The sequence below is a fragment of the Bos indicus genome, chromosome X (assembly GCF_029378745.1).
Source record: "Bos indicus isolate NIAB-ARS_2022 breed Sahiwal x Tharparkar chromosome X, NIAB-ARS_B.indTharparkar_mat_pri_1.0, whole genome shotgun sequence".
In the NCBI taxonomy this organism is placed as follows: Eukaryota; Metazoa; Chordata; class Mammalia; order Artiodactyla; family Bovidae; genus Bos; species Bos indicus.
In genome coordinates this window covers 132,865,970-134,019,402 of record NC_091789.1, presented here as the reverse complement: position 1 = coordinate 134,019,402, position 1,153,433 = coordinate 132,865,970, and the positions used below count along the sequence as shown (strand labels likewise).

The following is a 1,153,433-nucleotide window of genomic DNA, read 5'->3' as shown; positions in this document are numbered from 1 at the left end:
CAGTTCGAAGGCATTAATTGTTTGGTGTTCCGATCTCACAACCATACATGATGACTGGGAAGACCATAGCCTTGACTATATGGACCTCTGTTGGCAGAGTAATCTCTCTGCTTTTCAACACACTGTCTAGGTTTGTCATTGCTTTCCTGCCAAGAAACAACTGTCTTCTGAGTTCATGGCTGCAGTCACTATCTGCAGTGATTTTGGAGCCCAAGAAGAGGAAATCTGTCACTGCTTCCACCTTTTCCCCCTCTATTGGCCATGCAGTAATTGTCTGGAAGGCATGACCTTAGTGTTTTGAATATTTAGTTTTAAGCCTGCTCTTTCACTCTCCTCCCTCACCCTCATCAAGAGGCTCTTTAGTTCCTCTTTGCTTTCTGCCATTAGAGTGGTATCATCTGCATATCTGAGGCTGTTGATGTTTCTCCTGCCTATCTTGATTCAGACTTGCAACTCATCCAGCGTGGCATTTCTCCTGATGTGCTCTGCATATAGGTTAGAAAAGTGACAGCAGACAGCCCTGTCATACTCCTTTCTCAATCTTAAACCAATCAGTTGTTCCATACAGGGTTTTAACTGTTGCTTCTTGACCTGCATACAGGTTTCTCAAGAGACAGGTAAGATGGTCTGGTATTCCCATCTCTCTAAGAGCTTTCCACAGTTTGTCATGATCTATACAGTCAAAGGCTTTCGTGTAGTCAATGAAACAGAGATAGCTGTTTTGCTGAAATTCCCTTGCATTCTCTATACTCCAGCAACTGTTGGCAATTTGATCTCTAGTTCCTCTTCTTTTTCTAAACCCAGCATGGACATCTGGAAGTTCTTGATTCACCTAATTCTGAAGCCTAGTATTTAACATTTTAAGCATGACCTTACTAGCATGGGAAATGAGTGCAATTGTCTGATGGTTAGAACATTCTTTAGTACCACCTTTCTTGGGAATTGGGGTGAGGATTGACCTTTTCCAGTCCTGTGGCCACTGCTGGGTCTTCCAGATTTGTTGACATAATGAATGCAACATTTTGATGGCATCCTCCTTTAGAGATTTGAATAGTTCTTTTGGAATTCCATCGCATCCACTAGCTTTATTAACAGCAGTGCTTCTTAAGGCCCACTTGGCTTAGCACTCCAGAATGTCTGGGTTTGGGTGACTAACCACACCATTGTACTGATCTGGTTCATTAAGATCTTTTTTATACAGTTCTTCCGTGTATTCTTTCCATCTCTTCTTGATCTCTTCAGCATCTACTCGGTCTGTACCATGTTTATCCTTTATTCTCTTCAGCATCTACTCGGTCTCTACCATGTTTATCCTTTATTGTGCCCATCTTTGGGTGGACTCCATGCTTGCAGACTCCTGAATCCAAGCTCTGGGGTTTGAAGAAAAAGGGAAAAGGCTATATAAAAAGTGGTGAGTTCTAAACTCGCAAGTGATAAAATTTAGATGATTCAATACTACTGACATATTTCTAACCCTGGTAGAATCCACCTTGTTCAGGAGGAGGGACACATGCATGCCCATACACACACACACATGCACACATACATACAAACAATCACACACAGATACACGTTTATTTGTATGCACATACACATACACACACACCAGCCCTTGGCCATTCACACCAGGGCAATTAGCAGACACTCGTATTCTGGGATCCTTCAGGCTCAGAGCCAAGTTAAAAGACAGACTAAGCGCATAATTGCTCTGAGCACCAATCTGTAAAGGTTATACTATTTCCAATGGAAATCAAAAATATGGTACTATTTAACTCAGATCTACACGTGTGACATTTCTGTAACCATCAACTTACAAATCAGTCCTACTTTAGCGAAGTAGACAGTAGAAATGACAAAAATCAACCTGGTGCCAGTTCTCCTCCCTCAGTAAGAAAAGGTTGCATTAATATTGGAAGAACAGCATCAGAAGCACATATCTAATTCTTAGTTTGCCTCAGCTGCAACATATCTTGGTCCAGACCTGTTTGTGCAATGGGTGTTCTACTCTATTTCTAGTGCCAAAGTACCAGAGGCTTGAGCACTGTGCCCAGTCTTGTATTCCAACAACATTGTCTTCTTCAGCTCTCATGTGTGGTCCAATGCATGCAGTCCAGTGCTTGTCTCTGCACTTGGACTTTCCTTCTGATCCAGTGTGGAATTTGTGGAACAGATCTTGATTGCTTCACTGGCCTTCAGGCCTCTCCCAAATTTGACTTTACGTATTAGATTTCCATTTGGGCTTGGGGTAAACTACTTTTCTCTTCTTGTTATTTGGCTATCAGACATGCTGCCAAATCTCTCTAGCCTTGGCCTGGTCTAGCCTAGCCTTTGTTTAGCTTTCCTGGGATCAGCAGCCTTCTCTGGCTTCCCAAGCATCCCAGGAATGCTTCCAGGATACCCGTGCTTGTTGAATGTTCAGGATCTGTCCTCTCCTCTGAATGTAAACTCTTTATTCAGCACTCTTTCTCTAGCACTTCACACGGGTCCCACCATGTTCGGTTCAGTACAGTAGCTCAATAAAGTCTGACTCTTTGTGACCCCATGCGCTGCAGCAGGCCAGGCCTCCCTGTCCATCACCAACTCCCAGAATTTACTCAAACTCCTGTCCATCGAGCCAGTGATGCAGTCCAACCATCTCATCCTCTGTTGCCCGCTTCTCCTCCCACCTTCAATCATTCCCAGCATCCGGGTCTTTTCCAATGAGTCAGTTCTTTGCATCAGGTGGCCAAAGTATTGGAGTTTCAGCTTCAGCATCAGTCCTTATTCAGGACTGCATATTCAGGACTGATTTCCTTTAGGATGAACTGGTTGGATCTCCTTGCAGTCCAAGGGACTCTTGAGAGTCCTCTCCAACACCACAGTTCAAAAGCATCAATTCTTCAGGGCTCAGCTTTCTTTACAGTCCAACTCTCACATCCATACTTGACTAGTGGAAAAACCGTAGCTTTGACTAGACGGACCTTTGTTGGGAAAGTAATGTCTCTGCTTTTTAATACGCTGTCTAGATTGGTCATAACTTTCTTCCAAGAATCAAGCATCTTTAATTTCATGGCTGCAGTCACCATCTGCAGTGATTTTGGAGGCCCCCCAAAAAAGAAGTCTGTCACTCTTTCCCCATCATTTGCCATGAAGTGATGTGATCAGCTGCCATGATCTTAGTTTTCTGAATGTTGAGTTTTCTGAATGTTGAGCACCTCACGTGGGGCCTGCCATGGAGAAGATGATAAATAAGTATTTGTCGAATAAATAAGCGAATGTATGTTTATTTACTTTGTTTGCAGGTACATGACACTTAGGATGTGCCTGGAAATATTGTTAGGATTTTATGCACATGAAACTCATTGAAATGTTTTTTAACATGCCATGTATCCCACTAGACTGTTTGTTCCTTGAGGACAGAATTTGTGCTGATGTCTAGTACAGTATCTGACAATATATTTTGATTACATGAAAACATCTATAGTTTTAATTGTTAAAATTACATTTCTGAATCTATGTCTTTCTGCTCTGAGCAACATGAAAACACACATCTCTTAACTTATAAATGCTCATGTTTAAATGGGGAAAAAAAAAACAAAAACAAATGGGCCATTTCATGGCTAAATTATCTTAATTTTATTTTCTTGCTTGACAATTTCTGTTGCTATATAGTTTCATATTCTGTTATTTTCCTTTGCTTAGCTATCTACTGCTGTATTACAAAATACCCCCAAATTCAGGGTAATTTTATATATACTAAAATTTAGCCTTGCTCACCACTATATGGGTCAGACATTCAGGGAAGTTTCAGCTGAGCAGTTCTCACTGGAGTCTCTCACACAGTTGCAGTCAAGTGTCTGCTGTGCCTACAGTCAGCAGAATCTCAGCTGCACTGGACATCCATGATGGCTTGTAAAAGCCTGGCAGCTGATCCCGGCTGTCAGGTAGGACTGCAGTTTGGGTTGTCCACCGGAGTACCTACACCTGTCCTCTGCATTTGTCCTGGGATTCTCAGAGCATGGTGGCTGGGTCCCAAGAGAGAGCTATCCATAGAGCAGGTATCCAGAGAGAACTAAGCAGAAGCTGCCAGGCCTTGGAAGTCACATAGCATCACTTCTCCTAAATTCTATTTCTTCCAAACAAGTCTAGCCCAGGTTCAAGGCAGAAGGGGGGAATTAGACCCTGCCGATTTATGGGAGGAGTGTCAGAGCATTTGTGGCCATCTTTTCAAACATCCACAACAAGGTTAGCCCTGAACTGATGAATGAAAAAGTAATGCCTATGTAAGCATATTTGGAAAACATGCTCTCCCAAATTCTGACTTCTGTAAAAACTTGGATGCTTCTTTGCTTTTTGTCTGCACTGTGTCACTTGTGGGATTTTAGTTCCCTGAGCAGGATCAAACACAGGACCCTTGGCAGTGAGAGCTTGGAGTTCTAACTACTGAACCGCCAGGGAACTCCCTGCATTTATTCTGAAGTGTTATTAGGTCCAAAATTAAGACATTGTTTTTATCACAAGAAAAGGTCTACTTACACAAACTTCTGGGCATAAGGTGAAAGGAAGGAAAAAAAAGAAATAGAATGAAAGTCAGAGCTGGCCTCTACTTACCTGGCAGGATCCACCACTCCAGATATTTCCTCCTTCATCTGTTTCCATACTTGAAATCCCTCCAGTGAAGGCTTCTACCAAATCTTTAGACAACACTCACTGTGATATAGATAACACTTAGAGAAGAATAGCATTTTAATCTTTTGAAACTATTACCCCTTGGGTGTTAAAAGTGTGAATGAAGAGGCCCTGTTGATGGAACATAGATTTGTTCTTATAGGCATGATCAAAATTCTGGGAAAATTTAAAATTTTGCAAGAAAAAATGAAAAAGAACTCAGTTATTGAAGTGGAACATCCTTGTATATGTCATACTACAAAAGTTATATTTATGAACTGAACTTCCTATTCCCTTTAGTGATTTGGTAAACCCCAAAGCAGTGTCAAGATAAACAATAAATTGCATCTCAGAAGCAATGAGTAAACCCTAAATGGGAATGGATCCGTTTATGTCATCATCTGATATATGGAGACAGCTACTCTACAGTATTTGTTCGTACTTATCTCTTGAGGTAACACCTTCAACTCAATAGTTCTTTTCTATTTTTAATGTCCTTCTGCCATAACCTGTTCTTACGTCCATTTTTCTTATTGAACATGGATTTGTGCAGAGGCTTGAGTGTTTTTCTAGGTTATTTTTTTTCCTCCATAGGAACAGATTGTATTTCATTTGAAGTGTGTTAAGTTGCATCCGGCTTTACAGATTGGCAGTGTACCTTCATTTTGGACACAAAGGAAGCCATCCTCATGTCTGCTGTGTGAAAACTGAAACTTGGGTCTTATGTATATTTAAAGTATTGTGGTAGAAAACACATAACATTCAGTCCACCATCTTAACTATTTTTAAATGTACAGCTTCAGTAGTGTTAAGCATGATCACATTACGATATAACCTTTCACATCCTTATGTACTTTTTTGTGTGTCTACATCTTGGTCAGAGAAGCAATTAGCCTCTCACCCTGTGTAGACAGGCTTGATCTGTTGTCTCAGGCCTCAGACATAGTTGAATGGGGAATTTAGAATTAGGTGTTGGACCTGTAAGAAACCAGGGAGGCATTAACTCCATTGGACCCACTGTGCATTAGAGGCAGACATGCCATTTTCTGGTTGTTATGAGGTTACAGGATGGGGTATCATCTTTACTATATCACTGCTTGAGTTTCAGGACACTCTGTGCAAGGGTCAAAATGGTCACTTGTGCCCCTAGTGTTACTCCTGTGAAACTCTCCATCACCTTGCACCCTTTTGCTTTTATCCATCAGTGGATTGGTAAGACTCATCTGCGGGTGACAAAGCCAGAATATACACATGTAATTTCCAAAGCTCAGACCCTTCAGCTAAACCACGTCTTACTACCACCTGTTCAAAAGGACCCAATAAATGTATTTTTAGGTGCTGATGTTCAGAAATCTGCATGTTAATAGGTTCTGAAGTTAAAGAGTGTTGGCTTGTGACTCCCCTGGAAAGTAATTTTCATTGTTAGAAACCTTACCAGCCAATGAAGTAAGAGTTGTTCCTATTTTTGACATGCCAGTGATGAAATGATAGATATGAAACTGTATGAATTTTAGATTGCAACTGGTGACCTCAATTTTGCAATATCAGTAAATGATTTCTTTGTTTTCTAGTGATATTTTATTAACTTTTTCTTTTGAAAAATTTTAAACCTAACAGAAATGTTGCTAGCGTAAGTACGATGAATTCCTGATGGCCGGTACCTAGATCCACCAGTTGTTAACATGTTGCTATGTTTGCTTTTGCTCTCATTTGACGTGTATTTTCTTTATTGAGGTGAAATGTACGTAATATAAAGTTAACCATTCTGAAGGGAACAATTCAGTAGCATTTGGTACATTCATAATATACTCATTTATATATAGGCCCAAAGCATTTTAATTACCTCAAAATAAAACCCATATCCAGTAAGCAGTTACTCCTCATTTGCCTTCTGCCCAGCCCCTGGCAACCATGAGTCTGCTTTCTGTCTCTATGGATTTGCCTGTTTTGGATATTTCATATAAATGGAATCATACAATATGTGACCTTTTTGTGTTTGGCTTCTCAGTGTAATATGCTCGGGCTTCATCCACAAAGTAGTGTGTATCACTAATTTTACCACAGACACTTTTCACTCACTTAACATCCTCCTGCTCCCACTTCACCCTACAAACAGACTGGATAGGAACTTGTGGTCTTGAAACTGAGCCAGACTCTGTGGGGCCTTCTTGGCAACATACCCTCCATGTCTCCTACCTCTTGTTTGTAAAAAGGATTTAGCCTCTTAGACCTTCCCCACGTTCCAAAGAGTATATTTAATCAGAGAAGTGGGAAAATGCGGAAACAACAACAATAGCCATCAAGCAAGACAAAATTACAGTAGTTTAACCATAAAATAAAATCAAAGACCTTTAGTTCCTCCTTAAGGGTTATAGATAATATCCTGAGCCATACCTTGAATTGTTTTTGAGGATACTAAAACCCTACCAAGTGTAAGAAAGTAACTGCATGCTGACCACAAGCATGTAGACCCCAGACTGGTAGGAACCAGAAGGTTGATGATGTTAACTTCCAATATACCACCCAGTGACCTCACCACAACCAATTCGAAGAATGTCCACGAGCTGAGCATGCACCCTACAACCTTCAAACCTAATAATGTTGCCTTTAAAAACCCTTCCCTGAAAGCCATCAGGGGGTTCAGGTCTTTTGAGCATGAGCTACCCATTCTCCTTGCTTGGCCCTGCAATAAACACTGTCCTTTCCTTCACCCAACCCCATGTCAGTAGATTGATTTTGCTGCAAGTCAGGCAAGCAAACCCAAGTGTGGCTCAGTAACCATCTCTTAAGTCCTGTCCCATAGTTTTGTTCTTTTTTTTTTTTTTAAATCAAGTGCTCTTTGGGGAAAGGGTGGCTGTTTATTCAAGTATATGTGTGTCATATCCCATAGACTTATTTAATAGTTTAAATGGACATAAAGAAGCAAATACCCAAAGATAATCACACTACATAGCTATATCACTCTGGATATGTCACTTAATCTCTCTTACACTTAGTTTCTCCACAACGAGACTAGATCCAAGCCCTAAGAGTCATTGTAATGAAAATTGTATGACTCTATTCCCCAGACATTCTGGCTTATTTGTTCCTTAATCTGTTATTCCAGGGAGCTACTTTTTCTCTGTGGTATATTAGAGTAAAACTGATATCGATGAACCACTGGGTGTGTGATCCTGGAGGTTAAAAACTATAGTTTGGACGAGTTTACAATTCAATTGGAGCTAAGAAATAGGTGAGCATGTGACAACAGGGATATTTATAACCAGAGGACAAATCTTGTTAAGAGGGATTAAAAATTCATTGTTGCACAACATACGTACCCTGTAGAGAAACTGGTAAAAGTGCCAACAAGAAATATCAGTCTGCCCTCATCTTCACGTGTCACTGCCCTCTTTGATTTGACCAGTCATCTGTGGGTCAAATGGCTACAGAATGCTTCTGGAAAGCAAGTGGCATTTTAAAATTAAAGCTTACCTAGCTGGTACACCAGACAGAACATTCTCTCTTAATTTTAGTGCTCAATTTGTTTTTATTTGTTCCAAACGTTTATTATAAAACTTTTCAAACACACAGCAAAATGGAAAGAATTTTACAGTAAACCTCTATATACCTACCTCCTAGGATCTACTGTCAACATTTTACTGTACTTGTTTTATTATGTATTTATCCATCCTTCTATCCATTCATTGATCCATCTTTTTTGGGGGAAGGATTTTGAAGTAAATTACAGATGTCCTTATGCATGTCATTAGAATTTTAGGCTTTGTTTATCAGTTTTTCTTTTGATGTAAAATATATATACAATGAAATATGTAAATCTTAAAGTATGCATTCATTGAGTTTTGACAGCTGCACACAACTAGTTAATCCAAAATCCTATCAAAGCAGATAATGTAGCATTTGTGTTTTTATTTAATTTTTATTATAAATATGTTGTTCTCAATAATGTGATAGCATGACTAATTAAATTGAGAGACTACAGTCACCTGCCCCTTCCTCTCAATCTCCTCTTTCTGCTTCTCAAAGGCAACTACTTTCAAATCTTTTACCTACTTCTGGGAATTCTTTCTATATCCCTGTATACAATGTTGTTACTTCTATTGTAATTGTAACTTTTCAATTTTAGAATTATCTCTTGGTTAGCTACTTTGGAAAAATAGGATTTAGCTACCTCAAATAATTCCTTAAACATATACTTTTTCTTCCCTCCACCCCCAATATATTTATAGCCTGTATTTGGTTAAATTAATATGCAGTGTTTATATTATTTCAACTATGTAAATATTGTTCATAGTAGACAGTAGATATGATCACGTTCTATATCGAAACTTTGTTTTTTTCCTAGTTACTAATCACCTGTTTTTTTGGTTGCTTTTAAAATATTGTTATTGTTGTTCCATCACTAAGTCATGTCTGACCCTTTGTAACCCCATGGACTGCAGCACTCCAGGCTTCCCCATCCTTCGTTATCTCCCAGAGTTTGTTCAATTCATGAACATTGAGTCGGTGATACCATCCAACCATCTTATCCTCTGTCGTCCCCTTCTCCTCTGTCTTTCAATCTTTCCCAGCAACAGGGTCTTTTTCAATGAGTTGGCTCTTTGCATGGAGTGGCCAAAGTATTGGAGCTTCAGTATCAGTCCTTCCAATGAATAGAGTTGATTTCCTTTAGGATTGACTGCTTTGATCTTGCAGTCCAGGGGACTCTCAAGAGTCTTTTCCAGCACCACAGTTCAAAATAATCAATTCTTCTGTGCTCAGCCCTCTTTATGGTTCAACTCTCACATCTGTACATGACTCCTGGAAAAACCATAGCTTTGACTGTATGGACCTTTGTTGGCAAAGTGATGCCTTTGCTTTTTAATACTGTCTGGGTGTCTAGGTTTGTCATAGCTTTCGTTCCAAGGGGCAAGCCTCTTTTAATTTCATGGCTGCGGTCACCATCCATAGTGCCTTTTTGGGAGCCCAAGGAAATAAAAAGTCTGTCACTGTTCCACTTTTCCTCCATTTATTTGCTGTGAAGTGATGGGACCAGATGCCATGATCTTTGTTTTTTTAAGGTTGAGTTTGAAGCCAACTTTTTCAGTCTCCTCTTTCACCCTCATCAAGAGGCTCTTTAGTTCCTCTTCACTTTCTGCCATTAGAGCAGTATTATCTCCATATCTGAGGTTGCTGATATTTCTCCTGGCAATCTTGAATCCAGCTTGTGATTCAACTAGCCTGGCATTTCGCATGATGTGTTCTGTGTCGAAGTTAAATAAGCAGGATGACAATGTACAGCCTTGTTGTACTCCTTTCCCAATTTTGAACCAGTCTGTTGTTCTATGTCCGGTTCTAACTATTGCTTCCTGGCCTGCATACCGGTTTCTCAGGAAGTGGGTAAGGTGGTCTGGTATTTCCATCTTTTGAAGAATTTTCCATAGTTTGTTGTGATCCACACAGTCAAAAGCTTTAGTGTTGTCAATGAAGCAGAAGTAGATGTTTCTCTGCAATTCCCTCGCTTTTTCTATTATGTTGGCAATGTGATCTCTGGTTCCTCTCTGCCTTTTCTAAATCCAGCTTGTACATCTGGAATGTGTCTCTCATCAGTTCATCTCTAAGCTCTCTAAGAAAACTTTCAAAATCTTTTCAATGTGTTTTAACACATTAAATAGCGCACCAGTTCCATTTTCACTCAGAGGCATCCTTCCAATCTTTACTATTTGTTCCCTGGGCCCTGAGGGCTGCCCTCAGGACCCTTCTTCAACTCCTCTGGCCTGTGTTGGATTTCTTATTTCTGAATCCTACATCTTCTTCATGGTTTCATCCCTCCTTTTGATGAAACACATCTTGCAATAGTTTCTTGAACAGGTAAACTCTGAAAGTCAAGTCTTTTTATAGCTCGCCTATCTAAAAGTGGGGTTTTTCTGCTAGCTCAGTTGGTAAAGAATCCGCCTGCAATGCTGGAGACCCCAGCTCAATTCCTGGGTCAGGAAGATCCCCTGCAGACAGGAAAGGCTACCCACTCCAGTATTCTGGCCTGGAGATTTCCATGGACTGTATAGTCCATGGGGTCACAAAAAGATGGACATGACTGAGCAACTTTCACTTTAACAGATCTAAAAGTATTTTTATTCTAGCATCATATTCAAGTGATCATTTGTCTATCAGTTCAGTTCAGTTCAGTAGCTCAGTCGTGTCCGATTCTTTGCGACCCCATAAATCACAGCACGCCAGGTCTCCCTGTCCATCACCAACTCCCGGAGTTCACAGAAACTCATGTCCATCGAGTTGGTGATGCCATCCAGCCATCTCATCCTCTGTCATCCCCTTCTCCTTTTGCCCCCAATCCCTCCCAGAATCAGGGTCTTTTCCAGTGAGTCAACTCTTCACATGAGGTGGCCAAAGTATTGGAGTTTCAGCTTTAGCATCAGTCCTTCCAAAGAACACCCAAGACTGATCTCCTTTAGGATGGACTGGTTGGACCTCCTTGCAGTCCAAGGGACTCTCAAGAGTCTTCTCCAACACCACAGTTCAAAAGCATCAATTCTCAGTGCTCGGCATTGTTTCTGGTCCAACTCTCACATCCATATATGACTACTGGAAAAACCATAGCTTTGACTAGATGGACCTTTGTTAGCAAAGTAATGTGTCTGCTTTTTAATATGGTTTCTAGATTGGTCATAGCTTTTCTTCCAAGGAGCGAATATTTTTAATCTCATGGCTACATCATCATCTACAGTGATTTTGGAGCCCAAGAAAATAATGTCTGTCACTATTTCCATTGTTTCCCCATCTATTTGCCATGAGGTGATGGGACCAGATGCCATGATCTTAGTTATTTGAATGTTGACTTTTAAGCCAGCTTTGTCACTCTCCTCTTTCACGTTCATCAAGAGGCTCTTTCATTCTTCTTCACTTTCTGCCATAAGGGTGGTGTCATCTGCATATCTGAGGTTATTGATATTTCTCCTGGCAGTCTTGATTCCAGCTTGTGCTTCATCCAGCCCGACATTTCACATCATGTGCACTGCATATAAGTTAAAGAAGCAGGGTGATGATAGACAGCCTTGATGTACTCCTTTCTCAATTTCGAACAAGTCTGTTGTTCCATGTCCAGTTCTAACTGTTGCTTTTTGACCAGCATACAGGTTTCTCAGGAGGCAGGTCAGGTAGTCTGGTATTCCCATCTCTTAAATTATCCACAGTTTGTTGTGATCCACATAGTCAAAGGCTTTGGCATAGTCAGTGAAGCAGAAGTAGATGTTTTTCTGGAATTCCCGTTGACTAGATGGTCCTTTTTGGCAAAGTAATGTCTCTGCTTTTTAATATGCTGTCTAAGTTGGTCATAACTTTTCTTCTAAGGAACAAGAATCTTTTAATTTCATGGCTGCAGTCACCATCTGCTGTGATTTTGGAGCCCCCCCAAAAAGTAAAGTCAGCCACTGTTTCCACTGTTTCCCCATCTGTTTGTCATGAAGTGATGGGACCGGATGCCATGATCTTGGTTTTCTGAATGTTGAGCTTTAAACCAACGTTTTCACTCTCCTCTTTCACTTTCATCAAGAGGCTCTTTTGTTCTTCTTCACTTTCTGCCATAAGGGTGCTGTCATCTGCATATCTGAGGTTATTGATATTTCTCCTGGCAATCTTGATTCCGGGTTATGCTTCATCCACCCCAGCGTTTCTCATGATGTACTCTGCATATAAGTTAAATAAGCAGGGTGAAAAGGATGTACTCCTTTTCCTATTTGGAAGCAGTCTGTTGTTCCATGCCGAGTTCTAACTGTTGCTTCCTGACCTGCATACGGGTGTCTCAAGAGACAGGTCAGGTGGTCTGGTATTCCCATCTCTTTCAGAATTTTCCACAGTTTATTCGGATCCACACAGTCAAAGGCTTTGGTATAGTCAATAAAGCCCAAATAGACGTTTTTCTGGAACTCTCTTGCTTTTTCTATGATCCCGTGGATGTTGGCAGTTTGATTTCTGGTTCCTCTCCCTTTTCTAAAGCCAGATTGAACATCTGGAAGTTCATGGTTCATGTATTCCTGAAGCCTGGCTTGGAGAATTTTGAGCATTACTTTACTAGCGTGTGAAATGACTGCAATTGTGTGGTAGGTTGAGCATTCTTTGGCATTGCCTTTCTTTGGGAATTGGAATGAAAACTAACCTTTTCCAGTCCTGGGACCACTGCTGAGTTTTCCACATTTGCTGGTATATTGAGTGCAGCCCTTTCACAGCATCATCTTTTAGAATTTGAAATAGCTCAACTGGAATTCCATCACCTCCACTAGCTTTGTTCGTAGCATTGCTTCCTAAGGCCCACTTGACTTCACAGTCCAGGATGTATGGCTCTAGGTGAGGGATCACACCATTGTGATTATCTGTGTCATGAAGATCTTTTTTGGACAGTTCTTCTGTGTATTCTCGCCACCTCTTCTTAATATCGTCTGCTTCTGTTAGGAAGCATTTCTGTCCTTTATTGAGCCCATGTTTACATGAAATGTTCCCTTGGTATCTCTCATTTTCTTGAAGAGATCTCTAGCCTTTCCCATTCTATTGTTTTCCTCTTTTTCTTTGCATTGATCACTGAGGAAAGCTTATCTTACCTCTCCTTGCTATTCTTTGGAACTCTGCATTCAAATGGGTAAATCTTTCCTTTTCTCCTTTGCTTTTCACTTCTCTTCTTTTCATAGCTATTTGTAAGGCCTCCTCAGACAGCCATTTTGCTTTTTTTGCATTTCTTTTTCTTGGGGATGGTCTTGATCCCTGTCTGCTATACAATGTCATTGATCATAATTCTAGTTAATGTATCCAAGTTTCTTTATTGCTTACATTGTAATCAGGTGCTTAGGCTTGTCTTTTTACATCTTTTGTCTTTTATAGACAGTTATTGTTTTATCTGATGCTTTTGCAAAGTGCTTCACCTTCAAGAAGATTCATAAGAAGGACCTTTTGATAGTGACAGGCCTCTGATAAATTTCAATTGTATTAATATTTCTAAACTGGCTAAGAACTTAATGAATCTTAATGGAAGACCTAATGGCTTCATAAAAAACTAACAAAAGGGTTGGTTACTGAGTGAACTGGTGAATATGGTTATAACTTTTACTAGTTTTGTCTAGAATATTGCTGGGTTTGATCTGTGTTTTTCAGATTAAGGAAGCCCTTCCCCTCAAGTTGATTTTGATTTATAGCACTTTGGTAAACTACACCTGTGGGTAGAATTGACGCTTTTTCTTTCTCTCTGCCTGGTCCCTCCAGATACTGGACACTCTTGGGTTCTGAGCAGCCTTAGCAGATGAATGGGAAAGACTGTCTCCTGTCATGTGCAAGAATTGTGATATTTTGGGGACTTCTAGAAGAGAGAAGTTCACTGAGGTGGAGCGTGAGAGCGGGTTTTGGCATGGCTTTCCTGGCTTTGAGAGGCTTTTGGGGAATTTGGTCTGAGACTTCTGAAGAGTTCCACCACAGCCACTTTGTGTCCTGTGTGCTTAGTCACTCAGTTGTGTCTGACTCTTTGTGACCCCATGACTGTGGCCCACCAGGCTCCTCTTTCCATTTATCTCCAGGCAAGAATACTGGAGTGAGTTGCCATTCCCTTTTCCAGGGAATCTTTCTGACCCAGGGAACTCCTGTGTTATGTGCAAATTCTTTACCATCTGAGCCATCAGGGAAGCCCCACCTAAAAGTAACATGGGAATTATGCAGGCCTAATACCTGTGTGTTAGTCACTTAGTCGTGTCTCTCTCTTTCTGACCCCATGGACTGTAGCCCACTAGGCTCCTCTGTCCATTTTGGAGGCGCATATATGGTCAGCTGACCAGACTTATTTTGCAAATTAGTCTTGATTTGGCTGTTTGGTGGAGATGAGGGTAATTTTAGAGCAATATTATATTTTGCTGCTGTTGCTGCTAAGTCGCTTCAGTCGTGTCCGACTCTGTGCGACCCCATAGACGGCAGCCCACCACGCTCTGCCGTCCCTGGGATTCTCCAGGCAAGACCGCTGGAGTGGGTTGCCATTTCCTTCTCCAATGCAGGAAAGTAAAAAATGAAAGTGAACTCATTCAGTCGTATCTGACACTTTGCAAGGCCATTGACTGCAGCCTATCAGGCTTCTCTGTCCATGGGATTTTCCAGGCAAGAGTCCTGGAGTGGGTTGCCATTGCCTTCTATGAATATTATATTTTAGTGGATGTTAAATTCTACTTCTGTTAATTGAGGTCTGTGTCTATGAAGGTTATTGTGTTAAGAATAATTTGGCCTGATGTTCTGGAAAGAAAATGGTCTAGTGAAATTGTCACAGAGTATGACTGCTCATGAAGTGCAACATTGCTTTAAGTCTTCTGCTAAAAGCACATGTACATGCTTGTGTGACAATTGGGTATAAGTGATAACATGTTGGCTCTCAATGATAAAGTATTTCCTCATCAACATACCTCTGAGCCTCCTCATGAGATCTGATTAATTTTCCTGCAACATGAATAACTAGTGAAATACAGAGGAGACCTCGCACTGAGGGACATAATCTGAACCTGGGGTAACCTGGGGTAGGAGCCAGCACCCCAGCATCAAGGGATGGGTATTTTGATCATCACTGCTTTCTGATTTGGAAGATGTGACATCAAAAGGGGAACTGATTGAAAAATCTGCACATGTTGCGGGGGGGGGGAGTCATTCTGGTTTACACATGATTTCACATAAATTTTACTGACCAGAGCAACTGTTCTGTCATCGTTCAGATATGCATTGTACATCTGCTTTGGCCATTGACGAAGGGAATCATTTTGAAAGTCAAAATGGAGTAGTTGTGGTTTATGCATCCAACGTAGAACTAGGTGACCACTGTATGTGTGATTTTAGACATGTTCTTCTATCATTGAACAGTTGAGTTTTCTGAACTGTATTCCAGATAAGGACAAAATTCACAGGCAGGTGTGGTTTATCTTAGAATGTGCTTACTGCTTGTATTTTGCTTTCTGGTCATCATCTCCCCTGTGTTGTGCCTGTTAGATGTCTTACATTTTCTCCCTTGTCTGAGGGAGGAAATCTGTTTGTAGATGGAGCAGCAACACTGGCCTTACTGTAAGATATGTCTGATTGTGGGTGAGCAATGAGATGCTGCTGTTGTCCTCCTCAGGACTTCCATGGAACATTGACGTGGCTGATGTGACAATGTAGGAACTACTGAAAGTGGAGGGGAGGGGGAGACTCACCGTTTTCTGGCTCCATGTGCCAATACATCAGAAGGACCCTGTAGGTAAATGTCACTGTACAGCTGACAGCCCATGAGCCCCCTGGGCTCTGTTGTGTGGAATGGAATAGGCTGGCTTCTGGACACACAGTTCCAACTAATGGGATTCAGTTCAGTTGCTCAGTCATGTCCGACTCTTTGCGACCCCATGGACTGCAGCACACCAGGCCTCCCTGTCCATCACCAACTCCCAGAGCCTACTCAAACTCATGTCCATTGAGTCAGTGATGCCATCCAACCATCTCATCCTCTGTCGTCCCCTTCTCCTCCTGCCTTCGATCTTTCCCAGCATCAGGGTGTTTTCCAATGAGTCAGTTTTTTGCATCAGGTGGCCAAAGCATTGGAGTTTCAGCTTCAGCATCAGTCCTTGCAATGAATATTCAGGACTGATTTCCTTTAGGATGGACTGGTTGGATCTCCTTGCTGTCCAAGGAACTCTCCAGAGTCTTCTGCAATACCACAGTTCAAAAAGCATCGATTCTTTGGCGCTCAGCTTTCTTTATAGTCCAACTCTCATATCCATACATGACTACTGGAAATAATGGGATTAACTGGTTTTTATTTTGAAAGACCTAATGGGTTCACCCCTAATGATACTGAGCATAACATGGGGGTGCAGACCTGTGCTATGACAGCTGAGACTAAGCCAGTGAAATGTTTCTCTTAGAGCCAGGGCCCTCTCCTCCCAGGGGGGTGACTCTGGGTTTGTGACCAGCAGGGGCAGCCTGTCTATATTGTATTTGTGGTATCTGGTGGACGTGTCCCCTCTACAAACCCGACCCCAGCAATATCACAGAAGAGGGGCTGGCCAAGATTGTCTGGGTCATGCGGGGTGTGTTGGAGAGGAGTGTACGGTCAGGCCCCTCTAGATCCCTGTGGTCCTGCTGTCTGTCCCTGCCCTGCCCTACCAGTGCCTGCTGCCCCTGCACCCTACTCACACGACTCACCTTCCTAGTACTTTCCCCAGATCCCAGCTGGTGATTATTCTTATCAAAAGGGTTATGAGGAGAGGCCTCCCCCTACTGGTTTCCCTGGTAACTAATGAGCCCACTTGATGTCAATTTTGGCTGTAACAGGCACCCTCCCCCTCCCCGGAGGAGTGAAGCCTGCCACCATGCCCTGCCTCCCATCACCCCACACGATGGGGTGTTCCCCCAGGACCTTGCTTCAAGCAGGTAGGCTCCCCCATCCATTAAACCATGATGTCTCCATCATGCACTCCGGGCTGTTTCTTTGGTCTTGAAGCTGGGTATATTTAGGGATTATAGGCCTGTGGGGTGCAGCCCAACACCACCGAAAAGCTCTTCCTTCCATCCCCACCTCTAACTTGTAAAACATCCTTTGGTTCATACTTCCGCTCTTTGTGAAATCAGTATGTTTAGGCGCTTCCTTTTTTTTCAGAAGAGCTGCAACAAGTCCCTGTGAGGGTTCAGAAGGCAGCTCCTCAGTAGCCACACCCCTTCGAACATGTACATTGTTCCATGTACAGTTCTCATTGTTGCTTCTTGACCTGGTTCCTCAGGAGACAGGTAAGGTGGTCTTGGTATTCCCATCTCTTCAAGAATTTTCCAGGTTCTTGTGATCCACACAGTTAAAGGCTTTAGCATAGTCAATGAAGCAGATGTTTTTCTAGAATTCCCTTGCTTTCTCTATGATCCAATGGATGTTGGCAATTTGATCTCTGGTTCCGCTACCTTTTCTGAATCCAGCTTGTACATCTGGAATTCTCAGTTCAAATACTGCTGAAGCCTAGCTTGAAGGATCTTGAGCATAACCTTACTAGCACGTGAAATAAGCAGAATTATGCAGGAGTTTGAACATTCTTTGGCATTGCCCTTCTTTGCAATTGGAATGAAAACTGACCTTTTCCAGTCCTGTGGCCACTGCTGAGCTTTCCAAATTTGCTGACATATGGAGTGTAGCACTTTAACAGCATCACCTTTTAGTATTTTCACTAGCTCAGCTGGAATTCCATCACCTCCACCAGCTTTATTCATAGGAATGCTTCCTAAGGCCTACGTGATTTCACACTCCAAGATATCTGGCTCTTAGGTGAGTGACCACACCATTGTGGTTATCTGGCCGGTTAAGACCCTTTTTGTACAATTCTTCTGTGTATTCTTGCCAGCTCTTGTTAATCTCTTCTGCTTCTGTTAGTTCCTTACCGTTTTTGTCTTTTATAGTGCCCATTCTTGCATGGAATGTTCCCTCCATATCTCCACTTTTCTTGAAGAAATGTCTAGTCTTTCCCATTCTCTTGTTTTCCTCTACTACTTTGCATTGTTCATCTAAGAAGGCCTTCTTATCTATTCTTGCTCTTCTCTGGAACTGTATCACCATGTGATTAAATTAAGCATGGTCTTTGACCCCTACATAGGCACAGGGCACCATGGGACCTCTAAGGATGAGTGTCCAGCTCAACCAGCAAGCATGGGCAGGGAAGGAGGAAGACTTTCTGAAAGAAGGGACGAGTCTCAGCTGTATCCTAAAGGGAGAGGAGGCCAAGAGGAGGAGGAATGGTATTCCAGGTCCAGGAATTAGGAGGAGCGAGGCTTGAAGGCTCCTGTATGCAAGAATTTAAGAAGCGCTGTATTTCAGTCAGAGCATCAACAGACATAGAGAAGGTTAGAGGAAAAGTTGGAGAAGGAAATGGCAACCCACTCCAGTGTTCTTGCCTACAGAATCCCATGGACAGAGGAGCCTGGTAGGCTGCTGTCCATAGGGTCGCACAGATTTGGACACGACTGAAGCGACTTAGCATGCATGCATGCATTGGAGAAGGACCTGGCAACCCATTCCAGTATTCTTGCCTGGAGAAACTGAGGGACAGAGGAGCCTGATGGGCTGCCGTCTATGGGGTCTCACAGAGTCGGACACGACTGAAGTGACTTAGCAGCAGCAGAGGAAACGTTTAAGACTCGGAGTCTGTGTCACCGAGGGTGTCATATGCTCTCTTCTCAAGCTTGGGCTTTATCCTTAAGGCAACTGGAAGCCATGGAAAGACTTTCAGACAATGTGACAGGAGCAGATATATCACATGGACCATCAGTTAATACAGAAGGGAGAGGTGGCTTTGCCAGTAGTCCAGGTAGAGGGGGTGGTGAGCTCCGGAAATGGGGGCCATTGGAGGACAGATAGAAATGGAGAAACAGTCATATGATAAAATCAACGGGACTCCAGGGCTAACTGGAGCGGGGTCTGAGAGATGGTGCTGTGGGGGCTGGTTCTCTAAGGGATTGTGTGCTTGGTGGCATCTCCATCTGGGACATGGGAGGATTTAAGTGGAGCCTGCCCCAAAGGGAAGGAGATGCACTCAGGCTGAGTCTTAGTAGTGAGAGGCTGGAGATGATGTCCCCCTTGATGAAATCATTTTCCATATTCTTTTAAAGAAAGCAGCCGGTGAAGATCACACTTCAGAATCATTTCTTTCTTTGTTTTTTAAGTAAAAGGGTTAAAATGAGAGAGATTTGGGCACCCAAAGGAACTAGCTCCAATTTTTTCAGAAATTATGGGATGTACGTTTCCTCATTGCCTAAGAAGTCAGGTTGAGGTATTGTTGTGCTGTAAATATGCCTGCACATGGAGTGAATTACATTAGATGGGCATTGTGTCCATCGATTGTTACTAAGACTCTTCGGTATTTTCTGAGTCTTTTATGCATCTGAATGTCTATAAAACTGTTTTGGAGACACTTTGGCCTTAGCTCAGCTTTTCAATGACGTGCTTGAGGGCAGAGGTGAATGCAGTCATCTTCTTAGAACACAAGTGGATTTCCTAGAAAAAGAGCAGCAGGGAACACCATGAACAGAATTGCCTCATGCTCTTGGGACAATCTATTCACCACCCAGGTCACTTGAGAAAAGAAACCCAAATCCACATCCAGAAAGTGAAGAGAGAGGGAATGCCAGAATTCTCAGAGCCTCTTACTGCTTTTGCTACTTGAGTCCACCTCAATCTTCACCACAAACCACTGGGTAATGAAAATGGAGTTACACACTTCTTTTCACAATATTCGGAGAAGGCAATGGCACCCCACTCCAGTACTTTTGCCTGGAAACTCCCATGGATGGAGGAACCTGGTAGGCTGCAGTCCATGGCGTCGTGAAGAGTCAGACACAACTGAGTGACTTCACTTTGAATTTTCATTTTCATGCATTGGAGAAGAAAATGGCAACCCACTCCAGTGTTCTTGCCTGGAGAATCCCAGGGACGGTGGAGCCTGGTGGGCTGCCGTCTCTGGGGTCACACAGAATCGGACACGACTGGAGCGACTTGGCAGTAGCATTCACAATGTTATGGGATGTAGAAAGTCTAAATGAAGTTGTTAGCATCCTTTTCGGTGGTTTTTTACATTTGGTGACCTTCAGTGAGGTGTTTGGAAAGTCTGTCAACCTCTTGGACATACTCCCAGCATGAACCCCCAAATCGCCCCAGCAGGACATGTACCACATGTGGAGAACATGCAGACTCCCTGCTTGTGGTTTTCTTTTGTTAGGTTACCTGAAGTGAAACTAGAATTCAAAGAGTAAGGTCCCGTGTAACTGTCACTGAGGTGTACTGAGGACTTACTAAGTGCTAGTCACTTTTGTAAGTCCTTTGCAAAGTCATTTACACTCCTGCACAATCCCATTTCACAGATGAGAGTGTGGCGGCATACAGAGGGTCAGTGAGTTGTCCAGAGCCACAGCCGAGAGGTGGAAGAACTGAGATTCAAACGCAGAGCTCTGGAGCCTGCATGTTTTTAAAAACTTTTTTTATATTTATTTATTTGGCTACACCAGGACTTAGTTTTGGCACTTGAAATCTTGGATCTTAGTTTTGTAGGTGCAAGGCTGTTGGTTTTCAAGGTTACCAAAGAACAGTGAAGAAGGGGATGGACAAGTTAAAATACCACAAAGCTTGCTGATCTTATGGAGATTGAGCCACTTTTCTTGAATAAACATTTTTCATGATTGTTCTAAAACTTTGGTTAACTTCCAGAGTTCAGAAAAACTTGACATTTTTTTGTTTTTTAGTCCTCCAGATGCTTTTTAGGCATTCACTTCACCCTTTCCGAAGTGCTTCCTTCTTATTCAGTTTTTTAGTTAATATTTTTTACAATTCTTTGCCTAAATTTCTTGTCTCATTCTTAAACTACATGAAAAGAGTAATCATAGTTATTTTAAGGCTTGTATCTTATAACTTTAGCTGTAGTGACTATGATCTGTTAATTACCGTTACCATTATTATACCATTACTAGATGCAGAAGTGAAGAATTTATTTATTTTTATAAAATATAGTGTTGTCAAAATGTTGAGTTGCATCATTCCTAGTAATCTGAATGGTGTACTAGAAAGTTCACCTCCTCAAATGTCTTTTCCTTGTGTGATGGATGACTGTTAAAGGTTAAATAATCTCCAGAATGATTACCTGAGTCAACGTCCTATTCTCTGCATCAGTTATGTTCAGTTGCTCAGTCATGTCTGACTTTGGGACCCCATGGACTGCAGCACACCAGGCCTCCTTGCCCATCAGCAACTCCCAGAGTTTACTCAAACTCATCCATCGAGTTGGTGATGCCATCCAACCATCTCATCCTCTGTTGTGCCCCTCTCCTCCCACCTTCAGTCTTTCCCAGCATCAGGGTCTTTTCCAATGAGTCGGTTCTTTGCATCAGGTGGCTAAAGTATTGGAGCTTCAGCATCAGTCCTTCCAATGAATATTCAGGACTGATTTCCTTTAGGATGGACTGGTTGGCTCTCCTTGCTGTCCAAGGGACTCTCACAGTCTTCTCCAACACCACAGTTCAAAAGCCTCAGTTCTTTGGCACTCAGCTATCTTTATAGTCCAACTCTCACATCCATACACGACTACTAGAAAAACCATAGTTTTGACTTGACAGACGTTTGTTGGCAAAGAAATGTCTCTGCTTTTTAATATGCTATCTAGTTTGGTCATAGCTTTTCTTCCAAGGAGTAAGCATTTTTTAATTTCATGGCTGCAGTCACCATCTGCAGTGATTTTGGAGCCCAGACGAATAAAATCTCTCAACTGTTTCCATTGTTTCCCCATCTATTTGCCATAAGTAATGCGACTGGATGTCATGATCTTAGTTTTCTGAATGTTGAGCTTTAAGCCAACATTTTCACTCTTGTCTTTCACTTTTATCAAGAGGCTTTTTAGTTCTTCTTCACTTTCTGCCATAAGGGTGGTGTCATCTGCACATCTGAGGTTAGTGATATTTCTCCCGGCAATCTTGATTCCAGCTTGCACTTCATCCAGCCCAGCATTTCGCATGATGTACTCTGCATAGAAGTTCAGTAAGCAGGGTGACAATATACAGCCTTGATGTACTCCTTTCACGATTTGGAATCAGTCTGTTTTTCCATGTCCAGTTCTAACTGTTGCTTCTTGACCTACATACAGATTTCTCAGGAGGCAGGTAAGGCAGTCTGGTATTCCCATCTCTTTAATAATTTCCCACAGTTTGTTGTGTTCCACACAGTCAAAAGCTTTAGTGTAGTCAATAAAGCATAAGTAGATGTTTTTCTGGAACTCTCTTGCTTTTTCTCTGATCCAACAGATGTTGGCAACTTGATCCCTGGTTTCTCTGCCTTTTCTAAATCCAGCTTGAACATCTGAAAGTTGTTGTACTCTGTATATCATATACTGTTGAAACCTGGCTTGGAGGATTTTGAGCATTACTTTGCTAGTGTGTGAGATGAATGCAATGGTGCAGTACTTTGAACATTCTTTGGCATTGCCTTTCTTTGGGATTGGAATGAAAACTGACTTTTTCCAGTCCTGTAGCCACTGCAGAGTTTTCCAAATTTGCTGACATATTGAGTGCAGCACTTTGACAGCATCATGTTTTAGGACTTAAAATAGCTATTGTCAATGAAAACAAGATGTACAACTTGAGAGTTGTGAGTTAAGTTTTATCTGGGGCAAACTGAGGACTGAAGCCCAGGAGGCAGCATCTCAGATAGCTCTCAGAGACTGCTCCAAAGGGGCAGTGGGGAAAAGTCAATATATAAGGTTTTGGTGAAAGGAGTTCTATGCCATGAAGCGCTCATTTTACAAAAGGTTTTTGTGAGTCATAAGGATCTGAGGTCACTATGAAGGGATTTAGTGCTTCTCTAGATATGAGGAGATGCAAGGATTGAGATCATAAAATCTGTTCCTAAAAACATCCAACTATCTGAAGACCTGTCTCACCAGATTCCCTGGAGCACAGAGTGCCTCACTCCACCCTGAACTCCCTCAGGGATTGTTGACGGTCAACAGGTATAGCAGCATGGGGTTCAGTCTCTGTAGATGCAGATGGCAAATGCCTTTGTTGTTCAGTCATTGGCAGTGCTCTTGGTAAGTGCCAATTTGTAGTTGACACAGCCCCCTTGTGGTCATAAATCCAACCATACTTTCGGGGGGCATTTCATGACCATTTTGTCCCATGTTACTGGAGAGGCTCATTCCCAGTTCTGAAGAAGGTTTTTGCTGATAAGACAATGTGCTACTACTGGACTAGGTCTTAATAGTCAAAGATCTCCAGACACCTGTCTTCTAGTTATGGTCCAGGATAGTATTCCCTCTCATTGCATCTTTTCATACTTAGAGTTACACTATTACAATCATTGATCATTTATCGAGCTACACATTTGATCAACTGCTTCAAGTCTAGTCATCATTTTCATTGGAGGCTCAGTCATACACTTGGTAATATAAGAAATAATAATCTTGTGAAGCAAGCAAAATACAAATGGTATAGTGAATAACATTAGTGGAATTAAAAGCAAATATTTTAGCCATGAGACTCCCACACCAAACCAATTTTTTTTTCTTTAAAAATCATCAAGACTAGGCAATGGGTCACTTAAAGCAGAAATATGTTTTTTCATGTGGCTTATGAAATGTGTTACATTAAAGTATTTATCAAGTATGAAAATATAGCATTCACTTTGAATTATAGCACAGGTATCTTCCCCAAGTGCTGTAAGGTGTCAAGGGCCTTGCAGTTGTGTAGCACTGCCTTTCTCATCATAGAGATCTCAGAATTCAATAGGCTCATAGCCAGGTTACTAGCATTTAAAGCTTATGAAAGTTGTTAAGCCTCGATATGGTCAATTACATCCTCCAACCCCATTGAAGGGGCACACACACAACACACAAGCTGCTAAATGGTCATGCCAGTAGAATACAGGTCTTTGACCCACTGGGATCATACCAATGGTAGATTGGTTGGGGTTACCTCTAATTTGTTAACATGTATGACCTTAAATTCATGGGAATCCCAGGCTACACCTTTGTTATCCATCCCTGTAGATGTCAGGCCATAAATTAGTGTCACAAATCCACTGAGTTCCATACCAATCACTCTCTCTAAGAGTAATAATAGGCATAGTTTATAAAGCACCCAGCCTTGTCTCATAATTACCAGGTTGATCATTTTTAGTGTCATTTAACCATTCCCGTTAACCATGTAGATCCACCCTATAATTGTGAGAGTTTTCCTTTTAGTAGATGAGAGGTTAATTTTTTCTATTGAGACTTAGCTTGTCACTCTGCTTGAGTTTGAATTACCCTAAGAGAAAACATAAATCTATGGACAGCATCAGAGCAGATATTATTAATTGGCCATGTGAGAGGATCTCATCTAGTAAAATAATGAATAGATAGAACAGGACTGAACACTCATCTAAAATAAATTTCCTAGGGGGTATCCAATCAGCCCTAGAGAACAGAAATCCACCAAGGTAACGCAGAAGTACTAGGCACAGGTATTTGGCCACAACCCAACAATTGGATTGAGTTTTAAACTGGCATAGAATCGTGTCCATGATAGAAAACATGTGATTGATAGTCTTAGGTCCAAGAAATCAAGAATACATGATAAATGATTGTAAAAGTCAGATCAGCATCTTGGGCAAGCAGTCTGCTTGTGATGTTGCCTTCTTCTCATCCTCATGTATTATAGTTTCCTCTGTTTGAGCTTTGTTTTAAGGAGCGTTTGAGGTCAGCAGGCCCCTCTGTAGACCAGTCCAGCTTAGGGGTCTTTGGAAGTGGGAGTTAACCCAAGAGTCAATTTCCCTTCAGTTTCACTGGGCATGAGCTAGTGAAGAGTACCTGATAGAAAGGTCCTTCCAGGTTGGAGACAGTTCCTTAAATTATGTCTTCTTTCAGTCTTGATTGCAGGTCACGTGTGAGGCATCTGATCTTCATCCAAAAGACAGATTACTGAGATAAGCTTCAGAAACAACTCTAGAGTGTCCTTTAATAATTCAATTAAATTTTACATTAATATACCCTAACAGCAAAGAAATACACAGGAAATGAGTCTTAGTAGATACAGACCTCCATTAACAAGCTGAAATTTAACATTCATTGAAACATCTTTTTCTCCCTAAAATCACTGTCATTTTTACCAAATATAACCAAACTAAGACTGGTTTGTAATATAGGTCTGGTCTCAATAAACTTGGCCTGCTGACTTATGTAACCAAAATTGATCATAGACGTTTTTGCTTTGCTGAGACTTTTTAGAGTCTCAGACTGAACTTTTATCTGATAAAGCTACTGGAAACTAAGAGCTCCCAATCTCTGGAGGGTTCAGATATAGAGAAAAGATAAAAGTTTCAATTTGTTTCTAAAATATAATTTTACCAAATTACTGTCATAATTAGTGTGAGAGGAAGGTTTTTTTTTTTTTTTTTTTTTCTTACACTTGGAAAACACAGATTCAAATCAGTAATTTTTCAGATAGAAACCATAAAAGTTATAATGATATTCACCAGTTCATTCAGTCTTTTGTTAACCTTTGTGAAGTCATGAGGTTTTCTATTAGAATCCTTACCCAGTTCAGAAACTGGTATTTATCCAAAAGTCCTTTTTATAAATCTTCTTGAAGAGGCGAAACTTGGTTAGTGCTATGACAATATTTTGAGATGGTAACTAGAATTATGACTGATAACATTTAACCCAAACATATCATAATTTTAAGAACTCCTTACAGTTTCTAGGATATCTATATTAATAACATTTATCATGACCAACCTAGACAGCATATTAAAAAGCCCAAAGAATGGATGCTTTTGAACTGTGGTATTGGAGAAGACTCTTGAGTGTCCCTTGGACAGCCAGGAGATCCAACCAGTCCATCCTAAGGAAATCAGTTCTGAATATTCATTGGAAGGACTGATGCTGAAAGTGAAGCTCCAATGCTTTGGCCACCTGATGCAAAGAACTGACTCATTGGAAAAGACCCTGATACTGGGAAAGACTGAAGGTGGGAGAAGGGGACAGCGGAGGATGAGATGGTTGGATGGCATCACCGACTCAATGGACATGAGTTTGAGTAAATTCTGGGAGTTGGTGATGGACAGAGAGGCCTGGCATGCTAAAGTCTATGGGGTCACAAAGAGTCGGACACGACTGAGTGACTGAACTGAACTGAACTGAACATTTACCATACAGTATAACCCGAGACTTATTACTCACTTGACAATACTTCCCATCTAATTCTGTATACAAAATGATCCTAATTAGTGTAATATCTCTCTTTGGGATGTTTCAGGGACCCTCTGAAGCATCCCAAAGTTAGCTAGAAATCTTCTTCATTAGAATGATGTAGGAAGTTTTGTCAATAAATATCAAAAAGGTTTAGAACACTCAATCAGATAGGCTTATAGGTCACTGTGAAACAATGGCTATTTACTTAGCCAAAGTACCAATAAAGGATTTCAGACCAGACCATTTAAGAGATAAAGAGACTTAAATCTATTATCAAAGGCAGTTCAGTATCTGAAGAAAAGGTGTCCTCTTAACAGAGACAGAAGCTAAATTCAAGATTTTCCACCAGCTTACTTTACTTAAAGAAGGAAATGGCAACCTACTCCAGTACTCTTGCCTGGAAAATCCCATGGACAGAGGAGCCTGGTAGGCTACAGTCCATGGCGTAGCAAAGAGTCGGACACGACTGAGCTACTTGACTTTATTTAGAAGGTAAACTTAATTAACTTTATTTTAAACTTAGTCCTAACCATATAGAGAACTCTTTCCTCATGGTTCACTTTCCACAAAGCTCATCACTTTCTCTACCCATTACCATGTTCTTCCATCCTAAAAAGCCACCTATAAGTCAGGCTTACTTCCTTTTCCCTTCACAAAATGCAATTCCATTCCTCATACCTTCTTTACCAAAAACACACTCCCAATCCCTTAAGCTACCAAGAACTGACTTTTATATTAGCATTTTATGGATTGGTGAGCATAAATACCAGTGATAATGTCTAAAACCTTTGTTTTCTTAGAACATTTTAGGATGGCACCAAACATCATTCATTTTTAATCCCAAATCTCTTTAGTTTCTCTGTAAGAGGAAATTAATGTTCAGTAGTAAATGTTTCAAAATCTTATGTTATTTGGAAAATGACTTAGCTATGTAATAGTCTTCCAACACTTAGTTTAGCACAAACAACCCTTAGAAGTTCAGGTTACACCAGTCTGGAGAGACTATTTTAGACAGACATTCCTAAAGCATCATTATTCTTAACAGAGTTTATCTAAAGGCTCATATCTCATTTATGTTTGTTTAGAAGTTTCTTCACTCGAGGTAATTTCCTTGCTGACACACTTGTAACAGATATAATATTAAACTTATATTAAAATTAAGTACAATGATCACAGAGGACGGTGACCTCAGCCATGAAATTAAAAGAGGCTTCCTTGCTACTTGGCAGAAAAGCTAGGACCAACCAAGACAGCACATTAAAAAGCAGAGATATTCCTTTGCCACCAAAGGTCCGTCCAGTCATAGCTATGGTTTTTCCAGTAGTCATGTATGGATGTGAGAATTGGATTATAAAGAAAGCTGAAGGCCGAAGCTTTGAAAAAAATCACAGTCGAAAGGCACAGGGTTTGGACTGTGGTCTTGGAGAAGACTCTTGAGAGTCCCTAGGATGGCAAAGGGATCCAACCAGTGCACCCTAAAGGAAATCAGTCGTGAACATCCATTGGAGGAAGTGATGCTGACACTGACACTCCAATTCTATGGCCAACTGATGCAAAGAATGGACTAACTGGAAAAGACCCTGATGCTGGGAAGGACTAAAGGTGGGAGGAGAAAGGAGATGACAGAAAATGATATGGTTAGATAGCACCATTGATTCAAAGGGCATGAGTATGATGAGTAAACTCTGAGAATGGATGATAGACGGGGAAACCTGAAGTGCTGCAGTCCACAGGGTTACAAAATAGTCAGACATAGCTGAAAGCGTCATCTGAGCAGAGGAAAACCTAACCGCGTGATCGGACACGGCTGAGAGTCACCTGAGCACACGAAAATCTAATCTTGTGATTTCAAACGATAAACACACAGAAAACTGCTAAGTATAGAAACTCCAGGATTAAACCCTGCCTCAGAACTTTAACTCGTCAAGGTCTGTTTCTGCATACAACAATGGTGGCCTTGTTTCTCTCACAAGACCTCCAAAAATTGGGGGTGTCAGCTTTGTGTAGGTCCACGGTGCCTGTGCATATATGGACAAGGGAATGCTCACTCCTACTACAGGGAGGGTGAGGCACGACAAGGGTAAGTCTGGGTCAAGTGTTTGCAGATCTTTTCACGAAAGTGGATGAAGGGTCTTTCTTTGAAATACTACGTTTAAAAGAAATTTACAATAAATTGAAATAGTAAATGGAAACTCTTGCGTGCAGTGCGTTCCGGTTATGCAAATGAACGCCGAGTCCCCGCCCCTGAGATTCACGCTTCTCCTTGCCCCAGTTCCCATGAAGCCAGCTTCCCGTCCTTTGTTCCCAGGCCCCTGACTCCATGTTTTCTCCTCCTCGACACTCTGGGTCTGATTTCTTTTGAATAAGGCTTTTCTTGACGGCTAAAGATAATGATATATGGGTGCTGCATTTCACACAGAGAAGGTTCACTCTACTGTCGAGTGAAATAGAGTCCCGAACCCACTCAGTCATGCTCAGAGTATTTGCAACCCCATGGACTGTAGCCCTCCAGGCACCTCTGTCTGTGGAATTCTCCAGGCAAGAATACTGCAGTGGGTAGCCATTCCCTTCTCCGGGAGATGCTTCCCCAGGAGTGAATCTGGCTGTCCCACTTTGTAAACGGACTCTATAGTGTCTAGGCCTTGCTGCTGCTGCTAAGTTGCTTCAGTTGTGTCCAACTCTGTGTGACCCCTGGGATTCTCCAGGCAAGAACACTGAAGCGAGTTGCCATTTCCTTCTCCAATACATGAAAGTGAAAAGTGAAAGTGAAGTTGCTCAGTTGTGTCCGACTCCCAGCGACCCCATGGACTGCAGCCCACCAGGCCCCTCCAACCATGGGATTTTCCAGGCAAGAGTACTGGAGTGGGGTTCCATCACCTTCTCCGATCTAGGCCTTGGCGGGGGGGGGGACTCTAAACCCTGTTTAAGGAAAAAAAAAAAAGCCAACAGGGATTTGCTGTATGGCTCAGGAAACTCAAACAGGGGCTCTGTATCAACCTAGAGGGGTGGGATGGGGAGGGAGATGGGAGGGAGGTTCAAAACGGAGGGGATATATGTATACCTATGGCTGATTCATGTTGAGGTTTGACAGAAAACAGCAAAATTTTGTAAAGCAATTATCTTTCAATAAAAAATAAAATTTTTTAAAAGTGGTAACACATGTATACCCGTGGCAGATTCATGTTGATGTGTGGCAAAACCAATACAATATTGTAAAGTAATTAGCCTCTGATTAAAATAAATTTAAATTAAAAAAAAAATAAAAGTGAGAAAAGATAGCATGTGGAAAATATTACTTAGCAGAATATTCAAGACACACTATCCAAAATGAATGTTTATTAAAAATTGGGATGAGGGAAGACTTTACAAGCTTAAAACAGTGAAAAACTCAAAGATATTTTTATAAGAAAAATGTTTCCTGGACTTAACTGTATAAAATGTAAATGGTTGAATAGCTAAATGCATCATAATCAGCTGAAAAGGTAAACAATGAAACAGGAACATGTTTTCAGAAATGAAACAGGTTAATAGTTTTAATACAGAGATCATATAAATCCCTGAGAAAAATATTAGTACAAAGATAGATAATTCAGAAGGAAGGAAACTGAATCAATCCAAATCAAAGAAAGAAGAAATGAAATAGCTGGCTTCTGTCACATTAACCATTAAAAAAAATCCCATGAAGGTCACTGGTGGAAATATAAATTGGTATCTTATTATCTGGACATTCTAGCACAAGCTCCCTGGAGATTTTAAAATGTTCATGCCTTTTGAAACAATAACTCCACTTCTGGGAATCAAGCCTGAAGACAGAATCAGAACTGCCAGGCCAAGATTTATGAAAGAAGTTATTCTGGAAATTATTTTTTATGATAAGAGTTTTGAGAGAGACAGAATGTTAAATGATAGTGGAAAAATTCTAGAAACATATGTTATATCCATAAGAAAACATTCTGACTCATTAAAATTGTATTTGAGAAGTTGTTATTGAAATAAAGAAATGATGTATGTTATGTTAACTTTTAAAAAAGAAGTATGCCATATTCCATAAACTGTATACTAAATTGCATACATGGTACCATCTCAACTAAGTCAATAATATTTGCCCTTGAGCAATGGGATTATAAGGTGTTTTTTTCCCCTTCTTCAGAATACTTTCTCAACTTTCCACATTGAACATAGGTTATGAGAAAAAAAAATCTGAGTAGTTCTTCAATAAATGTTGGGAAAACTAGACATTGACATGCCAAAGAATGAAACTGTACCCATATCTTATACCACTTACAAACATTAACTTGAAATGGATTAAAGACTTAAATATAAGGCTTGAAACTGTTTCAGAAACCAGTACTCGAGAAACCAAGCACCACGCTCGGAGAGTTGGAGAACTCAGGTTTGTTATGCCGGCGGGCCCAGAGGAGTTAACACCTGGAACAAAGGGATTACAGAGTTTTAAATAGACACACTGTAGTGGGCAACACTAGCTGTTAATAGGCTGGTTTAAACTGAGGGATTTCATTCTCAGGAACAGCAGTCAAGACGGGGAGGGGGATGTCTGGCCTGGAGAGGCATGATTAAGCAGGTTTGCAGGGGCTGAGTGATGGAAAGAGCAGGACAAGGGTGAGTAGGATAAACTCTAGTTCCTAGTATTTCAAGTCCCCACTTTCTGAGACTACGTGACCTACATGATCTAGACTTTGCAAGGGGCAAGCCAAGTTACAGAAGCAGGAGAAGGAGGTTATGTAAAAGTTTAACTTTCCGTCTTCAAAACCATAAAACCCCAAGAAGAAAACAGGGGAAAATCTCCTTGACATGTGTCTTGGTAATAACTTTTTGGATATAACACTAAAAGCATAAGCAACAAAAGCAAAAAGAAATATTGACTAAAAAATTTTTTTAAAGTACATCGAATACAAAGCTTCTCTACAGCAGAGGAAACAATCAACAAAAGGAAAAGTCAACCTATGGAATGGAGAGAACATTTGCAAATCATATATCTGATAAGGGGTTAATATCCAAAATATGTAAGGACCTCATACAATTCAATAGCATAAAACCAAAATAATCTAATATAAAAATGGGCCAAGGTCATGAATAGACATTTTTCCAAAGAGTATATACAAATGGCCTCTCAGGTACATGAAAAGTATGTACTAAACATCATGGAAATGCAAATCAAAACCACAGTCTGGTATCATCTCACACAGGATGGTTATTATCAAAAAGACATGAGAAAACAGTGTTGGGAAGGATGTAGAAAAAATGTAGCCAGGTCCTCAAAAAAATTAAAAATAGAACTACCCTATGAGATCAAACCAGTCAGTCCTAAAGGAAATCAGTCCTGAATATTCATTGGAAGGACTGATGCTGAAGCTGAAACCCCAATACTTTGGCCACCTGATGCAAAGAACTGACTCATGGGAAAACACCCTGATGCTGGGAAAGATCAAAGGCAGGAGGAGAAGGGGGAGACAGAGGATGAGATGGTTGGATGGCATCACTGACTCGATGGACATGAGCTTGAGTAAACTCCGGGAGTTGGTGATGGACAGGGAAGCCTGGCATGCTGCAGTCCATGGGGTCACAAAGAGTTGGATACAACTGAGTGACTAACCTGAATGATCCAGGAATCCCACTTCTGGATTTATACATACAAAGGAAATTATATCACTATCTTGAAGATACATGTTCACCCCCATGTTCACTGCAGCATTGTAATTCACAACAAATAGAGATGGAAATAACCTAAGTGTCCATCCACAGATAAGTGGAGACAGAAGATGTGGTATACACAATGCTGCTAAGTCACTTCAGTCGTATCTGACTCTGTGCGACCCCATAGACGGCAGCCCACCAGGCTCCCCCGTTCCTGGGATTCTCCAAGCAAGAATACTGGAGTGGGTTGCCATTTCCTTCTCCAATGCATGAAAGTGAAAGTGAAGTCGCTCGGTCGTGTCCGACTCTTAGCGACCCCATGGACTGCAGCCTACCAGGCTCCTCCATCCGTGGGATTTTCTAGGCAAGAGTACTGGAGTGGGGTGCCATTGCCTTCTCCAGGTATACACAATACTTAGCCATAAAAGAGTAGGAAATCCTGCCATTTGTGACAACCTTGACAGCACTACGCTAAGTGAAATAGGTCAGATAAAGACAAATACTGTGTCATCTTACATGTAGAATCTAACAAAAAATCTGACTGCAGAGAAACAGAGAGCAGAATGGTGGTTGCTAGGAGTTTTTAGGAGAGGGGTGGCAGGAGGAGAAATAGGGAGACGTACAGCATGCTGACTGTAGTTAACAATACTACATTATACACTAGAAAGTTGCTAGAAGAGTAAAGCTTAAATGTTTCTCACCACAAACAAACATACACACGCAAAAGTTAACTATGTGAGGTGATAGGTGTGTTAACTAACCTTACTGTGGTAATCATTTTACAATATCTACATGTACAAAATCACATTGTACACCTTAAACTGGGGTCCCCAATCTGCAGCATCTAATGCCTGAAGGTATGAGGTGGAACTGATGTAATAATAATAGAAATCAAGTACACAATAAATGTATGTGTTTGAATTATCCTGAAACCATCTCCCCACCCCCACTCTGGTCCATGGAAAATTTTTTTTCCATGAAACCAGTCCCTGGTGCCAAAAAGGTTGGGGACTGCTGCCCTAAACACATACAAGGCTACAGGTCAATTATAGCTCAATAAAACTGAGGTGTGCAGGAGAGAAAGATGCAAAAAGTGCAATAAAACAAGCTTTAGATTATTAAAGAGATTTTTCAGAAAAGCAAAGATTCTGAGTACAAACAAATCATTCTCATTCTGTGAAATCCTTTGTTCTAGCCCTGTTTTATTAATCAGGATTCTTGGCGCACAAACTGCCACTGGTAACCTGGAGCAAAAGTTAATTAGTTGCAAGTTTTTTTGAGACAAAAATGTTTGGAAAAGTCTGTTTAGCACCAGAGTGCTGTGATAAATGACCTTTCACTGGTCTTCATATTCTTATATCACTCAGGATTCAAACACTTAGGAGAGGGCGTCCCATGGTCTAGCCTATAAGTTATAGTAAAATATGCTAACACTACAACATTCCTTAAACTTTTAGCTTCTAACTATTCTTAATTACTCCTAAACCCTAAATTCAACAAACTTCTTTTCCCATAAATATTTCCCTCATATACAGGTCTCAGATAACAATCCTTCCCATGGCCTCAAGCTGCAGCCTATGTGCTCATCCTGGAACATTCTTTATAAAGATCTTTGAACAAATGTCAATGGTTATGTTATAAATTATTTTCTGGGCACAACTGCAGAAGGCTTTGTGCTTTCTCACGCTTCTCTCAAGAACAATAATCACCTTAACATTCTTTCCAGCCAACTCAACCGAAGAAAGGAAAGAACAAGTCGGAATCACAAGACCTAACTCCTTCATCCCGGGACCGTGCCTGCGGGATGAGGAGAGGGGGTTGGGGCCATTTTGTCAGTATTGCCTAATGCAGCTCCCGACAGTTACCCAAACAGGAATTGAACCAAAGCCTCCCTGCATTGGAAGGCAGAGTCTTAACCACTGGACCACCGGGTAAGTCCTGATAACTTTGCTTCTGAAGTATCTGCTCCATCATTCCTCTCTTATTCATTTATCTCCCTGAAATGAAGCCTCTCACCTTCCATTCCCATCTTTCTCACTCAAGTCACCAATGGAGCTAGCTATCAGAAACCCGTTCCCATGGATGTTTCCCAGGCCTTATCTTTCTAGATAATCTGAGTTCCCCTAAAAGTAGAACCTGAGGCAAGAATTCGAGTGTAAGTGGTTTGTTTGCAAGGAGATCCCAGGAAATACAGGTAAAGGACTGAAGAAGTGAGAAGGTAAGGGAAGAAAGTCAACACAGAGTGTGTTATTAAACAAGTCAGTGTGGTGTGCAACCAGAACTGAATCCTCTTCCAGGGAACTCTGGAAAGTGGTGTAGAATCTGAATCTCAGAGTTACATTGCTCAAGGGGCAAGGTAGCTGCAATAGTTGTACACCAGCTTCTGGCAACCACCAGCTGATGGCTATTTGAGGGGAAGTGGTATACCTTAATTCCCTGGCACTTCCAGCCCTCCATGTCGATGGACAGAGCAGGTTCTGGAAACCAGAGAAAGTCCAGAATCAAAGAGATGCAGGTTCTGGAAGTTGGAAATCTGTCTGCCTACACTGATAAGAGCTGAGGAAATGCAGGCTTGACACTGACAGCATTTATTAGAAATTTCTGTGTGTTGTTTCACATTGCTGATGACCCCTCTTGAAACTCCTCCTTCACTTGGATACTGGAATACACCACCCCACTCCTTTTCTGCCCTCTTCTCTTGCCACTTCCTCCCATTCTTCTTCATAGGTTACTTGGCCTTTTTTCCTATGCTTAGGTGCTGGTAACAAGCCAACTGTTGTCTTCTCATCCCACACAATTTCCTCATCAACCTCAATGTATCCTTGCTATGAAGCCCATCTGTAGACTGACTGGTCTAGATGAATATTTCTGGCCCTGCTCTCCTTTGTGGAGTCCACATCCTGGAGCTTAAAAATATATCCACTCAGATCTCCCATGAGCACCTTAACCCCAATAGGTCCAAAACTCACCTCTCCAAATCTGATCATCTCTCTAAATCTCTCTCTCCCCTTAGTGCCCTCGCTCAAAATAGCAGCACCATCTATCCAGTTCCCAACCCACAGACCTGGGACCATCTTTCCTTCACTCTTCCCTCTCCTCACCACTGATGCCTAACTGATCACAAAGTCTTAGCCATCCTAACTTCTAATATTCTCTTTTCTGTGCTCTCTACCTTTAAGCACCACAGTCTAGGTATAGAAGGACTTCAAGCTTTCTCCCCAACATTCTGTTGGCTCCATTTGGGCTCACTGCAGCCTCTGAGTCTTTGCTGACTTCATTCCTGCCTCTTTGGTTTGGAAAGACCTCAGCTTCCCAGGCTCACCTCAAAGTGTTTGTTGTAGCCTTTGAGTTGAACTTATCCTGAGGATCTTCCCACTCTTCGTAGGATTCTGAATTGGTTGGGATAAAGTTTGGTTTGGGTGGACTCCAGGTGTTGGTGATGGACAGGGAGGCCTGGTGCACTGTGGTTCATGGAGTCGCAAAGAGTCAGACACGACTGAGCGACTGATCTGAACTGAACTGAAGTTTGGTTGTAAGTTATCAAAATCCAGAATAACTTGTCCTTAAATAAGCTGGAAGTGTAGTCATTTCTCATATTTAAAAAAAAATTCTTCAAAGGAAATCAGTCCAGGGCTGGTGTGATTCCCACCCCTATTCCCCCAACAATAGTGTTTCTGCTTCTGAGGAAACCCAAATGAAAACAAAAGGATAAAAACTCACTTGGAGCATTTGATTGAGATATGCAGGTGACACCAACCTTATGGCAGAAAGCGAAGAAGAACTAAAGAGGCTCTTGATGAAAGTGAAAGAGGAGAGTGAAAAAGTTGGCTTAAAACTCAACACTCAGAAAACTAAGATGATGGCATCGAGTCCCATTACCTCATGGCAAATAGATGGGGAAACAATGGAAACTGTTGAGAGACTTTATTTTGGGGGGCTCCAAAATCACTGCAAATGGTGACTGCTGCCATGAAATTAAAAGATGCTTGCTCCTTGGAAGAAAAGCTATGACCAACCTACACAGCAACCTGAAAAGCAGAGACATTACTTTGCCAACAAATGTCTGTCTAGTCAAAGCTATGGTTTTTCCATTAGTCATGTATGGATGTGAGAATTGGACCATAAAAAAGCTGAGTGCCAAAGAATTGACACTTTTGAACTGTGGTGTTGGAGAAGACTTTTGAGAGTCCCTTGGACTGCAAGATCCAAGCAGTCCATCCTGAGGAAATCAGTCCTGAATATTCATTGGAAGGACTGATGCTGAAGCCGAAGCTCCAATAATTTGGCCACCTGATGCAAAGAACTGACTCATTGGAAAAGACCCTGATGCTGGGAAAGATTGATGGTAGGAGGAGAAGGGGACAACAGAGGGTGAGATGGTTGGGTAGCATCACCGACTCAATGGACATGAGTTCGAGTAAGCTCCAGGAATTGGTGATGGACAGGAAAGCCTGGCGTTCTTCAGTCCATGGGGTTACAGAGTTGGACATGACTGAGTGACTGAACTGAACTGAAGAATTCCCCTGAGCACAGTGCTTTAACGGCTTGGTAAAATTTCAGGTGTACATAAAACTGGGGGGTAGAAGACCTGGGAAGTTTCTTGGTGAGCTACTTCTCCATGTGGAACTATTACATGACACTGCTCTGAAGCAGCCTAGAAGGAGCTCTGTTCTGAGAAGAATCAGTATGTGACTTCTTCCTTCTGGGGTTCCCTGGGACACCCCTGCCCACAATTCTTCCCAATACCACCACCACCCAACTCTAACTTCTCAGCATCTTTCCTCCCCACTTCTCCTCAGGCCAACTTCATTCCGGAGCCCAGCTCACTGGTTTTTCCAGGGTCTTATCCCACCCAATCTTGGCCATAGTCCAAAACTCACCCATTATCCAGGGGAGGTGTCACTCAGCTGTCAGTATCAGGAGAGTTGATAGCTGAAGCACTTGAGGTGTTAAGAGTTGAGAATAGCTTGCTGAGTCAACTCCTCCCAAGGAATATTTACTTTTTAACAGGAACAGTCTTGAGTCAGTGTTTTTTCACCCCTTGGCTCAAAGACAGTGATTATCAGAACAGCAACCTAGGGTAGAAGGTTGAGGCTACTTATGGCCCCAGGCTACCAGGGCAGAAATTCTGACTGCTCCAAGAGCCCCACCCTCTGCCTTAGGTCCTATGACTGCTCCAAGGGCTGAGAGGGTCTCTATTTCAACTGCACCTGCAATCCACACCTGCACACTGGTAGAGATACCACTTTACAGTGGGGAAGGGATAACGCCAGCCTGTTGCCCAGGTGCGGGTGCCAAGGCAGGATTGAGAAACAGTGCCTAAAAATAGAAAATCGTGTTTTTTTCTTTTTGAACTCACTGCATGGCCTGTGGGATCTTAGTTTCGCAACCAATGATCAAACCTGAAACCTCTGCAAAAGAAGCGCAAAGTCTTAACCACTGGACTGCCAGGGAGGTTCCCAAAACGTGTTTTGTTGTTGGGAAAATTTCCAAATTACATAAAAGCAGAGACTACAAGTAACTACTCTGGACTTATCCAGATCCAACCACTGCCTTGCCATTCTTGTTTTATCAGGTACCCCCTACACTTCTTTTGAGGGGGTTCAAGTTTTCTGTAAAGCAAATCTGAGTTATTTTGTCCTTGTTACTTTAATATGCTTCTCAAAAGGAAGGACAGAAGGAAGGAAAGTGTTTTCCTCATATGACCACAGTGCTATTATTACAGTTGAGAAAATAATGAACAATTTATAAATACCATTTATCACTTAGTCCATGTTTACATTTTGAGACAATTTGGAAAACTGAGGAGTACTTTTTAAATAGTGGGACTTTTTTTTTTTTTTTTTACATCAGAGCTGACATAGTTACAGGAATAAATTAGGGGAGCAGAGATGGTACCCTCTTAGACCCTCTTCAAATATCCAGTTGATTCAAACTAAGGTGGTGGAATCTTGTTGAGCTGAAAAAGCAAAATTTCTACTCCTTCAGTCCAGTAAAAGTGCTCTTCCCAGTTCAGCCCTGTGCTCCTATTCACAAGATTTTGTAAGGCACTGGAAGGTTGCTTCTACCCACCTCCAAGGGCTCATATCAGTCTCCCTCTAAAACGTGGTGAATAAGAGACTCCATGTATATTCTAAGGGGGAACATTATGGTGTCCACTTGTTTATATCAAAGGTTGCGAGAAAAAATGATGAGGTTTTGTACATTTGTACATGAGCCATCAATTGTTCATTAACTTTCTAAATGACCAGTCACAATCTACTGAATTTGGAAGAACTGCCAAAGATGAAACAGCTTTTCCTGCTCAACTGGAACTAAGAGAAAGTAGTTTGGGATGCAGAGTGACAAGTCAGGGAAAGATAAAAATCACTGCAACTCTTAGCAGCTTGCCTAGAAAAGAGCTGGGTTTAATTTTATCTAGTAGAGCTTCTCCTTGCTCAAAATGAGTGTTTTCTCGTTAAAAGTAACATTTAACAATTTTTCCTAAGTTCCGGCTCTATTCTCAGGACTCACTATTTGAGCTCAAGTCACCCTCACAACCCTCTTAAGTTGATGTAATTATTCTTCTGACTTTTACTAATGAGGAAAGAAACAGAAGTGCAGGGAAGTTAAAAGGATACACTGCACAAGATTACACAGCCAGTTAGAATTGGAAGAGGTAGGGCTTGACCCCAGGGCCTCCATCTCCAGCCTGCAGTCATCACCGCTCTGTGATACATACCACCTCGGGATGAAATGCTATGTTCTGTAGTCCACATGGGCTCATCTGATATCATTCCTTCCATTGCTTAACTCTCCCATTTGGAGACGTCCAAAAACGTCTCCCATTGTCCTACTTACTCTCTGCTGACTCTCCTGTTTTTCCTAATAAAGTTGTGAGCTCCTTGAAACCAAGGGCTGCTATGTCCCCCAACAGTGCTCAGTAAATGGCAGGCATTCATTAAATGTATGTAACAGGACCGGGACTCAATCCCAGTGCAAAATTTAAGAGGCCAATACGATGAATGATGGTTTAATGAAATGTTTATTGAAAACTCAGGGACTCCCCTGGTGATCCAGTGGTTAGGACTCTACCCTTCCACTTCCAGGGGGCACAAGTTTGGCCCCTGGTCAGGGAACTAAGATCCCCTGAGCTGTGCACCACGGCAAAAAAAAAAAAAAAAAAAAAAAAAAAAACCGAAGGAAAGAAAAATAAAAATCCGGATAAGTTACAGTGCCATGCTAAACCACACCAGTCAGAGGCCAAAGGAAAAATCAGCAATGGTGACCCCATCTTTAAAATGCTGATATTTTGGTCATAACACATCTTTTGTCTTAACTTTGATTTCTTTAAAATACTGCATTGAAATATTACTTTTCTTGATTATTGAAGTTTTTTGGCAACCCCACCCAACCTGCCTCAAATTTTTCTCCCAAGGTGAGCAGTTCACTTACCTCATCCTAGTTTAGGTCCTGGGTATAACTGAATAAACGGTTGACTTCACACTCCAGTATCTACATTTGACAGTAGGGGAAACTGAAATCAAGGTGCAGAGAAGTAGAACACTTTATTCAAGGCCACACAACTAAGTGGTGTCAGATTTTGGAACTTCTGGTATCTCAAACTTAGTATCTTAAAAAAGGAATTTATGCTTTAGCTAAGAATGATGAATAACACAGATAAATTAAATTCACAGGTAGGACAAAAATGTGGGCCAATGGTTTTAGAGGTTGCACTAAACTATGCATGATCAGCTACTTACATATGATAATACTGAAAAAACATGCCTCTATTGCCATCATTTTAAAAGGTTTTATAATAATTAATTCAGCAAACATTTATTCAGTACTTACCATGGAGCTTTTCCTCTGTTATTTACTTAAATTTTATATTTAATTTTTTTGTTGAAGTGCAGTTGATTTACAATATTGTGCCAATCTCTGCTTTACAACAAAGTGACTCAGTTATATACATATAGACATTCTTTTCTATATTCTTTTCCATTATGGTTTAACACAGGGTAAATATTGAATATAGTTCCCTGTGCTATACAGTAGGACTTTGTTGTTTCCTTTTTATTTAATAGAACTCGAAGTAGGCCATAAGATGACCTCAAAACATAGGTAATCAATTAATTTGTTAGATTAGCCTCTGGATAAACTAGCATTAAATGAAATGAATATGCTTTCAAGGCAGAGTCTACTGTGTGGGCCATCAGGGAAGCCCATATATATACACATACATATATACATATATATATACACCTATATATGAACACATGTTCTTGAATCTTAACCACTGGACCACCAGGGAATTCTATAGTTGCTACTTTGTTTTTTTTTTTTTTTTAGTTCTATTTTTTCCACTTTTTTAAAATTACACTTTATTTTGTATTGGAGTATAGCTACTTAACAATGTTGTGATAGTTTCAGGTGGACAGCAAAGGGTAGATGCTATTTTCAATGAGTAATGGAAAAGACAAAAACAGGAACATATGTTAAAAGAAAAACGAGGCATTGCTTCTAGGAAATTCTTTGTGTTTGTGCGAGTCATCTAAGGTTGCTTATCTCAGTCATTTCAAGCAGGTTTTTAATGAGCTATTGACCAACACTCCTAAAAAGCTCCTCAAAAAGCATGTCATGCTATCAATGACTCATCATTAAACAAAAATTCACTGAGCACCTACCATGTACCAGGTTGTGTGTTAGATGCTGGGGATACAGAGATGTGGAGTCAATGCCTGCTTTGAAGCATGGTGTAAGTGGGAGAAGGTCAACAGGCAAGAGTTCCAAGGTCTGTCAAGAGGATTCTTGGAAGACCTCTCAGAAGGGCCAGGAGCATGCCAGTTTGCAGCTGGGGTGTTTGAAAGTACCCAATAGATAACTCTGGCCAACCTGAAATGGAATAACTTACAAAGATAAAACAAAGGAAGTTGGCAGGTAGAGAGAAAAATGTTAACTTCACCCTTGATAAAGCTGATACTGGAGAACATAGTGGCTGAATTGGTAAAGAATCTGCCTGCAATGCAGGAGACCTGGTTTGGATCCCTGGCTTGGGAAGATCCCTGGGAGAAAGAAATGGCAACCCACTCCAATACTCTTGCCTGGAGAATTTCATGGATAGACGAGGACAGGCTGCAGTCCATGGAATTGCAAAGAGTCGGGAGACAACTGTGCGACTTTCATTTTTTTCCCTTTCATATGCCAACAAGGGAGCTTCCCAATCAGAATTGGACTGATCCATCCACCCAGCATCCAGGGACAGAGCCTGCCCCTGGAGCACTGGAAGACAATGGTGGCTCACTGGGGCAGCTTGTACTCAGAAAGTTAGGGTTTAGACAATACATGCCCACATATTGTATGTATGGTGTAAACAGTGTGGTATAAATGTGTAAACATGTATGAATGAACTTTATCCTTAAAGCTCATCCTTAGATTAATTAATCCTTAGATTAATCCTTAGAGGTGGTTAGTTAGCATTTGAACCCACATTCCAGAGAAGTTGAAGCACTACAAATGTCATTATCTAAATCTATACCCAGAGGATGTTGATAAAGATGTTAGAGATAATTTTTCATTGCCAAAATGACTTGTATTTGATATGTGTGTGTGTATATATATATATATATATATATATATATATATATATATATATATAATGCTAGAAAGATTATACTGGCCTAACAGTCCTCACAGAAGTAAGGGAGCTCTCATGGGTCTCTTCTCTAAGAGACTCATTCATTAGGGTTTTACCCTAATGACCTAATCACCTCTCAAAGGTCCCACCTTCTACTACCATCACCTTTGGAGTTAGGTTTCAATACACAAATTTTGAGGGGACATAGTAGGGACAGAGGTTTATAGTGTCATCTCTAGTTTCAACAGGTGAGCACAATTCACAGAGAAGTATTCAGTCTATAAATATTTGTTGGGCCATTAATATATCAATAGCAAATATACAGTAGTAACCCTAGGTGGTAGATGGTATTTCCAAAGATAACCACCACAGTTTTCCAAGGGTAAAATTTTTTGCTGTATGCTATGTATATAGTGCCCAGAAACCAGGGGCCCCTTAAATATGTTTCTTATGTTCAGTAGATGATTAACCTCTACATACACATTGCATTTGAGAAGGGAATGGCAACCCACTCCAAGACTCTTGTCTGGAGAATCCCATAAACCCAATGCCTGGCATGTGGTAGTTTCTCAATAAATACCTACTGAATAAATAAAGGCATAAATCTAGAAGAAGCACAATACCCCTCTGTGTTAGCTATCCATTGCTGCATAGCAAATCACTCCAGACATCAGCATCTTAAAACAATGATCATTTATCTCACAGTTCCTGTGAGCGAAAACGTCAGGAAGCAGCGTGGCTGGGTGTTTCTGGCTCAAGGTCTCTCACAAGGTTGCAATCGAGGTGTCAGCTAGGACTACAGTCATTCAAAGCTTGATGAGGCAAGGAGACCGCCTTCCAAAAATACTCACGAGGTTGTTGGCCAGAGTTGCCAATTCTTTCTCATGTTGGCTTCCTCATAGGGCTGCTCACACAGGGCAGCTGGCCTGCTCTAGAGCAGATGATCATGATGATGCAAAAGAAAGGCCACATTGCCCTTTATGACCAAGTCTCCAGTCACCATCATTGGGCCTTATTCTATTCATTAGAACCAAGTCACTAAGTTCAGCCACCACTTCAGGGAAAAGCATTACAAAATATCAGAGGATCACTGGGGACCATCCTAGAGGGTTACCTACCACACCTTGGGAATTGTTAACTGACTGCAAATAGCAGCCTCCAAATGCTCAGACAAATGTGTTCTTTGCTGTGAAAGTGGTTATAAATTGTTTATCAACCTTTCGCTTGTAGTTTTGCGAACATGGTAACACTATTACCTCTTTGCTTTTCAAATGCAAAGGGCACTTCAGCAGGTAAATGGACAGTGATAACTACTTTTGCACTGCAAAGATTCCAGGTAGGTTCAGACGAATTGCTTTAAGCAAGTTTTGGTTCCCATCTTTTTTTAAATTAAAAAAAAATTTTTTTTGGCTGCACAGGATGCAGAACCTTAGTTCCCAGACCAAGGATTGAACCCACATCCCCTGTGCTGGAAGCACAGAGTCTTAACCACTGGACTGCCATGGAAGTCCATGGGTTCCTATCTTTGGAGCACAGGATTGTTCTTTGACTAGAATGCAAGTTCAGTTTGTATTTCTCAACCCCATCTTTACCAATTCAGCAAAGCTAGATAGACCAGTTTGAGCATTAAAAAGAAAAACTACTAATTCTGATAGCCCATTTTATTTAAACTCTTGGTCTAAGATGACCTGTAAAAACAAGCAAAGTATGAGGTTGCTGCAAATGTAATTGTGGTTTCAGACCACAAATTTTAAATCATTATAACTTGACTCAAACACATCTTTATGAATCAAAATAGAAACCATTACAATCAATGGATTTTTGCCAATGAGAAATAAGTTTGTTTGTTCCTGTAGCATAAAAATCTGTGCTTCACAAAAACAGAAATATGGACCAATGGAACAAGACAGGAGGTAAGAATATACAATGGGGCAAAGCCAACCTCTTCAGTAAGTGGTGATAGGAAAACTGGACAGCTACATGTAAAAGAATGAAATTAGAAAACTTCTTAACATCACACACAAAGAGAAACTCAAAATGTATTAAAGATCTGAATGTAAGACCAGGAACTATAAAACTCTTAGAGGAAAACACAGGCCGAACAGTTGATATCATAAATCAAAGCAAGATCCTCTATGACCCACCTCCTAGAGGAATGGAAATAAAAACAAATGTAAACAAGTGGGACCTGATTAAACTTAAAAGCTTTTGCACAGCAAATGAAACTATAAGAAAGGTGAAAAGACAACCCTCAGAACAGGAGAAAATAATAGCAAATAAAACAACTAACAAAGGATTAATTTCCAAAATATACAAGCAGCTCATACAACTCAATACCTGAAAAACAACCCAATTAAAAAGTGGGAAAAGGATCTAAACAGACATTTCTTCAAAGGAGACACACAGATGGCTAAGAAAGACATGAATAGATGCTCAATATTACTCATTATGAGAGAAATGCAAATCCAAACTACAATGAAGTATCACCTCACACCGGTCAGAATGGCCATCATCAAAATGTCTACACACAGGAGAGGGTGTGGATAAACACTTGCACTGTTGGTGGGAATGTAAGTTGATACAGTCATTATGGAAGCCAGTATGGAGATTCCTTAAAAAACTAGCAATAAAACCACCATATAACCCAATAATCGCACTGCTAGGTATATACCCTGAGGAAACCAAAATTGAAAAAGACACATGTACCTCAGCGTTCACTGCAGCACTATTTACAACAGCTAGGACATGGAAGCAACCTAGATGTCCATCGACAGATGAATGGATAAAGAAGTTGTGGTACATATACACAATGGAATATTACTCAGCCATAAAAAGGAACACATCTGAGTTAGTTCCAATGAGGTGGATGAACCTAGAGCCTATTATACAGAGTGAAGTCAGTCAGAAAGAGAAACATAAATACCATATATTAACGCATATATACGGAATCTAGAAAGATGGTACCACAGAATTTCTTTGCAGGGCAGCAATGGAGAAACAGACTCATGGACACGGGGAGAAGGCAGGAGATGGTGAGATATATGGTGAGAGTAACATGGAAACTTACATTACCATATGTAAAACAGATAGGCAAAGGGAGTTTGCTGTATATCTCAGGGATCTCAAACAGGGTCTCTGTACCAACCTAGAGGGGTGGGATTGGGAAGGAGATGAGAGGGAGGGTCAAGAGGGAGGGGACATATGTATACTTATGGCTGATTCATGTTGAGGTTTGAAAGAAAACAACAAATTCTGTAAAGCAATTATTCTTCAATTAAAAAAATAAATTTTAAAAATCAATGAATAATTTTTAAAAAATCTGTGCTTCAGGATTTGATTAAATTCTTGGAAAGCATTTTCTGCCTCCTGCTGGTTGTGGAAGCCCTTCCCCCACAAAACGTTGTCAAGATGCTTGATGAAGTGGTGGGCGGTTGCCAAGAAGTCAGGTGAATATGGCGGATGAGGCAAAACTTTTGCGCCAACCTAATATCACTATTATCAGGAATTTCTGATGGAAAGTGATTGGTGTTTGCCAAACAACAAAACATGTATTTGGTTCAGGGAAGGGTGGAAAAGTTTTTTTTTTTTCTCTTGGGTCCAAAACACACACACTTTCTGACACACACAAAAATCAAAGTAAAGAAAATTAAATGCTTTTTATTCATGAATTTGCCACACAGAGATATTGGGTGAGTTAGTCAGAGGCAAAAGTGGTCTCAGGTGAATTTTTTCTAGTGGGTAAACATACATAGCCATTTGGTGGGATGGAGATAGGGGCCTTCCGTCTATTTATAGCCCACAGTCTGCAGCCTCAGCCAGTGCCTGCACAAATGTGCTCAATGGAAAGTCTCTTTGTGCTGAATCCAAAGCTTCAAAAGAAGCAATTAAATGTTCATGAGAAGTAAACATGGAAAAGTGGAAAAAGCAATTTTCTCCTTACAGACCATTTGAATAAAACTCGGTATCAAAGATGAATGAAGAGAAACTTTCCTGATGACGCTGTGGGTGTGAACATTTTCATAGAGATTTTCCCTAAAAACAGTTTTGCACAATAGCTGCCAAACCTGTCCCAGATGTTCCACGTCAGTCTTCTGAGATGGTATCTTCACTGAGGTCAGCAGAAACTCTAGCTGAATTGCCTTAAATCCTGTACCTCCAAGACCAAATGCAACTTAGGCCTTAGGAATTTTGTACCACCTTGGCCAGTTCTGTGTGGCTGGTAATCTTAGCCACCAAAAAAAAAAAAAAAATGCTTTTAAATCATTTCTATGTAACAATTAGATTAAAATTTGTCCTTTGAAGTCTGCTTCCAGTTGGCATTTTGGATATCACTTAAATTGAATCTCTGCTTTTGTGCTCATATGTTGGGCCACGTGGCCTATTAAAGGTTTTTTTTTTTTTTTTTTAAACCAAATTTCATTTTAGTATTGTTAAAACAGTAACACTAAAAAATGAGACTATGAGTATGTAGTGCCAAGTCAATCCAAATAGCAATTCTGATTTAGAATTGATGAAGTGTAAGATCCTAACGGTAGCTAGCTATTATAAACATATGTTCTATGTCAAGACAAGCTCTCAGCTACAGAATTCTAAAAATCCTAAAACTCCATCTCCTAAGGTACCAGCAAAGAGGAAAGGGATTTTTAATCTGAGAGCAGAGTAGCAATGGAGTTGCTGGATACCAGGGGAGGAATCTGAGTCATCACAGCAGGAAAGTTAAAGGACAGTGCATTACACAGGGTTCTATGGCTTCAGAGAACACTAGTCTAAACTATATTTTTAAAACTTTCTTCCCCCAGTCCTAAAATTCATCCAGGAGAACGAGGCTGGTTTAACTGCAAAGCAGAGAAAATTGATCAGCCTGGAGGGCTGGTCCTATTCGGAGAGGTCGAATGGCATCTTGCTGATGACCTCCCCATTCTCATTGACTATGGTGTCATAGGCCCAGCGGCGGTTGCAGCGGCAAATGGGCCCGCACTTGGTGGACTTACACTTGGGGCACGGGTAGAAGCAACCCAGGCAGTCTTCATCAAGGCAGTCACACAGGTCAGCCTCATTGAAGGTGAGCCTGCCCTTTTTGTCATACTTGTTGCCTTCGCGTTTTACAGAAACAAACTCATTCTTCTTTGCCATTTGCCCTTTCTTTATCTGCTGCCTTATTTCAGGATTAAAGTTGGCTACCTGAGGCCCGGGATTTTGAAATGACAACCGTTTTAACTGCCGATCCAACCGTTTCTTTTGCTTCAGTTCCTTCTCACTTGGTTTCTCAGGAGAACTTTGACGTGCAGGTCTCTCTCGCACGGAACTGCTCTTTTCTGCTTGTTCACTCATTTCTGCTCACCTGGGGACACAAACAAAGTCAGCAACCAATTGTTGGAGCTCAGTCAACCATGAGGACGCTGGAGCTGGTAAAAGTCATTTCAGAATGGGCCTATTAAATTTTTACTTCAAACCTGGCTTAAGTGGATAGGAGCAAGTTTATCAACACCAACAAATCTTTGGACAAAAGTGCTTTTATCAGATAGTATTTCCTCCTTTATTTAACCATCTCTTTTGTCTATCAAATGTTTAAATAACCATGTTTGTCTAGACTAGTACTTCTCAAACATTAATGTGCATATGAATCGTTTCATGATTATGATTATGATTAACTAGATTATGATTCAGTTAGGACTGGGGTGGGGCCAGAGAGTCTACCTTTCTAATGTATGCCCAGATTGTACTGATATTGCTAATTCCAAACCTGCTTTGAGTCTCAAGGGCCTGGAGCTAAACCAATAGTGATTAGGGGCAAAAATTGCTTTGCTTGAATAGAAACCCAGTTATTCTTCTTAGGTGAGTGGCCCTAGGATAGAAAAACAACAGGTTTTTATGTAAAGAATCTCTTTCTCTCCACAGTCCCCCCCCCCCCACCGCCCCCACACAAGGCAAACTCTTGACTTTTCCTCCAGCTAAATTGGTTTGAACAAAGAAAATACTGTTTGAACCACTTCAGATCAATAAACGTAGTCCTTGTTTCTGAGTGTAGTAAGTCATGGAAATTGGATGGGCATTTTTAGCAATTGCCTTTTCTCTTTAAAACATCAGCACATTAGCTGTGGTTTATTTATTTCATTGGAAGTGACCTCCAGTTCTTCTCAGGCAACACTCTACAAGCTACTTTAAGATAATTCATCATATTGAATTCGTGATTGGTTTTCAAAAGGCTTTCTAAAGTCAGTACATTCTCAAGGACTTTCAGTGTCATTTCGTGTCTCTCCATGTCTCATTGTCTCCGTCTGTATGTCTCTTCCCTCACCACTGCCCCCATCCCTCTGTTTCTCTCCTAATTGGCCCATGTCCTACAGAGTCCACAAAGCTTCCCAAACTACTGATAATTGAAAGTAGAGAGGCAGAGGACGCCCATTTCTTTAAGGATGTTCTGCCTAGCTTCAAGAAGCAAACTGGCTGAAAGGAAGAGAGAGGATGGGGCATCAGCTGTGAGAGGATCACCATACTAGAGAAAAACTCCCTTTGCTTCTCACTGGAGAGTTTCAGGCAATTCCAGAGGACTGGCCACACTCTGTTTGATCCATACTTCTAATTTCACACAACAGGTTCCTTTTAGGTCTTCCTTTTCACTTGAACGATCTAGTGTCTACAGAGAGGGAAAAGCAAATGATTCCCCTGAATCTGTCTCTTGAATTGGATTTATTTGCCAGGATCTTGTTGAGTAAATACCCAGGACAGAAATAATACAGTTTAATAATTTCTAAGTTACTCCAATGTCTTGGCAGGTCTAGAACATTTAGTTGTTTTGTTACTCTTATTCTTTGAGTTGTAATTTCATAGTTGACTACCTTACTTTTTTGGGGGGAAAAAAAGGGTAGCAGCTACCTTTCTGATACATTACCCTAGGCAGAGGAGCCTCAGGCATCACACTGCCAGGGATCAGATACTAGCACTGTCTTCACCACTAACTATCTGACTTTAACTTAAAATGACTTCAGTTGCTTAACCTCAGTTTCCTCATCTGAAAATGGGGATACTAATAGTACCTTCTCTATGGGTATGTCCTAAATTAGGTGCAGTGAGAACTTCAAAGATGATATAAGACCAGGTTTCTGCCGGCAAAGGTTGTCAATTTCCACTGGAGAGATCAAGTGTCTGCAGCTCACTGCAAGGACAGGGAAAGGTGCTCCAGTTCAGATTCAGAGAACCCTATGGGGGATGGGGGTGGGGGTGGGGTTCGTAATAATCAAATATCATTAGAGGCATCCCTATTTAGAACTAAGGTTTTTATCTTTTTTCTGCACCCCTCCCCCCAGTTTAGTGAGGTGCTCAGTCAGTCAGTTGTGTCCGACTCTTTGCAAGCCCATGGACTATAGCCCTCCAGGCTCCTCGTTCCATTTTCCAGGAAAGAATATTGGAGTGGGTTGCCATTCCCTTCTCCAGAACTAAGCTTTACATCTTAAAGTATTCCAGTTCATCCCCATAATGGTAAAAAAAAAAAGAGTGTGTGTGTGTGTGTGTGTGTGCATGTGCAAATTTGCCACCATAATTCAGTCTAAAGCCACTATTTTTTTCCATTCATTCAACAAATATTGATCTGGAGTCTATCATATATGCTAGGAATTGTGCCCTATTTATTGCAGTCACAATTGCACACACAAGTCCAGAGTCCTTCAAGCAGTGGCCTTTACAAAAATGAATGCTACTGCTGCTAAGTCGCTTCAGTCGTGTCCGACTCTGTGCGACCCCATAGACGGCAGCCCACCAGGCTTTGCCATCCCCGGGATTCTCCAGGCTAAAACACTGGAGTGGATTGCCATTTCCTTCTCCAATGCATGCAAGTGAAAAGTGAAAGTGAAGTTGCTCAGTCGTGTCTGACCCTTCGTGACCCCATGGACTGCAGCCTACCAGGCTCCTCCGTCCCTGGGATTCTCCAGGCAAGAGTACTGGAGTGGGGTGCCATTGCCTTCTCTGTACATGATACTAACAGGATATAAATCAAGTACAGTCCAAAACCCAGTTACTGAAGGACACAAAAGAAAATGTGAAAAAACAAGGGAAAGAGCTTGATGGCCTGGTGAAAAGAACATTTTGTGATAATTTTAAGTACTTTACTCATTCATATCACATGACAAATTCCATCTTTATGTGTGTAATGATTTCTATTATTTAATTTTACCAAACGAAAGGATGATCTGAGACATTTTCTACAAAGATACTTGTATGATTCACCATCTATCCTGCTTTTTCATTCCTACGCCCCAAAATTATCCTCAGTATGAATACGTTGAAACCACTTATGCCTTTGGGCATACATACCTGGTCTTCTTACTAGGAATGGTCGCCCTGATTTTGATACGACTCTCTCTCATACTTCAATAAACCCTTTCCTTACATATTCTCTCATAACAAAGACCTGTTCTAAGTTGTTTACAATGTAACCACTGCCATCATTTACTTTACCTTTGCAATTATTTCTATCATCACGATATAATATGTGACAACGTGTTTGTGTATATGGAGGAAGCAAAGCTTCTATCAGATGTGCAACTAGAAATAAGTGACTTACAAATATCATGCATCTGAAATACAAAGAATAGAGGTGAACTTCATGTATTTGAGATCCTCCTTCAGAGGCCTATCTCTGCTTCCACTCAGTTAATCAAATGCAGATAACTTCATGGACCCAATGATACCCAGAGTGATACAGAGGTGCGGGTAAAGAAGTGAGGACATCAGAGCAGCTGAGAGTTTCTGGGAAGTCTTGAGTATGCAAATTCAGATTTCACCTTGGCCTGGAAATATGCCAAGCACATTAGTAGAAGTCTGAAGATGTGACATGCCTGAGGATTGTGGGGAGAGTTATGGTGTATATACTCATAATATCACACATGTCAGATACATTAAAAAATATAGAAACAAAAATGAATAAATTGGGGTAAAAATCTTTCACTCTTCAATTAAGCAAAATATCTGTGTAGGCCAATTTTAAGGCACAGTATTTGTTTTAGAAACAGGCATCAAGACTGGTGGCGAAACTCAAAGTTTAGTTATGAATAGCTGTGAACGAAACACAAAACTGATTCTCAATAAAAGAAAATAGAATCAGGTTACAATGAGACCTTTTACTGCAGGAGCACTGTAATAGCTCAATTTGCTGGATACTACAAGTAAAATCACCAGGCAGCTGAACAGATGTGTCTATTTTATGTTCAGCTATAGCACACTCAAGACTTCCCTGGTGGTTCAGACGGTAAAGCGTCTGCCTACAATGCGGGAGACCCGGGTTCAATCCCTGGGTCGGGAAGATCTCCTGGAGAAGGGAATGGCAACCCACTCCAGTATTCTTGCCTCCCCCACCCCCCACCCAAAAAAGGGGCTCAAAGAAATATTGCGCTTCCCTGGTGACTCAGAGGTTAAAGGGTCTGCCTGCAGTGCTGGAGATCCAGGTTTGGCCCCTGGGTCAGGAAGATCCCCTGGAGAAGGAAATGGCAACCCACTCCATTACTCCTGACTGGAGAATCCCATGGACGGAGGAGTCTGGTGGGCTTCAGTCCACAGGGTCGCAAAGAGGCGGACACTTTATTATATACTGGAGAAGAGATGATGTCATTTGGAGCAAATCATAAGAGACAGCGCCCATACATTAAAAAGTTGTTGAAAGGGTAAAGAGAAGGGGTTGAATTTAGACAAAGATCTGGTTATTTTGACAACTGGCATATAGTATAGTCTGTTTTTGCTGAATTTCACCAGCTCTTGCTTCTGTCTTTCTAAATAAAATTAGATGTGTTCTTGCAAGCAGAATTTAAGAAGGCTTCTGGTGAATTCTAGACTGTCTCTGAGAAATGTGTCCCTCATCACAAATACCTGGAGTGGGGGAGGATCCAGAAGGCTGCCACGCCCACAGAATTGCTTTTCTGTGCCTGCAAGGAATGCTGGAGCAGTTCTACAAAGGAGGCCAGACAAGTGCTTACAAATGAGGCACAAGGTAGAGTTCCTACGGGATCCAACTATTTATTTCTTCCCTCCTTACCCACCCTTCTTTTCTACTCTGTTGACGCTCTGCAGAAGGGAAGTGTGGAAGAATGTATTATTTGTTCATAATTTTTCCTTCTATTCTCTGTATTGTGCCATAGTTTCACTAGGTAGATTACACTTCTCCATCCCATTGTCCTTGAAATTCGCCATATGACTTGCTCGGGCTAAGGGAAAATAGGCACAAGTGATCATTAATGAGTTCTGCACTGAGATATTAAAGGGCATTGCAAATTTCTGCCAAGGTCTTCTTGTATTTCTGTCATCTGCCATGAGAAGTGCATACCCCAGGAAGCTGCTGACTGCAAAATGAGACACATATGAACAGACCTCAGTCTGATTCATAGCCTTAAGCAGAGCTGCCATAAGTGACCCACAGACACATGAGTAAGAACATCAGTGGTATCTTAGACAACCAGTAAGATTTAGGGGTGGGGTGTTTGCTATGCAGAAGCATCATAGCTTTAGAGGAATAACACATGAGGGTAACAGCCATTTACTTGAGACTCACTCTTTGCCAAGCACCGCTAACATTAGCTCCTTTAAATCTACAAAATTTCCTTCTGAGATCTGCTAATGCTTCCATCTTTCATGAAACATCTGCTCAGAGAAGGCAAGGACTCATAGCTAACAAGTGGCTGAGCCAGAAACTCAAATTCACATGTACCCATGTTCAAATATTGCATTGGCCAAAAAGTTCATTTGGGTTTCATTTTGGGTGACATTTCATGGAAAAACCAGAATGAACTTTTTGGCCGACCCAATACAATGATTGTTCCATGGCTTTTTCCTATTTTTCCTGCAGTTGAAACCACAGGTGATAGCAACACCACCACATAAAGCACAATTTCACTCTTTTATGAAGGGCACTTTCCCGGGTCTTTTTTCAATCCAATTCCTAATTGGGATACTTAAGTTCTGTTTAGCTCTGCTCTGGATTGAATCATAGCCCATGAGATTTGAAATGGTAAGTCTTCAGTTCGGAAAGTATTGTGCTTTAGAAACCACAGGAGGGCTTAAAATAGATTGGAATATTCTGAGGTTATAGGTAGGAGAGAAAATGTACCAGATAAAAACCAGTTGAGCCAGTGTTTTGAACTTTTCTTGACTAAACCAGACAGACTCCACAGAAACTACGCAGGATCCTCCCTGTGACCCCACTGCAAGAGACAACCATTCAGAAAGCACTGCCAGGATTGTTGCAGTGACACTGAGAAGGAAATATTTCCCGTCTCTGGCTGCCCATTAGAACCACTTGGAGACCTTGAGAAAGAAAAAAGTTCTGGGCCCTGCTGACAAACAAACATAATCAACATTTCTGGGTGAGAAGCTGAACATTTTTTTTTGGTGGGGGAAATGTGAATTTTTTAAAGTTCTCCAGGTAATTTTATTTTCTTTGACCACACTGAGTAGTGTGTGGGATACTAGTTCCCAGATCAGGGGACAAACACTGGTCACTCACCCACCCCCGTCTACAGTGGAAGCTTAGAGTCCCAACCATTGGACCACCAGGGAAGTCCCCCCAGGTGAGTCTAATAGGCAGCCAGAGTTGTGACCCACTAAGCTACACTGGTGGAGAAGGCAATGGCAACCCACTCCAGTACTCTTGCCCGGAAAATCCCATGGACAGAGGAGCCTGGTAGGCTGCAGTCCATGGGGGCTCGAAGGGTCAGACATGACTGAGCGACTTCACTTTCACTTTTCACTTTCATGCATTGGAGAAGGAAATGGCAACCCACTCCAGTGTTCTTGCCTGGAGAATCCCAGGGATGGTGGAGCCTGGTGGGCTGCTGTCTATGGGTTCTCACAGAGTTGGACATGACTGAAGTGACTTATCAGCAGCAAGCTACACTGGTGGCTCAGATGGTAAAGAATCTGCCTGTGATGCCAGAGAGACCTGGGTTCAATCCCTGGGCTGAGAAGATCCCCTGGAGGAGAGTGTGGCAACCCACCGCAGTATTCTTGCCTGGAGAATTCCATGGACAGAGGAGCATGGAGGGCTACAGTCCATGGGGTCGCAAAGAGCTGGACACAACTGAGCAGCTAAACACAGTGCAAGCTGTAATAGAAGATGGGCTTCCCTGGTGGCTCAGTGGTAAAGAATCCACCTGCTAATGCAGGAGATGTGGGTTCCATCCCTGGGTGGGGAAGATCCCCTGGAAGAGGGCATGGCAACCCACTCCAGTATTCTTGGCTGGAGAATCCCATGGACAGAGGAGCCTGGTGGGCTGCAGTCCACGGGGTTGCAAAGAGACACGACGGAGTGACTCAACAACAACAACAAAAGCTAGAAGATGGACACGGAAAACGTATTTGCTGATTTGCTGATATTTAACATTAAAAGCCAATTCCAGCCAATGACTCACTCATGGAGACTGGAGTGTCAGCTTTGCATGTCTTTGAACTTCCTACCTACTCTCCTATCATCATTCTTTACCATTTCTCTTTCCTCCGTGGAATATTTACTGAATGTATAGTTATTTAATGAAATCCACATCTATGTTAATTCCTAAAGTGGAGTTTTCCAAGGGCTAGACTGTAAAAGTTTATAGAGTTTGTAAAGAATTCACTAAAACTGTTATTTGCTAACTTAAAGAGGAGAGATGTCAGTGGCTTCATGGGCCAAATAAATAAAGCCCAGATTGTCATTTATAGTGATTGTATACATGGTTCCTACTCTCCTATGAATATTTTGGAGCACTGACATTCTAGTTTAATTTGCACCTACAAGTTCCCAAGGATTACCTGTGACTGGCATAGCCCGAGATGGAGACATGCATGCTATCTTGCTCCTGCATACAGAGACCCCTTGTGGCACTTATCTGACTGCCTCCCAGGATATGTGGGAAACTTTCTATTTCTTTTACAGTAAGATACGCAACTCTCTTACTGCACTGGTGGCAACTGATTTTTTTTTCGATGCATTTGAGTGAAAGTAATATCTAAGATTTATGGAGTATTGTCTATGTGCCAGCCACTATCCTTAGTGTTCTACATGCATTAACTCATTTAATCCTTAACTCTATGAGGTAGATGATCTAGTTATTGTCCTCATTTTACAGAAGAAAAAAACTGAGGCACAGAAAAATTAAGTAAGGTGTCTAAGGTCACACACCTATTAAAGGATGAAGCAGGAATTTGAACCCAGAAAGTCTAGTTCAAGAATCTGGATTTTGAGCCACTAGAAATACCATGGAGAAGGCAATGGCACCCCACTCCAGTATTCTTGCCTGGAAAATCCCATGGACGGACGAGCCTGGTAGGCTGCAGTCCATGGGGTTGCTAAGAGTAGGACACGACTGAGCGACTTTAGTTTCACTTTTCACTTTCATGCATTGGAGAAAGAAATGGCAACCCACTCCAGTGTTCTTGCCTGGAGAATCCCAGGGACGGGGGAGCCAAGTGAGCTTCCGTGTCTTGAAGCGACTTAGCAGCAGCAGCAGCAGCAGCAGCAGCAGCAGCAGCGATACCACATCCCTTAGTAGGTAGGGAAGTGATCTGAGTACATTTTAGGAGAGGCTGTAGAGCAACCAGTAGTCTCATCACTGCTAGTGGAAGTGCAAACTGGTACAACCACAAAGAAACTGTTTGCTAACAGTTGATACCTACTAAAGCTGAACACCTGCTTACCCTATGACCCAGTAATTCCTGGGTACATATCCCAAAGCAGTGCATACCTGTGTTGATAAAAGGACATGAATTTGGGTGTTTGTAACAGCACTGAACTGGAAACTACCCAAAGGTCCATCAACAGGAAAGCAGATAAACACATTCTAGTGTATTTATATTGCTGTGCAGCAATGAGAAGAAACAATGTATCACTACACAGAGTAATAAGGAAGGCTCTCACAAACAGAATGCAGACTCAGAGAAGTCAAGAAAAAAGAGAGCAGGCTATAAGTTTCTACTGTATAGAGTACAGAGGCAGGCAAAAGGAATCTCTGCTATTAGGGGTCAGGCTATTGGTTACCCCAAGGGGGAGAAGCTGTGTCTGGAATGAGTATTTGGGGGAGGGGGCTTCTGGGGTTGTGGGTAAAGATTTATTTACTTATTTGTGCTATGTGGCTTGTGGGATCTAGTTCCCAGACCAGGGATTGAAACCATGCCCCCTGCAGTAGAAACACAGAGTCCTAACCACTGGACTGCTAGGGAAATCCCAAGTCCTCTCTATTGATCTGGTTATTGGCCACAGCATGTTTCAAGTTCTGAAAGTTCAGTGAGCTTTACATTTAGGTTACATGCACTTTTCTGTATGTACACTATTTATCAATAAAAAATTTGCAAGGGTACTGAAAGTGAAAGTGAAAGTGAAGTCGCTCAGTTGTGCCCGACTCTTTGCGACCCCATGGATAGTAGCCTGCACCAAGCTCCTCAGTCCATGGGATTTTCCAGGCAAGAGTGCTGGAGTGGATTGCATTTCCTTCTCCAGGGGATCTTCCCAACCCAGGAATCGAACCCAGGTCCCGCATTGCAGGCAGACGCTTTACCTGTGATCAAATATTACCTAGGAGATTTCATTGAATATTTTCAAATAAACAATGCATATTTAAGGAAAGCAGTCATTCCAGGCAATCAAAGAGTAAGTGTCTACTGTCTCTAGTTCTTCCCCCACTTTCCTGCTTTTTATCACAAATGCCAACCTGATGATTTACTAACAATAAGAGGAAATGATCAACTGGGTCAGGTATCTGGAACGGGTTCAGTGTGCCTGCCTCCAGACAGGAGTTCAAAGGCAGGGTAACTAATGAGAGTTGTGTGAAGCTATGGTTGGTAGGAGGTATCAAAACAAAGGGTCCCTGGCTCACTCCGTTTGCATCTCCTGGAGCACTCACGAGGGTGTGGAAATAGCTTTCTTTTGTAGAAATCTTCAAGAATGAGGAATCTGAGGTCTCCGCTAAGAAGTGACTGACTCCACATGACACTCTGCCTAAGGGCAATCCCCTCTGAGGAGAGAGTCCTCACTGGAAGCAGGTGGACCAGCTCACAGTAGGAATTCTCACTACTCCTGCTCACCTGTGTAAGCAACTCATCAGCCCCCCCTTTATATTTGAGGGGTAGAGCCCAATCCACCATGGCCTGTTTATCCCACTTCTGCCTTGGAGAGAAAGATTTCATTAACTGTCACAAAGGCAATGCTTTACCAGTGAAAGCACTACTTTCTTTTTGCCTAAAAAGTATGCCTACAAAAACCTTTCATCACTATAGATTCTGTCAGCCAAGTTCTTTCTGGTAAGTTCTACAGGGAAGAACTATTGATTTCTAGCTCAAAAATTATAATCAAAACAGCCACAAAATTCACCTCTGTTATCAGGCAAGACTTGAACCTGGCCATCTTACCAGGTTTTCTTTTTCTTCCTCTGTGCACTGCACAGAATTATGGATAACTAAATATAAGATAACTTTGGCAAATACTTTTCTTAGAATTCTGCTGATTATTCTCAGGGGGAAAGTCGTATGCAAAGAAAGTAGGTTGACTTAGTTACTAAGTCTATTCATCAATCATTTAGTGACTTTGCTCCAGGTCTTATTTCCAGTTGCATTTTAAATTTCAATCTATTTTCAGGATCAGATTTATTCCCCCCTCCCTCTCATCACCTCTCTCACCACAGAAGCCATGCTGGATTTACCCTTAGTCCCACTAAGCCCTTGTGGGAAAGACAGACTTCTGGTGAGAAGTGATGAGGGAGGAAGGGAGGAGGAGAAGTGTCCGACTCTGAGACCCCATGGACTGTAGCCGGCCATGCTCCTCTGCCTATGGAATTTCCCAGGCAAGAATACTGGAGTGGGTTACCATTTCCTTCTCCAGGAGATCTTTCGAAGCCAGGGATTGAACCTGTGTCTCTCACATCTCCTGCATTGGCAGGCAGGTTCTTTACCACTGAGCCATAAGGGAAGCCTGTCCTGGCCTTACCCGAGTTGATTTAAGGTCCCTTTCATCTGAGAGGCAAAAGAGGAAAGATCTCTGGATAGAGGGGTGACGGAAGACAAATTCTTAACCTGGTGTCTGCCCTGTGCCTGATCTGATGAGAGTTCTGGGGCCCCCTAGAGGGAGGGGTCAGTGCCTAATGGCTGAAGGTGCTCTGTTCATCAGAGGTTCTGACATGTTGGTCCCAAGAAGGGGTTAGGTGTTTATTTTGCAGAGGAGATACAACATGAAAAGAAAATTTCTCAAGATAAAGTAAAAAAGGGCAAGAAGTGTTATGCTCCCCAGATCTACTCTTTCTGAGACCATAACATAGCACTGGGGCTATAGGACCTTAAAGTGAGTGCTGGAGAATGGCAAGTCATAGAAGAGAAAGAGAAATAGGTGCCTACCTTGCAACCACGAAGTACCAATAGGTACGTGAAAACAAACACAGCTCAGAAGAACATGGACAAGCGTTTTCCTAACTACCTGTAAGATACTTGCCCTGTGAAGTCCCAGGGGCATCGAGGAATTTCTAATGGAAGTTGGAAGAGCAAGCCACTCAAAATGGCTGTGTTCTTGCTCTCTGTCTCTCCCTGGTCTGACTAGTGCCTACTCCACCTACACCCTACTCACAGGACAAACCTTCCCACCTCCTTGCCCCACGGCCCAGCTACCTATAGCTTAGCATACGGCTGATGAGGAGTCGGCCCCTCAACTGCTTTCCGCGATCAGCCGTTGCCACGCAACGGTAGACTTGGGTGCCACGAGCATGGGTTCTTATGTGATGATGCGTGGGCGCTTGTGTGCGCATGTGTTGTGCGCATGCGTGCTTGCAAGGTCGTCCGCGAGCATGTGCGAGTGCCTGATCGCGTGCATGGGTGCGTGGGTACCTATGTGCTTGCGTGTGTGGGTGCATGGCTGCGTGCTTGGCCTCCTGCGTGCATAAGCGGGTGCCTGAGCGCATGCGTGCATGGGCGCCTGTGTGCGTGGGTGCCTGCGTTATTGCACGCGTGCATGTTCAGCCATGTCCCAGTCTTTGACTGTAGCCTGCTAGGCATTCTCCAGACGAGCGTAGCCATTTCCTTCTCCAGGGCATCTGCCTGGCAGGGATCACCTGAGGTCAATTCCCATACAATTGGTAATCCTGGTTTCCCCCAGCCACCAGCAGTGAAACCTGCCAACGTGTCCGTCCTGCCTGCTTGCTCCAGCGTTGCACACGATGGGATGTTGTTCCAGGACCTTGCTGGAGACAGGCAGGGTCCTCCATCAGGTAAACCATGATGTCTTCGTCTCTGTCACTGACTTAGGTCCCTTTCTTTGGTCGTGAAACTGGGCAAGTGAGGCCTTGCTGGCCTGTGGGATGCAGCAGAACAGTAGTTTGGGGCTAGGAATCCTTAATTAGGGCATAAATGTGTGCTTTGTAAATTTTATTTAGTTAATATTTTGTTGTGCTGGATTTTTGTTGCTGCTCAGGGGCTTTCTCTAGTTGGGGAGAACTGGGGCTTCTCATTGCAGTGGCTTCTCTTGCGGAGCACTGGTTCTAGGGCACTTGGGCTGAGTAGTTGTGGTTCACCGACTTAGTTGCTCCAGGGCATATGGACAGGGAGGGATTGAACCAGTGTACCTGCATTGGCAGATGGATTCTTTTCCACCACGTCACCCGGGAAGTCCAGTTTGGACATAAAAATGTGACATCATTCATACCCAAACTGCTAAGATCTGGGAATATTTTAATTATTGCACAGTAGGGTGTGTTGCCCACTGTCCTTGCAGAAGATTATACAGATGGTGTTTTGTCAAACTACTTCCATTATATTAAGGTGCTCTGTGGAAAGAATATTCACTAATGAAAACAGTTTGAGAATACTGGATTAAATAACATTAAGTAGATGTCTTTACTGAAAACCTCATGTCATTAATGTGCTAATGGGGCAGTGAATCCTTGTGTCAATCAGGATATGCTAGGTTATGCTGCAACAAAAATTGACTCTAAAATTTCAGTGGCGTATATCAACAAAGGTTTATTTCACTAGTCCTGCCACACATCATCTTCTCTTTGGGACCTAGGCTGAAGCAACAGACTATTTGTCGTTTGTTAGTATTCAAGAGAAATTTATCTTTATTTTTACACAGAATAAAGTGCACAGGTCTTATGATTTTCTTTGTAGAAGTGCAAGGAAGTTAATGTCGATGGGACAAACTCTGATCAGTGTAGAGACAGGAGACAGCAGAGAGTCAGCAGCTAAGTTCCCTATGCGTTCCCTCTCTGATGGGCTGTAATGGGGCACAGTTCTTTCTTTTCATCTTGGTACCAGGTGGAGACACCTGAGAGAATCAGCAGTTTCTCTCATAGTGTTTGATGGAAAGTTTGTTGGGAAGCAGTGACCAGTATCACAGGACATCATCTTATATTTGAATATTGATTCATTTATTTGGCTGCTCGGAATCTTCTTTGTGGCTCGTGGGATCTTTAGTTGTGGCGTGTGAACTCTTCTTTGCGGCATGCAGGATCTAGTTCCCAGACCAGGGGCTGAACCCAGGCCCCCTGCTTTGGGAGTGTGGAGTCTTAGCCACTGGACCACCAGGGAAGCCCCTCACCTTGTATTTGAATCTCCCTCTTTTCTCCTCACTTTAGCTGCCATGGATTATACCTCCCACGAAAGCTTTAGCATTTAAACCTTTCTTCAGGCTCTGTTTTCCAGGGAACCCAGGATAACACAGTGTGGGAAAATACCAGGGCTTTCTGGTCTCATAGACCAGTGGAATTGTGCTATGTTAGGCCTCCTTGGTATTTCTCCATCTCACAAAGTACACACTCAGCTTTGCACATGCTGTTTCTCTATATGGAACATTCTTCTTTCAGACATATGCATGGTTTATTTCCTCACCTCCTTCAGGTTGTTGCCCAAATATTGCCTACTTACTGAGACCATCCCTTCTCTCCTATTTAAATTTGCACACATATACTGCACTGTATTCCTTCACCCCTCATTTATTTTATTTATTGTTATTTCTAGAATAATAGCTCCATATTATATCTCATCATTCTTGGTAAGCTCCATGAGAGGAAAAGCATTCAGTAAGTATTTGTGGGGCAGCTGGGTAATGGATGAATGGATGGATAGAGTGATGGATGAATAGATGAACAGATGGAGCAGTCGGTGATAAGGAGCTGCTCTTTTTCATGGTTCAGGATCTCTGTAAACATGGTATAAATAAACTCCAGATGAACTTCAGTTTCAGGACTCATGGGCAGTTCAGAAAAGAACTGTTGAATCAAACTGTGCTGAATGTTTTCTTCAGTTACTCCCATCAATGGTAGAGCTAATCAATTTTGGAAGGCATCCTAGTATGCCTTCCAAACAGTCTCATTAGGCTCTTTGAAACTATTGATGTCAGAATATAGCACTCTTATCCCTTCCTTTTTCATCATTAATTAATGGGTTAAATGTCCACTATAGCAGTGTTATGGAGAAGGCAATGGCACCCCACTCCAGTACTCTTGCCTGGAAAATCCCATGGGCGGAGGAGCCTGCTGGGCTGCAATCCATGGCGTCGCTAAGAGTCGGACATGACTGAGCGAGTTCACTTTCATTTTTCACTTTCCTGCACTGGAGAAGGAAGTGGCAACCCACCCCAGTGTTCTTGCCTGGAGAATCCCAGGGACGGGGGAGCCTGGTGGGCTACTGTCTATGGGGTCGCACAGAGTCAGACACGACTGAAGTGACTTAGCAGCAGCAGCATAGAAGTGTTAAAATCTAGCCCAGGAAGAAGGTGGTCCTGGACTGTTGGCTAGCTGCATCTCATTGCATCTGATGCTGCTGAGGCCTGGCCATCAGTGTGCATTTGAGGGAGACAACAAAAACCCACCGATAAGATGGCTGGAGAGCTTGCTAAGTTTAAAGGCATCCGTTAATGGACTCTCGTTTTTAGCAAAATGGAAGTTTGTTCTTTAAAAATTTTGTTTTGAATTACTAATTTATGTAGAGATAAAAGAATGCTTAGATTTTTAAGACAGATCAGCTTGTGTTCACAAAATCATTCTACGTATATTAAGATGAGGAAAGGCCATCTGTTTGTCCAGAAGATAATTGACTAGTTTTAGAGAACATTGTAAAGTAGCAAGTGATGAACCATTTTAAGTGGGTTGCTTTAGTTATATCTACAGTTTGTTTAGTATTTTAACTATTTATAAGGCACGCTGTAATGTTGGGAAATGAGTATAAACCCTAGTTTGGGTGGTATCTAGATGTTTGTAGCCCTTGTTTAGTACCCACAATTCTAACCATAAGAGCTTCTACTTAGTGCTTATGATGATCCAGGAATCACATTCAATATTTTCAGTATGCTGTTTTTTCTTCACAACAATCTTAGGAGCAAAATATTATTATCCCCATTTTAAAGCTCAGGAAACTACCACTTAATGGGGTTGAGAACATGCCCGGGGTCTTACAGCCTTTAAGGATCACAGGCATGGCTTTACCATGTTTGTAGTTCAGTTGCCCAGTCATATCCCACTCTTTGTGACCCCATGGACTGCAGCACGCCAGGCCTCCCTGTGCCTCACCATCTTCCGGAGTTTGCCCAAGTTCATGTTCATTGCATCAGTGATGCCGTTCAGCCATCTCATCCTCTGACACCCTCTTCTCCTGCCCTCGATCTTTCCCAGCATCAGGGACTTTTCCAATGAGTTTTCTGTTTGCATCAGATGACCAAAATACTGGAGCTTCAGCTTCAGCATCAATCCTTCCAGTGAATATTCAGGCTTAATCTCCCTTAAGATTGACTGGTTAGGATATAGTATACCAACACATATATATGGAATTTAGAAAGATGGTAATGATAACCCTGTATGCAAGACAGCAAAAGAGACACAGATGTATAGAACAGTCTTTTGGACTCTGCGGGAGAGTGCGAGGGTGGGATGATTTGGGAGAATGGCATTGAAACATGTATAATATCATATGTGAAATGAATTGCCAGTCCAGGTTCAATGTGTGATACAGGATGCTTGGGGCTGGTGCACTGGGATGACCCAGAGGGATGGTATGGGGAGGGAGGTGGGAGGGGGTTCAGGATGGGAAACACGTGTACACCCGTGGCGGATTCATGTTGATGTATGGCAAAACCAATACAATATTGCAAAATAAAAAAAAAAAAATATTGACTGGTTCGACCCCTTGTGGTCCAAGGGACATTCAGGAGTCTTCTCCAGCACCACAGTTTGAAGGCATTAATTGTTTGGTGTTCCGATCTCACAACCATACATGATGACTGGGAAGACCATAGCCTTGACTATATGGACCACTGTTGGGAGAGTAATGTCTCTGCTTTTCAACACACTGTCTAGGTTTGTCATTGCTTTCCTGCCAAGAAGCAACTGTCTTCTGAATTCATGGCTGCAGTCACTATCTGTAGTGATTTTGGAGCCCAAGAAGAGGAAATCTGTCACTACTTCCACCTTTTCCCCCTCTATTGGCCATGCAGTAATCCTCTGGAAGGCATGACCTTAGTGTTTTGAATATTTAGTTTTAAGCCCGCTCTTTCACTATCCTCCCTCACCCTCATCAAGAGGCTCTTTAGTTCCTCTTTGCTTTCTGCCATTAGAGTGATATCATCTGCATATCTGAGGCTGTTGATGTTTCTCCTGCCTATCTTGATTCAGACTTGCAACTCATCCAGCCTGGCATTTCTCCTGATGTGCTGTGCATATAGGTTAGACAGAGTGACAGCAGACAGCCCTGTCATACTCCTTTCTCAATCTTAAACCAATCAGTTGTTCCATACAGGGTTTTAACTGTTGCTTCTTGACCTGCATACAGGTTTCTCAAGAGACAGGTAAGATGGTCTGGTATTCCCATCTCTCTAAGAGCTTTCCACAGTTTGTCATGATCTATACAGTCAAAGGCTTTCATGTAGTCGATGAAACAGAGATAGCTGTTTTCCTGAAATTCCCTTGCATTTTCTATACTCCAGCAACTGTTGGCAATTTGATCTCTAGTTCCTCTTCTTTTTCTAAACCCAGTGTGGACATCTGGAAGTTCTTGATTCACCGAATTCTGAAGCCTAGTATTTAACATTTTAAGCATGACCTTACTAGCATGGGAAATGAGTGCAATTGTCTGGTGGTTAGAACATTCTTTAGTACCACCTTTCTTGGGAATTGGGGTGAGGATTGACCTTTTCCAGTCCGGTGGCCACTGCTGGGTCTTCCAGATTTGTTGACATAATGAATGCAACATTTTGATGGCATCCTCCTTTAGAGATTTGAATAGTTCTTTTGGAATTCCATCGCATCCACTAGCTTTAACAGCAGTGCTTCTTAAGGCCCACTTGGCTTCACACTCCAGAATGTCTGGGTTTGGGTGACTAACCACACCATTGTAGTGATCCGGTTCATTAAGATCTTTTTTATACAGTTCTTCCGTGTATTCTTTCCATCTCTTCTTGATGTCTTCAGCATCTACTCGGTCTCTACCATGTTTATCCTTTATTGTGCCCATCTTTGGGTGGACTCCATGTTTGCAGACTCCTGAATCCAAGCTCTGGGGTTTGAAGAAAAAGGGAAAAGTCTATATAAAAAGTGGTGAGTTCTAAACTCGCAAGTGATAAAATTTAGATGATTCAATACTACTGACATATTTCTAACCCTGGTAGAATCCACCTTGTTCAGGAGGAGGGACACATGCATGCCCATACACACACACACATACATACAAACAATCACACACAGATACACTTTTATTTATATGCACATACACATACACACACACCAGCCCTTGGCCATTCACACCAGGGCAATTAGCAGACACTCGTATTCTGGGATCCTTCAGACTCAGAGCCAAGTTAAAAGACAGACTAAGTGCATAATTGCTCTGAGCACCAATCTGTAAAGGTTATACCATTTCCAATGGAAATCAGAAATATGGTACTATTTAACTCAGATCTACACATGTGACATTTCTGTAACCATCAACTTACAAATCAGTCCTACTTTAGCGAAGTAGACAGTAGAAATGACAAAAATCAACCTGGTGCCAGTTCTCCTCCCTCAGTAAGAAAAGGCTGCATTAATATTGGAAGGACAGCATCAGAAGCACATATCTAATTCTTAGTTTGCCTCAGCTGCAACATATCTTGGTCCAGACCTGTTTGTGCAATGGATGTTCTACTCTATTTCTAGTGCCAAAGTACCAGAGGCTTGAGCACTGCTCCCAGTCTTCTATTCCAACAACATTGTCTTCTTGAGCTCATGTGTGGTCCAATGCATGCAGTCCAGTGCTTGTCTCTGCACTTGGACTTTCCTTCTGATCCAGTGTGGAATTTGTGGAACAGATCTTGATTGCCTCACTGGCCTTCAGGCCTCTCCCAAATTTGACTTTACGTATTAGATTTCCATTTGGGTCTGGGGTAAACTACTTTTCTCTTCTTGTTATTTGGCTGTCAGACATGCTGCCAAATCTCTCTAGCCTTGGCCTGGTCTAGCTTAGCCTTTGTTTAGCTTTCCTGGGATCAGCAGCCTTCTCTGGCTTCCCAAGCATCCCAGGAATGCTTCCAGGAAACCCGTGCTTGTTGAATGTTCAGTATCTGTCCTCTCCTCTGAATGTAAACTCTTTATTCAGCACTCTTTCTCTAGCACTTCACACGGGTCCCACCATGTTCGGTTAAGTACAGTAGCTCAGTCAAGTTCGACTCTTTGTGACCCTATGCGCTGCAGCATGCCAGGCCTCCCTGTCCATCACCAACTCCCAGAATTTACTCAAACTCCTGTCCATCGAGCCAGTGATGCAGTCCAACCATCTCATCCTCTGTTGCCCGCTTCTCCTCCCACCTTCAATCATTCCCAGCATCAGGGTCTTTTCCAATGAGTCAGTTCTTTGCATCAGGTGGCCAAAGTATTGGAGTTTCAGCTTCAGCATCAGTCCTTATTCAGGACTGCATATTCAGGACTGATTTTCTTTAGGATGAACTGGTTGGATCTCCTTGCAGTCCAAGGGACTCTCAAGAGTCCTCTCCAACACCACAGTTCAAAAGCATCAATTCTTCGGGGCTCAGCTTTCTTTACAGTCCAACTCTCACATCCATACTTGACTAGTGGAAAAACCGTAGCTTTGACTAGACGGACCTTTGTTGGGAAAGTAATGTCTCTGCTTTTTAATACGCTGTCTAGATTGGTCATAACTTTCTTCCAAGAATCAAGCATCTTTAATTTCATGGCTGCAGTCACCATCTGCAGTGATTTTGGAGGCCCCCCAAAAAAGAAGTCTGTCACTCTTTCCCCATCCATTTTCCATGAAGTGATGTGATCAGCTGCCATGATCTTAGTTTTCTGAATGTTGAGTTTTCTGAATGTTGAGCACCTCACGTGGGGCCTGCCATGGAGAAGATGATAAATAAGTATTTGTTGAATAAATAAGCGAATGTATGTTTATTTACTTTGTTTGCAGGTACATGACACTTAGGATGTGCCTGGAAATATTGTTAGGATTTTATGCACATGAAACTCATTGAAATGTTTTTTAACATGCCATGTATCCCACTAGACTGTTTGTTCCTTGAGGACAGAATTTGTGCTGATGTCTAGTACAGTATCTGACAATATATTTTGATTACATGAAAACATCTATAGTTTTAATTGTTAAAATTACATTTCTGAATCTATGTCTTTCTGCTCTGAGCAACATGAAAACACACATCTCTTAACTTATAAATGCTCATGTTTAAATGGGAAAAAAAAAACAAAAACAAAAACAAATGGGCCATTTCATGGCTAAATTATCTTAATTTTATTTTCTTGCTTGACAATTTCTGTTGCTATATAGTTTCATATTCTGTTATTTTCCTTTGCTTAGCTATCTACTGCTGTATAACAAATTACCCCCAAATTCAGGGTAATTTTATATATACTAAAATTTAGCCTTGCTCACCACTATATGGGTCAGACATTCAGGGAAGTTGCAGCTGAGCAGTTCTCACTGGGGTATCTCACACAGTTGCAGTCAAGTGTCCGCTGTGCCTACAGTCATCAGAATCTCAGCTGCACTGGACATCCATGATGGCTTACACAAGCCTGGCAGCTGATCCTGGCTGTCAGGTAGGAATGCAGTTTGGGTTGTCCACCGGAGTACCTACACCTGTCCTCTGCATTTGTCCTGGGATTCTCAGAGCATGGTGGCTGGGTCCCAAGAGAGAGCTATCCAGAGAGCAGGTATTCAGAGAGAACTAAGCAGAAGCTGCCAGGCCTTGGAAGTCACATAGCATCACTTCTCCTAAATTCTATTTCTTCCAAATAAGGCTAGCCCAGGTTCAAGGCAGAAGGGGGGAATTAGACCCTGCCGATTTATGGGAGGAGTGTCAGAGCATTTGTGGCCATCTTTTCAAACATCCACAACAAGGTTAGCCCTGAACTGATGAATGAAAAAGTAATGCCTATGTAAGCATATTTGGAAAACATGCTCTCCCAAATTCTGACTTCTGTAAAAACTTGGATTCTTCTTTGCTTTTTGTCTGCACTGTGTCACTTGTGGGATTTTAGTTCCCTGAGCAGGATCAAACACAGGCCCTTGGCAGTGAGAGCTTGGAGTTCTAACTACTGAACCGCCAGGGAACTCCCTGCATTTATTCTGAAGTGTTATTAGGTCCAAAATTAAACATTGTTTTTATCACAAGAAAAGGTCTACTTATACAAACTTTTGGGCATAAGGTGAAACGAAGGAAAAAAGAGAAATAGAATGAAAGTCAGAGCTGGCCTCTACTTACCTGGCAGGATCCACCACTCCAGATATTTCCTCCTTCATCTGTTTCCATACTTGAAATCCCTCCAGTGAAGGCTTCTACCAAATCTTTAGACAACACTCACTGCGATATAGATAACACTTAGAGAAGAATAGCATTTTAGTCTTTTGAAACTATTACCCCTTGGGTGTTAAAAGTGTGAATGAAGAGGCCCTGTTGGTTGAACATAGATTTGTTTTTATAGGCATGATCAAAATTCTGGGAAAATTTAAAATTTTGCAAGAAACAATGGAAAAGAACTCAGTTATTGAAGTGGAACATCCTTGTATTTGTCATCCTACAAAGGTTATAGTTATGAACTGAACTCCCCATTCCATTTAGTGATTTGGTAAATCCCAAAGCAGTGTCAAGATAAAGAATAAATGGCATCTCAGAAGCAATGAGTAAACCCTAAATGGGAATGGATCTGTTTATGTCATCATCTGATATATGGAGACAGCTACTCTACAGTATTTATTGGTACTTATCTCTTGAGGTAACACCTTCAACTCAATAGTTCTTTTCTATTTTTAATGTCCTTCTGCCACAACCTGTTCTTACATCCATTTTTCTTACTGAACATAGATGTGTGCAGAGGCTTGAGTGTTTTTCTAGGTTATTTTTTTTTTCTTCCATAGGAACAGATTGTGTTTCATTTGAAGTGTGTTAAGTTGCATCAGGCTTTACAGATTGGCAGTGTACCTTCATTTTGGACACAAAGGAAGCCATTCTCATGTCTGCTGTGTGAAAACTGAAACTTGGGTCTTATATATATTTAAAGTATTGTGGTAGAAAACACATAACATTCAGTCCACCATCTTAACTATTTTTAAATGTACAGCTTCAGTAGTGTTAAGCATGATCACATTATGATATAACCTTTTGCATCCTTATATACTTTTTTGTGTGTCTACATCTTGGTCAGAGAAGCAAGTAGCCTCTCACCCTGTGTAGACAGGCTTGATCTGTTGTCTCAGGCCTCAGACATGGTTGAATGGGGAATTTAGAATTAGGTGTTGGACCTGTAAGAAACCAGGGAGGCATTAACTCCGTTGGACCCACTGTGCATTAGAGGCAGACATGCCATTTTCTGGTTGTTATGAGGTTACAGGATGGGGTATCATCTTTACTATATCACTGCTTGAGTTTCAGGACACTCTGTGCAAGGGTCAAAATGGTCACTTGTGCCCCTAGTGTTACTCCTGTGAAACTCTCCATCACCTTGCACCCTTTTGCTTTTATCCATCAGTGGATTGGTAAGACTCATCTGCGGGTGACAAAGCCAGAATATACACATGTAATTTCCAAAGCTCAGACCCTTCAGCTAAACTACATCTTACTACCACCTGTTCAAAAGGACCCAATGCATGTATTTTTAGGTGCTGATGTTCAGAAATCTGCATGTTAATAGGTTCTGAAGTTAAAGAGTGTTGGCTTGTGACTCCCCTGGAAAGTAATTTTCATTGTTAGAAACCTTACCAGCCAATGAAGTAAGAGTTGTTCCTATTTTTGACATGCCAGTGATCAAATGATAGATATGAAACTGTATGAATTTTAGATTGCAACTGGTGACCTCAATTTTGCAATATAAGTAAATGATTTCTTTGTTTTCTAGAGATATTTTATTAACTTTTTCTTTTGAAAAATTTTAAACCTAACAGAAATGTTGCTAGTGTAAGTACAATGAATTCCTGATGGCCGGTACCTAGATCCACCAGTTGTTAACATGTTGCTATGTTTGCTTTTGCTCTCATTCGACGTGTATTTTCCTTATTGAGGTGAAATGTACGTAATATAAAGTTAACCATTCTGAAGGGAACAATTCAGTAGCATTTGGTACATTCATAATATATTCATTTATATTTAGGTCCAAAGCATTTTATTTACCTCAAAATAAAACCCATATCCAGTAAGCAGTTACTCCTCATTTGCCTTCTGCCCAGCCCCTGGCAACCATGAGTCTGCTTTCTGTCTCTATGGATTTGCCTGTTTTGGATATTTCATATAAATGGAATCATACAATATGTGACCTTTTTGTGTTTGGCTTCTCAGTGTAATATGCTCGGGCTTCATCCACAAAGTAGTGTGTATCACTAATTTTACCACAGACACTTTTCACTCACTTAACATCCTCCTGCTCCCACTTCACCCTACAAACAGACTGGATAGGAACTTGTGGTCTTGAAACTGAGCCAGACTCTGTGGGGCCTTCTTGGCAACATACCCTCCATGTCTCCTACCTCTTGTTTGTAAAAAGGATTTAGCCTCTTAGACCTTCCCCACGTTCCAAAGAGTATATTTAATCAGAGAAGTGGGAAAATACGGAAACAACAGCAATAGCCATCAAGCAAGACAAAATTACAGTAGTTTAACCATAAAATAAAATCAAAGACCTTTAGTTCCTCCTTAAGGGTTATAGATAATATCCTGAGCCATACCTTGAATTGTTTTTGAGGATACTAAAACCCTACCAAGTGTAAGAAAGTAACTGCATGCTGATCACAAACATGTAGATCCCAGATTGGTAGGAACCAGAAGGTTGATGATGTTAACTTCCAATATACCACCCAGTGACCTCACCACAACCAATTCGAAGAATGTCCACAAGCTGATCATGCACCCTACAACCTTCAAACCTAATAATGTTGCCTTTAAAAACCCTTCCCTGAAAGCCATCACGGGGTTCAGGTCTTTTGAGCATGAGCTACCCATTCTCCTTGCTTGGCCCTGCAATAAACACTGTCCTTTCCTTCACCCAACCCCATGTCAGTAGATTGATTTTGCTGCAAGTCAGGCAAGCAAACCCAAGTTTGGCTCAGTAACCATCTCTTAAGTCCTGTCCCATAGTTTTGTTCTTTTTTTTTTTTTTTAAATCAAGTGCTCTTTGGGGAAAGGGTGGCTGTTTATTCAAGTATATGTGTGTCATATCCCATAGACTTATTTAATAGTTTAAATGGACATAAAGAAGCAAATACCCAAAGATAATCACACTAAATAGCTATATCACTCTGGATATGTCACTTAATCTCTCTTACACTTAGTTTCTCCACAACGAGACTAGATCCAAGCCCTAAGAGTCATTGTAATGAAAATTGTATGACTCTATTCCCCAGACATTCTGGCTTATTTGTTCCTTAATCTGTTATTCCAGGGAGCTACTTTTTCTCTGTGGTATATTAGAGTAAAACTGATATCGTTGAACCACTGGGTGTGTGATCCTGGAGGTTATAATCTATAGCTTGGACGAGTTTACAATTCAGTTGGAGCTAAGAAATAGGTGAGCATGTGACAACAGGGATATTTATAACCAGAGGACAAATCTTGTTAAGAGGGATTAAAAATTCATTGTTGCACAACATATGTACCCTGTAGAGAAACTGGTAAAAGTGCCAACAAGAAATATCAGTCTGCCCTCATCTTCACGTGTCACTGCCCTCTTTGATTTGACCAGTCATCTGTGGGTCAAATGGCTACAGAATGCTTCTGGAACGCAAGTGGCATTTTAAAATTAAAGCTTACCTAGCTGGTACACCAGACAGAACATTCTCTCTTAATTTTAGCGCTCAATTTGTTTTTATTTGTTCCAAACGTTTATTATAAAACTTTTCAAACACACAGCAAAATGGAAAGAATTTTACAGTAAACCTCTATATACCTACCTCCTAGGATCTACTGTCAACATTTTACTGTACTTGTTTTATTATGTATTTATCCATCCTTCTATCCATTCATTGATCCATCTTTTTTGGGGGAAGGATTTTGAAGTAAATTACAGATGTCCTTATGCATGTCATTAGAATTTTAGGCTTTGTTTATCAGTTTTTCTTTTGATGTAAAATATATATACAATGAAATATGTAAATCTTAAAGTATGCATTCATTGAGTTTTGACAGCTGCACACAACTAGTTAATCCAAAATCCTATCAAAGCAGATAATGTAGCATTTGTGTTTTTATTTAATTTTTATTATAAATATGTTGTTCTCAAAAATGTGATAGCATGACTAGTTAAATTGAGAGACTACAGTCACCTGCCCCTTCCTCTCAATCTCCTCTTTCTGCTTCTCAAAGGCAACTACTTTCAAATCTTTTACCTACTTCTGGGAATTCTTTCTATATCCCTGTATACAATGTTGTTACTTCTATTGTAATTGTAACTTTTCAATTTTAGAATTATCTCTTGGTTAGCTACTTTGGAAGAATAGGATTTAGCTACCTCAAACAATTCCTTAAACATAGTCCTTGGGGTCACAAAAAGACGGACATGACTGAGCAACTTTCACTTTAACAGATCTAAAAGTATTTTTATTCTAGCATCATATTCAAGTGATCATTTGTCTATCAGTTCAGTTCAGTTCAGTCGCTCAGTCGTGTCCGACTCTTTGCGACCCCATAAATCACAGCACGCCAGGTCTCCCTGTCCATCACCAACTCCCGGAGTTCCCAGAAACTCATGTCCATCGAGTTGGTGATGCCATCCAGCCATCTCATCCTCTGTCATCCCCTTCTCCTCTTGCCCCCAATCCCTCCCAGAATCAGGGTCTTTTCCAATGAGTCAACTCTTCACATGAGGTGGCCAAAGTATTGGAGTTTCAGCTTTAGCATCAGTCCTTCCAATGAACACCCAAGACTGATCTCCTTTAGGATGGACTGGTTGGACCTCCTTGCAGTCCAAGGGACTCTCAAGAGTCTTCTCCAACACCACAGTTCAAAAGCATCAATTCTCAGTACTCGGCTTTCTTTCTGGTCCAACTCTCACATCCATACATGACTACTGGAAAAACCATAGCTTTGACTAGATGGACCTTTGTTAGCAAAGTAATGTGTCTGCTTTTTAATATGGCTTCTAGATTGGTCATAGCTTTTCTTCCAAGGAGCGAATACCTTTAATCTCATGGCTACATCATCATCTACAGTGATTTTGGAGCCCAAGAAAATAATGTCTGTCACTATTTCCATTGTTTCCCTATCTATTTGCCATGAGGTGATGGGACCAGATGCCATGATCTTAGTTATTTGAATGTTGACTTTTAAGCCAGCTTTGTCACTCTCCTCTTTCACGTTCATCAAGAGGCTCTTTCATTCTTCTTCACTTTCTGCCATAAGGGTGGTGTCATCTGCATATCTGAGGTTATTGATATTTCTCCTGGCAGTCTTGATTCCAGCTTGTGCTTCATCCAGCCCGACATTTCACATCATGTGCACTGCATATAAGTTAAAGAAGCAGGGTGACGATAGACAGCCTTGATGTACTCCTTTCTCAATTTGGAACAAGTCTGTTGTTCCATGCCCAGTTCTAACTGTTGCTTTTTGACCAGCATACAGGTTTCACAGGAGGCAGGTCAGGTAGTCTGATATTCCCATCTCTTAAATTATCCACAGTTTGTTGTGATCCACATAGTCAAAGGCTTTGGCATAGTCAGTGAAGCAGAAGTAGATGTTTTTCTGGAATTCCCCTTGACTAGACGGCCCTTTTTGGCAAAGTAATGTCTCTGCTTTTTAATATGCTGTCTAAGTTGGTCATAACTTTTCTTCTAAGGAACAAGCATCTTTTAATTTCATGGCTGCAGTCACTGTCTGCTGTGATTTTGGAGCCCCCCAAAAGTAAAGTCAGCCACTGTTTCCACTGTTTCCCCATCTGTTTGTCATGAAGTGATGGGACCAGATGCCATGATCTTGGTTTTCTGAATGTTGAGCTTTAAGCCAACTTTTTCACTCTCCTCTTTCACTTTCATCAAGAGGCTCTTTTGTTCTTCTTCACTTTCTGCCATAAGGGTGCTGTCATCTGCATATCTGAGGTTATTGATATTTCTCCTGGCAATCTTGATTCCGGGTTATGCTTCATCCACCCCAGCATTTCTCATGATGTACTCTGCATATAAGTTAAATAAGCAGGGTGAAAATATACAGGGTGAAAATATACCTATAATGTTCTAATAGGGCATACTCCTTTTCCTATTTGGAAGCAGTCTGTTGTTCCATGCCCAGTTCTAACTGTTGCTTCCTGACCTGCATACGGGTTTCTCAAGAGGCAGGTCAGGTGGTCTGGTATTCCCATCTCTTTCAGAATTTTCCACAGTTTATTCGGATCCACACAGTCAAAGGCTTTGGTATAGTCAATAAAGCCCAAATAGATGTTTTTGTGGAACTCTCTTGCTTTTTCGATGATCCCGTGGATGTTGGCAGTTTGATTTCTGGTTCCTCTCCTTTTTCTAAAGCCAGATTGAACATCTGGAAGTTCATGGTTCATGTATTCCTGAAGCCTGGTTTGGAGAATTTTGAGCATTACTTTACTAGTGTGTGAGATGACTGCAATTGTGTGGTAGTTCGAGCATTCTTTGGCATTGCCTTTCTTTTGGAATTGGAATGAAAACTAACCTTTTCCAGTCCTGGGACCACTGCTGAGTTTTCCACATTTGCTGGTATATTGAGTGCAGCCCTTTCACAGCATCATCTTTTAGGATTTGAAATAGCTCAACTGGAATTCCATCACCTCCACTATCTTCATTTGTAGTGATGCTTCCTAAGGCCCACCTTGATTTTGCATTCCAGGGTGTCTGGCTGTAGGTGAGTGATCATACCATTGTGGTTGTCTGGGTCCTGAAGATCTTTTTTGTATAGTTTTTCTGTGTATTCTTGCCACCTCTTCTTAATATTGTCTGCTTCTGTTAGGAAGCATTTCTGTCCTTTATTGAGCCCATGTTTACATGAAATGTTCCCTTGGTATCTCTCATTTTCTTGAAGAGATCTCTAGCCTTTCCCATTCTATTGTTTTCCTCTTTTTCTTTGCATTGATCACAGAGGAAAGCTTATCTTACCTCTCCTTGCTATTCTTTGCAACTCTGCATTCAAATGGGTAAATCTTTCCTTTTCTCCTTTGCTTTTCACTTCTCTTCTTTTCATAGCTATTTGTAAAGCCTCCTCAGACAGCCATTTTGCTTTTTGTGCATTTCTTTTTCTTGGGGATGGTCTTGATCCCTGTCTCCTATACAATGTCATTGGTCATAATTCTAGTTATTGTATCCAAGTTTCTTTATTGCTTACACTGTAATCAGGTGCTTAGGCTTGTCTTTTTACATCTTTTGTCTTTTATAGACAGTTATTGTTTTATCTGATGCTTTTGCAAAGTGCTTCACCTTCAAGAAGATTCATAGGAAGGACCTTTTGATAGTGACAGGCCTCTGATAAATTTCAATTGTATTAATATTTCTAAACTGGCTAAGAACTTAAAGAATCTTAATGGAAGACCTGACGGCTTCATAAAAAATTGACAAAAGGGTTGGTTACTGAGTGAACTAGTGAATATGGTTATAACTTTTACTAGTTTTGTCTAGAATATTGCTGGTTTTGATCTGTGTTTTTCAGATTAAGGAAGCCCTTCCCCTCAAGTTGGTTTTGATTTATAGCACTTTGGTAAACTACACCTGTGGGTAGAATTGACGCTTTTTCTTTCTCTCTGCCTGGTCCCTCCAGATACTGGACACTCTTGGGTTCTGAGCAGCCTTAGCAGATGAATGGGAAAGACTGTCTCCTGTCATGTGCAAGAATTGTGATATTTTGGGGACCTCTAGAAGAGAGAAGTTCACTGAGGTGGAGTGTGAGAGCAGGTTTTGGCATGGCTTTCCTGGCTTTGAGAGGCTTTTGGGGAATTTGGTCTGAGACTTCTGAAGAGTTCCACCACAGCCACTTTGTGTCCTGTGTGCTTAGTCACTCAGTTGTGTCTGACTCTTTGTGACCCCATGACTGTGGCCCACCAGGCTCCTCTTTCCATTTAATTCCCCAGGCAAGAATACTGGAGTGAGTTGCCATTCCCTTTTCCAGGGAATCTTCCTGAGCAGAGATCTCCTGTGTTATGGGCAAATTCTTTACCATCTGAGCCACCAGAGAAGCCCTACCCAAAAGTAACATGGGAATTATGCAGGCCTAATGCCTGTGTGTTAGTTGCTTAGTCGTGTCTCTCTCTTTCTGACCCCATGGACTGTAGCCCACCAGGCTCCTCTGTCCATTTTGGAGGCGCATATATGGTCAGTTGACCATATTTTGCAAATTAGTCTTGATTCGGCTGTTTGGTGGAGATGAGGGTAATTTTAGAGCAATGTTATATTTTGCTGCTGCTGCTGCTAAGTCGCTTCAGTCGTGTCCAACTCTGTGCGACCCCATAGATGGCAGCCCACCAGGCTCTGCCATCCCTGGGATTCTCCAGGCGAGAACACTGGAGTGGGTTGCCATTTCCTTCTCCAATGCAGGAAAGTGAAAAGTGAAAGTGAACTTGCTCAGTTGTGTCCGGCTTTTTGCGACTCCATGGACTGCAGCCTACCAGGCTCCTCTGTCCATGGGATTTTCCAGGCAAGAATCCTGGAGTGGGTTGCCATTGCCATCTCCAAATATTGTATTTTAGTGGATGTTAAATTCTAGTTCTGTTAATTGAGGTCTGTGTTTTTGAAGGTTATTGTGTTAACCATACTTTTGCTCTGATGTTCTGGAAAGAAAATGATCTAGTGAAATTGTCACAGAGCGTAACTGCTCATGAAGTGCAACATTGCTTTAAGTCTTCTGCTAAAAGCACATGTACATGCTTCTGTGACAATTGAGTATAAGTGATAACATGTTGGCTCTCAGTGAGAAAAATAAAGTGTTTCCTCATCAACATACCTCTGAGCCTGTTCACGACATCTGATTAATTTTCCTGCAATATGAATAACTAGCAAAATACAGAGGAGACCTCGCACTGAGGGACATAATCTGAACCTGGGGTAACCTGGGGTAGGAGCCAGCACCCCAGCATCAAGGGATGGGTATTTTGATCATCACTGCTTTCTGATTTGGAAGATGTGACATCAAAAGGGGAACTGATCGAAAAATCTGCACATGTTGCGGGGGGGGGGGGGGGGAGTCATTCTGGTTTACACAGGGTTTCACGTAAATTTTACTGACCATTCTGTCATCGTTCAGATATGCATTGTACATCTGCTTTGGCCATTGAGGAAGGGAATCATTTTGAAAGTCAAAATGGAGTAGTTGTGGTTTATACATCCAAAGTAGAACTAGGTGACATTGTATATGTGATTTTAGACATGTTCTTGTATCCTTGAACCATTGAGTTTTCTGAACTGTATTGCAGATGAGGACAAAATTCACAGGCAGGTGTGGTTTATCTTAGAATGTGCTTACTGCTTGTATTATGCTTTCTGGTCATCATCTCCCCTGTGTTGTGCCTGTTAGATGTCTTACATTTTCTCCCTTGTCTCAGGGAGTAAATCTGTTCGTAGACGGAGCAGCAACACTGGCTTTACTGTGAGATATGTCTAATTGCTGGGTGTGCAGTGAGATGTTGCTGTTGTCCTCCTTGGGACTTCTGTGGAAAATTGAAGTGGCTGATATGATGATGTAGGGACTACTGAAAGTGGAGGGGAGGGGGAGACTCACCATTCCTGGTTCCATGTGCCAATACATCAGAAGGACCCCTGTAGGTAAATGTCACTGTACAGCTGACAGCCCATGAGCCCCCTGGGCTCTGTTATGTGGAATGGAATAGGCTGGCTTCTGGGTACACAGTTCCAACTAATGGGATTCAGTTCAGTTGCTCAGTCGTGTCCGACTCTTTGCGACCCCATGGACTGCAGCACACCAGGCCTCCCTGTCCATCACCAACTCCCGGAGCCTACTCAAACTCATGTCCATTGAGTTGGTGATGCCATCCAACCATCTCATCCTCTGTCATCCCCTTCTCCTGTCTTCGATATTTCCCAGCATCAGAGTCTTTTCCAATGAGTCAGTTTTTTGCATCAGGTGCCAAAGCATTGGAGTTTCAGCTTCAGCATCAGTCCTTCCAATGAATATTCAGGACTGATTTCCTTTAGGATGGACTGGTTGGATCTCCTTGCTGTCCAAGGCACTCTCCAGTTTCTTCTCCAATGCCACAGTTCAAAAGCAGCACTTTTTTGGCACTCAGCTTTCTTTATACTCCAACTCTTACATCTGTACATGACTACTGGAAATAATGGCATTAACTGGCTCATATTTGGAAGACCTAACGGGTTCACCTGTAATGGCACTCAGCATAACATGGGGGTGCAGACCTGTGCTATGACAGCTGAGACTAAGCCAGTGAAATGTTTCTCTTAGAGCCAGGGCCCACTCCTCCCAGGGGGGTGACTCTGGGTTTGTGACCAGCCGGGGTGGCCAGTCTGCATTGTATTTGTGGTATCTGGTGGAAGTGTCCCCTGTACAAACCTGACCCCAGCAATATGACAGAGGAGGGGCTGGCCAAGATTGTCTAGGTCATATGGGGTGTTTTGGAGAGGAAGGTATGTTTGGGCCCCCCAAGATGCCTGTGGTCCTAATGTCTATCCCTCCCCTGCCCGAGCAGTGCCTGCTGCACCTGCACCCTACTCACACGACTCACCTTCCTAGTACTTTCCCCAGACCCCAGCTGGTGATTATTCTTATCAAAAGGGTTATGAGGAGAGGACCCCCCTCCTGGTTTCCCTGGTAACTAATGAGCCCACCTGATGTCAATTTTGGCTTTAATGGGCACCCTCCCCCTCTCCTGAGGAGTGAAGCCTGCCACCATGACCTGCCTCCCATCACCGCACACGGTGGGGTGTTCCCCCAGGACCTTGCTTCAATTAGGTAGGCTCCCCCATCCATTAAACCATGATGTCTCCATCATGCACTCCGGGCTGTTTCTTTGGTCTTGAAGCTGGGTACATTTAGGGATTATAGGCCTGCGGGGTGCAGCCCAACACCACCCAAAAGCCCTCCCATTCCATCCCCACCCCTAGCTTGTAAAACATCTTTTGGTTCATACTTTCCCTCTTTGTGAAATCAGTATGTTTAGGCGCTTCCTTTTTTTTTGTTTGTTTTTGTTTTCAGAAGAGCTACAACAAGTACTTGTGAGGGTTCAGAAGGCAGCTCCTCAGCAGCCACAGCCCTTCAAACATGTACATTGTTCCATGTACAGTTCTCATTGTTGCTTCTTGACCTGGTTCCTCAGGAGACAGGTAAGGTGGTCTTGGTATTCCCATCTCTTCAAGAATTTTCCAGGTTCTTGTGATCCACACAGTTAAAGGCTTTAGCATAGTCAATGAGGTAGATGTTTTTCTAGAATTCCTTACTTTATGATCCAACGAATGTTGGTAATTTGATATCTGGTTTCTCTGCCTTTTCTGAATCCACCTTGCACATCTGGAATTCTCAGTTCAAATACTGATGAAGCCTAGCTTGAAGGATCTTGAGCATAACCTTACTAGCATGTGAAATAAGCCGAATTATACAGGAGTTTGAACATTCTTTGGCATTGCCCTTCTTTGCAATTGGAATGAAAACTGACCTTTTCCAGTCCTGTGGCCACTGCTGAGCTTTCCAAATTTGCTGACATATTGAGTGCAGCACTTTAACAGCACCACCTGTTAGGATTTTCACTAGCTCAGCTGGAATTCCATCACCTCCATTAGCTTTATTCATAGGAATGCTTCCTAAGGCCTATGTGATTTCACACTCCAAGATATCTGGCTCTTAGGTGAGGGACCACACCATTTTGGTTATCTGGATGGTTAAGACCCTTTTTGTACAATTCTTCTGTGTATTCTTGCCAGCTCTTGTTAATCTCTTCTGCTCCTGTTAGTTCTTTACCGTTTTTTTCCTTTTTAGTGCCCATTCTTGCCTGAAATATTCCCTTGATATCTCCAATTTTATTGAAGAGATGTCTAGTCTATCCCATTCTCTGGTTTTCCTCTACTACTTTGCACTGTCCATTTAAGAAGGCCTTCTAATCTATTCTTGCTATTCCCTGGAACTGTATCACCATGTGATTAAACTAAGCATGGTCTTTGACCTCTTCATAGGCACAGGGCACCATAGCACCTCTAAGGATGAGTGTCCAGCTCAACCAGCAAGCATGGGCAGGGAAGGAGGAAGACTTTCTGAAAGAAGGGACATGAGCCTCAGATGTATCCTAAAGGGAGAGGAGGCCAAGAGGAGGAGGAATGGTATTCCAGATCCAGGAAACAGGAGGAGCAAGGCCTGGAGGCTCCTGTATGGAAACATTTAAGTAGCGCTGTATTTCAGTCAGAGCATCAACAGACATAGAGAAGATTAGAGGAAAAGTTGGAGAAGGAAATGGCAACCCACTCCAGTATTCTTGCCTAGAGAATCCCACGGACAGAGGAGCCTAGTAGGCTGCTGTCCATAGGGTCGCACAGAGTTGGACACGACTAAAGTGACTTAGCATGCATCCATGCATTGGAGAAGGACCTGGCAACCCATTCCAGTATTCTTGCCTGGAGAATCCCAGGGACAGAGGAGCCTGGTGGGCTGCCGTCTATGGGGTCTCACAGAATTGGACACGACTGCAGTGACTTAGCAGCAGAAGCAGAGGAAACGTTTGAGACTCGGAGTCTGTGTCACCGAGGGAGTCATATGCTCTCTTCTCAAGCTTGGGCTTTATCCTTAAGGCAACTTTAAGCCATGGAAAGACTTTCAAACAATGTGACAGGAGCAGATATATCACATGGACCATCAGTTAATGCAGAAGGGAGAGGTGGCTTTGCTAGTAGTCCAGGTAGAGGGGATGGTGAGCTCCGGAAATGGGGGCCATTGGAGAACAGATAGAAATGGAGAAACAGTCACATGATAAAATCAACAGGACTCCAGGGCTAACTGGAGCGGGGTCTGAGAGATGGTGCTGTGGAGGCTGGATCTCTAAGGGATTGTGTACTTGGTGGCATCTCCATCTAGGACACAGGAGGATTTAAGTGGAGCCTGCCCCGAAGGGAAGGAGATGTGCTCAGGCTGAGTCTTAGTTGTTAGTGGCTGGAGATGATGTCCCCCTTGATGAAATAATTTTCCATATTCTTTTGAAACCAGCCAGTGTAGATCACACTTCAGAATCATTTCTTTCTTTGTTTTTTTTTTTTTTTTAAGTAAAAGGGTTAAAATGAAATATTTGGGCACCCAAAGGAACTAGCTCCAATTTTTCAGAAATTATGGGTTGTAAGTTTTCTCATTTCCTAAGTCAGGTGAGGTATTGTTGTGCTGTAAATATGCCTGCACATGGAGTGAATTACATTAGATGGGCAGCATGTCCATCGATTGTTTCTAAGACTCTTTGGTACTTTCTGAGTCTCTTATACATCTGAATCTCTATAAACTGTTTTGGAGAAGCTTTGGCCTTAGCTCAGCTTTTCAATGACTTGCTTGAGGGCAGAGGTGAATGCAGTCATCTTCTTAGAACACAAGTGGATTTCCTAGAAAAAGAGCAGCAGGGAACACCATGAACAGAAATGCCTCATATTCTTGGGACAATCTATTCACCACCCAGGTCACTTGAGAAAAGAAATCCAAATGCACTTCCAGAAAGTGAAGAGAGAGGGAATGTCAGAATTCTCAGAGCCTCTTAGTGCTTTTGCTACTTGAGTCCACTTCAATCTTCACCACAAACCACTGGGTAATGAAAATGGAATTTACACACTTCTTTTCACAATATTATGGGATGTAGAAAGTCTAAATGAAGTTGTTAGCATCCTTATCGGTGGTTTTTTACATTTGGTGACCTTCAGTGAGATGTTTGGAAAGTCTGTCAACCTCTTGGAGATACTCCCAGCATGAACCCCCAAATTGACCCAGCAGGACATGTACCACATGTGGAGCACATGCAGAGTCCCTCCTTGTGCTTGTCTTTTGTTAGGTTACCTGAAGTGAAACTAGAATTCAAAGAGTAAGGTCCTGTGTAACTGTCACTGAGGTGTACTGAGGACTTACTAAGTGCTAGTCACTTTTGTAAGTCCTTTGCAAACTCATTTACACTCCCGCACAATCCTATTTCACAGATGAGAGTGTGGCGGCATACAGAGGGTCAGTGAGTTGTCCAGAGCCACAGCCGAGAGGTGGAAGAACTGAGATTCAAACGCAGAGCTCTGGAGCCTGCATGTTTTTAAAAACTTTTTTTATATTTATTTATTTGGCTGCACCAGGACTTAGCTTTGGCACTTGAAATCTTGGATCTTAGTTTTGTAGGTGCAAGGCTGTTGGTTTTCAAGGTTACCAAAGAACAGTGAAGAAGGGGATGGACAAGTTAAAATACCACAAAGCTTGCTGATCTTATGGAGATTGAGCCACTTTTCTTGAATAAACATTTTTCATGATTGTTCTAAAACTTTGGTTAACCTCCAGAGTTCAGAAAAACTTGACATTTTTTTTTTTTTTTAGTCCTCCGGATGCTTTAGGCATTCACTTCACCCTTTCCGAAGTGCTTCCTTCTTATTCAGTTTTTTAGTTAATATTTTTTACAATTCTTTGCCTAAATTTCTTATCTCATTCTTAAACTACATGAAAAGAGTAATCATATTTTAAAGCTTGTGTCTTATAACTTTAGCTGTAGTGACTATGATCTGTTAATTACCGTTACCATTATTATACCATTACTAGATGCAGAAGTGAAGAATTTATTTATTTTTATTAAAATATAGTGTTGTCAAAATGTTGAGTTGCATCATTCCTAGTAATCTGAATGGTGTACTAGAAAGTTCACCTCCTCAAATGTCTTTTCCTTGTGTGATGGATGACTGTTAAAGGTTAAATAATCTCCAGAATGCTTACCTGAGTCAACATCCTATTCTCTGCATCAGTTATGTTCAGTTGCTCAGTCATGTCTGACTCTGCGACCCCATGGACTGCAGCACACTAGGCCTCCTTGCCCATCAGCAACTCCCAGAGTTTACTCAAACTCATCCATCGAGTTGGTGATGCCATCCAACCATCTCATCCTCTGTTGTCCCCTTCTCCTGCCTTCATTCTTTCCCAGCATCAGGGTCTTTTCCAGTGAGTCGGTTCTTTGCATCAGGTGGCCAAAATATTGGAGTTTCAGCTTCAGCATCAGTCCTTCCAATGAATATTCAGGACTGATTTCCTTTAGGATTGATTGGTTGGATCTCCTTGCTGTCCAAGGTACATTCCAGAGTCTTCTCCAACATCGAAGTTCAAAAGCATCAATTCTTCTGTGCTCATCTTTCTTTATAGTCCAACTGTCACATCCATACATGACCACTGGAAAAACCATATCTTTGACTAGACGGCCCTTGGTGGCAAAGTAATGTCTCTGCTTTTTAATATGCTGTGCAGGTTGGTCACAGCTTTTAAGTTTAATCGGGTCCCACTTGTTTACTTTCTTTTGCCCACTTTTGATTGATGTCTTCATTAACCCCTTTAATTTTAACCATGTGTTACTACATTTCAGGTTGTGTTTTATAAGCAGCACATAATCATATTTTGTTTTTAGCCTAGTCTGAGCAAGACTTTATTACGGAGTGTAAACCATTTACAATTAGCATAAGAATTGAATGCATTTCCTCCTATTTCTGGAATCTTTTTCATACTCTCTTTCTGGCTCATTTGCTATATTTTCTACATTTTCTTCTCACTTGCATTGTTTTCTTTGGTGATAATTTGAAAGGTGGTTCTTAATTCTAGTAGTGATTGCCTTTAAGTTCATTAGATGTAACCCTTAAACCATGCTTCTTTGGTTGTCAAAATGAAGAGCAAATGAGTAATTTTTTTTATATCACCTCTTTAAGAATTAATAGGCTTTATTTTTATTTGTTTTGTTTTGCTTTTACATCCACAAATTCTCATCTTTACTAATGTAATCTAGGGTCATAAAACTTCTGCATCCATGCGATTTTCCAGGCAAACATACTGGAGTGGGTTGCCATTTCCTTCTCCAGGGGATCATCCCAAACCAGGGATCAAACCCAGGTCTCCTTCATTGCAGCCAGACTCCTTACCCTCTAAGCCACAAGGGAAGTCAATTTATTATATAACTATTCTTTTTTAAGATTTGGCTTTGGATTTTGCATTCAATTTAGTAATCATATTTCCAACAATTATTTTATTTAAACTAAATATTTAATTGACTTTCTACTTTGCTGCAAACTTTTTATGGTGTGATAATCATGATGGTGTGATCACTGACCTAGAGCCAGACATCCTGGAATGTGAAGTCAAGTGGGCCTTAGAAAGCATCACGACGAACAAAGCTAGTGGAGGTGATAGTCCAGTTGAGCTATTTCAAATCCTAAAAGATGATGCTGTGAAAGTGCTGCACTCAATATGCCAGCAAATTTGGAAAACTCAGCAGTGGCCACAGGACTGGAAAAGGTCAGTTTTCATTCCAATCCCAAAGAAAGGCAATGTCAAACAATGCTCAAACTACTGCACAATTGCACTCATCTCACATGCTAGTAAAGTAATGCTCAAAATTCTCCAAGCCAGGCTTCAGCAATACGTGAACCGTGAAATTCCTGATGTTCAAGCTGGTTTTAGAAAAGGAAGAAGAACCAGAGATCAAATTGCCAACATCCGCTGGATCGTGGAAAAAGCAAGAGAGTTCCAGGAAAACATCTATTTCTGCTTTATTGACTATGCCAAAGCCTTTGACTATGTGGATCACAATAAACTCTGAAAAATTCTGAAAGAGATGGGAATACCAGACCACCTGAACTGCCTCTTGAGAAATCTGTATGCAGGTCAGGAAGCAACAGTTAGAACTGAACATGGAACAACAGACTGGTTCCAAATAGGAAAAGGAGTATGTCAAGGCTGTATATTGTCACCCTGCTTATTTAACTTATATGCAGAGTACATCATGAGAAACTCTGGACTGGAAGAAACACAAGCTGGAATCAAGATTGCTGGGAGAAATATCAATAAGCTCAGATATGCAGATGACACCACCCTTACGGCAGAAAGTGAAGAGGAACTAAAAAGCCTCTTGATGAAAGTGAAAGTGGAGAGTGAAAAAGTTGGCTTAAAGCTCAACATTCAGAAGACGAAGATCATGGCATCCGGTCCCATCACTTCGTGGGAAATAGATGGGGAAACAGTGGAAACAGTGTCAGACTTTATTTTGGGGGGCTCCAAAATCACTGCAGATGGTGACTGCAGCCATGAAATTAAAAGACGCTTACTCCTTGGAAGGAAAGTTATGACCAACCTAGATAGCATATTCAAAAGCAGAGACATTACTTTGCCAACAAAGGTCCATCTAGTCAAGACTATGGTTTTTCCTGTGGTCATGTACGGATGTGAAAGTTGGACTGTGAAGAAGGCTGAGCACTGAAGAATTGATGCTTTTGAACTGTTGTGTTGGAGAAGACTCTTGAGAGTCCCTTGGACTGCAAGGAGATCCAACCAGTCCATTCTGAAGGAGATCAGCCCTGGGATTTCTTTGGAAGGAATGATGCTACAGCTGAAACTCCAGTACTTTGGCCACCTCGTGCAAAGAGTTGACTCATTGGAAAAGACTCTGATGCTGGGAGGGATTGGGGGCAGGAGGAGAAGGGGACAACAGAGAATGAGATGGCTGGATGGCATCAGTGACTCGATGGACGTGAGTCTGGGTGAACTCCGGGTGTTGCTGATGGACAGGGAGGCCTGGTGTGCTACGATTCATGGGATCGCAAAGAGTCGGACACGACTGAGTGATGAACTGAACTGAACTGAACTGAACTGAACAATGTCTTAAACTATAGCTTGCAGATAAGAATTGCCTAGAGTTTTTTTTTTTTTTTTTTTATAAATTCACATTCCCTGACTCTACCTCCCATGTAGATATTCTAATTGTAAGCATCTAGCACAGGCTTTGCATGACCCTTCTCTGGCTTCAGCCTTACTGTACTCTGACAATTGTAGCCTGAATTGCTGTAGGGGAAGTTGTGGGAGAAAGGGTGGGGGAGGAGGGAAAGGGAGGACTTTAAGAAAGTGTTTCCTGGGAGGAGAAAGAATTCCTAGTTTTCCAATAAGTCCAGAAGATGCTGAAAGCTTCTCTTTACAGTCTCCCCATCACCTTTATCTCCAATCCCCAGTTAAGAACTGAAGATTGAGAAAAAGGTTTGAGAACTGATTTTGAAACTGGAGGGTAGGGGGCAGGGCACAATCTTTAAAAGAATGACAGAGCCTGAACATGAAACAAACTGATTAAAACCAACTAGGTTCAAGATGGTGGATAAGTTGACTTCCAGTCGACCTTGAGTCTCAGTATAAGCTTGTTGTAACACATCAGCATGGTCAATGACAAACCCACAGGCACCATGAGAGTTCCAAGGCCCAAAGAAAGACAAAAAGTGAGCAGTGGCCCAATTCCTAGAAATCCCCACCCTTCCCCAAAATAGCTGGAATATTCGTCCTACTCATTCAGTTCAGTTCAGTGACTCTTTGTGACCCCATGGACTGCAGCATGCCAGGCCTTCCTGTCCATCACTAATTACTGGAACTTACTCAAACTCATGTCCATCAGGTTGGTGATGCCATCCAACCATCTCATCCTCTGTTGTCCCCTTCTCCTCCCACCTTCAATCTTTCCCAGCATCTGGGTCTTTTCCAATGAGTCAGTTCTTTGCATCAGGTGGCCAAGGTATTGGAGTTTCAGCTTCAGCATCAGTCCTTCCAATGAATATTCAGGACTGATTTCCTATAGGATGGACTGGTTGGATCTCCTTGCAGTCCAAGGGACTCTCAAGAATCTTCTCCAACACCACAGTTCAAAAGCATCAATTCTTTCGCACTCAGCTTTCTTTATAGTCCAACTCTCACATCCATACATGACTACTAGACAAACCATAGATTTGACTAGATGGACCGTTGTTGGCAAAGTAATGTCTCTGCTTTTTAATATGCTATCTAGTTTGGTCATAGCTTTTCTTCCAAGGAGCAAGCATTTTTTAATTTCATGGCAGCAGTCACCAATAGAAATTTTGCAGCCCAGAAAAATAAAATCTCTCAACTGTTTCCATTGTTTCCTCATCTATTTGCCATGATGGGACTGGATGTCATGATCTTCGTTTTCTGAATGTTGAGCTTTAAGCCAACTTTTTCACTCTCCTCTTTCACTGTCATCAAGAGGCTCTTTAGTTCTTCTTCACTTTCTGCCATAAGGGTGGTGTCATCTGCATATCTGAGGTTATTGACGTTTCTCCTGGCAATCTTGATTCCAGCTTGCACTTCATCCAGCCCAGCATTTCGCATGATGTACTCTGCATAGAAGTTCAGTAAGCAGGGTGACAATATACAGCCTTGATGTACTTCTTTCCCAATTTGGAACCAGTCTGTTTTTCCATGTCCAGTTCTAACTGTTGCTTCTTAACCTACGTACAGATTTCTCACGAGGCAGGTCAGGTGGTCTGGTATTCCCATCTCTTTAATAATTTTCCACAGTTTGTTGTGATCCACACAGTCAAAAGCTTTGGTGTAGTCAATAAAGCATAAGTAAATGTTTTTCTGGAACTCTCTTGCTTTTTCTCTGATCCAACAGATGTTGGCAACTTGATCCCTGGTTCCTCTGCCTTTTCGAAATCCAGCTTGAACATCTGAAAGTTGTTGTACTCTGTACATCATATACTGTTGAAACCTGGCTTGGAGGATTTTGAGCCTTACTTTGCTAGCGTTTGAGATGAGTGCAACGGGCAGTAGTTTGAACATGCTTTGACATTGCCTTTCTTTGGGATTGGAATGAAAACTGACTTTTTCCAGTCCTGTGGCCACTGCAGAGTTTTCCAAATTTGCTGACATATTGAGTGCAGCACTTTGACAACATCATGTATTAGGACTTAAAATAGCTATTTTCAATGAAAAATAGATGTACAACTTGAGAGTTGTGAGTGAAATTTTATTTGGGGCAAAATGAGGACTGCAGCCCAGGAGGCAGCATCTCAGATAGCTCTCAGAGACTGCTCCAAAGGGGCAGTGGGGAAAAGTCAATATATAAGGTTTTGATGAAGGGAGTTCTATGCTATGAAGTGCTCATTTTACAAAAGATTTTTGTGAGTCATAAGGATCTGAGGTCACCATGAAGGGATTTAGTGCTTCTCTAGATATGAGGAGATGCAAGGATTGAGATCATAAAATCTGTTCCTAAAAACATCCAACTATCTGAAGACCTGTCTCACCAGATTCCCTGGAGCACAGAGTGCCTCACTCCACCCTGAACTCCCTCAGGGATTGTTGACGGTCAACAGGTATAGCAGCATGGGGTTCAGTCTCTGTAGATGCAGATGGCAAATGCCTTTGTTGTTCAGTCATTGGCAGTGCTCTTGGTAAGTGCCAATTTGTAGTTGACACAGCCCCCTTGTGGTCATAAATCCAACCATACTTTGCGGGGGCATTTCATGACCATTTTGTCCCATGTTGCTGGGAAGGCTCATTTCCAGTTCTAAAGGTTTTTGTTGATAAGACACTCAACTGAACTAGGTCTTAATAGTCAAAGATCTCTGGACACCTGTCTTCTAGTTATGGTCCAGGATAGTATTCCCTATCGTTGCATCTTTTCATACCTAGAGGTACACTATTACAATCATTGATCATTTATCGAGCTATACATTTGATCAACTGCTTCATGTCTAGTCATCATTTTCGTTGGAGGCTCAGTCATACACTTGGTAATATAAGAAATAATAATCTTGTGAAACAAGCAAAATGCAAATGGTATAGTGAATAACATTAGTGGAATTAAAAGTAAATATTTTAGCCATGAGCCTCCCACACCAAACCAGTTTTTTTTTTTTTCTTTAAAGAGCATCAAGACTAAGGAATGGGTCACTTAACGCAGAAATCTGATTTTTCATATGGTTCATCAAATGTGTTACATTAAAGTATTTATCAAGTATGAAAATATAGCATTCACTTTGAATTATACCACAGGTATCTTCCCCAAATTCTGTAAGGTGTCAAGGGCCTTGCAGTTGTGTAGCACCGCCTTTCTTATAGAGATCTCAGAATTCAATAGGCTAATAGCCCGGTTACTAACATTTAAAGCTTATGAAAGTTGTTAAGGCTTCGATATGGTCAATTACATCCTCCAACCCCATTGAAGGGGCACACACACAACACACAATGGTCATGCCAGTAGAATACAGGTCTTTGACCCACTGGGATCATACCAATGGTAGATTTGTTGGGGTTACCTCTAATTTGTTAACATGTATGACCTTAAATTCATGGGAATCCCAGGCTACACCTTTGTATCCATCCCTGTAGATGTCAGGCCATAAATTAGTGCCACAAATCCACTGAGTTCCACAACCAATCACTCTCTCTAAGAGTAATAATAGGCATAGTTCATAAAGCACCCAGCCTTGTCTCATAATTAACCAGGTTGGTCATTTTTAGTATGATTTAACCATTCCCAACCTAGAGGAGCCTTTAAACGTAAATGGCCGTAGCTTGGTGTTAACCACGTAGATCCACCCTATAATTGTGAGAGTTTTCCTTTTGATAGATGAGAGGTTAATTTTTTCTATTGAGACTTAGCTTGTCACTCTGCTTGAGTTTGAAAGACCCTAAGAGAAAACTTAAATCTATGGACAGCATCAGAGCAGGTATCATTAATTGGCCATGTGAGAAGATCTCATCCACTAATATCATGAATAGATAGAACAAGACTGAACACTCATCTAAAATAAATTTCCTAGGGGGTATCCAATCAGAGCCCTAGAGAACAGAAATCCACCAAGGTAACCCAGAAGTACTAGGCACAGGTATTTGGCCACAACCCAACAATTGGATTGAGTTTTAAACTGGCATAGAAGCGTGTCCATGATAGAAAACATGTGATTGATAGTCTTAGGTCCAAGGATCAAGAAAACATTATAAATGATTGTAAAAGTCAGATCAGCATCTTGGGCAAGCAGTCTACTTCTGATGTTGTCTTCTCCTCATCCTCATGTATTATAGTTTCCTCTGAGCTTTATTTTAAGGTGAGTTTGAGGTCAGCAGGCCCCTCTGTAGACCAGCCCACCTTAGGGACCTTTGGAAGTGGGAGTTAAACCAAAAGTCAATTTCCGGTTAGTTTCATTGGGCATGAGCTAGTGAAGAGTACCTGATAGAAAGGTCCTTCCAGGTTGGAGACAGTTCCTTAAATTATATCTTCTTCCAGTCTTGATTGCAGGTCATGTGTGAGGCATCTGATCTTCATCCAAAAGACAGATTACTGAGATAAGCTTCAGAAACAACCCTAGAGTGTCCTTTAATAATTCAACTAAATTTTACATTAATATACCCTAACATCAAAGAAATATACAGGAAATGAGTCTTAGTAGATACAGGCCTCCATTAACAAGCTGAAATTTAACATTCATTGAAACATCTTTTTCTCCCTAAAATCACTGTCATTTTTACCAAATATAACCAAACTAAGACTGGTTTGTAATATAGGTCTGGTCTCAATAAACTTGGCCTGATGACTTATGTAACCATAATTGATCATAGACTTTTTTGCTTTGCTGAGACTTTTATAGAGTCTCAGACTGAACTTTTATCTGATACAGTTACTGGAAACTAAGAGCTCCCAATCTCTGGAGGGTTCAGATAGAGAGAAAAGATAAAAGTTTCAATTTGTTTCTAAAATATATTTTTACCAAACTACTGTCCAAATTAGTGTGAGAGGAAGGTTGTTTTTTTTTTTTCCTTACACCTGGAAAACACAGATTCAAATCAGTAATTTTTCAGATAGAAACCATAAAAGTTATAAGCATATTCACCAGTTCATTCAGTCTTTTGTTAATCTTTGTGAAGTCATGAGGTTTTCTATTAGAATCCTTACCCAGTTCAGAAACTGGTATTTATCCAAAAGTCCTTTTTATAAATCTTCTTGAAGAGGTGAAACTTGGTTAGTGCTATGACAATATTTTGAGATAGTAACTAGAATTATGACTGATAACATTTAACCCAAACATAACAAAATTTTAAGAACTCCTTACAGTTTCTAGGATATGTATATTAATAACATTTATCATGACCAACCTAGACAGCATGTTAAAAAGCCCAAAGAATGGATGCTTTTGAACTGTGGTGTTGGAGAAGACTCTTGAGTGTCCCTTGGACAGCCAGGAGATCCAACCAGTCCGTCCTAAGGAAATCAGTTCTGAATATTCATTGGAAGGACTGATGCAGAAGCTGAAGCTCCAATACTTTGGCCACCTGATGCAAAAACTGACTCATTGGAAAAGACCCTGATACTGGGAAAGTTTGAAGGCGGGAGAAGGGGACGGCGGAGGATGAGATGGTTGGATGTCATCACCGACTCAATGGACATGAGTTTGAGTAAACTCTGGGAGTTGGTGATGGACAGGGAGGCCTGGCATGCTGCAGTCCATGGGGTCACAAAGAGTCGGACATGTCTGAGCGACTGAACTGAACTGAACATTTACCATACAATATAATCCGAGACTTTTTACTCACTTGACAATACTTCCCATCTAATTCTGTATACAAAATGAACCTAATTAGTGTAATGTCTCTCTTTGGGATGTTTCAGGAGCCCTGTGAAGCATCCCAAAGTTAGCTAGAAATCTTCTTCATTAGAATGATTTAGGAAGTTTTGTCAACAAATATCAAAAAGGTTTAGAACACTCAGTCAGATAGGCTTATAGGTCATTGTGAAACAATGGTATTTTCTTAGCCAAATTAACACTAAAAGATTTCAGACCTGACCATTTAAGAGACAAAGAGACTTAAATCTTTTATCAAAGGCAGTTCAGTATCTGAAGAAAAGGTGTCCCCTTAACAGAGAGAAAAGCTAAATTCAAGTTTTCGCACCAGCTTACTTTACTTAAAAGGTAAACTTAATTAACTTTATTTTAAACTTAGTCCTAACCATATACAAAACTCTTTGCTCATGGTTCCCTTTTCACAAACCTCATTGCTTTCTGTACCCATTACTGTGTTCTTCCATCCTAAAAATGCCACCTACAAGTCAGGCTTACTTCCTTTTCCCTTCACAAAATGCAATTCCGTTCCTCATACCTTCTTTACCGAAAACACACTCCCTACTTCCCTTGCTGCTGCTGCGGCTAAGTCGCTTCAGTCGTGTCCGACTCTGTTGGACACCATAGACGGCAGCCCACCAGGCTCCCCTATCCCTTGGATTCTCCAGGCAAGAACACTGGAGTGGGTTGCCATTTCCTTCTCCAATGCGTGAAAGTGAAAAGTGAAAGTAAAGTCGCTCAGTCATGTCTGACTCTTAGTGACCCCATGGACTGCAGCCTACCAGGTTCTTCCGTCCGTGGGATTTTCCAGGCAAGAATACTGGAGTGTGGTGCCATTCTACTTCCCTTAGCAACCAAAAACTGACTTTTCTATTAACATTTTATGGATTGGTGAGCATAAATACCAGTGATAATGTCTAAAACCTTTGTTTTCTTAGAACATTATAGGATGGCACCAAATATCATTCATTTTTAATCCCAAATCTCTTTAGTTTCTCTGTAGGAGGAAATTAGTGTTCAGTAGTGAATGTTTCAAAATCTAATGTTATTTGGAAAATGACTTAGCTATGTAATAGACTTCCAACACTTAGTTTAGCACAAACAACCCTTAGAAGTTCAGGTTACCCCAATCTGGAGAGACTATTTTAGACAAACATTCCTAAAGCATCATTATTCTTAGCAGAGTTTATCTAAAGGCTCATATGTCATTTATGTTTGTTTAGAAGTTTGTTCACTCGAGGTAATTTCCTTGCTGACACACTTGTAACAGATGTAATATTAAACTTATATTAAAACTAAGTACAGTGATCACAGAGGACGGTGACCTCAGCCATGAAATTAAAAGAGGCTTTCTACTTGGCAGAAAAGCTAGGACCAACTAAGACAGCACATTAAAAAGCAGAGATATTCCTTTGCCACCAAAGGTCCGTCCAGTCATAGCTATGGTTTTTCCAGTAGTCATGTACGGATGTGAGAGTTGGACTATAAAGAAAGCTGAAGGCCGAAGCATTGAAAAAATCACAGTCCAAAGTCACAGGGTTTGGACTGTGGTCCTGGAGAAGACTCTTGAGAGTCCCTTGGACGGCAAATGGATCCAACCAGTGCACCCTAAAGGAAATCAGTCGTGAATATTCATTGGAGGAAGTGATGCTGACATTGACACTCCAATACTTTGGCCACCTGGTGCAAAGAACAGACTAACTGGAAAAGACCCTGATGCTGGGAAGGACTAAAGGTGGGAGGAGGAAGGAGACGACAGAAAGTGAGAGAATTAGATAGCACCATTGATTTGAAGGGCATGAGGATGAGTAAGTTCTGAGAATGGATGATAGACGGGGAAACCTGAAGTGCCACAGTCCATGAGATTACAAAATAGTCAGACATAGCTGAGAGCGTCATCTGAGCAGGGAAAACCTAACCTCGCGATCCGGACACAGCTGTGAGAATCACCTGAGCAGACGAAAACCTAACCTCATGATTTCAAATGATAAACACAGAAAACCGCTAAGTATAGAAACCCCAGGAATAAACTCTGCCTCAGAACTTTCAGTTCTCAAGGTTTGTTTTTGTATACAACAATGTACGCCTTGTTTCTCTCACAAGACCTCCAAAAATCGGGAGTGTTGGCTTTGCGTATCTCCACGGTGCCTGTGCACATACGGATGAGGGAATGCTCACTCCTACTTCAGTGAGGGTGAGGCACGACAAGAGTAAGTCTGGGTCAAGTGTTTGCAGATCTTTTCACGAAAGTGGGTGAAAGGTCGTTCTTCAAAATACTACGTTTAAAAGAAATTTACAATAAATTGAAATAGTAAATGGAAACTCTTGCGTGCAGTGCGTTCTGGTTATGCAAATGAACACCGAGTCCCCGCCCCTGAGATTCACGCGGCTCCCTGCCCCAGTTCCCATGAAGCCAGCTTCCCGTCCCTTGTTCCCAGGCCCCTGACTCCATGTTTTCTCCTCCTTGACACTCTGGGTCTGATTTCTTTTGAATAAGGCTTTTCTTGACGGCTAAAGATAATGATATATGGGTGCTGCGTTTCACACAGAGAAGGTTCACTCTACTGTCGAGTGAAATAGAGTCCCGAACCCACTCAGTCGTGCTCAGAGTATTTGCGACCCCATGGACTGTAGCCCTCCAGGCACCTCTGTCTGTGGAATTCTCCAGGCAAGAATACTGCAGTGGGTAGCCATTCCCTTCTCTGGGAGATGCATCCCCAGGAGAGAATCTGGCTGTCTCACTTTGTAAACGGACTCTTTACTGTCTAGGCCTTGAGGGGTACTCTAATCCCTGTTTAAGAAAACAACAACAACAACAACAACAACAACAACAATGGGGATTTGCTGTATGGCTCAGGAAACTCAAACAGGGGCTCTGTATCAACCTAGAGGGTTGGGATGCAGAGAGAGATGGGAGGGAGGTTCAAAACGGAGGGGATATATGTATACCTATGGCTGATTCATGTTGAGGTTTGACAGAAAACAGCAAAATTCTGTAAAGCAGTTATCCTTCAATAAAAAATAAACTAATTTATTTTAAAGTGGGCAAAAGACAGCATGTGGGAAATATTACTTAACAGAAAATTCAAGACACACTTTCCGAAATGAATGTTTATTAAAAATTGGGATGAGGGAAGACTTTACAAGCTTAAAACAGTGAAAAACTCAAAGATATTTTCATAAGGAAAATGTTTCCTGGACTTAACTGTATAAAATGTAAATGGTTGAATGGCTAAAGTCATCATAATCAGCTGAAAAGGTAAACAATGAAACAGGAACATGTTTTCAGAAATGAAACAGGTTAATAGTTATAATAAAGAGTTCATATAAATCCTTGAGAAAAATATTAGCACAAAGATAGATAATTCAGAAGGAAGGAAACTGAATCAATCCAAATCAAAGGAAAAAGAAATGAAATAGCTGGCTTCTGTCACATTAACCATTAAAAAAAAATCCCATGAAGAGCACTGGGGGAAATATAAATTTGTACCTTATTTTCTGGACATGATTCTGGCACAAGCTCTCTGGAGCTTTTAAAATGTTCATTCCTTTTGAAACAATAACTCCACTTCTGGGAATCAAGCCTGAAGACAGAATCAGAACTGCCAGGCCAAGATTTATGAAAGAAGTTGCTCCCGAAATTATTTTTTATGATAACAGTTTTGAGAGAGAGATACAATGTTAAATGATGGTGGAAAAATTTTAGAAATGTATGTTATATCCATAAGACAACATTCTGACTCATTAAAATTGTATTTGAGAAGTTGTTATTGAAATAAAGAAATGATGTATGTTAACTTTTAAAAAAGAAATATGCCATATTCCATAAACTATATACTAAATTGCATACATGGTACCATCTCAACTAAATCAATAGTATTTGCCTTTGAGCAATGGGATTATAAGGTGTTTGTTCCCCTTCTTCAGAATACTTTCTCAACTTTCCAAATTAAACACGGGTTATGAGAAAAAAAAAATCTGAGTAGTTCTTCAATAAATGTGAAAACTGGACATTGACATGCCAAAAAATGAAACTGTACCCATATTTTATACCGCTTACAAAAATTAACTTAAAATGGATTAAAAACTTAAATATAAGACTTGAAAAAAAAAAAAAAGACTTGCAACTGTTGCAGAAACCAGTACTCGAGAAACCAAGCACCACACTCAGAGAGTTGGAGAACTCAGGTTTGTTATGCCGGCGGGCCCAGAGGAGTTAACACCCCGAACAAAGAGGTTACAGAGTTTTTATAGACAGACTGTAGTGGGCAACACTAGCTGTTAATAGGCTGGTTTGAACTAAGGGGTTTCACTCTCAGGAATAGCAGTCACGATGGGGAGGGGGATGCCTGGCCTGGACAGGCATGATTAAGCGGGTTTCCAGGGGCTGAGCAATTGCAAAAAGCAGGACAAGGGTGAGTAGGATAAACTCTAGTTCCTAGTATTTCAAGTCCCCACTTTCTGAGACTACGTGACCTACATGATCTAGACTTTGCAAGGGGTAAGCCAAGTTATAGAAGCAGAAGCAGAAGGAGGTTATGTAAAAGTTTAACTTTTCCTCTTCAAAACCATAAAACTCCTAGAAGAAAACAGGGGAAATCTCCTTGACATGTGTCTTGGTAATAACTTTTTGGATATAACACTAAAAGCATAAGCAACAAAAGCAAAAAGAAACATCAAATTAAAAAAAAAAAATACATCGAAGTACAAAGCTTCTCTATAGCAGAGGAAACAATCAACAAAAGGAAAAGGCAAACTGTGGGATGGAGAGAACATTTGCAAGCCATATATCTCATAAAAGGTTAATATCCAAAATATGTAAGGACCTCATACAATTCAATAGCATAAAACCAAAATAATCTAATTTTAAAATGGGCCAAGGTCCTGAATAGACTTTATTCCAAAGAGTATATACAAATGGCCTCTCAGGTACACGAAAAGTATGTACTAAACATCATGGAAATGCAAATCAAAACCACAATGTGGTATCATCTCACACAGGATTGTTATTATCAAAAAGACATGAGAAAACAGTGTTGGGAAGGATGTAGAGAGAACGTAACCTTTGTGCACTGTTGGTAGAGATATAAATTGGTTCAGTCACTATGGGAAACAATATGCAGGTTCCTCAAAAAAATTAAAAATAGAACTACCCTATGAGATCAAACCAGTCAATCCTAAAGGAAATCAGTCCTGAATATCATTGGAAGGACTGATGCTGAAGCTGAAACTCCAATACTTTGGCCACCTGATGCAAAGAACTAATTCATTGGAAAAGACCCTGATTCTGGGAAAGATCGAAGGCAGGAGGAGAAGGGGACGACAGAGGATGAGATGGTTGGATGGCATCACTGACTCGATGGACATGAGTTTGAGTAAACTCCGGGAGTTGGTGATGGACAGGGAAGCCTGGCATGCTGCAGTCCATGGGGTCACAAAGAGTTGGATACAACTGAGTGACTAACCTGAATGATCCAGCAATCCCACTTCTGGATTTATACATCCAAAGGAAATTAAATCACTCTCTTGAAGATATATGTTCACCCCCATGTTCACTGCAGCATTGTAATTCACAACAAACAGAGATGGAAATAACCTAAGTGTCCATCCACAGATAAGTGGAGACAGAAGATGTGGTATACACAATGCTGCTAAGTCACTTCAGTCGTGTCCAACTCTGTGTGACCCCGTAGATGGCAGCCCACTAGGCTCCTCTGTCCCTGGGATTCTCCAGGCAAGAACACTGGAGTGGGTTGCCATTTCCTTCTCCAATGCATGAAAGTGAAAAGTGAAAGTGAAGTCGCTTAGTCGTGTCCGACTCTTAGCGACCCCATGGACTGCAGCCCACTAGGCTCCTCCATCCATGGGATTTTCCAGGCAAGAGTACTGGAGTGGGTTGCCATTGCCGTCTCCAGGTATATGCAATACATAGCCATAAAAGAGTAGGAAATCCTGCCATTTGTGACAACCTTGACAGCACTACGCTAAGTGAAATAAGTCAGATAAAGACAAATACTGTGTCATCTTACATTAGAATCTAACAAAAAAGCTGACTGCAGAGAAACAGAGAGCAGAATGGTGGTTGCCAGGAGCTTTTAGGAGAGGGGTGGCAGGAGGAGAAATAGGGAGACATACAGCATGCTGACTGTAGTTAACAATACTATATTCTATACTAGAAAGTTGCTACAAGAGTAAAGCTTAAATGTTTCTCACCACAAACAAACATACGCACACAAAAGTTAACTATGTAAGGGGATAGGTGTGTTAACTAACCTTACTGTGGTAATCATTTTACAATATCTACATGTACAAAATCACATTGTACACCTTAATCCGGGGTCCCCAATCTGCAGCATCTAATGCCTGAAGGTATGAGGTGGAACTGATGTAATAATAATAGAAATAAAGTGCACAATAAATGTATGTATTTGAATCATCCTGAAACCATCCCCCCAGCCCCACTCTGGTCCATGGAAAATTTTTTTTCCATGGAACCAGTCCCTGGTGCCAAAAAGGTTGGGGACTGCTGCCCTAAACACATACAAGGTTACAGGTCAATTATAGCTCAATAAAACTGGGGTGGGGGAGGGAAAGATGCAAAAAGTGCAACAAAACAAGCTTTAGATTATTAAAGAGATTTTTCAGAAAAGCAAAGTTTCTGAGTAGAAACAAAGCACTCTCATTCTGTGAAATCCTTTGTTCTAGCCATTTTTTATTAATCAGGATTCTTGGCACAGAAACTGCCACTGGCAACCTGGAGCAAAGGTTAATTTGTTGCAAGGTTTTTTGAAACAAAAATGTTTGGAATATTCTGTTTAGCAGCAGAGTGCTGTGATAAATGACCTTTCACCAGTCTTCATATTCTTATATCACTCAGGATTCAAACACTTGGGAGAGGGCGTCCCATGGTCTAGCCTAGGTAACCTGCCCACATCAGGTGAGGGAGCAGACCCATTAACTTCCACCAGAGGCAATACCACATTTCTCCAAGACAGGGCATCGTGGGAGAGGAATTAAATCCTATTGACCCGAAATGTGAGGTCACCATTCTGTCTCCTCAGTTGGTAACTTGGCTTTTTTTTTTTAATTTTTGGCCACACTCTGCAGTATTTAGGACCTTAGTTACCCAGACAGGAATTGAACCAAAGCCTCCCTGCATTGGAAGGCAGAGTCTTAACCACTGGACCACCGGGTAAGTCCTGATAACTTTGCTTCTGAAGTATCTTCTCCATCATTCCTCTCTTACTCATTTATCTCCCTGAAATGAAGCCTCTCTCCTTCCATTCCCAACTTTCTCACTCAAGTCACCAACTGAGCTAGCTATCAGAAACCCATTCCCATGGATGTTTCCCAGGCCTTATCTTTCTAGATAATCTGAGTTCCCCTAAAAGTAGAACCTGAGGCAAGAATTCGAGTGCACGTGGTTTGTTTGCAAGGAGATCCCAGGAAATACTGGGAGTGAAGTAAAGGACTGAAGAAGTGAGAAGGCAAGGGAAGAAAGTCAACACAGAGTGTGTTATTAAACAAGTCAGTGTGGTGTGCAACCAGAACTGAATCCTGTTCCAGGGAACTCTGGGAAGTGGTGTAGAATCTGAATCTCAGAGTTACATTGCTCAAGGGGCAAGGTAGCTGAAATAGTTGTACACCAGCTTCCAGCAACCATCAGCTGATGGCTATTTGAGGGGAAGTGGTATGCCTTAATTCCCTGGTATTTCCAGCCCTCCATGTCGATGGACGGATCAGGTTCTGGAAACCAGAGGAAGTCCAGAATCAAAGAGATGCAGGTTCTGGCAGTTGGAAATCTGGCTGTATACACTGGTAAGAGCTGAGGAAATTCAGGCTCGGCACTGACAGCATTTATTAGACATTTCTCTCTGTTGTTTCACATTGCTGATGACCCCTCTTGAAACTCCTCCTTCACTTGGATACTGGAATACACCACCCCACTCCTTTTCTGCCCTCTTCTCTTGCCACTTCCTCTCATTCTTCTTCATAGGCTGCTTGGCCTTTTTTCCCTATGTTTAGATGCTGGTAAGAAGCCAACTGTTTCTTCTCATCCCACACCATTTCCTCATTGACCTCAACATATCCTTGACATGAAGCCCAACTGTAGACTGAGTGGTCCAGATGAATATTTCTAGCCCTGCTCTCCTTTGTAAAGTTGGATGTTGAGTCCACATCCAACAGCTTATAAATATCTCCACTTGGATTTCCCATGAGCACCTTAACCCCAATGGGTCCAAAACTCACCTCTCCAAATCTGATCGTCTTTCTAAATCTCTCTCTCCCCTGAGTGCCCTTGCTCAAAATGGCAGCACCATCTATCCAATTTCCCAACCCACAGACCTGGGACCATCTTTCCTTCACTCTTCCCTCTCCTTACCCCTGAGCCTAATTGATCACAAAGTCTTAGCCATCCTAACTTCTAATCTCTTTTCTGTGTTCTCTACGTTTAAGCACCACAGTCTAGGTATAAAAGGGACTTCTAGATTTCTCTCCTACATTCTGTTGGCTCCATTTGGGCTCATTGCAGGCCCTGAATCTTCGTTGACTTCATCCCTGCCTCTTTGGTTTGGAAAGACCTTAGCTTCCCAGGCTCACCTCTAAGTGTTTGCTGTAGCCATTGAGTTGAACTCATCCCCAGGATCTTGCCACTCTTGGTAGGATTCTGGATTGGTTGGGATTAAGTTTGGTTTGGGTGGACTCCGGGTGTTGGTGATGGACAGGGAGGCCTGGCGTGCTGTGGTTCATGGGGTCGCAAAGAGTTGGACACGACTGAGCGACTGAACTGAACTGAACTGAAGTTTGGTTTTGAGTTATCAAAATCCAGAATAACTGGGCCTTAAATAAGCTGGAAGTATAATCATTTCTCTTTTTTTTCTAATTTTATTTTATTTTTAAACTTTACATAATTGTATTAGTTTTGCCAAATATCAAAATGAATCCGCCACAGGTATACATGTGTTCCCCATCCCGAAAAATCTCCAAAGGAAATCAGTCCAGGGCTGGTGTGATTCCCACCCCTACTCCCCCAACAACAGTGTTTCAATTTCTGCTTCTGAGGGAACCCAAATGAAAACAAAAGTATAAAAACTCACTTGGAGCATTTGACTGAGATATGCACGTGACACCAACCTTACATCAGAAAGCAAAGAAGAACTGAAGAGCCTCTTGGTGAAAGTGAAAGAGGAGAGTGAAAAAGTTGGCTTAAAACTCAACATTCAGAAAACTAAGATGATGGCATCCAGTCCCATCACTTCATGGCAAATAGATGGGGGAAACAATGGAAACTGTTGAGAGACTTTATTTTGGGGGGCTCCAAATTCACTGCAGATGGTGACTGCCACCATGAAATTAAAAGATGCTTGCTCCTTGGAAGAAAAGCCTAGACCAAAAGCTGTCTAGGTGAGAGCAACCTAAAGAGCAGAGACATTACTTTGCCGACAAAGGTCTGTCTAGTCAAAGCTATGGTTTTACCAGTAGTCATGTTCTTTTCTCCACAAAGAAAGCTGAGTGCCAAAGAATGGATGCTTTTGAACTGTGGTGTTGGAGAAGACTCTTGAGAGTCCCTAAGACAGCGAGGAGTTCCAACCAGTCCATCCTAAGGAGATCAGTCCTGAATATTTATTGGAAGGACTGATGCTGAAGCTCCAAAACTTTGGCCATGTGATGCAATGAACTGACTCATTGGAAAAGCCCCTGATGCTGGGAAAGATTGAAGGTGGGAGGAGAAGGGGACAACAGAGGGTGAGATGGTTGGATGGCATCACCGACTCGATGGACATGAGTTTGAGTGAACTCCGGGAGTTGGTGATGGACACGGAGGCCTGGCGTGCTGTGATTCATGGCGTCGTAAAGAGTCGTACATGACTGAGCAACTGAACTGAACTGACTGATAGCCAGTTAACAATGTTGTGATAGTTTCAAGTGGACAGCAAAGGGTAGTTGCTATTTTCAATGAGTAATGGAAAAGACAAAAACAGGAGCATATGTTAAAAGAAAAAAGAGACATTGTTTCTAGGAAATTCTTTGTGTTTGCTCCAGTCATCTAAGGTTGCTTATCTCAGTCATTTCAAGCAGGTTTTTAATGAGCTATTGACCAACACTCCTAAAAAGCCCCTCAAAAAGCATGTCCTGCTATCAATGACTCATCATTAAACAAACATTCACTGAGCACCTACCGTGTACCAGGTTGTGTGTTAGATGCTGGGGATACAGAGATGTGGAGTCAAAGGCTGCTTTGAAGCATGGTGTAAGTGGGAGAAGGTCAACAGGCAAGAGTTCAAAGGTCTGTCAAGAGGATTCTTGGAAGACCTCTCAGAAGGGCCAGGAGCATGCCAGTTTGCAGCTGGGGTGTTTGAAAGTACCCAATAGATAACTCTGGCCAACCTGAAATGGAATAACTTACAAAGATAAAACAAAGGAAGTTGGCAGGTAGAGAGAAAAATGTTAACTTCACCCTTGATAGAGCTGATACTGGAGAACATAGTGGCTGAGTTGGTAAAGAATCTGCCTGCAATGCAGGAGACCTGGGTTGGATCCCCGGCTTGGGAAGATCCCTGGGAGAAACAAATGGCAACCCACTCCAATACTCTTGCCTGGAGAATTTCATGGATAGACGAGGACAGGCTGCAGTCCATGGAATTGCAAAGAGTCGGGACACAACTGTGTGACTTTCATTTTTTTTCAGTTTCATATGCCAACAAGGGAGCTTCCCAATCAGAATTGGACTGATCCACCCACCCAGCATCCAGGGACAGAGCCTGCCCCTGGAGCACTGGAAGACAAGGACTGGGGCAGCTTGTACTCAGAACGTTAGGGTTTAGACAATCCATGTCCACATATTGTCTGTAAGGTATAAACAGTGTGGTGTAAACGTGTAAACATGTATCAATGAACTTTACTCCTTAAAGCTAATCCTTAGATTAATTAATCCTTAGATTAATCCTTAGAGGTGGTTAGTTAGCATTTGAACCCACATTCCAGACAAGTTTAAGCACTACAAATGTCATTATCTAAATCTATAGCCAGAGGATGTTAATAAATATGTTAGAGATAACTTTTCATTGCTGAAATGAATGGCATTTGATATGTATACACATATATGGCATGCTAGAAAGATTATACTGGCCTAACGGTACTCACAGAAGTAAGGGGGCTCTCTTGGGTCTCTTCTATAAGAGACTCATTCCTTAGGGTTTTACCCTAATGACCTAATCACCTCCCAAAGGTCCCACCTCCTACTACCATCACCTTGGGAGTTAGATTTCAATATACAAATTTTCAGGGGACATAGTAGGGACAGAGGTTTGTAGTGTCATCTCTAGTTTCAACAGGTGAGCACAATTCACAGAGAAGTATTCAGTCTATAAATATTTGTTGGGCCATTAATATATAAATAGCAAATATACAGTAGTAACCCTAGATGGTAGATGGTATTTCCAAAGATAACCACCACAGTTTTCCAAGGGTAAAATTTTTTTCTGTATGCTATGTATATAGTGCCCAGAAACCAGGGGTCCCTTAAATATGTTTCTTATGTTCAGTAGATGATTAACCTCTGCATACACATTGCGTTTGTGAAGGGAATGGCAACCCGCTCCAAGACTCTTGTCTGGAGAATCCAATAAACACAATGCCTGGCATGTGGAAGTTTCTCAATAAATACCTGCTGAATAAATAAAGGCATAAATCTAGAAGAAGCATAAAACCCTTCTGTGCTAGCTAGCCATTGCTGCATAGCAAATTACCCCAGACGTTAGCATCTTAAAACAATGATCATTTCTTATCTCACAGTTTCTCTGAGGGAAAAGTCAGGAAGCAGCATGGCTGGGTGGTTCTGGCTCAAGGTCTCTCACAAGGTTGCAATCGAGGTGTCAGCTAGGACTACAGTCATTCAAAGCTTGATGAGGCAAGAAAACCCCCTTCCAAAAATACTCACGAGGTTGTTGGCCAGAGTTGCCAATTCTTTCTCATGTTGGCTTCCTCATAGGGCTGCTCACACAGGGCAGCCGGCCTGCTCTAGAACAGATGATCATGATGCAAAAGAAAGGCCACATTGCCCTTTATGACCAAGTCTCCAGTCACCATCACTTGGGCCTTATTCTGTTCATTAGAACCAAGTCACTAAATTCAGCCATCACTTCAGGGAAAAGGATTACAAAATATCAGAGGATCACTGGGGACCATCCTGGAGGGCTACGTACCACACCTTGGGAATTGTCAACTGGCTGCAAATAGCAGCCTCCAAATGCTCAGACAAATGTGTTCTTTGCTGTGAAACTGGTTATAAATTGTTTATCAACCTTTCTCTCGTAGTTTTGCGAACATGGTAACACTACTACCTCTTTGCTTTTCAAATGCAAAGGGCATTTCAGCAGGTAAATGGACAGTGATAACAACTACTTTTGCACTGCAAAGATTCCAGGTCGGTTCAGATAAATTGCTTTGAGCAAGTTTTGGTTACCATCCTTTTTTTAATTAAAAAAAAATTTTTTTTTTGGCTGCACAGCATGTGGAATTTTAGTTCCCCGACCAGGGATTGAACCCACATTCCCTGTGCTGGAAGCACAGAGTCTTAACCACTGGACTGCCAGGGAAGTTCCTGGGTTCCTATATTTGAAGTACAAGATTGTTCTTCTGACTAGAATGAAAGTTCAGTTTGTACTTCTCAAGCCCATCTTCACCAATTCAGCAAAGCTAGATACCAGTTTGAGCATTAAAAAGAAAAACTACTAATTCTGATAGCCCATTTTACTTAAACTCTTAGTCTAAGATGACCTGTAAAAGCAAGCAAAGTATTAGCTTGCTGCAAACGTAATTGTGGTTTCAGACCATAAATTTTAAATCATTATAGATTCAAGCATATCTTTATGACTCAAAACAGGAACTATTACAATCAAGAAATTTTTGCCAACAAAAAATGTTTGTTTATTCCTGTAGCATAAAAATCTGTGCTTCACAAAACCAGAAATATAGACCAATGGAACAAGACAGGAGGCAAGAATGTACAATGGGGCAAAGACAACCTCTTCAGTAAGCAGTGATGGAAAAACTGGACAGCTACATGTAAAAGAATGAAAGTAGAACACTTCTTAACATCATACACAAAGAGAAACTCAAAATGGAATAAAGATCTAAATGTAAGTCCAGGAACTATAAAACTCTTAGAGGAAATCATAGGCAGAACACTTGATATCATAAATCAAAGCAAGATCCTCTATGACCCACCTCCTAGAGTAATGGAAATACAAACAAATGTAAACAAGTGGGACCTGATTAAACTTAAAAGCTTTTGCACAGCAAAGGAAACTATAAGAAAGGTGAAAAGACAACCCTCAGAACAGGAGAAAATAATAGCAAATCAAACAACTGACAAAGGATTAGTTTCCAAAATATATAAGCAGCTCATTCATAGAACTCAATACCAGAAAAACCACCCAATTAAAAAATGGGGAAAAGATTTAAACAGACATTTCTCCAAATAAGACATACAGATGGCTAAGAAAGACATGAAAAGATGCTCAATATCACTCATTATTAGAGAAACACAAATCCAAACTACAATGAAGTATCACCTACACCGCTCAGAATGGCCCTCATCAAAAAGTGTACAAACAGGAGAGGGTGTGGATAAACACTTGCACTGTTGGTGGGAATGTAAATTGATACAGTCACTACGGAAGACACATGTACCCCAGTGTTCACTACAGCACTATTTACAATAGCTAGGACATGGAAGCAACCTAGATGTCCATCGACAGATGAATGGATAAAGAAGTTGTGGTACATATACACAATGGAATATTACTAAGCCATAAAAATGAACACATCTGAGTCAGTTCCAATGAGGTGGATGAACCTAGAGCCTATTATACAGAGTGAAGTCAGAAAGACAAAGATAAATATTGTATACTTATGCATGTATACAAAATCTAGAAAGATGGTACCAAAGAATTTATTTGCAGGGCAGCAATGGAGAAACAGAGAGAACAGACTCATGGACGTGGGGAGAAGGCACGAGAGAGCGGGCTGTATGGCAAGAGTAACATGATAACTTACATTGCTGCTGCCAAGTCACTTCAGTTGTGTCCGACTCTGTGCGACCCCAGAGACAGCAGCCCACCAGGCTTCCTCATCCCTGGGATTCTCCACGCAAGAACACTGGAGTGGGTTGCCATTTCCTTCTCCAATGCATGAAAGTGAAAAGTGAAAGTGAAGTCGTTCAGTCGTGTCCAACTCCTCTCGACCCCATGGACTGCAGCCTACCAGCCTCCTCCATCCATGGGATTTTCCAGGCAAGAGTACTGGAGTGGGGTGCCATTGCCTTCTCTGGATAACTTACATTACCATATGTAAAACAGACAGCCAAAGGGAATTTGCTGTATATCTCAGGGATCTCAAACAGCGTCTCTGTACCAACCTAGAGGGGTGGGATGGGGAAGGAGATGAGAGGGAGGTTCAAGAGGGAGGGGACATATGTATACTTATGGCTGATTCATGTTGAGGTTTGACAGAAAACAACAAATTCTGTAAAGCAATTATTCTTCAATTAAAAAATAAAATTTAAAAATAAATAATTAAAAAAAAAATCTGTGCTTCAGGATTTGATTAAATTCTTGGAAAGCATTTTCTGCCTCCTGCTGGTTGTGGAAGCCTTTCCCCCACAAAAAGTTGTCAGGATGCTTGAAGAAGTGGTGGGCAGTTGGAAAGAGGTCAGGTGAATATGGCGGATGAGGCAAAATTTTGTACCAACCTAATATCACTATTATCAGGAATTTCTGATGTAAAGTGATTGGTGTTTGTCAAAGAACAAAACATGGATTTGCTTCAGGGAAGCGGGGATAAGTTTCTTTTTGCTCTTGGGTCTAAAACACACACACTTTCTCACACACAAAAAAATCAAAGTAAGGAAAATTAATTTTTATTAATATCAATTATTAATGAATAATTAATAATTTTTATTAATGAATTTGCCACACAGAGATTTCGGGTGAGTTAGTCAGAGGCAAAAGTGGTCTCAGGTGAATATTTTCTAGTGGGTAAACATACATAGCCATTTGGTGGGATGGAGATAGGGGCCTTCGGTCTATTTTTAGCCCATTACGTCTGCAGCCTCAGCCAGTGCCTGCACAACTGTGTTCAGTGGAAAGTCTCTTTGTGCCCAATCCAAAGCTTCAGAAGAAGCAATTAAATGTTCATGAGAGGTAAACATGGAAAAGTGGAAAAAGCAATTTTCTCCTTACAGATCATTTGAATAAAACTCAGTATCAAAGATGACTGAAGAGAAACTTTCCCAATGACGCTATGGGTGTGAACATTTTCATAGAGATTTTCCCTAAAAACAGTTTTGCACAATAGCTGCCAAACCTGTCCCAGATGTTTCACAGCAGTCTTCTGAGATGGGATCTTCACTGAGGTCAGCAGAAACTCTAGCTGAATTTCCTTAAATCCTATACCTCCAAGACCAAATGCAACTTAGGCCTTAGGAATTTTGTACCACCTTGGCCAGTTCTGTGTGGCTGGTAACCTTAGCCACCAAAAAAATGCTTTTAAATCATTTTTATGTGAAAATTAGATTAAAATTTGTCCTTTGAAGTCTGCTTCCAGTTGGCATTTTGGATATCACTTAAATTGAATCTCTGCTTTTGTGCTCATATGTTGGGCCATGGGGCCATAGGGCCTATTAAAGGGTTTTTTTTTAATAAAAACAAATTTCATTTTAATATTGTTAAAACAGTAACACTAAAAAATGAGACTATGAGTATGCACTGCCAAGTCAATCCAAATAGCAATTCTGATTTAGAATTGATAAACTGTAAGATCCTAACGGTAACTAGCTATTATAAACATAAGTTCTATGTCAAGACAAGCTCTCAGCTACAGAATTCTAAAAATCCTAAAACTCCATCTCCTAAGGTACCAGCAAAGAGGAGATGGATTTTTAATCTGAGAGGAGAGTAGCAATGGAGTTGCTGGTTACCAGAGGAGGAATTCGAGTCATCACAGCAGGAAGAGTAGAGAAAGTGAAAGTGAAGTGGCTCAGTTGTGTCCGACTCTTTGCGACCCCATGGACTGTAGGCTATCAGGCTCCTCGGTCCATGGGACTTTCCAGGCAAGAGTGCTGGAGTGGATTGCCATTTCCTTCTCCAGGGGATCTTCCCAACCCAGGAATCGAATCCAGGTCTCCTGCATTACAGGCAGACACTTTACCGGCTTCAGAGAACACTAACTAAATTATATTTTTAAAACTTTTTTCCCCCAGTCCTAAAATTCACCCAGGAGAAAGAGGCTGGTTTAACTGCAAAGCAGAGAAAATTGATCAGCCTGGAGGGCTGCACCTAGTCTGAGAGGTCGAATGGCATCTTGCTGATGACCTCCCCATTCTCATCGACTATGGTGTCGTAGGCCCAGCGGCGGTTGCAGCGGCAAGTGGGCCCGCACTTGGTGGACTTACACTTGGGGCACGGGTAGAAGCAACCCAGGCAGCCTTCATCAAGGCAGTCACACAGGTCAGCCTTATTGAAGGTGAGCCTGCCCTTTTCGTCATACTTGTTGACTTCACGTTTTTCAGGAACAAGCTCATTCTTCTTTGCCATTTGCCCTTTCTTTATCTGCTGCCTTACTTCAGGATTAAAGTTGGCTACCTGAGGCCAAGGATTTTGAAATGACAACCGTTTTAACTGCGGATCCAACCATTTCATTTGCTTCAGTTCCTTCTCACTTGGTTTCTCAGGAGAACTTTGACGTGCAGGTCTCTCTCGCACGGAACTGCTCTTTTCTGCTTGTTCACTCATTTCTGCTCACCTGGGGACACAAACAAAGTCAGCAACCATTTGTGGGAGCTCAGTCAACCATGAGGACGCTGGAGCTGGTAAAAGTCATTTCAGAATGGGCCTATTAAGTTTTTACTTCAAACCTGGCTTAAGTGGATAGGAGCAAGTTTATCAACACCAACAAATCTTTGGACAAAAGTGCTTTTATCAGATAGTATTTCCTCCTTTATTTAACCATCTCTTTTGTCTATCAAATGTTTAAATAACCATTCATGTTTGTCTAGACTAGTACTTCTCAAACATTAATGTGCATATGAATCGTTTCATGATTATGATTATGATTAACTAGATTATGATTCAGTTAGGACTGGGGTGGGGCCAGAGAGTCTACCTTTCTAATGTATGCCCAGATTGTACTGATATTGCTAATTCCAAACCTGCTTTGAGTCTCAAGGGCCTAGAGCTAAACCAATAGTGATCAGGGGCAAAAATTGCTTTGCTTTAATAGAAACCCAGTTATTCTTCTTCGGTGAGTGGCCCTAGGATAGAAAAACAACAGGTTTTTATGTAAAGAATCTCTTTCTCTCCACAATGCCCTACCACCACCCCCACACAAGGCAAACTCTTGACTTTTCCTCCAGCTAAATAGGTTTGAACAAAGAAAATACTGTTTGAATCACTTCAGATCAATAAACATATTCCTTGTTTCTCATGTCTGTTGTAAGTCATGGAAATTGGATGGGCACTTTTAGCGATTGCCTTTTCTCTTTAAAACATCAACACATTAGCTGTGGTTTATTTATTTTGCTTGAAGTGACCTCCAATTCTCCTCAAGAAACACTCTACAAGCTACTTTAAGGTAATTCATCATATTGAATTAGTGATTGGTTTTTAGAAGGCTTTCTAAAGTCAGTACATTCTCAAGGACTTTCAGTGTCGTTTCACCTCTCTCCATGTCTCACTGTCTCCCTGTGTATGTCTCTTCCCTCACCACTCCCCCCATCCCTCTGTTGTTCTCCTAATTGGCCCATGTCCTGCAGACTCCACAAAGCTTCCCAAACTACTGATAATTTAAAGCAGAGAGGCAGAGGACACCCATTTCTTTAAGGATGTTGTGCCTAGCTTCAAGAAGCAAACTGGCCAGAAGGAAGAGAGACAGAGGATGGGGCATCAGCTATGAGAGGATCACCATACTAGAGAAAAATTCCCTTTGCTTCTCACTGGAGAGTTTCAGGCAATTCCAGAGGACTGGCCACACTCTGTTTGATCCATACTACTAATTTCACACAACAGGTTCCTTTTAGGTCTTCCTTGTCACTTGAACGATGTAGTGTCTACAGAGAGGGAAAAGCAACTGATTCCCCTGAATCTGTCTCTTGAATTGGATTTATTTGCCAGGATCTTGTTGAGTAAATACCCAGGACAGAAATAATATGGTTTCATAATTTCTATCTGCTGCTACTGCTAAGTTGCTTTAGTCGTGTCCGACTCTGTGCGACCCCATAGATGGCAGCCCACCAGGCTCCCTTGTCCCTGGGATTCTCCAGGCAAAAACACTGGAGTGGGTTGCCATTTCCTTCTCCAGTGCAAGAAAGTGAAAAGTGAAAGTGAAGTCGCTCAGTCGTGTCCAACCCTTCGAGACACCATGGACTGCAGCCTATCAGGCTCCTCCATCCATGGGATTTTCCAGGCAAGAGTAGTGGAGTCGGGTGCCATTGCCTTCTCCGAACATGATACTAACAGGATATAAATCAAGTACAGTGCAAAACCAAGTTACTGAAGGACATAAAAGAAAATGTGAAAAAACAATGGAAAGAGCTTGATGGCCTGGTGAAAAGAACATTTTGTGATTATTTTAAGCACTTTACTCATTCACATCACATGACAAATTCCATCTTTATGTGTGTAATGATTTTTATTTTTTAATTTTCCTAAACAAAAGGATGATCTGAGACATTTTCTACCAAGATACTTATATGATTCACCATCTGCCCTGCTTTTTCATTCCTACGCCCCAAAATTATCCTCAGTATGAATACGTTGAAACCACTTATGCCTTTGGGCATACATACCTGGTCTTCTTACATGGAATGGTCGCCCTGATTTCGATACGACTCTCTCTCATACTTCAATAAACCCTTTCCTTACATATGCTCTCATAACAAAGACCTGCTCTAACTAAGTTGTTTACAATGTAACCATGGCCATCATTTACTTTACCTTTGCAATTATTTCTATCATCATGATATAATATATGACAATGTGTTTGTGTATAGGGAGGAAGCAAAGCTTCTATCACATGTGCAACTAGAAATAGTGACTTACAAATATCATGCATCTGAAATACAAAGAATAGAGATGAACTTCATGTATTTGAGATCCTCCTTCAGAGGCCTATCTCCTCTTCTACTCAGTTAATCAAATGCAGATAACTTCATGGACCCAGATACCTAGAGCAATACAGAGGTGGGGGTAAAGAAGTGAGGACATCAGAGCAGCTGAGAGTTTCTGGGAAGTCTTGAGTATGCAAATTCAGATTTCACCTTGGCCTGGAAATATGCCAAGCACATTGGCAGAAGTCTGAAGATGTGATATGCCTGAGGATTGTGTGGAGAGATATGGTGTATATTCTCATAAGATCACACGTGTCAGATACATTAAAAAAATATAGAAACAAAAATGAATAAATTGGGGTAAAATTCTTTCACTCTTCAATTTAGCAAAATATCTGTGTAGGCCAATTTTAAGGCACAGTATTTGGTTTAGAAACAGGCATCAAGACTCTGGTGGAGAAACTCAAAGTTTAGTTATGAATAGCTGTGAACCAAACACAAAACTGATTCTCAATAAAAGAAAATAGAATCAGGTTACAATGAGACCTTTTACTGCAGGAGCACTATAATAGCTCAATTTGCTGGATACTGCAAGTAAAATCACCAGGCAGCTGAACAGATGTGGCCATTTTATGTTCAGCTATAGCACACTCAAGACTTCTCTGGTAACTCAGATGGTAAAGCGTCTGCCTACAATGCGGGAGACCCGGGTTCAATCCCTGGGTCAGGAAGATCTCCTGGAGAAGGGAATGGCAACCCACTCCAGTATTCTTGCCTTCCCCGCCCCGCACCCAAAAAAGGGGCTCAAAGAAATATTGGGCTTCCCTGGTGGCTCAGAGGTTAAAGCATCTGCCTGCAATGTGGGAGACCTGGGTTCGATCCCTGGGTCGGGAAGATCCCCTGGAGAAGGAAATGGCAACCCACTCCAGTATTCTTGCCTGGAGAGTCCCATGGACAGAGGAGCCTGGTGGGCTACAGTCCATGGGTTTGCAAAGAGTCAGATACAACTCAGCAACTTCACTTTGTATAGCACACTCAACCTTTGACATGAGATATGTTTGTCAACCAGAATTGTTAGCTTAAACCCCAGGGCCTCTTAAACCCTTGACCTCTCTCAAAAATGTTGGGAGGATATGTTGAGGCAAACAATTTAGGGAAATTCAAAATAGAAATAAATGCTCGGTGAATGCATTTGAACCTTTGACATTCCAATCCTGTTGGTCAGGAAAGATCTTGGTATTTTCACAGGGAAATATTTTTTCTTTTGAAATCACTTTGAAGGTAACATTATTTTCTTCTGGTCACTCAACTATTTATTTACTTGTCATAAAATAAAGTGAAAAAACTCTGAGCCCAACCACATAAAAGTCTTATCTTTCTTATCATAGTTCTGTTAGTCCTTAAATTTCATGGTGCTGAAAATATCCTTTTTGTGTTTCTTTTCTGGATTGTTCTCCCTCTGAGCAATGGTTACCAGAATCTTTTAGAATGACATGTATTTGCTAATTGAATTAAAGGTGAAATAATGGAAGACTTTTCTTTTCCCCAACTATCTGGGTGATATTCTTAATCTGGAAAACAGATGTTTCAACATCTTTTTACATCTTTGTGTTCATGATTACAGTAAGGTTTCAGAATATTCCAAATGATTCCAATTCACTTTCCACATAGTTGGAAGCAGGAATCCGTTAAGATGAACCCCTTTAAACTTACATGTAATAATAGGAGGTGAAAGAAGGTAGAAAAGGGAGGGAGGAGTCCACTAGACTTGTTCTTGGTTGATGTTTTTCATACTTCTCTCAGCTCTCAAAACTGTCTTTTTGTTTAATTCACTTATTGAAGCAGTAAATGCTTTTTATTATCCCACGCACACAGATTAAAAATATTAAAATATACTTACCAAGTGGAAGATGAAAGATAATCCTTATTTAGGTGGTTACACTACTTTCACCGAAGACAGTCCTTTTACCTAAAGCACCAGAAAAAGGCAGTTTATCATCTATTCATTAGGGGGAAAATGTGTTAAATGTAACACACGAATAAAATCTCCTGTCCTTCCCAATAATTGTATCTCTTAATTTGCATCTTTCATCTAAAAATGTTTATACAAATTTTTTAGGCCATTGGTATTTGAGAAAATGGGAGGAAAATGGTTATTACTGAAATAGTTTTAATGAAAAATAGTTTCAAATGTTCAGATTATGTTAAAAAAAAAAAAAAAAAAACGAAGGGGGCAAAAGAAATCTTATTACAGTAGTACCCTGGCTGAAAGTTTCAAAAATTTAGTCTTTTAAAAATCCTTCAGTAATAGTAATAATCAAAGAGATCCTTTTCGTTTAACAGTGAGAATGATTAATTTGGCATTAGAAAAATATCACATTTTCCATAACTGATACTGGGAATCAAAGATGTATGGGAACTCTGTCTATATTTGAGGTTATACAAAAGCCTTGGTGTATACAGAAGTGGAAATTCTTAGGTCCTGCACCCAGAAATTCCAATTCAATAAGTCTGGGGGGTTGCCTGTGACTCTGCCTTTTTAACAAACAGCCCTGTGATTCTGATGTTGGTGGTCCAGGGACCACACCCGGAGAAGGCTGGTTGTGTAACCCTTCTGAGATTGTAAAAGAGCCCAGCTCTGCCTGCCATCCTCTGATCGCACAGCTGTTGCTAAATATCCTTCAACAAAGATCTTTAGGGAGATGACTTTCATACAGTTTGATATCTTGAGATATATTCTGAGTGATCCTCAGTTATGACAGTTAAACACCTTTGATTAATTCACTACACTCCTCCTGAAATTAGTGAATATATGAGGGAGTATCTGGTAACTGTCTACAACCACGCTACGTATTTGGCCAGAACCCTCTGGTTAAATAGAGGTGGGGCTGCCTATTCACCTAGATTTGAAATACAAATGAAATATTAGAATTCAAATGAAGGACTCTTAGCCTACCACCATTATATACTGAGGTGTTCCCTGGTGGCTCAGAGGTTAAAGTGTCTGCCTGCAATGCGGGAGACTCAGGTTCGATCCCTGGGCCGGGAAGATCCCCTGGAGAAGGAAATCGAAACCCACTCCAGTACTCTTGCCTGGAGAATCCCGTGGACGGAGGAGCCTGGTAGGATACAGTTCACAGGGTCCAAAGAGTTGGACGCGACTGAGCCACTTCACTTTATTATATACTGGAGAAGAGATGTCATTTGGAGCAAATCATAAGAGACAGCGCCCATACATTAAAAAGTTGTGGAAAGGGTAAAGAGAAGGGGTTGAATTTAGACAAAGATCTGGTTATTTTGACACCTGGTATATAGTATAGTCTGTTTTGCTGAATTTCACCAGCTCTTGCTTCTGTTTGTCTTCCTAAATAAAATTAGATGTGTTCCTGCAAGCAGAATGTAAGAAGGCTTCTGGTGAATTCTAGACTGTCTCTGAGTAGTGTGTCCCTCATCACAAATACCTGGAGTGGGGGAGGATCCAGAAAGCTGCCACGCCCACAGAACTGCTTTTCTGTGCCTGCCAACGAGTGCTGGAGCAGTTCTACAAAGGAGGCCAGACAAGCGCTTACAAATGAGGCACAGGTAGAGTTCCTATGGGATCCAACTACTTATTTCTTCCCTCCTTACCCACCCTTCTTGTCTCCTCTGTTGACACTCTGCAGAAGGGAAGTGTGGAAGAATGTATTATCTCTTCATAATTTTTCCTTCTGTTTTCTGACACATATGAACAGACCTCAATCTGATTCATAGCCTTAAGCGGAGCTGCCATAAGTGACCCATAGACACATGAGTAAGAACATCAGTGGTATCTTAGTCAACCACTAAGATTTAGGGGTGGGGTGTTTGCTATGCAGAAGCATCATAGCCTTAGCCAAATAACACACGAGGGTAACTGCCATTTACTTGGGACTCACTGCTTGCCAAGCACCACTAACATTAGCTCCTTTACTCTACAAAATTTCCTTCTGAGATCTGCTATTGCTTCCATCTTTCATGAAACATCTGCTCAGAGAAGGCAAGGACTCATAGCTAACAAGTGGCTGACCCAGAAACTCAAATTCACATGTACCCACGTTCAAATATTGCATTGGCCAAAAAGTGCATTTGTGTTTCTTGTGACATTTCATGGAAAAACCAGAATGAACTTTTTGGCCGACCCAATACAATGATTGTTCCATGGCTTTTTCCTATTTTTCCTGCAGTTGAAACCACAGGTGATAGCAACACCACCACATAAAGCACATTTTCACTCTTTTATGAAGGGCACTTTCCCGGGTCTTTTTTCAATCCAATTACTAATTGGGATACTTAAGTTCTGTTTAGCTCTGCTCTGGATTGAATCATAGCCCATGAGATTTGAAATGGTTAAGTCTTCAGTTTGGAAAGTATTGTGCTTTAGAAACCACAGGAAGGCTTAAAATAGATTGGAATATTCTGAGGTTATAGGTAGGAGAGAAAATGTACCAGATAAAAACCCGTTGAGCCAGTGTTTTGAGCTTTTCTTGACTAAACCAGACAGACTCCACAGAAACTACTCAGGATCCTCCCTGTGACCCCACTGCAAGAGACAACCATTCAGAAAGCACCACCAGGATTGTTGCAGTGACACTGAGAAGGAAATATTTCCCATTTCTGGCTGCCCATTAGAATCACTTGGAGACCTTGAGAAAAAAAAAATTTGGGCCGTGATGACAAAGAAACTCAACTGACATTTCTGGGTGAGAAGCTGAGCATTTTCTTTTTTTTGGTGGGGGAAATGTGAAATTTTTAAAGTTCCCCAGGTAATTTTATTCTCTTTGACCACACTGAGTAGTGTGTGGGATACTAGTTCCCAGATCAGGGAACAAACACTGGTCACTCCCCCACACCTGTCTGCAGTGTGAAGCGTCGAGTCCCAACCACTGGACCACCAGGGAATTCCCCCCATGTGACTCTAATAGGCAACCAGAGTTGCCACCCGCCTAAGCTACACTGGTGGAGAAGGCAATGGCAACCTAGTCCAGTACTCTTGCCTGAAAAATCCCATGGACAGAGGAGCCTAGTAGGCTGCAGTCCATTGGGTCACGAAGGGTCGGACATGACTGAGCGACTTCACTTTCACTTTTCACTTTCATGCATTGGAGAAGGAAATGGCAAGCCACTCCAGTGTTCTTGCCTGGAGAATCCCAGGGATGGCAGAGCCTGGTGGGCTGCTGTCTATGGGGTCTCACAGCGTTGGACACAACTGAAGTGACTTAGCAGCAGCAGCAACAAGCTACACTGGTGGCTCAGATGGTAAAAATTCTGCCTGTGATGCCAGAGACCTGGGTTCAATCCCTAGGCTGAAAAGATCCCCTGGAGGAGAGTGTGGTAACCCACTCCAGTATTCTTGCCTGGAGAATTCCATGGACAGAGGAGCCTGGAGGGCTACAGTCCATGGGGTCGCAAAGAGCTGGACACAATTGACCAGCTAAACACAGTGCAAGCTGTAATAGAAGATGGGCTTCCCTGGTGGCTCAGTGGTAAAGAATCCACCTGCTAATGCAGGAGATGTGGGTTCCATCCCTGGGTGGGGAGGATCCCCTGGAGGAGGGCATGGCAACCCACTCTAGTACTCTTGCCTGGAGAATCCCATGGACAGAGGAGGCTGGGGTGGCAAAGAGACAAGACGGAGCGACTCAACAAGAACAACAAAAGCTAGAAGATGGACACAAAAAATGTATTTGCTGATATTTAGCATTAAAAGCCAATTCTAGCCAATGACTCACTCATGGAGACTGGAGTGTCAGCTTTGCATGTCTTTGAACTTCCTACCTACTCTCCCATGATCATGCTTTACCATTTCTCTTTCTTCCATAGAATATTTACTGAATCTATAGTTATTTACTGAAATCCACATCTATGTTAATTCCTAAAGTGGTGTTTGCCAAGGGCTAGACTGTAAAACTGCAGCCATGAAATTAAAAGACACTTACTCCTTGGAAGGAAAGTTATGACCAACCTAAATAGCATATTCAAAAGCAGAGACATTACTTTGCCAACAAAGGTTCATCTAGTCAAGGCTATGGTTTTTCCTATGGTCATGTATGGATGTGAGAGTTGGACTGTGAAGAAGGCTGAGCACCGAAGAATTGATGCTTTTGAACTGTGGTGTTGGAGAAGACCCTTGAGAGCCCCTTGGACTACAAGGAGATCCAACCAGTCCATTCTGAAGGAGATCAGCCCTGGGGTTTCTTTAGGAAGGAATGATGCTAAAGCTGAAACTCCAGTACTTTGGCCACCTCATGCGAAGAGTTGACTCATTGGAAAAGACTCTGATGCTGGGAGGGATTGGGGGCAGGAGGAGAAGGGGACGGCAGAGGATGAGATGGCTGGATGGCATCACTGACTCGATGGACATGAGTCTGAGTGAACTCTGGGAGTTGGTGATGGACAGGGAAGCCTGGCGTGCTGCGATTCATGGGGTCACAAAGAGTCGGACACCACTGAGCGACTGATCTGATCTGAGACTGTAAAAGTTTATAGAGTTTGTAAAGAATTGACTAAACTCTCATCTGCTAACTTAAAGAGGAGAGATGTCAGTGGCTTCATTGGCCAAATAAATAAAGCCCAGACTGCCATTTATACTGATTGTATACATGGTTCATACTCTCCTATGAATATTTTGGAGCACTGACATTCTAGTTTAATTTGCACATACAAGTTCCCAAGGATTAGCTGGGACTGGCATAGCCCGAGATTCAGACATGCATGCTATCTTGCTCCTGCATACAGAGACCCCTTGTGGCACTTATCTGACTGCCTCCCAGGATACGTGGGAAACTTTGTATTTCATTTACAGTAAGATACACAACTCTCTTATTGCACTGGTGCCAACTGATTTTTTTTATGCATTTGAATGAAAATAATATCTAAGATTTATGGAGTACTGTCTATATGCCAGGCACTAATCTTAGTGTTCTACATGCATTAACTCATTTAATCCTTAACTCTATGAGGTAGATGATCTAGTTATTGTCCTCATTTTACAAAAGAAAAAAACTGGGGCACAGAAAAATTAAGTAAGGTGTCTAAGGTCACACGCCTATTAAAGGATGAAGCAGGAATTTGAACCCAGAAAGTCTAGTTCCAGAATCTGGATTTTGAGCCACTAGAAATACCACATCCCTTAGTAGGTAGGGGACTGATCTGAGAACATTTTAGGAGAGGCTGTAGAGCAACCAGTAGTCTCGTCACTGCTAGTGGAAGTGCAAAGTGGTACAACCACAAAGAAACTGTTTGCTAACAGTTGATACCTACTAAAGCTGAACACCTGCTTAACCTATGACCCAGTGATTCCTGGGTACATATCCCAAAGCAGTGCATACGTGTGTTGATGAAAGGACATGAATTTGGGTGTTTGCAACAGCACTGAACTGGACACTACCCAAAGGTCCATCAACAGGAAAGCAGATAAACACATTCTAGTGTATTTATAGGGCTGTGCAGCAATGAGAAGAAACAATGTATCACTACACAGAGTAATAAGGAAGGCTCTCAAAAACAGAATGCTGACTGAGAGAAGTCAGGAAAAAAGAGCACAGGCTATATGTTTCTATTTATATAAAGTACAGAGGCAGGCAAAAGGAATCTCTACTATTAGGGGTCAGGCTATTGGTTATCCCAAGGGGGAGAAGCTGTGTCTGGAATGAGTATTTGGGGGAGGGGGCTTCTGGGGTTGTGGGTAAAGATTTATTTACTTATTTGTGCTATGTGGCTTGTGGGATCTAGTTCCCAGACCAGGAATTGAAACCAGGCCCCCTGCAGTAGAAACATGGAGTCCTAACCACTGGACTGCTAGGGAAATCCCAAGTCCTCTTTATTGATCTGGTTATTGGCCACAGCATGTTTAAAGTTCTGAAAGTTCAGTGAGCTTTATATTTAGGTTACATGCACTCTTCTGTATGTACACTATCTATCAATAAAAAATGTGCAAGGGTACTACCTGTGATCAAATATTACCTAGGAGATTTCATTAAATATTTTCAAATAAACAATGCATATTTAAGGAAAGCAGTCATTCCAGGCAAGCGAAGAGTAAGTTTCTGCTATCTCTAGTTCTTCCCCCACTTTGCTGCTTTTTATCACAAATGCCAACCTGATGATTTACTAATAATAAGAGGAAATGACCAACTGAGTCAGGTATCTGGAACGGGTTCAGTGTGCCTGCCTCCAGACAGGAGTTCAAAGGCAGGGTAACAAATGAGAGTTGTGTGAAGCTATGGTTGGTAAGGGGGGCTTCCCTGGTGGCTCAGATGGTAAAGCATCTGCCTGCAGTGCGGGAGATCTGGGTTTGATTCATGGGTCAGGAAGATCCCCTGGAGAAGGAAATGGCAATCCACTCCAGCACTCTTGCCTGGAAAATCCCATGGACGGAGGAGCCTGATAGGCTACAGTCCATGGGGTCGCAAAGAGTCGGACACGACTGAGTGACTTCAGTTGGTAGGAGGTATCAAACAAAGGGTCCCTGGCTCACTCCCTTTGTATCTCCTGGAGCACTCACGAGGGTGTGGAAATAGCTTTCTTTTGTAGAAATCTTCAAGAATGAGGAAACTGAGGTCTCTGCTAAGAAGTGACTGACTCCACATGACACTCTGCCTAAGGGCAATCCCCTCTGAGGAGAGAGTCCTCACTGGAAGCAGGTGGACCAGCTCACAGTAGGAATTCTCACTACTCCTGCTCACGTGTGTAAGCGACTCATCAGCCCCCCCTTTATATTTGAGGGGTAGAGCCCAATCCACCATGGCCTGTTTATCCCACTTCTGCCTTGGAGAGAAAGACTTCATTAACTGTCACAAAGGCAATGCTTTACCAGTGAAAGCACTACCTTCTGTTTGCCTAAAAAGTATGCCTACAAAAACCTTTTATCACTATAGATGCTGTCAGCCAAGTTCTTTCTGGTAAATTCTACAGCAAAGAACTTTTGATTCTAGCTCAAAAATTATAATTAAAACAGCCACAAAATTCACCTCTATTATCAGGCAAGACATGAACCTGGCCATCTTACCAGGTTTTTTCTTCCTCTGTGCACTGCACAGAATTACGGATAATTAAATATAAGATAACTTTGGCAAATACTTTTCTTAGAATTCTGCTGATTATTCTCAGGGGGAAAGTCGTATGTAAAGAAACTAGGTTGACTTAATTACTAAGTTTATTCATCAATCATTTAGTGAATTTGCTCCAGGTCTTATTTCCAGTTGCATTTTAAATTTCAATCTATTTTCAGAATCAGATTTATTCCCCCCTACCTCTCCTCATCACCTCTCCCACCACAGAAGCCATGCTGGGATTACCCTTAGTCCCACTAAGCCCTTGTGGGAAAGAAAGACTTCCGGTGAGAAGTGATAAGGGAGGGTGGGAGGGGGAGAGGTGTTGGACTCTTTGGGACCCCATGGACTGTAGCCGGCCAGGCTCCTCTGCCTATGGAATTTCCCAGGCAAGAATACTGGAGTGGGTTACCATTTCCTTCTCCAGGAGATCTTGCCAAGCCAGGGATCGAACCTGTGTCTCTTGCATCTCCTGCATTGGCAGGCAGATTCTTTACCACTGAGCCACAAGGGAAGCCCATCCTGGCCTTACCTGAGTTGATTTAAGGTCCCTTTCATCTGAGAGGCAAAAGAGGAAAGATCTCTGGATAGAGGGGTGACAGAAGACAAATTTTTAACCTGGTGTCAGCCCTGTGCCTCATCTGATGAGAGTTCTGGGGCCCCCTAGAGGGAGGGGTCAGTGCCTAATGGGTGAATGTGCTCTGTTCATCAGAGGTTCTGACATGTTGGGCCCAAGAAAGGGTTATGTGATTATTGTGCAGAGGAGATAAAATATGAAAAAAAAATTACTCAAGATAAAGTAAAAAAGGGCGAGAAGGGTTATGCTCCCCAGACCTACTCTTTCTGAGACCATCACATAACACTGGGGCTGCTGCTGCTGCTGCTAAGTCGCTTCAGTCTTGTCCGACTCTGTGCGGCCCCAGAGACGGCAGCCCACCAGGCACCCCGGTCCCTGGGATTCTCCAGGCAAGAACACTGGAGTGGGTTGCCATTTCCTTCTCCAATGCATGAAAGTGAAAAGTGAAAGAGAAGTTGCTCAGTCATGTCCGACTCTTAGCGACCCCTTGGAGTGCAGCCTACCAGGCTCCTCCTACTGGGGCTATAGGACCTTAAAGTGAGTGCTGGGAATGGCAAGTCATAGAATAGAAATAGGTGCCTACCTGGCAACCACGAAGTAGCAATAGATACGTGACAACAAACACAGCTCAGAAGAACATGCGCAAGCGTTTTCCTAACTACCTGTAAGATACTTGCCCTGTGAAGTCCTAGGAGCATCGAGGAATTTCTAGTTGCAGTTGGAAGATCGAGCCACTCAAAATGGCTGTGTTCTTGCTCTCTGTCTCTCCTCTGTCTGACTAGTGCCTACTTCACCTACACCCTACCAGCAGGACTAAGCTTCCCACCTCCTTGCCCCACGGCCCAGCTAACTATATCTTACCAAACGGCTGATGAGGAATCTGTGCCTCAACTGGTTTCCGCGATCAGCTGTTTCTCCGCAGCGGTAGACTTGGTGCCCACGAGTATGGGTTCTTATGTGCGCATGCGTGCGTGGTGAGTGCGCGCTTGTGTGCGTGTGTTGTGTGCGCATGCGTACTCTCGTGGACGTCCACGTGCATCTGTGGGTGCCCAAATGCGTGCATGGGTGCGTGTCTACGTATGTGCTTGCGTGCATGTGTGCATGCGTGTGTGTATGCGTGAGTTCGTGGCAGCGTGCATGTGTGCATGGCTGCGTGTTTGGCCTCCTGCGTGTGTAAGCGTGTGCCTGAGTGCTTGCATGCATGGGCGCCTGGGTTCGTGGGTGCCTGCGTGCTTGCACGCGTGCATGTTAAGCCATGTTCCAGTCTTTGACTGTAGCCTGCCAGGCATTCTCCAGACGAGCATAGCCGTTTCCTTCTCCAGGGCGTCTGCCTGGCAGGGATCACCTGAGGTCAATTCCCGTACAATTGGTAATCCTGGCTTCCCCCAGCCCCCAGCAGTGAAACCTGCCAACGTGTCTGTCCTGCCTGCTTGCTCCAGCGTTGCACACGATGGGATGTTGTTCCAGGACCTTGCTGGAGACAGGCAGCGTCCTCCATCAGGTAAACCATGATGTCTTCGTCTCTGTCGCTGACTTAGGGCCCTTTCTTTGGTCGGGAAACTGGGCAAGTGAGGCCTTGCTGGCCTGTGGGATGCAGCAGAACAGTAGTCTTGGGCTAGGAATCCTTAATTTGGGCATAAATGTGTGTGTTTTTTAAATTTTATTTAGATAATATTTGGTTGTGCTGGATTTTTGCTGCTCAGGGGCTTTCTCTAGTTGGGGAGATCCGGGGCTTCTCACTGCAGTGGCTTCTCTTCCAGAGCACTGGCTCTAGGGCACCTGGGCTGAGTAGTTGTGGTGCACCGGCTTAGTTGCTCCAGGGCATACGGACCGGGAGGGATTGAACCAGTGTACCTGCATTGGCAGATGGATTCTTTTCCACTAGGTCACGCGGGAAGTCCAGTTTGAGCATAAAAATGTGACATCATTCATACCCAAACTGCCAAGATCTGGGAATATTTTAATTATTGCACAGTAGGGTGTGTTGCCCAATCTCCTTGCAGAAGATTATACAGATGGTGTTTTGTCAAACTACTTCCATTATATTAAGGTGCTCTGTGGAAAGAATATTCACTAATCAAAACAGTTTGAGAATACTGGATTAAATAACATTAAATAGATGTCTTTACTGAAAACCTCATGTCATTAATGTACTAATGAGGCAGTGAATCCTTGTGTCAATCAGGATATGCTAGGTTATGCTGCAACAAAAATTGACTCTAAAATTTCAGTGGCGTATATCAACAAAGGTTTATTTCACTAGTCCTGCGATACATCATCTTCTCTTTGGGACCTAGGCTGAAGCAACAGACTATTTGTCGTTTGTTAGTATTCAAGAGAAATTTACCTTTAGTTTTACACAGAATAAAGTGCACAGGTCTTATGATTTTCTGTGTAGATGTGCAGGGAAGTTAATGCCCGTGGGACAAACTCTGATCAGTGTAGAGACAGGAGACAGCAGAGAGTCAGCAGCTAAGTTCCCTATGCGTTCCCTCTCTGATGGGCTGTAATGGGGCACAGTTCTTTCTTTTCATCTTGGTACCAGGTGGACACACCTGAGAGAATCAGCGGTTTCTGTCATAGTGTTTGATGGAAAGTTTGTTGGGAAGCAGTGACCAGTATCACAGGACATCATCTTACATTTGAATATTTATTTATTTATTTATTTATTTGGCTGCTCGGAATCTTCGTTGTGGCTCGTGGGATCTTTAGTTGTGGCGTGTGAACTCTTCTTTGCAGCATGTAGGATCTAGTTCCCAGACCAGGGACTGAACCCAGGCCCCCTGCTTTGGGAGTGTGGAGTCTTAGCCACTGGACCACCAGGGAAGTCCCTCACCTTGTATTTGAATCTCCCTCTTTTCTCCTCACTTTAGCTGCCATGGATTATATCTCCCATGAAAGCTTTAGCATTTAAACCTTTCTTCAGGCTCTGTTTTCCAGGGAACCCAGGATAACACAGTGTGGGAAAATACCAGGGCTTTCTGGTCTCATAGACCAGTGGAATTGTGCTATGTTAGGCCTCCTTGGTATTTCTCCATCTCACAAAGTACACACTCAGCTTTGCACATGCTGTTTCTCTATATGGAACATTCTTCTTTCAGACATATGCATGGTTTATTCCCTTACCTCCTTCAGGCGTTGCCCAAATATTGCCTACTTACTGAGACCATCCCTTCTCTCCTATTTAAATTTGCACACATGTACTGCACTGTATTCCTTCACCCCTCATTTATTTTATTTATTGTTATCTCTAGAATAATAGCACCATATTATATCACATCATTCTTGTTAAGCTCCATGAGAGGAAGAACTTTCAGTAAGTATTTGTGGGGCAGCTGGATGGATGGATCAGATATGGATGAATGGATGGATAGAGTGGTGAATGAATAGATGAACAGATTGAGCAGTTGGTGATAAGGAGCTGTTCTTTTCCATGGTTCAGGATCTCTGTAAACATGGTATAAAAAAACTCCAAATGAACTTCAGTTTCAGGATTCATGGGCAGTTCAGAAAAGAACTGTTGAAGCAAACTGCGCTGAATGTTTTCTTCAGTTACTCCCATCAATGGTTGAGCTCATCAACTTTGGAAGGCGTCCTAGTATGCCTTCCAAACAGTCTCATTAGGTTGTTTGAAACTATTAATGTCAGGATATAACACTCTTATCCCTCCTTTTTCATCGTTAGTTAATGGATTAAATGTCCACTATAGCAGGGTTAATATCTACCCCAGGAAGAAGGTGGTCCTGGACTGTTGGCTAGCTGCATCTCATTCCATCCGATGCTGCTGAGATCTGGCCATCAGTGTGCATTTGAGGGAGACAACAAAAACCCACCGATAAGACAGCTGGAGAGCTTGCTAAGTTTAGAGGCATCCATTAATGGACTGTCATTTTAGCAAAATGGCAGTTTGTTCTTTAAAATTTTTCTTTTGAGTTATTAATTTATGTAGAGCTAAAAGAATGCTTGGATTTTTAAGCCAGATCAGCTTGTGTTCACAAAAACATCCTACCTATATTAAGATGAGAAATGGCCATCTGTTTGTCTAGAAGAGAATTGCCTAGCTTTTGAGTACCTTCTAAAGTGGCAAATGATGAAGCATTTTAATTGGGTTGCTTTAGTTATGTCTACAGTTTGTTTAGTATTTTAACTATTTATAAGGCACACTGTAATGTTGGGAAATGAGTGTAAACCCTAGTTTGGGTGGTATCTGGATGTTTGTAGCCCTTGTTTAGTACCTACAATTCTAACCATAAGAGCATCTACTTAGTGCTTATGATGATCCAGGAATCACATTCAATGCTTTCAGTATGCTGTTTTTCCTTCACAACAATCTTAGGAGTGAAATATTATTATCCCCATTTTAAAGCGCAGGAAACTACCACTTAATGGGGTTGAGAACCTGCCCAGGGTCTTACAGCCATTAAGGATCACAGGCATGGCTTTACCATGTTTGTAGTTCAGTTGCCCAGTCATATCCCACTCTTTGTGACCCCATGGACTGCAGCATGCCAGGCCTCCCTGTCCCTCACCATCTTCCAGAGTTTGCCCGAGTTCATGTTCATTGCATCAGTGATGCCGTTCAGCCATCTCATCCTCTGACACCCTCTTCTCCTGCCCTCGATCTTTCCCAGCATCAGGGACTTTTCCAATGAGTTTTCTGTTTGCATCAGATGACCAAAATACTGGAGCTTCAGCTTCAGCATCAATCCTTCCAGTGAATATTCAGGCTTAATCTCCCTTAAGATTGACTGGATAGTATACAGTATACTAACACATATATATGGGATTTAGAAAGATGGTAATGATAACTCTGTATGTGAGACAGCAAAAGAGACACAGATGTATAGAACAGTCTTTTGGACTCTGCAGGAGAGTGCGAGGGTGGGATGATTGGGAGAATGGCATTGAAACATGTATAATATCATATGCGAAATGAATTGCAAGTCCAGGTTCGATGCATGATACAGGATGCTCGGGGCTGGTGCACAGGGATGACCCAGAGGGATGGTATGGGGATGGAGATGGGAGGGGATTCAGGATGGGAAACACGTGTACACCCGTGGCGGATTCATGTTGATGTATGGCAAAACCAATACAATAGTGTAAGGTTAAAAAAAGAAAAAAAGATTGACTGGTTTGACCCCCTTGTGGTCCAAGGGACATTCAGGAGTCTTCTCCAGCACCACAGTTCGAAGGCATTAATTCTTTGGCGTTCTGATCTCACAGCCATACATGATGACTGGGAAAACCATAGCCTTGACTATATGGACCTCTGTTGGCAGAGTAACGTCTCTGCTTTTCAACACACTGTCTAGGTTTGTCATTGCTTTCCTGCCAAGAAGCAATTGTCTTCTGAATTTATGGCTGCAGTTGCTATCTGCAGTGGTTTTGGAGCCCAAGAAGAGGAAATCTGTCACTACTTCCACCTTTTCCCCCTCTATTGGCCATGCAGTAATCGGGCTAGAAGGCCGATTAGTGTTTTGAATATTTAGTTTTAAGCCCGCTCTTTCACTATCCTCCCTCACCCTCATCAAGAGGCTCTTTAGTTCCTCTTTGCTTTCTGCCATTAGAGTGATATCATCTGCATATCTGAGGCTGTTGATGTTTCTCCTGCCTATCTTGATTCAGACTTGCAACTCATCCAGCCTGGCATTTCTCCTGATGTGCTGTGCATATAGGTTAGACAGAGTGACAGCAGACAGCCCTGTCATACTCTTTTCTCAATCTTAAACCAATCAGTTGTTCCATACAGGGTTTTAACTGTTGCTTCTTGACCTGCATACAGGTTTCTCAAGAGACAAGTAAGAGGGTCTGGTATTCCCATCTCTCTAAGAGCTTTCCACAGTTTGTCATGATCTATACAGTCAAAGGCTTTCATGTAGTCGATGAAACAGAGATAGCTGTTTTGCTGAAATTCCCTTGCATTTTCTATACTCCAGCAACTGTTGGCAATTTGATCTCTAGTTCCTCTTCTTTTTCTAAACCCAGCGTGGACGTCTGGAAGTTCTTGATTCATCTAATTCTGAAGCCTAGCATGCAAGATTTTAAGCATGACCTTACTAGCATGGGAAATGAGTGCAGTTGTCTGATGGTTAGAACATTCTTTGGTACCACCTTTCTTGGGAATTGGGTTGAGGACTTTTCCAGTCCTGTGCCCACTGCTGGGTTTTCCAGATTTGTTGACATAATGAATGCAACATTTTGATGGCATCCTCCTTTAGAGATTTGGATAGTTCTTTTGGAATTCCATCGCATCCACTAGCTTTATTAACAGCAGTGCTTCTTAAGGCCCACTTGGCTTCACACTCCAGAATGTCTGGGTTTGGGTGACTAACCACACCATTGTACTGATCTGGTTCATTAAGATCTTTTTTATACAGTTCTTCTGTGTATTCTTTCCATCTCTTCTTGATCTCTTCAGCATCTACTCGGTCTCTACCATGTTTATCCTTTATTGTGCCCATCTTTGGGTGGACTCCATGCTTGCAGACTCCTGAATCCAAGCTCTGGGGTTTGAATAAAAAAGAGAAAAGGCTATATAAAAAGTGTTGAGTTTTAAACTCGCAAGTGATAAAATTTAGATGATTCAATACTACTGACATATTTCTAACCCTGGTAGAATCCACCTTGTTCAGGAGGAGGGACACATGCATGCACATACACACACACATGCACACATACATACAAACAATCACACACAGATACACTTTTATTTGTATGCATATACACATACACACACACCAGCCCTTGGCCATTCACACCAGGGCAATTAGCAGACACTTGTATTCTGGGATCCTTCAGGCTCAGAGCCAAGGTAAAAGACAGACTAAGCGCATAATTCCTCTGAGCACCAATCTGTAAAGGTAATACCATTTCCAATGAAAATCAGAAATATGGTACCATTTAACTCAGATCTACATGTGTGACTACTTCTATAACCATCAACTTACAAATCAGTCCTACTTTAGCGAAGTAGACAGTAGAAATAACAAAAACCATCCTGATGCCAGTTCTCCTCCCTCAGTAAGAAAAGGCTGCATTAATATTGGAAGGACAGCATCAGAAGCACATATCTAATTCTTAGGTTGCCTCAGCTGCAACATATCTTGGTCCAGACCTGTTTGTGCAATGGGTGTTCTACTCTATTTCTAGTGCCAAAGTACCAGAGGCTTGAGCACTGTGCCCAGTCTTCTATTCCAACAACATTGTCTTCTTGAGCTCTCATGTGTGGTCCAATGCATGCAGTCCAGTGCTTGTCTCTGCACTTGGACTTTCCTTCTGATCCAGTGTGGAATTTGTGGAACAGATCTTGATTGCCTCACTGGCCTTCAGGCCTCTCCCAAATTTGACTTTACATATTAGATTTCCATTTGGGTCTGGGGTAAACTACTTTTCTCTTCTTGTTATTTGGCTGTCAGACATGCTGCTAAATCTCTCTAGCCTTGGCCTGGTCTAGCCTAGCCTTTGGCCTTCCTGGTATCAGCAGCCTTCTCTGACTTCCCAAGCATCCCAGGAATGCTTCCAGGATACCTGTGCTTGTTGAATGTTCAGTATCTGTCCTCTCCTCTGAATGTAAACTCTTTATTCAGCACTCTGTCTAGCACTTCACACGGGCCCCGACATGTTTGGTTCAGTTCAGTAGCTCAGTCAAGTCCAACTCTTTGTGACCCCATGCATTGCAGCATGCCAGGCCTCCCTGTCCATCACCAACTCCCAGAATTTACTCAAACTCCTGTCCGTCGAGCCAGTGATGCAATCCAACCATCTCATACTCTATTGTCCCTTTCTCCTCCCACCTTCAGTCTTTCCCAGCATCAGGGTCTTTTCCAGTGAGTCAGTTCTTTCCATCAGATGGCCAAGTATTGGCGTTTCAGCTTCAGCATCAGTCCTTATTCAGGACTGCATATTCAGGACTGATTTCCTTTAGGATGGACTGGTTGGATCTCCTTGCCGTTCAAGGGACTCTCAAGAGTATTCTCCAACACCACAGTTCAAAAGCACCAATTCTTCGGGGCTCACCTTTCTTTACAGTCCAATTCTCACATCCATACATGACTAGTGGAAAAACTGTAGCTTGACTAGACGGACCTTTGTTAGGAAAGTAATGTCTCTGCTTTTTAATACACTGTCTAGATTGGTCATAACTTTCTTCCAAGAATCAAGCATCTTTAATTTCATGGCTGCAGTCACCATCTGCAGTGATTTTGGAGGCCCCCCAAAAAAGAAGTCTGTCACTCTTTCCCCATCCATTTTCCATGAGGTGATGTGATCAGATGCCATTATCTTAGTTTTCTGAATGTTGAGTCTTCTGAATGTTGAGCACCTCACGTGGGGCCTGCCATGGAGAAGATGATAAGTAAGTATTTGTCAAATAAATAAGTGAATGTATATTTATTTACTTTGTTTGCAGGTACGTGACACTTAGGACGTGCCTGGAAATATTGTAAGGATTTTATGCACATGAAACTCATTGAAATTTTTTTTAACATGCCATTTATCCGACTAGACTATTTGTTCCTTGAGGACAGATTTTGTGCTGATCTCTATTACAGTGTCTGACAATATATTTTGATTACATGAAATATCTATAGTTTTAACTGTTAAAATTACATTTCTTAATCTATATCTTTCTACTCTGAGCAACATAAAAACACAGATCTCTGAACTTGTAAATGCTCATGTTTAAATGGGGAGAAAAAAAAAAAAAAAACAAATGGACCATTTTGTGGCCAAATCATCTTAATTTTATTTTTTTGCTTGAAAATTTCTGTTGCTATAAAGTTTCATATTCTGTTCTCTTTTGCTGAGCTACCTATTGCTATATAACAAATTACCCCCAAATTCAGGGTAATTTTATACATACTAAAATTTTACCTTGCTCACCACTATGTGGGTCAGACATTCAGGGAAGTTGCAGCTGAGCAGTTCTCACTGGGGTCTCTCACACAGTTGCAGTCACGTGTCCGCTGTGCCTACAGTCATCAGAATCTCAGCTGCACTGGTCATCCATGATGGCTTGTACAAGCCTGGCAGCTGATCCCGGGTGTCAGGTAGGACTGCAGTTTGGGTTGTCCACCAGAGTACCTACACCTGTCCTCTGCATTTGTCCTGGGATTCTCAGAGCATGGTGGCTGGGTCCCAAGAGAGAGCTATCCAGAGAGCAGGTATTCAGAGAGAACTAAGCAGAAGCTGCCAGGCCTTGGAAGTCACGTAGCATCACTTCTCCTAAATTCTGTTTCTTCCAAATAAGGCCAGGCCAGGTTCAAGGCAGTAGAAGGGGAGAATTAGACCCTGCCAATTTATGGGAGGAGTGTCAGAGAATTTGTGGCCATCTTTTCAAACGTCCACGACAAGGTTAGCGCTGAACTGATGAATGAAAAAGTAATGCCTATGTAAGCATATTTGGAAAACATGCTCTCCCAAATTCTCACTTCTGTGAAAACTTGGATTCTTCTTTTCTTTTTGTCTGCACTGTGTCACTTGTGGGATTTTAGTTCCCTGAGCAGGATCAAACACAGGCCGTTGGCAGTGAGAGCTTGGAATTCTAACTACTGAACCACCAGGGAACTCCCTGCATTTATTCTGAAGTGTTATTAGGTCCGAAATTAAGACACTGTTTTTATCACAATCAAAGGTCTACTTATTACAAACTTCTGGGCATAAGGTGAAATGAAGGAAAACAGAAATAGAATGAAAGTCAGAGCTGGCCTCTACTTACTTGGCAGGATTCACCACTCCAGATATTTCCTCCTTCATCTGTTTCCATACTTGAAATCCCTCCAGTGAAGGCTTCTACCAAATCTTTAGACAAGACTCACTGCGATATAGATAACACTTAGAGAAGAATAGCATTTTAGTCTTTTGAAACTATTACCCCTTGGGTGTTAAAGTGTGAATGAAGAGGCCCTGTTGGTTGAACATAGATTTGTTTTTATAGGCATGATAAAAATTCTGGGAAAATTTAAAATTTTGCAAGAAAAAATGAAAAAGAACTCAGTTATTGAAGTGGAACATCCTTGTATTAGTCATCCTACAAAGGTTATATTCATGAACTGAACTTCCCATTCCCTTTAGTGATTTGGTAAATCCAAAGCAGTGTCAAGATAAAGAATAAATGGCATCTCAGAAGCGATGAGTAAACCCTAAATGGGAATGGATCCATTCCCATCATCATCTGGTATATGGAGACTGCTGCTCTACAGTGTTTATTGGTACTTATCTCTTGAGGTAACACCTTCAACTCAATAGTTCTTTTCTATTTTTAATGTCCTTCTGCCACAACCTGTTCTTAGGTCCATTTTTCTTACTGAACATAGATGTGTGCAGAGGCTTGAGTGTTTTTCTAGGTTATTTTTTTTTCCTCCATAGGAACAGCTTGTATTTCATTTGAAGTGTGTTAAGTTGCATCCGGCTTTACAAATTGGCAGTGTACCTTCATTTTGGACACAAAGAAAGCCATTCTCATGTCTGCTGTGTGAAAACTGAAACTTGGGTCTTATGTATATTTAAAGTATTGTGGTAGAAAACACATAACATTCAGTCCACCATCTTAAGTATTTTTAAATGTACAGCTTCAGTAGAGTTAAGCATGATCACATTACGATATAACCTTTCACATCCTTATGTACTTTTTTGTGTGTCTACATCTTGGTCAGAGAAGCAAGTAGCCTCTCACCCTGTGTAGACAGGCTTGATCTGTTGTCTCAGGCCTCAGACATGGTTGAATGGGGAATTTAGAATTAGGTGTTGGACCTGTAAGAAACCAGGGAGGCATTAACTCCGTTGGACCCACTGTGCATTAGAGGCAGACATGCCATTTTCTGGTTATTATGAGGTTACAGGATGGGGTATTATCTTTCCTATATCACTGCTTGAGTTTCAGGACACACTGTGCAAGGGTCAAAATGGTCTCTTGTGCCCCTAATGTTTCTCCTGTGAAACTCTCAGTCAGCTTGCACCCTTTTGCTTTTATCCATCAGTGGATTGGTAAAACTCATCTGCGGGTGACAAAACCAGAATATACACATGTAATTTCCAAAGCTCAGACCCTTCAGCTAAACCGCATCTTAATACCACCTGTTCAAAAGGACCCAATAAATGTATTTTTAGGTGCTGATGTTCAGAAATCTGCATGTTAATAGGTTCTGAAGTTAAAGAGTGTTGGCTTGTGACTCCCCTGGAAAGTAATTTTCATTATTAGAAACCTTACCAGCCAATGAAGTAAGAGCTGTTCCTACTTTTGACATGCCAGTGATCAAGTGATAGGTATGAAACTGTATGAATTTTAGATTGCAACTGGTGACCTCAATTTTGCACTATCACTAAATGATTTCTTTTTTTCCTAGAGATATTTTATTTTTATTAATCTTTTCTTTTAAAAAATTTTAAACCTAACAGAAATGTTCCTAGCATAAGTACAATGAATTCCTGATGGCCAGTACCTAGATCTACCAGTTGTTAACATGTTGCTATGTTTGCTTTTGCTCTCATTGGACATGTGTTTTCTTTATTGAGGTGAAATGTACGTAATATAAAGTTAACCATTCTGAAGGGAACAATTCAGTAGCATTTGGTACATTCATAATATATTCATTTATATTTAGGTCCAAAGCATTTTATTTACCTCAAGATAAAACCCATATCCAGTAAGCAGTTACTCCTCATTTGCCTTCTGCCCAGCCCCTGGCAACGATGAGTCTGCTTTCTGTCTCTACGGATTTGCCTGTTTTGGATATTTCATATAAATGGAATCATACAATATGTGACCTTTTTGTGTTTGGCTTCTCAGTGTAATATGCTCGGGCTTCATTAATATGCTCAGGCTTCATCGACAAGGTAGTGTGTATCACTAATTTTACCACAGACACTTTTCACTCACTTAACATCCTCCTGCTCCCACTTCACCCTACAAACAGACTGGATAGGAACTTGTGGTCTTGAAACTGAGCCAGACTCTGTGGGGCCTTCCTGGCAACATACCCTCCATGTCTCCTACCTCTTGTTTGTAAAAAGGATTTAGCCTCTTAGACCTTCCCCACATTCCAAAGAGTATATTTGATCAGAGAATTGAGAAAATGCAGAAACACAACACTATCAGTCAAGCAAGACAAAATTACAGTAGTTTAACCATAAAATAAAATCAAAGACCTTTAGTTCCTCCTTAAGGGTTATAGATAATATCCTGAGCCATTCCTTGAATTGTTTTTGAGGATACTAAAACCCTACCAAGTGTCAGAGAGAAACTGCATGCTGACCACAAGCATGTAGACCCCAGACTGGTAGGAACCAGAAGGTTGATGATGCTAACTTCCAATATACCACCCAGTGACCTCACCACAACCAATTCGAAGAATGTCTACAGGCTGATCATGCACCCTACAACCTTCAAACCTAATAATGTTGCCTTTACAAACCCCTCCCTGAAAGCCATCAGGGGGTTCAGGTCTTTTGAGCATGCGCTACCCATTCTCCTTGCTTGGCCCTGCAATAAACACTGTCCTTTCCTTCACCCAACCCCATGTCAGTAGATTGATTTTGCTGCAAGTCAGGCAAGCAAACCCAAGTTTGGCTCAGTAACCATCTCTTAAGTCCTGTCCCATAGTTTTGTTCTTTTTTTTTTTTTTAATCAAGTGCCTCTTTGGGGGAAGGGTGGCTGTTTATTCAAGTATATGTGTGTCATATTCCACAGACTTATTTAATAGTTTAAATGGACATAAAGAAGCAAATACCCAAAGATAATCACACTAAATAGCCATATCACTCTGGATATGTGACTTAATCTCTCTTACACTTAGTTTCTCCACAACGAGACTGGATCCAAGCCCTAAGAGTAATTGTAATGAAAATTGTATGACTCTATTCCCCAGACATTCTGGCTTATTTGTTCCTTAATCTGTTATTCCAGGGAGCTACTTTTTCTCTGTGGTATATTAGAGTAAAACTGATATTGATGAAGCACTGGGTGTGTGATCCTGGAGGTTATAAACTATAGCTTGGATGATTTTACAGTTCAATTGGAGCTAAGAAATAGGTGAGCATGTGACAACAGGGATATTTATAACCAGAGGACAAATCTTGCTAAGATGGATTAAAAATTCATTGTTGCACAACATACGTATCCTGTAGAGAAACTGGTAAAAGTGCCAACAAGAAATATCATTCTGCCCTCATCTTCACGTGTCACAGCCCTCTTTGATTTGACCAGTCATCTGTGGGTCAAATGGCTACAGGATGCTTCTGAAAAGCAAGTGGCATTTTAAAATTAAAGTTTACCTAGCTGGTACACCAGACAGAACATTCTCTCTTGAATTTTAGTGCTCAATTTGTTTTGTTTTGTTTTGTTTTAATTTTTAGTTTTATTTTATTTTTAAACTTTACAATATTGTATTGGTTTTGCCAAATATTGAAATGAATCCGCAACACGTACATGTGCTCCCCATCCTGAACCCTCCTCCCTCCTCCCTCCCCATACCATCCCTCTGGGTCGTCCCAGTGCACCAGCCCTAAGCATCCAGTATCGTGCATCGAACCTGGACTGGCGACTCGTTTCATACCTGATATTATACATGTTTCAATGTCATTCTCCAAAATCATCCCACCCTCTCCCTCTCCCACAGACTCCATAAGACTGTTCTACACATCAGTGTCTCTTTTGCTGTCTCGTATACAGGGTTACTGTTACCATCTTTCTAAATTCCATATATATGCATTAGTATACTGTATTGGTGTTTTTCTTTCTGGCTTACTTCACTCTGTATAATAGGCTCCAGTTTCATCGACCTCACTAGAACTCATTCAAATGTATTCTTTTTAATGGCTGAGTAATACTCCATTGTGTATATGTACCACAGCTTTCTTATCCATTCATCTGCTGATGGACATCTAGGTTGCTTCCATGTCCTGGCTATTATAAACAGTGCTGCGATGAACATTGGGGTACACGTGTCTCTTTCCCTTCTGGTTTCCTCAGTGTGTATGCCCAGCAGTGGGATTGCTGGATCATAAGGCAGTCCTATTTCCAGTTTTTTAAGGAATCTCCACACTGTTCTCCATAGTGGCTGTACTAGTTTGCATTCCCACCAACAGTGTAAGAGGGTTCCCTTTTCTCCACACCCTCTCCAGCATTTATTGCTTGTAGAGTTTTGGACCGCAGCCATTCTGACTGGCGTGAAATGGTACCTCATTGTGGTTTTGATTTGCATTTCTCTGATAATGAGTGATGTTGAACATCTTTTCATGTGTTTGTTAGCCATTTGTATGTCTTCTTTGGAGAAATGTCTATTTAGTTCCTTGGCCCATTTTTTGATTGGGTCATTTATTTTTCTGGAGTTGAGCTGTAGGAGTTGCTTGTATGTTTTTGAGATTAGTTGTTTGTCAGTTGCTTCCTTTGCTATATTTTCTCCCATTCTGAAGGCTGTCTTTTCACCTTGCTAATAGTTTCCTTTGTTGTGCAGAAGCTTTTAAGTTTAATTAGGTCCCATTTGTTTATTTTTGCTATTATTTCCAATATTCTGGGAGGTGGGTCATAGAGGATTCTGCTGTGATGTATGTCAGAGAATGTTTTGCCTATGTTCTCCTCTAGGAGTTTTCTAGTTCCTGGTCTTACGTTTAGATCTTTAAGCCATTTTGAGTTTATTTTTGTGTATGGTGTTAGAAAGTGGTCTAGTTTCATTCTTTTACAAGTGGTTGACCAGTTTTCAAAGCACCACTTGTTAAAGAGATTGTCTTTAATCCATTGTATATTCTTGCCTCCTTTGTCAAAGATAAGGTGTCCATATGTGTGTGGATTTATCTCTGGGCTTTCTATTTTGTTCCATTGATCTATATTTCTGTCTTTGTGCCAGTATCATACTGTCTTGATGACTGTGGCTTTGTAGTAGAGCCTGAAGTCAGGCAGGTTGATTCCTCCAGTTCCATTCTTCTTTCTCAAGATAGCTTTGGCTATTCGAGGTTTTTTATATTTCCATACAAATTGTGAAATTATTTGTTCTAGCTCTGTGAAGAATACCATTGGTAGCTTGATAAGGATTGCATTGAATCTATAAATTGCTTTGGGTAGTATACTCATTTTCACTATATTGATTCTTCCAATCCATGAACATGGTATATTTCTCCATCTATTAGTGTCCTCTTTGATTTCTTTCACCAGTGTTTTATAGTTTTCTATATATAGGTCTTTAGTTTCTTTCAGTAGATATATTCCTAAGTATTTTATTCTTTCCGTTGCAATGGTGAATGGAATTGTTTCCTTAATTTCTCTTTCTATTTTCTCATTATTAGTGTATAAGAATGCAAGGGATTTCTATGTGTTGATTTTATATCCTGCAGCTTTACTATAATCATTGATTAGTTCTAGGAATTTTCTGGTGGAGTCTTTAGGGTTTTCTATGTAGAGGATCATGACATCTGCAAACAGTGAGAGTTTTCCTTCTTCTTTTCCAATTTGGATTCCTTTTATTTCTTTTTCTGCTCTGATTGCTGTGGCCAAAACTTCCAAAACTATGTTGAATAGTAATGGTGAAAGTGGGCACCCTTGTCTTGTTCCTGACTTTAGAGGAAATGCTTTCAATTTTTCACCATTGAGGATAATGTTTGCTGTGTGTTTGTCATATATAGCTTTTATTATGTTGAGGTATGTTCCTTCTATTCCTGCTTTCTGGAGAGTTTTTATCATAAATGGATGTTGAATTTTGTCAAAGGCTTTCTCTGCATCTATTGAGATAATCATATGGTTTTTATTTTTCAATTTGTTAATGTGGTGTATTACATTGATTGATTTGCGGATATTGAAGAATCCTTGCATCCCTGGGATAAAGCCCACTTGGTCATGGTGTATGGTCTTTTTAATGTGTTGTTGGATTCTGATTGCTAGAATTTTGTTAAGGATTTTTGCATCTATGTTCATCAGTGATATTGGTCTGTAGTTTTCTTTTTTTGTGGGATCTTTGTCAGGTTTTGGTATTAGGGTGATGGTGGCCTCATAGAATGAGTTTGGAAGTTTACCTTCCTCTGCAATTTTCTGGAAGAGTTTGAGCAGGATAGGTGTTAGCTCTTCTCTCAATTTTTGGTAGAATTCAGCTGTGAAGCCGTCTGGACCTGGGCTTTTGTTTGCTGGAAGATTTTTGATTACGTTTTCAATTTATGTGCTTGTGATGGGTCTGTTAAGATTTTCTATTTCTTCCTGGTCCAGTTTTGGAAAGTTGTACTTTTCTAAGAATTTGTCCATTTCTTCCACGTTGTCCATTTTATTGGCATATAATTGTTGATAGTAGTCTCTTACGATCCTTTGTATTTCTGTGTTGTCTGTTGTGATCTCTCCATTTTCATTTCTAATTTTATTGATTTGATTTTTCTCCCTTTGTTTCTTGATGAGTCTGGCTAATGGTTTGTCAATTTTATTTATCCTTTCAAAGAACCAGCTTTTGGCTTTGTTGATTTTTGCTACGGTCTCTTGTTTCTTTTGCATTTATTTCGGCCCTAATTTTTAAGATTTCTTTCCTTCTACTAACCCTGGGGTTCTTCATTTCTTCCTTTTCTAGTTGCTTTAGGTGTAGGGTTAGGTTATTTATTTGACTTTTTTCTTGTTTCTTGAGGTATGCCTGTATTGCTATGAACTTTCCCCTTAGGACTGCTTTTACAGTGTCTCACACGTTTTGGGTTGTTGTGTTTTCATTTTCTTTCGTTTCTATGCAAATTTTGATTTCTTTTTTGATTTCTGCTGTGATTTGTTGGTTATTCAGCAGCGTGTTGTTCAGCCTCCATATGTTGGTATTTTTAATAGTTTTTCTTCTGTAATTAGATCTAATGTTACTGCATTGTGGTCAGAGAAGATGCTTGGAATGATTTCTATTTTTTTGAATTTACCAAGCCTAGATTTATGGCCCAGGATGTGATCTATCCTGGAGAAGGTTCCATGTGTGCTTGAGAAAAAGGTGAAATTCATTGTTTTGGGATGGAATGTCCTATAGATATCAATTAGGTCAAACTGGTCTATTGTATCATTTAAAGTTTGTGCTTCCTTGTTAATTTTCTGTTTAGTTTATCTATCCATAGGTGTGATTGGGGTATTAAAGTCTCCCACTATTATTTTGTTATTGTTAATTTCTCCTTTCATACTTGTTAGCATTTGTCTTACATATTGCGGCACTCCCGTGTTGGGTGCATATATATTTATAATTGTTATATCTTCTTCTTGGATTGATCCTTTGATCATTATGTAGTGACCATCTTTGTCTCTTTTCACAGCCTTTGTTTTAAAGTGTATTTTATCTGATATGAGTATTGCTACTCCTGCTTTCTTTTGGTCCCTATTTGCATGAAAAATCTTTTTCCAGCCCTTCACTTTCAGTCTGTATGTGTCTCCTGTTTTGAGGTGGGTCTCTTGTAGACAACATATGTAGGGGTCTTGTTTTTGTATCCATTCAGCCAGTCTTTGTCTTTTGGTTGGGGCATTCAACCCATTTACGTTTAAGGTAATTACTGATAAGTATGATCCCGTTGTCATTTACTTTATTGTTTTGGGTTCGAATTTATACACCGTTTTTGTGTTTCCTATCTAGAGAATATCCTTTAGTATTTGTTGGAGAGCTGGTTTGGTGGTGCTGAATTCTCTCAGCTTTTGCTTGTCTGTAAAGCTTTTGATTTCTCCTTCATATTTGAATGAGATCCTTGCTGGGTACAATAATCTGGGGTGTAGGTTATTTTCTTTCATCATTTTAAGTATGTCTTCCCATTCCCTCCTGGCTTGAAGAGTTTCTATTGAAAGATCAGCTGTTACCCTTATGGGAATTCCCTTGTGTGTTAATTGCTGTTTTTCCCTTGCTGCTTTTAATATTTGTTCTTTGTGTTTGATCTTTGTTAATTTGATTAATATGTGTCTTGGGGTGTTTCGCCTTGGGTTTATCCTGTTTGGGACTCTCTGGGTTTCTTGGACTTGAGTGATTATTTCCTTCCCCATTTTAATGAAGTTTTCAACTATTATCTCCTCAAGTATTTTCTCATGGTTTTTCTTTTTGTCTTCTTCTTCTGGGACCCCTATGATTCGAATGTTGTAGTGTTTAATATTGTCCTGAAGGTCTCTGAGATTGTCCTCATTTCTTTTAATTCGTTTTTCTTTTTTCCTCTCTGATTCATTTATTTCTACCATTCTATCTTCTAATTCACTAATCCTATCTTCTGCCTCTTTTATTCTACTATTTGTTGCCTCCAGAGTGTTTCTAATTTCATTTATTGCATTATTCATTATATATTGACTCTTTTTTATTTCTTCTAGGTCCTTGTTAAACCTTTCTTGCATCTTCTCAATCCTTGTCTCCAGGCTACTTATCTGTGATTCCATTTTGATTTCAAGATTTTGGATCAATTTCACTATCATTATTTTGAATTCTTTATCAGGTAGATTCCCTATCTCTTCCTCTTTTGTTTGGTTTGGTGGGCATTTATCCTGTTCCTTTATCTGCTGGGTATTCCTCTGTCTCTTCATCTTGTTTAAATTGCTGAGATTGGGGTGTCCTTTCTGTATTCTGGCAGTTTGTGGAGTTCTCTCTATTGTGGCGTTTCCTCACTCTGTGTGGGTTTGTACAGGTGGCTTGTCAAGGTTTCTTGGTTAGGGAAGCTTGTGTCGGTGTTCTGGTGGATGGGGCTGTATTTGTCCTCTCTGGAGTGCAATGAAGTGTCCAGTAATGAGTTATGAGATGTCTATGGTTTTGGGGTGACTTTGGGCAGCCTGTATCTTGGAGCTCAGGGCTGTGTTCCTTTGTTGCTGGGAGAATTTGCTTGGTATGTCTTTCCCTGGAACTTGTTGGCCCTTGTGTGGTACTTGGTTTCAGTGTAGGTGTGGAGGCATTTGATGAGCTCCTGTCAATTAATGTTCCCTGGAGTCAGGAGTTCCCTGGAGTCAGGGTTTGGACTTAAGCCTCCTGCTTCCAGTTATCGGTCCTATTTTTCAGTCATTTCAAAACTTCTCCTTCTATACAGCACCATTGATAAAACATCTACGTTAAAGATGAAAAGTTTCTCCACCGTGAGGGTCACCCAGAGAGTTTCACAGCATTACAAGGAGAAGAGAAGAGGGAGGAGGGAGTTAGAGGTGACCCGAATGAGATGAGGTGGAATCAATAGAGGAGAGAGTGGGCTAGCCAGTAATCACGTCCTCATGTGCACTCCACAACTGGACCGCTCAGAGATGTTCATGGAGTTATACAGAGAAGGGAAGAAGGAGGAAGGAGACAGAGGTGGCCAGGAGGATAAAAGGGGGGAATGAAAAGGAGGGAGACAGATCCAGCCAGTAATCAGTTCCCTAAGTGTTCTCCACCGTCTGGAACACACAGAAATTCACAGAGTTGGGTAGAGTAGAGAGGGGTTAGGGAGGAGACACAGGCAACCTGGTGGAGAAAAAGGAGAGTCCAAAGGCAGAGAGAGCAGTCAAGCCAGTAATCTCGCTCCCTAGTGATAAATGAGTACTGAAGATTGGGTTCTTAAAGGTACAAAATTGGTAACAAATACATAAAAGCAGAAATTAAAAATCTAGAGTTTGGAATTTCAAAAATACAATGTTAAAGAAAAGAAGAAGGAAAATAAAGAGAGAAAAAAACAAACAAACAAAAACAAACAAAGTCGCAAAAATTATAAAGAAAGTATAGGTACAAAATTGATAACAAATAGCAAATAGCATAAATTAAAAACCTAGAGTAGAGTTTCGAATTTCAGATGTACAATGTTATATAAAAGAAGAGAAAGAGAGAGAAGGAAAAAAAAGTCACAAAAATTATATAAAAAAAATATAGGTACAAAATTGATAACAAATACCAAAAAGCTAAAATTAAAAATCTAGAGTAGAGTTTGGAATTTCAAAAATGCAATGTTAAAGAAAAGAAGCAAAAAAAAAAAATCAAAAAAATTATTAAAAAAAAAATATATATATGAAGTTTGCTTTTAAAAAAATAGGGTCTTTTTTTGGCTAAGTAATAGTAGGTTATAAAAGTGAAAATTAAAGGAATAATAGAGGACTTAAAATTGTTTAAAAAATTTTAAAAAAAGAAAGAAAGAATGATCGTAAAAATAGTTAAAATATATCTAGGACTTTCTCTAGTTTTGTTGTGGGTATTGTGGGTTCAGTTCATTTTCAGCTAGTTCCTTGATTCGACTTATATTTCTCAAGATCTATAGGCCCCTTCCTATGTAGTCGGTATTAACCACAGGGTTTTAATCTATTGCCTGTAGCTTCCAAGGTGGTTCCCTCTGTTATAGATTCTTCTGTTTGTTGGTCTCTTCAGTGTCTGGTTTCCACCCTGACACAAAGGGGACGGTGGAGGACACTTTTTTTTTTTTTTTAGGCTGGCTTGTTCAGTCACGATGTGGAGAAGGAGGGACGCTGTAATCAAATAACACTGGCGTGTGCTCGCAGTGCCTCAGCCACACTGGGTCTGCCCCCGCTCACGGCACGTGTAGCTTCCCTGCCCACACTGCTCAGGCTCTAGGCTGCTCCGCCGGGAACCATCTGTGTCTGGCCCTGGGCTGCTTGCACCTCCCAGGTCCAAGCCTCTCAAGTTCAGGCACTCGGGTAGTCCTCAGAGGCGCAGACTTAGTTGGGCCTGCGTTTTGTGCCCTTCCCAGGTCTGAGCAGCTCAAGGTGATGAGGTGTTTGGCGAGCGCGATTGCTGCGACTTATCGCCTCCCCACCGCTCAGTTATCTAGGTGTACAACAGGCGCACCTTCTCAGGCGGATGTTGACCATCCAGACCCCCAAGAAGTTTTAGTTAGCAAAGAAGCCTGCTTACAGTTTTATAGATAATGTCTCTCTGGGGCTGCGAATGCCCCCTTCCGGCTCTGGCTGCCTGTCACTGGAGGGGGATGGTCTGTAGCCAGCTATCTCTGTTCAGTCCTTTGTTCCGTGCGTGGGCCTGGCGGTGTCTTAGGTTAGAGCTGGCTTTTCGCGTGGTAGATATCCCACAGTCTGGTTTGCTAACCCAAATTATTTCGCTCAGATAGTGCTCGGGGTATGCAGGCCAGATCCTTACTCTAAGCGATGCAGCGCATGCCACACCTCCCTGCCCAGCCCCCAATTGCTAGTGGTGTGTGCAGGTGTCTGCGCTGCTTCTCCACTGGGGGAGTTACCGTAGGGCTCGTAATCTGCGGGTTTTAATTGTGTATTTATTTTTCCTCCCTGTTACGTTGCCCTCTGTGCTTCCAAGGCTCGGCACAGATTCGGCAGTGAGAAGGTTTCCTGGTGTTTGGAAACTTCTCTCTTTTTAAGCCTCCCTTCCCGGGACGGAAATCCGTCCCTCCCTCTTTTGTCTCTCTTTTTTTGTCTTTTATATTTTTTCCTACCTCCTTTCGAAGACTTGGGTGCTTTTCTGGGTGCCTGATGTCCTCTGCCAGCATTCAGAAGTTGTTTTGTGGAATTTACTCGGTGTTTAAATGTTCTTTTGATGAATTTGTGAGGGAGAAAGTGTTCTCCCCGTCCTACTCCTCTGCCATCTTAGCTCCTCCCCTCAATTTGTTTTTATTTGTTCCAAACTTTTATTATTTTTTTTTCAAACACACAGCAAAATGGAAAGAATTTTACAGTAAACCTCTATATACCTACCTCTTAGGATCTACTGTCAACATTTTACTGTACTTGTTTTATTATGTATTTATCCATCCTTCTGTCCATTCATTGATCCATCTTTTTTTGGGGAAGGATTTTGAAGTAAATTACAGATGTCCTTATGCATGTCATTAGAATTCTAGGCTTTGTTTATCAGTTTTTCTTTTGATGTAAAATATATATACAATGAAATATGTAAATCTTAAAGTATGCATTCATTGAGTTTTGACAGCTGCACACAACTGATTAATCCAAAATCCTGTCAAAGCAGATAATGTAGCATTTGTTTTTTTATTTAATTTTTATTATAAATATGTTGTTCTCAAAAATGTGATAGCATGACTAGTTAAACTGAAAGACTACAGTCACCTGCCCCTTCCTCTCAATCTCCTCTTTCTGCTTCTCAAAGGCCACTACTTTCAAATCTTTTACCTACTTCTGGGAATTCTTTCTATATCCCTGTATAGAATGTTATTACATCTATTTCTTACGTTTTCAATTTTAGAATTATCTCTTGGTTAGCTACTATGGAAGAATAGGATTTAGCTACCTGAAACAATTCCTTAAACATATACTTTTTCTTCCCTCCACCCCCAATATATTTATAGCATGTATTTGGTTAAATTAATATGCAGTGTTTATATTATTTCAACTATGTAAATATTGTTCATAGTAGACAGTAGATATGATTACTTTCTATATTGAAACTTTGTTTTTTCCTAAGTTACTAATCACCTGTTTTTTTGGTTGCTTTTAAAATATTGTTGTTGTTGTTGTTCCATCACTAAGTCATGTCTGACCCTCTGTGACCCCATGGACTGCAGCACTCCAGGCTTCCCCATCCTTCGTTATCTCCCAGAGTTTGTTCAGTTCATGAACATTGAGTCGGTGATACCATCCAACCATCTTATCCTCTGTCGTCCCCTTCTCTTCTGTCTTCCAATCTTTCCCAGCATCAGGGTCTTTTTCAGTGAGTTGGCTCTTCGCATGGAGTGGCGAAAGTATTGGAGATTCAGCATCAGTCCTTCCAATGCATATTCAGAGTTGATTTCCTTTAGGATTGACTTGTTTGGTCTTGCAGTCCAAGGGACTCTCAAGAGTCTTCTCCAGCACCACAGTTCAAAATAATCAATTCTTATGCACTCAGCCCTCTTTATGGTTCAACTCTCACATCTGTACATGACTCCTGGAAAAACCATAGCTTTGACTGTATGGACCTTTGTTGCCAAAGTGATGCCTTTGCTTTTTAATACTGTCTGGGTGTCTAGGTTTGTCATAGCTTTCGTTCCAAGGGGCAAGCCTCTTTTAATTTCATGGCTGTGGTCATCATCCGTAGTGACTTTTTGGGAGGCCAAAAAATAAAAAATCTGTCACTGTTCCACTTTTCCCCCATTTATTTGCCACGAAGTGATGGGACCAGATGCCATGATCTTTGTTTTTTTAAGGTTGAGTTTGAAGCCAACTTTTTCAGTCTCCTCTTTCACCTTCATCAAGAGGCTCTTTAGTTCCTCTTCACTTTCTGCCATTAGAGCGGTATTATCTCCATATCTGAGGTTGCTCATATTTCTCCTGGCAATCTTGAATCCAGCTTGTGAATCATCTAGCCTGGCATTTCGCATGATGTATTCTGTATAGAAGTTAAATAAGCAGAGTGACAATATACAGCACTGTTGTACTCCTTTCCCAATTTTGAACCAGTCTGTTGTTCCATGTCCAGTTCTAACTATTGCTTCTTGGCCTGCATACAGGTTTCTCAGGAAGCAGGTAAGGTGGTCTGTTATATTCATCTCTTGAAGAATTTTCCATAGTTTGTTGTGATCCACACAGTCAAAAGCTTTTTTGTTGTCAATGAAGCAGAAGTAGACGTTTCTCTGCAATTCCCTTGCTTTTTCTGTGATGTTAGCAATGTGATCTCTCGTTCCTCTCTGCCTTTTCTAAATCCAGCTTGTACATCTGGAATGTGTCTCTCATCAGTTCATCTCTAAGCTCTCTAAGAAACTTTCAAAATCTTTTCAATGTGGTTTGACATGTTAAATAGTGCACCAGTTCCATTTTCTCTCGGAGGCATCCTTCCAATCTTTACTATTTGTTCCCTGGGCCCTGAGGGCTGCCCTCAGGACCCTTCTTCACCTCCTCTGGCCTGTGTTGGATTTCTTATTTCTGGATCCTACATCTTCTTCATGGTTTCATCCCTCCTTTTGATGAAACACATCCTGGAGTAGTTTCTTGAACAGGTAAACTCTGAAAGTCAAGTCTTTTTATAGCTCGCCTATTTAAAAGTGGGGTTTTTCTGATAGCTCAGTTGGTAAAGAATCCGCCTGCAATGCTGGAGACCCCAGTTCAACTCCTGGGTCAGAAATATCCCCTGCGGATGGGAAAGGCTACCCACTCCAGTATTCTGGCCTGGAGAATTCCATGGAGTGTATAGTCCACGGGGTCACAAAAAGTTGAACATGACTGAGCAACTTTCACTTTAACGGATCTAAAAGTATTTTTATTCTAGCATCATATTCAAGTGATCATTTGTCTATCAGTTCAGTTCAGTTCAGTTCAGTCACTCAGTCGTGTCTGACTCTTTGTGACCCCATGAATCACAGCACGCCAGGCCTCCCTGTCCATCACCAACTCCCTGAGTTCACTCAAACTCATGTCCATCGAGTCGGTGATGCCATCTAGCCATCTCATCCTCTGTCATCCCCTTCTTCTGCCTTCAGTCTTTCCCAGCATAAGGGTCTTTTCCAGTGAGTCGGCTCTTCACATCAGGTGGCCAAAGTATTGGAACTTCAGCTTCAGCATTAGTCCTTCCAGTCAATATTCAGGGTTGATTTTCTTGCAGTCCAAGAGACTCTCAAGAGTCTTCTTGAACACCACAGTTCAAAAGATTTTAAAAATACTTATTTATTTGGCTGTGCTGGGCCTTAGTTGCAGCATGTGGGATCTAGTTCCCTGACCAGGGATGGAACCTAAGCCCCCTGCATTGGGAGCACAGAGTCTTAGCTACTGGACCACCAGGGAAGTCCCAGAGTTTTGGTGTTTAGAAATATCTTTATTTGGCCTCCAGTCATTTTTTTTAGGCAGAGCCAGGGCAGGGTAGGGGAGGAGTTCAGTTATTCACAGTGTTAAAAGTTCACATTGCAATCAAATGAAACAAAATCAGGATAAAGTGAGACCTTGATTAATACATCCTCCAGCAACAAAGCAGCTGAAAGCAGAGTGAAGTGGAGACTTGTCAGAGTGCTCTTTTGACTCTGCCTATGGCAGGCAGCAGGAGAAATGTGACAGCACCCCTCAGATTCCTCCACGACAAGCTGGGAACCTGGTGTAGTTGGGAACAAGACTGTACTGTGCTGAACCAGGTGACCCAGTCATCTGGGAGTAGGAAAGAACCGTATTTTGCTTCATGTGGAAAGGAAGAAATAGCAGTTTCCTGCCAAGCTCTAGTGGGACTTCAGTACTGCATGACTTTTGTGTCTCTACTTTATCTGCTCAGTGGCCAGACTTCTAGGCACTGAGCCATGGCTGACAAGAGGTCATGGTCAAAGTTTGGAGATTTGAGACTTCTTTTTTTTTATACTGTCCTAGATGGGCTTCTCATCTTGCCATCTTATGGTACTGCTGCCACCTAGCGTTAACCAGAAGAAAGCTCCTTACAACAGCCAGGAGCAGTAAGACCATTTCCCCTTGAGCTACAGTCGTTCAGTCGTGTCCGACTCTTTGCGACCCCATGGACTCTAGCCTATCAGGCTCCTCCGTCCATGGGATTTTCCAGGCAAGAGTGCTGGAGTGGATTCCCAGTAAGACCATAGAGTAAAGCAAAAGCTACTACCTTTTTCTAACCCCTTCAGCCTGACTCTCCTCCATTCTTAGGAACCTATAAATAGGAATTTCTGTGTGAAATCAGGGCACTAGCAGAGTTCTTAAAATCATAGGGGGAAAAGGTGAGGTTTAGCCAGATTGATCCTGTTCCAAAATAATTTCTTCAGCCATCTAAGGCCTATGAGTTCCTAATGAAAGCTGTGAGGTTTGTTTTGGTTCGCTGAGTGTTTTCCTAGTAGTGACCTGGGGCAAGTGTTAAAACTAAAGATTATGTCAACTTGAGTATACATTCTTAATTCTTATCTCTAGGGCAGTGCTATCCAGCAGAAATATTATGCAAGCCACATACATGATTTTAAATTTTCTAGTTACCACATATTAAAAAATAAATAGAAAAATGAAATTAATTTTAATAATACATTTGTATTATTTAAATAACATATTTAATTTTAATGTATTTAAAATAGACTATTTTACTTCAGTTCAGTTCAGTAACTCAGTCATGTCCGACTCTTTGCGACCCCATGGACTGCAGCACACCAGGCCTCCCTGTCCATCACCAACTCCCAGAGCTTGCTCAAACTCATGTCCGTTGAGTTGGTGATGCCATCCAACCACCTCATCCTCTGCCATCCCCTTCTCCTCCTGTCTTTGATATTTCCTAGCATCAGAGTCTTTTCCAATGAGTCAGTTTTTTGCATCAGGTGCCAAGGCATTGGAGTTTCAGCTTCAGCATCAGTCCTTCCAATGAATATTCAGGACTGATTTCCTTTAGGATGGACTGGTTGGATCTCCTTGCTGTCCAAGGCACTCTCCAGAGTCTTCTCCAACACCACAGTTCAAAAGCATCACTTCTTTGGCGCTCAGCTTTCTTTATACTCCAACTCTCACATCTGTACATGACTACTGGAAATAATGGCATTAACTGGTTCTTATTTGGAAGACCTAACAGGTTCACCTGTAATGGCACTCAGCATAACATGGGGGTGCAGACCTGTGCTATGACAGCTGAGACTAAGCCAGTGAAGTGTTTCTCTTAGATCCAGGGCCAGCTCCTCCCAGGGTTGTGACTCTGGGTTTGTAACCAGCAGGGGTGGCCTGTCTGTATTGTATTTGTGGTATCTGGTGGAAGTGTCCCCTGTACAAACCTGACCCCAGCAATATCACAGAAGAGGGGCTGGCCAAGATTGTCTAGGTCATACGGGGTGTGTTGGAGAGGAAGGTATGGTCAGGCCCCCCCAAGATGCCTGTTGTCTTGCTGTCTGTCCCTGCCCTGCCCGAGCAGTGCCTGTTGCACCTGCACCCTACTCACACGACTCACCTTCCTAGTACTTTCCCCAGACCCCAGCTGGTGATTATTCTTATCAAAAGGGTTATGAGGAGAGGGCCCCCCTACTGGTTTCCCGATAACTAATGAGCCCACCTGATGTCAATTTTGGCTTTAATGGGCACCCTCCCCCTCTCCTGAGGAGTGAAGCCTGCCACCATGCCCTGCCTCCCATCAGCCCACATGGTGGGGTGTTCCCCCAGGGCCTTACTTCAGACAGGTAGGTTCCCGCATCCATTAAACCATGATGTCTCCTGCAATATGCAATATGCACTCAATATGCAATATCGAGGGTAGTCTCCATCTGCACTCTGGGCTCTTTTGTTTGGTCTTGACGCTGGGTACATTTAGGGTATAGGCCTGCGAGGTGCAGCCCAACACCACCGAAAAGCCCTCCCATTCCATCCCCACACCTAGCTTGTAAAACATCCTTTGGTTCATACTTCCCCTCTTTGTGAAATCGGTATGTTTAGGTGCTTCCTTTTTTTTTTTTTTCAGAAGAGCTGCAACAAGTCCCTGTGAGGGTTCAGAAGGCAGCTCCTCAGCAGCCACACCCCTTCGAACATGTACATTGTTCCATGTACAGTTCTCATTGTTGCTTCTTGACCTGGTTCCTCAGGAGACAGGTAAGGTGGTCTTGGTATTCCCACGTCTTCAAGAATTTTCCAGGTTCTTGTGATCCACACAGTTAAAGGCTTTAGCATAGTCAATGAAGCAGATGTTTTTCTAGAATTCCCTTGCTTTCTCTATGATCCAACGGATGTTGGCAATTTGATCTCTGGTTCTTCTGCCTTTTCTGAATCCAGCTTGTACATCTGGAATTCTGAGTTCAAATACTGCTGAAGCCTAGCTTGAAGGATCTTGAGCATAACCTTACTAGCATGTGAAATAAGCAGAATTATACAGGAGTTTGAACATTCTTTGGCATTGCCCTTCTTTGCAACTGGAATGAAAACTGACCTTTTCTGGTCCTGTGGCCACTGCTGAGCTTTCCAAATTTGCTGACATATTGAGTGCAGAACTTTAACAGCATCACCTTTTAGGATTTTCACTAGCTCAGCTAGAATTCCATCACCTCCACTAGCTTTATTCATAGTGATGCTTCCTTCCTAGGGCATATGTAATTTCACACTCCAAGATATCTGGCTCTTAGGTGAGTGACCATACCATTGTGGTTATCTGGCCGGTTAAGACCCTTTTTGTACAATTCTTCTGTGTATTCTTGCCAGCTCTTGTTAATCTCTTCTGCTTCTGTTAGTTCCTTACCGTTTTTTTCCTTTATAGTGCCCATTCTTGCGTGAAATATTCCCTTGATATCTCCAATTTTCTTGAAGAGATGTCTAGTCTTTAAATTCTCTTGTTTTCCTCTACTACTTTGCATTGTTCATTTAAGAAGACCTTCTTATCTATTCTTGTTCTTCTCTGTGATACAGTTAAATTAAGCATGGTCTTTGACCTCTTCATAGGCACAGGGCACCATGGGACCTCTAAGGAGGAGTGTCCATCTCAACCAGCAAGCATGGGCAGGGAAGGAGGAAGACTTTCTAAAAGAAGGGACATGAGCCTCAGCTGTATCCTAAAGGGAGAGGAGGCCAAGAGGTGGAGGAATGGTATTCCAGGTCCAGGAAACAGGAGGAGCAAGGTCTGAAGGCTCCAGTATGCAAGAATTTAAGAAGCGCTATATTTCAGAGCATCAACAGACATAAAGGTTAGAGGAAAAGTTGGAGAAGGAAATGGCAACCCACTCCAGTATTCTTGCCTAGAGAATCCCACGGATAGAGGAGCCTGGTAGGCTGCTGTCCATAGGGTCGCACAGAGTTGGCCACGACTAAAACGACTTAGAATGCATGCATGCATTGGAGAAGGACCTGGCAACCCATTCCAGTATTCTTGCCTGGAGAATCCCAGGGACAGAGGAGCCTGGTGGGCTGCCGTCTATGGGGCCTCACAGAGTTGGACACAACTGCAGTGACTTAGCAGCAGAAGCAGAGGAAACGTTTGAGACTCGGAGTCTGTGTCACCAAGGGTGTGATATGGTCTCTTCTCAAGCTTGGGCTTTATCCTTAAGGCAACTGGAAGCCATGGAAAGACTTTCAGACAATGTGACAGGAGCAGATATATCACATGGACCATCAGTTAATACAGAAGGGAGAGGTGGCTTTGCCAGTAGTCCAGGTAGAGGGGGTGGTGAGCTCCGGAAATGGGGGCCATTGGAGGACAGATAGAAATGGAGAAACAGTCACATGATAAAATCTACGGGACTCCAGGGCTAAATGGAGCGGGGCCTGAGAGATGGTGCTGTGGAGGCTGGTTCTCTAAGGGATTGTGTGCTTGGTGGCATCTCCATCTGGGACACAGGAGGATTTAAGTGGAGCTGCCCCAAATGGAAGGAGATGTGCTCAAGCTGAGTCTTAGTAGTGAGAGGCTGGAGATGATGTCCCCCTTGATGAAATAAATTTCCATATTCTTTTAAAGAAAGCAGCCAGTGTAGATCACACTTCAGAAACATTTCTTTGTTTTTTAAATAAAAGGGTTAAAATGAAAGATTTGGGCACCCAAAGGATCTAGCTCCAATTTTTCAGAAATTATGGAATGTAAGTTTCCTCATTGCCTAAGAAGTCAGGTGAGGTATTGTTGTGCTGTAAATATGCCTGCACATGGAGTGAATTCCATTAGATGGGCAGCATGTCCATCGATTGTTTCTAAGACTCTTCGGTACTTTCTGAGTCTTTTATGCATCTGAATCTCTATAAAACTGTTTTGGAGACGCTTTGGCCTTAGCTCAGCTTTTCAATGACTTGCTTGAGGGCAGAGGTGAATGCAGTCATCTTCTTAGAACACAAGTGGATTTCCTAGAAAAAGAGCAGCAGGGAACACCATGAACAGAATTGCCTCATGCTCTTGGGACAATCTATTCACCACCCAGGTCACTTGAGAAAAGAAACCCAAATCCACATCCAGAAAGTGAAGAGAGAGGGAATGTTAGAATTCTCAGAGCCTCTTAGTGCTTTTGCTACTTGAGTCCACTTCAATCTTCACCACAAACCACTGGGTAATGAAAATGGAGTTTACACACGTCTTTTCACAATATTGTGGGATGTAGAAAGTCGAAGTGAATTTGTTAGCATCCTTATCGGTGGTTTTTTACATTTGGTGACCTTCAGTGAGATGTTTGAAAAGTCTGTCAACCTCTTGGACTTACTACCAGCATGAACCCCCAAATCGACCCAGCAGGACGTGTACCACATGTGGAACACATGCAGACTCCCTCCTTGTGCTTTTCTTTTGTTAGGTTACTTGAAGTGGAACTAGAATTCAAAGAGTAAGGTCCCGTGTAACTGTCACTCAGGTGTACTGAGGACTTACTAAGTGCTAGTCACTATTGTAAGTCCTTTGCAAACTCATTTACACTCCCGCACAATCCCATTTCACAGATGAGAGTGTGGGGGCATACAGAGGGTCAGTGAGTTGTCCAGAGCCACAGCCGAGAGGTGGAAGAACTGAGATTCAAACACAGAACTCTGGAGCCTACATTTTTTAAATAACTTTTTTAATATTTATTTATTTGGCTGTGCCAGGACTTAGTTGTGGCACTTGAAATCTTGGATCTTAATTTCCTCATGTGAGGTCTAGTTCCCCCACTGGGGATTGGCCCCCTGCATTGAGAGTGTGGAGTCTTAGCCCCTGGACCACCAGGGAAGTCCAGCCCCCATTTGTTTTGGACACATGCCCTAGGCATTGGGCTGCTCACCCAGAGTGAAGTCTACACCAGGCCAAATAAAGACAGACCCTGAGAATGGGGCTTTGAAGGGAGCTGTCAGCTCAAATAGTAACACTTGAGAATATGGCATTTGTAGAACTCCAAACCTATCTGTGGTGGTTTGTTTGCTGGTTTTCACAGCTGCAGTAGGTCAAGGCTGTTGGTTTTCAAGGTTATCAAAGAACAGGGAAGAAAGGGATGGACAAGTTAAAATACCACTAAGCTTGCTGATCTTAAGGAGATTGAGCCACTTTTCTTGGAAAAAACATTTTTCATGATTGTTCTAAAACTTTGGTTAATTTCCAGAGTTCAGAAAAACTTGACATTTTTTTAAATCAGTGTATGTGTTGGTCCTCCACATTTTCTTAGGCATTCTCTTCACCCTTTCAGAAGTGCTTCCCTCTTACTCAGTTTTTTAGTTAATATTTTTTAAAGTTCTTTGCCTAAATTTCTTGTCTCATTCTTAAACTACATGAAAAGAGTAATCATAGTTATTTTAAAGCTTGTATCTTGTAACTTTAGCTATATTGACTATGATCTGTTAATTACCATTAATATACCATTACTAGATGCAGAAGCCAAGAATTTCTTTACTTTTATTAAAATATAGTGTTGTCAAAATGTTGAGTTGCATCATTCCTAGTAATCTGAATGGTGTACTAGAAAGTTCACCTCCTCAAATGTCTTTTCCTTGTGTGATGGATGACTGTTTAAGGTTAAATAATCTCCAGAATGCTTACCTGATTCAACGTCTTACTCTCTGCATCAGTTATGTTCAGTTGCTCAGCCGTGTCTGACTCTTTGCGACCCCATGGACTGCAACACAGTAGGCCTCCTTGCCCATCACCAACTCCCAGAGTTTACTCAAACTCATCCATTGAGTTGGTGATGCCATCCAACCATCTCATCCTCTGTTGTCCCCTTCTCCTCCTGCCTTCATTCTTTCCCAGGATCAGGGTCTTTTCCAATGAGTCGGTTCTTTGCATCAGGTGGCCAAAATATTGGAGTTTCAGCTTCAGCATCAGTCCTTCCAATAAATATTCAGGACTGATTTCCTTTAGGATTGATTGGTTGGATCTCCTTGCTGTCCAAGGAACATTCCAGAGTCTTCTCCAACACCACGGTTCAAAAGCATCAGTTCTTTGGCACTCAGCTTTCTTTATAGTCCAACTCTCACATCCATACATGACCACTGGAAAAACCATAGCACTGACTAGATGGACCTTTGTTGGCTAAGTAATGTCTCTGCTTTTTAATATGCTGTGCAGGTTGGTCACAGCTTTTAAGTTTAATCAGGTCCCACTTGTTTACTTTCTTTTGCCCACTTTTGAATTAATGTCTTTATTAACCCTTTTAATTTTAACCGTGTGTAATTACATTTCAGGTTGTCTTTTATAAGCAGCACATAATCATTTTGTTTTTAGCCTAGTCTGAGCAAGACTTTATTACAGAGTGTAAAGCATTTACAATTAGCATAAGAATTGATGCATTTGTTCCTATTTCTGGAATCTATGTCATACTCTCTTTTTGGCTCATTTGCTATATTTTCTACATTTTCTTCTCACTTGCATTGTTTTCTTTTCTTTGGTGATAATTTGAAAGGTGGTTCTTAATTCTAGTAGTGACTGCCTTTAAGTTCATTACATGTAACCCTTAAACTATGCTTCTTCAGTTGTCAAAATGAAGAGCAAATGAGTAATTTTTTTTATATCACCCATTCACGAATTAATAGGCTTTATTTTTGGCTGTCTTGTTTTGCTTTTACATCCAAAAATTCTCATATTTACTAATGTAGCCTAGGGTCATAAAACTTCTCCATCCATGGGATTCCAGGCAAGAATACTGGAGTCAGTTGCCATTTCCTTCTCCAGGAGATCTTCCCAAACCAGGGATCAAACCCAGGTCTGTGCATTGCAGGCAGACTCCTTACCCTCTGAGCCACCAGGGAAGTCAATTTATTATATAAATGTTCTTTTTTAAGATTTGGCTTTGGATTTTGCATTCAATTTAGTAATCATATTTCCAATAATTATTTTCATTAAACTAAATATTTAATTGACTTTCTACTTTGCTGCCAACTTTTTATGATGTGGTACAATGTCTTCCACTATAGCTTGCAAATAAGAATTACCTGGAGATTTTTTTTATACATTCACATTCCCTGACTCTGCCTCCCATGTAGATATTCTAATTGTATGCATCTAGCACAGCCTTTGCATGACCCTTCTTGGGCTTCAGCCTTATTGTACGCTGACAATTGTAGCCTGAATTGCTGCAGGGGAAGTTGTGGGAGAAAGGGTGGGGGAGGAGGGAAAGGGAGGACTTTAAGAAAGGGTTTCCTGGGAGGAGGAAGAATTCCTAGTTTTCCAATAAGTCCAGAAGATGCTGAAAGCTTCTCTTTACGGTCACCCCCACCACCTTATCTCCAATCCCCAGGTAAGAACTGAAGATTGAGAAAAAGGTTTGAGAACTGATTTTGAAACAGGAGGGTAGGGGGCAGGGCACAACCTTTAAAAGAATGACAGAGCCCGAGAACATGACATAAACTGATTAAAAACCAACTAGGTGCAAGATGGTGGATAAGTTGACTTCCAGTCGACTTTGAGCCTCAGTATAAGCTTGTTGTAACACATCATCATGGTCAATTACATACCCACAGGCACCATGAGAGTTCCAAGGCCCACCAGAAAGACAAAAAGTGAGCAGTGGCCCAATTTCTGGAAATCCCCACCCTTCCCCAAAATAGCTGGAATATTCCTCGTACTCATTCAGTTCAGTTCACTTCAGTGACTCTTTGCGACCCCATGGACTGCAGCACACCAGCCTTCCCTGTCCATCACATTAGACTATGAAATTCAATTCAGTTCAGTCACTCAGACGTGTCCAACTCGTTGTGACCCAATGGACTACAGAACGGCAGGCCTTCCTGTCCATCACCAACTCCTGGAGCTTACTCAAACTCATGTCCATCGAGTTTGGTGATGCCATCCAACCATCTCATCCTATGTTGTCCCCTCTCCTCCCACCTTCAGTTTTTCCCAGCATCAGGGTCTTTTCCAATGAGTCGGTTCTTTGCATCTAGTGGCCAAAGTATTGGAGCTTCAGCATCAGTCCTTCCAATGAATATTCAGGACTGATTTCCTTTAGGATGGACTGGTTGGCTCTCCTTGCTGTCCAAGGGACTCTCACAGTCTTCTCCAACACAACAGTTCAAAAACCTCAGCTTTGGCACTCAGCTTTCTTTATAGTCCAACTCTCACATCCATACATGATTACTAGAAAAACCATAGCTTTGACTAGATGGACGTGTGTTGGCAAAGTAATCTCTCTGCTTTTTAATATGCTATCTAGTTTGGTCATAGCTTTTCTTCCAAAGAGCAAGCATTTTTTAATTTCATGGCTGCAGTCACCATCTGCAGTGATTTTGGAGCCCAGGAAAATAAAATCTCTCAACTGTTTCCATTGTTTCCGCATCTATTTGCCATGAAGTGATGGCACTGGATGTCATGATCTGAGTTTTCTGAATGTTGAGCTTTAAGCCAACATTTTCTACTACTATATAGCTTTAAGCCAACTTTTTCTACTACTACTTTTTCTACCATTATATCTACTACTGCAGGCAGGAATCCCTCAGAAGAAATGGAGTAGCCAACATGGTCAACAAAAGAGTCCAAAATGCAGTACTTGGATGCAGTCTCAAAAACGACAGAATGATCTCTGTTCATTTCCAAGGCAAACCATTCAGTATCACAGTACTCCAAGTCTATGCCCCAACCAGTAACACTGAAGAAGCTGAAGTTGAGCGGTTCTATGAAGACCTACAAGACCTTTAAGAACTAACACCAAAAAAAAGATGTCCTTTTCATTATTCAGGACTGGAATGCCAAAGTAGGAAGTCAAGAAACACCTGGAGTAACAGGCAGATTTGGCCTTGGAATACAGAATGAAGCAGGGCAAAGTCTAATAGAGTTTTGCCAAGAAAATGCACTGGTCATTACAAACACCCTCTTCCAACAACACAAGAGAAGACTCTATACATGGACATCACCAGAGGGTCAAAACCAAAATCAGATTGATTATATTCTTTGCAGCCAAAGATGGAGAAGCTCTATACAGTCAGCAAAAACAAGACCAGGAGCTGACTGTGGCTCAGACCATGAACTCCTTATTGCCAAATTCAGACTTATGTTGAAGAAAGTAGGGAAAACCACTAGACCATTCAGGTATGACCTAAATCAAATCCCTTATGATTATACAGTGGAAGTGAGAAATAGATTTAAGGGCCTAGATCTGATAGATAGAGTGCCTAATGAACTGTGGAATGAGGTTCGTGACATTGTACAGGAGACAGGGATCAAGACCATCCCCATGGAAAGAAATGCAAAAAAGCAAAATGGCTGTCTGGGGAGGCCTTACAAATAGCTGTGAAAAGAAGAGAAGGTAAAAGCAAAGGAGAAAACGAAAGATATAAACATCTGAATGCAGAGTTCCAAAGAATAGCAAGAAGAGATAAGAAAGCCTTCTTCAGCATTCAATGCAAAGAAATAGAGGAAAACAACAGAATGGGAAAGACTAGGGATCTCTTCAAGAAAATCAGAGATACCAAAGGAACATTTCATGCAAAGATGGGCTCGATAAAGGACATAAATGGATGGACGTAACAGAAGCAGAAGATATTAAGAAAAGATGGCAAGAATACACAGAAGAACTATACAAAAAAGATCTTCACGACGCAGATAATCACGATGGTGTGATCACTGACCTAGAGCCAGACATCCTGGAATGTGAAGTCAAGTGGGCCTTAGAAAGCATCACTATGAACAAAGCTAGTGGAGGTGATAGAATTCCAGTTGAGCTATTCCAAATCCTGAAAGATGATGCTGTGAAAGTGCTGCACTCAATATGCCAGCAAATTTGGAAAACTCAGCAGTGGCCACAGGATTGGAAAAGGTCAGTTTTCATTCCAATCCCAAAGAAAGGCAATGCCAAAGAATGCTCAAACTACCACACAATTGCACTCATCTCACACGCTAGTAAAGTAATGCTCAAAATTCACCAAGCCAGGCTTCAGCAATATGTGAACTGTGAACTTCCTGATGTTCAAGCTGACTTTAGAAAAGGCAGAGGAACCAGAGATCAAATTTCCAACATCTGCTGGATCATGGAAAAAGGAAGAGAGTTCCAGAAAAGCATCTATTTCTGCTTTATTGACTATGCCAAAGCCTTTGACTGTGTGGATCACAATAAACTGTGGAACATTCTTCAAGAGATGGGAATACCAGACCACCTGAACTGCCTCTTGAGAAATTTGTATGCAGGTCAGGAAGCAACAGTTAGAACTGAACATGGAACAACAGACTGGTTCCAAATAGGAAAAGGAGTACGTCAAGGCTGTATATTGTCACCCTGTTTGTTTAACTTATATGCAGAGTATATCATGAGAAACGCTGAACTAGAAGAAGCCCAAGCTGCAATCAAGATTGCCGGGAGAGATATCGATAACCTCAGATATGCAGGTGACACCACCCTTATGGCAGAAAGGGAATAGGAACTAAAAAGACTCTTGATGAAAGTGAAAGTGGAGAGTGAAAAAGTTGGCTTAAAACTCAACAATCAGAAAACGAAAATCATGGCATCCGGTCCCATCACTTCATGGGAAATAGATGTGGAAACAGTGTCAGACTTCATTTTTCTGGGCTCCAAAATCACTACAGATGGTGACTGCAGCCATGAAATTAAAAGACGCTTACTCCTTGGAAGGAAAGTTATGATCAACCTAGATAGCATATTCAAAAGCAGAGACATTACTTCGCCAACAAAGTTCGTCTAGTCAAGGCTATGGTTTTTCCTGTGGTCATGTATGGATGTGAGAGTTGGACTGTGAAGAAGGCTGAGCGCTGAAGAATTGATACCTTTGAACTGTGGTGTTGGAGAAGACTCTTGAGAGTCCCTTGGACTGCAAGGAGATCCAACCAGTCCATTCTGAAGGAGATCAGCCCTGGGATTTCTTTGGAAGGAATGATGCTAAAGCTGAAACTCCAGTACTTTGGCCACCTCATGCAAAGAGTTGACTCATTGGAAAAGACTCTAATGCTGGGAGGGATTGGGGGTAGGAGTAGAAGGGGATGCCAGAGGATGAGATGCCCGGATGGCATCACTGATTCGATGGACATGAGTCTGGGTGAACTCCGGGAGTTGGTGATGGACAGGGAGGGCTGGCGTGCTTCAATTCATGGGGTCCCAAAGAGTCGGACACGACTGAGCGACTGATCTGATCTGATCTGATCTGAGCTTTAAGCCAACTCTTTCACTCTCGTCTTTCACTTTCATCAAGAGGCTCTTTAGTTCTTCACTTTCTGCCATAATGGTGGTGTCATCTGCATATCTGAGGTTTTTGATATTTCTCCGGGCAATCTTGATTCCACCTTGCACTTCATCCAGCGCAGCTTTTTACATGATGTACTCTGCATAGAAGTTGAGTAAGCAGAGTGACAATATACAGCCTTGATGTACTCCTTTCCCGATTTGGAACCAGTCTACTTTTCCATGTCCAGTTTTAACTGTTGCTTCTTGACCTACATACAGATTTCTCAGGAGGCAGATAAGGCGGTATGGTATTCCCATCTCTTTAAGAATTTTCCACAGTTTGTTGTGATCCACACATTCAAAAGCTTTGGTGCAGTCAATAAAGCATAAGTAGATGTTTTTCTGGAACTCTCTTGCTTTTTCTCTGATCCAACAGATGTTGGCAACTTGATCTCTGGTTCCTCTGCCTTTTCGAAATCCAGCTTGAACATCTGAAAATTGTTGTATTCTGTACATCATATACTGTTGAAACCTGGCTTGGAGGATTTTGAGCAGACTTTTCTAGCGTGTGAGATGAATGTAATGGTGCAGTACTTTGAACATTCTTTGGCATTGCCTTTCTTGGGGATTAGAATGAAAAGTGACTTTTTCCAGTCCTGTGGCCACTGCAGAGTTCTCCAAATTTGCTGACATATTGAGTGCAGCACTTTGACAGCATCATGTTTTAAGACTTAAAGTAGCTATTGTCAGTGAAAAAAAGATGTACAACTTGAGAGTTGTGAGTTAAGTTTTATCTGGGGCAAACTGAGGACTGAAGCCCAGGAGGCAGGATCTCAGATAGCTCTCAGAGACTGCTCCAAAGGGGCAGTGGGGAAAAGTCAATATATAAGGTTTTGGTGAAAGGAGTTCTATGTCATGAAGCACTCATTTTACAAAAGATTTCTGTGAGTCATGAGGATCTGAGGTCACCATGAAGGGATTTAGTGCTTCTCTAGGTATGAGGAGATGCAAGGATTGAGATCATAAAATCTGTTCCTAAAAACATCTGACTATCTGAAGACATGTCGCACCAGATTCCCTAGAGCACAGAGTGCCTCACTCCACCCTGAACTCCCTCAGGGATTGTTGAAGGTCAACAGGTATAGCAGCATGGGGTTCAGTCTCTATAGATGCAGATGGCAAATGCCTTTGTTGTTCAGTCATTGGCAGTGCTCTTGGTATGTGCCAATTTGTAGTTGACACAGCCCCCTTGTGGTCATGAATCCAACGATACTTTGGGGGGCATTTCATGACCAGTTTGTCCCATGTTGCTGGGAAGGCTCATTCCCAGTTCTGAAGAAGGTTTTTGTTGATAAGACACTCAATGTGCTATTACTGGACTAGGTCTTAATAGTCAAAGATCTCTGGACACCTGTCTTCTAGTTATGGTCCAGGAAAGTATTCCCTCTCATTGCATCTTTTCATACCTAGAGGTACACTGTGACAATCATTGATCATTTATCGAGCTATACATTTGATCAACTGCTTCAAGTCTAGTCATTTTCATTGGAGGCTCAGTCATACACTTGATAATATAAGAAATAATAATCTTGTGAAATAAGCAAAATAAAAATGGCATAGTGAGTAACATTAGTGGAATTAAAAGTAAATATTTTAGCCATGAGCCTCCCACACCAAACCAGTTTTTTTTTTTTTTTCTTAAAAATCATCAAGACTAGGGAATGGGTCACTTAAAGCAGAAATCTGATTTTTCATGTGGTTCATCAAATGTGTTACATTAAAGTATTTATCAAGTATGAAAATATAGCATTCACTTTGAATTATAGCACAGGTATCTTCCCCAAATGCTGTAAGGTGTCAAGGGCCTTGCAGTTGTGTAGCACTGCCTTTCTCATCATAGAGATCTCAGAATTCAATAGGCTCATAGCCAGGTTACTAGCATTTAAAGCTTATGAAAGTTCTTAAGGCTTCCATATGGTCAATTACATCCTCCAACCCCATTGAAGGGGCACACACACAACACACAAGCTACTAAATGGTCATGCCAGTAGAATACAGATCTTTGACCCACTGGGATCATACCAATGGTAGATTGGTTGGGGTTACCTCTAATTTGTTAACATGTATGACCTTAAATTCATGGGAATCCCAGGCTACACCTTTGTATCCATTCCTGTAGATGTCAGGCCATAAATTAGTGCCACAAATCCACTGAGTTCCATACCAATCACTCTCTCTAAGAGTAATAATAGGCACAGTTCATAACGCACCCAGCCTTGTCTCATAATTACCAGGTTGATCATTTTTAGTATGATTTAACCATTTCCATTAACCATGTAGATCCACCCTATAATTGTGAGAGTTTTCCATGTAATAGATGAGAGGTTAAATTTTTCTATTGAGACTTAGCTTGTCACTCTGCTTGAGTTTGAATGACCCTAAGAGAAAACTTAAATCTATGGACAGCATCAGAGCAGGTATTATTAATTGGCCATGTGAGAGGATCTCATCTAGTAATATCATGAATAGATAGAACAAGACTGAACACTCATCTAAAATAAATTCCCTAGGGGGTATCCAATCAGCCCTAGGGAACAGAAATCCACCAAGGTAACGCAGAAGTACTAGGCACAGGTATTTGGCCACAATCCAACAACTGGATTGAGTTTTAAACTAGCATAGAATCGTGTCCATGATAGAAAACATGTGATTGATAGTCTTAGTTCCAAGAAATCAAGAAAACATTACAAATGATTGTAAAAGTCAGATCAGCATCTTGGGCAAACAGTCTACTTGTGATGTTGCTTTCTTCTCATCCTCATGTATTATAGTTTCCTCTGTTTGAGCTTTGTTTTAAGGTGCGTTTGAGGTCAGCAGGCCCTTCTGTAGACCAGCCCAGCTTAGGGGCCTTAGGAAGTGGGAGTTAACCCAAGAGTCAATTTCCCTTCAGTTTCACTGCACATGAGCTAGTGAAGAGTACCTGATAGAAAGGTCCTTCCAGGTTGGAGACAGTTCCTTAAATTATGTCTTCTTCCAGTCTTGATTGCACATCATGTGTGAGGCATCTGATCCTCATCCAAAAGACAGATTACTGAGATAAGCTTCAGAAACAACCCTAGAGTGTCCTTTAATAATTCAATTAAATTTTACATTAATATACCCTAACAGCAAAGAAATATACAGGAAATGAGTCTTAGTAGATACAGACCTCCATTATAAGCTGAAATTTAACATTCATTGAAACATCTTTTTCTGCCTAAAATCACTGTCATTTTTACCAAATATAACCGAACTAAGAACGGTTTATAATATTGGTCTGGTCTCAGTAAACTTGGCCTGATGACTTATGTAACCATAATTGATCATAGACTTTTTTGCTTTGCTGACTGTTATAGAGTCTCAGACTGAACTTTTATCCGATAAAGTTACTAGAAACTAAGAGCTCCCAATCTCTGGAGGGTTCAGATATAGAGAAAAGATAAATGTTTCAATTTCTTTCTAAAATATATTTTTACCAGATTACTGTCAGAATTAGTGTGAGAGGAAGGTTGTTTTTTTTCTTACACCTGGAAAACACAGATTCAAATTAGTAATTTTTCAGATAGAGACCATAAAAGTTATAAGCATACTCACCAGTTCATTCAGTCTTTTGTTAACCTTTGTGAAGTCTTGAGGTTTTCTATTAGAATCCTTATGCAGTTCAGAAACTGGTATTTATCCAAAAGTCCTTTTTATAAATCTTATTGAAGAGGCGAAACTTGATTAGTGCTATAACAATATTTTGCGATAGTAACTAGAATTATGACTGATAACATTTAACCCAAACATATCAGAATTTTAAGAACTCCATACAGTTTCTAGGATAACTATATTAATAACATTTACCATGACCGACCTAGACAGCATATTAAAAAGCCCAAAGAATGGATGCTTTTGAACTGTGGTGTTGGAGAAGACTCTTGAAAGTCCCTTGGACAGCCAGGAGATCCAACCAGTGCATCCTAAGGAAATCAGTCCTGAATATTCATGGAAGGACTGATGCTGAAGGTGAAGCTCCAGTGCTTTGGCCACCTGATGCAAAGAACTGACTCATTGGAAAGGACCCTGATACTGGGAAAGATTGAAGGCGGGAGAAAGGGTTGGCAGAGGATGAGATGGATGACATCACTGACTCAATGGACATGAGTTTGAGTAAACTCTGGGAGTTGGTGATGGACAGGGAGGCCTGGCATGCTGCAGTCCATGGGGTCGCAAAGAGTCGGACATGACTGAGCGACTGAACTGAACTGAACATTTACCATACAATATAACCCGAAACTTATTACTCACTTGACAATACTTGCCATCTAATTCCAGATACAAAATGAACCTAATTAGTGTAATATATCTCTTTGGGATGTTTCAGGGGCCCTATAAAGCATCCCAATGTTAGGTAGAAATCTTCTTCATTAGAACGATTTAGGAAGTTTTGTCAACAAATATCAAAAAGGTTTAGAACACTTAATCAGATAGGCTCATAGGTCATTGTGAAACAATGGCTATTTACTTAGCCAAAATAAAAATAAAGGATTTCAGAGCAGACCTTTTAAGAGATAAAGAGACTTAAATCTTTTATCAAAGGCGGTTCTGTATCTGAAGAAAAGGTGTCCTCTTAACAGAGACAGAAGCTAAATTCAAGTTTTTGCTCCAGCTTACTTTACTTAAAAGAAGGAAATGGCAACCTACTCCAGTACTCTTGCCTGGAAAATCCCATGGACAGAGGAGCCTGGTAGGCTACAGTCCATGGGGTTGCAAAGAGTCGGACACGACTGAGCTACGCTACTTTACTTTACTTAAAAGGTAAACTTAATTAACTTTATTTTAGACTTAGTCGTAACCATATACAAAACTCTCTCCTCATGGTTCACTTTCCACAAACCTCATCACTTTCTGTACCCATTACTGTGTTCTTCCATCCTAAAAAGCCACCTATAAGTCAGGTGGCTTACTTCCTTTTCCCTTCACAAAATGCAATTCCATTCCTCATACCTTCTTTACCAAAAACACACTCCCTACTCCCCTTAAGCTACCAAGAACTGACTTTTCTATTAGCATTTTATGGATTGGTGAGCATAAATACCAGTGATAATTTCTAAAACCTGTTTTCTTAGAACATTTAGGATGGCACAAAACATCATTCATTTTTAATTTCAAATCTCTATACTTTCTCTGTAAGAGGAAATTAGTGTTCAGTAGTAAATGTTTCAAAATCTTATGTTATTTGCAAAATGACTTATCTAGTTAATAGACTTCCAACACTTAGTTTAGCACAAACAACACTTAGAAGTTCAGATCAGTCGCTCAGTTGTGTCCGACTCTTTGGGACCCAATGAATCGCAGCACGCCAGGCCTCCCTGTCCATCAAAAACTCCTGGAGTTCACCCAGACTCATGTCCATCGAGTCAGTGATGCCATCCAGCCATCTCATACTCTGCCGTCCCCTTCTCCTCCTGCCCACAATCCCTCCCAGTATCAGAGTCTTTTCCAATGAGTCAGCTCTTTGCATGAGGTGGCCAAAGTACTGGAGTTTCAGCTTTAGCATCTTTCCTTCCAAAGAAATCCCAGGGCTGATCTCCTTCAGAATGGACTGGTTGGATCTCCTTGCAGTCCAAGGGACTCTCAAGAGTCTTCTCCAACACCATAGTTCAAAAGCATCAATTCTTTGGTGCTCAGCCTTCACAGTCCAACTCTCACATCCATACATGACCACAGGAAAAACCATAGCATTGACTAGACAAAACCTTGTTGGCAAAGTAATGTCTCTGCTTTTGAATATGCTATCTAGGTTGGTCATAACTTTCCTTCCAAGGAGTAAACGTCTTTTAATTTCATGGCTACAATCACCATCTGCAGTGATTTTGGAGCCCAGAAAAATAAAGTCTGACACTGTTTCCACTGTTTCCCCATCTATTTCCCATGAAGTGATGGGCCCTGATGCCATGATCTTCATTTTCTGAATGTTCAGCTTTAAGCCAACTTTTTCACTCTCCACTTTCACTTTCATCAAGAGGCTTTTTAGTTCCTCTTCCATTTCTGCCATAAGGGTGGTGTCACCTGCATATCTGAGGTTATTGATATCTCTCTCGGCAATCTTGATTCCAGCTTGTGCTTCTTCCAGTCCAGGGTTTCTCATGATATACTCTGCATATAAGTTAAATAAGCAGGGTGACAATATACAACCTTGACGCACTCCTTTTCCTATTTGGAACCAGTCTGTTGTTCCATGACTAGTTCTAACTGTTGCTTCCTGACCTGCATACAAATTTCTCAAGAGGCAGTTCAGGTGGTCTGGTATTCCCATCTCTTGAAGAATGTTCCACAGTTTATTGTGATCCACACAGTCAAAGGCTTTGGCATGGTCAATAAAGCAGAAATAGATGCTTTTCTGGAACTCTCTTCCTTTTTCCATGATCCAGTGGATGTTGGCAGTTTGAGCTCTGGTTCCTCTGCCTTTTCTAAAGCCAGCTTGAACATCAGGAAGTTCATAGTTCACATATTGCTGAAGCCTGGCTTGGAGAATTTTGAGCATTATTTACTAGCATGTGAGGTGAGTGCAATTGTGTGGTAGTTTGAGCATTCTTTGGCATTGCCTTTCTTTGGGATTGGAATGAAAACTGACCTTTTCCAATCCTGTGGCCACTGCTGAGTTTTCCAGATTTGCTGACATATTGAGTGCAGCACTTTCACAGCATCATCTTTCAGGATTTGGAATAGCTCAACTGGAATTCTATCACCTCCACTAGCTTTGTTCATAGTGATGCTTTCTAAGGCCCACTTGACTTCACATTCCAGGATGTCTGGCTCTAGGTCATTGATCACACCATCGTGATTATCTGGGTCGTGAAGATCTTTTATGTACAGTTCTTCTGTGTATTCTTGCCATCTCTTCTTAATATCTTCTGCTTCTGTTACGTCCATCCATTTATGTCCTTTATCGAGCCCATCTTTGCATGAAATGTTCCTTTGGTATCTCTGATTTTCTTGAAGAGATCCCTAGTCTTTCCCATTCTGTTGTTTTCCTCTATTTCTTTGCATTGAATGCTGAAGAAGGCTTTCTTATCTCTTCTTGCTATTCTTTGGAACTCTGCATTCAGATGTTTATATCTTTCGTTTTCTCCTTTGCTTTTACCTTCTCTTCTTTTCACAGCTATTTGTAAGGCCTCCCCAGACAGCCATTTTGCTTTTTTGCATTTCTTTTCCATGGGGATGGTCTTGATCCCTGTCTCCTGTAGAATGTCATGAACCTCATTCCATAGTTCATCAGGCACTCTATCTATCAGATCTAGGCCCTTAAATCTATTTCTCACGTCCACTGTATAATCATAAGGGATTTGATTTAGGTCATACCTGAATGGTCTAGTGGTTTTCCCTACTTTCTTCAACATAAGTCTGAATTTGGCAATAAGGAGTTCATGGTCTGAGCCACAGTCAGCTCCTGGTCTTGTTTTTGCTGACTGTATAGAGCTTCTCCATCTTTGGCTGCAAAGAATATAATCAATCTGATTTTGGTTTTGACCCTCTGGTGATGTCCATGTATAGAGTCTTCTCTTGTGTTGTTGGAAGAGGGTGTTTGTAATGACCAGTGCATTTTCTTGGCAAAACTCTATTAGACTTTGCCCTGCTTCATTCCGTATTCCAAGGCCAAATCTGCCTGTTACTCCAGGTGTTTCTTGACTTCCTACTTTGGCATTCCAGTCCTGAATAATGAAAAGGACATCTTTTTTTGGTGTTAGTTCTTAAAGGTCTTGTAGGTCTTCATAGAACCGCTCAACCTCAGCTTCTTCGGTGTTACTGGTTGGGGCATAGGCTTGGATTACTGTGATATTGAATGGTTTGCCTTGGAAACGAACAGAGATCATTCTGTCGTTTTTGAGATTTCATCCGAGTACTGCATTTTGGACTCTTTTGTTGACCATGATGGCTACTCCATTTCTTCTGAGGGATTCCTGCCCGCAGCAGTAGATATAATAGTTATCTGAGTTAAATTCACCCATTCCAGTCCATTTCAGTTCGCTGATTGCTAGAATGTCAACATTCACTCTTGCCACCTCTTGTTTGACCACTTCCAATTTGCCTTGATTCATGGACCTGACATTCCAGGTTCCTATGCAATATTGCTCTTTACAGCATTGGACCTTGCTTCTATCACCAGTCACATCCACAGCTGGGTATTCTTTTTGCTTTGGCTCCATCCCTTCATTCTTTCTGGAGTTACTTCTCCACTGATCTCCAGTAGCATATTGGGCTCCTACTGACCTGGGAAGTTTCTCTTTCAGTATCCTATCATTTTGCCTTTTCATACTGTTCATGGGGTTCTCAAGGCAAGAATACTGAAGTGGTTTTCCATTCCCTTCTCCAGTGGACCACATTCTGTGAGATCTCTCCACCATGACCTGCCCATCTTGGGTTGCCCCATGGGCATGGCTTAGTTTTATTGAGTTAGACAAGGCTGTGGTCCTAGTGTGATTAGATTGACTAGTTTTCTGTGAGTATGGTTTCAGTGTGTCTGCCCTTTGATGCCCTCTTGCAACACCTACCGTCTTACTTGGGTTTGTCTTACCTTGGGCGTGGGGTATCTCTTCACGGCTGCTCCAGCAAAGCACAGCCATTGCTCCTTACCTTGGATGAGGGGTAGCTCCTCACCGCCACCCTTCCTGACCTTCAACATGGCATAGCTCCTCTAGGCCCTCCTGCGCCCATGCAGCCACAGCTCCTTGGACATTGGGTTGGCTACACCAATCTGGAGAGACTATTTTAGACAGACATTCCTAAAGCGTCATTATTCTTAACAGAGTTTATGTAAAGGCTCATATCTCATTTACGTTTGTTTAGAAGTTTCTTCACTCGAGGTAATTTCCTTGCTGACAAACTTGTAACAGATATAATATTAAACTTATATTAAAACTAAGTACAATGATCACAGAGGACAGTGACCTCAGCCATGAAATTAAAAGAGGCTTGCTACTTGGCAGAAAATCTAGGACCAACCAAGACAGCATATTAAAAAGGAGAGATATTCCTTTACCACCAAAGGTCCATCCAGTCATAGCTATGGTTTTTCCAGTAGTCATGTACCGATGTGAGAGTTGGACTATAAAGAAAGCTGAAGGCCGAATCATTGAAAAAATCACAGTCCAAAGTCACAGGGTTTGGACTATGGTCTTGGAGAAGACTCTTGAGAGTCCCTTGGATGGCAAAGGGATCCAACCAGTGCACCCTAAAGGATATCAGTCCTGAATATTAATTGGAGGAAGTGATGCTGACACTGACACTCCAATACTTTGGCCACCTGATGCAAAGAATGGACTAACTGGAAAAGACTGTGATGCTGGGAAGGACTAAAGTTTGGAGGAGGAAAGAGACGACAGAAAATGAGATGGTTAGATTGCACCATTGATTCGAAGGGCATGAGTATGAGTAAGCTCTGAGAGTGGATGATAGACGGAGAAACCTGAAGTGCTGCAGTCCACGGGGTTACAAAATAGTTGGACATGGCTGAGAGTGTCCCCTGAGAAGACGGAAACCTAACCTCATGATTTCAAACGATAAACACACAGAAAACTGTTAAGTATAGAAACCCCAGGAATAAACCCTGCCTCAGAACATTCACTCCTCAAGGTCTGTTTTTGCATACAACAATGTTGGCCTTGTTTCTCTCACAAGACCTCCAAAAATTAGGGTGTTGGCTTTCTATATCCCCACTGTGCCTGTACACATATGGACGAGGGAATGCTCACTCCTACTTAGTGAGGGTGAGGCATGACAAGGGCAAGTCTGGGTCAAGTGTCTGCAGATCTTTTCACGAAAGTGGATGAAGGGTCATTCTTCGAAATACTACATTTAAAAGAAATCTACAATAAATTGAAATAGTAAATGGAAACTGTATTGCATGCAGTGCCTTCTGGTTATGCAAATGAATGCTGAGTCCCTGCCACAGCTCCCATGAAGCCAGCTTCCCGTCCCTTGTTCCCAGGCCCCTGACTCCATGTTTTCTCCTCCTCGACACTTTGCGTCTGATTTCTTTTGAATAAGGCTTTTCTTGACGGCTAAAGATAATGATATATGGGTGCTGCATTTGACACAGAGAACGTTCACTCTACTGTCGAGTGAAATAAGAGTCCCGAACCCACTCAGTCGTGCTTAGACTATTTGCGACCCCCGTGGACTGTAGCCCTCCAGGCACCTCTGTCCGTGGAATTCTCCAGGCAAAAATACTGCAGTGGGTGGCGATTCCCTTCTCCGGGAGATGCTTCCCCAGGAGCGAACCTGGCTCTCCCACTTTGTAAACGGACTCTTTACTGTCTAGGCCTTGAGGGGACTCTAATCCCTGTTTAAGGGAAAAAACCAACAACTAACGGGGATTTGCTGTATGGCTCAGGAAACTCAAACAGGGGCTCTGTATCAACCTAGAGGGGTGGGATGGGGAGGGAGATGGGAGGGAGGTTCAAAACAGAGGGGATGTATGTATACCTATGGCTGATTCATGTTGAGGTTTGACAGAAAACAGCAAAATTCTGTAAAGCAATTATCCTTCAATAAAAAATGAACTAATTGTTTTAAGTGGGCAAAAGACAGCATGTGGGAAATATTACTTAACAGAAAATTCAAGACATACTATCTAAAATGAATGTTTGTTAAAAATTGGGATGAGGGAAGGCTTTACAAGCTTAAAACAGTGAAAAACTCAAAGATATTTTCATAAGGAAAATGTTTCCTGAGGTTAACTGTATAAAATGTAAATGGTTGAATAGCTAAAAGTATCATAATCAGCTGAAAAGGTAAACAATGAAACAGGAACATGTTTTCAGAAATGAAACAGGTTAATAGTTTTAATAAAGAGTTCATATAAATCCCTGAGAAAAATATTAGTACAAAGATAATTCAGAAGGAAGGAACCTGAATCAATCCAAATCAAAGAAAGAAGAAATGAAATAGCTGGCCTCTGTCACATTAACCATTAAAAAAAATATCCCATGAAGATCAGTGGTGGAAATATAAATTGGTATTTATTATCTGGACATTCTGACACAATCTCTCCGGAGCTTTTAAAATGTTCATTCCTTTTGAAACAATAACTCCACTTCTGGGAATCAAGCCTGAAGACAGAATCAGAACTGCCAGGCCAAGATTTATGAAAGGAGTTGCTCCGGAAATTATTTTTTATGATAAGAGTTTTGAGAGAGACAGAATATTAAATGATGGTGGAAAATTTTTAGAAATGTATGTTATATCCATAAGACAACATTCTGACTCATTAAAATTGTATTTTAGAAGTTGTTATTGAAATAAAGAAATGATGTATGTTATGTTAACCTTTAAAAAAGAAGTATGCCATATTCCATAAACTGTATACTAAATTGCATACATGGTACCATCTCAACTAAATCAATAGTATTTGCCTTTGAGCAATGGGATTATAAGGTGTTTTTCCACCCTTCTTCAGAATACTTTCCTGTACTTTCTTAACTTTCCACATTGAACACAGGTTATCAGGAAAAAAAAAAAAAATCTGAGTAGTTCTTCAATAAATGTTGGGAAAACTGAACATTGACATGCCAAAGAATGAAACTGTACCCATATCTTATACCACTTACAAACATTAACTTGAAATGGATTAAAGACTTAAATATAAGACTTGAAACTGTTGCAGAAACCAGTACTCGAGAAACCAAGCACCACGCTCGGAGAGTTGGAGAACTCAGGTTTGTTATGCCGGCGGGCCCAGAGGAGTTAACACCTGAAACAAAGGGATTACAGAGTTTTTATAGACAGACTGTAGTGGGCAACACTAGCTGTTAATAGGCTGGTTTAAACTAAGGGGTTTCACTCTCAGGAATAGCAGTCAAGATGGGGAGAGGGATGCCTGGCCTGGACAGGCATGATTAAGCAGGTTTGCAGGGGCTGGGCGATTGCAAAGAGCAAGACAAAGGTGAGTAGGATAAACTCTAGTTCCTAGTATTTCAAGTCCCCACTTTCTGAGACTATGTGACCTACATGATCTAGACTTTGCAAGGGGCAAGCCAAGTTACAGAAGCAGAAGGAGAAGGCAGTTATGTAAAAGTTTGACTTTTCCTCTTCAAAACCATAAAACTCCTAGAAGAAAACAGGGGAAAATCTCCTTGACATGGGTCTTGGTAATAACTTTTTGGATATCATATAAGAAATGAATGGCCAGTCCAGGTTTGATGCAGGATACAGGAAGCTTGGGGCTGGTGCACTGGGATGACCCAGAGGGATGGTATGGGGAGGGAGGTGGGAGGGGGGGTTCAGGATGGCGAACATGTGTACACTCGTGGTGGATGCATGTTGATGTATGGCAAAACCAATACAATATTGTAAAGTAAAAAAAAAAAAAATTGATACATCCAAACAAAGGAATACTATTCAACAATAAAGGAGTGAGCTATTGAAAAAAAAAAAAAAACAAACACTAAAAGCATAAGCAACAAAAGCAAAAGAAACATTGAATAAAAAAAATTTTTTAAATACATCGAACTACAAAGCTTCTCTACAGCAGAGGAAACAATCAACAATAGGAAAAGGCAACCTAAGGAACCGAGAGAACATTTGCAAACCATATATCTGATAAGGGGTTAATATCCAAAATATGTAAAGACCTCATGCCATTCAATAGCATAAAACCAAAATAATCTAATTTTAAAATGGGCCAAGGCCCTGAATAGACATTTTTCCAAAGAGTATATACAAATGGCCTCTCAGGTACACGAAAAGTATGTACTAAACATCATGGAAATGCAAATCAAAACCACAATATGGTATCATGTCACACAGGATGGTTATTATCAAAAAGACATGAGAAAACAGTGTTGGGAAGGATGTAGAGAGAATGTAAGCTTTGTGCACAGTTGGTAGAGATATAAATTGGTTCAGTCACTATGGAAAACAATATGCAGATTCCTCAAAAAAATTAAAAGTAGAACTACCCTATGAGATCAAACCAGTCAATCCTAAAGGAAATCAGTCCTGAATATTCATTGGAAGGACTGATGCTGAAGCTGAAACTCCAATACTTTGGCCATTTGATGCAAAGAACTGACTCATTGGAAAAGACCCTGATGCTGGGAAAGATCGAAGGCAGGAGGAGAAGGGGACAACAGAGGATGAGATGGTTGGATGGCCGCACTCACTCAATGGACATGAGTTTGAGCAAGCTTCAGGAATTGGTGATGGACAGGAGAGCCTGGAGTGCTGCAATCCATGGGGTCACAAAGAGTTGGATACAACTGAGTGACTGAACTGAATGATGCAGCAATCCCACTTCTGGATTTATATATCCAAAGGAAATTAAATCACTATCTTGAAGATATATGTTCACCCCCATGTTCACCGCAGCATTGTAATTCACAACAAACAGAGATGGAAATAACCTAAGTATCCATGAACAGATAAATGGAGACAGAAGATGTGGTATACACAATGGTGCTAAGTCACTTCAGTCGTGTCCGACTCTGTGACCCCATAGACGGCAGCCCACTAGGCTCCTCTGTCCCTGGGATTCTCCAAGCAAGAACACTGCAGTGGGTTGCCATTTCCTTCTCCAATGCATGAAAGTGAAAAGTGAAAGTGAAGTCACTCAGTCTTGTCCGATTCTTAGCGACCCTATGGACTGCAGCCCACCAGGCTCCTCCATCCATGGAATTTTCCAGGCAAGAGTACTGGAGTCGGGTGCCATTGCCTTCTCCAGGTATACACAATCAGATGAGATCAGTCGCTCAGTCGTGTCCGACTCTTTGCGACCCCATGAATCACAGCAGGCCAGGCCTCCCTGTCCATCACCAACTCCCAGAGTTCATCCAGACTCACGTCCATTGAGTCAGTGATGCCATCCAGCCATCTCATCCTCTGGCATCCCCTTCTCCTCCTGCCCCCAATCCCTCCCAGCATCAGAGTCTTTTCCAATGAGTCAACTCTTCACATGAGGTGGCCAAAGTACTGGAGTTTCAGCTTTAGCATCATTCCTTCCAAAGAAATCCCAGGGCTGATCTCCTTCAGAATGGACTGGTTGGATCTCCTTGCAGTCCAAGGGACTCTCAAGAGTCTTCTCCAACACCACAGTTCCAAAGCATCAATTCTTTGGTGCTCAGCCTTCTTCACAGTCCAACTCTCACATCCATACATGACCACAGGAACTAGCCATAAAAGAGTAGGAAATCCTGCCATTTGTGACAACCTTGACAGCACTACGCTAAGTGAAATAAGTCAGATAAAGACAAATACTGTGTCATCTTACATGTAGAATCTAACAAAAAAGCTGACTGCAGAGAAACAGAGAGCAGAATAGTGGTTGCCAGGAGCTTTTAGGAGAGGGGTGGCAGGAGGAGAAATAGGGAGACATACAGCATACTGACTGTGGTTAACAATACTATATTCTATACTAGAAAGTTGCTAGAAGAGTAAGTCTTAAATGTTTCTCACCACAAACAAACATACACACACAAAAGTTAACTATGTGAGGTGATAGGTGTGTTAACTAACCTTACTGTGGTAATCATTTTACAATATCTACATGTACAAAATCACATTGTACACCTTAATCCGGGGTCCCCAATCCCCAGCATCTAATGCCTGAAGGTATGAGGTGGAACTGATGTAATAATAATAGAAATAAAGTGCACAATAAATGTATGTGTTTGAATCATCCTGAAACCATCTCCCCACCCCGACTCTGGTCCATGGAAAATTTTTTTTCCATGAAACCAGTCCCTGGTGCCAAAAAGGTTGGGGACTGCTGCCCTAAACACATGCAAGGTTACAGGTCAATTATAGCTCAATAAAACTGAGGTGTGCAGGAGAGAAAGATGCAAAAAGTGCAATAAAACAAGCTTTATATTATTAAAGAGATTTTTCAGAAAAGCAAAAATTATGAGTAGAAACAAATCATTCTCATTCTGTGAAATCCTTTTTCTAGCCCTGTTTTATTAATTAGGATTCTTGGCGCACAAACTGCCACTGGCAACCTGGAGCAAAAGTTAATTAGTTGCAAGGTTTTTTGAGACAAAAATGTTTGGGAAAGTCTGTTTAGCACCAGAGTGCTGTGATAAATGACCTCACTAGTCTTCATAGTCTTATATCACTTAGGATTCAAACACTTGGGAGAGGGCGTCCCATGGTCTAGCCTAGGTCACCTGCCCACATCAGGGTGAGGGAGCAGGCCCATTAACTTCCACCAGAGGCAATACCACATTTCTCCAAGACAGGGCATCGTTGGAGAAATGTGAGCCCTCACAGTAGTTAGGGTGCGATTAGCAAGAGGGATTAAATCCTATTGATCCGAAATGTGAGGTCACCATTCTGTCTCTTCAGTTGGTAACTTTGCCTTTTTTTTTTTTTTAAATTTTTGGCCACAGTCTGCAGTATTTAAGACCCGAGTTACCCAAACAGGAATTGAACCAAAGCCTCCCTGCATTGGAAGGCAGAGTCTTAACCACTGGACCACCGGGTAAGTCGTGATAACTTTGCTTCTGAAGTATCTTCTCCATCATTCCTCTCTTATTTATTTATCTCCCACTTTCTCCTTCCATTCCCAACTTTCTCACTCAAGTCACCAATGGAGCTAGCTATCAGAAACCCGTTCCCATAGATGGTTCCCAGGCCTTATCTTTCTAGATAATCTGAGTTTCCCTAAAAGTAGAACCTGAGGCAAGAATTCGAGTGTAAGTGGTTTGTTTGCAAGGAGATCCCAGGAAATACAGGTAAAGGAGTGAAGAAGTGAGAAGGCAAGGGAAGAAAGTCAACACAGAGTGTGTTATTAAACAAGTCAGTGTGGTGTGCAACCAGAACTGAATCCTGTTCCAGGGAACTCTGGGAAGTAGTGTAGAATCTGAATCTCAGAGTTACATTGCTCAAGGGGCAAGGTAGCTGAAATAGTTGTACACCAGCTTCCAGCAACCATCAGCTGATGGCTATTTGAGGGGAAGTGGTATGCCTTAATTCCCTGGCATTTCTAGCCCTCCAAGTCGATGGACAGAGCAGGTTCTAGAAACCAGAGAAAGACCAGAATCAAAGAGATGCTGGTTCTGGCAGTTGGAAACCTGGCTACATACACTGGTAAGAGCTGAGGAAATGCAGGCTTGGCACTGACAGCATTTATTAGACATTTCTGTTTGTTATTTCACATTGCTGATGACCCCTCTTGAAACTCCTCCTTCACTTGGATACTGGAATACACCACCCCACTCCTTTTCTGCCCTCTTCTCTTGCCACTTATTCCCTTCCTTCTTCATAGGTTGCTTGGCCTTTTTTCCTATGCTTAGGTGCTGGTAACAAGCCAACTGTTGTCTTCTCATCCCACACAATTTCCTCACCGTCCTCAACATATCCTTGCCATGAAGCCCATCTATAGACTGACTGGTCTAGATGAATATTTCTAGCCCTGCTCTCCTTGTAGAGTCCACATCCAGCAGCTTAAAAATATCTCCACTCGGATCTCCCATGAGCACCTTAACCCCAGTGGGTCCAAAACTCACCTCTCCAAATCTGATCGTCTCTCTAAATCTCTCTCTCCCCTGAGTGCCCTCGCTCAAAATAGCAGCACCATCTATCCAGTTTCCCAAGCCACAGACCTGGGACCATCTTTCCCTCACTCTTCCCTCTCCTCACCCCTGATGCCTAATTGATCACAAAGTCTTAGCCATCCTAACTTCTAATCTTCTCTTTTCTGTGCTCTCTACCTTTAAGCACCACAGTCTAGGTATAGAAGGGCCTTCCAGCTCTCTCCCCAACATTCTGTTGGCTCATTTCGTCTCATTGCAGCCCCTGAATCTTTGTTGACTTCATTCCTGCCTCTTTGGTTTGGAAAGACCTTAGCTTCCCTGGCTCACCTCAAAGTGTTTGCTGTAGCCTTTGAGTTGAACTTATCCTGCAGATCTTCCCAGTCTTGATAGGATTCTGAATTCGTTGGGATAAAGTTTGGTTTGGGTGGACTCCAGGAGCTGGTGATGGACAGGGAGGCCTGGTGTGGTGTGGTTCATGGGGTTGCAAAGAGTTGGACTGAGTGACTGAACTGAACTGAACTGAACTTTGGTTGTAAGTTATCAAAATCCAGAATAATTGGGCCTTAAATAAGCTGGAAGTGTATTCATTTCTTATATTAAAAAAAAAATCTCCAAAGGAAAGGAAATCAGTCCAGGGCTAGTGTGATTCCCACCCCTACTCCCCCAACAATAGTGTTTCAGTTTCTGCTTCTGAGGGAACCCAAATGAAAACAAAAGGATAAAAACTCACTTGAAGTTTGACTGAGATATGCAGGTGACACCAACCTTATGGCAGAAAGCCAAGAAGAACTAAAGTGCCTCTTGATGAAAGTGAAAGAGGAGAGTGAAAAAGCTGGCTTAAAACTCAATTCAGAAAACTAAGATGATGGCATCAAGTTCCATCACTTCATGGCAAATAGATGGGGAAACAATGGAAACTGTTGAGAGACTTTATTTTGGGGGGCTCCAGAATCACTGCAGATGGTGACTGCCGCCATGAAACTAAAAGATGCTTGCTCCTTGGAAGAAAAGCTATGACCAACCTGCACAGCAACCTGAAAACAGAGACATTAGTTTGCCAACAAAGGTCTGTCTAGTCAAAGCTATGGTTTTTCCAGTAGTCATGTATGGATGTGAGAAATGGGACATAAAGAAAGCTGAGCACCAAAGAATTGATGCTTTTGAACTGTGGTTTTGGATAAGACTGTTGAGAGTCCCTTGGACTGCAAGGAGATCCAAGCAGTCCATCCTAAGGAAATCAGTCCTGAATATTCATTGGAAGGACTGATGCTGAAGCTGAAGCTTCAATACTTTGGCCACCTGATGCAAAGAACTAATTCATTGGAAAAGACCCTGATGCTGGTAAAGATTGAAGGCTTGAGGAGAAGGGGACAACAGTGGGTGAGATGGTTGGATGGCATCACCGACTCAATGGACATGAGTTTGAGTAGCTCCAGGAGTTGGTGATGGACAGGAAAGCCTGGTGTGCTGCAGTCCATGGTGTCACAAAGAGTCGGACACAACTGAATGACTGGACTGAACTGAAAAATTCCCCTGAGCACAGGCCTTTCACTACTTGGTAAAATTTCAGGTGTACATAAAACTGGGGGGGGGGGGGGTAAAAGACCTGGGAAGTTGTTGGTGAGCTACTTTTCCATGTGGAACTATTACATGACACCACTATGAAGTAGCCTAGAAGGAGCTCTGTTCTGAGATGAATCAGAGTATGTGACTTCTTCCTTCTGGGGTTCCCTGGGACACCTCTGCCCACAATTCTTCCCAATACCACCACCACCGAGCTCTAACTGCTCAGCATCTTTCCTTCCCATTTCCCCTCAGGCCAACTTCATTCCGGAGCCCAGCTCATTGGTTTTCCCAGGGTCTTATCCCACTCAATCTTGGCCATAGTCCAAAACTCACCCATTATCCAGGGGAGGTGTCACTGAGCTGTCAGGATCAGGAGAGTTGATAGCTGAAGCATTTGACTTGTTAAGAGTTGGTGATAGCTTGCTGAGTCAACTCCTCCCAAGGAATATTTACTTTTTAACAGGAACAGTCTTGAGTCAGTGTTTTTTCACCCCTTGTCTCAAAGACAGTGATTATCAGGTTGAGGCTACTTATGGCCCCAGGCTACCAGGGCAGAAATTCTGACTGCTCCAAGAGCCCCACCCTCTGCCTTAGGTCCTATGACTGCTCCAAGGGCTGAGAGGGTCTCTATTTCAACTGCACCTGCAATCCACACCTGCACACTGGTAGAGAAACCACTTTACAGGATTGGGGAAGGGATAATGCCAGCCTATTGCTCAGGTGGGGGTGCCAAGGCAAGATTGAGAAACAGTGCCTAAAAATAGAAAATCATGTTTTTTTTTTTCTTGTTGGACTCCCTGCATGGCCTGCGGGATCTTAGTTTCCCAACCAATGAACAAACCTGAAACCTCTGCAATAGAGGTACAAAGACTTAACCCCTGGACTACTAGGGAACTTCCCAAAACCTGTTTTGTTGTTGGGAAAATTTCCAAATTATGTAAAAGCAGAGACTACAAGTAACTACTCCAGACTTACTCAGACCCAACAACCAATGCCCTGACATTCTTGTTTGATCAGGTACCCCCCAAACTTTTTTTGAGGGGTTTCAAGTTTTCTGTAAAGCAAATCTCAGATATTATGTCCTTTTTACTTTAATATGCGTCTCAAAGGAAGGACAGAAGGAAGGAAAATGTTTTCCTTTGTTTTCCTCATATGACCACAGTGCTAATATTACAGTTAAGAAAATAATGAACAATTCATAAATACCATCTATCACTTAGTCCATGTTTAAATTTTGAGACAATTTGCAAAACTGAGGAGTACTTTATAAATAGTGGGCCTTTTTTTTTCTTTCTTTCTTTCTTTTTTACAACATCAGAGCTGACAGAGTTACAGGAGTAAATTAGGGGAGCAGAGATGGTAGCCTCTTAGTTGAGTTCCGTTCAGTTCAGTCGCTCAGTTGTGTCCAGCTCTTTGAGACCCCATGAATTGAAGCACGCCAGGCCTCCCTGTCCATCACCAACTCCCGGAGTTCACTCAAACTCACATCCATCGAGTCAGTGATGCCATCCAGCCATCTCATCCTGTCTTCCCATTTTCCTCCTGCTTCCAATCCCTTCCAGCATCAGAGTCTTTCCAATGAGTCAACTCTTCGCATGAGGTGGCCAAAGTACTGGAGTTTCAGCTTTAGCATCATTCCTTCCAAAGTAATCCCAGGGCTGATCTCCTTTAGAATGGACTGGTTGGATCTCCTTGCAGTCCAAGGGACTCTCAAGAGTCTTCTCCAACACCACAGTTCAAAAGCATCAATTCTTCAGTGCTCAGCTTTCTTCACAGTCCAACTCTCACATCCATACATGACCACTGGAAAAACTATAGCCTTGATTAGACGGACCTTTGTTGGCAAAGTAATGTCTCTGCTTTTGAATATGCTATCTAGGTTGGTCATAACTTTCCTTCCAAGGAGTAAGCATCTTATAATTTCATGGCTGCAGTCACCATCTGCAGTGATTTTGGAGCCCAAATAAATAAAGTCTGTCACTGTTTCCACTGTTTCTCCATCTATTTCCCATGAAGTGATGGGACCAGATGCCATGATCTTCGTTTTCTGAATGTTGAGCTTTAAGCCAACTTTTTCACTCTCCTTTTTCACTTTCATCAAGAGCCTTTTTAGTTCCTCTTCCCTTTCTTCCATAACCCTCTTAGACCCTCTCCATATATCCAATTGATTCAAACTAAGGTGGTGGAATCTTGTTGAGCTGAAGAAGCAAAATTTCTACTCCTTCAGTCCAGTAAAAGCAAAAGTGCTCTTCCCAGTTCAGCCCTGTGCTCCTATTCACAAGATTTTGTAAAGTACTGGAAGGTTGCTTCTAGCCACTCCAAGGGCTCATATCAGTCTCCCTCTAAAACATGGTGAATAAGAGACTCCATGTACATTCTAAGGGTTAACATCATGGTGTCCACTTGTTTATATCAAAGGTTGCGAGAAAAAATGATGAGGTTTTGTACATTTGTACATGAGCCATCAATTGTTCATTAACTTTCTAAATGACCAGTCACGGTCTACTGAATTTGGAAGAACTGCCAAAGATGAAACAGCTTTTCCTGCTCAACTGGAACTAAGGGAAAGTGGTTTGGGACACAGAGTGACAAGTCAGGGAAAGATAAAAATCACTGCAACTCTTAGCAGCTTGCCTAGAAAAGAGCTGGGTTTAATTTTATCTAATAGAGCTTCTCCTTGCTCAAAATGAGTGTTTTCTCGTTAAAAGTAACATTTAACAATTTTTCCTAAGTTCTGGCTCTATTCTCAGGGCTCACTATTTGAGCTCAAGTCACCCTCACAACCCTCTTAAGTTGATGTAATTATTCTTCTGACTTTTACTAATGAAGAAAGAAGCAGAAGTGCAGGGAAGTTAAAAGGATACACTGCACAAGATTACACAACCAATTAGAATTGGAAGAGGTAGGGCTTGACCCCAGGGCCTCCATCTTCAGCCTGCATTCATCACCGCTCTGTGATACATACCACCTCGGGATGAAATGCTATGTTTTCTAGTCCACATGGGCTCATCTGATATCATTCCTTCCATTGCTAAACTCTGTCCAAAAACATCTCCCATTGTCCTACTTATTCTCTGCTGACTCTCCTGTTTTTCCTAATAAAGTTGTGAGCTCCTTGAAACCAAGGGCTGCTATGTCCGAACAGTGCTCAGTAAATGGCAGGCATTCATTAAATGTATGTAACAGGACCGGGACTCAATCCCAGTGCAAAATTTAAGAGGCCAATAAGATGAATGATGGTTTAATGAAATGTTTATTGAAAACTCAGGGACTCCCCTGGTGATCCAGTGGTTAAGACTCTACCCTTCCACTTCCAGGGGGCACAAGTTTGGCCCCTGGTCAGGGAACTAAGATCCCCTGAGCTGTGCACCATGGCAAAAAAAAAAAAAAGAGAGAGAAGGAAAGAAAAATAAAAATCCGGATAAGTTACAGTGCCATGCTAAACCACACTGGAGTCAGAGGCCAAAGGAAAAATCAGCAACAGTGACCTCATCTTTAAAATGCTGATATTTTGGTCATAATACATCTTTTGTGTTAACTTTGATTTTTTAAAAATACTGCATTGAAATACTACTTTTCTTGATTATTTAGGTTTTTTGGCAACCCCACCCAACCTGCCTTAAATTTTTCTCCCAAGGTGAGCAGTTCACTTGCCTCATCCTAGTTTAGGTCCTGGGTATAACTGAATAAACGGTTGACTTCACACTCCAGTATCTACATTTGACAGTAGGGGAAACTGAAATCAAGGTGCAGAGAAGTAGAACACTTTATTCAAGGCCACACAACTAAGTGGTGTCAGATTTTGGAACTTCTGGTATCTCAAACTTAGTATCTTAAAAAAGGAATTTATGCTTTAGCTAAGAATGATGAATAACACAGATAAATTAAATTCACAGGTAGGACAAAAATGTGGGCCAATGGTTTTAGAGGTTGCACTGAACTATGCATGATCAGCTACTTACATATAATACTGAAAAAAACATGTCTCTATTGCCATCATTTTAAAAGATTTTACAATAATTACTTAACTCAGTAAACATTTATTCAGTACCTCCCATGGAGCTTTTCCTCTGTTATTTACTTAAATTTTATATTTAATTTTTTTGTTGAAGTGCAGTTGATCTACAATGTTGTGCCAATCTCTGCTTTACAACAAAGTGACTCAGTTATATACATATAGACATTCTTTTCTATATTCTTTTCCATTATGGTTTAACACAGGGTAAATATTGAATATAGTTCCCTGTGCTATACAGTAGGACTTTGTTGTTTCTTTTTTATTTAATAGAACTCGCAGTAGGCCATAAGATGACCTCAAAACATAGGCAATCAATTAATTTGTTAGATTAGCCTCTGGATAAACTAGCATTAAATGAAATGAATATGTTTTCAAGGCAGAGTCTACTGTCTGTGCCACCAGGGAAGCTCATATATATACACACATACATATATACATATATATATACACGTATATATGAACACATGTTCCTGAGTCTTAACCACTGGACCACCAGAGAATTCTATAGTTGCTTCTTTCTTTATTTTAGTTCTATTTTTTCCACGTTTTTTTTAAATTACACTTTATTTTGTATTGGAGTATAGCCAGTTAACAATGTTGTGATAGTTTCAGGTGGACAGCAAAGTGTAGTTGCTATTTTCAATGAGTAATGGAAAAGACAAAAACAGGAACATATGGTAAAAGAAAAAAGAAACATTGTTTCTAGGAAATTCTTTGTGTTTGTGCGAGTCATCTAAGGTTGCTTATCTCAGTCATTTCAAGCAGGTTTTTAATGAGCTATTGACCAACACTCCTAAAAAGCCCCTCAAAAAGCATGTCCTGCTATCAATGACTCATCATTAAACAAACATTCACTGAGCACCTACTGTGTACCAGGTTGTGTGTTAGATGCTGGGGATACGGATATGTGGAGTCAAAGGCTGCTTTGAAGCATGGTGTAAGTGGGAGAAGGTCAACAGGCAAGAGTTCCAAGGTCTGTCAAGAGGATTCTTGGAAGACCTTTCAGAAGGGCCAGGAGCATGCCAGTTTGCAGCTGGGGTGTTTGAAAGTACCCAATAGATAACTCTGGCCAACCTGAAATATGAATAACTTACAAAGATAAAACAAAGAAGTTGGCAGGTAGAGAGAAAAATGTTAACTTCACCCTTGAGAGCTGATACTGGAGAACGTAGTGGCTCAGGTGGTAAAGAATCTGCCTGCAATGCAGGAGACCTGGGTTGGATCCCCGGCTTGGGAAGATCCCTGGGAGAAAGAAATGGCAACCCACTCCAATACTCTTGCCTGAAGAATTTCATGGATAGACGAAGACAGGCTGCGGTCCATGGAATTGCAAGGAGTCGGGACACAACTGTGCGAATTTCATTTCTTTTCACTTTCATATGCCAACAAGGGAGCTTCCCAATCAGAATTAAACTGATCCACCCACCCAGCATCCAGGGACAGAGCCTGCCCCTGGAGCACTGGAAGACAAGGACTGGGGCAGCTTGTACTCAGAACCTTAGGGTTTAGACAATACATGCCCACATATTGTCTGTATGGTGTAAACAGTGTGGTGTAAATGTGTAAACATGTATGAATGAACTTTATCCTTAAAGCTAATCCTTAGATTAATTAATCCTTAGATTAATCCTTAGAGGTGGTTAGTTAGCATTTGAACTCACATTCCAGAGAAGTTTAAGCACTACAAATGTCATTATCTAAATCTATAGCCAGAGGATGTTAATAAATATGTTAGAGATACTTTTTCATTGCTGAAAAGACTGGTATTTGATATGTATACACATATATGGCATGCTAGAAAGATTATACTGGCCTAACGGTCCTCACAGAAGTAAGGGAGCTCTCTTGGGTCTCTTCTATAAGAGACTCATTCCTTAGGGCTTTAACCTAATGACCTAACCACCTCTCAAAGGTCCTACCTTCTACTACCATCACCTTGGGAATGAGGTTTCAATACACAAATTTTGAGGGGACATAGTAGGGACAATGGCACCCCACTCCAGTACTCTTGCCTGGAAAATCCCATGGATGGAGAAGCCTGGTAGGCTGCAGTCCATGGGGTCGCAAAGAGTCAGACACAACTCAGCGAATTCACTTTCACTTTTCACTTTCATGCATTGGAGAAGGAAATGGCAACCCACTCCAGTGTTCTTGCCTAGAGAATCCCGGGGACGGGGGAGCCTGGTGGGCTGCTGTCTTTGAGGTCGCACAGAGTCAGACACGACTGAAGTGACTTAGCAGCAGTAGGGACAGAGGTTTGTAGTGTCATCTCTAGTTTCAACAGGTGAGCACAATTCACAGAAAAGTATTCAGTCTATAAATATTTGTTGGGCCATTAATATATAAATAGCAAATGTATAGTAGTAACCCTAGGTGGTAGATGGTATTTCCAAAGATAACCACCACAGTTTTCCAAGGGTAAAATTTTTTTCTGTATGCTATGTATATAGTGCCCAGAAACCAGGGGCCCCTTAAATATGTTTTTTATGTTCAGTAGATGATTAACCTCTACATACACATGGCATTTGAGAAGGGAATGGCAACTCACTCCAAGACTCTTGTCTGGAGAATCCCATAAACACAATGCCTGGCATGTGGTAGTTTCTCAATAAATACCTGCTGAATAAATAAAGGCATAAATCTAGAAGAAGCATAAAACCCTTCTGTGCTAGCTAGCCATTGCTGCATAGCAAATTACCCCAGATGTTAGCATCTTAAAACAGTGATCATTTCTTATCTCACAGTTTCTGTGAAGGAAAAGTCAGGAAGCAGCATGGCTGGGTGGTTCTGGCTCAAGGTCTCTCACAAGGTTGCAATCGAGGTGTCAGCTAGGACTACAGTCATTCAAAGCTTGATGAGGCAAGAAGACCCCTTTCCAAAAATACTCATGAGGTTGTTGGCCAGAGTTGCCAATTCTTTCTCATGTTGGCTTCCTCATAGGGCTGCTCACATAGGGCAGCCGGCCTGCTCTAGAGCAGATGATCATGATGATGCAAAAGAAAGGCCACATTGCCCTTTATGACCAAGTCTCCAGTCACCATCACTTGGGCCTTATTCTGTTCATTAGAACCAAGTCACTAAGTTCAGCCACCACTTCAGGGAAAAGCATTACAAAACATCAGAGGATCACTGGGGACCATCCTGGAGGGTTACCTACCACACCTTGGGAATTGTCAACTGACTGCAAATAGCAGCCTCCAAATGCTCAGACAAATGTGTTCTTTGCTGTGAAAGTGGTTATAAATTGTTTATCAACCTTTCTCTCGTAGTTTTGTGAACATGGTAACACAGTTACCTCTTTGCTTTTCAAATGCAAAGGGCACTTCAGCAGGTAAATGGACAGTGATAACAACTATTGCACTGCAAAGATTCCAGGTAGGTTCAGACGAATTGCTTTGAGAAAGTTTTGGTTCCCATCTTTTTTTAAACTAAAAAAAAAATATTTTTTGGCTGCACAGCATGTAGAACCTTAGTTTTGCAACCAGGGATTGAACCCACATCCCCTGTGCTGGAAACACAGAGTCTTAACCACTGGACTGCCAGGGAAGTCCCTGGGTTCCGGTCTTTGAAGCACAAGATTGTTCTTTGACTAGAATGAAAAGTTCAGTTTGTACTTCTGAAGCCCATCTTCACCAATTCAGCAAAGCTAGATAGACCAGTTTGAGCATTAAAAAGAAAAACTACTAATTTTGATAGCCCATTTTATTTAAACTCTTGGTCTAAGATGACCTGTAAAAACAAGCAAAGTATGAGGTTGCTGCAAATGTAATTGCGGTTTCAGACCACGAATTTTAAATCATTATAACTAACCTCAAACACATCTTTATGAATCAAAATAGGAACCATTATAATCAACAGATTTTTTCCAACAAGAAGTAAGCTTGTTTATTCCTGTAGCATAAAAATCTGTGCTTCACAAACAGAAATATAGACCAATGGAACAAGACAGGAGGCAAGAATATACAATGGGGCAAAGCCAACCTCTTCAATAAGCAGTGATGGGAAAACTGGATAGCTACATGTAAAAGAATGAAATTAGAACAGTTCTTAACACCATACACAAAGAGAAACTCAAAATGGATTAAAGATCTAAATATAAGACCAGGAAATATAAAACTCTTAGAGGAAAACACAGGCAGAACACTCAATATCATAAAGCAAGATCCTCTATGACCCACCTCCTAGAGGAATGGAAATAAAAATGAATGTAAACAAGTGGGACCTGATTAATTTAAAAGCTTTTGCACAGCAAACAAAACTATAAGAAGGGTGAAAAGACAACCCTCAGAACGGGAGAAAATAATAGCAAATCAAACAACTGACAAAGGATTAATTTCCAAAATATACAAGCAGCTCATTCATACAACTCAATAGCAGAAAACAACCCAATTAAAAAGTGGGAAAAGATCAAAACAGACATTTCTCCAAAGGAGACACACAGATGGCTAAGAAAGACATGAATAGATGCTCAATATTGCTCATTATGAGAGAAATGCAAATCCAAACTACAATGAAGTATCACCTCACACCGGTCAGAATGGCCATCATCAAAATGTCTACACACAGGAGAGGGTGTGGATAAACACTTGCACTGTTGGTGGGAATGTAAATTAATACAGTCACTATGGAAGACAGTATGGAGATTCCTTAAAAAACTAGGAATAAAACCACCATATAACCCTGTAATCCCACTGCTAGGCATATACCCTGAGGAAACCAAAATTGAAAAAGACACATGTACCCTAATGTTCACTGCAGCACTATTTAAAACAGCTAGGACATGGAAGCAACCTAGATGTCCATCGACAGATGAATGGATAAAGAAGTCGTGGTACATATACACAATGAAATATTACTCAGCCATAAAAAGGAACACATCTGAGTCAGTTCCAATGAGGTGGATGAACCTAGAGCCTATTATACAGAGTGAAGTCAGTCAGAAAGAGAAACATAAATACCATATACTAACACATATATATGGAATCTAGAAAGATGGTACCAAAGAATTTATTTGCAGGGCAGCAGTGGAGAAACAGACAGAGAGAACAGACTCGTGGACACGGGGAGAAGGCAGGAGAGGGTGAGATGTATGGCGAGAGTAACATGGAAACTTACTTTACCATATGTGAAATAGATAGCCAAAGGGACTTTGCTGTATATCTCCAGGATCTCAAACAGGGTCTCTGTACCAACGTAGAGGGGTGGGATGGGGAGGGAGATGAGAGGGAGGTTCAAGAGGGAGGGGACATACATATACTTATGGCTGATTCATGTTGAGGTTTGACAGAAAACAACAAATTATGTAAAACAATTATCCTTCAATTAAAAAATAAATTTAAAAAATTAATGAATAATTTAAAAAAAATCTGTGCTTCAGGATTTGGTTAAATTCTTGGAAAGCATTTTCTGCCTCCTGCTGGTTGTGGAAGCCTTCCCCCCACAAAACGTTGTCAGGATGCTTGAAGAAGTGGTGGGCGGTTGGCAAAAGGTCAGGAATATGGCGGATGAGGCAAAACTTTTGCACCAACCTAATATCACTATCAGGAATTTCTGATGGAAAGTGATTGGTATTTGCCAAAGAACAAAATATGGATTTGCTTTAGGAAAGGGGGAAAAAGTTTTATTTTTTTCTCTTGGGTCTAAAACACACACACTTTCTCACACACACAAAAAAATCAAAGTAAGGAAAATTAATTAATTTTTATTAATTAAAATTAATTATTAATGAATAATTAATAATTTTTATTAATGAATTTGCCACACAGAGATTTCGGGTGAGTTAGTCAGAGGCAAAATATTGAGGTCTCAGGTGAATATTTTCTAGTGGGTAAACATACATAGCCATTTGGTGGGATGGAGATAGGGGCCTTCAGTCTATTTTTAGCCCATTACGTCTGCAGCCTCAGCCAGTGCCTGCACAACTGTGTTCAGTGGAAAGTCTCTTTGTGCCGAATCCAAAGCTTCAGAAGAAGCAATTAAATGTTCATGAGAAGTAAACATGGAAAAGTGGAAAAAGCAATTTTCTCCTTACAGATCATTTGAATAAAACTTGATATCAAAGATGACTGAAGAGAAACTTTCCCGATGACGCTGTGGGTGTGAACATTTTCATAGAGATTTTCCCCTAAAAACAGTTTTGTGCAATAGCTGCCAAACCCGGCCCAGATGTTTCACAGCAGTCTTCTGAGATGGGATCTTCACTGAGGTCAGCAGAAACTCTAGCTGAATTGTCTCAAATCCTGTACCTACAAAACCAAATGCAACTTAGGTCTTAGGAATTTTGTACCACCTTGGTCAGTTCTGTGTGGCTGGTAACCTTAGCCACCAAAAAAATGCTTTAAAATGATTTGTATGAAACATTTAGATAAAAATTTGTCCTTTGAAGTCTGCTTCCAGTTGGCATTTTGGATATCACTTAAATTGAATCTCTGCTTTTGTGCTCATATGTTGGGCCACGGGGCCATGGGGCCTATTAAAGTTTTTTTTTTTTTAATTTCATTTTAATATTGTTAAAACAGTAACACTAAAAGATGAGACTATGAGTATGTAGTGCCAAGTCAATCCAAATGGCAATTCTGATTTAGAATTGATAAAGTGTAAGATCCTAACGGTAACTAGCTATTATAAACATAAGTTCTATGTCAAGACAAGCTCTCAGCTACAGAATTCTAAAAATCCTAAAACTCTATCTCCTAAGGTACCAGCAAAGAGGAGAGGGATTTTTAATCTGAGAGGAGAGTAGCAATGGAGTTGCTGGTTACCAGAGGAGGAATTTGAGTCATCACAGCAGGAAGGTTAGAGAAAGTGAAAGTGAAGTGGCTCAGTTGTGTCCGACTCTTTGCGACCCCATGGACTGTAGCCTGTCAGGCTCCTCTGTCTATGGGACTTTCCAGGCAAGAGTGCTGGAGTGGATTGCCATTTCCTTCTCCAGGGGATCTTCCCAACCCAGGAATCGAACCCAGGTCTCCTGCATTACAGGCAGACGCTTTACCGGCTTCAGAGAACACTAACTAGTCTAAACTCTATTTTTAAAACTTTCTTCCCCCCGTCCTAAAATTCATCCAGGAGAAAGCGGCTGGTTTAACTGCAAAGCAGAGAAAATTGATCAGCCTGGAGGGCTGGTCCTATTCAGAGAGGTCGAATGGCATCTTGCTGATGACCTCCCCATTCTCATCGACTATGGTGTCGTAGGCCCAGCGGCGGTTGCAGCGGCAAGTGGGCCCGCACTTGGTGGAGTTACACTTGGGGCACGGGTAGAAGCAACCCAGGCAGCCTTCATCAAGGCAGTCACACAGGTCAGCCTTATTGAAGGTGAGCCTGCCCTTTTCGTCATACTTGTTGACTTCACGTTTTTCAGGAACAAGCTCATTCTTCTTTGCCATTTGCCCTTTCTTTATCTGCTGCCTTACTTCAGGATTAAAGTTGGCTACCTGAGGCCCGGGATTTTGAAATGACAACTGTTTTAACTGCCGATCCAACCATTTCATTTGCTTCAGTTCCTTCTCGCTCGGTTTCTCAGGAGAACTTTGACGTGCAGGTCTCTCTCGCACGGAACTGCTCTTTTCTGCTTGTTCACTCATTTCTGCTCACCTGGGGACACAAACAAAGTCAGCAACCATTTGTGGGAGCTCAGTCAACCATGAGGACGCTGGAGCTGGTAAAAGTCATTTCAGAATGGGCCTATTAAGTTTTTACTTCAAACCTGGCTTAAGTGGATAGGAGCAAGTTTATCAACACCAACAAATCTTTGGACAAAAGTGCTTTTATCAGATAGTATTTCCTCCTTTATTTAACCATCTCTTTTGTCTATCAAATGTTTAAATAACCATTCATGTTTGTCTAGACTAGTACTTCTCAAACAATGTGCATATGAATTGTTTCATGATTATGATTATGATTAACTAGATTATGATTCAGTTAGGACTGGGGTGGGGCCAGAGAGTCTACCTTTCTAATGTATGCCCAGATTGTACTGATATTGCTAATTCCAAACCTACTTTGAGTCTTGAGGGCCTAGAGTTAAACCAATAGTGATCAGGGGCAAAAATTGCTTGGTCAGGGGCAAAAATTGCTTTGCTTTAATAGAAACCCAGTTATTTTTCTTAGGTCAGTGGCCCTAGGATAGAAAAACAACAGTTCTTTCTGTAAAGAATCTCTTTCTCTCCACAATGCCCCCCCCCACTGCCCCCACATAAGGCAAACTCTTGACTTTTCCTCCAGCTAAATTGGTTTGAACAAAGAAAATACTGTTTGAACCACTTCAGATCAATATACATATTCCTTGTTTCTAATGACTGTAGTAAGTAATGGAAATTGGACAGTCATTTTTAGCAATTGCCTTTTCTCTATAAAACATCAGCACGTGAGCTGTGGTTTATTTATTTATTTTGAAGTGACCTCCAGTTCTTCTCAGGAAATACTCTACAAACTACTTTAAGGTAATTCATCATATTGAATTAGTGATTGGTTTTTAAAAGGCTTTCTAAAGTCAGTACATTCTCAAGGACTTTCAGTGTCATTTCGTGTCTCTCCATGTCTCACTGTCTCCATGTGTATGTCTCTTCCCTCACCACTGCCCCCATCCCTCTGATTCTCTCCTAACTGGCCTATGTCCTGCAGACTCCACAAAGCTTCCCAAACTACTGATAATTGAAAGTAGAGAGGCAGAGGATGCCCATTTCTTTATGGACGTTCTGCCTAGCTTCAAGAAGCAAACTGGCCAGAAGGAAGAGAGACAGAGGATGGGGCATCAGCTGTGAGAGGATCACCATACTAGAGAAAAATTCCCTTTGCTTCTCACTGGAGAGTTTCAGGCAATTCCAGAGGACTGGCCACACTCTGTTTGATCCATACTACTAATTTCACACAACAGGTTCCCTTTTAGGTCTTCCTTGTCACTTGAATGATGTAGTGTCTACAGAGAGGGAAAAGGAAATGATTCCCCTGAATCTCTCTCCTGAACTGGATTTATGTGCTTGGATCTTGTTGAGTAAATACCCAGGACAGAAATAATACAGTTTCATAATTTCTATCTAAGTTACTCCAATGTCTTGGCAGGTCTAGAACACTTAGTTATTTTGTTACTCTTATTCTTTGAGTTTTAATTTCATAGTTGACTACTTACCTTACTTTTTTGGGGGAAAAAAAGGGTAGCAGCTACCTTTCTGATACATTACCCTAGACAGAGGAGCCTCAGGCATCACACTGCCAGGGATCAGACACCAGCACTGTCTTCACCACTATCTGACTTTAACTTAAGATGACTTCAGTTGCTTAACCTCAGTTTCCTCATCTGAAAATGGGGGTACTAATAGTACCTTCTCTATGGGTATGCCCTAAATTAGGTGCAGTGAGAACTTCAAAGATGATATAAGACCAGGTTTCTGCCTGCAAAGTTTGGCAATCTCCACTTGAGAGATCAAGTGTCTGCAGCTCACTGCAAGGACAGGGAAAGGTACTCCAGTTCAGATTCAGAGAACCCTATGGGGGGTGGGGTGCATAATAGTCAAATATCAATAGAGGCATCCCTATTTAGAACTAAGCTTTAAATCTTTTTTCTGCACCGCCCCCGCCAGTTTAGTGAGGTGCTCACTCAGTTGTGTCCAACTCTTTGCAACCCCATGGACTCTAACCTCCAGGCAAGAATATTGTCCATTTTCCAGGCAAGAATATTGGAGTGGGTTGCCATTCCCTTTTCCAGAACTAAGCTTTACATCTTAAAGAATTCCGGTTCATCCCCGTAATTGTAAAAAAAAAAAAAAAAAAAGTGTGTGTGTGTGCATGTGCAAATTTGCCACCATAATTCAGTCTAAAGCCACTATTTTTTTTTCATTCATTCAACAAATTTTGATCTGGAGTCTATCATATATGCTAGGAATTGTGCCCTACTTATTGCAGTCACAATTGCACACACAAGTCCAGAGTCCTTCAAGCAGTGGCCTTTACAAAAATGAATGCTACTGCTGCTAAGTCGCTTCAGTTGTGTCTGACTCGGTGCGATCCCATAGAGGCAGCCCACCAGGCCTCGCCATCCCTGGGATTCTCCAGGATAAAACACTGGAGTGGGTTGCCATTTCCTTCTCTAATGCATGAAAGTGAAAAGTGAAAGTGAAGTCGCTCAGTCGTGTCCGACCCTTTGAGACCCCCATGGACTGAAGCCTACCAGGCTCCTCTGTCCATGGGATTCTCCAGGCAAGAGTACTGGACTGGGGTGCCATTGCCTTCTCCGTACATGATACTAACAGGATATAAATCAAGTACAGTCCAAAACCAAGTTACTAAAGGACACAAAAGAAAATGTGAAAAAACAAGGGAAAGAGCTTGATGGCCTGGTGAAAAGAACATTTTGTGATCATTTTAAGCACTTTACTCATCCATATCACATGACAAATTCCATCTTTATGTGTGTAATGATTTTTATTAATTTTACCAAATGAAAGGATGATCTGAGAAATTTTCTACCAAGATACTTGTATGATTCACCATCTATCCTGCTTTTTCATTCCTATGCCCCCAAATTATCCTCAGTATGAATAGATTGAAACCACTTATGCCTTTGGGCATACATACCTGGTCTTCTTACATGGAATGATAGCCCTGATTTCGATACAACTCTCTCTCATACGTCAATAAACCCTTTCCTTACATATTCTCTCGTAACAAACACCTGTTCTAACTAAGTTGTTTACAATGTAACCACGGCCATCATTTACTTTACCTTTGCAATTATTTCTATCATCATGATATAATATGTGACAACGGGTTTGTGTATACGGAGGAAGCAAAGCTTCTATCAGATGTGCAACTAGAAATAAGTGATTTACAAATATCATGCATCTGAAATACAAAGAATAGAGATGAACTTCATGTATTTGAGATCCTCCTTCAGAGGCCTATCTCCTCTTCCACTCAGTTAATCAAATGCAGATAACTTCATGGACCCAATGATACCCAGAGCAATACAGAGGTGGGGGTAAAGAAGTGAGGACATCAGAGCAGCTGAGAGTTTCTGGGAAGTCTTGAGTATGCAAATTCAGATTTCACCTTGGCCTGAAAATATGCCAAGCACATTAGTAGAAGTCTGAAGATGTGACATGCCTGAGGATTGTGGGGAGAGATATGGTGTATATATGCATAAGATCACACATGTCAGGTACATTAAAACAATACAGAAACAAAAATGAATAAATTGGGGTAAAAATCTTTCACTCTTCAGTTAAGGAAAATATCTGTGTAGGCCAATTTTAAGGCACAGTATTTGTTTTGGAAACAGGCATCAAGACTCTGGTGGAAAAACTCAAAGTTTAGTTATGAATAGCTGTGAACCAAACACAAAACTGATTCTCAATAAAAGAAAATAGAATCAGGTTACAATGATACCTTTTACTGCTGGAGCACTGTAATAGCCCAATGTGCTGGATACTGCAAGTAAAATCACCAGGCAGCCTAACAGATGTGGCCATTTTATGTTCAGCTATGGCACACTCAAGACTTCCCTGGTGGCTCAGACGGTAAAGCGTCTGCCTCCAATGCAGGAGACCCGGGTTCAATCCCTGGGTCGGGAAGATCTCCTGGAGAAGGGAACGGCAACCCACTCCAGTATTCTTGCCTGGAGAATCCCATGGACGGAGGAGCCTGGTGGGCTTCAGTCCACGGGATCGCAAAGAGTCGGATATGACTGAGCAACTTCACTTTCTATAGCACACTCAACTTTTGACATGAGATATGTTTGTGAACCAGAATTGTTAGCTTAAACCCCAGGGCCTCTTAAACCCTTGACCTCTCTCAAAAATGTTGGGAGGATATGTTGAGGCAAACAGTTTAGGGAAATTCAAAATAGAAATAAATGCTCAGTGAGTGCATTTGAACCCTTGACATTCCAATCCTCTTGGTCAGGAAAGATCTTGGTATTTTCACAGGGAAATATTTTTTCTGTGGAAAATCTTTGAAGGTAATATTATTTTCTTCTTGTTACTCAACTATTTACTTGTCATAAAATGAAGTAAAAAAAACTCTGAGCCCAACCACATAAAAGTCTTAAATGCATGAGCTTTATCATTATCTTTCTTACCATAGTTCTGTTAGTCCTTAAATTTCATGGTGCTGAAAATATCCTTTTTGTGTTTCTTTTCTGGATTGTTCTCCCTCTGAGCAATGGTTACCAGAATCTTTTAGAATGACATGTATTTGCTAATTAGATTAAAGGCGAGCTAATGGAAGACTTTTTCCCCCCAACTATCTGGGTGATACTCTTGATCTGGAAAACAGATGTTTCAACATCTTTTTACATCTTTGTGTTCATGATTACAGTAAGGTTTCAGAATATTCCAAATGATTCCAATTCACTTTCCACATAGTTGGAAGCAGGAATCCGTTAAGATGAACCCCTTTACACTTACATGTAATAATAGGAGGTGAAAGAAGGTAGAAAAGGGAGGGAGGAGTCCATTAGACTTGTTCTTGGTTGATGTTTTTTATACTTCTCTCAGCTCTCAAAACTGTCTTTTTGTTTAATTCACTTATTGAAGCAGTTGATGTTTTTTATTATCCCATGCACACAGATTAAAAATATTAAAATATACTTACGAAGTGGAAGATGAAAGATAATCCTTATTTAGGTGGTTACACCACTTTCACCGAAGACAGTCCTTTTACCTAAAACACCATAAAAAGGCAGTTTATCATCTATTCATTAGGGGGGAAATATGTTAAATGTAACACACAAATAAAATCTCCTGTCCTTCCCAATAATTGTGTCTCTTAACTTGCATCTTTCATCTAAAAATGTTTATACAAGTTTTGTAGGCCATTGGTATTTGAGAAAATGGGAGGAAAATGGTTATTACTGAAATAGTTTTAATGAAAAATAGTTACAAATGTTCAAATTATGTTAAAAAAAAAAAAAGCAAAGGGGGCAAAAGAAATCTTATTACAGTAGTACCCTGGCTGAAAGTTTCAACAAATTTAGTCTTTTAAAAAAACCTTCAGTAATAGTAATAATGAAAGAGATCCTTTTCGTTTAACAGCAAGAATGATTAAGTTGGCATTAGAAAAACTTCACATTTTCCATAACTGATACTGGGAATCAAAGATTATGAGAACTTTGTCTATATTTGAGGTTATACAAAAGCCTTGATGTATACAGAAGTGGAAATTCTTAGGTCCTGCACCCAGAAATTCCAATTCATTAAGTCTGGGGGTTGCCTGTGACTCTGCATTTTTAACAAACAGTCCTGGTGATTTTGATGTTGGAGGTCCAGGGACCACACCCGGAGAAGGGTGGTTGTGTAACCCTTCTGAGATTGTAACAGAGCCCAGCTCTGCCTGCCATCCTCTGATCACACAGCTGTTGCTAAATATCCTTCAACAAAAATCTTTAGGGAGATGACTTTCATACAGTTTGATATCTTGAGATACTTTCTGAGTGATCCTCATTTATTACAGTTAAGCACCTTTGATTAATTCACTATACTCCTCCTGAAATTAGTGAACTATGAGGGTGTATCTGGTAACTGTCTACAACCACACTACATATTTGGCCAGAACCCTCTGGTTAAATAGAGGTGGGGCTGCCTATTCACCAAGATTTGAAATACAAATGAAATATTAGAATTGAAATGAAGGACTCTTAGCCTACCACCATTATATACTAGGGTCTTCCCTGGTGGCTCAGAGGTTAGTGTCTGCCTGCAATGTGGGAGACCTGGGTTCAGTCCCTGGTCTGGGAAGATCCCCTGGAGAAGGAAATTGAAACCCACTCCAGTACTCTTGCCTGGAGAATCCCATGGACGGAGGAGCCTGGTAGGCTCCCTGGAGTCGCAAAGAGTCGGATGCAACTGACCAATTCACTTTATTATATACTGGAGAAGAGATGATGTCATTTGGAGCAAATCATAAGAGACAGCGCCCATACATTAAAAAGTTGTGGAAAGGGTAAAGAGAAGGGGTTGAATTTAGACAAAGATCTGGTTATTTTGACACCTGGTATATAGTATAGTCTGTTTTGCTGAATTTCACCAGCTCTTGCTTCTGTGTATCTTCCTAAATAAAATTAGATGTGTTCCTGCAAGCAGAATGTAAGAAGGCTTCTGGTGAATTCTAGACTGTCTCTGAGTAGTGTGTCCCTCATCACAAATACCTGGAGTGGGGGAGGATCCAGAAAGCTGCCACGCCCACAGAACTGCGTTTCTGTGCCTGCAACGAGTGCTGGAGCAGTTCTACAAAGGAGGCCAGACAAGCGCTTACAAATGAGGCACAAGGTAGAGTTCCTACGGGATCCAACTACTTATTTCTTCCCTCCTTACCCACCCTTCGTTTCTCCTCTGTTGACACCATGCAGAAGGGAAGTGTGGAAGAATGTATTATTTGTTTGAAATTTCTCCTTCTATTCTCTGTATTGTGCCATAGTTTCACGAGGTAGATTATACTTCTCCATCCCATTGACCTTGAAATTAGCCATATGACTCCTCGGGCTAAGGGAAAATGGGCACAAGTTATCATTAATGAGTTCTGCGCTGAGATATTAAAGGGCATTGCAAATTTCTGCCAAGTTCTTCGTGTATTTCTGTCATCTGCCATGAGAAGTGCATACCCCAGGAAGCTGCTGACTGCAAAATGAGACACATATGAACAGACCTCAGTCTGATTCACAGCCTTAAGCAGAGCTGCCATAAGTGACCCACAGACACATGAGTAAGAACATCAATGGTATCTTAGTCAACCACTAAGATTTAGGGGTGGGGTGTTTGCTATGGAGCAGCATTATAGCATTAGCCGAATAACACACTAGGGTAACTGCCATTTACTTGAGACTCACTCCTTGCCAAGCACCACTAACATTAGCTCCCTTAATCTATAAAATTTCCTTCTGAGATCTGCTAATACTTCCATCTTTCATGAAACATCTGCTCAGAGAAGGCAAGGACTCATAGCTAACAAGTGGCTGAGCCAGAAACTCAAATTCACGTTCAAATATTGCATTGGCCAAAAAGTTCATTTGGGTTCTTGTGACATTTCATGGAAAAACCAGAATGAACATTTTTGCCAACCCAATACAATGATTATTCCATGACTTTTTCCTATTTTTTCTGCAGTTGAAACCACAGGTGATAGCAACAACCATCACATAAAGCACAAGTTCACTCTTTTATGAAGGGCACTTTCCCGAGTCTTTTCAATCCAATTACTAATTGGGGTACTTAAATTCTGTTTAGTTCTGCTCTAGATTGAATCGTAGCCCATGAGATTTGAAATGGGAAGTCTTTAGTTCAGAAAGAATTGTGCTTTAGAAACCACAGGAAGGCTTAACATAGATTGGAATATTCTGAGGTGATAGGTAGGAGAGAAAATGTACCAGATAAAAACCCGTTGAGCCAGTGTTTTGAGCTTTTCTTGACTAAACCAGACAGATTCCACAGAAACTACTCAAGATCCTCCCTTGTGACCCCACTGCAAGAGACAACCATTCAGAAAGCACCGCCAGGATTGTTGCAGTGACACTCAGGAGCAAATATTTCCCATCTCTGGCTGCCCAATAGAATCACTTGGAGACCTTGAGGAAAAAAAAAAAAAAAAAATTCTGGGCCCTGCTGACAAACAAACTTAATTGACATTTCTGGGTGAGAAGCTGAGCATTTTTTGTTGTTGTTGTTGGGGGGAATGTGAATTTTTTAAAGTTCCCCAGGTAATTCTATTTTCTTTGACCACACTGAGTAGTGTGTGGGAAACTAGTTCCCAGATCAGGGAACAGACCCTAGTCACTCCCCCACCCCCATCTACAGTGGAAGCATAGAGTCCCAACCATTGGACCACTAGGGAAGTCCCCCAGGTGAGTCTAATAGGCAGCCAGAGTTGCGACCCACTAAGCTACACTGGTGGAGAAGGCATTGGCAACCCACTCCAGTACTCTTGCCTATAAAATCCCATGGACAGAGGAGCCTAGTAGGCTGCAGTCCATGGGGTTGCAAAGAGTCGCACATGACTGAGCGACTTCACTTTCACATTTCACTTTCATGCATTGGAGAAGGAAATGACAACCCACTCCGGTGTTCCTGCCTGGGGAATCCCACGGATGGCTGAGCCTGGTGGGCTGCTGTCTATGGGGTCTCACAGAGTTGGACACAACTGAAGTGACTTAGCAGCACCAGCAGCAAGCTACACTGGTGGCTCAGATGATAAAGAATCTGCATGTGATGCTAGAGACCTGGGTTCAATCCCTGGGCTGAGAAGATCCCCTGGAGGAGAGTGTGGTAACCCACTCCAGTATTCTTGCCTGGAGAATTCCATGGACAGAGGAGCCTGGCGGGCTACAGTCCACGGGGTCGCAAAGAGCTGGACACAACTGAGCAGCTAAACACAGTGCAAGCTGTAATAGAAGATGGGCTTCCCTGGTGGCTCAGTGGTAAAGATTCCACCTGCTAAAGTAGGATATGTGGGTTCCGTCCCTGGGTGGGGAAGATCCCCTGGAGGAGGGCATGGCAACCCACTCCAGTATTCTTGCCTGGAGAATCCCATGGACAGAGGAGCCTGGTGGGCTACAGTCCATGGGATTACAAAGAGACATGATGGAGCGACTCATGTCAACAACAACAAAAGCTAGAAGATGGACACAGAAAATGTATTTGCTGATTTGCTGATATTTAACATTAAAAGCCAATTCTAGCCAATGACTCACTCATGGAGACTGGAGTGTCAGCTTTGCGTGTCTTTAAACTTCCTACCTACTCTCCTATCATCATTCTGTACTATTTCTCTTTCCTCCGTGGAATATTTACTGAATCTATAGTTATTTACTGAAATCCATATTTATGTTAATTCCTAAAGTGGAGTTTGCCAAGGGCTAGACTGTAAAAGTTTATAGAGTTTGTAAACAATTCACTAAAACTGTTATCTGCTAAGTTAAAGAGGAGAGATGTCAGTGGCTTCATTGGCCAAATAAATAAAGCCCAGACTGCCATTTATAGTGATTGTATACATGGTTCATGCTGCTGCTGCTGCAGTCGCTTCAGTCGTGTCCGACTCTGTGTGACCCCATAGACGGCAGCCCACCAGGCTCCCCCGTCCCTGGGATTCTCCAGGCAAGAACACTGGAGTGGGTTGCCATTTCCTTCTCCAATGCATGAAAGTGAAAAGTGAAAGGGAAGTCACTCAGTCATGTCCGACCCTCAGCGACCCCATGGACTCCAGCCTTCCCGGCTCCTCCATCCATGGGATTCTCCAACAAGAGTACTGGAGTGGGGTGCCATTGCCTTCTCCGTACATGGTTCATACTCTCCTATGAATATTTTGGAGCACTGACATTCTAGTTTAATTTGCACATACAAGTTCCCAAGAATTACCTGTGACTGGCATAGCCCGAGATTGAGACATGCATGCTATCTTGCTCCTGCATACAGACACCCCTTGTGGCACTTATCTGACTGCCTCCCTGGGTATGTGGGAAACTTTCTCTTTCTTTTACAGTAAGATACACAACTCTCTAACTGCACTGGTGGCAACTGATTTTTTTTTTTTGATGCATTTGAATGAAAATAATATCTAAGACTTATGGAGTATTGTCTATGTGCCAGGCACTATCCTCAGTGTTCTACATGCATTAACTCATTTAATCCTTAACTCTATGAGGTAGATGATCTAGTTATTGTCCTCATTTTACAGAAGAAAAAAACTGAGGCACAGAAAAATTAAGTAAGGTGTCTAAGGTCACACACCTATTAAAGGATAAAGCTGGAATATGAAGCCAGAAAGTCTAGTTCCAGAATCTGGATTTTGAGCCACTAGAAATACCACATCCCTTAGTAGGCAGTAGGTAACTTTCTTTCAACTTTAGTAGGTAGGGGACTGATCTGAGTACATTTTAGGAGAGACTGTAGAGCAACCAGTAGTCTCCTCAATGCTAGTGGAAGTGCAAACTGGTACAACCACAAAGAAACTGTTTGCTAACAGTTAATACCTACTAAAGCTGAACACCTGCTTACCCTATGACCCAGTAATTCCTGGGTACATATCCCAAAACAGTGCATACGTGTGTTGATGAAAGGACATGAATTTGGGTGTTTGTAACAGCACTGAACTGGAAACTACCCAAAGGTCCATCAACAGGAAAGCGGATAAACACATTCTAGTGTATTTATACCGCTGTGCAGCAATGAGAAGAAACAATGTATCACTACACAGAGTAATAAGGAAGGCTGTCACAAACAGAATGCAGACTGAGAGAAGTCAGGAAAAAAGAGCACAGGCTATAAGTTTCAATTTATATAGAGTACAGAGGCAGGCAAAAGGAATCTCTGCTATTAGGGGTCAGGCTGTTGTTTACCCCAAGGGGGAGAAGCTGTGTCTGGAATGAGTATTTGGGGGAGGGGGCTTCTGGGGTTGTGGGTAAAGATTTATTTACTTATTTGTGCTAAGTGGCTTGTGGGATCTAGTTCCCAGACCAGGGATTGAAACCATGCCCCCTGCAGTAGAAACACAGAGTCCTAACCACTGGACTGCTAGGGAAATCCCAAGTCCTCTTCATTGATCTGGATGGCAACCCACTCCAGTACTGGTGCCTGGAAAATCCCATGGACAGAGAAGCCTGGTAGGCTACAGTTCATGGGGTCGCAAAGAGTCGGACACAACTGAGCGACTTCAATTTATTGGCTACAGCATGTTTAAAGTTCTGAAAGTTCAGTGAGCTTTACATTTAGGTTACATGCACTATTCTGTATGTACACTATCTATCAATAAAAAATTTGCAAGGGTACTACCTGTTATCAAATATTACCTAGGAGATTTCATTAAATATTTTCAAATAAACAATGCATATATAAGGAATGTAGTCATTCCAGGCAATCAAAGAGTAGGTTTCTGCTATCTCTAGTTCTTCCCCCACTTTCCTGCTTTTTATCACAAATGCCAACCTGATGATTTAATAATAACAAGAGAAAATGTTCAACTGGGTCAGGTATATGGAACGGGTTCAGTGTGCTTGCCTCCAGACAGGAGTTCAAAGGCAGGGTAACTAATGAGAGTTGTATGAAGGTATGGTTGGTAGGGGGGCTTCCCTGGTGGCTAAGACTGTAAAGCATCTGCCTGCAATGCGGGAGACCCGGGTTTGATTCCTGGGTCAGGAAGATCCCCTGGAGAAGGAAATGGCAATCCACTCCAGCACTCTTGCCTGGAAAATCCCATGGACGGAGGAGCCTGATAGGCTACAGTCCATGGGTCACAAAGAGTTGGACACGACTGAGCGACTTCAGTTGGTAGGAGGTATCAAAACAAAGGGTCCCTGGCTCACTCCCTTTGCATCTCCTGGAGCACTCCCAAGGGTGTGGAAATAGCTTTCTTTTGTAGAAATCTTCAAGAATGAGGAAACTGAGGTCTGCGCTAAGAAGTCACTGACTCCACATGACACTCTGCCTAAGGGCAATCCCCTCTGAGGACAGAGTCCTCACTGGAAGCAGGTGGACCAGCTCACAGTAGGAATTCTCACTATTCCTGCTCACCTGTGTAAGCAACTCATCAGCCACCCCTTTATATTTGAGGGGTAGAGCCCAATCCACCATGGCCTGTTTATCCCGCTTCTGCCTTGGAGAGAAAGACTTCATTAACTGTCACAAAGGCAATGCTTTAGCAGTGAAAGCTCTACTTTCTTTTTGCCTAAAAAGTATGCCTACAAAAAACTTTCATCACTATACATGCTGTCAGCCAAGTTCTTTCTGGTAAGTTCTACAGGGAAGAACATTGGATTCTAGCTCAAAAATTATAATCAAAACAGCCACAAAATTCACTTCTATTATCAGACAAGACTTGAACCTGGCCATCTTACCAGGTTTTCTTTTTCTTCCTCTGTGCACTGCACAGAATTATGGATAACTAAATATAACATAACTTTGGCAAATACTTTTCTTAGAATTCTGTTGATTATTCTCAGGGGGAAAGTCATATGCAAAGAAACTAGGTTGACTTAATTACTAAGTTTATTCATCAATCATTTAGTGACTTTGCTCCAGGTCTTATTTCCAGTTGCATTTTAAATTTCAATCTATTTTCAGGATCAGATTTATTCTCCCCTCTCTCTCCTCATCACCTCTACCACCACAGAAGCCATGCTGGATTTACCCTTAGTCCCACTAAGCCCTTGTGGGAAAGAAAGACATCCAGTGAGAAGTGATGAGGGAGGAAGGGAGGAGGAGAAGTGTGCGACTCTGCGACCCCATGGACTGTAGCCGGCCAGGCTCCTCTGCCTATGGAATTTCCCAGGCAAGAATACTGGAGTGGGTTACCATTTCCTTTTCCAGGAGACCTTCCAAGCCAGGAATCGAACCTGTGTCTCTTGCATCTCCTGCATTGGCAGGCAGATTCTTTACCACTGAGCCACAAGGGAAGCCCGTCCTCGCCTTGCCTGAGTTGATTTAAGGTCCCTTTCATCTGGGAGGCAAAAGAGGAAAGATCTCTGGATAGAGGGGTGATGGAAGACAAATTCTTAACCTGGTGTCTGCCCTGTGCCTGATCTGATGAGAGTTCTGGGGCCCCCTAGAGGGAGGGGTCAGTGCCTAATGGCTCAAGGTGCTCTGTTCATCAGAGGTTCTGACATGTTGGGCCAAAGAAGGGGTTACATGATTATTGGGCAGAGGAGATAAAACATGAAAAGAAAATTACTCAAGATAAAGTAAAAAAGGGCGAGAAGGGTTATGCTCCCCAGACCTACTCTTCCTGAGACCATCACATAGCACTGGGGCTACAGGACCTTAAAGTGAGTGCTGGAGAATGGCAAGTCATAGAAGACAAATAGAAATAGGTGCCTACCTGGCAACCACAAAATACCAATAGGTATGTGACAACAAACAGCACTCAGAAGAACATGGGCAAGCGTTTTTCTAACTACCTGTAAGATACTTGCCCTGTGAAGTCCCAGGGGCATCGAGGAATTTCTAGTGGCAGTTGGAAGAGCAAGCCACTCAAAATGGCTGTGTTCTTGCTCTCTGTCTCTCCCCGGTCTGACTAGGGCCTACTCCACCTACACCCTACTCACAGGACAAACCTTCCCACATCCTTGCCTCACGGCCCAGCTAACTATAGCTTACCAAACGGCTGATGAGGAGTCTGCCCCTCAACGGCTTTCCTCGATCAGCCGTTGCCACGCAACGGTAGACTTGGGTGCCACGAATATGGGTTCTTATGTGCGCATGCGTGCGTGCTTGTGTGCGTGTGTGTTGTGTGCGTGCGTGCGTGCTTGCGTGGGCATCTGCGAGCATGTGCGGGTGCCTGAGCGCCTGCATGGGTGCGTGGGTACATATGTGCTTGCGTGTGTGTGGGTGCGTGGCTGCGTGCTTGGCCGCCAGCGTGCGTAAGCGGGTGCCTGAGTCCGTCCCTGCGTGGGTGCCTGTGTGCGTGGGTGCTTGCGTTACTGCACGCGTGCATGTTCAGCCATATCCCAGTCTTTAACTGAAGCCTGCCAGGCATTCTCCAGCTGAGCATAGCCATTTCCTTCTCCAGGGCATCTGCCTGACAGGAATCACCTGAGGTCAATTCCCATACAATTGGTAATCCTGGCTTCCCTCAGCCCCCAGCAGTGAAACCTGCCAACGTGTCGGTCCTGCCTGCTTGTTCCTGCGTTGCACATGATGGGATGTTGTTCCAGGACCTTGCTTGAGACAGACAGGGTCCTCCATCGGGTAAAGCATGATGTCTTCTTCTCTGTCGGTGAATTAGGGCCTTTTCATTGGTCGTTAAACTGGGCAAGTGAGGCCTTGCTGGCCTGTGGGATGCAGCAGAACAGCTGCTAAGTCGCTTCAGTCGTGTCTGACTCGGTGAGACCCCATAGACAGCAGCCCATCAAGCTCCCCCATCCCTAGGATTCTCCAGGCAAGAACACTGAAGTGGGTTGCCATTTCCTTCTCCAATGCATCAAAGTGAAAGGTGAAAGTGAAGTCACTCAGTCGTGTCTGACTCTTCGCGACCCCATGGACTGCAGCCTACCAGGCTCCTCTGTCCATGGGATTTTCCAGGTAAGAGTACTGGACTGGGTTGCCATTGCCTTCTCCAGGTCTTGGTCTAGGAATCCTTAATTTAGGCATAAATGTGTGTGTTTTTAAAATTTTATTTAGTTAGTTTTTGGTTGTGCTGGATTTTTGTTGCTGCTCAGGGGCTTTCTCTAGTTGGGGAGAGCCGGGGCTTCTCACTGCAGTGGCTTCTCTTGCGGAGCACTGGCTCTAGGGCACGTGGGCTGAGTAGTTGTGGTGCACCGGCTTAGTTGCTCCAGGGCATACCGACAGGGAGGGACTGAACCAGTGTACCGGCACTGGCAGATGGATTCTTTTCCACTACATAACCAGGGAAGTCCAGTTTGGGCATAAAAATGTGACATCATTCATTCCCAAACTGCTAAGATCTGGGAATATTTTAATTATTACACAGTAGGGTGTGTTGCCCAATCTCCTTGGAGAAGATTATACAGACGGTGTTTTGTCAAACTACTTCCATTATATAAAGGTGCTCTGTGGAAAGAATAGTCAATAATCAAAACAGTTTGAGAATACTGGATTAAATAACATTAAGTAGGTGTCTTTACTGAAAACCTCATGTCATTAATGTGCTAATGGGGCAGTGAAACCTTGTGTCAATCAGGATATGCTAGGTTATGCTGCAACAAAAATTGACTCTAAAATTTCAGTGGCGTATATCAACAAAGGTTTATTTCACTAGTCCTGCCACACATCATCTTCTCTTTGGGACCTAGGCTGAAGCAACAGACTATTTGTCGTTTGTTAGTATTCAAGAGAAATTTATCTTTACACAGAATACAGTGCACAGGTCTAATGATTTTATATGTAGAAGTGCAAGGAAGTCAATGCCCGTGGGACAAACTCTGATCAGTGTAGACAGGAGACAGCAGAGAGTCAGCAGCTAAGTTCCCTATGCGTTCCCTCTCTGATGGGCTGTAATGGGGCACAGTTCTTTCTTTTCATCTTGGTACCAGGTGGACACACCTGAGAGAAGCAGCTGTTTCTCTCATAGAGTTTGATGGAAAGTTTGTTGGAAAGCAGTGACCAGTATCACAGGACATCATCTTATATTGAATATTGATTCATTTATTTGGCTGCTCAGAGTCTTTGTTGTGGCACGTGGGATGTTTAGTTGTGGCGTGTGAACTCTTCTTTGTGGCATGTAGGATCTAGTTCCCAGACCAGGGACTGAACCCAGGCCCCCTGCTTTGGGAGTGTGGAGTCTTAGCCACTGGACCACCAGGGAAGCCCCTCACCTTGTATTTGAATCTCCCTCTTTTCTCCTCACTTTAGCTACCATGGATTATACCTCCCATGAAAGCTTTAGCATTTAAACCTTTCTTCAGGCTCTGTTTTCCAGGGAACCCAGGATAACACAGTGTGAGAAAATACCAGGGCTTTCTGGTCTCATAGACCAGTGGAATTGTGCTATGTTAGGCCTCCTTGGTATTTCTCCATCTCACAGAGTACGCACTCAGCTTTGCACATGCTGTTTCTCTATATGGAACATTCTTCTTTCAGACATATGCATGGTTTATTCCCTCACCTCCTTCAGGGCATTGCCCAAATATTGCCTACTTACTGAGACCATCCGTGCTCCCCTATTTAAATTTGCACACATATACTGCACTGTATTCCTTCACCCCCCATTTATTTTGTTTATTGTTATTTCTAGAATAATAGCTCCATATTATATCTCATCATTTTTGGTAAGCTCCATGAGAGGAAAAGCATTCAGTAAGTATTTATGGGGCAGCTGGATGGATGGATGGGTGATGGATGAATGGATGGATAGAGTGATGGATGAATAGATGAACAGATGGAGCAGTTGATGATAAGGAGCTGTTCTTTTTCATGGTTCAGGATCTCTGTAAACATGGTATAAAAAAACTCCAAATGAACTTCAGTTACAGTATTCATAGCCAGTTCAGAAAAGAACTGTTGAAGCAAACTGCACTGAATGTTTTCTTCAGTTAACTCCCATCAATGGTTGAGCTCATCAATTTTGGAAGACATCCTAGTATGCCTTCCAAACAGTCTCATTAGGCTGTTTGAAACTATTGATGTCAGAATATAGCACTCTTATCCCTTCCTTTTTCATCGTTAATTAATGGATTAAAAGTCCACTGTAGCAGTGTTAAAGTCTAGCCCAGGAAGAAGGTGGTCCTGGACTGTCGGCTAGTTGCATCTCATTCCATCTGATGCTGCTGAGGCCTGGCCATCAGTGTGCGTTTGAGGGAGACAACAAAAACCCACTGAAAAGACGGCTGGAGAGCTTGCTAAGCTTAGAGACAATCCATTAATGGACTCTCGTTTTTAGCAAAATGGAAGTTGGTTCTTTAAATACGTTGTTTTGAATTATTAATTTATGTAGAGATGAAAGAATGCTTGGATTTTTAAGCCAGATCAGCTTGGGTTCACAAAATCATTCTACCTATATTAAGATGAGGAAAGGCCATCTGTTTGTCTGGAAGAGAATTGACTAGCTTTTGAGTACCTTATAGATTGGCAAGTGATGAACCATCTTAAGTGGGTTGCTATAGTTATGTCTACAGTTTGTTTAGTATTTTAACTATTTATAAGGCACGCCGTAATGTTGTGAAATGAGTATAAACCCTAGTTTGGGTGGTATCTGGATGTTTGTAGCCCTTGTTTAGTACCTATAATTCTAACCATAAGAGCTCCTACTTAGTGCTTATGATGATCCAGGAATCGCATTCAATGCTTTCAGTATGCTCTTCTTTCTTCATAACAGTCTTAGGAGCAAAATATTATTATCCCCATTTTAAAGCTCAGGAAACTACCATTTGTTGGGGTTGAGAACCTGCCCAGGGTCTTACAGCCATTAAGGATCACAGGCATGGCTTTACCATGTTTGTTGTTCAGTTGCCTAGTAGTATCCACTCTTTGTGACCCCATGGACTGCAGCACGCCAGGCCTCCCTGTCCCTCATCATCTTCTGGAGTTTGCCCAAGTTCACGTTCATTGCATCAGTGATGCCGTTCAGCCGTCTCATCCTCTGACACCCTCTTCTCCTGCCCTCGATCCTTCCCGGCATCAGGGCTTTTCCAATAAGTTTTCTGTTTGCATCAGATGACCAAAATACTGGAGCTTCAGCTTCAGCATCAATCCTTCCAGTGAATATTCAGGCTTAATCTCCCTTAAGATTGACTGGTTAGGATACAGTATACTAACACATATATATGGAATTTAGAAAGATGGTAATGCCCAGTGAATATTCAGGCTTAATCTCCCTTAAGATTGACTGGTTAGGATACAGTCTACTAACACGTATATATGGAATTTAGAAAGATGGTAATGATAACCCTGTATGCAAGACAGCAAAAGAGACACAGATATAGAACAGTCTTTTGGACTCTGCGGGAGAGGGCGAGGGTGGGATGATTTGGGAGAATGGCATTGAAACATGTATAATATCATATGTGAAATGAATCGCCAGTCCAGGTTCGATGCATGATACAGGATGCTCGGGGCTGGTGCACTGGGATGACCCAGAGGGATGGTATGGGGAAGGAGGTGGGAGGGCATTCAGGATGGGAAACACGTGTACACCCGTGGCGGATTCATGGTGATATATGGCAAAACCAATACAATATTGTAAAGCAAATATATATATATATATATATTAACTGGTTCAACCCCTTGCGATCCAAGGGACTTTCAGGAGTCTTCTCCAGCACCATAGTTCGAAGACATTAATTCTTTGGTGTTCTGATCTCACAACCATACATGATGGCTGGGAAAACCATAGCCTTGACTATATGGACCTTTGTTGGCAGAGTAACGTCTCTGCTTTTCAATACACTGTCTAGGTTTGTCATTGCTTTCCTGCCAAGAAGCAATTGTCTTCTGAGTTCATGGCTGTAGTCACTATCTGCAGTGATTTTCGAGCCCAAGAAGAGGAAATCTGTCACTACTTCCACCTTTTCCCCCTCTATTGGTCATGCAGTAATCGTCTGGAAGGCATGACCTTAGTGTTTTGAATATTTAGTTTTAAGCCCGCTCTTTCACTATCCTCCCTCACCCTCATCAAGAGGCTCTTTAGTTCCTCTTTGCTTTCTGCCATTAGAGTGATATCATCTGCATATCTGAGGCTGTTGATGTTTCTCCTGCCTATCTTGATTCAGACTGGTAACTCATCCAGCCGGCATTTCTCCTGATGTGCTCTGCATATAGGTTAGACAGAGTGACAGCAGACAGCCCTGTCATACTCCTTTCTCAATCTTAAACCAATCAGTTGTTCCATACAGGGTTTTAACTGTTGCTTCTTGACCTGCATACAGGTTTCTCAAGAGACAGGTAAGATGGTCTGGTATTCCCATCTCTCTGAGAGCTTTCCACAGTTTGTCATGATCTGTACAGTCAAAGGCTTTCATGTAGTCGATGAAACAGAGATAGCTGTTTTGCTGAAATTCCCTTGCATTCTCTATACTCCAGCAACTGTTGGCAATTTGATCTCTAGTTCCTCTTGTTTTTCTAAACCCAGCTTGGACATCTGGAAGTTCATGATTCACCTAATTCTGAAGCCTAGCATGCAAGATTTTAAGCATGACCTTACTAGCATGGGAAATGAGTGCAATTGTCTGATGGTTAGAACATTCTTTAGTACCACCTTTCTTGGGAATTGGGTTGAGGATTGACCTTTTCCAGTCCTGTGGCCACTGCTGGGTCTTCCAGATTTGTTGACATAATGAATGCAACATTTTGATGGCATTCTCCTTTAGAGATTTGAATAGTTCTTTTGGAATTCCATCGCATCCACTAGCTTTATTAACAGCAGTGCTTCTTAAGGCCCACTTGGCTTAGCACTCCAGAATGTCTGGGTTTGGGTGACTAACCACACCATTGTAGTGATCCGGTTCATTAAGATCTTTTTTATACAGTTCTTCCGTGTATTCTTTCCATCTCTTCTTGATCTCTTCAGCATCTACTCGGTCTCTACCATGTTTATCCTTTATTGTGCCCATCTTTGGGTGGACTCCATGCTTGCAGACACCTGAATCCAAGCTCTGGGGTTTGAAGAAAAAGGGAAAAGGCTATATAAAAAGTGGTGAGTTCTAAACTCTCAAGTGATAAATTTTAGATGATTCAATACTACTGACATACTTCTAACCCTGGTAGAATCCACCTTGTTCAGGAGGAGGGACACATGCATGCACATACACACACACATGCACACATACATACAAACAATCACACACAGATACACTTTTATTTATATGAACATACACACACACCAGCCCTTGGCCAGTCACACTAGGGCAATTAGCAGACACTCATATTCTGGGATCCTTCAGGCTCAGAGCCAAGTTAAAAGACAGACCAAGTGCATAATTGCTCTGAGCCCCAATCTGTAAAGGTAATACCATTTCCAATGAAAATCAGAAATATGGTACCATTTAACTCAGATCTACATGTGTGACTACTTCTATAACCATCAACTTACAAATCAGTCCTACTTTAGTGAAGTAGACAGTAGAAATGACAAAAACCATCCTGATGCCAGTTCTACTCCCTCAGTAAGAAAAGGTTGCATTAATATTGGAAGGACAGCATCAGAAGCACATATCTAATTCTTAGTTTGCCTCAGCTGCAACATATCTTGGTCCAGACCTGTTTGTGCAATGGGTGTTCTACTCTATTTCTAGTGCCAAAGTACCAGAGGCTTGAGCACTGCTCCCAGTCTTCTATTCCAACAACATTGTCTTCTTGAGCTCTCATGTGTGGTCCAATGCATGCAGTCCAGTGCTTGTCTCTGCACTTGGACTTTCCTTCTGATCCAGTGTGGAATTTGTGGAACAGATCTTGATTGCCTCACTGGCCTTCAGGCCTCTCCCAAATTTGACTTTACATATTAGATTTCCATTTGGGCTTGGGGTAAACTACTTTTCTCTTCTTGTTATTTGGCTATCAGACATGCTGCTAAATCTCTCTAGCCTTGGCCTGGTCTAGCCTAGCCTTTGGCCTTCCTGGGATCAGCAGCCTTCTCTGGCTTCCCAAGCATCCCAGGAGTGCTTCCGGGATACCCCTGCTTGTTGAATGTTCAGTATCTGTCCTGTCCTCTGAATGTAAACTCTTTATTCAGCACTTTTTCTCTAACACTTCACACGGGCCCTGCCATGTTCAGTTCAGTTCAGTAGCTCAGTCAAGTCCAACTCTTTGTGACCCCATGCATTGCAGCATGTCAGGCCTCCCTGTCCATCACCAACTCCCGAAGTTTACTCAAACTCCTGTCCATTGAGCCAGTGATGCAATCCAACCATCTCATCCTCTGTTGTCCCCTTCTCCTCCCACCTTCAATGTTTCCCAGCATCAGGGTCTTTTCCAATGAGTCAGTTCTTTGCATCAGGTGGCCAAAGTATTAGAGTTTCAGCTTCAGCATCAGTCCTTATTCAGGACTGCATATTCAGGACTGATTTCCTTTAGGATGTACTGGTTGGATCTCCTTGCTGTCCAAGGGACTCTTAAGAGTCTTCTCCAACACCACAGTTCAAAACCATCAATTCTTCGGGGCTCAGCTTTCTTTACAGTCCAACTCTCACATCCATACATGACCACTGGAAAAACCATAGCTTTGACTAGCCGGACCTTTGTTGGTAAAGTAATGCCTCTGGTTTTTAATATGCTGTCTAAGTCGGTCATAACTTTCTTCCAAGGATTAAGCATCTTTAATTTCATGGCTGCAGTCACCATCTGCAGTGATTTTGGAGGGCCCCCCAAAAGCAAAATCTGTCACTCCCCATCCGTTTGTCATGAATTGATGGGATCAGATGCCATGATATTAATTTTCTAAATGTTGAGTTTTCTGAATGTTGAGCACCTCATGTGGGGCCTGCCATGTAGAAGGTGATAAATAAGTATTTGTCGAGTAAATAAGTGAATCTATATTTATTTAGTTTGCAGGTACATGACACTTAGGATGTGCCTGAAGATATTGTAAGGATTTTATACACATGAAACTCATTGAAATTTTTTTTAACATGCCATTTATCCCACTAGACTATTTGTTCCTTGAGGACAGAATATGTGCTGATCTCTAGTACAGTGTCTGACAATATATTTTGATTACATGACAACATCTATAGTTTTAATTGTTAAAATTACATTACTGAATCTGTCTTTCTTCTGTGAGCAACATGAAAACACAGATCTCTTAACTTGTAAATGCTCATGTTTAAATGGGGAAAAAATAAAACCAAATGGGCTGTGTCATGGCCAAATTATCTTAATTTTATTTTCTTGATTGAAAATGTCTGTTGCTATAAAGTTTCATATTCTGATATTTTCTTTTGTTGATCTATCTATTGCTGTATAGTGAATTACCCCCAAATTCAGGGTAATTTTATATATACTAAAATTTCATTTTGCTCACCACTGTGTGGGTCAGACATTCAAGGAAGTTTCAGCTGAGCAGTTCTCACTGGGGTCTCTCACACAGTTGCAGTCAAGTGTCCGTTGTGCCTACAGTCATCAGAATCTCAGCTGTGCTGGACATCCATGATGGCTTGCACAAGCCTGGCAGCTGATCCTGGCTGTCAGTTTGGGTTGTCCACCAGAGTATCTACATCTGCCTCTGCATGTGTCCTGGGCTTCTCAGAGCATGGTGGGTGGGTCCCAAGTGAGAGCTATCTGGAGAGCAGATAGCAGGTATTCAGAGAGAACTAAGCAGAAGCTGCCAGGCCTTGGAAGTCACATAGCATCACTTCTCCTAAATTCCATTTCTTCCAGATAAGGCCAGCCCAGGTTCAAGGCAGAAAGGGAAAATTGGACTCTGCCAATTTATGGGAGGAGTGTCAGAGCATTTGGTGCCATCTTTTCAAACGTCCACAACAAGGTTAGCCCTGAACTGATGAATGAAAAAGTAATGCCTATGTAAGCATATTTGGAAAACATGCTCTCCCAAATTCTGACTTCTGTAAAAACTTGGATTCTTCTTTGCTTTTTGTCTGCACTGTGTCACTTGTGGGATTTTAGTTCCCTGAGCAGGATCAAACACTGGCCCTTGGCAGTGAGAGCTTGGAGTTCTAACTACTGAACCACCAGGGAACTCCCTGCATTTATTCTGAAGTGTTATTAGGTCCAAAATTAAGACATTGTTTTTATATCAAGAAAAGGTCTACTTATACAAACTTCTGGGCATAAGGTGAAAGGAAGGGGAACAAAAGAAATAGAATGAAAGTCAGAGCTGGCCTCTACTTACCTGGCAGGATCCACCACTCCAGATATTTCCTCCTTCATCTGTTTCCATTCTTGAAATCCCTCCAGTGAAGGCTTCTACCAAATCTTTAGACAACACTCACTGCGATATAGATAACACCTAGAGAAGAATAGCATTTTAGTCTTTTGAAACTATTACCACTTGGGTGTTAAAGTGTGAATGAAGAGGCCCTGTTGATTGAACATAGATTTGTTCTTATAGGCATGATCAAAATTCTGGGAAAATTTAAAATTTTGCAAGAAAAAATGAAAAAGAACTCAGTTATTGAAGTGGAACATCCTTGTATTTGTCATCCTACAAAGGTTATATTTATGAACTGAACTTCCCATTCCCTTTAGTGATTTAGTAAATCCCAGAGCAGTGTCAAGATAAACAATAAATTGCATCTCAGAAGCAATGAGTAAACCCTAAACGGGAATGCATCAGTTCACGTCATTATCTGTTCTATGGAGACAGCTACTCTACAGTATTTATTTGTACTTATCTCTTGAGGTAACACCTTCAACTCAATAGTTCTTTTCTATTTTTAATGTCCTTCTGCCATTAACCTGTTCTTATGTCCATTTTTCTTACTGAACATAGATGTGTGCAGAGGCTTGACTGTTTTTCTAGGTTATTTTTTTTTCCTCCATAGGAACAGTTTGTATTTCATTTGAAGTGTGTTAAGTTGCATCCAGCTTTACAGATTGGCAGTGTACCTTCATTTTGACACAAAGGAAGGCATTCTCATGTCTGCTGTGTGAAAACTGAAACTTGGGTCTTATGTATTTTTAAATTATTGTGGTAGAAAACACATAACATTCAGTCCACCATCTTAACTATTTTTAAATGTACAGCTTCAGTAGTGTTAAGCATGCTCACATTACGATATAACCTTTCGCATCTTTATGTACTTTTTTGTGTGTGTACATCTTGGTCAGAGAAGCAATTAGCCTCTCGCCCTGTGTAGACAGGCTTGATCTGTTGTCTCAGGCCTCAGACATGGTTGAATGGGGAATTTAGAATTAGGTGCTGGACCTGTAAGAAACCAGGGAGGCATTAACTCCGTTGGACCCACTGTGCATTAGAGGCAGACATGCCATTTTCTGGTTGTTACGAGGTTACAGGATGGGATATCATCTTTACTATATCACTGATTGAGTTTCAGGACACTCTGTGCAAGGGTCAAAATGGTCACCTGTGCTCCTAGTGTTACTCCTGTGAAACTTAGTCAGCTTGCACCCTTTTGCTTTTAGCCATCAGTGGATTGGTAAGACTCATCTGCGGGTGACAAAGCCAGAATATACACATGTAATTTCCAAAGCTCAGACCCTTCAGTTAAACCACATCTTACTACCACCTGTTCAAAAGGACCCAATGCATGTATTTTTAGGTGCTGATGTTCAGAAATCTGCATGTTAATAGGTTCTGAAGTTAAAGAGTGTTGGCTTGTGACTCCCCTGGAAAGTAATTTTCATTGTTAGAAACCTTACCAGCCAATGAAGTAAGAGTTGTTCCTATTTTGACATGCCAGTGATCAAATGATAGATATGAAACTGTATGAATTTTAGATTGCAACTGGTGACCTCAATTTTGCAATATCACTAAATGATTTCTTTGTTTTCTAAAGATATTTTATTTTTATTAACCTTTTCTTTTAAAAAGATTGTATAAGAAAAATTTTAAACCTAACAGAAATGTTGCTAGCATAAGTACGATGAATTCCTGATGGCCGGTACCTAGATCCACCAGTTGTTAACATGTTGCTATGTTTGCTTTTGTTCTCATTCGACGTGTATTTTCTTTATTGAGGTGAAATGTACATAATATAAAATTAACCATTCTGAAGGGAACAATTCAGTAGCATTTGGTACATTCATAATATACTCATTTGTATTTAGGTCCAAATCATTTTAATTACCTCAAAGTAAAACCCATATCCAGTAAGCAGTTACTCCTCATTTGCCTTCTGCCCAGCCCCTGGCAACCATGAGTCTGCTTTCTGTCTCTATGGATTTGCCTGTTTTGGATATTTCATATAAATGGAATCATACAATATGTGACCTTTTTGTGTTTGGCTTCTCAGTGTAATATGCTTGGGCTTCATCCACAAGGTAGTGTGTATCACTAATTTTACCACAGACACTTTTCACTCACTTAACATCCTCCTGCTCCCACTTCACCCTACAAACAGACAGGATAGGAACTTGTGGTCTTGAAACTGAGCCAGACTCTGTGGGGCCTTCCTGGCAACATACCCTCCATGTCTCCTACCTCTTGTTTGTAAAAAGGATTTAGCCTCTTAGACCTTCCCCACATTCCAAAGAGCATATTTAATCAGAGAAGTGAGAAAATACAGAAACGACAACAATATCAGTCAAGCAAGACAAAATTACAGTAGTTTAACCATAAAATAAAATCAAAGACCTTTAGTTCCTCCTTAAGGGTTATAGATAATATCCTGAGCCATACCTTGAATTGTTTTTGAGGATACTAAAACCCTACCAAGTGTCAGAGAGAAACTGCATGCTGACCACAAGCATGTAGACCCCAGACTGGTAGGAACCAGAAGGTTGATGATGTTAACTTCCAATATACCACTCAGTGACCTCACCACAACCAATTCGAAGAATGTCCATGAACTGATCATGCACCCTACAACCTTCAAACCTAATAATGTTGCCTCTAAAAACCCTTCCCTGAAATCCATCAGGGGGTTCAGGTCTTTTGAGCATGCACTACCCATTCTCCTTGCTTGGCCCTGCAATAAACACTGTCCTTTCCTTCACCCAACCCCATGTCAGTAGATTGATTTTGCTGCAAGTCAGGCAAGCAAACCCAAGTGTGGCTCAGTAACCATCTCTTAAGTCCTGTCTCATAGTTTTCTTCTTTTATTTTAAATCAAGTGCTCTTTGGGGGAAGGGTGGCTGTTTATTCAAGTATATGTGTGTCATATCCCATAGACTTATTTAATAGTTGAAATGGACATAAAGAAGCAAATACCCAAAGATAATCACACTAAATAGCTATCTCACTCTGGATATGTCACTTAATCTCTCTTACACTTAGTTTCTTCACAATGAGACTGGATCCAAGCCCTAAGAGTCATTGTAATGAAAATTGTATGATTCTATTCCCCAGACATTCTGGCTAATTTGTTCCTTAATCTGTTATTCCAGGGAGCTACTTTTTCTCTGTGGTATAGTAAAACTGATATTGATGAACCACTGGGTGTGATCCTGGAGCTTATAAACTATAGCTTGGATGAGTTTACAATTCAATTGGAGCTAAGAAATAGGTGAGCATGTGACAACAGGGATATTTATAACCAGAGGACAAATCTTGTTAAGAGGGATTAAAAATTCATTGTTGCACAACATACGTACCCTGTAGAGAAACTGGTAAAAGTGCCAACAAGAAATATCAGTCTGCCCTCATCTTCACGTGTCACTGCCCTCTTTGATTTGACCAGTCATCTGTGGGTCAAATGGCTACAGGATGCTTCTGAAAAGCAAGTGGCATTTTACAATTAAAGCTTACCTAGCTGGTACACCAGACAGAACATTCTCTCTTGAATTTTCATGCTCAATTTGTTTTTATTTGTTCCAAACTTTTATTATAAAACTTTTCAAACACACAGCAAAATGGAAAGAATTTTACAGTAAACCTCTATATACCTACCTCCTAGGATCTACTGTCAACAGTTTACTGTACTTGTTTTATTATATATTTATCCATCCTTCTATCCATTCATTGATCCATCTTTTTTTTTAAAGAATTTTGAAGTAAATTACAGATGTCCTTATGCATGTCATTAGAATTTTAGGCTTTGTTTATCAGTTTTTCTTTTGATGTAAAATGTAGATACAATGAAATATGTAAATCTTAAAGTATGCATTCATTGAGTTTTCACAGCTGCACACAACTAGTTAATCCAAAATCCTATCAAAGCAGATAATGTAACATTTGTTTTTTTATTTAATTTTTATTAGAAATATGTTGTTCTCAAAAATGTGATAGCATAACTAGTTAAACTGAAAGACTACAGTCACCTGCCCCTTCCTCTCAATCTCCTCTTTCTGCTTCTCAAAGGCAACTACTTTCAAATCTTTTACCTACTTCTGGGAATTCTTTCTATATCCCTAGAATATTATTACTTCTGTTTCTTATGTTTTCAATTTTAGAATTGTCTCTTGGTTAGCTACTTTGGAAGAATAGGATTTAGCTACCTGAAACAATTCTTTAAACATATACTTTTTCTTCCCTCCACCCCCAATATATTTATAGCATATATTTGGTTAAATTAATATTCAGTGTTTGTATTATTTCAACTATGTAAATATTGTTCATAGTAGACAGTAGATATGATCACATTCTATATCCAAACTTTGCTTTTTCTAAGTTACTAATCATAATCACCTGTTCAGCAGTCTGTTTCATTTGACATTATAGTGAACATTCTCTGTGTCAAATGCAGCGCCCCTATATCATTATCTTAAGCCGTCAAGAAAAGCCTTATTCAAACGAAACCAGACCCAGAGTGTACAGGAGGAGAAAACATGGAGTCAGGGGCCTGGGAACAAGGGACTGGAAGGGGGCTTCATGAGAACTGGGGTGGGGAGAGACGTGAATCTCAGGGGCGGGGACTCAGCATTCATTTGCATAACCAGCCTGCACTGCATGCAACGTAGTTTCCATTTATTATTTCAATTTATCATAGTTTTATTTAAAATGTAGTAGTTGAAAGAATGAGCCTTCGTCCACTTCCGTGAAAAGCTCTGCTGCAAACTCTTGACCCGGACTTACCCTTGACGTTCCTCACCCTCACTGTGTTAGGAGTGACCGTTACATAATTAATATGGTCAGAGGCTCTGCGATATACTTACTCTTACTCTTGCTTTTACCCGGCATTGAGTCCCTGGTCCGTTACTGAGAATTCGGTCGGGTAGATCCAAGTGAGGGTAACGGGAGCTCTGCTAATTTTTGGAGGCTTTGTGGTATTAAGAAAGGCTAATATAGTTGTGTTGAAGAATAGAGTTTAAAATGTGAAGGGCTTTGTGCTGTTTTTCTACACCTGCATCAGTTAAGGGTTTTATGTGTATTTATTTAGAAAAACCGTATTCTTAATTTTTAGTAACATTTTCATAATGCTAAACAGGTTTTCCTCGATATTTTGTTTGTTTTTTGATTCTGGGAAAGAGTTGAAGACAAGAGCAGAAAGGGACAACTCATTATAGAGCACTCATTTTCTCGGTGGACATGCATTTGAATAAGCCCCAGGAGAGCTGTTTGGAGATGACTGAGGGAACGAACTGGACAATTTTTATAACCCAGGGATGGAACCAGGTCCTCTTATATTGGTAGCAGCTTTTCATTTTTTTTCTTAAATTAGTGATTAGAGTCACCGTGGTGGCTTAGACAGTGAAGACTCTGCTTACAATGTGAGAGACAGAGGCTCGCTCGTGGGGAAGAAGCTACTGGAGAAGGGAATGGCTATCCACTGCAGTATTCTTGCCTGGAGAATTCCATGGACAGAGAAGCATGGAGGGCTACAGTTGATGGGGTCACAAATAGTTTGGCACGACTGTGCACTCAGGGCATTCTGTTTTATTTGACATTATAGTGAACCTTCTCTGTGTCAAATGCAGCACTCCCATATCACTTTCTTAAGCCATCAGGAAAATTCTTTATTCGAAAGAAATAAGATGCAGAGCGTTGAGAAGAAGACATGGAGTCAGGGGCCTGGAAGTACACTTCACGAGATCTGGGGCGGGAAAGGGGCGAATCTCGGGGGTGGGACTCAGCGTTCATTTGTATAACCAGAAGGCACTGCACGCAATATGTTAAATTTATTATTTGAATTTATCGCAGATTTCCTTTAAACATAATATTTTGAAGAATGAGCTTTTGTCCACTAATGTGAAGAGCTCTGCTACAACCTCTTTACTGGGACTTACCCTTTTTTTGCTTCTCATTCTCAGTGTATTAGGTGTGAGCTTCCCCTCATCAATACATGCCCAGGCACAGTACGGTATCCGTCGTCCATTTCTTGCTGCTGCTTGAGCTTAAACTCTAGTATTGCCATGCAGACTAAGTCAAGTACGACCAAGAAAGAAGGAAATTTTACATTAGCCAACGGTTTTTGGAGGTCTTATGAGGAGAAGGCAATGGCACCCCACTCCAGTACTCTAGCCTGGAAAATCCCATGGACGGAGGAGCCTGATGGGCTGCAGTCCATGGGGTCGCGATGAGTCGGACACGACTGAGCGACTTCACTTCACTATGAGGTTAAACAAGACCGATATTCTTGTGTAGAAAAGTAGAACTTGGAAAATAAGTGATCTCGGGCGATTTTTTTAGATTCTTGAAGCTTTCTGTGTTTACCATTTCAGATTGTGGGTTTGGTCTTTGGTGAGTTGAAAGTGAAAGTTGCTTAGTTGTGTCCGACTTTTTGTGACCCCCATGTACTATGCAGTCCCTGGAATTTTCCAGACCAGAATACTGGAGTGGTTAGCCTTCCCCTTTTGCTGGGATCTTCCCAACCCAGGGATGGAGCCCAGGTCTCCCGCATTGTAGGCGAATTCTTTTCCAGCTGAGACACAAGGGAAGCCCAATATCCATAAAACCACAATGGGGTTTTTCAAGCGAAGACAGGATGGCCGATTGGACATGGCTGAGCAAATAAACGAGCCAGATTTTTTGCTCCCCAAGGACGGAACCTGGGCCTCGGATATTGGCAGACAGGTGTTTTTTTTTTTTTTTTTTTTTTTCTTCTTTGGCTGATTAGAGTTACCCTGATGACTTAGCCTGCTCTCAGTGTGGTAGACCCAGGCTCAGTTCCTGGCGAAGGTTCTCCTGGAGAAGGGAATGGTTACCCACTGCAGAATTCTTGCCTGGGGAATCCCATGGACAGAGGAGCCAGACAGGCTCTGGTCAGACACAGCTGAGCAACTTTCAGAGAGCGAACCACCTGGGAAAAGGAGAACTCTTTTTAGGTAATCCCACGTTTTTGTCGCAGGTGTAATTGTCTTTTGGGCTGTGCTTTGTTTTCTGTAGTACCAGTCACTCAGTCCTGTGGGACTCTTAGCCAACCTATGGACTATAACCTGCCAGGCTCCTCTGTCCATGGAATTCTCCAGGCCAGAATACTGCAGTGAGTTTCCATTCCCTTCTCCAGGGACTCTTCCTGATCCAGAGATCAAACCCAAGTCTCCTGCATTGCAGGTGAATTGTTTACCATGTGAGCCACCATTTATTTTTTTTAATGGTAGTCAACTTTCATATTTGCATTATTCATATAGGTTCGTTTTCTTGGTTCATAAACTTATGGAGGTAGTTAGTAAACCTATGTAGGTAGATGTGTTCGTTCTGTTCTCACTCTTCCCACCCCAGGATATAATATTTGTAAAAATCCATAGGTCTTAGGCTTCACTGGTAGCTCAGCTGGTAAAAAATCCACCTTCCCTGCAGGAGACCTGGGTTCGATACCTGGGTTGGGAAGATCCTGTGGAGAAAAGAACAGCTACCCATTCCAGTATTCTGGCCTGGAGAATTCTATGCAGTGTATAGTTCATGGGAGTCATTTTAGACTCCCTATGAGAATTGCTGATCAACGTGTATATTTAACTTTTCATTTATGTAATGCCACTTTTTGCTTTTTTTCTAAGACTGTACTGGTGTACACTCAACAGCACTATATCAACATTTCTCTGTTTCACATGCCCAGCACTCTTTTTGTTTTCAGGCTTTTCGAATTTTTGAGTGTCTGGGATGTGTGCAATCCATCATTTAAAGTATTTGCATATAATTTCACTGTTTGGAGGAGCCATGACTTGTTCAAATCAAAATTCTGGTGTAGGGCGTATAGATAGTTTCCAATTTTTCTATTTTATAATCAAAGCAGTGGTTGTCCAATTACTTCCTGAAGACAAATTCCAAGAGTGAAAATGCTGGACTAAATGTTCCACACATTGAAGTTTTTGATCCATATTACCCACCTGTCACCTGGAAAGATTTTACGATTTTACATTCTTATCTGCAGTATTTGCATATCTTTTACTCCCAAATGCGTTTCAAAAGCAACTTTAATATATATATATATATATATATATATATATATATGTTTTGTATATACTTAATATTTTCATTTGTTTAAAAAATATATTTATTTTTAAAAATTTATTTTTTAATTGAAGGATAATTGCTTACAGAATTTAATTTTAAAGGCCAAGTGACACAAGGCTCTCAGAAGACCAAAACCCAGGATTTCTTTTTCCCATCCCAGTTCCCACTTCCCAGAAACAACCATTTTAAATCCTTAGCAGTTTCATCTGTTTGCTTCTATAACTCATAATATGCTTACACGGCTCTTTCTTCATTTTGTTCTAAACTGTAGCAGACAGGCTAGATGCCCACTCTGATATCAATTTTTCCTCAACCTTCAGAGATAGCTTAGAATTCCTGAGCCTTTCCAGGTTTCTGAAACATTAAAGAGTCCTTGTCCCCACTTGGCTGCTGTTACCTGATCTCCTGTTTGGTCAATAAGAACATATCTTTTCTTTTTATTCCTTTACTGTCATTTAGGAGGGGTGAAATTTTATTTCAAATCAAATCCCATACCCACCAGTGATTCTTCGAGGGCTCAAACAAAGCCTTGTGCACACCAGGGCTCAGAGACTCCACAGAGACTGAGCCAGAACTGTGTTTGAGTGTCTCCTGTGGAGGTACTGGGGGTCAGCAGTGGCCTGCTGCAGGGACAGGGGCTCTGGGTGCAGGATCCCTGGTCACACAGACTGTGGCATAAGCCCTCTTGGAGGTGGTTGCCATTAACCCCAACCATAGAGCCCCCAAGCAGATGAACCACAAAGTGCAGAATAATCATACCAAAGAAATTCTCACACTGTTAAGAAGGTTCTAGGACCCACAACAGATTTACCAACCTGGGGATCTGGCAAGGGAACTGAGAACCCCCAAGGAATTTGACTCTGGAGGCCAGTGGGATTTGATTACAGAACTTACACGGGACTGGGGAACCAGACTCTTGGAGGGCACAAACAAAATCTTGTGCACACCAGGACCTGGGAGAAAGGAGCAGGGACCCCACAGGGGACTCACCCAGGCTTGCCCGTGGGTGTCTCTAGGAGTCCCTGGCAGAGGCGTTGGTCAGCAGTATACTGCTGCAGGGTCGGGGGCACTGAGTGCAGCAGTGCCTGCCTGGGACCTTTGGAAGGAGGTGGCCATTATCTTCATTACCTCCACCTTAGTTGGGTCTCAGGTCAAACAACAGGGAGGGAAACAGCCCCGCCCATCAACAGAAAATTGGATTAAACCTTTACTGGGCATGGTCCCGCCCATCAGAACAAGACCCAGTTTCCCCCCCAGTCAGTCTCTCCCAACAGGAAGCTTCCATAAGCTTCTTATTCTTATCTGTCTGAGGGCAGGCAGAATGAAAACCAGTGTTACAGAAAACTCGTCAAACTGATCACATGGACCACAGCCTTGTCTAACTCAGTGAAACGATGAACCATGCCGTGTTCAGTTCAGTTCAGTCGCTGAGTTGTGTCCAACTTTTTGTGACCCCATGGACTGCAGCACGCCAGGGTCCCTGTTCATCACCAACTCCTGGAACTTGCTCAGAGTCATGTACATCAGGGTGGTGGTGCCATCCAACCATCTCATTCTCTGTTGTGCCCTTCTCCTCAAGCCTTCAATCTTTCCCAGCATCAGGGTCTTTTCCAATGAGTCAGTTCTTTGCATCAGGTGGCCAAAGTATTGGAGTTTCAGCTTCAGCATCAGTCCTTCCAATGAATATTCAGGACTGATTTTCTTTAGGATAGACTGGTTGGATCTCCTTGCTGTCCAAGGGACTCTCAAGAGTCTTCTCCAGCACAACAGTTCAAAAGCATCAATTCTTTGGTGCTCAGTTTTATTTATGGTCCAACTCTCACATCCACACATGACTACTGGAAAAACCATAGCTTTGACTAAATGGACCTTTGTCAGCAAAGTAGTATCTCTGCTTTTTAATTGTAAATAATGCTGCTACGAACATATGAGTGCATAAATCTTTTTGAATTATAGTTCTGTCTAGATATATGCCCAGGAGTGGGATTGCTGAATCATATGGCAACTCTCGTTTTTTGAGGCACCTCTGTACTGTGAAAATAGTTGTTAAAGTCACTAAAGATGTAGGTTGTACAAACACCTCTTGAGTTCACACCTCTAGGTAAGTGAAGACTAAAAGGGGCAAGAAATGGAAAGAGAACAAGGCAACAAAAGAGAAAGAAATACTTAAAAAAAATTTTTTTTTGTATTGGGGTGCAGCCTAATTAACAATGTTGTGACAGTTTCAGGTGAACAACAAAGAGATTCATCCATACATATACATGTACCATTCTCCCCAAACTCCCCTCCCATTCAGGCTACTACATAACACTGAGCAGAGTTCCACGTGCTATATAGTAGGTCCTTGTTGTCTATCTATTTTATATACTGTAGTGTGTATATTTTCATCCCAAACTCCTAATTTATCCCTCTCTACCTTTTTCCTCTTATGAGAACCATAAGTTTGTTTTCTAAGTCTATGAGTCTATATCTGTTCTGTAAATAAGTTCATTTGTATCATTATTTTAGATTCGACATATAAGTGATATCATATGATATTTGTCTTTGGCTTACTTCACTTTGTATGATAATCTCTAGGTCCATCCGTGTTGCTGCAAATGGCATTCTTTCATTCTTTTTAATGGCTGAGTAATATTCCATTATATATATATATATATATATATATATATAATGGAATATATATATATTCCACCATATGTTCTTAACCCAGTCATCTGTTGATGGACATTTAGGTTGTTTGCATGTCTTGGCGATTGTAAACAGTGCTGCAGTGAACATTGGGGTGCATGTATCTTTTTGAATTATGGTTTTCTCTGGATATATGCCCAGGAGTGGAGTTGCTGGATAATATGGTAACTCTATTTTTAGTTTTTAAAGGAACCTCCAAACTGTTCTCCATAGTGTCTGTATGAATTTACATTCTTACCAACAGTGTAGGAGGGTTCCTTTTTCCACACCCTCTGCGGCATTTATCTATAGACTTTTTGTTGATGGCCATTCTGACTAGTGTGAGGTGATACCACATTGTAATTTTGGTTTGCATTTCTCTAATAATTAGTGAGCATCTTTTCATATGCCTGTATGTCTTCTTTGGAGAAATGTCTATTTAGATCTTCTGTCCATTTTTTAAAAGAAATAATTTTATTTATTTATTTTTGGCTGTGCTGGCTCTTCATTGCTGTGTGGGCTTTCTCTAGTTGCAGTGAGTGGGGGCTACTCTCTAGTTGCAGTGCACAGGTTTCTTACTGTGTGTGTCTTCTTATTGTGGTGTTATTTCTTATTGTGGTGTCTTGTCTTGTTGCAGAGCATGGGCTCTAGGGCATCTGTGCCTCAGTAGTGTTGGTTCCATGGCAACCCACTCCGGTACTCTTGCCTGGAAAATCCCATGGACGGAGGAGCCTGGTAGGCTGCAGTCCATGGGGTTGTGAAGAGTCGGACACAAATGAGCGACTTCACTTTCACTTTTCACTTTCATGCCTTGGAGAAGGAAATGGCAGCCCACTCCAGTGTTCTTGCCTGGAGAATCCCAGGGACAGGGGAGCCTGGTGGGCTGCCGTCTATGGGGTCACACAGAGTCGGATGCAACTCAAGCGACTTAGCAGCAGCAGCAGTGTTGATTCCTGGGCTCTAGGGCACAGGATCAGTAGTTGCAGCCCATGGGCTTAGTTGCTCCTCGGCACATAGAACTTTCCCGGATCAGGGATCAAGCCTGCATCTCCTACAGTGGCAGGCAGATTCTTTACCACTGAGCCGCTAGGGAAGCCCTGTCCATTTTTTAGTTAGGTTGCTTGTTTGTTTGATATTGAGCTGTTTGTATATTTTGGAGATTAATCCCTTGCAGTCATATCATTTGCAAATATTTCCTCCTGTTATATAGCTTCTCTTTTTGTTTTAGTTATAGCTTCTTTTGCTGTGCAAAAGTTTTCAAGTTTAATTGGGTCCCATTTGGGATTTTTATTTATTTATTTATTTTACTTCTTATTTATTTATTTGACTGCACGGGGTCTTAGTTGTGGCACACAGGATCTTCGTTGCAGCATGCAGGACGTGTAGTTGTGAGATGTGGGATCTTTAGTTGTGGCATGCAAACTCTTAGCTGTGGCATGTTAGATCTAGTTCCCCTACCAGGGATCACATCCAGCCCTGTGCATTGGGAGCACAGTCTTAGCCACTGGACAACCAGGGAAGTCCCCTATGTGTTTATTTTTTGTTTTTATTTCCATTACTCTAGAAGATGGATCAAAAAAACAATTGCTGCGATTTATGTCAAAGTGTGTCCTGCTTGTGTTTTCCTCTAAGAGTTTTATAGTATTTGGTCTTACATCTAAGTCTTTAATCCATTTTTATTTCATTTTTGTGTGTAGTGTTAGAGAATGTTCTAATTCCATTCTTTTACATGTATCTGTCCAGTTTTCCCAGCACCTGTTGGTGATGAGACTGTCTTTTCTCCATTGTATATTTTGCCTCCTTTGTCATAGATTCAGTTCAGTTTAGTTCATTCGCTCAGTTGTGTCCAACTCTTTGCAACTCCATGAATTGTACCACGCCAGGCCTCCCTGTCCTTCACAAACTCCCAGAGTTCACTCAGACTCAGGTCCATCGAGTCAGTGATGCCATCCGGGCATCTCATCCTCTGTTGTCCCCTTCTTCTCCTGCCCCCAATCCCTCCCAGCATCAGAGTCTTTTCCAATGAGTCAGCTCTTCGCATGAGGTGGCCAAAGTACTGGAGTTTCAGCTTCAGCATCATTCCCTCCAAAGAAATCCCAGGGCTGATCTCCTTCAGAATGGACTGGTTGGATCTCCTTGCAGTCCAAGGGACTCTCAAGAGTCTTCTCCAACACCACAGCTCAAAAGCATCAATTTTTCAGCACTCAGCTTTCTTCACAGTCCAACTCTCACATCCATACACGACCACAGGAAAAACCATAGCGTTGACTAGACGGACCTTTGTTGGCAAAGTAATGTCTCTGCTTTTGAATATACTATCTAGGTTGGTCATAACTTTCCTTCCAAGGAGCAAGCGTCTTTTAATTTCATGGATACAGTCACCATCTGCAGTGATTTTGGAGCCCAGAAAAATAAAGTCTGACACTGTTTCCCCATCTATTTCCCATGAAGTGATGGGCCCTGATTCTGTGATCTTCATTTTCTGAATGTTGAGCTTTAAGCCAACTTTTTCACTCTCCACTTTCACTTTCATCAAGAGGCTTTTTAGTTCCTCTTCACTTTCTGCCATAAGGGTGGTGTCATCTGCATATCTGAGCTTATTGATATTTCTCCCAGCAATCTTGATTCCAGCTTGTGCTTCTTCCAATCCAGCGTTTCTCATGATGTACTCTGCATATAAGTTAAATAAGCAGGGTGACAATATACGGCCTTGACGTACTCCTTTTCCTATTTGGAACCAGTCTGTTGTTCCATGTCCAGTTCTAACTGTTGCTTCCTGACCTGCATACAGATTTCTCAAGAGGCAGATCAGGTGGTCTGATATTCCCATCTCTTTCAGAATTTTCCACAGTTTATTATGATCCACACAGTCAAAGGCTTTGGCATAGTCAATAAAGCAGAAATAGATGTTTTTCTGGACCTCTCCTGCTTTTTCCATGATCTAGCGGATGTTAGCAATTTGATCTCTGGTTCCTCTGCCTTTTCTAAAACCAGCTTGAACATCAGGAAGTTCACGGTTCACGTATTGCTGAAGCCTGGCTTGGAGAATTTTCAGCATTGCTTTACTAGCATGTGAGATGAGTGCAATTGTGCGGTAGTTTGAGCATTCTTTGGCATTGCCTTTCTTTGGGATTGGAATGAAAACTGACCTTTTCCAGTCCTGTGGCCACTGCTGAGTTTTCCAAATTTGCTCGCATATTGAGTGCAGCACTTTCACAGCATCATCTTTCAGGATTTGAAAGAGCTCAACTGGAATTCCATCACCTCCACTAGCTTTGTTCGTAGTGATGCTTCCTAAGGCCCACTTGACTTCACATTCCAGGATGTCATAGATTAAGTGACCATAGGTGCATGGGTTTATCTCTTGGCTTTCTATCCTGTTCCATTGATCTGTATTTCTGTTTTTGTGCCAGTACCATACTATTTGGATTACTGTAGCTAAATTCTATTTTATATTTAAAATGCAAATACCCATGGGAAAAAAGCTCTACTTCAGTGTAATAAAATTTGATATTAAAAGAAATGCCTGTCCCTTCCCCCAAAGGTTTCTCATGTGGATGTTTAAAAACACATTTTTCATAATTTCTTGGGTTATCCTACTCTACCCGTGGTCCTACCTACGACCCCTCTCTGTAGCTACCGAGGGTTCGTCTTTGAACACTCTGGGCTGCGTTAGTCATCAATGTGCCTTTGCAAATGCTGGTCCCTCTTCCTGCAACTGTCTTTTCTCTGCTCTCTACCTGACTCTCTCTACCCCTGGTACAATTATCACTTCCTCAGCAAGCCTTCCGCCAAGGGCCTCAGGCAGGATTCCCTTCCTTGTGCCTCTGGGTAGTTATTATTTAAGCTTGTCTCCCCGCTGAACTGTGAGCAGCTTGTCAAAGGCAGGGCATGTGCCATGTTTACTCTTCTGTCTCCAGTGTCTCACTGTCTCCAGTGATCAATAATGTTTCTTGTATTAATAAAATAATTTCCTGAGCTTCAATGTAAAGACAATAATGTTTGTTATGAATAAAATAATTTCCTGAGCTACAGTGTTAAATTAAGAGCACATAATCCTGGAGCGGCAGTTATGAACTCTACACCTCAGGGGTGCCAGAGCCATCTGGATAGAGTCCAGAAACTCTATCCCATAGGCCATATCAGCCTTTGACTTTTCTAATATTGACCATCTCCAGAAGCCTGCTTTGTATGAATTGAAATACCATGTTCTATCAAAAACTACTCCTCTTGGGCATGGATGATAGGACTAAGGGAGAAGGGATAGAAGGAGAAAATGTCAACCTTCCATACAGAACCCTTTCCCTATCTCTAACATCCTTGGAGAGTTACATGCTTGCATGCATGCTAAGTCGCTTCAGTCGTGTCCGACTCTGCGACCCTATGGACAGCAGCCCACCAGGCTCCTCTGTCCACGGGATTCTCTAGGCAAGAATATTGGAGAAAGAATGTGGGTTGCCATTTCCTTCTTCTTGGAGAGTTACAAAGTCTCACCAAAAAGTCTTTGCTAGATTTTTAAAAGTAAGAACTACTGACATTTCACAACTGCAATTTCTCTGAAGATTAACAGTCTCTCAAGCCCACCTTCCTGGCATTCAGAAAGTGCATTTTCTGTAGCCTATAAAGCAGAGGGCAGGAAGGTGTTCTGATAGAAAATCTCAATACCAGACTCCTCTGGAGGCAGGGGCTACACTGAACAAATCAACCTAGGCAGAGTGCTTTAAAGGTTATAAAGATGAAAAAGGGTAGAGAAAACACGACCTTCAAGAAAAGAAAAAAAGAACCAGATGGGAGTCTTTGCATAACGTCATTTCAGATGACTATGGAAAAGACTGAAATAAACAGGTGTTCAGTTAAATGTCTGAATCTTTAAAAAAATTTTTTTTAACTTGAAGCTAATTACTTCACAATACTGTGGTGGCTTCCGCCTTACATTGACATGAATCAGCCATGGATGTGTGTGTGTCTCACCATCCTGAACTCCCCTCCCACCTCCATCCCCACCCCATCCCTCTGGGTTGTCCCAGAAGACCAGCTTTGAGTGTCCTACTTCATACATCAAACTTGCACTGGTCATCTGTTTTACATATGGTAATATACATGTTTCAATGCTATTCTCTCATATCGTCCCACCTTCACCTTCTCCCACATAGTCCAAAAGTCTGTGCTTTACATCTGTGTCTCTTTTGCTGTCTTTGTTACTGTCTGTCTAAATTCCATATATATGCATTAATAAACTGTATTGGTTTTTCTCTTTCTGTAGAAAAGGCTGTAGTTTCATCCACCTCATTAGAACTGACTCAAATGTGTTCTTTTTATAGCTGAGTAATATTCCATTGTGTATATGTACCACAACTTCCTGATCCATTCTTCTGCCGATGGACATCTAGGTTGCTTCCATGTCCTAGCTATTGTAAATGGTGCTGGAATGAACATTGGGGTACATGTGTCTCTTTCAATTCTGGTTTCCTCAGTGTGTATGCCCAACAGTGGGATTTCTGGGTCATATGGCAGTTCCATGTGCAGTTTTTTAAGAAATCTCCACTCTGTCCTCCATAGTGGCTGTATTAGTTTGCATCCCCACCAATAGTGTAAGATGGTTCCCTTTTCTCCACACCCTCTGCAGCATTTACCGTTTGTAGATTTTTGGATAACAGCCATTCTGACTGGCGTGAGATGGTACCTCACTGTGGTTTTGATTTGCATTTCTCTGATAATGAGTGATGTTGAGCATCTTTTCATGTGTTTGTTAGCCATCTGTATGTCTTCTTTGGAGAAATGTCTGTTTAGTTCTTTGGCCCATTTTTTGGTTGGGTTAAATGTCTGAGTCCTAAATATGTTAAATTATTGTATCAGTCAGGATCCTGGTAGAAAACAACTTGCAAATGGGGTAAGTTGAGACATGTTTAATAAAGGGTTTAGTCATAAAGGATTGGGGACTTCCCTGGCAGTCCAGTGTTTAAGAGTCTGTGCCTCCACTGCAAGGGGCACAGGTCCAATCCCTGGTCAGGGAACTAAAATCCTGCTTGCCACATGGTGTGGCCAAAAGAAAAAAAAAAAAAAAAAGACTGGGAAAGCACTACAGAATTCCACAGGGAGTACTTACACTGACCCACTCAGCTCCCATCCCTTACTGGTATTGCCCATTGATTGGACCCAACAGGAAGTCAGAGAGCAAGGGGGTCTATGGATGTAACTCATGCAGATCAACCTCTTGGGCCACAGGATGGGGAAGCTTGGAGAAAGCAGAGAGTGGTAACAAGATGCTCAGCACTGCAACAAACCCAAACAAATCAGGTGGGTCCCTGACCTACCTTTGAAGAACCTCTCTTCTTCATTTCCTTCTGCCTGAACAACCTGCTGATCTCCTATACATTTTACAACCATTGATTTGTGTTTGCTGTCCAGTCTCTGTGTCTTGGGCCTTTCACGGGCTTTAACCATTTGATAACCATAGGCCAGCGTGGCTTGGATGAGGAAGTGCCATTGGAATCAAGAGCGAAGAAGGTATCTGTGTAAATATCTAGGGTAAACCATTCTATGCCACAGGAAACAGCAAGTTTATAGTTCAAGTTCTGTCCCTCTGAGACAGAAAGGAGCTTGGAATGCTTGAGGGACAGAAAATTCATCCCAACATCCAGAGCTGAATGCTTAGTTACTTGTCAATGATTGGAATGATCAGACCCATCACCCCACACATAGGCACATGGAGTCCGTGACTGGATGAGAAACGGAAGCCTTGCTTTGACAAGCCATTTCAGTTCTCAGGACCTCTTTCATCTGTGAACTACAAAGCTTGACTGGGGTCTTTTGGGAGCTCACTTCCTATTCTAAAATGGTATGACTCTTCCCTGCTCAGGCTAAAATCATAACCGTCACAAACTCCTTGGGGAATTTTCTTGTGTTGTTGTGTCTATGTGCATACATGGAATCACAGTTAATCACTAAACTAAATCGTCTATGTGCATGCATGGAATCACAGTTAAATCACTAGTTAGTGACATTATCTGAAAAATACTGTGTGGGCATCGACTGTGTTTTCTCCTATGGGGCCAGTGTGACTGACACCATTAACAGGAATACCTTTTGCACTCACCATCCCGTTGTTCCCCTTGCCCACTCCTGCCATGGATGTACATCCAACCTGTGTGCAAGGAAGGCCAGAGTGGCACAGAGTTGCCCTGGAGCAGCCCTGGGCCATGATGAATGAATGGGAGTAGGAGGGTCAATACCCCAGCTTCCTCTCCCTAAGATGGGACAACTCTGAGGTGTACCTCATACATTCCCCTAGAGATTCTCGGGGATATGAAACCCCAGTTGCCCACAGAGGGAGCCTGTTCTTGCACTGGCTTCTCTGTTTCTCTTCTTCTGTCTCACTTCCTCATTTCCTGACTGCTGCTCCTTCCAAATAAATGACTCGCACTTGAATTTTATTCTCAGATCAACTTCTGAGGGAGCCCTATCTAAGACAGCCAGGTGTACTGGGCAATACCAAGGAGCATAAAATATTTATCCAAACACAAAGAGCTCACCATCTGGTTACCAGTTTTTAAAGTAGACAGTAAAGCTTTGAAATACAAGTTTTGATGTAGCTGTCCAAGTTCTAAGAATACATTTTATGAAAATTATTGTAGTTGTACACAAACTTAGACACCAAAATGTTCATCTCCTGTCAAAGTATTGAAAATAATAGATAAAATTAGGAGATGTAAGTGACCTATCATAGGGAAGTGAATAAATAATGGTATATCCATATAACAAAATTTTTTCATGGGGACTGTCCTGGGCACTGGAGGATATTTCACAGCATCTGTGGATGCCAGCAATACCCCACCTCCAGTTGTAGCAAACAAAAGCATCTCTAGACATTGCCAAGTGTCTCCTGGGAGCAAAATCATTCCTGGTTCACAACCACTGGCCTAACAGAATTTCATATTGTGAAAGAGTTAATGACCACAAAGTCAAATAAGATGATTCAGAAGTTGTTTCAGATTTACATGAGTTTTTTTTTTTCATTTTGAAATAAACAGTGTCATATCAACATTTAACTTAAAGTTGAGCTATTTCAAATCCTAAAAGATGATGCTGTGAAAGTGCTGCACTCAATATGCCAGCAAATTTGGAAAACTCAGCAGTGGCTACAGGTCTGGAAAAGGTCAGTTTTCATTCCAATCCCAAAGAAAGGCAATGCCAAAGAATGCTCAAACTACCACACAATTGCACTCATCTCACACACTAGTGGAGTATTGCTCAAAATTCTCCAAGCCAGGCTTCAACAGTATGTGAACTGAGAACTTCCAGACGTAGAAGCTGGTTTTAGAAATGGCAGAGGAACCAGAGATCAAATTGCCAACATCCACTGGATCATCAAAAAAGCAAGAGTTCCAGAAAAACATCTACTTCTGCTTTATTGATTATGTCAAAGCTTTTGACTGTGTGGATCACAATAAACTATGGAAAATTCTTAAAGAGATGGAAATACCAGACCACCTGACCTGCCTATTGAGAAATCTGTATGCAGATCAGGAAGCAATAGTTAGAAATGGACATGAAAAAACAGACTGGTTCCAAATAATATATTGTCACCCTGCTTATTTAACTTATATGCAGAGTACATCATGAGAAATGCTTGGCTGGATAAGCACAAGCTGGAATCAAGATTGCTGGGAGAAATATCAATAATCTCAGATATGCAGATGACACCACCCTTATGGCAGAAAGTGAAGAACTAAAGAGCCTCTTGATGAAAGTGAAAGAGGAGAGTGAAAAAGCTGGCTTAAAGCTCAACATTCAGAAAACTAAGATCATGGCATCTGGTCCCATCACTTCATGGGAAATAAATGGGGAAAGAGTGGAAACAGTGTCAGACTTTGTTTTTCTTTTTTGGGAGGGGGGGCACCAAAATCACTGCAGATTATGGCTGCAGCCATGAAAATCAAAGATTCTTGCTCCTTGGAAGAAAAGTTATGACCAACCTAGACAGCATATTAAAAAGCAGAGACATTACTTTGCCAATGAAGGTCCATCTAGTCAAAGCTATGTATGGATGTATGGATGTGAGAGTTGGACTATAAAGAAAGCTGAGCACTGAAGAATTGATGCTTTTGAACTGTGGTGTTGGAGAAGAGTCTTGAGAATCCCTTGGACTGCAAGAAGATCCAACCAGTCCATCTGAAGGATATCAGTCCTGAATATTCATTGGAAGGACTGATGCTGAAGCTGAAACTCCAGTACTTTGGCCACCTGATGCAAAGAACTGACTCATTTGAAAAGACCCTGATGCTGGGAAAGATTGAGGGCAGGAGGAGAAGGGGATGACAGAGGATGCAATGGTTGGATGGCATCACCGACTTAATGGACATGAGTTTGAGTAAACTCTGGGAGTTGGTGATGGACAGGGAGGCCTGGTGTGCTGCAGTCCACGGGGTTGCAAAGAGTCAGACACGACTGAGCCACTGAACTGAACATTTGTGCTAGGAGAAGGGCCACTTCCTCAGACCTCTAAAACAACAGCAAATAAGAGGTTTGAAGGCATCATCTGTTCAGTTTCTAAGTTTAGGCTTTAAAAAGTTGAAGTCTTGCCAGCCTCATGGGACGTTTGTTACCCATCTGTCCAGACACCGCACGAAGAACATGAGATAAACAGAACCCCCCCCCAAAATATTCTATATTAGAGACTTCCTCAGCATGATAATGTTCAGTGATTAACTGTGATTCCACATATGAACACAGATGGAACAAGGCAAGAAAATTTCCCAAGGAATTTGCGATACTTACGAGTTAGCCTGAGTGGTGAAGATTCCATCAAGACATGATTATTGAGCACCCACTCTGTGCCAAGCAGTGTTCCAAGGCTGTGAGGATACAGAGGGGAGCCCCTTATGCTGACCCTAGATGAGTTCTCCATTCTAATGAGGGGTGCCAGTGATAAACACGGGCACATCTAGGCCAACAAGCTAAATCTTGGACAAGAACTAGACCCTGTGGAAGAGAGTGGCTGGATGGTGTGGAAGTGAGGGACGCCTTTAGCTGGTGCATCTGCGCAGAGATCTGGGCCTAGCCTGGTGAAAGCACACCTGCAATGCATGCCCTGAGCTGGGAATGAGTCGGAGTATTTGAGGAACAGAAAGAGAAGCAGCTGGATCAGAGCAAACAGAAGGTGAGAGGAGAGAGGCTAGGGCAGCTGGCTCCTTTGAAGATCTTTGCAGGAATTTTGGGTTGTATTTCATGACAGAAGGTGCAGGAAGAGAAGGGGAGGGACAAGGTCTGGTTTCTGCTTTGGAAAGCTCCTCTTGAGCACGTGCCAGAGTGACCTGGAGCAGGACGAGAGAAGCATCTGCTGTTTGGTCTCCTCGGGAGTCCAAGTGAGGCCAGCTGGGTTGGAGGGGTGGAGGTGAAGTGCTTGCATTTGGAAGGAGATTCGGGAGAAGTGTTGTTGGCCTATGTGGGCCTGGCAGTCCCAGTGTACTGAGCCAGCTGTGGAAAAACAGAGGCCAGAGTGAGGAGCTGGGGGCTTGGCAACGTGCTCGAGCTGCTTGAAGCTGAAGCTCCAGGGAATGAAGCAGTGACTTGTGACAGAGAGTGTGAATGCCAGGGCCTTGTAAACCCATTTTTATTTTTAAATAGGCTAACAGCCAGGGAGTAGGGCATTTTGTAACTTCCTTGGGAGTCAGAGCCAAGTGGCGCCAGGAGCTGCTGCCTGTGTGAGCAGCACAGAGCAGAGGCCAAAGCACGGCCGGCTCGGGGGAGATCCTCTTATTCCTTCCTGAAAAATCCCTGTCTGGTGACTGATGCCTGAAACTCCACCAATCGAGAAATGTCTTTCAGGGTTGGGTTCGTAATTTGGGACAAAACGTGAATTCCTTCCAGAAGGCAAAGCAGAGGCCAGCCATGAGACTGAGCCCTGAGGAACGTGACTTTCAGAACTGTCAGAAGTCAGAGGGGACAGAAGATTCTTTCTGGGTTGGAAACAGTTTTAGGGCTGTGGCACTGAAAGTCCTGAGGTGTCCAGTGGGTGACCGCTGGGTGAGCAGGTTTGGGTGGGGTGAGGGGAGCTCAGAGAGAAGGAAGCCGTCCATCAGGAACTGAAAATGGGCAAGGGGGCAAATATAGCCACACTTCCTGAGGCCACCCTGGCCTCTTGTGTCTGATCTGCACATCAGGAGGCCCTAGCCTCCTCCTCCCATGGCTCCTGGAACCTAACAGCTTTTCCAGGCTCCTCTAGGTGAATAACACCAACATTTAATTCAAAAACCAACATCCAGAGCATTTAAGTGACTGAAACAGTTTTGATGGCCATTGAAAACACAAATCAAAACCATTTTAATAGGCTGTAAGCCTATTTAAAAATAATTTTCTCACTGCATTTTATCCTTTAACGTGATCTTTGCTGAATTTTCTTATCTTTCAATTCACTAACTTAAAACGTCTCATCTTTGGAAGGCATTAAAATGAACAACATTGTTATTTCTGTCTTAATCACGTTTTCTCCTACTTTTCACCCTACCTGTCTAACTGCAGGATACAGAAGCATTTTTTCCCTCCCTCTTTGTTCACTGGCCGCTCGCAGTTTTATTCATTCTTTTCACTATTTAATACACATTTACTGAATTCCCATTATGCATCAGCTACTGTAGGAGATTCTGGAGTGATAGAAAAGTTAGATAGTTGTCCTCTGCCCTTGAGGACCTGCTAATGGTGGGAAGAAGATACAAACAAGTAATTAAAATGCCAAAGTTAAGCACTATAATTAAGATCTGCCAAAACCACTTGAAAAAATATGTACTAAAGTTTAATTTACACTTTCATTTACTAAGTAAATAAATCCTGTACGTTGATTATCACAGTATTTCCTTTTAGTCTTTTTTTTTTTTTTCCCCCAAAATTCCTTATGTTGGAGTACCATCTACTGAAAATGTCCTGGAAGTACAACTGCAAGGTTTTCTATTTCTTATGTTAGAGTGCCATCATGTGGAATTTTTATGTAATTGCCGGTCACCATTTTTCCATCCCTTATGTTAGAGTGCCATCATGTGGACTATTTATGTAATTGTGGTTCATCCTTTTTTTTTTTTTTTTTTTCCCCATTTTTTTTATGTTAGAGTGCCATCTTTTGGAATTTTCTTGTAACTACAGAATGGATTATCTGTAGTTTTTGTTTCTTTGTTACAGTGCCGCCAATTGTTTTTGTTACATAATTGCAAAGTGTTGAACATGACTTGCTGACTAAGCAACAAATATTTTTCTTACTTATCAGGTAAGAGTGTCACCAGGTAGAATTTTCATGTAATTGTACACAGATATGTTTTTCTTGTTATTCTGGTTAGAATATCACTCGATTTTTTTCCTGCAATTGCAGATCAGATTTTTCATGTTTCTCACGGTAGCATGCCCCCCAGTGGAATTACTGTGTAACCGCAGAACTTGTTTTTCTTATTACAGGTATTGCCTACTTTCTGAAAATTATTATTACTCCATTGTGTTTTATGAAACACCTAATTAGTAGGAGATGCTATTGAAAATAATACCTAATTTTCAGTAATCAAAATAAATCTGAAGAGGATTTTTGCTTTCACACACACAAAAAGAGCCATTACTGACTGTATTGATGTTGGTCTTTTGTTACAGTTAAGTGGCATTATTGAAACTTCTAGAAATCTGGGATTCTCTATACCCCATTTCTGTTTACAAAATGTTTTACAGGAACTTTGCTTTCAGATAGTGGGAAAACCTGTAATAGGTTTGAAAAATGTGTTCTGCACTTACATGATAATTCCACCACGTGGCGCCCAGATCACCATGGGGGTGGAAATACCATATAATTGCAAAACAAGTTTCTTATTATTCAGGTTAAGATGCCACCCAGTATAATTTTCCTGCAATTGTATAACAGATGTGCTTTCAATTTCTTATGTAAAGTGGCACCTTGCAGGATTACCCAGCAGTGGCAGGAAAAAAAGTTTTCATTTTCTTGCGAGAGTTCCACCTAGTGGAATTGTTCTTTGTTATAAAGTACACTGAGACATCTGAATAACCTGGAGAATTTCTTAAAACAAAAATTTCGTGTCCCCATCCCCAGAGTTTCTTATTCAGGAGGTTTGGGATGGGGCGTGGGGATTTGCATTTCCAACAATCTTTCCAGTTTATCAGTTCAGTTCAGTTCAGTCGCTCAGTCGTGTCCGACTCTTTGCGACCCCATGAATCGCAGCACGCCAGGCCTCCCTGTCCATCACCAACTCCCAGAGTTCACTCCAACTCACGTCCATCTAGTTGGTGATGCCATCCAGCCATCTCATCCTCTGGCATCCCCTTCTCCTCCTGCCCCCAATCCCTCCCAGCATCAGAGTCTTTTGCAATGAGTCAACTCTTTTCGTGAGGTAGCCATAGTACTTGCATCAGGTGGCCAAAGTACTGGAGTTTCAGCTTTAGCATCATTCCTTCCAAAGAACACCCAGGACTGATCTCCTTTAGAATGGACTGGTTGGATCTCCTTGCAGTCCAAGGGACTCTCAAGAGTCTTCTCCAACACCACAGTTCAAAAGCATCAATTCTTCAGCCTCAGCTTTCTTCACAGTCCAACTCTCACATCCATACATGACTACTGGAAAAACCAGTTTATGCTGATGCTAATTATCTGAGACTACCCTTTGAGAACCGCTGAAATACCTACTCCTTAAATCTTAGTTTCACACATAACTGAGAATTTTTTTCCTGTATAATTTCTAGAATTGTTTCAGTTCCAAAGAGCTGTAAGGATTGGAAACCTTTGCTCTCCTGAATCCTTCCAAAGAACTTAGGATACCTGTTGATTAGATGTACCAGTTGCTTTTGATATCAGTTTTTGCAAACTTACCTAAGCCACATTACAATGTGCAATGAATTCTGTTTGTTTTCAGTACCACAGTACCAGAGCATCACAGGCGCTCCCTGCATATCTGTTGGATGAACAAACATGGGCCTTCAGCATTGCCAGGTTGTTAGGATAAACATGGCAGCTTTCCACTACTGAAATAGGACACTTAGTTTCCTTGTCTGCAGCTTCACTATCATGTGACAGTGAAAGAAGCTGCAGACAGAAATCGGTCAAAATCATTTATTCACATGCAAGCACAAACCTTGCCCTACCGCCTGTGCCTAGAAGCAGCCAAGGGCCTGCTATGTCTCTTCAGGCACCATAACAAGCTTCTTCCTGAAGTGTTAAATCAAGGTAGAGATAACAGAGTCTCCATAAGAGCTGAACATGGACTGCTATTTCAGAGCTGTTATCCCTCTGACTTGTCAGAAGCTTATCCTTTGTTCATGCAAGAGTGGGTCCCTCATTATCTTTGTAGCCAGTCACATGTTTTGAACACCACTCATTTCACCAATGAAAAAGTTTTCCTTATATTTGTTAGGTGAAGTAATAAACTCTGGTGCAGATGGAGATGGGATATTTGCAAGTCCTCTACAATATGGAATCCCTATCAGGGTTCTTCTGATGTTAACAAGCTAACCTGCAGCATGGCTCCCTGACTAGGGTGCATCACAGGTTGACTGACTGCCCCTCTGGTAGAAAAGACTAATGTGAATTTATACACATCTATATAGGCTTCCCTGCTGGCTCAGACAGTAAAGTGTCTGCCTGCAGTGTGGGAGACCTGAGTTCGATCCCTGGGTTGGGAAGATCCCTTGGAGAAGGAAATGGCAACCCACTCCAGTACTCTTGGAGTACTGGAGAAAATTCCATGGACTGAGGAGCCTGATAGGCTACAGTCCATGGGGTAGCAAAGAGTCGGACATGACTGAGCAACTTTGCTACTATATGGATGTGAGAATTGGACTGTGAAGAAAGCTGAGCACCGAAGAACTGATGCTTTTGAACTGTGGTGTTTGAGAAGACTCTTGAGAGTCCATTGGACTGCAAGGAGATCCAACCAGTCCATCCTAGAAATCAGTCCTGGGTGTTCATTGGAAGGACTGATGCTGAAGCTGAAATTCCAATACTTTGGCCACCTGATGTGAAGAGTTGAGTCATTGGAAAAGACCCTGATGCTGGGAGGGATTGGAGGCAGGAGGAGAAGGGGACGATAGAGGATGAGATGGCTGGATGGCATCACCGACTGGATGGGCATGAGTTTGAGTGAACTCCGGGAGTTGGTAATGGACAGGGAGGCCTGGCGTGCTGCGATTCATGGGTCAGACACGACTGAGCGATGGAACTGAGCTGATACCACTTCATTTACGATGGATTCTGTGAAAGTAAATTGCAGACAGTATAAATCCTGGAAACCAGAAAGGTTTTTTTCATGCATTTATTTACTCACTCTTTATTAAAAGTCTTAACACAAGGGAATGTAGGCTAAAAGTTGGGAATTCTGAGTTCTGGTCTCTGCTAGACAACAAGCTAGCTAGCTGTGTTATCTCAGACAAATTCCTTAACCTCGCTCAGCCTTTTTTCATTTGTGAACAAGAGGCCTGAACCAGCCATTACTAAAGCTACCTCTAACTCTAAAATGTCAAGATACCATTCTTTTGGAAAATATCAGGACTGATTTGCAATTCCAGTTATCCTCCAGCCTTTGTCAGCTGCAGGGAGGATTAAACCCTGATATCCCCAAGCATCCATTGTATGTAGTGAATTAACTTCTCTCTTGTAGGCCTAATATAGGAGTTCCGTACTCTCTCTGTCAGAAGGGAAAAGACAGTCACTGCCATCATCTGTGTTCTGTGGTCCAGATGAGGAACCTGGCGTGAAAAAGCCTTGCAAAGCCCTCTGCAGATCATCCAGCACAGAACACCCAATGGGTGAGCTACGAGGAAGCCAAGGTAGACTGATCTGCTTGCCTTCGCTGGAGGCTGGAATTCCTGTGGAGGCCCAGGTTGGTGTGACAGCTGCCTGGCCGGTTGATTCCAATGAGCTGAGTAAGGAGCAATGTTTTCTCCCTGTTCTGCAACATGAACAGTGTGATAAGCACTTCTCTACTATGGAATGAACTCAAAAATGTGCAACTTAGGCCATGGGAATCATGGTCCTTACCCTAAAAGATGCCCCGTGGAGATGTGAGTCAGAGCTTGCCAAGCAGCTGAAGGGGAGGGTGGGCACACACCAGTGGGAACTCTCCTCACTCAGTGGGGTGCCCAGTTCCCAAACTCTAGTCACTGTCGAAGACAACTGTCTGTTTCAGTACAAAACTTGGTGCTGCAACACAACATGCCTTTAGTATCTCCTGTGGCTCAGGAATGCAGAAGCAGCTGAGCTGGGGGATTGGGGCTCAGGGTCTCTGGTGAGATTGTGGGCCAGGCTGCAGTCATTTGGGCCAGGAGGAGCCATCCCCAGGTCCCTGGCTGGACTGTGGGTACCTCGTGGGCCTCCCTGCAAGGCTGCTAGGGGGGCAGCTGGCTGCTCCCAGAGGCAGTGTGACCCAGCTGATGGAAAAAAGCCTAGTGCTTTTATGACCCTGTCTTAGCAGTGACATCACTGCTTCTGCCAGGGTGCAGGAGGAGGACCCGGGGGTGAGTGCCAGGGGGTGGCACCACTGGGCCAGCCTGGGGGCCGCTGCACCTGCCTCTGCAGATCCATGCTGCGGGGCAGCCGCCTAGGGAGCCATGCACATCACGGTGACACCGTCCTCTGGTGGGAAGGGAAGTCTGGTTGCCCTGTGCTCTCTCCAAGTCCTCTAACTTGCCCCTCCTTCAGTATTCTTCTCTCCAGAAAAATTCACCGTTTTCTCCCCTTACCAGCCAGACCTCCCAACTTAGACCAACCCCTGTCTTCTAGCTCCCTTTTTTCCTTGCCTTTCTTTCTTCCCTCCACTTTCTTTTTCTTCCTCATTCTCTCTTATTTATTCATTTTCCAGAAAGCACAGGAGGATTTAATTTTCAAAATGATTACAAGGAACAAGTCCAAGAAGAATGATGAAAACCAAAGTACTCTGGCCCTTTGAGACTCGAGTTTTTCTCTGTGAAAAGACACCTACTTTGGCTGCCAAAAGACACTATTCTTTTGGAGCAGAGCCTCAAAGCTGCCAAAAGGAGCAAATAGCTTTTCCCAGTGAAATCTTCTATTTAAGACATGGAGGCTCATTTGGCGGAAACACTGAGATTTGGGAAACCTTGCCTCCCTATGAGGAGGGAGCCACCTCCAGGGAAGGATTCACGGGGACCCTTCTGTGAGGTGGTCCTGCACTGTGCTCTGTTTCCTTTAGAAAAGTGCCAAAGTCCTTGAAATCCAGGCCCTTTGGAAACTTCTCAGAGCATCGTGGTCTCATAACGTGAGACTGGTGAATACAGCTCACATAGGCAAAGATTTAAAGTCGAGTTTGAACTTCTCCCCCATCAAGCCACGTCAGCATCACTTGGGAGATGCCAAGTCAGCCCCGCCCAGAAGTCCTGGATGTGAAACCCTCGGGGCTGGACCACCAAGTCCAAGGAGGGATGCTGGGGCATTGAATTAAAGGACCACTGGTTTGAGAAAAGCGGGAGTCAAAAGTACACATTGGGACTCTGCCATGAATGGAGTAAAAGACCTGGGAGACACCAGCAGGTGAGACAGAGAAGATAAGGGGATGTGACATGCTGAAATTTTCTAGGTACGAACAAATACCTAGAAAATTTGGGGGTTGCCATTCTTTCCCTTGCCTCTGACTGCCTCCCCCGCCTCCCCACTTTCTGCTCTATCCCCCCTGCTCAAGCACCAGCTCACTAACAGGAACCAGCCCTATTTGAGTCTGGGCGGGTCGGGGGTGGGGGTGAGAAAGGGATCATTTCCTTAACCACATTTTGGAGCCAAAAGCTTTTAAAAGAGCCGCTGGCTATGAAGCATTTGCTCGAGTTCGCCAATAGGGGACGCCAGCAAGTTGCTCTCAAGCCTATCACAACCCATTGCCAGCTTTTTAAAACAACTGTTTTTTAAGCATCCTCTTGGACTGTGAAAAAGGCTGAGTGCCGAAGAATTGATGCTTTTGAACTGTGGTGTTGGAGAAGAGTCTTGAGAGTCCCTTGGACTGCAAGGAGATCCAACCAGTCCATTCTGAAGGAGATCAGCCCTGGGATTTCTTTGGAAGGAATGATGCTAAAGCTGAAACTCCAGTACTTTGGCCACCTCATGCGAAGAATTGACTCATTGGAAAAGACTCTGATGCTGGGAGGGATTGGGGGCAGGAGGAGAAGGGGACGACAGAGAATGAGATGGCTGGATGGCATCACTGACTCGATGGACGTGAGTCTGAGTGAACTCCGGGAGTTGGTGATGGACAAGGAGGCCTGGTGTGCTGCAATTCATGGGGTCGCCAAGAGTCGGACACAACTGAGCGACTGATCTGATCTGATCTGATCTTTAGAATCCTTAAGTGTAATTCACAGGTAATAATACTTAACTTCACACATAATTTTTAGATTTTTTAAAGACTATAATACAAGCAAGAAATCAAAACAGTGTGTTATAAACTAATATGTATGTCACGACGAAGTGGTTGGATGTTTGGTCATAATCACTGTGACTGCAGTGCCTGCGGGCATAGACCAAAGTGGGGTGTTAAATCAGTGGCTTGAATACCACTAGTAGCATTGCCGCTGGTGATAGGACTTTTCTGCAGTGGTAAACAACTCATGAAAAACCTGGAAAAAAGCAAGTTATCAACACAGCCCTCAATTTACTTACTAGATACTTTTGTATTCCTGGGAAGTTCATTCAAAAGCTATTTTTTATTTTTCTGTAGAATGGTGATAGGATCTAAGTCCAGATATTGCATGCAGGTTTTAGATGCAGGATTCCACCTACATAAATGTCCAGAGGAACATTTGAAAGTCATGTGAGAAGTAGACAACATTGCCATCACACAGGATGTCAGCAGTCGAAGTTCAAGGGTACCCCCACATCCTTGTCACAGCAAACCCTCGCCCACAGAGATGCCCACTGTGAGCCATAGAGGACAGCGCAGCGCCCATTGAGAATCACTGGAAAGAGAGGAGCAAAGGCAAGAGAGGAGAGACTAAGGAATGTACTTGCAGGCTCAAGATGGGCCAAGGAGCATAGTCTTCTGGCAGATGCAGCAACGTGGGGTCCACGTGGGCTAGGGTGCACATGCGTGCCGTGTTGCCTCTTTGGGTGGCAGGGAAACACCATTCACTTGTGTCTTCCTCCCACGTTTTAGCCCCTCTACCACCACCCTTGGAGTCAAAAAAGTATTTAAATATCTAGAAATCCTTTTTAAAAAGTTCTACCTGTTTATTGCTACCAGCCCATCTCCCTCCACCCTGGTCACACGTGCATGCTCTGTCGTGTAACCTCATGGTTTGTCATCCGCCAGGCTCCTGTGTCCATGGAATTTTCCAGGCAAGAATACTGGAGTGGGTTGCCATCTCCTTCTCCTAAAAACCTTTTTTAAAAATAGATGTAATGTTCTTTTTTGGCCCCAAGTGGATTTCTGAGAATGAATCTAATGCTTCTTAAGGGGCAAAGTAAGATTATGAATCAGATCCCTGAAATGCTTGCATATTGTTGGACCCAGCAACTTCACCTCGAGAAACTTGGTCCTCATGTTGATGTATGGCAAAACCAATACAATATTGTAAAGTAATTAACCTCCAATTAAAATACATTTAATAAAAAAATAATAATTTGGATGAGGTGATAGTTACAAATACACTCAAGCATTGTTTATAATTGTAAAACAGAAAACCATCTAATTGGGCAACAATGAGGGAATCAGTGGAATAAGTTACAGCTACAGTGGAATATTAGGAGTTGAAAATCAGGTTGTTAAAAATGTTACTTACCCATGAGAGCGGGTTACAAACTAATAGGTACCTTCTGACTTCATTCATATAAATTTTTTAAATGTGTAAATGTGTGACAAAAGTATGTAGCTGGCAGATCATACACTGACATTAGCAGTGCTTTTTGTGGCCCTGTATGGTTGGAGAATATTTTTATCTTTTAAATTTTGATTTATCTTTAGTTTCTAGAATTTCTATACAGAACATGTTTTCTTTTGTAATAAGAAAAATGCGAGTTGTAAAATGATGCAAAAAAGCTTTATGAAAGAATTCCATGATAGCTATTTGGTAAAGTCCCTAACTGCCTCCCCTTGTGTTTGATAAATACCACTTTTGGTTTCTTAAAGGCTGCTGCTACTTCTGCTAAGTCACTTTAGTCATGTCTGACTCTGTGCTACCCCATAGACGGCAGCCCACCAGGCTCCCCCGTCCCTGGGATTCTCCAGGCAAGAACACTGGAGTGGGTTGCCATTTCCTTCTCCAATGCATGAAAGTGAAAAGTGAAAGTGAAGTCGCTCAGTCATGTTTGACTCTTAGCGACCCCATGGACTGCAGCCTACCAGGCTCCTCCGTTCATGGATTTTCCAGGCAAGAGTACTGGAGTGGGGTGCCATTGCCTTCTCTGTCTTAAAGGCTGGCAAGTTGCTTAAGATTGGCAAGGTTTATTGATGGTGAAGCCAGTTGTGCACACAGTTGGTGAAGCCCAGTGGTTTTTTTAAATTAATTTTTTATTGGAGTATAGTTGTTTTACAGTGTTTCTAGTTTCTTCTGTACAGCCGAGTGACTCAGTCAAACCCATACATAGATCCACTGTTTTTCAGATTATCTTCCCACAGAGGTCATTACAGAATATTGAACATCCAGTTCCCTGTCCTATAAAGTATGTCCTTGTTTGTCATCTATTTGATACATATTCGTGTATATGTCAATCCCAGGCTCCCGTTGTATCTTCCCCCTCCTCCTCCCCGCTGCTTCCCCCTTTAGTAACCATAAGTTTGTTTTCTTTAGCTGTGACTCTATTTCTGTTCTGTTGCAGGTTCATTTGTACTATTTTTTTGATTCCACATATAAGCAAAATAACATGATATTTGTCTTTCTCTGACTTCATTCATTATGACAATCTCCAGGTCCATCCACATTGATGCAAACGGCACTATTTCATTCTGTTTTCATGTCTGAGTAACATTCCATTGTATATGTATATACCACATCTTCTTTATCCATTCCTGTATTGGTGGCCATTTAGGTTGCTTCCACGTGTTGGCTATTGTAAATAGTGCTGCAGTGAACATTGCAGTAAATGTATCTTTTCAAATTATGATTTTCTCCAGATACGTGCCCAGGAGTAGGGTTGCTGGATCATATGATCACTCTATTTTTAGCTTTTTAAGGAACCTCGGTGTGTGTGTGCACCAGGTCACTTCAGTCTGTGTCAGACTCTTTGCAACCCCATGGACTGTAACCCACCAGGCTCCTCTGTCCATGGGATTCTCCAGGCAAGAATACTGGAGTGGGTTGCCATGCCCTATTCCAGGGGATCTTCCTGACCCAGGAATTAAATCCATGCCTCTTATGTCTCCTGCATTGGCGGGCAGGTTCTTTGCCACTAGAGCTACCTGGGAGGCCCGTATAAGGCACCTCCATACTATTTTCCATAGTGGCTGTACAAATTTGCATTCCCACCAGTAGTGTAAGAGGGTTCCCTTTTCTCTACACCCTCTCCAGCATTTATTGTTTGTAGGTTTTTTGATGATGCCCGTTCTGCCAAGTGTGAGGTACTACCTCATTGTAGTTTTTGATTTGCATTTCTCTCATTATTAGTGATATCAGGCATCTTTTCATGTACCTTTTAGCCATCTCTATGTCTTCTTTGGAGAAATGTCTATGTAGATCTTCCACCCATTTTCTGATTGGGTTGTTTGTTTTTTTTAATTTTGAACTGCATGAGCTGTTTGTATATTTTGGAGATTAATCCATTCTCGGTTACTTCGTTTGTAAATATTTTCTCCCATTCTGTATGTCATCTTTTCATTTTGTTTATGATTTCCTTTGCTGTGCAACAGCTTGTAAGTTTAATTAGGTCCCATTTGAGGCCTGGTGGGTTTTTGTGAGTGGAGAACCTTAACCAGAAAGAAGCTGAGCTGCAGGATGAGGTTGGAGGCCGCTGAGCACCCCGATTCCACCTGTCCTTGGACATCTGTCTTTGTTTGGCCGGTTGTTTAATTAATGATCTTTGGCTAAGCACTACACTGACACAGGTTCTCTCTGTTTATGTAGCAGCTCCTGTTGCTAGCTCCCAAACAATAGTTAACTATTGACTGTGAAGATAGCAGTCACCTCTAAAACCTGCCGAGTACCCAACTGATTCATTCTCAAAGTGTACCTAGCAGAGAAATTTCTAGAAGTTGCTCAACTAATGAGGACAATGAGGTGCCCAGAGGTTCAAAGATACTAGTATGCTGCTTGTTACGGATTGTGCACTCTTCCAAGTGCTTGACAAATGTGAGTCTATATAAGTTTCATAAGGGCCCCAAGAGATGAATGTTTTCTTCCCCTTGCTTTTAATGATGAGAAAGCCCAGGCACTCAGAGGTTAGGCAACCTCTCCAGATCGCAGGATTTGAAATCAGACAGATTGAGGGTCCAGATGCTATGCTGCCTGTCCACAAGCCTATTCTTAGGTTTCCAAAGGCTGCTTCTATTTGGAAATCAGCCACACAAATGACTGGCAGTAATTTAAAGCTATGACGAACTGTGTTGTTGTTGTTCAGTGGTTAAGTTGTGTCGAGCTCTTTGTGACCCCATGGACTGCAGCACACCAGGCTTCCCTGTCCTTCACTATCTCCTGAGGTTGGCTCAGATGCATGTCCATTGAGTTGGTGATGCTAACTAACCATCTCATCCTCTGCAACCCCCTTCTCCTGCCTTCAATCTTTCCCAGCATCAAGGTCTTTTCCAACGAGTCCGTTCTTCACATCAGGTGACCAAAGTATTGGAAGCTTCAGCTTCAGCATCAGTCCTTCCAATGAATATTCAGGGTTTCCTTTAGGATTGACTGGTTTGATCTCTTTGCTGTCCAAGGGACTCTCAAGTCTTCTACAGCACAATTTGAAAGCATCAATTATTTGGCTCTCAGCCCTCTTTTAGGGTTTCCCTGGTGGCTCAGATAGTAAAAGCATCTGCCTGCAATGCTGGAGACCCAGGTTCAATCCCTGGGTTGGGAAGATACCCTGGAGAAGGAAATGGCAACACACTCTAGTACTCTTGCCTGGAAAATCCCATGCACAGAGGAGCCTGGTGGGCTACAGTCCATGGGGCTGCAGAGTCGGACACGACTGAGCGACTTCACTTTCACTTTCAGCCTTCTTTATGGTCCAACGCACATATCCATACATGACTACTACTGGAAAAACCATAGCTTTGACCATATAGACCTTTGTCAGTAAAGTGATGTATTTGCTTTTTAATACACTGTCTATGTTTGTCATACCTTTTCTCCAAAGGAACAAGTGTCTTTTAATTTCATGGCTGCAGTCACCATCTGCAGTGATTTTCGAGCCCAAGAAAATAAAATCTGTCATAGCTTCACCTTTTCCCCATCTATTTGCCATGAAGTGAAAAGACTGGATGCCATCATCTTAGTTTCTTGAATGTTGAGTTTTAAGGCAACTTTTCACTCTCTTCTTTGACCCTCATCAAGGGGCTCTTTAGTTCCTCTTCACTTTCTGCTGTTAGAGTGGTATCATCTGCATATCTGAGATTGTTGATATTTCTCCCCCTAGTCTTGATTCCAGCTTGTGATTCATCCAGCCCAGCATTTCACATGATGTATTCTGCATAGAAGTTAAATAAGCAGGGTAACAGTATACAGCCTTGTTGTACTTCTTTCCCAATTTGGAACCAGTCCGTTGTTCCATGTAAGATTCTAACTATTGCTTCTTGACCTGCATCCAAGTTTCTCAGGAGACAGGTAAGGTGGTCTGGTATTCCCATCTCTTTAAGAAATTTCCGTAGTTTATTGTGATCCACACAGTCAAAGGTGTTAGCATAGTCAGTGAAACAGAAAGTAGATTTTTTCTGGAATTCCCTTGCTTTCTGTATGATCCAACAAATGTTGGCAATTTGATCTCTGGTTCTTCTGCCTTTTCTAAACCCAACGTTGAACATCTGAAAGTTCTCGGTTCACATACTGTTGAGTCCTAGCTTGAAGGATCTTGAGCATAACCTTACTACCATGTGAAATGAGCACTATTGTATGGCAGTTTGAACATTCTTTGGCATTGCTCTTCTTTGGGATTAGAATGAAAACTGACTTTTTCCAGTCCCGTGGCCACTGCTGAGTTTTCCAAATTTGCTGACATGTTGAGTGCAGCAATTTCACAGCATCAACTTTTAGGATTCTAACTAGCTCAACTGGAATTCCATCACCTCCACCAGCTTTGTTTGTAGTAATGCTTCATAAGGCCCACTTGACATCACACTGCAGGATGTCTGGCTGTAGGTGAGTGACCACACGCATCATGGTTATCCAGCTCATTAAGACCTTTTTAATTTAGTTCTCCTCTGTATTCTTGCCACCTCTTAGTCTCTTCTGCTGCTGTTAGGTCCTTACCATTTCTGTGCTTTATTGTGCCCATCTTTGCATGAAATGTTCCCTTGATATCTCCAGTTTTCTTGAAGAGATCTCTAGTCATTCCCATTCTGTTGTTTTCCTCTATTTCTTTGAACTGTTCACTGAAGAAAGTATTCTCATCTCTCCTTGCAGATTTCTCTGGAAATCTGCATTCCGTTGAGTATATCTTTCCCTTTCTCCCTTGCTTTTTGCTTCTCTTTTTTCCTCAGCTATGTGTAAGGCCTCCTCAGACAACCACTTTGCCTTCTTGCATTTCTTTTGCTTTGAGATGGTTTTGGTCACTGATTCCTGTACAGTGATACGAACCTCTGTCCATAGTTCTTCAGGCAGTCTGTCTAGCAGATCTAATCTCTTGAATCTCTTTGTCACCTCCACTGTGTAATCATAAGGGATTAGATTTAGTTCATACCTGAACGGCCTAGTGGTTTTCCCTACTTTCTTCAGTTTAAGGCTGAATGTTGCAATAAGGAGCTGTTGATCTGAGCCACAGTTAGCTCCATGTCTTGTTTTCACTGACCGTATAGAGCTTCTCCATGTTTGACTGCAGCCATGAAAGTAAAAGATGCTTACTCCTTGGAAGGAAAGTTATGACCAAACTAGATAGCATATTCAAAAGCAGAGATATTACTTTGCCAACAAACGTTCGTCTAGTCAAGGCTATGGTTTTTCCTGTGGTCATGTATGGATGTGAGAGTTGGACTGTGAAGAAGGCTGAGCACCAAAGAATTGATGCTTTTGAACTGTGGTGTTGGAGAAGACTCTTGAGAGTCCCTTGGACTGCAAGGAGATCCAACCTGTCCATTCTGAAGGAGATCAGCCCTGGGATTTCTTTGGAAGGAATGATGCTAAAGCTGAAACTCCAGTACTTTGGCCACCTCATGCGAAGAATTGACTCATTGGAAAAGACTCTGATGCTGGGAGGGATTGGGGGCAGGAGGAGAAGGGGACGACACAGGATGAGATGGCTGGATGGAATCACTGACTCGATGGACGTGAGTCTCAGTGAACTCTGGGAGTTGGTGATGGACAAGGAGGCCTGGTGTGCTGCGATTCATGGGGTCGCAAAGAGTCAGACACGACTGAGCAACTGATCTGATCTGATCTGATGTTTGGCTGCAAAGAATATAATCAATCTGGTTTCAATATTGACCACCTGGTGATGTTCATGTGTAGAGTCATCTCTTATGTTGTTGGAAGAGGGTGTTTGCTATGACAAGTGTGTTCTTTTGGCAAAACTCCGTTAGCCTTTGCCCTGCTTCATTTTGTACTTCAAGGCCAAACTTGCCTATTACTCCAGGTATCATTTGACTTCCTACTTTTGCATTCAAGTCCCCTATGATGAAAAGAACAATTTTTTGATGTTAACTATAGAATGTCTCATAGGTCTTCATGGAACCGATCAACTTCAGCGTCTTTGGCATCTGTAGTTGAGGCATTGACTTGGATTACTGTGATGTTGAATGGTTTGCCTTGGAAACGAACCGAGATCCCTCTGTTGTTTTTGAGATTGCACCCAAGAACTGTATTTTAGACTCTCCTGTTGACTAGGAGGGCTACTCCATTTCTTCTAAAGGATTCTTGACTATAGTGTATATAATGGTCATCTGAATTAAATTTTCCCATTCCTGTGCATTTTAGTTCACTGATTTCTAAGATGTGGATGTTCAACCTTGCCATTTCTTGCTTGTCCACATCCAATTTACCTTGACTCATGGACCCAACATTCCAGGTTCGTATGTAATATTGTTCTTTAGAGCACTGGATTTTACCCTCACCACCAAACACATCCACAACTAAGTGTGATTTCTGCTTTGACCCAGCTGTTTCATCCTTTCTGGAGCTATTAGTAATTTCCCTCCACTCTTCCTCAGTAGCATATTGGACACCTTCCAACCTGGGCTGCTCGTCTTCCAGCGTCATATCTTTTATCATACTGTCATGGTGTTCTCACAGCAAGAATACTGGAGTGGTTTGCCATCCCCTCCTCCAGTGGACCACGTTTTGTCAGAACTCTCCACTGTGACCTGTCTGTCTTACATGGTCCTGCACAGCATGGCTCATAGCTTCATTGAGTTATGCAAGCCCCTTTGCCATGACAATGCTGTGGCCAACCTAGACAGCAAGGGGATGACAAACCTAGACACCATACTAAAAACCAGAGACCTTATTTTGCCAACAAGGTCCATCTAGTCAAAGCTATGGTTTTTCCAGTAGCCATGTATGAATGTGAGAGCTGGAGCACCAAAGAATTCATGCTTTTGAATTGTGGTGCTGGTGAAGACTCTTGAGAGTCCCTTGGACAGCAAGATCAAACCAGTCAATCCTAAAGGAAACCAACTCTGAGTATTCATTGGAAGAACTGATGCTGAAGCCAAAGCTCCAAAACTTTGGCCACGTGATGCAAAGAACTGAGTCATTGGAAAAGACCCTAATGCTAGGAAAGATTGAGGGCAGGAGGAGAAGGGGGCAACAGAGAATGAGATGGTTGTATGGCTTCACGGACTCAATGGACATGAATCTGAGCAAACTCCAGGAGATACTGACAGACAGGGAAATCTGGCGTGCTGCAGTCCATGGGGTTGCAAAGAGTTGGACATGACTTGGCGACTGAACAACAACAAAATTAAGGCCACACGAATCAGCCATGGTCTGCGTGATGGGAAAACACAGCCAGACTTAAAGAATGTGCCATGTGAGACAATACATGCTTTAGTGAAAACCAACCCATACAACTGCAGATGGAAGAAAAGGCTTGCCCTACTCTTGTCAGGCCACACAGAGTAAGTAAAAGGCATCGCCATGGTTGAACTACAGATCTGGTGGTCCCAGCATTTCATGCTAAAATTCTCTTCAACTGGAGCACACCCACATTTCAATAGGGAAGAGTTTATAATTCTTTTTTTTTTTTTAACACTTCTACATTGGCTGTAAGAAAGAGATGATCATCAGTCAGTTCAGTCACTCAGTCATGTCTGAGTCTTTGTGACTGCAGCACGCCAGGCCTCCCTGTCCATCACCAACTCCCGGAGCTTGCTCAAACTCACGTCCATTGAGTCAGTGATGCCATCCAACCATCTCATTCTGTGTCGTCCCCTTCTCCTCCTGCCCTCAATCTTTCCCAGCATCAGGGTCTTTTCCAATGAGTCAGTTCTTCCCATCAGGTAACCAAAGTATTGGAGTTTCAGCTTCAGCATCAGTCCTTCCAGCCCTCCATTATTCACACATTTTACCATGTTTCAGGAAACCCACACTTCCAAGAAAACACTATGGGTCTTCTTTCAATGGCTTTCTCTTGGAGCCGTGCCATGAGTATATACATCTATCTTCCATATGTACAAAATGCAAAGCTGAAGGTAAAATCCTTCTTTGGCTTCTCACTGTTCTTAAGACAAATGTCTAAATCTTCAGTGAATTTAAAAAGGCCAGGATGATCTGCCAATCTCATTTCCATTACTCAAAAGCATCTGTGATGTGCCCTAGGACTGCCTTGGGCATGGCCTCTGATTGCCTCAGCTCAGCTGGTTACCCAGTGCAGCTCAGCTAGCAGATCGCATCTGAAAGGCTTTTCCTCAGCCTTTCCTAACCACTTCAGACCCTCAGCCCTGCATAACACCCTTTATAATAGAAATGCATTGTCGTTGTTGTTCAGTCACTCAGTCTGTCTGACCCTTTGTGACCCCATGGACTGTAGCATGCCAGGCTTCCCTGTCCATCACCAACTCCTGGAGCTTACTCAAACTCATGTCCATTGAGATGGTGATGCCATCCAACCATCTCATACTGTGTCATCCCCTTCTTCTCCTGCCTTCAGTCTTGCCCAGCATCAGGGTCTTTTCTAACAAGTCAGCTCTTTGCATCAGGTGGCCAAAGTATTGGAGTTTCAGCTTCAGTATCTGTCCTTCCAATGAATATTCAGGGTTGATATCCTTTAGGACTGACTGGTTTGATCTCCTTGCAGTCCAAGGGACACTCAAGAGTCTTCTCCAACACCATAGTTCAAAAGCATCAGTTCTTTGGCACTCAGCCTTCTTTATGGTCCAGCTCTCACATCCATACATGACTACAGGAAAAACCATAGCTTTGACTATATGGACCTTTGTCAGCAAAGTAATGTTTCTGCTTTTTAATATGTTGTCTAAGTTTGTCATAGCTTTTCTTCCAAGGAGCAAGCATCTTTTAATCTCATGGCTGCAGTAACCATCTGTAGTCATTTTGGAACCCAAAAAATAAAGTGTGTCACTGCTTCCATTGTTTCCGCATCTATATGCTGTGAAGTGATGGGACCAGATGCCATGATCTTAGTTTTCTGAATGTTGAGCTTTAAGCCAACTTTTTCGCTCTCCTCTTTCACTTTCATCAAGAGGCTCTTTAGTTCTTCTTTACTTTCTGCCATAAGGGTGGTGTCTGTAGCAAAGAGCAAAAGATGAAATGTGGATTTCCTTAAAACAACTGGAGATAATTGTTTAACATGTAATCCCTAATGTCTGGCATCTACACTACTCTTTCTGTAATGAGGAATTTCCAAACATCCACAAGAGTACAGAGAAGAGTACAAGGAACACCTATTCAGACATCACCAGCTTAAACAACCATCAGCTCAGGTGCCAACTTGTTTCCTTGTACACATCCCCCAGCATGGCCACCACTGGCACTGAGTTATTTTAAAGCTGCTTCCAGACATCATAGCATCTCAGCCATAAAAACTTCAGTGTATCTGTAAAAGATAAGGACTTTTTATAAAAATTGTTTTAATAACATTTGCATACCTAAACAAATTAATATCATCAAATATCCAATCAGTATTGAAATTGTCCAAGTCATCTGATAAATTTTTTTCCAGTTGGCTTTGTATGAAATGCAGCCAGGATCCACAGGTTGCATTTATGTGACAATTCCTGTATCTTCGTTTTTTCTTTTTCATTTATCTTGCCATTTGCTTATTAAAGACACTAGGCCATCTCTTCTGTAATACTTACTGCATTTTTTTGATTTTTACAGATTCCATCCTGTAAGCTGGTAGGAAGTCTGAAAGCTTGATGGGAATCCAGTGTGATATGGAAGCAAGAACATTCTGCAGGTGAGGAGGCATCTGAGCTTCTCCTGGGGCAGGAGTGTGGGCCGCTGGTTGAGTAGATGTTGTCAATTTGATGCTACTTTATAAAGTTCTCCAGTGGCTAGATCCATCATCTCATTGAAGGTTGCAAGATGGAGATATTAAAACTCTAGGATTCCTTCTTTATTTATTAGTGAAAACTTTTCTATAAAGAACTTTCCCCCATCAGTTACTGGTTTACTTGTAATTCAGTCTGTGTAGGAAAGGGAGGATAAATTGTCAATTTTTTTCCCATTACCTGTTTTCAGAGTAATTACAATTGGGTGTCTCTTTGCTTCTATGTCTTTCCAGTAGAGAGTTAGGATGTATATATTTTTAAGAGGAAAATAGCCATGAGTTTATACTGTTATTTCCAATTCAAAATCAGTACCACCAGGCTTCTTTCCCTTTCATTTCATGCTTGTGTATCTTTTGTTTCATGTTTAAAATCTTGGTTCCTAACGACATCAACATAACTGTATATTCAGTTTTTCAGGCTGTGAGTGTGATCATATCATTGCCATTAATGATGGAACTGATAACTGAAAAGAACTGAAGCTTGTTTTTTGGCAGTTCTTTTTTTCTGGCTATATTACTGTGTTGTTCAAGTCATGCCCTGTGAAGTTAGGTCAACAACTTGGTATATGGTTAAATTCATTTGTTGCATTTTGTCTCCATTTGTATTCCATTTGGTGTCGTCCTTATGGAAAACACTTATGTTGCTCCAGAGTAAAAGTAACCCCAAGTGATAATCTTTCCAACAGGGACAATCCCTTTGTCCAGTGGGTAGGACTCTGTGCTTTCACAGCTGAGGGCCCGGGTGTGATCCTTGGTTGGGAAACCAAGATCCCACAAGCAATTCAATGTGGCCAAAAATAGTAACTAAAAATAATCGTTCCAGCAGCCTGGGGTCTAGCACACCAAAAACACTCAAATATTCATTGACTTTTATGATCTGTGTATATGGTTTTTCTAAATCATCCACTAGGGGGATGGTTCTCACAAAGAAAACCAAAGGTATGGAAAGGACAATGGAGTGCCTTAAAGTTAGCTTGATTGAGAATTTTTAGGGTGCTTTGTAAAGGAAAGGTCAGAAGGCATATTTCAATATCCCTAATCTAAATCCTCCAGCTTCACCCAGAGAAGCTGGTCCAAAATTGGCCAGGATGCTAGAGAAACAAGAGTCCCTTATCTCCAATTAATTGTACCCTGGCTCTGAAATCTTCCCCTTGTCTTTTTTTATATTATTGTAGAGACTGTCAAAGTTTATTTTTCTTTAAGAAATGAAACAGATCTTTTTTTATTGAGGTGTAATTGACATACTATATTTCAGATACACAGCATAATGATTCAATATTTGTAGCTATTGTGAAATGATCACAATAGGTCTAGAAAACATCCACCACTACACATAATTATGAGTTTTTCCTTGTGATGACAACTTTTAAGATGTACTTTTAGCATCTTTCAAATATGCTTTGTATGACATCCCCATGACTTACTTAGGAGCTTCCCAGGTGGCGCTAGTGGTAAAGAACCCACCTGTCAATGCAGGAGACATAAGAGAGCTGGGTTCGATCCCTGGGTTGGGAGGATGCCCTGGAGGAGGACATGGCAACCCACTCCAGTATTCTTGCCTGGATAAGCCCATGGACAGAGGAGCCTGGCGGGCTCCAGTCCATAGGGGCGCAAATAGACGCGACTGAAGCGACTTGGCACAGTACACACATGACTTACTTATTTTATAAAGATGAAAAAATTAATAGCTTCACAAATAAATGGAAAGTTTCACTTGAACCAATCTGAGGATGATAACCAGGGAAACAGTCTTTTAGAAGAGTTTTGAGGACAGTTCTGAAGAGGGGAGGGGAGGGGAGGAGTGGCCAGTATGTCTGTGACTTTAGAATTCAGTGGGTACCGTCAAGCACACATCTTGCTGGAAGGTTACTGCTCTTCATTCGGGAACAGACATCTGAGTTAATGGTTTTAGTGCTTTTCCAAGTGTGGGAAGATGCAGGAAACTGGGTTCATAAAATTTTCACCCAAAAACGCCTAATGGTACCTGGCATCAGTTTTGTCAGTTTTCCCAGAGGACAAAATTCCTCACTCTGATCTTCACCCTGAATTCCTTTTAGGGTATAATTTAGGTCAGTGACTGCAGTGGCTCACAACTGGATTCCAGTAGGACTGGATGGTGGGCAACAATCTTTGTTTTACAAACTCCTCCCTTTAGGTCTTAACTTTGACCAAGGTTTGAGAGGCGTTTTGTGACCAATGTGGCCCACAACACTAGGAATGCTCATCCCCAGGTCAGGCCAGGATTTCTTTGATAGGACCCTGCATGTGCTATTAGGGGACTAGGCCCTCCTGACAGTAGCCCCCAGCCTCTGGATGGCCTGTCTTGCTGGTCTGTTACAGTCAGGAAATGATTCCCTCTTGTTGCTTCTTCCCATAGCTAGAGTTCTGCTATTACCATCATTGATCTTTGAGAGCTATCTATTGGGTGAATGGTTTCAAGTCACTTAGTTATTGTTGTTTGTATCAGAGGCTCAGTCACACATCTGGTAATGCAAGAAACGATCATGTCGTCAAATAGGCAGGATATGAACAGTATAGCTAGTGAGACTTACTAGTCTCACTTACTAGGTCTTAAGCAAGTATTTAAGGTGAGAACTTCTGGTAGGTATGGCTCCATACCTCCTCAGGTCCTGTGACCTGGTCTGTTCTGTACCAGTCTGTATCTTTAAGGGAAATGATCTATTGGTGTTGTGCATGAGTTTCACCAAAGCTCTATGCACATGCAGGGTATGTGGCGAGTCATGGTGATCCCATGCAGAATTGAGAGAGGCGTGTTATCTTCTAAGGAGTTTCCATGGCTGGCACTAGAAGAAGAATTGATCTCTCTAGTTGAGCAGGTGTTTCTGTCATTGGGGAGGTCAGGTTAATGCATAGTGCAGATGAACAGTGCACACTAGAGGGCAGGGAAAAATATTTCTGTTTTACTCATCTTACCTTAAAATATTAATTTTATTCAGTCAGCCTGAAAGTTGGTACCTTTTGAGCTCCTTCACCCATTTCGCCCCTACCTCAACCCAGAAAATGATCTTAAGGATTCTTGGGAAATGGAAATGAAGTGATGTCACTTCCTGTTTCTATCTGTTCAAGGGCTTTCCATCCTCTGCGAGGAACAATTCAATTTTCTATCACACACACATACACACAAAAGCCCACTAGAGCTCTACTTGTCCTGGTGTCTTTTCTACATCATTTCCCATCTCCCTGCCTGCTCTATGCCCCTGTAGTCTCCTGCTCCTCTTGTGATTGCTGTAACCTACAAAGTTTATTTCCACCTCGGAGTTGGTATTTGTTGATCCCTCTTTGCAAAGCTCACCTTGGGTTCTTTGCACAGTATCTCCCCACTTGCATTCCAGTCTCTGCTCCCAGGTCTCCTACTCAGAGGAGCATTTGTATGTTTCTTTTAAATTATTTTTTTTTTTTGGCGTATAGTTGCTTTACAGTGTTGTTTTACTTTCTACTGTACAGAAAAGTGAATCAGTTACTGTAGACATTTATCCGTCTTTTTTGGATTTCCTTTCCATCACAGAGGTGTGTTTCTGATCTTCCTCTGGTTGTTTAGTTTCAAAGTGGTGTCTGACTCTCTTACAAACCCATGGACTGTAGTCCAGCCTCTGCTGTCCACAGGATTTCCCAGGCAAGAATACTGGAGCGGGCTGCCATTTCCTCCTCCAGGGGATTTTCCTGACCCAGGGATGGAAGTCGCGTCTCCTGTATTGCAAGCGGATTCTGTACCACTAGTGCCACCAGGAAAAAGCCTCCATTCCCTTGTTGTTGTTCAATTGCCAAGTTGGTCCTACTCTTTGCAACCTTATGGACTGGATGGGAAGCCTTCAATTGATGAGTGCGGTGACCCAAGGACAAAAGAGTAGATAAAACCAAGGAGGGTCTTGGAATGCAGGAACAGAAAAACCAGACCCTTATCATCCTCCCCTCCCCCATGTTGTAACTATTAATGGAACAGTATAACCTGTCTCTCCTTCTACCCCATTGGGAGAAGGTATTTGCCCTACTCTTCCCCGACCCAGCATACATGCCTCATCCAATCAGCAAATGACCTGCAAGACCCCTATCCCACGCCTTGTACCCTGGGTATAAAAGTGGACTAAGGACCCCTGTTCGGTTCTCCCTTGAGCTGGCCTGGTGTTCTAACAGCATCTCCCATTCTGATAAACTTTATTCTTTCATTCTGTCTCATGTCTGGAAATTCTTTTCCAACCTGCGCCTGGGCCACGACAATGAGGAGGTTGAAAAGCTGAAAGCTGAGTCAAATAGTCCTAAGGCTTTAGGATCTATGAGGATATCTGTGCAGAAAAACAGACTGTCATAGAGACAGTCCCTTCTTCTTAGGGGCAGTTTGAGCCCTCATTAAAGCTACGAGTAAAACTTTAAACCAACTGTCTTGTGTTTCCTGAGTTAGCTCACACGGGTGTCTTTTAATAATGTCATTAGCCTTTTCAACTTTTTCTGAAGATTGGGGTCTCCAGGAACAGTGTGATATTCTATTCCTAGAGCTTTTGCCACCCCTGAGTTATAGCAGCTTTAAAGACGGAGCCATTGTCACTCTGAACTTTAGAGTTTAAGACCCCACTTACATCATGAGAAGTCAGTATAGTAAAATTTTGCCCATTAGTAAATTTATGAGCTTTAGGCATTAGCAAAATAGTAACAATTGCCCTTATACAATGTTGCCATAGCCTTTTTTTTCAGTAACAACTCTGATCCTGTGGGCAAGCTCAAAGTTGGAGCCTGTAAGAGAGCAGTTTGAAGAGCCTTAAAAGCTTCACTTTTCACTTTCATGCACTGGAGAAGGAAATGGCAACCCACTCCAGTGTTCTTGCCTGGAGAATCCCAGGGACAGGGGAGCCTGATGGGCTGCCATCTATGGGGTCGCACAGAGTCGGACACGACTGAAGTGACTTAGCAGCAGCAGCAGCAGCAAAAGCTTTTTGAGTCTCTGGGGACCAAACCAACTTGTTGGTTTGGGCCTACTAAGTCTCAGTTATAAGTTTATAGGCTTTATAGGCTTTAAGATCCCCATAACCCAGAATCCAAATGTGGCAATAGCCTGTAATGCCCAAGAATCCTCTCAATTGTCTTAGTCATATTAGGTTCATTTAGGAATTTCAGACAATAAAGTATAAGGATTAGACACTTATTATTCATATATCTTGAACAAGTCTCCATTTATCATTTGACTTTTTGCACCCAAAATAGGAGTGTTGTCGGGGATGTTACAGGGAATTAATAGCCCCTGCTCCTTTAAATTCTCAATGATGGGTTTTAACCCTTCCTTAACACCTCAAGTTTAATGGATACTGCTTTTGATGTGAAAATGGGTGAGGGTCTTTGAGCTTGATAAAGACAGGAACAGCATTGTGTGCTCGACCCACAGTTTTTCCATCAGCCCACACTTTAGGATTTACATTTTGTTCAATTAATGGGAGAGAAAGAGCAGAGGCCTGGACCTTGCTCAGTGTATCCCTCCCCAGAAGCGGTGAGGGAGACTCTGGCACGATTAGAAACTCGAGAAAACAGCACAGAGTCCCAGTTGTAGCTTAAAGGATGACTGGCATAATAGCATTTGGCTGGTCCAGACAGTCCAATTATGGTAGTAGATCCAGAGGAAAGTGGACCAGGGACTTCAGTGAGCACAGAGAAATTTGCCCCAGTGTCCAAAAGAAATCAACTGATTGGCCCTCCACAGTTATTAATACACGGGGTTCCTCAGGTGTAATTAGGATGGGAGTTTGTGTGGGGACCCCTGGGCACCTTCAGTCCTGATTGTCCTAAGAGCCTGACCCCTGGGGCCTACACCTCGGAGGGCAGTCTCTTCTCCAGTATCGTCCTTTGCAGACCAGACCTGGAGCAGGGGGCAGCTTAGATGCCTGAGGGCAATCCCACTTGAGATGCCCCTCCTTTCCACAGTAATAACAAGCCCATCCCTTTTCACCTGGGTCCCTCTGGGCATTTTTCTCAGGCTGTTTCAGAGCAGGTCTAACAGCCATTGTTGAGGCGTCAGTCTTTCGCCTGGTTCTTTTTTGCCTTTTATTTTCCTCCTCATATTCTCTACCATAATATGCCATCTGAGCCAGCTGCAACAGTTTTTTAAAAAACTGATTTGGTCCAAACGCCCCTTTTTGTAACTTACGTCAGATATCTGGAGCCGACTGAGTGAGAAATCTTTTAAGATCACTTCTCCCTCTGAACTTTCAGGCTCAACATCAGTAAACTTGTAGAGAGCCTCCAATAATTATTTAGGAATTTACCAGGAGTTTCCTTCTGTCCCTATTCTTTGTCAGTAAACTTAGCCCAGTCTTAGCACGTGCTCACTTGAGTGCTTCAAGAATACATTCAGCAAAGTGGCTCTGTTATAGGAACTGCTTGGCTCCCAGTAGAGAGGAGGGCTATTTCGAGCTCCCTCTTTCCTCTTATCTCACATTCAAGCCATTCATCTCCAAAAGTGGTAGCTTCCTCCCAAACTCAAGTTTTCAAGTCAGAAGTCAGCGTCTGTCCCAAGACATGCATTACATCTCTCCAAGTAAGCTCATAGAGTAAAGTTAGTCCCATAAAGTCTTGTATGTACTTTTTGGATCCTCTTGATAGTCTCAACCACAATTGGTACTGTTTGAATTTCTACTGAGACTGAGGCAACCCCTCCTAGAAGGGTGCCCTGACTCCCAGCCTGTTCAGTTGGGAGCCTCAGGTTCATGGGTAAAGTAAGAGAACAGGAGGCAGCTGAAGGTTTCACACCCAAATCTGTACCCTTAGGACATAAGGCTGGCATGTCTCGCAGAGAGATCAAGAGCAACACATATGGCACTTCTGCCCATTTCTCTTGTTCTCTACAGATCCGGTCTAGTTGTAAAACAGTATCATAATTGAGACACCCTTTAACAGGCCAGTGTTCCCCATCTTCTAAAGGATACCATGGCCATTCATTATCACAGAAGAAGATCAGGAGTGTCTTTTTTAAACTCCGGGGATCAAACTTGTCCCAGTTTTTAAAATACATTTTAAAAGAGTGGTTTTTGGAACTGCTAGTTCCCATCTGGAAGAGAGAAAAAAAGCGGCATCCACAGCCGTGGCTTTTTTCCACCAGAAGCGTCATTCCGTGCTCTAGATGGGGGTGTAGACAGACTCTCCACCAAAGTTTTCCTTCCCTGGTTGGACTTAGTCTGTCCCTTACTGATGCAGGCGTCTTACTCATCCCTCCAGGTTCTACCACTGAGGCGGGGTGGAGATGCACCAGCGGTAGACCTGATGGCATCCCAGACTGATTGAGTTCCATACCAACAAGACCTTTGTTTGATTTGTCCTTTTCTCTGATGCCGCCTGGGTTGGACCAGAGTAGTTTTCCCAGAATGTTTCCCAAGCTAGGACTCCTAGGGGAAGCATCCATCTTTCATGTGCCTATGCACATTCCTGAGTACAGTCCTGACCGCAGTAGAAGCAGTGAGTCATAAAGGGATGAACAGCAATCACAATATCCCTTCTGAGCGTCACCACGTGACTATATGTGATAGCAAAAGGGGTGGTGGAGGGTTGGCCAGTGAGGAAAAAAAGATTTTTGTCCTCCAGTTACCAGGGCCAATCCTTCCAGTTCATTTCCACAGATTCCACAGAAGGAAAATCTAGGGAGTTGAGACAAAAGCCATCAGAGAGCCTTTTCTGGTCCACTAAGAGCTAGCATTTCCTATCTGACCAGATCCTGCAATTCCTGAGCTGTGTCCTCAAAAACCTCATGGTCATCAGCAGTGCTTCTGTCCATATAGATAGGAGAACACAACCCTGACAAAGACTCACTTTCAGGTCGCTGGCGCCTGAGGCAGGCAGCCAAGAGAGTGACCTCTAGCCTGAGAGAGACATTCCTGGAGCTAGAGCTCCACCTTGCTCCCAATCATGTTCTTGTAACTTTCAGTTCCTAGCAAGGCTAGGCATTTCCATGACTACCAAACTTGGGGTCTAAGTAAAAGTAGATAGTAACAGCATGGATCACAAGTCCCTTGAAAGTCTGTGATCCGACAGATTGGGTTAGTAGTTCTAATTCCCCACTCAATTACGAAATGGTCAAAGAGACCAGGAAAAGATGACTGAGAAAGGAAAATTCAGTCCACACGCTTTGCCCATTGCTGGCTGCTCCCCTCGCAGGGACGTTGGGTGTCTCTTGGCACTGGCAGGTTGGTATAAACCCCCGACAAGGCTCCCCTTTTGGCTGCCTTCAGTCATTATGAAGCACTGCCAAACCACAGAGCAGGGCTCATCTCTTGCTTCGCGCAGGGCGTGTCATTCATTCACACAATCACACCATAGAGTTAGTAAAGTAAAGCAGAAAATGTGCATACTGAGAAAGCAGAGAGGCTAGAGCTCTGAGTGTTCTTACCTTGTCCTGAAGATCCTGGACGAGCCCTCATGATGATAGCTTACAGTGAGTGGTGTCAGATTTGTGATCTCTGAAGATGATTTAACTTTGGGACCTGAGAGAGACATTCCTGGAGCTTGATCACTCAAGAGCTTCTGTGTAGCAATTTTATTAAAGTATAAAAAGGGACAGAGAAAGGTTCTGACATGGACATCAGAAGGGGGATGGAGAGTGCCCCCTGCTAGGCTTTAGCAAGCTGTTTTTTGTCAGTTCTAAAGCTATTAATCAAATAAGAGAGACACCTTAAGGCTGACTGAGTTTCACCAGGCCCCTCTCCCAAAATATGCATTTTTGAGATAGGATGGCACAAGGTGTGTCATCCCCCAGACATAAAACAATTGATATGAACACTGGTTTGTTGAGCTATTATCAGCCTAAGGTTTGAGAAAAGAAAAAAAAGTTAGCCTTAGGTGGAACCATTTTGAAGAAGGGCAAATTCCAAAGCAAATACATAGTTTCATTAACATAGCTTAAGAAAAGCATAAGGCAGACAGAAAAACATATACTGTGTAATTTCATTTACATGTAGAATCTAAAAAATAGATGAACAAATGTAATATATAAAGAGTTAAGATACAGAGAACAAACAGGCATTTACTAGAGGGGAGGGAGAATGCACGAGGAAAGGAATAGGTAAGGGAGATAAACATGAACAATTACAGCTGCAAAATAAATGAGCAACAGGTATGAAATATACAGTGTGGGGGGAATACAGTCAATAACCATGTAGTATATTTGTATGGTTACATATTATAAGACTTATCATGGTGATCAGTTTGAAGTGTAAAGAAATATGTAATCACTATGTTGTACAACAGGAACTAACAGTGCTCTAGGTTAATTATACTTTAAAAACAAGCTCACTGTTGTAAAGTAAAAAAATAAAAAATAAAAAAATCCAAAGATAAATAAATAAATAAAGAGAAAAAAAAAGAAAAGAAAGAAAAACATTTCCATGGAGAAACCTCCTTTTAATTTTGTATGGAGAAGGAAAAAAAAAAAATTGACACTTGTAGTTTGTTTCCTCCTGCCACTTAAGGGAGAGATAAAAAATGTCTGACACTTGCAGCCTATTTCCTCTGTTTGGAGACCCTTGGCCTTCCTGCCTGTTACCCTCTCAGTAGTTTGAATATTCTTTGCATTGCCCTTCTTTGGGATTAGAATGAAAACTGACCTTTTCCAGACCTGTGGCCACTGCTGAGTTTTCCAAATACGCTGACATAAGAGGATTCCCAGGTGGCACTAATGGTAAAGAACCCACCTGCCAATGAAGGTTAGATGTAAGAGACACCAGTTTGGTCCGAGTTGGGAAGATTCCCCTGGAGAAGGGAATGGCAATCCACTCCAGTATTCTTGCCTGGAGAATCCCAAAGACAGAGGAGCCTGGCGGGTTACAGTCCATAGCGTGGCACAGAGTTGGACATGACTAAAGCGACTTAGCACAGCACACAGCTGATATATTGAGTGCGGCACTTTAACAGCATCATCTTTTAGGATTTGAAATAGCTCAGCTGGAATTGCATCAAAGCTTTCTTTGTAGTAATCCTTCCTAAGGCCCACTTGACTTCAAACTCCAGGTTATCCAGGTTATTAAGACCTTTCTTGTATCAGTTCAGTTTAGTCACTCAGTCATGTCTGACTCTTTGCAACTTCATGGACTGCAGCATGCCAGGCTTCCCTGTCTATCACCAACTCCCGGGGCCTACTCAAACTCATGTCCATCGCGTCAGTGATGCCATCCAACCATCTCATCCTCTGTCATCCCCTTCTCCTTCCACCTCAATCTTTCCCAGCATTGGAGTCTCTTCCAATGAGTCAGTTCTTCACATCAGGTGGCCAAAGTATTGGAGTTTCAGCTTCAGCATCAGTCCTTCCAATGAATATTCAGGACTGATCTCCTTTAGGATGGACTGGTTGGATCTCCCTGCAGTCCAAGGGACTCTCAAGAGTCTTCTCCAACACCAAAGTTCAACAGCATCAATTCTTCCACGCTCAGCTTTCTTTATAGTCCAACTCTCACATCCATACATGACTACTGGAAAAACCACAGCTTTGACTACAAGGACCTTTGTTGGTAAAGTAATGTCTCTGGTTTTTAATATGCTGTTTTTTATAGTTCTGTGTATTCTTGCCACTTCTTGATCTCTTCTGCATCTGTTAGGTTTCTTGAAGAGATCTCTAATCTTCCCCACTCTATTGTTTTCCTCTGCTTCTTTGCACTGTTAAGATGTCTTTCTTATCTCTCCTTGATATTCTCTGGACTCTGCATTCAGTTGTGTATATCTTTCCCTTTTCTTTTGATTTTTGCTTCTTTTCCTTCCTCAGCTTTGTGTAAGCCCTCCTCAGACAATCATTTTGTCTTCTTGCATTTCTTCTTCTTGAGGATGCTTTTGATCACCACCTCCTGTACAATGTTATGAACCTCTATCCATAGTTCTTTAGGCATTCTGTCTCCCAGACCTAATCCCTTAAAACTATTTGTCACCTCCACTCTACAATCATAAGGGATTAGATCTCGGTAATACCAGAATGGCCTAATGGTTTGTCCTAGTTTCTTCAATTTAAGCCTGAATTTTGCAATAAGGAGTTCATGATCTGATCCACTGTCAGCCTCAGGTCTTGTTTTTGCTGACCTCTCCATCTTTGGCTGCAAAAGCAATTTCAATATTGACCATCTAGTGATTTCCATGTGTAGAGTCATCTGTTGTATTGTTGGAAAAGAGTGTTTGCTATGACCAGTGTGTTCTCTTAACAAAACTCTGTTAGCCTTTGCCCTGCTTCATTTTGTACTCTAGGGCAAAGTTGCCTGTTATTCTGGGTATCTCTTGACTTCCTACTTTTGCATTCCAGTCCACTATAATGAAAAGAACATTTTTTTTTTTTTTTGGTATTAGTTCTAGAAGGTGTTTTCACTCTTCACAGAACTGGTCAATTTCAGTTTCTTCAGTATCAGTGATTGAGGCATGGTGGTTGTGGTAGTTTAATCACTAAGTCATGTCCGACTCTTGCAACCCCAGGGACTGTAGCCTGCCAGGCTCCTCTGCCCATGGGATTCTCCAGGCAAGAATCCTGAAGTAGGTTGCCATGTCCTTCTCCAGGGGATCTTCCCGACCCAGGGATCAAACCCAGGTTTCCTGCATTGCAGGCAGATACTTTACTGACTGAGCTATGAGGGAAACCCCTGATTCAGGCATAGACTTGAGTGATGTTGAATGCTTTCTTTTAGAAATGAACTGAGATCATTCTGTCATTTTTGAGGTTGCTCTCCCGTACTGCATTTCAGACTCTTTTGTTAAGTATGAGGGTTACTTCATTTCTTCTAATTGCCCACAGTAATAGATATAATGGTCATCTGAATTAAATTTGCCCATTCCTGTCCATTTCAGTTCACTGATTGCTAAAATGTTGATGTGCAGTCTTGTCATCTCCTGTTTGACCACGTCCAATTTCCTTGATTCATGGACCTAACATTCCAGGTTCCTATACGATATTGTTATTACAGCACTGGACTTTACTTTCATCATCAGACACATCCACAACTGAGCATTGTTTCCCCTTTCGCCAGCTGCTTCATTCTTTGTGGAGCTATTAATAATTGCCCTCTACTCTTCCCCAGTAGCATATTGGACACCTCTCGACCTGGGAGGCTCATCTTCTGGTGTCGTATCTTTTTGCCTTTTCATACCATCCCTGGGGTTCTCCAGGCAAGAAAAATGGAGTGGTTTGCTATTTCCTCCCTAAGTGGACCATGTTTTGTCAGAACTATTCATTATGACCCTTCTGTCTTAGGTGACCATGAATGGCATGACTTGTAGCCTCATTGAGTTATGCAAGCCCCTTTGCCACAACAAGGCTGTGATCCATGAAGGGGTCTATTCCCTTACCCTGAGATTTTGTCTTCACAGCATTTATTGGTAGTATTATATGCTCATATGTATTTATGTGCATTGTTGATTACCCCTATCATGCTGTAAGTTCTGTGAGAATAGAACCTGTGTTCGACCTATTCCTTGCAGTATCCCCAGTGCTTACTCCTGCACTGGACACATAATTGATACACAGTAAATAGGTGTGGAATGAATGAAAGATTGAAAAGTTACTTATGTTCCTATGTCCCACAGTGCTCTTGCCCATATGCAGTCATTATCACCTTGTGGAAAAAGAGTGGCCTGTCCTCTCAGTAAACAAAGGACATTGCAGCCATTAAGCCATCAGCCATGGCAGCCACCCTGACGGTGCACACCGAGGGGATTCAGGTGGAGAGAAATAGGGTACTGGCCCTAGGGAGTTAAGGTGCATATCCAAGAGACCACACTGTTGCTTCCTCCCATACATAGAAAAGTTCGACGTTCATTTATTTGGGATGTGTGTTTTTCCTCAATTAACAGTCATCTTTTGATGTTCAAGATTTTGTTGTTGTTGTTGCAAAAATTCGTATGTATCCTGGCTGTCCCCTTACCTCTTCAGAGCAGTCCCTCAGAGTGATGTGAGGGGCCGTCTTTTTGGCTTAAGTCTTCAGAAAGTCCAAGGAATAGAACATCATTCTCAACTTTTAGGTTGTGCATTTTTTTCAGTGGAAACCCCCTATGCAAATAACTCCCAGATTTCTATTTCTAGGCATGTGTTCCAGACTTACAGCTCCACCTTCCTAGGGGACATCTTCAGAGAGCTGTCCCACTGCCACCTCCAGGTCAACATGGCCCAAACCATCCCGATCAGCTTCTGCTCATGACCTGGGACATTTAACTTCCAATCCTTTTCACCCCCTCTTCCTCAGCCCTCATGTTCTATCAGCAGCAGCAGGGGCTGAAATCATGCTTGCATGGATCTCATTTCTGTCCCTGCCTTTTAACAATTTCCTCTCGCTCCCTTGAGGAGCATTCGTTTCGGTGTAACCTGCTCACAGAGGTCGACAGAATCTCCAGGGTCTCTGAGTCCAGTCTACTGCCAGGGCCCAAGTCCTTTTTCTAACCTTTGTGGCAGCTGGTCATGCTGTGAGGTCCTGCTTTGCAGGGATTAAATCTGATAGATAGAGTGCCTGAAGAACTATGGACAGAGGTTCGTGACATTGTACAGGAGGCAGTGATCAAGACCATCCCAAGAAAAAGAAATGCAAAAAGGCAAAATGGTTGTCTGAGGAGGCCTTACAAATAGCTGAGAAAAGAAGAAGAGAAGTGAAAGGCAAAGGAGAAAAGGAAAGATATATCCATTTGAATGCAGAGTTCGAAAGAATAGCAAGGATAGACAAGAAAGCCTTCCTCAGTGATCAATGCAAAGAAAGAAAGGAAAACAATAGAATGGGAAAGAGTAGAGATCTCTTCAAGAAAATTAGAGATACCAAGGGAACATTTCATGCGATATGGGCACAATAAAGGACAGAAATGGTATGGACCTAATGAAGCAGAAGATATTAAGAAGAAGTGGCAAGAATACACAGAAGAACTATACAAAAAAAGATCTTAATGACCCAGATAATGACAATGGTGTGATCACTCACCTAGAGCCAGACATCCTGGAATGCAAAGTCAAGTGGGCCTTAGGAAGCATCATTATGAACAAAGCTAGTGGAGGTGAAGGAATTCCAGTTGAGCTGTTTCAAATCGTAAAAGATGATGCTGTGAAAGTGCTGCACTCAATATGCCAGCAAATTTGGAAAACTCAGCAGTGGCCACAGGACTGGAAAAGGTCAGTTTTAATTCCAATCCCAAAGAAAGGCAATGCCAAAGAATGCTCAAACTATTGCACAATTGTACTCATCTCACACGCTAGCAAAGTAATGCTTAAAATTCTCCAAGCCAGGCTTCAACAGTACATGAACTGAGAACTTCGAGATGTTCAAGCTAGATCTAGAAAAGACAGAGGAACCAGAAATCGAATTGCCAACATGCACTGGATCATCAAAAAAGCAAGGAAATTCCAGAAAACCATTTACTTCCGCTTTATTGACTATGCCAAAGCCTTTGTGTGGATCACAACAAACTGTGGAAAATTCTTAAAGAGATGGAAATATCAGACCACCTTACCTGTCTCCTGAAAATCCTGTATGCAGGTCGGGAAGTGACAGTTAGAATTGGACATGGAACAACAGACTGGTTCCAAATCAGGAAAGGAGTATGTCAAGGCTGTATATTATCACCCTGCTTATTTGACTTCTATGCAGCGTACATCATGAGGAATGCTGGGCTGGATGAAGCATAAGCTGGAATCAAGATTGCTGGGAGATGCCACCTTCATCTGGCTCCCAAGCAGTTGTGGTTCCCCACAGAGAGGTGAGGGGGGTGCAGGTGGGTGGTTGTCTGAGACCCCCCCATCAGTGCAGGCCTGCCCTCTCCACATTCCTGCAGGGCAGGGTAGAGACACAGGCCCCAGCCCCCTGCCCTCACCCCCTGTCATCTGCCCCTTTGGGAATTCAAGACCAAATACCACTTCTGTCTGTTTCCACCCACCCCCACACAGGCACAAAACTAGCTCTTGCCAGTGTCTTCAGCTTCAGATGTTATGAATTACGGCTCCACTCAGCACCTCACTGACTGCTGTGTTCAGGCTGTTTCCACCGTCTCCTGAGCTCATTAGGACATCAGATCCATTGGTAGAGAACCAACAGCTCCCAGAAGGAAAAGAACCTCAACTTCAAATTTTAAACCTTCTATGACCCATATGGTGGTGGTTTGGTGGTTTAGTTGCTAAGTCATGTCTGACTCTTGTGACCCCCATGGACTATAGCCTGCCAGGCTCCTCTGTCCATGGGATTCTCCAGGCAAGAATCCTGGAGTGGGTTGCCATGTCCTTCTTCTGATAACGCATTTGCCCCAGTCCTGATGTAACTTGAGCAAGGAGAAGCAGGGGTCCCTCGTCATAGCTCAGAGTAACTCACTACATCGGTTGGTGTTTCTTTGTTTCCACACTGTCGCACAGAGAAAATCATGGGGTCACCCTGCCTTCCCCCGAATCCAGCAGAGGCATAGACCAGTTGAGCTCCTGCTTTTACCCATAAAGTCTGGGGCCGTTTTGAAGTTAGCACCATGGTCATGATTTGCGCTGTGGGTTCTTATCATAAAGACTTTATGTTTTAGGGGAAATTGGGCTTCTGTGCTCAGAGTCTGCTGGGCTGGTTTTGTGTCATGTCTGAGGTACTGTCTGCAGGTGTCCATGTAGGGACGATGGTGCAGGCTCAACAGCAGTGATTTTTGGGGGGTGTTCTGGCCCCAGGCCCTCTGTGTGCAGCTATCCCCCATGGTCCCCAACCTCTGGAGGTCACCTTTTCCCACTCCGCCTAGCCCACCACCCTCAGTGGCCTGCAACTTGGCCGCACCAGTGGCATCTCAGCAGAGTTGATGGGTGTTTGGTGGGGACGCTGATGGGCAGTGGCCTGGGAGATGCAGCTCCATGGACACAGCTGGCATTGGCTTCTCGGGAGGGAGGCAGATGGGAGAAAAAGCAGAGGATGTGATTCTAATGAGGAAAAGGGACATTGAGACTATTTCAGCATTTCCCCTGCACTTCTCCATGTGGGGGCAGAGATGGCGCCTGAGGTTGACAAGATCGTGGAGTGGGGGGTGCTCTTTAAGAAAGAACACTGCCTGGGGAGAGATCCCTGGTGTTTTCCTTACTTGCTGCAAGTAATCAATCCTTTCTTCTCCTGGCAAAAAAAAAAAAAAAAAAAAAGAGAGAGAGAGAGAGAGAGAATACGAAATTATGTGGACAGAATTAGTTACAACATAAATCACAACAGATTACATATTTTTAAAAGCTAACAAATAAAATCACAAAATCCAGGAAAAAAGACTGCCAGGAGAGATATCAATAACCCCAGATATACAGATGACACCACCCTTATGGCAGAAAGCGAAGAGGAATTAAAGAGCCTCTTGATGAAAGTGAAACAGGAGAGTGAAAAAGTTGGCTTAAAACTCAACATTCAGAAAACTAAGATCATGGCAAATAGATGGGGAAACAATGGAAACAGTGACAGGCTTTATTTTGGGGGGCTCCAAAATCACTGCAGATGGTGACTGTAGCCATGAAATTAAAAGATGCTTGCTTCTTGGAAGAAAAGCTATGACCAACCTAGACAACATATTAAAAAGTAGAGAAATTACTTTGCCAACAAAGGTCCATCTAGTCAAAGCTATGGTTTTTCCAGTAGTCATGTATGGATGTGAGAGTTGGACCATAAAGAAAGCTGAGCACTGAAAAATTGATGCTGTTGAACTTTGGTGTTGGAGAAGACTCTTGAGAGTCCCTTGGACTGCAGGGAGATCCAACCAGTCCATCCTAAAGGAGATCAGTCCTGAATATTCATTGGAAGGACTGATGCTGAAGCTGAAACTCCAATACCTTGGCCACCTGATGCAAAGAACTGACTCATTGGAAAAGACCCTGATGCTGGGCAAGATTGAAGGTGGGAGGAGAAGGGGACGACAGAGGATGAGATGTTGGATGGCATCACCAACTCGATGGACATGAATTTGAGCAAGCTCTGGGAGTTGGCGATGGACAGGGAAGCCTGGCGTGCTGCAGTCCATGGGGTTGTGGAGTGGGACATGACTGAATGAGTGAACTTAACTTTGGATACTTCTGGTGACACTGTCAGGAAAGGATCTGATTGGAAAGTTCTCATTTTTGGTAAATTCATTGTTACACTGAACTGAAGTTATTTTGTTCTCAGACATGTATACAGTATCTCTTTCTGTTGGAACATGGCAGGCCTGAAAATGTGTGAAGATGTATCTAATCCTCTGTGGTTTTAGTGTTCCTCTTGTTGCCTAATCTCCCTCTGGACAAGAGGATTATACTTGGCCTTGTGTCAGTGAGACATGGTTGGAGAACTAACTCTGATCTATAGAAGCTGAGAGGGAGTGGCAGGTGTCACTTCTGGGTCGAAGTTCTGAGAGTCAGCTTGTGTGTGTGTTTGTTTCAGCTGTGCCCTGCCTCTTGTGGGATCTAATAAGTTCCCGAACGATGGATTGAACCTGGGCCCTGGGCAGGGAAAGCACAGAATCCTAACCACTGGACTACCAGAGAAGTCCCCAGAGCCAATTTAAATGACCCCTTTCCCTCTACCATAAGCCAGGCTCAGCTCATGACAGAGGCTGCTCCATCAGTCTGAGTTCCAGTGTCAAGGGGACATGGAGCAGAAGCTCTGCCAAGCATCAAGTGACCTGTGATATGAACAGGGTACAGGAGCACCTCATGTCCTTGAAGTGACTGAAGATAGAAGTCCATTATTCACATAATGTCACCTAAGCCACCTCACGGTAGTCTGGCTTTTCCCTGACTCACTTAATCATTCTTGGCAGGTCACAGTTTCAGTTCCTCAGCATTCTGACTATAGTTCCCAGGACGGCACTCGTTCTTGTGAATTTGCCCTTAAAATGTGAAGTCCAGGTCTGAATCCAGTGTTGCAGGTCCAGTCCCATTAGGGCACAATTGACCCTTTCACCTGGGGTCTCCTCTGAGTAGCCTGAAGTTGCTTTTGTTTTTTTTTATTTTATTTTTTAACTTTACAATATTGTATTGGTTTTGCCATATATCAACAAGCTTTTGTCTTTGTTTCTTCGTGTGTGCTTTTATCGTCAGTTGTGTCATGCTGTTGTGAAGTTTTAATGAACTTGTGAACCAATAATTAGAGCCAAAGGCTTTCCCACTTGGTCTCTCACTGTTTACCTGGGGAATGGATTTTTGGATCTGTCAACAAAACATGAATAGTCAGCCTCAGAAAGAAATGGAAAGTTTCATTTGAGCCAACCTGAGGATGATAACCAGGGAAACAGTCTTTTAGAAGAGCTCTGAGGACAGTTCTGAAGAGGGGAGGGGAGGGGAGGCCAGTATGTCTGTGACTTTAGAATTGGGTGGGTACAGTCAAGCACACATCTTGCTGGAAGGTTACTGCTCTTCATTCGGGAACAGACATCTGAGTTAATGGTTTTAGTGCTTTTCCAAGTATGGGAAGATGCAGGAAACTGGGTTCATAAAATTTTCACCCAAAAACGCCTAATGGTACCTGGCATCAGTTTTGTCAGTTTTCCCAGAGGACAAAATTCCTCACTCTGATCTTCACCCTGAATTCCTTTTAGGGTATAATTTAGGTCAGTGACTGCAGTGGCTCACAACTGGATTCCAGTAGGACTGGATGGTGGGCAACAATCTTTGTTTTACAAACTCCTCCCTTTAGGTCTTAACTTTGACCAAGGTTTGAGAGGCGTTTTGTGACCAATGTGGCCCACAACACTAGGAATGCTCATCCCCAGGTCAGGCCAGGATTTCTTTGATAGGACCCTGCATGTGCTATTAGTGGACTAGGCCCTTCTGACAGTAGCCCCCAGCCTCTGGATGGCCTGTCTTGCTGGTCTGTTACAGTCAGGAAATGATTCCCTCTCTTCGCATAGCTAGAGTTCTGCTATTACCATCATTGATCTTAGAGAGCTATCTATTGGATGAGTGGTTTCAAGTCAGTTATTGTTGTTTTTATCAGAGGCGCAGTCACACATCTGGTAATTCAAGAAACAATCATGTCGTCAAATAGGCAGGATATGAACAGTATAGCTAGTGAGACTAGTAAGGTCTTAAGCAAGTATTTAAGGTGAGAACTTCTGGTACGTGTGGCTCCATGTCTCCTCAGGCCCTGTGACTTGGTCTGTTCTGTACCAGTCTATATCTTTAAAGGAAATGATCTATTGGCATTGTATGTGAATTTCACCAAAGATGTATGTACATCCCAGGGTGTGTGGTGGGTCATGGTGATCCGTTGCAGGATTGAGAGATTCATGTTATCTTTTAAGGAGTTTCCATGGCTGGCACTAGAAGAAGAATTGATCTTTCTAGTTGAGTAGGTGTTTCTGCCATTGGGTCAGATCAGTGCATAGGGCAGATTAACAGTGCACACAGGAGAGAAAAAGTGTTGAAAGTTTTCTTGTCTTGCTTTAAAATATGAATTTATCAGACCCTAGCTCAGACAGACCCAGAAGCCTTTTACAACTATTGTACGATTTCTTACAGACAATTTCGCAGCAGAACCATCTATAGAAACCAGATGTTTTGTCTTTTTGCCCTTACCCAGCTATTAATCTTGGAAAGTATGGTTAGATAGCATCATCAACTCAGTGGACATGAATCTGAGCTAATTGGAGAGATACTGAAAGACAGGGGAGCCTGGCTTGCTGCGGTCCTGAGTTAGCAAAGAGTAGGACGGGACTTAGCGACTGATCAACAAGGCTATTAATCTTCATCATTCCGTGTGTTGAGCGAAGGCTGTTAAGTTGCAGCACGGACAGGATTGGATGCCCAGTAACATTGGCTTTGCCCGGTATCCATCGGGCGTGGCTTAAGCTGGGTAGGAAAACTAGTTCCAAACCCCGCCCCTCGTCCGCCTCAAAGTGTGGCCCCACTTTCCCACGCAGGCGCCCTGGGGTCTACGGCGCCTCATCCATCGGCGGCGTAGTGACGCGAGTATTGCTCAGCCGTGTCCTCTGGCTCTGACACCCAGTGGCCCGCCGTCGTTCCCTCGGGTGGGCGGGGCACACCCTGGGAACCGTCCTGGTTGGCTTGCGGCCGGGCGCGGCGCATGACGTGTCTCTGTCGCGTCGCGCACCCATTAAGTGTAAACGTCAGCTCAGGGCACCTGAAGGAGACTTGGACGCACCTGGGCCGCACTCCTGGGCTCGTTGAAGGTTCGCAGCTGCAGCCACTGCCTGCGCTCCATGAGGAAGATGCTCGCCGCCGTCTCTCGCGTGTTGTCGGGCGTTGCCCAGAAGCCGGTGAGGCGGAGTGGATGACCCGGGGTGGGCGCGAGACTGGAGGACTGCAGAGGGCAGGGCGCGTGGGCTCAGTGGGCTGGCGGGCCGGGCCTCGTGCAGCCGCGGGCCTTTGTTCAGTTTCCACGTCTTGCGCTGTACCCCTGGTCGCGAGAGTAGCTATGGTTCGGCCTCTGGGGCCGACCAGGGGGAGGGGGCGGTTTACAAGGTCCGCGTGGCGGCCAGCCGCGGCGGCCGATGTCGGACTAATCGAATCGCTCCGGAAGGGCGCGATCGTTTACTACAGTCAGAAAAGGAGGCACTTGGGTTTCCTTGAGTGTACAGTTGACTACCTCTTACAGGCCCATTCCTTTTAAATCTTCGTAATTTTGTTCCTCTTGACCGGGAGTCCGGAGACTGAGTGGCCCCGCTCAGTCAGAAGTTTCACCATTTGCTTATCCTGTGACCTTGGGCGAGAGTTTTTTGGTTTTGTCCTTTCTGAAACAGGTCGGTGCTCAGTTTGCTTATCTCTGAAACGGAGTTGAGAGTACTTACCCCGTGGGGTGGCTGTGAGGCTTAAAAGATTGACAAGTATGCAGACCTTTCCCTATAGCGCTTGTTACATAGTAGTTGCTGTCTGTTACATATTGTTACTGAGTGCCCAGTTTGGTATACATTCATTAATCACCAGTGCTGGTCCCTGGAGGATTCACGCAGGGTTAGTGTCCCCAGAAACACGCCTCCTACCGTTTCGTCTTCCTCAACGTTGAGCTTTTCTTGGCAGTCAGTTCAGGAGCCGTCAAGCCGAACCTAGAGGGAGACGCTCTGTCCCTTGCACACCTGTTCTTAGGGTAAAAGTAGCTGAAGGAAACAGCCTTGGTGCTTGGGAGGGTGGGGTTAGAGGTTATTTGTGGCTCCAGGGTTTAGATATGCCTAGACTAAGCTTTGGAGCATTTTGACCTCTAGGCACTGGGGGTAGTGTTACTTGGTATAACTTCAGACAAGACTTGGAATTCCTGCTCTAGTAACTTCACGCAAGACTTTGTGGCAACTCTGCTTGGTATGGGCAGGGAGTTTGAAAAGGTAGAAAGTGTACCCCTCTAGGAATGCTATTGACTGGCAAATACAAAGCTTGTAATGGATTAATCCTTATTAGCATGTAAGGGGAGAAGGCAATGGCACCCCACTCCAGTACTCTTGCCTGGAAAATCCCATGGACGGAGGAGCCTGGTGGGCTGCAGTCCATGGGGTAGCTACCAGTCGGACACGACTGAGCGACTTCACTTTCATTTTCACTTTCATGCATTGGAGAAGGAAAGGGCAACCTACTCCAGTGTTCTTGCCTGGAGAATCCCAGGGACAGAGGAGCCTGGTGGGCTGCCATCTATGGGGTCGCACAGAGTCGGACATGACTGAAGTGACTTAGCAGCAGCAGCAGCATGTAAGGTGAAGGACAGCCACGTTCTGCTGTTCTTTATTTCTCCCTGTACACATGACATACCCAACATTTATTGAGCTCTTCATGTGTGCTGGGCCCTTGGCTAGTTAATGTCCATAGCATCAATTTTTAGTTGAATGTAGGTAACAGAAACATGTTTTCAACATGATAGAGGTATGTAATGTAATGCATGTATATTTGCATATAACATAATGCAGACCTAGTCCTGTATTACATTAAATTTAAAGGATTACATTAAAAAAAGTAAAACTTTGATTGAATCGGTGATGTTCTACAGGAAAAGAAAATTCGTGAGTTTTCAAATTACTGTCACCTCTGTGTCCCTAAGAGCAGAGAGAAGTCATTGTTGAAAATCAGAGCCTCATTCCCTCAACTGTCCGAAGTACTCCTGATTGTTTTTGTTTTCCAGCAATATGTTGGCATGAAAGGCAAATGGCGCTTCATCTTCACCTCAATAAAACTTTGGCCTTTTCAAAAATCATATAATACAGCTCAAATCAAACAAATCAGATTTGGCTTACAATGATGTGCTAGTAGGATAAAAATGGAGTATACCTTTATTTAGTCAGAAATTCTAATTGAGAGAAAAGGTTATTATGGCAGAAATGGATTACTGTGCAGAGAATTTCTCTTTTATTTAAGTAAAAATAATTAAAAAATTTTTTTGTTGAGGATGAGAGACAGTGAAGGAGTTATGCTTCTTTGAGCTGCCCTTCTCTTTGGCTATTTTGCATGGTTTTTTTTTTTTTTTTTTTTTGGCTGCCTGCCCTTGTGCCCTTAAGTGTACTAAGGCCTAGACACAAATATTTTAAGAATTTTATATTAACCCTGGATTGTGGGTGAGCTGAAATTTTGTTTAATAGCTCCCACTCCCTGCAACAAAGCAAGTCAGCTAACTAGCATTTCTATAAACAGTAGTAATCATGAAAGGTTCCCAGAGTGCTCAGTGCATTTTGGGCTCTTGGGTCCAGTGTGCTCATTCATCTATCAGGTTTCAGATGTGTTAGCACAGGCTACTTAGAGAGTTCAGTGTTTGGTTTAAAATCATCACAGACATTCTGTTCTATTCATTTTAATGCTACAAAGATCATTGTTAGGTGAAGGAAAAAACACTTAAAACTCTTAGGTCACGGACTAGACAAGTTTCTTGTTCCGTGAACCAGTGTGGCAGATTCCCAGTATTCTGGGTTTAACACTTAAGTCAGCACATCGGACGTGAGTCCTATCAAGACAGCTTGTTACTCAAGCATAAGTGACTCAAACACATTTAAGGAACTTATTGTTTAACAAAATCATTGTATGAAGTAGTAGTAATAAACAAAGTAGTAATTTAATTCATTGCCTCCTTTCAGCCAATCCACCAGAACTTCAAGAAACTGAATGCTTGCACCTGCTACAGAAAGTTGAGTCTTTAAAATGAAAGCAGAGCGTCCACTGTAACTGAAGTTACTTAAGGTGCTTAAGTACCTGTGATTTCATCTTTGAATGAGGTTGAGTTTTCAGAGTGCTTATTTCAGTGTTGTGCTAATTTCTGCTGTACAGCAAATTGACTAAGTTATACACATATATCGGAGAAGGCAATGACACCCCACTCCAGTACTCTTGCCTGGAAAATCACATAGATGGAGGAGCCTGGTGGGCTGCAGTCCATGGGGTCGCTAAGAGTCAGACATGACTGAGCAATTTCACTTTCACTTTTCACTTTCCTGCATTGGAGAAGGAAATGGCAACCCACTCCAGTGTTCTTGCCTGGAGAATCCCAGGGATGGAGGAGCCTGGTGGGCTGCCCTCTCTGGGGTCACACAGAGTCGGACACGACTGAAGCGACGCAGCAGCAGCAGCAGCAGCAGCATACACATGTATACATACTTTAAAAATATTCTTTTCTAGTATGGTTTATCCCAGGAGATTGAGTATTGTTCCCTGTGCTATAAAGTAGGACCTTGTTGTTCATCCAGTCTAAATGTCTTAGTTTGCATTTACTAACCTCAGACTTCCCAGCCCATCTCTCTCACTCCCACTGGCAATCACAGTCTGTTCTCTGTACCTGTGAGTTTATTTTGCTTTGTAGATAGGTTCATTTGTGCCATATTTTAGATTGCACATATAAATGAAAGCATATGGGGTTTGTCTTTTTTTTCTGATTTACTGCACTTACTTTGATAATCTCTTGTTGCATCCATGTTGCTGCAAATGGCATTATTTTGTTCTTTTTTATGGCTGACTAGTATTCCACTCTCTGTATGTACCACATCTGTATCCATTCATCTATTGATGAACTTTTAAATTGATTCCACTGCTTGGCTCTTGCTATGAATATAGGGGTGCACGCATCTTTTTGAATTATAATTTTTTCCAGGTATATGCCCAGCAGTAGTATTGCTAGATCATATGAAAGTGAAAGTTGCTCAGTTGTGTCTGACTCTTTGCAACTGCATGGACTGTGCAGTCCATGGAATTCTCCAGGCCAGAAAACTGGAGTGGGTTAGCTGTTCCCTTCTCCAGGAGATCTTCCCAACCCAGGGATCGAACCCAGGTCTCCCACATTGCAGGTGAATTCTTTACTGCTGAGCCACTGGGAGGGTAGATCATATAGTTCTATTTTTACTTTTCGGAGAAACCTCCATGTTTTCCACAGTGGCTGCAGCAGTGTAGGGGCGTTCTCTTGTCTCTACACCCTCGGCAGCATTTGTAGGTTTTCTAGTGATGGCTGTTCTGACCGGTGTGACGTGGTACTTCATTGTACCTTGTTGTTTTGATTTGCATGTCTCTAAAAATGAGTGATGTTGAGCACCCTTTCATGTGCCTACTGGCTATCTGTATGTCTTCCTTAGAGAAATGTCTGTTAAGGTCTTTTGCCTGCTTTTCAATGGGGTTGTTTTGTTGTTGTTGTATGAGCTGCTTGTATCTGTTGGAAATGAAGCCCTTGTTGGTTGCATCATTTGCAAATACTTTCTCCCATCCCTTAGGTCTTTTTTATGGTCTCCTTTGCTGTGTAAAAGCTTGTAAGTTTGAATAGGTCCCATTTGTTTATTTTTGTTTTTGTTTCTATTGCCTTGGGAGAGAGACCTAAGAAAACATTGGTACGATTTATGGTTAGAATGTTTTACAATTTATGTCAGAATGTTTGGCTTATGCTGTCTTTCCAGAGTTTTATGTTGGCATGTCTTATGTTTAAGTCTCTCTCTTTTAAGTTTTAATTTATTTATTTAGTTTTGGCTGCGCTGGGTCTTCCTTGCTATGCCTGGGCTTTCTCTGTTGCTGTGAGTGGGGGCTAGTCTGGTTGCAGTTCGCACGCACCTCATCACAGTGGCTTCTCTTGTCGTGGAACACAGGCTAAGATGTGCGGGCTTCAGTGCTCGCTTTTCCAGCCTCTAGAGCACAGGCTCAGTAGTTGTGGTGCACGGGCTTAGTTGCCCCACAGCATGTGGAATCTTCCCGGACCTGGGTTGAATCTGTGTTCCCTGCCATGGCAGGTGGATTCTTAACCACTGGACCACCAAGGAAGCCCACGTTTAAGTCCTTTAAGACATTTTGACTTTATTTTTATGCATGGTGTGAGGGTGTGTTCTAATTGCATTGATTTGCATGCAGCTGTCCAACTTTTCCAGCACCACTTGCTGAAGAGACTGTTTTGGTCCTGTTTTATATTCTTGCCTCCTTTGTCAAAGATGAATCGACCATAGGTGTGTTGGTCTGTTTCTGGGTTCTCTGTTCTCTTCCATTGATCTGTATGTCTGTTTTTGTGCCAATACTATACTGTTTTGATTACTATAGCTGGGAGAGTTAAATGTCCTGCTCTGGTTCCCCCCTGCCTGCTTAGGATTGCTTTGGTAATACTGGGTCTTTAATGGTTCCCTATAAGTTTTTGGATTTGTTGTTCTAGTTCTGTGAAAAATGCCATAGGTAATTTGATAGACATCACATTACAGTAGATTACTTTTTGTCGTATGGCCAGTTTAGTAATAGTAATTCCTCCATTTCAGGGGCATGGGATAGTCTTTCATTTCTTTGAATTATCTTCAGTTCCCTTTATTAGTGTTTTATAGTGGTCAGTGTATCTTTCACCTCCTTGGTCAGGTTTGGTGTTCAATTACTCAGTTGTGTCCGACTCTGAGACCCCATGGACTGCAGCACGGCAGGCTTCCCTGTTCTTCACTACCTCCTAGAGTTTGCTCAGACTCATGTCCATTGAGTCAATGATGCCATCCAAGCATCTCATCCTCTCTCATGCCCTTCTCCTCATGCCCTCGATCTTTCCCAGCATCAGGGTCATTTCCAGTGAGTCGGCTCTTGGCATCAGGGGGCCAAAGTATGGGAGCTTCAGTACTTCCAGTGAATACTCAGGGTTGATTTCCTTTAGGATTGACTGGTTTGAGCTCCTTGCTATCCAAGGGACTCTCAGGAGTCTTCTCCAGCATCACAGTTTGAAAGCATCAGTTCTTCAGCACTCAGCCTTCTTTATGGTCCAACTCTCACATCCATACATGACTACTGGAAAACCATAGCTGTGACTAGACAGAACGTTGTTGGAAAAGTAACGTCTCTACTTTTTAATATGCCATCTAGGTTTGTCATTGCTTTTCTTCCAAGAAGCAGCGTCTTTTAATCTCGTGACTGCAGTTACTGTCCACAGTGATTTTGGAGCCCGAGAATATAAAGTCTGTCACCATTTGCATTGTTTCCCTATCTATTTGCCACGAGGCGATGGGACCGGATGCCATGATCTTAACTTTTTTGAATCTTGAGTTTTAAGCCAACTTTTTCACTCTCCTCTTTCACCTTCATCAAGAGGCTTAAAGTTCCTTTTCCCTTTCTGCCATTAAGGTGGTGTCATCTGCATATCCGAGGTTGTTGATATGTCTCCCTTGTGATTCATCCAGCTGGGCATTTTGCATGATGTACTTTGCATCTAAGGTAAATAAGTAGGGTAACAATAAACAGTCTTGACTCCCAGTTTTGAACCAGTTCGTTGTTCCATGTCCAGTTCTAACTGTTGCTTCTTGACCTCTTGACATACAGAGTTCTCAGGAGGCAGGTAAGGTGGTCTGGTATTCCCATCTCTTTTAAGAATTTTCCACAGTTTGTTTTGATCCACACAGTCGAAGGCTTTAGCGTAGTCAATGAAGCAGAAGTTGTTTTTCTGAAATTTCCTTGCTTTCTCTATGTTCCAACAAAGAAGATCTTTTTTGTACAGTTCTTCTGTGTATTCTTGCCACCTCTTCTTATCTTCTGCTTCTGTTAGGTCCATACCATTTCTGTCCTTTATTGTGCCCCTCTTTGCAGGAAATGTTCCCTTGGTATCTCTGATGTTCTTGAAGAGATCTCTAATCTTTCCCATCTGTTTTCCTCTATTTATATGCATTGTTCACTTAAGAAGGCTTTCTTATCTCTCCTTGCTATTCTTTGGAACTCTGCATTCAGATGGGTATAACTTTCCTTTTCTCTTTTGCCTTTCGCTTCTGTTCTTTTCTCAGCTATTTGTAAGCCCTCCTCAGACAACTATTTTGGCTTTTTGCATTTCTTTTTCTTGAGTATGGTTTTGATCACTGCCTTCTGTACAGTGTTACGAATCTCCATCCATAGTTCTTCAGGCACACTATCAAATCTAATCCCTTGAATCTCTTTGTCACTTCCACTGTATAATTATAAGGGATTTGATTTAGGTCATACCTGAATGGCCTAGTGGTTTTCCCTACTTTCTTCAATTTAAGTCAGAATTTTGCAATAAGGAGTTCATGATCTGAGCCACAGACAGCTCCTGTTCTTGTTTTTGCTGCCTGTATAGTGTCTCCATCTTTGGCTGCAAAGAATATAATCAATCTGATTTCAGTGTTGACCATCTGGTGATGTCCATGTGTAGAGTCTTCTCTTGTGTTGTTGGAAAAGGGTGTTTGCTATGACCAGTGCATTCTCTTGGCAAAACTCTGTTAGCCTTTGCCCTGCTTCATTTTGTGTTCCAAAGCCAAACTTGTGCAAAGCCAAACTCCAGGTATCTCTTGACTTCCTACTTTTGCATTCCAGTCTCCTATGATAAAAAGGACATCTTTTTTGGGGGTGTTAGTTCTAGAAAGTCTTGTAGGTCTTCATAGGTTTATTCCCTGGAAGTTAAGTTTTTAAGAGATACTGTTATTATTTTTATATTCTCTTTCTGATATTTCATTTTTAGTGCAAAGAAATGGAACATATTTCTGCATGTTAGTCTTGTATCTGCCTACCTTGCTGAGTTTATCATTTATTAGTTTTTGTGTGGAGTCTTTGGGGTTTTCTATATATAGTAGCATGTCATTTGCATATAATGACCGTTTTATCTCTTCCCTTTCAATTTGGATACCTTTATTTCTTGCTCTTGTTTGATTGCTGTGGCTAGAACTTCCAATACTACATTGAAGAGAAGTGGTGAGAGTGACCATCCTTGTCTTGTTCCAGATTTTAGCAGGAAGGCTTTCAACTTTTCACCATTCAGTATTGATGTTGGCTATTAATAAATAGCTTTTACTATTTTGAAATATGTTCCCTGTATGCCCACTTTGATAAGAGTTTTTATCCTGAATGGATGTTGAATTTTTAAAAAATTGTTTAATTGGTAGAAAATTGCTTTATAGTATCTTGGTTTCTGCTGTACAACAGTGTGAATCAGTCATATATATCTCCCTTCCCTCCCTCCCCTCCTCGTATCCCACCCCTTTAGGTCATCATAGAGAGCCAGGCTGGGCTCCCCATGTTACTTACAATTTCCCTCTATTTTACATATGATTGTGAATATACTTCAGTGCTCCTTTCTTAAATTTGTCCCACCTTCACCTTCCCCCACTGTGCCCACGAGTCAGTTCTCTACAGGCTTCATCAGTACCATTTTTCTAGATTTCATGTATATGGAGTAATATACGATACTTGTTTTTGCTTTCTGACTTACTACTTCACTCTGTCTAAGAGGCTCTGGGGGGGTTGAATTTTGTTGGGTGCTTTTTCTGCATCTATTGAGATGATCATGTGGTGTCTGACTTTTATTAATGTGGTGTATTACGTTGGTTGCATATGTTGAGCCGTCCTTATGAGCCTGGAGTTCACCACTTGGTGATGGTGTATGCTTTTTTTTATGTTGTTGGATTTGGTTTGCTAATCAGTTGAGAATTTTTGTGTCTATATTCATCAGTGATACTGGCCTGTAATTTTTGATGATATCTTTGTATGGTTTTGGTATCAGGGTGATGGTGGCTTCCTAGAATGTGCTTGGAGGTGTTCCTTCCTCTTCAGTCTTTTGGAAGAGTTTGAGAAAATTCCCAAGTTTCTCAATTTGTGTGTGTGTGTGTGTGTGGCAGAAGTTTTATTACATTGAAAAAGGACAGAGAAAGTTTCTGACAGAGACACATAGACATCAGAAGGGGGGACAGAGAGTGCCCCTTCTTGATAGTCTTAGCAGGGCCTTATATACTTTCACCAGACCCACTCCCACATAAGATTGGTAGAAAGTTCCTATTACAAGGAGAAACATGTTCTTGAGCAAGATACATTGTTGTTATATAATCATTAGTACAATGATTAACTTTTATTGTTTTAACTTGGTTTAATTACTATTTTGCCTTACATCTGTAACTGTATAATGGGGTTTATTTCTAGCTGTCTGAAAGCTTTTAGGTTACAAATGATTGTTCATGCCCCTTCATGTCCCTTGAGCAAGATGTGTTGTTTTGTTGTGTAATCATTAGCTCTGGGCTGAAGGAAAGTTAGTCTTCAAGATTGTTGTCACAACAACTCAGAGTTTAAGAAAAAAATGTCTTATGTGACTAAGTAAGTGAAGTGGCTCAGTTGTGTCCAACTCTGACCCCATGGACTGTAGCCCACCAGGCTCCTCCGTCCATGGGATTTTCCAGGCAAGAGTACTGGAGTGGGGTGCCATTGCCTTCTCCATAAGATCTTCCCCACCCAGGGATCAAACCTGGGTCTCCCATGTTGTAGGCAGACACTTTACCATCCGAGCCACCAGGGAAGTCTCTTATGTGACTAAGACAAAGCAATGTAGAAAAAATGGTTTGTTCTTTTCTCCTCCTTGAAAGCCCTGGATCCCTTCCTCCTTGAGGGCCCCAGACTCCTTATCAACCTACCTAAGAATTAGCTCTCTCATCCCCCGCCTTTTTCTTTTAGGAGAATTATGTTGCCAAGGGAAAGGGGTGGCATTCTCATTTCATAACTTCTTCGAGCTGGTAAGGGAGGCAGACAGACCCTAAATTGTTGAGGCAACATATTCTCCTAACGCTCATATTGAGGATTTCTGATCCAGGGGTCCCAAGTAATAGTTGGAGGAGGCTGTAGAAATTGTAGGGGCATGAACAATCTTTTGTAACCTAAAAGCTTTCAGACAGCTAGAAATAAACCCCGTTATACAGTTACGGATATAAGGCAAAATAGTCATTAAAACCAAGTTAAAACATAATAAAAATTAAAAGTCACATTATGTCCATAGTTAAGGTATAATGTGTTATACCAGTCCATAGAATTGTTAGATGTCATCTGATCAAGAAGAGGCATCACATATGATTGCTGTTGGTGAAGGTATTCGCAGAGTTGAACAAAGTCCTTTCCTTGAAGCAGAGGAATCCACCATGTGAAGCCTTTCACTGATGAGGAGGTTGAAAAGCTGAAAGTTTGTCTTGAAGATCCCAGACAAGCCCTCAAGTTGATAGCTTATGGTGAACAGTGTGTCAGATTAGTGATCTCCAAAGAAGATTTAGCTTCAGGATTAGGGACCAGGCTTCATTATTCAGAGCTTTTGTGTGGCAGAAATTTTATCACAGTGAAAAAGGAGAGAGAAAGCTTCTGACATAGACATCAGAAGGGGACAGAGAGTGCCCCCCCAAGTTTCTCAATTTTTTTTTCACTTATTCTTCGGTATTTTAATGAACTGTCTTTACCCCTGACTTGTCTGAAGCATTTATTTCTAGCATTTTCACTTCTAGCAATGTCATTGTCTTTGTTGACTTTATTGGATTGTGGTATACTGATGGGTGTAGAGATAAGTAGGTAATAGCTTTCTGCTTTCTGGCTTGTACACTTAGCAGATCAACTTTATCCCTTCTCACCAAGATCAAGTCCAGTGTGTGAACATATCAAAAGTGCTTTTGTGGGATCTGAAGGATGAGCTTCAATTCTGCATGAGAAGTGTTTGTTTACATATATGTGATGTGGCAGAATATGTGATGTGGCAGAATGTGGCTAAAACAGTACTGATTAAATGTTTGTGATCTAACCTGGACCTTAGCCATCACATAGAGTACTTTTGCTGTGAGCAGAGTGAAAGAATGAAAAGGAAACACTTCTCCCAGCTTGCCCCTGCCCTCAAGCATTGACAGCCCCTTGAACATCAAGAAGGGACCACTGGGACTTCTCTTGCAGTGGTGTGGGTTTGAGGAGGCAGCTCACGGGGGTGAGGTAACAGACCTTTGAGCCAGATTTGCTAGGTTTGTACCCCAGCCCCAACATTTAAGTGCTCTATGGCTTTGGGCAACTCAGTTCAGTTCAGTTGCTCAGTTGTGTCTGACTCTTTGTGACCCCATGAACTGCAGCACTCCAGGCTTCCCTGTCCATCATCAATTCCTGGAGTTTACTCAAATTCATGTCCATAGAGTCGGTGATGCCATCCAACCATCTCATCCTCTGCCGTCCCCTTCTCCTCCCGCCTTCACTCTTTCCCAGCATCAGGGTCTTTTCTAGTGAGTCAGTTCTTCGTATCAGATGGCCAAAGGATTGGAGTTTCAGCTTCAGCATCAGTCCTTCCAATGAATATTCAGGACTGATTTCCTTTAGGATGGACTGGTCGGATCTCCTTGCATTCCAAGGGACTCAGCATGGGATTCATCAGTACAGAGAGAAAGCTTCAGTGAAAACTCATTGCAGGTCCCACCCCTCAACTCAGATGCCCTTCTAAACCTCAGACCCATGTAGCAATGGGAATTGAGGTTAAAACACAGATGCCACTAATGTGCATACTAAATGACATGAGTCAATGACAGCAGCTCCGAGACCTGTTTTGAGTCCAAGCAGTGGTCCAAGTCGCACATAGGTCACATTGCTTGATCTAGCAAGAGATCAACCTCAGAACAAGGCATTTTTGACAGAATTTCACCCACTGAAAAAACAGGTGGCTAATCTGTTTTTTCCCCAGTAATAAACGAGGATTATTTATTATTTAAAAAGGGGGGTGGAGTTACTGTTTAGAGAACATCTTCTTTCTGGTGCTTCAGGAGGAGCCTCTGTTCAAATCATAAAACATCCCTCAGATCTTTTGTTTTCTTAAGTCAGAAAATGCTGCGTATCTTTACTTTTCTCTTATACCTTTCTTGCTAAAAGGGCTTCCGTGGCCGCTCAGTCAGTAAAGAATCTGCCTGGGTTTGATCCCTGGGTTGGGAAGATCCCCTGGAGAAGGGAACAGCTACCCACTGCAGTATTCTGGCCTGAAGAATTCCATGGACAGAGGAGCCTGGCAGGCTACAGTCCATGGGGTTGCAAAGAGTCCGATACGACTGAGCGATTTTCACTTTTCTCACTAAGGTGTTTATCTAATGCTTTGAGTAGTTTAAAATATTTTTCTTATAGTACTCTTATACAGAAGTGATTTTCCTGAGACAGGAATTGAAACATAGATTTATCTGAAGAACAATTCTGAAAGTAAAGCTTTAGCTTGCCCAATATATCTAGTTATGACTAAGAATAGCATAAATAAACACATCCCACAGATCATCTAGTCTCTTCAAGTTTGCCATTAGCCTTATATTTTCACTAATTTCTTTGACAACAAAGTGGCAAACTAGATGGGTTTGGGTTTTCTCCCTTTCTCTTTCTGCTGTTTGCCTTCAGATGTGGGTACAATCGTGTTTCATTGGCCAAAGCATTTTGGAAGAAAGGATCCCAACACAGTGACCAGAATGGAAGATAAAGCCCATGAATGTTTAGGGCTCTTGAGTTCTAGGACTCCATCCTGATAACCAATTAGTAAGAATAATAACTCAAAAAAAGCAGTAAAAAGTACTGATATACTTTTGTATTTTGATCTTTCAAGGCAAGCAGAGTGCTGGTGGCATCTCGTCATTTTGCAAATGATGCTACTTTTGAAATTAAGGTAAGAGGTGTTTTGCTTTCTGTTGAAATTTTTTCCACAGGTAGACACTGATGTGTAGTTTCACCTTTGTGATAGGGCATTTTGATAATCATGCTTTTTCACCATCTTATTACAAGTGTTCTAGAATCAAAGATGCAGAGGAGTTCAGCAAAAATTAGAATTTACTCCTTTTATGTAGCAGCTTATTGGTAGTTTGGAAAGGGAGCACAAGCTAAAAAAAATTAAAGACCTACTCTAAGATTTAAAATGTAATTGGGTAAAAAGTTTGAATAATAATATTCTTAGAATGATTCTTTGAAAGTTTGTCTTTGAACCTATAACTCAGTTGACCTAGAGGTTTTCAATGAAAGTCATCTTAGAAAGATTTCCTTCTTCCAAAACCCCATTTCATTGCACAGTGAGTTTTAAGAAGGAATCAGAAGCAATATGCAGCATTTCCGATATGCTTGTCTGCTGGTGTTCAAATTAAAAAACAGTAAAGTTTGTAAATATTTAAGTTAACTATTTTGAGTTACATCTTAGAATGGGTTAGCAGTGTTTACACTGTAGTGACTGAGGGATAATTGTCTGATTTCATTTCAGAAATGTGATCTTCACCGGCTGGAAGAGGGCCCTCCTGTCACTACAGTGCTTACCAGGGAGGATGGGCTCAAATACTACAGGATGATGCAGACCGTTCGCCGAATGGAGTTAAAAGCAGATCAGCTGTATAAACAGAAAATTATTCGTGGTTTCTGTCACTTGTGTGATGGTCAGGTGAGTGGTAGTTTTGTAAGAAAGCTATGTTACTTTGGAATTTAAGTATAGTGTGTGTTTTTTGGCTGTTACCCTACCTTATTTGTCTGAAGGATTTGAGGCTGGTATTTTAGAATAAAAATGAAAATGTGGAGACGTGCTAGGATGCTTATGTTACAGAATTTAGTCGTGTATCACACTGCTGATTTCCTATTCCACTATGGCATTATGATCACCTGCACTGGATATACTTTGGAGAAAAGGGTTTTTGTTTTTTTTTGTTTTGTGGGTTTAGGACAAGGTTTACAAAACCAAATGCCTACCAGGGACCAAATCAGGTAGAATAAATGAGTGAAGGCTGCCAGTTACATGAAGAATTGAGAATGGTGACAGGAATTGGTGGTGAACTGGAACAGATAGGTCCCACCTGCAGGATAAGTCATAACGATACCAGCCAGTTGGTGCCATGTGGAAATACGGGGCTAATGCTTCCTGTTATTTGTCTTTGAAAGAAGACAGAAGTCTCCATTTTCAAGTGAAATTCCCCCAATATTTTGATGTAGACATCTGATGCAGGATTTTCTCAAGTCACCGTACAGGCTTAAGAGAAACAGCATATCTGTGGATTGCCACAGTTTATGGCTGTGGCTTGGTCTTTACCCTTTACTCTTTTCTGGTGAAAAAGGAACTATTTGTCGTGCTTATGAATGTGTTCTAGGTCAAATGTTTCATAATAGTCAAGGAAGCCTGTTAACTAGAAACGTGTACTGTATTGCCTCACTGACGCATCTTCCGTGAATGCAGGAAGCTTGTTGTGTAGGCCTGGAGGCCGGCATCAACCCCACAGACCATCTGATCACAGCGTACCGGGCTCATGGCTTTACCTTTACTCGTGGACTCTCTGTCCGGGAGATCCTTGCAGAGCTTACAGGTTTGCTATTAATTTACAAAAAACAGGGAATTGAGTGAATTAAGTTTTCAAATCTCCAATAAAGATGCTGTTTATAAGTTAACATTAAAACTTTTTAATTAAAACCTTTTTGATGTTTTTTTAAAAAAATGCTGAGAAACCAGGGGGAAAAAAACCTCTCCCTTTGGGTGCTCTGGTAGTGCTTTTGAGTAAACTGACCATTTTTGAGGTTATCTGGCCTCTTGGGTAAAAAGGTCAGCTCCATAAAATCAGAGTAGTGTATATCACTCAAGCATGCCAACAGAAATCTAGCAGCCAGAGAAAGTAAATTGAGTGTAAGTATTTCATTGTGTAGAAATGAAATTGTAGGCATCTTCTTAATAGTCCCTTTGTCCCCCTTGACTTGTACACCAATGTAGGAGAAATTGGAAAATGTTTTTAATGGGCCAAAAAAAGTCTAGAGTACCACGCTAACATCTAAAGAAAACTTGGTGATTTGAGAGCTGGAAAGGTTTATGGGACTGGTCTAACCTTTATTATAAAAGGGCCAGGAGACCAGGAGGACTATATATGTACTTTGAGGGACATGTGGTTATATAGTTGAGTTGGTCTCTTGATATCTAATGGTCAAGCCAGCGCAAATACTCACAGTGTGGTTTTGTTTTATATGTTTGTTTGATATGTCACATTTGTGTGCTGCCATGTATAGGACGAAGAGGTGGTTGTGCTAAAGGAAAAGGAGGATCAATGCATATGTATGCCAAGAATTTCTACGGAGGCAATGGCATCGTGGGAGCTCAGGTAGCTGAGGACTGGGATTGTGTCATTTCCTGGGTTGGGCCCTGGCCCACATCTTTGCAATATTTTGTACTCCAGAGGATATGTCTCTGACATACTTGGGGGGCATGATGTGTTTTAAATGACCTGTTGCTTTCATACTCTATTATTTGACCATTTAATAGAGTTAGACAATAATTTAAAGATTTTCCTTTTTAGGCATTTGCTATGTTTTACAAGTAAGCAAGAGCCTCTAGCAATAGAGCTATACCTTTGTCTTTTAATTGATATTTAAGTACCTTAATTGCTTGGTCACATCCTCTTGGCCACAGCCCTCTCCCTGCTGTAGATAGTGCTGGCACTGGTACCAGATCAGGAGAGGCAAGAGGTCAGGATCTTAAGGACCTAGTTTGAATCTAAAGCCAGCTTCTGTGGTTGTGCCATCCTCCTCGTTCTCATCAGTTAGTAAATAATGAACAAGTAGACGTATAAAATCATATCTAGATTGTTAAGTTTACTTTCTAATATATTAAGGTTTTAGCATCTGGGGTTTTGTTGTTTGAGGTATTGTTTCTAACCCTTGGTTTGCTGGGGGTTGCTTTTAGAATTGATAGTTGAAACTTTGAATGCAGAAATGTTATTGCTTAAGGGTTGAAATAGAATACAATAATACAATAGCAGTTACTTGTGTTACTTTGCCAGTTTACAATTTTAGGGGTGGGGTAAGCCGAGATAGGGTTGGGTAGGGAAGAGTTTGTAGGGACCATGTCATTTCTATCTTATTTTCTGGTCAGGAGCTAACGTTCATAGCATAAATTTCTTCCCTTGTGGATTTCTGTGGTTCCTTTCTTGCTTGTCCTTAATATTAGGTGCCCCTGGGAGCTGGGATTGCTCTGGCCTGTAAGTATAATGGAAAAGACGAGGTCTGTTTGACTTTGTACGGTGATGGCGCTGCTAATCAGGTGAGTAAGTGCCTCTTAACTTTGCAGTAGTGTCCAAAATGTTGAATATTCATAGTTTGTGGCGAAGCACTGTATTGATTACTAGTTGAAATGGCCATTTATATGGCAGGCTAAAATTTGGTTTTGTGGCCACATTAGAGATTTGCATCTTGGCATTGTTTCACAAGTGATTTGTATGAGTGTGCACCTAAGCGGATGCTCACCTTTGTTCTATGTCAGTGCTCCACAGACTCTGTAGTGAAGGAACGGTTTACATTGTAATCCCTTGCAAACCAACTCCTAAACCAGTACTGTGATATGCACTCATTCTCTTGAATGCCAAGGCATTTTCAGACTCCTCATGGTTTTTGAGCCCTGACTCTTCCTCCCTTTCTGTCACGGTCTGAGTGATCACCAGTCTGTGGCCGACACTCTGTGAGGCCTTGCTCTGGGTGCTGATTCTCAGACAGTGGTTATCCAGAGGGTCTCATAGGATTTATAATCGAGCATAAAAACCCCAAACTAGGTAGCTGCAGTCCATTCTACATGTTGGGCTTTCCCCAGTGTGCTCTGTACTGCTGTCTCAGCCCCAGAAAGAAGCAAGCAGAAGTATTGGGTTTGTCACTTCCTCAGGTGCACCACCCCCCTCACACACACACTTCTTTGCCTCAGAATCTGGGTTGTAGGCGAGGCATTTCATCTTTTATGAGAGCTTTCTCTTGCTGGGTAGAGCAGTGGCTTTTGGGGATGATGACGTTGAGAAAAAAACAGCACAATGAAACCACTTGAACTTTTTATTTGTACTTCCAGGGTCAGATATTCGAAGCTTACAATATGGCAGCTTTGTGGAAATTGCCTTGTATTTTCATCTGTGAGAATAACCGCTATGGGATGGGAACATCTGTGGAAAGAGCAGCAGCCAGCACTGATTACTACAAGAGAGGCGACTTTATTCCTGGGCTGAGGGTAAGGACACCTGTGGTAGAGCTGGGGCAGCACTCTCGGCCGATGTCTCACATCAAAGGAAGGGTTGTTTTCTTAGTGGATGAACAGGTCATAGGAAAAGAAAACTATCTTAGGCACTTGGAGTTAAGCTCTGCCCTTTTTATCTTTGAACTTTTATGAAGTATAGTTGATTTACAACGTTGTGTTTAAATCTTTCCTACTTATTGACAGGTAGATGGAATGGATATCCTGTGTGTCCGGGAGGCCACAAAATTTGCAGCTGCCTATTGTAGATCTGGAAAGGTAAGATTTTTTTTTGGCCTCTAAGCTAGAGATTTCTAATGGCATTTATCTGTCTTAAAGTTGAAATAAGTGTCCATTGTGGCAATTTAGAGGTAGCTGCTAATTGAGATGTATAAGATAGAAGCAGGATCCACTTGAGTCAGTCGGGTCCCTTTATAAATAACATGGTCTTGGTAGCTCACATCCTAGGAAACATTCCATGTTTCCCCCGTTTGGGGTAAATCTTTTCTTCCAGTGTTCCCTCAGCATTCTGCCTCTGTCTTTGTTGTGACAATCTATTTTGCCTTCCAGTTCATTATGTGCCTCCACACCCACCCACCCCACCTTAATGATAAGCCCCTTGAGTGAAGAGATTAGAGACTCCCACAGTGCCCCGCACAGAACTGTGCTTATATAATAAGCATTCAGTATAAGTTTGTTTTCTATAAATTAATATGTTTAAATTATGTAGTCTTATTGTTTTAGTCCTAAGGATCTTGACCTTTCCAGTTACAGCAGTGGAAGGAGAAGGAAACAGTGAGATTGGCCTAAAAAGAGGCTTCCCTGCTATTTGAACTGGTGGAAGGATGTTCTTCTCCCTAAATCACTGTTCCACAACCCAGAAAACAGACCCCTAAGATAATAAGTCCCTCTTAAAAATAGGGAGGATGAAAGATGCTGTAAATAGGTATTAGAAATGAGAAGAGATAACTGAATCAGTCAACTAAGAAGAAATTCTTGACAACTCAGATCTGATCAGAGTAGTTGACAGGGTGTATATTTGAGGCCATGCCCATCTCACCTAACCTCCATTGGGTTCTGTTTTAGGGGCCTATACTGATGGAGCTGCAGACTTACCGTTACCATGGACACAGCATGAGTGATCCTGGAGTGAGGTAGGGTAAAGGAAAAACTGAGTGTGGTGTTCAAAGTAGATGGGCTTAGAGTGGTACTACTTACATGAAAAAGCAAAAGCATTTCAAAATTTACTTTTGAATCCAGACACCAGTTGGCTTCATGCATTGATTTAGTAGTTTAGTCTGAGCCTGAAAACAGTGCTTTATAATAAGTTGGTTCCAATTTAGAAAGCATTCTGGAAACTTTTACACTATGTATTGTGTACATTTTAACATGAGTACCAATTAAAAAAACAATTGTAGGAAGGAATTGTGAGGAATTATTTAGGAATTACCTAAAGCAGGTCTGATGGTAACAGTAGTATACTTGGGAGCATTTATGTTTTGTAGGCATTACCTCACATGCTCCCAGGGCACATTCCTCCATTTGAAAATGTTCTTCTGGCTGGTATGGTGCAAGACCAAGTAGCAGAAGGGATATTCCATGTGTTGAAATAGATGAGTTAAAAAAAATAGTGATAAAAGTCCTAACTCCAGCATGAAATGCTGTAGTCCTGGAGTGTGGCATAATTAAAAAGCAGATTTAGTTAAAGTAAGCCGTAAGAAGTCTTTAAGAGTGTAGGCTAAAGGTCTAAGGGAAAATGTTATAAAGAACTGCTTTTATGGGAAAAAGCACTTTGTGTAATTCTGCTGTTTAAAAAACAATGATAGAGCCTTTGCTTTTAGTATTATTTCAGATAATGTAGGACAAGGATCAACTATACATTCAAGAATTGGAAAACCTCCTCTCCAGGTTTTTGCCAGCATAAAGGAGAAAGGAAGGGCACAATTTTTTCCTGGTTAGCATTCTCCTGCCTCCAAGGTTACAGCTATCACCCCAGAAAACCATCTCCCCCTGTCTTCACCCACTTAAAGAGCCCCCATCACTACCTTCATGCCCTACATCTAGATTAAAGAAGCAGATAGCAACTGGGCTCCTGTTGTCAGAATGCCAGAGAAGCCCAGCGAATTGCCACTGTAGAGTTTAGACAGAGCAGCTCTTACAGAATGTTAGGATGCGTTCTTGTATTTTGAAGTATAATTCTGCCCTTCCTACGGAGATGTAAGTATTGATATGCTGCTGTGTTTCACAGACTGTGTGCTCTACTAGAACTGTTCTTGTCACTCTGGTTCCCTCCCCAGTTACCGTACCCGAGAAGAGATTCAGGAAGTTAGAAGTAAGAGTGACCCTATCATGCTCCTCAAGGACAGGATGGTGAACAGCAATCTCGCCAGTGTTGAAGAACTAAAGGTACACTTACTCTAAGGGTTTTCACAGTTGCCGCTCTCAAATTTTGAGCAGCTTTTCTCTACACAAAAATGCTGCCACTCTCAGGTGAACTAGGTAAGGGAAAGTACACACTGAATTCTCATAGGGCATTCATCCGTCATATTGGTGAAGCTCTTAAACTCAAACAGCGCAGTTCTTCTTTCCTGTAAATACACTTGAGGTTTTTAAATGTTCCCTCGCCAGGGTGTATGTTTCTGTCTCTACTTCAGAATAGTTCTTTCTAGATCGTTGTTACTTTTACCATAATAGCACCTTAAGTATACTTCTAGTACTAGTAGAAGAGTTGAACTACTTGGTACCTAAGAGGTGTATCTTCTAAAAAATCTCTTGAACTGTAATCTGATTTTTAGGAAATTGATGTGGAAGTGAGAAAAGAAATTGAGGATGCTGCTCAGTTTGCTACTGCTGATCCTGAACCACCTTTGGAAGAACTCGGCTATCACATTTACTGCAACGATCCACCTTTTGAAGTCCGGGGTGCAAACCAGTGGATCAAGTTTAAGTCCATCAGTTAAGGCGAGATACACACACCTTTAGTGGGTTATTTGGCAGCAACTGTAAGGAATGCTTTGTGTTCTCAACTTTGTCAAGGAGGAAAACCCATAGAGAGAAAGCGCTGTAGATTGAGATAGTGTTTGCATGTGGTTTGTACAGTGTTGCATTAAGAGAGGGGATTGCACAGATAAGGTTATTTTAGTTATATAGGTCTAAAATAGGTATAGTTTGCTTAACCCTCCAAATTATTTCTTTAAAATACTTCTATTTGATTTCATTGTATACTAGTTTTAACACTTCCCTTGCAGCTCAGCTGGTAAAGAATCTGCCTGCAATGTAGGAGATCCCGGTTCGATTCCTGGGTTGGGAAGATCCCCTGGAGAAGGGATAGGCTACCCACTCCAGTATTCTTGGGCTTCCCTTGTGGCTCAGCTGTTAAAGAATCTGCCTGCAATGCAGGAGACCTGGGTTCAATCCCTGGATTGGGAAGATCCCCTGGAGAATTCCATGGACTGTATAGTCCATGGGGTCGCAAAGAGTTGGACACGAGTGAGCAACTTTGATTTTAACTTTACTAAAAGGAAAAACAATTCCTTGTATGCCTGTCCAACTCTGCCGCCACCTTGTGGGAGGATCAGTGTCCTGTCCCTTGCAGTGCCCAATAGCTTACCTCAGTTCAGTTCAGTCACTCAGTTGTGTCCGACTCTTCGTGACCCCATGAATTGCAGCACGCCAGGCCTCCCTGTCCTCACCAACTCCCGGAGTTCACCGAAACCCAGGTCCATCGAGTCGGTGATGCCATCCAGCCATCTCATCCTCTGTCGTCCCCTTCTCCTCCTGCCCCCAATCCCTCCCAGCATCTGAGTCTTTTCCAATGAGTCAACTCTTCGCATGAGGTGGCCAAAGTACTGGAGTTTCAGCTTTAGCATCATTCCTTCCAAAGAACACCCAGGACTGATCTCCTTTAGAATGGACTGGTTGGATCGCCTTGCAGTCTAAGGGACTCTCAAGACTCTTCTCCAACACCACAGTTCAAAAGCATCAATTCTTCGGTCCTCAGCTTTCTTCACAGTCCAAGTCCCACATCCACACATGACTACTGGAAAAACCATAGCCTTGACTAGATGGACCTTTGTTGGCAAAATAACGTCTCTGCTTTTGAATATGCTATCTAGGTTGGTCATAACTTTCCTTCCAAGGAGTAAGCGTCTTTTAATTAACAGCTTACCTAGTGTACCCTAATGTGCACACACGCCCCTGTTAGTGTGCACGTCGGTGCTGAAGCCTGTTCACACTGAACCATCATGTCTCATTAATAAAACACAATTATTTATTATAACTTGGCAGGGGTGGAAGGACAATTCTACTTCATTTCAAAGGCCAAATAAGTTAGTTTTCTCCATTTATACATTCAATATAAATATGAAGCTATTTTCTTAACAGTTTTCTATTTACATTCATATCAAACATTATTAAATACAAGGCATAGTCTTATCGATTTTATCTTTTTCTAATTTTAAGTGCAATTCCAGTTAATGTATGGAATGTATAATTGAAATAGTGATTCCGAGCCTTTTTGTTAAACACCTATTGTTCAACCTTTCCAGCAAATGTTTGAAGTTAAAGAATCCCATAATACTTTGGGATGTCAAGACCAAGTTTTACAATCACAGTTCTCAAAATACATACAGTTCTACTCACCTTTAAAACATGTTGAGAAATATTAACATTTTTTCCATAATTCTTTAAGAACTTGAAGTTCTAAATTTGTTCAGTGAACAGTGGTGTTTTCCTTGTGGAATCGCAGCAGGATTGGTGTGTATGTAACAGAAGCTTTAACAAAGATGTCAGCTCTGGGCTCCCTCTATTTCCTGCGTGGCTGATTATTAAGCCTCATCTTGGGTTGCTGGCGCCCCCTGAGCCCGTCTTCTGTACTGGGAGACTGCAGTCCAGAGCCTGCAGAGAAGACCACCGCTACGAAACAAACAGAAGTCTTCTTTAGAGTGAGTAGTAAGGAAAGATGACTTCAAAGCAATACCACACAATACTTCTTTAGGAGCCCTTATGGCAAAAGCTATAGTATGTACTTCTAGACTTGTTTTGCTGGCTAGTCTTAAAAATGCAGTCCCTAACTTAAAAACTAAAATAGGGATATGTTCCCTTCACATATGGAAGTGAAATTTCTACCCCAGCACGAGTGGGATGTGGCCTTAGAGGTATGTACAGGAGTGCCAGGGCACCTGTGCAAAGTAGGCTATTAAAGATGACCAGTGGAGGAGACTCAAAGGGTTTGAGTGCTGTCAGCTCCTGTCTTTGCTCATTCCACTCCCAGCCTGGCAGTCTGTTGACTTTGCTTACTGGGCCTTTAGCTTCTGCTCCCTCTCAGCTTTTCCCCAGCTTCACCCTTGGAAACTCCAGAGTTTGGAGTACGGTTGGGTAGTTTTTGTTTCCTGACTAGGGGAAAGGGGGAAAGCTACCAGCACTTTCTTTTCTACTGCTTTTATGTAAAAGCCTAACTACACCCAAAAAGCCATTTTCTGTTACACAAAATGTTTTGAGGCTATTCTTACCGTAGTCTAAGGTACCTTAGGTCTTCCTTAGTGATATCATTAAGAATATCAGACAGTGTGTAACCCTCTTCAAGAATCTGAAACAAAGATGACATACATCAAGAGCTAAGCAGCTTTGTAATAACAGCCTAGGAATGGTTTGGTTCTCAGCTTACCTTTTCAATTGTTCTCGTATCCGCTCCTTGCAGTTGCAACCAATCGACAAGCTCTTTATCTGTTCGCTGCTCCTGAGACCCAGGAGGGGATACTGAGTTCTCTGTAATGATTAGAAATGTGTTATGTTGTATACTGATGTGTAACAGTAAAAGATGGATGAAATAAACTATTCCAGAATGTAATTGTGCTGTGAAAAGGAAATGGATTAAGCTTGGCTCAGCTACACACTACATAAGAGTCCACAGTCCTTGGCATCACTTTATAGAGATTAAAGGTGTCATACATAAATAGTTAGTTTGGGGTTGGGTACATCATCTACCACTTTAAATGTGTTTTACCATCTTTAAAATGCCTTTTCTAAGGAATCATTTCCCTTAAGTACACTGGAATTCAAATGAGGAGATAGGTTTCAATACTGAGTTTCGCTTCACAGCTTATCCACCCCACATTCCAAGAGGCAGCTGGAGCCCTTGTGTTCAGTTGCTCAGTCGTGTCTGACTCTTTGTGACCCCATGAATCGCAGCACGCCAGGCCTCCCTGTCCATCACCAACTCCTGGAGTTCACTCCAACTCACGTCCATCTAGTTGGTGATGCCATCCAGCCATCTCATCCTCTGTCGTCCCCTTCTCCTCCTGCCCCCAATCCCTCCCAGCATCAGTCTTTTCCAATGAGTCAACTCTGCATGAGGTGGCCAAAGTACTGGAGTTTCAGCTTTAGCATCATTCCTTCCAAAGAAATCCCAGGGCTGATCTCCTTCAGAATGGACTGGTTGGATCTCCTTGCAGTCCAAGAGCCCTTGTGTAAGTGGCACCAATTGCTTAAGGCTGGTTGACTGAGGTATACCTTAGTCAGTAAACCACCCTTTTTAGGTATGCAATGCTGAGAACTTTGCTAAGCACAGATGAGGAACCACCACTACAGTCAAGATAGAGAAATTTCTCTATCAGCCCAAAAGTTCTTGGGGCCTTCTATAATCAGTCCTCCCCCACCCATTCTGATTTCTTTTCTGTCCCTATAGTTTTGCTTTAACAGAGTATCGTATAAATGTTCAACATTTATGGAATCGTAACATGTAGGCTTCTTTGCAATTCATCTGCTTTTGAATGTAGTGGTAGTTCCTTTTTATTACTGATGAGTATTCCGGAATCTACTGGAGTACTTACTGGTTTGAGCTGAGAATAACCTCAGCTGTGTCAAGGCTGACTAGTAGTCTAGCCAGATTTTAAATGGTCTCACACACACACAAGTCCCAGCAAGTGGAAAATCACTCACCATTGGAGGTGAATTGTAACCGAAGGTGGTATAATTCTTGAGTTTTCTGTTCTAGGATGTGCCGTAGAAGATTCTGGTACTCTATTTCTTTTTGAACCAGGTGTTCCAAAAGTCTGGTTAGAACAAAACAAAACATCACTCAGAGAGCCTAACACCATTCAGCTCAACTCAAACATTTGTTGAACAGAAGTTTTAAAAAACGGCACAATCCCAGGTCAGTCTAGGGTCAGATTTCAGCCTGCACATGGGCACCTTCCTTGTGTTTCCTCCCCTTGTAAACAAAGACCAGCCCTGCTCAGTGTGTGGGTATCTTCTGTATCAAAATGTATCATAAACCAAAAGATAACCTGATGGTGATCAGGAGAACTCAGCCCTCTTGTCTTCCTAAGTCAGGTCAAGTTGTGAAAATGTGGTGAAGCTATTCCCTCCTCACTGGAGACTACATCAAAATAGAAGCCTTGCTGCCTTGGACAGCCGGGGGTGGTGCGGGAAAGATGCTGCTCGGAAGGTAGGAGGGACACTACAGCCAACACTTACCCAGGATGGCACTAAAATGCCTTGTGCTCTGGTCTCACCAGCACTCCTTGGGACAGACCTGCTTCCCTCACTCAGGGTTAGTAGCAGCTGAGGCGTCTCTGTGCTACAGGGCAGGTGTGAAGCGGCCGTGTTCTTGTCAGCTGTCCCCAGTCAGGCTGGCTATCTCATTACTAATTCTCTTGAGGGGGGAAGATACAGTGCCCACTGACCCTGGACATCAATCACCTTTGAATCCATATATAACGTTTGATGAGTCAGGTGATGATTAACCTTACTGGAAAACCCATTTTAAAAGAAGTGCTACATATACCGTCAACTTTCACATTTTTCAAAACAAAAAAAACAGATTTGTCTACAGTTAAACTTTAGAGATCCCTATACGGGGGTGTATACAACTTTTCTTCTGAAATAGGGACACCCTATTGTAGCCAGGAACACTCTGCCTTTAAAGAAAGGCCTCCTTCTAGGTCCCCAGTTGAAGCTGAGAATACCCCTTGCCCAGTTCCTTGGGCGATGAAGATGACTTTCTGAGACCTGGGTGAAGCACTCAACAACTCTGTCCCACCCCCGCCTACCTGCTGGTCTCCTGCCTCAGCTTGCTCAGCTGAAAGCTCAGGTGCTGCTGGGGTGAGGCCTCCTGGGCAACTGCTGAAGCTGGCTCGCTCCATCCATGTGCCACCTGTGCCTCGCTTGCAGGCAGGTCTGTGGGGGGATAGTCCTCTTCCATCTCATCTGTGTCCTTTTCCACACCTTCGGTCTCTGAGGCGGGCTCAAAGTGGGCTTGGAGCTCTGAAATCATGGAAGAAAAGGAGCACGGTTCAGCAAGGCCATATGCTTGGTGTAGCTTATGTCCCAGGCCAGCAAACCAGGCAGGGAGGCGCCCCGCCAATGCTATGCTCCACCAGGAGACTGCTGACCTTAATAAAGGAAGAGGAGGCTATTACCTCTACCTGAAAAGATGGTCCCCACACCGCTTTACAGATAAGGAAACAAGCTTCAAGATATTAAGTTAGTTAAGCAAGGGCAGTTGTAAAAAGGGACAAGCAGCCTTCCACCCAGGCCTGTGTGTTTTCTGCAGTTCCCTGCTTGGAGAGGGGAGTAATGAAGTCCTGGGGTTTAACAAGCCAGTCCCACAAGTGGAGCCTGGGCTGAGTGCAGGCAGGGGATGACAGGGAGGGAGCAGAGTCGAGAGGAAGCGGTAGTGTCAACAGAAGTGCCTCCGAGCCCCCCTTCCTAGGAGGCATCACAGAAGAAGGATCAACTTGGGTACTAAGCTGCTCTAACATTTGAAAACTAGAGCCTATGAAAGCCAGAGATCTGTGTGGCTACCACGTGATGAGAGAGAAGACAGCCATTTAAATCTTCAGCCAACTAGGAGGTGGTCCTGAGCACACAAGGATCCAGGCCCTGAGGCTCAGTGCACTGTGTGTGTTAGTCTGCGGGCATGCTCCTTAGTTATGCTGGAGGCGGGGGATGTAAACAGCACCAGAAGGTGTGCTCAGAATCACAAAATACTGACCCCAAAGGGGTCTGTGACATCATTTTCCTTAATTGCAAGAACATATATAGCCCAGATGGAAAAGGGAGAGTAACAACTGGTGAGCACAGAGGACCTGGCTGACCTTTTCCATACCCACCATAGCCTAATTTACTGTGACCAAAAAGAGGGGCCCTTACCTGGGATGAGGATGGTGACCGCAGCCTGCACTGCTCGTCGGATGATGTTGTCCATTGCAAACATCCAGTGGGGCCTAATTAAGTGGTTCCTCAAGATTTTATTTACCTGTAATCACAAAAATCCAGATTTCTGGTCCACTGTATTTTTTCAGAAATAGGAGTTCTTACCAATTCAAATGTGCTTCTACTCTGAGATAAAAGTGTTAACCATACTGCCCTGGATTTATGTTTCTTCTGACTGAGTCCTCTAAGCTGACCCCAAGTCACACTGGGGTCGAGAGGACAGGTACAGTGATTGGAGCTACTGCACAGGCCTCTTTGTTTATTCAATTAATGTTTGTGGAGCATCCGTGAAACTTCAGGCTCTGTGGTGGGGTCTTGAGACACAAAGCTAAGCCAGACATGGTCTTGGGCCTGGAGCAGCTCACACCTGTTTGCGCAGACACATAAGCTTAAACCACACACCTACTCAGTTGGCAGATGCTGCTCATCCCCAAATCCTACACTCTGCTCTTCGTGGCCAAATGCAATCGTCTCAGTCTCATGTACACCAGTGTTTAGAGAACTGCTGGCACTCGGGATTCAGGTGTAATCAGGTGACAAGAGATGGATACTATGGGAGAAGATGGTAATCGAACTCATGGTCTCAGCTATGAGCCACTTTGGGGGTGTCCTACCTTCCGTCATGTTCTTTAGGGCCAAATGAGACACTTACAGCATCCTGAAATCCAAACAGTACCAGATGAATCTGATTGATGGATGAGCTGTCAAAGTCCAGGTCCACCTTGAGCTTTGATATTGTGGATGCCATCACCCTGTGCTCTGGGCAGCGGATGAAGTCTCTAAGGATCGCAATGATTTGCTTGATGTGGCCGACCGAGAGATGCAGCTCTTCTGAACTCTGATCACCAAGCCCCCAACCAAAAAAATCAAGTCATTGAGTAAATCGGGGGCAGGGAGCATCCAAGAAGTACTGTGGGCACCTAGATGAACCACACTGTCCACTAGCTTATGGAAGTGGGAACCCCCGGCTGAGATAGCGTCTCTGGTCCTAGAACTTCCTCCATATCCTTCCTGTTAGAGGCTTACGAGGCCCCCTCCTTCCTCCCTGGAGGAATGGGCTGCCATCCTGTTTGACCCCTTGTCAACCACCCCCCACCACCCAATGGGCCTTGTCAGAAGGCACAGTTCATAGAGGGCAGTGGCCTCTTAGTAAAAGGACTTCATCCCATCCAAAATGAGTTAAAAGTCACATTTCCATCCACAGCCTTTCTTCCTCAGAGGCAAACTGCAGCTGGGGGTTAACTGGGCTTTGTGCTGCCATGTGGCCTGTTTTCCACCAGGGGGCAGCGCGACCCCATCAGGGCCTGGTTTCACCGCAGTATTTGGCAAATTCAGGTTTCAGAGGAGTCTTTTTTTTGTATTCTCTTTTGTTGGAAAAGAGGACGTTGGGAAATACTTATGGTGATTATTGTAACTGCAAATGTTCGGGGGTGGCAGGCCCATTTGGACCTCTCCTGGGACCCTGCCTTGGGCGGAGGAGGTGGGATGGCAGCCCCCACGCCCAGCCTGTACCTGGGCCACGCACTCCTGCAGGTTGGAAGCCACCTGATTCTGCTCCTCCCAGAGGATTTTGTAAAGGATGGCACGGCGCTCACTGTCCTTTCGCAGCAGGAAAAGGCCTGGGTCCCTGTCTTCAGGGGACGAGGCTGCACTCCGGTCCTCCAAGGCCGAACTCTCATCGGGAACACTGCGGACAAATGCACGTGACAGTCCTCCGCTTCCCAGGGGCGGGGTCTCTGTGCGGGGGCACCGTGGGGGAGGGGCTGAGAGATGATCCTCCACGTCCCCACCCTCGGGAAGATGAAACTGCAGGAGGCGAGACTAGCGTTTTTCCTAATCTCCAGACCATCAGGGTTTTCGGGGACAGGGGGGAAGAAGGGGAAGAAGGAAGGGGGGAGGAGGGGTAACGGGGTGAGGATAAGGAGGGATGGGGAGGAGGAGGAAATGGGGGAGGGGGGAGAGGAGGAAGAGGGGAAGGGACAGTGAGCGACCACATCGCCCACCTCGCTCGCAATGTCAGTGGCCGCCCAGCCACCCTACTGATCATACAGACAGGAAGACTCTGGTTTACACCGGACGCACTCTGTGCCCAAGGGCTGCGGGGCGGCAGTACCTGAGCAGGTGGCTGAGCCGCTGCACCGGCAGCCGGGACTTCTCGAAGAATGGGTCGGGCTGGGCGTCGGAGTCCGGGGAGACGGAGCCATGCTCGCTGCTGCTGCTGCCCGGCAGCTCTCCAGACGGGGGCAGGGTCAGCACGGCACCCCGGGGACCCTCTGTCGGGGGCAGCCGGGAGGGCAGGGTGAGCGCGGCAGCTCCTCAGGCCAGGCGACCCACCGGGAGGCCTAAGCCTGTGCGGCTCTAACTGGGGGCGCCAGTGATCACCCAGGGGTCCTGGGTAGATGGAGGCTCTGCTTCCACAGATCCGGGATGGACCCAAGACTCTGCATTTCTAACAGCCAGTGGCTCTTCAGGTGCAAGAGGCTGAGCTGGCCTCCAACCCCATCCACCACGAGGCCGCTCTTCTGTCAGTGCCCAGCAGGACTTACTGGCCCAGAACAGACAGCCTTTAACCAAGGTTGGGAGCAGCACAGGGTGAGAGGCCAGGCTCCAAATATGAAGCCCCCGGCCTTGCACTTGGGGAAGACAGAACCCCAGCCAGGGCGCCTCTCTCCTTCCTCCCAGGCAGAGCCCTGAAAGCCAGGCTGAATGGAGGAGATGGTACCTCACTGTTGCCTACGGGGCTCCCTGTGACTCTCGCAGGACACCGAGGGACAGTCATTCCCTGGGTTTGGACAACCCCACCCCTACTGCGTCCCCACTACTCTGTCCAGGGAGACCTCACCTGCCGGCTTGAAAGCAATCCGGTTCTTCTTGCCCTTGTGCATCTGCCTGAAGAAGCCCTCTTGGAGCAGGCCCGCGGCGGTGACACGTTTGTGGGGGTCAGGCTCAAAACAGGATAAAAGGCAGGCTCTGGCTTCAGCTGAGAGGGTTTCTGGAATCTCTGGGTGGATCTTGAACATCCCCACCTGCATTGAAGGCACAGTGAGGCACACGCAGGTGCACACAAGGGCCACACAACCCCAGCGTCCGCCATCCCGGAGGGCTGACGCTGGATTCCAGCAACGGCTTCGCCAACCGGCCTCTGGAATACCACTGAGTATGATGTTCGCTGTAGGTCTGTCATATATGACCCTTATTAATATGCTGAGGTAGAAATGTAATCATCTTTTATGATACATAGAGAACAGTAGTTCAGCAGGCGAAATGATGAACTTTTCAATAAATGTGCTCTCCGTATGGAAACAGATACATTTAGATGAGTACCTCACACCTTTCACAAACATTTAAGAATTTAATTTCTGATAAGTTAAACCCTAAGTAAGGGCATATATAAAGGTCAATCTTCATCCCAAGAAAGGTAGTACCAAAGAATGTTCTAAGCATTGGGCAATTGCACTCGTCTCCCATGCTAGTAAGGTCATGCTTAAAATCTTGCATGCTAGGCTTCAGCATTGTGCGAACCAAGAACTTCCAGATGTCCAAGCTGGGTTAAGAAAAGGCAGATGAACCAGAGATTACCAACATTCGCTGGTAGGTTATATATTATACCTCTGTAAACTGATAGTAATTTCTCACAGTAAGGAGGGAAGAGAAGCTAAGGGTTTGGGAGTTGCTAGGTGGTGTAATGGTTTGGACTTTGGTTCCCAATGCAGGGGTCATGGGTTTGATTCCTAGTTGGGATAGTAAGATACTGGCAGAAGGCAGAGAGAGGAGAGAGAGAGAAAAGAAAAAAATCTGTTTTCTTTCTTGTCCACCTTTGTGGAGAGATTTCTGCATTGGGAGGAGGTTTTTGATTTGAATTCTCTCTCTCCAACACCAGCAACCTAAATCACCCAACATGTCTTACCTTGAACATCACTGCCTGTGGTTCACCCAGCTCATGGAATGGAGGCTTGCTGGTGGCCATCTCAATGATGGTGCAGCCCAGGGACCAGATATCAGCCGGGGCGCCATACCCACGAGGGCCTTGATCGATAATCTCAGGTGCCATGTACTGCAGCGTGCCTATTGGGAAAAAATACAACAAAGATGGTGGGCACCGTGTTGTTCAAAAACAAAGTGTACCATTAGTAAACAAGTGTGTGAGCTTCACTCTCCTGTTAATGACAGATGAAGTCTGATCTCACGCATAAATGTTGCTGCATCTTTTCTTGGACTAGAGACATGCAGAGTGCCTTTAACACTAGTCACATTGAGAGAGGATTGCTCAAGCCCTTTGAAGGATAAATGGGCCTGATCCAATTCAGTCAACACATCTGAGAGTGCCGCACAGACAGAGGGATCGGAATGTGAGACCCACGGGGCCTGACCTGTCTAGAGGAGGAGACAGGCATGATGATGGTGTGCTGAGCAGGGCAGCAGTGTGATGGAAGATATAGTCAGTGCTTCCCAGGGGGCGCAGTGGTAAAGAATCTGCCTGCAATGCAGGAGACACAGTTCGACCCCTGGGTCAGGAAAATCCCCAGGAGGAGGAAATGGCAATCCACTCCAGTATTCTTGCTGGAAAATTCCATGCACAGAGGAGCCTGGTGGGCTACAGTCCATGGGGTTGCAAAGAGTTGGACATGACTAAGCACACACAGAGATTAACAGGTATACACAGAAGGCACTGAGAACACAGGGAAAAGTGCCTGATTCTGCCTGGTTCGAGTAAGGGGAAGCTCTAGCTGTGTCAATTTGGGTGTCTGAGAATAAATACCAAGTCAGAATTAGACATACAAGAGACTTCCTGGAAGAAGGTGAATGAAGGATAAAAGGTGGGGGGCGGTTTCTGATGGCAGAAGAGCTCTGAGACAGCTTAGCCAGGCTGCCCAGGAGGCCCTGACCCAAAGGTGCCCACTGGAAGAGTGCCACATCGGTTCTAGCACCTCCACTGTGCTTGGTCACTGGCTGGCAGTAGGTGGGGAAAGTATGACCTGGCCAGGAACACAGTGGCCGATCCAAACAGGTGCTGGCTGCGGCTGCCAGTGAAGTAGATTCCTGCCATGAGGCTTGGCCAAGTGGCCAAAGCAGGAGGACTTTCAGGCATGGGGAATGGCTTGAGCCAAAGCCCATGCATGGGTGGGAAGCACACAGCGAACCCAGGAGCTCTGTCTGACACAGGCCAAGGGGAGGGGCCAGGAAGAATGAAGGCGGCAGCCGCCTGGGTGTAGCCCACATGGTGCGCTGTGTGTGCTCTGAAACCGCTGGCTTTGGACTTTCTCCTGTGGATCACGAGCCACCAGAGGCTACCACAGGGAAAGCGGTGATCAGGGAGGAGGAGGGCTTGTCGAAGATATGGGGCAGTGAGGTCAATCAAGGGCTCTAAGAGTAAAATCTTTGCTTTTCCTTGAAACTAATCCTGAGGAGAAGAGAGGGGAATGTGGAAGCAGCAGCAGATGCTGTGTGCTGGCAAAGACATTTATAATAAACAGCCAACTTGGAGGTGATATTGGCCAAAGGGTGAATCGAGAACATTAACACACCAAGAAATTCCAGTGCCTGCCTCAGGATCACAACCATATGACCCAGCAATCCCACTCCTGGCATATACCCTGAGAAAACCATAATGCAAAACGATACATGTACACCCCAATGCTCACTGCACCACTATTTACAATAGCCAGGACATGGAAGCAACCCAGATGTCCATCAACAGAGGAATGGATAAGAAGATGTGGTACATCTATGCAATGGAATATTACTCAGCCAATAAAAAGAATGAAATAATATAATTTGTGGCAACATGGATGCACCTACAGATGATCATAGTAAGTAGAGTAAGCCAGACAGAGAACAACAAATATCATATATTAACACATGTATGTGGCTTCCCTAGTGGCTCAGATGGTAAAGAATCTGCTTGCAACACAGGAGACCTGGGTTCGATTCCTGGATTGGGAAGATCCCCTGGAGAAAGGAATGGCAGGCCACTCCAGTATTCTTGCCTGGAGAATTCCATGGAGAGAGGCGCCTGGTGGGCTACAGTCCATAGGGTCACAAAGAGTCGAACACGATTAAGTGATTAACGCTAACTATGGTGGAATCTAGAAAAAATGGTACAGATGAACCTATTTGCAGGGCAGGAATAGAGATGCAGATGTAGAGAAAGCACATATGGACACAGGGTGGGAAAGGGAGGGTGCGATGCATTGCGAGATTAGAACTGACATACATAAACTACCATGTGTAAAACACACAGCTAGTGGGAAGCTGGTATACAGGGGGTTCAGCCTGGTGCTCTGTGATGACCTAGAGGGGTGGGATGGAGCTGGGAGATCCGAGAGGGAGGGGTATATGTATACACAGAGCTGATTCACACTGCACAGCAGAAACTAAGACAACATTGTAAAACAATTATCCTCCAATTAAAAAAAAGTCACACAACCAAAATAGGTTTTCTGAGTCTTGATCAATGAAAACAAAGGGCTCATTGGTTAAAGTAAGTTTGGAGATGCCACCTACTACATCTTCCTCTTGAACATCCAATGTCTTATCAGCATTTTTCTTTCCTGAAAGCAAAGGCTCTAGGACAGCTCTGACCAATAGGATGTTCTGCAATAATGGAAATGGTCTATTCTGTGCAGTTCAAGATGGTTGCCACTAGCCACATATGACTGTTGAGCTCTTGAAATGTGGCTGCTGAGACTGAAGAAATAAATGTAAATTAAAAGAATTTTTTTAGATTTTATTTGATTCTTCCTAATTTAAAGTTAAACATAAATTGGGCGGAATCAGTTAGTGCAAGAGATTAGCAGGGCAAAAATGATGGCTTTGGTCTCTTGAGCCGAAAGCCTGGTGGGGAAGTGTTCAGTTGGCAGCAGGGTTGGGCAAGATGGAGGCTTGTAGCAGTGGCTGCAGTGTTAGGAAACCTCAGAGCCCCAGGAAGGGAACCTCCAGTGACACAACATCCCCTACAAGCGCCTACTATAGCGAACAACACAGAGCGAGGCCTCTGCAGGCGATGTGCCTTCTAACTAACCAGTAATTCATTAACTTAGGAGAACTGTGCCACTGTGCTGTATCAAGCTGTTATCTCTCAGCTCTGCTACACTGGGTCTGGGACTGTGCAAACCACATTTCTGCTCTTCCTGCTGCTCCCCGGCCGCTTGGGCGGGTGTGGAGGAGACAGTGTGCCTGCGCGCAAGTGACAGGAAGGAGAGGTTAGCAAGTTTCCCTCTGGACCCTTAGCTGGTTGCAGTAGCAGTGGTTGGCTCATTACCAGCTTTTTTTGTCCCTCCATACTTTGAGAACCAGCCTCATCTCGTCCCTTCAGAGTTACGTGCTACAGCCCAGTTAGCACCCCCGATGGAAAGCTTTGAATTCTCCTCTCCTCTCTGTTCCCTCAAGACCCAGGGATGGAGGCTGCTTTCTGATTATCAGTAAACAGTTCTTTAAACTAAATTCTCTCTGTAAAAATAACTTCATGTGCACATCTGTGCTGTCGTGTCCGACTCTTTGCGACTCCATAGACTGTATCCTGCCAGGCTCCTCTGTCCATGGGATTCTCCAGGCAAGAATACTGGAGTGGGTAGCTGTTCCCTTCTCCAAGGGATCTTCCCAACACAGGGATCAAACTTGGATCTCTTGTATGGGCAGGCACATTCTTTACCACCAGCGCCACTTGGAAAGCCCAAAAATAACTGTGGTGATTTCAATTTTCCTGCCTGGGTCCTGACTAACACAATCGCTAAAAGTTAATTCTTAAAAGACCAAGAGAATAAACTTAGAAACTTATGAAGCAGTAAAAAATAGTACTAAACCAAATTTCAATGGCTTATTGACCTCAACTAAACAACTGTCCTTAGTATAATGGTTTCACAATTGGAGGATTAGTCTGCTTCATGCTAAATTTGGAGATTTTCATTATATGGAACCATAGTGAACATCACTGTTTCTAAAGGCAGGGACTTCACAATGACATCCATATCAGTTATTTATTGCTATATACTAAACTACCCCAAAGAAAAACAGACCTGGAGAAATCAGACTGCCTGCCTTCAAGTATAGTACAAAGCTACAGTAATAGAGCCAGTATGGTACTGGCACAAAAACAGAAATATAGACCAATGGAACAAGATAGGAAGCCCAGAGATAAACCCATGCACCTATGGTCACCTTATCTTTGACAAAGGACGCAAGAAGATACAATGGAGAAAAGACAGCCTCTTCAATAAGTGGTGCTAGGAAAACTGGATAGCTATGTGTAAAAGAATGAAATTAGAATACTCCCTAACACCATGTACACACACACAAAAAAACTCAAAATGGATTACAGACATAAATGTAAGGCTGGACACTATAAAACTCTTAGAGGAAAACAGCCAGAAGATGCTTTAACATAAATTGTAGCAAAATCATTCTTGATTCACCTCCTAGAGTACTGAAAATAAAAACAAACAAATTGCACTCAAAAACTTTTGCACAGCAAAGGAAACCATAAACAAAAAGACAACCCTCAGAATGGGAGAAAATATTTGCAAACAAAGCAACTGGCAAAGGATTAATCTCCAAAATATGCAAACAGATCATACAGCTCAATTTAAAAAAAAATCCTATAAAAAATGGACAGAAGATTCAAACAGACATTACACCAAAGAAGTCATGTGGATGGTCAAAAGGCACATGAAAAGATGCTCAACTTCACTAATCAGAGAAATGCAAATCAAAACTACAACAAGGTATCACCTTACGCCAGGCAGAACGACCATAATCAAAAAGTCTACAAACAATAAATGCTGGAGAGGATGTGGAGAAAACGGAACCCTCCCACACTTTTTGGGGAATGTAAATGGGTGCAGTCACTATGGAGAACAGTATGGAGGTTCCTTAAAAACTAAACACAGAACTACCATATGATCCAGCAATCCCATTCCAGGGCATACACCCAAAGACAACCATAATTCAAAAAGATATATGCACCCCAATGTTCATCGCAGAGCTATTAACAATAGCCAGGACATGGAAGCAACCTATATGTCCATCAACAGAGGAATGGATAAAGCAGATGTGTTACATACACACAGTGGAATATTACTCAGCCATAGAAAGAAGGAAATAATGCCATTTGCAGGAACATGGATGGACCCAGAGACTGTCATACTGAGTGAAGTAAGTCAGAGAAAGACAAGTATCATATGATATCACTTACATGTGGAATTTAAAAAAGAGGTGCAAATGAACTTATTTACAAAACAGAAGTAGAAAACAAACTTATAATTACCAGAGGGAAGTGGGGGAGGGATAAATTTGGAGATTGGGATTGACATATATACATTCAGTTCAGTTCAGTCACTCAGTCGTGTCCGACTCTCTGCAACCCCATGAATCGCAGCACGCCAGGCCTCCCTGTCCATCACCAAGTCCCGGAGTTCACTCAGACTCATGTCCATCGAGTCAGTGATGCCATCGAGTCAGTGATGCCATCCAGACATCTCATCCTCTGGTGTCCCCTTCTCCTCCTGCCCCCAATCCCTCCCAGCATCAGAGTCTTTTCCAATGAGTCAACTCTTCCCATGAGGTGGCCAAAGTACTGGAGTTTCAGCTTTAGCATCATTCCTTCCAAAGAAATCCCAGGGCTGATCTCCTTCAGAATGGACTGGTTGGATCTCCTTGCAGTCCAAGGGACTCTCAAGAGTCTTCTCCAACACCAGTTCAAAAGTATCAATTCTTCAGTGCTCAGCCTTCTTCACAGTCCAACTCTCACATCCATACATGACCACTGGAAAAACCATAGCCTTGACTAGATGGACCTTTGTTGGCAAAGTAATGTCTCTGCTTTCCAATATGCTACCTAGGTTGGTCATAACTTTCCTTCCAAGGAGTAAGCGTCTTTTAATTTCATGGCTGCAGTCACCATCTGCAGTGATTTTGGAGCCCAGAAAAATAAAGTCTGACACTGTTTCCACTGTTTCCCCATCTATTTCCCATGAAGTGATGGGACCAGATGCCATGATCTTCATTTTCTGAATGTTGAGCTTTAAGCCAACTTTTTCACTCTCCACTTTCACTTTCATTAAGAGGCTTTTTAGTTCCTCTTCACTTTCTGCCATAAGGAGGTGTCATCTGCATATCTGAGGTTACTGATATTTCTCCCGGCAATCTTGATTCCAGCTTGTGCTTCTTCCAGCCCAGCAGACCCTGATGCTGGGAGGGATTGGGGGCAGGAGGAGAAGGGGACCACAGAGGATAAGATGGCTGGATGGTATCACTGACTCGATGGCATCACTGACTCGATGGATGTGAGTCTGAGTGAACTCCGGGACTTGGTGATGGACAGGGAGGCCTGGTGTGCTGCGATTCATGGGGTCGCAAAGAGTTGGACACGACTGAGCAACTGAACTGAACTGATATACAAAATAAATAACTAATAAGGACCTTCTGTACAGCACAGGGAACTCTACTAATTACTCTTTAATAGTCTATATGAGAAAAGAATCTAAAGAAAAGAGTGGATATGTGAAACTGATTCACTTTGCTGTATACTTGAAACTAACACAATATTGTAAATCAATTATACTAAAAAAAAAAAAAAAAAAAAACACATATCGCATGCTAGGAAAAAAGAATAAATTACCCCAAAGGTTAGCAGTTTAAAACAACAGTTATGATCTCACACAGTTTCTAAAGATTTGAATCTAGGAACAACTGGGCTGGGTAGATCTGGCCCAGGGTCATTCATTAGGCTGCAGCCAAAGTTTTGGCTGGAGCTGCAGTCATCCGAAGGCTAGACTGGAGCTCCAGGATCTACTTCCAAGCTCAAGTAACGGTTGGGAAGAGACTTTGGTTTCTCACCACCTGGGATCCTCCATAGGGTGGCCTAAAATATGGCCTCCCCCAGAGTGTATAATCCAACAGAAAGCAAGAGAAATGCCACACTGCCTTTTCTGACCTAGACTCCAGATTACACACCACCACTCTAATGTATTCATTAGAAGCAAGTCACTAAGTCCAGGCAGCGATCAAGGGGAGGGGAATAATAGGCTGTGAATACCAGGAGGTAAGGATGACTAGAGGCCATCTTGGAGGCCCTGGCCACAACATCTGGCTTCTAGTTAGCACTCACTGGCAAGCTCCAAAGCATGCTACAAAGCACCCCCATGTAGCACTGGCCATCTGACTCACAACTCCATTAAGGACGCTCAGAAGAGGTATGAGGTGCTGTTATTCTCATTTTATATGTGAGGAAACTGAGGCTCAGAGAAGCTAGGGAAATTATTTAAGCTAGAGCCCAGGTCTTTGGTCTTCAAATGTAGAGCTATACACCATGACACTGCTGATCAAAGTAATGGATCCAGGAGAAGCACAACTGAAGAGAAAGCTGCCTGATTCAGAGCAGCTGATGCAAGAGTTTTCACAGCCATAATGTGACTTCTTCTCATATAACTGGGAGGCCTAGGGCAGTAATAGAAACCTGGGTGCTCTGTTTTACTTATTACTGTGTTCATAGGGAACCACCCAGTCACAGCCAGCAGTGACACAGAGATGGATCCACATAACTGTTTCTAAGAGTCAAGGGACCACCTTCAGACAGCATGCATGTTGTGGGTGTACATGAGCTGTATCACAGGCTGGCTTTTGTGGAGAAAACCAAGTGAAGATGCCATGGTGGGGCAAATGAATGGAGCAATCCTGGGAATTTTGCTCACCTTACATCTGGCTCACTTAGGGGGTTTCCTATGATCCTTCAGGTACCTACACGGGTGCAAAAGAAGGTGACCAGGGGACCCACAGAAACCTTCTTGGGGTGGGGATGGGGGTGAAAGTGACTTCTTTAGAGAGAGTGGTCCTGGGAGGTCTACACTGTCCCATTACATGATTGGGGAAGGGCTGTCCCCAGAAGGTTGTGGGGCCATGGTGACTCAAGCAACTCAACATCCACTCAAGACAAGTGCACCTGAAAGGAGGCCACATGTGTCAGCATCTTCTAGAGGCCCCTGGACAGTATTAGAGCCCAGAGTTTCAAAACTTAATGAAGTAGCGAAAAGAGAAGTAAGGTGCAGCTTTCCAGTTTCCAGTACAACCCTTTCCAGGGTTACCCAGTTGTCCTGCCCAAGGGATGGGCCGCCACATCCTCCACACCCTGATCCTGTGAGGGCTCCTCATGGGGCCCGCTCAGAGCCCCGTATATACGTGTCTCCAGCAAAGACACTGCACAGAGGACTGGTTCCCATGGGAGCAAAAGCAGCTGACAGCAGCAGAGCGGGGACCATATGGTTGGGGGAGATCACCACACCCTCTTAACAGCAGGTAAAAGGCGCATAAATCCTGGACACCAGACGTAGAACTCATTGTAGACATATTGCTTGAGGGTCTTTTTAAAGGGAATCCTGCTCAAAGACAGCCTTTCAGGGCCTGCTTCCCTCAGTAGGAAAAGATGGAGAGGTAGTTATATGGTGCAGGGTAACAGATCAGGGTGAGGGGACAGGGGACAGTCAGCTGAAGGACAGGCCCCTGCTGAGGACTCTGGAGTTATATTTAGAGGCAGCCAGCAGCAAAGAGTTAGCAGCAACCATCAGCCAGGCCCAGAGCACAGGAGGCCACTTAGAACAGTGCCCATCAAGTGAAAATGTTCCCTGTCCCTTTCTCCTGCCCACAGCTGCTGAGAAGGAAAGATGGTGAGGGAGGGAGTCAAGGCTGACACCCCAACCCCTGCGGCCCTACCACAGACCAGCAGGGACAGAGGCGAGGAGTCCGCCCTTTGCATGGGGACCAGCGTGTGGATGAGCACAGGCAGACTCTGAGATCCTGCGGGTTCGAATCCAGACTACCACAATCAAGTGAGTATCTCAATACAGTGAGTCACAGGAGCTTTTTGCCTTCCGAGCATATGGAAAAGTTATGCTCACACTATACTACAGTCGATTAAATGTGCAGTTGCATTATATCAGGGGTTTCCCTGATGGCTCAGCAATAGATAAATCCGCCTGCCAATGCAGGAGACGCAGGCTTGATCCTTAGGTCGGGAAGATCCCCTGGAGAGGGAAATGACAACCCACTGCGGTATTCTTGCCTGGAGAATTCCATGGACAGAGAAGCCTGGCGGGCTATGATCCATGAGGTCTCAAAGAGTCAGACGTGACTGAGCAACTAAACAGCAACAACAAAGCATCATATCTAACAAAACAATGTATGGACCTTAGTTAAATAATCCTCTATCACTAAAAGATGCTCACCGTCATCTAAGGATGCAGTTGCCACAAACCTTCAATTTGTTAAAAACAAACAAACAAACGCAGTATCTGTGAAGTGCAGCCAAGCAAAGCACAATTAACAAGACATGCCTGGGTATCAGCCGGAACCCTTCCAGTGAATGGATTCGGACTGCGTTTGCTTCTCCAAGTGTCATTAGGCCTTTCTTTCTGTTAGCTAAGGGTGGCTGGAAAAGTCACAGGAAAGGACTGGGATATAAGGGACCATGGGAGACAAAAATTAAAATTACCTCTTTTAAGTCCAACAGGTTCAACACGTTAGTTATGCACATAAACCTGATTCTCTCAAAGGCTCCTGCCAGCTCTAAGTGTAAATGAGCAATTATTTCATTAATGCAGACTTCAGCCTCACTTGCTATGAGTCGGGTAGTGGTTAAAGAGCTTCATTCCAATATCAATAAATTTAATCCACATAAAAACCCTCTGAGGTAAGTATTATGAGCATCTCTGTTTTACTTATGAAGAAACTTGAGACACAGAGAGGTTAAGTAACATGTCCAAGCTCACAGAGCTAGCAAGTGGTTGAGCCAGACTTTGAACCAAGGCTGTTCACAGCCAGAGATCAGGAGAGACTTCCTGTCCTAAATTCCACTCCTGGGTATCCAGCAGAGAGGAATGAAACTGCATCTCCACCCAGAGGTTTCTATCTGAATGTTCACAGCGGTATTGTTCACAACAGCCAGAAAGGACAAACAATCTAATGGCCATTAACTGGGAGACAGATAAACAAAAGGTGGTCTAGGGACTTCCTGGGTGGTCCCAGTGGTTAAGAATCCACGTTCCAATGCAGGGAATGTAGGTTTGATCCCTGATCAGGGAACTAAGATCCCACATGCTGCAACTACTGAGCCCACACACTTTATAGCCCGAGTGCTGCAGCAAGAGAAGCCTGCACGCCAAGACTAAAGAAAGCCCACTGCAAGGAAGAGCCAATGCAGCCACAGATCCAAACAAATCAAACCAAAATGCAGTCTATCCATACGATGGAAGGCTATTCAGCCAGAAAAGGAATGAAATACCGATACATGCTACAGCACAGGTGAACATCTAAAAGATTCTGTGAAGCATAAGAAGCTGGGTACAAGGGACCACATATTGTATCTTTCTGTTTATAAGACATCTCCAGAGTGGGAAAATCTACATAAACAAAGACAGAATAGGTCGGTGGTCGGCTGGGGTTGACTGTAAGCTGGCACCTTTTTGAGGGTGATGGCAATGCTCAAAAATTGCTTTGCAGCAATGGCTGCACAACTTGGAAAATTTACCAGAAACCATCACAATGTGCACTTTTAATGGGTACATTTATGTGAGTTAAACCTCGATAAAACTGTTGCAAAACCAAAAGTGAAGGGGGCTGACCCTGGTCATAATGGCCCTTCCTCCTGTTATAGCTGGTTTACAGCTACAGCGAAAAGCCTTCAGAGGAACACCGGAGGGGAGAACTTCAGGCCATAAGGTCGTGTGAAACCTCTGTCTCTCCTTCCAGGCTCTGAAAACCTCTGGGCATTTGCGCAGAAACGCCTTGCCACGTCCCCCTGCACCCAATCGGACTGTGGCACCAGGCCGTCGAGATTCCTTTACAGAACCGCTCTGTTTTGCAAAGAGTAATTATATGCAGGGGAATTTCCTACCCCAAATGAGACCCCTTCTTTATTATCTCCCAAACACCCCTGCATTATTTTGCAATGCAAAATTCCTGCCTCAAGCCAATTACTTGGGAAAATGTGATATGCTATAATGAATTATACATGTGTTTTCTTTATGAATTTTTTTCCTCCTTGGGGATGGTAATTATGAGATAAATAGTTGGGGGTTTCAAGTCTTTAAATAATTTCTTGCCCTATCAGAGCCCCTCTTGCTATATATTACCAAGCTAACTGGTGGCTTCCAAAGAAAAGGAAAAAAAAACTTATTTCAATTAGACTAGTAAAAAAAAAAATATGCCAGTCACACATGCATACATATATACTCACTGATATATACATGTCAATATACATATATATATACATACGTAAGTATAATTATCAGAAAAAATGAATGAAAATTCAATACACTTCTTGGGAGATTCTGGTGGGGTCTTCAAAAGTTCCCTATTTTGAGGTGCATGTACCTCCCCTGGTGTTACAACTGAGAAGTCACTTCTGATGCATAAAAGTTCTCTTCAGATAGAGAATGAGTCTCCACTGTGGGCGTCCGGTGGCTGACACACAACAACTCTCTTGTTAAAGAAAAGTCTGTCGAAGCTGAGATATTATTCACCCAAACTAAGGCAAAGTCTGTCTACTCTACAGCTTGGTGTTATAGGGCTAGAACACAGTCATCTGCCTTTCATAGCTTATACTGGAGCTTTAATATTGTATAATATTGACAGAGGATGAGATGGTTGGATGGCATCACCAACTCGATGGACATGAGTTTGAGCAAGCTCCAGGAGTTAGTGATGAACAGGGAAGCCTGGAGTGCTGCAGTCCATGGGGTTGCAAAGAGTCAGATACGACTGAGCGACTGAACTGAACTGATAATATTGTAAGTGCTTTCATAATTCCATCAAACAAGAGCTTTGTGATCCTTTCATTACACCTTTGGGGACCATAAACCTTTTCTTATTCAAAATCAGTACTTCTTTTCAAGGATCAAAGTTTCTGTTTTGCTTTTAAGTGGGAATAACAAAAAGCCATAGGCAGCTTTTGAGCATCATTCTATTCACTGGTCGAGTAAATGGAAAGCTAGCTCACAGGTTTACACCACTCTTTGAATCCAGTTCCTTGCAACACATAATTGATTCTATCACTGACACAGCAAAGAAAACATAAGTGTTCAAATCTGCTAAGAATACCATATTCCCCATAAGAATCAACTGCCCTTGGAAAAATCATCATATCAATGCATGAGGTGCCAGAATTCCCTAAACTAACAGGCCAGTTTTATGAAGGACCAGTAAGATGTCCTGGTAAGTTGTCTGAAGGGTACTGTTACTCAGAATCACTCACGATTCTGAATAATGTGCTATTAACTTAAAAGAGATGCTGCCATTTTGTTGGAAAACCTCAAGCAGAGTGCTACACCTATTCAACCTTGGAAGACAAAGTGGAAAGTAAGGCAATCTGGTTGACGCAACGGGCTGAGCTTGTCATCCTGACAGAGCTCAAACCCTCTGAAGTTGGGGACAATACACAGTCCACTTCAATTACCAGTTGCACTCAGGTGCTCGGTGAGTAACTCCCAAAGGAATGCGGCTCCAGCAGCCTGACTCCAGGATGGCTACCCCCTAGCAAGCTTTGTTCTGCTTACCAGCAAAAGTCTCCGTACACGGATTCACTCCTGCAAGACGTTTCGAGGTGCCAAAATCGGAGATCTTCACCACTCCACTATAGGTGTTCACCAGAACGTTATCACCCTTTGGAAAAGGAAGAACATCAAATACTTAAAGACAGAGTTCAACAGACTCATGTAAAACTGACTTGGGTCTTAACCAAGGGCCATGCATCTCTAGGAAGACTAGATTCTGCTCAATCCACCCACTCTGACAGTGCCTGCAGCTCCCATGATCTGAGATGCAAAGCGACACCCCAGAGGCTCAGACAAGCAAGTACCTTGATGTCTCTGTGCACAATCTGGTTTTCGTGCAGGTATTTGAGGCCTTCCAGGATCTGCTTGGTGTAGAATCTGATGGTGGGCTCCTTCATTGGCCCCCACTTTGATCGCAGAAGAGCTGAAAGGCTTCCTGGCAGACACAGCAGAAAGCTCCTTAGGGTGATGAAAATTCAAGTATACAGGTTCAGGGAAATAAAATGTGCTGTTTCTAACCTGATGGAAGCACTTGCACCCACATCACTGTATCTGGCCTAAATGCACAGTCTTTCTTCCCTCTTTATGGCCTGTTTCCCAGATGTGCAAGCAGAGAAGGGACTGGATGAGACCCAGCCCATGAGGCTGACCAGAGGTGGAGGGTGGAAGGAACCCCTGGTGACCCTTGAAACTCAGCCAGGCCACCTTGGGGGATACTGTAGGTCCTGCAGCAGCATCTCACCCTGAAATAAGAGGTGGACAGGAGCAGAGTGAAGGGCCCCTGAGGGAAACTGGGATCGGGATCATAGGAGGCTGGGGTTCTCGGTGCTCAATGTGAGAAGCTCCCAAGGCCAGGTCCCAGGGGCAGGACTGTCTTAATATTACACCCCTATTACACTATGAAACACTGAACCTTGGGGCCAGAAGACCTCCCTTCACCACCTGCTGACCCTGTGTTTCTGAGCTCACTGCCCAGGCCCTCGGCATCAGCTAGTCTCCCTTACACAGTGGGGTGCTATGCCACAGTTTCTCCATCTTCAGAAGAGGGGTACACATCTATCTCCAACTCTGTGGTCATCCTCAGATCTTATACCTGGAACACCAATTCAGATTCTCTGCTTAGGCTATGAGCAGCTTGAGGGAAGAAGAGACTGTACTTCATCCTAAATGTAACCCTCAAAATCTAGCCTTTTCATACTGTTCATGGGGTTCTCAAGGCAAGAATACTGAAGTGGTTTGCCATTTCCTTCTCCAGTGGACCACGTTTTGTCAGAATTCTCCACCATGACCCGTCCGTCCTGGGTGGCCCTAAACAACATGGCTCATAGTTTCATTGAGTTAGACAAGGCTGTGGCCCATGTGATCAGATTGGTTAGTTTCCTGTGATTGTGGTTTTCAGTCTGTCTGCCCTTTGATGGAGAAGGGTATGAGGCTTATGGAAGCTTCCTGATGGGAGAGACTGACTGAGGGGAAAATTGGGTCTTGTTCTGATGCTCAAGCTGGATTTAGAAAAGGCAGAAGAACCAGAGATCAAATTGCCATCATCTGCTGGATCATCAAAAAAGCAAGAGAGTTTCAGAAAAACATTTACTTCTGCTTTATTGACTATGCCAAAGCCTTTGACTGTGTGGATCACAACAAACTCTGGAAAATTCTTCAAGAGATGAGAATACCAGATCACCTGATCTGCCTCTTGAGAAATCTGTATGCAGGTCAGGAAGCAACAGTTAGAAGTGGACATAGAACAACAGACTGGTTCCAAATTGGGAAAGGAGTAAGTCAAGGCTGTATATTGTCACCCTGCTTATTTAACTTATATGCAGAGTACATCATGAGAAATGCTAGGCTGGATAAAGCACAAGCTGGAATCAAGATTGCCAGGAGAAATATCAATAACCTCAGATATGCAGATGACATCACCCTTATGGCAGAAAGTGAAGAGGAACTAAAGAGCCTCTTGATGAAAGTGAAAGAGGAGAGTGAAGAAGTTGACTTAAAGCTCAACATTCAGAAAACTAAGATGATGGCATCTGGTCCCATCACTTCATGGCAAATAGATGGGGAAACAGTGGAAACAGTGTCAGACTTTATTTTGGGGGGCTCCAAAATCACTGCAGATGGTGACTGCAGCCATGAAATTAAAAGACGCTTGCTACCTGGAAGAAAAGTTATGACCAACCTAGAAAGCATATTTAAAAACAGAGACATTACTTTGCCAACAAAGGTCCATCTAGTCAAAGCTATGGTTTTTCCAGTAATCATGTATGGATGTGAGAGTTGAACTATAAAGAAAGCTGAGTGCCAAAGAATTGGTGCTTTTGAACTATAGTGTCAGAGAAGACTCTTGAGAGTCACTTGAACTGCAAGGAGATCCAACCAGTCCATCCTAAAGGAAATCAGTCCTGAATATTCATTAGAAGGACTGATGCTGAAGCTGAAATTCCATTCTTTGGTCACCTGATGTGAAGAACTGACTCATTTGAAAAGACCCTGATGCTGGGAAAGATTGAAGGCAGGAGGAGAAGGGGATGGCAGAGGATGAGATGGCTGTATGGCATCACCGACTCAATGGACATGAGTTTGAGTAAACTCCGGGGGTTGATGATAGACAGGGAGGCCTGGCGTGCTGCAGTCTATGGGGTCACAAAGAGTCAGACACGACTGTGTGACTGAACTGAACTGACTGGCTATTAAGTTAATTAGGCTTTTAATGTAATGGCAGGCTCTTAATGACTATGGGTTGAATGAACGATGGAATACAGATTTCAAGGTTTTTAGATGTGCATTCAGATTATTCTTAATTTTATCATTATTTTCTTAAAATGAGCACTTACTGAGTTCTTGTTCTCTGCCTGGTACCATTTTGAGAGCCTTACATCCATTACCTCATTTACCCAATTGACAAGCCACTGAGATCGTGTCATGACTCCCATAATTATTACTACTTCAATTATTATACTACTTATTAACACTCTAATTTTAAAATTCATTTATTCACAGAAAATTGAGGTCACACAGCTTGCAGATGGAAGGACCAACTCAAACTAGACAGCGGGCTCCAGACAGGTAGGGCTCCTACCCCCACATACTACTGCCAGTTTTCAGGGACTTTGTGGATCAAGCACTGCTGTTCACTTTTACAGTCAACATGTTACTTTGCAATGTCATTAAAAACACCTCTGTTCCCTCTCCTCCAAAGCATATTTCAACTCCTAGACTGTGAAGGCCTCAAGGCCAGAGACTATGCTTTATTCATCTCTATGTCTCTAGTGCTTGGCCCAGCGGCTGGCATGCAGCAGATCCTCAGTGAATATTTGATGACTGAACTACCAGATCAGGGCTGGACTGTTTATGTGACATTGCAAAATCTGCCTCTGACTCCTCCAGGAAACAAAAGCCCTCCCACACCTAACACAGCTGTCATTTTTTAATGGCAGGATGGATAACGCTGTTTGTGTTGTATTTTTGTCAGTGATTTTCACAGTGTGAGACCAGAAGACCAGCAAGCACTCACCCCCAGGCACCTGCTCCATAAATATCTTGATGTAGCCGTCCTCGGACACGGAGCCTAGGTATTGAACAATGTTGCGGTGCTTGAGGTACTTGTGCAGGGCGATCTCCTCGTGCAGAGGCTGGGAGTACCTGGGAGCAAAAACAAAGCCAGTGTCACCTGCCAGCTCCTTGGGACTTGGGGTCCACATCATGTCCTGCCAGTACCTGCTCTGCTGCCGGCCATCCCTTCTTTCTGGGAATGTTCTCTCCCTGGGCTCCCAGGAGACTACTCGGCTTCCCGTCTGTTCTAGTCTTACTCTGTGCCGGGAGCCAGCGAGAGACATTCCGCTCCTGACAAAGGTCATGAGGAAGGAGGCTCGGCATACGCAAAGGTGGGATCGAGCCTCAGGAGTCTCCTCGGATATTCTCGAGCATCTTCCCCCAAAAAACCAGAGTCTGCCTACTTTATTGCTTTGTGCTCTCACCTCTGACTTTACTGGGGGCTGTCCCCTACCACCATCTCGCTCTCTCTGTCAAAGAGTTAACTTACAGCTCCAATTAATAAAGTTCCTGGGCAATTAGGAGTGTTTAAATCCAAACCCCTCAGATGGCTCTCTAACTCACCTGACAAGTTTACCCAGACTCCTACAACTCTGCAGACTTACTCCAGCAATAGTCACCTAATGGCTCTCCCAGCCTCAGTCTCTGGCCTCTTTGGTCTGTTCTCCTCCAGCTGCCACAATCCTCCTTCCTAAAACACACACTTCATCTTATTACTTCCCTTCACAAAGTCCACATAAAGACCTCAGTGCTGGGGACTTCCCTCATGGTCCAGTGGTTGAGAATCTGCCTTCCCATGCAGGGGACACGGGTTTGATCCCTGGTCAGGAAACTAGGATCCCGCATGCTGCGGGGCAACTGGGCCCACAGGCTGCAACTGTTGAACCTGTGCTCTCTGGAGCCCACATGCCACATCCAAAGCCACAGCGCACAGGACCCCACAGGCCCCGACGAAGATCCGATGCAGCCAGATAAACAAACAAATATTCAACAGAAACCACACTGCTTAACATGGCACACAAGGACCTTCAAACCCAGGTCAGACTACATCTTTATAACTGTCTGCCTCGTCCCAAGAGCCCCCCAGTGCCCTACATCTTACAGTCAAGTCACAGCAGACAATTTGTTCATGCCAGCAGCTTCTCCCAACAAACAACTGTAATACCCCATCCATTGTGAAAATAAGAGACAGAATACTGGACGAGGAATTCAAGACACTGGATCCTAGTCTTGTTTCTTCATGTCCTTGGAGAAGTCATTTAACCTTAGCCTTAGAAGGTGGACGAGTTCATTTCAGACCCTGCCCTATAATTCAAATATCATAATGCTCAACCCCATTAAAAATGAATGGATGAACACATGAATAAATAAAAGAATAAATGATGAAGGGTCTTGTTGTCATTTAGTTGCTCAGTCATGTCTGACTCTTTATGACCCCATGGACTGTAGCCTGCCAGGCTCCTCTGTTCATGGATTCTCCAGGCAAGAATACTGGAGTGGGTTGCCATTTCCTCCTCCAGAGGATCTTCCTGACCCAGCGATCGAACCCAAGTCTTCTGCATTGCAGGTGGATTCTTTACCACTGAACCACCAGGGAAGCCCAATGAAGGGTTCTACAGCAGCTAGAAATCACTTCCACTCTATCCCGAATAATTTACTGAGCCCCTGGATATAGAGATGTTTGCACATATCCATCAGCGTTCATCACTGAAGGCAACATTGCAGACATGGTCAGAGCATGTCTGTGGAGCAGGGAGCTATTGTTTCTAATACCATGGTCATTACTGTGTATGTTGCTTCTCTACAAAAACATTTGACAGTCAACACATTCTTGTTTAGAATTAGGAGGCGTATGAACTTTAAATGGAATAAACATTTAGTTAACACTCTAAAAAATGTATGAGAAATAAATTGCTAGTACTGGTGGTTAAAAAAAATACTCTAAAATCTATGAGTGAGGTTGAAAGGCAGGGTACAGAAAAAAGTCTGTATTGCAAAAAACCAAATTTCTTTTTACCGCATTTTCTGCAATGATACATCTGAATACATCGTAGCCATTTAAAATTGTTACAATGGGAACTAAGGCACTGAGTCACATTTTAAAATACTGGCAAACAAATATCAATGTAAAAATGTTCATTTCTACCTGATGGGTGGGGAAAAAACTACAGTCTTCTTTTAAAATGTGACTCTGAAATCCATATGCACGTAAATGAAGTTGTTCCATTTTCTTGATCTATTTACAATATGCACAGCACAAAGCAGATCACCCTTATGAGAAAAAAAATTATAAATTTTTGATGACAGAAAGCTTTCATCTTTACTCCCTCCTGTGCACCATCAGTGGGGCACACGGGACCTGGGGTATGGGGGTGGCAGCTGCAGAAGGCCCGCCCCGACTTGCCTGCTGTCTCTCTCTGGAATTTCTTTGATGGCTATTCGCACTTGATTGCTCAGATCTCTGCCAGCGTACACGACTCCATACGTGCCCTTCCCGAGCACCACTCTCTCACCTTTCTCATCATGGTCGTACTCATACTATAGAAGAAAAAGTAATGAGATAAAAAAGCCCACATGTTGTCCTGCAATTTTAAAAAAATTTACAAATAACATTATTTGAGTACCAGGCAGGTTATATTTCTTAAGTATTTTTCATTAATTAATTACTTTCAAGGAGTAGAGTTCTCAGTTACTCATATATTCATAATATGGTTTAATGAAATGAAATATAAGAAATTTAAAACTATAGCTCATGTGTAACTTGGTGGGCTGAACTGTTGTAGATCTCTCCCCACTTTAATGCTGCAATTTTAAAAATATTTCTAAGCAACTATATACCAAGAAAAAATTAATTTTTTTAAAAAAGACTAATAAAATAAAAATGCTCCCAAGCATGTTGAGTACCACAAACAGGTGCCTTCCTGCATGATCTCTATCAACTTGTCAGGAAAGCAAGCACTTACTATATATATATAACCCAGAAAAGAACTGAAGGCAAATGAAACTGATTTCATACAAAATACACATGCTGCCCCACCCCTGCTCTTAGAGGTACAGATCTAGCACTAAACACATACTGCAAAATTCCATCTGTCATTAGCATTGCTCTTTTATTCCCCCAATCTTATCATCAAAAACCTGTGGGACTTCCCCGATGGTCCAGTGGTTAGGGCTCCATCTTCTACTGCGGAGGCATGGATTCAATCCTTGGTTGGGGAACCAAGATCCCACATGCCATGTGGTGTGGCAAAAAAAATAAAGTAACAAAAAATTGTACAGCTTCATTCCAGTTCGTTCTTCTCAGTGATAAAAACAAACGGAACTCCAGGCTGAGCAATATTTATTTAAAGCAGAAGTAGTCAGGCATTCTTTCTGTTATTTTCTATGCCCCACCATGCCTCCTTACAGAAGTGCACGGGACATGCAAACGTGTCCCTTTCCATCCATGTCTAGGGATGTGCACGACAATTACAATTACTAGCGGGTCCCATCATTGTCTGATTTAACCAGACATCAGCCAGACAACCAGACATTCACATCAGGCTTTTATCTCCCACCTTTCTCTGCCCCCACATTTGTTACCTTCAAAGGGCCTCACTCAGTTCTTTTTACAACTAACTTTGATTCTAAGCTAAGAATTTGAGTACCTGACTCAATTATGAAAATGAATCCCTTTGATATTTTCTGAAAGAAACCTCAAAGAACTAATTTCAGCTCACTTGAAAGTATAATTAAAATTCACTAAATTACATGGACCTGAATTAGTGGTAAGTCTGACAAATTGTGCAAGATTTAAACACATGTGTAGTGGTGTTGTATCTGTGAACCATCAGTATGCTGTCCAAAAAAAGCGTACTGTGATCCTTTCTGAATATTATTTTCTAAATATTAAGAAATTAACATTAATTTCTGAACATTAATATCATTATATTTAATATATGCAGTAGATATAACTAAAGTCATTTCAGGCATAAATGAAAAAGTCTGCTACTAGTTGTCCAACTATTGCTCTTGTGGTTTTACAAATATTATTAATTAGCATATAAAAAGCTTTTCTGTCAGTTGTACACCAAAGGGAATTTTAGTCTAGTCCATGTCAGATTTTTCTTACACATTCTGGTTGATGGGATCCCAAAGTAATGAGGTTTTTCTATAGAGATGCGTTAAATTTAATCTCTGACAGTCATGAATAGTGGTTGCTAGCTTGTTCATAAATGATTACTTAAAAATACACACAAAGAACTTTCACACAAAAAAACGGGACGTTTTATTTAAGTATCAAAAGCACAACAAATAACTTTTTCCATGTTCCAGGTCTTCTGCGACTCACCTCTAAGGTATCCCCATCAGTCTCTCCCTCCAGCTCCACTGTGCTGCCCATTCCATTGGCTATCATCTCTTTGACCAAAGAGCAAAACCTAGAACACCAATCACAAAGATGCTGTTAACTAGGATTATTCCTATTCCTTACCTCAAACTTATCCTTATTAAACTGTGATTAAATATAAACTACAAGTTACAGAGCAATCACTCCACCCCGTGAACTGACCTGGTACTCTTCTGACATGGCTATCTAATCTAGTTTAAATACCCATATGATATGCATCCCCACCAACTGGGTGGCGCATTCATACTTGAATACCCCCAGTGTCAGAGAACTCATTACCTCACAAGGCAACCCATCCTTCAGTGAACTCGATGAGAAATGCTTCACTTATAATATTGAACTAAGACTTCTTTTATGGGGGTCCCATTGACAGACTGCTTAGAATTAGTCTCTTTTGTGCATAACTGCCCATTAGATAGGTATTGGGTTGGCCAAACAATTTGTTCAGGCTTTTCCGTAGCATCTTATGGAAAAAAAAACTAGGAGAAACTTTTTGGCCAACCAAACACATAATTCTATCTTGTCCCTGTAAGTCTTTCCTTCTTGTGCCCTCAATGTTTCCCCTAGTACTTCTTAATAAATCATTTCATTAACTGGTAATTCCTCAAAGGTATCCCTGTGTTATATTATTCTTCAAGTCTGGCCCCGAGACCAGTGTTTCAGGGCTAATTTAATCAGTGCTGAGGATATTGCCAGTGGGGGTGGGTGGGTGGGCTTGCCAGGTGGCTTAGTGATAAAGAATCTTTCTGCTACACAGGAGACACGGGTTTGATTCTTGGGTCAGGAAGTCCCCTGAAGAAGGAAATGGCAACCCACTCTAGTATTCTTGCCTAGGAAATCCATGGACAGAGGAACCTGGTAGGCTTTAGTCTGTGGGGTCACAAAAGAATAGTGACACAACTGCGTGACTGAGTACGAAGGATAGTGGGACCATCGCCTCCCAAGCTGCCAATACTCTAGCTCTTACTGACAAATAAGGTCCTGCATAAGGGGAGGATGAGAAGGACATGCATAAGACAACCTCATGTTTCTCTTCATGTAGACTAAGCTTAATATCAACTCTAACCCATAGATCTTCCTCACAAATGCTGGCTGAGCCACATCAGCCACTCCCTAAACTTGTGCAGTTGTTTCTTTGCACACAAATGACTTGCCTCAGAAGGTCTGTATTCAGTATTCTCTCTTAGGGTAGCAGGGAAGAATATTGCAGACTTTAAGGGAATTTCTACAAAACATTAAAATGTTCTTCTCTCTAACACATCCCATCTCCACTTCTTCTAAACTTTGAAAGCTGGGAAACGTGATAAGTCAGGCTTCTTAGGAAACATATGGTATGCACTCAACACAATAACATTGAAAAAACAGGGTCAAATGTTGAGAACATGGAACAACTAGAACCCTCATACATAACCGGTGGCAGTATAAACTGATATGACCACTTTGGAAAAGTACTGGCAGTATCTACCAAAGCTGAATATAAACCTCCCCCATAATCCAATAACTCCATTCCTAAGTACATACTATACAGAAATCAATGAATATGTTCACTGAAAGGCATGCACAAGGGTGTTCACAGCAGTTTTGATGATAATGGCTCCAAACTGGAAATAATTCAAATGTTTACTAGAACAGATAAACTGTCACATATATCCACAGTGGAATACTACAAAGTGGAAAAAAAGATGAACTAATACTTACAACATGGCTGAAATCATAGAGAAAGAAGTGAGAAATAAGACTACCTACTTTATGGTTCTATTTATTCGAAGTTTAAGAACAGGCAAAACTAACTACTGATGATAGAAATCACAATAATTACCACTGGGAATGGGTTTAATGCCTAGGAAGGGGCATGGAGCACCTGCTGGGGTCCTGATACACTTGCCACACGGTATGCATTTCACTTGTACGTACGTGACATCTCAGTTAAAAACTAACTTACACACATGGCAAGAAAAGGCACTGAGGACAGAATGAGAGTCAGAAAGCTACACTTTGTAGTAAAAGGATGTTCTACATGACATTTGACAGCATTTTCCAACTCTAAGTTGAGAATTGTGACCCAAGCGTTCCCTGGGCTGATATTTTGTCTGATTTCTAAATATGTTGTGATAATGACTATCTGAGACACATTGAATTAAAACGTTCTCAAATTACATGATGCAAGCTCTCAGAGACAAACTATGAATAAAGGAATCTTCCTCAACCTGATAAAGGTTACCTATGAAAAACGTACCAGTAATATCATGCTTAATGGTGAAAGACTAGATGCTTTCCTCCTAAGTTCAGGAACAAGTCAAGGATGTCTTCTCTCACCTCTTCTACTCAACATTATACCAGAAAGTCTAGTCAGGACAATTTGGCAAGAAAAAGAAAGAAAGGCATCCAGGCTGGAAAGGAAGAACTCCTAACTATCACTCTCTGCAGATAACATGATCATGTATACAGGAAATCCTAAGGAATTCAATAAAAACTATTAGAACTAATAAGTGAGTGCCAATTTGCAGGACACTAAATCAATATAAAAAAATCAAGCGTATTTCTACACACCAGCGATGAATAATCTGAAAATGAAATTTGAAAACCTCCACTTACAATAGTATCAAAAACAAGAAGACACATACATATATATATATATATATATATATATATATATACATATTTTAACAAAAAAGTATAAGACTTATAGATTGAAACAACAAAAATTGTTGAAAGAAAGACAACCTAAACAAATAGAAAGAAATGCTATGGATGGAAGTCTTAATATGGTTAGGATGGCAAAACCTCTCAAATTGATCTACATATCCACAGTTCAGTTCAGTTCAGTTCAGTCGCTCAGTCGTGTCCGACTCTTTGCCACCCCATAAACTGCAGCATGCCAGGCCTCCCTGTCCATCACCAACTCCCAGAGTTCACTCAAACTCATGTCCATTGAGTCGGTGATGCCATCCAGCCATCTCATCTTCTGTCATCCCCTTTTCCTCCTGCCCCCAATCCCTCCCAGCATCAGAGTCTTTTCCAATGAGTCAACTCTCTGCATGAGGTGGCCAGAGTATTGGAGTTTCAGCTTTAGCATCATTCCTTCCAAAGAAATCCCAGGGCTGATCTCCTTCAGAATGGACTGGTTGGATCTCCTTGTAGTCCAAGGGACTCTCAAGGGTCTTCTCCAACACCACAGTTCCAAAGCATCAATTCCTCAGTGCTCAGCTTTCTTCACAGTCCAACTCTCACATCCATACATGACCACAGGAAAAACCATAGCCTTGACTAGACGGACCTTTGTTGGCAAAGTAATGTCTCTGCTTTTGAATATGCTATCTAGGTTGGTCATAACTTTCCTTCCAAGGAGTAAGCATCTTTTAATTTCATGGCTGCAATCACCATCTGCAGTGATTTTGGAGCCCCCCAAAATAAAGTCAGCCACTGTTTCCACTGTTTCCCCATCTATTTCCCATGAAGTGATAGGACCAGATGCCATGATCTTCATTTTCTGAATGTTGAGTTTTAAGTCAACTTTTTCACTCTCCTCTTTCACCTTCATCAAGAGGCTTTTAGTTCCTCTTCACTTTCTTCCATAAGGGTGGTGTCATCTGCATATCTGAGGTTATTGATATTTCTCCCGGCAATCTTGATTCCAGCTTGTGCTTCTTCCAGCCCAGCGTTTCTCATGATGTATTCTGCATATAAGTTAAATAAACAGGGTGACAATATACAGCCTTGATGTACTCCTTTTCCTATTTGGAACCAGTTTGTTGTTCCATGTCCGGTTCTAACTGTTGCTTCCTGACCTGCATACAGGTTTCTTAAGGGTAATACCTGCCAAAACCCCACCGACCTTTCCTGAAAAAATTAACAAGCTGATTCTAAGATTCATATAGACATGGAAGTACTGGCAACAGTTAATATGACTGTGAGAAAAAGAACCAAATTGGAGGACTCACATTTTCTGATTTTACAACTTATTACAATACTAAAATAATCAAGAAAATGTGGGAGCATCATAAGGATAGACATACAAATCAATGGAACAGAAGTGAAAGTCCAGAAATAAATGTTTACATTTATGGTCAACTAATTTTTTTAAAAAGTGACAACACCATTCAATGGAAGAAGACACAGTATTGAGATAACCACATATCCACGTGTAAAACATTGAAGTTGTCCCCCCACCTCATACCATATAAAAAGAAACCTCAAAATGGATCAGAGACCTAAATATTAGACCTAAAATTATAAAACCCTTCGAAGAAAACAAACGCCAGAGAAAATCTTGGGTTAGGCAAAGCCTTCTTAGATATGACATCAAAAGCACAAATGACAAAAGAAAAAATAGATTGGACTGCCACAAAATTTAAAACTTTCATGCTGCAAATGACACCATCAGCAGAAAAAGACAACCTACAGAATGGGAGGAAGCACTGACAATTCATACATCTGATAAGGGCCTTGTATCCAGAATGTAAAAGGAACTCTCAAAACTCATTAACAAAAATACCAACCACCCAATTAAAAATGGGCAGAGTTCAGAGAAACTTGTCAAACTTTCGCTAGGTGAGCCAACTTAATGTCGCCAGTAATGAGACAAAGATATTGGATGTCCCCCAGTGTGATATAGTGAGTAGGATACAGCATCACATCCATGGTATTCCCACCCCAAATGCAAAACATTAACATATTCATGGGGGAACAGCAAACTAACCCTAACTGAAGGATCGTATAAGATAAACTGTCTGTATTCTTTGAATGGGACTATGCAGACGTGACAGCTAAATGTTACCATGTGATCCTGGATCAGATCATGAGCCAGAGAAAAAATATTTTTTGTTTCACTATAAAGGACATCAGTGGGACAATATATAAAATTTGGATAAGGTTTGTAAATGACAGTGCCACATCAATCTCTATTTCCTGTTCTGATAACTGTACTATGATTACATAAGCAAATGTTCTTGTGTTTAGGGAAATATGCAGTCAAGTACTGAGAGGTGATGGATCATCATGTCTACAACTTACTCTTCAACAGTTCAGAACAAGTTAGTCATCTGTCTACAGAGAGAACGTAAAACAAACGTGGTCACAAATGGTTAACACTGAGACGTTCTTAGTGAAACATGGCAATTGTTTGTACTATTTTTTGAACCATTCTTATAGGTCTGAATATGTTCCAAAATAAAAAGTTAAAAAATTGTTTTAATTCGGCAAAGAATTTGAGTAGTAGTTCTCCAAAGAAGATACATAAATGGCTAATAAGACCCTGAAAAGATGCTCAGTATTATCAGTTGTTCAGTTCAGTCGCTCAGTTGTATCCGACTCTTTGCGACCTCATGGACTGCAGCACGCCAGGCCTCCCTGTCCATTACCAACTCCCGGAGTTTACTCGAACTCATGTCCATTGAGTCAGTGATGCCATCCAACCATCTCATCCTCTGTCGTCCCCTTCTCCTCCAGCCTTCAATCTTTCCCAGCATCAGGGTCTTTTCCAATGAGTCAGCCCTTTGCATCCGGTGACCAAAGTATTGGAGCTTCAGCTTCAACATCAGTCCTTCCAATGAATATTCAGGACTGATCTCCTTCAGGATGGACTGGTTGGATCTCCTTGCAGTCCAAGGGACTCTCAAGAGTCTTCTCCAACACCAAAGTTCAACAGCATAAATTTTTCAGTGCTCAGCTTTCTTTATAGTCCAACTCTCACATCCATACATGATTACTGGAAAAACCATAGCTTTGACTAGATGGACCTTTGTTGGCAAAGTAATGTTTCTGCTTTTTAATATGTGGAAACAGTGGCTGACTTTATTTTCTTGGGCTCCAAAATCACTGCAGATGGTGACTGCAGCCATGAAATTAAAAGACGCTTACTCCTTGGAAGAAAAGTTATTAGTTGTTAGGGAAATGCAAAACAAAACCACAATTGGATTCTACCTAACACTCAGTATGATAGCTACAATAAAAAGGACAGACAATAACAAGTATTGGGAGGATGTGGCGAAATTGGAACCCCTATGTGCTGCTTATGGGAATGTCAATTGGGAAAACAGTCTGGCTAGTCTGGCTGTTCCTCAAAGTTAAATACAGAATTACGGTAAGACCCAGTAATTTGACTCCAAGAGAAATTAAAACATTAAGTTCACATGAAAACCTGCATGTGAATATTCATGGCAGCATTATTCGCAATAGCCAAAATGTGAAAATAACCCAAATGCCTTTCAAGTGATGAACAGACAAATCAAATATATCCAGACAATGGAATATTATTCAGCCAAAACAAGGAATGAAATTCTGAATCATGTTACAACATGGATGATACTTGAAAACTTCATGTCAAAAGGAGGATGCTAGTCACAAGAGCTCATATATTGTATGATTATATGTGTGTGTGTGTGTGTGTGTGTGTGTGTGTCTGTGTCTGTGTGTCTGCGTGTCTGTGTGTATATATATATGAAACATCAAGAATAGGCAAATTCATAAAGACAGAAAGTAGATTCAGTGTCTGTACAGGACTGAGATTGGAGGCTTAAGTTGAGAGAAAATGGGCAGAGACTGTTAATGGATACTAGGTTTCTTCTAGGGGTGATGAAACTATTCTAAAATTAGACTGTGGTGATGGCTTCAAAACTGTGAACATACCAAAAAAAAGATGAAATTGTACAATTTAAAATGAGAAAATTGCATGCTAGGTGAATTACATCTCAATAAAGCTGTAAAAATTATTTCCCATAAGGTAAAACTTCAGGGAAGGCAGTATAGCAAATACTTTTCACAACAGAGACCCTTTAAAAGTGACCCACCATTATCAGACTGAAAATATCTGAATCAGATTATAACTCACCTACTGCACTGGTTTTCAGTGGAAAAGTAGATTTGAAAGTCATCAGAATTATCATGGACGTAAAGAAAACAACACCGTTCGTCGAACTTGGATATGCTATAAAGTTTCAAAACACAAGAATGCTTATTTATATAGTTTGATATCAATTTAAATTGTTGGGAAAAAATCTAGTAACAGCTTTTCTTCCAGTTTACAAATCTGAAAGTTCATTACAGTTTTAACAAATCTCCCCCACACCAAAATGACTCCAATTTCTCCATGAAATTTAAATCAGAGGGGCATTTAATCTTGCTTATGTTTGAGTATGTATTCATTGACAGACTTATTATGCTTTAAGAACTTACTATATATTCAGTGCTAAGCAAAGCATATGGGAAGCAAGAAGTGGAATAAAATACGGTCTCTATCTTCAAGAGTTTATAAGGTCATAAAAAAGGTACCTGTGAAATAATTTATTATGGTATCAAAGAAATTTCTGGACTTGAAAAATGACACAGCATCTGTGGTCACATAAAGCAAATGGAAATAAACATGGCCACTTAGCTCAAGAAAGGCCTTTAAATGATATCTGGTCCATCCACACCAAAGGCCTGGATCTGACTCTACAGCTTCTGAAACAGGCAAAGTTCACTGTGCCTGGAATCTCCAGTGACAGAAAATTATTATAGTCCATCTCCTGATGGGTTTCATAGCTAGAAAGTTCTTTACCTGCACTGTGCCAAAGATTGTGCAAAAGGCTAGATTCCCTTCTATGGTTAGCCCTTTGAATAAATGAGGCCACTTTATCTGGCTCTTTTTAAGTCATCTCTTCCTAAAGTCATAGCTTCTTTGACCATCCCTTACATGTTATGGATTACCTGACAAGAAGTAGACACAATTAATAGTACAGGGTGATTCAAAGTGAATTAGAACTAGGTTACACATGAGTAACTTTTGAAAACCAATCTTTAAAGGAACTACCACAGTTGTTTGGATAGCACTGGGCATGCTCAACACATGCTCTTCATGTCACATTGGTTCCAGGGTTTGGTTCACCCCAGGCCCTTTGCACATCCCTGTTGATGGCTGAAATGGCAGTAAAAGGTATCTCTATGAGATGGTACAAACAGAAGGTTCTTGACTGTATGTTAACATACAACTTAGTTTCTGAGTAGTACATTTTCGAGAATGTTCAACACATTTTGAATTATCTTAAATTTTCTGAACAGTATCATTCAAACACATGACTCTGTTCTTAAATGATTTCCCTCCCTTTAAAAGTGAGATAAATACTACTCCAAAGAACCTGCCTGCCAATGAAGGAGATGCAGGTTTGACCCCTGGGTCAGGAAGATCCCCTGGAAAATAAAATGGCAACTCACTCTAGTATTCTTGCCTGGGAAACCCCACAAACAGAGGAGCCTGATGGGCTACAGTCCATGGGGTTGCAAAAGTGTGGGACACAACTTGGAGACTAAACAACAACAATGTCTAGGAAAGGATCATGCTACATATAGAGGTAACAGGGATTCATTAAGTGGCCTGTGGTCTCAGAATCAGAGAAACTATGAAGGTACTGAAACCCAGAGAGGTTGAGTGATTTTCTCAAGGTCAAACAGCAAAAGAGGGATTAGAACCCACATCTACTCCAGAGTTGCTCCCACCCTGCGTGTTGGCAGGGTCAGACTCAGAGTGCAGCCACACAGTTCAGACCCAAATGGTCACCACTCCTGAACCAAATAGCAAGTGGCAGACCTCTCTTGGGAAAACACTGCCCTACCCACCTGCTAATAGCAATGCCCTTGGCTCCATTACTCTCCCCAGGAAAGCCAAGTTACCATGTAACTCCCAACTGCAGTTCTGGGGGTCTCTGAGCACTTTAACATCATTGGTTTAAAGAAGAAACACTTTCTCTCTCTACACACATAACTTCATTTTTAAAATAAGTTTGAGACACGAGAGTTTTGATACAAAAGCAGCTGCTCTGCTATAACAAGCCAAGAAGCCATTACTAGCAACACATTATACACAAGTTTGGGCAGGGCGACACATGAGAAAAGTCTGTTTTGGATTCTGTTGAAAATGAGAACATCACATATTATAACTAAATAGAAACATTAAGGTGATAAAATCATTATTTGTATTAAAACAATAATTACATTTCTCTTACGCTCTTACCTTATTCCTCTAATGGAAGAGGCTGTAAAATTCCATTCATGAATTTGTTTCTGCAAGATTCAAGGACAAAAGTCAGTATTTTGATCTTTTCCATGTAAAGAATCATTTTTGGTATTGTATGGTGAATCACTTCTGCTATTTTTTACTTTCAGTGGAATTTAGCACTTGAAGCAAAGTAGTTTGCATACCTTGGAACACCAGAAACATTTTCTATATTGTAAAAAATTCATTTGTATCTCTAATCCAGTTCAGAACTAACAATCTAAATTTGAAACAGAAACAATAGGTACACGGTACTTACACAGTGAGTGGCCTTTCATTTTCTGTCAACATACCAGGAAAACTCTAAGAGAAGTTTGGGAACAGCCCACCCAAGTTGAATGACTGACAAAGATGTTTGGAGAGGCAAGAATGTGGCAGACACCAGACAGTATTCAATGCCAGGCATAGATAAACTTTTATCATCATAAATAAACTGCTATTTGGGGGTCTAGTTTCCATTTGGGGGATATTTGGTAGTATCTAACCTGCCATGATTAATACAAAGACTAACTGGGATTTCAATCTGTACAAGAAGCACTTAAGAAATAAATACACAATTCTGTCCTCTTCCTCCACCAACATCCCTTGCCCTTAAACTTTAAACAAAGTTGAGCTTCAGAAAGAATGTCTGAATTCTCAGATTTAGAAGAGTCACAAGTTACCATAGCAATATAACAGAGAGCCATTTTAACTAAGAAAATATATTTGGTTAGCCTGAGGAATGCCATACAGCAGTGGTCCCCAACCTTTTTGGCACCAGGGACCCATTTCATGGAAGACATTTTTTTTCTCCACGATTGGGGTGGGAGGAATGGTTTGGGGATGATTCAAGCTCATTACATTGATTGTGCACTTTATTTCTATTATTATTACATCAGCTCCACCTCAGATCATCAGGCATTAGATCCCAGAGGTTGGCGACCTCTGGCTTAAATGACCAGCAAAGCCTCGCAGAGAAGTGAGAGGCAAACAAATGAGCATATGGCCCAAGAGAGCCAGCCACGAGTGGTCAGGGCACAAGTTTCCTGCTGTCCTATTGGGGACCAGCATCGAGGGGAGCGAGACTGGAGGGGAGTGAGAGAGGAGGCTGGGGAGATCACGCAGGCCTTTGGAGGTCATCATTAGGACTTGAGCCACCACTCTGTGTGAGAATCACTGAGAGATGTGAACATGGATGAAAACACGAAAGCCAATCACAGAGCTATCTGTATAGAAAGCCTGCACATTATTTCAAAGAAGAGGTGTGTTCTGAGTCACTGAAAGAGAGTAGTGGTGGAGAATAGGAGTCTGCTCTGGATTCAGGTACAGAAATAGGAACCCTGGCAGATTCGGGAGAACCTTGTCTGACCCACATACACCGGCAAGAGGCTGCATGTATATAGAAAGCTCAGCCATGCAAGTTTTCAAAGTACTCCCAGATGGGAGGTTTACTCTGAGTAGCTTTAGGGAACTTCTCAATATGGGAGGAAGATTTACTGGTTAAGAAATAAAACACACAGACCTCACATCTTTCCCTTTTTATCATTACCAACAGGCATTGGAGGGGGTTCCTGCTTTGTAGGTCTATGGATATAAAAGTAAAGAAGTCAAGCACAGGCTTGCCAGCAGTTGGGTAGACACTTTGGGAAGTGGATAAATGAGACAGGATGTACTTTGTACATGATACAGACATTTGGGTAGCCAATAGACATTGAGTGCAAGAAGGGAAAGGGTGCTTAGAGACACCTTTGCAGAAGTTAGAACTTGGGTAATTAGAAGAATGAATTCCAGGAAGAGGTAAAGATAACAGAAGAGCACATGTGAACCCATACAGGGCCAGCTTTGGCCCATGCAATGATGGATGTCTGGTTGGGCTGAGGGTCGGGGAGGGGCAGGAGGAGCAAGGTGGGGCAGGGTTATGTAGGCGCTTGACACTTGGGAAAAGAGTTTGAATTTGGGGGACTTCCACAGCCGTCCAGCAGTTAAGACTTCACCTTCCAATGCAAGGGAGTGTGGTTTTGATTCCTGGTCAGGGAGTTAAGATCCCACAGGCCTCAGGGCCAAAAAACAAAACATAAAACAGAAGCGATACTGTAACAAACTCAATGAAGACTTTAAAAATAGTCCACGTTAAAAAAAAAAAAAACAAAACCTTAAAAAAAAGTTTGAGCTTTATCTGAAAAGTCACAGGATCCAGTAGTGATCTGGGAATATCAACAAGGTCACTACGAGGGTTTTTTAAATTATGACTAAACTCTTAAGCTGAAATACAACATACATTCAGAAAAGGGTACAGTGATCATCTCAACAAATTTCTGCAAAATGAATACCCACTGTAACCAGAATCTACACCAAGAGAGAACCTCAGCAGCAGCCCAGAAGCCCCCCTCACACCCCTGTACCCAGTCACTCCTGTCGACCCAAAAGCAACGGCTATTCTGGGTGCGTGGCTCCTGACCCAGGGTCCTGGTGGGTCAGTCAGGATAGCTGAGACTGTCTTCCTGCTCGGCAGCATCTTAGTCCTTCCTGAGAGGGGATGTTTCACCAAACGATGATGAGGAAGTAGACTCACAATTTTAGCTTTCCACGATGTCTGAAGCCCCCAATAAGTATGCACTGGAGGCAGAACCAGGGTGGGCTCTGGAGAAATGGGCCGGGAAGTCAGAGAGGGGGTGCCTTCAGGATCCCCTAGGAGCTGACTCAGCCTCTGCCCTCCTACCCCAAGAGGGGAGGGGAGCTTTTTATGTTAAAAGCATAGGCTTTGTTGCTGTTTTTAAAAGCATTGACTTTTTGTGTAAGATGTTCCAGTCACTAATATAAGTATAAATGGCACCCCCAAAGAGCTTTCCAAAACCAGCAGCCCTACCCATATGGACAGTGATGGGGCCACGATGCATCTGTCAGGGCCCAAGAGGAGTCGAAGGAGAAACACTGCATTCGTTCTTGCTCTGTGCAGCCCCCCTGCATTGCTGTGCTGGGAACAGCTCACGCCAGCTTGGGAGGCTAATCCTGCACATCTCCTCCTAACCCTGTGTGTGGTGACTTGACCATGGTTGCTGGAAACTGGCCAGGATGGGAGTATTTGTACCACAGAGCTCAGTAAACATGACAAATCGCCCTCTGCTCCCACATCCCCTGGAGAGCTGGTGGTTAAACATTCACCAGCCTAAGTTTCTGAATCCTTGGCCAATGAACCAGAGCTTCATCTCACGGTACAGTGGTGCTGTTTGCAGGTGAACGTGTGCCTCTGTGCGATCGCATCCCACCACCCATAGCCCACTGGGAAAAACTGCAAATCCATGTAGAGAAGTTTCATTTCACTCTGGGCTAATCTGCTCGCTTTTACAATCTGCAGAATTTCAAAAATGTAAATGAAAGCAAAAGCAAAGCTTCCTCTCAAAGAAAAAAGGCAATTTATATTTCTCTCAGACATTTGCTCTGACAACTACCAAGTGCTGTGCAAAACATTTCATCAGTCAAGGAAAACTAGCATTTGCTGCTTATATAGTTCTTTCCATTTCTTATTACAGACTATGTACAAACAAAGCAAAACATTTACAACTAGTGGGATGTTATATGTACTGATGGAAAGTTCCATGAAAGACCTGCAACCATTATAGAATTCCACGAGAATAAAACCTTTTTGCTCTAAAAGTATGCTGCTGCTGCTGCTAAGTCACTTAAGTATGAAGACTCACTTTAATAGGATCAGCTTTTTTTGTAACTATTAATACTTGTCAAAATAATGAGGTGTCCACACCCTGTTAGAATGGCCATCATCAAAAAGTTTACAAACAACAAATGCTGGAGAGGGTGTGGAGGAAAGGGAACCTTGCCCTTGCTACAGAGTTGGTGGGAATGTAACTTGGTACAGCCACTACAGAGAACAGTATGGAGGTTCCTAAAAAAACTAAAACTAAAGCTACCATATGATCCAGCAGTCCCACTCCTGGGCATATATCTGGAGAACACAATTTAAAAAGATACATGCAGACTCCCCAGGTGGTCCAGTGGTTAAGCATCTGCCTGCCAATGTAGGGGACATGGACTCGATCCATGAAACAGGAGGATTCTGCATGCCCCGGGGTAACTGGGCCACACCACAACTACTGAGCCTATGCTCCAGAGCCTACAAGCCGCCACTGTGGAAGCCCACATGCCCTAGAGCCCGTGTTCCACAAGAGAAGCCACTGCAATGAGAAGCCTGCAGACCACAACTACAGAGTAGCCCCTGCTTGCTGCAACTAGAGAAAGCCCATGTGCAGCAATGAAGACCCAGTACAGCCAAAATAAATAAATTTTTTTTAATTAAAAAAAAGACACATGCACCTCAATGTTCACTGCAGCACTGTTTATCATATCTAGGACATGGAAGCCACCTAAATGTTCATCAACAGAGGAATGGACAAAGAAGATGCAGTACACATATACAATGGAATACGACGCAGCCATTAAAAAGAATGCAATAATGCCATTTGCAGCAATATGGACCTGGAGATTGTAATACTGAGTGAAGTAAGTCAGACAGAGAAAGACAAATATATATCACTCATATGTGGACTATAAAAACAGGCTATAAATGAACTTATCTGCCAAACGGAAATAGAGTTACATATGTAGAAAATAAACTTATGGTTATTGAGGGGTAAGGGGGAAGGAGAGATAAATTGGAAGACTGGATTGACACATATACACTACTATATATAAAACAGATAACTAATAAGGCCCTACTGAACAGCATGTGACCCACTCCAGTGTTCTTGCCCGGAGAATCCCAAGGATGGGGGAGCCTGTTGGGCTGCCGTCTATGGGGTCGCACAGAGTCGGACACGACTGAAGCCACGTAGCAGCAGCAGCAGCAGCAGCAGAATAGCACGTGGAACTCTACTCAATACTCTGTGATGGCCTATATGGGAAAAGAATCTAAAAAAGTGTGGACATATCTGTATGTACAACAGATTCACTGTGCTGTACACCTGCAACTAACACAACATTGTAAATCAACTATATTCCAATAAAATATTAATTTAAAAATACGAGGTGTTTTGCTACCTCTATCAATGGAATAGTGAGATTACAGATCAGAATTTTTAAAATTCTCCTGTATCACAGTGGCATCAATGACACAAAGAATATCAGTAAGGTTGGTATCTAGTACAAGAATCCCAACATCGAGGAGAGGGGGCTTCCTGGCAGTTGAACCTGGAGAGGAGGGAACATGAGTAGGGCTTTGGGGGTGTTTTTATTTATGTGTGTGTGTGTGTGGTAAGACCACACAACATGATATTTACAAATTTGGAAGTGTGCAACCCCATACTGTTAATTATAGCCACTGTGTTGTATGGCAGCTCTCTGTGACTTATTTATCTAGCATAACTAAAACTTTATACCCACTGAACAATGGAAAGTTGTTGTATCACGACTATTTCTGATAGAGTTTGTAGTATGATTTTGAAACTCTTATTTTCTGATGTTCTATTTTTGAAGATGCAGCTTTTATTAAACTATTAAGACATAATTGCTCACACTCTTATTTCCAGCGGGGTAAAAATCCTTCTTTGTCAACTTGAAGGCAGAACTCTCCCCCTACTCTATGGAAACAAAGACAGAAAACAGATCTATCTAATGAGCTTATCAAAGCTGCTACTTATTACTACAAAATATTTAATTAAAGAAAAACTGTGATGAAGTACTTTGGACACATAGAGATGAAAATATACCTCATGAAACAAAACATGAGGCCTGGCCCAGCATTTGTGTTATATCTTTAAGGGGCAATGAAAATGTTTTCTCTCCTGCATTGCTGGTGTTGAGTATGAACTGGAATGGTACAAGTTGGACAGTAGCTATTGAATTTTAAACATATGTAGTCTTGAATCCAGCAGGTCCAATTCTTGGACTCTTTGCTCCTGAAAAATCTACATGTGCATGGTAGGATGTAACTGCCAGGATGTGCACCAGTGTATTTACAGTAGGCTAGAATGCAAAATTGAAACCTAAGTGTGCATTAGCAGCAAAGTGGTAAAATAAACTATGGCTCATGAATACTCAGAAATGCACCACTGTGACATGGGAATATAGGGGATTTTACATTTTAAAAGATCAGGTGGATCACTGTGTGCCATATGAAAACTTTCCATGGTGTACGCATCACTTAAAAAGGGTAAGCTGCAAAGTAACAAATCTCACCATGTGATCTCACTTTAATGAAAATGCTTCTCATGCTGTCTATATGTATATTATGTATATAACGGATATATGTACACACAGTATACATATATAACTGAGCTTAGAGAAAAGCATACATGGACATCCATCAAATCATCACTGGCTGGAATACAGAACAGGTTTGGGGGATCTGAAGGGATTTTTACTTTATTCCTTATCCACGTCCTCATGTTTTAACTTCTTTATCAACAAGCTTGCATTCATTCATATATATACACACATATACACATATGGGTACCATATAATACAAATACTTACACACACACACACATTTATATATATCTTGCTTCCTTTTTCCAACTGTGATTACACTCTCTGATATACTTCTGTCACTCAGAAGTTAAGCACAGGTGCCTGTTCTTTCAAGTACTACAATATAGTTAACTCTCCTACATGAAAACTGAATTTTTAACTAGATGATACAGAATAAACAGAGAGCTGTTTATGATTGTTCTCTTACCATTTCCGTGGGTGAGACATGCCACAGAGAAACGGTCCTCTCCTCAGCTTCGCTGTTTATGGAGACATAAGAAGGCTGGTAGACTTTGGTTGGTTCTATCACCAGCACCTAAAAGAAGAGAACAGATTCTTGTGATGCACGGGAACATGTCACAGAGCTCACCCTGCCCAGTGAGCAAGTGGGGAGCTCTGGACGGACTCCACAGACCCTCTCTGAGCACCTACTGGTGGATATGTAATAAGGGAACATATAGAAAATAAGGAAGAATAATGGTGGGGTGGGGGACACTTGTTTATTAGATAACATTGTTTATTATGGCCAAGAACAGCTTGCCCAAGGAGGTAACAGAGAAGAACAAGGAAGGCTACAGTTTCTGAGAGAAATGAGGAAGTAAACTGGAGGATCCACAGGTAGGTACCCAAGTCTGCAAAAAATGCAAGAGGACGCAGGATGAAGTGAGAGTCCATGAGTTACATTTTATTGTGCTGAGGGAGAGGAGGAGAGGAGCAGTAAAACTTCAAAATTGTACTATTAGTGCTGCACTGTTGTGGAATTGAGTTTCTCCCCTGCAACACTATGGACATTTGGGGCTGGGTAATTGTGTGTTGGGGGCAGGAAGCTGTGTCATCTTTGTGGGAGGTTTAGTGGCATCCTTGGCCTCCACCCCACTAGCTGCCAGTCGCAAAACCTTCCCCACAGCCATGACAACCAAACTGTCTCTAGACATTGCCAAATGCCCTCTGGGGACAAAAATCACTCCTAGTTGAGAACCACTATTTTAAAGGATATAGCCAACCTTTTCTAGTGAGTTGATCTCTCACTGGCTGACTTTGCATAAGATTGATGAATCTCTTAACATTTTCAATTATTCTAAAGTTTTCTTCCTTTCAGAGTATTCAATAATTTGACAGTACCAATCCCACTTTCTTTTTTATTTTATCTTCAAGATTTAGCGTTTCTTACTGGAAATCTGAGTCCATTAGTAACTTCATTTGTTGCCTCAAAAATTATATCTAGCCAGAAGTTCAGCCGTTCTTGCCTGGGTGAATGTTCAATAAGGGGTTTCTTGAAACGCTGAATTAACAACAAGTTCTGAACTAATGACCGCAGGTACCTGGAAAGACCACAAATACCAATAAATTAGATTTCCAAGGAAACAGTATTCAATCCTCCTCCCTTTAAAAGAAGTTTCACCAAAGCTTTATTTCTTAAATTCATATTGCATAGCGGGTACTTCTTAATCATTTGGCAGCCACATACTTAATTACAAGAAACCCAAATGGAGCAAAATAAGCTTGTCCAACAAAATCATAGAACATGTCTTTTTACTAACATTGGGCTAGAACTCAATTTTGGTACATCTTGTTCAAAGCACAAAGACTGGCAAACAGTTGCTATCTTAATTAACAAGAGCAAGTGGTTTGAAGTTCAAAGGAACTGCAAAATGACAAAATTTCAAACTCAGTGTCTTTTTCTTTTCGAACAAGACAATTATAGATTTATATATAGTTGTAAGAAACAATACAGAGAGATCCCATGTATCCTTGGCCTGGTTTATACCAATCGTAACATCATGCAAAATTCTAGAACAGTATCACAATCAGGATATTGACATCGACACAGTCAAGACAGAAGAAATTTCCATCTGAAAGGATCCCTCATGTTTCTCTTCTATAGCCAGGCCAGTTTCCTTCCTACCCTATTTCCTCTTTGACCTCTGGCCATCACTAATATTAAATTCAAGGTCTCTCTAAAAAAAAAAAAAAATCAAATCTGACCTGGTGGATCTTTAATTTATGAGGTCTTCAGTCTCACCACATCTTTACTATCTTTAGGCAAACTGAACTTTTTAAACATAGGTGCCAGGCAGCGGTGGTCTCCTCTCTGGTAGGGAATGGGGTTGAGGTGAGGTGGTTACACTGATAGTATCAGAGCATTATTTTGCCCTTTGAGGATAAAGTCTGGAGCTATCCTGGGAAGGTACGGTGTTGTAAAGGATTAATTTGGCAGGCCTGGGTTTCCAACTACATATTCCAGAGAAAGGTCTGGCCTTTGATTGACTTCTGAAGCATCAGTTCTAAGCCCTTGGGATGTCCTGCCTGATAAGAGTCTTTGTCCACCTTAGGCCTTGTGCCAGGTCAGCTAGTCTACACTAACATTATGATTCACGGTGGAGGCCTTAGGCCATGTTGTATCAGTGTGATCTCTGGAGAGGCTGGGGACTCAGGTCAGCTACCTACATGCTTCATGCCTACATAACTGATCCTCAGTAAAAACCCTGGGACTTCCCTGGTGGCTCAGTAGTAAAGAATTTGCATGTTTGCCCCTGCAGATTCTTTACACAGGATCAAAACTGAGACACAGGTTTGATTCCTGGTGTGGGAAGCCCACATGCCAAGGAGCAACTAAGGCCATGCTTCACAGCTACTGAGCCTGTGTGCTAGAGCCCAGGAACCACAACTACTGAAGCCCGTGAGCCTAGAGCCTGAGTTCCACAACAGAACCCGGTGCACTGCAACTAGAGAGTAGCCCTCACTCACCGCAACTAGGGAAGAATTCGCACAGCAATGAAGATCCAGCACTATCAAAAATAAATGTACACCTGTGGCAGATTCATGTCAATGTATGGCAAACCCAATATAATATTTGTAAAGTAATTAGCCTCCAATTAAAATAAACAAATTTATATTAAAAAATAAAAATAAATAGCATGTAATAAACAGTGACTGGAAAATGGAGTAGCATTCAATACATTTAAAAAATGAAATTAATATTCAAATAAAGTTAATTTCAAATAATTAATATTCAAAATAAAGTAATATTAAAATAAATAAAATTATTTTTTAAAACAATTAATAAAACCCTGGACAACAAGGCTCAGTGAGCTTCCCTGGTCGACAATACTTTGTACACGTTGTCATACATCACTGCTGGGAGAGTTAAGCACTGTCCACATGACTCCACTGGGCTTTCCTGGTGGCTCAGCAGTGAAGAATCTACCTGCCAATGCAGGAGATGTGGGTTCAACTCCTGAGTCAGGAAGATCCCCTGGAGAAGGAAATGACAACCCACTCCAGTATTCTTGCCTGGGAAATCCCATGGACAGAGGAGCCTGGTGGGCTACAGTCCCTGGGGTAGCAAAGAGTCAGAGGCGACTTAGCAACTAAAGTAACAACAACTACATACAACTCCACTGGAAGAGGGCAACTGGAAGCCTGTTCCTGGTCTCCCCTGAGCTCTGCCCTAAGTGCCTCTTGTCTTTGCTGATTCTAATCCGTATCCCTGCAATAAACCACTGCCACAGGTATAACAGCTTTTCTGAATTCTATGAATTCTTTGAGCAAATCATGAACCTCAGGGTGGTCTTGAACACACAATAGGTATGAACACTGTAAGTCAGTCCAGGTTCTGATGTAATGGGAATGTATTCAAGCCTCAGAGCTCATCTCCAGAGAGTCAGCTCTGTCTGCCACAGATGCAGCAATATACCGTAACATTAGAGTGCTTCAAATAGCGGCCACTCCAGGAGAGCTGCAAGCTCAGCCTACCTCTGTGTTCTCTCAGCCTCAGAAAACTTGCAAGTTCATAGGGTTTCAGGATCAAATTTAAGTCCTCTAGATGAGGAGGAAACACAGTCAACCCTAGGTATGGCCACTGAAATTCCTATCCCCTAGAGTCCAGACTGGCCCACTGAGAGGAGACACAGAAGAGGACAGACAAACATGGACCATTAGAAACAAAAATGTTTTAATTATGTAAGTGATCCAAATGCATTTTAGACAAATCAGAGGACAGATTTAAAAAGCAGATTCAAAACTTCTTCATCAGCTACCTCCCTGAGACAACCACTATCAATATTTTTGGGAAAATTCATGACTCATCATTTATTCATTATACAAATATCTGCTGAGCTCTATTGATTTTATGAGACTATAGCAATCAATGGCAGAACCACGTTTCTAGCAGTGTCTATTGGGAAATCAACTATTGCCCAACTCTCCCAGACCCTCCTCCAAGTCACATGAAACAGAGGTTTTTAATGAAAATGAGTCCATATACAACAGTAGTTCTCAAAGTGTGGCCCCCAGGCCAGCAGCGTCAGCTTGTAATTTCTTTTTTTTTTTTTTTAGCTTGTAATTTCTAAATGCAAATTCTCGGCCCTACCCTACCCTCTGAACCAGAAATCCTAAGGGTTAGGCCTGGCAATCTGTTTTAATCAACACAGGTGATTCTGATAATGTCACTGATAGAAAAAAGTACATGCTGCATCTGGTTTTTCTTATTCAGTGATAATCCATGAACACATTTCCATGTCTCCAAGTATTCTTTCTTGCACATTTTAATCGCTGCATAGTGAGCTAACTAGAGGCACTGCTGGGCCTCCATTTTCCTGACCATGTCTATGAAGGGTGTTTTAGTTCGCTTTCATTTGTGATGAAAATAATTTACTTGGTGTACTTTGAGCTTTACTATCTGCTTTCTCACAAATGCACAATATGGACTGGTACCCAAGAATGTTCTGCTCTTGAGAACCTACATGATCTGAAAAAACTAACGGGACTGAGATTTTGTCTTGGAGACATAGCATGTAAGGATATATTCTATGCGGGGGGTCTGTCTGTTTTTCCCTCCCTTCACATAAAACCAAGTGAGCCTTTCTGCCTTAACTTCGCTTTAATGAAGAAGTCAGAAGGAAAAACACAGCAGTTGTTATTGTTTTTTGCATTCACACCTTTTCCTCCTGGGTTAACTTTTCAGAACAAGACTGGATATTGACATGGGTGATAAAAATGCATAGGCGTGACTCACCAGACGGGAGGTTTCAGTCTGAACAACCTCTCTGCTGCCTGGACAGCCTTCCCCACATCACTGGCCAACATGCTGACACTGAAGAACTGACCTACATCCCAGTAGCTGTTCATTTTCTCCAAGCTCCCTTTTCTTCCCAACAAACTGTTCAGCCGGACACCTGAATAATTTGAATTTTAGAGAAAGTTAAGACGAATCTTCCTAGTTTCTATCATATCATGTAAGCCTTTAGATAGAGGAGAAACTGGGCATTGTATTTGGGCTGCAGCCTCACGTGTGCTATCAGAGAGTAACTGTTCCCTTTGCGATAAAATGCTGGTTGTTTTTGTTGTTGTTTAGTCGATAACTTCTGTTCGATTCTTGCGACTCCATGGACTGTAGCCTGCCAGGTTCCTCTGTCCATGGAATTTCCAAGGCAAGAATATTGGAGTGGGTTGTCATTTCCTTCTCCAGGGGATCTTCCCAACCCAGAGGTCAAACTCACACCTCCTCCATTGGCAGGCAGATTCTTTACCACTAAGCCACCAGGGAAGTCCCCTAATGCTGGTTATTTGAGCATAATTTTGAATGCTGGACTTGTGTTGTCAAAGCATATCAACATGTGTGGTCATGAACAGCTTTACCTATTTTCCTCAGTTCCATGGAAGTTTCAAATTGTTGTCCAGCAACTATCAGCAATACCGCAAGGTTGATTCCTGAATAGAGAGATGGCTGGAGCGCAAACCCTTTGCGATACCTGTAATTATAGAAGCACCAAAACTCCCTTTATATCAGCTTATTATAATAGAAGAAAAAAAGTGTAAATAATAGCACATATCAACCTTCTCATGAAAAGTTTTACTGTTCTAATTTGTTTTCCAACTCTTTGCCCCTCCCTGCCCATCTTTACAGATAGCTACCTGCACCAATTAGATAGCTTCTTAAAAATGTCATAATAGCAACACAATAGCACTGCTGCTGCTGCTGCTGCTGCTAAGTCGCTTCAGTCGTGTCCGACTCTGTGCGAACCCATAGACGGCAGCTCACCGGGCTCCCCCGTCCCTGGGATTCTCCAGGCAAGAACACTGGAGTGGGTTGCTATTAACTTCTCCAACGCGTGAAAGTGAAAAGTGACACTGAAGTTGCTCAGTCGTGTCTGACTCTTTGTGACCCCACGGACTGCAGCCTACCAGGCTCCTCCATCCATGGGACTTTCCAGGCAAGAGTACTGGAGTGGAGTGCCATTGCCTAGGGAGTTTTAAAATCTTTCCTCATCAGATTTATAGCTTTTAGAGAAAAGCTGTGGTCATTGTATAAAATAAGAAAGTACATTAAAGTGTACAAAAGAAATTTAAAATCTATTATAATTCTACCCCTTAAAGTGAGCCACAATGTCAACGTACCATTTTTAAAGTTATACTCCATTTGCACACTGAGCATTTTTTATTTCACGGAAATCTCAACAGGTATAGGCCCTTTCTCTGTAGGCCGTCTGTTTGTTTGTATCACAAAATGTAATTATTTTTTCATGTAAGAAGCAGTTCTGCCAAAATGTTGGATCCCAAAGAGCAGTGGCATAAAGTGAGAGAAGGGGCAGTGATGGTTTACATTAGGATAAAGAACAAGACCCTAAACTGTGAGAGCCATTTTTACACTGAAAGGTTCACCATGCCATTTAAAATTTTCTTATTTATCCTTTGTCTACACATAAAAAAATGTATTTCTCTTCCATGATCAAGTATGAATAACAACATCAGGGAAAAAAGAATCTGACCAATGAAGTAATGACACAAAAATGTCTTTTTGTAAACCAGGAGTGATTTTATCACTCATGTGACAACAGGAGGATTCAACACCAACAAAACATTCATTGTGAAAGGGAGAACCTATCGGTTAAATCTGATCATGTCATGAAATCAGTTAAAATCTGATTCTGTGAACTTTGTGGCATGATACAAGTACCCTCAAGTGGAGCCGAGGACATCAAGAAAGTTCTTCCAACCCCAGTCAACAAAATTCCAATAAAATTGAACCTTCTCTCCCTCCTACTCCTGGTATGTTTTGGGGATTTTAAATTCCATATCCTACTATATGTGACTTTTTTTTCCATTTTCTTTTATTATAGAAAGCTATCTGGGAAGAGGGCAGAGGGGGTGATTTCTCTATGTTTCTTATCCACAAATCAAACAGGCCCAGCTTGGGGACATACAAGTCTCTAATTTGGAGTCAAGACTGCAGTCCCAGGCTTGTGTCTGTCCAGCCCCATGACCTTGGACTGGCCCCCTGCCTCCCTGGGCCTCACGTTCCACATCTCTGAGAGAGAGACGATCCCCATGGCCTCACCAGAGCCAGCATGCCTTGACCAGAAAATCAAGCTTCACATGCTCCTGTACCCACAGCACTACCTTCCGAACTGCATGGAGAGGGCTCTGATGACTTCCTTGAAGGAGCCACAGGCCATCATTTCCTGACCTGGGGGTTGAATTCCTGGCCACGGTGGTGGGACCACAGCTTCTTATTTTGCCCCTGCCAATTATTTTCCTCTGTTTCCCTTCCCTTCAACACCCCGAATGATTCCTCTTGACCATGCAGTGCACTGGGTGCTACTGGGGATTAACTAAAACTAAAAGAAGATCCCCACCCTCTAAGAACCTATACTATGAAAGAGGTAAGATCTACACACAATTAGTGAAAATACTAATTTTCATGAGTGTGGCAAATAACCTAAAACCACACAAATCCATCTAGAGGGACTCACAGGAGACAGAGAGGCTTGAGATGTGGCATGAAGATGGACAGAATTGTAACAGCAGCGATTTAGAAAGGGAATCCCCAGACAGAAAATGGCAGGAGCAGAGATGGGAGTTTGGGGAGCTCCTAAGGAACTCCAGTTTATGTGGACATATATCAAGTAGTGAGAAACAGGGCTAGGGGCAAGCTGGAGAAAGTCTGCAGAGCACCCAGAACGGTGATCTATGAGTTTGAAGTTGTATTTAGTAGGGAGTGGAGAGGTATTTCGGGTCTTTGAGCTTCAGGAAAAGTAAGCTATTAATCTATGAAGGATTCACTTTACAGACACCAAGCAGAGAACCTACCTGAGATACTGTAAGAACATTCCTGGCAAGAAAGTTAAAAAAAAAAAATGGCACCAACTGAGGGCGGTATTGATGGGAAAGGATGGTTAGGGAGGAAGCGAAGACTCACAGAAGGGCTGGAATTGGGAAATGACTGTATGGGGAGATAAGCCATCCCTTATGGAGAGGAGGGAATAACTCAGTCTTAGATATGTTGAGTCTTGAATACCAGCACCAGCTTGAAAGAATAGGTAAGCAAAGAGTCGGGCAATGTGGGGCCAAAGCTTAGGATAGGGGCTGGGCTGGAGACTGACTACAGTCCAAGGTGTGGGAGTGACTGGGATTACCAGGGAACAGCGTAGATGGAGAGAAGAGGGGAGAGGACAGAGTCCAATCTGTATAGAAGGAAAGCAAAGAGGAGGGGGAAAGGGAGCAGTCAGAATGAAATGAGACCAAACAGCGGTACCAAGAGCTCTTGCGATGGAAATGGATGATGTAGGCTGTGCGCTCTTATCTCAAATACACCCAGGTTCTGACATCTCATTGTTTTCATCATTACTACCCTGGTTCAAGCTACCATCAGCTCTTCTCTGAGGTTCTAACTGTTCTGTGTCAGCCCTCATCCACGTGGTAGGTTACTTAATAACCACAACCCCTGCCAAACCACTAAGCACATGCCTTTGTCATGTTTCCCTCTCACAGGTGGAATCTGTGTCTCCACCTCTTTGAATCTGGGCTGACCATGTGGTTGGCTTTGATCAAGAACATGTGGCAGAACTGACCTTGTGAGAGTTCCTGAGCCTTGAGAAGCTTTCTGGTTTCCACATTCACTCTGTTAGAATGCTGTCCACCATGTAAGGGAGTTGGTCTTGCAGTACTAAAACCACTGCTAGAGAATGGAGGCTCCCACCAACAGCTGGCACCAGCACATGTGAGTATCCTGGACCTTTCAACCCTGCTGACTCTCCAGATGACTACAACCTTAGGGATGAGTTCAGCACTTCAGGACTAGAATCGACAGAGGAACTGCCTGGGCAATCCACAGAACCATGAGAAATCATAAACCCTTGTGTTAAGCCACTAGGTTTTGGAGATGCTTGTTATGCAGTAAATGATAGCTGACACACCCCCTAACATGTATTCTTTGCATAACCATGAGAGTCTTCTGGTTAAAATGCAGCTCAGATTTTGTCACCCCTCTGCTCAGAACATTCCAGCACTGCATCATCTCACTCTGAGTAAAACAGTCTTCTTTTGCATTTCCTGCCACTCTCCTCCTCGCTCCTGCCTCATCATCCTTGTACATACTCGGCATGCTTCCTCCTCAGGGTCTTTGCTGAGGAGACCCCCTCAGCTCTTGTTCTTGCTGTCCCCCACCCCACTTTTGGAACACAGTTATCTGCAAGGCTCATTCCCTCGCCACCTACACTTTATTCACTTTCACTGAGCATCCTATATAAAACTGCTGACAACTCCCAACCCTCCCTTCCCTTGTCCCTGATTAACTTTTCCCCAAAGCCCTCACCACCAGCTGATATTCTATTTTACTGTATTTGTTTGTCTGACTTTCCTTACCAGCAATGCAAGGTCCATTAAGGTGTGGCTTCAGATCTGCTGTTTATCCCTATCATGTAGAAGAGTTCCTGACATGCAGTAAACCCTCAGAAAACATTTGTTGAATGAATAAATGAATAAGAAATGAACAGCTCACTGAGAGGATAATGCCATGATGGTGGTGGAACAAGGTTCTGGAAGGAGGAGCTGGGAAGGAGGGTGCTGAGCTTCCTTGCCCCTATAAATGCATGAACTTGTGAGAAGAGTGTCACCAGCAGAAAATGCTGTTTCTAATGGTTTCCTTTTGGAAAAAAGAATCTGGAAATTCCCAGACCATGTGTATGGCATCTTTCTTACTGCCAGCAAACAGGCAGATACACATATGTAGGGAAAAGACCTGGACCCTGAACTTGTGTAATTCTATTCTTTGCAAAGATGCATGCGTTACTGACGAAGGCGGCTGGTTTACCATTCAATGGCGCTGTCTCTGCTGGCATCATCTTCGCAGTCTGAATCTAAGAAGACGTCCTTGTAGATCCTCCCACAGAGGCAGAACATGTCAGGGGCCGGGTGGTCACAGCTCTGCAGAACCTGGAGCATGACCTGCAGGGCCTTCTCACGATCACCTGCGCTGTTTCTCCTGAAAGATTCAGTGATAAGATGACAAACGTCTGACTCAAGACACAGAGTGTATATATCTATGTCTATATCTATATATGCATTCATTCTGTGAAAGGCTGGTGCAAGGATGCTGTACTTTAACAGGAAAAAAATTTTAATTATCTTTCATTTTTCATAGTCAAATGAAACAAGTGCTTAAGATTCACACCAGTAAGTCTCATTAAATCATACTCAGTCCTTTACCTGATCTTTTCTAAGTTAGACCTAGACTGTGGATGAAAGTGTATGCAGATCAATGTATTTGGAAAGACAGAAAAAAAATAATATGGCATCCTCCTGTTGCTGGATGGAGAGTAAAGATTTCAGAAGCTAAGCCTGAATCATGAGGATGAGATAGTCTGACACAAGGTTCCTTTGGAAAAGTGGCAGGGTCCCCAAATTCAGAAAGCCAAGATGAATTTAGAAATATATCTGGGCATTTCTTGACCTGAAATGTCTTGCCATCCTCAAACATGGAATGGCCCCACCAGTAATTCCTGTTATACTCATCAGAACCAGAAATTATTTATATATTCACAGATCACAGTCTTCTTTATTAGTACATTGTATGGTAAAATTCTCATTTTATACACAAGAAATGGATTCCTTAGACAGCTGTTACATTTTTTTTGCCACAAAGTATCTTGAGTTTGTGGCTGTGAAATATTAAAAGTGTTCCTATGAAGGTTTGGAAGCACAGTCCATCAGTAGTGAGGACTGAGTAAGTCAATGATGGTTAATGCTATTCATATTATAATATAAAATATTAAACATTTCTAAAAAGAAATGAAGCAACTTCTATGTAATACTGCTATGGAGAAGTCTCCAGAACATCCTGTTAAGACAAGAGAGCAAGGTGTTGAATACTGTGCAGAGAATGCTACCTTTTTATTTAAAAAGGAGGGGATGTGAACAATAAATGTATCTCCTTTCATTTCTTCAAAATGGAAAATAAAAAGGGAAGAAAAATGGCTACTGATAGGTTGAGGGGAAAAAAAAAAAAAAAAACATGATGAAGGGGGCAGAGACAGATAGAAAGTTCCATTAATACATCTTGGAATTTGGCTTTGAAACTACATAAGATTTTTACATGATTCTTTTTAAAAATGAGACAATTCTTAAAATTTTGCCTAAAAAGAGAGTTTGCTAATGAACATACTATCTGAATTTGTGGCTGGGGCAAAACAAATGAACTTATGCATCTGGTTGACAGCTTACCCACAAAAGAGAAACTAATTTATCACATGATTTACAAACACAACAATCCAATTGTATTTTCCTAAGAGGATATAACCTAAGGAAAAAATATAAATGCAAAGAAATCTTATATAGTTTCCAGTAATCATACTATTTGGCCTTGGAATATGGAATGAAGCAGGGCAAAGGCTAATAGAGTTTTGCCAAGAAAATGCACTGGTCATTAACAAACACCCTCTTCCAACAACACAAGAGAAGACTCTACACATGGACATCACCAGATGGTCAACACCAAAATCAGATTGAGTATATTCTTTGCAGAAAAAGATGGAGAAGCTCTATACAGTCAGCAAAAACAAGACCAGGAGCTGACTGTGGCTCAGACCATGAACTCCTTATTGCCAAATTCAGACTTAAATTGAAGAAAGTAGGGAAAACCACTAGACCATTCAGGTATGACCTAAATCAAATCCCTTATGATTATACAGTGGATGTGAGAAATAGATTTAAGGGCCTAGATGTGATAGATAGAGTGCCTGATGAACTATGGAATGAGGTTCGTGACATTGTACAGGAGACAGGGATCAAGACCATCCCCATGGAAAAGAAATGCAAAAAAGCAAAATGGCTGTTTGCGGAGGCCTTACAAATAGCTGTGAAAAGAAGAGAAGCGAAAAGCAAAGGAGAAAAGGAAAGATATAAACATCTGAATGCAGAGTTCCAAAGAATAGCAAGGAGAGGTAAGATAAGCTTTCCTCAGTGATCAATGCAAAGAAAAAGAGGAAAACAATAGAATGGGAAAGGCTAGAGATCTCTTTAAGAAAATGAGAGATACCAAGGGAACATTTCATGTAAAGATGGGCTCAATAAAGGACAGAAATGCTTCCTAACAGAAGCAGATGATATTAAGAAGAGGTGGTGAGAATACACAGAAGAACTGTCCAAAAAAGATCTTCATGACACAGATAGTCACGATGGTGTGATCCCTCACCTAGAGTCATACATCCTGGACTGTGAAGTCAAGTGGGCCTTAGGAAGCAATGCTACGAACAAAGCTAGTGGAGGTGATGGAATTCCAGTTGAGCTATTCCAAATCCTGAATGATGATGCTGTGAAAGTGCTGCACGAAATACGCCAGCAAATTTGGAAAACTCAGCAGTGGCCACAGGACTGGAAAAGGTCAGTTTTCATTCCAATCCCAAAGAAAGGCAATGCCAAAGAATGCTCAAACTACCACACAATTGCACTCATCTCACATGCTAGCAAAGTAATGCTCAAAATCCTCCAAGCCAGGCTTCAGCAATATGTGAACCGTGAACTTCCTGATGTTCAAGCTGGTTTTAGAAAAGGCAGAGGAACCAGAGACCCAATTGCCAACATCTGCTGGATCACGGAAAAAGCAAGAGAGTTCCAGAAAAACATCTATTTCTGCTTTATTGACTATGCCAAAGCCTTTGACTGTGTGGATCACAATAAACTGTGGAAAATTCTGAAAGAGATGGGAATACCAGACCACCTGACCTGCCTCTTGAGAAATCTGTATGCAGGTCAGGAAGCAACAGTTAGAACTGGACATGGAACAACAGACTGGTTCCAAATACGAAAAGGAGTACGTCAAGGCTGTATACTGTCACCCTGTTTATTTAACTTATATGCAGAGTACATCATGAGAAACGCTGGACTGGAAGAAACACAAGCTGGAATCAAGATTGCCGGGAGAAATATCAATAACCTCAGATATGCAGATGACACCACCCTTATGGAAGAAAGTGAAGAGGAACTCAAAAGCCTCTTGATGAAAGTGAAAGTGGAGAGTGAAAAAGTTGGCTTAAAGCTCAACATTCGGAAACCAAGATCATGGCATCCGGTCCCATCACTTCATGGGAAATAGATGGGGAAACAGTGGTAACAGTGGCAGACTTTATTTTTCTGGGCTCCAAAATCACCACAGATGGTGACTGCAGCCATGAAATTAAAAGACGCTTACTCCTTGGAAGGAAAGTTATGACCAACCTAGATAGCATATTCAAAAGCAGAGACATTACTTTGCCAACAAAGGTCCGTCTAGTCAAGGCTGTGGTTTTTTCTGTGGTCATGTATGGATGTGAGAGTTGGACTGTGAAGAAGGCTGAGTGCCGAAGAATTGATGCTTTGGAACTGTGGTGTTGGAGAAGACTCTTGAGAGTCCCTTGGACTGCAAGGAGATCCAACCAGTCCATTCTGAAGGAGATCAGCCCTGGGATTTCTTTGGAAGGCATGATGCTAAAGCTGAAACTCCAGTACTTTGGCCACCTCATGGGAAGAGTTGACTCATTGGAAAAGACTCTGATGCTGGGAGGGATTGGGGGCAGGAGGAGAAGGGGACGACAGAGGATGAGATGGCTGGATGGCATCACTGACTCGATGGACATGAGTCTGAGTGAACTCCGGGAGTTGGTGATGGACAGGGAGGCCTGGCGTGCTGCGATTCATGGGGTCGCAAAGAGTCGGACACGACTGAGCGACTGATTTGATCTGATCTGAATCATACTATGTAAGTGATAATAGTGTATGTGTGTGCTCAGTCATGTCTGACTCTTTGCCAGGCTCCTCTGCCTATGGAATTTCCCAGGCAAGAATACTGGAGTGGGTTGCCATTTCCTCCTCTAGGGGATCATCCCAACCCAGGGGTCAAACCTGTGTCTCCTGCATTGGCAGGCAGATTCTTTATCACTGAGCCACCTGGTAAGTCCAGGTGATGAGACAGTACTGGTGTTTTGAAAAAGAATACAAAAATATTAATTTAGTATCATTAAGAACCAGAATTTTTGGCATAGGAGAAATAAATACAAAATCAAAGAAGCAAAAATCCTATAGTCCTAAATTTGAATTGGAATATCGGTAGGAATTCATGAGGTGGTCTCCCCAGTTCTATCTACCAAAAAGGTCCAAAGCAATGACCAACTCAGTAGCAACAAGAACCTTCAAGCCCTGACTGGGATCCGTAAACTTCATCTCTCACTAAAGAAACCAGGACTCTGTGAAAGAATCACTGATTCAACATATGTCTAAGACGATCCTGGAACATCTTAACCCACAAAGAAACAAAGAAGCTACTAAACTCTTATCAAAGACTCAGGAGCCAACTTGAAAGCTTTTGGCTAAAGAGGGAACAATTTGAGCATTAAGAAGAAAAATAACTATAAAGCATTGAAATACATTAATTATCACTGAAATTATGAGTTCATAAAGATCTTATAAAACCTCACTGGTCACTCTTAGAGGATGCTAACAAACCAATTCACTGTTTTTGAAAAATGACCCAGACGAAATTAAGCATACAGCTTCCTTTTCCCATACAAACTGTAATCAAGTCATTGATGAGGGAAAATTTCTCTTCATAAATAAAGTATTTGTGCTACTAACTCAGGAATTAATTATAAAATTCAAATATCACTATTTTACAACTTCTAACCAAATAATGGATCTAGGAAATGATCATCAAGGGCCACTATCATCACAAAAAGAAAAAACAGATGAAGTACACAATCAACTATTAAGTAGTCTTTAAAAAAATCAAACCAACCTAAATAGACATTTCTCCAAAGAACAGATAGATGGTGAAAAAAGCACATGAAAATATGCTCAAAATCATTCATTACCAGAAAAATACAAATCAAAACTACAATGAGGTATCACCTCACAGCAGATAGAACGGCTATAATCAAAAAAAGCTACAAGCAATACATGTTGGAGAGGGTGTAAAGAAAAAGGAACCCTCCTACCCTGCTGGTGGGAATGTAAATCGGTACAGCCCCCATGGAGAACAGTATGAAGGTTCCTTAAAAAACTACAAATAGAACTACCACATGATCCAGCAATCCCACTTCTGGGGAGATATCCAGAGAAAAACATAATTCGAAAAGATACATGTATCCCAATATTCACTGCAGCACTATTTACAATAGCCGAGACATGGAAGCAACCTAAATGTCCATCAACAGAGGAATGAATATAGAAGATGTGCTATATATGTACTATGTAATATTACTCAGCCATAAAAAAGAAAGAAATGATGCCTTCTGCAGCAACATGGATGAACCTGGAGATTATCATACTAAGTTAAGTAAGCCAGCAAGAGACAGGCATCATATGATATTACTCATATGTGGAATTCAATTTTTAAAAATGATTCAAATGAACTTATTTACAAAATAGAAACAGACTTATGGATGTCGAAAACAAATTTATGGTTACCAAAGGGGAAACATGGTGGGAGGAGAGATAAATAAGAGCTTTGGATTAATATGCACACACTATTATATACGGGATAGATAACCAACACAGGGAACTCTAGTCAACATTCTATAATAACCTATACAGGAAAAGAATCTGAAAAAGAATGGCTATATGTGTACTGATTCACTCTGCTGTAAACCTGAAACTAACATGATATTATAAATCAACTATACTCCAATATAAAATAAAAATTAAAAATTCAAACCAGAATCTGAAATAAACCTCCAGATTTAACTACCAACTTACAGGAGTTGCGGGGTTGGGGGGCGTGTGGCGGAGGGACTTACTAAATTATACCACAAGGATATGATCAGCAAAATCCAGAAATTTGTTAACTTTACATGACAAATGCTTCTTTGACAAGAAGAAAAAGAAAAAATAAGAGGAGAAAAGTTGATAAGAATTAAGAGTCTTATCAACAAAATGCAATGTGTAGACTTTGCCTTGATCATGTCAAACAAACTCAATGTAAAAAAAAAAAAAAAAAGACACAATTTGGAAAATCTGAACACTGATATTAAGGAATTACTGCTAATTTTTAGGTATGATAACTGTGATGATATTTTACAAAAAGTTCTTAATCTTTAGGACAATATCTTGTAGGTGAAATATTTATCATTGAAATGTCATGTCTTTGCTTCATAATTAACCCAGTGTTGGGGTAGGGGGAGTCAGTGGGAGTGGGAAACAAAACTGGCTTGTGATGGTAATTATTGAGGTTGATAAGGAATAAATGGGGGTTCATTATGTTACCTTCTACTTTTGAATATATTTGAAATTTATATAATAAAAAAAGGGATGGTAATAATTCTGACTTAACAATTCTACTTCTGGAATCTATACTATAGAAATAGAAACATATATACATATATATTTTCAAGAATTTTTGAACAAATGTTTATTATGGCATTGTTCACAATAGTGGAAAAACTGGAAATGATCCAAATATCCATTAACAGAAGAGTGGTAAAATATATTTTCTAACAACCAAACTATAGAATATCATAAAACCCTTGGAGAGAAGCAAATCCATATGTAATTATATAGAAGAACATCCATAATAGCTCAAGGGGAAAAAAATTGCTGAGCTAAATGAATAGCAAAATCCCACTCTGTAGTAAACACTACTTACACGTAAGTTTATGTGCAGAGACAAAGTCTGGAAAGATACACATTAAATTGTCCAAAAAATCACTGCTGAGATTTGTACAAGGTGTTCCTGTGCTTATGTTACTAATAACTATTCTAATAAAGAGATTATTCTTTTTAATTTCTGGGCATTTTTACAACAGGCTCTTTTTTATGCTTTCTTTCCTGAGGACCCGTACCTCAAAAGACTACTTATGCCATCCAAGAAGACAGATTAGTACCTAAAACAGCCTTTCTCAACTGGGGTTCTGCTAGAGAAACCCTAGAGAAAATTATTTGATTATCTGAGTGACTATTTTCTCCATTTTCCCAAGGATGGTACATAGCCCCATTAAGGATGTATGAGTTTATTCAGTTAATACAATGAATGCCTTAGGTCTTAATTCTCTTGGAACCCAACCTGGGCTAAGAAGGGCTAATCTAGACACTTGACATCCTTCTGGAAGCCTGCAATAATCAGGCCTCTATTTCAACTCAGACTTTCTCTATTTTCTATCTTGGTCTTGTCCTAATACATTGAATCCTTCCTCTCTTTGGCCATAGAATCCAACTTTACTAGCCTACGAATTAGATCACTTGATGAACAGCCTACCCATGATATGCTTTAATTTTTAAGAGCCAACAGCTACCAACTCAACTCAAATTTACTAGAGCATTTAAATAATTTCTAGAGTCTGTTGTGAGAAAATGAAAACAAAGCTTTAATGTAGCACAAAATTTCTATAACTGTTATGAGCCAACTTTTGAGGTGTTCAGATTCTGAAAAGAACGTACTTAACTCTTTTAAATGCTTAATTATTGATTTCAGTCCAAGTTTGTTTGGTTGGTTTTCTTTAGATCAATTACATCAAGATTTCCCTTGAACTTTTTCATTAACTTGAAACTTACCCCTGTTACTCACAACAAAAGGTCTTTTAAGGATAAACAAAACAAAGAATCAAACATTTGCAAAAAGTGAAAAGCAAAGGGATTTTCAGCTTAAAAGCCACTTTCAGATAGGTGCTAAATAGCTAATCCCTTTAGTGGTTAATAATCAGTTTTCAGATCTGCTTATTATTTTCACATCCCAAAGTATCCAAGAATAAGCCTATAGATAAGTACTTCTGTGTATAATCAGTCCAGCCACATCTGTTTCTGATAACAAGACCATTTCACAATTTAATAGAGGAAGCTAATGAAGACAGTAGGGTCTCAACCTTGGCTGCATACTAGAATGACCTGGGGAGTTTTAAAAACCTTGCTGTCCAGGCTGTACCTCAGACCAATTAAATCCATCTGTGGAGATGGGATTCAGGCATCAGTATCTAATACTGGACAGTCTGATTCAGTATGGCTTCTTCATTGCTAAATCCACTGATTAATTCTCAGCCCTTGTCTTTGACCTTCCAGCAGCATTAGACCATTGAGTACTCCCTGCTCCTTGGACCACCTTCTTCCTTGGCTTGCAGAATACCACTTCCTAAATTTTCCTTCTACTTAAATCTAATTCTCTAGTTCCCATTCATCACTCTGATCGTCTAAAACTGGAGTGTCCCTAGGCACAATGCTTGGACTTTTCATCCGTAACTGCACCAGATCCCTTGGTGATATTATCCAGCATCAGGATTTTTCAAGCCATCTATATGTATTCTGACGATGCCCCCATTTCTATCTGCAGCCCAGAGCACTTTCCTAAACTCCAGACTTATATATTCACTGCCTTCTAGGCATCTCACTTGCATGTCTAATACCTCAAACTTAGTGTGTTCAAAACAAAACTCTCGATCGTCCCATCAAATCTGTTCTCACAGTCATTTTCATCTTAATGATGGCTGTTATTCTTCCTGTTATTCAAGCCAAAAACTTTGGAGTTAAGTTTCATTACTCTAACACCTTTTGTTCACTCAACAAAATCTGTTGGCTTTTATTTCAAACCATATCAAAAAATGGCCTACTCCTCATGAATTCTACAATGACCACCCTGGTCCAAGTCACCATCATTTTCCGCTTCCACCCTTGCCTCTCTACAGTCTTATTTTCAACACAGCAGTCCAAGTGATCCTGCTAAACTCTAAGTCTGAACATGTCTCTCAAAACTCTCCATACAAATCATGTATCTGATAAGAAGTTAACATTCAAAATATATAAAGAACAACAACAACAAAAAAAACCCCACCAAAAATCTGATTTAAAAATGGGCAGAGGATCTCATAAACGTTTTTCCAAAGAAGGCATACAGATAAGCTAACAGGTACATGAAAAGATGCTCAACATCATTAGTCACTGGGGAAACGCAAAAACAATGAGATATTACCTCACACATGTTACAATGGCCATCATCAAAAAGACAAGAGATAAAATGTTAGTGAGGATGTGGAGAAAAGGGAACTCTTGTGCCCTGTTGGCGGGAATATAAATTGGCGCAGCCACTATGGAAAACAGTGTGGAGGTCCTCAAAAGATTAAAAACAGAACTACTCTCTGACCCAACAACTCCACTTCTGGGCATTTATCTAAAGGAAATAAAAGTACTAACTCAAAAAGATACCCACACTCCTATGTTCATTGCAGCATACTTTACAATAGCAAAGACATGGAAAAACCTAAGTGTCCATAAACAGATGAATGAATAAAGAAAATGTGGTGTGTGTGTGTATACACACACATACATACACACAAACACATACATACACATGCTCACCATGAACTATTATTCAGCTATAAAAAAGTAAGGAATGGACAGACCTTGAGAGCCTTATGCTAAGTGAAGTACATCAAAGAGAGAAAGAAAAATACTGTAGAATCTCACTTATATGTAGAATCTAAAAATGAAAAACTTAATTCACAGGTATAAAGAACAGATTGGTGTGCCAGAGGGAGGGGGTGAGAGGTGGGCAAAACAGTAAACTGGGTCAAGACCGCAAACTCCCAAGGATAAAATAAGGAAGTTTGGGGGATATAATGCACAGCATGATGGCTATAATTACTACTACTATATTGCATATTTGCAAATTGCTAAGAGATACCTTAAAAGTTCTCATAACAAGAAAAAGATTGTTCATGTAAGGTGATGGATGTTAACTAGACTTACTGTGCTGATAATTTCACAATATATACATATATTGAATCATTATGTTGTACACTTGAAACTCATATATATATATGTCAATTACATCTTTTTTTAGAAAAAAAAATCCCCCCAGTGGTTCCCATCTCAGAGCAAATGTCAATTCTCTTATGAGGCCCGACAAGGTTCTGTAAGATCTGGTTCCCACTGTTTCTCCAATCTCACCTCTTACTACCCTCTCCCCCGACCATCACTTGCTCTGCTCTAGCTGCTCTGATGTTCTATGTGCTGATACCTCGACTTGGAGGGCTCTTCCCCCACAGTTTACATGGTATGTTCCCTCATCTCTTCTTGATCTTTTCTCCAAGTTGCTCTCTAATAAGTGAGGTCTTTTCTGAGCACTCAAATTATCATTGCCATCTCCCAGACTCTGCCCCTCCTTATCATCCTAACCTGTTTTCATAATTTTACTTATTTTTTAAATTATCTCCCCCCTATTTAAGAATATAAGCTCCAAGATGGAAGGATTTTTGTTATTTGGTCTATTTTCTGCTGTGCCCCAGGGCTTAGAACTGGATCTGCTAAAAAAAAAAAAAAAAAAAAAAAGTGTCTATTAAAGGAATGATAAAGTGAGCAGCACTAAATGTACTGACATGGAAAGATCTCCAAGCACTGACTGCTAAGTGAACACAGAAAATAACAGAACATCTCCTGCATGGTCTTGTATTTTAAAAACCCTGTGGTATGAAAGTTTGCTGCTGCTAAGTCACTTCAGTCGTGTCCGACTCTGTGCGACCCCAGAGACGGCAGCCCACCAGGCTCCCCCGTCCCTGAGATTCTCCAGGCAAGAACACTGGAGTGGGTTGCCATTTCCTTCTCCAATGCATGAAAGTGAAAAGTGAAAGGGAAGTCACTCAGTCATGTCCGACACCTAGCGACCCCATGGACTGCAGCCTCCCAGGCTCCTCCGACCATGGGATTTGCCAGGCAAGAGCACTGGAGTGGGGTGCCATCGCCTTCTCCGGGTATGACAGTTTAGTAGCATGTAAAAGCCAACAAAATTATGTGAAAGGACATACACCAAACTGACAGAAGAGGTTACTTCTGGAATACAAGTGGGATCACAGATTAGAATTACAAGGGAAAACTACTTTAAATGTATTTTTCCAATTTTTCATAAGGATATATAAACATATTCACGTATTACTGATGCAACAAAATGCATGGAGTACAAACAGAATACTGCACTGGAAATATATAAAGCTACATTCCAGTTATTTTCATACCATGCACTATCCATCTGAATTTGGAACAAGGTACTTGCCCTTTCTGTGCCTCAGTTCTTCACTTGAAGAGTATGTTTGGCTTTGCTCGCCTCACAAGGTTACTGTGAGCCAGAGGTCTGCTAGAGCACTGGTCTGTCACAAACCATCCTCTCTGCCTCTCTGTGTTTTATACTGTGTGTCTGTGAGAGAAATTTTATAGAGTGGGAGACAGAGTTCCAAAATAACTTTCTTCTAAGCCAGCTCTAAGAACTAAAAGCAAAAGGTCTCATTAGAGCGGTATCCTTTTCAGAACAAACTTTTCCTTAGGTTGCCCATCAAAAACCTTTTTAAGAGACTTCTGCTTCTTATCAGGATGTAGGAGAATGTGACAGGACTTCAACTCCTGGGATAACAATAAAAACACAGACAATATAAAAATTATACTGAATGAAAGGAAGAACTACCTTAATTAAATAAATTCCAGAGAAAAATGGACCTTTCAGAGTGAGCAGAAAGCTGTGATAGCTTCCATAGCTGGGAGCCTGATCCAAGTACTGATGAATGGAAGAAAGAGTCCTTCATAGAGAAACTTCACAAAGATGAGGAGACCATCAGCCAAGCTTTGAATAAGATGATGGGTGATAGGACAAAATGGGATCTGGAAGGGTCCCCAAGCAAACACAGATCACTTAATGTAATAATGCTCTGGCCTCACACCCACCCCCAGAATTCTGCCAAGAAAGCCACAGTGAATGAAAGGCTCAAAAATAGAAGGACACCACAGAAATTTTTACAGCACTCAGATTCTGGGGCTCTGCCAACACTGAATCCAAAGATATCAGAAAGCAGCCCCATGCCTTCTCTGCTCAAATACTGAGAGAATAAAAAAGGCAGCAGAGGGGCAAGAGGTTTGGGTTGGGCTAACCACAAGTAAACTGAGTCTAGTTAAAAGGAGGGTCCATCATCAGATAAATGTATAAAGAAACTGTGGTACATACATTCAGTGGAATATTACTCAGCCATGAAAAGGAACACATGTGAGTCAGTTCTAATGAGGCAGATGAAGTAAGTCAGAAAAACAAATAATGTATATTAATCCATATATATGGAATCTAGAAAGATGGTACTGGTAAACTTATTTACAGGCCAACAATGGAGACACAGACATAGAGAACAGACTTATGGACATGGGCGGGGGGAGGAAGGAGAGAGTGGGGTGAATGGAGAGAACAACATGGAAGCATATACACTACAATGTGTAAAACAGATAATCAATGGGAATTTGCTGTATGACTCAGGGAACTCAAACCAGGGCTCTGTAACAACCTAGAGGGGTGGGAAGGGAGGGGAGGTGGCAAGGAGGTAAAAGAGGGAGGGGACACATGTATACCCATGGCTGACTCATGTTGATGTATGGCAGAGGCCAACACAACATTGTGAAGCAATTTTACTTCAATTAAAAATAAATAAGTTAGGGAAAACAAAAAGGAAGGTCCATTCCCAACCCAGCTACCATTCAGTAGAAATATGAAAAACATCAGTCATACATGTTCATTGCCAGACCTAAGAAAGGGCTCAGACATTCAGGCTAATAAATAAAACAAACTGAAATTATATGTCAGTCTCCACTGTTCTTGTAGATAAAATGTCTAGAATATAGTAAAATTATGAAATAAGCATAGGAGCAAGAAAATGTGGCCCATAATTGACATAAAATAATTAGCAGAACCAGATCCAGAATTGACTATGACTGAATTTAACAGACAAGAACTTTAAAGCAACTATTGTAAATACATTATTTCTATAAATATAATGCATGTGTACATGTGAAATGAGAAGGTATTTTGTAAGAGAAATGGAAATTCTCAAAAACCAAATGAATATAAGTCCTAGAACTGAAAAATTAAAAAAATTTTTAAAATAACCATTGAATGGGCATAACATCAGATTTGGACACTACAAAAGAAAGGATGAGTGAACTAAAACACAAGTCAGTTGAAATTATCCAAATGGGGCTGGATGGTAAGGCGAAGTGACTACGAAAGGGCACCACCCCCCAAAAAAAAAACTGGGTGGGTAAAACATTCTATATCTTGATTGTAGTGGTAGTTACATGGGTGTATTTATTTGGCCAAAGTCATAACATTGCACACTTCAAATGGGTGCAACTTACTGTATGTAAATTATTCCTTAATTACCTTAATGCTGCTGCTGCTAAGTCGCTTCAGTCGTGTCCGACTCTGTGCAGCCCCATAGACGGCAGCCCACCAGGCTCCCCCGTCCCTGGGATTCTCCAGGCAAGAACATTGGAGTGGGTTGCCATTTCCTTCTCCAATGCATGAAAGTGAAAAGTGAAAGTGAAGTCACTGAGTCGTGTCTGACTCTTCGCGACCCCATGAACTGCAGCCTACCAGGCTCCTCTGCCCATGGGATTTTCCAGGCAAGAGTACTGGAGTGGGGTGCCATTGCCTTCTCCGAATTACCTTAATAAAGTTGACTTAAAAGTACACGGAAACAGAGTCGTGTTTCTGATAGTTCTGTCCTGCGGGCCACTCACTGGCCTGTTTGCCCTCATATACACTTCTGTTTTCCTCTGCTGCGCTCAGCATCACAGGGGGGCTGACTCCTCTAGCCCGCTTCCCAGGCCCCCAAGTTGGCTGATTATCAGTAATGAATAGCCAGTGGGAGGCACTGGTAGATGAGCAGCCAGAAGAGGGGAAGAAGCCAGAGCCCTTTTTCCTTCTTTCTGCGTTGTGTGTGGTGGTTTTACCAACCAGCTGCATCTCTTCTTTACAGACTCCCAACATGCTGGCTCACAACAGTTCCAGGTGATCCTGGCTCCTGGGTTCTGGTAACATCACCTCTTCCCTGTGTCCCTCCAGCCAAGGGAGAGATGGGAGCTGCTTCCTGCTGATGCTACTTTCTGAGCTGCCTCAGTTCCCTGTTTGCCTTCGCAGGTCTTCTGTCACCTGTATAACCAGTTTCCTGTATTATGCTTCCTACATTCTAAATAGTTAGAGTGGTTTCTGTTTCCTGGTTGGATACTGACAGACGCACAACTGCCACAAGAAAGCAGGTGCCCTATTCCAGCCAGATGCCTCGTATTTACATACGGAGAAGGACTGGTTGAGGCAACCTGTGTTTTAGTGTGAGCAATGCCTAGAGCCAAAGAAACATACGAACCAGAATGGTTGTGTTTCTCCTCTACAAATAGGAGCTAGTTATATAGCAGGACAGAACCACTATTCAATCATCTCACCTGTGTTACCATCAACCCACTTTTCTCTGTTTCCTGGGACCACAGGACAGTATCTGTGAAGACTGGGCTCTAGGTGGGCTGGCAGGCCCTGATGAGGAGCTGGGCATTCTCAGGCTGGCTTTCCCATTCTCACAGAGGCCATAGAGGCTGAAGTGTGTTCCTGCCTGAACTCGTGGTTTTCTCTCTGATACACTCCCAGTGATCTCCACACAGATGGATCCAGTTCAACTCTATTCCTTATTTGCAAGTTGTAGCAGAGACTAGGGAGAAGGCAATGGCACCCCACTCTAGTACTCTTGCCTAGAAAATCCTATGGGTGGAGGAGCCTGGTAGGCTGCAGTCCATGGGGTTGCTAAGAGTCAGACATGACTGAGTGATTTCACTTTCACTTTTCACTTTCATGCATTGGAGAAGGCAATGGCAACCCACTTCAGTGTTCTTGCCTGGAGAATCCCAGGGACGGGGGAGCCTGGTGGGCTGCAGTCTATGGGGTCGCACAGAGTCGGACACGACTGAAGTGACTTAGCAGCAGCAGCAGCAGCAGAGACTAGGATGTGCTCACTAAACCCCATCTATTTCTTTTCCCCTGGGCACTCAGCCATACCACATTTCCCAACTTCCCTTGAAGTGAGGTTGGGCTACGAGACTGGATTTTGGTCAATGAAATATGCTAACAACAAATGATCATCACTTCCTGACTAGACTCATACAGATTTTCCTGGTACAGTCAAAAAGTAGAAATGTAAATGTCCATCAACTGATGAATGAATAAATAAAATGTTGTCTATCAGAACAATGGAATATTAGTCAGCCATAAAAAGGGAAGAAGTACTGACATATGTTCCTGGAGAAGGAAATGGCTACCCACTCCAGTATTCTGGTCTGGAGAATTCCATGGACTGTATAATCCATGGGGTCACAAAGAGTTGGACACGGCTGAGTGACTTTCACACATACACACACACTGACATATGCTACAATATGGATGAACCTTGAAAACACATTTTACTAAGTGAAAGAAGCCAGTCACAAAAGATCACATATTATATGGCTCCATTTATAGGAATTGTCCAGAATAAGCAAATTTAGAAGCAGAAAGTAGCTGAGCAGTCTCTGAGGGCTAGGGAATGAGGTGGAGGAACAGGAATCAACTGCTAATGGATGGCCAAAATAGATTAGTGGTTGTTTAGGGCAGGGAGGGAGGCTAGTAGTAAATGGTGGGAGGTGACTGGTAATAGATTCAGGGTTTTGGGTGCAATACCCAGATACTCATATAGATCTCTTCCACAGTAGTGATCATTTAGTCATATATTCGTTCAGCCACTCAATGGATGGAAATGTTCTAAAACTGATTAGTATAATGGTTATACAACTCTGAGAATATATTAAAAAACCACTGACTTGTATACTTTAAATGGGTGAATTGCATGGTATGTGAATTGTGTCTCATCACTTCATGGGAAATAGATGGGGAAACAGTGGAACAGTGTCAGACTTTATTTTTTGGGGCTCCAAAATCACTGCAGATGGTGACTGCAGCCATGAAATTATGTATACCTGTGGCGGATTCATTTTGATATTTGGCAAAACTAATACAATTCGTAAAGTTTAAAAATAAAAATAAAATAAAATAAAAAAAGATGCTTACTCCTTGGAAGGAAAGTTATGACCAACCTAGATAGCATATTCAAAAGCAGAGACATTACTTTGCCAACAAAGGTCCGTCTAGTCAAGGCTATGGTTTTTCCAGTAGTCATGTATGGATCTGAGAGTTGGACTGTGAAGAAAGCTGAGTGACAAAGAATTGATGCTTTGGAACTGTGGTGTTGGAGAAGACTCTTGAGAGTCCCTTGAACTGCAAGGAGATTCAACCAGTTCATTCTAAAGGAGATCAGTCCTGGGTGTTCTTTGGAAGGAATGATGCTAAAGCTGAAACTCCAGTACCTTGGCCACCTCATGCGAAGAGTTGACTCATTGGAAAAGACTCTGATGCTGGGACAGATTGGGGCAGGAGGAGAAGGGGACGACAGAGGATGAGATGGCTGGATGGCATCAATGACTCGATGGACGTGAGTCTGAGTGAACTCCGGGAGTTGGTGATGGACAGGGAGGCCTGGTGTGCTGCGATTCATGGGGTCGAAAAGAGTCGGACACGACTGAGCGACTGATCTGATCTGATCTGATCTGATGGGCTGGGAAAGACTGAAGACAAAGGGAGAAGAGGGCGGCAGAGGATGAGATGGTTAGATAGCAGCACCGACTCAATGGACATGAATCTGAGCAAACTCTGAGAGACAGTGAAGGACAGGGAAGCCTGGCGTGCTGCAATCCATGAAGTCACAAAGAGTCGGACATGACTTAGCGATCGAACAACAACAACAAATGTACAACTTTTTGGCTAAATTATGAGTAGTTTTTCTTATTAGTCATAATTTCTACAGACTATGCCAGTAAGTCACTTTTTCACTTGCTATACTGTCTCCTGCAATCTGTTTTCCCAGGAGGTACAACATGATGATTTAATATACATATACACTGTGAAATGATTACCACAATTAGGTTAGTTAACACATCCACCATCTCACATACTGTTTTTGTGTGCTGAGAACAATGAAGATCTACTCTTGGGAGAAAGTATTTGCAAACAAAGCAACTGACAAAGGATTAATCTCCAAAATATACAAACAGCCTGTGCAGCTCAATATCAAAAAAACCACCCAGTCAAAAAATGGGCAGAAGACCTAAATTGACCTCTCCAAAGAAGACACACAGATGGCCAAGATACACATGAAAAGATGCTCAATGTTACTAATTAATAGAAAAATGCATATCAAAACTACAATGAGGTATCACTTCACACCTGTCAGAATGGCCATCATCAAAAAGTCTACAGATAATAAACACTGGAGAGGGTGTAGAAAAAAGGGAACCCTCTTGTACTGTTTGTGGGAATGTAAATTGATACAACTATATGGAGAACAGTATGGAGGTTCCCTAAAAAACCAGAAGTAGAACTACCATATGACCCAGCATTCCCACTCCTGGGCATATACTCTGAGAAAACTGTCATTCAAAAAGACACATGTACTCCACTGTTTACTGCAGTACCATTTACAGTAGCCAGGACATGGCAGTAATCTAAATGTTCATCCACAGAGGAATGAATAAAGAAGATATGGTACATATGTACAATGGAATATTACTCAGCCATAAAAGGAACGAATTGCATTATTTGTAGAGACATGGATAGACCTAGAGACTGTCATACAGACTGAAGTCAGAAAGAGAAAAACGATTATTGTATATTAACACATGTATGTGGAAATCTAGAAAAATGGTACAGATGATTTTATTTGCAAAACAGAAACAGACACACAGACACAGAGAACAAACACATGGACACCTAGGGGGGAAACGAGGGGAGGAATGAATTGGGAGGTTGGGATTCACATATATACACTGCTGCTGCTGCTAAGTCGCTTCAGTCGTGTCCGACTCTGTGCAACCCATAGATGGCAGCCCACCAGGCTCCCCCGTTCCTGGGATTCCCCAGGCAAGAACACTGGAGTGGGTTGCCATTTCCTTCTCCAATGCATGAAAGTGAAAAGTGAAAGTGAAGTCGCTCAGTCGTGCCCGACTCTTAGTGACCCCATGGACTGCAGCCCACCAGGCTCCTCCATCCATGGGATTTTCCAGGCAAGAGTACTGGAGTGGGGTGCCATTGCCTTCTCCGTATATATATGCTGCTGCTGCTGCTAAGTCACTTCAGTCGTGTCTGACTCTGTGCAACCCCATAGACGGCAGCCCACCAGGCTCCCCTGTCCCTGGGATTCTCCAGGCAAGAACACTGGAGTGGGTTTCCATTTCCTTCTCCAATGCATGAAAGTGAAAAGTGAAAGTGAAGTCGCTCAGTCGTGTCCAACTCCCAGCGACGCCATGGACTGCAGCCCACCAGGCCCCTCCGTCCATGGGATTTTCCAAGCAAGAGTACTGGAGTGGGTTGCCATTGCCTTCTCTGATATATATACACTATTATGTATTAAATAGATAACTAACAAGAACTTATGTATAGCATAAAAAACTCTACTCAGTGCTCTGTGGTGACCTAAATGGGAAAGAAATTCAAAGAAAGAGGAGATACATGTATACATATAGCTGATTCACTTTGCTGTACAGCAGAAATGAACACATCAATGTAAAGTAACTAAACTCCAATAAACAATTAATTTACAAAATAAATTGATTTAAAAAAAGATCTACCCTCAGCAAATCTCAAGAATACAACACAGTACTACCAACTGTATAGTCACCATACTGTACATTACATCCACAGAACTCATTTATCCTACAACTAAAGTTTGTACCCTTTGACCAACATCTTCCCATTTTCTCTATCCACCAGCCCTTGGCAATAATCATTGTTCTCTCTGGTTCCATAAGTTTGAAAATTTTAGATACTGCATATAAGTGAGATCATGTAGTATTTGTGCTCCTGCACCTGGCTAATTTTACTTGGCATAAAGTCCTCCAGGTAGGTACATCTGGGTTTTTGCAAATGGCAGCATTTCCTCCTTTTTTATAGCTGAATAATATTTTGTTGCATATACATATACACACCACATTCTCTTTAGCATTTATTGCTGACCAACACTTTGGCTGTTTCCCTATCTTGGCTATTGTGAATAATACTGCAATGAACAGGGGACTACAGATATGTGTTCGAGATACTGATTCCATTTCCTTTGGATATATACCCAGAAGTGGGGCTGCTGGACCATATAGGAGTCCTAGTTTTAATTCTCTGAAAACCTGCATACTGTCTTTCATAATGGATGAACCAGTTTACATTCCCACCAACAGTGTTCCCCTTTCTCCACACTCTCACCAACACTTAGGAGGTATCATGGTTTTGATTTGTATTTCCCTGACGATCAGTTATGGTAAGCATTTTTTCATGTAACTCTTGGCCATTTGGATGTCTACTTAGAAAAAAATGTCTATTCAGGTCCTCTGCCGATTTCTTAATCAGATTGTCTTTTCTATTGAGTTGCATGAGTTCTTTACATATTTTAGATACTAATCTCTTATCAGATAGATGGTTTGCAAGTAATTTTTTTCCCACTCTGTAGACTGCCTTTTCATTTTGTTGATTAGTTCCTTTGCTGTACAGAAGCATTTTAGTTTTATATAGTCTCAACTGTTTATTTTGATTTTATTGTTAATGTTGCTTTTTTGTCTGTGCTTTTGATGTCATAGCTAAAATAATCAGCGTCAAGGCCAATGTCAAGGAGTTTTTCCCTGTTTTTCTTCTAGAAGTTTCATGGTTTCAGACCTTAGATATAAGACCTGGATTCATTTCAAGTTAATTGTTGCTTTTGATGTAAGGTGAGGGCCCAATTTTATTCTTTTGAATGTAAATATCCACTTTTGCGGGCTTCTCTTGTGGCTCAGCTGGTAAAGAATCTGCCTGCAATTCAGGAGACCTGGGTTTTATCCCTGGGTTGGGAAGATCCTCTGGAGAAGGCAAAGGCTACCCACTCCAGTATTCTGGCCTGGAGAATTCCAGAGACTGTATAGCTCATGGGGTCATAAAGAGTCAGACACGACTGAGTCACTTTCACTTGCAGTATTGTACCTAAAGGGCTTCCCTCATAGCTCAGTTGGTAAAGAATCCATCTGCAATGCAGAAGACCCCGGTTCAATTCCTGGGTTGGGAAGACCCCCTGGAGAAGGGATAGGTTACCCATTCCAGTATTCTTGGGCTTCCCTTGTGGTTCAGCTGGTGAAGAATCCGCCTGCAATGTGGGAGACCTGGGTTCGATCCCTGGGTTGGGAATATCCCCTGGAGAAGGGAACAGCTACCCACTCCAGGATTCTGGCCTGGAGAATTCCATGGAGTGTATAGTCCACGGGGTCACAATGAGTTGGACACAACTGAGCTACTTTCACTTTCATCCACTTTTGCCAACACCGTTTATTGAAAAGACTATCTTTTCTACATCATGTAATCCTGATGCCCTGTCAAAGATTAGTTGACTGTATATGCATGGACTTATCTCTTGGGCTCTATTCTGTTCTACTGGTCTGTGTGTCTGGATCATTTTGCTAGTATCATACTATTTTGATTACCATACCTTTGTAATACATATGCTTCCCTGGTGGCTCAGAGGGTAAAGCGTCTGTCTACAGTGTGGGAGACCTGGGTTATAGTTTCAAATCAGAAAGTATGATACAGCTTTGTTCTTCTGTCTCAAGATTGCTTAGGCTATTTGGGGGTCTTGTGTGATAGAATTCTACGTGAATTTTAGGATTTTTTTTCCTATTTCTGTGGAAAACGCAGTTGGGATTTTGACAGAGATTCTGTAATATTTTTATACCATACTAGGTAACCTCCCCATTTGAATTAAGAAGTGAAAGGAGGAGATAAGTGAAGAAGGAACTGAACTTTTATTAACAGCTGCTGGGAGCTATGCAGGCCACTTGCATATGGTGTATCTATTTTAATCCACACCATAGAATCTTCATCCTGGTACCTTGTTAACATCATATTGCTGGTAAGTGATTCAAATATCAAAGCAAATGCTCTTCTCACAACCCAGAATGACTCCCTATAAAGCAGTGGTCTCACGTCAGGCTGGTTTTGTCCCTAGGAGACACCTAGCAATGTCTGGAGACACTTTTGATTGTCACAACTTTGGTTGAGGAGGGTGGCTACTGGCATCTAGTGTAGAAGAACTGGGAAGTTGCTAAACTTCCTACAATACATAAGACGGCCTCCCAAACAGAATTATGCAGCTCCAGATGTTAGTAATGCAGAGCTGAGAAACTTGCTGTACATTAATCAACTCTGAATTTGACTAAACACACTATTCTTTCCCCTACAAATGTCTACATTCAAACGAACTTTGTCTCATTCAAAATCATCACCTCAGAGGACCATATACTTATCCCAGCAACGTTTTCACGCTAACAACACTTTTATCAGCACGGCTTTATGAAATTTCTTCCTTTAAACTATCTTCTTTGGTGGCAAAATCTCTGCATTTTCCAAGTAGTTTTGATATTTAGAAATGGTCAAACATTTTCTCTTAAACTTAGTAAAAATGCAGATGAATAAACTACACAGTAAGAGTCACAGTCACAGCCAAGCACTAGCTTCATGCCAGGATGACTCTCTGGAATGCTTACTACATGGTAAATGTTAGTACCCATTTTACATATGAGGAAGGTAAGGCTTCAGGAGATTCAGTGGCTTGATCATGGCCATGAGACTTAAGTATAGGAGTTGGAATTCAAATCCAAATCTGTTTTCCTTCAAAGCCCAAAGTAATGATACTGATTTCCTATAGGCCATGTTAGCTGACAAAACAATTCTGAAGGAAAAATCTCCCCCCACCCAATGATACAATGGTATTCTGAATAATGGCAGCATTGTTAAAGGCAGAGTACTGCAGCATGATTAATTTGAAGAGAACAAGTTCACTTGTCTATGTAAGTTCAAGTGTGTAATATGTACACATGTGATCACATTTTAAAATCACTCATTAACTTGAGTCACTGGTAATGAGCTCTCTCCTTTAGCACAAAGCCCTTCCACTGACATACAAATAAGTCAGTAAATGAAGGAAGGACAAAAGAAAGGGAATTGTAGCAGGAATTTGACAGAAAAGGAAGATAACATATGCTCAAGGATACCAGCAGGGAGGAAGGAGGACAGATGGAAGTGATAACTTCTCTGGATAAAAATTTTTCAAAAGGAAAATATGTTATTATCAGCCAGGCCACTGCTCAGACGATATAAGATCATCTATTTCTCAGAAAAAAATGCAATTGGTCTTTTGGTATAAAAAGTGTTTACTATGAAAGTGGCTTTAATATTCAGCTACTGTCTAATGCCCTCATCATATATGAAAAAGTGAGACATAAAAGTATGGCCCAACAGATGCTGAGTAAATTGTGTTGAATTCCATCTCCAGGTTTTACAGAGCAAACATATCCTTCCCAAAGGATCAAGGAGTGCCTGGTACCCTTGCCAGCTAGACCTCTAGAACGTTCCAAAGCATCTTAAACACCTAAGATGATATCACCATCCTTAGCATCTTAAATACTTAATATCATATCTTATCTTTGCTTTTCTATATAGTTAAGGGTTTCTATATCTATAAAGCAAATGGTTTAGCTTTGCATGTTTTTTGTATTTTATAGAATTTAAAATGTCATTATTTGATGGCTCAATAAGGAAGAAAAAAAATCTAATAACTAAATCATGACCAAGTATTATGAGGTCATCAATTGTAAGATAACAAATTTCAGCATTACTTTAAAAATATAAAAAATTCTGCATCTTAGAAAGGAAGAAATAAGATACATCGAATTATCTTCTATGTTACTCTTATGTCTTACTTCTTTGGCCTAACATTATGTTTATAAGGGTCTTCCAAGTAGTGCAGTGGTGGAGAATCTGCCCGCCAATGCAGGAGATGTGGGTTTGATCCCCGGGTTGGGAAGATCTCCTGGAGGCGGCGGTGGCAACCTGCCCCAGTGCTCTTGCCTGGAGGATCCCACGGACACAGACACTTGGCAGGTTGCAGTCCATGGGGTTGCAGAGAGTCGCATACAAATGAGCATGCACAGACACACACACACACAAAGTATGGCCCTACAATTCCAAGAGGCCTATGGCTTATTTTAGTTGCCCATCAGGCAAACAAAATAGAAGCTCAAGCTATCTGGGCAGAGTTCCCTTGATTATGCCATGATACGAAACCAGTGTATGTAAAAAACTGGGTTCAAACTGGGGAGTTCTGGTCCCCAAGCTCTTATTGACCAGCTGCTTTATTCTGGGCCCTTGCCTTTCTTTTTCCTCTCTAAAATAAAGGATTGAGACTACATGATTCCTTATAAATGCATAGATTCTGTGGTTCCAGGAAAACAATCACTACAAATACGTATCCTTCTTTTTGCAACACGGTTTTAGGTCCCTGGAGGCAAATGGACTAGCAAAGTAGTGCTAGTAAGTCAGACACAGAAAGACAACTATTGCATGACATCGCTAATGTGTGGAGTCTAAAAAAATGATACAAATGAACTTACTTACAAAACATGAATAGTCCCACAGAGATAGAAAACAAATTTATGGTTACCAAAGGGAAAAGGGGGGAGGGATAAATTAGGAGATTGGGATTAACATATATATACTACTATATATAAAACAGATACAAGGACTTACTTAATAGAACAGGGAACTATACATATTATAATAACTTATAATGGAAAAGAATCTGAAAAAGAATATATATGTAATATGTAATCACTTTGCTGTATACCTGAAACTGACATAACACTGCAAACCAACCATGCTGTTTAGTCACTAAACTGTGTCTGACTCTTTGCGACTCCATGGACTATAATCCGCCAGGTTCCTCTGTTCATGGAGCTGTCTAGGCAAGAATACTGGAGTGCTGGAGTGAGTTGCCATTTCCTTCTCCAGTGGATCTTCCTGACCCAGAGATCAAACCCACATCTCCTGCATTAACAGGCAGCTTCTTTACTACTGAGATACCTGGGAAGTCCCTGTAAACCAACTATACTTCAATTAAAAAATAGACAAAAAAAAGTAGGGTGATGTCATCATTTTCCTACCCTTTACAAACATGTAACAAAAATGGTTCTTTATCTAAACATATGAATTAATATGGTGAGATCACACAGTGAACATAAACAAACAAAGAAAAGGAGGCTGGCAGTTACTGCAGAGACAAAAGTTCTCTCCATCCCTCCACCTGAGCAGGGGCCTGGATGGGTAGCCCAGAGGTTGAGGATGAGTTGACTGCTGTAGGTTCTGGAACAAGCCTGCAGTCCCTTTGGTGTGTGCTGGATTCAGTATCATTCATCTTGTATTCCTCTACACGTTTCTAGGGCCCACAGAGTATCTTACTCTCTCCATCCTTAACTTGTTCACAGAGCAATACATCAGCTATTCCAATACACGTGTCACACATTCAGTCTCCCCTTCCACTTTGCTGAATAGTTCAACGTTGCCAGGGTTGGCAGTGTGGACCCAAAGATGCAGGGAGTAGAATAAGAGTATACTCCCGCTCTCTGACAGGCCAATTTTGTTGTTTTTAAACCCAGGACTTTGATTCTGTTGTTGTTCTTCCAGACCATGCATCTGCCTGCTGCCTTGATCCCTAGTTGGATCTTCTAGCTGCCTTAGCATATCTAATAAAGTCCCATCTGTAAAAGTAACAGCCAGTAAAAACTGTTTACAAAGGTTCCATGCCACTGGGAAGCAAGCAATTTAAGTGCTCAGTGGAAATGGAAATACCTTTGACTGGGCTTCTGAATGCAGTGAAGGGGAAGCTGTCAGGAAAAGATGCCAGTTCAAGGCAGCATAATACAGGGGCCCTTGGTATCTGACGGTGCAATCATTCATCACTGTCAACCTTTAGTAACACTAATGGCCATGATTTGTTCCACTTCCTAAGAGTTAAAGGTCAACTGTAATGCAGGAAAATTATTTGTTCAACACTGATATTCCCCTTTATAAACACACAGTACCTCCATAAACTTTCTCAAAACTGTACATGATGCCAAGTCCTACTGTGACTCTGCTGATGGGTGGCCAAATTATACCTAAAGCAAAGATTCAGGAACAGACTGCATGGATACATGAGGCAAATATTGCAGTTACACAGAAAATCCCTCTTTGGTTGGAGAAAATGAGATTCTTGGCAATGAGGGGCCTGACCAGCCTCAATACATATTTGTGGTGATTGTTTTCCTGACAGTGAAGAGAACCACTGTCTAACAGGACAGAGGTCCCCAGCCCCCAGGATCTAATGCCTGATGATCTGAGGTGGAGCTGCTGTAATAATCATAGAAGTAAGGTACACAATAAATGTAATGTATTTGAATCATCCCCAAACCATCCCCTCCAACCCTACTCCATGGAAAAGTTGTCTTCCATGAAATGGGTCCCTGGTACGAGAAAGGTTGGGGACCGCTGTACAGGGGACAATCAGACTAGAAGGACAAGACCCGATCATCAGAAAGGTGGTTGTCCAGAGAGTAACCCCAGCCATTCCGCTTCCAAATGGAAAGTGTATCATCTTGGAATCACTTTATCTTGCCACGCTGGGTTCTCCTAGATATTGATTTTCCATTTCAAAACACATTTTATTCTTTTATTACTTTGAGTGGATGGTTATCAGACTATTTCATTCTGCTTGACAACCCGGTACCTCTACTTGGTCCGGGAAAAGACTTGGTGGTGAGTGATTTAAAAGGCCCTCTTAGTTTCAATTTAACGAGCCATTTAAAAAAAAAAGCACTTATGGTATGCCAGGCATTCTTCCAGAAACTTCACCAGGGATAACTGATTAATCCTTTTAAGTCAAGGATCGACCAAGTATAATTTAAGAATAAATTATATTTAAGATAAATTATACTTAAATATAATTTATATATTATCTTAAATATAATTTATTCTTAAATAAATTTATATATTAAGAATAAATTATAATAATAAATTATATATACTTAACATATAATTAAGTATAAATTATGTCTATCTCCCCACTACTCTGGGGGGACAGAGTTACAGAAATTCCTTTTCAGGCTTAAGGAAGATGCCCATCCCCGTGTTACCCGCCTTGGGATGCTGAGTTTAAAGACTGCTGGGGAGAGAGAAGGCTTATTTTCATAGAGACCATTGAGGTCCTCCACCAAAAAGAGTAAAAATCCTGACTACCACTGCTTGCTGGTTGCCTGGTGGCTCAGAATCTGGTAAAGAATCTGCCTGCACTGTGGGAGGCCTGGGTTCAATCCCTGGGTTGGGAAGATCCTCTGGAGAAGGGAATGGTTACCCACTGCAGTATTCTTGCCTGGAGAATTCCATGGACAGAGGAGCCTGGCGGGCTACAGTCCATGGGATCGCAAAAAGCTGGACACGACTAAGCGACTTTCACTTAACCACTGCTTGCAGGTGTCTAGTACAGTAGGACACAAGCATGTGCTTTGTACCCAACAGAAATGTGCCCAGAGGTGTGCAAAAGCCATGCACATAAATGCTAATAGCAGCACTGTTCTCAGTACCCCCAAACTGGAAACAAGCTCGTCTGCCAGCTGTGAAATGGATACATCACTTGTGGCATATCCACACAGCAAAACACTCCACAGCAAGGAGAAGGAATGAACCACTGACACCGTAAACAGCATGGGCGAATCTCAGAAACACGACACCGAGTGTAGGGAGCCAGGCACAAAATGGTACATACTCTGTGACTGCTGTTTAATCGCTCAGCCGTGTCTGACTCTTTGTGACCCCATGGACTGTAGCCCGTCAGGCTCCTCTATCCATGGAATTCTCCAGTGAGAATACTGGAGTGGGTTGCCATTCCCTTCTCCAAGGGATCCTCCTGACCTGTGTCTCCTGCACTGGCAGGCAGATTCTTTACCACTGAGCCACCTGGGAAGCCCATACTGTGTGATTCCATTTATACAAAGTTCAAGGACAGAAAAAACTCATCTCTGGAGACAGAGGTTGCAATATATGAAGAGTGGGGGCCTGTAGAGGGGTGGGGACTACCTGCAAAGGGGAACAAAGGAACTTCTGGGGTGGGGGTGGAACTATTTCATATTTTGATAGGGGTTTTGTTTACGTGTGTATATCTATTTATTAAAATTCAAGTTGTATAAAGATCTACACACTTCACTGCCCATGTGCTTTATATACTTCAATACAAAAGAGAGATGTTCCCTCATATGTGTTACAAGAATCCTGAAGCCATAGATTGTGTGGCTGCTGCCATGCAGATGCTGCCAGTGGCGAGTCTACCATATACAGCTTAATCCAGCTGCTGAAGCAAAGCCAAGCCTCTGAGAAATTAGATGCAAGTGTCCTCTAACTCGGTCCCCATCAACCCTCACTGTACTCATTCCCTAAGGAAGATGTTTGCCACGGAGGGTTGATAAGAAGGTGCCAGAACTCTGATTCTCAAGCCACATTTGAATATCCTCAAGTTTCTGGCACTGTGATTCAAACATGAGTGATTCCTAGCCCCAGCAGGAAGTGGATTTGTATGTAGCTCTCACTATGTTCACCCAATGCCATCCCTCTTCCTGTATCTTATCGTGGAGGAAGAGTAACTGTAGGGCTAAGATGTTTAGGCAGCTTGGATTTTGTGAGATTAGATGCATCAAACTCCTATTTATTCTCCACATGGCCACTCAGTGAGAGACTCCATTTCCCAGCTTCCCTTATAGTTAGATAGGGGTCATGACTGTGCTCTCACCAACAGAATGTCAGTGGAAGTGGCCCATGAAAATTCTACTTGCATTAAAGGAAATGGCTTAACTGGGCTTCCACACTACTCCTTTCATCAGGCTGGAACAAAGAGTAAAGCAGTGACTGTTTCAACTAGAAGAGAACAACACTCTTGGGAATGAAAGAGCTACAAAATGGGCAGAAGTTAGATCCCTAAACAACTCCTATGCCACTAGCCTGGTCCACTCACCTCTAGACTGCTATGTGAAAGAGAAATTTCAATCACTGCATTTGGGGTCTCTATACTACAGCATCTTAGCTGGCACCCCTAGCAATATGCTTTTGAGGCTCAGGGTCTCCAGGCAGGTATTTTCAAGTCTCACATACTCTACCTAGCCTAGTAATTCAGATTACACTAGTACAGGAAGACAGCAGCCCCCTTCCCCATCATTCAATGTTAATCCTGTTGTTAAACTAGCCCCCTACCTCCACAGTCTATGAGACATTTTCAGCTCCTCGTTGGTATATATACAGTCCTGTCACAACACAGTCCCACCCTCCACACTCCGCCTCACTGCACACATTTGCTGCACCTATAGCTCATATTCTGGAGGTCCCCACACCTGAAGAACTCTCTGCCCACACTTCTGGCCACGTGGAATGGCCTCTTCCTCAACCCCATCCCATGGTCTCCTCCGCCCACGAGGCAATTCTTACTAAGTCTTCAAAACCCAGCCCAAAAGACTCCCGAGAAGCCTCTTGAAAACCCCAAAGCAGAATGACTTCCTCCCTCTACTATGCTGCGGTATTCATGAAGACATTTATCACTCTGAGCTGTAGGGGTTTAGGTGCACATCTGACCTCACAGCTAGAATATATGCTCCAAAGACAAAGTCCCTAAAGGTTAAGATCATGGCATGTCCATTTTCTTAACTTTGGCATTCAGCCATGATCTGGCTCATACTCAGTGAGGGTTGAATGAAAGAAGGAAACAGAATTTAAGACGCTCAACATCACTCAATATTACAGAAATGCAAATAAAACTACAATGAGGTATCACCTCACACTGGTCAGAATGGCCATCATCAAAAAGTCTACAAACAATAAATGCTGGAGAGGGTATGGAGAAAAGGAGACCCTCCTACACTGTTGGTGGGAGTGTAAGCTGGTACAGCCACAATGGAGAACAGTATGGAGGTTCCTTAAAAAATTCAAAGTAAAGGTATGATATGACCCAGCAATCCCACTACTGGTTGTATACCTTTAGAAAACCATAATTCAAAAAGACAGATGTACCCCAGTGTTCAATGCAGCACTATTTACAATAGCCAGGATACGGAAGCAACCTAGGTGTGCATCAACAGAGGAATAGATAAAGAAGATGTGAGACATATATATATATGATGAAATACTACTTGGCCCTAAAAAGGAATGAAATTGGGTCATTTGCAGTGATGTTGATGGACCTAGAATCTGTCATACAGAGTAGAGTAAGTCAAAGAGAAAAACAAGTATCATATATTAATACATATTTGTGGAATCTAGAAAAATGGTACAGATGAATCTATTTGAAGGGCAGAAACAGAGATACAGACGTAGAGAAGGGACATGTGAATACAGTGAGGGAAGGGGAGGGCGGGACAAATTGAGAGAATAACAATGACATATACACACTACCACGTGTAAAATAGCTAATGGGAAGCTGCTGTGCAACACAGGAAGCTCAGCCCGGTGCTCTGTGATGACCCGGAAGGGTAGGCTAGGGGGTGGGAGGGAGCCTCAAGAGGGAGGGGATATACGCATACATATAGTTGATACACTTAGTTGTACAGTGGAAACTAGCAACATTGTAAAGCAATAATATTACAATTTTAAAAAAGAAGAAAAAAAGGAAGCAGAATTTAACAGCTGGCCTGCTTCAAAACTCTATCCATACATTATCACTCTTACCTATTCAGTGCAAACGCATAGTGGAATTTAATGTTATGCTGGTCAGCCAAATCACATGTAGGCAGCATCTCCAGTGTTTCTACCAGCTTCACCATTGCATCATAGTCCTGTTGGCAAGAGGTCCCAAGGTGAGAGAGGAAATGTAGCTCTTTGCAGGGTTTCTTAAACAGTTATAAACATGAGACCACCTCGGCATTTAAATATAGGCCCTTCCCTACAGGAAGTATTTAGTGCAGTTAAAGTCCTTAAAAGAAGAGCAATGAGATTAAAAACAACAACAAGATGGATGAGAGAAGACACAGGAAGAATCCCTGCTCTCGGAGGCCACAAAAGGATCAAGGAAAGGAAGTTAGATTCAAAGATGATAAACGAATGAGCCAAGCATCTAGGAAAAGGTACCACATTTTGAGCTTAGGAGAGTTATCACCATTGGCAGGGCTGTGGGTTAAAATGAACTGGATGTAAATATATAAGAAATCTTACAGTCATTTGCCACGTAAAGGGAGGAAATATCCCAAGGCTTCCTATTTTGTCAGAAACATTCCAATTCATTTAAATCAGTTTCTCAGCCTTAGCACTAGTGACATTTGGGGGCTGGCTGGATCATTCTTTATGGTGGGGGCTGTCCTGTGTATCATGGGATATTAAGCAGCACCTCTGACCTTGACCCACTAGGTGCCAGTAGCACTCCGCCCCCCACCCCAAGTTGTGACAACCCAAAATATCTCCAGACACTGCCACATGTCCCCCGCTTGAGAACCACGGCTCTAAACTGCATAATTACCCAGGGAAAAATTGCTACCGTGTTCGTCTCGGCTGTATCCCCTGTGAGCAGTGCCATCTGTTACCCTTTCAGCCAACTCAGAATCACTGTTACTGGCCAACTTGCTGACAGCTGGCCACAGTTAGCAAACGAGGACTTCCCACCGAAATCTCACGCCTGTTTTGTGGCATTACACTTTGATGCTGCTGCGCAAGGAAAGGGAAAGCAAAGTACTGCAAGAAGCTTCCGACTCATCTTTGAGCCTAAGAGTCCCACCAAGGGAAGGTTATAAAGAGTAGAGATGTGTGAAAGCACGGGCAGAAGGAAGCCAGCAACTCAATGGAAGAAAGACGTCAAACAAGGTCCTTCCCATTCTCTTGTTCCATGGGGCATCACTCAGTCAGCATAATTTCTAATAGCATCTGCTATTAAAATCAATTAGATGCATCTGTTTGTCACCAGGGGCATGAGTTCCTTAAGTGGTTGACTCTTGTTCTTGGCTCAGGTCATAAATGGAAGCCTCTCTCGTCTAAAGACCTGTGGCCAACAACCTCCAACATGGCTTTGCACTGATAGAATTCTACAGGTTATGTACACTGCTCTGTGTTCCTCCAAAGGGAAGAAAGACAAGATGTCTTGGAAATGGCCCCACGGCATTAAACTTGGAGGGGGGAAATGATTGCTTTCCTTCATGGTACCATATTCTACAAACCCTGTCTTCAGGACTTTCCAGAAGTCTCTGCCCCTTGTCTTAGAATAAAGCCCTGCAGCCCCTGATTCCTGGACATGCCTCTGTTACGCCTGCCCTCCCTTTCACTAACAGGTAGAGCTAAACAAAGAAGGAAGTGACAAAGGCCTAAAGGAAGTAGAAGAGGAGAGGCATTAAGAGCAAGGACAACAGAGTTGGTTGCCTCAGTTTGAATCTTGACTTTTGCCAACTGCTGTGTGACCTTAGGCAAGTTATTTAGCTTCTCTGTACCTCATGTTCCTCATTTTTAAAATGGGAATAATCAGACTGTGCACCCCATAGGCTTCTGAAGAGGATTAAGTGAATTAGGGCTTACAAAGGGCTTGGAACAACGCCTAGCACAAACTGCATATAAACTGTTAAATTCTGAACTCCTTTTACTAAGCAGTACCATATCTAAGAATTTGCTGGAGCACCCTTCTGACATGACAAAACCTTCTGCAACATTTCTACCACAAAAGGTAGTGACCTATGACCCGGCCACATTCCTATTTTGGCTATAAAACAGCTACCTAACCATACATCTAGTGTATGAGTACTTCATACAAGGAATTCCCCATGTCAGGGAAGAACTGTGATAAGCATTCAGATAAGCATATGGCATACCTGGATATCGCGATAGGACAGCAGTAAATTAATGATGATGTCTGAGGTCAGAACCTCAGTGTTATCCATGCGGAGTTTGATCCGAGCCAGCTCCTTGGCCAGTTCATCACCCTGGTATTTCTCTCTGGCTCTCCGGATGTCATTTAACAAGGTTTCTTTGTAATAAGCACTGGAGAGGGAAACAAGAAAAGCTCCAGTCATGTCTACAAGCATCCAGGACTGTGCTGCAGCCCAAACAAACCTAGCTCTCATGGACGTGACTTAGGCCTTGCCCACACCTGAGCCTCCCAGGATCAGCCAACGGGGAGCACATCCTACTTGTGAATGTCACTTTGCAAAAACCTAACCACTCAACAGTTACAAATAAAATCAGTTCATTATGACCTTGAAAATATTTTCAAAGTTGACCCCCGATGTATTTGGATAACACACAGGACTCACTAGCTACCCCACCCCATCTCCTCTCCTCTTGTATTTTCAAACACATAGAGGACAAGAAAGTACTTCACTTGAAGAGTAATTTCCCCCACCATTAAGAGATTTTTCACAAAGCCGAACAAAACTCCAAAGCCATGAAACATAATAAGATAAATGTCTTTAAGATGTATCTTTCAGGTATCCCCAGCTAGTAATCACAAAGCTTTTTACAACTGGTCGAGAAACAAAATCTGGATGTGTCCAGGAGCAATACAAGAAGCCATGCCTGGACACCTGCAGACCACCTCTGCCTTTCACCCCCTATTCTCTATGTCATTTTTGACAGCCAGAATGCTTTCCTAATGGAAGACACAGAACTTCCTTTATGTGGGCATCCATATAATAACAGGGATGTATTACAACATTTAAAGCAGTTTAAATTCACACTGGAATGTCTCACCATAGCCCCTCCAAGAACCAATGCTAATATTCAGTACTTGGTTTAAAATAGATGAATTTAAATATGTTGTCTACTTTCCAAGCAATTTTTTTTCTATGGAGACTTGGCATGACCAAGTTATAATACTGTCAACCCATTACACAGCTGAAACGATTTAACTGTAGACAGTAAACTTAGGTTGTTTCTTAAAAAGAACAAGTTTAACAAGTAATAGTCTTCAGAGGATGAGAAACAATACCAAAGAATAACCAATGTTGATTTTAATTGTTACAAAACTCTGTCCAAAAAAGTGTTTACAGTACACTTCCTGGTCCAATGCTTATAATAAATCTCAACATTTCACTAATTAAGTGGAATTAATTTACTTTCACTTAAGTAAAGTAAAATTCACTTTACTTAAGTAAAGTGAAAGTGCTCTGATATAAAAGTATCAGTGCATTGCTTTAATTTTTATCCCCTTGTCTCTTGCTTATTACCTCAATGATGAGCAAATGAGTAGATTCTACTAATGTTTAAAATTCTATGATTAATCAAATGAATAATTAAGTTGGTTGATAGCCACTGTCCATTTGCTGGACTATAAAGGCATCAAAAGCTATTAAAGCGTTATGAGTTTCTTCTGTCAAGTAAAAATGTACACTTTAGTCTTGTTTTCAAGGGGAACTCTGAAAAATAGTTCCAATAAACTAAGAAACCTAATAAGAATGGTAACCTGTAAGTAAATAAACAAAACACTGAATTAAGTATGGCTTGGAGACAACATGTATGTAATAAACATGCAGCCATTTCTGCCTCTGGTAACCAGGAAAGAGACTGCTAATCAGTGTGAACTTGGAAATGGCTTCAAATCCCTTTTCTGCACAGGGCTCCGGGTGGCCTTCATCAATCTATGCAAGTTGCCATTTGAGCTGAAAATCTGTCTGCCACTGTTACAGATGTTTTCAATCATTAGCATCATTTACCCTCTCACTAACCCTTGCCAGGTATCTGGGAGTTCAAGGGGTGGAATCAACCAACAGGTATTTCAAGTTCTTTGAAATTAAACCAAATTGAAAGACTTGTCTTCCTACTGAAACATACATAAAGTGAATGAGAAACAAACCTGAGGCCACTTCTTGCAGACACCTTGCTCATCTGGCAGACTCAAGCCAGCCTACTTCCTCGTCAGACCTGAAAAAATGATCCTGGGACACTTTTCTCCCTGAACCTCACTAGAATATTCACTGTGCAGTAAGACAATAGTTAGCAAGCTGGGTCCGAATGAGGTTTTTGAGGGATGTGCTGCAAACGGTGCCCCGTTTACTTTCTAGATTGGCATGTGGTCACATATACCTGAGTTGCCAGTCTTCTTTTCCCATTACAATCTGCAGCAGAAACTGTGTGTCCAGAAAAGAGGTGACAGGATAGAAAAGGAGAGCAGACTGTGAAGAAGCATGCACCTCCCACCAGCCCCACAGTAGTAATGCTCCACAGTCTGGGGGACCACAGTGCAAGCCAGAGGGACGTGCGGCCCTTATACTTCAAGTCAGTTCTGCCAGCGCTTTGGATTTTCATTTGTTTTGGAAAGACAAATCCTCCTTGTGACTTAACTTTCAGGAGTAAATCCTTTAAACTGGCTACAGGCAAAGGAAATCTGAATTCTTTCTTTAAGTGGAATAATTTTTCTGCCTTCAAGTTTCAAAACAGGGATATTTCAAGGGCTGGTTTCTTGAGCACTGAGGCTCCAAGAGGTGAGCTGACTGTCCCAAGGCTACACAGTGAAGGACAGCCTGAGCCAGGATTCAAACCCAAACCTGTCAGCTCTTGAATTATTGCTCCACACCTTCTCTGACATAAATCTACCAAGAACATGTCCCAGGGCACACTGTGGTCAGGATGGCTTCAGCTTGACTCAACATACCCCGACTTGTACAGCATAGGGGCTAATGTTTGGAATAACCTTGCTGACACATATTAACCACCTCAACAGCTGATTGGTGGTGGGCAGGAACTCACCTTCAGAAATGATCTTAGAACACAGAATGTCAGAGTTGAAAGCACATTAAAGAAAATCAATGATTTAAGTTCCTTTCTAGATGAGAAAACAGCTACAGAAAAGCTATTTGTCAAGGTTGCGTAAGGAGCTGGAACCAAACACAAACTGAACCCTGACCTCAACTCCAGTTTCATTCTCTTTCAGCTACACCTCAACAGCCCAATGCAGTGAGCCAGTGTGAAACCCTGGATTCCAGGATGACTTTAAAATGACTGGTTGGAGTTCCCCGCTCTCTGGGCACTATGGTCTCTTGAAGGTACATCACCTCCATGGACACGAAGGGAAAATTTTGGTCAAGCTCCCAAGGTTGAGGACAGTTGATGGGAATTACCATGAGGTCACATGGATGTCCTTGAGGAGGCTAGTAAACCTGTCCACCAGAGGCACACACAGTGGACCGAGGAGGGTGTCCCAGTTGGGCTGCATGTACTCCGAGGCACGCCGCTGGGCATCACTCTCACAGCAAAAATAATCAGCACATGGTGTCACGATATATGGGATGAAGTAATAATTTCCACTGGATGCCTGGAAAAAACAAACAAAAATGTTTCACAAAATAAGCAATGCAGAAGCACAGCTATGGATTTGGGCAGGTGGAACCTTGGTGGGACAGGAAAGGAGAAAATGCCTGATGATGAACAACTACTTGCACAATATGACTATGAATCTATCAGATGCAAACAGGAAACCACGCCATTTCACAAGCTCTAACACATGGGCATACAACAAAAATTTGGTTTTCAATGCTGAACTGAGCAGTATACATCTCTGAATTTCACTGGCAGAGATTTTAGGTTTTTAATTCTCAGAAATTATATTTCATTACATATCCTCCAAATCAGAGGGAACTTCAGCCCAATGATAACCAAGAAGTAAAATGTAAAGGTTTAATTTACTTTCTTTTGGCATGGCAATGGCACCCCATTCCAGTACTCTTGCCTGGAAAATCCCATGGATGGAAGAGCCTGGTAGGCTGCAGTCCATGGGGTCGCTAAGAGTCGGACACGACTGAGCGACTTCACTTTCACTTTTCACTTTAATGCCTTGGAGAAGGAAATGGCAACCCACTCCAGTGTTCTTGCCTGGAGAATCCCAGGGACGGGGGAGCCTGGTGGGCTGCCATCTATGGGGTCTCACAGAGTCGGACACGACTGAAGCGACTTAGCAGCAGCAGCAGCAGCAGGAAAAGCCTTATTATTTGATAATTTAACCACAGGTGAATTATTTATAAACTTTTTTGAGTAGAAACTGTTTTGCAGGAAGCAGATATTAACAGATATAATTAGTCCCAGAGATGTTTTGGGAAAACATTTTGTTTAAAAATTTTTACATTGTCAAATAATACTCAAGTAAAACTATGCTTTTTCTATGGAATAATCATGATTCATAGTCAAATTGTAACTATTTTTTAAAGCATAAATGCTACCTTTAGTTTTTTTTTTTTACTCTTTCAGTTTTTAAATTATTAAAGTATGATAACACATTTACAGGAGACTTGGAAAATATACAAGAAAGTTACATATAGTTCTACTATATATTACAATTATTCTAAATACATAAATTTTTAGTTGGAGTTTCTTTATCAAACTCTCAAGTATTAATAGAATGAAGATATAGCAAAGTAGAAGGAAAGCACCAATTCAACATAATTAAGATTAATACAATTTTCACACAACAGTAGGATACAAATTCTATTCAAGTTCCCATAGACTATATATAAACTAGGAGACACTGGAACATATCCAGGGGCATAAAACAGATGCAAAAAATTCATGGTCTAAATGTACTGAAATCATACAGAGTTGGTTCTCTTATCACTGTGGAATTATGTTAGAAATCTGTATCAAAAGATATTTGAAAATAACCCACGTATTTTCAAGTCCAATGTGACATTTACCAAGAGAGATCTTTGACTTAGCCATTGAAAGCCTCAGTAAACTTAGAAGACTGAAAAAACACAGAGGGTGATTACAGAGGAGGAAGCATTTAAATGAAAAATATTAAAATGAAAAATTAATATCAAAGATATTTAAAACCCCTATGTATTTGGAAATTAAATGTCCACTTTTAAATGATGGATGTACCTAAGAAGCCCTAAGAAGGAAAATTAGAAAATATTTGTAACAGAATAAAAATGAAAAGAGAATTTATCAGAATTTGTTGCATGCAGCTGAAACTGCTCAATGCAACTAAATACAAAGCAGAATCTTGAATAAGGTATGAAAATAAATAATGGACATTAGCATAAAATCTTGTGAAATTTGTACAAAATTGTACTTTAGTTAATAATACTGTTATCACATGTTTTCTGGGTTTTTTTAAACAACATAGTATTTCTTGATATTCTCAGAACTGGATTAGAAGTTTTGAGCTTCAAATTTTTGTAAAAAAGATCACTAAGATAATGAACTTTCTAGTCTTTTAGCAGTAATATCAGATGCCAAAATATATGTAACTATATCAAAGTTTTGACTGAATATTAATTAGAAACCTAGCATTCTATTTATACTAAGTCAAAAAAGTGAAATTAAAATGTCATAAATTTTTTAGCTAGGCAAAAATTCATAACATTTCTAAAATATATATATCATACATACTATATATACACACACATATATATACATATATAAAAGTTTTTCTACTATGCTTGATAAAGGCTTGAGAACGAAAAACAGAAAAAAGACACAGAAATTAGAAAACATAAACTAAGTGAAATGGGAGCACTGAACATGAAATAGAAAAAGAAACCCTACCTGTAAATAGCATTCAGCCCACGCTCGGGCTCCCTGAGAGCTCAGTTGGTAAAGAGTCTGCCTGTGCAATGCACGAGACCCCAGTTCGATTCCTGGGTCGGGAAGATCCCCTGGAGAAGAGATAGGCTATCCACTCCAGTATTCTTGGGCTTCCCTTGTGGCTCAGCTGGTAAAGAATTCGCCTGCAATGTGGGTGATCTAGTTTTGATACCTGGGTTGGGTAGATCCCCTGGAGAAGGGAAAGGCTACCCACTCCAGTATTCTTGGGCTTCCCTTGTGGCTCAGCTGGTAAAGAATCCACCTGCAATGCAGGAGACCTGGGTTCGATCCCTGGGTTGGGAGGGTCCCCTTCAGGAAGGAAAGGCTACCCACTCCAGTATTCTGGCCTGGAGAATTCCAAGGACTATACAGTCCATGGGGTTGCAAAGAGTCGGATACGACTGAGAGACTTTCACTTTTCACTTTTTCAAGCCCATGTTCAGTTTTTAGCATATTTGGAGGACTACAATATGCTCTTAAACGACATTCTACTATCACAGTCTCTATTTTGTCTGTACTGTTACAAAAAGCCACTATGTTAAAATTTCTGACTTGTTAATTCCTATATCTTCATTAAGTTTTAAAGAATTTGATGCCAGCAATAATACATCTGACTTTTCCCCCTAATTTGTTAAACTAAAGGAGTTATCTAGGAAATTTGGCATCAGTTCAGTTGCTCAGTCATGTCTGACTCTTTGCGACTCCATGAACCGCAGCACCCAGGCCTCCCTGTCCATCACCAAATCCCAGAGTCCACCCAAACCCATGTCCATTGTGTCAGTGATGTCATCCAACCATCTCATCCTCCGTCGTCCCCTTCTCCTCCTGCCTTCAATCTTTCCCAGCATCAGGTTCTTTTCCAAGGAGTCAGTTCTTTGCATCAGGTGGCCAAAGCATTGGAATTTCAGCTTCAGCATCAGTCCTTCCAATGAATATTCAGGACTGATTTCCTTTAGGATGGACTGATTGGATCTCCCTGCTGTCCAAGGGACTCTCAAGAGTCTTCTCCAACACCACAGTTCATCAATTCTTCGGCACTCAGCTTTCTTTATGGTCCAACTCTCACATCCATGGTTTCATAGCCTTGACTAGATGGACCTTTGTTGGCAAAGTAATGTCTCTGCTTTTTAATATGCTGTCTAGGTTGGTCATAACTTTTCTTACAAGGAGTAAGTGTCTTTTAATTTCATGGTTGCAGTCACCATCTGCAGTGATTTTGGAGCCCCAAAAAATAAAGTCTGTCACTGTTTCCCCATCTATTTGCCATGAAGTGATGGGATAATTTGGCATAACACATAACCTAGGAAGCACACTTTCACCAAGAATGAGAGGTCAAATGAGCAATACAACTTCTTCTAAATTAAAAAGAAATTCATTCGTCCCAGAGACAACTGTCAGAATGCTACAATTTCAGATCAAACAGAAGTCTTGGGAAGACTCCACATTGGGGAACTAGTTTCAAACATATATGTGACAGACATTTTTGTTTTCCTTTTGAATAAGATTTGCTTACACAAGGACAGGTGGCATTCTTCTATCTAAATTCAAAATACAAATAATTGTCTTGAAATTCTCTCCTTCTTTTGTACCTCCTAGGGCATCTATATCCCTGATGAGATGTCTGTAGGCCCTAAAATACTTTGTTAAGGAAAAATGACTAGCGCTGCTCCACTCAATCATACTTGAGACTGCATCAGCACACTTTTTCTGTAAAAGGCCAGATGGTAAATATTTTTGGTCTTGTGGGCCATATAATCTCTACTCTCCAAGTACTCAACTCTGCTGTTAAATCATGAAAGCAGCCACAGACAAGACACAGACACATGAGCATGGCTGTGCCCAGTGAAACTATTTATGGGCAAAAATCTGAATTTCATATTTTTACATGTCCTAGAATATTCTTTGGGCTTCCCCAGTGGCTCAGTGGTAAAGAATCTGCCTGCCAATGCAGGAGACACTGGTTCAATCCCTGGGTTGGGAGGACTACCTGGAGAAGGAAAAGGCAACACACTTCAGTATTCTTGCCTGGGAAATCCCATGGACAGAGCAGCCTGGCAGGCTCTAGTCCACAAGGTTGCAAACAGTTGGACATGACTTAGTGACTAAACAACAACAACAAAATATTCTTCATCTTCTGATTGTTTTTCTCAATCGCTAAAAAGTGTAAAAGCCATTGTAAGCTCACAGGTCATACTAAAACAAATGGTGGGCCAACCCTTGTCTAACACTAACCTGCCTGATGTTTCATGATTCCTGATAACAGATTTTATGAAAGTACTTACCATGCTACAAAATAGCAGCTGGAGACTGTCCCTGTGGACACTAGATACTGGAGTTAAACACCTCTCACTGCAAATGCTGGTGTGTTATAAAGAGAGGTGGCAACATTATGGGTATGTTGGTGATAAATGGGGAACAGGAGGCAGACTCATGGTTACTTCCTAGCAATCACTGAGCAAAGCCTGCACCAGAGGAACAAAGACCCTTCCCCCTCTGGTAATATCTGCAAATTCTCAAAGATCGATTCAAAGTGCCCAGCAAAGTAAGCTTTTGGTAGGTTAGAGACACATTTCTCCATCATCTATATCAAGCAAGTCATGGTGCCAAAGTTAATTAAATTAAATGCCATTATACATTCATTTATACATTAATCTGCTTGTTCTTTTACCTAAAGTTGGTTGAGTTTATGGTAAAAAGATTTCCTAGTTTAGACTAAGAAGGATAAAAGAGCTGTGTGAATCAGTGAAGTCTAGAAGGTAAAAAATAAAAATCCCTGAAGGAATGGAGTTCGTTATTTTCAAAAAGTTAGGGCTAGACTGGAGGTATGTGGAGCTCCTCAGATTCCCTTCCCAGAAAATCAACCATAACTGGTAACAAATATTTTTCTAAAAAAACCATTTCAAGTCTGTATAAAATGTCTTAAGAGCAAACAGCAAATGGACAAGAGATCTTTATTCAAAAAAACAATTAAATCTTGATAAGGACAGTGAGGCTGTAGCATGTGAGCTATAAGCTGTTCTTCTCCTACCCTCCAGCCCAGAGTGACAGTTCTACTCTGGATGGGTACAGCCAAGAAGATGTGGCCCCCTGCCACCCCCAATCTCAAGTCTAAGATGACAGTTTCTCCCTAGGAAGGCTAGGCCACCAGCATCCTCATTCACCACCGTCCTGTGTTGTAAAAGCCCTATTCCAGGTAAGTGTGGTTAAGAGAACCAGGGCTCCATCCCCTCACCCACTTCCCACTCGTATGGCATCTTAGGTGAATCAGGCCAAGAATACTGGGCCCTCATCATCTATGTCCCAGCTCACATCGGATGGAGGTTCCATGTTAGGAGAGGCAAGCTGAGAAGGTCAGGGGCTGCTAGCTCTGGCCAGCAGCCCACTCATAGCAGGGTATCATTCTGAAAGAGGCAGGCTGCTATCCCCTTGTCCTGCTCTGGAGCAGTGGTGCAGAGCTCTGCCTAGGGTCAAGGCATGAGGTAAAAACACAGAGCTCTGCAGCTCTCCCCAAGGGGACTGGTTTTATGTGGAACATAGCATGGGGAAGTTCAAACCCATGAAAGCTGTCAAAGACTACGAAGACTTTTGTAGCAAGAAATGAAGAGGAGGCTGGTAGCTCCATGAGAGCAATGGGTGAAAGGTAGACCAGCTAGAAGTTTAACAAAAAGGAACAGGGGAACAGAGAGTTATGGAAGCCTTCCTGTGGTCAGAGTAGACTTTAAAGAACAGCCTTAAAAAACCACATCTGCAAAGAAGTCCAATGTTAATGATATTAGACTGTGAAACATTTATGTCTCAGGTTACTGGCAAAAACAATAAAGCAATTAGCTACCAATTTGGGGACACTAACAACTGGATGTGGTATCAATAGAGGAAGATCAATCAGGAACTTAAATCCCACCAGGGAACTCTCCTGTGGCCCAGTGTTTAAGAATCTGCCTGCCAACGCAGGAGACATGGGTTCAACCCCTGATCCAGCAAGACTCCACATACTGTGGAGCAGCTAAGCCCATGTACCACAACTTCTGAGCTCGAGTGTCGCAACTACTGAAGTCAATGTGCCTACAGCCTGTGCTTTGCAACATGAGAAGCCACTGCAATGAGAAGCCCGTGGGCAGCAATAAGACCCAGTGCAACCAAAAAAAGAAAAAATCAAGAAGAAAAACTTAATAGTGAAATTAGGGAAAGATATAGTCCAAGAGAGCCCAGCTATAATCACTGTCATCCCCAGGTGGGGATGAGTTAGGGTAGCTGTGTGCATGCCCAAGGCTGCACCTTTTGAGGAGTGACATCAGAGGCTGCACACTGTGGAGGAAAGAGACCTCAGTGAACTAGTCCAGCGAAGTCACTCAACAAATAAACCAATAAACAGGAAGAAATTGCAGAGGCAGGAGGGAGAGAAATCAGTATCCAGAGTTGCTACATTACCTAAAGTGTCCAGTTTTCAACCACAAAAAATGCAAAGAAACAGGGCAGTGTGGTCCATATATATGAAAAACAGCAGGCAATGAGTAACTGCCTTTGAGTAACTGCCTTTGAAAGGACCCAGGTATTGGACTCAGGAGACAAAGACTTGAAAACTGCTACTATAAATATGCTAAAAGAACTAAAGGAAATCATACTTAACAAACAATGTATCATCAAATACAGAATATCAATGAAGAATTAGGAATTACAAAAAAAAAAAAAAGGAAAGGGGAATTCTGGTGCTGCTCAGTTGCTCAGGCATGTCCAACTCTTGGCAACCCCACAGACTGTAGCCTCCAGGGACCTCTGTCCATGAGGATTTTGCAGGCAAGAATACTGGAGTGGGTTGCCATGCCCTCCTCCAGGGGATCTCCCCAACCCAGGGATTGAACCCAGGTCTCTCACATTGTAGGTGGATTCTTTACTGTCTGAGCCACCAGGGAAGCCCCTGGAGCTAAAAAGTATAATGAAAAAATAGTGTTAGTCTTTCAGTTGTGTCTGACTTTTGGCAACACCATGGACTATAGCCGGCCAGGCTCCTCTGTTCATGGAATTCTCCAGGCAAGAATACTGGAGTGGGTAGTCATTCCCTTCTCCAGGGGATCTTCAGAAACCAGGGATTGAACCTGGGTTTCCTGCATTATAGGCAGATTCTTAACTGTCTGAGCCACCAAGGAAGTCCCAAAAGGATAATAACCAAAATTAAAAATTCACTGAAGGGGCTCAAGAGGAAATTACAATGGAAGAAAGAATCAGCAAATTTGTAGACAGATCAACAGAAGATTATGCAGACTGAAGAACAGAGAGAAAAAAGAATGAAGAAAAATGAACAGAACCTCAAAGAAATGTGGGACACCATCAAGTATACCAACAAAAACAGATCATAATGGGAGTCCTGGAAGGAGAGGAAAGGAGCAGGACTACACTAAAAGAAATAATTGCTGAAAAATTCAAAATTTGATTAAGCTAATCTATATACCCAAGAAGCTAAATTCCAAGTAGGATAAACTCAAAGAGAGCCACATCCAGATACACTGTAGTCGAAACTGTGAAAGACAAAGTCTTGAAAGCAGCAAGAGAAAAAAGTGTCTTATTGTGTACAAGGGTAACTCAATAAAATCAACATCTGACTTTTCGTCAGAAGCAATGAAAGTAAGAAGGCAGTATAACAACATATTCAAAGAGATGAGGAAAAGAAAGTCAACCAAAATCTTGTATCTAGCAAAACTATCTTTTATAAATGAAGGAGAATCTAACTTTACCTAAAGTACACAAGATCTTTAGAGAAAATTTCAACACCCTAATAAAGGATCTGAAAGAAAATCTGAGGAGAAAAGGAGAAAATAAAGACATTTTTAAGTAAACACAAACTGAGATAGTTTGTTCCTAGAAGACATGTTTTATTAAAAAAAAAAAAAATACCAAAGGAACTTCTTCAGGCTGAAAGCAAGTGATACCAGACAGTAATTTTAATTCACACAATAAAAACAAATTATGGGGACTTCCCTGGTGGTCCAGTGGCTAAGACTCCACGCCCCCAATGCAGGAGACCAGGATTCCTGGTCAGAGAACTAGATCCCACATGCAGCAACTAAGAGTTCACATGTCGCAACTAAAGATCCCACATACCACAATGAAAATTGAAGATCCTGCTTACTGTGACTAAGACCTGGCACAGCCAAACAAATATTCTTTAAAAATATGCAATAAAGTTAGTTATATAGGTAACTGTAAGAAACAATATAATTGCTAATTTCTTTTCTTGTCTTAACTGGGTTAAAAGACAATGGCACAAAATGACACATATAATCACATGTTGGGGCCTATAACATATATTAATAGATATGTAACATATTTGACACTAATAGTACAAAAGATGTAGGTAGAAACAAGGCTGTACTTGAATAAGGAAATAGCACCATTTGGTAACCTGAATCCACAGAAACAAATGAAAATAATTTGGAAGGTAAACAAACAGGTTAATGTAACTCTATAAAGACTTATTTTCCTTTCTTCTCTCAGCTTTGTTAAAAGATGATATTATACAGAGTAAGAATTCTAACAAAAATACTTACAAACATTACAACTAAATAATCCCCAGTCTCCATAAGAGGTAGGTAAATTGAAGGTGCAAGAGTCCAACCTATTTGGATAAAATTGTTAGAAGCTTTAAAAATATTTCCAAAACAAATATTTGTGCTGAAATCTTGTTGACAGTCTTCCTTAAGCAAATCTATTCATCTCAGAGAGCACAGGAGTTACCTTTGCCCCAGTTCTGCTCAAATCCTCAATAATGAAGTGTGAAAAAATGAGACATTGATAAATATATGCTCTGTGCTGTCACAGGTTATGGCTCAAGTGAGCAGAACAGTGGCAAGAGAGGCTGGTGAAGGCTTGCCCACAGCTGGAGCAGATCCTGATCCTCTGAGCAAACATTTAGCCTTAGTTTGAGAAAATAAGGAGAAAGAAGGGGAATGCATGAATCCTGAAAACAGCTGGGTGAGTTTAATGAACAGGACTGAGGAGACAGCGGGAATCTGGAATCTTGGGAAAGTAAAACTACTTCTTTTGAGAAAATCTTCCATAAAAGTGTATAAAACTTAAAGAAATTTTACAGAAAGAAATTGGGACTAATGACTACATTTAAAAAAGCAATTCATGAACTTCCAAATGAAAGCACAGCCTCTTGAGTACAGTACTTTTGTTCTTACAAAGAATAGGCCCAAACATCTTCAAGTGATGACTTGAAGACTTTTGTTGGTGGGGAGACCCAAAATTAAAAAGAAAAACATTGATTAGCATAACACACGTTCAATAGCAAACCAGGCTGGGATATTTATAATTGTTACATTTATAAAGAGAAACATCTCAAGAATCCAACTCATTAAAACAAATTTAACAAAGACAGCTTAGTTTCCTACATAAAGGGGCATTAGAACCAGTATGCTAGGCACATTAACATGTAAACCCTTATTCCAAACACTCTTCAAGCATTTCCAAAAGGATGATTCTGATATAGTAAATGAGGTCAGAGAGCAGAGTAAAAGCCACTGGTCTCGAACACTATGAGGGTGGGGGTGAGAAATCAGTGGAACTACGACCATCTACAAACATCACCACAATGAACAGTTCATCCCATAGCATCACTAGGTTAAATAATAGGTTTTTTAAAGCTCTCATTACAGGGACTTCTCTGGTGGTCCAGTGGCTAAGACTCCAAGCTCCCAATGCAGGGGGCCTGGGTTTTATCCCTGGTCAGGGAACTAGATCCTACATGCTACAACTAAGACCCAGCATGGCCAAATAAATATTTTAATAAAATAAAAGCTCTCATTACAAATGTATGGATATATAGTCTCAAATGCCATAATTTTTAATGCCTATCTAATACACCATCTGGTGAATATATATATATATATAGTGTATACTTCATACTTCATCATTCTCATTTATTATATAACTTTGTTTGGAATTTTTTCTTACTATACACTGAGATGAATATCCTTGCATATGGCATCTTTCCACTCTGGTCTTTTCCTGAGAATAGCTTCCCAGGAGTGAGATTATTAGAGCAAGTTTAAGGTTCTCCATATGTGTGGCCAAGTTGCTGTCAAAAAGGTTGGAGCAATTTATACTCCCACCAGTAGTACATACAAAGACATTTCAATTTCATCATTGTCTCAGTAGAGCTGGTTAGTGGGGTTCCCCCCCCCAACATTTGCTAAGTTAGGTAACAAAGAAATAACACAATTATTGAAATGGAAAGTCAATATCATCCCAGTTCAAGCACAGCAAGATGGTGGAGAATCTGGATGGCCAAAGATGGAATCTCAGCTCCACCCCATACTAGATGGATGACCTTGGAAAATGTATTTGTCCATCTAAACCTCAGTTTTCTTATGTTTGAAATGAGGACAATAATACTGTCAACTTCATTAAGTAACAGAGGCTTAAAGATGGTCATGGCACATAGTGGACATCCAATAAAGATTAGCTATGTTCGACAGTTCTAGACTAGACCAGACTGGGAATTCTGAACCTGGAGCCCATTAATTCTTGGGGGTCTGTGAAAGTGAGTGAGAAAAAAAAGTTCACCTTTTTCATCATTTGCCTTTCACTGAAATATAACTGTGCCTTTGATCAGGAATGGAGGCAATACATTTTGTTTTCAGCAGGACATGGGACTTTGTCACTAATATAAATCAAACAATTTTTCATCTCACATTACAGTTCCTGAAGAGATCTCAAAATAACTTTTATATTTATCACTACACCAAAATTACGGCAGTTTTTAGATTTGCTGTTTGATCTTATTATTTGAGACATTAGTAAAGAAGGACATAGACTACAATATATCACTTTAAAATATTTTTGATAACTACATGCATGCATGCTAAATCGCTCCAGTTGTGTCCTACTCTTTGCAACCTCATGGACTGGAGCCCACCTGGCTCCTCTGTCTATGGGATTCTCCAGGCAAGGATACTGGAGTGGGTTGCCATTTCCTCCTCCAGGGGATCTTCCCAACCCAGGGATCAAACCCGCATCTCTTATGTCTCCTGCCTCTGGCAGGCAGGTTCTTTACCACCAACTCCACTTATATAGTTCAGTATAATTGGTCTCTTTTGTAGTAGTTTGTATTTATTTAAACATTTTAAGATTTATTCTGAGAAGGGGTCCATAGGCTCTTCCAGACTGACAAAAGAGTCCCAGGACCCCAAAATCTAAGAGCCCCTGCTCTGGACTCTAGGCAGAATTTGCACATAGAACAAACTACCTGCAGCCCTAAAACATCAGTTTCTTCAGTGGGCTTCATGTATGAACAGTTACATGATAATAGGTGAGTCCCATCCATAAACAGCTGCCAGGAGAGCAGAGCATGTTGCAGTTTCAACCTTACTGTCCATCAGGTTCAATCATGGCCCAAGGACACCTAGGACGAGTTCCCCAGCAGGCTCCTCTGTGCCCTATGCAAGGCGCCCTATGCAAGAAGACTAGCACAATAACACAAGCAAAGGGGCCTCACTACACTAGCACTTATTTTTTATTTATGGCCAGCAGCCTGGAGAATTTCATGGACAGAGGAGCCTGGCAGGCTACAGTCCATGGTGTTGCACAGAGTCAAACACAACTGACAGACTAACTTTCACTTTTCAGTAGCAGCTCTTTCTAATTGTGTTGCGGGAGAAGGCTCTTGACAGTCCCATGGCCAGCAAGGAGATCAAGCAAGTCAATCCTAAAGGAAATCAACCCTGAATATTTATTGGAAGGACTGATGCTAAAACTCAATACTTTGGCCACCCAATGCGAAGAGCCAACTCATTGGAAAAGACCCCAATGCTGGGAAAGATTGAAGGCAAAAGGAGGAGGAGGCAGCAGAGGATGAGATGGTTAGATAGCATCAACGACTGAGTTCGTGCAAACTTCAGGAGATAGTGGAGGACAGAGAAGCCTGGCAGGCTGCAGTCCATGGGGTTGCAAAGAGTTGGACACAACTTAGCAACTGAACAACAACAGCAGGTCACAAAGTTGTTCAGTAATAGCACAAGTTTTTTATTATTATTTTTTATAAACTAATTTTTTGGAGCAAAAAGATGTATAAGAATTTATCCCAACCAACTTCAACATGAGACTTTAAGCTTGACCTTCCAGGGAACATTTCTAAAATAACGATTAAATAAATGTTTAGTCAAAAGAAGAGGGAAAAATCTAAGGCAAATGGAAGGAGGTTTAATACTACCCATGATAAGCTGATTTCCAAGCACTTACGGAAGAATGCATATCTTGATTGCTAGGAAAACGTGCCACTCTGGAGTTTAACTCTTGTAATAGAAAAGGGCTGCAAACCCTTGGTGAAAACTGGAATTTGAAAAACAGAGAATTGTTCCCAAGAAAATTTAGGGAGAAATTGAGCAAACTTAAGACAAAAATTATTTAACATAACCATACGTGTGACAAAGTCAACTTATTAAGGAAGAAAACCTAAATCAAGCACTGCTCTAAAAAATGATAACAAGGTGTAATTCTTTGTCTAGTCAGTTAAAGGAGAATTTTTAAAATCAGCACGCATGCACATCAGGGAAATGCAGTTTTTCTAAGATCAATGCAAATAGCATTCTATGTACATTGCTAGCTTTCTATATTTATCTGGTAATAAGAGGAAAATACAGAAGCTGAGTAACAATTTCAATTGGATAATCAGACTACTGTGCCACTGAAAGGTGAATGAAGACATCCCTGCTGGAAACATGCCATGTAGCACCAACTGAGCTATTCCAACAGTCCATCTGCTTTGTTCAAATAACAGAATGGCTATCATAAAGTCAGAGAATTATTTCAGAGCTGGCACAAACGGCAGTGATCACTTTATTAATAATCATCTCATTTTATACTGGAGGAAACCGATTCCCAGCAAGGTTAACCGACTGGCCCACAGATGACCACAGAGCCAGGAAAATCTCATGTCCTCCCTCTCCCTTCCTGTAGGCTTCCTGCCACTAACTGCCAATCCTGCTTAATCCTGAAACACTCTTATATCAAGATAGACATGATATACAAAACCAAGTGCCCAACACCAACAGATGGGTGAATGGTGTAGTTTATGGTATGTGAATTACATCTTAAAGAAAATAAATTGGTGTCATGGGACACTGGCATGCTACAGTCCAACTCACAAAGAGTCGGACACAACTGAATGACTCAACAACAACAAACGGCACACTAAAGACTCATTCAGTTGGTAGGCAGAATTAAATATTTCTATTTTGGTTCTGACATTGGCCCTGTGACATGTGACACTACTCCTGTCATATTCAAGAGATACAGAGAAAAGTTGTATGGTTCACACCTCCAGAGTTCTGCAATTTATTTTATTTTTTTTCCAGAGTACTTCAATTTAAAAGAGAACACAACCACAGGCATGAAGGGGAACAAAAGACAAAAAGACTTGAGGGAGAACTTAAGATGAGGTAGAAATACAAAATAGCTATACAAATGAAATAAATATTCAAATGGCAGAGATTTTTTTTTTTACATAAATCACATTCAATGAATAAAATCCTCCCTCTCCATCTACTATGACAATTAGCCTTCTTATTTGAACTTGAGTCTTCAGTAACAAAAATGGTAGAAATTCTGACTCTGAACTCAGGAAACCCAAAGGATGCAGAAAGGAGAAAAGAAATTTAATTGCCTTTTTACCAAAGTGTCCCTAAGCAATCTACATCATCCTTGATAATCTTGGATCCCAAGCCAAAGCAAACTGAAGGAATGAGGAAGGCAAGAGAGAGAAAGACCAGGAGAAATTCTGTTACCCGAAACTTGAGTCCTCAGTGAGCTTGCAAGCCAGGTACAAGACTTGCAGTACTACAGACAATACTACCAATACTACCAATGTCTGTTTCTCAAAGAATTTCCAATTTATTGCCATCATAAAGATAACTACTTTGATGGGAACAATGAATGTCTTTTAAATCTCACTGAATTTCCAGAAAAAAAAATAATCACCTAGTCCAGAGGTCAAGAACCAGATTAGTTTTTTAATAACATGATCCTAGCTCGGAAATTTAACTCTGCTTTTAAAGGATCAGCTCTCAACTCTAGCTTTAGGACATGACAAATGAAAGTAAGGTCCAGTTTACTTTGAACTATCTCTTCTCCACATACTGGGTGGAACACCTCATCTTCTCCTGGTCATTTTCCAGAGGGTCAAGGAAGGTTTATGTCCCCATGTTTCCTCTCTGCTGAGGCTACATACAGCTTCTGAATAATCACCCACCAATTCAAAAGAAAACATCACTTCTGTGCATCTCTGCCTTTGAGGTACATGCCTTAGTCTTAAGGTACATATGATTCATATATTTCTCAAATGAAATGATTACAATGCAGCGGACACTCAGGTGCACACCCAGACCCCCCTTTTCAAGGAAAGATGTATTGTCCTAGCTACTGAGAACACTGCAGCTCTCACCCCTGCTGCCAGCCCCTTCTGGAACTGCCTCAGGTGCGGACAGCACCTCACCCAGTATCATTCTCCTTCCAGTGAGGGATGGATGTAGGAGTACAAAGGCCTGACCATCTCGTCACAACTCAGAACTACTCGGAAACTCCAGCTCCCCACGGAGGTCAGGCAAGGCTTCCACTGGACCTGCATCCCAGTGGGATTTCTCGTTCTGCCCAATCCTACTTCCTGCCCTCCTCTCCCTCACAGGTGATCCCAAGAGCACTCCTCAACAAATTCCCTGTTTACTGAACTCAGTCTCACAGTTTACTTCCTGGGGAGAATCAACTTACAAAATATAACGTGTCTTTGAAGGTATAGTTATTTTTACAAAGGAAAATTAAAACAAACACAGAATACCTGTGGACTATGTACAACAATAACAAACTATCAGGAAGTTCCAAGGGTTAACAGACAAAGGAGTCTTGGGGTTGGCTATACTTTCACTCTTGTTTTCATAAAGGCTATAATTTCACTTTTGTTTTTGATCTCTCATCATATAAACAAGTCTTCTGAAGTGACAAAATGCTGAAAGGGGCTATTTTGGTTATCACTAAGCAACAGAAAATATCCTCTAAGAATGAAAATGGATAAAAATAATATATGAGGTAATTTTTCTGGAATTCTGATCAAAAACTGAATTACATTTTAACTCAAATATTGAATTATGAAGCCAAATATGATGTGTTAAAGATTTCTATGGAAAATATCTTTAAAAATAAATCTTGCAAAGGAAATTAAGAAAATTTCCTTTACAAGAATATCCAGAAGAAGAAAATATCTAGGAATAAATTTAACTGAGAAGGTAAAAGACTTGTACACAGAAAGCTATAAAACACTGCTGAAAGAAATTAAAGGGGTCCTCAATAAACAGAAATACATCCTGTGTTTTTGGACTGGAAAACAATATTATTAAGATATCAATACCACCTAAGCAATAAACAGATACAATGTAACCCCCTATCAAAATTTCAATGGTCTTTTTTGTAGAAATGAAAAAGTTGATTCTTAAATTCACATAGAATTGCAAGTGACCTCAAATGGCCAAAACAGTGTTGAATAGAACAAAGACAGATTTCCTGATTTTAAAAAGTACTATAAAGTTACAATAGTCAAAACAGCATGGAACTGACATAAGGGTAAACATACAGGTCAGTGAAACAGAATTTCAAGTCTGGAAACAAACCCTTAAATTTATGGTCAGTTGATTCTGACAAAGGTGCCAAGAAAATTCAATGGGGAAGGAATCATCTTTTTAAGAAATGGTACCAGGACAACTGGATCAGTTCAGTTCATTTGCTCAGTCGTGTCCGACTCTTTGCGACCCAACGAATTGCAGCACACCAGGCCTCCCTGTCCATCACCATCTCCCGGGGTTCACCCAGACTCATGTCCATTGAGTCGGTGATGCCATCCAGCCATCTCATCCTCTGGCGTCCCCTTCTCCTCCTGCCCCCAATACCTCCCAGCATCACAGTCATTTCCAATGAATCAACTCTTTGCATGAGGTGGCCAAAGTATTGGAGTTTCAGCTTTAGCATCGGTCCTTCCAAAGAACACCCAGGACTCATCTCCTTTAGAATGGACTGATCGGATCTCCTTGCAGTCCAAGGGACTCTCAAGAGTCTTCTCCAACACCACAAAATTCAAAAGCATCAGTTCTTCGGCGCTCAGCTTTCTTCACAGTCCAACTCTCACATCCATACATGACCACAGGAAAAACCATAGCCTTGACTAGATGGACCTTTGTTAGCAAAACAATGTTTCTGCTTTTCAATATGCTATCTAGGTTGGTCATAACTTTCCTGCCAAGGAGTAAGCATCTTTTAATTTCATGGCTGCAATCACCATCTGCAGTGATTTTGGAGCCCCCAAAAATAAAGTCTGACACTGTTTCCACTGTTTCCCCATCCATTTCCCATAAAGTGATGGGACCAGATGCCATGATCTTCGTTTTCTGAATGCTGAGTTTTAAGCCAACTTTTTCACTCCCCTCTTTCACTTTCATCAAGAGGCTTTTTAGTTCCTCTTCACTTTCTGCCATAAGGGTGGTATCATCTGCATATCTGAGGTTATTGATATTTCTCCCAGCAATCTTGATTCCAGCCTGTGCTTCATCCAGCCCAGCGTTTCTCATGATGTACTCTGCATATAAGTTAAATAAACAGGGTGACAATATACAGCCTTGACGTACTCCTTTTCCTATTTGGAACCAGTCTATTGTTCCATGTCCAGTTCTAACTGTTGCTTCCTGACCTGCATATAGGTTTCTCAAGAGGCAGGTCAGGTGGTCTGGTATTCCCATCTCTTGAAGAATTTTCCACAGTTTATTGTGATCCACACAGTCAAAGGCTTTGGCATAGTCAATAAAGCAGAAATAGATGTGTTTCTAGAACTCTCTTGCTTTTTTGATGATCCAGCGGATGTTGGCAATTTGATCTCTGGTTCCTCTGCCTTTTCTAAAACAAGCTTGAACATCTGGAAGTTCAAGGTTCACGTATTGCTGAAGCCTGGCTTGGAGAATTTTGAGCATTACTTTACTAGCGTGTGAGATGAGTGCAATTGTGCGGTAGTTTGAGCATTCTTTGGCATTGCCTTTCTTTGGGATTAGAATGAAAACTGACCATTTCTAGTCCTGTGGCCACTGCTGAGTTTTCCAAATTTGCTGGCATATTGAGTGCATCACTTTCACAGCATCATCTTCCAGGATTTGGAATAGCTCAACTGGAATTCCATCACCTCCACTAGCTTTGACTGGATAGCCACATGTAAAAGAAAAAAGTTGGATCCCGACCTCACACCAGACACAAAAATTAAGTCAAAATGGGTCAGAGGAATAAATTTAAGAGCCAAAACTATAAAACTTTAAAAGGAAACATAGAAGTAATTCTTTGTGACCTTGGGTTAGGCTAAGCGTTCTCAGATACAACACCAAAAGCATGAGGCATAAAATAAGTGATGAGGTCTCTGAAAAGGGCCTTGCTTCCAGAATCACAAAGCACTCTAACAGCTCCATAATAAGACAAAAAAATCCAACTAAAAATAAGCAAAAGATTTGAATAGACATTTCACCAAAAAAGACTATGAATGGCTAATAAGCACATGAGAAGATGCTCAACATCATGACTCACTAGGGAAATACAAAACCACAATGAGATACCACTTCATACTAAAATGGATATAATGAAAAGACAGACCATACCAAGTATTGATGAAGATGTGAAGAGCTAGATCTCTCATTGGTGAAGGAAATGCCAAATGGTACAGCCACCCTGGACATTATTTTGATAGTTTCTTACAAACTTAAACATATATTTACTATATGATCCAGCAATTCCATTCCCAGCTATCTACCCAAGAGGAATAAAGACATATTTCCAACACAAACACCAGAACGTTTATAGCAACACTATGAAAAATAACTAAAAAGTGGAGACAATCCAAAAGTCCATCAATTGAAGAATGTAATTGCTATAAATATATGGAATATCCATACAATAAATACTTTTCAGCAATAAAAAGGAACCACTGATACATGCTACATCACAGATGAACCTCACAAATATCATGCCAAGTGAAAGAAACTAGATGCAAAAGACAGCATTATTGAATCCTTCCATTTCTATGAAAAGTCCTGAAAAGGCAAATCTGTAACACATAAAGCAAATTAGTGGCTTGGGGCTGGATAGGAATAAGGGTTGTCTGAAAACAAGTATATTGCAGGGTGATGGACGCTCTACAACTGGATTGTGGCAATGGCTGCACAACTCTTAAAAGCCATTGGATATTGTGCACACAGGTAAGCTTTACAGTATGTCAATTATAACTAAATAACTAAATAAAGAGCTAAAAAACAAACCTGGAAGACAAGACTATGAGCATCATCTGAAAAAGAGGTGACACCTTATCTTTGACAAAGGAGGCAAGAATATACAATGGATTAAAGACAATCTCTTTAACAAGTGGTGCTGAGAAAACTGGTCAACCACTTGTAAAAGAATGAAACTAGAACACTTTCTAACACCATACACAAAAATAAACTCAAAATGGATTAAAGATCTCAACATAAGACCAGAAACTATAAAACTCCTAGAGGAGAACATAGGCAAAACACTCTCTGACATACATCACAGCAGGATCCTCTATGACCCACCTCCTAGAATATTGGAAATAAAAGCAAAAATAAACAAATGGGACCTAATTAAACTTAAAAGCTTCTGCACAACAAAGGAAACTATTAGCAAGGTGAAAAGGCAGCCTTCAGAATGGGAGAAAATAATAGCAAAGGAAGCAACTGACAACTAATCTCAAAAATATACAAGCAACTCCTACAGCTCAACTCCAGAAAAATAAATGACCCAATCAAAAAATGGGCCAAAGAACTAAATAGACATTTCTCCAAAGAAGACATACAGATGGCTAACAAACACATGAAAAGATGCTCAACATCACTCATTATCAGAGAAATGCAAATCAAAACCACTATGAGGTACCATTTCACGCCAGTAAGAATGGCTGCGATCCAAAAGTCTACAAGCAATAAATGCTGGAGAGGGTGTGGAGAAAAGGGAACCCTCTTACACTGTTGGTGGGAATGCAAACTAGTACAGCCACTATGGAGAACAGTGTGGAGATTCCTTAAAAAACTGGAAATAGGACTGCCTTATGATCCAGCAATCCCACTGCTGGGCATACACACTGAGGAAACCAGAAGGGAAAGAGACACGTGTACCCCAATGTTCATCGCAGCACTGTTTATAATAGCCAGGACATGGAAGCAACCTAGATGCCCATCAACAGATGAATGGATAAGAAAGCTGTGGTACATATACACAATGGAGTATTACTCAGCCATTAAAAAGAATACATTTGAATCAGTTCTAATGAGGTGGATGAAACTGGAGCCTATTATACAGAGTGAAGTAAGCCAGAAGGAAAAACACCAATACAGTATAATAACGTATATATATGGAATTTAGAAAGATGGTAACAATAACCCTGTGTACGAGACAGCAAAAGAGACACTGATATATAGAACAGTCTTATGGACTCTATGGGAGAGGGAGAGGGTGGGAAGATTTGGGAGAATGGCATTGAAACATGTAAAATATCATGTATGAAACGAGATGCCAGTCCAGGTTCGATGCACGATACTGGATGCTTGGGACTAGTGCACTGGGACGACCCAGAGGGATGGTATGGGGAGGGAGGAGGGAGGAGGGTTCAGGATGGGGAACACATGTATACCTGTGGTGGATTCATTTTGATATTTGGCAAAACTAATACAATTATGTAAAGTTTAAAAATAAAATAAAATTATATTGAGATATAACTTGCATATAAAAAAAATAAATAAAAGAGGTGAGAACAAAAGGTGATACTATGTTTCCAAAGACCAGAAGAGCCCAGAAGGGCTACAGATCTGGTCCAGACTGAAGACTACAGATTGGCTTCCCATCCTTTGCATTCCTACAAAGCAACTGCCCCCAGAAACAGGAGCAAATGTAAGCTATCTGTGATGGCCAATTTTATGTGTCAGCTGGACCAGCCTCATGGTGCTCAGATTAAACATTATTTTTGCACGTGTCTGGGAGGGTGTCTCTGAATGTGAGTAGCATTTGGGTCAGTGGACTCAGTCAAGTAGACTGCCCTCCCCACTGTGGGTGGGCATCCTCCAATCCACTGAGGCCTAACCAGGACAAAAGGCAGAGGGAGGAGGAATTCGGCCTCTTTTGCCTGCCAAATTGCTTGGTCTGGGACACTCATATCATCTTCTCCGATCTACCCTCATTGGCTTCCCAGGCCTGTGGACTTAAACTGAATTACATGACTGGCTTTCCCAGGCACCCTCATAATAAATGTCTCTATCTCCTATCAGTTCTGTTTTTCTAGAGAACCCTTACTAATTAATACACCATCCCTATACTATGTGAAGCCTAGTCCCAAGCATCATCAGGCACAATTCTAAAAACATGAAATACTCCCTGAAGACAGACATCTCAAAGCATCTTGGTTTTCATACATTCATAAATCACTTCAAGCACCCAGCTCCATGTTCACTGTGGGGCATTTGATCTGTACCTGACTCACAGGACTTTATAATTCACCAAGCATGACTATGTTGTATCTCTCTCTGTTAAAGCTGTCCCGTTATCACAGTCCCACAGCGTCATCAGATTCTCTCTCCAAACCTCTGGTGTCATACAAACCATATCTCTGCTTTCAGGCAGCATTACCCCCATCCATATGGAGGGACCAGTGAGCACACTCTTCATAAAAGTCAATGATTTACTTTGACATTCTATTTCAGTGTTTAATCACCATTACTGTGAGATGTCCATTCTGCTGATCCCAACCTTTTTTCCATTTGCCCTAGTTCCATGCCATCTGGAGTAGAAATAACCACCTCCCAGCTTCATGAAAAGGGGTAACCTTTGAAAAAGACCATGAACCATACCTCTTGAGATTCGTTTCCCTTCAATTTTTCCTTTTAGGTGCTATTTTCAACCCTTCCAGTCACCTCAGGTCCTTTATTTTGTTCTCCTGAATGCTCTAAAATTTCACACCCCATGAAGCATGACAACCAGGACTGGGCACCAAATTCTAAAGTAATGTCAAACATAGCAGAGACAGTCATTGCCAAATCCTTTAGAATCAGTTTGTTCCTAAAAACCAGCAAAGCAAACAAAAACCTAGGGAGAATGATGCTATGGTCTAATTAAAATTACCAAGAATGTGAGGGAATTCCTAGGTGTTTATAGACAAGGGAGAATGTACCAAAAGGGAGACTATATAGTGGAATGGTAACAGAGTATGGCTAAGTCTCCTGAAGAACAAAAAGGTTTCTAGGCTCTGACACAACCAACGGTCAAGATGCAAAAGAGTTGTGTTCCTTCTACCTGGCCTTAATGTAATTCTTGCTTCAAGGAACTACTGTTTCCTAGATGTTCCGTGTATTAAATCCAAGTCCTGTCTATTCACTTGTACAACAAATATGGGACGCAGACAATGAGTGCTGGAAGTTATCTATGAATGAAATGACTGAGTTCAACCTTTTCATTTTACCTATGATTCAACCTTTTCATTTTACCTATGAGGGCACTGAGGATTGGGTTCTGGGATGGAATGACTGACCAAAGTTATTCAGAGACAGAGCTGGGAGGCTGAGTGGGGATGAGCCAGTTGGCAGCTTGAGGGGGAAGGGGTTCCAGCTGTCCCTGCGAGAAATACCACCAATAGGTACAATCCTAGCCACAGTAATTCACAAAGAAAGAGAAATAAAAGGAAATCAATTGGAAAAGAAGTAAAACTGTTACTGTTTGCAGATGACATAATACTATATATAGAAAACCCTAAAGATGCTACCAGAAAACTACTAGAGCTCAACAATGAATCTGGTATTGTTGCAGAATACAAAATTAATATACAGGAATCTCTTGCATTCCTATACACAAACAACAAAAAATCAGAAAGACAGATTAAGGAAACTATCCCACTTAGTATCACAATATAAAGAAGAAAATACCTAGGAAAAAAATCTACCTAAGAAGGGAAAAGATCTGTACTCTGAAAACTATAAGACACTGATGAAAGAAATCAAAGATGACACAAACAGATGGCGAAAGACACCATGTTTTTGAATTGGAAGAACCAATATTGTGAAAATGACTATACTATCCAAAGCAATCTACAGATTCAATGCAATCCCTATTAAACTACACATGGTATTTTTTTAATTCATGTTGATGTATGGCAAAACCAATACAATATTGTAAAGTAAAAAAAAAAATAGTAAAAAAATAAATAAATACAAATGGTATTTTTTCACAGAACTAGAACAATAAATTTTACAGTTTGTATGGAAGCAAAAAAGACCCCAAGTAGCCAAAACAATCTTGAGAAAGAAAAATCTAGCTGAAGGAATCAGGCTCCCTGACCTCAGATTATATAATACAAAGCTACAGTCATCAAGACAGTATGACACAGGCACACACACAAAAAGAACTGTAGATCAATGAAACAGGGTAGAAAGCCCAGAGATAAACCCAGGCAAGTATTTTACATGTTCACATTCACAAAGTTAAAAATCTGAAGATACAATACTTACTGTGTTTTTTTGAGTTACCATATCCTGTAAAGAAAAGATAGGATCAATGTAGCTTTTTTCCAGAACAGTTAATTTCCATAAGCACTTTGTCCCCATGCCATCATATGAAACCCACTTTAGAGCAAGAGTTATTCATTTCAGACCTCCCCCCTCTACCCACTGTAAAAAGCTTCAAATAGAATGGAGCTCCAAGAAATATAAAATTCACGTTCTAAGGAAAACTTACCATGATTTGTTAGCTTTGAAACTCCTGGGGACATATATGGTTATAAGGAATTTCCAGTAGCAGTGGCCATACTTCTGTCCAGCTATTTTGAGATTCAAGTTCAGGGCTCTGAATGCCCTGCACCTTGCTTTCTCGGGGACAGCAACAAAGTGCACGGGTGGCCCACTGTGTCCTCGGGTCTGGAACCATTCGTGCCATTAATGTGAAGGCCACAGGTCACCCTCCCGCCCCCAGCCAGCCTTCCGACAGAAGAGGTGTTGCTGATAGATTCCTGACACCGCGCTATAGGTATTTTATTTACATATTTTCACTATAGGAATTTTCACACTCAAATTCAATGACAATCGTTTCAGTCAGTTAACTTAGCATAACGGTTATGCAGCCCTCAACTGTGTATCATTTATATGCTGCAAGCCATTTGCTGACAAAAGAAAACATAATTAAATAGCTGTCCTGTAAAATGTGTTTTATGTGTTCTGAGATTTCTATTTTCTAACAAGTGCAGATCACTTCTTCTGCCGTCAGATACAATGAGTACTCATTTCCATTTTAGGAAGTATTTTTCTGTATCATTAAAAATTAAAACTTATCTAGGTCATGGGACTTTCCAGAGGAGTTCACTAAGGCACAAAAGAGGAAAAAAAGGATTGAATTGGGGAAAATATGATACACTCAGATTTCATGTCATGTTTTTCATCAAAATACAGCTTCATATTAGCCACCCTTTCACATTTTCTAATTCTAAATATGGCTAAGCGTAACTACTTTAGTTAAAATCAGTAAAGAAAAGAAATCTAAATACCTAAAGTAATTTAGATTGGTTTATAGCCTTTTTGGAAATTATTTTACAATGTAAAGTATAACAACAGAAGTTTCCTCTTCGACTGTCACACGAATGACTCTTAAAATACAGTACTGTACTAGGATGCCAGAGGACATCCTGTGTCAGGCGTATGTGTTATATAACACATACAGGTCACACATCTGAGACAGGTAATATTTCTACTAGGAATAATTCCAAATTATTACAGAACCCACACACATCTGGTTAATATTTGACCTTAAGAAACACAAACAAAAATGTCCAATTTGCCATCACAAAACTGTGTCATTTATATACTAGTGATTTTTAATGCTATGGGAGCTGGACATTTAGGTCTGTGAAGGTTAAGGCTGAACCACTGGTTCTCACTCCTGGCTGCACATTTTGGGGGTTAAAAAATATCCCCTAGAGACTGACATAATTGGTCTTGGTGTGGCCTAGGTACTGGGACATTTATAAACTCCCCAAATGATTCTGAAGTGCAGTCAAGGTTGAGTAACACTGCTGTAAACAAACTAATCTTTTATTCCTGAAATGACTTAACATAGACCAGGATTTCCTGACTGATGTTAAGATGTTAAATAATATTATTGTTCAGTTGCTAAGTCGTGGCCGACTTTTCGTGATCCCATGGACTGTTGCCCACCAGGCTCCTTTGTCCTCCACTATCTCCTGAAGTTTGCTCAAATTCATGCCCATTGAGTTGGTAATGCTATTTAACCACCTAAACAATATTAGTATTAGCTAAATTTTGTAATAACTCACATTCAACCTTCAGATTTTACAAACAGGAACTTTTTTTTTTTTAAGAAAAAAAGTACCACTATTCTAAAAAGTTTGTATCAAATTTGCAAAAATACATTAAAAAACCTCTCAATAATTACTGAGTTACCCATGAACACACAAGTTTTCAGTTTTGCTTGGCTTTAAACTGGGGAGAAAATAACAGATTTTACATTGATTACATCTGTGATCCTAAAAGTTCCTACCCATTTTGGTAAATGTTAAACATTTTCCTATTGCCGTCCAAGTTGAAATTTTTAAAAATGTATAGGTTTGGATCAAATTGCCCAATATAGGATTCCAAAGGCTGTGTTTGCTTCAATGGAAACCATCAGGAGTTTTTGCCTTCACTTTCCTAATGAGCTTAGACACACTCAAATTGCCTGCAAACACACATCAATAGCACATATGCTCACACAGTAGCCAGGAAGTTATCTGCATGAGCTAGAATTTGGGGTGGGGAGGAAGGAATTGCACAAGCAAATCTTTATTGTTTTTCTCCAACCTCATCTGCTACATGTTCATTTCAACTGAGCACACAGTATTCACAGTACTGCTTTCCCAAATGAAGTATTTATAATCAGGTGAACAATACTCTTTACCTTCAAAGAAAGAGCAGTGTCAGCATCGGTGTCATGGTACAGGATCACGTTATTGGCCATGTCGAAGCTTTCACGGACTCCAAGATGGTAGAAGAGTGAAGGCTGTCTGGAGACATCGCTCATGTCCACCACAGCAACATCTGCAATGAACAAGGAGACAAGGTCGGCAGAGAGAGAGGTGATCTATTTTCTATTTCCTGATGATCACCAATGGTGAGCTGTTGCAATCTGTATTCTACCATTAGTCCAAAATAAGGAATGATTTGATTAAAATTATCACCATGAACTGTGGAGGAAAAGCAACAGGAATAAACACCCAAAACTGAAACTCTCTTCCTTATTCAAAGTGCTGAAAATATAGTATCACTTAAAAACTGCTGGTGAATTTATTTTAAATGTTATTTCTATTAGGAAATGTATCACATTCAAAGAATATATTTAGCTTATATACAAAGTATTAAGTGTAATGAAATGAAAAACCACGCAACTGGTATGCAGCCCAAGACACAAAGCGTTATCTGTACTGTCAGAGCTCCATGTGCCTCCCCTAATCACATCTCTCCCTCCTGCCTGGAGAATGTCTCTATCCTGACTGCTGTACTTTTCAGTTCTCTGCATATACCTGTATATGCATATTATATATAATTATAGTTATGAATTCCTAAACAGTATATTGCTTAATTTTTGCATGTTTTTGAACTTTATATAGTATTATTACACCATATGTATTCTTTGACTTGCTGGATTTTGGTGTAAAACAACCAAGCTATATGTCTAGCTCTAAGTTTACACATTTTCACTTTAGCATCTATGATAACTAGATGGCAATCTCACTATCCACCCTGTCTACAGACATTTTATTCAATGATTCTTTTCCTATTTCCAACTGTTGTAATGACCATTCCTGCACCATGCTTCTAGTTCCCATGTTACTATCAACTAGATGACACAGATCACATGCCCCTCGAGTTGTGAACTAGAAAGACTTCAATCAAAACAGAGGAGCAACACGGCACATCAGTAAAGAGTAAACTCTTGGCAGAAATCAACACAATTTTGTAAAGCAATTATCCTTCAATTAAAAAACAAATTTAAAAATTTTTTAAAAAGAGTAAAATTTGCCTAGCAGCATTGGTCACCATTTCAAACCTATTCATTTTCTAGACAGTATCAAGAGCTCCAAGTTCGACTCGACTTCCCCACTCTGTGCAGCAGAAACCTGGAGAAATAATGTCCAAACTTAGGCTTGTGCTGCTGTGACTCACAGGAAGTCAATGCAAATCCCAATGAAACAGAACAGAGGTGAGGTGAGCAGGGGCATGAAGAAAAGAAAAGGCAGAGAGAAGCCGCCTCAGCGCCAGGTACCCCTGGCTTTGGGAGATCTGAGATCGAGCATCGGTAAGCCTCGGGTGGGCCTTTTATTCTCTAAATTATGGGTTGCCTGCTATATAAATGCCAGGCATTGTGTTTGGTGCTAGGGACAGAAGTGTGAACAAGGCATAATTCCTCTCCTCAAAACCATGTTTAATACAACAGGGGTGACAGGAAGGAAGCAGTGATTAGAATCAGGGTAAGGAAGGCTATGGCAGCCCACTCCAGTACTCTTGCCTGGAAAATCCTATGGACGGAGAAGCCTGGAAGGCTGCAGTCCATGGAGTCGCTGAGGGTCGGACACAACTGAGTGACTTCACTTTCACTTTTCACTTTCATGCATTGGAGAAGGAAATGGCAACCCACTCCAGTGTTCTTGCCTGGAGAATCCCAGGGATGGCGGAGCCTGGTGGGCTGCTGTCTATGGGGGTCACACAGAGTTGGACACGACTGAAGTGACTTGGCAAGGGCAAGGACAAGGAAGGCTAAAGTGAGGGGAACAGTGACACCCCTGGGGGACTGAACCCACACTCAGGTGGAGGGTGGTCAGGGAAGGCTGAAAGGATGCATGCTGTCTGGGACCTGAAGGTACAGAAGAGGCAGGCAAATTGGGATGAGGATGTGGGGATGGAAAGGGAAGGAAAAAGTGTCATAGGAAGAGAAGCTAGCAAGTGCAAAGGTCAGAGGTCAGGTGGGATACAGATGTTGGGGCCACTACAAATCATTTCATGGGCCCAGAACACCTTGAGAAGAGGAACTTGGAAAGGTTAGTAGGTGTCAGGCAGGGTCTGAAGGGCATGTTAAAGAGGGCTGGACACTAGCTTGAGACAATGGGAAGCCTACAGTAGGGTGTTTTTGTTTATTATGGAAAATTACAAATATGTGTGTGTGTGTAAAAGTTCAGAATAGCGTAATGAAACCCCTGTACCCCTCACCACCCTTAACAATTATCAACACAGCCACCCTTATTTCATCTCAACTGCCATCCACACTGGAGAAGGCAATGGCAACATCCAGTACTCTTGCCTGGAAAATCCCATGGACGGAGGAGCCTGGTAGGCTGCAGTCCATGAGGTCGCTAAGAGTCGGACACGACTGAGCGACTTCACTTTCACTTTTCACTTTCATGCATTGGAGAAGGAAATGGCAACCCACTCCAGTGTTCTTGCCTGGAGAATCCCAGGGACGGGGGAGCCTGGTGGACTGCCGTCTCTGGGGTTGCACAGAGTCGGACACGACTGAAGCGACTTAGCAGCAGCAGCGGCAGCCATCCACACCACCCCTTTCAGATTATTTTGAAGCAAATCCCTCATAGCATATAATTTCATCCCCAAACACTTCAAAGTCTCGTTATTTTTTAAAAATATCATGAAGGGCTTAAACACAGGACTATCATATCTAAATTCACCCTTTAGAGGTTCCTGCTCAAGAAAGGACAAATGCATATGCTAAGGAAACACTTTTACAACCCAGCCTGGTTAATTTATCTCAAATGGATGTCTGCTCCCAACAGACATCTGCTCAGAGTCAAAAACCACACTGCAGTGGAATTAACTAGGCATTTTGCCTATATGATTTTTCCCTGGACTCTATTACCTATTCAAACAAAAAAGAATGTGTTTCCCAGTGATGTTATTAAGAAGTGACAACACAGATGCTAATTCTAAGACCATGGGAAGTTCTGCAATTAAAGGAAAGGAAGCAAATGGGAGTGGGAAGGGGCAGAGCAGAGCTGAATGAAGGACATCAGCTCCAAATAGTGCAGGCCATTTTCATAGGAATCCTGCAACTTGGTACAGCAGCTTGTTGCTAAGCAGATTAAACTTGAATCTGGTGACATGAGTTCCTCTCTCTTCTTTGAGAGGAACAGGCCCTGTCAATGTTCTGTGCTGAGACCTGCACACTGGCCTCACCATCTCCACTAAGGAGCTTGTCTGGGGCTCCACCAAGGGTTGAAATGGAGTCTTTTCTCAGTGCCTCGTTAAAACAGGGCAGAATGAAGCACAATGGCTACTGCATGACTCAGGAGGGGAACACAGGACACGGGACACACTCCAGGACGGCAGGACAGCATGAGACTCTGTCATGCTACTGCAGAAAGGAAATCCTTTTCAAGAGGCATGGTTCAGCAAAGCTTTTACATAGTGAACTACTAAGGAAAAAAGGGTAGAAACAAAGACATGCTTGATGGAAAATGAACAAGACAGTTTCGTGTCATCCTTTGCAATGACACTCTAAGCATTTCCCGATCCCAGAAGTAAGCAAGGGCTGCCATACCTGTGCACCCTGTATAAAGGGGATTATGACCAGCAAACATTGGGGTAATAGGCAGCAAGCACCCAAACTAAATGCAGCCCCTCGACTCTGGAGAAGAAGGTGGAGTAGCAGCAGTTGAGCTCACCTCCTCTCATGAAAATACCAAAATCACAACTAATTGCTGAACAAGCATCAGTGAAAAAGACTGGAGCCTACCAAAAAACATTTTTTTTTTAAATTCAAAGACAAAGAAGCAGCTACAATGAGATGGTAGGAAGGCTACTTTCACTACAATCAAATCCCATTCCCACCAGATGAGCGACCCACAAACTTGAAAGAAATCATATTGCAGAATTTCTCCTGTTCGTTTGAGAGTCCCAAGTCCCACATCAGCTCCCTAACCTGAGGTTCTGGCACTGGAAGGAGGAACCCCCAGAGCATATGACTCTGAAGGCCAGCAGGGTTTGAGTGCAGGCACTCCACAGGACGGGGGAAACAGACTCCACTTTTGGAGGACACACAAGGTTTCCTACATATTGGGACCCAGGGCAAAGCCTTGGAGGGTCTTCTGAGGAGACTGGTGGGGGGTGAGGGCAGGGGCAAGGACACTGATGGCAGAGGCCCCAGAGAACACTGACCAGTGTGAGCTCTCCTGGAGGTCAGCATTTTGGCAACAAGACCTGGCCTACCCAATAGCCTACAAGCCCCAGTGCTGGAATGCCTCAGGAATGCCTGCAGGTATCCAACCAGCAGGATAGGAACACAGCCCTCCTACTCCTCTCCCCCCAGTAGCAGACAGGGAGCCTAAAGCCATTCTGAGCTCAGAGCCACCCCTAAACACACAACTTGACATGGCCCTGCCCACCAGAGGAACAAGACCCAGCTCCGCCCACCAGTGGGAAGGCACCAGGCCCTCCTACCAGGAAGGATGCACAAGTCTCAGGATCCACCTCACCCACCAGAGGGCAGACACCAGAAGCAAGAGGAGCTACAATCCTCCAGCCTGCAGAAAGGAGACCCCAGAAAGTCAGACAAAACGTGGTGGCAGAGAAATGTGTTCCAGGTGAAAGAACAAGATAAAAACCCACAAGAACAACTAAATAAAGTGGAGATAGGCAACCTATCCGAAAAAGAATTTAGATTAATGATACTAAAGATGATCCAAGATCTCAGAAAAGAATGGAGGCACAGACTGAGAAGTTAACAAGAGATGTTTAATAAAGAGCTAGAAGATTTCAAGAACAGAGATGAACAATGCAATAACTGGAATGAAAAACACACTAGAAGGAATCAACAGCAAAATAACTGAGGCAGAAGAATGAATAAGTGAGCTAAAAGACAGAATGGTAGAAATCACTGCCACAGAACAGAACAAAGAAAAAATAATGGGAAAAAATGAGGACAGTCTCAGAGACCTTTGGGACAATATTAACTGCACTACCATTTACATCATAGGAATCCCAGAAAGGGAAAAGATAGAGAAAGGGCCTGAGAAAATATTTAAGGAGATTATAGCCAAAAATGAAAAGGAACATGAAAAAGGAAACACTCAAGTCCAACAAGTGTTGGGAGTCCCATACAAGACAAACCCAAGGAGGAACTCAGCAAGACACATAGTAGTCGAACTGACAAAAATTAAAGACAAAGAAAAAATATTAAAAGCAACAAATAACATGCAAGGGAATTCCCAAGAGGTTATCAGCTGATTTTTCAGCAGAAAATCTGTAGGCCAGAAGGGAGCGACAAGATCTATTTAAAGTAATGAAAGGGAAAAATCTATAACCAAGAATACCCAGCAAGGCTCTCATTCAGATTCAATGGAGATACCAAAAATTTTACAGACAAGCAAAAGCTAAGAGAATTCAGCACCACCAAACTAGCTTTACAATAAAACCTAAAAGAACTTCTCTAGGTGGAAAGGAAAAGGCCATGGTGAGAATCAAGAAAATTATGAACGGGAAAGCTCACCAGTAAATGCAAACATAAAGTAAAGGTAGAAAATCATTCACACACTAATATGACATCAAAACCAGCAACCATGAGAAGACAGAGTACAAATGCAGGATCTCGGAATGCACTGGAAATTAAAAGACCAGCAACTTAAAACAATCTTGTATATATATAGACTGGTCTATCAAAACCTCATGGGAAGCACAAACCAAAAATCTACAATAGATACACACAGAAGGTAAAGCAACCCAAACAACATTCAAGACAGATACCACATCACAAGAGAGTAGAAGAGGGAAGGAAGAAAAAAAGACCTTCAAAAACAAATCCAAAACAATTAACAAAATGGCAATAAGAACATTCATAGTGATAATTACCTTAAATGTAAATGGACTAAATGCTCCAACCAAAAGTCAAAGACTGGCTAAATGGATAAAAAGAAAAAAACCAAATAAGACCTGTATATATGCTGTCTATAAGAGACCCACTTCAGATCTAGGGACATACACAGACTGAAAATGAGGGGTTCAAAAAAGGTATTCCATGCAAATTGAAATCAAAAGAAAGCTCAAGTAGCAATACTCATATCAGACAAAATAGACTTTAAAATAAGGAATGCTGGACTTGCCTGGTGGTCCACTGGCTAAGCATCCTCCTGCCAACGCAGGGGACTTGGGTTTGATTCCTGGTCTGAGAACTAAGATTCCATATGTCATGGGGCAACTCAGCCCATGTGCCACAACTGAGAGTAGCTGCCCCTCGCTGCAACTGGAGAAAGCCCACACACAGCAAAAAAGAGCCAGGCGCACTGCAATGAGGACCCAGTGCTGCCAAAAATAAAATAAATAAAAAATTTTAAAAAGAGGCAATAAGCCTATTAGAATGGATCAAGTTAAAATTTAAAAAAATTAAGAATGTTATAAGAGACAAAAACACTGCATAATGATCAAGGGATCAATCAAAAAAAGAAGATATAACAATTGTAAATATATATGCACCCGATATACGAACACTTCAATAAATAAGACAAATGCTAACAGCCATAAAAGGAGAAATCAACAGTAACAAAATAACAGTGGTGGACTTTAACACCCCACTTTCATCAATGGAGAGATCATCCAGACGGAATATCAATAAGGAAACACGGGCCTTAGGTGACACATTAGGCTAAATGGACTTGATATTTGCACAGCATTTCATCTGAAAGCAACAGAATACACTTTCTTCTCAAGTGCACACAGAACATTTTGCAGGATAGATCACATATTGGGCCACAAATCAAGCTTCCATGAATTTAAGAAAACTGAAATCATATCAAGCATCTTTTCTGACCACAATGCTGTGAAATTAGAAATCAATTACAGGAAAAAAACTGTAAAAAAAAATAAAAATAAAAAAATAAACCACAACACGTGGAGGCTAAACAATATGCTACTAAACAACCAATGGATCACTGAAGAAATCAAAGAGGAATTCAAAAAGTAGATAGAGACAAATGACAACAAAAACACGATGGTCCAAAGCCTTTGGAATGCAACAAAAGCAGATCTAAGAAGGAAGTTTTTTAAAAAAATTATTTTAATTGCAGGATAATTACTTTACACATTGTGGTGGTTTTTGCCATACATCAACATGAATCAGCCATGGGTGCACATGTGTCCCCCCATCCTGAACCCCCCTCCCACGTCCCTCCCAACCCCATCCCTCTGGGTTCAGCGCACCAGCTTTGAGTGCCCTGCTTCATGCATCAAACTCGCACTGGTCACCTACTTTACATATGGTAATATACATGTTTCAAAGCTATTCTCTCAAATCATCCCACCCTGGCCTTCTCCCACAGAGTCCAAAAGTCTGTTCTTAACATCTGTGTCTCTTTTATAGCAATATCATCTTATATTAGGAAACCAGAAAAATCTCAAATAAACAACCTAACCTTACACCTAAAGCAACACCTAAAGCACCTAAAGAACAAACAAACCCCAATAAAGTAGAAGGACAGAAATAATAAAGATCAGAACAGAGATAAATGAAAAACAGATACAGAAAACAATAGAAAAGATGAATGACATCAAGAGCCGGCTCTTTGAGAAGATGAAATTGATAAAACTTTAGCCAGACTCATCAAGAAAAAAAGGGGGAGGGCTCAAATCAGTAAAATTAGAAATGAAGGGACTTCCTTGGTGTTCCAGCGATTAAGAATCCACCTTGCAATGCAGGGGACGCAGGGTCAATCCTTGGTCAGGGAACTAAGATCTCACAGGCTGCAGAGTGACTAAGCCCACACACCAGAATGACTGAGCCCACATGCTCTGGAGCCTGTATACCACAACTAGAGAGCCCATGCACTGCAACTAAGACTTGATGCAGCCAAATAAATAAATATTAAAAATAAAATTAATTAATTAAAAAAGAAATGAAAAAGGAGAAGTTACAAGTGACACCACAGAAATACAAAGGATCATAAGAGACTACTACAAACAATTACATGTCAACAAAATGACAAATCTAGAAGAAATGCACAGATTCTTAGAAAGATACAATATTCTAAGACTGAACAAGAAAGAAATGGAAAATATTAACAGACCAATCACAAGCACTGAAATTGAAATAGTGATGAAAAAACTTGCCAACAAACAAAAGTCCAGGATCACATGGCTTCACACGCAAATTCTATCAAACATTTAGAGAAAAGTTAACACTATCCTTCTCAAACTCTTCCAAAAAATTGCAGATGGGAAAACTCCCAAACTTATTCTACGAGGCCACCATCACCCTGATACCAAAATCCAGACAAAGATAACACAAGAAAAGAAAATTACAGGCCTATATCACTGACAAACACAGACACAAAAATCCTCAACAAAATACTAGCAAATCAAATCCAAAAATACATTGAAAGGATCATACAATGTGACCAAGGGGGCTTTATCTCAGGGGATTATCTGAGATAAAGGATTTATCTGCAAAGATTCTTCAATACACATAAATCAATCAGTGTGATACACCACATATTAACAAACTGAAGAATAAAAACCATATGATCTCTTTAGATACATAAAAAGATTCTGACAAAATTTATTACCCATTTATGACAAAAACTCTCCAGAAAGTGGGCATAGAAGGAACTTACCTCAACATAATAAAGGTCACATATGACAAACCCACTGCTAACATCATTCTCAATAGTGAAAAACTGAAAACATTCCCTCTAAGATCAGGAACAAGACAAAGATGTTCACTGTTGCCACTTTTCTTCAACACAGTTTTGGAAGTCCTAGTCACGGAAATCAGAGAAGAAATAAAAGGAATCCAAATTGGTTGGGGGAAGCAAAACTGTCACTGTTTGCAGATGCCATGATACTACACACAGAAAATCCTCAAGATGGTACCAGAAAACAACTAGAGCTCATCAATGAATTCAATAAGTTTGCAGGATACAAAATCAATACACAGAAATCTCTTGTATTTCCAGACACTAACCACAAAAGATCAGAAAGAGAAATTAAGACAACAATCCCACTTACCATCACATCAAAAAGAGTAAAATATCTAGGAATAAACCTACCAAAGGAGACAAAAGACCTGTACTCTAAAAACTCTAAAGATGCTGATGAAAGAAACCAAAGATGACACAAACAGATGTAAAGATATATTATGTTGATTGGAAGAATCAATATCGTCAAAATAACTATACTGTCTGAGGCAATGTACAGATTCAGTGCAATCCCTCTCAAATTACCAATGGCATTTTTCACAAAGCTAGAACCAAAAAGTTTTCTAATTTGTATGGAAACACTAAAGACCCCAAATAGCCAAAGCAATCCTCAGAAACAAAAACAGAGTGGAGGAATCAGACTCCCTGACTTCAGACTATACTACAAAGCTACAATCATCAAAACAGTATGGTACTGGCACAAAAACAGAAATATAGATCAATGGAATAGGATAGAAAACCCAGAAATAAACCCAAGCACCTATGGTCAATTAACCTATGACAAAAGAGGCAAGAAATACAATGCAGAAAAGACAGGCTCTTCAATAAATGGTGCTGGGGAAATTGGACAGCTACATGTGAAAGAATGAAATTAGAACATTCTCTAACACCATACACAAAAATAAACTAAAAATGGATCAAAGACCTAAATGTAAGGCCAGATATTATAAAACTCTTAGAGAAAAACACAGGCAGAACACACTTTGACATAAATTGCAGCAATTTTTTTTTGATCCACCTCCCAGAATAATGAAAATAAAAACAAAAATAAACAAATGGGGCTTAATCAAACTTTAAAGCTCCTGCACAGCAAAAGTGAAAGTGAAAGTGAAGCTGCTCAGTCATGTCCGATTCTTTGTGACCCCTTGGACCACCAGGCTCCTCTGTCCATGGGATTTTCCAGGCAAGAATACTGGAGTGGGTTGCCATTTCCTTCTCCAGGAGACCTTCCCAACCCAGGGATTGAACCCGGATCTCCCACATTGTAGGCTGACGCTTTACCATCTGAGCCACCAGGGAAGTCAAAGGAAATAATAAACACAACAAAAAGACAACCCACAGAATGAGAGAAAATATTTGCAAACAAAGTGACTAGCTCGTGTAGTTCTATGTCAAAAACATAAACCCCCCCCCAAAAAAAATGGACAGAAGATCTAAATAGACATTTCTCCAAAGAAGACATACAGATGGCCAAAAAGCACATGAAAAGATGCTCAACATAACTAATCAGAGAAATGCAAATCGAAACTACAATGAGATATTTCTCACTGGTCAGAAAGGCCATCATCGAAAAAAAATCTACAAACACTAAATGCTGGAGAGTGTGTAGAGAAAAGGGAACCCTCTTACACCCCCACTGTTGGTGGGGATGTAAACTGGTACAGCTACTATGGAGAACAGTATGGAAGTTTCTTAAAATACTAAAAATAGAACTACTATATATGACCCAGCAATCCCACTCCTGGGCATATATCCAGAGAAAACCATAATTCAAAAAGATACATGCACACCAATGTTTACTGCAGCATTATTTACAATAGTAAAGCCATGAAAGCAATCTAAATGTCCATTGACAGACTAATGGATAAAGACGATGCGGTACATATGTATAACAGAATATTACCTGGCCATAAAAAAGAACAAAGTAATGTCATTTGAAGCAACATGGATGGATCTAGAGATGATCATACTAAGTGAACTAAGTCAGACAAAGACAAATATCATATGTTATTACTCACTTGTGGAATCTAATTTTAAAAAAATGATACAAGTGAATTTATTTACAAAACAGAGAGAGACTTACAGATATTGAAAATAATCATAGTTACCAAAGGGGAAACTCTGGTGAGAGAGATGAGATAAATCAGAAGCTTGGGATTAACATACACACACCACTATATATGACAGATATCCAGCAAAGACGACTGTACAGCACAGGGAACTCTACTCAATATTCTCTGAGGACATATGAGAAAAGAATCAGAAAAAGAATGGATAATTGAATCACTTTGCTGTACAACTGAACCTAACACAACATTGTACATCAACTATACTTGAATAAAAAATTTTTTTTAAAAAAAGGACAGATTGATACTGCCACTGACAAAAAAATTCCAAGTAACTCATGTTCAATTGGAAAAACACCTCAAACCCAAAGGTGACATTTGCCTGACATTTTTCAGTTGGCCCAATTGAGTTAGTTTACTTGGAAAAGTTCTACCACAATATTTGACCAGTTTATTTTTAGAACTTTTAAGACACTAAGTTAGCAGATTTATAAATGACAAATAGGATAAAACATCAGATTGGAATTCTTTATTATGTATGCAGAATTGAGTTTTTTCCCCTAAAATATGTTAGTCGCTCAGTCATGTCCAACTCTTTGCAATCCCATGGGCTGTGCAGCCTGCCAGGCTCTTCCATCCATGGGATTTTCCAGGCAAGAATACTGGAGTGGGTTGCCATTTCCAAGAGACTATAAATTACCTAAAAGCTTTAATCATCACAGTGGTCACTTGCTTTGCTATTTACAAAACACTGTCACAGACATCTGTGTTGAATTTCAGAACTAGCCCATGAGGCAGGCTTGGTAACTGACTCTACTTTGTAGGTGGGAAAATGAGGCAGAGAGAGTAACAGAATCACCCAAGGTCACACAGCAAGGGCACAGCACTCGGGGCTCGAAACAAGCCAAATCTTGTGCTCTCCAGGGCCCAGATGAGGCTTTCAACTTCCTAGACTCACTTTCTGAAACTGAGTCACTGGGGAGGAGGGGCAAAACAGCTTATCAATCTTAGGCAAACAGTTTAGATAGCAGCACCGACTCAACGGACATGAATCTGAGCAAACTCCAGGAGATAGTGAAGGACAGGGAAGCCTAATGTACCACAGTCCATGGGGTTGCAAAGCATCAGACATGACTTAGTAACTGAATAACAACAAAAAGCAAACAGATCACAGAAAAAGGTCAAATTCAGATTTTCATTGACAAATGCACCCTATGCTCCAATTACCTTTAGTTCCCCTGATGCAGACCAATCTCAGAGGAAAAGCCTAGACAGAATAAATCTTCCTCTTTGATCATGGAACACACACACACACACACAACCTCTATACATCTTGGCTTAATAAACTTTAAGAAGTGATACCCCATCAGGGACTTCAAACAGCCAAGGCTCCCATTAAAACCTACTCTTAGCAGGAAAGTGTCTGAATTTAAAAGCAAAGTGCCCTTGCAACAATTTAAGAATCAACTTTAATGATCTCATTACATGTTTACATGAAATAAGAAAATGAATGATGTAGAGGATTTTAGTTTGCTAAAAACTTTTGAATATTATTTCAGTGAAATGCCTTAAAAGGAATAAGTAAAACTATAAATTTTCTACTGTGGTTTAAAAGTATCTGATTTTCAAAGCAAAGTATTAGTCATTACAATGATAAGATGGCAAATGATTTACCATATAGTAAGATTGTACTGGCTCATGCCAGGCTTTAAATACATTCTAGGTAATCTATAAGCTTGTCTCCCAGCAGAAAATAGGATATGATGAATATTCAAGTTAAGGTTGGCTGTGCCAAAATGAAAACAACGAGATTTCAGAATAATATTTCTGCCAAAGACATTAAAAAAAATCTGATCGGATGTATGGCAACACTGGTCATCTAAAAACTACCTAAGAAACAACAGAGCCCATATTCACTGGACAGGAGGCACCTCCACTAATCCCAACCGGAATTTAGACCTAATTCTATCCACTGCTGCTCAATACCAACATATCTGAGGGCAGGTCAATGGAAAGAATGTTGTGAAGTGTCATTAAAATCCAATTTTCCCATCTCTTAAGGAGGAGACAGCCTACCAGTTCAGGGTCAGGAAGTCAACAAATCCTAACCAAGTGCCACGTGGGATGGAGTATTAAGTTTCAACTGGGAGTGTGGGGTGGGAAAGAGGGGGGACGTCCATAACCTATATCTGGTCCCCTGTATTTTGCCTTCTAGTATCTTTTTTGGTAAGAATGACCAAAAAAAATAAGTCATTTTTATATTTTATAGGTATGATTGAGATATGTCCATTTACCAGTTTTTTCCAAAGAAAGATGCCATATATAAGCAAACTATGCTTACTCACAGAGGTGAATGGAGTCATTGGGCTGAAGTTCAGACCACTTGCAGTGAAATATTTATAATATCAAGTGTAGCATGAATTACGGAGAAGGCAATGGTACCCCACTCCAGTACTCTTGCCTGGAAAATCCGATGGACGGAGGAGCCTGGTAGGCTGCAGTCCATGGGGTCGAGAAAAGTTGGACATGACTGAGCGACTTCACTTTCGCTTTTCACTTTCATGCATTGGAGAAGGAAATGGCAACCCACTCCAGTGTTCTTGCCTGGAGAATCCCAGAGACGGGGGAGCCTGATGGGCTGCCGTCTATGGGGTTGCACAGAGTCAGACACGACTGAAGCGACTTAGCAGCAGCAGCAGCATGAATTAAGCAACGCATATGTTGCTCTTCCAACTAACAAGGCAAAAAAAAAATGTGCAGCTTTATACTGTAAGCTAGGGTGCATTCATCACTTCAGATGGTAACAATATCCTATGATCTCACACTTCACAGTTTTGACTTTGGGTTCCCCTTGAAAACACTACCTCATACTCTCATTTTTAGCAGCTTCCTTCAACTCTTTTATAAGGGAATCTACTTTGACATGACTTTCTTTGGCAGATTTTTTGGCAACCTATTTCTTAAAACCTTTTCTGACCAGCAGCTAGTGGCCTCATCGTCTAAAAGGTCTGTGTCACACATTATCTTCAAGATGTGGGCAGTTTTAGAGATGAGCTGCTACCGCACCCTGGAAACTGCCAAGAGGGTACTGCTGAGCTTTTCTGTTAAGAGTGGCAAAATTGCAGGAATTTCCTTAATTTGTTCTCTAATCACCTCCTTAAAATGACCACCAGTCAACACAAGAGGACCCTTGACTTCTACATCAACTTCAACCATAATACCCTCTTTATTTTTAACAAAATCAACTGCTCCTTCAAGGTCATCGCTAGGTGCCAGGACTTTTGCTGATTTGTCCCCCCATTCTGTGTTCTAAGCTTCCCAAGTGGTGGTCCACCACCACAGTCTGTGGAGGGCAACTGAGTTCATTTCATGGTGGTGATGGTGACTTACTGCTAGATATGGGGCCATTTTCTTTCTTTTAATCCCTTCTAATTTCCTTTTTTCCATGTACCAATTTCCTTTTTCTTAGGTGGTTCTCTGAAAAGAAATACGCAGAGCTTATGATTCTCATCAAGCATGCCTTACTAGCCAGAAGCTTTACAAAAATTACTTAGCAAGGACAAGTATTTTGGAAGCGAGATTTTTATTCTCAGGACAGAGAACACATTTTTTTTAATGAACCTATCCAATAAGTCTTGAAACTTTGGCCTTGTGAGATCCAAATGACAATCCAACAGTCATTCTAAACATCCAGATGGACTTTTCTTCCAGCTCACAACTAATGTATTTGGAGGGATACACTGAAGGCCAATCAAGCACCTTTATCATGTAAACCATTTCATTTTGTTTCATTTATTCTACTTCTCTGGCACCCCCCATACAGCAACCTTTAGTCACACAGAGTATCAGGTATGGACAGAACTGGTCTGATAAAATGCAATTGGCACTGAGGCTATTTTACTTATTGGTAAAGCTTGCTGGGATGCAGACATGTTTTATCATATTCTGGTTACTACTGCTGCATGAAAAAAATCATCTCAAAATTTAATGGTACAAGTCTGAGTTGTGGCTCCAAGTAAGATGGAATAAATATATTCCACTCTGTCTCTCCACGAATGCAGCTACAAAAACTAGACAGAGTGGATGGAATAGCTATTTCAGGAGTGTGACGAGTAAGTGGAGCAGGCAGACTGGAGATGACGACCAGGTTTCTGAGTGCCACCAAGTCAACAGCAAGTTCCCCTGGTTTCCCCCAGCCTGGCCTAAAGGCAGCATGAATCCAGAACTGGGTGCTAAATGCAGACACAAATAGCACCAGGAGAAACCATCTTAAAAAAAAAAAAAAAAAAGGCAGGAAAGGAGGCTCCTAATGCTCAGAGTGAGGGAAATTCTCTACTGTTTCCTTTGTCCCCCTGTAGCCCCAGGCCCCCTGCAATCCTGCAGTGGTGATAGCAGAGACAGTCAGTGGCAAAGGGGGCCTTCTGGTGTCGGGAACTGAGAGAGGGCAATAACGTGCTCTAACTGAAGGAGCTGTGGTCCCAAGGGAAGTGGTAGTTGTGACTCTTCATTGGTTTTTTCTCCTCCTGAACTCCTGGCCCCAGACATGGGCCCAGGTGTAGGAAGTGCGAGGCTGAGTGGAGTAACTGGCCACAGGACTGAAAAGGGGAGCCTCAGTAAACCAGAGAGTGCAATGCTGAACAGGACTAACAAGGCCTGGAAATCCTATCTGACACCACAACTGAAACGGAACTTGGCAGCTTAAACCAGCTAGGCCAACTGTCTGCTAAAGCAAAAATATCTACAGACTCCATAGGATATAAACAAGGGCCAGAATCTCCTAACACAATATTCAAAATGCTCCAGAGAGAAACCTGTTGCTCGGCATTCAAAGATGCAGGAAAGTTTCGACTCACACGGGAAAAGACCATCAACAGACTCCAGTGACAAGATGGTTTCACCAGACAGCAGAATGATTTCACAATGACTTTAAAGAAGTTATTATAGAAATTCTCCAAGAAGTGAGGGCAAACACTCCTGAAAAGAATGGAAAAAAATAGAAAGTCTCAGCAACTAAAGAACTGAATGGAAATTTTAGGAATGAAAATTTTAATAAGCAAAAGAAAAAACTCACTAGATTGGCTCACAAGAACAATGGAGGTGACAGAGGTTCAGTGAACTTAAGAGATGGATCAACAGAAATGACACAATCTAAACAAGAGACAAAAGACAAAGGGTTGAGGCCTGAATAAAGACCTCCTAGAAATTAAGACCCTCTCCCAAAGGCCCATAAACCAAAAGGAAAAAGTGGGGAGAGTTATGAAGATGCAGCTCTCAGGAAAAGAAGGAAATATGCTCAACTTCGCTCAGAATAAGAGAAATACAGACTAAAACTAATTGACCCAAGGAAGCGAAAGTAGCAGCTTATTTCCTCTTCACTTGTTTGGTCATGCTGCATGTTTCTCTGTCTTTTCATTTTGTTTAATTTACTGTGTTTGGGGTCTCCTTTCTGCAGGCCTGCAGGTTGTAATTCCTCTTAATCGTGGAGGCTGCCCCCCATGGTTGGGAATTTGCTGTGTAACACAGGGAGCTCACACCCGGTGCTCTGTGACTACCTAGAGGGGTGGGAAGTGGGAGGCAGGTCCATGAGGGAGGGGACATATGTACACCTATGGCTGATTCATGTTGATGTACGGCAGAGACCAACACAATATTGTAGCAATTGTCCGCCAATTAAAAATAAATCAAAAAACAAAAAACTAATTGATTTATCTCTTAACCATCAGGCTTAGAGGAGTCTAAAACATTGGCAACCTGTTTTGTTAGTGAGGCTATAAAGAAAGATAATGGCAGAACCCACAGATGGGAATCTGACACTATTTACCAAAATTATAGGTGCATTTATTCTTTAATTCACAAATACCTTTTAGCTACCCAATCACAAATATGCCCATACATGTATTAAATGGCCCATGTGTGAAGTTATTCATTGCAGCTTAGTAGCAAAAAACTCTACATTCAAGTGTCCCTTAAAAAAGGTACTGATAAATAATACATCTACCCAATGAATAAAAAAGAATAAGGAAAATTACCACATTCTGATTTGGAAAGGTATCCAGGCTAAGTTGTTAATTTAAAAAAGCAAGGTGTAGACCAGTGTGTTTGGTCTGGTACCTTTTGAGTAAGAAAGGGAGAATAAGAATGCATAGTCATATGTGCTTATGTTGACACAGCAGAAGTGCTCAAACTTCTGTAAAGGGTCAGATAATAAATATTTTTGACTTTGTGGACCACACAGTCTCCACCATTGCAGCCCCAAAGTGGCCACAGATGGATGGATGTGTTCCAATAAAACTGTACTTACAAAATAAAGGCAGCTTGCTTGCAGGTTGCAACTTGCTGACAGCTAACATAAAGAAACTTCAAGGATAAATAAGAAACTAAAAAAACTTAGAGGAAACAGCATAGATGGGATAAAGATACATAAGTTGGACTCCAAAATTAAAAACTCATGGTGTTAAAGAAGAGCATCAGGAAAGTTCAAAGATAAACCGCAGAATGGGAGAAAATATCTGCAAATCATATCTGACAAGGGATTTGTCTCCAGATTAAATAAAGGATTTTTACAGCTCAATAGCAAGATGACAGATAACTCAAGTGAAGAAAAGGACAAAGGACCTGAACAGACATTTCCACAAAGATATTGTTGTTGAGTTGCCAGGTCGTGGCCAACTCTTTGCGACCCCATGGACTGTAGCCCTCCAGCCTCCTCAGTACGAGGAATTTCCCAGGCAAGAATCTTTCTTCCCTGGTGGCTCAGACAGTAAAGAATCTGCCTACAATGAGGGAGACCTAGATTCAATCCCTGGGTAGGGAAGATCCCCTGGAGAAGGAAATGGCAACCCATTCCAGTATTCTTGCCTGGAGAATTCCATGGACAGAAAAGTCTGGTGGACTACAGTCCATGTGATTGCATAGAGTCGGATACAACTGAGTGACTAACACTTTCAGGCAAGAAAACTGGAGTGTGCTGCCATTTCTTTCTCCAGGAAATCTTCCTGACCCAGGGATCGAACCCATGTCTCCTGCATTGGCAGGCAGGTTCTTTACCACTGAGCCACCAGGGAAGCCCAAAGAAGCTACACAAATGGCCAATAAACACATAAAAAGACATTTGACATCCTTAGTCATCAGAGAAATGGAAAGCGAAATCAAAATGATATAACACTTCAACCTACTAGGATGACTGTAATTTTAAAAAGAGACAGAAAGTAACAAGTAAGGATGTAGTGAAACTGGAATGCTCATACATTGCTGATGGGAATGTAAAATGGTGTAACTGCTTTGGAAAAGATTTTTGGAAAGGCGTTCCTCAAAAGGTTAATGGATGCAATCCAAGTGCCCATCAATGGATGGATAGAAAAACAAAATCTGGTTTATCCATACAGAAGAATATTACTAAGCCTTAAAAATGAAGGAAATTCTGATATATGCTATAACATGGATGAACCTTGAGGACACTATGTTAAATGAAAAAAGCCAGCTCCCACACACAAAACCCTGTACAATTCCACTCACATAAGACATCGAGAGTATCAAATTCAGAGACAGAAAGTAGAATGGTGGTTACTAGTAACTGGGGAATGGGCGCATTGGAGAATCATGGTTTAATGGGTCCAGTGTTTCAGTTTTGTAAGGTGTAAAAGCACTGGAGATTGGTTACACAACAATATGAATGTACTTAACACTACTAAATGGTACACTGAGAAATGATTAAGATGGTCAACTTCATGATGTGCTTATTTATCACAATAAAAAACTTCTTAAAAGAACATTAGAGTTAACCATATGACCCAGAAATCCCATTGCTAGATATAAACCCAAGAGAAATTCAAAGATATGTCCACACAACAACTTGCAGCATTATTCACAACAGCCCAAACTGGAAACAGCCCCAACACCCGCTAACTGAAAAATGGGAAAATGCAATGTGGTATATCCACAGGACAGTAATAAAAAGACGATGAAGGACTGACTTATGCCACAACATGGATGAATCTGGAAAAGGCGTTAAGTGAAAGAAGACAGTCACCAAAAACCTAGTATTATATGATTTCATTTATATGAATGAACAAACCTAGAGAGACAGTTATTATTCCTGGCCAGGCAGGAAAACAGAAGTGGTCATACCCTGAGCTGCTGTTGGCATTCACTTTTTTGATTCAGGTACCGGGTTACCCCAGTTACCATACAGTTAGTGAAAACTCATAGAACAGTACACAGGATTGTACCCTTTTCTGTATAGATTCTATACCTCAACTGAAAGAAACAATCAAGAGCTCTTCACTAAGCAGGGCTTTGTGCCTTCTCCTCACCTCCATTCTGGAGCACAGGACAAGGAACAGAGTTACGATGGAATTTCCAACCTCAAAACTTAGGGGAAAAAATTTATTTTTTACCAACTGCAGGAGTGTAACATGACCCTACAATGTGATTATTGTCCAAAGGATTTGAGTCTCCAGTCTTCATTATTTCAATATACACATTTCCTTCCATACTGAGGTTCTGATGTGTTTATCGCTGGGAGCAAGAAGGCAAAGACATGTGGGACTGACATTCACTGAGCACTTACTAAGTTCAGGGCACTCAGCTGGAATTTCTACGTACAGTTTTTTTTAAATGGGGCTCAGAGATGTTCTTTGCCCTCTGACACTCACATTGCCGGGCCCAGTGGAACACGATGATGGAACATATGTTGGCAAAGTTTCATCATGGATCTGTTTTGTCAGTTTTTACTCCAGAAGTCAGAAAGGCAATTTGCCTAAAGGACAACCTGCCTTTCATATATGTTCCTGGATGGTGAGATGAAAGGGAGGCAGCCATGGTCCTGCCAACCAGACTCAAAGTGCCTGGAGTACTCCTCCTGGGCAAGGCTCATCTCCCAGATGTTTAAATCAAGGTATCAGGATGGGTCTATCCAAAGTCACCTGTGTCAAACTTCATTTGAGATGAATCACAGCCCTCAAAGTAAAAGCTCAAAATAAAAAGCTTTTAAAAGAACACAAAGAAGAGTAGCTCCAAGACCACAACCTGGAAATAGGCAAAGATTTCTTAGAGGGGACACAGAAGGCAACCTTAACAGGCAAAGATCCTCAATTACATTTAACCCAAACTAAAATTTTCTGCTCATCCAATATCACAAGTAGATGAATAAGCAAGTCACAGTATGAGACCAAATGTTCAGAAAATAAACTGACAAAACACTTGAACTTGGAACACATAAAGAACTCTTCTAATCCAATAATAAGATGACAATGCAATTAAATCAGTAAATGGGGACTTCCCTGCTGGTTGAGTGGTTAAAATGGCAGGCTCCCAGTGTGGGGGTGGGGTGGGGAGTGGGATGACGGTAAATAGCTTCAACAGACACCTCACAAAGGAAGGTATCTGCATGGCCAAACAGCACATGAAAAGGTGTTCAACATCACTGATCATCAAGGAAAGGTGACTTAAAACCACAATGAGAAACCACCACATTTTCCAACTGCTGCTGCTGCTGCTAAGTCACTTCAGTCATGTCTGACTCTGTGCGACCCCATAGACGGCAGCCCACCAGGCTCCCCCGTCCCTGGGATTCTCCAGGCAAGAACACTGGAGTGGGTTGCCATTTCCTTCTCCAATGCATGAAAGTGAAAAGTGAAAGTGAAGTCGCTCAGTCGTATCCGACTCTTAGCGACCCCATGGACTGCAGCCTACCAGGCTTCTCCGTCCATAGGATTTTCCAGGCAAGAGTACTGGAGTGGGGTGCTATTGCCTTCTCCGATTTCCCAACTAGCAGGGCCAAAATAGAAAAGCTCACTAGCACAAAGTGTTGTGAGCCGCCAGAACTCTGGTGGCTTCTGGTGCAAGGAATATAAAATGGTACCACTTTGAAAAAAAAAAAAGTGTGGAAGTTTCTTACACCTACCCTTTGATCTGGAATCTGAGGCTTCCCTGGTGGCTCAGAGGGTAAAGAATCTGCCTGCAATGCAAGAGACTTGGGTTTGATCCCTGGGTTGGGAAGATCCCCCGGAGGAGGAAATGGCAACCCACTCCAGTATTCTTGCCTGGACAATCCCATGGACAGAGGAGCCTGATGGGCTACAGTCCATAGGGCCGCAAAGAGTCGGACAAGATTTAGCAACTGAACAACAACAACACCCTTTGATCCAGCCATTCCACTCCTAGGTATTTACCCCAAAGTAGTGACAACATTTGCCATCAAGAAGACCTATATACAAATGTCCACAGCAGCTCTATTTCACAAACTCAGAACAACCCAAATGCCCTTCAACAGGAGAATGGCTAAACCAATATTCATGCAGTGGAATAGCACTTGGCATTCTAAAGGAACAAACTGCTGATAACATGCAACAATACAGATTGACAGATTGCAAAAATGTCATGCTGAGTAAAGGAAGTCAGATACTGAAGAGTACACACTGTCTCGGTCCATTTAACAAAACTCTAGAAAAGGCGGTTTAATTGCTAAGTCATGTCCAACTCTTGCCACCCCCATGGACTGTAGTCTGCCAGGCTTCTCTGTCCATAGGATTCTCCAGGTAAGAATACAGGAGTGGGTTGCCATTTCCTTCTCCACTAGAAAAGGCAAATCTAAAGTGACAGCATAACAGTCATTATCTGGGGCCATGAATGGGAGTGGAAAGGGGAATGAATGGGAGGGGATATGAGGGAACTCTCTGGGCAAATGGAAACTATATTTTGAGTGGCTTTGGTTACCTGGGTTTAGTCATTTCTCAAAGTTGTACAACTAAGATTTGCGCATTACAATGCATATACATTCTATACTGCTGCTGCTGCTGCTGCTAAGTCGCTTCAGTCGTGTCCAACTCTGTGCAACCCCATAGACGGCAGCCCACCAGGCTCCCCCATCCCTGGGATTCTCCAGGCAAGAACACTGGAGTGGGTTGCCATTTCCTTCTCCAATGCATGAAAGTGAAAAGTGAAAGTGAAGTCGCTCAGTCATGTCTGACTCTTCGAGACCCCATGGACTGCAGCCTACCGGGTTCCTCTGTCCATGGGATTTTCCAGGCAAGAGTACTGGAGTGGGGTGCCATTGCCTTCTCCGACATTCTATACTAAAAATGTTTAAAAGTGAAATCAAGGAAGGGGTGAGGGGAGGGTCGAGGTCAAGAAGAAAAGATGGCAGAATGTTAATAATTGTTGAAGCTGGGTAATGTACATGCTTGAAATTTACCATAATTAAAAACACTGAAGAGAAGAAAAAAAAATCTTCTATGTTGAATGCTCCTGCTTACCCTTCCACCACTGTGTCCAACTCTGCCTCCCCCTTGGGCTGCCCTCTCACAGACCCCAACTCCTGAGTGAACTCTGCTTCTTGCCAAGGGCCACAGCTCAAATCCTGTCTGCTCTACAACTCTCCACCACCAGCCAAGCCCCAGTAACCACCAGGCATTTCTGCCAAGCCCTGTCACACCCAAGAGCTCAAAACCTGTTCAAGGGACTGGGAAACAAGAAGTTTTCCAGCTTGCTTTGCAGAAATTCAGTCATCTCCCACCTGTACTATCTGCCCAAGATTTACATGGCACCTCTCTCAAAGCCTGATACTTAGGAGGCTTTAAAAGACAGTTATGGTTTGTATTCCAAAAACATGTAAATTTACTACTGGGAATTGAAAATGTGTTTTCCCTTGTAACAAATAATATACAGCCAGTAACACAGCAGGCCGGCCCCCAAATATCCATCTACCCACTGCACGTACTCCAGGCTCCCACAGCAATGCCTCAGTTCAGTGCTACCGGTGTGATGCTTTTCATCAGCCAGTTCACATGACTAGGAGTTGGGGAAAGTTCCAGGTTCAAGGCTGAGTCAGTAGCAGTAAAAGTGGTTCAAAAGGAAGGAGGGTCAGCGAAGGGCCCCCATGGGCAAGCCAGCAGCTAAATCTAGCTGAGGCCCAGCCAGGGGCTCATGTGCTGTGGTCCCTGGACATACAATCATTGCTGCCTGAGCCAGTCAGGAGGGAGGGAGAGTGGAAAAAGGCTTCTGACTTACAACTGCATCTTTAATCTCCTACTGCACTTCCTTAAAATCACATTCATGTCACAGAAAATAAACATTATAGAAAATGTAGACAAACAACAAGAATTAGTATTCACAGCACACAGTCCAAACCACTGTTTCCAGTCCAGTGTGTCCAGAGTTCTTCCAGTCTCTTCTGTTTCATAGGTACCACCCAGGAGAAAGATTCAGATCCAGAAATGTGTCATTAGGATATCTCTTAGTTTTTAACAAAATCACAACCGCACTGTATCCAGGCCTGGCCACCATTTTCGACATGGTTTCTACAAGGAGTTACGTTGACTCCTTTTGGGAGTCCCTGACAGATCTTGCTTCATCTCAACAGGAGAAACCAAGTGTTGTCTGTGTCCACTGAGATTTAGTCTAAAAAGGAACCGGATGGATAATCCTAGGAAAGAGTCACAAGGAAAACTGCATCTGGTTCCCTGTCACTGAAGAGTTCACTGTCAGAACATCTAACATTAAGTCAGTAATCATGTAACCACAATTGTGTTACTTGCTAAGAAACAAAACCACAGTGTGCACACAATGAACAGACAGGGAGAGAAGGCCATGAAGGCTTCTCTGAAGACCTGAGATGTGAAGGCTGAATGGGTTTGGGACAGAGGAGGGCTGCCAGGTGGCAGAGGCTGCCAGGATACAGTGGCTTCTAAGCAGATGACATGGACTGGAATCCACCAAGACTGGCCCAACCTTGAAAGATCAGGTACAAAGCTGTTGACAGTAACTTGAATGAGAGAAGCCAATGCTTGGACCACGATGGTGGCAGGGGGCAGGCACAGAGAAGTGAAGTGGGTTTGAGAACCATTTGGAAGCAATAAGTTGGATTTGGCAATGAGGGACAGGGTGGAGTCGAGACTGATTCCTAGATTTCTGACTTGAACTGCTAAATTGATGATTTCATGCCCTTGCATTCTGCTGGAAATAGATGTGGCCAGTCTCCTGGGCAGGTACAGATGACACACATTCTAGAAAAAACACCGCCATGTGTCCCAGAGGTCTGTCTTCCTTTGAACTTTATGCATTTTCCAGAATAGTGAAGAAAGAGTGTGTACCAAATTCTTAGAAGTATTAAGACATCTTTAAGTCCATGGGGTTGCTAAGAGTCAGATACGACTGAGCAACTTCACTTTCACTTTTCACTTTCATGCACTGGAGAAGGAAATGGCAACCCACTCCAGTGTTCTTGCCTGGAGAATCCCAGGGGCGGGAGAGCCTGGTGGGCTGCCGTCTACAGGGTCGCACAGAGTTGGACACGACTGAAGTGACTTAGCAGCAAGTCTTTTTCTCAAGCAGGAGCCAATGCACCTGTGGATTAAAGTTAGCAGAGAAACATGCAAACATTTCTAACAGAAGGAACAGCAAGCTATCTGAGTCAGGAGGAGCTAGGTTATGCTGCTACTTCAGACAAATCCCCCACATTTCAGGGGCTTAACTACCATCCTGAACACACAGCCTTCAAGTTTGTCCTGACAGAGGCAAAGAGAAATGGTGGTGGTGTATCATCTGACTCGGCTGCTTTCAAAGTGACACTTATTGACGCTGTTCACATTCCATTGGCCAGCGCTCACCACAAAAAGCCCAGCTAACTGCAGGGGAGACCAGGCAATGTGGAAACATCTATGGAAGCCTTGGGTACTCTCCATGCTACACAACGCATCAAGCTAATGAATTTATGAGTAACATCATGGAAGGTGAAGCAAGACACAACCCACATGAAGGGGAGTGAATGGAACTAGAGCTGGCCTTATTTTAAACCATTTTATGTTCTTTTTTGTTGCAAAAATTTCAATGTTACTGTTAGATACAAACTAATAGAATCACTACAGTATCATTTAATCAGAAGGAAAAAATAACCTTGTCTCCAATACCAGGGAAACCAGGAAAGAACCTAGAATGTCTCCTCCCATTGCTGGCACGAACCTGATGGTCCAAATATTTACATTTTATTTTCAAGGTCCACAGCAGCACAGTTAGGGGCCCCATGACTGGCATATATTATTACCAGTGACAATCCATTACATGAGATGATACATGGCTTGGCTTTCTCTTGGAAAAGCATGCCCTAGGAGACAACTTTCTAGCTGTTGGGCTATATTTTCATAATCCAAGTGGTACTCTCTTATCACTGTCAAAAAACCACCCCAAGTCTTAGGAACCTGACTAAATAAAAGCTTCTCTCTTGTTTATGGAAAATCCAAAAGTGGATGATCCTGGTCCAACAGCTGTCCTCAAAAGAGTGGTTCAGGGCTCCAGGTACCTTCCATCTCGTGCAACTGTCATCTTCTACAGTCAGCCTCCAAGGTCCCCATGAAGACCACAGAAAGGGATGAGAAAGTATGTGAAGATCTACATATAAGCCATGCCTTGACCGAAAGTGACAGACATCACTAATACTCACATTTCATTGGCCAAAGCTAGCTTTAAACATCCCATAATAGACTCAATGGGTGCCAGAAAACATAGTCCCTACTTCCCAGCAACAATGAGCAAAATCAATCTCCTGACCCCCCAGCTAGCTCTGCCACACTTCGTATCCTCCAAATGACTCTTGCCAGAACAAGGGAATCATGAAAGTCAAAAAACTAACTGGGAAACTGATGTCTTGGTCTTTGAATCAATGTCCAGGAAATGCAAGGATTTCCTGTTGCAGGTGGCAATACTGCTCCACGTTTAAAATCACTGTGAACATTGCTGAAGAAAAAAAATCAAAAGCAGGGCCCCTGAGTCAGGAAAGTAGTTTGCAAGTGGGGTTCAGAGTGGACAGAGGGTAGGCAGAGCCAGACACACCAAGAATGGGAAGCTCACCCAGTCCCTGGGCCTGAGCAAAGGGGCTGTTCTGTCATCTGAGCAGTTAATAGCTAACTCAAGACAGCTCCATTCCAGCATCTAGGTGTAGGTCCTTAGACTGGTCATTAACGAAACTAGCTGGAGAGGACACCTACATCAATAATACAGTGCATTCCCAGGAGATACAGGCATTGTGCTCTGCTGGGCCAGAGCTCAGTCTAAGAGTTCACACTATAAGTGCACCCAATGGCAGCATTGTGGGAGAACAGTTTCCCTGGTTGAAACATTTAGAAACCCTGAGACAGGGTTACCCAGGTTTCCTTCCTGCAGGATGCCTGAGTTTTCGGTATGTTCACAAGCACTGAGGACCCCCAGGAGGGAGGCTGCTCGGTGCAAACATACCCAACACAACAGTATGCCAGCCAAAGTCATGATCACGAATCCTGTTAGAGTACCGAAATGGGCACCGCAACAAAAGGCATCAAGGCATATCCAGAAGAAGGGGTTTCTCCTATAAAACAAAAAACCAGATATGCTTTTCTCTCCAAATCCTAGAAGTAATCAAGTGATGGATCCCCATTTGCTGAATTTGATAGTTTTACTGAACTTGAGACTCTCGTCTTTGAGGATGGATGTTAAAAAAAAAAAAAAAAAAGGGTCCTTCTGTGGGTCAAAGGTACACAGAGATGACCACCACTTCTGTTAATGCAAAAAGAATGTCCCTCAAAAAGTTAAACACAGAATTACCATACTGTACCCAGCAATTTCATGTACAGGTATATACCCCAAAATGTGAAAGCAGAGACTTGAACAGAAATTTATCCACCTATGACAGCATCATTCACAAAACCCTAAGACATCATGCTAACTGAAATAAGGCAGACACAGAAAAACAAATACTGTATGAGTCCATTCACATGAGGCATCCAGAGCAGCCAAATTCATAGAGACAGACAGTAGGACAGGGCTTACCAGGGCCTGGGGGAGTGAGGAGTTGTGAGTTATTAAGCGGTGCAGAGATTCTGTTCAGGATGATGAAGAAGTTCTGGAGATGGATAGTGATGATAGCTGCACAGCAGGGCAACTGCGCTTAATGCTACTGAAATGCACACTGAAAAATGGTTAAAATGGCAAATTTCATGTTACATACACTTTGCCATAATTAAAAAAAAAACAAAAACAAAAGGCGATAAGGGCTTCCCTGGTGGCTCAGTGGTAAAGAATCTGCCTGCCAGTGCAGGAGATGCGGGTTTGACCCCTGGTGCAGGAAGAGCCTACATTCTGTGGAGCAACTAAGACGCTATTGAGCCTGTGTTCTAGAGTCCGGGAGCTGCAACAACTGAAGCTCTAGACCCGTGCTCTCCACGACAAGAAGAGCCACCACAGTGAGAAGTCCATGCACTGCAACTAGAGAGTAGCTCCTACTTGCCACACCGAGAGAAAAGCACACAGCAACAAAGACTCAGCACAGCCAAAAATAAATAATTAAAAAAAAAAAAGCCACTGAGATGCTCCTCAGCCCTCGTGGCCTGCAGTGGTTGTCTCTCAAAGCAGTGCCCACATGCGCCCTTGCAGGTTGACGGCTCTCCTGCAGCCCATCAAATCACCCAGGCACTGGTGACATAACCTCTGTTTTCGACCCACAAAGGATTACAGAAAACTGCACAAGGAGACGGGAAACAGGATCCAAGCCAGCCTTGACTTGCTCTGACACAGGGGACAGAAGGGCTTCAATTTCACATCTATGATCTCCCCAAACACACTTAGGATAGTTGAGTAGTTCCCCTCTCCTACAAGCATTTTTCTAGAACAGCACCATGTGATGGGACCTTCCTCGATGAGGAAAACACTCTCCTCACTGTGTCTGTGGAGCACTCAAAATGTGGCAAATGCAAATGAGGAACTTTTATTTTATTGCATTTAAACTAACTTAAATGTAAAAAGCCACCTGTGGCTAGGGGCTAACATATCAGACAGCAAGGTTTTAGAAATTTTACAAAGCCAAGTGACAGATTTGTATCTTTTGGGGGAGACACCAAAATGTTGTGTGAATGGCAGAGATTAGGAAGCCAGTGGAAGGTGGGAGGGCGGGGGCGTCTGTTTAAATCCATGAACCCATTTACTCGAGTTTTGTATACTGTTCGTCAAACCTATGAGAAGAAATTATTAGTTATCGTGATGTATTGAAAAATAATTTTTCAAGACCAGGCCCAGGTCAACGAAAGGGGGTACATAATGAAGCTGAAAATTCTAGGCAATCAGGACCCAGAACAGGAAAAGGTCATGTGCTCTTTGTGTGGCTCTGGAATTGAAAGCCCAAGATCTCTGCCTGAATGAACCATCACACCCAACCCAACAGAAGCAGTTCTAGTAGTAGATGAGGCTTGTTTTTTACACACACCCCCCACACACACCACAGAGAAGCAAAGCCACTGCACGCCAATTTTCAGAGCACCAGCAGGCAGGAGGCTACAGTTGTGCCTAATGGTCAAAGGGACATTTAACCATTCAGAGAAGAGTCTGTTCAACTTCATTTTCAGAAGAGAATGAACAGAAGTTGAGAAAACCGAGTGGTTCCCAGTGAAGTGGGCTCCTGAACAACTTTTCTAAAAAAGATGCTGTGCTGAAGTCAACTCCGAGTGGTCAGAAAAGTCAAGGGAGCATTTTCAAAGGGCCCAGCTGCCACTTGTTTGAACAAGCCTGCTACCCTGCCCCCCTTCCATCTGGGGAGCATTTGCTCTGCAGAAAACAGATCCTGGCAAAGAATGAACGGTAATAAAGCTAGCTCACCACCTCATCAGCACAGTCTGGCCAGCACCTTAGAGACTCTCCATTTCCCTTCTCAGGTGCTTTTGGGTTTAGGGCAGGCATGGTGCTCCTGTCTGACCCATGGAGAAACCAAGGCACAGGCTCCCAGGTAAACTACTGTCTCACATGCAGTGTTTGTGAATGTCACCCAAGTGCCAGAGTCTTGTCACATAGCTTCTAAAGATTATGTAAGGAAAACAGCCAAGCAATAATCCGTTCTATACCTGGAGGAACTCATGCCAACCACAAGTACGGATTTAAGGCTGAGTGAGCTGAGGGTCCCATTCCAGCAATGGAGGAGATCCTGAAGCCAGGAATGCTTCAAGAAAGAACAAAATACATCTGCCACACTGGTGGTACAGCACAGCTGTGATAAGTGTGCAAAAGAACACGGTGGGGCAGGGTACTTCCCTGGCTGTCCAGTCTTGAAGACTTCTCCTTTCAATGCAGGAGGTGCAGTGTTCAATCCCTAGTGGGGGAACTAAGACCCCACATGCCTCATGGCCAAAAAATCAAAACATAAAACAGAAACCGTATTGTAATAAATTCAATAAAGACTTTACAAATGGTCCACACCAAAAAAAAATCTTAAAAAAAAAAAAAAGAACAGGGGGATAGTTCCAAGAGATGCACCTCTACCCCCACTGTAACATCGATTTCCATTCTTGGCTGCAAAATGGAATCACCTGGGAAGCATTCAACAATCCTGAGGCCTCAGGTTCCGCTGTCATTAGTCTGGGCAACAGTAGTTTGTAAAGCTCCCCCAGGGGATTCTAATGTGGAGCCAGGGTTGGGACCCATAGAAGGGAGAAAGTAAGAGTAGAATACGTAGTGGGAAGGGGGACTCGGCCTCGTCTGGGTCATAGGCTATTTCTTGGATCATCTGATGTTTAAGAAAACTGAAGAATAAAGAAATATAAATGCCAGGGGTCTCTGTTTTTTATCTGTAAAAGGGTGCAATGCCCCCTACTCTCCCCTCCCCAAAAGGTAGGACGGTCCTGTCAGGGGGTGCTAGGATAGGGAGGAGCTGGTGCTATGGCGGCGCGAGTGCTAAGGAAAGCTGGGAGGAGTGGGGTGGGAGAGAGCGGGGACCCGCCTCACCTGCGTCGTAGAAGGCGTCGAGCACGGCCGTCTCCCCGAAGTCGAGCTCCCCGAAGGGTACAGAGGTGAGGTGGGCGCCCTCAGCCTCGCAGGCCCGCAGCAGGCACTGGCGCGCCCCCGCCTCGGGGCCGCCCTGGGGGCTCTCGCTGCGCACATATACTGCCCGCAGCGCCCGCCGCGGCCCACCCGCGCCCCCGCCCTCGCCTCCGACCCCCGCGCCCTCGGCCGCCCCCTCGGGCTCCGGCGGGCCCGGCGGGCCCGGCGGCCCCGCCACGCCCTCGCCCACCGGCGGCAGCGGGCACTGGGGGGGCTCGGCCGCCGCCCCGACCGCCCCCGCCGGGGTCGCCCCGCCGCCGCTCTCCATGTGGCCGCCGGGCGCGCCCTTCCTGGTCCCACCTCGGCGCGAGCGGCCGGCGGCAGCACCTGCTCCCGGGACGCGGGAAGGGAGTTGGGGGGACCCAGCGCCCGCCGGTGGCCCCGCGACGGACAGGTGACGGCGAGGCCCCTGGGTCGCACGCGGAAGCTCCTGCCCCGCAGCCCCCGAGCGCCCTTTGAAGGCTCTGGCGGGAGGCGGGAGGCTGGAGGCAGGGGCGGGGACGTCAGGGCCCTCGGAAGGCGGGGGGAGGTCTGGGAAGGGCGGCGGGGCAGGAGCCCGCCGGGCGCCCCCTGCCGCGTCCCCCGGGCAGTGCTCTGAGAAGGGCGGATTCACGAACTGCAGATTTTGTTGTTTATTGCCATCGCTCCAGCCTTCGGGGTCCCGATTTTTTCCCTCGAAACAATTTGGGGCTTTTCAAACAGACTAAAAAAAGCTCTTTCAAAGCGCCGGTTGGATGTCAATACTCAACTCCAAACTAAATACAGATGTAGTTTTAACTCAGAATCGAGATGAGAAGATGCATATTTAAAACACTTCTGATTTTGTACTGCGTGTCCCCAGATGTGGAGAGCAGGGCCCTTCTGAGCCCATGCCCTGGAGGCTGCTCGTCCTGACTCTCACTGTGACCTTGACAAAAGCACCATGATGCACCAGCATCAAAGTCTGTTGGCCTATAGACCATTTCTAGTCACAGTATTGCTTCCGTTCTACGCTTTGGCTGTGAGGCATGTGGGATCTTAGCTTGCCAACCAAGGATTGAACCTTGCACCTCCTGCACTGGAAGGTGAAGTCTTAACCAATGAACCACCAGGGAAATCCTTAGTAACAACTTATTGAAATATAATTCACAAACCATCCAATTAATCCATTTAAATGGTTTTTAGTTTATTCTCAGAGTTGAGCAGCCATCACCATACTCAGTTTTAGAACATTTTCAGCACACCCCCCAAAACCCAAGTCCCCATTACCAGTCTCTTTCCACCTTCCCCAATACCCTTCAGCCCCAGGCAGCCACTAATCTACTTTCTGTCTCTGTATATTTGGCTATTCTGGACATTTCACATAAATAGAATCATACACAGTGTGGATAAAGCTTTTCATTTGCTTTGGGTATATACCTAGGAATGGGATTTCTGGATCACATGGCAACTCCATATTTAAGCTTTGGAGAAACTACCACTGCTTTTCAGTGTGGTTCCATGGTTTTATATTTCCATCAGCAGTGGACAAGAATGCCAACTTCTCCACACTCTCACCAACACTTGTTATTATCTTTTTGATTACTGGGAATGAAGTGATAGCCCACTGTGATTTGGATTTGCATTTCTCTTAAAGACTAATGATGTTGAGCATTTTGTCATGTGCTTATCTTCTATTTGCATAATTTCTTTGACAAAGAGTCCGTTTGGACCCTTTGCCCTTTTAAAAATAAGGTAATCATCTGTTTATTATTGAGTTGCAAAAGCTCTTTATATATTATGGATACCAGTCCCTTATCAGATATGTGATTTGCAAATATTTTCTCCTCTTCTATGGGCTATGTTTTTATGTTCTTGACAGTGTCCTTTGCAGCATATCACAAGCCATTTTGACACAAGGAAAATAGGACTTATAAAATAATACTCTGCCTTTTCTTCATGTTTCAGTAATAATATGGTCCATTCCTCCACTTCACCCCTAACAGGAAGCAGAAACTGCCAGCATAAATCTTTGGAGAAATCCTCATTCCTGGCCTGATAGAAATTAGCAATTTCACAAGTGACGTCAGTGTGCACCCTCTTTTGTGGCCAATGAATGGAAAATGGGCTCCAAGGAAAACTATAAAAACACCAAAACCAGAATTAGGAAGAGGAAAGCTAGAGAAAACTTTCAACATTTCTAAGACTTTTTAAAAATACTATGCTATAAAAGGACACATTTTCTTTGCAACCTTGCAATGCATAATAATAGTAATTTTCCTAATGTGCCTGTTCATCTGAGATTATTTCAATGACTGGCACAGCCTTCAGAAGGGCAGAGATGCCCATTTCACAATTGCTTGCCAGTATCCTGCTGTTGCCACACTTCAATCTTCCCATGTTTCTTCCAGCTCTCACTGGGCCCTGATGACTAAGTGAGCCTCATAGGAGTTGTGAATTCTGGCTTGAATAATATCTTTCTTTAAATGCAACCCCTGTGGAGTAAAGGACCTGGCTAACAGGCATCTTCCCCACAGGTGGAACACACAGCCCACCTTCTCATTGTCTCCAATAATTTGAATGCTTGAAACATACCCAAGTCCCTCCTCCTGATGTCCTTCCTACCTCCCCTGCTCCAGCCCCACTGATGAGAAAACTGAAAAGTTCTGGATTAGTCTTTTCCATTTAGTTGAACAACTGTTCCGTTCTTACTTCTGCCCTGCCCCTTACTAAGCACATACCCTGGAAAATACTTTGCCTCAATGGAGAGATGTCATTTGGACTGGAATGGGGAGTTGAAGAATAGAGTGGAGATACTGTAGCTAAAGGTTAAATCTAGGTGATTTTCTCATTTCCTCTATCTTATTTTAGACTGGTTATTCATACCAATAAAGAAAGCTGAGTGCTGAAGAATTGATGCCTTTGAACTGTGGTGTTGGAGAAGACTCTTGAGAGTCCCTTGGACTTCAAGGAGATCCAACCAGTCCATTCTGAAGGAGATCAGCCCTGGGATTTCTTTGGAAGGAATGATGCTAAAGCTGAAACTCCAGTACTTTGGCCACCTCATGCGAAGAGTTGACTCATTGGAAAAGACTCTTGATGCTGGGAGGGATTGGGGGCAGGAGGAGAAGGGGAAGACAGAGGATGAGATGGCTGGATGGCATCACTGACTCAATGGACATGGGTTTGGGTGGACTCCAGGAGTTGGTGATGGACAGGGAGGCCTGGTGTGCTGCGGTCCATGGGGTGCAGAGTCGGACACGACTGAGCGACTGAACTGAACTGATTCATACCAACTATAGTCCTACAAGTTAGTTCCTTGACTCTAGAAAAAAAAATTAGTTACCATTTGAGTGGCAATCTTAATCCTTTTCTCCTAAGAAAATACATTGTACCTGAGGGCCAAGTACATAATGACAAAAGGGAAACAACCAGCTTGCACTATATTAAATGTATTTGGGAAAACTCTAACATATGCAGTAATTCAACAAGAATTTTTTGAGCATCTATTATGTGTCAGGCACTTTTCTTGGTGCAGAGGTTATCAGAGTGAACAAGACAGCCAAAGTCCCTGCCATTATGTTATAAATAGATAAAGAGATATGGCTATAGACAGATATACCTGTGTATAGATACTATAAATATTGTATGGATAGATTATTGTAATCCGCCATAAAGTACAAAAAATCAAACATAATAGATGAAGCATTAAGCATAAATTGTGTGTAAGATATTAGTTTATGAATATAGGTGAAACTCACAGCTTGTTTTAATTATACACCATGAGTGAACAAGTATATTAAGAGAAAAATGTGGACTTCATAAGATTTATTAAGAATAATAAGTTATTTCCCTTTAAAACATGCTGCAGATGGAACATATGATGGAACAAGAGTAGCACTTACAGATAGATAAGGATGGAAAGTCATTAGGTATGGAACATGCAATCTCTGAACTGACAGTCACCCCCTAAATCGACCACCCATTGGTGATACCAGGCACAGTCCCATTTTAGTCCTACATGTGCTCTCCACCTTCTTGAACTTACAGAATATATTTATAATAAACTGTTTTACTATACTTGTTTATCGGAGAAGGCAATGGCACCCCACTCCAGTACTCTTGCCTGGAAAATCCCATGGACGGACGAGCCTAGAAGGCTGCAGTCCCATGGGGTCGAGAAGAGTCAGACATGACTGAGCCACTTCACTTTCACGCATTGGAGAAGGAAATGGCAACCCACTCCAGTGTTCTTGCCTGGAGAATCCCAGGGACGGGGGAGCCTGGTGGGCTGCCGTCTATGGGGTCGCACAGAGTCGGACATGACTGAAGCGACTTAGCAGCAGCAGCAGCATACTTGTTTATGAATACTATCATCTGTTTTATCACTGGATCTTTTCCTATTGGTTGGTTTTTCTCCTCATTCTGGGTCATGTTTTCCTGTTTCCTCACATGCCTGGTGATTTCTTATTCGATGCTACACACTGTGAATTTTACTTTAATGAATACTGTGTATTTTTATATTGCTATAAATATTCTATATATTCTTATGTTCCTATATAGGAATATATAGACATTTTTATATTCCTATAAATATTCTTTTATATTTCCTGGGTTGGGAAGATCCCCTGGAGAAGGGAAAGGCCTAGAGAATTCCATGGACTGTATAGTCCATGGGGTCACAAACAATTGGACACGACTGAATGACTTTCACTTTACTTTTATTTTCATAAATATTCTTGAGCTTTATCCTGGGACACAATTACTTGAAAAAACAGTTTGATCCTTTTGAGGCTTGTTTTTAAGCTTTAAGAGGGATCAGAGCAGCCTTTGGGGCTTCCCTGGTGCCTCAGAGGGTAAAGAATCCACCTGCACTGCAGGAGACCTTGGTTCAATCCCTGGATCGGGAAGATCCCCTGGAGAAGGGAATGGCTACCCACTCCAGTATTCTTGCCTGGAGAATCCCATGGACAGAGGAGCCTGGTGGGCTACAGTCCATGGGGTCGCACAGAGTTGGACACAAATGAGTGGCTAACACACACACACAGAGCAGACTTTAGACTAAGGCTAATTAATCTCCACTACTGAGGCAATGCCATTCCTAATTCTACACGATATCCTATGATTTATGAAGTTGTTCCATTCTGGCCAGTGGAAACAAACTATTTGGGTCCTGTGGGACCTCCAAGGACTGTTCCCTCTCATCCATTCAGGTAATTCTTGCCCCAGCCCTGAATGTTTTTTTTACCCCCAAGCGCTGGTCAGTACTCTACTGAACATTCCAGATCTACACACCTCTAGAACTTGGTGTAGCTCTCTCCTCTCCAAAATGCAAACTGGAGCCTCCGTGGCCTCACTGGCATTCCAGCTCCATCAACTTGGGATGATCCCGAGGCTCCCTAGACTGCCCTTTCTCTCTTCTATGGCCTAGAAACTCTCTCAGGCCACTAAGCTGGGAAATTACAGGGTTCTATTGTTCCCCCTTTCTCCAGGATCTCTGTCCTGTGTCGTGCTCCTTATGTGATTTTTTGCAACCTTTTTTCTGGAAAAGTCCAAAATTCTTTTAAAGATGAGACTGAGAAAGTTCTAACATTAGACTTCCCTGGTGGTCCAGTGGTTAAGAATCTGCCTGCCAATACAGGGGACACTGGTTCTCCACACCTACTGAAGCCCGCGTGCCCCAGAGCCCATGCTCCGCAACAAGAGAAGCCACCGCAATGCCTGTGCACTGCAACGAAGAGTAGCTCCCACTCGCTGCAACTAGAGAGAAGCCTGCTGGCAGAAATGAGACCTAGTGCAACCAAAAGTTAAATAAATAAATTTTTTAAAAGTTTTAAACATTAAAAAGAAAAGTGTTTCTCCCTTCTCTACTCTAGGCCTGCTGCAGACTGCCCCCTTGCGGCAGGAAAAGAAGGAGTACTGTTGGCTTCTCCACCTTCTACCCTACCAGCCACCTCTCCAAGATGGAGGTGTAGGGAGAGGGGCTGAGACAACCCCACTCATGGGTTTCTTATCCTGGGAAAATGCATACCGTTCACTCCACACTTGTCCTCTAGGTCCTGAAAACTTCTTGGGCCATATGCAGCAAGCCATCTTTTGAGTCCTTTTCCTAGGCTCCTAGTGAATAGTAGGCAACCCTCCAAGATGCCCAATGGCAGGGAGGAACTCACCAGCGCACTGATCTCTCTCCAAAATACTCTTCTAATTTCCAATTCTCTTTTCTGGGACTTCTCAGCCTCACTTTGAAAATGAGCATCTTGCTTCTGGTACCAGACCTTCCAGAACTCTCTCCTCTCTGCCATCAACTTTCTGCTACCACAAACGTTCCAGATGATACCTGCTTCATCAGCCTAGGGCCTGGAGTGAGGAGGATGATATAACGAACCAAAGCCCTCATTTAACTTAAAATGGACATTGAAGAAGAACTGGAAAGAGATGAAGCTGTTAGCCATGCAGATATGTACAGGAGGAGCACTGCAGACAGAGGCAAGGGCCAGTGCAAAGGCCCTAAGGCGTCCTGGCATGCTCAAGCGACAGCAAGGCCAGAATCTCTAGATATTCAGAATTCCATCATTTCATTTTTTAAACAGATATAGTTTCTAGAAAGTTCTTCCATATATTTAAATAAAATCTTTTCTTATAACTTCCACCCATTTATTCTAATTTAATCCTTCTTCCACATGGCAGCTAAGTACTGCTACCCCCTCCCACACCTTTCAGTCATTTCTCCATGATATAATTTCCAGGCTACCCACCACCTTGATGATTCTTTTATCATATACAAGAAATCCTTCAGAGATTGAGTGTAGCTTTTAACCAGTTTGCCCCAATGGTAACATCTTGCAAAACTATAGTATGCTCTCAAAACCAGGATACCGGCATCAAGACAGTCAAGATACAGAACAGTTTCATTGCTACAAGGATCCCTCTTGTTGCCCTTTGACTGCCCTTTCACCTCCCATCCCTAACTGCTGGCAGCCATTAATCTGATCTCCATTTCTATAATTCTGTCATTTCAAGAATGTTCTATAAGTGGAACTATACAGTATATAACCTTGGGATTCATCCAAGTTGTTGCATCAGTAGTCCTTTCTATTTATTGCTGAGCACTATTCCAAGGTAGAGATGCACCATGGTTTCTTTAATCATGCGCCTTTTGAAGGACACCTGGCTTGTTTCCAGTCTTGGGCCATTACAAAAAAAGCTATGATGAACATTTATGTATAGGTTTTTTGTGTGAACATAAGTTTTCGTTTCTCTGGGATAAATGCCTAGGAGTGCAAATTCTGGGTCATATGGTAGTTGCCTGTTTAACTTTTTAAGAAACGGACAAGTTGTCTTCCCAAGTGACTACACCATTTTACATTCCCAGCAGCAAAGTATAAACAATTCAGTTTCTCCACATCCTTACTAGTATTTCGTGTTGTCACTTTAAAAAACTGTAGCCATTTTGATAGGTGTGTAGTAAAATCTCATTGTAGTTTTAATATGCATTTTTCCAATGGGTAATGATGTTTAACACTTTTTCATGTGCTTTTCTGCCATTTATCTTTCTTGGTAAATGTTTATTCATATCTTGTGCCAATTTTCTAATTGGAATGTTTGTGTTTTTTTATGGTTGAGTTTTGAATGTTCTCTATATATTCTAGATAGGAGTTGTTTTTCAGATATGTGGGTTGCAAATATTTCTCTACCAGTCTGTAGCTTTTTTTTAATTCTCACAGGGTCTTTCACAGAGCAAAAGCTTTTAATCTTTTTAAAAAATTCTTTTTCATATTCTTTTCAATTATGGTTTATTACAGGATATTTAATATAAGACCCTGTGCTATAGGCTTTTCAGGTGGCGCTAGTGGTAAAGAACCTGCCTGCCAATGCAGGGGATGTAAGAGACACGGGTTTGATCCCTGAGTCGGGAAGATCCCCTGGAGGAGGGCATGGCAATCCACTCCAGTATTCTTGCCTGTGAAATCCCGTGAACAAAGGAGCCTGGTGGGCTATGGTCCATAGCCTCGCACAGAGCTGGACACGACCGAAGCGACTTAGCACATGCGCACGTGCTATACAATAGGATCTTGTTTATCCATTCTATATATAATAGTTTGTATCGGCTAGTCCCAAGCTCCCAGTCCAACACTCTCCCTCCCCACCTCCTCGTTGGCAAGTCTGTTCTCTATGTCTGTGAGTCTGTTTTCTGCTTTGCAGATAAAAGCTTTTAATCTTGATGAGGCCTACTTTATCAGTTTTTTCATTTATGGATGGTGCTTTTGATTCCAAGTTAAAGAATTATTTCCCTAGACTTAGGGCTCAAAGATTTTCTCCCTTTTTTCTCCTAAAAGTTTCATAGCTTTACATTTTACATTTAAAATCCATTTTTGAGTTAATTTTGATATAAGGTGTGAGGCTTAGATAAAGGTTCATTTTTGCCTTTGGATGTTCAATTGATCCAGCACCATTTGATGGAGAGGCTCTTTTCTTCACTGGATTGCTTTTACACTTCTGTGAAAAAACAATTGGGCATATTTGTGTGCATCTATTTCTGGGTTCAATATTCTGTTCCACTGACCTATGTATCTATCCCTCCACCAATACCACATTGCCTTGATTACTGAGCAGGCTATATAGCAGCCCTTACCATGGGATGAGTGACTACTGTATATAGTATATATATATACATATACATACTGTATATACTACTGTATATAGTGACTACTGTATTTCTCTTTTCCAGGACTGTTGTAGCTAAATTAGAGCCTTTTTCTACATAAATTTCAGAATAAGCTTGTCTCTGTCTATAAAAACCTTGTTAGGCTTTTGATAGGAACTACATAAACCTATGGATCGATTTGAAAATATATTATGCTGAATCTTCCAATCTATGAACACAGTATTCCTCTCCATTTATTTCAATCTTCTTTGATGTCTTTCATTAGAATTTTCTAATTTTCAGCATCCAGATCTTGCACATATTTATTAAGTTTATATCCAAGTATTTAATTTTTTAGAAGCAAGCATGGTCATTTGTTAAAATGGAGAAATGCAAGCGCTTATGTGCATTGCATTTGTATTATTACATGGCTTTGCTGAACCCACATATTAGTTCAGGACAGTTTCTTGTTTTGCCTCCCTTGGGATTTTCTATGTCGACAAACATGTAATTTGCAAAAAGGATTAGTTTTATTTCTTCTTTCCAATATTTATGCCTTTTATTTCTTTTTCTTCCCTTATTGCTATGGCTAGAACTTGCAGTTTTATGTTGAATAAGAACAGTGAGAGTGGATGTCCTTGCCTTGTTCCAGTCTTAAAAGGAAAGCATTTGGACTTTGACCCTAAGTAAGATATTAGCAATAAGTTTTGTAGATGCTATTTATCCAGTTAAAGAAGCTTCCTTTGATTTTAGGTTCACTGAGAATTTTTTTTACTGTGCATGGGTATTGGATTTTTTTCAAATGCTTTTTCTGTATTAATTGATATGATTATATGATTTATTCATCTTTAGCCAACTGATATGGTAGATTACATGAACTGATTTTTGAATGTTGAACTTGAGTGGTTGGAATAAATCCCACTTGGTGTGGTGTGCAATTCTCTTTATATATTGCTGGATTTTGTCTGCTAACATTTTATTAAGGGTTTTTGCATCTAGGTTCATGAGATACACTGACCTGCAGTTTTCAATTTTTTGGTACTATATTTGTCTTGATTTGGCATCAGAGTAATACCAGCCTCAAAAATGATTTGGGAAGTGTTCTGTTCTTGATTTCCTAGAAAAGACTGCATAAAATTGGTGTTACTTCTTTAAATATTTGATAGAATTCTCCAGTGAAACCATTTTAATCTGGGGGTTTCTTTTTCAGAGCTTTTATATTACAATTTCTTTTTCCCAGTGGTTATAGGATTGTTAGGATTGTCTATTTTGTTTTGGTTGAATTTTGATATTTTGTGGTTTTTGAGAAATTGATCCATTTCTTTTAATATGTTGTATTTATGATCATAAACTTGTTCATAGTATTCCTTTATTATTCTTTTAATGGCTACAGGATCCATAATGATGTTCCGTTTTATTTTTGATTTGGTCATTTGTGCCTTCTCTGCTTATCTTTGTCAGTCCTGATATTTATTCAAGTAAATATAAATATTTAAGTGCTGATGAACCATCAAAGACGTTCTTCATTTCTGTTACTGTTTTTGACTTCTAGCCATTTGACTCTTTCTTACAGTTTCCATCTCTGCTGAAATTACCTATCTGACCTTGCATCTTATCTACTTTTTTCACATTAGAGCCTTTAACATATTAATAGTAACCATAATCATTCTAAATTCATTCTCTGATACTTCCAACAGCCATGTCATGTCTAAGTCTGATTCTGATAATTGCTTTGTCTCTTCAGATTGAATTTCCTTGCCTTTTGGCATGCTTTGTGATTTCTGGTTGAAAGCCACACATCTTGCATAAGGCAGTAGATACCATGGTCATGCTGAAGTTTGTTGTGTCTATAGACATCAGAGATATTAAATTCCTCTAGTGATCTTTTTTGGTCCCTCCTCTTGGTTTTGGGGTTTCCTTTTGTGCTGTTCCCTAGTCTATCTCTTACAGCTCTCCCTTCTGTAATCCACTGTTGTAATTTCCAGAGACTTGTTAGTGTGCTCGTGGGGCATGGTGGAGTGTCTCTAACAATCTAAGCCTGTTTCATCACACTTGCTTCTGCCCCTCCTCCATCTCTTTCCCCAGATACAGTGGGCATCCAACAGCATTCTCAGTCAACAGCCTTGAGGCCCTTCTCCCTGAAGATTACATCTTTGGTTTTTTAGGCGAGATGAGAATCAAGGCTGAGTGGAATTGATTCCTCCAACTGTGGTGGTATATCACCAGTGCCCTTTGACATGTCCTCTCTGCTGCAGAATAAGCCTTTTGCTCTTTAAGGGAGAAGGGTCTGACTGGAATTCTCAGTGATTCCTAAGCCAGTACTTCCAACCCTGCACCATAAATTTTCTCTGGATTTTCTGTGATCCGCTCTGTAAGAGCCAAGAGGGGTTCTTGGAGGAAATGTCTGCAAAAAGTTTTAACCCTTCTCCCCAGGAGCATCATGCTCTCAAGCTGCTGCTGCTAAGTTGCTTCAGTCGTGTCTGACTCTGTGAGACCCCGTAGATGGCAGCCCACCAGGCTCCCCCGTCCCCGGGATTCTCCAGGCAAGAACACTGGAGTGGGTTGCCATTTCTCTCAAGCTAGACCACACTAAGCCTCAAGAAATTTGCTCTATTTTCTACTTTGATATTCTTTTCCATTTCCATAGTATCTGGTGGCTTCTGTCCCTGGTAAGCAAATGCTCAGGTCCCATGTCTCAGAAAAAAAAAAAGTGCTTATGTCTCTCCAGATTTTGAAATGGCTGTTTGTTCTGAAAACTTAGTTAGTTCTCCCTTACTTTCCAGTCTCTCTAGCTTTCTTATTGGAAGCATGGGAAGGACATCCTGCAGCTCTCTACATCTTTGAACTGAAACTCAAAGTCTTATCCAACCATATTTGACCTACAAATGTCAATTCCTTATGGTTTAACCTAATAGACCATGGCATAGTTTCTGGATAGCGCACCCTGTTCTGCTGCAGCCAAAGTCTAACTAGAGATTTCTGAAAAAGATTACTAAGGGTTATTCTACACACAATTCATTGAGAGTGAGATCATTAAAACACAGATTGCTGGGTCCTTCTACAGAGTTTTCGAGTCAGAAGGCTGAGGGTGGGCCCACGAATTTTCATTTCTACCAATTACCTGGTTGGTGATGCTACTAACTGCTCTTTTGGGGATCACACCCCAAGAACCCTATGGCATATCCCAGAGGCTCAGGGCACATCTACATGTCCTGCTTATCCATCACTTTGACAGCAAATGGTCGGTCCTGGGGGGCAGCGATTAGGTTCTCAGCTGACTTCACAGAACTGTCAACAGTTAAGGATCAGGAATATGCTCACTCTTGAATCCATTCTGCACAGTGAATCTAAGTAAAAAATAATACTTAATGTCTTTAAACAAAGGTAGCCACAGCTTTATAATAGCTGATGAAAGTCTTAGAGATGATGGTATACAGACCCTGTGAACTTGTTCTAGATCCATGGTGATGTTAGCACACTCCTTTGGGTCCAGGTGTTGGCAGAGACTCAGGTACAAGGACCTCTGAAGGCTTTCTTTATTAACTGTTTTCTTATGTCATAAATCCTCCCGAGTGCTACAGTTTTACACTTAAGAGTTTTAGTAAAGGTAAAACTGGCTGCTCAAATGTATAGAATAAATCCCATTTGGCCTCAGTCACAATTACCAATTCATCTATTCAATCAATAAACATGTATCAAGTGCTTACTATGCACTTGGCAATGTTTCAGGCGGCAGGGACAGAGCAGTGAAGAAAATAAAGTCACTATCTCATGGTGGCTTCATTCTAGGGAGAGTAGACAGAAAACAAGTAACTGTGTGTGTGTGTGTGTGTGTGATTAAAACAGAATGAAACACATGCTCCTATGGGAGAATCTGAGGGAGAACTAAGGCTATTGTTGCTCTTTTATTTAGCAGGTTAGGGATGGCCTCTCTGATGCGATGACGTTCGAGGAGTGACTAGCCAGAAGGAAGAGATCCAGACTTGACACCAAGGGAGGTTTAGGTGACTACAACTTCAGGGGCAGAGGGGTGGCTAGTCACTTTTGTATACTGTTAATTCGACTATGTTTGTACTGTTGCTTGGTCATGTCTGACTCTCTGCAACCCATAGACTGTGGCATGCCAGGCTCCTCTGTCCATAGAATTTTCCAGGCAAGAATACTGAAGGAGGTTTTCACTTCCTACTCCAAGGGAATCTTCCTGATCCAGGGATCGAACCCACTTCTCTTGCATCTCCTGCATTGGTAGGCGGGTTCTTTACCACTGAGCCACTGGGGAAGCCCCTCAACTATGTTTATCTTCAGGCAAAAACTATCCTTGCTAAATAATCTCAGGTAACTCACACTCCACTTCTAGGAATTGTCTTAAGGGTAAACTGGAAATGTGGACATAGATTTATGCCAAAAGGTGTTCATCATAACTTTATAACATAAAAAACTAGAATTAACCAAAAATGTCTTTTCCCTGACCTCTCCACCCTTGAGGCTCATTGGGCACCTCTGCTCTGCAGTTCCAAAGCCCCTGGACTTCTCTCTGTGGTCACGCTCTCTCACTGCGGAACACTTGCCTGCTTACCTGAGCTTATTTGAGCTCCCTGAAGAGAGGCTCTACATTGCATTCAGCACCTATCATGGTGTCCGGCACATCATAAGCACTCAATACACATTCCAGAAAAGGTTGCTTAAATGCTCTCTGGCTTATCTAGAGACAGAATATTATGCAGCCACTATAAATCATGCTTTTGAAAAAAAGTTAACAGCAAAGAAATGATAAACTAAGTATAAACTATAAAACTACAGAGAATGACCTCCATTAGGAGACACCAAAATTATTAAAGGCTGTATCTGAATAAAATTAGGACAATTTCACCTTTTTTTTTTTTTAATTTAAAGCCTCTCACATCTCTTTTTTTATGCTCTGATAATCTTAATGCTCAGACCATACAGCCATATTGGCCAGGAACTGCCCCCACCCAACCCCAAGAAGGCAAGAAGGCACAATCCTACCAATGTCCCTGTGGTGGAAATGTGGAAATACTTTCTGCCTTTCTCTTTACAGTTTTTATTTTCTACTCTGGGTATAATATTGGCTTCATGCTGCTAAGTCGCTTCAGTCGTGTCTGACTCTGTGTGACCCCATAGACGGCAGCCCACCAGGCTTCCCTGTCCCTGGGATTCTCCAGGCAAGAACACTGGAGTGGGTTGCCATTTCCTTCTCCAAGGCATGAAAGTGAAAAGTGCAAGTGAAGTCGCTCAGTCGTGTCAGACTCTTTGCGACCCCATGGACTGCAGCCTACCAGGCTCCTCGGTCCATGGGATTTTCCAGGCAAGAGTACTGGAGTGGGGTGCCATTGAATTGGAGAAAAAGTAAGTTAGCTAAAAATACTCAAGGTAACAGACTGAATTCCACATTTGAACCTACAGTCACTACTCTGGTCTTCTAAACCTTAGAAGATTCATTGGTAGGATTCTTGTCAACAGGCATGACATGGGACACCTTAGCACGAGGTGGCCCCTGTTATCTCAAAGCGTCTCACACTCTGCTCTGCCTCCTCCTTTTGTCTTCCTCATCACCCCCTGCCACGTTCTCAGCACTAGATGCACCCTTTTAAAAGCAGGTCATTTACCCTTCCAGGCCTGAAGTTCCCTTTGAGACTTCTCTCTCTCTTCATTCCAGATTCACTTCCTCCATGGAGACTGCCTTGATTGAGAACAAACAAGAACATTTTTTTTTTGAGAGCCTCCTTGGGCCAAGGCAGGGGGGGGCATAGGTGGGGGTTCCTATTCACCTACCTCCCTTCAGCATTCAACAACACAGCTCCAGCCCCAGTCAAGTTCCTTGTTCTCTCAGATTAGGCCCCACACTAAGAAATACTCATGAACTTTCAAGAGAACCCACTCCATTTCCCCAAAGACATTTCTGTTTTTCTCTTAGGGAATAATCTTGGAAATGCTATTGACTTCATTGTGGTTCTTCTGTACCTTTGAATCACTTTATTAGCTTGGTTATTTAAAAAATTGGTTTGTAAACCCTTTAAGACTTTTTAAAAAATTAACACAAATTATAATGAAGTTTTGCATTTCCAGGGCACTTTCCCATTAAAGCGCTCAAAGTTTGCCAACACATCTTAGTTTCTTAGAGAACTAGTCATTCTATAGGGGTGAGAGGGAAGGGAAGCGTTCATGATTTAAATGACCCTGTTTGTATAATTTAATTAAATCTGTTGCCATTGAAATAAGACTGTCCCATAAACCTGGTTCTCCAGGAACTCAACTCTTCTTTTTTAGTCAGTTTTTTTCCTCTATTTTTTCCTTAGAAAATTCTAGTTACAATCTACTAGGTTACCTTGTTCTATTGTTTTGTTGAAACATCTTATCACCTATTACTCCAACAAGAAAAAAAGGAATAACAGCCCATTTTAATGGGGCTTCTGAATTCACAAATACGGTTTGCACACACTTTTTCATTTATGTGGAGAGGCTGCTCCACGGCCACTCCAATTTGGGGTCACTTAAAAAGGCATGAAATAAAACCACCTCAGGAATCTGCAGCTGCTCCATGGATTCTCCCTGGTTTCAGACGCTGCCTTCTGTTCCACATGTTGGGAAAGCCTAGGGACAGAACTAAGAATGACAGCAAAGGTTCAAACCCTTAAGAGACATGCCCCCTCTCTGTTCATACCACACTGACAACCATTTACTTCTGGCCAGGAAAGAGTTTTCTCTGCCCTGGTCATTGTGTTTCCTCATTAGAGCCAGCCTGGGGAATGGCATCTTCCTCCTCTGGCTTGGGTCGAAGCAGCCAAGCCTTCGCTCTGTTGGAAACTGTAACTAGCCACACTGGACACCTATCACCCACACGAGCATTGCTTTGTTAGGCTTTTCATTTGTGCAAAACCAAAGAGAAAAGCTTTTTTTTCTTTTTTTACCAAATCCCTTTGGTGCTAAAACATCTTGACATTAATTTGGGATAAAATAACTAACTTGTGATAAAATAACTAGAGGATTAAAACATAATATTACACACAAAAAAGGAGATCATGATGACCTCAGGTTACAAAATAAAGGCCTTTGTAGGACCTGGGGCTTATTTTTATACAGATCATGGCAACTGTAAGCAATACATTATATGCCCTGTGGTTTTCCCATCCAGGAGATGGTTATGTAAGGAAATAAAAAGCCTGTGATTAGTAAGCAAAGACACACACGTGATCATAGGTACAGGCTGTCTTTATGGGAGAAACAAGTGTGCTTGAGAATGATGTCTAGAGGGCTGTGTACAAATAAAAATGGCTTTACATAATTATTTGAATAATAATTTAATGATTTTTACACTAAAAAGAATTTAGACCTAACTTGAATCTCCCACTTAAATATGAAAGTAAAAGCAAACAACTTGGAAATGGAATTCACAGCCACAGATTTTAATGGATTATTTCTCTTCACTTGGGGAAGATGAGGGAGGAGCATGATATTCCATGTCTTCTGAAGACATTTATCTGAGAGTAATCAAATTGTGTAAAATGGAGAAAAATGACTTGAATTCCAAGATATCATTCCTCTTGGACCATGACAACTTTGAACAAAAATATTTTCACAAAACTTCATTTTAATCATCTTCTTTACAAAGCACAATACTTAAGACTTTTCTAAATACAACTTTAGAAAATGAAGCAAAAAAATAATCTCCATAGATGCTGGTCAAGTCCATGCTGAATGCAAAAGAATTTTTTTCAAAAGTGATACTTCCAAGCTTTTCAATATTCTTGATGGGTCCATTTTGTAAAGATGGCGGCTGTTTGGGCAGTGGCTCGTCCAGTACCATGACTGTAGAATCCTCTTGCTGGCTAGCCCATAGGGCAGGAAGGAAGCTGCATATGCCAACTTCTCCTTCTAGAATTGCTTCTCCTTCTCCTGAAAGCCAGTGACTCTATGAGAAGGTAACATCCCTCTTGTATTCCAGGTCACCAATGCCCCACAAGGGTGCTCCAACCTCTCAATTTAACTATTCACAATCATCTGTATACACATTATATAAAACTATATCATTAGGGATTTTCATAATGAGTGAGATATCCACATGTAAAAGAATCCTATCCTCATTCTTATATTAGGTGGCAGGAATCTCTGAAGGCTTCAAATTTAACATAGAAACTCAGAACAGTCAAGGGGCACAGGGACGTTTTATGTCACTCTCGGAAACATGGTGCTCCTGGCCCCCAGCATACCAAGGGCAAGGTAGCTGGAAAGGCAGTATGTTCAGATGTGAGAGTGAAGGGTGTGAAGCTTCTTTCCTTACACACCCCTTCCCTTAACTACACCCTCACCCTGGAACCCCACCTGGAAGACCAGGGTGTCCAGGGATCTGTGAATACTCTAGAGGAAGTACCTGCCTCTGGGTGAGTATGTAGGTGAGAGGGAGGAGGAAGGAAGGGAGAGAGGAAAAGACATTTATTTGTAATACTTTTGATGATCAACATGTGGTTGGGGTTTTTTTTTTTTTTTTTTGCATCACTCCTTCATTTTCATCAATTTTCAGTCTTTGTCATTGTGCGAATCTACTGATGTTTAGTAGCTTCACTTTAAAACTCAGGAAATGGACAAAGCAGCTTTTTAGAAACACATAAAACATCTTCAGGGGCCATGAAGGGACCACCCCCCACACCCCAATCCCCAAACAGTCTTGCAATACAGTATGCTTCCCTTATTTTCAGCTAAGGATGAGAAAACAGTTACAGAGTCTAAGGCTGAACTCTTCATTGGCTACAGAGATAAAGCAGACAAGCAAACACCAGTTTCCTTGGGTCAGAAAAAGCAATTCCAGGAATGCAAGAGCGAGCCAACGGCTACACTTCAACAAGCGCCTCCCCCCTTTCTCTTGGACCTGAGGAAAGGGTTACAAGAAAGCAAGGCAAACGACATTATGTGAGTACAGTTTCCACAACAGCACACACGATGACCCAGTGCAGGAAAGAATACAACATTCCCCCCCCTTGGTTTTCATTTTTACTTTTATTTATTTTTGCTTTAATAATGCATATTCTGTTCACTCAAAAGGTGCAAAGGACAGGAAGCAGGGGTTTAACTTGGCTGATGAAAAATCAAGCAGGGGTGACATTTCTAGTTCATGAACAACCTAAAACTAGAACTTAAAAGTCACAGCTGGTACCAAAGAGCGCGCCCAACTTCACAGCTGTCTCCTCTTAGGACCTTTGGTTAGGCGAGAGAAGCTTTGAAGACATGGCCTCTAGTGGACTTTGATAAGTGGCTAGAAAAAACATGTGTGTGTGTGTGTGTGTGTCTTTTAAATCATGGTAGCTGCATCACAAAAGCTCCAATCAAGAGGGTGGTAAAAAGAAGGCACAGATCATTGCAAATACCAGATTTTCTCTTTCTCTTTTTGTAAATATACCATCATATATAAGCTAAAATTTATCTTAGGGTGGTGGGGTTTGCTGGCAGGAGAAGGGACAGGTTGGACCTAAAATTGCATATGTAATAGAATCCTTGAGGGGGACACAGAGCGAGGCAGCTTTTCACATAAAGCGAAAAGAATGGGATGCTCACTCCGGACTGCGTGTAGTACAAACACTGGGGAAATCTGTGGCAAAACACGATTTTAAAAAAAATCATAAAATTATAAAGCTTGTAAACGAAGAATCTAAAATTACATTTTATTAATGGAAAATATCATCAAAATAGTACCACTATGGACTAAACTGCCTGAGTTTTCGTTTCGCGTGAGATCTCATAGTAAAAAAGCCTTTAGCACAATTTGCTCTGTTTAAGTCACAACCAGTGCCAGACCCAGGACTATACCATGGGGAAGAATCTCCTCTTGGATGGAATTTGTGTTGTGCTATCAAGACTTTTGTGCTAATCTTTCAAACAGGGACGTGTTGAGGCAAACCTTTAATCTTTTGGCACAAGGTTATTTTGGCTGGGGCAGAAAATTTGAGTCTTGGACTCGGGATGAATAATGCGACATTTCATTTATCAAGTATTCATTTTGATTGAAGAGCTTTCTTTATGTCATTAACTTCCATCTACAAAGGAAAAACAAGAGCCGAACAAAATCACAATCAATTGGCTGGCTAGATAAAAGCTGGAAAGATAAGCAGCCTGGTTGATTGAAAGAAAAGAATCAACCTGACAGTTTGAAAGGTGAAATGAGTGAAATGGTATCTGAATGAAGAGTTGATCACAATCCCAGAAATGACATAAACCAAAAGAATAGGCATATCGATGTGAAGCTCGAGGAGAGGGTAGATGTTTGAATTCTCCAGCTACAAGTGTCCAAAATTTGTCAAAAGCAACAATACAACAATAATTCCAGTTTCTTGGTCAGAGGGTGGATAAAGTTGTCCTGACACACTGGACCACTTGGCAGGGCTGGAAGGCCACTGTGCTTGGGCCCAAGGGGATGTCTATGAGCACCCCCAAAGTGATGGCATGCAGTTACCGATCCTTTAAACACCATGGATCCCAGTCACCCCCAAAGGAACTGACTGCGTGAGAGCAGAAAGCCCACCATTTCCAACTCCTACACGATTTGGCCTTCAGTCATGGCTGAGTTAGGCCAGAGAGAGGCCAGAGGGGGACAGAGCTCTGATACCCTTCAGGACAGACACAGCTGTCAGGCAGAAGTAGAGAAATAAAGAGCAGGCACCAAGTGTGGACGGCTGTGGTCCTTTGAGCTTCAATGGCCGCATGACAGAAATACCAATGGGTCTCCCTAGCCCCACACTCTCTGGTAGTTATGACAATGAGGCCTCTGGAAACGGCGGGGTTGGGGGTAGTTTTCATAGAGATGGATTCCAAATGAGAAACCCAACTGGGGGCACATTTGCTAATGCCTCCCTTCTCCAAGACTTCCCGGGTCCCAGGAGGGGATGTGAGTAAGGCTGTGTCATTCTAAGACAATTGTCACAGGAAGCCCATCTAAATCGGTAGAAAAATAACTCTCATCTATTTTCAAAATAAAGCCCGGACTTTGCTCCCACCCTCAACTGAGCCTCTCATGGGGCAACAGGATCCCAAGGGACCCACCTGCAACCGAAGCCGGATTTTCTTCTCTTCATCCAACTCTGACAGTAACTGCTTAATCTCTCGTCTGGAAAGCAAATGGCAGTAACATTAAACAAAACCCAGACTTCTATAACAGGAGATAAGAAATCTCTTATCACTACAAAATCCATCTATTCCTTTTACAAAGAAGATGTGGACAGAACATTACACTATTTTCTTTGTACAGCTAAGGCTTAGAGCCTGGTGTAGAAAGGCCATTATTTCTGGGCTCCCCAAATATGCAGCCATTAAATAATAGGTCTGATGTGACCTTGGAAATCCCTTAATGTAAGCTTCTTCTAGAAGAAGAAGGGGAAACTGAGACTCAGGGGGGTGGCCTGATTTGCCCAGGGTCTAGTCTCTAGGTATCCAGGCTTGTATTTGGTCGTCTTCCCTCTAATTAGTCCTTTCTTCCAGAATTGCTGGTCCTTACATGTACTTACATTAACAATATTCATTGCAGACATTTTACCGCTCCCCATATACACACCCATCTATATGCGCATATATATATATATATATATATATATATATATATATTTCCTGTATTTTCACAGAATTTTAAATTACTAAAAGGTTAGCAATATGTTTTCAGATATTCTCAGAGAATCCTACAAATGGGAACACCTAAAAACTGGCAGGTCAAAGAACTGAACTAAGGATACGGTAATTATGTCACAGATGAAGTAGACACAAGTTAGAACACAAAGCCCAGTGCCCTTTCCTAACGTTAAATAATGAAGTAGAACAAAACGAATCATCTCACAAACCCAGGCTCTAGACTGAGGTCACTCCAACCATGCTAACTGGTCAGAGAGCTGTGCGCCATTTAAGGTACTAGACACTCCAGTTTACACGTGCACGTGTGCAAACTAGACTGGGAAATTAGAAAGCAAAGACCGCAGAGGCCTTATACGGCATCCGCTCGCTGCAGACGTGTGCCATGTGGTCCTTGTAGTTGGACCAGTGTCCCAGTACTGTGGTCGACGCACTGGCTTCTCTGACATGCACTGGTCACGCTCTGTCCATGTATTTATTCATGCACACGCTGTGTACCACGACCTCAGTGGGCCCAACTTAGGGTTTAGGAGAGAAGTATAAGATGGGGTCTGAAACACACGGCACAACTCCAGGAGGGAGTCGAGTCCAGGTGGAGGAGTTCATTGGGGAAGGAGGTGTGAAGGAAGTTGCTACGTCTTGAACTAGTGAAAAAGGGTACGTGTCTATGAGGAGGGGAGACAATGGGGGAGTTGATGGAGAAGAGCCAGGACAGAACAGGGAGGCGAGAACTTCAGGTTTGGGAATGAGGAGAGTCAGCACAGACTTGAGCTGAACGCTGCTCGGAAAGTGACACACAGAGCTAAGCTGGGAGACTGGTGGGGACCCAGCACCCCGGGGCAGGGAGGCCAGGCCCTGGAGAGGAGCCACTGTGACACAGAGCTAAGCTGGGAGACTGGTGGGGACCCAGCACCCCGGGGCAGGGAGGCCAGGCCCTGGAGAGGAGCCACTGTGATGACTGATTTGAGAAGTTGGCTGGGAAGCACAATTCCAGCCGACCACGCCCAGGCTTCAGAGTGGAGAGAGCAACATGGGGTGGAGCAGCCCCCGGGCACTGGTGACTCTGCACTCAGGACTCAGGCACAGGGCATTTCAGACATGCAGGAAAGTTCTAGGCACTTCCCAGAAGGAGGGCCCCAAGGCAGGAAGCCCTGGATCCAGGAGTGGCTGATTCATCTTGGTCAGAAGGCTGAGAACCAGTGCTCTGGGACAAACTGGGGTTGTGGGGTCACTGTCTAGGCAGGGGACACCTGTTGCCTGGACATGGATGGGGCCTGTGGGTACCCATAGCTCTCCTGTGCAGGGACAGCTAGGAGCTGGGGACTTGGAGGAAATAGGGGCAGCCTGGCCGGCCCTTCAAGACCCGCTCTAGTCCCATCCTGCAGTTCTGCATATTTGTCTGATGAGTCCTTGCCAGGCAGGGGACATGGGACACCTCCAGTCTGAGCGGAACAGAAGCAGGATACAGCCGCAGGGCTCAGAGTTCCACAGGAGCCTTATCTTAGAATGCTCCGGGGAAAAGACAATGATGTACATTTGGGGAAAAGACGGTGCTGTACATTTGGGAAACACCACATACACTAGCCTCTGTCTTCCCAGGCACAGTGAAGGCTCTGAGCAGTGCTCTAGACAAGAAACTAACTTGGTTTAACCCAATTATTCCCCGAAGAACATGAACATTCAGTGGTAGGCAGGTGCTCAGCCTCAGGTGTCCTCCCCAGGGCGTGGCTGCGGGTGCCTGTGAAGCCGCCATGCTGCTCCCCAGCTGGGGTGCTAGGTCGCCTTTGGAGACCCTTTCAGGAAACACCTCCTTCAGGTGCTTCACCTGTTCCCTCCAGAAAGAGCGAACGGGCCCCTAAACTCTCTGTGCCTCAGTTTATTCAGGTAAGTGCCTCCCGACTCCCAGCCCTTTTTACCATTTTTGTCACTGCACGCAGTGTCCTGGGTGGGGTGTGTGTGCCGAGTGTCGAGCCTCAGGTTGGAAGAGTCCCTGCATCTTTTTCCCACTCTGTGTCCCTAAATGCAAGCCAGTTCCTACACAGGGCAGCTAACTGAAGAAATGGCAATTTCACTGATGCCAGAAGGCCGCTGGGCTGATTAAGCAGTGGTGCATGTACATACCACGTGTTCTGGGGATGTGAAGATCTTTTTCACAGCCTGCTCAGCACATTGGTCCTCGTGGCTGACTCCTCCTCGTCCACCCTGAGGCCAGCCTGGGCCCTTCCCAGGTGCGACTGAGCTACCTGAAGCCTCTGGGGTTCACCCGCCCACTCCCGCCCCTGCTGCCATCATCCCCAGGGAGGCTGGGACCCAGGCTGGCAGAACTCATCCCTGACCTGCGGAAAGCACCCCCAGGAGGTGGTTTGAGAAGGGGCTGCAGACACTCACTTCTGCTGGTCCTTCATGGTCTCGATGATGCTCCTCAGCTCCCGGACCTGCGTCCTCAGCTCCTCCATGGCTGCCTGGCTGCTGGCCACAGGCTCCATCTTTGGTTTGCCTTCCATGCCGAACAGAGACGGGGAGTTGGCTCTGTGTCCAACTGTTCCCAAAGAGGATGACAGAGGGGAGGATGCTGCCGAGGACAGAGGAGCCGGCCCGCCGCCGCCCGCAGCCATGGTCCCCGGCTTCGGTGGCAGGGACGCTTTGTTGTCGGAGACCTGCAATGAGGCAGGACAGACAGGGTTCAGGCCAGGGAGGCATGTGGGGCACTGCCCTGCCCTGTTTACTACGATGCTCCGTCTACATCACCTGCCCTGAAGCCCTCCACATGGTCCACACATTCATTCCTTCCTCCGCGTGCCCTCAAGGGCCTGCTTGCTGCAGGCAACCCCTTGTTGTTGTTCAGTTGCTCTGACTCTTTGCGACTCCATGGACTGCAGCATGCCAGGCCCCTCTGTCTTCCACTGTCACCTGGGGTTTGCTCAGATTCATGTTCACTGAGTCAGTGATACCATCCGACCATCTCAACCTCTGCTGCCCCCTTCTCCTTTTTCCTTCATCCCTTTATGTATTTTAAATTTAGCCACCTTTCTGAACAGGTAGTTCCTAATTGATTTAATGTACTTGTCCAGAGGCCCATGGACCTGCTAGGCTCTTCAAACTCTGAAGTGAGTAAAACATTTTCCTGACCTTCAAGGGGCTGAGAACCCAGTGAGATGCAGATAGACCAACCAACACACTGCAAATGATGGGGGAGTGCACAGACAGGAAGGGAAGCAACCAGGAAAGACCCAGTTTCCTGGAGGGAGGGTCAGGATGAGGAGGAGGACCAGGAGGTGGTCAGAAGTGGGGTGGTTCTAGAGGGGGCAGTTCAGTTCAGTTGAGTCGCTCAGTTGTGTCCGAATCTTTGTGACCCCATGGACTGCAGCACGCCAGGCCTCCCTGTCCATCACCAAACCCCAGAGCCTACTCAAACTCCTGTCCATCACATCAGTGATGCCATCCAACCATCCCATCCTCTGTCATCCCCTTCTCCTCCCACCTTCAATCTTTCCCAGCATCAGGGTCTTTTCCAATGAGTCGGTTCTTTGCATCAGGTGGCCAAAGTGTTGGAGTTTCAGCTTCAGCATCAGTCCTTCCAATGAACACCCAGGACTGATCTCCTTTAGGATGGACTGGTTGATCTCCTTGCAGTCCAAGGGACTCTTAAAGAGTCTTCTCCAACGCCACAGTTCAAAAGCATCAATTCTTCGGCACTCAGCTTTCTTTATAGTCCAACTCTAACAACCATACATGACTACATACATGACCACACACATCATGTATGGACGTGAGAGGGGGCAGTGTGTGAGACAAAGGCCTAGAGACCAAAGAGTGAACTGCAGTCAGGGGAAGCTAGAATGTCAGGGGGCAAGAGAGAGGTGGGGTGTGCCCTCAGGGACAGTTAAGGCTAGGGAGGCACAGGGGGCTTGTGGAAAGGGATAAAAGATCGGCTTCCAAGCAAAGGTCACCATGGCTGCAGAAAGGCCGAAGGGCTGGCGGGTCTGGAGATCTAGACACTTTCTGGGAACTCTCATATAGTGAAAGCCGGACACAGTGAGGGTTTCCCTCAGGCAGTGGCCAGGAGTCTAGAGAGAAGACAGTTTAGAGAGATGTGGCAATGGCAGGTTCATTCAAACAAGAGCTGCAGCCCTGCCCTCCCGGAGCAGACACCCCACAGTCACGAGGATGCGGTCCTAGACAGGCCACAGCAGGTGAGATGAGGTACAGACCGAGGGCCGCGGGTGGGGATGCGGAAGGAGGCACTAAGGCTGACCCGTTCATGAGAGGAAGAACAGGCCGAAGGCCCAAAGAACAATCTCAGTTTCAGACACACTGAATTTTAGGAGCCTGATGGATAGCCAAAGGGGAAGTCCAATGGGCAGAGTCAGTGACTGAAAAAGTGAATTGGGCCAGAGAAATCACCAGATGAAGTGCAAGCCATGGGGGTGGATGACACAGAACAGGAAGAGAAGAGGCCCACTGATGGAACCTACAGGTGCCCAGGATTGAAGAGATAGAGAGAGAGGGGAGGGCTCTTGGGGGCTGAGATGGAGAGGTGAGAGAGGGAATGGAGCCAGACCAGAAGAGGGCCCCCTGGAGGAGCTTCCAGAGGCGCTGAGAGCAAAACTGGGGGGAGCCGATTGGTGGAGCCAAGGGAGAGTGAATTCTGGTCAAGGCAGGTTGGCAGCTGCAGGGGAGGTGAGGGGCATGGCCTGCAGATTTAAAACTCCTTTTCCAAACACTCGGCTGAGAAAGGAAGATAGGAGAAAGAGAGAGTTCTTAGAGAAGCCTCAGGAGGAAACAGGATCAAGAAAGGGTTGGATTTGCTTTCAAAGACAGGGGAGACCCTGAGCTGGAAGATTTCTTGAAGGTAAGAGCCAAGGTGAAGATGGAGGATACAGACAGGGAGGTCTGATGGAGAGGGAGGTCAGAGGCCTGAGGGGGCCAGGAGGGCACAGGGAGCATGAGAAACACGGGTGGGAGGGAAGAGGGGCAGGCCGCAGGCCTATGGAGGTGAGATCATAGGCGGGGGGAGGGGGGAGGGAGTAGACAGGATGGTGGGAGGTGAGGGAGTTGAGGCTGCTGGTGAGGCTGGGCAACACAGCCGGGACTCCCTCCAGCAGCCGGCACCCAGGGCTGGAGCCAAGATGGGGCTGGGCTGGCATGGTGAGGAGGCTGAGCCTGGACTCAGGCTGTGCTGCAGGGAGAAACTGGGCAGAGTCCGCCAGAAGCAGATGGGCCATCGTTCCCAGCCTTTCTGCTCGCCTTTTCTCTGCCAAGTTATCATTGAGAAAATCGCTTTCTGCTGCCAGAGAGAATGTGCCACCATCCTGTGCTGATTGTTAGTAGGAGTTAGAGTAAGAGGGGCGAGGGGCTGACATTTACAGAGCACTGATTATATGCCAGACGTTGGCTGGGCAACTGAAATGAGGGTCAGTTGGCACACAGGCTTTATGGAGCAGGAAACTGAGGCTTAGGGATGTGGTTGAGAAATTCCCCACATCTCAGAGCTCAGGAGTGGCAGAACTGAGCTTCAATCCCCTCCCATGATATCAGCTGGACCCTTAGGCTTGGTAATGTGACCAGGGCTGCCTGTGCCCGAGTCTCAGGGTCCTCTCTCCTGGCCTGATTTTCTTTGCTTCTTTTCTACTCCTAAGTTCATACCCTTCCTCATTTCCCACCCTGTATTCTCACATACGTCCCTCAACCCACCCATGTCCTCACAGTGACTTTCAGACATTTCTTGGATCGATGCTTCTCTTTGCATTGCCTATGTGACTCACCCTCCCAAATCACTTCAGCTAACACGTGTTTGTTACAAGCCCTCACAGAGTACAGGCCACCAAATGTCCTGATCAATTAGTTCAAGAGGAATTTCTAGAAGCAATAAATAAGAATGACAACTCTGGGAAAGAGAAATGGAACAGAACAGTGAAACTCAGAAATGTGAAGAGCCAATGCCCACCAGTAGATGTCGCTACAGAGACACTCTAGAGACGTGGGCGAGAGTGCAACTCTAGGCATTCCTACGGTCACCAGAAAAAACGGATCTAAATCCAATTTCTGCAAATGGAATCCTTTTATAAAGGCAGACTGCTTCAGTTTTGTGAATATTACAATCGATCTGCTTTATAGGATCATATTTTTGCTGACTATATCAGCTTTTTAAGAAAATCTATACATGTAAATCCGTAAATCTATGAGAAGGAAAATTTCACATCACCTTTGATTTCTTTGTGTTAATTCCTGTTATGAGTGCCTTAAAAATGACATCTGCTTTCTGTTTTTAGACAGAAAGCACTTGCTAATGTTTAAAGAAAATAACTTCAATTGTCCAGCTTCTCTCAGCATGAGAATATGGCATTTTAAAATCATACTTCACAATCACAGGATGAACGGAACTTGTTTAGGATAACCTTTAGAAGCCACACACAGTTGCTAAACAATGTGTTCTTTGTTCCTCATAAGCCAATAATAAAAGAGCTATACTATCCCTGGGCATGCAGTGAAATTAAAATGTTTTTAGACTATAAATGTATCCTAATAAATGAATCCAAATAAGCTTTTCTGTTAGAAATCCCATTAGTTATTCAAATTCATGAACTGCCAATTGTAATTTGTGACACCACCAGTTTTGAACATAAAAGTCACAATCTGTAGGCAGAGGGCACAGCATTTAACATATTTCATGCAATCTTTGTAAAACTGTTTTGGTTGTTGTGATGGTGATGATGTGTGAGGAAATATGTGTGTGTGCATGTGTATGTGGTTGCCAGTATGAAAAGGGGATCAAGCCATAAGAGAAAACATGGGATTCTGCTCAGTTTTGGAGACTGTAACATTCCTTAGGGACTTTGATGACCAAAGTCATCACTGTCATCAAAGAATGACAAAAAATTTGTGTTGTGTGTTGTAATGGACTAAATGTGTCTTCCCAAAATTTCCCAAAATGTGAAAACCCTAACTCCCCTTGGGATGCTATTGGGACATGGGATATCTGGAAGGTGATTAGGACATGAGGGTGGAGCTCCCATGAATGGGTTGTTGCCCTTCTAAAAGGGACCCCAAAGAGCTCTCTCACCCTCTTTCTTCCATATGAAGATACAAAGCGTAGTCATCAGTCTGCACTTCTGAAGAGATCTCTCAGCAGAAGCTAACCACGCCAGCATCCTGATCTCAGGCAGCCAGCCTCCAGAAATGGGAGAGGCCAATTTCTGTTGTTTCTATGTCACCCAATCTGTGGCACTTTGTTTCAGCAGCTCCACATGACTAAGATATCTGTTTCTCTTGTTTGGTTTATGATGCATCATCAGAGCAGACACGAAAAGGCAGGGGTCCCGTGCTGCCAGGACACCCTCGCCACGGCTGGCCACTCACTTGGGATATGGTAACAGTCTTCGACGCTTTCTTGGATGCGTCCACTCCTCTGTGTGCAAGTGAAACGTGTTCTTCTTTATCTTCTTCAGGACTTGGGGAGTCAAAGATGTCAGGGCTTGAAAGGGAAGACTGGATAAAGCCAAAAGAAAATGCTTTTGTCAGAGTTACACCTTAGCTGACATAGCTTTTGTTAACATAATGCAGTATGCTTTTCAAAGCACTCGACAGTTATATTTTGTTTGTCTCTTCATTATAATGCCAGGCAGAAAGTGTGCTATTATCTGTGTGCTAGAGAGAGTGGCAGAACTGGGACTAAGACGATTTCCTTGACCAGGGATCTTTCTTTCTATGGGATCTTTCCACTGATGCCTGTTGGTCATTTCATCTGTGCAAGCATCCACCTATCCATCTATCTTTTCCAGCTCCCTCCATCCCTCAGAGATCCTCTGTTTTTTGTAAACATTTGCTACCATGTGCCAAGCACTCAGCTTGGTACTGAACTTGACAGTGACGTGCCAGACACGGTCCCTGCTCTCACAGGGTGGACAGTCCAATGGGGAAGGACATTCAGGTTGAGAGGAAGCTGCCTCTAACCCGCCTCTCCTCCCTTCCCTCCTGATCCTTTCTCAGAACCACCGAATCTGCTGCATAGTGAAGTGCCTGAAAGGACTTGTCTGAGAGGAAACCATCTCTGGGAGTAAGGGATCAGCAACCCTGCAGTCCAGTGAGCAGTGTTATCTGCAACCCCAGAGAACCGCCCTGCCTGCCAGCACACCATGCTCATGTCTAATCTGCTACCTGCTGCTAAAACGCTGCCCTCGGGGCCATGGACGATCATTATCCATTCTGGATTCCATCTCTGCTAAGGTGTATTTACAGAATGGCAGCATCTCTTGGTGAAATATGGGGAAACACTCCTACCCTTTCTGCCTTGCTGTGAAGATTGAAAAAGCTGGATGAACAAAAACCAATTCACTGGAATCACTTGGTCAAAGAAGATGACTATGTTAGAATTTCCTTATTTTAGGACAAAGCAGAGAAAAAGAAGAGTTCCTGCGGCAAGGAGGAATCTTCCAGACATGTTGCTGGGTGAGCTCCTATTCAGCCTTGCCTCTGCGCCTTCCACCTCTGCAGTGGGAAAAATAGCCGTGTTCAGGGTCACCATGTGGCTCCATTATAGAAAAATCAGACCTACAAATACTATTCATTTTCTTCTGTTTACTCTACTTACTACGCATTACATTGAGGGAATGTTTAAGCAATGTTTTAAAATGAAAAGGTCTTATTTGTTAATCTTCAGTTAATCTGAAAATCCAATTACCTACATCCCCCCAACCAAGCTTTCTTTTACTATAAGCTTAACTACCTTATAATGCCTCTTATTTTCAGATTTTATTCAAAAAGCCAGTTTCCTCCTATAGAACCTATGATTCATGAGCTGTCAATCAATGCTGGCTCTTTGAATTCAATAAAAAGCTCACACTAGGTTGAGAGGCCCCAGGCTACAGAGACATGACTAATGTATTTCCTCCATCATTCCCTCCAATTGCCTTTTAGGAATATGTCCATACACAGTAGTCCCATCTTGCTATGAAAAACCTAATGGGAACGCGCTAATGGAAAGAAGGGTAAACAGGAATGGACAGGAATGAAGGGAAAGAGTACAGTAATTGTACTTCTTTAAAGCACAAATGTATCCTGCTGCTTTAAGTCCACAAATAAAATTGTTTCATATAATATATCAAAGTTCGAGCCACTATTTCATAAGCTTTCTGCAGACAGGGACCATATTTATCTCATTCCCAGTTGCAGCCTTGGTACCTGGCGCAGAGCTGAGCCCACAGCAGATAACCATCAATATGTGTGGAATGAGTGAATGAACAAACATGTTATCTAAAGGCAGGGTGAAGATGACATGCCTTTACCCAGTCTCCCCCAAATGTATCCGAACCCCCAGACACAAGCTGTAGGGACCAAGAGTGTGGTGCGGGGAGGAGGGCGGGTAGAAACTCAAACTTCTCTGTGTTTAATCCTAATACCTCAGGGTCCTCTAGATCTTGAAAAGCTGAGAAGAATTTGGACAGAAAACAAAAATGGTGAAAGATGCATAGAGAATATATCAGAGGTAGAATGAAATATTTAAATACAGAGATACTAAGAAGCAATTAAATAGTCTGTGTGTTGATGAAGTGTTTAAGGAGGGTGTGGAAAGCTGAGAGGGAAGGAAGGTGGTGCTGACACAGTGCTCTCTGTAATAGTAAAAAAGTAAGCCACGTTTTCAAGCCTTTCTTCCCCAAAGATGGCAATACACAGTTAGATATGCTTCCTACAATGAGGAAAAACAGGACCACTCAATCCACACTTCCAGACTCAGTGGATATGAGAGACGAGGTTCAAAGGAAGTGGCATTTGTTTTCTTCTAAATGACCAGTCCTTAGGTGGGATCATTAGAAAGTGTCCTGAGAAACCTGAAAAAGGTTAATTCTTTGGTATCTGGGTGAAGGCTTTAGTCCCACAGTCCCAGCAAGGACAAGGCAACTCAATATATAGAGACAGACAGACCCACACACATACATACGCTGCTTGCAGAAGCATCACGATTTTTCTACAGTGACCTTCACTTCAGTGTTTAGGATGAATGAAACATACATGTCCAGAGACACTGCATTGGCTAGATAAACGCCCACGTATTCCCAGGCTAGAGTGTGGGGACAGCCACATTCACTGTGGCGTGACGGGAGGGGTGCATGATGGGGAGAAGGTGCACAGTGGAAGGGGAAAGCAACTTCCAAAGCCATGTATTCTGTGTGGGCCTATTTTGAAGAAATGCAAGATACACAACAGGAGGTGAACAGGTCTTAGCTCTTGGGAACAAGACTACAGGGAACTTACTTTTTTCTTCACCCCTTTTGTGCTTCAGATGTGGTACAATAAATGCATTACAAGTTTTGAATAAGAAACAAAGTTATTCAAAATGACCCAAACGAAAACTTCTTTGGGTTATCTGGAGTGTTCTGCCTGTTCTCTCCTGCATGATCAGGTGCCTGGTATGCTTGAAACCCATCTCCTAAAGGTCTACATGGGGTTCTGTGCAGGGGTGCTGAGGACAGGGCTTTGAGAGAAAAATGCTGGGCCGCTGCCAAGCACTGGAGAGCAGCTTACCCTTTCTTCCCCTCAAAAGTTCTCTTTTGTTTATAGACCAACCCAGCCTTACTCTCCTTTCCCATCAGAAAACATGACATTTTTTTCCCCTTACCGATTTCACTTCAGGTTCAAACAAAAATCCATGGAAGAACAGAGGAGGAGAGGGGCACGAGGGAGTCCCCACCTCACTGGCAGATGCACAAAGAACTAAAAGAAGGAAGTACTGCCTGACTCCAGAAGACTCTCCAACTGCTTCCAGCCAACAGTGTAGCTCATAGACCTCCCTCTCCCAGAGGGTCCTCCAGTCAGCCACTCGCAGCACAGCCCTTGGCCAGAGGCCCTAATCTCTCCTGCCTTCCAGCCTTGGGAAGCGAGGAGACACTTACAGACGTCAGAGACTGGGATGGAGGTCGTCTCCCCGTGGCTTTTGGTCTGCTTGTGGTTGGGTGACTGAGTTTCTCAGTAGATGATACCACGGAGTCAAAACCTTCTAGGTCTAAAACAAAAGGACAACAGATTTTTAAAAGTGCATCAGTAGGAGTAAGGGAAGGTTATTTTAACATGCTGCAAGCACGTCTTTTCATTAATAATCATCCTTTATGTCTGGTTTATACTTCATCATTTATTAAGGTTGTTTTACATCCTTTGGTCACCTCATCAGTGTGATTCAAACTGAATGAAAGAATCATTTCCACCTCGGTTTAACAAGCTAACATGGAGGAAAGAGAGCCATGATTTTTCTCCCCTCCTTCAATAGCTATATTCATAAATCTTCAAAAGCTACAGAAAGAGAAATAAAGGAGGATTCCTCTTTCTTCCACAAAGCCAAGTCCATTTTGGTAGATACAACATTCGTGTAGTTACAATACAATAAGAACTTATCACAAGGTACCACATCCCTGGGCAAGTGAACGCTGGTCGTTGATTCCAGAAGACAAGCGAGGGCAACCTTGTCCTCTGGCTGGACCATCACCCTACTGTTAGACTCTTAACTGCCTGGAAACAGACAGCAAGCTTCTGTTCCCTCAGATGACTCACAGAGCCCCATACCAGTCTGTTTCCAGACGCATCGCCCAGCGGAGACAATATCATCTTCAGTCACCAGTCTGCTCACTCGATCTCTCCATGATGACTGAGCAACGACTCTGTGCCCCACACAGAGCTGGACACCAAGGCAAACCCAGTGAGCGTGGGAGAAATGAGCCTGTCCTCAGGGTGCCCCCATCTCGAGGACTGATGTCTCAGATGAACGGCATGTCATTCAGTCAGATCATCACTGCCTTTACTTTGTCACCTCCTTCAACCAGATCAGGCAAAAGGGGTGGCCTGGTTCTACAGAGTTCTGGGAATTTATAAACCAAGTGTAGATATCTGTGTGATGGACAAAGGGATGGCTGGCAGAAAGGGATGGACCTTGAGACTCATTACTGCTGGTGAATGGGACCACACCCCCTCTTCCTGACCGGGAGACCATGCTTTATTGGCCGTGCCTGACACTGCCTTCCCAAACAATCCCCATTCTCCCAACAGAGCCCTAGTTTTGTTTTAGGACAATGTTCCCAGTGGAAGCTTGTTTGGACTAATCTGGTGATGGCGATCCTGCTTCTTGTGGCCTGTGATTGGTTTAGAGGTGGCCGTGGAGCCCAATTTGGGTCGCTGAGAAAGGAAAGGATTTCCTCTCTGCCTCTAAACCTCCTCTTCCTTCCTACTTGGGGAGTTGTTGTGCGAGAATAGGATGCCTGGAGTTGTGGATAGGTTTAATGTCCTTCTAAGAAGAGAAAGACACCAGGACCCACTTATCCCTCTGCTGTTTGAAGACACAGTGAGAAGACAGAGTCCATGAACCGGGAGGAGGGGACTCAACAGACACAGCATCTGCTAGTGCTCTCATCTTGGCCTTCACCGCCTCCAGAACTGTGAGAAATAGATGTCTGTCGCTTAAGTTCTGTCATGGCAGGTCTGGTAGACTAAGACAGGCATGGATTTTGAGCTAAGCTGTTTGGGTTCAAATCCCGGCTCCAACACCAGCCACCAGTGTACCTGGCATGTTTCTACTCTCTTCCCATCACTTCTTTTTTTCTTTTGCCCACACCCCACAACATTTGGGACCTCAGTTCCCTGACCAAGGGTTGAACCCATGCCCCCTGCATTGGAAGCATAAATCTTAACCACTGGATCACCAGGGAAGTCCTTTCCTGTTCCTTCCTGCAGCAGTAGTCTTCAGTCCTTTACCTGCCATTGCACAAATGACTATACACTCTTTTATGAACCATGAGGGAGATGCTCTTGGAGATCTTCAGGACAGCAAAGCAGAAAAACAGAAAGAGCTTGGGTGACTGATCACCTCAAGGAGCCACTCAGCAACCCTGGAATGACAATGTCCTGACTTCTCACCATGTGAAATAAACTCCCCCTCCCCTTATGTCAGCTAATTTTAGTCAGATATTCTTTCTCTGCAACTGAAAGCATCTTAAACTGCCACAACTGCAAATGTGCTGGCTCGGGACAGAAAAGATAAAAACGATGTGTGTTTTTTTCCCTTCCTTATTGTGGGGAGTGCTCCTTTGTTGAGGGGTACCATAAGCAGTCTGGCCGTGTGACAGCTTTATTCTATTAATGCGCAGGCAGGTGCTGTCTGCAAACTACTTCCTTGAGTGGAATATGCAAAACCAAGCACAACTCACTGGTCAGGACAAACCATTACATTACCCCTGGGATTAGATGACATGACTTTATTCCAGCACCTGGTGAATGAATAATTACTCAACATGAACTCATCTTATCAGGGCAAAGCAACTGTAACCAAAGGCTAACTCTGCAGAGACAGCACCAGAAAAGCATCAGCAGTGCTCTGAGGCCAATGAGGAGCTGATCAGCACCCAGGGCCACAGAGAGGCTTCTGAAAAGGGCCCCCACTCACCAGCCAGCTCTGTGGAGATCGGGGTGGGTCCCTCTAGAACCTGTTCACTGGCCTGACCCTCTCAGGGGCCTTACCTTTAAGAGAATCTTACTTTCCTAAAAGAATCTCCTTCAGTCCCCACCCCAGGACTTGCTTCTACCAGCTCCATGTTGTCTGAAATTGAAATTCCCAATTACACACTTGGATTGGTGCCAAAAGCCATCATCTGACACTAATATCTGAATTTTTAAAAAATTGCTGTTTTCTCCAATTATAAATGGAATATGTGCACAGTGTATAATTTTTCAAAGCCATAAAATGATAACAATAAAACAAAGTCAACTATAACCTTACTGTGCCGAGACAACACTATTAGTATTTTGGTAGCTTTCCCTTCAGGCTTTTTCTATAAATAGACTGCCTAGTTCACATTACATGTAGTAATGCATTCTGCTTATTTCACTAAACATTATATTCCATGTGGCTATTTTGATTGTTGTAGAATCTTCCATTGCACTGCAGTTCATGATTTACTGAATCAATTCCTTAGCAATGGGTAATTAGTTTTCAAATCATTTCCTCTCTCTCTGTTGTTGTTTTATTAAGGAGGAGCGCTGCACAAACATCTTTGCATACGCTCTACATCCAGTGAATTTAGCAGGTTCTCTGGGCAGCTCCTCAACTGGGCCCTAGAGGAAGGGATTAAGGCCCAGGGCAGGGAGGTCTGCTGGCAGAAGGGTGGAGATGAGGGGTGTGGAGGGCACAAGGTACTTGCAGGGCACAGAAAGCCTGGGTGGGGGAAGCAAATGCTGAGCAGCAGCCAGGAGGGAAGGAGGCGAAGGACAGGGTCGTAAAGGTTGCAGTAAACAAGCCAGTGCTGAGGGCCTTGGCCAGGCGCTGCCAGGACCTGAGAGCCACCACCTAGACCATGGCTCCATCCTAGACACTGAAGCCAGCTCAGGAGGCAACACTGGAGCAGGCTGAAGCTGTGAAAGAATAATCAAAGGCTTGCTGACTCTGGTTCTCCACCTTGGCTGTGGAGAAGAGCCACCTGGACAATTAAAAATAAAAAGGCTCCTGCCTGGCTCCCGCCATGGGACTGACTGGGTTAGTCTGGGGTTTCAGTCTAGGCCAGGCAGGCTCCCCGTCTCCCCAGGCTTATTAGGATGTTAGTAGCAGAGGCAGGGGGCAGGGAAGGGGGTGAGTCAGGACTTAAGCAAGTGGAGGAGAGGAGAGGGCACTGGGCCAAGGGCCACCAGGGGGGTGGCAGAGGTTCTAGGGTCCAGTGAGGCATCGGGAGTCAGGCTCCTCACAGGGTGGGTCCCCTGCTGACCTGGTGGGTGGGCAACAGAGGTGATCAGGTGGTAACCACAGTGGTCACAGGGGTGACAAGTCAGAAATGTGGCAGCTGGGGTGAGAGAGAGGCACTCGAGGAGCCCAGCATGCAGAGCGGGGCAGGAGGTGGGACAAGGGGAGTTGGTGGGGTGGCCTCAGGCCCCCCTTACAACAGACCCAGAACATCTTCTGGTGTGCAGACCAGGCAGCACCCGGGAATTTTCTGTTGGACTCCATCTGTGCTCCTGACCCACCCTCCGAAGCCTGCTGAAAGAATGAAGGCCCCAGGGGAGTTGAGAGTTTGACATCGTTTGAGACAGTGGTCTGTCCTAAATCACACTTTCCAAATGACTCAGAGGGCTGGTCTGTGTGTGGCACATGACTGTGAGCCCCAGGAGGGCAGGGACCCGTCTTCGTGCTCTCACACTCAGACAGGCATACTGGCGGTCCGGTGAATGAAGGAACACACGAGCAAGCCCACAGATGAACCAACTCTCTGAAGAAAGAACTCTGATTACAGGCATGCAGCTTATAGAGTGGGGGCTGCTGGTGGGCTGCGAGGAGCAGCTTGGTTGTGATGGGGAGTGGTGGGCAGCCTTTGGTGCCAGGGCTGCAGAGACAGCCCAGCCGGCCCATCCATGCTGTTTCACTGGCTGAGGTCTGCACTAAAAAAGCCCCACACAAGCTGAAGCCTGGCCACTCAGCAAGCAGCCTCAGTCAGCATCCCCATGACAGATGGCCCTGAAGAGCATCTCGTCTCTGTCACTCCACAATACAAGCAGGGCTGAGGCCTGCAGGGGAGCCGCACTCTTAACCTCCTCACACAGACTCAGCTATGTGGAACTTTCTACAGTTGGAGCTCGTAAAAAGCACTTTGGGGAAATAACAAACAAAACCAAAGTGCCAGAAAGAAGAAGATGCACCAAAGATGAGGTCACTTGTTGAAAAGGGAACCTCAGACCTTGAACTTCAACTCACTTCTGCTTTCGGACAATGGAGGGGGCAGCTCTTCAGCACTGTAACATAAATTTTCAGTGGCACAGAGCATGCTCTCATGACTGTGGCCGGGGGAGCTGAGATTAAGGCAGAATTTCCATGACTAACCCATTGTGGTGTGAAGAAAATGTCCCAATTTTCATGGTGGTTTTGAAATGAATCAGGCTGAAACCTGATATGAGCTTTCTCAGCCTGGCTAGGAATTTTTCCTCTTAATAAAAAATGGTTTTAATGCCCATAAGCCAATCCAAAACTCTGGAACTGGCAAAGGTGGGGTATTTTTTTTAAAGTTAGTTTCATAAGGATGAGAGGTCCTGAGCTTTTCTGATACTTGGAAGACGAACCCTCTGCAGACATACGGGGATAATTCATGCTGGACATGGAGTCAGCTTGGAAATGCCTTTGGACTCTTCACGGCACAAGGAGTTGCCCATTTTCCATAAGTTTCAGTCACACCCTATTTAGTTCAATTAGAAAATGTGGGCTCATTTTCCACTGATGGGAGGGATGGTACCAGTGACCACAGGCAACCTGAAACACACCCACTGAAAACATGGAGGAGAGTCAACAGCCTGAGGCGGGCCAGTGGCACCAAAGGAAATGTTTGTGAGCTCCTACGTGGCTCTGCTTACTTACTGTAGTTTGCTGCTCTAGACTCGAGAATGAGTCCTGGAATAGAAGTTTCCTACATCTGAAGCTTGGCAGCATTACTCCCTCCCAATATCTCTGGAAACCACACCATCCCTGCATGTCCTGTCAAGGACCATTAAAGCTGCAGGAACTTCTTACATGGAACCATGGAAATGAATTTCTCACTCCAAGTCCTGTACCATCCCACAAGCTGCTGCCAGAGAGAGATGTGTAAAGTGAAGATCTGAGTATGCTCCTTTGCTGCTTCAAGTCCTTCCTGAGTGCCAATGAAATCCTGGTGCCTTCATGTGGCCGATGCACCTCTGTCCCTCAGGTGACTTCCTCCTCTCCCCTCCCCTCTCCTCTCCTCCCTTCCCCTGGGGCCATCAAGGCTTGGCTTGGCAACTAAGATCTCTTCCAAGAATCCAGACTGCACTCTAAACTGACCTGAGTGCTCCCTAGAGACTCATCACTCCAATGTCAATGTTCAGCACCCTGAACTAACAGTCTCTGTTGGCCTATCTATCTCCCTCATCAGCCAAGGAAGAAGCCATGGCTTCTACCTCTGTTCTTCCCAGGCCTAGCACCATACCTGGCTTGCAGTGAGTGTTCAATAAATGATTGTTGAATGAATGAACAAACAACCTTTCTGGGCTTTGGTTTTCCCACCAGGGGGGGGGGGGGGAAAGGAGACAGTTATCTGAGCTATCAGCTCTGCACGGTTATTCTTTAATAAATGAGAGATTATGTGAAAACCCTTTCAGATCACGCAGGTAGAATTTTGTTTTCAGATGCCAATGATGGAGCTGTGGGACCTGGGAGCAGAAATTTAAGAGCAAGGCTAAATCTTTTAAAAAAAGAAAACCAAGCCACAACAAGATTTTTCTTTTTTTAAGATTTAAGATGAGAAAACTCTAAACCCACAGGGCCGCAGGTATATTCTCTACAAAGAAGAAGCATCTCAAGGTAGTCTGGTCAGGAGGAAATCTCACCCTGCGTGGAAATCCTTTGACTCATGTGAAAAATCTGTGCAGACTGCAAAGATAGGCCTGTTATGAGGGGTCAATGAACACCTGCATCAGCTGAGTCACCAACTGAAAAATTCTCATTTAAGCAATGATTAGATTCTGTGGGAAAATAAGCCCTCCAAAATGTGTATGGATATAGCAGATTTGCTGTTTTGTTTTCATTTATCAACTAGGGTGAAGTTTTCAAGATACAGGCGGCGGCTGCTGCTGCTGCTGCTAAGTCGCTTCAGTCGTGTCCGACTCTGTGTGACCCCAGAGACGGCAGCCCACCAGGCTCCCCCGTCCCTGGGATTCTCCAGGCAAAACACTGGAGTGGGTTGCCATTTCCTTCTCCAATGCATGAAAGTGAAAAGTGAAAGTGAAATCGCTCAGTCATGTCCGACTCTTAGTGACCCCATGGACTGCAGTCTACCAAGCTCCTCCATCCATGGGATTTTCCAGGCAAGAGTACTGGAGTGGGGTGCCATTGCCTTCTCCAATACAGGCGGCTAGGAGTAAACAAACGTGAGCTACCGGTCAGCCACCCTACTACTCCACCCTTCATGAGAGTGTGCTCATCCAGCCCTCCCAAAAACCCATGCCAAGCAGGCTACTCTATTCCATAAACGAGACAGGGAGGTCACAGGTTAGACAACATTATCAAGGTCACAGTCAGAAAGTGGCAGGGTGCACTCTTAGATTCACGCTGGTGACATTCTTTCCATTACAGAGCACTGGACAGACAGCAGTGTTCCTACTGGACCTTCCTTCTCATCCAACTGATAGTGAGTTCTGAGAATTGTTCCTCCATCAAGAGCAAGATGCCAGAAAATGTAATTTGTGTGTGTGTAGAAATAACTCTGTGCTCTGAGAAGAAGTTGCCTTTGTTCTATTTTATTTAAATGTGCTCTTAAAAGGACTGAAAAGGGGGCTGGCTTCTTTAAAGAAATCTCTGGCAAGAAATATAAGGTGTGAGGCAAGTTAAGGGGGAATGTTGGTCTATTCAGTGCAGAGTAACTTTTACACGGAAACTTGTAGCTCAAGAATAAAAGAGGGAGATAAAGTTTGTTTACTCATTCACTTAAACATTTGTTAAGTAACTACTGTGTGCCAGACACAGGGAAAGTTCTGAGAATAAAAGGACAATCACTTATAACACTACTATCCATTAAAACTTGCTGGGATGATGGAAACTGGCTATATCTGCACTATCCAATATGGTGCCACCAGCCCTGTGTGGCTAACTGAGCACACAGAACATGGCTAAGTGTGATGATTTAAATTAAATTTAAATAGCTACATGGGGCTAGCAACAATGAAAATCTCTAACGTGATCCTACATCGTGCTATTTCTTCTCGCATGTGCTCAGCTCCTTCATTCAGTACACAGTTCCTAAGTGAGACCTGTGAGCCAGGCTCTGGGTTAGGCATAGGGGTGGGGTGGGGGGCGGTGTGCAGCGATGAACAAAACAGCTGTGGGCCCCACCCTATGGAGCTCAGAGCCTCTGGAGAGAGACAGGATTTTACAGACATAATTACAAATTCTGCTAGCTAATACGAGAGACAGGTATAAGATGAAATTAGCAGTGACAGTCTGGTGACCTAATTGAGATCAGCAGAAGGGATCTGGGAAGGGGGTAGGGTACATCTTCCTGAAGTCTAGCACAGAGAAGTAAAGAGCTTCACGTGCATCCATAGCCAGCAACGTGGGGGGAGGGGGGATGTAACACTTCACTTTTGCATTCTGTTAAAAATTGCTCACTACAGGCCCAAATTTGTCATTGAAAATGATTTAGCAAATAATGTATCTATTAGAAATTGTAGTTATGTTAGTAAATACTAACATATTGTAAACTGGCGCAACCTTTATGTAATGCTGTTTGGCAATATCTGTCACAAAATGTAAATGTGTACACCCTCAGATATTCTGCTTCTAGAAATTAACCCATAGCAATGTTTCTATACATGTAGAATGACATATTCATGAGGCTAGGGGCATTCAGACTGTTTACCAGTGTTCCTCCTAAAATAATTTAAAAAATCTATGTACTCCCTCACACAGGTTAAGTTGACATCTAAATTTTTCACAAATTTTAGTCACACAATTTCTATTATAATATAGAAATTATAATTTACTATATATATTACATAATATAATTTATATATTATAAACATTGATATCTTAAAATATAACTATTGCTGTCTTGAATATATTCAATGTAAATCTGATACCATACCAATTTAACAACCACCATCATCCATTTAAAAAATCATGAATAAGTTCTTCTTTAATGGTTGGAAATTCTGCACCATTCCTTTCCCTTTTTGAATTCATATATCCATCATACTTCCACTGCTGAATTTTATTCTAATGTAGTATGTTTTATGCTTTTGTTAATTTTATCCATTGTTAATTTTTCATCTCTTCCTGCCATATGAACATGTATATAAACTGAAAATAACTTTTTCATTTCCTGAAATCATAAGGCTCTAGGTATAAAAATGACTTTTTTCTGGATTGACCTATCATTATTACTATGAAAATGATCAAAACATATGTATACACATTTTGATAAGGAATTTAATAGCATAACAAGTAGAATTTTATTTGGCATCTCCCTCAATCACTTCATGTGTATTTATATTCAGCTTGATATTGATTCTATTCTTATTTTCCACTTTATAGATATAAGTGCCAAGAAACTCTGTTAACACAAAAATAAGTAGACAGGAATGGAAAGAATTTTGTTATCACAATGTCACTTAATTCTTTGAAGTCCTTCCAAGTTACATACCAAAAATCAGACAGTGGGCTAACATCAAGAACTATTTTTAACTATCTATCAATGAACAACTCAGTGGGTACCTCCTTCAATTTGGATGGAAGCAAGAGGATTAGAAACCAACTGGCTTGTAAATGGATGTGTTTTTTTGGTCCAGTCAATAGAGTCTTTTATTTAATCAAGTCTAACACCAATCTCAGAATTATTTCTGAGTTTCCACCAGAGGTTTTTGTACCCCTGGAGTGGGCAAGAGATTGGCTATACCACATGAGGTGAGAGAGGGCAAATGAGAAAGGGGAGTGAGAAAGGAAAAGCAGCGTGACATCAGGACTCTCAGGAGATGAGTCTGAAGAAGAGTACATAAGAAGACAAGGTGCTATCTGTGGCCTGGGAGATCTCTATGGTCCCCCAAGGTTCATGTTTGCAGATCATTGTCCTAAGGTGATCTTTGCAACATTGCCCAAAATGAACAGGTTACAGTAGAATCACACAATGGAACATCATGCAGCCTTTAAAAATATAAGGTTGATCTATGTGACTTTTGCAGAAAGGTGTCAAACACACATTATTTAGTACAAAAGAACAAGTAAGGACTAGAACTGTATTTCAACATGATAACATTTTAAAAACCTCCATCCAATCACAGAAAGACTTCTAAAAGTGTGTACACCAAGTTAACAGTGATTATCTCAGGAAGAGGCTGAGATTCTAGGGAATTTCCCTAACTTCCTACGTTCTTTCATTTTTTTAAGTGAGCGCCTTTTCCCCTTTGTGGGGTGGGAAAAAGCTGTTTAATATAAAAAGACAACTGAGCAAATCACATATGAAAAGATCTCTGATACAGTTGTCAAAATTTCAGCTGATTTATGTGTTCAAGAACTTTCCTAATTTCTGATAACAGGAGTCATGGTAAGAATGAAGGGTGATATGTGGTTCTCTCTTACTGAACCACAGCTATACCAACTACCACTCTGAAAGAACCTGTTTTGTTTCAGCCACGTCACATCATTAGCTCTAAATTCTACAACAACCCTCTGAGGCAGGTGGGCATTAGTAACTAACCCTGTCATATAGAAGAGGAAAAAGGAGCTCAGAGTCTCTTAACCCAGATTGCGGAGCTAGGAATTCAAATCCAAGTGCCCTTATCTGAAAACCCACGGTCTATGTAACACACCACCACTTTCCTCAGTGGTTCTGTGGGATTATCTTGCCTCCATATAAGGGTTTTCTCTGGTACTCAAACTTATTTTGGATGACAAACATCCCACCTTTTACATTTTTCTGTAAGAATTTTGGTGAAAAAATCATAATGAGTATTTTAAAGGTGAATGAATTTTTAAACTTCATAAAAAGTTCTGCCTAAACTGTTATGCCCTTAATTCTTAATGATTTAAATTTCCAGATGGCCAGCAAATCTCTTATAAGCAAAAATCTTTAGGCCAAAGAAAACCCTGGATGAGAACTCAGAAAGGAGAAAATTGTCAATTCTGGGTTTAAGGAACTAACAGAACTAGAGGAAGTGAGGCAAAGAGACAAATGAAAGAACAAGCTATTTAATCTTACAGAGGATTCAGCGGTTACCAGCAGAGCAGTTTTCTCAACGTCCAGAAAACTCAGCTAAAATAAACAGATTGAGTCAGAAAAATAAGACTACAGGGCTGAACTGGGCCCCTTGAATCAGTTCCTCTAAGCCCCTGGTTTAAGGATAAAAAAAAACAAGCTCCTAAGAGGCTGACACCCTGCTGATGGCTCACTTCAGTGGGATGAGCCGCAGGCAGGCAGAGGGTGCATGTTCTTTGAACAGGGCATTTCTTCTTCAACAGTGGTTAGAGAAAGAGGAGTGGAGGGCAGTCAAAATAGCAAATTCTAATGCACATGTGAAAGAGTATCTCAATGTCCAGAATATGTACTCCAAAGCACATCAAGTGCCAAAATGATGCTGAAAGCAAAACTCGAGGAGGAAGTTCCTCCTGGCTGAAGCACTTGTTCTACTGTGCTGGGCAGAGCTGCTAGAAGGATTGGCAGGCCCCCATACTCCAGTCGTGGGCAAAGGCAGAGGACAGAGGTACTAAGTATTTTAAATGCCCTTACGATTCTGACATTCCATGAGTGATTTTTTTTAAAACAACTGGCAATTATATCTCTATAAAAAATTAAGCTAATTGTTCATTTCTGGGTGCTGAGTTTTTACCCCAGCTTCAATACCTGCCTCTGTCTGGGGCCTTTCATTTGCCCCCACCTGTTTCCTCCTCCTACACCGCATCTCTGCAGACCTGTGCTAGACCAGTAGTTTTCCAAGGTCACTCCCAAGAACTGGTATGCATTCGTAACAACAAAGTTATCTCCAAAGCACACGTCAAGTGCCAAGAAAAAGAAGGTCAACGTGGTGAGTCTCCCAGTAAGCCAAGTATGTTCAATTTTTAAATTGGAGATTATCTCCTACCAGATGATGGCATTTGTTTTTTAAAATGTGCTTCATTAGTCAAATAAAAATGAGCAGTCCTTCAAATTAAAAGGCTTTAGTGGGGGAACTGGGATAAATGAGTCTGTGAAATTCCAAAGATTGTAAACCACCTCGAGAGAAAGGACTCAGGCCTGGAGAGGTGGAGAGTGCCACGATAGGTCATTGGGAAGCTAAATAAAGATCTTCTGACTTGAAACTAGGGCTTGTTGTTCACTGACACCTCACCCTTAGCTTGTCACCACCAGATCCAATTCCCTTCAAATGGGCCCCCCAAGCTTACTCCACAAGAGCTCATCACTTTTGTCACTGAATGAACCAAAGGCAGTGGGAGGCAGAGTGGGCTGAGGTTCCCAGCCTACGCCTTCCCAAGAGTCCATGACTAGAAGGAGTTTGAGAACTCAGCTTTCCTCCTTCATAAAGCATTTGTCCAGAATGCTTTTAGTATGACAAAGGGGTACTTGAGCATGGTTTTCTGGCAAGTTGTGTATCCTTCTGGATATTTACAAGTCAAATGGAAGCCAGACAGGGCTCTGCCAGTCCATGAATCCACAGCCAGTGGGTGGAAGGGCCATCACAGGCCAAGTAAATGCCATGTGCAATCTGAGCGCTGACCGTCACTTGCTCCCTTCTTACCTGAACATTCAGTCGCAGCGCAGAGGCCTCAGTGGGCACACTGTGTATGTAACAGAGGTTACTATATTGTCTCTTTGCTGTGATATAGACTACTTTGAACCTATGGGGTATCCCTTTGCATTTATATTCTTAAAGCTGAAAATGGTCCCAGCATGTAGTGAAAGCAGAGGCGGTGAAGCAGCTGGGCTGAACGAAGAGTGCCAGGCCCTGTCCAGAGAGGGAGGGGAGGGCATAAAGCCCCGGCACACAGGTGGACTTCTGGGGCTGGCTACAAGTCCACACAGCAAGCGGACATTGTGACCCCCTTGCAGCCAAGACCCATCTGAAGGATGCTTGCTGCACACCCAAATGTTCCCCTCTCTCATCTGACCAGTCACTCACTCTTCCTTGGGGCAGGCTGATGGCTGTGGGTGGCTCGGGCAGGAGGGTACTGTTCGTTCTCTGTTTTAGAATAATTCACACTCCCAAATACCTTGCTCCTGGGAGGTTATGCACTGGTTATCATCGTCACCCCCACTTGGCTTTGTTTAACCTCCACCTGTGTCTCTAGAGTATTCACGAAGCTTTTCCTACTAGCACTGTGAATGTTTACTGCTTTCATGCTTATCAGATGTCACGAGGTCAAAGGAGTCTGTGGCACCCATCAAAGCACAAACCTAACAATGCGACAGACTGCCAAAGGCCAGGGTTGCCCTGTGAGGGGGCCAAGCTGGGGGAAGTGAGCACCTCAGTTTTGGTCTGGACTGATGTTTCTAACGGTGAAGATCTGGCAGTGGAACATCTGGGATCAGAGTTGTAGAAGTGCCGAGAAGGACAAGGCCTGCCATCAGCCTGTCTTCTCTAAGATTGGCTGTGAGTCCTAAGAATCTTAGATGTGAGGTCGGGAACCAGGGGAAGAGGTAATACAGGGGGTACCCAGACAGAGAGCCTTTTATGAGCCAAGGCTAAGTCCAGAAGCACGGCATGGAAACCAAAACTGGTCAGAGGGACTGACTAGGTTCAAGACCCACCAATTAGAAGTTCAATCTGTTTCCCTTCCTTGGTATAAAGTGTTCGATCCTAAGTACAATCTCTTTTGCTTTTGTCGTCACACTTGCTTCCCAAATTATCCTGATATGACTTGAAGTTTAATCCTCACTGGTGTCCCCGGATAGGAGCAGAGCTCCGCACATGCAGACCCCACAGCCTCATGTGCAGAGTTGACGGTGACACAGCAGGTATCACATCTTCCTTTCCTCTGTACAGGTCATGCTGGCCACTGTCCTGATCCCAAAGGTCACGTCTGAAGGTCACTGGTAAAGGGACACTGCCTGTCAGAGTGAGCTGGGGCTCTTGAATAAGCTTAGAGATGTGGCTTGCTCACACACAAGTTCAGCCAGGAGACCTTCTGGAACACTCCAAATGTCACTTACGGGGTTCTCTAAGGCAGGCAGGATACAGTATATGTTGTCCTATTAAACCCGAGAAATTGCTCAATGACCTGAAATGCTGCAAGATCCAGTTACTGGACTGGGAGCTCCAAAGGGGGAAATTAAAAATATGAAGGGGAACAAAAAAGAACACAAAAATCAACAGCCCAAAGCTTGGGGACCTAACTCTTCCCCTAAGATCTGTCCAAGAAACCCAAAGAGATGGTTTCTTATGGTAAAAGGCAGAAATTTCAAGTAAGTTAAAATTTTCATCACTTGTTTACAGAGACTTGGGGTCACATTGACAAAAACTTTGTGTTACTGGTCACTATTAAACTGCTTTAAACTATATATAGTCTTCAGCTTTACCACACAAATTTCTAACTTAGCATTGATTAAATTTCATGTTTGTTGTCCTTTTATTTAATGTCCATTTAAACACTGGGTATTAAGTCTTTGGAGAGTAACTAGTCTCAAATATAACACTGTTGTGTATGAAAATTAAATGCAAATTATATTATTTTTTTATAGGGCAAGGAGAAAGAGAATGAGTGTCTTCTCAAAGGTCATGGCAACTTCCTTGGTCCATGTTTAGGTGAATAACTTAAATATATTTAATTTTTGGTATCTAAATGCACCAGGTGCCAAAAGCTCTGAAACCATTTTCACATGACGTTTTATAAAGAATCCCAAGAAGCAAGATGAGCTATTCCAGGACCACAAGGCTGCATTCAACTGAGGGGACACTGTCCTTGGCCCAGCTGTTCCCAACTCACCACCTGGCTTTCTCAACTGTGGCGCTACTGACCCTGGCACCAGATTGGTCTTTGCTGTGGGGGTTGCCCTGTGCATTGCAGAATGTTTAACAGCATCCCTGGTCTCCACCCACTAGATGCCAGTAGCATCCCACTCCCACCGTGTTGTAACAAGCAAAACTGTCTCCAGACATCGCCAAATGTCTCCTGGGGAGAATGGCTGAGAACTGCTGATACAGACCAACTTCATACACAGGAAAATTTGGGCTCTATGGGTCAGGGGGAACTAGGTTCAAATCCAAATCTGCTATTTACCAGGCAGTTAACCTTTCCCAAGTCACTTGACTTTCTTTAGTCCCTGTCCCTTCCTTGTAAAACAAGACATTACACCTCCCTCACAGGGTTGATGATGATGAAAAATATATAAAATATACCAAGCATTTAGTAGGTACCCAGCGACTATTAACTCCTTTTCTCCTCTCCTTTGCTCACTCCCATTGCTATGAGTTCACCACTATAATCTCAGGATGACAGCAGAGGGAGATGAAGAGAGCGAGCATACACTCTTCATTGCCCTGGAGGAATGATTCTAATACCAGGACGTTATACACACAGCTATTTTACTTGGAAGAAACTATCACAAATTGTACCTCAAAGAAGAATCAAAAAGATTATAAAGGCATGTTCTACTATAAAAGATTCTGAGAAAGCACTCCTAGGCTTTCCAAACACTTTGTGACGATTCTATCACATACCTGTATTTATGCCAATGCCCGAGTGGGCCCCAATTTAAGAAAACTGTGGGTCTGCTGAAAAAATACAGGGGGAATCAGCTTCCTCAAGGGAACAGGGGATGGCGTCCATGTAAAGAGGCCAAAGTGGGAAAAGTATGATGAGATTTGAATAGAATGGAAAACAAGAGTCAAAACAAAGAAGTCAAGCAACTGAAGAGGAATGAGAAAGGCTTTTTTTGAAGTCAGTTAATTGCAACTAGATGGCTTAGTTCCCAGGCTGCTTCACACCTGGAGGCCCGTTGCTATGTGCTTTAGTGGGAGAGGAACAGAAAATCTCCGTAGCATTGAAGTGTAACAAGAAATCCCACCATGCCATGGGAACTACAACATACTGCATAATAAAAGTAAATGTTATGGCACTTGACTTTGCGGCCTATAATCTCCCACTCAATCGGAACAGAGATTCTTCCATCAGCAAGAGAAAACTGGACAATTTAATTTTCCTTTCTATTCATGCACAGGCCTGTTTGGAGCTCATCCATGTATTCCTATTATGCTACTTGAAATATGGCCACATAGTTTGATACAAACAATATCTCAAACTGACATCAGCAAGTCAGCTTTGGACCAACTGATTTCATTCCCAATTATCTTGGGCAGACAGATGCTGGTAGCTGCCCACACGAGACCTGAAAAAGCCACCTTCTCTAATTTAATATTATAATAATTTAAAATTATAGCTTTATTAAGAGGAAACACAGATTCATTTATAGCTACCAACAATGATTTCTAATGGGTTTTAAGGCTGTATTCTGTGATTTCACTGCGGCCCACATTTGGACAGCTTCAATTGTCTGAATCACTAACAAAACATTCTGGTACAGATAATTTCCTTCTTGATTCAAAGCAATGAACAGATGCTACAAAAGCAGATATACAAAAGCAGCCCGGAAGAGACCCAGCCCCTCGGCAATGTCCTAATCTTGACAGACCCACCTGCAAAGAACGTTTCTGGATTTGGACCTAAGACACTGCTTAAAATCCTCTCCTCCATTGGCCCTGGTGATGCTGTAAGAGCCCACTTTTCCCTTAGGTGTGGGCTTTGCACCAGGTTTAGTCCTCAGTTCTAGGTCCTTCTTTGTCTTTTCTCATGGTAAGGATTTTACTTATTTTCCTGACTATCACTTTTAAGCAAACAACATGAAAAATTAGCATCTCTGCCTTTCAGCAGCTCATCAAGTGATTTTACATAATTCTGGAAGACAAGGTGAAGAAGCTGAGAGAGACAGTAGTAGTCTTTACAGAGAAAGCAAGTTGAAGCTCAGAGAGTTGGTGTAAATTACAGAAGGTCACCAAGCCAGGAAGCAGCACAATCAACACTCAATCCCAGGTCCTCAGGTGCCCAGCCCTGCCTTCTCATCTCCTGGAAGGTTCTAATCTCCACTGCAATCCCTGCCCACCTCTCTGGCCTCAGCCTCCACCTTCAATCCACATGGAGCACCGATGCGGGATGTCTGACCACATCTCAATGTCAACATGCTTAAATTCATCATGTTTACCCCAAACCAGTTTCTCCTCTGGATATGTTTATTTCAATCCAAGTCACTCCCCCACCTCAGTCAGTCCCCCAACCCTAAAAACCCTCAGAGCTAATAAATCAGTCTCTCCTCCTCCCCACTCCCAAATCTGATCTGCTCTTGAGGACCAATGATCATTCTCTCTCATTGCTGCTCTACAACTATCCCCCTTCTTTCCAATCCTCCTGTGAGCAGCTGGCCTCTGGCTCTCTCTCACTACCTCTCAGGTGAACTATCAACAAACCTGACTCCCTGACACCCATCTACCCTTCATCTGATGGGTTCCACAAAGCTCCACCAGTTATTATCTCAATTTTTAGACTTGATCATGTCACTTCAGTGTCAACCACCCATGGCTCCCACTGCCTATAGAAAAAATGACAAATCCATCCCTCCCAAATTCAGAGCAGCCCTGACTTCCATTTCTGGGTTAGCACCTTGCTCTGTGCCAGGCTGACCGATGCCCAGGATCAGCACTCCCCATGTGACTTTCCTGCCTGCTTCTGCCTTGACTGAAGCGAATTTAACTTCCAGATTCAGGTCAGTCTGTCCCACTTTGCAGAGCCTGCCCTGACATCCTGGACATCATGGAGCAGCTCCAACTCTGATCAGTATTACTTTCTAACACTTAGTTAGCATAGTCAGTGTGACACTTCCCATTTGCTGTCTTGGGGGCCACAACAGACCCAAAGCCCCTGGAAAGTGGGGCCTGTGTACAAGGACCCTGGCATCTGTTGAAATCTTGCACTTGAAGAGTAGATACTCAAGTATTTAGTGGTTGTTGACAAGGCTGCCAATCATTATTTCTGGCAATGCAAATAATATATACATTAAATTATTAGCTTGAGGAATTAGTCTTCTGGGATTAATGTCTTCTTGGAAAAATGAGAGTGAACCAAACATCAGCATCTCTTTCTGGGCTCCCTGATCCATACACAGTATGAAAAGCTTGCATAGGCCAAGCCCCCTCTATCAACGCCCCAGTATTTCCGAACTACATCATCAGACTGAAAATCCTAGGATTCTTATTTTTGCGACAGCCACCTTAGCCATCTCCAGACCCAAAGGAAACAAGGCTTAAAGGCCAATGCCCTTCACAGCAGGGCATAGCCCTGTGCATCCTGGATGTGGGTAACACCTCCTTTCCTGGGGGCTCCCCATGGGACCCTCATTGCCACTTTGCCAATGGGCCAGCCGGCCTTAGCATGGGGCCCAAAGGCTGAACCATAGCAGTGAAACCAGGACTTAATCACGCTCATTCTGATGATTCCTTCTCGTTCACAGCCAATGGCCGCTCTGCTCTTTTCTGCCCTTTAACCAGGTCCAAAGCTGTAGCAGGCCAGTGTTGCTATTATTGTTGCATCAGCCCAAGCTGTCAAAAGCTCCTGGTCACACTTCCTGACCAGGCTTCTCAAAGGCTATGAGAGGATGTAAAAGAGTTTCTGAAACCAGGGCAAGTACTTGTGGTGTTTATGGTCACAACAACGTATCGTACTCCCAGGCTGTCATAAGACCGGACCAGACTGCAGGTCAGCAGTTGCAAAGATGCAACTCGATTAGTAGGTTCAGAATAAAACAGCACCCCAAAAAGAGTAACCCCAGGTGATGAGACTGCTCATGATAGGCGCCCCAGTACCTCTTACAAGGCCTGCTAACTGTCAGCCATTTGTTTCTAAATTGAGCAGCCGATGCAAATCATGCTAGAACCTTCCACTTCAAATCAACCCCTGATAGTGGTTGCCAGAGCTTAGGGAAGGGAAGCGGGGCGGGAGATGTGCTTAGTATTAATAGTTATAAAAAGGCCACAATGAGGGATCCTAGCGGTGATAGAAACGTTCTGCATCTTGACTCTGGTGGTGGATATACAAACCTACACGTGTGACCTAAGCGCAGAGAACTAAACACACACGAGCACTGCTACAACTGAAGAGCCCCATGGGCTGTATCGATGTCAATATCCCGCTGTGACCGTGCACTCTAGTTTCATAAGATGTCACCACTGGAAGACACTGGGCAAAGGGTATGTGGATCTCTCTTCATTGTTTCTTATAATTGTGTGTGAACCTCTATTTCAAAATAAAAAATTTCACTTATAAAAGGCTAATTCCAAAATGTATCCTTCTGGCCATTATGGATACAAATAAAGATGTAAAGATGAAACTAATGTAGTCCCTGAACCCAGACTTCTTCAAAGGGCTATCACCCAAACAGCATGCACTTGACTGCACTCCACCCACGCACACCCCCGCTTCAAGCCCTCGGACTTGTCTACCCACAGGCTCCAGGTACCTTCCCATTTGCCACATGGTGGGATCTTGACCTTAGGAAAACTCATGTTCCAAACTAAGTGGCAATTACTCCACCAAAGCTCATTTTTAACACAAAGTAAAAACACTTAGTGCTGTGTCTACAGTGAATTCTGCCACACGGCATGTCCACCCATTCACCTTTTTACACTAAATACATAAATCGCTGGAAAATATGAATATAAATGCTAATGTCCACTTCTCCAAAAGGTTTATCCATCATTTCTTTTCATTAGACCTCGCAAGGAATTTCTCCGAAGGTCAGGGAGAGTAAAAATCCCAGGCATTCTGCTTTAATGTGGAAACCATCCTCACATCCCTTCCTTAGAAAACTGCAACATCAAAACTGACCAAGGGCTGTTAGCTTCACATTTAAATGGTTGAGTTAGCTGACAGCAGGCCACTGGAAGGGGCAAACCACGCTCTGCAGCTCCTTTCAAGTTTTGCAAAGAGAACGAAGAATGCTCTCCTTACTCACCAATGTCATTGCTGCGATCTGAGAGGTCCTTGTCCAGCATGCCAGGTATCGAGCTGCCCACCAAGTCGATCTTGGCACCGTCACCCCTACATTAAAGACACAAGTCTTTTAATAATCATTTTGTCAGCTTTCTTGCACACAATTTAAGGGGTATGCTGCGCCTGGGGTGGGTCGCACTGTTTCCTGGGAGGGGAACAATGGGAGCCGACAAGCTGTCCAACCACGTGGGCCTTGGTGCAAACCAGCCGATACACTGAAAGCCCTCCTCTCCCACACACATTTTCAAAGATGGCTATTTTAATAACGAATGTTCAGCAAGGCACCTTCAGCCACAAATCCTCCTGCTGGCCCACAGGGTGCGACGCAGGGCCCGCTCCTGCCCCATGGCCAAATAAGCACCAGCGAACGATAACCGGGAGCTTCCCTTTTAAGGAGACAGGAATTTAGCCAGTGCCACTTGTCAAAGGTCGGCTACTTTTAACCTTGAGAAAAAGGGTTTCTGGCCTGGAGCTGAGGCATCAGCCAGGCTGTTGACAGGCACAAGGTGTCAAGTTGAGATCTGGCAGCCTGATGGCTGGCGCTAGGGTGGGGGCCCGTAAAATGAGACAGCTGTTGGGTGGGTGCCCCCAGGCCCGTTGGGACACAAGAGACTTTCCTCTGTATGTGGGCTAGGAGCAGCCCGTTGGGAGGATGTGGACAGGCCTCCAAGATGATGAGAGAAACAGGCCACTCATGCACAGGCAGAAGATTCCTCCAAGTCCCCCCAAAATGGGCAGTTCTGGGGACCCTTTCAGGGACATGAGCCACAAACTAGATTATCCAAGGTCTGTGATGGCAAGTGAAACAGGCAGATCTTTGCTCTTAAAGCAAGAGACTTTGGTCACAACCCCTGTGGTCACCATGTAGCCAAACTACACAGGTAACAGATTCACTCCAGGAGCATTTGTCAAATACCCACCACACTGATGGCTATTGAGTAATGAGAGATACTTGGTAATGAGAGGGCCAAGCCAGGTGGCACCCACTCTGGGGGGGTGTTTCATGGTCTAAATGGGGGAAAGAGACAGACAGAGAGCCCCAAGCACACATGGCATAGGCTGAGTAAGATACAGGGGCATCTCAGTCTTCAGGGAATCAAGAACTGGGTCAGGACAGATACCTGTGGGCAGGCCATAGGCACACAGAGAAGGTGGCCTTATAGTTGGGCCTTGGAGGAAAAGGGAGAAAGGACATGACAGAGCAAGGGCCCAAGGCATCTGGGAGGGAGGCATCTGGCCAGGGAGTCTCAGGGCTGAAGTCTGAGGTCCCCAGAGAGCAGTGAAAGGACAAAGGTTGGCAAAGGTCAGTTGGCAAAGGTCAATGGTGCTGGGCTGAGTTCCATGGGGTTTGGTGTGTCCTGGAGGCAATGGGGATAGAAGAAAGCTGAAGCTGGCAACCCATGAACCTGGAGGTAAGAGGCAGACTTCTGGGTTCCTCACTCAAGAAGAGGTGATGCGGGTGGCATTCAGTGTGACACGCATATCCTTGTGACAGTGGAGAAGGCCCAGGAGAAAGAGGTCAGATTCCCTCAGCTCCCAGATGAACAAGACTGACTCTCAACCTCAAGAGCCCTTGCCAGAAGATGAGCAGAGGTGAGAACTCCACGGGACCAGGGCTAGGCTAGATGGCTTGGTCCCCACCAAGAGGAAAGACAACTTGAGGACTGTGTGAGAGCAGGAGACTGCCTTGCCTCAACCCTCAAGGTTGTGGGACCCCTGGGCCGAGTTTCCACAGGTAACCCCCCCCACACACACACACATCCCCTGGCTACTGAAGCCCAGGTCCCACAAGCACACTCGCCTGGACAGACGCTGAGCCAACTGGAGTGGCAGGATTGAGGACTTTTATTTCAAAACACTTTACTGGCAGGGCTCCTGCATCTGCTAATTTGAATGTGACCTTCTGAATGAAATGTTTTAGAAATACATTTCTTCTCTTAGTAAGAAAGCACTTTCATTTTTAAAAATTCTTGAGGGTTCTTAATCTTGTTACTTGGTAGCTATGGAGCTGGAATGATTTGGGGCTGTCATCTTCCCGATTCCCGGACTAAACTCAAGTCGTGCTCACAGCCAGCCAACTCTGTCCTTTGGGAACACACCAAGGACTAAAACTTACGAGAACACATGTTCTGTCCGGGGAAAGACGTCACTCAGGCAAGGAAGGTCCAGTTAATTCCACTAGCCTTTTTTTCTTTTGGCCAAAGGGGAAGATGATTGGAGGTGACACTGCAGAGACGGTCAGGGCAAAGGTGGGGGTATTGGAGGTGCAGGTGGGGGGAGGAACTTTGTACATCAGTGAACCACGTGTATGTCAGAACAACTCAGCTGTTTCTGAACACGTGGCTTATTCGTGCATTTTGGGAACTGTGAATCTTGTAGCTACCATTTCCCTCTTTGGTCTGACACATGGAAGCTTCCAGTCCAACATGAGCCTCTCCCGAGGGGCCGTGGAACACTCTATGTGCATTACTGTGCTCATCTGATCTTGGGCTGTATTATCTGCCCTTATTTCCACTTTACTGTCACCCTTTTAACTATTTTATTCTTTTATATGCATTTTCGAAAGTTACCTCCAAGCCTTTTGGGACCAGGGCAGGGTAAAAAGTAGTAATTTTTCAGAATGGGGTATATATTCATAGCATTTGAAACATTCATCTGGGGGTCTATGCTAAAGAGATAGTCTGAAATACACAAATGGGTTCTGTGGATCAAGATGTTTCTCACAGCATTATCTATAAAATAGGAAAACTGAAAAGAACTGGAATTTCTCATAAATAGGGGAACAGTTGAAAAACTATGATATTTGATGGACTTTGATATAACCATTAAAACGATATGTATTAAGTAGTTCATGACAACAGGGACAAATGCTTATGTTACAATGTCAACTAAAAAACACGAGTTAAAATTGACATACACCTTACTTCACAGCCACCCACATGCCCTTCTGATATATTAGGAAGAGGGATTTTTTATTTTAAGGCTAGAAGAACATGTATTTAGAATGGCTATTCCTGGGGATTCTGATGGGTGATTTCTAGCACCAGCCCAGCACCTAGTACATGGCAGGAACTCAAAAATACTTGTGGAATGAATGAACATTTGCCTTTTTTTCATGAAATGGGAATGCATTATGTATTTATAAGAATCACACTTTTCCCCAAAAGACATAAAGTTGTACAACATTCAGTATGATCACACCTATGTAAAAGCGATAGAAAACAAACCGAGTCATACATAGGAAAAAGATGGGCAAGAAACAGTTTGAAATGTTAATAGCAGTTGTCTCCAGGATAAGCCTATAGGTGAATTTTTCCTTCCTTTGAAAGTTCACTCTTTTTTTTTTTTTAAAGTTCACTTTCAATAAAAGATGCATACAATTCAGGCAGCTTCTGTTCACTCCCATTTCTCCCCAGTAGTATCATCTAGGTAAAAGACAAGACTGCCTGGCCCCTACCTACAAACTCTCCTTTAAGGATCTCCGGGATCCAGGGGCCTCTGTGATCCCCTGTGACCACACCTGGAACTCACCTGGGAACCAGCTGTGGCAGGGGTGGGTGGGTAGTAGAGTTAGAAAGCCTCCACTGACAGGGCCAGGTGATGAGACGCGTCCGCCCAAAGAAATAGGAAACAGCCCCCGTGAATGACCCCTCCCCAGATTCTAAAGTGCCTGCCATATTCTGACAGGAAGGAGACTGGGACACCGCCATCTCTAAATGAGCTCTGATCCCTCATGCTAAGAGCAGACACAGGCTTTCAGCTGAAATTATCTTCTACACAGGGCCAGAAGCAAGCCTATTTTGAAAACACAGTAGGTGCAGTTTAAAAAAGGTGCTGATCCTTCCAAGTAGGGAAGCTGCAGCTGGTGTTTTGACAGTGTTCAGACTGTGGGTGTGGAAGCGTTTTACAATGTCTATTTGTAAATGCCTTTCACTGTATTTATAGATGCTTACAACAAAGCTAATGAATTTCAGTTCTGAAAAATAGCAGAATTTCTGAAATTCTCCAAAGCACATGTTTGGAGCGGCTGACACCCAATGAGGCTGCAGCCCTCCATGGTCCCCGTTCTCCTCCAGTCTGCCCAACACATGGGCACCATTTTGGCAAAAAGGATGTTACTAAATTCAACAAAAGAGGAAAGAGCTCATCCTTTTGTAGTTTACTAGCTCCCGTGAGGATTATTTTTTATGGTGAGTTTCTATGCCCATGGCTGTTAAATAAAAGGAGAAAATAGAAGAAAGCAGGCATATCCCCACATAGCCAACAATGTCGGAATGTGACCCTCACTCAACTCTGATTTTTAAACCAAAATAATGTTATTTTTCTTGTATTTCTTCAGCGGATTTGATTATGGACACTTAAAACACGTGACTTGGGTAGGCAACTAGCAACCAAGAGTCTCCATGCTTTGCTGGCCAGGGACCTGAAATCGCAGGGAATGGGCTGACCAGCCCAAGGACATCCGGCAGGATTAAGTGTAACCCACAATCCCAGAGAACTAACAGCAGTACCACACTTGAGTGGCTGCCTACCATGAACCTGGCATGAAGATGAGATCCTTCCATGTAAGATTCAACTGCCCCAACTGTCCCTTGAAGAATCTCCTCTGTGTGGCAGACAGAGAGCTGCACCACCCAGAGCCCCATTCTGTGAAGTGGGTCCCCCCGCCTCCCCACTGCTAGGAGAGGTGCCGGCCCCTCCAGGGACCACCTCAGCTGCAGGGAGCCTCCTTTGGCCTTTCGAGGGTAGCCCACGCTTCATGGTATAAAAGTCTCAGCCATTTCAGAGGGAGTTTTGGGGGAGAATGGATACATGTATACGTATGGCTGAGTCCCTTTGCTTTTCACCTGAAACTCACAACATTGTTAGTCGCCTAGACCCTAATACAAAATGCTTCTGTTGTTAAAAAATTAACTTAAAAAAAAGTCTCAGTCATTTCAACTGAACATCAACAAGTCAGAGGGGTTGTTTTAGTCCCAGAGCTCCATGGACTTGGCCGAAGCTTTGGTAAGGCAGCATCACAACTTTTCTCCCTCTGCCCAACATGGCTTCCTTCTCTCTCCCCACAGGCACTGACCCCTACACGTATCTTGCATTCTAAACACTGCCACAGAGGCTGCTTTCCAGAGAAGCCCACCTGGGCGGCCCTTCTTTTCATTATATAGAGCAGGAAACTCAGGTTCAGTGAGAGGAAGCCACTTGCCGACAAAAGGTTATAAAACTAGCAGAGTGGTGGCATCTGGATTTGAACCTACTAACTCTGACTCTGGAGCGCAAGCTCTTGACTACTTCTCAGAGCTGCCTCACTCAGCCTGCTGGTCCTGGAGACTATGTGGCAGGGTGGAGGCCTGGCCACCTGTGTCACTGCAGCTCACTGCTGGCTGGGGACATTGCCTTTGCTCCCCGAGATAAAAAGTGCTAATAATAAACAAAAATCACATACCTGAACCCAGAGGGGCCTGCTCTTCCCCCTCAGATCCGAGACGTGAGACGGGGCACATGAACAGTTGGAAATGTGGAAGACTCACCATGCGCATCCCCTGAGAACATGAGCTCAGCCAGTGGCCTGGCCCAATTTAGCCCAAGTTGGGACAGTTAAGCCAAGACACGTGGCCTGGAAAAGATGCTGAAGTGCACAGGAGGCAAGGAAACAAGTATGATAAATAAATGAATGAACAGCAGCACTAACAGCAGCAGCTAAAATCCACCCAAAGACCCCACAACCCTTCTAGAGGAGAGTGGGGATGAAGGGAAACAGTGAGTCTACTTATTCCTACCAAGCAAAAGACTCCAAGTCCAGACAATGAATCTTTTTGTCAGTCTCCCCTCTGGACCCTCAGCAGGATCTATTACTATCATGTAAATGCTTGGGTTTTAACTGTCTAAAAATTGTTACAGGGGGAAAAAAAGCTGGGAGAGAATGGAAAGAAAAAAGAACCAGAAAATCCTTGTCCCTTGTTCTCAGAAAATCACTGAGGGGCACCTTCAATCTTTGATTTTCCCCCCAGCTTTCATCCTGCCTGGGTTGTTGTTCAGTTGCTCAGTCATGCCCGACTCTTTGCGACCCCATGGACTGCAGCGTGTCAGACTTCCCTGTCCTTCACTGTCTCTCGGAGTTTGCTCAAACTCATGTCCATTGAATCAGTGATGGATCCTGCCTGGGAGTCTACCCACTTACAGAGATGACAGATGGCAGATGGGAAGTTGCTAGAGAAACGACTGCAGATTCTCTCTCTTCTCTCTTGCTCCAACCCCGCAACCTTGTTTTATCAGCCCCTTCTGATGCAAAATCACCCTATCTTACTCCTCACCTCCTTCATCTTGGTCCAATTATGCACTGAGGATGCGAGGTCAGAGGAAGTGAATGCTCTCCCCTGCTTTCCAGGCTGCCTTATTATAACATCTCAGACTTAGGCTCTGATTATGAAAACTGAGTAGAGATTACCCAGCTCAAGCCCCCATTTTCTTATGGACAAGGGAGCTGTGCTCCAAGGCCGGGAGCTATGAGCCCAAGATCATGCAGTTAATTGATGGCCACATTGAAACTCGATAGAAGCTTCTTAACACCCAGCCCTATCTTTGCCCACCACCCTTGGGGCAGTGATAATCAAAATGCACATGTTTGATGCTTCTAGAGCTATTTCTCTCACAAAAAAAGCAGTGATAATGGCCCTTCCTGGGCCCGTCCTGCCTGGGGAGGTTGAATCTTTCCTTCAGAAAAGGACAAAATGGTGGCAGCAGTGAGGCCAGGGGTGCAGGAAGTGGGGACCAGAGTGGTTTTCCTGTCAGCTCTCCCCTTGCACTGTGTCCCTGTTTGGATGAGCACAGAGAGGCTTGGCTATTTATAGTTGGTGAAGACACTTTGGAAGATGATGGGACACTGCCCGCTCAATTCTCCCCCACATTTCTGTTCTCTGTGCAGACTCTGCAAGTGTGTGTAGAAACAGGCCTCCGTCCAGAGCCCATCCAGGGCATGACGAGCCCCATATCCCCTGAGGCCAAAGAACAATGACACCCACAGCCCTCATCTGCAGACCCACAGCCGGGTATCTCAGAGGGGCAAGGGGCTTTTCAGATGCCTGGAGGAGGGAGTTCTCATCATCAAGCAACTCTGAGAAGAGTCTGGGGGTGGGTGTCACTTGGAGGAAGAGTGTTCAAAGAAACAGCCCATGGGAAAAGCATCACAGGAACCACGTAGTACTGTGCCCATGCAGGGTGCCACTATCTGCTGCTGATTCCTTGCCTGTCTCTGGCCATCACTGGCAGGAAAATCAATGTGGCTCAGTCTGAACTAAGGCTAAACCACACTACTGCCGGATCTTGCTGCAGGGAATAAAATTCATTCTTTGTGAGGGTAGAAAGATGTATGGAGAGAGTTATACATACAAATGAAATGAGGCCAGCAAATACTGCACAGACATTTCTACACGATGACCAGGTGTTTCTCTAGTATCCTGTAGGATTCTTGTGCTCCATACATCACCCGCCCTCCCTCGGGCCCCAGCCTTCCCTCTGCTTCTACTCCCTGGAGACCCCTTGTTGTGCAGTTTTGAGGGTGTCCCTATTTCCCCATTCCCTCAGGGCTACCAAGCCTGATCTGCTTATCACCATATGGCAACCCCTCTCCCAGTAAGGTTACCCACTGAGCTCTCTCAGCGAGGAAAAAAGATAGACTGAGGGCCTCACAACCACTAGCTGAGGAGCCAGGTGCCCTGGGGGTAGTGATGGAAATGGAGACTCAGGAGGTGCCTACCGTACTCAAAGCCACAGGGTAAAGAAGCAGAGGGGTGGACTTCTGACCCTGGTGGGGCTGGCTCCAAAGCCCAGGGAGCAATGGGTGAGCAAGAAGGTCTGGCCTGGTTACGAGAGTTAACTGCCACCCAGAAGGCCTGCTCGAGGGGAGGCACTTGATACATTTCTGAAATGAATGAATGACACACACACACTCCTCTCTTATCACTGAGTTCATGTCTAGCACCCATTTTTCATCTTTTCCCCATAGCTGAGTTTCTCACAAGACAAGTCTACATGTGCTCGGTTGCCCACCTGTTATTTCTTCAACTCAACCTGAGTTAGTACAGAATCAGCTTGACTGGGATCACCAAGGGCCAACTAGTGACCAAAGACCACGAGTGCCTTTCAGTCTCCCTGGCTCTCACTTTGGTGGCAGTTTTCATAGTGGGTGTGGGAAACCAATGGCAGCAGCAGCCCCAGGAGCTTGCTAGACATTCAAATTCTCAGGCCTGAACCCAGATCTCCTAAATTAGAAGCTTGGGGAGCAGCGACCTGCATTTTAACAAGCCTGCAGGTGATGGAGACACACATTCAAGTGTGAGACCCACTGGCCTGTAGCCAGTTCACCCTCCCTTCTCCTAGCTTCCATGGCCACACCGCCCACCCACCCTTTCCCACGGCTCCTCATCCTTCCTCCACCCTATAAGTAACAATTTTCCCCACTGCTGTCTGTACCCACTGCTCCTATTCTCTGTAATCTCCTGGAGTGATTATAGCCATTTCATGCCTGTAACTACCATCTACGAGCCAGTGACACCTACCTCTGTAATTTCTAGCCAAGATCTCTCCTGAATTCTCCAAAGACATATCTTGGTCCTGACTTGTAGAGAAGAAGGGAAACACTCAAGCATCACATGCCGTATCCCTAGGAATCTCTGAAAAGACGTTTAGAATACTCAAGCAATCCAAACTCAAAATGGTGGCCTGGCCACCTGGGTGCACATTCTACATGCCTGCTTAGGGAACGTTTGGGTACACTCTGGCTCCCTTTATTTCCCTCTTTTTTTAAAAAATTAAATGATTGATTATCTTAGAGCTAATAAGAGCAAAGGTCTTTTTTTTTTTTTAATGCTTTCTTTTGGTGGGTGCAGGGACCACACAAGTCATAGAACCACTAGACCAGCTTACTTTGGGCTAATTTGTATCCCAAGGGGCTTGAAGCAGCCTGGATGCCTGCATAAATCTAAAGAAAAATTAATTTCTGTGTGGGCAAGTTGGTCTCCAGAGAGACATCTGCCCTTCCCTAAGTACTTAGTGGATATTTGGCATATAAATGTTTACTTAATCTTTGCCTCAAGCTAAAATGTCTCAGGACTCAACAGTCACTAATCTCCCGGGGTTTCTCTGATATTCAGAGATCCCTCTTCATTATGAGGGAAAAATGTACAACTCCACGGTCCCTCACACCTGTTCCCTGTTCCAGGAGACTCCACACAGCCTTCAGCCTTCCATGAGAAAGGCACCTGGTGTATTTAAGACCATTTCCAAGAAGCACAGGTCTGGGAAACCACCAGGCCTCATGCCCACAGCCTGGTATCCAAGACCTGACTGCCAGTATTCTCACTCAGATTCCTCCTCTGACACAGGCTTCCACATCTGAAGCCAGGGGACAGTGCCTTTTGCGGTGCTTGAGCCACAGTAACCAACTCCAGCCACCTAAAAACTTCTTGACTTAATGGCCTGCTACCACTCTGACTACTGAAACTTTCTCATGACTGACTGTCATCAACTCCCAGAATGCACTGACATCCACCTCGGAGGATACTGGCTTTGAGAACATCAGCCTCATCTCACTTCAGCTCTTGCCATCTTCCTGAGCCTGTGACAGCCATATAGGCAATCCATTCCCCTCCTCCTTCCCCTGGTCCCTTCAGCACTTACAACCTTCATTCACCCTCAGCCACCCACATTCAGGGCCCTTCCCTCTGTGGATATGTCCATCTTCAGACCCCCTCCACCTCTGAAGTTGTGAACACCAATCTCCTCTTTCTGACCAGCATCTCTAGTACCTCTGACCATCAACTTTCTCCACTTCCAGCTCCCACTCCATCCCTGCTCATCTCACAGACTCCTACTTCTTTTGGCTTTACTTCTTTTCCCTCCATCCCAGAGCCCCTATCACTCAAGTTCCGTCCCCCCAGCCCCCCATTCCCTATGCTGCCCCAGACAACCAGCATAGCTCCCTGGCAACGCAGACTAAAGGTCTTACTCCCACTTGCCTGTTCTTTGGGAAGAAAATGATGGGTTATTACAACTTGGGGTGTCCATGTTGGGGAAGATTAACAAAGCTGTTCTGGTCTATCCAGCCTGCATCTACCTCTTTCCCTCTGGGGTTTATTTTCTTTTGAAGGCACACACCTGCTCTGCTGCTCAGGTTCTGGCTCACTGCCTCCCACTGCAACAGACTCCTAGAGCTCAGGACAGCCTGCTTCTTTCCAGCTTTTCCTTGGATTTTCCTTTTTTTTTTTTCCTTTTGGTCCCTTCTCTCAAGTTCAAGACCTCTTCTCATGGGGGTTTCTGACCCTATCTTTATTAAATCGACACTACACATTGTGAGATGTACAACATCACATGTTCATTTGTGTGTATACAACACACATACAAAAAGGTTTAGGTATACTCTGTCATTTGAAATACCTTGATGATCAAATATCAAAAAAGTAAGTAGGCTCTTTTCAAGTATGAAGATAGATGTAGGCAGAAGGCTCTTTGGATGACTGCCTTAGTTACATGGTGGGCTGGATGAGACTAGCAGACACTGTTTTCACGCTGTGAGATAATAACTGACACATCCCCAAAGCACAGACTTCCAAACAAAGAGGCACTTAGGACCCAGGGGGATCTCCTGTCATCATTCGATTTGTAAATTAACTCTGTTATTGACTTTTTTTGAAACAGTCTCTTTTTTCTGTTACATTTCTACCTACATTTACTGTTTAGAAGTATGTTAATGGAAGGCTGCTACTTGCTCAGACGGACTCCAAATCACGCTGGTGTCCCAGTTCCCTTAGATAAGATTCCTGAAGCCCGTGATCTGGTACACAGACGTCCTTCAATCCATTCCTGTTAAGTGAATGCATCTAAAGACGACTCCAATACAGTATACTAACGCATATATATGGAATTTAGAAAGATGGTAACAATAACCCAGTGTACGAGACAGCAAAAGAGACACTGATGTATAGAACAGTCTTATGGACTCTGTGGGAGAGGGAGAGGGTGGGGAGATTTGGGAGAATGGCATTGAACCATGTAAAATATCATGTATGAAACGAGTTGCCAGTCCAGGTTCAATGCACGATACTGGATGCTTGGGGCTAGTGCACTGGGACAACCCAGAGGGATGGTATGGGGAGGGAGAAGGGAGGAGGGTTCAGGATGGGGAACACATGTATACCTGTGGCAGATTCATTTTGATATTTGGCAAAACTAATACAATTTTGTAAAGTTTAAAAATAAAATAAAATTGTAGTTGGGAAAAAAAATTAAAAAAAAAAAATAAAGACGACTCCTTTCTTACCGAACTTATATATTCCTTTTTCTAAAAGGTGCTAGTTCCTGTTTAAATAGAAGGAAATTGATCTCTTCTGGAAGCCACATTTGGCGGCGAGCTTTCTGGCAGGTGAGAAGAAGCTAAGCCCAGACACTGCAGCTGGAGTGGCAGGCAACGCCTCATGTCTCACTTCAGTAAGAACAGCAAATGGTGATTGTGCATCCATGTGTTCACCCAGCCGTCCATCCATCCGCCCGTCCACCCATCCCGTCAGGTAAATCCCGGCGAGGATTTGGGTTTGCACAGCAGACAATACCTTCTCTGGAGGACCACCAACACAAAACTACTTGACATGAACATCCCTGAGTCAACTCATTTGGCAGAGCAAAACAAGTTCATAAACCAGTATGGGTTGGTTGTCTAACATAACTGCTTAGCAAAAAATATGAAGCATGTGAGATACTGAGAAACAGTGAGCTTTTCTTCAATCTTCTTAAATTTTGTTATGTTGAAATCCATGGCATGCAAGGTGACCTGGAACATCAGACATGACTGCTAGGGAGCTTGTACAGGAGAGCCAAAGTGAACAAAATGAAAGCACTGGCACCTCCCCCCCTTTTCAGAACCAGGGCATTCAACAAGTGTATTAAATGAGCCACTACCATATGCTCAGCCCTGTAAAGCATGTGGAGATGACAAAACACACTCCTGATCCGCTTTAAATCTGGGGAAGGAGTCCGGGGGTGTGAACATCCCAAGTGGCAGAGCAGGGGGCCCTGCACCAGGCTCCACATGGGGTGTCAGGCGTTTCAAGGAGAGAGCAACTGTGAGGGATGAGGGAAGGCTTCCAGAAGAGGGGCATGCTAACTGGACAGCTGGGGAGCACTAACGGGTGCAGGAGAGGCAGACAGGGAAGGGAGGAGGTGCCACCAAAAACCCAGGGGAATGCAGACCAGAGGTTCTCACAACGTGGATGTGGGCTGGCAGTGTCAGCATCACCAGGGAGCTTGTTAGAGATGTCAATTCCCAGACCTCCCCTAGACCAACCGCATCTGTGGGGTGGCATCCAGCAATGTGTGCAAATGAGTTCTCCAGGTGACCCTGATGCACACTCAAGTTTGAGAACCACCGAGTGGGAGTGGGCACTGTTCTCCCTCCAACTGGCTGAGCAAGGGGCCAGAGCAGGTACCAGCTCCTCCTTGTCCAGCTCTGTCACTTCCTGGGGCTGGCAGGAAGGAAGCCTGGAGCTTGCCTCCTGCTCCCTCTTTTCTGTAAACCAGTGCCCTGGGGGTTTGGGAGGTCGGGGACTGCCCACTCATCCTCTCTCAGGCTGCTCAGACGTCACACATGAGGTCGACAACAGCTATGCTTCCCACCGGCCTCTGTCTAAACCCCTCTCATGCATCTTCCTCAGTGGCTCGTCCTTCTGACCCACAACTGGATGCTGCAAGAGCTGGGGGGAAGGGAAGAGCTAAGCAGAGGTGGCGGGGAAGTGGGGCCTCTGTGAGTCCAGAGGACTGGTAGTTATCATTCAGGCCCACTTTCTCTGGAGGTCTAATCGATGGCCCACAAGGCCCACACCTATCTCCTAACAAGACAGTTGAGAGCAACCTTCGAAAGCGCAGAAGCTACTGGAATTGCACTTCTCTTCAGATCAGATCATTAGAGAGATTGGCAGGAGTATTCTGGAAATCGTTATTGACTTCACTGAAACGCCTGTGGTCCCTGGAAGGCTGTAAGAATTTGGCAGAGCGTGGCTTCTGTTCTCCTTTCACCACCACAAAGTGATGTACGACCTCTGCTGGTCCACCCTCCCTGAGTGTGGAGCACATATTCTCTTCAGAAGCACTTAATGTTCACATACATACCCCTTTCCTTCTGAAGTGTGAGCCCTGGGCCAACCACGCTACTGATGCGGCCCTTGTTCAGGTCACTGTGGCTGTCAAGTGGCCTCGTGGTGTGCATGTCAGTCGGCAGAAGAGGACACAGCATGTAGGAGCCTGACCAACTCAACAGTGGCCCTGGTCCCATTAGTTTCCCCCCAGGACATCATAGGGGGCAGTTGTTTCACTGGATCTTGGGGGACACCTGCCAAATGCCATGGGTGAGCCAGCCGCTCCTCCAATGGGCTCACACACCTGAGATAATCATGTATTGTGTGTATTTTACCATGGTTGAACCTTTTTTCTAAAATGTAAAGTGAGCTATTTTTGTTCCAGTTTGATACACAATCATAAATATGACAATGCAAGTGAAACTGATTTATAGCCCTAGGGCTACATACTTGGGAATTATATCCTTCCATCCTTTCAGATGCATTCCATGATCCCCGCAATCTACAGACAGGGGGAGTGAGAGGTGAGGGGCAGTGACCTGCTGAGGCTGCCCTCTTCCCATGACATAGGCCCGGAAGCCTGCCTGACCTCAGCACAAGGGCACCGAAGCCCCACGAGATTCTCCACGTGCAAACTTAGCTCACAAGAACAAAAATTCGGTGAGTGACCATGTGTTGACAGGTCCACATAAAGAACTCTAAGCCACCGACTTGCTCCAGTATATCACATCAACACGTAGAATGTGCAAGTAACTGTAGAAAGTTCCAGCAATGAACTTGTGGAGAGAATGCAACACTCCCTTGTTCCTTGTGGTAGGCATCTCGGGTCTGGAAGGCACAATGTCCAACTCTAATCCTATCATATCACTAACAGTCAGCAGCAGAACACATTTGAGTTTTGCCAGGCCCATGTCAGAACTCATGCCTGAATGAAGCATGCCCCTTGCCTTTGAGGGTCTCACAGTCCACAGACATGGACACTAAGGCAATCTTTGCCAGACTACGTCCTGGGGCCCACAATATGGCTGTGCAGCCAAGGGCAGGGGGAACCTGGGATTGCGGAGGGAGGCGCCACAGAGCAGGGAGAGGCTCAGGGATGGAGCAGCCAGTGAGAGGACCTCCAGGGGTGAAGGCAGGCCACCTCTAGCACTTCTGGTCTGAAGAGCAGCTGGCCTTGCTCTAAGGGTGCATAGGGAATTCCCACACGTGAGCAGGGCCAAGATGCCAGGACCTGGATTCTCATCTGTAATCCTGAAACCCAGGCTGTGCCTCCCAGCCTCGCTCCCACTTCTTCCCAAGCAGAGGAGCAAGGACCCAAGTGGCCGGAGTCCAGTGTCCTCTGGTTGCCCCACCCCACTCCCACCCTCGGCATCAAGAGCAGCGCAGTACCTGGTGTGGGTCAGGGGACCCACGGGCCGCTCTGGCCTCCTCGGGGGTAGCGCGCCTGGTCTGCTGAGAGAATTGGTCTTGGGCGGCCGTGGCTTTTTGGGTGGTATGGCAGGAACAGAAGGCTTCTGTAAATCCAGTTTTGGCTCTCTCTCTGGTCTTTCTTTAAGGAAGCATAAGGAAGACAGAGAGAACTCATGTAAGGGACAGTACCGAAGACTGTGTGCTTCTTGCTTAAAACAAAACAAAACAAAACACTGATGCTGTTTGCCAAGGTGAGGATGGAAGCAAAGAGCATCATCTGTTCTTGGTCAAGTTAGAAAAAGTCCTAGAGAATCACAGGCCACTGCTCGCCTTTACTCATGCTGGTCCCTCTGGCCGAGGGTCCTTCCAGTCCCTGCCCAGCCTTGGAAAACTCCCACTCACACTTCACTGGGCCTACTCACATTTTCCCAGACTGCAATGTCACACCATCATGTTCCTTTCTCAACAGCTGGACCCACCCTCAGAGGCACACTTTCCTACTACTCCCTTTCCTGAGCCATGAAGGACAGCCCTTTATAAACAAGCTCCACTTGAATACTTTGTGGGTGTCTGTATGCTTGGCCCAGCCGGTAGGCGGTCAGCCCCCAAGGGCATCTGTCTAGGACCTGCATGGGGCCTGGCACTGAACATGCGCCTGGTAAATGGCTGATGGGTTTGGTCAATGACCAGCGGGACCTGTAGGCTGTGGGGAAGAAAAAAGCCTGTCTCCTCCCAGGTCAGCCTGTGTAGAGTGCCAGGAACCAATAACAAGGGAGCATTTCAGAAAACAACAACTGAGTCTGGATTCTCTCTGTGCACAGTTTCACCTTGGAAGTTAAACTGGGACTTCACAGGTAATCAGTTGCTGAGGGTTTAGGGCTTCATAGCTATTAGAATGAAGTTACGCCAGATCTAGTGGCCAAACTGGGCAGAGTTTGGTGGCAGCTTCCTGTATTCTGTCCCAGATTCACCTTGCCCTGTGTGTGCTATGAAGAGCCCACACCCACGTGCTTCTCTGTAAAGACAGGGCTTCAGAGAGCTGCCTGTTGGGGGACTGGCAGCATTGCTGTGTTCACTCGGAAGCTGGAACCCTGAACACGTGTTACTTGCAGACACAAACTCACGTCGTTTGGGCGACCTGGACAACTGGCAAAGCTTTAAAAAGCCCACCAGGTATCATACAGACATCACTGTGCTCAGCCCCACAAAAGTTCAGTAAGGGAGTGTGGATTGCTAGGAACTCTTCCTGGTCCTCAGGGACCAGAGGAAGAAGGGCTTTGCTAAAATACAAAGGAGCGGAGATTCCTCCTGCTGGGAGGGACGGGCACTCTGGCAGCCTACAGAACGAATGGGAGAGAGGGTTTGTGCCCACCTACTAGGGAGGTCGAGTCTCAAGGTGGGGCTGGTTCACCAGCTTCCCTGTGGCTTTGGACCAGAGCGTCTTCACCCTGACCCACTGCGGCCTAGAGCAAGGCATTATGAGAGGGGAAGGAAGCAGAAGTGTGCGGCCATTTGGCCAGCCAACTAGGGTGGCTGTTCACATGTAAGCCAAGGCCATATGCTAGTCAGCATGGAACAGAGCAGGCAGTGTCCTCAACACAGAGCCTGGCGAGAAGCCCAAAAGCAGCCACATGTCCCCTATGAGGACAGAGGCGGTGTTTAGCTATGTCACAACATGCACACTTCTATCAAAGAACTATTCGGATGCTGAGTAATTTTACTGATCTGTGATGCAGACCTGGCCTTCACAGTGAGCTTCTACAACTCAAGTTTTAACTCTTCACTCTGAAAGAAAGACGTATAACTTCTTAAGAACTTGCAGTGTTGGTAAAACTTGTGGCACACTGATATAAAATATTACATTTCACAATAAAGCTTCATGAGGCCACCCAGGAGCACCTACAAATAATTGTGTGCATTAATTCAGCATTTCTCTTGTGACTTACAAATAACTGCTTTTTAAAATGGAATTTGCTCTGCCTCCTGTTAATAATAATAACCTAACAGTTTTCCCATAAAATGTGTGATCAATCAAATTTGAGACACCTAATAAAAGCAGTCCTTCCACAGCATACAGATTTCTTTGGGAGGGACACTCAGGCTGTAGAAGTCAAACCCAGCCATAAAACTGACTGTGTGATACAGGTTAGGGTACTTCCCTGAACATGATAATTTTTGACCCCCTTAAGGGGACTGTGGGCAGCGGGCTGCTTCTCCCAGTTTGGCCATGCCAGCCCCATCATCAACATTCCTGACCAGGGACGTGTGTCTATAATACAGTAGCCAGAGTCAAAAGCCCAGCAATGACTGACAGCTTTCGTTTGTCTGGATGGGAATCTCTCTAAGCCATACTCACCCATCAGCAGGTAATGAGCGCCTGGGGCACTAGGCTAGCCAGAAAACGTGGCAGGTACATCCGGGCCCTCGGGGGACTCACACTCGGCATCCTGACTTCAGGTTGCTGCTGGTGTGGCTGCTGCTGCTAAGTCACTTCAGTCGTGTCTGACTCTGTGCGACCCCAGAGACGGCAGCCCAGCAGGCTCCCCCGTCCCTGGGATCCTCCAGGCAAGAACACTGGAGTGGGTTGCCATTTCCTTCTCCAATGCATGAAAGTGAAAAGTGTCTGGTGTGGGGAAGGCGGTAACTGCAAGAACATTGGGATGAAAGAGCCCCAGTGTGTTAAATGACTATCTGGGTGTTTTTCATTTGATGAGAAATGCTGGCCCAAAGAAGCACCACAATCACTCTCTCTCCTATTTCCTTAGATACAGGAAATTTAAAAGTGATCAAAACAAAACCATAATCACCATATTGCATATTGCAAAGAAAAAGAAAATTCTGTGGGTAATCTGGAGTAGCCCTGTGACAGACAGTTCTGTCCCCTGCTGTTCTAGAAGTGCCAACGAAGACGTGATTTCATACCTTTCTCTTCTGTTCTGTTTGGAAGCGTTTCTGGTCTTTCAGGAGGTATCTTTTTAATTTCATGTTTTCTTTCAGTGGTACCTGGGCAGGGGGAGGATAACAATTATTAGCAAATGTTTTCCTATCCACTTATTAGACGCACTAGCATTTAAAATATTTATCAGGTACAGCAAAGTCAACAGATTTTTTCCCCCCTAATCTGAGGGCTGGTGTTATCTGGCAAAAACAAGCTACTTAGAAACAGAGCAGAAGCCACTTTTGGCATATGCCATTAACTCTGCCTACCTATACATTCTTAATTTACAAGAACACCACTACTATTTCTTGATGTTTAAATCTGACTTCCTTCAGCATCAAAGTAGACACAGGAGACCATGTGGTATGGGTAGGGAATATGTATAAATCAATAAACAAATCCATGGGATAAGATGATCATTGTTTGATGCCACCAAATTTGGAGCGGTTTGTTATGCAGCAATGGTAACTAGAACATGCATTCTTTTTTTTAATTGAAGGTTAGTTAACTTACAATATTATATTATTGGGTTGGACAAAAAGTTCGTTTGGGTTTTCCTGTAACATCTTATGGAAAAACTTGAATGAATCTTTTGGCCAATCCAATAGTTTCAGGTGTACAACATAGTGATTTAATATTTTTGTTCACTACACCCCATATAATGTTATTAAAATATTGACTATATTCCTTGTGCTGTATATTACATCCCTCTGACTTATTTTATAACTGTTGTCTGGGCCTCTTGAACATCCCTTTAAGTGGTGGGATATAACGAAAAAAAATTGGTGGTTTTCCCTAGGTCCTTTGCATCTGAATTCCTCAAGTACCACATTTTCCCAAACAGGACAATTTACACTTCCTCTTCACGCACATGGACTGTAGCTGCTCCCTCGCCTGGGGCCTTCATCATCGTCAGTGCCCTCAGGTTCATAAGAACACTTGGAAAATAGCTGAAGCATGAAACCCATCACAAGTACTCCTCTGATTTATGGACTTGGTTGAGTGATTGACAAATCCCTTATATGACCAACCCTATAGATGGGTGCTTGGTACTAAAATTTCAATCACACGGCATAAGAGGCCAAAAGAACTTAATGAGTCCCCTGAACACACACTTTACCTAATCTCTTTAATGACTCACTACAAATTAAACACTGGATCTGATTTCTATCAGTTCTGTACCTGATTTTTTTGTAGTCAAATAACCAAACACAAGGAAATATAATGAGAAAGAAAAGAGGAATATCTATGTCCCTGTCACAAAGCAGCATCCAAGATTATACAGGAGGATAAAAGAACAGTAGTAGTCATCGAGGAAGATTAAACGCCAATCATGCTTTACCCCTAGAGATCCAGTACAACCTTTGGTAGAACTGTTTTAAAAGGATAATAATTTTCCTACCATGCTACAATCTGGTCTCCTAAGGCTAATGAAGAAGTTCAGCACCATTCTGAGAGACACAGGAGGAATGGACAGTCCTATTCCCATGAAGAATCCAACCCTAATGACATTCCAGGCCACCTGAGCCTGGGACCACTCAACTCACCTCCTTGGTCTCCATAACCCGTCACTCAGGCGTCTAGGGAAAAGGGTCTTCAGAAAAAAGCCAATCAAGAGCCTGCTTTCATCTCAGCAAAATAAAATATTTATCCAGCCAGAACCACTAGGTGGCAAAGTTAAACTGCTCAACACAAACAAGGATGGGGGCTGAGCAGGAGATGCAATTAACATCCCATTTTGGGGCTTAATCTCTGTAATTCTCAACTATGCCAAAGGGAATGGGAAAGGAATGTGAGGTCAAGCTGATTTTTACCCCCAACAGGATGGGCCAGAAGAAAAAAATCACTCCTAACAAGTGGGTTGAATAAACCAATCGGGAAATGTATTCATACTTTAAATGCTATATTAGAATATCGTAACTGCAGAATTAAAAACACCCCTGCTCTTCTTCAGTTTGAGTTAATTTTTTTAAATGCCACTTAACTAGCTATGCATGGAGGAATTTCTCCCTAAACTGTTTCTAACCATGTTAAAGAGCAGTTCTTCCAGGAACTAGGAATGCTCATCTTTATGTATGAGACGTCAGTGTACAATGAGTTACCAAGTGTTGAACAACGTCAAGTCTTTCTATATTATTCAACCTTAATATCTGAAGCCCACAGAAAAAGTGAATTAACTGGACTCTTTTCCAGATGAGAAAAGAGTCATGAGGGAAAGTATTGCTAGAAAAAAAACACTTTTTTGTTGTTGGGGGCAAGTGAAGTAAGTACAAATTTTGGTTAACCGCACAGGACAGAAACTGAAAATTCAGCACTGCCATCCATGCACAGGGACGCCATGACCCATGGGAAGCAGTTCTTCCCAGGCTGACCCTCAATGGGCAGACACGGGCAAAGCACACAGCTAGTTCTTCTGGCCACAAAAGTGGTTTATTTTTATTTTTTAAAAAAAGCAAACAAAGCTGGCTGATTCCAAAACAAAGTCTTTCCAGTCATTCTCTTTGAAAGCTAGATTCTGTTGCTGTAGTTGCTGTATTGGGGATACATTTTAATGACACATTTGCTTGTTTAGGAAAAACAGGAGTGTATTTAAAACCTGCCTGTTGAGACCAAATCATTACTTCCCAATTTGGTCATCTGTGGCCTTTGAATCTAAAGCTCTTGAGCTCTACCCAGGATGCTGTAAACATACAGAAACAGAAAGATAGTGTGTTGACAGAAGCGAGAGGTACATTACCTGCCCCTTGCTTGATCACGGGAGCCGAGGGAGGAGGTGGCTTCTTGGGTCTCTGAAAAATTAATGAAAATGATACCACATGAGATTGTTGGCAAGCCTGGCCTCTCACATAAGGACCACAGACAGTGTTTTCTAGATGTAGCTTGGACAGTCCAAAGAAGCTCTCCAAAAAATTGAGCAATTCTCTCTCCAGGGATGTCAGGTTTTGGCACCTTTAAACAAACACTAAAATAAATCCAGTCTGCAAAACAAAGCTCTGATGGACAAATGAAATACCATTTCCCCCTTTCTAAATTTGTAACAGCCTTCTGGAAAAGCACGGCTCAGCAAAAATGGCCTGAAACCAGCAAGCACAATGGTACTCCTACGCTGAAACCGCATTTGCAATTAAGATTTAATCTGCTGAATAACCAAGCGATTCAGAAAGAGTCACTGGGAATGGCTCTAAATTAGATGGGCTCTGGCTGTGGGACCTGCAACAAAATGCAGGCTGAGGAGCCCCTGTGGCTGGGCAGGGTTCTAAGCCTTTTGCCCCTTTTCACCTCAAGGCTGCTAGGGTCCCCCACAGACCATTCATACCCTGGACACTGGAACGGAGTTTCTTTGCCTATCAGCTGCTATTTATTTTTCTCTCCCACCCTATCATTCTAGAGGGGGATGAGCAGCAATGCAATCAATGGCATCTCCTGGCTCACCCAGGACTGGCTGGCTATAGGACGGAGGCAGTTGGGCTGGACTTGGCAAATGTCCTGGGGCTGAGAGTCCAGCCAGGGCAGAATTCTTGGACGCCATTCTTGGACAGGGGAGAAGGGAGCCAAAGGCAAGGAGAGAACCATCTCATTATCAACGTCATTAAGGGAGACTTCCCTGGTGGTCCAGTGGCTAAGACTCCGTGCTCCCAATGCAGGGGGCCTGGGTTTGCTCTCTGGTCAGGGAACTAGATCCCACATGTGACAACTAAAATGATTCTGCATGCCACAACCAATACCTGGACCAGCCAAATAAAGAAGTAAATGAATAGCTTTTGAAAAAACATCATTAAGGAAAGATGGACTTGGGGAAGGTTTGAGTATATGATCCGTGTTGCTGCTGATACTTCTCCTGGCCCTCTCTGGCTATCATATACTTGTGATTTTTAAAAAGCTCCACAGACTCTTCTGCATGCTGAAAAAGCACTACTGTGACCAGCCAAAGTGCCCAACCCACCTGTGCCTCCCGGTTCCTGATGCAGTACCAGGGCACAGGAAGAGATGGTTTTCAGTAAAACCTACAGAATACGAGACCCACAAAGAACTATCTCAGGGCATATCACAGTATGCAGGCTCTGGATATGAAATTTCAGCTCTGCTCTATGAGCAGGGTGATTTGGCCAAGTGACCCCAAGTAAGAGTATAACATGGTGGGCAAGAGGCAGGGCTTCAGAATGTGGCCGTCATTACACAGCTTGGTTCTTTCCATTTTTACCTGTGGACTCTGGGCAAGTGACCTCACCTAGATGAAAGCTCCCATCTGTAAAATGGAGATAATATTATTACTTCCCTCTTAGGAGGAGGTGGTTTCACAAATGGAGAGAATCAGTAAGCACCATCTCATCCAAGCCTCATGACAACTCTGAAAGGAGTGATATTATCATGCCCATTTTTCAGATGATATAATTGAGGCTGCAAGAGATAAAGTCATTTCCCAAAGTCACCAGGCTAGTAAACGGGACAGGGGGCCAAGAGCCTAGGCCAGGGCTATCTGTCTTGTAGGCGTGCTCTTAACCCCTGTGCAGCGGCCATGCTGCCAGAGGGCATCCACAGACAAACCATCTCACGGCCATAAACCACACAGAGTTTACAAAAGCACAAGGAACTGTCATATGTTAACATTAAGGAGGGAAAAAGGGGTATCGAATTGCAGCTAGAGTATGAGCTCAACTATGTTACAATGCATTCAGAATGTGAAAAAGACTGGAAAGACAGAAATCTATAATGCTGATCTCTTGTAGGATTATGAGTGCATATGTGTGCTTCCTTAATATTTTTCTGTACTGTCTACATGCGTCCAAACTTCATTATAAAAATAAAGAAAGAAGGATCCTGCAAGGTCCCCTCTGCATGGGGGCAGGCCCTCCACCAGTCCAATGTGTTCCATTGCCAGGGCTTACTGCTCTCTCCCCTGTTGCCAGCCCCCTCCAGTTCTCTACCCTGGCTCCTTTCCCCTCCTTCTCTGTCTCTGTAGAAATGAGACTGGGGACAGATATGTGTTTACCGAATGAACTTATCATTGAAACCCTGCCAATTAACCTTCCTTTACCTCCGGATCAGAGTCATTTCTTATGTACGAAACTGCCAACACCCTCTGGCCCAATTCTTCCCAGCCCAGCCCCAACCATGCCCACCCCCTGAACGGCTTCCTCACTCTCAGTTGTTGGAACATTTGTCTAACCAATTTCGCATGAGCCTCCTCTTGCTGAGGCCGTTCCCCCAGCGACCTGGCCTCAAACCACAGGGCCTCAGATAAAAAAAGACAATTACAAGTCATATTTTCCAAGATTACTGTGCAAATGAAAAAGAAACCCTTAGTGTTGTGTCAGATTTGGCATGGAACAGACACATGAAATGTGACAGGGCAGGGCAGAGGGACACCAAGAGAGGAGACAGGAAGGACTGTGCTCCCTGACAGTGTGTGGAGAGCAAGTCATGCCAAGTGCCTGCTCGGAGGGCAGAGGAAGGAGACAGGGGTATAAGGTGGTATCAGGAACCCTGGCAGCTGCAGAGGCAGGTGGGGCAGTTTGGAAAGGAAGGAGCAGTTGGTGAGCTGTCTGTCTTGTATCCACCAAGCCTGATTGACGCTGGCCAGGTGCCTGCTTTGCTTAGTAGCAGAGGAGGTTTACAAGTTGTCCTGTTTTTTTCCCCTTTGATTGACTTCACTCCCTGATTCCATCAAACTTAGCCTTCCTGCCTCCTTACATGAGAAATGATGCCACATTTTTTTCAAAAGGGATGTCTCTGAAGCTAATTCTAAACAAAACCAGGGTTCCGTGTAGCTCTAGACTGCCCCCCCCCCCAAATGATGAATAAAGTATTCATGTGAGCTGACAACGATGTTTTCTTTGAATGCCACAAGAAGACAGGGCAGTGAGAACTGAGAAGGGTACATTGGTGGTAGTAGAAAATCCATCACAAGAGTTCATGATTCTCAAATAAGAAGACATAAGCGTGTCACATAATTGATTTTCCAGGATAAGCAGTAGGTCAGTGCTTTCTCTATTGAGTTTACCAGCATTAAGTAGCTCCTGTAGGTGCACAGACAGAAACAGCCTTTCAACTCAGTCAAGTATTTTAAGTCATGAGTTTTTTAGAGGCACTTGTTCTATTTATTCTCCTCCCTCCATAGTGAAAATAAACCATTCCAGCTCCAAGCCCAGGTGGTGTCATCCTGCTCAACTGGCAGGTTGGTGCTAAGAACAGAGGATGTCAGAGCTCTGAGTGATCTGAAGGTCTCCTTTAGGCTGAGGAAACTCAGGCCCAGAGGGGCCACGTTAACAGCCATGTTAACAGGAGCTAAAATAAATCTCTCATTGTCCAGACTGTGGCACTTCATTAAAAAAAGAACCAAAGTGAAAATATTCCTCAGAAAGTCAATGAGCCAACATCTTCTAATTTCCAGGAGAGAAGAATGCCTTCCCTGATCTTCATATGTGCAGAGCATACAGGCCCATGTGTGTGTGTGCCTCCCTGTGTGGAGATCTGTGGCTTGGACACAGAAGCAAACACCATCCTTCAAAGGATATTTGAACCAGATTTCATTTCTTCCTATTATGACCAGGAAGGAAACAGATTTGGGTGTTCTGGAGTGAAGACAGCAGGAAGGCAAGTTTTGCTTCCTGCTGAAGGATTTCATCACTGATTCTGCCTTTGTGTGGCAAGTCTGGCCAGTCCCAACCATCCTCCTGGACAAGAACTGTGATTTGTCACTATGCTTCACAAGCCAGTTTGTCTTCAGAGTTCTGGCCCCAGACACATGACTTGCTGAAAGTAACCAGAGGAGTGGACTCCTGATGGCTGGGTGCCCTTCAGGGCCCTTTGTCAGCGGGAGATGGTAAGGTTGTGGAAGCCAATTTCAGCCTGACTTTGAGACTGAAGGAAACCCTCCTCCAGGCCCCTGGCTAAGTTTTCTGGAGGTGTCTACATGTAAGGCTGGACAGGGGACACAAATACACAGCTCCTGATCAGGGTAACCCTCATGGCTCTAGAAACACATAGAAGCCTCCACTCTGCCCTTTCCTCTCCTTTCCTTGGTGGATTGACAACACTTTGAAGAGTGCATCTGGGGCTATGCCCCTCTGTATCCTACAGGGTTCCGCCCACAGGAGATCCCGAGAGCTACCACAAAACCTGCTTTTGGGAGGGTCTCTCTCGAGTTTCCTCTTCTTGGGCTCTGGGCCGGTGGCCTATATCCACAGTCTGCCTCTTGGCTGGGCTCATCCAGATTGTCAGCCTGCTGGGTAGTCACCCAGGCTTTGGTGTTCGGTTTCTCCTTAAGGTGCTCTCAATTCAACCCCTTGGCTTGCCTCCTTACTCTATTTATCCCACCTTGAAAGTGATGCTTTGATTCCATGGCCAGACCTCACAACTGCATGGTGGATCTGGACCCCGCTTTGTATGGAAAAGAGAAATCTGACAAGGGACCTGGCTTTCCCTGCCCCTCCCTCTACTCTTCCTCCTCTTTCATACTATCACGGAGAGCAGCTAGGAGGACAATGGGGCAGAAGGAAGGGAAGGTACACCTTGTCACCAAGTGACCAAATGACAAGGCATTCCTTAGTGCCAAATGTATATTAACCATGCTCCTAAGGACTGAATATTTGCCCATTGAATGAACGCAAAATTCTTCTGCTGAAACCTACCCCCCAGTGTGGTGGTATTTGGGGATGTGGCCTTTGGGAAGAGATTGGTCATGAGGGTGGAGCTCTCATGAATGAGATTAGTGCCCTTAAAAAGTAGACCCCAGAAAGCTCCCTCACCCCTTTCACCTCACGAGGACACAGCAAGAAGACAGTTATCTATGAACCAGGAAGAGAGCCCTCAACAGATGCCAAATCTTGGACTTCCTAGCCTCCAGAACTGTGAGAAATGAATTTCTGTTGTTTATAAACCTAGTCTATGGTATCTGTTATAGCAGCCTGACTTGACTAAGACACATACTGTTAGACCCTATGAAGGTGAAGCTTGGGACACGGGGTCTGTCTTCAAAGAGATTATAGTTCAGATGGCATGATGAGAAAGAATCACTTCAGGCAAGAGTATACTAAATGAGCTGCTCAGCTGGAAAAACAAAAGCTGTAAGTACCAAAAGAGAAGGAAGAGGGGTGCCACCCAGGCCGTGTCAGAGAAACTCAGCTGGTGCTCTGTCATTAGGCCATCATTATCACTGGGGCAACATCAACACTTCAATGATCCCCATCTCTGCAGGCAAAATTACCCAGAAAATCAAATGTACAGACAAATAATGTCAAAGGCAAGTTTTATTCATCATGCTGCTTATTAATAAGCACATATTTCTTTTTGGAAGACTAAAAAGAAGGAAAGAATTCATTGGGCAACTTCAGAAATTAGAAAGGATAGTGGTTCTCAAAAGGATGAAGCTCATGACTAGGAATAAAGAAAATTCTGGCCAAGGATAGTGGTGTAAATTAGATTATCAGATGACGGGGGCTAAGGTAAGGGGCCTCCTGAGAACTTGGTAAAGAGAATGTGGTCCAAGTTAAATCACCAAAGTCACCTAGAGAGGACGAGTCATCATGTGAATCAAGCAAGAGAGATCCTTTCCTATAAAACTTTGAAACCTACAAAATTCCCACCAAACCATCTTAAGGTTGGCACTCAATTGTAATGGAGACGATGGGAAACGCACTTGATTGTACCGCTGTGTGTCCAAAGATGGATGATGGATGGGAAGTATCCGCAGCCATGAAAACAGAGAAAAATGGAGAGCTGCTGGAGCCACAGGTGTGGGGCTCTCACCAGCATCATCTAGGCTTTGCTGAACTGAACTTAACACCCAGTTCCCTCGGCTCACCCTACCCCCTGGTGCCTGAGGGACCTCAAGCTACAACTATAAGACCCTTTGTGAAAATAACTAGCTCCTTTTCCTTTCATTCTGTGCTCTCCTGGAAAGTACCAAACAAATGTGGTTTCCTATAGAATCTGGATTTTAAGGAATCAGGCCCACAGGGAGCAAATGCCCAGGGCAGGCAGACCCACATGCTCCAGATGGGCTGATATTTCAGTTCTTGTCATGATTAGTAAGCTGCCAGTCTGCTCCCTGAGTAAGTCTCTGTGAGTTTGCCAATGTGAGTTTGCGTCACAGTCACAGGTACCCTTCAAACTCTTTAAGGGTAGGGTTCTGTGTCCCTGAGGCCAAGAGGCAGACCCTCCACTAGGGCAATGCCTCTGGGCCTCTCAGCAACGTCCTGATTCTCAACATGGCACAAGCTCATGAGCCCCCAAATCCATGCAGACAAGCACAGTATCATTGTCTGGTAATCAGAACATTTTCTCTTAGAAGAACTGGATCCCGAGACTTTCTTAAAACACTGTCTTTCAGAAACGTTACCTTTCAGGATACCTGTTCTATCTTTATTATTGTTGTTGTTGTTATTTTTAATGATGAAGATGTTTCTGCAGTTCAGAGAGTCTAAGTTCCCTGCTTTCCCTCAGTCCGGACAACAGAGCATGCACGACCCTTCATCAGAGCTCTCAGAACATTTAATCTTTCCATTCTAATTTTCAATTTTCCTGTTGAGGCTCAAAATAAACAGGCAGCCACTGAATCTAGGTTCTCTTATAAACGGCTTATATAATTGCTCTAAAATCTGCACCCGGAGATTGACCAGTGCTCTCGGAAATGTCTTAGGGAAAAGCCCCAGAGTCTGCAAGCCCAGTGTGAGAGGACCCTCTGAAAGAAAGACCTCCAGGAGTTCCAAAAGGCCTGGGAGTAACCACCTGAATCCACACCCCAGAAGAAAATACGCCAGCCTTGTCAGAAGGCTTTGCTGATGCCTACTGATTCAAGAGGTCTGCCACTGAATAAATGCTGTGTGCTGCTGTCTACCCTAATCATCGCACATCGTCCTCTTTTCTGGGTGAGTGACTGCAACCCCAGCCACTGGCAAGACAAGATGACATCTGCTGAATCCGATGGCAGAATCATGTTGCAGGCTCTGTCATTCACACCATGCATTTGTGTTAATGATTCTAATCATCTTTACACAGTCAACTCCGCACACGACAGCCCTGTCTCCAGTCACGCTGTCACCAACTCACCAACACTCTGGGTGCAGTAATAAAGGCTGGTGTAACAACCAGTGCAAAGCTGGTTGGTGGGTTTTATAGGTCAGAGGGGATGAAAAGGATGTAATACTTTGAATCTTCTAAAAGCTAAATGTCACATTATACAATCACTTCTCAGCTGTAGGTATTACTTTGTCTGACAGGTATAACTATTGTTTCCCTAAAATTGAGTTTTCTGCTTCTTAGGAACAAAGGTAAAAGACCTATCAGAGAGATGGTGGCTGCATGTCTGGGGTGGGAAAGATGCCCATGGGCCCCAAGAGCACGCATGCCTCAGTGAGCAAGCCAAGACGAGTCCACTCATCACTGACAACTTCACTCTCTCAGCAGGAGTCCTCCTGCAATATTTTATGTAATAGAGCAGCGCTTCTAGAAAAGTATGCCATGGACTCCCACTTGAGCGAATTTATTGCCCCATAAAATATGACTGGGGACTAGAAGGCAGGGTGCTACAAGGTAGGCAACCACAGGCTTTGTCCATTTGTTAAACTATTTATCCAGATTTTATCTCAGCATTCAAAACCATACTACCTCAGTCAGAATCAAGAAGGTGGCAAAAGTCTGGTAGGATGGCGAGCTTGCTAAGATCCTTTAGCCAGAGGGAGAGGCGTCACCATGGAGGCCTTGGCATCCAAATGCTTTGGATGTGAACACCCTTTATCAGGCTCAAACAGGTAGTCTGGGTGGTCCCATGCTACCCAACTCTAAGCTCACAAGGACAGCGGCCATGTGAGTCTTCTTCACTTCCATCAACCAGTATGGCAGCCTGTCCAAGGAAGGAACCCATTAGATACAGAGATGAATGAATAAACATAAAACATCACTGCCAGGCAGCAGATGCCCACCAGATATTCAAAAAGACACGAAGATTGTGCCATCCTGTACTCGCTTATCTCTACACATACATAAGGCACTAGATTTCTTTTTAAAGGCTAGTCATCAAAGTTCGTAGATGCACTGGGATCCCCAGGGAAGCTCACCAAGACACCAAGCTAACTCTGTGCTGATGTGATGAACTGGAGTCAGATTTCTACCACTGTTGCACAGTTTTAGCTGGAGTCTTCTCACACTTGTGCTAATAGTAATTACAAAGACTGGAATAGTTAATATGTATGGGGCATTCGCAAAGAACCAGGCGCTGTGCTAAGGAATTCATATGTGTCATTTTGGTTAATCTTCTCAACAATTTAACAAGGTCGGTACGATTATTCCTGCAATTTAATACATGAGAACACAGTCGTCACTCAGTATTCATGGGAGATTGGTTCCAGGAACCCTGCAGAGAGCAAAATCCACAGATGTCCAAGTCCCTCATATAAGATGGGAGAGTATTTGCAAATAACCTATGCACATCCTCCCCTATACTTTAAGTCATCTCTAGATTACTTATAATATCTAATACAAAGTCAATGCTATATAAATGGTTGTAAATGCTATGTGTATAATTGTCACTACACAGCAAATTCAAGACATCCAAGCTTTACCTTTAGGAACTTCCTGAAATTTATTGTTTAGTATTTTCAACCCAAGGTTGATTGAATCCACAGATGCAGAATCCAGAGATACTGAGGAAACAGTCAATGAGTTGATCTTGAACACAACAATTAAGTGACAGGGCCAGGATTCAAGTTCACGTCTATTCAATGCTGCAGGCTAGAGTCACAACCACGTTCTACAAATGTCTGCCAAACCTCTTTCCTGTGTCTTACAGTTTTAAACATTTACTATACAGATACTGCCAAGGGCTAGTGTCTTTTTTTCCTCAGGGATGAATTCTGTTAGCCAATAACCCACCACTACAACCATTATCAATAAAAATGGCTCAAATGATTTTGCTTGGTGTAAGACGTCTACTAAATGGTGAGCCCTTCTCTGTTCTACGAATTTATTCTCCTCCTAAAATATGGTTAGAAACTAGAAGGTGGGGTTGTCATCACTTAGACAGACACCTGCATCTACACCAGAGCTTCCCAAATCGTAATGTGGAAACAGGTCACCTGAGGATCTTGATAAAACGTGGGTTCTGATGCACAGGTCTAGGGTGAGGTTCAAGCATTTCTAACAAGCTCCAGGTAAGGCTGACAAAGTGTGGTCCCCAGACCAGCAGTGTCTCAAGGATCTAGAAAACACTGGGAAGCAGAATTCTCTGAACCTCAAACTTAAATCCCAGAGAGAACACAGATGTGGAACCAAGCATCCTTCAGCTAAACAAGAAAGACAGCTATCAAAAAGCCTAAAACGTGCAGCCGTTTGTTCAAACCAATCTACGGGCTGTAATCTTGGTGGGTACAAACACCATCTGGCTCCTTGAACAATCATATCCATCCATCTAAGCAGTGTACACATCACCAATGCTGTTTAATATCCTTGGTAATCAACCCACTAATATTGTAGCTACCTTTCCTGAACCTCAATTCCATAGGAACGTGATGGGTCAAAGTTCATGGTCCAGTAATAAAGCCCCCATGGGCATGAAGAGAACACAGGCCAGAAAAAGTGGGCAGAAGGCATGAGAAAGCCTGAGCCAAGAGCTCTGTGCTGAAGAACAGCTTGGAAAAGACCAAATAGACCAAATCACTGTAGAATTCCTCTTTACATTCCTCTTAGAATGTAAAGTGCTTCTAACTTTTCAACATTTCCTGTTACAGTGTCATTAGAGAAACAACATGCTTGCCGCGAGGCAAACAAAGATGGACTGGCTCATTTAAACCACAGCATTGTAAAAATGTGTTCTCACAAAGAAAGAGAAAGTACAGATCAGAGGGATACACACACACACACACACACACACACACACACACACAATAGGGATACATGTGTATTTGTTGTTGTTTAGTTGCTAAGTCATGTCCAACTCTTTGCGACCCCATGAACTGTAGCCCACCAGGCTATATGGAATTTCTCAGGCAAGAATACTGGAGTTGACTGCCATTTCCTACTCCAAGGTATCTTCCCAACCCAGGGATCGAAGCCATGCCCCCTGCATTGGCAGGTGGGTTCTTTACTACTGAGCCACTAAGAAGCCCATGCATGTGTATACCTGGCCAAATATGTGTACACAGATACACAGACGGGAAGATCAGTAGGCCTCATCCTGCATCCTCAGCTTCACAGTGTGCTGTTCAGCCACTTCCATATTAGTCACTTCACCAGCCAAGGACACACTATGTAGGATACAGGCCATCCACTTACCAATGGAAACCCCAACGGTTTCTGTCATTTATTTGGTTGCGTAAACACTCCAAGTACCAAACCAAGTGCTTGTCTAATCATACAACGACCCTAGAAGAAGGCTCTCTGATGAGGAAACTGGGGTTTGTGGAAGATAACGGACCTGTCCACACACATCAGGTATGGGGCAGCCAGTCCATCAGACTAAAATGCCGAGGCTCTTTAACAACAGATGTCCTCACCCCGCACCCCCAGCCCATCATGGAGGCCGCAACTCTGACAGCAGGTGGTGCGCTGAGAGCCGAGCCGCAGAGACTTACGTTTCCCTCCTTCTCAAAGTCAGGTGGCAGCAACTTGACGAAGTTGTCAGGAAACACTCCTCGTCTGCCGTTCAGTTCTCCTTCCCACCAGCCCACGTCAATGCAGTCCTGGGAAACAGGAGAGCAGAGTGAGAAAGGGGGCAAGCGCCTCACGGAGAGCTCTGATACCCCTTTTAGAGAGATGGAAGTGCTTTCCCTGAGGCAGCCATCAATGGTTCCTAAGACTCAACAGTACAAACCCCAAAGTTGGATGGGAGGACAAAAGCTCCGGTGTCCTAGAGCTGCCAGCTGGGACTCGAAACCCAATGAGGCTTTTAGAGGCCCTCCAGATGGTGACTGCAGCCATGAAATTAAAAGACACTTGCTCCTTGGAAAAGTTATGACCAACCTAGATAGCATATTAAAAAGCAGAGACATTACTTTACCAGCAAAGGTCCATCTAGTCAAAGCTATGGTTTTTCCAGTAGTCATGTATGAATGTGAGAGTTGGACCATAAAGAAAGCCGAGCGCCAAAGAACTGATGCTTTTGAACTGTGGTGTTGGAGAAGACTCTTGAGAGTCCCTTGGACTGCAAGGAGATCCAACCAGTCCATCCTAAGGAGATCAGTCCTGAATATTCATTGGAAGGACTGATGCTGAAGCTGAAGCTCCAATACTCTGGCCACCTGATGAAAAGAACTGACTCAGTGGAAAAGACCCTGATGCTGGGAAAGACTGAAGGTGGGAGGAGAAGGGGATGACAGAGGATGAGATGGTTGGATGACATCACTGACTCAATGGACATGAGGTTGAGTAAACTCTGGGAGTTGGCAATGGACAGGAGGCTTGGCGAGCTGCAGTCCATAGGGTCACAGAGAGTCGGGCATGACTGAGTGACTGAACTGACTGAGAGCAATAAGATCTTTTTCCCCCTCTTAAAGATAGGAGAAAATATATTTTCTTCATTTTAACACAATGAAATTATTTCATTAACTGCAAATGTGGGTTAGAAAACATCACACACACAAATGTTCCCTTTGATTAGCCTGTCACAAAGCTTGTTGAAATTAAGAAGGGCTGGGTGACAGTCAGCCAAGTGGGAGAAAAATCCCACCCTGTGCAATCTCATTAATGCGCCTTCTCCTCCCCGTGTTGAGGGGGCACAGTCATCATGAAAAGCCCTTCTCCCCACCCTACAGAGCTTAGTGTTTGCTCACTAAATGAAAGAAGAAATCTATTCATTCTCCCAGATCAAATCTGCTTCCCTTGGAATAACCCCTATTATGTTCATACCTTTGTCGAACGTTTGAGTGCCTACTCTGTGCCAAGTCCTGGGGACAGAGCTCAGTGTAGCCTTCATAAGCTTCTATCCTGAGCCTAATGGCCCCACGGCACTCCCAGGCACTCAGCCTCATGCCAGAGAATCACCTGCAGGTTTCCCCATCCTTGGTGGGTGGGGAGTTTGATCTTCTCTAGTTCGATAATAAATCTCGTATTTGTTCTCTGGGTCCAATTCCACTTCTCCCCCACCCAATCCAAGACCTACTGGCCTGTTGTCAACCTCCTCACTTGGGCATTTAATCCTTCCCTGTGTATGTACAACATACGCACCACTGTCAAGCACATGTTGTTGACAATTCTCAGACTGTGATCGACAACTTCCAGCTAAAAACCCAAATGGGCAAAGTCTTTCCCCCAGAGAAATGCTTTTAAAATAAATGCTCGAGAAAGTGAGGAATTCCTGTTCAGGGCCCACAGAGACACACTCGTGGTCCTTCACGATACCGGTGGGGCTGGGGGAGGGCTCAGGCAGGCTCAAGCAGCAGATGTGCAGCTGGCCTCGGGCCTGGCACTGAGCCCTTGGAGGCCCTGGCTTATGTGACTCATGTGTGCCTTGCTAGAGCATCCAGTCCAGCAAAGACAGAAACACAGTTGAATTTTTCACCATCATACCCCCAGCCCAATGCCACATATAATAATTATTTCTGGAGTCAATGAAGGCTCTTTCTAATTCCAAATTCTGTGATCTCCCCTCAGTCCAAGACTAGGATTATTGCAGGACAAGATAGTCTCTATCTGCCCCAAGCTGTGAGGATTCTATATAAGTTAAGGCAGAGTCCACCTCAGGTGAGAAGTAAATGCTCACCATTGTCTCTTCCCACAGGGGTAACTGTTAGAGAAGACTCTTGAGAGTCCCTTGGACTGCAAGGAGATCCAACCAGTCCATTCTGAAGGACATCAGCCCTGGGATTTCTTTGGAAGGAATGATGCTAAAGCTGAAACTCCAGTACTTTGGCCACCTCATGCGAAGAGTTGACTCATTGGAAAAGACTCTGATGCTGGGAGGGATTGGGGGCAAGAGGAGAAGGGGATGACAGAGGATGAGATGGCTGGATGGCATCACTGACTCGATGGACGTGAGTCTGAGTGAACTCCGGGAGTTGGTGATGGACAGGGAGGCCTGGCATGCTGCGATTCATGGGGTCACAAAGTCGGACACGACTGAGAGACTGATCTAATCTGAACTGTTACAAGGCTAGATCGACTCTTTAAAAGATAACATGGGTTCGGGAAGTGGGTCCTACATTACCCCAAGCAACATCCTTAGACAAAGACACTTGAAGCATCAAGTGCAGATTTACTCAGAATAAAACAAGGTTCAAAAAACTTACAATCTGAAAGAATGCTTATCTTCTTGGAAAATGACAACGTGAAGCTGAGCTAAGTGTTTTGGTCCTGCCCATGTCACATCACTCCCTGAGCAATCTAGCATCAGTCCTGAAATAATGGATTCATGAACAGGGGTTGTGGAAGCAGAATCTGATGGGTTGTGAGTTTCTTCCACCTCTGAGAAACCATTATGTCCTCAACAGTATCAGGAAAACTTATGAAGGAGTACGGGTGGAAATTCTTTACTCCTAATTCTTAAAAATTAAGTCTTTCAATCCAGAGCCTCTGTTTCTGAGGAAATGCCTGGTATATATTTTTTTCTCTTGTTTTTCTCTGGACAAGTTCTTGTCATCTTCAAAACCCAACCTGAAACTCACCTGTAGGAAAGTGACTATAATGAAAGCTTTTATCTTTTCTCTAACACTCAGAACTGTGTTAATTTGCATTTCATGATATTCCATTTAACACACAACTATTACATATAAAATATATGTCAGTTCATTCTGTAGGCACCAAACATTAAACATGCAAAAGAACATTATCCCTAACTCCAGGGAGCTTAGAGATGTGTGTGAAACACACACATGCACACTAGCACTCACATAACATACAAGGTCTTTTTTTGATAACTGTATCAACCACGAGCTCTGGTACCAAAGAGAAAAGAATCATTAACAGCTTTTCCAATAATCTTGGATCTTTTCATGTGTGAAGGGTTTGCTTATATGAGGGCTGAATTTTTCTCCACGTTCATTTCAGATCATCTGATACAGACTTAGGTCTGTAAAAGGCACTCAAATATTGTTTAGTGCTGTCTTTCTTTTGAAGGCTTTTTTTAACTTTCTAAATGGTGCAAATCCAAGCTTCCCATTAGTCTTATGCAATCAGTAACCCAAGAACCACTGTAATGAAGCTTTCGGTTTTGTATGCCAGAAAAACAATAAAGAACATTTTAATAAGCAAAAGCATATTCAGAATAACTTCAGAACTTATGTACGCCTACAGGGGAAAACAGTGCATATGACAGTATATTTATTATACCTCCCATCAGTGATGAATAGCTTGGATGGCTCATCTGGGCTCTGCTTTTTAAGGAAAACATGAATAGTGCTAATCGCTGTGTAATTCAAGGTATGAGAGGGGAAGCATGAAGGTGGAACACAGTGTGTCTAATCATTCTGACCGGTATAAGAACAAACACAAGGTTCATGGATAAGTACACTGAAAAGAGAAAACTGACATCATGACTTAGAATACTAAGAAAAATGAAAAGGGCATCTGCTGCAGGACAGAAAACAGCCACAGGGTCAAGATGTCTGCAGTGGGAGCGAGATTTAGAGAACTGAGACTTTTTTCCTCCTAGCAATAGAAGCTAATTTAAGGGAAACAGGAAAAATTCTGACAGTAAACTGAGAAGTGAAAATAAGTCCTCTTCAACAAACCAGACAGAAGAATGAGGCTTTTGGTGGCAGAGATGAAGAGAGAATTATTTGTCTGAGGGCTCTACTTCCAGGAGTGTGAAACAGCAGCGAATTCAATTTATTTAATTAGGACCTAAAACATGCAGGACAGGAGAGGAATTCAGAGGGGAAAGAAAGTCATCGTGACCTTATGGGGCTCCCAAGCTCAGAGCCAAGTGAAAGAGGCAGGCACGGCGAATCAAGATTGCACTGAGACCCAGGCAGCAGTGCTAGGCTGGATCAGCGACAACAAGGGGGGCCGAGAGAAGCCTCATCCTCGTCTGGAAGGAGAGGACAAGGGCAAGAATCAAGGTCATGAGAAAGGCCAAGGGCGGGGTCTCCAAGGGTGAAACAAGGGAAAAGGGAAAGCAGGAAGCTGGGGTCATGGATGAGAACATTCGAGAATTGGCCCTTAGAATGAAGGCAATGCTTGCCTCCCAGGAAGCGCCAACCAGTCTCTACTGAAGAGTGATGTGAGGGGTGAGGCAAGATGGCACTCATGAGTGATGAGGGCAGAATGGACAATCAATGACTTATGAGGCCAGAGCATCATCAGGGTGGAGTTTTAAATGTCCCCCAGGAGGATGGCAGGAGGTGGAAGAAGGGAGAACAATGAGGCAGTAGCTGACCACTAAGGAGAGAGGTAGTGCTGTTAAAATACTGGAAGATTTTACAGTGACCATATAATTTATTTCCAAATCTAGGACACTATTAATAATTATACCACAGGTATAACCCAAGACGATGGCTACACTAGTGAATTTTGAGATTTCAATAAGGATGAGGAAAGGGCAATGTATGCAGCTAAAGGGATGGTCTTTAAATGAGGTGGAAGTTTGCAGTGGGACAGAGTAAAAGATCTGCATGTATTATAGATGAAAGTTTCCAGAACAATGATGACTAGAAATAAGATCTATTCACATGCAAACAGAGGAAAGTAGACCTTGACCCTTATCATGAATCAAAGAGCATAGAAAGAATTATATTTCTGACATAGGATATACACTCTTTTATGATTTAAGTCCTCAAAATGGTTTCTGTATGCCTCATCCCCAGGCAGATATTAGAGTAAAATATATTTTTCCTTGTAAAATACAAATGATATGTTTCCTTTTAAGGAATGAATAAACAGAGCCTTAGGTGTGCTGTACTCCAACCTATGTTCCACACTGTATCTATCTCATGAGCCAAGGTATCTCAGAGAGAGGAGGAAGACAGTGAATTGGGGCCATCAGATACTTCAGTGGTCCTCCAGTGATAAAGACTCTGGGTCTCAGTTCCGTGATACACAGGAGAAGATGAAGTGTAAAGAGCAACACAACTGCTGAACTGCTGCTGGTGGGTGTCATCATTATTGTGATTCCAGGAGGGTAGTCCTAGAGACCTCGAGGGATCATGAGCCCAGGAAAGCGTCTTGATTAAGTATACAATACATCTGTCACGTGACTCAGCATCATCTTCCGGTGAAACTCCCTGGCAGAGGCTCACACTCTTGGAGGGAGGCTAAGGCCCCAGAGTGTGTCTGAGGAGGGAGACTGGCCCGGCCCCCCATGTCAGGCATTAGTCCACTCCACCTGCCAGAGGGGCCCTGGGGAACACGGAAGCATCACCACTGCGCACAGCTCTCGTGCTAGGGACCAGCTTAGAGGTGCTCTCTGACATCCAAGCTGGCGGCAGGAGTCACCAGTGAGCCCTGCTCTGTCTGCCTCTTGTGTAAGAACTTCAAATGTTTAAAAAAGACCAACTCGCCACCTGGCTTGTAAACTGTAAAACCCGGCTGCAACCTCATGTGGGGCTCCATTTGGTCCAGAGTGCAAAGCAACCTCTTAGAGCAGTGTTTCTTTAAGCTGGCTGCACATTTAGAATCACTTGGGGCTAATACCCCACACCAATTAAACTATAAATCCTGGGGGTGGGGGTTAAGACTGAGAAATCAGTGCCTTTTAAAGGTCCCTACGTCCTTCCAATGTGCAGTCTGAGAATCAATGATTTAGACTAAGCCTTCTCAAACGTGTATACTGTCCTTGTGTGAAGACGACAATTTGGATTCAGTAAGTCTGGGGATGGTCAGAGATTCAGCATTTTAATAGGTTCCCAAGTGATCTCAATGCTACTGGATGATAACTTTGAGTAACAAAGTTCTCAAAAATGGGAAGCTCCATAGAAACAAAGAATCTTATTTTTATACTCTGTATCCACCAAACACCTAGCACAGTGCCTGGCAAATACTGATGATGAGTACATGTCAGCTGAATGGATGAACTGATGGATGGCCCAGTCTCCTCTCAGACTACTATTCCACTTCTCACAATTTTCAAACATCCAAAGTGAAGTCAAGTTGAACAAGGAAGAGGAAGGTCTAGATTAGCTACACAAGAAAGCTTCATTTATATAATCAGGCTTCCCTGGTGGTCTGTACTGAATTATTTGTTCATAATTGTAACAATTTAAAAAGTACCTTTCAAAGAGAGGTCATGTTTTCTAAGACATTGTACATGGCCTATGTGAGTTGGGACAGGAGTGTATAGTTCAGACATATAGTTTGCTCTTATGTCACCCCAGCAAACTTCAAAATGATGGTTTCACCAGCTGGTCCTCTTGAAAAAGAAAAGTGCTCCCCTGGTGGTCAGCTGTCCCTACATTCCCTAGTACTGATTTCCCAGAAGTTATCCAGCATGACTGTTTTTCATGACCTTCTCTGATGACTGAAATATCATTAGAGGAGAAAGGGAGTGTTATGTGATTTCAGTGTGGCTGTCAAGTGAGCCTCTGAGTGCCTCGAGGGGGTCTCACACTCTCAGTACCCCACCAGCAGTATGAAAAGTGCTGTTTAATATTTACTAATGAACGCCTTCTGCATGGAGCTTCAGGGGGGCTGTTGAAAGGACACTTCATGGAAGCCGAAGCCCAGGAGCACTTTGTTCTGCCTCAGCTTGTTAACACCTTCTCAAGAGATGCAATTATTCTGCATGGCTGGGATTTCTGCTCAGTATTTCCAACATCCCCTAAGTCAGTTACTCCAGCAGACTCATCAACATCACAGTCTATGAGGTAACAGGAAAAAAGAGAACCATGTCTATCTCAGTGTCAGAAGAAATGCTCATCAGAGCATAGTTAATGAGGGAAGTCAAGGAGACCATTCCAGGGACAAGCCCACTAAAGAAGATGTCACATTTCAAGTGTTCACATCCTAGGATGGGTGAGGCTTAGGCAGTCATTCAGTTTTATGATACTGGGAAGTAGTGACCTCAAAGAGATTGTCTACTTCTAAAAGAAAAAATCCTGACTTTTTATTGGGCAACAACTTACAGGCTTTGCTATACTTATAACCTTTTCGTTTTACATATTGTATGACTGGTAACAAAAAAATTAGATGAATAACACACAAACAGCATTAATCAAGCTTCCTTTTAGTCATGTCAATATTAATTAAAGCAAGTCCTGATGCCTGAAAATTGTATTCAGAAATAACTGCATGCCCTTTATAAGCTATCCATACCACACCTCACATTTTTGTGCTTCCTCTTACATCTGGTCATCTGTGACTGTATAATCTCAACAACCATGCACTGCACACTACATTATCAAAGGACTGGATTTTGTTGTCTTCCCTGCAAGAGTGTGGAGTTTCATTATGGTGGGCATGTTATTTGCAAATCAGCTCAACCTGTCGAGGCTTAGTTTTAGCCTTCATTCAGGGTGGGTCTAGTGTAGCACTGGGCTTCCGAGGTGACTCAGAGGTAAAGAATCCACCTGCCAAGCAGAAGACACAGGTTTGATCCCTAGGTGGGGAAGATTCCCTGGAGAAGGAAATGGAAACCCACTCCAATATTCTTTTGTTTTTTTTAAAATGTCTTAGTTTATTAAAATAAATGTTGTACATTCTTGGCATGACCAAAAATAAATGATAATTCATATTGTGCATAGGTTCTTGGTCATGAACACTCCAGTATTCTTGCCTGCAGAACTCCATGGACAGAGGAGCCTGGTGGGCTACAGTCCATAGGGTTGCACAAGAGAGAGTCAGTTAGCAAATAAAAAACAACAAGGGTAGCACTATTCCTATGACTGACTTTTTGAGTTGTCATTTGGATGCCAAGTGTGTTCAATGAAGTTTTCCTAGTCTGCTTGGCCAGAACTCCAACATCTCCAATTACTGATATCTCTAGGATATCTACTCATCTCACAGCTCACCCACACCTCCCCTCCCATACTTATTTTCTGCTGGGCCTGGAAGACTCTTGCCCTACTGATGCATGCTTAGTATATGGCCAAAGATTCAAGGGACTCCTATATATAAACTTCCAGAGCTCACTCTTTGCACAGCTCAATCTTCTGCAACTCCCTGCCCTGAAAATTTCATCTACCTCAACAGTTGTGAGTTACAAACAGTTACAGTCTCTGTTTCCTCTATCAGATGAGTCTTCTGCTCTCTGTGCTCCAGTGCCCTGTACTGCAACTAGAAAGTTGTTGTTGCTGAGTTGCTAAGTTGTATGAGTCTTTTGTGACCCCGCGGACTGTAGTCCTCCAGGCTCCTCTGTCCATGGGATTCTCCAGGCAAGAATACTGGAGTGAACTGCCATGCCTTCCTCCAGGGGATCTTCCCGACCCAGGGATCCAACCCACGTCTCTGATGTCTCCCGCACTGGTGGGCGCATTCCTTAGCACTAGTGCCACCTGGGAGGCCCAAAGTGGCGGAAGGGCAAATCTAATGCATCCTTCACTCCATCGTGGCTGTAACCGGAAGTTATATTCTCACTTGAAAATGTTGTTTCTTTAATCAGAGTGAATTTATTTTATTCTAGATAGAATAGAACTTTAAACTCTATCTTTAAAAGTCTGAGCTATTTCAAGGTCTAATTCCCAAAAGAAGTCTAGGGAAAGAATTTCTGAAATGAAGACACATATAAGGGTTTTTAATTATCCCGGAGTTTCCTTTGCTCGTCATATATACTCTTCTCTAACAAGGAAGGTAGAATATTCCCTAAGGAAAAGTCGAGTCACTGTTAACCATTTTTATATGGAAAAGTTAAATATATACAGTAAGTTAGTGACACCCAATCTTTTCTAGGTAATAGCACATCTATAAAATGCTAATATTTTGATGACACACTGCTGGAGGCCTGACATTGTTGGAGGCCATCAACTCGGGAGAGGGTGGGGTTCCACCCCTGAAGGCCCTTTGCATCCACACAGGAGAACTGAGAGGATCACTCCTATAGCCCGCTCAGAGCACAGGGGTGAGGAAATACGACAGAAGTAACATTTGAGTTCAGATTTCACTAAGAAATAAGAGAAAAGTTGAAACCAAATCTCAGTCCCCAGAAAGAAAAGAGAGTTTTCACAGGCATTATGAGAGGCAGGCAGACAGGAATTAGGGGAGACTTTTATAGGAGACAGCCCAGAGCAGAAGCCTCAAAACCTCTGGGCTCATAGATGGTTTGCCTCTTAGAAAAAGATGCTTCTATATGGAGCCCTTCAGAGAACAGCACCCAACAGATGCTACCATACTGGCCCAACTCCAGGGTCATCACTCACAATGGGCATCTCCTGGAACTGTGAGACGTGGCTATATAGTTAATCACAACAAATATATACGAATTGCCAACTGATTTCATTTGCAGCCTATACAATCCTAAGTCTTAGGAAATGTTTATATTTTTGTCCTTTTTTTTTTCCTAACAGAATGAAAGACTTTGTTCCCTCTTAATTCTACTTCAAACGTCAGTAATCATGTGAAAAGCGGATGTTTGCAGAGAGGGCCTTTCTTGGCTACTTGTACTCTGGCTTTCAGAACGATCAGAAACATAACATATAAGGGCGTGTGAACTAGCATTACGTCGAGTGCAGATCATCAAGGTGGCACTTTTGCATTTTTTTTGCCCATTTAAATATAATTAAGCATGTGAAATTATATAACAATATGTTTTCATAGAAACTTCTCATTTTCTACTTGTTAGGTCATTTACATTGAGAGGACCACTTGATGCTAAATTTTAGAAGCTGTTTCTAATGGCGCCTTCAGCTCATCCAAATGGCTAATGGCATAATTTACCTCTCAAGGCTGTGCATCCTATAGCAGAGATTTCACTTATGTTTAGAGAACTATATTGATTCTGCACACAAATACATGCTTTTCTTCCATTAAAAGGATAGTAGGTTTAATAAAAAATCATTTTGCTTCATTACAAAGACACTGGCACTTATAAAACATATTTCATTATGTTTTAAGAGATGTTCTTAGCTCCTGCATCACCTCTAAGAGACACAAAGAAGGCTGTTAGGGTAAGGGGGGAGGATTCTTCATTTTCCAAATAAGCACCAGGAAGGAATAAGAAGTGAAGGATATAGTCATGATCATTATGAAGGTCAAGAACACCAAGCCAGCTGCAGCAGCTAATGGTAAATTCTTACTTTCCATCTCCCTTTTATTTATAAGACAAATGTACATTTCTTTTCTTTCTTTTAGAAAAGCTTATTCCTTGGCATAAAAATTTGTTTGGAGTCTTTTCTCTATACACAGAAAATTTAGCTTCTAGGCCTGTGCAGTGAGTGAAAAATATAATTCCCAGGTCCAATCTCAGTCCTCAGGCAACTCAGCCGAGTTCAGACCTGACCAGTGGACTACAGCTACACTCGTCTACCACCTGGAGGAAAAGGGGGCACAGGAGTGCAGAGGTGGGGTACATGAAACAGCTCTGCTATGGGAGCTTCATGGTCTCTTGTCTTACAAAGAATATTCCCAGCAAGACTCAGAACAAAACCAAGCTCTTTGAAATTCAGGCAATTTATGTATCAAGCAATTATTTACTAAATACTGAGGCTCAGATGACCTTGGAGGAAAAACAGATTAACCAATCACATTCTCTCAACAGTACCTTTGCAGACCAAAAGTCTGTAATTTTGCCGAACTCCAATGCATCAGTTTTTTTCTTTCATGAACTGTGCTTTTTGTGTCCTAACAAGTCTCTTCTCTTATGTTTTCATAAATAACTTTTTTATGTCTTATGTTTTCTATGCAGATCTGTGCTTCATTTTGAGTTAATTTTTGCATAATGTGTTATATTAGGTTAGGGCTCTTTTTTTTTTTTTTTTTTCGCCTATTGATGGTCTATTGTACCAACACTATTTCTTGAAAAGATTATCCTTTCTTTCTTAAATTTTCTTTGTACCTTTGTTAAAAAATTAATTGGCTATATTTTTATGGATCTGTTTCTAGACATTCTGTTTCAAGGGCTAGCAAACTACCTCCCATGGGTCAAATGTGGCCTGCTACCTATTTTTGTGCACCTCTGAAACTAAGAATAGTTTTTACATTTTCAGATGGTTTTTAAAAATCAAAAGAATAGTATTTCAAAGTATATGAGAATTACAGGAAAGTAAAATTTACATGTCCATAAATAAAGTTTTATTGGCACTCATCCATGCCCATTCATCAACACCTATGACTGCTTTTGTATAGTTGACACAGATATTGTATAGCCCATAAAATCTAAAATATTTACTCTCTGGCCTTTTACAGAAAAAGTTTGCCAAGACCTGGTCTAGGATATGAGAATCCTTATCCATGCATAATCTCAGGGGTTCTCTGAATGATATTATAAAAAGATACTGTAAGGACAGAAGCTTTAAATAGAACCTCTGAAAGCCCCGAGGAGGGCAGAGAAGGAAAGCATTTAATAGCCAGCTACCCATTCCAACTAGGACTAAAATATAAAAGCTTTAAGTAAAATTATTCTTAAAAGGATGAGTTTTACTGCAACATGTAGTTAACTACAAAATGGGGAAACTTTAAGTCTAAAAGGTATTTATTTTTAATGACATTTTCTTAAATATCTCTATGAGTCATAAACTAAGAAAAAACATTTGCAGTGTGAAAGATGACATGATAATGCCATGAATAATATGGTATTTTTATAAAGATCAATGGGAAAATTACAAAATTTTCTACTTGAGTAAACATTTTAAAAAATGCAAACACTTATCAGATTAGCAGAGATGACAAAGAATGACAATACCAAGGGATGATAAGGATAGGGAAACATTCTCATTGGCTCCTGGGGGGAGAGTAACTGGGAGGCGATCTTTCAGAACATCACTTAAATGTCTTTAAAAGGCACTGAGACAGGACTTTCCTGGTGGTCCAGTGGTTAGGAATCTGCCTTCCAATGCAGGGGATGTGGGTTCCTGGGAACAAAGGTCCCACAAGCTGGGGGGCAATTATGCCTAGGCACCAAAACTTGAGAGCCTGAGTGCCACAACTGGAGACTCTATGCCCCACAACTACTGAGCCCGAGCACTCTAGAGCCCATGCTCCACAAAAGAGAAGCCTGCGTGCTAGAACTAGAGAAAAACCATGGCAGCAATGAAAAGCCTGTGCACTGCAATGAAGACCCAGAGCAGCCAAAAGAAAAGGCACTGAGGCAGCAATACAGCAATGTATCATCATGAAATAATAACTGCTAACATTTATCCAGAACTTACTATCAGCCAGAGATTTCAAGTGCTTTGCCTCCTTTAACTCGTTTCATCTTTACACCAAGAGGTAGCTACTGTTATCATCTCCATTTCACAGATGTGAAAACCAAGGCACAGAGAGACTGAGTAGCCCACCCAAGGTTACACGAGTAGTAGAAAGTGGTAGGAATGCTTACACACATGAGGATCTACAAATAAGGTGATGACTACAGGCAACATGGTGCAGAATAGGGAAAACTCAGAAACAAGCAAATGTAAAAGAGGACTGTGGTCCGCCATACATTGGGATGTTAAGGAACCATTTAACCTTGCTGCCAAAGATAGACATGATATACTGGGGACAAATGAGGGTACACAAGAGTGTACATGATATGACTTTATTTTTACTTTGAACTGTAATTGTGTGTGTGTGTGTGTGTGTGTGTATGTGTATGTGTATGTGTGAAGTCTGAAAGAACACAGCTCAAATATTGAGAGAGATATCTGAAGGTGATGCGGTCACAGGTGATTTTGACTTGCCTTCCTATTGATCTGTCTTGTTCTCATTTATTCCCTGAGAGTAAGTATTACTTATTTAATTTTTAAGTAGAAGAGGGCATCAGAGAATGAGATGGCTAGTGGCATCACCAATGCAATGGACATGAACCTGGGCAAACTTTGGGAGATGGTGAGGGACAGGGAGGCCTGGAGTGCTGCAGTCCATGGGGTCGCAAAGAGTTGGACACGACTGGGCGACTGAAAAACAACAAATTAAAAGTGCACCCCACGCTACTTTCCATCTCAGAAAAGTATATTTTAATAAAATGCAAATGTGAATGTAAAGAGCTTTGAGATACTTTAAGAAGACAGAGGCTATAAAACTATAATAAATCAGTTTCATCCTAAGAAAAGTTAAATAATAGAGGGGCATTTCAGGGAAAGTACAGCCCTTAATTGCAGGGGAGTTCAATATACCAAGAGAGAACTCCCAGTCAATGGGCATTCGTCTTTTCTTTTTTTTTTTTTTTTTTTTTTTTGGCATTCGTCTTTTCTTTTTCCTATCATAACTTATCACAACAATAACTATAATTTTAGTTTTTATTTCTAAAGCACTTTCAGTCACAACATTTCATTTAATCCTACAACAATAATACAAATAAAAAGGGTGGAAACAGAAAACAGAAAAAAGAGTTTCTCTAATTCCTTAAGAGACCTGCAGATTTTTATGTGTGTGTTGGAGGAAAAAAGTATTCCAAGATGCTGGGGCAAGGGTGACTGATGTCCTGTCACTTAAGCACAGCACTTGCGAGAGAGATGATAATTAAGTTGAATAAACACAGGGTCCGTTCAGTTTTATATAATTTGAGGAAGCATGCAAAGCTGAGAGTCGGCATCAACTGCCAACTCATCTGTCAATGAGAAATCTGCAATCATCGAAATTTCCAGGTGGCATTGTTTTGACTGTCTACTGGCAAGCGCAAGTCCTACTTTTATCATCTTCATCTAATTTAAAACCGTGTCTCTGTGATGGTACACAAGCTCAGGAAGAAGAGTTTTGAGCAAATGTGTTTCTGGTGCCAGGAATCTTCCTGACGGTCTCAGAGTCCAGGTTACTTTTATTAGCAAGACAAAACAGCAGCAAACTGTATTCCTGGGGCTTTCCAGTGGTCTGAGGAAAAGATATATTGTGACTGCTGTACCCAGTCAGGACATATGCAGTCTAATAAGACAGGCTATACCGTGAGAAATACATCCGAGGCCATAAATGACTCATTTGCTGAACACTGACATTTTTCAAATGTGTGTAAACCCAGATGATCCCAGACCTATGCTTAACTTCTTCATTCACTCATAAAACACGTCCTTCTAATGGGTCTGTCAGCATGTCATCATTTTCAGGGTGACACCTGCTAATTTACTCTTCACCCCTGAAACCACATTTAATCCTACACTTTAGCTCTGCTAAAAGCTTCAGCAGTTTAGAGAGAAAGGGTCAAGGCCAGCAATCTATATAGCTGATCAGCTTTCTTCTTCCAAGCTGAGAACCTTTCCTGAGATTTCCAAAGTCACTTTCCCATGGGGAGAGGAGCAAGGGAGTCTGGATGCATTTTTCTCATGAATAAATGTTTCAACTAATGAATTAATGGAAGGGAGGCAGGAAGGGAAAATAAACATTAAAATAAACAAAGGAAAGATCATAACAGAAAGACTTAGGAAGGAGCTCAGGGTGACTTTCTTTTCTTTCTCTCTTTTCCCCTTGCCCTCCCTGCTCTCTTCCTCTTTCTCTCTTTTTTCATGGTGACAGCAAGGAGAAAACTAACCAGAATCCAGAAGAGAGAGAAGCGAAATGGGCTGGGCATGGGAAGAAGTGGAAGAAAGAAGTAGGAGAAGAGAGCTTCAGGCACAAAATGAAGCAACATGAGCCCTGTGCTGAGCTCAATGTGTTCTCTGCACTATGATTCCATTTCTGTAGATGCGACAATGGAATCAGCAAGTCCTGATTGATTCTGACCCTAACAGGTCACAGCCACGGATACCAAAATGTCAGAAACGGATGGGGGAATGGTGTCGTAATATTGTTTTCCTGATAAAATAATGATGTCATGAATTTAGAAAGAAAATCCCACAGGCACTTGCCCTAGATATACCCAGCAACAACACGTCAGACTCAATCAGTAGACAAGAGTTACCTCAGGGAGTGACCGAGCCCCACCTACTGCAAGCACCCACAGCCCCACAGGAAACAGCAGTCCCGTCCCACCAGCCCCCACAGTCAAGGTCAGGAGACGCCTCTGCCCTGGCGTGGCTGCTGGTGACTAGGAGTCTCTTGGGAAAGTCTCTTCCGGGCTCTGGGCCTCTCTCTGTTCCTCTTTTGTCACCAGGACAGAACACCCAGGGTGCCATCTAACTCCCAGGACTGCTGTGACCTCAAGCATTTGGGGTTCCTGGCTTGCAGCATCCCCAAGAACAGGCGAAATCCCTAAAAACAGGCGAAACCCCTAAGAACAGGCGACATCCCTAGCTGGGATTTTTTTCACAGTGGTAACCTTAAACCACTTCTACCTGTAGCTACTCTTCTGGCTTCCTTCTTTCTTGAGAGGTGCATGTATCAGTTTTCTCCCCCAAACATCAATGGTGTCTGCCTCTCCTTCCCTCCAACTACACTACATTGTGACTTTAGTCAATAATAGTACCTTTCTTCATATTTACCTTGATATTGTCAAATAGGCTGTATAACCATGAAGAAATGGGGGTGTCTGTTTGCCTTTAATGGGTCAAAGACACAGCCACTCAGGGGAGCCTTTTGATAAGATATACCCGAGTTCTAAAGGAGTCACGTGGGAAGCCCTTCCTCCCTGGTGAGTGGGGACCACTATTCTGGGGCCAGGAGGCTGTTGGCCAAGGGCAGGGACATCGGCCCTCTCCACAGCTGGGCTCGCTCTGCCCCAGGCAGCAGCGGCCAGGGCGCACACATCCTTCACAGCCGAGCCCCACCTGACCCCCCCAGCTGCTCTCAGTCTTTCTCCAGGGAGCTTCTTGGGTTGGAAACCAGACCCAGAGGCTTCTGAACCCTTTCAATCATGCTCTGAGCACAAGCCAGGAAGGCCGGGATGGGGGCGGCAGGAATGCAGACGAAGGAGCTATTTTTGAGTGACTGGAAATAAAAGCTAAACACAGGTGTGTTCTGCACCCATGGAAATGTTTCCAAATCCACAAGAATTCTTTATAAATAAACTAAAAAAACACACCACTGGAGTTGCCACATTTCATCCTGGTTTCCAGGGACACACACAAATAGTTCGGGCCAGTGCACATTATTTCTGGAACTGAGGAGCGCTTACAGGCACCCACTAAAGGTGTCTGACTCATTTTCTAGCAAGCTCTATGAACTGACAACCTAGGACTGAAAATGAGGGTGATGTTTGCCCTGTGACTCCTGCCACGGCTCAGAAAAGCAGGGCAAAGAGAAATCAGTTTAACTGACTATAAAATGAGACCGCAGCTGGCTTTTGGGGTAAATTGATAAAATCTACAGCAAAAGCCATCAACACTTAGAGAACAGCAATTCTGAACTTTCAACTCAACTCATAATGTAATAAAGAACCATATCAAAATGTAGATTAAACAAATCATGGTGAAACTATTCATTCTGCAATATGAAAAGCAAACAGTCATCTAAATAAACTTGTGAGTGATCCCTCAACTTGGAGCAAGAGGAAGATTTTTTTATAAAGCAGGCTTGACAGACTCAGACTCCATCCTTCCCATCTTCAGCAGGCAAAGTACTTTTGGCATATTTTCTTTCCAATTCTTGCTGAAATCTCACCCATTGCAAAATTATTTTTTTAATATAACTTTATTTATTTATTTTTGGCTGTGCTGGGTCTTTGTTGCTGCTCAGGCTTTCTCTAGTGGCAGCGAGCATGCTCAGTCACTTCAGTCGTGTCTGACTCTTTGCAACCACAAGAACTATAGCCCACCAGCTCCTCTGTCCATGGGATTTCCCAGGCAAGAATACTGGAGTGGGTTACCATTCCCTTCTCCAGAGGGTCTTTCTGACCCAGGGATTGAACCTGTGTCCCCTGCATTGCAGGCAGATTTTTTTTTTTTTTTAAGGTAAGAAGTGGATTTATTTAGAAAGAAACACACTCCATAGACAGGGTGTGGGCCATCCATCTCAAAGGGCAAGTGTGGCCTTCAGAGAAACACTCCACAGAGTGTGGGCTGTTGCAACAACTAAGCCCGGCAACACGACTACTGAGCCTGTGCTCTGGAGCCTGGGGAGCAGCAACTATTGAGCCCACGATCCACAACTACTGAAGCCCACATGCCCTAGAGCTGAGCTCCACAAGAGCAGCCACCGCTATGAGAAACCCGTGCACCGTAACTAGAGAGTAGTGCCACCCCTCCATGTGGAAGCCAGGTGCAGGGATCACGTGGACAGGGAGGATGCCAAGCGCTCATTTTGCAAGTGTAGTTGTAATTATCTGTAAGCTGCTTCATAGGTCCAAACTGCTTCTTAACATTCAGCTAGGGAACTGGGGAAAGCAGTCGCAACCCTCAGGACACTGAGAGCAGCCTTCCACCTCCACCTGGTTCCCTGCTCCCTACTGGGTGGATGGGACCAGGAGAGAGTCCCACTCTGACTAAAGAAGCTCTTTAGAAAACTCCACTTTCTTTTATCCGGCAGGATTTCAGGCTGGGAGGAAGGAATGAAATCACCAGGATGAATGAGTTCTCATCGTATAGAATCAAATGACAAGGATGGAATATAAGAAGATGTTGAGGTAGAAATAGATGAGTTCAGACAAGAGACCATCTGCGGCAGTCTTTTCCCCAAACCTTAGTAAACATTATTGTACATCTGGTTTTCAAGTGAAAAGAGGGTGTCCCCCTCCAAACAAAAACAGGAAAATGACCCCCCTCCACATTGCAAAGAATGGCAGTTGTTTAAAACTCCGGTCTCTTTATTGTCCAGGGGTGGGGGGGAGGGAAACAGCTCTACCCCTTCCCCCATGGTAATAAAACCTAGTCTCTGTGCCAGTTATCAGAGTATCTATCTCCTGCTTCACAACCGCTTCATGTCTTTGGTTCAGGGTCTGATTTAAAATAGGCAATGCCGTGTGCCCAGGAATGCAGCCTGGAGGAGGCTCACAGGATAAGGGCAAGGCCGGCAAAGAGAACCTCTCTGCCTCCTCGGCTGAAAGGAACAGAAGGGCATTGTTTCCCCTCCTCTGGGTTCCTCTGGCCACACCTACAGAGGTGTAGGCCAGCACCTACAGAGGTGAATCAAATTAAGTTCACAGGAGAAAATTTTAGACGTGAGAAGATGGATGTTCTGGGGCCCTCAGCAAGCAGGGAACACTCTACTGGTCCAGAAAGGCACCTGAGCATTGCCCAGCATGCCACTTTTCATGTAGAAGGTGAGAGCGCCAAGCTGTCTCCCTAAATAATCTGACCCTGGGCAAGCTAATTAAACTCTGGGGTCCTGCATTCCTTGGCATCTTGGGCTTGGGCTCAAACACACAGCCTCCACAGCCATTCCTTAAAGGTCACTGTCCTTGATTAGAAGGTTATAAAGGTAAATCCTACCAATCACCTATAGACACATTTGGGGGTGGGGGAAGGGGGGCAGGTAACACCACATCCCTCCCCTCTCAGTGATGGCCAGAGGCAGCAGGACCCAGGGCCTGCTTCCCACCTGAACCCCCTGCCCTCTCCCCCGTTTCTCTGCCCCCTCCACCCTGTCCATGCTTTCTCAGTTCAGTTCAGTCGCTAGTCGTGTCCGACTCTTTGCGACCCCATGAACCGCAGCATGCCAGGCCTCCTTGTCCATCACCAACTGCTGGAGTCCACTCAAACCCATGTCCATTGAGTCGGTGATGCCATCCAACCATCTCATCCTCTGTCACCCCCTTCTCCTCCTGCCTTCAATCTTTCCCAGCATCAGGGTCTTTTCAAATGAGTCAGCTCTTTGCAGCAGGTGGCCAAAGTATTGGAGTTTCAGCTTTCTAGCCCCACATAAATGAAAGCAGAAGTGATGATTCCCCAGTCACACCCTTAAGCATCCTAAAGACAGCTCAGCTTTTCCTCATGGTCAACCATGATAAGAACCCTATATTTCAGGGAAAAGGCCACATATTCTGGGAATTACTTAAATAATAGATCTTTCAACCACCTTCTTGATGAGTACCACTGCATGAAAGCATAAAGTCCATGGTGCAGGCCCTGTTAAGCTGTGTCACTTCACACAGATGCAGTGATCATAAAATTGTCCCATCTTCTCAGCCTGAGCAAGATGGGCAAGATTCTCTCAGGCATGCTACCTGTCTTTGATCTGAACACTAAACATTCTTTAAGCCTTATCTGCCTGTGAAGCACAACCTTGCCTTTCTGGAACCCCTCCTTGGGTCCCTCATGGCACAGAGCTTTGCAGCCGGGGCTGCTGGGGAGGGTGGACTCGCCAGTCAAGCAGGCCACTCTCCGTCCCCCAGGTTAGCCTTTCTGGGATGGGGCCACGCAAATCTGCAGCTGGTTCCAATGCAAATGGAATCTAGCTGAGCTTCAAGTTCATTCATTCACTTGGATACATTTGGCCTAGCCTGACTGAGAGGAAAGACACAAGATTCTTTCTTGGGAATTCAGGATCATGAAAATAATTTCAAAGGTTAAAATAAAAGCTCATACTATCCACTCAACACCTCAAAGTACTTCAGAGTTTAGAAGATAGGAGGGAACCTTTGTTTACCTTATTGATGAGAGTGACTATATCTCCTTCTTTGATTGTCAATTCATCGTCGTTCTGTGCCTCATATGGAAATATAACTTTGCAGTAATCCTTGGCTGTAAGGAGAAAAGAAAACACAACCTTTAAAATGCTGTATCTAATGAGCTGTCCCAGGAGGAGATGTTCTCTATCACATCAACTGCAGAGAAAGGCACACTTAACCGACAAGACACAACTGCTGCATAAAGAAACAAGGTTCACCATCGGAAAACCACCCAAGACGGCTCATTTTTGGTTCATTCATTTTTTTATTCTCACTCTTTTCCCTCACAAATTAGGTGATGTCATGAAAGCCACTGACTGCTTTGCTTCTCTCAGACAGAAAAGCAAAATGGTTTCCTTGGTCTCAGAAAACAGGGTGTCCTTTTATAGGCTATTTTACACACCATTTTATATCTTCTTCAGGTGGATTGTGTAGACACAACCTACAAAGAGCTTAAAAGCTTAAATTTTGCCCTCTCTTCTGCACATCACTAAATCAGAAATCAAGCATATGCATATGTTATAAAATGGTACTCAAAACAATGGGAAAGACTCCAGTATGGTCTGTTAAGAGACAGAGGTCAATGTAGCTGTTTGTGATCATGTTTCAGTCACAAATGGCCAACAAATGCTGACCAAATGTTCTTTACACACATATGTGAGGTGGGGGCAAACTTTTCAAATATGTTTCAAGGTCCCTCTATGGGAACCTACCTAATCAGAAAGGGGTTGTTCAACAGTAAGGAAACAGCTTTCACCCCAAAGAGAAAATGCTGAGGCCAGTCAAAATCCATTTAAATGTGCCCTGAATTATATGCTTTGGAAAGTCTACCTGATACTAAAACCTTCACTATTTCCACAAAAGCACCTGTTTAGAAGACAGTGAAAATATTTGTAAGGTACTGGGGAAATTAAGACTTTGAAAAGAGGTTTAAAGACTCAGGACAGAAGGTAGAAAGAAAAATTCAAGAGAATTAGCACCTACTGGGTATTTATTATTCTGCACCAAAGTCAACAACCCCAGTGACTTTGAATGGCTTTAGATATTTCCCAAGGATTAGGCCAGTTCCTACAGACAGATTACAACCTAGAGGTATATAAGTATCAATTATATTATCCCTGGTAAAATTTACATCACTAAAATGTGGGGATTTTTTTTATTATGGTTAATATCATATCAATCAAAGAGAGTGATATATAAAATCAAGGCAATAAAACATCTATAATACAGACACACTGGTCTAGGGTTGGGATATGACAGAGAGTAGGGAGGGGACGAGGGAGGAAGGGAGAGAGGAAAGAGAGGGACTAACTTTGTTGACAGATGTTTTTGCTTCCCATTCAATGACTTGAAGATATCAGTTATATCCCCTAGCCTAGTGTGGGAACCCTTCTGTCTTAGGTACTCTGGGAAGTTGATGGCTTTTGCTCCTTAACTCATCCTAAGAGGCACTAGTTCTAAATCCCATCACCATCAATCCACTCAAATATTCCTAAGCCCACATGGTGCCATCTCTCTTAAGTTAGCTATAGCAAACCTCCCCAATTCTGAATGGGCCCAAATGTTCTAAAGGGAGGGGGGAAAGTCAAGCATCTTTAAATTGGATAATGACAGCTCCTTACCAATTTTCCTATTGACTGTATTAGTGAAATATGACTACCCCACCTCAAAACTTGCAACAACACTGAAATAAATGCAGTATTATTGGAGAACTGCCCTGCAGTCTTTGCTTTAAGAATAATTTGTTGGATCAGAATCATGGAAACGTTTTAGAAGATAAGACATCTGTGGCCAACAAAGAAAAGGAAAAAGTCATGTTTCTATTCCTTTCCACCCATCAAAAATAGTCAATTAAGTGTGGTAGACATTGCTGGTTAACTACCCGGTCACTATTCCCCATCCCCTTCCCAGTTCATAGAATCCTAATTTGCTCAGGCATTATTTTCAGGAATAGGGAACCCTCCCACAGCCCTGGGGATGAGTAAAGTATGTCTAGGCAAATAATACTTTTATAACCATTTTTACATTGAAATATAGTTAATTTATAATGCTGTGCTTGTTTCAGGTGGACAGCAAAGTGATTCAGTTATGCACACACACACACACACACACACAGTATTCTTCTTCAGATTCTTTTCCCACACAATTTATTACAAGACATTGAATAGGTTTCCTGTGCTGTAACAGTAGGTCTTTGTTGTTTATTTTATATATAGTAGTGTATATGTTAAAGCAAACTCCTAATTTATCTTCCTCCACTTCCCACTATTCCATTTGGTATTTTTAAGTTTATCTTCTTTGTCTGTGAGTCCACTTCTGTTTGGTCAATAAGTCCATTTGTATCAATTTTTTAGATTCCAAATATAAGTGACATCATATGATATTTGTTCTTGTCTCATTTACTTAATATAATAATCTCTAGGTCCATCCATGTTGCTGCATATGGCATTATTTCATCCGTTCTATGGCTGAGTAATACTCCATTGTATATATGTACCACATCTTCTTTATCCATTCCTCTGTTGATGGACGTGTAGGTTGCTTCCATGCCCTGGCTACTGTAAATAGTGCTGCCATGAACATTGGGGTGCATGTATCTTTCTGAATTATGATTTTCTCTGGATATATGCCCAAGAGTGACATTACTGGATCATATGGTAGCTCTACTGTTAGTTTTTTAAGGACCTTCCATACTGTCTCCATAGTGGCTGTACCAATTTGCATTCCCACCAACGGTGTAGAAGGGTCCCCTTTTCTCCACATCCTCTCCAGCACTGTTTGTAGACTTTTTAATGATGGCCGTTCTGACTGGTGTGAGGTGATGCCACATTATAGTTTTGATTTGCATTTCTCTAATAATTAGTCACATTGAGCATCTTTTTATATGTCTGTTGGCCATCTGTGTATCTTCTTTGGGAAAATGTCAATTTAGGTCTCTTTAGACAAATAATATGTATTTCACTCCCCTTTGTGGGTGATTGGTTGAGGAGTGTGCATGTGATCCACTTCTAGCCAATGAGATGTGAGAAGAAATGTCCTGGGGTGGGGAGAAGCTGTTAGCTTTTATTCCCAGATTAAAAAAAAAAAGATACATGAGAAAAATAGTTACTCCAGCCTTTTTGCATTTAACACTGTTTCACCCTTGTTGGAAGACAGTACACAGTTTTGTCCTGCCACAGTCACATTTCAACCATGAAAGGAAAGCCAAGAAAATCAAAGAGGAAGTGACGTTGAGCCCTGACACTGTTGAGATGTCTGTCAAATTATTCAACTTCAGGGGACCTGTCCTTGGATTTCTTGTTATCTGACTTAAGAAAATTTCATTGCTTATCATCACTTTGTGGTGAGGTAGGTGTTACTCAAAGCAGAAGGCTCCCTGACATGAAGGAACTGGGAAGAAAGAGGACACTTTCAGTAACCTCTTCTGAAACACTTCACTATAATCTGCCTCCCCAACCCAAACCTTCTTCCTATGTATCTTTCTCATCCCTTCTCCCACCCTCCCCCACCAACTCTTCCCTTGCTACCTTAAGACCTGGCCTCCTAATAGGTCAGTAAATGACTATGAAATTGACTTATAACCAACAGAAGTGAGAAAACATTTTTATAAGAAAGTACTAATATGCTTTTAAAATGTTTCATGAGGCCATTTCATTTTATGGTCAGTTTCCTTATAAGCTAAAGGAGGGTAGGTGTTCCTCTGTCATTTTTTAAAAAACAGCTTTAATGATGTATGATTTATATACCATAAAATTCACACATGTAAGTTGTACAGTTTGAAGAGTTTTAATAAATTTATAGAGTTGGGTGGCCATCACTGCAATGCAGTTTTAGAACACTTTAAACATGTAGCTATGCTGTTTAATATGTAAAGCCTTAGACGCAAAATGATCTAGAAAGCACCAATTTTAGATAAAAGGAGGAGGTAATAGTGCCAGTGACTACCGTCAACTACCTCTCTCTGTAAAGCAGGTTCCCACACAATACCTCACCCGTCTTTGTATCTCCAGAACCTGACATAGCTCCCATTCAGTGTTTCTTGATGATTCTCTAGCAACACCTATAGAGTAGAGGACTATGGGATAGCAAAGCAGGAAGAGAGGATTCTGGGCTAGAAGTCAGGATGGTCAAGACTGGGTTTGGCCCCAACCAGTACTTCCCAAGCACAGAACTTGAGGCAATCCCGCTGTTGCTCTGGACCTCACGTCCTCAGGTGTGAAAGAGAGGCTGGCCCAAGAGCACCAAGAGGAGCGTTCGGCTAACTTTAGCAGGACTCTTAGAGCCAATTTAAACGTATTCTAGAACTCTAATATAAAACAAATAAAAACAGAGCTCTTTGGTTAAATTAGAGAGTGAGGCTCGTCCATCTTCTCCTCAGATCCTCAGAAATATCTCAGTGAAATAATGGAGGCATCAAAGAACACACTGGGCTATACATAAGTCCCAGCCACCTCTGACCGTTCAGAGCTCTGGTCATGAGCACCAAAACTCACGACACTCCTGACCAAACATGACAACTACTTACCTCACATTTTAAGTTATTATGATATATTTGAAAATAAGAATTTTTGTTTTAAATTCTGAGGCATTTAGGCCCTAACTCAGCAGTATTGGGAAATAAGAACATTAGGCTGGTTTGGCTATATCAATGGTTTTAAGATATTCAAAAGTAAATTCAAATGTAAAATAATATATTAACTGAGACTATGATTTTAATTTTCTAGTCTGTGGAATAAAAATGTTTCTTACTTTAATTCAAATATTTACTGAGTTACCACCATGTAAAAGATGGGCTTCCCTGGTGTCTCAGTGGTAAAGAATCTGCCTGACAATGCAGGAGAAACAAGAGATGCAGGTTTGATCTAATCCCGGGGTTGGGACGATCTCCTGGAGAAGGAAATGGCAATCCACTCCAATATTCTTGCCTGGAGAATCCCATGGACAGAGGAGCCTGGCAGGCTACAGTCCATGGGGTCACAAAAGAGTTTGACACCACTTAGTGACTAACAACAACATGAAAAAGTTACTGTCAGTTCTTGGGCTTGTGATATACAGGTCAGTCCAACCACCCTCACACAGAAGTCCAACCTAATACACAAATAAGCATCAACTCACTATGACAGAATATTGTCACGGTGTTTCAGAGAAAGGCAAGACCATATTCAGGAGAGAGTTCACAAAAGAGCAGGCATTTGATAGGTCTTGAAAGAAGGGTATAATTCCAAATCCCTTTTCAACGTGGGAAGATTATAAATTTTAAATGAGTAGTAGACAGAGATGGAGAGTAAAGGACTGAAATTAATTTTTGGAGGCAGGCATTTTCCATCTATTCATCAATTAGATGGATTTAATTAGTCCAAGATCAAATAGGAATGAATACACACAAGCACATCAAGAAATAAAGACACGATTTATCCAGTGATTAAGATGATCGTGTCTCTATTTTTTCTTTAGAAAGATTTAAAAATATTAATAAATTAGCATAAGACTGAAACCTTAAGTCAGTTTTTAAGCCTTTTTTTGTCTCAGAGTCCTTTAAGAATCTGATAAAAAGCAATGACTCTTTCCAGAAAAGAAAAAAAAAAAAAAAAACACAGATACATTCAAAGGTACAGAGAAAATGTGTTATACAATATCTGGTATACAGTATCAGAAGGGTCAAGGACCCTGAAACAAAAATTGCCCAGTTCCCAATCAAGAGCCCCTTATAAGTGGTGACTGGCATTGCAATTTCAAGAAACACCAAGAAGTCCAGTCATAATTCACATCCCTTTCAAAAAAGCCCCATTATGCCAATCTCTAAATTTCTAGAAATTTACATGAGATTAAAAACAGATTGTTCAAGGAGTTTAATTCACATGACCACACCCGATGACACCCTTCAACTGCCTTTATAATCTATTTGTACAAAAAGCAAACAAACTTAAGAAAATACCCTCACCTTAACAAAAATAGCAGGAAAAACAGAATAAACATGTCAACAAAGAAAACATACACACACCAAGAAAGTAACATTAAATTTAGGACAATTCTTTGAGCTCAGCTTAGGACATGAAGATCAAAACTCCATGTGTCACAATGTCTGGTCGGAAGCCTTCCAGAACTTTCAGCAGAGATGGAAAGTATCAGGTCATGCCTAGAACCAGAGATTTTCTTTTCTTCTGAGGACACCACAACAAAAATATCAAGCTCAGTGGTATCTACTTTTGCCAACATCAAAATCTGAAAATTCTTTCATTAAACTGACAAATATTATCTGAGACACTACTGGTTCATAATCCCTTATTCAGAAGCCCTGGGGACAGAATTTTTCAGATTTTAGAAAGGAAATACATTGCACACACCATATAATATGTAACATCCCCAGCTGGGATCTGGGGCTATACCCAAGCATCAAATACATTAAAAATTTGCAGCAAATGGATGCTTCGTCACCCCAAATGGGATGAATGAGCTAGTGGTAAAGAACTGGCCTGCCAATGCAGGAAACTTAGGAGACAGGGGTTGGATCCCTGGGTTGGGAAGATCCCCTGGAGGAGGGCATGGCAACCCACTTTAGTATTCTTGCCTGGAGAATCCCCATGGACAGAGGAGCCTGGGAGGCTATATAGTCCAGGGGGTCGCAGAGTTGGACACTACTGAAGTGGCTTAGCACATACCCACATTCACATTAGCCCAGAACAAGTTTTATCACCCAAGAAGTGATAAAGCCTTCTAGTTTTCGGGAGTGTTTTGTACTTTGGAATTGCAATAAGGGTTTGACTTCTATCATGTTCTGGGGAAAACTGAAATAAGACTAGTTATCTGATTCTCAAGGAGTTTATCATTAAGAAGAGGAAATAAAGCATGTATATGCAGAGCTCTGGACAAGGCAACAGGGAAGAGAGTCAGAGTGATGTGTTTGGATTAAAGCCTTAGAAACTCGGAAATGGGGAAATCACTTCCTAAAGCAGAAACTTGGGGTCCCTTCCTAGAAGAGGAAAATAGCATTGGCCCTGCCTGGACAATGTTCCAGGCCTTTGACTAGAGTGGGGTGGGGTTTCCCAACCATTCTTGATGACAAGAAGCAGACAACTAGTCTTATTTCACTTATTCTCTTTAACACTCATGGGAGGGGTAGGATGAATACATTTATTCAAAAAATACTGAGTGTCCAGCATGTGCCTGGTGGCAGAAGATACAGCGGTGCCCTCCTGGGGCATAAGTCCACATCAGCAGTTCGCAACTGGGTTGACTTGCCTTCCCATGAGACACCCACAAAGCCCCTAGATGTTCACGGTTGTCACAGTGTGGGGGGAGATGGTAACTGACATCTAGTCCGTAGGGGCTGGGAAGCTGCTAAATACCGTACAGGACAGCCCCCAGCAAAGTCTGATGTGGTCTAAATGTTCACAGGGCCCAAGTGGAGAAAACCTGGTCTATATCTAAACTCGGGGAAATGAAACACAATGTCTTTGCCACTACATTGTCAACTCTGGCCCAATGCTTTCTGTCACGAAAAAGTTGACCCCTCTGCTCTTGCATGTTGATGGGAATATGACTTGCAAATTATTTCATATATATGAACTCTGCCACTTTTTACTCTCTTACTTTGAAAAGAAAAAAAAAATCAAAATGTGACAGGCAAAGGAAGCCTTTCTGTTCTCTAATATGGAGCAGACAATGGCTCCTCTCAAGGACACCTTCTCCTGCTCAGGTGAGGAGAAACTCCGAGTCTTTGGGAGGAAGGGAATCCACCAGGACAGCAGAGCGAGAGTTCACTTTGTCTTCTAAGAGGACTGCATTTGAAATCCAGGTCATCTGCAGCGTGGGTAGGCTGGGCACCCTTGCAGAAAGACCCCCACTCTGAATCTGTGTTGGGAGCATTTGATGAAAGGTGCTTTCCTAAGGTGAGCAATGACCCCTGAGACACTGAGCCTGAGGGCTTTAGGACACATCAGCTGTGGGAGAAGCTAAAGGGATGGGTAGGACACACATTTCATATCAAATGTGCCCAAATTTCCAGGCCCAAGAGTGAGCGAGCTTTGGAGAAGATAAAAGAGCAAAAACACCTATCCTGGCAAAAGAGATGAAAAGAGTCCACAGGTAAGGCTGGGTGAATGCAAAAGGGGAAGAGGGTGGCAGAAGGCGAGAAGGTTAGATAGCATCACTGACTCAATGGACATGAATCTGAGCAAACTCCAGGAGCTAGTGAAGGACAGGGGAGCTTGGCGTGCTGCAGTCCGTGGGATCACAAAGAGCTGGAAACAGTTTAGTGAATCAACAACAACAAGGCTGGGAAAAATCCCAACGTAAGGGGAGGTGACCCTTTTTTCTCCTAATCAAACATGTAGCGAGAAAGTGAAAATTAGCTCAGACTCAGAAAGTAAGAATCTGCAAATGCGGATACAAATGCAGATACAGCCAGCTGCAACATGAACTGGAAATAGTATTCCTTCCAAGCACACACGCTACAGCTGCAAAGGGTCCCAGAAGCCCCTTCTCTGAGAGAGTGACTACTGCTTTTTTACTCCCTGAGAAAGTCTGTCCTCTAAGACCACAGGCGATCAGAAACTTTGCTTTTATGTATCGTATTAGTAATAATGACGTGTTCCAACCTTTGTTGAAGGAAACAAGTCACTGTGACACAGACCAGCACAGGGCCTCCTGTAAGGGGTACTAGACACAGCCCTGCTCGTGGATCAGTGGTTCCCAAAGACACAGGACCTGGGTTCAGCTCACAGACCAGCTGTGATGTGGCCCCACTCACACAGCCCTGTTTTGTTTGGAACGTATCAAAACCCTGCTGCTTCATCTAAATTTCACTCACTTCCGCCTCTCCTCCAAATCTGTAACTGCTCGATTTTGTTCGGTGCAATGCTCCACAGGGTTCGTGGGCAGTCCCTGTGTTGCAATGAGCCCAGAAACGTGACCTTGTCAAACTAGCCTAAACCAGGAGCTCTTGGGCTGGCTGGGCATTGGCAGAGGCTAGAAAGAATGAGCATCTGTCAAGTCCCACAGAGCAACCACTGCTGACCCCCTGGGAATCTGAAATAAGCTCGAGGGTCAACAAACGTGTTCTTTCCCTCCCAGTGACTGTGAACTTGGGGAAGGAGACTCGTGGCTACTACACTGCTTTGACAAGCCTCTGTTAGGTACAGAGCCTGGCAAATTGAAATCATTTCTAATTCTCCATCTGCTCCACCACCACTGTTGCCAGTGTCCACTGAGTCCCTGACACTTTCCTGGACTGGATGGTGGGGGTGGTGGGCAGAAGACACCACCCCCACCGTGAGGGATAAATGATAGCCACAAGGCACTAGGTGTCACCGTCACAAGGGACAATGCCTAAGCAGCAAGTCAAGGAACAAAGTGATCAGAAAGGTGGTACAAGTGTCCAGTGATAATGTGAGGGGAGGTTAAGCAGGGCAAGTTTAGCCTTTGCTCCCCAGGCATCGTTTGGTTAGAAGCCTGACCTTTGTACACATTCTGTCAAGGACTATTTTTTCTCTAACCTACCTGCTCAACTGGTCCTCTGAATCTCTAAGACTGAACTGTTTGTTCAGGAAGACGCTAAAGAACTCTTTCTTCAGGCTATTTTTCTATCCCACAGAGGCCACAAATCTGCATCAATTGTAGTCAGAAAGAGGGGAGCTCCAGATGTGGTGAGCTGGAGGCACCTCAGGGCACTACATTTATGAATATTTAGACAGCTTTTCTCTTGTTATGAAAATTATGGCAATCTGTTCCACAGCATGCGTTTCTGATGAATTTCAATATCATAAAAGCTTTATTGGGGGAGGGGAGATGATGTTAGTTGTTTAAATAAATCCTGATCAGCTGAGTTTCACTTTCTCTCAGAAGATACCAATCTACACTGAATATTTTTTGAATCATCATAATGCTTACTCGTGACACGAGCTTGTATTGGGTTGGCAAAAAAGACCGCTTGGGTTCTTCAGTAAGATGTTACCAAAAAACCCAAAGAAACCTTTTCAAAAATATTTATCTATTTATTTGGCTGCACCCAGTCTTAGGTTGTGGCACATGAACTCTTTGTTGTGGCACGTGGGATCTAGTTCCCTAACCAGGGACTGAACCCCGGCCCCCTGCACTGGGAGCTCAGAGTCTTCGCCACTGGACCACTGGGGAAGTCCCCTGAACAAACTTTTTGGCTAACCCAGTATCTGAACGCGCTAAGGAGACAGCTATGTGGGAAGACACATCTCTCCTCTGTACTGCTGGGCAAGTTGTTATGGGTATGACTTCCAACCGGAGGAAGGAGGCTGTGTTCTTCCCCAAGCTCAGGGTCATTTCGAAAAGTGGGTCAGCCCTCTGTGTCCTTCCACCTGAACTTGGGTACTACATCAAAATCCAGAAGCAGCAAAAGGTTCCAAATGGAGGGGGCTACCTGGTAGACTAGGGGCCCTCGTGGAAATCATGGGAGAACCATTACCCCCAGAATTTGCTCTTTACAATGGAAGCCAGAAAGTGTGTGAGGGGTGAGATTAAACTGCAGCAATCTTGCTCTGGCTCCATGAAAACATGGCTATCAATAAAAACCTCTCCAGGCTTCACTGACAGTGATCATTCTTCCCAACCACCTACACACAGACTTATCTCTATGGCATCTGTGCCAAATGACATCCTCTCATATTCCGACTCAATTGTTCGCATCTTTCTTTTGTCTCTCCCAAGGGCTGTTCAATTCTTGGAATGCAGAAAGCTTTCACTCTGAATTATAAAGCTTTTGGAACTGAATCAGATAGTGAAGATGCTGGGAGAGACCTGAAGACTTCTCTCGAGTACAACCCTCTGACTTCAGAGACAACGCAGACAATGAAGAGCAAGGCCAGAGAAACACAATTATTTGCCCAAGGTCACACAGCTAGCTAAGAAGAGAGCTAGTCCCGGAACCTGTGCTTCCTGACTCTCAGCAGAACACCCCCGCCACTGTGTAAAACCACTCGTTATTAACAACTCAGCCCCACTCTGTGATGCATCTAGTGATAGACGTCGTTAATAGATACTTGTGGGACTGAAAGCGGCGTGGGCAAGAGTCAGGATTCTCCCACATGCTCAAGGGAGTTGAGCATTCTGAACTGTGTTAAAATCCAGGCCCAGGAAGCCCATCTTAGATCCCAGAATCACTTTCAAACTGCGCTGTCTGATATGGTGGCCCCTGGGCATGTGTGGCTTTTGATAATCAACACGTGGCTAAGCCAAGATGAGATGTGGCATACATGGAAAATACACGCTGGATTCTGAAGATTCAGATGAAAAGAGAATTAAAATACCTCATTTAATAATTGTTTATGGGTTACACATGTTGAAAGGATAATACTTGGGATATATTGAGCTAAATAAAATATATTTAAATTGAGTTCACCTAATTCTTTTTTTAACCTGTTTCTTTTCTTGTTTTTTCCTTTTTTTATTTTTTAATGTGGCTATCAGAAAATGTAAAATCTTTTATGTGGCTCACATAGTATTTCTATTGGTCAGTACTTCTCTAAAACTCCTTCCACACCCACCACCTAACCCTGCCAAAAAAGACTTGAGTCTCCTGCCTGCAGATATTACTGAGGACAAAAAGATCTATCAAGGATATGCTCTTATTCTAGTGTGAGTTCTTGAGGCCTGAGGATGAGTCACTTAAGCATATCCTGCAGACTGTCCTAATCTGTGTCACAATCTTACAAGTGACACTCAGATTCCCCCAGCTCTGCCTCCCCCAAACCAACTCACAAGTCACCCTAGCTTCTATTTACTCTGCAGAGAGAGGAACAATCTATAGGGCATTTTTCTTTCACTTCTATTGAAACTCTTTTCCATTAAAAAAAATTCTCTGTTTCTCAGAGTCTTATTTCTGCAAACATGACTGAGGTTGGTGAAGGCCACTGGTTGTCACCTGTCACGAGGACAGCCTGTCCCAGGGACCCCATTCCAATTACCTTTGAGATTTGATGTGTCTTCCCCCCTTCCTGCCCATCCTCCACTCCAGCCATTCCAGCAAACTTGCCTAATAACCTGGATCACTGATAAACTTGTTAATGGCCAGAACTACAGAATGAGCAGTTGAATGGAAGGAAGGATGGGCTACCGTCCAACCGGAGAAAACATTATGGAAGTAGTTTAACTCTGAATTCATGTAAAGAAAAAAGTTTCAGGATGCTCTTCAAGAATCTTGAAAGTTTTAGTGTTTAAATGGAGATTTAGTATTAGCATTCCAGCAACTGGGAATTTGTTGGAAAAGCACAATTTCTGTCCCCACCCCAGACCTGCTGCCTCATAAATTCTGGAGGTGTGGCCCAGCTCTCTGGGGCACACTCAAGTTGGGGACCTGCTGGATTAGAGCGTTAGTCTAGTGAGCTTCCTGCCTCTTAAACAGAGTCTGATTGTATCATTAACACCTTGAAGGCATGTCAACCTCATCTGAACCTTAACCATTAAGACAGCTGCACCTATAACACCCATGAATGTATTTATCTAAAACACCATTTGGGGCTTGGCAGTCCCATAAATTCATTTTTTATGTCTAAGGCAGTAACATTTACTTGGCTCTCAAAACTACCTGTTTTGCACTGAAAAAGGAGTTCCTGGTATATTTTTCGAAACTAAAAGAATACATTTGTGCTTGTTCTTACATTAATCATAATCACATATGTATGATAGAGCTTCTCTCAATCTTTGGATTTCCAAACTAGATTAGTAGTCTGTCTACATTATCCTCATGAGGAAATCTGAAGCTGGAAAAAAAAAGTAAGTGAAATCCCTAGAAGGAACTGCAGTATTTATTCCTGACTAGAGCACGTTCAGAACATTCCAGTTATTGGAAGAATGACTAAAGGAAGTGGAGGGCTGCCAGACTTAGCAAATACAAACACAGGATGCCCAGTTACATTTGAATTTCATATAAATAACCAATATTGCATGGGACATGCTAAAGACAAAAAATTGTTCATTGCTTATGTGAAATTCAAATATAACTGGGCGTCCTTGTATTTTATCTGACAACTCTAGGATGGGGAGCAATGACCGCTGGGAAGGTTGGGGGGGCAATTATCCTCAAATACTTAAAAGACTGTTAGGAGAAAAATGGGCTAAAATCAATATAGACCCAGAGACTAGAACCGATGGGTAAAAATGACAGGAAGAGCATATCTGGCTCGACAGAAGACAGACACTTATAACTATAGGAATACAACAGAGCTGTGCTGAGGAGTCAAGATTTGGGAGTGTCTGTTGAGTGGTTAGGCTAAAACATAAAGCCTCTCTGACTTGACGGCCTATGAATCTCGACACTGCTTGAATTGCCATTTTCTAAAACCTTCCTGACTCCTCAACTTGGCAGATGGATCCACGTATACATGGATAAGCCCTGGCTCTGCAAGCAGGTGAGAAACAAATGGCAGGAAAGCATCTTCTTCCATCGAGGAGTTCTGAATCGAACTCGTGCCCACCCTACTGGTGGAACACAATGAAACCTATCTGGGTGCATTTTTTCCCTAATGTGCTATTTAAAAAGCCATTAAGATTATATAAGAATTTTTCAAAAGTGGCTCAATGATCATAAAGCCATTCACTGCTTTCAAACATAAAACAGATAAACAAGGAAAACTCACCCTTTGTCCGGCTGTCCATTTCTGGTTTTGATGAATCTGGAGTTGCTGCAGTTGGAGGTAACTTCTTGCCAATAGTCTGAGGGGGGAAAAGATGATTTTTACTTATCAAGATTATTCTCTGCATTAAACAAAGGAATAAAAACATCAAGATCATGATGACGAAAAGCTCACAGCTCATCCCCCAAACCGCACACTTACGTTTTGGTACTGTTCTAGGTAATGGCTGCCTGTCTTCAATTAGGTCTGGACCTCAGGGACAAGTAAGTCGGAAAACCAGCTCAAAAGGGCTTTATCCTTGTAGGCAAGCCATATCTCTTATTGCCATTCTTCCTTGGCTCTTATTAAAAGATTGATTACTTTCAGCAGAGAAAACAGGTACATTTCCCCTCATTTTATGAGAAATTGGCTCAATCTATGGCCCAGAGCAGGTGCTTAAAAGTATTTGCAGCGTGGAAGAAAAGCATAAAGAGGGAGAGCACAAAAGGACAGAAAAAAGGGAGGAATGGAGGGATCGAGGGACAGAAGAACAGACTGATGATGGACAGGTGAAGGACAGGCAGAAGCCACAGTCCACAACAAATGTGCCTTGTTGCGTCTCCTTCTAGTCACCTACGAGCCAACCTGCGGGGAGAGGAAGCATGCTTGTGTCCTCCAAGGTAGGTCTGTCTGCCCTGAAGGTGGAACAAGCAGGGCCAACAGCTCCCTTCCTCCTCACCAGCTTTCAAACCCTCCAGGGTTTTGAGTAAGGCCAATGCTGCAGACCCAAGACATCTACTTAGCAATTTTTTAAAAAATACATGAGTTTGAGTTCGTTTTCTTCTCTTCATTCATAGCTAATTCTATTGTCATTCATTATTTCTGGACCCTCCACAGGGAAGACTGGATATTGTCTCTGACTAAAGATAGTCCCCCAAACACAGGCAACTCAGCGACTCAAAGCCACAAAGAAGAAAAACAAGAGTTCCAAAGAGGAGGTCTGGCCCCACTCTGCTCCTCCGCCGTCACATATGTGTGCTGGGGATTAATGCCCAAGGAAAACAGCCCCTGACGCAGGGAAACAGCTGTCAGAGCCAAGTAGCCACGTGCGGCAACCTCTCCAGCAACGAGGGCTTTTCCCAGGCAGAAGTCTAGCCACTGGGAAAACCAAGCATATCGGCCCCCTTGAACACATGAAGGGGAGTAAACTGCACGATTCAAACACCACCCTGTGGCCTGCTTCTTCAGATACAACTGGTTCACCACAGTTTTTCATTCAAAAAAGTTCCTCATGCTTCAAATGCTGAAACTAACATTAAATATGAATATATCACAGAAAGAGGGTAAGATAAATCTAATCCTCAGCCCTTCATGAATTTTTAAAAACATTTGTGACAGAAAGCCTTTAAATTTTACACGGTGACATTTTTATTTAGTGCCACGGGGCTTTCTATATTGGATAAGAAATGAAACCCCAAATATTATGCCGCTCCTCAACCACCGCTAAGTACTCAAACTAATAACATGGTGTGATTCTGACAAAACGTCAAGGACGAAAAAAGCTGGTTGTTATTTGGCCATAAGGTCACATTTGATGAAAAACTGTTCTTAGAATTATCTTGAAACGTCAGGAAGTGACAATAAAAATAGAGGCTCTCAGAGTGTTAGCCGCATTCCTGCTCACACTTCCAACAGAATCTCTCTCCCTTTCTCTGGTTTTCCCTTTTGGGGACCAGAATCAAGCAACACTATTGTCAACAAATTTGGAAGAAGAAAAAAAAAAAACAAAACAATGAATCCTTTAGTTACTGCTGACAGTAGAGAGAGGAAATTAGGAAAACAGAGCAGTAAACATAATGCCCAATCCTGACTTGGCTTCCACTCCTGAAAAAATCAGACATCCAATGGTTTGGGCCTTAAGCCAGATGCCTTCCTTTAGAGAAGCCTTCACAGGTTGTGTATTTTTATGACTCCCCCTTATTTGGTAATGAAAGGAATTGTGGCCCTCCAGCTCTGATGTCTTGGTTTACCAGTGATATCCCAGTTTACCAAGCTAAGGGACATCAAGAAAGGCCACCAGTTAAATACACCTACTTCTGAACAGAAAGATATAAGAAAGCAAAGATTACTCTATTTTTTTTCCTTTGTATTTCAGAAAATACAGCACACTGGCCTCTGCATGGATCCCAGAATTGGGGTGGTGGTGAAGCTGATGTGGCTGTCATCTTCTGGGGGTGCTACATCTTAACTTCTTTCTTCTTCCTCATATGGGCCCTGACTAAAGGTCGAGAGGAATGCCAGCTCCTCCCCGATCAGCCTGGTCTTCCAGGAACCTCTCTTTTCTCTAGGACCCAGACCTAGAGAAGTTTGCCTCCCAGACCCGTGGCACCAGCCTCATCTGCGGACTGTCAGGAAGGCCAATTCCCAGGCCCCGCCCAGCCTTTCTCAATCATAAAGCCGGGGGATGGTGCCTGGAAGTCTCTGTCTGAACACACCCTCCACGGCATTGTGATGTACATTCAAGTGTGACAACCACCAACCTCGATGTAAAAGGATTCCATTAGCACTAACCAATTACCTGTTCCTGGGATTAACAGCTTGGGTGCCTAGTCTCAAACCTAGACAAATTATAAGACATCTTTCTTGCTCTTCTTCCTTTCTTCTCTACCTCCTTCCACCAAATGCCTTCCCCTTCTCCAGTCTTACTGGCATAAGAACTTGTCATTGCCACCAAATGAGTCACTTCAGAAAACACATGAAGTTTAACAGAGCAGACAAGGTGACAATATCACTGAGGGAGATGGTGGGTGGGGGCCAGGGGAGTACAGGTGGCCATGAGACCCTTCACCAAAGGAGGACTGAAAGGTTGAATGAATGGATAGCAGATGAATGAATGGACAGTAAGATGGCTTTGAAGCAAAAATGGAAGACTATATCTAGCCTCCCTGGGCTCAGACTACCTTGAAGGCCAGGTGTGTAGATCCCCATGACTGCACCAACCTTCAGGGAAGGCCAAGCCCTGCTGCTCTTCAGTGGCATCTGGGGTGGGAGGTTTCTTCACTGGACAAGACTCTCACACGCTCAAGGGAAGTTAGCAACCCTCGCTCCTGCCCAGTTAATAGCCTAGAGTGGTCCTTCATCACTGTGTCCACCCCAAACACCCTACACCTTTTCCAAATACCCCATCTGAGAACCTCTGTCCCTTACTCTTCCTCTAAATACAAGAAGAAAGACAAAAGGTAGTGAAATACTTCTTTCTCACCAGACTTCTAGCTTCCCCTACCTCTGAAAACATCTGGACTAAACATGAATGGAAACCCTAGATTTTAAAGGGCACACATCATGAGAACAATGCCCAGCTCCAGTGCACACAAGGGTCCTATGTAACTGAAGGTCAGCCACCATGCAGGTTTATGTGAATGGAAAAACTGGGGAACTGTATCCATACATCTCTCATCCACTTAGCAGGCAGTAGAGGATGTGGATGAGCATCCAGGATCTCCACTTTTGGCCTCCTCAGCCGAGTTCAGAGTTCCTGCCCTCCTGGGTATCACAAAGAAGATGGTTTATGCCGGGCAAATACGGGCCCTACACTTATGGGCTGTGCTGATGCTGCTCAGGATGCAGCTCTTCCATCTTCTAAGAGATCTGCAAATGGGCCCACTTTATCGAGCACCTTCCAAAGGAGGGGGACTTCCCTTGTGGTTCAGCTGGTAAAGAATCCGCCTGCAATGCAGGAGACCTGGGTTCGATCCCTGGGTTGGGAAGATCCCCTGGAGAAGGGAAAGGCTACCCACTCCAGTATTCTGGCCTGGAGAATTCCATGGACTGTATAGTCCATGGGGTTACAAAGAGTCGGACATGACTGAGCAACTTTCACTTTCCAAAGGAGGGACTCCCATGCTCTGCTCCATAGCTCAGCCCATGTGCCCTCCTCTATTCTGTGCTGTAGCTAAAGACTTCCCAGGATCCACATCCACGTGCCTCTGGTCTGACTTCCCCCAACCCAGAGGCCACTGCTGGTCTGGGAGTGGATGTATGTCTGGAGCTGACGTGTATGGAGGGGGAAGCTCTACAGATGGTGACTATCTTCAACACACAGTCATCACCAAGTTGGTGTCAACTTCTGTCGCTCCTGTCACGCCCTAAACTCCAATTAAAGCCTGATTTTTAAAAATAAGTAATTCAAAAAATTCTGTCCTTTGAATAGTTAATATCAGAAGTCCCTCACCTGTGAGCTCTCTTGACAAAAGTATTAACCACAGTTTCGGGGGAGTTTTGTGAACAGTAAGAGCATCATATACACTTCCAGCTCAGCAAGATTTTGGTAATAGAACATCAGGACAGATAACTCACATATGATTTCAGTTAGTGAAGTTAGTTATTTTTTTTTTCTTTTCTGTGCCAAAATGAAGAAACTAATGCTTGTAGGAAACACAATCACTGGATTGGACTCAAGTGGAATCCGGTTCCCTCATGACTAATAATCTGTTCCTCTTTGCAACTGCTGGAGCCTGAGACCAGGATCCCGCTCAAACCAAGCACAAAAATCACTCCTCTGACTTTATTCTAATTCAGATGCAAGCTCCTTTGAGTGCAAAAAAATTTCCAGTTATAGGACAACGCTAAGGAGAGGAAAGTTTAAGTTTCACCTCTGGAAGTCTCTTCTCCAGCACGATCACAGAAAACTGAAATCACAAAGGCAACCAGGTTGGCGGGGCAAGGGGAGGAGGGAGAGAGCTCTGTACGTCCTAGCAGTTAGTGGAGCCCCACTGTGGGAAGACTAGGCTTTCTGGCGGCTATTCTAGGAAAGGGTGATCTTCTGAGGAGCTAAATGGAGACAGCATTCAAGTGTTTACACAAAGCCAAACACAAGAGATGACGTTTCAAAAAGCTGGTGAGATACAAGATCAAGGATGGCTCTTTGAAGGCATTAATTTTATTACACTAGTATCTGACAGTACTTTCCCTTTCTGTTCAGTACAGATTTATTAAATCCAAAACACATGAAGCAGTGAAGCAGACGAAAAGGCAAGAGGATGCTGAATGTCCCTGCAAACACTGAATCAGCAATTCCCTGGGTTCTCCAGAGTGGTGTGTTGAGGGGTGCCCACCCATTGCATGGTCAGCCCAAATCCTGGTCAAGATACAGGCCATGGGAGGTCACGATGAGAAGAGAGACAAAACAGTGTCTGTATATGACCATATCCACAACCTTTCAGCTTTCCTTTCCCACCATAACTCAGAGAGATATATAAACTGCTAGTTAAACTCACTGTTACCTTTTTTATTTATTCTTACAGGCTCCTTTCACAAACATCTATGACTGATGATATTATGAAGTCTTCTCGGTGCTCAGCAGGGAGAGGCAGGAGCAGGGCAGAAGCCCTGTGAGCAGCCAGCTACTGTCTGAGCCGGAAGAGAACTAGTACAAAAGAGTGTCCATACAACAGAGCATCTGTGCACTTTTAATAGAAGATTTTTTTTTTAACTCGCTGGGAAATTTACATTAACAATTGTCAATTCACCCACCTTTGACTGGCTCAGCTTAAATGACTTGATCTCAACAGAAGATATGCCAGAATAAAATACAACTCAAAATTCTAAAAATCAAATGCATAGTGCAGTAGGAAAAATATATATTTGGACCTCCATCCTAGGGACAGAGGTTACTTTCGAAATACCTCACATACCACTGTGTTAATTCTGACATCTCCAAAGGGACATGCTTCATGTGAATCTCTTTCAAACTTGGCTACAAGAGAAGATAAAATGTAAAAAGTAATCTTCTGATTATGATGTTCGGCTTAAGACTTACAATTATTCACATAATGTGTATTTCCCTGGCTGTCTTGAAAAGTTAGTGATAAGTCAAGTAACATGAAACCTCCCGGCCCAACCAGAGTTAAAGACCTTGTCAGATTCACAGCTGCTTTAGAAGTATTTGAAGTTTAACTGCTTTTCTCCTTCTTTCTTTTCAGAAACAGTGCCCTCCTTGAGAGCAAAGCCTAGATGTTAATTATTCTCTTATCTCCACAAAGTAAAGGGTCAGGAAGTGCTCACTGAATGGAGCCAGAAATCTGGGGACGACATCTCCTCCGCCTTTGCCTTACCATTAGCATCCTACCACATCACAAGAGCTACATGAAAGGAGCTGTCCTCCTTGACAATCCAGACCCCTCTTGGAGTCCTGCTGTTTGTCACTGTCACATATCAGCTCTTCTAGCCTGGTTTCTGATAACAGCAGATTCTATTCTTGGCCCTCTATGGCCCCTGTCTCACTCCCTCGTTCTCATGCACATGACTCCAATCTCCTATTAATTATTGGTTGCCATAAAGAAGAACCCAATCTCAGCCAGGTTTCTGGTGGACCTCTCTCTGCTTGTGACTTCCAAATACTCTTCCTTGCTTGCTCCCTCACATTGTCTCAAGTTCCTATTTATTATGATCAAAGGACTCTCACTTGGAGGGGTCACTATCACTCATGTATGTGTACACACACACACCCCATTCTCTTGTTCTGAAATAATTTTCCAAAACGTGTTGCCAAGATGTTCCACCAACACACCAACTCAGCACCTCAACACCTAATGTCACAATTTGGTAAATGTGGGAAACACAGAATACTTGGGCTCGAAGAAGTCCTGTAGTTACAGTGTACTTTTATCCTTAACATTATTTCGGAGTTTTCTAAATTTATGTGAACACATCCCACTTCTTTGATACCTGTCGACACATCGCAAGAATGAGCAAGCTATGGAAGAGCTGGGTGAGAACATTACCACCTTTGCTTCCTAAATTCTCTTGCCTCATCCTCTCTGTCTCCTAGACTCACAACTTGGAACCCACCCTTGACTCTCTTACTGTACCTTTCCATATCAAACCCACCACCCAGTTCCTGCTTTCAGATTCATCCCTTCCTCTTTGACCCCAGCCTATGGACTTAGCTTCTGTCACAGGGACTATTTTGAAAGTTTTCTAGACAACGGTCCTATTCCCCAATTCAAGTCACTTCTTTGGATCTCCTGTAGACTCAAATTTTAATCACTCTCCACCATCACCCCATACTATATCTACTTAAAAACACTCAGAATATATACTGTTTCTCAATGGCTATTCATGTAAATTCCCAAAGTCCTGAAGAAATTTGAGGGTTTACTTCTAATCGCTGCAACGTGCTAGATCTGTCCATGGCTGGCATCTTTCTCTTGTGCTCTTAGACAAACAGCAAACTTTCTCTGACTGTAAGACACCTAATCCCATCTTAGATGCTTCCATTAGATCTTCCAGGGTTTACTCTGTCAACTTGTCCAATAGAAACATTAGTATCTATCCTTTTACTGAATGTGCTTATATGAAGTCTGTTTTATATTTGTATGTTAAACACACACACTCTCTCTCTGAGACACATGTGTGCATCAGCAGGAAAGATGTACCTGAGAATACGAGCCAAATTCTAGAATTTATCATGCACTGTAACTTCTGCCAGGATCTGATCATTTGGTTCATTTGTTTGCTTTTTGAATACCTCAGGAGACCATGCCCTAAAAAAACTGGAAAGAACCATCCAATACATGCATTAATGGGATGGGTTGGATTTTCTCTTTGTCAAAGCAAAATAACTTTCTGAAGGTGTACTAGAGGCTTCCACTCATGCTAGGGAAATGCAGTGCTAAAGAACGAATCAAAACCTTAAGCACTCAATGAGGTGGAGGATGTACATTCAGACAACATTAAAAGCATAGAAGGCAGCTCTCCAAACGTCTGACAGTATATGAAAATGCTATTTCTATTTTACCCCCACTGTTCCCGAGAGAGGAGCCTGCATGCTATTTTGTTGTAGGACATCTTATTCAAAGAGGATAAACAAGCCAAAGTAAATTTCCATTTCACATACTACTTTGGCAAAACACAATTTACCATTATGCTTTCAAAAGACTCTCTTCTGCTGTTAGGACACATAAAAGGGAATCTCATGCCTTTCTTCTACCAGAAGATTAGTTTTATCTTTTGATTAATAATACCTTCCTTTTAGATGCATTTAGAGAATTTAAGAAGAATGTAGAAAGATGGTAGGGCAGCAGGGAATATCACAGGGCCAGTTTGAGTTACGTTTATCCAGGGCTTTAATAAGAAACTGCCTACACATACATGGAGCAAGTCCTAATTTTCTAATCAAGCAGCTGTATGAATTCAATGAGCATACAAGATCCTTCCCAGCTCTACAGTATTTTGACTTATTCAGTCCCAACATAGTCTAGGCTATTCCCCTTAACTGGGATAGCATCTTTTCCTCTAGTATATCTGAATTCCATCTCACCTCTAAGGTGCAACTAAAGTCCAGCTAGCTAAATGTATTCTACTGACATGCAGCTGACATGTGATCATGACATTTTTATGTGTATGAGATACTTGAGGGCAAAGTATTATTCAGTATTCCTTTCTATCTTTAAAGTGCTCCATCACTCTTCCTTCATTCACCCTTCCTTCCTTCTTCCCTCCCTTCCTTTCTTTCACTCACTCACGTGTTCATTTATTTAGCATTCTTTTCTAGAAATACCACCATGAGTGAACATTTGACTTTGACCACTATTACAGGGACATCAGGGGCTTACCAGGTAGTGAAGTGGTAAAGAACCCACTTGCCAATGCTGGAGACACAAGAGACGTGGGTTTGATCTCTGGGTTGGGAAGATCCCATGGAGGAGGAAATGGCAACCCACTCCAGTATTCTTATCTGGAGAATTCCATGGACAGTGGAGCCTGGTGGATTACTGCCCATGGGGCTGCAAATAGTTGGACAGGACTGGGCAACAGAGCACAACAACACAACCATAAGCCATGATCCATGCTGGAAGCTGGGTTTACAAAAATCAGATGGGCCAAGCCTGGATCTTTAATGAGTTCAAAGTTTAGCAGTGGAGACATACTAATTAACCAAGAACCACAGTGCAAAGGGATAAACATGACAATATAAGTATATATAAAAGAGAAAAAAAGAGCCATTAACAATTCTACATGGGAAAATAAGTCTCAGAGCAGTGATGCTGCTGCTGCTGCTGCTAAGTCACTTCAGTCGTGTCCGACGGCTGGAGTTAAATTCTAAAAGATGAGTAGGAATTTGCCCAGTACAAAATGGTAGAAAAAGCATTAGGGCTAAAGAAAAGAAGGAGCAAAGGCAAGAAGGTAAGCAGAGAATGGGGGCTTCACAGCACAGAATGGGGCTGACAAAGAGGGGATCCTGCAGGTGGGGTGAAGGGAGGGGGAGATGCCTGGACCAGGAGGTCAGCAAGATAAACGGGGCCAATGTTACAGTCTGTGCTTTATCTTAAAGGCAACTGGGAGTAAGCAGAGGTATGGTCTGATCACATTTTTGACTTTAAGACCAGTGATCTGGTGGCACTGGGAGGAATGAAGAAGAAAGAGCACACGAAAGTCAAGGAGATCTTTAGGAGGTTGACACAATGATCCAACTGAGGCAGTGAAACTAAGGATGCAGAAGAGAGGTTGGAGAAACACATAGACTGCCAACATGTTCATACTCCACAGTCATGACGGGGATAAATCAGTGACTGAATTGGTGTGTATACAGATGGGAAAACACCCAAACTCTGTTATGTTCTTAAGTCAACATATATGGATTCAACAGAGATGTTGAGTGCCAATGGTATAAGAAGAACGTTAAATTCAGACCCTCACTAGAGAGGCAAAAAAGCTGGAAACAGAGGTTCAGAGGAGCATGGTGGAAAATCTATCCCAATGAGAAGAACCACAGTGGATGTGTTTCTCACGTCTCTGATGCTGGTGTGGTGACATCAGTGAAAAAATAGTAGGTCTGTGATAGTTTTGAACAGTTAGTTTACTGTTAAAACATCAATCCATCTACCATTTGAAAAGATTAAAAAAAAACATAAAAATACATAAGCTCTTGACACATATGAAAAAGAATCTTTCTAATCTAACAAATTTCAAGTAAACAGTTTAGTCAAGTATGTCTCCAAAAATGTCTTAAGATAGAGGCAAAAATGGGAAATTTCTTTCCCCCAAAAGAAATTTCCAGACAAGCTTTTCTGTCCTTCAGAGGAAGGAAAGGAAATGAAACAGTTTCAGTCACAATAAGTTAATAAGCTATGCTAAGCTTGTTAATAAGCTATGAAGTCCATAATAAATAACAAAGCAGGCGGAGCTGGTTTAGAAAGCTGACCTATACTTTGGGGGCATCATCATGAAAACTGTGACCAACTGATACCTGATTTTCAGTGTCACCAATAAGGTCTCACTATGTACTTCAGGACACACTTTTAATTTCTCAGGAAGTTCCTTAAAAACATTTGGAAGCTCTGTAATGTATTTATATTGCTGGCATAAAGATCTAATAACCAATCAGTATGAGCACTACTGGTTTCCTTATAACTCTGACAAGCTAGAAGCAGCTTGCTTTTGTTCTAAAAGTGATATTAGTCATATTTTGTACATGTAAAATTTTTTAATTATGTATTTTTCAAATCAAAATGTAATGTCCTCTATTCTAGGTATTCTGGGTCTTAGAATCATGGTAAGAATATTCATGCAAACGTGAATCTATAAACATGTAGCTTCTTGTTTCTTCTCTGTAAGCTGTTGGAGTACTCATTTTAGTTTTACGTATTTCTAAAATAAACATTTCAAAATCCCCACCCCCACCGCATCAAAGAAAAGAAAGAAAAGAGGTAATACTTGGAACAATGTTTTGTTGCTTGGTTTTCAAGTAAAATTGCTACTTACAAGGCTACGGCATACAATTAAAGATTATCCAGCCTTAAAAAAAAAAAGGAAATTCTGACATATGATACAGCATGGATGAACTGTGAAGACATTACATTAAGTGAAAGAAGCCAATCACAAAAGGATAAATACTAGACGATTCCTCTCATATGAGACACCTAAAATAGTAGGAATCACAGAGACACAAAAGTAGCATGGTGACCACCAGGGGCTGGGGCAGGAAGAAGGGAGACTTGCTGGGTACAGAGTTTTGGTTTCGCAAGGTGAAAGGAGGTCTGGAGACAGACAGATGATGGTGATAGTTGTGTAAAAATGTGAATGTACTTAATGTCACTGAACTGTACGCTTAACAATGGTTAAAATGGTAAGTTTTATGTTATGTATATTTTATCACAATTTTTACAAAGGCTTAGGGTATACTGCTCTTTCTCTACCAGCCTCTCTCTATGAAGGAATACTGACTAGAATGGCAAAAAAAATTGCTCATGAGGCTCTGATATCCTGCTATTTAATATTCAACCACAAAATCATTAGGGGTGCAGACAGCATGTAGTGAGGTGAGTTACAGAACAAACCCATCTTTATCCAGAAACTCACCTCAGTCTTCCAGTAAAGACTCTTTCCACTTCTCTGAAAGATAACCGACTGTCTCCATAAAGACAATCTCTAAATCTGGCTAATGTAAATATTACTAGCTCTGGCTTAAATCCTGTAGGACTCATTCCTTATGTTCATCAGCTGCTCTACAGATTCCCAAAGAATAACACTTACTCCTTTTTGGAATCAACTAGGCTCCCCGATTTTACAGAAGAACAGAAGAGAAAACTGCACCAAAGCTTAAAGACTCAATGACACTACCTTTATATTTTATTAGAAAGAATGAGTTCACATCACATACTTATGCAAAACAGGGACTTTTAAGCACATCCAGAGGTCAGGTACACATTGCTTACATTTTCTAGATGTAGAGCTGAATACTTAGAAAGATGACCCCAAGGTGCTCCAAGAATGGAGGTCCTCAAAAAGAGATCCAATTAAACTCAGAGTAGTTTAATGACTAGTTATTAAGATATTAACAACAAAAAAAGATATTTAACAATGAGGGGTGAACCCAAATTCTGTGCCTTCCATAAAAATATCCTAGATGCCAACTGTTGGAATTCTCTCACTTCTTCCTATTCCTACTGAACTTGCTTTGAATCTCTAGAATAGCATTCACTACTCTCTGCCTTGTAATTATGGCCACTGATGTATGTATCTGTTTAACAGACTGAGACTATAAGCAAGACAGGAAGGCAAGGGCTGTATTGTGGTAATCTTTGTATTCTGTGATGTGTCTTGCACACTGGAGGTACAAAATATTCGTAATTTACTTCAGCCAACAATAAATTCAACATCCATCCAAAACATTTAGATTTGGGGGCTTCTCTGGCAGTCCAGTGGTTAAGACTCCACGCTTCCAATTCAGGGAGTATACATTCAATCCATGGTCAGGGAACTAAGATTCCACACGCTGAGCAGCATGGCCAAAAAATTTTAAAAAATATTAACAATGAAAAAAATTTAGATTTATGGGGAAGCCCTGTGTAAGATGCACTTTCTAGGTACAAGGGATGTAAGAATGGAACAAATCAACCTGTTTTCCCTTTCATGATCGCATCTGGTGGTTAAGAGTGAATTAGTATTAATAGGAATCCCCTCTAAGATCAGACTTACCAACTATGTGATCCTGGGCAACTTACTTAACCTCAGTTGCTTTGTCTGAAATGGAGATAATAGATACCTCATAGATCTTCTAGGAAGATTAAATGGAAAAATATATGTAAAGTATATAACCATTATTACTGTTATTGAATTTTACCAAATAAAAAAATCAATCATCATAATGCCTCTTCATGAATCTAGTTACAAAGGAAGACTGTTTCAATTACAACAGCTTTGAAAAACAGCAGGTTAATTGTCCCGCTCCTCTGCTTGGGGACTGAAGAGCATGAACAACTTATAGAAGATAGTCACACAGCAGAGACAGGCTCAGAGGAAAGCAATCATTCTGAAAAAAGATCAAGGAAGAAGGGCAACAGCCATCACCATATAGTCACTGCCTATAAGGAAAGGCAGACAGAACAAACAGGAGAAACCACAAGGACCAGAGCTGACAAACCACAGAGCATTCAGGTCAATAAGGCTTCGGTTAAGGTGGTGCCCAACAGTGAGTGGCCAGAAGCCCCCCAAGTTCGAGCCCACGCCAACTGCTTCTGGCTGCTCCCAAACTGTTATCTACTGTTAACGATGGAAAAACAACAAGGCATGTGTCTGGGGAAAACGGCCTGTTGTCAGAGAACAGAAAGCCTTTTATTGAGCATTTTGATACTCAGGAGTAAACACACCACCACTGAAAATCACCCTAAGCCATCTTTCACAAAGCTTGGCAACCATTCAATAATGGATGAAGAAATCTGAAATTGCCAGGCCAAACTGATACTCCTCCCAAGGCAGTGAAGAAACAGTGGCTGAATGAGACCATAAACTCATGTGGTACAGATTTCCAAATATGCTAGTGGATATTGCTGACAGATACTTACACATGAAAAGATGGATTCACAGGCCTCTTCCTGGAAGGGGCCAGGCTTTACTGCCAAATGCTGCTCTTAAAGGCTTCTTTCAATACCAGGAAGGAAGGGACAAATAGTATTCAGTTTGGATCCTATAGGTAGTACATTAAATTCAGCAAACATTTGTGGAATGCCTACTGCTACACAGCCCATCCCACAAGGCAAAACGGCTTTCCTCTGTTATTTTTATCTCTGTTTTCAAGACAGTGTTGTGTTTTTAGCTATAATATGGGAGATTTAAATACAATATTGACAGGAATCAATGCAACCATCCAATTCCAGATCTCCCAGATCTTCTAGGTAACTAGAGCCTCAAAGCTGAACATTCCATAGCCTTCTAGAGAGATGTCTACTGAAAGTTTGCAATGACATGGGAAATCATATATAATACTGAGTGGAAAAGATACACAATCATGTGTGTAAAAAAAAATTATGCATGTGGTATGATCTCAACCAGTTAAAAATGCATGGCAAAAGGAGTGAAAGCAAATACAAAATAATGTCAACAGTGTGGACCCCAGGGTGATTAAATTATAATGCTTTTTACTTTCTTGTATATTTAAAAAATTTTTTCAATTCAAGGATAATCGCTTTATAGAATTGTATTGGTTTCTGACACATATCAACATGAACCAGTATACATGTGTCCCCTCCCTCTTGAACCTCCCTCCCACCTTCCTCCTCCTCATCCCACTCCTCTAAGTTGTTACAGAGCCCTGGTTTGAGATCCCTGAGTCATACGGGAAATTCCCATTGGCTATAAATTTTTATACTATCCAGTGTTTCTACAAACCAGTGATTACTTTTAGAGTAAAAGTTTTAAGAAAACAGCACACACTAACATAGGTAGAAAGAATGGCCTACCTTTCACATTATTGATGGCTTTCTTAAAGTCTGACTTGGTTTGCAACACATCCTAACTAGAAATCACATGCAGCTTCCATTAGTGTGTCATTATATTTCCTTTTCCAAGTCATCAGTAAGGATGCTAAGAACAGATGTAAAATGAGTCATGATGGTAACTCACAAGATACCACCCATACAGAGCATCCCTAGCCATTTATCATCACACTTTACTTATAGTTATCCATCAGTGACTAAGTGGATGATATAAAGTCATTTTCAATTAATGTTGTTTCATAAAAAGTATCAAGTCATTTTATCAAATGTTTTCAAAGTAAAAAATATATTTCTTGCTCTTCTAATTAAACCCATGAATTCCTATTTATACACGGGAAAGGGACTGAAAAGAGTTGAATTAACTGTGTAACTGTTTTTAATGAATGATTCCTTATCAAGTTCTCACCTCCCAGTATTTGAAGAAGCACTGGTTTAAGGGGTGTGACCTATTTGCACAGGGTCCACAGCTTAATTGCTCTCAGTTTTCTACCAGTTCTTCATAAGCAAAAACTCTTTTTAAACACAAACCAAAGTAATTATTACAAATAGTTTCTCAAATGGTAGAAAAACAAAATGTGACTGAACTCTGGTTCCCAGATTTTGAGGTTTGGTTGTTTTCCCCCTGATCTTAGAACTACTGACTTAAGTATATCAAACCCTTATAATCACACAGATTTCACAGCTATCTTCTTTTCTCAACTATTTACCAACTATCTTCACTTAATGTGAACATACTTTGATTTTGCTACCTTTCAAAAACCAAGCCTGACTTTTTTTTATATGAGATTCAAGTTTGGGGTGTGGACAGATGGAATAAATACACTTTTAAGAGAAACCTTTTTGTAGAAAAATTTCTGGTCCATTAGAGCAAAAGTTCAATTCACTCTGTGCTTGGCTGCCATTTTTATTCATTCATTCATTCAAACTGTAGTGTCACAGCAAGTGTCAGGAGGAAAAACAGTTCTCTTAAGTCTACGAACAAAGCTAGTGGACGTGACAGAATTCCAGTTGAGCTATTTCAAATCCTAAAAGATGATGCTGTGAAAGTGCTGCACTCAGTACACCAGCAAGTTTGGAAAATGCAGCAGTGGCCACAGGACTGGAAGAGGTCAGTTATCATTTCAATCCCAAAGAAAGGTAATGCCAAAGGATGTTCAAACTACTGCACATTTGCACTCATCTCACATGCTAGCAAAGTAATGCTCAAAATCCTCCAAGCCAGGCTTCAATGGTACATGAACCATGAGCTTCCAGATATTCAAGCTGGATTTTAAAAAGGCAGAGGAACCAGAGATCAAAGTGTCAACATCCATTGGATCATCAAAAACACAAGAAAGTTCCAGAAAAACATCTACTTCTGCTTTACTGACTACACCAAAGCCTTTGACTGGGTGGATCACAGCAAACTGCGGGAAAGTCTTCAAGAGATGGGAATACCAGTCCACCTGATCTGCCTCCTGAGAAATCTGTATGCAGGTCAAGAAGCAACAGTTAGAACTGGACACAGAACAACAGACTGGTTCCAAATTTGGAAAGAAGTATGTCAAGGTTGTATATTGTCACCCTGCTTATTTAACTTATATGCAGAGTACATGATGTGACATGCTGGGCTGAATGAAGCACAAGCTGAAATCAAGACTGCTGGTAGAAATATCAATAACTTCAGATATGCAAATGATACCACCCTTATGGCAGAAAGTGAAGAGGAACTAAAAAGCCTCTTGATGAAAGTGCAAGTGGAGAGTGAAAAAGTTGGCTTAAAGCTCAACATTCAGAAAACTAAGATCATGGCATCTGGTCCCATCACTTCATGGCAAATAGATGGGGAAACAGTGGAAACAGTGTCAGACTTTATTTTTCTGGGCTCCAAAATCACTGCAGATGGTGACTGCAGCCATGAAATTAAAAGACGCTTACTCGTTGGAAGGAAAGTTATGACCAACCTAGATAGCGTATTGAAAAGCAGAGACATTACTTTGCCAACAAAGGTCCATCTAGTCAAGGCTATGGTTTTTCCTGTGGTCATGTATGGATGTGAGAGTTGGACTGTGAAGAAAGCTGAGCGCTGAAGAATTGATGCTTTTGAACTGTGGTGTTGGAGAAGACTCTTGAGAGTCCCTTGGACTGCAAGGATATCCAACCAGTCCATCCTAAAGGAAATCAGTCCTGAATATTCATTGGAAGGACTGATGCTGAAGCTGAAATTCCAGTACTTTGGCCATCTGATGCGAAGAATTGACTCCTTAGAAAAGACCCTGAGGCTGGGAAAGAGTGAAGGCGGGAGGAGAAGAGGACGACAGAGGATGAGATGGTTGGATGGCATCACCAACTCAATGGACATGAGTTTGCGCAAGCTCCAGGAGATGGTGATGAACAGGGAAGCCCGGTGTGCTGTGGTTCATGGGGTTGCAAAGAGTCAGACAGGACTGAGTGACTGAATTGACTGCTGCAAGCAACAGAGAAGGAACAGCCAGGCAGGGAGGCCTTTGTAAGGCTAGCTGCCAGAAGCTAGATAAAGACTCTAATAGTGCCAGAACTCCTGTACCTGAAGCCACTGGCATCCCTGCACACTTGGCGCTGCCAGGGTCCCTGAGATCCAAGCAGCCATGCTAACTCCATGCTTGATCCTCACTAGGACAGAGCTGCCAGAGGGTAGAAAAAACCTTAATAGTGCCATATCTCCTATGCCCATGGTCACCAGCTCCCCTGAGTACCTGGTGCTCCCAGGGCCCCTGTGATCCAAGCAGCTGCAATCCTCCACACCTGGTCCTCACTGGGGCAGACCCAAGTCCTCTAGGGCAACCTCAGGAGCAAACTCCTGTGGATGACCCACACGCAGAAGTGGAGATAAAAACACAACTGAACTCCAGGGGCAGTGTGGTAAAGGAAGAGAATCAAAAACTTTTCCACCAGCTGGACAAGATGCAGATTAAATCCACATGATGAACTAGGCAGACTCTGTGTCTATGGAATATACAAAAGGACAATGAAAGTTTCCACAAAAGAAAATGCCTTCTCGCTCTGGCAGCTGTGGACACTGGAGGCAAGAACATGCAGCAAATAGGGCCAGATTAGAGTCTGAGTTGTCCTGACAGCAGGTCCAGAGACCAGCCCAGTACTGGATGGCCTTCTAGGGAGGCAGAGGTGGATTATGACTCACAGAGAGGGAAAGGATGCTGACAGCTGAGGTCCAAGAAAAACATTTATTATTATTCTGATATTTTGACTTGTTCTGTTTTTCTTCTTTTTTCTCTGTCACTGTTGATTTTATTACTATTATTATTAACTCTATCTAACCTTTTGAGAACTTTTAAAAAACTCACACTTTTTATTTCCTTTATATACCTCTTTAATCTACTTCTACATTAGCTTTCTGTAGTTCTATGGGGTTTTTTCTTTTAAAAATTTTTTTTCTTACTGTTCTTTTCCTGCCGTAGTTATTCTTTAATATATACAAACCTTTTTAATATACTTCTATATAACTTTGTTTTTCTGTTTTTTTCCTTTTCTTTCTTTATTTAACCATGTTTGTTACTTTGTTTTGTTTGGTTTCCTTTATTCCCCAGTTGGCACTCTGCTTTGGTATTGTATTCCAGTTTGAGTTTTAGTTAGTTTTGTTTTTAATTGGTCAATATCATTTTTGGTTTCCTTCACTCACCAGGTCACTCTTGTACTCTTTTTTCTTTGTACTGTTTTGGTTTTTCTTGTGTGTGTGTATGTTCCTTTGATTTTGGTATTACTTGTCTGATCTTGTATTTACCATTTGTCTGGAGTTTGTTTTTTGATTATAGTTTATTTTTTTATTTTTGTATGATTGCTTTAATCCCCTTAATGCCATAACAAACAGGTTGTGGAATCTCGGTTCCCTGGTCAGAGATCAGGCCTGAGCCATTGGAATGGGAGCACTGAGTCCAGGACACTAGACTTTCAGAGAACTTCTGATCCTCAGTCAGTTCAGTTCAGTCACTCAGTTGTGTCTGACTCTTTGCGACCTCATGAACCGCAGCACGCCAGGCCTCCCTGTCCATCACCAACTCCTGGAGTTCACTGAGACTCACGTCCATCGAGTCAGTGATGCCATCCAGCCATCTCATCCTCTGTCATCCCCTTCTCCTCCTGCCCCCAATCCCTCCCAGCATCAGAATCTTTTCCAGTGAGACAACTCTTCATATGAGGTGGCCAAATTATTGGAGTTTCAGCTTTAGCATCAGTCCTTCCAATGAATATTTGGGACTGATTTCCTTTAGGATGGACTGGTTGGATTTCCTTGCAGTCCAAGGGACTCTCAAGAGTCTTCTCCAACACCACAGTTCAAAAGCATCAATTCTTCAGCGCTCAGCTTTCTTCACAGTCCAACTCTCACATCCATACATGACCACTGGAAAAACCATAGCCTTGACTAGATGGACCTTTGTTGGCAAAGTAATGTCTCTGCTTTTGAATATGCTATCTAGGTTGGTCATAACTTTCCTTCCAACGAGTAAGCGTCTTTTAATTTCATGGCTGCAGTCACCATCTGCAGTGATTTTGGAGCCCAGAAAAATAAAGTCTGACACTGTTTCCACTGTTTCCCCATCTATTTGCCATGAAGTGATGGGACCAGATGCCATGATCTTAGTTTTCTGAATGTTGAGCTTTAAGCCAACTTTTTCACTCTCCTCTTTCACTTTCATCAAGAGGTTCTTTAGTTCTTCGCTTTCTGCCATAAGGGTGGTGTCATCTGCACATCTGTGGTTATTGATATTTCTCCTGGTGATCTTGATTCCAGCTTGTGCTTCTTCCAGTCCAGCGTTTCTCATGATGTACTCTGCATATGTTAAATAAGCAGGGTGCCAATATACAGCCTTGACATACTCCTTTTCCTATTTGGAACCGGTCTGTTGTTCCATGTCCAGTTCTAACTGTTGCTTCCTGACCTGCATATAGGTTTCTCAAGAGGCAGGTCAGGTGGTCTGGTATTCCCTTCTCTTTTAGAATTTTCCACAGTTTATTGTGATCCACACAGTCAAAGGCTTTGGCATAGTCAATAAAGCAGAAATAGATGTTTTTCTAGGCTGTATTAATTAGTGAGAACTCCCACTAAGGCCTCCACCTGTATCCAAGACCAGGCATCACCCAACTACTGGCAATACCCAGTGCAGGATGCCTCAACCAAACAACAAGCAAGATAAAAACACAAACCCAAGTATCAGCAGATAGGCTTCCCACAGCCACCTCAAAACACAGTACTGCATACAGTACTGCCCACCAGAGGGGGAAAAAACTTGCCTCCTCCTACCAGAATGCAGGCACAAGTCCCTCCCAACGTGAAACTGACACAAATCATTGGAACACCCTCCCCCACCAAGGGCAAAAATCAAAAGGAAGAAGTTATATGACCCTAAAGCCTGGGAAAAGGAGACCTCAAACACAGTAAGTTAGAAAAAAATGAAAAGACAGAGAAATTTTGTGCAAATGAAGGAACAAGGTAAAAACTCACAAAACCCAATAAATGAAGAGAAAACAGGTAAATTACCTGAAAAAGAATTCAGAGTAATGTTAGTAAAGATGATTCAAAACCTCAAAAATAGAATGGAGAAAATGCAAGAATCAATTCACACATTTAACAAGGACCTAGAAGAAATAAAGAATAAACAAACAGAGACAAACAATACGATTACTGAAATTAAAAACACTCAGGAAGGAATCAATAGCAAAGTAACTGAGACAGAAGAATGGATACATGAGCTAGAAAATAAGAATGGTGAAAAAATTCTTCTCTCTGCTGAAGAGAAGAATAAAGGAAAAAGAATGAAAAGAAATCAGGATAGTCTCAGAGAACTCTTGGAAATTAAACACACCAACATTCAAATTATAGGGGTCCCAGAAGAAGAACAGAAAAAGCAAGCGTATGAGAAAATTTTTGAAGAGATTATAGTTGAAAACTTCCCTAACCTGGGAAAAGAAATAGTCAATCAAGTCCAAGAAGCACACAGATTCCAATACAGGATAAAGCCAAAGAGAAACATGCCAAGACACATACTAATCAAATGAACAAAGATTAAACACAAAGAAAGAATACTAAAAGCAGCAAGGGAAAAGCAACAAGTAACACAGAGGAGAAACCACATATGATTAACATCTGATCTTTCAGCAGAAACCCTGCAGGCCAGAAGGGAATGGCAGGCCATATTTAAAGTCCTGAAAGGGAAAAATCTACAACCAAGATTACTCTACCCAGAAAGAATCTCATTCAAAATTGATGGAGGAATCAAAAGCTTTACAGACAAGCAAAAGTTAAGAGAATTTATCACCAGCAAACCAGCTTTACAACAAGTGTTGAAGGGATTTCTATAGGCAGGAAACACAAAGAAGGAAAAGACCTACAAAAAACAAACCCAAAACAATTAAGAAAATGCCAATAGGAACACATATATCAATAATTCCTTTAAATGTAAATTGATTAAATGTTCCAACCAAAAGACACAGACTGGCTGAATGGATAAAAAAACAAGACCCATATATATGCTGTCTATAAGAGAACTCACTTCAAACCCAGAGACACATATGGAATGAAGGTGAGAGGATGGAAAAAGATATTCCATGCAAATGGAAATCAAAAGTAAGCCAAAGTAGCAATTCTTATATCAGACAAAATAGACCTTAAGATAAAGAATATTAGATGAGATAAGGAAGGACACTACATAATGATCAAGGGATCAATCCAAGAAGAAAATATAACAATCTTAAATATTTATGCATCCAACATAAGAGCACCTCAATACATAAGGCCAACACTAACAGACATAAAAGGGAAATTGACAGTAACACGGTAACAGTAGGGGACGTTAACATCCCAGTAACACCAACGGACAGATCATCAAAACAGAAAATTAATAAGTAAACAGAAGCCTTAAATGACACATTAGACCAAATGAACCTAATCGATACCTTCAGGACTTTCCATCCAAATGCGGAAGAATACACTTTCTTCTCTAGTGTACCTGGAACATTCTCCAAGATAGACCACATCTGTCATTGTGTCACAAATCAAGCCTCAGTAAATATAAGAAAACTGAAATCATATCAAGCATCTTTTCTGACCACAATGCCATGAGACTAGATATCAACTACAAGAAAAAAACTGTAGAAAAAAAAAAAAAAAACACAAACACATAGAGATTAAACAATACATTTCTAAATAACTAACAGGTTACTGAAGAAATAAAAACGGAAATGAAAAAATTCCTAGAAACAAATGACAATGAAAACACAATGACTCAAAACTTATCGGATGTAGCAAAAGCAGTTCTAGGAGGGAAGTTTATAGCAATACAATCTTACCTCAAGAAACAAGAAAAACATTGAACAGACAATCTAACTTTACACCTAAAACAAATGGAAAAAAAAAACAAAACCCCCGAAAGTTAGTAGAAGGAAAGAAATTGTAAAGATCAGAGCAGAAATAAATGAAAAAGAAATGAAGGAAACAATAATAAAGATTAATAAAACTAAAAGTTGGTTCTTTGAGAAGATAAAATTGACAAACTATTAGCCAGACTCATCAAGAAAAAAGGGAGAGGAATCAAATCAACAAAATTATAAATGAAAAAGGAGAGGTTACAACAAACAACATAGAAATATAAAGGATCATATGAGATTATTACGAGCAACTGCATATGCCAACAAAATGGACAACCTGGAAGAAATGGACAGATTCTTAGAAAAGTTCAACCTTCTAAGACTGAACCAGGAAGAAGCAGAAAATATGAACAAGCCAATGAGAAGCACTGAAACTGATCAAAAATCTCCCAAAACACAAACACCCAGGACCAGATGGCTTCACAGGTGAAATCTGTCAAATGTTTAGAGACGAGCTAATGCCTATCCTTCTCAAACTCTTCCAAAAAACTGCAGAGGAAGGAACACTTTTAAACTCAATTCTACGAGGCCACCATTACCCTGATACCAAAATCAGATAAGGACATCACACAAAAAGAAAACTACAGGCCAATATCACTGATGAACATAGATGCAAAAATACTCAACAAAATTCTAGCTAACAGAATCCAAAAACACATTAAAAATATCATATACCATGATCAAATTGGGTTTATCCTGGAGATGCAGGATTCCTCTATATATGCAAATCAATCAATGTGATACATCATATTAACAAATTGAAAGATAAAAACCATACAATAATCTCAGATGCAGAAAAAGCTTTGACAAAATTCAGCACCCCATTTATGATTAAAAAATTCTTTAAAATGGACATAGAAGGAACCTACTTCAACATAATAAATGCCATATATGATAAACCCACAGCAAACACTATTCTCAATGGTAAAAAACTAAAAGCATTTCCTCTAAGATCAGGAATAAGACAAAGGTGCCCACTCTTACCACTATTATTCAACATAGTTTTGGAAGTCCTAGCCATGGCAATTGGAAAAGAAAAAGAAATAAAATGAATTCAGATTTGAAAAGAAGAAGTAAAACTCTCACTGTTTGCAGATAACATATGATACTATACATAGAAAACCCTACAGATACTATCAGAAAATTACTAGAGCTGATCAGTGAATTTAGTAAAGTCGCAGGATACAAAATCAATACACAGAAATCACTTGCGTTCCTATACACTAAGAATATATAGGAATGTATAGCAATGAAAAATAAGAAAGAGAAATTAAGGAATTAATCCCATTTGTTACTGCAACATAAAGAATAAAATACCTAGGAATAAATCTACCTAAGCCACCCTGGTGGTTCAGATGGTAAGGAATCCACCTAAAATACAAGAGTCCCAGGTTCAATCCCTGGGTCAGGAAGATCCCCTACAGAAGGGAATGGTTGCCCACTCCAGTATTCTTGCCTGGAGAATCCCATGAACAGAGGAGCCTGGCAGGCCACAGTCCATGGAGTCACAAAGAGTCAGAGAGGACTGAGCAACTAACAATCACGAGGAGACAAAAGAGCTGTATACCGAAACCTATAAGACACTGATGAAAAAAAAAATCAAAGATGACATAAACAGATGGAGAGATATTCCATGTTCCTAGGTTGGAAGAGTCAATATAGTATAGTCACTGTGAAAATGACTATACTACCAAAAGCAATCTACACGTTCAATGCAATCCCTATCAAATTATCAATGGCATTTTCCATAGAACTAGAACAAAAAATTTCACAATTTGTATGGGAACACAAAAGACCCTGAATAGCCAAAGCAATAATGAGCAAGAAGAATGGAGCTGGAAGAATCAACCATCCTGACTTCAGACTACACTACAAAGCTACAGTCATCAAGACGATATGGAACTGGCACAAGAACAGAAATACAGACCAATGGAACAAGATAGAAAGTCAAGAGATAAACCCATACACCTATGGGCACCTTATCTTTGACAAAGGAGGCAAGAATATACAATGGAGAAAAGATGGTCTCTTCAATAAGCGGTGCTGGGAAAACTGGACAGTTACATGTAAAAGAATGAAATTAGAACACTTCCTAACACCATACACAGAGATAAACTCAAAATGGATTAAAGACCTAAATGTAAGACCAGAAGCTATAAAATTCTTAGAGAAAAACACAGGCAGAACATCATATGACATAAATCACAGCAAGGTCCTCTATGACTCACCTCCCAGAATAATGGAAATAAAGCCCAAAATCAACAAATGGAACCTAATTAAACTTTAAAGCTTTTGCACAGGAAATGAATCTATAAACAATGTGACAAGACAACCCTCAGAATGGGAGAAAATAATAACAAATGAAACCACTGACAAATGATTAATCTCCAAAATATACCAGCAGCTCATGCAACTCAATATCAGACAAAACAAATAACCCATCAAAAAGTGAGCAGAAGACCTAAACAGACACTTCTCCAAAGATATACAAATGGCTAATAAACACATGAAAAGATGCACTCAACATTGCTCATTATTAGAGAAATGCAAATAAAAACTACAATGAGATATCACCTCTTGCTGGTCAGAATGACCATCATCAAAAAATCTACAAACAATACATGCTGGAGAAGGTGTGGAGAAAAGGGAACCTCTTATACTGTTTGTGGGAATGTAAATTGACACAGCCACTAAAGAGGACAGTATGGAGATTCCTTTAAAAAAAAAAAAACTAGGAATAAAACTAACATATGACCCAACAATCCTAGTACTGGGCATATACCCTGAGAAAACCACAGCTGAAAAAGACACATGTACCCCAATGTTCACTGTAGCACAATTTACAATAGCTAGGACAAGGAAGCAACTTAGATGTACATCAACCAGATGAATAGATAAAGAAGCTGTGGTATACAATAGAATATTCAGTTCAGTCCAGTTCAGTAGCTCAGTCGTGTCCAACTCTATGTGACCCCATGAACTGCAGCACACCAGGCCTCCCTGTCCATCACTAACTCCCAGAGTCCACCCAAACCCATGTCCATCGAGTCGGTGATGCCATCCAACCATCTCATCCTCTGTCGTCCCTTCTCCTCCTGCCCTCAATCTTTCCCAGCATCAGGGTCTTTTCAAATGAGTCAGTTCTTCGCATCAGGTAGCCAAAGTATTGGAGTTTCAGCTTCAACATCAGTCCTTGCAATGAACACCCAGGACTGATCTCCTTTAGGATGGACTGGTTGGATCTCCTTGCAGTCCAAGGGACTCTCAAGAGTCTTCTCCAACACCACAGTTCAAAAGCATCAATTCTTCTGTGCTCATCTTTCTTTATAGTCCAACTCTCACATCCATACATGACTACTGGAAAAACCATAACCTTGACTAGACTGACCTTTGTTGACAAAGTACTCAGCCATAAAAAGGAATGGATTTGAGTCAGTTCTAAGGAGGTGGATGAATCTAGAGTCTATTATATGATGAAATAAGTTAGAAAGAGAAAAACAAATATCACATATTAACACATATATATGAAATCCAGAAAATGGTACTGATGAATCTATTTGCAGGGCAGCAGTGGAGACGCAGACATAGAGAACAGACTTATGGACACAGAGAGAGAAGGAGAGGGTGAGACAAATGCAGAGAGTAGCATGGAAACACATACACCACCATATGTGAAATAGATAGCCAGTGGGAATTTGCTCTGTGACTTGGGGAGCTTAAACAAGTGCTCTGTGACAACTTAGAGGGGTGAGATGGGGTGGGAGGGAGGTTCAAGAGGGAGGGGACATATGTATACTTATGGCTGATTCATGTTGAGGTATGGTAGAAACCAACACAATATTGTAAAGCAATTATCCTTCAATTAAAAATGAATAAATATTTTAAAAAGAAGGAAAAAAACCATGAAATCACCTACTTTAATCATGTGCTTTCTTAAATGGCACTTTTTGCAGTTATATGTTATTTTCTAAAGGCATATCTTGTTTTTTTTATGAGAGTGTGGGGAAGACAATGTGTACAGCAAAATACCCAATGGATGCATTTTCTGGTCTTTAGCAATCCCTTGTCCTTTTCTGTTACAATGGAGAACGTTCATTTCAGTGCTCTCCACGTTTGAGTTCCCGAGAGCAGCAATTCCTCTTTGTGCCTTCCACAAAGACTCGCTATAGGCTCGGCACGGAAAAAACAATACAGATTCACGGAGGATGTTGACAACGGTGGACAGAGGCCAGTGGTGGCACTTCTGGAGTTTATAACCTATTCCCTACCCCCAAGTTATTATACTTCATCTCTTTCAGACAGGTGGTCTTCAGATGAGCATCTATCCAATTCTACAGGGACTTTCAGGGGAAGATTTCCACACAGTTCCCATCATAGGACAAGGAAGAATGATCAGTGCTCACTGTTGGCTGTGCATGCACGCAAAGTTGCTTTAGTCATGTCTGACTGTTTGTGACCCCATGGACTGCAGCCTGTCAGGCTCCTCTGTCCATGGGATTCTCCAGGCAAGAATACTGGAGTGGGTTGCCATGCCCTTCTCCAGGGGATCTTCCCCACCCAGGGATCGATCCCACATCTCTTACATCTCCTGCATTGGCAGGCGGGTTCTTTACCACTAGCACCACCTGGGAAGCTATTTCTCTCTTATTTCCAAGCTGGCCACCATGTCTCAAATTAAAGGGGACTCCCTTTTTTTCATCCATCAATGGGACCAGAGAATGGTCAACCATTAACCCCAACATAATTCTTCAACTCTGTTTATCCTTCTCTCTTTGCCACAAGGACTGACACTACTCCACACTCCCAAATCATCCCTTGAGTTCCAGTTTCCTGACCTTCTTCATTCACTGCTTTCTGTCATCGCCTCTTAGAGTACCCCTTCCTCTTTCTAGTCATTCAGTTTCATGACAAGATCATCAACCCATGTTAGGTCTTCATTTCACACAGAATTTTTAGACTAATGTCAGGCTTGGGCTTCACACAAACATACTGCTCTTTGGCCCTATTAAACCACTTTAGTACTGTGATGTCTCCCTGACCCAGCTGTATGTCTTTTGGTTTCTCATGAATTTTCTCAAGACCCCTTGTCCTCTCTTACCTGGACCACTTTTCTCCTCTCCTGCCTAATGACCTAAGACTGAAGGCTCTAGTCAGAAAAACCTGGAATTGTTTGAGCTCTTGGGCAATGAATGCAAAAATTACACCAGAATGTTAGCAATCCTATAACACTTGACTGTAAGCACTGTAAGAATTAATTATGCTCTGCTCACCTCTATGCTGCAAATTGACAACATGACATGCATTGCTTAGGCAGATTACACCCATGCATGGGCACAGAGTTACCATCTTTGTAACATTTCGGCCTCATCTGAGTCAAAAATAGCAGTATCTGTATTCACATCACTTGAAAAAATAGAATTCTAAATTCTGAGCAAGTTTACTTTCTCTGCTACTAACAACACCTGAATGCAGAGAGGATACTGGGGGTTGAAGCAAAAGAAACAAAATCTAAAATTGAGACATATAAGACATAAACTGTATCCAGCTCTCCCAATGCAGTAACTAGACAGTGCTAGGCACTGTCCCAAGAGGACATATTTGAACAATTCTAGGATCTAAAGTCTTGACACTTTATATCTTATCAATTTTTCTTAACAGTCTAGAAAAGGTACCCAAGAAGTTTCAGAAAAGCTGCCTCTGGTGAAGAGAAAAAATGAGAAATCCAACGAAGAAATCAAAATAAAAAGAACAGACTGAGCAGATGCTACCAAAACAAATGGAGCAAAACATATTAAAATCACTGGCGGGTGAAAATGCTTAGTAAGTGAAAGAAGAAAAAGAAAATGAGGCAGTAAATCCATCTTTATCACTTCTAACATCCTCAGCTTAAATGAGCAAAACATAAATATAGCTTCTAAATGATAGAGACCCCCAAATATCTGTTTTCAATTTTCCAAATATTGCTTATTTTCTTCCTAAAAATTCAAGGATGAGTTTAATTGGGGTGATACTCCTGAGTCACAGGCCATTTGTGAAATGACTTAACCATGGTCCTTTGATGAAGAACTGGCTTTTAAGTCAATACTGGAAAACTCTTAATTTGTAAATTGTTCATTTTGTAGCCCAAGTTTAGAGAGAGAGACATCACTATTAGAGGTGTAAGTAGGGGTTATTATAATTATGCTTCCATGGTTTCTAGAGCATTTATGGTTATGTATTTATTTAGTATCTGGCCTCTGACATGAAGAGCCTGAGTTGAGAATAAGACTGTCATCTCATACTTTTTTTTCTTCATCTCACACCTTTTAAATGGTCTTGAATGCCACAGAAAACTACAAAACAGCTTGTTGACTAACTGAATGATCTCTGTGATCTAAATTTTTTATATGTAAGCAAAGACAGACCACCATGCAAAGTAAGCTGAATGGGTTGTTTTAAAGTTGCAAGAATACTGGAGTGGCTAGCCATTCCCTTTTCCAGGGGATCTTCCACACCCAGGGATTGAACCTGGGTCTTCTCCATTGCAGGCAGATTCTTTACCATCTGAGCCACCAGAGAAGCCTCCAGAGTGAAAATGTTAGTTGCTCAGTCGTGTCCAACTCTTTGTGACCCCATGGACGGTAGCCCACCAGGCTTCTCTATTCATGGGATTTCCCAGACAAGAATACTGGAGTGGGTAGCCATTTCCTTCTCCAGGGGATTTTCCCAACCCAGGGATCAAACCCAGGTCTCCTGCATTGCAGGAGGATTCTTTACTATCTGAGCCACCAGGGAAGCCCTTTCAGAGAGCATTACACTTAATACATCTCACTGAAATCTAGTTGCTTAGAACATCATTTAACAACTAGTGAGAATCTCTGAGAGAAAAAGACAAGCTAGGTATTGAAGCATGATCATTTTAACGGCCACACAGAAAATTTTAAAACCTTGAACTTCAGGAACCAAAAGTATCTGCAAACTCTAGGACTATAAATATTATGAAATAATTGTTAATACATGAATACAACAGGGCATGATGAAATACTTACAGATACCTCAGCCCACCCCACTGAAGAATGTCCACTGAAGCAAATGAACATGTTGGCAAATGATGTGCGAAAGGAAGGACTTTCATCTCTTGTCCCCAAGGAATTCCAGAGCAGAACGTGAAGACAGAAAACTCAATCATAAAACTGCTTTCCCCAAAATGTAAGATGAAACAAGTACTATCATTTAGAATTAAAATAGTATGGGGGGGGGGAGGAGGAGTGGGATGAATTGTGATTGACATGTATATACTACTATGCATAAAACAGACAACTAACGAGAACCTACTGTATAGCACAGGGAACTCGACTTAATGCTCTGTGGTGACATAAATGGTAAGGAAATCCAAAAAAAGAGAGGAGATATATATATATATGTATGTATATATGTATGTATATATGTATATGTATATACACACATACAGCTGATTCACTTTGCTTTACAGCAGAAACTAACACAACATTGTAAAGAAACTATACTCCAATAAAAATTTTTAGATAGAATTAAAATAGCACAAAAGAGAAATTCATCTTTTCTCAAAATAATGGCTTTGAATCCACTCTTCATAAACCTGTCACCCTTAAACCTCTGAAGCTCAGCAACCACCAAAACTCTCTGCTCATCTGTTCTGCAGAAGCCACAGGAACAGGGGGAACTAATTCTTCCTTGAAGCAATTTTACAATCTCTTGGGATCATGTACCTGATCTGCTAGTTCATAGGGATTCTCAGAAGACTTTTTTCTCAACTCATTATTCTAAGATGAGAAGAATAATATCCTTTCCTTTTAGTGATAGGCAACACGAACACACATTAAACACCAATCCCAACCACAATGAGACACTACTTCATACCCAATAGGATGGCTATTATTAAAAAAGAAAAACAAACAGAAAATCACAAGTGTTGGCAAGCAAATGGAGAGACTGAAACTCTTGTGCATTGCTGGTTGGAATGTAAAATGCTGCAGTCACTGTGGAAAATGGTACAGAGGTTCCCTCTAATGTTAAAAAGAGAATTACTAGATGATTCAGTGATTCTACTCCTGGGGATATATCCCCAAAACACTGACAGTAGGGATCAGTATGGCAGTCTTCATTGTAGCATTATTCACAGTAGTAAAAAGAGGGAAACAACCTGTTTATCAGTGGAAGGGTGTGTGTGTGTGTGCACGCGTGCTAAGTTGCTTCAGTCATGTCCGACTCTGTGTGACCCTATGGACTGTGGCCTGCCAGGCTCCTCTGTCCATGGGATTCTCCAGGCAAGAACACTGGAGTGGCTTGCCATTTCCTTCTCCAGGGGATCTTCCCGACCCAGGGATCGAACACAGGTCTCCTGCATTGCAGGCAGGTTCTTTACCCTCTGAGCCACTAGGGAAGCAACAGAAGGATAGTTAAACCAACTGTGATTTACCGATACAATGGAGTATTATTCGGCCTTAAAGAGGAAGGAAATTCAGGCACATGGATGAACCTTGAAGACATTATGCTAAATGAAATAAACCACAAATGGACAAATATTTTATAACTCCATTCACATGAGTAGTCAAAGAAAAAGAAAGAAAGTAGAAAGGTAACTGCTAAGTGGAGGGGGAACTGGGAGTTAGCATTTAATAAGCACAAAGTTTTCAGTTTGGGAAGACGTAAAAGTTTTGGAGATAGATGGTGATGATGGTTGTATAGCAATGTGAATGTATTTAACACTGCTGAACTGTACATTCAAAAAGGAATAAAGTGGTGTCATGTTATATATATTTTACCACAATGAAAAGATTTTATACTTTTAGAAGGGTACACAGAAAGCTCTTATGGGGGATTTCCACTGGGAAGTAAAGTAAACTGTGGGATTGAGACAGTCTTGGTTTTGTTCTGTTGGAATTTTTTAAAATCATATACTTACTTGGGTTATTTTCATTTAAAACAAAAACAACCAGAATTAAGTCACACTATAATCTGGAAGTTCCTCTTTTAAAAATTTAGTCAAAGGAAATAATCACAGAAGGTACAATGATGCATATACAAAATGTTATTTTTAATAGCAAAAATCTGGAAGCAACCTAAATGGTTATCACACAGGAATGGTTCAATAGATGGTGGGGCATCTTGACAATGAATGATCACACAGCTCTCTGACAGAAAAGGAGAACTCATATTGAGTTTTAAAAACTGGTGACATTGAATATGACCTCATTATTGTATGAAGAGTGACGTGTGCTACATGCACATTCAGGATCAGATAAAAGTCTAGAAGATGCATATAAAATGTTGACTATGGTTATTCCTGGATTATAGAATTAAGGACAATTTCTATTTGTTTCTTCATATTCTTTAACTTTGAGTTGTTATTATTATAATAATTATTGCAAAGAGCTTCTATAAGCAGAGGAATAACAGAGCTATTTCCATTTTGAGAAACAAGTAAGCAAAGGATTTGGGGGGCACTCAGCAGTGCAAAGAGTAGTGTACAGGTCACTAACCTTTAAGGGGCCCATCTCCAGGCCCTCATCTGATGGAGCCAGAGAGGCCATCACCAAGACTTTTCCAACTTATGCTTCATCAAGCTTTTACTCATTTCCCAAATGAAGAGTCACCATCTGAATTTTGCATATAAATACCTAATTCTGATTTTTACTTTTCACAACTCAGATCAGTGACATCCAGTGATAAGAATAATCAGCAAATTTAAGATATCTTTCAATAGGAAAATTCTTTCAAGCCAGTGCAGATGAATACATTTTTTATTCTAGCCAACTGCTGCCTGCACTCATGTCCTTCTAGGCAAGCAACAGACCATTCAAAAAACTTTTCAAGAAGTCCTCCTACTCTTAAAATAGTGTGTTAAAATGGTGTTTTCTTTTTTATGCTATTTTCCTTTTTATGTAATTGTGAAAATATTATGTTAGAGCTGACAGAAAAAGACATAGAGGGATATATTTTATAGATATCATCAACTTGTCCCTTAAAAATTTTTTTTGCAACAAGAAACAGGAATATGGAAGACATATGACACATTGGAAGCCTTACTTGTCCTGTGGCTTATTTAGGGAATTTTATTTTGCGTTTGGAAAATGACAGACTTCTGCTTTTAGGTAGACAAATATGAACAACTCACAAAGAGAAACCAGACTACGTACTACTTGTAAACTCTTAGAAAATCAAATAATTTAGTGTCTCTATTTTACCCTGTATATGAGCAAACAAATAGAAATGTCCAGTACTACAAAATCAGCCAAAGATCTTTACCTCAATAAAAAGCAATTCAACAGCACCCAGAAGTCACTACTCACAGCTTCTTCATTCACCAGGAAAACGCCAATGTCCATGCCACCCACCCCAGAGTGAAACGCCCCATGGCTGGCTCACTCTGTGTGGACGTGGTCTTCTCTCCTAAGCTAACCTGAAGAGCAAGCTCATTTGTTTACCACACAAACATCTGTAATTGCTAAACATCTCGGTGACATGGTGTAACAGTTACTGCTTGTGCAGACTGCCCATCCAAATTACTCTCTGCAGTATGAGCACAGGAAAACCCCAGACACAGAGAAATTAGAAACATCTGTAAAAATTAATGGCCAAATTGACCAAAGTGGTGGGGGGTGGTTAAAACAGCAAATAGTTCCAGTGTCACATCTGATTGTAGAAAATAATCCTCCACATTATAGGTTGTTCCTTAACCCATTCACAGCAACCTCCCTCCCACCTCCACAGGGGATCCTAGCTAGCAAACACTTCATTTTAACCTACTAATGCAAACTCATCACAAAGCTTGTTAGAGAATAGTATAGGTAAGATACAAGTTAAGGGAACTTATTCCATCTCTAAAAGAAAATAGAAAAAAAGGGAAAAAAAAAAAAAAAAGAAATACCTCTTCTCCCATCATGTAGGCAGCCTCCTCTTTTCAGTTTGAAAAGGTCCCAGAACTGCCCTGCAGCCCTCCCACTTCCTTCCAACAGCCAAAGGCACGGAGCCTGAAGGACCCAGCCTAACCCTGAGTCATACTTGGGACCAAATGAGCAACGGGGAGAACAAAGCTCCCATTTGTTTGTGGTTCAGGAAGCCAGGGCCGATTCATGGCTTGGGTGGCTTCGCGAAAAGTCCTCCTCCCTCGCCTACGTTGCCGCAGGAATCTAGGCTGCCTCCTCAGACCCGCAGGTGTGACCAATGGGACAAGCAACACACTCAAGGAGCGTTTATTTGGCAGGACTTGGCAACCACTTCTGGTTAAAAACGTCAGAGAGAAAATAAAAAACCCACTATCTTTCAATAGATGACATGATTTGGGAGTGAGAGATGTCTAAGATATGGTTTGTATATGAAATGCCCATCATGAGAGTGCCTGTATTTTAAAGAAATAAAATAGTTGTAAAACACAAAAATTACTCATTAAAAAAAGACAAAATCTGAAGGAGCAGCAGCCATGCCTTTATAGAAACACTTCCCTTAGGAAAAATACAGCAAGACTTCTGCCAGCCATGTCACCAGGAGTATCCTAACAGATAGGAATAAAGTGTTTAAATAGAAATCTTGTTTTTCGCCTAAATGAGATACCATTTTAATTATCATTGTGATGACTTCAGAGCCTAGTGCTTAAGAGTTCACAACTCTATAGCCGGAGCATCTAAGATCAAATATGCAGCTGAGCCACTTCCTAATTGTGTGATCTTGAGCAACTTATTTAGACTGTGTTCACCTCAGTTTCCTTATCTATAAAATGGGTATAATAGCACAATGATACAGGGTTATCTGGCAGATTAAATAGGTAATATATGTAAACTGCTTAGAAAAGTGCCTGGCACACAGGAAGTACCCTATGAGCGACTATTACAAATTCAAGCTCACTTCAATAGTATCCTCATCTTACTACAGTTTTCATGTATGGAGATTCTGATAACCGGTTTCAGTTATTAACTATGGTTAATTTTTAAATTGAGCTCATTCAAAAACCATTTATTCAGTATTTATTAACTACCTACAGTAGTAAAGGCTTTGAATAAGATGCTGTCCCAGTCCTCAAGAAACTTGCAATCTGCTTGAGTAAATAAGGCATAGATCTGCTTATGTATCAGGCAAGAAAACACATGTGAGAAATGTCACTTGCCTGAAAATGGCAAGTATGATGCATGTGCCACAGAATTAGCATTTTGAATTTAGAGGACAGATAAGAAATCCCCTTATCAAAACCTAATTAGGATGGGAGGGACAAGACAAATCATCTCTGCAGAAGAATTCCAAATAATTAATGTAGATACTCCACCCTGAAGCAGATGAGCTCAACTTCCCACTCGTGAAAAGCAAGGCATGTACAGTGACTTCTTCCCAAAGAGTTGATGGGGAAAAGGAGAAAAAACAGACCAGCTCTACAGTGGAGAGAACTGCTAAACATTCCCTCAGCTGGGAGACCAAGGTCAACATCACCAGTGAAAAGTCATGTGGGCTGATGGGATGAGAATGGCACTCCACCTATGTGGATCTCCCCCCAAATCCATCATTTCAGTCAAATCACGAGAAAAACATCAGACAAATGCCAACTTGAGTTCATCCTACAAAATTCTGTAAAACTGCCAAGGTTACCAAAAACAAGGCAAGTCTGAGAAACTGTCACAGCCAAGGGGAGCCTAGGGAGACCAGGGCAAGCAAATGTAACGTGGTCTCCTGGACAAGATCCAGGACAAGAAAAAGGACTTTAGGTAAAAACTCAGGAAATCTTTAAAGAGGATGGACTTTAATTAATGGCAACATTAGTTCACTAATTATGATAAACTTACTATATTCATGTAAGATGCTAGTAACAGAGGAAACTGGCAGTGAGATATATGGAAACTCTTATTATCTTCACTATTTTTCTATAAATCTAAAACTATTCTAAAATTAAAATTTTCTTAAAAAATTAATTAGGAAGATAAGCCTGCTGAATGTACATGTATATATACACAAATGTATATATGTGATTTATAGACACAATGATGATGTTCTGACTATATACATCTGCATATATATGTGTGTATATATATATATATACATATATATATGTATATAAATGTATTTAATGCCGTCTCAGCTTAACTTTCTTATCTCTTCATCCTAAGCCTAGCTATTGATACAGATAGTCGAACGCGGACTCCTGGCATTTTGCTTTCCATAACACACAAAAGAGTTTTCTTTGAAAGGAAACTTGGCTCTTCTGTCAGTTCTGCTGCCAACCCAGTCTACAGCGGCCCAACTCAAAGAGTGTGCATGAGGTGGGCCCATCTGCCCCTTTCCAAGAGCTACTAGAAGTTCCTGGTGCCTGGCCAATTAGTCATCAACCACGGAACCCTGAGACTGGCAACTCTCCCAGCTACTTCCTCTCCCATTTCAGTCCACACTGCCCAGCACCTCCCCAGTTTTCTCTCCAAAGTGGCAATGTGACCAACACACTGCCTGTCAGAACCCCTCCACCAGTGTGCCAGCCCACCCAGAGATGCAGCCTGTGAGTAGGCTGGCAGACCTGAGGAAATAGGGTCAGGCCTTCCTGCAACTCAGGCTTCCCTTGTGGCTCAGCTGGTAAAGAATCTGCCTGCAATCCAGGAGACATGGGTTCGATCCCTGGGTTGGAAAGATCCCCTGGAGGAGGGAACGGCTACACACTCCAGTATTCTGGTCTGGAGAATTTCATGGGCTGTATAGTCCATGGGGCCGCAAAGAGTCGGACACAACTGAGCGACTTTCACTTTCACTTTTCCTGCAACTTCCCGCCCCCAAGACCCCTGCTGTCCAGCCAGACCCAGCCCTTGGCCATCACCACGCTCTCCCCTGGTCCCTGTACACACTGCTGGGACCATCAATCTCCAGGTATCTTTTAACACTTGGCTCAATTGTCACTTTCCTTGAAAAATCTCCCCTACACACTATTCCCTCCTCGCAGACTCCAGGCAAGTTAGCAGCTCCTTCCTCTCTAATGTCTTTAATGCTTTGGACATAGCTCTGCCAGTCCTTTTCCCCTGAATCAGAATGACTTTAAATATGTACTCACTTCTCTCTCATGTAGGGACAATCCAAAGCGCTAAATGAGAGGCCTGTATGTGACAGCTGATCTAAGGCGTGATGTGGGGGAGGAAGTATGAACTCCATTCCAGTTAACTACACCAGAGCTGCCCACCCCCTCCCCCTCGCCCCTGCAACAAACAACCTGCCAGGTGAAAAGTCTGCACACATTATGCTAACACAGCATCCAGACATGCTGCCTAGCCAATTCCTTTCCAAATGGATTGCCATTCCTTAGCTCATTTATCTAGAAATTTCAGAGCTGCCGCTGCTGATCCATAAAATACATTCAATAAAGCTTCAGCGAATGAAGGAATGAGCCACTTAATGAGCAAATGGAAGAGTAAATCCACAACCAGGCTACAGCAGACCCCAAACAGAATGGGTCTTCCTTTATTCTCATGGTTGGATTAGGACAAAACATATTCATGTATCCAGTCACAAATATTTATTGAAGGCCACCTATAGTTTACCAATGATTTTCAAGGAACTGTAGATACAATGGTGACTAACAAAGACAGGGTCCAAAATAATGGACTTGCTTTCATTTTTTAGACTTATTTTTAGAGCACTTTGAGGTTCACAGAACAGTGAAAGGAAGGTGCAGAGATTTCCAGATACCCTGTACCTCCTCACATGCTCAGCCTCCCTCGCTATCAACATTTCACACAAGAGTGATACATTTGTTACAACCAATGAACCTCTTTATCACCCAGGGTCTCTAGTTTACCTTAGGGTTCACTCTTAACTTTTCAATTCTATGAGTTTGGGCAAATGTTTTGTATTGCCCAAAAAGTTCGTTCTGTAAGATGGTTCAGAAAAACCTGAATGAACTTTCTGGCCAACCCCATATAATGACGTGTCTATCATTATGGAATCATACAGAATTATTGTTTAGTCACTAAGTCGTGTCAGACTCTTTTGCAACCCTATGTACTATAGCCCACCAGGCTCCTCTGTCCATAGGATTTCCCAGGCAAGAGTACTGGAGTGGGCTGTCACTTCCTTCTTCAGGGATCTTCCCAGATCAGGGATCGAACCTGTGTCTTCTGCATTTGCAGGTGGATTCTCTACCACTGAGCCACCTGGGAAGACGTGCTGTACAGAGTATTTTCAGTGCCCACATGTCCTCTGCACAGCATTTACTTTCCAATGGCCGATACTGAAGACTTGGTGACGTCAAACAGCTACCACAGATGCAGCAAAATTTATTTCTACTTCTCTAAGTGTTAAAATTTCCATAATGAAAAGTTAAGGACATGATCCTGGAGACTGCACTGCTATTTATAGGCATTCCTATTCTAACAACCAGAAGGGTAACAATAACTACTAACGTTAATTCAGTGATTATTCTATGCCAGGCACTTGGACCCATTTTTGTGTGTGTTACTTAATCCTCCTAACAACCACATGAGCCAGGTTTTCTTGCTATTCTATTCTACAGATGAGGAATCTAAATTTGTAGATATAATAATAATTTGTCCCAGGAAGAGGCAGAATTAGGATGTGAACATTGGGAATTCTGACCTTCATGCTTAATAACCACTACATTCCTAAAAACACAATTTTAAGGTCTCCTGGGAATGTGATTCTTGGTGACCATATGGCTGCTATTAAACATTTCATGGAAAATACACTATCTGAATGTTTTAGAAAGTATACATGAAACACACATAAAATACTAAACAGCACCTACTATGTCCAAGAGTAACCCTGTATACTGCTTCTGGTTCCCTTTTCTTACCACCAATCTTCTTACCTTTCCTAGATTAGGAAAGATAACACATAAAGCAAAGTCTGAAAATCCCAGACACTTCATTCAGCTTAGGCAACCAGTGGGCATCTCAATTCCATCTGCTTTTTAAAAATCACAGGTCTTTCATCTGCTTAAGAGATGTCACAAAATCTTATCTTTCAACCACTGTGCAAGACATTCAACACTATAGGTCTCAGATAATCATGACAAGGTTTGACCCAGTTGTGTTTCATTAATCAAAGTTTGTATCATTAGCTCCTGGGATTCCCCACAGCTACAGTCTTCAAAGGATTAGAGACATAACTCTCTCATTTTTAAGCAACTAAGATAATCACTTTAGATGTTTACATGTTTTAATCTTACATCAGTATACAGCTTGATGAATTTTTACTAGTAGGGATAAAAAGACTACCTGAGATATATATGATGATATTAAAATTTCTCTTCCTGCAATTTAGCTGATTAAAAAAACTGATTGCTAGCTCATTTATATGTGACTTTAATTCTAATTTTCTGTTACAAGTAAAAGCTACAATGTTGATATTATCAAGGCATTAATTTGGATGCCTGTGATTCTATAAATGAGATTCAAGATGATGAGAGTTAAAAAAGAGACTGATACAAACACAATATCTAATTTGTGGAACACAGAAGAAAAAAAAGAAAGAAAACAATCATTTCAAGAGAGAGAGAGAGAGATCATAATGGAAATCAACTAAGACGGGAAGACCATGGAGCTTCTTATAGGGAATCCAATAGGGCAAACAGCCAACCTAGAAAAATATTTTTTCCAATCTGGCCATTTGAAGATCCCAGACCAAAAAGACTACTTTTCCCATTAATTTAGGGGGCCAATACTAGCTGTACCTAGGGCACTTAAGCATGGAATAAGCTGGTACCAAAAAGCCAGAATTATTCTATAGAAAAATATATCAGGGACTTCCCTGGCAGTCCAGTGGTTAAGACTTTGCCTTCCAATGCAGGGGGTGCAGGTTTGATTCCTGGATGGGGAGCTAAGATCTCATACGCCTGTCTTGGTCAGAAAACAAAAACATAAAACAGAAGCAGTACTGTAACAAATTCAATAAAGACTTTGAAAATGGCTCACATCAAAAAAAACAAAACAAAACATATCAGGTTAGGTAGGTCTTGGGACTCACCTGTGCATCTGGAATTGACTTACCCAGGTGTAATACCTGACACATCTTTCTGAGTTTATTTGGCCAGGAGTGATCACCTGAGTGACTTGTGAAAAGAGAAGGCGTTCAGAAAAAGAGTGAGACGAGAGCAGGGTCACAGGGAAACAGCCTGATGAGGAAGTTCTCTCTCTGGTCCACAGGTGGGAGATAAGGTATAAGCCATGTTCATGAGAATAAGGTCCTGTCTAGGTTGCCTTCTTACAGTCTCTCAACCCGATCTCTAGGTGGATGACTCTAAAACCCACACCCACAGCTCTCTCCCCATTACTTATTTACCCAACTGCTTGATGGATGCCTCCCTTGATGGTCCCACAAGGACCTCAAAATGCAGCTAGTCTAAGACTGACCCCATAACCTTCCTTCCCCAATATCTCTAATCAGGGAATGATATTGCCATCCATCCAGCTGCTGGAGTCAGTTGCCCAAGGCATTCTCTTCAAGTCTTTCCTCTCCTTTATCCCCCACATACTATCAAACTTCTTGATTCAATCTCCAAAATATTTCCCCCAAATACTTATAATAATAGTTCAAAGCTGTTAGAAAATTTGTTTGTCTTATCTTGATGTTTCCTTCCATGTAAAGGGGAGACCAAACGGACATTCTCTCTGGACACTCTTGGCCTCTGGGCAGAACTGAACACTCTTGGAACTCTCTGTATCCCTATTCACTTTTCCTGGGATAGTGAAATGACTTCTCTGATATGTGAATTTAGAAAAAATAAACCGAGCATGCTTAGCTCAGCTCTTCTTTCTCCTCTTGGAAATTGACTGTCTCTGCTGTTCCCCAAGGAGCAGGCTCTTCTACATCACATGGGTCTGCCTGAGTCCAGCATCACTGAGACTGGGTGAGTGAGTCTGTCTAATTCTGGAGATCAATAGCTAGGTCCATTTGATTCTCCTAATCTATATCCTCCAAATTTTCCTTCATCAATAACAACATTGTAATATAACACAAATAGAGAAACAGACACAGATCATAAATATATAACCTGAGAAATTTTTACAAAGTAAAATAAGATCTATGTAAATAAACGTACCATGTTCATAGATTGGAAAGGTGTCAATTCTCTCCCCCTCCCCCCAAAGTATCTGTAGAGTTCAAGTAATCCCATTCAAAATCCAGAAGGCTTTTTGGGGAGTAGGGATTAACAAGCTGATTTTATATGAAAATTTATATGAAACGGAACAGCCCAGGAAATCTTTTGGAAGAGAAATAGAGTTTGTGTAGTTACAGTACCAGAAATCAAGGTTGACTACAAAGCTACAGTAATTAAAGTAGTACAGAATGACCATAAGGACAAACAGACCAACAGAACAGAGTATGGAAGTGAACCCACACATACACAGGCACTTAAATTATGACAAAGGTGACCTTTTTGACAAACAGGTGATCTTCAGAAAGGATGATCTTTCTGATAAACAGTGCTGAGTCAACTGAACATCCATACTGAAAAAATAAGCAAAAATAATATTCTGATTTTCCATCCACTGACTCACCTTATTCATTAACTGGTTTAGAACCTACGAGGAGGGAAATTTACTGGTAGAGTCAATATAAGTTTCTGTTAACCTCTCTCCTGAATTCCAGTTACCTGTCATCTGTAATCCACTCCTCCCACTGCAACTTGGAATACTTTCCCTAAACCGCATATCTGATCATGTCCTTCTCTGCTGAGAATTGCTCCCCACTGCCCTCAAATTCAAATCCAAACTCCTTAACAAGTCTCAACAGGCCCTTCCTAATCTGGGCCCGGCTTTCTTCTTCGTTCTCATCTTTTCCCACTTCCTGCTGGAAGCTCGACACACATTCTGTGCTGTTTTCTTTTCCCTTCAAGGCAAGTATACATGTTGCTCTTTCCACTTTGACAACTCTGTTCTCCTCTGCCTGATGAATGTGTACTGCACCCATGGTTCTCAGCCTAAACATCACTTCCTCTAGGAAGTAGGTACACACAGACACACACGAATACACACTCTCCAGCCTCCCTAACCATTTACCACTTTCTGCCATGCCCAAGCCTTCCTGCAGCACAGCACTATGTTCTCATCCTGGTCATGGCATTCCCCACACTGTATTATTCTTCTTGTTTACTTTTCTGCAGTTCTCTGATGGGCAGTGACCTGTTCTTATTTACCACTGTATCCCCAGTGCTGAGCGTATAGTGAATACTCAATAAACACTACCTGAAATGAGTTACATTTACAGTTTCCAAGTATCTTCAGCTATATAGCATTTTTTTTGAAGTCCTATGATTCCCTGGTGGTGCAATGGTAAAGAATTCGCCTGCCAATGCAGGAGATGTGGATTCAATCCCTGATCCAGGGAGATCCCCTGGAGTAAGCTATGGCAATCCATTCTAGTTTTCCTGCTTGGAAAATCCCATGGACAGAGGAGCTAGTGAGCTACAGTCCATGGGGGTCACAAAGAGTTGGACAGCATGTAGCAGCTGAACACACACACACACACACACGAAGTAGGATAGGTATAAAGAGTATTCCCATTTTACAGATGGTCCAACTGAGGTAAAGTCAGTTTGTAAAGGTCAATCAGCTAGGACAACGGTACCACACCTTTCTAATCTTATGATATTCAACTGAATTCACCTTTAGCCACATCATATTTTCCACTGTTTTTGATATAACACATATTTAGCTCTGGCCTGAGTTTAAATGGTACATTTTCCCCCAAGTTTTTTTTTAACCTTTATCAGAGGAAATTTCCAACATGTACAAAAACAGAGCACAGCATACTGCACCCCCGTGTATGCACCACCTAGTGTCAACAACTATCAACTCATAACCAATCTGGTTTCCTCTGTGCCTCACCCACTCTTCCATCTTCCAACTTACTGGAAGTCAAATCCCAGACATTAAATCATTTCATCTATACATATTTCGGTTAAATGGTGCATTAAACACATCATTCACAGGCATATTCACAACTGGTAGTGTTAAAAAGGTTCATAACTGGGGTCCTTCCTTATAGTTCAAAAAGAGAAGCAAGAATACTAATTATTTCCTTGTTGTTATGGGTGGGTGTTAAAACTACACCAGTATCTCTCTCCTGGTGTTTAATCATCAGCATTCAACCACTCCGGGTAGGGTGATACAGATTAAAGCACAAGTAAAATAAGCACAGAATTTTCAACTGACTCAGAAAAGTAGATCTTTGAACTTCTCACACTTGAACAGAAAGCACACTAGAATGCTCGCAGCTGTTAACAATTATCATAGTCCTTTTTTTCCCCTCATGTAAGTTATCAAACCAGTCATGTCAGAAGGTCAACTGCCCCAGCCTAAGTGGAAGACCCGCTTGTGCTTCACTGAACACAGATGCTGTCACATGAGATCCAGTCTGTGCTTCTGCAAAACTGAAACAGTGAGCTCAACTCTCAAAGGAAACTTTCTTCCTTAAACATAAATCTCTGACGCAGAACTATCTCAAAAGCGATGAGAACCAGGTTGTACACTAGTAAAACATCATCACACTCATGCGCTCCCACGCCAGGTTGTGCAATAACATAATGGATCCATAAATCTATGGAACTATCCATGGCGCCAACAACAGGGGGTGGAGAGAGTTTTAAATCCTCTTAGATGCTGTAAAAATTGTCCGCTGCCAGTAAAGCAGGCTGGGAAGTTTACGTTTCCCCCAGAGACTTCACAATGAGAAGCAGGCTAAGGGAGCTGCCAGCACATGGTTTCATTCTGCAAACAAACCATGAATCAAGATGCACACACACGCTGTATGTGTGTGTGTGTGTGTATTACTCTGATGAAGTTAACATTTCATGTCTGTAAGACCGATGCAGTAAATCTTGTTTCACAAAGATGCAGCGAACCATACAACTACTATATTTCCAACTATATAACTGTTATCTTATCACACTCAGTCCCCTCATTTCATAGATGTCTGTAATCTCTAAAGTGCTAGTTTTAATATTATTCCTGTAACTAATACTGAGCACCTACCATGTGCCACACACTGTTCTAAGCACATTACACACATCAGTGAACAAAGAATAAACATAATACAAGATAAACATTATGTCAGAAGGGTGCGTGTGCTAGGGAAAACAAAAAGTGCAGTGCAGGAGGGGCCAAGGGGGCAGGTTCCTGAATGATGGGGCATCAGGGAAGAGAGGCAGGCAGCTGGAGAGGGGTGCAGATGGTAACAGAGTGTCCAGGCAGAGGCCCCCCAAGAGGGAGCATGCGTGGCATGTGTGAGGAGGAACCAGAGGGCTGGGAGTGAGCAAGCAGGGAAAGAGCAGTGAGCAGAGAGGTCCAAGTGGCCATGGGCTTCAGGTCATCCTAGCTCCTGGGCTGTGGGGAAGATTCTCACTTTGGTTCACAGGGGAGCCTCTACAGGTGTTTGAAAAGAGTGGCATGACCCTGGCTTCGACACTGACACTAGGCTGTAGGGGAGGGGAGACCGATTAGAGGTCACCGCAGTGATGGTGAGAGCGGAGCTGAGGAAGGTGCCAGACACGCTTAGGAGGCAACGCGGTAGGGCTGCTGATGGATCGGCCATGGGATGTGAGGGAACGAGGGGCGTGAGAGACCACCCCAGTGCTTTTCTCCCAAGTGATGGGAGGGGGAGCAGCACTGCCCTCAACTGAGATGGGAAGGCTGTGGGCAGAGTGATTTGAGAGGGAAGAGGATGAGTTCTGGCCTGGACAAACTGATAAGAATTTCAGAACTGCAAGTGACTTTTTCCCAATCTGCCTTCAGTTGTTCTTATTAATTTGCCACAAACTTGGCCATGAATAAAAAAAATACAATTAAATTTTTTTCCAGCATTTCAGGAGTTCAGTAGCTAGTAAGATTTCTCTGTACAGAAATGATGTGTTATACTGCTATACTTAAAATGGATAACCAACAAGTACCTACTGTACAGCACAGGGAACTCTCTTCAATGTTATGTGGCAGCCAGGATGGGAGGGGAGTTTGGGGAAGAATGGATACATGTATATGTATGGCTGAGATAGATAAGAATTTATCTTATATAAAATTGTCTTATATAAGGATTTATCTTATGTAAAAATAAGAATTTAAGAACTTCAAGTGGAGATATTCAAGTCGGCAGCTGGACATGTGGCTGGCCGTGGGGCTCAGAGGACATGTGCTGAGGTACAAACCTGGGAATATTATATTTGTCACTGATTATGCACACGCGATGTGCTTTTACACAGAGAAGAATTAGACCAAGAATCATAAAACAAAAAGAAGGAATTAACTGTTCACTGACAGAGTCAATGATCATGTTCATTTCAACCTCTTGAATAAAATGAAGAAAAAACTGTATTCATTGTTCCTTCCCAAGATGGGAACTTGCTTTTTTTGTAAATATCTCCTGGAATCTGAAAGTGACTGTGTTGAACAGAAATGAGCTCACAAGCTGGGATACTAAATAGTTTTCAGATCTTGAGAAACACCAAATTGATTGCTGAAGGAAACAATGGTGTATAAGAGAAGTTTCCACGAAAGAATTTAAATGAAACAGTCTTTTGTTTTTAAGTGTCTGTCCTTTCTGTCTTACTCATTTCTCAGATGTTTAAGTGTCCAAAAAGTTTCCTTTCCAGATTTTGTTTCTAATGCATGATGACACCAGGCTAGGTTGCTGGTGGATGGAGGGAGGGAGGTGGGTGGAAGTTCTACAGCTGCAGAAGATGATGCAACTTTCAAAAATTCATCTCACTGAAAAATGGAAAACCCTTAAAAGCTGCGGATAAACCTGCAGTAGCGATGTTGCCAATACCCCATCCCCTAAGCCTGCTGGCACAAACGTCAAAGAGAAAATTTCAGCACTAAATCAAATTAACAAACATTCCTTAAGCACAGCACGAGTGTAGCTTATTACAATCTGGAAAATTCCACAGTATCTATCAAATCCTAAGCAAGGCTATGATGCTTAGAAGTATACCACAGAAGACGTCACTGACAGCCACAAGCATGACGGCTCGGGGTGTGTTGCTGTGGCAACCGAATAGTCAGCAGCAGCACGCTGTCTGCCTTTCACCAACCCAGAACCAGGGGCAGGACAAAACAGCCAGCTCCCTGACAGGAAAGACCCAGGCACTCACAGCGAGGGCCATCTCCGCCATTCATGCACGCAGGAGACTTCCTTGTGGCAGTCTGAAATCATTTGCACCAAAGACCTTGAGAAAAAAATGCATAACCCCTTTCTCCAGTGCAGAAGCAGTCAACATGCCCCAGCACAAAGCACCAGAGAAACATTCCAGGAGAGGAGAGAGACTGGTGGCTGCCTGAAAAGTATCAAGGTCATGTGTTTAGCTGAGACCAGGCGTGAGTGGCTTTTCTCCAGAGAAAACCGAGAAGGGCTGGTCTATGGGAAAAGTCACCCTGAGAAATGTTCCGTAGATAGGAGATCAGTAAGAAAAGCAACAGTAAACTAGAGCGTGAGCCTTTTTAAAAGCTGTCCTCATACAGAAGGTGAGCTGCACACAAGGACAATGAGAGCCCAAGAGAGGCATAGGACATCTTAGACGTCAAGCCCTACGAGGTAACTTTTGGATACAGGACATTATGTGGAAATAAAACAGAAACTTTCGAACATACCTTTTCCACTGGCAGAAAGTCATTTTCTACTTCAATCGACCTTGGTCTTAGCTTTATTGGCTTGTCTTTGAAAATATCTCCAAAGCCCACTCCCTTGACTTTCTTCGGCTGGATGGCAGCTGTTGCGACTGTGCCGTTGGCACCCTCAGATTTGGTACTGCTTGAGTCACCCCCGTCACTCTCGGAGCCTGTAGTTTCCCTTAAACCTGTCAAGAGCGGGGATGGGGAAAGAAAGAGCTCAGAAATCAGCCACAGCCATGAAGCACCTCATAGCCAGCCAGGAACCACTGCTCCAAGTATCATAGGGTACAGGATAACTTGCATTGCTGTTGTTCATTTAGTGTGTAAGGATGTTGCAGGGAGGTGGCTCTGAGTTTTGTTCCACCTCCCCAGCCTTGAATTTTAAGAAGCGAATCAAAATTTTTCAGAACATCCAATTTCAAAGCAGATGCCTCTGTCAATGTGACATGTCACCTCTTTTCAGCCAGAGCCTGGTTCTTAGCCAAATTTGTTTTGGTGCAGACTATGCAGTAACAACCTTTCCTGCCCCCTCTCGCCTCCCAACCCAGTCAGTACCACATACTGTACCTCCTATCTCTATGACATGTCAATTAGCAATTAGCAACGAAAGTAACATTTCCTAAAGGGAAACTGTAAAGCTAAAAGCCATTTAAACAAATTAGCAATTAAAGAAACCACACAAAATTATGACTGCCAAAGAATTAAATTTCTGGATGGCTTTACAAGGAATAAATGCACACAGACATGCTTCTCTAGGATAGCACTAAACCAAACTTGACATTGAAACACTTTCACTGGCAAGATGATTGTATTTGTTAAAGAAGGAAAGGAAGCTGCCTTGTGGGAGGCCAGAATGCCCCAAGCCTCCAGCTCTTCTTCACTCCCCTAACACCAACGTTTCCCTGAAGCTGAACTCCTTTCCAAAGAAGAACACTGGGGACATGACACCTTTCCTTGGACTTCCTGTGGTCAAACCATTATCAGCAAGACAGCGTGGACACTTACCTCCCCAGATTCCTTTTTCCCCAGGCTCTGCCCACAATCATGTTCCTAAAAGGAAGAGCCTATTTGTTTCTAGTTAATCTCTGAGTGTACATTCTTACTTTGATGGCTAGTACATTAGTCATGGCATCAAAGGACAAGAATCAAAGGACATTTTATGAAAAGTCTACCATTAAGCCTGTCTCTAAAAGACTCGAAATGTGCAGAATAGCTCCTGAACATTGATTATGTATCTGCTGATGACAATGATGCTCTAGTTCTCTATTAGCCACATTGTGTATTATCTTCCTACAGGTAAGGTGGCCTCCTAGTACCTAAGAAAAATACACCAAATCACTGCTTGCATAAATTGTCATAAAATGTCGAAGTCATTCATACACACAAGTGTCAGTGCAGGAAAAAACTGTTAAATGAAAACAGAAAAAAATACAGAAAAGTCATTAAAAATCGCTAACATGTTTCAAAATCAAATCTTTTAAACAATGGCTGTGTTTGTTGTTGCTGCTGTTTTCAATAAAACAGTAATTATAAGCCGGAAGGGGGGGGCAAGGAGGAAGATCCCAGGTGTACACTTTAATTAACTAAAGAACAGCATTTATGAGCAAGAACAGAGGGCATAAGAATAAGGAACAGCCCACAACAAGGGGGTCGGCTGCAATTTACAGGACTGGATGCAAGTGTGCAAACATGGAGAACCTCCCTGGATTAGCTATCCATTCATGTGTTTATCTGTTCATTGTTTGGGAAATAGCCCTGCTGGAGGTATAATTTCGGAGTCTAAATATTATGTCATTTCCCCTTTAACATGTTCTCGTTTTGCCGTATGGATTCTTTCTGTGTGATAAATGGCTCGTATATTCTTTTCTGGTTTGGAAAGAAGCATTTGAGAGTGGAATAAAGAAATGGTTAGTGAATAGAAACCATCACCGTACCATCACCCCTCCCCCCAACCGCCACCAGCACCACCAGCAGAAGGCAGCAGGGCAAAGGGAGTAGGGCGAGGCTGTTATAGGTATTCAAAGAAAAGAATGGGAAGGATTCTTTTTATCATTCCTCATTACCTAGAAACATAATATTTTCAACCATTGGCATCCTGATTTCACTGAGTTTCTGGTGTTAGGGATTTGCCACCTTCTGTACTCACCTGAATAATTTTGCATTCATCACTGTGAGAAATGCTGTTTATGTTACACAGGGAAAGGCTGCAGGGTCATTCAACCACACAAGCATGGGCTGGGAAGGAAGCACACGGCAGATCTGTCTTCCAGAAATTCTGGCAGCCTGCTTCTATCACTTTCCAGTGTGATACAAGTTAAATATCTGAATATCTAGATTGATGAAAAACCTCAAAATCTAGTACCTTCCCTTTGGTGGGAAAGAAAGGTGGCTTTTCATGTTCACGTCTGTTTGGTGCTGTATCTTTTGGTCCCTGGTGCTCATAACACACACTACTGTGGAAAATATCCTTATGTCATGCTTGGCATGCCACATGACACCCGAGGGCAAGGAAACCCAAAGTGTGGTCTGTGGACTGGGGCCAGGTCATGAAGGGTTCGTTACTGAAACACTGGGTAACAAGCACGGAAAGTGTCTGTGCACAGAAACACTTATAGCAGTGTGTGCTGATGTGACTTTCAGACGTGTGGCCCACAGACTTGTCTATGTGAATGGAGCACAGACCAGCCTTGGTCGGTCTGCTCCCGCAGGGAGGCACAAGAGGTGCAGCACATGTGCAGTGAAGGCACGCCCAGAGGGACCAGGTTATCTGTCCGCAGGGGGATGGAAATAAAAGTACACTCTTCTGCAGACAGTTTGAGAAGCCTGGCTCTGGAGTTCATGCCAGAACCTTCTCTTTCATAGTCGTGTATACATCTCTATGCACACATATGTGTATACGTCTTTATGTACACATATGTATATATGCACACTAAGGCGGATGATTTTCCTTTGCCGTGAGAAAAGAACAAAGCTTCCTCAGGTTTGCTATGGCCACTCATATAATTGGTTGAATTACAGAAAAGTCATTGTCAATAATTTCCTTACTATTCCAGCACCAATCAATTCAAATCCGCGAGCTACTTCTATTTATTTTCAGTTTTACACTCACATGTCTAGTGCTTACTGTGTGGCAGGCCCGTTCTAAGAACTTCACAAGATTCATTCATCAATCTCATTTATCTCCATCCCCTCAACTTTTGGCAGCTTTCTTTCCACTGCACCAAAGGCTACACCCCGGTCCTGCCAAAAAGAAGTCTGCCGTGTGGTGATTGGCTGAATGAGCAAAGCAAAATATCATTTCTGGCATGGACTGTTCATGCCCACTTCTTACTTCTTTGAACCGCACAATGAGGCAATGACTTACTGATTGACCCACTCAGTAAAAGCAATAACCTCGAAGGGCTGACATCTCCATGAGAAGCCATCTTACACCACTCCAGAGGCGCAGATACTGGGACAAATACATATGCCATGACCAGTGTTACGGATCCCTTCTCTGCACGCATGGTTCATGCACGCATGTCACACACATGACAGAGGCACAAAGCAAACAAGACAGCGCTGGGGGCTGGTGATGGGAATGCTCCTGCAGCACGCACCAAGGAGACGGCACTTATCTCAGGCAAATAAGCCCATGTCCTTGGATGAGAAATTCACAGACACTTGGCAGAAGCATGAGCAGCTCAGGGGAGTGCAGCTGCATCAAAAAACACAAGTACCCAGATCTTATCTTTAAAATGCCTCCTGCTGTTAAGGTCACTCACTGTAATAGCGTCTGTGGCCCTCCGTCTTTCCCGGTGCGGCTCGGTACAGAATTGTCCCTTCAAAGGTAGTCTTTCCTGACAGTGAATGAGAAAAGAGAAGGGGAGAGAAAAACAAGAGGGGGGAGGGGGAGCAAGTGATGGCAAAAGAAGGAAGAGGAAGAGTCTTTAACTGAACTTGTCTTCAATGAATCCACTTTAAGCTTCATCCACAAAATTAATTAGAAATCATAAAGGCAGAGTTTAAGAATGGTACAGAATGAGCCCAAAGTCCCCATGCAACCATGATGGCAATGAGCCCCAGAACTCACCTCTCTGATGCCTGGCCTGTGGATTATGCCCAATTTAAACCTGGAAGCCACTTCCACATTACACCTCAAGAGCAGGAAAATCCCAATTAACCAGAGGAAATCTAACCAATCAGATTCCTTAGGTAACTCAATCTTTTCTGTAGAGTGCGACTCAAACAGAATATAGATTTTGGTCCATTATCTTTTATCTTCTACCCCTAGAGCCCAAGATGATACAAACTGATACTCATGACCCCAAGAGTCTAAACAAGGCACAGAATCCTTTTTAAAAGATTTTTCATTCTTAGTATCTTTAAGCAAGAAAATGTACTAGAATTCTAGAAAAGGGTTTTTATCAATGAGGTTTGAAACCAATCGTGACTTCCATGTTGATGTAAGGGGTTTTCTGCTTAGCACCAAAGATGCCAGAAAACCCTCTTTTTTAAACCACCTTAATTGAGGTTTGCCATGTCAGTCATGAGACTGCACTTAAGCATGAGGACATAGGACTCACCCAGTATCAAATTATCTCCTTTTTTGTTGTTACAAGTAGAAGTTAACAATAGCATAAGACTGGGCACATGGCTAAAGCCCAAATCTCTCTGGAATCACGAGTAAGTACAGAGACTACACACACTGCCCCAGTCTGAATGGACGAACACACACACACACACACACACACACACCCTACATTAGGAGGTAAAATGGTTTAATAAAGACAAACAATATATGCATTACTCTAAGTTATCCAAGAAACAGATCCTATTATGGTTGTGAGCTAAATATCGAACTGGAGGCCACATAGCTCCCTCATAAGAAGTTATTGTTATAGCTCCCTCATAATAAGTTCGAAGGATGAAAAGGTAGGCTACGTTTACAAAGAGGCAGAGAGGAAAACTGAGTGACAGAAAGCAACTTGTCTCACTTTTTAGAAACACTCTAGGAAAATGGGAAACCCCATTAGGGACCATCATGTTAACTTCTGGGCCGTGTCACTCCTAATACATGAAAGGAACTGTAACCGATCAGATCAACAAATTAAATGGAATCAGGTATTGCCAATTTCTGTGTCCTACAGACATGGTGGACTGCTTTGAAATCTTCCCTTTTTGACAGATGTGCTCCAACTAACTAAAGCAAAAACTTAGACATTCAAATCACTGGCTACATAGGGGAATCAAAGAAACAAGTGTTTTAGATGTTCTCGTTAGACTTGTAGCTCTTAAGGACTTGATGACAAAGCAGAGCAAGTAACAGTGGCTGGTTTTTATTTGGGTGAATTTTTATCCTGCTTAACTTCAATCATTAAGGTAACATTACTCCTAAGGAGTACAGCTCTCTTGTGAGCCAGATTCCCCCCATCCAAGAACTGAATGGCAGCAGTCCTCTTGGTGTCACAAAAAGAAAAAGAAATCAGAATTTCAATGAACAATTTTTCAATTATTTTCAAAAAAGTACTCCAGTGTTTCAATTTCCTCCAAGTACAAGAGAACCTCCCTTTGTTCTTCTCCAGGACCAAGTCTGAGAATCAATGAGGTAGACATGGCGCTTCTGTCTCTGAATGGCCAAGCATTTCTATAAAGGTGCCCCCATCCACTGGCAGCGAGATGACTGGAAGAGGAGCCTGGGCTGGGGGTGAGCAAGGACACACACATTCCATCTAAAGAACAAGAGAGATGGGCCATGGAAAGGCCATGAATATGAGTGCTATTTATTTTATGAGGTGGGGGGGATACTCTACTATTAAATATTAGTATTTGAAGGCAGAAAACTCTGTAAAGGGGAAGGATTTTTCAATTTCAACACAAAATCATATGCTTACACTAGCATCTAATTTTGCCTGAAACTCTATTTCATCAATTTGCTAATTGCTCCTTCCTGCCACCAGAACATCATATACAAAACAAATATCATTTAATATTAAAAATAAAAAAGTATACAAATACCAAAGCATGGTGGATACCAGCCTGGCTTTAGTTTTTATAAGGCATGGGGCATTAAGTAATCCATTTCTCACAGCTAATGAAAACAAATATTTCTATATCATGGGGGTGGTTTGGCCTAAGTTTTAAAAGGCCACCGTCTTTGTCTTCACTTGACAAGTCACTAAAGTATCTGAACTTATAATTCAAAAATAAGGAATCAGGAAAATAAGAAAACCAATTAAAACTCAAATATCATGGTTATTAAGGGTTATAGAAAGAAAATGCAAACTTTCTCCCTCTAAAAACTATGGGAAAAAGCTTAAAACATTTCTGTAGCTAAACAATGTTTTCTTTAAAAAGAAAAACAGGAATGCTTTTTAGTTTTACAATTATTTCATACACTTAAGAAATTAAATAATATCAAAAAGATGTTAGAAATAGGAGAGTCACATATCTTAAATGTGAAGCAAATGAAGTATGCATGAAATTGAAATTGGACAATAGTCATATCTGGATTTCTTTGCCTCTACATCCAAATAAATCTTATAGATCAAGATACTTTCTGATTATAATTTAATACCATAATATAATATCAATATAATTCATAATCAGTTCTATTTCACATCATTTAGTCAATACTTGCATATGCAAAATTGTCACTGAAAAGGTAATTAATTCATCATAATCTGTGATAATTAGATGAAATAAGTTAAACTGTACTCAGCTTTGAAATTTGTTACGTGCTCTGTGAAAGGGTAAACTACAGGCCGTAAGGAGAGGCAAAACTGAAGTGCGTGCAAAGTACAGGCAGGAAGGCTCACCTATATGGTGGCCTCAGAAGCCAGGACACACCCCAGACTCCATCTCACTGGGCTTTAGTGTTCACACTGACAGCACATTAGAGCTCTCAATTCCCTTCCATCCCTGACATAAGACCTTGCCCACACAAGTAAACCCTTAGATGTTTTGTTTTTTAAGAATCTAATTTAATTTTTAATCTAATCTAATTTAAAAATCAATTTTTTTCACTGTTAATCTCTTACACGGGAGCCCATTTCATTCTTCAAAAAAAAAAAAAAACCCTTCCTGTTTGGAACCATTTTGCAAGCCCTAATGAGAGAAGAGATGTAGGTGATAATCATCAGTAGCTAATATTCAAAAAGAAACAGAACCAGACATTATGAGCTTCCAAATACACTGTCCACCACCACCTATGAAGCAGCTTTTTACCCCTACCCCCCAAAATCTCTCAAATCTGAATCTAATCAAGGCCCTAGATCTAATTATCAGTTTATAGGACAACAAAGTAAAGGATGCAGCAGACATGAAATCAGCAAAAGGCAAGCTGTGGGGAACTAATGGACAAAGGACCCCACTTTCTTCAACAAAAAGGTGACATGGAGGAAGAACCTAGAGATCCAGAGACTTGAGACATACCAACCAATTACATTGTATGTACTTTCTTTGGGTGCAGATTCAAACAAACAAATTGTGTTAAATAATAGAAGAGTATTAGGAGAAAGTGAATATTGACCATATAGGTAATTATTGTGAGGAATTACAACTATTATTGTTACTATTAGGAGTGATAACAGTATTTAAGATATCCTTTTATTGACATATTGAAATTTTTATGGATGAAATTATATATTTGGGGTTTGCTTCAAAATAATATGAGGGAGGATTGTGCAGTGGTGTAATTGCAATAAGCTGGCCACAGCCTGCTAACTGCTGGAGCTGGGTGACAGGTATGCAAGGGTTCATCATACTATTCTCTCAATTTGTGTATGTTAGAACATTTCTATAATAAAGAGTTGAGAAAAATCTTTTTGAAACGGCACCTTTAAAAAGTTTCAGGAATTCTATGAAAGGTAAAGGTGCCTTCAAATTAAATACACAGCAGAAAGTTTCTGCTGCTTCTAAGTCGCTTCAGTCGTGTCTGACTCTGTGCGACCCCATAGACAGCAGCCCACCAGGCTCCCCCGTCCCTGGGATTCTCCAGGCAAGAACACTGGAGTGGGTTGCCATTTCCTTCTCCAATGCACGAAAGTGAAAAGTGAAAGTGAAGTCGCTCAGTCGTGTCCAACTCTTAGCGACCCCATGGACTGCAGCCTACAGGCTCCTCCGTCCATGGGATTTTCCAGGCAGGAGTACTGGAGTGGGGTGCCATTGCTTTCTCTGAAGTTTCTGCTACTACCTGACAATTAATTTTCTTATTCAAGATAAAATGTTTAAATCAACATATCAACCAATACAATTGCTGCAACTCTTTCCTTGATAAATTAGATTACCCTGAATAAAGATCGAAAGTTTATAGATTTTCATAACCAACCACCATATACAAAAATACATCAGGGCAGGACTTCTCCAGTGGTCCAGTGGTTAAGACTCCCTGCTTTCACTGCAAGGGGCACAGGTTCGATCTCTGGTCAGGGAAGTTCTGTGTGCCACGTGGAGTGGCCAAAAAGAAAAAACACCAGGGTTACAGAAAAGCAAGTTCAAGCAATTTGCATCTGTCATTTGAAGCTAAAAACGCCTCCTCAGAGTCAGAAAGGATTTAGCAAGCATTTACTGAATACCTACCATGTGTCAAGCTGTCTGGCACACTTCTTTATAAATATAATGCAATGTTTCTTCAACTGCACTCATCCATTGGTTGACAAAACTCAACTGAGTAACTATCCCTAAAAACATTCTAGAAGTAGAAATGCGAAGCGTACAAATATCAAATGAGTTTCTGCACATACAGGTGTGTCTATGTGCATAACAAAGAGATGTATAAGGATACATGAACACAAAGTTTTCTTCGTATATACCAGGATACAGGTTTTTCCTGTCTTTTATATATATATATATTTTTTTTTAAATCTTCTCCTAATGTCTACTAGCATTTTAATTGAGAAGATTTTTATATGATATCACTAGGGTCCCTAAAAATTACCAAAATGGTATAAAACATTATGAGTTTGACTTTCCCCCAGAACCATGTATTAATTATGGAATCTCTGTGAAAACTAACTGGTCTAACAAAGACCTTTATTAACTACAGCTCAGCTCATACCAGAGTAAAAAGCTAGATATCTTTTGTGCATTAACTCCATTTGTCTTTCTCAGTTCTATGATAAAAGTAAATATGCATGTATTACAGCTATTCAAGATATTGTCCCTGGGGCAAAGTGCACAAAGGGTTCAACGGGACCTCCCTGTACAGTGGGGGTTTTTTGGCAACTTTCTATGACCCTACAATTATTTCAAAACAAAACGGTGTTTCTTTTATGAAGTAAAGTACCCTGAAACTAACTCCATTCCCTGGAGATAGACAATAAGCAGATTCACTCTAAAAGCAAAGTTTCCATGTAGACAAATCCTACCAGTATACATAATCTCTGCATGTGATCTGATCTAATTATATGTATTTTACCATCTCAGTGTAAAGAGCTACTGAACAGCCTGTCAGAACAGTGAGAGATGGTATTTCTCTTTCAGGGGATGATCTCAATTTAGCAAGCCCTAGGGACATGATAATCACATCTGCTTTCCTCTGAAGCCCTTCATGACCACCATCGTCCCTACATCCCTCTGGGACTGGGCTCTCTCTGCCTGTGTATCTCACTCTTCCTCACACACCTGGCTAGCTGAGCACCTGCGCACCTTTTCTCAACTGCCGCTGGTTTGTGCACCCTCTTTCCTCAATGTGAGCTGACTGAAGACAGGGACCCTAACTGATTTGTCTCTGTATGCCTTCAGTGCCTTGTACAGCATCTTAGTAACAACAAGGGCTAAATGAAAGTTGAATGAAGACTAGAAGACAAGAAGGAAGGATGGATGGATGGATATGGACAGCCAGAGACATGAAGAGAAAGGCCCTCTTCTCCTTAACTACACATACAAGAAGATTACAAAAGCCATGCATTTCTTTCACAAGCATCCATCCTTGTTAGGAAACCAGGCCTCTCTGGAGGCCTCAAACCCCCTCACCAGGGACAGATCCTGTGAAAACTAAACATGGCTGCTGGAATTATCAGGCTGTCCCAGGCCTGAAACGGCAGACTCGTAACTGACTGAGAGTGCTGGGGACAGCAGTCTCTGAGAGAAACAGCCCTTCTGAGTGTGTGATGAAAGGCTAAGAGATGGGGGGAACCATTCCACTCTGTCTCCTAACCTCCTGCCTCAGAAATTCCAGCACCATGTGCTTTGAGCTGAGGAGTGAAGCAGGGTCAAATATGCACATTACTGACTTGGAGGAAGAGGAGATGGTTTATTGCAACGGTTCCAAGAACACAGGAGGCATTACTTCTCTGAGCTCCAGCTCTGGAAGCACACCTAACATGGCAGGACACCAAGAGGTCAAGGTTCTCCCAAAGATGTGGTCCAATACCTCTCCAAATCTCCTTTTCCGCATCAGTAGAGGAATCTCAAAGTAATTTCCAAATGTAGAGAGAATGCTTCAGTGAGCACAGTACCAACTGCTGTGTAAATAGCCTCAACATACTAACAGGCTATGTCCCAAGGGTTAATCATGATTAACAATGAAGGTGACCATTTATAGAGGGTCTTCTATAGGTGAGGTGGTTTTTATACATTCTTGCCATGGGAACTCATAACACACTTACCCATAGGAATAATGGTATGATGGATGACCTGATTTGGTCCTCCCTCCAAGAAAGCCCATCTAATGCACAATAGCCCTGAGATATAGTATTGTTATTACAGGACCCAGTCACAACACTATTCCAGTGTCTGACAGGAGAAGCACAGCACTGAGAACTCTCGTGTGCAATCTGGAAGCCATAGCAAATGCCAGTCTCATGGGGTCAAGGACACTTCCTGCTGTCCTGCCCATACGCATCAGGTGGCCTATGTTAGCAGAGAATTTCCTTATCCCAAACCAGAGAATGTAGGAGTCTCAAGATGCTTCCTTTGCCCCCAAGTCAGCTCCTCTCTTTCCTATCATAGATCCCAGGATGGAATGAGGTTCAGGGGTAGGGGCCCCAGACTTTGGACACCACTGAGCCGATCAGTCAATGCCACTGAAACACCAAGTGAAGGAGGTGGCCCTAGCACGACTCCAGAAATGGCTTTACCTCCACACTAGGGATGTGCCCAGTCATGCCACTGGTTGAATAAAAAGAGACACAACTAAGTGGCAAATACCACTCAAGTCAGACTTTTCCAAATGGAAAAGAAAGCAATTTAAGAATTATTTTGACAGGACTGAGCTGTCCTCTACTTGTTAGGAAGGAACGTCTGCAGCCCCCACCAGTGCCAAAGCGTAGTGACACAGTCGCGCCTCTATAACATTCACACGCACGACTGCGGCTCAAGACGGCACAAGAGGTACATAGACGCTCACATAAGGAAGTTGGGTTAGCGACTGGGAGAACAAAGCTTCCCGGGCCTGACCTTTTGCTCCGTGAGCTGGAAAGGGCAGCAGAGAAGCTGGAGGGAGGAGAGCTTCAGGCCCTGGAGAGAAAAAGACCTGGAGTTCGTTCTCACCATTGCAGTAGGACACGCGTGCTCACCTGACGTGGGGCTGGACCCTCAGCTGGCTTGGCCCACGTGTGTCCTGAACATCATTCTTCTCCCCACCAATGATGTTGTGTGTGTGTGTGTGTCGTTTTCTCTAAGTTCCTCAAGAGACGCTGTGAAATATCAACAATCTCATTTGATTCATCTTAAAAATAATTATCAACTTGCAGGGAGTGACACTTGAGAAGTATACAGAGGTACGGCAACCTGGGCCATCCATGGGGGAGTGGGAAGGTCGAAAGTCACCTATCCAAAGATATTAATAGTGTGCGTCTGTGAATGTCACACACTTACAGTGATACACCTACTAAACCACGGTGGGTTAAGGCAGCAGAGCCAGGAAAATACTCATGAGCTTCTGTCACAGTCACTTAGCGAAGGCCAAGGAACAGAGGGGAGGCTACAGTGGCACCCGTGGGTGCCCCTACCCTCTCCTGTGTGGTGGGAGGACTTCCTTACTTGACTTGGAGAGCTGATCATCCTGGGAAATGCCGAGGTCATCTGACTCCCCTGACAGCTCCTTGATGAAGTTGGAAGGAAACATTCCAGTCTTTCCATTGAGAACACCTTCCCACCATCCTTCTTCTACCTGCACACATGTGAACAGAAGAACAGAGGCAGGACTCAGGTTAGACGTGGTGTTTCCCAGTTTTCTGTCCCCTCTGTATAGAGCCAAGTGCAAAGCTCATGCAGGGAGAGCTGCGAGACCCAAAGCTTCCAAGGGAACAGGGAATGAGACGGCAGACCTCACAGAGCCTCGAGATTCAGGCACAGGAAGGGGTTTAACCCAGGGACCATAAACGCAAGTGGAAAAGAATTAACACTTTATTTTCACTAACCTCCAACTGAAATTTGCCATCTCCTTTGACTGGGAATATAGGTAACATACCAGACTAAGAGAAGAACCTGTGATTTGACACCAACGAAATAATATTTTCATATCGCATCATAGATACTGTGGGTATTTCAAGATATCGTTTGCACTCATCACTACTTTGAAGTGGTGGTAGTTATCACAGCTGCTGGGAGACCTTGTTATTTAATGTATTAATAAGAAATTCTAACAAACAAGTACACATAGATTAATATACCACAATGGCTCCCTTGGTAATCTTATGTGTTTTATGTGTGTGCATGCTCAGTCATCTCTGACTCTTTGTGACCCCATGGACTGTAGCCCACCCGGCTCCTCTGTCCATGGGATTCCCTAGGCAAGAATACTGGAGTGGGTTGTCATTTCCTCCTCCAGGGGATCTTCCTGACTCAGGGATCAAACTCGCATCTCTTGTATCTCCTGCATTGGCAGGCGGATTCTTTACCACTGTGCCATATGTGTTTTATATTATGCATATGTTGCTAGTATTTAAAAACTGAGAATGGCTTTCCCAGATTACCAAAACTAACCAGACAGCCTAACAAAAACTGCTTAAGAATCTATGGAATAAGAACTTGATCAGAAAGTAGAAGGACCCTCTGCAGGTTTCTGGAAGGTTTCAGATTACCCTGAGATGAACTGATATGGGATGAAGGGAGGTAGGGAGGGCAGTCAGACTGCAGTGACCTGGGTGGGAGAATGAAGGCTAGATCTGGGGAGGGGCGACAATGAACAAGGCATGGACAGATTTGAGGATCTATGAGGGATCTGCTGGTCTGCAGCAACCAACTAGCTGAGCTGAGTGAGAGAAGGGTTAAAAAAAATCATCCTAAGTTTCTGTGATGAAGCCACTAATAGAAGAGCAGAAGTGAGAACTGTGAACTGGCTTCTTGGAAGAAAATAACAGAGCATTTTGAGAACTATGAAGTATTCAGTTACCAGTAATGGTGTGGTATACTAGAAAGAGACCTAGAAACTTTGAAAAAAAATTTTAACCATGTGCACATATTACCTACTCAAATCAACAAATATAATTTAAAAGCTTAAATAATTAAAACAGAAAATAAAATTAAGAGTCAAAAGCCCATTCAAATCATATTCTGAAACTTAGCAGTTGTATGATCGTTCAGATTTCCTACTGACTGAACTCTGACTTTCCTATTTGCACAACTGCATGATGGGTACACTTGATGTGTTAGAAATAGATGTATTATGATACTACACTAGGGGCTAGGGACACAGGACTGTACAGGACATGTTCTTTTTTTCCCCTCAAGAAGGTGACAATCAATCAAGGTAGAAAGGGCATGTGGTTTAAAGATGGCAGAGGGTGGGAGTGACAAAAACCTAGCAAATGCAAGGTAAAGAGATAAGAAAACACCATGACCTAGCACAAACCAAATGTGTTACACAAAGTTGAGCTCATCGAGATCTGGAATGCTAAAGGAAGACTTGGAGAAAAAAAGGAATCAAAGTTAAGGTTGGCCTTAAAGAGTAGAAATATCAGGTATAAGTAGGGGAAGGTAAATGCGAGATATTCAGGGGAACGCTGACGGAGCCTCAGAATGGAGACAACCAGAATGGCATTTAGAGCATGTGTTAGAGAACTCCTGGGATATCTAGACTCACAGAGTGGACATTACATCTGCGTGATCACAGAATCTTCAGGGAAGAATTCAGACAACAGCACTTATGCATGACTGTCCCTATTCAATACCAAATCACAGCATTTAATAGCATTTCCGCTGAACTCATTCCATGTTTCTATGTCAACTCTACTGATACGTATTATTCTTTCAAGGAGCTTTTTATAGGATTAGAATGGTTAGGAAGCTTTGTCATAACCCTGAATATAAACAGTTGCACAATTTGTAGCATGGGGTCCTTTGTGTTTGTCCTGAATAAGGAACCATAAAATGACCTTCTTTCTCCCAGAAATCGCAGGGCAGGAGGGAGAAACCAAGGGCACGGACCGCAAATGAGCAGCTCCTGTCGCCATCCCCAACAGTGCAGGGCAGCTGGGCCAATTCTGTTTTATTCACTTTGACAGTATCTAAAATGCTCCCGTTCCAGTAATAAGCGGCTCCAGCTCGAGATCCCTGAAGGAAGTGCTCCTGATGTGTGGGCTCGGCAGGCTGCCTGCTGGGAAAACAGGGGTGTCTTCACCTCACCACACCCCCATATGCCTGCAGCCCTGTCACAGCACAGTCTGAAAGGAGAGGCCAAAAGGGAACTGGCAGATGCCTATCATTAGCCTTGCAGCGCACAGAGGAGCAGACAATCAAACCACCGCTCATTGCCCAGGGGGGTACACTTCCCATTACAGGCGCCATGGAGGGCGTGTCTGTACCCAGCAGCAGAGAGAGCTGCTCAGTGCTATTTCCTCCTACAGACTACTGCTCTGTTTGCAAGATTCAGGCTGGAGATAGGAGACTAATGATCCCCACCCTCACATGATCCCTCTTCAGCGATATTCCAGTTTGACTTCCTGCAGCAAGATGAGGACACTGAAGCCCATGAGGATTACAGTCATTCATGAATGGTTGGATGGATAAATGAATGGATGGCAGGGAAATCAACCAGGAGAAATCCTCCATGGGGGGCTATGAAGCCCTGATTCCTCCACAAAAGGAATTTTCCCTTCTGTGAGAAGCAAAATGGACCAGGAGACCCTAACTATATTGCCCGCTGTTCTTATTAGGTAACACCACACTCAGGCCTGTGTGCCCCTCCCAATTTCACCAATATTTAATGAGCACCTATTTTGCATTGCCCTAGGACCTCAGGACAGATTCATCAGTGAACAAAACAAAGATTCCATCCTTGAGAATCTTCTACAAGAGTGGAACATGCAGAGTCTGCACACCACCTGCTTAGAAATCAGGTTGCTTATGCTTATGTTTCTATATTTAAAGAGAGAAAGGAATGCATCCCTTTGTAATAAAGTGAGGATTATGGATGTTACCAGGGGCTTATGATTTCTTTCCCAAAGAAAGTATTCAGGTGGGACAGACACCAACCTTCTCTGCACCAACACACAAGTATCAGCAGGCTTCTGCAGGCCTGGGCTTCCAGGCTGAGAACAAACCCCTTGTACCTCCAAGACCAACCCTGCCAGCTTTGGAGCCCACGGCTGTGTCCCAGAGCTGGGAGCAGGGCAGCTTTACATGGCAGTGTTTGAGAAAGAAAGATGCAGTAAAACCACTTAGACCATTGTGTCTGTGGGCCGTGCACTTCGTAAGTCTTCACAGTCACCAGCATCTAAGTGGGTTCAAGGCCCATGGAAGTAGTTTTCAGCTCTTAGCCCTGTTCCAAGTTGCAGAAGAGGCTGGGAGAATTACACCTCCATCTCTAGCTCCCCAACTCGTATAAACATTAGCAACATTTTCAAAGCACTGAAGGGGATGCCTGGGAATACAGAGGTGACCCCAGTTACTCAGAACACAGGTGCATCGATTTTACTGCATGTTGCTTCACTGTGCCTCACAGATACAGCATTTTTTCAAACTGAAGGTGTGTGGCAATCCTGCCTCAAGCAAGTCTATCAACACCAATTTTCCCAACGGTATTTGCTCACTTTGTGTCTCTGTGTGACATTTTGGTAATTTTTGAATATTTCAAACATTTTCAGTAGTATCATATTTGTTACACTGATCTCTGGTGATCTTTGATGTTACTGCTACTACTGCTGCTAAGTCACTTCAGTCGTGTCCGACTCTGTGTGACGCCATAGATGGCAGCCCACCAGGCTCCCCCATCCCTGGGTTCTCCAGGCAAGAACACTGGAGTGGGTTGCCATTTCCTTCTCCAATGCATGAAAGTGAAAAGTAAATGACCCAAAAGCTCACATGATGGTGAGCATTTTTTTAAGCAATTTAGACATCATACTATTGTATACTTAATAGACTATAAGATAATATAAACATAACTTTCATATGTACTGCAAATTGAAAAATTACTGTAACTCACTTTATTGCAATATTTGCTTTAGTGCAGTGGTCTAGAACCCAACCTGCAATGTCTCTGAGATATGCCTGTAGTTCCTACATTACTGTTGAAGTTTTCCCTCTCAACTGTACCAAGGAGGGGAACAACAGATTCACCAAGTCTAAAATCTACTTCAGGGTATAAGCAGCAAGACAGGAAAGGTCCATTTAAGGGTTGCTATAGCTTTTCACATCCAATTGCCCTTTGTTACCCAAACCCCAGTCAGAAGTATACCGGAGGGGACTTTCCCAGTGGTCTAGTGGCTAAGACTCTGTGTTTCCAATGTATGAGGCCCGGGTCAGGGAACTAGATCCCACATGCCACAGCCAAGAGCTCGCATGCTGCAACTAAGATCCTGCATGCCACAATGAAGACTGAAGATCCCAGTGCCACAACTAAGACATGGTACAGCCAAATAAATAAATGTTTAAAAAAGCTCACTGGAGAGGCCAGTGTGAAGGAGAAGGGAAGCATGGGGGAGGGCAAAGCTCACAGCAAATGGGTACTTGTGTTTCATTGTTTCAAGAGCTGTTTTGCCATTCTTCCCAGAAAGAAACATGGTTACAAGTTGAGCTCTAAGGAAAGGCCCACATCTCAAGATCGCTCAAATTTTCATCAAAACTTATTAATACTTGGTAGTTTCTATGTTTCTGGGAATGTACCCATTTCTTCTAGCTTGGCCAATGTGTTGGCATATAATTGCCCATAACAGTCTCTCCAGTTCAGCTCAGTTCAGTTCAGTTGCTCAGTCATGTCCGACTCTTTGTGACCCCATGAATCGCAGCACACCAGGCCTCCCTGTCCATCGCCAACTCCCAGAGTTCACCCAAACTCATGTGCAACTTATGATCATCTATATTTCTGTTGTATCAGTTGTAACTTCTCTTTCACTTCTGATTTATTTATTGGAGTTCTTTTCTCTGGGTGAATCTAGCTAAAGAGCTGTCTGTTTTATCTTTCCAAAAAACCAGGTCTGAGCTCCGTTGATCTTCTCTATTGTCTTTTTAGACTCTACTTCATTTATTTCTGGTGATCTTTGTTATTTCTTTTCTTCTACTAACTCTGGAAATAGCTTATACTTTTTCTTGTTCCTTGAAGGCCTTATGCTAAGTGAAATAAGAGAAACAATGAACAGCATAGTGAATATAATTAATAACACTGTATTGTGTTTTTGAAAATTGCTAGGAGAGATCTTAAATGTTTTCATCACAAGAAAAATATTGTAATTATGTGTAGTAACGGATGTTAAGTAAACTCACTGGAGAGATCTTTTTGCAATATATACATATATCAAATCATTTTGCTGTACACCTAACATTAGTATAGTTATATGTCAATCATGTCTCAATTTAAAAAATTTATTCAGAAATGATTAAATGAGAATTACAATAACAGTCATTTCTCCTACCTATGAGAGGTAGGGGGAAATATTTTAGAAATTTTTTTAAGCTAGAAAAGCATCAAGATACTTTTTAAAAAGTTTTTAAATTGAGATATAATTCATTTAAATTTACAGATCTTAATGGTAAAAGTCAAACAGTTGTGATAAATGCATGCATACACCCATGCAACCCATACTTCTATTAACATACAGAGCATTTCTATCGCTCCAAAAAATTTCTTTGTGTTCCTTCCTAGTCAATCTACCTCCAAGCAAGCACTAATCTGACTTCTATCACCTATGATTGGTTTTGCCTTTTCTAAGAACTTAATGTAAATGTGCTTAGACATGGTTTTACCCTTTGAATACTGCTGAAAAAATACAAATTGTTTCTGGAAAACATTTTTTCTATTTGTGGAATTTGTGGGAAAAAATATTTTTGAGGGAACCACTTTCTGAAGCCATAAATACCTACATTATTTTCTATTTCCATTGCTTTAAATAACCATACTTGTTGATCTGGGGACATGGGAAGCTGGTTGTGCCAACTGTAAAAAAGCGTTATCTAGGTTCTAAATGCCCAAGTCAACATTTTTCCCAAATTGCTACATCTCTTTGTCTGATTACCTCTCTGGGCAGGACCATACCAAGAAGAAGTTGATTTTTATCCCCTCCCCTTATTCTTCTCAGAACAAGCCTATTCCACATGAGAGGGGTCCCTCAAAAAAAAACCTATAGGGTAATGACTTAAGAAAATATATATGATACATATTTAAGACTTAAGCAAATGCTGTCCAATGAGAGAGAGCAATATAGCCACGATTTTCCTGACAGTGGCAAGGGTTTCTGGCACGGCTCTTACAGACATCCTTCAGCAATGCTTGAAAGTCCTATCCTTCAAAACAGCTACATATCAGATCCTGTTAACAGCTGAGCAACTTCAGTCAAGTTTCTTAACCTCTCTGAGCCTCAGTTTCCTCAGCTACAAAATACAAATACTGATCACACCTTCCAGTGATTTCTGTGATGACCAAATGAAATATCATGTATGAAGGTACTAGCACAGTGCCCTGGCATGTGGTAAATACCCTATAAACATCAGCTTCCCCATCCCATCCCACTGGCCTTCTCTGCAAGTGTAGAATGAAGGGTGGGGAACCTCTTGCCAGGGGAGCAGGGGCAAGTCTGGCTCTTATTTTTGTAAATAAAGCTTTATTGGAACACACACACAGAGACTGGCTACAGGTTAGTCTACAGGCTAGTCTAGACTGCAATGACCAGTCCGCCCCACTCCAGACAGAAATGTCACAACTGTGTACTTAAAAATGCCTACCAGGGATTTAGCCTGCTAGCTTTCCTTTTGGAAAGTGAAGTCCCATTAACTTCACAAGAACTTCTGTCCTCCCTGCAGGCCACTGACTGCTCCCCAGCCAGGAGGCAGAAGCACTTTCCTGAGTGACCTTCACTTTGCCAGCCCCACTCATCCCTGGACCGCCCCACACTCTCCATTTCTCCTCTGGCCACGCTGCAGAGACCCATCCAGGCTGAGCTGGTAACTTCAGCCAGAAGTGCTGCCCCCCTCACCAAGGGTCAGGGCCATGTCCCCCTAGACCTGCTCCAGTTCACTGCTCTTCCTGCCAGCACACAACACGGTTAAAGAGTACAAAATATGTAGGTTTGAAGACAAAAGGCTAGTGGTGAGAAGGAATATGATCGTAATTTGAAGGTTTAAAAACATGGTGCCAAATTAGGTATAGAAAAGACAGCTAAAAGTTTGGGAGGTGAGGGAGTGTGGAATTTTAGAAGAATTATTAATGCTCATTGCTTCCCTTAAGTTGTCCTCAATCCACTTCAAGGAAACCAGTGGTGGGACTTCCCTGGTAGTCCAATATTTAAGACTCTGTGCTTCCAAGGCAAGGGGCCCAGGTTCGATCCTTGGTTGGGGAACTAGGATCCTATATGCCACTTAGTGTAACACTCCTACTTCCAAAAAGTTTAGAAAAAACAGTGGGAATAGTAGAGGATGCATCATGGATGCAGAGAAGGTGGAGCTCAAACCAACAAATACATAGTTTAGGAAAACGCCCTGGCCCTAAAAGGCAGATGAATATACATTTTTAAGCTAAGATTACATGTGAAGATGGACTTCCCTGGTGGCTCAGAGGTTAAAGCATCTGCCTCCAATGCGGGAGACCCGGGTTCAATCCCTGGGTCAGGAAGATCTCCTGGAGAAGGAAATGGCAACCAATCCAGTATTCTTGCCTGGAGAATCCCATGGACAGAGGAGCCTGGTGGGCTACAATCCACGGGGTCGCAAAGAGTTGGACACGACTGAGCAACTTCACTTCACTTCTACATGTTAAGATATAAGTATATCATTTTTTAGGATTCTCTACCTGCTTCAACTGTTCTCAAGAACTGGTCGATATATTCAAAATCCTAGGAATTGTCTCTTAGGGGCAGGGGGGAAGTAGGGGCATGTGTTTGTATTTGTAACACTTTGTGTTTGTATTTGTTACAGCTTTGTAACACTGTAGAATTAATCTATGAATCAATTTATCAATAAAAATATAATCTATATGCACATACACAATATGTTATCTTTCTCTTGGCAAACAGATTGATACTATAGTATTGCAAAGCTATTACTATGGTCTTATCATAACCTGCTCCTGTGATTTAAGGGATTTTGTTTATTTGGGATTTTTATTTTGTTTTTAGTCTTCAGTGGCATTAGACAGTAGAAACCTACTGGCATTTATATAACATCTGTTATAGGAGAAAAGGACAGACTTTATAAGATAATGCAATATTAGAATAAACTTCAAAAGTAGGGAAATTAACTTCTGGTGATATAATTTTAAAATATGGATTAAAAGGTAAATGTTTATGCTTTGTTTTACAGAAATAGCAGAGGCTACCCAGTTAGTTTTCCTTTTTCCTACTTGAGGCAAGCCCAGGACGAAGCCTAGCACTGAACGGGCATGGATGGTAAAGAGGCTGGGCCCACAGAGGGTGGTGAAGCTCTTCTTCCAGGAAAGGAGAACACCAGCCCTGCAATCATCCCTCTCCCTTAGCAACCCTCACTTGGTTCCCCTGGAGTCAACAGACAGATGAGACTCAGCAATAATTCCAGAAATTTATTAAGAACTTTTATCTTGATTTGTATTTCTTACAGTATTATTACAACATTAAAGGGAAAACCATCTTCTATGGCAGATCCACTTTCAATTCTGGGGCCCTTTCTGTCTGCGATCACATGCATTGAGATAGACTTCAGACAATTATATTCAACTGCTCCTAGTGAATGTAATTTTGTGACTGATCTATTCATTTATTTTGAAAAAAAAAACTTTTCATACTTCCATGTATTCATTTACTTATTCAGCAAGCATTGATTAAAGTATGTGTTAGGTTTCAGGCACTATTCCATGTACTATGAATATAAAGATAGAGAAGAACCAGATCCCAGCTGTTGAAAAGCTCTCAGGTTAGTGGAATATAGCAGATAATTACAACACACAGTATTGTAATAAATATAAAGGTTTCTGTATTTACCATCTTAAAGGCTTCACAATCTTCTAGCTGGATAATATACCTTAATTCACACAACTATTCCCTTTCTTGATGATTTTTTCACTATCACAAGCATTGCTGCAATGAACATGTTTAACATATTTTTTTCTGTAACCATTTTCCATGAATAAATTTCTAGGAGTAAGATTACTGAGTCAAAGGGTATTAATTCAGATTTTTATAGCTCTTGATGCACCTTGCTAAATAGCATCAAACAAGGATCATAAAGATATACAAAGTCACCATTTCTTCTAATCACTGCCAAGGTCTCACCACTAAATATTGTTTTAGGATTTTCAAAAGGAGGTACCCAATCAAATTGTCTTAGTTAGATTAATTAGTAGCAGGTTAGAACACTTTCTCATGGTTCAGATTTTTATTTCCACTTGTGGGATGGGTGTTTATATCATATCTATCCTTTATCATTCTTATAATAGCTTCCTAATATATTTTCCTATGTTACATATATAAAAGTATTTCAAATTTTTTCCTGTTTGTTGCCCTCTTTGTTTAGCTAAACTCACTTCAAATCATACCAAGATTTTAACTCTTTTTTTTTTTTTTTAGTCACAATCGTTTATTTTTTTCCCCTGGAATTTCTTCCCTGGTTTCAGTCTTAAGAACTGTGCCCGTCTACCATTGGCATAAATGTTCTACTCTGCTGGCCATTCATTTTGCACTCATTCAGCTTTCAACAAATGTCTCCTATGTGTTGTGCTTGGCACCAGGAATAAAACATGATGAACGACATACTAATTCAAATGATCCAAAACTGGGAAACTGGCAAAAAGCGGGTTACTGCATGTCCTCCCACACTGGGAACCACACTGATTGATTCTTTAGGGACAAGTATCTTTGCTTGACACACTGTTTACTTTTTATGAGGAGAGTTTACAACTGTGTTAGTGCAGATGCTAACTGCTAGAAGACTAAGAACAAAGTGAATGAGTCTTGTCAGATAACCATGAAAATAACCTCTGACCAGCAGAGAGAGAGATTCATCCCCTAGAAAAGATGACCTCAGAGGTTCGTCTCACTGCCCTGTAGGATGCGACATAGTTTCGCATCTAACTTAGCAATCTTACTCAAGCTTTTTTCTCTTTCAATCATTTATAAACACTTTGCTCTTTCACCATTCTCTTTGAGTCAGCCTTACCATCTTGCAGATGCCCTCATTAATGAGTTAAATACAGCTTTGATGCATGCTCCCTTTATGTTTATACGAGAGTCCAGAAATCTGTCTGCTGGCATCAGCCCTGCCACTCCCACCCACGTCATACTTCACTTAACCTCCTCCTTGACTTCTGGCTTCCTAGTTTTTTTTTTTTGTTTTTAATAAATCATGGGTTTCTGTAACATTGAATGGTATGCAGCAAATGAAAGCAATTGGAAAACTATCACTATACACAGATACATATGTTGAATCAGGATGAATGATCAGATTCTAAGTGCGAAGCCCAGGATGCTCCCACCCTCAGGGAGTGGAGCCCCAAAATCCCATGCCAGGGTCTGGTGGGACATCTCACCAGCAGGCCTGGCTGCAAGCAGCTGGGACCACGCAGGGACAAGGTAATGTAGGGCAGTGAGAGAACAAAGGTCTCCAGCCAGGTGGACCTAGCTTCAACCCTCAGCCCTGCCTGTTATAGCATCTCTCAAGCCTCTTTCTTTATCTACAAAACTAAAGTGGTTATGAAGAGTCAATGGACCAATGTGTAAAGAACCTTGTCATGCCCATCACATACTAGGTCTTCTATCAATGTCACTTGTTTCTTTCCCTCTGAATCCTCAGTGCTCCCCATGACGAATACCGAATCCATCCTTTAAGGTGGATGTGGTCACTCTGGATACCAAGAGTCTATGAGTACTTGAAGCAAAGGAGGAAAGCTATGGTACTGGGTCGGCGTTAGCTAGCATGCAGTGAAGAAGACCACAGTTTTAAATGGTCTACATCTGCCCTCAGCGGGTTGGGAGGCACACCTCTCTAGAGGAATCTCTTCTGGAAGACTCAACCAGATGATGTCCCTAGTCTCTTGAGTCCTAACATCCCCCACAGCAAGGCCAACTAGCCACAGGTGGGTTCTGACAGTCCATGAGAGGCCCTGCACCCACCCGCCTGGCACACGTACCTCTCCCACCACCTCTATGATGTCGCCGACTTTCAGCTCGAGCTCATCATCGTTCTGCGGCAGGTAGCTGAATGCCACCTGGCACCGACGCCTCCGTCGCTCGCCTGCATAGGAAAAGGAAAATATTCAGATCCAGCTCTGGTCTCAAAAATCGATTTTAAAGAGAGGCATCCTAGGCATGCAGGCAAATTAAGCTGACTTGTCTCAAATATGCTCTCTGGGACATGGCTAGAGGCATGGCAGCTCTGGTCTCTGGGAAAGAGGCAGGAGAAAGCAGAGCAATGCTGCTTGGTCTTTGAAAAGCTGCTGGGTCAGAAAGGCATGGATATGAGAAACTGATCTGGTGGTGCAGAAGGCAAAAGCCCACCCCGAAGCGCTGGAGCACAGTGTTGCCTTAAACGGTTTTCCATGGACAGGGCTTTGTATTTGCTGCTGGTGACTTTTAATGAAAGCTGATGTGATAACAGTGGAGGGAAAAGAATGGTCTGCTTCTAATGCTAGCGAGGCAGAGGAAATTCTTCCCAAATGTGCAAAGGAAAAGATAAAGTATTCTGGCCTTTCTCTCACTAATCATCACCCTTTTAACATGCTGGAACTCAGGCTGATAAGCAAAGGCTGATTAGATTTCAGCCTACTCTTGGTACCATTCCAAATGCCCCACAGGGGATCAGCAAATCCACTTCGGTCCTCTTCTCTCTGTCCCAGGGGAGCCATTAGCAGGATCCCTGGCTGCTTACACAGAACCAATCCAGGAACATCAAGAGAAAAGCCAGGGCCACACTTTGCTTGACTGAAGGACACTCAAAGTCACAGCATCTCACTCCCCCAGTGTGGCCCCACTGGGAGGTCCTGGTTCAAAGCTGTTCAAATCCAGATGCAACTATCCACGCCACAGACATGCACTGTGGGGAGACAGAACATGCACATGGGGTGTGTGATGGGGCTTAGTGGGCAGAGACAGGCAGTGGAAGAGGCCCAAGCTGCACAGAAGTGGACCAGAGAGGGGCACTGAGACCAGCACTGCTCAGAAGCTCATCGCTCAAGGCTGACCACCTCACCTCATTCCTTCCTGCTGCCACATGGCCTCGAACGCCATAGGGATCAACGACTTCAAGGCCACACATTTAGAAGTGCTTACGTTATTTTTGGATACTGCTTACAGGGACTCCTTTCCTTTTCTAATCTTCCCTGAAACAGCCAGTTCCCACAGGAGTGACCAGTGGCCACACAGAGACCCCCATGCAATGTGATGTCATACAGAGGGGAGGCCTTGGCTACATCTGATGTGCTAATTGACATTTATCCCAAGTCAGTGGCCTAGTTTTCTCTGTTCCATATTTTTTTCTGCCCGAACCTCACTAAGGAAGAACAGAGCTGAACAAAGGGAAGAGGGCAGAAGTTGAGAACCAGCATGTCACCTAACCACGACTTTGGTGATGACGCGAAAACACTCCACCCCCTTGTGAGAAACCACAAGCTGCCTGGTCACCATAAGTACCAACACATGGCTCTCAAGCTGATTCCCAGGTGCCAAGTACACTGTCTGTGGACAGAGGAGGGCAGCCCCAGCTCTCCTAAGAACAGAGGGCTCACCCAAATGGCTCTTCCCAGGCGGGAAGTCCACAAGAGTCGTCTTAAGGACAAAGAACTCCACTGCTGTGACTCCCTGAGCAGTGGTTAAGAATCTGCTTGCCAATGCAGGGGACACAGGTTCAATCCCTGGTCTGGGAAGATCCCACGTGCTGCAGAGTAACTAAGCTCATACCACAACTACTGAGCCTGTGCTCTAGAGCCTGGGAGCCACAATTACTGAGCCCCATGCTACTAGAGCCCATGCTCCACAACAGGAGAACCCACCACAATGAGAAGCCCGTGCAGCGCAACTAGAGAGTAACTCCTGCTCGCCGCAACTAGCAAAAAGCCCATGTGGCAACGAAGAGCCAGCACAGCCAGAAATAAATAGAATCAAACAATTTAAAAAAGAACTCCACTGCTTTCCCTGGCTTCCAACACAAAGGAAGGTGAATCAAGCCCTCTGTAATACAGGATACAGAGTTTCATTCGAGCCACGAGTCCAGATGACCAAGTGATCGTGGCATCATCTCCTACTCCCTGTGCCTCCACTGCCCCCATCTACACCTCGTAAGGTGAGGTTCTATAAATCTTTAAGAGCTATATTTGTTCATGTTATGTTCAAAGCAAACTCTGCAGATAGAAAACTGAGCATGAAACAAGTAAATATGACAAATGTCTGACACCTCACACTCATAACCACAGAGGTCACCTAAGTTCTGACCAAAGTGACTTTAAAATAACATCTGAAGACCTATTGCTAGCTGAAGTCATAAAACTCAGTTATATGTAAATTCGTATCTTCACTGAACCCTTTATAAAAAGTAGCATCTAACCCAATACTATGTAAAGGGCGAAGGAGAGACAAGACTAATCCAGCAATCAGGACCTAGAACAGAATAGTATTTCTCTAGACCAAATCTTTCCATTGGACATCTGTAGAGCCCCACCTGGAATCAGAAAGAAAAGCACACTAACTAATCTCTCTCTGCCAGGCTACTCAATATTTCTTTCTTTTTGTTTTTTTTGTTTTTTTAATATTTCTTAAAAGCTTCTAAGGTTATTCAATTGGTGGCACAAAGACCTATAAAGCACACTGCCAACATACAAGACCAAGAAACGTGAGCCCTGAAACAACGACCCCCTCTGACACTGGGATTGTTTCTGTTCTTTTCTAAAGCACCTCTGACACCCATCACCCTAACTCACCCTACCAATCACAGCGGTGAAAAAGAAAAGAGCCAGAATGAGCAACCATCTTGGAAATGAAGCAGCTGGGGCTCAGTGACTTACCCAAGGTCACCAAGCTAGCAAGTGGCAGTGTCTCCTTGCCCTGAGATCAGAGCTCTCGCTCCAATGCTGGATGAACCAATTCAGGTCACATCTCGGCTCAAGTTCTCTGCAATCTGTACTTAACTGCTTCCCACAACATTGCATAACACAGCCTGAGGGCTTCTCCACAGCTTTCTCATTACAGATAACTCCTCAACTCCTGCACGGCTGCTTTCCATTCCTCAGCCTCTGCAAATTACTGTTTCAATCTTGTTCGCCAGTTCCACTCAACCTAAAACTCAGCTCAGGGGGAATATTTGACATTCGGAGGCACTGTATCTCAGTGGCTTCTGTCCATATCAAATTAAAGGAAATTTAAGAATGTCATTTGCCATGTTTTCCTTTCCCTGGCATTTCACTAATGTTTACTAGTTGGTCCTGACCTTCCTCAAAGAGGTATGCAGACAACAATGTCATCTCCTTTTAATAGCTAGTAGAAACTGGAGGGGAAAAAATGTATGACTTGCCCAAGGCTGTGGTTTGGAATCCTCCACACTCACAGCCTGGTCCACAGGCAAGTTTTAATACACTTCTACTGCATGTGTGTTTTTTAACTCTTTATACATAATTGAAAGTAATGAACACAAGTTTTATGAACATACAAGCAAAGGTACGGGGGCACACGGCTTACTAAAAAATTATGACTAAGGCAGACTTCACAAGGCATACTGGACATGTCTCTACTTTACTGCCATATTATATGATGGCCACAAAATCCAAATGCATGAACATGTACTCTTTTAGAAGAACACAGGCAAACACAGGTAGCAAGGCAGGTACCCTCAACTCCCTCATTAGATCTCATAACCACCTTCCATTCATGACCAGCTTTGCTTAATAAAATTAGTAACAGCTAACATTTATTAAGCACTTACTGTGTGCCAGAGACTACTAAGCAATTCATACGCATTAGCCCATTTGATCCTCTCACTGAACCTTGAGGGTACACCCTGAACCTTCCCTTTTACAGACAAGGAGACCAAGGAGGCACACAGAGACTATTTTACCAGAGGTCTCACAGCTAGAAAGTGCTAGAAGGGCCTGGGATTTTGAATTAGGATATGCAACTCCAGAGACTGCCTCCCCTGTTCTTAAGAAGAATCCCCGTCCATGAGCCTTGAGATTGCAGAAAGGACTCACTGGACTAACATGGTACATGGTTCAGATGTGAAACCAGGAAGTGACAAACCACGAATCAGGAGTATTTCCTTACAGCTGCTGAGAACTGGGGCCCATATTTTAATGAAATAAAACTGGTTGGATGGGGAGGAAATGTCATATATTCACATTCTCTAAAAATGAAATAGAAACTACAAAAGGTGCCAAGACCAAGTGTCAGAAATAGCACACACATCTATATTTTAGGGCTTTCCAGGGTCTTATGACATGTGAAAACTTTACTAGGTCAGTTCATTCAATGACCACAAAAATATAACAACAAATAGTGCAGTGGTTGAAAAAAGCCTTTGGGTCAACTGAAAACTTTCAATACTCACACAGCCTGTTTTTTTATATGCCACATCCTCCTTGACAGAACAAGAGTATAACTACAAGGGTTTAAATCACTTGATATTTTCAAGAAACTCACTAACTTAATGAAGGGAATCCTCACCACATGCCTAGAGAATGCAGCAGTATCCTAACACTGTTTTACAAAAGAGACAACATTTATAAAATCAAAGTGAAACATCATAAGAAGCCCCTAATTCTTATGGTCACTTCTGGCATTTTCTCCAGATAAGGCCTGGGGTCCACCTGTATCAAAACTTCGGCATGCAGGGCAGACCAACAGAACTGTACTCTCTGAGGTTGAGTCTAAGGGCTTGCATTTAAACCTGACTCTGCAAGTGACACTGCCCACAAAAATCTAAACCTCAACAATGCATGAGAACCACCAATTATAGGTGACCAAAGGAAAATACCTTGTGGGACCAAACACTCTCCCTTTGGGGGATGCTAAGCAGTAGTTCCCAATCTTGGCTGTCCCCTAAAATCGCCTGTTTCATAGTTTCAAGTTTTATGAAATTTCCCATAACTTCCTAAACAACAGCCCCTAAGGAACTAGGTCTCCAGAGAAAAATGACTTCTTTCAGGGCTTCCAGGGCTGGAGCAAAGAAAATACAAAGTAAGACTGGAATACGTGGCTATGACAAAATGAATGAAGCACTCTAAGCCTTGACGGGTAATTTCAAAAGGACACAAGGATGAGCTTGATGGGGCTTCTACTGGCCAAATATGGGACAATGACACCATGTACTGAAGAATTCATTCAGTTCCAAAAGACTCATGAGCCCATCATGATACATTCACTAGGTAGCTAGGTTCATAGCTAGACAGATGGGTAAGATTAGACAGGTAAGGATGGGCCGTGAGGGCAAAGCTCTCCTTTACAAAAGAATGTCAACTGTCACGTAGAAATGACAGGAACTGACAATCACTATCTTATAACCATCATGGCAACAACTGATTCTGACAATAATCAATGGTCTCTAAAACCACGGGGTGAAATCTTGTTGGGGATTAGGAGGATATCTAGACAGTCTCAAAGTATCTCCCCAAAGATTCATTGATTATGAAAGGAAATAGTCCCCACAGTATGGAGGAACCTGGAAGACAAGCTCTCAAAGTCCCTGTCATCAGCGATGGGACTAACTGACACCAGGTGCTGCCTCCTTACGTGATACGCTAAGAACGGTTACGATTGCCTACACAGTGCTCCTGCCCAGAACGTTTAGATGAAATCTGATAGTGAGGAAACATGCAAATTCAGATCCTGTAAATCCAAAATGAGGGACAGTTGACAACAGTGACCTGGTTTTACTTTTTAAAAATCTTTTCAAGTTCAATATCACATACAACTTTTTAAAGGTTAGAGGACTATTCTAGACGTTGAAACAGTAAAGAGATTTAACAACTAAATATAATGCAATTCTTAACTCGATTCAGGGTTTCTTTTAAAGGTTATAAAGGACATTATTGGAACAAATGGGGAAGTTTGGATATGGACTAATAATAGATAATAGCATTACATTAATGCTACATTTCCTGAGTGTTAATTCTACTGCAATTACATAGGAGAAAGTCCTTGTTCTGAAGTATTCAGAGATGAAGTGTCTTGATATTTGTAATGTACTTTCAAATTGTTTAAGGAAAAAATGAAAGATGTGCACATGTATGTGTATACACTTACATATAGACATATATGAGTGCACACAGACATACAGTGAGAGAAAGAGAGAAAGCCAATGTGGCAATGTTAACAAATGGTGACTCTAAATGGATGTTCATTGTACTATTATTACAACTTTCCTGTACATTAGAAATTTTTCTAAATAAAATATTTAGGCGGAAAAGAAAAAAAAAAGGATGCCTGGGCCCCACCTCTAGATTCTCTGAAGTCACTGGTCTAGGGTGCAGCCTGGGTATGTGAATTTCAGGAACTCCCTAGGTGATTCTAACATACAGCCAGGATCTAGAGACATCTAGACAGGTCAGTTGTCAAAAAATAAATGGGGGATTCCCTGGGGGTCCAGTGGATAAGAATCCACCTGCCAATGCAGGGGACACAGGTTCAATCTCTGGTCTGGGAAGACCCCACATGCACAGAGCAACTATGTCTACGCCCCACAACTACTGGCCCTATGTTCTAGAGCCTGGAAGCCACAACAAGAGAATGCACATCAATGAGAAGCCTGCACACTGCAATGAAGAGTAGCCTGTGCTCGCCACAGCTAGAGAAAAGCCCATGCAAAGCAATGAAGACCCTGAGCAACCAAAAATAAACTATTTTAAAAATCAGTGGGACTCTTCCAGACCATGCTATTTAGGTCCTATATTCAGTTTCTCCCAAAAGGACAAAAAAAAATTGTACTTATTTGGCAATGTCATCCTAACACATAACCCAGGTGAACGCTGCTGTGCTGGGTTTCTATTTCACAGGCCTTCGGGACCATTGTACTAAGCAGTTTCTAGCTCTGGAAATGTGCTCCTGGGGGCCGGGGGATGGAAAAGAAGGTAGTCTCTGCTATAATTAATTAGTGAACACTGCCAGGGTTGCAGCAATTCCCCAAGCTACTGAGCAGCATTCTGGATTCTTGAGGCAGCTGTTTTTTGATTCAGAAACATCAATTTACGCAAGGGGTCAGGTTTACTATTTTAGGACAGAAAAACAATACAAAGTGAAATATATGAAAGTGGAGAATCACCCATTTTACTCAGGACACCCAGTGGATTTTGGGTGCAAGGGAAGAGAAAACTGAATGACTGACTTTGTGGACCCAGCATCAAACCCTGTCCTGGAAAAATTCCCACGCATGCCCCTGTTTCCAGTGGAATGTAACTCAGAGGAAGAGAAGGCTACTTCAGAGGCTGATGGCATGCCAGAAGAAAAGGAGCTCATGGGTCTTTCTTTACAAATGACTCTTGGCTGTGGCTGGACTGTCGCGGCAGAAATGTACAGTATTTAATCAGCCAGCCCTGTTTGGTCCCTGGAGATGAGCCTGCTTGATCCTCAAAGGGATGTGTATAATCAACATCTTTGCATGGCAGAAAACAGAAAATCCAATTGCCTACTCCTTCAAAGGCAAGGTTCATCCGAAAAGAAGTTAGAGCTAAGCCAGTGCTCATTTGCTCCCAAGTCTCACCAGAATGCAGGAGGGAAGTACAGAACCAAGAGGGAACCAGTGACTAGGGCCTCTGGGCCACGGAGACAGGGTTGGGAGGTGAAGTCAAAAGTCACATAAGGAAAATCAACTGCATCTTAGCAGAGATGAAGGAAATAAACACTGACTAGGTATCTGCTATGTGCCAAGGACCCTGCTAGGTATGTCATGTGTACCCCCTCAAGTCCTCACACCAACACTATGGGGATGGGGTGCTGGCCCCATCCTGATGGATGGGCACAGAACGCCTGGATGACTGTACGAGGCCCACGAGTAAAATAAGCTGTGGTCTGCAGGCCTCTTCTTCCATCAACCCCAGAGAATACCAGGAAGGCAGATCAGGAGTGTATTTCTGGGGGACTTTGTACACCAAGCAAAGGATGAGAACTTTTATTTTGTGAGATCCTGCCCAGAGAAGTGACCAGAACGTGTGAGAAGGACAGTGATCTGGGGAGAAGTGCCTGGTACCAGGGGTATGCAGGACAGCTTGGGGGAAGGAGCCTAGAAGCAAACAGGGAGCCCAATAGAACACAAAGAGAGAAAGTTTGAAAAACATGCAGAATCAGATATGCAGGGAAGGAAAGGAAGGATGATACCACAGTATCATCATCAGGTGATATGTATGTCTCTGTTGACCCCTCTGGAGTCCAATGACCCTTTCTTGTTCGTCTTTGATCTCCAGTACCTAGCTCAGTGTCTATTCAAGCAGACACACAATCCATTCTTCATGAATGAATGAACTAATGAACTAGTCCACATTCTGTCTGTGAGTCGTCAGTTTTGTGAACACAAATTCCCAGTCAGAGGAGCACTGAAGCAAGATCAGAAAGGTAGAGGGAAAGAGTTAAAGACTCAACCTGATGTTAAGCAGGGCACCCACCAATGTGTGTTTAAAAGCCAATTCCAAAATGGTTAAGTTGGTATGTTTTATGTTATGTACATTTCAGCAATTTTTTAAAAGGCCAGTGTCAAGGATGAGAAGATTCTGGTAACCCTTGTAGTCTTGCCACTGTGCTGAAGGTGTCTCACTCTCCACCAGTGTTGTAGTCCGAAGCATCTGTGATGTTAAACAGTGTCTGTGATAATCTTAACTGCTCTCTTCCAAGTTTATGGTCAACTGTCAATTATACCTAATGGGAGAAAGGAACTAGATCCGAACAAGAAATGATGTATATTTTATTTTATTATTATTTTTTTAAAATTTTAAATGTAGTCCTCTTTAAGACAGGAAATCCTTGTTTTCAGTAGGCAGAGATATATGTTTAAGCACGTCCAGGGCAGCATTGCTTCTAACATGTACAGAGACCCACACAGGAAACATCCTGAATGTCTTCTGTGAAGGAATAGCTCCAGTAATCATGGTTTATCAAGGCCCTGGGAAATGCAGCAGCCAGTTAAACCAGACAAGCAGCTCTACGTGTACTGATGTGTGACAGGTGCCCATTGTACATTAAAAGACCAAATTATATAATACCTATACAGTCCCAACACTGCAAACACACACACACACACACACACACACACGCAGACCACCACCTCCCTCCCTCCTTAAGCCCCATCGTGGACTCTTTTATTTACTCCTATTACCCAGAACCTATCAAGAGTATGGACTCAACAAATGCTTATTAATCAATAAATGGATTCATGCACTCAACTGATATGTGAGAGCCTAAATAATTAAATGAGTGAGAGAAGGAGAGCGTGTGTGCATGAATACCCGTGTGTAGGCACAGAAGATGGTATGGAAGGGGACACACACACTCTCTGCCATGAGGGTTCCTTCTCTATGTTCCCCTGACAACTATTGCTTTTCTCTAACACTGCCTGCATCCCACTGTATTTGCAATATCTCTGAGCACCAGTGTGTATGTTTTTCTCCATGTCTTCAGCTCTGACACCTCTCAGCTCTTTCATGCACACCTTTTTCAACAAATGCAACTCCTTTACCAACATCCACACGTGCCTCATGACGGTTCTGTGGATGCCATCTCATCATGAATGCCCACTCACCACCAACATGTGAGCCCAGGTAGCAGGTATCTTGAAACAGGGGGAGGGACACAAATCCCTGATCTAGACCTTCCCTCAGGACTAAAATTTCAGAGTCTAATGCCCTGTTTAAAGAAGCCACTGAAAGCAGTCTTAAAGTTAGCCAATTAACGTTTTATCATTAAAAAAAAAAAAAAACACTGAGATTCTACTGCCAGCATAATACAGAAAGGGGCCATCCATTTCACAAGCTGAGCTTCTGCAAATAGAAGCTACACATGGGTATTTTCAATGTTAACATTGTCACCTGATGTTTCCATAGAAGTCACAAAATATATTAATAATACAGGTGCACAGGGCATGAAGAACTCCTCCAACCACAGTGGCCTCCACCTCAAACTGACTCATAAAACTGGTGTGAATTAGCTGTCCGAAAGGACACATGAGCTCTGATTTTCCAGCTCACGGACACGTGGTTATCAATATAGCATTAAGGCACATTGAGAGAATCCTGGGCCTCATAACAGTGAAAAGACAGATACCCCAGTGGTCCCAGCACTGCAAGCACATCGTGCAGCCCACTTGAGCTCCCAGCCTCAGTTTTCTCATGTGTTACAATTGGAAAGATGAGGGCAGACTTGCTTTACAGCAGGGCTTGCTGCCCCCTGACTCCTGCCCTTTTTTCCCATTTCTTTTTACATTCAAGAATTTGCTACAAGACACTTTTGTTCATTATTTATACCAGTTCAACCAATTTTTTATTATTTTTTGCCAACCTTTGCTTCCCATTAGAGTGAGATAAAGGAAACACAATGGCCAACAAACTCAGTGACAGCTCTAAACATCCTTCTGGTTTTCCCCTTTCCTTAGGCTGGTACCAGGGCTTGATTTGGCCTTTCTGCATAGCCCCTTAATCCACGTGACCAGAACCACAGCAGACCGCACTGGGGGGACATGGCTCCAAAGCACCCCTGGGGGAGGGAGCCTGGCTGTTCAGAGGAGAAAATCTGCTACATAAAGCACACTGCTTTTCTCCGCTTTAGCAAAGCTGATTTGGGCAAAATGCCCAAAAGAACTCAACGTATTTATAGAGTTTTGTTTGATCTACTTTTAAATGCTCCATGCAGAGTCATTCAAGTGAAATGAGAATACAGAATTTCAAAAGAAAAACTGAAGGGAAATTCTAAATATAAGTTATTTGTTGAGCATAAACAAGATTTCTCCTATCGAACACCCCCCCTCCCAACAACATCTCTATTTTTAAAGGCCTTCTCAAACTTTGCTGCTGACAAATGGATCCATCTGACCCCTAACTTTTATGGTGAATCGGGGAGGCAGAGAGGGAACAAGAAGAGGAGAGAGGGAGCAATGGGGAACATGCATTGCAACAAAGGTCTAGCAAACCCCAGAAACCTTCATCTGGGGTCCACCTCTCATGACCAGAGAATTTGCAGGGGAAAATACCCACCATGAACAAATCTAGAGTTTCCCAGTTCTCAAAATCAGTACCAAAAAAAAAAAAAAAAAAAAACAGCCCTGGGAGATTTAGATAATGACAGAAAATTCCATGTATCTTTCTCTTTAGGAAGAAGGGAAAAGATCTTCATTGCAGGTAATCAAAATGTTTGTTAAATTCTGATTCATTTTTAATATAGTTTCTTTTCTCATCCCTATCAGAATAAAGTGTAAGTTTTTATAAATTTCCTTGATACAAATGGGGGTTTTCATTCCAATTCCTTCTTTTGTATCTAAAAGCAGAGATTCTTTTGTGTGTGTGTGTGTGTAATAAAGTTTTATTAAAGTATAAAAGAGATAGAGAAAGCTTCTGACATAGGCATCAGAAGGGGGCAGAAAGAGTACCCCCTTGCTAGTGTTAGCAATGGAGTTATATATTCTCCTGGAGATTCTTTTTTTTATCGGAGTATAATTGCTTTACAATATTGCGTCAGTTTCTGTTGTACAACAACATGAATAAGTATACATACGTCCCCTCCCTCTGGAGCCTCCCTCCCACCCCTCGTGGTCGTCGCCGCTCCCTGTGTTCTACAGTAGCTTCCCACTAGCTGTCTAGTTTACACATGGTGGTGCACATATGTTAATCCCACTCTCCCAATTCATCTCGCCCTCCCCCACCCCACTCCCCACTGTGGCCACATGTCCGTTTCCTATGTCTTAAAAGCAGAGATTCTTAACTGGCTTTGTGGACAGATTTTTGGGCATCTCAACATGGACCAGAAGAAACTTATGTCTTTATTTTCACTACTCTCTATCTGAAACCTGGTCTTTCTTTCCACTCTGTATACAGACAAGTTCACAGAGTAGCAGCACCTGTGGATTTTATTGACTATTACGTGGGATAGATATTTTCAGTTCACGTCATGGTCATTGCAGTGATCTTGAAATATTATTGATAGTCATTCCTACTTCAAAATTATGAGCACCTCTAGGCCCACTGCTGGATCTTGCTGCTTAATACATCAATAAAGGAATATGTATTACTTAAGTTTTTGCAATATTTTGATACCTGTATATGAGTATGACTGGCTTCTTTTCTAATCCTATGGATTTTATTCATTTACAGACATTATTCTGACAAGTGGTCCATTGGCTTCACCAGATTGGCAGAAACGCTCCACAGCATTAAGAACTACTAATTGCTGATTTCAAGTTTATGGTTTGCAAGGAAATTTCAAAGTGAGGGAGAATCATATATATAAAATAAATCAGCAGACATAGCATTTGGACTCCGCTTGTTGTAGCGCTTCACACTGGGCCACCTGACAGGTCCTGACCCACGAGCGGCTGTGTGGCACAGCGTGCAGGTGGCTGCTGGCCAAGTGCCCTCTTATTACCCGGGTCAGTGGCTGGCAAGAGCCCTGGTCTGTCATCTGGCACCTTGGCTCAGCTGAGCTCAATGCCCATTGCTCCCTTCCACAAAGGCCAACACAACTAATTCCCAGGCTGACACCTGCCGCCGCCTCAATGTCCCCCTCCAATTGGGCCCTGTGTTCCTCTCCCTCTGCAAACTAGTGAGGTTATGGAAAGCATCACAAGGTCCCCCTGCCACCCCAGGATGAAGAGGTCACCTGGGCTTCCGTGCATCCACAGAGCTCCAGGTACACCTCTCCCTCCCACCCCTCATCAGCTGCACTGTCTTCTTTGAGTCTGCGTTTCCAGTGCCCTCTGGGCAGTCAGTGCACGAATATTTCATGAAGGGAGGGAAGTTTGTGCCAATGTCTACGACTGCACAGAATTTGCCTGGAGGGTCTGCCAGGCTTCCACCAAGGTCCCGTCTTTCTGGTGTCACTGGAGGATGAAGGACTCTAAGGTCAGCAAGTTCAACAGACCAGAGGCATCTGACAAATTCTTAAAAACAAAATCTTTAAAAATCAAGAAAACAGCGCTTCCACTTTTTAGGAAGTTATACTCCAGATAACTTACATGAAATGTACAAAGATACATGCATAATATTCAGTGCTCCATTATTCAGAAGAGTGAAAAACCAGAATCATATTAAACTTCCTTAAATCAGGGGACTGGAGGAACTTCCCTGGTGGTCCAGTAGTTAAGAATCCACCGTGGGATGCAGTTGACGTGGGTTAGATCCCTGGTCAGGGAACTAAAATTCCCTATGCTAGTAAGCCTGGGCACTGCAACAAAAGACCCCAGACGCTGCTACTAAGATCCAACACAGCCAACAATAAATGGCTAATAAATGAGAGGATGAGTTAGTCAAATTGTTGGTATACTACTCAACAGGAAGTGAAGTAAAGTGGCTCAGTCGTGTCCAACTCTTTGCGACCCCATGGACTGTAGCCTACCGGGCTCCTCCATCCATGGGATTTTCCAGGCAAGAATACTAGAGTGGGGTGCCACTTCCTCAACAGGGAACTGCCTTAAATGAACTGCTATGGCATGAGTTCCAAGATTCTCTTCAATCTAACATCACGAATCACAATACACTATAAACAACATGATGCCATCTGTATTTCTCAAAAATACCAGTACATCTGTATTTCTGTGTGCTGAGATTAAGTCATATCCTTTGAAATTGACACTTCTGTGGTCGAATCTCTGCAATTTCTTATGATTCATCCCAATAGATACAAGTGGAGATCTTCTGAGGAGATAACCACAAGCCAGGCCTCCTCTGGGGAAAATGAATGAAGGAAGGGGTTTTAAGCTACTTTTTGACTTTCATTACCATGATGTTCTTTTATTAATTTTTCACACAAAGCATGTATGATTTTTATAATAAGTCTAACAAAGAAGACTTGGGGTGAATCTAAAAGAAAGGGTACAACTTAAATTTTAATAAAAGAGTAGAGGCCTAGACACTATAGCACAAAAGCTGCCTTAGAGAGCAGGTGATTTTGTGGTGATGAAAGAACAAAGCCCACGACTGGCTTCCTCTAGGGGCTACAAAGGGCTTTGTTGCCAAGGCCCCTCTGGAGGAGTGTCATTCAGAAAAGGATGGGTTTTTAGGCAAAGGAGCAGTGCAGATAAAGGGACTGGACTACATGTATGAAAGGTTTTTAAGCAGAATTTTCCCCCTAAACAGTTTACTGATATACATATCTTTTTGTTTAAGGCAAATAAAATATTTTCTCCTTTATTGAAGCAAGTCCTACTTTCCTTGGAAATGTGGGAAAGTAGCAAAGGTGCATTAAAAAAACGGTATCTCACACTCTGACTTTTCATTTTCTACATTAATCTGCACCTTTATTCCACCCTCTGAGGGAGGGAATAGAATGTTGTGAAAAGTGTAAATTTAGAAATTGTAAGTATAGAAAGGGTCCACCTAGAAATTTGGAGGCAAGAAAATGAATGTAGATTCTTTTGTGGAATAGAGAAAAGAAGAGCAAGAGGCAGAGAAGCAGAGAGAAATAAATGCACATGAATTCCTCCAACGACACTGATTTTTGTCCCCAGCACTTGCCTCAACACTTTAGTATCGTTCCCTTAATGGGCTTCATGATAAAGTTTTCTATATCATATACCTAAGGAAGTCTCTTTTGCAAGCTGAAACTTCTTGGAGGGCGCACGCACACACACACAATATGTAAATGAAGGGGTGTGGCCATATGCCAGTAAAACATTATTTCCCAAACTAGGCAGCCCCAGATATGACCCATGGGTTGGGGTTTACCAACCTCTGGTCTACATAAAGGGGAGGTAAGTGTCCAAATCAGAGACCAGGTACGATTTTTCTTTTAAGGAAGAGCAGGAAACACTGCTAAAGTGCAATATTCACCTTAGAATCAACTCCCTTGTCAGACACCTTCCCTGACAACTTCTGAGACAAGATTAGGTGTCCCCATGGGCACTGCCATGGGACGGCACAGCACCCAAAGCAGGATACTCTCTTCATTCTGATCCCACTGACCATCTGCCCAGGACTCTTCAATTCTCAAATCCTAAACTGCTGTGAGCAGTCGCTAAGCTGGTCTCCTTGTGGATTATGATGGGCTAGCCCAGACCCCGGCCCTCAACAAGCCTTTAGTAATAATCTCAAAAGTGAAACAAACAGGAAAACAGGAAACAGCAAAGAGCAACAAATGAAGATGAGGATGGGGGAAAAAAGGAATTACAATATTTGTCTTTCTCTTTCTGACTTACTTCACTCTGTACAATAGGCTCTAGGTTCATCCATCTCATTAGAACTGACTCAAGTGCATTCTTTTTTATAGCTGAGTAATATTCCAGATCCAACCAGTCCATCCTAAAGGAGATCAGTCCTGGGTGTTCTTTGGAAGGACTCTTGCTAAAGTTGAAACTCCAATACCTTGGCCACCTCATGCAAAGAGTTGACTCATTAGAAAAGACCCTGATGCTGGGAGGGATTGGGGGCAGGAGGAGAAGGGGACGCCAGAGGATGAGATGGCTGGATGGCATCACCGACTCAATGCACATGAGTTTGAGTGAACTCTGGGAGTTGGTGATGGACAGGGAGGCCTGGTGTGCTGCGATTCATGGGGTCACAAAGAGTCAGACACGAATGAGCAACTGAACTGAACTGAATATTCCAGAGCTCTGTGACAGCCTAGAGGGGTGGGATGGGGTGGGAGGTGGAAGGGAGGTTCAAGAGGGAGGGGACACATGTACACCCATGGATGACTCATGTTGATATATGGCAGAAACCAACACAATACTGTAAAGCAATTATCCTCCAATAAAAAAATTTTAAAAAAGGAGTTCCAATGATCATGACGTGCTGATGGGAAGAACTGAAGGCTGGGATGACACTGCCAATGAAAATGCAGAAGGAAGCAGGAGTGGGAGTGTGACAGGAGAATCTCTGGCTCAGCCACGTGGGCACAGCTGGGGACTCCACTGCAGACAACTGAACCTGGGCACAGGGCTGGCTGGGCAGCCCTAAGCCAGGGTGGCACAGAGAGACACAGGGACAGGCCTGCTCTGGCAATCCCAAGGTAGAGAAGCCATGTCCTTCCCCCATGGGGTATAAGCAGAGCCGCCCACCGCCCTATCTGCTGGCCATAGCACAAAGCCAACTCACTGAGAGGCAGGGCAGGAGGAGAAACAACTGCAGCCCAAGGAGGCTGCCCTGCCTCTGGACCTCCTGTTGTACAAGAGAGACAATTCTTTACAACCTAAGCCAGGTGAAACCAGGGGGTCTGTGACTTGCAGCCGAGACACCAGCAACCAGCTAGGGTGGCCGAGTTGAGGTGAGGGTGAGGGGAGAAGGAGGGAGGTCTGGCCCAGAGGTGAGGTCTGAGGGTTCGTGTGCCTTGTGGCAGTGGCTGAGCCCGGGAATGAGTAGCCAAAATCGAAGATGCCTAAGACAGAACCATAAAAACTGGTTACATTGAAGAAGTTGGAGGAGATGCATTGGCAAAATATAACAGAGAAAGAGGCAGAGCAGGGGTGAGAGGGAAAAAAACACAGAGGGCAAAACAGATGTTTTCAGAGAGGCAGTAATACCAAGTGCTGTGGAGTCGGGCAGGGCAGCACGGAGGAGGCGGTTTCACAGATGAGTCCAAGCCCAGCCTACACTGCTCACTAGAAGTATAACCTTCCATGGGTAGCAGAAAGTCTCTGAGCCTCAAGTTTTCCAACAGTCACACGAAGACGATGCCGCCTTTTTCAGGGTTGTGGAGAGGACTGCCAGGTGTTTCTACTAGGACATCACACAGAGCTGGGGTGCTGACCACGTTTAGGCCCAACTCTTTCACCCCTCACATGACTGTCACATGGCTTTGGAGTGCCTCCCTTAAAAACAGAGTAGATCTCCCCACATGCTGTGACCTGTTTTAGGAAACAAAGTGACGTGTAGGTAGCAACGTGCCAATCTGCTGCACAGGCCTCAAGAGAACTCCGATGTTCATACTCGCTCTGTTGCCCTCTACTACTGCCACGAGAATATGCTCCCACGAGCTGCTGGAGCGTGCGAGACGCACAGCACAGAACAGCTGAAGCCAAAGCAGACGCTAGCAGGCCTCCAGACACATGAGGCGAAAAAAAGTGCTAGTCACTCAGTCCTGTCCAACTCTGTGTGACCCCATGGACTGTAGCCCACCAGGCTCCTGTGTCCATTGGATTTTCCAGGCAAGAATACTGGAGTGGGTAGCCATTCCCTTCTCCAGGGGATCTTCCTGATCCAGGGGTTGAACCTGGGTCTCCTGTATTGGCAGGCGGGTTCTTTACTGTCTGAGTCACCAGACACATGAGGAAGCCTGGTCAAAACCAGAAAAGCTACCTCACTAGCTCCCAGTTGACCCCAGATTCAGAAGCAATAGATGCTTACTGTTGTTTGTCACTGAGGTTTTGTGGTTGTTCATTATGAAGCATGACTGCGGCCACTGGTAGGTGATACAACAATGCCTGGCACAGGGTAGGTCCTCAGAAGCCCTCCTGCAAGGCCATGAAGATAAGCCGTCTCCCTCTCTGCAGCCCTTCTTGTCCTCCTGGGCACTCTGGTGGCTGGTACCCAGGGGGATGAAACCAGTGCCCCACCCGAGCCTGGCTCACTGCCTTCTGCCTGGAGCCTCCCTACCCGGGTCCCTGCAGGGATCTGCTCATTGGGTCCGTCTGCAATACCAGCTCAGGCTCTGTAAGACCTGCTTATGGTGTGTGCAGAACAAGTTCCTGGATGAGGAGGACCACCTGAGTACCCATGGTGGTCACCACAGGCCCCAGGAGACTAACTGTGCTCCCCTGAGAGGCTGAAGTCCTGGGAGGCCCCACATAGGGCTGGGCTGTATGCTTCTGAAAGATGTGAGGCTCTGCCTCTGCTCCCTTCTCAAACCTACCCTCCTCGGCAGAAGCCTGGCTCTCTCATGGCATCCTCACCCTCATGGCCCATGCCACCATCACTGCACTCCTTGGAAGGGGCAGTAATGGAATTTCTGATGTCCAGTTCTCAGCATCAGTGGTGGCAGAGGTCTTTTCCCTAAAGAAGCCCCTTTCTCCACAGTGATGTTATATATTTATCTCTCTGGGTCTTCAACCTCGGGCCTTTAATAAATCCATTTTCTAATCAAACACACACACATACACACTCAGGAAAGATAAAGGCTGCAAATACACTGTATCATTCTATGCTGGTAAGTTAAGTGTTATTTTCCTTGACTGTTTGGCCATATTCACCCAGCCACAAAGGGTAAAAGAAGTTTCTAGAAAGATTTCTTTTTAGAGGTTTTTAGAAACACTCATTTCAAAGGCCAGGAAAAAGTTACTAATTTCCTACTTGTTTAGTATGTTTGTTTTCAGCTAACAAATGGAAGTGGAAAATAAAGCAGAAGGAACTTTCTCCCGTCCCAGAATTCTGTTCTCCTATCCCAGAAAAACATCTATTTCTGCTTTATTGACTATGCCAAAGCCTTTGACTGGGTGCATCACAATAAACTGTGGAAAATTCTGAAAGAGATGGGAATACCAAACCACCTGAACTGCCTCTTGAGAAATTTGCATGCAGGTCAGGAAGCAACAGTTAGAACTGGACATGGAACAACAGACTGGTTCCAAATAGGAAAAGGAGTATGTCAAGGCTGTATATTGGCACCCTGCTTATTTAACTTATATGCAGAGTACATCATGAGACACGCTGGGCTGGAAGAAACACAAGCTGGAATCAAGATCACCAGGAGAAATATCAATAACCGTAGATGTGCAGATGACACCACCCTTATGGCAGAAAGTGAAGAGGAACTAAAAAGCCTCTTGATGAAGGTGAAAGTGGAGAGTGAAAAAGTTGGCTTAAAGCACAACATTCAGAAAACGAAGATCATGGCATCTGGTCCCATCACTTCATGGGAAATAGATGGGGAAACAGTGGAAACAGTGTCAGACTTTATTTTTCTGGGATCCAAAATCACTGCAGATGGTGACTGCAGCCATGAAATTAAAAGACACTTACTCCTTGGAAGGAAAGTTATGACCAACCTAGATAGCATATTCAAAAGCAGAGACATTATTTTGCCAACAAAGGTTCGTCTAGTCAAGGCTATGGTTTTTCCTGTGGTCATGTATGGATGTGAGAGTTGGACTGTGAAGAAGGCTGAGCGCCGAAGAATTGATGCTTTTGAACTGTGTGTTGGAGAAGACTCTTGAGAGTCCCTTGGACTGCAAGGAGATCCAACCTGTCCATTCTGAAGGAGATCAGCCCTGGGATTTCTTTGGAAGGAATGATGCTGAAGCTGAAACTCCAGTACTTTGGCCACCTCATGCGAAGAGTTGACTCATTGGAAAAGACTCTGATGCTGGGAGGGATTGGGGGCAAGAGGAGAAGGGGACGACAGAGGATGAGATGGCTGGATGGCATCACTGACTCGATGGACGTGAGTCTGAGTGAACTCCGGGAGTTGGTGATGGACAGGGAGGCCTGGCGTGCTGTGATTCATGGGGTCGCAAAGAGTCAGACACGACTGAGCGACTGATCTGATCTGATCTGATCTGATCCCAGAATTCTATCACCCAAGTCATTCTCCACTCCTCAGAAGACACATAATTCAATTTAGGTAGTGTAACAGATATGATGTGTCAATGGTAATTATTAATTTTTAAAATTTCTTAGCTGTTGGTGGGTAGAAGGGTGTTGAGTATTTTCCATTCATGATCCTTTCTTAAATTGTGGTAATAGATACATAACATAGGGTACAGTTCACTGGCATTAAGCACGTTCACATTACTGTCCAACCATCACCACTAATCATCTCCAGAGCTTCTTTCACCTTCCCTAACTAAAATTCCATACCAATTAAACAAAATTTCCCATATCTCCTCTCCCTCCAGCCCCTGGTAACTACCACTCTACTTTCTATCTCTATAAATTTGATTACTCTAGGGACCTCATTCAAGTGGGATCATATACTATTTGTCCTTTTTATGATTGGCTTATTTCACTTAGCATAATGTTCTCAAGATTAATCCATGTTGTAGCATATATCAAAATTTCTTCCTAGCTGTTATGAACATGGGTGTACAAATACCTGTTCAAGTCCCTTCTTGATCTGATTTTATGTCTCTTTATTAAAACCTTATTTTGAAATATTAAACATGGTAAAGGATCTACATCACTTAGCTAGCAGTCTTCAGGCATCATCTGACAAAGCTGAGCGGATGGGATTGGTTCCTACAGTTTGCAAATCAACCCAATTTGCCACGAGTGATTTTATTCCACACCCACTGCAATAAATACAGAGATGATACAAAAAAAGTCTTTGGGGGAGGTAGGATTCTGAAACATGCTAATCTGAACACAAAATGAACACACGTCCTACCACCCATTCAACCCTGTACAATCAAGCTGAGTAAGAAACCTGCATGATGGTTTACCAAAGGCAGAAACACTGCTTTAAATTCACTGCTCAATAAAACCACCATGGAGCTTTCTCAGCAAAGAACCAAAATCCTCTAAAGTTCTCCAGAATTTTCCAGTAGGTCATGTCAGAACCTGATTCATCCAGCAAACATTTGTTGGCCATAGAAGCTTGAATGGGCTGCTGAGAATATGCAAAATGGATTCCAATATTCCTTCCAGGAGACCCGGGTTTGATTCCTGGGTTGGGAAGATCCCCTGCAGGAGGGCATGGCAACCCACTCCAATATTCTTGCCTGGAGAATCCCATGGACGGAGGAGCCTGGAGGGCTACAGTCCATAGGGTCACAAAAGAGTCAGACATGACTGAAGCAACTAAGCGCATGCACACACACATTCCTTCCTGGAGACCCTGGAAAGCATTTGCAAAGAGAAGAGTGCGATCTTTCACCTTTTTAACATTCTAAAAGGCTTAATGACCAAACTGAGGGTACACAGGTTAAAATGCTTCACAGGACTATATATAAAAGTACCATGACCCTAATCTGAAGACCTAGTTATATGCTAATGAAGATATGGAAATTTAGCAACTAAAGAGTCAAAAACTCAGAAAGGGTTCTCAGATTTAAAGAATAATGGAAAATTCTCAATCAACCTTCCAATTTGCAGATGAAGAAACTGATGTTTCAAAGGTGAAATGACCTTCCTAAGATGGCTAATGGCTGTGAGTACTGTGAACTATATGAATGTCTCTTGAGTACTCAAATAAAGGTCTCTGACTCATTCTGGGCAGAAGTATAAGGGGAAAAAAAGGAACACAAATGGTTTTCTAGCCTCAATGCACTCACAGTCAAGTTCTAAGCCACTGAAAATGCATAGGATATTTGGCAACTGTTACCAAGCCTTCCTGGTTACCCAAGCCTCATCTAGCACCATGTAATCTAAAGACTGAAAGGGAGGCCACTGGAGTCTGTCTGGTGTAGTTTGGTTTGGTTTCAATACAAAGCTGACACTCCTCAGCTCTAATAAATGATCACTTTCCATTTTCCACTTCAACTTGGGCTTTTTATAGAATGAGTTCACACATCAATATGAATAGATCGATACAGTTCATAATTTATGAATATATGGATGGAGGGAGAAATTGATCCTGTGGAACCACCCAACTGAGGCTTGCCATCTCTTCTTTTTGTCCTTCTCGCTACTTAGGTTGGTCATTTTTTAATTTAACATCTCCACCCGAGCAGATCAATGGGAAGTGAGAAAAGTGAAACAGTACCCTACATAAAGCTTTCTAATAAACTGAAAAAGGTTGTCTGCAGGTCAAACCTGGATTTCCACGATCCATGTCATTCCAGTCAAGCTCGCACAAATGTAAATAAAAGCTGGTGGAGAGGGAGGTGGGAAGGCAGTTCGAGACAGGAGGACACATGTACATCCACGGCTGATTCATGTCAATGTATGGCAAAAACCACCACAATATTGTAAAGTAATTAGCCTCCAATTAAAATAAATAATTATTTTTTTAAAAAGCTGGTGACACATATGCAACATATGTAGACATATGCACAGCCTGGGCCTAGATCCAGAATGGGATGCAGCTTAAAGAGTAATACTTCACAGAGGGAAGGGTGGAAAGAGAGAAGGAAGAAAGGAAAAGAGAGAAGGCGAGAAGGAGGCTCTTAAAGATGACTGTGAATTACAAACTAATTCTGTGCAAGAAGGTCAGGGCTATACAGCCCAAGCTCAGGAGGCAAAGATGAAGCATATTGTGAGGTATACATATATGTACAAAATGGAATCAGAATTTCCATTCCTGGCTATCTGGGTTTGCTAGTCCCTATCCACACAGTGTCAGACACGTTGGCGTCTTAGTTACTTTTTCTCTTTCTATATAACTTCAAGCATCTTACTTTTTATCTAAAAGATTTATACAAAAGAAAGCTAATTTCTTCAGAAGAAACAAACTATTTCTAATGGCATTATCAAAGAGTTGCTTTGAAGCTTTTTAAAAGTCAAACTTAAAGCAACGGGTATCTTTTTTTTCCCTAAACAACATTTTTTTTTTAAAAGATAACTTTTATAATATGGTTGGAATTTTTGTTTTGCTTTTTTTTGCTTTACTCTGTCAAATACCAGGGCCAAGAAAAAAGGATTAAAAGAAATAAAGGGAAAACTCAATAACAAAACCTTGGGAAACCTGATTTTTCTTTGCAAGCAATGACAATACTGAAGAACCCATCCAAGGGGGAGTTGGGGAAGACAGCTCCCTGATCCAAAGCTGCAGCATCTTCAACAAGCCCACAGGAGGTGGTTACACAGACAGACTTTACTTAAACTGAAATCTGAAAACACAATACTAATCACCAGTAATGCATAATAAATGTGGGGTTCCAGACAAACAAAATTAACATATAATCACATAATCCAGCCATCTCTTTTAATGAGTATCTTCACTTTCCCTCTTCAGCTCTGTTGATAGTAATGCTGAGCACTCAAATATTAGAGAGGAAGGAGCCCAGAAACGAGGGAAGAGGGGTACACTGTTGGATGGAAATAAACTGAACCCTATCCACTTGCATTTAGAAGACCTTGGGAAAGGGTGTAAAATCAAACACAGATTAAAATGATGACATAAAATCTAAACCTTCTCATGCCCCAGATATCCTTCACCTAGGAAATCTGAAACACTTAGGAGCCTTTCCTCAAACACACTTACCCTTATGACTTAATTCTACTTTCAGTCTTGTTACTCAAGATCTGGTTCAAATTTCCTCCTTTGGAAATGTACTTCACTTTCTCACTCTCTACTAACGGCACATTATCAGGTCTAGAGCTAGATGCAGTCCTTTTTCTCACAATCCACTTTCCAAAACAGACACTTATTAAGTCTCCTCTCTCCTCAGTGCTCAGTAACAGACAATTTCTCTGAATCACAGAATTTCAACACCTTCTCCCTAAATATACAACTTAATGCACTTGTTCTCTCTCTGATAGTTTCCTTTTGGTATCTCATTTTGCAAAAAGGTTAGGATGTTTGAGAACAACTGCATATAGTTGACCCTTGAACAACATGGGGGTTAATCTGGGTATAGTTTATAGTCAGCCCTCTATCCACGGTTCCTCCACATACACAGATTCAACCAACCATGGACCATGAGGTACTGTAGTTTTTACTATTGAAAGATGTCTGTGTATTAAGTGGACCCAGGCAGTTCAAATCTACATTGTTCAAGGGTCAAGTGTATTTCCATCCAATATTTAAAGTTGATTCCAACATGAATACAATATGGTTTCTTCCTTCAAGGAGTTTACAATCTAATAAAGAAAACCAAAACCGAAATACACACACAGACAAAGAAGAAGAATATAAATGTACTGATAGCATGAAATGCAGTTCACAAGTGTCCAAAAGTAACCATTAAAGATCAGCCATCCACTAAAGCTTTTCTGACACTATTATTTGTATTACTGCATGTATTTTTGAGCAATGAAGGCAGCAAGAGACCTTCTGTGTCTACCTTTATCGGTGTGTGAGGCAAGTCATTTCTCACCACTCCCCACCTCAGTTCTTTATATTTAAAACAATGTTTTTCCCACCACCCTTCATGGTGGTGAAGTGAATGAGTCTTTCAGTCTGTCTTTATATAAACTGTAAAGCTCTATCAAAGTCAAGGGATTTTGAAATCAACTATGTTTCAATAAGATTTTTAAAAATTAAACTAAAACTAATGAGAGGAAATAATCTTACTGAAAAAAGTTAATAAGTTTTTGTTTAAAAAATGTCATTTGTTCAAATAAAACTGTGTAATTTCTACCCATCCACCTTCTAATAAGTACTAGCATTTCTCCTATATCAAAGAGGAACATTTTCATCAATAATTAGCAAGAGTATTCCACAAATGGCTATTATGACAGAAACATTCAAAAGTTAAATTCTTCTGCGGACTGGCAATAAGAAAAAAAATATGAAGGGGAAGTGATCCTATTTACAAAAGCCAACAATAACCAAAATCTATGTAGGAAAAAGGGGTAAGCAAGACAGCATAGATAAAACCATAACTTGAATGAACAGAGTGATATCCTATGTTAGTAGATCACTACAATTTAGAATTCAGAAGGGGATATATGTTTTAAGGTGGTGATATATTTGCCAGAGCTGGACCCCTGAGATGTTTAGGGTGAAGAGGTGAAGGGGAGAAAACAGTTTCACTTATGTATATAAGAATATATATAAGCACCTATATATAAAGGCAGTTTATATAATACAATACAAAGTTTTTAAACAAAGTCGAACAAATGTCAATTCTTTCTAAATTGACATATAATTTAATGTAATTCAAATCCAAATACCAATGGAATTTTTAACTCGATGACATGATTTTACAATGGACAAGTGAGAGTGGCTAAAATGTATTTGAAAATGAAGAGTGATAACAGGAAGGACAAAAGCCATATCATATATTCAAATGTATTCTAAAGCCCCAACAGTTAACAATATTGATACAAGAATGGTTAGACAAATTAACGGTAGAGAACTGAAAGTCCAAAAATATTTAAATGATAAATGAGGTATCACAAATGAATGGGGGGGGCTAGATTATTCAATAAGTGGTCCTGGCAAAGTGGCTATTGCAAAATAAAAATCAATTTGCACACCAACCTCATACTCTACATCAAAATTCCTTATCAATTAAAAATTGGAAGTTAAAAACTGAAGCTTGTATAAAGAAGAAAAATTAGGTGAGAATTTATTCAGAAAAATCTCCAAAGAAAACATCAATATGCAAATCCACATATAAATGTACTATTTTTGTACATCAAAACCAATTGCAAACAAAATGAAAAACCAACAAACTAGGAAGCACAGTCCGCTGTGAATGACAAAGTAATAATATACTAATCAGTAAGAAAAATTGTATACAGATCTCAGTATAAGAGCCAAGAACACAACAAACAAGAGAGGGGAAAAAAGGTTGAAGTACTCTATTAATCAAAGAAATTCCAGCTAAAAACACTAATAAGCACTCTCCCCACTTCTGGTGGTGGTGGAAGTTGGCTGTAAGCCTTCCAGAAATCGATTCAATAACAACTTAAAATCCCCCCAAATATACACATGCTTTTATCTGGGATGACACATCTAAGAATCTTTCCTAAAGAAATCATCAGCACTGCAGATGAAGATTTAGGAGCTAAAATAGCCAACGGAGAGTTACTGACAACGGCAAGAAAAGCTGGAACCATAAACAGATTCTTTCCTTTCCAGCAAACCCTCTGTCTATGAAGCACAGAATTTAGAAAATAAGAGGTCTGGCTTTTGATTTACAAGGAAACTCATTTTTTTCCCCTCAAGAAATGAACAATAGAATGCCACAGTCAGTTCTCTACCCTTCTCAAATCGATTATCTAATATTTAGGTCATCTCTAGCAAAACAGTGTCTTTTTGATCCCTCAGACTCACTATCTCCTAGGCAACTGATTGAATGAGGAAAAAATAAAGCTTCACTGAGAAATATATAATTTGTAAAGATGTGAATAAATGCAATAACACGTCTTGTCCCTCAGCTGGGCCGGGGTAGTGGCCGAGGATGGAAAAGAAAAGGAGGACAGACAGACAGACACAGTCAGATGACGCATTGTAACACGAATTTATGGGGCAATTGTTTTAAATAGTTTTACTGAGATCTAATTTGCATACCATAAAATTCACTCATTTTAAGTGCGCAGTCTGATGGGTTTTATGTATGTACAGAATTGTGCAACCACCATAACAGTCTAATTTTAGCACATTTCTGTCACCCCAAAAAGAAACCTCATGCCCATTAGCAGTCACTTTCTGTTCCCATACCCAGCTCTGGGCAAGTACTAACCTACCTTCTGTCTATAGGGATGTGTCTATTCTGGACATACATATAAATGGAATCATACAATATGTGATATTTCATATCTGGCTTCCTTCATTTAGCAGTGTTTTCAAGGCTCATTCATGTTGCAGTATGTATCAATACTTCATGCTTTTTATTGCCAAATAATATTTCATTGTAGAGATTAAACCACATTTTGTTCATCCATTTATCAGTTGATGGGCATCTGGGTTGTTTCCAATTTTTAGCTATTAGGAACAATGTTACTATGAACATTTGTATACATGTTTGTGTGTGGTTTTCGTTGGGTGTGATATACTGGGTCATATGGTAACCATACTTAAAATTTTCCAGAAATGCTACACTGTTTTCCAAAGCAGGGGTACCATTTTATAATCCAACCAGCAGTGTATAAGTTATTCATAGTATTCCCTTATAATTATTTTAATTTATCTAAGATGAATAGTGATGTCCCTTTTTTACTTCTTCATATTAGCAGTTTAAGTCTTCTTTCCTTTTTCTTGATCACTATAGCTAAACTTTATCAATTTTGTTGACCATTTCAAAGAGCCAACTTCTGGTTTCAATTATTTTCTGTATTGTTTTTCTAGTCTCATTCATTTATTTCCACTCTGAGCTTTATTGTTTCCTTTTTTCCACTTGCTTTGAGTTTAGTTTACCCTTCTTTTTCTAATTTCTTGGGGTAAACAGGTTATTGACAATCCCACTTCTAGCTTCTATTTCAAAGGAAAATTAAATCACTACCTCTAAGATATATCTGCACCCTGATGTCCACTGCAGCATTATTCACAATAGCCAAGACATGGAAATGACCTATGTGTACGTTGATGGAACAATGGATTTTTAAAAGTGATACAAACACAGGTGTGGGTGTGCAAACACGCTGAGGAATATTATACAGCCATAGAAATAAGGACAATGTGAATGAACCTTGAGGGCATTATGCTAAGTGAAGTAAGCCACAGAAAGACAAATCTTACATGTTCTTACCACTACACACAAAAAAAAGGTAATTAAGAGGTGAAGGATATATTAACTAACCTTATTGAGACAAGCATTTCACAATATGTATGTATATCAAATCATTATGTGGCACACCATAAACTTACACAATGTTATATATAGCTCAAAAAAGCTGGAAAAACAAGGTATTGATTTGCGATGTTTTCTTTGTGAATATAGCCACTTGCAGCTATAAATTTCACTCTAAGCACTGTTTTAGCTGCCTGTAATAAATTTTTGAATGCTGTGTTTTCATTTTTACTCGTTTTGAAGTATTTTAAAATTCCCTTGTGGATTCTTCTTTGACCCACTGGTTATTTAGGAGTATGTTGTTTAATTTCCATACATTTGTGAATTTCCCACAGGTCTGTTGTTGATTTCTAATTTCATTCCACTGTGGTTGGAGAATATACTTTGCATGATTTTAATCCTTTTAAAATTATTAAGAGTTATTTTATGGCCTACCATATAGTCTAAACTAGAGAGTGCTCTGTGTGCATCTGATCACTGGCCCCTTCATGGACACTTTATTAGTATTTTTCAGACATCAATAATTTCTTCCCAACACTCTGGGGCCCTACTAGCAGTTTATCACTTTTAATAACAACTACTATTATATTCAGTGAGTGATGCCCTACACTACTATTACCACCCTCTGCCCCCAAACTTCTCTTTCCTAATTTTTATCCTTATAATTTCCCTAAGGGAATTAACAAGAGTAGCTTCTCCTTATTTTACAGATTAGAAAACAAGATCATGAGACTTGCCCAAAGTCCCACAGAAACTCTGGGGTGTAGCAGAAGGGGTTCTGGACTCTGTCCCCAGCCATTCTTCCTGTAACAAGGCCCTGCTGTCACTGAGCTTACTGAGGTCTTCAGAGAAACATAAATGGAACAAGAAGTTCAGTCCCCCTGGAATGCACTTCCCCTACCACCTGCACACATACACACACCCAGGGAAACCTTCAAGCTGTCCTTTCCTTCCCTTTCTAGTTGCAGACAAAAGGGTGGCCCACCCAGTATTGCAGCTGGGCCCGCTGTCAGTCTGACCATGGCTTAGGAAGACAGGCCATGAAATGTCCTCATTGTTCAGGGCCTAGCAGTCCCAGAGCCTCACAAGCACAAAAAACCACAAGTCCAAAGACTGAACCGCGGCTGCAGATGGCATCGGAGGACCAGGCTGTGATGACAGACCAATACGACCAACCTGTGTAATTAAAAGAGAATGAGGAAGCTTCTGAAGAAAAGGTCCCCTTTCCAGGGCTTTCTCTACAAGTGAGGACAGCTGCTGTCCCAACACAAGACCTCCAACGAACTACTTTCAGTTAACCTATCAGCTCTCTTTTGAGAATAAGCTCCCTTTGGAAAGGAGGAGCCCATGTGGGCCTCAGCAAAGCACAGCACCGCAGATCAGAGGGGTGTCCTTTCAGGTCTGCTGAGCAGAGACTCCATGTCCTCATGCTTGGCATCTTGATAAATGGGTCCCTGAATCAGGCCAAATCCTGGGCCACTAACAGGGACCTCAGCCACCTCAGGAATTCTATGATTCTACAACAAGCCATGCAGGCTACATGGCTTATTCTCATGGCCCTATAGGTGGGTTCATTATCTGAACACAAAATGCCCACGTCTTTCACAAGGAGTGGGAAAGAATGAATAAAACTCTTTTTCATGTCCAATCAGGTTTTAATAGAGTCAAGAAAAACTAAGATTCCCTATATTTCTACTAAAGTGGATAGAAAAGACAATGGAAATGTTTTGACTATGGGGGACCACCGTTCAGTCACCATTATAAAATTCACCACTGGATGAGCAAGTTCCATCCTGACTCAAGTCCTGGGTAGACCTGGTCTCTTAGTTCACTGGCTCTGCCCTCTCAGCCCACTTTTCCTGCCAAAACCCAGCCCAGGGAGACACTCTTAGATACGAGGATGCAAAAAATGATCAAGAGAAAAAATTTTCAGCTTGTCACTTGAAAAACAACCAAAAAGGATAGCTTTCAAATTTTAGATTTCAGGAATGTTCTTGTAGCATCATCTAACTTGTTTACTCACAACCACGGGTTTGAGAAGTAACATCAGTCATTACTTTCAGTGCCAGCATCACCATCTACACTCACTCATTCTAACATAACCTGTCCAAGGTAGAATCTGAAGATGATGTGAGACATGCTTAGATAGTCCTTGCTTTGCATTTTAAAGCCCAGCACATCTCAAAGTGGAATCCTAACTAGTCTCCAGTAAAATGTGGTTCAGTGGTCAAAGAGAAGCAGGTTTCCTTATATAGGACATCTGAGAGCCTGCAAAATTATAATATGTTTATCAGTCTCTAACAGGGTCTTAGCACATGCATAGCTGAGGCTGAAAGTTATTTGTCCTGACAGACAACTTTCTCTCTTTATCTCCTTATCTCTCTCTCTTCATTCCCCATTTGAGAATAGTTTATAGGGCTACAATTCTGCATAACACGTGCTGGGAAATGCTGGTCTGCTTTCTATTCAAGCTTATTTGCATGGGCTCTTCTCTAGTGCATGGAAACATACAACACCAACCTCTTTTACAACATGCCTTATAAATATAAACTTGAGCACTGCTGCTGCTGCTGCTAAGTTGCTTCAGTCGTGTCTGACCCTGTGTGACCCCATAGACGGCAGCCCACCAGGCTCCCCTGTCCCTCGGATTCTCAAGGCAAGAAATGCATGAAAGTGAAAAGTGAAAGTGAAGTCACTCAGTCGTGTCCGACTCTTAGCGACCCCATGGACGGCAGCCTACTAGGCTCCTCCATCCACGGGATTTTCCAGGCAAGAGTACTGGAGTGGGGTGCCATTGCCTTCTCCGAACTTGAGCACACCAAGGTTCAACTCAGGACTTGTGAAAATAAGCACTACATACAATGGTGCAATGTGGCTGAACCCAACACTGTCCTTGGACCCTGGTATGTTGCATAAAGCTTATACAATTCCAGCATTCTGCACCATGTGAATCATAAACTCCTCTACAACATGAGACAACTTCAGTCATTCCCACTTATATAGACTCTCTGACTTTTAAAAGGTACCTAAGGCTTTATGCCAGCAACATAAAATACAAAATTAAAAAAAAAATCAAGTGAGATTCACAAGTGGTTATGCACTATGCAGTGTTTAGAACTCCAAATGCTTTTTCCCATAGAAACAAAGTCATAAGTGGTGATTAAGTTCCCAGACTAACCCACAATGTAGCTAAAACAAGGCACGCCTGCAATGTCATCAAGTAAAAAAAGTAAAACAATAAAATTAAAGAAGAAACAGATTCATTTATCAAGAACACTTATGCTCAGTGGTATATCCAGAGGAGCTTAGAGGGGCAGCCCCTTCCCAAACAGGAAGGGACTTCCTGTAGAGAACTGACAAATGATAATGAAGCCAGCAAGCTCACTTGGCTTTTTATTTCACTACCTGCTGACAATTGAAGAAAACATCAGTAATGAAATAGTACTCCTCTGAGTAAAACTGGGTTCAACAAGAAGTGAAGCAGCAGTTAGGAGTACTTGGAGCTATGAAGGTGGAGACCGTGGCTTACCCACATGGATTTTAGTGTAATTCTTTATTGTGTCCAAATTAGTATCTATACCTAGAGTCTTGCCTACAGGAGTCCTTTTTTTTTTTTTTAATGCTTATCAGCAATTATCCTGGTCGGTAGGGGTATAAGAGATGGAACAAGGACAGAGAAATAGATTGTATGAGTTCAATGAGTAAATATTAGAAGAGAAAGGAAAGGAGCCAAAGAGAACACGTGTATAATGTGAGAAGCCATGGGTCTGAGATGGAATTGCACAGACTGAGAACACTAAATCAGAGGAACCAAAGGCATCCTGCTCAAGATTCTCCCTGGGAGAAAGAAAAGGCGGGGAGGAGGAGGAGTTTCCTAGGAGAGCCAGCAGGTGGAGCCACCACCACAAAACCACTTCAGGGAGGGTCCTCTGGAAGGACTTGGGTTGAAGTCTCAACCATTGATTGTTCCATGGGACACTCATGACTCCACTGTTAATGTTTTATTCCCCAGGCACAGAGATAAAAAGGAGATAAATATAATAGAAGAAAAATTCTAAAAATAATTTTGTCAATGACTCGCACATTAAAAATGACAGAAAAAATGTGATAGCAACATCCTTCTAGAATGACTTCTTTCCACTCTTTTCATCACTAACCCTAGGCCCAGTAGGCAGTACTACAAAGATGACAAAATGGACAACAGCAACATACTCTAACACCAATTACTGGTCCTAACATGGGCTCCTAATAAAACGTGTCAGAAATGCAGCGAGGGACCAGTTACTGCATTAGACCTCTCCATGGCCCCTTTACTCTCAAACTTTCAAGAATGAAGGTCCATTGGGGCAAAAGAAAAGACCATAAATGCATATACAGACACATTCAGATAGACATATATATTACTGCATGACTATATATGATATTCATCTACATTCATTGCCAGGTGGCCAACTTTATTTTTGTCTTCCCATGGTGAAGTGACAGCCAAGAGCTTCCACACAATAGCAATGCCTTCTCTTAACCCTCACTAAAAGCCAGCAATTTAGGTAAAACAGATGATTTGGAAACTTGAAGAAAAATCTGACTCAATGCCCCCCATTTTTCTGATTCCTAGTTAACTGGAGGTAACTCATATTTGTTTCTCCAAAAAGAAATTTGAAAGGAAAAAAGTCTTGCTTCTAGAAACAAATCCCCAGATCTCATATCTACCTCAAACAACAAGGTACTGGAAAACCAAAGTAGTTAACATTTTCTTTATTAAGGACACACTTGTTCCATCCTTTGTTTACAGTTTCATTTCAAACAAAGAATCGATCCATGCACTGCCTCTGAGCCAACACAAGAGTTCCACACCAGAATGTGCACATTTACATACACACGCACACACTCACTCACGTTCTGATGAACAAGCCAATGGATACCTCAAGGATATTATTCAAAGTTGCTAAGTAAATGCTCAAGAAATGAAAGCTTGAACAAACATTCCCTTTTCATACAGTCACGGGAGGGAGGTCACTATGGCCAAACGTGTTTAGGGATTAGAATGACTAGTGCTGAAACTGAGAAGAAGAAACATAAACGGAAGGTGAAATTCTTCTGACAGCTACAGGCAGCAGACCAAAATGGAGAGACCTTCTGTGAGGCAAACACTGGGTCCATGTTACTCTGAGGGGCGTGTATGTAGCCCCATCCACACAGAAAATGAATTCTGGAGAATTTATGCACTAACTTTTAAAGCAACAGTGTGTCACCAGAGGCAGAGCAGCTGCTGGTCCCTCTGGCAAAGAACACTTTTGAATTAAACCTGTCTGAAGGACTAAATATACAAGAAACGAGCTTCAAACAGTCATGTGCTTCAAAGTCATAGCCACATTACCAACTTGGATAGCAACCCTCCCCCATCTCATCTTGAATCTTATCTCATAGCATCAGCACTATACCTGTTACATAACATCCTTTAAACCTTCAGATCTTTCCGTATTAATCTCTGGAAGGGGCAGTAAAATGCAAATGCATAACAAACCTTAAATAAAGATGGTAAAAGCAGTTTATCTTTCGGAAGGCAGATGCCAAAGTAGCAGAGCGACTTAAAAAGATGATTATAGAATACATTGTATATCAGGAGAGCATAACAATAATAATAATAGCAAAGAATAATAAATGTGCAAAATACAATAGAGACTTACCAAACACTGAATTCATGATAAACTGGAAATAGAAACAAGGACATATAAAGCTAACCAGAAACATGCGGAGTGGCTTCACATTCAGAATGACAGAAGTAAATAAGAGATATATCCCCACTGTGCCAGAAAAAAAGATATAAGAAATGTGCAGCACTTTCTTAACATTTCTCAAGTGACACGACAGACTGGAACTGCTTACTGGCAGGACCCGCTGGTATTTTTCTAGTCTTTCTCTCTGTCCCAGCACAAAACATGGGGCCAGGACCATAGTAGGCACACAGGAAACATGTGTTAGGGAATATCTGTTGGTATCCATCCCAAAGTGAGTAAAGAACAATGTCCAAAATTGCAGGCAGCAGGAGGTGTTCAGAGAGAGGCAGCCTCCCCATGAGGCTGCTAACGGTACAAAAACTGGGCAACAAGAACCCTGAAACAGAAGCTGAGCCTCACAGAGGCCAGCAGAGTACTGATTCCAAGCTGGACATTTAACCTATCACATGGATAAACCTCGATGAGAAACACTTATAAGGGTGAAACCAAAAGATTTTTAATTATATTCTACTTCAACTGGAAGAGTCCATATTCAAATGAACAAAATCCTCCTTGCTTATTTTCAAGGATATATTTATTATATTTGCTGTTAACTGTTAAAGCATCCATTCTGTTCAGTTATGGTTTTAAACTCAAGGTGTGAGTGTCTTTAAAAAATAAACTTCCATGTAGTAACGTTGAAATTTAGGAGGGCCCACTACTTTCCTATATGGGTTCTATGATGGAAGAAGCAAAAGAATAAGTCATTCTCAGAAGGAAACAATCTTTTTCTTTCTGGTTCATGAGAATGACATTTTACTCCAAGAAAAGGTTTTTCATTTTCTGACTGTAATTTGTTAATATTCTGGAGTCTGGGATAACTTTTGGATATACACCATCCATGCTTCAAGTTTACATAAAAAATGACCTCTCAGGCCTTGGGGAAGGTTTATTTAACCAGAAAGTTCCCTCACTGTGACTCAGGTAAAGCCCAGAGAAGTGGCCAAGGGTGAGAGCAGATACAACTGTCCTTAATAGTGCTAATGCCTGGAATATATAGCTAATGGTTGCCAGGACAATGGGATGATCTGTTTGCTCACTTGCTTGCTCTCTCTCTCTCAATTTCAGTCACATCTTTTACTTAAATAAAAAGCCCGGGGAGTCATTCCAGTACCTCCCCAAATCAACTCTGTAGAGCTTTGCAAAGGTTAAAGCTGAAAACTGAAACTAATCAGTCCCCAAACTCATGTTTCCATGGTCCTGGCCTTTTCTCAAGGCTATGAATAGCTCCCATGAAATGTAAAGTATCTTTTGACCTTCTGCAGGTGCCTTGGTGGGGGGCCAGTGAGCTCATCCCACACCGTGAGCTACTACAACCCATTTGCCCCTGCTGCGAAGTGAGGCACATCCCCAGTGCAAAAACTTCTGGACACAATATTTCTTCAGCTCAGTCTGTCTCAAGTTCAGGACTCAATAAAATGGTTACTTTCCATAGAAATAGACTTCAATCTTTATTAAACCATTGCTAAGCCTATATCAAATGATATAGCCCATATAAAGTAAACAATCATCTCACATTTGATAAAGATGAAGAAAAAGAATCTGTCACATCTTTAGGATATAGATATAGAATTTAATTCTGTCAAATTCACACAAGGTCCAAGGCTGAACCACAAGGTGGACTCATATACTAGAAGAAAAACTCCAAGTTAGTGAGTCCAAGTAGCCTGTTACTACACTCTGAAGGCAACTTCCTTCCATAACAACAGCAAAGGACAAAAACATCCAAGAGATTTCTAGGGACAAAGCTTGATGGAAACAAAGGGAAGGAGACTGGTCATTTACGATAACTCGTAAAACTTGAAAAAATTAGTTGGACGGAAGTGTTTACAAGTAACTAGAATCATCCCACAGATTTAGCCTCTGATCCTTGTTTTACGGGGAAAAAAAGTGGTTTTTCATTAATTTGGGGTGGGAAAAAATGTAGCTTTTGAGCTCAGCACAATGAACTATTTATCTGGCCTGACAAGGCCAATCAATCCAGCTCCCTGTTTATTATAAGGAGTAGTAGGATACTGTTAGCTTTGATGAGTGGGGGCAGGGCCAAAGACAGCCCTGATCCTGGTACACAATTCTTCCCTTCAACTGGAAATTTATGTTTGGCCCAGGTGACCTGGGGGTCAGTATGAAGCCTGGGATAGAATGAAGATGGTTTCTTATGTGTTTCATATTTACAGGACACCCCCATGTGCTAAGGTCTCAGAGTCAATGACAGATTCATTACATAGAATACCTAGGAGTAATAAAAAGTTGGTCATAATCAGGTGGAGGCTTAAACAGGGAATATTAAAGTCAGTAAGCCAGTTCTTTAAATGCCCTTTTCTGGTTAATGAAAAATTCTGTAGGGGACTTCAAAGGTCATATTTTTGTTGTAAAGAGACAATTATCTGAAAAGTTTAATTCTTTCATTGATTTAAAAGTTCTCAGGTAATTTTTATCAAATTCATCTGGATAATTACCTTAGTTCCTTAATTCCTTATCTTCTTAAATTAATGAATTACCTGAATTATCTTATTTACTTTACAAAAACAGAGCTGGCTGGAAGGGCCTTGCCAATGACGTCTGGGTATGCAATTCCTCAGCCCACCGACCCAAGCAGTATCAGGAGAAATGGGAGGGGCTCAGGTGAGCAAGGGAGGTTTGGGGGTACAGACCCACGCACGGAACTCTAGCTGTCCAAGTCCAATGAGCACAGGCCTCAGGAGTTCTGGAACCTACTTGCAAGAACGCAGGATGGGCTCTGGGCTATGGCTACAGTTTTAGAGCTAGACAGCCCAAATTCTTACAACGGGAAATCTCCATTGGCAGGATGGGTTTTTTAAAAAAAAGGAAAGAAAAAAAATCCTATAGCTGCTAACCAGTGTGGGCCGCCAGCCAATATTTCATCTGAATAATTCAAAAAAGGAAATGTAACCCAGGGCAGCTGGAGAGGGTAGAGGAAGAAGCAGGAAGGAAGAGAGACACAAAGCTGAGGTCTCAAGCACTATGATCAATGGACAGTTTATTGGACAAAGTCTTACAACATCTACATTTGATGAAAGATTAGCTGTTCTTGCCCATGGTTATGCAAACTTGCCTTCTTTTTTCTTTTTAATGGAACCCTTTGCTAATACATTTCTGGGTCCTGCTTTTTGACCGGTTCTATGTTTCTCTTTAAGGAAGTAATAAGCCCCTGAAAAGGCTGCCTCTGAAAGTTAAGCTACCTCAGGTATGATCAGTGTGTGCCTGGGCTGGTCCAATGGGGCGGGTGGGCATGGGAGAAACTAAGGCAAATCAGTTTCCATTTTAGTATAAAATTGAGTCAGGTCACCTGTGCCATCTTATAGAATCTCTCCTACCATTTTAAACAACAAGGTCACAAAGCGTGGACAGGGGAGAAAACAAAACTCCAACCAGCTGATACCTGGAAAATCCACCAAGGTGGAGACAAGATGGTGAAAGGTTTTCTGGTTACACAGAAGTCTGAATGAGCTGCATCTCTGTAAGTCCTGCCTCCTAAACTGAGAGACAAGGCCTGTGTTTGGGAGCCCAGCAGTCAGAGAAAGAGCCTGCTGAAGTCTGCCCTTAAATTAAGAAGAGAGCGTGGCCAGACATGCTCGGCTTAGCCAGCACCATAGCATTCTCTGAAGTCACCTGTCATCCATAAAAATAGACACAAAAGAGAAAGCTAAAGTCCTAGAAAAATAATCATTTAGAAATTTAGTCTACTTCACCACTGTAAAAAAAAATTTCATTAGTTTCCTTTGGTATGGTTATTGTATCGTTACTTGCCATATATGAGTGTGTGTGCACCCAAAATGTATACAAAAACCAATGCCATTCAATTTTCCAGCAATTCAGACTTTGATCCAGTTCACCCAGCAGTTATCAGTTTGGGTTTGTGTGTGGGGAGAGAGCTCTCTCTCCTTTGCCATACCTCTCTTGTTGGTTCTTAGAATTGTTTCAGAAGACAGCAAAGCATTTCCACTGGACACTTCGTGCATGGGCTTTTCTGGAGCTTTGCTGGAGAGAGGCTCTTTCTTCATTTCCTTCTTTATTTCCTATGAGGATAAAGAAAAGGAAAACAGGATTGTAGTTTAACATTTCCAAATGTCTCTATTTTAAGCTTCAGCTTTCTGGAATGCACTACAGTGACCTCAACTCAGCACATTTTAGAAACACCATTTCCTATGTGTTTGTTGTTTGTTTTCCTTACATTTAGTAGAGAAGCACCTGGTCCTATAAAACAGAATAATGTCCAATACAGTGACGCAATCTTCTGTGACTATGGTCAAGTGATCATAAAGGCCACCAAACAACTCTAAGGGACAGCCTGTTCTACTTTTTGAACAATGACAAGCTTTGGCCAAGCACAGTCACCCCTCAAAAGCTTTCTATTCTTCCAACAGGGGTTTAAAGAAGTATATTCCAAAATCACCACTGCACTCACAGTTACGCTAAACCCAAAAGAAGACTTAAGTTCATTTACAGTTACCAAGTTCTTCTGGCTTTTTAATCCTTAACCGAGAAAAATACAGAGATAACAAACTAAAATAAAGACTATCGTTCTAAGCCAGAGGTCGGCAAACTAAGCCACCATGTGTTTTTGTAAATAAAGTTTCATTATAATACAAGCCCATTCATTTCATTTAGGTATTTTCTATGGCTGTTCTGATGCTGCAACAGCAGAGTTGAGGAGTTGGAACAGAAATTCAAGCCCAAAATACCTGACACACAAAGTTTACATGAGGTAGTCTCTTATCAAAGCTCCATTAAGATCTGGATTTTTAAAACCTGATGCCTGATACAATCATTTCAAATTACTTAATAATTTACATAATTATGTTCAAAAGCATTAAAAGTCAGAAATGATAGTAACTCACAAGCTGCAGATCTGGGCTGGGGTTCTGGGCTTGTCTGGACCCAGGATCACATTGACTTGGGAAGAAGGGAAAGCTAAGCGCCTGGAGTCAAAGCATACCTGGGTGTCAGGAAGGGCTCAAAGAGGAAAGATGTGTTCTTTAGAAAGAGGCTGGGGCAAGAACTGGGCCTGGGTCCTTCAATGAATGAACAGGAAGATGGAAAATTTGGTGGGAGGCCACACTTTGGCCTGGGCAGAGGTAGAAAGAACAGAACAAAAGCTTGTCAAAACATAGCCACTGCCTAGCAGCTTCCTACACACCCAAGTGTTAGTTACTGTATCCAATTCCCCGATTGCTGGCCTTGTTCACAACAGCCTCGCCCTCTTCTCCCTCACCAGGGCCCCACCGGAAACCAGCAACTGTGGCTGGTGCTCTGCTAGGTTGAGAGTTTCAGCTGGCACACCAGGCCAACACAGCATAAAGCTGTGGGCATGCGCGTGCATGTATACGCACTCCCACCTCAGCAGCCCAGCACCTGCTAGAACAGCAGTTGCTGGGGGTTTGTGCAGCTTCACAGGCAGATGGCATCAGGGGACAATCTGCAAACACTGCCAGCCTGAGTTGCATGAAAGGATGCTTTCTTAGTGATGGCTGCCAGCCTGCTATGGCTCTAGAAATACAGAAAAGCAGCCACTGTGGGGTCTTCTTCCCCAGTGGCTGCTTCTTTGGGGGTAGAAGAGTTGCTTAAACATCACTCTCCACTGTAGGGTGGGTATGACCATGCAAACACCAATTTCCCAACTGGACACAACATAATGCAGTGGTGCAACATCCAGTTTTGCCAAGGAGTTATTCAGAGAAACGCAGCGGGCTGTGGGTGACGTGCTGAGTACTTGCTTAGCACTAACCACTAATGGCATGCAGCTGGGGAAGGATGAAGGGGCTGCAAATATTTGAAAAATTGGGTTGGTCACTGGGGAAAGCCTCAGAAGCCATGGTTGTCAAGAATGTTCACACCCAAGGCTTCAGAGCAGCACCTAATGAGCTTTGAAGGACTGATCTGATGAAGCAGGTGCTTAAGGGCTGAGAAACCAGCAACAGGGGAGGATCTGGTTCATAAGTTTCAGATTCTGTGCCCCACACCAATGATTGTTCACATTTGCCAGATACATAAGCCTAATGATGACACAATTCCTTAAGTTGCTTCTTATATGGAAGCAAGGAGACAAAACCAAAAATATGTCTTGCCCTTTTCCAAAGAAACCAACCAGACACGCAACCATGGCAGTGCATCCTACAGACTCTCCACTGGCCCAACAACCAGGTTCATCCAGGCTCAGTGTAACCTCACCAAAACCAAATATCTTCCCTCCAATCTGCCCCTTCTCTGGGAGCAACAGGAGCTATACTGCTTGATAGCTCATCATCTGCACACTTACACAGGCTGGAAGACTCAGCGTTAACCCTTGAATCTAACCAGCCACCCAGTTGGGCTCTATCTACTTCCTTAATCTATTTATCTCCTTCCTCCCATACTGCCTTAAAAACATGAGTATCAGGCAAAGAACTTGAACAGACATTTCTCCAAAGAAAATATACAAATGGCCAATAAGAACACGACAAGATGCTCCACATCATTATTCACTAGGAAAACTTAAATCAACACCAAAATGATATACCCTTTCATTCCTACCAAGATGGCTAGATTTTTTCTTTTTTTTTTTGTAAAGGAATACAAGTGCTGATGAGGACGTGGAAAAACTGGAATCCTTGTACACTGCTGGTGAGAATGCAAAATGGAGCAGTCACTGTGGAAAACAGTATGGTGGTTTCTCAAAAAGTTAAACATGAAATTACCATATGATCCAGCAATTCCACTTTCAGGTAATATACCCCAAAGAGTTGAAAGCAGGGACCTAAACAGATACTTGTATGCCAATGTCTGCTGCAACATTATTCACAAAAGCCGAAAAGCAGAAACAACACAAGAGTCCATCAGCAGGCAAACAGATAAACAAGATCTGGCACGCACATACAATAGAATATTGCTCAGCCTTAAAAAGGAATACAATTTTGATACATGCTACAACATGAATGAACCTAGAAAACATCATGCTAAGTGAAAGAAAGTGAAAGAAAGTGAAATTGAAGTCTCTTAGTTGTGTCCGACTCTTTGCGAACCCATGGACTGTAGCCTACCAGGCTCCTCGGTCCGTGGGATTTTCCAGGCAAGAGTACTGGAGTGGGTTGCCATTTCCCAGACACAAAAGGACAAAAACGATCTGATTCCATGTATATGGGACATCTAGAATAGGCAAACTCAGAGACAGAAACTGACTAGAGGTTACCAGGGAGTAATGGGATGGGAGGACAAGAGTTAATGTTTCACGGTTACAGAGTTTCTGTTTGGGGTGATGAAAGTTTGGAAACAGACAGTGGTGATGGTTGCGTAAAATTGTGAATACAATGAATGCCACTGAATTGTACTTCTAAATGGCTAAAATGGCAACTTTTTGTGTTATTTTTTTTTTACCCACAATAAAAAATACACATGAATACCATCTTACATTTGAGAGTTTACCTTGTACCAAAGCTTCCTCTAAGAGCTGCACCGGGATCGCAACTTTTAACATGCAGAACAGCCCTATTCACTGATGCGCATGCCAAGTCACAGAGAGCTGAGGAAGCCCATCCGAGGTCAAAGGAGACACCAGAACTGGAACTCAATGGCTAGCTTCAGAGCTTGCCTCTTAGCCACTCTCCCCCAAATGCCACCTGCCTCCAGTCCGCCCTCCCTGCTTCACCTCCACACTGCCCCAAGGGACGCTCTCCTAAAGCTACTGTTCACTCTTGCCACTCTCCTCCTCAAAGCCTCCAATTACTCCCAAAAGACCACAGGGAAAGCTCTTGCCTTCAAAAACTTTTCCAATTGCACAGCAAGCCACACGTCCCTGTGTGCTCACTTCTGGCTCAACCTATCTGACGTATGTGCTGACCCCAGGCACCAACTACCGGGCACATGCAAGGGCGGGGGCGGTGCACCCTTTGAACACCCTGACATTCACAGATGTCTGATGTCATGGACCCCTATCAGGGGGGCTCCAGAAATAGGTGACGATGCTGGCAATGACACAGCCTTACACTGGCAAGGGTTTATATAAATTAAAGTGCTGTAACTTTTTTTTTTCACTTGCTCCTCACAATAACACTGTCATTTTGTTACTGAAAAAAAAATCCTGATTTTTCTAGACTGATATATTTTTGCACACAAGAATCATGAGACCCAGTTAGGGAGGATGCAAGACCATCAAAAGGCTATGAGGCTAGTGTGGGGCAGGGAGGGCAGTGGAACCCAGCTTCGGGCCTTCCAGGCAGACCTCTCCTGCTACACCTCACTTCCCCCGAAGAAACAGTGTCCTGGCTACAGTGCGTGCATGCTAAGTTGTGTCAGTTGTGTCTGACTCTGTGAGATCCTATAGACTGTGGTCAGCCAGGCTCCTCTGCCCATGGGATTTCCCAAGCAAGAATACTGGAGTGGATTGCCATGCACTCCTCCAGGGGATCTTTCCAACCCAGGATCTCTTATGTCTCCTGCATTGGCAGGTGGATTCTTTACCTTGAGTGCCACCTGGGAAGCTCCCTGACTATACTATTGCTATTGCTAAGTCAATTCAGTCGTGTCCGACTGTGTGTGACCCCATAGACGGCAGCCCACCAGGCTTCCCCATCCCTGGGATTCTCCAGGCAAGAACACTGGAGTGGGTTGCCATTTCCTTCTCCAAATGCGTGAAAGTGAAGTCGCTCAGTCGTATCCGACCCTCAGCGACCCCATGGACTGCAGCCTTCCAGGCTCCTCTGTCCATGGGATTTTCCAGGCAAGAGTACTGGAGTGGGGTGCCAATGCCTTCTCCCTCTGACTATACTGGAGAGACTCAAATCACCCCAGCCATGGCTCCAGTGGAAAACTTCACTTTCCTCCACACCTGAAGAATCTAATACTGCTTTATCCCTAAGCCCACAAATACTAGGGCTGGAATCCTTGAAGACTCTTTATCATCCACACAAAATAGTTCTTTGCTGCAGAAGAGGGTGGACCTGACTGACAGTGGAATAACCCCTGCTTGTCTACAGCTGCCAGGATCCCTGAACCTGGAGCTCTCCGAGGTTCTGATCCAAGTCGGAGGGTGCCAGATTTCCTGGGTATGAGCATTCCGAGCCCCCAACCCTCAGTCTCAGCTTTCTAATGACGAGGCCTAAGTTATTAATCCATTTATTGAGAACCTGGATCCTACTCTCTCAGTGGTAGAGAACACACCCTGGGTCAAAATTGTGGGTCACGGGAGCTTACAGAAATTCATACATGCCCACAAATATAAATCAGCAATGATTCTGCTTGCTTTAAAACACAACAGAATAGTCAGGGTATCCACTATCCTAAACGTTTTTAGGAGGTAAAGGAAACCCAGTTTCTCTCTTCTCAAATCTGAAGCCTTAACAACAGAAACTCTGCTTGGACAGCAAAATTGAGGCCATCAATAAACTATCAATGTTCCCATGACACTCAAACTGTATTGCAAGGACCTTCTGAGTGAACGGAGAGGGGAATTCACACCATTCCTGCTTCCCAAAGCAGTATGCTCATCAGAGTCTGAGATAGTTTATCCACAACTGGAGGCCAAGAAGCCCTGATAATGCCACTCTAGCAAAAATTCTCTGTGACACATTTAGCAGCCTGCAAACAGCAGCCTCACTGGGCAAAGGCATAATTCGTACACCACTAGGAGTTAAACTAGCAGAGTCTGCTTTCTGATAAGCAGGACTGCCTGGATGTAGCTGGTGGCAGAGTCAAGTCAGCTCTCTATTTTCACCTCTCCCTCCCCATTCATTACATACTAGGCAGGCACTGGGGGGTCAGCTCGGTTGAACCTCAACTTCTTTCAATTAACCAAAATACTACATAGCAAAATATCAATGAAGGTCCAGTTGGGGGCCCCTCCCTGCTTTCATCCTTTCTGTCTTCTATCAACCTCTGACACAAGTTAAGACAGAGACATCATGCCGGATGGAAAGAATGCTGTCAACAAACCAAAACTAGTCCTGGCATCATCATTTAGCAGGTGGGTGACCTTGGGGTCAGTAGTGAAAGCCTCTAAGTGGCTCTTTCATCATCCCCAAAAGCAGTTTAATGCTAGATGCTTTGGCACCATTAGAGAGATGTCTTCAGGATCAGTGAACTGGAGAGCAGTATACAAATTGATTACTTATTGTCATAATTAATGCCATCATTAAATAGCAAGTGCTATTTAAAGAAAAAGAACTACACCTAAGAACACGGATGGATTTTTACAGTCAGAATGTTGAGTGAAAGAAGCCAGACCCAACAGATCACAGACTGTATGATTCCACTTATGTGAAGTTTGACAACAGGCAGAACTAATCAATGGTGAGAGATCTCAGAATAGACGTTACCCTTGGGAGGTACCAAATGGGAGGGGTACAAGACAGCCTGCTGGGAGGATGAAAATGTTCAACAATTCGATGTGGGTGATGGTTTGCACATGTAAAAATTCATTAGGCTGTATTTCTAAGATCTCTGCACTTCACTATATGCTATTTCAATGTAAAAGAAAACATAAACCAGAAGACAGATTCTCTTCAATCAAAATGCACTAATATTTCATTCCAGGAAGTCAAAACCCAGAAAAGCTAGTGCTTTGGTGTTTTAATATTCATCTCAGGGAGTGAAAAGCCTTCTGGGATCAACATTAAGACAATAAATGGTCAGAATATGCCAGATGCACCCTACCAAGTAGGTGAGACAAGGGGCGTCTCATCTAATTGACATAATCAGCTGAGTGGCTCAGCTCCCTCCAAGGGGCACTTCCTCTCCCCATTAGCTGATTTCCTCAGATCTCACAATGATTCCTTCTCTCCTGCCATCAAGAATACAGGCACATGGAGCAGGCTGGTGACACTGACACCAGGGGAGCTCAGTGCTGTCCTGACCAGCCAGAAATGCTGGTGCCAGGCTTCTCGCAGCATTAGAGCAAGGCTGGGCAGGGTCCCCTAAAGCTCAGGGCTGAAGCAGGGCAGGGAAATGAGGCATTGTTTTTCAGCCTGCCTTCAAACTTGGTCAGTTTCTTTCTGAAGGGTAAGGTTTCCTTTAGAGCTAGATGGGGCTGTGGGTTCACAGCCATGCCCCCATACTAGTTCATGGAAAATCTTTTTGCAAAATTATCACTGGCAGAAATTAATTAATAGGAAGTCACTAAAAATTACCCCAAATCTACTGATCAAGAGAATTTTGAATAGATACAGAACCCTGGAATAGCACATTGCTGTGCCCCCCACTCACACACAGACGCATGATATCTTCCTGCCCTCTTCACACACAAAAAGGCAAGTTTGCAAAGAACCTGCTCCATGAACATGCCCTGCTTACAGAGGTTCTGCTTTCCTACCATTTGGCTCCCTTCACAATATCAGTCTTAAAACACCCAGGAAGATACTGCAAGTAACCTGAAAGTAACAGCAGACACCAAGAGAGCTTCAGCTCTGTCTGTAAGACTGTTTCTTTAAAACAATACATCTCATTATTACAATATTTTTTGAAGTATTCATGCTGCTGAACCACAAAATGCACCAAGTTCATTAGAGAGAATTGTAAAGAAAATGTATATAAAATGTCTGAAGTAAATAAGGCAAAATATGAGGATTTGATAAAGCAGACTGGTGAGTACACTGGTACTCATTATTCAGTTTCTTTTTCCAATGCTTGAAATATTTCATAATTTCCCTTAAAAATTGCATAGTGAAACCATGTTGATGTCTCGTACCACAATGACCTCCTTATATTTACAAAATACACCGCCACTTTAAAAAGTGCTCTGACATACTATCATAAATATACCTAAGATATTTTCAGCTCAAAAGCTAAGAAGGAAAGTCTTTTAAGTAGCAGGAAACCTACTGTTATGTCTGTATATAAATCTTCGAATGACATCTATCATATATTTGTACTATTACCTCCCAAGAATCACCCATTACACAAGCCTAGGCAAGAGGCTCTTGACCTGCAGGATGGGAATGAATGCTGTGAAGAGTTCAGCCAGTGCTAGATTCCAGACAAAGATGAAACTGACTAATTTCATGTTCCGAAGAGATGACACAGCTTTCTGATGCATGACACAATTACCTGTATGACACTCAATGCCTTTATATATGCCCATGCCCTGCTAAACAGCTAGATTATTACCATTGGATCAAAGAGTGTCAATACCAACTATTTGGACATGATTTAGTGAGCACATAAGAAATATTTATCAAATGAATGGCCAATCTAGCAGGGCGTAATAAGCAGGATGGCTATCTACAGATAAGGGGGAGTATTTTCAATTCAGCTCAAAGCTATGACAACATTGAGACCTGTATGATCCTTACAATGACACAACTGGTGTTCACTGGGTCACAAGTAACTCCTCACCTAAGAGAATGCAGGTCTGGCATGAGAGTGGTAGGAAGAAGATACAGTAAGAAAATTCACACTGTGCCTCATTTTTTTTAAATAAGCAATGCCATTTCTTTCTAGACTGTGAATATTCAAAATAAATGTACTTATATAAAATGAAACCTTAAAAACACTAGAAGAAAACATGAGAGAAAGATTTTAAATCTCATAGTGGGAAAGACTCTTTGAAAGTCTGACACAGAATCCAGAAGACGAAAGAAAGAGTTGATAAATTACAGAAAACTATAAATATGGCATAGAAAAAAAGAAAATTTATCAAAACAGACAGAAGTCAAAGCGGGAGAATATTGCCTGTGATATAGAAAGACCTCTTTCCACAAAATATCAACAAAGAGATCAATAAAAATAGGAAAGCACAATTCATAGGAAAATAATGACAAACACATGAAAAGATGTTTAATCACACTCATAAAAGATATACAAATTACAGTGAGATTCATTTGACAATACCTGTACAGTACTCACCACCAGAAGGACCCTGAATCCTTTTGGCGATTTTCTTATATGAAAACTGTAAAATTTACACCTTCTATATTAGAATATTTACACAAGTATTCTCAACAGAGTGTGCACTCTCTCCAAATATTGTCTTGGTTTTCATAGCACGTAGCACAGTGCCTGGCATACAGCTGGTACTCATGCAAAGAATAAGTATGAGAGATACAGAAAGGGCAAGCACAAAACTCCCCAAAAGGTGACAGTCTAGATAGAGAAGGATATAAATAACTTTTTACTTACAATGAGATATCTTTTTCCCTTGATATTAAATACCATAAAGTTTCTCAATGGCTCTCTCTTATATCCAGTGGATTTCTTAGTCTTACTGATATGAGGTAGTTTTTATTTGTCAAAAACAATCAAAAAATTGTAATATAATATTGGCAATGATATAGAGAAAGACATCCTCTCATACTTTCCACTGAGAGTATAAACTGATGAATAAATTGGTACAACCTCTGTGGGAAGCGATGTGGCAATTATCTATCAAAAATGTAAATGCCTACGCCTTTTGACTCAGTATTTCCACTTCTAGGAATTTAAACTGCAAATATACTTGCACATGTTCAAAGTGGCATATGTACAAGATTAACCATTATGGTGTTGCTTAAATTAGTAAAAGAATGAAAGAATATAACATGTTTCAGTAGCAAACTGGTTCCATGAATCCACACCATGCAACCCTCTAAAAATGAGGCTGGTCCAGAAGTGTCATTAAGGATATACACCAAGACATGTTATTAGGCAAAAAAGCCTAATAATGCTTGCAAACATTTGTTTGAATTTGTGTGCATGCCTCATTGTGCACACAAATGGATACAAAACAACAAACGGATAACTGAGACGACCTTCAGAAGGGGAAACAGGGTGGTTAAGAGACGGAAAACTTATTTTGTCCCTTTTAATTGGTACCATGCACCTGTCTTGCCTGTACAAAATTTAATTTGACTTCAAAATTCATAACTAAAATGTGTTTAGTATTTTCCAATCATTAGACTATTGACCGCTACTTTTTCTGCAAACAAGAATTAAGTTGGGATTATATCATCTCCACAGCTAATTTGAAAGATCCCAACATAACCAGTCAAAGTGAGAACAGTACATATAAACAAATACAAAACTTAAAAAGAAAGCACTTTGGCACATATAGTTCATCAAGAAGGGGACACGGGAAAGTTGAAATGTGGAGAAAATCATGACAGAACCAATAATCAATTATTTCTTCAATTATTTCATACAAAACTCAATATTATGGAAATATAATTAATGGCATGATAACAATCAATAAAGACAAATAAAATGCATATAAAGAGGCAATATTAAATCTTATGTGTACTTTTATCATGGGGAGAATACATTTTGCTTTGGTGCCCAGAGTGCAAGCTATAGGGGTTTAACAGTTTGGGATTAGTTAACTACACTCGAAAAGGTTAATTAAACAATCTCAAATTGTTTAATTTGAGCTCCCTAAGGAATGGGCACTTTCTCTATCAATCTCTTCCTGAAAAAAGTTTAAATGTTACTGATAGTATCGTACCTACTTCATGAAGCTATACTATTTGAAACACATAAATTATTGGGCCTTTTGCTAGGTAAACAGATTGCTCTTGGAGAAAAAAAGAAGGGACATCCATGGTCCAATATCCATTTCTTCTTTTTTTTTTCTGTAATCTTTTAAATAGCTTTGATGATTATTACAATCCTGTGCCTCTCTGACCCTTTGCTGGGTTCCCAGTCACAGCACTGACCACTGTACTCTTGAGTTAAGAAGTCTCTCAGTCACTCGGTAAGTACTTCAAGGGTAAGAAATAGGTCTCACTCATCTTTCATCCCCAGACACTCAATAAGTGTTGGCCAGTAGGTACACAATAAATGTTAGCCATTACCATTACCTCTATCATTCTTTTAACCATTATTTGAGTACCTACTTTGTGTCAGATAGAAATGAAAACAGTGCATGTATCTGGCTGACTGTCAATTTTTACAGTCACAACTGCTTCTCAGACTGATAATCTAATGGGAAAATGTAAACACAAGGTAATCTACTTGAGAAAGTTTAAAGTAATGATCATAAAGGTGATCAAAGAACTAAAGAGAATGGATGCACAGAGCAAGAAATTAGAAGTTTTTAACAAAGAATTAAAAAATATAAAGAACAACCAAGCAGAATTAAAGAATATAATAACTGAAGTGAAAAATACACTAGAAGAAATCAACAAAAGATTAAATAAGGCATAAGAACAGATCAGTGAGCTCACAGAAAGAGTAGTGGAAATCACTGCTGGCAAACAAAAAAGAAAAAAGAATGAAAAGAAATGAGGGGGAAAAAAAGAAAGAAATGAGGACAATTAAGAGACCTCTGGGACAACATGAAGCACACTAATATTCACATTATAGGGGTCCCAGAAGGATAAGAAAGAGAGAAAGGGCCTGAGAAAATATTTGAAAAGATAATAGCTGAAAACTTCCATAACCTAGGGAAGGAAACAGTTACCCAAGGCCAGGAAGCACAGAGTTCCATACAGGATTAACCCACCAAGGAATATACCACATCACATTATAATCAAAATGACAAAAATTGAAGATAAAGAGAGAATATTGAAAGCAACAAGGGAAAAGCAACAAATAACACACAAGGGAACTCTCACAAGGCTAACAGCTGATTTTTCAGCAGAAATTCTGCAGACCAGAAGGAAGTGGCACAATATATTTAAAGTGATGAAAAAGAAAAACCTACAACCAAAAATATCCTACCCAGAAAGGCTCTTGTTCAGATTTGATAGAGAAGTCAAAAGCATTACAGACAAGCAGAAACTAAAAGAATTCAACACCATCAAACCAGTTTTACAACAAATGCTAAAAGATTTTCTCTAGGCAGAAAAGATGACAACTAGAAACAACAAAGTAACAAACTGGAAAAGTTTACTGATAAAGGCAAACATACAGTAAAGATAGGAAATTATCCACACACAAAGATAGTTAGGTTAAAAGACAAAAGTAGTAAAATTATGTGTATCCACAATAAGCAGTTAAGGGATACAAAAAAACAATTAGATGTAAAACATAAAATAAAAAACAGTAATTGTGAGGGGAGGAGAGTAAAAATGCAGGGTATCTAAAAGGTCTCTGAAATTACGAGATCAGCAACTTAAAAATAGTACATATAAATACAGACTCCTATATAAAAACCTCATGGTAACCAAAATAAAATCTATAACAGATATGCACACAAAACAGAAAAAGGTATCTAAACATAACAGTAAAAATAGTCATCAAATCACAAGAGAAAAGAACAAAACAAAAAAGGGGCAGTAAGACCTACAAAATCAAATTCAAAACAATTAACAAAGTGGCAACAGGAATATACAGATCAATAATTACCTTAAATGTAAGCAGCCTAATTGCTTGAACTGAAAGACACAGACTGGCTGCATGGATACAAAAACAAGACCCACATATCTGCTGCCTACACGAGACTCACTTCAGATCTAGACGCACATACAGACTGAAAGTGAGGGGATGGAAAAAGGTATCATATGTAAATAGAAGTCAAAAGAAAGAGCAGCAATACTTATACCAGACAAAATAGACTTTAAAAACTGTTACAGGAGACAAAGAAGGATGGAAGATAATGAGCCAGACAGAAAATCAGTGAGAAACATGGGCCTTAAATGGCACATTAGACCAGAAGGACTTAATTAATATTTATAGAGCATTCCATCCAAAAGCAGCAGAACACACAGTATTTTCAAATGCACATGGAACATTCTCCAGGATAGATCACATGCTAGGCTACAAAACAAGCCTTGGTAAATTTAAGAAAACTGAAATCCTATCAGCAAAAAAGCATGCTTCTATCAGCACAAAAGCATCTTTTCAGACCACAACACTAGAAATCAACTACAAGAAAAAAAAAAACTGCAAAAAACACAAACACGTAGAAACTAAACAATATGCTACTAAACAACCAATGGATCACTGAAGAAATCAAATAGAATCCAGAAAACACCTAAAGACAAGTGAAAATGTACATACAATGATCCAAACTCAATGGGATGCAGCAAAAGTAATTTTAAGAGGGAAGTCTATAATGATACAAGCTTACCTCAGGAAACAAGACATATCTCAAATAAACAACCTAAACTTACACCTAAAACAACTAGAGAAAGAACAACAAACAAAAACCAAAGTTAATAGAAGGAAAGAAATCATAACGATCAGAGCAGAAATAAATGAAATAGAGACTTAAAAAACAATAGAAAAGATCAATGAAACTAAAAGCTGGTTCTTTGAAAAGACAAAGTTGATAAACCTTTAGCTAGACTCATCAAGAAAAAAAGGAAAAGGGCTCAAATCAATAAAGTGAAAAATGAAAATGCAGAAGAACCAACACCACAGAAACTCAAAGGATCATAAGCAACGACTTACTACAAGCTATTATATGCAGATACAATGGACAACCTAGAAGAAATGGACAAATTCTTAGAAAGATACAATCTCCCAATACTGAACCAGGAATAAACAGGAAATATGAACAGACCAATTATCAGTACTGAATTGAATTACTAGTTTTAAAACTCTCAATAAGCAAAAGTTCAGGACCAGATGGCTTCACAGGTAAATTCTACCAATATTTAGAGAAGAGTTAAAACCTATCCTTCCTAAACTATTCCTAAAAATTGCAGAGGAAGGCACACTTCTGAATTAATTCTATAAGGCCACCATAACCCTAATATCAAAACCAGACAAAAATATCACATACATACACACTAAGAAAATTACAGGCCAATGTCACGGATGAATATAGATGCAAAAATTCTCAACAAGGTAGTAGCAAACCAACTTCAGGAATACACCAAAAGGATCATACATTATGATCAAGTGGGATTTATCCCAAGGATGCAAGAATTCCTCAGTATCCACAAATCAATCAATGTGATACATCACACTAAGAAACTGAAGAACAAAAACCATATGATCATCTCAAAACATGCAGAAAAAGCTCTTGATAAAATTCATCATCCATTTATGACTAAAAACTCTTCAGAAACTGGGCATAGAGGGAACATACCTCAACATAAAAAAGGCAATATATGACAAACTCACAGCTAACATCATACTCAATGGTGAAAAGCTGAAAGCATTTCCTCTAAGATCAGGAAAAGGCCAAGGATGACCAAGCTCACCACTTTTATTCAACATAGTTTTGGAAGTCCTAGTCACAGCAGAGAATAAAAAAAAATAAATAAATGGAATCCAAACTGGAAAAGAAGTAAAACTATCACTGTTTGCAGATAGCATGACGTTATACACAGAAAATTCTAAAGATGTTATCAGAAAACTACTAGGGATCTCCAATGAACTCAGGAAAGTCACCTAGAGTAATGGAAATAAAAGCAAAAATAAATATGACTTTTCTGGTGATCTAGTTTAACCACTAGACTCTGAGCTTCCATTGTAGGGAATGCTGATTCAATCCCTGGTCAGGGAAGTTCCCATACCAGATGATGCAGCCAAAACAAACAAACAAAAATAAATAGACAAATGGACCCTAATTAAACTTAAAAGCTTTTGCTGTATGCGAGACAGCAAAAGAGACACAGATGTATAGAACAGTCTTTTGGACTCTGTGGGAGGGGAGGGGGGATGATTTGGGAAAATGGCATTAAAACATGTATAATATCATCTAAGAAACGAATCGCCAGTCCAGGTTCGATGCAGGATACAGGAAGCCTGGGGCTGGTACACTGGGATGACCCAGAGGAATGGTATGGGGAGGGAGGTGGGAGGGGGGTTCAGGATGAGGAACACGTGTACACCCGTGGTGGATGCATGTTGATGTATGGCAAAACCAATACAATATTGTAAAGTAAAAAATAATAATAATAATAAATAAATAAATAATAAAATAAAATAAAAATAAACTTAAAAGCTTTTGCACAGCAAAGGAAACCATAAACAAAATAAAAAGACAACCTATGGACTGGGAAAAAATATTTGAAAACAATGCTACCAACAAGGGTTTAATTTCTAACATATGCAAACAGCTCATACAGCTTAACATCAAAAATAACAAACAACTTAATTTAAAAATGGGCAGAAGACTTAAACATACATTTCTCCATAGAAGACATACACATGACCAACAGGCACATGAAAAGATGCTTGATATCGTTAATTATTAGAGAAATGCAAATATATGTGTGTGTATATATATATACGTGTGTGTGTGTGTATGTATATATATATATAACTGAACCACTTGCTACACACTTGAAACTAACACAACACTGTAAATTAACTATACTTCAATTCAAAAATGTAAATACACTAGGATCTTTTAAATATAAAAGGATACCAAATACATTCTTCATTTTCCTAAATCTTCTAAAAAATATAGAATTAGCTTGCAATTATGAAGAGTGTATTAGGAGAAAAGTACTGGCCTAAGGGTTTACATGGAGTATAACTCACTTGGTGTTCACAGCCACAGTAAGAAGTAGGGAGCATTATCACCTCTCTTTAACAGGTTGGGGGAAGTGGGTCCCAAGAAGAGATGAGCACAAAGGCAAAAAAGGGCTGAGAGAGAATTCTGAGAAAAAAGAGCAAAGCCAGAGGTATCACACTTCCTTACTGTACAGTATACTACAAAGTCATAGTAATAAAAACAGCATGGTACAGGCACAAAAATAAACACACTGACCAGTGGAACAAAATAGAGAGCCTAGAATTAAATCCTGCTTACAGAGCCAACTAATATTCAACAAGGGAATCAATAATACCCACAGGGAAAGTATAGTTTCCTCAATAAATGATTCCCAGAAAACTGGAGGACTGCATGCTGCTGCTGCTGCTGCTGTAAGTCACTTCAGTCGTGTCCGACTCGGTGTGACCCCATAGACAGCAGCCCACCAGGCTCCCCGGACACTCATCTCATACCACTCACAAAAGTTAACTCAAAATGGATCAAACACTTAAACATAAGACCTGATACCATAAAACTCCTAGAAGAAAATGGAGGGGAAAAAATCACTGATGCTGCTCTTGGCAGTAATTTGGGTATAAAAAACAAAAGAAAAAAGAAAACAACAAATAGGACTACTACTTCCCTGGTGGCTCAGACGGTAAAGCGTCTGTCTATGATGTGGGAGACCCGGGTTCGATCCCTGGGTTGGGAAGATCCCTTGGAGAAGGAAATGGCAATCCACTCCAGTACTATTGCCTGGAAAATCCCATGGACAAAGGAGCCTGGTAGGCTACAGTCCATGGGGTCGCAAAGAGTCGGACACAACTGAGCGAATTCACGTTCATGTTCACTCAAAAGCTTATGCAAAGCAAAAGGAACAATTAACAAAATCAAAAGACAACATACTGAATGGAGAAAAATTCTGCAAATCATATATCAGATAAGGGGTTAATCTCCAAAATATATAAAAACCTCAGTCAACTAAAAAAAATCTGATTTTAACATGGGCAAAAGAATTAAATTAACAATTCTCCAAAGAGGACATCAAAATGGCCAACAGACACTTAAAAAAAAAAAAGAGCCAAACATCTGGGAAACGTAAACCAAAACCATAATGAAATATCAGTTCACACCTGTCAAAATGGCTATTATCAAGAAGATAAGAGACAACAGGTACTGGTGAGGATGTAGTAAAAAGGGGACCTGCATACATTGCTGGTGAGAATCTGAAGTTGGTTCAACTACTATGGAAAACAATACACAGGTTCCACAAAAGATTAAAGACTGATCTACCATATGATCCAGCAATTCTACTTCTGGGTATACACCCAAAGGAAATGAAAACAGGATTTCAAGGAGATATATTCACTTCCATATGTATCACAGCATTATTCACAATAGCCAAGATTACAAAAACAATCCAAAAGTCCATCAGTAGATATGGATTTAAAAAAATGTGGTAAAATGTGGTACACACACACACACACACACACACACGCACACACACACACAATGGAATATTATTCAGCCATGAAAAGGGAAGCAACCTTGCCATTTTACAACAACATGGATAGACCTTGATCACATGACGGTAAGTGAGACAAGTCCGAAAACAACAAGTACTGTATCACTTATATGTGAAACCTGAAAAAATGAAACTCAACAAGGTCCTACTGTAAAGCACAGAAAACTACATTTAATATTCTGGGATAAACCATAATGGAAAAGAATATAGTACAGGGAACTCTTCTCAATACTCTATAATAAATCTATATGGTAAAAGAATCTAAAAAGAGTGGATATATGCATATGTATAACTGATTCACTTTGCTGTACAGCAGAAACTAACACATTTTAAATCAACTATTCTCTAATAAAAATTTTAGTTAAAATTAAAACTAAATAAGAATTCCAAAAATGGAAAAAAAGTATGTATATATGTGTATAACTGAGTCACTCTGCTATACAGTAGAAATTAACACACTATAAATTGACTATACTTTAATAAAAAATAAATTTAAAAATAAAAAGCTAAACCCATAATAAAAAGAGTAAAATGGTGGTTGCCTGGGTATAAGGGATGGTGATAAGAATGACAGTGTTGAAGGGCACAAATTTGTAATGAGGAGTAAATAAGACATAGAGATCTAATTCACAGTATAACGAATACATATAATAATACCGTATTATAATGATGTAATATGATAAATATCACTATACTGGTGACCATATTACAACAGATAAATGTGTCAAAGTAACACATTGTACACCTTAAACTTACACAATGTCACACATCAAATTTATTCAATTTTTAAAAGCCAGAGGGGGTTGCTGAGTGAGGGCTGATGGCTGGGTAGCTCTGTAGGCAAGCCTGACAGTTACACCACGCTACACCCACAAATGATGTACATTCCTAATGTTCCCCCTTCTCTAATTCTGAAAGGCCAGCTTTCATAAACTGCTATTTAAAAGGGGAGAGACAAGGAAAATGATCATAGAATAAACTTCCAGAAGTGACTAGTGTGAAAGCCAACAATTTGAAAGCCACTCCCAAGTAAAGAAATCCTTGAATTTTCACCAACAAAAAAGCACCTGTTTACTGGTTGTTGAAAGACTGTTTATACACATGTCCATCTAGGATCACTTGATTGTCAAGAATAAATTACTCCAAGCCTGTGACAAAACAATGCCATTTCATGCTCATTTCCTGATTAAAGCTTTTAGACAGCTGGGCATTCTCATTTCTCAGAGCTGTAGGGAGCTATGCAAATTTCCATGCAGCAACTCCAAGATCATTAATCTAAGGAAAGCATGTGCCAACAGAATACCAGATTTTATACTGTTTCGGTAAAGAGGAGGGGCAGGTTAATCTAATTACCCTGTGTGTGGTCACCTGACTGTGGTTAACAAAAAGATCAAATGCTAAACTGTACAATCAGCAGAAAACTGTTAAGTAATGAGGCATTTCATATTACAAAAGGAGTGGGAAGAGGCGGGTGAAATTCTTACATTGCTTGGAAACAGATACTGTAGCAATAAAAATAATCATACCAAACCTATTGGGATGATAGGTGGAGCATTTTAATTCACAGGCAGCTAGAAGCATAACTATAAAACAATTTCTCTCACACACACATACATAGATACACACACATGCATGCGTCAATATAAGACTGTAAGATACTTCTAGCAAAGGATGGCTAAGTAGAGCTGAAGTCATCAACAACCAGACCTAGGCATGCACTCACAGACTCAGCCTACAGCCGTGACCACGCATTTGGCACTCAGGCCCCACGACTGATATCTCTCTTTCCAGTAAGAAGCAGCTGGGCTTGGAAACGCAGTGCCACTGGTTCCAGCAGCTGACACTTCAGGTCAACTTCTGGCTCTGACACTGCTGAGGGGGTAACCTTTGCTGTCTCACTTTTGTTAGCTGTCAAACAAAAGATTAAAATATTTTGAAGATGAAGTGAGATCTTGTGGATAAAGGCACCACCTCTGGGTCCCAACATTGTCAGGTTCTGATTATCACCAGGAGCAGGAACCTCACCCACCAACACAGGGCCAGGCATGGAGGGGTGAGGAGTATGAAAAGGGAAAAATTTCCAAAGGCAACAACTCTAAAGTGTGGCAGATCTGGCAGAAGTATCAAACATGTACTTCCATGCACTCACTCAGAAAGCTACTAGAAAGTGTGTTCTACAAAATTAAACAACTAAACGAAGGAGAGAAGAATCCAGGACCCAGGGTAGGCAGTAATGAGGGAGAGGTAATGGGACTTCCTGGCTGACTGTGGGGCAGCAGCTTCCAGAGACCAGTTCAGCTGGAAGCTGCTGGTACTATTTCAGGTGGGAGAGGGGAGCAGGGGGATAGAGGGATGGAGTGAGATGGAGGAAGAGAGAGACTGAGAGGCGTCTCACAGGACTGTTTCATTAAAGGTCTGAGAAGATTTGAATGTCCTAGGACAACTCAACAGACAAAAAAGAAAATTATTATCTCTAGGGAAAATGAAAAGTTATATAAGGAAATTAATTACAGTATACTCTTGCTGTAATAAATGTCAACATTTCTATAGTAATAAAAAACATTACATAGAGATTAAACCAAAACCTAAGATATGACCACATATAGGGAGGATGGCAGATGGGGGGTGGTAAATGAACTAAATTCCGCAACTATCATTATAGGTGACAGATAATGTCCTAGAAGTCACAAAGGAGGAGATAGAAGCACATGCCTGTTATTTAGAAGTAGAGCAGCAAATACTAGAAACAACAGCTTGAACTGAAAAGTGTTTGTATCCTAAAAGTAAAGCAAGAACGTGAGAAGAGACTCGGAGCTGCTGTTTACTCAAATGGGAGTTTTAAAGCATACACACACACATATTATTCATATACATTATATATACCATGTAACTTTGATTAAAAATGTAACAATTTTAGAGGCACACATGCTTGTCCACCCAAAGAAAACCAAATAGTAAAAGAGGATATAAAGCAAAAAGTAAGTTATACCCATTTCCCCCCTGCCAAAATCTCATTCGTCCTCCCTAGGAATCATTAATGTGAAGTTGTGTATGTGTGTGTGTGTGTGTGTCTGAGTGTGTGGTACATCCCTATTTGTTTTTAACACAAATAGACTCATACAATATGTGGTGGGTTTTTTGTCAAAGCAGCACAGAATCCACCTCTGGAGTATACTAGCATCAGAGCAGATGATCTGGCTGTGAGGGACAGGAGATTTCAGACAGTGGAAATCTGAACAAGCAGAAATACCCAGATTAAAGGATGCTAAATCAGAGCTGGGAGTGTGGGGATCCTGGGGAAATGGGAGGGTGGAAAATCAGAGTGCAGACACCACCTTGGGGACTTGTGGACACTGCCTCTGCCTTCCACTCCTCAGCAGGACGCATGGGGAGCCACACATTTGTCACTAGAGCATAAACAGAAGTACACCCACTGTCACCACTGGCTCTCTGGCACACTGATGGAGAAAAAGACTTGTGACAAGCAAACTTCAGCTGTTTCTGAGGTCTGACAGAAACTCCACTGCCACATACAACACTGGGACTGGAGCATAAAATACATGTCAATATACACCTTATCTGCTCCTGCCCCGAGTCCACCCCACCCCCACCTTCTGCTAAGTTTCTGTATTCTTGGCTGGTTAAATGGATAACTTATTTGAACCTGGTGGGTGAAGACAGTCCTTTTCCCTCCTGGATATAACCCACCTAAATCCATGCAGTTGTCTCAAGTCTTCAGCAATGACAAACAACACTATGCTGAGCATCATTGTACCTGTAACTTTTCACACACGCACAAGTGTAATTGGGGACAAATTCCTGAAAGTGAAATCTCTGGGTCAAACACTTGGTGCATCCTTACTTTTAACAGATAATGCAAAATTGGCCTCCAAACAGTCTGTCTCAATTACACACCACCAACAGCATGAATCTGCCTGCAATACAGAAGACCCTGGTTCAATTCCTGGGTCGGGAAGATCCGCTGCAGAAGGGATAAGCTACCCACTCCAGTATTCTTGGGCTGCCCTTGTGGCTCAGCTGGTAAAGAAGCCTCCTGCAATGCAGGAGACCTGGGTTCGATCCCTGGGTTGGGTAGATCCCCTGGAGAAGGAAAAGGCTGCCCACTCCAGTATTCTGGCCTGGAGAATTCCACAGACTGTATAGCCCATGGGGGTCACAAAGACTTGGTCACAACTGAGCAACTTTCACTTAATAGCATGAAAGAGTGCTGGTTAAACTTGGTAATTTCTGCCCATCTATTTACAGAAAATTATATTTAATCTACATTTCTTTAATTAGCAAAGGAGAAGAGAAGGAAGGGAATGGAACACCACTGTCAATCCCTTTGCCAAAGTTATTAAGTTCCAGCTATGTGCTAGGCACTTCATCATGTAGTGGGGTTCAAGATGGTGCCTGATCTCCAAGGCCTCAGCATCTAGCAAGGCTGGAACCCCAAGTGGCATGGGCATGCACACCAGCTCTTAATCACCAGGTGACCTCAAACAAGGTACTAACCTCCCTGAACCAAACAGTCCTCATACTAGTTTCTTACCAACAATTTGGATTTATTCTCTTCAAGTTCTGGAGGTCAAAAGTCTAGGAACTGTTCCACTGAGCTAAAATCAAAGTGCTGGAAGGAGTTCCTTCTGCAAGTTCTAAAGAGAAGATTCCTGTGTCTTTTTCAGCTTCTAGGGTTCCCTGCATTCCTTGGCTTATAGCCCCTTCCTCTGTCTTCAGGGCCAACAGGGTAGCATCATCAAAGCTCTCTTTCTGATCTCTGTTTCCATCATCACTGACCCTGATCCTCCTACCTCCTTCTCTTTTATAAATTTTAATTGTGGTCAACTACACATAACAAAATTTACCACCTTTAACCATTTCTAAGTGTTTAGTTCAGTAGTGTTAAGTACATTCAGATGGGGTGCAACCAGTCTCCAGAACTTTTCATCTTGCAAAAGTGAAACTCTATACACATTAAATAACAACTCTGCACTCTTCTCTGCCCCTAGTCTCTGGTAATCACCATTCTACTTTCTGTTTAAAGGAGTCTGACTACCTTAGACATCTCATACAAACGAAATCATACAATATTTGTCTTTCTGTGACTGGTTTACTTCATTAAGCATAATGTCCTCAGGGTTCCTCCATGCGGTAGCATGTGTCTCCTTCTGAACAGTGTTCTACTATATGAATATATCACATTTTGGCTATTCATTTATCCATTGATGGACATTTGAGTAGCTTTCACCTTTCAGCTATTGTGAATAATGTTACTATGAACATGGATAAACAATATGTCTTTGAGACATGGCTTTTGATAATTTTGGACAAACACCCAGAAGTAGAACTGCTGGCTCATAAGGTAATCCTATTTTTAATTTTTTGAGGAACTGCTATACTGTTTTCCGTAATGACTGCACCATTTTACATTCCCACCGACAGATCACAAGGGTTCCAATTTTTCCACATTGTCACTGGCTCTTGTTACTTTTTGTATAGCAGTCATTCTAATGGGTGTGAGGTGACCTCACTGTGGTTTTGATATGCCTCTCCCTAATGATTAGTGACATCAAACATCTTTTCATATGCTTACTGACCAAATGTAAATCTTTGGAAAATGTCCATTCAGTTCCTTTGGCCATTTATAATCAGGTTACTGGGGAGGGGTGCTGTCGAGTTATAAGAGTTCTTTATTATTCCGGATATTAATCCCTTACCAGATTTGCAATATTTTTTCCCATTCCACTTTATTTTCATTATGTTGATTGTATCCTTTGATACACAGACATTTTTAATTTTTATGTAGCCCAACATATTTTTTGCCTTTATACTTCCCTCTATAAAAACCATGGTGCTTATACTCTCCCTATCTTAAGAGACTTGATTTAATCATAGCTGCAAAGTTCCTTTTGCCACATAATGTAACGTATTCACAGGTTCTGGGGATGGAGCGGAAAGGTCTTTGGGGAACAATTATTCAGCCTACCTCATCATTTACATGAGAATATCGGCAGTTTCTAACTCAAGAGTTGTTATGACAACTAAAAAAAAAAAATAAACTGAACTTAGAACAGTTCTGGTAAACGTTAGAGATTATTACAAAACCATACGAAGTGTTACAGTAGAGTCACGGGTACTGGTAAGCAAAGAAGTTGGAGCCATTTATTCTGTGTGGGGAGAATGAAACGCCTTCTCTAAAGAGATAACGTACCAATTTGGTGATAAGAAATGAGAAGGATTTGGAGGGTCTGAAAAGGAATGCCAGGAGAAAAAATTCTGAACTTTCTTCTACATTCTTACATTGGCATTAATAACGCAGAAATCTCATTTCTTTCCCAAGAAGCCACATCTGCTTTCAGACAGTAGCTACACAGTGTTACATATATTTATGTATGCATATATATTTATAAATATATATGTGTGTGTATATATGTAATATATGTATGCATATATATTTATAAATATATGTGTGTGTGTGTATATGTATAGGTTTCCCTGGTGGCTCAGTGGTAAAAAATCCACCAGCCAAAGCAAAAGATGCAGGTTTGATCCCTGGGTTGAGAAGATGCCCTGGAAAAGGAAATGGCAACCCACTCCAGTATCCTTGCCTGGGAAATCCCATGGACAGAGGAGCCTGGTGGGCTACAGTTCATGGGGTCACAAAAGAGTCAGACATGACTTAGCAACTAAACAACAATGTGTGCCTGTATACTTTTTAATGTATTTATTAGAAAACACACTCAGCTGAATTTCTGAATCTTTCTTCAATAAACAATTCACAAACTTTTTCCCAACCAACTATTTTTAGAGTAGAAAGGGTTGTTTTTTATTTTTTTAAGGATAAGCAGCAGCTCATATTTATAAAATTTGTCCTTTAAGCTTAAAAATAGATCTAAAACTTTGGTGACAGCCCTGCCCCACCCTCATCCCTCAATGCTGGAAAAACAGGCACAGCATGCCTGAGACTCTGGGTTTTTAAAGCCAGCCTCTGCTTAGCAGCTCTGCTCCCTGGAATGTTCACAGTAAATAGCAGGCGGACGCAGCAATGAAGGAAAATAATCACTATTGCAGTTATTCTCATTTCTCTTTTCATATGTGCTGGGGAGCTACAATAACTAACTGGCTGAGATGTCGAACAATTTCTCAACTGCCCTTGTCCTCTCGTGATCAACCTTCTCCCTGCCCCCACCACTGACAGGAGCTCAGCTTCAGCACTTCTTACACGGAGGTTAATTTGCTCTGAACCCAGGGCACACTGGGGAGTCCAACAAACGAGTGGCGTGGTTTTAGGTCACACGTAGGAGACATGTTGATAACGCATCGCACTAGTATCAATTTTCCAGTCGACTGCAATCCAACACGAAACACATGAACACACAAAACACACATGCCAGTTGCAATTTGAGATTTTTACACAGCCACAAACACAGATGCATAGAACTGCGGGATTTATTATCTTCCTGAGCCATCTTGTTGCTCTCTGATCATTTGGGCCAATCAGCTATAATCATCCCAGCTCAACAATAAAAGGCACCTCCAAAAGGTTAAACGCAGAAAGAGCATGCTGGTGACTTTGTTTTAAGGCTTTATGCTATGTTGGAGGGGGGTGGGGAAAGTGCACAGTAATATATAGGGTTCAACCAAAATTAACATCATTTTATAACTTATATTCCACCTTATAAATGAGAGATTTAAATACATGTTATCCACAAGCCCAATAATCACTCAGAGTGAGGCTAAAATCCACCCAATGTAACTGACTCAGCCCCACAACCAAACAGCATGTATCATGGGCATTCTGTCCTGGACACATGGAACAATTTTGACTGGTATTTGTCTTAGAGCTTAGGTAATCTGGGCAAAGAACTCTTTTCCTTGAAGGAAAGAAACAGATACAAAATACTTATTTGTGGTGTCTATGTTTGGAAGAAATAGAATATGCTAAATTTTCAAAATGAAATAGATGTCCACAATAGGGAAATTAAAATGAAGCCGACATGTTCCAAGACTGATACCCAATTCTGCGTTTTTTGATGAGTAATCCCATGGTCTGATTTATGAGTCAACACATGAGTACAACATTAATTTTTTCAGACATTTCTGACACCCACAAAAGCCTGGATGTGACTGTTGAAGGCATTTGGGTTGAAATGATGGAGAGAACTCAGCATTTTACATCTTGTTTTCCTGTCGGCCCAAGTTTAGTACATAGTTTTTTAGTTAGTAACATCCATGTAAACTTTCCTATCTTCAAAGTAGATAAACCTCTTGTTAAACAGAAAGAGGCTCTCCACTGCTTATAAGACTGTACTGAACATAATTTTAAAGCTGTATTATAATTTATTTGCATTACAAATAGCCACTGCATGCTTTTGCTCCTTTTCTAATCAATATTATTATTGATTTAGCATCACTGGGCAAACAAACAGAAGGAAACAAAAGTTTTAACCACTTTCTAAACACAAATCCCCAAAGCTACAGTGCTATTTGTAAGGCTGACGTTACTTATGACATAAATGTCAAAACGAACAAGGGACACTTCATGTCTTTCTCAAGCAGAAGATGTTCAATACAGTGTGTGCTTGTAATAAGTCAAAAGATTGAACTCTCACATTACAATTTGAGAATAGAGTAATAAAGATAAGCAAAACCCCTAGGAAAATCCCCCAACAAGGCAATTACTGGCTTTAATCTTCTCTCTAATCAATATTATAGAGCATTTCTAAATGGCAGATAAGACACACAGTATCATAAAATCAAAGATAGAAAACCAGAATGCTATCCTTTCCAAGTTCTTATGTTGAAATCTGACTGAGAATTTCAAACCACAATCCTCCTCACCCACTTAACCTTGGGATTCATGGACAAACATCTAACTGTTAAAATGGGCAAAATTTATGAATACTACTACACATAGTCAACAGATATATGAAAATATAAACATAGTAGTAACCAGAGATGCAAATAGCAAACAATGAGATACACTGCAGGAAACACTGAATTTGTAAGGGAGATTGTAACCAGAGAATGGGGAATGGAGCCTTCTCCAGTGCTGCTGGTGGCAGTCCAAGTTGGCACACTTTTGGGAAGATCAGTTGGCAACAAGGATCATATGTCTTTCAAAAAAAAAATCTCATAAACTCTAAACCTAGTAACTTGACTTATAGGCACTTATCCAAAAGAAGTAATCATAGATGTACTCAAAGGTGTATGTAAAGGAGCACAATTTGCTCTTTATGAGAAAAGAGAGCAATCTAAGATACTAACAATGGTTTCGCAGGTGGCTCAGTAGTAAAGAATCGGCCTGCCAATGCAGGAGATGCAGGGGATGAGGGTTCAATCCCTAGGTTGGGAAAATCCCCTGGAGTAAGAAATGGCAACCCATTCTAGTATTCTTGCCTGGGAAATCCTACGGACAAAGGAGCCTGGCGGGCTACAGTCCATGGGGCTGTAAAGAGTGAGACACAATTGAGCATGCATGCATGCAAGCTATTAACAATTGGGACACAGTGAGGTAGGGCTTTGTGTTTTCAAAGTCAATGACTGAGAGTAGCCAGGATGCCTAGAAGCCCCCAAAGCTACAGGGAAGGTGGACCTGGGCCTTGAGAAGATCGCCCTGGGCTCCCCACGCCTGTCTCAATGGTAGGGCTCTGCTTCTATCTGTCTTGCTTTTGAGGAGAGGGTTCTGCAACTTCAAAAAGCTTGCAAAACATTACTGATGTTGTAGAAAACTAAGTGATACTATGTTAAACTTAAAAATTGGTTAGAATGAAGACTTGGTACCCAGGTGAAATGAGGTTATTTCTTTTAAGAATGTATTTTTTTAGTGCACTATTTTTAATTGTTCTCCTCTGCTAAGCATTGGTTTTATCTTAGTTGTTTTATTCTAAAAATAAAAACATTAATAGTTTTGAATATTTTTAAAATTGATTACACTTTCACTGTATATATTTTACCACAATTAAAACTTTTTTAAAAATTGGCTGCAAACACCACCTACACTACGATCCCATTTTTGTAGAAAAATTACACTTATCCATGTTTAAGACAAACGACCGAAAAAAAAAAAAAAAGACAAATGACTGGAAAGTCAGAATGTGAACTCTCAACCATGGTTATCTCTAGAAGGTGGGATGAAAATTATTTTCACCTTATGTCCTTTTCTTCATTTTATACATTTTAAATATGTACATTAAGAAAGAAAATACCTGTGCTGGTGGTAAGAAAATTAAAGAGACTCAAAACATTGATTAAACTGGAAGAGAAAAAGAGGGAAAAGAGCTCAGGATATTTATTCAAATTATTGTTAATGACAGTGGCCTTTTTTAAACTCAAAGTTATTATCGACAATAAGAGAGCCCCTTCTGCCTCTAGGAGTGGTGTTAGGAGAAATCCATTGATAGAGGTGAATTCAAATAGCTGAAGAGCATCTTTCAATAAAGGGGGTTTCCAGTAACCTGTAACAGCTTTGGGAAGCTTTGAGACCATCAAGGCAGAAGTAAGAGGGAAAAAATTGAAGGAGAGAGGTCAATGGAAAGATAGCAATCAGAAAATTCAGGCCAGAACAGCTTGGGGCCAGTTTTTAAATATTCAAGGGGAAAATTCTAGACATAATAAGGGATATTTCCCCAGCTTCCTGAGTCACCACCCACCCTCTCTCATTTCCTCTCCTTTGCAATACCGAACACTGAACATGAAAATTAACGGGAGCTATAATAATGACTCCCAGGAGGAAAGGTTTCTGCACAACAGAAAGTCAAAGAAAGCACTGTGAATTCTGGGAATATCCCATGGAGACGGGCGAGGATGAAAGTAATGCAAAAAGAGAAGTGAGGGGGTAGTCTGTCAGGGAAAGGGTGGGGTGGGGGATACGAGCCCCAAGTTACACACAATTCCAAAACTTGCAGCTCTCTCCTCCTCCTCACCTTCCCCCACCCTGATGACAGATATCATGACCATAAGGAAACCTGGTCACTGTGTGGGGCTTTGAAGCGCACCTATTTTTGTCACCTATTTTTGTCTGCTTGTCGCATTTTTTGCACTGGTCAGAAACCAGATGTGGCTTCAACTCAGCCCAGCTGACCCTGCCTGACAAGAGTTCCTGGAGCAGCCTATTTATTTCAGGGGAGAGAGAGAGATCACATATAGACAGACAGACACAGACACATAGAGGCATAGATGTACAGACAGACGCAGACCTACAGACACACACACAGATAGATATACACAGAGATGGACACAGACACGTACAGATGGACACACAGACACAAACAGGCATAGACATACAGACACATACAGAGAGAAATACAGACACACACACACAGAGAGCAGAGACACCCAGAAAAAGAGATCATCAGGCCCCAGAGGTGAACCATCGTGAAGGTAACCTTATACTGAGCTGTGTTTCCTTCCACTCTCTGCCTCTAGCTCACCAAGTGGTCACTCATTCCAGGGGCTCCTTTGTCCTAGATCACAGCTTGCTCCTTGGAATTCTACCTCATTTCCAATTATTCAAATTGAGCAGAAAATGTGTGTTTCTTTTCTCTAACTGTAAGGCCACAGGTTCATGTGCATATCTGAGTCACCCACAGTCACTGCTGCTGTCACAGATCTCAGCTTCTCTCTCTGAACTCAAATGCAAATTTCACCAAGCAAACTGCTGTCTTGCGAGCGCGGACACCTCTATGCGAACCATCATTTTCAGAACAACTAAATGAACAGCCAGAGAGGGTCTGGCTCCGTGTTTCCTCCCTAGGTCTCAGCTAACGGCACTGCTCTGAGAAAGGCATGTGGCTTTGGGGAACGGCTCATCTCCTGAGAACACTCTGTCACCCAGTGCTACCTTCTGTAGGAAAGAGTTAGCAGCTATTCAGTAGCATTCACAAAGGATACACAATCTGAAGGAGCAAAATCCTCAGAAATCAGTCATTGTCCTGATTTCCAAACGGTCCTCACAGCTCAAAAAAAAAAAAATCTCTCCATAGTCCTAACTGTAGGGTCTTTTTTTATTGTCTTTTAAAAGGGTTTGACCCTGATGGTATCTTTTCCCTATTTTCTACTATAAATAAAAGTACTTGATGTCGTACCCCGTAGTGTGTGATTTGGTCTTACATCTTAACTTTTGTCAGCAATCATTTGAGCCAAGTGAAAAGAAATTTCAGTGTATATCCTTTTGGTAATCTTCAGTTAACTTTTAAACCTGAGGAAGTTCTAGTTCACACTGTTTTCCCCAATAAACTGAGAGCATGTGTTAAAACCCAAAAGAATGCATTTTCACCTTTACATTTTAGAAACTGTATTCTCAATTCTAGAGAAATCCAGAAAAGTCCTGACTAGAAAAAAGTAATAATTGCAGGGGCCATCCTACTTTGCAAAGCTAGACCTCAAAATACATCAGACTTGCCAAGAGGCTGCCTGAGCGTTGCTCCATCCGGGCTTCTGAGGGTGGGGGTGGTGAGTAAAGCCAACAGCTGAACAGCACTTCCCCCACTCCCCTCCCCGAAAGGCTTTCAGAGTCACACAGAATTCTCATAAAGAATTTGTCACCAGTCCCCAGACCGCAGTCTGTGGAAATTCCATCTGAGGCCTGCCATCAGGGGATTTTATCAGGGCAAAAGTGGTCCACCCTGAATGGAAGCAAATCTCTTCACAGGTCTTCACAACTAACCCCCCAAATAAGCTGAAGTCTGTGCCCAGCCAGGCTCCCTCCATTCCTGTCAGCCTGGTTGAGGTAAAGCACCACACCACTGGCAAAAGCTCCACCGTATGTCAGGAAAGGGACAATGTCATGGAACCAGAGGAGGGTTTCTTTTCTTTCATATTCACTTGGCTTCTAAACAATTGAAATACTGGGTGGGCTTGATTTCCTAACTGCTCTTATTCAGCTTATAAGCCTTTTGGGGAAAGTTTTGCCTCACATTTTCAACTACTGATTTAAACATCATGCCTCATTCAATGTTTTTAATGAAATATTCACACTATATCTTAAATTGACATGCCTGCTTACTCAAAATCATTCATTACTGGGGGAAATTCAGTGTAATTAACTCCAAAAGGAAGAATTAGCTATATTAGTCAAGTGTTAATTCTAGTCCATTAATAAACCACACAGCAAACTAGTCCTTGGTCTGCAAGGAAAACCTGGGCCTCGATGGCACCATTCTGTGTTTTAGGTATCTCTGCTTCACATTGCGGAGAAGGCAATGGCACCCCACTCCAGTACTCTTGCCTGGAAAATCCCATGGACGGAGGAACCTGGTAGGCTGCAATCCATGGGGTCAAGAAGAGTCGGACACGGCTGAGCGACTTCACTTTCACTTTTTACTTTCATGCATTGGAGAAGGAAATGGCAACCCACTCTAGTGTTCTTGCCTGGAGAATCCCAGGGACGGGGGAGCCTTGTGGGCTGCCATCTATGGGGTCGCACAGAGTCGGACATGACTGAAGCGACTTAGCAGCAGCAGCAGCTTCACATTGAGCCACCCTTCTCAGAGACCCACTCACCCCTATCTGTACTTCTTAATGGTCCAAAGGCACTGGAGACCTGGCTTAAATGGCCTTAGAGAAAATTACCTTCTCAATTATACCTAGAAAAGTATTTTAGCAGCTGTGTTTTCACTGAAATAGCTATAATATCGAAAGATTTGCAAGCTACTTCACGTTTATTATCCCCCATTGATATTTAATAATTTCACTCTCAAGCACTGCAGCCCAATTTAGCCCTTGCACACTGGCAACAATAAGATGGTTTCCCTCTCCTACAGGGAGCTCAGTCGATATTTAGTAGGAACATGATTAGCCCAAAGGATGACAGAAAGGGCCAAGAATTCATCTCTCCAAGAAGAACTGATTTAGCTGCTTCCATCAGTTTAGAGAAAATAAAGACCTCAGAAGATATCCTCTTCAAAATGATTTAAAGTCATGGTACTTCGCTGGAAGTCCAGTGGTTAAGACTTTGCCTTTCAATGCAGGGCATACAGGTTCGATCCCTGGTCCAGAGCTGAGATCCCACATGCCTCGGGGCCAAAAAAAAAAAAAACATAAATGATAATGTAACAAATTCAATAAAGACTTTAAAAATGGTTCATATCAAATCCGTTTTTTAAAAAAAGAAATGATCTAAAGTCTGAATTCTCAAAATACCACACACATAAATGGCCACTCTTCCACAGGGCAGCTGGAATCACCTGTACTGCTGGAGGGAGTCTGATACAGAAATGTTTTCTGACCTGGGTGTGTAGATCCTTGCTCAGGTGGTCTAGTAAGAAGATGCTGGAGGAGGAGGGAAAGCACTGCCTCACAGATGCAGCTCTATAGAGCACACACTCCCAGGAAGAAGGGTAGGTGACGAGCTGAGGTGGCCACTAGGAAGTGAGGGGCCCTGGGCTGACAGACAATAGAATTAAGTGTAAATCTAGCTTGACAGTGGGCTCTTTGAGTCAATTCCTCTCTTAGCTTTCACAGGAGCCACTGCCATCCTGACTCTTTTAATGTATCTCTGGTTTATACCAACCTGCCAACTACCTGCCATCTGGATCTGTACTGTAACAGCACACGGCCACCACCAAGACCACAAAGGCCCACTCAGAGACAACTGGTAAAGTCCAGATAAAGGTGACTAAAGGTGCCCTCCATCTCCCCTTACCCATTCACTGTCCTCAAGCCTTTCAGGGTAAATGGAAAAGCTAACCCCTCGAGGTCTTCAGAGGACAATGCAACTCAAGGCTCCATCACCCACTCCCCATTTAGCTAAGGACCATGGCTGCCACCACCAGCAGGCTGGGGCTGTGTGGGGAAAGAGCCTGCTATCACTTGGGCCCTGCCAGGAGAAGCTGCCCTGCCCCACTGAGGGGAAAATCCTATGGGGAGGAGAGGAAGTCAAGAAAAAGAAAGAGCTGGGGGCTGAAAGGTTGTCATGTTCAGCTCAGCCCTGCGCTAAGGGAAATACTAGGGCCCGCAGCTCCTGGCTTTTCAGATCGAGTTCCCATGAGGCCCTAAAGACTTGGGGCTCCTGTTCATATTTCCTCAGTCCCTTATTTCCCTAAATGACTCAGTAATCCCAGTCTAGCTATGTGAAGTAACCTGAATGAGCTGCTGTTCCTTGTACTCAGAAGGGCCTATGTAAAGCCTCACTCATTCGCCAAATTTCACCAACTGAGCAAGCAAGCACCCCCACAGCAAGGCACTGCATCTGCATGCCTGGACACGATCCCCAGTGACAGGAACCTTAAACACACAGGTCGTCCAGCGCCCTGCTTCACCTACTTGGATGTGATCGCAGGGGAAGAGAGGAGGCCCCGAGCAGTGGATCTCCCAGGAACCTGTCAGAAATGCAGATTCTCCAGCATCGCCCCAGACCTTCTGAATCAGAAACCATGGAGATGCAGCCCAGGAGCCTATGTGCCACCAAGCCCTCCAAGAGGTGCTGACACACACCCTGGCATGAGAACCTCTGTCCAGAGGAACAAAAAAGGTTGCCCCACTGCAAGGTTCCAGGAGGCCCAAGACCCTCCGAAGTGGCGAGATGGCTCTGAACTTTCAGGAATGAGCACTTCCATGATGTGCTCTACCCCCTAGCCACCTCCCATCTAGGAGGAGGAGTGAGTTATAGACTATTTAGGCAGCAGGGGCTTCCAGGAGGCACATGTTGGACTGCTTGCAAGGGAATAACTGATCAAGGGAGGCTGGAGGGTAATGGAGTATAGGATTCTAACAGATGAGAAAGTACACACAGGTCTGTGTTTTTGTCGCTTTCTATTTTACCACTGCTTAGTAATAATCTGTACTTCACCTTTTGGTGCCGTTTTTGTTGATTCATTTTATTCAACAGTGAAACTGAAGTTCAAGAAGATGGAGGCGAGAGTTAGAAAGATGTTCTAACATCAGATACTGGGGTCTCGATTTCCCATTATCTGCTTGGCTTGAGGTCTCGTTTCCAGGAAAATGGTGTGCTAAATGATCAACGACACTGATCACCATTTATACACACTTCCTAAATTTTATCAGTATACTTGGACAACAAGGAGATCAAACCAGTCAATTCTAAGGGAAATCAACCCTGAATTCTCACTGGAAGAACTGATGCTAAAGCTGAAGTTCTAATACTCTGGCCACCTGATGTGAACAGCTGACTCACTGGAAAAGGCCCTAATGCTAGGAAAGATTGAAGGCAAGAGGAGAAGGGGACGACAGAGGATGAGATGGTTGGATGGCATCAACAACTCAATGGACATGAACTTGGGTGAACTCTGGGAGACAGTGAGGAACATGGAGGCCTGGCATGATGTGGTCCATGGGGTCACAAAGAGTCGGACACAACTTAGTGACTGAACAACAACATCTATTAATTATTGACTTAGGACAATTACAAGAAATGGAATTACTGGCATAGTGGATATGAAACTAGGCACAAAGATTTACATACATAGATGGCCACCATAATTTTATTTTCAGTGGCAAAAAAGATGGGAAATCTGAGGTCTGCCCTAAAGTGGCTGGTGAAAAAGACTGCGGTATATTCTTACAGTGGGACTTTACTATTCTCAGAAGACATGTAATGATTTTTGAGAAATTCAAAGGATCACCATGGTAAATACAATGTTTCAGTGCTTCTATAAATCTACTATGCTTAAGAATTCCCTGGAAGTCTTGTTACAATACAGATTCTGATTGAGTAGGTTTAGGGTGGAAACTGAGATTCTGCATTGCTAATGAGTTCCCAGGTGATGGGATTCTATTTCTCCACATTATACAATCAGAAAAAAATTGTTTTTAAGTTTTAACTAAAACTCTATATGAAACATCCAGAAAAGGCTGACCTATAGAGACAGACAGTAGGACCGGGAGAAGGAAAGAAAACTATAAATGGGTGTGAAGGGCCTTGTAGGGGTGGTGAAAATATTCTAAAGCATTTTATGGTAATGGTTGCACAACCATATACATTTATTAAAAAATCACTGAAATATATACTTGAATGAATTATATGATATGTAAAATATACCTCCATTAAATTACTTTAACTGTTTTTTTAAATGACCAGGCAGATTTTTAAAAATGATCACATAGCACTTTTTTAAAACACTGAAAGAATTTTTAAAAAATACTAAGTTGAGGGAAGGGTAAGTGGGGTGTTCATGTTTCATAGGTACAAAATTTCAGTTTGGGGAAGATGAAAAAGATCTGGAGATCGATCATGATAATGGCTGCATGACAATGTTAACATACTTAATGTCGCAGAACTGTACATTTAAAATGATTAAAATGACAAATTTTGTGTTATATACAATTTACCACAATAAAAGTAATAATGATAATTAAATACCAAAATACAAATAGGAGCTGCTTTTAACTATTTCCAAAGAAGAGTTTCTTTCCCTCTGCTTCCTTCTTGAGGCCCACAGTATGATTCCTACAAGGGCCCTATCCTGGCTTGGTGCTCCCACTATAGTGGGTTGAATGGTGACCCCCCCCAAAAAAGGATATGTCTACATCCTCATTCCCAGAACCTGAAGATGTAATTAAGTTAAGCATCTTGACTCATGACCCCTTTTCTCATTGCAAACCCCACTATTTTTTAAAAAGTTTCTCTCTTTGAAAAGCAGTCATTAGGATAATAAGTAGTAGACCCAAGAACTTTGACCAACTCTCTAATCACAGGGAATAAAATCATGAGTGTATTTTAAATGCCTATTCTTATTCATTAACTCAAGTTTCAGAAAACAAATGGGAAAAAACTGTAAACAATAAAAAAAAATTCTCAACCAATTTTACAAATTTTACCACTTCTAAAGGTGGACATTTATAACAGAAATAACTGTATCCATATCCTTAACTTTATCCTAAGTACATCATGCAATCAATTCATTGCTTCCAATTTTCCAGGGGTTACTTCCAAGACATTAGAGAACTCAACTTCCAAAAAACCCTGCTGGCATTTAAAGACCAACAGAATTACTAAATCTTTCTACTGGAAAATCCAGGCCACCGTTCCCCAAATTGGCTTAAAATGAACATATATCAATTATCTGACGACCATCTGGTTGCCAGCAAGAGTCTTTTGGAAACCAGGCTTAAAACAAAAATGCAGAAACCAGCGCATAGTTCAGAAAATCAACCAAGATTCAATACTCAACTCGTATCTCCCGCCACTTTTCCTTACCAGATTTTGATCTCTAATTCTGGAAGCTTTCTTTTACTTAGTTGCTATTGCCTTGATTTGTGCTCATGGTAAAATTATTCTTTGTAAAGATGATGATGTGAAGAGTAGGTTTCATTTCTATTCTTGTATATCTACAAAACGTGGTACACAATTAAGCTAAACTTAAAATAACTGTTTAGCTGCTGGCTTTTTGTTATTCGAAGAATGTTACCACCACACAAAGAGGAAATCTCAAATCCAAAATGTTATTTTAAGAAATACTATATCCTGGGGTGGTTCTATTTGTAGGCAACTGTCTCCAGGGTATAATTCAAGGGGTACTGAAAACAGATCTTCCCAAAAATCTCTCTCCCCCCATCCCTGACTCTCCAGTCTTTCAGAGTTTGAACTTTTCATCATAAGATTTAATGGACCCAAACAGTGCTAGAACCAAAAGGACCTTTAGAATTCATTGGGTTTAACTCCCTAATCACACAGATATGGTTATGTGACTTGTCCAGAGTAGGGTTCACCCTGTAACAAACATTTCATGAGCACCCAACCAGTATCAAGCACAGTGCCAGGTAGAGGGCAAAAGAAGATACCTCCCCACCTCTGCCCTGTTCTCCCTAAATTCATAATCTATTCTAATGAGAGACAAGATTCAATATCAGAGCTTTAAGAAAAATAGGTGTCCTCAGTCACAAGAGTAGAGAGGAAGGTTTGCTGGTCTTTGCAGGTCAAGTTTTTGTCATAAAAATTCTCAAACTGCTCAGGATTATTCTCTTAACTGGAGGATCATAGTGCTGTGGCATGAAATTGTTATGAGATGTAAAACACTATATTCTAGAAGGGGGCAAATAGTCAAGTCCACCCCAGAGTCAGATGACAGATGAATGAACAAACAAAAATGTGGTCTATCCCTACAATGAAATATTCTTTGCCCTGAAAAAGGAAGGAAATTCTGACACATTCTCCAGCACAGATCAACGCTGAGGACATTCTGCTAAGTTAAATAAGCCAGTTATAATAGTACAAGTACTGTCTGATTCCACTTGTATGAGGTACCTAGTGTAGTCAGATTCAAAGACACAGAAGGTAGAACGGTGGGAGGGGGAGTTGGGAATTGTTCTTACATCACCAGATGAGAGAGTTCTGGAGATCCACTGCACAGCAATGTGAACACACTTAACACTAGTGAACTGTACCCTTACAAATTATTACGATGGTAACTTTTACGTTATGTGTATTTTACCATAATTTTTTAAAATTACACCAAGGGAGACGAGTCAAATTCAGTTCAAGAAAGTTTTTTCCACCTCAAGCATGGCCATGTGGGTTCCAGGAGGTCCGAGTCATAATTCTAAATAAAACAATCAGAAAGGCACTGCCTTCAAAAGAATCAAGATTGGGGTGGAGAGGGAGAGTAAGGAGGAGGAGGGAGAAGCCATGAAATGAGACTGGCCAGCAGCTGGTGACTGCTGAAACTGGATGATGGGCACAAAGGGGGGTCCTTATACTATTCCCTCAACTTAGCGCACATTTGAAACATTTCTAGTGATAACCCATAAACGTGAAAACATGGTTAAGAGAATTTCCTTCTCGGGACAAATGCAAAGGCTTATCCCTTAAATGTCTAGTGTGGCTGGTAATCTTCATTCATTCTGTCCCAGCAAGGCAAAGCCCCCAGACACTGTAATCAATGTCAGAGTGACAGTGTGAGCTAACACTAAGGTCAGCATCCCTAGATTTCTTCTTACCTTTCTGAATAGGATACACTTGTATCATTCAAATCTCTGAAATAAAGCACAGAGACACATGCAATCCAGCTCCCACTCCTCTAGTTCACCACTATCACTCCTAACTGTAAGTAGTTTCTTGGCTATCTTCCAGTGTCTTTAAGCAAATATCATACATTAGTATATGATTCATACTCTCCAAAGCTTTGCTTTTCTCACTCAACAATCTATTTGTGGGGGGAGGTCTTTCCATATCAGTAAAAAGTATTCCCATTCTTTTTTTCTGGCTGTACAGTGTCCCATATAGTACAGCGATTACTCTAATTTATTCTTCCCAAGTTGATGGGAAGTTTAGCTGTTTCCCAAATCTTCCTATTCTAAACCAGATCGTATCTATGCTGTGAAAAAAAATCAATTTTATTAAAACAAGGTTGCTTAATACACATGGTGGGACTATTACATACATTCCTGGTGTGTTACTATTATCCTGGACAAGTATTTTCCCTCTTCTTCTTGGCTCTTTTCCCATTTCAGTACAGCCCAAGCTTAAGTTCAGTTCCTCCACAAAGCCTGTCCTGACTCTCTGGCCCACAGTGAGCAGCCTTTTCTTCTTAGTTTCTATACTACACGTTCTCATGCAACTTTGTGTGGACTGGTGTTTATTTTTCAAATATCTGATGTGAACTGTGTGGTGCTAGAGGCCGTAACTTTTATCTCTGCTACCTATGGTCTGCACAGTACTGAGCAAGGTTTTAGCAAATAGAGCATACTCAATCAACAATAACCAATTTACTGGAATCAGGAAATGTCTCCCTTACTCACAACTTGCAGGTTTTCTAGACCCAAGAGGTCCTTCAGAGAAGGGTTCTAGCCAGTTTTGATGTGTGAATTACTGTACAATCATAATCAAGCTGTGATTCACTGCAAAAAAAAAAAATTAAAATCCAACAGATTGAGTCCTCTTGGCATGCTCTGCACACAGAACAGGAAACATCATGACATTCGGGAGGCACCCGACATCTCAATTCACAGGCACAAAATGATACTTAAATAGCATCTGTGGTGGTGACACAGCCAAGATATACAAGAAAGCTACAAGTAACATTTATGGTGGGGAGAGAGAAGCTCCCTCATGCTCTTAGGGCAAAATAGCAGCATCATTCACAGTCACAGTTCAATTTTACTCCACAATCTATTTCATTCATTCCATCAGTCTATGCTGAGAGTAGCTACAGAAAGCTTCTTTGAGGAGGTGACTTCTGACCTTAAATCTGCATGATGGATGGGAGCTGTAGACCAGGCAAGGACACTCCTCTAGGGAAGCTGCCAGCTGTAGGCAGAGGGACACAGATGGCAAATCAGGTTCCAATCATTGCTGTTACGACTTGAATTGTATCCACCAAAAGATGTTATATTCTTACTCTCCAATACCTGTGAATGTGACTGCATTTGGAAATAGGGTCTTTGCAGACAATCAATAAGATGAGGTGATTTGACTGGGACTTGATCCAATTGGTTTTAGAAAAGGCAGAGGAACCAGAGATCAAATTGCCAACATCCACTGGATCATCGAAACAGCAAGAGAGTTCCAGAAAAACATCTATTTCTGCTTTACTGACTATGCCAAAGCCTTTGACTGTGTGGATCACCACAAACTGTGGAAAATTCTTCAAGAGACGGGAATACCAGACCACCTGACCTGCCTCTTGAGAAACCTATATGCAGGTCAGGAAGCAACAGTCAGAACTGGACATGGAACAACAGACTGGTTCCAAATAGGAAAAGGAGTACGTCAAGGCTGTATATTGTCATCCTGCTTATTTAACTTCTATGGAGAGTATATCATGAGAAACGCTGGGCTGGAAGAAACACAAGCTAGAATCAAGATTGCCGGGAGAAATATCAATAACCTCAGATATGCAGATGACACCACCCTTATGGCAGAAAGTGAAGAGGAACTAAAAAGCCTCTTGATGAAGGTGAAAGTGGAGAGTGAAAAAGTTGGCTTAAAGCTCAACATTCAGAAAACGAAGATCATGGCATCTGGTCCCATCACTTCATGGGAAATAGATGGGGAAACAGTAGAAACAGTGTCAGACTTTATTTTTGGGGGGTCCAAAATCACTGCAGATGGTGATTGCAGCCATGAAATTAAAAGACGCTTACTCCTTGGAAGAAAAGTTATGACCAACCTAGATAGCATATTGAAAAGCAGAGACATTACTTTGCCAACAGAGGTCCGTCTAGTCAAGGCTATGGTTTTTCCAGTGGTCATGTATGGATGTGAGAGTTGGACTGTGAAGAAAGCTGAGCACAGAAGAATTGATGCTTTTGAACTGTGTGTTGGAGAAGACTCTTGAGAGTCCCTTGGACTGCAAGGAGATCCAACCAGTCCACTCTAAAGGCGATCAGCCCTGAGTGTTCTTTGGAAGGAATGATGCTAAAGCTGAAACTCCAGTACTTTGGCCACCTCATGCAAAGAGATGACTCATTGGAAAAGACTCTGATGCTGGGAGGGATTGGGGGCAGGAGGAAGAGAGAACGACAGAGGATGAGATGGCTGGATGGCATCACCGACTTGATGGACGTGAGTCTGAGTGAACTCCGGGAGGTGGTGATGGACAGGGAGGCCTGGCGTGCTGCGATTCATGGGGTCGCAAAGAGTTGGACACGACTGAGCGACTGAACTGAACTGATCCAACATGACTGACGTCTTTACAAAAAGGAGAAATTTGGAAATGGCAGTGTGCACACAGAGAGAACGTCATGCAGAGATGAAGGCAAAGATCAAGGTGATATATCTACAAGTCAAGGCCAGCAAAGCCCCAGAAGCTCTGAGATAGGGCCTGGAACGGGTTCACCCTCAGAACCTCGGAAGGAATCAACTCTGCTTACATCATCATCTTGGATTTCCAGGCTCCAGAACTGTGAGGCAATAAATTTTTGTTGTGTAAGTACCACTAGTTGGTGGTACTTGGTGATGGTAGCCCTAGCAAACTAGATGTTAGGTCCAGGAAATACACATACCACACCAAAAGTCACTTTCCATCAACTTTAGCAGCAAAATCCTTGTCCTAAATAAAATTGTACCTGGAACCCCAGTATGTTAGAAGATTAAAAGGATGAAAAGGATTCCTCAGAAGAAAATGTTTCATTGCTTGTTAAATACATAAAGTACTTATGTATTTACTTTATGTACGTACTCCTCTGATCCCAGGAGTTCTTTGCAACCCTGTTTGAAAAGGACTTAAAAGTAAAGAATAAAAAATAAAGGAAGGAAGGAAAAAAACCCTGATAGCAGGATGAGGCCAGAAAACCTGGGTGGGGGAAAGGGCGGTAGTTTCTACCATTATATTATTAAAGCACCAGCACCAGTTATGAGTATCTGCTCTAAGCCAGGATTATGTCTGTCCCTCATATAGACTCTGACAGGCAGGTGCTCTGGTCCTCTCTTTAGTGATGGGGGATGCAAAACTAGAGAAGCTGACTTGATAAAAGCACCTATTTTCATGTGCTAGGGCTGTTGTAACAAATAGCACAGACTGAGATGCTTAAATAACAGAAATTTATTTCCCACAGTTCACTTCTAGAAGTCCAAAATCAAGGTCTTTGCAGGTCTGGTTTCATCAGAGGCCTCTCTCCTTAGCTTCCAGACAGCCACCTTCTCGCTGCGTCCTCACACGGTCTGTGCTTGGTGTGCGCATCCCTGGTGTCTGTGTCCCAGTCCCCTACTCTTACAAGGACAGAAATCAGTTTGGCCTCATTCTTACTCAATTACCCCTTTAAAAGGCCCTGTCTTCAAATATCATCACATTCTGTGGAACCGGAAGTTAGGGCTTCAGCATAAAAATTGGGGGGGGGGGGCACACAATTCGGCTCATAACAGCCCCTTAAGGAGAAAGCTGCAGAGCTCACAGTCCACCCCAGAACCATTTGGTGCCAAAGGCCATTCTCCTTGGATCACACTGCCTGGCCCTAAAAGTCTTCTTTATTAGCTCTAAAAGAAAATATATTACTTGAACAATAAGAAAAATAAAGTTCTGTGGCTTCTTTTCTAAGGCTTGCTGCTGAGCTCAAAGCCAGCCATGCCTCTGGAAGCTCCCGTGAGAGCCCTGTCAGCAGGCCCCGGGTGTGAGCCCTGGAGGGCAGAAGAGAAGGCAGAGGAGAGTCCCTTCACCCCCCAAGGAGCCCCGCTGGAGGCCAAACCCAAAGAGACACCAGCTCACTGACAGGAGAAGTCGGTTCCCTCAGCCCTGCTTTCCTCTCTGCATCTCAGCCTCAGGGTGGCTCACCCAGGCCAACTCAAAAACTTCTGGTCAAGACTGCAGTGAGTGAACATTTGAAGTGCCCATCAGAAACCCCCCAGACTTCTCAGAAAACACAGGCCCTTCATATTGTTACCCAGAGCCATGGCAGCTGCTGCGCCCACCAGGGTTCACGGAACCATCTTCAAATGTCAGCCAGCCTCCACGGCTTCAAACACAACATCAATAAAATGATGGCGCCTTCCCCCGGGCAGGAAAGCAAGGCCCTAAAGAGTGAGGCAACAGAGACCTTAATGAGCACTGTTCTGGGGGCCAAAAAAACGGAGACTGTCCAGGGATGGTTCTCTTTCACCAAGCCCAGAGGCCCCATAAAATAAGGAAAGTTCTGAAGTGAGCAGCCAACACAAACACATATGTCCCAAACACCATGCTAGGATTCTGAAGACGAGAAAGCAAGGGATGGTGAACATTTGATTAGGGAGGCAAAGCTGGTCACAGATAATAAAACAACAAAACACCCAAAATGTAGTACTTATCATGATTATCAGTTTTTTAAAAGGACAGTACAAAAAATTATCCCCAACGAGTAGACAAAGACAGAGAAGGAAAAAACATCAGAAAAGACTTCACATAAAACGTAAGGGGAGTGAAAATGATTATGAAATGATTGTATCATATTACATTTATATTTATTATATTGACATGTTACATTTGGTACACTGTACCAAATGCTAAATGATAGGCCCTTCTATTTCAGAGACCCAGTGAGAAGTAAATGTTGTCACCTCTTTATTAACAAATGTCCATTTCTAACCACTTCAATTCTAACTGAGACATGTCATCAAACATCACCAGAAAGTTGTCTACCTGGGTATTATCACCCAACTTTACATGTATACTTCTTACTCCATACTTGACAAGAGAAAAAGCCAGTTCCAGGCCAATCCCAGAAGAAAACCAGTGAATACATATCCCCCAGGTATCCCCAGGTCTCCTCAGTGGCTCAGTGGGTAAAGAATCCACCTGCAATGCAAGAGACGTGGATCCCTGTGTTGGGAAGATCCTCTGAAGGAGGGCGTGGCAACCCACTCCAGCATTCTTGCCTGGAGAATCCCATGGACAAAGGAGGCTGGCAGGCTACAGTCCATGGGGTCACAAAGAGTCAGGCATGACTGAGCACAGTACAAAAAGTGCTTCCAAGGCCAAAAACCAATCCCAGGGAGACTGAGGTCTCCTCCTAATCTAGACTATGGCCCTCCCCATAGATGAGGTTCAACTATTGTGTCCCTAGTCTATTAATCCATAGTTTATGCCAGGTAGAAAAAAATACACAATGGAAGCAAGTCAGGAGATACACATACACACACACACGAAAGTGAAAGTGTCAGTCACTCAGTCGTGTTCAACTCTGAGATCCCATGAATTGTAGTCTGACAAGCTCCTCTGTCCATGGAATTCTCCAGGCAAGAATGCTGGAGTGGGTAGCCATTTCCTCTGCCAGGGGATCTTCCCAACCTTTACCATCTGAGCCACCAGGAAAGCCCCCCTATATAGAGAGGTGGAAGGGCAATACTATTGGTGGAAGGGAAATTTAGCAATATCTATGAAAATCCTAAGGAGAGACTGTTAACCCAACAACTCCACTGTGAGGCATTTATCCTATGGGTGGACTCACATGAAATAGGGTGCTTTGTTGCAGGAAAAAAAGAAAAACCAGAAACAATCCCAAATAGGGCACCAATTATACAGAATAAGAGCAGACATAGCAAGAATCATTAATTGAAAAAAAGCCAATTGGATCAGACCTTGCATACTGTCTAGTTTGTGGGGTTTTTTTAAAATTGTGTTTTTATTGTTTGTAGTTGCAATAAAATTCTAGAGAATTAAAAAAAACAAGAGGGAAGTAAAGTAGGGAAATCTACTTAAGCTCTTCTGTTGTGCTTCAACCATGAGGTGGGGTGTTTTTTATTTTCCCCCATTTTAAACACATATAAGAAAAATATATGAGCAGTGAGAATTCATGAGAACTTAGCCCTAAATTGTTCTCAGCAGTGAACAGAGTCTTAAAAGAAGACTTACTGATTGTCAGTGGGCTGTAATTCCTACTCAGGAAGTAGCCTGATACAGTTAAGAGTGGTTTTCATGAAGAAGGCATGAAATCTAAATGGTGTCTTATTAGTCATCATTTAATCAGAAAACCAAATAACGTTCCACATTGCATTCTGCAAGTTGAGTGCATAATTAAAATTTGATCAGTGCACTTTTCATAATTTTAAGGGGCAAAAGTACGTAATGTAATCAAAATACAATTCAGCACATTATGAATTGGGTATCTTGTTCATTAGATGCTAAAATTTCCTTATTTCTTATAAGGAAAAAAGCTGTGAAGGGCTTAGATGCACACACATGAATCCTCATTAGAGCTTTGCATGTAATAGCAAAAGCAAAATTGGAAATGAAACAAATGTACACAACAGGAAGCTGAGTGAATAAATTATACCATAGCCATACAATGAAATGCTCTGCAGTTCAACAGCATAGATACAGAAAGATGTTGGTGGCACATTTAAGATTTTTTAAAAAGCTGATTTTAACAGCATTTGTGGCACAGCCCTATTTGGAAAATGATACACATATTTATACATGTGTTGGAAAAGGTTAGGAGAGCAAGAACATACTGTAAATTATAGTTATCCCTGGGCAGTTGGATTACAGGAGATTTTAATGTGCATATTTCAATTCATCTTTATTCTAACTTTTTTATTTTAAAAACTTATGTGTGATTTCGAAAATGCTGGCTATGTTTTCCTTCCTTGGGATAAGAACCCAATGTTCTTCCGTGGAAGCAAATTCCCACATGAAATGTGTCGCTTGTCCTCTTCTTCTGTCCCTTTGTGGGGCTTTCAATAGTTTTTCTGATGCTTCAGAAACTAGAGGGAGAGGGAAAGCCAGGTCTAACCAGGGGCAACTGTGTCCCAGGGTACATGGTGACAGTGCCTGAAGACAGTTTTCATCGTCACAACTAGGTGAGGAAAGGAGCTGTGTGCTATTGGCATCTAGTGGGGAGAGGTCAGAGATGCTGCTAAACATCCCACAGTGCACAGGACAGCCTCACAATAGCCTTAAATAGCCCCAAATGTCAACAGTGTCAAGGTTGAGAAGTCCTGTGTTGGGGTTAATGAATCTTCAGGTGACATGCTTATGCTCCAAAACAGCACCCTTGAAGTGTAAACTATTATTTACAGGATGGATAAACAAGGGCCTACTGTACAGCCCATGGAGCTATATTCAATATCCTGTGATAAAACATAATGGAAAAAACATTTTTAAAAAGAATGTCTATACGTGTATAATTGAGTCACTGTGCTGTACAGCAGAGACTGGCACAACACTGTAAATCAACTGTACTTCAATTTAAAAAAATTTTAAAGGCAGCACCATCAAATAGCTGCATAAGGCATGGCTTGGCATATGGAAAATGCACTGCTGATGGAGGCAGAATATCTGAGTTGAATCCTGGATCAGCTCCTTTTCTGGCTGTAAAACCTCAGGCAGGTGACCACAGCAGCGTGCTGATCTTGCATCCTTCTTCCTAAAATGGAAATACCACCAACCACGCCCCAGAGCGCACAAGAAGTTTCAACACAATACTGGAGGAGAAAGGGTTCTGTAAATGATGAAGCACCACACACACAGGAACAGTGTTATTACCCTGAGCTACTCATTGTCTACATTTATCGGTGAATGCACAGAGGATTGCAATGGGTCTTCGCCCAGCACACTCTTCCTGCCCTGAGTCACATGTCATACTGGTGATTTGAACCATCAAGAATGTTGTTTTTATACTACATGTTCCTTGGCCTAAAGTGCGAAGGAGCAGAACTTGATGGTCAAGCAACAAGATCTGGAGTCAGACTTCTAGGAAGAAACCCAGCACTACTGCCAACTGGCTGGTGACCATGGAAAGTGATGCGATTTCTCTGTGCCTCAGTTTCCTCCTCTGTCTATCCAAACCAGAAAATTTTAGAGTGAAAGAATTTATCATCTGAACCAAGACATTTTGGAGTGAAAAGGATGCTACTGATGTCAATGCCAGGACAACAGGCAGATACCGAGACAGTCCTCCAGCAAACAGGGACATGAAGTCACTCTAAAGATAACGGTATTCACAGTGCCCACCCCCAAAGGCTGGTTTTGATGATCAGATCAGCTAAAAGAGGCAAAGCACACAGCATACACTAGTAAATGCTAGCTATGATTTTTTTTTTTCCTTTCTCCCTCCATTCACCTAGCAAGTACTTAGTGCCCTGGCTTGACACTCCGCTCCAAGCAAAGAATAAGTCAGACACACCCACTCCCTGTCCCCAGCGGGGCGCCTCCTCTGTGCCACAGTGTGTGTGAGTGTGTGTGTTACAGCCCCAGGACTTTTCTTGCACAAACACAGTCACAACACTTGCAGAATTAAGCACAAACCCACGGTGAGCACCACAGGTCAAGAATGCCAGGAAACACATACCAAATGTATAAAAGTTGCAAGTCTCTTTCACAAGCATGAACAATGAGTAAGAGCTTATCTAATCCACAAAGCTAAAGGACTTTATTATTATTCCAAAGACCCTGATTCAAGGAAACGGTTGCACAGTTTGACAAAATTTGCTATCACTGCATTTCACCAAGGGTGTTGATTAATACAATTTTGTAAGAGCATGTAATGTTTAAAAGCTCAGTAAAGTATTTGCTCTCTTTCCTTTCTACGAACATCCCATTACAAAGAGCTGTGTACAATTTGTCCACCTAGACAGCTTGCAGAACACATTTATTACGAAAGCTGAAAAGCTGTGTTAACTGTAGCTTGCTTTTGCACTGAGATGCATTTATGTCTTTCACCAAGAAATAAGCAGTTTGCTTCAGTGTGCTAAAACAATTTTCTCTAAAAGTCAACACTCACCATGAGAGGTAGACATTCCTTATTTCACACAAAAGTTCACTGGCTTCTAGGGGCCTGGGACTCTAATCACAAATTCCCTTCCTTCCTTCCCTCACACCCTCCTTGCCATCGTCAATTTCAGTAAAATTGGTCTCAATTATTATCACCATAAATCCTCACGCTTGAGTTTCCATATCCCACTGTGAGGTCCTGCCCTTCCCTCCTCTTCCTCATTCGTATTTTGCCAGGCCCGTGTTCAGCCAGCCTCCTTTTCTGCCCGTTTCTGACGATCCCTACAGAAACCTTGTTCCACTTCTTGGGTGGCTGTTAGATCTAAAATACCAGTCTGGTTCCGTCACTAGAAACACAAAATATGGATCTAAAAAGAGAAATTCCATCAAGTAAGCTGGATGTGCATAATTCAGAACAAATTGTGGGCCTATCTGTTTCTTGTTGTACTCCACGTCTGCCTGTCTTGAATCAAAGAAGCTTAAATCAGTGGTGTGTGTTTTGATCTGATGGTTACACAGATATGTTCAGTTTCCAAAACTTCAAACAGCTTACTCTTATGTGCATTTTATATGTGTTCTTATGCTATACTTCACAGTCATTTTAGAAAGTAGCTTACATCGCATAAACCTCTATGTAAAGTAAGCATATATCACACATCACCTACACTAGTGTTTGAGTTTCCACACTTCAGACTGCTGTCAATTAGTGGGCCATGCAATCAACTTAGAAGGTCCTCACCAACATTCTGTGTGTGGGCGCGGGGTGGTAAAAGCACTTGAACTACCTTCTTAAAAATTAAGTGCACAATACAGTATTGCTGTACAGCAGAACTTTACAGTATATACATCTTGCATAACTGGAACTTCTTACCCACGGAACAGCAACTCCCCACTTCCGTCTCCACCAACCCATGGCAACAAAGATATCGCAACAACTTCACTGTCCAGTTATGGATGAATGGAACAAGAAACCACGGCATATAAAAACAATGAAAAATTATTCAGCTTTAAAAAAAGAATGGAATCCTGCTATAGCCTGACCAGCATTCTTTAAAAAGAATAGAGAATAAGAGAGTGCATCATACACAATGAAGGCAACAACTGCTCCAGGAGATGTTTTGCACCTACATGTATGTGTCTGTATATGCACATGTGTACTATATGTGCACATGTATACTAGGTCGTCAGACTTTTTTTAAAAATTGCAGGACACAGTGGGAAAAAAAGCCTAAGAAACACTGAGTACACTGACAATAGAATTTGGAAGCCAGGAGACCTGGGTTCTGATCCTGGCTGGTTACAATCTACATAACCTCTGTGAGCCTCTATCTCACCATTTCTAAAATGGGCAGTGATATTATTTACCTCCTGGAGTTGGTGTAAAGGATCAATGATCTGGCTAACAGTCTACCACAGGGAACTTAAGACACTGTCTCCAATTTTGCCGCCATTCACTTGGTGCCCTGGGCTAGGTTCCTTATCTGTAGGAAGGACGCTTGAAGGAAATATACAAAGACGGGCAGTATCCAGGCTGAGCCCCCATCGTGGGACCCCCTTCAAGCCTCTGATGTCTGAGAGTGACAGAGCAGGGAAGCTATTGCCCAGCACACTGGGTGATAAATCATCCAGCTGTGGATTCTGAGCAGAGGAAAAAACCACTTTCCAAGATAAGAGGGTTTTCCCATTATTCTTGGCAGGAGGTGGCAAAAGGCAGAAGGGGAGGAAGGCCTTGGTAAAGAAATAAGCATTTGTTTTAAGCAAATCACTTTGAAGACAGGTGGTTTTCATTTTGAGAACAAAAGTGATGCTTACAACAGTTAGAGGGCGACTCTGGATACCAGCCATGGGCTTGCCAGGAGAGGGAAACAGGGTCCTAAGGTCTGGAGTGCTCCCAAAGTACCAGAGCGATGATGGAGGCACATGGGACAGTCCAGCACAGAAAAGCGGGAACTAACTTTATCAGGTTGTAGAAACACACCACTTAAAAGGCATCCACTGTATCCCTCATCCAAAGCCTCTATCTATTTAACAAATATTTGTTGAGCATCTATTAAGTGTCCAGAATGGAGTTAGGGGTTGGGGATACAGTGGAATAAGACAGACAAGACCTCTGCCCGCACCAGGGCTGAAATTCCAATGGAGGAGGTAGCAAGTGCCAAGAAAATCAATGAGGCAACAAGAGATTTACAGGCTGTGATGTAAGCACTCTGCAAGAAACAGATATGGCAATGTGACAGGAAAGGAGAAAGGAAACCTAAAATGGAGGAAGTCCCATTAGATAAGATGGCCCAGGAGGGCTTCTCTGAGGTAACACCTGAAAGTGGAGCAAGAGGCAGCCAAGCAGCAGCCAGAGAAGGGTGCTCCCCAGAGACAGCACCCCGAGCGCCTGAGACCAGTGGCAGGAAAGGGCTCAGGAAGAGCTGGGGTGGCCAGGGCCCAGGGGAGAAGGAAGTGGCCAAGTGGGAGGGTGACCACGATGAGGCTGGAGAGACAGGCACGTGCCAGACCACACAAGGCACAGCCAGCCATGGGCAAGATGATGGAGTCCAATGAAGAGCAAGAGAGAGCTACTGAAAGTTGGTACACGGTGACACATGATTTTGATGATGGTTAAGAGGAAAGGCACACTATTAAATCATTGCACACAAAACAAAGTGTGCAGATTATGATATGATGTCTCCAAAATCAATAATAAAAATTACCACTGTCTCAGAGCTCACAGATACAGTTATTGAGGGGTCTTGCCAGCTAGAGACAAAGAATTTTAGTCTATATGTGAGATAAAATACATGGAATTCAATGGAGACAAAGGGGTGGGAGAACTTGTAACTGACAAGGGAACACTATTACTAACAATTAGCTCACAGTCAGCAAATATAAAGCACAGAGTAAAACTAATTAACAAGACAGGCTCTAGAAAGTCCCATAAACAAGCAAACACACATAATGGTGCAAAGGCAATTGAGAACTGATCCATGCACATGGAGGTTGCCTAAATCCATGAACAGGTTGACCGAAACAACTGGTGGCAAGTCAACACGACGGTGCTCTACACCTACTTCTGAATCCGAAATTAGATGAATTGCTGAGCAGTGTTCTTTGAGGTCTATCTTTTCTTTATCTTCTCCCTTGTGCCAGCTGAATACAGGTATTCATAACTCAGAAACTCAAAGCTGAACAAGAAATGACTCTTCTGAATGGTCACTTCTTCTCTAGGACTCACGACACTCAGGTCCCCAGGCTCCATGGTCTGTAACACAAACAGATCTGTGGCACATGGGCATGACCCACTCACAACTTCTCCCCAAGACCTCCTTTTTCTGGGGAGTCATGTGCCTATGAATAAGAGGGTAACCAGGCTAAATGGCTGAGTAAGATAAGCCTATGACACCAATTGCGAGAACTCAATGGCCACAGTGACTGCCCCCAAACGAGCTGGGGACAGCAACACAGGCGGCACTTCATAGTCCAGCACACTTCTTGGATCAGTGGTCTAATATCCCGTTAAGGAAGGAGATGGGGTAAGGAGGGCAAAATACATGGTTTAGGGAAGGCCTACCAAGTGCCAAGCACTTTCACAATCATCACTCCAAATACCCCAGCATTTCCATGATGTGCAACGATCACAACTTTCAAATGAGAAAAGTACAACTTAAAAGAGGTTTCTGTGAGTGGCCCCAGGCTACAGTTAGCTGAGTGAGGACTTGAGCCTCGTGTGCCACCTGGGTTGGCACTGAGGAACAGGTCGGTGGTCTGAAAAGACCCTGCTCTTTCTGTCCTATTTCCCCCATTTTATTCCCCCCTCTCCTGTCCCATCGTTTCTTCCCACTATAGGAAAGCTGGACTCCACACCTGCCTTCATCCCAGCCTCCCAACTCTGCCAGCTACCTCAGAAATGTTACCTGCTCCCAACCCTCGCCAGAGACACTTCACCCGTGAAAGGGCCACCTGCAGGCTTGGGGGTTCGCGGGTGGGCTTGGCTGGCTGGGGTTGTCTTGTATGCCGTGTTCCCTGGAAAAAACTCATTGATAGTGGTCAGAAGAAGGAAAGAGCCACCCCACCAGACGACAGGGCTGTTCGAAATCTTTATGGATGCCGCCATCAACCGAGAGTCACTTCTGTCACAGAGGAGGGCTTGGGGAAGAAATTCCCTTCCTCCACAAACAAGAAAACTCAAACACCTGGGTCCAAATGGAAGGCGGTATCGCTCACCATCGTGGAAGGACTGAGCCAGGACCAAATTCCCCATCATGCCTCCCTCCCAGTCTACAGAATAGTCGGGCAACAGGCTACAAAAGATGCAGACGGAATAACAATTGAAACAGATGTATGGCCTACTTACAATCTCAGACGCATCGGCAGCAGCGCTCGGGGCTTTGGCTGCGGAAAGCTCCATACTGTGGGGTATGAAATGGTGAGTGTGGGCTGACTGTGTCTGAACTCTGGGCAGGAGTGTGTGCTGTGCTCGGCGAGAACTACGAGTCTCTCTGATTCACTTGGCAGCAGAATTATTCTAAGCATCCTGTCCCGTACCCAGCCCGCCCGCCCGCCCCTCCCACTACACATTCACACTGGCTGGTTTTTTTTTTCCTCTCTCTCTGAGCTTATTTCTGTCACAAATCGAGTGAAATACCCTTTTTCCAAATTAATCCAGTCTCTGGCACTTGAGAGTGTGGAACCTTTATGACCCTGGGGGTAAAAGAGGAAGAAGAGCCACCTAATTAGGAAGAAGTTGTAACTAACATAGGAGAGGAGAGCTGGAGAACCACAAAGTCTGCAGTCACAGCAAAATGGAGATTATTCGAGACAGCTGAAACACTCCACCCAGCCTCCAGGAGGGGACATGCACGGGGAACAAAGGGCATATGGTGTTTGCTTTCTTCAACATCCGTTCTCACCATTAAGAGCTGCACCAGCAAACACTCAGTACTTACATGGGGACAAACCTCACTCCACAATAGACTTGAAAATGTAGCTCATAATCAAATAAGTGACTGTGCAAAGCACAGGCCTACCCTGATTTTTTACTACATATAAATCAAATTTAATAAAGTCCAAATAACTGGCAGAATGTCTTTTTGGCTTAGTGAAGCATGGATTATACTTGAAAGAAAGTCAATTTTTGTTAATTCCAAGTTCATATGATAACTTGAACACTGACATATTCAGGACAAGATTTTATTTTATTTTTTCCTCCAGGAGAGATTCCAAGGAGCTAACTTAATAACTAGATAAGACTGATTTTTTATTATTTATTACTAGTGACATATTTAAACAATTCTATCCTAAAGCAAACAGGTTTTCTAAAGAGACTTAAGTCATTAATATCCCACATAAGTTAATGTTACCACCATCCCCCTTACTGCCTACACTATGACATCATCCAAAGGTAAATTTCAGAGCACTCCCTGATCAGACTATGATGAACTCCTGAATTAGTGAGAGCTGAACTGATGACACTTTTCACAGAGACGGAAAGCTAGGGTCAGCTTCAAAAATGCTCGGGTACCACTCTTAGTCACAGGTGTCCACCTATTCCCCCATAGAGCCCATTCCCAGCTTCAGAGAGGCAGCCTAATTAATTGTAAGCCAATCACTGGTTCAGGGTGAGCAACAGGAAGTAAGCTCACCCTATCAGGCTGCAGGAAAGGACTCCTCCTACATAACCAGCTATGAACAAGGAAGCAGAGGGCCCCATAGCCAAAGCCTGTCATCCTACAATGGCCTGATGACCACAGAGAAACCAGTCCTTGGGTGAAGCTACTGCCAGATGCATACAGTGGAAGAGAGACAGTAAGAACATAGGTCTCTGATGTCACTTTTAGCAGCTGATCACACTGCCTTTGGGTGATGAGCTAAAGCACTGCTGACAAGAACAGTCAGGGGAGCCAAGCAACAGTTTGTAATTTGGCAAAAGAGACTCCTTTAAAGTTAATAAAACACTCACAGAAAACATCCCCCTTAATGTTCAAGAAAAGGGAGAAGTTACAAAGATGAGCAGTTGCCTAGGGCTGGGTATGGAAATGGAAGTGACTGCAAAAGGGCACAAGGTTTCTTTGGCGGGGGGTGATGGACAAGTTCAAAAATTAGACTATGGTGATGGTTAAGCAACTCTGTAAATATACTAAAAACCACTGAATGGGACACTTCTAATGGGTGAATTTTACAGTATGTAAATTAGATCTCAATAGAGCTGTTAAAAAAAAAAAAAAAAAAAAAAGCTACATGGGAACAGATGCTCATTCAAAAGTCCCAGGATGAAAGGCCTTTAGCCTTTACCTTCATCCACAGCTGACGGAAGCATGTCCCTGCTTAAAATCCTTCCTTCAGTGTGTCCCAATTCATTGCAGAATCCAAGTGCCTTACAAAGGGATGCGACGTCCCCGTTGCCTGCCAGCCTCACTTTCCCCACTTCCCACTTCACTCGCTGGCAAGGCTCACTTCCAGAAACTCATCCAACTGTCTCCCCACAGCCTCTGAGCACACTACACCCACTTTCTTGCTCACTCTAGCTCCAGCTCTCCTCTTCACTAATCTCATCCTGCTCATCCTACACTGGCTCTTAGGTCCCATCCCTCTGGGCTCCCTGAGCATACTCTGTGCTTGCCTTGGTGGCTTGAAAAAGTATGTTTGGGGGTCTGTCTCTTCAGGCTAGACTCCAGGGCTGAAAAGAGGACTCCAGACATAACAGACACTCAGCAGACACCCACTGAACTGGTCTGCTCTTTCTCTTTGGGGAAGGACACCAGCTTCTCCTATAGGTCACTTGTGTCGTTGACATTGGGGGTGGGAGAGCCAGTGAGGTCCCGAGTGTTCTGGCTCTCATCCACACCCACTTGCCAGAGTGATCTCAGGTCCAGCAAGAGACACAGGCACCTCCAACACATACACGCCACCCTGTGAGAAACCCCTCATCTGCAACCACACGGAGCACTTCAGCTTCTCAGCTCAAACACTCCCTGACGCAGAAGGTAATGGTGACAATGCTCGTCGTCTCTCTCACCATATCTAAGCTTTCAGAAAAGGAAGAGTGGGAATGCCTTTTTTTTTCCCCCTGATTATGGAGTTGTCCTTGTTTTCTTTAATCCTTACACAAGGTAAGGAGCTGGGGTACCAAAAGTCACAAATGCAACTAGAATGGGAAACACTTGATTTTAAAGCAAGACTGCACATTTTTAAAGGGACTCAATAAACGGAGGAATGCTGGCAAGATCATTTCCACCAAATGTCTTATCTGCCTGCAGGATCTCAGGGGAAAAGATTAATAGCAAAACTTAAGAAATGTTAAAAAGCCAGTTCCTGGAGAGTCTCAATGATCAAAACAAAACAAAGTCACTCTGTGAAAGGAATGACCCACAGAAACCCACCGTGGAGTGGATGCTTCATCACAAGAAAGACATGGCCCAGCCCTCCTGCTTGTCCCAGCTCTCCGAATGTCCCAGAAATGCAACTCCAACCCAGGAGTAGAGGAAAGAGCTGAAACAACACTTCAGATATTCGCGATGGTAACTGTAAGTCCTACCTCATAATCATGACTCCTCTTTTCCATATTTGGGCCCCAGCTTCCCTGGATGTACTCCACAAGCCCTCACAGACATTATCTAATGCTAAGCAGATCAGCAAACTAACCATTAAGTACTCTGCTTTTTTCTCTATGCGCCCTGATTTAAAGCAGTCTGCACACAATCTTAAAGAAGTGGTCAATTCCCTTGTGTGTTGGGGGGATGCTAAGATTTCTCACATAGTTTAGGTCAAACAGGAAGCTCTTAGGATGTCAGGAAGTCTGTCTTTAAACATCTCAATTTGATTCCAACAGTGAAGTTTTCAAAGCTGTCACTATCCCCCTTCTCCCCCTCACAATAAAACCAAAGGTGACAGATTTATCATGAAATCACTTCAGTAGGTTTTTTTTCTCCCTAAATACCTGGCTGGCCTCAGCCAGGGTGACTCTAATCCAAGTAGTTTGGTGTGGGGTCTGGAAATCCATAGCATTCAAACTTCTCCAAGTGACTCAGGGGGCCAAGACAGCCCCCAAATAGAGGGCTGGGTGAAAAGGGCCAGTTACACTCTGGCTACTAAAAGAAGCATCAGTCTCAGCCTTTCCCCACCCACCCGGCCAAGACTCCCTGAGCCCGAACTTGCACTTGGGAAAGGACAGATCACGAAGGCTGGGAGGCATGACAGAGTTTGAGAAATTCAGGCTACACCATCATCCGACTTCAGAATCTCCTAGGTCGTGTTTCGTTTTCCCTTTGCAAGTGGGAGAAGCAGCAGCGGGAGGTCACCATCAGACCTCAGAATCCACATCCCATAGTTTGTCAGGATCTTACTGATGAAGAAGAGGGCCAAATCCTCCTCCCTCCCTCTCGCCCTTCCATAAACTATGAGCAGTCAGATTAAATGTAAAGGGAGTCAAAAGACTAAACACCGCCTGTTTGTTCAATTAAAGAAATACATTTTTCCACTCCTGCTGGCAACATCAACACTCACGGAACTGCGCATGTTTAAAAGCTACCAGCCACATTCAATTCCTACCCCAGCACACCAGCAGGACCGGCAAAGTTTCTGAGTATTGAAGAGCTCTACACGGACCCAATGCATGCCAAGATAAATCATTCTTAGGATTCGTAAGAACTACTAATTGCATCCATTTTTAAAAATCAATATACTTCAAGAAACTTTTTAAAAATTCATATGGTTATTTCTCTTGTTCAAATAACTTCATAAGAAATTCACAGGAAGTCGTGGTTCCAAGCAAATGTGGCTATGTATTTAAACACACGCACACACACAAAATCTCTCAGTAGCCTAACACCCAGCTCAGCAAAGATTCCTAGCAGGTTCTTAGAACCTGGCAAATTAGGGAATCCCTCGTGCTACTTAAGACCTGTGTTGTTGCCGTTTTAATGTAGGCAAAGCCACACTGACAATCTTGTACCCCTGTATCATAGTACAATTAGGAGTGAGACAGCATGGATTCAAGATAAACCACCCACAGGTTCGAATTCAGCTCTGGCGCTATCTACTCTCCCCTGGGCAAGTTATTTAACCTCTCTGGTCCATGGAAAATGTTGTGTAAGAATTCACTGTTTTTCCTACCCAGAACGTATACCATGGGGCTTTTCTTATGGCTCAGTGGTAAAGAATCCACCTGCCAATGTAGGAGACATGGGTTCAATCACTGGATCAGGAAGATCTCCTAGAGAAAGAAATGGCAACCCACTCCAGTATTCTTGCTTGGGAAATTTCATGGACAGAGGAGCCTTGTGGGTTACAGTCCATGGGATCGCAAGAGTCAGACATGACTTAGTGACTGAACAACAACAACAATAGAGTACCACGAATGGTATAGACAAGAGAACTATGTACACAAGAGGCACTCAATTATTACACCCAGACTGCATTTCCTTCAGTGAATATTCCATTACTTAACATGAGCAAACTTTTGGTTCTGTCAAGAAAGGTGCCTGTGGGAAAGTTTTTTCTTCTAATGGCAATGGCAAAAATAAATAAATAAACCAGAAATCAATGAATATATAAAGTTCTCCCTCTCAAATCGTGTACTTAAAATGGTTTATTTATATTATGACATTTATTCTTAACAAAGAAGCATTATTATAGAAAAAATTATGTAAAGTATTTAACACTTTTTTCCACTCGTGCTGGCAGCATCAACACTCACGGCACTGCGTATGTTTAAAAGCTACCAGCTACATTCAATTCCTACCCCAGCACACCAGCAGGACTGGCAAAACTTCTGAGTATTAAAGAGCTCTACACGGACCCAATGCATGCCAGGTGAAAAATGCACTTTATAAAACAGCAGACTGGTACCAGTGACATACAGTTATTGTGATCACAAATGCTGATTTCCAGAATGCTGAGGGCAGGCAACTACCAGACAATAATATTGTCTTCACAGTATCAATGTTACACTGTAATATATGCAGTAATAAGACAGCAGAGGGAATTGGGGTGTTGAAATTATTTAAATTACCAATCTTCATCTGATTTAAGCACTCATGACAAATGAGCAAATGATAGATTATTCAGTGTATTTATTAAATCCATTTCCCTGGGCAATTTCACTAGCCAACACTCTACAATAAACTGAGTTACCATAAGATTTAAATGATTTTTTTTTTTCACCAGAGGCTCATTTTAAGAATACCCATCCTTCCAGTTAGTTCTTACAAGGCAATCATTCAAAGAAGGGCTACTGGTGTTCAGACACCAAGGCTGACCTTTAAAAGAGCTACAGTCTTCACCAAGTTAAATAACCTCTCTGGTTTCAATTTTCCTGTTTGTAACATGAGGAATAATCACTATTTGGGGTGGGGGTCTGGGGGTGAGGATTAGCTGAATTTATGCACATTCTCTACAATTATGAAGAGGAGTAAGTAACACTCCCTTAATGGATAAAGAATAAGACTTCTACTCACAACAGCAATTCACGTTCCTTTTCCCTCTATGTCAGGTCCTGAAGTAGCTATTTAAAAAGTTTATTATTTATTAAATAATAAACTCTCACTGTCCCTCAAAATGTAGGGAGAGAGGAGTAATTCCTGTCTGTGTTTAAAAAACAGAAGAATGAGAGCAGGAAGAAACCCCATGTACTACTACCGCTCTGGGTTAGTTTTGACAGTGACAGCTGCAAGGGTCACTCTCATCAGCAACATCCCCATAGTGCTGTGACCTTCTAAAGCTGAGGGGATCCAAGGTTGTTCATGGCTCAGGGCCTTTGCACTTGCTATTCTCTACTCAGATGGCCCTTAGTCACAGAGGAGCCTCATCACTCAGGTGTGAGCTACAATGTCACCTTGCCCCCGAGGCCTTCTCTGATGACTCTGGATGAAACAGAAACAGCTCACACACTCCACCAGTCACTCGATCCTTTCCCCCTCATGTATTTCTCTGCTGCATGTTTCATGATCTGTGATTTTTTTTGCTTGTCTGTTCTCATGTTCTCTTTCCTCTGTTAGAATATATACTCTCTAAGGGCAGAGACCTTGTGAAGTGCATTCCAAAACTGGCACCTGGCACATGAAGGGCACTCAGTGGACAGACCTAGGTAATCTATGTGTTTGACAGTTTCAACACTCTGTCATATCTGCATCTGGTTCTGATGATGGCTTTGCCTCTTCAGACTGCATTTTGTGGCCTTCTGGCATGCCTTGTATTTTGGGGATTGAAAGCCAGACATTTTGTATAGGGTAGTAGCTACTGTGGAGAAGGCAATGGCACCCCACTCCAGTACTCTTGCCTGGAAAATCCCATGGACGGAGGAGTCTGGTGGGCTGCAGTCCATGGGGTTGCTAAGAGTCGGACATGACTGAGCGACTTCACTTTCACTTTTCACTTTCATGCATTGGAGGAGGAAATGGCAACCCACTCCAGTGTTCTTGCCTGGAGAATCCCAGGGATGGGGGAGCCTGGTGGGCTGCCATCTATGGGGTCGTACAGAGTCAGACACGACTGAAGCAACTTAGCAGCAGCAGCAGCAGCAGCAGCAGTAGCTACTGAGATAAATGAGCCCCTACTAGGGGATTTATGCTAATTTAGTCAACAGTTGGGCTATGTTGCCGTGTATTGGTCCCAAGGACATTAGAAACTTAGAAATTCCTCTGGTGATTCCCCCACCCTTGACTTTAGGGGTTCCCTTTCTATTGTTCCTCAGACAGAACCTGTCTCTAGTAGCTCTTCCTGTTGAAATCCACTGTTGTTAACTCCAGGAGGCTTCTTAGCATGCTGGGGGAGAATGGGTTCTCAAATATTCTGATCCCCAGGCTTTGGAATGCACATGGGGCCTTCGTCTGAGGGTTGGGGATTTGCCTTTAAAGTGCTTCTGCTCCTCACTCAGGGGCAGAGCCCCTCACCCCTTCCCTCAGCTGCAGGGGGTGTCCTCCAGTGTCTTCAGTCCACAGCCTTGAGGCCCTTCTCCAAGCAGAGAAAGACTGCGAGGTAGGGGCTGGGGCTGAGTGGAATTCCTGCCTCCAGCTGCAATGGTATTTCACCAGCGCGCTCAGACCGCATCCTTCCCCCCACAGAAGAAACCTTCTGTTCCTTGAGGGACAAGGATCTAAGCAGATTTCTCAGCGGTTCCTGAGACAGTACCCCCAGCCCACACCGTGAGTTTTCTCTGGATTTTCCCCAGGCTTTGCTGTGAGAGCCAGGTGGGCTTCTTGGCAGGAAAAGCCTAGGAAAGGGTAAGACTCCCTTCTACCCCACCACTGCCCTGAGGAGCTTCACAATGGTGTTAGCCTACACTCAGCCTCCAGCAATCTGTCAAAACGCAAGCTCCATCTTTCTACCTGCTTCTGTGGCGCCTGGTGGCTTCTGTCTCGAGTAAGCAAAAGTCTTGTGTCTCAGAAAGTGCCCTCCTCTCTCTCCAGATTCTGAAATGACTGTTTGCTCTGCAAACTTGTTCTCTGTTCATTTCTAGTCTGTCCAGATTTTTTCTTGTAAGTGTGGGAGGGACATTTTTGCAACTCTCTCTGTCTCTGAGCTGAAATCAGAAGTCTCTTTACTGATTTTTAAAGAATCAAAAGTAGGTATGACAAAATGGTAACATTTGATAAAACTAGGTGGTGGGTAGGTAGATGTTGCTTACATTCTCATGCCCTTCTATATTTTAATAGATCGGTAACATTTCAAGTTTAAGGTGTGGGTGGCCACAGTGGGAAACGGTACTATAATATAAATAGACTGAGATATGTATACATTTGGTTCTTGTTCAACAATACATAGAAGTCTCCTGAATTTTAAAAAATAACCATCATTTTTGGCAACACCTCAGAAACTTTTATGAAAAAATTTAAATCACCCCAATACCATTCAATTTTAGTGTCAAAGTAAAAGAAGAAACTAAAATAGAAAAATTAATGTCTTAAAAGAGAACAATTTATTTGTGCATGTTCATAAATCAAAGTACATGACAATATTACATGTTAATTGATTCACTGTCCTTTAAACTGATAGCCAACCATTACTATTCATATTCATGGGAATTTGAAGTTACTAATGCATGTGCCTGTGAACCACAGGTCATTCAACAAGTGCTGGGTCCCAGGCTGCAGTATATCAGGCAACACATGGGAACCTAATATCACACACCTTAAACCTCAGACTGCCATGTCTCCCCTTATCTGCGTTCGTAAATTAATATAACCTTTCATCGCATATGAATGAAAGCAGCAAAGGCTCAGTAAGATCCATCTCGTGGAAAGAACTTCCTCTTTTTACTTAAATAATTCACTACCTTAGATAATAGCAAGTAAATTATATGCTATGAAAAAAATGAACCATTAAAGACTCCAAAACTTCCGATTAATCTTAAGGATTGTATATTCAATTCAATTAAACTAGATGAATATTTAACACACTTCTTCTCTGTACTTACAACCATTCTAGCCACTCTGGGGGAAAAATGGGCAGACATGAATAACCTACCAATCTCTGCCATCACGACAGACCCTGAGACGGGTTGCAGGGCTGAGAGGAGCCTGTGTGACCACAGCCAGGGGATGGCAAATGCCTGGCACAGACCAAGAAGGGCCCTCCAGTTAAGTTTCATTATCAAAGAAGGTGATTTTTACTTATTTTTATGCTTTAGTATTCACTTGTATATGCCAATTAAAAGGAAATCATTTTCAGTAGAATGCATCTTCATTCGGCTTTTTTTGTAATGAATGAAGACAGGCCTAAGCTTGGCTGTAATGAGCCTTAAATGGGATGACTCCACCAATGATGAATCTGTAGCTTTAATCACCATGTGTGGTTCTGTTAGATGCACTCCAGGTAGAACTGCAATCAGGGTGACCAGTCAGACAGCTAAATAACACTTTCCCCTGCCTGAGAACCATCACTCGTCAACTGTGCTGTGTTGTTACCACAGCTGTTTACCTTCCTGCACTGCAATAAGCTCGAAATTAGACTGCACTTCCAGCTCAAGGGCTGGGGACGATGTTTAGCTGAAAGTTGGCAGCATCCTAGTCTTAATGGTCACCTTAAAATACCTGTTAATGGAATCCATTCAAATTCAAGTTTTAAAATAAAAGGGTGAGTTAAATTGAATAAAAAATATCACAGGCTATAAGAGAATAAAGGCATATAGATTTTTAACCACCACTGACAGGAGAAGCTCGCATTATAATTGCATAGATTATATGTACCAAAGAGAGCATCTGTCATGTGACATTTTGAACCAAATAACACACACTCTCTGGAAAAAAAATATCAATAAGCACAAAGAAGCAATTTCTCAACAGTTGAAAGAAACCACACAAACCTGACATGCTCCATAGTCAAATACTTTTCAAAGTTCATATTATGTGTCATCAGAGTCTAATGTCATAATTACTCATTTGACACAGAAAAGCTGAAGCTACTTTCATATGGCAGATGTACTTTTTTTGTAGTCAGGTTGACAATTATTCCAGTTTCAAGATTTGGGGAGAGAAAAGTTGTGCACACACTCATGATTTTGCTGCCAAGAGGAACAGTTAAAGACTGAACACAAGGCAAGCTGTGAGCAGATACAGCATGACCAGCAATAAACCTGATTCCTTTTCTATTTGTGCCCATGAAGGCCTCAATATTAAGTGTGACTACAGGTCTAGCGGCTATAACTCGATAATAATTACCATGTTAAACAGTCATAAGGTATCTTCTACCTACAACCTGCCAACCTATTGATTCGGATACCATTTCTTTACTATGAATCTATGTGGTCAGAAAACAAATCCCAAGTGACCAAACACTTCAGTAGCTGGCATCACACTGCAGACAATGAGGTGTTGTCCAAACACACTCAGCTTTGCTAAGACCACATTCATGTTTTATCAATGCCAATTATAGTTTATTACAGTCATGACTAAGATGCACATCTACAGTAAGTCTTTTAAAGATAATTTGAATTTTTTTCTTCCACAATGTGCAAAAACCAGTCCTTTTTCATTGTCACCTAGCCCCCCACTGTACCGATACTCGTTATCTCAGATCTTGACCATGGCCTTGTTTTACAGCCAGGAAAATTACAGCCCTGAGAGCTTCAGGGCCGCCACCAAGGAGCTGTCCTGCCTCATTCGAAGAAAGACTGGGTGCAAGAGGAGGCGGTGGCCAGAGTGTCCCCATGCCACCTGGGAACGCAGTGGCACCGCAGGCTCCTCACTCTGGACCTCGATCTGGGACCACCTGCCTCAAGAAAGCCAGGGCAGGGCATGTTTTGGCTCGGACAAGCTCGCAGCTCACAAACGCAGACCAGCCTGTGTTGTTTTCCACCCGGACACCCAGACACAGGATATCATTTCTGTGTCACTTTTCTTGAGAAAAACCTGGTGGTCCCAGAGGAAGGATGACAACAAATGAAACTCTCCTTCCTCCGTGACGAGCAGCCAAGGGCTGTTAGCCAAGGGCTAACAGGGCCCAACGCCACGTACTTCATTCCACAAATAGCTGAACACATCCGTGTGTGGCTTTTGCGTTACTGTGTGCAGTGAACACTCATTAAAGACACATTCACTTTTCCACCTTTCCTCTCCCTGAACCTCCCTCAAGAACTTCTTGTCTCATCTTCCACAGGGGCAGAAAGAAGAGGAAGTTTACCCCTGAGCCTGGGAGTCAGGGGGTGGGGGATACATTATTTCAAATCCCCTTGGGAGTTAAGAAACCAAAGTGAAACCAAATGTCTCCTGGGCAGCCCATGAGGTGTCCTGTCCACACAGAGCTTCAGGACAGACCTTGTGTCTCCAGCCTCCTCCCCAGACCCTAGGTGGCTTTCAAGCTGAGGTCACACTGCCCACCCCACCCCCCACCAGCTCTTGCTAATCACTGCCCTGGGGTAGGGGCAGTGCCTGTTGCTACCTGTTTCTGCTCTTCTCTCGGGCATCTGGGCTCAGAAGCTCCCTGCCAGGCTGACTGGGATGAAGGGCGTCACAGCCTGTGGCACTCCCTGTGCCCCTACCTGAGCCCTACCTCCATCTCGGCACCACTGCCCACAGCATCCAACTGGAAAACTCTCATCTCTGTATCTTCCCAATCTCTTAGCATGGCTAAACACTTGTATTAACAGCTAACATTTGCTGACTGATTAATAAGTATCAAACACTTCTCAGTTGCCTTACATGTGTACTCTCGTGCATTCTTCCAAGGACACTAACTAAAAGATATATCGTTGTCAGCCTTCCCATTTTTCATAAGAAGAAAGAAATGGACACCTGGGCAGAAGGATCAAATGGCCTCCCCAAGGTCTCAGGGCTAATAAATACAGAATCCAGCTTCTAGACCACCAGGCATGACTGCTCCAGGTCAAAGCACACTGAGTCCTGGGCACAGACCTCAGTAAGGACATGCTGAACGTGGCTGACCTGACCAGGCTCACAGGTCACAGCAGAAAAGGCTGAAATGACCAAGTAAAAAAACAAGGCCATGGTAAACTCTCTTCCCACACACAGTGTGTGTACTACGGGGAAGGGGGAATATTGGCTTCTCGATATGATCCACACTATAGACACTTTCATGCAGATTCGTCTACCTGCACCATGAAAAAGAAATCTTAGATGAAAATATGATTTTTAAAAGGTCATCATCAAGTAAAAGTTGAATGGATGAGTTGAAAATCAAAAAAGGAGAAGTTTAGTTACCACACAACTTGTTCACATATGAAAACTTTTATTCTAAAAATTACCATTTTTATTTTAAACGACTATCATTTCATGTCCTTCAATAAACTTTGGAAGATGGCATTCATTCCGTAAGGCCTTCTTGAATAAAGATTTTATGCACTGCATCAAATTTACTTTGTGCTATAAACTTGGAATGTTCTGCTTCCTGGTTTTGGAGACACCAACTTTTTTTTTTCCCCATATCAAAATTTATAAGCTTGAAGAATTTGTACATTTGGCAGGCGTGTAAAACTAATTTTTTAAAAAAATTCTAACTCTTATTACAATGTGATTTAAGAGCTCCAATACTACTGATTAGATTTTTTTAAAATATTAGAGATATTCTGTATGTAAATGCATGAACATTAGAGAATAGTGTTATATTGAGCAGTTAAGAATAGTAGCAGTTTTCCTTTATATGCCCAAACTTGGACTCATTCTGGAGAGGGGTAGAAAAGCCCCTGCTAAAAATTCCCCTTATATCGGGTGCTCATCATTATTAATAACAATAGTAACAATGTGCAGTTCACACCCCATGCTGGGAGCCACCTGGGGAGAGAGTCTGGGCCCAAGTGACCACTCTCTCTCCGGGCCTGAAGCACCTTCTCCTACTTTCAGAACATTCACTTCCCTGAATCTTCTCCTCCCCTTCTGACCACTACCTATCAGTCTCAATTCTGGTTTTACTTTCAACACTGTAGTGGGAGGAAGGGGCACAACTCCTCTCTTCTCTGACCTCACTCTCTGCCCTGGTGATCTCGGCCAGTCTGGGCTTTCAAAGACCCCTAAATTCCTGTCTCTAGCCTTGAAATCCAGACCCACATCTTCAATCTGCTTCCTGGGGCTCAGTACCAAAACCTTGCCATCCCCCCTCCCTCCTCCGTCTTTCTCACCACACACAACCAGCCTTATGCGCAAATCTTGGTGGCTCTACCTTCAGAAGCATCCAGAATCTGACCACTTCTTCTCTGGGCTCCCCGGGACTCCTGCATGGGCCTCCAAACCGCCCTCCCTGCTTCCACCTTTTGTCCCCTGCAGTTTGTCCTGAATGCTGCAGCCGGAAGGAACCAGTTAGAGCACCCCAGTCACACCACTTCACTGCTTGCACGATTACTTCCCATCTCACTCAGCATCCCCAGGCTTAGAGTAGCCCGACCAGACCTGCAGCCCCGTGACCTCTAAGCCCTTTCCCTGTGCTTCCCTCTGGGTCTCTCCCCTCAAGCATACTAGTCTCTGTTGCTCTTCCAACACACCACAGACTTTCCTTCCTCAGGGCCTTTGCATGTGCTATTTATTTTATTGCCTCTGACCGAAAGGTTCTCTCCACAGATCCCCACAGGGCTCCCCTCCTCACTTCTTGAAGTCTTGACTTAAAGGTTACCTTTTCAGTGAGGCTTGTGCTGGTCTCCTTATCACAAACTACAATCCCATGCTCAACATCCCATACCCCCCCCTCCTCTGCTTTTCTTCCCACCAACATATTATGTAACTTGTTCATTATGTTGATAGCTTATTGTCCATCTATCCCACTAGGATGTAAATTCCACGAGAGCAAGGATTTTTGTCTGATTTGTTCAGTGTCTTCCCTAGTAACTATAACACAGCAAACACTCAATAAACATTTGATGAATGAATGAAACTCAGACAGCTTAAATAACTTGCCCAAGGTGGGAAAGCTCAGCTCTCACTCCAAAACTAGTGCTGAGTCACCATTTGTGATGAAATAAAGATGCTTTATCACTACACACTCAGATAACTACAGACCTGATAAAAAGTTGAACCAAGTTACACAGCAAGGGTTACATACCATTAACCCAGCCCATTTGTTACTTTCATTATTTGCTGCTTCCTGATACTCTTTCCGAAGACAAGAGGGATTTAAAAACAATTCAGAAAAAATAACATACGTCTGGGAGCTACTCCCATCACAAGAAGTCGAAGGACTGAATGCACCTCAATCTCTGAGGTAAAGTAAACAAATCAGATGAAAATACATAATTTTCCATTTTAAATCAACTTTCAAAAATCTTAGAAACAAAGAAGCCAAAACCTCCACTAGTAACATTTAGCATTTTCCACACACACACACACACACACACGATTTGGTGTTTGTGTAACATGCTGCATATACAATTATGTAGCCTGCTTTTTTTCTCTCATAGCATATACGTAGTTTCTATATTACTGCATAGATCCTTGTGTGTGCATGCTCACTCAGTCATATCCAATCTCTTTTGTGATTCCATGGACTGTAGCCTGCCAGGCTCCTCTGTTCATAGGATTTCCCAGGCAAGAATACAAGAGTGGGTTGCCATTCCCTTCTCCAGGGGCTCTTCCTAACCCAGGGATCGAACCCACATCTCATGTGTCAACTGCATTGGCAGAATTCTTTACCACTGAGCTACCTGAGAAGCCACAGATCCTTACAGCCCCCAAATTTAAGGCTATGTGGTATCCTGTCAGCAGGCAATGCAATTCTAAGCTAGTATGGACAGAGGAGCCTGGTAGGCTACAGTCCATGGGGTCGCAAAGAGTTGGACACAACTGAGCGACTTCACTTTCACTTTCAAAAAGAAAAGCAAAGAACATAAACATCAATTCGAATTAGAACCCCAAGACCACTTCTCAGCAGGCCATCTTCAAGTTGACTGCTAGCTCCACCACTGGATTTGACACAGGTGTATCTCGCAGAGCCAGGAGCATCAGTTCCTTTGGCAATCCTCGGGCCATATCACTTCCCATACCAGGAGCTTAGGACCACCACCATCCAAAGAGTAAGAACTAAGTTCCCAACCGTGCCAATAACCACAAACATCGGGAAACAAGCAACAAAGATAGTCACTCATTCAACAAATATGGAAAAGCATCACTGCACCAGTCACGGAGACACAATGCTACACAGAGGCCACAGCCCCTCAGTCCAGGAGGGATGCTGGACATTCGTCAAAGAACCACAAAAACAAATTTCAAATTTTAAGAGTGACAAATGTTAGGAGACAAAAATCACTCCACAAAGACTCGCAGAAAATGGAGAGACAAAGCTGGAAAGAAGGGTGGGAGCTGCAGCCCATGGGTGGACCACGTTCAAGAGCTTAATCTCTAGCCTCAAACCAAGGAAAAGCCAAGGAAGGATATTTCAAGTATGCGCAGTATCTGGGGAAGAGGGTGTGATCAGATTTGTATTTCAAGACTGTCAGTAGAACCTCAAGGTGAGGCAAAAGCAGGGCAGCCGTTCAAGCAGTCTTGGGATGCGTTTGCTCCAGCAGATGTGGCCCAGGCAGTGAACTAGACCCAGGCCCTTTCATCAGCACTGTCTCTAAGGCCCCCGACCTCCTGTGGCCCACCTCACCGCTGTCTTCCTCCACTCTTCTTTCTTTCCAGTCTGCTTCTCTCATTGTTCTCCAGACCAACCACAGAGACATCAAATAGTGATGCCTCCTGGTGTCTGCACAGTGGGCAGGGCTCCACTAAATTCCAGCCATGACCATAACAACACAACAGATAAGAGAATCTGACCTTGGGAGAGAGACCTGCGATACCCAGGACAGGCTAGAGAACTAAGCCTGAGGAAAGTGGGGGGAAGGGGTTGGTTTGTTTTTGGATTTTTCTAATTTAGTGGAAAACAAGGACAAGAGTTAAGAATCCTAATATATACTTATACTGGTACTCACAAGCAGAGATGCAGATGGCTCTGGGGTACAGTCTGAATATGGGGTTTTTATAAAGCTCCCCAGCTGATACTCATGTACAACCAAAGGGGAAACCCACTGGCAATATTATTTTTTAACTTTTTATTTTGAAATAATTATGTACTCCAAGGCAAATTTGGCCTTGAGGTACAGAATGAAGCAAGGCAAAGGCTAATAGAGTTTTTCCAAGAGAACACACTGGTCATAGCAAACATCCTCTTTCAACAACACAAGAGAAGACTCTACACATGGACATCACCAGATGGTCAACACCGAAATCAGATTGATTATATTCTTTGCAGCCAAAGATGGAGAAGCTCTATACAGTCAGCAAAAACAAGACCAGGAGCTGATTGTGGCTCTGATCATGAAATCCTTATTGCCAAATTCAGACTTAAATTGAAGAAAGTACGGAAAACCACTAGACCATTCAGGTATGACCTAAATCAAATCCCTTATGATTATACAGTGGAGGTGAGAAATAGATTCAAGGGATTAGATCTGATAGACAGAGTGCCTGATGAACTATAGACAGAGGTTCACGACATTGTACAGGAGACAGGGAGCAAGACCATCCCCAAGAAAAATAAATGCAAAAAAGAAAAATGGCTGTCTGAGGAGGCCTTACAAATAGCTGTGAATAGACGAGAAGTGAAAAGAAAAGGAGAAAAGGAAAGATATAAGCCTCTGAATGTAGAGTTCCAAAGAACAGCAAGGAGAGATGAGAAAGCCTTCCTCAGCAATCAATGCAAAGAAATAGAGGAAAACAACAGAATGGGAAAGACTAGAGATCTCTTCAAGAAAATTAGAGATACCAAGGGAACATTTCATGCAAAGATGGGCTCGATAAAGGACAGAAATGGTATGGACCTAACAGAAGCAGAAGATATTAAGAAGAGGTAGCAAGAATACACAGAAGAACTGTACAAAAAAGATCTTCATGACCCAGATAATCACGATGGTATGATCACTCACCTAGAGCCAGACATTCTGGAATGTGCAGTCGAGTGGGCCTTAGGAAGCATCACTATGAACAAAGTTAGTGGAGGTGATGGAATTCCAGTTGAGCTATTTCAAATCCTAAAACATGATGCTATGAAAGTGCTGCACTTAATATGCCAGCAAATTTGGAAAACTCAGCAGTGGCCACAGGACCAGAAAAGGTCAATTTTCATTCCAATCCCAAAGAAAGGCAATGCCAAAAAATGCTTAAACTACTGCACAATTGTACTCATCTCACACGCTAGTAAAGTAATACTCAAAATTCTCCAAGACAGTCTTCAACAGCACGTGGACCATGAACTTCCAGATGTTCAAGCTGGTTTTAGAAAAGGCAGAAGAACCAGATATCAAATTGTCAACAGCCGTCAGATTATCAAAAAGCAAAAGAGTTCCAGAAAAACATCTATTTCTGCTTTATTGACTATGGCAAAGCCTTTGACTGTGTGGATCACCATAAACTGGAAAATTCTGAAAGAGATGGGAATACCAGACCACCTGACCTGTCTCTTGAAAAGTCTGTATGCAGGTCAGGAAGCAACAGTTAGAACTGGACATGGAACAACAGACTGGTTCCAAATAGGAAAAGGAGTACGTCAAGGCTGTATATTGGCACCCTGCTTATTTAAGTTATATGCAGAGTACATCATGAGAAATGCTGGGCTGGAAGAAGCACAAGCTGGAATCAAGATTGCCAGGAGAAATATCAATAACCTCAGATATGCAGATGACACCACACTTATGGAAGAAAGCGAAGAAGAACTAAAGAGCCTCTTGATGAAAGTGAAAGAAGAGAGTGAAAAAGCTGGCTTAAAGCTCAATATTCAGAAAACTAAGATCATGGCATCTGGTCCCATCACTTCATCACAAATAGATGGGGAAACAACGGAAACAGTGGCAGACTTTATTTTGGGGGGGGCTCCAAAAATCACTGCAGATGGTGACTGCAGCAATGAAATTAAAAGACGCTTACTCCTTGGAAGAAAAGTTATGACCAACCTAGACAGCATATTAAAAAGCAGACACATTACTTTGCCAACAGAGGTTCCATCTAGTCAAGGCTATGGTTTTTCCAGTAGTCATGTATGGATGTGAGAATTGGACTATAAAGAAAGCCGAGTGCTGAAGAATTGTTGCTTTTGAACTGTGGTGTTGGAGAAGACTCTTGAGAGTCCCTTGGACTGCAAGGAGATCCAACCAGTCCATCCTAAAGGATATCAGTCCTGAATATTCATTGGAAGGACTGATGCTGAAGCTGAAACTCCAACACCTTGGCCACCTGATGCAAAGCACTGACTCATTTGAAAAGACCCTGATGCTGGGAAAGATTGAAGGTGGGAGGACAAGGGGATGGCAGAGGATGAGATGGTTGGATGGCATCACCAACTCAATGGACATGAGTTTAAGTAAACTCCGGGAGTTGGTGATGGAGGCCTGGTGTGCTGCAGTCCATGGGGTCACAAAGAGTTGGACACAACTGAGCGACAGAACTGAAATGAACTGAATTATGTACTCACAGAAACTTACAAAATGGTGCAGAGTGCCATGAACCCTCCACCCAGCTTCCTCCAGTGATGGCATCTCACATGACTACAGTACAATATCAAAACAAAGAAACTGATGTGGGTACAATACTGATAACTACACTACAGATCTCATTCACCTCTCATAGTTTTTGCATGTACTGATTTGTGTGTATGTGTGTATAACTCTGGAGAAGGCAATGGCACCCCACTCCAGTACTCTTGCCTGGAAAATCCCATGGATGGAGGAGTCTGGTAGGCTGCAGTCCATGAGGTGGCTAAGAGTCGGACAGGACTGAGTGACTTCACTTTGACTTTTCACTTTCATGCATTGGAGGAGGAAATGGCAACCCACTCCAGTGTTCTTGCCTGGAGAATCCCATGGACAGAGGAGCCTGGTGGGCTGTCGTCTATGGGGTTGCACAGAGTTGGACACGACTGAAACGACTTAGCAGCAGTAGCAGCAGTGTATAACTCTACACAGTTTGATCCAGCATGCAGATTTGAGTAATCACCATCACAATCAAGATACAGAAGTGTTCCATCTCCACGAAGTAACCCCCTTGTGCTATCATTTCATAGTTCTACCAGTCCTCTCCCCACCCTGTCACTGTCCTTTAGCAGTTAATCATCTGTTCTTCAACTCTATAATTTTGTCTTTTTGCAATGTAATATAATCATACAATATATAACATTTGAGACTGGCTTTATTCCCAAAGCACAATGCTCTTGTGACCCATCCAAGTTGTTGCCTGTATTCATTTCTTTTTACTGCTGAGTACTATTCCATCATATGAACGGACTAGACTGTGTTTAACCATCCATCCATTGAAGGACATTTAAGTTATTTATAATTCAGAACTATTATAAATAAAGCTGTGCTGCCATGAACATTCTTGTACAGGTTTTTGTGTGGACATAAAATTTTTATTTATCTGAGATGACTGTCCAAGAGTACAATCACTGGGTCATGTGGCAAGTGCAAAGTCAGTTTTATAAGAAACTTCCAAACTGTTTCCCAGACTGGCTGAAACCTTTTACAGTCCCAGCAGCAGTGTATGAGAGAACTTTCTGTACACCCTCGCCAGCATTTGGCATTACTACTGTTTTTTTTGTTGCAGCCCTTCTAATGCTTATTCTAATAGATAAATAGTACTAGTATCAGTGATACATAGATCAATAGATACAGTCTCATTGTCCTTTTAATTTTCTTTTCTCTAATGGCTAATGATGCTGAACACCTTTTCATGTGCTTACTTTCCATCTGTATATCCTCTTCAGTGAAATGTATGTTCACATCTCTTACCCATTTTTAATTGGACTTTTGGACTTAGTATTGCATTTTGAGAGTTCTTCATTCATTCTAAATATAAGTCCTTTGTCTGACATATGGTTAGCAAATATTTTCACTCAGTCTGTAACCTGTCTTTTCATCCTCTTCACAGAGTTTTTCACAAAAGTTTTTAACTCTGAAGAAATCTAATTGATTGATTTTTTTATCTTTAATGTTCTGTTGGTGTGATGTCTAAAAACTCTTCACCAAGGCCTAGATCCTAAAGATTTTCTCTTGAGTTTAATTCTATAACTTTTATAGTTTTATGTTTTACATTTAGATCTATGATCCATTTTGAGATAATTGTTACAAGGTGTAAGGTTTAGGTAGAGGTTTATTTTTTGCCTCTGGCTGTGCAACTGATCCAGCACCATGAGATGAAAAGGCTCTTTCCTTTGTTGAACTGCTTCTGTACCTTTGTCAAAGATCAGTTGGGCATATCTGTGTGGGTCTATTTCTGGGTTCTTTATTCTGTTCAATTGACCTATGTATCTATCTCTCCACCAATTCCGCATAGTCTTAATTACTTTAGTTATTAAAGTACGTCATAAAATAGAATAGATGCCTTCTACTTTGTTCTTCTTTCTCTAAATTATTTTACCTATTCTAATTCCTTTGATTTTCCAACACACACATCATGTCCATGTTTTCTTAGATTTATACCTAAGTATTTTAATTTTTTAGGATAGATTATAAATGGTATTGTGCTCTTAATTTGGGTTTCCGTATGTTCATTTCTAGGACACAGAGATAATTTTTGTGCATTGATCTTGTATCCTGTGATCTTGCTGAATTTACTTATTAATTCCAGGAGTTATTTTTTGATTTGGGGGATTTCCTACACAGAGAATCATGTCATCCACAAACAGGGACAGTTTTTATTCTTCTTTTCCTATTTGTATGTCTTTTATTTCTTTTCTCAGAATGGCACTGACTAGGATATCCAGTACTGTGCTGAATAAGACTAGTGACAGCAGAGATCTTTGCCTTGTTCCTATTCTCAGGGGGGAAAGCATTCACTCTTTCACCATTCAGTATGATGTTAACTGTAGATGCTCCTTATCAAGCTGGGGAAATTCCCCTATATTCCTACTTTACTTAGAGTTTTCATCATGAATCTTTGTTGAATTTTGTCAAGTGATTTTCCTGTACCAACTGATATGATTATCTGATTTTTTACTCCTGTAATCTGTTGATATGGCAGATTACATTAAGTGATTTTTAAACAATGAAGAAGACTTCCATATCTAGAATAAACCCCACTTGGTCACAGTACATAATTCTTTTTATATGCTGCTGAGTTTGTTTTGTTAGTACTTTGTTGAGGATTTTTGTGTCTGTGCTCTTGAGCGATACTGGTCTGTAGGTTTTTGGTACTGTCTGTCTAGTTTTGGTAATCAAGTTGCAATGACCTCGTAAAATGAATAAGAAGGCATTCTCTCCTCTTCTATTTTCTGGAAGAGATTACGTAGAATTGGTGCCTGTTCTTTAACTGTTTAGTGGAAATCTCCAGTGAAACCTTCTAGTCCTAAAGATTTCTTTCTTAGAAGCTTTTAAATTATCAATTAATTTCTTCAACAGTTATAGGACTGCCAAGACTATCTATGTCATCTTGGGTCAGTTTTGGTAGTTTGTGATATTCAAGGCAACGGTCCATTTCATCTAAATTATCAAAATGTATGTGTACAGAACTGTTTGTCATATTCTCTTACTATTTTTTAAATAGCTGCAGGATCTGTAGGGATAGCCCCTGTTTGATTCCCTAATATTGAAATTTGTGTCTTCTTTTTTAAAAAATAATTTTCAGTCATCTTAAAGATTTGTCCATTTTGCTGATCTTTTTAAAGAATTGGTTTTTCATGGATTTTCTCTGTTGTTTTCTGTGTTCAGTGATTCCTGCTCTTCACTACTTTCTTTATTCTGCTTGTTTTAGTGGGGGGAGGGTCTTGTCCTTTTCTAGTTTCTTGAGGTGGGAGCTTAGATTATTGATTTCAGATCTTTCCTCCATTTTGAATTAAGAATTTAGTGCTACAAACTTCCCTCTCAGCACTACTTTAGCTATGTCCCATAAACTTTTTAATATGTAGTATTTTCATTTTCATTCAGCTTGATGTATTTTTAAAATTTCCTCTGAGACTTCCTCTTTGGCTCATGAATTATTCAGAAGTGTGTTATGTGATTTTGAAGGGTTTGGAGATCTTCCTGTTATCTGTTATTGATTTCTAGTTTGATTGTATTATGGTCAGAGAACATACACTGTATTATTTCCACTCCTTTAAATACACTGAGATTAGTTTTATGACCCAGGGTATGGTCTAACTTGGTGAATGTTTCATGAGTACTTGAAAAAGATATGTTTTAAGCTGTTTTTGAGTAAAGTGTCCTATAAATACTAATTAGAACTGCTTGGCTGATAATGCTGTTCAGTTCTTCTATATCCTTCCTGATATCTAATTTAGTAATTCTTTCAATTCTGAGAGAGATGCCGTAGCTCCCAAGTATTACTATTGTGGATGTGTTTACCTTTAAGTTCTATCAGTTTTTGCTTCATGTACTTTGCAGCTCTGTTGTTTGGTTCACTAATATTTGAGATTGTTATGCTTTCTTGGTATAATGACATTTTTGTCATTGTGTAATGTCTCTATCTCAGGTAATTTTCTTCACTCTCTCATCTACTTTATCTGGTATTATATATAGCTGTTCCTGCTTTATTCAAAGTTAATGTCTGCATGGTTTATCTTTTTCTATCCTTTTACTTTTAATGCATCTATATCAATACATTTGAAGTGAGTTTCTTGTAGATGATAGCACACAGTTGAGTCACATTTTTTATCCACTCTGTTATCTCTATCAATTGGTATATTTAGACCATTTTCAATTAAATAATTATTGATATTATGTTCGTCATCAAATTCCTCTTTATTTCCTGTTTATCATTCTTTTTCCTTTTTCCTACCTTCCCGTAAGTTACTTGTACATTTATTTATAGACTTTTTGAGTATATATCATTGTATAGTTTTTTTTATTACTTTTTAGTTTTTTAGTGATTTGGGTTTGCTTTTTTTTAGCTATTACAACATACATATGGAACTTATCAATGACTACTGGTATCAATGTTTTCCCATTTCAAGAGAAGTGTTCTTTTGCTTGCAAAAGCTTTTAAATTTAATTAGATTCCATTTGTTTATTTTATTTTTATCCTCTTTAGGAGGTGGATCAAAAAAGATCTTGCTGTGATTTATGTCAAAAAGTGTTCTATGTTTTCCTCTAAGAGTTTTATAGTGTCTGGCCTTACATTTAGATCTTTGATCCATTTTGAATTTATTTTTGTGTATAGTGTTAGGGAGTGTTCTAATTTCATTCTTTTGCACACAGCTGTCCAGTTTTGCCAGCACCACTTGTTGAAGAGGCTGTCTTTTCTCCAATGTATATTCTTGCCTCCTTGGCAAAGATAAGGTAGCCACATGTGTGTGGATTTATCTCTGGGCTTTCTATCCTATTCCATTTATCTATATTTCTGTTTTGGGGCCAGTACCTTTGGTAGCTTTGTAGTGAAGTCTGAAGTCAGGAGGCCTAATTCCTCTACGTTTGGAGAAAACCATACTTCAAAAAGATATACACACACAGCATTCATTGTAGCACTATTTACAATAGCCAGGACATGTAAGCAATCTAAATGCTCATGGACAGAGGAATGGATAAAGAAGATGTGGGACATATATACAATGAAATAATACTCAGCCATAAAAAAAGAATAAAATAATGGCATTTGCAGCAACATGGACAGACCTAGTGATTGTCACACTGAGTGAAGTAAGTCAGACACCGAAAGATAAATATCATATATCACTTATACATGGAAAAATAAAAGGCTACAAATGAACTTACCTACAAAACAGAAATAGAACTGCAGATGTAAAAACAAAAACTTATGGTTACCAGGAGGTAGGTAATATGGGGAGCAGAGGGTAAATCGGGAGATTGCAATTGACATATACACAATACTTTATAGATAATAAGGACCTACTATATAGCACAGGGAACTCTACTAAATACTCTGTAATGGCCTACATGGTGAAAGAATATAAAAAAGAGTGGATACACATACATACACACACACACACACACACACACACACACATACACACACATACATATGTATGTATAAATAAGACAGAGAAGGCAATGGCACCCCACTCCAGTACTCTTGCCTGGAAAATCCCATGGATGGAAGAGCCTGGTAGGCTGCAGTCCATGGGGTCGCTAAGAGTCGGACACGACTGAGCGACTTCACTTTCACTTTTCACTTCATGCATTGGAGAAGGAAATGGCAACCCACTCCAGTGTTCTTGCCTGGAGAATCCCAGGGACGGGGGAGCCTGGTGGGCTGCCGTCTATGAGGTCACACAGAGTCGGACATGATTGAAGTGACTTAGCATAGCATAGCATAAATAAGACACATTTCTGTACACCTGAAACTAATACCTAACACAACACTGTAAATCAACTATACTCTAATAAATCTTTAAAAAGTTAATTAAGGATAAAGACAGTCTATTAAACATACTCCTGTTTTTACCCATCCACTGTTTTCTGTTTTTTTCCCTCTTTCTGTAGTCCCAGGCCTCCTCCCTATTATCATTTACTTTTCTGTTTAGAGAATTTTCTTTAGCCATAACTTATTTAAGGATGACAAATTTTCTTTCTTTTCCTTCATCTGAGAATGTTTTTATTTTCTTTTTATTCCTGAAGGATATTTTCACTAGATGTAGAACTTGAATAGTCCTTTTTGTTCAGCACTTGAAAATGCTGTGCACTTCCTTCTGAACTCTATGATTTCATATTAGAAATCCACTGTCTTTCAAATCATTCTTCCGCTATGGGTAATATGTTGCTTCTCACTCACTGCTTTTTGTCTAAAGACAAAAGTTTTTAGAAGTTTGGTTATGATGTGTCTTGGGATAGATTTCTTTGAGTTTATCCTGTTTGAGTATTGCTCAGCTTCTTGATTCTAATGGCTTATCCCTTTGCCCAATTTGGGGAAGTTTTCAACCATTATTTCTTCAAATATTTTTTATTTCTATAGTCTTCTCTTCTCCTTCTGTTACCCCAATGATACAAATGTTAGACCTAATGTTGTACCAAAGGTCTGTGAGGCTCTGTTTTTTTTTTTTTTTTCAAGACTAGCTTCCATCTGTTGGCTGGACAACAGACAGATAGGGTACCCTAAGTTTTATTGATCTCTCTTCAATTTCATTGATTCTTCCCTCTGTTATTTCCATTATTAAGCTCATCCAGTGCACTTAATATGGTGATTTATTTTTAAGTTCTATAATTTTCATTTTTTTATATCTATTTTTTTGCTGAGATTTTCTAATTTTTTATTTGTTTCAGGAGTGTTTGCAACTGTTTATTAAAGCATTTTTCTGATGGCTGCTTCAAAATCTTTGGCAAGTAATTCCAACATTTTAGTCTTCCCAGTGTCGGTGTCTGTTGATTTTTTCATTGAAGTTCTAATTTTCCTGGTTCTTGGCATGACAAGTCACTTTTTGTTGTATCTGAGGCATTTGAGGTATTATAAGACTGTATCCTATTTACATTTAGCAGGCACTAACCCTATTTAGATTAAGCATGCAGATCCTGAGCTAATTTGTGGGCTATATGATGCTAGTGACAGTTAAGTATCCAGAGCTCATGCAGTGCTAGTCTGGTCTTCATTTGTGTTACCTAGAGGTCACTCTGAATATCTAGGTAGCATTTCATACTGTAGTTTATTTTTTCAAACTTTCTGGAACATTAATTCTAGTCAGATTCATGTATGTATTGGTCAGGATTTTGCTCAAGATCTCCTATATGAATCCCTTTCTCTAGCTCTCTCTTCTTCAAGATCCTCCCCACTATTTAGTGGAGAGGGTGAGAGGTGTCACCTACCACTGCTGAGCCCAGGGCAGGGGTAACAGTCCAGACTTTCCATCTGGTATCCACTGACAACATGCCACTAGGGAAGGAGCCAAATGCCCCCAGAAACAATTTGCTATCTGTATTTTAAGCCACACACTTAATGGCTCAACAACCTCCATTTATTACCTCTCACTTCTCTTAAGTCAGAAGTCCAGGTCAGCTCAATTAGATTCTCTGCTCAGGGTCTCACAAGGCTAATAGCAAGAATCCAACCAGGTTGGACTCTTATCTAGAGACTTGGGAGGACAATCCACTTCCAAGCTCATTCAGGTTGTTGGCAGAATCCATTTTTTGCAGCAGTGGGTCTGAGGTCTCCATTTCCTTGCTGGCTGCCAGCCAAGGTTTGCTCTCTGCTCCAGTAAAGTGGCCTATATTCCTTTTCATGTGACCACTCCACCTTCAAAGTCACAACTTCTCAAGTTTTCCATCTTTCTGCCTCTTCTTTCACTTGACAGAGAAATCTCTCTGCTTCTAATGGCTCAAATGCTACAGTTAGGCCCACTTGGATCCCTCTCTTTCGGAAAGTCAATGGCACCATATAACATAACACAACTACTAGAACGATTGTTGTTGTTCAGTCGCTAAGTCGTGCCCGAGCCTTTGTGACCCCATGAACTGCAGTACACCAGACTTCCCTGTCTTTCGCTACTGAGATGACAGCTCATCACATTCATGGGTTCTGGAGATTCCAGAGTGGAATTTGGGGATCATTCCTAGAAATTCTGCCCACCTTACTACCACTGGGTAGAAGACAGTGTTTACTTCAGGGTTCAGTAGTCCAGAGTTCTTGCAATTAGAACGTATTAATTCTAATGGGCTCACACAGAGCATTGTTTGCATATTTCTATGTTGTTTTTGTATTTGTAGTACACTTTTTAAAAAAAACAATTTCCAGCATGATTATGTTTCTTTATGTATTCATAAAGGTACTTTAGAAATAACAGTATTTTCAAATGTAGAACTTCAGCTCACAGGCTACCAAGCCATGGGCTTGAGAAAAGATACTGAAGAGAACGATACAATCAGTTCCACTGTACAAAAGGAGTGCCCAGGCTTTTTCAGGCAGCAAATCACCTGAACTTTAAAAAATATTCCAAGGCTCCTATACCAACTGCGGCCCGCTCCAAACTCCTGACGATACAGTGTGCCCGGAGCAGTGCCAGACTGGAGACTGACTGGTTTACAGTCCTGTATGGGACCCCCCCAGTTCCCAAGTTTAAGTGTCCGGTAATGACCACAGCAATATCTAACATGGTTTAGGTTCTGATCGGTTAGAAAGCTAGGGGTTGAAATACATGATTTCAAAGTCCCTTTCCAACCTCAAATTCGATAATCCTGTCATTAAGAAAATAAGACTCCATTATACATAATCACCAAGATCAACTGGGTCAGGGGACTGCTCTCCCTGAGTCACAAGACATCGCTTCACACACACACTTCCTGTGCTGCAACAGTGACAAAGGCTGAGGAATGTGCCAACTGGTGTGGCTTTTACTGGTAACACATTTGTCTTCAATTACTCCAGACCCTTCCTGGAGTACCATTTCTCGTAACAGCATCTAACAGGCTCCAGTTGTCAGTTTTAAGATTTTGTTCTATAAAAGAAAACTACATGTTGAAAGTTTCAAGAAAAATCTGAGTTGGAACTGGTTGTGTGCAAGGCCTCCATGGATGGGGAACAACTAGACAGTCACACATCTGGGTTATTTACCATTCTTAGAAAAGACCACAAAGCTCCTTCTGAACAGCATATCCTGAACACTGCAAAATAACAAGCTTCTTTACAAATGAGTAAAATGAAATATTTTCCTGAATTGCCTTACTTTCAGAATTCATAGGAAAAGAGAATACCAGCCCAGAAATCCAGGCAAAGGTTGTTCTTTTGAGCTGAAGTAGCTGATTTCTTAAGAGAATCATTTAAAATGCAGAAAGCAAGTTCACAGCCACAATTCTGAATATAGAATAGCAACCTGGAAATCTCTACTTGATGTCACTTGTTGTAAAGTAACTTTGTAATTTTTTTAACTCAAGAATGGCAGAGTAACTGAGAGGTTTCTCTCAGAGTGGTACAAATGTGCACTTCCCTGGACACTTGGGGAAGGCAGGATGCAGTGGCTAATAATGGTGAGGGGTTTAATGCCACCAGGATAACTCGGACACCCAGATAAGGCTGCCTGCCTGAGTTCAGGTTCCAAAGTTCTCTATTCCTCACTAGCTTGGAACTCTTTTAACCTTAAGATGCCTCAGTTATCTCTTCTAAAAAATGGGCATGATTAAAAAAAAACTGGTACCTATGTCATAGGGAGGTGTTAAGAATTTAATGATATATAAAGCATGTAAAGGGCTGGGATTTTGTTTAAAGTATCTTTAATATTAATTTCTCACTTTGATACTAATTTCTCATTTAAAGGCTTGCTTCTCTGCAATCATCCTCTTTGTTTTTTCAGTCTTTTAATTTTACTGAGGCTTTCAATGGCTAAGTCAAAGATCTCTCTTGGTAAATGTCACAGTGCATTTGAAAATATCTTTCGATATTGATTTCTAACATAATTCGACAGTGGTAAGAGAACAGTCTTTGTATGATTTCAATACCTTTAGACCATTACATTTTTGTACCTTGTTCTATGTCTTTGGATATGTTCAATGTCTCCTAGTTTACAGTCTATGGGAACTTAAATAGAATTTGTATCCTACTATTGTGTGAAAATTGTATAAATCTTAATTATGTTAAATTGGTTCAGATTGCTTTTCAGGTCTACTATATTCTGCTGCTGCTGCTGCTAAGTCACTTCAGTCATGTCCAACTCTGTGCGACCCCATAGATGGCAGCCCATCAGGCTCCCCCATCCCTGGGATTCTCCAGGCAAGAACACTGGAGTGAGTTGCCATTTTCTTCTCCAAGGCAGGAAAGTGAAAAGTGAAAGTGAAGTCGCTCAGTCGTGTCGGACTCTTAGCGACCCCATGGACTGCAGCCTACCAGGCTCCTCCATCCATGGGATTTTCCAGGCAAGAGTACTGGAGTGGGGTGCCATTGCCTACTATATCCTACTTCTCTGTATATTCATTCTGTTAATTTTTAAGAGTTTGATATTGAAACTCCAACTGAAAATCTTCATTCATCTACCTAAAAAAATAATTGCAATATATAGTAGAACTATATGTAACCCTGTTCTGTGTTTTCCAAATCTCCTGTAAATGTTTCAACATACTTTCATAATTTAAAATAATTAAAATTTAAAAAAAGTATGTAAAGGGCTTAGCCTCCTTCCTGCTTGGTGTAAGTGTTCAACAAATTTTAGTCCTTGCATGCAGATAGACATGGGCAAGATTATATACACAGACCTAGGCAGCCAGCGAGCCTGAAAGAGAAGACAGTCATCATTATTCCATAAAGTAACCCAGCAATCAGGGCCAAAAGATAACTGTAGGTTCATTTAGCATGTTGCAACAGAGCCGCCTGATGAGTCTAGTCAAAACCTTCTCAAGTGGCATTTTAATCAGGCCCATCTTTTCAGAACAATGTCTAACATATGCTCTCCGGAGTACAGAATGACCAAAGGCCAGGTAACAGGAGCTAACACTGTCCTCCTGAGGAAGAAGCTTCCTAGTAATACATTGTTTCATTTCACGTGTCTCCTTTGTGCTCACAGTCTCTGGTCCCGGCCCATTGCATATTGCCAGTAAAGGGTCCTTGAGGAGTATGGCAGATTGCCCACACCCAAGGACATCACCATGATGCACTGTGAGCAAGAGGAGGCTGTGCACGCTAGGAAACACACCTGGAAAATTCCTGCCACCTTTCTAAGAGAGGTGAGTACCTTGAAGACAATATTCTAGAGACCTCACAAAATCAATGGCCCTTGGGGTGAAAAAGAAAAATGTGATCAAAGAGATCTACTTCAGGGTTTCTGATATAGAATAGCAACTTGGAAATCTCTCCTTTATGCCACTTGTTGAAGTAAATGTGTGTGTTTTCTGAAATCAAGACAAGCAGAGTAAATATGAGCTTTGCCTCAGACTGGTGCAAACATGCAAAAGCCTCACCTTCCACCTCATCGATGAAAAAAAAAATAATAACCATGTTCACCAACCACTTCACCCAAGTACAAAAAAGACTCTGGATACACCAGAGAGAGAGGAAACACCTAGCAGATGAAAGCTGGGGCAACGGGAAACCAAGCTGAAAACTGTTACACTCAGCATAAGACCTACAGCTACAAGTAAACACACCTCAGCCTTCGACAGGGGGGCCTGCGGCTGCGGCAGCGTGTGCTTCTAGCTCACACATCCACCGACAGGCAGGGAGAGTGCACACTTCCTCACACACACACACACACACACAGTGACTTAAAGATCAACAATCACGTTCTTTTAACCCCTGCTGCAGCTTCCTGCTTTCTACTTGAGAGCCTGGGTCCCACTGCCCTTCACCTAAGGTCACCCCCTAAAACAAGCCAACCCTGCTTGGCGACCCAAGCCATGGGTTCAAGGCCTCTGCCTTTTGAGAGTCCTTTGGCCAGTTGTGAAAAAATGTCTGTCTGTGGATACATGTCAGGAGAATTCAGGAAAAGGCTGCTAAGAAGATTTTTGCTGGACTCAAATCCACTGTTGTCTGGCTCTGATGTAAGGTTCCAAAAAGGGGGACACTGGTCAGTAAATCCAACATGGGGGAAATGAACCCTACGAAAGAGCCCACATCTGCCTCTCATGGGTAGCTATATTTCTCTCCCATTTCAGGTCTCAGGAGAGCAGCCGTATTTTTAAAAAATAAATAACTATGAGGATTTCATCCGTGTCTCCTACTATTATATCTCATATTACAGTCTATTTTGGTCTGTGAAGACAAAATACCCAAAACTTGGAAATGAAACCAAAAATGATCATTGTGTGAACTTTTAATGTCATGCTGATGTATTTTCTAATAAGTGTGACCCTGCCGAAGGGGTTATCTTTTTCTCTCTGAAAATATATCCTAATTTAAGTCACACTTTATTAGGGTACTTTACAATTCTATAAAATTCCTGGGGTAACATAGAAAAACTGTAAGATATGCCATTTTCTTTTTTTCTTTTCTGATAGAGATGATAACCCCAGAGGTTAAGATTTTATTGTTCTCTTCAGGTATACACTGCTCTATTTAACATGTATAACCAGCAAGGACCTACTGTATAGCATATGGAACTATGCCCAATGTTATGTGGCAGCCTGGATGGAAGGGGAGTTTGGGGAAGAATGGACACATGTGTATGTACGGCTGAGTCCCTTCACTGTTCACCTGAAACCATCACAACATTGTTAATTGGCTATACCCCAATACAAAATAAAAACGTTAAAACAAACAAACAGAAAAAGATTTTATTGTCCTCTAAGACATGGGCTTCCCTGGTGGCTCAGCAATAAAGAAGCCTCCCAATGCAGAAGTCATGGATTCGATCCTTGGGTCAGGAAGATCCCCTGGCAGAGGACTTGGCAACCTACTCCAGTATTCTTGCCCGTGAAATGCCATGGGCAGAGGAGCTTGACAGGCTCCAGTCCATAGGGTCACAGGAGTCAGATACAACTGTGTGACTGAACAACAAAAAACGCATGAACCCATTTTGATCTTCTTTTTTTAACTTTATTGAAGTATAGTTGATTTATAATGTTGTTTTTGCTTTGATTTTCTTTGAATATTCCTTTTCTCATGGACTTTTTCATCAGTTCCCCACATCCTCACAGAGTCAGTTTTGTTATTCTGCTAGTTCTTTCGTTAAATGAGTTCAATAAAAGTTTGACACATGCTCTCTACTGGCATGTTTTTGACAATCTAAGAAGGAGTCTTTGATAGTTCATGGACCCAACAATCAAATCGTCCCTGGGAGATTGAGCTCTGTGCTTAAGGACCCTTCAGCAGTCAAACTCAAAGGTCAACTACATGAAGACCACCAGACTCAGGCACAAATGAGGCCCCAGATCCCCCCTTCATAGAGGCCACAGATTTAAACAGAAAAACAAATATGTTGAAAGTGAGGGAGGGCAGCAATTCCACTCCTACATGTATATACATAAGAGAAATGAGTGCCTGTCTCCACAAAACACTCAAACTGGAAACAACCCAATGTGCATGTATAAGAGAATGGATAAACAAATTACAGCATACTCATAAAATGGGATACCATACAGCAAGAACAGCTGATTTTGTTGTGTGAAAGTAGCCATATATACAAGAGTACATACTGCATGACTCTATTTACATGAAATTCAAGTATAGGCAAAACTAATCTATGATGACAGATTACTTATGAGAAGAGGAATGACTGGGAAATGGCATGATGGAACTTTCTAGAGAGATAGAAATAAAAGTCATCTGGATGATGGTTACAGAGCCATGCACTTATATAAAAAAAATCAAACTGTACAATTAGGACAGCATTTTAGTCTATGTAAACTGCATCTTGAAAAATGAATAAAATTTTTTTAAAGAGAAGGGATCAAGAAAAATGTACTCTGAAAGAAGTGGGTGAGGAGAGAGGTGGGGAGAAGAAAGGGAAGAGGGATTCTAAAAGATTCTTCTTCCACACGCAGAGTAAATCAACTAAATAAGAACTAACTAAATAAAAGCAAAAGAGGAACAAACCCAAAAGGCCATGGGGCCTGGTTGGGTACACTGATGGGCACCAAGAAATAGCCCAAGAGCTGGGGAAGCCCAGATAACTTTGTGTTTTGTTTTGTTTTTGATTTTATCATTGCAAACCAGGCATCTTCTTAATGCTGGAGTGGGCAGACTGCCGGGTATTTTTCCTTGAAGAAATTGAGACAATACAGAGTTGAGGGTGGATACTGAATCCCCACACTTTAGGGGAGCAGGTTCAACTGGGACACTGATTAAGGATCTGATAAATGAATCAAGAAAACGCTTAAGATAAGCTCTCCAATGATGGTCACACTGGCATAAGGCACACAACTAAACAACGGGATACCACAAGATTACTCAATTCTCTGTGGGAAAAAATGATTCTTAAGCTAAATAAGGCATGTGTAAACCTACTTTCAAAACTTTGAACTTATGCCAATATGATTATTACTACCTAAAGATGTATTTTCAGCTTCCAGAACTCTCTATGGCAGTGTTCTTTATTGTTCAGCTCTGCTGCATCCACCCACTGGATTTTCAATAATAGGCCTAAAACATTCCCAGTGGGTGAAGACTTGAAAATAGAATCAGCCATCTGAAAGAAGCGAAGTTTCTTTTTCTGCCAAATGTAACAGCCACAAGTGGTGCGGCCCCAGCCGCTCCTGCCACATCCTCTCCGGCAAAGGTGGACCAAGCGCCTCCCAAGCATGCGGCTTCCCCTCCCTGGAGGTGCTCAAGCTAAGGTGAGACAAGTGTCAGGCAAGGGCAGGGGCTTTCAGGCCAAGGCCAGGGGAGACAGTCCCTTCCTCCACCAGCAGCAGGGACAGCAGTAGGTGTTGGTAGGTGGCCGGCCACATGCTAAGTGACTTTGGCGCATGGTCTCCATGAATCCTCAGAGGGCCCTGACGAGGTGGCCAGGCTCAGGAGGGAGGGAAAAACAGATGGCACACTCGGATTAGGTAATCTGTGATGGGAGGCATAAAGAGACTTTTACAAAGTAGGTGAAGGAGAGAGACACTCCAAGGCAGGAGCTGAGGGCTAGAAACAAAGGAGCCCCAGGTCTGCTGAGATGATGCAGGGAAAGGAATGTAGAAAAATGATTTGGTGGGAGCAGCCACCATCTTGCAGAGGGACACAGCCAAACACAGGCCAGCCTGGGGCGGGGAGCCAGCAGGATAAGCCCTGATGTCGCTGGCCTCCCCTCTGGCTCAGACATCTTCCACAAGCCTCCCCTTGAGACAGAGCCCATGGGCCATGCTGGCCTGGCCCGAGGCCCAGCAGGTGCAGAGGGGCAGACAGAGGCCCTGGCAGGGGAGCAGGATCTCAGTGACGAGCTCCTGCTCCCCAGCACCCCTGGGGCTCTTCTCAAGCATGCCCTCCTTGCCCTTGTGCCTACTAGCTTCCACAAACACTTATGATGCCCCACTATCCCTGAGCAAAGGCTAAGTTCAAAGTTTCTGAGTCTGTAGATTAGTGGTTTGGAATATGCCAAGGACACAGTAAGGGGCTTCCCTGGTAGCTCAGATGGTAAAGAATTGCCTACAATGACCCAGAAGACCCAGGTTGATCCCTGGGTTGGGAAGATCCCCTGGAAAAGGGAATGGCTACCCACTCCAGTATTTTTGTCTGGAGAATCCCATGGACAGACAAGCCTGGCGGGCTACAGTTCATAGGGTCACAAAGAGTTGGACATGATTGAGCAACTGAAAGAAAGAAAGAACACAGTAAAGGCTCTCAAAACAGGGCCCATCTTCTAAACTAGACCTGGAGTCCCTTCTTCTCATGGTCCTCCCCTCCTTCCCCTGGTCCTCCCCTCCTTCCTCTGGTCCTCCCCTCCTTCCCCTGATCCTCCCCCCTTCCCCTGGTCCTCCCCTCCTTCCCATGGTTCTCCTCTGTCACTCCGTCCTCCTCCATCTTCACGCCAAGCTTTGTCTCTTTTATCCAAAAAAGTTCCCCTTTCAACTCAGAATTTGGCTCAATGCTAAGGATGGTCCTTGCCCCAAAATTGGGGTTTAGCTGGGAAGGGCAAAAGAATTCACCCTCGTTCACTCATCAATAGACTCAACCCCTGGGGCCCAGATGTGAAGCTGTTCTCATCTTAAAATGGGAGAGACAGGGCTGCCAGGTCCTACCATAGTCCAAGAAAAAAAGTCTATCCTCCCACACTGTTCAGAGCAAGCAAGGCTTATCAGCCTGGAACCCTCCAAGCTCTCCCCAACTTTCTGCACACCAAGGAGAAAGAGCACGAGAGAGGTTAGTAGGATCCTCTGAGGCAAGATCTTGAACAAAGATGAACCTGGGTTTCCATTTGTTCTACACTGGGGTGGGGGGGTGGGGGCGGGGGTTACTGATAGAAGGCCCAGGCGGTGAAGCCTGGAGCACCTCACTGTGCTTCCTCAACAACTCCTCCCATGTTGCTCACGTGGCTCTTTGATGGGGGCACCTGCTTCTCTGGGCTCAGCATCCCCCACACCACCTGCCTCCCGATGGCCCCAGGTCTCAGGCATGGTCTGGTGCCACCGGAACTACAGCAGGGGCCCTGGGGACTCCTGCACGCCACCCTCCCTACCAAGAACAGGCCTGTCTAGCCCGGCACTGGGCGGGAAGGTTACGGTCCAAGGACTTTTTAGACCTACATGGTATTTCCCACTGGGATCAGCCCGCAGGTGATCCATTTTTAAAGCTAATTCCAACTATTATTTACAACTGCATGGTATGAACTTTCTCAACATGACTGAGTTATACAATACATTTTTTGTAATTAACCCTTCAGCAAAGGCCATCATTTTCAAAACCTTACTGGAAAAAAAAAAAAAAAAAGATTTTACTCAATGCTTCATGACCACAAAGGGGGAAAGGAAAATTACATTGTTCCTATCAAAACAGCAATATGATGTAAAGATGGAAACGTGGCACAACTGGAATTCTGCGTTTAGTTTGCTACTTGATTTAAGTGGTCAAAACTGAGTTTCACCTTCATTTCGGACGGGACAGAAAAGGGCAAGAGTCTGAAACTATCAGAGCATACACACAATTAAAAGTAAAACAAGTAAAGCAAGTGGACAAACTTTACATTTTTCTAGCTTGTCTAAGTGATACACAGTTTGGAAAGTGAACATCCTGGGCCTTAAAGAAGGTGAATTCAAAACATGTATCCCCCGATATCAAGGGCCAAACTCTATGTGCTCTTCTCAACAGCACATGAGATGTCAAGCTGTCAACTCCTCCCCTGGGAGGGTCCCAGGAAATTCCTCCTCAAGTGCCCCCACACCTTTGGCCAGTAGAACCCACATAGGAGACAGGAAAAGGGGTTTTCGCTTTGTACTCACTCTTACAAAGTTGTCAGGGAACAAACCTCTCCTGCCATTGATCTGTCCCTCCCACCAGCCTCCATCCTCCTTCCTGATGTTGGTGATGATCTCACCCACGGTGATCGTCAGCTCATCGTCGTGCTGGGCCTGGTAGTCAAACTCCACTATGGCCTCCACTGGAAGGAACAGGAACCAAAAAAGAAGAAGAGCACTTTAGATCGGATGTTGGAGAAATCCGAAGCCGGCAGCACTGGACAGTCAGGGAAGTCCTATTAAAGGGGCTTCCCCTCTACCGATACTTAAAATAACAGGGCCACCCACAGCAGCCCGACTTTGGTTAACCCGAGGCCTGTAGCACAGAAGCCACAAAGTGCTGGTCCGTGGTCAGGCACCAGCAGAGTGACCTACAGGTCTCAGGACCAGCGGGGGCTTCAGAGGGGAAACACACAATGACAGAAGGAAGACAACCCTGGTGCACCACCCTGCCCCCAGACGCAGCCCAGCACCATTTCCCCAGGCGCAGAGACTGCGGGCCACAGCAGCTGCAAGTCTGGCTCTCGGGTGCCCCCTCTCTCATCAAGACTAGGTGAGGCTAACCTCCCAGCCTGAGCTGTGCAAAATGTGGGTGATGATCATTCCCATGCTACAGAGATAATGCCTGCCTCTCACCGATAAGAAGATGGCCGCTTAGGCAGCAATACCATTTGCAACTGTTCTCCCAGCCCACAGTGATTTGTACACACAGTAATAAGTGCAGGCAAAAAATGAGGCAGAGAGGTCTTCTGGTACCCATGCAAATTAACAGAGCCAATCAACCCAGAGATTGACTAATTTATCCACACACTGATTAAACAATTCATCTGCTCTTCAGGGTTCACCTCATGCCCACCTCAATCTCCTGTGCTTTGCCTTTTTTACTTGCAGCTTGATCTGAATGAATGAATAAATGGATGGATAGACAGATGAACAAAGGGTGAATGAATAAATACAAGGGTAGTAAAAATTAGGGGAAATCACAAGCGGGTGAATTAGCAACTTAGAAATTACAGTAAAAGAATAGAAGAGGGACTTTGGTGGTTCACTGGCTGAGACTCTATACTCCCAATGCAGGGGGCCTAGACTCTAGCCCTGGTCAGGGAACTAGAGCCTGCATGCTGCAACTAAGACCCAGCATAGCCAAATAAATAAATAAAAATAATTTTTTTTTAAAAAAAAAGAGTGGAACATATGTACACCTATGGCTGATTCATGTTGATGTTTGACAGAAAACAACAAAATTCTGTAAAGCAATTACCCTTCAATTAAAAAATAAATAAATTTTTTAAAAAGAAAAAAAAAGAATGGAAAAGTTAAATGAGCTCTGTAAGGAACCCATATATAAAAATGAACTCGAAATGGATCATTTGTCTAAATGTAAGAACTAAAACCATAATATTTTTATAAGAAAGCACAGGAGAAAATCTTAGTGATCTTGGGTTTGGCAAAGATTTCTTCAATAGAATACCAAAAAAAGCTCAAATGACTTTTACAAGTTTAATATACAGCGGTAGGTTTTCCAAGAAAAAGGCTGGTAGGTGAATGGGCTCCTTGTCAAATACATTTTGCATATACATCCACTGGGGATAAATTCCTAAAGTGTTTGCAGATGAAACAAGCCCATCCACCCAGACTGGTGTGCCTCATCTCATCCACTTGTAATATCAGCTAAGCCAGACAGTTCATAAGCAACTCAAAGCAGAATTTCCTTTCCTAGATTATTTTTTCATTCCAAAATTAGCTGGCTGACTGTGCTGTCATAAATCTGCCCAGGTTGAAGTTGAGCTGTGAACCATTTTCATCACTTATCAACAGAAAGGAAAAGTGTAAGAGCATAAACAAGGCAACCTTTTCAGATTTCTCCTGGTTCCTGACAAATACAAAGGCAGAAACACTCCAATTTTCTTGTATCGTATGCTCACACCAGCAGTTAAAATGAGCCATCATAACAATCAGAACCAGGTCGATCAAAAAGCAGCTTTCTTCAAATTACCTAGACAAGGATCTATTGAAGCTGTGCTATCAGAACTGAGAGTACAGTAACCACTGTTTATGTCCCAGACACTTTTCCTGCATTACCTCACTTAATCCTCTGATGCCCATCTTCCCAATTAAAGAACCTGAAGCTTAGCAAAGTAGTTAAGCTTATTTTCTGAGCCAGTGCTCTCCAAACTGAGATGCACTCACTACTTGAGGAATTAGTTGACAAGATGAAAAAGAAAATGAGTTCATTCATTTTTTAATTTTAGAAAGAGAAAAATTCAACATCTCTAACATTCCATTTGCAGAATGACACTGGCTCCTTCATCCAGCCTCTAGGTCAGGCAGTCAGGGATGCTCCAAGGGCACAGAGCAGCCTGCAGGACAGCTGTGTCCCTTGACAAGAGTGGCTGCCAGAGTCAGCACCAGCTTTCAGCTTCACGGGCACCCCACAGTTCTGAGAGGCCTCTTGGTAGAGCCTCTGTATGACTATTACCCCTTTTAACTAAAATCACCCTCACTAAATGGATGAGAGGCTTGAGAAGAGTTTGTAAGAAAATAGGGGATGGAGATAATATTTGACACACGACCATGTCAACAAACAAATGTGGAGGTGTTGACACTTCAGTCCCTAGGTGGGAGCTCTTTGTCAGCCATGATAGGAGGCGAAGACAAGGACCAGCCAATCACCACAACACGCTCCAAGTTATCATGACAATTTGTAATTCGGGTTTTCTCCTACTCTTGATACAGGTTTAAGTTACCTAAATATAATATGGAACTATTGGGGATAAATAGTTAATAACTCAAGTTATTTAAAATGATGTACCTGAGCCATGAAGACAAATATCTTCACTTTTTACCAATGTCTAAAATCATACAATAGTCAGTCTTATGTTTTCCAAAAGTTCATTAAACCTAATAATAAATGTTTAGAAGCTCTTTTGGGGTTGTCTTAATCAACAAGTACACCAATATATTTATATATAATCTATAAATAAATACATATATTGAGATAGTAATTTTTAAAATAACAGGTATTATTATTTCACAAGAACAGGATTAGAACACTGACCTAGGCTCCACAAGGCTGATTCTACTGCAGTACTTACAGATTAAAACTCATAGTTTTTTTTCCTTTAATTTTTTGATGCAGATCATTTTTAAAGTCTTTATTAAATTTATTACAATATTGCTTCTGTTTTATGTTTTGGGGTTGTTGGCCGTGAGGCATGTGAGTTCTTAGCTCCCTGACCAGGGATCAAATCCTCACCCTCTGCAGTGGAAAGCAAAGTCTTAACCACTGGACCACCAGGGAAGTTCCCACTCATAGCTTTTCTGATGGGGACAGAGTATCGCCCAAAGTGGAGTTCGGGGGAAGCAACGCATGGGACCTGCCTGACGGAGAGGGGGAAGGAAGCTGCTCAAGGGTCCATCCTGATGCTAAATTGAATTGGTGTGTTCTTTGGGGAACTCAGAACCCCATCAACTTCAAGAACACAACTGTGCTTCTTCTTTCCTAAACAGCAAGTCTCATTTTCTGCCTTCTCTACACTGGCTTTATCAAGGTAAAGCTGGAAGAGGACAAAGGGATCTGCTTCAGGAAGATGAGTCCAAAGAAATAAACAGCTGCTGCCTGCTGTTGAAAACTGGAGAGAAGCATAGCCTGGTTTTCCTTCCATCTCCTTCTTATGAGGAGCCCAAGAAGAACACAGCTTTACCAACGGCTGCTAGGAATAAGGCTGAGAATGACGGACTGGGGGCTCAGGGATCTATAAAGCATAACTGAGTAAGTTTTAAGTCTTCCCAACATCCCATTGAGCTGGTCTTTCCTGAGTTACCCTTCCTTTAAACTCCCAGACACTTAATCTCATGCACTCTGCCTTCCTTCTGGGCCCAACCGGACTCTGGCTGCCCCCTTTCTGGTTCATGTGGCCCCCCGAGCCTCCCTGGGCTCTGGCACTGAGGCAATTCCATGCTGTGGTGTCTGCATGTGTGTCTTATCCTCCCAGTAAGCCTCTAAATACCTTCTGGGTACAGATGTCCCTTAGTTCTGTCGTGGTCCCTATGAGCACCCATAACATACAGTAGGTAGGTACTCAACCAAGCTGTGAGAAACCAACGGCTCAGCTTGCATTTGCATTTTATAATGGCAGATAGTTCTCTGCCCAACAAAGATGCTACTAAAATGCCAAGTGTCAATCACATTTTTGCAAATTGAGTCAGATCTTCGGTGCACGAAGGGAGCTTGCTATTTAAAGGATCCTGTGGTTAATTCTTTTGTAACATGAATAATCACTTCCTGCTTTACCTTTCCTGTCAAGAAGAATTTTTACATATCAAGTTTCTCTAAGAGGAGGAAACCTATGTATGGCTTTGTTAAGAGCTCACAAAACATGTGGTTATGTCTCTCCTACCCCTTTTAAGGGCTCTTTCAATGTCCCTTGTAAAGCCTTTGAAAGGTTTAGAACTTTTGCTGTCCACTAAAGTGTCGCTTGCCACATGTAGCTATTGAATACTTAAAATGTGGTTCGTCCAAATTGAGATGTGCCATAAAATACACAGCAAGTGGCAAAAACTTATTTAAAAAAAAAAGAATGCAAAATATCTCACTGATTTTTATATTGATTATATGTTGAGATGATACCATTTTAGATGTGCTAGGTAAAATTATTCAATTTCATTTCAAGTATTTTTCAAATAAAATTCACTTGTTTCTTTCCCTTTTCTGAATGTGGCCACTGGAATATTTAAAATCACATACGCAGCCAGTATTATATTTCTATTTTAGAGAGACAGTGTAGGATAATACTCGGCAGACAGGATCTCTAGATCTCACAGAGCACAAACACAGTCAAAACATGCACAGAAGCCTATGAGAAAGTCTGTGGCCCTAAAACCCATTTCCTTGTCTTCAGGAAGCTGCCATAGGAGAAAACCTAAGTTTTTTGTTTTTTGTTTTTTTTAAACAGTACCCTTTGGGAAACTACCTCTGAGCATGAGCACAAAATTAAAACATTAAGCTAAATAAAATACATCAGAGCTATAATTAGGCCAACAGTAAACAAAATCCTGTATTTAAAGACACCATAAATTATAAAACTTAAGGACGTCTCCCTGTCAGAAAACACCACTCTTCAGCTGCCTGTGGTGCCAAAAGCCAGCCTCCACACGTCTGCTAAAGCTACCATTGCTGCAAAAGCCAAATCTACAGTTAACCTGAGTGCACAGAAAGACAGAAGCAGAGCCAGAGGAGATAAGAGATCTGCTTCGAAAGGCAAAACCTCCCCATCTCCGCCTTCAAACCTGCTGGGATGTCTCCTCCCCCCAAAGATGAAATGGGTGGTTTTTAACTGTCGGTTGGCTAAGCCAGCTGCCAAGCAGCTTCTCACAGCGACCAACTTCTCACGGTGGCGGTGGGGTTTCGGAGGGCCCGCTCTGTGGCCGGCCCCTCCCTACCTCTGCACTGAACTCGTGTGGGTGCTAACCACGCCCTGCCAGCATTCGAGAGCGGCTGGCGCCAATCAGACAGCGAGCTCCCTCTGGGAAAAGCCCTGCTCCTTCTCAGGACTCCACCCCCCCTTGCCCAGCATCAACTTGTGTTCCAGCCCTCTGACTGAAGAGAACAGATAAAAATCAAGAAGTACTTTTTCACCAAGAAAGTTTTCACCAAAAAAGATCACAACTGCCAGACATTAGAGATAGAAAGAACACGCGTTATCATCTTGTCACACCCTTTTCTTAACTTTACAGATGAGGAACTGAGGCCCGGAATGTTCCGTGACCAAGGCTTACAGAGCTAAATAACGGCAGCATCATCAAGACTAGGATTAAGCTCTCCTGCCTTAATCTCCAGGTGAGAGAAGGGAAAATCGAAAGTAAAAAAAGGGAGGGGAAAACAGACCAGTAATGTACACACTTCCACAGCACTGGCCTTTTCTCTTTCTTTCTTTCTTTCACCTAAAGCATAGTTAACAGGATACCCAGAAAAAATTTCACCAGCCAGGAACATATGAGAACCTATGTTCAAATCTACAGATACAGAAAACAGATGAGTGGTTGCCTAAGGGCTGGAGTGGGAACAGGGCCTGACTGCAAATGGCTAGGAGACATCTTTAGTGGGGGACAGATATGTTCTAAAATTAAATTCTCATGAGAGCTTCACAATGCTATAAATGTATTAAAATCACTGAATTGTAAACTTTAAAAGGGTAGAATTTAATACCTCAACATAGTTTTTAAAAAGACAGTCTGTGTGAGTTTTGGAATTTACAGTGGCAGAAATTTGCTCATCAAGGTGGTTGCCTGTGTGTGTCCCAAGGAGAAACCACTGCCCACCCAGGAAGGAGAAGCCATTTGGGGAACTTTCCCCTCCCCGAGGAGATACCATTAGATGGGACCGTCCGCCCACAGGCCGGCCTTGCCCTCTGCCAGCACAGGACTCAACTACCTCGCACAGCAGCTGTGACAAAGGCTGGAACGGGCTGCAGCAGATCCCCCAGCAGGGCCCCTAGATGAGGCGGGGACTCCAGGGCTGACTGGTTGCCATCTTTCCCAGACTTGAGCCTCCAGTTTTTTCTTCCACCCTATAAACCAATCCCATGGCCTTCCAGTAAATCTTCTTCCCTATTTTAATGAAAGAAGAATTGGTTTCTGTTGCTTTCAGCCAGAGAACCCTAATGGGTACACTCAAGCATCAACTTTTTAAAAAACTTTTTTGCTGCCCCAAGCAGCATGTGGGATTGTCTTTGAGCTGAGATCAAACCTGTGCCCCCTGCAGTGGAGGCGTGGAGTCTTAACCACTGGAACACCAGGGAAGTCCAAGCATCAAGTTTTTAATAAACAGACTCTTCCCAACACAAGTATGCATGAGGCCCAGTTCTCATCAGCTCATGCTTTCTTGGCAGCATTTGGGCTGACGGTTTGGGGACCCGCACTTCCCAGGTGAGGACCTCAGGCAGCGCAGGGACTTTCAAGTCCAACAAAGTTGACCTTGACACCAGCCACGTTTTCCTTCGGTATCTTTACAAACACACCACTAAGGGGCACCAGGCCAACAAGGGGGTCATGCCTAAGCCTTGAAACTTACAAATTGCACACTAGCTCCCCCAAGGAAGAGATGCTCAGAACACAGATCTCAGTGAACCAAGAGCCACTGGGCTTGAACTCTCTCCCCAGGTAGTGGGCAGTGAACCATTGTCTACAGCAGCCAGTAGCAACTCCCAGAACTGGGCATCAGCAGGGAAGTGGTAAAGAGATGAGATGAGTGGTAAAGACAAGATGAGAAAGAAGAAACCCAGGTGGGAGAGATAAACGAACGGCCACCACTGGCTTCCTCAGACAGCCTTGAGAACACCTGTCACGCAGCTTTCTAAGATGGTCCGAGGAACCCCAGCCTCCCAGCCCATCTCCCTGCTCTTGTCACCTCTGCCTAAGCATCTTTACAGAGGATGTGAGGAAGAGGAGAAAAAGCACAGGATTTGGAGCCTGGGATGCCCAGGGGTGAATTCCAGCTTGGACATTCAGTAGCTGTGTGACTTGAGGCCAGATACCTTGCTTGAGTTCATTTCCTTTGTGCTTAAAATTGGGAGATGATCTCTCCACCACATCATTGTGAGGCAGGGGGACAATGCCTGTGAACTCCTGTACACAGAAGCTGCTCCATGAACGACAGCCACTAGTTTTATGGGCCCTGATGCTGTGAGGGTTTCCTGGGCCCATCTTACCAGTCTGCCCCCTGGAATGGGAGCCCTTAAAGGACAGATCTGACCATTCCCTCCCCTTATCTGGTCTCTGGCACACGTTATGTGCTCAACAAATGTTGACGATTGAGTATGTCTGGAGGAAGTGTCACCCCTAAACCAGAGCTTATCACTCAGCACAATGAAATGCAGTTGCCACTGGGAGCCTAGTTGTTAGGCCAGAAGGCTGGAAAAAGTCAAAGATCAGGATGACTGGACAGTCACAGAACAGGAACGGTGCCCTGGGCTGAGCCTCTCGAGTGCACTGGGATCAACCTCGACTCCATGCTCTCCCCTGCCATGACAGGACCACTGCCCCTGACAGTGGAGGGGCGCTGAATTCAAGCTGAGAATGGGGTACAGGGCCGTTCCCTCAATGGGGAAGTGCTTCACAAAGCCTTGCAGCCTGCACTAGGAAGCCTTCACCTCGCCAGGGCCTCAACCAAGAAGCTAAGAACAATGAGTTATTAAACACTTCCCGACTAAAATTAACCCTTGCAAACCTCATGCACAGCTCTCTTAAGAACATGCATTTGACAGATGGGATAAGAATACCTTGGACAGAAAAAGCCTCTTTAAAGGAAAAAGGAAACAGAGAGAAAGTATGCAGATGGTTTGGCAGGTTAAAAAAAAAAGGAGACTAAATACAATTGATCAGAGTTAGATAAGCCTGAACAAAGAAGGATTCTGTGTAACAATTATGGAGGGGAAAATAAACTGCATTTTAGAGCACCAATTTACTAAAAAGTCAGCTAAGTCAAAATGACTTAGTCACCTAAAACAGAATCTTTTTTTAAGTAAAAGAGAGAAAGCACACGAATATTGCTCTACATAAATATTTATAAAGTTTTAAGTAATAAAATGGCTTGAGGATAAGTAGAGATGGTATTTTTCCCTGGACTTTATAATGACAGCCTGGTTCTTGGACTCAAAGGAGACTCGAAGCTAGGTGCCTGATTAGAAGGTGATCCCCTATGCTTCTCAGTGAAAAAAAATCCAAAAAGTTTGAGGCCAATCAAAATGTAAAAGAGAACAAACGGTCAGATGTCTGCTTCTACTACGTATTAATTTAATTAGAGATTCTGTAAAATAAAATAATTAGAAAATATTGCTTTTCCCCCAACACCCAGTCATTTCAGGAACCAATTTTACTCAACAGATACTACATAGATGGTTGAAACACCATTATGGATAAGGTATCTAAAAGGTTTGCTTAAAACTTTTTTATTAAAAATGAATTCATAGAACCCTGTTGTGAAAGATTCTCTGTAAGGACTGTAAAAGAATACACGATGGAGCAGACGGGAAACTGGCTTTAAAGTTGGACACGTGTGAAAGAAGAAAGGCAGAAGCCTTTCCGCTGATGTCAGTGTAGCTAAGCTGAATCAGCTTTAAGAGGCAAGAATGTTTAGAAGAGTGGAGAACAAGGTCAAAAGGAGGGAAGTGAAGAAGATTCCAGAGAAAAACATGGTCAGTGTGGTCGGGGGGTGGGGGTGGGGAGAGTGGATACAAGGACTGAGTCACTGCCTGGCCCTCTGTTAACAAGAAGTGCCCTGTCTGGGAAGGGAGAAAGTAGAGAGGTGACAGGAAACCACAGACAGTCTTTTTGCTTCCCTTCCCAGCAGATTTAGTGCCCCTTTTCAGGCCTTTATTATCCCAGGTATCATAATCCTGCTAAGAGCCCCTAAAAGGCAGAAGAGAAGTGTAAAGCTGAAGCTGTGGGACTTCTAAAAGAAAAGTCACACTGCCCAATGCATCTTCCTGCCTCAAGCGCTGAGCTGACTGCTTGGCCATGCCAGGCACTCAAGAAATGCTTGTTGTTGAGGGGAGAAATTTACCAGGATGATTTTGTCAAGAAGCTGAGAATCCAAGAACATGGGATCTGAGACAAATGCACAGGGCTGAGAGCAGAAAATAACAGCACAACAGCAGCTCTTCAAAGCAATCGAGAGTTTCAAACTGTCAGAAGCATAACTACTTTGAACTCCCCAACAGCCAAACGGGATATAAAACCTAGAGCATTTATAACACCGTAACATGTAGGTTACTTGGGCTGTTGCATCTCATGGTTTCATACATGATGTTATACAGTAATTCTGAGTCTATCAACAGTAACTACCAACAGTTTTCAAATCTTTTTGATTGGCATGTTTAATAGCAGGGCAACAATTTGAATTTAAAGTTGCTAGTCAAGTATCCAATTCGCGAATATTCTTAATCAACTAAATTATACTTTGTCACAGTATCAGAAAACCACTTGGTAAGTATGCATCTAGACAGATTAACAAAAAACGGAAGTAGAGCTAAAACCCAACATTTCTCTTTCCTTTGAAGGTTATAAATTAAAGCTGGACAAACAAAATAATACCTAAATAAACTGGACTGAGGTTTAAAACTATGGAAACCTTTTCCAAAACCAAAACATGAGGTTCATAAAAATTAAAAAACTAAAAGGATCAACAGCCCCATATCAACAGACTTCTAGGATAACTTGAATAGACCAATGTGTAAATTTTTTTCAGAAATAATTACATTTAGTCATTAGACATCATTTTTTTAAAAAGAAAGCCAGGTAACCTTGGAGAAATGGCTGATTTCAGGTCTGGGGCAGGAAAGATGACAAGCCTAAAACATCTTATCAGACAAACATCTTGTCAAACCAAGGAAGCCATCAGAGATTAATAAAGTCGTGTCAAAAGGATTCAGAACTGAATGAGAAAAGGACACAAATGAGACAACATGACTATCAGTAAGAACTGCAGTGGACTGAAACACATCAAACAGGTTCGATGCCTCAAACTGATATATGTTATGTGAATCTATGTTTCAGAGTGATTTTTTTTTTTAATCAAAGCTAGGGAATCAACTCCTATTCTGAAAAGTGGTAAATTCAGGGAAAGAACCAAACATATATCCTGCTTTGCCCATATGAATTCAGGATAACTAAATTGTTGATGAGGAGAAATTTCTCTTTACAGGCATATTCTAACTAATAAATGAAGAACGAATGAGAGAATTAGACAATTGACATTTTGCAACATGTAATGTAATCAGGGACATGGGCAATGCTCACTAACGGCTGCTAATGTTACAAAAAGGGAGACAACCAGGCTTTGAGAGCCTCATGATGGAGGTATGCGTAGTCCCATGAAGCACGCTTGCCAATGAGGGGAACGAACCTAAGTCAAATCAGCGTCTGGATTTACTGTCAGTTGATAGGGAGGACCGGAAGATGGTCAATGGCTCCCGAAAGTACAGTCAACAAAACCCAGACTGTAGGAAACTCCACAAGCAAATTCTTCAACAACAACAACAAAATTGTAAAGGAAAAAAGAAAAGATATGGGAGAGCCTAGATTAAGAGATCCTGGAGAAGAAAATGGCAACCCAGTCCAGTATTCTTGTCTGGAGAATCCCATGGACAAAGGAGCCTGGCAGGCTACAGTCCATGAGGTAGCAACAGTTGGACATGACTTAGTGACTAAACAGAGACAGAGAGATTAAAAGAGACTCAGGGACAAACAACCAATTAGAAAGTTCAGACCTTTCAAATTCAAACAAATGCCTTTTGAAATAGTTTAACTATGTGTAATAACTGGCCATTTGGACTGGATGCCTGATGATAAGAAAACACTGTTAGTTATTGTAGGTGTAAAAATGATATTATGATTATGGTTTTGAAAAGAATCATTATCTTTAAGAAATACATGCTGAAACACTTCTGGATTGTTAAAATGCTCTAAATATGCATGGAGAAGAACAGAATTCTACACTGAACCTAAGAGAAAAACCTAAGATAAAAATCTTAAATGATGGCGTAATCTACGCTGGTGTAATCAGTTGTTTCACAAGTGATTCAGCTAACTGTGTTCTACACAGCAAAGCACCTGAAAAGGCAGATGAGTGTCACAAAGGCAGCAAGTCACTAAAAGTGTGTGTGTGCCTAAGGTTGTCATCAATGGCACTGTATGTGCTGTGCTCAGTCACGCCTGACTCTCTGCGACCCATGGACTGCAGCCCACCAGGCTCCTCTGTCCACGGGATTCTCCAGGCAAGACTACTGGAGTGGGGTGCCATTTCCTCCTCCAGGAGATCTTCCCCACCCAGGGATCAAACCTGAGTCTCCTGCATTGGTAGCTGGGTTATTTACCACTGAGCCATCTGGGAAGCCATGAAGGGCACTAAGTATCTACAAATATTTTTAAATAAACAATTAAACCAAAAGTATTTTCTTTTTTTGGTGCTATACTTTATTCTCTGTGAATAATTTATAACCAAACTGGTGATTATCTCTCTGTAAGACATGCTTTATAAGAGAAATCTCAAGGCAGCTTGGATGTAAACTGTTTACCTTGGAGGGTGTACATACAATGCTTAATCCTAATTGCTTTGTTAAGGTACACTGTCAGCTACTTTAAAACTACAATAAGCAACAAGCACAATCAAATGTATGCTTGTTCTATACCACACATCTACAAGCATGGACCTCCGGAAAAAGCTTCAAGGCAACCTCTGGGAACATTTTCTTAATTTGAACCCCTTTTTTTTTTTTTTTTTTTTTGGTTGCTTTGTATGTGGATGCATATGAAGAGTAAGGGTATAAGTAGTTTTATCTGTCATGTGTCATGTCTTTTTTTAGCTTCAGTGAAACGTAACTGACATAACAACACTGTATAAGTTTAACGTAATGATTTGATATACTTCTATATTATGAGTCCCACAGTAAGGTTAGTTAACATATTTGTCTCCTCACATAATTACATTTTGTGGTGGTAAGGTAGTGGGGAGAACATTTAAGACCTACTCTCTTAGCAATTTTCAAGTACATAATTCAGTATTCATAACTACAGTCATCCAGATATTCCAGAACTTATTTATCTTATTATAGGGAATTTGTCCTCTTTGACCAACGTCTCATTTCCTCTACCTCATTCCCAGCCCCTGATGACCACCATTCTATTTCCTTTTTCTGACTAAAGCTTTTTCAGATTCCACAACGTGATATGATACAGTATTTATCTTTCTCTGTGTGAGCACCGAAGAATTGATGCTTTTGAACTGTGGTGTTGGAGAAGACTCTTGAGAGTCCCTTGGACTGCAAGGAGATCCAACCAGTCCATCCTAAAGGAGATCAGTCCTGGGTGTTCATTGGAAGGACTGATGTTAAAGCTGAAACTCCAATACTTTGGCCACCTGATGTGAAGAGCTGACTCATTTGAAAAGACCCTGATGCTGGGAAAGATTGAGGGCAGGAGGAGAAGCGGATGACAGAGGATGAGATGGTTGGATGGCATCACCAACTCAGTGGACATGAGTTTGAGTGAACTCCGGGAGTTGGTGATGGACAGGGAGGCCGGTGTGCTGCAGTTCATGGGGTCACAAAGAATCGGAAACGACTGAGCGACTGAACTGAACTGTCTAACTTATTTCATTTAGCACATGCCCTTGAGGTTTACGTATGGTGTAGCAAATGACGGGATTTCCCTTTCATGGCTGAATCGTATTCCACTGTATACATCTATTACATTTCCTTTATTCATTCACCTGCCAACAGACACCTAAGCTAGTCCCTTGGCTACTATGAATAATGCTGCAATGAATACTGGGGTGCAAATATCTCTATGAGATAATGATTTAATTTCCTTCTGATACATATCCAGGGGTGGAACTGCTGGATTACATGATAATTCTATTTTTAATCTTTTGAGGACCCCTCCACAGTGTTTCCAATAGTGGTTATACCAATTTACATTCTGAATTTGGGTTTCTTGAGATGGGTTTTGTATAAAGAAGGCTGTGGTTTTGGTTGTTTAGGTGTAAAACTGATAACATGATTACGGTTTTTGATAAAGTCCTCATCTTTAAGAAATGTGTGCTGAAACATGGCAGAATGTGGTAGGTCACCTGCCTAGCCCTTGAGGTTTCACTCTCTCTGTGAGCTGGCCCTCACCTGGTATGGAAAAGCCTCGATAGGCATCTCTGTCTGTCCCTTGCTGGTACTGCCCACAGCCTTGCCAGGTCTGGCCTTGTCCAGCCCTACTGAACCAGAAGCTTCAGTGTAATGAGATTCCCAGGGTACTAACACACTCAGTGTCATTTGAGAAGTGCTGGTTTAAAACCACATGGAATCCTCACCCGGGGGTCAGAATCACCCATGCAACCTCCCCCTGCCTCTCTTCCCAGCCTGGCCACATAAGAATTGGGGGCAGGGGGGCACGTCTAGTTTGAAGATGGTCCCCCAGGTGACTCCACACCACCACTCTCCTCAACACCCCTTTAGGAAGGCAGAACATAAGTCTACATTGAACAGTGGGGTTAGGGGGTGCTGGCAGACCCTGGGCCTGATGATTTCTGAGGTACCTTTGAGGGCTACGAGCCTATAGGTCCACAGAAGTGCCACTAGCACGATAGGAGTGAGCAGGATCATTAATGCCAGGCAGATTGCCCTTCCTCAGCATTCATGAGGGGAAATTCACTTCATCCTCATGTCAAATGAAACAAATCCAGATGCTCAACTAGTCCCTCTCCCTGAAAGGGGCTGGAATCCCGAGTCCCTGTCACAGATCTAATCACACTGGATTTCAGCCTGTGTCCCCTACTGCAGTGCGAGCCACAGGAGGGCAGAGAGCACGTTGGCTGTGTCTGCCCCTAGAGATCCAGTGCTGGCCTAACCCCTGGCATATAGTAGGAACAGAACAAACAATTGCTGGATGAAAATATACTCAATCTCTTGGTGCCAGTTGTTTTTGTCCTCATCACATCATTTAACTATAACAACCACTCTGTGGCAGATTATACTTTCCAAGACGGCTACAGCAAACTTTCCCATCCCTCATGCTCTTCCAGAATGTGACCCCAGGCAACAACAGGGGAAATCTAATCTCAATTGCTGGGCCTCTGAATTTGGGCAGGCTTGTGAACACTTTGACCAGGCGAGTGCAGGAAAATGATGCTGTGTGACTTCTAAGGCTGAGTGACAAAAGGCTAATATGCAATTTCCAAGCCACTTGCCGGCTTGGAAAGAGATGGTCAAGTTATAAGGAAGCCTAGGCATACATGTTACATGTAGGCATTCACCATGCTGACTCAGCCGAGCCCAGGCCAACATGGACCTGTCAGAGGCTTCGGATGATTCCAGCTTTTCCAGTGTCATCATCCCGTGTTCCAGTCTTTCCAGCTGAGGCCCCAGACTCTGTGGAGCTGAGATAAGCCATCCCTACCATGCCTTGTCCCAATTCTTGACCCACAAAAATCCATGAGCAGAGTTTGTTACACAGCAGTAGTAACTGACACACACTCTATGCAGTGTCTATCGTGGTACCAAATTTATGAAGAATCTGGTTCCCAGAGAGGTCAGATATCCTGTTCAAAGGTGGGAAACACAGGAATTAAGGTCATCTGTTGGTGATGGTCAGGTGAGGAGGGAATCTGAGGAGCTTGAGAAAACAATCTAGGATGAGTTGAGTGCAAAATGCACATGGGATTTTCTTTTGCACTGTGTGTGTGTGTGTGTGTGTGTGTTAATTCACAGAAGAAAACAAAGGAGTGGGAGAGGCCAGTGGAAGCATCGGCTGGGTGGCTCCAGAGCCAATGGCAGGGCCAGAGGCAAGCGTGGCATGGGCATCCCAGGGCTTGCCCCAGGAGGAGAAAAGGGATCAGAGGTGAGCTGAGTGGCCTCCAGTAACTAATCGAGGCAAAGTGTGTGTGAGGGAGGCGGGGAGGGTGTTCAGTGTGTACCAGGAGCCAAGATGGCAGGATCCAGGCTGGGAGTGGGGGTCATGGAATAGGGGACATGGCAGCGGGTGGAAAGATGATGATGGCTGAGCAGCTACACAAGGCTGGGGATCCAGAAGCTGAAAGTGCACCGCCTGTGAGGACACACTGCGGGGCGCTGCAGAGCCAGGCAAGATGGCAGACAGTGCTGAAGCGCGAAAGGAAAGAGACAAGGAAGTAACCAAGGATGGGGGCTCCTCCTCCTTACTTCTCCCCTCCCAACGTCTCTCATCTACACAACATTTCTTTCCAGAATTCCCTTCTCAAAAGACTCTCCAGAACACTGTCACCATGGAATGGGAGACTGTCTATCCATACAAGTCTCCTAGTGCTAGTGGCCTTCAGAGGACCCCAAGGTTAAACCTCTCTTGGAAATGACAGCTATTTCTCCAAACACACCAAGAACTAGCACTACACAAAACAAATAAGCTGAATTTACCAGTCCATGAGGGGACAGTGCCTCCATGAATGTGAACACACCCCTGGAGCCAACTATGTCATAGGTCTGAAATCAACATCAATTGTGAAAGTGAATGTTGCCTTTGAAAGAAAGCAGATGTCTGGGAAGGCTCCCATCCTTGATTCTAGAACTCAAAGGCCACCACTATGTAGCACAGGTTTTACATTAACAAGCTCAGATGCATTTATACCCAACCCCTAGCCCCAAGCGCAAGTGGACAGTCCTGGTTGCCATCACTCACACACTCTTCCCCAGAGGGCATGATCTATAGTCTCACCCATGAACCCTGTTTCTTATTCTCCACACCACAAAACATCCTACATCTTCATGGCCTGAGGTCAACTTCAAGCCCCATCTTGAGATACACACCAATATATTCTCACTAATTGCAACATTAACCGTCTAAATCACATCTATCAGACACTGCCTTTAACATCTTCTGAAATATTGTCTTCAACTGGGGGTTGGTAAGCTTTTTCTTAAAGAGTGAGACAGTAAATATTTTAGGCTTTGTGAGCCATATATGCTGTTCCAACTACTCAACTGAAATACAGCAAGAAAGCGGTCTTGAACAACACATAAATGAATGGGCACAGCATGTTCCAATAAAGCTACTTACAAGAAGAATAAGCAGGCCAGATTGGGACTGTAGGTCAGTTTGCCATCCCCTGTCTTGGATTGTTATTTTAATTTAGCTCTTAAACTGTATGTCCTGCCACCTCAAATCAAATTTCAGTTCCTATAAGGAAGGGAACCAGCATAAATATTTTCATTTACTCTTAGTCCCTATCTGGCACAGTGCTACACACGGAAGGAACAGACACATTTTCTAAAAAAGCCTTTGAGTATATGTTGAACAATGGACTACACATCACACCTGGACTCTGTCTGGCATTTAAGCATGTACACTGATGGTCCAAACATAAATTTCTAAGGAGTAACTTAACTGAATTATGTGCCAGAAATTATTTTTTCTAATTTTCCCAGTCTGCTCTTTTGCTAGATTTTTTTCTCCTTCTAGTCATTTCTACAGATGACTTAATACCCTCATTCTACCAGTGACTTAATCAGATAGCACACTGCATGAGCTATTTGACATCAGTAGCAGGATTTAGTGGAGAAGGCAATGGCACCCCACTCCAGTACTCTTGCCTGGAAAATCCCATGGACAGAGCAGCCTGATAGGCTGCAGTCCATGGGGTCGCTAAGAGTCGGACACAACTGAGCGACTTCACTTTCACTTTTCACTTTCATGCACTGGAGAAGGAAATAGCAACCCACTCCAGTGTTCTTGCCTGGAGAATCCCAGGGACGGGGGAGCCTGGTGGGCTGCCGTCTATGGGGTCGCACAGAGTCGGACACGACTGAAGCGACTTAGCAGCAGCAGCAGGATTTAGGCAGGTTCTCTGTAGATGCCCACTTAAGCATTCAGAGTTTCCCTCATCATATCACAGGAACACAGAGAGAGAAAGATTTGCGCAGCTAAAAGGAAAGCTTTCGGGGGCGGGAGGAGGAGGGGGAAGGAGATGAAATCTATTGCCACTGTTCTGCACAGAAGCAAACATGAAATAATTACATGTAACCAAAATAAAATTAACTTCACTGTGGGTTAGTGACAGTTCCTGTCAGATGCTTCTAGCTCACTTCTAAATCAATAACTGCCAAAAGAAAGAAAAGAAAGGAGACATCTTCTGAGGAATTTCAAATACTCAATCAACTATATCACCCCCCCTCAAAAAAAACCCTGCTTTTGATTATGTTAAGGTAGATTCCATATATAGAGCAAAAAAGTAATGATGTTTTTTCAGAATGAAATGATAAACAAGTCTCAGAAAGCCTGAGACCTCTCTTCTTGGCAGTAGTGACCTTCCACGCCAAGACAGTTCTTACTTCCTTTCACCACTTCAAACAAAGGCAAGAGCAGCTCAGCATGGGCAGCCCTCATCTGGTTAGTGAAAAGTTCATCCAGGAACCGACTTTTCTCCAAACTCGTCCTCCTCTGCTTTCACGGCCTCTTGAGAGGTCCAGGTGCATCAGATGGGCTGCTCGCTTCATCCTCCTTCAAAGCCTTCTGATCTGGGGGTGTGGAGGGGACCGCAGTGAAAGTGATGCTGCTACTCATGGGGTAAGGTGGGTTCCAGCCTTGATACAAGCTCAATAGACTGTGGGATCCGCAAGCCCAGGGAGGGACCAGAGATTTGGGACCAGAAGGGAGATACAACCACACACAAAGGTTCTCGGAAGACACCTGTGGCAGGAGCGGGATCCATGGACAGAGTTTGTAGGTGGCAGACAAACCAGTTAGATGGCCAAGCAAGAAGGGGGATAAAGAGCAGAGAGGAGGCAGGGGAATCTCTACAGGAATAGGGTGCTTGATTGAGACATTTCTGGGATTAAAAAAAAAGTACAAACAAGGACCTTGATATTTTGTAATAACCTATAAGGGAAAATAATCTGAAAAAGAAAAAAAAATACACACACACACACACACATATATATGGGCTTCCCAGGTGGCACAGTGGTAAAGAATCCAGCTGCCAATTCAGGAGATGCAGGTTCAATCTCTGGGTCAGGAAAACCCCCTGGAAAAGGAAATGGCAACCCACCCCAGAATTCTGCCCTGGAAAATTCCATGGACAGAGAAGCCTGCAGGCTGCAGTCCATAAGGTCATTAGAGTTGGACATGACTAAGCACACACACACACACGCATATATGTAATACACAGCTGAATCACTGCACTGTACACCTGAAACTAGCACAGCATTGTAAATCAATTACGCTTCAATGTATTTTAAAGAATGGAAACAAAATGTTCATAATACTTTACTGATTTAAAGAGGAGGCTAAAATCTATAATAAAAACGTCTACATAAACACACACCATTCTAAGAAATGTGAGTGTAAGTAAAAATATTCCTATTTTAAAGAAAAAAATGACACCTTTTCTCCACATCAATACTAAACTTTCTGAATTCTACTTTTGTAACTGTAGTAAATTTCTTTAAAGAAAAAAGAGAGGGGGGTGGAAATGCTTTCTAGATAATCTGAAACAAAGAATCAAAGGCCTGAAAAACAAATCAGATAGTCATAGAGCTAAAGGAAAATAAGTTCAGACCTTGCTTTGAAAAAGTCTCTAAAGAGGAAGACGCCTCCAAAGCTTTTCTCAAAGTTCTCAATGATTTCCTAGGTATTCCATCATCATATCTTAATGCATTCCACATAGGTTGGAGCAGCTCTCAAGAATTCATGTAGTAAAATTAAAATATATTGAATAATTAGGATCAGAAAAAATACAGTTAAAAGGTAAAGAGCCAGGAAAAGTTAAGGTATCAGTAGGTATGGTATATGATTATCATATAGAGACCAACCACTTGGTCAAGCCAATTGGCTTTTAGTTTTCTAAGAGCCAAATCAAAAAGGGAAACACGATCAAACTATATAGTTTACAGTATTCACAGAAGTGGTGGCAGGACCCAAAGAAAAACTAACTGGCACAAAGAACTTTGCATGTGGGGCTTCATACAGCACTGTGTTTTCAAGCCAAGGGCAAACCAGGTCATAATAAGCCTTTTTTTTTTTTTAATGCAACAGTGTTGAAAAAAATATCAGAAAACATTGCATGTAGTAAATGTTTTCAGTGAAATGAGTATTTCAATTGTACTAAGGATGAGTGTGTGCACCAGGTTGCAATGTAAAACATATTCCTTACTGGGAGATAAGGTCACAAAAATCTGAAAAAGAGGAACTTCCCTGGTGGTCCAGTGGCTAAGACTCCAAGCTCCCAATGCAGGGAGCCCGGGTTTGAGTCCTGGTCAGGGAACTAGATCCCACATGCCGCAACTAAGAGTTCACATGCAGGAGCTAAAGATCCTGCCTGCTACAACAAAGATCAGAGATCCTACATGCTGCAACTAAGACCCAGGACAGTCAAATAAATAAATATTTTTTAAAATCTGAAAAAGAACAAAAGAAATACTAAGTGAACTAAATTTCCAGCCTGGCCTGTGCCTGTTCCCTCCTGCCTGGCTCCAGGTGGTAAGGAATGAACTACCCCCTCTTCCCCTTGGCCTTTGACTCTGTCCAATGCTCCTGCTTGGAACCTTCTAGGCCATCCCTCAGTGGTGGCACCTCTGGCCAAGTATGACAGCTTGGCTTCCTCTCTCTTGCTGGCCTCTCAACCTTCTAGCACCTGCCTCTGAGTCCCCTGCCCTTTCACTGCCCAGCCCCATCCCAATCTCTCTCCTGTGGAAGCCTTCATCCCACAGGGCACAGGAGAAACAGAAGAGTACCTTCTCCTGCCAGCTCCAGCTGTATCTTTTCCAGTTTCGCCATATTCCTTTTGAAAATGTGAACCAATGACTTAAATACCCATGTTTCTAGCACTGCTATTCACAACACCCAAAGGTGGAAGCAAGCGTCGGTCAGCTGGTGAATGGATGAGCAAAGTGCAGTCTCTCTATACAGAGGAATGAAGTTCTGGCATGTGCTAAACGTGGATGCCCCTTGCGGACATTAGGTGAATGAAGGACGCCAATCACAAAAGGACAATTATTATACGATTCTACTGAGATGAGGGAGCTAGAACAGGCAGAATCATAGAGACAGAAAGTAGAATAAGCATTATCAGGGGTTGGAGGGATAGGTACTGGAGAATAACGGAAATAGAGAATGGGGATGGTGGCAAAACACTGTGGATGTACTTGATGCCACTGATTTCTATATTTAAAATGGCTAAAACGGCCATCATTATGTTATTGATATTTTGCCACCATAAAAAAGAATGACCTCAGTCCAACCACAAGAAAATTCACTATGAGGGATGTCCAACAAAATACTGATCAATACTCTTCAAAACTGTCAAGGTCATGAGAGATGAGGGAAGACCAAGGAATTGCCAACAGATTGCAGGAAACAAAGGAGAAGTAACAACTCAGGGCAAGATAGGACCCTGAATGGGATTCTAGAACCCAAAAAAAGGACATCAGTGGAAACTGGTGAAATTAAATAAAACTCTTAGTAAATATTAACAGTATTACACCAATGTTGATTTCCTGGTTCTGATAACAATACTGTATCATACAAGGTGTTAACATTAGGGAAAGCTGAGTGGGAGGTATATGGAAACCATATTATTTTTGTATCCTTTCCTTAAGTCTAAAAGGAAATTAGAAGTTAAAAATAATCTGCTTAATCAATACCTCATTAAAAAAAAAAAGTGTAACATACAGATGTGTGGACACAAATCCTTACCCTGAAGGTGGTCAGTTCCTATGTGAAGAACCCAAATCAGAAAAGAATACTTCAGAACTCACCTGGTAGTACAGTGGATTAAAGTCCGCCTGCCAATGGAGGGGGCATGGGTTCAATCCCTGGTCCAGGAAGATTCCACAGGCCATGGGGCAACTAAGCCCGTGCACCATAACTACTGAGCCTGTGCTCTAGAGCCCAGGAGCCGCCACTGCTGAAGCGTACATGCCCATGCCCACGCTCCACAACAGGAGAAGCCACCACAATGAGAGTCCACGCACTGCAACTAGAAAGCAGCCCTCACTCGCTAGAGAAAAGCCCACACAACAACAAAGACCAGCACAGGCAAAAATAAAATTATATAAAAAATAAACCAGAGCTGCAGATCAGCAATAAATCTGACCAAAAAAAGAGAGAAAAGAACACTCCAGGGATGATGGTGGGGTGGGGGAAGGGTGGGTAGCACCTGAAAAACTTAGCAGAGTCCATCTACCTGCTGCTGCTGCTAAGTCGCTTCAGTCATGTCCGACTCTGCAACCCCAAAGACGGCAGTCCACCAGGCTCCCCCGTCCCTGGGATTCTCCAGGCAAGAACACTGGAGTGGGTTGCCATTTCCTTCTCCAGTGCATGAAAGTGAAAAGTGAAAGTAAAGTCGCTCAGTCGTGTCCGACTCTGTGCAACCCCATGGACTGCAGCCTACCAGGCTCCTCCGTCCACGGGATTTTCCATCTACCTGAGAGTTAGCCAATTAACATAAGTGAACTGAACACTACTAGCTCCCTGTTCTCTGGATGGAGTGAAAATGTGCTGGCACGTGAACCTTAGCAAGAACCACAAATAAGAATTGAGGAAGACCAGCAGTCCACCCAGTGAGGGAAGGGAGGCCAGGACTCCATCAGGGTTCATGTTGCCCATGAAAGAAGGACCTGTCCCCTCCCGGTGCACTGGGGGAGTCCTCCCAGTGGAGACCACGACATCTGCCTTGATTGTCTCTCGCCTGACCAGCGAGCTTGAGCCTAAGGGACAGGTGGGCTTTCCATGAGCCTGCCTGCTGACAAGTGGCCACATGAGCGGCCCCATTCGGTCTGAGACTTGCTCTCCTTGTAACATACCTCCCAATCATGTGACTGTGGGAAAGAACACACAAGGTTCCCATAAACTGTTTCCCAAAATAATCTGACAAGTCTTCAAACGCCAAACCAGTCTAGGTCAGTTTACAACTAAGATCATTTCTTAGGATTGCTGAGAACACATCTGCGGTCCCTTGCACATGCGCCGGGTCGTCTACACTCCCCAGGGCGGAGCACCGCTGGGATGGGGTCTCGAGCTGAGCCACTCTGCTCTCCAGAGAGAGCCCTTTGGACAGTGACAACCCTCCCCTGGGCCACCAAGTGTCCACAGTGAACCCCTAGGGGGTTTCAGGGCTGGAGTGTACTGGATGCCCAAAACGTGACCCAGGTCTCCAAGCTGACTCAACAGTGAAATCAACACAAAACACATGACAAAAAAGCCCAAGCTTTTATTTTCTTTCGGGCCAGATGTAATCAACCCCATCTTCTATTTTCTTCCTCCCAAGGGGCAAACTCGTCTGTCATTTCCTGTCCTCGTCCCCCTGCTTCCTCATTACTCTCTTCTCGCTCAGCCCAGCTGTTCCCAGCCATCCTGACTCCCTGCTTGCCTTCGAGGCCACCCTTGACCCCCGCACCCTTGGGAGGGTAGCCCTAAGTGACAGTCCTAGCTGGATCATCAAGACTCCAGGGCAGGCCTACAAAGAAACAAGGTATCTGAGAATCTTCACCGTCTGCCAGGCTAAGAGAAATCTCCTTCTCAACTTCCTCAAACTCTGCAAAGATGGAAGCCATCTCCCACACAGGCTGCCACCAAAATGACTGCCCTTTGGCCTGACCGGATGTGGAAATCAGGAAAAACAATGCACCCAGTGTGGTCAGCAGAGCAGTGCCCACCCTCCCCCCTGGATGCTCACACTGTTATCCCTGGAACCTGAGAACACCTGAGAGGGACCTTCAAGTTGCAGATGGAATTAAGGTTCCTAATCAGCTAACCTTAAAATACAGAGAGTAGCCCAGATTAACCAGTGGACCGAATATAATCCTGAGGCTCCTTAGAAGTCTAAACTGGGGGCAAAGAGAAGGTGGCAGTGACACAACATGAGGAGAACAGGACCCACTGTTGCAGGCTTTAAAGATGGAGAAAGGGGGCCATGAGCCAAGAAGATGAGTGGTCTCTAAATCCTGGAAAAGGCAAGGGAAGGGAATTTCCCCTAGAGTTCCCAGAAAGGAACTGGGAACACACTGATTTTAGTCCAGTGAGAGCCACATCAGACTTTTGACCTACAAAACAGTAAGACGATAAATTTGGGTTGCTTTAAGCCACTAATTTTGTGGAAATTTATTATGGCAGTGATAGGAAATAAATACAAGTGGCTATCAAACTTAAGTAAACTGTCCATGCAAAGTCCACAGCACTTTCCAGTTGCCTCTCTGGAAGGCCTGGCTCCGTGCCCTGGCTGCCACTGGCCTCCATTCTCTTAGACCTTTCCTCCAAAGAAACCAGTGCCCAGGGATGGCAAACACACATGGTCCTGTGTCACAGGGCCATTCTAAACGGAACAGTTCGCCTGTGCCATTTTTATGAGGTATCTGCTTGACACAGATCTCTAAAAAGAAAACCCACTCAGAGTTATTTCTGTAACTGAAGGTGGGCAAGAATGGGGATAGTAAAATGAGATTACTTAAGAAATGAGCAATGGAAGTTAAACCTATTCTTACCTATAACTGAATTCATCAATTCACAACTAAGTATGGTGATAACAATTTCCATTTGCAACCACCCCAATGCCACAGTGCGAGGGTGGGAGTCTCAGTGTGGCTTCCCAATGGCCTCAAAACTGTTGCATTCCCATCTGTGCCAGTTTTTGGTTTAACCAGTGCTATAAACTTACCGAGTGCCAGAATTCACTCTTTTCAACCTATTTTTCTTGTAACAAATACCCTAAATGCAAGCAGAATTCTCCCGAATAGAGGGTGGGGTAAGGAAGGGAAGCCACATGGCAGTCAGTCTCTATCTTTCCACAGATTTGGATCCTCCTTCCAACTGGCTGGGAGTGAGGGCTCAAACTCTAACAGCATCCAACTGGCAATGGTCTTGCTCAGTGATTCCTCTTCCCCAGGCTTGACAATAGTTAGGACTAACAACAGCTGGCCTAAAAATAAAAAGCCATGATTTCCAATGCCAGAAAAGTGAGGCCATTTAAGCTCTATTTTTAGCAAGTCTTGGTTACCTGGGAAGCTGCATATGGCCCCTATAATTCTCCAAAGCATGAACGCATTAAAAGATTAAAGTGCCTGAGGAAAGTGGGTTGGGCCCCCAATGAGTGTTCTCACGCTTGACCCCTTCGGCTTCCACAGGGACTGGAAATCATGCTGCCATCTCTTCTCCACTAGCCATGGTGAAACTATCAAGCCAAGTGAGAGGGGAGTTTTCACCACCAATTTATGATATTGGAGATATTATGTTTTTGACAAGAGGGCATTTTCTAAGCAATTACTCCCTAGGGAGGAAGAAAAGCATCCAGAAGCAAAAAGTCAGAGACTGGGGTCGGGCTAACAATAAAGTCCAGCAAGACGAAAAGAGAAGAAAAACACTGTGTGGCTCAGGGCATACAGGGGACCAGTGACACTTCCCTAAAATGCAGGATGAGAGCCCTGCAGAAATGTGCCTGCAGGCTCCCTTATCGCAGCTCCACTCTGCACAGCCCAGGGCACCTGCACGCACTTCATTATGTCCCCGGACGGAAGTGTGGCAAGCCTGAATGCAGACCACAACTGAGAAAGATCAAGGAGAAAATTGCTGGGGTGGACCCAGGGCAAGGAACCTCGGAGGAGCAGTAGAGCAAGCCAGCCTGCTAGCTGCCCCAAGGACAGAGCACGCCCCGCACCAGGAGCCACCACTGGTCTTCTCTTGACAAGTTCATTGTGACACAAGTGTCTACTAATGGCTGATCTAGAACCCCAGGAAGATGCATGCTGTGTGTGCAGTTGAAGGGGTCTGGGCCCAAGGGCTGTCATGCTGGCTAGATTCTACGGAGACCACGTCACAGATCATCATTATCCATTTTTTGAGGTCTTTCAAAAGAGAAATGCTTTCAAAAACATGAATACACCTTACAAAACAATAGGCCAATGGCAGAGAAGACTCTTAAGCAGCACTGACTCTCTCCCTGGCACTTGATCACATGCAATGTGCGGAGGAGACAGGAATAAGCGATGCCGTTAAAGATCAATTTCCGGCCCAGTTTGGGGAAACGAGACTCTGGCCTGAGAGTCATACATCATCACTTGTTTATAGTCATTTGACAGATATATTTTTCTTTTACTGCTCATTCTGGCTGAGACAACAGCCAGGTGCAGGGATACCAGCATGGAGGAGACAGCCATGGTCTTCAACTTGGCACTAAAGGAATGACAGTCCACGGAGCAAGATTTATGGGGTCCCTGTGGTCCCTGGTGGGGCCTCCTGAGCCAGCACATGCCCAGTGCCCTCTCCTCAAATGGTGACCCTTCTCCTGTGCATCCAGAAGCATTCACATTCGAGTCAGGGGTGGGGAGGAGGGAGGAAGGGGAAGGAGGGTGATGTCTAGCTACAACAAATCGGATGTCCTTGTGTTTTCCAGCAGATCAAGTAAAGCAAAGATAAATAAGATATCTCATGATCTCTCCTCAAAAATAAATTACTCATGCCCAACTGGCAGCTTCTTCCCGTTCATAACTATAAACCCAGGGAAGTGATCTCCTGACTGGCACATGCGTGGATTAGTCCAGCCCAGCGTGCTCTTCCCTTTCACCTCCTAAGCAAGAACTCATCAGCTCCAGGCTGAGAGCCAAGATTCCCCAGGACCATGCCTGGGACAATACAGACAGAAGAGACCAGACAAAGACCTAGCAGAGACCAAGGAGGCAGGGCGGCGATAGGAAGGTGCCCACAATGGTGCTGTGGGAGCCAGCAGACTGAGTCTCATGGGGCCATGAGACTGGCAGGCTCCTCAGTCAGCACCACACAAAGTCTTCCCTACCTCACATAGCAAAGTTGGTGCACAGAAATTTGACATATTATCGACTTAGCAACTCCCCTCCCATTATCAGAAGGAAGCACTTGATGGCAGGAGAGAAAACAAAGAAGATTCCTAAAACTTTTAGACAGGGACCTGAGCTAACACAGAAATCAGACGAGGCCCTACCCTTCCCCTTGCCCCTCCCCCCGCACCCCACTCACCCACCTTGTCAAGGAGCAAGGACATTCGCTTTTCCACAGCACTCCCCACACTGGCCCTGGTTTTACTTCTCTATATCCCACCCCTAAAAGGGTTGACTCAGAACTCTCCAGTCATGCTGCACCTTTAAATATCTTTTCCTGCTACGGAAGTTCCACCACCTGGTGCTCTTGACAGGACCACTGATTTTAAAACAGCGACTCCCACGGTACATCCAGTCAAGAGCCAACACACACGTGTCAGCAGCCAAGGTCAACAATGGTCTAAAGAAAGTGCAGCAGACGCTGGTGGTGTTAGGTGCTCAAATGAAATCTCAGATGAGTCGGGAGAGCCTGGGATATTGGAAACTATTGGATTTCTCACTCGAGGGCCAGGCAAACACACGATGGGCCCAAGGTTATCAGATGAAAACCAACATATCAATCCTGCAGGGTGTAACTGGGACATCCAAAGGAGAGTGACCTGGAGTCCATCATTAAAGAGCAGTCCCATCTAGAGGAACTGGTGACCTGCAAAGTTTTAGCAACTTTGTCTGTAAAAGTACTTCTGCCCCATCAAGCAGAGACAATCTGGTTGTAATTTCAGGAGAGAATTCAAACTCTTGAGGTTGGGGGTGTTTGAAGGCCCACTCAGTGGTCTCCTGGGGTGGAGACAGGCTACCCAAGAGCATGAGAACAAAGACACAAGCCTGATTAGCAACAGACTGTCAGTCCCGCTTGTGTCTGGGAGGCAACAGGGCATGGTAGGGAACACGACAAACTGAACCCCCATGCTGGCCCATCTGAACAGACGTACCACGACTGCAGCAAAACAAGAACAGCAGCCCAAGGTTTCCCCAAGACCCAGCATTTCAGAGCAGCTGGGGATCTAAAATGTCATGAGAAAACTCAATCTGAGTCTCAAACATGACATGAGTGGTTCCAGATTTGTAAAACACCTCAGGGCACTTTGAGACAGCTGGTATGACTCTCACAGCTCCAAAGATCCTGAGATTATTTTCTACACTGAATTTCCAGGACACCCCCCACAGCAAGGATCCTTCCCACAACCTTCTTACTCATTAGCCCAGTGTTCTCAGCCCCTGCTTTTGGTCCACACGACTGAGTCCAGTGCTCCATTTTAAGATGCTCTGAATTCACTGGAGAGATAAGTATTGATTTATGTTATTTCCACATTCTGACAGAAGATAAATTTTATCATTTCAGATGATTCAAACTGGGTTATTTTCCAAAATGTCTGTGTATCTCTTAACACTGATATAAATATTTGCAGTTTTCCACCAGAGAGACAGACTCAAGGACTGGTAAATAGATCCCACCATAGTTCTCATGGTCCCTCCTCCTCTCGATGCTGTCTTAGTCTGGGGTGCTAGAAGAAGAATACCATAAACTAAGTTACTTAAACAAACATGTATTCCCGAAGGTTCTGGAGGGCTACAGTTCAAGATTACGGTGCCAGCATGTCAGGTTCTGGTGAGAAGCCTCTTCCTGGTTTCCTCATATGGTGGAGTGGGGTTGGGGACAGAGAGAGGAAGCAAGCTCTCTCTCTCTTCTTGCTACTGCTGCTGCTAAGTCGCTTCAGTCATGTCCGACTCTGTGCGACCCCATAGACGGCAGCCCACCAGGCTCCCCCGTCCCTGGGATTCTCCAGGCAAGAACACTGGAGTGGGTTGCCATTTCCTTCTCCAATGCATGAAAGTGAAAAGTCAAAGTGAAGTCGCTCAGTCGTGTCCGACTCTTAGCAACCTCATGGACTGCAGCCTACCAGGCTCCTCCGTCCATGGGATTTTCCAGGCAAGAGTACTGGAGTGGGGTGCCATTGCCTTCCCATGAAGGTTCCACTCCCATGATCTAATAACCTTCCAAAAGCCCCGCCACCAAATTCCATCACATTTGGGATCAAGGGTTTCAACATACAAATTTTGTAGTAACAAAAACATTCAACATTCAGTTCGTAGCACATGCCCAAAAAATCTGTGAGGGGCAAAAGATACCAGGAAGGTATTTGATCAGTGCACCTACTGTGGGCACAAAATATATGATGAGGGGGTCTTCACACACAAGCGGGCTGTGGCAGTGTGCCAGCGTGGCCTTTTATTGTTGTCTATTTGTAACTCATCTGAGCCTCTACTCTGTGCCAATAAAAACATTCACCACGCATTTAATCCTAGTGATGCTAGTGGTGCTGTTAGCTTTTCTGAGGAAACTACAAGCATAACAACAGGGAAGTGGCCTTCGGGAAAGGAACGCGGCCGACAGAAGATGGACGGAGGACGCTCACTCGTGAGAGAAGACGTGGACCTCAAAAAGTTTTCTTTTGTGATTATTTAGATATGCAAACCCCCAGAACCACAAAGTACAAGAAAACAAAGTCCCATCTTCAGCAAGTTCACCAGCTCTGACAATTTAATACTTTTAAATATCCATGGGCACGAAATGGGAAAAAATGCAGTCATGTGATACAGTAGAGACTATCATCTCCAAGCATCCCTTTCCTCCTTTAGAAATGGAGCCCTTCCCTCCGTCCATGGTAGACATCATAATGCCCTCCCCAATTCCCAGAACCTGTGAGTATGTGATCTAACCTAGCAAAAGGGACTGTGCAGATGTGATTAAGCTTGAGATGAGGGGATCTTGAGATGAGGGGATTATCCTGGATGATCTGGAGGAGACCAGCATCATCACAAGGGTCTTTAAAGGATGGAAGAGGGAGGCTCAAGAGATAGAGAAGGAGATGTGATGATAGACACAGAGGTGGCCAAATGTTGAGCAACATGGGAGCTGCAGAAATGTTTATACTCTGGGAACACACATTGTGAAAACCAATTAGGCATTCTCTTCTAAAGCTCACATCCTCTCTTCAATGAATACGGTGTTCTCTCCTTCATTATTAGTTTGTTCAGTCCTTTGTTGGGAACATGCTGGTACAACCACTTTGGAAATCCACCAACTTGCAAGCCAGCAAAATCACTCCTCGTCATACACCTTTCAAGGACGTATTTCACACGGGCACCTGGAGACAATGATCAGAATGGTGACAGGACACGCATTCACAGTAGCAAAAACTGGAAGCAATGCAAAAGTCCATCACAAGTGAAACAAAAAAGCCACAATGGCACATTCAAACAATGGAAGATCAGACAGGGAAAAGAGATGAAGTACAAAACGAGAAACAGCCAGTCACAAGTCTCTGTGTGGTTTGCATGCTGGTTACATAAAATTAAAACCAAGCAAAACCAGACAAAATGTTTTTAGGAGATACATATGGAAATGATCAAACTAGTTCTTAAAAAGAAGGGAAATATGATTTTTTAAAAGGCTCCTGATGTTCATCTCCTCTCAAGAAGGCAGGGGGACAGGACGGAGCCACAGTGCACATTGAGGGGTGGGCTTATGAGGACTTATTTTCTACCAATGCTTGACACTGTCCACACCCACACGTGGTCTATGTGGATCAAATACCCTCTCAACTTTCAGAATCGGTTCTCATGCACAGCATGCCGTGAAAAGGCCTCAGAGAGCACTGTGTGAAGGAAGGATTCTCACATTGGTTTGAAGAGGGAAGAGATGAGATGACCAAGTAAAGTCAAAAGATTGCACCCCACATCAAGTGTGTGCACCCAGCCGCCTTGCGAGCAACAATGGCATCTCTGAAACATGTCATTGTGTCTCCTATTAGTGTTGATTGAGCTTTATTGGGTTAATTCATCCTTCATTTGTGAATCAGTTTATACTTCCAAATGAGCTTCAGGTTGATACTGCAGGTTTATATTTCCAAATGAGCTAAAAGCAAAAGGAGCATATATCTAGTTAAGTGCCTATTTTTCAAGCCGCATCATTATTACAAAGTTTTAGGCAATTAAAAAAGAATGAAATTCTGACACATGCTATAACATGAGTGAACCCTGAAGACACCACACTAGCTGAAATCAGCCAGATACAAAAGCACAAACGTTGTACGATTCCATTTAAATGAGGTCCCTGGAGTAGTCAAGCAAACAGAGACAGAAAGGAGAACACTGGTTGCCGGGGGCTGGGGAGCAGGAAATGGGGGTGGCTGTTGAAGGGGTGTGGAGTCTCTGTTTTATAAGATAGAAAGCGTTCTATGGATGGCTGGTGGTGACACTTGTACAACAAGGTAAATGTACTTTATGCCACTGAACTGTCCACTTAGAAGCAGTTAGGATGGTACGTTTCACATTCCGTGTATGTCACCACGATAAAAAAAAAAAAAAATTGATGGTAAATTTTCTGTCATGTATATTTTACTCCAAATAAATAAATAAACATTTTTTAAAGTTCAAGGCAAAGAGGGAGTCTTGAAATACCTCCCTGAAAGGAACTCCAGCCTTACTCATCTGAGAAACCCTGTTCTATTTGGTTTCTCTAAGCCTCCAGCAAGGAGGGAGTTTCAGAGACCAACTAACAACTGTTATCTCAGAGAGTTGTCTTCTAACTTGATGTGTGTTCCTCATATGGACACCTTTCCTTCTTTGGGGAGAAACAAAACTTGTTCAAACTAACACTGTCCAGTTTAACTGCTTATTTCATTGTGTGGTTCATGAAATGATCACATCACAATCTCCCAAGTAATTAGGGAAATGAGAATTAACCAAAATGTGTCATTGAGGGAAACTTTAGACATCCGTGTCCCTCTGGTTATATCAGCTCTCACACCTAAAAGGTACTAAATAAAGACTTGTAGAACCTAATCAAATTCCAATATAAATGGCAGTAATGAATCAACTGTCTTGTCTGTCCTGCAGTACAGTCTGGTTATGTTCATAACTTAAAAATGAAACAAAGTGAAAAAGGATTTGGTACCCATTAGTGATCAAGGCTTCCTAATACACTATCATGAAGTTTAGAACTTTCACAGACACTGGACACTTGGCCTTGAAAAGGCATCATAAATGTTCAGCTTCTTTTTGGCCGCCCACGAGCTAGCATCTGACGTGCACTTGGGTGGCTGGGGAGCAAATGCTTTACACAGTGCTGTCCATTCACTCATACTGATGCGTCAAGAAGGCAGAGTTCAAGATGGTTCATCCAGCCTGGATCCTGGGGTTCTAGCCACTCTTATCTGATGTCCTTTGAAGCTAAAAGTCCAGTTTTTTCAAGACAGCATATGACAATGACATAAAGCTAAGCTACGAAGTCACAGCAGGTTACAGTCACAACCTTTCCCTTGTCAGCATGAGACCTGGACCCACAGCCCAGCCAAAAGAGAAGGCCCATTGATGACCCAGCACCTTCAGAACACCATTTCCCCTGCAGTTCTGGGACACTAAAACCCTTTAAAAAGTCAGTCAGGGCGTAAAGTGGAAGGAGGGCAAGAGGAAGGATGGAAAGAAAGAGACAGTAGAGAAGGAAGCAAGTCTCCGAAGGTTTTACCTTTCCCTGTGTATATCCCGTTCTCTCATGCCTGAGCACTGAACCAGGATTCATCGTCTCCAAATGGCACAGTGCAACAGGTACACACTGTGGAACAGCAAAGTCCCACCGGCAGTCTCCTTCAGAGACATCTCCCTCTCTCCCCGTCCCTGTGTCACTTACAGACACACACAGCACATATGGCACAGAAGGGATGACAAGCCATGTAAGCAGTTTCTTGAACTAAAATTGAAAGCAAACACAGGGATGGCACGCACCTTGCCAGTGCGCACGCAGTAATTGACCCTCATGGACGTATCGTCATTATCATCAGCATGGGCCATTCCAGTCACATGGAGGCTATGGAAACAAAGAACCGATGTGGAATGTCACCCTGCCTGCAATCTGGTTTCCTTAAATGATAAAAAGGAAAACGGTGTCCATCCCATCTTTATTTATAATATCAAGATTATGGAAGCAACCTAATGCTCAAATGGTAGGGAAATGGTTCCATAAGCTAGGATTCAGGAACTCACATATTCAGCTACTACAAACACCAGCTTTGGAGATGATTATGGCATAGAAAAAAAAAAACAGGATGTACAATTATATATACTACATATATTAATATTATCTACAAGTATATAGTAAAAAGTCTAAAGATATATATGTTGGTGTTGTTTAGTAGCTAAGTTGTGTCTGACTCTTTGCAACCCCATGGACTGTAGCCCACCAGGCTCCTCTGTTGACAGGATTTCTCAAGCAAGAATACTGGAGTGGGTTGCCATTTCCCTCTCCAGGGCATCTTCCGGACCTAGGGATCAAAGTCACATCTCCCGCATTGGCAGATGGATGCTTTACCACTGAGCCACTAGGGAAGCCCCTAAAAAGACACACACAAAGATACAATGAAAGTGCTTGTATTGGAGTACTGTATGAGCACTCAATTTAAATTGTCCTGCTTCCTATTTTCTGAACTCTATTATAGAGTTACTATTTATAACAAAAAAACTTTTCAGGGTTACAGAATGCTGGAACTAGAAGGAGACATATCCATCCTAGAATCTGCCTCTCCCCTCAGTCAGGGATGGAGCCCCCTGCACCACTGTTGGAGAAGAGGTTATCCTTTAAGACGACTGTCCTCACTGGCAGCGAACCGGTTGCCCAGTGTCTGCGGTGGAGCGGGAGCCATTTCTACACATCCTCACGTGGCCATCTTGACCTTAGAGGACACTAATACACAATGGCTTCATCCACGAAGGAGGTGTTGCTCTCAGCTGAAGATGCTGAGGCAGGGGCAGTACCCTATGGGGAAGGTTTATGGGAAGAACTGGGAGGGCTGTGAGACATGCCGGATTTCAGGAGAGAAAGGGGCTTGCGGGAGAGAATGTGGGCCTAGGGGGGAGGAGACCACAGAGTGGCGGGAGAGAACGGGGGGAGGGGAGAGAAGAGAGGGTTTGAAGGGGAGAAAGTTGGGGGAGAGTTAGGGGACGGGGAGGACGAAGAGTGGGAAGAAAGGGAGCAGAAGGAGGAAGGAAGCGGGGTAAGAAGGGGAAGCACAAACAGAGGGTAAGGGGAGGTCCCCTTAGGAGGAGAGAAGGTGTGGACAGAGGGACCTGGAGGAGAATGGGACAGGGATGGGAGAGACGAGGTGGGGGGGCAGAGTGGGGGAGGCTGTGGGGAAGAGAGAAGGAAAGAAGTGGAGGGGGCAACAAAAGAGGCCTGAAGGGAAACGGGGAATGAGCAGGAGGTGGGTCTCGAATGGGTGGGTGGGCAGTGAGGGGAGAGAGAGGGCCGAGGGAAGAGAAAGGCTGGGGAGAGATGAGAGTGGGGTACAGAGAAGGTGTGGGGAGGGCTGGGGGAGAGAAGGAAAGGCGACCCAGTGAGGGGGAGAGCAAGAGAGGAGAGGAAGAGAAGAGAAAGGGTGGGAGGGTGGAGAGAGGGAGCCCAAGCACACAGCAGCCACAGTCCCCTGCCCCTTCCCCGACATCACTTGGCTCCGGCGGTTAACTCGTCCGGCCAGGCGGTGGCTGCTTTTCACAATGTCTTCATTTCTTCCTCCATTTAAAAACCCACAGGTTCCCTAAAACACCCAGACAATGTCACAACTGCACCCTGCCCCCACGGCGCGCTATCATCAACCCCTCCAAGTGCCCCCAGTCACATCCACGCTTTTTAAGTGGTGCCAACTCAAAAGGAGAAACCAAGTTCAGTTAGACAACTCTGGGTCTCAAAAGGTAAAAATAGCCGTGACTCATTCAGAAGCATAAGGGTGCCCAGCAAAGCCAGGAGCTGTCCCTCAGGGGGGTGGGGGGGGCGGGCTCATCTTTGACAGCTCTAGCACCACACCTCACACCCATCATCCCTTGGTCAAGACAGCCAGGAAGTGTGGGCAATGGGGCACCTTCGCGCATCTGCATTTATAGTACCTGCCCCAAGAGTGGCCCCCAGGCACCCCATCCCAGGGGCAGGGCTACACCCCAGTCAGGACTGTCCCAGCACCCAGCATTCACCTGGCACCAAGGAGGCCCTCCTTAAGAACTCACATGGGACTGGAACCAGGCACTCCCTCCCCTCACAGATGTGGGCACACACCACGCACTCGTGTGTCTCCAGGGTGACACCAACTCCAGGGGACTCAGAGTCACCCTATGGGAACCCGGAATTGGGATTTAACTGGGCGAGCACGTAAACTACCCAAGCAGAAGAAGGCAGCATCCAGAAGGGCCTGCCACAGAAGATGCAGATCCACAGAGAGGCTGGCTACGGGGTGGGGAAAGCAAGCCAGAGCAGACCTTCCCAGCGCTCACCCAAAACAAGGTTCAAGCACCTCCTTCTAGCCCCAGGCACAAAAAGGAGAACTAGCTGGAATAATTAGAGAGGACACTAAGCTAATTAAAGACTTTTCACCCGGGGAGTGGGTATGCGATGGATAAAACTGGTACAGCCCCAAAGGACCAGACCTAGAACTGGGCCCCAAGTTTTCTAAGTCTAGAGGAGTCCAGAAAAATCCAGCAAAAACACCAGGGCTGATGTTTGAGCACTAACTGTTAAGAAGTGGAAGTTTAAAGACCCAGTATTTTCAACTGTCTATATATGCTACACTTGGGTGCTTAAGGGCTTAGATTTGTTATGCAAAATGAGTAATTAATCAGCACTGAAATATTTATAGTCTTTCATCCAAGACACTGAGGAAGAAACAGCAGTATGAACTGAACAGCACTCATCTTGCTCTCTATCCCCTGCGTCTAGGCACAGACCAGCCTCCTGCAGTGGCCCCACCACTTCCCTGGCCCCTGTAAGGAAATAAGCGAAGGCCTTTACAGAGCTTTTCTTGCCAAGTGAATACTGCTCAGGGAGGACAAATATCCCAGGATTTTTTTGTTATCAGTGTTTTTTCCTCCTGAGCCTAACTATAAGCATAGTTTACCAGTGAGGTAAGGCCCATAAGCTGCATTTTGCTTTGCTTAAGTGCCCCCTAATGTGAACTACAGGACTGCCTGTAAGGTATTTATCCATAAAATAATGATCGAGTTGAAAAACAAGCGCTTATCACCAACCAGTTGCCAGTGTACCTTTGCCAGCTGAAGGGACATAAGCAAAGAAATGTGGCATTCCATCAAACCCCCACGTGTGGATTCCAGAGACCAGTCTGGCACCACAGTGTATTCTCCCATGACTGAAATACTCTTAATGGACCCCAGTAATTGCAAAGGAAGTTGCCCAAGCCACTGACTCACAAGTGCTTCAGGATACAGAAGGTAAGTCGCAATTCTCCCACAGGATGAAAGAGATGGATCCAAGGGAGCTGCCTGGAGGGACAAAGCAAAACTGAAGTACCCCACCCCCCAAAGAAAATATCAGCAAAAACCATTATAAAAAACAACAAAACCGTACTTTCTCTTTTCCTGTATTTCTTTGGAATCTTAGCTGGGATCCTTGGGCTTCTACCAAGTGTTCCACTGAAACGGCTGCGTGGTCCAGGAACACCCCTCCAGGGGATGGGGCATGGACTCTAACCTTCCAGTCACAAACTTACAGGGAGGAGTGATGAAGAGTTTTCGAAACAGACAGCAGCACTGGTTGCACAACGCCGTGAATGCACTTCATGCCACGAAGCTGTGCACTCACAAATGGTTAAAATGGCAAATTCTGTTAAATATGTTACACCATAATTTCACAAATAACATGATATACAGACACTGAATTGCATGCTTTAGATGGGTGACCTATATGATATGTGAATAATATCTCAATAAAGCTGTTTTTAAAAAACTTCTCAAGGAAACAGGCTGTTGAAAGCTCCTCACATTGCTGGTGGGGGCAACAGGGCTGGGGGGAGGGGAGATCAGTAGCCTGATATTTACTGAGCACCGATACAGGTGGCTGGTTCTCTCTCAGTGAAAGAGAGCTGGGTTCTGCACCTGGGGGCCCAGGTCACATTGCCTCTTGGAGCCTCAGTTCCACATCTGATGGTGTGGTTGATGGCTGCCAAAGGCCCCACCAGCACTCCAGAACCAGGCACCAATAGGTGGGCAGCAGCAGGACCATTATCTGTCACCTGGCATCTAAGAACATCCCAGCAGGAAGGCAAAACATCAGAGGAGCCACACATGGGAGAGGGAAGTTCAACAACTTCACAATCCAGGTAAGGATAGAAGCAGGGTAAGCTGTGTGAAGACACTTTCCACTCAAAGGACAAAACAGTGACGAAGTGCCAAAGTCCTGCTCTCCATCGACTTCTTGGTCCATTCATAAAACAAAGGCTGTGGCCAGAGAGGAAAATCTTAGGTTCCAGAGCGGCTAGGATGAAGGAAGGGAACAGTGTTTGACCATCTGTGTAACACCCAGAGCTGGCCTCCCCAGCACTTGGGGCCGAATAAGTGTGGAGGAGACTGTGGTGCGCTGCAGGAGGTGAAGCAGCATCTCTGGCCTCTGCCCACCAGATGCCAGCAGGCTGGCTTCCCCCACCAGCTGCCACCCCCAGACACTGCCAAATGTCCCCCCACGGGTTGGGGGCAGAATTGCCCCTGGTTGAGAACCACTGCCAGAGAGAACTTGCTATCTTAAACTTGTAGCTCTTTGTTGAAGCCATGTGACACATGCGGCATTACTGTTCTTCACCCGCTGCTGTGCAGGCCACTGGGAACTGTCAGCAAATAGACCTTGTCAGCACCCTGTGCCTGAGGGATTTTATAGAACTGCACACATACTCCTGGCAGCCAATAGCCTCAGAGAATTTCAAGTAGTAGCTGCACTTGGGTGAGAGGGTTATTCATTTATTCATTCGTTCACTAACATATGGCACTTACCCTATGCCAGGCAATGAGCCAGGATGATGCAGTTGGGGACACCCAGCTAGAGATGAACAGACTTAACACAAGATGAAGTGTTGTAAAACAACCTTTGGAGCAGGCCTCAAAAGAGGAATAAAAGGGTGGTAGGCTGAATAATACTCCACCAAAGAGGTCCACATCCTAATCCCCAGAACCCATGAGTATGCTACCTTCCATGGCAAAGGGGCTTGGCAGATGTGATTAAGTTAAGGATCTTGAGATGGGTAGGGTATCCTCAATTATCTAGGTGGGCACAGTGTAATACAACAGTACTTATAAAATGAAGGCAGGAGGGTCAGAGAAAGAGAGGAGGAAACATGAGGACAGAAGCAGAGGTGAGAGTGATGCGGCCACAAGCCAAGGAATGCAGGCTGTCTTTAGAAGCTGGAAAAAGCAGGGGAATGATTTCATTTCTCAATACTGAGTCATAACTCCAGGAGAGGTTTGTTCCAAACTAGGAGCACATTCTCCTCCTTCTCTGAGGTCCTGTATCAGTTATAATGGCATATTATTTTATGACCAGAGCGCCCACAAACCCATGTACTCTGGACCTCAGCCTTCTCATCTGCAAGGCAATGAGGTTCTACACTTGACCTTGACCATGCATCAAAACCCCTGGAGGGCTCATTAATGCATTAATGCTCTCGCCTTCCTGACTCAGTGAGGGCCAGAGAACTGGTATTTCAAACAGGATCCCAGGAGGCTGAAGCTGCTGACTGGGGGACCACACTCTGAGTACCACTGTATGAGAGATCCTCCTCCTCTCACATTGAAAGGATTCCAGTACTTTCCTGCATTCCATCTCTCCCATTAACAGCTGTGCTGCTTCTTGGTTTTCAGCAGCTTACTCTATCCCTCCGGAATGATTCCAGGTGGAGTGTGCAAGTTGTTCACTCTGTAAAGGCTAAACAACAGCCCCTAGATGGGCTGATATTAAGGAAGTCACCCCCAAATATACCTAGATGGCTCTTATCTCCCCACCACCAAGTCCTACTCTCCGCCCCCACTCATCACGTAGTTCACAAGACCACTCAGTATCAAGTGAGAACACAGATGAAGCAGGAACTTGTCCAAACCACCAAAGTCACCCAATGTCCCTGGGTCCTGGCTTCTAGGACCAACTCTGGCTTCTTCACCAATCCCAGCCTTACTCTGGTTTTCCCCGCTTCTAAGTAAGGTTACTAAGGCACCCAATCAGGACTCACTCCTGCTTCCTAACAGCTCCTAATCCAGAGGAAACCTCTCTCACTGCGATACCCCTGGCATGCCCACAGCACAGGGCTGTTCCACTGCAGGTGGTCCTGGGGGGTGAGGGAGAGGAGGGCAGTGATGGTTCCTATCCAACTTTCAGATTTCAACTCAATCTCCTCAAAGATGCTGTCCTTAACCCTCCACAACCTAATTCAGATCCCACCTCTCTAATCTCCTTTCACAAGACCTACCAGGGTTTATAATTACATATTGTTGTAAGTATTGGACTCTAGCCTACCTCTCCCACTAGAATGAGAAACCCAAGCTTGCAGGTCTGTGTGCTGTGTGTCTGTTCCTAGCACAATGCTGGGCACAAAGCAGGAGGTCAATAAATATCGGAGGGATAGATGGATAAATAGACAAATACTGACCACTGTGTGCAACTGGCTTTAAAACAATTACAAATACAAATGGTGACCAGAGAATATCAATAACACAGTAAGAACTAGAGCTGTCAGAGAAGAAACAAGCAAGATCTGTGCAACCAGGAGGTAGCTGTGATGGCTAGAAGAGGATAAAGTAAAGGTCATTATAGATAAGAAGTGGAGCCTTCCATCTTTAACTCGAGCCTATTTATTGAACATATTGTATTCATTTCAGCTTTAGTTGATTTAACATAAAGCAGTCTGCTGCTGCTGCTGCTAAGTCGCTTCAGTCGTGTCCGACTCCGTGTGACCCCATAGACGGCAGCCCACCAGGCTCCCCCGTCCCTGGGATACTCCAGGCAAGAACACTGGAGTGAGTTGCCATTTCCTTCTCCAATGCATGAAAGTGAAAAGTGAAAGTGAAGTCGCTCGGTGGTGTCCGACTCTGTGCGACCCCATAGACAGCAGCCCACCAGGCTCCTCTGTCCACGGGATTTTCCAGGCAAGAGTACTGGAGTGGGGTGCCATTGCCTTCTCCGTAAAGCAGTCTACCAACACTAACACAATACACTAACCACAGTCCACACTTTGTTGTTACTCTGGGATTCTTTAAACAGAAATCCTTCATGGGGCTTGCAGATCCTCCACGACTCACGGATTTGGGCTGTAATAATATTTGTGCAGTTGTAATTTCAAGAGCCTTTCCCTGCATTTACTGAAGGCATCTTCCTGCAAACTCAGATGGCACATTCTGAGTGCACTTTTTAAGAGGCTATTTCACAACTAACTGGCTTCATTTCAGGGTTTGGGATTTGATGCTCTGCAGTTGTTTTTCAGATCAAAGACTATGTAATACAGCTTTATTGTGTTATCCATCATGGGAAAAATCATTATCAGACTCGATAAGAACGGAAGTGTATCAAATTAATAAACTGGACAAATCTTCTGAAAACCAAAGTGATATGGGGAACTGGAAAGGGGGGTGTGCCTGTGTGTACACACACCTGCTTCAGAAACAACACTGTTAGGTGGCTCCGTCAGAAGACATACAGCATCAATTGTTAAATAACTCTGCTTCATCACAAATACACTGCTGAAAAAACTTTAGAAAACAGCATGTGATATTTACCCCCAAAGTACTTTCAGCATCTCAAATCTCACTCTAAACATTTTAATGAATTAAATGACAGTGTCCATTTTACTTTTAGCACTGCTAAGTATTAACACCTGAAATAACTGAAAATCACTTTCAGCGCCCCCTCTCCCTTTTGTAATGATTACAGTAAAAAAGATTAAACCTTAAAGGGCTATAAACTGCAGAAGCACTTTCTATTTTCTTAGGAGGTTCTGGATAATGAAAATAGTTCAGACTTGAAAGATAAATTACAGGTCTGTTTCTTAAAAAGAACTCAGTCCTCTTCCCACTGAGATACAGAAAACACAGTCCAGCCATGAAAGAAGATGCTTGGATCAAACATCTTTGTGTGTGTATGTGTGCAATCCTTTAGGTGACCCACCCAAAAGGACAGATGATCAAAATAGCATTTGGGGTTACCTCAGGAGAAACCAATCTGTTGTGAAAGTAATGGGTGATGTTTCAAGTATATACTTTGTTAACGAACTAAATTATCTTATTAGGTGCCAAAGCAAAACAAGAGTGCCAAGCTAAGTGTTTTGCCTTCCACTACCCCCTCATTCATTCATTCATTAAATATTTATTTAGGGACTACGCTGTGCCAGGCACCAAAGAAAACAGTGCTGAACAAAACAGCACAACACAGCAACGTCCCCATGTTCATGGAGCTTACTGTAGGGGACAGAATGTTAAACTCAAATAAATACGTAATAGTGCTATTTTTTTAAAAGTGCTATAGGAGAAAGGGTAACAGAAAGGAACTAAATTAAACTAGGAGTGGTGCAGGGATCAGAGAAGGGCACTAAGAAAAAAGTGACATTGAAGTTGAGAAGCCATCAGATCGTCATCACTTCTGGAAAAGGAAACCCATTTCTGGAAAATGACCACAAATGGGATTTGAACTCTCAGCAACTGCCCGGGTTAAACCTCTCCTTTTCCAGTGCATCTGTCTTCACCACTAACTACTGGCCATTCACTGTCTGACTCACCTACCTAAATACTATGACCTGAACCCAGAAAGGTCTCACTTCATTATGATTTATTAAAATCTACAGTCTTCCTATACTTGGCCTAGAAACACCTCAAAGTAATGTGCCAGAGGCATGAAAAACAGACTGCCTACCACCAAGAATATTACCTGGGTGGCCCAAACGTTTAACAGCCCTGGCAATCTCAAGTCCATTGCCCAATAAAGTGCCAGTTCGTCTGGGCACCGTGGCTTCAATACTCTGGGGTCTATACCAGATGGGACCCAGGGGACCTAACAGTTTGTTGGCTACTTAGAACTGATCTTTGACCAGTAAATCAAGGACTATATCACCCTTTCCAGTTCCCCAACCCTGCAGACTTAGAGGGTGTGGGAAGTGGCCTTTGAGCATCACCAAGCAGAGAGCTTGCCAGACTGGAGGGAGGCAGGCTGGCAGAGAGGGGGTCAGGGCTGGGAGGAAGAGGGACGTCAAGGGAGGCGGGTCAAGGCGCTACAGACCCTAGGACTGCACGCCAGCCCGGGTAATGGGGCGTTTCCCGCCACCCCCCACCACCACGTCAGCCCCCGGCAAAGGCACCCGGGCCCCCGCCGCCTCTGCAGCGGGGCCAGGCGGGAACCGCAAGCGGCGCGCAGGGCCGGAGCCCACCAGCTCCCTGTACCCCCGCCCTCAGCGCAAGGAAGGCGCGCTGGGGGCGAGAAAATGGCCAAGACAAAACTCTCCCCGCCCACCCGAAAAGCCAACCACACCCCCTGCATCCCTCCGCGCCAGCCGCCCCGGGCCGGCCCCCGCGCTCCTCCACCCAGGCCCCCGCGGGGTTCCAGTGGGCGCCCGGCGGGCTCGGCAGGGACGCGGGCGCGAGTGGGAGTGAACAGGAGCGCGCGAGGCAGGCAGGGTGCCCACCCCGGTGTCACTCGCTGGGGCCCTGCCCCTAGGGCGCCCTCCTCAGCTCCACAGTCCCGGGACAGGCGCGCCGCCCCAGGCTGCGGTGAGCACCCGTTCGCCCCCCACTCACCCATTGGCGTCGAGCCGGGCCGGGCCGCCGAGGCAGCGTGAAAGTTAGCGGAGGCGGACGCGGGGGTCAAGGCGCCGGGACCTGGGCGCGGGATTCGGGGCGCTGGTATATGGGCGCGGGGGTCGGGCGGCTGGGTCGGCTTTTTCCTCTGTAGCGGCGGCCGCGGCGGCTCAAAGCCGCCCGCTGCTGCCTCTGCTGCTGCTGCTGCTGCTGCCCCGGGGCGACTCCTGCTGCTGCTGCATCGCGACCCGCTGCGCCCGGCTGCGCCGGGTTTCCTGCTCCCCGCTAGTGGAAATTGCGAAAAAAAAAAAAAAAAGCGCCACCCAGCCCAGCGCCCAGCAGTCGCGGCCGCGCAGCCCGCTCTCCCCTCCTCCTCACCACCGCCGCCGCCGCCGCCGCTCCTGCGGCTCCGCCTGCCGGGGACGCGCGGCCGCCAGGGCGGGGGCGGGGCTGGAGGGGCGGGGCCAGTGGGGCGGAGCCTTCGAGGGACCGGGCTGGCGCCCGGGGCGTCTCTGTGACTGCTGCGCTCCGGCGCCCCCCTCACCGCCTGCTGGGGAGGGACCCAGCTCTGCGAGGCTGCCCCCCACCCTTGGCGGCTCCGCTAACGCCCCGGGAAATGCCGCGAGACTCCTCGAGACCAGAGGAGGGGAGGAAGGGTCTGAGGGGAGGGGGCGTCCAGGTGGAGGGGCACGTGGAAAGGAGATGGAAAAAGCCGATCCCAAAGGTGCAACGTGAGGTGGAGGACAGGTTGGGGGAGGGGAGACCGTGGGCAGGTGAGGGGCTGAACACCTGCTGAGGGTGATGACAGGTAATCCTGGGGTGTCGCGGCAACCCAGAAGGCTTCACAGAGGGGGCTGTTAGGAAGGAGAAGGGGTTTATTCTACGGAGGGAGAGAAACGCTGTTTCCCTTCAGTGCAGCGTGGGAACGGCAGGCCAGGCGCGAGTTCGGCTTGTAGGAGGTGGTGGGATGGAGACGCAGAAAGAGAAGTGAAGCCAGAGGGCTGCATCGCCACACACCGACCCTCATACGGACTCCTAACCCAGCACCCCCCTGCCTGAGTCAGGTGGGATTCACTGCTCAGCAATGTTCCCAGGTTTTCATGTTCCCAGGAATCCACTGAGCCAATTCCCCACCAACAGGCAACGTTGTGCCATACTGAGCTGATCCCCAGATCAGGGCAGCCTACCCTTGAGTGGGCACTAAAATGAAAACAGTGAATTTATGTTAGTTCACAGGTAACTCACAAGCTCCTTCTGGAGTCCTTTCACTACCACACCTTTCACCATACTCTGACATCCACCACATTCATTTACCAACTCGTTATTTCCTTTTCCCTTTCCACCATCTGGTGGTAGGAAGAGATAGTGAAATAGATGGGAGACATTCAGGAAGAGAGAAAATAAAGACAATAAAGAAATTACATTCAAAGAAACTAAATAATTGACCACTGAAAAATGGAGGAGACCGAGGGTTAGTGGATCCACAAGTGACAGAAACAGACCCCTTACCAAATACAGGCTTGTCTTCATGCCTCAACAGTAACGTTGGGGCTGCTCTGGTAAATCGGTTACATCCTGGGATTTCTACAGAAAGATGTACTTAGAACCATTTCATTCGCTTAAAACAAACCAAAAAACCCTTCAAAGTCAGGGTCTTACCAACAAGAAATCAGTAGCTTCATCTTTCTAATACTTTCTGTGTATATCAGAGCAATCTAGACAAGAGACTAATCAAGGAGAAGACCCATCCAACACAGCTGCTTAGAAGTGGTAGTGACATCAGTGACAGACTCCTATGAAAGGGATTAAAGAACGTGGAAGTTAAGAATCTGAAGTGTTGAAGGCACAGATGAATGTTCAATTAGACCTGCTCCAGGCACCATGGCATCTCACTCATTGCATGCCTTGGCATATCAGGGCGATGAGACCTTTTGATATGATCTTAGAGTTGACAAAACACTGAAACTCATAAAGCCTGGCTAAAACTCAGTTACTGGGAATTTTCTTGAACCCTACCCTTAAACAGCAAACTGGTGGTTGAACTCTGTAGGGCTGAAAAAAAAAAAAAAAACACAGCAGTGTGTCTTATGCCCTGCTTAATTTTATTCACTTCTGTCCTACTTAGAGAAGACAGTCTTTACTTCTCCCAGGTTCACACAGGCAAAGACAGATGACCTGAACTTTTGTGGCTTGTTTTGGTTCTGGTCTATTTCAAGACATGTTTGAATTCTTGAACCAGAGTCCTGTGTTCTAGGTACGTCAAGACAGACTCCTTGATCTAGGTATGTTTCCTGCATGAACAAATTTGTCATTTTATCACAGAAGAAAAACTGATAGCAAGACAACGTTTTTGAAAATTCCTGACCTGTGCTCTAATTTTAATGCCTTAAGTAAACTAAGTTGTATCAGTTCTATCCATAACACTATAGACTTTTTCCATTTTGAATTGCTCTAAATTACAAAGATGGACATACTTTCCCTTTCAAACACACCTATTGTTTGGTTCTTCTAAATTGTCCCTATTGTCCTTTTATTTCTCCTTTGAGAAACTTTTGCTGACTAGCATAAGGGAAGTTAAAATCAAGATTTGAATCCAGCTGCTGACAAGAGTAGATATGTAATTTCTCATCCTGCCTCCCTCTTACAAGAGTATTTTTTAACAGAATAGTTAGTGCACTATTTCAAATTATGTCAGTTCATCCCATGAAGATGACTAGAGAAATACAATCAGATTTCATACCACATCTTTGTCCCACTGAACTCCCAGTTCTACCAGGATAGATGATGCATTTGGGGGAATGGGGAGTAGCTGAACTGTCACACATAGACTGAAAAGGCCCCATTGTGTCGCTCGGTGGTGATAACATTTTGGGTGCAGTAGAAGGCATTGAGCCTCTGCCCATGGAGTGCTCACAGCCTGTCCTGCTCACACTCTTGGACTTGACATCTGTAATTTGCATGTGATGAATGATACTTTGCTTTGATAACCTTTAATATCAACTTTACATTAAATATAACTTACATGCAGAGTGCTTTACAAAAGACAGTCATTATCCTGTGCTTCTGATGAGGTTTATGGAGAGATATAAAAACTTCATGGTGCCAGAAAATAGGAAGTGGTCAATAAAAATGATGGGGCAAGTCAAAAGGGCTCCAAAAGAGCTCCCAAAGGCCAAAGCTGGAACAGTCCAAGTAACAAAAGAAATAACAATTTTATTGGATTATGACCCAAAGAATAAAAGTCTTATCTTTAAGTCCCTAAAGATATAAATAACAGACAAAATAAGTAAATATGTCAGAGAGAGTGGCCAAATCTTCCTTACTGAGGAATTCCAATTAATAAATGGAAAGAAATGTGGGAAAGAGAAAATCACCATTGAGAACACCACATTAACATTTACAGTGAACACAACACCCCTCAAATTCTCAAAAGAGCAGGTACAGGTTTAAGAAAGAACCCTGTAGATAGCATGGTAAGCGAGCAGTCAGAGTTCTGTGCTCACATTTTTTTTTTCTTTTTTTTTCTTTTTTTGTTATTTTTTTCTTTTTTTTTCCCTACACTCACATTTTTGAGGTAGGCTTTTCCCGCCTTCCTTTGCATCATGCACGCTGGGTTAAAGGTCACCTGCCCAGATCAAGTCACAGAAATAACTTCTCTCTCTATGTGGCCGACTCCACTTGATAACCACGCATAGACTGACCCATTCATTGCCCATTTTATCTTTTTCATTGAATTATTTGCAACAAATCTAACAAAATTGGTTTTATCAGCTCTACAAAGATAAAAACTACTCAGAGAAGCAGATCATTTATAAAACTGAACCATGATTGGAACTTCCCTTGGGGTCCACTGGCTAAGACTCCACATTCCCAATGCAGGGGGCCTGGGTTCAATCTCTGGTCAGAGACCTAGATCCCACATGCCTCAACTAAGAATTCGCAATGCTGCAACTAAAGATCCTGCGTACCACAACTAAGACACGACATAGCCAAATAAATATTTTTTAACAAAAACTAAACTATGATTATTTTTTACAAAGTTTGTAGGAAAGGCTTGCTTTGTCAAAGAATACACAAGAAAGTAAAGGGAAACACAAAGGAAGTAAGTAGGAGATGAAATGTGCTGTCCCATCAGGCTGTAACAGGAATAGGTGTCCTTGTTAACAGATCCAAAGAATGCCTGCTTAACTGACTTCAAAGTTGATCAGTGAGAGGAACTTGCATCTGAAACACACAAGAGGAGCCCCATTGTAGACTAATTTGCCAAGAACATTTTCCATCCCTTTCACAGCATCACTTTGTCTAAGAAAATAGCAAATTGGGAAGACAGTCCTAGGAGATTAACACACAATATGGTTTCCACTATTTTCTTCCTACTCTACCTGGCCCCCTTTCCCCCAAGATTACAAGGGGTTCTGTGTAAAGAAGGGCATTTTCACAATTAAAAAGTGAATCAAGTGACATTCCCCAAAAAGTTCCAAAGGCACTTGGCATTAATTTAAGATCATGTGTGTGAAATATACATTGTAATAAATATATACAACTTTAAATAGAGTAATTGGAGTTTGACATCAGAATAAATCATCCTGACAGGGCAATTTTTTATAATGGGAGCTAATCAACAATAGGGGCTTCCCCAGTGGCTCAGTGGTAAAGAACCCCCCTGCCAATGCAGGAGGCACAAGAGGCACAGGTTCAATCCCTGGGTTGTGAAGATCGCCTGGAGGAGGAAATGGCAACCCACTCCAATATTCTTGCCTGGGAAACTCCATGGACAGAGGAGCCTGGCAGGCTACAGTCCACTGGGTCGCAAAAGAGTCAAGACATGACTGAGCAACTGAGCACACACACATATAGGGAACACAGATGAGGATATGAAAGAAAGATTTTGTTAGCTGGTTTGGAGTAGATGAAAAGATGAACCAAGTGCAGGAGGAAGTCATTGGGGATGAGGAGAAGATTCTGAGTTCAAATTGGAATACAAAAGGGAATGAAGCAGTCACCCACGCTACAGCATAGGTGATCCTTGAAAACATCATGCTAAGTGAAAGAAGTCAGATGTAAAAGGACATACAATCATGTGATTCCATTTACAAGAAATGTCCAGAACAAACAAGTCTAAAGAGACAGAAAGATGATGAGGGGCTGGAGGAATTGGGGAGTGACTACTAATGGGTACAGAGTTTCCTTTGGAAGTGACAAAAATGTTTTGAAATTGATTGTGGTCATAGTTGGACTTAGATGGGAATACCAAACCACATTACCTGCCTCCTGAGAAACCTGTATGCAGAACAAGCAACAGTTAGAACTGTACATGGAACAACAGACTAGTTCAAAGCTGGGAAAGGAGTATGACAAAGCTGTATATTGTCACCCTGCTTATTTAGCTTATATGCAGAGTACATCATGTGAAATGTCAGGTTGGATGAATCAGAAGCTGGAATCAAGATTGCCAGGAGAAATATCAACAAGCTCAGATATGCAGATGATACCACCCTAATGGCAGAAAGTGAAGAGGAACCTTGATGTGAAGATGTGATGTGATGTGAACCAGAAAGTGAAGAGCCTCTTGATGATGGTGAAAGAGGAGAGTGAAAAAGCTGGTTTGAAACTCAACATTCAAAAGACTAAGATCATGGCATCCAGTCCCATCACTTCATGGCAAACAGAAGGGGAAACAATGGATACAGTGACAGACTTTATTTTCTTGGGCTCCAAAATCACTGCAGATGGCAACTGCAGCCCTGAAATTAAAAGACACTTACTCCTTGGAAGAAAAGCTATGACCAACCTAGACAGAATATTAAAAAGCAGAGACACTACCGACAAAGGTCCGTCTAGTCAAAGCTACGGTTTTTCTAGTAGTCATGTATGGGTGTGAGAGTTGGACCATAAAGCCGGCTGAGCACCAAAGAATGGATGCTTTTGAACTGTGGTTTTGGAGAAGACTCTTGAGAGTCTCTTGGACAGCAAGGAGATCAAACCAGTCAATCCTAAGGGAAATGAATCCTGAATACTCATTGGAAGGACTGGTGCTGAAGCTAAAGCACCAATACTCTCCTGAGAAGAGCCTTCTCATTGGAAAAGACTCATGCTGGGAAAGATTGAGGGCAAGAAGAGAAGGGGGAAACAGAGGATGAGATGGTTGGATGGCATCACCGACTCAATGGACATGAGTTTGAGCAAACTCAGGGAGATGGTGATGGACATGAAGCCTGCTATGCTGTAGTCCATGGGGTCGCAAAGAGTCAGTCACGACTTAGTGACTCAAAAACAACATCTATAATTATTGCACTAAACTCTACAAAGATAATAGAAAACTGTTGGATTATATACTTTAAAATGGGTGAACTGATAGTACATAAACTATATCTCAACAAAGACGGTTTTATATATATAAAAGAGTGATAATGGGGGCAGAGTTTCTGTTTGGGAACAGAAAAAAGTTCCAGAGATGGAGGGAACAATGTGAAGGTGCTGTGCATTCACATTGTTCATCTGAACTGTCCACTTAAAGATGGTTACAATGGTAAATTTCATGTATATTTTACCACAATAAGAAAAGAAAGTGTTACTGCATTTGTAGAGCCTGATAGGGATGGTTCCCCCTGTGTTTTGTCCTGTCCATTAACAACTCCACATTGCTTCCCAAACAGAACATCAATACTGCAATAACTGCTACCCCATTACCCTCAGCATCACTTCTTCAGGCTTCAGAGAAACCACATCCAGCGGCCTGAGCTGAGGGTGATGAGCCATAGCCACCCACCAGGTTGTCAAGCCCCCAGCGCACACAGCCAACCCAGATGGGTCCTCAAGCCCCAGACACCATAAGACTTAGTGGAAAAGTCTCTGAACTAGGCCCCCAGTTACAGGTATACTTCACTTTATTGCACTTTACTATGCTTCACAGATACTGTGTTTCTTACAAAGTGACAGTTTGTGGCAACCCTGCCTCAACCAACTCTATTGGCCCCATTTTCCCAACAGCATTTGGTCACTTTATGTCTCTGTGTCACATCTGTTGGAGAAGGCACTGGCGACCCACTCCAGTACTCTTGCCTGGAGACTCCCATGGACAGAGGAGCCTGGTAGGCTGCAGTCCATGGGGTCTCAGAGTCAGACACGACTGACGTAACTTAGCAGCAGCAGTCACATCTGTGAAATCATTACAATAACTGAAACTTTTTCATTATTGTTATATTTATTATGGTGATCTTTGATGTTACTAGGACTTGCTGGAAGCTCGATGATGTTTAGCATTTTTTAGAAATAAAGTATTTTTAAGTTAAGTTATGTACTTTTTTAGACATAATGCTATTGCACACTTAATAGACTTTAGGATAGTGTAAATATAATTTTATATGCACTGGGAAACCAAAAAAATGTGTGTGACTCATTTGATTACACTATTCACTTTACTGCTATGGTCTGGAACCCAACTGGCAATATCTCTGAGGTCTGCCTGTAATAAGGTAGCATGAAACCCTTTTCTGGCACAACTTCTTGTTATACAGAGCCCATCAAATCAAGTTCCTCTCCTCAAAAATAATTATAGGCCAGCCAGAGGCAAAAGTGGGAAGTATATCAAGTTCATCTTTGTTTGGCTTTTTGTCTGTTTTTCTTTTTTTCACTTTTTTATTGAAGTATACTTGATTTACAGTGTTGTGTTACTTTCGGGTTTACAGCAAAGTGAGTCAGTTACATGTATTTTTTCAGATTATTTTCTATTACAGGTTATTACAAGATATTGAATACAATTCTCTGGGCTCTGTGGTAGACCCTGTTGTTTATGTATTTTATGTATAGTACAATAGTTTACTAATCCCATACTACTCTAATTTATCCTTCCTCCCACCTCCTCTTCCCCTTTGGTAACCATAAATTTGTTTTCTGTATCTGTGAGTATATTTCTGTAAGTGATGTTGGGAAAGCCAGGCAGCTTCATGTAAATCAATGATATTAAAACACTCTCCTTGCACCACATACAAAAATTAACTCAAAATGGTTTAAAGACCTAAATATAAGACATGACACCATAAAACTCCTAGAAGACAATATAGGCAAACATTCTCCATCATAGCAATAATTTCTTAGATCAGCCTCCCAAGGCAGAAGAGATAAAAACAAAAATAAACAAATGGGACCTAACCAAACTTAACTTTGGCACAGCAAAGAAAACCATCAAGAAAACAAAAAGACAACCAGTGGAGTGGGAGAAAATATTTGTAAACAATGCAAACTTCCAAAATACATAAACAGCTCATACAACTCAATATCAACAAAACAACTGAATCAAAAAAAATGGGCAGAAGAACTAAACACACATTTCTCCAAAGAAGACATACAGACCCCACATAAAAAGATGCTCCAACATCACTAATTATTAGAGAAATGCAAATCAAAACCACAACGAGGTGCCACTTCACATGGGTCAGGATGGCTATCATCAAAAAGTCTACAAATAATACATGCTAGAGAGGGTGTAGAGGTGCCACACTGTTGGTGGGAATGTGGATTGATGCAGTCACTAAGGAAAACAGTATGGAGGTTCCTTAAAAGACTAAAGATAGAGCTACCGTAAGATCCAGCAATCCAACTCCTGGGTATATAGTATATATCTGGAAAGGAAAACTCTAATTTGAAAAGATATATGCAGCCCAATGTTCATAGCAGCAGTAGTTACACTAGCCAGAATATGGAAACAACCCAAATGCTCATCAACAGACAATTGCTATAAGATGTGAGATTTTAAATATATGTACATATATATATATATATATATATGTCAGACAAAGACAGATATTGTATTACTTCTATGTGGAATCTAACAAAATATGTCCAATAAGTCTATATACAGCTTAAGGTGTGGTTCCCAGCGCAGCGCTGTGGTGGCGCATGGGAAGCTAACCATGCACAGTGTGGACACCTCCCCGGATCTCCCAAATCAGGAACTCCAAGGGGCCCCGGTGATCTGAGTTTGAACCAGTCCTCCAGGGAATTTTGATGCAGCTCAAATCTGAGAACCTCACTGGACCTCAGCATCCTGGAGCCCAGATGACCCATGTGGTCACGTGACTACTGATTCTTAGAGATGAGAGGGGGCTCAAGGGAGCTACCAGTGACACACACCTCTGAGCCAGGAAAAGAGATGTGGTGCTTCTTATCATTATGAGAGTAATGCCTGTTCATTTTTTTTAAATTTTTTGTGATAAATATATAGTATAGAAGGTGAAAATCTTCCATAAGTTCACAGTTTTTGGTTATTATGGAGATAATTGATCATCACTTACCTTCTGATGGAATGTTCCTTTTGGCATTTTCTAAACATGTAATGATACTAAGATATATGAAAATTCCCAAACTATAACTGTTTTTTTTTGAGTTGGTAACTCTCTAGTGCTCTAATGATAGAAACTGAGAACCTTGGGAAGGGAGGACTTTTTTCTTGGATGAGTCCCAAAACACCTTTTATTTTTCTTATAAATTTGATTGTGAAATATTAAACCTGTCTGGAACAGAACTTTTTGAGAACATATTTCATAACCTTCTGGGAATAAGTTAGAATTCCTGATGAAAATGCTTAAGGAATTCTCTGATTCTCTTCAATGAGCAAAGCTCTTTTCGGGGAAACTAGCTACCTCCTTGCCCTCCCACCCTCTCCACTGACCTCAGGTCAGAAGTCTAGTAATCTTTAGCTTGACATTCTCCCCCCAACCACCACCACCGCAAAATCTAATGATGATCATCTATCTAACCAGTTGTTTCCCAGAAAATGTCCTGAAAAAAGGGGAATCTTGAAACTTCTCTTGTGTTCATAATTAAATTTTCAGAAAAGTTTTATATATGCCTCGGTCTCTCCTAACTGTAAACACCACCAGTAGCCTATCATATAGACACTAGACCTTTCTCAGCACCCAAATAAAGGATTAAAAAGGTTCAACCTTGCAAAAACCACCACAATATTGTAATTAGCTTCCAATTAAAATAAATAAATTTTAAAAAAAGATTCAACCTTACACAAAAACACAGTGTGCTACCTACCTCTTGAATACCTAGCTTAAGATAATCACTACCTTTTATGCAGAAGCAGGGAGCTCTGATACTCTTCCAAGGTGACTCAGTGGTAAAGAATCTGCCTGCCAATGCAGGAGATGCAGGTTCAATCCCTGGGTCAGGAAGATCCCCTTGAGTAAGAAATGGCAACCGACCCCAGTATCCTTGTCTGGAGAAGCCCATGGACAGAGGAGCCTGGCAGGCTACAGTCCATGGGGTCACAAAGAGCTGGACACGACTAACCATGCACGCAGCAGCAGCTGATACTCTTTTATCCTCTTTTACATTCTTAGGACAACAGTGTAAGATGTTACTATCCCGCTTTACAGGTGAGGAGACTCAAGTTCAGAGAAGCTAAATGCCTCATGTCCCTTAGCAGGGAGGTCTGGCAATGTAAAGACAGCTTCTGATTTCATTAGAAACTAGAGTTGTCTGAAATTGAATGAAACGATCCAATTTTTTTCATAGTTTAAAATTCCTATGCAATGGCCTTCATATAAAATGTAAATAGATTCTTGAGAGTGCTTTGCTTGGTATGAAATTTGTATATATACAAAATGCTTATGACATAACAGCAAGTGACAAAACACAGAATACATCCGTATCTTCACATGTCCTCTACTTATAATTGCCTTTTAACTTAGAAAATACATTAAAACTCTGGCAGTAAATAGTCCAAAAGATTAAGAGGTCATTTAGGAATCACATGGCAGTATTTGGTCCTTTTCCCTTCTATTTTCTGAGCCAGAAGAGGATGGGGCTGCAGCCACTGGCCTGGGAATGAATGATTCAGGCTTCACCAGGGACTAACTGGCTCTCAGTACTGGGAGCTTTCTGAACCTCTCTATGCCTCAGGTCCCTCATCTGGAAAATGGGTTGGCCTGAGACTATAATGGGCTAATGCTTGCCAAGTGCTTAGCCCAGTGTCTGACACTGTTCCAGATTTTCTAGAATGAGTATAATTTTAGTAATGAAAAAGATTGCTTTTGAAGGTTGTTATACCTTGATGATGTTTTCCTTATTGAATACCTTAGAATAAACAGTGACTATAATTGAGTAATTACAGCCATATAGTCATATAGATGCAGCCTGATGTGAAGAGCAAACTCACTGGGAAAGACCCTGATGCTGAGAAAGATGGAAGGCAAAAGGATTAGAGGGCAGGAGAGGATGAGGTGGTTAGATATCATCACCGACTCAATGGACATGAATCTGGGCAAACTCCGGGAGGTAGTGAGGGACAGAGAAGCCTGGTGTGCTGCAGTCCATGGGGTCACAAAGAGTTGGACACAACTTAGCGACTGAACAACAACAAATAACTGAGCAAACAAACATTTAAAAATTATCACAGGACTGTAAAGTGAGCATCTACTTGGACAATTTGCCACTGTCTTAAACACATGCTTCTGTCCATCCTAGCACACTAACATGTGTCACCATCTTTCCCTCTCAAATCCCAAGAAAATGATGATAAAGGAATAAAGAGGAATTCCACCCACAATTGGCACCAGTGTAGAGCCTGCCTGCCAGTGCTGGAGACGTAAGAGATGCAGGTTCAATCCCTGGGTCAGGAAGATGCCCTGGAGGAGGGCATGGCAATCCACTCCACCATTCTTGCCTGGAGAATCCCATGGACAGAGGAGCCTGGCGGGCTACAGTCCATAGGGTCACAAAGAGTCCGACATGACTGAAGGGACTTAGCATGCACTCACCACCCACAAGGACAAGGAGAACAGGAGAGGAAATAGCACAGGGCTAGGCATTTCAAGGGGCTGCCATCTATGGGGTCGCACAGAGTTGGACATGACTGCAGCGACTTAGCAGCAGCAGCAGCAGGCATTTCAAGGCACTGTTGGGGTTCAAATAGCAGCCTGGTGAGGGTATCAGGCTTAGCAAAGTGAAATGAAAGTCACTCAGTCGTGTCTGACTCTTTGCAACCCCATGAACTGTAGCCCCTCAAGCTCCTCTATCCATGGAATTCACCAGGCCAGAATACTGCAGTGGGTAGCCTTTCCCTTTTCCAGGGGATCTTCCCAACCCAGGGTTTGAACCCAGGTCTCCCATATTGCAGGCGGATTCTTTACCATCTGAGCCACCAGGGAAGCCTGAGAATACTGGAGTGGGTAGCCTATCACTTCTTCAGCAGATCTTCCTGACCAAGGAATCGAACCAGGATCTTCTGCATTGCAGGTGGATTCTTTACCAGCTGAGCTACCAGGGAAGCCCTCAGGTTTAGAAGGAGGCCAGCAAATAGGGGTCTGCAGCAAACCCCAGGAAGCAAGCACCTTGGCTGAGTGAAATTCAGGCGAGGCTCAGGGCTGTGATCAGGGGAACAGTGTTGCTGTCTGCATACTGAGTGGCTGGATCCTTGGTCCTCTCCTGACCCTGCTCTGTCAGACACTAACCCCGAGAGGATCCAGTTCCCAGAACCCTAGTGACCAAGCCTGGCCATCCTCCCTGCCATGGGTTGGGGCTAGAAGTCTCCTTCTCTAGAAAACCAAAGAGGCTGAGAGGAAACTGAAACCAAACACCAGTTCCCTCGGAACAAGACACATGGGCAGATGGGATTCACAGCCGTTGCCCATGAAGCCTTTGAGAACACTTTGCCACTATAAACTGGGGTGACTTGTGGGAGAATCTTCTTGGAGATTCTTGAGAATTGCCACAGCATCCGGTTCTGGAGCTCTGGACCAAGGCATTTAACTATCAGCTCTTCTGACCTTTTCGGCAGCAAGCCTGACCTCATCACTCCCTCCAGCCTGCTCCTACCCACAACCAAGACCCTAATTCTACATTTGACCTTTTATCCCTGAAACATGAGGAACGGCTTCTGTTCTGATGGACCCAGCCTGGGACAGGCTGTGCAGGAGGCCTTCTTTTGCCACCCTCAGTTCTCCTCGAGCCCACTCTGGGCACTGGAAGCACGCACAGCTTCATGTCAGGTTCACCCAGCGGACAGCACTAGCAGGGGTGAATGGCAGGAGGAGAGAGAAGTTAGGGGATTAAGTCCCTTCACTCTCTCCCTTCCGTGTCACCAACTGGCTATGTCCTTGTGCTGAAGACCTCAGCTCCCACCCCTGCCCTTCCTGTGTGGAGACCCTCATGGAGTTCCAAATATGACTTCCTTTTTCTGCCCTTTGGGCCCCAGCATACTGATATAATCTTTGCTGTTTCCCCTGCACCCTGCCCACATCTTCATAAATGATCCCTTATTGAACCCTCTAGAAGGCCCAATTGAAGTGTAGCATGTTTCCTGCCATGCCCCAACTGACACCCCTCTCCGTCACTGCTCACCAAAGCCCCTACCAGGCTCACAGGATGGCCAAAAGGCTTGTAGGTGCCTCGGTGTTCAGTACCAACCATCAAAGATCACCAGACATTTGAGAAATATTTCCATTGTGAAGGAAGTAACAAAAACATACCAAAAAAAGAAAGAAACTAAGGGGAAAAGATAAGCATATAGGGAACAAAAGAAGACTTCATCAAAAACCAAACACTAAAATGTTGAAAGAACCTAAGTATCCATTAACAAATGAATGGATAAAGAAGATATGTTATATATACACAATGGAATACTATTCAGCCACATAAAGAATGAAATCTTGCCCTTTGTGACAACATGGATGGGACCTTGAGGGTATTATGCTACGTGAAATAAATCAGACAGAGAAAAACAAATACAGTATGATTTCACTCATATGTGGAATCTAAAAAACAAACAGAAAAACAAAAAAAAAATCAACAAACCAAACCAAAAGAGCCGCTTAGATACAGAAAACAGAAGAGTGATCACCAGAGTGGGAGGAGGGAGGGTGAAATAGGTAAAGGGGTCAACTGTATGGTGGCCCACGGAGCGTGCTGTAGGGTCAGACACAAGTCAAAACATAAGCTGTACGAATGAGGCTTATGTAATGCTATAAAGTGTTGTCAGCTCAATTTTAAGAATTTTAATAAAATAAAATAAACACTATACAAGGACCAAAAAAACCCAAACACTAAAAAATTTTCAGAATGTGAAGAGACTATGCAGCTAGGTCACAAATAAAAACAGAGACAAAGAGGGAGATAAGAGAGAGTGAGAAGAAGTGGGTAGAAGAGGAAGCAAAGTTGTTGCAATCAAAGAATGAGAGAGATCTTGGAAATACAGAATAGGATAGCCAAAATTTTAAAAACTAAATAAAAGAGCTGTTGTATAAAGTCAAGGATATCTCCCAGGAGGTAAAATAAAAGACAGTGAAGTGGAAAACAGAACAGGAAGAATGTGAAATATAGAGGATCATTCCAGAAGGTCAAGTATCCAACTTATAAGCAGTCCAGGAAAATAAGCAAATAAATGGAAGAACTGCAATTATTAATAATACAAGAAAATGTCCCTAAAATGAAGGACAATTGTCTCTGCATGGAAAGGGCCCACCAAGTATCCAGGACAATGAATAAAAAAAAGATTCACAAAAAGATATAGCCTCATGAAATTCAGAACAGCAGGGATAATCCTAAAAGCTTCCACAGAGAAGCAGCAAGTTGTCTAACAAAGGGATTGGGGATCAGGACAGTATGAGACATCTCAATAAGGTTTCCAGAAGCTGGAAGATAATGGAACAATACCTTCCAAATTCTGAGTTATTGACCCTCAACCTAGAATTCTACACTCAACCAAACCATCTATCAAGTATGAATGTGGAGAATGACATTTGCAGACATGTGAGGACTCCAAATGCATGCCTCCCGTGTACTCGTCCTTCAGAAGCATCGACAGGATGTGCCCCAGCAGAGAAAGGAGTACACTAAGAACACAGAAGACACAAGACCTAGGAAACCAGGGGTGCCACTGAAGACACCAGCAACAGGATGGTTCCTGGATGACACTGTGTGACGAGACCACAGGGCAACCAGTTTAGCTGAAACAGCATGGAGAGCTTGAGGAGGGAGTTTGTGCAACATCTTATTGATAATCATGAGCAAATCTGGTGGAGGACATGGTGGACAAAATAATGCCCCCCCAAAGATGCCCACGTCCTAATCCCTGGAACCTCTGAATATGTTAGGTTAGATGGAAAAGAGAAATTAAGGTTGCAGCCAACCTTGGGAAGCGGCAAGGAGGCTGGATTATCCATGTAAACCCAGTGTAATCCCAAAGTTCCTTAAATATGCAGCTGCTGCTGCTGCTGCTGCTAAGTCGCTTCAGTCGTGTCTGACTCTGTGCGACCCCATAGAAGGCAGCCCACCAGGCTCCCCCATCCCTGGGATTCTCCAGGCAAGAACACTGGAGTGGGTTGCCATTTCCTTCTCCAACTCATGAAAGTGAAAGTGAAGTCGCTCAGTCGTGTCCGACTCCTAGCGACCCCATGGACGGCAGCCCACCAGGCTCCTCCATCCATGGGATTTTCCAGGCAAGAGTACTGGAATGGGAAATATGCAGCAGGGAGGCAGCAAAAAAAAAAAAAAAAGGAAAAAAAGAGAGTGCTGCAGCACAAGAAAGAGAAAGAAGAGAAAGATGGGACCAGCTGTTTCAAACTTGGAAGATGGAAGTGGCCAGAGAATGCAGGCAACCTCTAAAAATTGGAAAAACAAGGGGATAACTTTTCTCCTAGAGCTTCCAGAAGGAATATGGTCCTGCCAACTCCTTGATATTAGCCCAGTGAGACATATTTTGGACTTCTGGTCTTATGATAGCAGCAATAGGAAATAAGGAAGATTTGAATGAGTGCCTCAGAACTAAGCAAGTAAGAAAATCAAGACACCTATTAACATCAGGAAAAACAATAAATTGTATGAAGAAAAAACAATCTATAGTATAAACTACCTGGAACAATATTTAAGTGGTCATTTACTGTAAAGCAATAAATATTAACAAAAAAATATGATATACTGGAAGACTTTGGGAGAGAAGTTTGGGAGAATAACAGAAGTGATTCTAAGAGGAGCTCCAGAGGTAGTGCCTAAAACTAATAAGTCAAGACATAGCACTATAGGCATGTTATGTAGATATAGGGAGGGAAATCCAGAAGAAAGAGTTGAGTTTGAAAGTGAACCCCCCCGGGGAGTGGAACTCAGGAATACGAGGGAGGAGAGTGGGGGACCACTGCCCCAGCTCTCAAAATAAGGCAAGAGAAGCCTTATTTTATTTAGGACACTTGTTTATGTGTATACCACTTTCCCGTCATCCTGTAACAAAGTACCATGAGTGGAGGGGCGTAAAGCAACACCAACTAATCATCTTACCATTCTGGAGGTTAGAAGTCCAAAATGGATGTCACTGGGCTGAACTCCCTCCAGAGGCTCTACATGAGAATCCATTTCCCTGACTTTTCCAGTTCTAGAGACTCGATGCTGTGGGTGTTTGGGAGTTTGTGGCCCTTTTCCCGTCTGCAGTTACATCTCTCTGAATTCTGCTCCCAACATCTCAGCTCCTTCTGGGACTATCTTCTCTCCCCATTTTGCTACAACCTTTTTGATTATGCTGGGCCCACCTAGGCAATCCAGAACACTCTCTCTAGTGCAAGAGCATCAACTTCACTCATCACACCTGCAAAATTCCTTTGGCCAGGGAAGGGAAGGGAACACAGTCCTAGTTCCAGGGATGAGGACGTGGATGTCTTTAGTGGCATGGCTTTATTCAGGTTACCCCAATGTGCCTGTGTTACTTTAATAAAAATATTTTTTAAAACATGCACTCTTTGACCCAACAATTCTCCTCCTAGAAATTAATGCTAGTGGAAAAGTCATGTGTATAAAAATTTATGTTCACAGACATTGTTCATTACGCTAAAAAATTATAAAAAATACACTTTCATGATAAAAAGATTTAAGGTACAGCAATGGTAAAGATGTGCCGGACGCACAGGGAAGCTTAGAGTGCTGCAGTCCATGGGATCACAAAGAGTTGGGCATGACTGAGCGACTGAACTGAACTGAACCGAACCGAACAGTAAAGAATCCACCTGCAACACAGTAGGCCTGGGTTAGATCCTGAGTCAGGAAAATTCCCAGGAGAAGGGAATGGCTACCCACTCCAGTATTCCTGCCTGGAGAATTCCATGGACTTAGGAGCCTGATAGGCTGCAGTCCATGGGGTCGTACAGAGTCGGATACGACTGAAGTGACTTAGCAGCAGCAGCAGCAGCAGCAGCAGCAGGAGCCTGGTGGGCTCCTTACCAGAACAATATTTTGAGAAGGGCATAGCAACCCACTCCCGTATTCTTGCCTGAAGAATCCCATGGACAGTGGAGCCTGGCAGGCTACAGTCCATAGGGCCACAAAGAGTTTACCACCACTGAAGTGGCTTAGCATGCACACATATATAAAAAGACTACTATGTAGCAGTTAACTATCATGCTATAGAGCTTTATGATGAATACAAAAAGATGTTGACTGTAGTGAGCAAAAAAATACAAAATGGTAAGTTCACAACTATCGAATTTTTAAAAAGTGTGAGTGTATTATGTGTACAAAAAATTTTTGTTATGTATATATATGTGTACATATATGTGTGTGTGTTTATATAGGGAGAGAGAGAGTGGGAAAATGTGAATGTGTGAGCATGTATGTGCATATTTGGTGGGTATATATGTGCCTAAGGCCCACAGGATTGAGACCAAACTGTTAACTCTGGTTACGACTGAGTGGTGGGAATGCAATTTTAATTTTTCTCTTTATGTTTTCTCCTACTTTCTAGGATATTTCCTCCCCTCAAGTGTGTATTACTCTTATAACCAGTAAAAATTTTATTTTCATTTTGCATAAATTACTTTTTAAAATGAGCATCTGAGGCTTCAGAGGCTAACTATAGCAACAGCTATAGTGACCAAAGATAACACAAGTAGCAATAGCATGGCTAAGAAAAAATGTCAACAACCCTTATTAATTAACACTCTCTAGGAGCGACTTCACTTTCACTTTTCACTTTCATGCATTGGAGAAGGAAATGGCAACCCACTCCAGTGTTCTTGCCTGGAGAATCTCAGGGACGGGGGAGCCTGGTGGGCTGCCGTCTATGGGGTTGCACAGAGTCGGACACGGCTGAAGTGACTTAGCAGCAGCAGCAGCTATCCATGCTCTAGGAGTATGTTGAAGCCATGACTATAAATCTCCGTATCTTGTTCTCTTTCAAATCTTATTTTGTGCTAAGGTCTACTCCCCTGGAGAAGGAAACAGCAACCCACTCCAGAGTTCTTGCCTGGGAAATTCCATGGACAGAAGAACCTGCGGGCTACAGTCCATGGGGTCAGTCAGACACAACTGAAAACTCATGCATTACTACTGCTAGGCTAGGACATCATAGGAGGCGCTGAATCTCAACTGGTTTCTAGGCAGCAATCAAAAAAAGGCAGCTCAACTTCCTTCCTTGCCCATTAGGTGGGGCAAGAAAGCTTTAGAATAGTTCCTGCTAGCTAAAACATGAGCAGAAAGAGACCAAATTGCATGAAAAAAAAAAAAAACTAGAAAGGCTCGAGGTCATTTCTGTCCATTTGGGTAGCATGTGTGCTAATATTTTTCAAGGATGAAAACTATTTCCCCAGAGTTTTCTGAGTTCAGTCGCTGAGTCTTGTCCAACTCTTTGCGACCCCATGAACTGCAGCATGCCAGGCCTCGCTGTCCATCACCAACTCCAGCAGTTTACCCAAACTCATGTCCATTGAGTAGGTGATGCCATCCAACCATCTCATCCTCTGTCATCCCCTTCTCCTCCCACCCTCAATCTTTCCCAGCATCAGGGTCTTTTCAAATGAATCAGCTCTTCGCATCAGGTGGCTAAAGTATTGGAGTTTCAGCTTCAACATCAGTCCTTCCAGTGAACACCCAGGACTGATCTCCTTTAGAATGGACTGGTTAGATCTCCTTGCAGTCCAAGGGACTCTCAAGAGTCTTCTCCAACATCACAGTTTAAAAGCATCAATTCTTCGTGCTCCACTTGCTTTATAGTCCAACTCTCACATGACCACTAGAAAAACCACAGCCTTGACTAGACGGACCTTTGTTGGCAAAATAATGTCTGCTTTTTAATACGCTGTCTAGGTTGGTCATAACTTTCCTTCCAAGGAGTAAGCATCTTTTAATTTCATGGCTGCAATCACCATCTGCAGTGATTTTGGAGCCCAGAAAAATAGTCAGCCACTGTTGCCACTGTTTCCCTATCTACTTGCCATGAAGTGATGGGACCAGATGCCATCATCTTAGTTTTCTGAATGTTGAGCTTTAACCCAGCTTTTTCATTCTCCTCATTCACTTTCATCAAGAGGCTTTTTAGTTCCTCTTCACTTTCTGCCATAAGGGTGGTATCATCTGCATATCTGAGGTTACTGATATTTCTCCCAGCAATCTTGATTCCAGCTTGTGCTTCTTCCAGCCCAGTGTTTCTCATGATGTACTCTGTATATAAGTTAAATAAGCAGGGTGACAATATACAGCCTTGACGTACTCCTTTTCCTGTTTGGAACCAGTCTGTTGTTCCATGTCCGGTTCTAACCGTTGCTTCCTGACCTGCATACAGGTTTCTCAAGAGGCAGGTCAGGTGGTCTGGTATTCCCATCTCTTTCAGAATTTTCCACAGTTTATTGTGATCCACACAGTCAAAGGCTTTGGCATAGTCAAGAAAGCATAAATAGATGTTTTTCTGGAACTCTCTTGCTTTTTTTGGTGATCCAGCAGATGTTGACAATTTGATCTCTAGTTCCTCTGCCTTTTCTAAAACCAGCTTGAACATCTGGAAGTTCACAGTTCACATATTGCTGAAGCCTGGCTTGGAGAATTTTGAGTGTTACTTTACTAGCATGTGAGATGAGTGCGATTGTGCAGTAGTTTGAGCATTCTTTGGCATTGCCTTTCTTTGGGAGTGGAATGAAAACTGACCTTTTCCAGTCCTGTGGCCACTGCTGAGTTTTCCAAATTTGTTGGTATATTGAGTGCAGCACTTTCACAGCATCATCTTTCAGGATTTGAAATAGCTCAGCTGACATTCCATCACCTCCACTAGCTTTGTTCATAGTTCGTAGCTTTCTAAGCCCCACTTGACTTCACATTCCAGGATGTCTGGCGCTAGGTGAGTGATCATACCATCATAGTTATCTGTGTCATGAAGATCTTTTATGTACAGTTGTTCTGTGTATTCTTGCCACCTCTTCTTAATATCTTCTGCTTGTTACATCCATACCATTTCTGTCCTTTATTGTGTCCATCTTTGCATGAAATGTTCCCTTGGTATCTCTAATTTTCTTGAACAGATCTCTAGTCTTTCCCATTCTATTGTTTTCCTCTATTTCTTTGCATTGGTCACTGAGGAAGGCTTTCTTATCTCTCCTTGCTGCTCTTTGGAACTCTGCATTCAAGTGCTTGTATCTTTCCTTTTCTCCTTTGCTTTTCGCTTCTCTTCTTTTCACAGCTATTTGTAAGGCCTCCCCAGACAGCCATTTTGCCTTTTTGCATTTCTTTTTCTTGGGGATGGTCTTGACCCCTGTCTCCTGTACAATGTCATGAACCTCCATCCATAGTCCATCAGGCACTCTATCAGATCTAGTCCCTTAAATCTATTTCTCACTTCCACTGTATAATCATAAGGGATTTGATTTAGGTCATACCTGAATGGTCTAGTGGTTTTCCCCACTTTCTTCAATTTAAGTCTGAATTTGGTAATAAGGAGTTCATGATCTGAGCCACAGTCAGCTCCCAGTCTTGTTTTTGCTGACTGTATAGAGCTTCTCTATCTTTGGCTGCAAAGAATATAATCAATCTGATTTCAGTGTTGGCTATCTGGTGATGTCCATGTGTAGAGTCTTCTCTTGTGTTGTTGGAAGAGGGTGTTTGCTATGACCAGTGCATTCTCTTGGCAAAACTCTATTAGTCTTTGCCCTGCTTCATTCCGTATTCCAAGGCCAAATTTGCCTGTTACTCCAGGTGTTTCTTGACTTCCTACTTTTGCATTCCAGTCCCCTATCATGAAAAGGACATCTTTTTTGGGTGTTAGTTCTAGAAGGTCTTGTAGATCTTCTAGGAACCATTCAACTTCAGCTCTTCAGCATTATTGGCCAGGGCATAGACTTGGATTACCGTGATATTGAATGGTTTGCCTTGGAAATGAACAGAGATCATTCTGTCGTTTCAGAGATTGCATCCAAGTACTGCATTTAGGACTATGACGGTGATTCCATTTCTTCTAAGGGATTCCTGCCTGCAGTAGTAGATATAATGGTCATCTGAGTTAAATTCACCCATTCCAGTCCATTTTAGTTCGCTGATTCCTAGAATGCCAACGTTCACTCTTTCCATCTCCTGTTTGACCACTTTCAATTTGCCTTGATTCATGGACCTAACATTCCAGGTTTCTATGCAATATTGCTCTTTACCGCATTGGACCTTGCTTCTATCACCAGTCACATCCACAACTAGGTGTTGTTTTTATTTTGGCTCCACCCCTTCATTCTTTCTGGAGTTATTTCTCCACTGATCTCCAGTAGCATATTGGGCACCTACTGACCTGGGGAGTTCCTCTTTCAGTACCCTATCTTTTTGCCTTTTCATACAGTTCATGGTGTTCTCAAGGCACGTATACTGAAGTGGTTTGCAGAATACCAAATTGAGAATCTGTCAAATGTGTTTTGGTACCTGATGATCAAATTTGCCCCAAAACAAAACAGAAATAGGCTGAAACACAGAACAAACTGGTGTGGTTACCAGTGGAGAGAGGAAGTAGGGAGATATGGGGAGAGGATTGAGATACATACAAACTACTATGTATAAAATAAATGGGCAACAAGGATGTATTGTACAACACAGGGAAACAAAGCTATTATTTTGTAATAACTTTAAATGTAGTATAATCTATAAAAAACATTGAATAACTAGGCTACACGCTTGAAACTAATATTGTAAATCAACTGTATTTCTAATTAATTAAAATATCTCTGGTTGAAATGCAAATTAAAACAACACCGATATAGCATTTTCCATGGGTCATATTGGCAAAAGTTCAAAACCTTGTCAATACATGCCACAGGCCAGTGGGAAAAGAGGCTGTCTCCAGCACTGCTGGAGGAAATTCCAACTGGTACAACTCCTATGGAGAAGAGCCGGCAGTATCTAGGAATACTGCACATACAGTTTACCCTTCTGCCCAACAATCTCACTTCTTAGAATCTACCCTGAAGATTCACCTCCAACAAAATGAAACTAAATATGCACAAGGTTATTGATTACAGCATTATTTGTAATTGCCAAATATCAGAAACTACCCAAATGTCTGAACATAAGAGCACAGGGACAAGTGGAGGATGTGTATCTGTACAGGAGGAGGAAGACAACCTCACAAAATGACATGGAGTGATTTCTAGGATTTCTTAAGTGAAAAGAGCAAAAGTGCAGAAGAGGACATAGAAGATACTTCCTTCTGCATAAGAGGAAATAAGAAAACAGACATGTATCTGCTTGTCTTTATCAAAAATACAGGCAGAAGCCAGAAGTTGGTTATCTACAAGGAGTGGGAGGGAATAGTGTTGCAGGAATATGGAAGACAGTGACACTTAGTGTATCTTTTTTTTATAGTTTTGATTTGTGGAAGTATGTTAATATTGTGCCTATTCAAAAAACCAAATGAATAAGAATGCTGCCAGGTGCTGCCCTGAGGGTTCAGAGGTAAGGACAGAGCTTCAAAAGAGAGAGATGGTGGAAGGTGAAAATTACCACAGAATGGAAAGACCTAAGTCTCCAGGCAGAAGGAGCTCAGCAGGAGCTCAGATAAACAAGGAGCCACAGAAAAGACCCATCATTGATAACTTTCATAATAACAGAGAAAAAAGGCAAAAATCTAAATTTCCTGGAGGTTAGAAATATTCACATATGCGGGAGTAGGAGCCAAAGCAATGGAGAAATTTTTTAAAATAGAAAGCAAAATTATTTCCTATCTATTCTATATGTCATATAAATAGAATCATATATTTTTCTTTTGTGGCTTATTCACTAAGCATAATGTTGACAAGACTCAAGCATGAGGTAGCATGTATCAACACTTTATTCCTTCTTATGGCTGTATAATAAGATTCCATGGTCTGGATAGACCAGATTTTGTTTATCTAGTCATCTGTCGATGGATACTTGGGTTGTTTCTACCTTTGGCTTTTGCGAAAAATGCCAGTGAGTAGAAGTTTTTCAGTATCTGCTTTCAGTTTCCGTGGGTATATACATACCTAAGAGCGAAACTGCTACGTCCTATGGTAATTCCATGTCTAGCTTATTGAGGAACTTCTGGGCATTTTTCACCATAGTCCTTAAGAGACCATTAAGTAAGTCACACTGTATTCTCTGCAGTCCTTTGCAGAAAATTCTCATCAGCAAGAACTTCACAACATTGGAGTCAATTTCTTCTTTACGAAATATTATGTTAAGTATCATTAGAAGGGATTAGAATTCGAGGTAAGAATTTGCTTGAGAAAATTACCTGCAAAATTTAATCTAGCTTTTAATATCATAAATGATATGTACAGCAAAACAAACATGCTCTCTTAATGTTAATAATTCAGGGTTTTAGAAAACATTTTTTGCTTTCTGGGAACAGGATTCTCCTTGTCCTCTAAGTTGAATGTCATACAAACTGCAAACACATTTTAAACATGTGTGTGACTATCTACAAAGGCTGAATATACATAAAGTATTATTTCAACTACCAAAATGATAAAGCTCAGAAAAAAACTAATAAAAAATAGCAAAAGTTAGTTTACACTACATATATATGAGCAGTGTGACTGTTGAATGAATTTTTCTTCCTTTTATATACTATTCTAAATGAATTATTATATATAATTATATCAAATATTATAAATCAATTTATTAAAAGCTAATGTAACACATAAATATGTTTATCCACATTTGATGATGTGGGAGGGACACAGGGAGCAAACCCCTCTGGACTAAGGAGAAGTAGGGTAGCCCTTGGAGGTAAAACCTGTTTCCATAAATTTTTAGTAACAGATATAAAATGGATAGGATGAAATATTACTACTTAAAAAAATTGCTTCCTTTTATAAAAATGATACAACATTCATTATATTCAACCAGAATACAGAAAAGCACAGAGTCACTCATAATCCCACCACTTACAAAAATCATCTGAGTTAACAGTGGGTGGCCATGTGTCCTGACCTCTCTCTATCCATGCACAGACAGGACTGATGGTGAAAATTGCTATTTTTAAAAGTTTCAGTTATTTGAATGCTACAGAAAAAAAATTAGAAATGAAACTGAAGGTATTGATGAACTTCTGATAAATACAAGGGCTGCTATGTTCCTAAAAGCACTAAGTCAGTGATTCTCAAACTTGAGCGAGCATCCAAAGCCCCTAGAGGCGTTATTCAGACTGCTGGGCCATCCCCAAGGTTTCTGATCCAGCAGGTTGGCAGTGCAGCCAGGAATCTGCATTTCTAACAAGTTCATGGGTGATGCTGATGTTGTTGGTGGGGAATGATGCTTTGAGAACCACTGCATTAGGTCAAGAAAAAGACTGAAAAACAAGATTTTTTTCTATTTTATATCACAATCTTAGATACCATAACTTGACATGACACCTGCCCATGAAAGATGAGGTGGTTGGTTCTTAGTCTTCATCCCATTTTCCCCCCACACCACCTCACCCCACCCCCACCATGTCCCAACTGATTGATGTACTTTCATTTCTGTCAAGATTTATAACATTAACATTCTATTCTACAACTCTGATTCCTCGGTTTTAAAATCTTAGTTGTGTATTTTATTGGATTCAGAGCTAGTAATAATAACCATTCCTTTAGGCAAGACTTTGTTGGGGAACCTGGTATCCTCTCTTGTCTGGGTTCCCATTAAGTGTCCAGAACTGGTGCTCACTGGACCCAAAGGTGTATCATACTCTGTGGGCTTTGGCTTCCCCAGGCTACTTTGCAACCTGGAGAGTGCCTTGTCCTGGTGAATCTTTCCCCTTTCCCTGAGGTCCTGAGACAGTAGCAAATCCCTCACCTTCCCAAGGATTTTCCTTGAGTCTCCTCCACATGACCTGGTTGCCGCATCAGTCCCTCCATCCATACTGGGGCTCCCTATCACTCCAGTTTCTTTGCTCAGTACTACTCAAGGGCTGGGGGGAGCTGCAAGTCACACCACGCCCTGTTGCACTGACATCTTCCCCGTTTCCTTGCTTGGTTGCTGCTGGAGAATCTGTGGTTGCCAGTTACTGAGTTTGCTAGATAATAGAAAAGGAGAGTTTCTGATCCTGCTTTACTTTTTCCTCCTTCCTTCCACCTGAAACTATCCCCAACCTTTTTCTAAAAACCACTGAAAAATGTAGGGTTTATTGGATAAAATATGGTCCGTATTATGTATCTACATAATAGTTTTTCTAATTGAAAAAATATATCCTCCAAAATATTTATAGTAGTTTTCTAAACGCGGGAGCACCACAATATGTAAGACAAATGCTAACAAGTATGATGGCTGATCTTTTAAAAACTGAAATTTATATTGACTTTACATGTAGATATAAGAAATAATCCAGAGATCCTATGTACGCTTTACCCAGATTTCGCCAACCCATCAGATTTTAAAAGCAGCAAAACCACCAACAGAATAGTGCCTCTTGAGGTCTGTGAAACCAGTAAGAAAGAAATGTGACCAGGAGATGCTCAACCAGGAATGCCAATTTCTCTCTCAACCTTTAGTATATTATGTTTGGTCTTTGTTAAGTACAGAGAAGTGGTTTAAACATCAACAGGTCATACCTAGGGCTGTAATTCTCATATGAAATTAATGTTCTCATAAACTGGCAAGTAATTGCTTCAAGCAGAAGGAGCAATAGTATTTTATTTCATTACAATTAAACATTTGACAAAAATGTAAGTGGGAATGTATATTATTATTAAGCAGAACACAGAAAACAAAGAAACAAGGTATTGAGACTTAAAATATCATTGAAAGTCCCATCGATGTTATCTTACACATTGTAGGTACTCAGTACAACTGAACTGAAAACTTTATAATATGTGCTTGCAAAATGTGTAATGCTGTAGTAAAGTACAATTTCCAAATATGAGATTTTTGTCTGTCAATTTTTTAAAAGCCTTTAAAAATATGATACGCACAAGCTTACCCTGAGGGAAAGTAAGATGGAATATATAGATTATAAAACCTTTATGTATTTTTCACAATAGCATTTTGAAACTGGAAAAGAACAAATAGTTGTGGAAAAAAAATTGAATGAACCAATTACTAAAAATTCAGTGCACTCATAACTACCTGATGGAAAATTTGAAGCACCTTTTTTGCGCTTTCTTATGTCATAATATGAAATGTATGAAGTATATAGACCTCGATCTTCAGAAGCTTAAGAAAACTTCAAGTTGTAAGCCAAAATGTCATCAGAAAAAGAAAAATCTGATATAAAAATTGCTATGTAAGGCCACTGTTTAAAGTTCTTTCATGTACAGACACTATACAATTTATACTTTGTTTTATTTCATAAGCAAAACTTTCAACATAGAAATGTCTGGATATAACTCAATTCTCTATGAAACCATGCTCAGAGAAAAATGCATCAACAAATAATGCCCCTTTGAGACTTTTTGCAAAAGAAGCTGTAGTTAATACAACTTTTAAATTGAATACTGTAATTTAAAAGCAATTGTTAAGTGTAAAAAAGTTGCAGCATTCCACTACAGAAAAATAAAATTATTTTATCAAGAAAGTTACAGTATTAGTGCTTTAGTGCCAATTCTAACTCTTGATAAAAAGATGCTCCCAAATATCGTCCTGTAGTGTCGTTTCCATTTATAACAATTTCCGATTAGATTGCTGGGTCAATGTTGGTATATTCCTATTGAGAGAAAACAGGAGAAATACGGTCTTCAAAAGAATTGTCGGTTCAAACATCTGAGCTAGAATTCTGTTTACACTCCAATTTTCAAAATATTTTAATTAATATATTACCACTTGTACTCAAGATCCCCACAAAGCTATATATATATATATATATATATATATATATATATATATATACACACACATATATACATATATACATATATATATACCCAAAGACAGAAAGTAACAACAAAACACATCAAAGCAGCTATCAAATGGTGTCAGTAGGACAAAGAATATATGGCACTCAATAGGCTAGTATTAGTAAGTTAATGAAAACAGCATTTTGCTACTTAGGTGAGTTTCACTGGGGACATCCCTGACAGAAAAATCAAGACTCTTAAACCTTAGTCTCTCAAAAACAGACCCCAATGTGACACGCACACAACCTTTATCTTTGTCATCATATGGTATCTAATTCTAAAACTAAATGGACTCTTCTAGCTTAACTGATAACAGCAGAGAAAGCCATTAGAGGGGTTAAAGCTTTCTTGCTTTTGGATGGTTACCTACATTGTACGAAGATGTATGGTTTCAATAAACACAGGAAAAGGAATTCACAATAACAATAAGACTATGACTTAACAAATGTGAATTCTATACTGTGATGCTATGCAAAATACTAAATTACCAACCACAAACTGGACACAGGACCATGCAATTAATAAAAGAGCAAAAACGGTAGAATGGCATGTTTTTCTGGGACATTAAAAAACTTATTAATACATATAGCCTTACCTTTTAACTAGGATCTTATATTACTAAAACTGAAAAAAATTTAAAAGTTTATTTATTTTTTGGCACTTATATTTGTATGGAAACGTCTAATTCCAAACAAAAACAGTACTGATAGGAAATTCTTCTATTTTGATTAATGAAATGTTCAAAATACATACATATATATTTTTGTCAACATCATTCCTTTAAATAGAGCCAGAGTTCACTGTATCCTATTTCTTTACTCATTATATAATATAAATAGCATTTACATTGATCTTCAAATAAAATATCTGTTGCCTATTAACAACTTTAAAAATAAACATTAACTGTAATAATTCTGAAAAACTTCAACTTAAACATTTTGTTTGTAAAAATGTGTAATTATTCTGCATCACCTTCACCCCTGACATGGCTTCTTCTACACCCACTCTCAGATTGATCCCTACATTCTTCCAATTATTTGAAAACCTGTGTTAAGTAGAATGCTGAACTAGACATAGGAGTTAGTTAGACCTAGATGAACCACCCTCGTCGAGGTGTTCATAACCTGACACTTGTGTCACTGCAAGTATTTCCTTGTTGGTCTTCCTCCATTTTGCCTCCTCCTGGAACCTGCCCACCAAGCCCTCAGCCTCAGACAGTTTTCTCCTTCTCAGTCTAGGAAGACGTTCTACTGCCACCACCTCATGTCCTCTCTTTTCTACCCAGATTTCCAGGTCCTCTATAATTTGCATACCCCTGTCTCTATCCAACTCTACATTCTACTGACAAAAATGGATCTTTGGCTGTACTGCTTCTAAGTCCTGCTCTCCAAGGCTCAGCTTACAACTTCCCTCCTCGGTAAAGACAGTAGAAATCACAATACTTAGCATATACTCCCTGACCATTTCTAACATCCTGATCTTTTCCACCTCTCTTCAGGCACTTCCACCTGTGGAAACAAGCTCTTCAAAAATGTGGCTGTGCAGAAAAGAGTGAACATAGCATACCTGACTGCTATCCTCTGAAAGGCCTGCTTATAAAGCTGGCCTTTGGCTGGCATCTAAGAACTTACATTTCGGGAAGTTCTCACCATCGATGAGTGCATAAATTGTGCAAACAACATGGTCTATGCTGAACATCTGCTTTCTAGCTCAGAGTCTGGAATGTGGTATGTGCCTGGCAGGGGCTACCTACATGACCACCATTGGGCCCTGAGTCTCTACCGAGATTCCCTGCTTGGCAACATTTCACGCGTGCCCCCAAACAGCTCACTGTTTGGGGTCTCAGGCACATCCTATGTGACTCCACTGGGATGGGACTCTTGAAAACCTGTACCCACTGTCCTCTGAACTTCGTCCGTGCACCACTGTCCTCTGAACTTCGTCCGTGCACCTCTCTGTGCTGACTGTGCCGTGCAGCATTCCGCTGAACATCACAGCTACCAGTGTCACCACAGGCTGCATCCTCTGATTCCTCCTAGTGAATCACTGAACCTGGGGTGGTTCTCGGGACCCCTGACACAACTGCTGCTGTGCACTAACTTTTTAGAGCTATAGAGGTGTATGTGTATGTGTTTCTGTGTGTTGTGATTAGATTCCATTCAACAAGCATTTTAAAAGACAGACTACTATGAAAGGTAGTAGGGGGAGACATGACACTAATGAGGTTCCCTCTATCCTCAAGGAGTTGATCAACTATTTGGGGAAATAGAAAGGTAAGAAGGAACAGTTAGAGACCAAATGAAGCAAGAGCTAAAGAGGGGGCTTTCATAAGACTTTACAGTGGATCTTAAAAGGAAAGAGGGGTTTAATAAGAAAAGAATGGGGATCTGGAGGCAATTTCTAGTCAAGAGAACGGCATGAATAAAGATAAAAATACATGAAACATATTATGCTCCAAAAAACAGAGGGCACATGGGAAAATGTGGTTAGAAAGGCAGCTTAGAGCTGGACCTGGCTAACAAGTCTGGTCTCTTTTTTTTAATAGGCAACAGAATCCTTGGAAGATGTTTGCACAAGAGTGATATGACTCAGGCTGTGTTTTGGGACAATTAACTGTGTTACTAGCAAAGGGACAGAATAAACAAATCACAGGAGGTGAGAGAGCAAGTTGGAGGCTCTAAAGATTCCCCGAAAAGCCCTGGAATACCTAAGAATGCAACACACAGCAAAGGTAGCATTTCTAGTTGGGGAGGGGAGGACAAACTACTCAATAAGCAGTGTTAGAAAAACTGACCATCCATTGGGAAAAAAATTAGATCCTGACCTTATATTGTTTCATAAAGACAAATTCTAAAAGGAACAAGTATTTATATATTGAAAAAATTAACCATAAAACTACTTAAAGGAAACACAGTAAGGTATTTTTTTTATAAGCACAAACATGATATGAAATCTAAAAGATACAGGATTAACCTGATAGATTCATGAAAATTTACCAGGTCGGTAATGTAAAAGCCACCATAAAAGCTAATTCATGTTGATATATGGCAAAACCAATACAATATTGTAAAGTTAAAAAAGAAAATAAAATAAAAAAGAAAAAAAAATTTCACACACACACACACAAGCTGACAAATATAAATAGCAGCAAAATGCGTGACAGGTTAAGGCCCTCAGTAAATCAAAAGCTCCCACAAAGCAGTAAGAAAAAGTACCAACCCTCAACAGAAACACTGGTAGAGCATAGAAATAAGGAAACTGAGGGAAGAAATACAAATGACCAGTAACACATAAAAAATATGTTCACATCATTAGTAACTGAAGAAAGGCATATGAGAACTATTTTCTGCTATTAGACTGACAACGGGTAATAGAGATTAATAATGTGGCGTGCTAGCTAGGCATAGGTAAACAGGCCTTTTCATGTGCTTCTCGTGAAAACAAAAATGAGGAAAAATGAAGCCATGGCAAGATACCAAAATGTCAATGTGCTCAGTTGCTTTACAGAAGAAAAAAACCTGTAAACTATCCCTAAGTCATCAACAGCAACAATGCATCCTGCGCCTGCAATGCAGGAGACCTGGGTTCACTTCCTAGGTGGGGAAGATTCCCTGGAGGAGAAAACAGCTATACCCATTCTGGTATTTTTGCCTGGAGAATTCCATGTGACTGTATATAGTCCATGGGGTCACAAAGAGTGGGACATGACTGAGTGACTTTGACTTTTTTAAGTCATCAACAGAGGCATGGTTAAGTAAGTCAGCAATCATCAAACTGGGGTAACACATACTCTTAGGGGTATATGATGATTTTCCAGGGTGTATGTGCATATAGACAGTTTGGAGGGGATTAATTTCCAGACCTTCAAATGCTCAATGCTTGCTTTCCATAATTAATCTGCCTGTACAATGGGTTAAGGCTGATTCCCTTCCTTTTTATACTAGAAAGATATACTTTTATACTAGAAAGATACACCTTCTTATCCTGAATCTTAGTACTTTGCATTACCTGGGGCCCCTCCCCCAAAAAAGGGGCACCTGGAAATACTGGTGATGGTGTCAAGAAAGTGAATCAACCCTGCTGCTGCTGCTAAGTCACTTCAGTTGTGTCCAACTCTGTGCGACCCCATAGAAGACAGCCCACCAGGCTCCCCTGTCCCTGGGATTCTCCAGGCAAGAACACTGGAGTGAGTTGCCATTTCCTCCTCCAATGCATGAAAGTGAAAAGTGAAAGTGAAGTCACTCAGTTGTGTCCGACTCTTCGCGACCCCATGGACTGCAGTCTACCAGGCTCCTCTGCCCATGGGATTTTCCAGCCAAGAGTACTGGAGTGGGTTGCCATTGCCTTCTCCAGAATCAACCCTAGTAGCTAGTAATAAAGATCATACTTCTGCAAGTCAGATGCTTTCCATTTTTTTTGCCTTATTTTAATTGTAGGAGGACAAAATCAACCTGTCAGTAAAAGAATATTCAAATACTTTTTGATGACAGATCACTAAGTGATTTTCTGGCCTATAATTGAGAGTGAGTCCAAAGAACTGAGTGGCACTGCTATAATAAAAGTCCTTTCATTTCCATCTATACAATCCTATAAACAAGGTTTCTCAGGACTTATATCTACAAAAAGAAAAAATACATTAGAATCGATAATGGAACAATATTATCCTATACACTCTACTAGTAATAAGTAATATTTATCTATGACACACAAACTAATTGAAAAGAGAAATGCATTTCCAATAAAACTTTTGTTTAATCACTACTTAACAAAATCTGTAATATATTTATAATATTGTGATCAACTATATTATTAATTCAATCCAAACTAATAGTCATAGAAATCTATTAATATTATCTGTCAAATTTTATTTGCTGAGCACTAAAAGACTTTCAAAGTTAAAAGTCTATGGGGCAAATGGGATCCAAATTCAAGGTAAAAAAAAGTCTGCGTATTTTAAAAAATGGATGCTAGTTATCGAATTCCTGTGGTGTGCAGGTTCACCAAAGAGATTTAAAATGATGATGTAACAATTTTACTTAAGATTCTCTATTTATAATATGCCATAAATTATATCCTATATAACAAATTAAAATTATGATAAAAACGTATTAGATACCAACCTAAAAATGTACAGGGAGGTAGATAATTTTTTGTACTTTTAGGGTATGTAAGCAAAAGAAGTTTGAAAAACACTGAAATAAATAAGACATCCACAGAGTGGAGTGACATGCAGTGAATTGGAACAATAGATGAGTTAAATAGGAATACCTGGGACAATTGTAATCAAAGAATTAGGAGGGTGAGGAGGACAAGTTTCTAGCCTGGCTGGCTAGCTGTGAGAGCTACGGACCCTGAGGAGAAATCAGTGGTCTGGGGAGAAGAGCAAGTGTGATTTTACTTTTAACATCTTGAGATATAACTCACATACCATATAGTTCACCCATTTAAAAATACAATCAATGGTTTTTAGTGTATTCACAGAGTTGTGCAACCATCACAATCATTACTTCTTTTGTGCCCCAGCATCCTTCAACTCGAGGGATACAGCAGGAGCATAATAGGTTCTTGTTGATTCATCTGATCTTGGTTCCTGCTCTTTGTACCTCATGACCCCTGTGTTTTTTTCCAACCCCAAAAGCCATGAATCCCAGTCTCTAGCTTCCTCCCCACAGTGTTTCTTTCTGCTCTCTCCTTCCCCTCTTCCTATCCACTTTCAGAAGAGCTCTGGTAGGCACTGAGCTGACAGGTACCTGGGGACTCCTGGAGTCTAGGACGCTGAGGAGCTGCATGTTTTCCTGACCAAATGCAGTTTTTCAGAGGCAATGTTCCCAGAGGGGGCTTCATGAATTCTGAATAGCTTCTCCGTCCTAGTCTGGTACATAGTCAGACAGACCCTCAAGAGTTTCTGGAAACTTTCTATGATGAGCAGAGAATATTTCATGGGGGCACTTATGAATGACAGTGGATAAAAGTCTCTTTCCAGGGGGTAACAGACACTTCTCCTATCTCCTCATCTTCTAGCCTAAGCACAGAATCCAAGATGAAGGAAACATAATAAAATGGAATTTGGGTGCCAGAATTGGGTTAATATGACAAGTGCATGATGAATGAGGAGGAACCGTTTTAGTTTTGCATGTTCCTAACACTGCCTTGGAATCTTACTACTTTGTAGGCAGCTAGGAAGCTAAAGTAGTTTAGGGAAGCCATGACAGTTCTGGTAAATGGACAAAATATATTAGGAGCACATCAAGGATCTCCCCTACTCCTCCCTGAAACTGTTTGGTACTGGACACAAGAAGCACATGTCTGATGGCACAGTAACCAGACTGTACTACAGATGAACATGATAAGAACGTCAAGCTATGAATGATCAGCCTCGACAATTCAACATGGTCGGAAAGTGAGAAATCCAGACAAGATCACTGTAAACCTTCCTGGTGGACTTTGAGGCATATGTGAACACATTGGATCATATCTAATTTCAGAATCAAGAAGCTCCAGGACACCTAGATTAATTAATTAACCAAGCATCCTTAACCTAGCTGGTGGTCTAATAATGAAAATAATGAACTGCTTAGTAGGTCAAAAAAGCCAAAGCAGGGTACAGATGCTGCCTGGACTAAGGTTTCTCTCCAGGGCAGGAGCTTCAAAGTCCGCCCCCCTCACCCCCAATGCTAAAGCTTGGGATGAAGCAACACTGGAAGAAACCAAAGACTCCAGGACTTCACTTTTTTTCTGTAGGGCATGAAAGTCAAGGTAAAATAGAAGACTAGGTCTAAACTACCAGTTGGTACTATGGAGTGGGATTCTAGAGTAGCACTATACTACTGGGACATCCCTAAGGCGAAGTTAGTCTTAAGTACCTTAGTTCAGACCCTGACAGAAACAGAGCAGTTTGTGATGCCTCATTCCTTTCCCTAAAGTTCAGGAGAGTGTGGAGCCCAACTGTCAAGAAGGATGCTAATAGTAGGGTGCTTGATTTCATGCCATGCTCAGAGAGGTGGATGTAAGTTCAAACAAAAATCGATACAAAGTCTGGCTATGACTTGCAGGCATTGACAGTAGCCAGGCTAGAAAAGCTCATGTCAAAGTAGCTACTAAACAAACATCTTTGAAGTAGTATGCAGAATGGTAGGCCCGAGAAAAAGAGTAGTAGACACTGTTTTATTAAAAAATCTAGTGTATGGGGACAACTTCTAAAGCACTCAGTTGGCAGTGAAATGCAAGAAGAAGGTAAAGCCACGATCTGCCTGAGACCCTAACTACAACCGCTATATCCTAGATAATACAAAAAGCCTAAGACCTAGAGATTGGAGACCCATAGCAGGTTGTGGCTCTTTCCAGGACAAACTTGTTATGTCCTAAGATGAAGGCTTGATATCTGGTTTCTACAGGCTATTAAGTAAAGCTGGCAGGCAATGTGGTCTGGAAGAACAGGGTGGCCAGCAGGAGTGAAACAAGCTGAGGCAAAGAAAAGGATGAGGAAATGGGGCAAGTTCACTGAGCATACAGACACTGCAGGCTGAGGCAAACAGTCAAGTGAGCACTCAGGAGCCCAAAATCATCTAAAAAACACAGGTAAAAATGGAGCTAATTGAAGCTAACACTCAAAGTTCTGCACAGAGCTAACAAAAGACAAACACATGCTATGTACATGAAACCCAACCTTGCAATTGAGGAAAAGGCTTGCCTCAGCCTTCCTTCTCGAGTGGGGATCAATGACCAGCTTCCCTGAGAATAGCCAGGCTGCCACCTTTGACTGGGGACGCATGCCTAGAAGATCTGCTGCAAAGAAACTTGTCACATGAGACAGGAAGAGAAGCAGCACCTTGATCCAACATATGGGAAGTGTATGAAAGGGGAAAATGACTTCAGTCACTCTCACATTTTTAAACAAGAGACAGCTTTCATAACACTAAGAGTGACAGACATAGTGAAATTAAAAACTTCTTTTAAGGTTGTCAGTTAAAATTGAAGGGTGGGAGAAGTTACAGAAGATATTCTATTCAACTCGAAAACTTCAATAAAAAAACAATTGTTAACTCCATTCTACTGGTCTACTTATTTTGAAAAATAAGTTTTACTAAAATCACTAAGTAAGCTCAGTGTAAAGGCTTTACCAGCATGAATATTTATGGGAACACTGAAGGTTAGAAAATTTATAAAGCTACAACTAGATTATTTGATAGTAACATTAGATATACATCTACTTCTCAAAAGAAAATATTAGCCCCAAATAATTAACAAAAATGAGTCAAAAATTGACAAACATGCCTCACATAACAGTAAAATGCTATTGTTCTCATTTCAAATATTTGCAAAAGTTATTTTTATATTGGGCACCCCACTCCAGTACTCTTGCCTGGAAAATCCCATGGACAGAGGAGCCTGGTAGGCTGCAGTCCATGGGGTCGTGAAGAGTTGGACAAGACTTAGCGACTTCACTTTCACTTTTCACTTTCATGCATTGGAGAAGGAAATGGCAACCCACTCCAGTGTTCTTGCCTGGAGAATCCCAGGGATGGGGGAGCCTAGCGGGCTGCCGTCTATGGGGTCACACAGAGTCGGACACGACTGAAGCGACTTAGCAGCAGCAGCATGCTGCATTTTCAAATGCCAACATGGCAAGTTTAAATAAAATCAATCCACAACTAAAGAGTACACAATCCAAATCATCAAGTAGTGAAACTTTTTATTAATAGTAAGAGTTAGCATATAGTAATGATGGTTGCACAGTGCTGTGAATATAAGTAGTGCCACTGAATTGTATAAAAATGGTTAAAATGGCAAATTTTGTTATATGTATTTTATCACAAAAAACAAATGAATGGGGAAAAAAGAAAAGTTAGTGTATTTTGTAATTATGTGCCATTTTTATGTAGTCAATTCAATATTTTTTGGTACTTAGAAAATTTACATTGTATTAGGCTAAAATGATTCAGACACTAAGTCTTTACCCAAATTTCCATTTCAAAGATTAACCATAGGACAGAAATTCTAAACTGTTCAAACAGCTGGCATATTTAAAGTATTTGAGGTATAACAGCCAAGGCATTTTAAAATTAAGTGGTCTCACAAATCTTTTACCATTATTCCTTTAAGTTTTTCTTCAACTATCATGCAATAAAAACTTTGATATGTAGGCTGCTTCTTAGGTCAAAATTTAATTTAAAAACCTGAATTTATCTATTAAACATAGATACTTTAGGAGTTCTAAAGTCACTCAACATTTTTAAATGATAATAATCCAACTAACCTTTTTTCCCCTCAGTAATCTTTCTCTGAATTTATTAGTGACAAATCCCCTTGGACCAGCGAACCGTAAACGCTGATATTTAGCCTGAATGTACAAGCTCTTCTGTACTAGGTCTGATTTATGTTGGAAATGAAATCTGCCACCTCTAAAGTTGGTCTGTAAAGGAAAAAAATAATTAAATGTTAAAACTACAGCTTCCAAATCTACTTTGTTAGTATAAGAAAGGGCAAAAGGTCTGGAACTTTGGCTGCCCTTAATTCTAGGTATTACAGGTATTTAAAGGGAAAAGGTTAATGATAGTAATAAAGTATGTTTTCCTCAAATTAGCTTCTTAGTTCATTTTGTAGTAATAATTTAAAAAATATTTTATATAAAATGAATATTTTAAACTACTAAGTTAAATTTTTAAATTCTTGAAATTTATCATACTAAGAAAAACACAACTTTAAAAACTTCAGAATTATTGTTCTGATTCATAGTGAAATATATCAAATCCCAAATGGGTGGAGGAAGTATCAACATCTATTTGAGAATCAAAAACTCTTCTTAACTTTATCCTTGTCAGTAATTTTGAGTCAATCTTTCTTTACCATAAAAATCCCACTACTGCACATATTTCCAAGATAAGAGCTATACTTAACAAGACATTTCCTGGCCTGTATACTGTCCAGTATTACAACAGACATAGAGGACAATGAGTATTTGTATGTCTCATGTGGGAAATATACAACTGGTATCTTACAAAGGAGTAATTTTTAAAACTAAGTAGATTCCTCTTTCTGTGATGATTTCACAAATGGGTACATTATGCATAATGAAGAATAGTTTATTAAAAAGTATTTATACCAGGCCTATTATTTTTTTAAGGCTACAAACAATTTCAGGTGAAACAGAATTATAACTTGATACATCAGAGCTAATCTTGTGATTTACATTCCCATTTTTACATATCTAATAAGGTAATTACTATCTGACTCTGAATTAGTCCAATTTATGTAAAAAGTAAATTTTAATGAAATAGCTCCTTTTCTTAGGAAGGATTATTTCATCTCCTTTTAATGTTAAAGAATTTTCCCTTAAGGAGAATGGATAACAGGAAATAGATCTTACAAGTCTTAAAAGAATTACTACAATCAAGTACATATTACCAATGAGAAGTGCAACATGTAGGAAACACTTAAATCTGAAAGTCTTCCTACACTGTCTCTGAGTTATGCAGACATTACATTTTTAGTTTTATACCTCATTGCTCAACAGATTAAAAGATGGTATGAAACATGTTTATATATTCTATGGTCCTAGCTATTATCTTTTAATATTTATTTATTTGGCTGTGCTGGGTCTTAGTCGCAGCATATGGGATCTTCACTCTTTGTTGCTGGCAAGCAGGTTCTTTTAATTATGGCATGTGGGATCTTTTTAGTTGCAGCATGCGGAATCTTTAGTTGTGGCATGAGAACTCTTAGTTGCAGCATGTGGGATCTAGGTCCCTGACCAGGGATTGAACTCGGGTCCCCTGCATTGGGAGCATGGAGTCTTAGCCACTAGGCCACCAGTGAAGTCCCCTATTTTTTATTTTTGAAAACCTAATGTCACACATGCTTTTAGGTACATGAACCATTAGTTAAAAATTTTATCTAGGCAATGGCTACAAATTGTGTTACTCCCACTGAAAAAAATTTTTTGACATCTAGAAATTTTGACTTAGGAAGCCAAGGTATTAACAGAAGATCACTCAAGTACACTCCTAGTCTATGGTCTGGAGATCATTTATATTACCTTTCTGGTCATACTAACTTCCTCCTAGTGAGCTAACTACTCTAGCCAAACTGCCTGCTACTTTCACCAAAAAAACCTCAGGTTCTTTTCTTTTTCAGGGGAGGGGAAAGAGACACTGTTGAGTGGAAAAAATATGAAAAAAGGATTTATCAAAATTCAGTCAAAATGGATTTTAAAAGCACCCCAACTTCTGAAAGCAAGGAGAGAGAAATATAATACTTTGCACTGTAATTCTTATTCCATGTTTGAGGCATGAATTGTTCTAGAAAAACAAACATGTCAGTTGATTAAAAGTAACACTGACATCAGACATAGCTGTACAAGTAATTGTAATGTGATGAAATATGTTTTAACAAAGCATGTGGGACCAGAGACTTTCTCTGATGATCTGGAAGACCTGTGAGGGTTGTATGTCTAAGGGCAAGGTTTCTTAATCGGTGAATCCTGGAGAAGGTTCTATAACTACGCGATTACATCTTAGAGGTAAAGGGGCAGGATCTTGTCTGCCTCTCCACCTGGAGCCACTCCATCTAGATCTGTTTTATGTATTTGAGTTTCCATATAATATTTGAAAAAGGGTTCCACTGGTAAAATATATTTGAAAATCAAATTCTGAGGAAAGGGGTCATCATTAAACTGATTACAGTTAACTATAATCCAGAAATACTAAAGCTATTACTTCAAAAATCACATAAAGAGCTTTTAATTTACTAACACTTAGAACATTATGTTCTAAAGCAAAAACCTAAAGCAGGAATTAGATGGAAAATAGCACTCTACCTTAAAAGGTCTTCTAAAGCCTCTTGTATTTTGATTGTTTTCCTCAACAAATGGTCTGTGAGTAATGACATCTTTTCTCTGCATAGGATCACTCTGCATGAAAAAAGTTATTAGTATGGGTTAATATATTTTAAATTTTATTTTTAAAAGTTCAACATTCAAAAAATACACAATTTTTTTTTTGGCTGTGCCCCATGGCATGTGAGATCTTAGTTCCCTGACCAGGGATCGAACCCGCACCCCCCTACACTGGAAGTGCAGTCTTAATCACTGGACAGCCAGGAAGGCCCCCAAAATATACATTTTTAAATGCATGGGATTAAAAACACAGAACATGTAGCTTAGCTGTATGAACATACACACATCTTCCTTCATGTAACCTATGCTAGTTTGTGAAGGACTAGTTTAATTCATGAATGTGAGAATCGTTAACAAAATACACACTTTTGCATTAACACAGTCTGTGACTTTTAGAAAAGGGGACTGTAAATCTAGTATTTACTCAAGGCACCCAGAAGAGAAACAAACTCAGGAATTGCTAAAGTTCCCACTGACCAAGAACATAAATTCTCAATGTTGTACGAGGCAGGTGTTGCTGACTCAGGCTCCTGCTTTAAGTAGATGCTCCTGCCATGACTAAGAAAGTATCAGAAAGCAGAGTGTGTGTGTGTGTGTGTGTGTGTGTGTGATTTTTATATTCTCTATTTTTCCACTTATTATCAATACATTTTTTGTTTTATTTTAGGAGTTGCTTTAATGTTTATAGTTGTTGTTGTTTAGTCACTGAGTTGTGTCTGACTCTTTCGCAACACCATGGACTGTAGCCTACCAGATTCCTCTGTCCATGGGATTTCCCAGGCAAGAATACTAGAGTGGTTGCCATTTCCCTCTCCAGAAGGCAGAGTATTAAGACTGTAACTACAAAGAACCTGAAGCCTTTGATGGTAACATAGAAGATGGGCCCATTCTGAAGATGGATTTCTTTTTCCAAAATCAATACCTTATAACCTTCTATTTATTCCATTTGCTATGGAGTCTACTTTTCACAAATTTTCCTCTTTCACATCTTTATTTCTCTCCCCAGTTCAAGAAAAGTCATATAAAATCCTTTTCCTAGTAGTCATCTTGAGTTTATACTAAGTCTATATATTTGAATAAGTGCAAAAAGACACATGTAATGAGATGAGACTGTGGGGGACCTTGAGAGGGAGGAGGCGTATTCTGTACATGAAGGGACCAGTGGGAAGACTGTATCAGGCGGCTTCTGATGAGGCTCTAAATCATCCCCACAGTCCAGTATCCAGGCCCCTATGCTACTGCCTTTGAATATGGGCTCTGTCTAGTGACTTGCTTCTTACAAATGGAGTATGGTCAAAGTGATGGGATATCACTTCTGAGATTAGGTTACAAATAGACACTGCTTCCATCTTTCTAGCTGTCACCTGCTTGCTCTTATGGAAGGCAGCTGCCATTCTGTGAGGTGCCCTTTGAAAAAGCATATCTTTAAAAACAGAAAGTAGATTAGTTGTTAGCTGGGGGTGGGAACAAGGAATAAATAAACAGGCTTGAGGGATCTAATGAGGGTGATGAAAATGTTCTAAAACTGGATTATGGTGATGGCACACATATTGGTAAATTAATAAAAGATCATTAAATTGTATACCTTCCCTGGGTGAATTTAATGGTATGTAAAATAAGCCTTAATAAAATTGTTACAAAAAATTTAAGAAACCTAGTTCTATAATACATGCAGTAAAATCCTGCTAAATCAAATGAGATGATCATTTCTTTGGTCATAATAACTATAAGCCTTAACAGAATCTTAACACTGAACAACAGAATCATAACACTTATTAATAAACAATTACAAACATGAAAAACATTGGTGGTCCATGTACCTAAAGATACATGTGAGAAGGAAAATGGAACATACAAAAATAAAAAAGTTGGGAATACAATCTTACTGAGCAAGGTTTCTGAATAAATTTTCTAAAATTTGATTTTTCAAAAGATGTAGGTTTTTGGAATTCATCAACATGAGTATCCTTCGACCTTGAAAAACTGGAATGCTGATCACTCCTAATAAAATGAAAGAGAAAATAAGAATCTTTTATTAGTTTATGTTTATCCAACAAATAAACAAGAGAAATCAAATTACACCCTTCGGAAACAAACCAGCACGACAGTAAAAAACAACAACAACAACAAAAAAACCTCAATTATTTATCACTACTAAAATTACAAATAATAGTTACGAGGGCTAAACCCCTCATTTCTTCATTTTTCTATGAACATTATTTAGCCAAGTTGGAAGTTAGCAACAGGGGAAAATAGTATTCTGAGGACCAGGGTTCTTAATTTGGAATCCAAGGACAGGCTTCCTAGGGCTGGAACTCTTGAAATCATACACAGACTGTATGTTTTCTGAGGGAAGATAGTCACAGCTCTTGAGCCTTTGGCAGCAGTGGACAGCCCCCCCCTGGGCCAACAGACTCAGTGGCTAAAGTTCCAGAGAAGAGGCGGGTGAGCAACTTGGGCCTTCTCACTGGTAGAGCTGCGGCCTCTGTACTCTGGCTCCCCTCTCCTTTTGAAGTGAGTTCTGGAGGCTCCCAAGGGTTATTCCTGACCAGCTCTACCCAGGAGGGAGGTCCTTCCCTGGCTTCTCCTCTGACCCTGCCTCATTCCCAGAGCCTTCAAGGGGTTCTCTTTCTGTCACATCCTGCCTCTCCCACAGTGCTCCTCAGACCCTTCCTGCTCTGTGGCAAACAGAGAGCTCACAGCCTCGGCCTCACTGCAGCTCTGCTACAGGACCCCACTGACACAAGGACAAAATCCACACTTCCCTCACTGACCACCAAGGCCCTTCCGGTCACACCCTTGCTGCCTCGGCCAGCTGCTTCATCCTAACCTCCCCAACACCCACACCAAACTGTGGGAACATCAGCTCCACGCGGCCCCTGGAACACACCACAAAATCATCTGCCTCTACACACTGGCCCATCCGGTTCCTCTGCTGCAATTTCCTTCCAACTCAGATCAAACTCAAGAGTGAGCCCCACTTGAACCTGTTCCAAGAAGGCTTTCCCAGTCCCCTCTGCAGTGGACTAGGGGTCCCTGCTCTGTGCACATACAGCACTTTGGGGTCTTCACAAGTATCATTTGTGTTTGTAACTACTGATGTACAATTTCTTCAGAGGAGACACTGCCAATAGCTTGTTTTATAGTCCCAGCTCTGATCCTGGAACCTGACATGAAATAGCCACATAGGATTTTTGAAAATGTCAAGAAACCTTATATTCTGTCAAAATGCTCACGATATGATAGTAAGTCAAGAGCAAGGGGCGAAGTAAAATACTGAGGATAATTTCACTTATTTAAAATATACATGTATATGCCCAGAAAAAAAATGACAGGAAATGTACTAAATATTAACAGTAATCATACCTGTACTACTACTACTACTTTAAACAAAACAATGGACTTTAAAAAATCCTCTTTACAAAGCATGTATGTGATAAAGGGGTATTACCCAGAATATAAAAAGAATTTACTCCTCAATAATAAAAATACGATAATCCAGTTTAGAGATGGGCTGCTGCTGCTAAGTCACTTCAGTCGTGTCCGACTCTGTGTGACCCCATAGACGGCAGCCCACCAGGCTCCCCCATCCCTGGGATTCTCCAGGCAAGAACACTGGAGTGGGTTGCCATTTCCTTCTCCAATGCATGAAAGTGAAAAGTGAAAGTGAAGTCGCTCAGTCGTGTCCGACCCTCAGTGACCCCATGGACTGCAGCCTACCAGGCTCCTCTGTCCATGGGATTTTCCAGGCAAGAGTACTGGAGTGGGGTGCCACTGCCTTCTCCGTTAGAGATGGGCAAAGGATTTGAATAGATATTTCTTCAAAGAAGACACACACAAAAGCACGTGAAAAAAATGTTTGACAACATTAGTCATCAGGGAAATGCAAGTCGAAACCACAAGTACTACCTAAAACCCACTAGGATGGCTATAATCAAAAATATGATAATACCAATCTTCACAGCAGCATGGTTTACAATAGCCAAAAGACAGACACATGTTCATCAAAAAATAAAATGTGGCATATCCATACAATGGAATATTATCCAGCCTTATAAAGGAATAAATTATTTTAATGAAATACTGGCACATGATACAACATGGATGAAAACATTATGCCATGTGAAATAAGTCAGACTGAAAGGTAAAATTATTGCATGATTCTATTTATATATGTATGAAGTATTCAAAATAGGCACATTCATAGCGATGTCAATACAGGCATGAGGGGCTAGGAGTTGGGGGGATAGGGTGTCACTGTTTAATTTGTATTGAGTTTCTGTTGGAGAAGATTAAAAAGTTCTGGAGGTGTTGGCTGCACAACACTGTGAATGTACTTAATTCCAATGAATCTTATACTTAAAACAGTCAAAATTCAGTGTTCTAAGTCAGTGCTCAGAACAGTGACTAGAACATAGACATTAATATATAAATATTTGTTGAATATATGCATAAAAGATCTTTACAAAGTTAACTCTAGTTCAGTAGATACAGACTGTTACAATAGCAAAAATAAAAACTGATGTTTTCTAAAACCCGCCTAGATAAAAAGAAAATCTAGGCAGTTTGATGTTCTCTTGAAGTCTACTGATAATATTTAGAAGCTGCATTATCACACACATACCACGCCCCTCTAACACAGCACCTCAGTGACACTGTAGGGAACTTATTAATGCTGGTGACAAGTGGGAGAAATAGTGTGTCAGGAGGAGACATAGAGACTTTAGGGTAAGAAGCCAGTTGGAAGTAGGAAAAGACAGAGAACACCAGGGTCTTAGAGATGAGACAGAATGCCCTGATGTGAGGCTTGCTTGGGAAAGACTTTAAGGTATCAGGGAATAAAAAGTGATCCAGATCTAAATGCATTATGATTTCAGTGTCTCTGTCCTGTCTACACCTTTGGAAAATCTTTCATTCAACAAATATGAACTGAGCCCAGGGCAGTGGGGATACAGTGGTGAGCAAACACAGACACAGAGCCTACATACAACTTTTAAGGGAAAAAAAAACTGCATAGGAGAGAAACAGTTATATCCTATGACTTATAATTTTGTAATATTTCATTTCTTCTAAATTTCTATGGAAACCTATACACTGACTTGATTAAAAAGGTTTATAGAAAAATATTAGTGAGGTCAATTTCAATAAACTGAATTTCTATAAAAGGATAAAATAAAAAGTTTTTCTTATGTTAACAAGGAAATTGAATTAGGATAAAATGAGAGATTAAAGGTTCTATATTATCTTATTTAAAAGATGAACAATAACAGCTGTTGGTGAGGATGTATTGAAAATGGAACCCTCACACCTTGATAGTGAGAATGTAAAATGGTGCACCCACTATGGAAATAGACTGGCAGTTCATCAAAAAGTTAAACACAGTAATGATATGAACCAGCAAATCCAATCCCAGGTATATACAGAAGTGAAAACCTATGTCCACACTAAAACTTGCATACAAATGTTCCAGCCCCGTAATTTACAAAAGTCAGAAAGCGGAAACAATCCAAATAATCATCAACCAGTGAATGGATAAACATGTGGTGAATACATACAATGGAACATTACTCAGCCAGAAAAGGATTATTTATGCTCAATGTGTGTGTGTGTGTGTGTGTGTGTGTGTGTGTGTTCAGTCACTTCAGTTGTGTCCGACTCTTTTGTGACCCTATGGACGATAGCCTGCCAGGCTCCTCTGTCCATGGAATTCTCCAGGCAAGAATACTGGAGTGGGTTACCATGCCCTCCTCCAGGGGATTTTTCCAACCCAGGGATCAAACCTGCGGCTCCTGCACTGCAGGTGGATTCTTTACCACTGAGTCACCAGGGAAGTCCACGCTCAACATGGAGAAACATAAAAAACATTGTACTACATGAAAGAAGCCAGTCACAAAAGGACACATATTATATAACTGCAATTATGTCAAGAATAGGCAAATCCATACACACAGAAAGTAGATTAGTGGCTGTCAGGGGCTGGAAGGACAAAGAAATAGGGAGTGACAACTAATTGTACAGGGTTTCTTCTGGGGGTGATGAAAATGTTTTGAAATTAGATAGTGGTGACAGTTGCACAACTTTGTGATTATACTAAAAAGTACTGAATTGTTCACTTTGAAAGGGTGACTTTTATGGTAAGTAATATCTAAAAAAAAATTCTCATGGCTCCACCAAGACACACTAGCCATCTAATACAAATAAAACAGCTCAACAGATCCAGCAAAAGACAACTTGCCAGAAGACATTTTTGCACACAATGCTATCCTCAAAGCTAACATTAATAATACTTAATGCTGACTAACTACTCTGCAGCTTACATGCATCACTTTACTTCATCTTCACCACCACCATGAGGTAAGTATAATTCTTATCTCTATTTTACAGCTTAAGAAAACAGAGATTAAGTAACTTGTCCAAGGTGAGTCACACAGCTAGGTTATCTACAAAGCCAGGTATTGAACTCAGGTAAAACTCCATTGCTCAAGTTCTTCATTACCTCAAAGGATAAAGATATATTCTAAAGCCTCACATGGTCTTTATAGTACGTTGATTATCTAAAATCTGTTTTAAAACCCTTTTTTCTTGGTACCCTGAGTTTCTTGCACTTGCTGAGTCAAGAATAGCATGACAGAGCTTGTGTCACTAAAGAGCAGTCATGCCATGTCATATAGGAAACGGGAGATCACCCACCAAGAGACAAGATTTTAACTATTTTATTTTCAATTATTTCATATGCCTCAACATGCAGTTTTGCTATCTTTTAATTAATCCCAAACTTACTGTCAGTATCAATTCCAGTTTTAAACAAGCTCTAGTATCTTGACCTAGTTACCCATAGACATGACTTAAAAGTCTAGTCAAATATATTAATTTTTGAAACTAAGGACTGTGGAAATAGAATTAGCACCAGCCTTTTCTATTCACACATTCCCACTTTCTGGGAGATCTAAATAACTTAAGGACCCTTGAGTGAACTGGAAATTTTGTCCTGTTCAATTACACCACATAATCATATGGGGTCCCAGAGTTGCCATGAGTTCTACATAGTTTTCAGAACTAGAGATTAACTGCGACCACTCTAGAACACTCAGAAGCCCTAAAAAGAGGTACAGGGTGGGGAACGAAAAACAAGGATCTACTGACAGTCAATGTGCCACTCATGGCATTAAGTACATCACATGTGTTAGTTCATGTGATATTTCTAACCTGTCCAACATAAATTGGTTATTCTCACTTTATAGAGGAACAGGCTCCAAAAACTAAGCAAGTTTGCCCAAGAGCAAACAGTTTATAAACTGGCAGAGGTAGGATTCAAACCCAGGTCTCCTCTGCATTATCTACTACACCTGCCTCTGCTTCATGGACAGACATCCATGAAGAGTTCTGAAAGAGGATAGCAATAACCTCAGGAAATCTTGCAATATTCAAAGAATACCAGAATCTAAAAGGCAGAATGTGTCAGAGTTTCAATCGGCTTGAGCCAAATAGTCCATATATTTGCTGGTATTTGCTCCTGCTGATATTAAAAAAGCTACTACACTTCTCTCTAGATCACAAAGACCTCAAATACTCACCTACCCCATAATTTTTATTGTTTCAGTGAAATAGCACATGATGACCACTGAATAACTCTGAAACATTTTAATAAACATATGACATGGATTTGAAGGATTAAATTCCTACACTAAAGTGAAAATTACCATCACACACACAAAATTGGAAAATATGCTAAAACCAAAAGCTCTCTGATAAAAGGATGTTTTTCATCTACTGATTACCTCTCTGCAGCACTAGCTATGTGAAAAATGTGCTCATCTTCATTCTGTAACCGTTCTTTTCTCCTTCTTTCAATGTCATGTCGTAGGTCACTTGGATCTATTATTTTGACCAGAGTCTGAGGAATTTTGACAGAAGACAAACCATTCACATTACTGTTAGTTGCACAAAGACCGTATTGAACAAGAACCCTAAGTTAAAGTCCTAAATAAGTTATCTTGTACTCATCTTGTTAATAGTAGTATAAACAGATAGAAGTATTTTGAGACACAATTGACAAAACACAGTCAGCAGAGTTCATAACACTGAACCAGGAATCCGAATTCTGGGCCTCTATACCAAAGAAAAGTCTATCTATCCAAGTATATTCAAAATGTTTTATTTAAAAAATAACAAAAAAATGAAAGTAACTTGAGTGTGAAAAAATTTTAAAGGAGAAGGGAAGAAAAATTTATGGCAAATTTGTCATAGGAATAAAGTACAACCACTTAAATTATGATGATATAGACTATGTGGAAGTAAACATGGAAAAACACTGAAAAGTTTACTAAAACTTGCAAAGTCTCAATTATAAAAAGGTCATTGGGAGTTGAGAGACTTTACATAAAAGGAATGTTATTATAGCTTATGTAAAAAGAAAAAGCATCCAAAATTGTATGTACTGTGACAGTGACCATGTTAAAATTTCAGACATAAGACTGCAAGGAAAGACAATCAAATAATACTTTGTGTTAAGTGAATTAAAGGTAATTTAAAAAAATCCTCAAATTTCCTATAAGTTTATTATAGTATTTTGATTAACAGAAATTTCCTGAAAATATCATTGATTCAATAAACTAACCTATCTCTATAAATTCAGTAAAATTGTAACCATACATGTGAAAAAAATTATTTATATATTTTATCATAAATGTATTTATTAAAATCTCTAAAAAACTCTTCACTCTCAATGAATAATTAGCAGGTTTTTTAGAACTTGATATACTTCTTCTAAAACAAGAGCCAGTTTTCTTCCCCCTTGGCTAGTTAAGATAGTTTTTCTAATAGCAATGAAATGAGGGTAGGCAGAGGTGGCAGGGGTGGGAACAATAAAAAAAAGTATTATTTTCATTATTTTGTTAGTTCATACTCCATAGAATCTTTCATATAATCTTCAGTAAAAAGAAGGGCAATATCAAATGAAACTAAGTTCTTTTGCATGCATTCCACATACAACTTAAAAATATATCTCACATGACTGCTTTGGGGAAAAAAGGTATCAAACATACTTTCTGCAAGATTTATACTGTGATGTTTTGGGATGAATATTAAACACTATAATTTTATGTCAATTTTACAAAGCTGTAAAATCCTTAGGGACTGTCTCTCTTAGGGAATATTTTTGTCTTTTGCCAGTGTTCTCTTTGCAACCTGGCTGAAAACTAGAATCACTTGGAGAGCTTTGTAAATTTCAGATTCCTGGGTCTCAATCATCCTTCCTCACCCACTTTACCTTTTTTACTCCCAATGACCAGTTCCCTTTCCCATTAGTTTGTCAACAATAAGATAATCCCCCATCAAAAACCATATTCACTTACCTGTTTTGAGTCATATACCATAGTTTGTTTACTCTGAAGCTCGGCCAAAGACATATCTATTCTCCTAAAATAATAAAGGCATATTACAATTAAATAATTATGTTATACACTGATACCTCGATTCCATTTATACAGAATGGAATTTGAAATAAAGCTGGTGTGTCTTGAAGGAAGAAAAAGTAATCTGCTATCAGGTGGTTTTTCATCTATGTGGCAGTCTCCCAGGACACACATATCCTGTAAACAACATCACAGTGAAGCCTTAGTAGTTCTCAAATCACTAGTCTGTGTAACCTTAAACTTGGCTCCGGTGATCTACTGCATTCTAACATTGATTCAACTCAGCTCACAAGACAGGGCGCACCACCTGCTTGGACAGGTGCCAGCAGAAGAAGACATATGTTTTCATCCGGCTGCCCTCAGAACAGTCATTTCTGAGGACATGAAGCAACCCATGATTTCAATGGCTCGACAACTGTCTTTCATTCTTCCAGTGATAACTTCAGTAGGCAATTACTATAGACACAGCAGAATCAAAGTTAGATAGGTAAATATTTTCAAAGTCCTGCACATTTAAACAATGCTAGTCATGGCTTCGCAACTTAGCAGCAGCAGTCATGGCTTTAATACAACCTAGTCTATCAACGTGCACTGGCCTAGTACCTACTTGGGTCAGTCCTGTTTTAGGCAGGAAATGCTGTTCTAGAGTCTACAGTAAACCCAAGAGGCAGGCAGCATGTTCCCACATCTTTTCTGAGGCTTATTCCCATGAGTTATATGGGCATACAATAATCAGTCATTACCTGTGAATTTCTGGATCCGAGCTCAACTTAGTTTCATTTGCATCTGCAGCTTTTTTAACTTGAATTTTTGAGAAACGCTCATGCAGAGTTATTTCAGATGGTGGAAAATAATTTGCTGCAAAAGGAAACAAAAAGTTTTATCTCAGTGTAAAACTGATTCCACTTAAAAGGTTATATATACAATAAGCACAGGACTAAGGGACTATTAAAAAAACATCCAAACTGCTTTCTCTTAAAAATATGGGACCTAAATTTATTTCACAGACTAATGTGTAGTGCTCACATGTTTTTTCCAAGCTCAAGCAACAGTAAATGGATTTATGAATGCAAAGATTCTGTTCCTATTTGGCATTCCTGCTTACTTGCCAGAGGTGAAAAAAAAAAATATTGGCTTTTTCAGAGAGAGGACCTTTCTTCTCCAAGGTAAGAGCTTCCTCACTGTTACTATATGTGGGAAGTAAAGCTGGCATAGAGCTCTACAGTTCACTTAGAGCAAAAATAATTTCAAAAACAACCCTAAAACATCAAAAAAATTCTGAACAAATGCTAAATGCTATGGTTACATATCACAGAAGGCTTCCTAACTCCCTTTTTCTTAGTGTTAACGGAAGTTCATGAAGACATTCTCAAAGTGCCTATGCTACAAGCTTTGAACAGAATAGACAGTAAGATAATACACTTGACCCATGAGAAAGCTACTTTAGCAATCCTTTTCCCTAACGTACTGCTCCTGTTCTGGGACAATCTCCTGGGTTTTTCTGCAATACCAGCTTCCTTTTTGCCAAGGACCACACTTCCTTTGGGTGAGAGGGGCTGGAATTGAGAAGGTGAACTGTTTCAAACTGTATTCTTTAAAGTAAATATATGCCATAGTTTGAGGGCTGCAGAGAAAATAATTCATTTGCAAAATGTTTTAAGAAAGTAAGAAAGATCAACACAATCATCTAGTAAGAAATATAAAATTAAAATTTTGAAATTCATGAAAGATCCTAGCTTATAATACGCAAAACTGCCTTAATTACACAGCATCAAAAAGAAAGTTATTCTACATGACTAAATTTTCCAATTAATGGAAACTGGCCAGAAGCGAAAGCAAAACACAACTCAATGAAAACCTTTAAAATATTAATTATGCAATTCCCTGACATCATAAAGTATAACAAATAATACTGGAGTCTTTTACTGATCACTTAGCATCACCCTTATGGCACAAAGTCCCAGTAACACCCTTGGGGGCTTTAGGAATATGACCAAATGACCTACACTTCCAGATTTCTCGAGCTTCTTGAGTTTCATATCTGGCTTTTGTTATTTCCTCCTTTATACTGGGTTATCGGTATTGTTTCTTTCTGCTCTCAGTACACCTGTCCTTTGCAGCAGCTAACCTCATAATTTTCAGTTTGTAATCTATTATGAGTTGAAGCACCAGATTATTGGAACTACATAAAAAGAACAACTGGCTTGAATTAATATGTGCTACTTTCTTCAACAGATTTCCTAATTAATGATTTAACTTATAATGAAATATTAATTACTATTACAATATCAGATATTTACCTATATCTCGTGAAAAGTCAGTACATTATTTTTGCGTTATCCCTAATGTATGTGCGAAATATACCAACCTTTAACTTGATGGATTATAGTTATGATTTGCTGAGCAAATTCTCCTGTAGGTTTGTTTTCAGTATTCTGAGTTGAGTCAAGATGTTCAAACACTGGATGAAACTTTTCACTTTTCCTGCCAACAGCAACCAAATCATGTGACATCTGTCTCTCTGTGGAATAGCTAGAAGCAACCCTAGAATAATTTGTAAATGTTTAACTAAATTTGAGACTATTCACTGAGAAAATAACTTATTAAAATTAATCAAGATAACTATAAAACTAAAAATATGTTTATTTTTTTCTTATAATTAAGGCACTAAATTGTATGCCATAAACATGTACAATAATGAGTAGGAGAAAATAGCTATAGGCACACAGTCTTGAGTTCTCCTTTTCAAATCAGAGATCATCAAATATTTTCCACTTTAATAATAAAATCTTCAAAATTCTAAGCTAAACAATTTTTACTTCAAAAAATACAGCATGGCATTGAAGACACTCAATATGCAAAATATAATCAGATTATTTTCTACTCCAAAATGTCCATAAAACTATAAAGCCAGCAAGCTGACACTATCTTGAAATACTACCATTCTTTACAAGCTGATATCAAACATAATAATGTTTCTGACTTCATAAAAATCCTTAAACCTCTATGTCAGTAATGAGCTGAGACTAGTATTTTGAAATCAAATTCTGTTTAGCTTAATCACTTACAAAGTCTCACTGAACTCTCAGAAAATAGCCTTAGTTGTTAGCAAAGTTATGATCATGAGAAGCAATGATACTGTTCACCCTAAATATATCCTTAAGGATATACTACCATTTATAATATAACCCCAACCATCTTACCATTTTAATACTTTCTGAATCTTAATAACTTTCATTAAGCACTTTCCTGACCTTCAAGTACCATTATAATTTTATGATTATGACATATAACAATTATTCATGCCAAACAAAGGGGCTCAGAGCTTACAAATATTAATTTTTGCAATACCTCTATGCAGAAGGTGTCATGATACTGAGACAATAGATGTCATTTGTTTTGCTTTTCATCCCCGAGGTTAAGCATTCATTTGCATGTAATCCTTCCAAATGTCATAGTGGGAAAGTATACTTTATTCTAAGAATGCTACTCCCGCTTAAAACCACTCAAATTCTTCATCTGGAGGCAGTTTATGCGTCAGAAAAGAAAATGCCTCATTATTTATATTTATTCCTCATTTTGGACCCAAAACGGCACTAACCAGCTTATACCCATTTCACTCCTCTGCATTTAACTCTGAATAGCTTCTGGCTCTTCCTAAAAAATAAGTTCATTATCCAAAGAATTAAGATTTACAACTGCTAGGGTTTTTTATGATTATGTTTCAGAATCCGAAGATAAATCCAAAAGAGAGCCCTGAAATATATTTTAAATAATAGCAGCACCACTAGAAAAAAATATCTCTTCATGCAACAAAAATCAATCGGATGGATACATTTGGGGCTGTGGGTGTACACATGCACGTATTTATTTACTGACGTCACTTAACAGCCATATATCTAAAACTGCTCCAAGGTTATGAAGGGCTTAAAGATATTCTTAACTGAAAATTTTAACTCTTCTAGCAAGATGGTTTTAAGTGCTTATTTTTAACTTCTCAGAGGAAAACCTTCCATCTGATTTTTCATGCTCCCTCTTAAATCAGCCCTGTTGACTCCCTGCCACAGCAGAAACATGGATGAGTGACTACGCCACAGGCTGATGCCACTGCCGTGGTTTCCTTGACTAATCAGAAAGACTTTCTTTAGAGGGCCCATTTCTCCTCCTAATTTGTTCCAAGCTTCTCATTCTACATCTGGTAACTAGTAAAAGACATTTAGTGATAAATGTTAGAAGCTAGAATGGACCTGTAACAACCTCTACTAACAAAGTAATTAGCCTCCAATTAAAATAAATAAATTTAAATAAAAAATAAATTAAAAAAAAGAATTACATATGCTTTCTTTTCAAAGGGGTTTAATGGTACAAAAAGCTCTTCCATACCCCCATAACAGCTTTACATTTTTTTTTTACAGGAGAAAAATAAGATGTTTAAATAGAATAATAAAAATGATCTATAAGGGGAAATCAGTTGATAACGGTTTTCATTGCAGTCTCAGTTTCCCCCAAGACAAAACCAGCTGATAAAGGCTTCCAGTTTTTCACCAGATAATTATTAAAATTTACTTGTAATTTATGATTACTGTCATAACTCTCATCTCCCCACTCCAAGTTCAACTCTCAATTCATAGGAATGCTGTGGTATACTTTGAAGCTATACATAATTCTTGATATTTACCAGTTTAAAATTTTTCTCTAGAGATACCCCACAAGATTTTTAATAAAAAATATAAAAGTGATCATCTTTCTAGAAAATATACATGAAAAGAATATAACCTGAAATTTTGTTTTTTAAAAATAACTATACTGTTGCTATAAGCAAAAACTTCTAGAGACTTCAAAATGCAAAATGTTCTAGGTAGTTTCATTTGCAAATTTAATCACTTCTTCGTTTATATTTTAGTATTTCCTATGACATTACTGATCAACAAGTTTACAATTTCACAAAATACCCCCAAAACAAATAGTTAAACTGGAAAGACCAAATGTTTTCATTTGAGATGCATTTTAGACACTTTTAAAAATTAAAATGTAGCCATCACCTGTATTCTATTAAATCTTCTGGGTTCTCTGTTCCCTCCCCCCACTTCACCCCGGTTTTCCTTCTCTATTTAAGGATATTTCCCCTGATGTTCATCTGAGTGTCATACATAACAACTAACAAAACGTTTTAAAAAACTACATTAAAACTTAATTTCCTCTTCTCCACAGTTAAAAAACCAACTGCCTGGCAAAACAACAGTAACAAAAACCGAACCACCAAAATCAATGGATAATCTCCTGCTCTCTGGAAGTTTACAATAGGTAACAAAATTCATATGACACATGTAAAGTTTTCCTTTCTCAGTTTTTTTCTAGCTAATAACTATCACAAAGCACTTTCCAAATCATAAGTTTGTTCTTGTCTTCCTAAGAACACATTTAGAATTTTTGGAGTTGAGGGAAATGGATTAGGGAGACTGCTACTCCCTTAATTCAACATCTCATTATTACTTTTTCACAAAAGTCCAGTAACTGGCCTTGTCAACCTCAGTGCCCTTTCAAGACACCTGATAGAAGGTGGCCAAAACTGAGCCCTCTCCCAGCAGCTAATCCTGTTACATCAGGCTGGCAGTGTGGCAGTCTTACCTTCACACCTCCTGCCCTTCTATTTCCTTTCCCTAGATTGCTCAGAATGGCACAGCTCAAAGTTCCTGGGTGTGTTTTCTGTCTTGTTAACCTACAAATGTAAAAGGTCTTTCATCTCATCTCCACATGTCTAAAACACACCAATCTTCAAAGCCTAGCTCACATGTCAACTCCTGAAAGAAGCCTTCCCTGAATCCCCCAGCTTGGGATCATGTGAATCACACATCACACACCACCTCACACATCACTCCACTGAGCCATAGTATTACCAACATCATCTTCTTGCCTCTAAGACCAGGGGAGAAGAAAACCTAATCCTATGTGGGTCCATAGTCCCAGGGCACCTTAACAGACTGTCTCACAGGGTAGGTCCTCAAAAAATATCTGCTGAATAAAAAAATGATAAAATGGAAAATGATGGCACAATATGAAATGTAAGTTTCACTTTAAAAGATGACAGATTTCAAAATTCTGAGATCAATTTTTGTTTTTTAACTTTCTTGGCTTACTTCAAAAATTTTTTTAACTTAATTTAGATAAATTTAAATTTTTTCATTTTTTATAAGAGAAAATCTCAAATATATTCAAAAGTTCAGAGAATCCTATGATGAGCCTGTAAGTCAGCTTCAATAGTTACCAACACATGACCAACTGAAGCAGACTCACAGATCCAAGAGGAACACCCAGTTAATTTGGGCCCCAAAAGGCATAGCCAGGTGACCTGCCCAATGTTACGAAACTGCGCAGTGACCTACTGGAAGACAAAGACCTATACATCCCAACATCAAACAGAAAGTTTACCTCCCTATACCAGGACCCCCAAGACTGAGTGAAACACAGGAATGAAAGGGAATCTTTTCTCAATTAATTTTTTAGTTTAGAAAATATATATGAGAAATATTAGAAGGAAAACACTCGTAGATTTTTGTGATACCTAGCAGCAAGTTAGCAGGTTTGTGTATCACAAAAACATCTCCATCCAGCTTATTTTGCCTCCAGCTGAACAGTGCCCATCACAGGTAAGCTTGTGTGATTAGGTTACCTTCCTTCTATCCTAGCTGTGGTTTTTCACTCTTTCCCAGCCTAAGCAGCACCTGTTTGCCCAGAGCATCAGGGCTCCAGTGTCTTCTGGGGCTCATCATCTACCTCATTCCCCTTTTAGAATGGGGAAAAATGGGTAGGGTCAGGGATGCCCTCTCTGTATCTCTTCACTGGGAAATAAAAGGATTAAATGCAAATATGGCTGAGGCAGTCAGTCCAATGCTGCCTTCACTAGCCAACCTTCTCATTCTAGATGCCTAGTGCCAGCACCTGGGAAGTCAAAGGAGCCTCAGTGCAGGTCCACCTGCCCCAGCTTACTCTTCTCTGGAGACTGGCATGCCCTCCTTCCCTCCTCTCACCATCTTCCTAGCCTGACCAAGGTTCAGTCTCTCACCTATTCTGTCCAATAGTAAACCCAAACTCCCTTCATCTGCCCCATGACTTTCAGATGTCTACAACAGTGAGTGTTTGGAGTTCATAACAACCTTAGTACAGATTTTCATATTGTGATGCTCTTAACTTCACTCTGAAACACAGTTATGACTCATATGTAACTTCTACCTCTGATAATGCAGTTTCTGACAAAGTAGGTCACTAGAAGGTCACTAAGTCAACTAGGCTTCTATTTCTCAACATCAAATTATAAAATTAAGTGTTCAGCATCTCTAATGAGGTCTACTAAAATAATCCTTCAAAATTGTTACTTCTATTGACTTTGTTGACAGAAGTATTAACTATGCACTGAACATTCAAGGAAGTGTCACCTACTGCTATTCTAGATACAAACTAATACCTAGAAAAATCACTAGGTTTCAATTGCACTGATAACTGGAAGACAATGTATCAAAACCGGACCCAAGCTAAGAAAGTAAATGAATATATAAAATGAACTGCCTTATTAGTATCTCCAAAAAAAGTGGATACTCTAGATTTTAACCAACAAATAACCTCTCTGCACTCTATGATTATTTCAGTTTTATTAAGCAGAAGAAAATCTAATTTATGTTGGGAGTTGAGAACATGGCTCTGTTGAGGGTATTAACTATTAAACCTTTGTTTTATGGACACTTCATCAGTCCACACATAACTAAATTCAACCCCACAAAATTCTTCCACATTCATTCATCAGTTAATAATTATAATCAGAGAGAAAGATTTTTGTTGATTATGATGCAGTGCCATACTGAAAAGATGCATATATTTATCAAGAAAAATCACTAGGTGACAACTGTATGTTTTCAACTGCACTGATAACTCAAAGAACATGTATTAAAACCTGACCCAAGCTAAGAAAGGAAATGAATGTATAAAATGAACCACCATTTATACATTTTAAACAAATGTATAAAATGAAGAATCAAGATTCTTCAAGTCTTTAGAAAGAACTTACAGTGAAGCTCTTTATTACACAAACCATTCTGTAGGTCCTTGTCAGGTAATTCAAACATGTACTGACAGGTCCCGCAAATGGGCCATGAAATTCACAAGACAGTTTATAAATTCAAAACAAAAGGTACAGCAGCCTCAATTTTAGGAAGCTCATTTTTGTGACACATGATGAAGATTGAGCTTCTATTTCTCAATGTGAAGTTATAAAATTAACAGTGTAAGCATCAAGTTTAAGGATCTTACCTTAAGATTTTTATCTTAGGACCTTATCTCTAATAAGGTCTACTAAAATAAAATACTTCAAAATCATTACTTTTAGCATTCTTTGAAAATGTTACAGCAATTTATTAATTCTAATTTAAGTATAAAACATTTATTAAATATTTAAAAATTCAAGATTTTATTTTTAAATTACTTTTACTATCATTTTAAAATTAAGTTTTTGTGATTTTACTTTTATGTAAAAATTCAAGATTTTTGTGATTTGATTGCATGTAATTTTACCTCAAAAGAAAAAAACTGTAAACAAATATTAAATACTGAAATATGTAAAGGTGAGTATAATTGTATCTTCACTTTGAAATGCAGTGAAAAATTAAGATGGAATGATAGATGAACAGATGTGATTACAGAAGTAGAGTAAAATGTTAATTGTAGACTCTAGGTGGTGGGTATATAGGTGTCAAGTGTACAGTTCTGTATGTTTTATTTCAACTTTCAATTATATTTCAATTATGTTTCAACTTTTCTGTATGTTTGAACATTTTCATAATATAAGGTTAGAAAGAGAAAAATCTTAAGGTAAGACCCTTAAACTTGATGCTTAGAGCAACCTTTATACTCTTAAGATTAAGAACTAGTAGAGCCTTTACGGAGAAGGCAATGGCATCCCACTCCAGTACTCTTGCCTGGAAAATCCCATGGACGAAGAAGCCTGGTGGGCTGCAGTCCAGGGGGTCGCGAAGAGTCGGACACGACTGAGCAACTTCACTTTCACTTTTCACTTTCATGCATTGGAGGAGGAAATGGCAACCCACTCCAGTATTCTTGCCTGGAGAATCCCAGGGACAGGGGAGCCTGGTGGGCTGCCATCTTTGGGGTCGCACAGAGTCGGACATGACTGAAGCGACTTAGCAACAGCAGCAGCAGAGCCTTTATACTCTTAAGATTAAGAACGAGTAGGAAATATAGCACAAAGTGACTTAAGACATATTATATGAAATAGAATGTTGCCGTTTAGTCACTAAGTCATGTCTGACTCTTTTGCGACCCCATGGACTGTAGCCCACCAGGCTCCTTTGTCCGTGGCATTTCCCAGGCAAGATTACTGGAGTGGGTTATGACAACCATATATATAGTTATATACAGTTATGACAACCATATAGAAAAGTAGCCCCAAAAAGCTGTATCAAAATATTAATAAAATGGTCCTAGGGTAGTAGGATTATGGGTGATTTCCCCCTCCCTTCTATTTGTCCAACTTCTTCTAATATAACCACATATATAAATTCTTTCTGTGTACATATAAATATACATATGTATATTCTAAGGTATTTTTGCAAGTATAATGAATGTAAAAAAAAATCAGGAAAAGGGACAGTTAAATCTAACTTTAAAGAAAGAAACAAATGTATTTTGTTTTTTGTTTTTTTAAAAAAAGACTATGGGGTTTACCACCCTCACTTTTACATTCTAACCTTGGATTTTGTTCCCTCTAGTTTTTTATTCAAATACAGATACGAGTCAACTATGAACATAAATCACCAAATCAACATGGTCCATCACTTTTTAACTCGCATGCTGGTAGTGTATTAAGATAACAAACAAACTAGCTGATGCATCCAAGTGTCAGTGCCTTATTATTCTCAGAATCCATAAACAGAGGTAATAGAATAAAGCGTGCAATCCACTTTAGAGGAATAAAACCTATTACAAAAGTAGCCTTTTTTGTTAAAGTCTCATTAAGCGCTAAACCAAATGTCTTACAAATTGGCCTCTTTATAGACTCTAGCCTAATTCCTCTATCTAGGAGAAGCTAGTTGGTTGAGCTCCACTCCTTTTGAGATGGTAGCAAGAACCACGTTAAGTCATCCACCTCCTTGAGACACAAGGGGACATATAGATTTGATCCCCAGGCACGGACTCAGATCTAAGTCACTTCATCTCTCAAGGCCTCATGGTCTTTCTCTATAATATCAGGGCCTGCTGAAAGGTCCCTTCCAGGCCAAAAATTCTCTGAATTTCATGCAATAGGGAAAACAGGCTTTGAGAAATTGAGCAAGGAATAGGTCTCCTTGAACACTACCTGACCTATTTGTGGGTATAGAAAATGTGGAAACATAAAAACACATAAATTCATGAAGAGGACCAACTCCATAGAATGCCCTGCACCCCAAAAGCATCTTCAGATACAAACACGGAAACAAACATGACATCATCCTGTATTACTAAATCACGGGATTAATCCCCATTACAGGGCTTTTTTGAAAAATCTGGCAATTCCCACCCCCTCACTTGATGAACTCTAAACATACTACGAACTCTATTTTCAAAGCTAAAAAAAAGGTGGCAGAAACAATTATTACACATCATTAAGAAAAAATGAAGATAATACCTAGATTTATTCTGTCCTTGCTGCACATCTACTTTAACTGTGAGTGACTTCTTCTTAAGAAAGACAGATGAAGGCTTCAAGTCGGAATCACTATTATCAAGTTGGTTAGAGGAAGAGCTGCTCTCTTTACTGCCAGCCCTTTCTTTCTTTATTTTGTCCTTCCGTGTGTCCTTACAGGATCTCAAATCAACATCGCTTTTATCTGAGTGGGTTAAGGCAGCACAGTCTTTCTTAGATGGCTTAGAAGATTCTTTGACTTGCCCACCTTCAGTCTCTCTCCCTCTTCCAGCATGAGAACAACTGGACTCTCTGTTCACAGGGCCTTTTTGAGAACCCAATTTTCTATCTTCCTCCTTAGGGTACTTCTGAGCTCTTTCATCATAAAAGTCCTTGTCGCCATCTGAGGTCTTCCGATATTTGTGGCGAGAATCACAGGATACCTTGGCTGCTGAACTGGTCTCTGGGAACTCCCTTGGAGCATATCGATAAGTTTGGGTTTCAAGGTTCCGCTGATCTTTCTTCTCTTGGTAAGGAGCAGAAAAATGCCTGGATTTCCACTGCGGGCTCCTGGCAGGCTCTCTGTTTTCATACCTCTCCACATCGTGAGGTCTTTTTGATGTGTGTCCGTATTTTCTGAAATCATGATCCTCAGGATACCTGTGTTGACATAAAACAATTTACATTTGCACTAGAGAGAAGAAAGTGAGAATTTATATGTGTCGAAAGTTGGGCAGCATGGCTTTAAATGCAAAATGTAGTGGAAAGTTAACCTATAATCTCTTAAGCCAGCTCATAGATGCACAAGGTTACTTACAGAAAATAGCATCTTTTAAAAAAATATATTCTAGCCATCTACATGATTTACTCTAAAAATAAACACTTCACTACTATCAGTAGACCCAAACTACATTGCAATGCTTTTAATCTTTTAGACAAAAGCTTTTCAAGGTTATCTTCAACCATAAAGTAAACAGACTTTTTCATTTGAGGCTTTATATCAAATTATGCTAGTTTAATATTTTTCTATACCTCTTCTGAAAAGAGATCCTTTTCTCAAAATCTTCAGAGCCTCTTCTAAGTGACTGAGAGTATTTTTCATCTTGTATCCTCTGGTACCTCGGTTCAGCTTCATGCCAATGTCCTTCGAATCTAAAAGAATCTGTTGTTGATCTCACAGGTGGTGTCCCTCCTTTTTCACTTCTTCTATTTCTGCGGTCATCAGGAATATATCTTCCTTGTGCTTTCTGGGGATAACAACTCCTCTGGTGCTCTCTGTAGAACATACCTTCTGAGTGTCTGGGCACATATTGAGCTCTTCTGTTACTATCATCTCCTCTTTCTGGTAAATATACTTGGGGAGGCTTATAAGTATAAAACTTTTCTGAAGAGTTTCCTCTTATGTTTGGAGAAGGTGATCTATGCTCGTAAGATCGGTACTGTATATTTTCATGAGAAGAAATCCTTGGTTTACTCTGTCCATATTTCTCATCGTCCATTCTCCAAGTGATGGGTCTTTTGGGATCCTTCCTATAGTCGTAGCCATAATGCTCAAATCTTTGCTTGTAGTGTTCAGAACTTCTAGGCACTGGTGATAAAGACCTATGTAAACAAATACAGAAAAGTTTAGTCCATTCAAAGATAATACACTAAGTTGGTATTACAGTGACTTATCCAAATAAAACGTTTGCTTTCCCCTGCCTCTTCCACTCAGATTCATCAGTATTTGATATCTGTATTCTAAATTGTTCACTTGGGAGCCTGACTATGCTTCTGCCCAATTCAACACGCATACTCTTTTCACCTAAACTAATATACCCCATGTACATATCAAAATGGGCTGAGCACAACCATCCTTCTAGAGGAGGACCAGCTTAGGTACTCAGCAGGATCCATTTTGGAAGATTGCTGACAGCAAAGTTCTGGCAAAAGGGCCCGTCAACAAAGCTTACGTCAGGTTCCATGGTCAAGTAAGAAATAAGGAGAAAGAGGGTTAGAGTCACACAATTAAGTGTGCAGGAGAGTCTCTGGAAAACCGAACATAATCTCTGAAATCAAAATAGATTCTAAGAGTTTATGTTGCATATCAAATCCAAACTCAGACCCCAAACTGATCCCACAGTTTCCCTAACTGATTGTCTATTCTCTCTACTAAGGTTATATCAAGTAGCAAAAACTACATCTTTAAACAGCATGTGGAGGTGGTAGGAGGAAGAGGACCTTAAGAAGTGGACCTCATGCTTAGTCCTTCCAGTATTACTATTGACATAAATAAGTTTTATTACCCAGACCTGTCCCCTTATATATAAAATGAAGGAAGTGCTGTTGAATCAGAGCTTTTAATTCTGTGAATATGTGCTTTAGTGCAGCTTTAATGATCTCCAGGGACAGCATGTCCTTTCTGTAACTACCTTCTTCAACACCTGAGCACTGCCAACATGGAACCTTTCATTCCAACTGAGGAGGAAGCCTTCTGTATCTGAGGAAACCAGTCTGAGAGAAGAGAAGTACTACCATCTGCTTCAAATTTGCACCTGGGGACCTTTCCTCCCATCTGACTTGTCCAATCTCCCAACTTCCTCCCTGAGAGTTTAATGTCTTCTAACCAATGCAGCAGCTACCTTTGCAGTTTTTGTTATCAGCCCTCCCTCTGCAGCAGCTGCCACGGAGTTGAAACAACCACAAGTAAAACTCTTTCCATTTGGTGACATGTCTGGGTTCTCCCTACAAGAAAGGAGGCTGATTTATCTTCCTCACGTACATACCAGGACTTATACACTGGATTTGACAATTTCTCCCTCTAGAGTCACCAAGCTAGATGCACTGGCAAGTGCATTATTCAGCTGAAGCAGAGACTCTGTCATCCAGCTGGCTGCAACTCTTCACAGGAAGAAGCAACTGAAGACCCTGAGGGCTTCCTGGAACACTCCATCTTTTCTACTGCTAAGGAGAAAAGCTGCCAGCCAGAGGCTGAGGTCTTCCAGACTGATGAAATATTCAATCTCTTACTTTAATCCTTACCTCACAGTGAGTACTGCTTTGGTATTATACCTCATATCAGGGTTCTATTGCACAGAGCCCCTTTCTTCTGAAGGAGACTGCTGAAATAGTGGCTATCATTTACAGTTCTCCTAAAGAGACAAAAGAGACCCAAGGAGTCTGTTGGGAGACTCCATAGGTCTTTAGTGCTCTGCATGCCTCCTGAGCTTCTGTTTCAAGGCAAACTCCCAGGAAAGATAGGGACAGGGCCTCCCTAAGGGGCAGAGAGCCAATGTGTTTGCTGTCCAGGATAACGAGATAATGTCTCCTCCAAGGCAAAGGCCGGGCAGGATTCCCTACTGTCCTTAATGGGGCTTGGGTTCCTCAGCTGTGTCAGCAGCTCCCACCCTCAGAGGACTAGAGGTAATGTATGTGTGTGTTAGTTGCTCAGTTGTGAGTGACTACATGGTTGCAACCCCATAGACTGGGGCCCACCTGGCTCCTCCATCCATGGAATTTCCCAGCCAAGAGTACTGGAGTGGGCTGCCATTCCCTCCTCCAGGGGATCTTCCCAACACAGGGATCAAACCCGGGTCTCCTACACTGCAGGCAGACTGTTTACTGTCTGAAAGCCAGAGGTAACGGGAACACAGGAACATGAAGCTCAGCCGCCTGCTGAACATGAGTAATAAAGGCTTTTGTCTCTGATCCAAGAGTGCCTTGTGACACGTTAATCTGTTAGCTTGCAAGCTGGGAATGATAGCAGACCCTTTAGAGTTGGTGACAAAGAGTTCTGAGAAGGCACCCAGAAATCAGGCACTAAGCTTGGCAGGGTCTTTTGTGCTACCTCACCAGAGCCTACCACAAAAGGGTGAAACAAATGACCTCTGTGACGCCCTCCATGTTCAAACCATTTACTTCTTTGCATTCCCTTTTCTTTCTGAAGCTCTTCCACATTATAATTTGGTCTTGAAAGTGACAAAATGAAAACTGTTGAAGCACGTTCCAAACCCATGCTTACTCTGCTTAACTAAGGACTGCTCACCTGTGCCTCCACCTGGGGGATCTAGAGCGTGACCGTGCCATCCTTTGACACGTGAGCCACTATCCTCTTTTTACACTGCAAAGAAACACAGGATTAGCAAGTTTGTAGAAAGGGCCTGTAACCTGCTCCAAAAACAGTGAATGCCACTGACAAAAAGTAACTTAAGCCCTCTGTGCCTCAATTTCCTTATAGGACCCACCTTATTGGAATGTTGTAAACATAAAATCAATTACATCAAAGATAAGACAGTTTTTTCTGTAAAAGGCCAGAGCATAACTATTTCAGATTTTGCAGTTCATATAAGGTCTTCATCATATTATCTTCTTCAAAAACATTTTTTTAAAAAATATAAAAATCATTTGTAGCTCAAGGACCACACAAAAATAGGCCCCAAAGGCCAAATGCATTGTAGTTTGATGATCCCTGAATTAAGTCATGAAAAAAGCTCAGAATACTGCCTGGCACACAGCAACTGCTAAATAAGTGTTTCAAAAAGAGGGAACACTCCCCCAGAATTCCTCTGAGCACAACCACTACTCCTCCTCCCCACCTTTCACCACTGGTTACGTACATATAACTGCAGTTACGTTCATACAATCACAATAAAAATATTTAGGAATACTTGATGATATATCCCACTTTTAAAATTGCTAGATAATAAGAATTACAATGCCTAATTATCATACTCAATTATCACCTAACTTCCACCAGATAAATACACCAAAACTTAAGCATGATTAGACATTTAGTTTGCTTCTGTTTTCTAAAACAAATAATGTCATATAAGTTAATTTTAGAAAACATATAAACTAGGTTTTAAAAATACATTTCAGTCTTTAAAAGAAACTGGTAGATTTAGGAACTGAATTTTTATAAAAAACACATTTGGGTATAATCTTTTATAAGTTGTTTTTAGCACAAGTCACTCAGTCGTGTCCGACTCTTTGCGACCCCATGGACTATATATATATAGTCCATGGGATTCTCCAGGCCAGAATACTGGAAGCCGTTCCCTTCTTCATTTCAGTAATCTTCCTCAGTTCTGATACTGTAGTTAAGTAGTGCCCAATTAACTGGACCCAACTCCCTGATGGCTTTCAAAATTATTGCCATGGGTCCATGAATAATACACACAGCTACCAAAAACGGACTACAGAATGAATAAGGGTATGTCTCACATATTAGAACCTCTATTTCGCAAATTTCTGAAGATACTACAGCCACTGTTAAAATATAAATGACTTCTTGTCACTACGAAGTTTTATCACTGACTAATATAAAAAGTACAACCGTTAAGTATGTGAACACAGGTTTGCAAATGGAGTTCTCATAGTCAAACATTTGCAAACTATTGCTATAATAAATTTCAGAAGAAAGTGTAAGGTCAAAGGTCTTGAACCAGATCACTCACCAGAATCACATTCAATTCAATTCAGTTATACACTGGTTCTTTTCAAAACAAAAATTGAGGCTGGGAAAAATTAGTTCAGATGTACTATGAAATTAAGACACTAAAGCAGAAAGTGTTTTCTTCTGAAAGTGAAGTTTCTCAGTCATGTCCGACTCTTTGCAGCCCCATGGACTGTAGCCTACCAGGCTCCTCTGTCCATGGGATTTTCCAGGCAAGGGTACTGGAGTGGGTTGTCATTTCCTTCTCCAGGGCATCTTCCCAACCCAGGGATCGAACCCAGGTCTCCCACATTGCAGGCAGACGCTTTACCATCTGAGCCACCAGGGAAGCCCAGTGTTTTCCTAGTAACTAAAAATATAAAAATGGGGGGGGGGATGGGGGAAGGGATAGTTAAGGAGTTTGGGATGGACATGCACACAAAGCTTATATTTAAAATGGATAACCAAAAAAACAATAAATAAATAAATAAAATGGATAACCAACAAGGACCTACGATATAGTACATGAAACTCTGCTCAATGTTATGTGGCAGCCTGGATGGGAGGGGAGTTTAGGGGAGAATAGATACATAAATATGTATGGCTGAGTCCCTTCACTGTTCACCTGAAACCATCACAACATTGTTTGTTAATCAGCTATGCATGAGTGCTTAGTTGCTTTAGTCATGTCCAACTCTTTGAGACCCTATGGACTGTAGCCCACTGGGCTCCTCTGTCCATGGGATTTTCCTGGCAAGAATACTGGAGTGGGTTGCCATGTCCTCCTCCAGGAGGTCTTCCCAACTCAGGGATTGGACCCGGGTCTTCTGTGTCTCCTGCATTGTAAGCGGATTCTTTACCACTGAGCCACCAGGGAAGGCCCTAATCAGCTATAACCCAATACAAAATAAAAAGTTTAACAAAAGAAATATATATATAAAAATGTATTCATTTAACAAATGTCACTGAGTACATATGATTTGCCAGGCACTGTTCAAGGGAGAGAGCAGTGAAGAGAAACAGAAGAAGGTTCCTGCCCTCTTGGAGCTTACATTCTACTGAGGGAACTTACAATTTAATTAAAGAAGTTTTGAGTACATACCTATTAAACTGAACAAAAATAATAAAGCCTAAAGGTTGTACGGGAGACACCAAACACAGTTGATTGTGATGAAAAAGTATAATTTTCCCAGAGGGTAATTTTTTAATTCATTTTATTTTTTGTAAAACATTTATTGAGATACAACTCACATATCATACAACTCACCTATTTAAAGTGTACAGTTCAGTGTTTTTCAGTATATTCACAGGGATCTGTAACCACCACCACAATCTAATTTTAGAATATGTGATTCTTCATGATTGGTGTCTTTCCTTTAGCATAATGTTTTCAAGGGTTTTACTATTATCAGTACTTCATTCTTTCACAGTTGAATAATATCCCACTTTACTTTACGGGTATACCACATCTTGTGATTCATTTATCTCTCAATGAATATTTGGGTTGTTTCTATTTTGGGGGCTATTATGAATAATGCTACCATGAATATTTGCATACAAGTTTTGTGTAGACACAGTTTTTCAATTCTCTTGGGCATAAACCTAGGAGTGGAACTCCTGGGTTATACAATCACTCAATGTTTAACTTCTTGGGAAACTGCCAAAGTTTTCCAAAGCAGTTACATCATTTTACATTCCCACCAGCAACGTATGAAGGTTCCAATTTTTCCACATCATCATCGACATTTGTTATGGTCTGTCTGTTCCACTATAGTCATCCTAGTGAGGGTGAAACGGTACCTCACTGTGGTTTTGATTTGCATTTCCCTAATGATGGGTAACTTCAAAATATGTAAGAAATTATGAAACTAATCATGCCTACTTTCCTTTAATCTAATAATTTGTCTAAATGTGTTATTCTAGGATAATAATTTAAAAGAAAAAAGCAGCTATATATACTAAGATGTTTATATCAGCTTAATTTAAAATAGGAAAGAAAAAAATCCACTCAAACTAATTATAATGCAAATGCCCAACAGTCAATAAAAGATTAAACAAACTTAAAATACATACATCTAGTCACTCCCTACCTTTCTCCTAGCCTTGTATGTCTTTTCCTTCACATATCTTATTAGTTCACCAGAGCAAATGACTTGCTTTTCCCTGATCAGGCCATTCTGTTCATACCACATAGATGGCTTTCACTCACTCTGCCTGACAAATCCCTATTCTTTCAGGACTCTTTGACCATCATCTCCCTGAAATTCTTTCCCTGACTTTCTTTTTTTCCCCCTGAGTTCCTTTCTTTTTGGGAATTCTGAGTTTATTCTACAATTCTGTCAATACATTGTGATTATTTAATATAACTATTTATCTCAATAGGCAAAAGAGTCCAAATAGCACATCACAGAACACAAAACTCAAATGACCTATGGACATCTGAGATGTTCAACCTCAATAGTAACTGAGTAAATACCAATTCAGATCATAACCATTCCACACCTGTCAGAATGACCACAAAAAAATGGAAGTTGCATATTTCACAGTGTTGGTGAGGCTGTGGAATGATAGAGACTGTCGTACACAGCTAAGCAGGTATATAACCTGCTTATAACCAGTTTGGAAGTGGCTGGCAGTACCCGTTAAACTTCAAAATGCTCATATTCCATGAACTAGCAATTTCACTCAGGGATAGAGCTTAGAACAGTGGTTCTCCAACTTTAGTTCGAGGAAGAGTTACCTGCAAGGCTAGTTACAACACAGAATGCTGAGCCCTCCTCTGGGATGGGCCCTATTTCTAGCAAGTTCCCAGGTGATGGAGATTCTGCTGGTCCGGGGAATATAAAACTACTGGTTTACTCAAAATGGATTAAAGATCTAAATGTAAGACCAGAAACTATAAAACTCTTACAGGAAAACATAGGTAGAACACTCTCTGACATAAATCACAGCAAAATCTTCTATGACCCACCCCCTCGCAGAGTGCTGCTGCTGCTAAGTCGCTTCAGTCGTGTCCGACTCTGTGTGACCCCATAGATGGCAGCCCACCAGGCTCCCCCATCCCTGGGATTCTCCAGGCGAGAACACTGGAGTGGGTTGCCATTTCTTTCTCCAGTGCATGAAAGTGAAAAGTGAAAGTGAAGTCGTTCAGTCGTGTCCGACTCTTTGTGACCCCATGCACTCCTCCGTCCATGGGATTTTCCAGGCAAGAGTACTGGAGTGGATTGCCATTGCCTTCTCCAACCCCCCAGAGTAATGGAAACAAAAACAAAAATAAACAAATGGGACCTAATTAAACTTCAAAGCTTTTTCACAACAAAGGAAATTATAAGCAAGGTGAAAAGGCAGCCTTCAGAACGGAAGAAAATAATAGCAAATGAAGCAACTGACAAAGAATTAATCTCCAAAATATACAAGCAATTCATGCAGCTCAATACCAGAAAAATAAACGACCCAGTCAAAAAGTGGGCCAAAGAACTAAACAGACATTTCTCCAAAGAAGACATACAGATGGCTAACAAACACATGAAAAGATGCTCAACATCACTCATTATCAGAGAAATACAAATCAAAACCACAATGAGGAACACATGTATACCTGTGGCGGATTCATTTTGATATTTGGCAAAACTAATACAATTATGGAAAAACATAAATACAGTATACTAACGCATATATATGGAATTTAGAAAGATGGTAACGATAACCCTGTATACAAGACAGCAAAAGAGACACTGATGTATAGAACAGTCTTATGGACTCTGTGGGAGAGGGTGGGAAGACTTGGGAGAATGGCATTGAAACATGTGAAATGTCATGTATGAAACGAGATGCCAGTCCAGGTTCAGTGCACAATGCTGGATGCTTGGGGCTGGTGCGCTGGGAAGGCCCAGGGGGATGGTATGGGGAGGGGGGAGGGCGGAGGGTTCAGGATGGGGAGCATGTGTATATCTGAAATTAAAAAAAAGAAAAATAAAATAAAATAAAATAAAACTCGAAAAAAAAAATAAATAAAAATAAAATAAAATTAGAAAAAAAAAAAAAAAAAACCACAATGAGGTACCATCTCACACTGGTCAGAATGGCCACCATCACAAAGTCTACAAACAATAAATGCTGGAGAGGGTGTGGAGAAAAGGGAACCCTCTTATACTGCTGGTGGGAATGCAAACTGGTACAGCCACTATGGAGGACAGTGTGGAGAGTCCTTAAAAAACTGGAAACAGAACTGCCATATGACCCAGTAATCCCACTGCTGGGCATACACACCAAGGAAACCAAAACTGAAAGAGACACATGTACCCCAATGTTCACTGCAGCATGGTTTACAATAGCTAGGACATGGAAGCAACCTAGATATTCATCAGCAGATGAATGGATAAGGAAGTTGTGGTATATACACACAATGGAATATTACTCAGCTATAAAAAGAACACATTTGAGTCAGTTCTAATGAGGTGGACGAAAGAGTGAAGTAAATCAGAAAGAGAACCACCAATACAGTATATTAATGCATACATGTGGAATTTAGAAAGAGAGTAACAATAATCCTATATGCAAGGCAGAAAAAGAGACACAGATGTAAAGAACAGACTTTTGGAATATGTGGGAGAAGGTGAAGGTGGGATTATTTGAGAGAATAGCACTGAAACATGTATATCACCATATGCAAAATAGATGACCAGTGCAAGTTTGATGCATGAAGCAGGGCACTCAAAGCTGGTGCTCTAGGACAACCCAGAGGGGTGGGGTGGGGAGTGAGGTGGGAGGAGGGTTCCGGATGGGGGGACACATGTGCACCTGTGGCTGATTCATGTCAATGTATGGCAAAAACCACCACAATATTGTAAAGAAATTATCCTCCAATTAAATTCATTAATTAAAAAAGAAAAACTACTGGCTTAAATGTTAAGGTATAGGTCACTCGGGAGAAAATGTTTACAAGTGAGATTTACTGGTTATGTGACAAAAAGAAGTATTACTTAGAATATTTTCCTCTGCCAATATGAAAATTAGCTTTATTAAAATTCAAACTATTCACTTAAAATTAGTGAATTTTACTGCATATAAGTTATACCTCAAAGCTGCAAAAGAAAAAAAAAAAAGCTTTGGGGTGATGAAAGTGCTGTAAGATTAGACCAGATATTATGGAGATGATTGCACAATACTGCTAACTATACTATCAAAAATCATGAACTGTACATTTTAAACCTGTAAAATATATCTCAATAAAGGTTTTTTTTAAGGTAACTTTGTTTGCATTTGCTTTTTTGGGTTCATCAGCTAGTAATAATTAGTAGTGGCTCAGGGACTTAGTGCATAAGAGAAGAGAGTTCATTTAAACTCTAGAGCTAAGACGGTTTTTACATTTTTAAAGCATTGTTTAGAAAGAAGAAGAATATGCAACAGAGACTGTATGTGGCCCACAGTCTAAAATATTTACTATTTGCTGCTGAGCTTAACTGCTCAGTTGTGTCTGACTCTTTGCGACCCCATGGACTGTAGCCCACCAGGCTCCTCTGTCCATGGGAATTCTCCAGGCAAGAATCTGGTCCTTTACAAAAAAAGACTGCCAATCCCCTGAATGAAACTGGGTAGGGCAGCAGGTCCTTGCGTGGTCTGCTGAGCTTCCCAAGTGGCTCAGAGATAAAGAATCCACCTGCCAATGCAGGAGACGTGGGTTTGATTCCTGGGTTGGGAATATCCCCTGGAGAAGGAAATGGCAATCCACTCTAGTATTTTTTTTTAAATCAAGTCATGAAAAGACATGAAGAAATCTTTTTTAAAAATTATTTTCCTGAAGTATACTTGATTTACAATGTTGTGTTTAAATTCTGCTGTACAGAAAAATGACTCAGTTATACATACATATATATTCTTTTTCACATTTTTCCTGTATAGTTTATCACAGGTTATTGAATATGGTTCCCTGTGCTATACAGTAGGACTTTCTTGTTTATCCATTCTGTACAGGATAGTTTGCATGTGCTGGTCCCAAATTCCCAGTCCATCCCTCCCCCATGTACTCCAGTATTCTTGCCAGGGAAACCTCAAAGACAGAGGTCGCAAAGAGTTGGACACAATTTAGTGACTAAACAAAACACTTGTGACTAGCAAAGGACAGAACTGGAGAGGAAAAAAAAGAAAAAGAAACACCAGCAGGGTTTGTGCCTGGGGAGAAGGAGGTATCAATAACAAAAGAGAAATTCATTTATACTGTTCCTTCAGAGTGAACTGTTTAAGGGCAGTGAATGAATCTGTGTGCCCTTGAACTTAGAAAGATGACTGGACAACAGGGGTATCCACTCCCAGGAGGATGCTGAAGGGGATGCTGGTGCCAAACAAAGCCATTCCTACCAGGACAGAACTGGACACACCCCCTCACCTGCCTGAAAGGCCCGGCTCCAGCAGTTCTCTCCTTCCACAGCATCACTTCCCTTCCCCATTAGGTCCCTTCCATCACTATACAACCTCTCTCTCCGTTTACAAACAAAATCCTCAAAGGGCTGCCTGTATACCACAATCATTCTCACATTCTTCTCCTCCCATTCTACTTGTCCCCTCACCAATCTACCTTTCCACTCCACCAAACTGCTCCAGTCAAGATCACTAACAAAATCCACGCTAAATCCAATGGTTTTTTTCCCTCTTTTTCCTGGATCTACCTGCAGCACCAGATGGTTAATCATACCTTCCTCCCAGAAACATTTTCTGCACCTGGATTCCAGAATACTACACTTGCCTGGTTTTCCTCATACCTCTAACAATGCTTTCTGTCTCCTTTACTGGTTTTTCCTTATCTCACCATCCTGATCCTTAAATAGTGAAGCCAGTCTTCCTCTAAATAGTGACTTCAGTCTTTGACTTTTCATTGTCTACACTCTCTTCCCAGTCTGCACTTTTCTTCAATCTCATGGCTTTAAATACTCTCTATATACTAACAACCCCAAGTTGACATATCCAGCCCTCACCTATCCTCTCTGTTTCAGCCTTCCACATCCAACAGACTGCTGGACGCTGTAAACATGTCCAAGAGCAAACTCCATACCTTCTTCCAAAATCTGCTCAGGGTTTGCCCCACCTCAATAAATGGCAACCCCATCCTTAAGAGTTTTCAACAAAGAGGAAACATAACTGTCCAATAAACATACAAAAAGATACCCAACACTACCTACTCAGGAAGATAAAATTAAAACAACGGAGTACCATTTCATACTCATTAGATCTGAAAAACTTTTAATCTGATGACCCCCATATGTTTACAAGGAAGCAGGAAAAGACAATTTCTCAACTGAGGAAAATTTGTCCTCCAAAAAACATGAAGTAGAAGCAAACTCTAACTTTATACACCAAACAGAATATATCCCAAAGCATTTAGGAATATATATTTTAAAAACTCACCTTGAATCAGAAATTTAAAAACTAAGAACAGAAACATATCAAAAAACAGAGTGATATGACTGAAAAAAATTAACTGAACTAAACGGAAAGAATGGGAGAAAATGGCTGAATTATCTCAGAAGTGAAATTGGACTATACAGTCCATGAAGTTCTCCAGGCCAGAATACTGGAGTGGGTAGCCGTTCCCTTCTCCACGGGATCTTCCCAACCCAGGGATGGAACCCAGGTGTCCTGCATTGTAGGTGGATTCTTTACCAACTAAGCCACAAGGGAAGCCCAAAAATTATCTCAGAAGGGAAGAATAAATTACCAGGTGCCCCAGGGGAAATATATGAAATGATTCAGTCACTTTGGCAAACAGTCTGGCAGTTTCTTAAAAAATTAAACATAGTAGTTACCATATGACCCAGCAATTCTAATCCTAGGTATATACCCAAAATAAATAAAACCATGCATCCACATAAAAATTTATACACAAATGCTCATAACAGCATTATTCACAATAGCCAAAATGCAGAAACAACTCAAATGTTCATTGAGAGATGAATGCATAAACAAAATGTGGTACCCCCATACAGTGGAATATTATCTGGCCATAAAAAGGAACGAGGTACTGACACACAGTCAGACAGGGATGAATCTTGAAATCATTATGCTAAGGGAAAGAAGCCAGTCACAAAAGACCACATATTACAAGATTCATTTATATGAAAGGTCCAGAATAGGCAAATCCATAGAAACAGAAAGTAGACTGGCAGTTGCCTGGGTGTGGTAGGGGGAGGGGAGGCACTGGGGGAAATGGGCACAGGGTCTCTTTTTGGTGTGATGAATATGTTTTAAAACTAGACTGATGATGGTTACACAACTCCGTGAATGTATTAAAAAAACACTGAATTGTAGACTTTTAAATGGGTGAATTGTGTGGTATATTAATTATAACTCGGTAAAGCTGTTACAAAAAAACAACAACAACTGACAGAGATTCCATACTAAATGTGAACTCAGCATTTACAAATGCAAAAAAACTGACCAGGAAAGCCTTTGTAACAAAGACGCCACACTGCCAGCAAAGAACCAGGTCAACTCAGAACCCACAGAACAAGAGGGCAATCAGCAGATCAGAGAAGTCAGACCTCAAGAGAACAAGTCACAGTCTATTCTCCTAGCCACAGTGGTTGGGTGCTGTCACCAGTTCACAGTAACGAGGAGCTGGAAGTGGATATAGAACCTCAGCATTGCCTATTATTATTCTACTCTGATTCCATGGACACAGTTATATTTCTCTCACACACAAAAAAGGTTAAATAAATAGGGGAGTGGGTTTCTCAGATGGCGCTAGTAGTAAAGAACACACTTGCCAATGCAGGAGACATAAGAGACGTGGGTTCAATCCTGGGTCGGGAAGATCCCCTGGAGGAGGGCATGGTAACCTACTCCAGTATTCCTGCCTGGAGAATCCCATGGATAGAGGAGCATGGAGGGCTATGGTCCATGGGGTTGCAGAGAGTCAAATACGACTGAAGCAACTTAGCACACAAATGGGGAGCAAAGGCATAAGTACAAAGGTTAACCATTAGACAAAAATAAAAACCTTCCTCTTTTTAATACAGAAGAGCAAAAACTACACATCACAGCATAAAGAAATAGCAAGTATAACAAAATACACATGATTATAAAATATTATGATAGACCAAACATATCAGTCCTAATAGTAAATGTGATAGGCTTAACTCACCTACTAAAATAAACAGGTTCAATTTGGCTCGCAAAACACGTATTTGTATAAAATACACATCTAAAACAAAGTAATCGTGAAAGGTTAAAAATAAAAGGATGGCCAAATTATACAAGGCAAATTGAAATAAGAGAGCAGGGGTGGGAAACCTGGAATCAGGCAAAGCAGAATTCAAGTCCCAAAGCATTCATCATGTCAAAGAAAGACACTTCAATGTTAAAAGTCACAGTCCTCGATGAAGACAGAACAAATAAAAATACACATATTTACAACAAGTAACACTGCAACCACCTTCATGAAACAAAAACTACAATAGATGCAAGCAGACATAGAAACACTAACAATAGGAGACTTTCATATAACATGCTTAGTGGTATTAAGACAAAAATGAGATAGAAGATCTAAACAGCAAAATCAACAGGGTAAATCTTAAGTATATTTATCAAACTCTACATTTTGATACTATTTGACAATATTCTTCTGAAGTTTCCACATCACATTCACCAAAAATACATTAGGTCACAAAGAACACATCAGTTAGCTGCACATAATAGAAACATTACAAACAAAACTTTCTGATCATAACGCAATAAAACTAGTTTACTAACAAAAACAAAAAACAAATTTCACCTAGAAATTTTAAAACCTCTTATTAAACAACTCCTGGATACTCTAACATAGATCTTTAAAGAAATAATGACAATAAAAGCTCTACATATCAGATTCTATGGGATGCATTTAAAGTAGTCATCAAAGAAAAATTCATTGCACTAAACTTATTTATCAATAAAAATGAAAGAATTAAATACATTTACTTCCAAGATAAAAAAAAGGAACTAAAAAGCAGCAAAGTAAACCAAAAGAAAGCACAAGGAAGGAAATAAAGATAAAAGTAGAGGAAGAGAAAAGTAGATCTAAGTAATAAATCAGAATTCTGTAGTTTTGGGAAAAATTAAAATGGATAAACCACTAAATAATATAACTTGACTAGGAAAAATAATATAACTTGACTAGAAAAAATAAAAAGAGCAAAGGGGAAATAACCAATGAAATAGAAGAAACATTTTAAATCATGAGATTATTTTATAGCCTTCTATCCAATAAATTTGAAAGCCCTGATGAAATGGATTATTTTCTAGAAAAACTGATTATTACTAAAATGACCACATTAAAAAGCTTGAACAGACCAGTTTCCATAAAAAGCTTGAACAGACCAGTTTCCATAGAATAAACAGAGAAAGTTATTAAGAAAACATTACATGAAAAAGCAGCAGGCCCAGAGTGTTTCACAGGGGAATTCTACCAAACTTTCAAACATCAGATTGCCTCAATGCTCTATAAATTATTCCAGAGCTGGTATATGGGGATAAGGATCAAGCCTACAGGAACATTAACCTTTTGAGGAGATGAACCAGCCAAGACTGAGAACGAACATCCTCTAAGGAAGGTGGGAACCCTGGAGCATAGAAGGATGTTTCAATAAAAGAGACTTTCATAGCAAAAGCTATATAAAGACCCAATAAAAGGAATGAAAAGTGTGAATACATGGCTTGAGGAAGGTAAGGAGGCTGAGAAAGCCAATTATTAACAACATTTTCTAACAGTCTGTCTGGCACGGGAGGAGAGAAGCTGGGTTGCAGTTGAGGGATAGGGGTCTAGGCAGGAGGTTTTGAAATGGGAGCAATTTGAGCAGGTTTATTATTGATAAGGAAAAATTATGTGCATGGCACTGGGGACATAATGGAGAATGACAGTCATAGTAGAAATCTGTCTAGGTCCAATTAGTTCAGTGTTTCCTTTGATTCCTTACTATCAACTCCAAATAATGTAGTCAATTTCTCTCAATATTTCACATTTATATATTACCTTCTTCAAATGTCCAGACTGAATTTTTATCAGCAGTCACATTTTATGTTAATTTGGCAAACATTACTCACTGCTAGCACCTGCTAGGGGCAAATCATACAAAGTCAGAAGAGACCCAGTTTCTTTACTGCAGAAGCTCAGTCTTCACAGGATAAGAAGGATCACCAAGGTACCAGTACTTTGTAGTTCACTAAGTTGTTTTGCAAACACTATCTCATTTAATCCTCATAAGCCTTTGAGGAAGCCAGAATTACCTCCATTTCACAGATGAAGAAACCAAGCCTCAGAAAAGTTAACCAACCTGCCCCAAGAGAAAGACGAAAAATCAGAATCCAGGGATTCCAACATTAACACTTCCCCGCCTTGCAACTCCTACCTTCAGAAAGAGGACTCTGAAGTGACTGCCTGGTCAGCAGAATTGGACTTTAGCACACTTGAGAATAGTTGACATCCTGCATCACATCTAAAATTTCCGTCTAAATTTGGAAAGCAGCTTTTATGTCCTCTAGCTGCCTGGATATTCTGTAGCCTGTAGGGCACAAAGACTATGTTTTATTCATCATGATCTCAAGGACTGTGTTTTATTTAGCTTTTTATCTGTCCCCCTCAGCTTTATATATAGTGCTTTTAGTTATTTTCTCCTTCAACATTAGCAGATTCATTCATTCAATTTCATAACTCTGATATCATTATCAATATAATCTAGGGCATCTGTGTAAAACTTCAAATTTAAAGGTGAAAGAGTGGGGGCAAAGGGTATCACAGAACAGCTTTCTGAATTCAGAAATTAACATTAGAAAATCAATATGCTCATGTGCTCTGACATTTTTACAATATGGTAAAAATTAGCAACGAGACAAAGTATATTTAAATGTACTTTCATTTGACCCTTAAAATCACCCTGCAAGAAATGCAAGGTAAAGGCACTATAACCTCCAATTCAGAGTTGAGCAAACTGTCCATGTTCAAGATAATCAGATATACTGGAATTCGAGGAAGTCCTGACTTCAAATCTGTTCACTTTATAATGCCTTTGCCTCACCAAGATAACCCTTCTTTAGGAAACCAGTGAAGGAAGACTAGAAGATGAGAAACAGAATTGCCATCAACCAATAAGCAGCGTGGGGGGCGGGCACGAAGAATGTCATCAACAAATAAGAGGCATGGGGGATGTGGGCGGGGCGGGGCGGGGTGGGAAGAAGAGGACTTCTAGAGGAGGATACCTGTACTTGATTGCAGAAGAACATAAATGGCCCTGAAGGGGTCCTATAAAAATCCTTTAACTGTTGCCTTTTGTTAGGGTGGGGAAAAGGACATCCACAGATTGTTGGTGGGAGTGCAAAATAGCACATCCTTTCCAGAGGGAAATTCACATTAAAAAAAAAAAAAAAACCAACAATTCTATCACTTAGGAATGTACACTAAAACAGTAATCATGGATGTGCAGATTTTACATTTCTCCAACCAAGTGTTTAAGTAGTGACAAACTGGGAATAACCAAGTAAATTACTGCAGCCAAATAACGGCATGCTATGTAGTCAGGAAACAAAAAAACTGGTTATCAAAGAGAATCTACTTCATAATTCATATATTCATCTCTAAAAAAAAAAAAAGATGGAAAGTGTATCCCCAGCGTAAACACTCACAATGGTTATTTGAACGGTGAAAGAAGAGTTATCTTCCTCACCGTGGTTCTGTATATTTTAGAAATTGTATATATAAATATATTATTAAATATTTCGCTATATAAATATTTCTAATCAAATGTTTTAAAGGCTTCTGGGGAGGGTGTGAAAGAGCAGGGCTTTCAAAAGAACACTTTAGTAGCCATTTTAAAAATACCACGTGAAAAAATAAAGCATTCTACACCGTTAGCATTAAAACACCATCGAAAAATAAAGCACTCATCATGAATCTACATCAAAATCTTTTATTTTCAAATTCAGGAAAACGTTAAGAAGGTTGCCTGGCCAGAAGTCTGAGAGACCTTCTTGATTTCTACCTGTGGTTTTTAGTTTGTTTCAGAAAAGAAAAGCAATCACCTAAGAGGCAGCTCGAAAAGCACCTCGGCAGGAAAATATGTGACAGGATAAGTTTCTCTCAGATTTCTTTCCCTCCCGACCTACGGACAGGGCAAACCTGACAATAGCCGGCCCAGTTTCCTAAATACACCTCAGAGAACCACAGAAGATTCAATTTTCAATATGTTTCTAAAAAGACAAGTTTTACTTTACAATGCAGGATAAAGAGCAGCCTTCACTACTCACTCTGGACGTTAGCAGAGGAAGACGCCGCTTCCCGGCAGGAGAGCCTCCCGAGAAGGACAAAGCGGGGGCTCCTCGGCTAGGGTCCCTCCGGCGACGCGTCGGCAGCCGCCTCTGGGAAAAGGGCTCTGTCCCTGGGCACCGCCCCCTCCCCCCGCCCGTCCCCAAGACAGACGATCATGACCGCTGGGGGCCGAAGCCTGCCCGACAACGGGCGAGGGTCAGGGCCCCGGCAGCAGGTGCCCGGGTCGCCGCGTCTAAAATAAGGCACCGATCTAGTGTGCAGAGATAAGGGAGCAGTCCCCCGGGATCCCAAGCTGGGCCGCCGCGTCCTCCCAACCGCCTCAACCGTCTCACCCGCTACCCCAAGAACCGTTCTCTAAGGCGACGGACACGCCCTCCCCTCGGCCCGGAGCCTCCTCGACTCGCCCGCCCCCCAGGGCCGCTCACCGGACCGAGAAGTTCCCGCTATCGCAGCCGCCGCCGCCGCCGCCGCCGCCGCCGCCGGCCCCTCGGGCCTCGCCCCTCACACGGCCGCCGCCTCCCACAGAAACGGCAACACGGTTACCTCAGCCGGGCCGCGGGACCCGGAACCACTTCCTTCCGGAACCGCCTCGCCCCGCCCCCGCCCTGGCCACGCCCACTGCCCGGTACCTCGCGCTGAGCGCGCTCTCCCACCGACCTCTGCTCTCAACGCTTTCCCGGTGACGGATGCCCCGCCTGAGTGGCTCCGGCCTGAGCTCCTGCGCCCTCTGCCGGCCGTTCCCACCTCTGCAGCTCTGTCCAGGGCGCATGCGCCGTCTGCCGCTCTCCCTCCGGGAAGGAAGGACCACAATGGGTGCAATGGTTCGCGGATCCTGGAGGTTAAAGGTCAGGGGTAGGAGCTCACCCCTCAGTCACAAGCAGGAGATTGGTCCCTTGGATTTCAGCCCACCCGAACCTGCAATGGCTGTGGCCTCTTTCCTGCCTGCTCAATTTCTAACCATTCCCCATGGCCTTAAATTAAGCTTCTACCCAAAAAACAAAACCTCCCCTCTAGACCTTCCAAACAGGTTAATGATACCATTATCTCCACCATGCAATTAAAAATATTAACTCATTTTTGCCAGCTCTCTTGATTTCCCTCCTCCCACACTCCATCCAGCACCCCAAAGGTAGTATGTCCTCACTCTTGAAGCTTTCTCACTTGACACTTTGATGTTCTTTTTACCTCTTGCAAGATTTCTCTTTCAGGGTCCACTCCATCAGGTGGACATTTTATCTTGCTTTGCCACCATCATCTACTTCCTGCATAAGTTTCCCTCTCCACCTGAATTACTGCCATCAACCTGATGAATCCAACACCCATGCCTAAGGCATGCTTCCTTAACTTCCTCAGTCCAGATGACTTGACCTCTATTCTACTTAATCCATCCGTTCCCAGGTACCCATTCTATAAAATCTAGATATCCATCACTTCATACTGTGTTGTAGCTAAAACCTTAAGTTTACAAACCCCATTTATTTGGACTCAATCCTCATTCTTGAAGTCCTGTGTCTCCCTTAGTCCCAATATACTTGTTCTTCAAAATCCACAGAGCCCTCACATCCCCTGGCAGGCCCATGGCCTTTGACTTCAACCACCCTTGTAAGCAGAACACTTGAATCACTCTTTGATACACTCTAACATTAGATCGCTAACTTGAAACACTCTAGTTATCTGCATTTTTCATTCCTACACGTAGGTTTCCAAGCACTGCTTGGGAGGAAAAAGCCACACAACTATAATATTAATATGGAGACCTCCTTGGTGCCTCTCAGGAATCCTTTTATGTTACCTCTCTCATTTCCATAATAGCTGTTCCTAATCCTTACCACTCTCTTTAAGCCCCATATCAATGATCATTTTCCTCTCTTCATACATGAGTTTTGTTTCCTGTTTTGCAGAGAATTTCCTGGCAGAGTGTATAAGACCTTGCATTATGTGGTTCATACTTACCTCTCTAGTTGCTCTCCTCTTTTGGTCAATGCTTGGAAACATAGGTGTAGGAATGGAAAATGCAGATAACTGGAGTGTTTCAAGGTGGTGGTTTGATGTTAGAATGTTTGCATGACACTTGTTATTACTTTTAAATATCTGTGTTCCCTACTGCTACTGCTACTGCTAAATCACTTCAGTCGTGTCTGACTCTGTGTAACCCCATAGACAGCAGCCCACCAGGCTCCTCTGTCCCTGGGATTCTCCAGGCAAGAATACTGGAGTGGGTTGCCATTTCCTTCTCCAGTGCATGCATGCATGCTAAGTCGCTCCAGTCGTGTCCGACTCTGTGCGACCCTATGGACAGCAGCCCACCAGGCTCCTCTGTCCACGGGATTCCCTAGGCAAGAATACTGGAATGGGTTGCCATTTCCTTCTCCGTTCCCTACCTCACTGTAAACCTAATTTGGCAGAGACCAAATCTGTTGCTTACTATTACCAGCATTTAGCAGAATGTCTGGCACACAGTAGTGAGTCATTTTCATAAGTATGCTCTTTCTTTTCCACGATTAGGTTTTGTGTGCTTCACAAATACATATGTGTGTATATATATAATGAAGTATACAAAATTAATATATATATATTTCTTTTGATTCATCTTTGAACAAAGTGATTTTTGTTCAGACTTATTACTGATTAATAATAAGCACAAGTAGATGGCCCTTGCCCTTAATGCTGCTTGTGTGGACAAAGAAGTACTTTGCATAAAGTCTCAGAGCTCTTGGTGTGTCTATGACTAGAACACATGTATAGAACCAGCCTAAGAGAAGTGAAATGTTATTTGCCTTTCCATTTATATTGTTTTTCTTTGGTTTTCAGGCAAGCCAAATCTACCGCAGAATGCCAAGTATGCTTAATATAAGAGTTCTATATTAGTGAGAATAAATTATGCTGTGATAACAATCTCCAGATCTCAGTGGCCTATAGCAACAAACGCTTATTTTTCACTTATATTTCAAGTCCACCACAGGTCAGCTTTGGTTCTATCTGAGACTTGATGGGTTACATCAGGTTCATGGGGTCACAAAGAGTCGGACACGACTAAAACAACTTAGCACACACATATGAGACATTACTGGTGTCAAATCCAAAGAAAAGGACCATGAGTGGGACCGTGCATTGGATCTTAAGGCTTCTGCTTTAAACCCGAATCAGAAATTCTAGGGGTGGGACCTAGCACAGTTTCAACAAGCCCTCCATGGGATTCTAAACCATGCTCAAGCCCAAGAACTACTTCTCTGTTGCTTGTATTTTCTGTAAACCAGCAGATAAACACAGAGGCTTGATAAAATTCACACTAGTTTTTAAACTGATTCTTAAACCAGAAAAAAAAAAGTCAAATTCAAAAGAGAGAGAATCAAGGCTCTTGACATAGACCAAGTGTCAACCGTCATTGTCATTTTTTGGAGGAACACTGCTTCGGGGCAAACCTGTCAGCTGCCCTGATGTGTACCTCCAGCCATCCTTCTGGATAGCTTTCTTTTTTAAATGCTAATGTGAGAATAAGGTAATTAGGAAGAAGTAGGACAAATCACTCTCTCATCCCTTGACAATGCTGTTGGCCCAGATTTTTCTCAGTTTTAGTCTACTCTGGTCCTTATAACCCAGGACTGACAGAACCAGGTAAGTTTTCTCTTTCCTTAACCATCTGGCTTTGGTTACGTTCCTTAACACTGTCAGTGAAATTGAATGTAGAATGCTTAGCTGGCCCTGATCCCTCCTCTTTTTCTTCCATTCCATGATATAGGCAGTTTTTGGTGGACACTGTCCTTTACCTTTACTTTTTAAAGGGCATCATCAACAGTAGAGTACAAACAGAAATGATTTATAACATTTGGAAGAAAATGATTTTAGACAGGCTTATGCTTCAGATTTCTTTTTGCTCATTCTAGTCACTGACTTTATGGCTGTTTTCCTACTGAGATGGAGGACAAATTCCTAAACAAGATTTGGTAGCCGCTACCAGCTCTCTGGTTCCATAAATCATTTCCTTTGTAATGCAATATGTGAAGCAGCTTGGCCCTGGTTCTGAAAGCAATACAATATGTGTGGTTTTCAAACAATGTGTCAAAAGTCAGCAATTATTGTGAAAAAAATTTTTTTTTATTGATGTGAACTACCTACATTGATGCAAGGCAAAAAGTAATGGTGAAGTTAGGTTTAAAACTTAATTTCACTGCAAAATAATTGTTTAAAAATTCATTACTCACCTTATTTATATCTTTATAGTTCTCCCTGAAGCTCTTCCCCTAAATACTTAAAAACATTTTTTTTTTTTTTTTTTGGCCACACCTCATGGCATGCAGGATCTTAGCTTCCCCGACCAGGGATTGAAACCATCCCCTCTGCAGTGGAAGGGCTGAGTCTTAACCCGTGGACCACCAAGGCAGCCTTTTTCCCCCAAACCCTTGATAAACTGAGTTCACCTATCTTTTCCTATCACAAGCAGGTCTGGTGTCCTGACACAACCCAGACACCAGTCATTAAGCTCTCAGAATTTTCATTTGCATGATCAATTTGCTTTGTTTAACTCTGTATTTGTTAGGCACCTCATAGCTGCTTCTTAAATAGCACCATGCCTAGCTGGCTCTGGTGGGGTTCTTCCAGGAACAGTCTCTGAGACCAGTTAGCACAGAGGAAGGGCTCAGGGAGTGCTGGGGGTGGGTGGGTGGGAAGGGGGAGTGAAGGAAGGAGGAGCCAGAATTTGGGCTGCAATACATTTTCAACAAAGGCCTCAGATGCTCCTCCCAAGGAGCTCTGAAGCTGGGACAGCCCTTCTGAGTTGTCCTACCTTGAGGCAAGGGTCTTCACAGGCCCAAATAATTCAGTCAGGATCCAGCCTCTCAGGCTGCCCAAGTGAGAGGATTTAACGTTGGTGAGGCAGCCTCCTTCCGTCAAGGGTAATTCTTGGAAAAGAACTCCACCAACAAGCCTCAGCAACTTACCTCCAGCATCTGGAAGGAGACATCTGGAAGGACAAACACCTTGGTCCTAAAGGGGAGGTCCATCCAGATGGTGCACCACAACATCCACGACACTAGCATCCAATGTGACCTTCAAAGCCATTAGAGCCTCTGCTTAAACTTTCCCACAGGCTGCTGAGGGCTTAGTGTCCTCATTGTCAAAGTGTAAGTTCCCAAAGGTTACAAACGTAATTGTGATATAAATGTTCAGTGAGCATGTGTTACACCTGTGTTGTAAGGGTTCAGAATGAGCCACCCCCAAACGTGCCACATTCTCATGAGGATTATTTTGAGACTCTGCATATTCAAGAGAAACTACTGCCCTCCTTTGATTATCTAGAAGAACTGAATTTTTTTTTAAAACCAGAGAAGACTCACTAGCAGAAATGAATTTTATCTATGTGGCCCGATCTACATGGCAGGACAAACATCCAGTTACCAAACATCTGCTCTTCTTCTTATCGTCCTTTGGGTGACACCCTTGTCCTTGGAAGCCCCTGGCCTCTATTCCATTCCTCAGCTCAGACAGCAGAGACCTCATTTTACCTGTCTCCAAACCTCTTATAAACATGGGGTCTCTGACCCTCTCATGTATGTAGAGTTCCCATTGTATGAAATTAAAGTTGATTATCTCCTGTTAGTCTGTCTCAACGTTGATTTCTTAGATAAGCCAGAAGAACCAAAAAGGGTACGGTAAGTTTTCTTCCCTCCTGACAGTGTTTAACTCATTAAGGAGCAGGATAATGAAACTTGATCAGGGAAGATACGGAACTGATTGTGACATGCCCTTGGATTTAAGTGTACACACAGTAACATACATATATTTAGTGGACAAAGAATGCTGGATAAAACTGTAAAGTTAGATACAAAACTGCTTGGTGTCCTACAGGGACAAACAGGCATAAGCTTTGGAATTAGCTTTTCTATGGGACAAAAGTCATTACAACTTCCTGGCTACAAGTGAGTAACTCCAAGATGAGGTCCTAGTACACAGCACACAGGCAGTCATGCAAAGTCACATGCCCCAAGACTCAGCAGCCCCTTGGGCTGCCTTGTTGAAACCATACTCTTGCAGGACTCTGTAAGGGCAGTTATCTTTCAGCCTATTTCCACGTTCTGCATCATTTCTCACTAGCAGTGAACATTGAACAACTCATACCAGCCATTGGAGCTGTCACTGTACAGGGGTGGCCCCTGAGAAGTCTTCAGAAGGCCAGGTCTACTGTGCAAATGGAATTGCTTCTTTCCTCTCAGTGATGCCAGTGGGATCCCATTTGTTCTAAAACCAGGAAGACCAGCCACAGGGGCTGCATTCAACCCCAAAAGCTCTTTCAACATCTACAGTGCAGAACCTATCGCCTCCCTAGCTATCATCTCTACGGTGACAATGTTCTGGCTCTCAAAGATGAGCCTGCGCGAACTACTAGGAAAATGTGATTCAAAGACAAGTACAGCCGACAGAGAGCTGTGGGCTGATTCGAAAAAGGAAGTTCCCTTAAGCAAAAGTTTAATTCCTTGGGGCTATATTCCTTACCTTTTGCATCTCGTGAGATGGGGGAAGCCTGCCTTCATACTTTCTTGGAAGTCCAGAAGGCTGGCCACTTCAAATCTTTCCCCTAACATCAATCATCTCTCAGGGCCAATGAGAAGAATCAAACTTGGCATTTCCTAACTGTTGCACAGAAGCTTCTTGCTTATTTACCACAGAGCTAAAGGCAGGCTCACCATTCCATGTCTCCCATCAGCCTAAAGGGCCCATGCTGGGCATCTGATAGAAAGCCCACGTTTGGCATCTGATGCAATATTTATGCACAGAGAATGTGAAACAAAACAGCCAACATGAATTGACTTACATAGACACAACCCTAATTTGGCCTGTTGGAAATTATGGGGAAAGGGGGAACGACTGGTTTAGGGAATATTATTTTCAAATCTCATGGTCTTGCTTCCAGGTACAATAGGAACTTGAACTGGTGATAAACTCTGCTACTGTGAGTAGACAGATGGATAAGTAACCCTTGAATAGCATACTCAGATGAAAAGGTCCTAGAATTAGATAGTGGTGATGGTTGTGTGACTGTGAAGAAATCCTTTAAAAGGAAGGAATTTTTATGGTATGTGAATGATATCACAATAGTTTTTTTAATAAAAAGAATCAGAACTATGACTCTCCATGGGGCTTCTGCCCCTTCTCCGCTATAAGCACCTGCTCTAGCAAAGCATTTCTGCTGCTCTCTGGGTCAGAGAGCCCGCCAACTCCCCTGGGGGCACCAAAGCAGCGGACTCAGGGTCAATCCCAGCTCTGCAAAGTTCCAGCTGTGTCCTTGGGAAAGTAACCCTCTCCTACCTACCTCACATCCTTGACAAGTCTTGGGACCACCTCTCATACAGCAGGGATATGCTGACTGTTCTGGTCCATTCCTGTAGGAGAAGCTTAAGCCACGGTAAATGGAGGCCACTGCTTCCCACCTCCTGAAATCATGGCATATCCCAAATTGGGGGAAGCATCAGTTTGGGTCTACGGAGGTTGGTACCAAGCCTCGTGTCTCCATTTTCCCCTGACTTAAACCTTGAACCATAACTGACACCCACACCTTGGACCCCACTCCTGACCTGATCATTTCTTCACTTCTGGGTCCTTATCCCCACCCCATCAGAGATCCTAAACTTGGTTGACCTTCAGGAGACACTAAGTCACATGTTCTCTCTCTCCAGAAACAAATGATCCACCCACCCTGGTCCCATGATGCATTAAATTCTCATGTCTCTTGGGTGTGTTGCTGATTTCTATTTCAAATTCTATTTCTCTGTTCAGTTCAGTTCAGTTGCTCAGTCACATCCGACTCTTAGCGACCCCATGAATCGCAGTACGCCAGGCCTCCCTGTCCATCACCAACTCCTGGAGTTCACTCAAACTCATGTCCATCTAGTCAGTGATGCCATCCAGCCATCTCATCCTCTGTCGTCCCCTTCTCCTCCTGCCCCCAATCCCTCCCAGCATCAGAGTCTTTTCCAATAAGTCAACTCTTCGCATGAGGTGGCCAAAATACTGGAGTTTCAGCTTTAGCATCATTCCTTCCAAAGAACAGCCAGGGCTGATCTCCTTTAGGATGGACTGGTTGGATCTCCTTGCAGTCCAAGGGACTCTCAGGAGTCTACTCCAACACCCGAGTTTAAAAGCATCAATTCTTCGGTGCTCAGCTTTCTTCATAGTCCAACTCTCACATCCATACATGACCACTGGAAAAAAAATAGACTTGACTAGATGGACCTTTGTTGGCAAAGTAATGTCTCTGCTTTTCAATATGCTATCTAGGTTGGTCATAACTTTTCTTCCAAGGAGTAAGTGTCTTTTAATTTCATGGCTGCAATCACCATCTGCAGTGATTTTGGAGCCCCCCAAAATAAAGTCTGACACTGTTTCTACTGTTTCCCCATCTATTTCCCATGAAGTGATGGGACCAGATGCCATGATCTTCGTTTTCTGAATGTTGAGCTTTAAGCCAACTTTTTCACTCTCCTCTTTCACTTTCAAGAGGCTTTTTAGTTCCTCTTCACTTTCTGCCATAAGGGTGGTGTCATCTGCATATCTGAGGTTATTGATATTTCTCTATTAGATTACACTATTTTAGTTATGGAAGTTTTACCATATATTTTACTGTTTCTTGTGTGTGGGGGGGGGGAGTCTCTGTTTTAAAGACTTATTTTATAAATTTCTTAGCTTTGTGTTCATTTTCTTACATGAAATGTACAAATTATGTTTTCTTTTTCTAAGATCCCACATGGCTTATGGGATCTTAGTTTCCTGACCAGTAATTGAACTCAAGCTCTTGACAGAGAAGGCACTGAGTCTAATCACTGGACTTCCAGGGGTTCCCTGTGCCACTATATTTTAAGTTGCAAAACAGAAATCTCATGGAGTAGAACTTCATTGAATTTACATGAATGTGAGGGTGAGTCACCTACTTGTCTTTATCAGGTATGTAGGCTTTCCCTTTCAGGAATATGGCATGTCTTTCTATTTACATCTATTCTAATGTTCTCTGGCCAAGTTTTAGACAAAGTTTGTTCTTTCTAGAAATTTTATAAGCTTTGTTATGATTATTTTCCTGTCTGTTTTTAATGTATAAGAAAACAATCAATTTTTCATCTCTTAGTGGTCAGCTCCCCTGTGCAACTATCCTGAGTTTCCTAGTTATTTCATTTGGGCTCCCGCAAAAAGACTACCTATAAAGGCTTCTCTTTTCTAATGTTCTTAAGAGTTCTTGCTCCATTTTCTTACATAACTGTGCTTCCTGAGTAACACTAAAGAGTGGGGATGGATGTCACTCAGCGTTGTGCCCCAATGTAATGGGTATAACTCTACTGCTGTAAGTTGCTTCAGTCGTATCCGACTCTGTGTGACCCCATAGACAGCAGCCCTTCAGGCTCCACTGTCCCTGGGATTCTCCAGGCAAGAACACTGGAGCGGGTTGCCATTTCCTTCTCCAATGCATGAAAGTGAAAAGTGAAAGTGAAGTCCCTCAGTCATATCCAACTCTTCACGACCCCATGGACTGCAGCCTACCAGGCTCCTCCGCAGTACTGGAGTGGGGGTATAACTCTAGAAACAAGTTATTTCTTTACATTTGCTTTCCAAATTAAAAAAAAATTATGAAAGCGTTTGACTAAGAGAAAACCTGTAGTTACTAAGAAAGATTTAGAATGTCACAAAACAGAAATTGCTCTTAGGAATGACTAGCCACCACTACAACCCTCTGGGGTCAGAGCTCATGATGACAGAAGCTACTTTATAATGCCACAGGCTAAGGCCAGCACATGGAAAAAAAAATAGGATGTCCACTCCTGTACCCTCACTAGAGGCTCTGTCATCAGAACTAAGGAGAGTTTCACTGACTGAGCCTTTAGCTTCAGAGATGGCAGCCCAGAAGTTACCACAAAGATCTGACATCCCTATTTCAGTCCTGGCCCTTCGGCTCCTGGTCTTGGTTGGAACTGCCTTCCAGGATGTAAAGAAGTCATGATTTAGATGCAAAAAAGTTGGTGTGGGTTTCAGCTTACTAGAAAAAAGGGGTCATCATTTCCATTATAATTTTGTTTAAATGCCAGATTGCTCTGTGGAATGTTTTTGGAGATTACACTAAGGTTAACTGCACCTTAGCCAGCTAGAAATCCCTCACATCACTGGTATGAAAGTAGAGCAACTTTACTGTACTTACAAGTTCCTCCTGTCTTGGCACAGCTCATCACTGAAGCTTATTTCCACAGTTGGCTTCAGTTGGAACTGGTAATAGAGGATTCATGAGTTAGACAGGGAAAGGACACCCACACGGGATTTAAAATTTTTTTCCAATAAGTTTTTTAGAAACCTGGTATCTGGTTTGGTCTCAGCACATTTTTTTTCATTGAGCCTACAGAAACAAACAAAGCACTACACACCATCAGACTCTTTAATGAAAATGTATTTCACAGTAAACACAATGTACACGTCATGCAAATGAGGCATCACCATGATCACAATGGTGCTGTGAGGTACACCAGACTGCAAGAAAACAGACATTTAGCAAAACAGGGCTGTAAAAAAGATGGTGAGACAGTTTTTGAAAGTCAGACCATGCTACCATTTTCTGTGTGCTTGTCATAAAAGGGATTTTCCCCATATAGTCATCAAGATCCATGGCACTGTATTATTGGAGGCATGTATTTTATTTAGTATATACACCATACACAAACATACACAGTTTCCATAACTAATAGTCTTACACTGTAGCTGGTTTTAAGAGCACATGAACAAGATTACTACCGAGACTTCTTTGTACATTCTGGTTGCAAACTTCAGTCAGAATTATGGATCTTTCCAAACTCTTTATTGTACAAGATAAAAAAAAGTTTTCAAAGAAGAAAAGGTTACTTTAATCTGAAAGTCACATTTCACCACAAGAAATGAAGAAAACATACTGCTGCTGCTGCTGCTGCTAAGTCGCTTCAGTCGTGTCCGATTCTGTGCGACCCCATAGACGGCAGCCCACCAGGCTCCTCTGTCCCTGGGATTCTCCAGGCAAGAATACTAGAGTGGGTTGCTATTTCACTCTCCAATAGAAAACATACTATTATATGGCAAAAAAAACGTGTGGAGTATACATACATTCTACCGTCATTTTCTCCCGTCCAGATGTTTTTATGTTCAAGTCTATTATAGTGCCATTTTGGAGCCAGTTCAGGGCCCCTTGTCTCAGAGCACAATGCTTTTCATTTGTGCCTGCTTTTATTAGAGTTGAACAAACAAACAAAAGGCCCAAGAGCCAAGAAGAAACAGCAACATGAAAAGCAACCACCTGTGCAGGAGATGCACAAATTATTCAATCCAGAAGCCACCTGAAGGTTTGGAGTGACTATAGCTTGGAGGATTTAAAGGTGCAACATGAAAAGGCCCTTGCAAGATTCAGGTGCCCAAGTCTGGAGGAATATGCCTAAGAGAGCAGACAGTCTTCCATGCTGTTCAATGGCTTCCTTAACTCAGCCAGAGTCACTCTGCTGGCCGCCCAAGGAGCAATGAGAAGCAACACATTTTGCACGTGGCTAAGCTTAATAATACTAAATGTGGCTTCTTGATATAAACTTCCAGCAAAGAAACCTCAGAGATGAGGGAAACCCTCCAGAATTTGTTCTCCTTCTAAACAGAGCCAGGGAGATATGCAGCCCAAGTTCAGTATATGTTTAAATAGAGTCTGGGCAAATGTCTAGAATATTTAGAAAAGACATCTAAATGTTTATATGCTCCAAGTTTGGGGATAAGAATGGTTATAAGGTGACTTTTCAAGTCAAAATCACACGGGTTATTCAGAAGATCACTATGATAATAGAGGAGTACAGGAAGCGCTTTATCAGCAGCTAAAGCTCATAAATAGAACCATAACATAGAACTCTGCTAAAGCCCGAAAAGGCCACTGTCTCAAGCTTCTACTGAGAGTGGCCAGCGTTTGACGTACTAACTAGGAATGCAGTTACATTTCAATTTAGTAGTTTAGAATTCAGCAGTTAAAGACAACTGAAGTTTCTTCAGAGGGCCGGCAGCTCAGATTTGACTACCAGCAGCTTCACGGCTTCTCCAAACACCACCTGTGTCAATTCAAAACCAAAACCAGGTGAAACCAATGTAGAGACAATCTTTTGCAATTTGTAGCATCTATTCTCTGTCACTAAAATGGTCATGCAGTGTGGGACTTTACCTTCTTAGTAACTACATTTCCTTGGCTTACAGTACCTCTCAATGGAAGTGTTACAGCATTTTGTGTAGGACTATTATTTGGGGTGGTGGGGGGATCAAATTTTCTTCATGTGGGACTATCCTAAAACCTGCAGGATGATTAATGTCACAAGTTTTGCTTTCCAAATGTCAGTGCTGCCTCCAACCATTGTGACAATAACCCGCTCCAACACATTTCCAGTGGGGGTGGTGCCACCTCTGGCTGAGAAGAATTTGCTAACTAGACTATATGACAAATGAAAATATACAAGGAATGTAAATAAATTATTTAGCCAAGATTTTTTTTTTGGACAGGGATTTTGGACTTTTTTTAGTTAGAGAGGTAGGAAATAGATTTGAAGAGCCATGAACACTCTTCTAGGTTTTGTGCATTTTCTGGTCCTTATCTGATACTGAGGTAGGTGAACCAAAGGGCGCAATGTATGCTAACAACAAAAGAAACCTCTCACTAAATATTAATCCATGTAACTGTCAGGGAAATAGAACACTCAGGTGAATTTGTTAAAGTGTCCAAAAAGTAGCTACTCTTCCAACCAGGGATACGGTTTATTTTAAAAACTACCTGTCACGCATTCCCTCTCATATGTGAAAAGGACAACTGCTTCCCCAAGAGCCAAGAGAAGAACCAAACTCTAAAATGTACCGTCTACAGCCAGTAGCTGAGGTCATGTAGAAATAAGCATTTGAGACATGGTGACCTCAGCCACATGGCCTCCCCAACTTGTTTCCTTGTTTGAGAAATAGAAAGGTTGGACTAAATCACATCAGTTATCAAAGTACTGTTACAGGAGTGGAATATCATAAAACAAGGTGACTGACAGGATGTTGAGAACAGAAAATTTTTCTAACAGTCTAAAATGGGAGGAACAATTAGTTATGAAAGGATCTGATGATAGATTCTGTTTTCATCATTCAAAACTAAGCCCCAAAATCTGAAGTAAAGCCAACAGGAGGTGATTATAACTACACACAAATTCAGAGTGTTTATAACCCATAAATTTAACTTACTCAAAGAAGAAGCTTCTAGAAACACTTTGGGAAGAAAAAAAGGCCAAAGGAAGGGAACAAAAGCTTCAGGGCACAAACTTCAGTTCTTCCCCCCTTGCCTCAGGTATGATCCAAGAACAGATGTTTGCTTTGAAAGAATCCAGAAGAAGTCAACAGAACAGCAAATCACTTGGCCCAACAACTCACCAATGTATATGAGTGATTCTAGATAGAATGTAGGATATCACTGACTAAAACTAGCGGGGGCGGGGGGGAATTCTCTTGTCTCTAAAAAGTTGCTACTTGAGATAGATGGCTGGTCAAACTTTTAGCCAGTGCTTCTACACACACTGCCCCAAACAGCAGGGGTGAGCACAAGGGGTGTGGTGCTGAAGGCTCTTGTCTAAAGGATTCATTTGAAGTCTGTCTCAATTCTTGTGTGTGCTGCAGTATATACCATGAATTCACATTTATATTTGTGCTTTTTAAATAAAATTGACCATCCAGGAGGCTGAGTGATGTTTATCTTATCTTCACAAACCTAGGTTGAAGAGTTACAGATTTAGACTGTCATCAAAAGACTGTACCTTTAATTAAAGAGATGTTGTATTTGTCAACAGAAGGTGTTCAGAGTATTTTCTTGACCAGGACTGTTAAATCCTTCGATCAGGTTTTTGTTACAGTCATCCAGGCTGAGATTTTCACTGGATCTCTTGGGGAAAATGGGGGGCCCAGTGAAATCTAAGAGATCTTGAAGTGCTCGGGCATTACCAGTTCCATTTTGGTCCAGAGATACCCCAGGAATCATTTCACTCACTGGTGAAAATTCTGGGATAGAGATAAGCTCTTCTTTTGAAACAGGACTGGAGGGCGGAGGGAGAGAGGGAAGGAGAGAGAGATGGAGAGATAGAGAGACAGACACAACTATTAATTCTACTTGTCATATTTTGTTATACTACTCTTCTTTCCTACAGAAGATGGATTTAGAGCCAGAGTTTGTGTGTAACACATTATAAAAGATACAGGTTAATTCAAGTCTGAGACACTGACAGAAATGAGGCCCCCATGAATGAGAACAGGGAAGTGGATTTGAGACAGGAGAGCAGGGGCAGCGCACAACCTTTAAAAGAATGACATAACCCTTGAGGATACGACAAAAACTAGTTAGAACCGATTAGGCCCAAGATGGTGGAAGACTGGACATCCACTAGACCTTGGGCCTCATTATATGCTCACTGTAATACATTTGTATATGATAAATGACACACGCGAAGATGCCATGACAGTTTAGAGAAGTTCCACTGTGTGTCAACCATAGGGCCTAGCTCAGATGAGCAGCGGGCTGGGATGTGAAGTCCCCTCACCAGGAGTCTCTCTGAACAGCCAGAGTAGGGCTGCTGTCAGGTTTGTCTGTTGTTTTTTTTTTTTTTTTTTCCTCCTCCATAAGAGCCCGGAGAAGAATCTAGAAAAACTAGCTGAACTGCAGAAGCTCAGATGATCTGTCTCCCTCACACTGAACATAGTTAAAGCAAAGCAGCTGAACTAGCACCACTTCCGGTGGCTGGAGCCTAGGCAAACTGTTTCATTACTGGGAACGTCTGCCCCATTTCCACTGTGACCACCTCCATTCCCAGGATTTTATCAGCTGCTCAGAGCATGGGGAGGACAGAATGGTGCCATAAGCTTGGGCGCTGCCCCCAGGAGTCACCCTTCTCCAAATGCAGAGGCAGCCACAGTAAGAATGCAGCACATAAACAAAGCTCCTTCATTTCCTTTAACCTTGGCCAGTGCCAGGTCTCGTCCAGTTCCCTCACCCAGAGGCAGAAAAAATACGCACAACTGCCTCAACGTGGCATGGGGTGGGTGGGTGGATAGGTACTGCGTTATCCTTTACGATGCCTCAGCAGTTCCCACCTACTGGAGGGGACAGAGTGGTGCCAATCAGGGGAAGTCTGCCAGGACAGTGGCGGGTGGTGGCAAGGGCTGAGGAGGTCCTGTTATCAGACTGCTCAGGACTTGCTCTACTGGGGACAGGGCGGCTGGACTCCGTGTTTTCACATTATGTGGCTTAAGGCCAGCTGCGATATTTATAATCAGTGTGCCCTGGGAAAGGCCCTGCTTCCCAACCCCTCACCCTAGGCCGAGGCTGGGAATTCACAGGAAAGAGAGAAGGGTAAGCTGCAGCAGGCTGGAGCTCTGGCAGAGCTTGTGCAAAATCCTGGCATTCCCTCCTGAACACAGAGAAGACCCCCACTCATCTCTGCCCCAAGCCCAGGCTGACTGAGCATTACTTTTGTCGGGGAATAATTTGCCAGGTGATGTTATCCAAAATACACCAGTTAAGAATTCCTTAAGTTGTTAGGATCTGAAAGCAAATTAGTTCCTTATCAAGTCTCCAATGACAAGTCTATTTAAACATGAGATACTGGACACAGTGGGTGGGCCCTTCTGGTGCCCTACCCAGATCCTCTTTACCTGCGGTTGTGCCCATCCTCCAGCTGCTATGGACTCACAGCTGACACGCTTCCTCTGGATGACTGCCTTGGCTGATGGAAGCGTCCCCACCCCAGATTCTCCACAGTCAACAGCTGATGAACACAGTGCCGTGAAGGCCCCATCTTTATCACAGTCAGAGCCCTCTCTGGTGGAAGACCATCCTGCAGAGCTCCATGAGACCAGCTGAGACCGCATCCATTGCTGAGTGACTTCCCCTGCCCAATCCTGCTTCCCTCCCACTCCCTTCTCCTGAGAGCTCTCCTCCACTAAAATCCATGCCCCAGAATCCCTGTTCCAGGTTCTGCTTCTAGGGAACTCAACCCAAAATACAGATATTACTTATACCATGGTTAGTTTTCCTGAATAGCAACTGCACCTATTTTAGGTGTGTACAAAGATTTGGGGGTGGAAAAGATGAAATCAGCTAAGGGATGGTGGAGGTATCTGGGGAAGAGATGAGGCTCAAATTCAAAAGCAATGTACTTACCTCATATCCATAGACTGAACTTCTTCAGTTGAATCATCTAGACTGTTTGATTTCCCATCAAGGGTGTCCAGATGAACAAGTCCCTCAACTGGTTTAAGTTCATCAGTGAAAACATCTTGAGGGAAAGTTTCTAGGGCAGCATGTTCCACAACATTTACTTCTTGGAAGGTGTTCAATACACTGATTTCTGATAGAGAACACAAAGTCATTCCATCAATCATAAAATACACCAATGAAATAACATGGGGAATATCTATGTAGGCAATTAATCCTCTGCTTTACCAACGACGCAACATCTTTTGTAAAAAGAACCCCAGGCAGTCACCTTCATACCAGGAAGAGAAGACAAATGACATCATCTGTGTTTGTGCAGGGCTCATGGCCCACTCTCCCCACTTCATGCATCACAGCTCTGTTGTGGTGAAGGGGCTTGCATAACTCAGTGAAACCATGAGCTATGCCATGTAGGGCCACCCAAGAAGGACAGGTCATAGTGGGGAGTTCTGACAAAACGTGGTCCACTGAAGGAGGAAATGGCAACTCACTCCACTATTCTGCCTTGAGAACCACATGGACAGTATGAAAAGGCAAAAAGATATGACACCAGAAGATGAGTCCCCCAGGTCAGAAGGTGTCCAATATGCTACTGGGGAAAAGTGGAGGGCAATTACTAACAGTTCCAGAAAGAATGGAGCAACTGGGCCAAAGCAGGAACAATGCTCAGTTGTGGATGTGTCTGGTGGTGCAAGTTAAGTCCGATGCTTTAAAGAACAATATTGCATAGGAACCTGGAATGTTAGGTCCATGAATCAAGGTAAATTGGATGTGCTCAAGCAGGATATGGCAAGGCTGAACATCAACATCTTAGGAATCAGGGAACTAAATGGACGGGAATGGCAAATTTAATTCATTATATTTACTACTGTGGGCAAGAATACCAAATGAAAGAGTCAACAATGCAGTCCTAAATGCAGTACTTGGGTGCAATCTCAAAAATGACAGAATAAGCTAGTTTCGTTTCCATGGCAAACGATTCAACATCACAGTAATCCGAGTTTATGCTCCAATCACTGGTGCTGAACAACTTTAAGTTGACCAGTTCTATGAAGATCTACAATACATTCCAGAACTAACACCAAAAAAAAATATTTCCTTTTCATTATAGGGGATGGGGAGGCAAAAGTAGGAAGTCAAGAGATACCCAGAATAACAGGTAAGTTTGGTCTTAAAGAGTACAAAATGAAGCAGGGCAAAAGCTAACAGAGTTTTGTCATGAGAACACACTGGTCATAGCAAACACACTCTTCCAACAACCCAACTCTATACACATGGACATCTCCAGATGTCAATACCGAAATTGGATTGACTATGTTCTTTGCAGATGCTGAAGATGGAGAGAAGCTCTATACAAGCAGCAAAAACAAGACCTGGAGTTGACTGTGGCTCAGATCATGGGCTCCTTATTATAAAATTCAGGCTCAAAGTGAAGAAAGTAGGGGAAACCACTAGGCCATTTAGGTATTTGACCTAAGTCAAATCCCTTATGATTACACAGTGGAGGTGACGAATAGATTCAAAGGATTAGATCTGGTAGACAGAGTGCCTGAAGAACTATGGATAGAGGTTCATAATGTTGTACAGGAGGTGGTGACCAAAACCATCCCCCCCAAAAAGTAATACAAGAAAGGTCAACTGGTTGTCTGAGGAGGCTTTACAAATAGCTGAGGAAAGAAGAGAAGGAAAGGCAAGGGAGAAAAGGAAAGATACACCTAAATGAATGCAGAGTTTCAGGGAATAGCAAGGAGACATAAGAAGGTCTTCTTAAATGAGCAATACAAAGAAGGAGAGGAAAACAACAGAATGGGAGAAACTAGAGATATCTTTAAGAAAACTGGAGATATAAAGGGAACATTCCATGCAAGGATGTGCATGATAAAAGGCAAAAACAGTAAGGACTTAACAGAAGCAGAAGAGATTCAGAAGTGGCAAGAATAGACAGAAGAATAGACAGACTACATAAGAAAGGTCTTAATGACCCAGATAACCACGACAGTACAGTCACTCATCTAGAGCCGGACATCCTGGAGTGTAAAGTCAGGTGGGCCTTAGGAAACATTACTATGAACAAAGCTAGTGGAGGTGATGTAATTTCAATGAGCTATTTCAAATCCTAAAAGATGATGCTGTTAAAGTGCTGCACTCAATATGTCAGCAAATTTGGAAAACTCAGCAGTGGCCACAAGACTGGAAAAGGGGAGTTTTCATTCCTCAAAGAAGGGCAATGCTAAAGAATGGTCAAACTACTATACAGTTGCACTTGTTTCACATGCTCGGAAGATTATGCTCAAAATCCTTCAAATTAGGCTTTAGCAGTAGGTGAACTGAGAACTTCCAGATGTACAAGCTGGGTTTTGAAGAGGCAGAGGAACCAAAGATCAAAATGCCAACATTCATTCGATCATGGAAAAGGCAAGGGAGTGCCAGAACAACATCTACTTCTGCTTCACTGACTATGCTAAAGCCTTTGACTGTGTGGATCACAACCAACTGTGGAAAATTCTTAAAGAGATGGGAATATCAGACCACTTCACCTGTCTCCTGAGTAACCTGTATGGAGGTCAAGAAGCAACAGTTAGAACCCGACATGGAACAACAGATTGGTTGAAAATTGGGAAAGCAGTAGGACAAGGCCGTATACTGTCACCCTGCTTATTTAACTTATATGCAGAGTACATAATGTGAAATGCTGGGCTAGATAAATCACAAGTTGGAATCAAGATTGCTGGGAAAAAATACAACAACCTCAGATATGCAGATGATGCCACTTTAATGGGAGAAAGTGAAGAGGAACCAAAGAGCTTCTTGGTGAGGATCAAAGAGGAGGGTGAAAAAGCTGGCTTGAAACATTAAAAAAAAAAAAAAAAAAACTGAGGTCATGGCATCAGGTCCCATTACTTCATGGAAAACAGAAGGGGAAAAGTGGAAGCAGTGACAGATTTTATTTTCTTGGGCTCTAAAACCACTGTGGATGCTGACTGCAGCCATGAAATTAAAAGATCCTTGCTTGTTGGAAAGAAAGCTATGACAAACCTAGACAGCATGTTAAAAAGAAGAGACATCACTTTGCCAACAAAGGTCTGTCTAGTCAAAGCTATGGTTTTTCCAGTAGTCATGGATGGAAGTGAGAGTTGGACCCTAAAAACAGCTGAGCACCAAAGATTTGATGCTTTTGAACTGTGAAGCTAGAGAAGACTCTTGAGAGTTCCTTGGAGTGTAAAACCTGTCAATCCTAAAGGAAATCATCCCTGAATATTCATTGGAAGGACTGATGCTGAAGCTGAATCTCCAATACTTTGGCCACCTGATGTGAAGAGCTGACTCACTGGAAAAGACCCTGATGATGGGAAAGATTGAAGGCAAAAGGAGAAGAGGGTGGCAGAAGATGAAATGATTAGATAATATCATTGATTCAATGGGCATGAATTTGAGCAAACTCCAGGAGATAGTGGAAGACAGAGGAGTTTGGCCTGTTACAGTCCGTGGGGTTGCAACATCGGACACAACTTAGTGACTGAACAACAACATGACTCACCCAAGAAACTTGACGTCATATCCTGTACAGGTCCCCAGGCTCTTGAGCCACAAGGCAAAAGAGAAATGTGAAGAGTGACTTTGAGATGGATATATGTTTTCTGACTCTGGCTGCCATGAAACCTGAGGAGCTTTAAGAATCCATAACAGAAAAGAGCTGGACTATCCAGAAGTCCCGAAGGCAGGAGAAACTGCTGTAGAACAAGAGAGTCAGTTCTTAACAGAACGTGACCAGCAATTAAGCCCTCTGGAAAGCAGCCTAGCCAGCAGATGGCCCGGCTCTGGTGCTGGGGTTATTAGAGTAACTGAGGGACCTACTGGTTTTCAAGTGGACCTGTAGAGATGGTGATGGGGAAAAGTACATGGGCTTTGTGCAGTGATAATGCTCTTCAGACCGATAGGTGCTAGTTCCCTACAGGAAACACCATGAGCCCTCACTTTCTGAAACGAAGAACCCGAGAATCAGATCTCACACTCACCTATTTTGTTAGGGACCATGGGTTCTGTCTTATTTTCCACACAGAGAGCAGACTGAAGCTCCACTTTTGGGTCTTCTTTCTGAAAACAAACAGAGGGAAGGTAGGCTTTATGTACCAAGACAAGTGCTTTTGAAAAGCATCAGGGGATATTTGGAATCATGCTGAGCCATCTGTCCATTCCATGGTAATTCTTTGAATTTTCTGAGTGTATTATAAATCAGCTGTGTTTCCCATAGTAATATGCCACCATTCTCTTTTTTTATCTATGGACTACAGTGCTTCTCCCTGCATCCCTACCTCCACTTCTCCGAGGAAATTTTTATTACCACCCCATCCTGGAAACTCCTTTCTTAGACTCCTCTTTCCTTTTAGACACCAACAGTCTTCTTAATCTAGCCAGGAACAAAGCAGGAAGAACCCTTTTTTTTTTTTTTTCCTGGCTAATGCTCTCTGAGACCTACAACATCACTGAATATATTCTACCATTATGTTCTTCTCAGTACATGAATTATGAAAATGGCACTCTGAATGCCTACCTTCACTTCCAAAGACACATCACTCTTTCTTGTTCTCTTCATAATTTCATCTATTCTCTGGAAACCAAAAAGAAACAGGTAAGAGGACTACACCAAAAAAGATGTCCTTTTCATCAGAGGGGACTGGAATGCAAAAGTAGGAAGTCAAGAGATACCTGGAATAACAAATAAGTTTGGCCTTGTAATACAAAATGAAGCAGGGCAAAGGCTAACAGAGTTTTGCCAAGAGAATGCATTCGTCATAGCAAACACCCTCTTCCAACAACACAAGAGACGACTCTACACATGGACACCACCAGATAGTCAATACCAAAATCAGATTGATTATATTCTTTGCACTGAAGATGGAGAAGCTCTATACAGTTAGCAAAAAGAAGACTGGGAGCTGACTGTGGCTCAGATCATGAATTCCTTATTATAAAATTCAGACTTAAATTGAAGAAAGTAGGGAAAACCACTAGGCCCTTCTGGTATAACCTAAATCAAATCCCTTATGATTATACAGTGGAAGTGACAAATAGATACAAGGGATTAGATCTGATAGAGTGTATGGAGAACTATGGACAGAGGTTCATGACATTGTACAGGAGGCAGTGATCAAGACCATCTTCAAGAAAAAGAAATGCAAAATGGCAAAATAGTTGTCTGAGGAGGCCTTACATATAGCTGAGAAAAGAAGAGAAGGGAAAGGCAAAGGAGAAAAGGAAAGATAAACCCACCTGAATGCAGAGTTCCAAAGATTAGCAAGGACAGATAAGAAAGCCTTCCTCAGTGACCAATGCAAAGAAATAGAGGAAAACAATAGAATGGGAAAGACTAGAGATCTCTTCAAGAAAATTAGAGATACCAAGGGAACATTTCATGCAAAGATGGGCTCGATAAAGGACAAAAATGGTATGGACCTAACAGAAGCAGAAGATATTAAGGAGAGGTGGCAAGAATACACAGAACTGTACAACAAAGATCTTAATGACCCAGATAACCATGATGGTGTGATCACTGACCTAGCGCCAGACATCCTGGAATGTGAAGTCAAGTGGGCCTTTGGAAGCATCACTATGAACAAAGCTAGTGGAGGTGATGGAATTTCAGCTGAGCTATTTCAAATCCTAAAAGATGATGGTATGAATGTGCAGCACTCAATACGCCAGCAAATTTGGAAAACTCAGCAGTGGCTACAGGACTGGAATACTCATTCAGTGGCCACTAAACGAAAAAGGTCAGTTTTCATTCCAATCCCAAAGAAGGGCAATGCCAAAGAATGTTCAAACTACTGCACAAATGCACTCATTTCACATGCTAGCAAAGTAATGCTCAAAATTCTCCAAGCTAGGCTTCAAGAGTATGTGAACTGAGAACTTGCAGACGTTCAAGCTGGATTTAGAAAAGGCAGAGGAACCAGAGACAAAATTTCCAACATCCATTGGATCATAGAAAAAATAAGAGAATTCCAGAAAAACATCTACTTCTGCTTTATTGATTATGCCAAAGTCTTTGACTGTGTGGATCACAACAAACTGTGGAAAATTCTTAAAGAGATGTGAATACCAGATCACCTTACCTTCCTCCTGTGAAACCTGTATGCAGGTTAAGAACCAACAGTTAGAACCGGACATGGAACAAAACCGGCTGGTTCAAAATTGGGAACAGAGTACCTCAAGGCTGTATATTGTCACCCTGATTATTTAACTTATGTGCAGAGTACATCATGAGAAATGCCAGGCTGGATAAAGCACAAGCTGGAATCAAGATTGCCGACAGAAATGTCAATAACCTCAGATATGCAGACGGTAACACCATTATGGCAGAAAGTGAAGAGGAACTGAAGAGCCTCTTGATGAAAGTGAAAGAGGATAGTGAAAAAGCTGGCTGAAAACTCAACATTCAAAAAACTAAGATCATGGCATCAGGTCCCACCACTTCATGGTAAATAGATGGGAAACAATGGAAACAGTGACAGACTTTATTTTCTTGGGCACCAAAATCACTGTGGACAGTGACTGCAGCCATGAAATTAAGAGATACTTGCTCCTTGGAAGGAAAACTATGACAAACTTAGACAGTGTATTAAAAAGCAGAGACATAACTTTGTTTAAAGGTCCATATAGCCAAAGCTATAGTTTTTCCAGTAGTCATGTATGGATGTGAGAGTTGGACCATATAAACAAGGCTGAGCACCAAAGAATTGATGCTTTTGAACTGCAGTGTTGGAGAAGACTCTTGAGAGTCCCTTGAACTACAAGGAGATCCAACCAGTCAATCCTAAAGGAAATCAGTCCTGAAGCTCCAGTATCTTGGCCACCTGATGAGAAGAGCCGACTCATTAGAAAAGACCCTGATGCTAGGAAAGACTGAAGGCAGGAGGAGAAGGGCATGACAGAGGATGAGATGGTTAGATGGCATCACCAACTCAATGGACGAGTTTGCTCAAGCTCCAGGAGATGGTAAAGGACAGGGAAGCCTGGTATGCTGCAGTCCACGAGGTTGCAAAGAGTCAGACGTGACTAAGTGACTGAACAACAACAACAAAGAGGACTACAAGACCAAAAATAGATACAAGTATCTTGGTCTGTATGCAATTTCACATTTCTCAGAGAACTCATAAAAGAGAAATCTTAGCAGACGATAATGTGTATAGAAAGTGCCTGCATTGGTTTTACAGATATATACCTCTGCCATATGAACAAGGTCAAATGCTTAAGTGAACTAGTAAGTATCTAGAATCAATCGTTTATATCCCATCTTTCTCCTTCCTCTCTTTAGATTAGCTAGAATTCAACAAATCACTACCTGTCATTCAAGAGGACCACCCAACAGAAACCCTAGCTGAAGAGCAGAAGAGGAGACCACAAACTGGACACCAACTTCACCCATAATTACATTAAATGTAAATGGTCTAAACATACCAATTAAAAAACAGAAACTGTCAAACTTGATTTAAATAACAAATCCTGACTCTATGCTGTTTATAGGTGTGCGTGCCCAGTCATGTTCAACTCTGCGACCCCAAGGACTGTAGCCCACCAGGCTCTTCCATCCATGGAATTTTCCAGGCAAGAATACTGCAATTGGTTGTCATTGCCTTCTCCAGTGCTGTTTATAAGGGAAACATTTATAAGAACACAAGTAGGTTTAAAGTAAAAAAATTCATCATGCAGGTGCTAATCATAAAAAGACTGACAAAGTAGAATTTAAGACAAAAAGTATTACTAGACATAAAGAAGGAATATTTCATAATGATATAAGGGTCAATTCAACAGGAAAACTTAATAACTTGAAATATAAATTCACCTAACAGTAGAGCTTCAAAATATATGAAAACAAAAATGTGTAGAACTGGAAGGAGTAATGCACAAATCCATAATCACAGATGACATTTTCAGTACCCATCTCTCAGTAAATAAAAGAAGATGACAGAAAACTCATAAAGATACAGAAGATTTGAATAGTATGATCAATGAACTCAACCTAAATAACAATTCTAAGAGCATTGTACTCAACAACTGCAGAATATAACCAGACTCCCTTCCTGTCCCTGCCTCATCCTAAGTACGCCTAATCCCTTAGCCCTCACCTTCTTCCTCTCCAGTCGCTCCTGCTCCATCTGTAGCATGATCTGTTCTCTTTTCAGACGCATTTGTTTAGCTGCCTCCTGGGCCTTTGCTTCTGCTGCTTCCTTCTGGTAGAAACATAGAAACCAAGGTATAGGTGTTACTAAGCTTAAGAAAACACTAGTTAATTCTCTGGGATTTGCACTTGTTCCTCCATCTCATCATTTACCCAAAGTGGATGCTGCTCCAATATTCAATGTGGATTTTTACAGCCTGCCCTATGACACAGCAGACATGGTTGGGTCTCACTCATACGACCTCAGTCTACCATGCAAATCACCTGCAGACACTTTGCATACAAGGTCAAGGTCTTTTTGTGTCTGAGGGCAGTCTCTGACCATGAAGTATGCATGTGGCTAGGAGTTTCAGGAAGTTAATTCCTCAAAGTTACTTTCAACCACAAGGGGCAGGAGTTGGAAGATAAATAACCTGGTTTCCTCATCCCTCCAAGGGGTAATTCTAAGGCATATTCCATAGTCTCCTAGAGTTCCACAGGGAACAAGTTCCAGATGCCCACAGTAACCCACTCATCAGTGTGCTTACACTGGCTTTCTTCTCACTCCCCTACCAGCTTCCTAGGATCATCTTCCAAATAAACTGCTGACACTCAAATTCTTATCCAGGGTCTGCCTTTGGGAGAATCAAAACTGACATATAACAAACATTGCCACTTCACTTGTGTTGCCCAAAGTAACTCAAATATATTAACTAGTTCAGTTAAAGAAAATGCTTCAAGGAAACATTGTAAGTCATTCAAATTTAACTAATTTTACCTAATACTAAGGCCCTTAAGAAAGTCTATATAGAGTTGCACAGTACCTGCTTTACAATCATGGCTTTTTCCTGCTTTTCTTTTTCTTGTTTTTCCTTTTCTTGCTCTTCTTTCAACAGCAGCGCCTCCTTGGCCTTGCGCTTTGCCTCCTCTGCCACCTTCCTTTTCTCTTCCTCCTCTAGGTGCTTCTTTTCCTCTTCTTGTTTACGGGCTTCCTCTAGGCGAAGTCTTTCTTCCTCTGCCTTTCTTTTCAATTCCTCTCTCTCCAGTCTTTTGAGAACAAAACTATTGTTACAAGACAGTGATGACATGCCCAAAAGACAAACCACCAAGAACTCTGTGCTAACAGTAGAGCATAATGTATGTGTGACACAGTCATAGACACATGCATGTGAATTAGCACCCACTTAAGAAAATGACTCATTCTTCCCAGAAAGCCACTCCAGTCCACAGTTACCAAAAAAATATTAACCAGGATTGACTTCAAATTCTGTGATATCGAGAGTACTAATGTATTGATTTGTGAAAGACTGTAATGAAGAGACAGATGTTCCCTAGTCAATTTACAAATGATCACAGCCCCATCATTCTTATTCAATGACAATTGTTTAAAAACTGAGAATAAATATTTAAAACCAACCTAAGCTAGAAAAAAAACTAGAAATGTCTCAATGGCTACATCTGTGCCAGACAGCAATTTAAGAACAGTGACTAGGAGCTCAAAAAGTTCACTTTGATTCTAATTAGAATGTGACTTCTGAAGTAGCAAATGGAAGGAAATGCTCAACAGAAACCTGACATTTAATACAGAAATTAAAGCATCTATTTTCCATTTATTTTGTCATTCTTAAAAAAGTTTTTTAGCTTTTATTCTTTGCTAAATGAAAATTAAATGACATTTAGGCATTTTTAACCCACAGGTGAATGGTTGGTGATGTAACAATAAAGAGATCTAAGCAGTGAGGGAAAATTCTGTACAGTCTTAAGTGCTTATTTTTACATTTCTAATGTTCTTCCTGCTCACGTGTCATTTCCTCATCTATGAAAAACTGTAGGTAACTATACTCATTTTGCAGTCAACTACTGACTGGCAACATGCCACATGGCAAGACCAAGACTGCATTCTGACTGAACCACCTGCTGTGTGACCCTTCCTTGGAAAACCACTCAACATTTATCATGCCCATTCAAAACAATGGGAATAGCAACTTACCAGTGATACCTGCTTCCAAATAAAGATAATTTCTATAATCTGTATGTTTTTTAGAAATAACCTCTCTTTGGAAGCATGCAGCACTGACTTACTGGGGTGTTGGTATGTTACTATAAAAGATCAAGACATTCTTGTATCCTAATGGTTGGCTTTAGAAATCGCAAAAACTGCAGTGTGCAAAAGCTGGAACAATTGAAATTATTAACAAATATTCTAGAGAACTTTGGAGAAGAGCATTATGGGGCCTACTCAGAAAGAAACTCACCAGTTCTTAGATTCTGCAATGAAAGACTAGGATGCCCAACACAGGATTATAAAAACCAGATGTATCCATAACAAAATCTCTCCCAAGGTTAATCAGAGCACTATTTCAGTTCTTCTCTCTCTTCTAAAGAGCTAGTTGTGACTGTCTCAGAGAAGTTAATACACAAAGGATATGTTGTATATAAATTAACACACAAGCTACTTCATCTTTCTCTTCATCCTCTGGATCTGAAAAGTCACTGTTTCTTCCATTTCACCATGAGGACTTCCAAGGTGCTGGATGCAATACCCATGAGTAAATAACACATTCTCTTAGCCCCTAGGTCTCCATAATCCTCCTCATCACTCAGAACACAAATTCCTCCCCAGAGGCCCATAAGCCCCTAAAATTCCCTCCATTTAACCACACTCTGTTTCCCCCAAAGTAGAGAAAAACCAGCTTCTCCTGTGTGAAACCAAGAATCTCAAAATCCTCTGCAAGAATAAATATTCTTTCTCTCCCTGTTTAACAACCCAGAGAGAACACGGCTGTGGTCATTTTTCCAGCACCCCTCCGCTACAGGCAGCCCCACCCTGCCACTCTTGCCAGCATTACGGGTTTCCTCCAGAGTTCACCAGACCCACAGGTAGTTCTGTCACCCTCTCCCATCCTTGTTCCTGTCACCCATGCCAAACCCATCCCACTTCCTCACCAGGTAGCAAGTACCAGAAAGCTCTGCATTGCAGTCACCATTTAGTGGATGCATCCCTTATCCCCAGCCGCTGGGGAGGGTCTTCTGTATAAGGAAATGCAGGAGGGTGCTGGCTGGAAGGCAGATGGCTGCACCTGCCCCAGAACAAGCTACAGGCATGCAACTCATCTGCTCAGGGCCTGCACAGGCCCTGGCCTATCACTGGAGGTCCTGCAATTCAGCTTCCTCTCCTGGGACTTCCCTTCACATACCCTGTGGTCCACGCAACCCAGCCCAAGCATACCACTCAACAAAAAGACCTGCTGCTGTTGCCCAAAAAGTTTGAGGTGGGAAAATCATCAGAAAAGTCCAGAATTTGAAGAAGGGACCAGTCAGATCTTTCCCCACCACCCTTAAAAAAAATAAATCAGTAAAAGCATAATGAGACCATGAAAGACTTGTCAAGGTCACTTACAGATCAAGAGTATTCTATCAGTCTAAACTCAGAGCCAATCGTGAAGTACTACAGCATGGTGGGCTTCCTGTTATGTTAATTCTCTCAATAGTAGTGGACTACACTCTGTGATTATCCTAAAAGCTTCCTATATCAACTTAATGATAAATTTACCTTGTCCTTCAACATGCATTTCTCTCTGAATACTAAGGCTAGAAAAGGCAGAACTGTCTGTATTTTGACCAAGTGCTCCGGGGATAAATGCAGTGGTTCTCAAACTCTGGTGAAATACTGAGGCAAGACACAGCCTGGCCTGTGGATTTTTATCATAACTCTTAACAGATTGTGATACCTTCCAAAGTTTAGGGACCACTGCCATGACATCTTCTGTCCTGCTCCAGGATGGAGTCCCTGTAACCTGTGTCTCATGGACTATGAAGGTGGCTTCTGCCCCATCAACGGGTGTCTGCTCAACCCTCCTCTCTCTTACCTGGGGATGCGAGTTAGGATAACTGGGGGTCGGGGGGGGACACGATTTAGGAAGCAAAATCAAGATGTTTACATCTTGGCATCTCCAGTCTTTTCAAAGAGAATCTCATTCTATAAACAAAACTCAAACTCTACTGATGGTTCTGCGAGGCCTGGCTGGTGCTAGAGTCCAGGCTGAGAACAGGGGCTGTCTGTAACATTGAGATTTAGGAGCTGGGCATTTACAGTGGTCTGAAAAGGTCTGAGCACCACCCATACTTGTCTTGTTTTTCCTTCTCCAGACGTTCCTGCTCCTCCTGTTCCTTCTGCAGCCGGGCCTGTCGTCTCTTTTCAGACAGGATCTTTGTGGCCTCTCCTGCATCAGTGGTGCCCGCTGTGGGCTTCCCTGAGGCTGCGTCGGAGGAAAAGATCAAGGGACATGAAATCATGACTGCACTCACATGGGCAGCTGCCACTTGGAATTGAAAAAGCCAACCCAGTGGGTGACGGGAAATGCTGCTGGGACCAGCACAATCAGCCACCGAGCAGAGGCTGCCATGGGCTGGCTGGGACCCTGGATGCATTCCACTGTGGAGGGCAGTGGAAAGGCGAGGAGGAGAGATGGGTCACCAGCAAGCCCCATGGCAGCCTCCACCACTGCACCTGTCTGGGTAAACTCACCATGGCTGTCATAGAAGCTTAGAGGACTACAGGAAGCCCCTCTCTGTGGGAAGGGCATACCCTGACCGAACATAGCTCAGCACCCCCTGGGGCTTCCACAGCCAGAAGCAGTGCCAGTCCCTCGGTCTCCTCTGCCAGGAGACACTCAGGAGAGCAAGGGGAAGGACTGGGCAACGTGCCAGCTGAGAAAGCAGCACCAGGGCATGGAGTCGTCTCTGGGGAAAATCCCCGTCTTTCCCCCAAACCCGAGGCTCCTGTGGGGATGGACTCAGTGGCAGAACCAGATGGGCAAGGAGGGCCTACCTCTGCCACCCTTGGCCTTCCCTGCCGTGGCCTCATGCTTCTCGTGCTTCTCGGTGGCCTGCCTGTCTGCCACGTGCTTCTCTGGGACCTCCTCCTTGGGTGAGCTGGCTGCCTGCTGAGGCAGGGTGCCTTCCTTCTCCTTGTTGCTCTTCTCTTTGTCTGCTTTCTTCTTGGGTGTCTCCTGGCCAGAAAAGCTGGGGAGGCGGTACTTCACCGGAGATCCTGGGTATGGCGGCTTTGTGTTCTTTGGAGACTGCGGATATGCTTTTGAAGTTGCCCTGGAAAACCAAAACCACGCCATAAGATGATTACTGGGCCTGACCACAGAACCCTCTGTTCCGAAGACATCTGGCTCCGAAAAGCTGAACAATTTCATCCTTCAAGAGGGACAAATGTAAGGAGGAGCACACACTCAGCAGTCCCTGAAGTACTATCACCCTAACAGGAATGTATGGTACTTATAAGACATCCCCTACAGAAGGGACAATGTTTTAGGAAGCTCAGCTGATGACATCATGACCTGATTTCACTTAAGTTTGACGGCAACATGAGAGTAAAGTGTTAGGCGTTTCCCCACCTCCTTTTTTTAGATGAACACCAAGGTTGGATCTGGCTTCAGCATATGGCAATGAACGAGCCCAGTCTTATTTTTTTCTAATTATGGCAAAATACACACAACATGAACTGTACCATCTTAACCACTTTAAAGTGTACAGTTCAGTGGTATTAAGTCAATTCACACTATAGTGCAACCATCCCTCCACTGTTTACCTCCAGAACGTTGTACTTTTTAAACACTAACTCTACATTCTTACCTCTCTCCAGCCCCTGGGAAACCACTTTACACTTTCTGTCTCAAAGGATTTGACTATTCCATATACCTCACATAAGCGGAATCATACAGTGAAAAAAAAAAAAATCACCTTTGCTGAGGTATAACTGACATCTAGTTCCTTTTCAAGTTCTGAGGAACAAAGTCAGTGAAGAGGTGGGGAGACGGGGTGTCTTTTTTTCAAGGTTCTCAAGGTTTAAAAGATTCTCTCCAGTTACTAGGAAGATGCAAAATGTGAAAACAAGCCCATGTCCATCCAGGGAAATACAGTTTTGCTAAAATATAGGACCTTGCCTTACATCTGTTGGAAATAGGTCCATTACATGTGTCCTAGCTGAGTCTGGCTCCTGGTGAGCTCTGGTTGCTGATGACATGGGTAACAGCCTAGATTCAGTTGCTGAGTATACCCAGAAGTTCACACATACTGGGGTGACATTTGTACAGAGTACTTTTAGGAAGAACATAAAGTACCCAGCTGACAAATTACAAATTGTCACTCTCAATCCTGCAGCAGGTTGAATAATATGAAACTGCTAACAGTCAACCATTGTGACCTATAAAAATGGCAAGTCAACATAATATTAAAGGCCAATTTCTCACCAGAGACATAAAGAGTTACCTAATCAGATACTGGTGGTAAGGAAAAAACAAGATCGGATTAATATTAAACTTGGTCTTGAGCTGGAAAATAATCCTCAAGTGGTATGTGCACTGGAAAAGATGCAGGCCAGTTTTCAATTGATGCTCTCATGGTAAAAGGCAAACTCTGGCTGTTGAAGAGAACACTTTTTCTCAGTCCGTGCCAGGCTGAGGGCCACACAGTGACCCAAAGAATGTGACTTAAAAGTGACCTGGATTTTTAAAATTCAGATGTTTCAGCATCAACCATTTTACAGATATGGAATCCATCCAGATCCCACTTCCATGGTGAACTGTACACCCCTCTCTGGCAGTCCGCTCCCTAGCTGGACCAATGTGAGACCAGGAAGGATCACTTCATACTAGCCACACCAACTTCCCTTGCGCCACCATCCTGTTAGGTGTGGAGCTACCCAGAACCCCCTGACACCTTGCCATGTGTGGTTGGCGCTTCCCCTCTGCAGACTGTCCTGCCTCAGTCCTGGGGCTCAGCTGACTCAGGCCCCACCATTTCCAGGGCATCTCTTGACAACCAGGTGTTTCTTTCCACATGCTCTAGATACCCCTGATTTTCTAATTCTGTTCCTAGACATCAACCAAATAAAAGCCAGGTAAACAATCCTCTTGCCCCCTCCATATACATATGCATATGTACCAGGGTTTCTCAACCCTGCCATGACATTTGGGCTAGATCTTTCTTTCTGTGGGGCTATTCTGAGCACTGTTTAGCAGCATCCCTGGCCTCAACTCACTAAACGTCAGCAGCAATCTACACCACTCCCCCTCCAGAGGTTGTGACAATCAAAAATGCCTGCAGACATCATCAAATGTCCCCTCAGGAGTAAGATCACCCCCAGCAAATAACCACTGAGGTAAGACATACATACAGCACCCCCCACATACCTTCTATGTGTATAAGGCAGATGAAAGTGGTGCTGCTCTGGTTGGAGGGGTGGTGTCCTAATCCCCACACCTCCAAGGCCCACCAGTGAGCTTCCTAAAGGGCCTTGGCTGGAGAGGGAATTCTTAGTGCCTCCGGTGTTCAGACAGAGTTGTACCTGGACCACCCCTCCAATAATGTGGAACTCAGGCTTCCTCTAACACCTTCCAAAACTCTGTTCATGCTTCCTGAGTGCTGTCTGCACACCAGCCCCTGAGCTAAGTGTATTTGTGTATGTATGTGTATATATGTGTGTCTTTTAGTTCTCAATAACCAGTTATGACACAGGTACTATTATTATGGTCATTTTAAGGAGGAGGAAACTGGGCTTAGAGAGGTTAAATAAGCCATTGAACTGTGGTCTGAACCTTCGACTTCCTGACTCCACTTCTTTCAACTTGGCCCCATTCCCTGTTTGCAGTATGGCTAAGCTGGAGTTTGGGGTCACCATGATCCCCAGATGTTAATTTTAGAAGGGGCACAGAGTAAGCACACAATAGCTATCAGATATTGGTGTTAATATATGATAAAACAAAATCTGAGTTATACTTACAGATGAGAACAAACCAAAAGCAGGAGGAAGCATAATGAGGGAAACCACAGGCCCTGCTACCTCATGATGACAATGTTCCATTAAGCATCATTTTCCAATTAGCTGCTAAAACCTATGTTTAGACTCAAACAGCCTGTATAACCTTATGGCAGGAGATGTGCTCAACAATGCCCTCCTTCCATACTGTCATCTAGGGATGCAATGATCCTATAACCACCAGGAGGGGGTCTTGAGGGAGCTGGTCCTATACACTGAGAAGATCAAAACAGGCCACTTACTCCCTGGAATGTAAAGCGCATGTTCTGTGCAGCTCTGGTGCAACCACTGCTGGGCAGTCAACAGTATAAAGAGTTACTCCTGGATGTGGGATTTGGAGAGGCCAGCCATAGGAAGGCTGCTGTTTTATGGCAGATGACGTAGACAGAAACATGTCCTCCTCCCACAAGCATTCCTAACTTGACTCATCAATTAGGAATGTCTGCTACTGAAAGGATTGGCAAAAAGCCATCTGCTCTTTTTCCTGGCCCTCATCCTCTTCCCCCAGGAGTGAAGCATGACCTCTCTGCTGGATGAGACAGAGCAAAGGTACCGGGTACCCACCGCCCAGTCCATTATAATTGTCTAAGGGACCTGCTTGCAGAAAGCACACATCTGTACTTCCCTCAGGGGTGCCTGAGACATGGGCTCCCTGGGGTCCTGGTGCAAGTACCTGTCGCACATGTGCAGACATGTGAGGAGCTCTTCTGCAGACCCCACTTCCACCAGGAGGGTCTCCAGGGCTAGACTCAGGGAGGAGTGGGTAACAGGCTTGAAATGGCTACAGGCCCAATTCATTCTATAGTCCCACCTTAGCAGCAGAAAGCCAGCATCTGGATCCCAACATGACCCCATGGCCTGGTCTAAATGGCTCACACTCAGAAGGGAAGGGAGCCCATTGAAGTCATGCCCTCCCCTCAGTCAGTGTGCTCAGAGCCTGTAAGAGGGACATGCAGGGCAGGACTATAATATCAAGGGGAAAGGCTGGCCTCCCCTGGGTAGGAGAGGTTCTGACAGCCTCAGACCTACTCAGCTCTGAGCAGCCTTGCTTCAACTTGCTTTAAGAGAACAGTCACACGTATGTTCTGTTCACACCACAGACTCTAAGGCTCTATTATAAATAAAAGTGGGCCAATTGTACATGAGCACACATCTAAAAATAATTGCTACCTGAGAAGTAAGGGTGAATTATTTGGGATAAAACTTAATATATTAAGGAATCTAATTACATTCCCCTAACCCAGCCCTTGCCCAATAAAAAAATATAGTAACTTAGAACACACACACACACACACACACACACACACACACACTTGTGTACACATACAAACATGAGCTTCAAATAAGAGAAGAGTAAGTAAGTTATTGCCTTTTTTAAAAATACCAAATGACCAAACTACAGAATACAGTCTTAGAAGTTCCCTATTTTATTTCCAAATCTGTAGAGTTTCCTGCTCATCCTGCCTCACTACTTCCTACATGGATGCAGTACCCTGCCAGCCCTGCAAGAGTTGCTGAACGTGGGCATCTTACACCAGGTGATGCTGGTCTGCCAGGCCCCGAGGCTCTCTGGCCCCCTGCTCACACCACTTACTGCAAGCCAAACCAAGTGTAGCAAAGCTCTTGTTTTCCCAGTTTCCTAGAAATAGATATCTTGGCTGATGAAAGAAATTAAACACAAATTAATCAGGGAACTCACTGTGCTTTCATAGTTTTATTCTAAAGTACCTTCTCATCTGTTTCATAAGGGTCTATTTGATTACCATAATAACCCAGTGAGGTACATAGGAAATTACTATTAACCATATTTTAGATTAAAAAAACCCCAATCCTAAATGCTTAAATGACCTTTCCCAAGAGGTATAAAGAGATGAGAGAGCCAAATCACTAGATTTTTCATCTTGCTTTCTAAAATAGTTTTTCCACTTCAATTTTTATATTTTTTTTCTAATTTTATTTTATTTTTAAACTTTACATAATTGTATTAGTTTTGCCAAATATCAAAATGAATCCGCCACAGGTATACATGTGTTCCCCATCCCGAACCCTCCTCCCTCCTCCCTCCCCATACCATCCCTCTGGGCCGTCCCAGTGCACCAGCCCCAAGCATCCAGTTCAATTTGTAAAAACTCAATATCTCCAGTGATTAAAAACTTAACAAAAGGAATTCACAAATTTTGTTGGATTAACAGAGATAGGTCTCTCTGATGCACAAGGCAGGATTATATAACCTTTTGAGGTTCCGTGACTGGTAGGAAATATAAACAAACACCTCTGTAAGCAGAGCAGCAAGAAGACTCTCAGGAGAGGGTTGTCACGCTTCTGAACGTGAGTTTACTGCAAAGCATAAACCCAAAGGGCTTTTTATCCTCCACATCTTGGAATCTAGTTCTATTTTTCTCCTAAGCCACTTGACTCCAGGCCAAGTAAACACAGACCACCCACAGGATGGGAGGGGTCTGTTGCCTCATCAGTACAACTTGATCAACATGCTGACAAGTCTATTTGTCAATCACATTTTACTACTTTCTAGAGGGAATATGAGCGATTTTATACCAGAGAAACCTGTGTATACCACCTCAACTCAGTGATCACAGCTATCATCACCAGTAATGAAACATGGCCTCCTGACATCATAGCCTCTTGACACGATGCACTGAGAAGGAACCAATATCCCTTCCACAAGACTCCTGCCCCCAATGTATAATCTGAGTCTAACCACGAGGAAACAGCAAACCAATTCAAAATGAAGGACAGTGCTAAAAAAAAAACCCACTGGTCTGTGCTCTTTACAAATGTCAGGGTCATTAAGAAAGGCTGAAGAACTATTGCAAGTTAATGGAGACTGAGGTGGCAAGACAACTAAATGCAATGTGGGACCCTGGGTTGGATTCTGGACCAGGAAAAAGATGTTGTAGAGGATCTCACTGGGACAGCAGGCAAAGATTACAGTCTGGAAATTAACAACATCATGTCAAATGTTAACTTTCCTAACTTTTCACAACTATATTGTGGTCATACAAGAGAATATCTTCATTCTTAGGGATAAAGGGTCAGGATGTCTGCAAATGACTCTCAAATGGTTCTCAGAAAATGTGTATCTATGGAGACTGCATGAGAGTGAGTAGGGGATGGGAATGATAAAATCTGTGCAGCTACAAGCGAACAGGATGAAAGGTATACAGGAGTTCTTTATTCTATTCTTGCAATTCTTCTATAAGATTGAAGTGATTTCAAAATAAAAAGGTTTTTAAAATTGGTCTAAACTCAAATTATTCTCTACTAAGACTGACAAATACAGGACTAGGACTGGGTGAGTATATAATTATGGCTGTGAGGAGGAGGTATAACTTAATATTTTCAATTATCCTTTTCAAGAAAAATTTCAGGAAAGAATGTAAGTGTATCTGAGAAGGACGGTGGTAACACACACAATAGTTAAACCATCACTGCAGGGAGCCCTGGTCCACTGTAGATACTCACTTGGGCAGGGCAACGCTGCCACACATCTACCAAAGAAGCCTATGCGAATGGCGCTCGGCAGTGACTAATTAGATGCCCTCAACCATGAAAGACATAGACAGGTTGGCTCCAGGAGCCTGTGATTCTAAAGGGAGGTGCTTATTTTGTGCCATCAGACAACTTGCCTTAACTCCTTCCCTCATATGGACTCTCAGTTTTGTTTCTAATGCATGATAAAATGAAATTAACTTAGGTTCCTGATACAAAATTGATCTCAGGCAAGCTATCTCTGAAAGTCATTATCTTTGGCAGATTAAATTTTCCAAAGACGGCCCCAATAATATCTTCTTCCACCTCACATGATCTTTTCAAGTTTATTTTTCCATTCCATTGAATCTGAGGTGTTTCCACTGCTTTGACCAAGAAAACACAGCAGAGAAGGAATGCTGTGCCAATTCGAGGCACAGGCCTTAACTGGGGTTTATGGGCCAAAATCCTTAATAGGCCATCTTGGACCTTAGGTTGTAACTGTAGCACCAGTTGACAGTGAACCATAATTGCACAGAAGACCCCCAGGGTGAGAACTTTCCAGTGAGCCCATGTTAATCCACAGAACAACCACATAAAAGACCCTAAGACCTTCCCGGTAAGCCCAAGTCACAGAGCTGTGAGAATTAATAACAAATTATTGTTTTATGCCACTAGGTTTTAGAGAGTTTGTCACAGCAGCAAGGGATAATGGATACGTTTCCCATCACAATGACCAAACCAATTTGGAATACATTTCTAAGAATCTGAAACCATTAGAGAATATTTCACAAAGAACTAGGAGTACAAACAGCACCAACCAGCAGAGGCAGAGGCAAGACAGACTGGGTAAATCCACTTGGTCACACTCAATTTCCTTTCTCTAGGTTATAAGAGGCAATCTATGCTCCATCCACATCTTTAAGAGTGTTGCTGAAGCTTTTTCTAAAACCATACAAGTACCCGACAATGCCAATCAACAATGAAAATAAACTTGAACACTTAAAAGAGCAATGCTATTAATATGCACAGCTACCCTACAGTGATTTAACTGTTCAGATCTGGGATGAATCCAAAGGTGGAATTAAGATTGTTCAGAGAAATATCAACAACATCAGATATGCAGATGATACCACTCTAACGGCAGAAAGTGAAGAGGAACGAAAGAGTCTCTTGATGAGAGTGAAAGAAGAGAGTGAAAAAGTTGGCTTAAAACTCAACGTAAAGAAAACTAATATCATGGCATCCAGTCCCAACACTTCATGGCAAATAGATGGGCGAAAAAGTAGAAACAGTGACAGACTTTATTTTCTTGGGCTCCAAAATCACTGTGGACGGTGACTGCAGCCATGAAATTAAGAGACACTTGTTCCTTGGAAGGAAAGCTATGACAAACTTAGACAGTGTATTAAAAAGCAGAGACATCACTTTGTCTAAAGATCTGTATAGTCAAAGCTATGGTTTTTCCAGTAGTCATGAAAGGATGTGAGAGTTGTACCATAAAGAAGGTTGAATGCTGAAGAACTGATGGTTTCGAATTGTGGTGCTTAAGAGTCCCTTGGACAGCAAGAAGATCCAACCAGTCAATCCTAAAGGAAATCAACCCTGAATATTCATTGGAAGGACTGATGCTGAAGCTCCAATATTTTGGCCATCTGCTGCGAAGAGCCGACTCATTGGAAAAGATCCTGATGCTGGGAAAGATTGAGGGCAAGAGAAGAAGGGGGCAACAGAGAATGAGATGGTTCAATGGCATCACCAATTCAATGGACATGAGTTTGAGCAAACTCGGGGAGACAGTGAAGGGCAGGGGAGCCTGGCATGCTGCAGTCCATGGGGTTGCAAGGAGTCGGAAACGACTTAGCAACTGAACAACAACAACAGATCTGGGAGGAGAACAATGCACTGACAGAGCCATTCATCACAAGTCCCTTCTGCATTTCTGGATGAGTGTTCATGGTGATTGACTAGCCCCTATCCCATCCTATTCAAAGCCATATACTTCCGGTGTGCTTTAAAGAGCACACGCTTGGTCTACACAAAGGGAAAGCTGAAAATGCCCATGTGGTTGGGGTTTATTTTGTGTGATACCATTTTAAAAATCAAGTGTTTCTTTTTCATCTTTATTCAGTACTGAGTATACAGAAGATTATTTATAAAATAAAAAACGTATTAAGAATGATATAACAAACGTTCACACACACACCAACTAGTGCAAGAAGAAGCCATAATAGGCCAGGATCTGCCACATGTCCCTTCCTGACCCCACCTCCACTTCCTCCTCAAAGGTCATCATCACTCTGCATTTCATGTTTGCCATTTTCTTAGTTTTTCTAAAAATAATTTTACCACATTTATATTCCTAAAAACACACTGGTTGTGAACATCGGGGAACTCAGGATACATGGAATCACTGCTGACATTCTTCTACAACTTCCTTCTTCTGCTCAACACTGTATACCTGAAATCTACCCACTGCTTGTGGGCAGCTGAAATCCACTCTTCTTCACTGCTGTAGTTTGGTTGGATTTTCAGAATTTACTTGGAGTCTACTTGGCTTTCCATATGTCTCAGACCTAGCCCATACCCACTGTAGTTCACTCACTACTTTTCATCCCCGGCAGAAACAACTTTCTTTCTGAACATTTTAAAATCAAGAAATGTTTGCTATTCCTTAGATGTCTTGACTTGGTAGTTCTGATTTGGAGGTGCCTGAGCAATCTTTATCACCAGGGCACCTTGTGCACAGGAAGTCCAGCTGCGGTAGTGTGTGCTATTTCTCCTGCCTGTGCAAGAGATGACATGTATAGGGCTCTGAAAATTAAAGCTAGTCTATCAATTTGTTGAAAGTGGTAGGAATCTTGTGCAGCATGGTACAGAAACCATTATCCCTCATCCTTTTAAAATTCCCCAAGTGAGGCACGCAGCCCAGAAAACAGAATGTTTAAGAAACTGCTCAGTGAGAGAATAAACTGATGAATGTTCCAGAAGGATTGAGGATCCAAAAGGTCTGAGTCCTTGGGTAGGTCTGGCCCCAGCACTGCCCATACCTACTCAGACCACTCTGCCCTCCAGATCCACCTCCCCCTGCCGCCAGCTAAGCATCCACAGACTCATATTGAGCCCAGATTGTGCAACAATAAACTGAGTCAGCCCCTGCCCTCTTGGCAGCCAAGCAGGAAATCAAGTGCACTGAGGCACATGTCAGTTCATCCTGCTCCCTCACCTCATGCAGGGTGCTCTGCTCCAATGTCACCTCCTTGGAGCAGTCTTTCCTGACTACTCCCCTCTGCCATTCTCAGCCATCTGACCAAGGCTCATTTTTCTTCACAGAATTTATCACCACCTGATATTACATTTGCTGTTTACTGTCAGGCAAGCTCCACGAGGACTGATAAGAGCAGTGGACACAGAGTAGGTGCTCTACGGGTGTTTGATGAAGGAAGGACTGACACAGGTATGTTCTGTGAGCACAGCGAAGGGTGCAAATTCCAATCTGGCTGGTTCTGGAGAGGATGCCAGCTGAGCTAAGTTCTGAGGGACAAGTAGCTCAAGGTGAGCGGCTCTCTCTTTGGAGCAGGCCTAGAACTGTCCTTATTTGGGTCCACATCTACCTCCTCCATCGCCGGGGGCCTGACCAAGTGGAGACTACTTTTATTTGCTTGGGGATTCTCCAGAGCATCTAGCACAGTGGCCTGCCCTCATTCATTCCACAAATACTTAGAAACCATCTACTAGGTGCCCAATACTGGACAGAGTAGAAATTTCAAATATTTCTCTAAATTGAACTACATTATAAAAAGTTTGGGATTGTGTTTGAGTCTCTTTAGTCAGAGAAAGATTTTACAAAATTCAAGTGTTATGTCCTTTAAAATATAAAGTATTTCCTGAAACACAACCTTCAAGATTTTCAACTTCAAAGAAATAGCACAGAGCCCACTACAAGCCTGCTTCCAAAAACTGAATTCGTATCTCTATAGAGGGAATGCCCTCTACTCCCCCAACCCCACTGCCCAGTTCACCTCTGTGAAATGTACAATGATGGTAATGAAATTTGCCAGCTACTATCCATGCAGGGACAAAGAGTCAATATCCAGCAAAGACAGGGTGGAATATGGAAAAACCCCAGTAGAAACAGGTTTTTCTCTCTGTTAATGTCAATGTCCCAAACTGATACCAGAACAGTGATATGTAAATGGAAGGCTCAGAAATAAGACAGAGACCTCAAAGCTCACCTAATGGATTTAGAGTTTGCAAAAAAGCAATACCAAACCAAAGACAGGCATACAGGCACAGAAAGAATGCAATGGACTTCAGGAAAAAAAAAAAAAAAAAAACACTATGAATTCAGTAATATGCTATGGAAAGATTTTCTCTATGGAAGGCAGATACATCAATAACCAGTATTAGCAGTTTATCAAAACCACAGCAATGTCTGAGCAAAACAATATTAGTGGAACAGTCTCGGAGAGCAACAAATCAGAAATAAGAGCTGACATCACTTTGAAATATTTTTTTTAATTCCCAAGTGTTCATTAAAAATCTGTGTTTCTTCCTATGTTCTCTGAACCAAACTGTTGTACTATAGAAGCATTATGCGATTCTCTTTCTATATATAGCTTCTTTTTTCCAAATTAAAATCATATTTCTCTTTCTTCCTCAGTACTTTTGAAGATGTTTCCATTCTACTGCTGGATTGAGTTATTTATTGAGTTATTCTTGTCAGTAAAATATTTAGTAAAATATTTAAAAGACTTAAGTCAGTGGTCACACAGTGTACATTTGTTTTTCAGTCACACAGGTTTTCATTGGTGAGTTCACTCAATTCTTAACAAAAGAATATAATGGCTTCATTATAAAAAAAAAAAAAAACACACTGCTGATGGTGACTCAGAAGTTATTATTGCCTCTCTGTTAAAGATACAGGTAAGATGAGAGGGCGTGAGAACAAGCATGGAGCACATGGGCTTCAGAGCTCAAGTACAATGCAATCCCTTCACTCCAGATGCAGCTGGAGAAGGCCAGAAAAGTAGAAGGGGGACTGATGTGCTGAAAGAGAACAGGCCAAGTGGATCATCTCCATAAATCAGGGTCCAATATCATCAGGCAACAAAGCCCTCAAGACCCCATTGTTTATCCAGAAACATATAACACACCTCAGACTGCTGGCCACGCCTTGTGGGGGAGCTGGAGGCACACGCCACCCCACACAGAGCCTCCCCCAAAATTGCTTTAAACATGTGACTGTGGCAAAAGAAAAAGAGGCTTACTTGGATGTCACAGGAGAAGACGACCTCTTAGAAATGCTTCTCAGAGGAGACATGAGGCCCACGCTGGGAACAGAAGCAGTTGCTCTTGGCCCCCTCTTCATCTTCTCTGTCTGTAGGAGACACAGAATAGGACAGCCATGGCCCATCACTGCTATGACTTCCATAATTTTTAAAAATACCCCAGATGGAAGTGATGCACAGCTTTTTTTCAGAAGGAACCAAACAAAGCTATACTGCTTCCCACCATGGGAATCTTTGCAGAAAAGCACCAGGGGATCATCCCATTTAGGTCATTCAGTTAGGGAAAAAAATTTCAGTCTTAAAACATAAAGACCTCCTTTTCCTTGTTATCTTACAAAAAGCTAACAATGGAACCAGATTATGGTCCTGGACACACAGAATTTGGAATGACTACAAAGATATACAATCACTATAAAATAGCTATAGATGGGTGCGAGACAGTGAGCTGGGGACCTTGACAGTGTACCTGGTTTAACAGGGACTGTAACCTCTCCATCCCTCAACATCTCCATGGCCTGCCCCACATTGGCCCTGGGCCTGGCCCAGAGCAGATGCTCCATGACAGTGGTTCTCTTCTCTCCCTATTGTAACTTTTTGTAGCAAATCCTCATGGGGCCCACATTCATTAGCCCCCTTCCACAGTAATCCATCCAACAGTAAAACTCTAGCATCTGAAACATTCACTTCTCCTGTGAGAACCTCAGGATCATATTGGATTAAAAAAAATAAATATGGTATTACAAAATAGATGCCCAATGGTAATGTGGTATTTAAAATAAGTCCACATGTCATATGATACTCCTCCCTTTTACAGGTGGAGCTTAGTTCACTTCTCCTCAAACATGAGTTGGTCTCTCTCTCTCTCTTTGATCTTTTGCTCTGGAGGAAGCCAGCTGCCATGTTGTTTGGACTCTCAAGCAGCTCTAAGGAGAAGTCCATGCAGTAAGGAATGGGGGCCTCCTGCCAAGAGCCACATGAACGAGCCATCCTGGAAAACCCCTGCCAAGTTTTCTGACGACTGCAGTCCTAGCTGCCTGCAGTCCTGACCACACCCTCATGAGAGACCCTGAACCACAACCACTCAGCTATGATGTCCTCAATTTCCGACCCAAAGAACCAGTGAGGTAATACATATTTGCTTTAAGCTGCTAAGGTTTGGGGTGATTTGTTACACAGCAAGTGGTAACTAGTGAAAGTAATATGGCATATGTAATTTCTAACCAAACAGACACAATTGGGGATACTGCTCAACATCTGCCTTACTGATGGTGTTATCAGGACAACAAAAATTTTCAAAGGCCACTACTGTGGATGAAGACTGACCCAGAACCTCAGTTCTAGTTGCCTGTAGAAGCAAGACTGGCCCAGAAGCAGACATTCTTAAAGAAGCAGAGAAAGGGCACTCGGAACATTCTTTCTGACCCCCAACCTCCTTCTGAGGGCTTTGAAAATCTATTTCAAGGCAGTAAGATTTAGGAGGGTGCAAAAAGTTACAGGATTTTCAAAGGTTGGGTGCATTTAAAACCAAATCTTTTCCTTGAGCAGTCCCTGAAGACTGATGGAAACAGACCCCAGGTCAAGTGCAGGGAATAATCACAGTGTCAGATAACCCAGTCCCGAGGGGTGAATGGGTAGAAACCTACTGGAGAGGCCTCCACTCCGGCAGGGGCGCCTTTCCCAGCATCTCCTCCACCAGATGTAGATGCGATCTTCTTCCTCTCGACATTTCGAGTGGGAGAAGACTTGTAGGAAGATTTAAGGGAGCCAGCAGGAGCTACATGGGGACAGGCATGGGATACTAGAGTTACAGTTTAAAAGCCAGAGACACAGGGAGAACAGACGGAAAAGTTGAAGGAGAGCAGAGAGTTGGGAAGAACACCATATTTCAGTTAAAACGTGAGACGAGCAATTCACATTCTCAAAACACTGCCATACTTTTTCTAGTATACACAGAATAGATGTTATCTTAAAAGACTCCCATGCTCAATGCTCAAGAGTCTAGGTCATTTCAGGAATTCAAAATCTGGGCTTTGGAGCCAGGTGGACCTAGCACCATCACCTAATAGCTGGTTCACCTTGGGTAGGTTACTTAATCTCTCTAAATGTCAATTCCCTTGTACAAGAGAGAGTTAACATAGCAGACCTGACTGCTGTCCTTGGAAGGCCCTGTTTATAAGGTTGACCCTTGTAAGCATCTGGAAACTTGGATTTCAGAAGGGTTCTCACCATTAACTGATGAGTAGGTCACTGTGCCTAAGCTGTTTGTACCAACATTATGATTTATGCTGAACACGTGCTTTTCTTCTGAGTCTGGAATTTGAGCATGGACCTGGCAGAGGGTGCCCATGTGACCAGCCCCCAATAAAAACTCTGGGCACTGAGTGTCTAACGAGCTTCTGTGGTTGGCAACACTTCACACGTGTCCTAACTCATTGCTGGGGGGATGTGGCCTGTGTGACTACACCGGGAGAGGATGCTGGGCGCCTGCGCCTGCTCTTCCCTGGACTTTGTTCCATGCAGTTTCTCCCTTTACCTATTTTGCTCTGTAGCCATTTGCTGCAATAAATCATAGCTCTGAGACCTCCTAGAGAATCATCGATCCTAGGAGTGGTCCTCCTGATGCATTCTTTGTTCTCAAAATGGGGATACTTCCTACTTCCCGGGAATTTTTTGTTTATTTGTTTGAGACGTAATTCATATATCATAAAGTCACCCCTTTAAAGGTATATAATTTAGTGGCTTTTAGTATATTCAGAAGGTTGTGCAACCATAACTATGGTCTAATTCCAGAATATTCTCAATATCTGCAAAAGAAACTCTGTGCCCATTAAGCACCCACTCCCCTTCCTCTCTAGCAACCACCTGCTTGCTGTCACTCTGGATTTGTCTATTCCAGACATTTTATATAAATAGAATCATATCACTTGTGGCATTTTCTGCCTGGCTTCTTTCACTGAGCATAATGTTTTCAAGGTTCATCATGTAGCATGTGTCAGTAATCCATTCCTTTTCACAGCTGAATAATATTCTACTTTATAAATAAAAACATTTTTTCAATAAATTCATCTGTGGTTGGACATCTGGGTTGTTTCCACTTTGCAGCTAATATGAATAATGCTAAGACTTGTATACTTTGTGTATGTTTTCAGTTTCCTTGACTCTACATCAAAGAGTAGAACTGCTGGTTCATGTGGTAACTCTAACATTTTGAAAAACATGCCAGACTGTTTTCCAGAGCGCCTGCAACATTTTACATTCTCACCAACCATGTATGAAGGCTGTAATTTCTCCTCATTCTTGCCAATACATATTAAGGCTGACTCTTGAATAATACAGATTTGAAGCACATGGGTCCACTTACACTCAGATTTTATTCAATAGTAAATACTATAGTACTATCTGTGGTTGGTTGAGTCTGTATGGGGAACCAAGACAGAAGGCTGATTATAAAGTTATATGCAGATTTTTGACTGAGGCAGCTGGTACCTGCCAAATTGTTCAAGAGTCAACTGTATTATCTTTTTTCTTTGAATTTTAGTCATCCTAGTAAGTATGAAATGGTATTACGATTTTGATTTGCATTTCTCTAATGACTAAGAATGTTGAGCATCCTGTCATGTGCTTACTGGCCATTTTATATATTCTCTGCTGTGCTGTTTCTACACAACTACCTGTAAACAGACAGAACAAGGCAGAGGACAATATGTCATTTATACATTATCTCACTGAATACACTATATCTTGGGAACTGAGATGGAGACCTGACATGCCTAATGTGGGCATGGTGTTATTTGCAAACAGAGAATGCTAGTCCCCATTCACCATGCCATGACAGTTTGATCTGCTTTGGTCAAGGAAAGGCTTTAAAGATGTGGCCCAGCGTTTCCTGGACTTCAGGGTGCAGATCTGGTGGAGCCTGAGTAGTGAGGCTCTAGATATTTGTGCTTACTATGCCCAGCACTGTGCTATTTCATTTAACCCTCATGCCAATTTAAAGTAACTCCACTTTATAGATGAGGAAACAGAGGCTTAGAGAGGTTCATTAACTTACCCAAAGTGGTAAGAGCTAGTAAGTGGTAGGGCTAGTTATGGGATTTCTGAGATTGCAGTGTATAGGCTATTTTTACCAAACTGTCTGGTTAAAAAAGTCTACTAGCCTCCATAGCTCATGAAATGGATTTCTTTTCCTAATCCACATGCCCTCAATCATAAAATAACTTACTCACCTCTGTGACACTTGAAAGACAAGAAACATAGCAACAGTAAAACACTGGTGGATAGAAAATGTTATTAACCATTGAAGACATTTCATGAAGCCAGGGAACGGGAAGCAAGATACAAAAATTCAGGAATAACTCATAGGCTGACCAATACCATTTGGGGTGCCTTCCTCAGTATCACCAGCTTGGCCTCTTTTACCTGAGTCACTGGCCTGCTCAGAGAGCATAAGTGTACTTCTGCTTCTGGCTAAAGAAGCCTGTGTGGGTGTCAATAGTCGCATAACAAGAAATGTTTCCATGGGACTAAGGTGCATGCGATGAGCTGAGGAGTGGAATCAAATGAAAATTTTAAAAAGCAAAATCAAAACAAAATAAAATGCCTAAAACAACACAGTGCCTGATGAAAATCAATTGTGGGGTGGCAGAATGAATGTGGAAAATAAAAATACTGTAGCAAAGGATGGCTTTGGAGCTTGTCACAGTAAAAGAAAATGGACGATGTGTCATTTAGAGCTTGGGAGAGTGCGTTACTTCTCTTGGGGTGCCAGAATTCATTCAATATGCTACTACAGAATTACTGTATCACCAGAAGAGACTTAGCCCATTTTTCAAGATATAATATGGACTCAAGAAACCATTTACTCACCAAAGTAGCTCTAACACTGAAAAAAAGATTACTCCTACAAAACACTTGTTTTAGGTCCTCTGTTAGGAAATATTTTATAACACACTGATTTTGTTAATGTAGAAATGTGCATCCTTTCATATTTTTCCCATATAAACAAGGGCAAAGATTAAATAAGAAACATAAAAATAAAAATAGCCAACTAATTATCAGCTTTAATGGAAATTAAGTAGCAGTATTCATACTCTAAAATTTAGTGACTGAAATGTCATTTTGATGGTTTGGAACATACTGTATGATAATGGATTAACTTTTCAATTACTTTGTATCTTTTGGATATCCACTAGCCAAAAAAATGGTTTGGGAATTTCAAAGTTTCAATTAATAATCCACAAGCAGATAATTGAGTGGCCAGCAATATATAAATATCATACTGATTATCTTTATACATTAATCAATGCAAATATGAATTTAACATCAATTTGTTACCATATGAATGAATGAATGAAAACATACAGGACATACAAATAGAACAGATACATAGAGTTAAAAGCATGTAGATGTTTTCTCATCCAGCTCTTAGTTAATTCAAGGTTTCTAGCACTTACCCATGAACTGCATCAGAAATCATCAACACTGACACTCACGGGTTCTCTGACACACAGGACAGACCTCTGTGCTGGAGGTGCAAAGTTAAAGCCAGAGGAAAAAAACCAGGAAGGCACACTGGCATCTTCAAAGTCACTGGCATCCTCAAAGTCACAAACATCATCCTGCTCACCCCCTGGTGATGACTCGACACGTTAAATATTCCACTGGCATCGGACACTTCTTCATTGATGCTAAGATACGCATTTAATGCATAGAGAGCTTCCCTCCCTTCCTTAACCTACACATTCTAAAAGGTATCAATGCAGACTTACAGTGCCTTCTCTGAGCCTCCATCAGAACACAGCTGAATCTATTCAGTTTCTGAAACTGGCACTGTCCTATATCCATCATCTCCCACCTCAAAACAGAAAATGCCACCCATCCTTTCACCCTTTTAAAGATTTCATATTAGTTCTGAACTTCTATTTTCCAAACAGAAATGAGCAGGCTTACAGATCACAGACAAGAGCAGAGCCCCATTTTTTCACATATCTGAGTCTCCCACGTACCTCTGCCTCATCAATCCTGCTGTATCTGGCTAACCAACAATAGCACACCAATAACTGGGCAGTTGCTTTTTTAACAGTCACATCTGTCCACTGGTCAATTAACTCCAGGCCATGATAACGTCTATGTGCACTGTGGAAAATGGAAGTCTCTTTCAGACTGGGAGACTAGCATTAACTCCTGTCCCTTTCCAACAATGACCTTGCTCTAAAGAGCAATGCCACTTTCCAAAGTCCCATTAGTGAGGCCCGGGGGCTCCCACACACAGACCACAAGGCTAGGAGATTGCGGGTATTTGAAGAAGGCTCAAAAGAGGGGCTCTCACAAAGACTGACATTAACACCAATGCTCACACTAGAAAGAAGAAAACTGGAGAGACCAGGTCTACACGTTCACTTGCCTCGGTCTGGGGAATAGGATATTGCCGCAGTGGATGAAGACAGGCGCTTACTCATGGGAGGCTCCGTCTGCTTTGGCAAATTCATGGTTGATGTTGAAAGTTTGTCACATGCTGCAGAGAAATGCATTAAAGACATTGGTATTCACACCACTCTCAACCAAGAAACACATTTTCCAAAGTGTTCTTCCTGTCCTCATCCACACGCCTCTGAAACCACTGCGGCACAGCACGCTGCGTCCAGCTCTCTACTGAGCAAGTCTGAGAAGGCCCGGGCCACAGCAACCACCTATTTGAAGCAAGTTCTTCTCTTTCACTGCTCAACTTTGTGCTTCTCTTTGATTTCAAATGTTCAACCTCACTCAACTGTTCAACTAAAGCCATGCTAATCCCACCAGCCAACCATTTCCTTGTGTCCAGGGACTTTTAAGTATATTCAGACCACACGAAAACAAAACCAACCTGGACTGAGAGACCAGTCACCACTGCCAAATGTTCTATGATCTGACTGAGACTGTGTGAGCTGAAACCGGACTTTTTCTGAGGTTATCTAGAGCTCAGGTTGCAGACAGGAGTAATTTGTAAAGCAAAGAGCTGTATTTAAAGCAGAACAACCTTTAGCAGTTGGTTTCTTGCTCTTATCAAGAAACGGGGTCACAATGGCCCTTTCTCAAAAGGCTCTGACTGTTTATGATAGGATTTCAACATGCGGTCCTGCGTTTGGTGCTCTTACTTGCAGCCATTATTTTAGACAGGCTTGTAAAGGAAACCATCACAACAACTGGAGAGGTGCTAACAGTACCAGCCAAGCTGTGTCGGAGCTTTAGGCAAAAGGAAAGATGTGTGGCCCCGGCTCTCAAGGAAGCAAACTCATCAATAATATTTTCAAAATCTGCTCTTCTATTCATCTTGTTTATAAATGAAAGAAGTGCCATGCGTGACAATTTCTCCTGACCAACTGATGATCCTAAATAATTTTTAAATAACTTAGACTGCAGTAAAATGATGTTGTTTGGGTATAAATAAAATATTTAAACTTAAAATGTTATGAGTTTTAATATACTTTTCAGTGTTTCAGTAATTTTTTCAAGTATTTCAATGTTCTGAAAAAAATAACCATTAGAAATCACATAAAATCATGTCTCTAGGGATACATATTTCCCCTTCTGCCTCAGGCTCCCATATGGCTCAGCATGGTACTAGTCTTTAGAAATTCAATAGTTTGTTCATCATGGATTGTTCTGCAGTGATTTTGATTAAAATATTCTTTTATCTTGATTACTGAGATTTTGGGTGTTCCCTTAAAATGAGGGCTCTAGTCACATAACACACCTCACCCTGGCCCGGGGCTCTGGGTATGATTTCCAAGGAGTAACTGCCAATTCTACCTGCCCCTCTCTGTGGGTGGAAGGCCAGTGCCCACATGACAATGAATGTGGTCCAGGCAGCAAAGACTCTGCTATTCAGCAGCACCAATAAAAATTATTCTTTGTCAAAGAAATGCTGGAAATCAAGGATATTTATTCCTACTGCTATAATTTGACCTTCTGGGTAGGTGGTAAACATTGGGTCCTTTACATCTTGTTTTTTCTTTGCCACCCAAAGATGGGTTGAATTTCTGAAGTCATCATTAAATGGGAGCAAGGTTTTGCTAGTTCTGTTCTTGATCTAGACCCTAAGAATTTCCCAGGCCTGTATACAAAACAGAGAGCCTATTAGAGACAGGAAATCAAGAACCAAGCCAATTTATCTCCTTGTCTGGATTCACAGTGTTAGTACTGATAAACTCAAATGCCTCTATAGGAATCCATAACATTCATACCTGCTGCTGCTGCTGCTAAGTCACTTCAGTCGTGTCCGACTCTGTGTAACCCCATAGACGGCAGCCCACCAAGCTCCGCTGTCCCTGGGATTCTCTAGGCAAGAACACTGGAGTGGGTTGCCATTTCCTTCTCCAATACATACCTAACACTGTATAATCATAGGTTTTGGTGACCAGAAATGACTGAAATACATTACTACTTAATGCCTAAAACCAGTGATACATGACAGTGTTAAAGATCTAAGTGCACAGAAGTCAAACACTGACAACATTTTCAAGGCAGAAGTTAGTGAGCTAAAGATGAAATGTCTCCAGGGTGCTAGGATGTAAGGCATGCATGTTCCACGATGACAAATAAAGAAATATGGGCACGTCATTTGTATCTCTAGAAAAAAAGTTCTAAGAAATCAATTGCAAAAGTGTTCCAGACAGACACAGTGATGGAGGAGGGTGACCAGGACAGTCATCACAAAACGCCATGGCACAGTGATGCTCAAATATACCGTTGGTTGACTCAGCAGCGGCGGCAGTGGTCCCTGGGTCCAGAGGGAGGGTGCTGGCTGCTAAACCTAGAGGAGGGGGTGGGGTATTTCCTGATTCACCTACACAGCAAAAAAAAAATCAGACCAAAAAGAGGTAAAAGAAAAAAGTTCCAATTTCTGGTTGACTCTAGCTTGTATTAGGAAATTAGAAAAAGTAACTGGGATGGGTTGTTAACTTCTCCAGATTAAAACAGAAAAGTATATTCATTGACAAAAGGTTGTGTATGCTGTCGCTTCAGTCGTAAGAACAATATAATAAAATCATGAAACTGTACCACACATGTAAACCCATTTGCTCTAGGAAAGAGTTGGTATACAACTCCTGCATAACATAATGGCAGACACAGAAAAGAAGACACTAAAAAGATAGCAAAGCCACCCAGGGACTAGTAACAATCCATACATTAAATTAAACATCTGAAAATTTAAAGATGAGTATGAACTGGATAATGAAATAAATAAGTCACCTTGAAACAAAACTGAAAGAGCAACAGAAATAAATGATGTGGAGTGAAGAACCCCAGCCCCCTTTAGGGGTTACTGCTGCTCAGCCTTTCCCAGTCAAGCTGTAGCCATGACTTAGTCCACAGCCACTGACCTTCCCTGAAATCAGGTTACGTCTGGGCTTGCTAGGCGGATCCAATTAACCAGACTCTACATTCATTTTCTTTGCTTTTTCTTTTGCTTTACCTCAAAGCCCAGTTACCATATCAACTGCTGTTTGCAAGCAAGAAGAATGAACAGATCTCCTTCACAAGAAATGCATACACAGAAAGCTTGGCAGCTTTAAACATCACATCTGAAAAAGGTACCTGCAGACCGGTATAAAGCACCCTTAGATCCTGTAGGTGCTGGTCTGCCCATGGTCTCCCCTTCCTGCCCCGAGATCTCCCCACTGGGCCCTGCGATGCAAGGACAGTCTTTCACTCACCATCACGTCCTCCAGGCCCGGCAGCCAGTGATGCTCCTCCCGACGAGCACTTCTTCTTCAGCTCCAGCTGCTGCGAGCGCTCCAGAGACCTGCGCATCATCGCCTCCAGCCGCTCCTGTCCAGTTCATGCAAGAGAGAGCAGCATTAAGCACCCAGCCCCACCGCACTGCTGTGCCTCTGCGTGGGCGTGAGTCACCAGACAGGGCTCTCTGCTCTGCATCCAAAACCCAGCCACGCGTGCTCGCCCCACCACACCAGCACTTTCTTAGTGGGCGGAGAGTAAACGCTGCGGCTACTGCGGGCTCCCAGCGTCAACACCTCTCCCTTCCCTGGAGAGAGGCGGCTGCTGCAGCAGCCAGGCTTTGATTTGGTTAAGAATAGTGCCAGGCCAGAGTTAACTCCTTGACACCAATCCCATCCAGCAGAACTGGAATTGTGCTCTAGAACCAACTGTATCCTCTCGAGTTGAAAAGCATACAGCACTATGATTTGAGCAAACTGAAATTAAGATATAATTTGAATTTTAGTAGCCGTAAGCATAACTTTTTGGGGTGATACACCATGACTTTGAAGTCTATTTTACAAGGTCCCATTTTCATCTTAGAACTTCTTAAAGGGGAATTAACTGTGTTCTCCATTGTAACACTTTTCTGCTCGTGATACATAGTATTCAGGGGATAATACTGCAGATTTCAAACTTTAAAAAGACACAAGAGTAGGGAAACTTGTGACTACAAAATTAAGCATTTATGTATTCTCACATGTAGATGGGGGGAAGGGGGGAAGAACTAAACAGTTTTTAGCCAGAAGATAAAAACAACAACCAGGTTTCTCTCCTAACAGAGCATTTATTAAAAGCATGCCCCTGTACTAACCCAACTGTTCTTTTCATAAAGTTGGGCCTGATTGCTGGCAAATCTCTCCTCGGCACTAGAGTGAAGCTGTCCTAATTATGTGCTCCTCACAACCTCAATGACACTGCAAATCCCAAATCCACTCCCTGCCTCCACTGGAGAAAGTCCGCAGGGTAAGCGGTTACGTGGACACCTTTTCACCCTCATAAAACTAACCCTGAGGTGCTGGGCTAATCTAGTAGAACTTCAAACCCAAAAGATATTATTTTCTCATGGCTTAAATAAAGAAGCGAGCAAAATTAATTTAGAGCAGCACCAAAGGAGTGACTATGACTTAAGAAGTGGGGAAAGGCTCCTTAGGAGGCACGTGGATCTGCCTTTCTGTCCATACCAGAGGAATGAGATGAGCATTCTCCACATCGCAGACTCTGCTGCATAATTCTTCCTCCAAAGAGCACTGCACTAAAAGATGGCCTCTTCAGGGACCTATGAGCAGAAAGGGTATTTCTTTCCTCCAGTAAATCTCAGATTTGTATTTGCTATTAACAGTGCACTAGTTTCTGGCTGAGACTCTACAATCATGAGTGTGCATTTCCTGGCAGAATCCTGTCCTCACGACCCTGGCCCATTAAATTCTCATAGTCAGTCCCAGCAGTTTGTACAAGAAAAGATAGGCGCTTGGAGGAACTAGAACTTCTTAACTATTTGAGGACTGAAGTCTGGTCACTCAAGATTGGAGCTCAATGGTATTTCATTATGTAGATTTAACATCAAGTATTTAACTTTTCTAAATGAAATCAGTCCTGAATATTCATTGGAAGGACTGATGCTGAAACTCCAATACTTTGGCCACCTGATGGGAAGAACTGACTCATTAGAAAAGACCCTGATGCTTGGAAAGACTGAAGGCAGGAGAAGGGGACCAGAGAGGATGAGATGGTTGGATGGCATTACCAACTCAATAGACATGAGTTTGAGTAAGCTCTGGGAGTTGGTGATGGACAGGGAAGCCTGGCGTGCTGCAGTCCATGGGGTCGCAAAGAGTGGGACACAACTGAGTGACTGAACTGAACTGATTTAACTAATGACCTAATCTAAGTGTTGAAATCTTTCACCTCAGAGTGAATTTAGTGTTGAGTGGGTTATGGGAGACTGCCTACATGCCAGAAGGACCTCACAAGATAGTTGCTCATCTATTTGGACACTAATGAGAACTAAGAACACCAAGACTGATCAGCCAGCCACATCACTGAACAGCTATCTAGGGGCATAACCATAAGGGAATGCCATACGCAGTCAGACCTACTCCTGAGTCAATAAGTTACCTTTAGAAAAAATATCTGTCATCCATCCCCAATCCACTGAGCTGCTCCAAACTCTACCGTGAGAGATTAATTCCTTTGAACCATAAGCAGGCTTATGAAAATGACATTATCCCTGAGAGAAGACACAATCACTTTGTGTCTTCCACTTTGGGGGAGATGATGAAAAATAGGCGATAACCAAGGTCTCTGGTGGCTCAGTGGTAAATTCGACTGCCAGTGTGGGAGATGTGCGTTTGATCCCTGATCTGGGAAGATCCCCTGGAGAAGGAAATGGCAACCCACTCCAGTATCCTTGCTTGGGAAATCCCATGGACAGAGGAGCCTGGCAGGCTCCAGTCCATGGGGTCACACAGTCAGATGTGACTTAGCAACTGAACAACAACAAACCAAGCTCTATGGTGAGTGGGCTTATAAAACCCAAAGTTGTCAGAATGGGATGATGCTTTTTCCAAACATGTCAAACCAAAACTTCACTCTTATTAGAGGTTAGTCCTATTTGGTCCCGTATTACATAGTATGTGTGTGGATCTTTCTGTTCGAACCTTCCTGTGATAAGACTGTAAAGAATCCTAGATTTAGAGTCAGAAGATATGAATTCAAATCCCACTTCTGCCTGCTATCTTTTAGCCCCATGATTCTGAGTAAATCATTTGATGCCATCCTTGGGCATTAGTTCCCTTGTCTATAAAATGGGGATGATATTACCTATATTACAGGTCATTCAAATTTATAAGATAATAGCAAGCATAATAAGTCCAATGCTAACTGGATCCAAATTTGATGAGGAGGATTATTAACATGGCAATTTTGAGCAGTGGTTCTCAAACGTAAGTGAGCTTGCATCAGAATCCCCTGGAGGGCTTGTTAAAACACAGTTGCTGTGCCCCACAGCCAGAGTTTGAGTCAGCAGGTCCAAGGTGAACATCCTGAGAATACATTTCTGACAAATTTCCAGGAGATGTTGATACTGTTGGTCTTGGGATGGTACTGAGAACCACTGGTTAGAAGAAAGCTTGAGCACAAGGGAGCATGTTGAGAAACTTCAATCACATCAGAAGAACAGTATTAATAAATATCAGAGCTGCATACTGCAAATCCTGCCAAGTTCTAGCTCTCCTGAGTATCATCTGATCATCAACAGAGGATGGTGAAAGGGCAACGTAGACTCTTGTCCCTAGAATGTTCTCTCCCGGGTGGGGCTTAGCAGAAGGAAGGAATGAGGGCAACTTACCCTTGACCCCTTGAGGTCTGGCCCTAGATATGCCTGGATGAACTTAACAGGAGAACCACGACCAGGGTGATGCTCTGAGTTGGCCAAGCAGTATAAAAAGCCTGTGGCAGGGCTCGGCCTGGCCACTGTTACCCAGACAGCTGTCTCAGGCAGGAGTAGAGGGCTGACATGCCTTCCCCGTTGCCCTTACTCCACGCATTCTGGAAGTGATAGAGTGGGGACAAGCCCCCAAATGGTCCTAAGCAGGGCTCCGTGGAGGGCATTTTTCTCTGGAAACAGACATGCACATCTGGCTGGAAAGCTATGTAATCACCATGGCCCTATGCCAGCCAATGCCCTCTAAGAGCAGCCAGCTCTCATCTTAAGAAGTTTTCATTTAGTTGAGTTCAGAAAGGTCTTGTTTTTACAATCACCCTGGTGGGTTTTGTTAGGTATCAAGCAAGAAGAAGATGAGAAGTTGTGATGTGTTAAAGTAACTTACAGAGATGAAGGTACTCTTTGAAAGAGGCCTTTCCTGGTTATCTGTTTAGCAGGAGGAACAAGGAGTTGGTTCCGAGTCATGAAACTATACTTCCCTGAGTGGAGAAAGGTGAGTATACTGTGCTGTCACCCTTAACCCAGGGAGGTTAAGGTTCTGGTTCCAGAAGCTTGATGCTTGGGAGCTATGTGGCATGTAAGGGTTTCAAGAACCCACCTTGAGGAGAAGGCAGGCTGCAGCAAGAGAATGAGCTCAAGGTCAGGCTGCCAAGTGGACACTAGACTCCCCCTTCCCTAGGACAGGCCTGCCTACCTTCTAGCCTTTGACACCTCTGGGAGCTTCTGTGGTGTCAGAGAGGAGGTATCCACGCCAAGTCTGGGGCTCACCTGCACAGATGTGAGGTGTTACCAAGAGTGATAGCAAGACCAACAACCCTAGGAACCTGGAGCCAGGGCAGGGCTGGTGGGGAGGTGAGGAGTCAACAGGCCTTTTCTGAGCTTCTAACATCAGACTGGAGAGGCAGGAGTTGGTGGGGAACACACTTTCTAGCAAACTAGAGGAGCAAAATGGAGTGAACCATCTTCCTATAGAGACTTCTCCCTGGTTGACAGAGATGGGCCCTGACAGAAAGGACTGAGATAATCCTGGCATTGTGGAGTGTCTCCATAGCCACGTGCCAAGCAGAGAGCAGCCCTCGCAAAAGATCTCCAGCGAACCATGGAGGTAAATGCAAAGGCTTTCCTTCGGAAAGGCTCCCGCAGCAGAGAGCTATCCATCCCCTCCAAAGATCCCTCACGAGAATGCCAGTCGGACCTCAGCCCCAGCAGAGCAGTGATGACCAGGCTGTATTTGCAGAGTCCGTGATCTCCACTGAGGTCTCCTGGGGCTCTAAGGACAGGAGCAGGTGGGGCAGGGAGCCTACTGCTTCCTCAGGTTGCTCTGCACCCATGGGAGGCCCAGCTCTCAGTCTTGCGCTGCTGCGTCCGAGGAGAAGGGGATGCAAGCTTGGCATGTGTTTGCCAGCCACAGGCAGGCAGGCTGCCCCAGTGCCTACCATCATCACATAAGGGGTGAATGGGAGCAGACAAAGCAAATAGGAAATTAGCCCAAGCACAAGCACTACCAAGTCAGCTGCATCAGGACTAACCAGCTGGCATGACATTCCCTCATCTGCAAGAGACTGGAGTCCGATGTAAAATGATTGACTTAAAATGCCTCTGGCACTGTTGTTCAATTAAAATAAAAGAGTACAGAATGCCTCAGAGGCGGGCCTGTATGGTGCTGTCAGGTGTGGTGCAGGCTAAGGAAGTGTCTCCTGTGTCTCTGAGGCACCCTGTCCTGGAAATAGCAGTGACAAGCATTCCCTGAAATCAGCAGTCCTGCAGGGGTCAGGAGTGGAAGTGGAGGGAGCAGGGAGCTGTGAGCCAAGGATGGGAGTATAGGAAGAAAGGGGCGAGCGAGTCCAGCAACTCACGACAAATGCCCAGGCTGGGAAAGGAGAGGTCCGTCCTGGTCACTGAAACAGCCCAGCTCACTGTGGCTTTTCTCTTGGTCTCCACACCCTGTGCCACCATCTTTTCTGGGTAGCTCTCTCCTGACTGTGCTTCAGCCAAGGTCAGCTGAAGTCAGTGAAGGGAGCAGTTATTCTGCACTAGTGCTTTGCCGGCACTTTTACAAAAGTCACCTTCTTTAACTCCTGTGACCACCTCTCTGTTCTGGGCTGAGAAGAATGAGTTCTTAGAGGGGCTGTGGGACTTGGCCTTGGCTGCCGGCTGCTTATGTGGGAGAGCTGGGGTTTGCACCAGGAGCTCACAAAGGCACATAGGGATCTGGCTGAGACAGCAACAGTGAACTGTGACTAAGACCTTTCCTCAGGCCTCCATCTGCTAAGAGGAACAAAGAAGTTGCCACTTAAGCCTGTCTGCTGTGGCCAAAGATGGTTCTAATTGTGTGTATGTGTGCATGATTGTGGGGGTTTTATAAGTTAAAAAAAAAAAAAAAAAAGACCAAAGGCTAAAGACAGTGATAATTCAGAGATTTAAAAGAAATACTGAATTTATACCAACATCTCTGTATCTTATGGGCTTCCCTGGTGGCTCAGATGGTAAAGAATCTGCCTGCAATGCAGGAGACCTGGGTTTGATCCCTGAGTCAGGAAGATCTCCTGGAGAAGGGAATGGCTACCCACTCCAGTATTTTTGCCTGGAGAATCCCATGGACAGAAGAGCCTGGTGGGCTACAGTCCACGGGGTCGCTAAGAGTCAGACACGACTGAGCAACTAACACTTCCACTTTTCACTCTATCTTACAGTGCTGGCAATTAACAAACCTCTATATTGTTCATACTAAATGATGAGTCACTATACCTTATGAATAAAAAATGATCATCACCTGATACAAGGCTGTGATTATACTCTTAAAATATACTTGTTAAGAAAATCTATACCCCAAATATGCTTTCTAAATATACTTTCAGAGTTTAGTAATAAAGGACTCTGTCAGGTAATTACATTCCATTTCTTTTTTAAAACATAACTAGAGAGAAAGGATGATTAAAGCAAGACCTGCATTAAAATATAGACTAGCATGTTTGTATTGGAAGGTAGGCTATTTGATTTTCCAGCAGTGACTACAAGATCACATTACCCTCTACACTCACAGCCCTTCCTCCAGCCTCGTGTCTGCCCCAGAAGCATGGATGCCTCAAGTAACCCCCAGATGGATGTCACTCAGTCCCCACCCATAATCCCCTCTGAGTCTTATCATCAGAGAAGACATCTGAAAGAGGTCTTGGAGTCCACCAAGTCCACCCCCTGCACTTCAGAAACAAAGAAATTAAGGCCCAGAGAGGCCAACCAGCTTATCTGAGGTCACACAGCAATAAACTGCTAAGTTGAATGGATCTGTCTCTTTGCTCCTGTTCCGGCCAGCCCTCACCTCCTCCTCCCGGAGCTTCTGCTTCCTCTTCTCCTCCACAGCCGCCCTCTTCTGCTCCTCTCGCTGCCGCTGCTCTTCCAGCTTCTTCCATCGCTCCTCAATTTGCTTTTCATACTGGAGCTTGGCTCTCTTCTGTTTCTCCAGAATTTGCTGCTCCCGGGCAGCTGGGGGAAGGAAGGCAGAAAAAATGTGTCATTACCGGAGCACCCCATGCCGTTTGGCTTAATACCAACAATGCAGAAGTGAGACTGAACCCCAAAAAGGAGCCCAGAGGGATTGTAGGCTGCAGTAACTGAGAGGAAGGGTTCTGGCACCTCTACCACTAGCTGGGTGACCCCAGGCCTATTAGCCACATCTTCTGTCTGCCTCAGTTTCCTCCTCTGTGAGGTGGGGATGCACAACATCACAGCGTTGTGGAGACCAAATGAGACAATGCAGGGAAAGTAGAGAGTCACTGCCCCTACACGTGGGAGCTCTGTCTGTCATCACCATCAAGTCAGACTTGTCCCAATGGCTATGCCACGTCAGGGATTGAGAAATGAGAGCTATCAGGGTATCTTCATTCAGGACACATTAGCTGTGTATACACCACACACCAGATGCTGAACTGAGTGAGAGTAAACAGAAGAGGATGAACAGGACTGCCTTCCTTCTTGAGACATGTACTAAGGGGCCTTAACTCCACCTGGCCAAGCAGGCAGGGGTTCCCTGTTGCTGCTGCTGCTGCTGCTAAGTCGCTTCAGTTGTGTCCGACTCTGTGCGACCCCATAGACAGCAGCCCAGCAGGCTCCCCCGTCCCTGGGATTCTCCAGGCAAGAACACTGGAGCGGGTTGCCATTTCCTTCTCCAATGCATGAAAGTGAAAAGTGAAAGTGAAGTCACTCAGTTGTGTCCAAATCTTAGCAACCCCATGGACGGCAGCCCACCAGGCTCCTCCGTCCATGGGATTTTCCAGGCAACAGTACTGGAGTGGGGTGCCATTGCCTTCTCCAAGGTTCCCTGGAGTATGCAATATCTGAAGTGACCAGGAGGAGGCAGTCAAGGAGAAGGATTCACAAGCTCCTCTTCCGGCTCAGTGCCCTAGGGAAGCCACTCTCTACCTACCTGAGGCACCCTGTGGGGAACAGCCCTGATGCTTCTGTCCACAGCCTGCAAGGTAGGACAGCCTTTCCCAATAGGACAGCCTTTCCCAATTGGTTCCCTGTCCTAACATAGAAATGGCCTTCTGTGTCGATTTCCTCTGTTCCTCCAAGGATGGCCCTTCAGCTGCCCTGGGCAGAGGTCACCTGAAGAGGGGGATGGTGTGCAGAGAATGTCTCTTGTTCTTCAGCACCCTAGCCACAGCCGTAGTGCAGTGCCAGTAACAGAGCTTCAACACATGCTCAGTGAGTAAATCAACCGCCCTGAGAATTATGTAATATCTGTGAACAGACCAGTGGTAGTGATGGTTTGCTCCCAGTTTTCCACATTGACCTAGCAACTGTCCCAGTTCTTTTCTCATTTAGTCACAAATTTCTAAGAGTCCTGAGAAAAGACACCATCACATCTCTACTCCCTTGGACTTAAACAGCCAAAGTGCACAACTTACCAAGACATTTTTCTCTTTCTTCTCGTCTTTCTTTAGCTAGTCGTTGTCTCTCATCGGATTTTAAAAATCCTTCCATGCCTACAAGAGAGAAAACACGATCAAAGACTTCACTCTTCCCATCTTCTGAGTGCCAGGGGGTGCTGGGGCCACACCCTGGGTCTGGACACATGCACACATCAGCATCAACATCACTTCACCTGCAGAGTGAAGTGATCCATCACTCCCTACCACAGGGGAGGATGGCCCAGACCTGAGAGTTGAGGAGCGGTAGCTGTGGCTGTCATGCTCACCCGCCAAACTGGGTTCAAGCGGCCCCAGGCCAGCCCTGGAGAACTAACCTTCCTCCTAGTTCTCTGGCTCCAGGCCTGGTCCCAGAGGAGTCAGAAAACTCAATAAGGGACAGGCCTGGCAACATGCAGAAAAGCCTACCAGGCTTCCCCTGGTCCGGCTCACAGGGGAAGGCAGATGCATAAAAGAAGACACAATTATTACACAAATTATTGTTATTATTAGGGCTTCCCTGGTGGCTCAGACAGTAAAGCATTTGCCTGCAATGCGGGAGACCCAGGTTCGATCCCTGGGTTGGGAAGATCCCTGGAGAAGGAAATGGCAACCCACTCCAATATTCTTGCCTGGAAAATTCCGTGGATTGAGGAGCCTGGTGGGCTAACAGTCCACAGGGCCGCAAAGAGTCAGACACGACTGAGTGACTTCGCTTTTTTACTTTTATTATTATTAGTGAACATTCAACTTTCTGGAAGAAGACAACTGCTGAGGGGCATGTATGAGTGAGCTGGAAAAAAGTAACGCTCAAGTTTGATTTTGGTTCTACTAAGTTTGCTCACATGTCAATCTTAGCATTTTAGAATCACAAAGAAGGAATATAATGCACTTCTGTTTACTTGTTATTTCATTTTGTTTTATTATCAGTACAAGAAATAAAATGGAACAAATGGCAATTCCCCCCTAAAATGTCCGGGAAACATCCCAGGAGCTCCGCATCTCCACTCATCTTGTACAGGACCCTAAAGGGCTTTCTGAAGCAAAGATGAAATGATCTTCCCAGTTGTTTTAGGATTAAAAGTAATTTACTGCGCTTGCTCTGATCATTACTGATCATTCATTAGTATTACTTACACAGTGGTCAAGGACCACATTCTGGAGAAACTGGCTTTAGTGCTGCTATAACCGGACTGATGTGCCCAGTGCCTGGGTCTCTTCTGTGGTAATATCACAGCTGACTTCACAGCATGCGCCTTTCAGAGGTGTGCCTTCTACTGCCCAGGAGAGGGGCCTGGAGGCTTGGAGTGCAGAGCAGCAGCAGGAATGCAGATAAGGATGGATGTGATAAGCTCTGGGTTGTCACAATTCCCCACAACCATCTAATTCTGCAGCCTGGATTATGCAGCAGGGATATTAAAGTTCAAGAGAGAAGTCTTGGAAAATCAACTCAAGTGCCACTTCCCATTAAAAAAAAAAAAATTGAAGTATAGTTACCTTCCAGTGTTGTGTGTCACTTTCAGGTGTACAGCAAAGTGGTTCAGTTATACACGTACATACACACATATATATATTGCTTCATATTCTTTTCTACTATAGGTTATTACAAGATACTGAATATAGTTCCTTGTGCTATACAGTAGGTCCTTGCTGATTATCTATTTTATATATAGTAGTGCATGTATGTTAATCACAAACTCCTATTTTATCTCTATCCCCCTTTCCTCTTTTAGTAATGATAAGTTTGTTTTCTATGTCTGGAGTTTATTTCTGTTTTGTAAATAAGTTCATTTGGTTTTTGTCAACTCTTAATCATTACGATTAATGATTAATGGCATCACCGACTTGATAGACATGAGTTTGAGCAAGCTCCGGGAGTTGGTAAAGGACAGGGAAGCCTGGCGTGCTGCGGTCCATGGGGTTGTAAAGAGTCAGACACAACCGAGCAACTGAACTGAACTACGATGGTACCAATGACACGAACAGCATCAAGAATTTAAACGCCCAACTTCTCAGCTCATCAGTGCTGCTCTCCCAGTCTGACCCCTTTCCCTTACATCCCCTGAACTTGTATGAACTCCACCCACCTTCAAGAGCCCACAGTTTCCCAGATCCGTGAAGCTCTGTGCTCTCACATTGCTTGCAGAACCCTAATTTCATTCTGCTTAGCTGTAGGGCACTGTCTCCCTGCAGGGAGTGAGGGCCTACTGAGCCAAGGGCAGATCTGCATCTCTGGGTCAACCCGCTTGGGCCACATCCTACCCCCACAAGCCTCAAGGTGCACACACAACACTCAAAGACAGGAATGTGGTCAGTGGTAGGGTAGAGGGCAGAGAAAGCCAGATTTCTCCATGATGATCCTCTAAACATTCAAGCTCTAGTCTCTACCTTAAGCACTTGATTAATAAGGATTTGTTCTGTGTGAAAAGCTACAAAGAGAAGCCAACAACCCCTGGACAGATGCTGGCAACAGCACCACTTCTATTTAACAGCTCAGGCATGACCTGTCACCCTCCAGATCTAAGATGCAGACTGAGAACCACTGAAAGTGTTCTTTGAACAGAAGAAAAAGAGGAAAAACTGAGGGGAAAAGGCCAAGCACATTTGAAATTGGCCATGATACCTTAAGGCTTTACCAACAGAAGGATGGCTGTTGCAGAGATATGCATGAAGTTTAGGCTGCCCCCTTGTGGGCACTTGTAAGAGTCACACCCTCAAATTATTTTTCAGAAAATCTTCATTATCAGGCTCATAGTCATGACCTGCTTCGTCATAACAGGAGGCTACAATGTACGAAACAAGTCCACTGCTTGAATTTACTTGGCCCAATCACCCCATGATGACAGACGTACTATTATGACCCTCATCTTACAGGTACAAAAAAGGTACACAGAGGTTAACTTGTTCAAGGTTACACCATCAGAAAGTGGAGATGCAGATTCCAACCTAAGAACCTGACTCCAGGACTCACACTCTTAATCACTGCTTTCTCACGTGGCAAAAGAGGAAACGTAATAGCTCGATCTCAGCACTGATGAACGAATGCTTCGTGGCTTTCTGAGACTCTATCATACACAAGGAACAAGTTCCATCCTTGTCCCAAGAATGCGTATGCAAATTCAGAGAGAAGTGCAAGACCAACTCATTAGAGAAGTACTGATTAAGCACTACTGTGAGCTGGGCACTGGCCAGCTGTGAACAGATGTGCTAAGTATTTGCTTCCTCTTCAAACTGATGGTTTGGAAATGTTTGGATGCTGCATGGGGAAAGGGGATAGCCTGATGACCCCGGGGGCAGCCGTGCCACGGAATTTTGCTTGGGCCCCACTGAGGGGGAGGAAATGACTCAGTCCAAGGTGGGTAACCTAGAATCTCTATACGCTCTCACATGGCAGTGACAAGCCATTCTTCTCTGTTTAAGATAATAAAGATTAAATGCAATGAACAATTCTGTTCCTCCATCACACTGGGCCTGTTTCAGGCACTCACTAGCCACATGAGGCTGTCAGCCACCGTACTGAAAAACAGTGAACCAGGAACCTCAAGGCTCACTCTCGTGATTCACACGTAACTGCCCTGGGACACACACAAATGAAGAAGAATTCAGCGTCCAATCAAGGTTGAGTTTTGCTGGGTGAGTAAGACTGTGGTAAGGCATCATTCTTCTACATAGCATCTGCCTCTCCTGATTAAAAGAACTGTCAAGCAATCATTTCTAGAATATCCATTTGAGGAGAAGCCAAATAATTATATCTCCATTTCCACCTCATGATCCCTGATGAACCTCTGGGGACCTCTGCCAAGAGGTTCTACCCGAAGGATGAAGGGGTACAGCACAAAGCAGACAGCCCCTATGTGTCTGGGGGCGTGGACCTGACCAGTTAGCATCGCTGCAGCAACACAGCCTGAGAAGTCGAGGTAGACTATGATTCACAGGCCCAGAGCAAGTGACCTTAATACATGAATGCTAACACCACCAGGAGACTTCCACTAAAGACATGGGTATGGGTGGGTGAGTGGGTGGGTGTGTGTGTGTGGGGGTGTGTGTGTGTGTGTGTGTGTGTGTTCAGTTGCTTAGTCGTGTGCAACTCCTTGTGAACTCATGGACTGAAGCCCGCCAAGCTCCTCTGTTCCTGGGCTTTCCCAGGCAAGAATACTGGAGTGGGTTGCCACTCCCTTCTCCAGAGGATCTTCCCAACCCAGGGACCAAAGCTGAGTCTCCTGCACTGGCAGTGATGACTTGAGCCAGGGTTAGCAACCCTAGCTTTGAGAGCTACTATTTCACTGAGAGTTAGTTCAGTTCAGTTGCTCAGTTGTGTCTGACTCTTTGTGACCTCATGGACTGCAGCACGCCAGGCTTCCCTGTCCATCACTAACTCCTGGAGCTTGCTCAAACTCATGTCCATTGAGTCAGTGATGCCATCCAACCATCTCATCTTCTGTTGTCCCCTTCTCCCACCTTCAATCTTTCCCAGCATCAGGATTTTTTCCAATGAGTCAGTTCTTCGCATCAGGTGGCCAAAGTATTGGAGTTTCAGCTTCACCATCAGTCTTCCAATGAATATTCAGGACTGATTTCCTTTAGGATGGACTGGCTGGATCTCCCTGCAGTCCAAGGGACTCTCAAGAGTCTTCTCCAACACCATAGTTTAAAAGCATCAAATTTTCAGAGCTCAGCTTTCTTTATGGTCCAACTCTCACATCCACACATGACTACTGAAAAAAGCATAGCTGTGACTAGACGGACCTTTGTTGGCAAAGTAATGTCTTATGCTGTCTAGGTTGGTCACAGCTTTTCTTCCAAGGAGCAAGTGTCTTAATTTCATGGCTGCAGTCACCATCTGCAGTGATTTTGGAGCCCAAGAAAATAAGTCTGTCACTGATTCCATTGTTTCCCCATCTATTTGGAAGTGATGGGACACCCCATGAAGTGGTGGGATGGGATGCCATGATCTTTGTTTTTTGAATGTTGAGTTTTCAGCCAGTTTTTTCACTCTCCTCTTTCATTTTCATCAGGAGGCTCTTTAGTTCCTCTTTGCTTTCTGTCATAAGGGTGTTGGCATCTGCATGTTGGAGAAGGCAATGGCACCCCACTCCAGTACTCTTGCCTGGAAAATCCCACGGACAGAGGAGCCTGGTAGGCTGCAGTCCATGGGGTCGCTAAGAGTCGCACACCACTGAGCGACTTCACTTTCACTTTTCACTTTCATGCATTGGAGAAGGACATGGCAACCCACTCCAGTGTTCTTGCCTGGGGAATCCCAGGGACGGGAGAGCCTGGTGGGCTGCCGTCTATGGGGTCACACAGAGTTGGACACGACTAAGGCGACTTAGCAGCAGCAGCAGCAGCATTTGCATATCTGAGGTTGTTGATATTTCTCCCTGCAATCTTGATTCCAGCTTGTGCTTCATCCAGCCTGGCATTTCACATGATGTACTCTGCATATAAGTTAAATAAGCAGGATGACAATATAAAGCCCTGGCGTACTCCTTTCCCAATTTGGAACCAGTCTGTTGTTCCATGTCCGGTTCTAAATGTTGCTTCTTGACCTGCATACAGATTTCTCAGGAGGTAGGTAATGTGGTCTGGTATTCCCATATCTTTAAGAATCTTCCAGTTTGTTGTGATCCACACAGTCAAAGGCTTTGGCATAGTCAATAAAGCAGAAGTAGATATTCTTCTGAAACTCTCTTGCTTTTTCAATGATCCAGCAGATGTGCTGGCAATTTGATCTCTGGTTCCTCTGCCTTTTCTAAAACCAGCTTGAACGTCTGGAAGTTCACGATTCATGTACTGTTGAAGCCTGGCTTGGAGCATTTTGAGCATTACTTTACTAGCGTGTGAGATGAGTGCAATTGTGCAGTAGTTTGAGCATTCTTTGGCATTGCCTTTCTTTGGGATTGGAATGAAAAGTAACCTTTTCCAGTCCTGTGGCCACTGCTGAGTTTTCCAAGTTTGCTGGCATATTGAGTGCAGCACTTTCACAGCATCATCTTCCAGGATTTGAAATAGCTCAACTGGAATTCCATCACCTCCACTAGCTTTGTTCGTAGTGATGGTTCCTAAGGCCCACTTGATTTCACACTCTAGGATGTCCGGATTAGGTGAGTGATCATACCATCGTGGTTATCTGGGTCATTAAGATCATTTTTGTACAGTTCTCCTGTGTATTCTTGCCACCTCTTCTTAATATCTTCTGCTTCTGTTAGGTCCATACCATTTCTGTCCTTTATCGAGCCCATCTTTGCATGAAATGTTCCCTTGGTATCTCTAATTTTCTTGAAGCCATCTCTGGTCTTTCGCATTCTGTTGTTTTCCTCTGTTTCTTTGCACTGATCACTGAGGAAGGCTTTCTCGTCTCTCCCTGCTGTTCAGCGTTAGTGCCACAGGGGAAACTGAGTGGTGGGTCCATGGGACCTCTCTGCAGTACTGCTACAGCTGCATGTGAATCTGCAATAACCTCAAAGTACAAAGCTTTCTAAAATGTAGTTTAGCCGCTCAGTTGTGTCTGACTCTTTGTGACCCCGTGGACTGTAGACCATTTGCTGAAGTGTAAAACCCTGGGAGGGACCCAAAGACAAAGAGGGAGCAGATGACACCTTCCCAGAAGGACAAGGGGCAGCCCTGCCAGAGTCACCTCTGCCTCATTCTCAATGCAGTAATGCTTCCTGGGGTGAGGACACTCAGGTAGTGTGTCCGTGAAACTGAGGCGTTTTCCTGGGTAATTCACCCCTAGAGGAAATAAGAATCAAACAGGGATCCTGAGCAGACAAACGACTATTTTATGTGAACAGAAGGGCATAAAATTTCATACTTCACTGACCTGTTCTTGCTTAAAGTAACTTCCCATTATCCTTGGGCTGTTGCAAGACATTTTAAAAAACTAATTTAAAAATGTATTTTATTAGCCTCAGGCACTCTCTCCCTAGAATATCAATGAGCTGATATTAGTCAATTATTCATGGTATGTAATAACCATTATCGAAATGCAAAGTTTTTAAGTGAAGCCAGCTGTGTTCGACTTTTAAAAATTGACTGCATTAAATGAATTTTAAAGTAATCTTCCTAATCACAGCTCACGTCTGTGCAATTACAATGACCAGACAAAAGGACGGGACTCAGGAATGAAGAGCTCATCAAATAGGAAGCCCCGTGTCTGCCAGCCCCTCCTGTGGGGTGCCCACCCCTCTGTGGACTGGCAGGCAGGGACGCACCAACAACTCGGTGATGATCTGTCTCAGGTCATGGAGACCACTGGTCCTCACCTGTGGTCACACAGGCCATCACCTGGGGAGCTCTAACAATTATGGGTGCCTGTGCCTCCCTCCCAGAGACTGGCCCTGTCGGCTCAGGTGTGGCCAGGGTGCTGGTGCTCTAAGAGCTCCCGTGTGATGCTTCTGTTCAGAAGGACTGACACTGCTCCTAGCCTGCTGCTCTTCCCACTGCAGCGCGGGTTGGAACCACCTGGAGGGCTTGTGAACCCAGAGTGCTGGACGGCACTCCCAGAGTTTCATGGAGTGGGCCTAGGGCCCGCCAGAGAAGGGTGTCCAAGGCCCACACCTTAAGAGCTGCTGTTCTACTAGACTAGGCTGATTCTACAGGGCAAGGCCCTGCCTCCAGCTCCTCTCTGGATGTCCAGAGCCCAGCTAAGTGTGGGGCTCAAAGAGTGGGCCCCCAATCATGTCTGCAGAAGGAACAATCGGCCGTCTGCCTGCACCCTCCTGCACAGAGTCTGCCATGGCTGTTACTGCCCCCACGCTACTCTCTGTGCCTGTGCATCTGCCCTTGCCCTCTAAGCCCCAAGACCTTGCACATGGTACTCAAATAGTTCCTAAATGAGGGGCCATGAATATTATGTCCCTTTGATGGAAACCTCCCCATTTGTAGAGCATTAAACCAAGTATCAGAAGTGTCTATAAAAACGAGGAACATTTTAAAATATCTTTGTAGCCATTATTTTGCTGGATCTGTTCAGGAAATTCAAAGGTAAAGAAAGGAAGGCAGCTTCCCCCACAATTGCTAACAATTTCCAGGTGATCAGGTCTCCTTTTAGAACCACTGATCTACTCTATTCCTTACCAGCTATAACCTTCTGAATTGGCTTAAATTCTCTTTTCACTGCAGTGAAAAAGTCTGTATTACACTGTTGCCACCGAATTTGTTACTTCCAATGTGACTCTTTCAAGGATGATGTCATAATTTATATTAATACTTCAAAAAGAGGCAGGCCTGGAACTAGCATTTATGTTCAATAGCTATTGACTACTATAGCATGGAGGTATACATATCCAGGTATCAAAACACATTTTTAAAAAATGTATAGAGATACCAAAAAGTCCTTGAAAAGTGGGGAAATAGAGAATATAAGAAATAAGAATATATACAAATTTACACTGCTATTATGTTTTTATAAAATATGCTAAATTTCTAGCAGTTTCCTTTAAAACAACTGAATTAAATTTTCCCCCAAAATGTAAATGTTTTAAGAGTATTACTAAATGACTTAAATGCTTCCTAAATGAATTTCTTAAATCACAACTGCACAGCTAAGAGAAGGGCCAGTTTTTTTGCTTTTTAAAGTGTAGAATTGGGTCAAGTCCAAGCAATCACAAAGAGTATAGCACTTTGACATAAAGGTCAAACAATAATGGATCTCAGATCACATCATTCTTGCCCTGGAACCAGGAATCTGGTACAGAATCGTCACCAATCCACACTGATCTGCTAGGCTTACTGGAAGAAGGAAGGCACAACAGCCAAGTCCTACAGCAACTGCCCTAAGTTTCCTCTTCTGTAAGATGGGGAAACAGTAGCGCCTCTCTTACAATGAGGATGCAATGACAGCTCACAAGCGCTGACTAACCATACCCAGGACACAGCGGGAGCACAGCAAATTCAGCTAGTCTGTGTTGCCCACGCTAGCCTGCCTGTTCCTGGTTACAGCTCTCCCTCTTCCGTTAATGAGGACTCCTGCCCACAGGACCAACCATACTACCTTTCCTAACAGAGCTGATGAGACAGAGTATGTACTATGCTGCCAGTCTAAAACCACAGTGAGCGTTCCTTTCCTATAAAAATTATACTGGGAACATGTATACATGCCTTTGATGTCTCAGTCACCAACCATTACTTGTGTCTACACATGCTGGCATTCCCCTTCTGGTAACTCAGCAGAAATTAGATCTTATCCCTAGTAGGACAAGTAACTTCCTACTAAAAAAAGAATACACAGATGACATTTCACAAACACTAATTGTGAAGGTGGTATGTGATGATGCTGTTCTTCACCATCTCAACAGTAGATTGCCTAGTTATACTCACACACATGTAAGCAGCCAGCCTAGAACTCCTGCCACAGCAACTCAGGCTCCCATAACCACAGGAAAACACACCACACCAAGTTATAAAGTTCAACTGCACCCAGTGTGACCAACTGTACACAGGTTCACAGGCTAGCCTGGCTTCTTCTAAAAGTACCATTTATTAAGCACGTATCTCCTGCCTGGCACCGTGTGCTCCAAGATGGAGAAAGTGAGACTCTCCCCAGGGGTTAAGACTTCTGTCCAAAGTCACAGCTGCTAAGTGGCAGACCTTGGATTTGAGGCCAATCTGGCTGAGTCCCAAGCTGATGGGCATCAACTCAATAGTGAGAGGGAAGGCCACCTGGAGGAAAGAGCACTGACCTAGGGATCTAGGTGTGCAGAAACTGAGTAGCTGTTCCTACCAGGATTCACAAAGGAGGTGGCAAGGCTACTACTATACAGTCCAGAACAAGTCCCCGATTCCCTTGATCTTTAAACCCTTCTTTCAAATCTACGGTGTCTGCAGCTTGCCCCCACGGCCTCCCTGGCAGGCTGAGCCCTTGACTGTTGGAGGACTACTGTGCTAATTGAGGGGGAGAGGGGACTGGGGCAAGAAAATGTATGCACTGGTTAAAATTTACCTGATGGTACACTTTAAAGGTGTGCACTTTAGTGTAAGACACCTATTCCTAACACTACAACAACTGCAACAACACATAGAAAAGACAAAATTCAGTGCTGGCTGACCTGCCATATATCAGTAGTGCTCAAGGCTGCAAAGAACAGGCCTGGATCTCCCAGGCAACTGCATTCTCAGTGTGGCTCCGTGAAGCGGTGAGGGAGCTCCAAGGGCAGTGTGGGAGACAGGAGGTGAGCCTCAGCAGGGCTGGTGTGGAACTGAAGACACCAGCAAAGGCCCAGGGACTGGCTCAAGCTGCAGGGCTCTTAAAGAGCACGTGGTGATTCAGCCAGTTCAAGACTCTGCCTTGACACCTTCTCTTCCAGGGTCTTGTTACCTGCCTTTTTCACGCCTTTAACTGTCTCCACCCTACACCAGATCTCAGCTACTCATTGTCCAAAAGGCCTGGCTCTTCTACAGCCGTCAGAGGAGCTATTGCCATTTGTATCACTTCCCCATTCATATGGAGCTCAGTCCTGGGGGCTTCTTCCAGGTTCCAGCTAGTGGCCCTTCCAATAGTGCCCTAGCCAAGGGACCCTGAGTAATCCCTTCACCTCTCAGAGCTTCGGGCTCCTCTTCTATATAAATCAGGATCATTGCTACCTACTTCCCAAGGTTACAGTGTGTGTTGGGGGTGGGGGTGCTGTGAAAATGCTTGGCAGCAGGAGGAGCCACAGTTGGCTCCCTTCCCCTGATGATATACGAGAACACAGACCAAACAAGTCGTGGCAGTCATGCACTGGGTCCAGGCCCCAGACCATGGAATCTGAAGCTCTGTGCACTTCCGTCTCCCCATGAACCCCACAAAATTGCCCCAAGAGACCTGCCGCAACTTTCCACAAGGTCCCAGTTTACATTCTAAGATTTCCTCTCCTCTGCTGAGCCAACAATTCATTTGAAAGGTGAGGTGAACAAAGTCAAAGGTAGCTAAAAGAAGACAACGAGCAGCTAGAAAAATTCAACTCGATTAATGATCTACTGAGCACTGCAGTGCAGAAACTTCCCTCCTACGCTGGCTCCTCATCTGGGAGGCACCTGGACTCCTGTGTTTCTACAATAAATTTAATACACATTTGTGTCATTTCAAAAGGACCCACTGTTTGCAATATGACTTGCTAGCTAAATGAAACCTGCATAATTTCCCCTCTACCCTTCTGAGTTCTTGGCTGGGACCTCCTGTAATACAGATGGCACTTTTTTTAAGATTTATTTATTTTTGGTTGTGCTGGGTCTTTGTGCATGCACTTCTCATTGCGGTGGCTTTTCTTGTGGAACACAGGCTCCAGGGCACGCAGGCTTCAGTAGTTGCGGCTCAAGGCTCTCTAGAGCACTGGTTCAGTATTTGTGGTGCACAGGCTTAGTTGCCCCTTGGCATGTGGGATCTTTCAGAACCCAGGATCAAACTCACATCCCCTGCATTAGCAAGCTGATTCTTAAACACTAGGCCACCAGGCATGCCCTAGGCAGAAGTTTATTAAATATATACATCATGTACATATAGGAGATTCTCAGGAAACCAATTACACTCTCCAGGATGGCCCAAACCACTACCTCAAATACCACCTGCAGCTAAAGACCAAAGAAAGATGTGAGTGAGAGGTGGAATTCATGGAAGGTGAGAGGAGGAAATGTTTGGTAAACACAGGCTCCCCTGCAATGCAGATAAGTCTTCCAGGTTTAAAGTCATCCGTATCCACGGTAAAAGCCATCTTCCTAGTATAGGCCCCCTCTTCCTAATGTAAATTTCCTTTATAAATACAGATTTCCCTTACAAAAGGACCATTTTCAGAGCTTCTCAGGCGTCTGTAGTTTCTCAAAATAATCCTATGCCGAAGAGGCGTATTTCGTATTTTGAGTAGTGTATTCTACCCCCTTTGCCAGCCAAGCTCAAGGCTCGCCAAGGCAGCTGGGAGGCTCTGCACTGACGCCCATCCTCCCAACCTTCCCTACCTCCAGGCTCCCCTGCTCTGTGTGCCTCACACAGCTATCTACAGCTACAGGCCTGTGGATCCCACCTGTCCTTTCCAGAGTGATGAGCAAGAAAGAGGGAAGTAGGAGCTGGTGCTTAAGAAGAGCGAACATGGGACAGCAGAGCACACCTAGACACTTCTGTCACAGATGGGGCGCACGGGGCCAGGGGACCGAGGTTGCCCTCAGGGTCCTTTAGAGATGGAGAAGCTCTGACACAGGGGTCTTTGGCATGAGCATCCAAGGCTGGCCTGTTCCAATCAACGGGTAAGGCTCAATGTGAAGACAGAATGACCTTTGAAAAGCCCTCCTGTCCCCCAGCAAGGATGGAGAAGAAGCTGGGAGCCAGTGAGCGCTCTGGAGCCAGCTGAGCACAGGTTCCACTCTCACAGAGATCTTGGAGCATCAGGGGAGAGGGTAACAGAGGGGGAGAGGAGGGAAGGGGGGAAAGGGAGGGGGCAGGAGAAAGAGACACACACACACACATCCACACATATGCACGCTGCTCAGAACACTGCCTGCTGTGCTCAATAAAGGTCAGGCGTCACTGTTTCTGAGCCTAGCCCAGGGGTGTCCTTCAGTGGTTGGGCAGAGGTGGGTTCTAGGGTTGCACACCACAGGGGACGTGGTTGTTCAGTGTGGACTCAGAAAGGCCTTGGATATCTGCAAAGAGTGCCAGACACAGGGGGAAAAAATAACTCTTCTTATTTGCTTTTTTTCAGCAACGAAGTACAAGACACTGAAAAATGTCTCTTTGAAGATGTGGACAGAACCCAGCAGGTAAAAGCTGGTAACGAGAAATAAACTGCAGCACTCTCATTATTAGTACTGCCATTTGATTTTCTCTTCAGGGTGGTGTGTATGTTTCATGATGATGACCATAAAAGGTGTGCAAAGGATCCCAAAGGGGCACTGGAGACTCTGCTGGCCCATCTTCATGCCACTCATGACCCAGGTCCCCATCAGATCCCAGATTCCTATGGTGGGAAGAGCTGTGTCCTTGAGCATGAGTGAGGCACCAGAAAACTCCCTCATTCTGTCCTTCCTTGTTTCCTGCCTCCCACAGCGACACGTGTCGGGTGATGGCAGTCTGTCCACCCTCCCTGTTAACAGGGTTGGCAAGAGCCTTTAGGGCCCCCTCCCTAAGGACAACCCTTTGTTCCCAGGCTGCTTGCTTCCCTATAGTCACCTCAGTAGGCTTCAGACCTGCACCTTGACCACTGCTGAGCAACTCAAGCATCTAAGGTGAACTCTCCTGCTGTAGACCCATCTATTCCCAGTCTCTGCCCTGGGCGGCTGAGCCCCACCTCAGAGATGGCCCCAGTTACACCAGTGCATTGAGGGGCCAGTGACAGGCCAGCAGGACTGAACTGAAGGCCTCAGTGTGGTGCTTGGGCGTGCGGCTCCAAAAAGATGTGTTTTAAAACAAAATGCAAAGGGTAAATAAAGACGTTAGAAAAACAATCACTCTTTGCATTGCAAACAATGTGAAGACATATCAGGAAATCTGAAAGCTGTAATCATCTCCTTTTCTCCCAGAAAAGCATGCCCAGCAGGATTGCTCGGCCCTGCCCCAAAACACAGGCCCTGCATCTGGCATCCTTAAACAAGGACGGTCTTCAAGGGCACTTCAAGGCCTCGAGACGGAAACAGCTTCCTGACTCAAATAGGCTGTTTTTAAATTGCGAGGACAGAGCAAAATGTGTGCCCCCACTCCATGTCATCCAGGGCAGTCTGGCATGCCTTTCTACACAGCCTTGCAGAGATCTTCAGCTTGCTAATTAAATTTACCCCACTTCACCTCATCTAAATACCTCTTTGGAAAAACAAAATCCACATAAATCTTAAAGTTCTAGTTATTCAGTAGGTCTGAAGCCTACTGAGGTGACTGAGGAGAAGCAGGCAGCCTGGGAAGGAGGGGCTGTCCTCAGGGAGGGGGCCTCGGTGGGCAAAAGTTTATTTTGAAAACAGTAAGATTACAGATTGTAAGAGAAAAGATTAAGATTACAGATTGACAAGAGAAAAGGCAAATTGTGAATCTGACTCCTCATTTCTGAGAATGATTTTTACAGAGTAAAACCACAAGGCCTTCAGAAGTGAAGTCTGAAGGTTCACGGCTCTGTGCAGGCTTCTCTTTGGGTTGTTCCATGGGAAAGGCTCCTGCCATTCAAAACAATGCGTGACAAATGCCCGTTTGTGCACCACAGCTGGGTCTGAGCACAGCCACCTTGCCGGTTGTGGCTGTCACTGTTTATCGCCTTCTTTCTTATCACAAGAATATAAAAACTGATAATACGTGTATTTTCAAATCTTGCAAATACTATCACCAAAGAAAAACAATATGCCAGCCCATCACAGCAACTCAGCTTTGGATTCATATTATTTTAAATTAGCCAGACTGTCACACTTGAAGGTCACTACATACATTTCTATTATAGCTGACCCCAGACCAGTGCTTATGTTACCACTGCCTTTAAAAACAGCACACTAAACAATTCTCAGACTCTAGTACAGTGGTTCTCAACCAGAGGTGATTGTGTCTTCCAAGAAACACTTGGTGGTGTTCAGAGACATTTTGGGTCACATGACATGGGGGAGGCGTGCTGCTGGCATCTAGTGGGTTGAGGCCTGTGATGTTGCTGACCATCCTACAGTGCCCAGGACAGCACAGCCTGCCCTGACAGACACACTAAAGAATGACCCAGCCGAAAATGTCAGCAGTGTCAAGTTTGAGAAACCCTGCTCTAATAAGTTGCACTACAGGAGAAAAGTGGAAAAACCTCCTCCTCACTGAATACAGCTTGGTTCTTCCCACATCAATGCACAATAGCATGAAAAAATCTAGAAAATGATATAGAATAAACATGATTCCCATTTGGACAATTTAGTGTAAAATGGTAGCAACTGATAGTAATATCCATTGTATTTTTAAAATTCTTCTTCAAAAATAGATAATAAGTATCTTAAAGGTGTTTGACAGCATCAGCAGGGACAATTTGTTCCCCTAGGCAGGACCATGGTGGCTAAAATTACTAAGAGTAAGTGATAAGGGTTTTGTAACAAGCATCTTGGAACAAACTGCCCCAGTGCCGCCTTCCTGGATGGCAGCACAGTGAAACCACAGTGCGAATCTGAAATGGAGGCAAAGGCAATAAAATCACAACAAACGTTCTGCACTCACAGGGGGAACTGGGGAAGGGGGGAAGAGAGATGGACGGAGCAGCTCTGAACCTATAAAATCCAACAAGCATTTGAAAAGTGGGTTTACTTGATTTGATCAGCACTGAAAGGAAATCTTATATATTTGATCAAAGTTTTTTTTTTTTTTAAACACAGTATTTCCTTTTGGGCACTTTTTTTCCCCATAAAGAATCAGCAAAATGTAGGATGCTTCACGACTGCAGACACTGTGTCCCTTTTTATAGTAACAGGAAGGATATTTCTGTTCCCAAGGCAACATGCCTAGGTTTCACTCATCAACATGGCACCAAGTACTTTCATGAAGCACAGTATTGATCTTATGAGGTTTCAAAATTGGGAGTTCTCTGCCTAAGACAGGGCATGAGGGCCCCCCTCCCTGACACCATATCTGAGTTGTGCATCAAACATAAGAACCAAGGATAAAGAGCAGATATTATCAGGTAAAATACTTTCTGAAGTTTTTCTCCAGGTGCTCATTCAAGTGGATAACAAGGCATTTGGTCCAACTGGCTCTCAGACATTTGCTCTTTGCAGAGAGATGTCCACTGGGAACATGTAAGACCTAAAAGCAGTTCAAGGGTAGGGGAGTCCTGTGGGGCAGCCTGGTCCTTCTCAGAGCCCTGTCCCCACTGCCCTTTTGCTCTGCCCTTCACACGACTAAGGCCATCCTGTACCCAAGCCTCTCCTCCCAGCCCACACAGGTGGGCCTGAAATGGAGCAGGACGGTATGTTCCTTGCCTCCCCCCTCCACCTTGTTCTCTGCCTGCCTTTGGCCTGTGGAAAACTTTCATCAAAGAATAAGTTTAATCAGAGAAATGAGAAATGCTGAAACAAAGGAAAACAGTCTAAGGAGACTAAATAATAACAATGTAGTCATTAAGCATAGTCAAGGACCTTTAGTCCTTTCTCAAGGGCTGTAGATAATACTCAGAGTCATATCCTGTGAGCTGTCTTATAGATACTAAAACCCCAGGCAGAGAAGTTAACTACATGATGACCAGACTGTACCCAGGACTTGAGCTGCCACAATTCCAAGAAATGACCACAAAGAAATGGGAACAAGCGCACACCGGAACTGAAGATTAACTGTACCTACAATAACCAAGATGATGCTGGTCAGACCACCAATGACCAATCTGAAGATGACTGTTAGAGATGACTGTACTCTTTCCACATGGAGTGCCCCCACACCACTCTGTCTATAAATGCTCTCACCTCCTGCGTCTTGTCGGGGAGTGGGGGAGTTGGCCTTTGGACAGATGTCCGCTACCCTCCCCACCAGTTGCTGGCATCTGAAATAAAGCAAACTTTCCTTTCCACCAACCTGGCCTCTTTACTGGCTTTTGAGCAGCAAGCAGTTGGATCCCCCGTGCACTCCTTTCAGTAACAGGCCCAGGGCCTGAGCCACAGAAAACCTGTATGCCTCTGTGAGCTACACAGTGATTTAATAATCCAGATGAGTGTTCATGGGGATATGAACAGGAATGGAATGGAAAGGGAAAAATGCATTCTAGCCCAGAGAAGTAGATGCTACACAAAAAGGCATTTGCAATAGCAACAGAAAGTGGTAAGTTTGGTAGTCAACAAAGTGGTAAATTTGGGGAGCTTGGAAAGTAGCTAAACTGAAGACTTCAAAAACAGCCAGTTTAGAAAACTAATGCTGGTGATGACGAGGATAAGCAACATCACTCATGCCACGCCCAGTGCTAAATATGTTACACTCTAAGCTCATTTAATTTCCCAGCAAATATAAGTTCAGTTCAGTTGCTCAGTCGTATCCAACTCCTTGCGACCGCATGAATCGCAGCATGCCAGGCCTCCCTGTCCATCACCAACTGCCAGAGTTCACTCAAACTCATGACAATCAAGTCAGTGATGCCATGCAGCCATCTCATCCTGTCATCCCCTTCTCCTCCTGCCCCCAATCCCTCCCAGCATCAGGGGCTTTTCCAATGAGTCAACTCTTCGCATGAGGTGGCCAAAGTACTGGAGCTTCAGCTTCAACATCATTCTTTCCAAAGAACACCCAGGACTGATCTCCTTTAGGATGGACTGGTTGGATCTCCTTGCAGTCCAAGGGACTCTCAAGAGTCTTCTCCAATACCACAGTTCAAAAGCATCAATTCTTCGGCACTCAGCTTTCTTCACAGTCCAACTCTCACATCCATACATGACTACTGGAAAAACCATAGCCTTGACCAGATGGACCTTTGTTGGCAAGGTAATATCTCTGATTTTGAATATGCTATCTAGCTTGGTCATAACTTTCCTTCCAAGGAGTGTCTTTTAATTTCATGGCTGCAATCACCATCTGCAGAGATTTTGGAGCCCAGAAAAATAAAGTCTGACATTGTTTCCCCTGTTTCCCCATCTATTTGCCATGAAGTGATGGGACCAGATGCCATGATCTTAGTTTTCTGAATGTTGAGCTTTAAGCCAACTTTTTCACTCTCCTCTTTCACTTTCATCAAGAGGCTTTTTAGTTCCTCTTCACTTTCTGCCTTTCACTTTCACCTTATGGGTGGTGTCATCTGCATATCTGAGGTTATTGATATTTCTCCCGGCAATCTTGATTCCAGCTTGTGCTTCTTCCAGCCCAGCGTGTCTCATGATGTACTCTGCATATAAGTTAAATAAGCAGGGTGACAATATACAGCCTTGACATACTCCTTTTCCTGTTTGGAACCAGTCTGTTGTTCCATGTCCAGTTCTAACTGTTGCTTCCTGACCTGCATATAGGTTTCTCAAGAGGCAGGTCAGCTGGTCTGGTATTCCCAACTCTCAGAATTTTCCAGTTTATTGTGATCCACACAGTCAAAGGCTTTGCCATAGTCAATAAAGCAGAAATAGATGTTTTCCTGGAACTCTCTTGCTTTTTCGATGATCCAGCGGATGTTGGCAATTGGATCTCTGGTTCCTCTGCCTTTTCTAAAACCAGCTTGAACATTTGAAAGTTCATGGTTCACATATTGCTGAAGCCTGGCTTGAAGAATTTTGAGCATTACTTTACTAGCATGTGAGATGAGTGCAATTGTGCGGTAGTTTGAGCATTCTTTGGCATTGCCTTTCTTTGGGATTGGAATGAAAAGTAACCTTTTCCAGTCCTGTGGCCACTGCTGAGTTTTCCAAATTTGCTGGTATATTGAGTGCAGCACTTTCACAGCATCATGTTTTAGGATTTGAAATAGCTCAACTGGAATTCCATCACCTCCACTAGCTTGGTTCGTAGTGATGCTTTCTAAGACCCACTTGACTTCACATTCCAGGATGTCTGGCTCTAGGTGAGTGATCACACCATCGTGATTATCTGGATCGTGAAGAGGTAAGCACTATTACAAGGTTTCCCTGGTAGCTCAGCTGGTAAAGAATCCGCCCACAATGCAGGAGAATCCAGTTCAATTCCTGAGTCAGGAAGATCCTCTGGAGAAGGGACAGGCTACCCACTCAAGTATTCTTGCCTGGATAATTCCATGGACAGAGTAGCCTGGCGGGCTACAGTCCATGGGGTTGCGAAGAATCGGACACAACTGAGCGACTTTCACTTATCAAGTACTATTATGACCCTGTTTTCCAGGAGGGGGAACTGAGAGGTTAAACTCTTTTCTGGGGTCACAAACTGGTGAATGGCAAAGGCAAGATGCAAACTCATGCTGTCCGAGTCTAGAAGGCTTGGGGCCTTCTAGAGACTAGGGGCTTGGATGCTGCCTAGAGGTGAAAGGCAAGCCTTGCCTTAAAGGCACTGAGTGCAGAAGAAAATATATTCCACATTCACAACAGAAACCTACAAGAGGTACTCAACTTTGGGCTTCTAACTCACCTAAGGATGTTTAACACCTGCCACAGACAAGAATGGGTGTCTGTGGAATGGGTGAATTTAACTCAGATGACCATTATATCTACTACTGTGGGCAGGAATCCCTTAGAAGAAATGGAGTAGCCATCATGACCAACAAGAGAGTCCAAAACGCAGTATTTGGATGCAATCTCAAAAATGACAGAATGATCTCTGTTTGTTTCCAATGCAAACCATTCAATATCACAGTAATCCAAGTCTATGCCCCAACCAGTAATGCTGAAGAAGCTGAAGGTGAACAGTTCTATGAAGACCTACAAGACCTTTTAGAACTAACACCCAAAAAAGATGTCCTTTTCATTATAGGGGACTAGAATGCAAATAGAGAAGGCAATGGCAACCCACTCCAGTACTCTTGCCTGGAAAATCCCATGGACGGAGGAGCCTGGTAGGCTGCAGTCCATGGGGTCGTGAAGAGTTGGACACGACTGAGTGACTTCACTTTCACTTTTCACTTTTGTGCATTGGAGAAGGAAATGGCAACCCACTCCAGTGTTCTTGCCTGGAGAATCCCAGGGACGGGGGAGCCTGCTGGGCTGCTGTCTATGGGGTCGCACAGAGTTGGACACGACTGAAGTGACTCAGCAGCAGCAGCAGCAGCAAACTACAAAAGTAGGAAGTCAAGAAACACCTGGAGTAACAGGCAAATTTGGCCTTGGAATACAGAATGAAGCAGGGCAAAGGCTAATAGAGTTTTGCCAAGAGAACGCACTGGTCATAGCAAACAGCCTCTTCCAACAACACAAGAGAAGACTCTATACGTGGACATCACCAGATGGTCAACACCAAAATCAGATTGATTATATTCTTTGCAGCCAAAGATGGAGAAGCTCTATACAGTCAGCAAAAACAAGACTGGGAGCTGACTGTGGCTCAGATCATGAACTCCTTATTGGCAAATTCAGACTTAAATTGAAGAAAGTAGGGAAAACCACTAAACCATTCAGGTATGACCTAAATCAAATCCCTTATGATTATACAGTGGAAGTGAGAAATAGATTTAAGGGACTAGATCTGATAGATAGAGTGCTTGATGAACTATGGACGAAGGTTCACAACAGGAGACAGGGATCAAGACCATCCCCATGGAAAAGAAATGCAAAAAAGCAAAATGGCTGTCTGGGGAGGTCTTACAAATAGCTGTGAAAAGAAGAGAGGCAAAAAGCAAAGGAGAAAAGGAAAGATATAAGCATCTGAATGCAGAGTTCCAAAGAATAGCAAGAAGAGATAAGAAAGCCTTCCTCAGAGATCAATGCAAAGAAATAGAGGAAAACAACAGAATGGAAAGATTAGAGATCTCTTCAAGAAAATTAGAGATACCAAGGGAACATTTCATGCAAAGATGGGCTCGATGAAGGACAGAAATGGTATGGACCTAACAGAAGCAGAAGCTATTAAGAAGAGGTGGCAAGAATACACAGAAAAACTGTACAAAAAAGATCTTCATGACCAAGATAATCATGATGGTGTGATCACCCACCTAGAGCCAGACATCCTGGAATGTGAAGTCAAGTGGGTCTTAGAAAGCATCACTACGAACAAAGCTAGTGTAAGTGATGGAATTCCAGTTGCTGCTGCTGCTGCTGCTGCTGCTAAGTTGCTTCAGTCATGTCCGACTCTGTACGATCCCATAGACAGCAGCCCACCAGGCTTCTCCGTCCCTGGGATTCTCCAGGCAAGAACACTGGAGTGGGTTACCATTTCCTTCTCCAATGCATGAAAGTGAAAAGTGAAAGGGAAGTCACTCAGTGAAGTCCGACTCTTAGCGACCCCATGGACTACAGCCTACCAGGCTCCTCCGTCCATGGGATTTTCCAGGCAAGAGTACTGGAGTGGGGTGCTATTGCCTTCTCTGGGAATTCCAGTTGAGCTATTTCAAATTCCGAAAGATGATGCTGTGAAAGTGCTGCACTCAATATACCAGCAAATTTGGAAAACTCAGCAGTGGCCACGGGACTGGAAAAGGTCAGTTTTCATTCCAATCCCAAAGAAAGGCAATGCCAAAGAATGCTCAAACTACCGCACAATTGCACTCATCTCACATGCTAGTAAAGTAATGCTCAAAATTCTTCAAGCCAGGCTTCAGCAATATGTGAACCATGAACTTTCAGATGTTCAAGCTGGTTTTAGAAAAGGCAGAGGAACCAGAGATCCAATTGCCAACATCTGCTGGATCATCGAAAAAGCAAGAGAGTTCCAGGAAAACATCTATTTCTGCTTTATTGACTATGGCAAAGCCTTTGACTGTGTGGATCACAATAAACTGGAAAATTCTGAGAGTTGGGAATACCAGACCAGCTGACCTGCCTCTTGAGAAACCTATATGCAGGTCAGGAAGCAACAGTTAGAACTGGACATGGAACAACAGACTGGTTCCAAACAGGAAAAGGAGTATGTCAAGGCTGTATATTGTCACCCTGCTTATTTAACTTATATGCAGAGTACATCATGAGACACGCTGGGCTGGAAGAAGCACAAGCTGGAATCAAGATTGCCGGGAGAAATATCAATAACCTCAGATATGCAGATGACACCACCCATAAGGTGAAAGTGAAAGGCAGAAAGTGAAGAGGAACTAAAAAGCCTCTTGATGAAAGTGAAAGAGGAGAGTGAAAAAGTTGGCTTAAAGCTCAACATTCAGAAAACGAAGATCATGGCATCTGGTTCCATCACTTCCCATCTGGCAAATAGATGGGGAAACAGTGGAAACAGTGGCTGACTTTATTTTTGGGGGCTCCAAAATCACTGCAGATAGTGATTGCAGCCATGAAATTAAAAGACGCTTACTCCTTGGAAGGAAAGTTATGACCAACCTAGATGGCATATTCAAAAGCAGAGACATTACCTTGCCAACAAAGGTCCATCTGGTCAAGGCTATGGTTTTTCCAGTAGTCATGTATGGATGTGAGAGTTGGACTGTGAAGAAAGCTGAGCGCCGAAGAATTGATGCTTTTGAACTGTGGTGTTGGAGAAGACTCTTGAGAGTCCCTTGGACTGCAAGGAGATCCAACCAGTCCATTCTAAAGGAGATCAGTCCTGGGTGTTCCTTGGAAAGAACGATGTTGAAGCTGAAGCTCCAGTACTTTGGCCACCTCATGTGAAGAGTTGACTCATTGGAAAAGACTCTGATGCTGGGAGGGATTGGGGGCAGGAGGAGAAGGGGACGACAGAGGATGAGATGGCTGGATGGCATCACTGACTCAATGGACGTGAGTCTGAGTGAACTCCGGGAGTTGGTGATGGACAGTGAGGCCTGGCGTGCTGCAATTCATGGGGTCACAAAGAGTCGGACATGACTGAGCGACTGAACTGAACTGAACAGACAAGAAATCCACAAAGCTAGTCCCCTGTATTTTCAGAATTTATAGTATTTCAGACACATGATTAACTACTGCTGAGCAACATACCTGAGGAATCTTTTCATTTCTCTGCTAACCATCCCGGTCTAACTCATAACCAGCCAGTCCAGCCTCAAAAATACATAGAACAAATGAACTCAAGGGTTTAAGGTCAAGAATCTTTTAACTTATGGGTTCAGCAACTAATGTCTACACATTAAAGATTGTGTACATATATGATGCATTATTATTTGACAAAAATATAGTAAAAATAACATTCTGTGTAAAAATAGTCCCATTTGGAAGTCATGTCTCAGTGTCCTTGACCCAAAAGGAAGCCACTTTCAGCCAAGTCTGAGCAGTGCTGCTGCACGGCTGGTTCAACTCAAGTCTGGGACTCTTTGTAAACTGTAGGTAGCTACCAGTATTTTAAATAGTGCAGAACTGACTATGAAGAAGCAAAATGGAATCTTTGGGGATGATGAAAGTGTTCTAAAACTTTATTGCGGAGAGAGCTGCACAACCATTAAATGCAAACTGTTCACAGAGAATGGGTGATGTTGACAGTACATAAATTGCACCTCAAGAAAGCTATAACAGGAAGAAATGGAGCGGGGGAGGAATAGGGTCAGAGAGGAAAGGAACAGAAAAGTAAGCACCAAGTAGGAAAAGTAAGCACTGTTTTGTAAAGACCTGTTTCAGCTACATCAATACGCACACTGTAATATGTGTTTCTAACTGTGGAGTTATCCATGATCCAAAAATCAGTAAGGCCCTGCTTTAGGGTAATGACATCTAGAAGTGCTGTGCAACCTTGATGGGAATCCCCTGGGGATCTCATTACACTGCAGGTTCTACTCAGTAGGTCTGGGGCAAGGCCGGAGTCTGCATTTTGAGCAAGTTCCTGAGTCATGTTGACACTGCTGGTCTGTAGACTCCACTCTGAGTAGCAAGGAGCTGGGGTATAAATGGAGGATGAGCTTGCAGGAATACTCAGACTTAAGATTGTCATCACCAGAAGGATCCTTAGAAAAATTTAATACATGTTTCCCAAATGGCCATGATCATGAGAACCGTCTAGGGGTTCTTCCTAAAAATACAGATTCCTATAATCAAGACAGTGTGGCACTGGCATTGGCATAAGGACAGACACAAAGATCAAAATGACACAACAAAGTCCAGAAACAGATCAACAAATACACAAGCAGCTGAATAGTTAACACAGGTGTCAAGGTAATGTAGTGGGAAAAGAACCGTCTTTGTAACAAATGGTGCTGGAGCAAGCAGATATCCATATGCGAAAAATTAACCTTGATCCATACCTTATACCATATACAAAAACTCAAACTGGATCTATAAAACTTCTATTAATACCTAGGAGTATGCAAGGATTTCTTAGAACACACAAAAATCTCAAACTATAAAAGAAAAAAATGACATATCAAATTTCATCAAAATTTAAATCTTCTGCTCAAGACACAATAAAGAAAATGAAATGGCAAATCAGACAATGAGAACATATTCACAATACACATGTGTGACAAAGAACTTCAATCCAGAATATAACAAAAATTATTTTTTAAAATGCCTGAATTTAACATAAAAACCATTGACCAATCTTACTTATGAATAAAGATGTATAGTTTTAAAATAAAATACAAGCAAATAAAAAATTCTTACAGTTAAATAAGTGAACTATTAAAAAAATGGGCAAAAAATGTGAACAGGCATTTCACATGCCAAGAAGCACATGAAAAGCTGCTCAATCTTCAATCATTAAAAAAATGCAAAGTAAAACCACAGTGACAAATCATTATACAACCACTGGTATGGCAAAAAAAATAATAATAATAATTTAAATCTAACGAAAAACTAACCATACTAAGTGCTTGCATGGATGTAAAGCAAGTAGCCCTCTCCTACACTGCAGGTCAGAATGTAAACTGCTACAAGCACCTAGGAAAAGAGTTTGGCAGCTCCTTTCCCAGTTAGAGCATCCATGCATCATATGACCCAGCAAGCCCACTCCTATGGATTGACCCAAGACAAATGCAAACGAGTTTACAAAGCAGTTTGCACCTGAATGCTCACAGTATCTTTGTCCATAACTGCCAAAAACTAGAAACAAATGTCCATCAGCAAGAGAATGGCTAAAATGGCAATGCAGCAAAAACACGAGTGCATTCTCAGTGAGAGAAGTACTCTGCAGCAATAAAGCAATGAATTACTTATATATACACACAACATGAATGAATCTCAGAAACATACTGAGTGAAAGAAGCCAGAAAGAAAAGAGTACACCCTACATGATTCCACGGACATGAAATGTTAAAAGTGGCGAAACTAATCTATAGTAACAGAAAGTAGATCAGAGGATGCCTGGGGCTGAGGGTGAAGCATGTCTGCAAGGGGCTGTGATGGTCAGAAATGAATACATTCGTTGAAACACCAGTATTAGTATACTTAAAATGAGTGCATTTTCTCTGTATATCAATTATGTATGTAAATCTATGTACAACAAACATATATACTCAATAAAACTAATTTAAAGCAGACTCCCAAACTCCTCCTCAGACCTGGTGAAGTGGCATCTCCCAGGAGGAGGCAGAGAACCTGAATTTGTAACACAGAAAAGGAGGCCTAATGACATGAAGCAGCTTCATGAAGGCCCCACATAAGTGGTTAACGAGTCTCTCTGTTCATAGGAATGAATATATATCAATATTTCCCTAATAGTAAAACAAAGAGGGAACAGGGCAGGATAGGGAGGGGAGATGAGAGCAGTGTTTGTGACATGGCCTGCTGTGTCCAAGCAGCATTTAATGGGCCATAATAAAAAGCAGTAAATAAATTATTTCCATTTAAGACAGTAAGAGGCCAGTTCACATTAATAAATCATTTCAATATCTTTCTGTCCACATCTCAACCTGCTCCTCAGATGTGTTCCTGGGTCTGCGAGCTTGAACAGGACCATTTCCTAGGGGACTCCACCCTCCTGCCACACCAAGCTCCCATCTTTTGTTGGCAGGAGCCAGGGTCTCCCTCCCCTCCAGGTCTTTGCAAAGCTCTGTCCCCAGATTGGAATACCCTCTCCCCCAACCCAGCACACATACGCTTAGTATTGACTGATGAGTAGCTACTTCCTCCAGGAAGTCTTCCAAGATCTACCCGGGTATCCCAGAAGGGAAAATTCTGTGTGCCTCCGCAGCCCATCCATCTTCATTTGTGCAGTTGTGATACTCCCGCTTCACATACCCTTTTATTTTCTTTACCACTGTTTTCCCACTAGTCAGTCCAGAGAAGGCTCCAGGGAAGTATTTGTTGTCTGAACACTTCAAATACCATTCCATTCATGTTATCTGTGAGACCCTTAAGTCTGGTCTTCTCCATCACCCTCTACTCTTTGAATAAAAGAATTCTTTCACTCAGGGAAAACAATTAAGTACCTACATCTGGCACATTTGGTTCTGAGGGCAAAATACTTCCTGTGCTCTTCAGGGAGCGGCAGGGTGTGGGGGCCTGGCTGAGCTCAGACAGGTGCCTGGAGACCCAGACACTGACACCCCAGAACCAGGCAGGTCTGACTGGGCCCCCCTGGAAAAGGTATCATCAAACCCCCTGAGCCAACAGATCTGTGTCACAGCCACTGGCTGCGATGGAGACAAGCCTGGTCCTCAATGGGATACGAGAACTGACTGGTAACAATAGCTCATCTGTTATTCACCCCACCAGGATCCATTTTAGGAAAGCAACAAGGGCTTAAACCAGTGGCTCTCAAACTTGACTTTGCATCAGAATCACCTTGAGGGCTTGCGAAAACAAAAACTCTGGGCCTCTGATTCACTAGGGCTGGGATATGCTAGTCGCTCAGTTGTGTCAGACTCATCGTGACCCCATGAGCTGTAGCCCACCAGGCTCCTGTGTCCATGGAATTCTGGGCTGGGTAGGGTTGGGGTGGGGCTCAGGAATTTGCATTTCAGACAAGCTCCCAGGTGGTGATGATGTCACCCTCTGAGAAGCCCAGAGCTTGCCTTCCAGAGGCATCTTTACACATAGCCTCAGCCCCCTGTGTTGTCTTGGAAAAAAATCTTGCAGGCCCTCAGCTTCTTGTCAGCAAAATGGGTTACATGCTATCTGCTTCTTGGGGTTGTATTAGGGATTAGAAAATACATCTGAAGCACGTAGCATGCTATCTTTCATGGGTCACAGCTTTAACCACAAAGACATTTTCTGAAAAGGTATTTACGAAAAGTCTTGTTTAGAATACCTCAGTGGCTGGAAGATGAAGGACCTGAGATCCTTCTGCTTTCCTGTTCAGTCATTCGAACTGTGTCTCCCCTTCGGATCACAAGATGCTGCCATGGCAGCAGCATCATCTTCTCACAGGAGAGCAGGCAGAGCTGGGATGAAGAAGGGAGGAGCCAAAATAGGGAGGAAGGAGCTCTCTCCTCAAGCTCATTTCTCTTGGATGCCAGAAAGATTCCGCAGTGGTCTTCCCCTTAAGGCTCCTTGGCTGGTACTGGATTACATGGCTGCAAGGGAGGCCAGGAGAGTGGATACATGGCAAAGGGGAATGGAACCATCAAGAACAACTTAGGCTTGAAGTGACTCAAGGTTTGGCCCTGGTGCTGACTATCCCAACACCCCAGCTCCGAAGAAGGAAGGAATGGCTGCTCTGCTGTTCATCCTCCTGTGTGGATGCCCCACCGCCAGCCAGTGAGGGAATGGATGTCCCCAAACAAAGCCTGGATCAGCATGCTGCTGAAAACAGATCTGGTCCCAGGTACCAGCTGCTGAATAAACTTAAATCGCTCTCTCTCTCCTTTCTCCTTGTAAATTGAGATTACTTCTGCCTTTGCCACAAGGTAGAGGGAAGAACTCGGAGAAGGCAATGGCAAGCCACCCCAGTACTATTGCCTGGAAAATCCCATTGACGGAGGAGCCCAGTAGGCTGCAGTCCATGCAGTCATGAAGAGTCGGACACAACTGAGCAACTTCACTTTTACTTTTCACTTTCATGCATGGGAGAAGGACATGGCAACCCACTCCAGTGTTCCTGCCTGGAGAATCCCAGGGACAGTGGAGCCTGGTGGGCTGCCATCTGTGGGGTCGCACAGAGTTGGACACGACTGAAGAGACTTAGCAGCAGCACCAGCACCAGATGGGAAGAACTAAATAAAAGAACAGGCTGTCCACTTTTTGTCTTTTTAGACTGAACTCTGAAAAACTAGGGCTGTGTTGACTGTGTCACACATCACAGGTCAGCACACGTCAGGTACTCATAAATGTCTGCAGAGTGTGCCAAGAGCCACTTTTAAGCACCTGTCCTTAGATTCTGTCAAGGCTGTTTCTAGAAACACCTTCTGGGGATTTTTACACCAAAAGAGATGCTGCTGAAATAGAAGCTAGAAGGAAACAAGGACTAACACAGATGACAAGGAGAAAAGACTAGCTGCTGTAAAAATAGAGCAAAGAGTGTTACCAGGTTGTGGTTCAGGCAGGCTTGGGTTTAGACAGGACATTCAAAAGACACTGCCACGGAGGAGGGCGTGCACGACAGGATGTAGAGGTGGCAACTCGACTGTGTCTCTCCTACTGACCTTGACCAGCTAACTGGAGCATGGGATCGGGACAATGCTGCGGCCACTTCCAGGTGGCGTACTGAGTCTGGCGTGCAGCAGGTAGGATCGAGGAGTGTCAGCATACATGTCACATGGTTTTCCTTTCCCTGGATGAAATAACTCAGGGATGTTATTTTGAACAAAAGATGTTGACTGGGACTTCCCTAAGGGTCCAGTGGTTAAGACTCAGTTTCTTGTCAGTGTCACCCCCTGCACTTCCACTGCAGGGGGTGAGGGTTCAATCGCTGCTCAGGGAACAAAGATTTCACATGCCACATGGCAGAGCTGAGGAGAAAAAGAAAGAAAAAGAAATTGATTGGCCTGGCCTTTGTGGTTATTTGAAGGGGTCACAAACCAAACTCAACAGTCTTTCGTAGGCCTAGAATGGCTCCTCAACAGCTCTGACCCATGAAAGGCAGTGTGTGATGTGCTTTATTTTCTAATTCTTAATACAAACTCAAGAAGCAGGTGTCATCCATATCATTTTACTGACAAGAAACTGAGGGCTTGAAAGGTTTTTTCCCAAGACAACACAAGGGGTTGAGGCTATGTGTAAAGATGCCTCTGGGAGGCGCTCTAACACCTGGCTCCTGGGGCCCTGTCCTCCTAGGGGTCTGAAGGCCGAGCCTACACAGACACTAGCTGACTGACATCTAGAGCTAGGTCAAAAGTGGTCTCCCAGGGACTTCCCTGGTGGTCCAGTGGCTAAGACTCTGCACTCCCAATGCAGGGGGCCCAGGTTCAATCCCTGATCAGGGAACTAGATCCCACATGCCACAATGAAGACTGAAGATCTCACATGCTGTGACTACGACCCAGCTCAGCCAAATAAATAAATAATTTAAAAATAAAAGTGGTCTTCCAGACTAAAAGTGATACAAAACCTCTGCCATCAGAATGTTCACCAATTTCTGCTTTAAGAAATAAGCAAAACCCCCAAATTCCTCCTCAAACAGGAGCTTATACTATTTCTCTCAACCAAAGTATACAAGGAAAGAGAGGACAGAGCTTGTTCTAAGAGTACGCCACGCGCTCTCTCGCGTGGCTCAGAAATTCCACGGAGAGGGCCTGCTAGTCCTCGCTCCACTGCAGGAGCAACAGATAGAAGGGACGGGAGACAGACGCCGCTAGCCTGCAAACACACACTGCTGCTGGCTCCGCAGCACCAAACATAATGAATAGATTCATGAAGTAGGGCTCTGACTACCCTTTTCTGTCAAGGTTATTTGTTTTGAACAAGATGGTTTGCCCTGATTAAAGCTACCAGTGGCCAACAGTAAATGATAAAATGTTTAAATTTGCCCAAAAGAAATGAAAATATCTGTAACTCCCAGTAAGAAACTAAGCTTAGCCAAATCTTTCCTGCATTGATGTTTATAATCAACACAATGTTTTATGAAAATTAGTTAATAAGATTTATAGTCTAAAAAAATGAGTAAAATGTGCATGCCACCCAGTCTCTGCTTCCCCAGTGTTAAGTGCCCAGCTGGGCACAACTGTAACATCAACGGGGCTCAGATTCCATTCACAAGGCTTTGGCTTATTCCCTGCAAAACCTAACCTGGTACCTTGTATACAGCAAGCACACAATAAAGTATGCTGTCTTAATACCAGGGCATACATTAACTCCGTAAATGGTAATTTATGGAGCTCTCACTCTCTGCTAGGCATTGTATTAATTGCTTTGCCCACATTCTCTTGTTTAAATCTCTCAACAAGCTATGCAGTTGGATATTTTACTTTCCCCTTTGAGAGTGAACTGACATGTTCATCTAGATAATAAAGGGAGCAGAACCAGGATTCAAACCCAGGGCATCTGGCTACAAAAGCAAGCAAAAAGCTATGCTGAATGCAAGTGCAGCCAGTTATTTTCTCAGCAGCAGTAACAGTGATTAGCATGCTACACACTGATACAGTTGACACTGGGCCACTCAAGTTTGAACTGTGTGGGTCCACTTACACATGGACTTTTTTCATTATTAAATACTATAGTACTACATGATCCAAAGTTGGTTGAATTCATGGATGTGGAATTGCATGTACAGAGGAACCGCCTATAAGGAGGAACCATGTATATAGTTCAGTTTAGTTCAGTCACTCAGTTGTGTCCAACTCTGCGACCTCATGGATTGCAGCACACCAGCTTACCCTATCCATCACCAACTCTCAGAGCTTGCTCAAACTCACGTCCATAAAGTCAGTGATGCCATCCAACCATCTCATCCTCTGTCGTCCCCTTCTCCTCCTGCATTCAGTCTTTCCCAGCACCAGGGTCTTTTCTAATGAGTCAGTTCTGTGCATCAGGTGGCCAAAGTACTGGAGTTTCAGCTTTAGCATCATTCCTTCCAAAGAAATCCCAGGGCTGATCTCCTTCAGAATATACTGGTTGGATCTCCTTGCAGTCCAAGGGACTCTCAAGAGTCTTCTCCAACACCACAGTTCAAAAACATCAATTCTTTGGTGCTCAGCTTTCTTTATAGTCCAACTCTCACATCCATACATGACCACTGGAAAAAAACCATAGCTCTGACCAGACAGACCTTTGTTGGTGAAGTAATGTCTCTGCTTTTTAATATATGTATATAGAGGGTTGACTCTAAGTTATACTCAGATTTTCAACTGTGGGGATGGTGGGCACCCCTAACCCCTGCCTTGTTCAAGGGTCAACAGTATTTGAAGATCTACCATTAGTGACTATTAAATATAATTTCTGCTAGAGAAGACGTGACTGAATTTACACATCTAGAAACTGCACACTTGATTTCAGTCCTAGAACTTGCTCACACTGCAAGGCCGGTCCAACCCAGAGCAGCTTCTGGCCCTGTGGTTCTGAATGGCCTAGTTTTCAAGAACCCTGCAGCCCAGAGAGACAAAAGAAAGCCAACCTGGGAGGGAAAATTGACGGAAGGTGGTCAAAAGGTACAAACTTCCAACAATAAGATAAATACATGCTGGGACTGTAATATACAACACAATGGCTGTAACTAGCACTGCTATATAATATATAGGAAAGTTGTTAGGACAGTAAATCCTATGAGCTGCCATCACAAGGAGAACATTTTTTTTTTCCTTTTTTTCTTTTTATTGTATCTATATGACAAGAAATCTGTATGCAGGTCAAGAAACCTGTATGCAGGTCAAGAAGCAACATTTAGAACCAGACATGGAACAACAGACTGATTCCAAATTGGGAAAGGAATATGTCAAGGCTGTATACTGTCATCCTGCTTATTTAACTTATACGCAGAGTACATCATGTGAAATGCCAGGCTGGATGAAGCACAAGCTGGAATCAAGACTGCCGGGAGACATATCAATAACCTCAGATATGCAGATGATACCACCCTTATGGCAGAAAGTGAAGAGGAACTAAAAAGCCTCTTGATGAAGGTGAAAGAGGAGAGTGAAAAAGCTGGCTTAAAGCTCAACATTCAAAAAACAAGGATCATGGCATCCAGTCTCATCACTTCATGGCAAATAGATGGGGAAACAATGAAAACAGTGACAGACTTTATTTTCTTGGGCTCCAAAATCACTGCAGATGGTGACTGCAGCCATGAAATTAAAGAACTCTTGTTCCTTGGAAGAAAAGCTATGACAAACCTGACAATGTATTAAAAAGGAGAAACATTACTTTGGCAACAAAGATCCGTCTAGTCAAAGATCCGTCTGTGGTTTTCCCAGTAGTCATGTATGGACATGAGAACTGGACTATAAAGAAAGCTGAGCGCCGAAGAATTGATGCTTTTGAACCGTGGTGTTGGAGAAGACTCTTGAGAGTCCCTTGGACTGCAAGGAGATCCAATCAGTCAATCCTAAAGGAAATCAACCCTGAATATTCATTGGAAGGACTGATGCTGAAGCTGAAGCTCCAATACTTTGGCCACCTGATGCACAGAACTGACTCATTAGAAAAGACCCTGATGCTGGGAAAGATTGAAGGCAGGAAGAGGGGGACGACAGAAGATGAGATGGTTGGATGGCATCACCGACTCAATGGACATGAATTTGAGCAAGCTATGGGAGATGGTGAAGGACAGGGAAGCCTGATGTGCTGCAGTCCATGAGGTTGCAAAGAGTTAGAAACGACTGAGAGACTGAACAACAATAATCATTTCATCATATATGTACATCAAACCATCATGAAGTGATGTATATCAATTAATTCTCAATAAAACTGGGTAAAATAAAGAAATTCAGCCTCACAGTGACAGAATGAAGGCAGGTAACTTAGAAGGGCGTCCCAGGGTGCAACAATGGCTGTCTATCCATCTATCAGATGAATTCCTGTGGTTGTGCCCCATCTATCAACTCATTTACTTTGAGAGCTATTTAAGGAGGATTTACAGCTAACCTGCTTAATGTAAGAAGAGGGAGGGAGGAGGAAGGGAGATGACAAGAAAGCAACAGGGAAAGAAAGCAGAGTGGGTGGCTTATACTATAATTTCGGGGGGAAAAAATCACTGGTAGACAAGGATCTAAGAAAGCTGGCCCCAAATCTGTAGAGACAGAGTACATCAGTGGCTGAGTTGCCTAGAACTGGGAGATGGGAGGAAACAGGGAGTGACTGGCAATAGGTATGGGATTTCTTTTGCAGGTGATAAAAATATCTTAGAATTGATGATGGTGTTGGTTGTACATTGCACAATTCTGTGAATGTGCTAAAAAACCAATGAATTGTACACTTTGAAGGGAAAACTCTGTGTGTGTGTGTGTGTGTGTGTGTGTGTGTGTACATTAGTTACTTAGTTGTGTCCAACCCTGCGACCCCATGGATTGTAGCCTGCCAGGCTCCTCTGTCCATGGAGTTCTCCAAGCAAAAATACTGGAGTGGGTAGCCATTCCCTTTTCCAGGGGATCTTCCTGACCCAAGGATTGAACCTGGGTCTCCTGCATTGCAGGAGGTTTCTTTACCTTCTGAGCCACAAGGGAAGCCTGGGAAAAACTGTATGGTATACCAAAAAAGAAAGAAAGAAACAAAGCTGGCCAACTATCAGAAAATCACAACAAAACCATCTCTAAAGTAACAAATGTTACAAACCACAAGTACATAAGCAGAACCAGTGAAAATCAGAGCACCCTGGTATGTATGAATGGTAGGTTATAACAAAAGTGGATGAGTTTTATTGTTTGCTTCAAAGCAGAACAATCTAAAATCTAAAAATTAAATATATAAGGCACTTTTTGGTAAACAATCTGTTTCATGTTTGAAAACAAAGTAGTTGCAGAATATGGGATCAGAACCAGAGAAGGAAGAGAACCAGTTCCAAGCCAGGCAAGGACATCTGACAAAACAAACACAGGAGGTGCTACAAAGCAGCAAAAAGCCACATAAAAGCCGGCCCGATCCTACAGAAGCAGGCTTTCAGAGTATTCTTGAGGAGGTGACCCATTTGTGAGGTTGTTCAATATCCTGTTCCATAAAACAAGGCCTCATAAGTAGCTGAAAATATGTCAGGTGGCAGGGGAGCCTTTCTGATTTTTGGTCCTAAAGCCCTACAGTGGGCAGAGTATTCCTCCTAAAGCCTGGGTGGCATTTTAAGGATCTGGTGCAAAGATACTTCTTTTTAAAAGTTTCATACTAATTCTGAAAGCGCCCTTCCTTACACCCAAGCCACCTTCAAGATTTTCTCTCCCACTCTAGTTCCTCAGAGGTCATAAAAATCAATGACTAGTGGAGATGATTGTACAACCTTGTGAATATATTAAAAACCATTGAACTGTATACACTTCACAGGGTTCAGATGGACAATACCTCAAAATATTGAGTTATATGGACAATACCTCAAAATAATTTTTAAACTGTTTAAAAAATTAGAGACAAACACAGAATTACCACAGGACCCAGCAATTTCACTTCTGGGTATATACCCCAAAGAATGAAAGGCAGGGTCTCAGGACTTCTTCCATGGTGATCCAGTGGCTAAGACTCTGTGCTCCCAATACAGGGGGCCCAGGTTCAATCCCTAGTTGGGAAACTAGATCTCATATGCCACAACTAAGAGTTTACATGCTGCAACAAAGACAGAAGATCCTACGTGCCACAACTAAGACCTGGAACAGCCAAATAAAAAAATAAAAATAAATATTAAAATAAATAAATAAAAGCAGGGTCTCAGAAAAATACCTGCACACCCATTTCACAGCACTATTATTCACAGCAGTCAAAAGGTGGTAGCAACCCAAGTATCCATTGACAGATGAATAGATAAACAGAATGTGGTTTATACATATAGCAGAATATTATTCAGCTCTTAAAAAGAATGAAATTCAGATACACGATACAACAATGGATGAACCTTGGGGACATCATGCTAAGTGAAATAAGCCAATCACTAAGGGATAAATATTGTATGATTCTACTTATATGAGGAGGTATCTAGAATAGGCAAAAGTACAGAGACAGAAAGTAGAATATTAGTTACCAGGGACATGGGGGAGGGGATAATGGGGAATTACTTAATGATACAGAATTTCTGCCTGAGATGATGAAAAGTTCTAGAAATAGATAATGGTGATGGTTACACAATACTGTGAATGCATTTAATGTCACTGAATTGTACACCTAAAATGGTTAAAATGCCAAAGTTTATGTTATGTATATTTTACTACAATAAAAACCAATTAAAAAATCAGGGCCTTCACATCTAAGAATTCATACTTGATATCTGCTTCAAGGTAATAAGGCACTACAAAAAGGACTTCAGAGAGCAAACACCCTTTTTATATTACAAATTTGAGGCTGAAACATTTTAATTGCATTAGTCAGGTTTCAACCCATTAGGTAGTTAAGATTTAATGCTTATACATTTAACCTTGTCATTTGGAAGAAGAATCAAAAACAGAACAGCACAGATAAATATCTCTGCTTTCCACTCTATTAAACAGCCTGCAACTGTAAGATCCCTCACGACCAGCATTGTCTTATGGAGTTTTCTGCAGTGGCAGGAATGTTCAGTATCTGTGCTGTCCAATACTGGAGTTACTAGCTGCTAGTGCAACTGGGGAGTTGAATTATTTATTTTACTGAATTGTAACTAATTTACATATTCACACATAGCAACTGGCTACCATAATTGGTCAGCACAGAGTCTAAAATCCCAAACTTAAAAACATACAGCACACCACCCAACTCTCCTGTCTTGCCAAAAGCCAAATGCAGTTTCCATAGTTCCAGAAAGTCAGATGACCTTCTACTGAGCTCTGGGCCAATTTGTGGAGTGAAGCATCTAGCAATGGGTGTCAAAGAGGGGTACATGGCAAAAAATAAGAGTGTCCCTCTCTTCTCCCATGTCCTCTTTGGAAAGATGATAACTGCACAAAGTGGGCAGAGAGAACTCAGCAAGAACAATGAAAAATAGGACCAAGGATGAGAGTCTGACATACAGGAAGGGGAAAAGGAATGTCATTAGCTGTATTGGCTCCTGAATACACAACTGTATACTTTAAGAATTTCAGTGTGTAAATTAAGCTCTGAGTGGCACAAACAGCAGTAACATTCCTGTGCAGAAGCTGGACAGCACAGCTAAGAGGGGCCCCCAGGGACTATTTGCCGAGTGCCTGGCAGTGCTGTCCTGCTGGCCATGGGCACCTAAGTGCAAGTGACAGTGGTAGTCATTCCCATGCACACAGAGATTGTCTCCAGTCCTCTAGCTGTAATTGTTTGCTCATTTATAGCTTCACGGTCCAGTTTTATACTTTTTTTTTAAATTTAAATTTATTTATTTTAATTGGAGGCTAATTGCTTTACAATATTGTATTGGTTCTGCCACACATCAACATGAATCTGCCACGGGTGTACACGTGTTCCCCATCCTGAACCCCCCCCACCTCCCTCCCCGTACCATCCCTCTGGGTCATCCCAGTGTACCAGCCCCAAGCATCCTGTATCCTGCATCGAACCTGGGCTGGTGATTCATTTCTTATATGATATTATACACGTTTCCATGATATTCCCCCAAATCATCCCACTCTCTCCCTCTCCCACAGAGTCCAAAAGACTATTCTATACATCTGTGTCTCTTTTGCTGTCTTGCATACAGGGTTATCATTACCATCTTTATAAATTCCATACATATGCGTTAGTATACTGTATTGGTGTTTTTCTTTCTGGCTTACTTCACTCTGTATAATAGGCTCCAGTTTCATCCACCTCATCAGAACTGATTCAAATGTATTCTTTTTAATGGCTGAGAATTACTCCATTGTGTATATGTACCACTGCTTTCTTATCCATTCATCTGCTGATGGACATCTAGGTTGCTTCCATGTCCTGGCTATTATAAACAGTGCTGCAATGAACACTGGGGTACATGTGTCTCTTTCAATTCTGGTTTCCTCGGTGTGTATGCCCAGCAATGGGATTGCCGGGTCATAAGGCAGTTCTATTTCCAGTTTTTTAAGGAATCTCCACACTGTTCTCCACAGTGGCTGTACTAGTTTGCATTCCCACCAAGAGTGTAAGAGGGTTCCCTTTTCTCCACACCCTCTCCAGCATTTATTGCTTGTAGACTTTTGGATCACAGCCATTCTGACTGGCGTGAAATGGTACCTCATTGTAGTTTTGATTTGCATTTCTCTGATAATGAGTGATGTTGAGCATCTTTTCATGTGTTTGTTAGCCATCTGTATGTCTTCCTTGGAGAAATGTCTATTTAGTTCTTTGGCCCATTTTTTGATTGGGTTGTTTATTTTTCTGGAATTGAGCTGCAAGAGTTGCTTGTATATTTTTGAGATTAGTTCTTTGTCAGTTGCTTCCTTTGCTATTATTTTCTCCCATTCTGAAGGCTGTCTTTTCACCTTACTCATAGTTTCCTTTGTTGTGCAGAAGCTTTTAATTTTAATTAGGTCCCATTTGTTTATTTTTGCTTTTATTTCCAATATTCTGGGAGATGGGTCATAGAGGATCCTGCTGTGATTTATGTCAGAGAGTGTTTTGCCTATGTTCTCCTCTAAGAGTTTTATAGTTTCTGGTCTTACGTTTAGATCCTTAATCCATTTTGAGTTTATTTTTGTGTATGGTGTTAGAAAGTGTTCTACTAGTTTTCAGTGCTAAACTTGGATTATAAGTAAATTAGAGAAAGCACAGCTCAGTAGGTCACTAGGTCCTTGAAAGGCAATACCAGTATTTATCATTATCAATATACTTATATTATATACAACATATATATATATATACACACACACACAAAATACATTGTGTGTATATATATAATAATAAATATATATTTTTATATATAATTTTATATTTTATATAATAATATATAAAATAAATACAACGTATATATACAAGGTATATATACACAATATATATGCTGTATACAATGTATATATGTTGTGTGTATATATATATACACAATATATACATGTTGCATAATATACAACATATATTATATACAAACATATAATTTTTATGTTCATAGACATGTTGTACTCAATGCACAGATGATGACAATGATACCCGTGACCTCAAGGAGCATAGCTACATGCAAGACACCACACTAAGCACTTTGCATTCATTACCTCATATAATCCTCCTGTCAACTCTGTGAGGAATTTGCTACTATATTCATAAGAAGTTGTGTCTGGAAGAGACCATGAAACTAACCCACAGCCCCACAGCAAGTTAGTGGCCACACTAGTACCTGATCAGAAGAAGGTAAGTGATAAACTCATCAAAATTTTTTAAAAATTTTATTGTGGTAGGAATACTTAACATGATACTTACACTCTTAAAAAAGTTCAATGTGTACAATACGGTTGAACAGCAAATCTCTAGAACTTATTAATTTTATTTAACTGAAACTTTATACCCACTGATGAGTAACTCTCCATTTCCCCTCAGCCCCTGGCAACCACTATTACATTCTTTGATGCTATGAATTTGACTCTTCTGGGTACCCTCATGAGGTGGAAACATGCAGTATTTGTCTTTCTGTAACTGGCTTATTTCACTTATCATAATGTTCTCAAGGTGTTGTCTCTGCAGGTGCCCAGACCTGGATTCTGAGGAGGGGACTCCAAGCGATCAGGCTCTTAACCTCCTTGGTCCAAGATGACAAGGAACAAAGAGGGAGCAAGGTTTAAGTCCTAGAGGGACAGGGCTCAGCAGGAATGCAGGCACCTGAGTTTCTCTGCAATTTGAATACAGCAGGCAGAGCAGTTGAAGGCCAGGGGGTCCCCAGCACCAGCCCTGCTCAGCCTGTCCCAGGAGCGTTTACCCTGAGACAGTAGTTTTCTCAGAAGACCGACTCCCTCAGGATCTGAGTGCTGACCAGCCAAGGCTCAGTCAGTGACACAGGTTTTCCCACAAGGGCCGGGAAAGTCCTCTGCCATGTGGCTGGCAAGCTCCTCATGCACACGCCACACCCGATGGTCAAAGTCATGGCAGCCAGGCCCGCTACAAACACCCCAGCGCCTGGAAACAGAAGCCTGAGGCCTTGAAACCTGAGCACCTTCCTGCAGCCAGGTGCATGCCCAGCCAAGGAGAGCATCACAAACAAGCACAGGAAGTGGCCCCTCATGTCCAGATGCTCCCGAAGGAGCCACAACCCTGTCTGCCTTTGTCTCACACTTGTCCCACCTTCCAGATCAGGCTCGCCAGCCCCAGGACTGCTGCGCCCACCCTGCCATGTCCAGGGGCATCGCAAAATCACTTTCACTCTGCCTCCGCCATCCTCAGCAATCCCAGCCTGAAGCTTCCACGGCAGGTTTCAGTCTACACACGTGACATTCCCTGGGGTCAAGGATGCCCGGCTTACCTTGAAAGGTCTTCCTCCCGCAGGCAAGAAGCTGCAGCGTGCTGCTACACGAGCCAAGTCCAGGGAGAAGGAAAACCCAAGTCTCTGTGCAAGGTCCAAGTTCACCCTCCCCATAAGGCGGCCTGTGGGACTGTACGGCCCTCTCTCATTTACATACACGCTGAAGTCATTTCCAACCAAGGCCCTCAGGAGTTGAGGCCCATATCCCCTTCTAGGGCACTGCTCACTTAAAGAGTAACTACCTTGGGAGAGAAGAGTGTGCAGAAGTTAGAAACAAGGCTCTCTGCTCTGGTCCTATTTTTGTTTGGGAGAAAACCCACCTTGAGCCAGAGATGGGATTGTAAGCATAGGCTCTCATCTACACCTTTAGCTTTGCTCAGTTCTCTGCTGAAAACTGCCCTTAGTAATTTCTTACTCTCCAAGGAGCACTTATTGTACTGGCTACTCTGAGATTTGTCTCACGAAAAAGTGTACAGTTTGGCCAAGACAGAGGCATGTAAACACATATTTATAATGTAATAATGATCAGCTCAATAAATTTGTATCAGAGCAAAGGAGGACACACTGCCTGGGGGAGGCAGCTGTGTATGTGCCCCAACGTCCGCTCCAAATGACTGCAACGAAAAAGACCGGCAAGAGCAGGCACTGACAAAGATGGACAAGAACTGGGGCTCTCACGCCCTCCTGGTGGGGATACAGAACGGCAGGCAGAGTAACAGCCCCCTAGAGGAGCCCACGTTCCAAGCCCTGGACCCATGAAAATGTCACCTTCTGTGACAAAAAAGCCTCTGCAGATGTGATTAAGGTAAGGATCTTGAGATGGGGAGACTATGCAGGATTTTCCAGCTGGGCCCCACGTAATCACAAGGGAGGTAGGAAAGCTAGAGTGAGAGAGAGGACACATCACAATGGTAGCAGAAATTGGAGAGAAAAGGAGACTGGAAGATGCTATGCTATTAGCCCTGGCAATGGAGGAAGGGGCACAACCCAAGGGGTGCAGGCAGCCTCCAGCAGCTGGAGAGGGCAAGGAAATGGATTCTCCCCCTAGAGCCTCCAGAAAGACTTTGCTGACACCTTGACTTTAGCACTTCTGATGTCCAGAATTATAAGATAATAAATTCACATTGCTATAAGCCACTAAATTTGTGGTAACTGGTTATAACAGCAATAGGGAACTACTTCCAACTGTTTGGAAAACAGTTTGGCGCTATCAGCAAAAGCCGAACATATGCTTACCTTCTGACCCAGTAATTCAACTCCTAGTAATGCACACAACAGAAATGCACATGTATGGGCACCAAGAGATATGTGCAAGCATGCTCATAGCAGTTTTATTCACAATAGAAAACTGGAAATAACTGTCTATCCGCAAGAGAATGGATAAAACAAATTGTAGTATGTATAGTCAGATAATCTAATACTACCCAGAAATAAAAAGAAATGAACCACTGATATCTGCAACATCATGGGTGACTCTTACAGACATAATTCTGAAAGGAAAAAAACAGGCACATAAAAAAACTAAATACTTGATTAAGAAGTTCTGGAGATGGATGGTGGTGATGGTTGTACAATAATGTGAATGTACTTGCTGCTACTTAATTGTACATTAAAAATGGCTAAAATGATAAATTTTATGTGATGTATATTTTGCTGTAATATTAATGTACATACTATAAGAATCTATTTATATAAACCTCAAAAACAAGTAAAACTAACCTATAGTGAAAAGAGGTGAGAACAATGGCCACCTTTAGGGAGTTCTGTCTAGGAGGAGGCCCAGGGGAGCCATCTGGGTACTTGAAATATTTAGTTTCTTGATCTGGGTGTTGGTTACATGGATGTACATGTAAACATTCATCAGACTGTGTGCTTAAGATCTGTGCACTTTACTTTCCAAATGCCAACCCCAAGTTTATTTCCACGTGATCTTATTTACCTGAATTAGTGTTATCAACACCATAATGGAAATGGAAGAGAAAAGAAAAACCCACCCAAAGTGTGTGTGGTCGGGAAAGGCTTCAGGGATGAGGTGAGATGTGAGCCAAGCGTGAGCATGGGCAGTGAGGCACATGTGGGTGCAGAGAGTGCTGGAGACAACCAGCTGGGGGCAATCACTGACCAGAGAAGGATGCTGGAGCGGTAAGCAGGAGCCCTGTTCCAACACAACCAACCTGGGAAGCCACCAACTAACCTGGGAAACCCCAGCAGAAGTTTAGACTGTGCTTAGGCTAGGCTGATGTCACAGAAGGTCACACAAAAGTGCAACACGATGGATCCACGGCAGGAGGGTGATGTGAACAGAGACCCCTGAGGTTCCTGTGATAATGGCTGTGCCCTAAATGACAGGGTCTTACCTAGGCATTGGCAATAGGGATGGGGTCATGAGAGATGGACACAGAACCCCCTGCCTTGGTTGTAATGGGAGGAGAAGGGAAGCCTGGTAAGTCTGCTGGTTAATAAGCCCACATGGCTGGTGATCCTGCTAATCAGAGTGGGCAAGACCAGACTACCTTTTCCCCAGCCTTCTAGGCTGGCAGTGGAGGACCACAGCATGTCAGAGTTGGAAAGCATTAGTCAGATGACCTAAAGTACCAGTGCACTCACAAGTAACCAAGTTCTTCTCCCAGGCCAGCACATGATGCCACAGTTGTGAGGAGCAAGCTGGATGAGAGAGCTGAGGCTCGCCTACTTTAGTGAGCATGTCCTAGAGAAGGGAGAACTGATTCCTTCCTCATGGCTCCCCTCACGACCCTCACCTTCCACAATGGGCTTCTCCTGTGATCTCAGTCCCTGCCAACATCCTCCTGGAAAAGTTCTCCCCATAGCCCATTCATATTCTGCAAAGCTCAATATTTCATCTCATGATCTGATGATGCCTTAGAAGTCAATCTGGCTTCTCCTCCAACCAAGCTGTGTAACCAAAACTGAAGCAGGGACAAAGAGGGCAACCCAGGGCTCCCAGGAGCCAGAAATAAGTCTTGCCTGGTAGATCTATCATGGCACTGCAGACAAGATGTGAACCACAAGAGCTTAAATGCCAGTTCTGGTCTTGGTGGCCTGTGCACATCTGAGAGGACCTGAATAACAAGTACTAAATACCAGAGCTTGTAGAGAAGAAACCAGTAAGAGATGGGACAAATTAGGAGTTTGGCATTAACATACACATAATACTATATATAAAATAGATAATCAGCAAGGACCTACTGTATAGCACACGGAACTCTATTCACATTCTGCAATAATCTATATGGGAAAAGAATCTGAAAAAGAATGGATATATGTATAGGTGTAACTGAATCACTTTACTGTACACCTGAAACTAAATTAACCATACTCCAAAATAAAATAAAAATAAAATAAAATAAAAATTAAATTAAAGAAAAAAAAGAATAGATGGGTTTGAAGGAATTTGTTTGAGCCCAAAACACACTCCTCATTTCTGATCCAACCTGGCAAGGTCAGTAAACATCTAGTTAACTGCAGAGTCCAATTCAGGAGCTGTTACCACATATGGCTATTAACATTATTTTAAATCAGATACAAACAAAAAGTCAGTTCCTCACTGCTCAATAGCCACAAGTAGCAAGTAGCTACCATTTGGAACACCTGGAGAACAGAAAGTTCTACTGGACAGCACTGTGTATAGTATCTCCTGCTTGAATTGGCCTGATCATAAGAGATACTAACTCTGAAATCTTTATGCACCACTACAGGGCATCTTTATACACCTTTAAAAAGGGGGCAAGAATCCTTTTCATTTTTAGCTAATAAAAGTAAAATTATGTACCACACAGGACATTCAACACTCTTTAGTAGAAAGGTACTGGGTCTTCTTGGGTCTCTCAACCAAAACTGAGAGAAAGTAAAAGACAAGTAAGAAAAATGGAAGCTGGGGGAAAAAAAGAAATATAAGCTGATTAGGGTAGAGTGAAACAGTTCATTTCACTCCCTTGACTGTTTTGCGGTAAAAAGAGTTACTCTCACCCCAGAAGATTAAGGATACACAGAAATTGCGGTTAGTAGCTCAATCGTGTCCGTCCGACTCTCTGTGACTGCATGGACTATAGCCCGCCAGGCTCCTCTGTCCATGGGATTCTCCAGGCAAGAAAATTGGAGTGGGTTGCCATGCCCTCCTCCATATGCAGAAATTAATGGACCATTAATAAGAAGCAATTATTCTTTAGAAATAATTCATGACTGCCTAAAACAAAATCAAGTGAAGTGGAAACTGCCTCTTGAGAACCTATATGCAGGTCAGGAAGCAACAGTTAGAACTGGACATGGAACAACAGACTGGTTCCAAATAGGAAAAGGAGTATGTCACCCTGCTTATTTAACTTATATGCAGAGTACATCATGAGAAATGCTGGGCTGGATGAAGCACAAGCTGGAATCAAGATGGCCGGGAGAAATATCAATAACCTCAGATATGCAGATGACACCACCCTTATGGCAGAAAGTGAAGAGGAACTAAAAAGCCTCTTGATGAAAGTGAAAGAGGAGAGTGAAAAAGTTGGCTTAAAGCTCAACATTCAGAAAACCAAGATCATGGCATCTGGTCCCATCACTTCCCGCCTGGCAAATAGATGGGGAAACAGTGGAAACAGTGGCTGACTTTATTTTTCTGGGCTCCAAAATCACTGCAGATGGTGACTGCAGCCATGAAATTAAAACATGCTTACTCCTTGGAAGAAAAGTTATGACCAACCTAGATGGCATATTCAAAAGCAGAGACATTACTTTGCCAACAAAGGTCCGTCTAGTCAAGGCTATGGTTTTTCCAGTGGTCATGTATGGATGTGACAGTTGGACTGTGAAGAAAGCTGAGTGCTGAAGAATTGATGCTTTTGAACTGTGGTGTTGGAGAAGACTCTTGAGAGTCCCTTGGACTGCAAGGAGATCCAACCAGTCCATTCTGAAGGAGATCAGTCCTGGGTGTTCTTTGGAAGGAATGATGCTAAAGCTGAAACTCCAGTACTTTGGCCACCTCATGCGAAAAGTTGACTCATTGGAAAAGACTCTGATGCTGGGAGGGATTGGGGGCAGGAGGAGAAGGGGACGACAGAGGATGAGATGGCTGGATGGCATCACCGACTTGATGGACATGAGTTTGAGTGAACTCCAGGAGTTGGTGACGGACAGGGAGGCCTGGCGTGCTACAATTCATGGGGTCACTAAGAGTCGGACATGACTAAGTGACTGAACTGAACTGAACTGAGGAGGGGGGAAAAAAAGAGCAGGAACATGTTTCGCAGTAAGAAAACTGCAATTAGAATCAGAAATATTTTAAAGAGGGCTTTTTGTCTGAGGATATAACTAAATCTACTTCAATAATATTGGTTACCTAACTAAAGAAAATGAACAAAGTTTTGTTCATAACAGATATCTACATGAGCAAAAATTACCCACATGCAAAGAAAGCTTCCACTGAAGGCTGTTATAATATTTCACCACAAACTGTCACCCCTGACTGGTGCTCAAGAGAACCGAACACACAATTAACAAGGTAGAGAAGTGCAAACTCTCATAAGAGGAGACACTGCCCCCTGCACAAGGACATTTGCCTCTCTAGTCAGTGGATTACTGAAAGCACAGGCCTAGGTGCTAAGGGAAGAGAATATAGCACAATCTTGTGTGTGTGTGTGTGTGTGTGTGTAGTGGGAGGTGTTTTTAAAAATAAGCACAGCAGGAGAATCCTGTTTCACGCAGTTTATGATTCAGATGGTTATTTCCAGTTATGGGTACGTATTAAAGTGTTGTTTCGAAACAAAGACACATAGTACTACTTAATAAAGGACTTTTGGTGTCTGGTGAAAAATTCAAGCTATAGGGGCATTTCCTGCTCTGTATTTATTAATTTCAGGTATTCCTTTATGTCCTCTTCTCTCTTTCCTTCTGCTTATACAAAATATAGCAAAAATGCATATGAAAAGTGGGAGAGAAAGAGAAAAAAACAAGGGCAGGGATAAGAAAATGCATTTAATAGATCTACCATAGAAGTTGGTGTTGCACACTGGCTGACCTGCTAAACCAACAGTTAACTCGGTACCAAAGGCAAAGACAGATCAATTGCTCAGGATGGGGACAACTTGGTCTGGGCAGGGACTTGTCCTGCAGGCCCTGAAAGCGAGTGTGGGTTACCTGGCCCTGCCCAGTATGTTCCCCTAGAGCTAGTGCCAGCTTCCTCACATCATCAAACCTGGGATACAGGAGGTGGCTTGGCCCTTGCATTCCCTGAAACTGTTCAATTACGTGGTCTCCACAGTTAGGGGGTGTGTCCTGTCAGTCAACAAGAACTTGGTGATCATAATCAGAGAGTGGCTTCTGTGAACAGGAGCTAGGAAGGCACAATGTTAGCCTTGGGGGAACAGCCAGACCTGGCCTCACAGAGCCCACCCTGAAGAGGGGGCTCCCCACTGGACCTGACACTGAATGCGTAGTGTGCGCGCTAATACCGCTCTCCTCCCACTGTTCCATCAATATTATACCATGCTTTTCCATGATGACAGCCCAACATTTACCAGGAAGCCAAGCCTACTCCCTTTCCACACGTTGTGAATAATCCAAGACAATAATCCGTATCAGGACCTTGGCACCTGCCCACAATGGGGAAAGCAAAAGCAGCCTCTCCCCTTGGGAGCCTGAGGGCCCAGTCAGGTTTTGCCTTATTGCAGGGGAGGACATTTTATCAAAGCATCTTTTCATTTCCACACAAGAGAGCTACGATAGGCAGAATACTGCAGCATACATCCTGTTCTACACGCGACACTCAATGCCATGGTGCCCTATGTGACCAACAAAACTTTCTGCCATGAGGAAAATGTTTTAGATCACCATGTCCAATATGTGAGCCACTAGCCACAGTGACTACTGAGCACCTGAACTGTTGACTAGTCCACGTAGAGATGAGCTGGAAGTGTCAAGTCTTCCACTGGTTTTGGAACACTTGGTGCAAAGGACAAAATGTGAGATATTTCATTAATAATTCTTTATATTGATTACATGTTGAAATGACAATATTTTGGATATACTGAGTTAGTTAAAGCTAGCATTCTATTTGTATTAGCTAGCACCAACCTATACTCAGTAGTTTTCTTTAAATTGTTCTTTAAATTGAATATTTTTTTCATATTTTACTTGATGCTGAAAATATTCATGAAATTAGTTTGATGTATTAGTTGTACTTTTACAACACAAGGAAAGAATCCACAGGACTATTAATCTAAAACTGAGAAGATAAGTTTGTCCACATGTAATCCAAATCATCTTGTGTATCACACCCTTTGGGAAATGCTGCTGCTGCTGCTAAGTCGCTTCAGTCGTGTCTGACTCTGTGCGACCCCAGAGACGGCAGCCCACCAGGCTCCCCCGTCCCTGGGATTCTCCAGGCAAGAACACTGGAGTGGGTTGCCATTTCCTTCTCCAATGCACGAAAGTGAAAAGTGAAAGTGTAGTCATTCAGTCGTGTCCAACTCTTCGTGACCCCATGGACTGCAGCCCACCAGGCTCCTCCATCCATGGGATTTTCCAGGTAAGAGTACTGGAGTGGGGTGCCATTGCCTTCTCTGTGGGAAATGCTAGTCCAGGGCAAAACTACTCAGAGTGTGGCCTGTGGACAGATGCCAGACTCCTTATGGTTCATTATTGTACAGAGTAATGATATAAATTGAGAGCACATATTTAGAAACATTTGTAGCTATTTGACAAAGCAATCTGATACCCATTGATATCCTGGAATCTGGCAAACAAGAAATTCTGTTAAATGAAACTTCTCTCCCTCTAAGCATTTTTGTTGATACAACTTTTTGCTGTAGTTCTAAGAAATGAAGATCATCAACTTTACACAGAAAAGTAACTGTGTACTATAAAAAAGGCACACAAAATCTTCATAAAATGTGTATCAACAGTACTAAGCTACATCTTGAGTAGGGTACAGAAAATGTGGGAGGCATGGCCCATGCACAAAAGGAGTTTGTTATAATCTATCTGGAATAGAACAGAGGCATGGAGATTAAAAATACTTAACTCTAGAGTCAAACACATTTGAGTTTGAGCCCTGGCTTGCCACTTAATGTGTGACCTTGACCAACTTATTTAAACCTTTTTTTTTTTTTTTTTGCTGAGCCTCGTGGCTTGCAGGATCTTAGTTCCATGACTAGGGATCAAGCCCAGGCCCTGGCAGTGAATGCACCAAGTCAAGGAATTCCCTTACTTAACATCTCAATTTCAAGGTACTCACGTGTTACAGTAGAGAACCTCTAGAAAGGGAGATTCCTCCTCTTCCAGTAGGTGCTTATCACACATCACCTCAAGAGGTGGAGTATATTTCCCCTCCCCTTGAATCTGGGCTGGCTCTGTGACTTGCTTTGACCACCAAATGCAGCAGAAAGGGCATTCTAGGACCTTCAAATCTGCGCCATAAGAAAACTGGCAACTTGTGGTTCCCCACTCTTGAAACACAGCTGCCAAATCATACCACCTGCCCTGTGAGTGCTTACTGTGCTGAGCACATTATGAGTTCTATCCTATTAAATCCTCCCAACAAAGCCCACCAGACTACTGACCAGCATCCACCAGAAAACTCCATCTCTCATCTACCTGATTCAGCCCTGAAAATCCTTCTGTTGTGTAAGTCAATTAGTACAGCTAATACAGAAGGCAAAATGTCACTGTGGAGAAGAGTATGGAGAGTCCTTAAAAAACTAGGAATGAATTCTTGCTGAGCTACCAGGGAAGCCCAAAACTACCATATGACCCAACAATCCTATTGCTGGGCATACACCCTGAGGAAACCGTAACTGAAAGAGACACATGTACCCCAATGTTCACTGCAGCACTATTTACAATAGCCAGGACATGAAAGCAACCTAGATGTCCATCGACAGATGAACGGATAAAGAAGCTGTGGTACATATACACAATGGAATATTACTCAGCCATAAAAAGAATGCATTTGAATCAGTTCTAATGAGGTGGATGAACCTAGAGCTTGTTATACAGAGTGGCATCATAAAAAGGAAAATAAATATTGTATATTAACGCATATATATGGAATCTAGAAAGATGGTGCTGATGAACCTATATGGGCAGCAATGGAGATGCAAACGCAGTGAACAGACTTGTAGCACAGTGGGGGAAGGAGAGGGTGGGCGAATTGAGAGAGTAGCATGGAAACATATATATTAACATATATAAAATAGATAGCCAATAGGAATTTGCTGTATTGTGTAGGGAGCTCAACCTGGTACTCTGTGACAACCTAGAGGGGTGGGAGGGAGGTTCCAGAGGGAGGAGACATATGTATACCTATGGCTGATTCATGTTGATATATGGGAGAAATGAACACAATGTTGTAAAGGAATTATCCTTCAATTAAAAATAAATAATTTTTCAAAAAGAAGATAAAATGTTCTTTCAAAAAATGAACCACTTTAGAAGATGGGGCATTTGGATGAGAAGAAAACTTTCTTTAATTTTGGAGAGGAAAGAGGGTTAGAGACAGAAATGACAGACTTTGACCAGTTGTGTCACCAGGCTCAGGATATCAAAAAATAAACAGTTAATAGTCAGACAGGCTTTCAGGAGTTTGCCCTGAAGGTTCTGCCAAGTCCAAGTCCATCAGTGCCATCACTCAACAAAGCCAGAACAGAAGCCCCAGACCAAATGCAACTTTGTCTCTCTGTCTCCTGACCTAGAGGAGTGGGAATGTCTTTCTCGAGGCCAAAGGGACTCATGATGTTAGAACACGTGCACAAGCTCAACTCGTTCCTCTTAGGTTCAAACAATTTTAGTATTAGAGTGGTCAAGAATGGTTGTAGGGAATTCCCTGTGGGTCCAGTGGTTAGGGCTCTGTGATTTCATTACTGAGGGGTTCAATCCCTGGCTGGGGAACTAAGATCCCACAAGCTACGCGGCTGGACAATTAAAAAAAAAAAGTTTCATATGCAACTTTGAGAGAGGATGAAGAACTCTGAATTTCTTGGGGCCGGACTCTCAACCTTTCCAACTTGGTCCCACCCTACTGTGGTCCCCAGGGGAGTCTCTCCTGAACTTCCAGTTTGCACCCTTCCATTCGCCTAATCTGGGTGGGAGGTGAGCAGGGACAGTTCAGTTCAGTCGCTCAGTTGTGTCCAACTCTTTGCAACCCCATGGACTGCAGCACACCAGGCTTCCCTGTCCATCACCAACTCCCGGAGCTTACTCAAACTCGTCCACTGAGTCAGTGATGCCAACCAACCATCTCATCCTCTGTCATCCCCTTCTCCTCCTGCCTTCAATCTTTCCCAGCCTCGGAGTCTTTTCTAGTGAGTCGGTTCTTCACATCAGGTGGCCAAAGTATTGGAGTTTCAGCTTCAACATCAGTCCTTCCAATGAATATTCAGGACTAATTTCCTTTAGTATGGACTGGTTGGATCTCCTTGATGTCCAAGGGACTCTCACCTCAAAGCAATTCCCTCCTGACCAGGGAACCACGGGCAAATGAATTCAACTTAGGAAACAGTATTTACCTGCAGAAAGCACTGTAAAGTTCAACATGTTCTGTAATTCCACTATTTCAATCTCCTCCACCGACACACTTCTTTAATCCAACTTGTGAGTATTTACTCAACCCAGTGGAGCGTCGAACATCAGCTACAGACCTACTGTGTGCAAAAACTTTGAGGATGAGTAGGATGACCATCCAGCCACTCTCTGCACCAGGTGGCACTGTGAGAGGCACCTGTAACCTGGACCCAGGCCTTACTCTCAAGCTGATCATCTAATTGAATGGACACTGAATGACCAGCTCGAGCATTTACTGTGTCAAGCATTGCTTTACAGCTACTAATTCCTTCATCTTCAAAGCAGTGCTTCTATTCCTTCCCCCCACCATGGTGTTCTTACACCCATTTTAAAGGTGAGAAAACTGAAGCTCAACAATGTCTCTGCAGGTAAGAAAGCAGGAAGAGGAGATATGGCATTCACACCCAGGCAGTCAGGCCTCTGTTTACAGTGGGCACCCAACGAACATCTGCCAATAGGAGCTGGAAGGTTAATGTCATCACATGGGCGGAACAAGAAGAGTGCTTTCCTCCAGGTGCTACAGGCACAAAAAGATGAAGTTCCTTAATTCAGACTGAGAGGGGCCTAGAGGAAGTGAATGCCAATGGGAAAAGTGAAGAAGGGCGCATTTCAGACTGAGGGGAGCAGAGGACCTGTGTGACACCAAGGCAGTCTGACAGACTCCGGTGACAGTCTGCTGCCTCTCCCTGCCTTCTAAAGGTACTAAGCAGACTCAAGCAACAGGTGCTTGCACCTCATTCCTTATACCATGCACATAACAAAAGCACTAAAGAGAACAGTACTCTGGTCATTTCCATCCTGGGGTGTAGGTAAAGGGAAAGAAAGAAAGCATCACTGAGGGATAATAGGGAAAAATGCACAGGATTTCAATATCAGAAGAACCTGTTGCTAGAGGAAACAACCAGAAAGGTTTTCCCATGAGACCTTCTACACCAGCTCCCAGGAAAACCACTTGCCGGCCCATATCCCCCCACTATGAAATTGTCTGAGAGCCTAAACATCTCCGGAATTTGTCTTTTCTGGCCCTCAAAGCACTCAGCACAAACTTAGGAACAATGGTTGATCCTCAAGAAATGCAGGTTGAATCTCATCAGGAACAGGTCCCAAATGATAAAGTCTTGGATGGCCAAGAATAATCACTATCAGGATGGATAATCATAAAACCTCAATCATCAAGACTTCTCTGAGGATGACATTATTTTTCAAAGCACCTAGCCTCACAAAACCTGCTTTAAAAGAGCAAACCCTTGTACTACCTGACACCTAAATTGAATACTTCAATTTTTCCACACCAACCCTAATGTACATGGAAGTTTATTAAATATTTTATCTTTTAAAAAATCTTTTGTTTGGGGTCGCACCAGGTGGCTTGCAGGATCTTAGTTCCCTGACCAGGGATCAAACTCCTCCCCTCTGCAATGGAAGGACTCCCCTCTGGACTGCCTGGGAAGTCCCTGAAATATTTTAAACCTTCACAGAACATGCCTTTCAGTATTTCCGATGTCAAATGAAGGAATACAGCTTTAAGCTATTTTTTACAATAAAAGTTTTCAACTAGAACTTAATAAGACTAGTACCCTTATTTGCGGTTGTTGTTTAGTCGCGAGGTCGTGTCAGAATCTTTGCGACCCCATGGACTGTAGCCCGCCAGGCTCCTCTGTCCATGGGCTTTCTCTTATTAAGTGCCTTCAAATAAAATAAAATACCACAGATGAATTTCAGGCCCAACCATACAGCTCCACCTTGACTCTACAACATCAAAACTACCTACTTATTTAAACTCTCGACCGAATTAAAAGATGAATTTTAACAACCTTCCTTTCCCAATGTTTTGTTCTATTAGGTTCCCCTCCCCCAACCTGGTTCTAACGGCTGGGTAGGTTTTGGGTTCTTCCCTAGCAGATGCGACCGAGTTTCTCAAGCAAAAAGACGAAAACAGAAGTATGTGTTTATAGTATTTATATCACAGTCCTGTGATAATTGTTAAATTCTGCCTTTCAAAATATGCATGATGAAAAACGCAAACCGGGAAAAAATTTAAGCCATCCCCTCCTTTTCTAAACGATACAACTGAAGGCCCAATTAAAAAAAAAAATACCACTTCTCCCATGAAAATCTTGTTTTAAGTGATTCAAGAACATTTTCCTTGATTTCCTTCCCTTCCTTGGTATACCTTACATAAAATACGCAGATCCTCACGATGTGATAAATCTCCAAATCCTCTACTTAAGATCTGTGCGTTTTTGTGGGAAGCATGCTATACTGCGGTAAAAACATGTCTTAAAAATAGCTCCCATTAACTTAAAAAAAAAAAAAAAAAAGGTGTTGTCAGGAAAAACACGAAATCGGTTTCCACGTTGCTTACACCCCCGCACTACCTGCAACCACTTTACAGAACGTTAAAAGACCTGAGACTAGCTTATCGAAATTCCGTCAAATGTCCTCAAAATCTCTGCCCGCTTCGCTCGTTTGTGGGCAGCCAAAATCGGGGACCGTGCCTCCTCAGCTCCCAGCAGCTGCAGCCCCGAGGGCCAGGGGCTCATCCGCCGCGCGGCCCCGCCAGACCCCGGGGCAGTGTACCCGCGGCCTCCGCGGGCACGAGCGGGCGACAGGGGAACCCGGCTAGGGGCTCGCACCTGGCCGCTCCGCCAGTGGGCGACGCGCGGGTTCGGCCCCCCGGGGACGCCGCGAAGCACAGAGCTGGGCTGCCGCTCGCGCTCGACGCCCGAGACGCAGAGTGGGCGGGCGCGCAGGCTCCGGCGACCCCCGGCGCCGGCTCGGCCAACCCGGGTGCCCCCCATGCCGGCTGCTCCAGGAGACTGGGCCAGACACTCGGGGCCCCTAGGGCATCAAGCATGGCCTCTGCCTCCACCCCTCACACCAAGCACACCTGCCACCCGCCCTGACCACCCCCCATTGGCACCCACTCACTCAGGTCACCCGAGAGGGAGTGTCCCCCTGTCACCGGCGCCGTGAGGGGCGCGGCCCTGGGACCCCGCGCCTAGACGACTCCCGGCACAGGTGAGGATGTTAGCCCCGCTCCGTGCCCCGCCTCCCACACCCGGCGCGGCCCGCCCCGCCCCCCTCAGGGGCCTGAGGCGCCCACGCGCTCGCCTCAGCCCGAGAGCCCCCTACCTGAAGGCCGGTGGTTGGGCGGTGAGGTCCTCACCGCGCCCGGTTCGGCCATCTTCCCAGGAAGCGGAGGGGCCCGCGTAGCCCCCTCCGTCCCGGCTGTCGCCGCCGCGTAGCCGACACCGTGCTCCATCGGGATGCCAGGGCTGCACAGGCGCACTGCCCCTGCCGCCGCGCTGTGGAACCCGCGCGCGTCCCCCCCACGACGTGCACGTGTGATGTGCGCACCGGTTCTCAAGCTGCGCATGCGTATCGCGTCCACACGCGAGGTGCACACGGGTCCTCACGCAGCAGGCGCGTACCTCATGCACTTAGCAATATGCACACCCACTCTCACGCATCACGCCTACACGGCATGCACATGCAATGTGCACACTAGTTCTCACAGAGCTCCCACACACCGCGTGCACGTTCGAGGAGTACACTGGTCTTCACAGCGCGAAAGAACACACTGCATGGACACCGTTCCCCATACAGTGCTTACACACAGCAGGCAGTGAACACATCCCAGTGTAAACACACATCCTCACACAGTGCATACACTCAGTGTCATACACAGGGAATGCAGTTTCTCGCAGCATGCACTCACATCCTTACTCAGCTTGCAAACACAGTGCACACACACCTGCCCACCCAGCATGCACACGTTCTCACACACCGTGCATTCAAATCCTCACATGGCTCGCATTAAGTTCACACACACTAGGCAACCACATACTTAGAGCTGCAGCTCTGGCAACAGGTCCTAGTAGGGCCTCGGGCAGGCGCCACTTGGGCCCGTGCCATGTGTGCAGACGTCTCCCTGGTCCAAGCACAGGCGCGCAGGGGCGGCAGGAGCTAGGTCCTCCCTCACTGCAGTCAGACATGCATCCACCCAGAGCAGACTCCGGGACGCCAGCTGGGTGAACCTTCAAGCAAGAGCAGGGCTATGTAGTCTGCCTTCCAACTGTGCCCCTGCTCCCTGGCTGACTCCACTTGAGGACTACTCAATGGTTCATTCCTTACTGGAGCACAAATAATGCACACAGGTACCTACAGTGTCTGCCTGCAATGCAGGAGGACCCAGGTTCGATCCTTGGGAAGATCCTCTGGAGTAGGGAATGGCAACCCACTCCAGTATTCTTGCCTGGAGAATCCCAAGGACAGAGGAGCCTGGCGGGCTACAGTAGTCTGTGGGGTCGCAGAGTTGGACACGACTGAGCGACTAAGAAAAACTACCACTACTAGAGGAATCTCTATAAGGAGAACATCTCTGCTGCAGCGTTCTCTGCTGGATGGTGACCAGCCCCCAGGTTTTAACTTACACCCCTCAGGGAAAAATGAATGATTTAAAAAAGAGGAACAGAGCTGAATGCGGATTGGGGCGTGGGTGGAATGGGGGGGTATGTGATGATGATGGAAACGTTCTACAATTACATTATGGTGATGGTTGACTCTTAAATGTACAAAAAAAACACTGTACATTTTAAATGGGTGAACTTTATGGTGTGTAAATTATACAAAACACACACACACACACACACACACACACAAAACCCTGACAAGTTGAAGCCCTCAGTAACTTATAGCTGGGTTCTTAGTGAAAAGCTTAGAAAGAGTCCCTTTGTTGGCACAAAAATGTGATGAATATTTTCCTGACACTCCCAAAGGTGTGCTGGGTGTAGGTGTGCTGGGTGTAGGGTGCAACTATGGTGAGATAGCCAGGAGTTTAGACACAAATGGGGAGGAAAATGGGCAAGCTGGGGCTGGTCCCTTGGCTGTAATGAAAAGTGTTCCTAACCCAATAAGATTAAAACAATTAGGGCACCGGAGCTGTTTTTTTTTCTTCTTACAGTGGAAGGAAGGAGTCTTAACCATTGGACCACCAGGGAATTCCTTGAACATCTTGAAATCTGTTAAACCACCTAGTATGTTAGTCTAATGCAGCAGTTCTGTTTTTTGTTTTGTTTTTTTTTTTTTTTTTGCCTGAGCCCCTTTACATCAGGGGTTGGCAAACTACAGCCCATGGGCCAAATGTAGCCCACTTTTACTTTTAATAAAGTTTTACTGGAATATAGCCACTGTCATTTGTTTACATCTTATCTCAGGCTGCTTTTGTGAAACACCCACAGAGCTGCTTAGTTGTAACACAGATCATAGAGCCTACAAAACTTAAAAATATTTTGGTCCTTCAGTAAAACCTAATTCCTACTTTACACCTAAAATTAAGAATCCCAAAGAACTTCACTATCTGCTGATGCTGGTAGATATTTTCCAAAACTTTTTACCTGAACGCGCCCGTGTTAATATTGCAACACTCAGTTTTCTTTGAAGTAGTAAGTTCACTTGGGGGGATATTTATGTTAGAAAATTTTTAGATTTGTTCCTTTTAACAATAAACCTAAATTTTAACATAAATAACATCTTTATTGTCCAGCTTAACTGAAAATTGAGTCTCATATCTGCTTTTGTATTCAATGTATTACAGTAGGTTGTTAAAACACATGAAGAAAATCTAGCCTCTACGCCCTTGGAAAAGAGAGAAATAGTTTAATGCTTTCCAGGTTAAGTATGTTCTTGATACTACATCCAATCTTGACAAATGGTAACTTCAAGTTAGTTGCAATGTACAATCTGACACTGAATTGAGTCATTTCTTAGGCAGGTTGATAAGGAGTCTAGGGGTCCTCAAGGAGAGAGGGGTCTGGAATTCTCAAGGAGGAAGAAAGGACAAAATTTTTTTTTCTTTCTCCACATTCCTTAGGATTATATAACAATAATGTATCCTGCCTAAGGACAGTCTTTGGATTAAACCTTCTGTTATCTTAAAATGTAAATTATGGGAGTAGACCTGGTCTTTACAAGGATGTATCCGGCACCCCACTCCAGTACTCCTGCCTGGAAAAATCCCATGGATCGAGGAGCCTGGTAGGCTGCAATCCATGGGGTCGCTGAGGGTAGGACATGACTGAGCGACTTCACTTTTACGCATTGGAGGAGGAAATGGCAACCCATTCCAGTGTTCTTGCCTGGAGAATCTCAGGGACGGGGGAGCCTGGTGGGCTGCCGTCTATGGGGTCAAACAGAGTCGGACACGACTGAAGTGACTTAACAGTAGCAACATCCTGCCTGAGGACAGTGTTATCGTAAAATGTAAATTATGGGAGTAGGTCTGAGGACCTACTCCTCGAGACATTCTTTGGATTATATAACTTCATTGCTAACACTAGCAAGCGGGTACTCTTTCTGCCCCCTTCTGATGCCTATGTCAGAAGCTTTCTCTATCTCCTTTATACTTTAATAAAACTTTATTACACAAAAGCTCTGAGCAATCAAGCCTCATCTCTGGCCCCGGATTGAATTCTTCTCCTCCGGGGGCCAAGAATCCCGGTGTCTTCGCGTGATTCAACAACCTTTCAGAATCAGTGATCTTTTCATACTAGCACACTAAAATGCAACAATCATTTAGAAAATACTGCTTGACTCTGCTACAATCTTCAAATGTCAACACATGTCAGTCTATGGTATTAAAGTCACATCCATTACTACCACCACCGACCTCTTCACTGTGAAGCTGTCAAGCTAATGGTGGCAGTTATCAATTTTCCCCAACTCTTTCACTTAAAACTCAAATTTTATCACCTGCAAAAAATGCTGTGTTTTCCTTGGAGTGACAGGGTCATTTCTTTCATTTTCGAGAAAATGCTGACCACAAACCCAAGTTTCAATAATCAGTTTGTTAGTTGTTCAAGTAAAAATGGTATTCCATGAAAAATGATGGCTGGTTCAGTTTGCAACTCAATAATCACACTGTTTTTCCCTGAGACAACTGTGTAGAAGAGATGTGTAGAAGACTGCCACACTAAAAGAGTTAGATTCTTCGGTTATATAACCACTCTTGACAGTGTCGTATAGCTGTCTCATACTTCCTTTGGAAGCTTTTTTCTTTAAGAATATAGCATACTTGTAGCTCGCACTTTAAAAGATGCTTGAGATACATTTTAAAGAAACAAATCCCTGTATAGATTTGTTAACAAGATTAATCATTTTACTGCATGTCAGAGACACTGTAAAACTTGCTTTTTAAAAGAAATTGTTATTGAATTTGCAAAAAGCCAACTAATTCTATACCTGACAGTCTGGTGGATCAAATCAGCAATGAGACCTTACTCAGATTTTGTCATTTTTTGATCTTCCATTATCAGGTTGTGAACCAAATAAAGCTTGGATTGCAATATAAAAGACTAGCTAGATCAGTCTTATGGACTCTGTGGGAGAGGGAGAGGGTGGGGAGATTTGGGAGAATAGCATTGAAACATGTATAATATCATGTATGAAACGAGTCGCCAGTCCAGGTTCGATGCACGGTACTGGATGCTTGGGGCTGGTGCACTGGGACGACCCAGAGGGAGGGGAGGGGAGGGAGGAGGGTTCAGGATGGGGAACGCGGGTATACCTGTGGCGGATTCATTTCGATATTTGGCAAAACTAATACAATATTGTAAAGTTTAAAAATAAAATAAAATTTAAAAAAAGTGAGAAAGTTGACCGAAGAATAAATATTTCTCCTATGTCTCTGCACAGTATAAAATAAGGTCCAGTGAATGGGATTCTGGGAATTTGAAATCCTTCTGGACAACTGACCTAATGTTAGAAAATGTCTTCAGTAGAGGTTTGTAACAAATTGCCCAGAAAATCCTGTATCTGGAGTCTGACCAAATAGATTCATTCAAATCAAACACAGAAAAAAAAAAAAAAAGATAATGTATAGATTTCCCTCATACATCACAATTTTTTTAAAATCAAAATTTTAAGAATGATCATGAGTAGTTTAGTTTGAAACATCATAGTTTAAAAACAATTTCATACGATGTTGAAAGTTATTTCATATTTTATTTCTAATTGCAATAGTTTGCATCTGACTCCAGACAATGGGAATCATAATTCCAAACAATGGGAAAAGAAACCTCCAAATCAGTACTAATTACCTGTCATGAATCTACACTAAGACTGATTTAAGACTTAAGAATGAAATATGACCAGAGCTATCAACATTACTAAACTTTCTCTAAAGAAATATAGATGGGGAACACATGTATACCTGTGGCGGATTCATTTTGATATTTGGCAAAACTAATACAATTATGTCAAGTTTAAAAATAAAATTAAAAAAAAAAAGAAATATAGAGCAAGTTAGTATTTTGCAAAATATCTTTAGGCAATTTAGAAAATCCCATGTTAGTCTTATGCTGAATTAAATGAGGGTGGTAGCAATTAAATACGGTATTGACATAAATATACAAACATATTCTACACACTTTTTATTATAGGAACCAAAGACTGCAAGTGAAAAAAATGATAAATTGAGAATATAAAAGGCATGCATATTGTATCTTATACAGTCCTAGGTATCAAGTGAATAGTAGTGGACACTGCTCTAAGTGCATCACATATGAATACGTATTATTAATCCTCCCAATAATGCTGATTCTGCAGGTACTGTTCTCTCTCATCTTACAGGGGGAGGGCCCTGAAGCTCAGACAAGGTGGAGAAAGTGTGCGTGGTCACGGGCAGGTAAAGGGCAGAGTGGGGGCTGGGGCACAGGCTGCCTGACCCGAGTCCACGCTCTTCACTTATCACAAGGCTTCCTAAGCACAAGGCGGCTGTGGAGGAAGAGAAGATACAGTCCAACACACTCTCCAAATTCCTAAGAGTGTTTTATCACACTTACTAGTAAGACGTAATTCAGATTTTCTTTTCTAAATTTTCTGAAAAATGCAAAAAAGCTACTTTAAGGCAAATAAATACAAAGTTGTATGCAAAAGTTCATGGGAGTCCAAACTGTATAAACGAAACTTCCCCTTAGTAATAAGCAGGATAGAGATCTAAACATCTCATACCGGAACAAATCTTTTTAATCTTTATGATTGTAAGGGAACATAAAGAACTTACTTTTTATTTCACTGTCAAGCCACACAACACTGGATGTTGTTAAATCTGTATGCAATAAAGTATAAATCCAGCTAGGTATTTTATTTGAAACATGCTTTTATCTATTTGATTACTCACTTGCTCTGAAGTCAGTATTGACAACAGTTTGCATTTATTAAAGTTGTTATGCAACATCCTATATATTTACACAAGAGATTAAGTTAAACTAAGTCATTATGAGTTTTATAAGCAACAACTATGTTTATGGGCTTCCCTGGTGGCTCAGAGGTTAAAGCGTCTGCCTCCAATGCGGGAAACCCGAGTTCGATCCCTGGGTTGGGAAGATCCCCTGGAGAAGGAAATGGCAACCCACTCCAGTATTCTTGCCTGAAGAATCCCATGGATGGAGGAGCTTGGTAGGCTACAGTCCACTGGGTCGCAAGGAGTCGGACACGACTGAGTGACTTCACTTTCATGTTTATAGCCACAATTCCATGGATGTGGTGAGTAAACCAATGGCCACTTCCTTAATAAAATACAAGAATTTTCATCATGCATAGTTTACAGGCTCCTTAAGAGGTGGTCTCTTTGAGAAGCTGGATGTTCAAGAAAGATTCAACAGTCAAACAATTAATTCTTGGCAAATCTCTTTTTTTACACAAACATTTGGTTTGGTTATTTAACCACCTTAGTAATACAACTTATTTATACTCTAACTGGAATAAACATTGTATAAAAACACAAGCCTGTCAAACTCAATAGTGGTAACTATTACACCCTCTTTGCAGTAAGAATCATTATTCTTAGATTTCAAACACTTTATTTTCTTTCAGGGCACACCTTATAGCACTGTATTATAGGAATCAAACAGCGTAACAAAAATTTTTTTTTTCTTAACGACCACTTCCATTCCAAATTCATGTGAAATATAATCAAATAGCGTAACAAAAATTTTTTTTTTCTTAACGACCACTTCCATTCCAAATTCATGTGAAATATAATCAAATTAATTTTTACATTAAAGACAAGCAAGTAAAATAATTCCTCCAAGTAGTGTTGCATATGAACTACAAGTTTACCCCAACTATTTTAATCATCGTGATTTGAGATCTTCTAGAGTGCAACAGCACCAGATGGGACTGTTACTACCTCAACAAGAAAAAAGTCACTTGCAAACACAAGAATTAGTGTCATATTTGTAATTTGAAAAGAATCTTTAGACAAACCATTTGTTAAGGGAAGTAGAAAAACCAATGTTGGAGTTGTACCACCCCTACCATGAACTATAGCACAGATGCAGGGTCAAAACATTCTTGGTAAAATAATGTGGAGGAAAGATCTACATAGGGCACACATTTAGCAAAGCACTCTTATGTACAGAAGCCTAAATATCTTAGGAGGTTTAGATTACTCCTTACGTCATTACTTTGTGATGACGACGATCACAAAGCCAAATTTTTCAAAGCTGTTTCCTTAAAAGTGTTAAAAGCTACAAGGACTTCTTTCATGATTTCTATGTAGGTCTAGGTCCTGCCCTTAATTTCATCTTACTAGAAGTGATAATAGAAAACTAAGTAACACAGGGTAAATCTAAATTGCCAATAAAATACAAGCAAAAACACCTGTACACATAATAAAATACATCCTAAACACAAAATAAGGGTTTAATATTCTCTACAGCACAATACTGACTTTATGTTTCTCCCTTGTATGCAGCTCTTCCATTCAGAAACTGTAGACCATCTTTTCATTTCATTGTTATGCCTTCCTCTTTTCCCAGCTTAGAGATACTTTCCAAAAGGCTTAATTTGTACAAGAAGTTATGAAATTAAATTTTCATTTACACATAAGTGTTTATAAAGCACTCAAAATCCCAGTTTACATACATACGACTTCTGAAAATAAAACTTTTTGAACATAATCTTTTTGTTTTGCAAAAATATTCTACATAGCATGTGATCAGTCTTTTGTTGTTTGGGAAATCATCCGTGAACAGTAAGTTAGAAAAAAAAAGTTGATAAGTATATCAATGTCTCCGATGTTAAGATAACTGGGTGCCACCTAGTGTTTGACTTCTGCAACTACTAACTCTACAAATTCAAAATTGCTATTAAAACCCAGGTTCTAAAAACTGCACTTTGGAAATGCCTTTTCCTGACAGTGGCAAAATAAGATCATGAAAAAAAAAGTATATGATATCAAAGTTAGTATAAAAATAACCAAATGCCACTTAAATATGAAAAACAGATCATTTTTGACTTCATATGAAGATTTCTGCTTCCCTTAAATTGTACCAAAATCTTAAGGGAACTAGGTAACTGGAATATATAAAAATTCATTGTACAGTCAACAGGTAAGTCAAAACTAGGGCTTAATTATAATTTATAATGAGTGTATGGCAAGTGGTTTATTCAAAACATCCATTTACTTATTACTGGAAGTGGTCAAAGTAGGAAAGGCAGTAATCCATTTTTTTCCTTTTTTGAAAGAGCAGATGTCTTTTATCCAAGCTCCATTATACCAAAAGAACAAAGTGGCCTAACATTTCACTTAAGAGAATTCAGCATTACCAGTTTTTAAAGAAATACCTTAGAAACAAAATCACTCTGCTTTAGCAAATTTTGCTGCTAATGAAACTTTTATTTTAACGAGTCACAGTTAACATCCAAACTGTTGAACAATCTTCAGAGAAAACTGGAATGTGCGAGGCTGAGTTCACTTTAGATCTGGAAGAAAAAAAATCAGATCAATCAAAAGAATTTTTATACTCCAACAGTCTACCTCATGTAAGGGGCACATGCACCCTCTTTATCTTTAGACTATCTGGGAAACAAATTCAGTTTGAAGAGGAAATTCTGTACAGTAGGATTTTCTCAATTCTGGTCTGCTGCCAGTGAATCTTTACAAATTCCTTCAGAATGCTATACGTTATGCAGAATATTATCTATAAAGATTAGTGTCTGTCCTTTCATGCTAGTGACTAGAAATTTATCTCAGGGGTGGGAGCAGACACAAGGAGTGTTACTTCCTCAAAAAAGGGCCAAGTGTGATACCAAATTCTCCTACCAGTCAACCTGGTTATAGAGGTGAAGGCAAGAACACACAGAAACCATTTGGAGAAACACCTTGGGGAAGAAGTAGTGTTCTCAGGTGATAAAACAACACTTACAAAACGTACAAGCCAACTCAAATTACTTTAATAACTACTGTCTTTATTATCCCAGTTCTGAGGAAGCACTGGCACAAATTTAAAAGTATTCTTCTTAGAAAAGCTTTACCCTATCTAGATCCTCACCCTATCTATCACCTCTGTGTATGTGACTTCAGACTCAGGCATGTTCTCTGACTAGGTTCTTAAGTTCCTAAAAAAGGTCTTCTACCCCATCTGTCAGAATCTTGGGATCACTCCTTGATCTATAATACAACAGCTCCATGTCAGGTTACTGTCACAGAATATTATCGATAAATCTACTGTCCAAGTATCATTAACAGTTTAGTCACAGGAACCCTCTGGCTCAGGGGTCTCCAAACGGAGGTAACATTAAAAATAGAATGATGGATTTATTTCTTAACCCTTATTAATTTTCTATTTTAGGGTATGCTTTAAATTACAGTACTGTAGGTTTTGTGCTCAAATTTTAAGTCATGGTGTATTCTAAATGGTTTGGAGATACATCAAAATATGTAAGATGGACTGACAGAGGAATAAAAGTATAGATAGAAATATGATACACCAAGTTTAGAAATATGTTAATTATAAAATCTTGGTGGTAGGTATCACTTACTCAGTGTTCCTCAGGACCAGTTTTTGCTTTTTTGCGGGGGAGCTGTGCCACAAAGCTTGTGGGATCTTAGTTCCCTGACCAGGGATCAAACTCTAGCTGTCAGCAGTGAAAGCACAGAGTCCTAACCACTGGCAATCCAGGGAGTCCCTTTAACAGGGCTTTTAATGTTATGTTGTAATTCCAATGCTTCATACCAAACTGGTTCAAACAAGATTATTCTTCTAATATACTAGTTTCAATTAAGAGAAGGCATGTTTGTACAACACAGGGAATATAGCCATTTATATTAATAATAACTATAAACACCCTATGCTATGCTATGCTAAGTCACTTCAGTTGTGTCCGACTCTGTGTGACCCTATAGACGGCAGCCACCAGGCTCCCCCATCCCTGGGATTCTCCAGGCAAGAACACTGGAGTGGGTTGCCATTTCCTTCTCCAATGCATGAAAGTGAAAAGTGAAAGCGAAGTTGCTCAGTTGTGTCCGACTCTTAGCGACCCCATGGACTGCAGCCTACCAGGCTCCTCCATCCATGGGATTTTCCAGGCAAGAGTACTGGAGTGGGGTGCCATTGCCTTCTCCGATAAACACACTATAACCTTTCAAAATTGTGAACCCATATATTGTACATTTGTTAACTTACATAATATTCTACATCAACTATATCTCAATTAATAAAAGAAAAGGCCTGTTTCTTGGATAAAATCTTATTTCTCACAATTTCTTAACAGCTCTTTCTCTAGATACTCTAGCAAATACTGATCTTTTCAGGAAGAAATATTGAAAAAGATCATAAAATTCTCATAAGCACAAACAATTTGACTAGCACAAACCAAAGTTGAGAAACACAAGGTGCATCAACTTACATCATCAATGTCTTCATCATCATCTCCGATGTCATCAAACTGGATTTCATCATCATCTCCAGGACCAAATGTATCAGTTTCATTGATTTTAGCTTAAGAAACAATAACAAATATAGTCATATAATATAGCCAAGATGTTAACAAAAATGAATTAAAGTGCCCACTGAAAGCAGTAGTTGGGTATCAAACACTGAACTATACAAGTCAAACTTTTAATTTAATCTGTTTCATTATCAAAAATATCCTTGTAATGTCTACCTAACAACCCTAGTATATAGAACACTATTTTACACAACAACATCTCTAAGTCAAGATAGAAATAGCTTTCTTTTGTTCACAAAGGTATTTTTAGTGAGGCTGGCTCCAATTAAACAAACTCTGAACTATTACAACTTCCAGCTACACTTCAAAAAAGGTAGTACATGTTAACGACCCAGAAATTATCAAACACATCAATCAGAAAAATTTGGTTATATCATGCTTATCCCTTAATTAACAGAAATGAACCAGGAACTGCTAGTCCTATTCCCAGATATATTAGTATTTCCTAGACTGGAAATGTGAAGTAAATAATTACAGCAGGATTTTCACACCCAAGTAAAATAACAGTTTTCTTGGTAATATGCAATAACCAAAATATAGTCCAGGGCTCATAAACGATAAATCCTCACCAAAAATATAGTTATTAGAAACAGAATCTCAATTACTTTCTTCTTAAGGTGTCTAGTAATATGAAGTGAAGGTAGGCATACTTGGACTGAATCACGTAAAGACAAAGCTAAATATGCAAAATCCAAAAAATTCTATCAAAATTCCTTCATCTAAATCAAGGATTAACAGCATATTAATAGGTTAATAACTCAGACATTACCATGTTCTGGAAGCTCGCCATATGCCTTCAGACTTCTAGCCTCATCTGCATTGTATTTTAAGATTACATCAGCTTTATTATCCTTAAAAAGAGACACATAATGTTTAAAAATAATTATGCCAAAATACTATCCATTAATTTCATAAATTAGTTTCAAACTGGATAAAAAATTAAATTTCACTGTTGTGCTATTAAACTCTTCTTTTCTTAAATTTTAAAGTTTTCTCCTACGCTCTGAAAAACATTCTTCGGTTTAGGTCAGTCTGAAGAATCTTGCATATGTAAGCAAATAATGATCAACAAGCTTAGGGAAGACATTTATATAGATTTCACTTCAAAAGAAGCAGAACTGTGCAGACCCAATCTTTTAGTTACCCTGGGATTAGAAGTCTTTTGAAAAATAAAAATTCACTGGGACCATAATTTATAGGTGATTAAACACTAATTCAAAAATTGAGACGGGGATAATGACCTAAGGGAATTATTATACTTTTCCATAATCAGTGGTTCTTAGGGTACAAATCCATCAGAATCTCTTGTGGAGCTTTTTTATGTCTATGCTTAGTCATTTCTGACTCTTTGTGATCCCATGGACTGTAGCCCACCAGGCTCCCCTGTCCATCGAATTCTCTAGACAAGAATACTGGAGTCGGTTGCCATTTCCTCCTCCAGGTCATCTTCCCAATCCAGGGATCTAACCCATGTCTTGGCAAGCAGATTCTTAACCAGTAATGCTACCTGGGTGGAGCTTTTATATCTCCTGATAAATTAGGAGTTGTGGAATGAAGACCATGAGAGTGTATTTGTAAAATACATGGCTATTTCTGATGCAAGTGTCCCACTGAAAATGAATGCTTCATAACATTCACACTTTCCCATTTGAAAAGAATCTGACTTAATTAAGGAAGAAAAACGGGTTGAAGCCAATTGTCACAAGTTCAAAAAAATTTTTGGACCTGAAAGAAGGTCCAAAGAAAGGCAGGAAAGTGATCACAGTGACCCAAGAATGGTATGATTCAGGACCAGCACTTCTCAAAAAGCATTATGCACAGAAGCCCAAGGGGATTCTGGTTAAAACACACATTCTGATTGAGGCGGCCTGGGGTGGGGTCCAAGAATCTGCATTTCTAACAAGTAACTGAAAGCTAGTGATACTACTGGCCCCTGTACCACCCTCTCCGTGGCAGGGGCATAAAAGAAGGATCATGAGAAATTAAGAATCAGAACATTTATTTTAGCTGTCATTTTAGAGTATCAATATGAATGCTACTCAGGTGGCACTAGCGATAAAGGACCCACCTGCCAATGCAGGAGATTTAAGACACTCGGGTTTGATCCCTGGAGGAGGGCATGGCAACCCACTCCAGTATTCCTGCCTGGAGAAGCTCATGGACAAAGGATCCTGGTGGGTTACAGTCCCTGGGGTCACAGTCAGGCACAACTGAAGCAACTCAGCACGCTAGCACGCATGCATGAATGTTACATCTTTCAGAACCTTGACTTCTGTATCTGTCAAACAGGGAATTAATTCTACTTCTGAGGTTCTCTTTAAGATCAAAAGAAGAAAGTGGACATTAAAATAATGAGTTTAGAGCACTCTATCTCAATGTCAGCACTGTTTATGTTTTCAGCCATATAATTCTTTGCTGTAGGGACAAATCTGTGTGTTTTAGGATGTTCAGCATCACCCCTGGTTTCTATCAATTAGATGCCAACAGCACTGCCCTTTACCCCCATGTGTACAAACCAGTCATGTCTCCAGACACTGCCAAATGTCTCCTGGAGGAAAGTCACCCACCGTGGAGAACCATTGATTTAAAGTAGTAATTTTAATTCTTTATTCTGGAACATATATTTAAAAAATCAGAGTATGATCAGAGTTATAAAAATAGAAACACTATCACTCAAAATGTAAATATATACATGGTGATGAGTTCCAATAGGTGGAAACCAAATAGATTTCACAGACTCACAATGGGTAGAGTCTCCAGGTAGAGATCACTGAAGGGCAACTACCATTTTCTTCCCTAAGTTCCCATCTAAATTTAGAGCACAAGAGTTGGATATGACTGAGTGACTGAACACACACACTTTTATCATGATTTGTCTTGTAATTACTTGTGTGCCTCTTATTCTCTCCACTGTCAGGCCATAAGCATTTTGTAGATGGCAGCCTGACTCACTCAGTTGTATCCCCTAGAGTAATGGTTTTCATATTTTTATTTCAATATGTATAAATTTAAAAAATTGGGGCAGGCAGGCAATCCAACATAAAATTACATTTTTATCCTGCCAACTAAGAACACTAACAAAACTACAGTATAGTATCCTTCATTCCAAAAAGGGAACTTCTAAATATCCAAAAGAGAAAAAGGAGCATTTAGCTTCATGAAAAATTCACACTGTGATTCTTCTATAGTGAAAATGCAGACTCCATAGACTGGCACTGGGGAACCATGATCCCTGGGGTACCCAGCACAATGCCTATGACAGAACTGGCCCTTAAGAAATGTTTACTGACACAATACTGAGCAGCCTACTTGTCTGGAAACTAGTCAAATTTGGTTATGACTTATGTTCTAAACATCAGTTGCTCACCAAATTCAAGCAAGTAAACAATGAAAAATTTAATAATATTTTTACCTGGTAGTCCCGTAGACCAACCAATATAATGTCTGAGGTATTTATCCAGACCTATAAAAGCCAGAACAGGTTACATTTAAAATAAAAATATTCAACCAAGAGCAATGTTGAGTCAGTCTTCCCACAACACATACATACTATTCACTCAACTATGGGTAGAGTATCTACATTTAGGGGAAAAAAACTACAATAAGCAGCTGAGCCATTTTAAAGTTTCTATCATTTGGGATATTAGAAAAATAACAATCTTATTTAACTACTTGACAGTTTAATAATTCCAGAGGACCAACGATTAGTTTAGCAATTAAGGGATTTCTAATACTGAACCACTCCAAGTGGTTGGTTACCCATTACATACGAGAATAGTAAAATTAGAAATGTGGTTTTACCTTCCCCCCATGTACTCAAATACACACAGGAAACAAAATCCCTTTAGTTTGGTAACAGAAGCATTAATGACCCAATTATTTTTTTAATCATAAAGTCAAGATTAGAGGGACTTCTAACCAACCTCATGAATAAATAAATCTGTCTAATCAGCTACACTGATGGGAAATTAAACATTTCTTTCCAAGGCTGTCCATTCATGATTTCAATTCAGGAAATTTAACATTAATACAACACTTATTTACCATTAGTTCATATTCAAATTTCTTAACACTCCTTACAACTATTTTCCCCAACCCCAAGTCAGAACCCAAATAAGGACCACTTATTGCACATAACCAATGAGTCTCTTTAATCTTCTTTACATTGAAATAGACCTTCCAGCATTTTTTTTTCTTTCATGACAGTAACATTGCATGTATTGGATTGGCCAAAAAGCTGGCTCGTGTTTTTCCTTAAGTTGTTACGGCCAACCCAATATTCACAGTCAGATGATTTGTTTTACAATGTGCCCCTCAATTTGGGCTTGTTAATTATTTTCTCACGATTAGATTCAGGTTAACCACCTTGGGCAGGAATACAACATAAACGATGCTAAAAAAAGGTCCCTGGCCCATAAAAACCTTACTGCCATTTCTCCCCCTTTAACCATAATTTTATATTAAAGTAAAACAAGTCTCCACAGCTACCTTCTTTCTCAGTTTCCCTCTGATGTGGCACAATCTCTTAACACCATCGAAACACATCGCTTCCAATCTTCCGTTTCCCAACATTTTGATTACTTGGGCATACTCTGGATGAGGGAAAAGAAAAGGGTATAGGACATTGCTCAATTTCTGATAAAGGCAACTTAAAGTCCACATAAGTTCATTAGAACACATAGGTGTGTTGGTTAGGAGTAAGTATTTGCAGTAAAGTTAAATACAAGGGCGTGATAAACACCTAGTATACAGCAGAGCCAGAATCAAAGCTGTGGAATGCCATGTCCATGACAAGCTGTCTCTACCAGAAATATTTTAATTACCTACTTACTCACTGTGAGTTAAGTAGACTGACCATGGTCTTCATCACTGTATGCTCTACTTCTGGAGATCAAAGTGGCTTGTCCCAAAATATACACTAAAATGTTCCTCATCAATCGCTCACTTTGGATCCTCACCCAGTTATGGATCTCCTTTCCCTCAGAGGAAGGTTAGCCTTTAGAGACTGGTCACAACACAATTTTTGGTACACTAGCAAATAAAAGCAGCTTGAACGTTATTCATGTCTTTGTGATTATTTTGGTTTTTGTAAAGCTGGAAAGATGTTCCCAGGCAAATGCCAAACTTTTAAATCAAAATCTTTCCAAAATGGTACTGAGGAAGCCACCCTGTTTTGCTGCCATTTGAAAAACTGAGATTATACCCTGGCTTGCACAAGGGTCATCTCTTGTGGCCCAGAAGATTGGAGGTGGGGGATGGGGTCACTCCAGAACTTTTCGCTTACTCAAGTTGTGTTTAAGAAGAGGCTATCCACCAGTGTGTAAATATAATGAAACCTAACTTTCAAAGGTTCACCTGTGGGATTGCAAAGTGGCAGTGTTACTCAGACTGCAGTGAATCTAGCACCCATTTACCACCTCAATATTGCTGGTCAATTAAAAGGTAGCCTCTCTTCCAAAGAGGGAGGGGGAAACATGAAAAAGAACTAATGGTAGTCAAAATAAAGTCAATTGCTAAAGGAGGTAAAAATGACCAAGGCTAAGAAATAAAAAGGTCTTTCAGCCAGATACTGTGTTTCATTTTCAGTGGCTTATACATATTCATGGTATGAACAAATTCATCAAGTTCTATAAAAGAGACAATTAGAAAAAGTTATTTGTTAAAAACTGCTGGAAATTACTGAGATAAATATAAAAATTTAAATATGATTATATACTGGACAGATAATATATTCACGTTAAAATACCTGAGAGTGAGTTGGTGATGGACAGGGAAGCCTGGCATGCTGCAGTCCATGGGGTTGCAAAAAGTCGGACACAACTGAGCGACTGAACTGATAACCTTAGTTATCTGAGAATAGACTTGTTCTTAGGAGACGCATGATGAAGCACTCATAGTCAGGGAAAAGTACCATAGTACCATGATGTCTGCAATCAACTTCCAAATGGTTCAAGATGGATGGAGACACATACAAACACACACGTGCACATGTGAAGTGTTTAAGGGAATTCATGGTACTTAAACTCCCAACTTTTCTCAAAGTTTGAAATTACTCAAAATAAAAACATGGGAAACTAGTGTTATTACTTAAAAGTCTTAATTGGTTTGAAAAGGTCAAGTCAATGGTTCAGTTTCATTTCACTGTATTTTAGAAATTATTGATAAATGCCAGTACAACTGGAGAAGTAAGGGAAAGGCTTTGGATTCATTCCTCTAATAACCATGGTCTATTGAACACACTATGTAGCACCATTCACTATCAAAAAAAAGCCAACTAAGTCATGGAATTGTCAACAATATAGCTTTTGAAGTTTAGTTCCCTCTGAACAGTTCAATTCATTCTTAGTTCTGAGGGTGTTCACATAAAATAGTGAAACATACGTATTTACAGAAATGCCATCAACCCTCAACAAAGGCTGAGTATACACGAAATAACTACAAAGAAATGCTCTGGAGAAGTGTGGGGGATGAGAAAGCGAGAAGAGCAAGAAGGGACACTGCATTTTTTGCTCCAGATTATGAACAGTATCTTTTATGTTTAGAAATTGAATATCTTTATTTACAAAAGAGAACTATTACTGAAAGAAACCTAACTTATTAAATTCTTACCTTGCCCATCTTCTTTGAACACCAGCTCTCTCTTTTCAGATTCATTCTCATTCTTGCCTCTGCGTCTGTTTTTACCTCCTTTACCTAATAGTTTTTAAAGAAAAAGACATTATCTGAAAAACAGTAGAAAAAGAAACTAAGGCTTATAAAACATTCATGACTAATTTTATAAAATAAGGTCTCTCTGTACCTGCTCTCCCAAATGAAAGATCTGTGTGCAAAAAGATAAATGGGCCGGAGGTGGGCCCGGCAGAGTTCTCACTACTGTAATGGAACACACTGATTTTTGCAGTAGTAGAGGGAGACAAAGTTGTGGCAACTCTGAGAGTTTACACTGGATCTGTAGAATACATCAAGCCAGTAAAAAAGCAAGGTCCTAGCTGCCTGAACTTGAAAACCACCAAGATGTCCTTCAGTAGGTAAACGGATAAACTGGTATTTCCATATAATGTGTACAATTTATTAATAAAAAGAAGCTATCAAGCAACTGCCCATACAGAATCCCACGCGGGAGTACTGATGGCCACTTAAAGCAGCCATCACCCTGTGAAAGTTAACAACTGCCGGTAAGGCCACAGGCGCCCATGCGGGAAGCCCAGGCCGCACGGAGGTCTACCCACAGGTCCCTATAGCGCCGGGGTCTGTCTGGCGCGAATTACGAGCAGAAGCACACGTTCTCCCACAGGAGGCCCTTCAAAAATGGCGTCGGCTCCACCCCAATGTGACCAAACTGGAAGCCTGAAGTAACTTCCCAGCTCCTCCCCCGAGACCAGAATCGCGTCCGGATAGTCTAGCTGTGTGAAGGCAGGCCGGAGAGGAAAGTTATTGCGGCCTAGGCCATGCGGAGGCCGCGGACAGAGTAAGGGAGACCGGGCAGAGGGGAGTCGTGGTCCTGAGGTACAAGCGGCATTACCTTTATTCTTAGGCATGGCGGTGACGACGCACTTGAGGCGTCCCCGACTTCTCTCCGAGTGGTGGCGGCGACTCCTCTGAAGGGAGACGCGTGAGATAGGGTGACACGAACTGGCTGCGAGAGACCAGGTCGCGTCTGCGGGAGTCGGGCGACGGACGTCTTCCGAGATCCGCCTTCCCCGACGCTCGGCCGCAGCAAATGGCGTCGCGCCTGCTTGCGTCCGTTATCTCCACCTCCCAACGTCAGCAGGCCACGCCCCCTTCTACCTACAGCGCATGCGTGGCTGGCTGACTCCTATTGTTAGATAGGCAGACGCGCTCTCAGACCGTTAACGGCCGTTGGTGGAGCCCCGCGGGAGGCCGGGGGCGGGGCACGTGAGCCCGAGAGCGGGGCACGTGAGCCCGAGAGCGGGGCACGTGAGCCCGAGAGCGGGGCACGTGTGCACGAGAGCAGGGGCGGGGCCATGAGCCCGGGGGCGGGGCCGCGAGCCCGCGAGTAGGGGCGGGGCCGTGAGCCCGAGAGCGGGGCACGTGAGCCCGAGAACGGGGCACGTGTGCACGAGAGCAGGGGCGGGGCCATGAGCCCGGGGGCGGGGCCGCGAGCCCGCGAGTAGGGGCGGGGCCGTGAGCCCGAGAGCGGGGCACGTGTGCACGAGAGCAGGGGCGGGGCCATGAGCCCGGGGGCGGGGCCGCGAGCCCGCGAGTAGGGGCGGGGCCGTGAGCCCGGGGGCAGGGCCGTGAGCCTGGGAGCAGACGGAGTCCTGGAGGCAGTGGGCGGGGCCCAGGCCCCGCGGTACAGGCGTACTCAGGTAGCGCCCCCTGCTGCCTGGCGCCAGACTTCTACTCAGTTCAGTTCAGTCGCTCAGTCGTGCCCGACTCTGCGACCCCATGGACTGCAGCGCGCCAGGCCTCCCTGTCCATCACCAACTCCCGGACTTCTACTGCTTTGTGGCAAACTGACGTCTTCAGGTTTGAGCTGCGGGTTCATTAATCTCACAGTTCAGTTTTATTACTTGTCCCAAAGAGTAATATTTACGTGACACTTGTTATTACTTTATAAGTGTTTCCTACCTCACTGTAAACCTAATTTGGCGGAGACCAAATCAGTTGCTTACTATTACCAGCATTTAGCAGAATGTCTGGCACACAGTAGTTGCTCAGTACACACAGGAAGGGAGGGAAGAAGACAAACTCAGCATTAGGGGCTTAATTGTATCCTCCCAAAATCTGGAAAAGACTCTGATGCTGGGAGGGATTGGGGGCAGGAGGAGAAGGGGACGACAGAGGATGAGATGCATCACCGACTCGATGGACATGAGTTCAGGTGAACTCCGGGAGTTGGTGATGGATAGGGAGGCTGCCTGGCGTGCTGCAATTCATGGGGTCGCAAAGAGTCGTACACGACTGAGCAACTGAACTGAACTGAAAATTTGCATATTTAACTCATAACCCCCAATACCTCAGGATGTGACTTTGGAGACAGGGTCTTTAAAGACGTAATTAAATTGAAATGAAATCATTAAGGTAGGCCCTGATCCAATATGACTAGGTGTCTTTATAAACAGAGATTAGGACACAGCACAGAAAGGAACACCGCATGAGCAGGAAGGTAGCTATCTACAAGCCCAGGGGAGAGACCTCAAAGGAAACCAATACTGCTAACACCCTGGTCTCAGATTGGTAGCCTCCAGAATGGTAAGAAAATAAATTTGTTTTTAAGCCACCCAGTCTGTGGTACTTTATTGGTAGCTTCAGCAAACTAATACAGCTGACTATGTAGGAGGAAGAGCTTCACTTTTAAGTAAGCTTATTTTAAATCACTTTTCTGAAAATGTTAGCATTTCAACATTTTCTAAGGAAGTGGACATTCCTAAGTGACAGAGAAATAAAGTACAATTGTCAAACAGTGGTTCTCTACCAGGAATGGTTGACAGTGTCTGGAGATACTTTTGGTTGTCACAACTGGGGAAGGAGGGCCGTGCTGCTGGCATCTAACAGACAAATCTAAGCAAAATAATCTCATAAAAGGACATACATGCATTTATTTGAAACTTTATTATATAAATTTTCATTTCTTTTAAAGATTACAAAACCTGTTCTGTGACAGGAATACAAGCAATATTGTTCCAGGATTATTCGTGGATACATCTGAAAGAGCTTAGATTATACATTAATAGTATGATTTGAAAACTTCCCAGATTAGACTCTTAAGTAAAACAATTTAAAATACTCAGTGATATTTAATCCTTTACAAGCATTTCATAATCATGGCAGCAGTGCCAAGCATCTGATGAGATTTAACCACCAATAAAAGGTACAATACATATAAACTCATGATATGGTGTCATGGGCTTCTGGCATGCCTTACTAGAGAGAAACTAGTATAAAGTAAAATCATATATAAGAGTATAAAAATATTTGTGACTTTTTTCTTTTTTAAAAACTGTTTAAGTAGATACCCACCCCTTTCCCACCCATGGCCAAAAATGCAAAATAATTACATCCCTTAGGTGTATACCTTCCCTTTTGCTTAGGGTAAGAGTTAAGATAAACGTAATACAGGTACATAATCTTAAGAGTTAAAAACTCATCACCCATAATTATTAAGGATGCTAAGGAATGGCAATACCTTGAAGCTTTTTTTTTTTAATTAAAAAAGAAAGCCTTAGATGGTAAACTACACTTAGAGAAACGCAAACCAAAACCTTTGTCCTTATGCCCTTGCTTTATATTTTAAAGTTCTACTTTAAGTACTTGTTTGAAAAACTCAGTATACAGTTCACTCAGTACTATAGTGATAATAGGAGTAAAGATTTTCACTTCCATTAGATATTAAACTAATCTACTTAGAGAGGACTATTACAGCAACTCTCTTCTCACATACATTTACATACATTGTACTCCAATGGTATGTGCTCTAAAGAGGTTTTCTTGAGGTTTACACCTCTGTTTAGTCTCTAAAAATTTTCCTTTCCACTAATCTCTATTCAATGTCATATACTTTGCTAGTTGCTCTGGGAGAAGTCATGGACATTTAAACAGCTTATCATGCACTTCAAGGTTATATGGCAAAATAATGAGCAAAGTGCCTTTAGAGGTAGGAAGTAGGCTCTCATCCCAACCCTTGGTATGCCCTGTTATGAACAGTTAAAAGACTGGAATCAAAGTGGTAAATGTGAGACAGATAGTAATACAAGGCTTAAGAAAATTAAGTTGACTTTGCTACTAGAATTCATTGAGAACACTCAGTCACATTGGAACCAGTTACAGGTCATTCGATCACACAGAATACAGCAGTGTCAAAAATATATAAAGCGCACTGTAGATACAAAATCTTCTTGGCCATCCATATTTAGTTATTATCATTCTGTAGACTCTTCACTAGAAAAAGTGGTTAAGCATGGCTCTGCAGAACACCACAGTCCCAAGAAAACAAATTAAAAAAAAAAAAACAGCAAATTTCATTCCTTCATTAATTGGTCTCCACTAATGGTCACTTGGGGAGACCAGCAAAATGTAAGCAATCTGGAGGTGAAGAGAGGGCTGTTTTCATTAAGTGAAATAAAAATGCTGAGTTAAGTCAACTTATCTGTGAATTAAATAAGGCTCAAAGTATACATCCAGTTTGTTAGTCACATGGAAGTGGACCTTTCAGAAGACAGAGCTCTAGCACTAGTTGGAACCCCCTGGTTTAAGCACCAAGGTCAGCTATGGAACTCATCGTATTTGTTAATCACAGAAAGCAGACCTTTTCTGACCATTTACATTCCTGAGATATCTGTCCTAATGCCTTTGTAAATTTCAAATGCTCGATACCACCATAAGAGAGAATTTTCTCTATAAAATATAGTCAAGCAACCTGAAAATTTTCAGCTCATGTATAAAGGCCAGGAAGTTGAGAAAAATTACAGCCATGTTGAAGTGTGTACTGCTGGCTTTTGTGGTGATGCACATTTGTACTAAGCCCCCAAATCGTGAATGCTTTTCTGCTGTCACCTGAGGCTGGATGTACCCTAGTGCTTTTCCTACCCAACCCATTGTGCCCAATCATGAAGCCTTTCCTGAGCTGAGGGTACAAGGTACAGCTAACAGACTAGCCCCACTTCCCATGATGTTCTCTTGTCCCAACAGTAACCATTTCTTAAAAATAGTTGGGAAAAGGTTGACCCAAACCAGCTCCTTGTAGCCCACTGTGTGTGAAATGCGGAATCTCTACTGCATACACACCACACCCTCTCCAGACACTCACCAAGTGACTTTTCCCACATGTCAGTCTCCAGCCTCACAGCATCCCAACTTTGTGCCTTGTCAAAATTATTATATTTTTGGACTTTTGGGGTTGCTTGCAAATAAATGAATCTATATCAAATCTGCTAAAGTGAAGAGTCTATTGTACTTAGAAGACATGTCTATGAATTAGGAACTGAAATTACTTATACAAAAAGTTCAGAGGACAAAAAACTTACCTTAATTTAGCATCATCGCTTGAAAGGGAAGATAGAAAACACATGGTACAATGTAATCCAGATTTTCCAGTATGTGCTTGGTAATGTTAAATTCAACCTACCATTCTGGATTATTTTGGATTATAAGCTAAGAGGAGGTTTGTGAAAGTGGCCTGTTAGTTTAGTTCCTTCTTTCATACTGAAATATCCTTCAGACTGAACTAAAACCTCCTGGGAAGTAACCAGCAGCACTAATGGGAAAGGGCCTCACTCCAATTGTAGGGCCCAAGAGAAACTGGACTTGAAGAAATTAATGGAAAGGTTATCCCAGCAGAGGCACTACATTTAGAGCACATTGTTGGCCAAGTTTGTCTGCTCTAAGTCAAAGGCAATAGGAACACCAGAATCACAGATGAAATAAAGTATGAACTGCTTTTTAGGCAGAAGGCCTTCAGTTTTGTGAACATATAACCAGTTATCTCCAATAAAACTGGCAGCTCTTCTAGGCAGAGAAGGCAAAGAAGGCATTCATGTACCAGCAGAGGACTGCTCCAAGAACTATAGTTTTTGAACAACTCAGCACATGGTCATGTGATAATATGAGGGGAAGGCAGCACGGTGTTATGAGGGAAAGAAACTGAATGGGAAGTTAAGGATTCTAGTCTTTGCTCTGGGTCTCAGGTTCTTTACATGCAATATGAGAAAGTTGGACTAGACAATTTATAAGGATTTACACATTTACTTCTGGTTTTAAAAGACTATGATTAACAATACACCTAAGCACTTATGAAATAGCATCAGTGTCAAAAATCTGAAAAGATCCATTTTCTGCCTAGAATTACATAAGTGACAAGAATTTGGGATGACTGGAAATGGCAACCCACTCCAGTACTCTTGCCTGGAAAATTCCATGGACTGAGGAGCCTGGTGGGCTACAGTCCATGGGGTCACAAAGAGTCGGACATGACTGAGCAACTTCACTTTTCTGGTTTGAAACACTTAATAGAGGAGGAAAAAAAAAAAAAAAAAAAAAAAAACCTTTATTTCCAGGCAATGGAAAGCAGGTGTTAATTGTTAGCATCCATATACTCAAGAATATTTTAAAACTTTGTCCATCTAGATTTTCTGAAATCCTTCCTCTTATGTATTTTTTTATTTAGAAGATAAATTTATATTTGATTTCTAGGCAATAATCATTTTGTGTCATCTGGGCAAATGGCATGATCACTTTTCTCTTTCTCTTGAATTACACAGAGGAGAAGTTAAGGAATAACAAGTGGCTTCCAAGACATTTAGATAAACCATACTTTCTTGGCTTTGTACTCTCAGGGGGAAGATTTAAAGCTTCTGGCAGGAAAAGAGATTTCTGATGTAAATGGCTTAGTACATGACTAGGAAAGATCTGTTCGGGCACATTCTCGACGAGATAAGTTAAAACACCTTTTCCTTGCTCGTATGTTTTTTGTATTACATACTGATGTATGCTAGGTAGCTTGGCAAAGATACAGGTAATAATGGATGCAGACATTTCTTTAATGAAATTGTGGAAACTACCAAATTTGATGTAGATAATGAATAAGCAGATACAGTGCCCATTATGAAAACTGATCATTTCTGAAATTAAAGACAGCATTATGTGAAACTAACACAATATTGTAAATCAACTATACTCCAATAAAAATTTTTTAAAAAAGAAAAGAAAGCATTATATGGCTATAAATCATTAGGAGGAATTCAGAAAACACTCAATGCTAAACATTCACTTAGTCTACTTCAGCTATGATTTAAGGTTAGAACAGATAATATTTGATCCAGAATGTTTTATTCCCTAGAATAAGAAAGTTTAAGTCCAAATTTCATAGAGAGGCCCATGGCCTTTATTACATTCAAATTAGTGTTTACTGTAGAGCATCTTAATGGGATATAATTCATTATGATTTATCTTTTTCTTCCCCCCCAAAAAAGCATACTTTTCCTGCAGGTATATAAGAACAGTATCCTGTTATTCATATGCTAAATTCTGCAATTTGATCTATTTAGACACAAAAGATCCAATAGGATTTCAATGACCTGTTGCTAAATGTTCCTTTGCCATCTCTTCACCATGCCTTTTAAAGGTCTTTGATGTATATTGGGAAAAATCCCAAATGTATGCCAAATTCTAAGTATGGAGACGATTTAAGATAAAAAATGTAAGAACTACTTCCTTAATTAAGGAAAAAAGACCCTAAGGATTTGCAAAGTATATGGACTAACTTCATAGGTGTACTCTTGATGTCTGTCATACCACACACACACACACACACACACACACACACAGTAACTTTCTCTATCACAAAAGCTCTCTAGGTTAGCCTGACAGAGCACCTGACTTTAAGAAACAAACAAACAAACAAATGAACCAGTGAAACAGACATGGGGAAAGATATGTACATTTTGGAAGTATTACATTCAAAGGCTGTTCTACAATCTGGCCATTTTGAGGGCTGTCCAACAATACTGTTAATCCAGGTGAACTATTTAACCAGATTTAATAGTCAATTGATTAATAATAGATTCCAAGTTAAACAAGGCATGTATACGTTAAAGAAAGCAGTACAGAAATGTACTGTATATGAACTGTTTACAAAAACATACAAAATGTTGGATGGCACAAGGGATACAGTGCTAATAGAAACGGATTGTTTAAGCTAAGTGCTTAACATAAACTGTCCATCCCTATAACTAACGAAGAATATTTAAGGGACATGAAATATTTCCTATAAAAATAATGCTATGTGGTGTAGAGTACTTTATTCAGTGTATTTTTAGGTGGTATTCATGTGTTCATTATTATTCTTGTTGATTCAGTGAATATATCTTCATCATGTTTCCATTTTCATTTCATCCGAAGCTCCAGGAAAATCTAACTTGCTAACAATCATTTAAAGCGAGAAGAGACAAAAGCGGGAGCAGCAGCAGGAGCAGCAGCATTATGGGTACCAGCTGGGACAGTGTGTGCTTGCAGGTGCCTCTCAGATATGTGCTACCTGTCACCAGAACTTGTGCTATCAACTTACACCATGGTACCAAATATCTCACTGAGGTCACTTCACAGGGCTGTAGAGGTGATTTTTTTAATACCTCTCCGCTGAGCAAGAGTAGAGCGGCCTACTGGTTCCAAAACTGGTGACTGATTACGGTTTAAAGCAGAGTATGTAGCTGCCATGGCACCCTGAAAACAGGAAAGAAAGGTCACAAATAATGACAGTGGGTAGTCATTTATACACAGAATGACAACCTCAAAGAGTCTGCTTTGGGTTGTGTGTAAGAAAGAAAAGTACAAAGAAAAGTCAGGAAGTCCACAAAGCTTATCTGATTAATAAACTCAGAAATCATTCCTAAACTAGCTTCAGGATGGTATTTTGGCATGCCTTGGCTTTTTCTTTTCTAAATCACCCACTGTATGAGAATCTCACCTGAGAAGTGGATGCGTGTTGAGAGGCAGTGAAAGGGCAAGGTGCTGTGGCAGAGAGACGGCATCTCACAGTCTCCCCTGGAGGGCATGTGGCATGCATGCCCCAGTGGGCTGCTCACCTTGACCAGATGTGGTGCATCCTGTCTGTTGAGTTGGTATTGCGGCAGTTGGTCCCAGTGGACAATCCAAGGATGTCTGAGCACAAGGGCAGCGGTCAGTCTCTGGTGAGGGTCCACATGAAGCATCTTTGACACCAGGTCCTGTAGTGGGAAAAAGAATAAAGAAAGCTTAAACCTGTTATTTGTTTTCCTATAGCACCTGATACTGTGTAGTATTCTTCCTTGGCTTCCATGACACTATTCTTTCTGAGGAGCAGACCTTTGGGTACAAAGCAATTTGGTCAATATGACAATGTTTAAAAAAAAAAGTAAAAACTTAAGTCTTTGTTTTCTCCTGAGTTAACAATAATTCTGGTGCATTGCAAAGGGTGAATTTACCACATTTTATGTATCTTTAAAGATTTTGGCTCTTTTTTCCCTCAGATATTCTGATTTTCTCTACATTTTCGTTGGTTTATTTCTAAGTAACTTTCAGCTACTGAAGATTTTTTTTGTACTACTGGTAAAACTGAAAAGTAGGATATAACTGTCTAATAACAGGAATTAATTGGAGTGTTCTAAATGCTCCCTCCAAAGATTACAGAGTTATTTTTATTTTTTTCTACTTCTCAATTTTGTGGGTATTCAGCATATTACATTATAATCACAAGTATTAACTGGACAAATTAGCAAAACTTATTAGTAATCATGTGGCATTCATAAAATAGGCTGTGCATTGGATGCAATTTTTTTGCATTATTTGTATCTCATCCTCACCTGCCTTTCACTCAAAAAAAATCATAAAATGCAAGTGAATGAGAACCAAATTATAAAAATCATAGAGATAAGCTAGACTTGCTTTAACTTATTAAAAAACCAGGCAATGTATAAACTATGGTACTTTCTATGGTAACATTACTTGATATGCCTGACAACCAATTGTGACAAAGTTTGCAGTGGATCCCAATGGTTAAAAATTACTACTCCACAGTGACCTTGAAAAAGGAAAATCTGATCAGTACAATGCTTAGTATTTTTCAGCAGCTCCCCAGCAATTAGAGAAAATCCCAAATCCTGAGCATGACTGACAAAACCTTTCATAATTGCGGTTCATCAGTGACCCTCTTACATGTACCTTGTACTAGTCACATCAAACTCCGTGCACCACCCTGGAGGTACTGTGCCATTCCCATGCCATCATGACCATGCGTGGGCTGCTCCCTCAGCCTGGGATGGACTACATCCTTCTGCTTCCCAAAGCTGCCTGGCAAATCCCTTCAATGCTTCTGGAAAGCCTTCCATGAAATCTTTCTGATCAAACATCATCTGTGAACTTCTTTAGCACAGTAAGCAGAGCATTGTAAAAGCACATGTGACACTGAACTGTATATTTCTGGCCATCTTACAACTAGACTGAGAGCTCTCTGAGATCAGGAATTCCATCTGAGTCCCATCTTTTATCCCTGCCACCTTCACTTATTAAGCACATTGCAGGTGCTCAATACATGAATTTTAAAAAAGTAAAAAGTACCAAGAAAAATGAATTACCTGGTTTAAGAAATTTTATTGTTAAACAAAGGGAAAAGCTAACATATCATTTAAAATACAGTTACAATGCTAAATATTATCAACACAGATATTAAACTAGTCAACTGAGGCTTCATATCGATGCCAAAATTATCTATAGAAATTTCTGACATATCCTATTTACTAATGCAATTATTTCAAGTCAAGCATCCACCTCTAAGAAAAAGGAGTGAGCACTTTTTACCAATATGTATCTTCCTCATCTCCTCTATGTTTTTCTTATTTTGAAATGGAAAACTTTGCTCTTCCTTTCAAACAGAATTTTCTTCAAATGAACTGAAAGTGAAACTAGAGCAGAGTTAGAAGGCAAATCAATGCTATTCAGGGGATGGCAGGTCTGCTAGCAAGAAAGGCTTTTCAAATGGATTTCAATTAGACACTATAAAGCTAAACTACTATTTATTGTGAAAAAGATAGACCCCTTTCTTCATAATATGGACCAAAAATAGAACATGGTACAGTTACTCTAGGGAACAAGGACTTTGGAATTGGCTGTTTCTTTTGAAGCACCTACTCATGCCTGGTGTGTAACTGTGGAGAAGTTCACACTAAAATTCTGGGCTTTGGTTTCCTACTGTGAAATGGTGACACTACTAGCTATTCTACAGAGTTGTTAAGAGGATTAAAGGGGATAATTTAGGTAAAGTGCAGTGTGAGGCACAGAGGAAACACACAAATCATGAGGACCACAAGTATTATTCATCATGTTCATTACTGAGCAGTAGTATGAAATATACAGATAGTAAGGCCAAACCAATCTATTCTGGGAAAGAAACAACATAAGTGGTCAATTTTTGAGTCTGAGGTATCTGGTGACATCATTTCAATACTGCTTTATCAAGTTTCTAACTGATATTTTTTCTCACTAGAGATTATGAAAAATTATTTTCTCAAAAGCTTTAATAGGAAGCCATACTTACCTTTGCTGTGTCTGAAACAGAATTCCAGTAGCCACCACTGAGTGAGAATTTTCCACTGCCTATTCGAGCCAGTATTTCCTCTGGTGTATCATCAGGGCCATTTGCAAATGGAGTGTAACTAATTTATAACAGAATAAAATGCTAATGAATAAAGTTTCTTTTTTCATTGGCAATTTTCATATTTATTTGCAATATCCAAAAGTACTCTAAGTAGTTCATTTAATGTTACACCTCATTAAAATCTACTTAAGTAAAAATTAACAACAATATGAAGCTTCATAAAGTACCAGGTCAAGGTATAGGTTATGAAATATTAATTTATATTTAATATACAATAATATAATTAAGACATGACATACTATAGAATAAAATATTTAAAACAGTATATGTTTATGACACAGAGTACAAAAAAGATATGAAAAAAAATCAACTCATAACCTGAAGAACTTAATAATAGTACATTACAGAAAACAATAATACAGGTATAATAGTGATACACACACATACACATAGAATTGTATTATTAAACAACAAGAGAAACTATGGAAAGAAAGTATTATAAGAGATTAAAAGATAAATCTAGATAATGTAACCAAAATATTGATGAATAAATGCTTACAACATACGGTACACACTCACCCAGTAAGCATTGTGTAGAGGAGGACACCAAGACTCCATATGTCACAAGCAGCATCATAGCCTTGTCGTTTTAAAACCTAGAAAAAGTAAAAATTAGTATAAACACACTATTGTTTATTATACAGATTTGGATAGGCTGTGAACTAAATTATGTCTCCTAAATCAATGCATACAAGAAAAACAGAGCATGATTAACAAACAAGGCAATATAGTAATACTATTTCTAGAAACTTCTACTAATACTTAATATATATAAATTTAAAATTTTATATTCAGATTAATTTATCAAATGCTGCTGTGGCACACAGAGGACTATAAAAATAAACTGAAGGTAAATTTCTTATTTAAATGTATTTATATTTTGTAAGGGGATGCAGAAATAATTAACAAAACAGAAAATATAACAGTATAAATGGTATAGGGCAAAATTGTACTTTTATATATATACTCAAGATTTAATCATCACTATTATCAGGCATAAACTGTGACAAATACAAAACAAACTGTTTTCTGTAAGAAAATCAGAATCTTGCAAAGGAAATAAACATATATGTAGTTAATTCAACATGATAAGTTTTCTAACAAAACTATGTTTCAAGGATATGGGTATAAAGATGAAGAAGCAATTCACTCTTGACAGGGGAGGGAGGGAAGGCTCGGAGGCAGCCTGTTGTATTGGGCCGATAAGGAAGAATTCAGGAGGCAAAATCAAGAGGTGGGAGAGAGCAGGGCAAGAGAGCTGAGCCTGCTTAGCGACATGTAAGTTCAGTGTGGCCAGATTTCCATACAGGGGATTCTATAGAGAGACTGAAGACTTCTTTTAAAGGTTTTTAAATTATTTATTTGGCCACACCATGTGGCTTCTGGGATCTTAGTGCCCCAACCAGGGATCGAACCTGGGCCCCAACAGTGAGAACACCAAGTCCTAACTACTGGACTACCAGGAAATTCCCTGAAGAGCTTTTTATAAATATCATGTTAAGGAATCTAGGTGTTTTTTTTTTCCCATGCAGGCAATCAGATGTCATTGAAGCATTAAAGAGGAAAATAAAATGAGTGGATGTGTACACCAGAAAGATAACTCAAGGTATAGAGAAAATGCTGGCAAGAAGAGAGAATGGACACAAGGCCACTCATTGGAGGCAATTTGTAGCAAACTAAGTGAAAGGCTGTGAGGATCTGTACTAAAATAGGACATAAAGAGGAAAAGACATAAAGATAAAATGGGAACGACACAGTAAAGATTGGATGTACAGGGTAGGGTAAGGGAAAAAAGGTCTAAAATATTTAGGAATCAGAAAGGAAAGGATCTGGTGATCCACTGAATGTGGAGAAATAATACAGGAGGAGGATTTTGCGAAGAGTTAAGAGGTCAGTCTAAGGACAGTTTGATCATAGAAGATTTCCTGAAGGTGAATTTAGAGGCAGGATCTGAAGCAAAAAAAAAACAACATTCCAATGTGCCAAGACATAAAAGCTACATGGTGATTCCAAGAAGCAGACTGCTTATATGAAGTAGGAAATAATCATGAGGAAAAATGAGATGGCTGGATTAGGGGGACATGCTTGGACACCAGTGTGTAGTCAGAGGCTGTGGAAATGTCAACAAAAAAGGAAAAAACCTGTCCCTCATCAGTTCTAGTATCACTGGGAGAACTGAATCAAATAATCTTAAAAAATTTTTTTTTCTATCTAAAAAGTAAAGTTTGGAAAACAGAGAGGGGAATCCAAATCTATAATACAACTAGTCTAACGTTATCAACTATTATCATTTTTGTGAAAAATCTAGCACATGGTAAAGCACAAACTTTGTAGCTGGGTTGCTTGGGCTCAAATCTAGATCTGACCTCAGGCAAATGGCATCACCCCTCACTGTGCACCTTGTTTCCTGTAAAATGCAAATAAAAATACTCACCTCACATATTTATAATGAGAACAAATTATTATACCCAAATTAAAGCTGAGAGGATGAAATCTGTTAACATACGTGCCTGACATGCAAGCCTTATATTAGGATTAACTATTGTTTTTTATTATCTTGCTTCTAGTTATAATTTTTTTACATAGTGATAATCCAAAGGCAAGAAATTTTGAGGACAAAGCATTGGATTTTAGAGATGCTATAATGGGGAACTGCAATTTCTTAGGAAAAGAAGAAACCTGATCAAAGCAGCGCTTGAGGAAGACTTCAGCAGCTTTGCAACATCTTTGTGGACTGATCAGACAATGACAAAAGGGAACACCATGCACCTAGGCTGTGGCAGTCACCTGGGGCTAGTGAAGGAAGCAGGGGCTAGGAAGGCAGGTCTGTGAACAGAAGAAGCCCAAACTGGTTGTAGGGGATAACAGAGATGCTAACTGGCTACAAAGCTAAAGACAAGAAAAGACCATGATGTTTTAGCTTTAGAAATATAGGAAGATGGTGACAAAAATCAGGAAATTCGAAGAGTATCAGGAAACAATTTTCCAGGCAAGAATACTGGAGTGGGATGCCATCTCCTTCTCCAGGGGATCTTCCCGACTCAGGGATCAAACTCAGGTCTCCTGTATTGCAGGCAGACTCTTTATCATCTGAGCTACCAGGGAAGATGGGCAAAACAAAGCAAATGAGTCTTTAAATATACTGAAATATTGCAAGCAAACTCTTTCACAATTACCTCTGGTGCAACAAAATTTGCCGTATAACAAGGAGTCATGAGAAGACCATTTTCTGCTCTTAGTTGTTTAGCAAAGCCAAAATCACAAATGCGAATAGATTCTGGATTGCCAGATTCATCCACATAAAGAATGTTGCTAGGTTTCAAGTCTCTGTGAACCACCTAATTGAAATACAAATTAAAGAGCTGCATTAACAATATGTCTCCATTATGGAAAATTATTTATCACAAACTTAACAAGATGATTGGTAGTGACCTTCACATTATTCCAACAGTATAAAATACTGGTAGTGTAAGTATAACTCTCTCACACAGAACTGTGGCAAGGAAAGGAGGAGGTAAGAACAGTATTTATCTCCCCCCTCACTTTGTCCAATTAAGTGGATTAATGAAAAATGCAAATAGCAGTAATATCTGTCTCCAAGTTATTCACTGTTCAACAAATATTAACTGAATATCTATCATGTACCAGGGTATTATACAAGGAGTTGCAGATAACTCTGATGAACAAGACCTGTAAGATCCTTGCCTTTACATGCCAGGAGCTTACCCAGTAATAAGGGAGGCAGAGAATAAATAGGTGAGTGATGGGGCACAACTCGGGAGGGTCAGGAAGGGTCTCTAGAGGAGGTAACAACTGACTTAAGATCTGAAGAACTGAATGTAGAAGCCAGAGAAGTGGGGGTAGTCATTCTAAGTAGAGGGAATGGTGTGTACAGTGGATAAATATAATAAATGTGTGGACAGGCTCAACGGAACAGGCATGGGGTTTAAGTGTAAAAAGGAAACAAAAACCCAGATTTACCTAAGTCCTGCCTATGTGATATCCAAGCAACAATGGCACACACACAGAAAGATACCATTCCTTTAGAGTTCTGAATTACTTTCTCCCTTTAATCACCTACTGGGATACTTCTTTTATCTTAAGTCTCTCTGATGCCCCTTATTACTTATTAGACCTATGTGTTTCTTCCATCACTCAATTCTTAGTTTATGTTCTAATCAGTAACCTCAGTTTCACATCCTAACATCCAGAACTTTACTTCTCCAGACCAGTTATTATTTTAATAACTAATTACTGCTGAGGCACTAAGAAAAGAACATAGAAAAGTTAGATGACTGCAAAGTCACAAATTCTTCAGTGAAAACTGAGTTCTATTAGTTTCCAGTCACAGTAATAGGCAAATCTTGAGCAGCTACAAGTGAAGAAGCTCTAGAATTAAATGAACACTTTTCACTTGTTAGCTTCTAGGGGCAAAGACAAAGAAAACAAGAATAATGTACTGAAAATAAACTCCTTAGGAAGAGGTCTGTTATTCTTTTCTTGCCTCCCATTCCTCTTTGCTCCTCTGCTATTCTTCTTTCCTTCCTCTCCCCGCTCCCCACCTCTCTCTTGTTCCTCTTCCCTCCCAGACTCACTTCTTAAAAAAAAATGGTTTTCTTTTTTGGTCCATTTACTAAAAATCTGTAGGCAGGAATAAAGGAGGAAAGCACCCACCAGTCAGAATGCAGGTGGCTCTTTGGCCTAGTCTGTTTGAAGGATTTCCTTTTATAAGTGAATACAACTCTGGTTCTTGTCTAAACTCTAAATGGGCCCAATTCTCAAGAGTATGCAGTGGCCTAGCAAAAGTGGTGCTGTTTTCTAGGTCACAAAATCTCACGTACTTCTTGGGAAGTGTAAGAATTTAATGTTTATAAACAAGCTAAAATTTCAAAGAAGAACTTCAGGCTCAATGGGAGAAATCTGCATAGTGGAAAAACAGCAGCATAATTAACGTAATATAGTTATTTTTCTTTACATGCATAAACTAACTTCTACCTTTGTAATTTCAGCTTAAATACTAAGAGTGAAAAAGAAAAAAGGAATTTGTATTTTATACCAAATTTCATAAGGTGTTTTATATACATTAAGTTAATAAAATGTTAAAAATACTTACCCCTTGTGCATGAAGATATTCAACAGTTTTGGTAATAGTAAACAGGACAGCACTGGCCTCTCGCTCAGAGAAAAATTTCTGCCTAAGAATTTTATCCAGCAATTCACCCCCTTTCATAAGTTCTGTCACTACATACACATATTTTCCATCATCATATACCTGTAAAATTCAACACCAAAAATGCAAAAAGTTATGTGAAGCTTTAAATGTGCCCAGCATGAAGTTTAACATAGTAAAGAGAAATTAAAACTCAATTTATATTCAAGGAAAATTTTACTTATCATAACCAATGAAGGATATAAAATTTGTAAACAATTTTATACACATAAAAACTTTAAAATAGGAATTGATGAGACAATGTCAGAAATAAAACCCTCTGATTTCCTTCCGTAAAACTTAACTCAAGGCTATCAAAATAGCTATGGGTGTGGAATGTGAAGGGGCACTGAACTTCTGCTCTTAGGGTGTGTTCCTCTTGATCTTTCTACCTACTAATGATGAGAGGGACTGCTACAAAAACATGTGATTGAGACTTTCCTGGAACTTCTACAACTGCAGAACTTCTATATTTATTTGCACAGTATAGTGAATTATTCTGATTTTGATTAAATTGAAGGACAAGCTGTGGCAAGAATTAAGTAGGAAGATTAAGTAGCAAAGAGAAATTCCATTCAACCATACAGAAGCATACCAATTCACTTCTAATGTAGAAAAAGCAAGCTCAATGTAATTTTGGATTTATACTCTAGGCAAGCCCAAACTGAAATAACCCTCTCCTTAAACTTCAGGCCTTTTTATTCCCCTCTTCTCATAGAGTTACTGCACAGCTCTGTTTAGCTCCCTAAAAGATACCATGTACTGGGGCCCCGAATATGGAGAAAACAAGGTACCTGCCCTCAAAGTTTTTATTCTAGTAAGGAGAAACAGACATAGAAATGAGTTTTAAAAAATGTTGGCGATGCTGTAACAAAAGTGGGGATCATTTTAGAGACTTTGGAATTTGACATGAAGGAGCAAAGATATAAAAAATAGCAATAGCTTAGGGAATTCCCCAGGCAAGACTGAGATTAACTATTCAATATTTTCTACATTTCCTTTTTAATGTATTGGTTGGATTCTTGGAGGTTATATTAATTAAAGAGTCACTTAAGTGAAACAGCTTCACATTTTAATGGATTATATTAACCTCCTCTAACAAGGAACAGTGATACATTATTCTGAGGAAACTGGAGTTTCAGTTAGGAAGGATAAACGCTGGAATTCACAAAACCTCAGAGGTGAAAGGTACCTTAGGAGTCCTCTGGCTGAGTTGGCTACATGACATTTCTGGTCTCTAACACCCAGACATGGCCTCTAAGCCCATATGAGCACGATCAACAAGACAGGACTTAATGCTGCCTGGGGAGTTTGCACCCTTTGTCAACATCTCTGTTATCACAAAAGCCAATGGTAGCAGGAAGGGAAACTTCACTTGTTTTGGGGGTGGTGGTGGGCAGAATATGAAGCCTGAAGGACGTAATGCCTTAGCTAAGTCTTAGATTGTGGTAATTAGCCAGGCAAAGAAGGGAAACGGTATTCCCAACAGAGGGAATCACATAAAAGAAAGAGCAGTAGAAGAAAACACACACACAAAAATGTACATACTTGAGCATGGCTGGAGCACAGGGTATGTGAGGAAGTGTGAAAACTACAGACGGAGGAAGGCAGGGACCAGAGGTGATGGGCAGCCTGAACTACAGGCAGGAAAGTAACGTGGTTACTTTCATAGAAGTGGTAGCTCCCTCTGGCACTACTATGGAAGACAGTTTGGGGAGCCTATGGAGCCTCCCCTATGGCTCAGATGGTAAAAAATCTGCCCACAATGAGGAAGACCTGGGTTTGATCTCTGGGTTGGGAAGATCTTCTGGAGAAGGAAATGGCAACTCACTCCAGTAATCTTGCCTGGAGAATTCCATGGACAGGGGAGCCCGGCAAGCTGTAGTCCATGGGGTCGCAAAGAGTCAGACAAGACCAAGTGACTAACACACACACACACACACACACACACACACACACACACAACCGGAACCTGACCTAGTTCAACCTGAATATAATTAATACCTAAGTGTTCCAATAAATACTGATATTAAGAGCAATAATATCATTAGTACTTTTCTTCTTAAAGGCAGAAAAATTAACTATATACATGATTTTTTTCTGTAACTTGAATTATGTATGTTGTCCTCTATTTTTTTTGCTCACTATATTGAGTCCTTTGTCTAACACATGATTCCAAATGTGAGTCAGACAACTGATTCAAATGATCTATGTTAAACAATCTACTTACATCCTTTAGAGTAATAATGTTTGGATGCTGTCCATAACGAAGAAGAATTTCAATTTCTTCTGTAGGGTCTCTCTTGCTTTTATCAATAATCTAAAAGGCAAATATTTATCATAAAATTTCATGAACTATACAGTATAAACTTTAAGTATTTACAGCTACAGACTTAGGTGTTATTTTGTGTAAACATTGTATTTATAAGCCACTTACCAACGATTTTTACTCAAGTACCTGGCCAGATTGTCTAGTCAAAATTTGAATGCCAGTCTTGATATAGATGGTAAGGCCATAAACTCTATGCCCTGAGTCACATTCACATCACGTCTGTCTAGTTTAAGTTTGTAACAAGTTTAGGATTTAACAAAAGCTCAAAAGCCTCAAGAAAAGGTACCAAGAACACAGTTAACATAACTTTCTTCCGTTTTTAAATGTCTTAAGACCTTTGGAAACTGAGTTAACTTCTAACCTCTATCAATATAGATAATTAAGAAGAGCAAGACGTTATCTTTAAAACCACCACCAGAGTTTGTTTATTGTAATTCAATACAGTTAATGGATTACCTTTACTTTTTTATATAAAATGATTCAATGGAATATCCCATTAGCTGTAAGCTACTTATAAAAAATTAATTAACAGTTAAGTAGAACAAGCTTATTTTTGAAGCTAGGCAGAGAGCTAAGCAGAATACCATACCTAGAAATTCTACTTGGCTAGAATTAACTTTAATTATTATAATAAAGCCCTTTAAAATACTAATTTAGCTTTCCAACCCTTTTATGTCAGCTGCTTCTTAAGAATATTCCTCTAAATGTTTTAATCTGTTAAAGGAATATTCTATTTTTTAAAAGGCAACAAGTTTTGCTTTTATTTCATCCAAAAGGTAGTCTAAAACAAATTTTGTGATCTTCATACTTTTTGTTTTAAAATAGCTTAGTAATTAATATATGTAATAAATACCCAAATGCTCCATCATCCTAGGAAAGAGCTTGTAACTCTCAATATAGCTAAACCCGCTATCTGAAATGGACTCAGTTGTGAAAACAGTTCTTTATTTGGAGAATGGGGAAGACAAACATACAAGTGTCCACTGTGAGCAACTGCAAATGATAGTCTGAAATCAGGCAAATGGATGATAAAGAGGAAAGATACAGGGAAAAGACATGCCAACTCAAAGGAAATGATTTTGCACTAGTCTTGTGAAAACCAGAACACATTGGGAGGCTTTATTTTTTAATTTTTAAAATTTACTTTATTTATTCATTTGATCACACCATGCAGCTTGCAGGATCTTAGTTCCCTGACCAGGGATTGAACCTGTGCCCTTGGTAGTGGAAGGGCAGAATCTTAACCACTGGACCACTGGGGAAGTCCGGTTTGGATTCAAACTTTCTCATAGAGGCATGTGTCTTATTTTTTGGCTAAGAAATTCCTTATTGTCTTAGGACACTTAACTAAATTAAAACAGCTAATGATGATATATTTTATGACACTTGTTCTTATTCTTTTATTGGTTCACAGATCCTTTTAAATGTGAAGGATGTATTAATATTTTTGCCATAAAAATGTACACATACAAAATCCAGCATAAAATTTCGAGGAACTCCCTGAAGGCTTGACTATAAATGGGGACTTCTGAGAATAAAAGGCATGATACTAAAAACCAGGTCAGGTGAAAACTGGTACCGCCTTCCTCAAACTGTATGTATGCTGCCTTATCTTTCGAGCTTACAGGGGAATCTTATGGTTCCAGATTAAGGTCCTGAAGATCATTAGTTAGACATTTAAATTACCTTACTTTTTTATAACAAGAGGACACACTTAGCAAAGGAGAGTGTAATTTTTAACTGGTACTAGCATGTATGAATAAGAACTGTTAGAGTTGCATTTTATTTATTTTTTATTTCTTAAATAACACTATTATTACAGAAGCAATACATGTGCATTGTGGAAAATTTAAAAGCACAGAAAGCAAAATAAAATAAAAACATCACATTTCTACCACTATTCATACCTTAATGTACATCCCTTCAGATCTTTTTCTTACTTTTAAGTATTAGAATTGCATTTTAAATCTAAAAACACTTACCTTCACTGCAAACTCCATGTTTGTGGCTTTATGTATACATCTCTTGCAAACAGAGTAGGAGCCAACTCCAATATCTTCTTTTACTTCATACCCATCAGTAAACTGGATACTGTTCCTGTGCAACTGCTACAAACACAATTATAAGTTGATAAAGAGCTCTGTAATGACTTTGGTACATTATGTAATACGGAAACATCAGCATGTACTGTAAATCAATTTAGTAAAATTAAGAGTGAATCTTAACTGCACTCATTCTTCTACAACTTTGTATTTCAGAAGTGTCTATGATAAAATGTACAGCAAGAAATACTCCTTTTTAAAAAGCTTATGTTAAAAAGAGAAAACTGAATATGCAGAACAAAAAACATGGAGCTACGTGGTTTTTGACAGCCTTGCCTGTGATCATTCCCCATTCTACTATCCAAACGGCTACAAGTCTTTGAAGCAAATGGGGAGATGTTTGAAACCTCTGGTATAGAAGAAAAGATTAGAAAGATTCAGAATTAGAACATCTGGATTCTTGTCTTAGATGCACCACTTGTAGGCCATGTACCCTTGAACTTGTGTATTCTCAGAAGGTAAGGATTATAAAAAATAATGTATCTGAAGGTGATACCTATTTTATTGTCACTTTGGACTATCACTAGCCATGCCCTCCTTTCTCTACCCTCAAGTCATAGCTTCATTACAACTCTGTTTAGAGAAGCTGCTAATGGCTTGAGGACTAGTAACAAGGTGTAGGATGATGAACGGCAAATTACTAGTTCTACAAACAGACTGAGGGGAGTTGTTCTGCTCTTGCCTATAGTATTGAAGACACCCCTCAGCATGCCTATAGGTTAAAACTTGAATTCTACAGAAAAAATGTTTATGATTTCTGTTAGGTACAGAAGTTTTGACTTAGAAACTTGCCATACATCACATGCCTGTCATAGTAAAAGGGACAGACTATTTAAACATGAACTTTATTAAAAAAAAAAAAAAAAAAAAACACCCAGTGTTTAAATTGATTTTCTAGAAAGTGGAAAGCAAGAGGACTGACTTGTAAAAAAAAAACTTAAGTGCAAAAGCAATTTAATCATCAGGCAAATTGAAGCACTATTTATACCCTAAAAACAGCTCAATGTTTCAAAAGATGTATCTAGTTCCCTCTATGATTAGGAAGATGAATTAAATTTATCTCTCAATGATACTAGGATGGGAAGAAATAAAATCTAATGGTTTGTACTACTTGTGTTCCTCTAATAATATTTAATTTAGTAGTGCAGTTTCCTGTTACACACACACACACACACACACACACACACACACACACACACACACACACACAGAGTCACTCAGAAACCTGCTTCTGTAACTTCTTTTTCTCCTGCACTGATCAACAGAGGGGAAAAGGGAAGTAGGGGGCACCCTAAGGCAGTATCCACAGGCATTTTTTCCTAATGACAATGCAGGCTCCAAAAGCATAAAGACATAAACCTGGAAAACTTAAAATTTAAGTTCATTTTTATTTCTTATCTATTTCTATGCCAGAGGCTGGCAAACTATGGCCTCTGGCCTAAATCTGGTTTAATGCCAGTTTTTCTAAATATAGTTTTATTGGCACACAGCCATGTTGATTCATTTATGCCTATGGCTGCTTTTGTGCTACAATGGCAGAGTTAAGTAGTTGCAATAGAGATCCATATAGCCTACAAATCCGCAAATATTTATCATCTATTCCTTATAGAAAAAGTCTGCTGACCCCTGTTATAAAACATCAGTGAAACAGGAGACCTCAGCTCATCATATCTGATCTAATAGAGACAGAAGATGAAACAAACTAGGCCTGATAAACATTCTGAGGCACAGGAGACAAGAGAGACAAGAGGGTAATATTGATCTAAACTCTCTTAGAATTCCACTTTCAAGTCATATAGGTATCCAGGATTTTGGCACATGCAACCTTTTCAAAGGCATAAGAAAGAAATTTCTAAGGTCAATGATATATAATGCATTTTAAGCTGCTCACTTAAAGTCAGCAGATCAAATCTAACATAATTATTCACACAATGAACTATATCTTACAACATTTCAAATTTAAAATTACTTAGACATTCACTCACCTGAACAATTGAATGCACACCAACTGTCTGCATAGCTTGGCTTTCATCATCTGAGGTAATAGCAACAAAACTAAACCCTCGAAAAAGCTGATGTGCATTAGCACTAGGTGGAATGCCAGGTGAATCTGAAAATAATAATAAATTACTATGAAGGCAACTGCTTTGAAAGGTAATTAAGGGAAGAACTGTCCACATTATGACCTTTCTCACTTATTCTGGAATTCTACTTCTCAGGTATTCAGTGCTTTCAGGATAACTCAGTGAGGCACTGTATCAGAACTGTCCTGATGGCTTACTGCCATCACAACTCGGATATCCTAGTCCCTTAGAGCCCAGAAAATAGCTAATTCATTTGAAGAATATACTAAATGAATGAATTACTGGGTTACGGTTATTCTATATTAGCACTGTCCCAAAGAATTTCCTGCAGTGATGAAAATTTTCTTTATCTGTGCTGCCCAATATGGTAGCCTCTAGCCACATGGAGCTACTGAGAATTCGAGATGTGGTTAGTGTGACTAAGAAGCAAAGTTTTTAATTTTAATCAATTTAAATAGCCACATATTGCTACTGGCTACCATATTAGATGAGTGAGTGACAGTGAGTGAAGTCAAGTCACTCGCTCAGTCATGTCCAACTCTTTGCAACCCCGTGGACTGTAGCCTACCAGGCTCCTCTGTCAGTGGGATTGTCCAGGCAAGAAAACTGGAGTGGATTGCCATTTCCTTCTCCAGGGGATCTTCCCCATCCAGGGATCGAACCCAGGTCTCCTGCATTGCAGGCAGATGCTTTACACTCTGAGCCATCAGGGAAGCCCATATTGGACAGTCCAACTCTAAATAATAACCTAACAATGCTATGGCTACTGGTTAGAGGGAGATACAAGGTTCATCTACAGATAATTTAGGAGAAACAAATTTAGTTCAGTAGTCTCAAGACATAAAGGCAGAATCTAGAAATCTAAACTCCAGTTAAAGTTACTAAATATATAAAATATCAAATGTATATATATAAATTATATATATATATCTCCTAGGACAATCATGGTATGCAGTCCTTAAAATATATTTTACAACATTTACATGTATACTTATTCAAACTGTCTCTGTGGAATCTATTGGCATTAACAAAACAGAAAAATACTTTCACAATACAGCTAATGTTCACTATAAAAAGAAATAATAAAAGCATAATAAATGTGTTATTCATAAATATAAAAACCCAACTAGGCATACTAATATTTATAAACATACTCTAAAGGCTATAGGCAAGCAAAAAACAAATAAATCTACTTAAACATCAACTCCACATATAATTCTTTTTAATATTAGCTTGATATCCTCAGCACTATATATTTAGTGAATTTTACATTAACGTGGCAGTATTATACTGAAAGTGAAAGTCGCTCAGTTGTGTCCAACTCTTTGTGACGCCATGGACTATACAGTCCATGGAATTCTCCAGGCCAGAATACTGGAGTGGATAGCCTTTCCCTTCTCCAGGGGATTTTCCCAACCCAGGCATCAAACCCAGGTCTCCTGCATTGTAGGAGGATTCTTTACCAGCTAAACCACCAGGGAAGCCCAAGAATACTGGAGTGGGTAGCCTATCCCTTCTCCAGGGGATCTTCCCAACCGAGGAATCGAACTGGGGTCTCCTGCATTGTAGGCAGATTCTTTACCAACTGAGCTACCAGGGAAGCTCCATTATACCGAAGACATCTGCTAAGAAAACCTATCTGGGCAGAACATAAGATAGAACTGCTCTATTCTAAGATTTTCCCCCTATCAAAATAACTTGTATTAAGAAAGCAAAGTAAAATACTTCCATGTATCATCAATTCTATGCATATCATTGCCTATGCATTTGATAAAATTCTATTTGTGTATTAATCCAAATTTCTAAGACTGCCTTATAAAAATAAACACCCTTCAATGCTAATATTATAGGCTGTCAGGCTTTTTGGCTGTAAAGCTTTATATCCAGATTTAAATGGTACACACAAGTACATTTTCTATTTATTTACTTGTCAGTGATAAACCTGGGATTTGATACACCTAAATAAGAGAATATTAAAGTGCAAAATACACCATTATGTATAATGCACATATAAATTAATGAAATATAGCTTACCATTTAAAAGATCACTTCTCTGTAACAGTTACAACAGTAATTTTAGGATATCCTAATACAGGATATGAATCATTTTGAAGTTATCACATCTCACATAAAGTTTAAGCTATGTTTGGGATTTGAACTTTAGAAGTATTTCCACAAACACTATTTATGCTGGAGTACTTCATGTGAACATAGCCACAAGTAAATAAATGCACAACCAAATAATGTTTTCAAATCAGTTTAAGGCACAACATAATTTGCTAAAAGATTTAACAAGGACCTTAATTTCTATAACATGCTATAAAGGATTTACTAATGATCTACTTATTGCAGCAGGGATATTGTATGAAGCGGAGAAATGAGGACAGCATAAAGATTTATATTAGATAAGCTTTTCTGATTGAACAAGAAAAAATATATAGACTGTCTTATATTTGGGTTTTCACATTTTCTCCTTACCTTTGGGAGTTTTTGCAGTAAACTCAGGATCAAAATAGAAAGTATCTTCAGGCCTGCCAGTTGCAGGTTTAAAAGGTGGATGAATTTCTCTTCTATACAGTTTCTGGTAGGGAAAAAGAGAGCCTTAGTCATGTGTTAATTATTAAAAAAAATATTTCAAGCAAGTTTTCATTGGATACTTACATTCCAGTCTATAGTTGAGAAAAATGAATGTCTTTTAATTTCTTCAACTCCATCTGGTCCTGCACCTATCAAAAATTAATTAGCTTTGATTAATGGCAATTTTATTTCAAGGATAGATATACAATGCTTATTTAGTCTTCACTTTTAACACCTGCCCTAGTACTTCATAATTCCACAACACAAATATCCATCCACCCCCCAGAAAACAAATATCACCAAACACAAAAAAGAAACAAATTAAGAACTTTACCTAATCTGTTTGCAGGATTTCGTTTGAAAAGCATTCGTAAAAGACTCTGGGCTTCTGGGCTCAAAAACTGTGGCATCCCAAGTTTGGCTCTAAATAATAAATCCATACAATAACATTTTATTTTTTGCAGGTATCTGTATTTTATTTTTAAAATGAACTTTTAATTGTAAGATAATTGTGGATTCTCTGTTGTAAGATATAATACGGAGAGATCCTATGTGTCATTTACCCAATTTCCCCCAATAGTAGCATCTTATAAAACTATACTGCGGTATCTCAACCAGAATATTGATATCGATAGAATCCACTGATCTGATTCAGATGTCTCCAATTTCTATTGCACTTATTTGTCTGTGTGTTTAGTTCTATGTCATTTTAAAAACTGGAATTGATTTACCTTATATTATTTTTAGGTGTACAGCATAGTGATTCAGTATTTCTGCAGACTATATTCCACTTTCAGTTATTATGAGATAATGGCCATAATTTCCTGTGCTATATAGTACATCCTTGTTGCTTATCTATTTTATACATACTGGTTTGTATCTGTTAATCCCATACCCCTAATTTGTCCCTCCTGCTTCATCTCTTTGGTAACTGTGTGTTTTCTATGTCTGTGAACCTGTTTCTGTTTTACATATACATTCATTTGCATTATTTTTTGATTCCACATATAAATGACATCATACAGTATTTGCCTCTCTCTCTGTCTCACTTAGCACAACGCCCTCAAGGTATATCCATGTTGCTGTAAATGGCAGAAACATTCTATTTTATGGCTAACCATTTTGTGTGTGTGTTTGTGTTTGTGTGTGCGCATGCACACGCGCACCAAATCTCCTTAATCCAATCATCTGGGGATCTGGGTTGCTTCCATGTCTTGGCTATTGTAAACAGTGCTGCTATGAACATTGGAGTGCATATATCTTTTTGAATTATTGTTTTCATTTTTTCCAGATATATGCCAAGGAGTGGAACTTCTGGATCATATGGTAGTTCTAACTTTAGTTTTTTGGAGAACCTTCCTACTGTTTCCATAGTGGCTGCACTAATTTATTTATGTTCCCACTAAGAGTGTATAAGGGTTCCTCTTTCTCAACATACTCTCCAACACATTTTTATTTGGTTGCTTTGCGTGGCTTGTGAAATCTTAGTTCCCTGACCAGGGATTGAACTTGGGCCCCCGGCAATGAAAGTGTGAAGTCTTAACCACTGGGCCACCAGAGAAGTCCCATCCAGTATGTGTTATCTGCAGGCTTTTTGATGACAGCCATTCTTACAGGTGTGAGTTGAAGTTCTATACCATTTTATCACATTTCTAAGCTCCTATAGCCACCACCAGAGCAAAGGTACTGAACAACCAGGATCCTTCAAGTGGCTCCTTTATAATCCTACCCACCTCCCTCCTTCCCTGATTCCTAAACTCTGGAAACCATAATGTATCCTCCATTTCTACAAATTCATCATTTTAAGAAAGTTAAAAAAAAAAAGAATGCCATGTAAAATGGAACCATATAGTATGTAACTTTTTTCATGCAGCATAATTTCCTTGAGATTCATCCAAGCTGTTGTATTAATAGTTTATTCCTTTTTATTGCCAAGCAGTATTCCATGACAAGGACATGCCACAGTTTGTCTATTTACCTGTTAAAGGACATCCTAGATTGTGTCCAGTTTGGGGTATCATGAATAAAGCTGCTATGAACATTTTGGTCAAGGTTTTTGTGTGAACACATAATAGAATGTTAGCCCAAAGTCTTGTAATGAATTTTTTCATTTTTCAGAATTTTTTAAAGAAGCACTACTGTAAAAGTAAGGGCATCTGGATCTATTACTAAGATCTCTGTGACTTTGGGAAAGCCAATCCCCCTGAGCCTGTTACCACTTCTTCATAAGCAAGGGGATATGGATGTTAGATTAATGGCTGCCAAATGGTAGACTTGGAACCCTTTCTCAAAAGGAATTTAAGAAATCCAACATTTAAAACTGTTAAGAGAACATGTGTTTCCATATACCTATTTTTTCCTTCCATTCCCTTTAACAGCCCTGAAAGGAAGAGGAGCTGGTGGCAAAGGGGTCTGTGGAACATCTAAGATGTCTGTGGTACAGTCTGAAAACCACTGGCTTGGATAAGCTTGAAGGTCTGTTTCAGCTCTAATATATAATTTTATTCTTTTTCTCAACCTACAAATTAAGGAAACCAATGATCCTGTAAGTATGAAAATAATAACAGAGATGGACAAAATGGCTAGTAGAGAAATTTCTATTTCAGGAATAGATCCATTTATTATTCAGTGAGTTGTTATTGAAGCTACTATGTGCTAGACACTGCTTAGAGCTGAGCATACACATAAAGACAGCCCCCAATGGTGAGTGATGAAGATGGGTATAGGTAACTCTTGTACATTAAGAGACAAATCCAGAAGGGCATATGTGAAGAGCGCTAAGGGAACATGTGTGCATGCTCAGTCTCTCAGTTATGTCCAACCCTTCTGTGACCCACGGACTGTAGCCCGCCAGGCTCCACTAGGACTTCCCAGGCATGGGTTGCCTGGGAAGAGTGGGTTGCCATTTCTTTCTCCAGAGGATCTTCCCGACTCAAGTATCGAACCCATGTCTCCTGTTTGGTAGGTGGATTCTTTACCACTAAGCCACCAGGGAAGCTCAAGGGAACCATAGGGGATATTTATTTTAATATGGGAGATTATAAGAGGCCTTAAGTGCAATTAAAGGTTGAGAATCTATTCATTTGGTCAGTATTCCTTCAATACTTTACCAAATAACATTAATTTCCCTAGACACTAAGCAATAACAACAAAATATTTCATGATCCAATGAGCTTGTGGAATCTCATCTATTATACCCCATGATGGAGACATAAAATAAAAATATGTTGTATATTAAAGGTTGATAAACTTGAGTTAAGAAATCAGTATTTTTCTAAACGTTTTTAGCATCTCTTTTTCAGACAATACCTATTAACATCTTCTATAATTAGGGTTATGTTAAACAACAGAAACAAGGGGAAACACCACCGTACTGGATAACATGAATATAGTAGAGATCTTTAAACAGTGGACTAACAGACCATACTTATTTTCAAGAAGGCAATGCCAAGGGAAGTACAGAATGATCTTGAGTGGTAAAAGGTGGTGGGCAGTGGGCTTTCTACTTAGAAGCTTGACCCTATAGTGTGGGTAGGAGATCACCATGGGTAGGAGATCTGAGAGCTATAAGCAGTACAATACAGAGGAAAGGCTGGGAAAGTGAAATATTTCTGAGAGTGAATTTAGTGAATACCTGTGAATGCAACAGGAAGAAATTAAGAATGATTTCTAGGTTTCTGGCTTGGGAAATAGGGTGCATGGAAATGCTGCTAATTGGGAATACAAGAATAGGAAAAGAACAGCAAACAAAGATAAATTTAGCTTAAAAGTGTTAAGTCATGCATGTTGTTTGTTTTGGGTGAGACATGCAGGTGAGTAAATGGAAATATAGGTTTGGTGTCTGGTAAATTAAGAAAGAGTGACTTGGGAGTAATTAAAATATTTAATAGTTATTGGAAAGATTGATATTCAGGAAAGTGAGTACAGGGGGGAAGAAAAGCACATCAGAGATGGAACCCTGGGGAATGAGAACATTTAAAAGGTGGTCAGGAAAAGAACAATTTGGGCATTAAAAGTAATGACTGCAACTGGCTGAATCAAACAGATTATTAAATCCCATGAGCTTGTTATAGTTTTTTTCAAAAAAAGAAAAATTTAAAAAGTCAAAAGTAACATAAAAACCCAACTCACATTGGACATCACTCCCAGTGGAAGTAACTAGGGCTCTGACAACTGGAAATAATTAAGAAAAGAATCAAATATTTATTTTGCATTTGTTTGAGTCTAATTTCAAGATAACTAAATAAACCCAGCTGATGAAGAAAAGTTTATCATTTTGGAAAACACCAGCTAATAAATGAAAAAATAACAGAAAATACACCATTTAAAGTCCCTAATAAAAAACTGTTTCAAGTAATGATTATCAATGGATGGAACTATTAGATGAAAGCCTGACAGGGAACTTAACAATGGAGGGATCAGCTATAATCACAAGAATTCATCACATATAGTGGTGCAACACAGTGTTGTAAGTCTCCTGATGTGATGTAACAGGGTGCAAAAGCACAAGCTATGGAAATAATCTTGCAAAAAAGTTTAACCAAAAATGGGATAAAGGAATAAGTGAAAAAATACCACAAGGAGAATTTAAGAAACATCTACATTCCTGGGAAAAGACTAATTGTTATATAACCATGGTAACAAGTCACCAGAACCAGTCAATTGATCAAAGACGATCTGCCTAGGTGAACAGCCTTTCCTTTTTGTTCTTGCAAACCGACCATTCAATAACTGCTGTTCATCTGTGAAAATTAGCCAAACAAGAATGAACTAACTCCAATAACCGGACCTGAGTACCAACAGTCCCACCCAAGTAACTACACTCTTACAGATGATGTCAACTCACTTAAGGCCCTGAAAACCTGCCAGTTCTTGAACTCCACCTTTCCTCCAAACCCTATACAAGAACAGTGGTCTACTATGCTTGGAGAGATGTGGCTGAACCACCATCGCTTTCCCTTACTATCGTAAGCAACAGAACCACCTTTATACTTTTTGTTTCAGATACTGAAAAGTGGTCTTATCTTTTCACAAGATAAATTTAGAAAGTGAAATGATATAAAAGTGACTTAATTTCTACAAGTAAATGGCAGGGGAAAAACAGGAGTACACTGTTCTAAATAAACAGAAGCTTAAGAAATATAACCAAAGGAAATGTCAAACTTGATCTGGGACACAGTTTTGGAGAAAACCTGAAAGATCTATCTGGTTAAGGATTGATATTAGATGACTATTACCATGCAAATTGAAGCAGCTAAGAAATGACATGCCTGGAATGCTTGAAATATCTTAGGAAAGAAGAAAAAAAAGAAAAGACTAGACAAAGCAAATGCAGCAAAATCTTGATGACTCTTGATTGGTATATGTATGTTCACTGTAATCTATTTTTGCAAACTTACGCTGGAAATTTTTCATAAGAGATTTTATAAAGAGAAAGGCAGACAGAGAAGGAATAGTCAAGTAAAAGAGACTAAAACAGGAATGGTTAGAGAGGTGGGAGCAACAGATAAAAAGTAGGAAAAATTAAGTCGGGAGGAGGAGGCCAGCAGGGTCAAATATTCCTCAAAAAGGCCTTCCTTAACTGTCCCACCTAAAACGACTCCTGCCCTCAACTTCAAGAATACCCTGGCCTACTATCCCCACTGCTCCTATTACTATAGTGAATTATTGTATTTGTTTGTTTAGAGTAATTCCTTAGTTTCCCCCACTAGAACGCAAACTCTGTGAGACGACAGAAGATTCTGTCAGTCTTATTCACACTGCATCCTAAGTACATACATATAGCAAGACCTCAATCATCTGTTGAATGAGCTGTGGGGACAAATGATACAGAGTCACCTTTCAAACAATCTGTCACTAATTTGAGCAACCAAGAAATTACCGGTGACTATAGTGAGAGACGTTTCAACAGGGTGGTAGAAGTGAGCAACAAACAGGCTATGGTTATGATAAAAGCAGCCAAAAAGGTAACAAAAAGCACAGACTATTCTTTAAAGAGCCATAGTATCAAAAGAATGCAGAAAGATGCAGTAGAACCTTGAAAAAAAGGCCAAGTCAAAGAAATGGTTTGATTTTTTCAACACTAGAGTGTGAGTATTAATTGAAAGGAGGGGCCAGAGTAGATAAGAGTGATGAAGGTTCAGTGAACATTTGTTTACATAGCAAATACTTTTTAACGTTTTTTTTATTATGAAGGATAACATAAAAGTGCAAAAAAACAAAACAAAACAAAAACCCCAAACCAAAGTACACAGCTCAATGACTGACCACAAAGTGAACAGTCATCTGACCAAGAAATATAAGATTTCCAGAACCACTCATCCAATGTAACTACTTTCCTTATTCTGCCACAGGCTTTTGCCATCTAAATATGGACCCTAAGAACTATGTTTTAGTTTGTCTGCTTTTAAAACTTTATAAATAGAACCACCTATGTAGTATTCATTTTTTGTATCTGAATTGCTTTTGCTCAACATTCTTGTGAGGTTACCCAAGTTGTATATAACCGTGGTTTGTTAATTTTCTTTCCTGTATGGCACACTACACCCATGGGCAAAAGACTTCAGCCTATTTTTGTATGGCTTTTGAACTACAAATGGTTTTTACATTTTAAAAGTGTTAGAAAGAAAGAATAAACAATACAAATATCTGATAGAGACTGTGTGTGGCCTACAAAGTCTAAAATATTTATAGTCAATCCCTGTTGTAGTCCATTGTATGAATTTACCATAATTTATTAGTCCATTCTTCTGTTAACAATCTAATTTCTAACTTTTGGTTATTATAAGTAATGTTGCTATGACTATCTGAGTACTGGTTTCTCAATGTGCAAGAAGTACCTTGATACATTTTTCAAGTTCTCTGCACTGAGTTCTTACATAATTTCTAGATTTATTTCTAGGTTTGATTTTTTTATACTATCATAAACAGAATCTTTTTTTAAAAATTACATTTTCTGTTGCTAGTATTCAATCATGAAATAGATTTTATTTATTGACCCTTTATCCAGCAACTCTATCAAGCTCTTATTAATACCAAGGATTTATATCAAGATTTGCATTTTCTATGGACACAATCATTTTAACTAAAGGACATTTTTTCTTTTTTTTGGCCATGCCATGTTATATGGCTTGTAGAATCTTAGTTCCCTGACCAGGGATCAAACCTGGGCCCCTGGCAGTGGAAGTCTGAAGTTCTAACCACTAGACAGGCAGGGAATTCTCAATGACAATTTTATTTCTTCTTTCTAAATCTTAAACTGCACTTCTTTTGGTTGCCTTACTGTACTTGCTAGTACCTTCAGAACAATGTGAACAGAAGTAGAATAATGGGCATATTTGTCATATTCCAAATCTCAAAGGTAAAGCTTTCAGTATTAGCATGAAGATAATTATATGGGTTTGTTCATATTTCAACCACATAATATGAATATCATATCAAGGAATTTCTTATTTATTATACTATATCTAACACTCTAAAATCTCATTTTTTAGTGTGAAGCACTGATTTTTAAATCTCATCAAAACACACGCACTCAAGGCATACTTACTTAAGAATCATAGTCATTGTTTCTTTTCGATCTTTTCCTTGGAAAGGTAGTGTACCAGTGAGCATCTCAAACTACAAAGAAAAATAAGAGGTATTAGTAAGTATAAAATTTTATCAAAAAGACAAAAAGCATCGTTTTAATGACAATCAAATCTTCTAAAATTGCTATAGAATAAAATAAGTGACATATTTTTACTATAGTCACTACTGAACTTTTCAAAAAAATACAAAAAAGCCTCAAACCTTACCATCAACACACCAAAAGACCACCAGTCTGCACTCTGAGTATGACCTCGACGATTAACTACTTCTGGAGCCATGTATTCCACAGTTCCACAAAAAGAATATGCTTTCTTTTCATGGTCAATAGACTCTTTACTTAGGCCAAAGTCTGAGAAAATAAATACCAATTTCATAAATACCCTACAATAATTTGTACATACAAAGTTCAAACGTTGACTTCCAAAGTTTACATTAATAGTTCTAATATTTACATTAATTACTTAAAAATTCTAATTCAGGTTTTTAACACAATATGTTACTTAATATTTATATCATGATCAACCTTAAAGGAAATTATATAGAGCAGGAGAGACTATTTTAACAAAATGAGGATTTTTACCTGTTAACTTGATATGACCTTCTTCATCAAGAAGAATGCTGAAAGACAACAAAGTCAGAAAATCTTTTCAAACCACTAAAGAGAGATTTTTAGAAGCTAAAACTGAAATTACTTTGTTAAGCATCAGACCACTACAGTCATTCCAAAACATTGCTTTAGAATGTGAATAAGAAGGCAAAGGTAAAAGAGGAGAAAAACTATTCTTCTGGACACACACATATAACAAATCCCAAAGGCAAAGTGATATAAACTTGTATTAAAGAGACAGGGACACTTGAGAACTAATGAGGAAAGGAACTAAAACCTATTCCTGTAAGTTGCTCTTTCTAGTGCCTTTCTACACAGGTAGCCTAAGTAAACTCCCTAGTGCTTGAACAACAGACAAAGGGTCTAGAAATTTAAGCCAAATGTGTTAGAGCTGTCACTTTCTTGGTCTTTTAAAAGGCATCTGACTTAGTCATTCCTTCCTAGTTTATTTTCTGACACAACTTACACAATCCTCTTCTCTTCAACACACCTTCCTCACACTCCTTGCTTTTCTTTGATTCATCCTTTTATTGTGTATATTGGTATTACCCAGTGTTTTCTTTTTCAGTAAACTGAGAGCTCCTTGAGACTTTGACCTTATTCATCTTGTAGTTCAGTGTCTGGCAGAGCACAGATAAGAAATGTACATTGCATGAATGAGACCAGTCTGTAAAGGGCCAATACAGCATGCCAAAGACTTTGGAGTTCTTCTCAAGGGCAATGGAGATCATAAAAGATTTACAAGCAAGGAAGGCAGAGATAATCAAATCTGTGATTTTAGAAAACAATTTAGAAGGAAAAATAAAGAATATTTATTGTGCTCTTAGGTATGGGTTATGATAAAGAACAGAAAGCTAACCAAAAAAATCACATGGATCTCAATGAAGTTATGAGCCATGCCATGAAGGGCCACTCAGGACAGACAGGTCATGGTAGAGAGTTCTGACAAAATGTGGTCCACTGGAGAAGGGAATGGCAAACCACTCCAGTATTCTTGCCTCAAGAATCATGGACAGTATGAAAAGGCAATATAATATGACACTGAAAGGTCAGTGCCCAGGTCAGTAGGTGTCCAACACGCTATGGAGGAAGCGGAAAAATAGCTCCAGAAAGAATGAAGAGGTTGGAGCAAAGTGGAAACAATGCTCAGTCGTGATGTGTCAGGTGGTGAAAGTAGTCTGATGCTGTAAAGAACAATACTGCATAGAAAACTGGAATGTTAGGTCCAAGAATCAAGGTAAATTGGATGTGGTCAAGTAGGAGATGGCAAGAGTGAACACTGACATATTAGGAATCAGTGAGCTAAAATGGATGGCAGTGGGTGATTTTAATTCAGATGACCATTAATATCTACTACTGTGGGCAAGAATCCCTTAGCAGAAATGGAGTAGCCCTCATAGTCAGTCAATAAAAGTCTGAAATGTAGTACTTGGGTGCAATTTCAAAAATGACAGAGTGATCTTGGTTCGTTTTCAAGGCAAACCTTTCAACAACACAGTAATACAAGTCTATGCCTCAACCTAATGGTTCTATGAAGACTTGCAAGACCTTCTAGAAGTAACACTCTAAAAAGACATCCTTTTCATCATAGGGACTTGCCTCCAAGTCCATCCACACTGCTGCAAACGGCAAAATTTTGTTTTTTTATGGCTGAGAAATACACACATCTTTTTTATCCATTCATCTATTGGTGGACGGTTAGGTTTCTTCCATTATCTTGGCAAGTGTAAATAATGCTGCCATGTACACTGGAGTATGTGGACTATATCTCAATAAAACTATTTTTAAAAATTCTTGATAGAACAAGGTTCTTGTTTATATCCTTTTAAAAAAAAGGATGAAAAAAACCCTCTCTTGCTCAAAGTGGTAGACAGTGAACACTGACAAATTAAAGCACAGAACTGTGTGCAATTTTTAAATATTAGTTTCTTGGTAACCACTACTATAAAAGTAATGCAAAATTTGCTCAACTCACACTAAAAATTTGAAATCATGTCGAGAAGAAAATTTTCAATAAATGGTATTTGGAGGAAACAATTAGCTCCATGACATCCCTCATACCAAAAATTTTCTAGATGGAGTTAAAGTAAAAAAAAAAAAAAAAAAAGAAACCATGAAATTAGAAGAAAAAAAAAATCTGATCATGAATTTAGCCAGGTTAGAGAATTATGGCTCCTAAGAATAGAAGCCATAGAAGAGATCTCAAAAGATTAGTAGACCTGAGAAAAAAATACTTGTGCAGGTTAAAATAATATAAAAATTTTAAATAAACTAGAAAAGCATATCTATAATAATGTCAAATGGTAAAATCTTAGCTTATAAAGAATGGTCTCTTACAAATCAATGAGAAAAAAATAATGCTCCAAAAGAAAAACTAGCAAAGGCAATGAACAGAAAAATCACAGAAAAAGACAAATTGCCAATAAATCTATGAGCATAGATTTGAATGTAAATGAAAACAAGATAACGTGAACAGATATTTTGATTAACAGAAATGTAAAAGTATGAGAATACAGAGGGTTAGCAGAAATGTGAAGCACAGGCACTCTAACTCAATGTTTGTGGTAGTTCAAACATTTCTTTGTTTTACTGCTTAAATAATTACATTACATTGTATTAAACTTAGCAGCATGATTCCTTACTTTTCTGGTTTTAAGTCTCTATAGATTATTCCCAGGCTGTGTAGATGGTCTAAAGCAAGTGCAAGTTCAGCCAAGTAGAATTTGACATCTTCTTCTGTGAACATCACCTAAAATAAAATAATAATTTTTCTGTCTTTATTTTCTTTCGGTGTTTGCTATTTTTATTTAAAGTTCCACTCTACAGTTTAAATATTAAAAGGTATAAATATGCTATTAGATGTAGTTTCCTGTACAATTCACTTATGGAAGATATTTGCAAAGATGATTACATCAGCCAATTAATGACTTACTAAATGCTAAATATGTACTGTGTGGGAAATAATTTTACATTTTGTTAAATAACAACTATATTCAGATTGTGCCACTGTTGCCCCACCATAATAAAATCTTCAGAAATGAAAAATGATTTTTACAATGCATGCTGAATTTCCACTACTGATTGTTCAAGGATATTTGTTGATATATTATTGCTTCTGAAAAACCTAAAACTAAAAGAAGCAGGACAAAAGACAGTTTATCAATTTAAAAATCTACCTTCAGAATAAATTCAAAAGTTAGTAAAATAACTCTTTTTGGTTCTGATTCTTCAATGTAAGAATCGTGTGCCACTTGAGAAAATATGATAAGCATAATACTGAAACATAACAAAGCTTTACTTAAAACAGGATGCATATAAATAGATTTAAAATAGAGATTAATTATATACCTCTTTGGATAAGCGTGTAAACAAATCTCCTCCCCTGAGAAAGTCCAATATAAGATACAACTTCCCTTCAGTTTGAAAAGCTGAAAGAAGAAATAAAAATTTCCATTTAATTCACAGTTTAATTTTGGGGGCTTACATTAGGTCAACTCATTCACAAATAAATACTATTTTAGCAATTAATGACTATATCATATATCTAAACTAATTTTTATTTACAAGTTAATCACCAATTCCTCTTCGTTTTCATGTAGAAATGTTAAATGCAGTGTTTCTTATTATGGAACCACTAGAACATTTGTTAGATTTTATTCAGGCAATAGTCTTTCAAGAATACAATAGTTCTAAAACATGTGGTCAGTAAGAAAAATTCCTAACAGAAAAGACTTACTTAACCATGAAACAAAATACAAAAACCATGTCACTTAACTACAAAAAAAATGTGGACTGGTTAGCTTTAATTACACATAAGAACATCAGGATGTCTATATTAGGGATTTTTCTTGCTTTTAAGTTAGGCTAAAATATTGGCACATTTAACTTTAAAATGATTATTATTACCCATTCCTATGGCTATTACTCAGAAACTATAATGTTTAAAAGAAACATGAAGCTAAATGCAACAAAAGCTTTTAAAATTTATCTAAGAAGTAATGGTTCCATTTCCATGACTTACTAGATGTATCTACGAGACATATATGAATATATACAAGTAAATATTTAGATACATTTGTATATCTGCATGTAATCAGGCAGTGGGAGAATGAGGTTAAAGGATGAAGTAGGAGGTTGTTCATAACTTACCATAATGCAACTTGACGATAAAAGGATGGTTAACTTCTACCAAGATATCACGCTCCATTTTTGTCCGAACACGGTCTCGAACTATAAAATATTGTACATATGGCTATACTGCAATAGCTTCCAGAGACAATCTTTGAAATAAAATCTCTTTGGTGACTACATTAAATAAAATTTTGCTTATATGTATGAAAGTATGAATTCACATAGAAATAAAATTATTATAAATAAAACTATTTATTACTCTTAAATTTTCAACATTAACTAATTTTTTTAACTAAATTATATTACCAGAAAAAATTGGATATATTTATAAAACCTGTGTTCTACATTAAAAAAATAGAGAACATATTAGATGTGGCTTTAACATTATTTACATTTGACCCTGTATGTGGGCAAAGATCTCTTTTACCAACAAAACATTTCCTGAAATGTTCATTTCATCAAAGTTATGAAAATTGGCCAAAAAAGCAACTTTAAAAAAATGGCATGTTAATGAAATATTAAAACACAAAAATATGAAATAGGTTTAAACACCCCTCCCTACCAACCATATCAACTCAATTCAACAAACATTCATTAAGCATCTAAAATATGTGGCAGACAAAGTGAAGGACAGATATACCCCAAAAAGTCTATTTTGAGGGAGGCAGGAGAATAGAGATACTGAGACGAGATACTGTGGTGCAGCTAAAAGAGTAAAGATTTTTGGAATTAGAAAAATCTGGATACTGATCTGTGTAATCTAGAGCAAGTTACTTAAACTCTCTGTGCCTCTATTACCTTTCATCTATAAAATGGGGCTAACACCACTGTATCTTTGGGGGCTGTGTGACCATTTGAGATAAGGTTTGTACATCCCAGAGCCTGATATAAGAGATATTCAATTATAGCACCATGTATATATGATAAAGTTATAGTACCATGAATATGATAAAGCAATAAATGATGCATTACCACCAGGAATAAGTACAAGAATTCAGAAAAGAGAAAGATGAGTTTTACTTGCACAGGAAGGCTAGAGTGAAGAGGTGTTTAGGACTCTCACAGTAGAATTTAGATGGGCAAGAAGGATTGGACACAGAGAAGAAAAGTCCAGGTATAGAGTACCAGTGCAAGCAAGGACATGGAGGCATGCATGATGCACAAGAAGGAATCTAATCAGTGTTGAAACTGTTTCGGGGTAGGTGGGGTAGGTGGGGGTGAGGTGGGGGGAAGGAAGGGGAATGTGGGGGAGGATGTGAAGTAGGGAGGATTCAGATTCCTGACAATTTGGAATGCCAGGATGAATTTACATTTGACCCTGTATGTGGGCAAAGATCTCTTTTACCAACAAAACATTTCCTGAGCAAACTTCTGTGTGCCAGGCACTGTGAGATACAAATAAAATAATCTCCAAGAAGCTCATAATCTGGTGGGAATGAGACAAGTAAACTGATGATTAATCATCTGATAACTACTCTGTTGGTAGCTGAATGGATTTAAGAGCTGAAAATAATCATTCATTAAAGTTTTTTTTTCTTTTGTGTAATAAGGACAAATCACACATAACTTCTATTTTTCAGGCCAAAGAGACTGCATGGTTATGCCAAAGATTAAATAGAAAGAATGGAAGAGTCTTTTGGGGGCACAGGGGTGGGAACAGAGTGTTAGTTTCCTTGTCAATTAAAGGTGACTACTGATATTTAAAACTCAGATATAAGCCCTCTGGAAAAAATAAACAAAGCTTAAAAAAAAATCCTACATTTGCCATTGTACCAGTTTTCTACCTCCAAATGGGAGATTTTGGTGCCAGTGACTGAAAATATGCAAAACTAGAAAAGGAATCAATTGCTTTGATATCAATACAGTTTTTTACCTGACTTGCTTTGTTGATATATCAAATTCAGTTATCAATCTCTGATTTTGTTATTTTGTCCTATCACTGCTACTCTGGTGCCTCATGTCCAACAGGCCCTTTCTACTATTTATGTGAATCACCTAGGTCTGCTGACAATTCTATTCTACTCTAGCCCAAAACTGCCCTTTTTTCCATTGCTACTCATAGAATCTTGGATTATATTCTGGTTACTTTAAAGCTAGATTCCAAATTTCTATCTCTTTCAGTAATTATACAAAGCTTATTATTTAAAAATCACTCCTCTGCTCAGTAAGCAGCAAAAATACCTATCATTATATTTACTGTTTATCACTCTTCTGTTATTCTACTGCTATAAAAAAATTACTTGGGAGTTAAGAGCTATAGTTTAGTGGCCATGCTAATAACTAGATGAGTTACCCTGGTAAAATCCTTTGTTCAGGGACTTTCTACCTCCTTCTGTATAAAATAAGAGGCTGGAACCAGATAGTTTTCTTTTTAATATGATTATCTTGTCAGATAGTTTCCTTATAAGCAACATTGATGAGACCTTGTTTAGTTCAAAATGAACAGTAAGATTCACTCACTAAAGAATTCCTTCCTTTTGTTGGAGACAGGTCTATACAATAGTTCCAATCTGGTTTCTTTTATGTATATAAAGACCTAGTGACAAATATAAATCATCTTACGATCAAGAATTTTGATTAGGATATTAGTGGTTCAGAAGAACCACTAATTTTATATTAGTTAAACTCTAAATCCTGAAATAGAAGTTGTTAATACTGACTCATGTTGGCAAAGCAACTACATTCCTCAGGAATAATTTGTATTACATACTAGTTATTAGATTTTAAACTCGACTTGACTTGAACATGAGAACGAATAAGAAGAAATGCTGTTTGTGTGTCTAGAATTACATATTAAACAAATGCTTTAAGAAATAGTTTACAAAACCTTTTAGGCCCACAGATTATTAGGACAAGAGTCCCTATAAACTCAACCTAATACTATTGACTTCTTTTTGACCCCATTCATTGTATTAATAGAAACTTCAAAATGGAAAGAGACTTCTAATTAAACATTAATGTTTTACTTTCTACTTTCTTTCAAAAATCCTAATGAAATTACAATAAGGGGAAAATTACACATAAACTCACAAGGACAAAAAAGAGAAGACACAGTAGCAGAAACTGACTAAGTGGTAACTCACACAGCAGATCAGAGAAAGCTAAAATCTAAGCTTAAGGAAAAGAAGCCAATGAGAATTCAGAAAATTCTTGCCACAAAATCCCTTCCAACTAGCTTTTTGGTACTTCACTTTGACAAATTTGACAAAAGAAAGCAAAGAATTCCCAAGAATTTAAGAAAAGACTCTAAACATGAAAAATAGCTACCAAAATTAACAGAAAAGTATAGATCCTGATTCAAACAAACTGTAGAAAGAAAAATGAATTCTAACAATAGGGACAACTGGAAATCTGAACAGTTATCAGACATCTGTACAGTAAGGTTTTTTCAGATATAATCACAGAATTATATTACTTCTTTAAAGAGTCTTGATCTTCTGGAGATACACACCAAAACATTTATGCAAGAAATTATACAATGTCTGAAAACTGCTTCAAATATCAAAACAAGGGAAGGGGAAGAACACAGATAAAAAAGATTGATCATGAGTTGAGAAATACTGAAGGAAAAAGAAGAGTATATGGGGGTTCTCTATATTTTTCTGTTTCTTTCTGTAGATGTTTGACACTCTCCATAATAAAAAGTTTTTAAAAATGAAATAATTAGAGAACAAGGAAAAATCTAGGAAGTTAAAAATAATGGTAGAAACAAAAAGTCAATAGAGGGTTGGAAGATAGTTGATAACATTTCCTAGAAAACAGGAAAAAAATAAAAATTAATCAACAAACCCAGAGGTTCAACATATCCAAAGAGTAGAAGTTGTAAAATGGAGAAGAAATTTGACAAAATACTTTCCCAGAACTGAAGAAATGAGTTTCTGGATTGAAAGAGACCACCCCATTTCTGGTACAATGAATTTTAAAAACCCACACTAAAGAAATACAAGAACACCAGGGATAAAGAGTAGATTGATTATAAAGACTTCTAAAGAGGAAAAGCAGCTTACACACAGACTGGGAACCAGAATGGCAATAAATTTCATAACTGCAACATAGGAAACTGGAAGACAATAGAAACAATGTCTCCAAATTTCTGAGGGAAAATTATTTTTGATCTAGAATTTTTATATCTAGTCAAATTATAAATTGTGAGGGGGTAAAATAAAGGCATTGTCAGACATGTAAAGTTGTAAAAAAATTTACTGTCCAACCTTTCTGAAGTACCTCCTAGAAGATGTATTCCACCAAAACTATAAAGCAAACTCAGAAAAAGGTAGATACAGAATTTAGGAAAGGAGATCTAATCAGCAAAGATGTGAAGGATATGTGACTTCAGTATACTATCTGGCTCAGTAAGGAACAGCTTTTATAAAGCATCATGGAAATATTACTAGGAGGACATGAAAAGGCAACTTGTGTGTAGATGGTAGTATAAAAGAACTAAATCCAAAACTTCCATGGTAGGAAGTCAAAAGACTATGTCCTCTAATGAAAATGGGCAAAGAATTACAAGAATACTGAATGTACTTTACAATATCGTATTGGTTCTGCCACACATCAACATAAATCCACCACAGGCGTACACATGTTCCCCACTGTAAAGTAATTAGCCTCCAAAATAAATAAATTTAAATTAAAAAAATAAAATACACATCATCACACAAAAAAATAAAATAAAATTGGGCAAAGAAAAAAAAAAAAGAATACTGAATGTAGAGGTAAAAGGCATAAGTAGTGGCTAAAGAGATTGAAGTCATTGTCTCTGAGGGTCAAGAATTGGGATAGGGAGGAGGATAGGAAAAGCACTGATATTTTATAAGACTCTATATGCAGATTACTTTGAGAAAAATAAAAATTAAATTTAAGAACACACCAGCAACCTACAATTCCAATATGTCAAGTATCTTCACTTTTCTATGGTCTCTTCTATAGCTTATATCTTTATACTTTAGGTAGACAAATTTGTTATAATGTTCACTTGCAAATTTTTATTACATTCATCTTTATGCTCACATTTGAAATAGTTCATTTAAATAATATTCTATTAAGTGGTATACCATAATTTTATAAATAGTTCTCTATTTTTCTTTTTTTTCCTTGCCAAACTACATTTTTTTTTGCTTTTTTTTATTTTTTATTTTTTTAAATTTAATTTTATTTTTAAACTTTACATAATTGTATTAGTTTTGCCAAATATCGAAATGAATCCACCACAGGTATACATGTGTTCCCCATCCTGAACCCTCCTCCCTCCTCCCTCCCCATACCATCCCTCTGGGTCGTCCCAGTGCACTAGCCCCAAGCATCCAGTATCGTGCATCGAACCTGGACTGGCAACTCGTTTCTTACATGATATTTTACATGTTTCAATGTCATTCTCCCAAATCTTCCCACCCTCTCCCTCTCCCACAGAGTCCATAAGACTGTTCTATACATCAGTGTCTCTTTTGCTGTCTTGTACACTGGGTTATTGTTACCATCTTTCTAAATTCCATATATATGCGTTAGTATACTGTATTTATGTTTTTCCTTCTGGCTTACTTCACTCTGTATAATAGGCTCCAGTTTCATCCACCTCATTAGAACTGATTCAAATGTATTCTTTTTAATGGCTGAGAATTACTCCATTGTGTATATGTACCACAGCTTTCTTATCCATTCATCTGCTGATGGACATCTAGGTTGCTTCCATGTCCTGGCTATTATAAACAGTGCTGCGATGAACACTGGGGTACACGTGTCTCTTTCCCTTCTGGTTTCCTCAGTGTGTATGCCCAGCAGTGGGATTGCTGGATCATAAGGCAGTTCTATTTCCAGTTTTTTAAGGAATCTCCACACTGTTCTCCATAGTGGCTGTACTAGTTTGCATTCCCACCAACAGTGTAAGAGGGTTCCCTTTTCTCCACACCCTCTCCAGCATTTATTATTTGTAGACTTTTGGATGGCAGCCATTCTGACTGGTGTGAAATGGTACCTCATGGTGGTTTTGATTTGTATTTCTCTGATAATGAGTGATGTTGAGCATCTTTTCATGTGTTTGTTAGCCATCTGTATGTCTTCTTTGGAGAAATGTCTATTTAGTTCTTTGGCCCATTTTTTGATTGGGTCGTTTATTTTTCTGGAGTTGAGCTGTAGGAGTTGCTTGTATATTTTTGAGATTAGTTGTTTGTCAGTTGCTTCATTTGCAATTATTTTCTCCCATTCTGAAGGCTGTCTTTTCACCTTGCTAATAGTTTCCTTTGATGTGCAGAAGCTTTTAAGGTTAATTAGGTCCCATTTGTTTATTTTTGATTTTATTTCCAATATTCTGGGAGGTGGGTCATAGAGGATCCTGCTGTGATGTATGTCAGAGAGTGTCTTGCCTATGTTCTCCTCTAGGAGTTTTATAGTTTCTGGTCTTACGTTTAGATCTTTAATCCATTTTGAGTTTATTTTTGTGTATGGTGTTAGAAAGTGGTCTAGTTTCATTCTTTTACAAGTGGTTGACCAGATTTCCCAGCACCACTTGTTAAAGAGATTGTCTTTAATCCATTGTATATTCTTGCCTCCTTTGTCAAAGATAAGGTGTCCATATGTGTGTGGATTTATCTCTGGGCTTTCTATTTTGTTCCATTGATCTATATTTCTGTCTTTGTGCCAGTACCATACTGTCTTGATAACTGTGGCTTTGTAGTAGAGCCTGAAGTCAGGTAGCTTGATTCCTCCAGTTCCATTCTTCTTTCTCAAGATCGCTTTGGCTATTCAAGGTTTTTTGTATTTCCATACAAATTGTGAAATTATTTGTTCTAGCTCTGTGAAGAATACTGTTGGTAGCTTGATAGGGATTGCGTTGAATCTATAAATTGCTTTGGGTAGTATACTCATTTTCACTATATTGATTCTTCCAATCCATGAACATGGTATATTTCTCCATCTATTAGTGTCCTCTTTGATTTCTTTCACCAGTGTTTTATAGTTTTCTATATATAGGTCTTTAGTTTCTTTAGGTAGATATATTCCTAAGTATTTTATTTTTTCCGTTGCAATGGTGAATGGAATTATTTCCTTAATTTCTCTTTCTGTTTTCTCATTATTAGTGTATAGGAATGCAAGGGATTTCTGTGTGTTGATTTTATATCCTGCAACTTTACTATAGTCATTGATTATTTCTAGTAATTTTCTGGTGGAATCTTTAGGGTTTTCTATGTAGAGGATCATGTCATCTGCAAATAGTGAGAGTTTTACTTCTTCTTTTCCAATTTGGATCCCTTTTATTTCTTTTTCTGCTCTGATTGCTGTGGCCAAAACTTCCAAAACTATGTTGAATAGTAATGGTGAAAGTGGGCACCCTTGTCTTGTTCCTGACTTTAGAGGAAATGCTTTCAATTTTTCACCATTGAGGATAATGTTTGCTGTGGGTTTGTCATATATAGCTTTTATTATGTTGAGGTATGTTCCTTCTATTCCTGCTTTCTGGAGAGTTTTTATCATAAATGGATGTTGAATTTTGTCAAAGGCTTTCTCTGCATCTATTGAGATAATCATATGGTTTTTATTTTTCAATTTGTTAATGTGGTGTATTACATTGATTGATTTGCGGATATTGAAGAATCCTTGCATCCCTGGGATAAAGCCCACTTGGTCATGGTGTATGATCTTTTTAATGTGTTGTTGGATTCTGATTGCTAGAATTTTGTTAAGGATTTTTGCATCTATGTTCATCAGTGATATTGGCCTGTAGTTTTCTTTTTTTGTGGGATCTTTGTCAGGTTTTGGTATTAGGGTGATGGTGGCCTCATAGAATGAGTTTGGAAGTTTACCTTCCTCTGCAATTTTCTGGAAGAGTTTGAGCAGGATAGGTGTTAGCTCTTCTCTAAATTTTTGGTAGAATTCAGCTGTGAAGCCGTCTGGACAGGGGCTTTTGTTTGCTGGAAGATTTTTGATTACAGTTTCAATTTCCGTGCTTGTGATGGGTCTGTTAAGATTTTCTATTTCTTCCTGGTCAAGTTTTGGAAAGTTGTACTTTTCTAAGAATTTGTCCATTTCTTCCACGTTGTCCATTTTATTGGCATATAATTGTTGATAGTAGTCTCTTATGATCCTTTGTATTTCTGTGCTGTCTGTTGTGATCTCTCCATTTTCGTTTCTAATTTTGTTGATTTTTCTCCCTTTGTTTCTTGATGAGTCTGGCTAATGGTTTGTCAATTTTATTTATCCTTTCAAAGAACCAGCTTTTGGCTTTGTTGATTTTTGCTATGGTCTCTTTTGTTTCTTTTGCATTTATTTCTGCCCTAATTTTTAAGATTTCTTTCCTTCTACTAACCCTGGGGTTCTTCATTTCTTCCTTTTCTAGTTGCTTTAGGTGCAGAGTTAGGTTATTTATTTGACTTTTTTCTTGTTTCTTGAGGTGTGCCTGTATTGCTATGAACTTTCCCCTTAGGACTGCTTTTACTGTGTCCCACAGGTTTTGGGTTGTTGTGTTTTCATTTTCATTCGTTTCTATGCAAATTTTGATTTCTTTTTTGATTTCTTCTGTGATTTGTTGGTTATTCAGCAGCGTGTTGTTCAGCCTCCATATGTTGGAATTTTTAGTAGTTTTTTTCCTGTAATTGAGATCTAATCTTACTGCATTGTGGTCAGAAAAAATGCTTGGAATGATTTCTATTTTTTTGAATTTACCAAGGCTAGCTTTATGACCCAGGATGTGATCTATCCTGGAGAAGGTTCCATGTGCACTTGAGAAAAAGGTGAAATTCATTGTTTTGGGATGAAATGTCCTATAGATATCAATTAGGTCTAACTGGTCTATTGTATCATTTAAAGTTTGTGTTTCCTTGTTAATTTTCTGTTTAGTTGATCTATCCATAGGTGTAAGTGGGGTATTAAAATCTCCCACTATTAATGTGTTATTGTTAATTTCTCCTTTCATAGTTGTTAGCATTTGTCTTACGTACTGTGGTGCTCCCGTGTTGGGTGCATATGTAATTGTTATATCTTCTTCTTGGATTGATCCTTTGATCATTATGTAGTGACCTTCTTTGTCTCTTTTCACAGCCTTTGTTTTAAAGTCTATTTTATCTGATATGAGTATTGCTACTCCTGCTTTCTTTTGGTCCCTATTTGCATGGAAAATCTTTTTCCAGCCCTTCACTTTCAGTCTGTATGTGTCCCCTGTTTTGAGGTGGGTCTCTTGTAGACAACATATGTAGGGGTCTTGTTTTTGTATCCATTCAGCCAGTCTTTGTCTTTCGGTTGGGGCATTCAACCCATTTACGTTTAAGGTAATTACTGATAAGTATGATCCCGTTGCCATTTACTTTATTGTTTTGGGTTCGAGTTTATACACTGTTTTTGTGTTTCCTGTCTAGAGAATATCCTTTAGTATTTGTTGGAGAGCTGGTTTGGTGGTGCAGAAATCTCTCAGCTTTTGCTTGTCTGAAAAGCTTTTGATTTCTCCTTCATACTTGAATGAGATCCTTGCTGGGTACAATAATCTGGGCTGTAGGTTATTTTCTTTCATCATTTTAAGTATGTCTTGCCATTCCCTCCTGGCTTGAAGAGTTTCTATTGAAAGATCAGCTGTTATCCTAATGGGAATTCCCTTGTGTGTTATTTGTTGTTTTTCCCTTGCTGCTTTTAATATTTGTTCTTTGTGTTTGATCTTTGTTAATTTGATTAATATGTGTCTTGGGGTGTTTCTCCTTGGGTTTATCCTGTTTGGGACTCTCTGGGTTTCTTGGACTTGGGTGATTATTTCCTTCCCCATTTTAGGGAAGTTTTCCACTATTATCTCCTCAAGTATTTTCTCATGGTCTATCTTTTTGTCTTCTTCTTCTGGAACCCCTATGATTCGAATGTTGTAGTGTTTAATATTGTCCTGGAGGTCTCTGAGATTGTCCTCATTTCTTTTAATTCGTTTTTCTTTTATCCTCTCTGATTCATTTATTTCTACCATTCTATCTTCTAATTCACTAATCTTATCTTCTGTCTCTGTTATTCTACTATTTGTTGCCTCCAGAGTGTTTTTAATTTCAGTTATTGCATTATTCATTATATATTGACTCTTTTTTATTTCTTCTAGGTCCTTGTTAAACCTTTCTTGCATCTTCTCAATCCTTGTCTCCAGGCTATTTATCTGTGATTCCATTTTAGTTTCAAGATTTTGGATCAATTTCACTATCATTATTTGGAATTCTTTATCAGGTAGATTCCCTATCTCTTCCTCTTTTGTTTGGTTTGGTGGGCATTTATCCTGTTCCTTTATCTGCTGAGTATTCCTCTGTCTCTTCATCTTGTTTAAATTGCTGAGTTTGGGGTGTCCTTTCTGTATTCTGGCAGTTTGTGGAGTTCTCCTTATTGTGGCGTTTCCTCACTGTGTGTGGGTTTGTACAGGTGGCTTGTCAAGGTTTCCTGGTTAGGGAAGCTTGTGTCGGTGTTCTGGTGGGTGGAGCTGTATTTCTTCTCTCTGGAGTGCAATGAAATGTCCAGTAATGAGTTATGAAATGTCTATAGTTTTGGGGTGACTTTGGGCAGCCTGTATCTTGAAGCTCAGGGCTGTGTTCCTTTGTTGCTGGAGAATTTGCTTGGTATGTCTTGCCCTGGAACTTATTGGCCCTTGTGTGGTGCTTGGTTTCAGTGTCGGTATGGAGGCATTTGATGAGCTCCTGTCAATTAATGTTCCTTGGAGTCAGGAGTTCCCTGGAGTCAGGGTTTGGACTTAAGTCTCCTGCTTCCGGTTATCGGTCTTATTTTTACAGTAGTTTCAAAACTTCTCCTTCTATAGAGCACCATTGATAAAACATCTACATTAAAGATGAAAAGTTTCTCTATTGTGAGGGTCACTCAGAGAGGTTCACAGGGTTACATGGAGAAGAGAAGAGGGAGGAGGGAGTTAGAGGTGACCCAAATGAGATGAGGTGAATCAATAGTGGAGAGAGTGGGCAAGCCAGTAGTCACTTCCTTATGTGCACTCCACAACTGGACCACTCAGAGATGTTCACGGAGTTATACAGAGAAGAGAAGAAGGAGGAAGGTGACAGAGGTGGCCAGAAGGATAAAAGGGGGAAATGAAAAGGAGGGAGACAGACCCAGCCAGTAATCAGTTCCCTAAGTGTTCTCCACCGTCTGGAACACACAGAAATTCACAGAGTTGGGTAGAGTAGAGAGGGGTTAGGGAGGAGACACAGGCGACCTGGTGGAGAAAAAGGAGAGTCCAAAGGGAGAGAGAGCAGTCAAGCCAGTAATCTCGCTCCCTAGTGAAAAATGGGTCCTGAAGATTGGGTTCTTAAAGGTACAAAATTGGTAACAAATACATAAAAGCAAAAATTAAAAATCTAGAGTAGAGTTTGGAATTTCAAAAATACAATGTTAAAGAAAAGAAGAAGGAAAAGAAAGAGAAAAAAATGAACAAACAAAGGTTGCGAAAATTATAAAGAAAGTACAGGTACAAAATTGATAACTAATACCAAAAAGCAAAAATTAAAAATCTAGAGTAGAGTTTGGAATTTCAGATATACAATGTTATATAAAAGAAGAAGAGAAAGAAACAGAGAAGAATAAAAAAAAAAGTCACAGAAATTATATAAAAAAAACTATAGGTACAAAATTGATAACATATACCAAAAAGTGAAAATTAAAAATCTAGAGTAGCATTTGGAATTTCAAAAATACAATGTTAAAGAAAAGAAGGAAAAAAAAAAGGTCAAAAAATTATAAAATATATATATATGAAGTTTGCTGAAGAAGAAAAAAATAGGGTCTTTTTTTTTTTTTTTGCAAAGTAATAGGTTATAGAAGTGAAAATTAAAGGAACAATAGAGGACTTAAAATTTTTTTTAATTAAAAAAAAAGAAAGAATGATCGTAAAAATAATAAAAATACATCTAGGACTTTCTTGGTTTTGTTGTGGGTGTTGTGGGTTCAGTTCATTTTTGGCTAGTTCCTTGGTCAGACTTATACTTCTCAAGATCTACAGGCCCCTTCCTATGTAGTCCGTAGTAACCACAGGGTTTTGATCTATTGCCAGTAGCTTCCAAGGCGTTTCCCTCTGTTATATCTTCTTCTGTTTGCTAGTCTCTTCAGTATCTGGTTTCCGCCCTGACACAAAGGGGACGGTAGAGGACACTTTTTTTTTTTTTTAGGCTTACTTGTTCAGTCGCGCTGTGGGGAGGGAGGGATGCTGCAAACAAATAACACTGGCGTGGGCTCGCAGTGCCTCAGCCACCCTGGGTCTGCCTCCGCTCACGGCGCGTGTTGCCACCCTGCCCACACTGCTCGGGCTCTAGGTTGTTCCGCCGGCAACAATCCGAGGCCGGCCCTGGGTTGCATGCACCTCCCAGGTCCAAGCCGCTCAGGTTCAGGCACTCGGGTAGTCCTCAGAGGCGCAGACTCAGTTGGGCCTGCGTTTTGTGCTCTTCCCAGGTCCGAGCAGCTCAGGTGATGAGGTGTTTGGCGAGTGCCAATGCTGTGACTTATCGCCTCCCCGCCACTCGGTTATCTGGGTGTAAAACCGGCACACCTTCTCAGGCAGATGTTGACCGTCCAGACCCCCAAGAAGTTTTAGTTAGCAAAGAAGCCTGCTTACAGTTTTATAGATAATGTCTCTCTGGGGCTGCGATTGCCCCCTTCCGGCTCTGGCTGCCTGTCACCGGAGGGGGAAGGTCTGCAGCCGGCTATCTCTGTTCAGTCCTTTGTTCCGTGCGCGGGCCTGGCGGTCTTAGGTTAGGGCTGGCTTTACGCGTGGTAGATATCCCACAGTCTGGTTTGCTAGCCCAAATTATTTCGCTCAGATAGCGCTCAGGGTATTCAGGCCAGATTCTTACTCTCAGCGATGCAGCCCGCACCGCGCCTCCCTGCCCAGCCCCCGCTTGCTAATGGCAGATGCAGGCGTCTGCGCTGCTTCTCCGCTGGGGGAGTTACCCTAGGGCTCGCAATCTGCGCGTTTTAATTGTTTGTTTATTTTTTCTCCCTGTTATGTTGCCCTCTGTGCTTCCGAAGCTCAGAACAGATTCGGCAGTGACAAGGTTTCCTGGTGTTTGGAAACTTCTCTCTTTTTAAGATTCCCTTCCCGGGACGGAACTCCGCCCCTCCCTCTTTTGTCTCTTTTTTTTTGTCTTTAATATTTTTTCCTACCTCCTTTCGAAGAGTTGGGTTGCTTTTCTGGGTGCCTGATGTCCTCTGCCGGCATTCAGAAGTTGTTTTGTGGAATTTACTCGACGTTTAAATGCTCTTTTGATGAATTTGTGGGGGAGAAAGTGTTCTCCCCGTCCTACTCCTCCGCCATCTTGGCTCCTCCCCCTTTAGCTCTTTTTTTAATTTTTTATTTTATTTTATTTTTAAACTTTACAATATTGTATTGGTTTTGCCAAATATCGAAATGAATCCGCCACAGGTATACCTGTTTTCCCCATCCTGAACCCTCCTCCCTCCCCATACCCTCCCTCTGGGTCATCCCAGTGCACCAGCCCCAAGCATCCAGTATCGTGCATTGAACCTGGACTGGTGACTTGTTTCATACATGATAGTATAAATGTTACAATGCCATTCTCCCAAATCTTCCCACCCTCTCCCTCTCCCACAGAGTCCATAAGACTGTTCTATACATCAGTGTCTCTTCTGCTGTCTTGTATACAGGGTTATTGTTACCATCTTTCTAAATTCCATATATATGTGTTAGTATACTGTATTGGTGTTTTTCTTTCTGGCTTACTTCATTCTGTATAATAGGCTCCTGTTTCATCCTTCTCATTAGAACTGATTCAAATGAATTCTTTTTAATGGCTGAGTAATACTCCATTGTGTATATGTACCACAGCTTTCTTATCCATTCATCTGCTGATGGACATCTAGGTTGCTTCCATGTCCTGGCTATTATAAACAGTGCTGCGATAAACATTGGGGTACACGTGTCTCTTTCCCTTCTGGTTTCCTCAGTGTGTATGCCCAGCAGTGGGATTGCTGGATCATAAGGCAGTTCTATTTCCAGTAAAACTGATGCAGGGACATTATTCTTAGTGTTTTCAAAGGATAGAAAGCTGGGATCGGGGCCATCCGGACGGGCTTGGAGTGTTGAATTCGCGGACTCTGGTCAGTCGACCTGAACAGGCTCTGGCGGGCCTCTCTTTTTCAATATTTATAAGATTTTAAATTCTTGATATTGTAAATACTGTTGCAATGAAAAAATGACAAGTACACAAAATCTTCCTTTAAGATTATTTCCTCAGGTTACTTTAGCAGCAATAATGGCTTGCTATACTTAATGCAAAACAGCTTTCTAATTTATGTTGCCATCATATGAAAAAACTCATTATTTTACATGCATTTATCAGAAAACTGAGACATCTTTCCAAATATGGTTTATTTTGTCCCCTTATATAAAATGTATTCTAAAACCCTGTAGGTGGAGGTTGTAGTGTTATTTCTTAGGAACTCCTAAACCAATCATTCCTTTTACATTTATTAGTTGGAATTCTACTGTAAGAAAGAGCTTTCTGTTGTTCTCCATGAATTATTTTATGGATTAACCCATGGATTCTTTATTCAGTGGGTTGTAATCGATCACTATCATTAATTACTGCAATGTTTAAACTGTCCTAGATTTGGCCAGTAGGAGTCTTTTAGTAAATTCCTTATATATTACTATTTTGTGATATCTAAGGCAAATTATCTCCTGATTTCCTATTTATACTACTTTTCATTATATGAAGGGCCAATAATTTTTGTATTGTCAATCTGCTTATAATTTGTGATTTGCTCAACATTTCTTCACAAGTTTTCTAGGATGTGTTAAATTGTAAAATTCAGTTAGATTGTTGTTTACTATGGTATATGGTTTAAGAGAAGACTAACTTTTTTCCAGGTTGTTCAGAAGGATTTCAAGCAAAATTTATAAAATCAGTATTAAACTTCTCATTTTCTGGACATATGCTTTGTCATACAGCACAGCAATTAATATTTTTGTAACAAATACATTAAACTTTAATATATAATACTTCTGTACTATTTTGTCCCACTGGTTTATATACCTATATTATTTCCCCCTCAAAATACATTGAATTATTACTGCTTTCGGAGAAGGCAATGGCACCCCACTCCAGTACCCTTGCCTGGAAAATCCCATGGACGGAGGAGCCTGGTGGGCTGCAGTCCATGGGGTCTCGAAGAGTCGGATACAACTGAGCGACTTCACTTTCACTTTTCACTTTCATGCACTGGAGAAGGAAATGGCAACCCACTCCAGTGTTCTTGCCTAGAGAATCCCAGGGATGGCGGAGCCTGGTGGGCTTCCATCTATGGGGTCGCGCAGAATTGGACACAACTGAAGTGACTTAGCAGCATTACTGCTTTAATAAGCTTTAAGCCTGATAAAGCTTGTTCCTTTCTTCTTCTCTTTTAGAATACTCTTTGAGGCATATGTTTTCAAGTGAAATTTTGAATATTTCAAGGAAAACGCAACAGGAATCTTGAGGATATGGAGCTAACTAGATGACTAGTGGAATACTGAGAATCTTATTAGCCTTCTCTAAAAGAAATTGGGCATGTTTTTCCTTTCCTAATATCTTTTAGGTTTCTCAGAGTTTCATTGTTTCCTTTATATATATTATGCACAACACAAGTGCTGTTATATACATGAAAACAAACTACTTCTGTTGCTTCTGTAAATGAACTCTCTTAAATAAGCTGGAGAAGACTTCTGAGAGTCCCCTGGACAGCAAGGAAGTCAAACAAGCCAATCTTAAAGGAAATCAACCCCGAAGCAAACTTCGGGAGATGGTGAGTAACAAGGAGGCTGGCATGCTGCAGTCCATGGGGTCACAAAGAGTCAGAAACAACTGGATGACCAAACAACAGATGTAGCTGTATAACATGGGATTCCTGAGTATGAAGTTATAAAAAATAGTGACACAGAGTAGGACACTAAGGATATAATTTTAATGCCCTGGTCCCAGCAAGAATCAACTAAGTAGTAGGTCAGGAAGTGGACACTAGATAGGAAAGAAAAAATACATTCAGGAAAGAGCAAAAGAACAGAAGCAATGGATGGTATTTTTAGAAGAAGATGAAATTTCTTGAAATGATGGCAAAATCCAGCGTGAGTTACTAATTGGGAAAAATAACATCAGAAATAGTAATTGATCATCATAAATATTCCTTCCAGAATATTTTAAAACCTTTAGAAAATACAGATAAACTTGAAGAGGAAAAAGAGATGTTAGGAATCAACACATAAAACAATTAGAGGTTATGTGGTAAAAAAAAAACCCAATACTACTTTTAAAAAGGAAGATTTAAGTATTTTGAAATCTAGGTACAATTTTTTCTAAGAGACTGTTTACCTACAAGAACCAATTTGCAGACCAGAAGTCAAAATGTTAAAGTCCTTAGAATAAAAGCTATTGTGTGTCATAAATTAATTAGTACATTTTTAAAATATTAAAATACTAATATGAACTGGTAAACGTATCAAACCTAGTTTTAATATTCTAAACTTCTATTTGCCTAAAACCCAAGAAAAATTTGTCATACTTCTTTCAAAACATGGCAACTCCCATTATCACTAGTCATATGAGTCCTAGTCTTGTAGGAAAAAATCCACTAAAACAAAGTCTAAATTTAAAGACAGTAATAGGAACAGATTCAGAATTTAAGTAACTGGCTGAGAAATCATATGAGATCAATTGAGATTTTTCGTCTGTTCATACTACACGAACACTACAAACTGCAGTAGCACTTACCTTTCAGTGTGGCCTTCTTCAGTACTTTCATGGCGTAAAGCTGTCTAGCATCAGAGCCTGAGATTTTTTTGACTAAGAAAACCTGTATTTAAATAAGAGAAAGTAAGTTTTACAAAGTATCACAAACTATGCTATTGCTAAAATAAGACTCCTATTGTAATACAGCTTATTAGAAAGATTCTGGTACATTAACTATTTTCCTCAAACTCTATCAATTATAAACACAATGAATTGTAAACAGTGCTTATAACTTTAGGTGTCAATATAAGTGAACACATTTCTTATTGTTATTTGCCAATTCCCTGAAGATCAAATAACATGTAAGACAAGGAAAAATCTTTAAAACATGTAGCAATCAGTCTAACATGTTTAAAGTATAACACAGGTGGTAACTACTCTGCTTTTAACAGAACAAAAATTCTGATTCCATAAAAATTGTTATACAGGAGTTCCCGTTAACCATAATTTTCTGCTGATTCAATTCTGTTGAATAGTCTTTTCTATATAAAAACTGCCGCAATTTCTCATTTACTGGGCAGAGCAATTTATTTTTATTTTTAAATTGAAGTATACTTGATTTACAATGTGTTAGTTTCTGGTGTACAGCAAAGTGATTCCATTTATATATTCATTCTTTTTCATTTTGGTTTACAACAGGATATTGGATATAGTTCCCTATGCTATATAGTAGGACTTTGTTGTTTGTCTATTTTATATATAGTAGTTTCTATCTGCTAATCCCAAACTTCTATTCTATCCCTCCCTTATCCTCTTTCCTCTTTGGTAACCATAACTTTGTTTTCTATGCCTGTGAGTCTGTTTCTGTTTTGTAAATAAGGTCATTTGTATCATATTTTAGATTCCACATGTACGTGACATCATAGGATATTTGCCTTTCTCTTTCTGACTTACTTCACTTAGTATGATAATCTTTAAGTCCATCCATGTTGCTGCAAATGGCATTCGTTTTATTCTTCTGTATGGCCAAGTAATATTACATTGTGTATACACACCACATCTTCTTTATCCGTTCATCTACTGATGGACATTTAGGTTGCTTCCATGTCTTGGCTATGTAAATAATGCTGCTATGAACACTGGGGTACATGTATCTTTTCAAATCAGTTTTCTCTGGATGTATGTCCAGGAGTGAGATTGCTGGATCATATGGAAACTCTATTTTTAGTTTTTTAGGGAACATCCATAGTGGCTGTACCAATTTACACTGCCACCAACAGTGTAGGAGGGTTACCTTTTTTCCACACCCTGTCCAGCATTTACAATTTGTAGACTTTTTATTGATGGCCATTCTGACTGGTGTGAGGTGATATCTCACTGCAGTTTTGACTTGGGCAGAACAATTTAAAACACTTATACTGAAGAAGCCTACTCATAAATACTTAATGTAAGCTAAGTCAGAACCCTGCTTCCCCATCTTTTAAAAATAAAATATACACATATAACCTAAATATTAAGAATACAATTCCCAGGTATGTAACTGAGCTTCTTGATTTTCCAAATATTTCCAAAATTCAGTGTGAGATTTATGCAAAATGAATAAAGCCTGCTCTAAATAACTCACAGTCATACTGCTGCTGCTGCTGCTGCTGCTAAGTCGCTTCAGTCATGTCCAACTCTGTGCGACCCCATAGATGGCAGCCCACTAAGCTCTTCTGTCCCTGGGATTCTCCAGGCAAGAACACTGGAGTGGGTTGCTATTTCCTTCTCCAATGCATGAAAGTGAAAAGTGAAAGTGAAGTCGCTCAGTCGTGTCCGACTCTTAGCAACCCCATGGACTGCAGCCTACCAGGCTCCTTCGTCCATGGGATTCTCCAGGCAAGAGTAATGGAGTGGGGTGCCACTGCCTTCTCCACACGGTCATACTATAACATAGCTAATACAAAACTATCAATATATCCCCTCTACTCATTTTGACCATGAGTTTCATGATCTTTTCCATCAAACTTTTCAACAGACTTGCTAAAGTCTGTTTAAACAGACTTTTAACAGACTTTTTTCTCCTACCCATTCTTTTAACAGACTTTTTTCTCCTAAACAGACTTTTAACAGACTTCTTTTTTCTCCTACCCATTCTTTTAACAGACTTCTTTTTTCTCCTACCCATTCTTTCCTAGCAGTGCTATTGAGCTGCCACAGATGCTAAGAAGAGACACAACTATAATCAAGGAATAATTCTAGGGTCAGCTCTCAATTATCTGCATCAGCACAGTAGACTATTAGCACAAAATCAAAAACTGATTCATTCAACTGATTCTGGTGCAAGGCAGAGTTCCTCACTTTGAGAAATTTTTCCAAAGACAATGGGCAATGACCTCACTGAAAAGTGCCACAGTGTACACAGAAACCCTGATGCAGGGTATGCTTCTCTGCCTAAATCTTTCCCCTTGTCCCCCTTCACTGGTGAAACTTTCTTTCAGCCAGCTAGCAGTGAGCCAACTTGGGGAGAAAAAGTGTATTCTCAGTCAGGGTGGTTCCTAAGAAGGAATGATGTTCAAATATTAAAGGCAGTCAGAGATTATGAGTATTTCTGATCTGAAATAAATTCTAATTAGGTAGGGATAGTGAGGATTTATATGATATTTATATTTATTCTTAAGAGTCCCTAATCAAGTTTCTTTGGGCCATTCTACAAGAAATATTGTCTTCATGGGTTGCAAGCTTTCTTCACCCTTCTTTGAAAGCACCCTCTTCATACCTTTCAGCACATCTTAGTTTTTGCAAATGACTTTCACAAGGATTTGTAATGCATCATTCATGATAATTTGGGGAAGCAGGCCTACTAAGCAATGTCTATTTTATAGCTGCCCAAGCTAGGGCTTTGAGAGATGAAACAGTTCACTTAGTCACAGTGGTGACATCAGGATAAGAATTGGGCCAGCTACCCAGTTTCAGCGAAAAAGTTGGCTTAAAGTTCAACATTCAGAAAACGAAGATCATGGCATCTGGTCCCATCACTTCATGGGAAATAGATGGGGAAACAGTGGAAACAGTGTCAGACTTTATTTTTCTGGGCTCCAAAATCACTGCAGATGGTGACTGCAGCCATGAAATTAAAAGACGCTTACTCCTTGGAAGGAAAGTTATGACCAACCTAGATAGCATATTCAAAAGCAGAGACATTACTTTGCCAACAAAGGTCCATTTAGTCAAGGCTATGGTTTTTCCAGTGGTCATGTATGGATGTGAGAGTTGGACTGTGAAGAAAGCTGAGCACCGAAGAATTGATGCTTTTGAGCTGTGGTGTTGGAGAAGACTCTTGAGAGTCCCTTGGACTGCAAGGAGACCCAACCAGTCCATTCGAAAGGACTGGTTGTTCTTCGGAAGGACTGATGCTAAAGCTGAAACTCCAATACTTTGGCCACCTCATGCGAAGAGCTGACTCATTGGAAAAGACTCTGAAACTGGGAGGGATTGGGGGCAGGAGGAGAAGGGGACGACAGAGGATGAGATGACTGGATGGCACCACCGACTTGATGGACATGAGTTTGAGTGAACTCTGGGAGTTGGTGATGGACAGGGAGGCCTGGCGTGCTGCGATTCATGGGGTCGCAAAGAGTCAGATACGACTGAGCGACTGAACTGAACTCAGTTCTGTGCTTCTGCTCAGGGCCCTCTTATTCCGCTGCCTCTGGCAGGTCACCAGTCAAGCATAGCAGTAGCAGCAGCAGTCCAAGATGCCATTGGATCTTCTCCCACCAGCATTTCTGACCTTTCTAACTCCCCCATGAAGCTATTCTAGGCTGTGACAGGTCATCCCTGTTTCCTTGGCTTAGATTGGCTTTTGAGGATGAGTAAGAAAGGAGACGCCCTATATTTAATGTTTGCTATTTTTAGTAAGGTATTTAAGTTACTCTTAAAGAAATAAAGGGAGAAGCATGCTAACTCCTGGAAACTTCAATATTATGTTCCCTGAAAATATAATATACTGAAATAAGTCCATCTATTTTGGTTTATCTGTAATAAATTACATGATAATACAATCTCATAGCAGATATTATGAGCTTGAGCTTACATGATTTAATTCTCACTACTACTTTATGAGGGTAGGACATTATTTACTCATTAATTCTTTCCAGAACTATATGCTAGGTACCGTGCTACAGGATCAACACTGAGACATGGTACAAGGCGTGCATGGCCCCTGAACTCATAGAACATATAGTCTAGTGTGGGAGATAGCCAATTAATGAATAACTACTCAAACAAAAGACTGCAATTGTGGTGAGTGCTGTGAAGATGAGGTATGTAATGTTCTGCAAGGGTAAAAGAGACAAATATGATCTAGCCAGGATGGCTGGGAAGACTTCTTTGAGCTCATAAGCATGACAGGAGCTAACCAGAGGAGGAAGAGGTGGGGTGGGACACAGTGTTTCAGGCAGAGGGAACAGCACGTGCAAAAGGCTTTTGCTTACAGGCTGAAAAGGAGGCCCATGTGGCCAGAACACAGGTAGCGAAAAGTATATAAAGCGATGTTGATGAGGTAGTTAGGGGGCAGACTCAGGGGCTCCTCTATCATCTTAAAGAATTCGTCTTTCTCCTGAAAGCAAAGGGAGGCTACCAAAGGGTTAAGGGGATAGAGTACAAGACTAGCTCCTCTTGGTTGCCCTGTAAATAATGGCTTGAGGCAAGAATAAATTTGGGAAGCCCAAGGTAGGAGCCTTCTTCATTAGGTCAGGGAGAAATGGTGGTGGCATAGACTGAAGAAGTGGCAGGGAAAAAGAGAAAACAGGCATGATTTGAGAAATCTTTACTAGATCAACAAAACTTGTGGACAAATCATATTGGTAGAGGTGAGGGGAGAGGGAAGGGTGGGGACTAGAAGGATATGTTAAGAATGGATGCCATTCATAGTGATGGAGAAAAGTAAAACAGGAAAGGTTTGGGGGTTAGGGGAAAATCATGAGTTTGGTCTATACACATTGAATTTAAATTGACTTTAAGGTATGCAAAAAGAAAAAAAAAAACAAGTAGCTATACATAGAGTTCAGCGCTTGGAGGCACAATCTAGACTGAAGGTGCAAATCTCTTAGGTCAGCTGTACAAGGGTTTTATTAAGATAGTGGACATAGAGAAAGTAATTAGGAGCAGGTAGAGAGTGAGGAGAAGGGAGCCTAGAATGGAACATTGAGAACTTTAATACCTGATGACTGCCTAGAAGAGGGAAATGGTGCTCTAAGAGGTTCAGTAACTTGCTCAAGCACAAATAGCAAGTATGTAGGAAAAAAAGAAAGAGAATCTACCTCTGGCTGACCTAGAGCACAAACTTGCAACGATTATCTTCTTTTGGCTACTTAATCTGTATTTGGATTAAAAATATCATTCTGGGTTTGGAAGAAGTTAACAGCTGTAACAGATTACCTATGTTAGCCAAGAATTGCTAAATAGTCCCATTAAAATACACAAGAGAGAAAAACTGGTCTTGTTTTGAAACTTGCAAAACATGTTATCTTCAAATGCTTCCTCAGCGAGGTGGCAAAGAAGTATTGCATGGTTAAAGTTGAATGCACTCTCAGAAAGTTCCTCTTGCTGAGAAATGTACTAGATAAACAGGTCAAGTAGTAGTGATTATAAAGCTATATTTCCCAAAATGGAGTACAGGAAGTGCTCCTGAGGTATGCAACAGGGGGAAAAATGATAAAGATGTTGCAATTTCAGCTAGTAGATTTGGGAAATATTTTTAGATATTAAAACAGACACAGATATCACTGATTAGAATGCAACCTTTGCATTCATTTTAAAGACAAGCTAGAAGTCCCCCAATTTCATATCTGTAGTGCTAACCCCCAACCCTATTTCCTTGGATGTACCTATTCACTTTCTGCTGGAATTAGGGATATTCCAGAGGAAAGACTGATACGCAGTGTTAGAATGTAATGCAGGATCACCTTCCAATTCTACAGGAAGCCTCAAAAAGAGACCAGTGTATCACAGGAACATTTTGTGGTTTTTTAATCATTTGAGAAGTGCAATTAGAGAGGTTGCTGACAAAGGTCGGTTTAGTCAAAGCTATGGTTTTTCCAGTAGTCATGGATGGATGTGAGAATTAGACTATAAAGAAAGCTGAGTGCTGAAGAATTGATGATTTTGAACTGTGGTGTTAGAGAAGACTCTGGAGAGTCCCTTGGACTGCAAGCTCAAACCAGTCAATCCTAAAGGAAATCAGTCCTGAATATTCACTGGAATGACTGATGCTGAAGCTGAAGCTTCAATACTTCGGCCACCTGATGTGAAGAACTGACTCATCTGAAAAGAGCCTGATGCTGGGAAAGATTGAAGGCAGAAGCAAGAGGGGACGACAGAGGATGAGATGGTTGGATGGCAACACCGACTCAGTGGACATGAGTTTGAGTAAACTCCGGAAGTTGGTGATGGACAGGGAAGCCTGGTGTGCTGCAGTCCATGGGGTCGCAGAGTCAGACACAACTAAGCGACTGAACTGAACTGAATGCTGTGAAGATAAAATGAACGGAACGCCGTGAAGATAAAATGAACTGAATACTGCCAGTTTACAAAACTTTCTAATGTACTTTTGAATGGTTTTATTCACTTTCTCACACTTATTGACAGTGAGAATTATAAAAACAGAAAATACCACTTTGTAGGGAGATCAGTAGTATTTCAATAAAATATTTCCATTCCCCATTTGTATGAAATACACATTAATTTCAAAAAACAACTTTTTAAAAAGTACATATTCATGACTTACCTTTCCAAATGATCCCTGCCCTAATACTTTTAAAAGTTCAAATTGGGAAGGATCTGCCTTTTCATGTCCTTCCTTTACATGATGTGTGATTGCAATTTCTTTGATACTGCCTTCTTCCTGTTGATGCAAATATAAGGGGATAAAACAGAGTTAGAGCTACTTCCTCTGGCTATAAATCAAACAATATAAATTTAGTGTATTCATATTAGAAATCCTCAAGTTAACATACATAAACTGCCTTTACTGACCCATCAAGTAAAAAGAGAACACATGCCAAGCAAATATACTTTAAGTTAAATGTCAGAGACAGAATAATACCAGCCAACCACACAGGCCAGTTAAACCTCTACATAACATTAGCACTGAATATTTTCAAGTCTTCATGCTTCCTAATGGAAATAATCAGAATAATTAGTTTCATTGGCTGAGGGCATAGGGTGTAAAGAAATCTGAAAACAGATCAGACTAATCTGCTATGCTCTGATATGTGGCTGTATCAGGTAGAATCAATACTATACACAAAAAAACCTGATTATTGGGGAGAGGGGTTGAAACATATTCCAAAGTAAATGTGGAAATTTCTACCCTCAGCAAGGCCATCTGAATTAGCATGCTGAAATTTATTGTGTTTGAAATATCTAAGTTACTTCCTGTTTCTAGGACAACCTGAGATCTGAGAGGGGAGAAAGGGATATCTCTAAAACACAACATCAAAAAATATTTAACATTTGGATGGAGGATTAGACAGAAAAAAAAGTGTCTTTCCAGCATGATGGAACAGTAGATGGAACTCTTCATCTTAGAGTTAAGAAAAGGATAGTTAAAGATGGTGGTGGTTTTACTATATTTGAGAGAAGGTGTCAGAAGAGAAAGGCTGAAAGTACATATAAGTATACATATAATTTCAATTATTTATTTACCCTGAGATCAGAAGATTAAATACACCTTATTTAATCAAGACACATAAAAATCAGCCCAAAACTACAATAAAACAAAACCCAACAAAACGAGAAACATAAGCTTGTCACAGACTATTATCATACGCTGTATATTTTAGCACTTTTTTCCTTGGGTTAAGTGGGATGTAATTTATTAGGCTGCAACATTTTTTCATCTTATATTTCATAGCAAATACCCACTACAATTATCTGTCACAAATAAAAATGCAACACAGGCAGGGAAGGATTACTGATTATAACCGTTCTGCATTGTCACAGGCATTCAGAATTAAGCCTCATTCCACAGTGTGAGCTACAATCAGGCCATGGATCTCACAATAAACAGCAGTTACTATTCAAGAAAGATTTCATTTTTGATGACTACCCTTCCTTTCCTTTGAATAACCGCACTAAGCACCTACTATGTATTAAGCACAGTACTGGGAATACCTTTCATTCTATTTCTAGTAACGCTGTCTAGATATAATCCATCATTACCTTTCCTGTAGGAAACTGAAACTAGCTTGGTCACTCATCATGCCCCTTTTTGCCACTGCCACTCCAATTCATCCTCCTGACAAATTCATTTTCTGAAAGTAGATGCTCCAGTTACATGACCAACTGCTCAAAAACTTCTCCAAGTTTTCCCAAATTAAATGCGCTGCTTCACCTTGGCACTGGAGGTCCTCTGCAACATGGTCTCAACTGCTTTTTCTGGCATTATTTCCCAACATTCCCTTATAAAGTCTTTTGTCAAGCTGGGTTATTTCCTGTTTCCTAAATTTTTTGTCTTTAAAATCTAAGTAATACTTACACATGGGTAACAAATCAAATAGTGGCAGAATAGTTTAAGATGAAAAGCAAGTCTCTTCTCACTGCCATACCTAAGCTTTAAAAAAAAAATCTAATTCTTTCTGCACTAACTTTGATAATTTTTTAGTTTATTAACTTTATGACAATGCCTACTGATTTAAAAATAAGATGAAGGACTTACTTATATGCCCCTGCCATCCATCATCTTCTTCCCTACTATCTGATAATTATTTTCACAAAACCCTCTCGTTTTTTTGATAAGTTTTAGACAGGATCCTAACTCTTCACTTTGTAGGAGGGTAATAGTGCCCATACATTCTTTTCCTCAAATTACCCCCCACCTGCTGATAGCTTCTTTGTATTAATATTTAAGGCTGTATTAATATTTAATTTAATATTAAGAAAATTAACATCCTCTCTTGTAACCACTACCAAATTCTTCTTGCTCTCCCCAAAGCCTGATTCTAAAAGCTGAATGCCTATACAAGCAGCAGCATTTTCATGACAATACATTATTCAAACGAAGGCTAGGAGGTTTATTAAATTTCCTTTCATACGGTCCCTAACAGTGACTTCTGGGACAATTCAAGGGGACTTGAAATCTTAGCTTTTAATCATACTTTCTATTCTTCTGAGAGCCTTTCTTACCTTCCCTCAGGAAGGGTCGTTCTCTAGACCTTGCTGCATAGGTATTATCTCGGGATGTATCGTCAGTGCTTTCCTGGTTGAATTTACTATTTTCAGTTTCCCACATTTCTCTCTTTCTTAGATCACTCCCTTCTAACTTCCTAAGAAAAGTGATGTGGAAGAAAACTTTCTGGATCTCGCACATCTGAAAATGTCTTTATTTTGTCTTCACATTTGTATAGTTTGGCTTCCTACCAAATTTTAGAATAAAAACAACCTTGCCCAAGAATGTTGGCGCCATTTGTCCACTGCCTTCTAGCAGTCAGCGCTGCTGCTGATGCTAGTCTGATACACACTTTTTAGTACGTGACCTGCTTTTTCTTTCTGGAAGTTTTAAGAATTTTCTCTGTTTTTGTATTTCTGAAATTCCACACTAAGTGAGATAAAAATGGTCTCCTCTCCTTCAGAATGCTAGATGCTTGGTAAACCTTTATAATCTAAAGACTTGAATTTTTTAACTCTGGTGGAATTCTAACATTTCTTTGATAAATTCCTTCCAACTACTCTTCAGGGTTTCTCTTTTTACAACAACTCTATCAATTGGACATTGTATGTCTGGAATTTAATTCTCATCTTTTTTTCTCCTGGTTTCTGTCTCTTTTCTGAGAGACATCCTTGACTTTATTTTCCCACCTTCATACCAAAGTTTCTATTATGGTAAATCTTGTTTTAAAATAAATCTTCAAATCCTTCTTTTCTCAGCTTCTTTTTTTAAACAGCACTTTCCTCCACTCCCCTACCACATCCTCTCCAAAATGGATGCAATCATTTTGAGGATATTAGACTTTTAAAAATTTTTTTCTAAATTGAGAGTGCAGAGAATATAAAAATCGTCCTTGGGGGTAGAGAGAAAAGATCAATGTCTATGGCTCAAGTTCCAAAACCTTGCCACTGTTCTATTCCCAACACATTTTTCTTTTCCTTCCCAGTTGAAATTTTTACTAATCATATCAGTAAACCATTTTCTATCTACTTTTACGTATAAGTGAAGTCACAGTAGCATAATAGGCATGATATCCTTGGTTGGTATCTTGATTCCCAAATTGTGCTTTATGTTAGAGTCTTTCCAAGTTATTGGACCATGAATATTTCAGAAATGAACTTGAGGTTCAATTAGGACGTTATACTAATGCTTGGGCAATCTTGGATAACAGATAGGAAAGCAACAGCGTGCTCTTCCAGCTCATATTTGGAATCCAATGAGATAGATGCAGGGAAGAATATCAAATTTCTGAAGATATAGATAACCAAGGACAGACTGACATTCACATGTGACAAACCTATCTTTATGTCACTAAATCAACTGTTACTGAAATCAATCTGTCATAGGAAAACATAGAATTACAGCTTGATAGTTTGTAAAATTGTGTTTTTGCCTTTAAGTATACAGTGAAGCAACTATAATTTTATGGGAAAAGAATTTTGTCAATGAGGTAGAGGAGAACTATACATTATAACCATTATAATTTTTCTGTGAGGCTCACATTTTTACATTTTCTAGCACAACTGCACTTTAACTGATATATGGATATCTGCCCATTCATTGGAGAAGGCAATGGCACCCCACTCCAGTACTCTTGCCTGGAAAATCCCATGGGCAGAGGAGCCTGGTAGGCTGCAGTCCATGGGATAGCAAGAGTTGGACACGACTAAACGATTTCACTTTCATGCATTGGAGAAGCAAATGGCAACCCACTCCAGTGTTCTTGCCTGGAGAATCCCAGGGACTGGGGAGCCTGGTGGGCTGCCGCCTATGGGGTCACACAGAGTCGGACATGACTGAAGCGACTTAGCAGCAGCAGTAGCTGCCCATTCATTATCACAAAAACTTAGCTTACATATTTAAAAAAAGTTGTAACAAATTTCATATTTTTATTTTTACAAAGTCCACATTTATTTGATAAAGGTGTACTTGTAGGTAAAATTGTGAGGCTGGCAGCTGGTCTACATCACAATCCTGTATCCTTCATCTACATTCCCCGCACTTTCAGACACTTGGCACTCCAGCCTAGGTGTTCAATACTCTCAACTTACGAATGGGAATTAATTCATTCATCCATTTAAACATTTATTTATTGAACACCTAATACATGCCAGGCACTCTTCTAATTGTCTGAGACATATGATAAATGAAACAGAACAAAATCTTTGCTGTTCTGGGAGAGACCTAATAATAATAAGTAGTAGTAGTAGTACTACTAGTAATAGTAGTTATAGTAAGTTCATCTTAGAACATGATACATACTGTGGAAAAAAGATATTAAGTTGGATAAGAGGGATCAGAAGTGCATGGATGGAAAGAAGGCCTTGCAATCTGAAATAAAAACACCAGGGCAGGCTTTACTGAAAAGACGCTATTTCCTGAAGGAGTTGAGGGAGTCAACCATCTGGGGGAAGAGCATTCCAGGCAAATGGACAAACCAGTGTGAAGGCCAGTGTGGCGCACACAGGGAAACTAGTGTTCGGATCAGAGAGTGAGAAGGAGAGGAAGAAAAGGAAAGGTTCAAGAGGGGACTAAAACTCAGGCAGCTCTTGTACTTTTCCTTCGTGACTGCCTGGTCCTGATGGAAGTGTTTCTGATCTATGACATATTCTCTTAGGGTCCTTCCTTTTTGTTAGAAGGCAATTCAGATTATGGGCCCGGCAATGGCAACCCACTCCAGCACTCTTGCCTAGAAAATCCCATAGACGGAGGAGCCTGGTAGGCTGCAGTCCATGGGGTCGCTAGGAGTCAGACACGACTAAGTGACTTCACTTTCACTTTCCACTTTCATGCATTGGAGAAGGAAATGGCAACCCACTCCAGTGTTCTTGTCTGAAGAATCCCAGGGACGAGGGAGGCTGGTGGGCTGCCATCTATGGGGTCGCACAGAGTCGGACATGACTGAAGTGATTTAGCAGCAGCAGCATGGTGCTAGGTATTAGCAATACTAAGATACTGAAAAGTAACTGCTCTTCAGGAATTTACCCAGGGTTTCAAAAACGTACTACTGGGTAAACACTTGTTGAGATATGACCCTGATAGATAAAACAAAGTCCGTTCAGTTAAAAAAAATTTGTAATTTTTGGAATTTGTAAAGAGTATCATTTTAGACATTACAGAAAAATGGCAGGAGAAAATTCATGGACAGATGGATCTTTTGGTGCTCCTTCCGTCACAGAGAAAGGTCACTTCATTTGTTTCCCAGGACCAAGAAAAGGTCCATAGGTTTTGTCTTAAATGGTCTTTGAGGTCTTTCCCTTAATAGGGAAAAATTAACTCAATGTTTCCTTTCAAGTTGAAAGGGAAAAAATAGAATTTTGTTCTTAAAATGTTTTTTTAAAAGGATTAAAGAAAAGGAACTGAAATTGATGCTGCCTACCTGAGTTATAGAAAACATAATATTTTATCATCCAAACATCAAAAAACCAAACTGGGTGACATTAACTGATTTTAAAGAGTGATTCAACATTTGGCATTATGCCCTGCCTTGTATACATGATTTCCTTTTTCCTCCCCTCCCTTGAATCAGGAAGTGTGTTCTTAAGGCATTTGTATTTTTAAAATTGTTTTTAATATCAGAAAACATTGTTGAAGCTGGAAATAAAACATTTAAATATTCCTTAGTAAAAGTCAATACATAAGTATTTTCTACTCATGGATATGTAATCATTTTGTGGCCTATCATAAAAAAAAAAACTCTGACAAATGAAATTATAAGATTATATATAATCCAAAATTAAACACTGCTTTCTATATAGATACTTATAGTTCCATAATACACATTTTTTTAATTTTAAAAAGATATGCTAATTTTTTGGCTGTGACACATAATTAGGCTGCTTATTCAAGTTGTGGTGAGAAACTACATTTTAATTTATTCTAGATTACAATTTGACCAAATCTAATTTACTTGATTTGCTAATGAATAATAAATATGCTCAACATTTCTCATTTAATCAAATTCTTTAAGAGAGTATTCCAACCAGTTTCTTGAATCTATGCTTGAAAAAAGAGCATTGCTAGTTTCCCAGACTAATATTCTCAATAACTGCTGCAAAGAGCACTAAGTTTTCTCCCAGTCGGGAATCCTGATCAACAAATTTAATTCTCTTTAAAAAGCAGGAGGACAGCACAATTCTCATGGGAAAATATCAAGTTGATTTTGGCATGCTTTTAGATTAAATACAATGCAAATTATCATTCACAAACACATTTTAACAAAGTTATGCTTTAAAAACTGTGCCTACTCTAAGATAAAATTACCTGCTTAAAATATAATTGATTAAAAACTTCAAATTTTTGAAAGAACTAATTTCAACAAAACTCTGCTTTTAAGTTCTTGACTTTAAAATAAGACATTCTCCTACAATGTTGCTTTCATTATTATTACATGGTAATCTTGTAAATATTAGTACGTTTCCAATTTTGTTCAGGCCTAGTTTAATACTGAGAGTTACAGTCATCTGTTTTATAATACAAAATTATACACACTAACAAGATAAAAATTACTTTAGCACTAAAAAGCCAATATAAAATAACTGTAGAAAATACACAGAGTTGAAATGTATAATATAAATAGCTGGTTTACTTTAAGCAAACAGAAATAGCATCCTTTAAATGTTCCTTAAGAACTGGTTTTGAATTCTGAAAAGCTACTTAAAAGAACATATAAAGTAAAATAATTGTTTAATTAGTGTAATTATACTTAGCTCCAACCGAAACATTTTAGTCTTTAAAGAAGTTGAACAAAGCTTACCTGTATAGAGCGAACACGAAAAGACAGAAATTTAAACATGGCTACGAAACCATGATGGTGATAAAAGAATTTCTGATGGTAAAACTTAAGTTAGAAAGGGAAGGCCAAGCCCCTGCAAAGTTTTTCCCTACCAGCTGTTCCGGCAATTAGAAAATTTCCTGTCAGGCGGGTCCCGAAATGCTAGAGAGAGGCCTGACAATTTTCCTGTGGTAAAAGAAAGGAGAACCGTAATGGCGAGGGCACTAATGTAGCTGATAGGTAGGGAGGCCAGAACAGGAAACCAAAACAGATTTGCTGATAGCAAAATCCTGTTGAAATGTTCATACGCCTGGTTCCCAGAAATCTGGATGACTTTCACAACCAGTAAAATGAACATTCTTTTATTTCAGAATCCTGAGATAGGTTGGTATTTCTTAAGGTATTTCTTAACTATATGACACTTTAAAAGCAACGGAAACTAGTCAGCACTGCTAAAATAATAAGTCATCCATTCACATGTGAAATTTTACCCTGTGTAATGTTTATACACACACTCCAAAAGACAGTTTCAAGACTACTTTAAGGTCACATGTAGACATGTAATGGGTGTTCCCTGTCAATGAGGAAGAGTTTCCGAACTATGGGAAGAAAATGACCACATGCAAGAAACTTTTTGATTGTGATGTAAGGACAGATTCTTCCTATCTTAAATGAAAGTAAATTACATTTAAATTCTTATTGGTTTCCTAACATCAATTATCAACCAGGTTAAAGACTTCAAGGCCCACAGTTAAAATTCACATTCCTAGCTGATAAAATCTAAATTAAAAAAAAAAAAGTCCACTCCCTGGGTTATTAGTGAGCAAAAGGAACATTTACTGAAGTAAATCTGGAAAAGAAAGAAGGTTGAAACTACTGTACAACCCCCTACTCCATTTCATCCTCAAATAGCTTCCAGAAGTTCTTCTAAGGTATTTTTGCTTTGAGAAATATTTTTTAAAGTATGCCAGTATTCAGACATGATCACTGAGACAGTGTCATTTAAACAAAACCAAACGACAGAAGCATCAAGATCTGTGGGGAAATACTCTATTTAACGTACACAATCTATGTGGAACCAATAAAAACCTCAAATGTTAATCTACATAACCTGTACCGATTTCATAAAAATCACCGAATTTTCAAGAACTGAAGAGCATTTAGAAATCAGCAGGTTTGCTCCAAGCATGAAGGAACTACGGTGAAGGGAGGCACATATTTGATGACAGAGCTACCTACCATGAGAGCTCAGTGCTGCTGTCCTGTATTGAGCAAACATTAGAGGGCCTATTAGGTGTTTGGAGAAGGCAATGGCACCCCACTCCAGTACTCTTGCCTGGAAAATCCCATGGACGGAGGAGCCTGGTAGGCTGCAGTCCATGGGGTCGCTAGGAGTCGGACACGACTGAGCGACTTCACTTTCACTTTTGACTTTCATGCATTGGAGAAGGAAATGGCAACCCACTCCAGTGTTCTTGCCTGGAGAATCCCAGGGACAGGGGAGCCTGGTGGGCTGCCATCTATGGGGTTGCACAGAGTCAGACATGACTGAAGCGACTTAGCAGTAGCAGTATTAGGTGTTACAGATACCATGTGAAAGGCCACGACTCTTTCTGCTAGATCAAATTTTTATGGCCATGTTCTATAAATGACCTAATACAGTTGAAGAATTAAAAAAAAATTACTCCATTAGAAAAATTATTCTATGTAACCAAACATATTAGAATCACCTGGGACTCAAACAAATAGCCAAGATAAAATTTTCAACTGTGCCTGGGAAACTGCATGTCTCTTGATTAAAAATGCATATCTTAGTTTTTCAGCAAGGAAAGCACTTAAAAAGTTTTCCATCAAAAAAAAAAAAAAAGTTTTCCATCAGAACATAAACCCTTCCATCTCCCAAAATCAATTACTTAAGGCTCCTTACAATACTGCAAAAGGGCAGCAAGGCCAGGACAATCACCCAACACTGAACCAGTGTCTCAACATGAGGTGCTTCTTAAGACTGTCAAGAAGAGGCAAACGTCATGGTTATTCTACAACCAACTAAGGTGCACAAAACAAAACAGGAGTGTCCCCATACAGAGCAGTCACCAACTTTACTCTTGTAACATTTAAGAACAGGAGCAACCAAATAACCTTTTTTGAATTTAAAGGGTTGGTCTAAATTGGCTTTAATGACTAGTGATGCTCAGGTTAACAATTCACATTTTACTGTGAGTTATGCTTTTTAATATTACCCCTAAAATATAAAGCAATATTTCAGACACCAAAATCTGAACTAAGTCTTCCTCAGTTGAAATGATACCTTAATTAAAACAGCATGGTACTGCTGTATAAAAGATAAGCATAGCGACAGAAAAGAATGGGACGCTTTACCTCTGAGGGAGATGTGGTGGTATTTGGCTACCTGTTTAGAAAATGCAAGCATAAAGGAAAACATTGATACAAATTTGGTTATAAAATTTAAAAACTCCTTTACATCAAAAGGCACCATAAACAAAGTTAGAAGAGTAGCTCAATATATATCATTGAACAATTGCTTTACTTGGGTGTTAGTTATCTCCTAACCAGAACAAAAGCTCTTAAAGTCCTTCAGGACATTGTTTATGGCATTTATCAGTGTTTAAGCATATCCCATTGTCCCTACCAGATTAATCTTTGGAACAGGCACCATACTTGCTTGTATCCTTATAGCAAACACCACATAGGAGAAACTCAAATAATGGCTGCCCAATTAAGTATCATATACTGAAGTCTGAAATGGACACTACTTGTGTGGTTGTACCCATGAAACTAGATACTATTGTTAATATTCTCCTGCCTCTAACTTTTAACTATCTTTAAATTTATCTTTTAAAATTTTCAGCTAGTTTTTCATTTTTGTGTCTTATTGGTTTTATCATTCACCTTATTAAAGTAACTTTCATTATAAAAATTATGCATGCCCAGGATAGAAAGCTTAAATAATAAAGATAAACAAAAAGGAGAAAAACAAAAGAGGGGAAAAAATTCACTATGTCAATGCTTTCTAGTTTTTTTCTCTTTTTTTTAAAAATTTTATTTTATTTTTAAACTTTACAAATTGTATTAATTTTGCCAAATATCAAAGTGACTCTGCCACAGGTATACATGCACACACTTGAACCATACTACAGAATATTATCATTTTTTTTTCTGTAGAGGGTCAGAAAATACAGCTTTGCAAGTCATACTGGTGTCAACACCGCCACTGCAGCAGGAAGAAGAATGGGTGACGTTGTGTTCCAATAAAACTTCATTAACAAAAATAGGGGGCAGGTCTCAGGTATAGTTTGCTGACTCTTGTTTTCTATTATTAAATCAGCCTCAATGTGTCACTAATGACTGCAGAGGATTCTACTATATAAATTCCCTGGGGTGGTGGGTATTTGATCTATATCACTGGAATGTCTCCATGTTTTGTGTACATTCACAGTTTATCAGAAATAATTTCTATAAATGGCACTGTATTTCTAGAGGTAGTGCATTCGAAGTTGCTTCAGTCATGTCTGAATCTTTGCAACCCTATGGAATGTAGCCCACCAGGCTCCTCTGTCCATGGGATTCTCCAGGCAAGAATACTAGAGTGGGTTGCCATTTCCTCCTCCAGGGGATCTTCCCGACCCAGGGATAGAACCTGGGGATCCCATGTTGTGGACAGATTCTTTATTGATTGAGCCACCAGGGATGGAACCTTCTAAAGGAGTATACAGCATTTTAAAGTTTCTTGATCCTAACTTATTTGGCAAGTTGTCCTCCAGGAAGAATGTAAATAATAATGAGAGAACCATACCAAGACCTCAGGCAAGGGTAAACTACAGCCAAGCAGGGGCAGTCAAGGGCTAAATCTGGTCATGCCCATCACTATTTACCTAACAGCTCCTGCTGGTTTTGCCCTACATAATGGCTACCACTGACATGAGTGGTTGCCACAAAGCCCACGTGCCACAAAGCCTAAAATACTCACTACCCAGCCCTTTATAGACACAGTTTGCTGACTCATGGTCTTGAGTCTTCCAACAGAATGAGCAGCAAATGCAAAAGCCCTGAGATTAGGAAATCAGCTTAATGAACTCAAAACACAAAGGAAAGACCTTGGTGGCTAGAATGTGTGAACACCAAGGAAAGAGAAGGAAATGGGGAGGTAGGTTTGGGCCACATCAAGCAGGGTTTTACAGACTATTAAGAAGTTTGGATTTGATTTCCAGTGTAATGGGAAGCTAAACTGCCTCATTTTAGGCAGCAGCATCAATACTGATTCCCAAAATCTGTAAGCCCTTTTTGGCTTTTTCCTTTCCAATCTAATTTCCTTCCTCTTCATATTTAATCCATCAATAAATTCTACATATTTTATCTCTGAAATATACCTCAAATCTGTCTGTTTCTATTTCCTCTGACACTGTCAGTACAAGCCATTATCATCTAGTGCCATCTAACTGATTTTCCTTTTTCCAAATTTCTCCTATATAATCCTTTTTATTCACAGCAGCCAGAATAATTTTAAAACAGAAATCAGGCTGGGTCATACCCCTATCTAACATGCTTCAATGGCTTCGAATTCCAGACTAAAACTCAAATTTCTCATAGTCTATGGAGCATAAAGCAAACATTAATAAATGCTACCTTGATCCTAACTTGGGAATACACTCAGAAAATCATTCAAATACAGTTATCAATATTTGGGTTTAGACATATTTTAATCATGATAATATGAGACAACTTCCTCTTTACTAAAAGAAGAATGAATACTGAATTTTGTAAAGTGTCTTTTTATTATCTATTAATATAATAAACTTAGTTTTTCTCCTTTGACTCACTGATTTGATAACTTAGATCAACAGATGTCCTAATATGCTTGCATTTCTGGGAAAATTCCATTGCTTTACTATAAATCTGTTTTTGATTTGTAAATTTTTAGAAGGACTTTTGCATCTGTATTCATAAATTAAATTGGCACAATTTCCTTTTCTGTGTTCTTTCATTTTCAGGGCTCTGCTAACTTTATAAAACAGTCTAGAAGGTGATACAAATTTTTCATATGTTTTAGGACAATGGCAGTACATATTAGGAGAAGGCAATGGCACCCCACTCCAGTACTCTTGCCTGGAAAATCCCATGGATGGAGGAGCCTGGTAGGCTGCAGTCCATGGGGTCGCTAAGAGTCGGACATGACTGAGCGACTTCACTTTCACTTTTGACTTTCATGCATTGGAGAAGGAAATGGCAACCCACTCCCATGTTCTTGCCTGGAGAATCCCAGGGACGGGGGAGCCTGGTGGGCTGCCGTCTCTGGGGTTGCACAGAGTCGGACACGACTGAAGCGACTTAGCAGCAGGAGCAACACATATTCTTTAATAACTTAAAGTTCTCCCTTCCTATGGGTAAAGTCATAGTTTTTCCATATTTTCCTAGATGAAATCATTCAGGTTTTCTTAAAAAACACATATTTCAGCAAGACTTTCATATTGGCATAGAGATATACTTCATATGAAAGTGAAAAAAGTGTCAGTCACTCATTCGTATCCAACTCTTTGTGACCCCCTGCACTGTAGCTCACCAGGCTCCTCTGTCCATGGGATTTCCCTGGCAAGAATACTGGAGTGGATTGCCATTCTCTTCTCCAGGGCATCTTCCTGACCCAGGGATTGAACCCGGGTCTCCTGCACTGCAGGCAGATTCTTTACTGAGTCACCAGGGAAGCCCATACTTAGTACACTATTATGTTTTTTTTTTTAATCAAATTTAAGGAAAACTTCAAGCTTACATAATAGAATAGTATAACAAACCCTGATGAATCCAGCACTCAACTATAACGATTATCAACTCATGGCCAATTCTGCTTGAAATACTCACTTCCCCCCACTCTCATAACTAATTATTTTGAAGTAAATCCCAGACATTATAATATTTCATCTGTAAATATTTCAGTTGTTATAATGTTTTAATCTCCTTCCTATCTGTGGTTATATCCTATTTTGCTTTCCTAATGTTGTGCATTTCCTTTTGTTTCTTATTTTTCCTGTTTTCTAATTCATCAATTTTGGAATTTAAATTCTTCTCTGGCTTTTTATAGGTTTACTGTGTAGTTCTTTTTCCAGTTCATTCACTGAATTCTCCATTCCTTTATTTGAATTCTCATTTATTAATAAACTTTTTTCAAGTATAATTCTAACAATATCATTTAAGATACTACTATATGCTAAGAACCATGTTTCACATGAAATTATTTCAGTTACTTCTCACCGCAATGAGATAAGTACTGTTATCCACACTACAGATGAAGAAACAAAAGGTTAGAGAGAAGTTAAGGAACCTGCTGCCCAAGTTCAGAAGTGGGAATGGCTGCGATGTTGTTGGTAGGAGCACAGGCAGGCAATTATATCTGGGGAAAGAGTGTGTATATGTATGGCCAGTGGCTGACGTAGGCCAGACACCAGGAGGTGCTAAACCTTTTGATATGACCCTGAAGGAATACGGCTCAGTAGAGGGTCCACAGCAGAGTTTCTGAACACTTTTTCTACACCACACATTATATTTGTCTGGCAAAACCTGAACTCTGGTCAATTATCAACCACCTTCATGACTCTATGAGAGCTGAACTCTGCTGGAGAAAAATCAACTGCTATAATAAAAACTTAACATGTTCTTAACCAATTCCTTCAGATACAGGGTGTTTTTTGTTTTTTTGTTTTTTTTTTGTATGAATCAAATTTTCAGATACTAAATTTTCAGATATTTAAGTATAGGGGAAGAATTCTGTAGCACACATCCATTAGTAAAAAATGTTATAAAATGTTAAGGTTGTAAGGTTTTAAATCAGAAATGGGAAATAAGTTTCATGACCATCAACCTGAACCAAATGGTAGTGGCTTCCTTGAAAATGGAGAGGGGTTGCTTCTAAGGCCCTGTCTCAATGGAAAGCACACTGTATTTCACTCACAACATCTCCCCTGAGCATGATGTAAGAGCAACGGGGCAGCACCAGAGTCCCAGACTGGCATCTTGCAGTAGGCAGCAATATACCCTAGGCAGTATTGCTGGTCTCCTTATTCATTTTTTCCTGCTTAGCCTGGAGTTCTTTTCACTTAGTCATTTTCATCTAAAATGGGTAAATTAAGAGATCCACTCAAGTACAGAGGTTACAACTTTCAATACACCAGTATTTCAGGTTAACTAAATAAACCATTCCCATTTCAAAAGAACTTAATCAAATGAATATTCTTTCTTTCCAATTATGGTTTGGATCACTCAAACTCTGAAAAATGAGTATTGTGATAAGCAGACTAGAGCAGAGGAGAAGCAAATTTGGATCAGGGGGATTATATGAGTTAGGCAAGTTATGATTTTTTTTTTTGAAAGGGAGTGTGCATGTGTGATTTTTAAAAGCTCTTAGGGGAGGAGAGAAGGGACACTAGAAATTAAAAATAGCCCTGAAAGAGGGTGAAAAATGTAGTATAGGAAATCTTACATGCTTGGAAATTTTGTCTATTATACATATACTCCATTTAATGCCACCATACAGTGCTAATTATAATACTACTTAATCTCAGAAATATTTTTCTAAGTGGCATATACTTAAATCTACTAGAGCATATTTTCCCCATGCTCTAAGTGCTAAAATATACTCTCAGCCTATGAGAGTTAGAACCACAGACAATACTCTACACAGTCAGTAAGTGTCATCAATGTATCACTCCACAAATGCTCACTGCCAATGAGCACTCTATTGTACTTTCCTGTGTTGAGTGGGTTATTCACTGACTATTATCTACTCTTCTAGGGCTTCTCTTTCTGTAGTTTGTATTTAACCCATAACTTCAAAAGCTACACAAGTGTGTGCTGGACTTATGGCTATGAGTGTCATTTCTGGATGTTCAAATCCAAGTTTTAAAAGAGTTTGAGGGAACCTTGAAGGACATGGAGGAAATCAACAGGGAACTGGTGAAATTCCCTTGATGCTGTGAAGGCCATCAAACACATCACTGCTGCCTTAGGCATGTGTAGACATTGGAAAAAACTATGTCCCATCAGGAGACGTGAGAAGAACAGGACACTGCCTATGTACCTCTACCTGTGTCCTTCACAGGGTGCTGCTCTTTAACTTGGCATCTAAGGTCATCTATGACCCATCTCCATTGTATCTTTTAAAACCATTTTTACCACTGCTACTTTTAACAAGCTTTTTCTAATTCTTGACAATCATGCATGTGACTCTGATACAAGAGCTACAAAAGACTGAGTTGATATATAGTACTTAGGACTGTAGTAATATAATACAAAGTTAATGTTATGAGCAATTCACATACACATGGCCATTAGAAATATACAATAAAAGGAACGGAAGGGCCAAAGGACCAAATTAAGAGAAAGTCATTTCTCAATTTTGTCTGAAGCCAGGTCTACTGTCAGCCACAAAATTACTGGATACCACCCTTGTTTCTAAAAGGCATACTTTCTCCCTGGTGAATAGTCTGAGAGAGCAGGATCAGTCTCTGGGAGGAAGAGGACAGGAAAATTAACACTTATTGGGCTCTTCCTTTGTGCAAGGTATTTATTTATCTCCTTTAATTCTCAAGCCTCAGAAGAACCTTTGCCTGCCACTGTAAGAACCATTAAGAGAATTATTTCCCCACTAAACAAGAAACTGCTTTAGAGATTCCTGGATGATTATGGAGACTCGAACAGCTCAGACGCCCTATTTCCTCAGCATGGATCATCAGAGCATGGAGTCCTCTGACCAGATGAGAAAAGATAGAAAATTTTGGAGTCCAAGAAGGTATCCTCACTTGAGGAGCTATATAGTAACTTATCTTCTACTATGAAGGCAATCTCTCTCTCCCAGCCTTAGCAGAATAAAGGATAAAAATAAAGTCTAACAGGTAAGGGAGAAGAACAAAATACAGTGGCTAGAGCAAGTTAACTGGTGATAAATTCAATTAATTATACATAAATATGAATTAACATGCAAAGATGGCTATTAAACATGCAAAACTTCATTAAACTTCGTGGGAAATAGATGGGGAAACAGTGGAAACAGTGTCAGACTTTATTTTTTTGGGCTCCAAAATCACTGTAGATGGTGACTGCAGCCATGAAATTAAAAGATGCTTACTCCTTGGAGGGAAAGTTATGACCAACCTAGATAGCATATTCAAAAGCAGAGACATTACTTTGCCAACAAAGGTCCATCTAGTCAAGGCTATGGTTTTTCCAGTGGTCATGTATGGATGTGAGAGTTGGACTGTGAAGAAAGCTGAGCACCGAATAATTGATGCTTTTGAACTGTGGTGTTGGAGAAGACTCTTGAGAGTCCTTTGGACTGCAAGGAGATCCAACCAGTCCATTCTAAAGGAGATCAGTCCTGGGTGTTCTTCGGAAGGACTGATGCTAAAGCTGAAACTCTAGTACTTTGGCCACCTCATGCGAAGAGTTGACTCATTGGAAAAGACTCTGATGCTGGGAGGGATTGGGGGCAGGAGGAGAAGGGGACGACAGAGGATGAGATGGCTGGATGGCATCACCGACTCAATGGACATGAGTTTGGGTGAACTCCGGGAGTTAGTGATGGACAGGGAGGCCTGGCGTGCTACAATTCATGGGGTCGCAAAGAGATGGACATGACTGAGCGACTGAACTGAACTGAACTGAACCATGCAAAAAAGGCAGAGGTACCAGAGATCAAATTGCCAACATCTGCTGGATCATTGAAAAAGCAAGAGTTCCAGAAAAACATCTACTTCTGCTTTACTGACTATGTCAAAGCCTTTGACTCTGTGGATCACAACAAACTGTGGAAAATTCTTAAAGAAATGGAAATACCGGACCATCTTACCTGCCTCCTGAGAAATCTGGATGCAGGTCAAGAAGCAACAGTTAGAACTGGAGATGGAACAACAGACTGGTTCTGAATTGGGAAAGGAGTACATCAAGGCTGTATATTGTCACCCTGTACTTATATGCAGATTACATCATGAGAAATGGTGGGCTGGATGAAGCACAAGCTGGAATCAAGACTGCCAGGAGAAATATCAATAACCTCAGATATGCAGATGACACCACCCTTATGGCAGAAAGCAAATAAGAACTAAAGAGCCTCTTGATGAAAGTAAAAGAGGAGAGTGAAAAAGTTGGCTTAAAGCTCAACATTCAGAAAACTAAGCTCATAGCATCCGGTCCCCTCACTTCATGGCAAATAGATGGGGAAACAATGGAAACAGTGAGAGACTTTATTTTGGGGGGCTCCAAATTCACTGCAGATGGTGACTGCAGCCATGAAATTAAAAGGCGCTTGCTCCTTGGAAGAAAAGGAGGACCAACCTAGATGGCTTATTAAAAAGTAGACACATTACTTTGCTGACAAAGGTCCATCTTGTCAAAGCTATGGTTTTTCCAGTAGTCATGGATGGATATGAGAGTTGGACTATAAAGAAAGCTGAGTCCAAAAGAATTGATGCTTTTGAACTGTGGTGTTGGAGAAGACTCTTGAGAGTCTCTTGGACAGCAAGGAGATCAAACCAGTCAATCCTAAAGAAAATCAGTCCTGAATATTCATTGGAAGGACTGATGCTGAAGTTGAAACTTCAATACTTTGGTCACCTGATGTGAAGAACTGACTCACTGGAAAAGACCCTGATGCTGGGAAAGACTGAAGGCAGGAGGGGAAGGGGATGACAGACGATGAGATGGTTGGATGGTATCACTGACTCGACAGACATGAGTTTGAGCAAGCTCCGGGAGTTGGTGATGGATAGGGAAGCCCGGCGTACTGCTGTCCATTGAGGTCACAAAGAGTCGGACATGACTGAGTGACTGAACTGAACATGCAAACATTCCTGGGGCAAGGAGATGGAGGAAGGTGATAACTACCTGTTTATTCTGGTACGGATCAATTTAATTAGATAAATTTTCTAATATTTTATTAGACACATGAAAGAAATAATTGTACTTCAAGTACATATAGACAAGAAAGGGTTGAACCTTCAGAAAGGCAGAAGAAAGGAAAACAGCAATAAATTCTAGAAGATGGAAGAAAGGTGGATTAAGATATGGGAAGGAGGCAGACTGCAGCGCAAAGAACAGAAGGAAGAGCAGAAGAGATGAGGTGTGAAGAAGTAAAAAAAAAAAATTCAGCCAGGATGAAACAACTCTCCCAACAAACAGAAATCAGGGGACATGTTTAAGAGACATCACAGGGGCAGCTCCATGTCAAGAAGGTCTGAGTGAAGGTTAAAAGGTCAAATAATGCAAGGCTTATATAACCAAAAAGTAGCAGTACCTAGTGTTTCCAATACCCTTTCAGCTCTATTCATTGTTCCCTCTGGTATTTATATGACAGCTAATAACTTTATACTATTTTCTTCTGACTCACCAATTTCAGTTATTACCTTTAGACATCCTATTATAGATGATAACTCATAACACAAGCTTTGGTTAAATCAATATTTAGTCTTTATAAATATTATGACTATGCAAACACTGTTCACTACTTGAAGGAATATACTATAGTTAAATTTCTCGTACACATTTTTTTTTTAGTTAATAGTTGTTTTGCTTTAGAACTTGCTTTCTTTTCTTTGTACCTATCTCAAATTCTTCTCTTTGTATCTCAAGTGAATTTTCAATACTCAAAACCTATTGGATAATTCATAACTTCTAACATCTTCTCCCCCGAAGACAGCCCTCCTGGAATCATCTTTCTGCTTCAATCTGGACTGAGGACTGTCTAAGTGGACTGAATGAATTAATCTTCTAAGGCATCCTTTATTCATCATAATGGGAAGGAACTTTCTTCATTGTGCTTTTGCAAATGTTGGGTCTTCTGTTGCCTGAATTTCTTTGCTTTAGTTAACAGTCTTCTACTGTTGGCAGAGCCCATTTTCTAGGAACTTCCAAAGAATAGGTACATGTCTGAAAATATCTTCCTTGAAAATCACTTTCACTAAGCATTTCAAAGGCATTGCTCCTTGATTTTCAACTTTCAATGCTGAAATGTCTGATACTGTTCTTATATCCACTCCTTTATATATGGTATAAAAAAAAAAATCTCTAAAAGCTTATCTTAGTCTGTTTGGGCCACTCTAACAGAATACCATACAGTGGGTGGCTTATAATAAACAACAGAAATTTATTTCTCACAGTACTATACACCAGGAAGTTCAAGCCCAAGTTGCCAGCAGATATGGTGTCTGGTACGGACCTGTTTCCTGATTCACAGATAGCCATCTTCTTGCTGTGTCTTCTCGTTACACAGCAGAAGGGGTGAGGGAGTTTTCTAGGGTGTATTTTATAAGGGTCCTAATACCATTCATGAGGGCTCTGCCCTTGTGACCTAACCACCTCCCAAAGGCCCCACCTCTAAATATCATCACATTGGCTTCAACATATGAATTTTGAGGAAACACATTTAGCCCACAGCAAAACTTCTCTTTATCCCTGGATCTTCTCTTTATCCCTGGTGTTTTGATATTTTATAAGGACCCTTCTTTAGAGTAGGGTGGTCTTTCTGGTTTATTTTAATTATTATTATTATTATTAACAGGCTTTCAGTAAGCCATTTTAATCCAGAGACTCATGGTCCTCATGTTGAAGGAAAAAAACTTTTTCTGTTATTTTAGTATTCTATCTAATCTAAGAGCGTGATTATCACTATAACAAGAAAGAGAAAGTGATGCCAATTAAAATGTGTCACACCTTCAATCATAACAAACATTCTGATTTCAAAGATTATTAAGATACAGGGGAAAATATGTCTCTCATGCTACTTCTTTCCTAATTTCTTCCCCTCCATTTCCCCACTGTCTCTTTCTGGAATTCCTATTAGGTAAATGTTAGACTGCTTCTCTTTCATTTTCTCTCCTATTTTCTCTTTGTCTTATTCTATTTTTTGAAGTTTCCTCAATTTTAGCTTCTAAATATTCTACTGAAATATAAAATATTATCACATTTTTAATTTCTAAGAGTTTCTTTTTCTAACTAAAAAAATAGCATTCTACTTCTGATTTAGAAAATCAATTTCACCTCTTAGCATTCAAAGGATATTAATTTTTCTTTTTCCTGCATTGTCTCTTTCCCTTAAGATCTTATTCTTTCACGTTGGAAGCCTTTCTCAAGTATCTGGTGATATTTGGCTTTTAACTCATATTTAAGAGTGAGGCACTAAGAAGTGGACCAAATATTCTGGAGCTTGTCAACTGGTAGGCTTTCTTGTAGGTTATCTGGCCAAGCAGCCAGCCTTTACAATAAGATCTCCCAAACGGCAATTATCTGAAGGTCTTTTATCAGGGATCATTGTTTCTTCAGGAAAGGTGACTCCACTCTCCTGTATGGAGGATATGGTCTTGGCTGGTGAAACGGGTAGCGGTAGGGGATCACAGTGCCATTGAGGAGTAGCCTTTCACTTGATCTCCCTGTTTCCAGCCCAGTGTCTCATCCCACTTACTACTATGCTTGGGCTTCCCCATGTCTGGAGCCTCTCTGGTTAATTTTTCTCTACGAAATACTTTCTGTCTCTTCCAGGGGTAGGAGAGGGGATACAGTGAAGGCTTTTTATGTCGACATTCAACCAATCACTATTTTCAGCCTGGGCCATACCTCCACTTTCCATAGTACTAGATGACCTCATTTTTGAGCTCTTCTGGGGCTCTGGAGCCCTGAACAAGGTTTCCTTCATGCTGATATACCCCTTACCAGCATGTAGGTCCTATAACTCCATCTTTTTATGATTCTTTTATCTGCTTTCCATATTTAAATATTGTGGTTCAAATAACTGAAGTCTTCTAATTTCAAAGACCACTTTTATGTTTTTTATTCTCCTTGTTGTTTAGAGTGATAATATCTCAGAGAAGAGGACAAAAACAGCTTTATTTTGCCATTTTAAAACTACAAGTTTCCCTTATATATTTTTGTGTCTCTAACAAGTTAGCAGAGTTCTTGGCACCAAACAGACCTTCATTAAATACTTCATTAATGAATGACTAGATATAGTCAGAGTACAGACTCAGCTGCTCTAACAAAAAGACCCCAAATGCAAAGGCTCAAACAAGAGAAGTGCCTATTTTTCTCTCACAGAGCATTTCACAGGTACAAGGCTAGGTTAGAGTGAAGAAGTGTCGCTAGGTCCTTAGGTCATTAAGGATCCAAGTTTCTTCTTTCTTGTTATTCTATATCCATTCTATAGTTTTGTTGTGGCCAAAACTGGCTAATCATCACACTCTGCATTCCAGCCCATAGAAGGGGGGGTTCAAAAAGGGGTCAACCAACCTACAAGAAAGTCTACCAGTCCCATACATAGTTACTATCTCACAGTTTCTACGGGCCAGGAATCCAGGCCGCCCAACATGTGAGCTTGGAAGCAGACCCTTCTCCAGTCAAGGTTCAAATGAGACTTCAGCCCTAGCAAACTCCCTGACTGTAGTCCATGAGAGACCCTGAACAAAAGGACGCAGTTAAGCCATGCCCATATTCCTGGCCCACAGGAACTGTGAGTTAAAAAATGTATGTTGGCTTAAGCTACTAAGTTTAGGGTAATTTGTTACATATAAAATTACTGTTGCTGCTGCTAAGTCACTTCAGTCGTGTCCAACTCTGTGCAACCCCATAGACGGCAGCCCACCAGGCTCCCCCGTCCCTGGGATTCTCCAGGCAAGAACACTGGAGTGGGATGCCATTTCCTTCTCCAATGCATGAAAGTGAAAAGTGAAAGTGAAGTTGCTCAGTCGTGTCCAACTCTTAGCAACCCCACGGACTGCAGCCTACCAGGCTCCTCTGTCCTTGGGATTTTCCAGGCAAGAGTACTGGGGTGGGGTGCCATTGCCTTCTCCGAAAATAACTACTACAACATCTCAACTTTCACTATTTAACAGTAACTGACAAAAACATGTAATTGTACATTATAGGCAAATACAATTTAAAAGGATAAGGTTAAGAAATATTTGATAGTCTTCTGGATTTAATATCATTAAATAAATATTAAATATTAGGCTTTCATCTTATACCCGATTCCTGTAATGGGGAATGATCTCAACAACTTAACCCACATTGCTGGTAGTTTCTTAGTCCTGCACTTTTTCAACCTATCTATCTCTAGAATGCAATCTTCTTTCAGATGTAAATGTCACTAATGCTGGGAGTACTCAGAGGGAAAGTATGAGCCATGTATGTAGAATATCACAATGGAAAATGATTTGATTTTATACTACAGAGAATAAAAAATTTGAAGGTTTTCCTTCCAAAGGAATTGTTGTGCAAGAAAAACAAGGTGGCTGATGGCAGAAAAATCAATATTAATACTTGTTTTTATATTTGCTTACATGCTAATAAAGATATACTATAGACCAATGAAGTAAAATCATCCAAATAATCTGGGAGGTGCAGAAATCTAGACCAAATCTGAAGGCAGCCTCAGGCACTAGGCTCTACATGTTAGCCAAGACTTAATTCATGCGTTCCTTTAATTAACAAGCACTGATGGAACATCTACTGGGTACTGGATGGCGGATATATGGATGTAAAACCAGGAATAATAATAAATAATGTAAAACAGTAATAATAATTGTCTTATATACAGAACAAAATGATGATAATAACTAAGCTGCTAGCGATGGTTATCTTGTAAGAGGAGACTATTTATTTATTTGTTTCTTTAATATTTACAGAGTGCCTATTATGTACCAGGCATTGGTCTAGGTGCTGGGATTCAGGACTGAATTAAAAAAGCAAGATGAGGAAACGGTGAACAATGATTTTCAACATTAAACATCTCTAAAAAGCATGACCATTTATTTATTTCACCAATAAATCTATGGTTAGGTTCTTTTTTTTTAAAGCAAGATTTAAGTTACTAACGAAAAACTTTCAACAATATAAAGTCTGTCTTTATAATCTGTCTTAAAATCAGGCTTGTCAAACAGCTTTTAAAAATATCACTGGCATATTCAAGAATGTATTTTGGTAAAGTTAATGTGAAAGCATCAATAAGTTTCCAATGCTGTAAAATCATTACTTTGCCCAGTTTAAAAATAAGAATGTTTAAGTTTTATGATATCTGATTTATCTATATCCCTATGATACAATATTTTACTTACAGTTTGTGGATTAATCTCTTCCTCTCCCATAGGTTCATCCATAATTTGCTGTCCATTCTGTGAAAAGCATAGCAAGTAGAAAGTTACCAAAACAGATTTCACATCAGTTCGAGTCAAACGAAGGCAGACAAAAAAAAATCATATAGGAATATTTTCACTCCTAAAGGGTTCTAATGAAATAAAGAACCACCATTTAAGTATGCAGTTGCCAATTTGCAACAGGTTGTGCTTCAAAAGTTAATGTATAAATTGATGTTTAAAATTATAAAAATATTTTTCCATGGAAATGATGTAATAACTGATGGTCACCTTTCCAGGTAATCCCTGGCAAGTCCTTGAGTTTATTTTAATAGTTAAATGCATTACAATGGTCTTATTTAAACCTCACCAAACATCATTTACAATAGTTTCTATGGCAAAACACATTCTGAATTCCAACTCCATTGATAAACAATCAGGACAAATGATTAATTATTGGGGGGAAAATTAAGCTAAATCTCTACATCAATAGAGATTCCAGATGGATTAAACATTTAAGTGTCAAAAAGTAAAATTATATAAGCATTAGAAGAAAACACAGGTGAGTACTACTTATAAGGTAAGAAAGGTAGAAATCATAAAGGAAAAAAATGACATTTGAATCCATAAAAGTTTAAAATGTCTCTGTCAGACATAAAAAAGATAAAGACAAATTGATTACAAAAAAAAAAAAAAAAAAAAGCAACATATGACAAAGGGTTGGTATCCTCAATACATAAAGAACTTCGTTTTACAAACCTGTAAGAAAAAACACTGAACTTCAACAGAAATGAGCAATAAGGGAAAAAACAGTTCAGCCTTAGTACTAATCAAAGAAATGTATTTAACTGAAAGATACTTTTGACTTTCAAATTGGTAATGATTTACAGAAAAAAATAACACCCAGTGCTAATACAGGTATGGGGATAAGAACACTCTGGATATACTGCTGTAGCAAGTGTAAACCAGCACAACCTTTCAAGAAGGCAATCTAAGCCTGTATTTAAAAAACAAAAAAGACACATAAAACTTTGAAATGTCTCATCATTTCAACTTTTTAAAAAAATAGACACGTGTGCAAAGATATACATATAAGAATGCTCACCATAACTTTTTCCAAAAAGAACTCCAAATTGGAAACCTAAATTCCTAACAATAGAGAACTAGTTAAATATATTATGGTACATCCATATAATGGAATACTATGCAGTCACTAAAAATGATGATAAAGATGTAAATTTATTGACATGGAAAGACACTCACATGTAATAAGTGAAAAAGCAGTTTACAAAACAGTATGGATTGTAATGATCCCATTGTAAATAAATATATACATGTTTTAATGTATATATTTGTATGGGAAAAACTCTGGAAGGATATACACCAAAATGTTAACAGTGACTATCTCTGAGTGGTAGAATTTTAGACAATTTAAATTGTCTTGCTTATTTGGATTTTCTAATGTGTCTACAATGTCTACAATGAATATGTATTATTTGCGTAATTAAAAACAAAAGCAAAAGTCAGGTATACGTAATGTCTTCTCTAACTCCCTCACTGGAAAAAGGAGTAATGCCCCTGGCCACTTGTTAATTCAACAAAGTACAAGGATCTAAGCTAACCATCTTTAGAGAATTATCAACTAGGAAATAAAAGGTAGGCATCCACTACCCCATATCCCACAAGAGACATCTGGTCTGAATTTGAACTCCTCTCTGTACTCTCCCTATCTCTATTTATTCATCCATCCATTCATCCATCCGTTTCATTTCATTCATGCTATGTTCTAGGCACCAAACTGGAGATGAAAACTTAATGAAACATACCCTCATCCTAAAGATCCATCCTACAGCATCTCATAGGTTTACTGACCCATAAAAAGGGCAACTTCCATTTTCAAACACTCATAGAGTATGTGCCAGGGTTAGGAAATGCCCACACAAGATTACAAAGCACAGAAATGGTGCCAAAATACAGAAAAGGAGGAAGCAGGTATAAAATCTTTATTTTCTGAAGACACTTTCAGAGGCTATGTATTGTCCACTCCTACAGTAAGGACTCAAATAACACCAGGATACATCTTTCTCTTATAAGCCACAACCATTTATTCAACTGAACACTGATCATTTTTATCCAAATATCCCAGAAAAACCTTTAAGGAGCTCTTAAGAACACTGGTTTTGGAGTCAGACACCTAGATTCAAAGTCCTGCTCTTACACTGATTATGAAGCCTTGGACAAGTTATTTAAACTATCTAAGCTCTTTCTTCATATGGAAAGTGGAGATTAAAAAGTCTTATCTTCAGAGAGCTTTGAAGACTAAATAAGATAATGATGTAAGACCTGTCAGTAAACAATCAAAGTTAGCTATTTTAATTATTGTCAAAATTCAATCACTCCCTCTGCAGCCCACCAATTTGCTACTTCTCCAGCATTTACTGTCTCAGTGAATGGTATCATCATTAATCTAGGAGCCCAAAGTAGATTTTCTCACTAATTGTACATAGTGCTCTCCTCCTATTAACACAGATCTACTCAATGGCTCCCCATTATTTGGCTTTTAGAACCCTTGGTTTAACTTGAGCTACATTTATACTTTCCATGGGAATATAATTTGAGAATCATCTGTTCCTTGCAATTTTCAATGCAAAGAATCACAGCTTGTAACTTACTTTTATGTATAGGAGAAACAGCACTAAAATCTGAATTGGTAGACCAGGGGTAGAATCCTAGATCTGACACTTAAAAAGCTTTATGATTTGGGCCAATTCAGAGAGTCTCCTGACCCATTACTTTATATCTGTTCAAAATGGGGGTACCTGCCCTGTCTACTCAAAGGGTTGTCGTTAAGCTCGAAAATGAGATAACTCATAAGAAAATACATTATAAACTGTAAGAAGCTGTACCAACACAAATTACTATTATTAAGGTAAGGTAGGTTCAAGAGGATAAAATAATACTGCATAAAGTCATTTTGATCTTAGTTTTCTGTTCCAAATACACAAACATACTCATATTACTATATGCTTAAATTCTTTCTATCCCCTTCTCACCTATGAACAGTATCAGGACAAGAAAGTACTATACCTCACTGGGCAGCTTACTATACTATTTCAGGAAAAGCACTGACTGCTAGATAATGCTCTTCTTCATATAGTAACTTTCCTCAAATGCAAATTCTTTTTAAGAGGATTACTAATACACGATGACTAACTTGTCTGTACTCTATCTACAAAGTCATGGAAGTAAATCTACAGCTGTGACCATAAACTCAAAGAACACCTCAAGTCTGTTCTTTTCTAGATAATTCAAGTTCCTTCAAACACTCCATTTAGAAGATCAGACCACTTTCTTTTCTGAGCATGCAACCAATTCATCTTAAATGGTGGTATAGAGAATTGTGCGCAATTAACCGTAACCTTGATATAACCAATGCAGAGTAAAGGGCATATCACCTCCCTTGTTCTACATAATACACTTATATTAATGCAGTTCACAAATGCATTATTTTTGGAATGTCCACAACACATTGCTGAGTCATACTATTTCTTTCTTGTTTTCTGTTGGTTAAATTCTTGTTTTCTTCACTTACACTGCAACTAAGCCCTCTATCCTCTATCTTGTACTTGTTACTTAGTCTTAGAGTCTTAAATTTTTTTATTCATCTTTTTCCAGTTCTGATTCATTGCTACAACCTCTGTAGATTAGATTCCAACTCTGTCAATCAGCTTCTTCACTATTTTCAGCTTTATGTAATCCATAAATTGTACAATGCATTCTCTTTTCTGAATTTTCCACCTGGTTGATACATACAATATACTAACAAAGCGGTCTAAGAAAAAAGTTAAGTAAAATATAATCTAAAGGTATTTTATGTTCTACATTTTTTCAAACTACTAATGTTTCAGCTTTTTTTAATATAATTATTTTTAATTGGAGAATAAAAACATCTACTTCCTTTCTGAGTTTATGAAAGATTTAGAACTTTGAACAATTTAATTTTTAAAGCAGGGAAATATAAAAGCTAATTTTATCCTACATACCAGTGTAGCGTTACCAAAATCAACCCCAAAAGGCAACTTTACTTCAATAAACCTTTTGTATCACTTCAGCCAAACAAGGATTCAAATGCTAACTATTTAGAAATGAGGATAATTACCTCTGTGGCTAAGAATTTTCCCTTCTGAAAAAGGACTCTTGACTTCGCTAGAGATTAGGTTACATGGACCACTAATGTGACTCACTATTGTAATACTTATAGTTTCAAAAGTTCAAGAAATAATACCAATTAAACAAGAAAATTTCTCTAATTTTAAGAAACAAATAGAAAAAAACATGTGCTCTGAGTCTGGCTAGTAGCAGGTTTAAACCCCAGTCCTGTCACTTACTGCTGTAGTTAACTAGCTAAGTTACTTAACATTTTGAGCCTCAGTTTTTTCATTTGTAAGATGCATATAATATCTACTTCACAGGGCTGTTGTAATTAAAAGGACTCACCAAGGGACAGTAGATGCTCAGTAAATGCTACTTCCTGTCCCCTCTTTGCCTTCAATTGACTGTGTAATATTTCTATTTCTACAGTTAGCTTCCAAAAGTCATAATGCAATGAAGAAGTACAGGAGAGTATTGAGATACCTGTTTCACCACTTACACAGCCAATTTCCTGCCAAGCAGGGTGGAAGAGATCATTCATATGTGTGATATATTTTTATACAATGTGGCTAAAGAATGAGTACGAGTGAAAAAGAATAGTTTAAATGCGAGGCAAACGTATTTATCCTCTCTCATCCCACCATAATGCCTTCCAGCCAAAAAATCTCAGAGCTTGGCAGACTGTACATATGCAAATATTATGTGAAATACTGGAAAAGGTTAGGAAATGCTAATCATGCTTTACTCTGGTAGTCTGAATGTGTAAAAGTCAAAAATTAGAATAATATACAATATGGGTCTCACCAGAACAAATCAGACAAAGGAGACTGTTAGCCTCAGTTCAAATCAGTAATTCTGAACCAAGGTTTCAGGACTTCTAGAATATTGCAAAGTATTTTAAGGAAAATTTTAAAAATGTTAAAATCAAGAATATTTCTCTAATTAAAATTTTTTTAATTTTAAGCAACCCTATTAAACAGATTGTTTTGCTGTAATGGTGTGTTACTACCATGCACATTTCTAGGCTGCTTGGTAGTTTGCTATCACTAAATATAAAATAAGTTTTAAAAAATACACTGAGTCTAGCAGAAGACCATCTTGCACAAATACACTAGGACTACAAAAATGATTTGTGACTCATAAATGCTACCTTGAACTTAGCAGGACATATCATCTCGTGACATCCTACCACCTAGAAATGAAATATACATATGAACATTGGGAGAAAAGAATTCCTCATAGAGAACAGCCTAAAACAACAGGAAGGGAGGAGGAAAAGAACGGGGCCAGAGCCTTAGTGTACTGATCTGGAGATCCAGGTTGTAGATATAAACAAGAACCATGCCTTTTTTTTTTAAACCATCCTCAAGTTTCCACAAGTATATCTGCCTTCCAAACTCCCTGATATCAGCAGCGGTTTTCCTGCCCAAAACATATGGCAGAGGATTTCCATGAAGGTGCTGATGATGAAGCATGAGAAACCTCTCTAAAACTTCAGTTAAGATAGCATCAAATTGTTCAGAATCCAAAGAATCTTCTATGCAATCACATTGAAACAATAAGAAACAAGCATTTTATATTCTTAATAAGGAATGTATATAATCCTTACCAATGTGACAGGATTAAGAATCAGCTCCTCATTTATCCTAAGGAAATATCAGAGATGTGCATAAAGACTATGTACAGTGATATTCATCATACTCATTATACTGAAAAATAGAAAACAATCTAAATGACCAACAGGGGACTGGTTAAATACAGCATAACACATCTATTCATATGTAGTAATACTATGCAATGGTTAAAATAAGGGCCTCAAATAAAAATTAATGATGCAAAAATATGACTGCAATATATTAAGTTAAAAAGGATACAAAACTAAATCGTATGATCCCAATTTTGCACACCCCCCTCCCAACATGTGTGCATGTAACTGGAAAACATATAAAATCTTATCAGTAGTTACCTGGGTCATAGGATTTTCTTCTTTGTACTGTATTTTCAAAATTATATGCATTTATTATATATTATTTTATAAAGAGAAAAAACAATCAATGTAATTAGAAAAATCCATTTATTTCTAGCTAAGGTGCCATTACATGGGCTTTGCTATTCCTCTAGCAACTAAAGGTCTGCTAGTACTCAAGACTATTCTATTTTCTAGACTAGGGTAGGAATGACCACTGGTTATATTTACATTATTAAGTTTTAGAAGAATCTTTCAGAAGCTTTTTTTTCCCTCTCTGATGGTTTCCTGTGGTTGTGGCCTCAGAAAATAAGTCTTTAGGCCTGAATCCATCTCATTTTTTTTGGAGTGTACCCCTAAGGGGAATTCTGCTTATGAAACAAGAGTATGTTGAGATAAGAATAAAGAAATGAAAACATGGTAGCCAAAATTAAATCTGCATTATGAATAGCAAGTATCAGAACTGACACTGCAGAAAACAGAATCCATGCCACGGAGGACAAACTTGAGTAAATGAAAAAAAAAAGGAGAGAAAAGATTAAAAAACTATGGAGGACAGACGTAGAAATAATCTATGAATAACAGATGCTCCTAAAGAAAATCCAGCAGTTTAATCAATCAAAAGTATAAGAAAACTTTCCAGTTCTGAAAAAAAAATACCTGAGACTGGAGACTGAGAAGGTTCAACAGAGATCATCAACACCAAGACATGTCCTGGCAAATGTTTTTAAATGTCAAGGATAAAGATATAATCCTACAAGCATACAAGCAGAAAAAAATAGGTTATTTTCAAAGGAACTAAAATCATATTGACCTCAGATTTCTCCTCTGCAACAATAAAATGCCAGAAGACAATGAAGTAATGACTTACACAGAGTTAAAAGGGAAAAGTTAGGATCTAAGAATTTTATACCTTGTCCCAGTTCTTCACATCCAAAAGTTACAGGAAATTATTCTTAGTTCTGCAAAGTCTTATAAAATTTCACCACCTTAGTAGTACCTTTTTTCATGAACTGTTCAAAGGTATGTCTTAGACCATTGAAAGAGAATCAAAATAAGAATTCAAAAATACTGAGGTAGGAAAGAATTGGTAAAGTATATTGACACCAACTTAGTATCTAGAAATAACTGAATAAAATAATAACCCCAATAAAGGAGAAAGGGTCACTAATGAAGAATAAATAACTGATACAAGTATATAAACAATATAAAACTTTAGCAAGTTTTGATAAAATAAAGTGGACTGAAAATAAGAGGTAGTGGAAGAAAGGAAAAACTAAGATTCTAAATTCTGTCTTTCCTAAAAAGACATTTAAAAACCACTGCTTTTAGTAACTAGCTAATAAACTTTGGAATGCTTTGAAAAACCATGAAACAACTGAGAATTATAATTATTTATTGCAGTCCAAATCAGTGGAGAATATAATAACTGGCAAAGACTGTGACTAGTACCTTACATAGGCATCCCATTCAACCCTAAGCACATGAGGTAGGTATAATTACCCCTATTTTACAGATGAGGAAACCAAGGTTCAGCAAAGTTAATTAGTGAATGGCAGAAGCAAGACTCAAACCCAAGTCTTTCCAGCTCTGTAATTCTTCAAGTTTTCATAACCTCCTCAAACAAAAGAATCCATAAAGCAGCATAAAGAAACAAAGCCACAATAATAAAAAAGTTAAAATAAGATGACGGAAATAATTCCTATTTTACACCTATTTACACTAAGAACTGTAAAGTATCTACTTAAAACTGAGTATCTTAAAGGATATTTGACGCTATTACAGAATTATTGATGTTTTTATGAGTGATGATGGTATGTTAATTAGATGTTTAAAAAATTCTTTATCTTTTAAGAAATACACATGTAAATATTTATGTCTGAAATGCAGCTTCAAAATAATCCACTAGAGCCAGGGAGGGGAAGAGGGAGAGTAGTGTGTGTGTGATGCGGAGTACAGATGAAACAAGAGTGGCCATGAGTTGATAATCTTTGAGGCTGGGCTATCGAAATATGATGGTTCACTATTCTATTCTCTCTACTCTGGTATGTGTTCAAAATGCTTGATAATAAAAATTTAATGGTCTTTAGTGCATTTTTATAAAGCTTAAAAAATTCACATAATTATTTACTGCTTTAAAGGGAAACCCAAACAAAAACAGATAAGCATAAAAAAGCACAAAGAAAAACAAGAAAGCAAGTGTTTGCAATAATAAGGCCAAAAATAAAGTGTGAAGCAAAAACCTTAAACTGATTAAAAAGGTGATTTGATCTGGACTGAAAATATAATTAGTACTTAATGCATATAGTAATAATAATTGCTATCATTTACTGAGCAATTATCACATACTAGGCAAGTCCATCTTTGATGCTTCTAACAACTCTGTGAGGCATTATCACTAATTTACAAATGGGAAGTTAAGACGGGTATGTCAATCTTTGAAAGCACTGACACACATGTATCCTTAGCCCCTAACAAAATGCCTGGCTGGCATACAGTAGGTGCTCAATAAATATTCGTTGAATAAGTAAAAAAGTCTAATATCCTGCCTACGGCAAATAAGCAAAGCCTAAATTCAAACCTAAATCTGATTCTAAAACCCCTACTCAATCACGTTTAAATCTTTTCCTAATGATATTTCATAGTAAGAGTAAAGATATTCTATTTTTTTCTTTTATTTCCTTTTGTGCATATTTCTCTTTTTCAGATTTTCTACAATTAGCCTGTGTTTTTTTCAAACAAGTCATTAAAAATAATATAATGCAAAACAGTACTGAAAAGTTAATCACTAACCTAATCACAAAACACAAATACTGACATGAAATAAACGGAAACAAGTAGAAGGGGAAATTTTAGCACACTAACATAAACTAGCATAATGAATAGAAAAGGATGAAGCATTTGATGTAACTTACATTAGAATAGGTAGATACTGAATTTTATACTGTGAAAAGAATATGGGTTCAACTGTCTATAAAGTTATAAAGATGAACTATGTTCCAGGCCATGAAGTAAATGCAAAATTCTTAAAAGCAGGAATTATATCAGTATTTTCTGATTATGATAAAAAAAATACTGAATAAGGAAATAAATTACTCATTCAGAAATTTATATTATTCTAAGTAACTATTGGCTCAAGGAAATAATAATAGCTATTATCTCTGCAATTATTTTGTTCAAAGTACAGTGTTAGCTGTGTTACATATATTCTCTCACTTAATCCCAATTAATCATTAATAAACCACAAGTCATGTTATTATATAGAGAAGAAAAAAGTTGAGAATAACCTGTCCAAGGTCATAGAGGTATTCAGTTTGCAGATAAGACAACTGAACCCACATCTGAATCCAAAGCTCACACTACACAGAAATGCCCTATTACTGTTCAAGTATAGGCAACTACCTGTGCTCATTTTTCTCTATAAAATTTTGTAATAAAAAGTGGAGAAGACTAGAATTCTTCCTCAACACATGTTCTGAAAATGTCTGTTTATATTTCAAACTGCATAATCTCCTAAAAAAGATTCCTTTGAAAACATTCATATTCTCGAGGGCAATTAAAAAGGAAGAAACCATAAAATCAGATAAAGTAGGGAATATAAGGTAAACATGATTTGCTACTAAATTTATTCCTAAAAAGTCACTATTTTCTGGTATTTATCTGCAATCCATAAGAGTTTCATGGAATCTTGGCCAGTGTGCAGTTTGTCTGCCACTAGGTGTAGGCTTCCCTCATAGATCAGATGGTAAAGAAGCTGCCTGCAGTGCAGGAGACCCTGGTTTGATCCCTGGGTCAGGAAGATCCCCTGGAGAAGGAAACGGCAATCTACTCCAGTATTCTTGCCTAAAGAATCCGCACAGACAGAGGTGCCTGGTGGCATGGGGTCACAAAGAGTCGGACACGACTAAGCCACTAAGCACAGAACTGTAGTCAAGCCCTTAAGCCTCTCTGATTTGTGGTTTCTTCATGCATAAAATATATGGATATCTAAGAGCTCTTCCAGCTTGAAAATATTATAATCCTATGACTTTAAGGATTAAAAGTATTTAAAATTTTGTGGGCTTTTTTACACCTCAGGACATTACTAATTCTGTTTTTAAAGCTGTTCTGCACATTATTTCTAACTCTGGTTTCTTCTTTCTTTTCTGCATCCAAAATACAGTTTTATCTGTATCCTTTAGGGGTGCTTTGTATTCCAGTGTAAACAAGGATAACGTCAAAGAATGGAATGTACAAATGCTGTCATTTGAAAGAGTGCTGTGCTTTGTCACTCAGTTGTGTCCGACTCTTTGTGACCCCATGGACTGTAGCCCACCAGGCTCCTCTGTTCATGGGGATTCTCCAGGCAAGAATACTGGAGTGTGTAGCCTATCCCTCCTCCAGGGGATCTTCCCGACCCAGGAATCAAAACAGGGTCTCCTGCATTGCAAGCGGATTCTTTACAAGCTGAGCTACCAGGGAAGCACTGAGCTACCAGGGAAGCCCCACTTGAAAGAGAAGTACTAATAAAAATAAAATAAATGAAACATTGTTTTTCTGTGCAGATTAAGCAACCTAAAACAGTTTTATAATTTCCACAATCCAATCTTACTATTCTCATTTTACTAGTAAAGTGTCAACTTATTTTTTAATCTCCTCTGTGTACTCCCAATGCGACTTTTGCCTTCCTAACACCTTGAATCCCACCTCTTGGTACTTCATGGAGTTGACAGTATTTCATAAACATGTATGATTATCAGAATCACCTAAGACTCCTGTTAATAATATACTCATTACCTGGCCTTACCCCAAACCAAAACTGAATCAGAAGTTCTAGAAGCCCCATGGCTCGGTATTTCATTTTTTAAACAGGCACCTGAGATGACTCCTGTGATTAGGTAAGTCTGGGAAATCACAGTGTAGAGAAAAGATCATGGGCTTTGGAGCCTGACATATCCAGTTTCAGAACCTGGCTCTGCCCTTTATTATAGGTGTAACTTTGGGCAAGCTACTTAACATGAGTCTCAGTTTTCTAAACTACAAGATTTGAATACTAGCTATGCTGGAGGTTGTAATCAAGTTTAGTGTGCTTAGCCATTCTGGCTGCTCAGTGAATGTTAACCTCTCTCTCCTCCTGCTTATCTTGCCAAAGGGGGTGACAAATGCAAATACTTAAGAATATTCTGATGAGCTCCTTACCCTAATGGGTCCACTTCCATTTCTAGGGCTAAAAATCTGAGTAGTAGATAATTTGCTAATGCATTACTTGGTTTGGCTAATTTAGGTCTTCGGGAAAAGTCTAATAATTTCTTCTGGTTTCTGGAGGCTTATTAATGAAGCCCTCCTATCTAAAAAAGATACACCATTATGCTGAGCTTCAAAGCCCAAGCTTTATTTGCTATAATAAACAGCAAAATTTACTATAAATTAGCAAAATTACCAATTACTGTTTCCTCATCGGTAAAACAAGTGGTGCTTAAATGTTTGCTGAACTGAACCCAAAATGTTACTGATAACATAATTGTTAATTAAAATAATTAAACTTACACACAGTCTTACAAACACCCTTACGAACAAAAAGACAGCAATAATAGCTTGCAAAAGAAACAAGATGTAGGACTTTCTCAAATACACAATAAAAAAGAACTTAACACCCAAGCAATATCAACTGTACCTTAACACGAAGTGTATTAGACAAGTTTAGAACTGAAATTACTTAGGAAAAAACAATCTAAACTACTCACTCATTAACTATGCATGCATATATGTACACAGATACATATATTTAAAATTATCATACGTCTACACACAACCTGGCATGGCAGCAAGGTTTACATATGAAAAATGAGAAATATAGTTTATAATTACAGCTAGATAATGAATCCTAGCTGTATATATATTAAGCATGTGTTAGTCAGTCGTGTCAACTCTTTGTGACCCCATGGACTGTAGCCCACCAGGCTCCTCTGTCCATGTATTAAGCATAAACACTATTAATAAGAGTATTCGACTAAAATTGTTATATTAACTGTCCAGATAAGCTACAAACTGAAAGAAACCTAAACAAATCAGAAAAAAAATAATAAAACTCTGGGAATATTCATTCAAGACAGAGAAAAAGTTACCCTCAATTTTTAAAAAAATAAACAAGAAAATAACAAACACCAAATCCTGTTGAAAGTAATTTAAAGAATCATAGCTTTTCTCTCAACTTATTCTTTAGTGCAACTATTTTCTTTCATTTAGTTCTGGTCCTTTGCTTATTTCCATATACTTAATATTTTTACTGCTATTTTGAATTAAATCTTTTCCCATTATCATTTCTAACAAAACTATTCATCAACTTAAAAATATATACTCTGTTTAATACCACCTTATTAGACTATCATTGGTTTTAACAAACCTTTTTAGTGGTTTCCTTAGATTACCTAAGTAGATGATTATATCACCTATGAATAGTTTTGTTTTATCCTTCTTTGAATATTCTTTGATTTTGTCTAACTTCATTAGCAAACTCTTCTAGAATGTAAAATAGAGGTGAAAACAGTAGGCATACTTTTAATGAGATTGCCCCTAACATGTCTCTATCAAGCATGATGCTGGTTACTGGTTTTAGACTATTTTTTAATAACATTAATGACACACTCTTTTATTTCTATTTCACTGTTTTAAATGGATAATAGTGAATTTTGTCTAATGCTTTCTCAACTTTTCCCCTAACTTTTTAATTAGAAATGATTATATATTCACAGGAAGTTGCAAAAACAATACAGAGGTCCCATATACCCTTAACCCAATGGTTACATCTTACACAACTTCCTGTCAAAGACCAGGAAATTTATACTGGTACAATGCCCAGACCTTACTCAGATATCACTGGTTTTACAGGTTCTCACGTGTGTGTCTGTGCACTCATGTTACACATTTTATCACATGTATAGATTCTTGTATCTACCACCAGAGTAAAGATACCAGTTCTTTACCACCAGGATCCTGTGTGTTGCCCTTTTATAACCATTCACCTCTCCCTCACCCTTCTTCCTAACCCTGGCAACCACTAATCTAGTCTCCATTTCTACAATTTTGTCATTTCAAGAATTTTATATAAATAGAATCATATGGTATGTACCTTTTCCCCACTCAGCATGAATTCCCTTGAGTGTGTATCAATAATTCATTCCTTTTAGTTTAGTAGTATTCCAGTATACCACAGTGGGAACATACCACAGCTTGTTTAACCATCCACCCATTGAAGGACATTTGCCAACTTTCGGATATCACAAATCAAGCTGCTGTGAACATGTATGTACAGACTTCTGTGTGGACAAGCATTTTCAGTTCTCTGGGACATATGTCCAGGAATGCGACTGCTGGGTTGTATAGTAAGTGTATGTTTAGTTTTTGAAGAGATGGCCAAAGTTTTCCAGAAAGGCTGTATCATTTTACTGCCCCATCAACAACATGAGATAGCCAGTCTGTCCACATCCTCACCAACACTAAGTAGTGTTAGTATTTTTCATTTTGGCTATTTGTTAGGGAAATTAAATAAATAGTCTTGATTAGGCTTCAGAGACAAAGCAGAGTAGGCCTCTGACCTTACTTCTAACCTGCCTGGACACTGCCCATATGGTGAGCTGACTGTGAATAATTGCCTGCTGTGAGTGCAAGACTTGCAGCACCATATATAAGATGGGGGAGGAATCTTGAGATTATTGTGCCCCTGGAGGGGGCCTGGGCAACCAAGCCCCAGGCTTAGCAACATTCAATTTTTACATGACAAAACCAACAGCTTTAACATAAAACCAGAGCTGCAATTTCGTCACACATTGATGATGAAATCAGTTTGCATCCTGGGATTATAAATGGGAATCCTGAATCCTGAACTGCAATCTTTGGTCTCACCCATGGACCAGACGCCCTGCCTGGGACCCTTTCCCAATTGGGACTCCAGATGTGCTGACATGGGACTTCCCAGCATTGTTTAAGTCTGGATATTGGTCAAAACCCAATTTGGTGATGTATTCTCTGCTCTTGCTATTTCTCTTTTAATATTAGTTTATTGAAAGTTAAGCTAGATAATTCTCTACTATTTGTATTATTTATTTGTATATAATGAGTGGCTTGTTTTGTTAACAAATCCTTTGAACCTGAGACCAAAGTGAAAACTTTCAGCAAAACAGTATTCTAAAAGGCATGTAGATATCCCTCACTGTGGTTTTAATTTTCATTTCTCTGATAGCTAACCATGTTGACATGTTTTCATATGCTTATTTGTTTTCCATATATCCTCTTTGATGAAATGTCTGGACATTTCTAATTGGACTATTTTCCTTTGTTATTGTTAGATTTTGAAAGTTCTTGTATATATTCTAGATACAAGTCCTGTCTCAGAAATACGTGTACAAATACTTTTTCACACCATCTGTAACCTGTCTTTTCATCTCTGTAACAGGATCTTCTTCATAGAGCAAACATTATAAATTTTGATGAAGTCCAATTTATTTTCTTTTATAGGTTGTGCTTTTGGAATCTGGTCTATGAACCCTTCCCTCAGCCCACGGTCCTGAAGATTTTCTCATATCTAAATTCTAAATGTTTTATAGTTTTATAGTTAAATCCATGATATACTTTTGATTAATTTTTGTATAAAGATTAAGGTTTAGGTTGATGAATTTTTTCATCTTGCATGTCACTTGCTAATAGAGACTATTTTTTAATTTCTTCCTTTCCAATCTGTTTGTCTTTAATCATGTGTTTTGCACATTTTAAATATGTTTCTTCAACTGTTTAACACAGTGGACTACATCAACTGATTTTTGAATACTGAATCAGTCTTACATCCTTGGAATACAACCCACTTGGGTCATGGTGTATAGTTCTTTTTATATTACTAATATTTTGTTGAGGATTCTGTGTCTATATTTCTAAGGGTACTGATGTGTAGTTTTCTTTTCTGTACTGTCTTTATGTTTTGGTATCAGGGTAACACTGGCCTCAAAAGATGACTTGTGATGTTTCCCCATCTATTTTCTGGAAGAAAATATGTAGAATTCATGTTATTCTTGATGTTCCAGATCGTTCTTTTATCACTTCCTTTCTGCTTGAAGAACTACCTGCAGTCATTCTTTCACAGTCTTACTACAGACACATTCTCACAGCTTCCCTTCATCTGAGACTGCTTTGGTCGCACTTTCATGATAGAAGGATATTTTCACTAAGTATAGAATTTGGAGTTGCCAGTTCTTTTCTTTCAGTACTTAAAATACAGTGTGCCTTTTCTATCTGGCTTCCATCATTGTTCCCCTGTAAGTAACAGTTCATTTCCAACTGCTTTAAGATTCTTTGTCATTTAGTTTGATTTTTTTTAAAAATTTAATTGTAAAATACATGTAACATAAAATTTAACATCTTAACTATTTTTTAGTGTACAGTTCAGTATGTTAAGCATATCCACATTGTTGTGCAACCAATCTTGAGAATTTTTTCATCTTGCAAAATTTAAACTCTATAGCCATTAAATAATTTCACATTTCCAAAGGTTTGATTTTGATGTGTCTAGGTGTGGATTACTTAGGTTTACCTTATGTGGGGTTCAATCAGCTTCTTGAATCTGTAGGTTTGCATCTTTTGCCAAATTGGGGAAATTTCAGGCATTATTTCTTCAAGTCCACCTTTTTTCTCTAGCTCTAAGATTGTGGTGATATGAATATTAAATCTCCTGTTAATGTTCCCCAGACCCCTGAGATACTCATTTAATTTATGGTTTATTTTTACTCTGATATTCAGATTGAGCAATTTCTACCACTCTATCTTCAGTTTTATTGATTCTTTTCCAGTCATCTCCATTCTTTTTTGTTTGGGTGTGCCACATGTGAGATCTTAGTTCCCTGACCAGGGATCAAACCTATGCCCCTTGCAGTGGAAGCCCAGATTCTTAACCACTGGACTGCCAGGGAAGTCCCTCTGTTCCTCTGTTGAGCCCATGCAGTAAGTTTATTTTGGTTATTGTACTTTTTGGTTCCAAAATGTCAATTTTCTGCTTTATTTCTTTTCTGAGACTAATTCATTTGTTTCAAATTTTTATACTGGCTGTTTTAAAATCCTTGTTAGACAACCAACATCTAAAGCATCTGACTATTGGTATCTGGTGCCTTTTTTTCTCATTCATGGTATGATTTTCCTAGTTCTTAAGCAAACTTCAACTGCAATAATGGACATTTTGGAGAATTTAAGACTCTAGATCCTATTTACTCTTTTTTAGCAGGCAGTCTACCAGCTGAGGTGTAGTGTGAGGGCAGGGTGAGTGTGTATGTTCAGCTTCCTGCTGGGCTCCGCCAACACCACCCTGGCAAAAGTAGAGCAATGACTCACACTGCCTTTTTGCAGATGGGTGGGATGGAAGTTCAGCTTCACTCTTGTTCCTAGTGAAAGTGGGGCACCAACCCGCACCACCCCATTGCCACAGAGTAGGGGTGTAAGCTCAGCTCCCTGACAGATCCCACTGACAGTAGGGAGAGGGGAAGTGGAGGGTTGACTCACACTGCTTCATTCCTGCAAGACAGAGAGGAAAGTTCAGCTCCCTTAAAGACCCAGCTGACAACAGGAGAGGGGAGAGGGGGGACTGGAGTGCCAATCAGCCCTGTCATCCAACACTGTTTTGCCTTGTAGCTGCCAGATGGGGGTGGCACCTGGGCCTTACTGCATCAGGGGAGGGGGAAGCAGTGTTGACTAGGCCACCTCCAACCATCTTGCTCTACCTTGTTGATGCTGGGTGAGGGTGAAGGCTCAACACTTCACTAACACAGGGCAGTGGGGAGGTTTAGCCAGGACTAGCCTCGCCTCACACCACCTTGTTATGTCTCACTTCTTTCAGGTTGGGGTGGAGGCTCAGTGGTTGCTGGACCCACAGACACTACTCTAGTGAGAACACCACCTCCTTCTGTATGGAGTGGGACAGGGGTGGCGGTGAGAGAATATTAGGTCCCTGCACAACCTGCCAAAACCACCCAGCAGGGGGAATCAAAGTGCTGTCTGCTTTTGCTAGGCAGGAAGGGAAGATGAGGTCCCTCAGCTGCCCAGCCAACACCATGGGGTGGAGGAATCCAAGTACTGCCACTTGCTGCTTAGGAAGTAGGGTGGGGTTTTTCTGTTGGTGTTTGGCTATAGTAGGGTGGGTGTTGCCAAAAAGGTTTACTGTTGTTAGCCTACCCTTCCCCCCCACAGTCTGGTTAAAGAGAATTGGCTTTTCTTGGAGTCCATTTTGTCTGTGCCTGTTGTTGGTTCCAGGTTTGAGGCTTTTACAACACCCTCCAGGATATATGGGAGGTGATAAGAACACCCAGAAAACTTACTATCTGTGTCATTCCTTTAGTCTCAAAGTCTGCAGGCAGTCTGCCTTCTTATTTCCACATTTCAGAGTGTTTCTGTGCTTGTTTGTTAGGTGTTTTAGTTGTAAAGGAAGACCTAAGGGGAAAAAAAAAAAAAGACTCCTCCATCTTGGCATAAACAGAAGTCTCTTCCAAATGACTACTTTTTATGTTGAAATAACATGTGTGTGTGTGTGTATACATGTTAAAAGAAACTTTATTGGGTGTCTGGGGTAATAACATTTATTTTCTAAGTTTCCACATTATGGTTAAAAATGCACTATGGAAAACTGCTACAACATCATAAATCATAATTTCCCCCTAAAGATCCAATTATGTTTATATTGTTCCTAGCAAACTTAGCTCGCTTCATGTTATTCAACTGTCTGTCCACCTCAATAATTTCACATTGTAATATTCCAAAGGAAAGAACTCTATTCATTATCACCTAGAAATATGCTACACAAACTCAGAACAGCCAGGGGGGAAAGATCACTTTAAAACTCATTTTGAGCTCTTCTTTTTAATAATCTAAAGCAAATTTTATTTTTAACTTGCCAGTGACACCTCTAAGTAACTCCCCTTACTGCTACCAACATCCATTTTGATAGCTATTCTTCTTGAATTATACGAAGAGCCAACAGGAACTTGAAGGAAAGAAGGCAAACAGGGGTTTTGCTTTGCATTTTTACTTCTTTAAATGAAACATCTGTATATCTCACATTAAGAGATGGACTCTTGAAAATTCGTTTATTTATATTTAATTTCAGAGATTGTAGACTTTTTGTTTTGATTGGTCTTCGATTTATTGCTATAGTCTTGCTTTAAGTAAGAAACTATAGTATAACAAGACTGAAGGCTGAAGGGACTGTAAGGAAAAATATCACCTCAATTTTTGCTTTCTTTCTATAATTTTTTAAAATTAATCTTTTACTCCTAGATGTGTTTCTTTAGAAACTCTGCTCTAGCTGGGAGGTGGGCCCAGGTGATGAGGTAGCCTAAGATATTTCCACAGAATGTAGGTCTCTATTCACTCAGTTGGAAAGCTATTTAGAAAAAGCTTTTTATCACATCTAAAAATGAAGCAAATCTTTTAAAAGTACAAACTGAAACTAAGTTTTCTGAGAACAATGTATATAGCATGACATAGGTAAGCATCTTCTATATTAACATTAGAGTAAAACTCCATTTAAGTTCCCTAATCAGCAACAAAACATGCGCAAGAATTATGGATACAAGCAGACAATGAACACATGAAAAATCCTTCACATCCTCAATTCATTAGAGAAATGTAAATCAAAACCACAATGAGATACCACTTTCACACAAACAGGGTAGTTATAATGAAAAAACAATAACAAGTGTTGGTGAGGATGTGGAGAAACTGAAACTCTCATACACTGCTGATGGGAATGTAAAACGGTACAAGTTCAGTTCAGTCTACTCCCTCAGTTGTGTCTGATTCTTTGTGACCCCATGGACTGCAGCATGCCAGGCCTCCCTGTCTATCACCAACTCCCAGAGTTTACTCAAACTCATGTCCATTGAGTCGGTGATGCCATTCAACTCATCCTCTGTCGTCCCCTTCTCCTCCCACCTTCAATATTTCCCAGAATCAGGGTCTTTTCAAATGAGTCAGTTCTTCTAATCAGATGGCCAAAATATTGGAGTTTCAGCTTCAGCATCAGTCCTTTCAATGGTACAAACCAGTTGGAAAACAATTTGCCAGTTTTTCAAAAAATTAAATACAGACTTACCATATGACACAGCAATTCCACTCCTAGGCATATACCCAAGAGAACTGAAAACATATTCACATAAAAACTTGTAGACAAATGTTCACAGCATTTATAATAGCCCAAAGTGGAAACAATTCAAATGCCCATCAACAGATAAATGGTTAAACAAAATTGCTATAACCATGCAACAGAATATTACTCAGCCATAAAAGTGAAGCACTGATACATATGCTACAGCACTGATGAACCCTGAAAACATTGTTAAATGAATGATGCCAGACACAAAGGCCACATATCATATAATTCCATTAATATGAAATGTCCATAAGAGACTAATCTACAGAGACAGAAATTAGATTATTAGTCACCAGGGGCTGGGGGAAGGAGTGAATAGGGAGTAACTGGCTAACAAGTATGGGATTTTGGGGGTGATGAAAAAGTTATGAAATCAGATAGTGATGATGGTTGCACAACTTTTTGAATATACTAAAGACTACTGAATTACATACTTCATAAGAGTGAAATGTTGTGGCATATAAATCATATCTCAATTTTTTAAAAAGATTAACTGGGGCTCTTTAACCTAACAGTTAAAAAAACCCAAAGGGTGAAAAAAAAGCCACCAATGATTGTGTAACGTTTCTTTAAATTTCCTTTTCTTTCACTGTAGCAAGATAATTGGCAACTTTTTCAGGCTCAGTCAGACCCTGTTTTCTGGCACTCTGAGGGAAAGTTAAATAGATTTTTTTCTGAAAAGAAGATGCAAATATAAAGAGGTAATGATTTAATAAGCTGCAATTAAAAAACAGCAGTTATTCAAGCACACACCTAGGGGCTTCTGTATGGAGAGGGGTTAAGTTACATCTGGGCAAACCTCCTTTTTCAAGTACAGTAGTTTTTGTTTCAAATTCTCACTTGTAAGACAGCTTAAAAATTGTAAAAATTTCCCATACAATGTCAAAAATGCTGTTTCTCAAGCCAGCTCACAGGTTATTTTATCCAAGCTCTATTTGAAGAGTAATATCCATTTTGCTTTTCTAAGTCTACCTATACATTCCCATAAAAACATGTGCTCAGTACAAACCATATGGACCCTTTCTCCCTTAGGAGGAGATGTCATTTTGACTCAGTCACTCACCTATATGCTGTTCTCAACCAAAGCCGGGCAGTCTAGCGGAAAATCAATGGAATTTTCAATCTGTGAGACTTGGTGTTTGAACTCTGCCTCCTCCACTTAATAGCTGTGCAATCATGAGCAAGTTACTTAACCTCTCTAGGCTTCAGTTTCCTCATCTGTAAGTTGAGGTTAATTACATCTATCTCATTCAAGTTGATACACACAAAGCGTCTAGTCAAAGAAAACAGAGAGAGTTGTTAGTCGCTCAGTCACGTCCGACTCTTTGCGACCCTGTGGATGATAGCCCACCAGGCTCCTCCATCCATGGGATTTTCCAGGCAAGAACACTGGAGTAGGTTGCCATTTCCTCCTCCAGGGGATCTTCCTGACCCAAGGACCAAACCCAGGTCTCTTGCATTGTAGGCAGACTCTTTACCATGTGAGCCACCAGGGAAACCCCAGTCAAAGAAAAGGCATTCAGTAAATGTTAATTTCTAAGACGTATCAATCTACTTTCCCAGTATTTATTAGTACAGTATAGTGAACAAAAGGCACCATTTCGGATTGCCAAATTTCCCCAATGCTTCGATGTTACCACTTGAATGAGAATGTCACTGTAAAATTAGTAGAGTTGTATAAATTGCAGAATGGTTATTTGAGGTACATGTACCACTTATCGAAATCTTCAGGGTAGAAGACAGACAAGACAAAGCTGATTAAACATAATTTGAAAAAGCATATTCAATATACTTTTCATTTAGAAAAAGCATATTCAATATACTTTTCATTTAGAAAAAGCATTAAGCCTATTAAGTTTAAAATACAAGCAATAGAAGGTAGGGTTGAAAAACACTGGTGTAGAAAAAAGGATTCAACTTGTATTCTATATCTAGAATTGTACTGTTGTATGTGGTAGCCAATAGCCACAGGTTACTATTAAAATTTTAATTAAAGTTAATTTAAAAAATTCAGTTCCTCATACTAGCCACATTTCAAGTGCTCAATAGCCACATGTGGCTAGTGGCGACCAAACAGTGCCTGTCTAGAAGTTGTTTAAGTGAATCTCTATCATTTTATATTGTTTTCAGATACACTCCTCTGCTCCTAAATGTGAAGAAGCAAAATAAGATCCTGCATAACTGAGGTTTTTAGTACAGATTCTACAAGATTTCTGGAGTGACGATATCTCCACAAACACTGCACTTGAGATGTACTTCAATCTCTTAATGTCAAAATGAACTTTTGTTTCAGGTTATCATTTGACATCTGCTTCTAACTCATATCAAATGACTAAACCAAGTTTCCTATAACAAGTTTTGTGGCCCAAAGGATTAGAGGTAAGCTCACAGAAATCTAGATGACCAGGTCAGAAATGAAGATGAGATCATCATCACATGTAAGATTATAAAAATCAATTCACACGGTGGATAAAACATAATTAGTTTTTAAGGTATGTAAGAGACCATGGATAGAATATTAGTTAAGACAGGCAAATCTGACTTAAGTTATGCTACTGCTATAATTCTATTTATACTAATAGAGGAAAAGAATAATAGGAAGCATAAAAATGCTTTTGGATTTACACATAAATGTATGGTTATGTAATATTCAGGGAACTAGCACTGTTTCATGGGGAACACACACACACACACACACACACACACACACACACACACAAATACCCTCCAAAAGACAATGTGGAGAGCTGACTCCAGGTGGGACAGCAGGCTAGCTTTCAGTCTTGCAGCCGGCTGATCTTTAGTTCATTCACATTTCTTTCTAGCTGACACCTTCAGGAGAAGAAGGTAAAGATTCAGAGTAGGTAATGCCAGTAATTGAGTTATTCCGCTATGGTAGGTTGAAACAAAATCAACTTGTTAGTAGGTAATATGTCCATCAAACATCCCTGATTCCAGAGGTATGTGTACATGATGGTCAGAGATCAGAAAAAGGCTAAGAAAGTTATTTTACATTATTTGTGAAAGTTTTAGTCACTCAGTTGTGTCCAACTCTTTGCAATCTCATGGACTGTAGCCCTCCAGGCTCCTCTGTCCATGGAATTCTCCAGGCAAGAATACTGGAGTGGGTTGCCATTCCCTTCTCCAGGGCATCTTCCCAACCCAGGGATCAAATCTGGGTCTCCTGCATTGCAGGCTGATTCTTTACCATCTGAGTCACCAGGGAAGCCCTTACATTATTTAGTAAGCTGTAAGTGTAAATTTTTTAAAAGATGAAGTAACAATATTCCCAAGTTAAAAACAGCTGCATCAAAATATTATTAATCCTAGCTATTTTCTAATAACTGTAAGTTTGAAGCAATTAATTAAAAAAGAATGGGACAGGTAGACAGACTGACAGCAGCATTAAGTAGCAAGTGATAAATTTTTTAAAAACTCTGAATATTAAAAATAAGTTACACAGCAAGTCAATAAGAGGGCCATTTAGTAGGGGTAATTAGCTTGATATTAAGATAGAATATGACCACTAATTGTAGAACATTGGCTTTTAAAAGTTTAAATTATTTAAAACTTTAATTTAAATTATTGTATTTAAATTTTAGTCCACTATTAAGATGGAAAATTGTTACACAAATTAATTTAGAAAGACTTCAAAATGAAACAAAAACTTTTGACAGTTACAGAAAAAAAAGCTTTGATACAGTCAATTAAACATAACAGCCTGTTTCCAGGCAATACTGGATCCTATTACTACAGTTATCAGACTTTCCAAAATTGTGTTCTGCAAAGCACTTATGTCCTTTGAGACTTCAATAGATGGTTCACGAAAAAAGGGTGCTGACATCAAGTCTCAAATGCTTTGAGATATTTCCTTTTTGCAGATTCATCATGTACATCATCATCTTAAATTTCTAAGATGTTGGACAGTAAAGACATTGGTCACATCTCATTTAACTCCACAACCCTCAAATTTACTTGATTATGTCATGATGCTGTGTGTGTGTGTGTGTGTGTGTGTGTGTGTTGGAGGGAGAAGATGGTTGTTGGGACACAGACACATTTTGCAAATTTTCAGAGACTTCTCAGTTGAAAATACCATATGCACTATTGAAAGTTGCTTATGTACCAGTATCACATAACAGAATAAAGTCCAAAGGATTGTATTTCTAGACAGGAAAACCCAGCTACTCATGGCATAATCAAATAACCAAAACAAACATGGTTATAGTAATGGGGAGGGAGGTGTGCAGTATTAATTTCTGTCCCTAAAAAAGGAAACTAACAGAAGTGACCCTAAAATATAAAAAGACGCACACATTTTGCTTTGTTACTTTTTAGAGTTAAAGTTCTACCTATTGATACTACGTATTAAGTTTATTTCTTCACAGACACACCTCCTTCAAGAGGCTGACATATACAGTATATCATATTTCATCAATTACTAGATACCATCATGTGTTAAGATACACTATTATTTTATATATCACTAAGGGAAAAAAACTACTAACTAAATGACATGCCATGGATTGTGAGAGGGCTTCCAATTTAAGCATTACTGAAATATGAACATACTTTCTTTTCTTCCTTCCACACATACTCCTCAAAATGTTCTTTATCTGTTTCCCCCTTTAAAGACACTATCGAAGAGGGGAACAATACAAAAAAGGGTAAGATTCAAGAGATTTCTGTTCACCTTACCCTTATAATTATATTCCGATATTACAAAGGTTCTTTTAAAACAGGTCAACCAAATAAACCATTTTCAATTGTTCTGTTTGATTCTGGAAAAATTACCCCAGGAAAAAAATACAGAATTTACTAAAATAGTTCTGTTTGAGAGATGATTCATTATAACTATTAAACACTTAAACCATGTACTGAACCAAATGCTTTACATATATTATCACATTAATATTGTGATAATACATATATTATCACAATAATTAATTAAATTATCATTTAATTCCCATCACAACCCAATAAAGTAGGTATTATTTTTATGCCTATTTTACAGATTAGAATGTTAAAGCATAGAGATTTTAAATAACTTGCATAAGATTACAAAGATATTAAGTGGTAGAGGCAGGGCTCAAACCCAGATCTTCATGGCTCCAAAGTCTGTTCTTTAACACTTTGCCATACATTCAAATTATCCCACAAAGTGGAATAAGTAAAATTGAAATATTTAATTGCTAGTAACTAACTTATTTGCTTGAAATAGCCAAATGCACTGAATGATAGTTATGTTTTATATGGATACATTTATACTGTTTTATATAACATATATATTTGTGTTTGTTTTGTTAACTGACACACTTTACTTAACAATTAAGATTTAGTTATCTTGCTATTTGGTATAAAATTGAAAAACTAGAGTAACTGAGATTCGATAATTGTTCCAGATTAATGACACAGGAAACTGTTACCAACTCCTAAGGTGGCAGGGGATGTGGTGCCGGTGTAACTCTAATGTCAAGTATTAAAATGCAATTACTTGTTTTTTCTCTTCCTATTACGTGAAATAGGGAGTGGGATGTATAAAATATTACATTTACTCACTTGCATTCCAATGCTTTAAAACTTGTTATCCACCAAAAAACATAAACAACTGAGCACTATTACACTCAAGCATTACCAAGAGACCACCAAGATGTCACTGTTGTACACTGTAACCTGAAAGCACTGGGTCTAAGACACTCAGTCTGCACTGGACAAGCTGGGCCACGCGAGGCCACCCATCGTCCACAGCCCAACAGACCACATGTCCCCGAGTATGGAACTCTAGAGTGAATTCTTTTCAATGATCACAATGGCATACATTTTTTAATGGATGATAAATTAAAAAAAAATCTTTACAACAACTCTTTTGCAATTCAGACTTCTGATAAATGATCTGCTATATTTTTGATCATTCTATAATTTACCAAATGTCATGTCCTTGGTCAAGGGTGCACATCCCAATTATGCCACTCTTTTCATATAAAAATAAGATATACTCATTGTGATTTCCAGAAACAATGATGAAAAGGCAGTCTGCCTATACCTGTTTAATTGGATAGGCTTCTCTCTTTATCTTAAAATTTAAGTGTATCAAAGAAGTTTCTCATTTTGGATTAACCCCATTAGTATAGGATCAAGCTGCCAAAATAAAGCAAAGTTTCCTAAATTTAGTTTTTAAAAACTGATATTTAATATTATAACCACCGAAAACAGCAAAGTGTTCAATAATGTGTCACAGTTACTCGACAGTTGACATGTAACAATACCTGTCCTCTCCTCAGATCTTCACTTGGGGGAAAGAAAAAAACCTGAAAAGTGGTAAAAATGAAACAGGAAAAGGAAAAGAAACTTAATAAAACATTTTTTTCAAAATCAAAGATCACACTTTAATAGAATGTTTTTCCCTACAGATGAAATATAAGAAATTTAATATTGATATAGTGGAAATACTATAGAATCCAATATCATCTATGAGATCACAAATGGTTGCACATCCAGTGAAGATGGTTTCCAAAACAAGGGTCTTGTTTTTTTGTAAATATTTATATAGTTAATATTTTTCAATGCATTATGGGTACATTTTATTTAAAGGAATTCAAAGTAGCTATTATATTTTTACATAGCACATTTCTATAAAGCAAAGAGAATCTCCTTAATTTTATTCTTTTTGAAAATTATTCATATTTAGGTTTACTATAATTTATCTTTACTAAAACTGAGAAAGTGTCACTTTAAGTTAGGCTTAAGATTCAGTAAATGTCCCTAAGAGCAGAGGCTGGAGTTTGTAGAACTGATTAGCCACAATCCCTTGATATCCATCTCCTAAACCGTCAAATATTCAAAAACACACTACCATCTTAAATAATTCATTAGAGTTTTGAATTAACCTGGAGCATTTAGGAAGGTATTTTGTTTTTAATCTTGTACCAACCTTGACTTTGCTTACATAGTACTTCCTTTATTAGTCTAAATTTGCTTCTTTAAACATTTGGCATAGTTCTAGCCTATCATGTTCTGACCCATGTTTGAGTTCAACCACAAGGGTTTTTTTGTTTTGAGCACTATGAGACCCATATGAGGTCAAGAAGATATATAAAGGAATCAACAAACTGCCTGTACTTTTGGTGAGGTACTCAGTTCTTTTAAGATTGCTCATATTTCAATTTAAGATTAAAATGGTAATAATACAAATAAGACTGACAATTACCCTATTCCTGACCTTCATAATTAACTCACTGGTCATCTAGGGGGCCTATATTATGTATACGCCAGGCACTGTGTCAAGTGCTAAGGATATAGAGAAGAAAAAAAAAGTCTCAGCTTTGAAGAATTCAGTCTCCTAAGGAAGAGACTATAAATGTAAATCTCTATAGAGAAGGACCCTGAAATCTTTTAGCCTGATGAGAAACATTTTGGTGTTTTTACTCAATGACTTTTTAAAAATGATTTTACTCTAGTAAAATACAATTATTCACTGATAAGAACTTACTGGGGAGAAGATGGCATAATATTAAGTCCAATATTAGACATCCAAATGAAAATTTTCAACCTTCTTCTTACTGGTTTCAATATTTTCAAATTTGTGTCAGAAGTAATTTACTTGAAACAGCTGAATAAGCAAAAGCAATAAAATATCTAAAGGCAATTTGTTAGAATCTAATTTTAATAAATCTAGGCAACACTGGCTCTGATTGAAATACCTTATGCCAGAATTTCAAGAAAATTACTTGAAAATGGCAAGTTGTGGAAACCTATCTGCCAGGGTCTGGAAACCATGACAGTAACTGAAATAAGTAGGCTTTAACAAATGAGACATCTTATAATACCATAATTGTTTCTGAAAAATACATGGCCTCTAACTACTGGCTTATTTGTTTGTACTGATTTTTTTCCACAAAAGATATGAAACATCTACCCTAGTATAAAGTAAAGCACATGAATTATATTCACCCGGCTTTGAATTATGGCTCTGCCATTTACTATTTATAATCTTTGTGCCCTTAACTTCTGAAATCAGTTTGTTAATCTGTAACAACGGAGACCAAGATCCTACTCTGTTGGGGGGATTGGAAGGATAAAATGAAATAGCATGAGCACAGTATCTGGCATATAGTAAGTGCTAAATAAACATCAGTTTTGTGTTTTCTTTAGCTAAATGCATGCTGCATAGAAAAAGGATCAGGTGGAATCTTAAATGACTTTTTTTTTTAACACATTGATAAATGCAAGCAGAAATGTGGACTGATTAAGAGTAGCAAATGTTAACGTTTGCATCTACAAATGAGGCTCAAAGCAAATTCAGTTTCTTTCCACAAGGTAGGCAGTTTGAGAATATACTTTATTAACCTTTTACCTATGGTACTTAAAGCAAAAATTTTTTCTGAAGAAAAAAAAAATGAATGAAAAGAATCCCGGACGCATTGTTTTTTCACACCATCCATTCAAAAGATGATTAAACATTCTAAATTTGATTTCCTTACAAAAAAATTTACAATATTCGACTGGCTAGCAATTTTAAATGAAATTCTCTTAATTTCGCCAGACTTAAAAACCTTATTTCCTTTAAAAAATATATTTTTAGGAAACATCTATCAATGTGTTTTCCATGGAAGAACAGCGTTTCGTTTAGGTTTTAAAAATATGATCCAAGTCGCAAAATGCAAAGCACCAACCGTAAGCACTATTACAATTCTGCTTGTGATAAGGAGAGCAAGTAAACATTTTACTTTATTCAGCAGCGGAGGTGACCAGGCAAAAAGTGCAAAGTGATTTGAACTGATCCCCGACCCCCTCCCCCTCCATTCTACCCAAGAATGCAAGTGTCCCGCATCTCAGATCAAAACTGAGCCTCGGTCTTACTGACGTAACCAGTAACCCTATCCACCTCTCACACTGCGGAGGCCGGCAGGGCAGCGGCTGCCGCCAAGTACACCACTCATCAGAGCCTGCCCCATTCCGCCCCCGCGCTTCAGTCATGCTTTCCAGAAATGGGGTCACTCACTCAGTAACTATCACACACACGCAGCCTATCATCCTGTAATCCCCCAAAGTCCGCTGTGGGGATAGAAGACAGCAAAAAGTCAAGAAGGAAGAATCACAGACGCGCCACCATCAGGAATTGATTTTCCGCTCCGGAGAGGAGCGCTGATGCCTTGGAATGGGTCTTGTCTGGATTATTTTCACAGACCCCGAGTTGGTTCTGGGACAGAAGCGGCTGCGAAGAGCCGGGGGAATTCTGTCTGGCCCTGTTTGGTCATATCGTTTGGGTTTGGGTCACCAGGGTGGGTATCTCAGGGACGGTCACCGGATCCCGGGCGAGGTAAACCAGAAAGCCCTTTACTGCGGCCGCTGATCTCCTTGAATATTCCTGTATCATCTCTGCGGACAGGAAACTCAAGTTAAACTCCAAGAGACGGGGTCCTCAAGCTCAGCGACCTCAGAAACGGGGCGGGGGGGTGGGGGAAATAGGATGGAGAACCTCAGGCTTCCACTTTTTCCTTTGCAGCAGCAAAAACTACTGCGGCAGATGGGAGGGGGGCCAAAAACCCTCGACTGTCCTGCACCCCTTATCCGAAACCCCCCCACAGGTCGCTACCCCTGCCCCGGGCCGTTCCTGCCCACGCGCGCCCGGTGCCCCAGGGTAACCCTGTCCCCTGGCCGGACTCGAGAGTCCCCGCTCTCCAGTGAACCCAATCCACACCCCTCTTGCATCCCCCAAAGTCACCAGGGTCCAGGGAAGCCCCCGACCAGGCAGGGCCAAACTTCCCAACTCCTCGCCGGCCCCCGCTCCGCGTCCTGCTCCCCCCACGCAAAGTTGATGAAAATCGGCTTCTTGCAAAGCCCTGGCGCCCACTCCAAACCCCACGCGCCACCACACCACAGCCCCTCTAGCGAGGGAAGGGAGAGGGGGTGCGGGTGGGAGGAAGAGAAGGACAAACAGATCAACCCCAACTACCCAAACCGGAATCCCGAACCGAGGGGAGAAGCGAGCAGCAGAGGAAGGGGCCGAGTGGCCGGCTCCTGGGAAGAGAGCAAACCGGCGGGGGCGCGGGGAGGGGGCGCGCCGGCCCCAGCCGCCCGGCTGCACTCACCTCAGCGCTGTCGGATGGGCTCTCCACAGCCATCTTCTGCCACGGGTCCGCCAGCTGCGCCAGCGGCATCTTCCCCCCCGGCCCGCCGCCTTCACCGCCTCCTCCCTCCCCGCCCGCCCCGCGGCCGGCCCCGTTCCGTCGCCGCCCGAGCCCCACGGCAGAAGCGGCGGCAGCAGCTGCAGCAGCAACGGCGGCTGCCCGAGAGAGGGCTCGGCGCCGACACCGACCCTCGAACGCCGCGCGCCCGGCTGGAGACGCCCGCGCGCTGAGCAAGAGCCTCGCGCTGCTGCCCGGCACCGGGTCTCGCCCCTTTCTTCCTCTCCTCCTTCCGCCGCCGGGACTACAGCTCCGCCCCCCCCCCCCCCCCCCCGCCGGTTCCCGCGCCCGCTCCCAGCAGAACAGCGGCCCCCGCGCGCTCCCCCACTTCCGCTCACAACATGGCGCCTAAGCGATACCTGTCTCTCAGAGCGAGGCTCGGCCGCCGCCGCCACCGCCGCGCGCACCCGGGGGCGGGGCCTGGGAAGACACGCCCCTGGCCGCGGCGCTCCGCTCGTCCCTCCTTCCTCGCCCCAGCTTCAGCTTCTGGGCCTCGCCTTCTTTCAGGAAGGGCAAGCGGAGAAATCTGGGGGCGTCGGCGCGAGGTGGGGGAAAGAGCGGGAAAGGAGGAGGTGCGAAAGGCTGAGAGTTTCTAAGAGCCACGGGTCCGAGCAGGTTGAAGGCTCCTCAGGGATGTAGAGAATAGTGGTCCCCACCCATCTAGGGAGAGACCGGCGAGGCATAGGGGGTGCGGTACGGTACCAAGGATCCGGGGAGGGGTCGTGGGGTCTTTTCGGCCCGATTCTTCCATGGGTGCATGTGGGCGCGCCGAGTCTATGGGCACGTCTCGTAATGGCCCAGGACCCACCCTCTCCCAGGGTCATATGATGGGCATTCACCTGCCCCTCCACCCCCCACGATGGGGACACAGAAGGCTTCGTGTCCTGGAACCGCTTGGGGCTTCGGCTCTCGGTTTGAGTCAAGGCTCTCCAAACTGACGCTTCTGTGTTATATTATTTTTAATATCTGGAATTACTTCGTCTTGCATGAGTCGACCCCCCCCCCTCCAAGTCCGCAGAGCCCTCGGGCTTCAGGCACGACCCTCCAAGCTCGCCCCCTCCCATCCCTCCCCGGTTCTCCGCAGCCTAAATCTTCACGAAGGAGAAAACAAGGAGGTTCTTTAAGGCTGCCAGTCTCAGCAGAGGTTGGGGAATTATTTTAAAATATCTTGGTGGCAGGAGCCCGGGATTCCTGCTTTTCTGTTGACTTTAAATAAAAGATTAGATTAAAAATCAGGCTGGCGGTGAGTGGAGGAGGGGAGAGAGGGAGGGCTTCTAACTCCTGCCCAAGACAGGGAAGCCCTAGGTTAAGGAATCCCAAGCCCCAGACGGCGAGGCAGCGCCAGAAGACCGGGAGAGCGTGAAGGGAGAGGCCTGGACGTCTGGAGTGGGTGGGGGCGGCGGTTTCGACCCCATGTTCCCGGCGCCAGGTGCCCGGCGAGCTCAGTGCGCCCGGGCAGAATTGTGTAAAAGTCGCCTGGCTGAGTGGAAAGCTACCGCAGCCATTGGCTAACCGCCCTACAAGGAAAAGGAAAAAAGTAAAGGGAAATCTCCAATCTCCAAGCCAGTCAGTGCTTCCATCCCCTCAGGCCTCTGCCCAGGCGTCTGGGTCCTCCCACGCTCGGCGACCACAGCGCGTCCCCCGCTGCGCTCCTGTGCACGCCTCTTAACAGCTCCTTTCATCCTCCAGGGACCCACACACCTGGAGAGCCCTGGCCTTCCTCCCTAACGCAGGTGTGAGGATGAGATTAGAGCCCCACACCTAGCCTCCTAGCCAGGTCTGTGCGGGCGGTGCAAGGTTTCTCTCTGGGCCGAGAGAGGCAGGTGATAGTTTTTTCTGCAGCTTTCGCTGGCACGCCCCTGGGCACAGGCTCGAGGCCCGGGAGCCCTGTGGCCACCTGAAGAGGCTCCATCTGTTCAGGGAGCCTGAGGAGGCGGCCGGAAATCCTCGCTGCGCGCCCTCTCCTGCAGGCTTGGACTCAGGGGGACAGCTCAGGGTTGAGCAACATCTGGGCAGGCTCAGCGTGGTCTGTGGGGTGGGGGTGGGGAGGACGGAGCTCGTGATTTTGTCACCTCCCCCAGCATGCTGATTCAAGTGCTGCAAATCCAATCTGGACCCAAACCTCAGCTAATTTGGCAGCCACCGTCTCTGTAACTCCTGACAGTAAAACCAGCCTGCAGTAGTTTGAAGATAAGAAATTGTATATCGTTTTGCATTTATGCACAAAGTGCCAGATTTATCTTTCATTTATATTGCAAAGCACGTTACCATTCCTTACAGCGAAAAGAAGTCGGTCAGTTTGGTTAGTTTAAGGTAAATTAGTCCCCCGCCCCCAACGGTGATCAATTATTCCAATTAACATTCTTTCTTTAGTAAAAACATACAGTTGAAAAGAGTTATGTGTCTAACACTGTCCAACGCTAAATACTCCACCCAAAGGGTGAGCCAACCTTTTAAAAATAAATCTAGTTGTTTGCATACTGAAAAGTTGATTTCAGTAGGGAGTTGATTCAGAGGAATAACTTTTAAAATAGCGAATTCATCTGAAAAAGTAGTGTGAACAGTGGTCACATTGCAGGAGTTAAGCATTAAATGAACTTAATAATGGGCTAAAGTACCAGTAGCACAGCTGTCCTGCAAATAGGCTCAAGTTGATAAGTATGTGAAATGATTTGGGAAAACACTATTCTCCTTCCTTTTGCCCCAAAAGAAAAGAAAGCGATTTTTTTCTTTTGGTTAACAATAAACTTTTGTCTTCTTTCATTTATTAAATCCAAGAGTGGTGCAACCACTCACTCTTGCTGGGAGAATTGGGGAAAATCAAATAAGGCTGGGGGATTTGTCTTGCAGGTGGCAACAAAAGGAGTTATTTGAACATAGAAGGTGATATTGCCCTGAGCAGGATTACTCCCCCCTCCCCTTTAAGAAAGGAAAACTCTTAGGTATTCAAAGAATAGCTGCCTCTAGAGAGCATCTGTGCAGGGTAATATGGTAGCCACTAGCCACACCGTGGCTCTTGAAAACTTAAAACAAGGTTGGCTGGTTGCTATTGAGATCGCACCAGATTTCAAAGACTTAGTACCAAAAAAGAATGTAAAGACCTCAGTAATAATGACGAGTTGATATTTTCAATATACTGAGTTAAAATATTTTGTTAAAATTAATTTCCTGTTTCTTTTTACTTCTTTAATGTGGCTCCTATAAAATGTATACTTACATATGTGGCTTACTTGTCAAGACTGGCATTATAGCTGTACAGGACAGTTCTGCGTTAGCTTTTTCCTTTAACACTGAGCCTTTTATGTATTCCTAAAGTCCTGTAATGTTAAGTGATGCCCTCATATTCCATTGTCTTTTGGGGCTCCTCGGTACAAAATCTGCAGAAAGGGTTGATTTAGTTACCTACTGATTCTACACCCCTTCCCCCAACACACACACACACCTCTTAGTCAGAACCAAGATATTGGAAAGTTATTACTTGAAACTACAGCAAAGGGAAACAGCAAACCTCAGTCAAAAATCTGGACTAGATTTCCAAGAAATCATTCCTGATGTATGACAGGACAACCAGATTTAACCTCCTCTGTCCCCAACAATTTCCTGCTATAATTATAACCTTTGTATACAAGTTTAAATGGGCATTTACTTAACAAAATAACATTTGTTCAAAAAAAAATGGAGTTACATCAGTCTGGAAAAGTTACAAGATGACTAAACTATGGCTCATGGCACAATCTCCACCTCATACATCCAGTACTCCCAGTTATAGGTTTGTCCCTATAGAAAACCCATAAAATGTACTCATCAGTACCTCTCTGAAACAGGTGTTATCCCTCTACATTATCTGAAACATGTTTACTTTCCATACAAAAAAGTAATCACTCGAGACTATTTAACTATTTCTTTGCAGTAAGAAAGAAAGATAAAACTTGGGCTCGAATTTTATCTTGCATAAGACAATAATTAAACAAAAATACATGGTGACATATTTTTTTCATGTGTATGAATTTCATCTTTTCTTTGAAATTTCCCAAGTAAAAATTAATCGTTTCCTGATTGACACACATCTTAAGAGACAACAGATATTTCTAAACCTATCTGGACATTTTATTTGAAAGAATTCAAGTTTCAGAAAATGTAAGATCTTCTCTAGATTCTCCTATAGATATTAAAGTTCAATGATTCTGGAATTGCATGTGGTGCAAGATGCTCATAAAATCTATAAGGAACTAAGGGGAAGATGATCTATGATACAAATACTTGAAACATTTAACATTCTTCATGGTAAGGCAGTACAGGATCAGGACAAGAGCAGAGCTAGGCCTGTGTCTAAACTCCAGGTTCCTTTACATCTCTAAGCTTCAACTTAAAGGCCTAGAACAGGGTCTGGCATGTAATAGTTGCTCAATAAACAATGGCAAAATAAGATGTTTTCCTCATCTGAAAAGAGGATAACAATGCCCCCCTTGTAAATTTTGAGGAAGATTAAATAGAAATAATGTCTGGGATGCATTAAGCACAGTGCCTGCCACATAGGAAACATTCAATAAATGGAGCTATTGTTACCAACTTCAGAAAGGGAGTATTCCTGCATACATAATATAATTCAAAGACTTTACTCCTAAGTTACTTCTTTCCATTTGTTGTGTGATCATTTCATTAGGGTATAATCTATTTCTTGAGGGCACTCTCATAGTGATATGAGACACACACACACAAAATGATACTGTAACTTTCTGTGGAATTCAAATAAAAGAGCATGTAGGGTAACTTACTGTTCTGGTTTTCAAGCCACATATGTTGAAATGCAAATGATTACAGGTCAGTTGCCTCATAGGCTATGATCAAAACTTTGTTTATGTAATGCTCAAAAGAAACTACAAATGTATGATTCAAAGTTAACATTACCTGACTCAATCTTACACAGTGAGAACACAAGGAACAGGGAAGTATGGAGGAGAGGTCTGTGTCACACATGCTTTAATGTTTTCCTTTATTGGTTTCCAAAATGTTTAATCCTTATAGGTGTCACTTTGTTTTAGGGTTGTTTGAAGGGGAAGAATTATGGGGCTTTGAAACTTGACAAGGAATTGAGAAGAGCCATTCCTGGAGCTTTCATAAGCTACTGTTTTCCTTCAGTTTTCATTTTACTAGCACAGAAAAGACCCACTAAATGTTCTTGTTTATAAACACTAATTCATAAGAGGGAGATAATACATTAAAATTTCATTTTCAAACTGATATTAAAAACAACTGCTTTAACATTAACCAAAAATTGCAGTATAAAGTACTCCTTCAGAGAATAAACATTCCCATTTTATAACTATCAATTTAGTTTGTTGGTTAGAGCAGTGCTTCTCAAATCTTTTTTCAGTCCACAAACCATTCTGAAACAAAAACCCAAGAACCACTAGTTCCTACTCACCACTATGGAAAAACAACAAAAAAAAAACTTTATGGAACTGTTGTTTTAGAACGTGGCTATTGTTGTGGGGGGTTTTATTTTTAAAGTTTATATTTGTGCTTTTGAATATAGATTTGCATCTGCAACCTGAAAAGATACTTTAAAAAAATCCTAACTTTTTTAGTGACGTACATTTAAGATCAGTCTATGATCAGACTTCAACTGGGGGAATGAAATTTGGGTAAAGCTATTGCAGCAAATAGAGCTCTATTCCTCGACCACCAACTGAACCTGGGATCTCCATGTTTGGGAAATCTGCAGCTTTAATCCCAAAGATGTGTCAAAAATTATGTGAATGGGGGCAGTGTCAAATCAGTTCTGTTGCAGATAATAAGGCGTATTTGTAAACAAAGTATGTTTTAATCAAACAACACATTGCTTATGATTTCAGTAGTTTGTTTTCAAGTTATGTTTCAGGTAAGTAGTAAATAAAATAAATGCTTTGGGGAAGTATAAATATTAAGAAATTTCTTAAAAAATTGAATTTAAATAACTTACAACTGTCTACTAACTGAGGGATGAATTCTGTAGATTAAATGAAATTTAAAGAAACCCCATTGAATGAAACAATATGCAAATGTTGAGTGTGTGTGTAAGCCAATTAATAAACCAATTAGAAGTTGCATTGGCAGTTTTGGACACTTTACAGCAACAGACAGACATTTATTTCATAGGTACTATATGTCAGGTGCTAGGGTAAGTGTTTCATGTGTATTAACTCCTTTAATCTTCATTGCAATCCTAAAAAATACTAAATATATATTAATAGCAGCTAACAGCTCCTGAGTACTTGCAAATTGTTAAATGGTTTACATATGTTACTGTGTTTCATTCTAACAAGAAATATTGTTAGCAAAAGTTAGTGTTGTATTCTCATAAAGAATGAATGTTTTCCACTATAATTAATTCTTTCAAAAAATTTCAGGACATTGCTTGGGGGAAATGTACCATAAGATATAGTCAAATAAGTACTTAAAAGTATCCTTGTTAAATATATCTGCATGTCATGTTGCTTTCTGGAGACAGCAAGCTTCTATGACTATCATTTTGAAAAAAAAATGAAAATAAATTTTAGTTTCTCCAAAGATCAATGTAAGGCTTTTGAAAGGATGCTAAAGGAGATAATTTTCAAATGAAAACTTTTCCTTCCATAATTCATCATGGGTCTGTAGACCGCTGTTTCAGGTTGAATTCTGTCCACCCCACCCCCCAGTCCCACATCATATGTTGAAATCCTAACACACAGTGCCTCAGAAAGTGACCTTATTTGGAAACGAGGCCATTGTAGATATAATCAGTTAAGATAAGGTCATACTTTAGTAGAGTGGACCCCTAATCCAATGTGACTGTTTACCTTATAAGAAGGCCATGTAAAGACAGAGGATTGGAATATTGCATCAACAAGCCAAAGGCTGCTGGCAAACCAGCGGAAGCTAGGAAGGGGCAAGGATTCTCCCACAGGTTTCAGAGGGAGCATGGCCCTGCTGCCACTTTGATTTTGAACTTCGAGCCCCTAAAATTGTGAGCAATAACTCTCTGTTATTTTAAGATAACAGTTTGCTGTGTTTCATACGGCAGTCCCGGCAAACTAATCCAACATAGAAAAGATTTTCACTTATACACTTGCATAGCATTTTCACTTCTGAAAACACTGCATCTACTATTAAGGAATTCTGAAAATAGTTGGTGCACCTCTGTAATGAATGGTGCAAAAAATAGTGATAGATAAGAACTTGAACTATGTTTAAAAATGGACTAGGACTAGCAGTTAGAATTTAATTCCTTCAGGTTAAACACTTACTGCTAACAAAAATAATCCCTGATTTTTACTTATAGATCTCTGGAATCCAGATTATTCTATATGAGTAATCTCACCCCCACCATGCAGTTTATTTATTTATTAGACTGAAGTGAAAAAAAATATGCTATAGCATCCTAAATCTTTCCTTCTCTCTGAGGGGTCAGTATTTGGGCCGATTTAGTTTTTCATTTAGAAAGTAACTTGCCTCTACTTCTCTCCCTATATTTCTCAAGGTGGTTTATGGCATTATCATCTACTTAGTTCTCCAAATTAGAAATCAAGGTTTTATCCTGTCATCCTACCACACTCCCTCTTGCCTCCATCCCCTGCATTATCTGACAGCTAGATTTTGTTGACTCTGCTTTCTCATCTATCTGACTTCTGTCAAACTCTTCTACTCTAGCACCCCTACCAGAGTTTGCCAGATCCAGCCTATATTATGACAGCTCCCTTTAGAACTTGGGCTTTTCTGGTGGCTCAGTGGTAAAGAACATGTCTGCAATGCAGGAGCCTCCAGAAATGTGGGTTCAGTCCCTGGGTGGGGAAGATCCCCTGGAGGAGGTAATGGCAACCCACTCCAGCATTCTTGCCTGGAGAATTCCATGGGCAGAGGATCCTGGCAGGCTGCAGTCCATGGGGTCGCAAAGAGTCAGACAAGACTGAAGTGACTTAGATGCATACACACTGTAGAACCTACCTGACTTTCACTTGTTCTTCACACCATGGCCAAAAGTTGCTTCCTAAAATGAAAATCTCATCTTGTTTATCCCCTGCTTAAAACCCATGGTGGCCTTCCTTACCTCAGGATAAAGTTCCAGCACCTTTGCATAGATGCAAGACTCCTGCCTTTTTCTCTAGTCATTAATGGCAATTGAAAGTGAAAGTTGCTCAGCCATGTTCGACTCTCTGCGACCCCATGGACTGTAGCCTGCCAGGCTCCTCTGTCCATGGAATTCTCCAGGCCAGAGTGGGTAGCCATTCCCTTCTCCAGGGGATCTTCCCAACCCAGGGATCGAACCCAGGTCTCTCACATTGCAGGCTGATTATTTACCGTCTGAGCCACCAGGGAAGACTTAATGGCAATTAAGAAGGAATAATTAAGGATTTATCATGGCTTTTCTTATATAAACTGTATTTCAGGCCAACCCAACCATGTAATATTAAATGATGAAAGTTCTTTACAGGATTATTCTGTAGAAGGAATGATAGACTTAGAAAATGATAGATTTTGAAAACCATAATGAAGGAACTGATTCAGGCAACAACTGTAAATGAATCAAGCCATTAGATGAAAGGTGGATGGAGAACTTGAAATTGGAAGGATCAGCTATCACCACCTAAACACAATGATCCATCTTAGCATCAAAAAAGGTGGGACAACCAAGCACTGTCAGCCTCTTCTGTCACACAATAGGAAGTATATAAGACCACCTATGAGGTATTCTTTCCAAAAACCTGAAATGGGATTAAATTAAGCCTGTAGAGGTGTGCTGTCCAATATGGTAGCCACTTGTCACATTTGGCTATTTACGTTTAAATGAAGGAAAATAAAATTCTTAAATTCAGTTTTTAAGTCCCACTAACCACATTTCATTTGTTAGTTTTCACCTGTGGTTAGTGGCTATGGTATCAGTGCACATTATAGAATGTTTCCACTGGGGCAGAGAGTTCTATTGGACAGAACTGATTCAGAGCTAAATTCTGTTTTTGGAAAAAAGGGGGTTAAAGAAAGAAATTAAATGACACTAGAAGCAAGTAAGTAGACTAGTATGAAGAATATGATATATTCTTCAGGTTTAGGTAGTTTGGGTTCTACAATAATTCTAATGGAATGAATAAAAATGGGGAGAGAGCAATGTTTTATATTAAGAGAGACAACCAAATGTAATGTGTGGGCCTTGTTTGGAACCTGATTTGAACAAACCAATTGTGAATACATTTTGGAGATAATCATGAAAATGTGACTATGGATGGAATTTGGTGGTTTTCAAATTTTACTGAACTTTGATAGCCCATTCAGCTCTTTGGGATGCCCATTTCCCTGCCTGACTTTAACATCTGCAGCAGCTTCAAGTGAGAAGGACTCTAGGTTGGCCCACAAGACAACCTGAGTGTAATGAGAGAGGAAGCAGGGCACGAGGCAGAACCAGGCACATGAGAACATCCAGGATGGCAGAACAGTTGTCTCTTCCCTGGTGGCAAATGGACCGCCCAGAGCAAACAAATCTATGAGTGCAACCAACCTTCAGAACTACTCCAAGTATGGATGCCTGCTCTTTAGGAGCAAGGCAGGCTGTTTCTGAGAAGGATTGGATGCAGATTGTGTTATTAATAGGGAGTAATCAATTTGATGTGAAGCTAAGAGACCACAGTTGGGGTCCAGGATCAGGAGATAGGGCTGGCATGAATGAGAAAAGAAGGTGAATCTGGGGTTGGAATTTCCACCATGATCTTCCAAACTCGGATAACTGGAAAACCATGTGAACTCCAGAATGCTGGAGAGAAGAGGTTCAGATGAGCAGATTGGTTTCATCTTTTCTCCACTGTGGAAAGGCTAAATTCTAGAACCTTTATCTGACAGTGGTCCATATAGACAGAAGAGAAGAGAACCATTTTCAAATCCCACTTGCTAGATTGGTTTCTATTAGTTCTGGACTCGGCAAAATTTGTTTTCTTTGGTTCTCTTTTACTTTCTCTCCCCAAAATATGGGTCGTGTCTTAGGTCCTATCTTCTACAAAATATTTTATTTTTTAATTATGATAACAAACACATAAAATTTACCATCTTAACCATTTTGCAACCCCAAGAACTGTGTAGCCCACCAGGCTCCTCTGTTCATGGGATTCTCCAGGCAAGAATACTGGAGTGGGTTTCCATTTCCTTTTCTAGGGAGCCTTTCTAACCCAGGGATTGAACCCGTGTCTCCTGCATTGTAGGCAGATTCTTTACCACTGGGCCACCGGGGAAGCCCCTTTTAAAGTGTATATTTCAGTAATGTTATGTATATACACATTATTGTGCAACTAACCCATTTCCCTTGTGGCTTCCCTGGTGGCCACACCTGCAATGCGAGAGACCCGGGTTCAATCACTGGGTTGGGAAGATCCTCTGGAGAAGGGAATCCCATGAATGGAAGGGAAGGGAATTGCCTGGAGAATCCCATGGATGGAGGAGCCTGGTGGGCTGCAGTCCTTCTTGGGATCACAAAGGGTTGGACATGAATGAAGCGACTAACACTACTACCCACTCCAGTATTCTAGTCTGGAGAATTCCATGGACTATAGAGTCCATGGGGTTGCAAAGAGTGGGACATGACTGAGTAACTTTCACAACCCATCTCCAGAACTTTTTCATCACGCAAAACTTAAACTCTGGACCTTTTCAACAACTGCTCTCATTTCCCCCTCTCCTCTATGTCCACCACCATTTCTACTTTCTGCTTCTGGGAATTTTACTACTTTGGATCCTCTTATAAGTAGAATTGGGCTTCCCTGATAGCTCAGTTGGTAAAGAATCAGCCTGCAATGCAGGAGACCTGGGTTCGATCCCTGGGTTGGGAAGATCCCCTGGAGAAAGGAAGGGCTACCCACTCCAGTATTCTGGCCTGGAGAATTCCATGGACTGTATAGTCCATGGGGTTGCAAAGAGTCGGACATGACTGAGTGACTATCACTTTCACTTTTCGTAAGTGGAATCAAATATTATTTGTCTTTTTTATGATTGGCTTATTTCATTTAGCATAATGTCCTCAAGGCTCATCCATATGTAGCATCTGTAAATTTCCTTCCTTTATAAGGTCAAATAATATTCCACTGCATGTATATACAATTTGTTTATCCATTCTTCTGTCAATGGACACTGAGGGCTATTTCTGAATAATCCTATTATGAACGTGAGTGTGCAGATCCAAAGTTCTTTGTCGATATGGTAGATTGCAAAATGGCCATATGTTATTCCCTTTCCTGTATCCATGACCCTTTTTGATGTGTTTGTATTTTCTCTTACCAAGAGTCAAGTTTATTTCCTTACAACTTGAATTTGAAACAGCCTGATGACTAGCTTTGCAATAGCATAAGATAGAAGCAATATGGTACTGCTTCCAAGTCTGAGCCTTAAGAGGTCTTTTTTGGACATCTGTTTGCTCTTTTGGAACCCATGTGAACAAGCCTAGGTTAGACTATTAGAGAATGAGAGAGCATATGGAGCAGAGATGAGCCATCACATATGAGGCGTGAAAGATGCACATTCTACATAATGGATAGGTAGCAATTAAGGAGTCATACAGTTCGAATGGTAAGTTTTATCAAAATCCGTTTTGACATGATTCCAACCATTGTCAGCAGAGTTGACTTGGCAGCCATACTGGCAGATACTGAGTGAGCCCACAAGAGACTAATATAAATGTCCAGCTGAACCCAGCCCAAATTGCTAACCCACAGAACTATGAGCTAGACAAATGGTTGTTGTCTTAAGCATTTTTGATTAGCTGTGCAGCAATTAATAACTAATACACATTACTTCTCCTTCAACTATATGCATTCTTCCTCGGAGATTGAATCCAATTGCATAGGGACTTCAATGATCACTACCATACTGAATGACTCCAACTCACTCTTCCCAGCTTTGCTCAGCTCTATCTTGAATTTGGAATTCCATATTTAATACTCCATCTGGATATCATGTGTAATACTCTAAACTTACTATTTGGAAAGCTGGATTTGTCATCCAATATTTAAGCCTTATATCCTCTATTGATGCTTTTATTTCTGTTGGTGGTACTAACATTCTTTCAGTTAACCAGTGACACCTCAGTGCTATCTCTGATTCCTCTCATTTCTTCCCTTAGTCAGTCAGATGACAGTTTTCAAAGTTATTTTTTACCATATTTCCTCACTTTATAGAACTACTCACTCATCAAAACTTCCTCATTATTCTCTCATCTCTGGCCTCTGCATCCTCAGATTGATCTGATACACTGATTTTATTTATTTTTGAAATAACTTGTTTCCTTTACATGCACTTTGCTGCTAAATAAGGGAAAGAACTTTGGATAAGGGTGATTTGTTTGGGGAAGGAGTGAAGGTGAAAGTCACATGAACACAGTACTTCTTAAACTTTACCATGTATGTGGAATCTTGGGAATCTGTTAACAATGCAGGTTCTGGTTCTCATACACTAATTTTGGATTCATTCTTCTAAGATACAGAGTGATGAGTTCACTTCACAGGTTTATTCATTACCAGCATGTTTTCCTTGGATGTGTGTGCTCAGTCGTGTCCGACTCTTTGCGACCCCATGGACTGCAGCCTGACAGGCTCCTCTGCCCATGGGATTCTCCAGGCAAGAATACTGGAGTGGGTTGCCATGTCCTCCTCCAGGGGATCTTCCCACCCAAGGATCAAACACGCATCTCCTTTGTCTCCTGCATTGGCAAACAGGTTCTTCACTGAGCCACCTGTTTTCCTATTTCTACTGATTTGAACATCTGGGTCATCTCCACTGATTCATTCCACTGATCATTTTTTTTTTCTCTTGAGTGTGGATCAGGTTTTCCTGTTTCTTCCTACATCTAATAATTTGGCTTTGTATCCTAGATATTGTAAGTGACATGTTCTAGAGACTCTGGATTCTGTCCTGCTCTTCCAAAGGAAAATTTTGTTTGTTTTTTGCAGGCAGTTAACTTGGTTGAGCTCAAATTCCAAACTGTCTCCCTCATGGTGGGCAGCAGCTAAAATCAAAGTTCAGTGTTTTTTTTTTTTTTTTTTTTAACCTTACCTGGGTTTCTTGGAGTCTTCACTGTATATGTGTGCAGAGATTTAGGCAACATTTCAATACAGAACTTAAATTACTTCCTTTCTGTCCCTCTCCATTCACAGATTCCTCCCCCCAACCCATCTCCAAATTCTGTCCTCTGATTCTTTAGTCCAATAAAACTGCAGGTTTAGCAGCCCTCCTTGGTGTAGACTGGAACTTGCCTTCAGGCAAAAAGCTGTAAAATGAATATGGCAAACTCACAAGGAGTTGATGCTGTCCTTCAAGGGATGACCTCCCTCTAGTACCTTCCTGCTTGTTTGCTTTCCAGTGTCTTCAGGTAAGATTTAAAAAAAAAATCTTGTCCAGGATTTAGAGTTGTTATCTAGAGAAGGGTGGTCACAAAGGAGCTACTCTCACATTATCAGGAACAGAAGCACCCCACAGATTTAAAAACTTCCATGATTCTCCATGGAAATCTGTGGACCAAATCTAGGATTTGGTATCTATTATAGGATATCTATTATAGGTTCTCTCCGGAGAAGGCAATGGCACCCCACTCCACTACCCTTGCCTGGAGAATCCCATGGACGGAGGAGCCTGGGAGGCTGCAGTCCATGGGGTCGCTAAGAGTCGGACACGACTGAGCGACTTCACTTTCACTTTTCACTTTCATGCATTGGAGAAGGAAATGGCAACCCACTCCAGTGTTCTTGCCTGGAGAATCCCAGGGACGGGGGAGCGCACAGAGTCAGACACGACTGAAACGACTTAGCAGCAGCAGCAGCAGCATAGGTTCTCTCTAAAAGGATCACCTGTGCTTCCCGACTCCTGCTAAGCACTTTCCTTTCTCTGAACTTTGTTCACTCTGTTCCTTTCTATTAAATGCCCTTCTCATCTCTGCCTATCAAAATGCCTATCAGGCATTCTATTCTATTCTACTTGATCAACACTTTCTCCAGATTGATCTTATCTAGATTCATGGATTTAAATACCATCTATATGCTAATGGTTCACAAATCTGTAACCTCAGCCTTTAATGCCTCCACTGAGCTCCAGATTTGTGTGTGTAACTGTCTACTTGATATCTCCACTTGAATGTCCAGTAGGTATCTGAGACTTAACATGGTCAAATTAGAATTCTTGTTTATCTTTCTCCTCAGCTCCATTCCCTCTGCTGCTAAGTCGCTTCAGTCGTGTCCGACTCTGTGCAACCCCAGAGATGGCAGCCCACCATGCTCCCCCATCCCTGGGATTCTCCAGGCAAGAACACTGGAGTGGGTTGCCATTTCCTTCTCCAATGCAGGAAAGTGAAAAGTGAAAGTGAAGTCGCTCAGTCGTGTCCGACTCTTAGCGACCCCATGGACTGCAGCCTCCCAGGCTCCTCCTTCCATGGGATTTTCCAGGCAAGAGTACTGGAGTGGGGTGCCATTGCCTTCGCAGGCCTTCTCAATTTCAATAAATGTCAACACCATTCATAAACCACAAGGCTAGGAATCATCTCCAATTCCTCCAGTCCCCTTAAACTCCACCTACAATCCATCAGGAAGTACTTTGGCTCTATCTTCACAATAGATCTTGAATCTGTTCATTTCTCTCTAGCCCTCTGGCTATCATTGGAATTTTTTTTTAAATTATGTATTTAATTAATTTATTTTTTGGTTGTGCTGGGTCTTCGTTGCTGCTGTCATTGGAATTTAAGTCAACATGATCTCTCACCTGGACTCTTCCAGGTGCCCTGAGAGGTGTTCCTGCTCCCACTCTTGAAAGTGAAAGTGAAGTCGCTCAGTTGTGTCTGACTCTTTGTGATCCCATGGACTGTAGTCTACCAGGCTTCTCTGTCCATGGGATTTTCCAGGCAAGAGTACTGGACTGTTGCCATTTCCTTCTCCAAGGGATCTTCCTGACCCAGGGATCAAACCCAGGTCTCCTGCATTGCAGGCAGACGCTTTACCCTCTGAGCCACCTCCTTATTAATCCCTTTTCCACCTTGCAGCCATGGTGAACTTTTAAAAAAGCAAACCAGATAATGTTACCCTCTTGCTCAACCACTCATGCCTTGCCAAAGCACTTAAAGTCCAAACTCCTTCCTATGGCCTACATGGTCTTATGTGATTTGATCCCTGCCTACCCCTTTGACTTCATCCCCTATCACTCTCTCCTTTTCTCATTACACTCTGCCCACATTAGCCCTACTTCTATTTCTTGATTTCACCACTCTCAAAAAAAAAAAAAAAAATTTACTCGTTGTCTGTCTTCCCTGTTGGACTGTCCTTTCTGCGAGGGCTGGGACTTTTCCAATAAGTTTTTCTTGGAAAAAGGAATGAATTCAACATCAATGCACTGTCTCCACAAAGCCTTCCCTGTACTTCTCGGAAGGCAATATGCTCTCATTCTCCTTGAATTTTGTGTCCACATCTCTTTTAACATTTACCACTTCCCAAATCATGTTATAGTCATTTGTGTATGTGTTTTATCTTTCCAAACTAACTGTGATATCAGAATGGGCAGAATCCCTGCCTGATTCATCTGAATATTCCCCACATGGCCTACTATAAGGCTTTGCACAGAGCCATGTTGATAAATGTTGAGCAAAATGAATAAATAACTACATCAATATTTATTTCTATTGAAAGGGAGTATCATTAACACTAAAAACAGTTCCAACAACTGTCTCGGTTAGGCTGTTGCTAAATTCCTTTGGAATTAACAAAACGCAATTTACTAATGTCTATTTTACGAAACGTTTTAAGTGGTTTGTAGGGTTTTAGTGCTTCATTAGAAATGGTGGAAACTACTGAAGTATTGTGATTGAGATGCATTTGAACAAACTGCCTAAAATGTTCATGCAACCAATATATCTAAATGTTCTAAAAACATACCAATGAGTCATGACTAATTCAGCTAGCAGAATTTCGTGGGTACATTCTATATAATGGATAGGTAGCAATTATACAGTCATACTCATAAAGTTTGAATGGTGAGTTTTATCAAAATCCATTTTGACATAATTCCAGGTCCTGAAATGGAAAAGTTTTCACTTTAATTATACAAATCTCAGATCTGAACCTTAAATAGACTGGTTTTCATGATCTCATCTTTCTCCTTGGCTCAATTTTACTTATTCTTTCTAGTTTCCCAGCCCTTGCTGCTGAACTATTATTTTCCCTGGTACTGTTTCAAGCTTCTACTCAGCATCTAAACTCCTTCACCAAGCTCATTAATGTCATAACAGCTTCACCTCAGAGAGAAATACATTTTTATGTTTTTTTTTTTCATCTCATACAACTGTTCATAAGTTTTATTGCCATAGTTTGCTGGTCATTTTTAGCACTTTTTACTTGCTTTATTAACTTTTTATGGAAGCGAGACCACTGTTTTTACTGTGGATTATTTATTTGGGGATGACTTTTTACCTGTTTCCATTTTCTCTACTTTTATATATTGTACATATTCTGTTGTATTTTGCTCAGGTTCAACAAAGAAGAGTTTTAGTAAATTGAAAAGAGACACTGAAGCAAAGCCAACACAGAAAAATATGTGACTAAAAACTAAGTGACCAAGGTAGATGAAATGCAAAGTTAAGATGCTGCTAATCTTGAACTGCAGAAGACATTGCTCATAAATGACATTGTGGAACAAAGTATTAAATAATTCAAGACCATTGATGTCATTGTTATCTGCGCAAAAACATCATGCAGATGATGAATAATCTTTTCTCTCTTCAAGTTTTTTGTATGAGAATTTTCCCCTTCTCATACAAAGGTTCTATTCTACTCATTTTTTAATCCCAGTGTTTAACCCTGATGACTCGGATGGTAAAGCTTTCAGAGTAGTGCACAAAAGTCTAGGTAACATGAAGTGAAGCCAAAGCATCGCTCTTTTACTCTGCTCAATGTTGTGTGGCAGCCTAGATGTGAGGGGAGTTTGGGGAAGAATGGATACATGTATATGTATGGCTGAGTCCCTTCGATGTTCACCTGAAACCATCACAACATTGTTTGTTAATCGTCTATATCCCAAAACAAAATAAAATTTTTTTAAAGTACTGCTCTTTTGTCTTTGTACCAGAGGAGGCTTATCAGTCAGGATGCTTTTGACTGCAAAGAGCTGAAGACCCAACTAAAAGAAGCTTAAGGAACAAGGAAATTTGTTATTTTATATAAGAAGAGAAATAAAGGCAGAGGGATTGCAAGGTTAACTAACTCAGTGACTGACAATGTTACTAAAAGCCCAGGCTCTTTCTATATTTTTGCTCTACCATTCTCAGAGAGTTGGTTTGCTCCTCAAGCTTGTCCCATCATGGATGTAAGATGGTCACAACAGTTCCAGCTGTCATATGCAGGCAACAGAAATTTATGTTCTCATAGCTCTGTTGGCGAGAAGTCCAAAGTCAGTTTTTGGCAGGGTTGGCTCCTTCTGGAGCTTTTGAGGGAGAATATTTCATGCTTTCCTCCTAGTTTTTGCTGGTTGCCAGCAACTCTAGCGTTCCAGGCTTGTAGATGCATCTCTCCAATACATGCCCTGTCTTCACATGGAGCTCTTGCTTGTATGTCTGTGTGTCCTCATATGGCCCTCCTATAAGGACACCAGTTATTGGACTTATGGCCTTCCTAATCCAGTATGACCTCCTGTTAACTAATTACATCTCCAAAGACCCTGTTTTCATGTAAAGTCACATTCTGAGGGCCTGGATGGACATAAACTTGGGGCTGGGTGCCATTCAATCCAGTATAGTGGTTAAATGCTTTCTAGACTCATTTGAACTTTGACAATGTAATGTGAAATAAAGAATTTTTCTCAGGGAAAGTCAGTAGGCTGTCTTAAGGGAAGTAATATGAAGAACATTTTAATGAACTTCCTTCATTATTAAAAAATTACACTCTCATACATAAGTATTTAACACATTCCTCTACATACAACTCTGTTAAACCTACTATTTTATTTTTGAAGGACTCCTTTCCTATTCTTTGAATACATTATAAGTGCTGTGCTGCTCTTTGTTTAATGTTCATGGATGTGTGAGATGACAGGAATACTGTAGGTAGCAGACAGCTTGCTTTACAGTGATGCTGCTGCTGCTAAGTCGCTTCAGTCGTGTCTGACTCTGTGTGACCCCATAGACGGCAGCCCACCAGGCTCCCCCGTCCCTGGGATTCTCCAGGCAAGAACACTGGAGTGGGTTGCCATTTCCTTCTCCAATGCAGGAAAGTGAAAAGTGAAAGTGAAATCGCTCAGTCGTGTCCGACTCTTAGCGACCCCATGGACTGCAGCCCACCAGGCTCCTCCATCCATGGGATTTTCCAGGCAAGAGTACTGGAGTGGGGTGCCATTTTAATGACAAATATACATTTGAAAAGGTTTCAAGGAAATTATTTTAAAAGAAAGAAAAATAGAAAAAGCAAATCCTGATATGATAATATTTAACAATGCAATATAATTTCCCCAAGTGTGTTCAATCGGTTGTAAAGTTCTTGATGCAATCTTCTGCAAGGCTTTTTCCCTCCATAAACATAAACTCAAGGAAACCAATTCTTTTTTAAAAATTAATTTATTTATTTTAATTGGAGGCTAATTATTTCACAATATTGTAGTGGTTTTTGCCATACATTGACATGAATCAGCCATGGGTGTACATCCTGAACCTCCCTCCCCATCCCATCCCTCAGGGTCATCCCAGTGCACCAGCCCTGAGCACCCTGTCTCATGCATTGAAACCAGACTGGCGATCTGAAGGAAACCAATTCTTAAATATCTCTGGCACTATTATTGCTCTACCCTTAGATATTAGAATGAACACAGATTTTAACATGATGGGCTCTCAGGGTAAAAACTGACGAGTAATTCATTAAGGTTCCATGGAAAATTGGTGAACTCAGACCACTTCCTGGCATTGACGGAAGGAGCAGGAAAGAAGGTAGGTGAGTAAGAAACAAGTTAACGTCATAGAAAACTCCTTTTTGGTCTTTGTGACAAATAAGGATAATGTCATGTTCTTCCCTAGAGAGTCTAGAGGAGTTGGTGGATAAATTATCACAAATATAAAAGCAGCCTGTTCTCTTATGTAATAATCACCATGTTTATAATTATGTATTTAAGATCTTCCACATTCCAATGTAAGGCCCATGAGACGAAGGACTAAGCTTGCCTTATTTACTTTTGTGTCCCCAGAGCCTGGCACAGTGGCAAGCAAAGGGAGACAGTGAATTGAAATAGCAAGGGTCTTAACTCCTATGGGTGTGGATAACTCCACCACTAAATATCGAATGATATTTCCTGGTACCCTATCAGAAATGATGACTTTTTAGATGATGAATGAAGCTCACACTGCAAGGTATTTCTGAGTAACCATTCTCTTCATCTTTAGTTGGGAACATGGCCACTCCAAATGACGACTACATTTCCTGGTTTCCTTTGTAATTCAGTGTGACCAATGGGACACTAGCAGAAATGAGGTGTGGCAGTTTCCAAGAATCTTCCTTAAAAGATGGCCAGTGTATGATCTTTGCTTCTTATCTTATTTTCCCTTTCTTCATCTTGCTGCCCAAAGCACAGGTATGATGACTGGCACTCTAGTTACTATTTTATTATTTTTTGCTCAAAATTTATTTATTTGACTACATTGGGTTTTAGTTGCAGCACACGGGATTTTTCACTGTGGCATGCGGGCTTGGCAGGCCTGCGGCATGTGGGATTTTAGTTCCCTTACCAGGGATTGAACTCGCACTCCCTGCATTGGTAGGCAGATTCTTAACCATTGGACCACCAGGGAAGTTCCTCTAGTCACTATTTTAGACCACAGGGATGAGGGTCACATCCTACAGTTATAAGGACTTGTGTTCTTGAGGACTTGGTGAAGCAGCACTGCTGTAGCAGTCCTGGATGGAGGACTTCTTAATTTTTATGTGAGAGAGAAATAAATTTTAACCTTGTTTAAACCACAGTTACTTTGAGTCTTTGTTACTTGCTACCAAATCTAATTTAATTGATAGATAGAAATAAGATTTTAAGATATTATAGCTGGAAGATGACTCAGTGGGAATTCACTACTCTTATTTGACAGCTGATGTTCAAAGTGGTTAAGTCATATACCCAGATCACAAAAGCAGAATGAAGGTGAAGTCAGGTGTGAAATCCTGTTGACTTTAGATCTTGTTTTCCTACTTCATGTTGCCTATTTAATGATTCACAGCTAGCAAAATCATTTGTAACCTGATTCTTATTTTTCCATTGATTTTAGTTACAAAATTGCAGGTATTAACAGTCACAAATAAATCATCTTTTAGTGAACCAACGTGAATATTTGGTGAAAAAGGAAATGTTTCTTTGGTACCTACTGATCCCTTAGCTACATGCTTGAAAATCTGTTTATGAGGATATTAAACTGGGCTAATACAGCTGGATTATAAGATAATGCTTTACAACTGGTATAGTCACATACAATATCATCTACCCTAACTTGAAAATCTTTAGATATTATTCTAGGATGATATAGAAAAATTTATCAAGTCTGTATGTCATGTTTACCAATAAGATACTTTTTTTGTGGACTGTATAATAAAAGCTGAACAAGGAGGTCATGACGCAGTTTCCAGAAATTATTACCTTGCAAACAAGCTCAAGTACTATGAGAAATCATTAGCTATAACAATATATAAAGAGTAATCAAGAACAGAGACATAGACTTCTCTAGCTGAGCTCTGGTTATTAGTCAAATAGTTCATGCCCCACTTCTTATTAGTATAAATCTCTCAAACTATCATTGTCAGATATCAATCAAAGATCATACATAATGATAATTTTTCTCTAACCAAAGATGTGATTGGTGCCTCCCATCACAGTTAATAACAATATATAACTAGAAAAAAACAATAAAAATATTTCCAAGAGACTGACTATGGAATCTGTCTGTTTGGCATGATAACCTTGTTTGATTCTAATAATTTAGAATTTGTGGGAATTTCATTGTATTTACCTTGTACAACCTTAACTTTAAGTAATAATGTAGTATAGAAATATAGATAGGAGCACATATATCTTTATCTTCTCTGGTGTGGGAGAATGTTAAAAGACATGAGCTGTACTGAACTACACAGTAGTTCATCAACATTTTGAGGTTAGGATCCCTTGAGAATTTGATGAAATTTATGGATCTATCCCAAGAATATATATTCAAGGTAGCAGACATATACTGGAATTATCTCCTTTGCACCTTTCTTCTGGAAACTCCTTTTCCATCCACTAGGTTATCATAGGAGTCCCAATGCTGGTACAATATGAGCTCATCCCTGGCTGCATCTGATTGGTGTGGATTTTCACTTGACCCAAATCAAGTCAATTACAGTGTGAGCTCAGGACTTTTTAGAACAGGAAAGGAGAAAGAAGATCAATTTCTATTTAGATACTGGAAAAAGTAAGCTGTAAAGTTCTGAAGGAGTTATTAGCAATGCTTTTCTTCACATGGAGAATGTCACTTTGCAGCAAGGGAGAAGAATAAAGCCAACGAGCAGAGAGAAGTATGATAGAATTCACCAAATGTATCTTTTATTTTAGTCATTTTTAAAGGCAGCATCAATCACATTTTTGACTTTGAATTCTGTGAGAAATCTTTATCCCAATTTCCTCTTTCTGCTTGAACAACTTTAGTTTGAGTATTTTTGAACTTCCAGAGGTACAAGCTGGGTTTAGGAAAAAGCAGAGGAACCAGAAATCAAATTGCTAACATTTGTTGCATCATAGAGAAAGCAAGGGAATTCCAGAAAAACATCTATTTCTGCTTCATTGACTATGATAAAGCCTTTGACTGTGTGGATCACAACAAATTGTGGGAAATTCTTAAAGAAATGGGAATACCAGACCACCTTACCTGTCTCCTGAGGGACCTGTATGCAGGTCAAGAAACAACAGTTGGAACCAGACATGGAACAATGGACTGGTTCAAAATTGGGAAAGGAGCATGACAAGGTTGCATATTATCACCCTGCTTATTTAACTTCTATGCAGAGTACATCATGTGAAATTCCAGGCTGGATGAATCACAAGCTGGATTCAAGATTGCCAGAAGAAATATCAACAACCTCAGATATGCAGGTGATACCACTCTAATGGCAGAAAGTGAAGAACTAAAGGACCTGCTAATGAGGGTGAAAGAAGAGAGTGAAAAAGCTGGCTTAAAACAACATTCAAAAAACTAAGATCATGGCATCCAGTTCCATCACTTTATGGCAAATAGAAGGGAAAAAAGTAGAAGCAGTGACAGATTTTATTTTCTTGGGCTTTAAAATCTCTGTGGATGGTGACTGCAGCCATGAAATTAAAAGACAACTGCTTCTTGGAAGGAAACCTATGACAAACCTAGACAGTGTGTTAAAAAGCAGAGACATTACTTCGCCGACAAAGGTCTGTATAGTCAAAGCTATGGTTTTTCCAGTAGTTATATATGGATGTGAGAGTTGGACCATAAAGAAGGCTGAGCACCAAAGAATTGATGTTTTTGAATTTTGGGGCTGGAGAAGACTCTTGAGAGTCCCTTGGACTGCAAGATCAAACCAGTCAATCCTAAAGGAAATCAACCCTGAATATTCATTGGAAGGACTGATGCTGAAGCTGAAGCTCCAAAACTTTGGCCATCTGATGCGAAGAGCTAACTCATTGGAAAAGACCCTGATGCTGGGAAAGACTGAAGGCAAAAGGAGAAGAGGGCGGCAGAGAGTGAGATGTTAAATGGCATCACTGACTCAATGGACATGAGTTTAAGCAAGCTCCGGGAGATGGTGAAGGACAGGGGAGCCTGGTGTGCTGCAGTAACTGAATAACAACAACAATCTGCAACAGAGACAGTGCTACTTAAGACACAGGGTGCATGTGAAACTGTCCCCTCAGTATCAGGGGATTAACCAGTGCTTAAGGACTCCACATATTAGTGTAACTACTTGTGACCAAATGGATTTTGCTAATTAGATATGAATCATCTATTAAATGAATTATCAATAAATTCAACATGTCTCATACTTACAGAAGTCTGCTGGCAGATTATGTGATCATATATGTATTTCATTAGCAGTATCCTACAATTCAGCTTTCTCCTATTTCATACTTCTCCATCTGTATTTATCAAGATTTTTTTAAAGTTTTAAGTGCTTTTAACATTAGTGTATTGATTTCCCTTTTGAATATAAAATGAGAGAGAAAAGAAACAATAGATGTCACTTTATTTCCTCCTGCTCTAGGAAGCAATCAGGTCGCAGCAAACCATAAAATAAAATTTATAAGAGTCTGGTTTATGAACCAAAATGAAAATTTTATTAATTTATAGAGAGGTACAGGCGGTGCTTCTCTGGTGGCTCAGATGGTAAACAATCTGACTGCCAAAGTAGGTGACTTGGATTCGATCCATGGGTCAGGAAGATCCTCTGGAGAAAGGAATGGCAACCCACTTCAGTATTCTTGCCTGGAGGATTCCGTGGACAGAGGGGCCTAGTGGGCTACAGTCCATGGGGTTGCAAAAAGTTGGACACAACTGACCAACTAACACTAATAGGTGGTGCAGTGTTAAAGAATCCACTTGCCAATGCAGGGAATGCAAGGGACGTGGGTTTGATCCCTGATGGGGAAGATCCCCTGGAGAAGGAAATGGCAACCTACTCAAGTATTCTTGCCTGGGAAAGTCCATGGACAGATGAGCCTGGCAGACTGCTGTCCATGGGGTTGCAAAGAGTTGGACACAACTCAGTGACTGAGCGTGCACACACACACACACACACACACACACACAATTTTCTAGTGATTTGAACCACATCACAGTCTTCTCTCCAAGATACTCCCTTCCTAGTATAGTGAGGAACTATCTTATTTATTGGAAGTTCATGCTGATGCGGATGGAATTACAGAGGGAAGAAATCAGTAAGACATCAATCAATAATCAAGATGATAAGAAATCCAGGCTTTGTTATATCCTAATGAACTAATCTTCTCAAAAACAGAATAGTAGTCTCTGGAAAAGTTCTAGATATCCTTCTCTTTGCACTGACAATTTTTTTTGGTGGCATCTATTCCGCTGGATGGATCCCACCCAGCTACCTTCTTGAGTTGTATTAATTTTCATCAGAGACGTTGCCATCTCTTGGATTTTTGACTGATGCACTGTTCATGTCATTCCTGGCTTTTGTCTTTACCTCCTGGGTCTGGAACTCTTTATTACTTGCCAGGTCCAGCAGATTGGACCAGGAGAAGGTCCACAGAAAGCTGAATATTGAAAGCAACTCCAATTCCTGTAATTAGAACTTAGTGAAACTAAAAGAAAAAACATGGAACCACTTATGCAAATTCTAAGGTCACAGCCTGAGAATAAACTTGTAACCTAATTCTGAAAGGAGAGACTAAGCTCTTGGAGGATGGAATAATTCTCTATAGTCAAGTCTGCTCCCATTTCATTTACATAAGGCCTCCCCTCCTATAAATAGGTAGATGTGAGAGAATCTCCATGCTAAGAGATATTGCCTTTTGTTTGCAGTAGAGTAGGAGCTACACACAGTATTTCATCAAATAGAGTCTGTCAAAATCTTGAGGATCCCCATATTTCCTGCTTTAAAATATTCATACTTCTTTTCTTACTATCCTCTTGCTTGCATAAATGCTCTTGTGTTTTCAAAAGAAAGCATTTATAGGCTTTAGAAATGTACATGGGTTGTGACATTTGTAGCTGGGGTCTGACATTTAGATGGGTTCATTCTCAAAACATGTCTTTCAAAATTAACATAGGAGTCAAGGAAAAATAGAGAAAAGTGACACTACATATACTTCAGGGTTTCACTTTAGGCATTAAGTAGGAATTGATTGAAAAAATTTTTTAAATGTCTGAAACAGGGTTTTTGTGAGTAAACCACCTTAGAAGTCAATCTTTCGGCCTCAGTCAAACCTTCAGATGACTGCAGCCCAGGGTGATATCTTGATGGCAATCTCAAGAGAAACCAGGAGCCAGAATCTCCCAGCTAAATGACTGACAAATCCCTGGCCAACAGAGATTGTGAGATAATAAATGCTTATTGTTGCTTCAAATTGCTAAAGTTGAGGTAATTTGTTATGCAGCAATAGAAATTGGACAGGTAATGTCGCCCAAAGCTACTTCTCTGACTGCACCTTATATCTCTGTTCCCATTGCCCACTGGCTCTAGCAATGGTGATCTTTTCAGTATTTATTGACTCATTAAGCATGTCCTCTGCTCAGAATCTGTATTCTTACTGTTTCTTCTGCTTGGATTCTACGTCCCCAACTTTCTACATAATTCACTGCCTCAATTCACTATGTGCAAGTAAGAAGACACACATTTCAAAAATCAATAGTTTTTCTCTTTTCTAGCAATAAGTACCTAAAACAGGAAATTGAAAAAAAAAATCTATTCTATTCATAGTACTAAAAAAACCCACATGAGATTCAGAACAGAAAGCTAACAAGAAAGCTTCAGAACTGGCACAAAAAGGCTAATAAATTCAAACTGAAGGTTCATAAAAAAAGATCTGATCAAATGGAAAGACACCTTAAATCTTGGAGGAGACAATATAAAAAACTCAATTTTATCTAATTAATAATATTAATTTGATTAGTTATAGTTAGAAAGTCAATAGTTGAACTTTCATACATTTTTTAACTGAATAAAATATCCTTTTTTTCTTGGGTGGAAGAATAAATGTCTGAGAAGAGTCAAGGCATTTTTTGGGATATATTACAATAAAGGGGAAACATTTTGCCAGATGAAAGAACATATTATAAGGCCCAATCAATACGGTAATTGAATAAGAATAAACAAATGCTTCAAAGGAAAAAAAATAGTCCAGAAAAAATTCCAACACATTTAGGAATTTAGCAATGACAAGTAATTCTGGGAAAGAATGGAGAGTTGTGGGAGAGAACAGACAATTGTATGAGAAACATGGAATTGTGTAAGAGGGAATTTTGAGAACTGAGAATTGTGGAGAGACAAGAAATTGTGGGAGAATTGTGGGAGTGACAAAAGCTGTGATAGATGTAAGGAATTTTGAAAGAGACAAAGAAGTGTGGGAGAAACCAGAGAATTATGTGAGATAATGGGGAAATTTGAGAGAGTCAGGGGTTTGTGGGAGAGGATAGGGAACTATAGGACAGAATGAGGAATTGTGGAAGAGGCAGAACTGTGGAAGTAAATGAAAAAATGTGGGAGGAATAAGGAATTGTGGGAGAGAATGGAAAATTGTGGGAGACAAAAGGAATTGTGGGAGAGACAAAGAATTGTGGGTGAAATCAGAGAATCCTGGGAGAAAATCAAGAACGTGTGAGATACAGGGAATTGTGGGAGGGAATGAACAATGGTGGGGGAGATAAGGAATTGCAGGAGAATTGTGGAGAGAGAAAGAACTGTGGGAGACAAAAGGAAGTGTTCGTGAAACCAGAGAATCTTGGTGGAAAATGGAGAAATATGAAAGAGACAGGAAATTGGGAGAGAATGAAGAATATTGGGAGATATAAGGAACTGTGGGAGAGACAAGAAACTGTGGGAGAAATCAGAGAATTGCGGAGAAACTAAAGGATTTGGGGAGAGACAGGAAATGTGGGAGAGAATGGAGAATTTTAGGAAGAGAAGGGTGACATATGGGAGAAGGACGGACTATTTTCAAGACATGGGGTAGGCATAACTAGCCTGTGCATCTAGAAGAAAATAAAACGAGACCTTATACATTGTACACACTAACAAATTTAAGATGGATTAAGCACAAGTGATAAAAATAAAATAATAAACATCTTGTGAGAAAGTCTAGGCAGCTACACAGTTGGGGTGGGTTAAGTAAAACTTTTTCTTAAGTAAAACTGAGCTCAGATATATTTGACTTTGTAAAATTTGTATACGTTGTATACACTAACAAATTTAAGATGGATTAAGCACAAATGATAAAAATAAAATAATAAACATCTTGTGAGAAAGTCTAGGCAACTACACAGTTGGGGTGGGTTAAGTAAAACCTTTTCTTAAGTAAAACTGAGCTCAGATATATTTGACTTTGTAAAATTGTAAAAATGTCAACTTTAATGGACTAACAATATATTTGGGAAAAAATAGCAAAGTAGTTTGACACAGTAGTTTGACATCAGACAGACATAATAATATATATTTAATAAAAAAACTTATAAACTCAATGTAAAAATGGGCAAAAGATTTAAAAAGGCAATTATTTCAAAACTTTCTTGAAAATAATTATTTGAGCTAAGTTCTTGAAGGAATACACATTTTTATAGAACTGAAGAGCATTTAAAAAGTCTAGATCAACTTAACTTTATATACTTCAACTAGTTTTTTTTTTTTTTTTTTTGTAGAATAGGCAATTTGAAGATGAGTATCCAAAAAAAGTGCGGTTTTGGGACCTAAGCTTTCTGCATTTCTATTTTATACATACAATTTCTCTGCCTATAGAAAAAACAGGCCAAAGTGCAAATCCAGATGGTCAACAGCACATGAAAAGATGCTCTTAGCAAAGGAAAATGCAAATGAAGGTAACAAAGACACACTGCTCAAGGAACAGGTACAAAATTTAAAAGTATCTATAACTCTTATTGTTGGTTGGATTCAGGGGAAAAGACACTGTCATTCATTGTTGGAGGAAATCTGACCTGCTACAGCTTTTTGCAAGATAATCTGGCAGCATCTATTAAGACTAAAAATATCCAAGGCATTTGACCTAGTCATCCCTTTTCAGCGTATCCAGCTCTTAGGAATTAAAAGCAACAATTGTAAACACACACACACACACAAACACACACACACACGCACTGCTTATACCAGCAGAAGATTATCAAAGTAAAAGCAAAATAGGAAATGGTGAATAAATTATAGTATACCATCCATTGGTATACTGTACAACTGGTTATTTTAAAAATGAATGAAAGGTATACCATTTTACTTGGACATTTCCAAATGGTGTTTTTGAATGAGAAAACCAAGATGCAGAAACACACTATAATATAAATCTTTCTTTATAAAATAATGACCAAAAAAAAAAAAAAAACCCTCAAATGTATGTGCAGGTGTTTATGTGTCTGTGTAGGTAAGTAAGTAAAATATGCACTTGGAGAAAATACATACAGATAGAGACTACTTTGCTATTATGGATTATTTGGAAGGGGGATATTTGCCAGAGAGGCAGGCAAGAAAGAGAGAGAGGGAAGCCAAGTTGAATGGGCAAAGAAGAAAAAAAGACTGCACCAAAAATTCAAATGTATATGATATGATCTGATTTATGGATTTTTATAAAATTATATTTGTGAGTAGAAACATAAAAGAGCAAGTTTTTAAAATGTGAATACTGAATTTCAAAAAAAATGTTCTGAGCTCAGGGCATTATTTGAAAACATTTTTATAAAGGTGAATTCTTGCCATGAAATTCTTTTTATTTTTGTCTTTTCCTTTTCCTCTTTCACTACAAGCCAAAGGCCAGAAAAAAAAAGTAATGCAAAAGTTCTAATTGAGTTCTGATTCTCATAAATTTTCCCTAAGGAAAGAGAATTATATTTGCCAGTGTGTCCCGAAATTTTCCATAGAGATGTCCTTTAGCAGAGGACAACAAATTCATACTTTGTATTTTCCTCTTTAATATATGTAAGTTTGTGATAATATAAAAATATTTAAATTACTTAGTCAAATTATTTAATGTCCTGTTTGACTATCAGTTAGGCTCCTGCCTGGAAACAGATGGCACATTAAAACCGGGTAGCTGAAGAGGGTGTGAGAGAGGGACTACTTACAAAAGCATTGGTGTGGAAAACAGGAAGGGATGGTGCATCACCCTGGAAGTAGTAATACTGAGAAGCTGTTACTACTGCTTGGACTGGAGGAGCAGCTGTGGGGACTCAGCTGTACTAAGTGGGCTGTCTGACAGTAGCCAGCCTTCAGCAGAGAGATGGAGCCAACCTCTAGAGATCCTGTGGAGACAGAGCTGAGGGAATCAATATCCTCTAATCTTCTGTTGATGCTCCCTATTCTTCAGGCCCAATCAGAAACCAAAAGACAAGAGAGCCCATTGATGTAGTCTCTACAGGTCAGCTTCTAGGAGCACAGAATTGGGTAGTGAGGGATAGAACACGTATCTGAAGGGGCAAATATTTCAGCACTCTTTTCCACAACCAATTTCTTCAGATAATTTGATGATAGGTGAAGATGAGTCAAAATATTTAATCCAAGGCTTCAATGATCCCATGTACTTGGCCTTATACTTACGTGTATCCATTGGTATATTTGAACCCCTTAGCATGAAGCCATAGGATATCATCATGTGACTTAAATTAGTTACCTGCCACTCAACATGCAGAAGAGAAACTCCTGAGTTTAAGACTCAAGACAAACTCTGAGAGCAGTTGGGAAGGAGAAAAGGGAGTGAAAAATTTAAGTTTCCTCAAGGAGGAAGGAAAAACTTGGGAAATACAGTATAAGATTCAGAAGCTGTATCTCAGGAATGTAACTCAGTTCAGTTCAGTTGCTCAGTCGTGTCTGACTCTTTGTGACCCCATGAATCGCAGCACGCCAGGCCTCCCTGTCCATCACCAACTTCCGGAGTTCACTCAACTCACGTCCAGTGAGTCGGTGATGCCATCCAGCCATCTCATCCTCTGTCGTCCCCTTCTCCTCCTGCCCCCAATCCCTCCCAGCATCAGAGTCTTTTCCAATGAGTCAACTCTTTGCATGAGGTGGCCAAAGTATTGGAGTTTCAGCTTTAGCATTATTCCTTCCAAAGAACACCCAGGACTGATCTCCTTTAGAATGGACTGGTTGGATCTCCTTGCAGTCCAAGGGACTCTCAAGAGTCTTCTCCAACACCACAGCTCAAAAGCATCAATTCTTCAGTGCTCAGTTTTCTTCACAGTCCAATTCTCACATCCGTACATGACCACTGGAAAAACCATAGCCTTGAGTAGATGGACCTTTGTTGGCAAAGTAATATCTCTGCTTTTGAATATGCTATCTAGGTTGGTCATAACTTTCCTTCCAAGGAGTAAGCATCTTTTAATTTTGCCTTAAATTGGTACTCCACATGTAGACCAAAAATAATAAGTCTAGGTGTTAGAATACCTGGGTTCTAGATCTCTGCTACTCTTTATTTCTGGCATTTTGGGTAAATAATTTATTCTGTCTGAGCTTGTTTCATTCTCCATAGAAGTAGAGGGTAGGACTAAAGGCCAAAGCTTCCACTCAGTTCTACAATGTGAGATGCTATTATTTCACCCAAACAGAAATCTTAAAATGACTTGATAAAAACTGTAAAGCTGAGTTAGAAAAATTGTTCAGAACATTCAGAACAAGAATCTAATTATGAATGCAAATAACTTCTAATTTTCCCCTTAGACACCTCACCATAGAATTCAGCAGGCCACTGAAACACAATAAACCTCCATATTCAATGAACATGAAGTTCAAAGCATTATATCCTTAGGGAATGTTTTAATTAGGTAATGACAATAGAGTATTTTAGGAAGAAGTGGTCAAAAGCAGGGGATAATTTTTAATGTTATTAAAAAAACGTTTTCATTAGGTAATAACGATAGAATACTTCAGGTGCTGCTGCTGCTGCTGCTAAGTCGCTTCAGTCGTGTCCGACTCTGTGCAACCCCATAGACAGCAGCCCACCAGGCTCCCCCGTCCCTGGGATTCTCCGGGCAAGAACACTGGAGTGGGTTGCCATTTCCTTCTCCAACGCATAAAAGCGAAAAGTGAAAGTGAAGTTGCTCAGTCGTGTCGGACTCTTAGCGACCCCATGGACTGAAGCACACCAGGCTCCTCCATCCATGGGATTTTCCAGGCAAGAGTACTGGAGTGGGGTGCCATTGCTTTCTCCATACTTTAGGTAGAGGTGCTCAAAAGCAGGTTTCAGTTTTTTTGTATGTCTAGTCAAAGCTGTGGTTTTTCCAGTGGTCATGTACGGATGCGAGAGTTGGACTGTGAAGAAGGCTGAGCGCCGAAGAATTGATGCTTTTGAACTGTGGTGTTGGAGAAGACTGTTGAGAGTCCCTTGGACTACAAGGAGATCCAACCAGCCCATTCTGAAGGAGATCAGCCCTGGGATTTCTTTGGAAGGAATGATGCTAAAGCTGAAACTCCAGTACTTTGGCCACCTCATGCGAAGAGTTGACTCATTGGAAAAGACTCTGATGCTGGGAGGGATTGGGGGCAGGAGGAGAAGGGGACGACAGAGGATGAGATGGCTGGATGGCATCACTGACTCAGTGGACGTGAGTTTGAGTGAACTCCGGGAGTTGGTGATGGACAGGAAGGCCTGGCGTGCTGCAGTTCATGGGGTTGCAAAGAGTTTGACACGACTGAGCAACTGAACTGAACTGATAGCTGAAAACCATTGAATAATCTCCATCCTACTTCTTGTAGTATCACACAGAAATCAGAAGAAAAACACTAGTAAGAATGGAAAAAAATACAAAGATGGAACCATTGTACATGATAGCCTTTTGCACCCCTTCCTACTCAGCAGAGAGAGTCACTATCTCAAGGTCACTCCTAAGTTTATATGAATGGTTATAAAAAAAAACATAGTAGTATTCCTGGGGTATGCTAAGAAAGTGGTGACAAAAGTTCAAGTTTGACTTTTTTTTTCTTATTTTTGTGTGTATTAAGTGTTCTTGGAGCATTTTTACAAATTCATTCTCTCTCTCATGATTGGAGAGGAAAAATAATATCTACAAGGTAGTTTTTTTTTTTTTTTTGGTGATGGAACTTGCTACCCAGAGTATGTCTTAATTTTAGAACAACATTGATTTAGGCCTCCAAGATTAATTCATATGAACAATGAAAAAGGAGAGGATCACCAAAATGAAGGGAAGGTAAAAGAAACCTATAATTTATCAAGATATGAACATGAATAACTTTATTTTAGAGATATAAAGTCCTGAGAGTAGGGAATAATATCTATAAGCCTAGAGAGCCAATATTCTATGCTAGTTATTCAGTGTTGCATGGAGGAAGATGCTCTATGATAGACTATGGCAGAGCCTGTCAGTTGACACTATGTAGTGAAAGATTAAGAAAGGTTAGGACCTGTGATTTGGTCCACCTGCTAGGGGCAGGGCAGTAGGTGTTGGGGAGAGAGATGTTTGAGTTTAGCAGAAAAGATACAACATCCAAAGGGAGTGGTAAAATCATGTCATAATTTCAAGCAAGCAACCAGCATTAGGAGTTTGAGGAGATACTTGGGAGTTCCAGTGAACGCTGAATGCCTTTAGAAGGAATCTGGGAGAGGAGAAATGGATGAATCCAGGTAGACAGGCAGTTAAAGTAAACAGGTAGTAAGGGCTGCCTGCTGGAGCTTAGAAATAGGACTATACTGGTGTGTCAGGGCTATCAAAACAAAGCACTACAGACTGGGTGACTCAAACAACATAAACTTATTGTCTCATAGCTCTGGAGTCTAGAAGTCCAAGATCAAGGTGTTGGCAGAGTGCTTCCTGAGGGCTGTGGGGGAAAGGGTCTGTTCCATGCCTCTCTGAAGCTTGTGGATGGATGTCATCTCCCTGTGTTTCTTTCCATTATTTTCCCTCTATGCATGTCTCTTTGTTCAAATCTCTCCATTTCATAAGGACACTGGTCATACTTGATTAGAGCCTGCCCCAGTGACCTTATTTTAACTTGATTGTAAAGATGCTAGGTCCCAAATAAGGTCACATTCTGAGGTACACCAGTCAGGACTTCAACATGATTTTGATGGGGGAGGAGGGACACAATTTAACCTGTAACAAAGACTGACGAGCACAAGATGAGCCCTAGTGTGAGAAGGGATTGGGGATGACCAAAACAGCAATTCAGACAGAGACCAAGACAAAACTTGGATGTCAGAGTGGGGCCACATGATGAGCAGAGTCTTAGAAATGAGACGACTGCCACAACTGGAGTCTGGGTCCAAGACTGATGGATTCTCAGGTACTTGAATTGAAGTACCAGAACTCCTGAAGAATGAGATAGAATCAGTTGTCCAAGCCTGTGTGCATAATCAAGAGGAGGGGTCAACTGGGAGAGGGAGGCCAGCAAAAACTGAGGTTCCATGGGAATCCATGAAAAACTGGGAAATTCTATGGGTTATGGAAAATCAAAGTGGAAGGCATTGACTTAATATACTTCCTAGAGAAGCCTGTGCAGAGAACTTTTGCCAAGATGACCTAGTCTCCTTCTTTGCCCAAATGGGTGTAGTCAGAAGCTGATTATCTCTCCCTGGTTCCCTCAAAACTGGGGTGTGCTAATACTAGGTTCTCAAAGGCATGTTACAGACAGGTACTTGAAGCCACAGTATAAATAGGATTCGTATTTATAGAGCATCACTTTAACATTGAGCTTATAATGGAATGAGATGCATAGTTAGTGTGAATTTTTATAATACATTATGAGACTTGTAGAGTGCAACCAGCTAGTTGGGTCATACCCATGTCCCTTTGACACTCATGGTTCCTGTATAAGCCAGTTGATGTCTTACTACTAACAGGTGCAATTTTGACTGAAGGCTTTCTCTTGGCCAGAGAAGCAGTTAACAAACCCGAGATCCGTCTTAAGCCAATGATGAATGGGAATTGAACTTTCAATACCCTTGCTTCCTTGACTTTGGGTGGGGGAGGGGGTGGGAGAGGAAGTTGTGACTTATGTTCTATACTGTTTCCCAAAGGTCCTCTGTGGGATTGAGCTCTCTGCCCACAGAGGTAACCTGCTCGTTAGTGTACCCTGAAATGGCTTCTTGGGATTATCTCCCAAATAAACCACTCAAATCCTAGTCTTTAGGTCTGCTTCTTGGGCAACTTGGGCAAGATGCTGAGTCTAGTTTGAACTGTCTCCAGCCTCTAGGGTGGGTAGGGTGATGGTTAGGTTTTTTTTTAATTAATTTTTATTGGAGTATAGTTGCTTTACAATGTTGTGTTAATGTCTACTGTACAGCAAAGTGAATCAGCTATATATTTACATATATCCCCTCTTTTCCGGATTTGTTTCCCATTTAGGTCACCACAGAGCACTGAGTAGAGTTTCCTGTGCTATACAGTAGGCTCTCATTAGTTAAGAGTTTATACTCCTTTGCCTTTAAAGGAACTTTGCTGGTAAATTAAGAAACACAGGCTTAAGAGACTGGCTCACACTGCGTTTAAAACTTAAACTAGTGATCCTCAAACCTTTTTCTTCCCCTAACTCATCAGTGAGGTTCTACATATTTTCTTTAACAACTCAGATGAACTCTGACAAAAGCACTCTATGTTATTCTTTCTTTACCTTCCAAATACAGGAACGCCCCCTAAAAGTAGCAAGAACTCCAAAGCAAGACTCTGGCCCACACCAAACCCCAGTGCCCTAGGAACGAACCACAGATCATCAAGGACTCACCATCAGGATTTCCTTAGATCTAGCTTTGTTCCCCTGAGTGCACTTTACCTTTTACTTGAAATATATGTAATTTTTTTTTAAAAAGTGCTAGTGCTGTGGTGCTAGAAATGGTTCTTTGTCTTTGGCTCTTATTTAAAAATGAGAATTACAAAAGAATCTCCCAGGACTCTTTATTGTTGCTTAATAAAACTCACTTAGAAGCAGAAATGTCCCTTGACTTGAGTTCACACTGCACAAAGTGGTAAGTGGGAATTATTCCATTATCCTTCACCCCGCTTACACTTTATTACTTAATAACACTGCTTTACATGGCTCTGAGTGAGATTACAGTATCATGTTAAAAAGGTGGCACATTCAGTTGCTGCTGCTGCTATTTCTACAAATATTGCTCAATGATCTATGCACTTAACTGCTTATTTCAATCTTCCTTCATTATTTCTATAAACAAATTTTTATAGCAAATGCAGAAACACAATAAGTAAGTGAAATCATAAACAACTCGCTCTTGGAGTAAATTGAATGCTAGTAGAGGCATGTTTCTACTGATAATTTAAAATGTTTATAGTTTACCATCATCCTTGATTAAAAAATACAACGATATTGCTGCTGCTGCTGCTGCTAAGTTGCTTCAGTCATGTCCGACTCTTAGCGACCCCATGGACTGCAGCCCACCAGGCATGTTTCTACTGATAATTTAAAATGTTTATAGTTTACCATCATTCCTGATTAAAAAATACAGTGATATTAAACTGTACCAATTTAGTCTTCCCAACTCTAGAAGGATTCCTTAAGATAAACAAGCAGGTATTTTGGGGAAAAATTTTTGAATAACAGAAATAGAATTACTAAGAAAGACATAACCAAAGTGAACGTACTGGGATACTGGAATGGTTTCTGTTTAATTTTCTATGTTTTTACTCACATTTTCTATGCAAGAATGTTGAATAATAATTCACATACTCCTAAGGAAATGAACATAATAATGTTATTTATGGAGAAGCCAGTAGCAAGATCCATTGATGTCTAGGGTTTACTTTTGTCCTGATTAGAAAGTAACCTTGTGAAATTAGTGCTATCATAAGTGGATTATTCACCTCATTTATTTACTAAAACACTGAGTTTTGAGGGGTGAATCTGGACTTGAAGGGAATGATAGGGCCCTTTCCTCATTTTTCTTTGGGTTTAGAGAATAATCCAGTTTTAAATGTATTCCCCCCACTCCTCCTTCTGCAAGAATTGAGTCTCTGGGCTCTGAGCTTTTACTTTTGGCCTTGGAAAAGCTATATGTATATGTTGTGAGGTAATTTTAGTAATACATTTATTATTCATAATCTTTAAAATATCGTTGTCTTTTCATGAGGGTTTATAGTGATTTTCTCTTGCAACTTGATCCAGACTCTAGGATCATGTAAAAAAACTTTCTGTATTCTGGGACTTAAAAAAAAGGCTGGTAAGACATTTGTAATAAGTACGATGCATGTGACAATCAAACCACAGGATTATAAGTGTCCTACTGCAAACACTTTGATTTGTTTAGGACATTTATCAAAGGTCAGAGAGATGGCCACTTCTAGGTGTCAGTGGAATCCATGCTGATTAGAAATTCAAAATAAATTTGAATATTGTAATGACATCATACCTTCTCTTCAGTAAAATTGACTTTCTATCCCTCCTCCCTACCCTATCTGCACTTCCAATTGCAAAAACAGTATTATAGTACCTAAGAGCATTCAGAAACATAATTCCATATACTACTATTATCATTTCTATTTGTTGCCTTCTACTCTTTGCCCATACACATTTATATTTTTAAACATAGTAGCAATCACAGTATATATACAATATTATATTCTGCTTTTTTATTGCCAACTCTCTTTTGAAAAGAAATCTGGAATTTCTATGAAGACAAAAAATAGGACTAAGGAAGCTACGTCACTCTAGCTGAAAAAAAAGGAAGGAACATGTGTTGATTGTGTGAGTTTGGAGCTTTTCAAAAGTGATGTAACATTTACCTTAGATTTTTTTTTTTAACCATAGATTTGAACCCAACCATCTTGGGTTGGAAAAGGGTATGGAATGTAATTAAACTAAAATTTGTGAATGAAAGTAGAGCAGCATTTGCTTTCTGACAGATTGCTAATTAAATGCCATGGAAGGTTTGCATATTTAATTTTAGCCATGTAAAGAATGTGCAATAGATGGTAGGCAAGAGTTTGGGCCAGGAAAGAAATGCCTATATTTTTAGATCATTTCCCTATCCCTGTTAATATATTGTCCTCTGATGTAGCTAAAGTGTAGAGATGAAGAAGGTCCTTGATTTGATCCAGAGTTAGGGTTTTGCCAGACAAAAGGGCAAGATTCTTGAGGGTACTGGCAAAAGAATGGTTGAAGTGATGTGCCACGAGTTGTAGACAGAAGAAGGAAGGAAATGGAGACAGTTGAGGGCTGATAGATGAAAACAAAGTAGGAGAGGTCAAGGCGACAGAGGTTTCTGTACTAAGAGCAGACGTAATGGTAAAAATAGAGCAAGAGCACTGGAAGAACGGGGGTTTGTGCTCAGCATGTTTTATTAAAACTGAAATAAATCTGAAAAGCAAGTAAGTTGGCCTATTTTAAAAAGTTTTTTTTTTTTGGTTTTGTTTTGGTTTTTATGTTGTAAAATATTAGGGCTAGAACAGAGAGTAAGGCATAAACTGAAATTCATTCACCAACTCACTCCTGCATTATTTCAACGAATACCTTGCTAACCCCTTCCTAGGTGCCAGGTGCTGTTCTAGGGACTGTGAATATAGTAGTGTACAAGACAGAAAAATCTCTGATGGCTTGGAGCTTATATTTTCTCTAATGGAGGAGTTAGACCCTCAAATATGAAATTGTAACACAAAAAATCATAGCAAGGGTATGGAGTCATGAGAGTGGGGAAGCTATTTTAAACATGATGGTCAGAAAAGGGAAGGCAGGCGAGAATGGGAGGGAGAACGTGAAGGAAATGAGGGAAGAAGCCAAGCAGATATCTGGGAGAAGGATGTTCCAGGCATAAGAACAGAAGGCTTGGAGAGGTGAACATGCTTGGCAGGACTGTCCCTAAAATTTGTGAAGCCCAGGGCAAGAGTGCAAGTCGAGGCCCATGAAATGTATGTCTCAACATTAAAAGTTGTAAAACATATCCTATTATCCAAACTTGACCAATATATGTCAATATTGGCCAGGAAGGACAGGTCTAGATTTAGCATTCCTGGACTCCTCAGGGTTCTACACAGGAATCTGGTGGTACGGGGTGAGCCAGCCTCTGGCATCTGATACTAGCCAGAGGTCAATCCCCTTTATCTTCCCATCCTGGGATCCTCCCATCGCCATGTGGGCTGTTGCACCCTGTGAGTGGGCATCCCTGATTGTATGGCCAAGTTCTGTCCACAGACCCCCCTAACCAGCTGCCCTCTGACGGCTCCTTGGAACTAGAGATGTGCACACTCATGACAGTCTGCTCGTGGGAAGATGAACCAGATCAGGGGCCCATTCTGGCACTGGAAGCCAGCTCTTGGCCACTTGGGCAGCATAACCTGGGGTCCTTGATACCCAGAATATGATCTAGATGGGGCACAGGCTCTTGATGGGGACAGCCCCTGGACCCCACTGACTCTGCCCTCTAGGAGCGGGTGTGGCTGGGGGAGGGTCAGAGCAAGACCCTTGAAATCACAGAGGCCAGGGCAGTGGCCAATTTGCAGGACATTAGGGTGGCACTTTTGTTCATCGTGCCTGACAAGCAACAAGGAGGCGACTCCCTGTATCCTTAGGATTTGAAGTGTGATGATGGAGGAGATATGAAACTTCCGTTCTGTGGAGGGTCTATAAAAAGTAAAGGAAGGAAGAAAAGAAAATCAGAGTGTATGGAGCATCTGTGCTGAGCCTGGCTGTGTGAAATACACTTTGGCTGGTGTGATCTAATGTAATCTTCCAAATAACCCTGGGGAGTAGGCTTCATACTCTTCTGCATACAGTTAAGGAAAAAAACAAAACAAAAACAAAAACAGGGAGGTCACTTCCTTGCCCAGAGTCACACAGCCAGTGAATCATGGGGCAGAGGCTCAAACCCAGGGTTCCAGCTATTTCTAAAGTCCGTATTCTTTCCACAACACCACATCGCCTTTGAAAGCCAACCTCAGAGACAGACTTCGTTTGGAAGGAAAGGAGACAGCAGTAAAGAAGGCAAAATCCTATACTGTTCAGAGAGGGAAATGGCTGCAGGAGTGCCTCAGCTGAGACTGGTTCCTCTTCTGAGGTCCCTAGAGCTCCTGGGAACCCATGAAGATAATGACTATAATCTTTAGGTATTTCTTTTTCACGCTGAGGTAAAATTCATTTTTTTTGAGGTAAAATTCATATACAGCAAAATGTACAGATCTTACATGTACAATTTGAAGAATTTTGTTTTGCAGATGCAAAGACCCATATAAGCACCATTTCAATCAAGATATTTCCTCAAACCCAGATATTTCCATAAGATATGCCCCTCATCCCAGAAATTTCCCTATGCCTCTTTCTAGGCACTCTCCTCCCACAATCAGCAACCAACCTTCTTATTTCTATCACTATGGATTCATTTTGCCTGGTTTAGAACTTCATGTAAATTGAATCGAGCAGTCTGAATTCTTTTTGTCTGACTTCTTTTGTTCAATATGTATTTTTTTTAAAGACTTATCCACATTATGGGATGAAAGAAGTTCTCTTGTTATTATTGTTAAGCATTCCATTGTATGACCATGCTATCATTTATCCACTTATTTATTGATGGTTATTTGGGCTGCTTCCTATTTTTGGCTATAATGAATAAAGTTGTTAAAAACATTCTTGTGCCTGTCTTTTGGTCAATGTATGTATTCATTCATCTTGGGTCTAGACACAGGAGGGGAATTACTGGGTCATATGGTAAGTGTAGACTTCACTTTCTAAGAAACTGCCAAGCTTTTCCAAGGTGGTTACATCAGTTAATATTTCCACCAGTCATGCATAAGAGTTTCCATTGATAAACTTATTTAATATATTTAATTTTGAAGCATTTCAAAGATAAAAAAATGAATATTAGCTGACAGTCTTTATATACTATTCAGATTTAACACATCAAAAATTTTCTGTATTTGCTTCTGATCCTGATAAATGAAATGTTATAGATGCACTTGAAGACTCTCTTCCCATCTCCTTCCCCTTCCTCCTCCTTGGAATTAGCATCATCTTGAAGTTGGGGTGTATCTTCCCACATCTGTCTATTTTTAAGTATATGACATAATATATGAACTATTTTCAATATTTCACTAAGTCTAACAAAGATGGCTTATTTTCCTGTGATAAGTCTGGCAATGGTACCTGAAGCAGCAGTCATCTTAATAGGCTCAATTTAATCCAAGATGTTTTACTTCCTATTTATTGTTGTTTGTTGATTCTAATATATATTTCTTTGGTTGTTTATACCTGCAATTAATGGAAAATGGGGAATATTAATGTTATTTTAAAAGGCAATTTACAAAGCAGATGAAAATCGTTCAAAGCCTAGAATCTTTGAAGGAAAAAATAATAAGGAAGTTTTTGGCAATTGTGCCGATGGGAGCTGTAAAGCTGATGTAACTCTCCTGTACTACAGATAAGGAAACGGAGTCTCATACTGATTGTGACTTGCTAGGTTTTTGCAGCTAAAGAATGCCAGTACCAGAACCAAGCCCTCGGATGTCCATTCTAGAATTCTGACCACAGCCTGCAGCTTCCATGTCACTGAAAGCAATCAAAGATGGAGAAGCAAGAAAAAAGAAAATGTGATGTGGAGGTGGGAGGAAGGAAAAACTTCATAAAGACAAGACGGTAGAAATGTGGTATTTTAAGGAAGAGGTTTGCCCTTCATATGAATGATTCTTGGATTTTGGTGTATATTTTTGGTAGCAGTATGCGGTGAGTCACTAACAAAGAGCTTAAGACAGATGAGTTAACATAAATGGATCAAAATAAGCTGTGGTCTCTAGGCTGAGCAGCTGTTGGACAAACCTGCCAATATTTTATTTCCCAGAGACACTTGCAGCAGATTAAAGTGAGCAGGCGGTGAGTGCCACGTTAGAAAATTCCATACCATTCAGAGTTTCCTGTGCCTGAGATGCGGCTATCAGGGGAAAGGGGAAAACTCGCAGCTATTTATTGAAGCCCCACTTTGTGGAAAAGGGTAGGAAGGCCCCAGCTGGGTGTGCTAGTGGAAGGTAAGGGGGGCATGGGAATCAGCACATTCTGGGGTTTCAGCCTTGACTGTGTTCTGTAACCAAGGAAGATTCTTTGTTTTTTAATTGGATGATAATTACAATATTGTGTTGGTTTCTGCCATACAACAACACGAATCAGCCATAAGTATAAATATGTCCCCTCCCTTTTGAACCTCCCTCCCACCTCCTACCCCATTTCAAGAAGATTCTTTAGCATCTCCGTGACTCTGTTTTTCATCTTCTGAATAAGGGGATTGGATTGGATAATATTCCAAGTACCTAGCAGTTAAAACATGGCTAGATCCCATTTATGGAGTGCTTACTTTGTGCCAGGCACCTTGTGAAGTGCTTTATCTCTGGATCTTTCCCCTCCATTAAACCTTCGAGACTTTGAAACCACAGCAGCCCCATTGTGCAGGGAAAGAAATGGAGGCATCAAGAGGATAAGAGACTTGCCTGAAGTAACGCAGTGAACAAGGGCAGAGCCTGGACTCAAATCTGAGACTGTCTCGGAAACCTAGCTTCTTAATCACCATTCTGCATTGTCCCTTCTCTCTAAGCAGGAAATCAGGAATGGGTTGTCTTCACCTCCTTCTCCCTCTCTACAGTTTTTATCTGTTTCTAATTGTCATGCTTTCATTGCACTGCAGTGGATTTCCAGGTCTTGGTCTTAGCTGGAGTCCTTTACTGCAGCCACATGCTACACAGTGAGTGAATGGCGGTAAAGATAGTAAATCAAATTCAAGACACACACCTCACACAGGACAGAAATAGTGTTGAGCGGGGCACAGCAGGACTGTTTGATTCACAGCATCACCGCTGTCTTGGATATTTTGTACACATTCTCCACTGGACACTCTGTACTTGGTGCTCCTGCTGATGTCACTGGCAGAGATGTCTTATGAGGAGACACCCCATTTGAAAAGCCGATGCAGTATCCTCCTCTACCCTGATTTAATATGATAAGGCCATGGCAACAGCTGTGATAGTGGCAGCTCCTTTGTTCCCTTTCATAAATGACACATAATTTAAGCACTTTCCTGCACTGCCTCTCTTTCAATGAGGACATCAGATGTAGGAAAAGCATCTCTCTCTCCATTAGAAAATGAACTCTAAGATTGTGGGTGATTTTTATCTAACTTCTTTTCCAGCTCGGCTTTTAGTTGGTGACTAGAAATCCTGTTAAAATCTGTCAGGATAGTCATGACCCAAATCACACTTTCCATAGTTCTTTGTTTGATGTCTACACATATAAAAATGGAGAACTGAAGCAATATTGAATCATTCGAACCAAAAAAGTACTGCTGGCTCTATTTATTGGGAGGTTTTAATACACAGAAACTTTGAACTGAAAAGGGAAGGGAATATACACTCAACCTTCTAAGTCAAAAGGCACATAGTAAAAAAAAAAAAAAAAAAGCACATAGTAAAATACGGCAGATTTCATTAATGACCTTGATTCTTCACTTCTTTCTATAGCCACCTCCTTTACCATGTGACCATGGAGTTTCTGTCACTAAAGAGTGAGAGTCTGTTTTCTCTCCCTGGAATCTAGGTTGATCTTGTAGCTTTTAGCCAATAAAATGTGGTGGATGTGATGCTATACCAGTTCCAAATTTAGGTCTCAAGAGACCTTCAGTGTTTTCATTTGCTTCCTCTTCTTCTGTTTGCCATGAGAATATGCCCCAATTATGCTGCTGGAAAATGTGACATGAAGAACAGAGCTGAGTTGCCCTAGTCATTGCAACTGACTAGGTTATCCTAGATCACCTGAGCGGCAGCTGACTGCAAGACCGCTGAGTGAGTCCAGTTGTGACCAGAAGCACTGTCAAGTCTAAATTGTAAACTGACATATCTATGAACTCCATAAATACTTACTGTTTAAAGACTTTGATTCAGGGTATTTCGTTGCACAGCATTATGCAGCAACAGATAACTGATAAGGAAAGTGAGACTTTAGTTGTTAGAGGAACATCCAGGAAGTACTTAAGGCTTGGGAGGATTGCAGGGAGTAGCAAGAATCAAACTGAGATCTAACACAAATCTGAAGTCTTTGCAAATCAGCACAGTTATGTATACCACTCCAACAGTCATTCTGCATGCATACACTGAGTCTATTATTGGTAAGACACTATGCTATGAGGAATACCTAAGGAATGGGAACCCACAAAAGCAAAAGTAAATGATAGACATGATTTAGAGAGGCTACCGCCGCTAAGTCACTTCAGTCATGTCCGACTCTGTGCAATCCCATAGACGGCAGCCCACCAGGTTCTGCCGTCCCTGGGATTCTCCAGGCAAGAACACTGGAGTGGGTTGCCATCTCCTTCTCCAATGCATGAAAGTGAAAAGTGAAAGTGAAGTCACTCAGTCGTGTCTGACTCTTCATGACCCCATGGACTGCTGCCTACCAGGCTCCTCCGTCCATGGGATTTTCCAGGCAAGAGTACTGGAGTGGGGTGCCATTGCCTTCTCCGTTAGAAAGGCTAGCCACAGGAAAAAAGTTGGTCAAATGACTGAGGATGTTTAGAGTGATGGAGAAGGGTGAAATCAAGGAGCCGGCTGTGGAGTCGAGGGTCAAGGAGAACAGTGACAAAAGGATGAAGTTAAAAGCCTAGACAAAGAGGAAGACGTTGACTCTCAGTTATGGAAGGAAATAACCTCTATTAGATATGTGTCTGTGTGACTAAGTGTTAAAATAGAAGACAGGTAAAATTAACATAAGAAAACATAGCATCCAGTATTGTGCATCGAACCTGGACTGGCAACTCATTTCATATATGATATTATACATATACCTGTGGCAGATTCATTTTGATATATGACAAAACCAATACAATGTTGTAAAGTTAAATAAAATAAAATTTAAAAAAATCTTAAAAAAAAAAAAGAAAACATAGCAAAACTGTCAGTACACTCCTGCCCTGACACTGTCCAGTTTAGTGGGTTCTGTCTGCTGGTATCTGCAACCTGTACCCAAGGGCTTTCTTCCAGAATCGCAGAAGGTCAATTTCCAGGTCAGAGCACTGGGAAGTGAACATCTACCTCCATGCTCAACATCCCAGCAGCAATCTGCAACCAATGACTACGGCAGCTGGAACATAAATACCTGAGTTCTCTCAGCTCTAGGGTGGGGTAATCTGGAAGCGTGTATTTTATACCTTTCCCATAGCTTGCCCATAGAATTAAGCTCTAGTCATCTATTGTGGCAGCTGGCTTAACAACATACCCTTCATCTGCAGCCTTTCCTTTCCTTCCCTTCCGTGTCTCACTTCCCGACTCACTCCAAGGCCATTGGTTTCCTCTCCACTCCTCTTCCTGCCTAAGGGCCTTTTGCTCTCTCTAGGCCTGTACTGCTCTTTCCCTGACATGCAGATGACAGACTTCTTGTCACTTAGGTCTCAGGCTAAATTTCACCTTGTCAGAGATGCCTTGCCTGCTACCAAATCTAATGCAGCTTCATCATCTGATCTTAACTCTCAATGTCAGTCACTTCTTTCACTCTCAGATGTTTTCCTTCTATGTTGGTTTTCCTATGTTTTTTGTGAGAGTGCAAGTTGGCACAACCCTTTTGGGAAGGCTGTTGGGTAGTATGTACCAAAGCCACCTAAGCCCCAACAATTGCATTCCTAGGGGTAATTCCAAGAGGAATGAATGCTAATGTCCATGAAAAGCCACATACAAGAATGTTTATCACAGTTTTATTCATAGTAGCCCCAAACTGGGATCAAACCCAATGTCCATCAATAGGAGAATAGATAAGTAAATTGTGAAATATTTAACAGAATATTCTACAGTGGAATACTACACAGCAATGTGAAGAACGAACTGCTGCTATACATAGCGCGTGGATGGATTTCCTAGAAACTGGGATAAAAAAACAAAGCAAGGCACAGAAAAGAACATATCATATGATTCCATTTCTATGACTTTCATGAACAGGCACAACCAATCTATCATAGTAGGAGTGGGAATAATGATTACCTTTGGGCAGGAGGATACTGCCTGGGAGGGAGCCTGAGGTACTGGAAATATTCTATATCTTGATGTGGGTGGTGAGTACATGGATATGTACATATGTAAAAGGTCATTAAGGTGTATACTTAAGATTCATGCACATTCTATATATGTCATACATTAAAAAAATAAAAAAGTAAGTTCCATGAGAGCAAGGACATTTTGTGACTTGGGTACTACCGTCTGACACACAGGATGCTATCAGTAAGCACTCCTTACTTACTGAGCAAGTGAATAGATGTGGATTTGCATTTAAAAATGCTAACCCCCAAATTAAGTAGAGTTTTACTGTCTATTCCATGTGAGATATATATATATATATATATATATATATATATATAGGAGAGGAATCAAAGGTAAGTCAGCTTAACGAAAAATACACGACTACATAAAATGGCTGCCTGTGATAAATGCTAGAGAAACAGATGCCAAACAAAGTGGTAGCAGAGCGAGAAAGAGAGAGTCATTTCAATTGCAGCTTTGGGGGAAGTGAGATTTGATCTGGCCCTGAAAGTATTTCTGCAGGTAGGGCTGGGTGGGAAAGGAGACGAAGAAGGGGGTGGGTGGTGAGTGGCAGGGAACAAAGACTCTGGGACAGGAAGCCCAGGGCACATTCGGGAAATGAAGAGAGTGGCTGAAGACAGGGGTGGAAAGTCTTGGGGGAAGGGAAGATGAGCATTTGTCAAAGCAGGTTCGGGACAGCTCTGTAAGGGCCTGGACTACTTTGCAAGGAGTTTGGCCTTCACTCCACCCAGAAGGATGAAGTTTCAAAGGTCTTAAAGCACTGGAATAACTTTGAAGTGAGAATTGTTATCCTCCCTAAATTAATATTTAAAAATATGTTCACTTACAGAAAAATCTGAAAAGCCAGTCCAACATGAAAGACACAAACCAAATATAATCACTGCTATCACTTTAATATGTCAACTCTGAAATACTTTTTTACAAAATGAGATAGAATTCACATACTATAAAATTTACCATTTTACAGTGTACAATTCAGTGCATTTTAGGATATTCACAAGGTTGTACAAATATCACCACTAATTCCAGAACATTTTCATCACTCCCCCCAACCCCCAAAGAAACTTCCATACTCATGAGCAATCACTCCCCATTTCTCCTCCCCAACCCCTAGCAACCACTAATCTACCTTCTGTCTCTATGGATTTTCCCAGAGAGATTTTTTTGTGTGTATACATGTGTAAAACACATACTACCTACATATATACTCCCCCCCCCCCCAGCTACACAGAGGGATTTGTACATACTGCGAAGTAAGCTGTGTTGACTCTTGAACATATATATCTCTTGATTCTTGACCATATCAGATTGGCTTGTGAAAAATTAGCCTGGGTGGCAGGGCAATGATGGATTGGAAAAAGAGGTTGGGGGCAGTGACATGGCTTAGCAATGCCTGTAGTGAGGGGCACAAGAAGATATGTGGGTACAAATGAGGCACAGCAGTTGCATGAATGTTGGGGTGCACTTCTGAGACTCCCACTTCAGGACTTGGGCACATGTCAGCCCAGCAGCAGGAAGTGCTGGTGCTGATGGATCTCAGTCAATTCTCCTTTGGGGCCTTGCACTCACACGAGGAGAGCTCCCTGCCCCAAATCACACTTGTTCTTTATGACAGCCTACATCCAATGATTAATCTATGGTGTGTGTGTGTGTGTGTGTGGAGGGGTGATTTATACGGGCCATCCTGGCTCTCGAGCTTCCTAAAAGCTGAGGCTTTTATTATGACTGTATTTCAGCCCAAGTCCTCCCTCTCCCCAATTCTGCTAACCTCGCTCCTCCCCAGGTGTTGTTCCTAATAAACTTCCTGCATTGGTAGCTCTTCCTCAGTGTCCATTTTCCAGGGGACCACGAGCATGGCAGACGCTGGGTTGGCCAAAAGTTCATTCGGGTTTTTTCAGTGGGATGTTACGGAAAAACTCGAACAAACTTTTTGGTCAGCCCAACATTTAGTCTAGAAACGGAGCTGGCATACGTAGATGTCTCTGTGGAGTGATCCACTGGCTAGAGCTTGGTGACTGACTAGAGACATTGGGTGGGAAGGGTGGAAGGGGTAAAGAGAAGGAGCAACACACGCACATATTCATAGTTAATACATTAAATATATATACATGTATTATATATATGTAAATGCGTAATACATTCTCAGGAACTTAAACTCTACTTTGTATAAGAAACAGCTTTGGAAGCTGAAGGTGCAAATCTGGTTCTTTTTTTTTTTTTGGCCACTCCGTGTAGATTTCAGAATCTTAGCAAGATCAATGGTCCCAGGTCCCAGCAGTGGAAGCATTGAGTCCTAACCTCTAGACCAGCAGGGAACTGATTATTTTGTTCCATTAACCCACAGTGTGTTGGGGTAGACAGAGAGTAAACAACTAATTCTAATACAATCTGTTGCACACCCTGGTAAATGATAGGGAAAAGTGATGAAGAAATATTAAAAGAGTAAAGACGCTGCTAACGTTTTAAGCCGAGGTGTCTTGAAAGACAGTAAAGCCATCATGTGACATGGAGAATGCAGATGAAAGATGTTGTAACTAGAAAATAAATATCAAGTATGTATGTCCTCCAAAGGGTTTGAAATATGGCTTTGGAACTCCTGAGAGAGGTCATGAATAGAAATACATATTTAGGTGGTATGTATTGGATTGCCCAAAAAGTTCCTTCAGGTTTTTCCATATGATCCTACAGAGAAACCCAAACAAACTTTTTGGCCCACCCAACATAGAGAGATGATGGTTATATGCCTTGGGAGTAGAGGAGATTGTTAAGGCAGATCATGTAAAATAGAAGCTTGAGAAAGATCCACAGCAGAGCTGAACTCCGGCTGCTGCTCCCTATGTCAATACCCATGGCAGTCATAGTTAATTGAACATAGAACCTCAAAATACTTTGCAACATGTGGCTTCAGAGAGCCACTGCCAACAAATTCACTTACCATTTCTGGTTTCTTTTCAAAATCTGGGTGTGGTGATCAGGAACAATTGTGGGAGTCAGCTGCTCTGGGTATCAGGGCCAGAGAAAGCACCCACGAAAGCAGGGGAGGTACTAGAAGAGTGGGGAGGGGTGGTCCCAGAAGGAAGAAGAGTGTTTAAAGAAGGAAATAAAAAGATTTATCAAATGACTAAGTTGAGGACTGGAGGAGACAATGAGATTTGAAGGGACAGGCCAGTGGTGACCACGGAGGGTAGTCTCACTAGTGGTTCGCTAGAGAAGTGATGCAGGAAGATGGAGAAGAGACTGGGAGATAGCCCCAGATGCTCACCTATAAATGGGCAGCCTTGATCCCCCCTGGAGAGCTCATTAAAGATGCATTTCTAGGACTCACCCCAGAGCCATAGCCTCAGGGTGTATTCTGGCCTCCCAGGAGCTCTTCTATCAGAATGATCTGAGTGGCAAAGAGAGCTCAGAAGCTACGGGTGGGTGCTCCCCGTAGCAGATGCTGTTGATGTCCCTCTCACATGCCTTCAGCACTCACCGTTCAGTACACACTGCTGGCGTCATGTGCGAGCACATGTACTCTCTGC

The 1,153,433-nt window shown here is 41.7% G+C and overlaps 7 protein-coding genes, 2 non-coding genes and 3 pseudogenes across 43 annotated transcripts; 3 read left to right on the top strand and 9 right to left on the bottom strand.

The window, feature by feature from the left end:
• Positions 1 to 45,240: 45,240 nt before the first annotated feature.
• On the bottom strand, positions 45,241 to 46,979 carry LOC139180996 (ARL14 effector protein-like pseudogene; annotated as a pseudogene).
• Positions 46,980 to 105,580: 58,601 nt separating this feature from the next.
• LOC139181331 (ARL14 effector protein-like pseudogene) lies at positions 105,581 to 111,681 on the bottom strand (annotated as a pseudogene).
• A 72,370-nt stretch (positions 111,682 to 184,051) lies between these two features.
• On the bottom strand, positions 184,052 to 190,940 carry LOC139181064 (ARL14 effector protein-like pseudogene; annotated as a pseudogene).
• Positions 189,781 to 189,852, top strand: TRNAW-CCA (transfer RNA tryptophan (anticodon CCA)). Its single transcript has one exon. It is a non-coding gene; the product is annotated as a tRNA-Trp (tRNA).
• Positions 190,941 to 268,844: 77,904 nt separating the features above from the next.
• On the top strand, positions 268,845 to 291,749 carry PDHA1 (pyruvate dehydrogenase E1 subunit alpha 1). Its single transcript, XM_019955814.2, has 11 exons — positions 268,845 to 269,018; positions 281,510 to 281,569; positions 282,152 to 282,325; positions 283,109 to 283,235; positions 283,924 to 284,015; positions 284,861 to 284,953; positions 285,743 to 285,898; positions 286,109 to 286,180; positions 286,988 to 287,055; positions 288,199 to 288,307; positions 288,697 to 291,749. The coding sequence occupies exons 1-11, from the start codon at positions 268,962 to 268,964 to the stop codon at positions 288,859 to 288,861; spliced, it is 1,173 nt and encodes a 390-aa protein (XP_019811373.2). The 5' UTR covers positions 268,845 to 268,961; the 3' UTR covers positions 288,862 to 291,749.
• MAP3K15 (mitogen-activated protein kinase kinase kinase 15) lies at positions 290,149 to 435,763 on the bottom strand. The gene is made up of 29 exons (XM_070783981.1): positions 435,196 to 435,763; positions 405,604 to 405,743; positions 403,170 to 403,193; positions 380,136 to 380,329; positions 376,893 to 377,061; positions 374,776 to 374,882; positions 345,175 to 345,345; positions 340,722 to 340,834; positions 340,099 to 340,258; positions 336,253 to 336,403; positions 335,290 to 335,397; positions 328,581 to 328,630; positions 326,424 to 326,519; positions 319,538 to 319,625; positions 317,612 to 317,745; positions 315,170 to 315,297; positions 311,961 to 312,091; positions 311,659 to 311,764; positions 299,025 to 299,182; positions 297,960 to 298,143; positions 297,231 to 297,390; positions 296,630 to 296,804; positions 295,770 to 295,955; positions 295,055 to 295,160; positions 293,953 to 294,166; positions 292,841 to 292,953; positions 291,567 to 291,667; positions 291,412 to 291,488; positions 290,149 to 290,815 (listed from the first exon to the last, which is right to left on the bottom strand). The coding sequence occupies exons 1-29, from the start codon at positions 435,557 to 435,559 to the stop codon at positions 290,728 to 290,730; spliced, it is 3,996 nt and encodes a 1,331-aa protein (XP_070640082.1). The 5' UTR covers positions 435,560 to 435,763; the 3' UTR covers positions 290,149 to 290,727.
• Positions 435,764 to 452,886: 17,123 nt separating this feature from the next.
• SH3KBP1 (SH3 domain containing kinase binding protein 1) lies at positions 452,887 to 784,613 on the bottom strand. Of its 14 annotated transcripts, XM_070785425.1 has the most exons (21): positions 706,550 to 706,697; positions 706,110 to 706,218; positions 705,267 to 705,457; positions 656,188 to 656,311; positions 619,247 to 619,350; positions 607,762 to 607,891; positions 607,177 to 607,236; positions 599,562 to 599,636; positions 595,777 to 595,982; positions 550,545 to 550,620; positions 536,919 to 537,013; positions 517,103 to 517,210; positions 506,272 to 506,323; positions 503,519 to 503,599; positions 500,576 to 500,735; positions 486,028 to 486,113; positions 466,408 to 466,517; positions 462,878 to 463,006; positions 457,907 to 458,175; positions 454,943 to 455,006; positions 452,887 to 453,939 (listed from the first exon to the last, which is right to left on the bottom strand). In XM_070785425.1, the coding sequence occupies exons 4-21, from the start codon at positions 656,294 to 656,296 to the stop codon at positions 453,898 to 453,900; spliced, it is 1,956 nt and encodes a 651-aa protein (XP_070641526.1). In that variant the 5' UTR covers positions 656,297 to 656,311; positions 705,267 to 705,457; positions 706,110 to 706,218; positions 706,550 to 706,697; the 3' UTR covers positions 452,887 to 453,897. The 14 variants fall into 14 exon arrangements, with proteins under 14 accessions (XP_070641526.1, XP_070641523.1, XP_019811590.2 ...); XM_070785422.1 differs by lacking the exons at positions 705,267 to 705,457; positions 706,110 to 706,218; positions 706,550 to 706,697 and adding exons at positions 742,342 to 742,473; positions 784,285 to 784,610; XM_019956031.2 differs by lacking the exons at positions 705,267 to 705,457; positions 706,110 to 706,218; positions 706,550 to 706,697 and adding exons at positions 742,316 to 742,473; positions 784,285 to 784,609.
• A 25,511-nt stretch (positions 784,614 to 810,124) lies between these two features.
• BCLAF3 (BCLAF1 and THRAP3 family member 3) lies at positions 810,125 to 862,599 on the bottom strand. 9 transcript variants are annotated; one of them, XR_011565344.1, is made up of 14 exons: positions 862,454 to 862,599; positions 860,116 to 860,268; positions 847,349 to 847,423; positions 844,357 to 844,926; positions 843,328 to 843,984; positions 835,024 to 835,199; positions 833,399 to 833,513; positions 832,596 to 832,659; positions 831,021 to 831,136; positions 825,129 to 825,243; positions 823,165 to 823,257; positions 820,606 to 820,761; positions 819,016 to 819,134; positions 810,125 to 811,159 (listed from the first exon to the last, which is right to left on the bottom strand). XR_011565344.1 is itself a non-coding variant. In XM_070784551.1 (14 exons), exons 4-14 carry the CDS (start codon positions 847,387 to 847,389, stop codon positions 811,130 to 811,132), a joined length of 2,133 nt encoding a protein of 710 aa, XP_070640652.1. In that variant the 5' UTR covers positions 847,390 to 847,423; positions 857,874 to 857,933; positions 860,116 to 860,268; positions 862,454 to 862,599; the 3' UTR covers positions 810,125 to 811,129. The 9 variants fall into 9 exon arrangements, 8 of the variants coding, with proteins under 8 accessions (XP_070640652.1, XP_070640655.1, XP_070640651.1 ...); XM_070784551.1 differs by lacking the exon at positions 819,016 to 819,134 and adding an exon at positions 857,874 to 857,933; XM_070784554.1 differs by lacking the exon at positions 819,016 to 819,134 and adding an exon at positions 811,945 to 811,973.
• A 9,816-nt stretch (positions 862,600 to 872,415) lies between these two features.
• MAP7D2 (MAP7 domain containing 2) lies at positions 872,416 to 973,786 on the bottom strand. Of its 8 annotated transcripts, none has more exons than XM_070785281.1 (17): positions 973,575 to 973,786; positions 921,152 to 921,229; positions 919,564 to 919,727; positions 912,739 to 912,853; positions 911,769 to 911,834; positions 909,447 to 909,557; positions 904,687 to 904,817; positions 903,023 to 903,132; positions 891,264 to 891,541; positions 890,559 to 890,691; positions 887,257 to 887,479; positions 886,401 to 886,505; positions 882,827 to 882,883; positions 882,291 to 882,369; positions 878,221 to 878,407; positions 875,825 to 876,100; positions 872,416 to 874,102 (listed from the first exon to the last, which is right to left on the bottom strand). In XM_070785281.1, exons 1-16 carry the CDS (start codon positions 973,702 to 973,704, stop codon positions 875,851 to 875,853), a joined length of 2,217 nt encoding a protein of 738 aa, XP_070641382.1. In that variant the 5' UTR covers positions 973,705 to 973,786; the 3' UTR covers positions 872,416 to 874,102; positions 875,825 to 875,850. The 8 variants fall into 8 exon arrangements, with proteins under 8 accessions (XP_070641382.1, XP_070641381.1, XP_070641386.1 ...); XM_070785280.1 differs by having other exon boundaries at positions 911,769 to 911,867; positions 973,575 to 973,785; XM_070785285.1 differs by lacking the exon at positions 973,575 to 973,786 and adding an exon at positions 973,371 to 973,475 and having other exon boundaries at positions 911,769 to 911,867.
• TRNAG-CCC (transfer RNA glycine (anticodon CCC)) lies at positions 949,801 to 949,873 on the top strand. Its single transcript has one exon. It is a non-coding gene; the product is annotated as a tRNA-Gly (tRNA).
• An 8,315-nt stretch (positions 973,787 to 982,101) lies between the features above and the next one.
• Positions 982,102 to 991,981, bottom strand: EIF1AX (eukaryotic translation initiation factor 1A X-linked). Its single transcript, XM_019955902.2, has 7 exons — positions 991,759 to 991,981; positions 990,846 to 990,929; positions 988,725 to 988,828; positions 987,649 to 987,699; positions 985,006 to 985,087; positions 984,135 to 984,226; positions 982,102 to 982,208 (listed from the first exon to the last, which is right to left on the bottom strand). The coding sequence occupies exons 1-7, from the start codon at positions 991,772 to 991,774 to the stop codon at positions 982,203 to 982,205; spliced, it is 435 nt and encodes a 144-aa protein (XP_019811461.2). The 5' UTR covers positions 991,775 to 991,981; the 3' UTR covers positions 982,102 to 982,202.
• A 1,812-nt stretch (positions 991,982 to 993,793) lies between these two features.
• On the bottom strand, positions 993,794 to 1,153,150 carry RPS6KA3 (ribosomal protein S6 kinase A3). Of its 7 annotated transcripts, none has more exons than XM_070784984.1 (24): positions 1,105,140 to 1,105,218; positions 1,082,550 to 1,082,643; positions 1,081,533 to 1,081,632; positions 1,075,754 to 1,075,810; positions 1,052,456 to 1,052,572; positions 1,045,729 to 1,045,810; positions 1,029,035 to 1,029,115; positions 1,028,234 to 1,028,313; positions 1,027,528 to 1,027,634; positions 1,024,859 to 1,024,896; positions 1,024,485 to 1,024,627; positions 1,024,238 to 1,024,308; positions 1,017,023 to 1,017,111; positions 1,016,773 to 1,016,837; positions 1,016,590 to 1,016,692; positions 1,014,013 to 1,014,137; positions 1,011,908 to 1,012,033; positions 1,009,824 to 1,009,913; positions 1,007,498 to 1,007,656; positions 1,005,561 to 1,005,722; positions 1,002,904 to 1,002,980; positions 1,002,265 to 1,002,382; positions 999,779 to 999,919; positions 993,794 to 999,416 (listed from the first exon to the last, which is right to left on the bottom strand). In XM_070784984.1, the coding sequence occupies exons 4-24, from the start codon at positions 1,075,793 to 1,075,795 to the stop codon at positions 999,294 to 999,296; spliced, it is 2,139 nt and encodes a 712-aa protein (XP_070641085.1). In that variant the 5' UTR covers positions 1,075,796 to 1,075,810; positions 1,081,533 to 1,081,632; positions 1,082,550 to 1,082,643; positions 1,105,140 to 1,105,218; the 3' UTR covers positions 993,794 to 999,293. The 7 variants fall into 7 exon arrangements, with proteins under 7 accessions (XP_070641085.1, XP_070641084.1, XP_070641086.1 ...); XM_070784983.1 differs by having other exon boundaries at positions 1,081,533 to 1,081,569; XM_070784985.1 differs by lacking the exons at positions 1,082,550 to 1,082,643; positions 1,105,140 to 1,105,218 and adding an exon at positions 1,152,845 to 1,153,150 and having other exon boundaries at positions 1,081,533 to 1,081,569.
• Positions 1,153,151 to 1,153,433: the final 283 nt, after the last annotated feature.

Bases quoted from the DNA above. Each gene is read 5' to 3' on its own strand.
- PDHA1 (XM_019955814.2), top strand. From the start codon at position 268,962: ATGAGGAAGATGCTCGCCGCCGTCTCTCGCGTGTTGTCGGGCGTTGCC. The intron at 283,236-283,923 runs GTTTGCTATTAA...TGCCATGTATAG, and splicing joins GATCCTTGCAGAGCTTACAG to GACGAAGAGGTGGTTGTGCT. The intron at 284,954-285,742 runs GTGAGTAAGTGC...TTGTACTTCCAG, and splicing joins GTGATGGCGCTGCTAATCAG to GGTCAGATATTCGAAGCTTA.
- MAP3K15 (XM_070783981.1), bottom strand. From the start codon at position 435,559: ATGGAGAGCGGCGGCGGGGCGACCCCGGCGGGGGCGGTCGGGGCGGCG. The intron at 319,626-326,423 runs GTGAGTTATAAT...TTGGTGTTCTAG, and splicing joins ACTGAAAACCAGTGCAGTAG to GTTTTGCTCTTTGGTCAAAG. The intron at 299,183-311,658 runs GTAAGCAGAACA...TTTTCCCAATAG, and splicing joins GTGTACGGAGACTTTTGCTG to GCACGCTGCAGTACATGGCA.
- SH3KBP1 (XM_019956031.2), bottom strand. The intron at 656,312-742,315 runs GTGAGTACAAAG...TTATCCTCATAG, and splicing joins TCCCTGACAACTTTGTAAGA to GAAATAAAGAAGGAAATGAA. The intron at 537,014-550,544 runs GTGAGTTTTCCT...TTCTCCTTACAG, and splicing joins AATGGACAGCCGGACAAAGG to CCAAGGATTACTGCAAAGTT.
- BCLAF3 (XM_070784551.1), bottom strand. From the start codon at position 847,389: ATGGCACGGTCACGCTCTAGATCCCCCAGGTGGAGGCACAG. The intron at 843,985-844,356 runs GTATAGAAAAAT...ATGTCAACACAG, and splicing joins AGGATCTCTTTTCAGAAGAG to GTATCCTGAGGATCATGATT. The intron at 811,160-820,605 runs GTTAGTTGGATT...TTCTCTCAATAG, and splicing joins GATTACTGAGGGGAAAAAAG to GAATATACCAACATTGACCC.
- MAP7D2 (XM_070785280.1), bottom strand. From the start codon at position 973,704: ATGGAGCACGGTGTCGGCTACGCGGCGGCGACAGCCGGGACGGAGGGG. The intron at 911,868-912,738 runs GTGAGTGAAAGA...TTTGCTGTGTAG, and splicing joins CGGGCCTGGAGGACGTGATG to GTGAATCAGGAAATACCCCA. The intron at 887,480-890,558 runs GTATGGGTGGTG...TGTTCTCAAAAG, and splicing joins GAGAAGGAAAAACAAGACAA to ACTGGAGAGAGAGGAATTGA.
- EIF1AX (XM_019955902.2), bottom strand. The intron at 985,088-987,648 runs GTAAAAATATTA...TCTCTTTTTAAG, and splicing joins TTGGTCTACGGGACTACCAG to GATAATAAAGCTGATGTAAT. The intron at 984,227-985,005 runs GTAATGTCTGAG...TTGTTTCTTAAG, and splicing joins TGGCGAGCTTCCAGAACATG to CTAAAATCAATGAAACTGAT.
- RPS6KA3 (XM_070784987.1), bottom strand. From the start codon at position 1,105,208: ATGCCGCTGGCGCAGCTGGCGGACCCGTGGCAGAAGATGGCTGTGGAG. The intron at 1,024,628-1,024,858 runs GTAAAAATCCTC...TTATTTTCTCAG, and splicing joins AGGTCATATCAAGTTAACAG to ACTTTGGCCTAAGTAAAGAG. The intron at 1,012,034-1,014,012 runs GTGAGTGAATGT...TTGTGTTTGTAG, and splicing joins GTGTGCATTCAATTGTTCAG to CAGTTGCACAGGAACAGTAT.